At 40.9% G+C, this 1,150,755-nt stretch overlaps 13 protein-coding genes, 1 long non-coding RNA gene and 2 pseudogenes across 22 annotated transcripts; 5 read left to right on the forward strand and 11 right to left on the reverse strand.

Moving 5' to 3' along the window:
* Positions 1-60,807: 60,807 nt before the first annotated feature.
* Positions 60,808-632,835, forward strand: RYR3 (ryanodine receptor 3). The gene is made up of 103 exons (XM_057542134.1): positions 60,808-60,874; positions 246,256-246,375; positions 280,916-281,023; positions 307,182-307,256; positions 309,568-309,646; positions 315,595-315,707; positions 316,627-316,726; positions 319,821-319,914; positions 324,807-324,881; positions 327,363-327,519; positions 352,220-352,393; positions 356,089-356,210; positions 363,411-363,579; positions 364,920-365,055; positions 367,170-367,265; positions 368,746-368,864; positions 375,850-375,983; positions 378,102-378,343; positions 387,400-387,592; positions 402,024-402,240; positions 406,738-406,842; positions 408,856-408,959; positions 410,312-410,395; positions 412,036-412,195; positions 413,936-414,083; positions 414,964-415,169; positions 415,762-415,936; positions 431,078-431,286; positions 432,927-433,102; positions 433,996-434,032; positions 435,901-436,064; positions 438,835-439,000; positions 444,953-445,039; positions 445,403-445,629; positions 447,447-448,242; positions 450,878-451,078; positions 462,266-462,368; positions 463,188-463,325; positions 481,087-481,360; positions 481,866-481,980; positions 483,491-483,620; positions 484,777-484,880; positions 489,103-489,238; positions 499,109-499,289; positions 500,503-500,614; positions 503,109-503,229; positions 509,105-509,274; positions 511,694-511,914; positions 515,616-515,706; positions 517,382-517,522; positions 518,864-519,027; positions 521,247-521,325; positions 525,080-525,169; positions 526,245-526,391; positions 526,601-526,663; positions 527,845-527,920; positions 528,036-528,159; positions 531,270-531,385; positions 531,925-531,992; positions 532,955-533,076; positions 536,793-536,842; positions 537,241-537,301; positions 539,533-539,771; positions 541,142-541,223; positions 553,658-553,788; positions 559,652-559,972; positions 562,233-562,473; positions 569,259-569,346; positions 569,443-569,535; positions 577,008-577,178; positions 577,907-577,966; positions 579,484-579,615; positions 580,074-580,186; positions 582,969-583,065; positions 584,693-584,799; positions 585,208-585,259; positions 589,457-589,513; positions 590,416-590,515; positions 590,671-590,750; positions 592,230-592,306; positions 594,908-594,981; positions 595,237-595,254; positions 595,668-595,748; positions 596,185-596,273; positions 597,263-597,391; positions 600,556-600,660; positions 602,423-602,504; positions 603,159-604,489; positions 607,087-607,145; positions 608,329-608,500; positions 609,578-609,664; positions 611,581-611,781; positions 614,904-615,034; positions 619,492-619,534; positions 620,021-620,148; positions 620,571-620,631; positions 620,902-621,048; positions 626,418-626,552; positions 627,896-628,052; positions 629,160-629,224; positions 629,663-629,763; positions 630,805-630,856; positions 631,828-632,835. The coding sequence occupies exons 1-103, from the start codon at positions 60,824-60,826 to the stop codon at positions 631,921-631,923; spliced, it is 14,601 nt and encodes a 4,866-aa protein (XP_057398117.1). The 5' UTR covers positions 60,808-60,823; the 3' UTR covers positions 631,924-632,835.
* A 128-nt stretch (positions 632,836-632,963) lies between these two features.
* On the reverse strand, positions 632,964-823,641 carry AVEN (apoptosis and caspase activation inhibitor). Its single transcript, XM_057542135.1, has 6 exons — positions 823,230-823,641; positions 782,202-782,379; positions 643,288-643,358; positions 637,461-637,556; positions 634,265-634,625; positions 632,964-633,467 (listed from the first exon to the last, which is right to left on the reverse strand). Exons 1-6 carry the CDS (start codon positions 823,473-823,475, stop codon positions 633,352-633,354), a joined length of 1,068 nt encoding a protein of 355 aa, XP_057398118.1. The 5' UTR covers positions 823,476-823,641; the 3' UTR covers positions 632,964-633,351.
* A 10,731-nt stretch (positions 823,642-834,372) lies between these two features.
* Positions 834,373-834,557, reverse strand: LOC114237756 (U4 spliceosomal RNA; annotated as a pseudogene).
* A 5,127-nt stretch (positions 834,558-839,684) lies between these two features.
* Positions 839,685-841,283, forward strand: CHRM5 (cholinergic receptor muscarinic 5). Its single transcript, XM_007180453.1, has one exon. It carries the CDS (start codon positions 839,685-839,687, stop codon positions 841,281-841,283), a length of 1,599 nt encoding a protein of 532 aa, XP_007180515.1.
* A 15,328-nt stretch (positions 841,284-856,611) lies between these two features.
* Positions 856,612-868,612, reverse strand: EMC7 (ER membrane protein complex subunit 7). Of its 2 annotated transcripts, XM_007180454.2 has the most exons (5): positions 868,321-868,607; positions 864,642-864,761; positions 860,650-860,788; positions 859,275-859,355; positions 856,612-857,075 (listed from the first exon to the last, which is right to left on the reverse strand). In XM_007180454.2, the coding sequence occupies exons 1-5, from the start codon at positions 868,551-868,553 to the stop codon at positions 856,923-856,925; spliced, it is 726 nt and encodes a 241-aa protein (XP_007180516.1). In that variant the 5' UTR covers positions 868,554-868,607; the 3' UTR covers positions 856,612-856,922. The 2 variants fall into 2 exon arrangements, with proteins under 2 accessions (XP_007180516.1, XP_028021930.1); XM_028166129.1 differs by lacking the exon at positions 864,642-864,761 and having other exon boundaries at positions 868,321-868,612.
* Positions 868,613-894,319: 25,707 nt separating this feature from the next.
* Positions 894,320-952,471, reverse strand: KATNBL1 (katanin regulatory subunit B1 like 1). Of its 3 annotated transcripts, XR_009007579.1 has the most exons (11): positions 952,324-952,471; positions 911,189-911,319; positions 910,203-910,243; positions 908,454-908,733; positions 904,404-904,537; positions 903,659-903,709; positions 903,481-903,570; positions 903,048-903,137; positions 902,146-902,239; positions 897,143-900,596; positions 894,320-896,455 (listed from the first exon to the last, which is right to left on the reverse strand). XR_009007579.1 is itself a non-coding variant. In XM_028166066.2 (10 exons), exons 2-10 carry the CDS (start codon positions 911,303-911,305, stop codon positions 900,564-900,566), a joined length of 915 nt encoding a protein of 304 aa, XP_028021867.2. In that variant the 5' UTR covers positions 911,306-911,319; positions 952,324-952,471; the 3' UTR covers positions 894,320-900,563. The 3 variants fall into 3 exon arrangements, 2 of the variants coding, with proteins under 2 accessions (XP_028021867.2, XP_057399405.1); XM_028166066.2 differs by having other exon boundaries at positions 894,320-900,596; positions 904,404-904,522; XM_057543422.1 differs by having other exon boundaries at positions 894,320-900,596.
* A 2,314-nt stretch (positions 952,472-954,785) lies between these two features.
* On the reverse strand, positions 954,786-963,930 carry LOC130707597 (uncharacterized). Its single transcript, XR_009007496.1, has 3 exons — positions 963,748-963,930; positions 962,924-963,004; positions 954,786-955,422 (listed from the first exon to the last, which is right to left on the reverse strand). It is a non-coding gene; the product is annotated as an uncharacterized LOC130707597 (long non-coding RNA).
* Positions 963,931-963,933: 3 nt separating this feature from the next.
* On the forward strand, positions 963,934-969,420 carry EMC4 (ER membrane protein complex subunit 4). 2 transcript variants are annotated; one of them, XM_007180458.3, is made up of 5 exons: positions 963,934-964,123; positions 964,462-964,576; positions 967,250-967,403; positions 967,721-967,881; positions 968,134-969,420. In XM_007180458.3, the coding sequence occupies exons 1-5, from the start codon at positions 964,038-964,040 to the stop codon at positions 968,167-968,169; spliced, it is 552 nt and encodes a 183-aa protein (XP_007180520.1). In that variant the 5' UTR covers positions 963,934-964,037; the 3' UTR covers positions 968,170-969,420. The 2 variants fall into 2 exon arrangements, with proteins under 2 accessions (XP_007180520.1, XP_007180521.1); XM_007180459.3 differs by lacking the exon at positions 967,721-967,881.
* Positions 969,421-969,429: 9 nt separating this feature from the next.
* On the reverse strand, positions 969,430-1,058,436 carry SLC12A6 (solute carrier family 12 member 6). 4 transcript variants are annotated; one of them, XM_007180455.2, is made up of 26 exons: positions 1,057,718-1,058,436; positions 1,056,789-1,057,068; positions 1,012,475-1,012,519; positions 995,989-996,083; positions 994,838-994,969; positions 993,922-994,068; positions 992,486-992,540; positions 991,870-992,000; positions 990,630-990,871; positions 988,065-988,279; positions 986,959-987,117; positions 986,683-986,781; positions 986,359-986,416; positions 983,040-983,214; positions 982,622-982,740; positions 981,280-981,378; positions 979,185-979,304; positions 978,062-978,166; positions 977,488-977,656; positions 975,963-976,158; positions 975,215-975,384; positions 974,372-974,503; positions 973,676-973,783; positions 973,291-973,475; positions 972,754-972,887; positions 969,430-971,477 (listed from the first exon to the last, which is right to left on the reverse strand). In XM_007180455.2, the coding sequence occupies exons 2-26, from the start codon at positions 1,057,057-1,057,059 to the stop codon at positions 971,386-971,388; spliced, it is 3,453 nt and encodes a 1,150-aa protein (XP_007180517.1). In that variant the 5' UTR covers positions 1,057,060-1,057,068; positions 1,057,718-1,058,436; the 3' UTR covers positions 969,430-971,385. The 4 variants fall into 4 exon arrangements, with proteins under 4 accessions (XP_007180517.1, XP_057398874.1, XP_007180519.1 ...); XM_057542891.1 differs by having other exon boundaries at positions 1,057,180-1,058,436; XM_007180457.2 differs by lacking the exons at positions 1,056,789-1,057,068; positions 1,057,718-1,058,436 and adding an exon at positions 1,039,941-1,040,178.
* LOC103003689 (retinitis pigmentosa 9 protein-like) lies at positions 1,005,612-1,006,437 on the reverse strand. The gene is made up of 2 exons (XM_057544583.1): positions 1,006,419-1,006,437; positions 1,005,612-1,006,350 (listed from the first exon to the last, which is right to left on the reverse strand). The coding sequence occupies exons 1-2, from the start codon at positions 1,006,435-1,006,437 to the stop codon at positions 1,005,701-1,005,703; spliced, it is 669 nt and encodes a 222-aa protein (XP_057400566.1). The 3' UTR covers positions 1,005,612-1,005,700.
* Positions 1,058,437-1,061,699: 3,263 nt separating the features above from the next.
* NOP10 (NOP10 ribonucleoprotein) lies at positions 1,061,700-1,062,496 on the reverse strand. The gene is made up of 2 exons (XM_007180460.2): positions 1,062,356-1,062,496; positions 1,061,700-1,062,088 (listed from the first exon to the last, which is right to left on the reverse strand). Exons 1-2 carry the CDS (start codon positions 1,062,446-1,062,448, stop codon positions 1,061,948-1,061,950), a joined length of 234 nt encoding a protein of 77 aa, XP_007180522.1. The 5' UTR covers positions 1,062,449-1,062,496; the 3' UTR covers positions 1,061,700-1,061,947.
* A 450-nt stretch (positions 1,062,497-1,062,946) lies between these two features.
* NUTM1 (NUT midline carcinoma family member 1) lies at positions 1,062,947-1,073,973 on the forward strand. Its single transcript, XM_007180461.3, has 8 exons — positions 1,062,947-1,063,049; positions 1,064,185-1,064,280; positions 1,066,180-1,066,888; positions 1,068,951-1,069,079; positions 1,070,204-1,070,343; positions 1,070,853-1,071,139; positions 1,071,427-1,071,543; positions 1,071,893-1,073,973. Exons 2-8 carry the CDS (start codon positions 1,064,265-1,064,267, stop codon positions 1,073,903-1,073,905), a joined length of 3,411 nt encoding a protein of 1,136 aa, XP_007180523.2. The 5' UTR covers positions 1,062,947-1,063,049; positions 1,064,185-1,064,264; the 3' UTR covers positions 1,073,906-1,073,973.
* Positions 1,073,974-1,074,976: 1,003 nt separating this feature from the next.
* On the reverse strand, positions 1,074,977-1,082,870 carry LPCAT4 (lysophosphatidylcholine acyltransferase 4). 2 transcript variants are annotated; one of them, XM_057544761.1, is made up of 14 exons: positions 1,082,183-1,082,870; positions 1,080,769-1,080,911; positions 1,080,212-1,080,432; positions 1,079,728-1,079,840; positions 1,079,543-1,079,603; positions 1,079,200-1,079,258; positions 1,078,967-1,079,001; positions 1,078,379-1,078,433; positions 1,078,168-1,078,250; positions 1,077,777-1,077,902; positions 1,077,312-1,077,444; positions 1,076,072-1,076,170; positions 1,075,587-1,075,752; positions 1,074,977-1,075,329 (listed from the first exon to the last, which is right to left on the reverse strand). In XM_057544761.1, exons 1-14 carry the CDS (start codon positions 1,082,294-1,082,296, stop codon positions 1,075,175-1,075,177), a joined length of 1,563 nt encoding a protein of 520 aa, XP_057400744.1. In that variant the 5' UTR covers positions 1,082,297-1,082,870; the 3' UTR covers positions 1,074,977-1,075,174. The 2 variants fall into 2 exon arrangements, with proteins under 2 accessions (XP_057400744.1, XP_057400745.1); XM_057544762.1 differs by lacking the exon at positions 1,080,769-1,080,911 and having other exon boundaries at positions 1,074,978-1,075,329; positions 1,082,183-1,082,869.
* A 28,778-nt stretch (positions 1,082,871-1,111,648) lies between these two features.
* Positions 1,111,649-1,111,985, forward strand: LOC103010293 (protein BEX4-like; annotated as a pseudogene).
* Positions 1,111,986-1,126,701: 14,716 nt separating this feature from the next.
* On the reverse strand, positions 1,126,702-1,127,642 carry LOC103010582 (olfactory receptor 4L1-like). Its single transcript, XM_028166122.2, is given in 3 exon segments — positions 1,126,702-1,126,798; positions 1,126,800-1,127,563; positions 1,127,565-1,127,642. Coding segments are annotated over 3 exon segments (939 nt in total).
* Positions 1,127,643-1,140,073: 12,431 nt separating this feature from the next.
* LOC103010869 (olfactory receptor 4K13-like) lies at positions 1,140,074-1,141,015 on the reverse strand. Its single transcript, XM_007180825.2, has one exon. It carries the CDS (start codon positions 1,141,013-1,141,015, stop codon positions 1,140,074-1,140,076), a length of 942 nt encoding a protein of 313 aa, XP_007180887.2.
* Between the last annotated feature and the right edge of the window lie 9,740 nt (positions 1,141,016-1,150,755).

The following is a 1,150,755-nucleotide window of genomic DNA, read 5'->3' on the forward strand; positions in this document are numbered from 1 at the left end:
AACATGGTATATCTCTCCATCTGTTTGTATCGTCTTTAATTTCTTTCATCAGTGTCTTATAGTTTTCTGCCTACAGGTCTTTTGTCTCCTTAGGTAGGTTTATTCCTAGGTATTTTATTCTTTTTGTTGCAGTGGTAAATGGGAGGGTTTCCTTAATTTCTCTTTTAGATTTTTAATCATTAGTGTATAGGAATGCAAGAGATTTCTGTGCATTAATTTTGTATCCTTCTACTCCACCAGATTCATTGATTAGCTCTAGTAGTTTTCTGGTAGCATCTTTAGGATTCTCTATGTATAGTATCATGTCATCTGCAAACAGTGACAGCTTTACTTCTTCAATTCTGATTTGGATTCCTTTTATTTCTTTTTCTTCTTTGATTGCTGTAGCTAAAACTTCCAAAACTATGTTAAATAATAGTGGTGAGAGTGGGCAACCCTGTCTTGTTCCTGATCTTAGAGGAAATGGGTTCTGTTTTTCACCATTGAGAACGATGTTGGCTGTGGGTTTGTCATATATGGCCCTTATTATGTTGAGGTAAGTTCCCTCTATGCCTACTTTCTGAAGAGTTTTTATCATAAATGAGTGTTGAATTTTTTCAAAATCTTCTCCTGCATCTATTGAGGTTATCATATGGTTTTTTATCCTTCAATTGGTTGATATGGTGTACCACATTGATTGATTTACGTATATTGAAGAATCCTTGCATTCCTGGGGAAAACCCCATTTGATCATGGTGTATGATCCTTTTAATGTGCTCTTGGATTCTGTTTGCCAGTATTTTGTTGAGGATTTTTGCATCTATGTTCATCAGAGGTATTGGCCTGTAGTTTTCTTTTTTGTGTGACATCTTTGTCTGGTTTTGGTATCAGGGAGATGGTAGCCTCATAGAATGAGTTTGGGAGTGGTCCTCCCTCTGCTATATTTTGGAAGAGTTTGAGAAGGATAGGTGTTAGTTCTTCTCTAAATGTTTGATAGAATTCGCCTGTGAAGCCATCTGGTCCTGGGCTTTTGTTTGTTGGAAGATTTTTAATCACAGTCTCAATTTCAGTGCTTGTGATTGGTCTGTTTATATTTTCTATTTCTTCCTTGTCCAGTCTCGGAAGGTTGTGCTTTTCTAAGAATTTGTCCGTTTCTTCCAGGTTGTCCATTTTATTGGCATATAGTTGCTTGTAGTAATCTCTCATGATCTTTTGTATTTCTGCAGTGTCGGTCGTTACTTCTCCTTTTTCATTTCCATTCTATTGATTTGAGTCTTCTCTCTTTTTTCTTGATGAGTCTGGCTAATGGTTTATCAATTTTATTTATCTTCTCAAAGAACCAGCTTTTAGTTTTATTGATATTTGCTATTGTTCCTTTATTTCTTTTTCATTTATTTCTGATCTGATCTTTATGATTTCTTTCCTTCTGCTAACTTTGGGGTTTTTTGTTCTTCTTTCTCTAATTGCTTTAGGTGTAAGGTTAGGTTGTTTATTTGAGGTGTTTCTTGTTTCTTGTGGTAGGATTGTATCGCTATAAACTTCCCTCTTAGAACTGCTTTTGCCACATCCCATAGGTTTGGGGTTGTCATGTTTTCATTGTCATTTGTTTCTAGGAATTTTGTGATTTCCTCTTTGATTTCTTCAGTGATCTCTTGGTTATTCAGTAGTGTATTGTTTAGCCTCCACCTGTTTGTATTTTTTACAGTTTTTTTCCTGTAATTGATATCTAGTCTCATAGGTTGTGGTCGGAAAAGATACTTGATATGATTTCAATTTTCTTAAATTTACCAAGGCTTGATTTGTGACCGAAGATATGATCTATCCTGGAGAATGTTCCTCATATGAGCACTTGAGAAGAAAGTGTATTCTGTTGTTTTTGGATGGAATGTCCTATAAATATCAATTAAGTCCACCTTATTTAATGTGTCATTGAAAGCTTGTGTTTCCTTATTTATTTTCATTTTGAATGATCTGTCCATTGGTGAAAGTGGGGTGTTAAAGTCCCCTACTATGACTGTGTTACTGTCGATTTCCCCTTTTATGGCTGTTAGCATTTGCCTTATGTATTGAGGTGCTCCTATGTTGGGTGCATATATATTTATAATTGTTATATCTTCTTCTTGGATTGATCCCTTGGTCATTATGTAGTGTCCTTCTATGTCTCTCATAATAGTCTTTATTTTAAAGCCTATTTTGTCTGATAGAAAAATTGCTACTCCAGCTTTCTTTTGATTTCCATTTGCATGGAATATCTTTTTCCAACCCCTCACTTTCAGTCTGTATGTGTCCCTAGGTCTGAAGTGGGTCTCTTGTAGACAGCATATGTATATGTTTTGTTTTTGTATCCATTTTTGGATGTTTTTGTATCCATTCAGCCAGTCTATGTCTTTTGGTTGGAGCATTTAATCCATTTACATTTAAGGTAGTTATGAATATATATGTTCCTATTACCATTTTCTTAATTGTTTTGGGTTTGTTTTTGTAGGTCTTTTCCTTCTCTTGTGTTTCCTGCCTAGAGAAGTTCCTTTAGCATTTGTTGTAAAGCTGGTTTGGTGGTGCTGAATTCTGTTAGCTTTTGCTTGTCTGTAATGATTTTAATTTTCCATCGAATCTGAATGAGACCCTTGCTGGGTAGAATAATCTTGGTTGTAGCTTTTTCCCTTTCATCACTTTGAATATGTCCTGCCATACCCTCTGGCTTGCAGAGTTTCTGCTGAAAATTCAGCTGTTAACCTTATGGGGATTCCCTTATATGGTATTTGTTGCTTTTCCCTAGCTGCTTTTAATATTTTTTCTTTGTATTTAATTTTTGATGCTTTGATTAATATGTGTTTCATTGTGTTTCTCTTTGGGTTTATCCTGTATGGTACTTTCTGTGCTTCCTGGAATTGATTGACTATTTCCTTTCCTATGTTAGGTAAGTTTTTGACTATAATCTCTTCAAATATTTTCTCAGACCCTTTCTTTTTCTCTTCTTCTTCTGGAATCCCTATAATTCGAATGTTTGTGCATGTAATGTTGTCCCAGAGTTCTCTGAGACTGTCCTCAATTCTTTTCATTCTTTTTTCTTTATTCTGCTCCCTGCCAGTTATATCCACCATTTTATCTTCCAGCTCACTTATCCATTCTTCTGCCTCAGTTATTCTGTTATTGATTCCTTCTAGAGTATTTTTAATTTCAGGAATTGTGTTGTTCATTACTGTTTGTTTTCTCTCTAGTTCTTCTACATCTTGTTAAATGTTGTATTTTCTCCATTCTGTTTCTGAAATTTTAGATCATACTTTACTATCATTACTCTGAATTCTTTTTCAGGTAGGTTGCCTCTTTCGTCTTCATTTATTTGGTCTGGTACATTTTTACCTTGCTCCTTTGTCTGTAACATATATTTTTGTCCTTTCATGTTTATTGTTTTTTGTTTTTTTGATGGGTGGTGCTGTATTCCTGTCTTACTTGTTGTCTGGACTGATACGTCCAGCACAGGAGTTTTCAGGCAGTTGGATAGAGCTGGGTCTTGGTCCTGAGACGAGGACCTCCAGGAGACCTCACTCCGATTGATATTCCCTGGGGTCTGAGGTTCTCTGTTAGTCCAGCAGCTTGGACTCGGAGCTCCCAACACAGGGGCTCAGGCCTGACCTGCAGCCTGGGAACCAAATCCCGCAAGCCGGTTGATTGGTGTTCCTCCCATCCCTTTAGGTGTCTGTGATCCCCCAGTGGTGCCTGGTAGGAGGTGCCCTAGTTGTGAGGAGATGAGAATTCTGCATCACCCTAGTATGCCATCTTGACTCCACCTCCCATTTTCAGTTAATTTTTGAGCGAGGTGTATGTTGAGGTTCATTTTTTTTGTCTATGCATGCCCAATTCCTCCAGCACAATTTGTTGAAAAGACTAACCTTTTTCATTGAATTGTTTTTGCACCTTTGTAAAAAACCTATTGGCCAAACCATGGTCTTTCAGTAGGTTCTGCTGGTTAGATCCAGTTGTGGTGATACAACATTTAGCTCCTTGGCAAATGCTGTTGTAATTGAATATTTCTTCTTTTTCAGTGTCAGGGTAGAAATATACAGTTAAATCTATTTTTATTCTGGGCTTTTCAAGTAACTCTATTAGCCCTAAGTGAGAACATATGTATGACTAATTAGTAAAGTGTATTTGGATCTTTCTATTGCATATAACATAGCTTGAAGTTGTGGGTCCCCATAGACATAAACTTTTACAAGTATGGCCCATACTTTTTCCTGGCACAGTGTATAATCCATGAATGTGAACCATTTGCTGTTGAATAAATACTCAAATTCATGTCTTCTTGATATAGTTCCATTCATGTGATCCTAGCAAATAGAAAGAATGATATATGTATCAAGATGACAAAGACCTTTTTAACACTTCAATTTTCTAAAAATGAATCTAAAAATGATCAGCTCTTTAGACTTCCTATGGCTCTCCCTACACCTAACAGTACACTTGTAATGATGTGGTGCATCAGCTCCCTAGTGGGAGCTCTAAGCTTCAGCGGCTTAGGGAAACAAAGAATTGATGGCTCCTATTTACTGTTTTGACTTCTGACTTTCTATTCTCAACAGCTTAGTTTTACTGAGAACTGCTCCTGTTTTGTTCCAGTACCTGAGGCTATAGAGGAGTTCTATGTTAATTTGCATGGCTGCAGAATGCAGTTTTAACCTTTTTCTTAGAAATGCCACAAGTCAGTAGGATTTGTGTTGTCATGCTATTTTAGTTCTCCAGAAATATCACAACATGGCAAGACAAATTGTTGCAGTGTCAGGAATTAACTTTGTTTTCTGATTAAGAAGTATTCATTTTCAGTCATTGGATTGTATGCCTGGAAGATCAGATATGTAGATTTAATACATTTTAAACATCTTGCATTCGTCACTTTATATGTAGTTATGTGAAAAATGAAATCTTTTGAGATTTAGAGCAGATCCACTTAATTTGCATTTTGTATAACTTTTCATAATATTAAGATTAAGTTGTCAATCAAAACTAATAGAATAAAATAAAAATTTCCTACATCATTAATAGAGAGTTGTTCACAAGGTAATGGTGGATTTGCACAATTTGTAATCAAAGTTTATGACACTAGGATGAAAATATAATAAATGACTTGATCACCAAAAAGAAAGTGTAAGTGTGTGTGTGTGTGTGTGTGTGTGTGTGTATCCCTTCCAGTCCATCATGATAAAAAACTTTTTTCATGATATTCTTAATATCTGGGAGAGATCTATTCTCTAAGAATCCCTGGGTTATTTTTAGGACAGTGGGATCATTTTAGATCAAAATAATGACAATATTGGATTCTTGAAAACTCCAAGATCTGTTTTCTCCTAAGGCGACCTATAACAGAGTGTGTTGTTGAAAACTTTGCTGGTGTCTTGCCTTTTATATTAGCTGAATTCATAGAAAAAATGAAGATCTCAGTTAGACAATGTTACTTATGGCCTAATAATTTATGTGCAGCAACAAGAATCTTATACACTGCCAGTGGGATGTAAATTGGCACAAAACCATGGAAAACAATTTGGAGAAAACCACCTCTTCAGCAAAATCACTTTTGGAAAACTGCAAATGGCAAAATAGAACATTAACTCATCCTATAAGCCAGTAATCTCACTATATAACATACCCTAAAAATCTCTTGTGCATATACTCTAGGAGAGAATGTACAATAATTTTTACACAGCATTGCTAATAATAGCAAAACACTGGAAGCAACCCAATGTCCATCAACAGTATAATGGAGAAATAAAGTTGTGATATACAGCAGAAGAAATAATTTATGATTATACTCAATAACATGGATGAATCCCCTAAACATAATGTTGACCAGAAGAGACAGATCGCAGAAGAATGTATGCATTCTAATTTGAGATAGACAAAGTTCAAAGTTGATTAAACTAAACAATATATTTTAGAGTACATATGTAGGTAATAAATATATTAAAAGAAACAAGGGGATAGTTATCACTAAAACTAAATAACCTAACTATATAACCACTAAAATTCATAATAGTGGTTAATATTCTGGAGGAGAGAGGGGATGAGATCAGGATAAGGTAGAGGAAAGTTGTGGAGTATATTTTGTTGTCTGGCTGGGTACATGAGTGTTGACTACTAACCATTCCTTAGACATTACACATGTGTTTGTACACTACATTTATTCTCTACTTCAATAAAACATGTAGAGGAAAGGTACTTTAGTTTCATGTTTTTAGTGTCTGAGTTCCCTATATCCCCAGGAGGTGTAGGGGTTGCAGGATGGACAGTTCACAGGTAACAGCTGAAGGAAACAGAAATGGCCCTTTCACAAAAGGCAACCCCAAAACAGACTTTCCTTTCATCCAAGTCTAGTCTAGGCTTCTTTGAAACAATCACTCTGGATCTGCCAAGATGGGAAAGTAATGGCAGGCATGGATTTAAACAGAAGTAGGAAACACCTCTTTCCAAAATGGCGGACTTGGTTCTGGGGCTCAGAGTTTGCAAACTGCCAATGGTGGGGAGGGGCTTATATGGGCCATGGACATGTGTTTATGATTGGACCCACATGTGTTTATGCTAGCTGGTAGCAACTTCAAAACAGGAAATTTCACACGAAAATCTTAAATTTCAGTTCCTCTTGAAAAATCAAACCTGATAGCATTGGGTGGCCATTTAGATGGAATATTCACTCTTCAGTTCAGCACCGTCCTCATCACCCCCCATTGGCTGACACCGAACTTGCTCATTTACGTGAGTGGACTGACCTCTGAAGCCATGAGCAGTACCTGGTTTGTGGGTTCTGTGACCACAGAAATGTGGCCCTTTTGCTTCTAGTACTCCAGAAACAAGCCTGGGTATGGCAGAGGCCATAGGAATGCCCGTGGAGGCTGGATGCTATGTGATGTGGTCTCTGAAGCAGCAGTGAAGCATGCAGGGCCCCTGCATGGATCTGGCATGGAGGGACGGGGTTCAGTGGATATGGCTCAGGCCTCACAGCAGCTGGATGGGGAGAATGCCAGCAGGGATCATGATGGATGGCTAACTCTTCTCTCCCATTTTCCTGGATGACGAAAGCGGAGGATCCTGGTATAACACCAGGAAGGGTGGGTGGCAAGGGGAGGAAGCAATAGAAACATATTGATATTGGCCATCTCATTGATCTTGAAAAGGTAGGCTGAGAAACGGATTTGACTTGATGAAGAAAAAAAAGAAATATGACCTTTTTTGCACCTTGATTACTGTGGGAACATTCATTCATGCCTTTTATGTGGTGTTTTACGATGACTTATTTTGATGGGAGTTAAAAACAATATTAACCTCTAAATGTTTCCAGTCCCTCTCTCTCCTCCCATTTAGAAAAGAGAATCTTGTGTTTGCTTGTTTATCTTCTCTCTCTTTCTCACCCTCTGTTTATCAGTCCCAGAACAGTTCCTATACTTGCAAATGCCAGAGCAGAATCAGAAATGGGTGAGGGAAAAGCCCAGATGACAGGAGGAGAGGGGAAATGAAGGAAAGAAGCCAAATAAAGCGCGGGAGAGAGGGAAGGGGGTGAAAAGTGAACTGGGTGGAAAGAGGCTGGGAGGCGGCTTGACAGGTGAATCAGCCTGAGGACCAGGTGGTAAGCAAGAAACCGGTGGAGGACAGAAAGGTAAAGACCAGCATGCTTCCATCGTGAAATAAGTAAGACCCCCCCCTTAATATTTAAAATTTATTTGATATTTATGACAGACACAATTTAAAGATTGGAATCGCTATTTGGCAGTAGGTGGGGACTGGGAGACTGAATTCTTATTTGAACCTGATGCCGTTACTTACAGAAACAGGGCAATGGGAAAACAGGGCAATGGGAATCCAGGACTTCTCCAGGAATCCAGGACTCATAAGGGTTACCCCATAGCATGGAATCCAACAGACCCAGACTCCGTAGAGGGAAGGTAGGGACTTTGAATTAAGAGGAGGGACCTGTCCAATTTTAGAACTGGGTGGGCAAATGAGCAGATCCCAGTGGAACAGACAAGATGTGGGCAAAGTCCTGCATCCAAAGGGAGTCAGTAAGGCTGGTGCAAACAGGGATGCGATCAATCAGAGCTACAGCAGAAGCTGAGCGCTCTCTCCGTTTCTCTACGGCCTGCAGGGGCAGGAGGCTCTCGTGGTTGGGAAAGAGGTCAGATGAAATCAGGGAAACGCTGAGCTGAGCTGCTGCTGGGTCACTAAAAGGTCCTAAAAGGGAGAATATTTGGTTAAACGTTTTCCACTTATTTGCCTCACCTGACCATGCCTCACTGTTGATTGATGGGTGTTTATTTATTTGGAATATAAACAAGTGTTGATTTTTATGATAGCAGTCATGTCAGTCATGCCACTCTAAGTATTGGAATTCAAATATATTCCAATTAAACTCATTTAAATTCTATGCATATTTGCATAATGCCTATTGTTTATATAGCATTTGAATTTTGCCAATTGTGCCAATAGTGTTCTTTACAGCATTTTTCCTATATCCAGGATTGCATCCAGGATCACACATTGCATTTAGTTGTCACATCTCTTTAGTCCCCTTTTTTATGGAACAGCTCTGCCTTCTTTTGTCTTTCATGACCCTGCTATTTTGAAGGGTTTAAGACAGTTGTTGCATAGAACGTTCCTCATAGTACATAATAATCTTCTTAATACTAAGAAAGATACAGAGAGAGAGAATCTTAGTGCTGAAGGAACCTGTGAAATTATTCCACATTGCTTAATTTTACAGATGAGAAATCTAGTGTATAAGCTAATTTAAAATTAATTTTAAAAGAGTAATCCAGACATTATAATCTCATTAGGCAGTTGGCACATAAAAAAGGTTTGATGAGGGCTGTAGTATATTCAGAAGATTCCATGAAGGAATCGGGAGCCTGAAGGCTGGTGGGACTTGGATAGAGAGAACACAGAGCAACAGGTGCCTCATGAACAGGACTCCTCTCAATGAAAGGGACCACCTTGTTACATTTTCCAAAGACGGCCATAATAATAGGTCTTTCTAGGACTTGGCCACTTCCTTATCAAGTGAGGAGTCCAAGCCCCTTCCTCCTCGAATTTGGCCAGACTTGTGATTGTTTTCATAAATAGAATGCAGTGGAAGTGACACTGAGTGGCTTCCAAGGTTAGGTTAGAAAAGCCCATGCAGCTTTTGCCTGATTCCCCTGGAATTCAGCCACCATGCTTTGAGGAAGCCCAAGCAGCTCACAGAAAGGCTCAAAGTATTAGGCTCACAGGCTGGTTGAGCTGCTTGGCAACAGCCAGTGCCAAATTTCCAGCCATGTGAGTGAGAAATCTTGAAGGCAGGTCCTCCAGCCCCCAGTCAAACAGCCCCACCTAACACCATGGAGAAGAGAATAGCTGTTCCCATGGGCACTTGCCCAAGTTGTAGATTTGTATGGAAAAAGGAAAATATTGTTGACATGTACACACTGCTATATTTAAAATGGATAACCAACATGGACCTACTGTATAGCACAGGGAACTCTGCTCAATATTATGTAACAACCTAAATGGGAAAAGAATTTGAAAAAGAATAGATACATGTATATGTATAACTGAATCACTTTGCTGTACACCTGAAACTAATGCAACATTGTTAATCAACTCTACTCCAATATAAAATAAAAAGTTTCAAAAAATAAATAAATAAGAACAATTAAAAAAAGGAAAATATTGTAACTCTATTAAGCATCTAAGCTGTGTTTGTGGTTTTTTGCTACACAGCTGTAGATAAACAGAATGCTGGCTAACCTTTGGGTGTCCCGTGAGGAGGAGGCAAGAAACCAGGAGTGAGGTGCTTAGAATCCTTCAGACACATGGGCTTCACTGGTGGCACAGTGGTTAAGAATCCGCCTGCCAATGCAGGGAACACGGGTTCGAGCCCTGGTCTGGGAAGATCCCACAAGCCGTGGAGCAACTAAGCCCATGTGCCTGTGCTCTAGAGCCCGCAAGCCACAACTACTGAGCCCGTGTGCCACAACTACTGAAGCCCAAGCGCCTAGAGCCTGTGCTCCTCAACAAGAGAAGCCACCACAATGAGAAGCCCGTGCACCGCAACTAGAGAAAGGCCGCGCACAGCAACAAAGACCCAACGCAGCCAAAAAATAAATAAACAAATAAATAAAATTTTAAAAAAAAACAACAACAAATCCTTCAGACACAAAACCAAGTATAGGGTTCCAGTTCAAGCACACTACAACTGCAGCGACCCCACCAAACGAATTTAAACAGAGGGCTCTTTGCATCTACTGGACCTCATAAGCAAGACACAGAAGCCACCCCTGAAAGGCTGCAGCTGAGAAACTCTGAGTGTCATCCCAGGCTCCCCGCGTGGCCCCAAGGAGCTTTGCTGGATTAACCATTCAGCCTCCTGCACTCCATCCTCATCCTTCACACTAAACACCACATCTCATCTTTGTCCTGCTTCTCCAGTTTATAGTGATTCTCTTCCATCCGCTCTCTGCCTCACCCTGAGTGCTTAACTCCAGGTTTTTGAAGCTGGGACACTTGAAAATGTGAATGGTGAGCAGGCCCAGAGTCTGCAAAGGCAGTCAGAGCCATTGTGCCTAAGACCAACCCACTGCCACAAGAGCCACTGCACCAAGAACCCAAGTCCTAAGGCTATCTCAGGAAAATAAGAGCTACTCTACAGTAAAGACTTCCCAAATGCCGGGTGGGATTTTTCTCCCACAGGTCAATAGCGGGCCCCTTGACAGCCATAGAAAGAGCTTTCAATCTTTTCTAAAATTTATTAGCGACTCGTTTTCCTTTTCTCTACGTCTAGGGAGTAGTTGAAAGACTTCATTGCAACTGACAAGCTGTAATTAGGGACTTATGGTTTCCCTAGAGTTTAGGACCAATAGCTACAGAATCTTATTAGAAAATATAATTAATGTATTCCCATTACATTTTCACTTACTAGTGGGGAAACCAGAATAGTGATGGAAGGCTTTTCACAAAAATGAAAAAAGTTAGGTAAATTACCATTTTTTAAGCCTCATTATAAAAGAAAAACACTCTTAATGCAATCTTGTTCAGCTAAATGAGTAAAATGCTTCTCTGCATTTAAAAAAAAATGCCATCTCTCTTCCTCGTTTTAAAACAAATTAAGTCTGAATAAAGTATTACAGCTTCCAGTGAAATCAGTTCCTCCTGGATTGGGAAAAATATAATCTTGGTTATAAAGGGCAAATGAAACAAAGATTACCATGGCTAAGAGACAACGTTAACATCTGATTATTCAAGGGAGGGATAATATTTCACACAGTTCTGTCCGTGCTGTGAGAGTAGACATTAAAGTTACTGTACTAAGACATATCCCCACCAATCTACCAAAATGACAAAAATTCCACAAATGAAGATTCACTAATTTTCAGTAAAACTTTTTGCATTTAGAATCAACCTGTTAAAATACTATTATTCCTGGAAAGAGTACTATATCAGTTATGACCACTTATTGAGGTTTTATCTTGAACCTTTTGAAATAAAGAATTGCTGCCTTAAAAAGCTAAAGCAAATGTCCTGAGTGAATGAGCACGCAGGACAGATACTTTGGATGTGAAAAGGAGTTTAACAGCTTTTCAGGAGAGCTGGTCTGTGTGGGATGCATAAAGTCGAAGTTGAAGAGCAAGTCTTCTCATCTTCCAGGGTTGGCCCTCATCTTTGGTAGTAGAACTGTAGTAAACTAGATTCTAATTACTTAAAAATAATGACGAAATTAAACATAATGAAAGTTTACCCCTCTATGTCTTTTCTCTTTAGCTGAAAGTCTTCTGCACTTGTTTCCCTGGCAAATGCCTAGTGTTTTCTCAAGGTTTAGCTCCTTCGTGAAGCCTTCCAGAAACCCCCAACCCCTAGAGCAATTAATTACCCCATCTTATTTAATCTCACAGAATTTTGTGTATACCTCTATTATAAATGTATAACCCCTGTTAGAGCATGAGCTCCTAGAACTTTGATGGTGCCTAAACAGAAGTGTGTCTAAAGGTTAAGATATGTAATAAGCACTGTGACACCTGTAATTTCTGTGCAGTAGGAGAATTCTTTTCCAATTCAAATGCAACCCATATGTTATTTTTCCTACAGAGGCTTCAGGAACATTCAGAATAGAGACAGATAGAAAGCATCAGCAATATGCAAATCGAGAAACTATTCCCAGTTAATGAGTATATATTGGCAAGCATTTTGCCAAGCTTACTTAACAAAGCAAATCTCCTAAGAAATAAAATTGATGAGACTCTGTTTTATAACATCGGAACCTGTACATCTGCAAATCAAAAAACAGAACTCTGAAATTGGCAACAAGTGCCTCGATACAAGGCAGCAGCTGTTTAAGGCCAGAGCAGCACGGAGTAGGAATAGCTCCCAGTAGAATCTGAACAAGCAGAAAAGGGTGCAGAGCCAAAGAGGAACAATCCACTAATTTGCATTAAGGATAGATTGAAGTTAATCCCCAAACACCACAAGATAGCATTTTTACTCATTCTGTCTATCGATCTATCATTTAGCTATTGAGTTGAAGGAATGGTAAGTTATTGTTCATCAGTGTGAGTTCAGGCATTCTCAATCCTTTGATTGACTTTACAAAAATTAGAAATAATTTCTCAAATATTATAGACAGCTATCTCAATCGATTCCACCTATCTAAAACTTGCAAAGGTAATCAATATCCTGGTGCTCAGAATGAGCCCACCAGATAAGCATTTTTCCTTATAGAATTTTCCCTTAACAGGTTCATTTCTGTCTGAGTGTGCTATACACACCACAAGCACACATTCTCCCTTATTTTGTATTCCCAGGTACTAGTACAATGGCTGACATAGGTTAGGCGTTCAATAAGTATTCTGTCCTGTGAGTGAGGCAAAAGGGCGCCATATCTCCTTTCAGCTAAACCCTAAAAGTGAAGTAGTTGAGTGTTCTAATGGTGGGTACATAATCTATCTTGCTGTTGATGGTAAATGTCATACAATAAAATTATTGATACAACACATTTAAAAAATGTGTTCTTGCAGAGCAGATGGATGTAAGTGGAATCAAAGAGAACTCTGAGATATTCTTTTCTCACTTCTGGTTTAGCTTCGAATCCCGAAAATAGTGCTAATGAAGAGAAAAGGTGTGGGGTTTCAGTTCATGCAAAAGAGCATTCTTTTCCAAAGGCACATCGGGTCAAGTATGCACACCTTATTTATGAAACTTCCGATGCTGTATCTCTAGGCCAAAGTGAGCCAAAAAACACTTTTCCCAATCAAATTCAGATTGATTTGGGTCGATATCTCAAAACTAGAATCTGAATCTGAGGGCTCTTTGTGTCAGATTTTAGTTAGGCTATTTAAGCCATAAAGTACTTACTATCTTTCCTCATGTATTCCTCCCAAAACAGAAAAGTAGATATTTCCTTTTCTGATGAAGACATATGCCAAAGTCATAATGGCTGCTTAAAATGGGGAAGAGGGCAGAAAAAAATTATTTTAATTAACACTTGGCAGATATGCATCGTTACCCATATTTTTGATTAAAGTATTTGGAGGCTTCCCTGGTGGCACAGTGATTAGGAATCCGCCTGCCAATGCAGGAGACACGGGTTTGAGCCCTGGTCCGGGAAGTTCCCACGTGCTGTGGAGCAACTGCGCCCGTGCGCCACAACTACTGAAGCCCGTGCGCCTAGAGCCCGTGCTCCGCAACAAGAGAAGCCACCGCAATGAGAAGCCCGGGCACCGCAACGAAGAGTAGCCCCTGCTCGCGGCAACTAGAGAAAGCCCGCGCGCAGCAATGAAGACCCAAGGCAGCCAAAAACAAAAATAAGTAAAAAAAAGAAAAGTATTTGGAACTAGACTGAATGTCAACACAATCAGTAGTTGTCACCATTTGTATTGACACAGCAAGGTAAAATTGTTACTCTGGGATCAAGGAAAAGTAATGAATAGTGACAGTAGAGTCTTTTATTATTTGGTAAGTTGAATTATACAGAGAAAACTCTTCTCAAATTAGAGTCAGAGAGGTGGTGCATGCAAACATGATCGACTTGAAGGACTGAAATGATAAATATTCGAACTCTCTTTAATTTGATTAAAATACCCTCTTTTAGTCCTTAGGAAAGATCTGGTCTTTGAGAGACCATGTTTATCATTCTCAGGCAATGCTTTTGTGCAGTGACTGTAAGTAATAGAACAGTTCTTAAGCTAGAACCAGAAGTATGCTAGCTTGTGGGAAGTCTAACTGAATTCAAACCAAGAGACAGGAGGGCTCAGAAACGACCTGATAGTTGTAAATAGAACCCCTGGCTGCTGTCATACGGTCTGACTGGCAGACAGAAAGGGCTGGGTCAATTTTCATATTTTATAATACTGTGCTAATTAGACCCTTTTTATTATATGGGATGGAGCCCCAGTCACTGAGTTAAAAAAAAAAAAAAAAAAGGCAAATCCTACAGATACACAAGAACCAAGCCCTGAAAGTCGTCAGGATCTGAGACAGGTCTTTTAACCACGTACGCCTTGCTTTTACTCTTGGCTAGTGAAGGCTGCCTCTCACGAGGTCTTGCTTTCCTGGGGGGGTATCTGTTTTATCATCCTGCTTCCTTATTTTTAGATGAGGAAACTAGTTCCTCTGCATAACGCTATTGTAATGATTAATGAATGTTACTAAAAAGCGCTTAGAGCAAGCATGCATTCCTTTAATCCATTCATTCTTCCTCTCTCCTCCTGAGAGTTCTTCTCTTTCTTTAAACCTCCCACGCTTCCTGCCTCAACCTCATTCTCAGCTGATGACTTACTTGCTTTATATTTCACTGCGAATCCAAAAGCAATGAGAAGAGACTGTCCATAAACCCCACCACGACCTCAACTTGCTAACAAGTGTCTGTGCCTGGGTACTCTGCCTGCCGTCCTGGTACCACGGAGGAGGTCTGTCTGTGCATGCCTCCGCTCATACATTAGGCCCCCTCCCTCTCTTCTACACAAGGACACCATCCCAGCGATGCTCCTCTCTCTTCCCTATGTCATCATTTCCCCCTCTCTGGTAGATCATGCCCACCAGCATACAAGCAAAGTGTAACGTATCCTGCCATGAAAAAATCAAAATCAAAAGCCCTCTCTGGACCCTCACATCCGCCTCTGGCTACCACCCCATTTATCTCTTTCCCTTTAGAGCAGAACTTGCAGAAAGAATTTTCTATTCTGTTTCCAATTCCTCTTCTCACATACTGTCTTGAAACCACTCCCACCGAGCTTTCATCCCCCCACGCCTCCACCAAAACTACTGCTGTTGAGGCTCTTAACAATTCCCACACCTCCAAACCCAGCTGGTCTCCCCTGGCTATCTGCAGTATCTGTCACGGTCGACCATCCCCTACTCCTTCACTTTGCCTTCCCACTCCTAGTTTCCCCCCATCTCACTGGGTTCTCAACCTCAGTTTCATATCCTGGTGTTTCTTCACCTCCCAGATCTCTAAATAGTGGTGTTGAGACAGGAAGGGGGCAGAGCACAACCTTTAGAAGAATGACAGCCATTGAGGACACGACATAAACTGGTTAGAACCAACCAAGTCCAAGATGGCAGTCGAGTCAACTTCCAGTAGACCTTGAGCCTCAGTATACACTCACTGTAACACATCAGCACAAGCTAAATGACACACCCACAGGTGCCGTGACAGTTCCAAGGCCGACCATAAAAAGTCAAAAGGTGGGTGGTGGCCCAATTCCTGGAAATCCCCCTCCTTCCCCAAAATAGCTGAAATACTCTTCCCACTCATTAGCCTATGAAATTACCCACCCCTATAAAAACTGACAACCCCGTACCTTGGGGCCTCTAACCTTCCGAGATGGCCCACACTCTGTCTGTGGAGTGTGTATCTCCCTGAATAAACCTTCTTTCACTTAACTATGGCTCACTCTTGAATTCTTTCCTTTGCAAATCCAAGAACCCACACTTGGTGGCTGTCCCAGGGACTCATTTGAGACCTGAGATGTGACCATCCTTTCTGTCCTGCAACAGAGTGACCCAGGGATAGTCGTTAGACCTTTTTCTTCTCTACCTACTTCTCCCTAGTTGGTCTCTTTGTATGTCACATGCTGGCATTCTCAAAAATATGCCTGCAGGACAGTTCTCTCCACTTTTATGCCTAGTAGGCACCTCAAACTTATATCCAACTGAACACCTGATTTTCCTCCCTACAACCTACTTCCCCACGGCTTCCCTTGTCACAGGAAATGGCAACTCTATCCTTCTGGTTGCTCTGTCAGCCTTGGTTCCCCTCCTTCTCTGAACCCTAGTTCTAATTGGTCAGCAAATCCTGACAGATCCATCTTTAAAACATGTCCAAAACTTGCCACCCGTCAATGGAAATTCTAACAATTTCCATTGCTACTGCCTCCGTCTCAGCTTCCATTGCCTGCCCCCTGGGGTGTTACAGTAGTTGTCCGGCTACCCTGGGCCACAACAGTCTGCTCTCAGCACAGCAGCCAGAGGGAGCTTTTAAAAAGGAAATCAGTGTATGTCACTCTTCTACTTCCCACACCCAAGGATTCATGTCACTACATTTGACTTGAGAGGAAAGGCTGTAGTCACTATGGCGGCCTCTAAACAAAAGCTAACACAAACTAGCCCTTCCCTCTACCCATTAGCCTCTGACCTTGTCTCCTCTATTCTCCTTATTCCCACACTCCAACCCAGCCACTCTGGCTGCCAGGGCCTTGGCACTGGCTGTTCCCTCAGCCTAGAATGCTTTTCCACGTGGCTCACTGCCTGACCTCTCTCTGGTGCTTATTCAAATATCACCTTCTCCAAGAGGTCTTCCTGACCATTTAAAATCCTACTCTCCTCCAGCCCACCCCCCTTTCCTGACTTATTATCCTCCATAGCATTTATCACTATTTAATATTCTACTTATCTCACTTGTTTGAAAAATTGCCTCCACATGAGAATGGAAGTTTTACGAGAGCAGGGTTTTGTTTTGTTTTGTTTCTACGTTTTCAGTGTGTGGAAAAGCGCCTGGAACAAAGTAGCTTCTCAAGAAATATTCAAACAGTGATTGGCACAAGATAAATGGTCCATAAGTGTCATTGATAATTATCACCTGCTCTCAACTGACCAGTTTTGCTTCCCTGAGCAGGGATAAATTCAAGGGGAAATTTCAGTTACAAGAGAACGTAGGCTAAGCAAACTCCCAGGGTGTCTGTGTTTTGTGGTGCACACCACTGTCTGCTCAAACTGCTGCCGTGGCATTCAGCACATCTGAGTTCCACCCTGAGAAGCCGGTGAACTGTGTGCTCTGCCTGCCCCTCTGCCCTGTCCCCTGTTCCTCACCCAGAGTTAGGACCCACCCCTGTATGGAGAAGGGAGGGGTCAGGGGGCTACCATGCTCAGAAAAGAGCAGAACAACAATGGATGGAAACCGAAGAGTCTGGAAGAATCATCAGGCTGTTAATGGCAGTTGTCTCTGGGAGGGTATCTTTTTTTTTTTTTTTAATTTATTTATTTTATTCATTTATGGCTGTGTTGGGTCTTCATTTCCGTGCGAGGGCTTTCTCTAGTTGTGGCAAGCGGGGGCCACTCTTCATCGCCGTGTGCGGGCCTCTCACTATCGCGGCCTCTCTTGTTGTGGAGCACAGGCTCCAGACGCGCAGGCTCAGTAATTGTGGCTCACGGGCCTAGTTGCTCCGTGGCATGTGGGATCCTCCCAGACCAGGGCTCGAACCCGTGTCCCCTGCATTGGCAGGCGGATTCTCAACCACTGCGCCACCAGGGAAGCCCTGGGAGGGTATCTTTTATGTTGTGTATTTTGCTTGTCTGAGTTTTCTGTAATAAACAAATAGAAGAAAAAGGTTTGAAAACTTTGTTTTATGAAAATGAGAAAGAAAAGTTACATTTGGAGATTCTTCTGCCAGCAGTGTGTCTCTAAAATGTCCAGAATGACAAGTGCCCCAGGATTGGAAGCTACTGCCCTGGGGGCAAGTGTGTCCCTAGAGAGGGCCTGAAATGCATCCATTCCAACCTCAATGGGCAGGAGGCTTGCCTGAGTAGTTCTGCTTGCTATGATGCCATGATCACCAAGCAGCATTCTGATAATTTAGTATCCCAGGAAAATAGCCTACTGGGAGAGGCACACAGCATTCGTCTTCCTGAGAGTTACATTTTCTTCAGTAAAAATTAATGTATTAGCTTTCTAGATTTGGTTTTTAAGATGATGAAATTTTTTGCAGACCCTAGCTGAGAACAACCTCAAAGCCATCTTATTCAGAAATCCTATTTCAGTCTGGTTAACACGTTTGCCCTCATATGTTCTTGGCTGGAGGCGAGCCCGGTGTCTCACCTGGTAGTGAGAAGTGGATCTGAATTTCAGGTAACAGCTGAAACCAATGATGGGTGCCTGGTGAAAGATCAAATATTTTGTTGAAACTATGGTAAGCAAGAGAAGGGAGACTCCACTGAAAGAAGCAAATGTGCCTTATGGTAACAGGGAAGTAACTAAACCTCACTTTGGTGGATGGCTAACATTTATTTCATGCCTGTGGCTGCACATTTTAATCTTCTTCTTGGAGAGTGAATGACATTATTTATGCCTGGCAATGGAGGATGTCTCTTCAACTTTATTGGCATAAAGATCTCCTGGGGATGTTATTTCACTTGGAATCCCAGGCCCCACTCTCAGACTCTGCTTTTGGCCAGCACAACGGAGAGTGGCCCTAACTCAGGGCAACTCAGTTATGCACTTCAAATCCAGCAAGGCTCAGCCTCCTCTCCTGGTTCTGCTTTCCTCAGTCTGTTTCTGCTCTTCTTGCCTCCTGATCTCTGGTCTATTTGTCCTGTAGCTTCTCCCCCTGCCCCTCAGGACTGATGCCTGTGAAGCCTTCTTCAGCACTGAGCTTAGCTTCTATCTTTAGTCCATCCTTACTCCTCGGAACCCATGGTTTGAGATCATCCAAACCCTAATCCTAGGCCCATGATGGAATGAGAATAGAGGCTGGGAGCCATTGCCACAGGCAAATGTATTCATGTTCAGCGTCCAGGAAAGAAATAAAGGAATCTGCATTTTTATATAAGAACCCCAGGAGATTCTGTTATAGTGTGCATTTTGGGGGACGTCTTTGGATCACATTTTGAGAAACATTTTATAAGGCAATATGCATTTTTCAAACTACAAATTATAATCCACTAGTGGGCCATGACATCAATTTAGTGGGTCACCACCAGCATTAAAAAATAATGAATAGGGGAGGAGCTTCAAGATGGCAGAGGAGTAAGACGTGGAGATCACCTTCCTCCCCACAAATACATCAGAAATACATCTACATGTGGAACAACTCCTACAGAACACCTACTGAACGCTGGCAGAAGACCTCAGACCTCCCAAAAGGCAAGAAGCTCCCCACGTACCTGGGTAGGGCAAAAGAAAAAAGAAATAACAGAGACAAAAGAATAGGGACGGGACCTGCACCAGTGGGAGGGAGCTGGGAAGGAGGAAAGGTTTCCACACACTAGGAAGGCCCTTCGCGGGCAGAGACTGGGGGTGGCAGAGGGGGGAAGCTTCGGAACCACGGAGGAGAACGCAGCCACAGGGGTGTGGAGGGCAAAGCAGAGAGATTCCCGCACGGAGGATCAGTGCCGACCAGCACTCACCAGCCCGAGAGGCTTGTCTGCTCACCCGCCGGGGCGGGCGGGGCTGGGAGCTGAGGCTCGGGCTTCGGAGGTCGGATCCCAGGGAGAGGACTGGGGTTGGCGGCGTGAACACAGCCTGAAGGGGGCTAGTGCACCACAGCTAGCTGGGAGGGAGTCCGGGAAAAAGTCTGGAACTGCCAAACAGGCAAGAGACTTTTTCTTGCCTCTTTGTTTTGTGGTGCATGAGGAGAGGGAATGATTCAGAGCGCCGCCTAAACGAGCTCCAGAGACGGGCATGAAACTCTGAGGCTGCTGCTGCAGCCACAAGAAGCCTGTGTGCGAGCACAGGTCACTATCCACACCTCCCGGGAGCCTGTGCAGCCCGCCACCCGCAGGGTGCCGTGATCCAGGGACAACTTCCCCGGGAGAACACACGGCGTGCCTCGGGCTGGTGCAACGTCACGCTGGCCTCTGCTGCTGCAGGCTCGCCCCGCAGCCGTACCGCTCCCTCCCCACGGCCTGAGTGAGCCAGAGCCCCCGAAGCAGCTGCTCCTTTAACCCCGTTCTGTCTGGGAGGGGAACAGACGCCCTCAGGCGACCTACATGCAGAGGCGGTGCTGTGCGAACAAAGAAGAGAAAGGGAATTTTCTCCCAGCAGCCTCAGAAGCAGCGGATTAAAGCTCCACAATCAACCTGATGTACCCTGCATCTGTGGAATACCTGAACAGACAATGAATCATCCCAAATTGAGGCGGTGGACTTTGGGAGCAACGATATATATATATGTTTTTTTCCTTTTTCTCTTTTTGTGAGTGTGTATGTGTACGCTTCTGTGTGTGATTTTGTCTGTATAGTGTTGCTTTTGCCATTTGTCCTAGGGTTCTGTCTGTCCGTTTTCTTGTTTTTTTTTTTTTTTATTATAGTTTTTAGTGCTTGTTATCATTGGTGGATTTGTTTTTTGGTTTCGTTGCTCTTTCTTTCTTTTTTTTTATTACTTTAAAATTTTTTTATTTTTAATATTTCTTTTTTATTTTAATAACTGAATTTTATTTTATTTTTTTCTTTCTTTCCTTCTTTTTTTTCTCCCTTTTATTCTGAGCCGTGCAAATGACAGGGTCTTGATGCTCTGGCCGGATGTCAGGCCTGTGCCTCTGAGGTGGGAGACCTGAGTTCAGGACATTGGTCCACCAGAGACCTCCCAGCTCCCCATAATATCAAATGGCGAAAATCTCCCAGAGATCTCCATCTCAACACCAAGACCTAGCTCCACTCAACAACCAGCAAGCTACAGTGCAGGACACCCTATGCCAAACAACGAGCAAGACAGGACACAACCCCACCCATTAGCAGAGAGGCTGCCTAAAATCATAAGAAGGTCACAGACACCCTGAAACACACCACCGGATGCAGACTGCCCACCAAAAAGAACCTTATCCACCAGAACACAGGCACCCGTCCCCTGCACCAGGAAGCCTACACAACCCACTGAACCAAACTTACCCACTGGGAGTAGACACCAAAAACAACGGGAACTACAAACCTGCAGCCTGCGAAAAGGAGACTCCCAAACACAATAAGTTAAGCAAAATGAGAAGACAGAGAAACACACAGCAGATGAAGGAGCAAGGTAAAAACCCACCAGACCAAACAAATTAAGAGGAAATAAGCAGTCTACCCAAAAAAGAATTCAGAATAATGATACTAAAGATGATCCAAAATCTTGGAAATACAATGGAGAAAATACAAGAAACGTTTAACAAGGACATAGAAGAACAAAAGAGCAAACAAACAATGATAAACAACACAATAAATGAAATTAAAACTTCTCTAGAAGCAATCAATAGTGGAATAACTGAGGCAGAAGAACAGATAAGTGACCTGGAAGATAAAATAGTGGAAAAAACTACTACAGACCAGACTAAAGAAAAAAGAATGAAAAGAATTGAGGACAGTCTCACAGACGTCTGGGACAACATTAAACGCACCAACATTCAACTTACAGGGGTCCCAGAAGAAGAAGAGAAAAAGAAAGGGACTGAGAAAATATTTGAAGAGATTATAGTTGAAAACTTCCCTAATATGGGAAAGGAAATAGTGAATCAAGTCCAGGAAGCACAGAGAGTCCCATACAGGATAAATCAAAGGAGAAACACCACAAGACACATATTAACCAAACTATCAAAAATTAAATACCAAGAAAAAATATTAAAAACAGCAAGGGAAAAGCAACAAATAACATACACGGGAATCCCCTTAAGGTTAGCAGCTGATCTTTCAGCAGAAACTCTGCAAGCCAAAACGGAGTGGCAGGACATATTTAAAGTCATGAAAGGGAAAAACCTACAACCAAGATTACTCTACCCAGCAAGGATCTCATTCAGATTTGACAGAGAAATTAAAACCTTTACAGATGAGCAAAAGCTAAGGGAATTCAGCACCACCAAACCAGCTTTACAACAAATGCTAAAGGAACTTCTCTAGGCAGGAAACACAAGAGAAGGAAAAGACCTACAATAACAAATGCAAAACAATTAAGAAAATGGTAATAGGAACATACATATTGATAAGTACCTTAAATATAAATGGATTAAATGCTCTGACCAAAAGACATAGACTGGCTGAATGGATACAAAAACAAGACCCATATATATGCTGTCTACAAGAGACCCACTTCAGACCTAGGGACACATACAGACTGAAAGTGAGGGGATGGAAAAACATATTCCATGCAAATAGAAATCAAGAGAAAGCTGGAGTAGCAATTCTTCTATCAGACAAACTAGACTTTAAAACAAAGACTATTACAAGAGATAAAGAAGGACACTACATAATCATCAAGGGATCAGCCCAAGAAGAAGATATAACAATTGTAAATATTTATGCATCCAACATAGGAGCACCTCAATACATAAGGCAAATGCTAACAGCCATAAAACGGGAAATCAACAGTAGCACAATCATAGTAGGGGACGTTAACACCCCACATTCACCAATGGACAGATCGTCCAAAATGAAAATAAATAAGGAAACACAAGCTTTAAATAACACATTAAATAAGGTGGACTTAATTGATATTTATAGGACATTCCATCCAAAAACAACAGAATACACTTTCTTCTCAAGTGCTCAGGGAACATTCTCCAGGATAGATCATATCTTGGGTCACAAATCAAGCCTTGGTAAATTTAAGAAAATTGAAATCATATCAAGTATCCTTTCTGACCACAATGCTATGAGACTAGATATCAATTACAGGAAAAAAATCTCTAAAAAAATACAAACACATGGAGGCTAAACAATACACTACTTAATAACCAAGAGGGCTTCCCTGGTGGCGCAGTGGTTAAGAATCTGCCTGCCAATGCAGGGGACACGGGTTCGAGCCCTGGTCTGGGAAGATCCCACATGCCGCGGAGCAACTAAGCCCGTGAGCCACAACTACTGAGCCTGCGCGTCTGGAGCCTGTGCTCTGCAACAAGAGAGGCCGCGATAATGAGAGGCCCGCGCACCGCGATGAAGAGTGGGCCCCGCTTGCCGCAACTGGAGAAAGCCCTCGCACAGAAACGAAGACCCAACACAGCCAAAAATAAAATAAATAAATAAATAAATTTAAAAAAAAAAAAAAAAAAAAATAACCAAGAGATCACTGAAGAAATCAAAGAGGAAATCAAAAAATACCTAGAAACAAATGACAATGAAAACACGATGACCGAAAACTTATGGGATGCAGGAAAAGCAGTTCCAAGCGGGAAGTTTTTAGCAATACAATCCTACCTTAGGAAACAAGAAACATCTCAAATAAACAACTTAACCTTACACCTAAAGCAACTAGAGAAAGAAGGAAAAAAAAACCCAAAGACAACAGAAGGAAAGAAATCATAAAGATCAGATCAGAAATAAAACAAAAAGAAATAAAGGAAACTATAGAAAAGATCAATAAAACTAAAAGCTGATTCTTTGAGAAGATAAACAAAACTGATAAACCATTAGCCAGACTCATCAAGAAAAAAAGGGAGAAGACTCAAATCAATAGAATAGAAATGAAAAAGGAGAAGTAACAACTGACACTGCAGAAATACAAAGTATCATGAGAGATTACTACAAGCAACTCTATGCCAATAAAATGGACAACCTGGAAGAAATGGACAAATTCTAACAAAAGCACAACCTTCCGAGACTGAACCAGGATGAAATAGAAAATATAAACAGACCAATCACAAGCACTGAAACTGGAACTGTGATTAAAAACCTTCCAACGAGCAAAAGCCCAGGACCAGATGGCTTCAAAGGTGAATTCTATCAATCATTTAGAGAAGAGCTAACGCTTATCCTTCTCAAACTCTCCCAAAATGTAGCAGAAGGAGGAACACTCCCAAACTCATTCTATGAGGCCACCATCACCCTGATACCAAAACCATACAAAGATGTCACAAAAAAAGAAAACCACAGGCCAATATCACTGATGAACATAGATGCAAAAATCCTCAACAAAATACTAGCAAACAGAATCCAACAGCACATTAAAAGGATCATACACCATGATCAAGTGGGGTTTATCCCAGGAATGCAAGGATTCTTCAATATACGCAAATCAATCAATGTGATACACCATATTAACAAATTGAAGGATAAAAACCATATGACCATCTCAATAGATGCAGAAAAAGCTTTCGACAAAATTCAACACCCATTTATGATAAAAACCCTCCTGAAAGTAGGCATAGAGGGAACTTTCCTCAACATAATAAAGGCCGTATGTGACAAACCCACAGCCAACATCATCCTAAATGGTGAAAAAGTGAAACCATTTCCACTAAGATCAGGAACAAGACAAGGTTGCCCACTCTCACCACTGTTATTCAACATTGTTTTGGAAGTTTTAGCCACAGCAATCAGAGAAGAAAAAGAAATAAAAGGAATCCAAATCGGAAAAGAAGAAGTAAAGCTGTCACTGTCTGCAGATGACATGATACTATACATAGAGAATCCTAAAGATGCTACCAGAAAACTACTAGAGCTAATCAGTGAATTTGGTAAGTAGCAGGATAGAAAAGTAATACACAGAAATCTCTTGCATTCCTGTACACTAATGATGAAAAATCTGAAAGTGAAATTAAGGAAACATTCCCGTTTACCATTGCAACAAAAAGAATAAAATACCCAGGAATAAACTTACCTAAGGAGACAAAAGACCTGTATGCAGAAAAGTATAAGATACTGATGAAAGAAATTAAAGATGATACAAACAGATGGAGAAATATACCATATTCTTGGATTGGAAGAATCAACATTGTGAAAATGACTATACTACCCAAAGCAGTCTACAGATTCAGTGCAATCCCTGTCAAACCACCAATGGCATTTTTCACAGAACTAGAACAAAAAATTTCACAATTTGTATGGAAACACTAAAGACCCCGAATAGCCAAAGCAATCTTGAGAATGGAAAATGGAGCTGAAGGAATCAGGCTCCCTGACTTCAGACTACACTACAAAGCTACAGTAATCAAGACAGTATGGTACTGGCCCCCAAACAGAAATATAGATCAATGGAACAGGATAGAAAGCACAGAGATAAACCCACGCACATATGGTCACCTTACTTTTGATAAAGGAGGCAAGAATATACAATGGAGAAAAGACAGCCTCTTCAATAAGTGGTGCTGGGAAAACTGGACAGCTACATGTAAAAGAATGAAATTAGAATACTCCCTAACACCATACAAAAAAAGTAAACTGAAAATGGATTAAAGACCTAAATGTAAGGCCAGACACTATAAAACTTAGAGGAAAACATAGGAAGAAGACTCTATGACATAAATCACAGCAAGATCCTTTTTGATCCAGGTCCTAGAGAAATGGAAATAAAAACAAAAATAAACAAATGGGACCTCATGAAACTTAAAAGCTTTTGCACAGCAAACGAAACCATAAACAGGATGAAAAGACAGCCCTCAGAATGGGAGAAAATATTTTCAAATGAAGCAAATGACAAAGGATTAATCTCCAAAATTTACAAGCAGATCATGCAACTCAATATCAAAAAAAACAAACAACCCAGTCCAAAAATGGGCAGAAGACATGAATAGACATTTCTCCAAAGAAGATATACAGATAGCCAACAGACACATGAAAGAATGCTCAACATCACTAATCATTAGAGAAATGCAAATCAAAAGTACAATGAGGGCTTCCCTGGTGGCGCAGTGGTTGAGAATCTGCCTGCTAATGCAGGGGACACGGGTTCGAGCCCTGGTCTGGGAAGATCCCACATGCCACGGAGCAGCTGGGCCCGTGAGCCACAATTGCTGAGCCTGCGCGTCTGGAGCCTGTGCCCCGCGACGGGAGGGGCCGCGATAGAGAAAGGCCCGCGCACCGCGATGAAGGGCGGTCCCCGCACCGCGATGAAGAGTGGCCCCCGCTTGCCGCAACTGGAGAAAGCCCTCGCACGAACCGAAGACCCAACACAGCCAAAAATAAATAAATAAATAAATAAATAAGAAAATCCTTAAAAAAAAAAAAAAAAAAAAAAAGTACAATGAAATATCACCTCACACCAGTCAGAGTGGCCATCATCAAAAAATCTACAAACAGGGCTTCCCTGGTGGCGCAGTGGTTGGGAGTCTGCCTGCCAATGCAGGGGACACGGGTTCGAGCCCTGGTCTGGGAAGATCCCACATGCCGCGGAGCAACTAGGCCCGTGAGCCACAGTTGCTGAGCCTGCGCGTCTGGAGCCTGTGCTCCGCAACAAGAGAGGCCATGATAGTGAGAGGCCCGCGCACGGCGATGAAGAGTGGCCCCCGCTTGCCACAACTAGAGAAAGCCCTCGCACAGAAACGAAGACCCAACACAGCCATAAATGAATGAATGAATAAATAAATAAATAAATAAAAATTAAAAAAAAAAAGTAGTCAACCTTTAAAAAAAAAAAAAAAAATCTACAAACAATAAATGCTGGAGAGGGTGTGGAGAATAGGGAATCCTCTTGCACTGTTGGCAGGAATGTAAATTGATACAGCCACTATGGAGAACAGTATGGAGGTTCCTTAGAAAACTAAAAATAGAACTACCATGTGACCCAGCAATCCCACTACTGGGCATATACCCTGAGAAAACCATAATTCAAAAAGAGTCATGCACCACAATGTTCATTGCAGCTCTATTTGCAATAGCCAGGACATGGAAGCAACCTAAGTGTCCATCAACAGATGAATGGATAAAGAAGATGTGGCACATATATACAATGGAATATTACTCAGCCAAAAAAAAAACCCCAAAATCGAGTTATTTGTAGTGAGGTGGATGGACCTAGAGACTGTCGTACAGAGTGAAGTAAGTCAGAAAGAGAAAAACAAATACTGTATGCTAACACATATATATGGAATCTAAAAAAAATAAAAGAAGAAGATGGTCAGAAGAACCTAGGGGCAAGATGGGAATAAAGATTCAGACCTACTAGAGAATGGACTTGAGGATACGGGGAGGCGGAAGGGTAAGCTGGGAAAAAGTGAGAGAGTGGCATGGACATATATACACTACCAAACGTAAAATAGATAGCTAGTGGGAAGCAGCCGCATAGCACAGGGAGATCAGCTCTGTGCTTTGTGACCACGTAGAGGGGTGGGATAGGGAGGGAGACGCAAAGTGTATTCACTTTGTTATAAAGCAGAAACTAACACACCATTGTAAAGCAATTATACTCCAATAAAATTGTTAAATAAATAAATAAAATAATGAATAGTGAATTCCCTGGCAGTCCAGTGGTTAGGACTCCGTGCTCTCACTGCCAAGGGCCTGGGTTTAATCCCTGGTTGGGGAACTAAGATACCACAAGCCATGCAGTGTGGAAAAAAAAAAAAGAAGAAGGAGAATAGACTAGGACAAAACAGAATAGATTAGATGTGTTAATGAGTCCAAGCTCATACTTCTTACTGCACAACAGGCCAATAAATCAAGAGATGAGTTGCAGGGGCAAGGCATAGCGACTTTATCTGGAAAACCAGCAGACCAAGAAAATGCTGGACTAATTTCCCAAAGAATCATCTTCCTTGAGTTAGAATTTTAGTTTCTTTTATACTAAAAGGGGAGAAGGTAAAGTCCTGGTTCCTCAGACTCTAGAGGGGATGTATTAATTTCTTTCTGCCTACAGCCATTCACAGTTGGGCCTGGTCAGGATATTTCCTGTGAGCTAAACAAAGGTGTTTTAGCTTAAGGCTCATTACCTGGGAGGCAGGGCTCCTAGAGATGGGCCATTACATATAATTTAAGCTTATAGGCAACATCCCTTTAGTGATTAACTTGTAATAGAATAGAAGGTTCTTCCCTATTACAAGAACACATCACGGAAAATAAAATGTATTTCTTATTATGGGTTACAGTTAAGAAATAAAAAAGGAAAAACCTTGGTTTAAAGGATACTCAGGAATCATTAACATGAAACTTCCTCATCAAACACTGATTTTGCTTTCCATACTGGAAAAGTGAGTGATTTCTCTCTGTCTTTCTTATGATCATACACTCTCCTGGGCCAGTGGTATCTCAAGTTCTGACAGTGTGTGGGTTGCTATTGCTATGGTGATTTTGATATTGGTTCTATCCCATTGCAATTCCTTAACAAACATGGCCCTCCTTATTCTCTACACTTAATTTGAGATTTAATTAGACAGGGTTACAGACCCCTCTTCATTTAAGCAGTATTTATTCAAAGATTATCTTGTAGCATTTTCAATTTAATTCGTTAATGTAACAGTGGAGAGGAATAGAAATCTGTAAGACTGATTTTAACTGTTTATCAAATCATTCAGGAAGGATTCACAGGTGATCAAAAAGCCCAGATAACTTGCATTTCTTATCTTGGCAATGGAGCTTCAGAGGAAGCAGAGAATGGGCAGTGCACTCTGTGTTACTGGGTAGCTGGTGGGACAAGCACCCCACCCCCTGCCCCATGTCTCCATTTATTCCCTACTATCGAGTATGGCTAATTATATATATTATTTTTTTTCTTTAAGTCCAATACTCTGTGGCCTTCTACCTCTAAGCAATCTTGAGGCTTATTACCACAGGAGGAAAAAGTTAATACGGTGTAGAAAGAAAGGCCATTTGAATTTCAAATCTGAAGGATTTTGCTTAAGCAATTTAGTAAGTTCAAAAGGCTTAAAAGCAAAGATTTATGGAGGTAGAGACGGGATGTCTGTGGCCCAAACCTTGCTTCCTTAACACCTCCGTGCCAGGTGGTCTTGATCTCAGAGTCTTAGGTCAGGGGAAGCCAGTAGATAAGATGGAGAAGTGATGAGCCTGAACTTTTCAACACCTTCAGGTTTGTGAAAAGAAGAAAAGAGGCGTTTTCTCCTCTTCTGGAGCCCAAGCCTTGAGCGAGCGGGTGCGTGAGCACATTAAGGTGGGTATTGAGGCCTCCATGATCCTGAGACTCAGTGCTGCTTCCTGGGAGAAGCCTGGAGGAGGCTGGGGCTTCTTGGGGAGCCCTGGTCCGCTGCATGGCTCCACGTCCCATGCGGTGAGAGAGTGATGGAGTGGGGTGAGCGGATGGGGTCAGTGAGCGTGGGGCCCTGCTCCTGGCTCCCCACTGGCCTCATCTTGCCTGGGGAGATGTCAATGCCCCGCTGAAGGGATGGAAAGTGCTGGGCAGCCAGGGCAGCAGCAGGATGGAGAGGTTCCTATGAGAGGGGTCTTCACGTAGGAGCAGGTGGCTGGGACCGCAGACTCCAGGGATGGGTACCAGGAAGTGACCTGAGAGGGCCATATGGGACCAGCCACACTGCGGTGATTACCAGTTAAGGGTGCACAGCGGACAAGCCACACTATAGTAAAGGCCAGCAAGCCCCCAGAGGATGTCCCCAGCAGGAACCCAGTAAAATGCCTTATAGATCTCTTAGGAAGGAGGACATGTATAGAGTAGCACTCTGGAACCTGAGAATTTACCCAGAGAGACCAAGTCATACAAAATGCATGCTTTATACCAGACCCACTAGGAAACTGCACTTTGAATAATCTGATTCAGGAGATTGTTTAAACCCTCAGAGACAGAAACTTTAATTAGGAAGTTAATTAGCAAGTTTTTCTGGTACCTAGTGAGGGTGGAGGCTTCTGGAAAATTAACTACATCTTCTTTGTACATATGAGTATAAAGTCTGAGTAATTTGTAACCCTGCTACGTCGGCTGAGAAAAACACATATGAAAATCCCAAGAAAATTCTTTCCTTGAGTTTTGCTTTATTGCAAACTATGCTTAGTCAGGGAGGCAAAGGGCTGGGTGGACCCAGTTTACCTAAGTCACCCAACTCCCCATCCATGAGCTCAGGTGTCACTGTCCGCACTTTAAAGTTATGCCCTGTGGATATTTGTCTCACCCACAGCGAATCACTCCCTGGACCTCTTCTTCTTCCCTAACTCCTAGTGACTAAACAGTCAGGCATGTATGACCTTCCATTACTGGAGGTCCAGAGAGCTCAGGCTTGTTTGATTCAGTGGCCCAACCGTTCTACGAAGTCTCTGGTTTTGGTCCACTCTCTGGTCTATTATTATTAGTGTTGTCTTAACAGTCAGACTGGGAGAAGGTGACTGAGGCAGCTCCAAGAGTCACATGCAGACATAACAATGTCCTTAGGAAGCAAGACCATTTCTTCCTGTGCTTCCCAGAAGCCCTCCGCAGACTTCTCTCAAGTCTCATTAGCAGAATTTTGTCACCCATCAGTTTCTAGCCAAACGCTGGCAAGGGTGATGGAATTACAAGATGAAATTAAACTATCTTCAATAAAATTGGTATTGTGGGATCAAGAACAAATACCCACTCCCTCTTCCCCATTTTTCCAGCTTCGGCAACGGATGATTAATTTCTTCCCAGCCCTTGAAGTCTTGGGCATTTTTTTGGAGGGGGTGTCCCCTAATTTCTTCTGAAAACTTCAGGCTGTTAGCATCATACCGTCCATTGTGTTGAAGCTTCTGATGCTGAGAGGAAGGAGCTTTAGGTCCTGAGGGTGGAGCAGGGTGGGAACTCCACTCAGGAGATCTGACTCCAGCCAAGAGCTCACCCTATTTACTTCTCTCTTTCTCTTGATACCATGATCATTTAAAAAGAAAGAAAAAGGAATCTCTCAGTGTGGGAGCTAATCTTCCACCTAACATTTGAAGCTTATTGTGCCAAGAGAGTGAGCCTCTGCTTCCTGGCTTGCTGGCTTGCATCCCACAGCTGTCTCCGCCTAACTTCCATTGCTTTGCCCATTTAGCTGCAGGTTGTGATTTCTCCTTACCAGCTCGACTGAAGCTGGTTGGCGATAGCATCATACCGTCACACCAATTGTTAAATATTTATTGGAGTAGAAAATGCAAAACCTCAAAAAACAGGCAGGAAGAAGCGGGACCTGTAAGCAACTGGGGACCACAGAGATCAGCTCAGAAGGAGGGAGAGAGAGCACGATGCCATGTCTGAAGTCTGTGAGGCTCGTAAGCTCCGGACCACGCAGCTTGCCTCAGTTCTCTCTGGTACTTGAACTCTAATAATTTGGAGCCAAAAAGGAAATGACTTGCACTTTATTTGCACAGGGTGTAGCTCACTTTATAGGTACAAACTCCGCTGTAGTCATTAATGGTCAACTATCATTTTAATTCCAATTACATAGCTACAAAACATTAGCTCTATTAGAAGGTACCTGTATTAACTTAACGATCAGAAGAAAACATTCACAAAAACTTATTTTTTCCAGTTAATAATATAAAACCTGTACCTTACTGAAATGCAAAAACACAGCGAGAGAGAACTATAAAATGGTACAACTTTCTGGGGGGAAATTTGGCCTTATGCTTCAAAAACCTTTAAAATGTTCATTTTCTGGGATCCAATAATCTCTATCACTTCTATGAATTTATCTTAAGGAGGTGATTACCTCTCACAGACTCATACACAGACTAATGCACATGGATTCAATGTGTCTTTAGTATGAGTGAGAAACTGGTAGTAAACTGCATGTACAGTAATAAAGGATGGATTAAATAAAACAAAACAAACACAAAAAAAACAAAAAAAAACACACCAAGAGTAAAACAGCAGTAATTCCGATGCCATCACTGGTAATAATCTGCTTTGTCTTAGTCTGATAATTTTTCTATATGCGTGAAATTTTTCTATACACATACCCACGCAGACACACACGCACACACACACACACATATGTCCATTAGATTCATTGGGAACGTACTACATGCCATTTTATAAATTGCTTTTTTCACTTAAAAGTATATCATGAACACTTTCCCATTTCAGTAAGTATTTCGCTAAAAAATGTATTTTGGTTTTTTTTCTTAATAACTCTTCATCATCATGATGAACATACTATGTTTGGGGAACTTGGGGGAGAGCTGGAGGGAACATTAGAGACCACCTTGCTCATCTTCCTTGCTTACGAGTGAGGACATTGTGACCAAGGCAGACGCTATGACTTAAGTACACAGAGAAATTAGTGAAAAAAACGGACAAGAGCCCAGACCTGTAGACTTCTAGATTTCATTCTAACCAACTGTTTTATCTGATGCCTTTCATCTTCTCAAATTTTCTGACCGTTTATATAAAATTGGGACCACTCACCTGCCATCAGCAATGGTTGTAAGCCATATTTTTTTAATTGCCAGCAGCACATCAGTCTAATAATCTTAAGGTTGTAAGCTACTTTGATTGCCCAGAAAAATGTCGTTTGATCAGGGTCTGAGGAAGCATTCCTCTTCACAAGCCTTTCTTTGGGGGAGCATCTTGTCCCAACATGGTTTCCTATTCCCCTGAGGTCATTGTTAATTCTGCGTGCACAGTGGTCCCTTTTCGCCAGACTGAAGCACTTTCACCCCTCTTTCTTCCTGCCCAGCCCTGTCCTGCTGCCCCCAGCACTAGATGGGAAGTACCACCATATATGCAAATAGTCCTACAGGGACCAGGGACATGAATGGGAAAGATGCATTTAGAGAGTCCAAGGTGAAGCCTATGGCTATACATCCTGGAATTTGGCCTAAAATCTTGACCTCACCATCAGGAACTGCCAACCATTTGACATAATGCAGCTCAGTGCCCTTCCTGTCCAAATAATACGTAATGAGCGTTTTCATTTTGTTATCATGGTTGTGATGCAGATTCCCTGCTGTTGGATAGCTACCTGTGTGGAGTGCTACTCATTTAAAGAACACATACTGGGAGTTTGCTGGTTGCCAGTCACGAAGAAAAGCGGTGCATCAGACAGACACGGAGCCTGCCTTCAAGGAGTTAGAGCCCGGTGAGGATGCCCGCGTCTAAACAGGTAAATACAACATGGCGTCATAAAGGCCATGCACGCGCGACAGGAGTGGGTAGAGGGGGCTGTGGCAGCACCAGGGGGACACTTAACCAAAACTGGGGAGGAGGAGGCAGCCGGGGAAAGCCTCCCAGAGGACAGTTTCTGGGTTGAGAATGGAAGGAGAAGCAGGAGTTGGCCAGAGAAGAAAGTAAGGGTGGGAGGAGTGGGGGGAGATATGACAATAGGGGGATGAGGCATGGAAACTCACAAGCGGCGATGACAGCTCAGAGTTTCCCGTCCTTAATGAGACCGTGGAGGGCTGCTTTTGTGCTTACAAATGTCCATGGCACCCAACTCCTGCCCGCACCCATCCAAACCCGGAAAGAAAACACGCAGTGCTTGTCACTTAGTAGGCATTCAACTGACCAGAATTTCATTTCTGGTATGTTTTACTGATAGCATTCCTAACAAACTTAGCTGTACATTGACACTTAGACACCACTAACTTGAGAGTTTTTATTCCCCCCATGAGACAATTATATTCATATAGCTAAATGCTGGTTTAAAAGAAAATCCCAGTTGTACATCATCTATACTTCAATAAAAATAAATAATAATAAAAAAGAAAATCACAGCAATTACTTTGATGTACTGTACCACAGAGATGGCCCATGGTACATAGGGACACTTGCCACTGGACTTTTTGTTTTTATCAATGTCCCATTTTAATAGGTGTTTTTTTGTTTGTTTGTTTTTTTGTTTTTTCACACACACACACTGTATTTTATTTTTACAAGAGATAAATAGACTGACACCAGGCATTGTACATGGATGACCACAACAAAAGCAACAATGATTGCAATTACCAAACATGAAACACACTCATACTATGTCATAATATTGACATTCAGTCCAGTAATCCTCCACTGTAACAGCTCCTTTACTTTGCAGTGGAAATTGATTTGTATATTCTTTGCCTCTGAGTCCTTGTGGGATTTTTTTTTTTTTAATTCAGACAGAAAGTCACAAAAATTATACTCATCCTCATCAGTTCACTCAGTCCCATGTAATTAATTTTTTTTCATCTTGATCTTTTGTTAACACTTTTATGAGTTCATCAGTTTTTCATTAGAGTTCTGAAAATGCTTATTCATTCAGTTCAGCAGTACAGTCAGTTACCAGAAACCTGTACTTGTCAGAGTCTTTTCCGTGAATTTCTTAAAGATGAAACCCTTTTATAGGAACATATTTGCAAAAGCATCAGAGTACACCCAGAACTGTCTGTAAATGACAAAAGACTTAAAAATGACCACGGTTAAAGATTTGATGAAACTTCATAATAATGCAGTTGACAAGAAAATTAGTTATTTCTGAGATATACATTTTAAAGTAATAACTAGGATTATGACTTATAACATTATACCAGAACATATAAGATTTTTAGAAATTTCATGTAATGTCTGAAACATTTATATTAACATATTTCCATCCAAATAACCCAATGAAAGTTTAGTATTAGTTGTTTTGTTTGTTTGTTTTTTTATACTGCAGGTTCTTATTAGGCATCAATTTTATACACATCAGTGTATACATGTCAATCCCAATCGCCCAATTCAGCACACCACCATCCCCACCCCACCACGGTTTTCCCCCCTTGGTGTCCATATGTCCATTCTCTACATCTGTGTCTCAACTTCTGCCCTGCAAACCAGCTCATCTGTACCATTTTTCTAGGTTCCACATACATGCGTTAATATACGATATTTGTTTTTCTCTTTCTGACTTACTTCACTCTGTATGACAGTCTCTAGATCCATCCACGTCTCAGCAAATGACTCAATTTCGTTCTTTTTTATGGCTGAGTAATATTCCATTGTATATATGTACCACCTCTTCTTTATCCATTCGTCCGTTGGTGGGCATTTAGGTTGCTTCCATGACCTGGCTGTTGTAAATAGTGCTGCAGTGAACATTGGGGTGTATGTGTCTTTTTGAATTATGGTTTTCTCTGGGTATATGCCCAGTAGTGGGATTGCTGGGTCATATGGTAATTCTATTTTTAATTTTTTAAGGAACCTCCATATTGTTCTCCATAGTGGCTGTATCAATTTACATTCCCACCAACAGTGCAAGAGGGTTCCCTTTTCTCCACACCCTCTCCAGCATTTGTTGTTTGTAGATTTTCTGATGATGCCCATTCTAACTGGTGTGAGGTGATACCTCATTGTAGTTTTGATTTGCATTTCTCTAATAATTAGTGATGTTGAGCATCTTTTCATGTGCTTCGTGGCAGTCTGTATGTCTTCTTTGGAGAAATGTCTATTTAGGTCTTCTGCCCATTTTTGGATTGGGTTGTTTGTTTCTTTAATATTGAGCTGAATGAGCTGTTTATATATTTTGGAGATTAATCCTTTGTCCGTTGATTTGTTTGCAAATATTTTCTCCCATTCTGAGGGTTGTCTTTTCGTCTTGTTTATGGTTTCCTTTGCTGTGCAAAAGCTTTGAAGTTTCATTAGGTCCCATTTGTTTATTTTTGTTTTTATTTCCATTACTCTAGGAGGTGGATCAAAAAATATGCAAAATATTGCTGTGATTTATGTCAAAGATGTTATGTCAAAGAGTGTTCTTCCTATGTTTTCCTCTAAGAGTTGTATAGTGTCCAGTCTTACATTTAGGTCTCTAATCCATTTTTTTTTTTTAATTTATTTATTTTTGGCTGTGTTGGGTCTTCGTTTCTGTGTGAGGGCTTTCTCTAGCTGTGGCAAGCGGGGGCCACTCTTCATTGCGGTGCGCGGGCCTCTCACTATCGCGGCCTCTCTTGTTGCGGAGCACAGGCTCCAGACGCGCAGGCTCAGTAGTTGTGGCTCACGGGCCTAGTTGCTCCGCGGCATGTGGGATCTTCCCAGACCAGGGCTCGAACCCGTGTCCCCTGCATTGGCAGGCAGATTCTCAACCACTGCGCCACCAGGGAAGCCCCACATCATTCTTTTTAAAGCTTCACTGAGGCTCAGTAACCCTCAGTTACTGTTACATCCCCAGCAAAGTTCGTATCCTCTGTCCCAAAGGATCTGACTCTCCTCCTTTCTCCAGTCTAACTTTTTATAACCAGCCAGACTGGACTGTACAGTCTACAGTCATCTGCGTTCTTAAGCTGTTCCTTCTCTCTACTATACGTCACTACATCATTCTCTCCACTCCCATTCCACCAACTGATACCTACTCTTCCTCTTTCAAGGATGAATATAAATACCACCTAAAACTACTCATATTTTCTCCCCAGTCATGGAATCATCTTCTCCCTTCACTGAAATTCTCTAGGCTTTGATTAGAGTTTTATGTTGATTTCCAGCAAAATTAGGATGAATTATGAAACACAAGTCTATGCACACTTAAAGGAAGGAAACAGTATCGCTGGAAGCCAGCTCCCATCAGTGAGGGCAAGCTGCATCAGCGTAATCTCATTCCCTTTTGGGATAAGGTTGTGAGACGAAGGCTCAGGGGAGCAATAGAGAATCTCCAACTGGGCGATGCATGTGACCAAGTCTTGCAGTGTGAATCAGGGGAAGAAATATGACCTGCTTATTACTATTGACATACAGATTCCTGGCGTCTGGAGCCCTCCTCTCCCTAAACCTGGTGCCACTGATTCCCCACCTGCAGGTTCAGCCTTAGGTGGTCTAGATCAAGTCACACTAGTGACCCGTCCAGCTCTGACTCTGTGCTGCGTTTCAGGTTTGCCTTCTTGCTTCTAAACCTAAGTCCTGACTTCTCCAAGTCCCAGTAACTAGATTCAGTTCTTACTGGCTTTCTATGCTCCAGTACTCATCTTTGCTACATTCTTGGTCCTCTTCTACCTCCAGGACCATGCTTTGATTTTACTATATCTTCCCCTGGGAATTGGAGTACTGCCCATGAGCTTGACTAGTAGCTTGGGTTCTAGTAGATCATAAACTGTATTCCAGATGTTAAATGATCCCCTGGATTTCCAAATATCCTCCCTAACACTCTGTCCCACTCACCTTTTAGATAAACCCATTATATTATGTAATTTTCATTCTCTGCCTCCCCTCCCTACTCGACTACTTGCTTGTTATCTGTTCCCATGATTTCCAGATACTGCCTGTTGGACCGGGTTCCCTCCAGCATTGACGTGTGGATCTGTCTTCTGATGCCTGGTCTCCCCTTTGTCAGGTACACATTTATATCTGGATCCTTTCCAAGTTATCCTAGCCTGACCTTCCTGGCAATAGGTAACCATACTATCTCTCATTACTACAGAGTGTTAGCTAATTAAACAACCATATGTGTAGGCTGTTGATTGCTGGATCAATGTCAGTTTGGCAGGAGATCTCTAGAGAATACTGAAGGGCTCTAGACTTGGTGCTGCACTGTTCAACGTTTTTTATTTTTATTTTATTTTATTTTTATTTATTTATTTTTTTAAATTTTAATTTTATTTATTTATTTATGGCTGTGTTGGGTCTTCATTTCTGTGCGAGGGCTTTCTCTAGTTGCGGCAAGTGGGGGCCACTCTTCATCGCGGTGCACGGGCCTCTCACTATCGTGGCCTCTCTTGTTGCGGAGCACAGGCTCCAGACGCGCAGGCTCAGTAATTGTGGCCCATGGGCCTAGTTGCTCCACGGCATGTGGGATCTTCCCAGACCAGGGCTTGAACCCGTGTTCCCTTCATTGGCAGGCGGATTCTCAACCACTGCGCCACCAGGGAAGCCCTATTTTTGTTTTTTAATCAAGGACTAGAGGAAACTAGAGAAAGAATACTCATCAGATTTTCAGATGATCTGTAGCCTGGGGAAATAGTAATTATAGACCTTTGATATTCTGAGAATATTCTAAGACTACTATGAAAGGGCAAAACAGATAATATGAGTATTAAAATGAATGAATGTAACGACTTTTTCTTAGGTTCTAAACATAACTTCTCAAGTACAGGAAAGGACAAATCTGACAATCCAGCAATACAGAACTACAAGTAGCTCCTTTTTACATCATGCTGTTTCTCATTCTCTGGGCCTTCACCTGACTTTTTTCTTCCATCGAGAAAGTCCTTCCCTACTTCTTTCATTTACCCGACTCCTTCTCATCCTATAAGACTCAGACAATCACCTCTTTCAGAAGTCTTGTTCCTCTTCTGTGGTTCTTGTGGTTGCTCTGTCATTGTACTGATCACATTATGTAGCAGGTAGATGTCCTGTGACCATCTCCCAAAGGAGGCTGTGAGAACGCTGAGATTTCGGTGTAGACCTTCTTTATCATTTATACCTAGTGCTTAGCCCAGGCCATGGCAAACAGGAAATATTGATTAAGTGAAGATGCTGGAACAGTCTTGGTCTTTTTAATAGCTTTCTCTTATTCTCTGGGCTCATTTCTGGAAGACCTAAAATTGCTTCGAGTTACCATTCTGGATTCCACCTCTGAAACCTGCTTTGCAACCTTGCCTATTCCTGCTTGAAGCCATTTCACTATGGATCTTGATTTTCATTTCAACTTGCTTCTTAGATGTTCAATTTCTATTTTTTGCCTTGCTTTCTGGCCTGCCCTCATTCACGACTCCCTTTTCCATTTTCCCCTAAGCCTGGACCCCCAAACCCAGGACCAGCGCCAGCCTGATTTACTCCTCTGTCCACATGCCCAGGTTCTGTTCAAGAGACCCAGCAAATGCAAGACGCATTTCCTTAACTAACCCTCCCTCGCTCCCTCTCCCCTCCCACCACACACTATAATTCCCCTGGCCAGGATGGTGGCTGGAGCAGCAAGATCTGGGGCTTTAGTTGACTTCAGGTGCTACAAAACCACATACTTTTATATAGTTCATTAGTATCAATAGAAGTGTAAAAACATCATGAGATGAAGTGGCCCCATTACACTTTGAATAGATCAGATCCAATATGGGCATCACATTTAAAGACAAAACAAATTTAGTTCTTCCAAAAGAGGCAAATCAGAATGCAGAACGATTTTCAGGCTCTGTCCTGGAAAAGAAACAACCTAGGGGAGGTGTGTTTAATGTTAAAATATCTAAAAAAAAAAAAAAAAAAAAAAAAATATCTATCATGGAAAAAATTTTTTAAGAAATAGTATAGCTTTCCAAGTAAAGATTAAATTAAGTGAAGGTTTTTGCTTAATATCAGGAGGATTTTTTTCTCACTTAAAACTGTTCAGGGGCTTCCCTGGTGGTGCAGTGGTTAAGAATCCGCCTGCCAATGCAGGGGACACGGGTTCGAGACCTGGTCCGGGAAGATCCCATGTGCCACGGAGCAACTAAGCCCGTGTGCCACAACTACTGAGCCTGCGCTCTAGAGCCCGTGAGCCACAACTACTGAGCCCGGGTGCCACAACTACTGAAGCCCTCGCGCCTAGAGCCCGTGCTCCACAACAAGATAAGCCACCACAATGAGAAGCCTGTGCACCGCAGCGAGAGTAACCCCCGCTTGCTGCAACTGGAGAAAGCCCACGCTCAGCAAGGAAGACCCAAGGCAGCCAAAAATAATAAATAAATAAATAAATAAAGTAAATACTAAAAAAAAAAAAACAGTTGTTCAAATGAAGGGCTTCCCTGGTGATGCAGTGGTTAAGAATCTGGCTGCCAGTGCTAGGGACGTGGGTTCGAGCCCTGATCCAGGAAGATGCCACATGCCACGGAGCAACTAAGCCCGTGTGCCACAACTACTAAGCCTGCATTCTAGAGCCCTCAAGCCACAACTACTGAGCCCGCGTGCTACAACTACTGAAGCTCGCGTGCCTAGAGCCCATGCTCTGCAACAAGAGAAACCACCACAATGAGAAGCCCGCTCACCGCAACAAAGAGTAACCCCCGCTTGCTGCAACTAGAGAAAGCCTGCGTGCAGCAATGAAGACCCAATGCAGCCAAAAATAAATAAAATAAATAAATTTATTTAAAAAAATGTTCAAATATAAAATGGTCTGTTCTTGTAGGAGAGGTGTATATGTTTACATATATATATATGCACACACACATATATTCTCATAGGAAATATATATATATTTATATATATAAATACACACATACGTATCTCCAGGGTTTTTCCTTTACATTCTTTATATATACATGTAAATAATATATATTAAGTATATACACATAATAGATAATATTATATATATAATATATGTATATTAAGAGTGTCAAGAAATGACCCTGGTTACCAAATATTCTATAGAGTGTGCCCTATGAGAGAAGTTAGGCTGCATAATTTCTAAGGTCCCTTTAGCTTCTGAAATTCCAATTCTATGAACTTCTAAAGCACCCATTTCAGCCTATTTTCTATATTTATACATGTAGTTGCCTGATTGGTCCTACTATATTCCAGACTCCTTGTATATAGGGATATTTTATCTTATTCACCTTTCCTACACTTACAAGGGTACACACATAATAAACAGATTTACTTAAGAGGTAACTGTTGAAAAATGAATGAATGAATTGATGGATAGATGAATGGATCAAACAAGAACCATGTGGAGTTCTCTAGGGGTTTTTCTGTGATCTTGAGAAGTCCCTCATTTTTTTCTCTAATTAATAAAATAGACATTAACTAACAATCCTTCTGCCTGCAATGTTAGAAGAAATAGCTAATGTATGAATTTAAAGACACTGGAAGGGCTACCCTGGTGGCGCAGTGGTTAAGGATTTGAGCCCTGGTCTCGGAAGATCACACATGCCATGGAGCAACTAAGCCTGTGTGCCACAACTACTGAGCCTGCGCTCTAGAGCCAATGGGCCACAACTACTGAGCCTGCACGCCACAACTACTGAAGCCCGCGTGCCTGGAGCCTGTGCTCCGCAACAAGAGAAGCCACTGCAATGAGAAGCCCAAGCACCGCAACAAAGAGTAGGCCCTGCTCTCCGCGACTAGAGAAAGCCCGTGCACAGCAGCAAAGACCCAACACAGCCAAAAATAAAAACAAATAAATAAATTTATAAAAATATATTTTTTGATTTTTTTTCAAATTATGGAATTTTATAGCAGACATTTAAGGCTCAGATACATTTTTATCTAAGAGATTAATGTTTTTACTATGCCATGTTCCTTGTAAGAAATCTTGAGACATAAAACCTTTTGGAGCATGGATCAGAATACATTAACTGAATAATATGACTTTAGTTCTACTACCTAAAGTCAATGAGATAAATAAAAAATATTCACTTCCTTGTTAATTATCAACAACAGTAGCCGCAGCATAAATATGTACTTGTTAATTATCAACAACAGTAGCCGCTGTGTAAATACGTACATATCAGGAGTCAAATCAAGAGATCACTTATTTTAGAGTGGTAAGAGTTTGCCCTTGCAGTGGACATCTACTGAGTTATCTGCCCCAGCCCCCAAACCCATCCTGTTCACACTATTTACAGGCACAGTTATGTAAACCTGGATGGGCCCCTGACCAAAGCTCATTTATAGATTCTTTCTTCAAAATCTGAGTTTGAGATGAAATATTGGGCCCTCTCCTTGTAGCTGTGTCCATAATGTATCCACTTTGATGCTCACTTCTGCCGTATTTCCCACTGTCTTTTAAATAATCAGAGGAAACCTTCCTCATGTATTCATTGTTTTTGATTATCTTTATAATGTGTGTGCACATATTATTGGGTCAATGCTGATTGCAGTCTTCTGGAGAGTATTAACATTGAGTTAACATTACTTTGGTTAATATTTAGGTTGCAAGTAATATTGAACATATTTTAAGGAAAAAAGGAGGAAATTTATCTTAAGACTGTCAGAGTATCTAACGAAATCCAAGAACACTGAACCAGATAGCGACAGTATCAGGACGAGAAATTCAATTATTATTATTTTTCTTATCTCCTGGTTATTTTCAATAACTGTTGGCCCTTGTATCTTTTCAAGTTCACTTCAAGTAGGTTTTGAAGTTTGTCTCAGCTGAGAACATCTCTTTCTAAACCAGAGTGTTTTAGTTGCCATCAACAGTGAAACCTTATTTATCAGACTCTCTATCAATCTCAATAACAGAATCCCTATTAATGACACCTCTTTTTAGATAATAGTCCGATGATGATTACTTAGGTTCTTCAAGATCCCAAATTGCTTCCTGAATTCTTTACAAGAAATTAAACAGGAATCATAATTAGTTTGTATTTTATTATTTCTTTAGTCTGTAAAAATTGTGAGTTTGTATTTGCTACATATGAAAACGCTATTTGCCAGAACATTGAACTCAAATCAGAGGGATGGCAGAGGATACACAAATTTTATCGGAAGCTGGATTAGCTCCTTGCCGCCAGAGGGAGACCTAACCTAATTATATGGTTGCCTGGTCTCAGGAAGGATCTGGAGTGAGCCCCAGATTGTTGACAGGGAATATCACAAACAAGAACACACATCTGGAAAATTAAAACAAGCATACACATGCCCACAATCTTCCACTTTTCCCTATTCATACTTCCTTGTTTCTAAATACTTGTTCATTCATTAAGGACACATTAATTGTTTGCTACTTGATATTTTTATGTCTTGCCTTGGTTATTTTTAAACCCTGCTCTTGCCTCATTGCTGTCTGAGGTAATAACAAAAGTGTTTCTTTAGGTCAAAGGATTATGTAGACAATAACGCACTATAATATCTGCAACTCACTGCCTAAAATTGAAGGGTGGCCTTGGGGCCACTCCTAATGCATGGGGACTCCTCCTCCTTAAAGGTGCACTGAGACATTTGTTCCATTACCTCCCGTGTTGTTAAAGCAACAGAGTTCTCGTGACTTTTAGCCCAAATTCCTAATTCTAATCCACATCCTCCTCCTCTGTCCAGTAGTGATGGAAACAGCTTGTTAAACACACAGAAAATTTTGTCATAGCCTTTCCTTGGTTTTTTGCTCTGCTAGTTAAATAATATGCATTCTTCTTAGCTTCTTTTCAGGCATTACCTGGCATTGCCACTTCCCAGCTTTGCCCTCTTCTGAAACAAGAGAATTGGTTGATTTCAGGTTCAGCACTCTTTAGTCCCCACCCCCTGCATTCGTTTGCCTCTTAAGGTACCAAGTGCATCATTGGTCAAGTGGTGGGTGTTTCCTTGTTTACTTTGGTTTTAGTTCAAAAACACACCAGAGCCAGCCATTTGGTGTGGAATCATGCTGCTTTCCACTCCTTCAGCAGGACACGAGAGAAGTCCCCAAGCCCGTCTCCAGACAAACGGTACATCGTTCGTTACCTGAAATCAGCCCTTGGATTCTCAAATGCAGCCACCAGGCAAGTCACAGCCCCCTTGCTGCTGAAAGGTCTTTTTTGGGCCGTCTGATGACAGGGCTCAGCCTGTGGCCGCCTGGCGGGGAGGAGCCTTTGAAGTTAGGCTGCCGTCCTGTCCAAGGCACGCATGGCTCACGGCAATCATCCCTAATAATATCTCATGAAGACAGTCTTTCCTGGGAAACAAATCCGTTGACCACTGCAATCTGTGTAACGGGCTTCCAAGAGGTGTGTCACCCTGCAAATATGTGGGCATTAAGGAGTATATTTTCCTGGCTCCAGACATGGAAACCAACTCTGTGATGACAGTTAACCAGCAGTCCGAGGACCCGTGGCAAACAAACATGCTGCCCGGGTCAACACCGTGCCCTTTCCCTCCCGCAAGAGAAGCTCCTGTTCCAACACAAACAGGATCTTGTTGTATTGAAGGGGATTGTCCCAAACTCACACACAGCAGAAGGTCAAATCGGAAGCACAGTTTCTTTAGTGAACCAGTGGCTGTCCTCCTTCTCCTCCGTCTTTGGGCTTTTGATAAGAATGAAAAAAGAAGCAAGACAAATCTGTGTTTTCCTTTCCTATCTGCAGCAAGCACTGTGGGAAACAATGGGTCTCTCTCGTGCTTAGCATATTAAATATTAACAACAAAGTAGGAACAGAAATTCCATTTTCCAGCCCCTCTACTCTGCCTAACACAAAGGAGTGTTAGATATATAAGAGCAGTAGTAGTTCCCATTTTTTCCAGGTCTTTCGTGGTGCCAGGCCGCTCTGCTAAGCACTTGGCATACATTATATCATTTAATTTTCACCGCAACCTTTTCAACTCATATTACTAGTATTCCTGTTTTACAGATGGGGAGACTGTAGAGTGTAAGAAATTTGCTCAAGATCTCACAATCAGTAGGATGAACTTTGATTCAGCACTTGTAACTGTACTTTAGTCTGGACTTAAAAACTGTGCAAGATAGGACATGTACACAGGGAATACACCCTGGGTTCTACATCACCAATCTCTAATCTATAGTTCATCTAAGATCCATGCTGTAAATATTGGTGTCCTGTCCTGCCAGTTTCTTGAACCAAAGGAAAACTTCATGTGACTCCGTGGAATGAGAAAAGGCTGCAGGCTCCAAGCTGGGGTGGGGAAGGGGGACACCGGGGGGAGGGGGTGGAGCTCCCAAACTGCTCATGTTTTAGCTCTTGAGGTTGACATTAAGCTTCTTGAGCTGTATGAGAGACCTCCTTACTCCAAATTTAATACATTCTGTACACTTGAAGATCAACAGAAATCAATCAATGCATTTTATAGAGTGTGTATTGTGTGCTCACGGTCCTGCTAAGCTCTGTAGAAGATAAAGAAGGAATATGAAACATGGCCTCTGATGTGGATTTGACCATAAAGGAAAGGGACAGGCTTGAGGCTACATGTCACTCTAAATTGCTCCCTATTCCTGGGGATGGCCAGTTACCCCCAGGGGCACACTGTGCTTCTTGGTCCAGCAGAGACATAATCAGTGATCTATAGCTGCGGTTTCTCAAGCATCTTGGTTTTAGAATTCTTTACTCTCTTAAAAATTATTGAGAACACAAAGAGCTTTTGTTTATGTGGGTTATATCTAATGATATTTCTCATATTAGAAATTAAAACAGATTAAATTTCTAAAAATAGGTACATAGTAACTCATTTAAAATAACAATAATAAACTCACTGCATATAACATTTTATGCAAAATAACTGTCTTCCCAAAAAAATTAGTGAGAAAAATGCCATCATTATACATTTTTTCAAATCTCTTTAATGGATGACTTAATAAAAGAGAACATGATTATTATATATGCTTTTTCATTTATAACCTGTTGTAATATGTTGTTTCTTTTTTTTTTTTTCAAGGAGTTCTTTTTAATATGCAAAGGCTTTTTATATAATCATCATCATAATAATGTATAAATATATATCCATGATACATGTGTTACGTACTACTTGACGAATGATCTGGATGCTGGGACTACCTTGTAATTTAGGTTTCTGTGTGCTTTTCTCTATTTTCCTAATTTTCTTTATTGGTATGTTATTTCCCACACATGATGCAATAAGTGTTATTGAAGTTAAAAATAATATCTTAGGTAGTTTCCAAAAATGATTTTTCCATCAATTATGGATAGAGAGATGGATTGGATAAATACCAAATTTAAAACAGCAAGGCTTGCATTTATTTGACTAATGTTACTATGTTAGGTATATCCCCAGGCCATGGAAGCCTGGGGTATGGTTTACTTACAAGATAATAATAAACGCTTCACACTTGGGAGTGCTTAGGAAACATAACTTTTTCTCAAAGGTTCACACTCCTCTTAGTTTCCAGGTGTTCCATATGCATCTATATTATATAGTTGGGCAGTGCCAGAGCAGCTGCCCAGGGACATGTATGCCGCATAATGCCCCATTCACTTGCATGTTAATGCCTGGACAGTATGCCTGCAAGAGCAGAATGTTGCATTCTTAACATCAAGAGCCATTCTCGCATTTTGATAATGACTTTAAATATATTAAATATGTTGTTTCAATTGAAGTGTATGAAGAAAATACAGCATCTCACAGATATGTAGGTGGAAACAGAGGACCTAGTAGACTCCCTGAGAGTGTTTCGGGGACATTTCGGGGTCCTCAGACCACACTCTGAGACCAGTGCTTTTTATGTGGAGTTTGGGCACAGGCAGTTTGCATGGTTTAATGTCAGTCTGTGACCGCATCTTGGAACAGGCACAGAAATGTAATATGAATATGGGTGGCAGATTAGGCAGCTGAGCGATAGGATTTGAGAAGCATGAAGAGGTGCTCCTGCCCCAAAGTATTTCCCTTTCAGTGCCCCTCACGGTGCTTGAACCTGACCATTTGTCTTATCTTTGGGTTAAGACATTGGATGCTCCTATTTAAATGTAAACTTACCAGTCAGCCTTTAAACAAACCTGTATGTAATGGCATAAGTTGCAAGACTCAGAGCTAGGAATGTAAACGTGAATAAAACAGAATAATAGAACAATGTATTAGCAACTAGTTCCCTGAGAGAATGGAAAACATGACAAGCAAGTTTTGATGGGACAGGGAATAGTGGCTGAAAAAGTCTGAAGAGGGTGTTACCAAGGACTAATTCAGACCACAGGGGAGGTGGCCAGCATACATAACTTGAGGGACATCCAGAATTCTCATCTGGAAAGAAAAGAAGTATCGCCAAAACCTTATTTCTTTGACTTAATCAACTCTTCTTTTAAAATGAACATATGCCTTCCTCTCCCAACCATTATAGAGACCACTTTCAGAACTACTGGACATTCCCACTTGTGTCATTCAGTGTTCCACCAGAGAAATAGAATCAGTAAGTTCTGTATTTATCTATATATCTATACCCAGATATAGATACAGACGGTCCCCAACTTAATGATGGTTTGACTTATGATTTTTTGACTTTACAATGGTGCAAAAGTGATACACATTCAGTAGAAACCATACTTTGAATTTTGAATTTTGATCTTTTCCCAGGCTAGTATGATACTCTCTTTTGATGCTGGGCAGTGGCAGCTCCCAGTCAGCCATGCAATCAGAAGGATAAACAACTGTTACACTTACAACCATTCTGTACCCATACAACCATTCTGTTCTCCACTTTCAGTACAGCATTCAATAAATTACATGAGATATTCAACACTTTATTATGAAATAGGCTTTGTGTTAGATGATTTTGCCCAACTGGGGGCTAATGTAAATGTTCTGAGCATGTTTAAAGTGGGCACTCCTGGGCAGGAGTGATGTTGCAATCCACAGGCAAAATTTCTTCTTCCAGGAAACCTCAGTTTCAACAGATTAGATCAATCCCACTCAGATTATACAGGATAATCTCCTTTACATAAAGTCAACGGACTGTGGATCATAATCACATTGACAAAATATCTTCACAACACCACCAGATTAGTGTTTGATTGAATAATTGGGTACTGTAGTCTAGCCAAATTGACATAGAACTGACCATTCTACCACATTATGGTGAATTTGTTTGATCTCAACTTCTTCCTTCCTAAAACCTTCTTATAAATTAAAATTTAAAAGCAACCTAGGGGGACTTCCCCGGTGGTCCAGTGGTAAAGAACCCACCTTCCAATGCAGGGGACTCGGGTTCGATCCCTGGTCAGGAAACTAAGATCCTGTATGCCCCATAGCATAGCCAAAAAAATAAAAAATAAAAATGAAAACAACCTAGGGAGTAAGAAGGACAAAGGATAAGAAAAACACAGCTCAAGAAGAAAATAAGAGAATAGGAAGAGCAAGCTGGTCAGGTGGGAGGGGAATGGAGAAGAGACACAGTATGGACAGAGAGAAATTGCCACAGAGAGACATACAAAATCAGGGCGGGAAAGACAAAGGACAGGAAGACAGAGAGAGGGAGGAGTGACTGTTCTTGAGTTAAACTGCTCTCATCACTAATTTTAAAGAAGGAATTGGAGAAATAATTATTATTCCCAGCTTTCCATTTTCTTTACGCTTAGAGCTGAACGGCAGAGTTTGCCAGGTAGGGACACGTAACTCCCAAAGCTGAAGTGATTTGAAAATTATTAACTTTAGATCCTTCCTGGAGCTGGTCCCTGGGCTAGAAATTTCCCATCTCTATGCTTTTCTGAATTTGACTATAAGGAAAATGTGTCCCTTTCCTCTCTTGATCGGTGCCTTGGGCTCTGCAGTCAGACTGTGTGGAAGGCATCCTTGAAGATGCCCCACTGATCCTGCCCTCTGGATTATACACAACTCTTGTATTATACACTCCTTTTGAGAGTGGGTTGGACCTAGAAAATCATTTTTAATAAATAGAATGTGGCAGAGTGGTGGGATGTCACTTCTGAGATTAGGTTACAAAAGATTGTGACTTCCATCTTGCTAGCACTTTCTCTCTCCCTCTCTTTCCCTCTGAATCTTCTGGCTTGCTTGTTCTAATGAAGTGAGCTGCCATGTTGTAAACTTCCTTATGGAGAGGCCCATGTGGCAAGGAACTTTGGGCAGGCTTTGGCCAACATTCAGAGAGGAGCTGAGGCCCTCAGTCCAGTAGGCCACGAGGAATTGAGTTCTGTCCATAAACACATAAGAGACGATGGAAGTCAATCCTCCCCCCATTGATCCTTGATATGACCAACCCTTGCTGACACCTTGAATGCAGCCTGTGAGGGACCCTGAGTCAGAAGACCCAGCTAAGCCCCACTCGGATTCCTGACCCACGTAAAGTATGAGACAGTAAATGTTGTTTTAAGTCCCTAAGTTTTGGGGTAATTTGTAATACAGCAATAGATAACTCATACAATCTGCCTGTATTTAAATCCCACCACTGATTAGCTATGTGACCTTGGGCAAGTAACTCGAATTCTATGCCTCAGCCAACTCAACTGTAAAATGTAGACAATAATAATAATACTGACTGTATAAGACTGCTGTAGGACTAAATGATTTAATTCATATAAAAGCCAAATAGTGCCTGGCACACAGTCAACGTGAGTTTACTACGGCGACCGCGATTACTACAATTATCATCATCATCATCATTAAAAGTTTTGGGAAGGATCATTGTGTACATCCTTCTAGAGAAACACACAAGGTCACCACCAGGCAATTAAGACTAATTGCTGCTCCTTAGGGAGTTATTCTTACATTTTCAGCATTAACTTCCCAAGCTCGTGCTAGCTTCATGCGATTCTATATTTGGAATGGCATGTCCACATACACAGGTGGTCCCAGAGAGCCCAGTGCCTCAAGGATCCCAGGATATCCTAAAATATTTCTGAAGTATTTGGGAAATGACCTCTTCAGCCATCTTTTCGTATCCGATCCCTTTCATCATGGTGTGATTTTACCCAAGGATTTTTAGCACACAGTTATGGATTTATCTGATGACAAAATGGAGAAGACCTCTGGCCTCAGGGATTGGCAAGCCATCACTTAACCGGAACTCTGAGAAGAGTCTACATCTGCCCTTCCTAAGATTTACTCTGGAATCTTGCAGAACTTTTTCTCTGGGGATGCTGACAGGGAGGTGGGGGAGGGGTGTCTACAAGAGGGAAAGGCTATATTAAAGGATCATTATTGGTCATTTCTCTTTCCTCACCTGTAAATGAAGAATAATATTTTACTCTCTCTACTTTTCTGAGCTGTCTTATTAGAAATGAATGAATGAATGAATGATATCTCTAACACATCTGTTACAGAGAAAGGAGGCTTCAGGTAATGAGTACCTTTGATTTAAAAAAAAAAAAAAACTGCCAAAAGGTAACAGATGGAATGTTCAGTACTAGCTGAATGAGCCTTGCAATTTTTGCAGAAATGGGGTTGAACTCAGATCTCAAGGAATTCTTCTTCTCCTAGATATCCAAGAATGCCATAAATGCACCATCTGTTGACCAAGGCAAAGAAGTTGTCACTCAAATGGACTTCAATCTACTCTTTTTTGTCCCTTCCCAATTTGTTTTCTGTAAGCTTGCTGCAGCTGCTGGGAGAGAAGTAGCCTTAGAAGATGTGCCCATAGCTGTGCTGACTCTGAGAGAGAAGAAAAAACCTATCAATATAAGTGCTTTGGATCAATCTGCAGGATCTAATTTGACTATCCCAAATTTCAAGTGATTAAAAGAGTTCTTTGTCTCCCCTTTGCTTGAACTGGAGGCATCAAGCATAGTGATTTGGTCTGGCTTTGAAATAAGACAGGCTAAGACGCAAATCCAAATTGAGCTTAAAAGGCATTCCTTAACCCCCAATCTTAATCCCTTCATCTATAAAATGGTGATAAAAATGCCTATCTCACAGAGTTGTTGATAGCTATTATTATGATATGAGAGATAATGTTTAAGAGGGAAGATCGGTGCAGGGGTGGAGAGAGAGATTGAAAGCTGGACCTGCCTCTGCGAATGCTGGTTTAGGGAGAATGGCATCACTGCTAGCAGAAAGCACTTTGCATATTCCAGGATAACTGAGGGATGGTGTGAAGCAGCAGTCCCAGCCCCCAGGCCTTCAACAGTGTATTGCTGCCTCCTGGAAATTCTACTCTGCCCCTGTTCTTCTAACTGAAAACCAATCATCGTATAGGGCTGAGCCTAACCCTATTTACTCAATGGAGCCCATTCTGACTGCTCCAGCCCATGGCACTCTCACCCCTCCAAACAGCTTCTGCCCCACTCACTAGACACTGAGCAAGTCCTAATTTCCATTGCTGCTTACCTTACTGTACTATGTTTATAGTTTGTCTCAGAAACTAAGTTGCAGTTCCTTGAGGACGGAAAGGGTCCCAGTAGTAGGCACCGTGAACTGTACCCCACAAACTGCTCTGAGGATCTCTAAGATTCTGTAGAGGTGACTCAGGTCTATCAGCTGGGATGAGAGAACTGGGCTCCCAGTGCAAATCTTGGGCTCATCACCCTCACTGTCTCCTACCAGCTTTAGCCAGAAGACCCTGGCTTTCATCCGTTTTGCTTTTGGACTTCAACAGTGATGATGATGATGGCGTATTTATTGAGCATGCCGGTAGACAATGTCCCCAAGTATCTCCTTGGGCCCTACCATTGTAGGGGATTTACCGGCCCAGTTTCCAACTGCCTGAGGGCTTTCTCTGGCAGCCAGAGAATTCACTCCCCTGGGACAGCCTTCAACACTGACTGGAGATAGTATGTAAATACCTCAGGTTCCTTGACCTTCTGGGGGTGACTCTGAGGTGGGGGTTCCTTACTGACTCCCAGAGTTCCCCAGTGCAATTAGGCTCCACTTTCTCACAGTGGAAACTGGCTTGATAACCTACCCCTTACTGGCTTTCTTCCCTTCCCCATCTTACTTCCTCACTTATAGGTATTTCCTGGGATCATCTCCCAAATCCTTGTCTCAGGGTCTGCTTCTGGGAAAGCAGACATTAACTCAGCATCTGTTCATTACCAATCACTGTTCTAAAAGCTTTACAGATACTGACCACTTCAATTCTTCAACCATCCTATTAACAACTTTAAATTTTATTTTCATTTGCAAATAATGAAACTGAAGCAAGGGAAGTTCAGGTGTCTCACCTGAGTTCATAAAGCTAATATAGCTGATGCCAGGATTCAAAGCATAGGGTTCCATAATGAAGAGACTTTGAAATTTGCTGATCCACGTTGATATCCTGCCCATTCCAGAAGAATCACAGCTTCCTCCAGAAGTCCTTGGCAAAGCTCATTTTCTCCCATTAACTCCTGAATCTTGTCTTTGCTTTTAAATATTTTAACTTTAGATGACCTTGGTCTGTGGTTTAAAGGTGGCTCTATGGGAGGCATTGTTTTTTTTAATTGGAGTCGAGTTGATTATCAATGTTGTGTTAGTTTCAGGTGCACAACACAGTGATTCCAATATACATATACATATACCTATTCTTTTTCAGATTCTTTTCCCGTATAGGTTATTACAGAATATTGAGTAAAGTTCCCTGTGCTATACAGCAGGTCCTGGTTATCTATTATATATATAGCAGTGTGTATCTGCTAATCCTAAATTCGTAATTTATCCTTCTCCCCACCTTTTATTTTGTTTCTTACATACAAAACTCTGTTATGGAGGTCAGAGCAGGGACGATGCAACAGGGAGAAGCAGTGTGTCCTGATATCTTGACTGAGTGGTGTTTATGATTTCTGCTGGTTCCCTTGCCCGTGTCACTGGAGGAATAAGGCCTTGGTTCTAGAAATCATTCCTCCAAGGATGGTAGTACCAATAACACAGATGTAGATGTTGGGAGGAAGGAGAAGCCAGCTGGTGTGGAAAACGAGAGTTCGTGGGGAAGGCTCTTCCTCAGGAGATGAATCCTGTCTTAGTCACGTTGTGTTTGAAGAAATGGTGATACACACAGTTGGAAACATTCAGCATGAGGTTAGAAAAAGTGAGCTTGGAACTTGGAAGAGCTGGTAATAAAGATCTGGGCCTAGAGGTGGTGGTGGATGAAGTCACAGGAGAGGATAAGACTTGCATTTATAGAAGATGAAGGAGGCTCAAGGATGGAATACTGGGGAACGCCCATTCCTGATGAGGAAGAGAAGTCATCAAAAGAGGTGGAGAGGTAAGAGAGCCAGGGAAGCCAGAGCTTCCCAAGGATGAGGAAGGGGAATAGTATTAGTTTCAAGAAAGAGTAACTAATCAACAGGGCCAAATACTACAGTGGTCAAGAAGGAGAACAAGGGCCAAAATTAAAATGTCATGCTTGGGACGTCTCTCATGACCTTGGAGGTCAGAGACTAGAATGTTGAGGTAGAAACTAATGAGAGGAAGGGTTTGGAAAATGTGAAAAGTGGTGTGTAAGTCATGCAATTTAGTAAATCAATCCTTTGCTTTTGTGAAGGATATTCTAGAACCACCCAATCCCCAAACCTCTTCAACACACTGTTTTAATGTATAAGTGTTTAAGTGAGGAATCTTTAAGATCGACCTCAATTTTAACTGGGTTTGTTTTGTTTGTTTGTTTGGTTGGTTGGTTTTAAAGACTAGTAAATCATTCCTTAGGGAACAAATACTCTAGCTAGCCCCTAGAGAATCCCCACACAGGTATTATTGATTTTTAAAGAATTAGACTATAGTCAATTTACTTAACACCACAACTTAATAGAAGGCAAAATAATTTTATTTGATGATTAAGAAGATATTCCAGGATCTGGCTGTACCTCTGGGACATCACCCTGAATTCCATTACAAAGACAGCAGGGAAAACAAATGCTAGACAAGGAGCCAGGAGGTCTGGGCCTAGTCCCAGCTTTCATCAATTCAGTTCACCTCAGAGAGCCTCAGTTTTCTTATCTTAGAATGAGGAGGTTGACTTTATTGGAGAGTCCCAGACCAGTACTGGTCTCTGATGATGTTTGCATCTCCTTTGCAGCAGAGGAAGGAGGGAAGCAGGGGGTGGGGAGAGAAAGAAAGAGAGAGAGAGAGGAAGGAAGGAAGGAAAGAAAGAAAGAAAGAAAGAAAGAAAGAAAGAAAGAAAGAAAGAAAGAAAAATTATGTAGTGAGTGTTACATTGCAACATGAGTTGTTTATAAAGTCAAATTTATTCATTTTTAATTCTAAGATTTGTCATTTCTACTGTATGCTAAAATGTTCTTTTATAAAACAATGTTCTAGGCATTAACAGATTTTTAAAATATGTTTACATAGCAACATAAAAAGCTAGCAACCTCATGGTACTGCTGAAAATTTTCTCTAGATTTTTACTGGTCTATGGACCCACTGGGCTAGAATGCTAATTTCCTCTTCAATTCTAGGTTGAATGTGTCAGGTAGAGTTTAAAATCTCTGGCTTTTATTTGTTTTGTTTTGTTTTTTTTCCACATCTTTATTGGAGTATAAATGCTTTACAACGTTGTGTTAGTTTCTGCTGTACAACAAAGTGAATCAGCTATATGTATACATATATCCCCATATCCCCTCCCTCTTGAGCCTCCCTCCCATCCTTCCTATCCCACCCCTCTAAGTGGACACAAAGCATTGAGCTGATCTCCCTGTGCTATGCAGCAGCTTCCCACTAGCCATCCATTTTACATTTGGTAGTGTATATACATCAATGCTACTCTCTGACTTCATCCCAGCTTCCCCTTTCCCCCTGCAACAGTGCCCTCAAGTCCATTCTCTACGCCTGCATCTTTATTCCTGCCCTGCCATTAGGTTCATCAGTACCACTTTCTTAAATTCCATATACATGTGTCAGCATACGGTATTTGTTTTCTCTTTCTGACTAACTTCACTCTGTATTACAGTCTCTAGGTCCATCCACCTCACTACAGATAACTCAATTTTGTTCCTTTTTATGGCTGAGTAATATTCCATTGTATATATGTGCCACATCTTTATCCATTCATCTGTTGATGGATATTTAGGTTGCTTCCATGTCCTGGCTATTGTAAATAGAGCTGCAATGAACATTGTGGTACATGACTCTTTTTGAATTATGGTTTTCTCAGGGTATATGCCCAGTAGTGGGATTGCTGGGTCATATGGTAGTTCTATTTTTAGTTTTTTAAGGAACCTCCATACTGTTCTCCATAGTGGCTGTATCACTTTACATTCCCACCAACAGTTCAGGAGGGTTCTCTTTTCTCCACACCATCTCCAGCATTTATTGTTTGTAGATTTTCTGATGATGGCCATTCTGACAGGTGTGAGGTGATACCTCATTGTGGTTTTGATTTGCCCTTCTCTAATGATTAGTGACATTGAGCATCTTTTCATGCATTTGTTGGCCATTTGTATGTCTTCTTTGGAGAAATGTCTGTTTAGGTCTTCTGCCCATTTTTGGATTGGGTTGTTTGTTTTTGTGATATTAAGCTGCATGAGCTGCTTGTATATTTTGGAGGTTAATCCTTTGTCAGTTGCTTCATTTGCAAATATTTTCTCCCATTCTGAGGCTTGTCTGACTTTTATTTGGATCTCAGATGAGAGCAACAGGAGGCACCCAGCAGCACTGCCAGCGTCCGAACCCTTATCAGAGTCTGGGAGCTATCTGCCATACTTGTCAGCAGCAGTGACATATTGAGAAGAAATTTCAAAAGCAGAGCTCTCATCCCAGGACGCTGGAGCTCTGAATGCCAATGAAAAATTGTGCATCCTTGTAGAGTAGAGAGAAAGAAGATTTATTTTGATAAATTCCTTAATCACTGTAAAGGAAATTTCACCAGCTCAAAGATACTGGAAATGAGATCCGCTCAGCACAGGCTGGAGAGACAAATTAACCCAGAATTTGACTACGGAAACATTACCTTAGAACCAGAATAAAAGTTATGTACGTCCATTTTTACCTCCTGAAATGTGGGTCCTACCCTGGCACCTGAAATAAATGACACAAAACTCCATTCATCTCCTTCCCACTGTGTACCTGCCTATTTCTGCAGGAACTCTTAAAACTGTAGCAGGTCAGAGCAAATTGTCGCTGGCAGCAGCTTCAATATATCTGTGCCACTAAACTGCAGGCAGGAAGAATTAAGATGCAGAAATTAGGAATCAAGGGCGTTGAGTTTAGGGTAACTGAGACTTATCTAAGTGTAGTTTCATAGATCTCAATCTCATAAAGCCCTAGGCAAAACCTGAGGTGGGCACTGATGATTCCACCTACTGAGGAAGCCATGAATTTCAATACACCATAGCAACAGAATACATTTCTCATTAAAGATGCGGACATAATACAGTTCAGAACAAAACTCCATAGGAAACAAACAATGAAAAGCAGTGTTGGTGTTCCCCATGAACTCGCAATGAGTGAGATCTGCCCAGAATGTTTTGCTTATCGGGGCAGGAAATTGTTTCCTGAAATCAGAGACATTGTGTCTTTTTTGGTGAGTAGAGGCCTCCTGAAAGTCAAATGAGAAGCGAACTTTAAGAGAGGCAGGCATACAAACAGACCTGAAGGGCAGGCATTGGAAACCAATACAAAGGAAAAGGAAGGGGATGGATCTGCAAGAGAGATCTCAGGATTTTCTTTTCTTTTTCTTTTTTTTTTCAGACGTGCGAATTTTTGTTCCCCGACCAGGGATCAAACTGTCACTTCTTGCTGTGGAAGCATGAAGCCTTAAGCACTGCCCCACCAGGGAAGATCCTCATGATTTTCTACTGAGCACTTTTACAAGACACTTTGATAAACATTTGCTAATCACCAAGTCATTTAATCCTTAAAGTAACCTTGAGAAGCAGGTCTTTTCATTCCCATTTTCCAGAAGATGAAATAGGTTCTGAGAGTTTAAATCACTTGCTCAGAGTCACACAATCCTTAAATTGTAGAGTCTTACCCAGGACTCAAACCCTCATCTGCCTAATGTAAACTTTGTGCTATACACTCAGGAGAGTGTAAATTTGAGGTTAAACAGTGGTTGACCTGGAGGCAAATGCAAACGAGCAATGATACTATTGTGGTTTAATCTATTGCTTTAACAAATGGTTCCAGCTGGAGATGCCCTGAGGATGAATCAGCTCAAAGGATGGCGTAGGGTGCGAGGATCCGCCCCCCAGGCTTCTGCAGGTGTGCCCAGCTTGCCTCCATCTCTGCTGAGATTCAGTCAAAACGCCCCCTGGAACAGAGCCCCCTCTTAATTTTAGGAGACTTTCACCAGAGTGGCATATTAGGTCTGACCTTATCATGTAATCTTCCAATCTTAAGGTGTCAGAAAAAGAATAAAATAAAGACATTTTCCATGTGTTAACTGCAGGAGTTAAGGAGTCTTAACTGCGAATCCTTGCCTGTGTTAAGCAGTTGTGACATCTGTGACTTTTATGAGAGAGATAGAACAGATATCATCAGAAAAAGACAAGTATTTTCCTGCATCTGTCCCCTTGCTAATGAAGAAAGGAATTCAAGTCAAGGCTTTTTGGTATAGCTTCCAATTCTTTGACCAAAGGAATTCATCAACTTAGTAGCTTATCGCAAATATCTTGGAAACAAATGATAATCATTACTTAACATTAAAAAAAAAAGACTAATGTAAGTGTGTACACCATTATTCCTATCAATGCAGAATCAAAAGCAGGTGTCTTTTTTAGGAATATTTCTGTTCATGGGCTTAATTGGTAACAATACCTTCTTGCCCTCCCACCAGTAAACGACCTTCACAGTTTAAATACTTGAAAAAAAGCACAGAAAGGTGGGGTTTTTTTTTCTCTTTGCTAATGGAAAAATAAATACATCTGCAGTCAATATATAGATAGTACTCATGTGTATGGTGTTGGATCAAAAAAGATGGCGGCTAGCAGAGGTCAGCCCCCTCCTCACCTCTACAGTTATTCCATCATCGCCTTTTATACTTTCCCCAGGTGGAATGTGAGTCAATGCAGGCCAAAGTCATGAGCATAATTAACTGCAGAAACGTATTTTCAGCACATGGATGACTCCTGTGGCTGGGAGGTGAGGCTGAAATGGATATTGAAGACAGATTCAATGTTGTGTAGAGTTTAATATATCTCCAATAATATGGGTGAAGGCTATCTTTACCAAGTGTGGCCTCTTAGTTTCTGTGTCTCCAAGAATGGTAGGTCTTAGTCACCAGGCTTGGGCCTGCCTTCCCTATGGTTAAACCAGCAAAGGTTTCTGAGGCTCTTGGCCAGAGTAAAGGGGCCAGGGTCTTTGACCAGCAAATAGAGCGAGACTAACTGGCCCTCCTGGAATTGAATCCACAACCCTGGCCTCATTAACACCACTTGAGCAATTGACCACCATGAGTAATAAAGCATAGCAAACGAGATACTGAATTATATGACTGTAGCCATTTTTCATTATTTAAAAGCTGTATCAGTCTTTCTGGTAAAACACATATAAGAGGCCCTGTTATGTGAGAAAATCCTCAGAACCAATACTTCATGTGAGAATTTGCCAGAGGGAAAAATAAAATACATGAATTTTATTTCAGTAATCAGGCTTCAGATTTTGTCAGGCCTTTAAAAAGTATGTATGTAAAAGGTACAGAAGTGCTGAAAGGATAAAAACTAGAAATTTCTTGTTTGGCCCTGAAGGCCTAGGGGCTTTTACTACGTGCTTTCCAGCTGCTGGTGATATTGGCTGCACGGTGCCCCACATTCAAATGCTGCTGGTTTCCAGGGCTGGCTCTGAACAACTCAAGCATCCCAGTGGTATTTTATTGCTCTGTGGGCACCTCACTGGACTTTTAATAAATGGCAGAGAGCTTTCAGGGGTTTAGAAACCTGGGAGGCTTGGCTTTTTCCAATGAGACTATAGTAGCTGCTATGTCCTCTAAGACCTAAAGTCCAAGTCCTCTAGCTCTCTACGAAGAGAAACTGGTTTTGGGAGATACCCAGTTTAAAATACAGGGTGTGGAGGAGCAAACCTGATATGTGGGGATGTAGGGTGGTGGGGAGGGGTTGTATCAAACTGATGGTTTCTATTTTTCTGTCCTAGAAGCAAGGCGGCACAGTATAAAAAGTACCGAAAAGTATTAGGCTTAGACTCAGACAATCCAAGTCTGAATGACAGCTCTGCCACTTACCAGATGCATAAATTGACAAGTAACTTAATCTTAGTTTATTCTCTCCCAGACTTCATGGAAGGACTAACAAAGCCCAATATCTGAAATCTATCTATCTATTTATCTACCTATGTACCTATCTATCTATCACCTATCTACTATCCACCTATCTTACCCATACTAGTTTCCTTTCTTTCCACTCTGTCTTTCAACTAACCCTGCGGACAAGGGCTTCAGCTGTCATATTCAGTGTTATATCTGCAGACCTGGATGAATTAAATCCTAAAGTGGTGAGATAATTTGATCACCTGACTACAGCATCATTATTGGTAAATTTTGGGGAAATCTTAGAGAATGGAAGAGGATTTCACACGGAGGTAAATGTTCTACTTTCCCCAAAATATAGGCTGAAACTATAGGCTGAGCCCCGGAATAAATCCTAGACTGGGTAATTAAACAGATCACTTTTGTGCACACTAAAGCAATGTAAGGACGACCCAGAATCCAAGCGGATGCACTCAGTGTCAGAGCAAGGAGTGTCGTTCCCACTTCCTTTTGTGGTGGGGTTATTTGACCGATAAAGAAGGTAGTGCCTGTCCTACCCCACGTATCTTGATTTCAGTGAAGTGTGTGAAAAAGGCCTTTGTAGTCTCATGGACAAGAAAAAATTTGGGCTGCAAAATAATATATTTAGGTAGGTTCTTTACCTATCAAATAATCATAGACAAAAGTATGAAACTTGACCCAAGAAGGTGTCCAGTGGTATGCCAAAGTTATGCCATACCATAGTTTAATGATAATTAGCACTTTGGATGGCATAACCTAGATTCAAAAATGTCTTAAAGGACCATATGTAGACAGAAATAAATAAAATGAATTAGAAGAGAAAGAAATATTTTTTAAAGCTGGTACTTAAGTACTTAGACATGACCAAAGTGGGTAAGTCTTGACTTTAGTGTCTCATGTGGAAAAGAGAAAAAAAACTACAGAAATTCTAGTTAAATGCAGACATAAGGTGTCATTGGTGCTGCTCCAAAGCCCATCCAATATTAGGCTGCATGTACAGACTGTTCAAAACAAGGGAGGAGAGCACTACGAATTAGGAGGAAGAAGACAAACTGGAATGCTTATAACTAGGCCATCAGAGATGATGGAGGCTCTGAAAACTGTGCTACAGGGGATGGCCAGGGGAGGAGGAATGTTTAGCCAGGAGATGGGAAAAGTGGATGGTGGGTCACAGAGGTGAGCATGACAGGTGCCCTCCCAGTATGTGAAGGGCCACGATGTGCAGATGGTTTGCTTTACTCTAGGCAGGCTTCAGAAGAGGCACTAGGGCCAAGGTGCAGCCTCTGGAAGGAAGCAGTTTGGGTAAAATATAAGAAAAAAACACACTATTTTTCTTAGCATCTCTGATGTCCAGTAGAAAATGTGAGACTGGAGTCCAGGAAAGAGGTCTGAAGGTAGAGCCAAGAGAAAGGCCATCAACACAGAAGCTGCAAAATTGGTTGGGGTTTTCAGTGTCCTCTGCTACCAGTAGCCCAGAATTGTCACACATACATCTTCTGGGTCCCTCTTCATCCTAGGTGCACTGCTCTCTTCGTAGCACCCCTTCTGTTGAAAGCTTCTCTCGCCCTGGAACTTCTTGGCCAGCAGACAGAAGGGGGCATCCTGTACCCTCAGCTTTAGAAAGGACCAGTCTGACAGCCTCCCACCTCCGGAAAGTGACCTAAGGCTGGGGGAGATGTCAGCAGTCCAAGGACCTGGAAGCGGTCCCACTGTATATACTCTCCTCTATCTTTTTTAGAGTTCCCAGAGCTGGCATCCTAAAATGCAGAGTAAGTTTAGGAGATGAGGGGTAGTCAGAGAGAAGGGGTTTTCATGCCACCTGACCTCTGAACTGTGGATGGAATCCCTGGAAGCTCTCTGAGGTGCCGCGAGATGTTACTCTGTCCAGCAACAATGGATCATCAAGGGGTTCGGTAAAACAGACTGATTGGATTTTGAAGAAGGGATGGGGCTCTCTTAAGGTGCGGAGAGGGCTATTCAGGGAGTTGCAAACTTTGTTATGAATGGACAGACACCCTCACGGCACCGTTTTCTCCCTGCTGCTCAGAAGAGCACAGGCACACGCCTCTCAGCCTTCCGCGGCTGGGGCTCCGAAGGCGGCCCTCGGGTCGGAGCAAAGCATTCGTGTCGCCCCCGGCCCCACCGCGCCACGCACACACGAGGGGAAAGTGGGCAAAGCGAGGGGGTTGGCGCCCAATCTGGGCACGCTGGAGCCAAGCACCTGGCCTTTGTTTGCGAATCGGAGCGGGGTAGGGGCACCCTCCCGTCGCCGCGGGGCGCGCGTCTCCGCCGAGCTGGCGGCGCGGCGCGGCGCGGCGCGGTGCGGGGGCGGCCCCACGGCCCCCGCCCGGGTGCCTGCACCGCCCCCCGCCCGCTCCGTGCGCCCAGCGCTGCGCTCTACGCGGGCCCCGCGGCCGCCGCACACTTGTCTGGGGCGAGAGGCGAGAGGGTAGGCGGGCTGCTGGCGTTGGCGCTCTGCAGTGCAGTGTTAGCCCAGCTCCCTATATGGTCGGGGATTAGCTCGGCGCTGCTGAGGCTGAGCCAGGAGCCGGAGGAGGAGGAGGAGGAGGAAGAGGAGGGGGAGGAGAAAGAGCGCAGCAGCCGCGGGCGCACGCCGAGCGGCTGCCGGGCGAAGCAGAGGCGCCGGAGGCTGGGGCACCGCCGACGCCTCGGGAACCATGGCCGAAGGGGGAGAAGGAGGCGAGGACGAGATCCAGTTCCTGCGGACTGTGAGTCTCCGCGGCGGGGGCGAGGCGGCGGGAAGGTGGGGAGGAGCGCGGAGCCGGGCGAGGAGGGGCTGCGCTGCGCCGCGGTGCCCGATGCGCGGTGCCCGATGCCAGGAGCCCGGCGCGTTCTCCGCACCCGCGGGGCCGCGAGGGGGCTGCGCGGGAAGGGGCACCTTCTCCCGCCTGTCCCTTCTTCCCCTGACGCCGCCCCCACCCCAGACCTCCACCTCCACCTCTACCGCTCTCCGGGCAACTTGCTACTTGATCCGAAACCTTTGATGCCCAAACTTCCAGCCAGGGTTTGCTAGCTGTTGTTCTGACCCAGAGGGTCAGAAGTGGAGGCTCTCGCCCCAGAGTCGACCCCGCTCTTTCACCCCAACACTCCACCCCAGCCCCCTGTCGCCTTCTCCACGCACTGGGGAACCGCCAGAAGGAACCAGCGGGGCAGGGGCGAGCGTGGGGCACCGAGAAGCGGGCGCAGGCGCTGGGTCCCAGTCCTGGGTTCGCTCGGAAGGGAAATCGCCCGGCACTGCCCCTCGCACGTTCAGCCCCAAGCCGGCAGCTGCTGCTGGAGCGTTGCTTGACTGCGCCGAGTGTAAGAGCCGTGGCTTCTGCTACTCGCTTTTTCGAGCCCCGCAGGACAGGGAAACCCCGGGCTCTGGCTCCGCGTCACTCAGGTCCCCTCCCTGGCACCGGAGGGCGCTGCTCCGCTCCAGATTTTAGGGGAGGTGGTGGGGTTGGGGGCTGGGGTGCCGTCTGTCGTAACCACATCCACCTTGCCCCTTAGGGGTTGATGTGAAGGTTTTCGGGGTGGACGACTACCAGTAGGGGTGGGGGCATTAGGGTGCGTCCCAGCTCTGATTTTCGCCATGTGACCTTGAGCGAGTCGCATAATCCGCCCTTCCAAGCCTCAGTTTCCTCGTGGGTAAAATGAAAAAAATACAACCAGCATTTCAGGGTGATAAGGATTAAATGAGATAGTGAATATCATAATGTTTTGTAAACTGTAAGTTGCTCTGTAAGTGTTAGATCATTTTATTTGTGCTGCCTAGCCGTCAGGGATTGGAATCCTTCCTCTCCTTCTCTTCAAGTGCCACCTTCAAACCTGGTCTCTGAAGATCACAGCTTAACTCTTGTCCATCTTTTGCACCATTCCCTCTCCTTCATGGAGTGCTTCCTTACAATTCCCTTTAGTTTCTCTTCCAAACATGGTTTCTCTTTTGGGGGTGGGACTTGGGTCTCGTTTGGGAGCCAGTACCCTTCTGGTACTACCTTCTGATACTGCAGAATTATCCATCTCTTCATCCTGGCTCTGATCTGCAGACCCAGACCCCATCCTCATCTCTCTTGTCTATGAGAGACAACCACACAAGACAACCACACATACCACTCCTTACAGCCCTTTTGCTGTAAATCTGCCTGTTCCCACCAAAGCCCTGTGAGATCCTTAGGCTTTCCTTCCAACACATGTTCTTGGTATTGGGTGGATGGAAGCTCAGGTGCTTCCTGCCTTGTGCCTTCCTCAATCAGTCATTTCTTCTGCTTATTATTAATGATCTTCTAGGCATTGTTGATTGAAGAAGTTCCATTCTGACAGACAGGCTCAGTGTTGTATAGATGACCCAGAGGGTCAAGGCGAAGTCCTGGTGGTTTTCTTGAGATCCGATCCTATGTGTTTCTCTTGGCTTCTGTGGCCATCTTTCCTGACTTTTCCTCTCCATCAGGCAGTGTCACTGTTTTTTTGGTACACCTGTAACCAAGGCTTACCGTAGAGCAGTGCTTCTTAAACTGTTTGTGTCATGGATGTCCTGCCCCTAGATCAGAGCAGGTGGGCTCCTTTTAAAGCCCATTCATGGCCCCCTGTGTGGTTCAAGGATCCAGGTTAAGAACCTTTGTTGCAGAGGTACTGCATGTCAGTTATGGCTTCTACTGAGACCTGCAAGTGACCATGGGGGCTAGTGACTCCAAATGTGGCATTGATCCTTTTCCTTCTAGTAATCACCTTAAACATTTTTAGGTGTGTTCCTCAGTAACCCTATGAAGCAGCTTAACTTCTTCATCTTTGGCTTACTGGGGAGAGAATAGGTGATGAAACTGAGGCACAGGAAATCAAGTGACTTGGCCATGGTTGCCCAGCAAGTTATTGATCACTGTCATTCCATAATGTTAAGTTAAATTCCCACTAGAGCCTGACATTGAGCATTACTCCAGAGGTTATAGTCTTAAGAATATACTGAGATGAGAACTGCCGCTTTCTGAACCCTGACACTTTCTCTCTGTATCCATGAATTAGACAAAATTATTTCTCCAAACCTAATTGATGGAAGTTTTTGATCTGCACAAGATTTTGGTTTTTTCTTGCTGCTTTTAGAAGTGTCAGGAATCATGGGGCTGTGCTATCAGTGGAAAATTTTCACTTCTGACCAAGACTAGGTTTGAGAACGTAATATTTCAGTTTAAACTCCCCACCTACCTTTACCTTAGAGTTTCTTTCTTTTCCCAAAACAGTATCTTTGAAAGCATTTTGGCCATATGTTAGTCATGTAATGCCTCTTCGCCTTAACATTGTCCTGGACCAGAAGGTGGTTGATTTTTGACGATGAAATAGAATTCTGTCTTTGCAACTGTGAACTTTAGAGGGCTGCTACTCCAAGAGCAGAGGCTTTTTAACCTACTTAAAAAAAAATAGACCATAGACTAGTACTGTGTCAAGGACCCTTGCCAAATTGTTGATGGTTGCCATGTCCTGTTTATCATGATAGTGACAAAAATGAAAGCAGCTAGAACTATCGATGACCTGAAATGGGCCAGAATTACTGCAGTAATCCCTGTAGGCGTGTGTACTGGGGCTTCAGGCACTAGCTGGGTGGTAGTGTTCCTCTTGGTTGCCTCCTCTGATACATTTGAAGCCCACCCTCTCCTAAGTCGGGGGCAGGTCCTGCACAGGGGTTTGGAAATGTAAGCACATCGTGTTAACTAAAAGCTCCTATACCCCAAACTTGAAAATGGCTGTGTAAAACTACCGATTCTCTCCTGGCCTTCCGAAATCATCTAAGTGATTCGTCATGGCAGTCATCTAAGTCAATGAGAGCGAGTCAGCCAGACGGATAGACCTAAGAATTTTCTTGAAGGCTACAATTTTCTCTCCCACTGCTGCTGGCAGTGGCATCATTCTCCCTTCCGATTGCTCTTGCTGACGTAGCCAGTGTCACTGACGTGGCTCTGAAGCTGCTCAGAAGCAGATAAACCTGCCAGCCGCCGATCTGAAAGCAAGAAGTTACGGTGAGAAGAGTGACAATTACCGTATCTCCAGACGGTTGGTGGAGTGCCTGGCACTGCATCGTGCTTTGAGAGTGCCAGGAAGAAGATGGTTTCTCCCCCCGATTTTTTTCCCCTTGGACTACAGCATCCGTGAAAAAAAGAGAGAAAGGAAAACCTCCAAGCCTCAGCTTGTTGTTTTAAAATGCCACAGCCTTCTCTTTGCCAACGCCCTCTCCACCACAGAGTTAACTGAGACAGAACTCAGAATGAGTTGGCGTGCGTTTCTATTAGTTTCCATTAAAGATAGGTCATAGATGCCTCATTTTAACCCTCCTCGTAGAAAGTTGTCCTCCTTCACCTAAATTTGCAGCTCTCAAGCGATGGGAGAAGGCACTTGGGCTGGGAACTGAGACCTCTCCTGTGGTCTTGGCTTCCTCCCTACAGGGTGACTAGGACAAATCCCTGAATTTGAGCTGCGTGAGCTCACGTCGGTCCAGAGCACATGGTCGTGCCAGGTGGGGATGACAGTGAACTTTCCTTCCGTGGTTTATAGATTCCTGCTTGCTTCTCCCCTCAGCTGAGTCCATTTACATAACAGCGGCTTGTTGCCAGTGTCGTGCTTTTGGTAGCTCTTCCTCAGGGAGGCAGGGTGAGGAGGTGGACAGCAGTGACTTCTTCCTTCAAGCACATCGGCTCTCGGGGCGACAGTGCTTGGTGATGGAGGGAGTGCCAGAATGCAGACCCAGGACAAGGTGTGTGTGGTTGGGCTGTGCTGCCGAATTAGGTCTGATGGTTAAAATGGCAAAAACGCAGAATATTCCCACGCTCTGGGTCTCCCAGTATGACTTCGCACTTTCTCAGTCTCTTTTCCTTTGGCTTTGGAAAGCTGATCTTACTAAGGAGCTGTAGCAGGATAGCTGGACACCTGATATCCCCTCCTTTCCAGGGAAATGCCCTGGGTGGATGTAGAAGGAAGCCAGTTCCTTCTCACAGAAATTAACTTGCGTCAGAAGGTCACATCAGCACCAGGGGGTGGAGCTTCTCCCCGGAGGCACTAATTGCCGTGACCAGGGTTGTCCTGGGGGATTGGGAGCTGCCGAGCTCCAGGGAATGAGGTGATGGTGACTGTGAACCTGGAAATGTTTGGAATGTGTTGTAGCCCAGTGTAAGAGGGGTGGGGCCAAGAACAGGTCTGCAGTTGAATAAGGTGTGTCTGACGTCTGAATATTTTTTCTGATGCGAATATGATTGTCAAGCAGGATGAGGACACTTCAGTGAAATACATGTTTTTCACAATTCTTTATTTCTTTTCCAATACTGAATTAGAGGAAAACAAATATATTTCCTGGGTTCCTTAGGGTTGATCTGAGGGGAAAAAATGTTGAAAAAGAAAGGGTGGGAGGAATTTATCTGGAGAGCAGAATACCCTGGTAATTATTTTTGAAGGATTTGTATTTAAATAGATCTTATTATGAATATCTGTGTTCACTTGCCTCTGTTGCTTTTTTTGTGATCACCTGTTTTCACTACTTCCTGGGAAGGATTTTTTTATTTCATCACTTGACTCTTCCTTTACCTTACAACTTAAAGTGGGTTTAGTTTAGAAGCCACTGGCTTCATCATTTTCTAATTGACTTGCATCCTCCTGCCTGATTCTTCCCAATCTGTTGTGTAGGCCCAGGAATGTCTTCAGAAACCAACACTCCAGTTCATTTCCCACAACCCCGCATCTATATAAACCCTTCTTTATTAGCTCTCTTTAAGCTGCCCTTAATACAAGATTTATCCAATAGCAGTGGAATGATAGAATAAAAAAATTGAACTCGGAGGCAGGAATTCTTATTTCTAGCCCTAGCTCACTGTGACCTTGAATGAGTCCCTTAAGAAAATGGAGACCTTCCACACTGTATCGAGGTAGAACTTGCTTTAGTAGCTTCACAGAAGTGTCACGAGAGGCAATGGTCATTCCAACAGTACCTCAAAGGGGAGAAGAGGGTGTGTTTCGTCGGGTGTTATCATTGTGTTTCTCCTGCACGAGGAAATCAACCTTGCTTGTGACTGGATCTTGTCGAAAAGCGCATTTCCTCTTCCTCTAAAATGCTCTCTGTCTCAGGGCCTCGGCTTCATCCCAGAGTCGTTTGACGGTCTCCAATGTTGGTCCAGCCCCAGCATATCTGGAAAATTACTTGACTAAAGCAAACACCAGCTTCCCTCAAGCTATTTGACTAAAGAACTTGATTGAGAAGACAAGTTAGTTGGTGCAAGAGCCTTCAAAAGGCCAGGTAGGTCCCCAGGATTCCAGCCACCAAACAGAACCTTCAGAGTTATTTTTCGTCTTCTCAGATAATTACCAAAGCTACGATTTCCCACTGGACCACCTTTTCTTATTGAATCCCTTATCTCTTCCCTTCAAAGCTACCCCTCCCGTTTCCTCCCTCCCATTTCTTTTATGAGCCCCATTGTCCTTTCCCCCAGAGCACTGGGACCAGCTTTCTTATAAGCCCACCCTGCTTTTCCTCCCAGGGATTTTGCTGCTTCAGTCACGTCTGTTTGGAGAGTCAGGGCCTTTGAAAAGTTCCTGTCTGGCCACACCTGGATGAAGCAGATGTTTTTGTGGTGGGATCCCAGCCAGTGCTGAGGCTGCAGGGCACCACTTCTCCCCAGGGAGTCATGTCGGGTCCTCGGGCTTTGGGCTGGCATCCTCTCAGCCATCTTCCTGTTTGGAAGCCGGTGGGGTATTTTAGGGACAAAGACATTTCCAGCCACTGCAGCTTCCTTTGCTTCAGTGACTTTTGCCATCATAGCACCTCTTCAACTCAGAGAGAGGGAATGAAAAGTGCTGGCCCCTTGGTCCTGATCCTGCTACAGGGATGGGCCTTGTGAGGTGCCAAGATTGTTTTTTTCCTCCTTATGTCATTTCTGATTCCTGATTGTTAGAAAACAAAGTCCAGATCAGCTCTGAGACTGATGATGCAGTATTTAAAAATAAAAGAACTGTGTCTCTTTTCCTCACATGCACTTCTTCCCTTGTCTAGCTCAGAGCACATTGCTGACTCTACAGGAATGCTCTGGGCTATTGTCCTCTTAGGCCAGACATGGCCTTACCAGTAGGAGACACTGAGTCACGAGGCCCTGTTTTTCTCTTTGTTGGGTTTTTCTCTTTCTTTCACCTTCCACCTCCTTAGACAGTGAACTCCTCACTGATTACAGGTCTCCCAGCCCCCATTCAGGTTTGACTACTTGAAGAGGTCTTACTTTATTGGATCTGGTGCCCAAGAAGAAGGACAGCAAACATTATATCCTAAAATCAGATCACAGAGAGATTCAGAAATTTTCACAGGAGCCATCCCCTCCAGGGTGACAGCTGCTTGTTGCTGCTTATTTTTCAGAGTACAAAGGAGGCAGGAGAGAGCTCTAGAGGCAGAACCTTACAGGCCATCAACAGTTTTCTACTGAGTTTAGTTTACGTGTGGTTTTATGCCATAGGAGCCAACCCATGTGATGAGCAAGGCAGCACAACTTTCAGGAAAGTGTAAGAATGCAAATCTGAGTTGGTGTCAATGTCAGTGTGACCCAGAAGGCTAACTTTCTTCTTGGTCTGCCTTTGGGATGAAGCATTGACTCAAGAAATTCCCTCTATCAAAATACAGAAATGCAAAATTGATAGCTCAGCAGGTGCCGTCAGTGATAAGCATCATTAGCAGAGCCAGTTTCTGAAGAAATAGGAGTTGGATTGGTGACACCTGAGAGCACTTGGGAGCACTCCTGAGAGGGGCAGGCCTGGGTGAGCACTGCACTGGTTCTTGGGGGACCCTGAGTAGGCAGAAGAAGCACCAGGGCACGGAAGTCTGGGTTCTGGGGGTGGTGGCACAGAGACTCCATCTTTATCTACTTATGACCTTTGATCACAGGAGAGGAATCCTTGAGCTACATGGGAGAAAGTGGCCAACCTCATTTCAGGCATTGGGAAGATCACTGTTCGCAGCCAGGACTGGTGCTAATAAATACTTTGTTTTAGATAATTCAGAATCAGAGACAACAGTTCGAAAAAGAAAGCCTCAGATTGCTATAAGATGAGGTGACGCTACTTCAAACAGAGTACTAAGGCAGCACCTTCCTGAAGAAGAAGAGTGTTCAGTGTTCAAGTGACAAAACTCCATTGTCAGTTATCATATTTGGCGGTACGTTGCTCATTGTCATCCCAAGCAAATGCTCCAGAGTCCCTGAAACCAGATCAGGGACAATTAGAACAACTCCTACAGCAATAAAGGAGAATGCCAAGGAGAGCTGCCTATCCTCCCAACAGAGCAAATAGAAAAGGCTCTTACTGGAAGGTACCTGCTTCTCAAACACACCAGTGACAGGGCCTGGCAGTTACTCTCTGATAATTTCACAGTTGAGTTCTCTAATGGGCCTGAGCAGAGAGAGCTAGTCAGTGGGACTACAGGAAGAAATGGAAAGTTCTCCATCAATGGCACCTAAATGTTCCACAGTGTAAGAAGTATTGATTGGCCCTGCCATACTGTATGCTGTGGACCAGATCCAGACTGTAAATAACACTGGGGCAGTAAGTGAGATTTAGTTGGCCACAACTTCACATTGAACCAAAAGCTGAATCCAAGCTGTCTCATCAAAATAGGGCAGGCAATCCAGGAAGAGTATGAGCCCCTCAAGAGCCCCTTCATCTCTATCATCCAGGACTCATAGATGTTGCTCTCAACTATAGCAGTGGTCCACCTCCAAGTCGGCCTCTCTTCTGTCCTCTCTTCTGCCTAGAAAAGAGGAGTCCAAGAATAAACCATAGTGATGTCTTGAGCAAATCTCATTTCTTTGCAAGAGGGATTTTAAGATGAAAAACAACATACCAGTCAAATGCGTAAACTCAGAGCAAAAGCATTCGCTTTATTTGGTGGCATTTCCATCACCAGATACCTGTAGGATTGTCTGCCCTCCCCTAGGTTTTAGTTCATCCATTTCTGAAGACATGGCAATAATGTATATCTCCGGGATGCCTTGAAAATAGGAGTGAAGAGATTCTGAGTCTCCTCCAGGAGAATTAGATATGTGTATATGGAAGGAGTAGCTTGGAATAAAAGAATGTTTCGTTGCCCCATTGCCTGAAAAGTTTCCTATCCACCTAAAGCATCGGCCACAGATTATAAACTCCAGGAACACAGAGGTCTTAAATTCAGTCTACTCCAAATCCCTAGGTAACAGTAGATTGGAGGGCTCACTTTTAAACACTTTTGGGGCCAGGCAGGTAACTAAGTGTGTGAATCAGGCTTTATTTGCAAAGAGAGGTGGGCCTGCTCTACACATTCAAATAAAAAAAATTCTTAAACATGGCCAGCCAAACAAAAACACATCTGCAGCAGGATCCTGAGCTGTCTGCCAGTTTGCAGCCGTGGATGAACCCTCAGATTCTGAGTGAATGCGCTCCCTGGAATGCATGAATATTTTTATGAGTAGGATCGGGCTCACAGTACACATCAAGGTCCTTGGATGAAAATGTCAACATAAAACACAATGTATCATCTGTTACAGTGTATAAGAGAGAGATTGGCAGGCAGACAGATTAGTAGGGTTAATAAATGATAGACTTGATCATCAAAATGAATGCAGATTGTGCCAGCCTTTAAACACCCTTTAAAATTGTCATATAGATATAGATATCATGAAATATAAAGTAAGCAGGGTATCCATTCAACATTTATTGACCAGCCTGGACCTTGACAAGTGACTGGGAGTTACACAGATGAATAAGACATCTTAATGGTCCATGCCTCCAACAGCTGAAGGTCAAGAGGGAGCTCAGTCTGGTTTTGAGGTAGCAAGGATATCACTTCAGATGCATTCATAACAATTAATTTCACTTTTCCATACTTCTGTGGTACAAAAATTTTCTTATTAAAATCTACGACCTTGGGGACGTTTCTTAACTTCTGTGCCTGTTTTCTCATGGGTTAAATGAGAGTAGTAATAGTTCGTCTCTCCAAGCTTTGTTGTGAGGATTAAATGAGTTAATGCATGTAAGGTGCTTGGAAGAGTGCCCAAAATATAGTAAGTCCTCGATAAATATTAGCTATTAATATTGTCTCAACAACCGGTGTAAAACAGCGACATTAGTCACACTAGCTACTCCAAATGTCATTGCACATCCATTTTAAAGTTAGAAAGTACAAAAGGACAATGCCCTGGGATTATTCCATGGTCTGGATTGCTGACATTCTGCTTAAGTATAATATGACCAGGCCTTGTGAATGGAAATGAGCCTCGGATGGACACGGCCCCAAGTGCAGAGACTGAAAGGTCAGTTCTCAGAGTGTCTACTGATGCAAATGTTGACTGACTCTTCCTCTGGCAATTTTTGATGACCTGTATCAGTGGGTAGGCAACGTGGCTTGCAGAATCCTAAACACAAGCAACACATTGTCCTTGGTTTGGGGAGATTTTTTTTCAACCGATGTCTTAAGGATGGAAATTTGCCTTTCAGGGAATTTGCTGTATTTTTAGCAATGCAAGGTCATCCCACTGTAAAGATCTGGCTGTGCACCTTACCTGATCCCTTCTCATGTCTGTGGATGCAAAGCTTGAACCTAAAGTAAAGCTTGATTTTTGTTACGTACTTCAGTGCCCTCTCCTCTGAAGGGTCCTGCTGCAGGCAGTGGCCCAAGCTTCTGATTTTTACCTCCCTCCTACTCTACCAAACATTATTTCCATTATTTCTCCTCTGCTTTCTGTGGAATTAAATTTGGATAATGTTGGTTATTTAATCTTTATCAAGCATTTTCCCTTCTGTGGATGAGGGTAGATGTTTACCTAGTTAAAATTCTCTGGTCCTTGAGGAGTGACAGGTGTAATGGGAGTCTAGGCGTGTGGGCTGGCTGGTGGTTCCTTGTTTTTGATTAGGTTGTAGCCCCCAGTTGGCTCTTTATTTTCATTCATAAAGCTGGTCCCAACAACCGAAACAATTAGGCCAAGTAGATGGGAAGTTATATTTTAAAAAATTAAAGTGAGATTTCCCCCAGCTAATAGAGATTGGGGCAGGGGGGCTTTTGATTTCTTTAAAGAAAGGAGGAGATTTCTTTTAGTACTGAATCTGGATGTTTCACTAGCTATAAATTTCACTTTTTTAGTGTTGAATAGAAAACTAAACTCTATGGATGAGCTATTTCATTGAATCTAGCCTCAGTTTCCTTCCTAATCTATAGAATGGTGACTGTCATAATTAATTCACAGGAAGGGGTCAGGATGAAATGACCACACCCTGAGTGTCTCCAGAGCCGGGCCCTATTTTGTTACTATTGGCTGCCTCCTTCCCCCTAACATCTGATAATGTCTGCTGCTTGAGGATGTCCTCAGAAAGCATACTTTATAATATATAAAATGCTATAAAGATGTCACACATGCACATTAGAACCTGGGCAACAGTGAAGTCTGATTACATATGTCTGGAGCTCACTATTCTAATCAAATACATTTTAGATCAAAGTTATTCTGACATTTATTTTTTGTACATAAATATTATTGTAGTGACTCATAATTAGGCATAATTGTGCATGATTCACATAAATGACTATAATTAGTATAAATTTTGCCTAGCCAGACCAATTTTTTAAAATTGCATGTCTTAGTTGTCTCCTATTATCAGCCTTGAAGTTGATGGTTTCTCTGGTACCCCTGCCATTTTCAGATCACCATTATCATCATTGTCAACAGTGTCAACACCATCGTCACTTGTAGTCTTTGATAAGAGAGTGTTTGAGAGCTCAAGGTAAAACAGACCTGAGTGTGAATTCTCGATTGATCACTTGCAGGCTGTAAGACCCTGACTGTTTCCTCATCTCTAAAATGGGAATATTGATAACTTTTCATGTAGCTGTTGAGATCATTAAATGTGGTAATGTTTGTAGAGCTGTAATGAGCACAGTATCTCATACTATGCATATTTTCTCCTCTGCGCTACAATATTATGATGTGATATAATACATATTCTCATGGTAGGTCCTCCTCCCCAGTGGATGGGGATTCCCTTTGCCAGGTCCCCAGCACCCATGCTCAGCCTGTGCTTCTACGAGCCACCTGGGATCCTGAAGCAGCTGCTCTTCAATGATTCGGGAACTGTTTAGAGGGTAGACAATGTACTTTAAAACTGTTTATTTACTACAATTTCTAACTCAGTTAATTGGAAAAAAAAAATCTAAATAGCTCTCCCACCTGCTCCCTAGAAGCCTTTGCCAAATGAAATCCTGTGGGTGTGCACGTGTTCCTGCTTGGGTTTCTGCATGTATGAAGGTTTCAGTCCCAAATCGTGTTTTTACGGACAACAGGAACCTGGGACTGACTTCCAGCTGCTTTATAGGTGATGACAAATACATTTACCAATTCTTGGGCTTTGCTCTGGTCTCTGGCTGTGCTAAGTGCATGTCACTCACGTTCACGTCCTGGTGAACCCTCCAGAATACACATAAGAAGGCACATAACTCACAGAGCCCAAAGAGGCTCTGCATCTAGTTTAAACTCCCCAAATCAAATGAAAATTAAAAGTAGGTTTACTGGGGTTTTAGAGTACAAGAGATTTAAGGTTAACCTCTGTCTCACCCATAGGTTAGGTATAATATGCTGTTGGGGAAGATAGGCTCCTTTGCCCCAGACTTCTCTCTCACCAGGTGACAAGGTGCGTGGAATTCCTGACATTCAAGATACTCCTTTAGATTAAGGCATTATCTCCATGGTAAATGGAGTGGTCTGGGAGTGGATTTGGATGTTGCTGTGCCTCCTCTTGGATGATCAGATTATCTAGAAATAAAACCTTGATCTGGTATTATGGCATGTGGGGTTGAAAGAAAAGGAATGGTCACCAGAGCACCGGCAGGTTCAATTCCACAGTTGGTTACACTGGATCTCCTAGGGAAATAGGGCAAGAGAGGGTTCGTCAACAAAAGGAAAACAATATGGCACCTAAAGGGTAAGGATAAGGAGGAAAGAGGCCAAGCATCACTAACTTCATAATTTTCACCCCAATATTATTGTGTAGATGTTAATATCTTAGACAGAACTCAGTGTTTTCAATTAAGAGTGACTTTCATGTTAACTGTCTCTTTCGTACTGCTGATTTTTCTTCACCTTTCACACTTATCACCATCTAACATACTACATATTTTATTTACTTATTCTGTTTGTGTCTCTCCTGCCACTCAAGGATCAGAATTTTGTCTTCTTTTTTTCTTTGTTATATTCTCAGTACTAAGGATGGTGCCTGGCACATAGTAGGTCTCTGAAAATAGTTGTCGAATGAATGAATACATTCTCACATGCTGGTCTTCCAGCCCACGTCCCTACCTCACTGTGTTCTCACTGCCTGAGTTCCCCTCTCTGTGCCCTTATAGTTGGTGACACTGATGTAAATGTGTTACAGTGAACATTAAAAACCCCAAGCATATCATGGAACCTTCCAATCCAGGCTTGGGAATATGGGGACTGATGTCTCAGTTTCTGACCTCCATGACTTACATGAAGTCAGCTTGTAAAAAATGAGAAATGAGGATGGCTCTGACTTCACATATATGTTTGCCTGACTCTCAGGACTAAACACACACGGGACATTTCTAGGTCCTTAAGGAAATAGAAAACGGGTATGGGACAATTCCACATGTATGGAACATACGTCTGCTGTATATATCATTGATACCAATTTGATGACTATTGATATTTTTATACTCTTTGTGTTTCTCGGTGTTTGCAAACTGATGCTTATTTGAGTAACTGAAGGCTATTTTGATGTCAGTCTACCTTGGAAAAGATTTCTGTGTGCTTTAAAAATCCCTAATCTATACCAGATAGAAACCAGTAACCACTCTGTATAGCCCCTTTATTTCCATGTTGAGCGCTAGCAACAGCATGTACACCATCCTCGACTGGCACATGAACATGCAGATTTGGAGTAAAACTCAGCCACCATTCATATTTACAGATGAAAGGAAGCCATTTTATTAATAGTTCAAATTATTGATAATTCAAGATTGATTTTTGTTTGGCTTTGAAATGGACTTTAATACTTTCATGTTGCTCAGCTTGTTTCTACTTATATACCATCTCTGTTTCCTCCAAGCTCTCACCCTCCTTTAGAACTTAGAGGTTCTTCTGGACCTTCTTCTGAGATTTCCTCCTGTAGGGTCCTGAATAAGACTATGGTGAGGCTTCTCCTTCTTATGTGAGTCTACTGAGGTGGTTTTTTCCCTCCCAGTGTCTACTGAGCTAAATCAGAGCTAATAGCTTTCTAAAAGAATCCTAAGACATTTATAGCTAGGTAATGGCCCTTGGCAATCATCTGTTAATTTTTATGTTAGGAGACTGAGATACTATATGTTAATCCGTCTATTCATCCATCCATCCAACAAATATTTGTTGAGTACATACTATGTGCAAGACATGTGCTAGGAACTGAAGAAGATTTAAAGGGGAGCAAAATACATAATCCTATTCTCAAGCATCTTAAAGTTTAGTGGGAGAGCTTAGACATCTAAAGAACTAACAGTAGATTAGGACAAAGATAGAAGTTACACAGCCTAGAAGGAATACTTAATTTTGACCGGAGAGTCAGGGAAAATTTGAAAAGAGAGGGAGTATTTGAACTGGGTGGGTTCTATAAGGTGTTGGTAGATGGAAAATGGGGTTAAAAGCACATTTCAGACAGAAGGGTCACCATCAAGTAAAACCCAGAGGTGCGAAAATATGTGACACATTCAGGGAACTGTGAAGACTAGAGTATAGGGGGTACATGGAAGACTATTGGGAGATAAGACTGGAAAACTACTCTGCAAGCAAATCAAGGTGAACTGGACTTCATTCTTTAGGTAATGGAGAACTAGCTAACATGAATATAATTGATCCTAAAGATTTCAAAATATATGCTCATGTTAATTCACTACTGTACGGCTTTGGTAAAGTAGAATATATAGATATAGATTCTGTAAGGGTACTCTTTTATACTGGTTTCTTCAGTTCACGACTGTATATCTGATACTTTGAGAATCCAGTTGGCCCTTTAAGGACAGATATCGATCACTTGAACAACGGCATCTGTATAGACGGGACCTAGAGGTCTGAGGCTATTACCAGAGAGAACCTCCACTGACAGGGACCTGGCCTTGCCCCTGGAATGGAAATGAAAGAAGAGTCTCATGCTGCACCTAAACTTTTCTTCATGGAATGAGAACTACTGTATAGCTATAGAAGATGATTCACCTTGGCTTGGGCAAGGGGTTTAAAGTAACAGAAAAAGAAGTAGGCACTTCAAGAACATCTAGAAAATAGAAACTGATTAGCACTGAAGGGCTAGCACTGAAGGGTAGCTCTATTACAGGCCTTCTTGAGGGAGGACTCTGGGTGTTAAAAGTTCAGTATCAGCAGTGTCCCTCATACCTCAAACTGTTAAACTTCGGCTCCTGTACTCCTGCCAGAGGCCATTTCTAGGCCATGGGGCACCTGAGCCCTAAAGTCACAGCAGTAGTGGAATGAAACCCTTTCTTGAATAGATTTTATAGGCTTTACTACCCTGGCTCTTTTTGCTTTTGGTGACCTACCATATGGTTACATATAATAGTGAGAAAAAAATAGGAGATCAAAATTCAAATCAACACGTTCAGATGGTTTGTTTAAAATTTTTCTAAAAGTTTAGTGAGGCATATGACTGGAAAGTACTTGCTAATTGTTGTCTGAACTAAATAATCTGGTACTTGATCATATTGTGCAAACTTGGTTTCATGGGACCTAAATTTCCTTTTCTCCACAAGATTGACTATCTCCCTGGGGGCAAGGTCTTCTTTTATTAGTTAGTTTGATTTCTTACAGCTCTTTCAGTGCCCATATGTGTGTGTACAGTGGCTCAGTGATTTCTTGAATGATTTTTTTATTCAGTGTTTCTGCAAGACCTCATTGCTTAGAGCAAATGGCATGTTTTTATCTAGTTATTTATAAAAAGGGACTCCACCTTCAGAAATTACAGGTTCCATTCTGAATTAGACAATGTGAACTCTAATAGGACTGACTCTTTTCCCATAAAGTTTAAAAGTGTGTGTGTGTGTTTGTATGTGTGTGGTTTGACTGTGATTAAGGCATTTTTGTTGTTGTTTCTGATGTATCCCCAGTGGCAAACAGAGCACAGCCTATAGCATGCACTGAGTAAACACTTATAGAACAACCTAATAAAACAAAATGGAGAAAACAGGAGGAAACTTAAGTTTATTTGAAATCTGATACCTAAACTCAATCCAGGAAATGGAGCTAAGAGTTGGGAGTTAGGAAGACAACCATTGGTAAATCAAGATGGCGGTACAGATGGACCAAAAGGAAGTGATCCTGGATCTAAACACAAAGACCCGGAGGGTCCTTCAGGGCAACCTTCTTACACAGGCTTGAGGCATTCTGGGCCTAAGTCAGGCTGGTCAGTTTTTACTTGTGCTACATTCTGTGGCAGCACCATTCTGACCAGTTCATAGCAAGAGTAACTAATCTCAAGGTGGTGGTTCTTCAGTTTTGGGTAACATTTTCTTCATCCCCAAATTATTGGGGGTACACCATTTTATGGGTTCCCTTGTCTGCCATTCACCAACCAAACCTACTTGTACTCCTTCCTCATGCCCCCTATTTACTCCCAGAACTTATACTAAATAAAGCTAAAAGAAGAGTGTCATTGTTTTTGTTTTCTTTGTCCTGGTATCCCCCTTTCTGAAACAGTCTCATGGGAACAGTTGCCAGCATGTCATTTTTTGCTCCCCGGCTTTCCTCCCACTGACTGACTGAACCTTCCTACACACACACTCGGGGGTGTTGCTCATAAGCTAGCTCATCCAGCAGGCTAGCTATGCTGTGCTCGAGTTGTCCTATTTTTCCTCCCCTCCAAAGTCTGCCTTCCCAGTGTTCCTTTACATCATGATTCTGTTTGGTATCTTGTTACTGTTTCTATGAATTAATTTGAGCTAGGATATTAAAGATTGACCAATGCTGTACCTAGATAGTTTTATTTTAAAATCAGTCTTCAATGTTTTGATTCATATAAATAAATAATAACTGGAATTGTAGGCATACTAGCAGGATGGCATAGATTGTAGCTACAATAAGAATAGCTACTCGGAGCTACCCTACTTCCACAGCTATCAATTCCCTTCATCAGTCTTATGGATATTGTTGCACAGAATTAAAATGAACTAAAGAGCAGTGAAATACTAGTTTTCACAGAATTGTCTCTTGAAAGTACCCACTCATTTAGCATTTGGGTTGTAGTCTTAGCTCTGCCACTAATTCTGTAAATTTGGACTGTTGCTCATTCATCTCTAAAATGAATGGGGCTATATAATTTTTAAGTTCAGTTCCAGGTCTAATATTCTCTGACAATAACAGTAACTGACATTTTATTTATGAAGAACTATACGCCCTGGGGAAGGGTGAGCTGGGACGAAGTGAGAGAGTGGCATGGACGTATATACACTACCAAATGTAAAACAGATAGCTAGTGGGAAGCAGCCGCATAGCGCAGGGAGATCAGCTCGGTGCTTTGTGACCAACTAGAGGGGTGGGATAGGGAGGGTGGGCGGGAGACGCAAGAGGGAGAGATATGGGGATATATGTATATGTATAGCTGATTCACTTTGTTATACAGCAGCAACTAACACACCATTGTAAAGCAATTATATTCCAATAAGGATGTTTAAAAAAAAGAAAAAAGAACTATATGCCCTAGTAAGCATTTCATTTATTCTAGTATTCAATGAATATTTTTGAGTGCCTACTATGTACCAGGCACTGCAATAGGCACTAGGGATATGATAGTAAACATGACATATGGAACTCCTGCCCTCATGAAGCTTACGTTCCAGCGAGGGAGTCAAAGAACATATAAACAAGGAGTAAATGTGATTTCATATAAGGCTGAAAGCTATGAGGAAAAGTAATACATGATCAGGGGATAGATAGTGACAGTTTGCAGAGGTATAGGTGGTTATTTAAGCTGAAATGATTGTAAGGTTACGTTTGAGTTGAGCTCTGAATGGTATGAGAGAGAAGCCACAGAGAACATTCATTTCTCTCTCAAAGGAAAGAGAGAGGACAGGTCAGAGGCCCTAAGGCTGGAGAGGCTGGTGTGGAATGAACAAGGGGAAGATTGCAGGACATGGAGTTAGAGGTAGGCAGGGGTCGGATCTAACAGGGTCTTTATAAGCCTTGCTAATTGTATCATGTGGGAATCACATCAACCCTATATTGTAGGTAGGCATTATTATTATCTCCATTGTACTCATAAGAAAACTGAGGCTCAGAGAGGACAGGCAACTTCTTCAAGTTCACACACGGTCTGTCCATGCCACAGCCAGGTGGTCTGTCTCCAGGGAATCTACCCTTGACCACTGTGTTCTGTCTTTAAATAGGAAGTAGAGATGAGATTGAGTTGAGATAGTGTTCTGATGAGAAGCGGTTGGGAGGTTTTCAGAAGGGAGTGACATGGTTGAGAGCCCTGGCTTCCACGTGGTAGGAGAGAAGTGGAAGCAGGGAGATCAGTTGGAAGGTGACTGCAATGGTCCAGGTGAGGGGGTAGTGGTAGATAGACCAAGGTTTGCTGGAACACTGAGCCATGTCAAAGACCAGTCCATGTGATTAGGTACTTGTGCATCTTTGTGCTTCCTTTTATTTCCAAATAAACATTTAAGCTAAAAAAAATCCAAAAAACAAAAACAGTTCACCCATTTCTTCTACCCCCCACCCCCTGCCTCTGGCAACCATTAATCTGTTCTCTGTATCTATAAGCATATATCTATATATCTATATATACATATAGATATACACATACATACACACACACTATATATATATGTATTTTTAAAAGTCCACCTATAAGAGAAAGCATATGTATTTTTCTTTCTCTGACTTATTTCACTTCACATAATGCCCTTGAGTTTGTCACAAAAGGCAAGATTTCATTCTTTTTTTTTTTTTTTTTTTTTTTAAATTTTATAGCTACTTTAATTATTTATTTTTACTTATTTATTTTTGGCTGTGTTGGGTCTTCGGTTCGTGTGAGGGCTTTCTCTGGTTACGGCAAGTGGGGGCCACTCTTCATCGCGGTGCGGGGACCGCTCTTCATCGCGGTGCGCGGGCCTTTCACTATCGCGGCCCCTCCCGTTGCGGGGCACAGGCTCCAGACGCGCAGGCTCAGTAGTTGTGGCTCACGGGCCCAGCTGCTCCGTGGCATGTGGGATCTTCCCAGACCAGGGCTCGAACCCGTGTCCCCTGCATTAGCAGGCAGATTCTCAACCACTGCGCCACCAGGGAAGCCCGATTTCATTCTTTTTTATGGCTGAAATATATCTGTCTATCTATCTGTCTATCTACCTATCTATCTATCTATATCTGTCTCACAATTTCTTTATCCATTCATCCATCAGTGGACATTTAAGTTGTTTCCATGTCTTGGCTATTGTGAATAATGCTGCATTGAACATGGGAATGCATATATCTTTTTGAGTTAGTGTTTTTGTCTTCTTCGAATAAAAACCCAGAAGTAGAATTGCTCGATCATATGATAGTTCTACTTTTAATTTTTTGAGGAACCTCCATGCTGTTTTCCATAGTGGCTGCATCAATTAACATTTCCACCAACAGTGCACAAAGTTTCCCTTTTCTCCACATCCTCACCAGTACGTGTTATTTCCAGTTTTTTTGTTTGTTTGTTTCTTTTTTCTTGATAATAACCATTCAACAGGGGTGCTATCTCACTGTGGTTTTGATTTGTGACATTACCCTGATGACTAATGATGTAGAGCATTGTTTCATGTAATACCTGTCTGTCTTCTTTGGAAAAATGTCTATTCAGATCTTCTGCCCATTTTTATTTTTTTTAATTAAAAAAAGTTTTTTTTTATTATTTTTTTTTCTGCCCATTTTTAAATTGAATTATTTCCTTTTTTGCTACTGAGTTGTATGAGTTCTTTAGGTATTTTGGATGTTAGCTCCTTATCAGATACATGATTTATAAATAATTTCTCCTATTCAGTAGGTTTCCCTTTTCATTTTATTGCTGGTTTCTTTTGCTGTGCAGAAGTTTTTTAGTTTGATGTAGTCCCACTTGTTAATTTTTGCTTTTCTTGCTTTTGCTTTTGGTGTCAGATTCAGAGAATCATTTCCATGACCTATGTCAAGGAGCCTCCCGCCTATGTTTTCTTCTAGGATTTTTTTGGTTTCAGGTCTGTGTTCAAGTCTTTAATCCATTTTGAGTTAATTTTTGTGTATAGTGTAAGATAGTGGTCCAGTTTCATTTTTTTGTATATGACTGTCCAGTTTTCCCAACACCATTTATTGAAGAAGCTGTCCTTTCCTCATTGTATATTCTTAGCTCTTTTGTCGTAAATTATTTGACCATATGTGTGGGTTTATTTCTGGGCTCTCTATTCTGTCCCATTGATCTATGTGTTTTTATGCCAGTACCATACTCTTTGAATTTCTATAGCTTGGTAATAGAGTTTGAAATCATGGAGCGTGATGCCTCCTGCTTTGTTCTTTCTCAAGATTGCTTTGACTTTTCAGAAATTTTTATGGCGTCTTTGTGCTCAGTATGTCTGTTTTGGTTTGGCCTCTATTTTGGGTGCAGGAGGGTACATGTGATGGTTTAATGTATTCAGATTTATCAGCCCTCTATAAATACAGAGGACTTCATCTCGTTTCCAGGTAGCTGCTCTCCCAAGAGCAGAGCACTCAAGTGACAGTGCCTTTTTTGCAGTTTTATGAGCAGAGTTGAGAGAGCCTGTTTTAAAGGTTGGTGTTCAAGGTTTTCAGCCTCTTCATCATACTGTATATTTTTTAATATGTTAGAGTTAACAACTTTTTTCTAGACAAATATCCTTTGGATCTTTTGAAAGAATAATCTTTTAAAATTGATTCATTCTCTTTCAAATATATATTAACTTAATATTCTTGATGCCAAGCACCTTAGGGTACATTCACATAGTTAAGGCAAAATAACCTGTCCTTAAATTCATCCCATCCATTATCTTATAGCTGTTTAATTTGTTGATGTTCTTATAAAGTAGATCACTAGCTAATACCACATTTAGGAAGATATACTGAAGCATAGTCAGGTTTAATTAATTTTTGGTAGCAAATTAGAAAGAGACTCTTCACTAGAAAATAAAAGAGACTTTTAATAGTTTAACTAGAAATAGACTTTTAGTTTTCTTGATGCACCTGGTGATAATGCTTCTAGCTATTCTGCAGTGACAAAAAATATACACATACAATACATATTTATATATTACATATAGTAATTATGTAATTATTTTAGTAAATATATAATTAAATAATTCTGGAGAGACAAAAACATACACATAAATATATATTTATATATTAAGGTCTGAAAAATTAAGATATCCAGTGAAATGATCTTTCAAGTGTAAAGAATAAATAAAAACATTTATAGACAAAACTAATCCAAGGAAGTTTGCCACCAACAGGACTTAACTAAAGGACGTATTTTATGTGGAATAAAAATAATCCCAGGAAGAGGGTCTGAGAAGAAAGAGGAAGCGGTAAGAACAACAAAATAAAACCAAAACAAATAAAAATGGTAAACAAGTTGATATGAAACAGTAACAATAAGATTGGGGTTTAAAAAATCAATGTATACCCACAATTCTGGACAATAATAGCCTATAAATCAGGAAGGAGGTTATTGATGATAAACAATTCTTTTTTATTGTTGTGGGAAGGTAAAGATATTAATTTGAGACTTTAAATATGCAAGTTAAAATTTCTAAATTAGCCTTTAAAAAAAAGAAAGAAAGAAAAATTGTATAACTTTAAAGCTAGTAAAGAAGAAAAAAAATATAGTGGGGGAAATGTCAATCAATCTAAAGGGAGACAAAATGAGAGATAAGAAATCAGATGATCAAAGTAATCCAGGTACATCAATAATTACGATCAACTAAATGGACTTACCATCCAATTAAAGTTAAAGATTCTCAGGGTGGATACATAAACAAAATTCAACTATTTACTGTTTATAGGAAACACACTTAAGACATGTCATTAGAAATGAATAGGGACAATGCTTATCTTCATAAGAGAATCAGTTCACCTTGAAATTATAAAAGGTTTAATTGTTATATATCTGAAAAAATAAAGCAAAAATGGACAGTGCTGTAAGTGAAACTGATAAATCCACCCTTTAGAGGGAAATTTTAACACTTTTCTCAATAATTCATTGGTTAAGCAGACAATCAGTAAGGATACAAAAGATTTCAAAGATACGATTAATAAGACACTACATATACATATGTACAGAGAATACACATTATTTTCAAACGTACATTAAGAAATTACAAGAGTGATCATATACTCGGCCAGGAATAAAATTTCTAAAATTTTTAGAAAATCAGTATCACACAAATCTACTCTCTCATCACAGTACAAATTAGTTAGAAGTCAATTACCAAAAGATAGCCTTGAAAAAAAACATGTTTGGAAAGTCAAGAAGCACACTTTCTAAATGACCCATGGGTCAAGTAAATCATACTAGATATGAGAAAACACTAAGTTAAGAAGAGTTATGAAAACACTGTGTAGCAAAATTCGTGATGTAACTCAAGCAATACTTAGAGAAAAATCTATATCCTTAAAGCAGAGGTTAGCAAACTTTTTCTGTAAAGGAATAGATAGTAAAATATTACTGGTTACAGTCACAACGCTGTCACAACTACTCTACTTTGCTATTGTAGCACAGAAGTAGCCAGGGACAATAGGAAAATAAATGGGTGTGCCTGTGTCCCAGTAAAACTTTATTTACAAAAACAAGAATCAGTGGGCTCTTGGTTTGCTGACCTCTGCCTTAAAGGCAGATGTTAGAAAAAGAGAATGGTTGGAATAAATGACTAATCATCTAACTTAAGAACTCTTAAAACAAAACAGAAAATAAACCTAGAGAAAGGAGGAGGAAGGGAATGATAAAGACACTAGCAGAAATAAATAAAAAGAAAGACTCCCTAAACCAAAGCCAAAATCTGGTTATTTTAAAAGACTGCTTTAGCCTGGGTACTCCAGAAAGCAGAACCTTAGGTCAAGACTAAAGTTACTAGCACTTTTTTACTTGAGCGGTAGAAGCCCAGGGCTATGAGAGTGAGGTAAAAAAAGAGTAGCAGAAAGCACAGGGAGCTATCAAAGGGGACAGCATGTGGCCCGTCAGCACATTCACTCAGCAGTGTGATCTTGCATCCAGGTGACAGTGGAGGGGTGATCCAGTGTGGGTGGGGTCCATATGAGAGAGAAAGAATGTGGTCAAGAAAATCCAAGAATGCACATCAATTTGTGTTGCAATATGAAGACTAATAATGCTTCTCAAAGTATGATAAGACTAATGTAAAAAAGAAAGAAGGCATGAGTAAACAGTATTAGAAATAATATTTTTAAATATCTGAAGCAGCAGAGATTTAAATGATAAGAGAATATCATGAACCACTTTATGCCAATAATTTTGCAAACTTAGATGTTAGGTCAAATTCCTAGAAGAGTATAAGTTAGTAAAACTGATTTAAGATGAAAAAGAAAATTGGAATGCTCCTAAAGACTATTAAATGAAATGAATCACTGTATTAGAAAAAGTTTCCTTCGAAAACACAGGACTAGGTAATTTTATAGGCAAATTCTACAACAGCAAAAAAAAAAAAAAAAAAAAATCAAGCAACTGATAATTCCAATCTTGCAAAACCTTTTAAAAGAGTGTAAAGAGAAGAGAGACTCCCAAATTAATGTATGAGGTCAATACAACCTTTACACCAAAATCAGTCAAATATTATTTAAGAAAGGAAACTTACCAAATTCACTTTTGAACATGGATGCAAAATCTTAAACAAAATATCGTCGATTGAATTTATCAATAGATGAAAAAGTTATGACTATCAATTGGTACAGCCACTTTATTTTATTTTATTTTTTTAAAAACATCTTTATTGAAGTATAATTGCTTTACAATGGTATGTTAGTTTCTGCTTTATAACAAAGTGAATCAGTTATACATATACATATGTTCCCATATCTCTTCCCTCTTGCATCTCCCTCCCTCCCACCCTCCCCATCCCACCCCTCTAGGTGGTCACAAAGCACAGAGCTGATCTCCCTGTGCTATGCGGCTGCTTCCCACTAGCTATCTATTTTACATTTGGTAGTGTATATATGTCCATGACACTCTCTCATCCTGTCACATCTCACCCCTCCCCCTCCCCATATCCTCAAGTCCATTCTCTAGTAGGTCTGTGTCTTTATTCCTGTCTTGCCACTAGGTTCTTCATGGCCTTTTTTTTTTTTTTTCCTTAGATTCCATATATATATGTGTTAGCATACTGTATTTGTTTTTCTCTTTCTGACTTACTTCACTCTGTATGACAGATTCTAACTCCATCCACCTCATTACAAATACCTCCATTTCATTTCTTTTTATGGCTGAGTAATATTCCATTGTATATATGTGCCACATCTTCTTTATCCAGCCAGACACTATCAAACTCTTAGAGGAAAACATAGGCAGAACACTCTATGACATACATCACAGCAAGATTCTTTTTGACCCAGCTCCTAGAGAAATGGAAATAAGAACACAAATAAACAAATGGGACCTAATGAAACTTAAAGCTTCTGCACAGCAAAGGAAACCATAAACAAGACCAAAAGACAACCCTCAGAATGGGAGAAAATATTTGCAACTGAAGCAACTGACAAAGGATTAATCTCCAAGATTTACAAGCAGCTCATGCAGCTCAATAACAAAAAAACGAACAACCCAATCCAAAAATGGGCAGAAGACCTAAACAGACATTTCTCCAAAGAAGATATACAGATTGCCAACAGACACATGAAAGAATGCTCAACATCATTAATCATTAGAGAAATGCAAATCAAAACTACAATGAGATATCATCTCACACCGGTCAGAATGGCCATCATCAAAAAATCTAGAAACAATAAATGCTGGAGAGGGTGTGGAGGAAAGGGAACCCTCTTGCACTGTTGGTGGGAATGTAAATTGATACAGCCACTATGGAGAACAGTATGGAGGTTCCTTAAAAAACTACAAATAGAACTACCATACGACCCAGCAATCCCACTACTGGGCATATACCCTGAGAAAACCATAGTTCAAAAAGAGTCATGTACCAAAATGTTCATTGCAGCTCTATTTACAATAGCCAGGACATGGAAGCAACCTAAGTGTCCATCATCGGATGAATGGTACAGCCACTTTAGAAAACAACTTGGCATTGCCAGATCGCATACACACACCCTGTGGTATGTTCTGGATACAGCCTCTAAACTCATACATATGTATATGAACATGTGTCTAAGCATGTTCATAATATTGTACAAACAACCGCCACACCAATCAACAACAGAATGGCAAAGAGTGTGCATAGCATACATATAAATAAACAGATTTATAGAGAACAGTGAAATGAATTCTCTCCCTGCAACAATATGGGTAAATCTTATGAACAGAATGGTAAAGAAGCAAGTCCTTGAAAACTACAAACATTTGTCTTCTCTTAAAAACAAGTAGGGCTTCCCTGGTGGTGCAGTGGTTGAGAATCTGCCTGCCAATGCAGGGGACACGGGTTCAAGTCCTGGTCTGGGAAGATCCCGCATGCCGCGGAGCAACTAGGCCCGTGAGCCACAACTGCTGAGCCTGCGCGTCTGGAGCCTGTGCTCCGCAACAAGAGAGGCCGTGATAGTGAGAGGCCCACGCACCGCGATGAAGAGTGGCCCCCACTTGCCACAACTAGAGAAAGCCCTCGCACAGAAACAAAGACCCAACACAGCCAAAAATAAATAGATAAATAAAAATTAAACAAAAAACAAAACAAACAAAAAAAACCCAAACCCATCACCTCACATAGTACCTTTCTTTGAAAAACAAAAACAAAAAAAACAAGCAAAACCAAACAATATTATTCATGGGTACTTATACACATGATAAAACTACCAGGGAAATCAGGAGACTGAAAAGCCTGCAAATCAAGGAGAGCTGCTACCTCCGGCAGAAGGAGGGTAGGTGGGAGGAGAGGGCTTCCTAAGATGGGTAATAGGTAATATTCTGTTCCTTATACCGGTGATGGGAACACAAGGGTTGTTGTTATTATATCATAGATGACATTTCACACACACACACACACACACACTCAGAGGAAAAAAAGATAGGTATTTTCTAAAAAGAGTTAAGGTACCTACTCGGACCCAGTGGAGGGGAGGCTCGTGCTGGGTTCAGGGACTGGAGAGGTGTGAGGTTGCTGTGCCTGCGGAGGTGATGGGCGTGTGGCCGAAGGACAGACTGGAAGGGCAGGTAGGACCATGAAGAGCCTTGTCTGAGATCTGTGTTTTGGGAGGAAGACTTCTGACCATCCTTTGGAGAGGATATGAAGGGGTGAGGTCAGTGATCAGGGGACCAGTTACAAGACTTCAGGTTTAGCTCAGGCAAGAGATGATGAAGGTATCATCAAAAGCAGTGGCAGCCGTCTCACCTAGAGTCTGTCATACAGAGTGAAGGAAGTCAGAAAGAGAAAAACAAGTACTGTATACTAACGCATATATATGCAATCTAAAAAAAAAAAAATGGTACTGATGGGGCCTTCCCTGGTGGTGCAGTGGTTAAGAATCCGCCTGCCAATGCAGGGGACATGGATTCGAGCCCTGGTCTGGGAAGATCCCACATGCTGCGGAGCAACTAAGCCCGTGCCCCACAACTACTGAGCCTGCGCTCTAGAGCCTGCAAGCCACAACTACTGAGCCTGCGTGCCTAGAGCCCGTGCTCCGCAACAAGAAGCCCGCGCACCACAACGAAGAGGAGGCCCCACTCGCCGCAACTAGAGAAAGCCCGCACGCAGCAACGAAGACCCAGTGCAGCCAAAAATAAATAAATAAATAAAATAAATTTATTAAAAAAATAGTACTGATGAACCTAGTGGCAGGGCAGGAATAAAGATGTAGACAGAGAGAATCGACTTGAGGACACGGGGGTGGGGGGAAGGGGAAGCTGGGACAAAGTGAGAGAGTGGCATGGACATATATACACCACCAAATGTAAAATAAATAGCTAGTGGGAAGCAGCCGCATGGCACAGGGAGATCAGCTGGGTGCTTTGTGACCACCTAGAGGGGTGGGATAGGGAGGGTGGGAGGGAGGCTCAAGAGGGAGGGGATATGGGGATATATGTATGCATATGGCTGATTCACTTTGTTGTACAGCAGAAACTAACACAGTATTGTGAAGCAATTATACTCCAATAAAGATCTGTTAAAAAAAAAAAAAAAAGTAGTGGCAGCCGGGAGAGAGAGGAGAGGAAGGATTTGAAAGATATCTCGGAGGCAGAATGTGCGGGATCAGGTGGTGCCTGGTGGATATGAAAGAGGAGGGAACCAAAAGGTCAAGGTGACCTCAGGGATTCTAGCTGGCATCATCAAGGGGTAAAAATGCCATAACCTGAGCCATGGAAACTAGAGGAGGTATGTTTTTGTGGCCCAACAGGGAAGGGAAGGGGAGAGAAAGATGACAGATTGAGCTTGAGGTGTATCCAGGATTGGCAGGTTTGGTCACTGCCCTTCTAGAACCTGTCCTACTACTACTGCCTGCTTCTTCTGGGAAGACAGGGACCTCATACCGTATGTCACTCAATCTTCCGTAACTTTTCCCAATTTAGTGGCCCCTTTAAACCCTCTTATAAGGACCAAAGCTCTCATATGACTGTGGCAAAACAGTTACACAAGTTGCAGTTTTGGAGAACTTACCCTCTGAGCAGTGTCTGGCCTGTGCACATGGTCAGGGCTCCAGGAAGTCCTCTTCTTGTCATTTGTCAAGCTGACAGAACAGCCATCCTAGGGATTCATTTGTTTCTTTAGGTGTTGGAGACTTATTCCAGAATTCCAAAGTTACTTAATTGAGATAAAAGATTCATGTCCGGAGAATCAGAAGACCTGGTATATTCATTTGCTAGAGCTGCCATAATAAAATACCACAGACTGGGTGGCTTAAACAACAGAAATTTATTTCTCACAGTTCTAGAAGCTAGAAGTCCAAGTTCAAGGTGTTGGCAGGTTTGGTTTCTCTTGAGGTCTCTCTCAGTGGCTTGCAGATAGCCGCCTTCTCTCTGAGTCCCCACATGGCCTTTGGGTGTCTGGGCGTCTCTTCCAGAGACATTCTGGGAGTCTCTTCCTCTTGTTATAAGGATGACAGTCCTATTGTACAATACTAGGGCCCCACCCTTCTGACCTCATTGACCTTAATTACCTCTTTAAGGCCCTGTCTTCAAATTCAGCCACATTGGGGGCTTAAGGCTTCAACATATGAATTTGGAGGGAGGGCATTAATTCCATCCATAACACCTGATTCTAATCAAGGCCTAACCACGCACTAGAGGGGCCAGCTTGGGCAAGTGACTTTTCCTGTACTCCTGCCCTCCTCATCTGAAAAGGAGGGTACAAGGACCAGAACAGTGGATCTCAAACATTGGCCTGCATTAGAATCACCTGTATGGCTTGGTGAAACACAGATTGCTGGGTCCCATCCCCAGAGTTTCTGAATCAGTGGACTGAGGTGAGTGAGACTTTGCATTTGAACAAGTTTTCAGGTGCTGCTGTTGGTTCAGGGACCACACTTTGAGAACCATTGGGATAGAACGATACATATGGTCCTTTTAGCTTTGCATTCTATGATGATTCTACGGGAAGGTAATATCTTGCAGCCTTTCTCAACTGGAGTTCCTCATCTGAATCACATAACCTGGAATTTAATCTGAGTGGCTGTTTTCTCAGTTCTCCCAAGGATGGTACATAACTAGTACCAATCTAGATGCATAGGGGGGAAGTTCTTTCATCACAGAGAGGGGATGTCTTTGGACATGAAAGCTTCATCCCCTTGTGGAAACTTTGTTGAAAAGGACTGATATTAGAGGTCCCAGCATACTCAGAGGACTCCTGTGACGAACTTTACTTTTCCCAAGGTGGTGTCCACAGCCTGCAGGAGAGCAGAAACCCTATCTTACCTGTCACTACCTGCTGGCCAAAAAGGATTTTTAAAAAATCAAAAGATGTTAGAACTCAAAGAGACTGTAAATTATTTCTAGAGCAGAATTCTAATTTTTTTAGAAGAGGAAACTGAGGTTCAAGGATGACCTACCCAAAGCCACACAGCAAATTAGTGGCAGGGCTGGAACTAGATTTGAGGTCTAATGATTCATCTGGCCAATCCAGGTGCTCCATACCTACTTAGCATGATAAACAAATGATTCAGCAGGACAAGTGAAAGAAACAGTATGGGGGTGGATGGGCAGGATTTCTGCTTTCCAGTGGAGCTGCAGGTCCTGCCCCAACAGATGTGGTGGGGTGGGTTACTTCAGCATTTAGGAAGGGCGGCATATGTTACATAAACGCTCCTGCTGGGAGCCTTCCGCTGACTTCTGGCCCCTGCCATCTGCAAATTTCCGTAGTGTGGAGTTTAGAAAACTGATAATTTGTTGCATTGCCTCAAGCTCAATTTTCACTAATTAAGAATAAAATACAAGATAATGAAAGTTGCATGCCTAAAAGAAATTTGTACCTGATGAAAGTTGAGAGATGTTCATTCTTCTCAGCTGAGTTGGGATGTAGTGTTCATTTCTTGTACTAAGATCACAGCCCTGATGCCAGTTTTCTGCTTGATGCGTTGATATCCATCGACTAAGGATTGAAAATGTATTAATAGGGGAAATTTCCGTAACCTGCAATAGTTTAAAAAGTCATTTCAAGGAAAGCAGGTCTTTCGTTGATGTACCTGATATGATCCAATGACCTTGTTTAGTGTAGTTATAGAGCCAGTTTGTTTCCTCTTTCAGATTCCTTTTTCCATCCCCCAAATTCAAAATCATAAGCAAGATGCTTCCCTTCAGAACTGTAGGATTTTGTTAAAATTGTTTTTCTCCAGTTACCGGAATCTATGCCTCAGATTTTGGCTCTTATTACGATTATAATCAAACTATGAATTTCCCAGCCATACTCTGAGACTCAACCTCAAAACCATTTCCAAAGGAAAAAGACATTTCTTATTGATATTAACTCACAGCTCAGAAGTTTTGTTCAAATTCTGGCCCCTAGGTCCCTCCCCATAGGTAATGTCAGAGGACAAGCTGTGATCTGTGATGAGGTATCTAGATATAATATCTCATCTCAGGGGATTCTAAAGGGGCAGAGTATCAGGTTTTGAACAAAACAGAGTTGGTTGTTCTAAATGTTCTGTCTTGCTCCAGTTAATTAAGACAGAAAAAACATCCACAGCAAAGCTCTTTTTGATAATGGAAATGAGAAATTAGAGTCAGGGAGCATGGTTTTCTTACTTTCCCATCTCCCCACTATATATATGTATAAAAGAGCAGCCATTGAGGTAATGCATGGAGCTGTCTTTACTAGGAGTGCAATATTTTATAGCATCATCATGGTGTAAGTAAAATCTGCTTCCACAGGTCCTCTGAAAGTTCTGAGTTCTTTAAAAGCAAGGGGATGGCTCTCTGCTTCTCCACAAGCTCCTAGTTTCCCTAACCTGCCCTTTGTTGTCAAATGAAAAATAAAAAATAGCCTTCATCTTTTATTCCCTTTCTCTCTTGAAGTCTAACAAACACCTCCTTTTGTGTTTTTTCTTTGTACCGCCTTCTTTGTGGTACCTCCTGCTGAATCACGCAAGAGAATTTATTTTGGGTTATTTTGTCACTGTTTTTTTGCTTTCCCCCACCCCCTACTTTGACTTCCCAGAAGCTCTCACTTCACTATCTTTTGAAATTTTCTGCCCTTTCCATCTTCACAGTGATTTGTGATCATCCTCGCCAATTTGTTACTGTCTCGGGAAAAGAGATTGCTCCTATAAGTGAAAAAACATTTTTTCCCTTTAGTATTATTTCCTGTCCACACATTTTGATATTTTCAAAATAGTTGGACATTTATTATTATCTTCTGTCCCCATTGTTTTGATCTCATTTTTCAGATGAAGTAGCCAGGAGGTGTCCCATCCCAGGAATAGAAGCAAGCTTTTGCCTTGGTTTCTAATTATCTGGCCCAGTTGCAGACAGCTTGACTACTTAGTTATTCAGAAAGATGTCTTGGTCATTTTCATTTTTCCTGTGCAGTGGTAATTCATAGTATCTTCTGGCTATGAAGCATGATTAGTGAAATGGAGAAAGGTTAAGGGGATTTCCAAAGATGGCAGCTTCTAGCAATCTTATTTTAAGATTCAGAAAATTCTCTGCCAGAGGAAAAGTCCTGAAATGCTGTTGCAGGCTTGTATTTAAAAATGTTCATTCACTTGCTAGAATTTTTGTTGTTGCTTTTTTTTTTTTTTTTTTTAATGTTCTTTCCTTTGGGGGTAATTATTGTTTCACTGTTAGGAATTTTATTATTTATTAATTTATTTATTTTTGGCTGTGTTGGGTCTTCGTTTCTGTGCGAGGGCTTCCTCTAGCTGCGGCAAGCGGGGGCTACTCTTCATCACGGTGCGCGGGCCTCTCACTATCATGGCCTCTCTTGTTGCGGAGCACAGGCTCCAGACGCGCAGGCTCAGTAATTGTGGCTCACGGGCCCAGTTGCTCTGCGGCATGTGGGATCCTCCCAGACCAGGGCTCGAACCCGTGTCCCCTGCATTGGCAGGCAGATTCTCAACCACTGCACCACCAGGGAAGCCCCTGTTGTTGCTTTTTACAAAGCAGTATTACTGCCGAGTAGTGAGAAGTTACCATGAGCCAAAGACAGAAAACTCTTTGCCTTTATTGAAGGTGAGGTTTCAATCCATCCTCATAAACGTCCACTGGAAAAGGAAACTCCATTGACTTCATTCAACAGTGTACCTAGTACCAAAATCTGCCAAATGGCTGAAGAGATGTGTCTTGGTAATATTGAGTTGAGTAATGAAAAGTCATTTCTTCCTGGAAAGTATTTCCCAGTACTGACCACTTGCCAATTGAAGGTTAAAATTAGGAAAATTAGACCTCACTATGGCCATATCCACAATGGCAAGTGTTTCCTGACAAAGTTCTCAGTTGTCTTGTTTTTAACATATTCATTCTTAGAGGACAATTTTTTTTTTTTTTTTTCCGTAAGAAGTTTCAGAATCAGCCAGTTCATATAGAAAAAAAAAGAAGTTTATTTTCCCAGGCAAAGTGTTTTTTCTTGGTGGTTCTTAAGACCACTGCCTTCAAAACGTTTCTCAAATGTTTCAACTCAACTGTAACTTTAAAGACTGGTTCTGGGTGAAAGACTCTTGATGAGTATGATAGTACAAGCATTTTGAAAATGGTTTCTTTAGACACCAAGATCTATTTTCAATTCATTCTACTTTCAGTTGAGTTATTAAATCTCCAGGGCTTCCCTGGTGGCGCAGTAGTTGAGAATCTGCCTGCCAATGCAGGGGACACGGGTTCGAGCCCTGGTCTGGGAAGATCCCACATGCCACGGAGCAACTGGGCCCGTGAGCCACAATTACTGAGCCTGCGCATCTGGAGCCTGTGCTCCGCAACAAGAGAGGCCGCGATGGTGAGAGGCCCGCGCACCGCGATGAAGAGTGGTCCCCACTTGCCGCAACTGGAGAAAGCCCTCGCACAAAAAAAAAAAAAAAAAAAAAAAAAAAAAATCTCCAGCCACTAGAAAGCTGAAGTGGGTGGGGAAGAGGGGTAGGAGATGTGACTTAATATACAAAATAAGAGACCAAGACGTAAAGGTCATATTTAATAAGTATAATTGAAAAGTCCTGGGCTTAGGCATGACTACTTCTATAGGATGGCAAAAGTCTTGAGGCTGTAGCTTATTTTCAGAGTTTTATTGTTGAAATCCACCTTCCCAACTCTCCCCATATTTTACAGATATGAAAAAAAGAGTTCAAAGATGTGAAATGACTTCCCTAAATTTGCACAGTTGATAAATAGCACAACCAGAAACAGAACTCATGTTTCTTGGTTTCTAATTCATTGCTTTTTTTGCAATTATTGCTTTTTTCAATACTAAGTAACTGTGTGATGTAGTGGCTAAAATACATGATGCAAACTCAGGTAAAAGAAGACTAGAGCAGAGTGAAAGCCTATCTCTTCTCAACAATCAACTTATGCGTTCAATAAATATTTATTGAGTAGCTGCTATATGTCATGAATTATGCTAGACACAGCATTAAAAATGGCTATTCAGGATGCCATTGAACAGCTATTCTGTAATTTTGAGTCACATGTAGAATTTTTTGAAAATATCCCCAAACTCCTAAGAATAAAATGGCTGTCTCATGAGGTAGCGTGGTCCCAGTGTCCAGCCAGGAGCTGGGGAACCACCTGGTGGAGATTCAGTAGAGCATTTCTGCAATGAATGACTTTACAGCTTAAAAGTCCTAAGGTTCCTGAAAAAGCTTCTATAAATGTTTTCATGACAGGGTTTTAGATATGGGTTGAGCAGAGGAGAAGGTAGTGTGTAACGTACATCAGTTACAGGACTAAAGAAGGTCTCAGACTTCATTCTCTGTCAAGCGTGGGCCCAACCTGGGTCCTGGCAGAACTCGAAGGGTTCACAGATCTCTCTAGAATGGCCAGCACCTTGTTGCATCAGGCCACATAATATTCAAGAGGAAATACATAGACATTTTTTTTTGACATTTTTTAATATTGAAAACATTTCAAATTAAAAAATTAATATGCTCTGTTTATAAAAGTTCAAACATGACAGAAATCCTACATAAAATCCTTTATCACATCGTCCTCCTATAGAGCAGTTTGGAGTGCATTTCTCCAGATAGTTTCCTCTGAATATACTAACATATATTATTTATACATATTATAACTTATTAACATATTCCCTTTCTTAATAAAAATCAAATTATGTCATACTTAAATAGTTTGCAACTTTTTAAACTTAATTATCTTAGATTTTTTTCCATGTTAGTATATTTATTTTAAGAGGCTATGTAGCATTCCATTGAATGGGAGTATCAGAACCTAAAACTGTCTTTTATATTTTTTTCTATTTCTAAAATAACAATACTATACCAGCTTCTAAAGGATGTTGACCTTTCTGTTTTTAAGGTAAAGGTGACAGGTGATTTTTGGAATATGAGAGAGACAACAAAACTTTCTTATTTTGGTGTGTGTGTGTGTGTGTGTTGGGGTGAGAGAGACATAGCTAATGGGGAATCAGTCATAAAAATATATTGAAAAAAAGAAATTGTAATTTCTGGACAAACAGTGACATTCTGTTGTTCCTACTTACTGACCTAAAGAGGTTTCAGTGCAGTGCTACTGAAATGAATGAAGTAAATCCTCTTCTAATTATCTGCCCGCATCCTTCAATGAAATGTGCACAAAAGTCTGGCAGTGCCCTAGGGAGCCACAAGACCAGGAACCCCAGAACCATTTGGGAGGGCACAGTGATTTATTCATGGCTTTACCTTCTAATTTGAAAAACTGTATCCAGGGGAATGTTTCAACTATCGATACCTAAATGTAAGAATTGACATGGGTTTAACTGCATGAGTTCAGAATTCTTCAAAATCCCCTATTTTGGTGTGTGTGGGGACCTTGTTGTGATTAGAAATCCTATTGACATCAGAAAAACTGGTAGGCAAGGTTCTCCTGTGACTCCTATAAGAGACCAGGAAGAGTGATTGGTAACCAGCATAATCATGTTGCTTTTTTGGTAAAGATCCTAAAAAATAGCACGCCAGAAGACAAATTAGTGTTTGTGGTATTTTTTATTGATAAACTTTATTTTTTAGAACAGTTTTAGATTTACAGAAAAAAATGAGCAGAGAGTGCAGAGTTCCCCTGTTATTCCCCCTCCTTATCATAGTTTCTCCTATTATTAGCATTTTACACTAGGATGGTCCATTTGTTAAAATTAATGAACTGAGGTTGATACATTATTATCAACTAACATCCAAAGTTATTCAGGTATCCTTAGTTTTTACCTAATGTCCTTCTTCTGTTCCAGGATCCCATCCAGGATACCACATTACATTTAGGTGTCATGTCTCCTTAGGTTTCTCATGACAGAGAGAGTTTCTCAGACTTTGTTGTTGATGACCTTGACAATTTTGAGACGTACTCGCCAGGTATGCTAATGTCCCTCTACTGGAATTTGTCTGATATTTTTCTCATAATTAGGCTGGGGTTCTGGAGAGGAGTGATCACTCCTCTCCCTTCCAGAGAGGTGAAGGGCCGAGTTCATCACATCATATCAAGGGTACACGTTATCAAGATGATTTATGACTGCATGTGCTGACCTTGATCACCTGGCTGATGTAGTGTTTGTCAGGTTTCTCCACAGTCAAGGTGCTTTTTATTCCTCTTGCCACACTGTTGTCCTTGGAGGGAAGTCACTTTGCACAGCGCACATTCAAAGAGTGGGGTGTTAGGCTCACCTCCTTGAGGGCAGAGCATCTACATAAATTATTTGGAAGTCTTCTGCATAGGAGATTTGTCTCTTCTCCCCCTTTGTTAATTTATTCAATCATTTATTTATGTCAGTATGAAGTAATGGATATTTGTTTTATACTTTGAGTTATAATCCAATATCACTTTATTTTGATGCGCATATTATTCCAGCTCTTGGGAGCTCTTTCAGTTGGCTCCTGTGCCCCTTTGATATACTCCCATCATTTTTTTTTTTTTTTAGCACTTCCTTACTTTCTGACCCTGAAAGATGCTCCAGGTTCATCTTGCATAGCCCCTGCCCTAGTCCTAGAATCAGCTGTTTCTCCTTTTATTGGAGAATGGTATTAGAAACCAAGTTCTAGGTGCTAAGTGTGCCGGTTGCTACTAGCGTTTTGCTTATTTTAGGTCCCTTTTACTAACAAAGGGATGTACACATAATAATAACCTTTGTATATACATATATCTATAAATATTCTGAGTGTAATCATCTGTAAATAATCTATATCTATATTAAGTAAAACATGAGTGCTTATCGATGTCTCCAAACCTAATACCTTACCACATGGATTGTACTAGGCTTCTCCTCTTGCTTATCTGTAAATTTCACTCCCACAGTGAGAAACCTGTCTCCTCCCACCCACCATCCATTTACTTAATGGTTCACTTCCAGTCTACCTGTATCAGAATTGTTGACTCATACCCCTGTGGGAAACAACTGAATCAACTAGAGTACAGGCTAGGTACAGTTCATTTTGCCTTTAGTCTTATAGACTTCATTTATTTCCAGAGTTACATAGGTTAGCATCTTCTCCCTACTCCCCTCAGTGAGGTTGTTTCATACATTTGCAATACAATGAGATTTTCTTTGTCATCATCTTCATTCTTTCCTGATGTTTTCTGATCTCCTAAATGATTTTTCCAAATGTGCGTGCATTAAGATTCACTTTTTATGCCATAAAGTTCAATGGGTGTTGACAGATGCTTAGTATCCTATATCCACTATTATAGTATCATACAGGATAGTTTCATCACTCTAAAAATCCCCTATGCTTCATCCCGCCCTTCCTCCCCCTGAACGCCTGGGAATCACCGATCTTTTCACTGTGTCTATAGTTTTGGCTTTTCCAGGTCACATGTGTAGTTAGAATCATATAATGGGTAGCCTTTTCACACTGGTTTCTCTCGCTTAGCAATATGCACTTAAGATTCCTCCATGTCTTTCTGTGGCTTGATAGCTCTTTTACTTTTTTCAGTGAATAATATTCCGTTGGATGGATGTGTCCTGATTTGTTTATCCATTCACCTATTGAAGGACATCTTGATTGCTTCCAGTTTTGGCAATTGTGACTAAAGCTGCTGTAAATAATATTCATGTGCAGGTTTTTGTGTAGACATAAAGTTTCAAATCAATTCAGTAAATACCTAAGAGCGTGAATGCTGGATTGGATGGTAAGACTACGTTTACTTTGTAAGAAGCTGCCAGACAGTCTTCCAAAGTGGCTGTACCATTTTGTATTCCCAGCAGCAATGAATGAGACTTCCTGTTGCTTGACAACCTTGCCAGCATTTGGTATGTCAGTTTTCTGGGTTTAGCCATTCTAATAGGCATGTAGTAGCATCTCATTGTTTTATTTATTTATTTATAAACATTTATTTATTTATTTTTGGCTGCATTGGGTCTTCGTTGCTGCGCGCGGGCTTTCTCTAGTTGCAGCGAGCAGGGGCTACCCTTCATTGCAGTGCGCGGGCTTCTCATTGTGGTGGCTTCTCTTTTTTTTTTTTTAAATTAATTTATTTTATTTTTATTTTTGGCTGTGTTGGGTCTTTGTTTCTGTGCGAGGGCTTTCTCTAGTTGCAGCAAGCGGGGACCACTCTTCATCGCGGTGTGTGGGACTCTCGCTATCACGGCCTCTCTTGCTGCGGAGCACAGGCTCCAGACACGCAGACTCAGCAGTTGTGGCACATGGGCTTAGTTGCTCCGCGGCATGTGGGATCTTCCCAGACCACGGCTCGAACCCGTGTCCCCTGCATTGACAGGCAGATTCTCAACCACTGTGCCACGAGGGAAGCCCTGTGATGGCTTCTCTTGTTGCGGAGCACGGGCTGTAGGTGCGTGGGTTCAGTAATAGTGGCTCGCGGGCTCTAGAGCGCAGGCCCAGTAGTTGTGGGTCATGGGCTTAGTTGCTCTGCAGCATATGGGATCTTCCTGGACCAGGGCTCGAACCCATGTCCCCTGCATTGGCAGGCGGATTCTTAACCACTGTGCCACCAGGGAAGTCCCTCGTTGTTTTAATTTCAATTCCTAATGACAAATGATGTTATGCATCTATTCCTTTTCTTTTTTCTTCTCTTTTTTTTGGGGGTGGGGGGCTGCATCGGGTCTTAGTTGCAGTGCAGCCTCTTGGTTGCAGTGCTCGAGCTTCTCTCTAGTTGTGGTGTGCGGGTTTTCTCTCTGTAGTTGTGGCACGCAGGCTCCAGGGTGCATGGGCTCTGTAGTTTGTGGCGTGCAGGCGCTCTTGCTGAGGCACGCGAGCTCAGCAGTTCTGGTGCACGGGCTTAATTGCCCTGCGGCATGTGGGATCTTAGTTCCCCGACCAGGGATCGAACCTGCGTCCCCTGCATTGGAAGGCGGATTCTTTACTACTGGACCACCAGGGAAGTCCCAAGCATCTATTCATATGCTTTTGGCCGTCTGCATATCTTCTTAGGTGACTATTCAGATTTTTTTATCCATTTTCAATTGGATTGTTTGTTTTTCTTTTTTTTTTTAAAGATTTATTTATTGATTGATTGATTACTATGTTGGGTCTTCGTTTCTGTGCTAGGGCTTTCTCTAGCTGCGGCAAGTGGGGGCCACTCTTCATCGCGGTGCGCGGGCCTCTCACTATCGTGGCCTCTCTTGTTGCGGAGCACAAGCTCCAGACGCGCAGGCTCAGCAGTTGTGGTTCACGGGCCCAGTTGCTCCACGGCATGTGGGATCCTCCCAGACCAGGGCTCGAACCCGTGTCCCCTGCATAAGCAGGCAGATTCTCAACCACTGCGCCACCAGGGAAGCCCAGATTGTTTGTTTTTTTATTGTTGAGTTTTAAAGTTCTTTGTATACACCTTTAGATACAGGTCCTTTACCAGATATGTGCTTTGCAAATGTTTTCTCCCATTCTATGGCTTGTCTTTTCATCCTTTTAACAGTGTCTTTCATGTGGTGTTAATTTCATCACCATTTTCTTTAGTCTCAAAGAGTAGCTTTAGGATTGAAGCCTTCTGGTGCTACACAGATCAGTTGTTCTGATACAGCCAATGCTTCCTTCCTATCTTGATAACCACTGTTCCAGATTCTCACTGCCAGGCCAAGCCCACCACACTTTGGAGCCTCTCTCATTGACTTAACTAGATTGAAGCAGTGGGGAAGTAGGTACATAAAAACCTGGGAGATTTGGTGCTTAGTTCTGGCTCTGCTCATTACTAGCTGTGTGACTTTAAAAAGACAGTGGTTATTTCTCTGCATCTCAGTTACTTTGGATCTGAAACTCTTTTAGCTAGTAGTTTATGAGATATTATTCACAAGCAAAAGCTTCAGTGTCAAAGTACTTGATTACTCTCATTGAGTTTCAAAGTTGGATACTACAATTAGCCTTTTTAAAAAATTGAAGTATAGTTGATTTACAATGTTTCAGGTGTACACCAAAGTGATTCAGTTATATATACATACATATATTCTTTTCCAGATTCTTCTCCATTATAGGTTATTACAAGATACTGAATATAGTTCCCTGTGCTATACAGTAGGTCCTTGTTGTTTATCTATTTTATATATAGTGGTATGTATCTGTTAATCCCCAATTCCTAATTTATCCTTCCCCCCTTTCCCCTTTGGTAACCATAAGTTTGTTTTCTAAGTCTGTGAGTCTGTTTCTGTTTTATAAATAAGTTCATTTGTATCATTGTTTTAGATTCCACATATGAGTGATATCATATGATGTCTTTCTCTGTCTGACTTACTTCACTTAGTATGATCATCTCTAGGTCCATCCATGTTGCTGCAAATGGCATTATTTCATTCTTCTTAATGGCTGAGTAGTATTCCACTGTATATATGTACCACATCTCCTTTATCCATTCCTTTGTCCATGGACACTTAGGTTGCTCCATGTCTTGGCTACTGCAATTAGCTTTGAAAGCAGGAGTCCGTTCCCACTTCTGTTCACGCATGGTGGTGATTTAGAGAGTCAATGTTAAAGCTGTAACTGGACCATTTCTAGAAAATATGTATAAGCAATTCCAAATGTCTCACTTAAATATCAGGACTTTGTGGGCCCATTTGCTTTTCTCTTAGTATATTATATTTAGTATGGGCTGTGACATCTCTCCTAGGCCTAACCTGAGCCCTCCTTTGGAAAGTGCTTCCCAGAATGTAGAACCTACCTACAGGGTCTTCTTCAGACATTGTTAGACCAAGTAGAAAGGTTTAGAACAGTAAACCCAGTATTTTTTTCATCTTCTTCACTTGTCTAAGGTATATGACTGTGTTTTTTATTTAACTTGAATTTCAATAAGAACAGCCTAAGTTGGCTGTGCAGAAGTTAGTAATGTCCAGCCAAGTCTGATTTTTGCCTTGATAAGATATTTCTATATTATTCCATTTGCCAAAGGAAGCAACCAAAAGATTTTAAGGAGGATATTGATGTGATTTGATCTCTTTTTAAAAGAGATCACTCTTGATGGTGTGTGCAAAAGATATTTTATGGGGACAAGAGTGGAAACAGGGAGACACATTAGGGAGTGATTATGATAGGCAAAGCTAGAGAATGGCTTGGACCAGCAGAGTTGGAGAGACGGCATCAGAGCTGAAGCCTGTTTGGGAGGGCGGGCTAAGTAGACTTGCTGAGAGATTGAACCTGATTGGGGGATAAGACCACCAACCACGCTGGTTTGCTCAAGACTGTCCCAGTTTTAGCATGGGTCATGCTAGTAGGGGATTATCCACTCTTTAAAATCAGAGATTGGATTCACATATCACGAAGGTTCTTCTTGGCTCTAAAGTTCTGTGTTGCTATGATCCTGTGAAATACTCCTGTAGAGCAGTTTTCCCCCAATTAACAGAAGGTCTAAGAGCAATCTTGGTATTTTTTTCTGCCAGGGCCAGGCAGGCACTTCAGAAGAAGGCATCCTCTATAAGAATAACATACTCCCCCCCCCCAAAAAACAGAAACAAAACAAAAACAAACAAAAAAGAATACCATACCCCATCCTTATAACATCTATGTGAAAGAGAGTTCCTTCCCAGTAAGGGAGCGTTAGCGTCTATAAAAGAGATAGTTTTCCAACTGGATAGCCCTGGGAAATGGAAAGCTGTGACTCCTCCCTTCTGAGAGATCTTTTTTTTTTTTTTTAATTTTTTTTAATTTAATTAATTAATTTATTTATTCTTGGCTGCGCTGGATCTTCGTTGCTGCGGGCGGGCTTTTGCAAGCGGGGGCTACTCTTCGTTGCAGTGTGCGGGCTTCTCATTGCTGTGGCTTCTCTTGTTGCGGAGCATGGGCTCTAGGCGTGTCGGCTTCTGTAGTAGTGGCGCACGGGCTTAGCTGCTCCGCGGCATGTGGGATCTTCCCGGACCAGGGCTCGAACCCGTGTCCCCTGCATTGGCAGGCGGATTCTTAACCACTGCGCCACCAGGGAAGCCCATTCTGAGAGATCTTTGAAGAGAAGTTCGGACATCCATTCATCTGAAGGCTGCTCAGAATCAAAAGAAAGGTTGACATGACCTTCTGAAGTCACTTTGGGATTCTGGCAAATGGTTTGAATTCTATAGCAGAAGAAGTTGGCAAATGCAAAAGTTAATGAGTATTTATTGTCGTTACTCAAGATAAATGTTTAACATCCCACTTTCTCAGATACAGGTGACATCCATGAGAATCCTTAGAGATGCATTTGATCTTGCAGCTGTTCAATTCAGCCTCTCTGCAGCACCTGCCAAGAAATCACTTGTGAAAGAACCATGTAGTAAGATGCCCATTTGTTAGTGTTTCATCTACTCAGTTCTAATTCTCTCTTTGGAATCTGGTCTGCCCCCACCTCTTCTGATATAGCATTGCTCTCTATTTGCTTTTCTTTCTGAAAACTGCACACATTAAGTGCCAACATTTTGACTAATGCCACGTGTGAAGCCCTGAACCTACCCATGGGGAAATATCAAGAGTCTTTTCAAATCCTGTAAATGAGAGCATCTTTACAAAAAAGAAAAACTGCTAAGTGTCAAGTATCACTTCATAATGCAGCTCTTGACTTCTTCTTATTCAAGAATGCTAGGGCTTTCATCTACTTCAAAACCTGCTCTGTAATTGATTTAATCAGCTTTGTGAGCATGGCGGGAAAGTCGTGGTATAGGAATGGGGGTAGGGAGTAGTTTCTCACTAACTCTCACATATACTGTTTATAAAATAAGGAGATCTTTCTTTCAGGGAAGTGTACCCCTTTCCTGTGATCCTCGATTTCCTTAGCAATTCACAAGTAAAATAGCTGGACTTCATTGGCTAGTCTGTGACAGAACCGCCTTTGCCTTTCAGCACATTCACCACGTACCCTGACAGCCAAGAGCATGTCATTAGCTGCTTTGGGCAGGCTTGCCATCCTTATTTATGGGGTTACGGAAAACTGTGTTTTCAATATTTAATCATGAAGGTTTCTAACTTGCAGTCATTTAATGGCAAGGAGAATAAGACCCATGCTTATAATAACAGCCAATATTTATTTTGCATCAGACGGTACCTCATTTAGCAGCCTCCTACCAGCACGATGAGGGGTATTATTAACCCCATTGAACAGATGAGGAAACTGAGGTTTGGAAACTTTAAGATGTTTGTACAGGCTCACATTGCCGGTAAGCATTAGAGATGGGTTTGCTGCTACTGTGGCTACTGTAAGACAATCAAAGCCATGATTATCTTTCTTCTGCCGTATTTCCTCCTGGGATCTTATAGAACCAACCTTTAATCCAGTCATGAGACACCTGGAGAGTCTGGACCTCCCAGGCTGGTGTTGCTCCCACTGCAGCTGGCTCCGTGGAGGCCCTTTGTCACCTGAGCTGCTGGAAGGAAATGACTGCCTCTCGCCCCTGGTCTTCTGGGCTGGGCAGCACTGATGCCAGTGGTACTCAGCGGTACTGAGTGCAGAGGAAGAGAGCTCGGTATCTCCTGGTTCCTACGCTGGCCAGGTCCTCACCACCTCACTTAGCTCAGTTGTGGGGCTTTCTTTTTTCCTTTGAAGTCCTTCATTTATTATTCAATAATTGTTATTAAGTGCCCACTTCATGCAGGACCCTGCTGTAGATACTGTGAGGGAAGCAAGAATAAGATCTACAGCTAGGACACTCGGATGGAGATGCCCAGCCGATGGATAGTAGAGTTGTACTTGAATTTGGGAGATAGATAAGGACTATAGCATAGATCTGTGAATCCTATGTGTAATGAGGTCTGATGAATCTAAGTGAAGCAGCACAGCTTATTGGAAAGAGCCCAGAATTTGAAGCAAGAACGTCTATGTTAGAGTGTCATTTTTGTCTCTTCCTAGATGGTTGACCACTGGCAATCTATATAATCTCAACTAAACTCAAGATTCCTTATCTCTTAAAACAGAATAATTATCATTCCTACTCACAGCATTGTCACAAGGATAGCAATGAAGTATTCTGGCATGCTTTTAGCGCACTATCAAATTTAAGTTGTTTTTTTATTATTACTGTTGCTGTTATTAACAAGTAAGAAAGACAAAAGTAGGTGGAGGTGAATCTACATGGAACCAACCTCCCGGTTACTGGCTGCCATTTGGGAGGTAGGCTTAGAAGTCTGAATTTGAATTCGTAGACCTTTCTCTATGGACAGATGCCATAGCACAGATAGAAGAAACAACAGTAGTTGAGAACATATCAAAAAAAAATAAAATTATGTATAGAAAAAGATCGTCACATATTCTCTCTGAATCTTGGTTTCTTCCTCAGTAAAATGGAAATGATTATATGCATATCATATGTTTACTTTGAAGATTAAATGAGATTAAAAATATACTTTCAAAGCCCCTTAGCATAGTCCCTGCCCGTAATAACAATGCAAGAAGTTGGCCCAGTGACTACTTAGAACAGTCTGGTGTTATGATGGTTGGGTTAGCCCTGCCAGTTGCTTTGACCAGTTAGTCAAGTGTTCGTTCCTCTGCTCCCTCATCTGTATGTAGATGGTTTATTGTGACAGTGGCTGCCACAAAGTAAGCGTCCAATAAATGGTAGGTACTATTTTTTTTTTTTTTTTTAAATAAGGTTTAATTTATTTATTTATGGCTATGTTGGGTCTTCATTTCTGTGCGAGGGCTTTCTCTAGTTGCGGCGAGCGGGGGCCACTCTTCATCGCGGTGCGCGGGCCTCTCACTATCGCGGCCTCTCTTGTTGCGGAGCACAGGCTCCAGACGCGCAGGCTCAGCAATTGTGGCTCACGAGCCCAGCTGCTCCGCGGCATGCGGGATCCTCCCAGACCAGGGCTCGAACCCGTGTCCCCTGCATTGGCAGGCAGACTCTCAACCACTGCGCCACCAGGGAAGCCCTGGTAGGTACTATTAACAGTAAGTTTATGTAATGAGCTAGTAGGAGAGTTGAAACCCGTGGAAGCTAAACGTTTAGACAGATGGGACCAAATGGGAATTTCCCATCTGTTTTTTTTCATTAGTCGGAATCAGTTGTCTAGATTGGTAGGATGTTAGGGCCTGCTTCCGACCATTCTAATATTCAACAGAGCCAGAGACAAGGGACCTAGAAAAGACAGGTGGACCTGGAATTGTCACAGGTGAGCTATTTATAGGTAAGAGTGGGAAGCAGAAGTCAAAGCAGAATTTATTGCCCAAAATTGTGTAGGAAAAAGGAAAGATCAGCTCATTTCACTCACTTGCAAGACTATAACCAAACACAATTTTAAATTTATGGGCTTATGGATTCATTAACTTCAGTAAACATCATGGTTAGGCTGTCAAACAAAAGATGTTAACTCCAAAACAATAATTAGAGTGATGGATTCTTATGGTAAGTCACAGTTTGTCAAAGGTAATTTATAAAAGCTACTGTTATAAGTTTACGTAAGAGTCTTCAGTTGTATTCATTATATCAGAAGCGCTAGGATCTTTCTGGGGGGCTTAACTATTAGTGAATCTGAGAATGTTTTTGTTAAAATCTGGTGATTTGATGATTGCTGAAATTGAAGTGTATACAATAGACCACTAGAATTGAACTGCATGAATGATAAAAATATCAGCACTCTGTACATCTAGTCAGTTTTTTTTTTGAGGTCTACCTTGTATAGTCCATTTTATTTCTATGCAACATCCTTAATACTCCATGTCATAAAGCACTTAACATAAACAATAAGAGAATCAGTTACAGACTGGAAAAGACATAAAAATAATTTAACACTTTCTTCACATTGCATTTTCACACCAATTAAGTTCAAAATGAGTTGCTGGGTTTTTTTAAATGTTTTTTTTATTGTGGTAAAAGTCACATAATATAAAACATACTATTTTAACCATATTTAACCGTACAGTTCAGTGGCACTAAGTACATTCACATTGTTGTGCAACTCTCCCCATCATCCATCTCCCGAATTTTTCGCTTTGCTAAACTGAAACTCTGCCCCCTTTAAACACTAACTCCCCATTCCCCCCAACCCCACCCCCGGCCCCTGGCATCTACCAATGTACTTTTTTTTTTTTTAACATCTTTAATGGAGTATAATTGCTTTACAATGGTGTGTTAGTTTCTGCTGTATACTAAAGTGAATCAGTTATACATATACATATGTCCCCATATCTCTTCCCTCTTGTGTCTCCCTCCCTCCCACCCTCTCTATCCCACCCCTCTAGGTGGTCACAAAGCACCGAGCTGATCTCCCTGTGCTATGCAGCTGCTTCCCACTAGCTATCTATTTTACATTTGGTAGTGTATATATGTCCATGCCACTCTCTCACTTCGTCCCAGCTTACCCTTCCCCCTCCCCATTTCCTCAAGTCCATTCTCTAGTAGGTCTGTGTCTTTATTCCCATCTTCCCCCTAGGTTCTTCTGACCATTTTTTTTTCTTTTTTCTTTTTAGATTCCATATATATGTGTTAGCATACGGTATTTGTTTTTCTCTTTCTGACTTACTTCACTCTGTATGACAGACTCTAGGTCCATCCACCTCACCACAAATAACTCAATTTCGTTTCTTTTTATGGCTGAGGAATATTCCATTGTATATATGTGCCACATCTTCTTTATCCATTCATCCGATGATGGACACTTAGGTTGCTTCCATGGCCTGGCTATTGTAAATAGAGCTGCAATGACTCTTTTTGAATTATGATTTTCTCAGGGTATATGGCCAGTAGTGGGATTGCTGGATCATATGGTAGTTTTATTTTTAGTTTTTTAAGGAACCTCCATACCGTTCTCCAAAGTGGTTGTATCAATTTACATTCCCACCAACAGTGCAAGAGGGTTCCCTTTCTCCACACCCTCTCCAGCATTTATTGTTCATAGATTTTTTTTTGACTGTTACTGAAATGAATAGCCCAGTTTGCTTTTTTTTTTTTAAGAAATTCACGTTCTTTTATTTATTTATTTATGACTGTGTTGAGTCTTCGTTTCTGTGCGAGGGCTTTCTCTAGTTGCGGCAAGTGGGGACCACTCTTCATCGCGGTGCGCGGGCCTCTCACCATCGCGGCCTCTCTTGTTGCGGAGCACAGGCTCCAGACGCGCAGGCTCAGTAATTGTGGCTCACGGGCCCAGTTGCTCCGTGGCATGTGGGATCTTCCCAGACCAGGGCTCGAACCCGTGTCCCCTGCATTGGCAGGCAGATTCTCAACCACTGCGCCACCAGGGAAGCCCTGTTCATAGATTTTTTGATGATGGCCATTCTGACCGGTGTGAGATGATATCGCATTGTAGTTTTGATTTGCATTTCTCTAATGATTAGTGACGTTGAGCATCTTTTCATGTGTTTGTTGGCAATCTGTGTATCTTCTTTGGAGAAATGTCTATTTAGGTCTTCTGCCCATTTTTAGGTTGGGTTGTTTGTTTTTTTGATACTGAGCTGCATCAGCTGCTTGTAAATTTTGGAGATTAATCCTTTGTCAGTTGCTTCATTTGCAAATATTTTCTCCCATTCTGAGGGTTGTCTTTTTGTCTTATTTATAGTTTCCTTTGCTGTGCAAAAACTTTTAATTTTCATTAGGTCCCATTTGTTTATTTTTGGTTTTATTTCCATTTCTCTAGGAGCTGGGTCAAAAAGGATCTTGCTGTGATTTATGTCATAGAGTGTTCTGCCTATGTTTTCCTCTAAGAGTTTGATACTGTCTGGCCTAATATTTAGGTCTTTAATCCATTTTGAGTTTATTTTTGTGTATGGTGTTAGGGAGTGTTCTAATTTCATTTTTTACACATAGCTGTCCAGTTTTCCCAGCACCACTTATTGAAGAGGCTGTCTTTTCTCCAATGTATATTCTTGCCTCCTTTATCAAAGATAAGGTGACCATATGTGCATGGGTTTATCTATGGGCTTTCTATCGTGTTCCATTGGTCTATATTTCTGTTTTTGAGCCAGTACTATACTGTCTTGATTACTGTAGCTTTGTAGTATAGTCTGAAGTTAGGGAGCCTGATTCCTCCAGCTCCGTTTTTCTTTCTCAAGATTGCTTTGGCTATTCGGGGTCTTTTGTGTTTCCATACAAATTGTGCAATTTTTTGTTCTAGTTCTGTGAAAAATGCCAGTGGTAGTTTGATAGGGATTGCATTGAATCTGTAGATTGCTTCGGGTAGTATAGTCATTTTCACAATGTTGAGTCTTCCAATCCAAGAACATGGTATATCTCTCCATCTATTTGTGTCATCTTTAATTTCTTTCATCAGTGTCTTACAATTTTCTGCATACAGGTCTTTTGTCTCCTTAGGTAGGTTTATTCCTAGGTATTTTATTCTTTTTGTTGCAATGGTAAATGGGAGTGTTTTCTTAAGTTCACTTTCAGATTTTTCATCATTAGTGTATAGGAATGCAAGAGATTTCTGTGTATTAATTTTGTATGCTTCTACTCCACCAAATTCATTGATTAGCTCTAGTAGTTTTCTGGTAGCATCTTTAGGATTCTCTATGTATAGTATCATGTCATCTGCAAACAGTGACAGCTTTACTTCTTCCTTTCCGATTTGGATTCCTTTTATTTCTTTTTCTTCTCTATTGCTGTGGCTAAAACTTCCAAAAGTATGTTGAATAATAGTGGCAAGAGTGGACATCCTTGTCTTGTTCCTGATCTTAGAGGAAATGCTTTCAGTTTTTCACCATTGAGAATGATTGCTATGGGTTCGTCATATATGGCCTTTATTATGTTGAGGTAGTTTCCCTCTATGCCTACTTTCTGGAGAGTTTTTATCATAAATGGGTGTTCAATTTTGTCGAAAGCTGTTTCTGCACCTGTTGAGATGATCATATAGTTTCTATTCTTCAGTTTGTTAATGTGGTGTATAACATTGATTGATTTGCGTATATTGAAGAAACCTAGTTTGTTTTTAAAAGGTGTCATCTTGGACTAGATTATCAGCTCTTAGCCTTGACTGAAGGAAGATTTTCTTTAGAAATGAATTTAATAATAGCAGCTTATGCTTCCTTTGTAATGCCACTGACATCTGTGATTGTGTTTCTTGACACTGGCAGAGCTCCCCTCCTGGACAAGCAGTGTCAGGGGGCTCTGGGCCCAGCCTTAGCTCCTGAGGTTCTGGGCTGAGGGTGGGGGTCAGGCAGGGCTGATCACCATACATCAATCAAGGCGATCTGAGAAGACCCTGGGAGTGGGTTGGAAATCAAAAGCCAGGCAGCCCTTCTGAAGGGGCTCCTGAGAGGTGACCAAGACACAGGATGGAGGCAGGGACACAAGCTCAGATCAAGAGAGTGTGTGAACCTGGATAAGGAATGAAGGGGGGGAGAGTCCCCTGAGTCACTGGGGTGGAGACAACGGCATATCTTATGACACTTGCAAGCCTCCACAAGCTCTGATGTCTGGAAAGAAAAACTTTCTTCCAAGTCCTAAGGAAATTGGTCAGTAGATAAGACTGAGGTTTACTCTCCAGGCACCAATGCAACATTTAACTTCCCTCTAACTTGACGTAAGATAAGCATCTAATAAACGGTAGATAGGAATAGTTATAACATGGGAAGATGGGACTTTGGGGGCCATAGTTCAGCAAAGCCATTGATTATCAGGTAATCTAGTTCAGGTGCTTCTTTGGAAAGGAGTGAGTCCTATGTCTCATGACATTGTCTGACTCTTTCGGACGTGTCTTTAGGAAGTGGAAGGTGTGTGTCCCATCCTTCCCTTCTGTCCTGCCTGCCTTCACCTGTCTGTTTGCTGCCTCTGTCTTTGATTTGTTCATGTCGCCTGGTGCTAGACATGTACGGTGTTTGCAGCAAACAGAAGTCTAACAATGTTGAAAGAGGGTCTAGCCTTCCTTTTCTGACACTTATCAGGCCTAGATTATTTAGGGACTACTGGACTTCTTGAAGATGACATCATCTCTTTTATTGAATGATTTGAGAAAGAACAAACAACCACCACCAAACAAACAAAATCCTCTGCCCTTGTAGGGACTTCTAGTTTGGGAAAACTTACTTGCCACATTACTCTTACTTACTTGACAAGAGAAAAGATAAGGCTGTGTAGATCAGAGAGTGATCTGGTGTCACTCTCATCCTCAAGTGACCTACATGTCACTCCATATCACCCTAATCTGTCATGCAGTCTCCTAGATTTCAGAACTTCTCTGCTGTTCAAATACCTTCAGGTTTTAAAACTTGAATCTAGTTCTCCAGACTAACCCATCCAGATTTCCCAACTTGCTGCATTTTTGTGTTTTAGGTTATTTTATAATGCCTATTTAAAATGAGCGATGATCTTCCTAAGTATGCTGGAAACTTTAGAATTAATTTATGAATATTTTAATGCATAGCTTCTCCTCTCACTAATTTTTAATTACCATTTGAAAACAAACATACAGGGTACTTTCCCCCTCCTGCCATAGCCGTTGAACCTGATCGTGTCTGGGATCTTTTAGATGAGAAGTATTTTACATGAATGGCAAACTTGTATTGGACTAGATGGGAAACTTCACTAGAGGAAGGGCTGTGTCCAAGCTCTTTTTACACCAATATAGCATCACTGCCTTTCACCTTGGCAACAGCATGGTGGGGACTGTCTTCACCTCTCATTACTTCCTTCCATACTGGCAGATTAATCAGAAGAGTAAGGAGTCAGGTTGGCACAAATTCTGGCTGAGTGACCATTGGCAGTTCACATATTTGCACCGCACCTTGCTTTTTTTTCCTTGGTGAAATGAGGATAATTATGCTAAGTTCATGGACTTGTCCAGAGCAACCACAGTGGATCAAGCAGGCTGGGGAACAGGGGTAGCTCTGTGCTGGGCACTCCTGCTCGTCCGTGAGCTCAGACTCAAGCAGCAATCAGGGAAAGGTACCCAGGGTTTCTCCACTGGAAAATTCTCTTGGCCTCTGTTTGGCTTACTCGGAATTTGTTTGACAGTGTCTCTAGCTGACCCATAAAGAGAGGGATTCAGACCTGTCTCCACAAATAAAACTCTCTGTTGTGTTAATGTGAAAAGGGGCTGCAGAAACATGGTGACCTGACATGGTTCAGCCCAGGACCTAGGTGGAGCTCAGGTCCTTAATTCCTGTCCCAGAATCTAATATTCACAAGAGTTTTGACTTAGTCTTCTTGTAGTGATTACTGAAACAGGGTAACAGTCGTGTGGAAAAAGCAGGAATAATTTTACCTTAATTTTAACACTTTATTAAATTTTGCCTCTCTCACAGTCCCTTGCACCTTAGCAGTAGTTAAACCAGTGAAGATGAGGCCCTCTCACAGCCCTTCGGCCAAAAACACAAAGCGCTGCCTTCCCTACAGGGATGATGACGGTTCTTTTACCACAAAGGAGTGTTAATCCTAGCTCACAGGGCTGAGTCCTAACTGCATGCCAGGTACTATTCTTAGCACTTTTCAGGGGCTTAGCGTATTCTAAGCACACTTCTGTTCTGTTTTCCTTAGAATATTCTAAGTATTATTCTAAGCAGTATTTCAAGTGCTTAGAGTATTCTGAGTACTTTTTAGGTACTTAGGTACATAGAGTATATGAAGTTCTTTTCAGGTTTTCCTCAGAGCCACCCCCAAGAGGTAGGTACTGTTTACTCCTCAGATTTACCCTGACCACCTTCTGCCACCTCCACCTACCCTTACACCCTCGTCCCGTCACTGTCACCTCATGCCTAGGTACTACACTAGTCTCCTCATAACTACTGCTTCCATCTTTCCTCCCTTCCACCTCTTCTACACAAAGCAACCAGCATGATGCTTTAAAAATACAGATCAGATCAGATCAAATCATTTCTTATTTAAAAAGACACAGTAATAACAACAACAATAATAACAAACAGACAAAAGCTTCCACTCACTTTTCAACCTATCTTATTCCAAATTCCCTACACAGCTTTCCTGCAGGACCACGTCTTTAGTCTCTCACCCTCAACTTTGATCGATTGGCTTCAGTAGTAGTGGTTTCCCAGCCACCCCAGAAATAGTTCTGCCTCAGGGCCTTTGCACTTCCTGTTCCCAGTACTTGGAATGCTCTTCCCCCAAATGATCTCCTTCTCCTCCTCCTCCTTCTTCTCTTGCTGTCTCTCCCTCTCTCTCTCTCTCACTTCATTGAAGCCTCTGCTCGAAATGTAGTCTCTGTGGAGAGGCCTATCTCTGACCCTCTATCTAAAATAACACCTCTGTCCCTCTGTATCCCCTTACCTGTCTTTATTTTGATGATGGAACTCATCACAACAAGTTGAATCCATTTTTATGCATTGATTATCTGTCTCCCTTCTTTAGAAAGTAAGTTTCATGAGGGCAGACACTATGTTTTGTTCATGACTATTCTAGCACGTAGAACAGTACCTGGAATATAGTAGTGCCATATATAAATAAATTTTATTATTGAGATGCTATTTAGATACAATAAAATGCACCCACTTAAATGAACAGTGTGATGAATTTTTTTTTTTTTTTTAGTTTATTTATTTATCTATTTTTTGGCTACATTGGGTCTTTGTTGCTGCACGCAGGCTTTCTCTAGTTGCCCCAAGCAGGGGCTACTCTTCATTGTGGTGCATGGGCTTTTCATTGCGGTGCCTTCTCTTGTTGTGGAGCACGGGCTCTAGGCGCACGGGCTTCAGTAGTTGTGGCTCGCGGGCTCTAGAGCGCAGGCTCAGTAGTTGTGGCTCACGGGCTTAGTTGCTCCTCGGCATGTGGGATCTTCCCAGACCAGGGCTCGAACCTGTGTCCCCTGTGTTGGCTGGTGGATTCTTAACCACTGCGCCACCAGGGAAGCCCCAGTGTGATGAGTTTTGACAAATGTATAAACCACTACTACAGTCATTGATGGAGCAGTCTCCCAAAAGAGTTCCTCCTGACCCTTTATAGTCAGTACAGTCAGTCCCTGCCCACTGCCCACCCCCTAGTCCCAGGCAAACTCTGATCTGCTTTCTATCCCTATAGATTAGATTTGTCTTTTCTAGAATTTCATGTAAATGGAATCCTGTAGTGTGTACTCTTTTGTGTCTGGCTTCTTTTGCTCACATAGTGTTATAGATAGGATATATATCTATCTATAGATCTGTCTGTCTATCTATCCACCTGTATTATTTCATGTACCAGCAGTTCGTTTCTTTTTTTTGCTGAGTAGTGTTGCATTATACACATGTATCGCAGTTTATCAGTTCACCTGCTGATGGTTGTTTACAGTCTTTGGCTCTGATGAATAAAGTTGTTATGAACATTTATGTACAAGTCATCTGGAGGATACATGTTTTCATTTCTTTCTACTAAACACCTAGGGTTGGCTTAATATATATTTGAATGAATTTTACACATGGGGAATTGGAGCCTTAGAGAGGGTAAATGACTTCCCAAGAACACACAGTCGGTGAGTGGGGGAGCCGGGGTTTGCCCGAGTGGTTTAACTCCAAAGTGCCTTAGTTTTGAATCTTTCCTTGAAGATTTCTATAGCCCCAGGCAGCTAAGGAATCTGGCATGTGCCTCAGAGTGGCCAGCTCTCTACTCTTGGAGACGGAACGGTAGACTGGGGTCTGACTGGGCCCTGATTCCCTTCCCTGTCTTCTCCCCTTCCTGCCTCTCTTTCCCAGCCTAGAGCGGTAGTGGCTCTGTTAAGGGAAAGATGCTGTGCACAGCAGCTCCTAGTCTAATTGGAGCACATGGCATGTTCCCTGCTAGCTGGAGGCTTCTCAGCCTGTATGCAGCTGGGCCCCACATGGTTCGTGGGCCTGGATGCAGGTCATCAGCTGGGCTGGTGTAGCTTCACTACTGCACCTTCATGTGTACGGTGAGAAATAGACACTAGATCTCACCTTTCCTGTTGGTAAAGAAGCTCTTTTCTTCTCACCTGGGACTCTTCACTGAGTGCCTGCTAAACATGTGACAGAATTATTAGAAAGGATAGGACCCCTTGGCAATCTGTAGCCTCATTAGAAGGATGGTGAGCAACGATGTAGCATTACAGGAATAAAACTACCTGCCCATGCATGGCTATCTGCATTCTAGCAGCAGGGGAATCACGTGGTGGTATCAGTAGGATAGACTTCACAGGAGAGGATGAGGAAGAATGAAGTTCAGGGATGTTTAGCATCACACCTTTTGAAGAGTCGCCAGAGCAGAGAAAAGTAAAAGAAACTGCAAGAATTGCAGGTGCCCAGGCCTCAGGCAGCATCATGAATGCAAAATACGGGCTAAATTAGCAGCAGAAAGGGCTTGCTTCACTGTGAAGTTAACAGCTCCCAGCCTTGAGGAGCCCCTTTATTTTGTGTTTTTCCCTTCCTGATTGGCAGTGGCTTGGCTGATACACAAGCCAGTGGTCCCCAGTTTCCAGTATGTGAAAAACCTGGTGCCGTGTTAAAAACACAGATTCCCAGGGCCTACTCTCAGTGACTGGGAGATAATCAGTCTGGGATGGGGCCCAGGAATCTGTATTTTAGCAATTCCCAGATGATTCGGATGCTTGTTGTCCGGGAACCATACTTAGAGAAAGAGTGTTCTAAGCCCAGCATCTTCCTCTGTGAGCAGAGTTCAGTGGGAGCCCCGCAAAGGTAACTGCAAGCCAGCTGATGAGGCATCTGAGTCCCAGGAGCTGAGCCACTTGGCCACCGGCCAGGTATCCATAGCCAGGCAGGACCCTCTTCCGACTGTCTTCACAGGGTCCCGTGGGAGGTGAATCCAACAGGTAAGAGTTGAGTTATTTATAGCACGTTGCTTTTGCCTCCTGCGGTGTGTTACTTCTTATTTTTTGTACCAACGGCTCTGCAGCTCTTGTAAATAAGAACTCCCTGTTGGCTTATGTTCTGCATTTATTGTTTGATATTTTTGTCTTCTGTTCTCTTTTGCCTCGCTGTGTTCCAAAATGAACAGCCTGATGTTTCCCCCTCCCCTCTACATCACAGGGTTGTTGGGAGAATTAAGTGAGATACTGCATGTACAGCATTGAGAGGAGGGCCTGGCACTCATAAGCACTCAATATATGTTAGTTGTCATCTTCATATCATCATTATGATCATCATTTCACGGGTATAAACCTGCACGTTTGTATAAATATACACATATGTTTAAACCCTCTGTTCAGATGCTAGAACAGAGACCCCAGGGCCCAACTCCTAGCCTGGCAGCCATGGCCGACCGCAGCCTTCCTTGTCAATCGTAGCTTTCTCTTTCCCCCAGTGTTTTAATGGAGTTGAATTGCTCAGCATCCCCCCCGCCCCCATGCTTTTCCATGTGTCTTCTCACACTTGACTCCAGGCTTGGAAAGTCCTTCCCTGAAACATCGTATTCCATGACCATCCTTTAGGCCCAAGACAAGACACTGAAGTCATCCCCTCCCCCAGAGTTTCCCCAGCCTTCCTGGACAGTATTAATGTTTTCCTCCTGTGAAATCTGTATGATTTATTTCCCTTCCCTTATGCCACCTGCACTTTCTACATTATGATAGTATCAGTTGAGCTTGGGTCTTCCCTCCCCTATTAGAGAATAGGGGCAGTGGCTTTAGGACAAGGCTGTGAATTATGTACTTCTTTGTATCCTCACCCTGTCCTAACTTCTTCTTCCCCAACACAGTGACCCACACATGATGGCAGTTCCATGCACATTGATTGAATGAAGAAATAAACACAGAATGAACATCACAAGGGTGCCATGTGTATCCATCAGCAACAGAGAGAAAGCAGGCAGCTTTTCTGCAGTGCCTGCCCTCCTTGTTCACCTCTCTCCATCCTGTGCAGAGAGGCTTACTTAGCCAGTGTGGCCACTGCTCCGAATTTTCCCTCTTACCTTCCTCCCTCGTTCCAGTTAAAATGTCTTGGTTCTGTGCTGATTGTTGGCTTGCTAACATTTGATAATTAATTTTTGTGAGTATGCTAAAGGTTGAAAATAGCTCCAGAGCTTTCTCTTCCATTTTAACCAGTACAGATCTGTAATGTTCAGTTTTGGGGTGCAGGGGAATCCTTTGGCTGCTGGATTCTAGCTTGCAGCATGAAGATTCATAGGTTACAATAGCAGTTACTACAGTGGGTCTTCAGATCCACATGTGTACTAAAGAAGTGTGTGCTGGATAAAAAAATACACTCTTGAGATATTTATATTAGTATTTTTTTAGATTTAATTTTTATTTTGTATTGGAGTATAGTTTTTCAAGCATATGTAGGTGTAACTGTGATTATGAAAATGAAATTATTTAAAGGAATTACTAGATACATCTTTTTTGCCAGTTTGCATTTTCTCAATCATGGGATGTTAGCTTAAAAATCACTATTATGTGCTGAGCTCGAGAAATTTTTGTTAAGAGAGGTTATCACATTCAAAACTTGCCATCTCTCTACACTGTGCTGTCCAGTGTTGTAGCCACCAGCCCCCTGTGGCTGTTAAGCCCTTGAAATGTGGTGATGCAACTGAGGACTGGAATTTTAAATTTTACTTAAAATTTGAAGTTTAAATTTAAAAAACGGATACTGGATCCGGCTATTGGAAATGTTTTAAGTGTGGTTAGAACAAGGTGGATATAAGAATCTACTTTTTCCACTAAAAATTTTTATAAAATCTAAATACAGATCAGGTACTTCTGATGAAAATTTAGCATCTGAATTGAGCTGTGTAGTAAGTTGGAATTATACACCAGATTTCAAAGACTTAGTATAAAAATATATACTAGGTCATAGTGACTTTTTATATTGAGTCTATGCTGAGGTGACAATATTTTGCATCTCTTGGGTTAAATAAAATGTTATTAGTAGTTATTTCACCTTTTTCTACATGTTTAAAATGTGGCTCCTAGAAGGTTTACATTACAAGTGTGGCTCACATTATACATTTGTTGGACAGTGCAGCACTAAACCGTGTCTCTCAGTGGTTAACTGTTCACAGCACAAACCTGTTCTTTCTCTCATTCTCTGTGTTTCATATGGAGCAAAGGGGTTCTGTGATTACCTTAAAACAAGTGATTAAGCAAAATTGCTGCCTTCCATGCATACCTCATGAGCACCCCTTTGTAGGTTCCCTCTGTTCCCCATCTGTACCTTTCCTCTAAATTCTCCTTTTAACGAGATCATGATTTTTGTTAGCAGCTTGTAAAACCACGGGCACAATACTGGGAGAAATGCAAGATAGAGTAACAATGGGAGACTTCAAATATTTGGACCTGTATAGGCAGACACATTCAGCTGAAAAGCAGAGGGCCAGACAATGCACAGTGCATCAACATGCTCTGCAATAAAAGTCCTTTCCTAAGATATTGAAGAAGTGACAAGGTGGACAGAATTCTGTCCAACAGGGAAGCCCCAGATTGATGAGCTGCAGAAGAATGCACTCTAGAAGAAAAGTGATTCTCTCCTTAGAGTTCATCAGAAAAAAAATTTAAGGAAGGCTAGACAGAGGAACCCTAAACTCGAGCAAGGCAGACTTCAGAAACGTCAGAAAAAGCAGGAGATATGATTCCCTGGTATCTAATTCTAACAGGAAAGAGGGATCAGTACTGTTGAGGCATTCTCAGAAAGTAACTCAACTACTTGCAAATGATCTCAGCAAGGAAGAAAAGAAGATATTTAAGAACATATATATAAGAACTGACCTTCTTTCCTTCATTCCTGAGATCATTTGCAGTTGCATTATGAATGCTTAGGGAGCTTCTTCAAGAGCTCAGAGGCAGAGAGGACACATACCAAAGATGGACAGAAGAACATGTAACCAAGAGGAGTATGACAAAGTAGCAGCAACATGTAAGAGCAATACCCAGGAGGCTGAGGGTTCAGATTAGCAGATGCTGGTGAATAATAATGGCAATTCTAAGAGACATTTTAGTTCAGTTGGTGCATAGAATAACAAGAAGGGACAGTTTGGATAGACTTCCTCCTTGGGGCCACGGTGCTTATCCTTGTCTTAAGATTGGGAGAATGAATATTAATTAATAACGGGGAATTGAGAGCTCATGGCTTCTAGCCTAGATGAATTACATTCAAGGGAACAGAGAAGCAGTCAGTAAGACCACTGAATTTTCTACAGAATCTGTAAGAGATTGAAAGGGGGAAAGAGTGATAGTTTCTAGATTTAACAAAAAAGGAAGTAGATTGTAAAGACCAGTAGATTGTAAAGTAGATTGTAAAGAGTGAGTTCTACATCAATTCCATCCGATACTCTGGAATAAGTTATGAAAAGGGTAGTTTGTGAAAATTAGAAAAAGCTATCAGTGATCAGTAGAAGCCAATTTAGGTTCACCAAGTGTACGTCATCTCAGAGAAGTTGATTTTCCTTACTTTGTTAAGATTGAGATAGTATTTTACATATATATCTACAGTTTACACAGCACTTGATAAGGTCTCCTAAGAAAGTATTGTAAACAAAAAAGAGAAATGTAAACTAAATGATGCCAGAATTGTGCTTGGTAACTAATGCTCATGCTTAAAGGACACTTAACTAGAATGCAAACAATTTTTTCAATGAATTAGGTAAAGTCTAGTATATGTGCTGCCGAAGCAAGCACAAGGTAAAATCTAAAATGACACGCTTTTCAATTTGTAAATATCATGAAGATTTCAGGAGTAGTTAATATATTGGATGGCAGAATTAAAAAAAAAAATCTTAATAGCTAGGAATGATGGGCCCCATCCAAGAAGAATTTTTTAGGAATTAATGTTGGCCTCTGCACTTAGTTTCAAAAAACTAAGAGAACCAGCAGTAGTGGTACATGTGAACAAGACTTAGGGGTTTTAAATTGATTGTAAATTCAGTATGACTTTTCAGAGTGGTGTGCTTGATGAAGACTAATGTGAACTTGGACTACACTGAGATAGACAAAGATAAATTGGAGGAGGGGTTTGCTAGGAGAATGACTGGATGTTGAATAGCTTAAGCACTGTGAGCTAGAAAGAACTATCAGACCCATGGAATCATGGAGCCTGGAGACGCACAGTCAATAGCTTTACTCAGAATATGAGAGAGTTTTGCTCTATGTGAGAGACATAGCCCAAATGCAGAACAATAGGACCAATTGGTAGAAAATGAGGGAGATGGATTTGAGCCCAACAAAAGGAAGCATTTTCTAATAGTGAAGATGGAATGGAATATCATAGGAGGAAACAAGCCACCCCATCTCTAGAGGGATGCAAGGATGCCTGGATGACACTGGGTATGTCTCATATCAGAAAGATTATTCTAGCACTGAGAGTAAACATTTTATTCATTCATTTAAATGCTTCTAAGGACATTGCAGATGATTTAAGAGCTGTGAAAAATAAATAACAAAACATTATTATTTTTTTTGTAAGTACATTATTTTCAGCAGCCAGGGGCTGTGATACCACCAGTGGTTATGTCATAAATCAGAAAGCATGCAGTTTACTACCAGATGTTAAGTTCTGTCACACTGCATTTCTGAAAAGAAGTTCAGGAAGTATAAAGAAAATAAATAACCAAAGAATAACTACAGAGACCTTATATTTATCTCTTCTGAATTCTTACTCTCTTTTTTCACCTCTGTCTCCCTATTTCTGCCCTTTTTCCTGACTCTGTTGTAGTCTTCAGAGCTTTTAGATAGAGTTGATTTAATTTATTTTAAAATTTATTTATTTTGACCTCAAAGATTTAAAAACATTTTTTTCCACTCCTGGTTATATATCCAAAAAAAAAATCAAAAACACTAAGCCAAAAAGATGTATGCACCCAATGTTCATAGCAACATTATTTACAGTAGCTAAGATATGGAAGCAATCTACGTGTCCATCGACAGATGAATGGATAAAGAAGATATGATATGCAAATACAATGCCGTAATACTCAGCCACAAAAAATAATGAAACTTTACCAGTTGCAACCACTTGGATGTTCTTTAAGGGTATTATGCTAATGAAATAAGTTAGAGAAAGACAAATACTGTATGATATCACTTATATGTGGAATCGAAAAATACAACAAAATAGTAAATATAACAAAACAAAAACAGACTCATAGATTTAGAGAACAAGCTAGTGGTTACCAGTGGAGAGAGGGGAGGAGGGAGGGACAAGATAGGGGTAGGGGATTAAGAGGTACAAACTATTATGTATAAAATAAGGTATAAGGATATATTTCAAGCACAGGGAGTATAGCCAATATTTTATAATAGCTATAAATGGAATATAACCTTTAAAAATTGTGAATCACTATGTTAAAAATGTGTAACTTACATAATATTCTACATCAACTACACTTCAATAAAAATAAATAAAAAGATAAATGAATCACACAACAAAAAGAATTAAAAAACATTTTTTTCGTTTAAAGTGTACAGCATGATGATTTGATGCACGTGTGTATTGCAAATTGATGACCACAATTAGGTTAGTTAATACCTCCATTTCCTCACATAATTATCATTTGTTTGTGTCTGGCGTTAACATTTAAGATCTACTCTCTTCACAACTTTCAAGTATATAATATGATATTGTAAACTATAATCATCATGCTATAGGTACATTATATCTCCAGAACTTATTCCTCTCAAGCTGGAAGCTTGTACCCTTTGACCAACATCTCCCCATTATTCCCAATCCCTAGTTCTACCCTGGTAACCATGATTCTACTTTCTATTTCTGTGAGTTTGGCTTTTTTGGATTCTATAAGTGAGAACATACAGTATTTGTCTTTCTCTGTCTGACTTATTTCACTTAGCATAATGTCCTCAAGGTCCATCAAAAGGCAGAATTTTCTTCTTTCATGTGGTTGAATAATATTATTATTTTTTAATCCATTCATCCATTGATGGACACTTAGGTTGTTTCCATATCTTGGCTATAGTGAATAGTGCTACAATGAACATGGGGGTGCAGTTATCTCTTTGAGATAGTGATTTCACTTCTTTTGGATATGTACTCAGACATGGGGTTGCTGGATCATACAGTAGTTCTAGTTTTAATTTTTTGAGGAATTTCCATACTGTTTTCCATAGTGGCTGCACCAATTTACACTCCCACCAACAGTGCACAAGGGTTCCCTTTTCTCTACATCCTCACCAACACTTGTTATTTCTAGTCTTTTTGATACTAGTCATTCTAACAGGGGTGAGATGATATTTCATTGTGGTTTTGATCTGCATTTCCCTAATGATTAGTGATATTGAGCACATTTTTGTGTACCTGTTAGTCATTTCTGTGTCTTCTTTGGAAAAATGTCTATTCAGATCCTCTGCCCATTTTCAAAGCAGATTAATTTTGTTGTTGTTGTTGTTGTTTTGTTATTGAATTGTATGAATTCCTTATATATTTTTGCTATTAACCCCTTATCAGACGGATGGTTTGCAAGTATTTTCTCCTATCCCATAGGTTGCCTTTTCACTTTGTTGATTGCTTCTTTTGCTATGCAGAAGCTTTTCAGTTTGATGTAGTCCTACTTCTTGACTTTTGCTTTTGTTGCTTGTGCTTTTGGTGTCATATGCAAAAAATTGTCTCCAAGATCAATGTCAAGGAGCTTTTTCCTTACCTTTTCTTCTAGTAGTTTTATAGTTTCAGGCCTTACATTTAAGTCTTCAGTCAATTTCAAGTTAATTTTTGTGAGTGGTGTAATACAGGGGTCAAATTTCATCCTTTTGCATGTGAATATCCAGTTTTCTCAACACCATTTATTGAAGAGACTGTCCTTTCCCCATTGAGTGATCTTAGCTACCTTGTCAAATACAAGTTGATCATATATGCATGGGATTCTTCCTTGGCTCCCATTTCTGTTTCATTGGGCTATGTATTTGTTTTTATACCAGTACCACACTGTTTTGATTACTATACCTTTATAGTAAAGTTTGAAATCAGGAATTGTGATGCCTCTAGTTTTGTTCTTCTTTCTCAGCATTGCTTTGGCTATTTGGGTCTTCTGTGGTTCCATATGAATTTTAAGATTGTTTTTCTATTTCTGTGAAAAATGCCATTGGAATTTTTGTAAGGATTGCATTGACTCTATAGATGGTTTTTGGCTATGGACATTTTAACAGTATTAATTCTTCTGATCTATGAACACAAATATCTTTTCATTTATTTGTGTCTTCTTCAATTTCTTTCATCAACGTCTTATAATTTTCAGTGTACAGATTGTTTACCTCCTTGGTTAAATTTATTCCTAAGTATTTTATTATTTTTGATGCTATTGTAAATGGGGTTGTTTTCTTTATTTCTTTTTCAGATAGTTTGTTGTTAGCACACAGTAATGCAGTTTAGTTTTGTGTATTGATTTTGAATCCTGCAGATTTACTGAATTTGTTGATTAATTCTAACAGTTTTTTGGTGGAGTTTTTCGGATTTTCTATGTATAAGATAATATCATCTGCAAACAGAAACAGTTTTACCTCTTCCTTTCCGATATGGATGGCTTATGTTTCTTTTTCTTGCCTAGTTACTCTGGGTAGGACCTCCAGTACTATGTTGAATAGGAATGTGAGAGTAGGCACCCTTGTCTTGCTCCTAATCTTAGTAAGAAAGCTTTCAAACTTTCACTGTTGAGGATTATGTTAGCTGTGGGTTTGTGATATATGGCCTTCATTACGTTGAGGTACATTCCTTTTATACCCAATTTTTTGAGTTTTTTATTATGAAAGGATGTTGAATTTTGTCAAATGCTTTTTCTGCATCTATTGAGATGATCATATCATTTTATATTTCATTCTGTGAATGTGAAAATATATCACATTTATTGATTTGTGGGTTGAACCATCCTTGCATCTCAGGGATAAATTCATCATGATGGTGTGTGATTTTTCTAATGTGCTATTGAATTTGGTTTGATAGTATTTTGTTGAGAATTTTTGCATCTATGTTCATCGGGGATATTGGCCTGTGATTTCCTTTTCTCATGCCTTTTTCTGGCTTTGGTACCAGGGTAATGCTAGCCTTGTAAAATGAGTTTGGGAGTGTTGTGCTGCAGTCCTTGGGTAGGCAGGTATTGTGTCTGGGCTAGAGAGTGGGAAGGCTTGATGCTTGGGTACAGGGGGGCAAGCCTGGAGCCTGCTGTCACTGGGGTGGGCCTGGGAACTGGGTCTGCATGGGCAGGCTTGCATCCTGGGTCAAACCGGTGCCAGGGACCACAGGTTTGGGCCTAGCACCTGGGGCCCTGGGAAGTAGTCTGGTACTGGAACAGGCCAGGAGCCTGGTTTCCCAGGAGCTGGCCTGGAGGTTGGGTCTGCTGGGCTGGTTTGGTGGTGGGGCAGATCAGGAGCCTGGGTCCATGGGGGCTGGCCTGGCTGGGGCCTAGGGCTTCAGTGGTCAGCCTGGCTCAGGGCCTATCTGGAAGCTTAGGTTTGTGGGTGCCCACCTGGAGCCTGGGTTTGCAGGAACTGATTGGGAGCATGGGGCCGCAGGAGCTGCCAAGGCCATGAGCTCTGGCCAGTGCTGGGATGTGCTGGGGGCCTGGGTTCGAGGGAGCACACCGGGAGCCTCTTTGGGTCACAGGAGTCGGCCTGGTGCTGGGGTGGGCTGTGCTGGGGTCTTAGTGAAATGGGCACCTACTTCACTCTCCTTTCCTAGAGGAAGGGTATCTATCTTTGAGCTGGACTGCCTGGCTTGGGGAAGGGTGATGGGAGTAATTTGAATCTATCTTTTCTACCCTCATCAATGCATCTTTTCTTATTTCTGCGCTTCATCCAAGTGCTATAATTCCTCACCTGGAATCCTTAGATCTTGTGAAGGTATTTTCACCTGTGGATAGTGGTTTAAATTGATGTTTCTGGGAGGCGACAGGTGTTAGAAACTCTTATACCACCATTTTGTTGTTGTTCCCTCGGTTGATTTAATTTAAATGGTGATGAAGTCCAATTGCATTAATGAAAAAAATCTGAGTAAGAAAAGGAAACTACAGGCCAGTATCCCTGATGAATATAATATAGCTTTTCCATTTATAAGAACATGTACACAGAATAACCCCGTGGCAAGAAGAAAGAGAAAATGAGACCCCAGAATCCTGCCCAGGCTTAGGCTGGATGAGGACCATTTCTAATGAGCACAATTATTGGTTTGGTACTAAGGTTGCCAGTAAAGAGATTTGTTCTTAACAAGTTAAACAATGCCTGTGTACACGATGATTTAAAAACAATGCAAAATTCAGCCCCCTTTTCATGCAGAAGTACAGTATTATCAATTTCTGAGCTGCTTCCATATCCCTGAAGCTATAGCCAGGAGCGGTGCTGGCTGATCTCATGACAACACATTCCTCTAAGTGCCCAGACTCTATATGTTGCAAAGAGCTCAGGAGATCTCCCAGTTCAGCCTCACCATTTTGCAGATGTGAAAATTGAAGCCCACAGAGGTAACTGACTCATGTAAAGTTGTGTGGCTTCTCTGCAGCCATTGATCTCTTACACCAGAAGTTTCCCTTCGCTTTGTTTACATGACACATACTCTCCATAATGAATGTATATAGGTACTGTTAACCAGTGTAGGCGGGAAGGAGGAATAGAGGCTTACACTGAACTTTAGTTTTATTGAAGTTTCGTTGTTCTGCCAGTAAATTGCAGAAACCCTTTAACTTTGCTCAGGCTGCCTAGTGAATCCCCTTTGGAAAAGCCAGCCTAGCTACCAGTTCACCAAGGTAAATCACAAAAAGACATAAGGACTCAGCATAAGGAACAAACAGACCCCTACAGAGATTGAATTGCATCAGCTCATTTGAATATATCCATTGGACTAGATTCTGGGTCATAGCCTGGTTTTGCAGCTTGAGAAGGGGAATCTCTCTTTCTGTTGTAACATTCTTTCTCTCTCTCTCTGTTTCCCATGCTGGTTCCTTATCGTGAGGCCTGGCGAACCACCTTGCATCTCCTCTTTCAGCATCAGCAGGCCTTCTAAGCTTGGTGGGCAGGGGGGGGGGTTGGAGGGGGTGTGTGGGTGCAGGGTTCAGCTTCAGCAGCCCCCATGCTGGTCTGTGCGGCTCACCTCTGTTGTTGGCTTTGCCTTTGGGACCTTTCTGAGGCCGTTTAAGCTGTGACTGCAGGACGTGGTGAGATGGATGGATGTGCTCTCCTGGTCCCACGTTAGCGGTGGTCAATTCAGTGACCTGTTCAGTACAAGATGATCGCACCATTGCTCCCAAGAAAAATGCGGTGAGTTGCCTCCTTCTTCTGGTCCACGCAATCGGAACGCAGTCTCTTCACCTGCGGTGTCCGCAGCACGCCACCCTCAGCAGTGGATCGGCTCCCTCAGCAGGGAGAGCAGTGGGAGAAAGCCTCCGTCTGATGGTGGGTCCTAGTGCCTTAAGACCCGAGAAACAAGCCTGAGGGGCCAAACTCACAGCAAGGTCCAGAAGAGAACATTTCAATCGGAGGGAAGGCAGTGTCCCGAAAGCTTTACCTTCCTCAGTGCACCTCAAAATAATGGGTCATTACCAGGGACATTTAGTCATCATCATGGATGTTTCCCAAGTTTGGGCAGGGCCTGAGTGAGCCCTTGCTTTGCACCAGCACTGTTAGACAAGGCCTTTACCACTCTCTCCTCGGTCGTAACACGCACCGTTAAATGCCAGATGCTACTTACACGTTTGAATGATATAAAATTATTTAATCCCTGAAACAACAGTATAGAGACTGCTGTCCCCCAGTCTGCAAAGACTGAATCACCAGAAAGTATAGTTTACACACCTAGGAAGTGGCGAAACCAGGCAAGCTGGTTCCAGGACAGAGTTCTAGCTGCTGTGCTCTGCTGTCCTGGCATGGACCTTGTTAGCTTCCTGCTTCCCGCTTCAAGCATTCTCCTTACAGTCTAGCTGTTCCACTGTCACAAGGACCGCTGGCACTCTTCCACCTGTGTCTTTGTTCAGTTTCTTGTCCTTCAGTGCTCTTGGTCCTCTCCCTGTTTGGTAGACCTCCTCATCATCCATGGCTAGGCTCACATGCTGTCTCCTCCCTGAAGCCTCCCTTCTCCTTCCAGCTGTAATAATTTCACCATCCCTGTGCTCAGGAGCACTTTTATTATAGGATCCTGTCTGTTACCTTCATGGCAACCACCAATTTGTAATCTCTCATCTGTTTGCCTATCTGTCTATCTATCTATTTATCTATCATCCATCTGTACCTCCTTCCATCATCCATGTATTCATCGATCATCTGTCAATTATCTATCTATCTTTATCATCATTCATCTCTAATTTATCATCTATTGCTCAGGTCTCTCCCTGCCCTAGTTGATAAAGGAAGACATCCTGCTTCGTTTGCTTTTTTTTTCTTATTCTTTTCCATTATAGTTTATTACAGGATATTAAATATAGTTCCCTGTGCTATACAGTAGGACCTTGTTGTTTATCCAGTCTATATATACTGCTTATTTTTCTTATCACTGGATACCCAACATCTATAGGAGAGCTTGGACTCAAATATTTGTTTAATGAGTAAATAAGTGAATAGATATTTGTACCTTTCCTTTAGTAGCTGTCACACCCTGCCTTATGTTTTAGTTCTCTTTGTGAAGTATTTCTCTGCCAAACTTGATCATAAACCCCTTGGGTAGAGCATGGAGAGCATCTCATTCATCCCAGCCTCCATCCTACACCTAATACAATGTGCCTAGCACATAGTAAGTAGTCCTCAGTGGATGTTTGTTCACTTGAATTGCAGGGGCCTCCTGACACTTTCAGCCATCACACTGCCATTTATTTGAATATTTCAAACAAGTATTTGAAAATGCATCTTTTTCCCCCCTTGTAGGAGCCTTGGTACCATGGCAACCAAATTGGTTTGACTTGGAAGTATGTCTTAGGAGCTGAAGGCTTTTCCTTCTACCTGCTGCTATAAAAGCCATGCAGTGAGACACTTTCCCCAAAAGGCTTTTTCTTTCCACCTAAGCAGATTTGAGTAGGTAGAGCCCTTCACTCCATGCCCTCTGACATGGTTTCCACCTGGCCTGCCCCACCTCCACCTCTCATCCCATTACTGATGAGTTATCTTGGGACCTGTAATCATGATGTCAGAAAATCAACAGTGATCATTCCCTTGGTGCTCTTATTGGCTCAGAACACCGAAGTCCAGAACTCCCAGGCCAGATGTGCTGAGAAAGGCAGCTGGCAAGCTGTGCTGCTTGCAGACTGGACACAGCTGGCCGTAAAGAGTGCTGACTCTCATTTCTTGGCTAGGCTTCTCATCTTTCCTGTAGATAATCACTATTGTGGCCCTGATGCAAAATAAACTTTTTGGAGTGGTGATATGTACCCAGTTTTCCATTTTCCAGCTGGGCGTTTTATGGGAATTGGCATGCCAGGATGTTGGCAGCTTTGGTGCAAGACAAGCAAGGCTGGGAGCCAGGGTGGAGAAAGTCAAGTAAAGCAAGTCAAGTAAAGCATCCAGAGGCAAAACTCACCCTCGGGTGTCTCTCCTTATAAGGCCACTAATCCCATCGTGAGAGCCCCAGCCCCTCGTGACCTCATCTAACACTACTTACCTCCCCAAAGCCCCATCTCCTAATACCACCACGTTGGGAGTCAGGGCTTCAACATGAATTTGACATCATTGCCAATAGCAGACACTATCTCATACTTCTCAGGTGTGTCTCTGCCGTTGCTCCCATCAGTGAGTTTACTGACCCATTCGTTTTCACCTAGTTTTCCAGGAATGGTGGATTTATGCTGATTGAGTCCTTGCCTTCCTAGTCTCTCTTGGATTCATCAATAAGCATCGGCAAATGGCTGACCAGGAGAGTCCTAGTTCATCACCTTCTGTCTTAAGAATACATTTCTGTTTTAGAGTCCGTACTTGTTTTTGCCTTATTTTTCTATCATCTCTATGTAAATACCAGAGAAGATCCAGATCATGTGAGGTATTTATTCCTAGTTCACCTACCAGATGAGAGACTTTCAACAAGTTAAATTTAACTTCTTTGAACTTTACTTCTGAGTCTGTAAAATGGACTGAGTTAATACCTATTTCCTAAGCTTGCCACAAGGTCTAACCAAAATAATGAGGCAGAGGGTCTGGTATAGTAAATGATCCACCTATTTTGAGGAAAAATAATAGTGTTGGTGATACACCACTGAGTGGAATCTCAACATATATTTCTGGGCAGGTGTCAGATATTGATGCAACAGCTGCTCTGTGTTTTTGTTTTGTTTTGTTTTTTTGTCCAGGATAAGTTTCCAAGAGGTGACTTGCTTTTTTTTTTTTTTTTTAAAGAATTTCACTTTATTTATTTTTTGGCTGTGTTGGGTCTTCGTTTCTGTGCGAGGGCTCTCTCTAGTTGCGGCAAGCGGGGGCTACTCTTCATCGCGGCGCGCGGGCCTCTCACTATCGCAGCCTCTCGCTGCGGAGCACAGGCTCCAGACGCGCAGGCTCAGTAGTCGTGGCTCACGGGCTCAGCCGCTCCACGGCATGTGGGATCCTCCCAGACCAGGGCTCGAACCCTTGTCCCCTGCATTGACAGGCAGACTCTCAACCACTGCGCCACCAGGGAAGCCCCGACTTGCTTTTTATATTCTGATGTGTTTTAAATTGCATATAATCTTAGGAAAAGGCATCGTAATGCTTAGTTCTGCTGCAGACCCACAACAATGAAATTGGATTCCCCTGAATAGGTTCAAGATGTTTAAACTGAGGGCTGTCGGAAGTGGCCAACGCGGATAAGAAGAGTCAGTACACGATCTAATTTGTCTCTCAGTCGTCGTGGCTACGTGAAAATGAAGTTGGTCCCCGGGGTTTGCATGGAGAGGGGGAGAGGGAACTGTGCTCTGCAGGGTAGTGCAACCAGCCCCATCCCCACTACTTCCCGTGTGCTGTGGACGCTACATCATCTCAGAGCACAACACTTCCTGAAGGGCCCTAATGGCTTATAAGCGGCTTACATGGTATGTGGGGCTGAAAACATAGCGTTTTCTTTAAAAATAGCTAAGAGTTCTGACCTTGCAACCTTTAAAATGCAATACACATCTCAAGGGGATTGGGCAAACAGATATTGCATGGCAAGGGATTTGGTCCCTAAATGGTATCTATTTCTGACTCCCAACAGAAAGTGTCTAAGACTTTCCCCCAACAGCTGCCAATATTTATGATATTTTGTAAAAGTGCAAGGCAGATGAAATGGAAGTTAAAACCATTTTAAAATATGTTGCAGTAGAAGTAGAGAATAAGAAACTGGATAATTGAAATTTATAGATGATTAAAGAAAATAAATCTAATTTTATGTGATGGTTTAAACCACCTTCCTCATGATGCCTTGAATCAGGGATTCTGTCAGAAAACAAAATTGGCTGGTTTCATTTGGTATCTTTTTATTGTCTCTGTCAAATCTCCAATGGAGCAGCTAATCAGTAGTGAAATGTTGAAAAGATAGGTAAATAGAGGGAGGAAGATGAGTAACAAAAAAAAAAAATTTAAGAAAGAAAAAAGGTTAATTTCGGACCCTGGATCCTCAGCATCTGAATAAATGAGTGTTAACTGCGCTGCCTCCCCAGCTGACTGATACGTGCCTAGTTCTAAGCTCATCCCTCGTTTAGTCAGTGGCTAAATATCTCTCTCTCTCTCTCTCTCTCACACACACACACACACACACACACCCCACACACCCCACACACCCCACACCCGTCCTCTGTCATCTCTACCTTCTTTGCTTTGAGCAGCCCTGACAGAGGGCAGTGAAAAATATCCACAGTCAGTGGCATCAAGAAAGATTTCTCAACACACCAGATCACACATGCTTCTTTGGGACAGTTTGAAGTTGTATCTGGTGGCCTGAAAAGAATCTCACTGGGGTTTAAAAAGAACCAAAAGCAAATTTGTCCTCTGAATGTTAGTGAAATGGTAATGTTATAATTGAGAGCAGGTGAAGTATATTGCACTAAACATTCAATGAGCAGAAATGTAATTGTAGCAGCATGTGTTTGGGGGCATTTTGGGTGTCTCCCAGAGCCCCCCGGGCCTTGGCTCTCTGTGGGCTTTATCCAGCCTAAATCAGAGCTTCAACTTGATGCCCCTTGTTTCTAAACCAAAAAAAGTGGTGTTATTTATTTTTAAAAGCTATCTTGAATTCTTGTTATAATCATTACATTATTAAAAGCATAGCTATCTTTTTTTATTTGAGTAAGATATTTTATTAAATATGTGAAAAGCAAATAGTGTCTAGTAGAAAGGATCCAGCCTTTGGAGTCAGAGTTGGATTTGAATACTGGGTTTTTTATTTATTGGCTCTATGAATATGTATAAGTTGCACAATTTCTCTAAGTCTGTTTTCTTATCTGTAAAATGGGGATAATCATACCTGGCTTTAAGGGGCTGACCTGTTTTTATGTGAGATAATGTATAGACTGAATGTTTTTCTTCCCCCAAAATTCATAGGTTGAAACCTAACCCCTAAGGTGATAGCATTAGGAGGTGGGGCCTTTGGGAGGTGATTAGGTCATGAAGGTGGGGCCATCACGAATGGGATTAGTGCTCTTATAAAGGAGATCCCAGATCACTTCCTTGCGCCTTCCACCATGTGAGGTTCTGTCTCAGAATCAGGAACTGAGCTCTCACCAGATGCTGAATCTGCTAGCATCTTGATCTTGGACTTCCCAGCCTCCAGAACTGTGAGAAGTAAATTTTTGTTGTTTATAAGCCACCCAGTTGGTGGTATTCTGTTACAGTAGCTCAAGTAGGCTGAGACAGTAAACAAACCATTTAGAACACTGCTTGACCCGTGATAAGTACTCAAGAAAGGGCAATTACTGTTATTGCTGTTGTTATTGTTATTAAGTCCTCCCTGGTCTGGGGATGGAACAGAGGTTGATTCTTTAGCTAGCAAAACAGTGAGTCTGGCCATCTGGACTCAGAGATGGAGAGTACATGAGGAAGGAAGTTGTCATAGTCCTCAAAGAAACTTAAAACTCCTAAAAGGAGGGAAATCCAGCTCCATTAAATTCAGGAGGGAATGAAAGGAGAAGGGCAGAGCTCTGAATGAAGCCAGATAGGGAAGTTTCAAGGCTTCGGACTCGAACATGGGAGTCACCTTATGAACCACTCTTTACACTGCAGTGGGATTGGCAGTGACAGAGAACTGTGCCCACAGCTGGGGGTGAGAGAGGAAGCCCAGATGCGAGGCAAGCATTTTTTATTGAAATAAAATCTTCATACAGTAAAATGCACAGAGCTTTTGGGTACACTTTGATGAGTTTTGACAATTGCATCCACCTGTGTAACCACCATTCTGATTAGGATATAGAACCTTTCTATCAACACAGAAGGTTCGTTTTTGCCATTTTTCAGGGAACTTCCCTCTCCTCACTCCAGAAAAGCACTTTCTAATCTCTAGTACTGTAGTTTTACCTGATCTGGTGTTTCATATGAATGGAATCATACCATATGTACTTTTTTGTGTCTGGCTCCTTTGGCTCAACCTAATGTTTTTAAGATCCCCTGTGACGTTGGATATATCAGTAGTTTGTTGCTTTTAATTGCCGAGTAGTATGCATTTGTATGACTATCCCACGATTTGTTCATTCTCTTTTGACGGACATTTGGGGTTCCATTTGGGGGCCATCGTGAATAAGGCTACGGCAGACATACATGAATAAGTCTTCTGTGAGCCCGTGTTTCATTTCTCATGGGATAACCCTTCAAAGTTGTCCCAAATTGAAACAAAGGGGCAGATCTTTTTTGTCCCCAGTCATTGGACAAAAGCTGTCTCTGGGGATAGAATGTTACTCTGGGTGAGGTAGATCCCTTTTGCAGAAGGAAACATCTGGGGAGAGACTCAGCTGTGAACCACAAGAGCCAAAACACTTGCAGCTGGGGGAATGAGGGTCTTGGTCTGATGGGAGGAACCTGGGTAGCTCACCACAGCATCTGCTACACCAATCTGAGAAATTTTCTCCAACTGCAATGTCATGCTTTCTCTTACGTTTTCCTCTAGAACTTTTATGGTTCTTTTACATTTATGTCTGTGATTCATCTCAAATTTATTTTTATGCATGGAGAGAGTTAGGAATTGAAGTTCATTTTTTTACATACAGATATCCAGTTGTTCCAGCACCATTTGTTGAAAAGACTTCCCTTTCCCTATTGAATTTCTTGGTGTCTTTGTTGAAAATCAATTGACCACATATGTGTGGGTCTATTTTTGGGCTCTCTATTCTGTTTCATTGATCTATTTATCCTTACATGAGGCAGTGTTTTGAAAGTACTCTGGCAGAAGCGGCGTAACCCTTTTTGATCAGGAAGGTAATGTAGTAGCTTAGGGAAGCAAGGAAAACAGTATGGTTCATGCAGACTCACTTAGACAGATGTAGACAATAATGGGCCCCAATAATTAAAGCCTGAAGTAAATTGCATGGAATGTGCTCAGAATTGGCAAGGTTATGCCATAGTTACAAACTAATTTTAAAATCTTAATGGCTTACTCTTACAGAAGTTTCTCTCTTCCTCACATCACTACTTGGTGTGAGCTGAGTGGCTCTCCTGGGTAGCTCTTCTCCCAAGTAATGACTGGGACACTCTGGCCGCCTCCATCTTATAACTATGCTATCTGGAACTTACGCCTTCCAAGGCTTCATGGACACGGAAGAGGGAGCTGAAGGTCCTCACGGGACATTTTTAAGTGTCTGCCCGAGGTGTGCTCACATCATGTCTACTCACCTCTGACTGTCCAGTACCCAGTCACATGATGCAACCTGACCGCAGGGAAAGCTGGGAAATGTAGTCTTTAGGAAACATGAGCATTGTCTCGGCCACAGGTGAGCCTGCGCAGTGAAGAGGCAGGACTCTCCTTGTGGAAGGCTTTGTAGCAGAGCTGTTAAATGCCTGAGCTCTAGAGCTATTCTAGATTCCTCCAGGTTCAATCCCGTCTCTTTCCCTTACTATGTGGGTGATCTTGAGCGTGTCATATACATTTCCTGATACCCCAGATCCTTTATCTGTAAAAAGTGATGGATAATAATACTTAAGGGGTTGTGGTGACAATTTAAAGAATTAATGTACATATAGCCCTTAACATAGGCTTGGCATAGAATAAGTATTTAATAAATTGTAGTTGTTATTATGTGCATTCATAGAGGCCTGTAGGCATTACTTGAAAGTGTTCAGATCCACAGGAGCCAGTTAGCCTAGCTTCTTCCCCCTTTATTCACTGCTTTGTTCCACAAATCCTGGGAACTCTTGGAGGGACCACAACATTAGAACTGAAACAGCTGTGTGCCCCACTGCCTGTTTTTCTAATAAAAACACTGCTTGTTTTCAATAAAAGGTGTTTATTTTTTTTGATTGAAGTATAGCTGGTTTACAATATTGTGTTAGTTTCAGATGTACAGCAAAGTGATTCGGATATATGTGTGTGTGTGTGTATATATTCTTTTTTTCGATTCTTTTCCATTACATGTTGTTACAAAATATTGAATATAGTTCCCTGTGCTATACAGTAAATCCTTGTCATTTATCTGTTTTTGTATATGGTAAGCCTCACACTGCTTCAAACTTACAGGTGTTGTTTCCTGGGAGAAATGTTGTCAAGGGGTCGGAGGCCATACATAGCAGAATTTTAAAAGAATTTTTAGTCCCAAGCATCTTGGGCTGTAAGTATTTTGAGGCTGTCTCTTCATCTTTGACAGAGGCTGACGTGGTTGGTGATATGCTGGTTTGCAATGACAACCAATGAAACCCAAGTTGTTTAAACGAGAAGCAGGTGAGGAGAGGGGGCTTAGTGTTTCCTTATGGAGTAAACTTAGCTGTACTCAGGGTATTTGTTTGGCTTGTCAGAAGTTAGTTTTAGGACAGAAAGTAGATTGAAAATATGTTTTAATACTACGCTTAATCCGAGTGAAAATCGTGTCTGTGTTACTACAGAGGTTCCCTTTTCTTCCTTCTAAACGACAGTGGATAAACTACTTCACCCTTCTGGGTGTCAATCTCTCCACATCAGTCTTTCCACATATGGAAAAAAATGGAGACGGTAAAAGACAACAGATTCTGATAATCTGGTCAGGAAAGAAATGAGTGCAAGCCGTCTGGCTACTGCTGGGCAATCACATAAAACTGGAGAAATGTTTGTCCGTGATGTTGCGAAACACTGTGGTTTTCAAAAGTCTGAAAGGTTGCTATGTAATATTCTGAAATAAAGATAGAAATGACACTTGGTTATCGATGACTAGCCATGTGGCTGTTCCTTATAGTCTAAAAGGAATGGAATTGAAGGGTTGTGCTGGTGGGGGCAGTGCTGGGGCAGATTGGACACTATGGTCTGGTTTGACTTTTTTTTTTTTTTTAAGAAGCTTTTTGTCATTATTCTGTTAGCAAAGTCCACTTGACTTTGACTTGGACTGTCCTGCCACCTAGATTTCATCATTCTTCAGTTTGCTTGTTTGTTTTTCGCCTAATTGGAAGCAAACAATGGAACTGATAAGTCAAGGAGAACAGAGCTGAGATTAAGCCATTGACTTCTGCTCCAGTTTCTAAACTGGTGACTTCTCTCCCTGCCAACCTTATAGAAAGGGGCTCCCGGTGCCCCAGGGTCAGCAGAGGGACTGACCAGAGTCTGCTCTTGGAGGAAGGAGGTGGGACTCGGCGTGGGAGTACTTAAGAAAGTGCCTATTACTTGCCCCAGGGAAATCCTTCCAACATTCTATTTTAAGGCATTTTCTGGCAGGGAATATTTATCTTTGAGTGACTTCTAAAGTTCTTTTAGCCGTGGGAAGGTGGAACTAGAGATGGCTGAGCGATTAACTACCAGGGTGATAAGCACTCTAGAGTTTTCTAGCAAGAGGGCTAAAGATAGCAAATTCCACATGCTGCACTTATTATCAGAATGCCAGGGAGACAACGCACATTACTTGGGCTTCATTCATCTTACACGGTGTAGCCAGCTGTGTATTTACACGTTGTCAAGCCAAACCCCTTATAGAGTTTTGCAGCTGGTACGGGCTGTATGCTATTCCTCTGGCATGCAGGACATTCCTTTGGAGTCCGTGGAACAGCACATGTACACTTAAGCCCCGTCTTAGGTGGAGATCCGAAGTTGTCTTTAGCCTGAAAAGCTCTCCCTGGTTCTGCTGATCTTGGTCAGCATCATGGCAATGAAGCCTTGATAGCCAGCTATTTAAAGGAGATGGTATTTTTAGGAAGCAATGGCTTATTCATGACTTAACAAAGCTGTGCTATTCCCCCATGATTTTGAATCTAAGGATGTATGTCTGAGTCTTCATCACCTTGTAAGGATCAGTTATCTCCTAAATTGTTTCCAGCCTCCTATTTGCTCTTTTCTGCCTTCAGATTATCAGACCAATCTCTCTAAATCTCCTAAACCTTGAGGGTGTTCCCCATACACAAAAAAAACAAGGGCTTTCAGCCACCCAAATGAAGGAGTCCCGTTTCCTTAGCTCACTGTCATCTGGCTCCACCCAATTTCCAACCTCTGCCAATTAATCTTAGAATGTTGAAGAGAAGAGCGATCTTAGAAATGCCCCAGGCCCACGTGTTACATGTAAGGAGACAGATATACAGTAGGGAAGCTTTGCTCAAGGTTACACTGGGAATTAGCCTCAGCACCCCTGGAATGGATGCTCTGTGAGGTCAGGGATTTTTATTTTGTTTACTGCTGACATCAGTGCCCAGAACAGCCAGAGATTCAGTAAATATTTGTTGAATTAATTCATGAAGGAGCCAGCCCTACACCACCAGTCATCAAAATCTGAGCTCAACTCTTCCTGTCTCCTTCTCTCCTCTGCAAACCTCAGCTGCCCCAGCCTAATCATCCTCCAGGTGTTTGCTCAGGGCATTCTCCCTACCCCAATGGTTCCGCTCAGTCTAATTCTTCCTTCAAGATTCGGTTCAGGGCTTCCCTGGTGGCACAGTGGTTGAGAATCTGCCTGCCAATGCAGGGGACACGGGTTCGAGCCCTGGTCTGGGAAGATCCCACATGCCTCGGAGTGACTGGGCCCGTGAGCCACAACTACTGAGCCTGCGCGTCTGGAGCCTGTGCTCCGCAACTAGAGAGGCCGCGATAGTGAGAGGCCCGCGCACCGCGATGAAGAGTGGCCCCCGCTCGCCGCAACTGGAGAAAGCCCTTGCACAGAAACGAAGACCCAACACAGCCAAAAATAAATAAAATAAAATTAATTAATTAAAAAAAAAAGAGTACAAAGATCTAAAAGAATGTTCATTTAAAAAAAAAAAAAAAAGATTCGGTTCAATCCTACCACCCCTCGAAATCATTCTTGATGGCTTCAGATCTCACTTTCTCTCATTCAGTTGGCCTCCTGTGCTATCTGCAATATTCACGGCTCACTTAACCCAGGCTGCTGTGCGTTGTGCGTTGATGTTGGTCCCCCAGGGGCACCTTCTCCTGCTCACCCACTTCAGCACCCTCTGTCCTGCAGGGGGCTCTGTTCATTGGGTGGTGAGCATGCCAGTGCCACAGAGTGTGATGATTTTCATTCAGGCTCTTATACGCCTCATCGCATCTTCTTTTCAAGTATCTATTATTTCACCTACCCATATGCCTGCCTTCATCCATCTCATGTCTTGGGTGTGCTGGGACAATGGTAGGTGTAACGATTATTTCCAGAATGCATGGAGCATAGTGTAGCACAAGAATCAAAGGAATTTACAAGGGGAAGGAGGGACATCAAAATTAGAATAAAATTTGAGTACTTTTAGAAGATGAGTAAAAGTTGGCCAGACAGAGGGGGGCAGAGAGAACATTACAGGCAGATGTAACCTAGCAGCACAGGGTTTGGGGGAACTACATGTGACCAGAGGACGACTGTGTATGAGGAAGTGGAGGAGATGAAGCAAAGGGTGTAGGTAGCAGCCAGATCCTAAAGAACTTGATTTGAACTTGACTCTGCGTTCACTGCAATTTTGTTTCCGAGAGTACAGGACTGAAAAAAAAAACCATAAATGTCAACAGAGAGGTGCTAATTAAATAAATTATGGTTTATACTTGTAATTAAATACTATGCAGAAGAATAAAGTATGTCTGTATGTGTTCATATGAGAGAATCTGCAACGTAAAGTGGATAAAAATCATTTATATAAAATTACAAATATATGTGTGTATATCACAGTAAAGTTTTGTGATACCTGAGAAACTATTAATAGTAGGAGCTTTGGAGGTCTGATGAGTGAAAAATCGACATTTCATGATCTATCCTTTGCTAATACTTAAAAATTTAAACCTGTATCTGTATCACCTTGACTAAAAGAAAATTCTTAGCTAAAACATGAGCAGTTCTTTACACCTAGAGCCACTTGGCACCCTGAGAGATTTTATTTATTTTTTATTATTGTTATTTTTTTTACCCTGAGAGATTTAAAATAAGGAAGTGATGTGATCATATTTCCAAAAGATGATAGGACAGCAGTGGGGAAGGAGATGGAGCGTGCCTGATGTAGGTAGGGGACCAGGCAGTGGTGAGAGACTCTTGAAGGAATCCCAGGGGGCAGTGATGGGGGACAGCAGTGGGAGTCAAGAGCAAGTGTGATGAAGAATGAAAGATGAGCATGTCAGAGCTCCAGGGCACTCATATAAGGAACAAGGAGGAGGGTACCATGACAGCCAGGTTTGAATTGTTGCAGTAACTGGCTACCTAGTGTTGCTACCACTGGAGAGGGAACATGGGAAAAAGAATTTTTTTTTTTTTAATGGATGCAGTTTTTAGACATGTCACATTGGAGGGGCCTCTGTTAGGCAGTTAGTGTTCTTTGACTAAGAGGATTCGTGGTCCTTGTTGGTGTCTTCCAACTATTGCCTTCTGGATTTCACACTAAGAGCATAGATTGACATCTGGCATTTTCATGGAGTCCATAGTGCCTAAGTCTTCCCTTTCAAACCACAAGAGTCCAGTTAGTTTCTAGTTAGTAGGAACACAGGAGCAGAAAAACCAAAACAACTTTTGCCCTGTGCCCTCTGCCCCTGTTTGATAGGGAGGTAAGTTCTGTCTCCTAGATCTTGAATCTAAGAATCCCTCTGGGAATCTTGCTATTGTGGTATAATGTGATACTGTTTTTGGACCCAGACTAAAGAAAGATGGTTTGACTGCTTATGTTCTTTTTTTTTTTTTTAACATTTTTATTGGAGTATAATTGCTTTACAATAGTGTGTTAATTTCTCCTTTATAACAAAGTGAATCAGTTATACATATACATATATCCCCATATCTCCTCCCCCTTTCATCTCCCTCCCACCCTCCCTATCCCACCCTTCTAGCTGGTCAAAAAGCACCGAGATGATCTCCCTGTGGTATGCTACTGCTTCCCACTAGCTATCTATTTTACATTTGGTAGTGTATATATGTCCATATATACACTACCACTCTCTCACTTTGTCCCAACTTACCCCTCCCCCTACCCGTGTCCTCAAGTCCATTCTGTAGTAGGTCTGTGTCTTTATTCCCATCTTGCCCCTAGATTCTTCATGACCTTGTTTTTTTAGATTCCATATCTATGTGTTAGCATACGGTATTTGTTTTTCTCTTTCTGACTTACTTCACTCTGTATGACAGACTCTAGGTCCATCCACCTCTCTACAAATAACTCAATTTCGTTTCTTTTTATGGCTGAGTAATATTCCACTGTATATATGTACCACATCTTCTTTATCCATTCATCTGTCGTTGGACACTTAGGTTGCTTCCATGTCCGGGCTATTGTAAATAGAGCTGCAATGAACATTGTGGTACATGACTCTGTTTGAATTATGGTTTTCTCAGGGTATATGGCCAGTAGTGGGATTGCTGGGTCGTATGGTAGTTCTATTTTTAGTTTTTAAAGGAACCTCCATACTGTTCTCCAAAGTGGTTGTATCAGTTTACATTCCCACCAACAGTGCAAGAGTGTTCCCTTTCCTCCACACCCTTTCCAGCATTTATTGTTTGTAGATTTTTTTGATGATGGCCATTCTGACCGGTGTGAGATGATATCGCATTGTAGTTTTGATTTGCATTTTTCTAATGATTAATGATGTTGAGCATCCTTTCATGTGTTTGTTGGCAATCTGTATACCTTCTTTGGAGAAATATCTGTTTAGGTCTTCTGCCCATTTTTGGATTGGGTTGTTTGTTTTTTTGATATTGAGCTGCATGAGTTGCTTGTACGTTTTGGAGATTAATCCTTTGTCAGTTGCTTCATTTGCAAATATTTTCTCCCATTCTGAGGGTTGTCTTATCACCTTGTTTAAGTTCTCCTTTGCTGTGCAAAAGCTTTTAAGTTTCATTAGGTCCCATTTGTTCATTTTTGTTTTTATTTCCATTCCTCTAGGAGCTGGGTCAGAAAGGATCTTGCTGTGATTTATGTCATAGAGTGTTCTGCTTATGTTTTCCTCTAAGAGTTTGATAGTGTCTGGCCTTACATTTAGGTCTTTAATCCATTTTGAGTTTATTTTTGTGTATGGTGTTAGGGAGTGTTCTAATTTCATTCTTTTACACGTAGCTGTCCAGTTTTCCCAGCACCACTTATTGAAGAGGCTGTCTTTTCTCCAATGTATATTCTTGCCTCCTTCATCAAAGATAAGGTGACCATATGTGCGTGGGTTTATCTCTGGGCTTTCTATCCTGTTCCATTGATCTATATTTCTGTTTTTGTGCCAGTACCATACTGTCTTGATTATTGTAGCTTTGTAGTATAGTCTGAAGTCAGGGAGCCTGGATCCTCCAGCTCCGTTTTTCTTTCTCAAGATTGCTTTGGCTATTCGGGGTCTTTTGTGTTTCCATACAAATTGTGAAATTTTTTGTTCTAGTTCTGTGAAAAATGCCATTGGTAGTTTGATAGGGATTGCATTGAATCTGTAGATTGCTTTGGGTAGTATAGTCATTTTCACAATGTTGATTCTTCCAATCCAAGGACATGGTATATCTCTCCATCTATTTGTATCATCCTTAATTTGTTTCATCAGTGTCTTATAATTTTCTGCATACAGGTCTTTTGTCTCCTTAGGTAGGTATATTCCTAGGTATTTTATTCTTTTTGTTGCAATGGTAAATGAGAATGTTTTCTTAATTTCACTTTCAGATTTTTCATCATTATTGTATAGGAATGCAAGAGATTTCTGTGTATTAATTTTCTATCCTGCTACTTTACCAAATTCATTGATTAGCTCTAGTAGTTTTCTGGTAGCATCTTTAGGATTCTCTATGTATAGTATCATGTCATCTGCAAACAGTGACAGCTTTACTTATTCTTTTCCGATTTGGATTCCGTTTATTTCTTTTCCTTCTCTGATTGCTGTGGCTAAAACTTCCAAAACAATGTTGAATAACAGTGGTGAGAGTGGGCAACCTTTTCTTGTTCCTGATCTTAGTGGAAATGGTTTCAGTTTTTCACCATTGAGGACAATGTTGGCTGTGGGTTTGTCATATATGGCCTTTATTATGTTGAGGTAAATTCCCTCTATGCCTACGTTCTGGAAGGTTTTAGTCATAAATCGGTGTTGAATTTCGTCAAAACTTTTCTGCATATATTGAGATGATTATATGCTTTTTATCCTTCAGTTTGTTAATATGGTGTATCACATTGATTGATTTGCATATATTGAAGAATCCTTGCATTCCTGGCATAAACCCCACTTCATCATGGTGTATGATCCTTTTACTGTGCTGTTGGATTCTGTTTGCCTGTATTTTGTTGAGGATTTTTGCATCTATATTCATCAGTGATATTGGTCTGCAGTTTTCTTTTTTTGTGACATCTTTGTCTTGTTTTGGTATCAGGGTGATCGTGGCTTTGTAGAATGAGTTTGGGAGTGTTCCTCCCTCTGCTATATTTTGGAAGAGCTTGCGAAGGATAGGTGTTAGCTCATCTCTAAATGTTTCGTAGAATTCGCCTGTGAAGCCATCTGGTCCTGGGCTTTTGTTTGTTGGAAGATTTTTAATCACAGTCTTAGTTTCAGTGCTTGTGATTGGTCTGTTTATATTTTCTATTTCTTCCTGGTTCAGTCTCAGAAGGTTGTGCTATTCTAAGAATTTGTCCATTTCTTCCAGGTTGTCCTTTTTATTGGCATAGAGTTGCTTGTGGTAATCTCTCATGATCCTTTGTATTTCTGCAGTGTCAGTTATTACTTCTCCTTTTTCATTTCTAATGCTGTTGATTTGAGTCTTCTCCCTTTTTTTCTTGATGAGTCTGGCTAATGGTTTATCAGTTTTGTTTATCTTCTCAAAGAACCAGCTTTTGGTTTTATTGATCTTTGCTATCATTTCCTTCCTTTCTTTTTCATTTATTTCTGATCTGATCTTTATGATTTCTTTCCGTCTGCTAATTTTGGGGTTTTTTTGTTCTTCTTTCTCTAATTGCTTTAGGTTTAAGGTTAGGTTGTTTATTTCAGATGTTTCTTGTTTCTTTTTTTTTTTTTTAAATTTTTTTTTTTTTATTTCTTTCGTGTGAGGGCTTTCTCTAGTTGCGGCAAGTGGGGGCCACTCTTCATCGCGGTGCGGGTGCCGCTCTTCATCGCGGTGCGCGGGCCTTTCACTCTCGCGGGCCCTCCCGTTGCGGGGCACAGGCTCCAGACGCGCAGGCTCAGTAGTTGTGGCTCACGGGCCCAGTTGCTCCGTGGCATGTGGGATCTTCCCAGACCAGGGCTCGAACCCGTGTCCCCTGCATTGGCAGGCAGATTCTCAACCACTGCACCACCAGGGAAGCCCTCTTGTTTCTTAAGGTAAGATTGTATTGCTATAAACTTCCCTCTTAGAACTGCTTTTGCTGCATCCCATAGGTTTTGGGTCATCATGTTTTCACTGTCATTTGTTTCTAGGTATTTTTTGATTTCCTCTTTGATTTCTTCAGTGATCTCTTGGTTATTAAGTAGCGTATTGTTTTGCCTCCATGTGTTTGTATTTTTTACAGGTTTTTTCCTGTGATTGATATCTAGTCTCACAGCGTTGTGGTCATAAAAGGTAGTTGATAAGATTTTGATTTTCTTAAAGTTACCAAGGCTTGATTTGTGACCCAAGATATGATCTATCCTGGAGAATGTTCCATGAGCACTTGAGAAGAAAGTGTATTCTGTTGTTTTTGGATGGAATGTCCTATAAATATCAGTTATGTCCATCTTCCTAGAGTCTGTCATACAGAGTGAAGTAAGTCAGAAAGAGAGAAACAAATGCCGTATGCTAAAACATATATATGTAATCTAAGAAAAAAAAAAGGTCATGAAGAACCTAGGGGCAAGATGGGAATAAAGACACAGACCTACTAGAGAATGGACTTGAGGATATGGGGAGGGGGAAGGGTAAGGTGTGACAAAGTGAGAGAGTGGCATGGACATATTACACTACCAAACGTAAAATAGATAGCTAGTGGGAAGCAGCCACATAGCACAGGGAGATCAGCTCGGTGGATTGTGACCACCTAGAGGGGTGGGATAGGGAGGGTGGGAGGGAGGGAGATGCAAGAGGGAAGAGATATGGGAACATATGTATATGTACAACTGATTCACTTTGTTATAAAGCAGAAACTAACACACCATTGTAAAGCAATTATACTCCAATAAAGATGTTGGAAAAAAAAATGGGTCAGTGCATTGGAAGTAAATGATAATCGGAAACAAAGTTTCAAGGTTGAAAAAAAAATTACATCCATCTTGTTTAATGTATCATTTAAAGCTTATGTTTCCCTATTTATTTTCATTTTGGATGATCTGTCCATTGGTGAATGTGAGGTGTTAACGTCCCATACTATTATTGTGTTACTGTTGATTTCCCCTTTTATGGCTGTTAGAATTTCCCTTATATATTGAGGTGCTCCTATGTTGGGTGCATAAATGTTTACAATTGTTATATCTTCTTCTTGGATTGATTCCTTGATCATTATGTAGTGTCCTTCTTTGTCTCTTGTAATAGTCTTTGTTTTAAAGTCTATTTTGTCTGATAGAAGAATTGCTACTCCAGCTTTCTTTTGATTTCCATTTGCATGGAATATCTTTTTCCATCCCCTCACTTTCAGTCTGTATGTGTCCCTAGGTCTGAATTGGGTCTCTTGTAGACAGCATATTTACGGGTCTTGTTTTTGTATCCATTCAGCCAGTCTGTGTCTTTTGGTTGGAGCATTTAATCCATTTATATTTAAGGTACTTAATCAATATGTATGTTCCTATTACCATTTTCTTAATTGTTTTGCATTTGTTATTGTAGGTCTTTTCCTTCTCTTGTGTTTCCTGCCTAGAGAAGTTCCTTTAGCATTTGTTGTAAAGCTGGTTTGGTGGTGCTGAACTCTCTTAGCTTTCGCTTGTCTGTAAAGATTTTAATTTCTGCCTCGAAAGTGAATGAGCCCCTTGCTGGGTAGAGTAATCTTGGTTGTAGATTTCTCCGTTTCATCACTTTAAATATGTCCTGCCACACCCTTCTGGTTTGCAGAGTTTCTGCTGAAAGATTAGCTTTTAACCTTATGGGGATTCCCTTGTATGTTATTTGTTGTTTTTCCCTTGCTCCTTTTAATATTTTTTCTTTGTATTTAATTTTTGAAAGTTTGATTAATACGTGTCTTGGAGTGTTTCTCCTTGGATTTATCCTGTATGAGACTCTGTATGCTTCCTGGACTTGACTATTTCCTTTCCTATATTACAGAAGTTTTCAACTATGACCTCTTCAAATATATTCTCAGTCCCTTTGTTTTTGTCTTCTTATTCTGGGACCCCTATAATTCGAATGTTGTTGCATTTAATGTTGTCCCAGAAGTCTCTGAGACTGTCCTCAATTCTTTTCATTCTTTTTTCTTTATTCTGCTCTGAGGTAGGTATTTCCACTATTTTATCTTCCAGGTCACTTGTCCATTCCTCTGCCTCAGTTTTTCTGCTATTGATTCCTTCTAGAGAATTTTTAATTTCATTTATTGTGTTGTTCATCATTGTTTGTTTGCTCTTTAGTCCTTCTAGGTCCTTGTTAAACCTTTCTTTTATTTTCTCCATTGTATCTCCAAGATTTTGGATCATCTTTACTATCCTTACTCTGAATCCTTTTTCAGGTTGACTGTCTATTTCCTCTTCATTTGTTTGGTCTGATGCGTTTTTACTTTGCTCCTTCATCTGCTGTGTATTTCTCTGTCTTCTCATTTTGCTTCACTTACTGTGTTTGGGGTTTCCTTTTCGCAGGCTGCAGGTTCGTAGTTCCTGTTGTTTTTGGTGTTTGCTGCCAGTAGTAAGGTTGGTTCAGTGGGTTGTGTAGGGTTCCTGGTGGAGGGAGATGGTGCCTGTGTTCTGGTGGATGAGGTTGGATCTTGTCTTTCTGGTGGGCAGGACCACATCCGGTGGTGTGTTTTGGGGTGTCCGTTTGCTGATTATGGTTTTAGACAGCCTCTCTGCTAATTGGTGGGGTTGTGTTCCTGTCTTGCTTGTTGTTTGGCGTGGGGTGTCCAGCACTGGAGCTTGCTGGTCATTGAGTGGAACTGGGTCTTAGCGTTGAGACAGAGATCTCTGAGAGAGCTGTTGTCGACTGATGTTACGTGGGGCCGGCAGGTCTCTAATGGTCCAGTGTCCTGAACTCAGCTCTCGCACCTCAAAAGCTCAGGCCTGACAGCTGGCTAGAGCAGCAAGACCCGTCAGTCACATGGTCAGAAGAAAAGGGAGAAAAAAAAGAAGGAAAAAAAATAATAATAAAATAAAATTATTAAAATAAAAAAATTTTATAATATTATTAAAATATAAAAGTAATATAAAAATTGAGGAACCAAACCAATAAACAAATCCACCAACGATAACAAGCGCTAAAAACTATAGTAAGATGAACATAAAAATCAGAAACTAGTCAGTCGCATACAGCAAACCACAAGTCTATATTTCTCCCGAAGTCTACCGCCTCAATTTTGGGATGATTCGTTGTTTATTCAGGTATTCCACAGATGCAGGGTACGTCAAGTTGACTGTGGAGATTTAATCCACTGTTCCTGAGGCTGCTGGGAGAAATTTCCCTTCCTCTTCTTCACACAGCTTCTGTGGTTCAGCTTTTGATTTGGCTCCGCCTCTGCATGTAGGTTGCTCTCTGGTGTCTGTTTTTCTCCCCAACAGGAGGGGGTTAAAGGAGCGGCTGATTAGGGGGATCTGGTTCACTCAGGCTGGAGGGAGGGATGGGTTCGCAACGCGGGGCGAGCCTGTGGCGACAGAGGCCAGCATGACGTTGCAACTGCCTGAGGCACGCTATGTGTTCTCCCAGGGAAGTTGTCCCTGGATCACGGGTCCCTGGCAGTGGTGGGCTGCACAGGCTTCCGGGAGGGGAGGTGTGGATAGTGACCTGTGCTTGCACACAGGCTCCTCCATGGCTGCAGCACTAGTCTTAGCAGTTCATGCCCGTCCCTGGTGTCCGTGCTGATAGCTCCAGCTTGCGCCCATCTCTGGAGCTCATTTAGGCGGTGGTCTGAATCCCCTCTCCTCGCGCACCCTGAAACAATGGTCTCTTGCCTCTTAGGCAGGTCCAGACATTTTCCTGGACTCTCTCTCGGCTAGCTGTGGTGCACTAGCCCCTTCAGGCTGTGTTCACGCAGCCAACCCCAGTCCTCTTCCTGGGATCTGACCTCCGAAGCCCGAGCCTCAGCTCCCAGCCCCCACCCACCCTGGCTGCTGAGCAGACAAGCTTCTCAGGCTGGTGAGTGCTGGTCGGCACCAATCCTCTGTGCAGGAATCTCTCTGCTTTGCCCTCTGCAGCCCTGTTGCTGCGCTCTCTTCTGTGGCTCCGAAGCTTCCACCCGCCATCCATCCACCATCTCTGCCAGTGAAGGGGCTTCCTAGTGTGTGGCAACTTTTCCTCCTTCACAGCTCCCTCTCAGAGGTGCAGGTTCCATTCCTATTCTTTTGTCTCTGTTTTTTCTTTTTTCGTTTGCCCTACCCAGGTACGTGGGGGAGTTTCTTGCCTTTTGGGAAGTCTGAGGTCTTCTGCCAGCGTTCAGTAGGTGTTCTGTAGGAGTTGTTCCACATGTAGATGTATTTTTGATGTATTTGTGGGGAGGAAGGTGATCTCCATGTCTCAACTCCTCCGCCATCTTGAAGGCCCCCCAGCTAATGATTTTCTACAGGTTTATCGGGGGTGGTTTGGGATATCCAAGGCTATCTCATAAGCATTTAAAGCTAAATGAATGGGGCTTCCCTGGTGGCGCAGTGGTTGAGAATCTGCCTGCCAATGCAGGGGACACGGGTTCGAGCCCTGGTCTGGGAAGATCCCACATGCCGTAGAGCAGCTGGGCCCGTGAGCCACAATTGCTGAGCCTGCGCGTCTGGAGCCTGTGCTCCGCAACAAGAGAGGCCGTGATAGTGAGAGGCCTGCGCACCGCGATGAAGAGTGGCCCCCGCTTGCCACAACTAGAGAAAGCCCTCGCACGGAAACGAAGACCCAACACAGCCATAAATAAATAAATAAATAAAAACTAAAAAAAAAAAAAAAAAAAAAAAAGAACAGCATTACTGGGACTTCCCTGGTGGTCCAGTGGTTAAGACCCCATGAAAAAAAAAAATAAGCTAAATGAATGGAAGGAATAGGAATATAAGACTGTGACAGAGTGGCCTTGATGTTTTCCCCTCCACACCTAGGTGGTCCCCACAAGTATAGAAAGTAGAAAGCTAAACTGCTTCCTAGGAAATTTGATGTAAACCAGTTCCTCAGCTTTTTCCTTATTCTCTTACTTTTTCACCTATATTAAGGATTGTTTAATTTCAGCATGTGTACAACACTTGCCATTTTACTCATGGAAGCAAGATGCTGTATTAGTTAATAAGTGTTTATTGATTACTTCTGGGCCTCTTGGCAGAATTGAATTAGACCCAGTTGCTACCCCTTTGTACTCAATGGTAATTTTTTTGGGTGGTTTCCTTATAGAAGATGAAGAAATATATTTTCTTTGCTAACAACAGTGACAATGGAAATTTTGTTTCTTACCCCTGTAAATGCCAGGGTACTTAAGTGTGGCTTCTTATTTTTAGCTGAATGATGAGTAATATGATTCAAGTCATTTTTTTCTGTAGCTGTCTCCAGTACTGTTTTTGTATATAAACTGAGGAGACCTGAAGTTAAAAAGTGACTTCTTCTTTCTGCATTAACAAACAAAAACAAAACCTCAGAGTTTAAAATCTGAATGACAAAGCCAAATATTCATCCTCTATGTTATCACTGATTTGGGGCAGGAATGATTTGCCTCTACATCAGGAATTTTCATGAAATATGCTGGTATCAGTACCCTCGTTTCTTTTCTCTAAAAGTGTCTTTACTTTTGTAAAACAGAAACAGTACTTTTCAAGAAAAGTGTATTCATGGATTCAAAAGCCTGAAATCTTTATAAAATTGTTTTTACCTTCTATGTCAATTTTTCATAAGTTGGGAGCGTTTAATTTTATTCATAGAGCCTGAAATTTTTTGCCTTCAAACACCAGCCCCTTGTTTGCTTTATATCTTCTTAGAAGAAGGTATGAATTAAGAATAAGAACTGCTAAGTTCTTCAACTCACTGGCCTTTAATTCCTTGATGCCTATTTTATCATAATTAGGCCTTATTTCCAAATACAGAGCAACTTTTTAGGTGTCAGATAGCCCATTCTCTTGGAGAAAAATGTTTATATGAATGTGCAGTACTAATATTGATCATTACCATGTCCCAGATTGATAAAATTGTCATGAACTGGTATACTCAAATCTATCTGGAATCATGCCAGCATGGGCTGAAATGGTAATTACTGAGAAGTAACGGGCAGGATCCCAATGTGTCTGCTACAGCTTCCTGTAAATTGTTGTTGTTTTTAGCCATCTTAACCACTTTTAAATGCACAGTTCAGTATTAAGTATATTCACATGATTGTGCAACCATCTCCAGAACTTTTTCATTGTGCAGAACTGAAGTTTTACACCCTTTAAACAACAGTTTCCATTTCCCCCTCCCCTAGCCTCTAGCAACCATGATTCTTTATAGTTTGATTGCTCTAGATACCTTATGTAAGTGGAATCATGCAGTGTTTGTCTTTTTGTGACTGGCTTATTTCACTCAAGCTTCATTCATGTTGTAGCATATGTCAGACTTTCCTTCCTTTTTTTTTTTTTTTTAAGAATTGAACGCACTCTTTTTATTTATTTTTATTTATTTATTTTTGGCTGCGTTGGGTTTTCGTTGCTGTGCGCGGGTTTTCTCTAGTTGTGGCGAGCGGGGGCTACTCTTCATTGCGGTGCATGGGCTTCTCATTGTGGTGGCTTCTCTTGTTGCGGAGCATGGGCTCTAGGCACGCAGGCTTCAGTAGTTGCAGCGGGCGGGCTCAGTAGTTGTGGCGCACGGGCTTAGTTGCTCCATGGCATGTGGGATCTTCCCGGACCAGGGATCGAACCCGTGTCCCCTGCATTGGCAGTTGGATTCTTCACCACTGCGCCACCAGGGAAGTCCTTCCTTTTTAAAGGTTGCATAATAGTCCACTGTATGTATATACCACATTTTGTTTATCCATTCATCCATTGATGGACACTTGAGTTGCTTTTACCTTTGCCTATTGTGAATAATGCTGCCATGAACATGAATGTACAGATAACTCTTCAAGACTCTGCTTTTGTTTCTTTTGGGTATAATCACAGATATGGGATTGATGGATCATATGGCAGTTCTGTTGAAATATTTTTTGAGGAACCACATACTGTTTTCCATTGCAAATGCATCATTCTATATTCCCACCAACAGTGCACAAGAATTCCAATTTCACCACCTCCTCACCAACACTTATTTTCTGGAGTTTTTTTGGTAGTAGCCATCCTGATAGGTATGAAGTACCTGTCAGTTTTTTATTGCTTGATTCTTAATTATGAATAACTAAGGATCACCAGATGTTTGCAAAGTGAAAAAAAAAGAAGAAAACTGAATAGAAAATAAATGACCTCACAGAAAACAGAAATAAGTTAAATGGTAAGAGAGCTCGTTTTATTATTTTCAGGAAAATGTGAGTAGATGCTGTATCCATAAAATAAGATGCTCTAAAAAATGAACAAATGACAAAACATTTAAAATGTGACTACTGATAAACAACAAGGTCCTACTGTATAGCATAGGGAACTACATTCAATGTCCTGTAATAACTTATAATGGAAAAAATCTGAAAAAGAAATGTATACACACACATATACATACACACACACACACACACACACACACACACACACACACGATATATATATATTAAGTGAATCACTTTGCTGTATACCAGAAACTAACACAACATTGTAAACCAACTATACTTCAATTAAAAAAATGTGACTATTGAAATTTAAAAAATACTGAAAGCATGGAAGATAATGTTGAGGCAATCTCTTACAAAGGAGAACAAAGAGATACAGTAATGGAAAATATGAGAGAAAAAATAAGTCATAGAGATTAAGTCTATGAGAGAGAACAAGTAAAAGAGAAAGAAGAAACTTATCAAAGAAATATTTTAAGATAATTTTCTAAAACTGAAGGACCAGAATGAAAGGAGTCACTGAATGTCCAGTATAAATGAATAAAGTATGATCTATAGAGAAAACATGCAGTTTCAGAAAGTTTTGAAACATGCAGTTTCAGAAAGTTTAGAAAGTTCTGAATAAATGGAAGCTTTTATGAGTTTCTTGAGGAAGAAAATAACAAGATAAACATAAAAACAGGCAACCCACAAAGGAACAAGAATCATAGCAACAAGGGATGCAGTTCGTTCACGGGGTAAAACTTCAGGTTTTTGAGTGAAATTTTTCAATTTAGATTTCTCTGTCCAGCAAAATTCTCGGGCAAGTGGGAAGGTAGAGTACAGATATTTTCAGATATGTCCTAAGAGGAAGAAAAAACAAAACAGGAAGGTGAAATTCTGAAAATAATTCCAGCCCAGTAGTATAATTCAGTCCGAGGATGACAACTAGGTTGTACTAACTAATTGGTAGAAATTAATCATGATTAGAGCAGGAGAAAAGACTGATTTAGGAAGAAGTTACCAGAGTAGGTGTAGGTGAGGGAAAGGGATTCCACAAATATATTACTCCCTTTGATTCTTTAGAAAATATAAGGAGGTGAGACAGATAAACATTGCAAGAGGGAAAACAAAGGCAACTAGAAACTCAAGGAAAAATAAAGAGCTGTACAGAAAGGAAATATAACCATATTATACCATTTAGCTCTAGGTGTGAACAATATTTATGGAGTCATCATTATATAGATACTGTTTAGATACTTTTAGTATTAAACTATAGACAAAGCATGGAAGACAGTCATGGCTACAAAACAGATGTAAACGATATCAGTCTTACACTATAGAAGTGTTAGTGTGAGCAACAGAAGTTCAGAATTGGAAGTTAGAGAAGAGAAAAGAAGGGTACTCATAACTCTTCATTCTCAGAGTGGGAAATTAAGAAAAATTCTTCCACCCGTAGCAGATGGAAGAAGAAATGAAGAGATAAGTATAGTATCTAAATACAAAGAAAACCAACAAGGAAACTAAAAGTAACAACTAATATCTAAAATCAATAACTTGAGAAATAATAAGTATGCTATTTAGTGAAATAGAGATAATCAGCAGAAAAGTTGAACATTTAGATAAAAATGGTTGCTACGGGGGAATGGCAGCAGCTGGGATGGGGTAAGGCAGGGGACTGTGATATTATAATTCATTTCTTGACCATTTGATTTTAAATAGTATATATAGATTACATTGATTAAATGAGAATTTTTAATAAAAAAGTATTAAAATTAAATCTATAGCAATAGTTGAATGGAACAATAACACATGGCATCTATAGAGAAACATGGAAAATATTTGCTGTATGTTGAACAATCTGTGAAAGTACAAGTACAATATGATCATAACTTCATCAAATATCTGTGCATTTAGACAGAAATTAAAAGGTAATATGCCAGGTATTGTGTAAAATTGTGAATGATTCTCTTTGCAAAATTTAATAGTTTTACATTGCTTTTTCAAGGATACGGTTTAGTATTTGTGGTTATTATTATATGCAGCTGTTTAACCTTTCAGGAATATTTATGAAAATGTAATGTGACAGTGAATTACATGAGAAAATAGCATCCTATACAACATGCTGCCTTGGCACTAAGAAAGGTCACTTTGTCTATAAAAGATTTACAATGAAGAGGACCATTTATTTAGGCTATGCTGATCAGTTTCCAATTTCTCTCATTTCAAATATGTAAATTATTGCTGAAAACATGGTTTATGTTTATCATAAATGGATTTTATGTCACTGGATGAGTTGGCTTCATTGCTGGAAATCTGCACTTTTATTCCAAGCAGAGTCTTGCTGTTGAGAGACAGGAGAAGAGATGGTCTTAGTTAACATGCTTTGCAAATGATTGCTTTCATTAAGTGATTTGTGTTTTCTATTGGAGACTTACAAAAGAAGTGTTTTGGTTGGTCTGTTCTTTTGGTTGGGCTGGGCCAAGACTGGTTTCAATACCTGTATACCTGGAGGCACCTAAACCACACTTGATCCAGTTAATACTTATGCTTTCAAACCACTCAGGACCAAGCTGCTGCAGAATAGAATTCCTATAAAACTTCCTATTAAGTTACTAATCTTTCTCTGTTGATCTTATGATGCTGAAATTAGAGGAAAATGTGTTCTATTTGTTTTCACAATTTCTTTTTTACAGGGGTGGTAGACGTGCAGAAAAGAGTTAACATAACAGGCCTGAGGGCTTCTTTAGTAGGATCTGCTTGCAAGGCTGGCCTTCGGCTGGCACTTGAGAATTTCACACTTGACTCATTCCCTTAAGAGGTAAGGGTGATCCACTGGTCCTAGACTGTCTGCACAATGTGATTATGCCAAACACCTGCTTGCTTCTGGGAATCTAGGATAGTGGTATGTGCTAGGCAGAGGGTACCTGTGTGACCATACCCCAGTAAAAGCCTTGTGTGCTGAATCTCTAATGGAATCCCCAAGAAAAACATTATACACTATTGCATTTTTAGTTGCTAGAGAAAGGAGTATTCTCAAGTGTACACTTTCTCAGGAGGGACAGGTCAGAAGGAAGCCTGGCATTGATTTTTCTGCCTGTGTCTTTTCCTATTAGGATCCAGCTGTATATCCTTAGTACGTGGCTGTGATAAATCCTAGCCAGGGGTACCACTATATGCTGAGTTCCACAAATCCGAGTGAATCTCTGAAAGTGGAGGTGATATTTGGGATCCATGAAACAGGAGGAAATAGATTAATCATGCCCCCTTTCTCTCATTTCTCCAAACCACCCCCTACCATCACCAGGTCAAAGATTTAAGAGTAATTCTCAAACACATTTTCTTTTTTTCTAAGAAAGGACTTGTAGTCCAACCAGTCTGAACCAGTGTGCCTCCACTGAGGTTGTACTTTCAGCTTAACTTTTGAACAACTTCAAGATTTCATGTTTTTAAATGGGGTTTAAAAGTAATCAAGGGCTTCCCTGGTGGCGCAGTGGTTGAGAATCTGCCTGCTAATGCAGGGGACACGGGTTCGAGCCCTGGTCTGGGAAGATCCCACATGCCACGGAGCAGCTCGGCCCGTGAGCCACAATTGCTGAGCCTGCGCGTCTGGAGCCTGTGCCCCGCGACGGGAGGGGCCGCGATAGTGAGAGGCCCGCGCACCGCGATGAAGAGCGGTCCCCGCACCGCGATGAAGAGTGGCCCCCGCTTGCCGCAACTGGAGAAAGCCCTCGCACGAACCGAAGACCCAACACAGCCAAAAATAAAATAAATAAATAAATAAAATCAAGTAAAACTTTAAAAAAAATAAAAAATAAAAAAATAAAAGTAATCAAGTTTTTCTTTGTTTTTTTTGTTTTTTTTTTTTTTAACACATCCTCTATGATACAGTGAGCTACCAAGAATTTTTTCTGCTTCCCTGTTTGGAAAAGTACATAGAACCTCTTAGACTAGCACTTCCAGCAAGTAATACCATCTTCTCTGACCAGTGGTACTACAGATACATTTAAAATACAGAACTGTTCATGTCCCCTAAGAATAAAAGGCAGAAGTCATAATGGATATTGAAATGAAGAGAACAAAACTAACCTCAAGCAGGCTGCTCAGTTGTGGCCAAGGGGATAGAAACCTAGAGAAACACCCAAAGGACTAAACGTGTCACTCTTGGTTAAAGATATCTGCCAGTTGGAATTATCAAAGATTTATAGGCTCTAATGAGCTGCTGACTAGAGCGGTGAGCAGCCTTGCTGAGCGTCAGAAGAGTGACCTACTAGAGCCAATCTGCAAGGACTGGAAAGGAAGGGCCAGATACAGTAACTTACTTATGGCTATAAAAGGGAGAGCTTGACATGCCCACACCACTGGACCTCTAGAAACTTTCCTGAGTGAATTACAACAGGAGAAAATCAGACTTCTATGCAGTGGATGCTTGATGCATTTTTAGAAGCCTAAGCCATAGAGGCGAGGACCTTCAAGATGGTGGAGGAGTGAGACGTGGAGATCACCTTCCTCCCCACAAATACATCAGAAATACATCTACATGTGGAACAACTCCTACAGAACACCTACTGAACACTGGCAGAAGACTTCAGACCTCCCAAAAGGCAAGACACTCCCCACGTACCTGGGTAGGGCAAAAGAAAAAGAAAAAACAGAGACAAAAGAATAGGGATGGGACCTGCACCTCTGGGAGGGAGCTGTGAAGGAGGAAAAGTTTCCACACACTAGGAAGACCCTTCACTGGTGGAGACATGAGGTGGGCAGGGGGGAAGCTTTGGAGCCATGGAGGAGAGCACAGCAACAGAGGTGCAGAGGGCAAGGCAGAGAGATTCCCGTACAGAGGATCAGAGGCAACCAGCACTCACCAACCTGAGAGGCTTGTCTGCTCGCCTGCCAGGGTGGGTGGGGGCTGGGAGCTGAGGCTCAGGCTTCAGAGGTCAGATCCCAGGAAGAGGACTGGGGTTGGCTGCATGAGCACAGCCTAAAGGGAGCTAGTGCTCCACAGCTAGCCGGGAGGGAGTCCAGGAAAATGTCTGGACCTGCCTAAGAGGCAAGAGACCATTGTTTTGGGGTGCGCGAGGAGAGGGGATTCAGAGCACCTCCTAAATGAGACTTAGAGGCAAGTGTGAGCTGCAGCTGTCAGTGCGGACACCAGAGACGGGTATGAACTGCTAAGATTGTTGCTGCAGCCACCTAGAAGCCTGTGTGCAAGCACAGGTCACTGTCCACACCTTCTCTCACCGGAGTCTGTGCTGCCCGCCACCGCCAGTGTCCTGTGATCCAGGGACAACTTCCCCGGGAGAACACACGGCGTGCCTCAGGCAGTTGCAACGTCATGCTGGTCTCTGTTGCCACAGGCTCGCCCTGAGCATACCCCCCCCTCCCTCCCTCCAGCCTGAGTGAACCAGATCCCCCTAATCAGCCGCTCCTTTAACCCCCTCCTCTCTGGGCGAAAAACAGACACCAGAGGGTGACCTACATGCAGAGGCAGGGCAAAATCCAAAGCTGAACCCCAGGAGCTGTGCGAACAAAGAAGAGAAAGGGAAATATCTCCATGCGGCCTCAGGAGCAGTGGATTAAATCTCCACAGTCAACTTGACGTACGCTGCATCTATGGAATACCTGAATAGACAATGAATCATCCCAAAATTGAGGCGGTGGACTTTGGGAGCAACTGTAGACTTGGGGTTTGCTGTGTGCGACTGACTAGTTTCTGATTTTTATGTTTAATTTAATATAGTTTTTAGAGCTTGTTATCACAGGTGGATTTGTTTATTGGTTTGGTTGCTCTCTTCTTTTTTTATTACTTTAAAAATTTTTTAATTTTAATAATATTTTTAAATTTTTTATTTTAATAATTTTATCTTACTATTTTTTAAATTTTATTTTCTTTTTCCTTTTTCTTCTGAGCTGTGTGGCTGAATGGGTCTTGGTTCTCTGGCTGGGTGTCAGGCCTGAGCCTCTGAGGTGGGAGAGCTGAGTTCAGGATATTGGACCACCAGAGACCTCCTGGCCCCACGTAATATCAGTCGGTGAGAGCTCTCCCAGAGATCGCTGTCTCAACGCTAAGACCCAGCTCCACTCAACGACCAGGAAGCTCCAGTGCTGGACACCCGATGCCAAATAACTAGCAAGACAGGAAAAAAAACCCTATGCATTAGAAGAGAGGCTGCCTGAAATCATAATAAGCTCACGGACACCCCAAAACACACCACCGGACATGGTCCTGCCCACCAGAAAGACAAGATCCAGCCTCATCCACCAGAACACAGGCACCAGTCCCCTCCACCAGGAAGCCTACAAAACCCACTGAACCAACCTTACCCACTGGGGGAGACACCAAAAACAACAGGAACTACGAAGCTGCAGCCTGCAAAAAGGAGACCCCAAACACAATAAGTTAAGCAAAATGAGAAGACAGAGAAATACACAGCAGATGAAGTAGCAAAGTAAAGACTCACCATACCAAACAAATGAAGAGGAAATAGGCAGTCTACCTGAAAAAGAATTCAGAGTAATGATAGTAAAGATGATCCAAAATCTTGGAGATACAATCAAGAAAATGCAAGAAACCTTTAACAAGGACCTAGAGGAACTAAAGAGCAAACAAACAATGATGAAGAACACAATAAATGAAATTAAAAATTCTGTAGAAGGAATCAATAGCAGAATAACTTAGGCAGAAGAACAGATACGGGACCTGTAAGATAAAATAGTGGAACTAACTACTGCAGAGCAGGATAAAGAAAAAATGAAAAGAATTGAGGACAGTCTCAGAGACTTCTGGGACAACATTAAGCACCCCAATATTTGAATTATAGGGATCCCAGAATAAGAAGAGAAAAAGACAGGGAGTGGGAAGATATTTGAAAAGACCATAGTTGAAAACTTCCCTAATATGGGAAAGGAAATAGTTAATCAAGTCCAGGAAGCACAGAGAGTCCCACACAGGATAAATCCAAGGAGAAACACACCAAGACACATATTAAACTATCAAAAATTAAATACAAATAAAAAATATTAAAGGCAGCAAGGGAAAAGCAACAAATAACATACCAGGGAATCCCCACAAAGTTAACAGCTGATCTTCAGCAGAAACTCTGCAGACCAGAAGGGTGTGGCAGGACATATTTAAAGTGATGAAGGGAAAAACCCTGCAAGCAAGATTACTCTACCCAGAAAGGGTATCATTCAGATTAGACGGAGAAATTAAAACCTTTACAGACAAGCAAAAGCTAAGAGAATTCAGCACCACCAAACCAGCTTTACAACAAATGCTAAAGGAACTTCTCTAGGCAGGAAACACAAGAGAAGGAAGAGACCTACAAAAACAAATCCAAAACAATTGAGAAACTGATAACAGAAACATACATATCGATAATTACCTTAAATGTAAATGGATTAAATGTTCCAACCAAAAGATATAGACTGGCTGAATGGATACAAGTACAAGACCCGTGTATATGCTGTCTACAAGAGACCCACTTCAGACCTAGGGACACATACAGACTGAAAGTGAGGGGATGGAAAAAGATATTCCATACAAATGGAAATCAAAAGAAAGCTGGAGTACCAATTCTCCTATCAGACGAAAGAAACTTTAATACAAAGACTATTACAAGAGACAAAGGACACTACATAATGATCAAGGGATCAATCCAAGAAGAAGGTATAACAGTTGTAAATATTTATGCACCCAATATAGGAGTACCTCAATACATAAGGCAAATGCTAACAGCCATAAAGGGGAAATCGACAGTAACACAATCATAGTAGGGGACTTTAACACCCCACTTTCACCAATGGACTGATCATCCAAAATGAAAATAAATAAGGAAACACAAGCTTTAAATGACACATTAGACAAGATGGACTTAATTGATACTTATAGGACATTCCATCCAAAAACAACAGAATACACTTTCTTCTCAAGTGCACATGGAACATTCTCCAAGATAAATCATATCTTGGGTCACAAATCAAACCTTGGTAAATTTAAGAAAATTGAAATCCTATCAAGTATCTTTTCTGACCACAAGGCTATGAGACTAGATATCAATTACAGGGAAGAAATCTGTAAAAAATACAAACACATGGAAGCTAAACAATACACTACTAAATAACCAAGAGATCACTGAAGAAATCAAAGACGAATTCAAAAATACCTAGAAACAAATGGCAATGAAAACACGGTGACCCAAAACCTATGGGATGCAGCAAAAGCAGTTCTCAGAGGGAAGTTCGTAGCAATACAATCTTACCTCAAGAAACAAGAAACATCTCAAATAAACAACCTAATCTAACACCTAAAGCAATTAGAGAAAGAAGAAGAAAAAAGCCCAAAGTTAGCGGAAGGAAAGAAATCATAAAGATCACATCAGAAATAAATGAAAAAGAAATGAAGGAAATGACAGCAAAGGTCAATAAAAGTAAAAGCTGGTTCTTTGAGAAGATAAACAAAATTGATAAACCATTAGCCAGACTCAAAGAACAAAAGGGAGAAGACTCAAATCAACACAATTAGAAATGAAAAAGGAGAAGTAACAGCAGACACTGCAGAAATACAAAGGATCATGAGAGATTAATACAAGCAACTATATGCCAATAAAATGGTCAACCTGGAAGAAATGGACACATTCTTAGAAAAGCACAAACTTCCGAGACTGAACCAGGAAGAAAGAGAAAGTATGAACAGACCAATCACAAGCACTGAAATTGAAACTGTGATTAAAAATCTTCCAACAAACAAAAACCCAGGACCAGATGGCTTCACAAGCGAATTCTATGAAACATTTAGAGAAGAGCTAACACCTATCCTTCTCAAACTCTTCCAAAATAGAGCAGAGGGAGGGACACTCCCAAACTCATTCTACGAGGCCACCATGACCCTGATGCCAAAACCAGACAAAGATGTCACAAAGAAAGAAAACTACAGGCCAATACCACTGATGAACATAGATGCAAAAATCCTACACAAAATACTAGCAAACAGAATCCAACAGCACATTAAAAGGATCATACACCATGATCAAGTGGGGTTTATCCCAGGAATGCAAGGATTCTTCAATATACGCAAATCAGTCAGTGACACACCATATTAACAAATTGAAGGAGAAAAACCATATGATCATCTCAATAGATGCAGAAAAAGCTGTCGACAAAATTCAACACCTATTTATGATTAAAAAAACCCTCCAGAAAGTGGGCATAGAGGGAACCTACCTCAACATAATAAAGGCCATATACGACAAACCCACAGCCGACAATGTTCTCGTGGTGAAAAACAAACCATTTCCACTAAGATCAGGAAGAAGACAAGGTTGCCCACTCTTACCACTATTATTCCACATAGCTTTGGAAGTTTTAGACACAGCAATCAGAAGAAAAATAAAAGGAATCCAAATCAGAAAAGAAGAAGTAAACTCTCACTGTTTGCAGACGATATGACACTATAAATAGAAAATCCTAAAGTTGCTACCAGAAAACTACTAGAGCTAATCAATGGATTTGGTAAAGTAGGAGGATACAAAATTAATGCACAGAAATCTCTTGCATTTGTATACACTAATGATGAAAAATTTGAAAGAGATGAAAACACTCCCATTTACCATTGCAACAAAAAGAATAAAATACCTAGGAATAAACCTACCTAGGGAGACAAAAGACCTGTATGCAGAAAAGTGTAAGACACTGATGAAAGAAATTAAAGATGATACAAACAGATGGAGAGATACACAATGTTCTTGAATTGGAAGAATCAACATTGTGAAAATGACTATACTACCCAAACCAATCTACAGATTCAATGCAATCCTTATCAGAGTACCACTGGCATTTTTCACAGAACTAGAACAAAAAATTTCACAATTTGTATGGAAACACAAAAGACCCCAAACAGCCAAAGCAACCTTGAGAAAGAAAAACGGAGCTGGAGGAATCAGGCTCCCTGACTTCACACTATACTACAAAGCTACAGTAATCAAGACAGTATGGTACTGGCAAAAAAACAGAAATATAGATCAATGGAACAGGATAGAAAGCCCAGAAATAAACCCACACACATATGGTCACCTTATCTTTGATAAAGGAGGCAAGAATATACAATGAAGAAAAGACAACCTCTTCAGTAGGTGGTGCTGGGAGAACTGGACAGCTACATATAAAAGAATGAAATTAGAACAGTCCCTAACACCATACACAAAAATAAGCTCAAAATGGATTAAAGACCTAAACGTAAGGCCAGACACTATAAAACTGTTAGAGGAAAACGTAGGAAGAACACTCTTTGACATAAACCACAGCAAGATCTTTTTTGATCCACCTCCTAGAGTAATGGAAATAAAAACAAAAATAAACAAGTGGGACCTAATGAAACTTCAAAGGTTTTTCACAGCAATGGTAACCATAAACAAGATGAAAAGACAACCCTCAGAATGGGAGAAAATATTTGCAAATGAAGCAACTGACAAAGCATTAATCTCCAAAATTTATAAGCAGCCAATGCAGCTCAATTGAAAAAACAAACAACCCAATCCAAAAATGGCCATAAGACCTCAAGAAACATTTCTTAAAAGAAGACATAAAGCTTGCCAACCAACACATGAAAAGATGCTCATCACTAATCATTAGAGAAGTGCAAATCAAAACTGCAATGAGGTATCACCTCACACCAGTCAGAATGGCTGTTACCAGAAAATCTACAACCCAGGATAGGACCAGCTACATAGGAAACCCTCAAAATAATTTATGTTGAATAAAGGCATGAAGAAAGTGTTTGGTTGTAATGGTAAACCATTTTGGTCTCACTGCATGTGTCTGTGTCTCAGGTTGGACTGAGCCACAAGCATATCTTTTTTTTTTTCCCCCGGGACTTATTAATCTCTTCTTTTTTTAAATTTTATTTTATTTTATTGTATTTTTTTTTTTAATTTTATTTATTTATGGCTGTGTTGGGTCTTCGTTTCTGTGCGACGGCTTTCTCTAGTCGCGGCAAGCGGGGGCCACTCTTCATCGCGGTGCGCAGGCCTCTCACTATCGCGGCCTCTCTTGTTGTGGAGCACAGGCTCCAGACGCGCAGGCTCAGTAGTTGTGGCTCATGGGCCCAGCTGCTCCGCGGCATGTGGGATCTTCCCAGACCAGGGCTCGAACCCGTGTCCCCTGCATTGGCAGGCGGATTCTCAACCACTGTGCCACCAGGGAAGCCCTGTATTTGTTTTTTTATACAGCAGGTTCTTATTAGTCATCAATTTTATACACATCAGTGTATACATGTCAATCCCAATCGCCCAGTTCATCACACCACCACCCCCAACCCCTGCCGCTTTCCCTGCTTGGTGTGTATACGTTTGTTCTCTACATCTGTGTCTCAATTTCTGCCCTGCAAACTGGTTCATCTGTACCATTTTTCTAGGTTCCACATATATGCATTAATATACAATATTAGTTTTTCTCTTTCTGACTTACTTCACTCTGTATGACAGTCTCTAGATCCATCCACGTCTCAACAAATGACCCAATTTCGTTCCTTTTTAAGACTGAGTAATATTCCATTGTATATATGTACCACCTCTTCTTTATCCATTCATCTGTTGATGGGCATTTAGGTTGCTTCCATGACCTGGCTACTGCAAATAGTGCAGCAATGAACATTGGGGTGCATGTGTCTTTTTGAATTATGGTTTTCTCAGGGTATATGCCCAGTAGTGGGGTTGTTGGATCATATGGTAATTATATTTTAGTTTTTTAAGGAACCTCCATACTGTTCTCCAGAGTGGCTGTATCAATTTACATTCCCAACAACAGTGCAAGAGGGTTCCCTTTTCTCCACACCCTCTCCAGCATTTGTTGTTTGTAGATTTTCTGATGATACCCATTCTAACTGGTGTGAGGTGATACCTCATTGTAGTTTTGATTTGCATTTCTCTAATAATTAGTGATGTTGAGCAGCTTTTCATGTGCTTCTTGGCCATCTGTATGTCTTCTTTGGAGAAATGTCTATTTAGGTCTTCTGCCCATTTTTGGATTGGGTTGTTTTTTTTTTAATATTGAGCTGCATGAGCTGTTTATATATTTTGGAGATTAATCCTATGTCTGTTGGTTCATTTGCAAATATTTTCTCCCATTCTGAGGGTTGTACTTTTGTCTTGTTTATGGTTTCTATTGCTGTGCAAAAGCCTTTAAGTTTCATTAGGTCTCATTTGTTTATTTTTGTTTTTATTTCCATTACTCTAGGAGGTGGATCAAAAAAGATCTTGCTGTGACTTATGTCAAAGAGTGTTCTTCCTGTGTTTTCCTCTAAGAGTTTTATAGTGTCCGGTCTTACATTTAGGTCTCTAATACATTTTGAGTTTATTTTTGTGTATGGTGTTAGGGAGTGTTCTAATTTCATTCTTTTACATGTAGCTGTCCAGGTTTCCCAGCACCACTTATTGAAGAGACTGTCTTTTCTCCATTGTACATCCTTGCCTCCTTTGTCATAGATTAGTTGACCATAGGTGGGTTGGTGTATCTCTGGGCTTTCTGTCTTGTTCCATCAATCTATGTTTCTGTTCTTGTGCCAGTACCATATTGTCTTGATTACTGTACCTTTATAGTATAGTCTGAAGTCAGGGAGTCTGATTCCTCCAGCTCCGGTTTTTTCCCTCAAGACTGCTTTGGCTATTCGGGGTCTTTTGTGTCTCCATACAAATTTTAAGGTTTTTTGTTCTAGTTCCATAAAAAATGCCCTTGGTAATTTGATAGAGATTGCATTACATCTGTAGATTGCTTTGGTTACTATAGTCATTTTCATAATATTGATTCTTCCAATCTAAGAACATGGTATATCTCTCCATCTGTTGGTATCATCTTTAATTTCTTTCATCAGTGTCTTATAGTTTTCTGCATACAGATCTTTTGTCTCCATAGGTAGGTTTATTCCTGGGTATTTTATTATTTTTGTTGCAATGGTAAATAGGAGTGTTTCCTTAATTTCTCTTTCAGATTTATCGTCATTAGTATATAGGAATGCAAGAGATTTCTGTGCATTAATTTTGTATCCTGCAACTTTACCAAATTCATTGATTAGCTCTAGTAGTTTTCTGGTGGCGTGTTTAGGATTCTCTATGTGTAGTATCATGTCATCAGCAAACAGTGACAGTTTTACTTCTTCTTTTCCAATTTGGATTCCTTTTATTTCTTTTTCTTCTCTGATTGCCGTGGCTAGGACTTCCAAAACTATGTGGAATAATAGTGGTGAGAGTGGACATCCTTGTGTTGTTCCTGATCTTAGAGGAAATGCTTTCAGCTTTTCACCGTTGAGAATGATGTTTGCTGTGGCTTTGTCATATATGGCCTTTATTTTGTTGAGGTAGTTTCCCTCTATGCCCACTTTCTGCAGAGTTTTTATCATAAATGGGTGTTGAATTTTGTCAAAAGCTTTTCCTGCATCTATTGAGACGATCATATGGTTTTTATTCTTCAATTTGTTAATATGGAGTATCACATTGCTTGATTTACGTATATTGAAGAATCCTTGCATCCCTGGGATAAATCCCACTTGATCATGGTGTATGATCCTTTTAATGTGTTGTTGGATTCTGTTTGCTAGTATTTTGTTGAGGATTTTTGCATCTATATTCATCAGTGATATTGGTCTGTAATTTTCTTTTCTTGTAGTATCTTTGTCTGGTTTTGGTATCAGGGTGATGGTGGCCTCATAGAATGAGTTTGGGAGTGTTCCTTCCTCTGCAATGTTTTTGGAAGGGTTTTAGAAGGATGGGTGTTAGCTCTTCTCTAAATGTTTCATAGAATTCACCTGTGAAGCCATCTGGTCCTGGACTTTTGTTCGTTGGAAGATTTTTACTGACAGTTTCAATTTCATTACTTGTGATTGGTCCGTTCATATTTTCTGTTTCTCCCTGGTTCAGTCTTGTAAGGTTATACCTTTCTAAGAATTTGTCCATTTCTTCCAGGTTGTCCATTTTATTGGCATAGAGTTGCTTGTAGTAGTCTCTTAGGATGCTTTGTATTCCTGCGGTGTCTGTTGTAACTTGTCCTTTTTCATTTCTAATTTTATTGATTTGAGTCCTCTCCCTCTTTTTCTTGATTAGTCTGGCTAATGGTGTATCAATTTTGTTTATCTTCTCAAAGAACCAGCTTTTAGTTTTATTGATCTTTGCTGTTGTTTTCTTTGTTTCTACTTCATTTATTTCTGCTCTGACCTTTATGATTTCTTTCCTTCTGCTAACTTTGGATATTGTTTGTTCTTCTTTCTCTAGTTCCTTTAGTTGTAAGGTTCGATTGTTTACTTGAGATTTTTCTTGTTTCTTGAGGTGGGCTTGTATAGCTATAAAGTTCCCTCTTAGAACTGCTTTTGCTGCATCCCATAGGTTTTGGATCATCGTGTTTTCATTGTCATTTGTCTCTAGGTATTTTTTGATTTCCTCTTTGATTTCTTCAGTGATCGCTTGGTTATTTAGTAGTGTATTGTTTAGCCTCCATGTGTTTGTGCTTTTTACGTTTTTTTCCCTGTAATTCATTTCTAATCTCACAGTGTTGTGGTCAGAAAAGATGCTTGATATGATTTCAATTTTCTTAAATTTACTGAGGCTTGATTTGTGACCCAAGATGTGATCTATCCTGGAGAATGTTCCGTGTGCACTTGAGAAGAACGTGTAATCTGCTGTTTTTGGATGGAATGTCCTATAAATATCAATAAAATCTATCTGGTCTATTGCGTCATTTAAAGCTTCTGTTTCCTTATTAATTTTCTGTCTGGATGATCTGTCCATTGGTGTAAGTGAGGTGTTAAAGTCCCCCACTATTATTGTGTTACTGTCGATTTCCTCTTTTATAGCTGTTAGCAGCTACCTTATGTATTGAGGTGCTCCTATGTTGGGTGCATATATATTTATAATTGTTATATCTTCTTTTTGGATTGATCCCTTGATCATTATGTAGTGTCCTTCCTTGTCTCTTGTAAGATTCTTTACTTTAAAGTCTGTTTTATCTGATATGAGTATAGCTACTCCAGCTTTCTTTTGATATCCATTTGCATGGAATATCTTTTTCCATCCCCTCACTTTCAGTCTGAATGTGTCCCTAGGTCTGAAGTGGGTCTCTTGTAGACAGCATATATATGGGTCTTGTTTTTGTATCCATTCAGCAAGCCTGTGTCTTTTGGTTGGAGCATTTAATCCATTCACATTTAGGCTAATTATCGATATGTGTATTCCTATTACCATTTTCTTCATTGTTTTTGGTTTGTTTTTGTAGGTCCTTTTCTTCTCTTGTGGTTCCCACTTAGAGAAGTTCCTTTAGCATTTGTTGTAGAGCTCGTTTGGTGGTGCTGAATTGTCTTAGCTCTTGCTTGTCTGTAAAGCTTTTGATTTCTCCATCAAATCTGAATGAGATCCTTGCCGGGTAGAGTAATCTTGGTTGTAGGTTCTTCCCTTTCATCACTTTAAGTATATCATGCCACTCCCTTCTGGCTTGTAGAGTTTCTGCCGAGAAATCAGCTGTTAACCTTATGGGAGTTCCCTTGTATGTAATTTGTCATTTTTCCCTTGCTGCTTTCAATAATTTTTCTGTGTCTTTAATTTTTGCCAATTTGATTACTATGTGTCTCTGCGTGTTTCTCCTTGGGTTTATCCTGTGTGGGACTCTCTGCGCTTCCTGACTTGGGTGGCTATTTTCTTTCCCATGTTAGGGAAGTTTTCGAATATAACCTCTTGAAGTATTTTCTCTGGTCCTTTCTCTCTCTCTTCTCCTTCTGGGACCTCTATAATGCGAATGTTGTTGCATTTAATGTTGTCCCAGAGGTCTCTTAGGCTGTCTTCATTTCTTTTCATTCTTTTTTCTTTATTCTGTTCCGCAGCAGTGAATTCCATCATTCTGTCTTCCAGGTCACTTATCCGTTCTTCTGCCTCAGTTATTCTGCTCTTGATTCCTTCTAGTGTAGTTTTCATTTCAGTTATTGTATTGGTCATCTCTGTTTGTTTGTTCTTTAATTCTTCTAGGTGTTTGTTCTTTAATTCTTCTAGGTCTTTGTTAAACATTTCTTGCATCTTCTCGATCTTTGCCTCCATTTTTTTTCCGAGGTCTTGGATCATCTTTACTATCATTATTCTGAATTCTTTTTCTGGAAGGTTGCCTATCTCCACTTCATTGAGTTGTTTTTCTGGGGTTTTATCTTGTTCCTTCATCTGATACATAGCCCTCTGCCTTTTCATTTTGTCTATCCTTCTGTGAGTCACAAGCATATCTTGAGATAAGGTTGGAGTACAAGTAGTTTATTTAGAAGGTGATTTCAAGAAGCGTTGGTAGGTGTGGGGAAGTGAGGCAGGGAAGAGAAGCCAACCCAGGGTGAATAGCAGGTCACCCCAGTGGGCAGCTGAGACTCAGTCCTGCTGGGGCCTCAGAGATGGTGTAGAACTTGCCTCAGAGCTGTTCTGAGCAGTGAGAAATTGGATATTTAGTCACTAATTTCCTTCTATCTTGTTTGAAGGCTACCCCCTGGATCATTAACTCCCTAATACTTCTAGGCTGTTCCATTTGAGGGCCTAGCAGTCTCCTCTGGCTGGGGATGCCCCTTAAGCAAAGAGGAGAAAATGTTTGTAATTGCAAGACCTCAGCCTTAGTGGAATGCCGTTGAGGTCATACGATGATGGGTCACCAACAGCTTATGGGACAGTCAGAAATTCAGCTGGATGAAACTTAAGCCAGGAGTATCTATAATTGTGTTCTATGGTGAAAATGAAAGGAAAAAGATAAAACTTTATATACGTAATTGTTATTATTGCTGACATATATTTGAGAAGTATGTGTGGGCAGTGAATTGCACGAGAAGCTAGTACATGATGTATGTATAGCTGTGGCCATAGGAACGTCATATTGGCTCTAGAGTTGGAGATGCTGAAGAAAGTTCTTTCAAAGTCCCTGAGTGAGTGGCTGGGACCATCTCACCTCTGTCCCATGGCGCCATATTTATCAAGAGGGACATTGTCTGCAGTGTTTAAGTGTGTTTTGTAACTGCTTAAATATTTTTACGAAACAGTCCTCCTAGTTTGACATTAACAGGTAGAATCTAATAACTGATGTGACTTTAACAAGGAACTGAAACATCCCAGGACTGAGTATTGGACCATAATCATTACTTGTTTTCAGAACATCAGCATAAATATGAAGTGGACTTTCTCCATACCTACTGACTTACTTTCCCCTCAGTGGAGCGGTTTTATTTCTACAGCAAGGTTGTTATAAAGACCACAGGGACCATGCTGTGAAATTATGTACCATGTGTGAAAATGCAACACGTCTTTATGCCATTTCTGGGAAATGGAGGAGAAGGAACCACATATTAAAAAATAAGGGTGGAGATAGGAAAGTTTATTATTTATAGGAAAGGAAGCAATTATATGTTCTAGATTGAAATTGATAATGAGCCCACTCAAACCCATTATAGTTGAGGAGCAAGATGAGAAAAATTCAACAACATGGGGGTATTGTTGGGTAGGACTCTGGAGTAGGAACTCTCCGTCCCATATTTTAGGCCTGGCACGTTGCCAGTTTGGTAGCTCTCAGAACCTCTGTTGGTTGCTGGTGTGGGATGATAAGCTTGAATTCCAAACCAGGCAAACTCACAATCTTGGATCCTTGGATCACCACATGGCATCTCCTGTTGGCTTTCCTGATCTATCCCAGGGAAAGAGAACAAGCATCACTGAGCAAGGACCACGTGCCTGACCCAACGTTAGATATATCAATATTATCTCATTTAACACTCCTAGCTGCCCCATGACCTAGACATTGCAGTCCCACTTTCAGATGAAGAACCTGAAACACAAAGAAATTAAGCATTGTTTCCCAAGGTCACTCAACTAGTAAGTGGCGGGGCCAGACTCATATTTGTTTGGTTCCAAAGTTTTTGCCTTTGTGCCACCCTGTGTGGCACAGGTGACCTCTCCATTTTCCCATGACCTTGGGGAATCAGTTGAAGTGTTATTATCCTTGTTTGTTATGTTGGGGAATGTAAGGCCATACATTTAACCCTGCCTGGCAGTGTCGCCTTCCCAGAGCAAAATAGCCCTTTGTATTAGCGTGGTGGCAACCCTATGATGGGCTGAGACGGTGGGCAAGGAAGCAAGACATTACAGAATACAGAAAGCTCTCACTAGAACTCAACATTGTTTAAAATATTTTCTGCAGAACCCAAAAGAGAGATGGGAGAATCAGAATATCAGAATGTCTGGTAATCTGAATCCAGTGGTCAGAGATAAGGAAAGAATTTACATTTCACAGTCAACTTTCCGTGTGGTTTTGGTTGGCCCAGATTTCAGATCTTTTGTTTTTTTAGGCTTGGGGGCAGGGAGGGAGGTGGCTATGAGACACCTTGTTTTTTTCCATCATATTGAGTCACAAGTTGTCACTTTGGCTGCTGAGCTGATTTTTTTTCCTCAGTATCTCTTTGGGGTGTTACCCTGTGAAGAGAACTGTAATTTCAGTGGAAGAATTCTTTCCTTCATTGCATGAGATTCTTGGCTGAAGCCACAAACTAATTTGATTCTGAAATGATGCTGTATAGAAAACTCATCTTTGAATCTCTGGGGCTTCCACCAACCAAAATGTGCCGACTCTGTTTTTCACAAGTCAAGCTAATTTCCAAATAATGTAGCAACAGTTCGGGCAATAAGAAGAGGGAGGGAAATTGATTTTGAAAGCCAATTTTGAGAGATGAATGGAAAAAAATTTGGAATTTGAAAGGTAGGGAGAACCAGACTGGTATATGGTACAACACGAGTCATGAGGGATTTTTAAAAAAACTACTGGGTCCCAGAGGTTCTGGTTTCATTGGTATGGTATGGACTGCAGCCTTGACATTGGGATTTTACGAAGCCAAACTTCGAGAACCACCAGATTAGAAAGTCATGTGTGTTCTTCCCAGGATTGTGATGTCAAGGTAATTTTTAGAGGAAAAACAAAATTTGCTCAGATATACCAAGAAGGCAGTTATAAAGTCTGATTGTGAGAAAGTAGTGCCCACCCTCATAGCTGTGCACACATCAAGGTGTCGCTTTCCGTATTACTCACGAACATGGGGGTTTAGCTGGAGCAGGTACCTCAAGCAGTGGACTGATTGGAAGGCACTTCTAATTCAGAGATGATATTTTTATGTTTCATATTTTATTACCCATAATTCCTGGAGCACTGCTCTGTTTGTGATAGTTTGAAATTTAAAAATGGAACCCATCCAGGGCCCTTTTATCTCTAACATTGGCTGCATAAGGCAAGGCGCAGAAGCAGTTTGACACTGGGCATTTCTAAATGTCAGACTAGGCTGTCGGATGACTGACAGGCAAACCAGAGAGACAGGCAGAGCATAAAATTTGAGCTAGTGATAGAATCTGTGCCGGACCCAGTAACTGACAGGCTGCTAGTGACCGAGGCAGGAGATCTGCTATGTCTCTCCTCTGGAGCTGGTGCCCCACGTTTGTCAGACATCCTAGAAATCGTATCTGGCTGCTCCAGGCAGTGATGAACGGGGACGTGCTTCACTCTGATGGGCTCACTTGTTAAGTCTTCTCTGGTTAGCAGAGTGGTTTATCTTGGGGGCTGTTCACCTTGGAATTGAGTTCTTGTCTGTCCCACTGTGCCTGTCCCGTGGAGATGTCTGGCCTGAGTGAGTGAGTGAGAAACTCCATCCACCTGTGTTGTCGTTCAGGGACACAGATGTTTTGGATTCATGACTTTTCCTCGGTGCCTGAAGAGTTGTGGGTGTGGCCTGAAGTGGTCCTGTATTCAGTTGTTGGCCCACTTGGGTAATTCTGAAAGCTGAATGTATTCTAACCCAAAATGGGACACCTCACTAAAAGAGCCACGCACAGGCTTTGTTGGGACTGCCCTCATTCAGATTAAAAGTTGGAAAATATATCCGGTCTGTGTGGGTGGGAGTGGAGTGCCCCATCCCCCAACCCTTGTCACTGACACATTGGGTGGTACATCTGACTCATGCCCAATGGGGACAGTCATGGCTTCCACCTCAGTGGTCTTCCTCTGGCCTCCGCCCGCCTGAGAACCACATCACCTGCTCTTTGGTGAAGTAATGGGACTTTATCACAAACTTCAACTTCTCATCTCCTCTCTCTCTAGATCGGAGATCTCAAGCCCGTATGATCACATGGCCAGACAGATGAGACAGGGGGGAGACAGGCCAGGGTAAGAGACATTAGGGGTGCTAGGCACTGTGGCAAACTGGAGAAGAGGTGACCCATCTACAGGGAACACCTACTACTCAGCTTCAGCCAGTTGTTGCCAAGAAGGAACTCGAGACCTAAGAGGTTCAAGAGAAACTGTAAGTACAGAATAATATAAAACCTTTGGATTTTGTATGTTGACAGCAAATGAATATTTTAAAGAGAATGAGACAGACAAAAACTGCTATGTGTTAGATAGGATCTGGAGCTGCCGCGTCCGGTCACTCTAAGAAGCAACCTCTTTCCATGCCTTTGGATCTCCCTAGACCTCCCACCCCACCACTGCCTCTCCCTGCCCCTCAATACTATACATGAGCATGTAGGAGGGATCCAGCCCTGATATCAGGGCTCACTGTTATCAGTGAGATAACAGATGACCTGGGTATGGAGTCTTTGGGAGATGTTTGCCTTTCACCCATAGAAACCTCATCCCACAGGAAAGAAGACTTAGAGAGGCGCCTTCCTCCTTCAACCCCCTTCATAGCCTTTGAAACCCAACCAGCCTCTTTATTTCCTTGGTCAAGAAACTAAGCCAGTTGTATGTTGTTAATATGGCTAAAATAAGGTAAGGAATAATGTCTGCAGAAGAATTGGAGTTTATATATTTCCTGAGAAGGAAACAAAATACATTTGATTTTTGTGATCTATCAAAAGCCTAGTATATCTAATATAATATCTATATAATAATATAATCTATTTAAACTCTTTCTCTGGTGTCCCATTATGATAAAATATTCAACTCAGGACTCCTTAAAGAATGATCTTTTATAAATTTACAGTACCTTTAAATAAAATGTGTGACAAACACATAATGTTTACAGAAACTACTGAGGAACTACCTTTTTTTTAAGGTTTTTTTTTTTTTTTTTTTTTTTTTACAGTGTATAGATCGTGAAATGTCAGTGGTCAAAGTTGATAGGTTTTGTTATTAGAAACTATCAGGAATAAAGACGTAGACATAGAGAATGGACTTGAGGACACGGGCGGGGAGGGGAAAGCTGGGGCGAAGTGAGAGTAGCATCGACATATATATACTACGGAATGTAAAATAGTTAGCTAGTGGGAAGGAGCTGCATTGCACAGGGAGATCAGCTCGGTGCTTTGTGACCACCTAGAGGGGTGGGGTAGGGAGGGTGGGAGGGAGGCTCAAGAGGGAGGGAATATGGAGATATATGTATACATATAGCTGATTCACTTTGTTATAAACAGAAACTAACAGCACTGTGAAGCAATTATACTACAATAAAGATGTATTAAAAAAAAGATATGGGGATATATGTATATGTATATGTATAGCTGATTCACTTTGTTATAAAGCAGAAACTAACACACCATTGTAAAGCAATTATACTCCAATAAAGACTTTAAAAAAAAAACCAAATTGTCAAGGCAGCCATTCATCCACAGCGTTTGTGGTTATCAGGTGTACTAGACATTAGTGTAGCAGCAGTGAGAGGAATTTGTGACTTTGTTATATCTTAACTGTCAAGAACATAAGTAGTGGACTCAGGGAATGGTGTCTGGCAACTTCACAGTCAGAAAATTGGGGATCTGAGTCAGAATTAGGTCACAGAAAATTTTGTTGTGCTGGGGCTTCCCTGGAGGCGTGGTGGTTAGGAGTCTGCCTGCCAATGCAGGGGACAGGAGTTCGAGCCCTGGTGCAGGAAGATCCCACATGCTGCGGAGCAACTAAGCCCACGCACCACAACTACTGAGCCTGCGCTCTAGAGCCCGCGAGCCACAACTACTGAAGCCCACATGCCTAGAGCCCATGCCCCGCAACAAGAGAAGCCATCGCAATGAGAAGCTCGCGCACCACAAGGAAGAGTAGCCTGCGCTCGCCACAACTAGAGAAAGCCCGTGCACAACAACAAAGACCCAACGCAGCCAAAAATAAATAAATAAAATAAATTAAAAAAAAAATTTTGGTTGTGCTAAAATATACTGTCTTGACAGAATGTCTCTGAATGGCAAATAGATCTGTACTAGTTTCACTTTGTGTAAAACAAGAGATTTCTCTCTACATGGGATTTCAGGGAGATGGATTGTCCCATGCTCTTCTTACCTAGGCAGGGGAGGCTTTGGTTGCCTCCTGTGGGAGTGAGGTGGTGTTGGGAGCATCGTGAAGCACAGAGGTGAGCAGGGACCTTGAGCTGAGGGGTGATGGGTTGTGCAGACCCCCGGGGCAGAGTTGAGCCACGTGCCTGGCCCTAAGGAGAGTGAGGCCCCAACCTGGAGGGGTTCCCTCACCCCGGAGAAAGTGGGCATCTCCAGTAGTCAGGGAACCTGGGTGCTGAAGGGCACTATAAGCTGTCACCTGCCCACAGCATACTAAGAATGGACCTTCCAGATTGTGCTGACATTTCTTGGGTCTCTAGGTTGACTGTTTAGTTTCTCCAAACTGTAGCATTAGATGTAAATCCAGAATCCTACACAAGGGTTGGGATTTAGATGAGTAGACACCAAGAGTCCTAAGAACACAGAGACCTCGAGGTAAAGAGCACAGGCGTTAGAACCCATTACACCTGGGGCCAGATCCTGGCATCACCTTTGATAGGTGACCTCCTCTTTCTAAGTCTCCATTTCTTCACCTGTGAAATAGAGCTCTGTTGTGGTGAGACTTTGATGACATAATTTGTATTTGCTCATTATCAATTTAAGCACAGCATTTATAGTACCATTAAGGTCCGAATTGTCACAATTTAATAAATCAGTTGATCGAGAATGAAGTTCTCTTTCCTTGTATTTAAAAAAACCCTGAATTGTTTGTGGGTCACAGCTGTTTTACCTGTACCTCCCCAGTCCCACAGGCAGGGAGAAAAGTGACATAGCAGCTGAAAACTAAAGTAAACCGGAAAGCAAGATACATCTATAGTTATAGCTGTAACTATAGATAAAGATATGAATATATATGTATATATGCTATGTATACAGTACATGTGTACAAACAATCAATTCCTAAGGCTTGCTTTTTTTTAAGATTTTTTTTTTTTGATGTGGACCATTTTTTTAAAGTCTTCATTGAATTTGTTACAATATTGCTTCTGTATTTTATGTTTTGGTTTTTTTGGCCACAAGGCATGTGGGATCTTAGCTCCCTGACCAGGGATCGAACCTGCATCCCCTGCACTAGAAGGTGAAGTCTTAACCACTGGACCGCCAGGAAAGTCCCATAAGGCTTGCTTTTTAATAAACTTCTAAAATCGAATTAGGACAAATAGAGAAGTGCACATACAGTACAGCTCAATGAATTATCACAAAATCCATACACCACCAGGTCAGGAAATTGAATATTATCAGAATCCCCAAAGCCCCTCTCATGCCCCTTCTCCCTTACTTCTCCTTCTCACACTTTCTGCCATGGAAAACTCTGACTGGATTTGTAACCCAATGGATACGTTTTGCATGTTTTTGAATTTCATTTAAATGGAATTGTGTATGTATTCTTTTGTGTCCAAATAATTCCACTTAGAATTACATTTGTGAGACTCAAATACATTAATGCATGTCCTAACACTAAGGTAACTATATGTAAACCGGGACCGTCCTGGTTATATTATTGTCTTATTGGTTGCCTACCCTTTCACTCTTTAAAGTGTCCTGATTTGGGTAATAACTTGAATGACCAACCCTGCCACCAAGGCAAAGAGATGAAATCCTTTCTCCCACACACCCTATAGGCTCCCCTTTTGTGACTCCTTTTCCTTTAAAATCCGCTCTTCGTGATGAAGATTATTGATTGCACCTGTTGCTCTTTTTAAAATATTTATTTATTTATTTCTTTATGGCTGCGTTGGGTCTTCATTGCTGCACGCGGGCTTTTCTCTAGTTGCAACGAGCGGGGCGCTATTCTTTGCTGCGGTGCACGGGCTTCTCATTGCGGTGCTTCTCTTGCTGCAGAGCATGCGCTTTAGGCGCACAGGCTTCAGTAATTGTGGAACGCAGGCTCTAGAGCGCAGGCTCAGTAGCTGTGGCGCACGGGCTTAGTTGCTCTGCTCGGCAGCATGTGAGATGTTCCCGGACCAAGGCTACGAACCCATGTCCCCTGCGTTGGCAGGCGGTTTCCTAACCACTGCACCACCAGGGAAGTCCCGAACCTGTTGCCCTTTGTGTTCATGTGCTGGGAGAGAGAAGATGAGGCCCTGAGCTATTTTCCTGCTTAGAGGTTGGCGAAAGCTGTAGAGGGCTGAGTTCTATCGTAATTTGAACTTCCTTCACAGAGACCTTCTTCCTTCATGGGAGCTGTAAAAACAAGGTAAGAGAAAGGGGCCTTTTCCTGTAGTAAGTGAGGAAGTAAAGAGTAAGGGTGCTTGAATTTTTTAGAGTCTGAAAGGAAAAAAATAGCTTCCATGGCAAGGTGCCTGATTTGGCTTCCACTGGGGAGTGGGGGTGCTAAAGTTATCACTGATTCTTTCTTCCCCCAACTCACACTTAAGCATACTAAAGCTATGACCTGAACGAGAAACAATATTCTGTGAACCTTCTTTTGTAAATTTTTTGTTCCCTTTTCTTGCCTCTGATCTCTGAGCGACTGTCCGGGTCAGTCATACTCACCTAGACTCAAGGCAGCTTGGGCAGCTCCGTCTTAGAGAAATGACTTGCTGGGCCAGCAGGATGCCTTCCCACCCACCGTGACCTGGTCACCCAGAAACATCTTTTCGTTGTGCAAGACATACTTTCTGGTTACCAGGACATGTTAAAGGCGTTAGCAACCCTGGGCCAGATATGAACTAGTGCTCTTCTTATCTGCACCGTGTGAGGTGTGTCCCTCAAGAGTCTCATTTAGTGCTATCTTCTGCTCAGCTGTTATGAGGTCTTAAAAATAGCACTGCTTTGTTGGGTGAAACATCCTGAAGGAGAATAGAGTCAAGAAGCCCCTGGATGCCTTCCTTCAGATGATGGAAGTACTGCATTACATTTAGAGAGCACTTTTAGCTTCTCAAAGCTCATTCAAAAACTTAATAATTTGATCCTTCCAGTAATAGCCTTGGTCAGGATGGGTGTACCTTTCTTGTTGATTTCACAAGCGCTCTATATATTGCATGAATTTAAGCCACCTGGTAAAATCCTGTAACAGGCCATCCAAAGATGATATTCAGCTGTCCCCCTCCCCAGCTGAATGCTGTATAGCCATTAAAATGATGCTGTAGAAATTCTGGAATTTCTGACCTGTAGAATACTTTTTACATGGACAGATGTTCACAATATTTTACTGGAAAAATCGGGCTGTAAACAATATGTTCAGTGTGATGCTGTGTGGAAAAAATGTCATATTTCTTTAAGACTAAGACAGATTGTTTTCTGTTAACATTTTTAAAATAAGGATACATTTTACAATGTATTTGCCCCACTCTTACATGATTCTTATTACAAGAATGGTAAATCTTATATTTGATAGCATTTTGGGATCAATTAGGATCTCTCTCCCTCTCTCTCAAATCCCTATCTATCTAAATAATTGAACAAGGATATCTACCAAAATCTTAACAGTGATTATCTCTGGTGGAGGACTGTGGGTGATTTAATTTTCTTTTTTCTTTCCTTTGTGTTTTCCAAATTTTCTGAGCGAATATATTAATTTCAACAGTGACTTTTAAATACTTGATTTACAATGTGTGTTAGTTTCAGGTGTACAACACAGTGATTCAGTTATACATATGTAATATGTACTCTTTTTCAGATTCTTTTCCCTTACAGGTTATTATAAAATATTGAGTATGGTTCCCTGTGCTATATACAGTAGGTTCTTTTTGGTTACCTATTTTATATTTAGTAGAATGTATATGTTAATCCCAAACTCCTAATTTAACTCTCCCTGGCCCCTTTCCCCTTTGGTAAGCATAAGTTTGTTTTTAAAAAGATAGTATACAGATACTTAAGACCCCAAGACCCCTTAATCAGGGCAGTGCACTCTAACAGAGAAAGATGAGATTCTTTTCCCATGGTTATTATAAAGCAGCAGATAGAGAATCAAAACAGCTACAGATATCTCCTGCAGAAATGGTTAAATGTATTTAGAGAGGTTGCTTTGGGGAAAAGGGAATATAAATCACTGTAAATATTGTGTTTTAAGAGCTTTTTCTTGGTCATAGATATTTCTGTACAGTGTAAGAATATCAGATAGGAAAGACATTATAAGACACTAATAAATTCATACTTGTTTTTGTGGTTGATTCGTTCACAAGTGCTTTCCTCATAGAACAGGGAGACTATAGCTGTTTCCATTTTATAGATGAGGAAGGGCAATGAATAGCACTGCCGAAGTGGTATGATTAGTAAATGACAGTGGAATTCAGATTTCCTAATTTGGTTTTCACTCCCCAAATACTGAAGGTGCAGAGGAGGCTTGCATACACCTTTTGCATCATATATGTGCAAAAGCATTCACCAGGTACTCGGTGTTACTGTCCTACTTGTGTAGATTCACAGTCTGCCTTGGATAAATGTCCTTTATTCATCATCTTAACCCAGACCTCTACTTGAGAGCCTGATTGATGGTGGAAACGTAGGCTAGTGTTGTTTTTGTTAATACTAGGCTGAACTTAACATATGAAACAGCTTTGCTAGACTTGGGCCACTAGCTCTGGGGATGATCCATCCATTTGGCGTAAATCCTGCACAGACTAAGAGCGTGTCGTCAGAACTGGCCCTAGGTGGCGGTGGGGGGGGGGGGTGCCCAAGGACTACTACTCAAGGACTCAGAAGACTGCTGCTGTGGGATATCAAGTTTGTGTTTTTAGACTTGGTGCTGTTTGTTGTTATGAAATCCTATGACCAGTAGGGCCGAGACTAATGAGGTTGACCGTGGTGCCAGCTGCAGAGATGCTGGTGGTCAGTGAACTTCGCACAGAGGGATAGCAGTAGGCAGTGCCAGCCCCTCGGTGTCAGCATGACCCTACTGTGAGTGACCACGTCTACCATCACATGACTAGAGACAGAGTTATTTAAAGCAGCATTTATTGGCATTTCACTCTGGTACTTTATTTATTTATTTATTTTTTTATAAATTTATTTATTTATTTATTTATTTATGGCTGTGTTGGGTCTTCGTTTCTGTGCGAGGGCTTTCTCTAGTTGCGGCAAGTGGGGGCCACTCTTCATCACGGTGCGCGAGCCTCTCACCATCGCGGCCTCTCTTGTTGCGGAGCACAGGCTCCAGACGCGCAGGCTCAGTAATTGTGGCTCACGGGCCCAGTTGCTCCGCGGCATGTGGGATCTTCCCAGACCAGGGCTCGAGCCCGTCTCCCCTGCATTGGCAGGCAGACTCTCAACCACTGCGCCACCAGGGAAGCCCTGGTACTTTATTTTAGTTTGCATCTTTATTATGAGGGAGCATAGAAATGAATGAGTGGCTGGGACAGCTGATTTGGACATGAGGAATCATAAAGACTTCATTTCTGAACGACTCTGTAAAGAGGTTTGAAACCCAGTAACTGATGAAAGATCTTTTTAGCTACCTAACTATGTGGGTATTTACTTTCTAACCAGGTATAAGTAGCAAATTAAACCTGTTTGTGACAGTGCTTTTTCTTTTTTTTCAAGCTCTGAGCCAATATCTTTATCTTTATAAAATATCTGGGTTTGTGAAGATAAGCAAAGTTAAACGCTAAGTAAGATATATGCTTAAAGCCATGAAGCTAATTCTGAAGACTATACTGAGAAATGCCGAGATTTGTTTTGTTTTGTTTTTTCTGTTAGTGGGTATTAGATGCATTTAGTAATCAGAGATGAATTGAAATACTTTATATGTCAAAGGTACACTTTACCCAGTAATGTATATGCCTGATACATATTAAATATAAACATCCTTAGTAGATAAATATATATACACCTATACAAGAAATGAAGATGTGAGTCTTTCAGTGTTAATAGGTTCGATGAAATCTCTGAAGATTCCTCTAGGTCAAATTGTACATTTCACTGTAGAATAATAATTCTGTAACAACTTTCAGTAAACATGCATGATGCGTTGATGTAAATGTAATTTTAGAAAACATAAAATGAATCATTTTTCTTTTTTCATTGAAGTAAATAAATAACCACAATTTCGTCTCCCATCAGCTTCATGGCCGATAATGATACTCAAGTATTTCTGTGTATCCTTGACATTCAATGCCGAGCTTAAATGGTTAAGAAGAATCTGTTCATAATCGAGTCCATTGTTTTCTCCAATTTCTTCAAAATATCATTACTCTTAGTTAGATCTGGCTGAGTTTGTTCTTCAAATAAATCTTGGGTGGTTTCCAAATTAAAGCCAGAAGAGAGATTCTTAGCCAGCCATAATTTTAGATGAGCTGTAAAAAATAAATGCCGTTGCCAAAAAGCATATGGAATATCTTGTCAACCCAGAGATAAACAGTTGTTTTGTATGGATATTTCTCACTTGTAATAGCAGGCCACATGTTCCTGTTCTGTCAGAAGTGTTTTACCTTTCCCTTTCAGGGGTGATGTGGCAGTAAGGTAATGGTTAGCTTTCATCTGGAGTGGTGCCTTTTATTAGTAGAAATGATGACAGGATATAAAATCAAAATATTGCTTGCACCGTTGTTTTTTAGCTTATACTGTTGACTATAAATGTTGGAACATATTGGTGATCTTTAAAGGGAAGGAACTCACTTTTATTGAACTTTTACATGTTCGTGTGCTCATTTAATCCTCACGACAGTTCTAGATGGTAAATGTTCATCCCTTCTTAACCAATTTAAAGAACAAACTTCAGAGCTGCTAAGTAACTTGGCCAAGGTCACAGAGATGGGGGTGGCTGTGATCTGAATTGAAGTTTATCTGATCTCAAAGCTCAAGTTCACTGGGCTAGACCATTCTCTTAAGCCATCTGGTTTGTGCATGCACAATGACTGTCATTGAAATACCTAATTCAATTAGCACAATAAACATATCACAAAATAGGGATCTATTCATGATTTTAAATGAAGAATGTCTGCTTACTACTGTTGTTACTTTTTTTTTTTTTTTTTTTTAAACTTTGGGTTTATTTATTTATTTATTTTTATGGCTGTGTTGGGTCTTCGTTTCTGTGTGAGGGCTTTCTCTAGTTGCGGCAAGTGGGGGCCATTCTTCATTGCAGTGCGCGGGCCTCTCATTATCGTGGCCTCTCTTGTTGCGGAACACAGGCTCCAGACGCGCAGGCTCAGCAACTGTGGCTCACGGGCCCAGTTGCTCCGCGGCATGTGGGATCTTCCCAGACCAGGGCTCGAACCCGTGTCCTCTGCATTGGCAGGCAGATTCTCAACCACTGCGCCACCAGGGAAGCCCTACTGTTGTTACTTTTAACTGTCAAAATTGGAAAGCATTAAGCTTGAGTTACTGTTAAAAGCATATAAACCAAGCAAATTATTAAAAAACTGAAAGGCATTATCACTATAACAAGGTCTTAATGTAAATGGAAAATAGTTGAGTTCATAATACGTTCATAATAAAAGTATAAATAGGACTGACATGAATTAGATTTTTGAAAGCTGTAGACTAATTTTTTTTTCTTTCTAGATAGAATGTGTACTTTTTTAAAACAATTAATTAATTAATTTATGTTTGGCTGTGTTGGGTCTTCGTTTCTGTGCGAGGGCTTTCTCCAGTTGCGGCAAGCGGGGGCCAGTCTTCATCGCGGTGCGCGGGCCTCTCTCTATCGTGGCCTCTCTTGTTGCGGAGCACAGGCTCCAGATGCGCGGGCTGAGTAGTTGTGGCGTACGGGCTTAGTTGCTCCGCGGCATGTGGGATCTTCCCAGACCAGGGCTCGAACCCGTGTCCCCTGCATTGGCAGGCAGATTCTCAACCACTGCGCCACCAGGGAAGCCCCAGAATGTGTACTTTTAATCTATACATATAATCTTTGTTTACAGTCTTTTTTTTTTTTTTGGTATCGGATGTCAAGTATCCGACGGGCTATCTCTTGGGGAAACTTGGAAGCAGAATGAAAAGAGCATGAATCCTTAAGTCAAATGGCCCGAGTCTAAGTCCTGGTTCTGCCACTGACTGGCTTGGTGACCTTGTGCACATGGTAAACTTAGAAAGCCTTGGTTGTCTTATTTGGAAAGTAGGAACCATAACATTTCCTAGGTTGCTGCGTAAAGCCCCAGTGAGATAATATTTATGGAAATATTGTAAATACACAGAGTTCTCTGAGTCAAAAGTGATGATATTTTCTATCAAACATACAAAAGAAAACTTTGGTCTTCTTGAGTGAGTATTTTTAGTGTGAGACGTGGCTTAGTGATCTGAGTGAGCAGCCATGGCTGGTTTTCATGTTCTAAGGCCACAGTCCTGGTACTGGAGACCGAGGCTCTAAACCACACTCCTGACATACTGCGTTAAGTATGTGGCTTGGAGTTTAACGGGGTGAGATGTGACCTTATAAAGTTTCTTGTGTCGACTCTCTAGGGATGTTCCCACGGGCTTTTCACTGAGTTATTTGGCTAAGATTCTAGGCCAGAGATAAGATTCTGGGACCATAGGAAGTTTATCTTGCCTTCCATAGAGAAAAGAAATACTGTTGAGCAAATCTGGAGAACCATGAAATCTCTCTGGCGTGCTGATATATTCTTTTAGCCTGGATGTATTATGTGTTCAATAAATAGTTTCTCCAGTAGGAAACAGTGATCAACTCATTGGGTAGATGCTTCTCTGATACTTACAAGCAGGTAAGGCCTGTATGTAGTAATGATATGTATTAATGATGTTTCAAGTTTGAAAACCCCAACTCAAACGAGCTTGCAAAACGGGAAAATTATTTGCTAGTGTAATTGGATAGTCCAGGTGATGATGTTGGCTTCAGACACGGTTGATCTGAGGATTTAGATGATGTCATCAGAATTCTCCTCTGTGTCTCTTGGTTGGCTCTGCTTTACTTTCAGGCAGGTTCTATGGGGACAGAGAGACCCACAGTGGCTCCAGGCCCTTAGCACCCTCACTGCTGTAGATCTTGGAGAAAAGAATGTGTTTCTAAACTCTTCTCTACCATCCCTATTAATTCTGAAAAGTACTTTTAATGGCCTTGCTTAGGTCATGTGCCTACCCTTGAACTAAACAGCATACCTAGAAGGATGTGTTATTCTGGCCATCCAGCCTGAGCTTTCTGCTCATCCCTGTGGTTAGAAAGGGTATTCAATTATAGTAGGGGGTTAGGATGGAAAGAGCACCACAGTGGTTCATTAGCACTTTGTGTGCTTTGTCGAGCATACATGGACATAGCAGTGTGATTGGATGTCAAAGAAATGCCTTCAAAAAAAAAAAAAAAAAAAAAGAGGGGCTTCCCTGGTGGCGCAGTGGTTGAGAATCTGCCTGCTAATGCAGGGGACACGGGTTCGAGCCCTGGCCTGGGAAGATCCCACATGCCGCGGAGCGGCTGGGCCCGTGAGCCACAACTGCTGAGCCTGCGCGTCTGGAGCCTGTGCTCCGCAACGAGAGAGGCCGCGACGGTGAGAGGCCCGCGCATCGCGATGAAGAGTGGCCCCCGCTTGCCACAACTGGAGAAAGCCCTCGCACAGAAACGAAGACCCAACACAGCCAAAATCAATCAATCAATCAATCAATCAAAACATACGCATCTGATTCAAGATCCTCATTAAAAAAAAAAAAAAAGAAAGAAAGAAAGAAATGCCTTCTTCCATTAACATCTTCTCTGATTAGAGAGGTGATTAGGGAGGAGGGAGTCTCAAGGAGTAGATAACTGATGACAGATAAGTAGCTCCCTTTGGCCAGATGGCTGGACCTCCGAGTGTTTCAGCGCCCCTCTCAGGAATCCTCCAACTGTTTTCCCCCCACCTCTGGCCTCACCCCACCTCCATAAAATCTCTATCTGTGATCTATTCATATCAGCCTGACAGTGAAAGTGTTGACCAAATGAGATTTAATTGCCTCTGAAGAACATTTACACTGGAGCTTTTTTCAAAGATAAGCTTTTAAGAGCCAAAGAATAAAGAATTACCATGAAACAATGGACAGAAGGTCTCTAAATGGGGGTCAGGCAGCCCCGTCCTGCAAATCCTCAAGTAATACAGTGCAGGCAGGCCCCTAGTCTGCCGTGGGCTACAGTCTCCAGCCCTGTGTTCTGAAGAATCAGTTTGGACGTAGCTGAAAGCCGGCAGATGAGAACCCTCCTGCTGAAGAGCGAAGAACGACCTCAGGACGGTCCATTGATTCCTTCCACAGGTGCTGATTGAATTCCTGATGCGTGCCAGCTTTGAGTCTGGGTTCTGAGGATACATCAAGGAACAAGGCAAAGTTCCTGACCTAACTGAGTGTTCATTCTAGGACAGGAGAGAGAGCAACAATAAATAGAAAGGCAAATAAATGAATCTGTTGGCAGAGAAGTTAAGCGGACCAATATGGTGGAGGGGAGGAGCCTCACTGGACAAAGGCCTGATGGAGGAGTGAGACTGAGCTTTAGAGGGATCTGTGGAGAGAGTTCCAGGCAGAAGGAACAGCAAGTACCTGGGCCTGAGATGGGCCGCGCTTGGCGTGACAGAGGGAACAGCAGGTGAGGTAGCTGGAGCCAGAGTGCTGGGGGCCTTGGAGGCCACTGTGAGGACATTGACTCGTGCTCTGAGAGAGGTGGGAAGGCCCTGGAGAGGTGACATGCCCCTTCACCCCGGTAAAGACCTGAGAGCTGGGTAGCTCGTTTTGCGTCGTTGGTTGGAGTGGGATGGGGTTCATGTAGCTTCCTACCAGCTACGTGGAGCCCTTGCTCCTCGGCAGTGGAAGAGAGTGAGTAAAGAGAGAATGGTGGTATCTACAGAGAACAGGAGTGTAAAATAGAAAGGCATTTACTCCTCCTATGGCTGCTGGCTTCCAGATTAACCGTGAGCTCTACAGTTGCCATCTGAGCGGCTCATGCAGCATGTGTATTCTTCCCTTCCCCTTTTCTCTCAAGAGTCAAATCTAGTAGTGTTCTCCTGTACATTGTTGCTTGGGAGTAGGGTTCCCAGATTTAGAAAAGAAAAAAACAAAACAAAAAACAGGGACACCCAGCAAAACTTGAATTTCAGATAAACAGCAAATAACTTTTCAGTGTTTCCCAAATGCCGCATGCCATCTGGTATTTTATCTGGTACTCTGTCCCGTGTACACTAGCTGTCTTGGTCTCTCCAGATTCTCAGCTCTGTCTCCTTTACTCAGGCTCCCCCTGAGGGTCCCCTCCATATGCCACAGCCTGGAACCCCCATAGGCAGAAAGCAAGGCCAGCTGTTGGGCTCACCACCCTTCTTTACCTGACGACCAGTGTCTTGAAAACCATTGTTTCATACACACTATCTTGTCCTAGTTTTATTTGTTTATTTTTCTCTATTGTCATTTCGGGAGGGAGGGTAAATGTGGTCCTTCTGTCTCATCTTGGCCAGAGGTGGGTGCACAAGAGACAGTATCATAGGAGTTTCTCACTCCTGGAGTTCTAGCTATGCTTGCAAAACAGCTGAATTAAAACCCACCTCTTGGAGGGAATCAATCTATTTTGTAGACTAAAATGATACGAGGGAATCAGGCAATGCCAGTTCCCATTCCCTTTTTCCTTCAGACCTGGATTGGAGGAGGATTGCAACCCAAGAGATACCTGAAAGTACTGGGGTCTAGTGGTCCTGGGATTCAAATCATGTCCATAGCATAGAGCAGTCCAAAGAGGTATAAACCCCAAAGAATACAGAAGTCAAGTTCACATAGATTCTGTTCTGTTTCCTTTCTTTCATTGTTTGGTTTTGAACTTGGAAAAATTGTACATCTCACTGCATAAACACGACCTGGGGCTCTGTGTACAGTGATAAATGGGAGCGAGAGGAACTGTGTAACTGGCACATATAATGCAGCTGCCTGGGGAAATCGCGTCACAGCACTGATGAAGCAGAGATTTGGGCCCAATCTGCTAGGTCATCAGACTCGGGAGCATTATTGCTCCTCATGTATTTTTAAATAACCGAACACGATGCTTAGCTTCTTCAGAGCATTTGACTTGACAGGCCCAAGGCTCCCTAATTTGTAATCATCTGAGAAGAATTGAGCAGGCAGGTAGCCTCTACAGTGGAAATTAATTATTCACTACATGTCAAGATGTTGAGAACGATTTGTTACAAGTTTAGACAAACTTTTTGTCGCTCAAGTTCATCCTCATAATTCAAGTGCAGGGCCAGCCATCCATAATGGATTCAAGAAGAAAAGCCTGTCAGGCGAAAAAAGCCGACTGGTCAGAAAGCAATGAGCAGTCTGTGTGTGCTTCGCTGCATTATCTTCATCTAATTGTCAGAGTTGGAGTTGAGTTGTAAACATCTCTCAGAGAAGTTTGCTCTTCACTGTAGATTCTTTCAGCTCCCGAGTGATAGGACGGTGTAGGCCCTCAGACCACACAGCAGTGGGTGGAGGACCCGGCGGGGTACCATTACCACATCCATCCTTGGCTTAGAAGCTGGCTTCCTACTGGTACTCAGCTTCTCAGCCCCCTCCACCTGGATTTTTCTTGCTCTGGCTGTTTGAAAGTTGTTTCCCTAGGGCTGAAATTGTCTTGCTGAGCCCCTGAGAAAAGTTATGAGATATCGAGACTAATGTAAACAATAGATTGTTGTCTTTACACAACACTCAGCTATGACATTGACATCTTTGAGGTATTAAGTGATGCAGGCAAATGTGCTTTCTGCCTTAAGAAGTAGGGGGCAGACATTTGTAATCAAAGCTAACAAATCTATCTGCTACATTCTATTCAAATGTACATTGTGAGAGGAGTTTATGTGGCCATATATAGACATGAGAGGGAATAAGGCGTAAGGCTTGTTTAGATAGAATACTTGTGGGGTGATTAGGCAACATCACCTGTTCCCTGGGCATGCTCTGTCTTCCAACTTACTACTTTTTTTTTAATTAGTTGAGCAAAGCTGCCAAAATCTGAATCATAGAACTTCCCACAACATCAAGTTTACCTTGAGTTAATTTCCCTGACTGCTCACATGCAAAAGATCATGAGGGCTGCAGAGGTTTCACACTTTCTGAGAGGCTATGTCTTTGTCAGAAAATCCTGTTTCTGTGCAGGCCTCTGCCCTTTGGCTGCACAGCCATGGCTTCTCATGGACCTTGCTGGTGGCCATCATGTCACCAATAAGCCCCAAGGTGTAGGGAGAAAACTGTCTGACCCTTTGCAAATGTCTGGTCTGCCTTTCCTATCTTTTGGAGGTTTTCTGTAGTCATCAGCTCCATGAAGACATTTTAGGGCCAAATTAACCCCCAAGAAAGAATTTGCCACAGTTGTCCACCAAGAAATCTCATATTACTGTGAATGTAATATCAACTGTATGTTTCTTGGGCGTCGGTTACACCTGTTGGTGCTATTCATTATGCTCCTTAGTGGAGAGTTTCTAAGTTACTTAGGATAGTTACTTAGGCAAACAGATTATAAATATGACCATTGAGATGAAATAGACTCATTTCCCTGTCAGAAGCAGTTATGGGCTCACAGAGGCAGTAGTTTCTGGCAAAAGAATGCAGCTTTTCCATCTCATGACCCCTTTGGCCTGCGGCTGGGAAGGGCGGGATGTACTGGGCACTGACTTGCCGGTGACCTCTTCCAAGTGCCAGAGCTATGTTCCTGAGCTGGATCTGGGCTTTGATGCCGCTTCTCCCCGGGGGGGGCAAGCTGACAGCGGAAACTCCGGCTCTCTTTAAGCCCTTGGGAGAGGCAGCAGGTGGTGGTGTGTGGGTTTCCATCAAATAACTCAGTTGTCACCAGAAGGATCACTTTGCAGCCATCCCAGCCAACAGACCGAGTTTGTTGTCAGAGGTCTCCCTGCCCACTGGGGAAAGGAGAGGAAAGCCCCATGGGTTCCCTTCAGGGCCTAGCCTTTGTCACCAGGGCTCAGGAGGATGAGACTTAGGCCTTTTCCTGTATCACTGGGGATGGACAGGTTTGCTTGTGACTCTGAAGCTGAGCAGTGTGGCTAAATCGAGCTCCTGCTCCACTGGTGCATTTTCAGAACGGTCCTCCGGTTTGTCTGTTTCTCACCCTCCCACTTCGGCAGCTTCCTGTTTGCAAACAGATTTGCTTGTTAAATGGGGAAAACCAAGTTTGTATGCATTTGTGTCAGGGAAAGGAGGAGGAAAGCCAGTCTTCCTGGAGGAAGGCAGCTGGGGTTGAGTCTTGATCAAGAGAAAAAGATTCTGTTTGAGAAAATAAGATTCCATAGGATGGTTTTTCCATCTTTCTATTGTGTTCTTTTTGAGGATAGGAATGGTCTGTCCATCTCTAAACCTGAAAGGCAAGTGTACCGTCTTGATAATCATGGTTTTTTTAATACCAAGGTTTTCGCATGTATAAAGTAACTCTCCTCTTTTGAAGAAAAAATAATGAGGCATTCTTGCAACCTCTTGAATTCTGGCATTTGTGCTTCTAGGAGAGGCCTCACTATGCTTTTTTAGAAAAAGAAGGTAACTTGCATTTCCCAGGAAACATGGTAAAAGCACATTTGTATTGTCCAAATGCTTATCTTGCTGATTTAGAGGATTCTCAAAAGATTTATGTCTTGGGCAAGAGTTCATACTGTTTTAGCAAACTTTTCAAAAGATGCACATGAGGAAGAGATGCTTAGCAAGCATGATTTCCAAAAGGCCTGAAAAAACTCTGAAACCAAAGTAAAGAACTGTTAATTCCTAGTGGAAGAGCCATGCTATTTGATAGACAAGATAGTCTTCTTTTAAAAGTTATCATTACAGTACAGTATGTTAAGGGCTACGATAGAAAGTGAACCAGTGCTATAGGAGCCCCGAGGACAGCAAGAGAGGGAGTGATCACTGCAAGCCAGGGAGTGGGGAAGGCTTCATAGAGGAGCTGACACTTGAACTAGACTTTAAAGGAAAAGTAGAAGTAGAACAGATGGAGAAAATGGAAAGAACATATTCCAGGGAGCAAGGAAGGCATAAAGGAAGACAGCAAGACAGGAAAGAGATGGACAAAGTGGGTTGTAGGAAGAGGTCATTGCGGCCAGAGGTGGAAACACATAGAGGAAAATGAGCCTGGAATGATAGTTGGGGAAATTGGACTTTATCCTATAGAACATAGCCTATAGAATAAGTTAGCCTGTCAGTGATGTGCAATTGAAGGTTTTTTGTTTTTTTTTTAAGAGTGGAGTCTTTCTTCTTTTTTCTTTTTTTTTAAAATTAATTAATTAATTAATTTATTTTTGGCTGTGTTGGGTCTTCGTTTCTGTGCGAGGGCTTTCTCTAGTTGTGGCAAGCGGGGGCCACTCTTCATCGCGGTGCACCGGGCCTCTCACTATCGCGGCCTCTCTTGTTGCGGAGCACAAGCTCCAGACGCGCAGGCTCAGTAATTGTGGCTTACGGGCCCAGTTGCTCCGCGGCATGTGGGACCTTCCCAGATCAGGGCTCGAACCCATGTCCCCTGCCTTGGCAGGCAGATTCTTAACCACTGCGCCACCAGGGAAGCCCGCAATTGAAGGTTTTTGAACAGGAGATGACTTCAGGTTTGTATTTTAAGACAGCTAACTCTGGAAGCAGTATAACTGAGTACCTGGGAAAGGCCAAGTTAGAAGCCCCACTAAGACCAGGCATAAAGTCATTGTCCAGAGACATGAGGGCCTTGACTTCAGACCCTGGGAATAGGGATGAAGGCAAGGTGACATAGTCACAAAATATTTAGATGGTGTAGAAAACAGGATTTGGAAGTTGACTTGCTTTGGGGAATCAGGGCAGTCTGCTAGCGTGTTGAGGGCAGAAGCTAAAATACAGTTCTGAGTTCTAAGGGAATGAATGGAGGTAAAGAAAAGGCAGCCATGAGGATAGAGGAGTCTTTATTTCCAGAAGCCTGAATGTTCAGGAAAAGCAGAAAGGTGAGTAGCCTTTGGTGGGAGGACATGGGAGTGGTGCATGGCCATCCTGCTGTGTGTCTCATAATGAGGGAAACTTAAGCTTTTGGTGGCAGTAGTTGGTGGGGGGGTGGGTAAGACCAAGTAGGAAGAGAACAAATAGAGATATAAGAGCAAGGAGATAGTTAGTGGGCAGAGGTTCCTGAAGAGACATGAGCAGGGTCTGGGAATCAAGAATTAGGTAAAGGAGAGAAGTCAGATTCAAAAAAGCCACCGTGGCAAATTGAGGTTGCTGAAACCCTCAGTTCTACCTTTTTGGTAACAGTGGCATCACAGACTTGAAATTCTTCAACTTGCAGCAAGCATCTTACAGGTCTGTCCTGTTTCTGCTTGCTGCAGACCTCCCTAGAAGGGACAGGGAATCCATTTCAAGTTGGTTCTGGCTCTTGGAGGTGGCCTGTGCCAGGAAGCAATCAGTATGATGTTGGACTCTCCTGTCTCCCATCATAACATCGAGCTCCTGCCCTCCCCACCTTTTTTAAAGAATCTATGTGCTTTCCTTTGGGATTTAGTTTGCAAATATGTGCAGAAATAAAGTGTCTTGTAAAGGGTTCTCTGACGCTTAATGGAAATAGTACCTTTACCTGACAATGTGACCACATAAAATACACTTTCTTTTTTTTTTTTGGCCTTTATTATGTTGAGGTAGGTTCCCTCTGTGCCCACTTCCTGCAGAGTTTTCATCATAAATGGGTGTTGAATTTTGTCAAAAGCTATTTTTGCATCTGTTGAGATGATCATATGGTTTTTATTCTTCAATTTGTTAATATGGTGTATCACATTGATTGATTTGCATATATTGAAGAATCCTTGCATTCCTGGGATAAATCCCACTTGATCATGGTGTATGATCCTTTTAATGTGTTGTTGGATTCTGTTTGCTAGTATTTTTGAGGATTTTTGCATCTATATTCATCAGTGATATTGGTCTGTAATTTTCTTTTTTTTGTAGTATCTTTGGTTTTGGTATCAGGGTGATGGTGACCTCAGAGAATGAGTTTGGGAGTGTTCCTTCCTCTGCAGTTTTTTGGAAGAGTTTGAGAAGGATGGGTGTTAGCGCTTCTCTAAATGTTTGATAGAATTCACCTGTGAAGCCATCTGGTCCTGGGCTTTTGTTTGTTGGAAGATTTTTAATCACAGTTTCAATTTCATTACTTGTGATTGGCCTGTTCATATTTTCTGTTTCTTCCTGGTTCAGTCTTGGAAGGTTATACCTTTCTAAGAATTTATCCATTTCTTCCAGGTTGTCCATTTTATTGGCATAGAGTTGCTTGTAGTAGTCTCTTATGATGCTTTGTATTTCTGTGGTGTCTGTTGTAACTTCTCCTTTATCATTTCTAATTTTATTTATTTTATTTAATTTTTATTTATTTATTTATTTATTTATTTATGGCTGTGTTGGGTCTTCATTTCTTTGTGAGGGCTTTCTCTAGTTGTGGCAAGCGGGGGCCACTCTTCATCACGGTGCGCGGGCCTCTCACTATCGTGGCCTCTCTTGGTGCGGAGCACAGGCTCCAGACGCGCAGGCTCAGTAATTGTGGCTCACGGGCCCAGCTGCTCCGCAGCATGTGGGATCGTCCCAGACCAGGGCTTGAACCCGTGTCCCCTGCATTGGCAGGCAGATTCTCAACCACTGCGCCACCAGGGAAGCCCCTCTAATTTTACTGATTTGAGGCCTCTCCCTCTTTTTCCTGATGAGTCTGGCTAATGGTTTATCAATTTTGTTTATCTTCTCAAAGAACTAGCTTTTAGTTTTATTGATCTTTGCTATTGTTTTCTTTGTTTCTATTTCATTTATTTCTTCTCTGATCTTTATGATTTCTTTCCTTCTACTAACTTTGGGTTTTGTTTGTTCTCCTTTGTCTAGTTCCTTTAGGTGTAAGGTTAGATTGTTTATTTGAGATTTTTCTTGTTTCTTGAGGTAGGCTTGTATTGCTGTAATAAACTTCCCTCTTAGAACTGCTTTTGCTGTATCTCATAGGTTTTGGATCGTCGTGTTTTCGTTGTCATTTGTCTCTAGGTATTTTTTAATTTCCTCTTTAATTTCTTCAGTGATCTCTTGGTTATTTAGTAGCGTATTGTTTAGCCTCGATGTGTTTGTGTTTTATGTTTTGTCCCCTGTAAGTGATTTCTAATCTCATAGTGTTGAGGTTAGAAAAGATGCTTGAAATGATTTCAATTTTCTTAAATTTACTGAGGCTTGATTTGTGACCCAAGATGTGATCTGTCCTGGAGAATGTTCCATGAGCACTTGAGAAGAAAGTGTATTCTGTTGTTTTTGGATGGAATGTCCTATAAATATCAATTAAATCTGTCTGGTCTGTTGTGTCATTTAAAGCTTGTGTTTCCTTATTAACTTTCTATTTGGATGATCTGTCCATTGGTGTAAGTGAGGTGTTAAAGTCCCCCACTATTATTGTGTTACTGTCGATTTCCTCTTTTATAGCTGTTAGCAGTTGCCTTATGTATTGAGGTGCTCCTATGTTGGGTGCATATATATTTATAATTGTTATATCTTCTTGGATTGATCCCTTGATCATTTTGTAGTGTCCTTCCTTGCTCTTGTAACATTCTTTATTTTAATGTCTATTTTATCTGATATGAGTATTGCTACTCCAGCTTTCTTTTGGTTTCCATTTGCATGGAATATCTTTTTCCATCCCCCTCACTTTCAGTCTGAATGTGTCCCTAGGTCCTAAGTGGATCTCTTGTAGACAGCATATATATGGGTCTTGTTTTTGTATCCATTAAGTGAGCCTGTGTCTTTTGGTTGGAGCATTTAATCCATTCACGTTTAAGGTAATTATCGATATGTATGTTCCTATGACCATTTTCTTAATTGTTTTGGGTTTGTTTTTGTAGGTCCTTTTCTTCTCTTGTGTTTCCCACTTAGAGAAGTTCCTTTAGCATTTGTTGTAGAGCTGGTTTGGTGGTGCTGAATTCTCTTAGCTTTTGCTTGTCTATAAAGCTTTTGATTTCTCCATGGAATCTGAATGAGGTACTTGCTGGGTAGAGTAATCTTGGTTGTAGGTTCTTCCCTTTCATCACTTTAAATATGTCATGCCACTCCCTTCTGGCTTGTAGAGTTTCTGCTGAGAAATCAGCTGTTAACCTTATAGGAGTTCCCTTGTATGTTATTTGTCATTTTTCCCTTGCTGCTTTCAATAATTTTTCTTTGTCTTTAATTTTTGCCAATTTGATTACTATGTGTCTCGGCATGTTTCTCCTTGGGCTTATCCTGTATGGGACTCTCTGTGCTTCCTGGACTTGGGTGGCTATTTCCTTTCCCATGTTAGGGAAGTTTTCGACTATAATCTCTTCAAAGATTTTCTCTGGTCCTTTCTCTCTCTCTTCTCCTTCTGGGACCCCTATAATGCGAATGTTGTTTCGTTTAATGTTGTCCCAGAGGTCGCTTAGGCTGTCTTCATTTCTTTTCATTCTTTTTTTCTTTACTCTGTTCCACAGCAGTGAATTCCACCATTCTGTCTTCCAGGTAACTTATCCGTTCATCTGCGTCAGTTATTCTGCTATTGATTCCTTCTAGTGTATTTTTCATTTCAGTTTTTGTACTGTTCATCTCTGTTTGTTCTTTAATTCTTCAAGGTCTCTGTTAAACATTTCTTGCATCTTCTTGATCTTTGCCTCCATTCTTTTTCCGAGGTCCTGGATCATCTTCACTATCATTATTCTGAATTCTTTTTCTGGAAGGTTGCCTGTCTCCACTTCATTTAGTTGTTTTTCTGGGGGTTTATCTTGTTCCTTCATCTGGTATATAGCCCTCTGCCTTTTCATCTTGTCTATCTTTCTGTGAATGTGGTTTTTGTTCCACAGGCTGCAGGATTGTAGTTCTTCTTGCTTCTGCTCTAAAATACACTTTCTGTGCTTTGTTTTCTTTATCTCTATAACTTAGGCATTGAGTTTGATTACCACTAAGAATCCTCCTTTTAGTTCCAAAATTCTGTGGTGGTGTGGCTCTAACTTGAATTGGTGCCCATTTGTAAGACATGAATCAGAAAGAAAAAGTGATACAGCGTGTGCTCATCAGTGAGGGAGCCAGTGTTGATGGGCCACATATGTCTAAAGTCCCCGTGTCGCCTTACTAGGCATCTGCAGTACAAGGACACTTTGCCTGTGTAAGCAGCGTATGCTTCAGCTCAGAATATATGCCAAGCACACTTGAGAACTTTCGTATTTTACAGCTGAAATACAACACAGCTGGCCTCCTAAATGATGTAAAGTCTTCCTCTCCACCAGCAGAATTAAAACTAAGAGACTGTTATGGTGCCTCTAAGAGAGTGGAGATGCAACCTATAATTATGAATTTATCAGACAATAGGTGACTTTCCACAAGCAATCCTTAACATGTTACCCTAATCACACTTTCTCCTTTGGAGAATCCAGCCTTGTTTTCACAAATTTGAGTTGCATGGAGGATGGAGTAGGGGAAACAGATGGCTCATCCTTCAAGGCTGAAAAAAGAAAATTTGATGGGTTTTCTCCTTACCTGAAGCTGAGCAACCAAAAGATAGAGGAATCAGAGTGTTGGGGAGATGGGTGTTCAGTAGGTGGTCTGGGCGTCTCAAGCCCAGGGTCCTGTGTATATCTCTCCACAGAGCTTAATTCATGCCTTTGTGTCACGTTACTTGTGTTAGTATCTAATTGTAGCTAATATTTTTCTAATGGCATAGAAGAGCAAGGTGAAATCCGTTGCATTTCTTATAGCTCTTCCTTTCAGAGTTGAGGTCCCTTCACATCTCTTATTTGTTCTTGCAACACCCTGGTAAGTAGTGTTTACCATCCTCATTTTGCACAGGAGGAAGTTAAAGCGCAAAGGAGTCAGATTCAGCCCGGCAGGTGAGGGACAGATGAAGCACTAGAGTCAGGTCCAGCACGTTATTGTCCTTCCCTTTAGACGGAAATAAAAAGAAATTAAATTTTAAAAAAGCAACTGATGTTTGAGTTGTTTGCCTCGTTCTTTGCCTACCTTATAAGAAAGGAATCTATTTGCTTCTGATCAGGCCCTACCGTGAAATATGCCCAAATAGGAGAAATAAAAGAGCAAAAATATTCTGGGTCAGTACCCGCCATTGGTAAAGTGGAATCCCACTATGCCCGTTGCCTGTATGTTGCAAATGATAAGCTGTCATTCTAGGAGTGTTTTTGAGCACTTGTGTCAGGCAGTGTGCCAGGCACTGAGGATGCATGGTGAGCCCTCACAGAGCTCACGGTCTAGTGGGAAGAAGAGGCAAGTAAACAGATGATTCAGATTATATGAAAAATGCTGTGATTGCAGTAGTACAAGGTATCACAAAGAGGAGCACGCGAGAGAGGAGCCTCTAATCTTTTCTTGGGGATGGTACATAGTTGGGGAGGATTGCCTTGAAAAGATGACTAAAAGACATCCGAATAGGTTAGCCAGGTCAAAGAGCGATTCACTTGCTATTCATTCTATCCAGAACACAGGCCTGGAGGTAAAAAAGATCCCTTGTGAGTTAGAGGAGAGACTTAATGAAAGCTGAGTTGGTGCCTGATGAGACTGGAGAAAGAGGCAGAGGCCAGATATGGCAAGACTTTGAAAGCTGTGTCAGGTATTAGAAGGGCCTTCAGCAGGGAGTGCATCTAATCAGAGCTGTTGCCAATCAGTCATTCTGGGTCTAATGATAGGCTGGAGACAAGACTAAAGGCGGAGAGCCCAGTTGGAGTTTGTTCGCCATCCAGATTGGAAATCCAGGCCCGGACTAGAATGGTATTGAGCATGGAAGTAATCTACATGGGGTGGGAAAGATTTAGAGGAACTTGGTGATCATTGGATGAGGAAAAAAGGCAAAGGAGTGAGGCTTCAAGGGTGAGGCCTGGGTTTCTGGTTCTGAAACCCAGGGAAATGGTGAGATAAGGAGCCCTGGAGAAGGCAGTGGCTCTGAGGGATGGTAGGAGACAGTGAGCTTGCTTTTTAGACACCTTTAACTTTATCTGTGAGAAATTCAAGGAGAGATACCCAGGAGGCAGTAGAGGAGGTGTGGACCAAAAGCCCAGTTGAGAGATCTAGGCTGGAGATAAAGATCTGAGTCTGAGTCTTCAGCAAAGGAATCAAAGCTTTTGGGGCTTCGGGGTTCGGGGGTGAGATGACCCATACACACAGCAGAGAGCGGAATGAGGGGAGGACCTATGAGAGAACCAGAAGGCATGCGCTATATAAGGGAAGAGAGGGAGAAGGGTGATCAGAGGAAATTGAAAAGGAGCATCAAAAGCAGGCACAAAAAGACAAATATTGTGTGATGCCTGCCACTTATGTTAAATGGCCAGGACAGGCAAATGCATAGAGACAGGAAGCAGGCAAGTAGTTGCCAGGGGCTGGGGAGAAGGTAAAATGGGGAGTGACTGCCAATGGGTATGGCGTTTCTTTTTGAGGTAACGGAAATGTTTTAAAATTAGGTGCTAGTGAAAGCTGCACAATTCTGTGAATATACTGAGAACCACTAAATTGTACACTTTGAAAGTATGATGTGTGAATTATATCTTAATCAAAGTGTCCTGTATAAAAGGAGCTTCAGTAAACCAAACACCTTAATTATGGGAGAAGTAGAGTTAATGCAAGGTTGCGGGGCAGAGGGATTTTGTAAATGGGTGTCAACTTTCACCTGCTTTTCTCTGGATCCTTCAGTAATCAGGCTGAGCCCATCCACCTCCGAGAATTGCCTGCGCCTAGAAGTTTATGCTTATAATTCAATAAATTAAAAACAAGAGACCAACATGAGAAGGACATCTCATTCCAGAACCACAGGACTGTGAAAAGTGTTTTTCTTGTTACGATAAGCACAAAGCAGCCTCAATGTAAAAGGACTCGGAAGGCATCCAAGGCTTTGAATTACCATCATTTTTCACATCACTCCTGAGTGAACAGTTATTTTTTAAATTTTTTTAAAATTTAACCCAAGAATAAACAGAACCTATTCTTGCAGAAATGGCAATTTAAAATCTTTTGACTTAAGTCAAAAGTGTGTTTTCCATTATTGCTTCTGTGAGCTTAGCCTCAGCCTTCAATCTTCCTGGGACCCTGCTGAGCTGCTGCCTCCCTGTTGCTTTAATTCTCCAGGGCTACCCGGGGAGTTAAAATGGATAAGTTAAAATGGAAGCGATGCAAGGAAAATCCAGCCCAGCCACTAGTGAGAGCTGGTACATGGGCAGCAGATTTGGGAGAGCTAGGTTCATGAATCAGTCATCGGAATTAGTCAAGTTCAAGTTTCTGGCCCTTATGTTTGTAATGATCAGCTCTTAGTAGAACGGTTTTGGGGGACCAACTTTTCAAATAATAAAGGACGTCTATGCATGTATTAAAACTGGGAATGCGGAGGCTCAGAGGAGTGACTGACAATCCCAGCTTCACATGTGGGATTAAGTCAGGGAGCCAGAGTTGAAACCTAGGGCTTCCCCCCTCCTGTGGAGCTCATCGTCTTTTCTTGCGACATCAGCTGTCACATGGGTCCAGCCTTGGGTGTGGGAGATGGGGCACATCTGAGTGAGGACGTATGAATTGGACTTGCTCAAGGGCATAGGTGAACCTTCTCTGGGCCTGGACATTCAAGACTAGGCCAAGCCACCTCCTTCTGAAATGAACATGTTAAAAGCCTCTTTGAGGTTCTGATGAAATGTGGCATGACCTTTAGGTGAACTTCTCAGCTAGGCCCTTGGGGACTTGATCACAGAAGAGTCCAGCTTGTTTCTTTTTGGAATGCCTCCCAAGACCAGCACGGTACCTGACGTGGTGTCAGATGGTGGCTCCAGGAGAGAAGACTCAGAACACAGGTCATTTCCAAGTGCTGTGCTGGGCGGGGGCCTGGCTGCCATAATGGAGCAATGGCTCAGGCTTACTGATACTAAGCAGTTCCAAAGAAGCAGAAGAGTAAGACTTTGATATTTGGGTCTAATTCTCTGTTCTCTAGTGGATCCAGCATGCTGGTAGGAACTTGTTAGCATGACCAGAGTAGCACAGGGGAGGGAGAAATTCAGCAGTGATTCCTGTCCATTCAGGCCAGGGGTACTAAGTAAACTCCAACTGAAAAGTAGTCAAAAGTTTACTTTAAAGCTGGATGTGAAGGATGTGGAATAAGTTTTCCAAATGAAATAATAGTATAAATGGGGGTTGTAGGTAGTAAAAAATTGAGCAGAGCTGGAATTAGCTAACTGATGGAAGGGGAAATCCAGGGAGCATCACAGCAGGCAGCCTCTTGGAGGGGGAGAAGAAAGGAGGTGACTGGGGAAAGATCTTCCTCAATATAGCCTCCATTTCAGCCATAAAGAAGTGCTGTAAGCCCAGGATGACGTCATTCCTAATGTTGGAATTCTCAATCCTAAAGAACGAAATGCTCGTTTTTAATTATGGTCATGTAGGGCCGATTAGGCCCTAATCATGCTGACCAAACTCATGGGAGTTTATCAGAGTATCAGTTTGTTAATTTTTATTTAGAAACATATCTTTCTGATGACTGGAAAAACCCCCTATGTGTATCAACTCCATCTGCTAGATAGTGCCTCAGAGTAACCCAATGATCAGATGTATTTAGAAGCAGAACAACAACAAAATGGTTGGATTTTAAAGAAGGTTTATTTAGTCACATAAAACGTGGAAGCTCTTCTGCTTAGAAACAGACATATTTAGCGACAAAAATAATCAAATTACCCATTTGAGGTTGGTAGTATTGGATGATTACTAACATTTTTATTTTTCACCTTCAGATTTGGTTTCCCTTCGTTTCAATGCAACTCGGTGCATCTTTATAATTGAACAATCCTATTTCACGGGGAGCCCATTTTCAAAAAACCGCTTCTCATTTGCCTTCTCAAGAAACTTCCTCAAGTTCCGAAGTGTATGGATTTCTTACAGTCCCACAGGTGTGGGTGGTCCTTTGCAGCTTTTCTGACTTTGATTGTTCGATGTTTTACTTCATACCTTGTATTCAAACCGAAATTTGATGTCCATTGAAGTACATTGAGGAAGTATTGATACCAATGCGTGACCACTCCTTAGAATTTGGGGGATCTGAGTTTTCATTCCCCAGCTGAGTGCTGGGCTTACTGTCTTGCCCATTCGTTAGAAAAACACTTACGGAATACTAGTCCCTGTTGAGAGAAGTGAAATGGCATATTACTACTTTCAACAGAGTAACGGTCTAGTAGAATACAGACATGCAAGTAAACAATTAGAATATTATAATTGCTATTATAGAGGGACCAATAAATAAAGGCAATGGACCGTGGGTAAGGAGGCTCGGAAGTCCAGGGAAGGCTTCGTGGAACTGAAACTTGATGATAGATTGTTTAGGCATTTGCTAGATGATAAAAGCTGGGGAGGGGAGCAGTTAGTGAGCCCTTCCTAAGCACATGGAACAGCATGGGCAAACAGAGGTATGAGAGAGCCCAGCATGTCCTGGGGCCTGTCAGTATTCCTGAAGCATAGTTATAGAGAAAGCAGAGGTGATGTGGGATGAGCCTGGACTTGGACGGGTAAGTAGGGACCAAATTAGGAAAGGTGTTGCATCCCCTGTAAAATAGTTTAAATATTAGCCTGTTGGTTGTAGGAAGCCACTGAATTCTTTTGAATAACATATTTTGAAGGTTCTCAGTTCATTTGCATATATTGCCATTCTTATCCAGCAGGGAGGCCAAGTTCCACACAGTTCTATACACAAGAAAGGTTGCATTTATTCCCTCTGGCAGTGGTTGAGGCAATTCTGCACATTAGTTTTTTGTTTTTGTTTTTCTTTGAGGGAAAAATTTTCTTATCATGGTAACATATGTATAGCATAGAATTTGCCATTTTAACCATTTTTAAATTAATTAATTAATTAATTAATTTTTGGCTGCGTTGGGTCTTCATTGCTGCGTGCAGGCTTTCTTTAGTTGCGTCCTGCAGGGGCTACTCTTCATTGCGGTGCACGGGCTTCTCATTGTGACGGCTTCTCTTGTTTCAGAGCACAGGCTCTAGGCATGTGGGCTTCAGTAGTTGTGGTACGCGGGCTCAGTAGTTGTGGTGCATGGGCTTAGTTGCTCCACGGCATGTGGGATCTTCCTGGACCAGGGCTCGAACCCGTGTCCCCTGCATTGGCAGATGAATTCTTAACCACTGCGCCACCAGGAAAGTCCCATTTTAACCATTTTTAAGTACAATTTTTAAAGTACATTTTAAGTAAAATCCAGTATCATTAAATACTTTCAAAATGTTTGTAACTGTCGCTGCTACTTCTAAAACTTTTCCATCACCCCAAATAGAGGCTCTAACCAATAAGCAAAGACTCCCTATCCCCACCCCACAATCCCCTGGTAACCTGTAATCTTTCTGTGTCTGTGAATTTGCCTATTCGAGGTATTTCACGTAAGTGGAATAATCATGCAGTATTTTTCCTTTTGTGTCTAGCTTATTTCACTTAGCAGAATTTTTCCAAGGTTCGTCCATGTTGTAGCAGGTATCAGAACATCATTCCTTTTTATAACTGAATAATATTCCATGGTATGTATATACCACATTACGTTTATCCATTCATCTGTTGCTAGACGCTTGAATCGTTTCTACCTTTTGGCTATTGTGAATAATGCTGCAGTGAATACTGGCCTACATGTATCTGCTTGAATCTCTGCTTTCAGTTCTTTCGGGTATAAACCTAGAATTGGAATTGCTGAGTCATATGATAATCCTATGTTTAACGTTTTAAGAACCGCCAAAATGTTTTCCACAACAGCTGCACCGTTTCCCATTTCCACTGCCACTGTAGGAGGGTTCTAATTCCCTTACATCCTTGCCAACACTTATTTTCCATTTTTGGCATTGTTTTATTTTATTATTATGGCCATCCTAGTGGGTGTGAAGTACAACCTCATTGTGGGTTTGGGCCCACTAGTTTTGAGATATGCAAAGACCTTTCCTAGTAAGTAATACCAAGCTTTGAAGAGATTTTTTTGTTCCTGAGGCTTCTTAAGATAAGTGTTCCTATTTTTGCTGTGAAAAATGATGTTTGATTGTAGATTTGTATTTCCAAGTGAATGGTTGTCATTGGTGCATTCTTTCAAATTTTTTAAAGTAAGACAATTCTTTGCTCTGTAATACCCTCTATTGCATTTGGGATCAATTTGCTAAAACAGCAGCTCCTGGCTATCACAGTATGCTAGTGATACAAGTCGTACTTTCTTTGCCCTGGTTCAGATCCTCCTTGTCTCTGGGCTGGACTAGGGCACTGGCCCGCCTGCTGCCCTTCCTGCCTGTGATCTTTCCTTCTAGTTCTAAGAGCATAAGCGTTGGAATCAGACCCTGATCGGAGACACTGGTCTATCTCAGAAGTGTCGCTACCTGTGACACCTTGGGCAAGTCATTTAATCTCACTAAACCCTGTGTCCTTACCTAGAGAAAGGGGAAGCAATCGCATCTGTTTGATTGGCCTGCTGTGAGGACAGTACATGCTGAGCCCTTGGTACTTGGCTTAGTACATACAGCAGGCTCAGTAATTGTTAAGTTGGGGCTCATTGTGCAGCCTGCAGACTTACTTTGCTAAAAATTTGATTATAGAACTCCTCTGCTTGAACTAACTTGGATTTCTGTTTTCTCAAAACAAACTTCAGACTATTTGGCAGTGCATACAAGGCCCTTCACAGCTTAAGTTGCTAGCCTTGTCTGCTGCCTCTCCCCTTTTCCTCAGCCTTGTGAGCCACTGGCCAGTGTAGACCAGACACATTCATGTGACCAGAGCTTAGAGCATGCTTTTCTCTCTCCCTGACTGAACCTCCTATAAGGAATTTGTCCTTGATTCTCAAGCCCATAGAAAGACGTCTTCTCTTTGAAGCCCCACCTGACATGCTGGGCTGGGTCATGGCTCACTTATCTATGTTACAGTGATTATCTATTGTCACATGGGTGTTGTGCATTAGGCTCCTCTGTCTTATTCATCTCATTTATTCTATCTCATTTATATTATGCATACTGTGGGGTTTGATCAAGACGTGAATATGGGAAATACTTTACCTGCGCAAGTCATTTATAGAAACCAGCCCTACTCCCTTGTTCTCTAGCTTGACATGGTTGGTCAGAATTAGAGTTTCTGTATCTTAAAACTTACCTGCCTTTCCTGGTGGCCATATAGTCATCAAAACAGACCCCTTAAAAGTGAATCCTATTTGTTGCTGTTGATCTTGACTGTGTTTAATTTATTCAACAACTTTATTGAACACCCAGTTTGTATAAGTCAAGGGACACAAAGAATTGCATTAAGACACAAGAGAAATCCTGCTGTTTGCAAAAAAGTTGAGAGGGAGATCACAGTAGGTAGCAATTCAGAAGTAAACACTCAACAAAATAATCCTGTGTCATCTACAGTATACAGTGAGTTTTCTGATGCCGGCTGTTTAGTCTGAAGTTCTACTAGGTTAAGACTCACAGTTTTGTTAGTTTTTATCTTTTAAAAACAATGTGTTGGTATGTTCCTTCATTGTTTATAACCGGCCTTCCTGACTCTCTAATCTTAAAAGCTACAAATTCAGTAGCATTCTTTTGAAAAGACGTTAATGAAAGGGGGAGGAGGTGTGAGTCAGGAGAAGAGTTCTAGCAAAAAGCACAGGCTAAGCATTCTTTTTAAAACTAGACGTAAAACTTAGTTTTGAGCTTCTTGACAGTTAATGCAAAAAACAATAATAAAATAAATATCAGGAACTGAATTAACACTTTGAAATATTATGATTGTAAAACTTTGAAATCGCTTAGTTAAAAGCTTTTCTTTGTTTTTAAGAAAATGTAGTGATTGTAGGCATCCACTGTGGTCCTTCATGTGCTTCAGCCTTGCTTCCAGATTTGAGATGATGTTGGATCCAGACTTGGAAGTGAGGATGGGCCTTTGTTCCTAAATTTGAAAGATAGTGGACTGTAGGCACTCACTATTATTCCATGTTTTTTTAGTTAGTCATTAAAAATGTCGCCCCTGGAAGTGGCACCTTGCCATCCTTTTAGTGGTAAAAGTGTAATATTTTTGTACTAACAGAAGCTTAGTAGGTACAAAAAAGACACAGGAGTTACATGGGTTATTAAATGCTTTTACATGCATCTAATTGGATTCAACCTTCCCAATAACTCTCTAATGTTTTGAATTCATCCACATTTAACATGGATAAAACTGAGACTCATAGAGGTTGAGTAAATCAACAGCTGATTTGTGGCAGAACCAGGATTGGAAATCAGGTCCGGGGATTCTCTGGCCTCTTTTTCTCCATTCCACCATGCTCAACAAGTATTTGTTAGGTTCCATAGCTAGCTGGCTAAATAGTGCCTCTGATGGATGCAAGGATCCAGAGGAAAATACGCAGCAAAGCGTTGAACTTGAGTGTGTATGGATATGTGAGTCAGTGGGTGTTCGTTAAAAAAAAAAAAGTGCAGTAGTATCAAAATTTAATGTTCTACTCTTTCTTGAATTTAGCTCCGATCTCATTTTAGAGAGCTGGTGTCAGAAGATATTTCTGCCTACGGATCAAAAAAGATTCAAACTGTGATGATTGGTAGTCAGTAATAGAGAACTCTGCTCATAGCTACAATTTTGTGTGTTTATGAGTGGGCTTTTCAGTAAATATTTATAACTAGCATTCTTTCTTCCTTGAAAAATACATTTTGGGATGATGACTTAAAAAACAAATTTGATTTTCATTTTCTGAAACTGGCTATTGTATGGCAGCCCATCACTGGAAGTTTATTCATGACTGTCTCTGAAATGAACCTTTATGCATCTGTGCAAAGCTTGCCTCATGTCTCCAAGTGGGACCAGTCACCAATCAATGGCATCACGGTGAAAGCCAGAGGTGGAAAGGGAGCAGGTCCAGACCCACTAACATAACACATGAAACTAGACACTGACATTAAAGAGGTGTCATGACTACATATCCCTTCCCGTATTCCTGCTGAGAAGTCTTATTCTAGATCGGAGCTCTGATTCAAAGAAAATAGCAGAGGGCAGGTCTTGAGTAGACTAGAAATGTTGATTCAGGAAATGCCATCTTGGTGAATCCTTTCTCTTTTCTCTCCTTCCAGCCAGAGACATCTCTTTGACCTCCCTTCTTCCTCCGTGTCTATCCCAACCATGAGGTATAATAATCTGCCATGTATGTCCATTACATTTGCATAGTAAGCTCCTTGAGGGAAAGGTTCATGTCTTTGTCTTTGGCTTGTAGTAGAAGGCCACCTGATATTCTTGAACAATCTGGAATTCCTAGATAAGCCTCATGTTCGTCATACATCTAGAACTATGGTGCATTTCCTTATTTCCCTACATCTTTCTCCATCTCTTGTGTTGCATGAGCGTGAATAAGCTACTTCTGTATCAGATGACTCTGTGACACTTGACATATGAGCACTTGGTAATTAATAATGATATGGGCACTATCTCAGGTTTAACAAGCTCTGCTGCAAGAAGGATTTCACTTTCTCTCCCTTAATTTCCTTTATGAAAATTATCTTTGTGTGTGCCGATATTAAGATCTGTACTTTGAAGATTTTAATAATCCTTACCCAAATATCTTGGATAAACAAAATCCTCTATATTGTTGAACAAACAACAAAAACTGTCTCAGACCCTTGTTTCTGGGTCTTCTCACATCCATTTAAGGCAAGATAAAATACCCATGTGGAAGTACAACCTTAATCTAATTTTATTCAGGGTTTTTTTCTCTCCTCTCTTAAGAGGAAGATGCATGGGAAAAATTCTCAGATTCATTCCGATTCTAAGATTACTTGATTCCTGATTCTTTTCTAGCATTCACATAGACCCAATTTGGTCAGACGTTGTTTCTGACTTGATGTTTTAAAGTGAATAATATAATGAGTTGTAGTTTAGAGGAAGTATTTCAATGAAAAAAATAGAGTTGTTAACATGATTCTCTAGGGTACTACATTAGGCTTTTCACTAAAGTGGGGTTTTTTGAGAGATAATTGATGTATTATATTAGTTTCAGGCATACAACATAATGATTATATATATGCATATATTGTAAAATGATCCCACGGTAAGTCTAGTTAACATGTATCACCACACATAGTTACAAATTTTTTCTCTTTTTTGATAAGAACTTTTAAGATCTACTTCCTTAGCAACTTTCAAATATAGAATACAATATTAATAACTGTAGTCACCATGCTTTCATTACATCCCCATGACTTATTCACTTTATAACTAGAAATTTATACCCTTTGACCATCTTTACCCATTTCACCCACCCCCTACTTCCCGCCTCTGGCAACCACCAATCTGTTCTCTATATCTGAGTTCAGCTTATTTTTAGACTCCATATATAAGTAAGATCATACAGTTTTTGTCTTTCTCTGACTCACTTCATTTGGCATAATGCCCTCAAGGTCCATCCATGTTGTCACAAATGGCAAGATTTTATTCTTTTTTATGGCTGAATAATGTTCCATTGTGCGTATAGATATCATAGTTTCTTTATCCATTCATCCATTGATCAACACTTAGATTGTTTCTATGTCTTGGCTATTGTAAATAATGCTGCAATGAATATAGGGGTGCAGATATCTTTTCAAGTTAGTGTTTTCATTTCCTCTGGATAAATACCCAGAAGTGGAATTGCTGGATCATATTTTTATTTATAGTTCTAATTTTAATTTTTTGAGGAACCTCCATACTGTTTTCCATGGTGGTGGAACCAATTTATACTCCCACGAGTAGTGCACAAGGGTTCCCTTTTCTCCACATCCTTGCCAGCACTTCTTATCCCCTTTTATTCTTTTTAATAATAACCATTCCAACAGGTGTGAGGTGATATCTCATTGTGATTTTGATTTGCATTTCCCTGTGATTAGTGAGGTTGGGCATCTTTTCATGTACCTGTTGGCCATCTGTATGTGTTCATTAGTAAAATGTCTATTCAGATCCTCTGTCCTTTTTTTTTTAAGAAATACGTTTTAATTAATTAATTAATTAATTAAATTATGGCTGTGTTGGGTCTTCGTTTCTGTGCGAGAGCTTTCTCCAGTTGCGGCAAGTGGGGGCCACTCTTCATCGCAGTGCGCGGGCCTCTCACTATCGCAGCCTCTCTTATTGCGGAGCACAGGCTCCAGACGCGCAGGCTCAGTAATTGTGGCTCACGGGCCCAGCTGCTCTGCGGCATGTGGGATCTTCCCAGACCAGGGCTTGAACCCGTATCCCCTGCATTGGCAGGCAGATTCTCAACCACTGTGCCACCAGGGAAGCCCCCACTGCCCATTTTTAAATCAAACTGTTTGGGGATTTTTTGCTATTGAATTGTATGAGTTCTTTACATATTTTAGATATTAACCCCTTATCCGATATACGATTTACAAATATTTTCTCACATTATGTATGTTGCCATTTCATTTTGTTGATGGTTTCCTTTGCTGTGTACAAACTTTTTAGTTTGATGTAGTTCCCACCTGATTATTTTTGCTTTTGTTGCCTTTGCTTTTGGTGTCAAGTCCAAAATATTGCCAAGAGCCATGTCAAAGAGTTTATTGCCTATGTTTTCTTCTAGGAATTTTATAGTTTCAATTTGAGTTATTTTAATCCAGCTAGAGTTGCTTTTTATGTATGGTATAATATAGTGATCCAGTTTTTTCCTTTATTATGTGGCTGTCCACTTTTCTCAGCACCATTTATTGAAGAGACTGCCCTTTTATCATTGTATAGTTTTGATTTCTTTGTCATAAATTAATTGACCATATATGCACAGGCTTTTTCTGGGCTCTCTATTCTGTTCCATTGATCAGTGTGTCTGTTTTTATGACACTATCATACTGTTTTGATTATTATAGCTTTGTAATAGAGTTTGAAATCAGGGAGGGTGATTCCTCCAGCTTTATTCTTCTTTCTCAAGATTGCTTTGGTTTTTCAGGGTCTTTGTGGTTCCATACAAATTTTAGGATTGTTTGTTTTATCTCTGCGAAAGATACCATTGGAATTTGGGGATTGCATTGACTCTGTAGATGGGTTTGGGTAGTACAGACATTTTAACAATATTAATTCTTCTAATCCATGAGCACAGAATATCTCTCTCTTTATTTGTGTCATCTTCAATTTCTTTCATCAATATCTAGTTATCAATGTACAGGTTTTTCACCTCCTTGGTGAAGTTTATGTCTATGTATTTTATTATTCTTAATGTAATCGCAAATGGGATTATTTTATAATTTCTCTTTCTGATAGTTCATTATCAGTGTATGGAAATACAAAACATTTTGGTATATTGATTTTGTATCCTGCAACTTTCTGAATTAATTTATTAGTTCTAATAGTTTTTTGGTCGTGTCTTTGGATTTTCTATATGTAAGATCACATCATCTGCAAACAAAGCAGTTTTACTTCTTCCTTTCTGATTTGTATGCCTTTTATTTCTTTTTCTTGCCTCATTCCTCTGTCTAGGACTCCTAATACTATGTTGAAAAGAAGTGGTGAGAGTGGGAATTCTTGTCTTGATCCTGATCTTAGAGGAACATTTTTCAGATTTTCACCATTGAGCATGACGTTAGCTGTGGGTTTGTCATATATAGCCTTCTTTATGCGAGGTACATTCCCTTTATACCCATTTTATTGGGAGTTTTTATCATAAATGAATGTTGAATTTTGTCAGATGCTCTTTCTGCCTCTATTGAGGTAACCATATGATTTTTATCCTTCATTTTGGTTAATGTGGTATATCACAATGATTGAAATGCAGATATTGAACCATCCTTGTATCCTTGGAATAAATCCCACTTGATCATGGTATATGATCCTTTAAATGTATTGTAGAATTCAGTTTTCTAATATTTTGTTGAAGATTTTTGCATTGATGTTCATCAGGGCTATTGACCCATAATTTTCTTTTCTTGTAGTGTCCTTGTCTGGTTTTGATACCAGGGTAATGCTGGCCTCACAAAATGAGTTTGAAAGTGTTCCCTTTTCTATTTTTTTGGAAGAGTTTGAGAAGGATTGGTATTAATTCTCTTTAAATGTTTGGTAGAATCCACTAGTGAAGCCATCTGGTGCTGGGCTAAAGTTTTACAAATACCCAAGGTAATGAGACCTCATACCAGAGTGTGGTTTGAATATCTGGTGACTTCTGTTCCTTTAAGCTGTTGAAATTCTTTACTCTTGAAACCTGAGAATTTTAAGAGGAGCACCTACACAAGAATCTTGTCCTCAGCCATCAAAATGGCCAGTGGCTCCAACATCTTGGGAAAGAAACAATACTTTATGTTTAGGGATGGAACACTGCAGGAGTTTATTCCTCCTTTTCTCCCACTCTGATCCTTTGTGTTTTGTATTACTCCCTTAAAATAATTGTTGAAAGAGATGATGCAGGAGGCCTATGAGGCTAATTTTTCAATGTGTCTAAGTGTTTGTAAGAGTTACACCACCAGGGACCTCAGAGAAGATATAATTTTATTTCCTCTCAGTTTTTATTTTATGGGTTGATGTGGAAATCTTTGAGAAAGCAAGGAAACATTTTTTAGCTCAATGAGTACCCTACATTAGCGAAGTGTAGGAGTCACTAAGGATTGTCATGTTGCTCAAAGAGATTTAATTTTTTTCTTATAAACTACCTTCCTTGCAACAGTAAAGGCAGCCTCTTCTGAGAAAGGTTTAAAAAATCTGAGATAATAAATTATAAGTATGTCGTGATGCAGGATTCCTCTCTTTCTTCCTCTTAGCTTCTGGGAGGCTAAGCTTTTAATGGTGATTACAGTATCAGATTTGAGCTTACAATAGTCCTCTAATTTACTGGTTAAAAAGTGCCATTGATGGCACGAATGTTTTCATTGTGCTTTTAATAAAGCTCTTTGAATAGAAGAAACACTCCTCAGAATTCTGAATGCTTCCCCAACAATCCTCTACATCCCCTCTCAAAACACTGTTTTGAGGGACTTCTTCCTTTGTACATTTTGCTTAAATAGATTTATTGAGAACTTTTTGAACATGTATAGGAAAATCACAAAAATCCAATGAATAATTTAGGAAGCTTCTTAAAATGACTGGATACCTCTGACAGTTGGCTTTTGGAAAGGCAGAGCTCTGTTAAATATTGTATGACACAAATAATATTTCTTTGCAGAAGATGGGTTATTATTAGTGTTTCTTTAGGAAATGGAAATAGCAGCAATGGGATAAAGACATTTCTTTGGTTTTCTACAATTCCTTCAGCCAGAAGCTCTTCAGAGCACATAGGGCCTTCTGGCTGGGTATGCCTGGGGTTGGTCTAATAGGAGAGGGGCATTCATTTTACCAAATGAATGAGTGAGATTTCTAGCCAACATCAGAAAAAACTAGGGAAGAGGAGGTGTAGATTGTTTGAGAGACATCACATGACTGCTAGTAAGCTCATCAAATACTGGCAGCCTTAGAAGAGAGTCTAAATTGCTTTCTTACCACTCCATTTTTTTTTTGACCCACCTTCTGTATCCCTGCTCAGAAAAATGACTGAACTCAGGGGTCCAAAAGAGAATGGGTCAAAGTGAACTGCCCTAAATAAAAATGTTGACAATATCAAAACTAGCTGAGAATGTGGGGTAACTGGGACCCTCACTCATTGCTGATGGCACTATAAGTTGGTACCACTACTTTAGAAGGTGAGTTGGAAGTTCTAACTCAGCATTTCTGCTTCAGTATATCTAGCAGGAGGTAGGCATAAGAGTGTCCACTGCCAAATAATAAGAGTATTTCTGTACCATGGGAAAGTAACTATGAAGCATTTAAAGGGAATAAGCTAGATCTGTTCCAGCTCAACACAGAGGAATCTCCAAGATGCATTGAGTGGGTGGAATAAAAGTTGAGATATATATGTATATATATGTACATATATATACATATATATATACACACACACATATGTATATATTTATATATACACATAATCTTATATTAATGCCTTTTATGAGATAGTATATAGTTTCTGTTGCTACATTTACATACAACCACACATAGATATGAGTATGTATACACGTGTGTAGGTGTGTCTGGAAGGAGATTAACCTAGTTTTACCTCTGGGAAGAAAGACGAAACAGGGATGGAGGATGAGGCCTTTTCTGAAATGCCAAAAAGTCTTAAATAAATACGTGCTCATGTATTACTGATGTAATTTAAAGCTTAAAACAGAAGAGCATTGCCCTTTTCGTAGGGGGTGGGACTGGGAAGTTTGTGGGGCTAGGGGAGGTTTTTTGCATCAAAGTGATCGGCAACGTATTTTAGAGAACAAACAACTTGACTGATTGGAGATAGGAGTTGCTTCTGCTAAGTCAGTGGGTTACCCTCACATACAGTGCTTTCCCTTGCCTTACTTTCGATTTGGCTACTTGTAAAATGTGAACGTAACAGCTAGCTCTCATTTATCTCAAAGGTGCCTCACAAATATTAATTATTCAGTTTCAGATGAGAATATGTTCTCTCCATGGCTGACTGAGTTTTTTAGAGAAAGCCAAGATGAGTGTCACAGTAGAAGCTTGTGAAGATCATAAAAAATCATAGGTGCCCATGTACAAAGATGACTAGGACAGCAGGAAAAGAGCCGCGTTTGCTTTGTGCTCTAGGGAGCACAAAGGATATTATTGAACTGCACAGATGTAGTTTTCAAAACAATACACCTACGTTTAACCTGCCAGCCCTCATCCTGTGGCTGCATCATCTATTTGATAAAAATCACTGTTCCAAGATTTTTCCTTCCCTCTGGGTTGTGCAACTTCCTGCCACTTTAAGAATCCCCGCTCCTGAGCTTTGCAACAAGGCTGCACTTAAGTCGGGTTTTCAGACTACTATGGAACTTGGCTTGAAATAGAGTCAACCGTCTTATCCATCAGTTTTTTATTATTATTATTATTAAATTATGGTGAAATTCTTTCATTTATTTACAGAGAAAATATTCTGTAGGAAGTATTAAGCAGGATACAACAAAAAGGATACATTACATTCCTATTTGTCTCTTACGAGAAAAGAAGGGGAGAATTTTTTCTAAACTTTTATCTACATTGTTTTAAATATTTGCTGGCAATTTGAAACAGGAAGTTGAAAACAGTAATCTTTGTGTTAAATCTAGAATGTCTATTTTTTTACGATTATGCCAGTAGTCATTAAAATTCTATTTTACTTGTTTTTATTCTCTACCTCAAATAACCCTTGTTTATTGCACTTAATACCTCTATAAACTAGTTGGCTGAAAAGTGGCCTTATTGGGAAGCAGGTAGGGAAGGTCTGTTGTAAATAGTAAGTAAAATTATCCATCAGTTTTTGACCATGGGAAGCACTTATATTCCACTAGATGCAAAGCTGTTTCTAGTTCCACTGATTCCACACTGAATTAGTTTTTCAGTGTGTGGCTTATACGAAGTGAGGATAGAAAAATCAATAGAATCCAACTCTTTGGGTTAATTTAATCTAATCTTACAACCTTGGAAATAATGCCCATCATATTGGCTGCATTAAATTAGTTTATTGATTAGCCCTTTCACTTGGTTTGTCTATTGCTTGAAACCTATATTAACCTTTACCTTTATCAGGCTTTGACTCAGGCTAACATTCTGGAGGAAAATGAAATGGGATCTTCCAGTTCATTGCTCTCTGCTGTACAGAGATGCATTTTAAGTTGTATATAGTCAGGTATGTGTTTTCTGTTAGTGTTTACGGAGCATAAAACTGCCGCCCAGAGTTGGACCCAGGGGTCACCACACTGCTCGGTTTGCTGTCTCCCACAGGAAATCCACTGTTAACAGAAGAGCATCCTGGTGTGATTTCTGTTTTACAACATTAGTATCAAAGGTTAGGCCCCCAAACCCTTTATTCCATTACTAGACCCTGAGTATACCTTCCGATTTATCTAAAGCTATTTTGGTCATTCATCATTTCATTTAATATATATATATAAGTACATATTAAGTGCTCAAAACTTGTGAGGTTTATGTGTTGGACGTAAAAGATGAAAAAGAAGTAAGTAGATACTCTCAAAGAGTTTAAAGGACATTTGGGAAGATTAATGTGTAAGTAAATAAATGCAGTATTAGTATGAATAAGGGTAAGAAAAGGTAAAAATGAGAAGTAGCCCATATATATCTTGATTCTGTAGCATCTTTTGCAGTAATGAGTTTCACATGATTACTCTATATAAGAAGTACTTGTAGTGTTTTAAAAATAAAATGAATATGTGTGAGAAAGCACCTAACTTAGTAGCTAGTACATTTCAGATTTTCAGTATATGTTAGTTTCTCCTTCTCTGGAGCTTTGAGTTGCCTGGTCTATACCTTTGGGTGATAAATTGATACATTCCAGTTACATTCCTTTTCTAATCTCATCTTTTAGATTGGCTAACTCTTGTATTTTAGTGTGACTTCATTTGGTACAACTTCCTCCCCTTGATCATTATACTTAATCTTTTTGAATCTTTTCCAGATCCATTACATTTTTCTTTAAGAACAACAATTTGAACTGCACACAGTGTACCAAATACATAAGCACCCTTGTTCTCCAAAATTATAGGATAATATTTTGTACCTTTTCTAATGATCATTGACATTCTGTTGGCCATTTTTCCAGGCAATAACACACTGGGTCAATGTCATTAAAAATAGTTTGTGATGTCATCAAGTCTTCTTTTCTAAGTTGTGCCAGAGAGAAAGCTCATTAGGCAGCTGCGAAAATATGGGTTAATTTTTTTTTTTTTTAGTAAAAAAAACTGTCTTGTGCTCACCCATGGTGACATTCACTAGTTGTTTGTTTGTTTTGTTGATTGTTTGCCACTCATAGCTTCAGAAGTTTGCTCTGCAAATCACCTCTAATGCCATGGTGGTTGTGGTACTTAACAGTTGATATTGCTGCAGAAGCTCGGTGTCATCTGCACATTTAAAGATCTCAAAGTATATTTGCTCCAAAAGGTGTTAGAACTCAGTTGAATCCATTCATTCCCTCCCATATTTCCAGTGTGCCTAAAACTATCTCCTTTCTATAATACAGAACAGCATTGACCAATTTCATGGCAACGTTTTTGAAAATAGAGTTTGCTGTGGAACCTTGGCAATTTTATGAAATATTTCATACATATAAAAATACATAGTGCCTATATGTGAGCTACAAAGAATAAAGGTAAAATGAGCCCATGTACTTACTATTCAGCTAAACCAACATTATTGATAACTGTACTCCCTACCTAACTGTATTTCTTTACCTCCTCCCCAGAGGTAACCTCGGACCAAAATTTTGTATTTGTCATTCTCTTGCTTCTCTTTAGGGTTTGCTACATTTCTCTAAACACTAATAAACAATATTTGTTTTTTTCTTTTTGAAAATTTTTATGTAAATGGTATGTTCTTCTGGAACTTGTATTATTACTTAATATTGAGAGTTTCATTTATGTTGATATATATAGTTCTCATCAGTTAATTTTCAGTTTTTCTCTGGTATTCCAGTGCATGCATTTGTCACAATGTATTTATCCTGTCAGTGGAGAGTTTGGGATTTTTTTTATGTGTGTGTTTGTGTGCTGCCCTATTATGAACATTCTTGTACTTGTGTGAGAACTTCTGTAGGATTTATACTTAGAAGTGAAATTGATGAGCTGTGTGCCTCTTCATTCATATTGTCTAAAGCCAAATTGAATTCCAGAGAGTGGTGCTTTATACTAGTTTACGTTCCCACCATCATTTTCTGAATCCACCTGGTTCTATGTCCTTGCTGTACTAGTTTTTGTTGGACTTGTATATTTTTTGCAAATCTGATAGAGTGAAATGGTGTCATATTGTGTTTAATTTTTATTACTATTGAGGTTGGGCATCTTTTTCATGTACTTAACAGACATCATCTGTGTTTCTTTTCTTTTCTTTTTTTTTTGAAACGCCTGCTTGTAGCTTTTTCCCATTTTTATACTGAGTTACTTTCTTTTCCAAATAGTTTGTAAGAGTTCTTACATCTTATAATGTACATTATAGCTGTTAAGCTGTGGGTTATATGTTATAAAGATCTTCCAGTTTTTGGCCTGTACTTTTACTTTGTCTTTTTTTTTTTTTTTTAATTAATTAATTAATTTATTTATTTATTTATGGCTGTGTTGGGTCTCCGTTTCTATGCGAGGGCCCTCTCCAGTTGCGGCAAGCGGGGGCCTCTCTTCATCGCGGTGCGCGGGCCTCTCACCATCGCGGCCTCTCTCGTTGCGGAGCACAGGCTCCAGACACGCAGGCTCAGTAATTGTGGCTCAAGGGCCCAGCCGCTCCGCAGCATGTGGGATCCTCCCAGACCAGGGCCCGAACCCGTGTCCCCTGCATTAGCAGGCAGACTCTCAACCACTGCGCCACCAGGGAAGCCCTACTTTGTCTTTTAATGAAACTGTATTTTTAGTTTTAATGCAGTCAGATGTATTAGATTTGTAAGATATGTGATATTGTTTGTTTCTTAAGTGATCCTTATTTATCAAAATGCCCAAAGTATACTTATCTTCGTCTAAAATTTTGAAAGTTTTTCTTTTTCCACTGAAATATTTAATCCACTGGAATTGATGTTATGTGTGTTGTGAAGTGAGGATTTAGTTTTATTATTCAGGTAGCTAGCTAACCAGTTGCTAGGTGTCACTTACTGTAATGATTTATACTTGCACCTCTGTCAATATCAAGATTGTATGTGTGTCTGTACGTGAGTTAAAATTCTATTTGATTATAAGCAATAGAAAATATTAGTAAAGTAGCCTGTTAAACTAACATGGGACTTATTTATCTCATGCAGTAAGTAGTCTGATGAAAGGCAGTTCAGGCTGGCATAGCAGTTCAAAAGCATCATCAAGAGCCTGAACTTATTTTACATTACAACTCTGCTGTCCTTCACATCCTTAACATTTTCCTCATGGTTACAAGATGGCTGCTGCACCTCCAGGCATCATATCTGTGTTCAAGTCAGGAAAAACAGGGGGAATTGTAAAGGACAAAGACCGAATCTTTGTGATGCTTTACCTTGTATTTTTCAGGAAGAGAAATTTTCCCTGAGGAAATCTTATTGTATACAACTGTTAACAAATGCTAGCCTTAGCTTAAAGGAGGTTAGGAATTTAAATAGAGTGTTTAACTGGGTGTAGTGTCCACTGCAGAGGAAAGCAAGATGGAATGTGGTTGAAATAAGTATTGAGTGGGCCAACTTACAGTATCTGTCACAGTGACCTGTTTCTGAGCTATACTTTTCCATTGGTCTTATATGCTTATGTTGGGCCTATTACCACATTATCTTACTTACTATAACTTTAAAAGAGTGTTGTTGTGTGGTAGGGCAAGTCCTCCTTCCTTATTCCCTGTTGTTCTTCTTTCAAGCATCTTAGCTATCCTTTTTTCTTCCATGTAATTTTTAGAATTATCAAGTTAAGCACACACACACACTGGTTATTTTTGTTGCATTGTACTGAATCGATAGATTAATTTGAGGGTAATTGACATTTTTTACAGTATCTTTTTTCTCTTTGATCATGGTCCATTTATTCAGGTCTTCTTTAATGTCTTTCAGTAACGGGTATATGAGTTTCTCCTGAAATTGATAGATGTGAAAACATAATGATAACTAAAAGAAAGCATGCAATCAATGACACATTACCTTGTATGTCAGATAAATATACAGGCACATAAAACAGTAATCTGTACTTTATAAGGACTCATAGAAACAAGGATACAAATCAAACACATTAGGATATTTTCTATGGGTGCTCTGGAATCGAAGAAGAAATGAAAGTGAATGGGCCAATGTTGATTTATGGGCCAAGATGTGAGGAGTATTATCAGCTCAAAGTTCAAAAAGTTAAAAAACTAAAAGTCCCATAATCTTTTGTTAATGTATTTTCCTGGTTTATTTGTTGTTATTTAAATCTTGTTATTTTTTTGAACTTCATTTTGTAAATTTTTATTGCTGGGACATAGAAATGCCTTTGTTTTTTTTGGATGTTTATCTTAGAACCAGCCACCTTGTAAATTTCTTAATATTTCTGTTTGTCTTTGAATTCACTTGGGCTTTCTATACACAAAAGTATATAGACCGCAAACAATGACAGGATTTTTCTTTTGTGATATTGCATAGTACAGTGTTGAATAGTACTAGTGATAGTGGATATACTTGTTTTAATTTTTAAAGGGACTGCTTCCAATGTTTTATCACTGAAGATGACTTAAGCAAGTTCCCTTCACTTCCTAGTTTGCTAGGGAGTTTTTTGGTTTGTTTTTTTATTTTTTGTAAATGACTATTCCAGTGCTTCTTCTGCATCTATTAAGATCATCATATCATTTTTCTGCCTTATTCCATTAATATGGTTGGTGCAACATCAGAAAGTATATTTATGTGCTCAACCTTAGAATCCCTGGAATGCGCTCAATTAGATTATGATATAATATCTTCTTCTTACTCTTTTGGATTCAGTTTGCCATTATTTTGTTATTGTTTTTGTTTTTTAAATTTATACTCATGAATGAAGCAGTCTTTGTCTTTTCCCCTATTCCCCTTAAGGGGTTTTAATCTCATAAAATAAAGTAGGGACTATTTCCTATTTCTTATCTCTATTCAAAATGTTTTAAGACTAAATTAACTACAACCATAAAATGGTCGCGTGACTGTGGATGAGTTACTCAGTCTCATTAAGCTTTCGCTTTCCTTATAAATAAAATGGGGACGATAATAGTACCAATGCCATGAGATTATCGAGAGGATTCATTGACATAACCTTATGAAGCATTTGGCTCGTTGACTGACATACAGGAAGCAAGAGTACAAAAATGATAGATACGGTTGTATTATCCTTCATTAGTCCCTTTTCATCCATAAACATACGGACTTGCTCTTTTCTTATGGAAAACAGGTTGCCTTTCATGTGCTGTAATTACACAGGCATGGATATTTGAAACCACTGAATGCACTAGGATTAATTCCCTTCGAGCACAGGTAGAATAACCAAGCAACAGAGGGCAGGTCTGTGGGAGCAGGAGCTTGTTCCTTGGCTGATAACTCTTGTTCTGGTTTGATGTCAGAGCAACTAGCAACGTGGAGGTCAAAACAAATTCCCTTTAACTTCTTGAACTATAGCTCATCTTTTAACAAATTGAGTTCAACCTCGTGCAAGGTGTTACGGGAAATATGAATAAAATTGAGACTTGGATGTGGAGCACCGCCTTGAACCCATGTAAACAAGGAATCCTGTAGGTGCACATATGTGAGCCTCCCAGCTTCACTGAGGCAGTCATCTGAGCCTTGATCCCACGTGAGTTTAAAGACAGACTAACTCAGTAGTTTCCAACCAGGGGCGATTTTGTCCCCCAGGGGATATTTGGCTATGTCTAGAGATGTTTTTGGTTGTTATGTTTTGGTTGTTTTTGGATGTTTGGTTACTGGGGTGTCGGTGGCGCTCCTGGCATCTGGTGGGTAGAAGCAAGGGATACAGCCGGAACATTATACAATGCACAGGGCCGCCCTGATAACAAAGGTCCAAGATGGCAGTAGTGCTAACTTTAAAACCTGTATGCATTGAAGTGACTCTGCAGCATAGCATGTCTACGTATCTTTTGGGTTTCTTGTTAAAAATTTCTAGAAATTCTAGGCTCCATCCCTTGAGTTTCTGTTTCAGCTTCCTAGAACCCTAAAACCTGGATCTTTAAACATGCTGATGAATCTGATGTGGGTGGTCCAGGAAGTTCTTAGGAAATACTGAAACAAGTACAGTGTGAACATTTTAATAAATGCGTTGACCAAGTACCTGGAAGGCAAAGGGGAAAGAACGGTAGAGCAGCACCAAGAATAACAGTGCTTAGAGCTCAGGATTCAGGAGAAGCCAGGTTTTCATTGGCTTGTTCTCCTGCTAGTAACAATGACTTCTCAAGTCGTTCGCCTTTGTGCGGCAGTGGCTTCTTACCCCAGTTACATGCACAGCACAGCCAAACGATTTGCATTATTGAGCACTCTGTGCTCAGCCAGCCACATCTTCAGGGTCACTTCAGTGGCAAGGATCTGCCATCATTTCTAGGCAGGCTGCAAACAAGGCTGAGTGCTATGGATTAAAGTTACAGTACTCTTCACAGAAATGTCTTTATTGCAGTCCTGGTTGCAGTTAGGGACAGGAGTACCCAGAGGAAATTGCACATCAGATTTTATTCTCTGTTTGCCAAATTGTTCATTCTGGCTTTTGGATCATCCGTTTCAGCAACAGTGGTAACTAATGTCACTTTGGCCAAAAGCCCCTTTGTAGGGATCGTCTTTGTATAATAGGTGCTTTTTTAGCTAATACTTACATAGCAGTTACAATTTTCCAGGAACTTTTCTGAGTACTTGACATTGATGATTTAATTTTTGAAATAACCTTGGTGAGTAGGTGCTATTATTATTCTCATTTTTAAGGTGAGGAAATTGAGGCAGAAGAAGATAAGTAATTTCCCCATGATCACACAGATAGTGCAAATGGAGACCGAAATCCAGACACTTGGTTCCAGAGCCCATGCTCTCAGCCACTTGACCAAACCAACTCTCTCAAACATCATCTGTGATCATAGAATTAAATTTACAAAATGCTCATGCCCTAAAAGTTCATTGTTTAAAGACCTGTGCTTTTAAATGAATGCTCTGCTTTATACATTTGGCTTTTTAATTCCATTTTATTTCTCGAAATGTCCTAAATACCTTACTGCTGTTGACTATGAAATACCTGTTGCAGGACCTTACATGGTCACCACATTGGATTCCATGGTGAACATCTTGCTGGAGACTGAATTATTTCCTTGAGCATAGGAGAGAGAAGAGAAAAGATATTAATTGTACAGAAAGGAAGTGTTTTTCAGACATATCACTGGAATATCATTCAGCAAATTAATTCTCAGTTACCACTTTGGGGATTATCCATAGGTATTTCCAAATTTCATTTTCTCTACTGCTCAGCTGGGCCATAGGCTGTTGACTGTAGGATGGAACCAGAGAGAAGGCAAAGATAGAAACTGATGTGTCAGTGAGTGGCTTTTGAGTGAACCAAAACAATTTTTTTGATTTCTCAACTTGGTATTGTCTGTCCCCTGCATTTGGAAGTTGACTGTAATGATAAAGTAATCAGTGTAATAAATTACCTTTTTTTTTCCCATCCAAGAGTGGAAATGTAGCTAAAAGATGGTTGTGAAAACAATATTCAGCCAAGCAGTTGAATTTCCATAATGAATTAATTATGTCGTTTCATGCCATTTCAGTTTTATATATTCTCCCGGAACCAAGTTAGCCGTTTTCATACAACTTACCTTTGAGCATTTGTGTTCAATTTTTTTGTTTGTTTATTTTGCTTAATATTAGGTAGTTTAAAAACTTAAATGTATTTAATGCCCTCATATTTTGCTTCTAAAATTCTTTTCAAAGTTTCAAAGAAGAATTAGATTTGAGAATTTCGGGGTGAAATGGTTTTCTGTGACGCTTCCGGCCAAACTAAATAGGAGAGGAGATTGCAAAGACGTGACATTCAAAACTGGCAATGCTGATAACACAATTAGCGCTGCAGGTTATAACCACCTGACTATCAGCAGATTGCACGTGGCTTGGAAATGTCACCTTTTATTTCCTTTCCTCAAGCTAAATAAATTTTAGACCGAAATTTCCACCAAGGCAGTACCTCCTTTATCTGGAGGTCACTTTTCCAGTATCTGTGAGCATTTAAAATATAATTGGCGATCTAATAATAAGCAGAGGCCTCTGAACAGCCAAAATGGATGTCACAAAGCCAAAACACTAAGTGCATATATTCACTCACCAAAAAGGGCCATAGCCAAAAGACATTTGTTCCTAAAATAGGTAGTTCTAATTGTTTTGCTAATTAGGATTTCCGGACTACAGCACAGTAGAAGGTGGGAGAAAGGAGGGAATTACAAACTGCATAAACAAAAGCACAGCATTTCTTGTGGATAGCTAGAAAATGAACCAAACCCTGGAACAAGTCAGAAACAAGCAAAGGGTGTGATGCCCTGGGGCTCTTCAGATAGGCCACCTGACACAGGTAAGGTCACAGCATCATTATTTAACTTGATTATGAGCCTAAGTGATTAACCGTGGGCTAAATTATGTTCAATAGGGGCCCTTTAATAAAGCAGAAGTTTATAATCCATTTAAAAAGAGATTAACCCATTTTTCCCCCTGAGAAATGAGTGAACAGCCCCTAATAACATGACAATATCATATCAAAAGTGCTGCTTACTTAAGATGGTAAAGAAGGTTGTGATGTTGTTCAGAGTAGTAATTGTCAGGTTGTCAAGCCCTTTTTTGTTGTAGGTGACACGGGGACCCCAGAGTCTGGAGATGATGGAACAGGCACAGTTAACATGCCCGTCTTGCTCGTGCCTTTGGGAAATCATGGGCTATGTCGCAGTCACCTGCACACAGCAGCCGGGTGCCCTGTCATATTTCCCCTTATAATTCCCTCTTGTGTTCTGCCTTCATCTAGCTCCTGCTGTCTTTGGGGACTTCAGCCTACGTGTTGACAGTTCATCTGGGGTTCCTGAAAATCTGTCCCCCCCCCCCAGCACAGCACAGTTCCTGGGGGGAGGCAGCCATGGCCTGAAGCCGAGCTCTCTCTCTCACACCCTGTGGGTTATATTGGGGTGATCATTGCAAGGTGCCCCGTGGGCCTGAAATGAATTTGAGGGCTTTGTGGTTATGTTTTTTGAAATAAAAATTTCAGTCTGGAAAACCAAGTTGGGACCCACAATAACACCCTTTGGGGGGCATTTTGCTCTCTGTCATGGCCTGCGAACGGGGTCCGTGCTCAAAGCTGGGAGGCTACCACAGACTTGGTCTAGACAGGTAGGTGACACTAATTATTCAGCTCCCTGAGCGGGAAGCTTGTTGTTAGAGCCGGGAGTTTTCCTAGCAGCAGCTCCTCCAGTTAAGCCGATTTGCATTTTTAACTTGCTTTCTGAAAAAGAGAAGGTTTAAAAGTATGTCTTATTTTGCTGATTTCAACTGCAGAGTAATAAGGAAAATGTGAGATAGCCATAGTCCCTACTTGGAGGTCTCTTTTGTTTGGTGGCTGTTTACCATCAACTGGCCTTGCTCCTGGCATGGTGGTGAGGGCAGGACCTCTCTGCCCTCAGGGCGCTTACATTCTGGTGGGGAAGAAAGACAACAGAGAAAGCACGTGAATAAATACAGATCGTGGCCGCTCTCTGGTATATTAGCAGTGGTGTGAGAGAGGGCAAAGGCGGGGTGGGAGGGTGGATGGCTCAGCATCACGTTCCCGGCTTAGATCCGAGGGGTGCGTGAGCTGCCACATATTAAAACTATCAGAAGAGCATGGCAGGCAGAGAGAACGGCCAGGGTCAGGAGCCCTGAAAGGGAAGGGGCTTGACATGTTCAAGGACTGAAATAAGGCCAGGGTGAGTGGGTCCTGGTGACGTGGAGGGACAGTGCTGGCAGTTAAGGTAGAGACGAAGGCAGTGGGCAGCTCAGGACGGGCCTTGGAGGACACGATAAGGCATTTGGATTAATCCTGAGGAAAACTGGACACTACTGAAGGTTTGTAGCAGAGGAGTGGTTTGATCTGTTAAGTTCTATAAAGATTGCATTTGACTGCTAAGATGACCGAGGAGAATGAAGCAGGAAGTTTGAGTTAAGAGGCCTCAGTGGTGGCCAGAGCAGAGGTGGTGAGAACTTGGGCTGAAGAGTCAGCAGTGAGGATGCTGTGAAGTGGGAAGATGGGCGTGGTTTGCGGGTGATGGTGATGGGAGCTGCTGAGGGGCAGGATACTGGAGGGAGATAAGAGAGGGTGGGCTTGAAAATGAAGATGTGAGCTTTGGACAGCTGGATGAATGGTGGTATCTGCAGTATTGAGGAAGACACAAGAGGAAATGAAAAGATCTGTTTGGGGCATAGTCACATTGAAATGACTATTAGCCATCTAAGTGAAGAAATGGATCTTACTTTTCCTGATTGAGGTCCCCTCTGGAGAATGTGGCAGATGCATGGTAGGCCTTAGGTTTGCCAAATATCATTAAATTGCAGAGACGCTGCCTCTGTTTTTCAGTCTCAGATGTGAATGTCAATTCCCGTCTCTCCTTATCTCATTTTGCCACAAGAATAAGTACACACACACATATACATACATGAAAACCCTTTTGAGACTCAACGAAGAAATTCAAGGGAAGAATTCCATTTTGATTTTGATTGAAAAGCTAAAAAATCATTTTTGATGAAATGATTTTTTTAATTTAATTTTATTTTTTTAACATCTTTATTGGAGTATAATTGCTTTACAATGGTATGTTAGTTTCTGCTTTATAACAAAGTGAATCAGTTATACATATACATATGTTCCCATATCTCTTCCCTCTTCTATCTCCCTCCCTCCCACCCTCCCTATCCCACACCTCTAGGTGGTCACAAAGCACCGAGCTGATATCCCTGTGCTAGGCGGTTGCTTCCCACTAGCTATCTATTTTACATTTGGTAGTGTATATATGTCCATGCCACTCGAAGGGTAAGCTGTGACAAAATGATTTTTTATTTTAATGAAAGTTAAAAATATCAACATAATTGATCCTTGTTTTGTACTGGGATACTGGATTATACATTTTATAGGCAAAGAGGAAGATTGATGTAATTTTTTGTACCATCAAAAATAACAGTAGAAGTGCTTTAAATTAGATAATGAAGACGAGCCTTAAGATTCTGAAGGTTCTGGGACCCTGAGGCACCTTAGTAGGAGACTTGCTTCCCTTAAGCCTGTACATGAACTCTCAGGAATGGCTTCAGTGTCCAAAGTCCTGAGGATAGTGGATGCAGTTTCTTAAGAATATTCCCACCCCTCATATTTATTTTCTGCATGAGAAAGTTTTAGAATGGGAACTAAAAACCTATCCTTTTCTGTGATCTGGAGAAAATGCCTTTTATTACTATTGGCCTAACTTCTGTTTTCCTCTTCTCTTGCTCAAATTAGTGTTCTCATGAGAACCAGGCAAAAGAGATTAGGGTAAAAGATTTTCTTTTTAATTTGAAGACATAGGAAAAACTGAGCTTTTCCCTCCCAGGTATGGAAGTTTTAGAATAAACACCAACATCTCTTTTTATGGGTAGAAATTGTTATAAAAACAGACCCTATACGTTTGTATTAGTTTGCTAGGACTGCTCTAACAAAATACCATAGACCAAGTGGCTAAAGAAAGAAATGTATTTTCTCACAATTCTGGAGTTGAAGTCTGAGATCAAGGTGTCAGCAGGGTTGGTTTCTCCTGAGGCCTCTCTTTGGCTCACTGATGGCTTTCTCTATCCAGTGTCTTCATGGCCTTCCTTCTGTGCCTGTGTCTGAATCTTTCTTCTGGTCAGGAGACCAGTCATAGTGGATTGGGGACCAGCCTAATGACCGTATTTAACCTTAATCAGTCTTTAACCTTAAAGAAGTAATTAAGGTTAAACATGGTCATTAGACTGGTTATCTCTAAATGCAGTTGAATTCTGAGGTACTGAGGTTAGGACTTCAACATATGGATTTCGAGGAACACAGTTAAGCCCATAACAGTATTTCAATCTTATAAGACTCCTCCCCCCATAAAACTCACTCTGGTGTGGAAACTTCCATCCTTTCTATTAAAAAAACCAACAGTTGTTAGTCATTGTGGATTCCCTGTCTCTGCTCCTTCCCTCCACACACACCGTCCCCTGTCTCCTGCTCCAGTGCAGGTGTCTTCTAACTGATGCCCGTACCCTCCCTCCAATCCGTCTCCCACACGATGTTTGGAGTGACCTAACACACAAATCCTGTTACCATCCTGTTTGATATCCTTCAGTGGTTTCTTATTTTCTAAGAGAAAATCTAAACTCCTTAGGCAAGCCTCTTACGTCCTAACCCCACTTACTTTTCTATATTCCTCCCAGATTTGCCCCCTGAGTGTCAGTCACGAACTGTGGATGCTTCTCTAAGGTGCCAGGCTCTGCACATGCTTCTTCTCTGCCAAGAGCACCGTCCCTTCCCTTGCACACTTTGCTGCGGGCAAGTTCTACGGCGCCTTCACAGCCCTGCTCAATGGTCTCCTGCTCTGATAAAGCTTTTCTGGTCTGTTTCCAACACCTGCAGTTGATTACGGACTCTTTATGAGGCCATATTGTACTTCTCACCCTACACCACCATCCTTTACTTGCTTCCCTAACTTGGATTAGAGAGAAATGAGGTAAAGAAGTGTGTTCAATTTTGTATTCTAGTGTTTAGCCTGACATATAAGTGCTTAATCAATACGAAGGTGAAATATGTATAGGTGTTAGTATTAGCTTGAAGGAAGCTTACATTTCACATATGGTTCATTGCTTAGGACTTGGTATTAATTACTTTAAATTCTCATGCTCTCATTAGCCTCACACAGAGGACCCCCTGACTTCACCCAGCCAGTAGCCATTAAGGTGACTAGATGATGATGGCGATAACAAAGTGACAAGTATTCTTCAGAACAAGTAGAACTGAATATCCTGTTGATGGCAGGTCAGACGCACTCTCTTTGCCCGAAAGGGCTTCCCTCTCCATCCCATACCCATTCACAAAGTGCTTTCCTCTGAGCAGTATTGCACTCTTGGACTCTTTCAGGGGTCAAGGTGATATTTTGCAGTGCTCTCTGGTCATGCAGGCAGTCTGCTTGTACTCTCTGTGGGAAGGACATGAGAATGGCAGGCTGCTTCAGAAATGAGATATTCCTCTAAAGCTGAGTTGTCAAATATGGTAGCCACTGGCCATATGGAGCTATTTAAATTTGAATAAAGTAAAATAAAATTAAAAATTTAGTTCCTCAGTTATACTAACCATATTTCGAGTATTCAATAGCCACATGTGGCTGGTGGTTACCATACTGAATAGCACAGACTGTAGAACATTTCCATCATCACAGAAAGTTCTGTTGTTCAGCTTGGCTCTAAAGATTAGATCCAATTTTTTGTTAGTCATTTACTTCAGTAGATGATAATCACAATACGTACCATTCAGTGTGCACTCACCATGTGATAGACTCTAGAAAATCTCAAGTTGAGCATGTGGAAATGGAAGCTCAGTGAATTAAGTAAATGACTCAAGATCCCCAAATTAGAAAGTAGCAGAGCTAAAATAATAATAAAAATATAGTATTTTTTGAAATTACTAATTTAATAGATGCAAAATGGTCTTTCATTATAGCTTCAACTTGCATTCTTCAACAGTGAAATTAAATAGCACAAAGCTGGTCCTAGAGAGATTGTGTCTTGTGCTAAGCTGGTCTCAAGTTCCCCCTGCCCAACTTGTCTTGGTCCCCAGTGCCTTGAGGTGGCCGAGTCTTCCACTGAGGGGTTCCCAAACTTGAGCAGCCCCTCTTGGGGAAGAAGAAGTCTATCCAGCTGCCAAACACGAGAAAATGGGGAGGCAGTTGCCCATCCTGCAATATCTCATTTACAAGGAGAGGTTTGAGCTCCGTATTGCTTTTTGCTCCTCCTCCTTTTCTGGCTCCAAATCATGTTTAATTGGGACTAAGAGTAGGTAAGACTCTGAGGCAGCCCAGTCTACCAATGAAAAGATGCTCTGGCTGAACAAGAAAAGAACCTTGAAAGTCTTAAGGATGTGAATCCTTTATTCATGTTTCTATGTGACTTACAAAACACCTTGATCAGGGGAGACTATTGTAGACTTCCTAAAGAAATGGACAAATATTTCTAAAGAAGGGAACAAAGAAAAAGCCTTGACAGTAAGATTTGAAGGTGACTGACACTAATGAAATAAGGAAATGTACATAAAATACCAATCATAGAGAGCAGTTTCCACGGACTGTGACAAAGTAATGACGGGCCTTTAGCTGATAGAGCAAAGGAAAGATTTATCTGGAAATCAATTCTTTTTGTTTCAGTGTAGTTGGACTCGTAAAGAAAATTAAAGACAGAGTGAGGGAACTGAGGCCATGGGAAGGGGATTCTGGGCCTCATTAGGTGACAGAGGGTGACAGGTGATGGCCCTCTTCTCATACAGTCAGCTCCTGAAGACAAATGGCTTTGTCTTGGTGGTCCATTCTGACTGATGGGAAGGGGCTGCCCCCTGGAGTGTGGGGTGATTAATTCTCTGTACCTTCCACAGGTTCCAGAAGGGAAGTGTAGTACAAATGTCAGGTATTTGTGATACAAGTTGTCTGAGAAGAATGTCTTGGGGAGAGTTTCAGTGCTCAGAACATCTGATATACAGAGTAATTAGTTATCTGCTGCTGCATAACAAGTTACCCCCAAACTTAGTGGCTTCAAACAACATTCATGATCTCTCAGTTTCTGTGGGTCAGGAATCTGGATGTGGCTTAGCTGGGTCCTCTGGTTCAAGGTGTCTTACAGGCTGCAGTCATCTCAGAGTTCTATCGGGGGAGGAGGTACTTCCAAGATGACTTACCTGGCTGTTAGCAGCTTCTGATCCTTGCTGGCTGTTAGCCAGAGATAGCAGTTCCTGACCACGTGGACCTCCCCACGGGGCAGCGGACCTCCACCAGAAACAGCAGGAGAGGGCAAGAAACAGGGAAGCCAGGGTCTCTTTGGAACCTAATCTTGGAATGACATCACACCATTCTGCCGCATTCTTTTCATCAGAAGGAAGTCCCCAGGTCTAGCAACACTCAAGGGGCGGGGATTCCACAGGGTGTGAACCCCAGGAGGGCGGGGATCCCTGAAGGCCATCTGAGGGCCTGTCTGCGCCATATTGTAGTGGGAGGGCAGGATATTGAGCATGTTACAGAAATACATTTGTGTTCCTGGTAATAAATTTTAAAATGTAACAGCGCCATGTGTAGTCCCGTACTGCCTATTAAAAATAACACAGATGCCATAATGAAACCTGGAAAAATCCTGACAGTTCCCTAAAGTGATAACATCATGAGCCTGGAAGTTTTCACAAAGTGTGTAGGAGGTCAGTAACTTTGAAGCAAGGATCTCTCTGCTCCAAAGACCGGGAGCCTGTGCCCGTGTGAAACGAAGGTATTCAGCCAGAGGGAAGTGTTGAAGACACTGACATTTTGGAAGGAGAGAGACAAAGGGGAGTCAGGGAAGTGGAATGCAGTCTGAATGAGGTGGGAGAATACCCCAAAGGAAATGTAAACCTATTCTGAATTTTTGCTTAGGGGCAGTCCTATCATTCCCTATTAGAGAGCAAAGTATCCAGGGGTTCTCTCTCCCATCTCCATCCCCTGTCCCCTGCCTTCCTGTGACTGAAGGATTGAGACCTAAAGAGGATAGAGCAAGAGCTAAGGCAGCAGCATGGAGCTAGTTCCATTGCCACCTTAGCGGGAACCCCCCTCAATGGAAGAATGCTGGTGGGGGTATCACTCACCTGCACGGCCTCACCCAAAAGGTCTGACCAAGAGTCTGATATTCTCCAATGCCCTTCTACACACACAAAACACCATCCTGCTAACTAATTAGCTCTTGAGTCTATTGGCTGCACTCGATTTGGGAAAACAAGAGCCTGATCATGAGTTTCTAACACATAATTGATTCCTCAGGCCAGGAGGAGAGAGCAGAGGGGGTGGGGGGGGGCACTGGGTGCCGCCCAGCCCCAAACCAGGCGCTGCGGCTTTGTGCTCAGCCAAGGCACGTTTCCTGCCTTCATCTCAGACCGCCCCAAGTCAGAGGTTTGTGTACTGCAGTTTACAGAGCCCTGTGTGCTGAGGCGAAACCTCCGGATGATATACGTAGCCTTTGTTTAGACTGCAGAGTCTGCAGGATCCTTATCTTTGCAGAAGCCTCAGCCCGGGCTCCCTGATCTTCCCAGCAAGTGAACAGATTTTGGTCATGCCCAGTTCGAGTGCACCTGTTGGTGCCAGGAAAGAAAAGACTTCCAGAACACGTGCTCTGGACCACAGGAAACAGAGCAATACTGTGTGTCTCCTATCCGGGGTGTTCCTCGCTGCCCTGCTCCAGAGTGGGAGACACGCTTACTGACTTTCCAGCTCACAATTTCCAGTGCCTATTCCCAGCCCTCCTGAGCTTTGCAGTGATCTCTGGAAGAAGCAGAGATGGGATGTGCTTTGGCTCTTACTGGAGGCTCGTTGAGGTGGCTGAAGCAACCCAGCGCTGGCAGAGGCAACGTAAAGATGAGGTGACTTTTCCCCTATCCCTTCCAGCAGACCTGGATTCTTTTCTTTTTTTTTTTAAACTCCCTTCATTGTACATTTCATACCCATGACTCATTTATTGTGCAACTGGAAGTTTGTACCTCTTAATCTCCCTCACCTATTTCTCTCCTTCCCCAGCCCCCCAGCAGACCTGGATTCCCCTTTCATCTCTTCCACTGTGTGGCTTTGGGTACATGACATGTACCTGGAGCCTTATTAGTTTTCTCCTTTGTGAAATGCGTATGAGCTTATCATCAGTAAAGATGAAGTACTGTTTACAAATTGCCTAGCATGGAACCGGTGCATAATAGGCACTCAGTAAATGGTGGTTTTCTTCTTCTTTTCCGCAGCAGAGAGCAAGGGCTGTCAGTCATTACATCTATTCAGTCCTGTACCCTAATCTCCTCTCTCTCTCTTTTTCACCCTCATACACCTTTCAGGATACTGACAGTTCCCATTTGCCTGGTAGAGCCTCCCACATATAACTGGATGAAAAAGAGTGCCCACAGGCTGCAAAGCTCTGTTAGAAGTTGTCAGGATTGTCAGGAAAGAGGAGCCCAAATTAAAAAAACAAACAAACCACAACAAAAAAAACTGCAAAGAATGTCTAATCATATTAGTGAGACAGACAAGCAGGTTCTGTTAGCTTCAGGATCATTAATGTGTCTGTGGCACCTGCAGCGGCCTGCCAGAATTTGGCTGAATGGAAGAGAACCCAGAAGATCTAGAGGCCAGAGGTCAAGTCCCGAGAGGAGCTTGGGGCTTATATAGCAAGGATGATAGGGCCCCAGGCAAATAGCAGACTGAAAATAAAGTTGAAGGCTAAGAATTTGGGTCACTGATGTTCGTTATGATCTTATCGTTTCCCTGCATGCGTGACTATGTTGCTTCTCACAGTCGTCTCTGACTTGGGCATTATTAACTTCATTTTGTAAATAAGGCTCATGGAAGTGAGGACTTACCCAGAGCCGCAGAGCCAGTGAGTAATCTAATCAGCACTCAAACCAGGGACTTGGGAATTGCATTTTGGTGCTTCGTCTGTTACATCTGCTGTCACAGACTTAATCAAGGGCACTGGAAGTCTGGTTAAAGGACAGGAAAATGCCTCTGTACTCCAGCAACCAACTAGAACTTGAGAGTGGGGCAGAACTTTGTAGGCCAGGGCATGTGTATTTGTCTCTTTCTCAGAAATAGAACTGGTTTCAAAGAATGGGAAAGATGCCGGCGTATTGGGAGCGGACTGGCAAGCTTGGTTATGGGGTCCAGAGCGGGCCGTTATTTGCTGTTTGGTCAGTGCTGGTGATCCCCCAGAGGGCTGACAGTTCATTGCAGGACAGAAGCAGGACCCTTCTCATTTAACTTACAACTTCCAAGAGCAGGACTGATATTTCAGGTCTGGGGCAGTAATCTGTTGGGGGATTTTTCATTGTTTAGGTTTAAAGTAGCATCTCAGTTGTCAAAAAAGCAACCAAAAAAGCAAAAATCAGCCCAATTTCTCCTTCTAAACTACGGTTGTAGCTTTGGAGACATCAATGATATGTCTGTGAAGATCAATCTATTCTATTGTTATAAGGGGACATAGGCCTTTAAATATTGGTTTTTCTTAAAGGGTTTCTCAAATAAAATATGGTAGTAATATTAACAAAATATCATTATCTATGGAATGCTTGTTATGTGCAAGTACAGTTTCAGGGGTTTTACATTTACTCATTTCATCTGAAACGATGCCTGAAGAAATTATTTATTATTCCCATTTCACAACCCAAAAAAAGTGAGGCAAGAAGGTAATAAACTTTGCCAAAGCCTACATGGCTAGATTCAGAGATAAGGTGCCAACCCAGCCACTCTGATTTTCAGAGGCTGGTACTCTTCACTTCTCTGCTGTCATGGATTTTAAATGAAAATGGAGGTAGCAAAATCAATCAACTCACAAGACAGACTTGAAAAACATCTTAATGCTTTAACTGTAATTACATAAAAACCTGCAGAATATGATACTGCCAGTGGAGGTTATCTGTCTTTGAATGTGTAACTTGTCAGATAAAATCTCCAGAGTAGCAAGGCCCACAGCACTCTGGCTCTTTTTCCCTCTCTTCTAAGACTCCAGGGAGGTTTGCTGCTATTGAAACTAGGATTTTCTTCTTAGGGGCAGCAACTGGAATTGCAGCTTACAGCTTCAGAAAGGAATCTAGTGAAGCAACGAGTTGTATCTCTAAGCTCTAAATAAAGTAAGACCTTTATTAAAACATCTATCTGGGGCTTCCCTGGTGGTGCAGTGGTTAAATATCCACCCCGCTTGCCACAACTAAAGAAAAGCCTGCACGCAGCAATGAAGACCTAACGCAGCCATAAGTAAATAAATTAGTTAATTTAAAAAATACATTAAAAAAAAATCTATTTGTCAACTGAAATGGAGGAAAGTAGAGAAGGCTAAGTGCCATCTTAGAGCAGGATTCGTGGACAAATAAATCTTAACTACTACTATTCAGAAGGCCTTTTGGCATTTTGTATCCATTTAGCTCTCATCCTGGCCCAGATGCAGTGGATTCCACAAGCTTATTCCAGCTTTGCTGGTGGTTACCTTTAACTGTTTGAGAATGTTTATGTATTCTTCCTCTAGAGTCGTCTCCCCATAAAAGTCTGACGTTACACGTGGTAGAAAGAGAGAATATCCATTTGCATGATTGCCTGGGTGCGAAAATCCTATATACCGATTACTTGTCCATAAAAAAGCAGAAATCTAAAGAGGAACATATGACAATTCTGTAGGTTTAATGCAAAAAGACCAACTGATATAGTATAAAGAGTAACAGTTTAGCCTCCCTAAAAGTGTACATCTGTATGCACATGTTGACGATGCCGTTATACCACAAACTTGTTACCCTTGGAAAATAAGCAGGTGGTATTGCATTGTCTTTAAGTTTAAGTTGCAATAGTCAACACACAGGTTTCAGTTCATGACTTTTTTATTGTTGCAAAAGCAGCAAGGATGTTGTTTCTAAAGGAAGTATTAGCTTCAGAGGGGCAAACATAGGGTTAACTCACACACAAACAAAGGAACCGAGAATGCACAGCAGTGAGTGACTCTTTGACTCAGTTGCAGAGGCACAGTGAGTTAGACATAGGCTTTCCATTCCATCCTCTTTCTGAGGATCCACAGGTAAATGGTGGACTCACGTTGAACTAGGAGCTGCTGGGTTCTTGGCAGGCTGAGGCTCGCGGGATGGAATTGCCCCTGAAAACTGACAGTCACGCAAAACCTGAACAACAGGCATAGCGGGAATTCCGCTAAGGCTAGAGGACATCCCGTTGGTCTGTTCCTTTAGTCCTTTCTGAGGTGGAGGTTCCCTTGGCAAAATCCTGTGGTGATACTGGAGAACTGGAAACTGTGGCTCCTGACGTCAGGGAGCTGCCAGTAGAGAGAAGGCTTGAAGGCTAAGAAACAAGGCGCTGCGCTGTTGCTGAGCACGCTCAAACCAGAGCAGCGGGCCAGAGAGGGCAGTCGAGGGGCCTGCTCCTGACACTGTTTAACCCAGCCAGCTACTCCATTGCACGTGACATTGGCCTTTTCTTTCTGCCTGCTTCCCCTTCCAGTGGCCTGGCTTAACAAATAACAACTAGAAGTTAAACAGTGACTATATTGGTGCAACAGGCTGAGGTCGAGACCCTGGGCCAGCTAAGCTCATCATTCATTCCTGAGGCATTTACTGGACACTTCCTCTGTGCAAGGCCTTGTTCGAGGCACACAGATGGATCAGACATAGTCCCCATCTTCAGGGATCTTACAGCCAGCAGACGGAGGCAGACAAACCTGCAGTTAGGGTACAAGGTAATAAACGTAAGGCCAGAGGTGTGCAGGGAGTCCTGTGGAAGCACAGTGGTGGGCCTTTCCAGATCGTAAGTCTCAGAAAATAGGGAGTGTGATGGAGACAGGTGTTCCAGACCAAAAAAACAGCCTGTGCAAAGGCTCAGAGGTAAGAGGAAAGCACTTCAGTAGTAGCTCCAGAGGGCTGAAGTTTAGCCTTTGGGGGAGGGGTAGTGAGGGGGTGGGTGGGAAATGAGGCTGTGGACAAGAGGGCAGAAGCCAGATGAGGAGGAAACTGAAAGTTACGGGGAAACCACTGGAGAGGTTTAAGCAATGGAGTGAGCTGCTCAGATATGCCTTCTGGGGATATCACGGTCAGGAGCATGGAGGGTTGGTGGAGGGGAGTGAAACAGAAGGCCCGGCTCGGTAAGGAATCTATTGTGCTCCTAGGGGCCTAAATCAAGGCAGGAGCAGTGGGAATGGAGAGGAGGGGAGGAGGAAAGGAAATTCTAACTGGGTATGTGAGAAAGCAGCTGTGGGTGCCTTCCAGCCTCCTGCCATGGGTGTGTGCGTGAATGCCGGTACCTGTTCGCCCATACGGGGGGTGCAGAGGGAGCAAGTCTGGGAAAGGAAGGATAATGAGATGCTTTGGATGAATTGACTTGTGGTGTGTCAGGGACGTCCAAATGGAGATGACCATTTCATTCATTCTAACGCGGGGGCCTGGGAGATGGAGGAGTTGTAAGTGAAAGAGGTGTGAGTTGAAACCAGTGACTTGGATGGAGTTACTCGGTAAATAGTACGAGCAGACAGAAGCCTGAGGAACTCCCAGCTCTCAAGGTGTGAGAGAGGCTGAGTGAGAGGGGAGACAATGGGAATGCACTGGGAGAGTCGTGCGTTGCCTTAGAAGCCAAAAGAGAAAACGTTTCCAGAAAAATGAAGAGATTTGCAGTGCCCATGGCCACATAGACAGGTCAAGAAAGACAAAGTCAGAAAAGCTCCCCCAGATATGACAAATTGGAGGTTACTGGTGACCTAAAGTGAAAGCAACTGGCTGCAGAAGCAGAGATAATATCACACATTATTGAATAAATGGATGAGGCTTTGTCACATTGTCACAAGGGACAGACCCCAGGAATCCGGGTCTCTGGATGTTGGTTCTAGACAAAAGTATTAGGCACAACTGTCTACCTTGTTAAGCAGAGAGCAACAGAAATACTTTATTGCCTATTTATTTGCACATAATGCCATGCTAAACAGAGGAGAGGGAGAATTAAACACAGTTTATGCATTTTTTGTGGAGCTCACATCAAGTGTATGAGTATCAAGGTGCTAAAATTGGGTAAATCGACCAAAAATAATCTTCTTTTAATGGCTATTTCCGCAGAGTTGTGTTCTTACAGAATCCCAATCACAAGATACTTTAAACACTCCCAGAGGAGATGTTTCTGTGTTCCGTTTGTAAATAACTGTAATCCAATCTTGATAATTTATGGTCGTGTTTAACCCTCACTTTCAGTAAGACCTTCCTCATATCTCATTTTAGTCTTTTCTGCTATATCTTTAGGGCTCTCCTGTCTCATTCTGACCTCAGTGGATAACAGATGGTTACCATCTTCCATATATCAATCCTGCCTGTACTTGCCGATGAATAATAAATTTCTTTCCTACTTGGAATTCCCCAGGCCAAATAATTCTAATAAAGCCGAAAGAATTGATCTCACAGAATACCAAGAGGATTAACTAGTTAACAAGTACTGGCTGTGGGTAGGCAGAGCAGGGTAGCACATGACAGAAGAGGTTTTTAATTTGGAAAGAGAAGTGTGCAAAATAGTATCCAATATTACATTTTTCAGTAGGTTTTTATATATCTTTTGGAGCTTCACATGTGAATTTTCCCCCTCATTTGTGTGAATGAACTCCCAAGAAGTTTGGATTCAATGACTGCTGAGGTGCTTCTCCTCTAAACATGCTATGATTCCATGTAGACCACTTTTCCTCCCGTCATCTAGGTCTGAAGGGATATTCGCATAGGAGAACCTGATCATGGCAATGCAGGGAGGAGGGAGGGCCTGTGCACTTTCTTAGTATTTTGCTGGTAGAGATGGATACTGCTTTGGGCTGTTCTTGATGTGGTCTGCTCTGTACAGTTTTAGTCAGTCAAGGCTGAATCAAAAATCATCAGAACTACAATTAGTTGCAACTGTAGGGTAAAATAGGGGCCTTTCTGTATCGTTGATCTTCTTCATAAAAAAAGAAAACGAATATAATAATAATTATATATACATAATATTGTAAATCACCTATACTTCAGTTTTTTTCTTCAGAAATGTACTTAATCCCTTCTAACATCTTTTATTTATTTATTACTTTTTAATGGAAGTACAGTTAATTCAATGTCATGTTAGTTTCAGGTGGATATCACATGATTCAGTTATATATACATATATACGTATGTTCCTGATCCTTTCCCATATAGGTTATTACAAAATATTGAGTAGAGTTCCCTGTGCTATACAGTAGGTCCTTGTTGGTTATCTATTTTATATATAGCAGTGTGTATATATCAATCCCAACCTCCTAATTTCCCAACCACCTCTACTTCAATTTTTCAAAAGCCAAAATAATAAAAGCAGTGGATAGTGATACTTAACTGTAAGTCCACTCAGGGTTTTACAACCTAAAGTTATTAAAGGAAAGGTTCTTGATCCTTGGGGCCATAAATATTGCAGTGACTAGACTTCTGGCTGTTCAACACACCCATAGCCACCTATAGCTGAGCTGTGATTTCACAGGTTTGTTTGAAATACATTTACTTCTTAGTCACACAAATTATTTAGCATTGTGTGATCCCAGCCATAAATATTCCTCACCTTTAGGAAAGAAGACTAACACTGCTCTCTCTATTTCCAGGTAGAAAAAAATATGTGCCAAAGAAAAAGATGGATACCTGTTAGCTTTGGGACATCGTTTAGATATGCTGACTCCTGCCACAGAGAAGGAACTGTGTTACTGAGGAGGGGTGGAGAGAACTTGCTTCTCTTCCAAAATCGGCCACTGGGCAGCTCTGAACAGTTCCCTTATATGTTTTGAGGCTCGGTTGTCCCTAGCTGCAAAGCACTTCCGTTTCTTTAGGGAATGGAAAGAGTGTTATTCATTCCAAATGGTTTTACTTGCTCTTCGTTGAAGTTATCAGAAAGTCCTTCACGCTTGTCAAGGAGGGGTTTCGGAGTGGGTTGGCGAAAGGAGAGCCACAAGTGTCATGGCATAGATAGTGTCAGGTACATTGAGAACATTCAATACGTACTTGCTGGTTTGTTGGCTAGCTTTCTGTTTCAAACTTCTCATCCATTGTAATTTATCATTCACTACTTTTGGAGGAGTCTACGACATATTAGTTACTCCTGGTGATTCGCTTATAGCTGACAGATCATCTTCCTAGTCCCCTGTACTCAGAGAGAAGGAGTCTCATGAGGCAACATTATAAAGGACTAGCAAACAAAGAGAAAAAAGGAATCAGGCTACGTTCTAGAGGAGCACACCTGACGAGGGGCCCGCAGATGACGGCCTTTGGTGATTAGAGGGTCTTGGGTCAGCCGTGGCCTAGCTTTTGGATCCTTGATTAAAAGGAAATGAGGATACCTGATCTTTCCCCCAGGATTTTCCTTTTATCACATCCAGAACTCACTTATTTTTCCCCTGTGATTCCATACCTGTATCAGGGTATCTGCCGGCCGCCTCTGACTTCCCTAGTTGTCACCTCTGACTTGAGTCTGAAAAGGAGTTCTCCACCCTCACTGAGCATTGGTCACCTGGGGATACTTGCACCCAGCACCCTTACCTAGAGATACCCATCATTTGGATCAAGGTAGGGCCCCAGTATCAGCATATTTTAAAAGCATTCAAGGTGATTCTCATGTTCACGTGTGGTTGAGCGCCACTGCTTTGCAGCAGAGGCAGGTTTGTTTTTTTCCTGTTGACTCATGAAAGTGAGAAAAATTTGGGAAAAAATAATACAGAATAAAAATGAGTTATTTCTTTCTTTTCTTTCTCATCAAGAAAGGCTAGGCTTTGTGTCCTGGAGATCTGGGGCTTCCTTTTGCTCCGAGGACTTTTATTTCCCAAAGTCTCTTGGAGGTGAAAATTGGGTGGTCCTAGTAGGGGATGGGTCCCAAGACTTGGACAGGGTGAGGCTAAGTTGCCAAGCCTGGCGAAGCCTTGCTTTGGAGGCTGGAGAGAAGGGCATGGCAGGGGCTTCATAGGTAGCAGAGACCTTCAGCCCTGCCCATATACTACCCAGGAGATGGTAGGGTGATGGAGATCAAGATGCTGATCCTGAAACACTAAGACCTTGGGGACCACAACCTCTGTGCCTAAGAAGGGTAAAGAACTACTGGATCCCTGCCAGCAAATGGACCACACAGGCTCAGAAAATGAGCATCTTGGCAGCAATCTTGATGGACTTAGGACCAGCTGCTTTGCTCCAAATTTTATGGACTACATAAATCTCCTGGGATTGTTACACAGCCCTGGGGAGGGGAAAGCTTCCCTGAAAATGACTGAGATTGAAATTATTGCAAGTCAGGATTCAGAGCCAGACGTTACTATATTTAGAAAAAAAGGCAATATGGCTTTTTTTTTTTTATATGAAGGATGTGGAATAAATACTAGTCTGTGTAACAAAAGGAATCAAGCAATCCAATTAAATAACCCCATCTCATATGCTTTTAATTTTATTGGGTTTTCATTAGATTTTGGTTTGGCCAAGAACTCTGAGGACTTTTGCAGCGGAAGGGCACTTGCATTTTCTAAGCCTGTTCATAGAATGTAGTGGGCTCTGGAATTCAAAAAAAAAAAAAAAAGTCTCGGCAGGATTTAGGGGCGGCAGTGTGGTAGTGAATGGTGGAGGTGGAGTGTGGACAAAAAGAATGATCCTGGGGCTTGAAGTTCTATTTGCACTTGACTAAGATCAAGAAACATTTGGGTGTTTATACTTTATTTAAGGAAGAGGAAGCGACCCCTTCAATGAAAGTCTTCCAGCTGCAACCACCCACCCGCCACCAGCCCCAGTAAGGTGAGAAATTGAAAAAACAGCATTGCTAAGTGGGAGTGGTGTCAATTATTAAATTACTGAAATGCTTTCTTCACCAAGGAGCCTCCGTATAGTGGGAAGAATGTGGGTTTTGGAGTCGCACAGAACAAGATTGAAATCCCCACTTGCTAGCTCTGATGCATTTTTGTCTTCTCAGGACCTAGCAGTGCATGGCGTATAATAGGCATTAATAAATACTTCATAAATTAATGAATACTGGATGAACAAAAGCAATAGCCATCTGACTCTAGGCCATTACTTACCACATCTGAACCTGTGCCCAAGTGGCTTTACCTGTAGGATAGGCATACTGATGGCTAACGTGATGCGGTTTTTGAAATTTTATAAAATATGAAGTTTTTAAACCTGTGCCTGGTAGGTTCTCCTTATATTTAATTTGCCTGCTAGCACACACCTTCCCTCAGCACTGTGTATTCGCTGATTTGTGGTAGGAAGAGCCTCACTGAATTGAAACCATCAAGTATGGGAAATTGCTGCACACAGTAGCCAACTTTTAACTGCATATTAGACTCTGAGAACTAAACACTGAGTCCTGCCCCAGGAGGATGTGTCAAAGTGAATCCCTGTTAGTAGAAACAGGCTCGGCTCAGCTTGGCTTGGCTTGGCTTTCGTGGGTCCTCCATCTCTTCAGGAGGTGTGTCTGATGATCCCCGACACTGTCTGGTTTTGATTCCTGACTTTTAGGTACTCGTGGTCTACAGCTTTTTACTCCGCTTAGACCAACCGTTCCAATCCACTATTTCTTCTCACCTTCATGATTTTCATTCAACAAGCATCTGTGGCATGTTGGCCACGTGGTAGGTGTTAGGGATACCACACAAACAAGATGGAGATGAGCAGGATGTAATCCTTGCCTTCCAAGCAGGAAAAAAAAAATCTGGTAAGAGGGGATTTCAATAAGAAATCCAAGAGTTACAATAGGGAGGGGTAGTTTCTCTGATAGAAGCACATACACAGGAGCTCAGCCTGGACAGAAAAGGTGTCAGGGAGGAGGGAGAAGTATCTCAAATATTCCTGGGTTCTTTTGTCTTACTCAAATTCCTCTGGTCCTGAATTATATCATCGTCTCTGCAAACCACTACAACAGAAAGCCCATTTGAGCCAATCTGTATGACGATATAGTCACCCACTTAGATTGGGGGCTCCAGGAGGGTAGATGCCTTGCCTTTGTTCACCACTTCACTCCAGGCCATGAAACAGAACCTGGTGCATCAGTAGGCACACAAATATTTCTTGAATGATTGTATGTAAGCTGGAAGACATGGATAACTTTTTAAAGAAAGTAGTCCTGGACAGTTCATAGGGCTTTACGCACCATTAAACTATGAAAACACTTCTTTTGCCTTTAAGTGATCTATTTTCAAAGACTTAGCCATCTAAATGTCAGCGCATAAATTCCATTATAACCTACTGACTTCATCAAGCATCCTTTTCAAAAAAAGGAACAGTGTTCCCTAGCTATTAGATTGTGTATGGAAATTGCTGGATGCTTTGTTCTTGCTTTCAGATACAACATCTGTCAGTAAGTTGGAGTGATTATGTACACACACAGAGTATTCAAGTGTATCTTACATGTAGGATACTTGAGTTTTGTTTGCTTTTTCTATAAATCTTAAAGGGGACAATTTCAGACAGCTCCCTGAGGCACTGCCTTATGCTAGTAGAGAGAAACTCAAAAGTTAGTTTATGTCCCAGAAACAGAAACAGATGGTACTGTGACCCACTCGCCTGAGCGTAGGGATTGTTAGAAGATTTGACTTAAAATGGGTTGACTGTCAAGGATGAATTGCATGGCCTAGGGGAGGCATTATGCCTCAAGACAGAAGCCACAGATCCCAGAACCAATGACAAAAGCAAAGGAAATTGACTTAAAATAAAGGATAGATCTGATAACATAAACACGCAGGTATCATTGCACAATTCATCAAGGTCTGTCAGTAGTGCTGTTGGTAGAATCAGAATTGGATGCTCTATGTCTTTCTGGGGTTACCGTGCTAAGGGTGTATCAAGATGGAGAAGGTGTGCAAACCTTCATCAGCTGTTATAATACAAACATGGGAAGTTGAAGTGTGCTAGTCAAACCCCCTTTTTCTTTTCTAAATTAAAAAATTTTTTTATTTTATATTGGAGTATAGTTGACTTACAATATTGTGTTAGTTTCAGGTGTACAGCAAAGTGATTCATTTATACCTATACATGTATCTATTCTTTTTCAGGTTCTTTTCTCATATAGGTTATTACACAATATTGCATAGAGTTCCCTGTGCTATACAGTAGGTCCTTGTTGTTTATCTATTTTATATATAGTAGTGTGTATATGTTAATCCCAAACTTCTAATTTATCCCTCCCCACTCCGTTTTCACTTTGGTAACCATAAGTTTGTTTTCTAAGTCTGTGAGTCTGTTTCTGTTTTGTAAATAAGTTCATTTGTATCATTTTTTTAGACTCCATAAGTGATATCGTATGATATTTGTCTTTGTCTGACTTACTTCACTTAGTAATGAAAGTCTCTAAGTCCATCCTGTTGCTTCCAATGGCATTATTTCATTCTTTTTTTATGGCTGAGTAATATTCCACTGTATATATGTATCACATCTTCTTTATCCATTCCTCTGTTGATGGACACTTAGGTTGCTTCCATGTCTTAGCTATAGTGCTGCTATGAACATTGGGGTGCATGTGTCTTTTTGAATTATGGTTTTCTCTGGATATATGCCCAGCAGTGGGATTGAAGGATCATACAGTAGCTCTATTTTTAGTTTTTTAAGGAACCTCCATACTGTTCTCCATAGTGGCTGCATCAATTTACATTCCCACCTTTTTAAAATTCAGTTCAGAGCAATGTTAGATCCAGAGACTTCCCTGCCACAACTATTACCGACCCTTGCTCCCTCTTAGGTTAGACGTCTAACATCATGATTTGTTTTAGTGTTCTAACTTTTTCCCACTCGCTCTTCATCCCGGCTGATGTGCCTAAAGAAGAAAGAAAGCAAAGGGGGGGTGTGTATGCTCCCAGGTGTGGTCACTGGTGTAGGGGAGAAGGATTCAAAATACCAAGTTACAAATAACTTTATTAAAACAAAACAAAGCAAAAACCTTCCTGTGGGGCCTGAAATTCCCTTGGTACCAACTAGATCATTATTTTTCTATCCTGTGAGAATCGAAAATTTAAATAAATTGACCATTATTTCTAGGAGAAGATGTCATAGGTCACAGCATTCTTCCATGTCGCATAGCAACATGTTCTATCTGAGAGGGACTTAATTGCATATGGGAACCCTAGTGCCTGCGGATCTCCCTAATAAACTCAGGGAAGGCTTTCCTCTATGCCTTCTTCTCTGCAAGTTCCAAAGGGACCAAGCCATGAGGGAGGCTGAGTCGATTTTATCATCAGACTTCAAATTCAGCCTTCTCGGCAATGGGAAAAGTTACAAAGAGGAAACAGGACACTTCTTTCGGTTGCTGGAGCAGAGAGGGCCAGAGGATTGTAGGCTGTGGGTTGCTTCTTTTGTTTGTCAGCCCTTAACATAAGCAGTTCCAGCTGAAACTGAGGAATGTTTGGACGCTTCCTGTAAAGGAATAAAAGGGTGTAATGAATTCATCAGTTTTGGAGGGCACTGTATTTAATAGGAAATAAAACCACTGGTCTTTTATTTGGTGGCTGAGTGCCTACCTGTACCAGGCACTGTTTTGGCCATTGGAGATACAGTGGTGAGCAAAACAGTATTCATGGAGGTTACATTCTAATGAAGGAGGAAAGAGATCAGAAACAAACAAGCACATGTTCTTAGGCGGTAAGTGCTAGTGCAGAAAGAAGGCAGATTAAGCAAAATGGGGAGTGCAGAGTGGGAATGGGGTTGTAATTTTATATGGGGTAACCTGGGAAGGCCTCTCTGATAAACTGACACTGAGCAGACACCTAAAAGAAGTGAGGCAAAGGGTTGGGGGGGTGGAGCATGCTTCAAAAATTTGAGCTCCTAGAAGGAGGCCAGTGCAGTTGAAAGTCAGCAAGCAAAAGAGTGATAGAAGAGAGATCACAGGCAGGGGGGCAGATTTTTAAGACCTCGTAGGCCACAGTGAGAATTCTACCTTTTTCCTGAGTAAGACAGAAAGCCACTGGCGAGTTTTGAGTAGTGGAGAGACATGATCTCAGTTAAAAGCCTTCCTCTGCCTACTGTGTCGAAAAGAGATACGAGTGGGGAATAAGTTCAGAGGTGATCGCAGTAATGGTGACAAGAGGCGATGGCATGACCAGGTGGTGGTGGTGAAGAGGATGCAAGATGGTCCAGTCAGATGTATTTTGAAGGTAGAATGGGTGGGATTTGTTGCTGGTGTGAAAGTGAGGTGAGAAAAAAGAGGAATCAGTATGACTTCAAGATTTTTCTTTTGCCTGAGCATCTAATGAATGGAGTTGCCATATCCTGAGATAGATCACAGGAGAAACGTACAGGGGAGAGAGATGATTAGGAGTTGGGCATATTAAGCAATTGGAGATACAAGTCTGGAGCTCAGAGGAGAAGTTTAAGCTGGTGATACAAATTTGAGAGTCATTAATATTAATGACTACATATGGTTTTTAAAGCCATGAAACCAAATGAGATGACCAGGGAGGGGAGTTCAGATAAAGAAAACAATTCTGAGGAATAGTCTGGGAGCATTACTCCAGCATTACACAGGCTAGGCCAGCCAAGGAGCCTGAGAAGGAGCTGCTAGTGAATAGGAGCAAAAAGCAAGAGAAAGTCTACCCTATGAGCCAAATGATGAAAGTATTTTAAAAAGGGAGGAATGATAAACTATATCATCTTTGTCTCTTGGGATCCTGTCATTTGCATTTTATTGCATTTTGCAGCAACCAATGAGTAGTAAGGAACCAGAGATAGGAGCCATTCCTAATTTTTGACAGATTGGAAAAACAATGAGTTCCAGAGGTGTAATCATACTAAAACCAAAACAGACAATAGCAACAGCAAACCCCTAGAAATGTTATCCTTAGAGACACAACATAATGCCAGCCTCTAGAGCTGGACATCAGGCTAGTTAATCTCCTCCCTCAGTCATCACCTTTAGCTTCATAATTTTTTAAATGGGATTAAGAATATTTATAGGTCTCATAGGGCCATTGTGGAAGTGAACAGGGTATCTTACTTAGAGCCTTTTATATATCCCAACTATTTCCATGTTGGCATTCTAGACTCTGCAAGTAAGAAAATACAGAAGTCTCTTTATGATGCAATTTTTATACATAAATATTTTGTTAATATTATTAGTTGTGTTCAAAATATATGATTCTTTCGTTAAATTCACAAATATTTGTGCTTTTCTACTCAGTGCCAGGCACTGAGGATTCACAGGGAAATGAGCGGCTCCTGCTTCTAAGGAGCTTTGAATCTAAGGAAGCAAATAGTTAAAATGATTGATCCTTAGAATGTACAGTAGACCGCCAGTGCCATTAATCCTTGTGAAATAATCTGTGGATGGTCTCGTCATCCCAATAGCCCACTTATTTTTCATTTAAGAGATGCTTTGGGGTAAAGCCTTAGAATGAGCTCTGTTACCCATGTCTGTATATATTTAGCTCTAACTGTACCAGTTTCCAAAATAGTGCCAGATGAGTGGCTAGGCCACATATTCCTTTTTTTTTTTTTTTTTTTTTTTAATTATTAGCACCTTTAGTAATTATTTATTTATTTATTTATTGGGGCTGTGTTGGGTCTTCGTTTCTGTGCGAGGGCTTCCTCTAGTTGCGGCAAGCGGGGGCCACTCTTCATCGCGGTGCGCGGGCCTCTCACTATCGTGGCCTCTCTTGTTGCGGAGCACAGGCTCCAGACGCACAGGCTCAGTAGTTGTGGCTCACGGGCCTAGTTGCTCCACGGCATGTGGGATCTTCCCAGACCAGGGCTCGAACCCATGTCCCCTGCATTGGCAGGCAGATTCTCAACCACTGCGCCACCAGGGAAGCCCCACATATTCCTTTTTAAAGCAATCAATGGTTATGGATTGTCCGCTGCAGTCATATCTGCACTTAAACGTGGACCATGAAATCTGCTGGACTGCACTCTGTCCCACGTGCTCCCATGCTTCTCTGTCCCAGTGATGTGCACAGCTAACTATAGGGCTGTCATCAGCTGCCTAATGATCTACCTTAAGTAGGGCTGTCAGCCATTTTGTTTTGTCCCAGAGTCCTTTGCGAATGACCCGGAGAGAAGAGGGAGAGCCAAGGTGCCTCTGGCCATCAACTCCGAGATGGCGAAAACGAACACTCCAGTCCTTGGGCTGGGAGCCAGGGGCTAAGAAAGGAGGAGTAGGGATAGAATAGGCAAACCCCATTCATTTTCAAGTTCAGAGTTCTTTAGCTAGCAGAGTACAGAAAGAACTTTACTTTGTCAGAGGCGACCTGTGATAATATGAAATCTCAGCAAAGAGAGATGAAGGCTGTATATTCTTGTTCAGGGACAATCACTCGCCACCACCACAGGCTCAAGCTATGACAGGAATAGCTGGTGCTCGTGAACCACAGAGCTTGGAGGGATGCTGATATATGATATACCTTGGATTTTTAATCTTTTTCTCCCCTCTGCTACAAGTTTGGGGGTGATGTTCACTCCTTACATTGTTATAGTCATGGGACACAGGGAAATTTGGTTTTATTAGTTCTTAAGTTCTCCGGCTGTTCTCTCTGGCATCGTGCTCTGTGATTTGGTTACTTTTTAAAGTTGTATGGCCACGTGAGAGGGCTGGGATATATCTATTTTTATCGACACCGTCACCATGGGCCTTAGAGTCTGGAAGACAAGTTTCAGACCTATTGCTAAGGTCAGTCTCTTGGAGTCGAGAGCCAACTTGGCACCATGGTAAAGAGGACAGGCTCCTGATTCATGAAATCCTAGGTTCAAGGTCAGAATCTGTCACTTCCATGCTATGCAGTGTTATTAATTAACCTCTCTATGCCTCAACTGCTTTATCCACAAATAGAGAGAATATTAGTACTTATCCAAGGGTGGTTGTAAGGATTAAACTGAGATTTTGGAACATAGTGGCACATAATGGCTGTTCATTAAATGGTCATTCATGAAAATTGGCTAATTCCTTAGAGCTTTGGTTTCCTCATTCTTCGAATGGTTGTGTTGATGTGAGAGTTAAATAATCTGGGGGGAAATTTCAGCAGAGTGTCTGGTATAGAGTGAATGGTCATTATTATCAGTAATAATAATAACTAAGCAACAGACACTAAAAAATTTTGAAATGGACTCCAAAGCCTCATCATTGCTTATTCCCTATTACTTCGTTATGTCAACGTCTGTTCTCTTTTGATGAGATTACTCAGTTCTGACTCACCAGTGAAGCAGTGACCCTTTCTACAATAACTATTGTTACATGAGAGTAGAGAAATCTGTTCTTTTAATCGGATTCCATATCCCAATCAGTCAACATGATTTTACCAAACACATTATGTTCCCAGCTTGGATGGGGAAGCCGTTTTCTGCTCTAGCAGAGTTTGTAATTAACTGGGGTTACAAGGTGAAAACACGCCCATTCAATAAATTATTACTGGGTGTATAATGTGTATAAGGTGCCATGCTTGTGAGTATCCTGATAGGTGTAAACTTGAACCAGATGGGGATCCTGGCTTCAAGGGGTACCAAGTCAACCGAGAAGAGCTGAGAGAGACCATGGATATAGAGCCTGGACTGGATACCAGGCTCTACCCCTTGCCACCATGAGACCTTAGGCAAGTTACTTAACTGCTCTGTACAGGGGGCTCCTCATTTGTCAAATAGAGATTACAATAGTACCTACATCATAATGTTGATGTGAAGCTTAAATGGGTTATTGTGCGTAAAGCACAGTGCTTGTTACACAATCAGAGATTAGCAAACGTGAGCCATTTCCAAATGTAAAATGTAGCTGGGAATAAGACATGCATATGAATAATCATAATGCAAGGGTATGGTGATAATTGCTATGGAAGTTCGGCAGGAGAGGTGAGATGACCTGGGCTTCGTAAAGAATGTGGTATTTGAGCCAAGCTTGGGAGGCTAGGGAATCTATGAACTTGGAAAAATAGGGCAAATCATGGCCGCTTTAGAATTACAGACAGCATGAGTAAGGGCGTGGAGGTAAAGAAAGCCAAGGACGTCTGTAGGGAAGAACTTGGGAAGATAAATTGCAAGGTAAAGGTCCTCATATGCTAGTTCAAGAAATTTATATTTGTTTTATGGATCGTGTAGACAGTCATAGTGGATTTTCAGCAGGAAAATGATAAGGTCAGAGCTGTGCCTCCAGGAACAGACCAGAGGAAGAATGTTCTGGGTGTTGTTAGAGCCTTGTCCTGGGCTCTGGAGCTCCAGTCTCTCCTTCCTCTGGCCCATTTGCTGTAGGACAGGAGGGAGAGGAGGCTCATAGATAGACAGGGGGTGACGATGCTGAGCCTGGGCAGCAGAGGGGTTGGATGTGTCATGAACAAACATAGGAAACAAAATAAGAGTAGACGGAAAAGGAAGCCTTTTGATGCATTGGGACATATTGCTTTGAGGTGTTGATAAAGTCCATGGATCAAGCTAGGAATAGGTGGAGGTTTGGGGCCTTGGGATGCCTTCAGGTTGGAGGTACAGATGGCATAATGACTTCTCAGAATAAAACTGGAAGCCTGAAGAATGGATGGGATTGCTAAGGGAAAGTGACAAAGACCTATCCTTGGGCGATCCCTGTATTTAGGGGTGGCTGGAGAAAGGGAACATGGGAAGGATCCATTGGAAAGGTAGGAGAACTAGGAGAATACACAGTCGAATGAAGGAATGGAGGGATTTCAAGAAGGAGCATTTCATGGATGCTGAGCAAGACTTATTTGGGAGACAGTAGGCAATAGGAATGGAGGAGAGATAAGGTTAGAGGTGGAGGGGAGAACTCAACAGTGGTGGGGAGGGACGCTTTAAAAGCCAGACAGAGGGCTTCCCTGGTGGCACAGTGGTGAAGAATCCACCTGCCAATGCAGGGGACACGGGTTTGAGCCCTGGTCTGGGAAGACCCCACATGTTGCAGAGCAGCTAAGCCCATGTGCCACAACTACTGAGCCTGCGCTCCAGAGCCCATGAGCCACAACTCCTGAAGCCCGGCGCCTGGAGCCCGTGCTCTGCAACAAGAGAAGCCACCGCAATGAGAAGCCTGTGAACCACAATGAAGAGTAGCCCCCGCTCACGGCAACTAGAGAAAGCCCCCGCACAGCAACAAAGACCCAACGCAGCCAAAAATAAATAAATAAAGTAAATAATTAAAAAAAAAAAAAAAAAAGCCAGGCAGAGACCTTTTGACTTCTTTGGTAGAAAGCCAGAAACCTTTATGTGATCTTACAGAGATTATTTCCTGGAGACCTAGGGGATTCATACCCCTCACCCTTAACGACAGAGGCTGGGTCTGAAAGGTCTTACCATTACTGATTATTGTGCCCTCTTACAGATGGAAGGTATTATTATTTGATATTGACTGTGTTGGATCTGCTGTTAAGTCCTACAAAAAAGGACAAATTTTATGGTCTTGTTCCAGTGAATAAAGATTCAAACAAGCTGAGAATGCATTACCAAAAAAAAAACCCCATAAATTTATAGTAGAACAAAACTTCAAAGTTGTGTTGTTTTCTCTATCAAAAAATCAATCATTTTCCTTGCTGGGGTGGTGGAAATAATGGAGATGGCAGTGCCCTCTTGGAACTGGACGTCTTGATGAAGGGGAAAACAAGAATAGTGAAAGAGAATGAGAAGGCAAGCAAGCGAGAAGATTGCATCTATAGAGTAAGATAGTCTAGTTTAGGATTTTAGAATTGGAATCATTCTAGGTTATGACAGGGAATGTTCACTAGAGTGTGTTACTAAAACAGAGCAGCAGTCATTAGGTCTAGGTGTTCTTGAATAGATTGTCCACATGAACCTTGAAGTTAACTTGAGATGATGGCTGAAGCAGAGTGGAGAAAGGCTGTGGGCTGGGCTTTCAGTTGTCAGCTCCATCATGAAAGTATTAACAGATCTCCTCTTACAAAACCTGGTGTACTCCACGATACCCTGGAAGAATTCTTTGCCCTTGGAAGATAGTCAGTACATGTGTGTTGAAATCACACAAAAATGTTTATCAAATTTCCTGATTGTCATTAAGAGTCAGATAAATGGTGGGAGAAGTAATTAGTCTGTTGATAGATTGCCAGAGAAGATGTGGAGATTGGCTATCATGTGTCTCAAACTAGAAGAGTGTTTGCACCTGAGTAGAAGAGGAATGATCTGAGTGGGCATTGGGGGATGTGAGGACAGCGTGAGATTCTGGGGAGAGGAGATAACAAACGTGGAAGAATTTCCAACCTTCAATTAAAGGGGCTTCCTTGGAAATGGAATCATCTGGAAATTCCCAGGTTTGCTTTAAAGCAAAGGGAGAAAGGAAGTGAGATAACAAGAGGGGAGAAAGTATACATCAGTATAGGGATCAGTAAACTAGATAGAGCTGGTAACTGGGGGGGGCTTGCGTTCTGTGTTTCACTAGGGAGTGAGAGAATTCATGAGATGGGTTCAATTAACTCATCTTATGATTCCAAATGGTGCAAAGATTTCCGGGCCAAGCACTCCAAGGCTCCAGATGTCTGTCTGTTGAAGGTTTGTGGAGATAATAGCTGCCGTCTGGAGCGAAGGCAGGTACGGGCTGCCACGCCAGGCGGTGTCTGTAGCCAGGTCAGCACGGAGCATACGGTTCCGTGTGGAAAAAAGCGAAAGTGTTTGGAGAAGAGTGAGTTTGACCCAGAGTCCCACACCCACCTGTGTCCCCCAGAGTGCTAACTTGGACAGCGCCTGTACACGGGTGCCCTTTAGGAAGTGGTTGCTGAGCCAGGACAATTCTTTTTTTTTTTTTTTTTTAAATAAATTTATTTATTTATTTATTGGCTCTGTTGGGTCTTTGTTGCTGTGTGCGGGCTTTCTCTAGTTGCGGCAAGCGGGGGCTACTCTTTGTTACGATGGCTTCTCTTTGTGGCGGAGCACAGGCTCTAGGCACGTGGGCTGCAGTAATTGTGGCTCGCGGGCTCAGTAGTTACGGCTTGCGGGCTTAGTTGCTCCGCGGCATGTGAGATCTTCCCAGGCCAGGGCTCGAACCCGTGTCCCCTGCATTGGCAGGTGGATTCTTAACCACTGTACCACCAGGGAGGTCCCCAGGGCAGTTCTTTTATTTCATCAGTTGATTGGCAGCCTAGGTTGTGAGGATGTGAATTATAGCACAGGTCAATTTCAGAAGACAAAGATCCCAAGGCAGCTGGTGCAAGGTGGTTTGGGCACTTTGGGGTGGAAAGAGCATGGGAAAGGAGATCATGGAAAGAGATTCTCTAAGACACATATTGAAAAGAAAACCCTGTCGAGTTTCACTAGTTCGTGAAAAGTCTGGTCCATAGAACCACTCCTGTGATTTCCAGATTTTCCTGTTTTCACTGGGGAGTGGTGCGTAGGTGGGAGATATTTAGATATTTCTCAATAGGGGTCCTCTTGACATTTTGGACAGGTAAATTATGTGTTATGAGGATTGCCTCTTGCAGTACAGACCATTTAACGCCCACGGCCGCTGTTTTGTAGCCCTCTTCCATCAACTCAGAATACTCCCCCACGGCCTGTGCCCCTTAGGGAGGATGGTATCACTGCTGGTTGCTGTGGGATCTGGGGGAGACCCCCCCCCCCGGGGGAAAAACTTCATCCTTGTCAGAGATTTCCCTGAGCCCACATTTTGAGAACAGTGGTATTCTGGAGTTTTCTTCTGTCTCAATTCAAACGAAGACTGAATTATGGCTTCACTAGACGTAGAGGCTTGAATTTATTACTGACTCAATTTAGTGATGAACAGTGACATTTCAGTGCTAGTGAAAGTGTGGAGCTTTTTTTTATTCCCTCAGTCTTCACCTCATATGTCTGTGGTTTGTGGCTTCTCGAATTTCCCTGCTGCCCCTGGCCAATCCCTGGGCACCTACAGCCATCTTTCTGGGGCTTGGTTCTGTTGACTCTCTTCATGTTCCCACCAAGTAGAGGATTTCATTTTTCCACATGACCACGTGTGCTGTAGACACAGGTGAAGAAAAACCATGCCTATTCAGTATGCCTTTCCAATACTCCACGACAGACACTGACAGCGGGGACATGGGAGTGAGACGGGCAACAGGAGAGCAATTGCTAAGGAGAAAGCTCCACCTGGTGCTCCTCTGGTTACTCCTTTAACTTCATCACGCCTGGAAATCTTTTTGATGTTTGCAACCCAAAGTCAGGCGGTAGTGGAGAGAGAACCTGTGGACTGACGGGTGGGCGGAGTAAGGAGGGAGGGGTTGGTAAGGAGAAGGTTTTCCTCTCCGCCTCAGGCAGGGTTGAGCACGGGGTGAGCCTATTAGTGTACATGGAGGTCAGCCTCATTTCTGGACCATCAACCAGAGGAATGCCATTCAAACAAGGTGTCTGCAATTGGAGGAGGGCTGCTTTTGAGACTGATGCCTAGGAGAAAGGTCCCCTCCTTGGGAATCCAGAGTGGCTCCCCGACTCGGCCTTCAGCATCTCCTTCCGGTCTGGCTCCTCCAGGTTTCTTTCTGTCTTCCTTTCCCATGTGTCTGATACCCATCTGCTGCCTCCCTCCACAGCCTCCTCTGTCACCTCCGGCAGATGCGTTGTCACTGCGTGCACCCCCTCCCCCCGACAAAACATGTCTCTCCTCTCCCTGACATAAAATGGACTTTGCCTCCACAAATCCCACCTCCCTCAGATCTCTGCTGTTGTCTCTGTCTCCCTCAATCTCACCTCATTGTTTTATTGTTTACTTGGAGAGATTGCTTAGGTTTACTTTCTCGTTCACTCAAGTGTTGACACCAACTGCTCGCTTGGATGGTGGGCAGTTTGTACCTTTCACAAGTGAGGCTCACGCTGTGTATTTAAGTAGTACCTCTGTTCCATGTACTTGCTCTCTGTGACCCCACCCCGGATTTGAGGAGAGTCCTAACTCAGGGGAGGAGCTCGGTTGCGCCATGGGAAGAACGAACTCTCCTTTATCTAATATTCAAAGGCATGTGCCCCTCAGCGTACCTGATAAAGGCCCAGCGAGGTGCCTTGGGGGCTTGGCTCTGCGTGGGGACGCAGCCCCCTCACTGCTCACATGGGTCTCTGTTCCCCTGGCAGGAAGATGAAGTGGTCCTCCAGTGCGTCGCCAACGTTCACAAGGAGCAGAGGAAGTTCTGCCTGGCAGCTGAGGGACTTGGGAATCGCCTGTGCTTCTTGGAACCCACTTCAGAAGCCAAGGTGAGTTTGACTGTCTGCCCTGCACCTTCCCGTCTGGCACCCCAGAAGTCGTCTAGGGGATGGGACTGCTGGGATATGGTGGTGAGGGTGATAAGGATGGTAAGGAAGAAATCTGAAAGGGCACATTTATTTTTAAAATGGGAAGCAGATCAGAACAGTGTCTTTCAGTGTTCAGCAGGACACGGGGGACGCCTTGAGGTCATTGTCAGTCTTCATGCAGGAGGTTCTTTTACTACCTCCAGAGCACCTTCCTTGTTGTTAATTCCTAGAAATCTGAGTGCATGTTCTGTACTCCCAGCTATCGTTTTATTGCTACAGGGACTCATAGGTCCTTGGACCTGTGTTTCACAGTAAGCTCATCCCTTTCAGCTGTGACTGTGCTGAGATTGTTGTAATTGCCTGCTGTGACCCGGGGGCAGAGAGGAATGTTTGCTCTGGTCCCCACCTGCAGGGTGGCATGTAACATCATCTCTCCTCAGCCAGACTTTGCTTCCTGCGTTTTCAGTTGCTTTCTGCTTTTCATGAACTGTATGTCAGGTGGATCTGTGTGCCCAGTATTCTCACAGTACTTTGTAGTCCTGGAAAGACCTTTATATCAGTCAGCGTTTTCCAGAGAAACAGAACCAATAGGATCTCTCCCTTTTTCTAGATAGGTGGGTGGATGGATGGATGGGTGGATGGATGGATGGATGGATGGATATGGATTTATTTTAAGGAACTGGATCATGCAATTAGGAGGCTGGCAAGTCTGAAATCAGTAGGTTCAGATCAACTGGAAACTCAGGGAGTTAATGCTGTCTTAAGGCAGATTTTTTTTCTCCTCCAAGAAACCTCAGTTTTTATTCTTAAGGCTTTCAACTGATTGGGGGAGGCCCACCCATATTATCAAGGGTAATCCCCTTTAAAGTCGACTAATTGCAGATGTTAATTACATCTACAAAATGCCTTTGCATCAAAACCTAGATTGGTGTTTGATTAAACAACCGAGTGCTGTAGTCTAGCCAAGTTAACCATCTAGCGCACAATTAACCATCACCCCTCCACGCTCAGTTTTTCTTACAGAATCTTTTTTAATTTTAAATCAGAAGATGGTTACATTTTCCAGTGAGCCCACCTGATTGATATATCATTTCTCCATGTGAACATATACAACACAGGCACACATGCAGAGTCTGGGCAAATCCTAGCGCAGCAGATGTGCACCGTGATAGCTGCGTCTCCCAGAAGCCCTCTCTTCTCCCTCACCCTCCTCCCTCCCGTGTAGGTCACTGATCCACGAGCACAGACGTATGTCAGTGGCATGTAGGACAGGGTCACATTCAAATAAATGCCAGAGCAAAGAGACAAGGAAGATTTTTATCTTTTTAAAGGTCTTAGGCTTGATTTCCCTGAGGCCTTTTCTCATTTACTTTTGTTCTTAGCTAGGTTTTTTCTTTTCATTCCCAGCAGTCTGGGATTATAGGAAAATCATTAGATTATAAGTCAAGTAGTTAATTCTCAGCCATTAGCTCATCATGTGACCATGAGCAAGTCACTCAGTCTTCTTTTCAGCTTTCTCACCTGCCAGATAAGATGCAGCCTGGTGCAATAGAAAGAGCATTGGCCCGAATTAGAAACCCATGGTACCATTTTCTAGTCATCCATTGAGTGGATCTTAGGACGTTGGTTTAGGGCACAGCTCTGGAGCCAGACTGGCAAGAGTTTGAATCCTGTCTCCACCACTCACCAGCTAAGCCAGGGCCTTGAGCAAGGTACCTCACCTTTCTGAACTTAGTTTTCTCCTCTGCCTAGTGGGAATTTAATAGGAACTACCTAATAAGGGCGTTATTAGGATTAAATGAATTAATACATGTGAACCACCTAGCACATTGTAAACTCTATTTAACCACTGGCTATTGTGATTTACTCTTCCCTAGACCAGATTACCTAAAACAAATTAAAGAGAACTGTATATAATAATCTAAAAATTCTTTGTATCTCACAGGTGTAAAAATAATAACCTACACCACTCATAAATACATTAGGGTTAAGATGAATCCTTCCTAACCCCCACTTGACTAAGTGATTGTTCTTATTTTAATTTTTCATTTTAAATGTAAAACAAGATAACACGACTGAAGAATTTTTAAACAAAATAAAATGTATCATCTATAACTGTATTCCCTTGTCACAACTGTTTTCATTTTTGTTTTGCACTCTGGCCTTTGTCCACATGTACCCATATATTTTCAAAGTCGTACTCATAGTGGATATTCAGACATTCCGCTTTTTTTCTTTCATGTTTCAGCCAGTGCCATATTGCTATGTAGCCTTCGTGGTTATTTAAAAAAAAAAAAAATCATGTATGTGGTTTTGTTGGTTTACTTTTGCTTCCTGGAGTAATGTCCAGGAGAAGAATTAATGATATTAGAAGGATAAACAATATTAAACTACTTTCCTAAAAGGATATACCAGTTGTTACAAGTTAACACACCCACTATCATTATGTGAGTGTCTCTCTTTTATATACAGTATGAAGAAAATGTACCATGAGGGCTTCTTACAGAAAAACAGGGTAAAGTTCCTGGGAAGGATAGAGTAGGTCTTCACAATTTCCTGTCAACGCTCCTGAGAGCAGCCTGCTAGATGAGCCCATTTTTTGTGGCTTCAGGCTTTCCTACAACCACCTCCAACTATGCACACACCTCTTCTGGCCTGTCCCCTCCCTTTTCAGTAGATACTTCTCCTAATTTTCTACCATCAGATTTCACAACCAGCTGTGCCGTTCTTAGGCTTTTGGAAACTAATATAAGCCATGCGATGAAGTGAGAAGGCGTGTGTATTCCCAAGCCTGGCACTGGGCATGAGGCACAGATCTCAAATGTCACTCTTACCAGCTGGCTACAGAGCCAAATGGTGACCTTGGGCATTCCCAGTCAAGGGTATTTCAAGCTAGTTGAGACTCAGAGAGATAAAACTGAGATGAACTCTAGGGAGAAGAAAGACAGAGAAAGAACAGATGAGATAAGGTACTTAAAAGAGATTCTCAGTATATGAGCGCTGAGAAAAAGAGGTCATATTGAAGCAAGGAGAGGGTAGAAGAATAAGAAGCAAAAGTGTAAGAATGTGAACATTTGCTATCGACCTGGAGACTTGGGAAAGTTCTTGTGACTTTGATTCCTGTTTGTCATGGCCCACCCTTCTCTGAAGGCCCCTGAAACTGCAGATATTAATTAATGAAAGCACCCTTATTCAGCTTTCCATTCTAATGAGCACAGCTCGAGGAGTTAAAAGGTATTTTGTTTTGTAGGGAAGACTCAGGGTAAAAGCCAGAGACCCGGAAACATCGAGGGGAAATGTTGCGTCTCTGTTTTATCAATAGCAGCAAATGTTTATTGACTGTCATTTTTAAGTGGAAAATGTGTTCCCAGGAATCAGGAATTTACTACTTTTCCTCTGGTTCTTATTATATCTCATCTGTGATGTATCTGCAGTGTCCACAAGGGGGTCGTCTTTGGTTCAACTTCACATCCAGACTCATAAGATGCTGATAGACCCCAGTCTGCTCAGTAGGACAGGAGCCACAGCTTGCCTGCTGGGAAGTGTCAGGCACTTCTGCGGGAATCCTTGCAGCCCTCCAGGGGCTGCCTTCTGAATCCCCACCCAAAATGACAGCTCAAGTTCAAAGACACAAGGTCCACATCAGGCAGGTGTGGAGTCACCATGGCTTAAAAGCCTCATGTACCACAGGAACCAGTGTATCTTGTAACAACTCCATAGACATAGCTTTTGAGATGCCCACGAAGGACCACCACCACTACAAGGGTCATCACACTTGGGGAAATGACAAATATAGGACTTTCTATGAGGTACTGGTGGTCTTTCCAGGCCAGAGACAGGCTACCAATCAGGGATCATTTTCACCCTAAGTAATGTTCCCTAGTAACATAATTAATGTATCAGTTTTATCAGGTTGTCCCAAGAACAAAACTGGACAATTAACTGAAGGTCAAATTCTCGTGCAGAAAGAGAAAATTTCATAAGCCTTATCCCATAGGAATCTTCACTGATGACCATTACTTCACTACTGCAGCCCAACACCTTTCCAAATCCTGACTTCCACCTTCCTTAATTGTATTGTAGATCATCAAAAAGGAGGAAAAATATGGGAACTTTTTGTTTAAAATCAGTTGCAACAGACTGAGGTTTGTTTGTTTCACTGATTTTAATGATAATGAAACTGCAATTGATGAAGTGAAACAACTTACCCGAGTACCCGTCAAAAGCCAGTGTCACATCTAAAGCCTTTGGGCCCTAGTATCTCAGAAAAAAGTTCTACCTCTGTCAGGGAACATTGTGTCTTACTGATCATGGTTTATTCAAAATGAAAAATCCAGTTTCATATCTAATTTTCAAACTGAACATTTTCAGGGAAAATTTTATTCCTATTGTTTTCACCTCCTCTTTTGAAAACTGAAAAATAGTCTGCTATGGTTTTTGAAAACTTGTATAGGTTCTCAAGACCCAGAATTAAACATTTGTGATTGTGCAAACATCATTATGTCAATGACATAAATTAGGATAGAATTCTTAGCTAAAAAACGCTTATTTTCTGTTGCTTTTATTATCTTCAGCTCAGAAAGATTTACTGTTTACTCCTAAAAAACTAAGCCTTTGCAAATTTGCAGCCAGAGGCTCAGCCTGAAATGGTATACCCTTTTTTTAACTTCTGATTGTTACTTTAGTGTGTAGTATTCTCTATGGACTTGAGATCTTATGAAAGGCCAAACTATTATAAAACTTACTTCAAAAAATTCCCTTGTCTTATAATATAAAGAGACTTACACGTTAATATAAAGAGACTTAACACATCTTTTTGGTTTTTTAACAGTTATCAAGCATCATATGCTCTACGCCATGTAATGCCGCGGTGCTTACATACTTTCTTTCATTTAATCTTTGCAACCCTATGGAGCAAATATTATTCTCATTTACAGAAAAAGAAAGATATAACAATTGAGACAAAGTTAAATGACTTCCTGAAGATGATTCATTACAAACTCGAATCACTGACTAATTTCTATAATGCTCATCAATAAAGAGTATTATGACTCTAACTTATTTAATTATAAAGAAGCCATATTTCTTCAAGTGGTTAGATTTTAAGAATACCTGGGCAGATCTCCACACCCCTCCCACAATCTTCCTTCATGTGTCCTCTGAATGCCTGACATTCCAAAGTTAGAAATATGTATTTTGCCTAAATGAAACAGAATCTATTAAAATGCAAATGCTCTCAACACATGAAGCAATAGTAAAATTTTTATAGCTAATTTTTTACAGTATAAAGATTATCATATTTTTTCCTAGAAAGTAGGTTTATAAAGGGGTGATAAGACAGATTACTAAGTGCCTCAGTATTGAGATATAAGGCACAGAAACACTGTAAATGGGGTAGCGGGGGGGTGATCAAAACATCCATTGCATTGCAGTAGGATGGTTTACTTGTCTTTTCTCCTGCCCTCTGCCATTCTGTGATCACTAAAGTCAAAGACTATACAGGCATACCTTAGAGAGATTGCAGGTTTGGGTCCAGACCACTTCAGTAAAGCAAATATCGCAATAAAGTGAGTCACAAATTTTTTTGGTTTCCCAGTGCGTTTAAAAGTTATGTTTACACTATAATGTAGTGTATTAAGGGTGTAATAGCATTATGTCCAAAACTAACAATGTACATACCTTAATTTAAAAATACTTTATTGCAAAAAAAAAATGCTAACCATTATCTAAGCCTTCAGCCAGTCATAGTAGTAACTCAAAGATCACTGATCACAGCTCACCATTACAAGTATAATAATGAAAAAGTTTGAAATATTGTGAGAATTACCAAAATGTGACACAGAGATGCAAAGTGAGCAACTGTTGTTGGAAAAATGGTGCCGATAGATTTGCTCAACATAAGGTGGCCACTGACCTTCAATTTGCAAATAAAGCAATATCTGCAAAGCACAATAAAGTGGAACATAAAAAAAAAAAGTATACCTATATAGTACAGCAGTTAAGAAACACAGCCATGGAGCTAGAATTTCTGGGCTGGTAATTTAGGCTTCACTGCCTAATAGCTTTATGACCATGGTTCAAATGACTTCTCTCTCTTTGCCTCAGTTTCTTCATCTTTAAAACTGTTCCCATCTCATAGGATTTTCATGAAGATTTAATAACAAGGGTTTATAATTGTAAAGTACTTACATAGGGCCTGACACATCCAAAGTGCTATTTAAGCAATAGCATTTATTATCCCCAGCAGAGGGTCAGACACATATTAGGTCCTCAGGAACTGTTGTTTTATTCAGTTAAGTTACCCATGTACTGAATTAATTAAAAGGCCTGGATTTGAGGATCAGCAGGACATTTGTGACCTTAAAAGTGACATATAAAGGAGAGTCAGAGAGAGTAAGTTAGATAAAAAGGATTAAGCAATAAGCGAATGGTTTTAAAAAGTAAGATGAATTAGTGGGATGTAGATTTTTATGTTACTGACTTCTAATTTAATTTTAATATGGTCAGAGAACATACTCTGTATGATTTCAATCCTTTGCAATTTACTGGGACTTATTTTTCAGCCCAGCATATGGTATATCTTGAAGAATGTTCCATACATACTTAAACAAACTGCATTCTGTAGTTGTTGAATGTAGTGTTTTATGAATGTCAAGATGAATATTCTTACTAAATTGTATCTGCTTATTCTGTCAACTACTGAGAGATGTTAAAAACTGAAGATTTGTCTGTGTCTTTCTTTAGTTCTGTCAGTTTTGTTATATGTATTTTAAAACTCTGTTATTAGATGAGCACATGTTTAGAATTTTTGTTTGTTTTCTGATGAATCGGTCCTTTTCTCATTATCAAATGTAACCATTTATCCTTGGTCTTATAATATACATTGACTGATACTAATCTAGCTGTAAGCTTTCTAATGCTTACTGTTTGTGTGGTATATCTTTTTCCATCTTTTTGTTTTCAACTTGTTTATATCTTTATTTTTAAAATATGTCCCTTATAAACAGCATAGAGTTAAGTGTTGATTCCCCCCCATTCTATAATCTCTGCTGTTTAATTGGAGTGTTCAGTCCATTTACATTTATTATAATAGTTGATACTATTGGGTTTTAGTCTACTATCTTGCTATTTGTTCTGTGTGTGTATGTATACCCCTAGTTTTTGTCCCAGTTTCTCCTTTTCTGCCTTCTTTAGAATAAATCAAATATTTTTTTTAAATGTCCCATTTTATCTCCTCTATTGGCTTTATAGCTCTACTTCTTGGTATTGTTTTTCACTAGCTCCTTTGGGGATTACAATATGAATCCTTAACTTATTACAGTCTTCCATGAGTTACTGTTACATCACTATCCTTATCCTTTGTGCATTATTGGCATGTGTTTATTACTACAAGTTATATAATGTGCAATACTTTATTATTTTTGTTGCAAAGAGTCGATTGTCTTTTAAAGAAATTAAGAAAAGAAAAAAAAATGGTTTTTATAAAAATAATATCCAGGTATGTAACATTTTTAGTGCTCTTCAGGTTTTCCTTTAGATCCAGATTTCCATCTGGTAGATTTTCCTCCAGGCTGAAGAATATCCTTTAGCATTTTTCGTAGTGAAGATCTGACAGAGACAAACTCACCCAGCTTTTTTTTTTTCCCTGAGAATGTCTTTATTTTGTCTCTGTTTTTGAAGGATATTTTCTCTGGTTATAAAATCCTGGTTTGACTTTTTTCTTTCAGCACTTTAAAGATGGTGTTGTGTTGTCTTTGACCTGCTTTTATTTATTTTTTAATGAAAAATGAGCTATCATTTTATCATTTCTCTGTATGAAATAAGTCTTTTTCTTTGGAAGGTTTTAAGAATTTTTTCTTTATTTTTGATTTTCAGCAGTTTGAATGATGTATTTGAGGGTAGTTTTCTTTCTATTTATCCTGCCTAAATGTTGCTGAGCTTCATGGATCTCTTGGTTGAGTTTGTCTTTTTTTAACAATTTTGGAAATTTGACAGCTGTTACCTTTTTTTTTTTTTTCTTTTGGCTGCGTTGGGTCTTCGTTGCTTCACATGGGCTTCCTCTAGTTGCAGTGAGCAGGGGCTACTCTTCCTTGCTTCTCATTGTGGTGGCTTCTCTTGTTGCGGAGCATGGGCTCTAGGCACACGGGCCAGTAGTTGTGGCTTGTGGGCTCTAGAGTGCAGGCTCAGTAGTTGTGGGCTTAGTTGCTCCGTGGCATGTGGGATCTTCCTGGACCAGGGCTCGAACCCATGTCCCCTGCGTTGGCAGGCAGAGTCGTAACCACTGCACCACCAGGGAAGTCCCCGTTACTTCTTTTTTTTTTCTTTTTATTTAACATCTTTATTGGAGTATAATTGCTTTGCAATGTTGCGTTAGTTTCTGCTGTATAACAAAGTGAATCAGCTATATGTATACATATATCCCCATATCCCCTCCCTCTTGCATCTCCCTCCCACCATCCCTATCCCACCCCTCTGGGGGGTCACAAAGCACCAAGCTGATCTCCCTGTGCTATGCGGCTGCTTCCCACTAGCTATCTGTTTTACATTTGGTAGTGTATATATGTCAGTGCTACTCTCTCACTTCGTCCCAGCTTACGCTTCCCCTGCCTCATGTCCTCAAGTTCATTCTCTATGTCTGCATCTTCTTTATTCCTGTCCTGCCCCTAGGTTGATCAAAACATTTTTTTTCTTTTTTTTAGATTCCATATATATGTGTTAGCATACGGTATTTGTTTTTCTCTTTCTGACTTACTTCACTCTGTATGACAGACTCTAGGTCCATCCATCTCACTACAGATAACTCAATTTCATTTCTTTTTATAGCTGAGTAATATTCCATTGTATATATGTGCCACATCTTCTTCTTTTTTTTTTTTTATAAATTTCTTAGGCAGTTAACTTAACTTTTATAAAACACTTTCTAATTGTATTGACATTATTGTTTGTGTTACTTTTTGGAATTTACTCACTAGGATTTTTAAATTCTTTTTTTTTTTTAAATAAAACATAGTATATTTATTTATTTATTTTTTCTTTTTTTTTTAACATCTCTATTGGAGTATAATTGCTTTATAATGGTGTGTTAGTTTCTGCTTTGTAACAAAGTGAATCAGTTATACATATACATATGTTCCCATATCTCTTCCCTCTTGCATCTCCCTCCCTCCCACCTTCCCTATCCCACCCCTCTAGGTGGTCACAAAGCACAGAGCTGATCTCCCTGTGCTATGCAGCTGCTTCCCACTAGCTATCTATTTTACGTTTGGTAGTGTATATATGTCCATGCCACTCTCTCACTTTGTCACATCTTACCCTTCCCCCTCCCCATATCCTCAAGTCCATTCTCTAGTAGGTCTGTGTCTTTATTCCCGTCTTGCCGCTAGGTTCTTCATGACCTTTTTTTTTTTTTCCTCAGATTCCATGTATATATGTTAGCATACTGTATTTGTTTTTCTCTTTCTGACTTACTTCACTCTGTATGACAGACTCTTAACTCCATCCACCTCACTACAAATAACTCAATTTCGTTTCTTTTTATGGCTGAGTAATATTCCATTGTATATATGTGCCACATCTTCTTTATCCATTTATCTGTCAGTGGACACTTAGGTTGCTTCCATGACCTGGCTATTGTAAATAGAGCTGCAGTGAACATTGTGGTACATGACTCTTTTTGAATTATGGTTCTCTCAGTGTATGTGCCCAGTAGTGGGATTGCTGGGGCATATGGTAGTTCTATTTTTAGTTTTTTAAGGAACCTCCATACTGTTCTCCATAGTGGCTGTATCAGTTTACATTCCCACCAACAGTGCAAGAGGGTTAACTTTCTTCCACACCCTCACCAACCTTTATTGTTTGTAGATTTTTTGATGATGCCATTATGACTGGTGTGAGGTGATACCTCATTGTAGTTTTGATTTGCATTTCTCTAATGATTAGTGATGTTGAGCATCCTTTCATATGTTTATTGGCCATATGTATATCTTCTCTGGAGAAATGTCTATTGAGGTCTTCTGCCCATTTTTGCATTGGGTTTTTCGTTTTTTTGATATTGAGCTGCATGAGCTGTTTGTATATTTTGGAGATTAATCCTTTGTCAGTTGCTTCATTTGCAAATATTTTCTCCCATTCTAAGGGTTGTCTTTTTGTCTTGCTTATGGTTTCCTTTGCTGTGCAAAAGCTTTTAAGTTTCATTAGGTCCCATTTGTTTATTTGTTTTTATTTCCATTTCTCTAGGAGCTGGGTCAAAAAGGGTCTTGCTGTGATTTATGTCATAGAGTGTTCTGCCTATGTTTTCCTCTAAGAGTTTTATAGTGTTTGGCCTTACATTTAGGTCTTTAATCCATTTTGAGTTTATTTTTGTGTATAGTGTTAGGGAGTGTTCTAATTTCATTCTTCTGCATGTAGCTGTCCAGTTTTCCCAGCACCACTTGTTGAAGAGGCTGTCTTTTTTCCATTATATATTCTTGCCTTCCTTATCAAAGATAAGGTGATCATATGTGCGTGGGTTTATCTCTCAGCTTTCTATCCTGTTCCATTGATCTATATTTCTGTTTTTGTGCCAGTACCATACTGTCTTTACTACTGTAGTTTTGTAGTAGAATCTGAAGTCAGGGAGCCTGATTCCTCCAGCTCCGTTTTTCTTTCTCAATACTGCTTTGGCTATTCTGGGTCTTTTGTGTTTCCATACAAATTGTGAAATTTTTTGTTCTAGTTCTGTGAGAAATGCCATTGGTAGCTTGATAAGGATTGCATTGAATCTGTAGATTGCTTTGGGTAGTAGAGTCATTTTCACAATGTTGATTCTTCCAATCCAAGAACATGGTATATCTCTCCATCTATTTGTATCATCCTTAATTTGTTTCATCAGTGTCTTATAGCTTTCTGCATACAGGTCTTTTGTCTCCCTAGGTAGGTTTATTCCTAGGTATTTTATTCTTTTTGTTGCAATGGTGAATGGTAGTGTTTCCTTAATTTCTCTTTCAGACTTTTCATCATTTGTGTATAGGAATGCAAGAGATTTCTGTGCATTAATTTTGTATCCTGCTACTTTACAAAATTCATTGATTAGCTCTAGTAGTTTTCTGGTAGCATCTTTAGGATTCTCTATGTACAGTATCATGTCATCTGCAAACAGTGACAGTTTTACTTCTTCTTTTCTGATTTGGATTCCTTTTATTTCTTTTTATTCTCTGATTTCTGTGTCTAAAACTTCCAAAACTATGTGAATAATAGTGGTGAGGGGGCTTCCCTGGTGGTGCAGTGATTAAGAATCTGCCTGCCAATGCAGAGGACATGGGTTTGAGCCCCGGTCTGGGACGATCCCACATGCCACGGAGCAATTAACCCTGTGCACCACAACTACTAAGCTGGCGCTCTAGAGACTGCAAGCCACAACTACTGAGCCTGTGTGCCACAACTGCTGAAGCCTGTGTGCCTAGAGGCCATGCTCCACAACAAGAGAAGCCACCACAATGAGATGCCCATGTACCACAATGAGAGTAGCTCTTGCTCACTGCAACTAAAAGAAACCCCATGAGCAGCAACGAGGACCCAGGGCAGCCAAAAATAAAATAAATAAATAAATAAATTTATTTAAAAAAATAGTGGTTAGAATGGGCAATCTTTTCTTGTTCCTGATCTTAGAGGAAATCGTTTCAGTTTTTCACCTTTGAGGATAATGTTGGCTGTGGTTTTGTCATAAATGGCCTTTATTATGTTGAGGTAAGTTCCCTCTCTGCCTACTTTCTGGACAGGTTTTATTATAAATGGGTGTTGAATTTTGTTGAAAGCTTTTACTGCATCTATTGAATTATCCTATGGTTTTTACCTTCAATTTGTTAATATGGTGTATCACTTTGATTGATTTGCATATATTGAAGAATCCTTGCATTCCTGGCTAAACCCCACTTGATCATGGTGTATGATCCTTGTAATGTGCTGTTGGATTCCGTTTGCTAGTATTTTGTTGAGGAGTTTTGCATCTATGTTCATCAGTGATATTGGCCTGTAGTTTTCTTTCTTTGTGACATCTTTGTCTGGTTTTGGTATCAGGGTGATGGTGGTCTCATAGAATGAGTTTGGGAGTGTTCCTCCCTCTGCTATATTTTGGAAGAGTTTGAGAAGGGAAGGTGTTAGCTCTTCTCTAAATGTTTGATAGAATTCGCCTTTGAAGCCATCTGGTCCTGGGCTTTTCTTTGTTGGAAGATTTTTAATCACAGTGTCAGTGTCAGTGCTTGTGATTGGTCTCTTTATATTTTCTATTTCTTCCTGGTTCAGTCTTGGAAGGTTGTGCTTTTCTAAGAATTTGTCCGTTTCTTCCAGGTTGTCTATTTTATTGGCACATAGTTGCTTGTAGTAATCTCTCATGATCGTTTGTATTTCTGCAGTGTCAGTTGTTACTTCTCCTTTTTCATTTCTAATTCTATTGATTTGATTCTTCTTCCTTTTTTTCTTGATGAGTCTGGTTAATGTTTAATCAATTTTCTTTATCCTCTCAAAGAACCAGCTTTTAGTTTTATTATTGCTTTAGGTGTAAGGTTAGGTTGTTTATTTGAGATGTTTCTTGTTTCTTGAGGTAGGATTGTATTGCTATAAAATTCCCTCTTAGAACTGCGTTTGCTGCATCCCATAGGTTTTGGATCATCGTGTTTTCATTGTCATTGTTTCTGGGTATTTTTTTATTTCCCTGTTTGATTTATTCAGTGATCTCTTGGTTATTTAGTAGTGTATTATTTAACCTCCATGTGTGTTTTTTTTTTTTTTTTTACAGTTTTTTTTTTCCTGTAATTGACATCTGGTCTCATAGCATTGTGGTCAGATAAGATACTTCATACGATTTCAATTTCTTAAATTTACCGAGGCTTGATTTGTGACCCAAGATATGATATATCCTGGAGAATGTTCCATGAGCACTTGAGAAGAAAGTGTATTCTGTTGCTTTTGGATGGAATGTCCTATAAATATAAATTAAGTCCATCTGTTCTAATATGTCATTTAAAGCTTGTGTTTCCTTATTTATTTTCATTTTGGATGATCTGTCTATTGGTGAAACTGAGGTGTTAAAGTCCCCTACTATGATTGTGTTACTGTCGATTTCCCCTTCTGTGGCTGTTAGAGTTTGCCTTATGTATTGAGGTGCTCCTATGTTCAGTGCATATATATTTACAGTCGTTATATCTTCTTCTTGGATCGATCCCTTGATCATTGTGTAGTGGCCTTCTTTGTCTCTTGTAATAGTCTTTATTTTAAAGTCTATTTTGTCTGATAGGAGAATTACTACTCCAGCTTTCTTTTGTTTTCCACTTGCATGGAATATCATTTTCCATCCCTTCACTTTCAGGCTGTATGTGTCCCTAGTTCTGAAGTGGGTCTCTTGTAGACAGCATATATATGGGTCTTGTTTTTGTATCCATTCAGCCAGTCTATGTCTTTTGGTTGGAGCATTTAATCCATTTACATTTAAGGTACTTATCGATATGTATGTTCCTGTTACCATTTTTTTAATTGTTTTGTATTTGTTATTGTAAGTCTTTTCCTTCTCTTGTGTTTCCTGTCTAGAGACATTCCTTTAGCATTTGTTGTGAAGCTGGTTTGGTGGTGCTGAATTCTCTTAGCTTTCGCTTGTCTGTAAAGGTTTGTTTGTTTGTTTGTTTGTTTTTGATTTATTTATTTATTTTTGGCTGTGTTGGGTCTTCATTTCTGTGCAAGGGCTTTCTCTAGTTGCGGCGAGCGGGGGCCACTTCTTCATCGCGGTGCACGGGCCTCTCACTCTTGCGGCCTCTCTTGTTGTGGAGCACAGGCTCAAGACGCGCAGGCTCAGTAGTTGTGGCTCACGGGCCCAGTTGCTCCGTGGCATGTGGGGTCTTCCCAGACCAGGGCTCAAACCCGTGTCCCCTGCATTGGCAGGTGGTTTCGCAACCACTGCACCACCAGGGAAGCCCCAATCTGTAAAGGTTTTAATTTCTCCGTCGAATCTGAGTGAGATCCTTGCTGGGTAGAGTAATCTTGGTTGTAGGTTTTTCCCTTTCATTACTTTAAATATGTCCTGCTACACCCTTGTGGCTTGCAGAGTTTCTGCTGAAAGATCAGCTGTTAACTTTATGGGCATTCCCTTGTATGTTATTTGTTGCTTTTCCCTTGCTGCTTTTAATATTTTTCTTTGTATTTAATTTTTTGATAGTTTGATTAATATGTGTCTTGGCACGTTTCTCCTTGGATTTATTCTGTATACGACCCTCTGCACTTCCTGGACTTGATTGAGTATTTCCTTTCCCTTGTTAGGGAAGTTTTGGACTATAATCTCTTCAAATATTTTCTCAGACCCTTTGTTTTTCTCTTCTTCTTCTGGGACCCCTATAGTTTGTTTTTTTTATTTATTTATTTATTTATTTTTGGCTGTGTTGGGTCTTCGTTTCTGTGCGAGGGCTTGCTCCAGTTGCAGCGAGCGGGGTCCACTCTTCATCGCGGTGCGCGGGCCTCTCACTATCGCGGCCTCTCTTGTTGCGGAGCACAGGCTCCAGACGCGCAGGCTCAGTAGTTGTGGCTCACGGGCCTAGTTGCTCCGCGGCATGTGGGATCTTCCCAGACCAGGGCTCGAACCCGTGTCCCCTGCATTAGCAGGCAGATTCTCAACCACTGCGCCACCAGGGAAGCCCCGGGACCCCTATAGTTTGAATGTTGTTGTGTTTAATGTTGTCCTACACATCTCTGAGACTGTCCTCAATTCTTTTCATTCTTTTTTCTTTATTCTGCTCTGCAGTAGTTATTTCCACTATTTTATCTTCCAGGTCACTTATCTGTTCTTCTGCCTCAGTTATTCTGCTTTTGATTCCTTCTAGAGAATTTTTAATTTCATTTATTGTGTTGCTCATCATTGTTTGCTCTTTAGTTCTTCTAGGTCCTTGGTAAATGTTTCTTGTTTTTTCTCCATTCTATCTCCAAGATTTTGGATCATCTTTACTATCATTACTCTGAATTCTTTTTCAGGTAGACTGCCTGTTTCCTCTTCATATGTTTGGTCTGGTGCATTTTTACCTTGCTCCTTTATCTGCTGCATATTTCTCTGTCCTCTCATTTTGCTTAACTTACTGTGTTTGGGGGTCTCCTTTTCGCAGGCTGCAGGTTCATAGTTCCCGTTGTTTTTGGTGTCTGCCCTCAGTGGGTAAGGTTGGTTCAGTGTCTTGTGTAGGCTTCCTGGTGGAGGGGACTGGTGGCTGTGTGTGGTGGGTGGGGCTGGATCTTGTCTTTCTGGTCAGCAGGGCCACGTCTGATGGTGTGTTTTGGGGTGCCTCTGAGCTTATTATGATTTTAGGCAGCCTCTCTGCTAATGGGTGGGTTTGTGTTCCTGTCTTGCTGGTTGTTTGGCATGGGACATCTAGCACTGGAGCTTGCTGGCCATTGTGTGGAGCTGGGTCTTAGTGTTGAGACGGAGATGTCTGGGAGAGCTCTCGCTGACTGATACTACGAGGGGCCAGGAGGTCTCTGGTGGTCCAATGTCCTGTGCTCAGCTCTGCCACCTCAGAGGCTCAGGGCTGACACCTGGCTGGGGCACCAAGACCTTGTTAGCCAGACGGCTAGAAGAAAAGAGAGAAAAAAAGAAAGAAAAAATAAATAAAATAAATAAATAATAAAATTATTAAAATAAAAAAGTAATAATAATTTTAAAAAGAGAGAAGAAAGCAGTGAAACCAATAAACAAATCCCCTGATGATAACAAGCACTAAAAAGTATACTAAGATAAACATAAAAATCAGAAACAAGTTAGTCTCAGACAGCAAACCCTAAGTCTAAAGTTGATCCCAATGTCCACCCCCTCAATTTTGGGATGATTTCGTTGTCTATTCAGGTATTCCACAGATGCAGGGTAAATCAAGTTGATTGTGGGGATTTAATCCACTGCTCCTGAGGCTGCACGGAGAAATTTCCCTTTCTCTTCTTTTTTCGCACAGCTCCTGGGGTTCAGCTTTGGTTTTGGTCCCACCTCTGCATGTAGGTTGCCCTCAGGCATCTGTTCCCTGCCCAGACAGGAGGGGGTTAAAGCAGCAGCTGATTAGGGGGCTCTGGCTCTTTCAGGCTGGGGGGAGGGAGGGGTACGGTAATCATAGTTGGAATGCGAGGCGAGCCTGCACTGGCAGTAGAAACCAGCATGAGGTTGCAGCAGCCTGAGGCGCACTGTGTGATCTCCTGGGGAAGTTGTCCCTGGATCCCGGGACCCTGGCGGTGGCGGGCTGCACAGGCTCCCGGGAGGGGAGGTGTGGATAGTGACCTGTGCTCGCACACAGTCTTCTTGGTGGCGGCAGCAGCAGCCTTAGCATTTCTTGCCCGTCTCTGGTGTCCTCGCTGATAGCCACAGCTCTCACCTGTCTCTGGAGCTCGTTTAGTCAGTGCTCTGCCTTCTGTGTGCAGACAGGGAAGGAATCCCCTCTCCTCGCGCACCCTGAAACAATGGTCTCTTGCCTCTTAGGCAGGTCCAGACTTCTTCCCGGACTCCCTCCCGGCTAGCTGTGGCGCACTAGCCCCTTCAGGCTGTGTTCACGCAGCCAACCCCAGTCCTCTCCCTGGGATCTGACCTCCGAAGCCCGAGCCTCAGCTCCCAGCCCCCACCCGCCCTTGCCAGTGAGCAGACAAGCCTCTCAGGCTGGTGAGTGCTGGTCGGCACCAGTCCTCTTTGCGGGAATCTCTGCACTTTGCCCTCTGCACCCCTATTGCTGCACTCTCCTCCATGGCTCTGAACTTACCCCCCGCCCAACCCCTGTCTCCACCAGTGAAGGGGCTTCCTAGTGTTTGGAAACTTTTCCTGCTTCACAGCTCCCTCCCAGAGGTGCAGGTCCTGTCCCTATTCTTTTGTCTCTGTTTTTTCCTTTTTCTTTTGCCCTACCCATGTACGTGGGGATTTTCTTGCCTTTTGGGAAGTCTGAGGTCTTCTGCCAGTGTTCACTAGGTGTTCTGTAGGAGTTGTTCCACATGTAGATGTATTTTTGATGTATTTGTGGGTATAAGGTGATCTCCATGTCTTACTCCTCCACCATCTTGAAGGTCCCGCATTACTTCTTAAAATATTTATTTTGCCACACTTATTCTCTCCTTCTGGGACTCCAATTACATATACATTAAACCATTTTATGTTGTTCCATAGGCCACTAAAACTCAGTTCATTTTTTTCAACTGTATTTCTCTCTGTGCTTCAGTTTGAATAATTCCTATTGACTTATTTTTGTTTCTTGATTCTTTAATTTAAAAGTGCTTTTAACTCTCTCCAGTGAATTTACTTCAGATATTGTATTTTTTTAATTACAAAATTTTCAGTAGTTTATTTCTAAGGTTTACATATTCTCATTCTCATCTCCCATTGTTCTTATTTTTTTCTGATAAATTCATTAACATTTATAATAGTTATTTAAAATCCTGCCTACTAATGCCAGTATATGGGTTGCCTGTGGATCTGCTCCTTATGACTGGTTTTTCCTTTGATTGTGAGTCACGTTTTCCTATTTCTTTGCATGTCTAATTTTTATTGTATACTGAAGATTGTAGGTGATATTTTGGAGTTATTTTGTTTTCACTTTTCTTTCCCTAAAGAGTATTGTATTTTGTTGTAGCAGGCAATTAAATTACTGGTGGAGCTCCTTGATCTTCTGGAGCCTTGGTCTATTTTGCATTTAGTTTTAGGATATAGTCGTTAGTCTTGGGATGTAGCCCATCTGGGTTTTAAGGAAAATCCTGAGGTGTTTCCTAACCCCGTCTAGATAGTTAGGCTTGATCACCAAATTCTGACACTCCAAAACCAGGTAGCTACTGAAACCTTCCTTCCTTTTAAGCATTCCAGCTGTTCCTTTCCATTGGATACTTGGAGTGCTGCGCTGTACAGTTGATGAGTGGGCCAGAATTTGAGGGGCATTTTTATGCCGATTTGGGGTTCTCATATACGGTGGTTCCCTCCTTTTTCCACATTCTCCTCTTCAATTTCCTGACATTCCAACAACCCCAAACTCAGGCCTCTGGCTCCACAGCAGCTTTTTTTCTTGCCATTGATCCCCCATAAGATCCATAAACAAGGGAGTGTCTTCAGGGGAGATTTTAACTAAATGTGCATATCACCTACTTGGCTTCCCTTCTTTCAAGAGTCATATTTTTCCCTCCGGCTTTAGATTGCTCTTCATTACCTTCAAACAGTTATCTTTTTAATGTTTTTCCAAAATTTATAATTGTTATTGTCAGGAAGATGATCCTGCTGTAAGCTTCTCCACTGTTCCCTGAACCAGAACCTCTTCACTGAGTGTTCACTGCTCTGCGAAGCAGCTGAGAGTTAAAAGGAAGAAGCGAAAATGGTGTTGAAGCAAAATCTGGGTTATAAAGAAGGAGTTTCCATGATGAGAGAGACAGGCGGGGAGGGGGGACTAACATATGGCACTGTTAGTGAGGGGATTAACTGAGAGCAGCTTCTGCATATGCAAAAGAGAAGAGGCGAGGGCACAGGTTTTAACGTAGCAAAGATGGGAGTTGAACACAAACGGGCTGATTGTCAGGGGAAAACATGAACTTGTGGAAACTGTATAGGTCCTTCATATGTAAAAAGGACATGAATAGACAGGGATTAAATTGACTTCAGTTGTGGTTAATGGGACATATAGGGTGGTGAAGGGATCAAAGTGGGAGGAGTCAAGTGTAACTCTAGAGTTACAGGCTTTAGCTGCCTATGGATGACATGTTGTTTAGTGAAATAGGGTATATGGGAGAAGGAAAGTGTTAGGACAGATAGTGCTTATGAACTGGATTTGGGGCATATTGAATTCAAAAGACCTGGAAAACATCCAAGAGGAAATTTTGATAGGCATCTGGATGTATGGATCAGAGAGATTGGAATGGAGATAATATTTAGGAGATATTGGCTTAAGGATAGCCAATCAAACTTTGAGAGTGGAAAAAATATGGATTAAGAAGGGAAGAGAAGAGGGCTTGGAAAATGTAGATATTTAAAGATGAGTAGAGGAAGAGAAACACAGCACAGAGGAGGAGGAGGAGAAACCTAAGAGATCAGAGGGAAAATAGGCATTGACAATGTCATAGAAGCCACAGAAATCACAGGAAGAGTGTCAAGAAGGAGTATGGTCGGTAGGGTAGGATGTCACTTGGAGGCAAAGTAATGTGAGTTTGGAATGTGTCCATTAGATGTAGTGACACGGAGGCCAATGGCAGTCTTGGTGAGAGCTTGCTCAGTGGGGTGACAGGGGCAGAGCCAGTTTAGCCGAGGTGGAATGCAAGCAGAAAATAAGAAAATAAAGACAAAATAAAGACGGCCAGTGCAGAAATCTCTGAAAGAGAGAGTGATGGCTGGAGAGGGTCAGAGGATGGAAGGATTTTTGTAATAGAAGAGACTTAAGTGTGTTTAAGACTTAAGCATGTTCCCATGCTGATGGAAAGGTACAAGTAGGGAAAGAGAAGAAAGAGATGCAGGAGAGGGGAGGGATGGTTTAGTGTGCAAATTGCTGATACAGTGCAAAGGGCTGGTATTAAGAACAGAGATGAGGAATTGGCCTTCAAGCAAGGAAGACCTCCTATTCCACTGAAGGGGAAGAAGGCAAGGCTGGGAGGAGACCTGTAGGTTTTGTGCAGAAAGTTTTGACGAGTGAGCCGCCTAGAGGAGACTAGTGCGATTGCTGAGCGGTGTGAGGGCACAGCAGGGAGGGCCAGCTGAGGTTGGTAACCATGACTTTTCAGCGCTACCAGTTTCCTGAGTTGTGTCATCTTGTGCAGCAGCCCTCCGCAGGCCCAGCGCAGGCATGGAGAAGGTGGATAGTTACATTCTGCCAGGGTCAAAGTGTTGCCAGGTGAGTGGGATAAATGTCAAAAGGGCAAGAGAGTTTAGGAGACTGGACCATGGAATCTTGGAATTTAAGCTGAATGAGGAAAGAACTAAAGATAGGAGGAGACTGTGTGAGTGAAAAGGATTAAGGGGTAAAAATAGTGATGAGAGTAATTGAGTAAGCAAGCCCGCTGAAAGGTGACTGCATGGTGAAATAGTGGGGTGCGTCCATCAGAGGTTTCCGAGTACAGCAGTTTGGCTGAAACTAGGCCCCAGGTGTATGACCATGAAAGAGGGTGACTGAACTACAGTATAGAAGATCACTGATGAAGAAGAAGCAAAATAACTGAGAAGCTGTAATACGTGGTAGATTATTCATATAGCCCATTAGTTTCCTAGGACTACTGTAACAAATTAGCATAAACTAGGTGGCTTCAGACAACAGAAGTTTATTCTCTTACAGTTCTGGAGGCTAGAAGTCTGAAATCAAGGTGTGAACAGAGATATGCTCCCTCCGAAGCCTCTGTGGGAGGATCCTCCTTGCCCATTCCAGTTTCTGGCAGCCCCAGGTGTTCCTTGGTTTGTGACAGCACACCCCCAGTCTCTGCCTCCATCTTTATATGGCCCTTTTCTGTGTGTCTGTCTTCACATGGCGTTTTCCCCTTCTTGTAAGGACATCAGTCATATTGGATTAAGCCCCACCCTAATGACTTCATCTTAAGTTGATTACATCTGTGAAGACCCTATTTCCAAATCAGGTCATATTAACAGTTGCTGGGGGTCAGGACTTCAGCATATATTTGGGGGGAGCGCACAATTCAAGAAATAACAGTGTGAGTGTTCTAATCACCAGGAGTGGGAACGAAAAAGGGCCAGAGATTTCAGTGAGGATGGGCAGGTCACAGAAATAAACAAATAGCAAAAAGGGAGGCAGCAAAGGGTGATGTGTCCAGGCACAGGAAGCTTAAAAGAGAAGGAGTTAACTTGTGGAAGAGCAGTGATCTAGAAACAGTCCGGGGAAGGAGAAGGACACAGACCCTACCTCCTAAGCCCAAGTTGTCTGAAGAATGAGAGAACGAGCATGTGGAATCTAGAGAGCCCCAAGGGAAGATTGTTCACACTGGGTCAGGGACTGTTGTTGTTTTGTGTAGGCGGGATAAAGGGCTCATTTCCTACTGGTCCATATGTGAATTCATCAAGTGGAAGGGTTGGAATCTAATCCTAGGGATGCTCAGATTCTGAAAATCATGGCTCCACGGTCCAGTTCTTCCCATCCGGCAGCTGAATGGTTTTCTTTCCAGAAGCTTTCCTTCCATTTCTGCATCCACATTGAGCCTCACGCTCTGCTGTTTCTAACAGTTAAGAGATGAGAAGGGAAACATATCCAAAGGAAAAGCATAGAAGTCGAGAGCAACGCATGTCAAGTTTATTAATGCATTTGTCAGTTGCCGGATCCGAGGACCTAGTTAAAGAGAAGGAAAAAAGTGTTAACCCTGAGATCTCCTCTCGTCTATATTGTCCTTCTTACTATTTGAGTTATTAATACTGTCTTGATAACTTATCTGCTTGAGGGAATACCGTCCCCTCTTCTTATTTAAAGACGGTCTGTACCTTTAGTGGTGGGAATCTTCACAAAGAATTTATTCAGTGTGTAAAGTGGCACCATTGCTCTGCTGCTCATTTGTCATTTACTTGTTCACAGCAGGCAAGTGGCCCCAGGTGAATTATGAGTAGGTGTTATTCATACCCCGGCTCCTCTGCAGCGCTTAGTACTTTGCTCCTCAGACCTAATAGCTGCTATTTTGGTCTCGATTAGCAGTATTTTTTCTTCCTCCACCAACTCTTGAACTTACTAATTAGACCACAAAGACTTGCCTTTTCTTCCTGTGATTAGGGGAATATCTCTTTTCTAGTTGTTACTTTTACATGGAATTAAAATGATGCATTGCGTTTGTGTTAGAATTTGAGTCAAAAACCCAAGGCATGTTACATCCATCCTTTTTATTCCTTGTGGGTATTTTAAAACCTGGGGATAAAACCTAAGCCATGCTGATGACCTCTTATGTGATCTTTTGAAACGATGTGCATATTCATAATTCACAGATGAAATTATTGTTTACAAAGAATGGAATAGTGATTCAAGAGATCTGGATTTGCTCTCCCTCCAACGTGCTTTAAAATGTTACACAAAGTAACCTCTAGGATCTGATTTGCCAGCCACTACATGAGGAGAGTTTTGTAAAGGAAATGTTTAAAATTGTTTTAGAAGTTAAGATTTGCAGACAGTTAAGTTGACAACTTTATTTCTCTCCTTTTCAGTAGTTCATTGAGTAGTTTTTAAATAGTGACCTGAACAAACTACATGAACTGAAACATTTTATGAGTCATTTGGAAACAATATCTTGTTTGCTCTTAAATTCCTGTTGTGTAGCAAATAGTTGATTTTAAATAATTCAGAATGCTATGGAGAATTAATTTGTGTTTCTTCATCCAAGTTATTTCAGGGAGTGAATACAAATTGTTTTTAAAACAGTCATTCCAGGATTTAGCTGCTTTCTCTGTCAGTATGTTTTCCAATCATTTTTCTTCCATTCCACTTAAACTCAGCTGAGCTTTATGCAAAGCCTTTAGATGAGAACAACTGGTACAGGAAATCTGTTTGTAAGCCTCTGTCAGACAGTTCTTTTTGAGCTATTGAGTGGTTGACAGGATTTAAAAACCCTTGACCGTAATGATGCATTTCTCATTAGAGCACTTTCATCAAAGACTTTTGCCTTAAGCGCTACTTTAGCACTTTGCTATACATCACAACATACTTCTACTTCAAAATAGAATAGATTATCATCTCTTTGGGGCAGTTCAGGTACAGTACTGCCTCAGAGCACTGAGGGTGGAATAATTGATTTCCACCCCACCTCCTCCATCCCCAGGGCAGTCCCTTGAGACTTGAAATCTGAATCCTTACCCTGATAAGCTGTAGCATCTAGGTTCAAACAATTCTACTTCTTTTACCTAAAGGTGAGGAGAGTTTTTAGAATTTAATGCAAGCTCTGAGACTGAGTGAACGCAAGAAGGCTTACTATTATCATTCAGTAAAACCTCTTAGTAAACAGCTAAAGGGAATTACTTTTTTTGTGAAACATACAGCCAAGAAAGATGAGAACTTTTTGATGTTCATGAGGAAGTTTCCAGAACCTCCTATGATCACCTTTCAGTTTGAAAAATGAGCACTGTGGTTTTGCTCACTCCCTGATTTCCCAGGTAAATTGTGTCATGAATGCTTTATCCTTGAAGATGATGATCCTAGCCCGCATCTGTGAGCTTTGGCACTGAGCTCACCCAGAAAGGCTGAGCTTCTCAAACTGGAATGAGCATATCCTTCAATCCCCAGCCTTGTCTTGCATGGGGCCAGAAATCTGCTTTTATTTTTTTTTTCAAACAAACTCCTGTCTGGTTCTTATGCAGGTGGTCCACAGACCTCACTTTCAGAAATTGTGGAAGGTCTGAATTTGCAGTCATCGGCCTTATACATCTGTTTCCTTGTTTGACTAAGTAATGACAAAGTAGCTAGATGTCATCACACAATGAGGCAAAGCTACCACCGACCTTGGCTTCATTATCTCGTTCACCCTTTCCTACAGCCTGCCATGAAAAGTTTCGAATTGCCGTAGTAATGAATGAACTTGCTTCTTTCCCCAAATGTACACGTTTACTAGAAAGCCAGACATGGCGCTCATCTTCATCTTGTTCACTAGAACATAAGGACAAATGCTGCTGGAGGACAACTGACTAATTTGAGACACTTTAAAAAATTTATTTATTTATTTATTTTTGGCTGCGTTGGGTCTCTGTTGCTGTGCGCAGGCTTTCTCTAGTTGCGGCGAGCCGGGGCTACTCTTCGTTGCGGTGCCTTCTCTTGTTGTGGAGCACAGGCTCTAGGCACGCAGGCCTCAGTAGTTCTGGTGCGTGGGCTCAGTAGTCGTGGCTTGTGGGCTCTAGAGCATGGGCTCAGTAGTTGTGGTGCACGGGCTTAGTTGCTCCGCAGCATGTGGGATCTTCCCAGACCAGGGACCGAACCTGTGTCCCCTGCACTGGCAGACAGATTCTTAACCACTGCCCCACCAGGGAAGTCCTAATTTGAGACATTTATCTTCATAAGGTCTGACAAACTTATCTTCGGTCACCGTGAGCAAGGACTTTCCTTTCTGAGGGATGGCATTGCTCTTTCAGCTTCTATCAGTGTGTTCATTCTCTCTCATGGCACCGAGTTGACACAACCATTGTGTGTTGGAGGTAACTCCTGATGAGGTTTTTCCTTTCCCCTTCCCTCCTGAGTAATCTGCCCTGCAACACCTATTCTCTGTCCTCATTGTTGATGGGAAACCTCACTAACCTGGGTTAGTTGTCTAGCGCAGATAAGGAAGGGAACTGAAGTGAAGGCTCTGTCACGTGAACTTGGCAGTATTTGACATGGTATTTATTTCCTGGTCACCTTCACCAGATGCTGAGTGATGGGTTGGGTTGAAATAGGAAGAGACTGAGTCTCCTACTGGTTTCCTTGTGTTTATCAAAGCTGGCTCACGACCTGAGTGAAAGGTATCAGGGACTTCAATGGGAGACGGTTTGGAGAGAATGGAACCCAACACGTCTCCACAGTTGAATGAGCATTTTGATGTTTGTTCATCCTTCATACCTGGAATGCTTCCTGGTAAGGATGGCACTACTGAAGTAGATATAGCCCACTCCAGTGAAGCAGTGCTTATTATTAGGTGAACATTTTTAACTCATGCAGCTACTTCTGACTGGCAGTGCTGAATCCCTCTCCAGTATACATGCTTTAAAATGTCTGTGTTGAATACTACATGCCCCCTTGCAAACGGGGGCATGTGATACTAATCCTTGCACATGTAAATATCTAGTGGTAGTAGTTTAGCTCAGACACTATGAGGCAGTTGAAGAGGGTAGGATATAGGAGGACTTTTTCCACATTGGGGAAAAGTATTTATAACTGTTATTTATTTCCACAAAGCCTTTTTAAAACTGAAACTTTTATGAACATCTATCCATATACTCCTGCCAAAAGAAAAAATTTGAATCCAGAACTTAGTTTATAGTGACATGTTTATTTTTTCCAAAACAAAAATTCCATGTAGGGGACAAAAAGTAAAAACTGCATTTGCGCATTGGAATTTGGATTCAATCTGAGAGTGGGAAGGAGGCATTGGAGAAAAAATTCAAACCATTTGGAAGCCAAGCTGTTGTCCTTGCCCTTTGGCGCCCCGAGCTTTATCCACTTCAGATCCAGAGCCTTGTGGAGCTGATACTGTAATCAAGCAGGACTCAGTACACAGGAGGTTCTCCCCGATAATAATCGTGGTGATCATTGCACCTAAGGGGACAGAACTGCCATTGCGTACACAGTGTCTCTGTTCCATCAGCCTTTAGTTGAGCTTGGCATTTTCTCTTCTCTTGTGGGCGCCTCAGAAAGCTTTCCTCAATCTTCGCCTTCCTGTATGCGATGAGAGGCCAAGAGACACACATTGTCCCCTCCTGCAGCTGCTGGATACCACTGCTGGAGAAAACGGAGAAGTGCCTTGCCGTGGAGAAAAGCTTTGCCATGGTTTCTAAATTCTCTGACAACCATGTCATTTCTCAAAAGCGGGGAGAGGGCAAGTGAAATTGCCAAGGAATATGCGGGCGGTACACTGCTGGTCAGTGTTCCTCCCACCAAAGCTAAAGGAAACCAAGCTCGAGACTAAAACACAAACATGAGGTTGAGACTAGGCTTTCCTGCCAGTCTGCCCCCCTCAGCTTTGATCTCATCTCTTGATATTTCTGCCTATCACACCTCATTCTGACTCCAGCATCCTGTACCCTGTGCTGTTCCTCTTGCTGAGGCTGGTACCCCTAATTTATTCATGGCACGTGGAACACACATGCTGGTTTCATCTCCTTACTGACATGCTGCCTTTCCTCTTTCCTGAGCTCTGCTTTTTTTCCCCAATATGTAAGCTCTTTGGAATAACAACTTCAGTTTCTCACAGTAGATCCCATTGAAAAGTAGCAAATTAGGGTCGCGTTCCTTACCACAGAGCTTGTTGTATTACCTGTGCTACTCATTAAGCTAGAGTTTAATTTATGACCGTATTTTTTTTAGGGCCGTACAAAGAGTCATTGTTTCCGCTACCTCCGTCTATAAACAGTAGGTATTGTTTGCTGCTCCTCCGCACAGCTTGTTTTTTCCAGGTGCGAGTGTTCCACATTTCTACCTTTTGGCACCTTTGTTATTTTACATGCCGACCATGCCAGGCAGGGAGGCAAAACTTGGCTCAATCAAGACCCAAATCAACCATCCAGCCTGTGAGTTATGCATTTTCCCAGCAGGCAGCTTTACAAGCCAGCTGCCCAGCGTTTTGACTCTGATTCTTTGGCTGCCCCTTCTTCCTTATTTTAAAGAACACAAGCTTCACAGCACTTATTTTTGCCAGGCTCTTGGTGACATTCTTCCTATGTACCAGAAACAACTGATGCTTGCAGAATAGAGGTGTCCAGCGTACCTCAGCATTACTTTTGGTTGGGGCCATAGCAGGCAAGATCATAAAAACAACAATTATGTGGATTTCAAATTATTGGGTTATTCATTTGAAAGAAATTCTTATATATATTTTTTTTTTTTTATAAATTTATTTATTTATTTATTTATGGCTGTGTTGGGTCTTCGTTTCTGTGCGAGGGCTTTCTCCAGTTGCGGCAAGCGGGGGCCACTCTTCATCGCGGTGCGCGGGCCTCTCACTATCGCGGCCTCTCTTGTTGCGGAGCACAGGCTCCAGACGCGCAGGCTCAGTAACTGTGGCTCACGGGCCCAGTCGCTCCGCGGCATGTGGGATCTTCCCAGACCAGGGCTCGAACCCGTGTCCCCTGCATTGGCAGGCGGATTCTCAACCACTGCGCCACCAGGGAAGCCCGAAATTCTTATATTTTGATGAATTGAACTCTATTAATGAAAGATCTAGAGTAAGAATTAGTTACTGTCCAGAGACCTGACTTGACTTGTTTGGTCCAGTTACTCTACAGTATCTTTCAAATTGGGGTCAGAGACATCCTGCTTCAGAATCAGCTGGGAGATTCTTTTAAAGTACCACCTGGAGAAGGGTGCCTGGAATCTGAAATGTTAGCAGCCTTGCCCAGGAGATTCTTGGGCCAACTGTGCTTCTGCATTCACACTTCCAAAACAAGCTTATTTGTGTTACCTCTTGTGAGAAATCTCCAGGCATCATCAAAAGGATAGTTGATGTTGCAAGTGTGGCTCTTACTTGAATTAATACACATTCTCCCTATGAGAGGCTAGACTGTAATGGATCCGTGGATCAGTGTGAATTAAACAACCAATATCTGGGCATTTGAGGGATGAGGCAAAGAAACAGTGATTGTGGGTGTTTTTAGTTCTTTATCACTTTGGGCTGGTATTTCTTGGCGGGACTTTTGTCAAAAGATATTTGTCCTGCAATTTGGATTTCCTGCTTCTAGGTGGCAGTGGCTCCTCGCTCACATAGGAAGCGTTTCAGCAAGTGTTCTGCTCAAGTAAATATTTAACTCCCTAGTAGAAGCTTTTTATTTTATTTTTTTAAAATATCAACACCTTTCTATAACTTGGTAATCTTCCTTTCCCTTATGCATGATCAACTTATTCCATCCCTTTCCTTCTGAATACTCCCTCCTTCTTGGAGTAAACCTCAGGCCAGCATGGCATCAGATGCTGCAGTTGTTCTGCTCATGACTGTGAGTGATTTTGCTTAGTAAGTCTCCTTGTGCTGTGGTAGTGATTTTCCACAGCTGTCAGTCCTCCCAGGGATGCTCACTGTTCCCTAGAATGAAGAACCGCCAAGAGACTGGGGGATACTGAGAGCATTGCCTTCCTGTGGTTGATTGCTCGGGCATCAGAAGGTACCTTCTTCATTTCATTCCTTTAAAAGATAATAGCATCTTTCTCCTCTCCTCCCAAAAGGAATGTTTTCCAGCTATAAGTTTAAATTCTGTGTGCCTTACTGTTTACGTATAATGCTTTTTGTTAGCAAAGTTCAGGCAAAAATTGGAACTCAAATGTTTTGAATAGCTTCTGTATATATTTTCAGAAAGACCTGTCTGAAAGATCCTTTTCCATAGCAAAATATATTTTTAAAAAACTTAAACGAGGTTTTATACATTTTAAACTTGTTTCATGATAACTTTTAACACAGATAGGCAAAGTCTCTTCCCTCGACATGTTTAAAATCTGGATGCACACATGTTTAAAATCTCCACATGTATGTCCTTTGTGGAAACTTGTCCCATCATGCCCAGAGTTGAATTGCTTTTTGGAAGAGAGAGCTTACGTGGTAAGTTGGTTTCAGATTTCAGAACTGCATAAAGGGCTTCCCTGGTGGCGCAGTGGTTGAGAATCTGCCTGCCAATGCAGGGCACACGGGTTCGAGCCCTGGTCTGGGAAGATCCCACATGCCGCAGAGCAACTAGGCCCGTGAGCCACAATTACTGAGCCTGCGCATCTGGAGCTTGTGCTCCACAACAAGAGAGGCCGCGATAGTGAGAGGCCCGCGCACCGCGATGAAGAGTGGCCCCCGCTTGCCGCAACGGGAGGAAGCCCTCGCACAGAAACGAAGACCCAACACAGCCATAAATAAATAAATAAATAAATTTAAAATAAATGTGATTTGAATAAAAAAAATATTAAAAAAAAAATCTGGTTTAAAAAAAAAAACTTTATAAAAAAAAAAAAAGAACTGCATAAAGATGGAAATGAGCTCGCTTGCCAGGAATCTCAATTTTAGAAAGCTCTTGAGCCTCGATAGTCCCACTAAGTGCAGCCCATAATCTTTGCAGTAGCCATTCCAGAGTAGAGAACTCTTCCTGAGATAGTCAAGAACCTAATATGAAGTCCTTAAATTATTAAAGTATAAGAATTGGGAGGAGACTTCCCTGGCGGTCCAGTGGTTAAGACTCCGTGCTTCCACTGAAGGGGGCATGGGTTCGATCCCTGGTTGGGAAACTAAGATCCCCACATGCTCCTTGGTGTGGCAAAAAAAAAAAAAAAAAAAAGAATTGGGAGGAGGTAGCCTAGTAGAATTAGAGTTCCACAACACAATGTTGGTATAAGGATGAGAGCCTTCTCTTCAGGAATATTGACACAGTATCAGAAAGAGTTGAGTTTGGAATTCCCGATTTAAATGCTATTCTCAGCATGTGATTGTGGGGAAGTGTTTCAGCCTTTCTGAGTCTCAGTTTTCTCATTTATAAACTGTCTATAATCTTTTTGCTAAAAGAGTTGATGTAAGAGTTAAATGAGGTAATATTTATAAAGGATTTAGTACAGTACCTGCTACAATTTATAGATAGGTAAATAGTTACATTTTAAATGTATATGTGAATTCTATTCTTATTTCTCCACTTGCCCATATAAGTTTTACCTAATTCCTTTGTATCTCAGTTGACCCACCTCTAAAATAGTTGTAAAGCCGCCACTATTTTTGTAGAAATACAGAGACTGGGCAACAGCTTCAGGTTTAAATATTCAGTATATAACTTTCTTCATTATAATCTATCAAAAACTTAGCAGAGCTGACAAAGGTAGATTTAAAAGGCGCTTAACTGCATAAATACTTAAAACCTGCTTGGGACGAGATGTAGGTGTCAGTTTGCTTAACGATCGGCTCTGCCTTTGAAGTATAAACACAATACAAATAATTATGTATTATCAGTAACAGAGGCAGTCCACAGATGAGCTCATGTCTGCTGTAGGTGGATGAGATCATGTCTGTGAAGTGCTTAAAGCTCCTGAAATACAAGCTACATGCCCCATCTCTAGCCATCCTGGTGCTCACCCATAGAAAGTTGGTCTTATCCAATGCCATGCCATACCTAGTGGGGCCAGATTGACCTGGTGACCTAACCCTAACCCTAACCCTTAAGTGAGTTATTGATGTGTGGATTTCACTGCCCTGTGTGGACAACATTTGACATTTATTGAGTACTTACTACGTGCCAGACCGTATCGTAAGTTCTTTAAATATAAAAAATGAGTTTATTCTGAGCAGTGGGTACTATTAGATCTCTACTTTACAGGTAAGGAAACTGAGGCAAAGAGACTAAGTTATCTGCCTAACGTCATTCAGCTAATAAGTGGTCGAACAGAGATAGGACCTCAGGCAATCCTGTGCTAGAGGGTTCGCTCTTAACCAATATAACCTATATTGCTTTTCATTCAAAGCCGTTGCCGCACTTACAGGGTATATTATTGAGGTGTGGCCGTGTGAGAGCCAGATGGGCTAACAGAGAAGTGGGAGGAGACCCATGACAATGAGAGAAGAAGGGTCCCTTGAATCTTTTTTTTTTTTTTTTTTTAAACAGGAGGGAAAAAAAAAACAATTTAATTCAAACACATGGAGGTGACACAGAAATGGGACCCCCAAGGTGATCAAGCAGGGTGTTTTGTATAAAATTTTTAGACAAAGAAACAATTATTTGTGAAGATTTAGCAAAAGGACTTGTACTTGAAGCAGCAGACTAATAAAGAAACAACAAAGTTTGTTTATCCAGCTTTCTTAGCCTTCAATTCCCTAACTCTGGTAATAAGGATGCTTTCTATCTTCCTGGTACAGGGAGGTGGTCCCTTGAATCTTAAGCAGGAGGCTTGGGGAAGGGGCTCAACAGGCAAGTGCATGCTTAGTGCTGCAACCACGGCTACCATCAGTCACACACTCTTGGATAGTCTAGGACACAGAGAGGCAGCTCAAGAAGGCTTGAGTTGACCACTTGCTGTTCTGTGTACAAAAGTAGCACAAGTAGAGTCAGACACAGATTTTGCAAGATACCCACAATCTAGGGAAACAGCCTGCATTGCGTGAAGAACTATATAAGCCACAGCGACTGTGGTTAACAGCATAATAGAGGGAGAACAGCCCTGTTTCTGTTAACTGTTTCTTCTCTTCATTTCCCTTGAAGGCTTGCCTCGTACAAACTAGTACCCTGGTGAGTGTACATTGTGGGGTGCTAGGTAGAAAAATGCTAAATGAATCCAATAACAGGAGTGTTAAATTCCCACCTTCTTGGACATAGTAAGCCCCAGAAAAATACTTTGAGTGCAGCGAGGTATACGTTACATAGATTTATGGAACATGGAGGGTCCATAGACCTTCCCTTTCACTGTTTTCTACATAGTGGGGTTATATGAATACCTCGTTCCTGGCTTATGCAGAGCCCTGGCATCTCAAGGTTTTCTGTAGGACATTTGGCAACATGGTGCTTCTCTAGGCTGCGGACAGGGCTGGGGAGAGTGATGAGGAGCTATTTCAGAACAGATGTCAACAGAGCCCTTCTCTCCGTGCTGAGAATCATCAAACACATGCCCCACGCCTGCCAGGCAGTGACCGAGGCACAGGCTCCAGAGCACAGAGACAATGAGCCGGCCTCCTGGGGGAACTCTCATGCTGCAAACAAATTAGCTTTGATGGACCAGTGGCCTTGGCTCATTCTTGGGAAATGTGGAGGTGGGAGCTCAGGCCGGTGTGGAGTTTAATTAAGGATGGCAGCTGGTGGAGCAGGTCAGACGGCTCTGTGCTCTGCACTCCATGTCACAAGTTGCTAGCTGCATTTTGTTTTCCTCCAGATATTCCTGTTGCCCTGTTCCCTCCCCTGCCGCTGCCCACATGTTGTTCTGCCTGCTCTTGGAGTGGTGTGACCTTATCCCTGAGCGTGGAGAGTCCAGGCAGGACCACACTCTAGAGGAAGAAAAACTAAACTGTAAGGAAACTATGTGAACCAGTGGCAGATACAGTGTTCCCATATGAGGTGCTTCCTCCCCGCGCTCACTCTCCCTCTGTAAATGTACCCATTTGTACCAGTAATTAAATCACGACCACCTTGGTACTTTTAATATCTGGAGGGAAAAGAAAAATGTAATTGGAGCATGCCTCATGTCTGGTATCTGTGGTCCTCTATCAGGATGGGGGATGGCATCGCCGGGAGAGAGTCCAAGCAAACCAGAACAGGAAAGAGAGCTGACAGAACCACACAATCTCGTGTAAGGACAGGATCTCTAGCACTTGGAGCTGTGAAGGTTTCTGTCTTAAAGAGACTGGACTAAATAGGGTTCTTGTAAAGGTGAGCGTGAATGTTGGGGTCATTCAGTTGATTAGCCAAAACGCACCCTTTGAAGTACCAGCCATACCCGTAGACATTCCTGAATAGAGAAATCTCCAAATCGCATGCTCTAGTGAAGTGAAGGAGGAAGAGGAGACACTCAAACCCTAGCTCTTTTTGCTTCCTATTCTGGTGACATGAGATCCAGATAGACCAAGATGTGGTACGAAAAAAACCTCTGTAAAATCTTCTGAGGCGGCATCCTCTTTTGGGAGACTGAGTCGGACTATATATACTTATGGCATATGGTCTTTAGGGAAATGCTTTATCATATTATTGTCTGGTACTTGTAATGATGCGATATGTACTCTAAAAACACTTCCTGATGTGAAGCCTTGCCCTGCATCACCAGCCATCTGCTTGCTCAAGTCTCATACAAATGAGTTAATTACCTGCAGCAGGAACAAATGTTGAAAACGAAGCAAGAAATGTAAAATAAAGACTGTTGTCTCCTTGTGTTACATACAGTTTCTCCTTGGTTACATCATGTTCATAAAGAGAACCGGGCAATTTCCTGTAACACCAGAATTCCAGGGAGTCTGGGTTTTTAGGATTTCTGACTGTAGAGATCCTAAGTAGAAAAGTATTTAAGTGGCAAAATGTAAGTCACCCATGGGCTAGTAGCCTTCAGGATAGGATGAGCCACTCTTGGCTTAAGGGGGTCTTAAAATTTTACTAAAGGGAAAGAGTGGGCAGGTCCAACAAGTGGGACATCATTTTTATTTTTGAGGGCATTGAGGTTGGGGAGGAGGAGGAAGAAGATACAAACACTTGGAAATTAAAGGGAAATTAAAGATCGCCAATTCCATAATCTTTATTTAAAAAATGAAAATGTTGAAAATCAGAAGGGTTATCTGTGCTTTAGTAGCAGGCTTGCTTTTAGCTTTTAAGTTGGAGCTCCATAGAAACAGTGTTACCTGTCTCCGAGTGTTAGACATAGCTGTTGGTGACCTCTGGCCCTCATTCCTTATTCCTGTTACTCTGATGGTGTCAATGTTCAGCCAATATCAGAGAGGAAACAAAGGCTTGGTGTGCAAGGTGAATATAAGCTGTATTCCCAAGGAAAATGATGTATCGTGGAACCAGATTGTAAACTCCTGAAGAGCATTGATTTTGTTATGCATGTCTTTATATCTTTCTTAATACCGAGCACTGTGTTTTGCGTAAATATAGAACTTAAATATTTGCTGATTGAAAATAGTCTAGGGCTTCCCTTGTTGCACAGTGGTTGAGAATCCGCCTGCCAATGCAGGGGTCATGGGTTCGAGCCCTGGTCCAGGAAGATCCCACATGCTGCGGAGCAACTAAGCCTGTGTGCCACAGCTACTGAGGCTGCGCTCTAGAGCCCGTGAACCACAACTACTGAGCTCACGTGCCACAACTACTGAAGCCTGCGCACCTGGAGCCCGTGCTCTGCAACAAGAGAAGCCACCGCAATGAGAAGCCCACACACAGCAACAAAGAGTAGCCCCCGCTCGCCGCGACTAGAGAAAACCTGCACACAGTAACAAAGACCCAACGCAGCCAAAATGAATGAATGAATAAAGAAAGAAAGAAAGAAAGAAATTTGTTAAAAAAAATAGTTTAGTTGTGAAAAAAATCTGTAATGTTTCCATCAGCAGCAGGAACAGAGTTAAGTGTATGGATTTGGAGACAGAGTGCCTAGATTTGAATCCAACTCACCCAAGTGTAAGCCATGACCTTGGGCAGGTGACCTAACTTCTCTGTGCCTTAGTTTCCTCAGCTGTAAACTGAGAGATAAACAGTGTGTATACATGGAGTGATTGTGAGGATTAAATGAGCCAATATAAGCAAAGCACTTAAAACAATACCTGGCACAGAAAAGTACTCAATGAGCATTAGCTATTACTAGTCAATCTGCAGAGAAGACTGTCCATTTTTGAGAAATGTTTGAAAATATCATGGTATTACCTGAGCATATAATAAATCAGAATGATTGTTGTAGGGGTCATCAATTTCTTTGTTCAGAATTAAATTTATATAGCTCTTAATCCTCTCTTTTTACACTGTGGTATCCAGATTTTCTTAACAAGTAAATGGGCTCCCTATTTTGGTCACTATTGCCGAGTGTTTGGTCACTATTCTGGTCTTGTCCTCTTACAAATTATTGTGGATGAGATCCCAGTGACTTTCTTCCTTTGGTCCCACCCAGACATCAGTGTCGATCAGCCTTCGCTCCTTCAGCAAGACTGGATGTGTATTCTTCTCCCATGTGTGCCCCCAGCCATTACTCAAGCTGATCCTGACATTTTGGTCGCTGTTCCCTTGAGACTTGGGGCTTTTCTTCTCCTCATCCTTTAGAATCCAGCTTGAAACCCATTTTAACGTGAATTAAAAAAAAAAAGCTACCTTTTGTATTCATTCATCCATCCATGGATCCAAGTGTTACTTTGATTCATAGGCTCTTTGCCCTTGAGATGTTACTGCGTGACTGATCCCCAACTGATATGAGTAGGTATCCTCATTCTGGTTTTATTTCCACAGTATGTTCCTCCAGATCTCTGCGTCTGCAATTTTGTACTGGAACAGTCCCTCTCTGTCAGAGCCCTACAGGAAATGCTTGCCAACACAGGTGAAAATGGCGGCGAAGGGGTGAGTACCTGAATTATGTCCTTGGTGGGGATTGGGATACTCCATAGCCCAAAAGTATACAATTCAATTCATTCAGTTTTGAACTAGAAAACCTTAGTTTTCCAGTTTCCTTGAGTCAGTCCTCTTATTCCTCTTACTTAGCAGCCCTAACTCTGCTTCCTTTGGGTTAACGAACTTCCACCAGAAAATAGAATAGATCACCATTAATGCTGCCTGAGCAGGGCATAGGACATTGAACCCATAATCCACTAGGAAATATGGAGAGGCTGAAAGGGCCTTGGGATGGGGGGGTGGATACCTGTTAGGCTGGTTCTTTTTTCTTGGGAAAGTCTCATCAGAGATTTATGACTGCCTCAGTGCAGCACAACCAGGTTACAGTATTTTGGAGAGGATTTCCTGTAGAATGCAGAATCTTTGACATGTACCCAGATTTCCACAGTTTCACTCATGATGAGCAAGTACAAAGCTGTCTTGAGTTTCTGTTGTCGGTAAAATTGTCTCTGAGTCTTTAAGTGAGGGATGATGGTCTCCCAAAGGTCTCCCAGGCAAGACTTTGGCCAGAGACCTCAGAGTAATGTTTGACCCTTTCACTGATGACCCACATCTATTTATATTCATTTATCATCAAGTATTTTAATTCTATGGCCTGAATATCTGAAGTCCAAACACCCCTCTCCACCCCTCTTAGATACTTTATTAGATAACTATCCTTTATCTTCTGCGTTACTACCTCAGACTAACTGCTTTGATTCCTTCTGTGCCTACCTCCCCTATCATTTTTTTTTCACTCAACTGTCATAATGTTCTTTCCAAAATGCAAATCTAATCACTACACTTTACTGTTCTAAAATTCTCTGTCTGCCCATTACCTTAAGAGAAATCCCAAATTCCTTAACTAGGCATAAAGGCCTTCAGGATTTGGTGAGCCCTGCTTACCTTTCCTGCCCTGTCTCTCACCGCCCCCCACCCCAAGCACTCAGTGATCCAACCACGTTGAATTCCCTTCACTTCCTCAAACACGACAACTCTCTTTACCCCTGATCATATGTGTCAGCTGTTTCCTCCATGTAAAACAGCTTTCTCCTCCTCTCTCTCTTACTTTATGTAATCTTTACTTCTCCTTCAAGGAACGAGTCTAGATATTAGGTCGACTGAGAAGCCTTTGTTGACCCCGTAAGTCTAGGTTGGGTGCCCTTGCTTGAGCAACAGTCAGTAAATAGTTCTTACCATTGTGTACTATAATTACAAGTCTAATTTTTTGCATCCTATACTGCACATAGGTAGGAATATTTGCAGGGCCTAGCACAGTTTATTACTTGACTTGAAAGAACTCATACATCATAAAGAATGTCTCATTGGTGGTAGAAGAGACAATGACCATAGACTCAAGAGAACCAATGTTTACATTTGGGTCATCTTCCAGCTCTTAATGTGATCTTACATAAGTCTTACAATCTCTTGGCGCCATAGTGTTCTCATCTATAAAATTAGGATGTTTAATTAATTTTCTAGGGTCCTTAACACCAATACTTGCGATTCTTTACTCTTTCGGCTTAGCATAGTATGCTTTCATCAGCCACCTGAAAATAGCTTTTCCTTAGAGCATTAACACAGGTGAGTTTTTGTTCTTTTGATGTTCACTGAAATCTGAAATCTGTGTTCACCTCCTCCTGACACTGACCTCAGGACCCCATGCTTTCCTCCTTAGGTACATACCCTCAAACGTTTCCAGTTCAGTGGAACAAATTACTTTTTAATTGCTCACTTTTCTTTCCAGTATGATTAACTCATGATTTACAGACACCTTTGGTGAGAGAAACCTGGTTGATGTGGAATATCACCACTTTCAGTGTCAACCAAGATCAGCTAGACCCTGCCAATATAGGACCCAGGATAGAAATTGGGAAGATAGAGAGAAGCCATGTTAACTGGAGAATTTATCCTGTGTGCATTCTCTTATTTTGTTTGCTCACAAAGTGCATTTCAAAGGACTTCTTTTTCTTTACCATTTAGTTTGAGTAGTTCAGGGAATCCTATAGATGACAAAGTAAATTGAAAAGTTCTGATTATAACCCTTGCTCTTCTTTGTTGCCAAGAACTTAAACAATAGTCTTAACTTGATTTGTCTTTTAAAAAAGAATAAATAACAATTCATTTTCCAAATAGAATACTAATGCCAACTTAATAAGATTGAATTCTTAGTTTCGGAACATATGAATAAGACATACCTTAATTACCAGCCATGTTATAGCAGAAGTTTATTCCATATAGTTATATATTTCAGGGGCCATCTTTAATTTATAATATTTAAAAACCAATATGTTAAATCTTATTGGAGGAGCCATTCTCTTTGAAAAATCAAGTCCAAAATAAACTATCCATGACATTTTTATTATTAAAAAGTCATTGGATAACAATCAGCATGTTGAGTCAGACTCTGAAATTTCCCAATGTGTCATATTGCTGTTTTGTGCCATTTTACCAAAGAAAAGAGCGATCCAACAGTTCTTTCCCATCTTGATACATTATTGCTATTATTATTAATAACTAGAGATCTTAGAGCTAGAGGAAGGGATTTGAAAAGAGAGCTGGAGTACAGATAAGAGAGGGTACTCTTTTTCATTTATTTATTTATTTTTTATTTATTTTTATGGCTGTGTTGGGTCTTCGTTTCTGCGCGAGGGCTTTCTCTAGTTGCGGCAAGCGGGGGCCACTCTTCATCGCGGTGCGCGGGCCTCTCACTATCGCGGCCTCTCTTGTTGCGGAGCACAGGCTCCAGACGCGCAGGCTCAGTAATTGTGGCTCACGGGCCCAGTTGCTCCGCGGCATGTGGGATCTTCCCAGACCAGGGCTCGAACCCGTGTCCCCTGCATTGGCAGGCAGATTCTCAACCACTGCGCCACCAGGGAAGCCCCAAGGGTACTCTTTTTAAATGATTTAGATTTTATTATTTGTTGGTGGCTCCACTAGTTACCTGAACAGCAGCTTCAGCTGCTATAACTGAAGTTACGGCAACAGAAGAGTTGCTATGACTGAGAGTTCTTGGAACTCTCTCACAATTCCATCTGGGCTTTCAATCTTTATTATGAGAAATAATATTTTTATATAACCTCTTGAGTCTGAATGTTTTGCTTTTCTGAAGTGATTGCTGTGCGCACTTACTATTAGTAGTTAATTTGATTTGAGATGATAATATTCAGCAGGGAAGAAAAAGAAAAAGTGGAAAAATCAAGAAGGAAGTGAGTTAACACGACAGAGCATAATGATTCTCCGGGGAGCCTGGGGATGTTTGACTGGGTTCACACCTCCTCTGCATGTCAGTCCATTCTGTTTGGAAATGGGCATTTACTGCTTTTTAACAGATATCACTTTCCCTAATGATCATGACTGTCACCAAACGGGTTGCTTCGAAGACTGTCATTTTTCCTTCTAGGCATAAACTGGTCCTTTTGTGTCTCTTCACTGCTGCACAGCAACTGAACTTTTTAAAAAAATGACATGGGTTATTTGTTTATTTGTTTGAGGAGCGTATAGAAGCCTTTTTGCAAGGATTGACAGTTCTGCAGCAATTCCTTTTGCCAACAAAGAAAACAGAGGTGTCCAGCTTGGTTTAACGACTGAGTTTATTATGGAAATGTCCTTAGCTACAGCCAGTAGCATGTGGGACCCAACTTTATGTTGAAAAGGAGAACGAATGATGGGGAGGCCCTGGGAGCAGAGAACGTCAGTGCCCCTCAAGAGTCTACCCTCGCTAAACTCATCCTTGGGTCACTTTACCTCCGATTAAATGCTGTCTGATGTTATTCTGGGAATATTACCAGGAGATGGATGCTTGGCACTGTGGCCAATTAAATAGCTGGAGTTTGATGTAAAATCCCTGCATACAAATATTAAGGTATTTTTCACATTTTGGATTGATAGAACCTACGGTATGTGAGGTCCCCAACCACCTTCAGCAGGACATGGGGCTAAAAAGGATGTCACCATCTCCCTCTGAGTCGTCAATCCTCATCATCCTATGGCAATGACTTTGAATACAGAGCTAGCAGCATTTGTAGTGAGAGGAACTCCGTTTTTGGAGTCAGGCAGATGTGTTTTCAGTCCAGGTTAAACTGGAGCGAGTGACCTCTGGGACAAATTGTTTCCCCTTTCTGTACCTGACTTTCCGCACCTTCAAAATGCAACCTCCCTCATAGGGTCGGGTGAGAATTAAATAAGTGCTGACAAGTGTCTGTGGGTGTGGAAATGAATATTGGTTCCTCTTTTCATCTCTGGTTCACTTCCTCCTGTCACAGATCTTCAGGCATATTCAAATGCCTCAAAAGAAGGAGAGACCCACACTGTATGACCAGGTGCATGTTAAATCGAGGGCCGAATAACTACAAATGGATTTTGACGTGAATGAACATAATGCTTTTAAAAATGAAAGGCCTTGATTTACACAGTTACCAGCTGCACTCCTGATAAGGCCTCTGGTTTTCTCTAAAAGTTGACTTAATCACTGTCAGACTTTTACTACTTAAAAAACAAGAAAGAGATGAAATATACATGTAAGAAGAATTAATGTTACGATTATATAAGATCACTCTTGACTTTAGATTCTAAAATATCTAGAATGCAAATACACACTCAGCCTTTTAAACTTGACTGGGAAATGTGACCTGGAAAGATACTGTTTTCTGCAAGAACCTGTCTCACGGGTAAGCTCACTGAGAGGTGGTCCTTTAATTCCCCATATTACTTATGAGATGGTCCCGTTAACACTAGGAGGAACTTCAGGCTCCTTTCACTTGCCCCTGTCTTTAGAATAGGGAATACTACACGCAGCACAGTTGCTAAAGAAATGCATACGTGTGGTGGCACATTTATCAGGCTCAGGGATGACGTGCCCATGCTTTCTGAGAAGCTAGGGGTTGCCTCCTGGCATTGTGTGACCTTGTAAATGGCCAAAGAGGCATAATCTTACATTTTGCTGTATTCACGTAAATGTTATTTAAAGTACATGTCATGAGATACTTACCTTGTAGCCAAGATCAAGACATTCATCCATCTTATAAGGTCACGGAAAAGTGACAACATCATTAAAAAAGAACCTGCTAAAGATGCATCTCCCCCGACATGGTTAGGTAATGAACAAATCAAAACAGATGCTGATGAGGGGAATTAGAAGCCCATGGTCTAAAGTTTGAATTCTGGCTGTGCCCAGATTTAGAGATCTTGTGCGAACTCATCCAGAATGAATAAGGCAAATAGGAGCCTTACCTTTTTATTCCTGGGACCCTGAGTTCCCACCATCATTTCTGTATTATAGAAGAGAAGGGACAAACCCCCATCATCCAGATGCAGCCTCTCAATTTTCTGAGGTTTTTGTCTTCCCTTCATCATTGTCAGAAAAGAGCCAGAATGAGAATTTATTTTGGTATGCATGTGGGGAGAGAACAAGACTGGTGGAGAAACTTTGTACACAATTCTAAATAAACCTGGTCCCCACTGATGTTTTTTAAAAGAAAGAAATTATTTAATGAGTCAAATCTAACAGTGGGCATTAATTACACCTTTAAAATAGGACATAAGATTTCCTTTGGAGAAAAAGTACAAAGTCACTTCTGCATGTGTCTGTATGTCAGTCCCAGGACCCGCCCATATATGCCCTAAAGCTAGGGTAGACAGGATGCACCAAAAATCACTTTATTAGGTGTTCAAGTCTGAACTTCCTTTGCACTAGTTGGTAAACAGCCACTGCGTCAAGCTCTCCAAGTACCTCCTCGGTGCTCCCACTCAGGACCTCCCCGCTCCAGTGCCACCGCCTGTCGGGTTGTTCATCCTGTGGTTGTTACCTGTGCCTACTGCCTAATGGACAAGAGCCAGATGCCACAGTATTAAATTCTTAACTTGTTTGACTTGATCCTACTTTTTCTTTTGAAAGGGAGAAAAATAGCATTCTGATTTGGGATGCTTCCACTTCTTTTTTTAACCTTCGGCTGGTCATCCACACCTGCTACAAAAAAATAATATTTTTGTATTAACAAAATAACCAAACCCATTTGGTGAAATTGCTTTTACATGCAAAAGCTTGAGGGGTTTATATACCAAAAACTACTCTTTAAAACCTGCCCCATGTTAGAGCTCATGGCAGCCTGTTTGGTGACAAAGCTGTCAGGTGGTTTAGTCCTAGTACTGCCACCTACTGGAAGTTTAACTGCGGGCAAATCTCTCACTGCCCTGGGCTTTGGTTTCACCATCTCTATAGGACAGACATCAAGATGAAAAAGAACTTCCTCCTGTCTGTGATGGTTGCAATGCACCAAGTTAAAATGGAAAAGTGTCACCATCTCACTTCCTCTGGTGTGTCCCGTTGACAATAACCCATCACCAGTTAGCTGTGGAAATTTTAGCCTGTTGGTATTAGCTGTTATTCTGGAGACCCTGGCTCCCATAATTTTAAGTAGATGGATAAATGCATTTATTCTCTTTCTGCCTTGGTGTGGACAAAGAGAATTTTTTCAAACTGCATCCAAAACATCAACCCTAAAGCACTAAGTGATGACAGTATAGTTTTATTTATTTATTTATTTATTGTTTTGAGACATGAATCTCCTATAAATTTTCTTTTGGAAGAATATGGGATGTATTCTGCAGTTTTGACAGAACTTCTTTCTTCAAAGAGCCAGATATTATTTTCAGAAATTAAACAATAATGAAAGGCCTCCAAACTAAGGTTTTTAATGTATTTTTCCACAGACCAAATTGTCATTAAACTTATGTCTCTTCTCACTTTCTTTCCCCTTCCTTACTGTTCTTGCTCATGTTAGGCTATGATTTTAGAATTTTATGCTGCTATAATGGATTTTAATGTTTCTCTGATAAGCTAATACTAATGAAAACGTGTGCAAGTAACTCATATTTTACTGTTGAACCGGTCTTTTGATAACATGATATCTCATTAAAATTTGCCATCTGGAAGACCTTACTTCATGGTAAGAAAACTCCTCTTTGGTAAAAGAAGAAAACTCCTCTTTGGTAAAGGAAAAACTCTAATTGATTGTTTGCAGTATTTCTAAGAAAAAGAAATTCCAAATTTTCTGATGTGGGTACTGACCATTTTCCTTGGGTGGATTTTCTTGCCTAATGTAATTACAAAAAAAGTGCTGCAGACAAATTTTGGCTACAGCATGTTGCTTGCCTGATAGTTTCTTGATGACATCAGCACAGTACTGGAAAAGTAAAAACAGACTTTAACATCTAATGCCACTGCTTACTTCTAGCCAAAATCACAAAATATTCACCAGGTAGGAACTTCATACCCTCTATTCCCATTGGGGTCTTTCTCTATTGTAAGTATCAGCAGGTTCCTCAAATGACTTGAAAGCTTTCAGCAAGACTGACACACACTAAAATATCCATTTACTGTTTCGCTTTGGATTTTGCTAGCTCAGTGACCTCTCGGAATGGGTATGTTATTCACTCCTTTACTGTACATGTACTTTGCATGGACAACTGACTCCCGCTGTATTTGTCATGAACTGGGCTTTTCACTTGTGAGTGTTCAGGGCAGTTTCCGTCCTTTGTGCCTCTGCAATTTAAAAGAGCACCACCGCACCACACACGTCAATCTGGTGGAGTTAGAGGTGGCCGCACACTTAGGAATTTGTTGCCAAGAAGCTTGTTAAACTGCTGCTCTGAAATTACAAGGATGGCTTGCCTGTGGACTCATGTTTTTTCCTTCGAGATATTGAAAATTGATTTTAAATTCTTTTTCCCTCTGACTGTGGTCTAGATGGCCTGTGGCCGTAGGGTCCAAGCTGGTGAGATGACAGAAGCGTGCCGCCTTGCCTTACTCCAGGCTTCTCAGTGCTTCAGACTCGCCTAGTCTATTATGCAATTCCAGCTCTGCTCCTCCGGAAGGCTGGAATTCATAATAAAAATGGAAGAAGCTAGTTGGATATTTTCCCTTTCTCATGCCACATCCCCAGAGTCAACCAGCAGAAAAATCAAATGCTAATTTCAACAGTTAAGAATAACCATTAAAGTTAACTGGCTTTTTACATTTATTCATACCCTGAGTAGAAGCATTTTCAAGTAAAGAACCCACAGAATTAATTTTTAAAGCTCCAGACTCTATCAACCACCCCCCCACCCCTTTCTGAATATAGTGTTTCAGGTTGGGTGGAATTGCCTTTTCTTTGGTGGAATTTTTTTTCATTCTGAAGTCAGTACCTCCTGCTTAAAATCGGTATGCCTGTGTGATCTTGGGGTTATTTTGCAAATGTGATAATGTATAGCTTGGCTGATGTTACACAAACCCTGGAATTCTTCTCATTGTTGCTATGGACATTCAAATGCTCTGTGAATATAGTCCTGTCACAATGACCTCAGTTGTCTTAGAAAGCTTGAGCGTCTTCCCCAAGGCTGGACTAAATGTAGTTTTCAGTGGTTGTATATGTTTGTGTGTTTGCGTGTGCTCTTTACATTTTAATTGTAAAAAAATTTAAACATCTTCATTAAAGTTTCTTAGAGGAGTGAGGCGGGATTGGGGTACTTAAACTTTCTCCAGTACGTACTAAGTAGGTAAATAGTTGTATTCTTATGTGGGATGATTTGAAGAGAAATTTTGCTGAATTTTTTTTAATAACTAGTTGGTAGGGGGCGGGGGCAGAGATGAATTTCAGCTGCATTTTTAGAAATTTTTAAAATCCCGAGTTGTGGGATATTTGAATTAGGGGAAATCTTTCATTTTAAGAGCCTTGCTTACCTTTTTAAAAATGAAGCACATTTGGAATTCAGGAAATCCTGGGAGAAGAGAAACCTTTCAAGTTATTTATTAGCCTTTTCCTTTGATCGTGTAATTTACTTTTAATAGCTACCAGAGTTTAAATTATATATTTGTAGGGAAAACTCAGTGAACTAGAAAAAAACTCCAGCTTATTTTCATTTCATGAAAGTTTAATGAAATTCTATTCTATTTGGAAATTCTGGGAAAGAAAAATTAACTTGGTTCCAGAGAAACCCTTACCTTAGCTGGTGCTTTAATCCTCACTGGAGTGACAACCCTGTAGCCAGTGTCCCAATCCTATGATTACTAATATCTGGTTTTACAATGGAAGGATCTGGAATGACCAAATGGCATCAAGTGGAAAGAAAACAAGAATAAGAACAAGATGTAGGGAGTTCATGAGGTAAAAGGGCCTCCAGCTCTGTAGAGGAAGAGGAGGAGAGCTAAAGGCAGAATGCTTGTTTTTACCTGGCGTGTCCTGTAACTGAGACTTAGGTTGGTACCGAGTGGGGAGGGGGCATCTGATGGGAGGGAGAGAAGTGCAGGACTAACAGGGGCTGGGCATCCTGGCTCGGGCCTTGCTGCTCTCTGGGCCTTGTTCTACCCCTCTGCAACGTGGGGCCTCTGAACTACATTAGTGGCTCCTGAACATCTTATGATGCCCTTCCAGGACCGGTTGTCTGTCCGTGAGGAAGAATCTGCAGGTCATCAGGAAAAGTAGGAAAATAAAGACAATGTATGAGTTGTTTCATTAAGCAAACTTTAGAAATGGAAAGTTCTGCGTTTCTTATTTTCTGTGATTATGTCCTTTTTAAAAAATATTTATTTTTTTATACCATTTTTAAAGGTTATACTCCATTTACAGTTATTACAAAATATTGGCTATGTTCCCCATGTTGTACAATACATCCTTGTAGTCTATCCTACACCCATAGTTTGTACCTCCCACTTTCCTCACCTTGTATTGCCCCTCCTCCCTCCAGCTGGTAACCACTAGTTTGTTCTCAATATCTGTGAGTCTGCTGCTTTTTTCTTAGTTAGTTGTGTTTTTTAGATTCCACGTGTAAGTGATATCATACAGTAGTATTTGTCTTTCTCTATCTGGCTTATTTCATTTAGCATAATGATTATGTCCTTTTTAGTATTTTATAACTGTAATAAAGTTGGTGTGTTTTCTTTTTGAAAATTATAGTGATAGTGTAAGTGACAGCTTTCTTTCTTTCTTTCTTTTATAAATGCCTTTATTGGGCACAAAGTAAGATTGGCAACCATGGATGATCCGTTTTGGTCCTGTTGTTGAAATTGCACCAGTTCTTGAGCTTGTGAACCCCTAAGGCGTATTCTCATGTACAGCTTGTGGACTCCATGTTCTAAGTAGTTTCAGCCAAACACCAGACATGTGCTTTGGCTTATTTACAAAAAATGTTTGATGAAACCCAGATAGTTGGTGCCCTTGTTGGTGGTAGTTATTCACATCTTCCTTGGTGGGTAACTCCAGGTCTTAGCTCCATGATGGAAGGAAGAGACCTCTGAGTTCATAGGCACCAGTAGTGCCTCTTTTGTTTTTGTTATGGAGAGAAGTGGAGTCAGCACATTATTAAGAATCACCCGCTTCCATCTCATTAGTGATGTGCGGCTAGAGGCTGGGTTCCCTGCCCCATTTCTCTGCTGCTCGTCTGCTTTTATAAGGTGGAGGGCAGTGGGCAGGAGAACCAGGATGTTGTTCTTAAGCATGAATTCGGAGCTGTGCCTGTGTCAGTGTGGCATGCAGGCTTCTGCTGAAGAACAGCCTTTGGGGATTTGCTTGAGGAAGTGTTTCCTCTTCCTGACCCCCCTGAGTCCTCCTCTCTGATTGGTGCTGGGGCCAGTGATGGAAACTCATGGCATGACCACTCCTGAAAACACCTGTTTGCATGTCTTTTGTGAGGTATTAATTAGAAAGGTAAGTTGAATTCATCCCTTCTTTTTTTTTTTAAACTATGTGTATATCTTTAAATAGTTGTCCCTTTTCTGAAGTTTATGACTTGGTATTAGAAATTTTCAGAATTACTGCTGGAGTACAGAAATCTCTAGATTTTATCTTATTAGTGGATACCAGTAACTGAATTGTAATTCTTGAGCCGCCTTTAGTCCGGCAATCAGAGAGAGCTATCCATGGTGCTGATTCTCTAAGTTCACGCAGTCCGTTGTGTGTTCAGTTCAGGACACAGCTCCAGGGGCCAGAGGACCTGGCATTTTGCCCCAATAGTTTGTAGGACTGTTTCCCCTTGTTACAACCGCGGCAACTTTACCTTATCTCCTGCCCTCCTGGGGATTTTCCCACGTCAGCTTGCTAAAGGGACTGTTGGCAAACCCTGATCCAATTTTAGGATTTACACAAATTTTGGAAAAAAATGACCTGATGTAATACAATATCCCAAATTCACATTCTTTCTCTCAGCCTTTAACAGGGTCCAATAACATGTTTCTGTACCAATTTCATCCAGAGATTTCCAATAATGGGGAAAATGGAGGGTGTATATTTAGCAAGATGCTAGCATTTCAGAACCTCTTGCTGCGCTCAGGGTTGTAAACTTTGTGGTGGATTCAACTCCCTGTTCTACTCCCATATTGCACCGAGGCAGGCCTCAGCCCCGGGTGATGCTCAGGGCCTGGGAGAGGTCTGAGAAGCAGGAGTCACAGTTCTCTGACCCCAGGCGATTGACCTGGGTCGCCAAGAGATTGAGCAACTGCTGTTTCCCAGTTCATTGTTCCCTCTGGGCAGCCACTTTGGAGTGTAGGGCAACAGGGATATACAAATCCATGATTTATTAGCTACGCTGATTTCAGTCAATGTCAGTGGGAGAAACAGTAGGACTGCGATAGTCCCGGGCTCTCTCAAGAACGCAGTCTCGGCTACTGTAAACAGCTATAGATGCATATTAATTACTAGACAGTGATAAGTTACCAGGAATTTTTTAGCTGCTCTGGTTCAAGACAGTCTGTCTGTTCCTCTGACTTTCCCTCTCCCTGCAGACTCTTTAGATAACATACTTACTTCTTCAGGTTTCTGAGGATCATTCACAGTCAGCAGTGATCTCTCTGAGTATAAAGAGCAGAAATCAATTGCAATATTTTTGTTATTGTTGTTTAATTGTGATATAATTGGTATACAACACTGGTCTACAGCATGACAACTTGGCATACACATATTGTAAAATGATTACCGTGATAAGTTTAGGTGATATCCATCACCTCATATACATAATTACAAAAACATTGTTTTTCCTTGTGAATTTACTCTCTGAGCAACTTTAAAACATACCAGGGCTTCCCTGGTGGCACAGTGGTTGAGAGTCTGCCTGCTGATGCGGGGGACGCGGGTTCCAGCCCTGGTCTGGGAGGATCCCACATGCCGCGGAGCGACTAGGCCCGTGAGCCACAACTACTGAGCCTGCGCGTCTGGAGCCTGTGCTCCGCAACAAGAGAGGCCGCGATAGTGAGAGGCCCGCGCACCGCGATGAAGAGTGGCCCCCGCTCACCGCAACTGGAGAAAGCCCTCGCACAGAAACGAAGACCCAACACAGCCAAAAAATAAATAAATAAATAAATAAATAATAATTAAAAAAAAAAAAAAAAAAACACATACCATACGGTAGTGTTACCTAAGGTCATCGTGTTGTACATTATATATCCCCAGGGCTTATTTATCTTATAAGTGGAAGTTTGTACCTTTTAACCACCTTCACCCGATTCTGCTACTGCCCATTCTTTGCCTTGGTAATCACAAATCTGATATCATTTTCTATGAGTTTGGGTTTTTTTAGAGTCCACATATAAGTAGATTATACAGTATTCGTCTGACTTATTTCACTTAGCATAATACCCTCAAGGTCCATCGATGTTGTTACAACTGGCAGGATTTCCTTCTTTTTATGACTGAATAGTCTTCCATTGTACCACATTTTCTTTACCCATTCATCTGTTGATGGACACTTAGGTTGCTTCCATATCTTCGCTATTGTAAATGATGCCACACTGAACATGGAGGGTGTAGATATCTCTTTGACATAGTCATTTCATTTCCTTCAGATAAATACCCAGAAGTGGAATTGTTGGATCATACGGTAGTTCTACTTTAAATTTTTTGAGGAACCTCCATGCTGTTTTCCACACTAATTTACATTCCCACCAGTTGTGCACGAGGGTTCTCTTTTCTCTGCATCCTTGCCAACACTTGCTATCTTGTCTTTTTGATAATAACCATTCTAACAGGCACAAGGTGATATATCATTTCCCTAATGAGTACTGATGTTGAGCACCTTATCATATACTTGGCCTTTGTGTGTCCTCTTTGGAAAAATGTCACTTCAAATCCTTTGCCCAGTTTTTAATTGAATTATTTGGAGTTTTTTGCTATTGAGTTGTCTGAGTTCTTCATGTATTTTGGATATTAACCTCTTATCAGATATATGACTTACAAATATTTTCTTCCATTTCCATTTTGTTGATTGTTTGCTTTGCTGTGCAGAAGTTTTTATGTTTGATATAGTCCCACTTGTTTACTTTTAATTTCGTTGCATTTGCTTTGCGTGTCATATCCAAAAAATCATTGCCAAGACCTATGTCAAGGAGTTTTTTCCTCTACATTTCCTACCAGGAGTTTTATGGTTTCAGGTCATGCATTCAAGTTTTTAATCCATTTTGAGTTAATTTTTGAGTGGTGTAAGATCATTCTTTTACATGTGAATATCCAGTTTTCCCAGAACCAGTTATTGAGAAGACTGTCCTTTCTCCACTGAGTATTCTTGGCTCCCTTGTCAAGTATTAGTTGATGATATATGCATGAGTTTACTTCTGGGCTCTTAATTCTGTTCCATTGGTCTATGTGTCTGTTTTTTATGACAGTACTATAAAGGTATGATTATTGTATCTTTGTAATACAGCTTGGTTCCATACAAATTTCAATATTGTTTTGTCCATGTCTATGAAAAATGCCATTGGAATCTTGATTGGGATTGTATTGAATCTATGGATGGCTTCAGGTAGTATGGACATTTTAACAATATTAATTCTTCTAATCCATGAACACAGGACATCTTTCCGTTTATTTGTGTCTTTTTCACTTTCATCAATGTCTTGTATTTTTCAGTGTAAAAATCGTTTACCTCCTTGGCTAAATTTATTCCTAAGGATTTTTTTTTTTATTGTAAATGGGATCATTTTCTTTATTTCTTTTTCAGCTAATTCATTGTTTGCAGTGTTCTTTTCTGTACCAAATCATCACATTGTATTATATTAACCATCACATCACAACCCCACTGGGAAATGATTGATTGATTTTTCTCCAGCCATTGAAGGAGGCAAACATCAGCACAACTGAGATTTCGTTTTGCTTATTTTGGCATAATTTTTTTCAAATTGTAACCCATACTTGGTGTTTCTGAGCCAGCCACTCTCCTCCTCCTCTCATAGATAGCAGGGGCCATTTTAATGTGCCTTTCTTCCCTTGCCCGCAAAGATTTGCTGTGGTTTCTTGCAGCTCTAGTTGGTTTTACTGTCAGTCCCAGTTGGTTATCCTCTCAATGTCAGTGTGATGAATTTACTCCCTGCACAATGGCGAGAAAATAGATCAGATAGTGCTTCCTCTATCCAGGTCCTGGCTTCCATTCACAGATCAGCAGAGGAGACTTTTTTTTTCAAAAAAAACCCCAAAGTTTTTCTCTTTGACAGAAGAGCTAGTTGGTAGCAAGAACACTTAGATTTAAGCTAGGCTTTTGAAAGCAGCCATGTGAATAGCACTGCCCAAGTGTTAGATGATTCAAAACAACTCTTAAGAGACCTTACAGACGCAGGGAAAAAAATAGAATGTTATAAGTGAGAATGCAGAAGGGCACTCTTAAGGGCTGGGGACACAGCAACCAGAGTGAGAACAGAAGACTGGAAATGACTGATTGGGGAGGGGGTGACCAAGTAGTGAGAGAAGAAAAGTAAAAGTCCCTCCCCCCTAATCTGTTCTGCTTTTTGCCCTCAACTTCATCTCTTCCCAGGCCTTATGAAGTCCAGACTGGTGGGAGAGGGAAGGCCAGATTGCGGGTGACACAGCACAGGAAGGGTCTAGCTGGTCTTGGACGCCAAGAAGATGGGTGTAGAGATCTAGAGGTCATTGTGGTGGGCCTGGAACTCTTTTTCTACCAAGTTTGAATTGTCTAGAGCCCTCACCACACAGGTTTTACAGTAGAAATTTGTGTCTTTCCACCTGTCACATACATGGCAGTAGAGCTAAGAGACAGAGAGTTATAGTTGAACACTAGTCCTAGAGCTATCAAGGGCAAGGGGGAACAACCATGTTTATTCTTTGCTTTGGTAGGATTCTGGAGAAATGCTAAAAGGAAAATCAGCCACTGGTCTAGAATGATGCTTCTGAGAAAGGGGAAGTATTGGGCTGGCCAAAAAGTTCGTTCGGGTTCTTTGTACCATCTTACGGAAAAGCCTGAACGAACTTTTTGGCCAACCCAATACTTGCTGACAGTAAGCATCATACCAGTAACTTAGATGAAGGGTCCAGTGTGGCTGGGGAAGTCCCAGAAGGGTGGTGGCTCTCAAGCTAGGCTGTTCGTTAGAATTACCTAGGATCCCAGGACCCACCAGAGACCTACCAAATAAGAGTCTTAGGCAAATGGCCCTGCCTTTGGGGCTGTAGTTTTTTTTTCCTCGATTTGTTTTCATTTTGAAAGGTCTACCAATGATTCTGAGGGATAGCTGTGATTGAGGAGCACTTCTGTATAATCAACCCATGAGAGGTTGAGGAGAACCATTTCCACTGCCCTCCGAGCAGTGTATGGTTCACGGACACATAGGAAGTATTAAGAGCACCTGTTCTATCCATCCACAGGCCCACACATACACAGAACTCTTTGAGAATCAGCTTCTCCACCTAAAGCCACTTCATATACTTCAAGGAAAGGTCAGGCTTTTGTTTGTTTGTTTTGCTTGGAAATGTAAACTTCACCCTAGCCTTATTTTGTGGATGTAGAGAAAACAGGATGAATTTATCTCTATCCAGCAAGATCATAATTGGGAACAGTGCAAGGGGGTTAGAGGGATGAAGGAAACCGAAGTTGTGTTGATAAAGGACGTCCAGTAGAGAAAAAAAATTGCTTAAAGAGTGCAGGAGAGAGAGAGGAGGATCAAACAACAAAATATATTTGAGTTCATTTTCTTCCTCATAGCCCACATGAGTAGAGGTGTTTGCACACAGTAGGAATCAATAGTGGTTTTATGATAAAAACTTACACCTGTTTTGTTAATTCCCAGGATGAATGGTGATTTTTTTTCCCCTAGAGACGTAGTAGATTAAAGACAGTATTTGATTTTTCATGTCCAGGTAATCTGACCTTTTAGATGTTAAACTCTTTGTAGGAAATATTTGTTATACGATGCCTTGGGTGAAAGGAAATGGTTGAGCAGAGTTCTTAGTCTTGACCCTATGTGGCCGCTGGTCCACCATTCCATCAGAGGCCTGATGAATGATGAGGATGTATGGTTCAAATAAAAACTAGAGCAGTGCCTGGAAAACAAATCTGGCTGACAGGGTCCTTTTATTTAGAGAATGAACTTGGCAATGTCAGATTCTTAGAAATCTGTTAGTCAGCTATAGGAGAAAGGGGGAAAATTAATTCAGAGGAGAAAATAATTGCTTCACCTCTTTCAAAGTATACTCGTCATCAGTCTAAATGTCTTTAGTACCCTGACAAATATCTCCTGTCAATTTGCTCCTTTGAAAGATACCATAATAGGAAATATGTTCGAGCTGCCATCCTGGCTGTCTGGTTTCCCTGTGGTGTCTACCTGCAAAGAGAAGCACAGGTGCATCTAGAATGACCCCGTGCTCAATGTGGAGGCGTCCCAGTGGCCACCATTTTTCCCCTCAATGGAGAATGCTTATTCTCCTGTTTCAGAATCAGCATTTGTAAAATCCCAGCCCTAGTGGGAACCTCCAAAAGTCATTGAATTTGTTCCCCAAACATCGTGGGTTGGGATGGGAACATGGTTGCATGTGTCCACCATTCTCCAAGAGCTGAGACCTTTATTTTTAAAGACTTGAAAGGCAGGACATTCCGCAGTTGCCTTTAGTCGTGCATTCAGGGCTCAAATCTGCACCATCCGCAGGCTCTTCCTTCTCATGACTTGAAGTGCTCACAGGAAATAATGAACTCGGGGTCATAACAACAGTTCCTCTGCGATCCCTAAGTCATCTGAGCCATCTCTCTGATTTTCCTCACTGCTTCGGCCACATCTGTGCAAAAGAGAAGCCGTGTAGGCACTTTCCTGGAAGAAAATTCCTCCTTGCTGTGCAGGTTCTTGTTACAGATAAGGCTCATGACCCAGAGCTTACATTTTCTCACATGAGGCTCTGGCCTTTCATCCTTTTGTCCTGAACTACTTCCATGTAGCTATGAAATTAATCACTTGAACAAAAATGAGATTGCCAAAATCTTCTCACCCAGGAAGAAGAATTCTAGGTGCTTCCAGGAGGTTGGGTTGGCTGAATTCAATGAATGATAAATTATGGAAATGGTAAATTTGGCATTCAGTGCTAGATGGTCGGCCGATGGATTGTTTGGGTTTTGCCTGTGTTTTCTCTATTTAAGAAGTGAAAGAAAGAAAAGAGACTAGCCTGCCTTTGTGCACAGCTTTTTGAGCATTCTGTTCGTGGGCCCTGGGATATGCAGTGATGGTGAGCAAGCAGTACTGAGGTCATGGGAGGTCGGGCTCCTTGGAGTCACGGTCACCCTGCTGACCTTGCTGGGAGGTCAAGTTCTGCCATAGGCCCTCTGCGGACCAGCTTTAGCCTTTTCTCTTTGGGGTTGTACTGTGCCTGCAGCTTGTGAATCGTGGGTCTGTCTTGTTAGTAGGGCAACTGGGGAGACTGTCGTGATCACTGAACATGGGGAAGTGGGCTATCAGACGCTGCACTTCCTTCTCTTTTCCGAACTTCATTAAAATTCTATTGCATGATTTCAGTTTTTAACAGTATCCCAAGAGGCCCATGAAGGATGCCAAGCATGTGGCCTCCTTTCGCGTGTGTTTACCTTAAGGGCCTGCGCTGTTGTGGTCGAGTTGGCCCAGACTCACTTGAAGTGTTTCCTATAGGGGAAACCTCATTAGGGGACTCCATCCTGATTCTGTTGCTTTCTGTATAGCCAATGGCTCAGAAATCTTTGACTAAGAGCTTTAGATCCATATTAATCATCCTTTTATAAGTGAAAAATCAAGGTGTCAAATTGTAAGAATACCTTAGACTTCTTATAGTGTCTTTATATCCCAAAGTGGGGAACCAAAAGCTGGACTTGGCAATTACCTAGCTGAAGAGTAGGGTATCTGATCCAGAAAAGGTGGTGAAGAAAAGAGTTTAGTGTCCTGTATTGGGTTTTTCAGGATTTCACACATAGTGAGGGAGTTAGGATGGCTAGAAAGTGCTTATGGAATTGCTATTGTCATATTCCCTGATCTGACTCTAAATCGCTAGTCATACTAATCTGTACATGTGCCTTCCCACCCCTGGACTTTGTAAATTCCAGTATACTACTTTAACTGTCATTAAAGAGGGAAAATTGTCTCTGTTCCCAGGAATTTCCAATCCAAGACCTGTTTGGAAAGTGCCCCAACAGTTCCTTCAGTGCCATTTGAGCTGGGGAGTCCCATCTGTCCCACTGATTATGCGGTTCTATCTGTCAACCCCTCCTAGAACAGTGGGGTGCTTGAGTGGGGTCTTGGGAATTTGGCCAGAAGGGTGTGATGGCTTGTAGCAGTTGGGGAAGGTAGACCTGGAATCTGATGGCTGGTGGGGGCAGCCTTGGAAAGCATGAAGTAGTGTAGAAACCATGTCTCTAGGGACAAGGGTGGGATCCAAGGTGAAGGATCCACTAAGGGCTGTCAGAAGAGCCAAGATGTTTGAGATCCAAGTGAGAGTGACTCCCTGGGCAAGAGATTTTCCCTATGGAGTCTGGGGTAGGCCTGAGGGAACTCAGGGGAGGACAGAGGTGTCTTGGATAAAGACTGCCTCTCTGGGCTTTCTATCCAACACCAGGGTGGGGCTAGACTCTGGAGCCAGTGCCTAATTGCAAGCATGCTAGGTATGCCTTGCCAGCCACCTTTCAGACAGGTGAAGCCATTTACAGAGGATTCTGGCAAATAAATCACACCTCGAGCAACTGAAGTTTTAACGAAGAGACAGAACACTTTTGTAGCCCTCCATTGTTTTAAACACATGCAGCACGGTGTTGCGTCCCATGCACATGGACGGTTTACTGAAATGATCACGTGGTAGTAGTGCTAAAGAAAAATTTGGAAAAGGAAAGTCCAGTCGTTCTGCAACCACCCAAATGGCTATTTCATTTTTATAGGTTTCCTTATCATTCTTGCACATATATATATATATATATATATATATATATATATATATATAATAGTAGAAGGCATTTTGCATTCTGCCTTTTTCACAGTGGTCTATCATAACCATTTTCTGTGTTTCCAGTAGCCTCTGTAAATTGTCTCCTTTAATGGTTGCAGGGTAGAACATCCTGAAGAAGCCCTATGTTTTACTAGACAGTATTTTTCTTTTGGATAGTCAAGTCCTTTCCGGGTTTTTTGTTTGCCCCATTATGATGCTCTTTTCTCAACAGTGTGCAAACCGTTTTGCTTTTTTTGAATTACTCCCAGAAGTAGGATTACTACAGCAAAGGTTATTGACTTCTTTATGGCTCTTTTTATATACTACCATCTTGCTTTTCAAAAGAGTTGTATTCAGTGCCACCTTATAGGGTAGCACCAGCTAAATTGCAACTCTGATGGCATTAAGGCTTTTTCCCCATTTTTGAAAATTTAGTTGTTGAAAAATGATACATCGAAGTTGCTTTGTCATTCCTTTCATTACTAGAAGAGATAAAATCTCTGCCATATGTTTTAATTTTATTCCTGATATGAATCATTTATTCATATCCTTTGCCCATTTCTTTATTTGATGATTTTTTCTTACATTTCAATGAGATGTTAATCCTTTTGTCAAAGTGATACAAAGAATTTCTGTAGTCTATTAAATGTCGATGTTTCCATTGTTCTGAAGTTTAGTAATCTTGGTAAAATCCTGTCTTTTTATTTCCTTTGAATTTATCTGTTGCTTCAGAGCATAGATAAGTATTAGCTCTGTAAAAGAATGTGGACTATTTATTACATGCTAGTCGTCTTAGAGTTTAATTTTAAAATAAATTATTTAACTCTGTTACACATCCATAATCTATCTTTTATATTTCCTGTGGATCTTAAGGAATACTTTTCTGTTTTGCTCTCCACGTATCAAAGAGACATTTGCTTAATGCCTTCCCTGCATTGTACTAAAAATCTGCTTTATCATGTGCTGCATTTCAGATCTGTTTATGGACTGTCTGTATTGTGCTACGTTCTTCTTTTGAACCATTACCAGAATGAATGAATGAATTTTGCTTCGTAACATTTTCTAAAACTTGGTTCCTTTTCAGAATAAATTTCTTAATGTTTTATGTTTGCAGATTAACTTTAAGAGTGATTTTGTTGAATTCCTAAATACCCTACTGGAATCTTCATTAAAAGTACATTAAATCTGTAAGTTAAATTTAGGAGAATAAGCATTAACAAATGCTAGTATTTTCATTCTGTAACAAAGTACACATTTCCATTTCACCAAATCAAATTTTGTTTTATAGAGCAAAAGTTTGCGGTTTCATTTTGAAGGTTTAGCTCAACATTTAGGTAAATTCCTAAAATTTTTAATATCTTGTAGCAATTATGAATAGAAACTTTCATTATGTTTTCTAACTGAAAATACTAGGTTACTTGCTTTTGCTTCTGCTGTTAGGTGTTACTGTTTTTTTACTTGTATGGCATCATTGTTATTTAGTTGTCGGTTGTGTCAAAGGAAACCTCCTGGGCGATGTAAAGAGTCTCCAGCATGTTGGAGGAAACATTGCTCTGTGACCTTCTAGCAAGGCTCCTTTCTTTCTTTGATAGCCTGAAAGAGTGGAAGGGAGGGGAGTGGGGGAGGAAAAGAAAATGAAAATACACACATCCACACCCAGGAAGTGATGTCGTGCCCTGCAAGCCCTCCAGGAAGCTAGCCCCCCAAGCTTTCACAGCTTATGTTAGATCCACAAAGAGTCTTTCCAGATCCTGGGACCCCCAAAGTGGAATCTGGGGTTCCAGATTATAAGTGGCTTAGAGATCTGACAGTCTTGAAACATTTATGTATGGCTGGAGAGAAGCAGAGTTCCCCTCTCCTTTGTTGCCATATCGGGATTATCTTACTGGGTGACAGTGTCCTCTGGGAACCTCCTAAAGAAATGTCAGTGACAGAATAATTTTTGAAATTACAGATGAGATGATTGAATTAATGATCTAGTGGAACGTTTTTCCTCAGGACATGGCATCAGGGTGCTTTTGCTGGCTTCACCCCCTGCTGCACTCCCATCCCACGAGGTGGTACCATATATTCTCATTCTGCCAATGATGATAGCCAAGGTCACTCCCAGCAGAGGCAGAACTGCCATCCCAATAAAGTCTCACAGTCTTGAGGTCTGGATCCCGCTTGGGAACAGACCCGTGAAGTCTTCTATGTAGCATATCATCTCCTGGAATGTTATCTAGAATTAGCATCAAATAGTGAAAAGAGTTGGTAGAATTTGTCGTTAGACCCAAGTTGAAATCCAAGCTCGCTGCTTACAAGGTGACCATAGGAAATCTTCTCTTTTTCCATTTGTATAAGGCAGACAAAAGGACTGTCTCATCCAATCATTATTCATTTGTTCAGGAAATATGAAGATGAAATATGAAAATGAGTGCCTCCTGTTTGCCAGGCACTGATAAAAGTGATGTTGATATGGCAGAGAACACACCAGAGACTCATGGAGCTTATGTCCTAGGGGGAGGGAGGGAGGGGAGATACATGTCAAAAACAATATATCAGCTAATAAATGCCATGAGAAATAATAAAGCAGAAAAAATGTGATCAAGTAAGGGGGATTGTTCTTTTAGAAGAGATGATCAGAGAAGACTTCTCTAGTAAGATATCTGAACACAGAGATGAATAAGGATGGAAATGAGAATATTGAAGGAAGAGCATTCCAGGCAGAGGGAAGCATGTGCAAAGGCCCTGCAGTAGGAGCTTGCTTGTCTGAGGAATAGAGGCAAGGCCATGGGGCTGGCGCAGAGGGAGTGGTGGAGACCCTTCTGCTGGCAGGTGATGAGGTCAGATAGGTGGAGGGACCCAGATCGAGTAGGGCAGGGATCGCAACAGCAGGCCAAATCCAGCCTATGCTTGTTTATGTACAGCCCTCTAGGTAAAAATGGCTTTTAATTTTTGAAAAAGTTGTTTAAAAAAGAAGACTACATGACATATGTGTCCTGCAAAGCCCCAGTTATTTACTGTCTGGTCTTTTATAGGGAAAATTTGCCAATTCCTGATGTAGGGCCTTAGAAGCCATGGTGAGGACGTCGTATTTCTAAGTGTGAAAGGAAACCATTGGGAGGGTTTTGAGCAAGAAAATTAATGTGAGGTGATTGACAGTCTTAAACAGATGGCTCTGACTGCTGTGTTAACTCAGACTATAAACGGGGCGAGTGCAGCAGGGAACACAGTTAGGAGGTGTTATAGTCAGGGTGAGACAGGGCAGTAGGTTGGACCAGACTGGTAGCAGTGGGACACTGAGTAGTTGGATAGAGAATACATTTTGAAGGTGGCACTGAAGGTGCTTTGGATGGACTGTGGAGTGTGAGAGGGAGGATGGAGTAAAGGGTGACTCCGAGATTTTTGGTCTACATCCTCTCCTTAGGTTGTCCTGGAAACTCAATGAGAGAATGATCTTTTCTGTCCTTAGGGTTTGATGCCTTCAGTTCTTTTACCATTTTGCAGTCAGGGTTACCTTCCTAAGGGACAGTTTTGATTTTGACATTCTCCACATAGCACAGGGAGATCAGCTCGGTGCTTTGTGACCACCTAGAGGGGTGGGATTGGGTGGGTGGAAGGGAGACGCAAGAGGGAGGGGATATAGGGATATATGTATATGTATAGCTGATTCACTTTTTTATACAGCAGAAACTAACACACCATTGTAAAGCAATTATACTCCAATAAAGATGTAAAAAAAAAAGAAAGAAAAAGAAAACAAAACATTTACATGATTAAAAAAAAAAAATCTCTACCAGTGTCCCATTAGCTGTGGAACGGTCAGGTGTGGCCCTCCATAATCTGACAGGCCTGTACCTGCGTCCTAACTCATTTCCAGCTGTTCCCTTTCATCAAACCCAACGCTAACCAGTGAATTGTCCACCAGTCCCCACGTGTACTTTCATACTCCCACCTCCAGCGCTTTGCCTGTATGGGTTCCTCTTTTTTTTTTTAAATTATCCTTACACATCAACAGTCCTACTAGAATGTTACTGTCTATCTTTTTGATAAAGCAATTCCTTAACACCCTCCTTACCCTCCTGGTCTATTCCAATGCTGTTTGTCTTTACCTCTTTGAACAGGGTTGTCATTTCTATTTGTAACATGGTTTTTTATACACAAGCCTTGTCTCCTGCCAGAATACAGAGGGGGAGACCATAGAGGATATAGTTAAATCCCTCGTCTTTGTTAAATCCCAGCTTTGCCCTTGGAACCTGTATGACTTTGAGCAAGTTACTTTACTTCTTGCAGCCTCAGTTGGTGCTTCCGTAAAATGGAGGTAATTCCATGGTTACTTTGCAGCACTAATTAAGAGATAGAATGAGATGATTCCCGTACAGCACTTAGTGTCGTTCTGTGCCTGCCATGTGGTTAGAGCTCATTTAATTCCAACTGTATCAATTCACCTTCATTAAGGAGCTGAGGAAGTATCTTTCTATCCTGTTCTTCCTGGTGCTGTGTACCCTGGTTTTGTACACAGTAGGCAAATGAATATATTGTAAAAAGTACAGTGAAATGAGTCAGGTTTTGGAATTAACTCTGAGTTCAGTTCCCACCACCATCACCACCACATCCAGCTGTGTGACTTGTGGCAAGAGCCTTTCCTCTCTGAGTTTCAAATTCCTCACGTTCCAAGTGGATGAAATGACTCCTACCTTGAAAAGTTAGGAGGATGAACTATGATGGATGTAAAGCACCTGAGGCATGGTGTGTGCCAATGATAGCTCTCACCAGGATGACGATTATCAAAGCTTCTGCAGAAAAAGCTCCTTTACCTTTCTGACGCGGAAGCTTGATCATTCCTTAAAGCAGTGGTTCTCAAAATGTGGTTTCTGGACCAGCAGCATAATCAATGTCATTTTCCCTGGAACTTATTAGAAATGCAAGTTCTCAGGTTCCACGCTGAGCCTAGTATAGCAGACACTGTGGAATGGGGTCCAGCAGCCTGTGTATTAACAAGCTGATGTGCACAAGCATCTGAGATCTTAGTGGAGAGAGGAGTTGGCATGTGTCGTTCCCTTCAATCCCAGTGCGGTAGTTAAGTCACTCTGCTTTTCTGTTGGCATCATAATTGAGGACATGAGGGCCAGGAGATGTTTCCAGCATTGCCAGAGAAGGATAACACAGGCTCCTTAGTGCCACTTTGGGGGTCAGCAACTCCTGACTCTTTACCTACGATTACTCATAGAGTTGACAGGAACAAAGAAGAATTGGAGGAAGATGTGACCCATGGTTAACAATGGGAAGTATAGTTTAGTGAGTAGTTCAGTTTGAGGCACAGGACTAGTCTGGGAGCATAAACCCACAAAATAAGCCATCGTGAGCTATTAATTAACTCGTAATATTACAACTGTCAGTGAGCCTGACAAGATAATGAAAATTCTTTAGTGTGACTGATTTTAATGTACGCTGTTGACACATTCGTAAATACAGCAACTAAAGTTAGTTCAGATGGTTTCAAGAAATTCAGAAATATTGTGAAGAACATTTAATCCTTCCATAGTATTAAGGTCTAGAGAGCACTTAAATATCTCTATAGCTGTGGGAAAAAAAGCACAGCCACATTTATATATAGTTACCGGCTTTTTTTTTAACATGATACCACATTTATCTTTTTCCTTTTCTTTAGGCTCCTTGTATGACATGAAAAATCATCTCTTTGACAGGGTGATTCTGTTAATCCAAATAGAGTTGAAATAGAATTACTTCAGGCCTTACCATCTAGACCTCTGCCTTCTCTCCATCACCAGCTTCCCCTTCATCACCCGTGGCCCTGATGAGGGGTGGACACAGGAGGGGAGCAGCCCCTCAAACCAGCCCTTGGGCTTGCTGCTATGTAGCTCTAATACATGATGCATAAGAGGTGCCCTTGGCATATGGAAGGAAAATGTTAGAACTTGTTTATGATTCATTTTAATCTCAGGCTTTGAACTCTCTTTTTGTCCATATTTGGGGATGGTGGTCTATGCGCAAATATTTCTTCCTAAAAGGGGTGTGTGATCAAAAAAATGTGACTTGTCTCTGAGGGCAGGTTAACATGACAGGGAGAGATTTGGGTAAAAGGTTGAAAATGTTGATGCCAAAACATTCTAGAATTTTCTGTAGATTTCAGTTTTCCATGTTTCCTTTTCACCTATAACTGGATACATAATAGCCTTGTCTCCTATCGTGTGCTATTCAGTTCAGATCATGGGGTGCCCATCAGATAAGGGGAAAAGTAAGAAGCAGACGCCGGCGGCTTTATGTTGGGCTGTCTCTTCCTCTTGGGCCTCTCCCGCTGCTTGGGCTGCCACTGCGTGAACAGCCAGAGTGGAGCTGCCTGGTGGGGCACAGAAAAGGCACCTAGATGGACCCTTAACGAGAGGATCTATTCTCGCATCACTGGTTGCCCTTTTAAAGCCCTGGATTTCAGAGCCGTCTCTCGGTGGTGCAATGTGGGTAAATAGGACCCATTTAAGTGAGTGGGCAGGAGGCAAAAGTGCCTTGAAGAGAAAAGACCACAAGGCACAGACTGTGACCATATGCCTGCCCCCAAGCTGCCTTTTTGTCGCTAGGCTGTAGTTACATCACATTTATTTCTCTCTCTCACTCTGAACGCTTCTGAGAAGTTTCAAAGGAAGGTAAGCAGTACCTGTCTAATTTACGTGCTTCTCTGGTAGAACGGCTCTGGGTTTCCGCTGATCCTGGGCAGGGGCCGTTTTCAAGAAGAGGCCCCACCCACGCTCTCCCAGGGATGTTGCATGGCCGTGGTCACCAGTCTCCCCCCCGCCTGTAGGCTGGCCACTCGCTTCTAGAATGAATTCCTTGGGAGCTTCGCGATGGGTCTTTTCTTTGTAGTCTGTCTTCCAAGACTTCTTGTGCTGCTTTGCCGTCAGAGAAGGCCGTGCCTGGCCGGTGCTGACACTTCTCGCCCTCCTTCCCCACAGGCTGCACAAGGGGGTGGCCACAGGACCCTGCTGTATGGCCACGCGATTCTCCTGCGGCACTCCTTCAGCGGAATGGTAAGCATCTCTGGATCCGCTTTCACCATTCAAGGAGGAGGGGAAAGATGAGGAGGGGAGAAAGGGCAGGAAACCAGCAAGTGTCTAGATCAGGTTAAGTAATCATCGGGAATCATTTGAAATGGAAATAACTATAGCACATTACTGTCTTAGCGTTTCCTTCCTGGAACTTACCTCACTTAGCACTTACATATTTGTGTTTGTTTAATGCCTGACCACCTTCCTCCCCACTCCAGAGAAGGACCGTGTCTTTTTAAAAATTTATTTAACTAAACCTAACTCGACCGAGTGCAGTGCCTGGATATACTAGATGCTCAGTAAATATCTGTTGAATGGATGATCAAATAAACCGTGGAATAACTGATGACTTGCGCATACGACGTATATGAGCTTACCAGCGTAGGAGAAAAAACAATCAAATGGATTTTTTGTGAAATTTCTCCTCTCTTACTAGCTAAAGGAAATAGGATGGTATCTGGTGCCTTCAGTCCTGGAAGAATTTGAAGGTATTATGTTAATCCAGAGGTGGGAGGCAGACAAGGAGCAAAGCAGTCACGGGAAGCAGGTCAGGCTTTGATCTATTCAGGGATCTAGAACCAGAATTAACCGAAATGGCGATTACTCACTATAACTTGAAAATTTTTTCAAGTTTTAAATATAATTTGTAAAACACAGATACTGCAGTTCTTTTGCAGGGAGTGTTAAGAGGAATATCATGATCTCAATCAAGTATAATACGTGCCAACTCTAATAACCTTTGCCCCCAGTTCCTACATGTATCATTCTCCCTTGCTATCGGTATAAGGAAGATTTCTTTCTCTAGCACTAATGGAAAACTGTTACATTAATTCAAGACTTTATCTTCACACATTTTACACCTGCAGCAGCTGCAAAGTTTGTCTCAAAGCTTGAACTATCAAATTGGCAGTGAGAGCAGCAGCTGCCTCTTAAATAATTTATTTATTGCAGCATTTTTTTTTGTTTTTCCTGAGCACTGGTAAGAAGTTGACCTTTTCAGCCTGAACATTCGTCTGTGATAATCCCTCGTGGCAAAGGACGAAGAACAAAAAATGACCAAATCGAAGGTTATCTGAGCAGGAGATGGGGACAGAGAGTGGGGAAACTTTTGCACCCTGGCACTCTCTAGAATTGAGAGGTGATCATTTATCTTTAAGAATCTGGTGCTTATTATCCATAGGGTAAATAAAACCCTAATACCTCTCTTTTTCTACCTAAATAGAATAACCAGAAGCTCAAATAGCACACTTCTGGCTTTGAAAACTCAGGCTAGCGTTGTGCTAGAGAGAGGAAGGTTTACATTATTCATCCTTAGGTTGGTTGCCCCTCACTCCCAAGAAATCCCACTCACAGTTAACATGAATTCTATCCTGGCCAGTTCCTTTTAGGAGCAGCATTGAGCATGAAGCCTATGAAGGTGACTGTATAATACAATGATTCTCCGTTTTCCTGTTGCAGTGAACTACAAGTATAACTCAGCAAGTTTGTGCCAAGTGCATATCTGCCTCCCCGGCTAATTCTGAGACCACCCACTGTGCCTGTCAATAAAAGGAGGCAGGGAACAGTCTGTGTACTTTTTTCCTTTATTAAGTTATTTTTTAAAATAATTTTTAACTTTTACATGCACATGTATTTTTATCATCAGAAAAAAAAAACCATAGGTATTATTTGAGAAGTTTTAAAGCTCATAGAAAATTTGAAAAAACAGTAAATAAATAGAAATGGGGGCGTCATTACGGTCGTTCCCACTGTCCAAAGACAACTTGTTATCAATTTGGTGTAATTCCCTTTAGCCTGGCTGCTAGGCGTTTAAGTTTTGCATACGTGGCAACTATATAAGTACACTATTTTGTGTATATTCCATATTGTTACACACTCTTGAAAAATATGCTTCATGGTAACATAATATTCCATAAAATAAAGTACCGGAGTGTATGAACCTTTCCATTATTGTTGGCCATTTATGTTCTGTTTATATTGTTCCCAGTTTAAAAGTTTCTCAGAGTATCTTTGAATGAACAAAAGCATATTTCATATTTCAAACTTTTTCTATTTCAAACTTGTTTCTCATAGTCCTATGAGTTGAATCACTGGGTCATCAGATAAGAACATCTTTGAGGTTTTAAATATTTTGCAAAAATATATCCCAGAAGCACTGTAGCCATGAACAAGATAAACAGGCCCTTTTCATAGTAGCTCAATGTTGAAATTGACAACTGGAAGCCAACTAGGGTGAGATGCCAAGATTTGACAGAAGAGTATGACTTTACTAGTATCTGCTCTTGTTCCACAGTATCTAACGTGTTTGACTACATCAAGATCCCAGACAGATAAACTTGCCTTTGATGTAGGTCTACGGGAACATGCCACAGGTAAGGCAACATGCCTAGGTCTGCTGCTCAGTGGGGTCTTGGGCTAAGGGCTTTTGAGAAGGGTACTGAATGCTACTCATTTGGGATTCCAAACCAAACTGGTCAATATCAACCTGGTCTGATAAAACTTTGGAGAATTAAAAAAAAAAAAAAAAGAGTGTGTAATGAAAACATAGGAACTAAGAATGAGGGCAAATATAATGTTTTAACCACAGTCTGCCAGAATCTCAAAGAAAAACAATTTTTAGGGTTAGGAACCGAAAGTAAGTAGAGAAGTTATTCCTGATAAAAACCAGTGGTAATGAATAATCGCTAAAAAACAAAGATAGCATAATAAGGGTTTACATAATGAAGTATACGTTGAGATCAGAAGAGTAGTTCTGGGACTTCCCTGGCGGTCCAGTTGTTAAGACCTCGACTTCCAGTGCAGGGGGTACAGTTCGATCCCTGGTTGGGGAGCTAAGATCCCATATGCCTCGCGGCCAAAAAACCAAAACATAAAACAGAAGCAATATGGTAACAAATTCGATAAAGACTTTAGAAATGGTCCACATTAAAAAAAAATCTTTAAAAAGAGTAGTCCCATTTTATTCTGCAGTGAACCAGCTATTTTTAAAGCAGTGTTTCCCAAATGTTAGTCAATGACATCCACCATCGCGGTGTTTGCCATTCCTGTACATCACTTTTATTATTATTTAATTTATATTTTTCTTTACATTTACTTACTTTTGTACTTATAATTTTATAATAAGACAAAACTAAAATCATTGGTATAAGTAGAAAACTGGTATTGCTTGCCTTAAAAATAAATATAGTGAAAAGAAAACCATGTCACTAAATAATTGAAGAGGTGTTGGCAAATATTAGAAAAGTGTTTATGATATACAGGCTCCAAAGTGAAAACTTCCTGATAGAATCAGGAGGCTTAAAAGTAATAAAAGAAATTTCTCACTATATGATTCAATGTTGTTTAATTGCCCTCCACCACCAGTGCTATATATCATATACCGTCATATAGTTTGGGGAACACTGGCTGTTTTTTTTTAGTTCAGTCGAAAATAATGACAGTCAAGTGATGGATCCTAAGAAAGGTGGTGACCAGGAAGATGCAGGTTCTCCCTGGACACCAGAAATGAAGAACAGAGGATTAAGATAATTGTCAACAAATATTTCTAGTTATAGTATCAAAGAAGGGGCTGACTTGCTGTGGGTTATTCCAAAGACCAGTGGAGCAATGGATAGAAGTTGAAAAGAGGCCCATTTCTTCTCAATGAAGGAAACCATTTTGTAATATCTGCAAGTATCCAGCAGAGGAACAGCTGGCCTCGGGATGGAAGATGTTCCCTGTGGCTGGAAATATTCATGGGCAATCTATCTGCCAAGGGCATTACATTCATAATTTCTGCTCTATTTAGAGGTTGGGCTTATGGACCAATCAGGATTCTTGGTTGCAAACAGCAGAAACTAATTCCATTAACTCAAGCAGAATGAGAGTTTACTGGAAGGATATTGTGTAGACCTGCTCTGAAGCTGAGCCCCAGGCTTAGAAAATGGGCAGAAACAAAGGCAAGGGAAGAGCAAACAGCCTAGGTCACACTGCAGGAAGAGTCTCACTTAAAGTCTCAGTCTTTAATATCATGACATTTTCCCCCAAATAGGAGGGGAGTTCCGTTGTTGGGTAGTCAAACAAGGACAAAATCCATGTGGTTTTGCTAAAACTACGTCAGTTCATAAGGGGATGATCCAGATTGTCTGATTTTACAGATATCTAGAAAAAAAATCTAGAGTTTAACCCATGTGCATTTGCAGTTTCTGCATCATGCACAGTCACATCCAAGAACGCCTGACGAGAGCCCCTCCTTCTCCTCCTTTTTGTACAGAGCAGAAGAGTGAGCCTGCCTCTTTAGGGTTTTTTTTTTTCTTCCTGAAATCAGATTATATTTGAATTTGATCTGAGGTTGCTTTGTTTTCAGCTAAAGTGTTATTCTTAAAATATAATTTCCTCTAAGGTGTTGTCAGCCTTTGCTGAAAATGACAAAATGAGTGAAGTACCACACATTCTGAGTGTAAGTTGACCTCTAAATATAAACCAGCTGTCAGTCTTAGAGCACATAATCGGAAAAGTCATATATGGTCATTCTATTTACACCAGTAAAATGACTTCAGACTTTTTGAGAATTGGGAGGAAATTTGAGAAATAACCACTTTCTAGTCATGTGTTCAGGAAACCTATTTTTTTTTTGAATTATTAGAGCCTCCAATAAAAATAGAGGGAAATAGCAGCAGAGACTATTACTCTTTCTAGCACTTTTTTTCCCCTAAATTCCTAAAATCAGACTTGGTGTGAGTTCTGCTGACAGATTAGGGAAACACATGCACCCAACCCAAGCTCAAGGTGGCTGATGAGAAGATGACTTTGGCGGAAGGACAGAGGGGAAAGTGTTGATCAGGTATTCATGAAAACCTAGAGCCGAAAATAATTTGTTTACCTCCCTCACCCCCAACCCATTTCATATTCTCCTTGAAGAAGGCCAGCTTGCTATTTGTTGGGGAGGAGGAGGGCACTTATGCAGCTCAGATACGGTTCAGTATGGCCTGGAGTGGGTCTTCTCTCTTCAGGAGGAGAGTCACTCAGGATCCAACAGAAAAGCATTGTTTTTTACCCAGGTCATTCTGTGAATGCACTTTTGGCTCAGAAACCTCTTCTGAGTTGAAAACAAGTAGTTGAGTTGAATCTCTAGGAGAATGTGAGTAGAAGTTTGGAAGCAGTTTCTTGAACATTTCTGGAAACTTTTCCCCCTGCACAGTGGATAATAAATGATTTGACTGACCTAACAGAACTGGTGACCATTTTGCCCTTGATTTTGCTTATTGGGTTCTTTCTTTTCTCCTTTTAAAAGTTTTTTGTTGTTGTTTTGGTTTTAGACATAGCTTTAGAATTAGTTTAGAATTGGAAAAAAATGAAAAAAAACAATCCTCACTAAATGTACTATTAACTATTTTAGGACCTTCACCTGGCCTGTACACATCCTACTGATTTGGGGATTGGCCCTGTCCCTGGGCTCCAGACCACTACCCTGTTCCCAGGAGAGGGCGAGAGAACAAGGATGGTCTTCTGCCGTGTGCCTCTTTAGGACCCCTTCATCCTGGTCCCCCTCAGTGGTCCAGAGCACATAATGGATATATACATGTCATTTCCCCCTTCAGATGTAGAGGCCAGCCTCTTCTGTTACGAAGTTTTAAGTTTAATCAAGATGTAATCAAAATGATCATATTTATTTATCCAAAGTAAATCAAAGTAATACCCGTACATAGTTAGAAGATAGACATAGTACTCCCATGCTTATTGGAAACATCCATCTCCTGCCCCACCCCTCCCTGTTGTGGATTCCTACGTCTCTGGGGCATCCACTTTCAACTCCTCTAGTATGCTCCCCACTTGTGTCTGAGTCATACAGTTTACTGCTATTTAGTTATTCTTTCCAATTAGGTATGATCTATTGATGTCCTAAATGAACAATAAAAATTTAGCTCTTAGTCCCCACTCTTCCCTGTCTTCTTTCCACCCTCCCAATATATTTGCATCCATTTTTTATATAACTACCAAAGTCAATATTAACTACTTACATTGGCATAACTGTAAATTTTATTTGCAAGTGAGACTCATGATATACTATGGTCAGTTCACTTTACTGTATTGCTTTTGAGTTTTCCAGTACTTAATAATTGCCTTGTTTGTTGCTTTACTTTCCGTGACCCGGTCATTCATTTCTAAACTGTCCCATAGAACAGAAACTCTCCCCGTATTACATTCAGTCCCAAGAGCTGTTCTGTCAGTTTCATCTTTTTAGAAACATCCACTGTCATCCGGGAAATTCCCGTTTTCTCTCTCCAAGATTCTGTATTTCCTGGATCTCATGTTTTTCTCCCTTATTGGTTTATCGCATCGTTTTGGGGGACTCCACTTCCAGTAGCTTTTACGGAAAAGATCCATGGGAGAAAAATTGTTGTCTGAAAGTTTCTTAATTCCAGCTTTATAAGTAATTCATAAGAGTATTCTACATTGGAAATATTTTTTTCTCAGCATCCTGGAGGTTTTCTTCTAGCTTTTGGTCTGGCTGTGAGGCGTTTACATTCTGATTCCTGATCTTTTGTGTGTGACCTGTTTATATATTCTGAGAGCTACTTGGATCTTCTCTTTTGCCCTGATGTCTGCAGTTCCCCAGTGCTATGTCTTGTCCTGGATCCTGCTTGTTCTTAGTGTTACAGGAGTGGACCCTGGTGTGTGTGTCCATTCTCCACTGTGCTAGGGACTCTGCAGGCCTCTTCAATCTGAAAATGTTTGTCTTTCAGCCTTGGGAAAATTTTAATATTATCTCTTTGTTAATTTCCTCCCTTTGTTTTCTCTGTTCTTGCTTTCTGGAACTCCTCTAGACTGGTTTTCTAATTTTCTTTTCAGTCTTGTTTCTAATCTGTTTTTCTTCATTCTTCATTTTGGGAGAATTTTTCAACTTTATCCTGTAACCTTCCTGTTTCTTTCTCTCTTTTTCAGGATCAAAGAATTTTCTTTTTCTTTGAAGGGATCCTTCATGGATACTCTCATAGCTGCTTCATGAATGTTACTTTTTCTTATCTCTCTGAGATGATTAATTCTAAGATTTGAGTAAAGTTATCTTTAGCTGTCTGTAATCTTTGTTTTTTTCCCTTTACCCACTTTTTGGTTTGTTCCCGTCATTCATGTTAGAGACTTTCCTCACGTGTCAGGTCATCCTTGGTCCCCGCTGATGTTTAGATCAAGGCGGTAAAAAGCGACAGGAAGCCCTGACTGTGTGAGTGGCTTGCCATCTCTTAAGCCTCGCTTTGGGGTAATCTAGCAGGGACCTAGGCATTGCACTGGAGGTGCCCAAACAGGTATCTTTTATGTTGGGTAGTTTGGCTTCCCTAAAGAGTAATCTTCATTTGGGTGGGGGGAGGTTCAGCATTGCAGCTGGCATTCTGGAAGCTGAGGAATGGAGGTAAAGGAAGAGGAGCTGGGGTTTTACTAATCAGGGCAAAGAATTCTAATTATTCTCCATTTTCAGCAATACTCTTTACTTCCGTGTCTGACAGTACCTGATCCATGGAAGTCATTCTATGGATTTAACTTCTATTCTTCTGTACAGTGGAGGGGGAAGAGTCACCTGGCACGCAGGATAAAGAAAGGGATGCGAAAGATTAAATGTTCGCTTAAAACCTTCAACCAGTCCTCCTGTTTTCAACCCCATCTTCTATGGTTGCCTTCACAGGGAACTGTTACCTCCAATTCCAGAGAGTTTCTGGAGAATATGTAGCAGGAATGGCCTTATTTCTAGAAATCAACTTCTCATCCATTTCTTACCCAAAGACTGGAGTTGTAGCTTTCTCTTGGCTAAAAGCATCTATCTACATTCCTTTTTCCAAAATGTCAATTTTTCTTCTTTGCTATTAACTTCTCACCTGCTGTCTTAGTCCTCATAGATTTAGGCCTTCTGAAAAACCTCTGATTTTTTTTTTTTTTTTAGTGGAATTACTGATAATTTAGTAGAATTTCATGGGGAAGGGGTGGGGCAAAGATGAAAGTCTGTAAGTGGTCAGTAGAACAGTGAAGTCATTTCTTAAAGATGTGTAGGTGCTTGTGAAAAAAAAGCATTTTTCCATATGTATTAAAGATACTCAAAAGCTTCTATAGCTTCTGACCTCCAGTACTCTTTTGCAAATACTTTGTCTCTAGAGAAAATGAAAATGATAAACACACTCAAGAGCAGACATGGGGGTAACTGGAATGCTTATAGATAAATAGAAATTGGAGTGTGTGTGAGTGCGTGCATGCGTGTTTCAGGGATTCTCATCAGGAGGAAGGAGAATGAGGGACAGAATTAGGGACACTGGCTTCCAAGAAGCAGTCACTAACTCAAGGAGCCTTTGTGTAGGAGAAGCCTGTTGGTGGACCATACATCCCGCTTCCAAGCAGAGGTCTGAGGGAGAAAAGGTTCGAATTGGTGATGACCTCATCCTTGTCAGCCTATCCTCTGAAAGATACCTTGTAAGTACCTCCTAACACAAGCACCTTTCATTTCCGGAGTAGTTTCTTTTAGAAATAGATGGCCAGGGAGAAGAGAACCACATTAGATTGGGCAGGATAAGATACCTTTACACAGTATACTTGAGAGGTGATTAAATTCTCTCTCCTGCCAGATTATCATGGGGCCTGGAATGTAACAGTTATTTTTTTAGATTAAAGTACTGTTCCCAGCAAACTCTGCTTAAATGCCCCCAGGCTCTTCCTAAGAAAGCCAGCTATTAACACATTAGTTGCCATTACTCTCAGTTTATCACATTGTTTAGCTCTTGTCCAATGAGGAACAAGCCAGAAAGTGTTGGATATAAAAACATAAACTTATGTTGGAGGGAGAAAGAGAATTGCACATGTTTCAGTGTGTGGGATGTCACAGTGGTTAGAAGAGGCAAGTGAGATTTTGCACCTGGGGATGGTACTAGGCAAGCATTGTTGAAGTCAAGCCCTTAGGGGGTGGAGGTGGGGCGATACCTTGCAGATCAGAGAAATGTCAGAGATAAGTTTTTAAGCTTCTCAGCGCCAATCCTGCCAGCAGATTTTACTTTGCCTAGACCAAAGGCTGGAGTAATTTTTTCCCACTTGTGAGTTCCCTTCTCCTACCAAGAATAGACATTTTATAACTTCCTGTTGAATCAGGGATCCAGCTGAGGGGATGAAGTCAACTCTTGTCTGCCACCTCTGTAGCTGAATACTTCCTCTTCCCTGAATAAAGTGTCCCACTTTGAAGCTGCTTCTAGATTGGGTGGAACAATCTCCCACAGGCTACGTAGAAAAAGCCCAATGACAGTAAGGCTGTTTAATTCAATCCTTGAAATTCTAGGTGAGCTGCTTCTCTTAGGACTGGCCTGGTGATTTAAAGGGTGTCTTATTTCTGTTTCTGCTGCAGCATCTCTCAATATCAAATGGCAGCATACAAGTGGATGCCTCCTTTATGCAAACACTCTGGAATGTACATCCTACGTGCTCAGGAAGTAGCATCGAAGAAGGTGTGCTTCTTTGTGTGCATTCAGCCCTCAGCCTGCCTGTTTGTCTTGTGCTACGTATATTGGCATTTTCTGCGACTTCCCAGCTCCCGCCTGAATGTCTCGGTACACAGCGTGATTTTGGTTCACCTGAATTCCTTTCTCTGATGTTAGTGTGGATTATTTTCTGTCCTGATTTCTGATTACATGAGCACTCCTGACATGATTTTTCAATCCTTTCGAGTTCACTATTGTTTTGGCACTATGTGTATTCAGGACCTTGGAGACGTACCTTCCCTCTCCCGCTGACTTTTCATTTTTATTTATGGTTATAAGTATACAGACCTTAGCAGGTTCAGTTTTAGAAGACATTATTTGCCAAGAAGGTGACTTTTTAAAATATTTCTCCCCAGTGCATCTCTCCATACAGGTGGGAGAAGGACTTTATAATAAAAGTATATTTGGCCATTTGTTTTTACTTGTATTTATGGAAGGCCATTTAAAAACAACAAATGGTATTTTCTCCATATTTTCTTGTTCTCTTAGAAGTAAGATCATTAAAGTTTGTTCAACATATCCTATTTCTTGGAGCCAGGCAAAGTCAATACACCTTTCAAGTTGTATAATAAATACACTGGCCTTACCTTACTCATGGGTAATATCAAAGCTGAGCACAATAATCAAATGTCAATGACCTAAGGGTTATCACATCACATTCTAGCACTTTATAGCAAGATCAGGATTTTTAAAAATACTCATATCACAGGCTTTAACCCTGTTTTAAATCTTGAGCCTGGTAGTTTCAAACTTGGAATGCCTCTCTGTTTCATGATGTTGGAAAATAGAGGGAAAACTGAGAGTTGTCAAGGTGATACCCCAGTTTCAGGAGGCATGGTAGCTAAATTGAATAATCAGGAAACAACAAATTTGTAACTCTTTTGGCAACTGATGGAAGACCTTTCAAAAGCAGGATATGTTTTTAGCTCTCTTCCTTCACACCAGAATTCACCCACCGCTCTAAATCTATTATCGATCATTCCCTTTCTATCAGGAATCAAGGAACTGGGTTAAAAAATCTTCCCCAAGGAAGTTTTGACTGAATCTTCTCCATGTTAATTTATTCATTTCCGCTATAGGAATAAAATTATTGCCCAGTCCCAAAAGAGGGCTTGTGGAGATTAATTAATTGCAAATCACTTCACAACAATGCTTTTAGAAGTATTGAGTGCCCTTGTGATAGAGCCTGGGTAGCTGATCACTTGAGTCATCCGACTGCAAAATGCTCTCTCAGCATCCACTGATGAGATACCCACTTCAGCCCTTGAGGGAGTGAGCGATCTTCCTTATGACCCTTCTTTCCTGATTATTGCCCTGGTGTGTTTCAACTAAGAAACGCTGTGATGCCCCAGCATTTGGCAGTTTCCTCTGTGGAGTAGGATATTGATTGGAGGAGCCTGAGGACTGTAAATGGTGGGCTCCAAGGGGAGCATGGCCTCACCATCATGAGACGATGGAGAGTTTAATCGAGTAGCATTGACATACATACACTACCAAATGTAAAACAGATAGCTAGTGGGAAGCAGCTGCATAGCACAGGGAGATCAGCTGGGTGCTTTGTGTCCTCCTAGAGGGGTGGGATGGGGAGGGTGGGAGGGAGACGCAAGAGGGAGGGCATAGGGATATATGTATACATATAGCTGATTCACTTTTTTATACAGCAGAAACTAACACACCATTGTAAAGCAATTATACTCCAATAAAGATGTTAAAAAAAAAATGTGATCATGGAAGGGGTTAATTTTCTAAACAAATTGGCTGTTAACAATTCCCCTACAGTATATCGTGAATTATTGGAATGCAAAAAAGTATGCAGTTGCAAATATTAGTACAGTAAGAGAGAGGAAAATGATAAAATGACTTCTAAATATTTGAGGGAAATTCAAAAAGAACTTGCCTTGCCTGGATGGAGAAAAATGAACCAGGGAGTATCAGACTGTCCCTGTATTAGATGCATTGATAACACCCTTTTCTACTCTGGCATGACTTTTCCTTCTTGCCGTTTTGATCCAACACCCCAAATAGTTTGACAGCCCCTAAAGTGATCTAATTATGTGATTTTCTCAAAATCCTGATACAGACATTGAACGTATTAAGTCCATTTGTCTCCTGAGAACTGACTAGCTGGGAGAATTTTTTAATTCAAAGGGATAACGAATTTCATTTCTCCATGCAAGGTAGAGCTCAGACTGGGGCCCCTGTCCTGCTACTGTGTTCTTTAAATGGAGGCTCACAGTTTATTTGAAGACTTAACTTCAAGGTCATGGAGTCCTTGAAGTTCATTGTTTCCTGTCCATCTCTGAATTCCATGGCTATTGAGATTCCTTTCCTTATTCTGAAAGCTAAGGGCTCGTTGATAGCTGCCTCTGTGCTTGTCCACTCAGAGATAGTGGAATGTCATTCTGCCTTCTCCTTGGTGCTGTAGAAATAGTGTCCAGGTTTGATCTGTGTTTATTTAATGCGTTGGAAAAGTAGCTCCTCCTAAGAGAGCTCGGAATAACAGTTTGCTTCCCCCTTCCCAGCACCTTCTTTCTTTCTCATGGCTGCAATTTGATTTGGAATTTGCCACAAAGTATACACATCCAGATTGTAACAGTTTATCCAGGAACTTGGTGTTGGATGTATTTATATCCTAAACAACTGGAAAATCCTTATCCTCCTAAGAGTAGCAGCTTAAGTTTCCTTTTGGCCTTGTGTGTGTGTGTATTTTTAAATGTTGCATTATTTTTATTGAGGCATAATGGATATACAACATTATATTAGTTACAGGTGACCTTTTGGCTTTTAATGATACGAATTGACACATTGTTTTCACCCTCCCTTTTGATATTGGACTTGCTCATCTCTGAAACCCTATTTAACTTTCAATGTTAGAATTGTTTTGACTTTCTTGTGTTTTCTACCTGAGACCTGAAGTCGTGGAATCTGTCATTTCCCAAATGCTTTTCTCTCGGTGTTTTCCATAACTGACTCAGATATGCATGAATTTACCCTTTTTAAATACAGTGTTCTCATTATTCAACTTCCTGTAAGCTCATGGTAGGATATAATTCTCTTATAGGATACCTACTTGGTGGGCATGTAGTACGTCTTTTCCATGGTCACGATGAGTGTTTGACAATACCATCTACGGACCAGAATGATTCCCAGCACAGGTAAGCCAATAGCTTCATCCTTCTCTTGTCTCCTGTCTCCAGTGACTCAGGCTAAAGAGTTTGCTTTTGGATGTGGAGACAGATGAATTCTATAAGTGTTGGTTACTTGACAAACTTCCCTCCAGTCATGGGTTGCAGTTATAAAACAGGAAAGGCAGTATGCTTGAGTGTGCTCACAGGAATAGCTATATACACGTGCTGCTTCTTAGGCGAGCAATTCTATGGTGCTTTTCAATCCCTTTGTTTTCTGTGGTTGCTTCCAAATCTAAGGAGTTTCTGGTAGCATTAATTGTAGACTGAAGAACCCATTTTTGTGATGGAAATCAGGATAATCATTCTAGTGAGTCTGTGCACTTACATAAATTATTCACCAGGCTCTTCAAAGGCAGATTATCTCTATTACTCCCCCTTTTATGTACTATGAAGGTGAAGTTCAGTGATTTCGTTCTGCTTATCATCAAACAGGATTGGAGAAACCAAATGTCAATATCCAACCAGAGCTGGATTAGCAGGGGTTGGTGCCAGGGGCAGCACGTAGAGCGTTCTGCTGAGGATAATGCTTTCTCTGGTTCTCTAGTTATCTACTCAAAGGCTGCTTTTCCAAAATTCAAAATCAGGAGATGGAAGATATTAATCTAGGTCTTAAATTCACACTGAAGCATCCTTTAGTATTCTGTTTATATAGAGAGGAACAGAGTATAAAAAGCTTGGCCTCTGTAACTATGGAACTCTGATATATTTTTAAAAATCAAATCTCAGATGTAAATTAGACTGAACTTAGGACAGCAACAAGTCTGATCTCCCAGATCGCTCGTAATACATTCTTTGTTTTTTGCATGATGTCTACGGGAACCTCATTAACTGCATTTCTTTTACTTCATTAGAAACACATGATCACATTCACATAACTTAGAAATCATCTAAGTCAGGCTCCTGCCAAAGGTCACACACGGGATGATTTCAGATGGGAGCCTGAAACCCAGAGATGCTGAGTCTCCTGCCAGGGCTCCTTCCTTATCTCATGTTCTAAAGGACCCCCAGGAGCAATGTGCTTGAGCGTGTTACTGTGCATCTTAGAAACTATCCATTGGCAATGTATATCCTTTATTGTTCTGAACCTCTTTCTACTTGCTCTGTCCTCTGTGTATCCCTTCATGGGAACCAGATGTGACCCGGCATGGTGTCTAGCCTTCCTGGTACTGGTCCAGTGGCTGGCAGTTATCTCTGAGTAGAAGAGTTAGGCTGACCTGATTTCCCTTGGAATTAAGGATTCCCTACACTAAATAATGTCACGTGATCCTACTCAGTTGGGATTTTCTTTTCCTTTTTAAAAATTTTTATTTATTTATTTTTAAAAATATTTATTTATTTATTTATTTATTTATTTACTTTTGGCTGTGTTGGGTCTTTGTTGCTGTGCACAGGCTTTCTCTAGTTGCAGCGAGCGGGGGCTACTCTGTTGTGGTACGCAGGCTTCTCATTATGGTGGCTTCTCTTGTTGCGGTGTGCGGGCTCTAGGTGCACGGGCTTCAGTAGTTGTGGCATGCGGGCTCAGTAGGTGTGGCGCACGGGCTTCAGTAGTTGTGGCATGCGGGCTCAGTAGGTGTGGCGCACGGGCTTAGTTGCTCCGCGGCATGTGGGATCTTCCCGGACCAGGGATCGAACCCATGTCCCCTGCATTGGCAGGCGGATTCTTAACCATTGCGCCACCAGGGAAGCCCTCCTTTTCTTTTAAACAGTAATATTATGCAGTAGCCCACGTACTGTCTCTTTTAATATCTTATCCTGCTGCAGTAAGGCAAAAGCTTGCAGGTGGATACACAACTGAAGTTTTGTTAGTGAGTTTGGCAGAGTTCGCTACATCTAAGATGGAACACGTCCAAACTCACTAGTTCTCTCTTCCCATTCCTATTCTTTTTTTAAGGAAAGGAATTTGGAGACAATTAAAATGATAACATTTGCATGGCCCTTTACCCCTCCCACACACACACATGCACCTGTCATTAAATTTAGAACCAAATTAGAAGCATCTGGGCAGAAACAATGCTACTTGGAGAAGCTTGTCGTTTGGTGGGCACTCCTGTTGAGGTTCAACAAGATCCTGACCCAAAAGAAAGGCTGGACAAGTATTTGAAAGAAGGTGCTGGGGAGAGTGAAACAGATAGAGAGGAGTTCCCAGAATGGGCCCCCTGAGGCAGGCATGCATGCCATCACTGAGTTAAGAGCAAAGGTGGCCTTCCTTTGGCTGAGGATTTCACGTGATCTAATTTGTATTTGGGGGAAAAAAAGAAATCGACAGATAAAAATAAAAAGACTATTCCTTTCCTTTGTAAGGAAAAATAAAAAGACTATTCCTATGAAGGAGTTGAGACTGGGGTGAGTCAACAGTGGCTCCTTATACTGGAACTGGGATTTTTGTAGCAACTGGTCTCTCATTCAACACAGGATGCTTTGGCATTATTTGCTGTCTAGGTGAGGTGAGTGGTAAGCCTCATCATTGTCATGTGTCATCAGGTAAATCCTCAGAACTGGCCAGGATAGCCAGGAATACCAAAATTTGGGAGAGCACAAAGGAACAGGAAATTGAGAATACACAAAAAGGTGCCCGGAGGCAGGAAGGCATGCAAGTGATTCCGCTGTAATGGGGCTGACTTTCCAGAGGAAATCATTTCTATTCCTTGTAAAGCCTGAGAGCAGCCAGGCTGGGTAGACAGGCTGACCGTCCCAGGGTGCAAAGCCGAAAGAATAATCTAACATTCTGAGCTGTGATCCTTGGCTCTGCCTCAGGCTTGTCAAGCATCCTGGAATAAGTCACTTAACTTACTGAAGCTAAGGCTAAGCTGTCAGCCAAGCTTTCAGAGCACCTCATCTCCCCACCCACTCACCTCCTCTCCTTGGGTAATTGTTTTAGAGAACGGGGGCAGGTTGTTTCAACCTCTGTAACCTTGCGAGATTCAATGCAGCAAGCCACCCGCATTTCCTAGGTGGGAAGGACTAACCTTCTAGAATTCTTTAAGTGTCAGAGGGAGAGAGTTCTCAAATCATGTGACCTAGGTGATCTGCTCCACCCTTTCCACCTGAGAGACCCTTTTTGCTCTCATTGAGGATGGAGAAGCATCAGTGAAAATCTCAACAAATTTTCCTGCAGGGCTAGGTCAGTACAGCATCATTACTGTTCTGGGCCTGGCCCAGAGACACCTGGGGTGTTGGAGCTCTGCAGTAGCATAGGATTTCTTTCTTAATATTTACTACGTATTTCCTGATAGTACATACATTTGAAAAAGGTTTAGAATGTCTTCTATAATCCCACCACCAAAAGGTAACCACTGTTAATGTAGTGTTTTACTGGATTTCTGTGCCAGGTAATGTAGCTTTTGATACACATTTATAAACATCTGTATTTAAACAAAATTTGGAAAAATCAACAATACGTAGTATTTTGTATACCCACGAACATCTTTGTGCACATTCATTATTTTAAAAAAAAAACATGAAATGCTCACAACCATTCTGTGACTTACCCTTATTAGGCTCATTTTACAGGTGAGGAAACTGATACACAGAGATTTGAAGGGACTTGACAAGGTCACACAGCTAATAGATTCAAATTCAGGTCTGCCTGACTCCCAAGCCCATATTTTTAACCAACTCATAGTACTTCTTGGGAGAAGGAAATAATTACCACACATTTCCTCTTCCCCTCTATTGATTACCTGTTGTCTTAAAATTTAGATCAAGATTCTTCTGGAGTTTGAGTAATTTGATTGTGATATATACAAACCCTCTGTCGTAGAGGTAGCATTTTAAATTAGTGAAATTAAATGCAGTTAAATGGTCAGTGTTGATCCAAGGTCACAAGATTCTCAGAAAGTATCTGGATTCAGTATACCAGGTAATCCAGGGACCACTATCATGAGACATACCTTTCAACTAAGATAGTTCATTTAATTCCTCATAATCTGTGATATAGATGGGTTGGTCCCAATTGTATGGATTAAAAATCAGACTTTGATAATCATCAGATAAACATCAGACAAACCCAGTTCATGGGACATGTTACAGAATGCCTGACACGTACTCCTCAAAACTAGCAAAGTCCTGAAAAACAAGGAAAGACTAAGAAACTCTAACAGACCAAAGGAAACAGGGAAAGCATAACTGAAAACATAAGGAAAAGAATTAATAGGAAAACTGATGAAATCCAAATAAAGTCTTGAGTTTAGTTAGTAATAATGTGCCAATGTTGGTTTCTTAGTTCTGACAACTGTACCATAGTAATGTAAGATGGTAACCACAGGGGAAACTGAGTGAGACTATACAGAAGCTCTCTGGACTATCTTTGCAACTTTTTTTTTATAAATCTAGAGTTATTCCAAAATAAACATTTTAGTTAAAAACACATTAAAAGATTGTTGTTAATGCAGGAAAGGAGACAACAGCAACTGAGAATAGAGCTTTGTGCCCAGCTTCCTAGAACAATGGGAATGAATTCACATTGTACTTTGTATATGTTTTACAAGTACAAATACATTTTCTAAAGATGTGAAACTGCATCAGCGAGCTGAACGAGAAAGAATTGGAGCATTTGGTATCTCGTCTGATGGTGTGACTGGGCTGTTTTGACTGCTGATGTGGAAATAGAGACAGTCCTTTTCCATTGTACACCTGACGGTCCATGAGTGTCCCTGATGAGTAAGCGGCTAGCAGTTCCCTCCCCTTTAGCACCCTTTTTCCCTTATAAGAGAGACTGGGAAGTAGTGCCTTCCTCTGACTCTTGCTTCTCATTTTGCTGACTCTGTGAGGGCTTCGAAATACAGCGGGTTCTGAGCAGCCTCTGCAGGGAGCTGGTCAGCAACCCACACAGAGGAGCTAATCTCCAACTCTGCTCACAGGAGGATATACTACGAAGCTGGGGGAGCTGGCACGAGAGCCAGATCTCTGTGGAGAGTGGAACCCCTTCGGATAAGGTAATGGAGTGTCGGGGGGGCATTCTTTTCAAGGATTTTCTTTTCCAGGACAGTCCATTGTCTTAAATGTTTCATTTGTTCCATATCACCTGGCAAACTCTCAGAAGTTCCTTGGCCAAGAGCTAAATTCTGAAATGTCTGTGACTTTGTTTTTTGTTTTTAAGGTGCACGCACGCAGTCAGACACACACAGACACACACACACACAGACACACACACACACACACAGACACACACACAGACACACACACACACACACACACACACGATTTCCAAGAACTCTGTTTTGACTCTGAAGCCAGCAAGCTCTGCTGCCTTGAACCAAACCCCCAGCTCCTGCTGCCCTTTCAGTGGCTATGTTAGAAAAGGCAAGCGCAGACATGTTCACCGAAAGCCGTCAAAGCTGTTCGCCCATTTATTTTCTTAAGTAGATTCTCTGGAACCCAGGTAAGTTTTCCTCCTCCCGGTAGCCTTGTTGGCTCCAGTGCAAAGTTAGCTTTAAATGACAGAGTGCTGTAATCGCATGAGGTAGGGAAGACTAAAACATTACTGGAAGTGTAGCTGTGAAGGAAACTGTATTTATCAGAACTTGTCAGAAACAGTTGTACCTGGATGAAGGAATGGGAGGCTGAGACTTTGGATACAGGTACTTGAGTAAAAACATGGCATCTCTAAACATCAGACTACTGAAGGGGGTGTCCAGTTAAGCTCTGGGCCTTTATTTTGCCTGGAGGGGTCACAAGTTAGGTTAGAGCTAAACTGCTCGGGGTGAGAGGAGGGTCCATGTAGCCATTTTTGGTTTTCCCTCTCTGCCTTTCCCTCTAGCTCTCTGCTCAGTCTCTCCCTGAACACTTGTTCAAAGTAAAATCTCTCTAATTGGGGGGGGGGGGGATGCTATATGCCCCCCAGGGGGTCCTCAAGATAATCCACTGGAGATCAGGAGAAAACATTAGAACTTCTCTCACACACACACATGCAGGTACAGTCAGATTTTTTTTTTATTTATTTTTTTTTTTTTTTATTTTTTTTTTTTATTTTTTTATTTTTTTAAAGGATTTTCTTATTTATTTATTTATTTATTTATTTATTTATTTATTTTTGGCTGTGTTGGGTCTTCGGTTCGTGCGAGGGCTTTCTCCAGTTGCGGCAAGCGGGGGCCACTCTTCATCGCGGTGCGGGCAAAAAAATAGAGCTGGAGGAATCAGACTCCCTGACTACAGTCAGATTTTTTCCTGAGACTCTCTGGAGGTGGCTGGTTGAAAGAACCTGGTTCTAAGGAGCGTCTACTTGTTAGCTGGCTTGTGGTATTTATATTCTCTTCCAAGCCTGTTGAAATTCTTATAGTATCATACTCTTTTTTTCCAGGGTATTAGGGCTTGGTTCTTGCTTAATGGACTTTTTAAAAAAATCAAAATAAGTATATATATATATATAGTTCCAGTTATGGTTCTTTGTTTATTTCCCCAGAGTCTTAAATATGAAGAATTTAAGCCTTTTATCAATGTTATTTGGATTCTTTGGGGCTCCAAAGAATTAGATCAAGAGGAGAGTCATTTTAAAAGCTGTTATGTGTATTCCTGAAACATTTTGTTCTAACTGAAAAGATAAATTAGATACAGATGATTCGGTGAATAATTCCTACCCTAACACTTAACATGACTTCTGTTGAATGCCAACCTTTTGATGTAGGACCATGGAACTTTGTACCTCTTGATCCCCTTTGCTCACTTCTCCCACCTCCCCAACCTGCCTCCTCTCACAACTGCCAGTCTATTCTCTGTATCTATGAAATTTATTGTCGTTTTCTTTGTTTGCTCATTTGTTTCACTCACATACGAGTGAAATCATATGGTATTTGTCTTACTCAATCTGATTTATTTCACTTAGGATAATACCCTCAAGGTCCATCCATGTTGTCGCAAATGGTACAATTTCATTCTTTTTTTATGGCTGAATAGTATTCCATTGTATATGTGTATACGGCACATTTTCTTTACTGATGAACAGTTAGGTTACTTCCATATCTTGGCTATTGTAAATAATGCTGCAGTGAACATAGGGGTGTGTGTCTCTTTTCAAATTAGTGGTGGTAGTAAAATGCTTGAATTGTGATGGCACGTTTGGAAATGCTTCACTTTCCCAGAAATAAGTTTCTCTAAAAAGGCAAGCTTCCCTTTTTGTGTGTGTGTGTGTGTGGTTTTGGCATCGAGACACTTCAGTGGAGTGAAGGAAAAATTGGAAGCTTGGGACTTCCAGTTACATTAAACCACTGACCTGCCCCCAGGACCATGTTCCTTGTTGGTGATCTTAAGAGAGTTCATTAGAGAACACCATGCTGAGTTGTAGGCAGGCATGCAATCCTACAGCAAGCCAGGAGTCAGGGGATGAACCCCAGAAGGCATGTGTGAAAAAGCACAGGATAAATATTGAAAAAGACTTATTTTTGTGTAAATGCAATTTCTTGTCTTTTTCATCTGCCCAGTTGGAGTGGCAGTAACATCAGATGGGGCCAGGCTTTCCGACTTCGGCATCTCACCACAGGCCACTACCTGGCCTTGACAGAGGACCAAGGCCTTATACTGCAAGACCGGGGAAAATCAGACACCAAGTCCACAGCCTTCTCTTTCCGAGCGTCAAAGGTGAGGTGCACTTCGACCTTGTTCTCAAAGTGAAAGCTCTGAAACCTCCAGGTAGAACGGTGACTGAAAAAAAAGGAGGCTGGAACAAAATGGAATTGGAAATTAGACCTATGATAAACACTTTGTTCTCTTATCTTTTGAATTGAGTTCATAGAGGAATGGTTACCTTGGTTGAAGGTTGAAGTCTTAAGAGAGAAAAACTTTAAAGGAAAGTAGAAAGCCCTAGAAAACAAAAATGTTCACAGGAAGGGACAGCGTTGCTCAGAGGCTAATGGAAAATATTGTTGTAGTTAAATATGTTCTGAATTGTTTTTAATACTTTTAAGTCATATGCTTCACTCCCATAAACCAAGGGTAACATGGAGGCATAAGTTTCAGTGCTACATTTATTTAAATCAAGGAAGTGATTTCTTTCAGAAAGATGCAGAGAAGGTGTAATTCTGGACATGACATCGTCTTGCAGTTATTTCTATTATACAGAGTTACTAGTTCCTTTTCCTGGGTCGTCTGTTCTCTCCAGATGTCTTAGCTCTGGCCTGTCCATCCCCAGCCTTCTTTAAGAGTGGATTCTGTGGTCACCATGTTAACCCCAGACATGTAGCTTTGCCACTTGGTGTGTGGAAAGACAGGTATTTTTTTAAACCTCTATCTTTAACGGTCAGCCAGGTTTTGACTCCGCGTAACTCAGAGCTGGATCTAGTTGGATGGTCGGAATTGCACACTGAGCTAACTTCTGACAGACAGATCGGTGCTCTGTTACTTTATGATTGTTCTGGAAGGATCAGCCAAGCATGAGAAGGGCTCTGCCCAACATACGTATAGTTATCAGGGAGCCTGCACCTCCTAAGAGGACAGGTCAGCGTCTCCGTTGGGAGCTTCCTCTCTAGCTTCATTCTTCTTTGCTCTTTTCCAGAAATAGATCTTGATTTGTGTTCTCAACACGATTTCAGTAAAGGCTTATTGATGATGCCGTTCATGTAGGACTCGGTGTCAAGCTGACAGCTGCATTCCTGCGGGACATCTCTGCTTCATAATGAATCAGAGAGGCCGGTCTTTCAGCACTGTCTTCCTTGAAACAGGGCGTCACACTCCTTTTTTCCCTCCTTTTATGGTCTTGAAGTATTTTTAGGCAGAGAATCTCTGACACAGAGATTTTTCTCCCCTAGTTGCCCTGTATCAGAGTCAGGCTTTTCCTACACCCATGGTTCAAACCTTAAGAAATGAGAGCTTCCTGCCATAAATTCCCTCAAGCACCTCCTTCTGTCCGCTTCTCTTCCAATGGCACGTTAGCTCCTTGACTTCATTCTGGTTTTCGGAGCTCATCTCCTTCGTGTTACCCTCGCTTTTGTTTTTTTTAAGATTCTCAACACAAGAAGGATTTTAAATTCAAGTTTATGACCATGGAGTAAAACATTCTGGCCTCCAGGAAGTGCATTAGGACATTGCAGCTGGCTAAAAGGAGCAGCGAAACAAAGCAACAGGAAAGTCCTAAGAGCAGAGATGGGCAAGATCCCATTCTTCCCTACGAGACAACCTGGACATGAAGTGTGGGGGGAGAGCAGGTGTGGGAGGGTCGGGAGGGGTGGTAAATAAGAAGTGACTCATCATAGCTGGTGACCATGTAAATACCTTTCTAAGAATGCCAGCTTGGCTTGTCCCTTATTTGAGCGTTCTACCCCAGTCTCAGCCCTGGGACAAACCCTGACACTGAGGTCTTTACCACTGCAGAAAGAGCCTTCTCTTGTGACAGCAGAAGAATCAGGTGGCCTTCCAGGCAGCTGGCAGGATCCCGTTCCAAGGGGACTCTTCCATTCCGTTCCTTTCTTGGCTTAGCCTCGTGGAGCGTGGCTCAGCCCTGTGCTGTGACCTCTGCGGGAAGCCAAAAAAGCTCAGACTATCACGGACAGTCCTCGTAACATTCCTTCTCCTCGGCACCACTTCCAGCCTGCGAGCACATTTTACCGTCCAAAAGCTCATTCCTTATCTCCGCAAGTCCCCCCCGTTTCCGTGCACAGGGAGGCCAGCAGCTGATGGCTGAAAGGCATCATGGTACCAGGGGGCTGCCAGCGTAGCAGAGCTGGATGAGAAGTCACCCATGAGTCACATTGTCCTGTGCACTTGGCAATGTGGTTGCATTTCATTGGCGTCACAATGTTGGAGGTTTAAATAACTCTCGGTGCAGCAGTGTTCAGTCCAGCTACCTTCCTTTTAACTTGAAAGGAACTGAAATTAAAGTGACCTAGTCTCCGTGTCAGGCCAAGATAAGGCTGCGTCTCCCAGGAGATCGGAGCTTCCTTGGGACATTGTGTGGACAGGGCATTGGGAATCTTAACTGTGAAGCTGCACAGGAAGGAAGAACATGTGGGAACATGTAGTTCTGCCGTCCACGATCCAAAGAGCTCCTGGGGAAGAACTCTAGAGATGCCTTGATTTCTCTGGGCCTCCAGACTCCTCCTAAGTAAGTGTACTTTTACCTTACTTGGTGCAGGCTGTCTTCTTTAAATACACTCTCCACTCTGCTTCCCCTCACTGGGGAATAGTGTTCCCCAGCAGAGAGATTTGTGGCTCTGTTTTTCAACAGTGGGAAGGCTCTGAGTTGCCTTGCCAGCTCTCGCCTGTACCAGGTGTTAGGTGATGGAGCAGACAGCAGACAGGGGTCTGAAATAGCGTGTCAGGATCTGGATGGTGGAACAGGGGTTGGGGGGACTCAGTGGGAAGGTTGAGAGGGGGAGATAGTGTGTCCTTTGTGCCTCAGTGAATGGGGTTGAGTGGGGCTATTGGTCTGATCTTCTCTGTATGCTGGAGAATCTGGAGAACAGAAGAGACTCCCGAAAGGAGCACTGTTTAGGCTCCTATGTTCTGGGAGGACGCTGGGCTCTGAGTCACTGGCAGTGATGGGCTTCCCGCCGCCCCATGTTTCCTGTCAGGCTTCATGAGCCCGTGACAGCTATGACTGCACGACCCGGGGCCCTAGGACAGCCGCAGGTGTGTGTTCATATCCTCAGCAAACTGTCCTTACGAGGAAGATGGCAGGTGCCCCTGTGAATCTTGTACCCGCACGACAGGAGGGGGGGCGTGACTGAGTGGGGGGGTCAAGGCCGAGTATCAGCTGCAGTCATTGGCCTGGCCTGGCTCAGGTGGAATCAAACTGTGGTCTCTGAGCAAACTATGTGAATGAGCAGAATGGGATCTTGGTCAGAGCTTGCATTCGTCTCCTTCAGCAGGGGATCCAAATCAAACTGGAGGCCTGGGAGGTATCGAGGGCTCTGAATCACAGCATCGCACCTATTCCCTTAATCTGGAAGGGGTAGCGTGTAAGATAGAACGTGGCTTCCAAGTCACCTAGATCTGGCCTTGACTCCCATCTACCCTCTGTGGAACCTTGAACACAATTCTTAATCTAGTTGCAGCTCATTTGAAGTCTGTCAAAAAAGATGCTTTAAGGGCCGACCCCTGCCTGCCCTTCCATGGTATCTCTGGCCACCAGCTCACTCTTGCCTTGAGCTCTAGCATACTAAATACGTATCATCTTTGAACATGTTATCTTTTCTCATTACTAAACCTGTACCCTTTTAACCCTCCACATACCGTCATCAGAGAACTCCTCCTCATCCTTCCGGCAAATGTCAAGTGCCCCTCACGGGAAGAAGGCCCTTCCAGTTCCCTCCAGCAGGGCCCTGTTCACGATTCCGTTACAGTCACCACTCACTCGACAGGGAGCTCCTGGATGACAAGCAGCACACATGCCCCCAGCCTTTTCTGGACCTCTGCACCCCACACAGTGTGTAGCATGTAGTAAGTCTGAACATTGCTCGCTGAAGGGATACGTAAATGTGGTCATAGGCTAATACAGAGTGAAATCCATTCCATTTTAACCTCCATCCTCTTCATAGATTTTCTCATCATTGTGTAATCATTTTCGATCATAACACAACCCCTGTAAACACTTAAGGAGAGAGAGTCATTAATTTGAACATCGAAGTCAGATTTCTGTGAACTTGATTTCACGTCATTTTCCCATGGTCTTGACATTGCAAGGCCATTCCCCAAGGATTGTCGGGTAATGCGGTTTAATATTTACTCTGGCACAGCAAGACTGTCTATCTAGATGTCATGTCTCCACGTCAGTTTATAACACTCAGTTCCTTTCAGGGAAGGGTGAATTAATAATGTTAAAGCAAGCCTTATTATATGAAGCCATTTATTTTATGGCTACTTTTAATGACTCTACCATAAGTTTTGAATGACTGAGATAGTCTCAAATTTTGCCTCCTTTGTTACATAAAGGCAGAGAGCTATCCCTGTTCCCAACTGGAGGAAATTTTTCCTCAGTGTATAAAAACATTCAGTTCAATTCAGTCGACATTTATCAAATATCTGCTATATGTTAAGATCTGTGTTCTTGGCCAAATGTGGCTTCCCCTTTAAAAACTGCCCACTGCTCTCTCTGCTATGAGTGGAAAGCATCCCTGTAGACCAGATCCTCTTAAGCTTTTTTTTTTTTTTTTTAACATCTTTATTGGAGTATAATTGCTTTACAATCGTGTGTTAGTTTCTGCTTTATAACGTAGTGAATCAGTTATACATATGCACATGTCCCCATAACTCTTCCCTCTTGCATCTCCCTCCCTCCCACCCTCCCTATCCCACCCCTCTAGGTGGTCACAAAGCACCGAGCTGATCTCCCTGTGCTATGCGGTTGCTTCCCACTAGCTAGCTATTTCACGTTTGGTAGTGTATATATGTCCATGCCACTCTTTCTTTTTGTCTCATCTTACCCTTCCCCCTCCCCAAATCCTCAAGTCCATTCCCTAGTAGGTCTGTGTCTTTATTCCCATCTTGCCACTAGATTCTTCATGACCTTTTTTTTTTTTTCCCCTTAGATTCCACATATATGTGTTAGCATACTGTATTTGCTTTTCTCTTTCTGACTTACTCCACTCTGTATGACAGACTCTAACTCCATCCACCTCATTACAAATACCTCCATTTCGTTTCTTTTTATGGCTGAGTAATATTCCATTGTATATATGTGCCACATCTTCTTTATCCATTCATCCGATGATGGACACTTAGGTTGCTTCCATGTCCTGGCTATTGTAAATAGAGCTGCAATGAACATTTTGGTACATGACTCTTTTTGAATTATGGTTTTCTCAGGGTATATGCCCAGTAGTGGGATTGCTGGGTCGTATGGTAGTTCTATTTTTAGTTTTTTAAGGAACCTCCATACTGTTCTCCATAGTGGCTGTATGCAGATGACATGATACTATACATAGAGAATCCTAAAGATGCTACCAGAAAACTACTAGAGTTAATCAATGAATTTGGTAGAGTAGCAGGATACAAAATTAATGCACAGAAATCTCGTGCATCCCTATACACTAATGATGAAAAATCTGAAAGTGAAATTAAGAAAACACTCCTGTTTACCATTGCAACAAAAAGAATAAAATATCTAGGAATAAACCTAACCTAAGGAGACAAAAGACCTGTATGCAGAAAATTATAGGACACTGATGAAAGAAATTAAAGATGATACAAATAGATGGAGAGATATACCATGTTCTTGGATTGGAAGCATCAACATTGTGGAAATGACTCTACTACCCAAAGCAATCTACAGATTCAATGCAATCCCTATCGAACTACCTCTTGAGCTTTTTAACCTCAGCGGCCCCGCCCGAAACAAGAGGGCAGCGGGGCTCACAGCATCCCTCTGTGAAATCGCAAGCACTGAAGTAGTGCTGTTTGTGCCTGTCCCCTTGCTTGCTCTGTCCATTTCCTCACCAAGTTCTCAGTTGGGGAAGAGAGGGTATGGAGGAAAGGAGGGAAGGGGAAAGAAGAAAACATGGACCTTGAGATTCAATCATCCCACGACAGCACCACCTCCTGCAGTTTCATTTTAAATGGAACCTACAAAGCATTTTTAAAATTTAACTCGACAATTTCCCAAGACTTGATTGTTCAAAGTGGACCAGATAGAGAGGCAGTCAAGGAGAACCCTGGGCTTTGAAGTGAAGGAAACTTGGGTTTGAATCCTGGCTCTGCCATGCGCTGTTCAGTCTTCCTGTCTCTTTTTGTAAAACACGAGAGTGAAGAAGTATGTCCTGATGGATTGTTACGAGGATTAAATGAGACCAGGAAGATGACCTAAGAGAGTGTTTCCTTATCCATGAAATGGCAGGAGTGCTGCCTACCTGAAGGTGATCGTGTAGGGAGGGATTGATGAGAAAGACGGAGGAAAGAGCCCAGCACAGTGACTTCTGCTCATGAAATGCACCTTCCCTAACGAGCCAGACAGGCCTGCTCCCCTAGCGTGCTGGAAACGGCAGAGGATCTGTCATTGGCTTTCCACCCAGCAGAGGCTCTGCAGCCAGCCCTGGGGCCAGCCAGGCTCCTTGCAGTATCCTGCAGCGTGCAATTTTCCTAAGGCCATTCTAAGACCTCCCAGTCGAGATCAGAAATTCAGAAGGGGACTATATTGGTGGAGAAGTGAACCTAAAGGTGATTTCTCAAGGTTTCTCCTGAGACTTTTAGGAAGGAATGGTCTCACCAGCACTTTGTTGATGGCTGACCCCAGCATCCATGAATGGGGCCCATCTTCCCATATCTCCTTTTCCTCTGAATCTTTTTTGATTGTTTCCTGTCTGTTGGAAAGGTACTTTTTTGTCCTCTGTGAATGTAGGTGGCTTCAATATGTCAAATGCAGCAAATTTCACTCTAATAATAAACACAAATTAGGACCTACTCTGTGCCAGGTATCGTGCTAGATTTATAATACCATAGCTAAAACTCGTCCATCTCTATGACTTTGTTTCTTTTCAATCCGTCATTCACATTGCTGCTGGAACAATTGTTCTAAGATGCAACCCTTGTGTTACCCCCACTTAAAATTCTCAACAGTTTCCCATTACCTATGCTAGCTTTTTCCAGGAGGTGCTCCAAATAATAATTCTATGAAAAAACCATTTTTTTTAAAGTAAAATGCTACGTTAAACCGAGTTGAATAGGTTGTTTTGTTTCTTTTTGCTATTCTCATAAGAGTCCACTTTGTACTATCCTAATGTTCCCTTTGACTCCTGGAAGAAGATACAGTACTGTCCAAAGTCCTCTTTTCCCACAGAAAGTCTGTGAACAGTGTGAGTTTGAGAAACATGCACCTATAGGATAAAGTCAGAGTCCTGTTGTTCAGGTCCTTTTCTGGACTTCACCACCCCCTTGCCAGACTATACCCATCTTACTAGAATGTCGACCCCTTCCGTATTCCCCGTCTCTCCTCTTTCTCCTAGCCAAGCTCACATAAAGTGGCAATTGGTATAAAATCATCCCGAACTCCCCAGGCAGAGTGAGTTATTCTCTCTTCCAAATTCCAGTTGCACCTTGAATATAAACCATATCACCTTGTTGTCATTAGTGGTTTGTATGTATGACTCCTGAAGTTTATACTTTAGAACCCAGAGCCATTTTTTTCACAAAATGATAACATATATTTTCCACTTCTTCTTTATAACAGCATTCAAACACATAAACATTAATACAATCAATACTTAACTATGCTGATAGTTACCATTCAAGAAATTATGTTCAAATGACAAATGGGCTTTGGAATTACACTAGTCTTTGGATTCTCTTCCATTGCTTACTAGCTACAGGGCTTTGAGCAAATTGCTCCAACTCTGCAAGCCTCAGTTTTATCATCTATAAAGTAGGAGAAATAAAAACAGCAGGGCCATTGAAAGGTTTAGATAAAATGTTTTTGAAGTGTCATGTCTAATACACATCACTGTGTAGGTCTTTGGTAAATTCACATGTTGGTGTTGTCATTGTAAAGCACTTGGCAAAATACTTCACTCAAAGTAGGCACTAAACGAATACTAGCTCCAGTTCCCTTTCGTGTCCTTCTAGAAATTTTAAATCGATCTGGAGAGCAGCAGCTTATCATCTAAACTAAATACATATTTATGTGACAATTATGATGTGGTCACAACCATTTCCTTATAAACTCTCAGTGGAGACAAGGGGTAATGATTATTATTACCCTTCAACACATTATTAGGCCAAGTAACCTATTCCTTCTTGGAATCCACTCATGATGTAACGTAGGGGAGGTTGATGCAGATAAACAGATAAAAATGATGCCCACAGACCAAAAAACAAAAACAAATTATTTGCAACCTAGGCAGAGCATTGTGCGAAATGTAAAGACAAACAAATCTCTGTCTTGCCCTTGGAGACAGGGGACAGGAAGTGTACCAGCGAAGGATTCATATTGCAGAAGATGGTAAAGAGCCTTGAGAGAGGGGAAGGGAGGTGCCATGAGATCAGGGAAAATGCACAGGTGGATCTGCAAAAGGTTTGATGGATAAGATGAAAAGATACAGAGATGAAGTAGGGGCATTCCAAGCAGGAAGTGTAATGTCAGTAAAGGCCCTGAGGGAGGGAACACTTGATATGACACGGAAACATAGTCCAGTTTGGTTAAAGCATGTGGTATACAAGAACTTTAGAAGTGAGAATTGTGTTCTGGGGGAATTGCGGAGTTATTGAAAGGGAGTGACTGAAATAGCCCTGTCGTGTAGGAAGGTTCCATTTCTAGCAGTAGAGTAAATACATCTGGGGCCATGTTCAAGTGAAGACAGAGACGGGAGCATTAGTTCATGGCTTAAGTCAGAAGGAGCTCACCCACCTGTGGTCAGCCAAATCCAGCTTCTCTATCTCGGGATGCTCTCACTTCTTTTTTTTTTTTTTTTAAGATTTTTAGAAATTTCATGTAATGTCTGAAACATTTATATTAACATATTTCCATATAAATAACACAAAGAAAGTTTAGTATTAGTTGTTTTGTTTGTTTGTTTGTTTATACTGCAGGTTCTTATTAGTCATCAATTTTATACACATCAGTGTATACATGTCAATCCCAATCGCCCAATTCAGCACACCACCATCCCCACCCCACCGCAGTTTTCCCCCCTTGGTGTCCATATGTTTTGTTCTCTACATCTGTGTCTCAACTTCTGCCCTGCAAACCGGTTCATCTGTACCATTTTTCTAGGTTCCACATACATGCGTTAATATACGATATTTGTTTTTCTCTTTCTGACTTACTTCACTCTGTATGACAGTCTCTAGATCCGTCCACGTCTCAACAAATGACTCAATTTCGTTCCTTTTTATGGCTGAGTAATATTCCATTGTACATATGTACCACAACTTCTTTATCCGTTCGTCTGTCGATGGGCATTTAGGTTGCTTCCATGACCTGGCTATTGTAAATAGTGCTGCAATGAACATTGGGGTGCATGTGTCTTTTTGAATTATGGTTTTCTCTGGGTATATGCCCAGTTGTGGGATTGCTGGATCATATGGTAATTCTATTTTTAGTTTTTTAAGGAACCTCCATACTGTTCTCCAGAGTGGCTGTATCAATTTACATTCCCACCAACAGTGCAAGAGGGTTCCCTTTTCTCCACACCCTCTCCAGCATTTGTTGTTTGTAGATTTTCTGATGATGCCCATTCTAACTGGTGTGAGGTGATACCTCATTGTAGTTTTGATTTGCATTTCTCTAATAATTAGAGATGTTGAGCAGCTTTTCATGTGCTTCTTGGCCAACTGTATGTCTTCTTTGGAGAAATGTCTATTTAGGTCTTCTGCCCATTTTTGGATTGGGTTGTTTGTTTCTTTAATATTGAGCTGCATGAATGCTCTCACTTCTTTAAGCTGTGTCATCATTGTTTAGTAGAGTTGGCTTTGTGTCGGTTTGTCTGTCTGTTTTAGATTTCATTGTTATTGCTTCTGTCTTTCTTTTGAATTACAAGCAGCCCCTGTATTGCCAGCCATAGAACTTTGGGAGTTGATGCCATTTTTTGAAAGCAAAGACACCATCGTCTGTAAACAATAATGATCCATTTATTTCAGAGACTCTAAAAAAACAAATCCTAGTATTTGTTTTATTTTGGCAAAGTCATATTTAAATCAATGAAAAGTGATAAAACAAGTGAAATGACCATAGTCACTGATCATTGGGGAATATGTGCTATTTTAGCTATGAGCTCTTGGTAATCAGTGTAATTATTCATATTTACCAGCTGTAGTGTGTAATATTTTTATTTTGCTGCATTGCCTATGGTTAGAGAGCAAGCTAGAGATGAAAACTTTGGAGTATTTTAAATCCATCTACTGGCTTGAGTGTCTATAGAACTCTGGATATTTTTGAAATGAAAATCAAATATCCATTGTTTTATAGAATAAATGCATTTTTGACCACTTGCCTACTAAGAATTCTAAAATATCAAATTCTATTTTCCCACTGACTTTTGTTATAAAATCAGAAATATGTTCCTTTGGAAATGTTCATTTTGAGAAATAAGTCATATTTAACAATCTAGCCAGTGTTTCAACATACATTTAAAATAAGAATGTTCTTGCAATATATTAACGTTGCTCAAAATGATCCTTAAATGTGTGCAAAATACCTAATTTTGCTTTTATGAAGATTTGAAGGAAAGAAATAGGAGCTGAAATGAAAAATATATATATATATTTGAAGGAAAAAAATTACTCAGCTATATATATTTGTTCCTTCAATATATGTTTGTTAAGTAATTGATAATTCTCTGTATTAGGAATCCAAAATTAATTGTCATCTGGCCCATGCCCTTCATTCTCTTATAACCTGGCAAAAGGAAAGTATCATTAAAATAAGCCCGTTTACGTTGTGATGTGCTAAGTACTCAATAGAGGGATGAGACTGTGCTGGGGAAATACAGCAGGAGAGACTAACTCTGCCTTCACAGAGAAGGTGGCACCTGAGCGGGGTATTAAAGGGTGAGTAGGAGTTTGGGACCATGGGAAGAGCACAGTCCCTGGAGTTGGACTTCCTGGTTTAAATCTTGGCTCTTTCACTACTTCTTAAATGACCTTGGACAAATTACTTGTTTCTCTGTACCTTCATTTTGTCCTCTGTAAAACTGGGATAATATTTGTAGCTACGTCAGAGGCCGTTATGAAGAGTTAGTGTATGTAAGGAACTTAGAGCACTGCCTTACACATGGGAAGAGCTTAGTGCATATGCTCCTGCTGTTCCATCATTAAGAATAAGAGTAAAGTTGGCACACCGGAGGGAACAGTGTGCTACATTTTTATTCTGTAAAAATGCAAAATGCCACCTAGCTAATGGCTTTTACAAATGAGCAGTTTAACACAAGATGTAGAGAAGAAATGGAAATAGGGTAGAACCATTCAGAGGCCCTGATTGACGAGGAGGGGACAGAGTTACCAGTCCACTTCCTGAGTCACTCTGTGACAGGCACCTCAGGTTATCACCAAGTGGACACCTGGTGCACAAGCAACTCCTTTTTCCATACTAGACGGTAGGTTTCGTGAAACAGTGGCAATTGAAGAATGAAACCCATTGACTGTAACACACAACTGAGGAGGCCATAAAAAACTAATACAACAATTACTGCATTGGACTAGCCCCCGACCTGCTCCAAGAGTCTGTTTCCTCTGCTGATTTCTGTGAAAGATACTTATATGATTTTTTTTTTAGTTATTTCTGAGATATACATTTTAAAGTAATAACTAGAATTATGACTTACAACATTATACCAGAACATATAAGATTTATAGAAATTTCATCTAATGTCTGAAACATTTATATTAACATATTTCCTTACAATTAACCCAAAGAAAGTTTAGTATTAGTTTTTTCTGTTTGTTTGTTTATACTGCAGGTTCTTATTAGTCATCAATTTTATACACATCAGTGTATACATGTCAATCCCAATTGCCCAATTCCGCACACCATCATCCCCACCCCACCATGGTTTTCCCCCCTTGGTGTCCATACGTTTGTTCTCTACATCTGTGTCTCAAATTCTGCCCTGCAGGCTGGTTCATCTGTACCATTTTTCTAGGTTCCACATACATGCATTAATATACGATATTTGTTTTTCTCTTTCTGACTTACTTCATTCTGTATGACAGTCTTTAGATACATCCACGTCTCAACAAATGACTCAATTTTGTTCCTTTTTATGGCTGAGTAATATTTCATTGTATATATGTACCATAACTTCTTTATCCATTTGTCTGTCAGTGAGCATTTAGGTTGCTTCCATGACTTGGCTGTTGTAAATAGTGCTGCAATGAACATTGGGGTGCATGTGTCTTTTTGAATTATGGTTTTCTCTGGGTATATGCCCAGTAGTGAGATTGCTGGATCATACGGCAATTCTATTTTTAGTTTTTTAAGGAACCTCCAGACTGTTCTCCATAGTGGCTGTATCAATTTACATTCCCACCAACAGTGCAAGAGGGTTCCCTTTTCTCCACACCCTCTCCAGCATTTGTTGTTTGTAGATTTTCTGATGATGCCCATTCTAACTGGTGTGAGGTGATACCTCATTGTAGTTTTGATTTGCATTTCTCTAATAATTAGAGATGTTGAACAGCTTTTCATGTGCTTCTTGGCCAACTGTATGTTTTCTTTGGAGAAATGTCTATTTAGGTCTTCTGCCCATTTTTGGATTGGGTTGTTTGTTTCTTTAATATTGAGCTGCATGAGCTGTTTATATATTTTGGAGATTAATCCTTTGTCCGTTAATTCATTTGCAAATATTTTCTCCCATTCTGAGGGTTGTCTTTTCGTCTTGTTTATGGTTTCCTTTGATGTGCAAAAGCTTTGAAGTTTCATTTGGTGCCATTTGTTTATTTTTGTTTTTATTTCCATTACTCTAGGAGGTAAATCAAAAAAGATCTTACTGTGATTTATGTCAAAGAGTGTTCTTCCTATGTTTTCCTCTAAGAGTTTTATGGTGTCCGGTCTTACATTTAGGTCTCGAATCCATTTTGAGTTTATTTTTGTGTATGGTGTTAAGGAGTGTTCTAATTTCATTCTTTTACATGTAGCTGTCCAGTTTTCCCAGCACCACTTATTGAGGAAACCGTCTTTTCTCCATTGTATATCTTTGCCTCCTTTGTCATAGATTAGTTGACCATAGGTGTGTGGGTTTATCTCTGGGCTTTCTATCTTGTTCCATTGATCTATGTTTCTTTTTTTGTGCCAGTACCATATTGTCTTGATTACTGTAGCTTTGTAGTATAGTCTGAAGTCAGGGAGTCTGATTCCTCCAGCTCCATTTTTTTCCCTCAAGACTGCTTTGGCTATTTGGGGTCTTTTGTGTCTCCATACAAATTTTAAGATGATTTGTTCTAGTTCCGTAAAAAATGCCATTGGTAATTTGATAGGGATTGCACTGAATCTGTAGATTGCTTTGGGTAGTATAGTCATTTTCACAATATTGATTCTTCCAATCCAAGAACATGGTATATCTCTCCATCTGTTGGTATCATCTTTAATTTCTTTCATCAGCGTCTTATACTTTTCTGCATACAGGTCTTTTGTCTCCCTAGGTAGGTTTATTCCTAGGTATTTTATTCTTTTTGTTGCAGTGGTAAATGGGAGTGTTTCCATAATTTCTCTTTCAGATTTTTCATCATTAGTGTATAGGAATGCAAGAGATTTCTGTGTATTAATTTTGTATCCTGCAACTTTACCAAATTCATTGATTAGCTCTAGTAGTTTTCTGGTGGCATTTTTAGGATTCTCTATGTATAGTATCATGTCATCTGCAAACAGTGACAGTTTTGCTTCTTCTTTTCCAATTTGTGTTCTTTTATTTCTTTTTCTTCTCTGATTGCCATTCCAAAACTATGTTGAATAATAGTGGTGAGAGTGGACATCCTTGTCTCATTCCTGATCTTAGAGGAAATGCTTTCAGTTTTGCACAATTGAAAATAATGTTTGCTGTGGGTTTGTCATATATGGCCTTTGTTATGTTGAGGTAGGTTCCCTCTATGCCCACTTTCTGCAGAGTTTTTATCATAAATGGGTGTTGAATTTTGTCAAAAGCTTTTTCTGCATCTACTGAGATGATCATATGGTTTTTATTCTTCAATTTGTTAATATGGTGTATCACATTGATTGATTTGCGTATATTGAAGAATCCTTGCATCCCTGGGATAAATCCCACTTGATCGTGGTGTATGATCCTTTTAATGTGTTGTTGGATTCTATTTGCTAGTATTTTTTTGAGGATTTTTGCATCTGTATTCATCAGTGATACTGGTCTGTAATTTTCTTTTTTTGTAGTATCTTTGTCTGGTTTTGGTATCAGGGTGATGGTGGCCTCATAGAATAAGTTTGGGAGTGTTCCTTCCTCTGCAGTTTTTTGGAAGGGTTTGAGAAGGATGGGTCTTAGCTCTTCTCTAAATGTTTGATAGAATTCACCTGTGAAGCCATCTGGTCCTGGACTTTTGTTTGTTGGAAGATTTTTAATCACAGTTTCAATTTCATTACTTGTGATTGGTCCGTTCAAATTTTCTGTTTCTTCCTGGTTCAGTCTTGTAAGGTTATACCTTTCTAAGAATTTGTCCATTTCTTCCAGGTTGTCCATTTTATTGGCATAGAGTTGCTTGTAGTTAGTCTCTTAGGATTCTTTGTATTTCTGTGGTGTCTGTTGTAACTTCTCCTTTTTCATTTCTGATCTTATTGATTTGAGTCCTCTCCCTTTTTTTCTTGATGAGTCTGGCTAATGGTTTATCAATTTTGTTTATCTTCTCAAAGAACCAGCTTTTAGTTTTATTGAGCTTTGCTGTTGTTTTCTTTGTTTCTATTTCATTTGCTTCTGCTCTGATCTTTATGATTTCTTTCCTTCTGCTAACTTTGGGTTTTGTTTGTTCTTCTTTCTCTAATTCCTTTAGGTGTAAGGTTAGGTTGTTTATTTGAGATTTTTCTTGTTTCTTCAGGTAGACTTGTATAGCTATAAACTTCCCTCTTAGAACTGCTTTTGCTGCATCCCATAGGTTTTGGATTGTCGTGTTTTCATTGTCATTTGTCTCTAGGTATTTTTTGATTTCCTCTTTGATTTCTTCAGTGATCTCTTGATTGTTTGCTAACGTATTGTTTAGCCTCCATGTGTTTGTGTTTTTTACATTTTTTTCCCTGTAATTCATTTCTTTTTTTTTTTTTTTGTAATGTCTGAAACATTTATATTAACATATTTCCATACATATTTCCATACAAATACAAATATAAGATTTTTAGAAATTTCATGTAATGTCTGAAACATTTATATTAACATATTTCCATACATATTTCCATACAAATACAAATATAAGATTTTTAGAAATTTCATGTAATGTCTGAAACATTTATATTAACATATTTCCATACATATTTCCATACAAATACAAATATAAGATTTTTAGAAATTTCATGTAATGTCTGAAACATTTATATTAACATATTTCCATACATATTTCCATACAAATACAAATATAAGATTTTTAGAAATTTCATGTAATGTCTGAAACATTTATATTAACATATTTCCATACATATTTCCATACAAATACAAATATAAGATTTTTAGAAATTTCATGTAATGTCTGAAACATTTATATTAACATATTTCCATACATATTTCCATACAAATACAAATATAAGATTTTTAGAAATTTCATGTAATGTCTGAAACATTTATATTAACATATCTCCATACATATTTCCATACAAATACAAATATAAGATTTTTAGAAATTTCATGTAATGTCTGAAACATTTATATTAACATATCTCCATACATATTTCCATAGAAATACAAATATAAGATTTTTAGAAATTTCATGTAATGTCTGAAACATTTATATTAACATATCTCCATACCTATTTCCATACAAATACAAATATAAGATTTTTAGAAATTTCATGTACTGTCTGAAACATTTATATTAACATATCTCCATACATATTTCCATACAAATACAAATATAAGATTTTTAGAAATTTCATGTAATGTCTGAAACATTTATATTAACATATTTCCATACCTATTTCCATACAAATACAAATATAAGATTTTTAGAAATTTCATGTACTGTCTGAAACATTTATATTAACATATTTCCATACATATTTCCATACAAATACAAATATAAGATTTTTAGAAATTTCATGTAATGTCTGAAACATTTATATTAACATATCTCCATACATATTTCCATAGAAATACAAATATAAGATTTTTAGAAATTTCATGTAATGTCTGAAACATTTATATTAACATATTTCCATACCTATTTCCATACAAATACAAATATAAGATTTTTAGAAATTTCATGTACTGTCTGAAACATTTATATTAACATATTTCCATACAAATAACCCAATGAAAGTTTAGTATTAGTTGTTTTGTTTGTTTTTTTATACTGCAGGTTCTTATTAGGCATCAGTTTTATACACATCAGTGTATACATGTCAATCCCAATCGCCCAATTCAGCACATCACCATCCCCACCTCATCGCAGTTTTCCCCCCTTGGTATCCATATGTCCATTCTCTACATCTGTGTCTCAACTTCTGCCCTGCAAACTGGCTCATCTGTACCATTTTTCTACGTTCCACATACATGCATTAACATACGATATTTGTTTTTCTCTTTCTGACTTACTTCACTCTGTATGACAGTCTCTAGATCCATCCACTTCTCAACAAATGACTCAATTTCGTTCCTTTTTATGGCTGAATAATATTCCATCGTATATATGTACCACAACTTCTTTATCCATTCGTCTGTTGATGGGCATTTAGGTTGCTTCCATGACCTGGCTATTGTAAATAGTGCTGCAATGAACATTCGGGTGCACGTGTCTTTTTGAATTACGGTTTTCTCTGGGTATATGCCCAGTATTGGGATTGCTGGGTCATATGGTAATTCTATTTTTAGTTTTTTAAGGAACCTCCATATTGTTCTCCATAGTGGCTGTATCAATTTACATTCCCACCAACAGTGCAAGAGGGTTCCCTTTTCTCCACACCCTCTCCAGCATTTGTTGTTTGTAGATTTTCTGATGATGCCCATTCTAACAGGAGTGAGGTGATACCTCATTGTAGTTTTGATTTGCATTTCTCTAATAATTAGTGATGTTGAGCATCTTTTCATGTGCTTCGTGGCCGTCTGTATGTCTTCTTTGGAGAAATGTCTATTTAGGTCTTCTGCCCATTTTTGGATTGGGGTGTTTGTTTCTTTGATATTGAGCTGAATGAGCTGTTTATATATTTTGGAGATTAATCCTTTGTCCGTTGATTCATTTGCAAATATTTTCTCCCATTCTGAGGGTTGTCTTTTCGTCTTGTTTATGGTTTCCTTTGCTGTGCAAAAGCTTTGAAGTTTCATTAGGTCCCACTTGTTTATTTTTGTTTTTATTTCCATTACTCTAGGAGGTGGATCGAAAAAGATCTTGCTGTGATTTATGTCAAAGAGTGTTCTTCCTATGTTTTCCTCTAAGAGTTTTATAGTGTCCAGTCTTATATTTAGGTCTCTAATCCATTTTGAGTTTATTTTTGTGTATGGTGTTAGGGAGTATTCTAATTTCATTCTTTTACATGTGGCTGTCCAGTTTTCCCAGCACCACTTATTGAAGAGACTGTCTTTTCTCCATTGTATATCTTTGCCTCCTTTGTCATAGATTAGTTGACCATAGGTGCGTGGGTTAATCTCTGGGCTTTCTATCTTGTTCCATTGATCTATGTTTCTGTTTTTGTGCCAGTACCATATTGTCTTGATTACTGTAGCTTTGTAGTATAGTCTGAAGTCAGGGAGTCTGATTCCTCCAGCTCCATTTTTTTGCCTCAAGACTGCTTTGGCTATTCGGGGTCTTTTGTGTCTCCATACAAATTTTAAGATGATTTGTTCTAGCTCCGTAAAAAATGCCATTGGTAATTTGATAGGGATTGCATTGAATCTGTAGATTGCTTTGGGTAGTATACTCATTTTCACAATGTTGATTCTTCCAATCCAAGAACATGGTATATCTCTCCATCTGTTGGTATCATCTTTAATTTCTTTCATCAGTGTCTTATAGTTTTCTGCATACAGGTCTTTTGTCTCCCTAGGTAGGTTTATTCCTAGGTATTTTATTCTTTTTGTTGCAATGGTAAATGGGAGTGTTTCCATAATTTCTCTTTCAGATTTTTCATCATTAGTGTATAGGAATGCAAGAGATTTCTGTGCATTAATTTTGTAACCTGCAACTTTACCATATTCATTAATTAGCTCTAGCAGTTTTCTGGTGGCAGTTTTAGGATTCTCTATGTATAGTATCATGTCATCCGCAAACAGTGACAGTTTTACTTCTTCTTTTCCAATTTGTATTCCTTTTATTTCTTTTTCTTCTCTGATTGCCGTGGCTAGGACTTCCAGAACTATGTTGAATAATAGTGGTGAGAGTGGACATCCTTGTCTCGTTCCTGATCTTAGAGGAAATGCTTTCAGTTTTTCACCATTGAGAATGATGTTTGCTGTGGGTTTGTCATATATGGCCTTTATTATGTTGAGGTAGGTTCCCTCTATGCCCACTTTCTGGAGAGTTTTTATCATAAATGGGTGTTGAATTTTGTCAAAAGCTTTTTCTGCATCTATTGAGATGATCATATGGTTTTTATTCTTCAATTTGTTAATATGGTGTATCACATTGATTGATTTGCGTATATTGAAGAATCCTTGCATCCCTGGGATAAATCCCACTTGATCGTGGTGTATGATCCTTTTAATGTGTTGTTGGATTCTGTTTGCTAGTATTTTGTTGAGGATTTTTGCATCTATATTCATCAGTGATATTGGTCTGTAATTTTCTTTTTTTGTAGTGTCTTTGTCTGGTTTTGGTATCAGGGTGATGGTGGCCTCATAGAATGAGTTTGGGAGAGTTCCTTCCTCTGCAATTTTTTGGAAGAGTTTGAGAAGGATGGGTGTTAGCTCTTCTCTAAATGTTTGATAGAATTCACCTGTGAAGCCATCTGGTCCTGGACTTTTGTTTGTTGGAAGATTTTTAATCACAGTTTCAATTTCATTACTTGTGATTGGTCTGTTGATATTTTCTGTTTCTTCCTGGTTCAGTCTTGGAAGGTTATACCTTTCTAAGAATTTGTCCATTTCTTCCAGGTTGTCCATTTTATTGGCATAAAGTTGCTTGTAGTAGTCTCTTAGGATGTTTTGTATTTCTGCGGTGTCTGTTGTAACTTCTCCTTTTTCATTTCTGATTTTATTGATTTGAGTCCTCTCCCTCTTTTTCTTGATGAGTCTGGCTAATGGCTTATCAATTTTGTTTATCTTCTCAAAGAACCAACTTTTAGTTTTATTGATCTTTGCTATTGTTTTCTTTGTTTCTATTTCATTTATTTCTGCTCTGATCTTTATGATTTCTTTCCTTCTGCTAACTTTGGGTTTTGTTTGTTCTTCTTTCTCTAGTTTCTTTAGGTGTAAAGTTAGATTGTTTACTTGAGATTTTTCTTGTTTCTTTAGGTAGGCTTGTATAGCTATAAACTTCCCTCTTAGAACCGCTTTTGCTGCATCCCATAGGTTTTGGGTCGTCGTGTTTTCATTGTCATTTGTCACTAGGTATTTTTTTATTTCCTGTTTGATTTCTTCAGTGATCTCTTGGTTATTTAGTAACGTATTGTTTAGCCTCCATGTGTTTGTCTTTTTTACGTTTTTTTCCCTGTAATTCATTTCTAATCTCATAGCATTGTGGTCAGAAAAGATGCTTGATATGATTTCAATTTTCTTAAATTTACTGAGGCTTGATTTGTGACCCAAGATGTGATCTATCCTGGAGAATGTTCCGTGTGCACTTGAGAAGAACGTGTAATCTGCCGTTTTTGGATGGAATGTCCTATATATATCAATTAAATCTATCTGGTCTATTGTGTCATTTAAAGCTTCTGTTTCCTTATTTATTTTCATTTTGGATGATCTGTCCATTGGTGTAAGTGAGGTGTTAAAGTCCCCCACTATTATTGTGTTACCGTCGATTTCCTCTTTTATAGCTGTTAGCAGTTGCCTTATGTATTGAGGTGCTCCTATGTTGGGTGCATATATATTTATAATTGTTATATCTTCTTCTTGGATTGATCCCTGGATCATTATGTAGTGTCCTTCCTTGTCTCTTGTAACATTCTTTATTTTAAAGTCTATTTTATCTGATATGAGTATAGCTACTCCAGCTTTCTTTTGATTTCCATTTGCATGGAATATCTTTTTCCATCCCCTCACTTTCAGTCTGTATGTGTCCCTAGGTCTGAAGTGGGTCTCTTGTAGACAGCATATATATGGGTCTTATTTTTGTATCCATTCAGCCAGTCTATGTCTTTTGGTTGGGGCATTTAATCCATTCACGTTTAAGGTAATTATCGATATGTATGTTCCTATGACCATTTTATTAATTGTTTTGGGTTTGTTTTTGTAGGTCCTTTTCTTCTCTTGTGTTTCCCACTTAGAGAAGTTCCTTTAGCATTTGTTGTAGAGCTGGTTTGGTGGTGCTGAATTCTCTTAGCTTTTGCTTGTCTGTAAAGCTTTTGATTTCTCCATCAAATCTAAATGAGATCCTTGCTGGGTAGAGTAATCTTGGTTGTAGGTTCTTCCCTTTCATCACTTTAAGTATTTCATGCCACTCCCTTCTGGCTTGCAGAGTTTCTGCTGAGAAATAAGCTGTTAACCTTATGGGGGTTCCCTTGTATGTTATTTGTCGTTTTTCCCTTGCTGCTTTCAATAATTTTTCTTTGTCTTTAATTTTTGCCACTTTGATTACTATGTGTCTCGGCGTGTTTCTCCTTGGGTTTATTCTGTATGGGACTCTCTGCGCTTCCTGGACTTGGGTGGCTATTTCCTTTCCCATGTTAGGGAAGTTTTCGATTATAATCTCTTCAAATATTTTCTCTGGTCCTTTCTCTCTCTCTTCTCCTTCTGGGACCCCTATAATGCGAATGTTGTTGCGTTTAATGTTGTCCCAGAGGTCTCTTAGGCTGTCTTCATTTCTTTTTATTCTTTTTTCTTTAGTCTGTTCCGCAGCAGTGAATTCCACCATTCTGTCTTCCAGGTCACTTATCCGTTCTTCTGCCTCAGTTATTCTGCTATTGATTCCTTCTAGTGTAGTTTTCATTTCAGTTATTGTATTGGTCATCTCTGTTTGTTTGTTCTTTAATTCTTCTAGGTCTTTGTTAATCATTTCTTGCATCTTCTCAATCTTTGCCTCCATTCTTATTCCGAGGTCCTGGATCATCTTCACTATCATTATTCTGAATTCTTTTTCTGGAAGGTTGCCTATCTCCACTTCATTTAGTTGTTTTTCTGGGGTTTTTTCTTGTTCCTTCATCTGGTACATAGCCCTCTGCCTTTTCATCTTCTCTGTCTTTCTGTAACTGTGGTTTTTGGTCCACAGGCTGCAGGATTGTAGTTTTTCTTGCTTCTGTTGTCTGCCCTCTGGTGGTTGAGGCTATCTAAGAGGCTTGATGGGAGGCTCTCTGTAATTCATTTCTAATCTCATAGCATTGTGGTCAGAAAATATGCTTGATATGATTTCAATTTTCTTAAATTTACTGAGGCTTGATTTGTGACCCAAGATGTGAGCTATCCTGGAGAATGTTCCATGTGCACTTGAGAAGAAAGTGTAATCTGCTGTTTTTGGATGGAATGTCCTATAAATATCAATCAAATCTATCTGGTCTACTGTGTCATTTAATGCTTGTGTTTCCTTATTAATTTTCTGTTTGGATGATCTATCCATTGGTGTAAGTGAGATGTTAAAGTCCTCCACTATTATTGTGTTACTGTCGATTTCCTCTTTTATAGCTGTTAGCAGTTGCCTTATGTATTGAGGTGCTCCTATGTTGGGTGCATATATATTTATAATTGTTATATCTTCTTCTTGGATTGATCCCTTGATCATTATGTAGTGTCCTTCCTTGTCTCTTGTAACATTCTTTATTTTAAAGTCTATTTTATCTGATATGAGTATAGGTACTCCAGCTTTCTTTTGATTTCCATTTGCATGGAATATTTTTTTCCATCCCCTCACTTTTCATCTGTATGTGTCCCTAGGTCTGAAGTGGGTCTCTTGTAGACAGCATATATATGGGTCTTGTTTTTGTATCCATTCAGCAAGCCTGTGTCTTTTGGTTGGAGCATTTAATCCATTCACGTTTAAGGTAGTTATCGAAATGTATGTTCCTATGACCATTTTCTTAATTGTTTTGGGTTTGTTTTTGTAGATCCTTTTTTTCTCTTGTGTTTCTCACTTGGAGAAATTCCTTTAGCATTTGTTGTAGAGCTGGTTTGGTGGTGCTGAATTCCCTTAGCTTTTGCTTGTCTGTAAAGCTTTTGATTTCTCCATCGAATCTGAATGAGATCCTTGCCAGGTAGAGTAATCTTGGTTGTAGGTTCTTCCCTTTCATCACTTTTAAGTATATCATGCCACTCCCTTCTGGCTTGTAGAGTTTCTGCTGAGAAATCAGCTGTTAACCTTACGGGAGTTCCCTTGTATGTCATTTGTCATTTTTCCCTTGCTGCTTTCAATAATTTTTCTTTATCTTTAATTTTTGCCCATTTGATTACTATGTGTCTCAGCGTGTTTCTCCTTGGGTTTATCCTGTATGGGACTCGCTGTGCTTCCTGGACTTGGGTGGCTATTTCCTTTCCCATGTTAGGGAAGTTTTTGACTGTAATCTCTTCAAATATTTTCTCTGGTCCTTTCTCTCTCTCTTCTCCTTCTGGGGCCCCTATAATGCGAATGTTGTTGCGTTTAATGTTGTCCCAGAAGTCTCTTAGGCTGTCTTCATTTCTTTTCATTCTTTTTTCTTTATTCTGTTCTGCAGCAGTGAATTCCACCATTCTGTCTTTTATTTTTTTTTAATAAATTTATTTATTTATTTATTTTTGGCTGTGTTGGGTCTTCGTTTCTGTGTGAGGGCTTTCTCCAGTTGCGGCGAGTGAGGGCCACTCTTCATCGCGGTGCGCGGGCCTCTCACTGTCGCGGCCTCTCTTGTTACAGAGCACAGGCTCCAGACGCGCAGGCTCAGTAGTTGTGCCTCACGGGCTTAGTTGCTCCACGGCATGTGGGGTCTTCCCAGACCAGGGCTCGAACCCATGTCCCCTGCATTGGCAGGCAGATTCTTAACCACTGTGCCACCAGGGAAGCCCCCACCATTCAGTCTTCCAGGTCACTTATCCGTTCTTCTGCCTCAGTTATTCTGCTATTGATTCCTTCTAGTGTAGTTTTCATTTCAGTTATTGCATTGTTCATCTGTTTGTTTGTTCTGTAATTCTTCTAGGTCTTTGTTAAACATTTCTTGCATCTTCTCGATCTTTGCCTCCTTTCTTTTTCTGAGGTCCTGGATCATCTTCACTATCATTATTCTGAATTCTTTTTCTGGGAGGTTGCCTATCTCCACTTCATTTAGTTGTTTTTCTGCTGTTTTATCTTGTTCCTTCATCTGGTATATAGCCTTCTGCCTATTCATCTTGTCTATCTTTCTGTGAATGTGGTTTTTGTTCCACAGGCTGCAGGAATGTAGTTCTTCTTGCTTCTGCTGTCTGCTCTCTGGTGGATGAGGCTATCTAAAAGGCTTTGTAAGTTTCCTGATGGGAAGGACTGGTGGTGGGTAGAGCTGACTGTTGCTCTGGTGGGCAGAGCTCAGTAAAACTTTAATCTACTTGACTGTTGATTTGTGGGTCTGGGTTCCCTCCCTGTTGGTTGTTTTGCCTGAGGCAACCCAACACTGGAGCCTATCTGGGCTCTTTGGTGGGGCTAATGACAGACTCCGGGAGGGCTCATGCCAAGGAGTACTTCCCAGAACTTCTGCTGCTAATGTCCTTGTCCCCATGGTGAGCCACAGCCACACAGTCACCTCCCGCCTCTGCAGGAAACCCTCCAACACTAGCACGTAGGTCTGGTTCAGTCTCCTGTGGGGTCAGTGCTCCTTCCCCTGGGTCCCGATGCGCACACTACTTTGTGTGTGCCCTCCATGAGTGGAGTCTCTGTTTCCTCCAGTCCTGTCGAAGTCCTGCCATCAATTCCCACTAGGCTTGAAAGTCTGATTCTCTAGGAATTCCTCCTCCCGTTGCCGGACCCCCAGGTTGGGAATCCTGATGTGGGGCTCACAACCTTCACTCCAGTGGGTGGACTTCTGTGGTATAAGTGTTCTCCATTCTGTGAGTCACCCACCTAGCAGTTACGGGATTTGATTTTACTGTGATTGCGGCCCTCCTACCGTCTCATTGTGGCTTCTCCTTTGTCTTTGGATGTGGGGTATCTTTTTTGGTGAGTTTCAGTGTCTCCTTGTCGATGATTGTCCAGCAGCTAGTTGTGATTCTGGTGTTCTCGCAAGAGGGAGTGAGAGCACGTCCTTCTACTCCGCCACCTTGGTTCTGTCTCGATACTTATATTATTTTAACAGATATATTTAAAGCTCTGAGTCAGGGCATTTATATAACATAACCATTAAAATCATGGAAGATACAATTTGCTGAAAATAAGTTATTTGGCCAGTAAAGGGTTAGTTCTTAAGGTATGTAAGTCGGGATGAAGAAAGTAGAAAATATAATGGAGAATTATATAAAACCAGAACCAAAGAGTGATTAAATAATCACTAAAGTAGCCAAAACTTGAAATCCATTGATTTTACAATTAGCAGCAGATAAAGGAAGCAAGCCTTTCTGCAGTCCTGGCTTGGACAGGCACATCATGATTATCCTGGTAATCGGTTCCCTGGCTTACAAATTCTGCACAGGTGACTTGCTTTATACATTGCATTTGTATTTAATCAGACATGCCTACCTTTGTTTCATTTTCTGTGAAATAGGAAATCAAGGAGAAACTGGATTCCAGTCACAAGCGAGATATAGAGGGCATGGGAGTCCCAGAAATCAAGTACGGAGACTCTGTCTGCTTTGTCCAACATATAGCCAGTGGTCTGTGGGTGACCTACAAAGCACAAGATGCCAAGACATCCCGCCTGGGACCTCTGAAAAGAAAGGTGAGGGGTTAGAAGGTCTGGAAGCAACTAGGCAAGAGAAGTGATTGTGAGAATCAGGTGAACATAATGTATGTTTACTTCTTACTGTTCTTACTATTCTGAAGAGTTATTTCTGTGACAGATTGTGTAGCCTAATGTGGTTACTCTGACCTCATATTCAGTGGGGGAAGAAAAGAGCTATATAGATGACAAATCTGTGAGGAGAGGGTAGAATATGTTCCATGTGCTCTAAAACCTGAACTAAATGACTTTTGGTGGTATGCTGTTTTGGGATTATCCACATCATTGCTCCTTTCATTTAAGTGGATAATTGAGTTATTGTGCAGTTTTCATAATATACAGACTAAATAGAATCTCTATAAAGAAAAACGCAGATTGCATGATAACAAGCGCACAGGAACCAACGTGCAGAACGATGAGATACCGTGGAATGATACTGTATTCACAGAGAATGAATCCAGATCTGAGTGGTCTGTCACAGCCTGCTACAGTGGGAAATCTGGCTTGGATACACAGAGCATCTTTTTTCCAGAAAGTCAGTTGCCATAATAGGGTTTCTTTTGATAGGAACCAGAAAATAGATGCTCCAGGCATGATACTTTTTTTTTTTTTTTTTTTGAAAACCCTTAACAAAACATGGGTTTGGGTAGTCAAGGAGTCCCATAATAAGGTTCTAGGAAGCATTGTACACTATGTTTTGTATTTGTCAGCCTAATGTGGAGGTGATGAAAAGTTTCCCAGAATGCTGGTTATTGTAAGAAAGGAGGTTGGGAGGAAACCATAAGGTAATAAATAGCTTATTTTTGTATAAAGTAAAACATACCAGGAAAACATCCAGAAAGGGTAAATAAAATTACAAAGAGGAAATAGAAAATAGAATAAGTAAGAGGGCACAAAGACTAGCTTTTATGAACCCAGCCCTTCCTCTGCCAACAATTATAAAGGCTGGATTAAACACAGAAACAAACCATTTGAAGGCTTCCAGAAGCAAGGTACCCAGGACATGGGTACTAAAGATCCCAAATAGAATGTAAGTGCATTAAGGTGAGTTCCTCCTTTATCACCAGTTTCCCCTCAGCATTTTGCTGAGTTGCAGCACAAGGAGTGGGGTCTTCTGTTAGTTTCACTGGGCTGGAGAGACATGTTTGTGATAAGGTCAGCCGAGGTTTCTGGGACTTCAGGAGCCACATTCCCCAGTGGAGGAAACTATAGAAACATGAACCTGAAATTCTATATGCAGCTTCCCCTAGCATCTTAAGCTGACTGTGGATAGAGTATGAAGCTAAGATAGCGAACAGAAAGTGTCAGCTATGGTGGAGAAGAGCAAAGCAGAGATGTGGACGGTATGACAGTACTAGGAGACAGAGGTGGGGAATCGAAGTCCCTCAAGCTGGAATGGCCCCTGAAAATACAGTAGGTTTTCAACTGAATCCCCAAAAGGGCTCTAACCCAGGAGTAAGAGCTACACCCTGGAAATAAGGGCAAATTGAAAATCAATGCCAAAGGCCCATCATCTACCCTAACAGCCAATGAGAAGAAAATTAAATCCTCTAAAGAGTATGATAATATCATCTAGAGTTTCCACAATTTTTCATACCTACTAAGATAAGAATGACATTTAAGAAAGTAGAATTTGTGGATCTTGGCTGTAATTCTGTGTGGGTGGGGACACAGTCGAAGGACCCTGTCAACTAGGAGAGATCCCAGTTTACGGTGTTGATTTACTGTGCCTACCCCTGACTTTTTCTTCTGGCCATAGTCCAGAGGTCCATTTAATTGCTGGAATGTGCATGTGAATTTGGGAGATGCTTCCAGAGACTCTCTCTAAATGGTTCCATAATGCTCAGCCCTTGATAGGGCTGCCCAGTTCCATTTCATGAGGAGCCAGTTAAGTTCCCCTCTATAAATACAAAGAATGTCCAATCTGTGTTAAGCATTTTATGAAACAAAATGGGAATTTAGAAAAACCAGTGGGAAACAGACACAGTGAAAAACCTGACAAATGATACTTCACCTTAAAGGAAGTACCTTCTTTCCATCTTGGGCTTCTGCTCTCTTCTCTTGGGTTATGGAATTCCTCGGAGAGAAAAAGGACCTTAGGACCTGAGCTGCAGCGATCAATAGGATACATAATAACAACATTGTAACAGCTGCATTTCCCCCATTTCTCATTACTTTCTTGTTTGATTGGCTGGTTTGAATGTGTTATCTGAACAAGCAAAACCTAAGGTCTTTAGGGACTGACCCAAAAGCTGGGACTGAGGCCAGAGTAAACCTAGTGAGATGTATTGCCAAATCTAAATGCAACATTGGTAAGCAGTTGCTGGGAAGTTCGGACAAAGTAACGTTTTGAAAGAGTTGGTGAAGCCAATAGTAAGGGCATCCTTTGCTAATGCTTAAGCTACAGTGTATAGATGGCATGCAAGGTCTTTTTTCGAAAATGAACATAAACTTGTACAAGCCAGCATTCTACTTCCTGTGTGAATTCATTAAATCGGGATATGCTTTCAGAAGAACATAAAATAAGGAAGAGATTTTCACACGGAAAGGAAAATAAGTTGTTTCTTTGTGCTAAAAATGAGATACCAAAAATCCTTATTCTAAGGATATTTTTTGGAGCCACATATTTAATTGTCACAGAGACTGACTGACCCCCATCCCTCTTCCCCAGGACCTACAAATGTCCTCCCCTCACTTACTCACCATCCAGAGGAAACCGTGCCAGGAACTTGAATCAGGATTTGACCCTGACTTGAACTAGAGTCAACCCATCCCAGTTAATAACAGTAGATATTTGGCCCTTCTAGAGAAAAAAACAGCTGACCTCCACGCCAAAAGATGCTAGCCCCACCCAAAAATTCTATCATGATGTCACTGGTGAGCAATAAGTATACTAGCTTCCAGACAACTGATCTGAGATCAGTAATATATTTCCCCTTATAACAAATATGCATCGAGTACCTTTTACATTCCAGGAAATATGCTAAATGACTTACATGTAAATCATCTAATCCTCTAAATAACCCTCTAAGTCCACCTGCAGATGGTGAAGTCAGCAGAGATTTGCCCAAGGTCACACAGCTGGGATGTGGCCTAGCAGGATTAGAGGTCAGGTCAGCTGATACCCAAGCCCAGGCTTTCAAACCCCCTCTCTAGCCTCCATGAGAAGCAAGCTACCATCTCGAGCTGCTTCCCCAGTTCTACAGTCAGCTAACTCAGTGTAGCTGTCATTCAGGAGAGAAAGCCATGCCTGATCCCAGTAGAGGGTTTTAGAGGGTTTTATTTTAACTTATCTTTCTTCTTCCTTGGTTTATCTCTGGAGGAAAAGGCTCTGAACAAAGTGATTTTTCTCATCTCCAAGGATAAGGTTTTGAGTTCATTTTAAGAGAGAAATCTATCATAAAATATGTTTTCACCCTTTCAAATGGGCCATCTAGGCCCAAGGAATTTATTGTAACTCACATCACAGTGGCACATGAAGTTTCATTTTCATCAACGCACCGTGTCTCAGGAATGAGTCATACGTCAGCAATAGGGAGTATGGGGAAAATAACTTTTTTAATGTCCCACTTTCAAAATGGGCCCGGGGGGAACTTGGCTGGGGAGAAGGAGTACAAGGGATGAGGGAAATACTGCCAGAAACGTTGACTCTCCAGCTGTGTAACCTGGACCTGGTGTCCTTGGCTCTGGGGTAGGTCATACTCCATCAGGAAGGCCACATGGATGACGGGTTAACACTACAGAGATGCCAGCATGAGGAGTCCCAGGCTGCCCGGATCATCCGGAACACGACCGCTTTATTCAGCCAGTTTGTAAGGTAGGTGAGCTCCTTCCCTTTCTCTGCTCGTCAGTTTCTATTTTGTGGCCATCCAATCCTACCAACCACCCCCTTTCAATACTATGAATTTTCAGGAAATAAGTGTGCACCAGCAAAGAGTTTTGCCAGAAAGAACTTGGGATTGAAACTTATTTCCCAGTAGGTAAGCTCCTTCCAGCTTCACTCTTGGCCCAACAGATGCCCAAGCCGCATTAGTTGTTCAGGTTGGTGTCACAAACACCCAAGGTCTTCTCGTGAAAATTAAGTGGAGAGAGCCGGAGTGCTTTAAGTCCCGTTTGTATTAGCGCGCGAAGAGGGGAGGAGAGAGGAGTAATGGATCCACACCCTCTGTGCTATTTATTTATTTATTTATTTATTTTATTTTATTTATTTTTTAAGTGAGGTGGAATAGCTGCTTTTTTTTTTTTTAAAGTATTTGTTAATTTATTTATTTATGGCTGTGTTGGGTCCTCGTTTCTGTGCGAGGGCTTTCTCCAGTTGCGGCAAGCGGGGGCCACTCTTCATCGCGGTGCGCGGGCCTCTCACTATCGTGGCCTCTCTTGTTGTGGAGCACAGGCTCCAGACGCGCAGGCTCAGTAATTGTGGCTCACGGGCTTAGTTGCTCGGCATGTGGGATCTTCCCAGACCAGGGCTCGAACCCGTGTCCCCTGCATTGGCAGGGCAGATTCTCAACCACTGCGCCACCAGGGAAGCCCCCTCTGTGCTATTTAGAAAGGCTTTCTACATCATTCAGAATTGTTGCTGTGGTTTGGTTCCAAGGAGATTTGCATGGAAGGCTTGGGTTACCCACCTATGGCTGGGGCTTAAATGGGGAAAGTAACTTAGCCTGCTTGGATCATAATTCCTCCAGCCTCAACAGTGCCGCTGAAACAGAACTCTGTGGATTGTGTTCACCAATTACCACGAGGAATGGATTCTGTAGTAAACAGTGCAGTGTTGCAAGCCGTCCTTCTCTCATAGGAAAGTCTCTAAAGCCTAGAGGGTTTCAATTGCGTGTGTGAATTTGCATGAAATGAGAAAAAAAATTTATACCTTTATTTTCCTTCCTGTTGAATCACTGTGATCCAAGGGATGTGTGTTAGTTAGGATACAGGCTAAGCTGCCATTGTGGTTCAGAATAAACTTTCATTTCTTTTTCAAGTAACAGTAGTATAGGGGAGGCAAGTGGTTTGGGGAAAACAGACCATGCTGCTACTGGGGCTCAGTTTTCTTCTGTCTTGCTGCTTTGAGATCTCCTACAGGTTCTTAAAGTATGTCCCTGGACCAACCCAGCAGCATCACCTGGGAACTTGTTAAAAATACAAATTCTTGGGTTTTACCCCCGACAGACCTACTGAATCAGACATCTAGGAGTGGTACCTCAGCAAAACTGAGTTTTAATGGGCCCTCCAGTTGATGCTGATGCTTGCTCAAGTTTACAAACCACTGTCCTGGAGTAAAGGTCTTAACCTTGGCCAGATGTTAGATTCACCTGGGAAGCTTTTAACACCCTGATGCCCAGGTGGCATCTCCAAACAATTGCATCAGAGTCTCTGGGGTGGGATCCAAACACCAGCTTTTTATTAGCGCTCCCCAGATAATTCTTATATTCAGCCACAGTTGAGAACCAGCTGTGCTGGTATGTATTCTTCATCCATGTGATTAAAAATAGCTTACTAGTACCATGTCTAAGGTCCGTCCTGAAAAGATGGGAAGAGAGAGGAAGTAGAGCACAAGCCATTTCTTTTTTTAAAAGATATAACCCAGAATTAGATCACCTTATCTTGCGTTCTATTGGCTAACAGTAGTAACATGGCCACATCTAGCTGAAGGAAGGCTGAGAAATATCACCTCTGGTTGGTTGGCTATGTACAACTCAGGGGTCCTGATACTAAATTGAAGGAAGGCAAGTAGACAATAGGGGTATTCCTGCTACAGGATGGGACTAAGACCTGCAAGTCAATGATCTTTTGTCTGCTTTTGGCTCTGCCACTGGTTTTCTGTGAACCTTGAGCAAAATATTTCCTCCTTTTTATTCTGCATTACATCCAGACTGTTCTCCTTCTTCAAAGAAAGAGCCTAAGAACGAATGGCTTGGTATGGGCAGAAAAAATTAGCTACATGTACACATGAAGGTTTCATATAGTCTGGGCTATGACCACAACCATCACCATAGGGAGTGGATGGTTTTATTAATCTGGCCCTCAATTCTCTCAGCCTCTGCCCTTATATCTTTCTTAAGTCAGGGGCCCCTACCTCACACATATACAAAAATTAATTCAAAATGTGTTAAAGACCTAATTGTAAGACCTTAAACTATAAAACCTGGAGGAGAAAACATAGGCTTAAATCAGCATGACCTTGAATTAGGCAATGGTTTCTTCAATATGGTACCAAAAACAAAACCTACAGAAGAAAGCGTAGATAGATTGGACTTTATCAGAATTAAAAGCTTTTTTGCTGTGAAGGGCACCATTAAGGAAGTGAAAAAACAACCCATGATATGGCAGAGAATATTTGTGAATCACAGATCTGATAAGGGATTTGTATCTAGAATAAAGAACACTCACAACTCAGAATTAAGAAGACAAATGGAACCAATTTAAAAATGGGTGAAGGATCTAAATAGACATTTTTCCAAAGAAGATAAATAAGTGGCCAATAAGCACATGAGAAGATGTTCAATACCATCAGCTATTAGAAAAATGCAAATCAGAACCACAGTGATATAACACTTTATTCTCACTAGGATGGCTGTAATCAAAAAGACTGTCAATTAGAAGTGTGGGATAGGATGTGGTGAAATTGGAACCGTCATACACTGCTGGTGGGAATGTAAAATGTTGCAGCCACTTTGGAATACAGTCCGGGAGTTCCTCAAAATGTTAAACATAGAGTTACCATGTCACTCAACAGTTTCATTCCTAGGTATACGCCCAAGAGATGTGAAACATATGCACACACAAAAACTTGTACACAGATGTTCAAAGCAGCATTACTCATAATAGCCCAAAAGTGGAAACAACCTAAATATCTATCAGGTGCTGAATGAATAAATAAAAGGTGCTATATCCATACAATGGAATATTATATGTCCATAAAAAGGAATGAAGTACTGATATACACTGCAACATAAATGAACCTTAAAAACATTATGCTTAGTGAAAGAAGCCAGTCACAAAAGAACACATATTGTATTATTGCATTTATATGAAATATCCAGAAGAGGCAAATCTGTAGAGACAGAAAATAGATTTGTGGTTGCCTAGGGCTGGGGTGGCAGCAGGTGAAAAGAGGAGTGACTACTAATGGGTGTGGGATTTGGGGGAAAGCTGAGGAAAAATTCTAAAGTTGATTTAGGTGATTGTTGCACAACTCTGTAAATATACTAAAAACCATTAAACCATTAAATTGTACCCTTTAAATAGATGACTGTATGATATGTGAATTATATTTCAATAAAGCTGTTATTTTTAAAAATTCAGTGCAAGTTACATGCCAAACAATGGGAAAATTATTTTTAAACAGCTTTATTGGGTTATAATTCACATATCATAAAATTCATCCTTTTAAGTGTACAACTCTGTGAATTTTAATAAATTTACGGAGCTGTACAACCATTGCCACAATTCAGCTTTAGAACACTTCACCCCAAAAGGATTCTTATGCCCGTTGCAATTTATACTAGTTGCCACCCCCAGCCTTAGGCAACCAATCATCTATTTCTCTCACATTTTAATGCATTAAATTGATAAATCACACAATATATGATCTTTTGAATCTGGCCTTTTCATTTGGCATTACGTTTTTGAGGTTCATCCCTGTTGCAGTACATAATGGTGTTCTGTTCCTTTCTATTGCTGAAGAGTATTTCTGTGTATGTGTTTTATATATATATATACACATATACATATAAATCGTACACACATATGTACACATAAAGGTATATATGTATGTATATGCATGAACATGTGTGTGTATACATATATATATATATATATAAAGAGAGAGATACATACAGGTATACTCATGTCACATGCTAAAACATGTATATGATAATACAACACTGTCTTCCTTAATGTAGCTTTATAGTAAGTATTAAAATCAGGTAGAGTGAGTCCTCCTACAATTTTGTACTTTTTCTCAAAATTATTTTGCCTCTTCTAGGTCCTTTGCATTCCCATATAAATTTTAGGGTGAATTTGTCAATTTCTGTAAGAAAGTCTGCTAGGATTTTGATAGATATTGCATTGGATCTATAGATCAGTTTCAGGAAATTTTTGTCTTAATAATGAATCTTTCAATCCATAAACATAGAATGTCTGTCCATTTATTTATTCTTCTTGGATTCCTTTCAGCAAGATATTACAGTTTTCAGTGTATAAATCTTTCACTTCTTTTGTAAAATTTATTCCTAAGTATTTATTTTTGACACAACTACAAATGGAAATGTTTTCTTAATTTCATTTCAGATTGTCCACTGCTGGTGTCTATGAATACTGGTATATAGATCAATCATGTATCCTATGACTTAGATGAAATTTTTTAATCTACCGGGGTAATTTTTGGTGTGGATTCTTTAGAATTTTCTACATACAGGATCATGTCATCTGGGAATAAAAAGTTTTTTTTTTCCTTTCCAATAAGAATGCCCTTTATTTCTATTTCTATTTTATTTTATTTTGCATGATTGCACTGGATAGAACATCCACTGCAATGTGGAATAAAGTAGAGAGAACGGACATCCTTGTCTTGTTCCTGAACTAGTGGGAAAACATTTGGTCTTTGACCATTAAGTATCATGTTAACTATAGGGTTTTTGTAGATGCCCTTTATCAGGTTGAGGAAGTTCTCCTTTATTCCTAGTTTGCTAAGAGCTTTTTATCTTGAATGAGTGTTAGATTTTGTCAAATTCTTTTTGTCTATTGAGATAATGATGTGGTCTCAGCCTTTATTTATATAACTTATTACATTACCTGCTTGAAAATGTAATTGAAGTCTATTATTGTTGAATTGTCTGTTTCTCCCTCAATTCTGTCAATTTTTGCTTCACACATTTTGGTCTCTGTTGTTGGGTGCTTTATGTTTATAATAGGTATATCTTCCCCCAAAATTGACTCTTATAATTATAAAATGTCTCCCTTTTTTTCTTTTTCTTTTTTTTTTTTTTTCCAGTTTTCCCCAAGTGTTTCTCTTCTTTGAAATTGAAGTATACTTGGTTTACAATATTATATTAGTTTCAGGTGTACAGCATAGTGATTCAGTATTTTTGCAGATTACACTTCATTATAAGTTATCACAAGATAATGGCTATATTTCCCTGTGCTATACAATATATCCTTCTTGCTTAGGTATTTTATACATAATAGTTTGTCTGTTAATCCCATACCCCTATTTTGTTCCTCCCCACTTCCCTCTCCCCTTGGTTAACCACAAGTTTGTTTTCTGTATCTGTGATTCTGTTTGTTTTGCATATACATTCATTTGTATTATCTTTTAGATTCCATATATAAGTGATATCATACAATATTTGTCTTTCTCTCTCTGACTTGTTTCACTCAGCATAATATTCTGTAGGTCCATCCACATTGGTGTAAACGGCAGAAGTTCATTCTTTTTTATGCCTGAGTCCCTGGGCTTTCCAACCCTCTGTGTAACAATGTGCTGCCCCATCAAACTACAGAAATGCCTACAAACCTCTTCTTTCATCCTCATTTCTTATCACATGAAGAAACAAACACTTTTCTCTTAACTGGCATGAGTATCTCCAGTAAATGCAAAATATTAAAAAAAAAAAAAAAAAAGAGAGGGAGAGAGAAAAACAAACTCTGCAACTAGACCAGAAATATTGAGGAAAATGAATTCATCTTTCACTGAATCTAGAATTGGGGAGTCAGTTCTGACTGGGTTTTTGTTCCCAAACCTTCACCTCATATCCACATGGGATTATCTTCCTCACTGTCTCTGTGTCCAATAATGTCCCAGATTGTCATTAATAACCACTTCCTGAGCACCTGCCATGGTCCAGAGGACACACTGCAGAGAAATACCTCCTGCCTGTAATTCACTCTTCTCTCATTGTGTGCACTTGGCATCTTTATACAAAAATGGAATTATCATTACCTCATAACCTGAGTGTTTTCAGCCTTTGCTTTAGGCCTAGATCACAATCTTTTCTTAGCATGTGTCCAGACTGATATATAAGCAAATCTGCTGTAAATGAAAGGACAGCTCATTAGAAATTGACCAGCAAGGAAAAACCCTGATGTTATTTACACATGGTATCAGTTCCCATTCTGCTGGGGCCACAGATGCAGTTCCACGGGGGCTGGGTCCACTTCCCCCTTCCTCTTCTTAACCTTGGCCTCTGAAAGGCTCACTGGTGTCCCCCTCTCAAGGAGATGGGAAAACGAAGGGTCATTTTGTCATCTGTGGAGGTCTGTGGTCTCTCTGTGTTGAAAGGATTTAATTATAAGATTTGTTTGGAAAATTATGACAGAGGGAGTCAGACAGACACACATACAGGATGGGAGGAACACAACAGAGAAAGTGAGGGAGATGATGGGGATGTTGAGACAGAGAGGAAGGATGTTGAGAGATGGGACACTGGGGGAGGGGCAGATAAACAGAGGCAGGGCACACAGAGGAAGGAGGGAGAGACAGATACAGATACAGAGAGCAAGGGAGACATCAACAAATGGGGTGAGGAAGCACACACACAGAACACATGGGGTGCCTGCACACACACAAACATGAAGAGAAAAACACCTGCAGAGGTATCACAAAGATACATGGAGAGAGACAGAAGACAAAGATGTAGATGGGGGAAGAGACCTGCTGATGAAACCCCTTCCAGCCAATGCTTAACCTATTCCAAGGACGTGTGATAGTCTAAAAGAGCTATGGGTTAATAAGTTTATTATTTATAAACGTGTTTCCACTTAAAAAGGAAAAATGATGGCAGACAGCCAAGGGTCATTTCCCTTGATTTATGAAACGGCTTTAAAATTGAATCAGAAATTCTCTCCCATTGCTCTGTTTGTCGGCAAACTACAATTTGTGGTCATCTGGACAGCGGCTAGCCCGGGCAGCAGTCCTTGTGCCCAGCGTGGGGCAGGGAGGAGCCAGGACCTAGTGGACACTTGTCAGAGCCCTGCTGGGGACCCACTGCCTGAGCCGTGTCCATATTTGTGGTTTTAGTGGAAACAGCCGCACAGCAGCCCCTGTCAGCCTGCCGATAGAAGAGGTCCTGCAGACCTTACACGACTTGATCGCCTACTTCCAGCCCCCGGAGGAGGAGATGCAGCATGAAGACAAGCAGAACAAGCTCCGCTCACTCAAAAACAGACAGAATCTTTTCAAGGAAGAGGTAAGTCCAAAACGTTAGAAATTGAGATTCTCTTTGTGTCCAGAGCTAAAGTACCCCCAATGACTACAATTTAGCTTTGTCCCCATGCATGCACGTGTTTAAGAAAGAGACAGAGAACAAGAGAGAGAGAGGAAGCTGGAAAGAAAAGCATTCACTGGAAGCCGCCCTTCCCTGTAGGCACCCCTGATCACATTAGCAGCGAACATTGTCGTGCTTGTACGTGGGCACATTCAAACCAGATTAATTTAAAGCCTCAGTGTCACCTATGTAGCCAAAATTCATCTTCCGTAAATCTCAGCTACGAGAGTATGGCATTGGCTGTGATCACCACATTTTGGAAGATGTCAGAATTACCTTGGAAACTTGTTGGAAAAATACAGATGCCGAGGTTCCACCACATCAGAAATGCCTGAGGAGCTGGTTTGAGAGATACAGATGCTGCTATGTCTCAAGTCGAACTTGAGCATCTAAGTCACTTGGGATGGGGCCCGGATATAGGGGAAATACTAAGTTGGGGCTCTAGGGACCCTGGCCCTAGTTCTGGCTCCATCCCTGGCTGTGTCTGTCCTTAGACAAGTCACATGCCTTTTCTGAACTTGGACGTGATGATTTGGCACTAATTTGAAGGTCATGGTCATATTCCTGCAGCCCCCCATTCCTGGGGACAGGGCTGGTCCCTTGGGCGTTTCCAAAGTTGATGGCGTGGGAAGTAGACCCGTCCCTACCCAGCTTTCTGATGTGAGCAGACTGGCTGGGGGAACATTCTGTGTGCCTTACAGGGCTGTTGAAACTACAGTTAACACCTCCCTCCTGCTCTTTAAGAACAGCTGGGCACCGATATTTTTACTGGGCGGCATAGTATTGTAAATTAGCTGAAAAGTAGTTTAAGATCCTCTTTTATTGTCTCTAAATTCCACCTCTTTTCAAGGGGATGGGGAGATGTCTTGTGCATCTAAGAGAAAAATAGGTCCTATATCCAGGGCTGTTTCTGGGTGAGTCAGAATCATTTCACACCTGACACAGGGCAGGCTTCTGTGAGACTCATTCATGCTCCCCCTTCCTCAGTATGTCCTTGGATTGAGTTAAACACGTGGGGAGCAAACCCGTCAGAGGAGACTGCTGATACTCCCCAAATGGGTGCTATTTAGGTCTCTGAGGCATAAAAATGCATGTTTTGTTTTGGGGAGGAAAAAACAGCATCCAGACTGGCACCATGAAGGTCTCTTTGCATATTAGCATTATCAGCTTTAAAAGGTGAATGATGTTGGAGAGGAAAGAACAAAAGGGATCCCATGATCTTAATCAAGTATTTTTACTTTTTGCCCAACTCACCTTCACAGGGGATGTTGGCCCTTGTGTTAAACTGCATTGATCGCTTGAATATCTACAATAGCATAGCACACTTCGCAGGGATTGCCAGGGAGGAGAGTGGGATGGCCTGGAAAGAAATTCTGAACCTACTCTACAAATTGCTGGGTAAGTACGTACCCAGAGCCCTCTCCCTGGGAAGGTGGCCAAGGGTGGTTTGTAGGTATTTCCATGGGACAAGCTAAGACTGTCATCCAGCCTCATTCTTTGGAAGCTTTTGTTAAATCATTTGATTCTAAGCCAGCCATTCATTCTGCTAACTGGTAGCTGATCGTACTTTCCAAACTGACAGCAAGATGTCAGCGAGTAGAAGCAAATAGTGATCAGTTTTGCCAAAACTACCTGCGAAACCCTTAACGGTCACACTCCCCGAACCTCAGTTCTTCATCTTTAAAATGAGGGAGCAAGACAAAAATACGTTTCAGGTACCCTCCAGGTCTAGACCTTTGACACCTGCAGTTTGAGGGTGGTTACCCTCTTCAACTGTGTGCTCTTTCACTGTCCACCTGTTGAGCAGTCATGCTTCCTGCTGCTTTGGCCTGTTCCTTATTTCATTTTGGTGGAAAGAAAAAGGCAAAGAGTAGGGATGTTCCAGCATCCAGCCTTTCTTCTCACAACTATGAGTGTATGGTGACCTTCCGGTGCCTGCTGTAACTGATGCCATCACATGGGCCCAGGCTGCCAGGCTGCAGGAGGAAGACAGCATCAGCCTCTGCAAGAAGGTGGCCACCAGTAATGGCTCAGCCATGATAACATGGCAGCATTTTAATACTTTGCTGTGATGTAAATGTCCCATTGAGAGGAAGTCCATGGAAAGCTGAGCAGGCCAGAGGGGAGGCCAGAGAAGTCAGATTAGACTCATTCTCCATGTCAAGGATCAGGCTGATTAGATTGCCACTGTATTTAGTGACCTCATAAAGTCTCTTCCAGCTCTAACATTTTGTAGTGATGTGGCTAGAACTCAGTAGTAATTATTACAATAATAGCTAACATTTGTTGAGTTCTGTATGCCAGGCAGTAGAATATCTCTTTTTGATCCACAGAGCAACACTGTGAGGTGTAGGTACTATTACCAATTTATTGGTGAAGAAACGGATGCTCAGAAATGCTCATAACTTATCCAAGGTCACACATGTTGTAAGTGATGGAACTGTTTTGAGCCCAGACAGCCTGACCCCAGAGCCTCGAGGTTAATCCCTTGCTGGGGCCAACCCGAAAAGTGGGGTAGGAGCTCAGACTGAATTCTGGAGGTACAAAACAGAGGTCCTGAGGAAGACATTTCCTTATCCAAATACCTTACAAACATCTGTCAAACCCACAGTCTTTGAAAGCCAACAGCATGAAGAACAGGCTACTTGGGGGCCAATTAACTTACATGGACTTATTCCAGAGTTGCATCTACAGTACAGGCCTATGGAGGGAAGGTTACTTGGTCTAGATTGGTGGAAATCTAATGACAGCATATTCTCTCTCTCCCTTTACAGTATCACCTACCAGTGGTCCTCAGATAATGAACAAGCATCAGAATCAGCTGGAGGGCTGGTTAAAACACAGATGTTGGGCCCCATCCCCAGAGTTTCTGGTTCAGTAGATCTGGGATAAGGCCAGAGAAATTGTGTTTTTAACAAGTTCTCAGGTGATACTGACATTCCTCTCCAGGGATACACTTTGGGAACCACTGTCATGTACTGATGTGTTTTAGATATTTTAGTTTCATGTTTTGTTATTACTTGCCTATTAGTTTAACCAGCCTTTTCAGTTGTGTTCATTTGGATGCCTTCCTTTAGCACTGAAGAATAGCAGGTCTCTAGCTAGATTTAAGAAAACGTTAGAGGAAACTGAATTCTTAAGCCAGTAACCAAGCAGATATTATTTTCTTGCTTAGCACTATCTGAAGTAATTTTATTAATTTGTGTGTATATTGTCTCCCTCTCCTGTTTCACAAAGGCAGGGAATCTGTTGTCGCATTCCCACTGCTTTATTCCCAGCAACTAGACAGATGCCTGGTACACAGTAGAATCTCTGGAAATATTTGAGAGAATGGTAGATTTTTTACTCTCCAAAATGTAGAAATAGGATTGTATCAAAGGGCTTCGGAGGGGAAGAGTGTTACTCTATTCTTTTTAGTTGCTAAGCAGGTGGAGTATTGAACAGCACCCCAAGTTCTCAGGCCCATCACTGTGCCCTTTAACCTACATGATCCAATGTGTTCTTGTTCACAGCTGCTCTCATTCGTGGAAACAGAAACAATTGCGCTCAATTCTCCAATAACCTTGATTGGCTAATCAGCAAATTGGACAGACTAGAATCTTCCTCAGGTAAGATTTGATAGGAAACATAACTGGAGAAGGTGGGGGGTTTTTAATTTCTGTTAAAAAAAAGAAAACAAAGTTGAATCTCTGAACAATTCTTTTTTCCACTGGATTGCAAGCAACCCTCAATAATTACTTTAACGAAAAGAAATATAAAGTCCTAAATTTTCCTGGCACTCTTATAACTTTATTGAACAACTTTAACCCATGCTTCAAATATCTTTCCTTTTCTGCTTCATTTTTCACTTTGTGCCTTCATCTCCACCCTCTGGGTTCTTGACTCGCCCTCTCCCCACCCCAGGGGTGCTGGTCCCCTTCTAACTGCTACTTGGACTGTTATTCTCTGGGTTTCTAAACCCTGTCTGGATGTAGTGCTCTCAACTCTTTGGTTAGAAGCAGGTCTGAAGGATGACCAAGAACTTAGAGGAAATGATAATCCTCATACCCCCTGAATCACCCTTAACATCCTATCTAGAGCCCTTCGTGGTGACTCCCAGAGAATTTGAGCCAAGAAGAGTGGTCATCGTTGGTAAGTGACCATGCCCTGAGGCTCTGCAGTTTGCTTCCTCAGAGATGAGAGAACATGAAAGGTGTGGGCCCCCATCTGGGAAGCTAAAAGGTTTTTAATGCTCTTTTCATCGTCTAGCGATGGCAGGAGCTTGGACAGGCCAAGGCAAGGCTCCTCCAGGACCATCCACCTACCTATGTCTTCTTCCAAAGCCTCTGTTTTCTTCAGTGCCTCCACCCATGGGCCAGACTACATTTTAGGGTAATTTATGAAAACCTTGAAAGAAACAGAATCAAGAGGAATCTTCTCAATAGAACCAATAAAGATATTGGCCAACTACTTCCCATGCATTTCCACCCCGGTGTTAAGCCTGTAGGTGCTAGGCTGCAAGGGCACCTGTTAGTTTTTCTTCAACCTTCACTTAATACAGAAAACCATCCAGTGTGCCCAGGAAAGGGGACAAACCAAATAGTCTTTATTTGTGAGCTTATAGTTTACTGACATACCAGTGCATCTAAAATAAAAATTCTGGGATGATTCCTAGAAAAATTCTTACTCAAGGAACACTCAGACTATTTTCTAAATTGCTTGAATGACCTTTAGAATTTATAGTAAACTAAGTATCCCATTTTCTATCTGTTTTTAAATTAAGTATTGCTTGGTTTGATCAAATTAAGGATTCTATTTTAAAGCTGCTTCTCTATATTTTGACACAGAAGGATCCTGTCTTTGTCCAGGAAGAGGGAGATGGGGTTAGTGATGAATAAACTCACTTCTGAATTACAGACTGGTTGGCCCCAGAGGCTTTTGAGCCGTCCGAGGTGGCTGCATTTTTCTTCTGGCTGGAAGTATTTAATAGATTCAAAGAAACGATGATACTCTGTTCACTCAGGATGGTCCTTTCACGCTCAGGTTTCTAATTATAGTCGGTTCTGCAGGTTATTCAACGTCCAAATGGTTTTTGTGGTATTCGTGTAGGTATCTTGGAAGTTTTGCACTGCATCCTGATTGAAAGCCCAGAAGCCTTAAACCTGATAGCAGAAGGCCACATCAAGTCAATCATCTCCCTGTTGGATAAGCACGGGCGAAATCACAAGGTGGGTATAGAAAGAACCCCGAACAGTGATTGACTTTACCTGGCTTTTCCCTTTCTGCCGCTTAATAAGTGTTCTGTGTTACTGAGAGGATGTTGACTACTCTCTTTCTTGGCTTTGATTTAAAATAATAATAATAATACTACCTTTGGAAACTGAGGTCCTGAAAGACCCTTCCTCCCGAGGAGCATATTCCGAGCCAGTCACGCGGGATCTTGGGTGGTCCCCTCAGTTTCCACCAGCTTCCCAAGCCTGGCTCATCATTACCCCTTAACCCACAGCTGGCTGTGTGTGGGGCGCTCAGCTCCATACAAGGCCAGCTGCAGGATTCGTGCCCACCCTCGGGTCTAAGAGCTTTAGTAGTGAAACAGCTGATACCAAGCTTTATAAAGAAGCTGTACAGAAATCAGATTTAGAATAATGTAGAAAGTCTTGGCAACATGGCATGTTCTTAAATGAAATCAGACTTGCCATGAGTCAAACCAGGTGAAGTAAATGGATCTGCATGAACAAGCCGGAGGGGGCAAGCTGTGGGGCTCTCCCTCTGATACAAAACAGGTGTGTGACCTTGCGCCCCAGTCATTTCAGCTGTAAAATGAAGCCATCGCCAGCTCACTTATGAAGGTGGAATGCTATATCAAGGTTTTTTGAGGTCTCAAAGTTCTAATGTCTCTATTTGTATGGCATTATATCTCTAAGACACAATGATCTCTGGGGAAAGTCTATTAAAATATGTCTTATCCTGACCCTTCGACATCTGCCCCGTATATGGGGGTTGCTGTGATGACTTGCTAGCGAGCAGGCAGGTACTTCAAGGCTGAGGGGGTGCATTTCAAGAGCAGATGGCATAATTGGATGTGAAGGACGGCCGCTGGGCTCATGTGGAGTGGAGAGAACCCAGCTTGGTCACTGGCCCTCTCTGCTCACCATCAGTTGGGGTCACTGCACATTGGAGACATGTCTCAGGCGGTCCAGGAGAACAAGCCTCCGTAGCACTGCTTGGATGATATGTATCATCCTTAGGAAACAACAAAAAAAAGCTGCGGTCCTTAGCATCTGTGAAATTGCCTGGCAAAGAACAAAAAGAAATATATGGGGTCTGTAATTGCTTTCCCAAATGTGGTAAATCAAAAGCAGGCATGAGGCTCCTGCTTCATCCCAGCTTAGCTACGTTCCAACATGTTCCTTCCCGTCTGCAAAGTGTAATGAGGGTAATTGATAAGCACCCGAGTAACCTGTGGCCTGAGCCATGAGCTATGGGCACATGTCAAGAGGAGCCCTTAGACAGGAAAGCTGCCCTCGTTTCGTTGCTCCCAGGGCTGCTTTACGATCACACCACAGAACACACTTAGTAAATAACCAGCTTTGCGATGGCTTCTTTCAGCCAAAAACCACAAAGCCTTTAATGGATTGTCGCTCGGCAGAAAGTTGATTACTGTTCTGCCCATTCCACTGTTGAGAAAACTGAGGCCTAGGAAGCTGCAGGGCTTTGCTAGAAAGCAATGCCTGGTCTGATAATGTTACCTGAGTGCACTAGCAGAGTAGTCTTTAATCTTCCAGAGCCAGGGCACTGTTTGAGAAATTCTGGCAATGATGTCAAAGTTGAGGCAATGTGATTTCATACGATAAGTCAGTGTTCCTCAGACTGGAATTTGAGGGCCCCTGTGGGTCCATGAAGGTGGTCTTTCAGGGTCATGACACTTCTTGTTAAGGGTCTGTAGATGTGGTGGGTTTGAGAAACCCCTTACTGTGCCATGCCACCTCCAATCACATGTTTAGAATGGGGAGGCATTCTTTGTTTCCTTCCTGAGTTCCCTCAGGGCTCACCATAGGGGCGGCTATAATACAACAGCTGATGGCTGTGACATCCTTTGTTTACTGATATGGCAGGCAATATTTTAGTTCTCAGCTCTATCCTTGCCGTGGAAAGCATTGCCACTCATCTAAAGCATGATCAAATTTAGGCCAAAAGGTTAGAGGGAAAGAGCACAGTCTTTGGAGTGAAAGGGACAGGGGTGGGATGTGCTGCCCATGTCCTGTTTTCTGAATGTACTCTACCCCCTGACCTCGCAGTGACGAGCGACCAGCCACAGAGACGCGGCTCATGGTGATCCCTCAGCGTCTCCTCACTTTCTGCTTTTCCAGAAACCATCAAAACTGTATCTGTCTTCAAAACTTACACAGACCTACTAGAGAATGGACTTGAGGACATGGGGAGGGGGTGGGGTGAGATGTGACAGGGTAAGAGAGTGTCATGGACATATATACACTACCAAACGTAAAATAGATAGCTAGTGGGAAGCAGCCGCATAGCACAGGGAGATCAGCTCGGTGCTTTGTGACCCCCTAGAGGGGTGGGATAGGGAGGGAGGGAGGGAGATGCAAGAGGGAGGAGATATGGGGATATATGTGTATGTATAGCTGATTCACTTTGTTATAAAGCAGAAACTAACACACCATCGTAAAGCAATTATACTCCAATAAAGATGTTAAAAAAAAAAAAGATTACAAGATCAAGCAAATGAACAAAGAACAAAAACCAAAAACAACAACAACAACAAAAAACTTAGTTCAGATGCCACGCCCTCCCTGAAGTTTTTTCTGAATCCCAGTTGGACATGATCTCCTCTCCTCAATCCTTGTACAACTGTGCACACTGTTACATGGTGTTTTCACTCTGCCTTTCCTTATAATTATATTACATGTATACTTCTCTCAGAGACTAAGTTCCTTTACAGCAGGGACCTTGTAAACCCCATAGTGCCCAGCTCATATGCTGTCTCATCTTGAATGATTGGATGGTAGCTCACATATACGTACAAGTCTCATCTCATCCAACAGATGACTATTAGTAGTAAGAAACACACTTACTATGTTGGTAGCACCCATGTTATTGGGTAAAAAGAACAATTCCTGAAAATTATAACAGTTACCCTCTAAGTTTTCTATGCAGTAAGCATGTAATAATAAAAGTAAAATATGCCCTTTTCACTTGTCCCCCCCCCAACCTACCTTACTCCAAACCTGCTTAGTGTTATCACAGATTAATATTTTTTATTATCTTCTTTGTTTCACAAGGATTTGGAGCCACCTGTGAGAAACATACATGGTAAAATAGTAATATCATTGGTCCTGAGAAGGTATGAATCAGAACTGAAAAGTTAGCCTGGGGTGGGGATTTGGGGCAGGAGGGGGCGGTGCAGAAGAGAGCACAGGGAAGCAAACCATTAAGTCCCACAGACCTGCTACAGTAGCTCCATAAAATCACCTCTGAGTTCCCAGGCAGCCAATGTAGGCGCGTTCCCAACCACCCAGTTTGCGCATCTACAGCGAGAACAGAATCTGTTCCTCAGGGGCAGCAAAGCACTCATTTCTCAAATATACAGCCTGACAACAAATTCACAGAATTAAGTACGTTTTGCATTTTTAAAAATTGTTGTTATAGATAAATCTGAGGACAGAACTGCACCAGCCAAATGATATGTCCGTGGATGTACAATACCTATTTCTTACCTTTAAAGCAGAATTCCCACAGGAGCCTGTGTCTGGGGTAGTGACTAATGGAGATTAAAAGCACAAGAGAGGATCTTAGATGAAATGTGGTGTCATTGATGAAAATGATTACAGCTAAGCAGCAAATGAACTCCACAGAGTGGGCCAGGGAAATTCTCAAGTTGGGCCAGTGTACAGATCAGAGAAGCCTAATTCCTAAGACAGACAACCCCAAATTCTCACAGCGAAGTCATTGTGTGAGGCCGGCCAGCGGGAGGGCTCCGTGCTGTGTGGTCGTTCAGAAACACAGGCTCCTTCTGTGTAGCGGCCCCACTGTCCTCCAGGACAGGACTTCCCAGACTGTCATGTGCTTATGCATCTCTTGGGAATCGTGTTAAAATGAAGGCTCTGATCTGGTAAGTCCGGAGGTAGGTCTGAGCATCTGTACTTCTGGCAAGCTCCTAGGTGATGCCAGCGCTGCTGGGTCCCCCTTGGAATAAGGAGACCCTTGGGATTTGTAATCCTTCCTTGGATCTCCACATCCAGCTGGAAAGAGAGAGGGAGTATAGGGGCTGGGCCTGAAAGCAGTGTACATCACATCCACCACTTTCCACGGGGCCAGAACTCAGTCACATGACCCCACAGAACTGCAAGGGAGGCTGGGAAGTGTAGTCTCTCTGTGCTCAGGACGAGAAGGAGGCAGAGTCTTGTGACCACCGGGCGGTACCTGCCACAGCCTGCCACTCATCCCAGAGGTCTCTGGGATGCTCCCTCTCTGTCAGAAAGTACAGATGACCCCTAGCACTGTGTGCATGTCCCCCACGTGGACTGGCCCATCTGTACTCCCTTCACTTTTTAAAAATTTTATTGGAGTATAGTTGATTAATAATGTTGTGTTAGTTTCAGGTGTACAGAAAGTGATTCAGTTACACATATATGCATATTCATTCTTTTTCAGATTCTTTTCCCATATAGGTTATTACAGAATATTGGGTAGAGTTCCCTGTGCTGTGCAGTAGGTCCTTGTTGGTTATCTGTTTTTTATATAGTAGTGTGTGGGTGTTAATCCCAAGCTCCTAATTTATCCCCTTCTCCACGTTTCCCCTTTGGTAACCATAAGTTTGTGTTTGAAATCTGTGAGTCTGTTTCTGTTTTGTAAATAAGTTCATTTATATCATTTTTTAAAAATTAGTTTCCACATACGAGTGATATCATACGATATTTGTGTTTATCTGTCTGACTTACTTCACTTAGTATGTCATCTCTAGGTCCATCCATGTTGCTGCAAATGGCATTATTTCATCCTTTTTTATGGCTGAGTAATATTCCATTGTACATATATATCACATCTTCTTATCCATCCCTCTGTCGATGGACATTTAGGTTTCTTCCATGTCCTGGCTATTGTAAACAACACTGCAGTGAACATTGGGGTGCATGTATCTTTTTGAATTATGGTTTTCTCCAGGTATATGCCCAGGAGTGGGGTTGCTGGCACCCTTCACTTTTAAAAGAACCCATTTAAACTTTTTCTGAAAAGGGAGTTTGCCCCTTTGTCCCATTTTACCCAAAGAAATGCCTTCTAAAACAAAGCCTGAACAATGTCAGCGCATTCTTTATGGCATCATTTATTTGTAGGTGACATACTACTCCCTTAGTCTGTGTGCTTTTTACTGAGCCTTTTTTCTTCTCACGGTTCCTATTGTATGTGGATTAAGCTCTGCTTTTCTTCCGGCTGTGGCAGCAAGGCTCCTACAGCTGTCGCTCCAAGGCAAAACAGATGAAAATGTGCGATAGGCTGGATGATAAGTGTTTAATTTCCTGGCCATCTATGGCTCTTTTCTTAGAGTGGGAAATTATCCTCTGGATTTCCAGTGCCACAGTCAATATGTTTCACGCAGTGGTAATGGTGAGAGTCCTCCGTAAAACTGCCTTTGGGGTTCTTTTCTGCTCGTCCCATAATTGTGCTTTGTATTTATCTGGAATGAAATTGACATGCAGGGAGTCAGGTAGGAAATTCGTTTGTGAGAATTATGGATACAAATGCCATCAACAACCTGAAGCCGTCCAAACCCACCAAGCACTGAGTCTTCGGTGGTCACTTTGTGAGACTGGACTGCGGCTGGCCCCTCCCTGTCAGCGCAGCCTGCCGCGGTCCTGGCCGTTATTTAGCCACTGCTGTTTGCACAGTCCTCCCCGTAGAGGAGAGAGGGAGGAGAGTGCCTGGCTCAGCAGTTTGCTGTGCCGCAGTAGGAACACAAAATCTGAATGAATGAGGGTGCAGCACAAGGAGGCAGGGCAGACAGGCCAGCACGTGGCGGAAGCGGCCAGAGGCTGTTCCCACTTCCCAGGTGGCTGGAGAACGATGTGGATTAGGAACAACTCACGACGGGTCTGGTAGATTCACGATGGGTCTGGTAGATTCAGGGGCCGCCTGGTTTGCTTGCTCTGGTGGTTTGCTCTCACTCTAAGGGGGAGAAACGGTAGGTGAAATGTTTTGTTGTTTTTTTTTTTTTTTTAATTTTTGGCTGTGTTGGGTCTTCGTTTCTGTGCGAGGGCTTTCTCTAGTTGCGGCGAGCGGGGGCCACTCTTCATCGCGGTGCGCGGGCCTCTCACTGTCGCGGCCTCTCTTGTTGCGGAGCACAGGCTCCAGACGCGCAGGCTCAGTAGTTGTGGCTCACGGGCCTAGTTGCTCCGCGGCATGTGGGATCTTCCCAGACCAGGGCTCGAACCCGCGTCCGCCTGCATTAGCAGGCAGATTCTCAACCACTGCACCACCAGGGAAGCCCAGGTGAAATGTTTTTGAATCGGGATTTCTAGGAATGTAAGGGTATCTTAGTGAACTTTGATAATATCACAGCAAGAGACCCAAGACTAGGAATCTGCCCTGCTCTCCTCTCTACCCCACCCACGTGAGTCCCAAGCCTGCTACGAGCAAGGGACCTTAGCCAAATGGGAATCGGAGTGTGTTTCAGGAAGCACTGTGTGAATGCCTACTGATCTGCAGAGGGCCCCCAGGGCCAGGCAGGAGCACGAGCGTCAGCTTGAGGCCCATGGAAGGCCTTCTAGCACCTACCCTGAGAGGAAGTTGTGCCTGGGTTTGGTGCCCTAGATGACTCACCTCTCCCTAGTCCTGGCCCTGGCTGGGATATTAACCTAGACGGGCTGTCTTCAGGGCTCAGACTCTTACCCACTTTAACAGAACAGTGGCCACAGGTGACATGCCTAGTTTGGAGGGATGGGGCACAAGACTAGGGCAGAGCAGTTAGCAAGAAGCCCAGCCTCATCTTCCCCGAGGGGCAGCAGGCTCCCGGGCACCACTCACTCATGCCTGGTGAGACAGGTGCAGCTTTCTTGACTCTAAACAGGTCCTCGCACCTGTCACCTGGCCCCCACCTTCACGAGACCTGCTTCCTTCCTGTGCTGTGGCCATCAGGTCCTGCCTGCTCTGCCCTCCCAGTGGTCCTAAGGTCTGGCGGCGTGTGTCCTGCTGCAGGTTCTGGACGTGCTGTGTTCCCTCTGTCTCTGCAATGGGGTCGCAGTGAGAGCCAACCAGAATCTGATCTGTGACAACTTGCTGCCCCGCAGAAACCTGCTCCTGCAGACGCGGCTGATTAACGATGTGACAAGGTAAGGCCACCACCGTCATTCCAAATGCCCATCTTGTCCCCAGAAAGGAAAAGAAGAGGGCTGATCTCAACTCCAAAGCCACCTGCCCAGCATTTCTGTGCTGATGAAGCCACATAAGACGAGACCAGGCAAATGTGTACTTTTTTAGGGCCTTGTACTCCAATCCCTTCAGCTGAGTTTCTCAAACTTCTCCCGTAAAGCAGCCAAAGGTAGAGTAAATATACCATCTGAGGGCTAAAGAATTTGGCCTTGAGAGAGGGGTCTACCACATTTTGTATTAAACGTTAATGCATCTCTTATACCTTCTTCCTAACGTATTTATTTTTATTTTGCTGTACCAACATTTTTTTCTAAAAATCTTTTAATAGAGTGGATGTCCCATGTTGAGACCATGATTTCTTGTATCCTCGGGCACATGGCCGTTTACCCCAGGGCCACCTGTGAAGGCCAGGGTGAAGAGCACGGGCCCGTGCAGAGCCCTGGCCTACTGGTCCGTACATGCAGCCACATGGGAGTCATGAACTCACTGGGCATGGACTAGGGAGCAACTACAGCAACTTTCCACCTAGGCCCGCTCTCTACCCTGCAATGTGAGAAAAGAACCTCCCCTCAGAAGTGTAGAGCAGGCTCTGGTCTGCAGGCATCGCACAGACTTTCTTCTGGGTACCAGTCTGGTTTTTCCCTTGTGGACCCAAAACTGACATAGCCCCCGCCCAGGCCAGTGGACCTCTGAGAGTAGGATTCCAACCAGGACAACTCCAAGTGGTTTGTGCCAAGCTTTTTTTTTTTTTTTAATTTATTTATTTATTTGTTTATGGCTGTGTTGTTGGGTCTTCGTTTCTGTGCGAGGGCTTTCTCTAGTTGCGGCAAGCGGGGGCCACTCTTGATCGCGGTGCGTGGGCCTCTCACTATCGCGGCCTCTCTTGTTGTGGAGCACAGGCTCCAGATGCACAGGCTCAGTAATTGTGGCTCACGGGCCCAGCTGCTCCGCAGCATGTGGGATCTTCCCAGACCAGGGCTCGAACCCGTGTCCCCGGCATTGGCAGGCAGATTCTCAACCACTGCGCCAGCAGGGAAGCCCCTGTGCCAAGCTTTTTAACCATTTTTGCTGGATACATTACCTCTATCCCTTAACAAAGTTTCCTAATAGTGATGTCTCCACACCCCACCTCCACCTTTTTTGTCATCAAGCTTGAATTTTTTTTTAGCTTTATTGAGGTATAATTGACAAACGAAAGTGTAAGATATTTAAAATATACGATGTGATGGTTTGATACACATATACATTGTGAAAGGATTCTCCCCATCGAGTTAATTAACACATCCAGCAGCTCACACATTTACCATTTTTTTTTAATGAGAACATGTGAATTCTACTCTCTTAGTGAATTTCAATTATACAATACAGTGTTATCAACTATAGTCACCGTGTTAAATCCTCAGACTTTATTCATCTTATAAGTGAATGTTTGTGCCCTTTTACCAATCTCTCCCTATCCCTCCAACCCTACCCCTGCTCTCTGGAAAACCACTTTTCTGCTCTTTCTAGGAGCTGGACTTTTTCTTTTTCTTTTTTTAGATTCCACAGGTAAGTGATACCATGCAGTATTTCTCTTTCTCTGTCTGGATTATTTCTAATAGTGACTTCTTAATGCTTTGGAGAGGCCATTGTTATTAATAAGGCCTAGGGGGGAAAGCTGATGATATGAAAATGGTTTTGGGGTGCTTAAACCAATTTACCAGAAGATGGAACTTGAGTAAGTCAGTTCTTTCACTTAGAGAAGGAAACAAGGGTTTGTAATCATACAACTCTGTATGATGTTTTCAACATCTTTACCCATGGATGGCACTCAGTAAATGTTGGTTGCCTTGAATAGAATATTTGAAGAGATATCCTTTATATTTTATAAGGGAATTAATGTTGTCCTGACACCTCCCACTAAGAACTTGATCCAGTGTTGGAGGCTCGAAGCTTTTTCTACTTTAGAACAAGACAAAAATCACAAAATTGCTCTTGCCCTTGGTTTAATTGGGCCGATGCCTCCTATGGTCTGGTTCAATTTGCTTTTTTACTTCTTGAGAGTCTGTAGATGCCACCTGTCCCATGTTTAATTTCAGTATTCGGCCAAACATCTTCCTGGGAGTCGCTGAGGGCTCAGCACAGTACAAGAAGTGGTACTTCGAGCTAATCATCGACCAGGTGGACCCCTTCCTCACAGCAGAGCCCACACACCTGCGGGTGGGCTGGGCCTCTTCCTCAGGCTATGCCCCATACCCTGGAGGCGGAGAAGGATGGGGGGGCAATGGTGTTGGCGATGACCTGTACTCCTACGGCTTTGATGGACTTCACCTTTGGTCAGGTGAGCACCTTGCCAAAGCTTTGGCTCCTTATCTCTTCCTGAGGATGATTGAGGCTCAAATTGTTCAAACTGAAATGGTCACTTGTTGAAATGATATAGACTCAAGTCTCAACTAATTAGATGGTTAAGCAGGAAGGGCATCACATCTGAAATGAGACTGTCCTGCATTTAAACCATGAGTCTGGCACTTCAGCTGCATGGTCTAGTACAGATTACTTAACTTTTCTCGGGCTCAGTGTCTGCTTCTGTACAATCCTAATTGCATAGACTTGTCAAGATTATATGGGTAAACAGGGAAGGAGAAAAAGACTGAGCATTTACTTACTGGGCAGTAGGCTACATAGCTTTTGTACATTTTTTCTCTCATTTTATTCTTACAGTGACTCCCTAAGGTGGATAATATTGATCTCATGTTACAGACGTGGAAACTGAACACAAAGATGTTTAATTAACTTTCTCCCAATCACACTGGGGCGGATCCACATCTGACTACAAGTCCGTCATTTTGTCAACGCAACATATTGCTTCATGATACACTTAGTAAGGTGTCTGGGTCTGTGCCTGACACACAGTAGATGCTAATCTCTTAAAGGAACTCAAAGCTTCCTTTTTTTATATAGACACTGATGCTTTCCCCAAAGCATGTCCGTGGCCTGTGCCTGCGGACAAATGGGTTGGCTTCTGCCTGGGTGAAAATGTAAAACTAACCCTCAGGCTTTCACCCACAGCAGAAGCTCTACTCCTCCCATCTGCTGTCCACAGTGTGTCTTATCTGTATCTTTTGTAAAACTGCAACTGGAGACATTGTGTCCCTTATAGAAATTCCTTAGGTAAGCGTTGTGCTGTGTGCCTCTTGCATAAGGAACCAGGACACACATTCCTCCTGAAATCCAGTACCAGGGAAAAGTTTGTCTCCACAGGACAAAACTATGTATTTTCTTTTGTATCTGAGAACTATATTATCCATCATGTTTTCCTTCTTCCCTTAGCTTCCAGCTAAAACCAGTAGCTCAGGTCCTGGTGACATGTTTCTTACAGTTGGTCTTTACTTTCAATTGATCAGTATGTTTTTATTTTTAATTTTGTGCTGTTTTATATTCAGTATAAACAGTTTTTAACTTTTAGGAATGGTGTAAACGCATTTATTTATGTACTTCTTTATCTGGAATCATTTATGGGAAGAAATTGTCTGTGTCTGTTTTTGTGTGTCCCAGGGGACAGTGTGGTACAGACAGAAGTGGGTACAAAAGGGCAGGATGATGGGTTAGAGTGAAGTGGCAGTCTTGTTCTCATATCCTCCCAGCTTAACCTTCCCTGGTTCCATTTTCATGGGAGGTGAGGATGGATCTTCTCCTCTTGGTTCTCAGAGCCCCATTGTAGAGCCACTGTTTCCGTGGTGATACGGTCGTAGTAGCCTTTAGCTTAGATTATCATCAGATGGCATAAGGCTCTCAGGAAGTTGTCTCTGGGGAAGTGATTTGAAAAGAAAGAGTCCCTATGCTCACACACATCTACAGCTCCTGAGTTTGATAAAATTGAATCTGTGGGGGAACGAGTGGGATTGAGGTGAGAAACTCATTACCTCCTGCCTGCTGGTTGCTGCTCAGCTCCTGCCCTGTCCTCACCATGAGCCAAGCATATTCTCTGGATCCCAGGCTGCACCTAATGAGAACTCTGGATTGGTTAAGGAAATACGAAGTCACCAAGACCCTTGGATGAAGCCAAGTGGCCCCTAGTTTCAAAGAGAAACTAACCCTTCTCAAAGGAAAACATTTACTCCATCTTTTCTAGATTTCGCAGCCCTCCATGCCCCTCCATGGGGCACTTGGCATATCCCTTTGTAAAGTCTGCAGAATAAATACATCAGTGAGTCAGGAGGCAGACAACCCACTCGTTGTGCATCCAGAAAGGGCTGCTGTCAGTGCATTTCAGGACGTGGACATCCATCCAGTTGTGTATTATTCCAGGAGTGTACGGTGCCCAGGGGTGTACAGTGTTCCCTTCTTTCCTCTTGTCTGCTCAAGACCAGGAAGCCAGATGTGCTGAGCCCACACGGTCATTACTAGCAAGGGCTCATCTGATTGGAAATACAGGGGAAGGGGGCTTGGGATTCAGTTTTTCAAAAGCTGACTGTGGCTCTCTGAACATTATTCACATAGTAATATAACTCCGTATAGGTGCATTTGGGGGACTTCACCCCTCAGCCTTCAGCATCTGGTGAGATGTAGAGAAACCAGCATCTACAAAATTGGCACCTTTTATGCTCACTAAAACACGAAGCTTCCTTGGGTTTGGGCATCATTCTGAATTCTCCAACCAGCACACAGGGAACATATATCTTGCAGAAGCCACTACAGATGAATATGTCATCATGTGCTCCAGCAGAAGAAATAAGGTTTCTGTTAATGGCTTCTACCAGGACAGCAGTGAATTCTGGACTATCTGATGAAAGGGTAATTGTCTGATGTAGAAATGAAGTGAAGTGACGCTCTAACTTACTGCAGGAGGGAATGGAGGATGGCTAGGGAGAGAGAATGGAAACTGGTCTGACAACTTTTCTTCTTTTCCTTGAGATGTAAATGCCCAGGTCCATTACCTTTATTTTATTTTTTTATTGGAGTAGAGTTGATTTACAGTGTTGTGTTAGTTTCAGGTGTACAGCAAAGTGAATCAATTATACATATACATATATCCACTCTTTTTTTTTTTAAGATTCTTTTTCCATATAGACCATTACAGAGTATTGAGTAGAGTTCCCTGTGCTATACAGAAGGTCCTTATTAGTTATCTATTTTATGTATAGTAGTGTGTATATGTCAATCCCAATCTCCCAATTTATTCCTCCCCCCCCCTTATCCCCTGGTAACCATAAATTTGTTTTCTACATCTGTGACTCTACTTCTGTTTTGTAAATAAGTTCATTTGTACCCTTTTTTTTAGATTCCACATATAAGTGATATCATATGATATTTGTCTCTCTCTGTCTGACTTACTGCACTCAGTATGACAGTCTCTAGGAATGGGAGAAAATATTTGCAAACAAAGCAACTGACAAGGGGTTAATCTCCAAAGTATACAAAAAGCTCATGCAGCTCAATATCAAAACAAACAAACAAACAAACAACCCAATCAAAAAATGGGTGGAAGATCTAAATAGACATTTCTCCAAAGAAGGCATACAGGTGGCCGAAAAGCACATGAAAAAATGTTCAACGTCACTAATTATTAGAGAAATGCAAGTCAAAATTACAATGAGGTATCACCTCACATGGGTCAGAATGGCTATCAAGAAAAAATCTACAAACAACAAATGCTGGAGAGGGTGTGGAGAGAAGGGAACCCACCTGCACTGTTGGTGGGAATGTAAATTGGTAGAGCCACTATGGAGAACAGTACGGAGGTTCCTTAAAAAACTAAAAATAGAACTACCATATGACCCAGCAATCCCACTCCTGGGCATATACTGGGAGAAAACCATAATTCAAAAAGACACATGCACCCCAGTGTTCATTGTAGCACTATTTACAATAGCCAGAACATGGAAGCAACCTAAATGTCCATCAGCAGAGGAATGGATAAAGAAGATGTGGTACATATATGCAATGGAATATTACTCAGCCATAAAAAGGAACAAAATAATGCCATTTGCAGGAACATGGATGGTCCATTACCTTTAAACTTATCTATGTGCACAAATTAAGCCACTGCCTTGAACTGGTCATTAACTACTTATTAAAGCACAGAGGATGTTGCCGAAGTTGGAAAGAATGGCAGAGCCCTTAACACTTTGTCAGTAGAGAAATTCAAGAAGAAACAGCATGGCTTTGGAGGTATGCCTGGGTTTGAATCCCAGCTCTTCCCTTATTTGGTTTTTTTAACCAGGCCAAAAGGCTTGGTTTCAGAGACTTGGTTTCCTCAAATAAAATGAAGATGATACAAGGCTCTTAGGAAATTTAAATGAAATGAGGGATGTGGATTTTTTGACACACACTAGATGCAAAGTAAATATGATTTCCCTTCCTTCACTGTCTATGAAGTCAACCATCATCATGAAGACCAAGTCCAGAGTTCCACGTGTCTCACTCGAGATCGTGAGATTAGCCCCATCCTGAGGGGGAAAAGAACCCAGGTTCCATGCTGAATGGGAAAGGAAGTTTTAAAGTGACATCCTGGGAATATGAATGAGCCTTTTCTCTGTGTAGGGAGAGGGCAGCCTTAATCGGTCTTTTTAGCCACCAGAGCCTATGAAGTCACTTTCAAGCAACAGCTGTACAAATATCCCCCATCTCAGCCCTGCCCAGCCCTCCCTACAGACTCCTGAGTCAGCCCAGCCACCGTGATTCTCCTTTCAGAGGAATGGCTCTTTTCTTGTCATCATTTTCTCTCTCCTGATGTGGGCTTACATACGTAGCCTTTCAGAACTGCAGTCGGGGGTGAATTTGGCTCAGGGCAGCCTATATAGTACGTCACTGGTTAGGGAGCAATTTCACAGGAGGAAATCACACCTACCCTTCCCTTTTTGCAACTTTTTCCCTTGCAAAATTGGAATAAGCAAAGGAATTCACCTTCCCAAGAGATAAGTGATACAGAAAGTAAATGAATGGAATAAAATTGTGTTTCCTGATTTCTTAGGACTTCTGACTCATGAGGACAAATTAGCTCTACAGTCAAACTTGGATGAGAGGGTCTTTACGTGTCTCCTTACTAAGATGAGCTCCAGGGTATCGGTTCATCTATCAAAACACACCCCACTGTGACTTGGACTTTTCCAACCCTAGCGCTGTGTGGAGAGGGGTCAAGGAGTAGCTGTAGAACACCAGCATTTTTATGTATTTGGATCTTCTCGCTTTCCAGTTGCCTGAATGTTTGTGTTTACGTTATAATGCCACACTCTGCGGTGCGTGGGGCGATGGAAATGCTGAGCTGAGCATCAGTGTTTCCAGTTGTCTACGTTACTCATCAGAAGAGACGAAATCCCTCAGTGTTACATCCTTAGGTTCATTAGAAGATGTATGGCATATGATAAAGTGGCTTTTCCCTTTATCTTAAAAATGCTAGGCTTGGAACGGCCTTTCCAAGCTTCCTGGGACCTTCAGGTGGTCCTGAGCCTCTAAGTCAGGGGAGGTTTCTTCAGACTAGCAGAGGCCACAAGACTTCCCAGACTGTTCCAGTAGGTGGTCCCAGGATTACTCAGAGTTCCTAATATCTGGAAAAGCAGTTGAGGCGATTTAGAAAAACTGTCTGTGACATATTTGCTTTTCCTTTCTACAGCATCACATTTCTATTGGTTGTGCTAAAAGCGTCAAATACATCGTAAATGTGTTTGAAAGTGACCGTTTTTGAGCACAGTCTTTCAATAAAGAGATTTATTGGTTTCAGTAACTCAATTTTCAAATCACTTTCCTAGACTCAGCCCTCAATGCTATGATTCTCCATATTGTTATTTTTACCTAATATTAATAAAGGACATAATATCCCTACAATGTTCTGGTAAGCTTATCTACTGTTAGCCTAGTAATTAACATATTTGGAGTTATAAAAGCAATAGTAATAGCATTTATTGTGGTTTGCAATGTGTCAGGCTCTTCCAGTTACTCTCTATGGAATAATTCATTCAAAACTCACAGTAACCCCACGATATTATTATTTTCATTTGATAGATGAGGAACCTGAGTCCACAAAGGTAAGTGACTTGTCCAAGGTCACACAGTAAGTGGCAGCACCAGGACTCATGCCCAGGGAGCCTGGTTCTAGAAACACCCTTTACTGCTACATGCTATTGCCTCTCGAGAGGTACACAGGACGTAAGTCATTGTCTCGTCAAAATCATGGGAATAATAATGGTACCTTACAAACCTCTTGGCAGCATCACTGTGAGCATTGCTGTACCCATTTTATGGACATAGAAGCTGATTTTCTAACAGAATCACAGCAGGCAAAGACTTGGTGTTTGAACCAGCCCTCTGTGACTCCGAGACCGCTCCCACCCCCATGCCACCTCATTACAGAGCAGTTGGAAGGACAAGCATCTTGTTTAAATGTGGGGTGCAGGACCCTCCAGATGGGAACGGTTTTATAAAACAGAGTGTACAAGAGCAATCTCATAATTCCATTGTTTTCTAGTTTCAAATCTTTATACTACTCACATTTTAAAACAAGATGTACTTTATCACATGACCTTTTACAACATGAATGTTATATGAAATGGACTCTTTTATTCAAATAGACTTCCCATTACATTGCTCTAAGCACTTGTTAAGTACATGCTTTATATCCAGTGATGATTCACAGTCTCTCTTCAGTTTCTAGGTAATACTGGTCCCAACTCTATATTATCTATATGTTTTAAAAATAGGCTCAGACTATGATTTTGATTTGCCTATGGATGCTCTTAGCAAGTGTTCCAACAGCAACTTCTACTAGGCACCCAGTCTCTTAGAATATGGGAGTTAAAAGACAGTGTCCTTCACCACAAGGACATACCTTCTCATCCTGGTGGTGGTTTTCAAATGAAAGAGCAGACTGGACAGGAGAGATACTCCCAGCCATCCTTCCTCTGTAAGGCACTTGGTGCTATGGCGTATTGAAGGCTAAATAAAGCTCAGAACTCAGTCTCAGATGGCATCAAAGCACTGCTGTATGAAGAGCGTCCCCCATGAAGGTTGCTCTTTATCTTTACTGGCTGAGGCTCAGACTGGCACAAAAACCAACAGTGAATTGTGAGAGGGTGGGCCGAGAGGGCCCTGGAGTCACAATTCAACACTGTCAGTTTTGTCCTAGTTGATGTGGATCTCAGAAAGCTAAAGGTCCTTCTCATTTGTATTTTTATCCAGTAAGGATCTCGATACTTTAAAGGTAGTTGTCCCACCCAGCATTTCGATAATTTCCTTTTTCCCAAATTCATGGAAATCTCTCAGGATTTGTGCAAATGACTACAGTGATATTTTCCAGAAGTTAAACTAATTGAAAAAGAAACAGTTGAAGCAGGAAAGATTGGTTTTTACTGGGGAAACAAGAACTCTTAACAATGAGACAATTATGGCAAAGTTTGCTGAGTTTTAATACCAATAACAGACTTGAATATGATAAGGAAGGAAAGATTCTGGGACCCTAGGATATCTAAACTCCATAAAAGGAGCTGAGAGGACTCAGTCTTGTCAAATGGAGACATTGGAGAGGTATCAAACATACACACTCATCAAGTTTGCTTAGATTTGTTTTGTTTTAAATAGTGTTGACTGTAGGTCCTAACAATGAGGAAGTTGTTCTTCGTTCTCAGTGTTGAAACAAGGTTAAAGTTGTAAAAACAGAGTCTGAGGCCATCCCAGGCTAATTTGCCAATATGCATTGAATATGTTAGGTGCTGTTGCCCTGTTGCAGTGCCGGTGGTCCAAGTTCTACATCCTTTATTCCCCCATCACCCCTCATCAGGCTCCCGTAAAGCCCCACGTTCCAGCCTCACCAAACTCTAGCCATTCTGCAAATGTCATACACTCATACACTCCTCTTGCATAAGCTGTTCCTTCTGTCTGGAATGCTCTTTTCTTTCTCGTTTCTCTAGTGAACCTTTCATTCTTCAAGTTTTAACTTGTTCCATACTCCCAGGCTGACTTCGCACCTTCTTCTACCTCTAAAGGCATCTCGTCATGTACACCTTCATTCCAATAGTTATACTGAATTGTAGTTCTTTATTTGAACGTTTATTTTCCACGAGACTATGGATTTCTTAGGAGTGGGAACTGGATCCTCAGTCTTTGATCCCCAGCCCCAAGTACAGTATCTGGCACAGTGTAGAGCCTCATTACTGTTTGTGGAAGGGTGGGAGGGAATACAATATGATTTTGTCAGTCAACCAAAACAACCACAAGGGGGTACCTAAATTTTTTTATTAAGGAGAATGTAGTAGTTTCACTATTTTAAAATCCACCATTTAGTTTGGAATCTATTACTAGAATAGCAGTAACCACTGAAAAAGAGTACTAAACTAAGATTAGAAATATTACATAACATAGATATATGTACAAAATTTGTGAACTCACATAGTCATCATAAGGGGATTTTTTAAAAATTGCCTTTTCATGGTGTATTATGAAGCTATTAAAAATCTAGTTTCTAATGAATATTCTATTATACAATCAAATATTTGCAATGTGATAAGTAGAAAAAACAAGTTATAAAATCTACAATATCCCAGTTTGGGTGAATATTTAAATATATGTGAAAAAGTCAAAAAAATTTATTGTAACATTTTTTTCCTTGTTTATACTTTTCTATATACACAATTAACATTTATAATGAATGTGTATTGCTTGCATGATCAAGAAACAAGATATACCTTTATAAATGTTTTGCTTGAAACCCCATTTAATACCTAACTTTTGCCCCTTTGTTGCTCCCTTTCCAATAGAACTGAAAACTTGATAGGGGGATGGGAGGAGTGGTTACGATAATTTACTTCTAGAACTTCCAGAATGGGATGGTGTGACATAGAAAACCTAAGAGATGATTTTCTCACTAGTTTAAGTTAGGTCAGGAAATGACAAATCATCTTATGAAAGATAGGCAACAACAACAAAAATCAACCAATACAGCGTATAACTGACAATGTGTTTCCCTGCCTCACTGAAATAATAAAATTCTTTAAAACAAGCAAGCAAACTATGCTGCACCGTTTTGTGGCTGGATGGCCTTGCTCTTACTCACTCGGATGGCTCCTGCATCCGATGCTGAGGTGGCCGTGTGTTTTAGAGGAAATAGAAGAGAGCAAGGTCTTCGGGCATCTATGAATAAACACACACACATACACACTCTAGGAGCCACGCCCAGCAAAGCGGTTTGCCCGTTACTTCAGACACCAGGCCAGAATCTGAGCACACATTGAACGGGTCGAATTCTTGTTTGTTCTCATTCCTGGCAGCTTGAGACTTTCCTCTGGGACTCAGCTCGTCTTGGGCTGCCTGTTCACAAAGCTTGGGAAACCATTTCTCATTGTTCACCTCACCTGTGAGCATCTCCCCAGAGTCCCACACACCTTCTTCCTGTTCTTTGCTCACCAGGCCGCATACCCAGGGCCGTGGCCTCCATCAACCAGCACCTCCTGAAGTCGGACGACGTGGTGAGCTGTTGCCTGGACCTTGGAGCACCCAGCATCTCTTTCCGCATCAGCGGGCAGCCTGTGCAGGGGATGTTTGAGAACTTCAACACAGATGGGCTCTTCTTCCCTGTGGTGAGCTTTTCAGCAGGTGTCAAGTAAGTTATGGCTGGGATTTCATGGAGAGTAGCTGTTCCCCCAGCTCCCACCACTCTTATGAGCTGGCGAGCGTGGTAATCTCCTTCAGGGCTTCAGCACCATAAGCCAAACTCCCCGAAGAAAGCGATGGTGAAAGGGGAGGAGCAATTTAGAGTCACGTGTATATATTTGTGGGACATGTACCTCCTGCCAGTGTTTATGTTATGTCCTCCGATAAATAGTAAGATGAATAAGATAAATCCTACGTAGAAAATTACCTTAATAATTGTAAAAAGTATTTCATGCTCATTACAAAAAATCTGAAAGATACAGATAAGGCAATAAATATCACCCATAATCCCAATGTTTAGTTCTAATCTCTATTAATATTTTGGTGTATTTTCTTCAAGTCTTTTATATTACATATATATGTATTTTTTAATTGACATCACACTAAAAATGAAGTTTTGTCTTGATTTCTTTTCATTCAGCAGTAAGTACGGAGCCTTTTCCTGAATTATTAAGTATCCTTCTCAAAATGATTTTTTATGGCCAATAATATCCTTTTATTTGGCTGTCCCACAATATAACCATTACTTTATGTTAGTCTTCCATGCTGATTTCTTTTTTATTGTTATAAATGAAATTATCATGAACATCCTTGAGAATAATTCTTTTGTCTGCATTTCTGTTTAGTTCCTCCCAGAAGCAGGTCAAAAGGTATAATCTTTTTAAAGTCTAAATTTACAATCGTGTGGCCAAAGAGATTTTCAGGAAGATTGTATGAACAGTTTAGAATTCATTATCAACAATTCTGAAATCTAAAAAACTCTGAAAACCATACATTTTTTTCTTAACTCATTTCACTGCAAACTCTGACCTGAACTTATTTTGTGGAAAAAACTGTCATCAACAGAAATGAGGCTGTTTTCAGTCCTTCATGAGTTCAATTTCTTGTGAATATTTACATGCTTAACAGCAAAAATGTATGTGTTTCATTATGGGGTACAGCCTCTCACCTAGCTGGAGGTTCTATTTAATATATACTACATGTCTTATTTTCTGTCTTCTTTAAAATCTAAACAATTCTGAAGTCTGAAACACAGCTCCAAAAATTTCAGATAAAGAATGTGGGCCTGTAGTATCATTTAAAGTAACATATGGGAATACCCAAATGATTGGTTCCCCATTAACTTTTACTATTATGGGTTATTTTTAATCTTTGCCAATTTGAGAAAATTGTGTCTTAAAGTTTTAACTTCCTATTTGTTTGATTACTGATGTGGTTAAACAGTTTTTATGCTTATTGTTCTTACATATTATTTCAACCCAATATTTTTTTAAAATTCTGTGTTCTCTGCCTTTCTGGTATTAATTTTGGGGGCAATTTTTTATATATTAAGATTATTAAATTATTATTGCTTTCAAATATTTTTCCCAGTTTGTGATTTACCTTTTTAAACTTAGTTTTTTTCTATTGTAGTTTTTGGTTTTTCCCTTTTACAAAAATAATGCAAGTCAAAAAAAAAAAAAGCAAGAGCCCATAGTTGTACCACCCAGAGATAACCATATTACCTTGTTATTTATACATCTCAATAATTTTATATTAAATTGGGCTTGTACTATGCATTCTGTTTTTCTTCATACTGTTGACAACTGTTGTGTTCATTGTTCTACCCCTTTCCTTTTTTTTTTTTAAACATCTTTATTGGAGTATAATTGCTTTCCAATGGTGTGTTAGTTTCTACTTCATAACAAAGTGAATCAGCTATACATATACATATATCCCCATATCTCCTCCCTCTTCCGTCTCCCTCCCACCCTCCCTATCCCACCCCTCTAGGTGGTCACAAAGCACCGAGCTAATCTTCCTGTGCTATGCGGCTGCTTCCCACTAGCTATCTGTTTTATATTTGGTAGTATATATTAGTCCATGCCACTCTCTCACTTCGTCCCAGCTTACCCTTCCCCCTCCCCACGTCCTCAAGTCCATTCTCTACATCTGCGTCATTATTCCTGTCCTGCCCCTAGGTTCTTCATAACTTTTTTTTTATTCCATATATATGTGTTAGCCTACAGTATTTGTTTTTCTCTTTCTGACTTACTTCAATCTGTATGACAGACTCTAGGTCCATCCACCTCACTACAAATAACTCAATTTCGTTTTTTATGGCTGAGTAATATTCCATTGTATATTTGTGCCACATCTTCTTTATCCATTCATCTGATGATGGACACTTAGGTTGCTTCCATGTCCTGGCTATTGTAAATAGAGCTGCAATGAACATTGTGGTACATGACTCTTTTTGAATTATGGTTTTCTCAGGGTATATGTCCAGTAGTGGTGGGATTGCTGGGTCATATGGTAGTTCTATTTTTTGTTTTTGAAGGAACCTCCATACTGTTCTCCACAGTGGCTGTATCAATTTACATTCCCACCAGCAAGAGGGTTCCCTTTTCTCCACACCCTCTCCAGCATTTATTGTTTGTAGATTTTTTGATGATGCCATTCTGACTGGTGTGAGGTGATACCTCATTGTAGTTTTGATTTGCATTTCTCTAATGATTAGTGATGTTGAGCATCTTTTCATGTGTTTGTTGGCAATCTGTATATCTTCTTTGGAGAAATGTCTATTTAGGTCTTCTGCCCATTTTTGGATTGGGTTGTTTGTTTTTTTGATATTGAGCTGCATGAGCTGCTTGTAAGTTTTGGAGATTAATCCTTTGTCAGTTGCTTCATTTGCAAATATTTTCTCCCATTCTGAGGGTTGTCTTTTGGTCTTGTTTATGGTTTCCTTTGCTGTGCAAAAGCTTTTAAGTTTCATTAGGTCCCATTTGTTTATTTTTGTTTTTATTTCCATTTCTCTAGGAGCTGGGTCAGAAAGGATCTTGCTGTGATATATGTCATAGAGTGTTCTGCCTATGTTTTCCTCTAAGAGTTTGATAGTGTCTGGCCTTACATTTAGGTCTTTAATCCATTTTGAGTTTATTTTTGTGTATGGTGTTAGGGAGTGTTCTAATTTCATTCTTTTACATGTAGCTGTCCAGTCTTCCCAACACCACTTAATGAAGAGGCTGTCTTTTCTCCATTGTATATTCTTGCTTCCTTTATTAAAAATAAGGCGACCATATGTGCATGGGTTTATCTCTGGGCTTTCAATCCTGTTCCATTGTTCTATATTTCTGTTTTTGTGCCAGTACCATACTGTCTTGATTACTGTAGCTTTGAAGTATAGTATGAAGTCCGGGAACCTGATACCTCCAGCTCTGTTTGTCTTTCTCAAGATTGCTTTGGCTATTCGGGGTCTTTAGTGTTTCCATACAGATTGTGAAATTTTTTGTTCTAGTTCTGTGAAAAATGCCATTGGTGGTTTGATAGGGATTGCATTGAATCTGTAGATTGCTTTGGGTAGTATAGTCATTTTCACAATGTTGATTCTTCCAATCCAAGATCATGGTATTTCTCTCCATCTGTTTGTATCATCTTTAATTTCTTTCATCAGTGTCTTATAGTTTTGTGCATACAGGTCTTTTGTGTCCTTTGATAGGTTTATTCCTAGGTATTTTATTCTTTTTGTTGCAATGGTGAATGGTAGTGTTTCCTTAATTTCTCTTTCAGATTTTTCATCATTGTTGTATAGGAATGCAAGAGATTTCTGTGCATTAATTTTGTATCCTGCTACTTTACCAGATTCATTGATTAACTCTAGTAGTTTTCTGGTGGCGTCTTTAGGATTCTCTATGTATAGTATCATGTCATCTGCAAACAGTGAAAGTTTTACTTCTTCTTTTCCGATTTGGATTCCTTTTATTTCTTTTCCTTCTCTGATTGCTGTGGCTAAAACTTCCAAAACTATGTTGAATAATAGTGGTGAGAGTGGGCAACCTTGTCTTGTTCCTGATCTTAGTGGAAATGGTTTCAGTTTTTCACCATTGAGGACAATGTTGGCTGTGGGTTTGTCATATATGGCCTTTATTATGTTGAGGTAAGTTCCCTCTGTGCCTACGTTCTGGAAGGTTTTAGTCATAAATCGGTGTTGAATCTTGTCAAAACTTTTTCTGCATATATTGAGATGATTATATGCTTTTTATCCTTCAATTTGTTAATATGGTGTATCACATTGATTGATTTGCGTATATTGAAGAATCCTTGCATTCCTGGGATAAACCCCACTTGATCATGGTGTATGATCCTTTTAATCTGCTGTTGGATTCTGTTTGCTAGTATTTTGTTGAGAATTTTTGCGTCTGTGTTCATCAGTGATATTGGCCTGTAGTTTTCTTTCTTTGTGACATCTTTGTCTGGTTTTGGTATCAGGGTGATGGTGGCCTTGTAGAATGAGCTTGGGAGTGTTCCTCCCTCTGCTATATTTTGGAAGAGTTTGAGAAGGATAGGTGTTAGCTCTTCTCTAAATGTTTGATAGAATTCGCCTGTGAAGCCATCTGGTCCTGGGCTTTTGTTTGTTGGAAGATTTTTAATCACTGTCTCAATGTCAGTGCTCGTGATTGGTCTGTTCATATTTTCTATTTCTTCCGGGTTCAGTCTCAGAAGGTTGTGCTTTTCTAAGACTGTGTTCATTTCTTCCCAGTTGTCTATTTTATTGGCATATAGTTGCTTGCGGTAATCTCTCATGATCCTTTGTATTTCTGCAGTGGCAGTTGTTACTTCTCCTTTTTCATTTCTAATTCTAATGATTTGAGTCTCCTTCTTTTTTTTCTTGATGAATCTGGCTAATGGTTTATCAGTTTTGTTTATCTTCTCAAAGAACCAGCTTTTAGTTTTATTGATCTTTGCTATTGTTTCCTTCATTTCTTTTTCATTTATTTCTGATCTGATCTTTATGATTTCTTTCCTTCTGCTAACTTTGGGGTTTTTTTGTTCTTCTTTCTCGAATTGCTTTCGGTGTAAGGTTAGGTTGTTTATTTGAGATGTTTCTTGAGGTAGGATTGTATTGCTATAGACTTCCCTCTTAGAACTGCTTTTGCTGCATCCCATAGGTTTTGGGTCATTGTGTTTTCATTGTCATTTTTTTCTAGGTATTTTTTGATTTCCTCTTTGATTTCTTCAGTGATCTCTTGGTTATTAAGTAGTGTATTGTTTAGCCTCCATGTATTTGTTGTCCCTTTCCTGTACCAGTTGGATGCTGTATTAATTATTTTAGTCTGACAATACATTTTAACATTTGTAAGGCAAGACCTCATTATAACTCTTTTGTCGCAAAATTTTCTTAGCCATTCTTGATTCCTGCTTGTTAAGGAGATCGTAATTGGTTGAGTGGGAGACTAGAGTCAATACAGTTAGAATCACGCTGGTTTCCATTGGAAAAGGCCATGAAAAGAGGAGAGTTGTGGAGAGCAGACACTTAAAGCTGGGACCACAAAAAATCCATCTGAGAGCTTCTAGTATGCAAGTGATGGGACTTCCAGAGTGATAACCACTGTGATAGGTCTCAGTACCTCCGAAAGATGGATAAATCAAGGCATATTCATATATTTTCCAAAAAAGGATAAAACTTTCATGCTGTCTCAATTAAATAGACTATTTAGGAATAAAGAATTATCCTTTGGATATGATATTCAGCCTTTGGAATTTGACACAGATATGCAAACATACATACTATACAGCAGGGGTCCCAACCCCCTGTTAGGAACCGGGCCGCACAGCAGGAGGTGAGTGGTGGGCAGCAAAGCTTCATCTGCTGCTCCCCACTGCTTGCGTTACCACCTGAACCATCCCCCCCAACCCCTGTCCATGGAAAAATTGCCTTCCACGAAACCAGTCCCTGGTGCCAAAAAAGTTGGGGACCACTGGTATACGGTACAGGTGTACCTCGTTTTATTGCGCTTTGCTTTATTGCAGTTTTTACAAATTGTAGCTTTGTGGCAAGCCTGCATGGAACAAGTCTATTGACGCCATTTTTCTAACAGCATTATTTTTTAATTAATGTATGTACATTTTTTTTTAGACAGAATGCTATTGTGCACTTAACAGACGATGGTATAGTGTAAACATAGCTTTTATATGCACTGGGAAACCAAAATATTCATGTGACTCACTTTATTGTGATACTTGCTTTATGTGGTGTCTGGAACCAAAGTCACAATATCTCCAAGGTACGCCTGTAATATATGTTTGCAAACATACATAGCAACACAGTATACACATCCCTACACATGTACACACACATATATAGACATATTTATAAACATACCCGTGTAGATGGATATAATATATTGAAATTAAGCATTTTCATTGTTTGTGGTTCTTGTAACAAATGGAGAACCACTATAGTAAAACCTTACTTAAGGTTGTAAATATGCCCATCACAGGTTAAGCCAGAGACTCTTAACATCAGCCTTAGGAACTATATTCTAAAGAGTTGAGAGTTCTTTACCTTTGTTTCTCTGTGCTGACAATATTTCCATGAGAATTTCACCCCAATTCTCCCTTTTGAAGTGTGACAGAATGTATCATTCCTATTGCTATCCATAGGGAGCATGTAGACAACAAGAAGCGTTATTGAAAGACAGAGGCACTGTAAACACAAAGAAAACTGATTGGAACAAACTGATTCCCTCTGGCAATCAGGGGGAAAACCAGCAGAAGCCCCATTGTACATCTTTCCCACCCCATTCCCCGGGAGTAAAGAAAATGAGCAGAAATCTAAATCCAACGTAACAGCATTTGGATCATCCACCTGTTGGCTCAGTGCCTTCTCTGGAGAAGCAAGGTCACTGAGCAGTCAGTTCTCAGGACTGCATTTGCCTGGGTAGTTAATGGCCTTGGTCGCCAAGCATCAGTGCCCTTCCCTTTTTTCTTTGTTTCAACCATATCCTACTCAGTGAGTTTCACTAATTTTCAAAGAAAGCCCACCTACTTCCCAAGCATCTCATCTGAGAGAAGTGCTTAGCTAGAAGTCAAATCTCTGGAGAAAGAGGTCTTTGCCAGTCTGCTGGCTAGTGGACTTTTCTGCATATTCTGTGTTTAGCAAACTATATCCGATCTCAGACGTTGCATGACTTTTAATCATTAACTCATCCACCCGATCCCCCTCAGGTCAAAGAGATAGGAATTTTTGAGTGTGATCTGATTTTTGTTGTTGGGGATTTTTTGAAATCTTCTCTTTGCAAAGATTGTGGCTAGCAGGGGAAGAGATAGGGGGCTGAAAGGTATTCATATGTAGAAGATGTTTCTAGTATCTTGTGTCTAGGTCAGCAGATCATGCATCCTTCTCAGTGCACAGGAGAAAAGAAGCAGAGTTCCAAGATAAGAACAATGAGACGTCTAACCCATTTAGAGGGCACAACTGCTGAGAGAATTTAAGAACTAGGGATCCAGATGCGTTGACTTGAAAAGTTAACAGCTTAGACATAAGAACCTCTTACTCATAGCAATTGAATGAGGGTAAGCTGAAAAGTTGTATCAGGGGACTTGATGTCTCTTAAGCCTCCTTTCTATCAGGAAAATATCACCTGTGTCATATTCCTGTCTTTGGTTCTCAGAACCTGATATGGTCTGAGGAGAGATGGAATCACAGTTGGTTGCATACTTGGGAAATACATTTTACTGAAATACATCCAGCCCATCACACGATGTTTTTGCTCAGGGTCAATGCTGGTCCTGTGTTGGAGTAGCCAATTCTTTTATTTTTACTTATGAGCAAATGAGATCAACATACCAGTACTTACTCTTACATCAATTGGTAAAATATGATTTGGTGCTGAAACCCAGCACTTCCTCTCTGTACTACTTTAGTTCAGTTGTACAAAAAGCTAGAAAGAGAAAACAAGATATTAATCCAAGTTAAAGTACCTTATTGAAAATAAATGTGTTTAATAACAAAATTGAAAAGAAATTATTGTTTTCACCCAATATAGTAGAGTACTTGCCTAGTTTCATAGTGTCCCTCGCAGCAAGGTACAAGGTTATTCCTATCTAGAAAGAGATTCTTCTCCCATCATACAAGCATTGAGAATTGTTTCTCATGTTTACTTTCAACTTCTGTGAGGCGTCTAAATTAGATTTCTCTCCTATGGCCCCATTTTCCTCCTCGGTCTTTACCGAGGTCATGGTCTTGAATTTGTGACCCCACAATTATTTTTATAATTATAAACTATGTTGTTAATAATACCTGATTAGGCTGTCCTTGCCAGCAGTCATTGGAGAGCAAAATCTTTTTCAATTAGATTTACCCACAGTGAAGTCAAAAGCAGCCTGAGTCATTACTAATAAAATCCACAAATCAATATCTGCTCTCTTTTCTAACTATTATGAATGTGCCTCGTTAGTTTCCTTCTCACTGTGGTTTGTTTGTGGAGGGTATTATTAGTGTAACAGGCCCTCAGTGTAACAACCCTATTCATTCTGGGACAGAATTTGGGATGATGCATGTGTACCTTGGAGCCCACCCAAAAGTTGAATTACTTAAATACCAGGAAGCTCTTATGAAAAGGTAATCTCACCCTGCCAAGTGGTATGATGGCATGGGCCACATGGAGAACATTACACAGAAGCCACAGTGTGTAGTGAAATTTGGGAGCTACTTTTAGTTTTGCAGAAAATTGATGAGTTAGTCACTGTAGTAGAATATATTTTATAGCTATGGTTAAATTCCCCGTAGATCTACTTAATCTTCTTACGTAACTCTTTTACCAGCCCTTTCTCATTTATAAAAGCAACACTATCCAAAGATGGTTGGTATTTGCGGTTGCTGTTTGTTTTCTGTTGGTATCCACCAGGCTTGGCTAAAATTCAGGTAACCAGTAGCTTAGCTATTTGCAGCTTGCTGTGGTCAATGCTGTGGAAATTATTACTGAGATAAATATACTTTTGCAGAGAACATGATGAGCGCTGGCTGGATTGCCCTGGGCTTTCATCAAACACTGGCCAGAAAGAAATATGAATGTGAGAACATACATAACTCAAATTGTTCTCCTGTCTTAGCGATATGGACTAAAGATGCAATTATGAATCATGACTTATGAATTGAATTTAGGTCAGCAGAAGCTCGCTAATTCTTTTTCCTCCTAACCACAGCCTGTATCTTTTTCTTCTTTGGAACGCTATCCCAACTCCTGGGAGGAATTCAGTAAGAATAATGGGACATCTAGTAAGACTAAAATGATTTCACAATTTGCTAGTACGCTATGAATAAGGAAACCTAGTCATCCTTTTTGAGCATAGCAAAGGTTTATCTTGATTTTTACTCTATTTTTTTTTTTCATGGATCAGTCTTTCAAACTTGGGGATTTGCGATAGGTATTCTCATGTCTTCTGCAAACTGGCAAACAAAAATGCACAAATCTTAAAAGATGAAATTGGAAATGCTAGTGGGGATTTTTCAATGCAATTTTCTCTGTTTTTTTAAAATTAGTCAATAAAAAATTCCTCTACACATCCTCAAACTTCACTACTCCCAGGCGGCTATTACTGAAGCTATTACTCATCTCTAAAGTGGAGAAATCTAAGGACACAGTCACTGACTGTAATCACTTTAGGAAGAAAAAAAAACCTTGGAGAGCCGATGGCATGTCTGAGTTATAGGAAGAACCCCAGAAGATGATACATGTGCTTTAGTGGAAGAGATTAAATTGATTAATGAAATTGATTTTTAAAATCTATTAATGTAGAGAAAAATTGGAGGGTAAAGAAGAACTAATTTTAATGAGCTCCATTCTTAAATTATCTTTTTATTTTCAATTTAACATTTTTTTGCGATGCTGAGAGATTCAGTGGAACCCAAGGAGCAGGGAAGAGTATACTTAGAGAAGAGAGGTTTATATTCTAATTGGAAATTTAAATCTTTTAAATTTCAAAGGATTTAAAAGATAAACAGTAAGTGCCAGATAACAGATTTATTGGAAGAAGTAGACTAGATAGGTGTAACTTTTGTTGGTTCTCTTTCCACCCCTTCAAATCCATGCTCTGGACTCCTGGATAAGTTCTTGGGCCAGTTCTATAGCCTTCATTACTTCTTTTAAGGCCAGGAACCATCTTGCCAATACTTTAAAAAAAAAAATTCCATCTTCTGAGTAGTATAAAAACTCCAGATTTGTATCCAATTAATATTTGAGCCCTACCCCACTCCCCCTGCAGTTTGAGGTCGGGCTCCTCTTCAGTTAGCTAGCTCCTTTCTCATGCCCCTCTAGGGTCTAGGGTCCAGCCCAGACCCAAGATGACTGGGGGATGGGCACATCTGATGGAGTTGGTGCAGCTGCCTTGTGGCATCAGGACTTTTGTAACAGTTGCACAATTGCTGCTTCTTTCTCTTCTGAGGCTCTTTTGTAGCTTTCTTGGAGAGCACCAGGCTGGAAGCGTCCAACTTCAGTTCCCTTGACTTGGCTTTACCACCTGTGCTGCCTGCTCCCTTCTGGCTGACCCCAGACCTCCCCCCTCCCCCTCCCCCTCCAGCTGCATGGGCCTCCTACCTCCCCCAGCTCCTGGGTTTCTGATCTCTGCTCAGTCATTTGCCTTTCCGGCCAGAATTCCTTTCTGATGGCTGGCAGCTGGCTCATTTCTCTCTCTACTCTTCACTATCACTAGGCAAATATGACCCTCACTACATCCATTGGGTGCTCACAAACTTCTGAGTAGTTCCTTACAGCCCTCATTTGACTCCTGATGGGAAAGAACTCCCATCCCTTTCTCCCTGATGGTTTTCTCCAAATGAATTCTTTACCTTTCTTATCAGCGTGGAGGTATGGGGTGGGCTAAAGCTGAACAGGTTTCACAGTTTTTTGATGGATCCTCATAATTGGTCCAGCACTTCACTTCAGGATGAGAAAATATTGGCATCCTCTGAGTTAGTTGCCTTTGGGACCTCTGCTAAAATGGAGACAGAGCGGATCCCGTTTTAATATCCTCAAATAATTAAGGTGGGCTTCAGGTATTTTATTTCTTTCTTTTGATTGTTTCCTTTAAGCCTGTATTTGATCCCCATTATTTCCTTTGACCTGGACAATCTGGGTGTCCCAGAGGGAGTTCATGAGGACCACCAGTATTGGTGGTGGTTTGCTGGAGCCCTTCCCACAGACTCTGGGCAGCAAGGGAAGGAGCCACAGATGGCGGGCGTGCCCACACCGGCTCCCGTCCAGTCCCGCCTGCTGGGGGGCAGGGCTGTTGTCTGGCAGGACTCGGGAAGCTACCCAGACCATTCCTTCTACCCACTGAAGCACAGCATAATGGCGTTGGAAGACGAATGCTTCAGTAAGCAGTAAACGCTGATTTCTGGCTACGTTAATTTTTCATTTTACAGTCTTTGTGGCCATTCGAGGTGATAAGATTAAGCTGTAAAACCAGATTATCATTCTCCTTTTAATAACTGAATCTAAAAGCAGCATTGTTCTCCCTAAGTGCTACACGGCTTTCCACCTTTCTTGATTTGTTATCTATCCAGAAGACAACAGCAGATTTTAAAACATAAGAGAAGTGTTCAGACTAAACGGAACTGGCGAGAGAGCTTATGAATAATTAAATCCATCTAGACGTCTTCATAAGAGATCATTTGCTTGGCCTTGGAATCCGTACGCTAGTGAGTAACAAAGAATACAGTTGCTGTGCAAGCTCCTAGGAAGCTTCAGCTCTTCACAGGAAGGATGCTCAGTGAGAAGGGAAAAGCAGAAAACTTCCCACACAAATTCTTTGTTCAAAACAATTTAGTTTTATCCCATAGTTTCAGCATGTCAGTAACACAATCTGTTATGTTGCAATTGAATTTTGGAAAGTTCTCAATAAATTTTAAGTCTTAGTCATTATTTCCTGAAGTTTTACTAAATTAGTAACACTGCAGGCTAATGACTCAATTTTGTTCTTATATCATTGTTCATAGTCTTAATACACATAGATCATGCCCTGTCATATAACATTTAACGTAGGAACGTTCACAAGGGACAATTGTGGTTCTAATTCTATATTGTTGTTGCTTACTAGTTTAAAATGGGAAAGTGGGAGGCTTCATATGATTTCCGTAATTAATTTTAAAACAGCATTTTATAAAATGCTGTTTGGATAAAGATTTTGTTTATATTGGGAAGGGGAGACAAATCCTAAATGTCTTTTACTCAGAGAGATTTTCATTTTCCAGTTTTTTTTGTTTTTTGTTTTTTGTTTTTTTTAAGAGAGGCTCTTTTTATTATTTTTTTTTTTAACTTTTGGGTTTTTATTTATTTATTTATTTATTTATTTATTTATGGCTGTGTTGGGTCTTCGTTTCTGTGCGAGGGCTTTCTTTAGTTGCAGCAAGTGGGGGCCACTCTTCATCACGGTGCGTGGGCCTCTCATTATCGCGGCCTCTCTTGTTGCGGAGCACAGGCTCCAGACGCGCAGGCTCAGCAATTGTGGCTCACGGGCCTAGTTGCTCCGCGGCATGTGGGATCTTCCCAGACCAGGGCTCGAACCCGTGTCCCCTGCATTGGCAGGCAGATTCTCAACCACTGCGCCACCAGGGAAGCCTTCATTTTCCAGTTTTATCATTAGGCTACGCACAGTCACAGTTACTCAGCCAACACTGAGACTCTCTTGCAAGGCTGCCCCACCAGAATATTCCAGTTAAAGGACGTGAGATCTAGTGGAGAGTGTTGTTGTTAGAGCTTTGCTAGATCATAACCTTTCCCATGTATACCTCACCCCCCTCCACACACACAGGCTCACTCCATCACCAGTTCCTAACAAAATTGGGATCTAACTGATGCTTTCCGGCTTGGCCTTCGTCACCTTGGTCCAACCCCCCCTCATGTCTCACTGGGACTAGATTGGTGTCAGGTGCCTCCTACATAGAGCAGCTAGAAGAATCCTATATTTCTTCCTCCTTAAAATCCCTTGGAAGCTGCTCACCGGGAAGAAAATCCCAACTCAGAGACCTTGCCTGATCTAGCCCTGCCCCCTGCCACCTGCCACCTCATCTCTTAGCCCCTTGGGCTCTCCGTGTTCTCACTCACACTGCCCTCCACCCAAGCTCTTCCCTACCTCAGGGCCTTTGCACGTGTTGTTCCTCTGCCTGGAATGCTCTTCCTCCAGATTTTGAACTCATTGGCTCCTCCTTTTCCCTCGGGGTTAACAAAAATATCTCCCCCTCGGAGAAGCCTTTGTAGCCTCCAATCTAGGACCCTCCTCCTTCCCCGAGTTGTTTCAGTCTCCCTCTTTATTCCCTCATCAGATGTCTCCCAATCAGTAATTATCCTATTTGTCTCACTGGATGCCTGCTCTGTGACACCAGGGACAGGGTATTCTTTGTTCATTGCTGAATCCCCAGTATGGAGAACAGTGCAAGTCGTATGGGCTCAGTAAATAGTTGTTACACAGAGGGAAAGAGGGAGGGAGTGAATACGTGTAGCTGCTATGTGTATGGATGGATTTTTCCTGTGTAAAATTATTGTTGATTCTGCAGGGCTGTGTATCTTGCCATGTCTTAATTATTTAAAACTGCAGTCATATTTTCTCATCAGTTTAATATGGTTGCAGTTGATCTGCAAAAGCTATATTTCTAGTCCCAAACCTAAGAGCCTATGACCCTCACTTTCACCCTCTTCTTGCAGAGGATCTATGGGCTCTAACCCTAACCCTAACTTAATAATATATATGGGGCTGAAATTCAGCCAGAATGCTGAATTAAAATATTGAAAGACTTAAGTTTATTGGTAATTAGTGCCTGCCATGACTGTGGCCCCCCAAGGATCCTTCCCTCTTCCTTGGGAGGCCCCTGTGGCCACTGCTGGAGTGGGCCAGAGCATCAGGCCTGGATGGCAGCAAGGCGGTGGTGCCCCTGAGAAGGCACTGGGACCCTAGTGAGCAAACACTTGATGCCTATTTGGCACCCCCATGGCTGTAACCACCTGCTGATGCTTCCTCACCGTCGCCCTCATATGGCTACTTTGGGGAACTGCAGCCTCTTCAGTGTTATCATTTCTATTAAAGCCTCTTGGCATGTATACCATTTCTGTTTAATACTCTCGTGTTACTTGATCTTTTACCTGCACCTTAAAATGGGAATGTCCTATTTTCCCCAAATATTTATATCATGTTTTCTTTCATCATTGTGTGAGTAACCTCTCTCAAGTAAATGTAGTTTGAATGTGATCTTTTCAGAAAATAATGTCATCATCATTATCACTGTTATTCTTTTCAAACTGTAGTAATAATATCTACAGTAATGATTCCCCTACTAGAGTAAGGATGAACTTGATTTTTAAAATCTATCGGTTTTAAAGTATAAGTTCATTTTTAAGAACTTAGCTGACATGGTCAACTGAGAATCACGGGCACTATGAATTGACAGTCAGCTTTCTCTCCACTGCTTTGTTGTGTACTTTAGAGTGTTTGCTGTGATGAATCTGAAATCATTCACTTCCCAAAAAAATAATTTGGGTAGGGAGAGCTGATCTTTAACTTTCACTTATTTGGGCTGGCATATATTTTTTTAACCTCTCTCTTCCTGGTCTCTCCAAATAACGCAGAGTACGTTTCCTGATGGGGGGACGTCACGGAGAATTTAAGTTCCTGCCTCCCTCTGGCTATGCCCCTTGCTACGAAGCCTTACTTCCAAAAGAAAAGATGAGATTGGAGCCCGTCAAAGAGTATAAACGTGATGCTGAAGGTGTTCGAGATCTGTTGGGTACCACCCAGTTCCTCTCCCAAGCTTCTTTCATTCCGTGCCCCATAGATACCAGTCAGGTAGGTCTGAGCTGCCAACAGAAGGCAGCCCATGGGGATGATGTAATAGGGTTAAATCCTCCTTGCTGCATTGTCTTTGAAACATTCTTATCATACATTCTACAGAATTGTTGTGATGTGTGAACAACCATTATTCTTCACGTTTCCACCATATGCGGCAATTGAGCTCTTGAAGGATTTTGCAACCAATGAACACGTTAAGCACTTGCTACATGCAAGGCACTGTACTAGGTTCTGTGAGGCATAGGCAGAAGTGTGACAGTATTCTCTGGGAATGCACAACCAAGTTGAAGAGATAAGAAGCTAATGTGTTATTTTTTTTTCAAGTCCGAATGTAATATGCAGAATGATCGTGTACACAAATAAATGCTACAGACATTCTTTATGCTAGAATGTTTCTAAAAGTCTGTGTAGAGAGAATGACATTCAGTCAGGACCTTTAATAAACTTAAATGGAGAGGGGCATCCAGGGGTGAAGTAACAGGAATGGGATGAATAAGAGCCTGGAAGTAGAAACACAAAATAGGGACAGGTGGCAATGAATATTCTCCTGTGGCTGGATGCTTGGAGGAGGAGGAGCAGGTAGGAGAAGAGTGGGAAGTAAAACTGAAAGCAACAGGGGAGAGCATGGAGGCCTCAGAAGGTGCTGGTAAATGGACATTTTCTTTTTTTTTTTTTTTTTAAAGTCTTTGTTGGAGTATAATTGCTTTACAATGGTGTGTTAGTTTCTGCTTTATAACGAAGTGAATCAGCTATACATATACATATATCCCCATATCTCCTCCCTCTTGAGTCTCCCTCCCACCCTCCCTATCCCACCCCTCTAGGTGGTCACAAAGCACCGAGCTGATCTCCCTGTGCTATGCAGCTGCTTCCCACTAGCTATCTATTTTACATTTGGTAGTGTATATATGTCCATGCCACTCTCTCACTTCGAAATGGACATTTTCTTTCCCTTCCCAGGGTCTCTGTTTTGAGAGACACACGTTCACACAGTTATGATGAGGAGCATACAACAGCTTTCCAGTGCCTCTGCCACGCCAGTGCCATTCACATCACTATTCTAGATGTTAGAGAAAATAAATGTAAAGGCACCTTGTCTCTGAGGCACTTGGGGTAATAGTTTGTAGGAGTATGGCTCTTTTAACCTGTAGATGGTCTCTAGAGTATATTTTCCCATAATATCTATATGACCCTATTACATTCATCTCTGTGTTCATGGTCATGCGTCTGCTTCTTACCTCCTGTAGCTAATGATTGTGAATTCTCATTGTCTAGAAATCACAGTGTCTCTCTGCCTGCTTCACAGAACCTAGTACAACACCAGGAATGTAGCTGGAGTTGAGAATGTTGATAGGAAACGAGGTAGGAGTTTGTGAGCCAGAGGTAATCCTAGGAATTGGATCATCTGCTTGCTGTGTATTTTAGATAAGAAGTTTGAGGGCCAAAGAACTAAACTAGCTTTTCTGTGGACACAAGGTGGTTAGTGCCCAAGCAGGGAGAGGTTGTACTCATGGACATGATTCCTACTTCTCTGTGCTGCCCTCCTTACCAAGTTATCAGAGATGTATGTATTACTCAGAAAAGGCTTCCTGGAGGAAGCAAGCCTCAAAGAGAGTTCAAAAGAATGAGGGGAAGTTTTGATGAGGTAGGAAAGGAGGGCTGAACCAGAGTGAGAAGAGTTTCTAAATATACAGAATAGAAGATTTGAAAATCAAAGAATGGAGATAAATCAACAAGCCAGATGAACTTTGATGTCTGGACCCAAAGCTGAATTTGTATAGACCCTGGAATGAGGGAAATGTTGCTGGGAATCAAATAAAAAGGAAGTTCTCATTGGAAAGGTACAATTTATTATTTTGAATGAGACTTTGTAATTTTTTAGAATCTATCAGTCTGTGAAATTATTGTCTAAAGAGAAGTTAAATACAAGATACACAGTCAACTCCATCCTGCTTGGGGCACATTAACCAGTTTGCAGATGAAGTATTGTTGACTAGATCCCTGCCCTTCAGTGCTACGTGTGTCCAGTGCTTGAAGCACCCCCAGGCCCTTGCTGAGCACTGCGGAGGAGGAGCCCAGCTCCTAGCAGCCTTCCCTGGGGGCATCAGTCTCAGGCCCCAGACACCCAGGAGGCAGTTAGTTACCAAGCCAATGTTACTCTATCCCAGCTAGTCACCAATTGAGGTCACTGAAATTATGATGCAGGATTGTTTGTGGAGGCTTCTTTCCACATTTCCCCCTTTTGTTGAAGCAAGTGGTTCCTTCACATGGAAATCCCCCTTCAGGCTGTGATTAATTTAAACAGATTATATTAGTTAACCAATAAAACTCAAATACAGTTGTCATTTGTTTGCTAATAGTTTTCCCCACTTTGCTCCTTATCAAAACATTATGCCACTTAACTTTGACTTTTCAATAATAAGTTGGTTTTTTTTTTAAAGAGTGTCCTTAGTTGAAAGGCCAATAGTGGTTATGACACATAGTTAAAATATTTTATTGCTACTTTTCTCTGTGGTCTCCTTATACATCACTGACTTGATATACTTTTTCTACAAAAAAAAATATATATATACATTTTTCCCATGAGCTCCCCTCCTTGAAAATAATTGGGATTTTTGTAAGTAGTGGAAACACTAATAATCATTATAATAGAGCTAGAATTGTAGGAGCCAGGGAGGTGATACAGAAGGGAAACAGGTCAAGTGTGCAGGCCCTCCTAAAGCAGGGAGCCATTTCTTAGCCCCAGCTGACTAATTGCCAGGCAAAAGTGTGGGGCCAATGTTAGCAATCTTTCAACTGGTCAAGGGAAATTAGAAATCTGGATTTTTATATGAAATCTCCCGTTTCTTAGGAGCTATCAACTAATAAATGAAAATGGTAATAATTCATTGTTTATTGTTATAATTGTAGTAGTAGTAAATTAAAGAAAGAGGGGGAAAAAAGAGAAATTTGAGTCCCCATTTTGTGAACTTTGTGGAGAGACATGAGCAAGGTACCAGGAAAACACAGAGAAACTTTCCCTGAAGGTACCTGGGGAAGACCTCCAAAAGGTAGTGAGGCATTTGAGCTAACTCCAGAAGGATAAATACTGAGGGAATTTGTATTAAGACCAGAGCTGGACAACTGTTAAAGAGGTAAAGACAGATTTTTGCTTAGAAGTTATTGCAGTAGGGGAAAAGGAACTCCACTATAGAGCTGGGGTCAGTTCTGAATACAACACAAACAACTGGGGATTTACAGCTAGGGAGCAGGTTTGGGGTGGGGGTGGGGTGGACGTGTCAGTGATGGAAAATTACTAAGAGGAACATCAGGGGTTGGGATGGATTCTTGCTAAACTGATCTAACAGATTCTTGCTGAGGGCAGGTCAGATAGATCCGATATCACCTGGGGGAGGATGGGGGATGAACAAGTTTGATCAGACATAGAGGGTGATCACATATCAAGGGTGTGGATTGTCACTAAACTGATTTAGCAAGATTCTAGCTAAAACTGGGATCTTGAGGACAAGGCCCAAGGATCGAGCCTAGTCAGAAATAGCTCAGAAGCACCCATCTAGAGCTTGGTCCAAGGAGAAGGTCTTTGTCATTTGCCATGTGGCATGGGGTTGGGGGATATACATATTATGTGTATCATGGGGAGTACTAATAAGAATTAAGGTTGCATGTGCAAGGGCACAGAACTGAGTGACAGTGACCTTTGGGGAGAATTTCAGGAGCTTTGAAAGGATGTGTTTGGGAGGACCGTGATGAGAGGACTGAAGAATGGCACTCTATGCTTGGTTAATACATCTAGTCTGTGTCTTGGGAGCGTCAAGGGGCACTTGGAGGTACTCAGGAGGAGAGTGTTTTGATGTGGTTGTGTTGTCATGGGCTCATCACTCTGGCCACAGTGTGAAGAACAGATTGGCAGGGAGTTGGGGAGACCAGTTGTAAAGCTCTTGCAATGGTCCGGGTAGAAAATAATGGGGTTGAGTGACGTAGAGGAGGGGAACCTTCAGAAAGATGATTAGGAAATAAACATGTTGGATTCTGTGACTGATTAGGTGTTGTTGGTGGGGGATGTAATGCCAAGAGAAAAGACACTAAGATGACTTTATGGTGGGGCCATTCAACGAAAAGAGAAAATACAAATAAGACAAGAAAAAGGTTTTGAAGGAAAAATAATGAATTCAGCTTTGAATAACATGCTGAGTTCACTTTGGTGGGAAAATCCTGCAGGTAGTTGGAATAGTAGGTCTGAACACCATGGCTGGAGACTGGATGGTCAGGAGTGGCCATCTACAGGTGGATGAGATCTCCCAAGGAGAGAGCATAGAGGAAGGGGAGATACGGTCCAGGGGCAGCCAAGAGAGGAAGGAATCTCTAGAAGTAGCCCCTCCTGGGTGATGTGTAGAGAATTCAACTGGGGCACACGATCTGTCTAGATTTTATGACAGATTTCAATACGGTTGATTCTTGCAGTTCTGACTTCTCACTTATTCCTTTTCCTTTTAGGTTGTTTTACCACCTCACCTAGAGAAGATCCGAGACAGGCTGGCTGAAAACATCCACGAGCTTTGGGGAATGAATAAAATTGAGCTTGGCTGGACTTTTGGCAAGGTATGTGTTAGAGTGGCCAGGCCAGGGTGGAGGGTTGGGTTGCCTTGTTACCTGGAAGCGTTCTTCAAAGACTCAAATGAGAGACAAACCTCACAAGCCCAAACCCACTGGCTCTTACTGACTCCCATCCAGCTCTCACTGAGTACAGCAGCCTTGCTTGGGAGTTTGTTGAACTGCAGTCAGGAGTGCTGGGGAGACCAGCTCTGCACAGACAGACCCAGGAGCCTGTCTCCTTCCTACTCCCAGATGCTGGTCTTTTTCTTCAGGGAATATCGAATGTGGTCAACCCTTAGCTCCTCCTTCAGAGCCTCACATCTCCCTTTCTCTTCAGAAAAAGCTGTTCTCTGTGCATGGCTAGTGAAAAGAGGCTGATTCATTGTTGTGAATCAGAATTTGTTTAGTGTGGTTTTCAGATGCATCACTAAGATTAATGGACACGCAGAGGAGGTTAAGGACTCTTTCACTAGAAAACATTTTTCAAAGAGGATGTAAATTGACTTTGTTCTGTGACTTGTGTAAGGTCATGTCTGAAGGCAGAAGGATCTGTGATTGTGAAGCTCCCTATGACCCTGACACTCTCAGATTATGCACATTCCAGTTTAGTTACTGAAAGTGTCCCTGCGCTCTAGCACTTATATATTGATATAGCTCCCATAAATATTCTCCTTATATATGACCACCTCTTTGCTGTATGCTCTTTTTTTTTTTTTTTTTTTTAAGGATTTTCTTATTTATTTATTTATTTATTTATTTTTGGCTGTGTTGGGTCTTCGGTTCGTGCGAGGGCTTTCTCCAGTTGCGGCAAGCGGGGGCCACTCTTCATCGCGGTGCGGGGACCGCTCTTCATCGCGGTGCGCGGGCCTTTCTCTATCGCGGCCCCTCCCGTCGCGGGGCACAGGCTCCAGACGCGCAGGCTCAGCAATTGTGGCTCACGGGCCCAGGTGCTCCGCGGCATGTGGGATCTTCCCAGACCAGGGCTCGAACCCGTGTCCCCTGCACTAGCAGGCAGACTCTCAACCACTGCGCCACCAGGGAAGCCCCCTGCTGTATGCTCTTTTAACACCACAAACCTCTCCTTCGAGAACGAACTACAATTGCAATTGTAAATTTATTTCTATGATGATTGTATTACTACTCCATCAGACTGTATCCTTCGTGGGGCTGGGGCTACCCCAGCTCACCATTGAACTCCTAAGGTCTAGCTCACTGCCCACCACATGGTAGACATTCAACAAATGTTTGTGGAATGAATGAATGAATTAGTTAATGTCTGGATCTACACCGTCCGATACAATAGCTATGGGCCACATGTGGCTACTGAGCACTTAAAATGTGACTAGTGTGAGTTGAGATGTGCTGTAAGTGTAAAATACACATTGGATTTTCAAGACTTTCTATGAAAAACTAATATAAAGTAGCTCAGAAATAATTTCTTATATTAATTACTTGTTAAAATGGTAAGGTTCCAGGTGTATTGGGTTACGTAAAATACATTATTAAAATTCACTTCACCTGGTTTTTTCATTTGTTTTTTTGTTTTGTTTTGTTTTTTGTTTTCTTGCTCTTCTCACATGGCTACTAGGAAATTTGAAATTACAAATGTGGTTCACATTGGTGGCTGACTTTGTGCTTCTATGGGACGGTGCTGGTCCCGATTCTGTAGTCCTTTATGTTCTGAAGAATGCTACCCTGCGGTGGCACTATGGTTCCTTGACTTTTGGACCGGCAGGAGCATGGCTACCACGCACAAAATAGCTTCTCTGGGAATGTATGTTCTGAATGCAGACGCTTGACTAGAAGTGATCCACAGAACACAAGCCACTGGCAGCCTGGGGACGGCGTGTATCATTTATTAGAGAGAAGATCGTCTATTTGCCCATCAGCAAATAGCTGTCTTTGTCTTGCCTGATATGAATTGCCTGGGCCATGTTTCAAAGTGTGTCCTTTTCTGTTTCCCAAGGCAGTGCCAGTTGTCAAAACTTAAATTATATTCTTTCTTACGTTGTCACCTAGATACGGGATGACAATAAAAGACAACACCCCTGCCTTGTCGAGTTTTCAAAGCTGCCTGAAACTGAGAAGAATTATAACCTACAAATGTCAACTGAAACCTTAAAGTGAGTGTTTAATTGAATTGAATTTGGACTAAACAGTGAGTGGATGATTTAATGCCTTACAACTAAACTACAAACCTGTTGTCTCTTGAAAACATGATGCATTCTGACAAATTAGCCAGGATGGGGATTATTCATGCCATGAAAGGATTCAGCATAGTGAATAACACATCTACTATTGTTATTTAGCATATATAGTTCTTTAGAGACCATTTGCTATTTGCCAGGGACAGGGAAAAGGTAGGCAGAAAAAAAAGAAGAGAAACTTAGAATCAAAGGACCAAGTGCCTCTTTTAGTTCATGTATAATCAAGGAAAGAAGATAAGCTATATAGTAGGTTCTAGGTCATACTGAAATTGGACAGCTTAACCTCTCTAAGTCTCCATTTTCTCATCTACAAAATGAGGATAGTAATAGTTCTTATCTCTATATAATTGTTCTAATGGTTAAATGAGATGATAAATATTTTTTAAAAAAGAAAAAAGATAAAGCATTTCTAAAAATGAATGGGAAAACATGGTTTAATTCACAAAAATTCAATTTAAAAGTAACTTTTAGCTTCTCTGTGATCCCACCTGTGGTTTAAACCCTGATTCAGATCTTCATTTTTTTAGCCCCATTTTATATCTCCCTTCTCGAATTCCCTTTGTGCTTGTTACCCGTGCTTCTCTGCATTGTATTTCTCTGTCTGATAGTTGGTGCAGAACTTTTTAACGCTGTGGTTTTGCTGGCACAGTGATGCTCTGTCAGGTTGCTTTGTCTCATAGGCTCCCCGTATGTGATGCCTTCCATCACACCGACCCTTCTTGAGGATGTGGCTCATGGTGTCCAACACAGCTCAAGACACTTCGTACAGGGAGCACGTGGGAAATACTTGCTGACCTCTGGGTTTGCTATTAGGATCCTATCTGTCCTCTGGAATCAGAGAAGCAGGATACAATCCTAATGCAAATTTGTAAACTAGAAAATGTCTCCCAAAGGGGCTATTAACGAACTTTTTGTTGCATTCTTGCTACCGTCTAAATCACGAGTTGGCAAACTGAGGTCCACAGGCCAATCTAACCAGCCACCTATTTTGGTAAAAAAGTTTATTGTAACAAAGCCAAGCTCATCAGTTTGTGTATTTTCTATGGCTGTTTTCGCTCTGTAATGGCAGAGGTGAGTAGTTGTAGCAGAGACATAAGGACCACACAGCCTGAAACGTTTCCTATCTCGCTCTTTACAGAAAAGGTTTGGCAACCTCTGGTCTAAGTGAATGAATATTGTCTGTTTTTATCACTTCAGACACGGGTTAGGGTTCCCACTGTCCTTCACCTTGCAGTTGACCCTTGTTTTCTCTCTCCGTTACGTCACAGAACCCTCCTGGCCCTGGGGTGCCACATTGCTCATGTCAACCCGGCTGCTGAGGAGGATCTCAAGAAGGTCAAGTTGCCCAAAAAGTAGGTGATCATTTAATGGTCAGAGACTTTAATGCTTCAGTCTGAATTTTTAAACTGGGAGGACAGGAGGCCCATGCACAGAGGCAGATGACAGCCCCAGATACTTCTAGCGCCCGCTCAGGATGTCTCCACCAGGTACCTAGACTGCCCTGAAACCCCCAGACAGAAGCCGGCTGAAGTAGAGTATTTCCAGTGCTTCTGCCTGGACCTACACTGCTATCTACTATCGTTAGTTTTGAGCCAGGAGATGTGGCACTCGGGTGGATACGCTGTGTTGGTCTGTAAGAATAGCGGTTGGCACGGGAGCTTGAACATCGCCGGTAGCCACAGCAAAGATTCAGTCCTCTGTCACTGGGCCAACCTTGTAAGTCCCTTGTGGAAATGTGTGTCCCTGCCAAGATTTAATTTGGTCCCTATATCTGCACGTGTCCTCTCCCTCTCGTCCGTACGTTCACCGAGCCATGCGTTCTCACACATTCACATGCGAGCCCACGGGCGCATCCCCTGGCTCACTTGCTCACCCGCACATGTGCCAGCCTCGGGTGCGCACGCGTTCACACCCAGGTGTCGTAATGACTTATGAGCCAAGGCAGTGCCAGCCCTTAATCAAATGCTTATCTTCCCCTTCCTCCCTGTGAAACTCCCAAGCTGCCAAGCGCCATTCTCAGAGGCAGCTCCTGGTGCCAAGGGCAGCTCATCTGAGAGGCAGCAGCTGAGGGGTGGCTGGGGGCAGTGCTCAGCGAACAACACATGTTGACTCTGCCCAAAGTCAGGCATCCCTAGGAGGTGGATGAGGGGCGATATCATGCCTACAGTCGACCTTGTATCTCGCGCTGCTCACAGGTTCTTGGGTCGAGTAGCGCTGGTCTGCAAGTCATCACATTTAGGCTCTGGCCCTGATCTGGGCAGTCCGTGGCCTTGGGGCCCTGGATGCCTCTGGACTCACATTCCCACGTGACTGTGGTCAGTTACTCTCCTGTGAGTCACTCCACTCAGGGCCCTGCTCCTCTCCACTCATACGATGCGTCTACCTGCACTCACACTGAGCTTTTCCCGTCTTCACGTTATCTATCAAATTATCTATCGAATTACAGACATTTGTGACTCCTGGACTGGACAGCAAACCATGAAGTTCACTTCAAGCTCACAAACTCTCTAATGTTATGATTTTTTTTTAATTCTCAAAATGAAGGTTTAGTTTTCTAAGACTGAGTGATCATTCTTTGCTGATTTGTAAGAAACCGTTTGGCTCAAGGTCCTGTCCTTGCCAATGTGGTCATAACCTTTTGTGCTTTTGAAGCGAGACCAAGGAGCTTCGGGTGATGTTACATTACACTGAATGTGCCCATCGTTTGTAGGGCAGAGTAGTTTTCTTAGGAATAAGGGTGGATTTGCACAGACCATCCACTTTCTCCAACAGTCGCCCTAATCTGTGACATGCGTTGGCAAAAAGGATGGTGGATGAGGGTCTTCTTCTAAAGACTTGAGATAGAGCTGAACTGTCCATTCTGCCAAAGATAGAATCTGTGACTGTAGCCTTATTTTCCTAGTGTTCTGACACTCTGTGCTATTGGTCTAAAATCAGGAATGGGGGAGTCGTACAGTTCTGTTCAAAATATATATTTTCCATTTACTTGTAGCTACATGATGTCCAATGGCTATAAGCCAGCCCCTTTGGATTTGTCTGATGTGAAGCTGTTACCTCCTCAAGAAATCTTAGTGGATAAGCTTGCAGAAAATGCACACAATGTTTGGGCAAAAGACAGAATAAGACAAGGATGGACCTATGGCATTCAACAGGTGAGAAGTGCTGGGTCAGGCCTGCTGGAGGAGCCAGGAGATGTGATCATGCAGTAAAATGCCATTTTGCTTTGGTGGGTATTAGGTTGGAAGGTGGAGGTTGCCCTTGCACTCTGTTCCTCATGCCTCAGCACATTCATTATTTATAGAATCATGGGTCTGGATGGAATTTGTAATGGTCACATTGATATTAACTCCAGGCTTAATTCCAGTTTTTCAGCAATGGATAGGCTTACCTTTCCTTTGTTAGTCTAGTTCACTTGTGATCATGTTGCCCTGTGTATATGGCCGCTGGCTGCATCTTCTCTCATTCCCCGTCTTATTGCTTGCCTCACGGAGTGCTGAGCTTTCATGCACTCTCCAAGGCCAAGATAAGGCTCACATAAATCAACGTCACAGCTCAGCAGTATTTCTGGGATGGTCCCAAGTATCTACCACTGAAGGGGAAAAGGAGGGGAAGCTAGCCCAGGAGAGAGGCAGACTAGCCCACCAAGAAGCCTGTGCCCCCTTAACTTCAGTCCACAGGGCCAAGATTCTTGGGCAGGGTTCTTAGTTTATCCAGAGGCAGCCTGAGAGCCCAGCAAGGAATTAAGTGGAGTTTAGAACCGGGGTTCGGCCCAAATCATCGGGTACACCTCTCACTCTGAAATGCCCCCCTCATCTCAGTAAGTACCGGGCTCAGTATCTGGGAAGTTCAAGGATAGCTGTGTGCACACATGTTCATTCATTCCTGAGCCTCCAAACCTGCACGCATCTGGAACCAAGAAGACCACAACTATGGAAACTGTGGCAGGGAAGGGAGTTGGGGATTCAAAACAGCATGTGAGGTTATGATGACTTGTCACTGCTGTTGTCATTATTGTCTTCTTAGTCCCCATTAAGGAACCGAGGAGGACTGTAATACAAATATGTGCCTACTACCATGAAATGGCCCCACTGTGGCTCTGCCACCTTTTCAGATGTTTCTCTGTGAGCAGAGATGTCTGTTAAGAACTGTTGAGGCTTCCCTGGTGGCTCAGTAGTTAAGAATCCGCCTGCCAATGCAGGGGAAACAGGTTCGAGCCCTGGTCCGGGAAGATCCCACGTGCCGCGGAGCAACTAAGCCTGTGCGCCACAACTACCAAGCCTGTGCTCTAGAGCCTGAGAGCCACAACTACTGAGCCCACGTGCCACAACTGCTGAAGCCCGCATGCCTAGAGTCCGTGCTCCACAACAAGAGAAGCCACCGCAATGAGAAGCCCGCGCAGCGCAACGAAGAGTAGCCCCCGCTCGCCACAACTAGAGAAAGCCTGCGTGCAGCAACGAAGACCCAATGCAGCCAAAAATAAATAAATAAATTTAAAAAAAAAAAAACGAATCTGTTGTGAGGAGGCCATAACTGTTTGATTCATGGCATGATCTTTCATAAGGGAATAGTTACGCAAACCCCCATCTGCCTTGCCTTGGGAATGGAGGTTTCTAACCAATTTCGTGACACTTCCTTTTATTCACAGGCTGGCGTTATTGAAATGGGTTTTTTTTTACTGCTAGTTTTGAATGTTAGTACCAATTTTCCATTTACACTCATTTAATCTTGAAGCGGCAAATATGTACATTGGTAAATATCAAGGCACTGGGAGAGGAGCTAGCAGACTCCCCCGAGGAAGCCCGGACTGTCGCTGGGAGTATGTGAGCGGGACAAGCTCTTCGTAAAGATGATAATGCATTTTCTCAGCATCTCTTTTCTCTGGCTTCACATAGGATTTAAAGAACAAAAGAAATCCCCGTCTGGTACCATATGCATTATTGGATGAGCGCACCAAGAAGTCAAGCAGGGACAGCCTTCGTGAAGCTCTTCGGACTTGCGTTGGTTATGGCTATAACATCGAGCCATCGGACCAAGAACTAGGTAATCAGTGGAGAGTGTCCACTCTGGCCCCAGCTTACTAAACAGGTCTTCTTCTGGCGGAATGCTGACTTTCAACAGGTCTAACTTGCACTATTAGAAATGCTGGTGGTGCTAAAGAGTGCCAAACTCAATGGTGTATTTTAGAAGTGGGGGGGGAGGGAGGAGGGACCATGTTGATAATAAAGCAGTGTTCCCATTGACAGATGGTCCTGTAACGAGCACGTCTATGACAGAATCCCACAGGGAATAAGTTATCCTCCAGCATAGCTGAGCTTTTCAGGATATTTGGTCACAAAACCAAGTTACCTTTATTTCTCTTGTTTTCCAAACATGTGAGTATCAGCTTACTTTGGGGCCAGGTAATGTCATCTCTAAATTGAATTCTAGCACTGATTAAAATCACCAGCTTATGATTATTTAACATGTCACTGCCATCTCATACCCCAGGGGATACCATAGGCTAGTGGGGCAGTAAAACATGGTTAAGGGGATGGATTTGGAGGAAGACAGACCTGGGTTCAAATCTTTGCTCTCCTTGGTTTATGGGCTCTAAGACCTTGAACAGGTGAACCTCTCTGAGCCTCAATTTCTTCATCGGTAAGAGGAAGACAGTAATACTGATTTCACAGGATTATTGTGAGGAAAAACTGAGATTTAGTTTCTACTGCAAGGCAATCACTCACTGAATGGTAGCTTGTATTGTTATTATGATACGATGATGATAGTGAAGATTATATTATGAACAGAATGCTGTATTGGCTAGTAGGAGATCTGTCATCAGCCTTTGTTGTTGAAAGTCTTTTGAGGAATGCTCCCTAAATATTAAACCTATGTTCTCTCTCTCCCTCCTGCACCCTCTACTCCCTTTTCTTCTCGATAGCTGACCCAGCTGTGGAGAAAGTCAGCATAGACAAGATCCGCTTTTTCCGGGTAGAGCGCTCTTACGCAGTGAGATCTGGAAAGTGGTATTTTGAGTTTGAGGTGGTGACCGGAGGAGACATGCGTGTCGGCTGGGCCAGGCCAGGCTGTCGGCCTGACGTTGAGCTGGGGGCCGATGACCAAGCCTTTGTGTTTGAAGGCAGCAGGGTGAGTCTGGCTGGTGTCCGCATGTCCTCAGTCCGGGTTTTTCTGCTTCACGTATTTCCCCGGAAGTGAAGAGTGCTGAGTATCTGGATCTCTGGCTTCAAAAGGGAGGAGCCACCACACTGGCTGATGGAGACCATAGAACGATCATCACTTAGTGTTTGTCCCTTCGCTCTTTCCTCGGGAGAAGGGGAGGGCTGCACACTCTCGTCCCTTCCGTAGTCACCTCCGTGTCTGCCGTGCCTCTGAGCCCATGTTCCCCTCTGCAGGGGAGGCTCACAGAACACTGTGCAGCCAGTATGAGGGAAAATCTAACCACTTTGTCTTAGAGGCAGTTTGGCTTGTTTTCATAGCTGGCTAGGTATTGGGAGACTCAGGCCACCTTTTCTGATGAGCCTTGTATATCTTGGTTTCATTCATCTGTAGATGGACCACTTCTCCCTGTGAGTTGTCCTTGGTAGAAAGGGAAGTGCCTTGTAGAAACAAGGTACCACTGCCCATTAGGAGAAATTATTCACGGGGTCATTTCTCTAGTAGTACAGGGCCCTCTAGGCTAGGACCTCCATTTCTCTAAGCCCTCACTCTTGTTTTCTAGGGCCAGCGTTGGCATCAAGGGAGTGGGTATTTTGGACGGACCTGGCAGCCAGGAGATGTGGTTGGATGTATGATTAACCTGGATGATGCTTCAATGATCTTCACGCTGAATGGGGAGTTGCTGATCACCAACAAAGGCTCTGAGCTTGCCTTCGCTGACTACGAGATTGACGATGGTAAATCCACCAGCTTTCCCCTCTTCCACCTCCACGAGATGAAGGGAAATCCAGGGAGCAGGGTGAGATCTTCTACCTCCTCACTTAGGACACACTGACCTTTGCAGATTTGAAACCCTGGTGGGGAAGATGAGATCTTATACTATCATTTTTGAAGGATCAAGACAAATAATAGTGATAGTTGATGTGTGCAGTGTAAACGTAAGTCTGAACTTGCCGAGAGACTGACCAAGGGGCTCTCCTCTAATCCCCTGCCCTGTGCCTTGGCATGTTAAGGTACCTCACGTTTCCTGGTATCACAAAGGAAATGCTAATTGCATGTGGACTAATATCCCTGGCAGGAGAGAAAAGTTGGTGAGTTAAAGAATTATCCTCATATTCTGAATTGAATTGTCAGTCTGAATGTCTGTGTAATTGAACTTGATGCTTTGATGAGAGCCACTGAAACACAGAAGTCTGACTTAGCTGTTCCCTTGAATGAAATAGAATTTATTTTGAAAGTCAAGCATGCTATGAAACCCAAGCACAGTTGCACTTGTTAATGGCCGTGAATAGACTGCAGTCAGGGCAGCGCTTCCAGCTACACAAAGGAGCGACGGGCGCTTCTTACTTCCCATCTGCAGAGCTACGTTAGGTACCAAGGCTGTTGGCACCAGGAGAAGGAGCCCTGGACTGTGGGTTAGCTGACTCGCTCCTAACAAACTGCGTGGCTCCCAGACAGGTTTGGCTTGACTTCTCTGGGCTTTGCCTCCTTCCTCTGTACCAGAAAACAGGATGATAGACTGCATAAGTGCCAACATCCTTCTCAGTTGTAAAATTCTATGGCAGTGACTTAATACCCACTGTGATCACACCCCTGTGCTTGGTGCTTTGCCACTCTCTGCTGCTTCAGTACAGATGAGAAGGAGGCAGGGAGGTCGAGAGGAAAAAGGCTGCTCTGGGTCAGGAGGTCTGGTTTCCTGTCCTGCCTCTGCCCTCCCCACCTGTGACATCTCGGGTTGACTTTATTTAATGTCTTTTTACCTCATTTCCCCCTTCTGTAAATGATTAGGGTTCCTGGTAGCTTTAAATTTCTGAGACTTTACAAAAAGAAACAGTCCTCCCTCCCCACCCTGAAAGTTCAAAAAGATAAAACTGCACAGGCAAGAGCAGCAGAAATACATGAGTATGTATTTTTTTTTTTTAAGAAATTCACGTTTATTTATTTATTTATTTATTTATTTATTTATGACTGTGTTGAGTCTTCGTTTCTGTGCGAGGGCTTTCTCCAGTTGCGGCGAGTGGGGACCACTCTTCATTGCGGTGCGCGGGCCTCTCACTGTCGCGGCCTCTCTTGTTGCGGAGCACAGGCTCCAGACGCGCAGGCTCAGTAATTGTGGCTCACGGGCCCAGTTGCTCCGTGGCATATGGGATCTTCCCAGACCGGGGCTCGAACCCGTGTCCCCTGCATTGGCAGGCAGATTCTCAACCACTGCGCCACCAGGGAAGCCCCTGTATTTTTAATACATATAAAATATTCTGTTTTACAGTGTGTTTTAGCTTTACAAATCACTTTCACACTTTTTGCAGACATCTATTATCTGAAACATGCATATCCAACTGTACCTTAAAAGAGCTGTAAAGATTTTTCTAAGAGCCACATATTTGGGGTAATAGAAAAGTTGCAAGTCAACGTATTTTCCTAGAAAGACAGGATGACTGAAGCCAGATGGGGTCATATTTTAATGCCTTCTAAAAAGGTTTAAAATCAAAGTTTTGAAAAATATGTTTCTGGAAACAACTGAGAGAGATGTTGCCAGCAGAAAGAATGGTTTATGCACTGGTTCAGAGGCAAAGAGGGGGAAATCATGTCAGGGGGCATGAGGGCAGTGGAGAAGAGCATCCTCTGACACTGTTCTTTGGAAACAGATATTTACCAAGTACCCATCACAGGCAGTGCTCTCTTCATGAGGCTGGAGGAAAACGAAGAATTAGAAGATTCAGATTCATGCCCAAGGAAAGTAGCTCCCTGGAGTAGGAAGAGTCCAAGGACCAGAGACCTTGTTATGACTCCCCTGAGTGTGGATTCGGGGAGATCACTTGTCTATGAGACTTTGGCTCAACATAAGGAGGAGACAAGAATCTTGTCTGTGTGCAGAGTTCTAAGAATTCTGTAAAGTCTAAAGCCTTGCTACTCAAAGTGTGGTCCAGTTGTTATAAGTGCAGAGTCTCGGACCCCATGCCTGTCCTACTGATTCAGAAACTGCATTCAGACAAGACGCTCCAGTGGTTCCCACGCACTTTAAAGTATGAAAAACAGTGGTCTAAAGTATACACAAATGTAAATAGTAGCAAAATTAAGGAGTTCATTTTCTAGTTGGAAAACTAAATAAGATGAAAATATGGAAAGGTAACTACCAATGCGAAGCGGTGGGTTAAAAATGGCAAATGACCAATGCAGGATGAAAATTCTATAAGAATGGGATTGGAACTGAAGGTTAAATAAAAAATATGAGCTGTCTACCTCTGAGGAGAAGGGTCTTCTTCTAAGGGGATGTGAGTCGAGTAATAGTGTGGAATCAGGAAACTGCAGGAAAGAGTGATGATACATTTTGGAAGATTTGTGTATGGAATTTACAGAAGATGAAGGTGGAAAGAAAAAGACGGTGCAGATTATAGCTTCAAACATCAAGACTTGGTCTTTTTATTCAAAAAACTTTATTTATTGTCTAATCTGGGCCCAGCATCCTTGGACTCCACTCTCTATGACATGGGGAGCTGTCCTAGGGTTTGTGCAGAAGAATACTATAAAGAAGAGGGATGTTTTAGAACTCTGTTTTTAGAGATCATCTGTGCTGTAATGAAAGAGATAGACATAGACCTTTTGTGTACAGAGACATGATTTAACCTTCAGAATAACTGAGTCTATTATTAGCACTCTGTTTTATAATAGAATTGTACTGTACTGTGTTAACACACTGTACTGTAGTATTGTATCGCACTTTAATCACACAGAGACAAGATAATTGGCAGGCTCTTTCAGTTCTGTGATGGCTCAGGAGTCAGAGGAAGGGCAGTTGAAAGGGAGTCTGCATGCTTTTCTTTGATGACAATAACCCGGGAGGCCTAGAATCACCATATAGCATCTCTCTATTCTCTGCATAAAGTGGAAAGAGGCCGCAATTCTTGCCTTGAGCTGTTAGGAAAAGCACCTGTTGAAAATAAAACATTTTGTGCATTCTAGCCCCATATCAAGCAAAATCCCCTATATGTTTGTGTTCTGGTCACCAGCACCCCAGCCTTGATGCAGGCCATTTACCCCAGAGGGAGTTGCGCTGTGTGAAGTTTTTAGTCCTTTGGGGGAAGGAATGGGGGCAGGCACTACAATTGGTGGCTGGTCTTTTTTCCCTCTGGGTTATTTATAAGTTGTCATCTTCATCCTCTCCTGTATCATATAGATGATCTACTCTTATGGGCCTCATTAGAATTTTCCTGATCGTTGTTCCCTGGCCTGGACCATCACAGCTCACAGTGTTATCACCAAAAGGCATCTGGAAGCTCAGAAGCTTCCACAGTGAAACCTTTGCTATTAGTGTTCTCTTTTATCCCATTTAAAGGAAAGGAAGAGAAAGTTCTACACATGGTGCCAGACCTCAGAACATGCTGAAGAGGCTTCAGAGCTGGTCTCCTGCTCTGCCTGTGCCAGGCACTCCCCCGGGGCACCTCCCGCCTCGCTACAGCTTCAGCGTCTGCAGGGGCAGCCTCCCAGGCTCTTCCTGCCCCTGGCCTGTCAGGCTTTAACACATCCCCCAGCTCTGCTGGCAGCTCATCCGTAGGCAGCAGATGAAACTTCCTTGCGGGCAGTGTCGCCGCCATCTGCGCACAGACACGCTGGTACCCAAGCTTCCCCTGTCATTCCCTCCCCGGATGGGTGCTGTGGCAGGGGAACGTGGCCTCTTGTTTCCTGTGTTTTCTACAAGGCTTGTGACCATCTCGGTGCTGTCCCCGAACACCATCTTTGTGAGTCTTAGAAAATTAAAATTCATGGGTAAAACATGAGCTGCTGGATTGAGACTCTCAGAAACAGCCCAGGAATGGTCTGGGCAGTCATTTAACCACCTCTCCCCAAGATCTGAGTCTTTCCATGACTGGGAGTGATTTGCTCTCATGTCTTTCTTCAGCTTGACATGGACTAAAAATGGATCCATGGTTGGGATTGTGTAGATAATTGGTTTCTTTCCAAGCTCCTGAATTATAAAAAGATGACCTCCTGGCTGACTCTCCTCCTAGTCGCAAAGCCGTATGAGGCCTTGTGATTCAAAGTTGATCAGAACCTGGGGTCCTCTGGAGGATTTAAATGCGTGTGTTCTTGACATACCTTTCCTAGAACAGGAATTCTGTGCACATCTAGGTTCCAAGTAAGGCCGTTTGCAAATTTTCTCCTCAAACCTCTTCAATGATGTCAGCATAATTACTTCTACTAGGCTGCAGGTAGGGACGGAGTATTGCTTTTCCCCTTTATTTTTCCTTTTTCTTACTTCTCCAGTCTCATTTGAAGCTAGGGATTAATTGAGTTGTGTGCAAAGTGCAAATCCTTGTGTGTGCACGACATTGTTCACAGTAATGCCAGGTGGCCTTACCAAGTGGATCTGTCCATCCAGATCAACTCCAGGGAGCCGTGTGGCCACTTGAAGAAAGCAGCCCTTCTCCTCCAAGGGGCCTGGAGTGCTTTGCGGTTGTAGGTCTCCAGCTGCCTGATCTAGAGGCAAACTAATCAACTACACGACACTTAGGAAAATCATCTGAAAAGTGAAGGAAGAGTTCATCACAAAGCCAGTCACTGGAGATAAGAATTAGAAAGCAGTCATCCGGGCCTCAGTCCCCATTTCTTGCTCTGGACTGCTCTCGGGCAGCCTCGTTCACATGCTGGCTCCACATACTTACCAAGAGACAGAACTTGAGCAAGTTATCAACTTGCTAGGCCTCAGTTTCCTCATCTGTAAAATGGGCACAATAATGAGCTAAATCTGTAGAGCGCTGAGCCCAGGGCCTGACACCTAGAAAGTACTTGATAAATATTAGCTGGTAGGGTTTATCATCATTGTTCCCCCTTATCTGTCTATCAAGCAGAGTTATCAAGTTACATGAAGTTGTAACTCCTCAAGTAAAGAAGTTGTAGAAATGGAGCAGAGTCTCTCCACCAGGTGGAGGGAGCTGATTAAATGTATCCAGTTTTCAAGTATTCTTCCCCAGGAGAAAGTGCTGGTGCCTTATGAGGATGTAGCTTTGCTCTCGGTCCTTTCTGGAGTTTCTCTTTTCTGACTCAAGCCTGGGATTTAGCTTCTCGTCTGCTGTTGTACAGAGCTGTCCCCGCTGTGCCCACTTAGTCCAGAGGAGCTCCCTGACACTCCCTCCTGTTGCTTTGACATCCCCGACTTTTGTTTCAGAGTCTGTTTTCAGGCAGTGTTCAGCTCTCCCCCATAGAGATGGCTTCTGCCTCAGAGCGACAGCGCTCTGCTCTGTAATGCGTGCAGCCCTCTGCCCTAGGACATAACTGCTGTTTAAATCTGGGGCATTCACCCCCTGTTAACCTTCACCCCCTCTCTTGCACACCGACTGTCAGCTGGTCTGTGAGTCAGAGGGTGTGGGATCTTTTCCCATTTTGTCACTTGCCCTTCTTACAACCTTGGTCAAGTCTGTTAGCTCCTCAAACCTGCAGATTTATCTTCAGCAAAGTACTGTCCCCTCTGCTGATGGCTTAGGAACAATAAGGAGCCCAAGCTCCTTAGAAAAAAGGCCTCATGCAGATATGACCTTTCTTCCTTTCTGCATGCATCTTGCATCGTCAGGGGGTCTATAACTAGGAAGTCATTGATATGACCTGGGTTAGTCAGAAGTCCCCATTGTTTTTGAATCTGCTGCTTACTTATCCCATCATTCAAGTTATTGGAGAAGAAAGGGGAAGAGAGACTTTCTTTTTTTTATTGATTTTATTGAAGTATAGTTGATTTACAATGTTGTGTTAATTTCTGCTGTACAGCAAAGTGATATATACATTCTTTTTCATATTCTTTTCCATTATGCTTTATCACAGGATATCAGATATAGTTCCCTGAATATTTATCCATTCTATATATAATGGTTTGCATCTGCTAATCCCAAACGCCCAAATATCCCTCCCCCACCCCACCCCTTGGCAACAAGTCTGTTCTCTCTGTCTGTGAGTCTGTTTCTGTTTCCTAAATAAGTTCATTTATGTCATATTTTAGATTCCACATATAAGTGGTATCATATGGTATTTGTCTTTCTCTGTCTGACTTCACTCCCTATGATAATCTGTAGGTCCATCCGTTTTGCTGCAAATGACATTATTTCATTCTTTTTTATGGCTGAGTAATATTCCATTGTATATATGTATCACGTCTTCCTTATCCATTCATCTGTCGATGGGCATTTAGGTTGCTTCCATGTGTTGGCTATTGTAAATAGTGCTGCTTTGAACACTGGGGTGCATGTATCTTTTTTTTTTTTTTTCCACACACACACACTGTATTTTATTTTTACAAGAGATAAATAGACTGACACCAAGCATTGTACATGGATGACCACAACAAAAGCAACAATGATTGCAATTACCAAACATGAAACACACTCATACTATGTCATAATATTGACATTCAGTCCAGTAATCCTCCACTGTAACAGCTCCTTTACTTTGCAGTGAAAATTGATTTGTATATTCTTTGCCTCTGAGTCCTTGTGGGATTTTTTTTTTTTAATTCAGACAGAAAGTCACAAAAATTATACTCATCCTCATCAGTTCACTCAGTCCCATGTAATTAATTTTTTTTTCGTCTTGATCTTTTGTTAGCACTTTTATGAGTTCATCAGTTTTTCATTAGAGTTCTGAAAATGCTTATTCATTCAGTTCAGCAGTACAGTCAGTTACCAGAAACCTGTACTTGTCAGAGTCTTTTCCATGAATTTCTTGAAGATGAAACTCTTTTATAGGAACATATTTGCAAAATCATCAGAGTACACCCAGAACTGTCTGTAAATGACAAAAGACTTAAAAATGACCATGGTTAAAGATTTGATGAAAGTTCATAATAATGCAGTTGACAAGAAAATTAGTTATTTCTGAGATATACATTTTAAAGTAATAACTAGGATTATTACTTATAACATTATACCAGAACATATAAGATTTTTAGAAGTTTCCTGTAATGTCTGAAACATTTATATTAACATATTTCCATACATATTTCCATACAAATACAAATATAAGATTTTTAGAAATTTCATGTAATGTCTGAAACATTTATATTAACATATTTCCATACATATTTCCATACAAATACAAATATAAGATTTTTAGAAATTTCATGTAATGTCTGAAACATTTATATTAACATATTTCCATACAAATAACCCAATAAAAGTTTAGTATTAGTTGTTTTGTTTGTTTTTCTATACTGCAGGTTCTTATTAGGCATCAGTTTTATACACATCAGTGTATACATGTCAATCCCAATCGCCCAATTCAGCACACCACCATCCCCACCTCACCGCAGTTTTCCCCCCTTGGTGTCCATATGTCCATTCTCTACATCTGTGTCTCAACTTCTGCCCTGCAAACTGGCTCATCTGTACCATTTTTCTAGGTTCCACATACATGCATTAATATACGATATTTGTTTTTCTCTTTCTGACTTACTTCACTCTGCATGACAGTCTCTAGATCCATCCACGTCTCAACAAATGACTCAATTTCGTTCCTTTTTATGGCTGAGTAATATTCCATTGTATATATGTACCACCTCTTCTTTATCCATTCGTCTGTTGATGGGCATTTAGGTTGCTTCCATGACCTGGCTATTGTAAATAGTGCTGCAATGAACATTCGGGTGCATGTGTCTTTTTGAATTACGGTTTTCTCTGGGTATATGCCCAGTAGTGGGATTGCTGGGTCATATGGTAATTCTATTTTTAGTTTTTTAAGGAACCTCCATATTGTTCTCCATAGTGGCTGTATCAATTTACATTCCCACCAACAGTGCAAGAGGGTTCCCTTTTCTCCACACCCTCTCCAGCATTTGTTGTTTGTAGATTTTCTGATGATGCCCATTCTAACAGGAGTGAGGTGATACCTCATTGTAGTTTTGATTTGCATTTCTCTAATAATTAGTGATGTTGAGCATCTTTTCATGTGCTTCGTGGCCGTCTGTATGTCTTCTTTGGAGAAATGTCTATTTAGGTCTTCTGCCCATTTTTGGATTGGGGTGTTTGTTTCTTTGATATTGAGCTGAATGAGCTGTTTATATATTTTGGAGATTAATCCTTTGTCCGTTGATTCATTTGCAAATATTTTCTCCCATTCTGAGGGTTGTCTTTTCGTCTTGTTTATGGTTTCCTTTGCTGTGCAAAAGCTTTGAAGTTTCATTAGGTCCCACTTGTTTATTTTTGTTTTTATTTCCATTACTCTAGGAGGTGGATCAAAAAAGATCTTGCTGTGATTTATGTCAAAGAGTGTTCTTCCTATGTTTTCCTCTAAGAGTTTTATAGTGTCCAGTCTTATATTTAGGTCTCTAATCCATTTTGAGTTTATTTTTGTGTATGGTGTTAGGGAGTATTCTAATTTCATTCTTTTACATGTAGCTGTCCAGGTTTCCCAGCACCACTTATTGAAGAGACTGTCTTTTCTCCATTGTATATCTTTGCCTCCTTTGTCATAGATTAGTTGACCATAGGTGCGTGGGTTAATCTCTGGGCTTTCTATCTTGTTTCATTGATCTATGTTTCTGTTTTTGTGCCAGTACCATATTGTCTTGATTACTGTAGCTTTGTAGTATAGTCTGAAGTCAGGGAGTCTGATTCCTCCAGCTCCATTTTTTTGCCTCAAGACTGCTTTGGCTATTCGGGGTCTTTTGTGTCTCCATACAAATTTTAAGATGATTTGTTCTAGCTCCGTAAAAAATACCATTGGTATTTTGATAGGGATTGCATTGAATCTGTAGATTGCTTTGGGTAGTATACTCATTTTCACAATGTTGATTCTTCCAATCCAAGAACATGGTATATCTCTCCATCTGTTGGTATCATCTTTAATTTCTTTCATCAGTGTCTTATAGTTTTCTGCATACAGGTCTTTTGTCTCCCTAGGTAGGTTTATTCCTAGGTATTTTATTCTTTTTGTTGCAATGGTAAATGGGAGTGTTTCCATAATTTCTCTTTCAGATTTTTCATCATTAGTGTATAGGAATGCAAGAGATTTCTGTGCATTAATTTTGTAACCTGCAACTTTACCATATTCATTAATTAGCTCTAGCAGTTTTCTGGTGGCAGTTTTAGGATTCTCTATGTATAGTATCATGTCATCCGCAAACAGTGACAGTTTTACTTCTTCTTTTCCAATTTGTATTCCTTTTATTTCTTTTTCTTCTCTGATTGCCGTGGCTAGGACTTCCAGAACTATGTTGAATAATAGTGGTGAGAGTGGACATCCTTGTCTCGTTCCTGATCTTAGAGGAAATGCTTTCAGTTTTTCACCATTGAGAATGATGTTTGCTGTGGGTTTGTCATATATGGCCTTTATTATGTTGAGGTAGGTTCCCTCTATGCCCACTTTCTGGAGAGTTTTTATCATAAATGGGTGTTGAATTTTGTCAAAAGCTTTTTCTGCATCTATTGAGATGATCATATGGTTTTTATTCTTCAATTTGTTAATATGGTGTATCACATTGATTGATTTGCATATATTGAAGAATCCTTGCATCCCTGGGATAAATCCCACTTGATCGTGGTGTATGATCCTTTTAATGTGTTGTTGGATTCTGTTTGCTAGTATTTTGTTGAGGATTTTTTCATCTATATTCATCAGTGATATTGGTCTGTAATTTTCTTTTTTTGTAGTGTCCTTGTCTGGTTTTGGTATCAGGGTGATGGTGGCCTCATAGAATGAGTTTGGGAGTGTTCCTTCCTCTGCAATTTTTTGGAAGAGTTTGAGAAGGATGGGTGTTAGCTCTTCTCTAAATGTTTGATAGAATTCACCTGTGAAGCCATCTGGTCCTGGACTTTTGTTTGTTGGAAGATTTTTAATCACAGTTTCAATTTCATTACTTGTGATTGGTCTGTTGATATTTTCTGTTTCTTCCTGATTCAGTCTTGGAAGGTTATACCTTTCTAAGAATTTGTCCATTTCTTCCAGGTTGTCCATTTTATTGGCATAAAGTTGCTTGTAGTAGTCTCTTAGGATGTTTTGTATTTCTGCAGTGTCTGTTGTAACTTCTCCTTTTTCATTTCTGATTTTATTGATTTGAGTCCTCTCCCTCTTTTTCTTGATGAGTCTGGCTAATGGCTTATCAATTTTGTTTATCTTCTCAAAGAACCAACTTTTAGTTTTATTGATCTTTGCTATTGTTTTCTTTGTTTCTATTTCATTTATTTCTGCTCTGATCTTTATGATTTCTTTCCTTCTGCTAACTTTGGGTTTTGTTTGTTCTTCTTTCTCTAGTTTCTTTAGGTGTAAGGTTAGATTGTTTACTTGAGATTTTTCTTGTTTCTTTAGGTAGGCTTGTATTGCTATAAACTTCCCTCTTAGAACCGCTTTTGCTGCATCCCATAGGTTTTGGGTCGTCGTGTTTTCATTGTCATTTGTCTCTAGGTATTTTTTTATTTCCTGTTTGATTTCTTCAGTGATCTCTTGGTTATTTAGTAACGTATTGTTTAGCCTCCATGTGTTTGTCTTTTTTACGTTTTTTCCCCTGTAATTCATTTCTAATCTCATAGCGTTGTGGTCAGAAAAGATGCTTGATATGATTTCAATTTTCTTAAATTTACTGAGGCTTGATTTGTGACCCAAGATGTGATCTATCCTGGAGAATGTTCCATGCGCACTTGAGAAGAACGTGTAATCTGCCGTTTTTGGATGGAATGTCCTATATATATCAATTAAATCTATCTGGTCTATTGTGTCATTTAAAGCTTCTGTTTCCTTATTTATTTTCATTTTGGATGATCTGTCCATTGGTGTAAGTGAGGTGTTAAAGTCCCCCACTATTATTGTGTTACTGTCGATTTCCTCTTTTATAGCTGTTAGCAGTTGCCTTATGTATTGAGGTGCTCCTATGTTGGGTGCATATATATTTATAATTGTTATATCTTCTTCTTGGATTGATCCCTGGATCATTATGTAGTGTCCTTCCTTGTCTCTTGTAACATTCTTTATTTTAAAGTCTATTTTATCTGATATGAGTATAGCTACTCCAGCTTTCTTTTGATATCCATTTGCATGGAATATCTTTTTCCATCCCCTCACTTTCAGTCTGAATGTGTCCCTAGGTCTGAAGTGGGTCTCTTGTAGACAGCATATATATGGGTCTTGTTTTTGTATCCATTCAGCAAGCCTGTGTCTTTTGGTTGGAGCATTTAATCCATTCACATTTAGGCTAATTATCGATATGTGTATTCCTATTACCATTTTCTTCATTGTTTTTGGTTTGTTTTTGTAGGTCCTTTTCTTCTCTTGTGGTTCCCACTTAGAGAAGTTCCTTTAGCATTTGTTGTAGAGCTGGTTTGGTGGTGCTGAATTCTCTTAGCTTTTGCTTGTCTGTAAAGCTTTTGATTTCTCCATCAAATCTAAATGAGATCCTTGCTGGGTAGAGTAATCTTGGTTGTAGGTTCTTCCCTTTCATCACTTTAAGTATATCATGCCACTCCCTTCTGGCCTGCAGAGTTTCTGCTGAGAAATCAGCTGTTAACCTTATGGGAGTTCCCTTGTATGTTATTTGTCGTTTTTCCCTTGCTGCTTTCAGTAATTTTTCTTTGTCTTTAATTTTTGCCACTTTGATTACTATGTGTCTCGGCGTGTTTCTCCTTGGGTTTATTCTGTATGGGACTCTCTGCGCTTCCTGGACTTGGGTGGCTATTTCCTTTCCCATGTTAGGGAAGTTTTCGACTATAATCTCTTCAAATATTTTCTCTGGTCCTTTCTCTCTCTCTTCTCCTTCTGGGACCCCTATAATGCGAATGTTGTTGCGTTTAATGTTGTCCCAGAGGTCTCTTATGCTGTCTTCATTTCTTTTCATTCTTTTTTCTTTAGTCTGTTCTGCAGCAGTGAATTCCACCATTCTGTCTTCCAGGTCACTTATCCGTTCTTCTGCCTCAGTTATTCTGCTCTTGGTTCCTTCTAGTGTAGTTTTCATTTCAGTTATTGTATTGGTCATCTCTGTTTATTTGTTCTTTAAATTTTCTAGGTCTTTGTTAATCATTTCTTGCATCTTCTCAATCTTTGCCTCCATTCTTATTCCGAGGTCCTGGATCATCTTCACTATCATTATTCTGAATTCTTTTTCTGGAAGGTTGCCTATCTCCACTTCATTTAGTTGTTTTTCTGGGGTTTTTTCTTGTTCCTTCATCTGGTACATAGCCCTCTGCCTTTTCATCTTCTCTGTCTTTCTGTAACTGTGGTTTTTGGTCCACAGGCTGCAGGATTGTAGTTTTTCTTGCTTCTGTTGTCTGCCCTCTGGTGGTTGAGGCTATCTAAGAGGCTTGATGGGAGGCTCTGGTGGTGGGTAGAGCTGACTCGCATGTATCTTTTTGAAGTATAGTTTTGTCTGGATATATGCCCAGGCATGGAATTGCTGGATCATATGGAACTCTATTTTTAGTTTTTTGAGGAGCCTCCATACTGTTCTCCACAGTGGCTGCACCAACTTACATTCCCACCAGCAGTGTAGGAGGGTTGCCTTTTCTCCACATCCAAGAGAGACTTTCTTAAGATGTCCTAGCTCTGCTCACATCATGGATGGAACGCTTCAAAATCATGTCTCCAAGATAAAACTACTATAGTGGTACTTTTCCAGGTTGAAAACCAAAGTACTGTCTTGCAGGTGGGGATGTCTTACCCCACAACATTCACTCTTGTGCATTCCATTTGTCGTCCCCACTTCTGTAAGCTCCTGGTGATCAGGATGGTTTCTTTTCCTTCCTTCACGTCTTCTCATAGCATAGATCAGAGCCCGCTGGCCCAGAAGGGACCCAAAAGTTTTGCCAACAATCAGTCCTTATTCCATACTGGAATCAGATCTCCAAAGATTCCTCATTTATAAAAATCTCTGTCTCTAGAAGGGGATAGTTTCATCTATCCCAGTCTTGAGTGCCATGCCAGAAACATAGCAATGCTCAGGACGGTGCATGAATCTGTGCTTGTCTGATAGATCAGACCGTCTGCCTTACCGAGTGGTGGGACCACCAGCCCCCGGTGGTCCTGGGAGGAGGCTCTTTGTACAGACGTCACCGTCATTGCTAGGATTTCACTGGAGCTCTCTTACTCAGAAATAGTATTAAATAGTGTCCTAAATGAGTTCATAGTTTGTGAAAGCAACCAGCTCAGCTTGGGAAGGATTTATCTTTCACTTATGAGACTTATTTACATAGAAACTTTGTGGCTTAGATAATAGTATATAAGCACTGGTTTTAGGAGGAGTGCATTTTGGCCTTGGTCTCTATGAGCGACTTACTGTTGAACATAAATTCTCCCAAAATAGACCTTTAAATGTCCCCTTAAATAAGCACCGCCATCCTAGGAGTGACACGGTTTTCCTCGTAGGGACTCCAAGCCCTGCTTCAGCCACCAGCCTCCGAGCCCTTCCTCCTTTTCTGAGCTCTCCTGGCAGCCTCAGCTGCCCTCCGGCTGCCTGCCGCCCATCTTCCCAGATCTGGGATAATTAGTGCTTTCCCAGTTCTGCTGATTTGTTGGTCCACAATTATGATTCATAAATAGCCTACAAACAAGAACACCAAATAATCTGAACTTCTGCCTTGGGTCTGTTCCGCATGGCAGTGTTATAATATGATGAGGATACAGAAGAGAGCTTGGAGGGGCAGTCATTGTAAGAGTGAACAGAGATTTCTATGTCTCCTGCTTGAAAATCTCGCTTTCCTGCTTAGGAGGGGACTACAGCAGAAGGCTGCGAGGGTGGGGTTTGTAAACTGTATTTTGTAAACAAGCGGAGTCATTGTGTTAGCATCCAAAACTTCTTAGGCGCGTACTCTCAAAATGACATGAACCATTAGACCTCTCATTTCACTGGAGAAGATGCTGAGACCTAGAAAAGTTGGGCGGTTTACACCAAGTCATTCTTTAGGCATTGTTTTGTTTGGGGACAGTATTTAAAATTACGCAGGGCCTAAGATATGGAAGCAAGCTAAGTGCCCATCAACAGATGGATGGATAAAGATGATGTGGTATGTGTCTGTACACACACACACACACACACACACACACACACACACACACACACACACAATGGAATATTATTTAGCCATAAAAAAGAATGAAAATCTGCCATTTGCAACACCATGGGTGGATCCAGAGAGTATTACGTTTAGTGGAATAAGTCAGACAGAGAAAGACAAATACTCCATGTTATCACTTAAATGTGAAATCTAAAAAATAAAACAGTTGAAGGTATATAACAAAACAGAAACAGACTCACAGATATTGAGAACAAACTAGTGATAACCAATAGGGAGAAGGAAGTGGGGAGGGGCAAGTTAGGGGTATGGGATTAAGAGACACAAACTACCGTGTATCAAAGAGACGAGATAACAAGGATATATTATTGTACAGCACAGGGAAATATAGCCATTGTTTTGTAATAACTTTAAATGGAGTACAATCTATTAAAATATTGAATCACTGTGTTGTACACCTGAAACTAATATATTGTAAATCAACTGTACCTCAAAAAAAAAAAAAAAAACTCCAGAGATAAATAAAATAAAATAAAATTACCCAGGGCCTAAAATCAACTTTAGCTAAGGCATAGATAAAGAATTTCACTTTTTCTCTTATTGGTTTTACTTTTCCAGCTGATATTTATTTATGTCTTAAGAAGAATCTTACCTAGATGATTGTTTTTTTCAACAAATCATTTTGAACCAGACTCACTTTTCTTTCCCATATACCAAGGGCAGCTGCAAACTCCATGTGACCTCCTGTTGTTGAGTTTATGTGCCAGGAAGAAAGAAAAGGACACTGTCCCGTCTTTCTGTCTTTCCTGCTGAGACTCAAAGCTGTTAAGGAAGCAAAGGTTCCGCTTCCTCCCAGCTTCCCAGGACAGTCCTGAGGGCTGACCGGGCTCTCTCACCATTCTGCAGGCTTTGTGCCCATATGCTCTCTGGGCCTGTCTCAGATCGGCCGCATGAATCTCGGGATGGACGCCAGCACCTTCAAGTTTTATACCATGTGCGGCCTCCAAGAGGGCTTTGAGCCTTTTGCTGTCAACATGAACCGCGACGTGGCCGTGTGGTTCAGCAAGCGCCTCCCAACATTTGTCAACGTGCCCAAGGATCATCCACAGATAGAGGTAACGCTGCACGTTGCGGGGACCCTGGCAGGACGGGGGACCAAGGCCCTGAACTCCTGCTGGTGCTTCTGTCACCAGGTGGTGCTTGCCTAAGTCCACACCCTGGCGGCGCCTGCCCCGGTCACCTCCTCGCTGGCCCTCAGAGCTGTCGTTGCAGGTGCCTTAGTTGGGGCAGCTGAGTGGCATCTTACAAGTGGTAAGCACCTTGCAGATCCATCCCCAAACCTCTGGGCCACACAATGTTTTCTCCAGACATGCCTATACCGGTATTATAGCAATACAGTGTCCAGAGACCTTAAATGTTGTTTTCCTAAAAAAGTTCAGTACCTGCGCTCAGGATGATGTGTTCCAAACGTGGTTCTCCTCTGCTCATAGCTCGATGTCTTTTAGGCTCTGTTTAATTCCTGCAGAACCGTCTCCAGGTTTTTAAGTGGAGGTGTAGTAGTTGATTATGATGCCTCCCACCTTGTCGGGGGAGCAGAGAGGCAGAGAAGCCAAAGATTGTAAGCAGCCTGATTCGGATTCTGGTTCTACGTCTGCTTGCCTCTGTATCACCCAGCCCCACCATGGTTTTTTCATGGCGTAGGGGTGGGATGGGGGCTGATGGGATGTCAGACAAGTCAGCTGCACTGAAGCGTTAGATTCAATGGCTTGATTCCCCCAGACTGTAAGTCCCCTTCACTCACTGCCCACTTTGAATTCAGCAAGTATCCATTCTTCATCCTCCGCTTTTCCCCACACTCTTAAATAGTAGAGACTTTAATTTCTCTGATTCCTACCTGGCCATTACTTTAGAAAGCTGGCTCATAAACTTTTTGGAGGTCGTGAACCCCTTTGGCAAACTGATAGAATCTAGAGAACCTCCACTTAGAAAAATATACAAACCACACAAAAATATGTAAGTGTACTCATGGACCGCAGGATAGGAACTATTCTCTAGAACGCAGGGAGAAATGCTCAGATTGTAACAAAATTATTATTGTAAGTCTGTTTACTTTCTCTGCTCCTCCCTCCCACCTCCCCTCACCCCCCGGCCACACACACACACTTCAAAAATCCAGTTTTGATCTTTCCTCCGGTGCACCCCCTGCAGTGCTTGTGCCCTGGAGCTGGGAATTTCCTCAGTATGTAGAGGAGTCTCCAGGAGCTTCTGTGCTCAGGCTGTAACTGTGGTAAAGGTGGGAAAGGCACTGGGTGGAAGACAGTGCCCCCCAAGGAAACTCTGATGTCTCTTCTTGAGCTTTGGGCCTTCTGGTGCCTTCTCCTTTAGATGTTCTCATGCCCACTGACAGGGAAAACCTCTGGAAAGATTTTCTCCTTCAGCCACTTGTCACCTTCCTAAAAGGTCAGCATCAGCGAATACAACACTGCATTACCCCCCTGCCTGGCATCCTTGACCTTGCAGAAAACCCAGTGAGCATTTTTAGATCCCTAATTTAGATCCCTCACTTCCCCAGCCAGAGGCAGATCTGTGATATTTTATAGGGCACGGTCCACGTAAGGATGAGTGTAATGGTTCGTTATCACTCATGACAACCTTAGTAGTTCGCATAAAGCCTTGATGTAAGTAAGTAGTCAGTGAGGGGAGGAGGGGTGGGTCAGAGTCAGGCTGTGTCAGGTGAGGACCACGGCATTTCCAGGTCGTGAGGATCGACGGCACCGTGGACAGCCCTCCGTGCCTCAAGGTGATCCACAAGACGTTCGGCACACAGAACAGCAGTGCCAGCATGATCTACTGCCGCCTGAGCATGCCGGTCGAGTGCCACTCCTCCTTCAGTCACAGCCCGTGTCTGGACAGTGACGCTTTCCAGAAAAGGTGAGGGAGGCGCCTCCAGCTCTCAGAGGTGCTCAGCGTGTCTGTTGCAAAGTCGGCTTTCTGTCTGTCTCCTGCTCACTCTACCTCGGCACACCTAGAGCCCTGTGAGGAGGGTTCCCTCTGCTTTCAGTCAGAAAGAAATGAGGATGGGTGTGCACACAAGTGCATGCCCGTGCACATGTGTGTGTGTGCAGTGTATAATTAGGGGACCAATCAAGCTTAACTGGGTCACATCCAGTGAACAAGTTTCTGCTCTTCCCAAGCTGTCTGAGTCCCTAGCCTCCTTGCAACCTGTAGTTCGTATGCTTTTGGAGTAAAAAGAATGTAAGTGCATGAGAGGGTTCAATTGTTGTTGCCTTCGTGTGAAATTAGAAGCTTCTGTAGGCAAATACCGCCTTCTTTGCATAACTATGGCCAGTGTCCAACCCAGCAGCTGTGTGACTCATGAGTAATGTGACTTCCTCCTTCCTGATAAGGAATATATTCCTTGCTATCTTTCTTCCCTTTAATGTCTATTTTTTATTGTTGATGTATATCTGGTCCGGGTTTCCTCTAGAGTTTTACTATCTACCAAGCTTTAAACAAGCAAAGCTGCTTAAGAGAACAGGATAATGTATTCCAAGGTATCCCTGCCTACATTATTAGCGTCTCCCAACCTCCCCCTAGCTCTAACTTACACCTGGGCTGAGAGACAAGAGTTGGAAGTCACAGCCCTGCCTGGTGGTGTCAGGTTGCAAATGAACAAGTCCCAGGACCAGTCAGGCTCACTCATGTATAGGAAAGAGCCAGCTTCTTAAACCTGCCTTCGTCATTAAAGGTAGATCAGTTGCCTGTCAGACTTGTGGGCTTCTCTATAGACCTGAAGAACTAAAACATGGATTTCTTCCCCCCAGGAAACAGATGCAAGAAATACTCTCTCATACAACAACAGTAAGTAAATGTGCTCAATTATGGTTTTAATTATTTGATTCTTTGCTGTGCCTGGTAATATGCCCCCTACAGCAAAGGTCTGTCTAGAGATCCTCTTTAATTGCCAATTATTCTGTCTTTTAATATCCTTCTTGATGCTTCCAGAACATATCTATGGCATTTCTCAAGTGGGGGAAAGAAAAACAGTTATTCGGTGCAAAACAGAACTCTACCTGGAGCATCTAATTGGGCATCATTGTGTGATTGGTGCCTATTTGCCACCAGGGACTCAGCACTGCCTTTCTGATTGAAATGAACATCAGTTGGGGGAGAAAGGGGGGGGACTCTTAATGTAATCCTTTTGTTTGCTCTTTTATGTAAACTGCTATGAATCAATTCTCCCGTCTCTCTGAGCAGTGCCAGGAATAATGTTGAAAGCAGTCAAATGAGAAAAAGGAGCAGGGAGCTAGCCCAGAAGATGGAGGCTGCTTTTGGTTCTTTTTCTTCAGGCTAGACAGTAGTCAGAAAGCAATGCTTCTGAATTTCTTTCTTTCTCTCATCCTTCTTTAGCACCTGACCAACACACACACACACACACACACACACACACACACACAAATTCCTTTGGGAGAAATGCATGTCACCCCTTCTATAACGTTATCCTGCAACCCCACGTTCGTAGGTTAACTATCAAGAGTATGATTCTTGCAGCGGCATGTCACACACTTACTATGTGCAGGGCACTACACGGAGCACATTGTATCACCTTCCCTCTTAAGTTCCACTGCAACCCCAGGAGATGAACAATATCATGCGCTCTGAGGCACAGAGAGGACAAATGACTTGTCCAAGGTCACATGATTCATAGCTGCCAGTGCCAAGATGCCAGCACAGGTGTGTCTGGCTGACCCTTTTCCAATCAAAAAGTAGGACAGACTACACATAAAAGGACTTCATTTGCACTACTGATACTATGTATAAAATAGATAACTAATGAGAACCTACTGTATAGCTCAGGGAACTCTACTCAGGGAACTCAGTGCTCTGTGGTGACCTAAATGGGAAGGAAATCCAAAAAAGAGGGGATATGTGTATATGTATAGCTGGTTCACTTTGCTGTACAGTAGAAACTAACACAATATTGTAAAGCAACTGTACTCCAATAAAATTTTTAAAAAAATAAAATAGAAGCAAAATAGAAAAAAAGAATAAATGTGCTCAGTTTCATAAAGAAAATGATGAAGCAGTCACTTACCTCAGTGCTTTAGTTGTTATGATAACATAGTGATACAATTCACAAGTTGTTACAATGCCCACCAAGAATGGCTGTAATTTTTCAGCCCTGCCTGTCATTGAGTCTGATGACCACACAAAGCACATTTGGCCACATTGTGGGCTTTTTCTTTTGTAGCATCTTTCTCAAGACTTAAAAAAACTTAGACTTCCTGCAGAATTGGAAAGTGTAGCCTGAGTTCGCTAACCCCCCGGCCCCCAGGGCAATTTCATCGCTCTTCTCTCTGAGAGCAAAGATGTGCCTGGCTCTCCCTAGCAGCCCTGGTACCCAGAAGAGGGTTAGGGTTCTGTGCTGACCATTCTGAGTGGCTGCCCCTGGTCTCGGCAGCAGCATCTTCTGGGCAGAGGGTGGTATATTAGATGCCTGATTTTTTTAGGCTAAAGCACAACAGAAAAGGAAAAAATAAGGAAGCCAGATTCTCTCATCAACTCTTCCCCCAGTCCAGAGTGTAGTGCAGTACACCCCCAGAACAGTGTGTGCTTTTTAAGAAAAGGGAATCAAGGGGGGCTGCTGCATAATTTCTGCCTCTTGAGCCCGCTCCCCACAACAGGGGCGGGGGGGGGGTCACTCACGCCCCCCTGTGGTCTCTCCCCAGCAGTGCTACTACGCAATTCGCATCTTTGCTGGACAGGACCCTTCCTGCGTCTGGGTCGGATGGGTGACTCCCGACTATCATTTGTACAGTGAAAAGTTTGACTTGAATAAAAACTGTACCGTGACTGTTACTCTGGGGGACGAAAGAGGCCGGGTCCACGAAAGGTAAGAGGACTCCTGAGGGGCAGGGTTGGCCCTCCCCCAGCAGCCTTTTTCCCTTCCCCCTCACACCCCAAAGAAGGAAACATCAGCCTCTATTACAAAGGGAAAATGAAGCACAGGCTTAAAATCCTTAAGTAAATGGGGTGGGGGAGGGGAGGACTATGGTGGGAAAAGTGTTATTAGCCAAAATAAAGGGCAATTTCATCACGTGTATAAAACATGACCCAGGGATGGGAGATACAGATGGACAGTCGGGAAGCCTGGGCTTCCTCTCAGACTCCGTGATTTCTAGGCAAGCCCCAATTTCTACAACATCAGAACAAGACAGAGAAAAATCCCTGGGTGCTTGAGGGAAGCCAACTGCAGAAAATAAGAAGATGTACCACATCACACAGCAACTGATCAACTCAGAGCTTCTCATCCCAAAAGTTTGTAGTGGCTGAAAGCATAAAGAACATAAAAGAGACATGGCAAATTTATAAATAATAACCACTGAATAGAAATTAGGGATCTTCAAGGAAAATATGTTTTAGGCACACCCATACCCTCCCACGGGTCCGTTGGTACTACCACCAAGGAAGGATCTTTAGCCAGTGATGCCCCAGAAATGAACCAGCAGACCATGCCTTATTTCCACCTAAGTGAGATTTACTAGAGTCCTTGCCCAGATGGCAGGCTTGTATAGAAATGTAATAAGTTGTTTCTCATGACAACTTTATCCCTACAAAGTCAGGAATGTTTTGCAGTCAGTACTCTTCAGATACTACTTGCTCATCAAAAAGGCCAATGGCCAGAGGTCGGGCGCAATTGCTGTTTTCTGGGAGGACCATTGTTGGTGGGTGGTTAAGAGTACAGACTTTGGAAGCAAACTGCCTCCGCTTTAAACTGGGTTCCAGTACGTACTAGAGGTGTGACTTTGGACCTGTTACTTAACCTCCCTGGGTCTAAATTTCCTTATTTATAAAATGAGAATAACAGTTCTAATCTCACAGAGTGTTATGAGGATTAAGTGAGATGATACACAGATAAGAGCCTACAGCAGTGCCTGAACTCAAGTACTCAATAAACAGCCCTCTTATTACCGTCACTGAATGTCCATCGTGTTATGAGACCCAGAGTAGATGCTATAACCAGATGCAACATCCGGTTTGGTTAAAAGGAAAGTATGTGAAAGCAGTTGACCACTCCAGACTTTGCTCTTCAGCCAAAAGAACAAAAAGCACACAGTCTCACCCCAGTTGGGTCTGTTGCTCCAGTTTGCTCGCTCTGCCATGCCAGACTGATTATTTTATTTATCTGAGCCTCGGTGACCACATTCATGGTGAAAATTAACTGACACATCGGCACCTAGCTTAAGACCCAGTAGATAGTAGGTGCTCAGTAACTCTTGGTTCTTTGTCTTGTGTAATAAGAAGTAAACACAGGATCGATTTTCGGATGTGTTCAGGCATTTCAAACTTAGACCCTTTGAAATATGACCAAAGTGTGGCACTTCACACTCTTGCGGCTTCTGTACCTTATTAATTGAATTCTGTAGTCATTAGTGTACTTCGTACTTGAATCACTGAAAAGAAGTAATGACATCGCCACAGTTTAACCTTAATGGAAATCTAGCAATGGCTATAACTCTTTGGAAGGAGCAATTTGCACTGGCGCTGCCCGAGAGCATTCACTCTGAGAAACCAGCCTGACTGGTGCTGCGGAGGAGAGTGGAGGGGAGGAGGTGAAGGGATGCTTACACACGGGATTTCTAGTTGTCTGGGAAAGTGATGGACTTCTAGAACCGGAAAAAACCTGGGAGAGTTCTAATCAAACTCTTCGCTTTCCAAGGCCAGATCAGATTGGCCTTAGGAAGTTTAAAGGGGCTGCTCTAGCATCCCGTATAGAGTCACTCTCTCCTTTAGCCTGAGACAAATCGCTTGGTGTTACTTTAAGCAACCGGGTCCCTCAGATGAGCCACACTAGGACTGGGCTTAGGAGGAGACATACCAGCTGCCTCTTGCCCGCAGCCATCGTGAGGGGCTCTGGGGGGCCACACACCACTTCTCCAAAGCCCACCTAGGGTTTGAAATCTTACCATTAAAAACCCAGGCTTTGGAGTTTAAAGGCTTTGTGGTTATTACAGTTGGCTTTTAAAGCTAAATGCCTATGGTGGAGTTTTCTTTCTGGGGGGTGGTAGCCAGCTAGCTGAGAAAGGGACCCAGGTTGGTAGGTGGTGAAGAGTGCAGGGGGCAGGGCTCCAGGGAGCTGGGAGTGGGGGGTAGTACAGATCAGGAGGTGAGAGGCCATCAGAGACTAACTTTATCTACTTTGCAAATCTTCCTGGGGCCCAGGCCTGCCATCCTAGGGAACGTGGGCCTGAAGTTCTCAAGTGTCACACGGCCTTTTGCCCTGGCACTGAAATGGAACTCAGGACACAGAGTTTTCGTTCCTGCCTCTTATACCAAATTCCTCTCTAAGTCCACCTGTGGTAGTCATCCTCTCTGCACCTTTATCTCCCACTTCTAAGGTGGGAATACTACCGTCCCCATTATCTGTTTCAGAAACATGAATTGACGATGAGCCAGGAAGCAAGTTGCCTGAACGCTCTGCTGTTTGAAGCAGATAGAGGTGCCACATTCCTAAACTGAGTGAATTCATTTAAGAAAAAAAAAATTATTCGCAGCTGATTGGAAAGCTTCATTGGGAGCTTTGGGGGGCATTTCAATCCTGAGTCTTGATTCCAAACTGCCCCAGTCCAGATTCTGTGCCTTTTCCTCTCTCTGGCTCCTAGTGTGAAGCGCAGCAACTGCTACATGGTCTGGGGTGGGGACATCGTGGCCACGTCCCAAAGAGCAAGTCGCAGCAACGTGGACCTAGAGATCGGCTGCCTCGTGGATCTGGCAATGGGCATGTTGTCCTTCTCGGCCAACGGGAGGGAACTCGGCACCTGCTACCAGGTAGGGGTGGCTCGTGGGGCCATGACGGCAGCATCTCCAGCCTGGTGCTCAGGGCACGGCTCCTCGGTCTTCTCCGCACATGGAGTTGATGTACCCATGTGGTCCAGTGCCATCTAGGGAGACAAACAAGAGTAAAGTGACTTCCTTTTGTTCAGAGAGGGAAAGATCTCATTTATTGGTTGATCAGAAATGCTGGTCATCCTTCTAGAAGATAAGAAGGCTTTTCCTTGGTGATGGGCTCTAAAAGGTTATTCGTTGGTTCCATCAGTATTTCTTGTGCAACTTTCATGTTACCTACACTATATAAGATGCAAAGTTTAAAAGGTCAACAGAGATACTCCTCACTTTAAGAAACTTCTGTGCTCAAAATATAGACCTGTAAAAACTGATTTGCCAGGGAGTATTCCCTTTGCAATAAAAGGTTATTCTCATTCACTATGGCTTCTTTACAGGGTGCTTTAAAATGCATTTACATAAATAATTTATTTTCCTCTTTCGTTGACTATGAACTTCGACAGAACTACTTGGGGAAGCCATTAATTATACCCACGTAGGTTTACCCGTCATTAACCACAAGAAGCCTAATCTCCTTTAAGCTTCATCTTTGATGGCCAAGTAAGCTTGGGAAATGCCACAAATGATATCCTCCTTTGGAAGTTTCGCAGTGAGTGTTAGTACAGGAAAAGTTTAAGAAATGCTTCAGAAAGAAACCTAGCCAAGCATTTCTCATATTATTTAACCAAGAAGAGCTTTTTTTTTTTTTTAAACAATTAGTAATATTCTATAAGCCTAGAGTTCTACAGAGCATACTATGAGACAGGCTAAGTTAGGAAGTCAAATTTCTGTATTAAACCTTCTTGACACTCCAAGGGTAGAATGGAGAGCCTCATGTACGTGTGGATAGAGTGTTATCCGAGTTCAGAGAAGGGAGAGGCTGATTCCATTGAGAGTGATGAAGAGAAGGTTTATTACAGAGAAATCTTGATTTTGAAGCAAAGAATTCATCCAGGTGGAGAGAGAGGAGTGTTCTAGATTGAAAGAATGGCACAGAAGCGTAATGGAGATGGGGGCATAGTGTATGTCTGAGGAACGATGGACAGAATAGAATGGGTTATGGTTCATAGTAACAAATTTGGAAAGGTAGGGAGGTATTAGGAAGAAATGTGGAGCTCCTGAAGAGTTCTGACCAGGGCAATGGTAGGCAGTGTCCAGGGAAGCTTAGCCAACTACAGCGGATTAAAAGCCTCCGGCTCCTGTGTAAATGGCTAAAACCCCAGATTCCAGAATCAGCCCCAGGTTACAGCCTCTGGGCTGAAAAGCCCCTTGGCAGCAAGTGTCTGAAATGTTAGGTGACCAAAATCAGATGGGCAGGACCCTTCCTGGGGGCCAGGGACGGCCTGCTGGTGTGGCGGTCCTCTCCAGGACCTCCTGCAGTGGGTAGCCCCCTGCACACCTCCTCTTCCTCCTGGGAAGAAGTGGAATCATCACTACCACCCAGCAGCTGGGACCCCACCAGCCGCTCCCAGAAAGAGGCCTCTGCAAAACCAGGCTTTGAAGCAGAAAGTAAGGTATTCTTCCGGTACTTTCTCATGATTCCACGTTCCTTCCCCTCCCCACCAGTACCGAGAGGAGGCTTATATACGTTACTGCCGTCCTTCAGAATCCATTAGCTTTTTCCCATTAACTTTTGAAATGAGTTTGACTGAAGGGTCCTCCCTGAGCTACAGAGAGCTCCAAAGCATCTAATCACTTTTAAGGTCCCTAAATAAATAAATAAATAGCCCATGGCATTTGCAGCAGCAGGGACTTGCCTGCTTCAGGAAAGAGCCCATGATGGTGAGAAGATGTTACAACAAAGGGGAGAACACATTTGTACCCCATCTTTCACAGTAGTTCCTGGATGACACTGGGCTGGTCCGCTGTCTGAGCTGCGTGTTGGCACCTGCACCCCAGGATGCCTGGCATGACTCCATGCGTATAAATCCCGATGACTCTGCTCAGGGGTCCAAACCCACTCCCACCCTGAGGTGGGGTTGGGGAGGAGGTCAGGACTCTGAGCAGGGACCCTCGGGGGGCTCATCCCCACCCAGCCCCCTGCTCATTCCCGTGAGACAGTAACGTGTCCAGCCATGCGTCTGGGCTCCCAGCAGTGGGATAATTGTTATTCTGCAGCTGTAGCCATTTTCATTTTTCAATTATCTCAAGAGGAGCAGGGCAGCAATATTTATATACTGGCTTTCCATTCAGAGAGAGGACCAGTAAGCAAAATAATGAGTGGAGGATTCTCTCAAACAGTGTTTCTAGACCTCCCCGTTAAATACTGCTGCGCAATTTGAAAAGCTTTTTCTGTCTCACTTAATATAATCATGGGAGAAATGAGAAATAAAAATGTGTGTTCAAGAGATACTCCTCAGTTACTGCCACTCCAGCCACACTGCTCTGAGAGCAGAGCCAGCCGTCAGATTCAGATTTACCAGAGGGGTTACCGTTCAGTTCAGGCTAGTTCCTATGCCCTGACCTTCACACGTGATTCGAAGTAGAGTGTCTGTCATTGCAAAGACAAAACATAGCAGCCAGTGATAAAAGGTACCTTAAACACAAAGGGAAGAAAGTCCATGGCACTTTGTGGCAGCCTCAAATCTGGGCTCACTGCTTATTCCATTAGAATGCAGCCTCCCCTTCCAGAATGTAAGCTCCTTGAGGGGAGAGGCCATCTCTCAGGTTCACTGCTGCATCCCCTAACGCATGAGACGGTACCTGGTACCTAGTGAGTGCTTGCTAAGTATTTATTATCAAACTGACCAACTCGGCTGGGAAGCCACTAGTTTTTTAATTGCTGCCTAAAAAGTTACCACAGAATTAGCAGCTTAACACAGCATCCATTTATCATTTCATAGTTCTGTAGATTTGACTGGGCTCTCTGCCCAGGTTCTCCCAAGGCCAAAAATCAAGGTGTCGGCTGGAATGAGCTAGCTCTGTCCTGAGGCTCTGGGTAGAATCCCCTGCGAGCTCATTCACGTTGTCGGCAGGGTCCAGTTGTGGTTGTAGGCTGAGGTTCCAAAGTCCCCATTTTCTTGCTGGCCAACCCCTGTCTGCTTCCAGAGGCGCCCACATTCCCTCTCACGTGGCCCCTTCCATCTTCAAAGCCAACAAGGGCACGTGTGGTTCTTCTCGTGCTTCAAGACTCTCTCTGATTTTCTCTTCTGCCCCCAGCAGGAGAAAACACCTGCTTTTTTTTAAGGGCTCGTGCAATTGGATTAGGCCCACAAGGATATTCTGTCTATCTTAAGGCCAGCTGGTCAGTAGCCTTACTAACATCTGCAGAAACCCTTTTGCCCTGTGACATACACGATCAGGGGACTAACCCCAGGGGTCAGGAGGGCCGTCTAGTATTCCACTTACCACACCACCTGTTGCAGTTTCTCTCCTTAGGTACACCCATCAGGAGCTCACCCTTGTGTGTTCTTGTTATTTTAGTGATTGAAGAGACATTTCCATTGTTCATCATGGTGGGAGTGTACTCTGCACGGTAGAAATAAACCCATCCCAGGGCACCCATCCTAGATGCTTTCAAGGACCTCCTCTCTGCAAGGAGGTTTGAGGAGGGCCCTGGCATTTGACTGGGTAGTTTATGAAGTTTGCAGGGACCATTCCTGAGGGACCTAAAAACGTACCACCCTCTTCAGCCTGTCGCTCCCTATACTGGTACAATTTAGCTCAGCAAAGAAAACCTCTGGCTGAGTGCATTTCTCTCTCTCTTCACCTGGCTGGTCCAGGTGAAGTTTTCTCAGCTGCCAGACCTCTGCTTGCTTCAAGTTGCCATGACTTGAGGGACACACATTGTTCTAGATGTTATTGGGTATTTGAGAAATCTGGCGCCAGACCAGAGATGACTCTTGCCTTGTGGCCAAAGTCACACAGCATCAAATCAGAATTTCCCATATGTGTCTCTCACCCATAAACCCAGATCCTGGCACAAAGAAGGTATGTGATAGGCACTAAATAATTGTTGAATGTCCTTACCAAAGCTTATTTCAGACATCGCCTAGGCAGTTCTAGCAGCCCCCTCCCTACCCGTTGGTTTTACTGGCATCATCCCTTCATATCGTCCATGGGTACCTGAAGCATCAGGTAAAAGCAAACGTTTTATCTGAAACGTAAGCCCACTACCGTGTGTTCAAATGACATGTGCTGGGTGCACGCCTGGGGTCTAACCAGTCTGGCCTCCTCATCGTGAGCAGATGATAGCACTGGACCAGACAATCTTTTAAGTCACTTCCAGCCATAAAAATGTGTGTTTATAATTTTTATGTCTAAATGCATTGAGGAAGTTCATTATTTACAAGAAGCCCGTAACCAATATCCTGGCAGAAAGGAAAACTGCTCTATTCATGTTCTATTGCCTGATAACAAATTACCACAAACTCAGTGACTTAAAGGCACTCATTTATTGTCCCACAGTGTCCAGGGGTCAGGAGTCAGGGCACAGCTTAGCTGGGTCCTCTGGTCAGCGTCACACAAGGCTGCAATCAAGGTGTCAGCCAGGCTGCATTCTTTTCTGGAGCTCGGGGTCCCTTTCTGAGCTCACATGGTTGTTGGCAGAATTCATTTGCTTACGTTTGTAGAACTAGGGCTCTATTTCTTGCTGGCTGAAGCCAGGGGCCAACCACTCTCAGCCCCATGAGACCCCCTGGAACTCCTGTCACATGGCCCTCTGACAACATGGCAGTTTACTTCTCCGAGGCTATCTGGACCATCTTCCTCTCCCATCTGTTGAGATGGAGTCTTCTATAGTGTAACCCAATCAAGGGCATGACAGTCGCTTTTTGCCATATTCTGTTTGCTGGAAACAAGGCACAGGTTCTAGGAGAGGGGATTGTACAAGGGGGTGACTCATTGAGGGGCACTTTTAGGGTATGTTCCCAATACCCAGCAGCCCCTAATGTGACGGGTCGGGAGAGTCGCAAGTTTTGCTTAAAGGCAAAGGACTTTAGTTGGTGGAATTAAAGTTCCATTTCTTCTTCCGTGGTCCTCCGAGTCTGATCAAAAGCCCGACATCAAAGTGAGCAAGGGATAAGTGGAGCCCCAGATGTCATAAATAAATAAATCCGCATGCCTCATCTCAGTGGCAGCTAAAAGGCAGTTGGTGAATCCTGCACCATCTAATGTAAGAACTACAATCATGGAGAGTGAGGAAGGGGTGGAGAGAAGTCCAGAGGAACCAAGTGAGAGGGAGCGGTTTTGAGGGAGGAGAGAGGCTCCAGGTGCAGCCTCTTCATGTAATTCCAGGGAAGCGCCGCGTGGTCCCTGCCTGCAAAGCGGGCTCTCGAGTGAGGCCTCTTTTCCCTTCAGGGACATCTGGCAACTCTGGAGACATTTATCAGTAGGGCTGAGGTTGCGACGCTCTGCTGTAGGTCCCCCGGCTTTGCCTGACCGACGCCCATGTGCCTTGAGAAAGAATACTGAAGCCACCGCACCACCCTCCCTTGGCACCTTCCAGGGTGGGAGCGATGGATGGTGGTGCTCGCTGTGGGCCTGGGGGGGGTGGTCTCCGTGCTCTGTGAAGAGCCAGCGCCTCAGCTTGTTCTGTGACCAGAGCAGGCACTGCCTTCGGTGGCTTCGGTGGCCGGTGCGTTGCTCCCACCTGCGACTGTCCTCCTGAGCACTGCAGAAAGCTGCTGGCTTCGGTTACCCGAGAGAGGAACTGAAAGGACGTGAGATCGTTCAGCCCCGCGTGGAGAGAGGAAGGGCGTGTGGAAGGTGGGAGCAGTGACAGTAGCTACGCTTAGGCACCGGGTCTCTGGGAATTTCTGAGCAGTGCCAATGAGCAGCCAGTTAACTGCCCTCTTTCAGCTTGAGTTAGAGTGAGGGTGTTGACTGAAACACCCATGACTTAGCCCCCCTATGATTTTATAATTCTGGGCAAACATCTGGATTTGTTTTGGTTTCCAGGTGGAGCCCAATACCAAAGTGTTTCCAGCGGTCTTCCTGCAGCCTACCAGCACCTCTTTGTTTCAGTTTGAACTTGGGAAGCTGAAGGTATTTATCTGTCCCCTCATCTAACGTCTGTGACATGAGGGGGCCTGCTGACCGTTAGGGGGAGAAGCTCAGGCCTGAGAAAGCCTGGAATCTGTCGCCTCTTGCTTCCAAACTAATAGGTTCCCATTTCCCCTTCTCCCACTTCTGTTGAGTACCGAAAGAATTAATGAATGTTCGCGTAACCCATTATGTCATGTCTTCATTGATGCTGGCGAAGCCCTCATTGGTCCCGGGAGGCACTTGTCTCTTTGTAATGTATGCTCATCCTTTTGTTTATCATGGGCCGGGTGCATTGTCCAGCCACTGAGCATCTCTGCGTTGCAAGTGTGTTCTCCTCCCTGATGCCTTTCTGCCTTGCCCCAGAACGCCATGCCCCTGTCGGCGGCCATATTTAAGAGTGAAGAGAAAAACCCCATCCCGCAGTGCCCACCACGGCTGGACGTCCAAAGCATCCAGCCCGTCCTCTGGAGCCGCATGCCCAGCAGCTTCCTGAAGGTGGAGACGGAGCGGGTGAGCGAGCGCCATGGCTGGGTGGTGCAGTGCCTGGAGCCCCTACAGATGATGGCGCTCTACATCCCCGAGGAGAACAGGTAGCGGAGGGGCTCAAAGAGGGAGGGCCGGGCCCGGGAGGCAGGGAAGCAGGTACCCAGCAAGCCCAGAAGCCAAGGAGGAGCATCCTCGTTGGCAAAGGGCCCAAGATGACTGCTGATTGCCCCGAAGCCTCGGTTTCTCTTCTTTCCCTTCCCCACTTTGATTATTCACTCAGACACAGCATGATATTCACAGTGATGTACCTGCCACGGGGCTTTCACTGTAGCTCCGAGTACCTGCACTCAGGGACGTTTCCATGCGTTTAATTAAAAACCCTAGCATGGCTCAGAAATATATGTTATTGATGGCAAGAAGGGGAAGAATGAGGCATGCCTAGCTTGCTTGGAGAACCAAGAATCAGGCTCCTGGTCCCCACTCTTTAAGAGGTGCTCCTGGATTATGGGCTAGGTTCAATTCCAGCACCATCACTTTCTGGCTGCGTGGCCTTGAGTGAGTTACTCATGCCCTCCAGGCCTCGGTCTTCTCATCAGTACAGTGAGATCAATGCCCACCCAAAGGATTGCTGAGAGAGAAAAAATGAAATTGTGTAGGGAAAATCTAGTTCAGTTTCTGTACACAGAAAAAATTAAGTAAGTTCTATTTTTATGGATGTTATTACCCCTTGATCTCTTGGACTGAAAAAATAAAGCAATAGAGGATGGAGGTATTTGGCACCTGCATAGCTCACATTTAGGTATTCCACTGGGTCATGGGCAGTTGAAGGACAGGCTAGTGTAGAGAAGGAGCAGAAAAGACCAGGAGACCAGCCAAGTAAGCCAATTGCAAAGTGTCCTCAGATTCTCAGTGAGGACCAAGACAAAATGTAAGAATCTAGGCAGAGATCAGAGCCCCGGGCCCCCACACACAAGGGAATAATACACAGCAGATAGATCTCTACAGTCAGGATGGAGAAAGTGCACTGGCTACCTGACTACACCAACTCATCACAGGCTGGAAGGTGTTTCCTCTCTGGACAAGAGCACGGGTGTGTGTTTGTTTTCAGGAAAAGGATAGCCCCATGGCTGATGGTAAACTGGAGATTACATAGATGAGGCAGATGGTAAATTGATGGGAGGGCTTTAGCTACGTCTTCTGAGGGGCTCTTACATCAGGAAACAGAGGATCCCCTTGAGCCTGCAAATAAGAGGACCAAGTCACCTGTCACATACCTGAATGTTTTCAGTTCTGAGTTGGATTTTTCCCTAATAATGGGGACTTTGATATTTGGTAAGCTAGTTTTTTTGTTTTTTGTTTTTTTTTTTTAATTTTTATTTATTTTTGGCTGCGTTGGGTCTTCGTTGCTGCGAGCAGGGACTACTCTTCATTGCGGTGCGCGGGCTTCTCATTGCGGTGGCTTCTCTTTGTTGCAGAGCACGGGCTCTAGGCACACGGGCTTCAGTAGTTTTAGCATGTGGGCTTCAGTAGTTGTGGCTCGCAGGCTCAGTAGTTGTGGCACACGGGCTTAGTTGCTCCATGGCATGTGGGATCTTCCCGGACCAGGGCTTGAACCCGTGTTCCCTGCATTGACAGGCGGATTCTTAACCACTGCGCCACCAGGGAAGTCCCAAGCTAGTGTCTTTTAAGTCTTACAGACTTTTGAGACACTCATAGTTAGAAATGGTGGATTATCAGGAGCTGGGATATGGACCAGAACTGGGAGACGAATGATAACCTGTAAGAGACTCCTCCAGACTTCTACCCGCTCTGCCTTCCTTGGCTTGGGTGAGATCCGTGGGGATTCCGAGGGTAAGCGCTCCGCTGAATTCTGGCACAGTTTTCTCCCCGTGGAGTGGTTGATTGCTTGTCTCCTCCTCAGGTGTGTGGACATCCTGGAGCTCTGTGAGCAGGAGGACCTCATGTGGTTCCACTACCACACGCTGAGACTCTACAGCGCCTTGTGCGCCCTGGGAAACAGCCGCGTGGCTTACGCCCTGTGCAGCCACGTGGACCTGTCCCAGCTCTTCTACGCCATTGACAACAAGTACCTCCCCGGCTTCCTGCGCTCCGGCTTCTACGACCTGCTCATCAGCATCCACCTGGCCAGCGCTAAGGAGCGGAAGCTGATGATGAAGAATGAGTACATCATCCCCATCACCAGCAGCACCAGGAAAATCCGCCTGTACCCGGACGAGTCCAAGAGGCATGGGCTCCCTGGGGTGGGCCCGAGAACGTGCCTCAAGCCAGGGTTCAGGTTCTCCCCCTCCTGCTTCGTCATGACCAGCGAGGAACACCAGAAGCAGAGCCCCGAGATTCCCTTGGAGCTTCTCAAGACGAAGGCGCTGAGCATGCTGACGGAGGCAGTGCAGTGCAGTGGGGCTCACATCCGGGACCCCGTCGGGGGGTCCGTGGAGTTCCAGTTTGTGCCTGTGCTGAAACTCATCGGAACCCTGCTGGTCATGGGGGTGTTTGACGATGACGATGTTCGGCAGATCCTCCTTCTCATCGACCCCTCCGTGTTTGGGGAGCACAGTGGGGGCACGCAGGGCGGAGCAGAGAAGGAGGAGGTGACCCAGGTGGAGGAGAAGGCTGTGGAGGCTGGGGAAAAGGCCGGCAAGGAGGCTCCCGTCAGAGGCTTGTTGCAGACCCGGTTACCGGAGTCCGTCAAGCTGCAGGTAACTCGGGGCAGCCAGCATCCTGCCCTTGGAAAGAGCTGGGGAGGGAGACAGTGCAGCCTGGTGGTGATGCCAGGACTGTGGGCATTGGCCTGAATGTGGAGTGTAGCAGAGATGCTCAGGGAGAGCGCCCACTGGTCCTGCTTGTTCCTGAGCTGGAAGGTACTCCCTAAGTCTCCCCAAACAAAAACGAAAATACCAGCCCTCATCAGTAAAGCGTGTGCTTTAGAGCTGTTTTTCTGGTCCCAGTGACGGATTTTCCCTGATCTTCTCTCCTACCCTTTGGGACTAAAGCACTCATTTGTGACATCTTGTCTGGAGACAGAGAGGAGCCTTTGGCCGTGGAGTTGACCAAAGGAACTGGCTTGTAGGATGACCACACTCATCACCGGCTCTCATTTGTTGCCGTGCTCCGATCACAAGCCTGACGTGAACCTGTTACACTGGCACTCAAAGAAAGTGCCATCTGAGCTAGGAGCCCTGCTCACTTAGAGCTGCCCCCTTGCGCAGCTTAGTCTTACCAGACGTAAGCTAGCATCATCAGTGGTGCACTGAAAGAGGATGGTGACTTTTGTCTTCTCAGTACTGAGAAGAGAGAAATGAAAACAAATAGAGGAGAAATGAACACAACACTGTAAATCAACTGTACTTCAATAAATTTTCTAAAAAGTAAAAAAAAGAGAAAAGAAAAGAAATAGAGGAGAGCAGTTTATCTCAGTGGAGTGACCCTGGTTCAGGCATCCCTGGATTTCAATTCCTGCTCCTCAGCCACTTCCTGGCTAAATAAATTTGCCAAGTCAATAGCCCATCAGTCTTGGCTTTATGATTTGCAAAATGTGGATGATGATATAGTAAAACATAATATTAAAATGTGTGTTTAAAAAATATAATTGGAAACATATGTTAGCATAAAATATATTATAAAAAATAATCTGCAGTCGAAGCTCTCTTATCCAATATGATGGGATTGGTAGGTGGTCATTTCATCAAAACATTGAATATAGAGGAGAAGCATAACAAATTTTACATATGTACCTTAAATATTTTATTAAAACATAGAAATGTGCTATTCTGATGGAGGGCCAAGACCTCTTCTTTTTTTTATTTAATTAATTAATTTTTTTAAAAAAAGATGTTACCTCAAGACAAATGAAAATGAAAACAAAAATTAGCAAAACCTATGGGATGCAGCAAAAGTAGAAGAGGGAAGTGCATTGCAATAAATGTTTACATTAAAAAAAGGAGAAAGATCTCAAATAATATAACTTTATACCTCAAGGAGCTAGAAAAAGAACAAACCAAGCCCAAATTTAGCAGAAGGAAGGAAATAAATATTAGAGCAGAAATAAATGAGATAGAAAACAGAAAAACAATAGGAAAATGTCAAAACTAAGAGTTGGCTTGTTTTATTGTAACTTTTCTTAACTCTAAAATTAAGAAAATAAGTGTGCCTGCAGTAGCCAGTTTAATTGAAGCAGGTATCTATATCCACATGGTCTGGGGCAAGACCTCTTCTTTAATGTGAGTCCCTGACTGGCACATAGCGTCCTCTCTTTTCCATGGATGACACCTGTCATGCACCATCTACGATTACCACTTTGGGGTCTTTAAGGTAGGCTGCAGATTTAGAGGTAATTGAAAGCAACCTGAGTGCAAAATGCTTCTAGGTTTTTATGATTTCCCCCAATTTTTTTATAGTTGTCTAACTCACACTCAATTTTAGCATTTTTTTCAAAAAATACTCGCCTTTCACAGATGTTCCCTAGTCATTCAACTTAGTTTTCCTCTTTCATTCACCCACATGACTTTAAATGTTGTAATTATAATCACAAGTAGGACGATCGTAAGCTCTGGGTCCCAGTTTACCTGGCGGGAGCAGAGGTGTGCAGATGTGCAGAGACTGTCCTGCTAGGTGACAGCACCCCACCACCCGGGGCCTTGTCTGTGCCCAGACACACTGGAGAGTGTTCTTTAATCACGTGTGATGGGTTAAGTGGAGGTGGGTAAGTAGAACTTCTGCTTTAGTAAAAATATGAGGAACACACATGAAGTATGGCAAGTGCCTGGCACAGTGTCTGGCAAATAGCTAGTGCTCAAGAAGGTATGGCTATTTTTTTCTTATTAGTATAAATTCTAATGGTGATAAGATTAGTTATAACAACTGATCATAGAAAAACAGTGCCGATAAACAAAAACAATGAAAGATGGGGAGGGAAGCAGAAGTCTCGCTTTCCCATCATCCAGAACCAGAAGATGTCAGGAAGGAGACCCAGTGCTCATATGTACCATTCAGTGGTGGTTTCTGTACTGAGCTTAGAGCCCTGGGAAAACGCTCTCCTACATGCTGTTCTCTGTCACCACAGGCAGACATGCTCTGTGTTTAATGAGCTCATTTTCCTGTTGTTCTCCTGGCTCAGCAGTAAAGAGCTGGGCTCTGGGTTCAAGTACTAATCCAGAGTCATCCAGTAATGGCCAACTTGGATTCTAGTAGTAGCTCTATGATTACTGTGTGACACTGGGCAAGTTCCTTAAATTGCCTAAGTCTCAGTGTTACCATCTGTAGAATGGGGATGATAGCTGCTTCACCAATGTACATGACGTATTATTATATTCACGTGTGTGTACACTTTTGCAGATGTGTGAGCTCCTCAGCTATCTCTGTGACTGGGAGCTGCAGCACCGGGTGGAGGCCATCGTGGCCTTTGGCGACATTTATGTCTCCAAGCTCCAGGCAAATCAGAAGTTCCGCTACAACGAACTCATGCAGGCCCTGAACATGTCTGCAGCCCTGACTGCTCGGAAGACCAGGGAGTTCCGCTCACCCCCGCAGGAGCAGGTGAGAAGCCCCTCCCGAGCTTCCATCCCATTCCTAGGGAAGAGCTTGAACCTGACAAAGGAGGGTACACAAAGCCTTCATGGGAGGTTGAAAGACCCCGGCCAGCACCAGGAGACAGGCTAGTCCTGTGCTGAGACAACTGGGAAGCCTCTGCCAGCTGTCTTGGGTGGAAAGATAACCTTCCAAAACCACACACAGAGCCAGGCTTCCTCCTTTCCTTCGCTCGCTCATGCCACCACTCCTGTCTCTGTTAGGATCCAGCTTCTACCCCTCAGAAGCATTTCTGTCCAGTCCTTCCAGAAGTCACTACTCTCCATCAGAGATCAACAGAATGTGGTCCGCATTTCCTGACTCTTGAGGGCGGGTGCACAGTCTTCCTTGACCGAGACCCTCTGGAATCCCCCCCACCCCAGCCCCAGGAAGCCTGGAGGGCAGGACATGGATGAGGGAGTCCTCTCCTGGGATGTGTTGTCTCCATTCTTTGCGGTACCCCACCTCGTAGTCAGCCTCACCCGGGTTGAAAGGCTGCTTTGAAAAGAATGAACATCCTGGTGAGAAACTTGCAGATGAGGGAGGGACAGCTTGTAAAATAATAGTCTCCATTCGTCGCCGCTGCTCGGCTGATCACATATATCCTGCAGGCCATTTGTCACAGCTCCGTCAGTTTCAAAAGAGAAGATAGATCTTCCAGTGAAGACATTCATTTTTTGTCGTGGAAACCAAATCTTTGGATCTTAATGTATATTTAATAAGCAGCCTATCCATAAATTGTTGTCGATAGAATTACCACCATTTTGTAACAATGGCGAGGCCACCACAGCATGGTCCAATTACGTTCCTAAAACCTATTTTATAGGCTATAGATACTTATATTGGCTTAAAAATGAACCACCTATCTTGGCTCTTTAAGATGCCTTTGAATGATACTGGCCTTGATAAAGAGCAGACAGAGCTTCACATCTCTTTGCTAGAGGCAAAATGCCAAGGCCCTGTGGATTGGTGGGAACAGGTACTTTGCACTGTGCTGAGGAAAATGCAGTGAGTGTGAATTATTCTTGAAGGCTTTACAGATGTTGTCAGGCTGCTTTTAGACTGGCAACAGGTGCGAACATTCCCTGTTTCACTGGGCAGATGCTGACTTGTATTTGTGAAAAACGGGAAGGTGGATGAAGTGGTGATTAAAACACTGCTGTTGGCTTCCGAGCCTGGCTCCCATTGCGCCTCCACCATCACTCACTGGGTAGTCTTGGACGCATTACTTCTCTTTGTCTCTCAGTTTCTTCGGGCTGCAAAATGTGGATAATGTTTGTGAGAATCCTATGAGATCATTCATTTAGATTGCTTAGCAGGAAATCTGTCAGGTAGGAAACATTCTGTAAGTACTACAAGCTGTCATTAGTTTTAGTGTCAGAGGTATTTGCATTTGCCGCATGCCATGTTCTATGCCCTTCTGTCAGTGAGCCAGTGAGCCAGTGAGTTTACGCATGTTTTCTGGCATCTCCTTAAGCCAGCCGGGACTGGGTTGTCCATCTGACACCGTCATCCCCATAGACACAGCTCCTGATCCTGGATCCTAGAAGGGCCCTGCTGGCTGCACCGTCTTCTTGCCCCATTCTGCCTCCTTACCTTCTCTTCTGTCATCTTTGGGACCTACCATCACTTCCTTCTTTAGCGTTCTAGACAATCCTCTGAACAATCATTTCAGACCCATTTCAGAAGTCTGTATCTCAAGAACTTGAGCAGACCTCAGAATCCCTGGAAGGCTGAATAAAACACAGATTGCTGGTCCCACTTCTAGGGTTTCTAATTCAGTAGGTCTAAGGTAAGGCCTGAGAATTTGCATGTTTAGCAAGTTTCCAGGCTATGCTGATGCTGCTGGCCTAGAAATGAAATAAAAGCAGGGACCCTGTTACCAAATTCAGCTGTCCCATCTGCCACCCCTCCCAGAGTATTCATTTCTAGAAGGAACCTACCCATAGAACTTTCTAAGTAATTAGGAATTTAATATTGATAAAGGATATGGAGGATTTCAATTTCAGGGCAGAGGAATGCAAAATCACTTGGAAAATAGGATACATAGGAATTAGAATTTTAAAACAGTGATATGATTACCTCATTCTTCTGTAACCTGTGAGGATAAAATAGAGGTTTTCAGCCCTATATCCATACACTATTCAGAGAGATGAAAAAACATACTTGGGGGATGTAACTAAGTACAAAAGTAGGTAAAGCGAAGATTAGTCCAGTGATTGTTGGCAAATTAACCAAGCACAGTTTGCAAGCCTTTCACTTTGAAAAGGACTTTCTTTAAAGGGTATGACCTAGCAGAAAATTCAGTTCACTCCCCTTTTGGTTACGCCCTGAGGGCTGATGGGCCACTTGCTTCCTAGGTGTTCCAACAAAAGAAAGATCATTCAGTAAGAAATTAACTTTCAGATTCTTGAAATCAGACCTTCAGATCTGATTTTTATTTAATAAACAACACATCTGTATATGTTGCTGATATAATTAGCATAATTTAACATTGTGGAACAACCACAAAAATTACTTTTCAAACCTGTTTTATCAATATTATTTTATTACAAACAATACCTTACCTTCTGCCAAAAACTTGTTTGCAGTAGAAGCTTTGAAAAAGGATCTTCCTAACAATATTAAATAAGGTTCATGGTTTAATAAAGGAGACTGTGAATTTTTTTCACTTAGATATCCTAAACAAAAGTAGAAAATACCCCTTTGCCTGGTGTTTGGGTTACTCTGCCTGACACAGCAAAATGGACAAGATTACCTCTAGCTATTACTTCAGTGCCTCCAGATATTCACTAACCTGGGGTCATGGGTCTGTGGAAGAATTTAGACATCCAGAAATCTGAGTGACAGCTTTATTTTCACCAACTTTTCATTAATTTCTAAGAGCATTTCTTTCAATTATTGATGTAGGCAGCAAAGCAAGTACCTAACCTTGTCACCCACAGAAATTACATATTTTTTCATATCATATTACAGAGTTCTAATACCTTGAAATATCATTTACATTCATCACTACTTCAAGATCACAGTGCATGTGAGACCTGCTGCTAGATCTTTTTGCATATATGTTACTGTATCACAAATTTGTTTTTTGTCATCTTGATAACTAGATTGCAGTATAATTGTTTCTCTTTGTAATCCTCTATATTTTGTTTTAGGTATTTAAAATATTAATCCGAGAAAAAATCCATGGGTTTCACTAGACTGTCAGAGTGGTCCATGGCACAGAAACAGTTAAGCGTCTCTGACACAAAACTATAGGGGAAAGGATGACAGGCTGGCTGCAAAACATAAAACCTACATGTCAAAAACAATTCTGTAAACAAAATTAAAAACTCACTAAAAACTGGGAAATGTATTTGGAGTATATATTACCAAGAGTTAATAAGCTGCAGATGTGCGAAGCACTCACCGATTAATTTTTAAAAAGATAATCACACAACAGAAAAATGGAGGAAGAACATGGATGGAAAATATATAAACTGTGAGATAAAAACAGTCCTTCTGTGTGGACGAACAAAGTTCAACCTCACCAATTAAATGCAAATTAAAGCAACAGAGGGCTTCCCTGGTGATGCAGTGGTTAAGAATCCGCCTGCAAATGCAGGGGACACGGATTCGAGCCCTGGTCATGGAAGATCCCACATGCTGCGGAGCAACAAAGCCTGTGCACCACAATGACTGAGCCTGCACTCTAGAGCCCACAAGCCACAACTACTGATCCCACGCTCCACAACTACTGAAGCCAGCGCTCCTGAGAGCCCATGCTCCACAACAAGAGAAGCCACTGCAGTGAGAGGCCCGCACACCACAACGGAGAGTAGCCCCGGCTCACCGCAGCTAGAGAAAGCCTGCGCACAGCAATGAAGACCCAACACAGCCAAAAATAAACAAATAAAATTAATTAATTAAAAAAAAAGATTAGGGCTGTTTAAAAAAAATGAAAAATAAATAAAGCAACAGAGATATGACATTTTTCACCCATTAAATTGGAAACTATTTGAAAATATGTTAACTCTCACTATCATAATGGAGATGGCAAAGTAATACACACTCTTGTATAAATTTGGTATTAATGCAAATTGTTGTGAGCTTTCTGGAGGGCAGTCTGGCAATTAATATCAAAAGCCATTAAAACGGCAGTTCCAGTTGGAATTACTGGGTGGTGCATGCCAACGTGACTGTGCTGGTAGTGAGAGGTGCTTGGGTCATGCAGAAGCCTGTGGACTTTGCCATGGTCCCTCAGAGACTTTGACATAAGAAGCGGCCATGCAGCTGGGAGGGTCTTGGTGCTCTGGCCGAGTGTCAGGCCTGAGCTGCCGAGGTGGGAGAACTGACTCCAGGACACTGGACGACCAGAGACCTCCCAGCCCCATGTAATATTAATCAGCGAGAGCTCTCCCAAAGATCTCCATCTCAACGCTAAGACCCAGCTCCACCCAAAGGGCAGCAAGCTTCAGTGCTGAATGCTCCATGCCGAAAAACTAGCAAGACAGGAACACAACCCCACCCATTAGCAGAGAGGCTGCCTAAAGTTATACTAAGATCACAGACACCCCAAAACACACCACCAGACGTGGCCCTGCCTACCAGAGGGACAAGATCCAGCCCCACCCACCAGAACACAGGCACCAGTTCCCCCCCCGCCCCAGGAAGCCTACACAAACCACTAAACCAACCTCACCAACTGGGGCAGACACCAGAAATAAGAGGAGCTACAAACCTGCAGGCTGGGAAAAGGAGAACCCAAACACAGTAAGTTAAACAAAATGAGAAAACAGAGGAATATGCAGCAGGTGAAGGAGGAAGGTTTTTACCCACCAGACCAAACAAATGAAGAGGAAATAGGCAGTCTACCTGAAAAAGAATTCAGAGTAATGATAGTAAAGAGGATCCAAAATCTCAGAAATAGAATAAAGAAAATACAAGAAACGTTTAACAAGGACCTAGAAGAACTAAAGAGCAAACAAATGATGAATAACACATTAAATGAAATTAAAAATACTCTAGAAGGAATCAACAGCAGAATAACTGAGGGAGAAGAACAGATAAGTGACCTGGAAGATAGAATAGTGGAAATAACTGCTGCAGAGCAGAATAAAGAAAAAAGAATGAAAAGAATTGAGGACAATCTCAGAGACCTCTGGGATAACATTAAATGTACGAACATTCAAATTGTAGGGGTCCCAGAAAAAGAAGAGAAAAACAAAGGGTCTGAGAAAATATTTGAAGAGATTATAGTTGAAAACTTCCCTAACATGGGAAAGGAAATAGTCAATCAAGTCCAGGAAGCGCAGAGAGTCCCATACAGGATAAATCAAAGGAGAAACATGCCAGGACACATATTAATCAAACTATCAAAAACTAAATACAAAGAAAAAATACTAAAAGCAGCCAGGGAAAGCAACAAATAACAGACAAGAGAATCCCCATAAGGTTAACAGCTGACCTTTCAGCAGAAACTCTGCAAGCCAGAATGGAGTGGCAGGACATATTTAAAGTGATGAAAGGAAAAAACCTACAAGCAAGATTACTCTAACCAGAAAGGATCTCATTCAGATTTAATGGAGAAATTAAAACCTTTACAGACAAGCAAAAGTTAAGAGAATTCAGTACCACCAAACCAGCTTTACAACAAATGCTAAAGGAACTTCTCTAGGCAGGAAACACAAGAGAAGGAAAAGACCTGCAAAAACAAATACAAAACAATTAAGAAAATGGTAATAGGAACATACATATTGATAATTACCTTAAATGTGAATGGATTAAATGCTCCAACCAAAAGACACATACTGGCTGAATGGATGCAAAAATAAGACCCGTATATATGCTGTCTACAGGAGACCCACTTCAGACCTAGGGACACATACAGCCTGAAAGTGAAGGGATGGAAAATGATATTCCAGGCAGGTGGAAAAAAAAAGAAAGCTGGAATAGCAATACTCATATCAGATAAAATAGACTTGAAAATAAAGACTGTTAAAAGAGATAAGGAAGGACACTACATAATGATCAAGGAATCAATCCAAGAAGAAGATATAACAATTATAAATGCTTATGCACCCAACATAGGAGCACCTCAATACATAAGGGAAATTCTAACAACCATGAAAAGGGAGATCAATAGTAATACAATAATAGAAGGGGACTTTAACACACCCCACTTACACCAATCGACAGATCATCCAAACAGGAAATAAATAAGGAAACACAAGTTTTAAATGACACAACAGACCAGATAGATTTAATTGATATTTATAGAACATTCTACCCGAAAGTGGCAGAATACACTTTCTTCTCAAGTGCACATGGAACATTCTCCAGGAAAGATCGTATCTTGGGTCACAGATCAAGCCTAGGTAAATTTAAGAAATTGAAATCATATCAAGTATCTTATCTGACCACAACGCTGTGAGACTAGATGTCAATTACAGGGGAAAAAAACTGTAAAAAATACAAACACATGGAGGCTAAACAATACACTACTAAATAACCAAGAGATCACTGAAGAAATAAAAAAATACCTAGCAACAATGACAATGAAAACACAATGATCCAAAACCTATGGGGTGCAGCAAAAGCAGTTCTAAGAGGGAAGTTTATAGCAATACGATCCTACCTCAAGAAAGAAGAAAAATCTCAAATAAGCAACCTAAACTTACACCTAAAGCAATTAGAGAAAGAAGAAGAAGAACAACAACAACAAAAAAAAAAACCCAAAGATAGCAGAAGGAAAGAAATCATAAAGATCAGATCAAAAATAAATGAAAAAGAAATGAAGGAAACAATAGCAAAGATCAACAAAACTAAAAGCTGGTTCTTTGAGAAGATAAACAAAATTGATAAACCATTACCCAGACTCATCAAGAAAAAAAGGGAGAAGACTCAAATCCACAGAATTAGAAATGAAAAAGGAGCAGTAACAACGGACACTGCAGAAATACGAAGGATCATGAGACATTACTACAAGCAACTATATGCCAATAAAATGGACAACCGGGAAGAAATAGATAAATTCTTCGAAAAGTACAATCTTCCAAGACGGAACCAGGAAGAAATAGAAAATATGAACAGACCAATCACAAGCACTGAAATTGAAACTGTGATTAAAAATCTTCCAACTAACAAAAGCCGAGGACCAGGAGGCTTCACAGGTGAATTCTGTCAAACATTTAGAGAAGAGCTAACACCTATCCTTCTCAAACTCTTCCAAAATATAGCAGAGGGAGGAACACTCCCAAACTCATTCTACGAGGTCACCATCACCCTGATACCAAAACTAGACAAAGATGTCACAAAAAAAGAAAACCACGGGCCAATACACTGATGAACATAGATGCAAAAATCCTCAACAAAATACTAGCAAACAGAATCCAACAGCACATTAAAAGGATCATAAACCATGATGAAGTGGGTTTTATCCCAGGAATGCAAGGATTCTTCAACATACGCAAATCAATCAATGTGATAAACCATATTAACAAATTGAAGGATAAAAACCATATGATAATCTCAGTTGATGCAGAAAAAGCTTTTGACAAAATTCAAAACGCATTTATGATAAAAAACCTCCAGAAAGTGGGCATAGAGGGAACCTACCTCAACATAATAAAAGCCATATATGACAAACAGAGCCAACAACATTCTCAATAGTGAAAAACTGAAAGCATTTCCTCTAAGATCAGGAACAAGACAAGGGTGCCCACTCTCACCACTGTTATTCAACATCGTTTTGAAAGTTTTAGCCACAGCAGTCAGAGAAGAAAAAGAAATGAAAGGAATCCAAATTGGAAAAGAAGTAAAACTGTCACTGTTTGCAGATGACATGATACTATACATAGCAAATCCTAAAAATGCTACCAGAAAACTACTAGAGCTAATCAATGAATTTGGTAAAGTAGCAGGATACAAAATTAATGCACAGAAATCTCTTGCATTCCTATACACTAGCAATGAAAGAACAGAAAGAGAAGTTAAGGAAACACTCCCATTTACCATTGCAACACAAAGAATAAAATACCTACAAATAAACCTACCTGAGGAGACAAAAGACCTGTATTCAGAAAACTATAAGACACTGATGAAACAAATCAAAGATGATACAAACAGATGGAGACATATACCATGATCTTGGATTGGAAGAATCAACATTGAGAAAATCACTGTAGTACCCAAAGCAATCTACAGATTCAGTGCAATCCCTATCAAACTACCTATGGCATTTTTCACAGAACTAGAACAAAAAATATTACAATTTGTATAGAAACACAAAAGACCCCAAATAACCAAAGCAATCTTGAGAAAGAAAAACAGAGCTGGAGGAATCAGGCTTCCTGACTTCAGACTATATACTACAAAGTTACAGTAATCAAGACAGTATGGTACTGGCACAGAAATAGAAATATAGATCAATGGAACAGGATAGAAAGCCCAGAGACAAAACCATACACATATGGTCATGTTATCTTTGACAAAGGAGGCAAGAATATACAATGGAGAAAAGACAGCCTCTTCATTCAGTGGTGCTTGGAAAACTGGACAGCTACATGTAAAAGAATGAAATTAGAACACTTCCTAACACCATACACAAAAATAAACTCAAAATGGATTAAAGACCTAAATATAAGGCCAGACACTATAAAACTCTTAGAGGAAAACATAGGCAGAACACTCCTTGACATAAATCACAGTAAGATCCTTTTTGATCCACCTCCTAGAGTAATGGAAATAAAACCAAAAATAAATGAATGGGACCTAATGAAAGTTAAAAGCTTTTGCACAGTGAAGGAAACCATAAGCAAGACAAAAAGACAGCCCTCAGAATGGGAGAAAGTATTTGCAAAAGAAGCAACTGACAAAGGATTAATCTCCAAGCTATACAAGCAGCTCATGCAGCTCAATATCAAAAAAACAACCCAGTCCAAAAATAGGCGGAAGACCTAAACAGACGTTTCTCCAAAGAAGATATACCGATTGCCAACAAACACATGAAAGAATGCTCACCATCGCTAATCATTAGAGAAATGCAAATCAAAACTACAGTGAGGTATCACCTCACACCAGTCAGAATGGCCATCATCAAAAAATCTACAAACAATAAATGCTGGAGAGGGTGTGGAGAAAAGGGAACCCTCTTGCACTGTTGGTGGGAATGTAAATTGATACAGCCACTATGGAGAACAGTATGGAGGTTCCTTAAAAAACTAAAAATAGAACTACCATATGACCTAGCAATCCCACTCCTGGGCATATATCATGAGAAAACCATAATTCTAAAAGAGACATGTACCACAATGTTCATTGCAGCACTATTTACAATAGCCAGGACATGGAAGCAACCTAAGTGTCCATCGACTGATGAATGGGTAAAGAAGATGTAGCACATATATACAATGGAATATTACTCAGCCATAAAAAGAAACGAAATTGAGTTATCTGTAGTGAGGTAGATGGACTAGAGTCTGTCATACAGAGTGAGGTAAGTCAGAAAGAGAAAAACAAATATGCTAACACATATGTATGGAATCTAAAAAAGAAAAATGGTTCTGATGAACCTAGGGGCAGGACAGGAATAAAGACGCAGATGTAGAGAACGAACTTGACACGGGTGGCAGGGGGAAGGGGAAGCTGGGATGAAGTGAGAGAGTGGCATGGACTAGTATATACTACCAATTGTAAAATAGATAGCTAGTGGGAAGCAGCCGCATAGCACAGGGAGATCGGCTCAGTGCTTTGTGACCACCTAGAGAGGGGTGGGATAGGGAGAGTTGGAGGGAGGCTCAAGAGGGAGGGGATAAGGTGATATATGTATACATATAGCTGATTCACTTGGTTATTGAGCAGAAACTAACAACATTGTAATTACGCTCCAATAAAGATGTAAAAAAAAATCATAAGGGAAAAATAAAGCCATTAAAATGTTCAAACCTTTTGGTCCAGGCATTTCGCTTCTCTGAGTTTATCCTAAGAAAATGATCAGAGAAATTCAAACCAACTTTATTTTACAAGGATAAAAAAAATGAAAACAACTTAAATATTTCATAGCAGATCATTAATTTTACATGCATTTTATATAAACTGCTGTTCATCCTTATGATGAAATGTAATGCACCTGTTAAAGATCAGGTTAAGAAAATTTTTAAATGCTCGAGATAAATTAAGTGGAAAATTTGAGTTTCAAAAAAGTTTATTTAGAGTGTGATCTCAATCTGCATACATAAAGATATTAACTGAAATATTAACAGTGGCTGTCTTTGGGGAGATCTCAGTAAATTTTCTTCTTTAGGTTATCTCCAAGTTTTGTGTAATTAATAAATTACCTTTATACTCAAAAAAGTGAAAGCTAATTTTATTTTATTTTTAGCATCTCATAGTTTATGGCTTTATTTCATTAGTGTATTTTTTACATCTTTGTATTCTCATGACTCATCTCTCCAAAGGTCATTTAAAATGCCCTGGTTGCATGACTTTTTTCTCAGAATCATGCATTCTTTCTTAAAGACAGGAATTAGAGCCATAGTCAGCAAAATAATTATTCTAAAGAAGGAGAGCAGAGACAGTATCTTGGTGATGAAAAGCAATATTGCTGGAATATTTTCTTTTTCTTTTTTTATTTGTAGTGGGGTTTTTTCCCCAGTTATTGAGATCTGGTTAATGCGTAACACTGTATAGTTTAAGGTGTACAACATAATCATTTGATATATGTATATATTGTGAAATGATCACCACAGTAAGCTTAGTTAACATCTATCACCTCACATAGTTATGAATTTCTTTTTCTTATGATGAGAACTTTTAAGATTTACTCTCTTAGCAATTTTCAAGTACAGTATTGTTAACTACTGTCACTATGCTATATATTACATCCGCAGGACTTATTCATCTTATAACTGGAAGTTTGTACCTTTTTTTTTAATTTTTATGTTTTATTTTTTATTGAAGTATAGTTGATTTACAGTGTTTCAGATGTGCAGCAAAGTGATTCAGTTATAGAAAGCTACTTTTAAATGTTGGCCATCTTTACCAAAAAAAAAATAATAATAATAATCGAGTTAAAAAAAATTTGCAAAGAAATATTAGGTGTCTGAGTAAGGTTGGATCTGAGTTCTTTGGACAGACATTGAGAACCAACTAGCCATTCTTCTTTGTCCCTCAAAGATCAACATGCTTCTTAACTTTCAACTGGGGGAGAACTGCCCGTGCCCAGAAGAGATCCGGGAGGAGCTGTATGACTTCCACGAGGACCTTCTCATTCACTGTGGTGAGCTTCCGAGATAAAAGCTTTATGAAAGACAAGTCTGTTCATGATTCCTTCGTTAGAAGCTCAGGGGGGGTTGCGAAGTTCGTTTTCTATTTTAAATTACAATACTAATTGTCCAAGAAATGATTCTCTCCAAAACTGTTTGGGTCAGGGAAGATACAGGTCATCATCCTGGCATAATACATGACTGAAACTACTACCTAGAAGAAATTTTGCTGAGATCTAAGAGAGAACTGGGTCTCTAAAGAAGGAAAGAAAAGAACTGATCTTTATATAAACCTCACCCAGTTTACCTCAAGTTAGATAGTTGGGACTCTGCTCCCAGCTGAGCCAAGATTCTGATCCCCTTTGCTTTTTAGCTTCTGCAATGATATAAGTATGGCCATGTCTGCCCTTAAGGATTCTAAACGAGCCATCCCTGCTTAGATACATATCTGCTCGTTTTAAAGTGGCTCTCAGCAATTGTGCTGCTTGTACATGGGTGGGTTGAGTACTACGTGGATAAGAGATGACTTTTTCATTTGAAGTAACTCATGGTTAACTCTTTCTTTTTGGACACTCTAGAGCCCATTTTGGGTATGGGTTAGAAAAAGGTAAGTCTTGGGATTGAAATTACTTAATGTTCTTGTATACAAGAAATCATCTTTTTTAAAAACTTGCCGAAAGACATGATGTAGATAAATACTTATGGGAGGCTGCCTATAGATAGTATCCTTAGAAAGTTCCAAAGGGTGGAAAGCAGTGTTTCTATGTTCTTTCCATCATCTGGTGGCTTCATGTACTGTTTGAGGTTATCACTCTGTTCTGTGACTTGCTTAGGGGTTCCCCTGGAGGAAGAGGAAGAGGAGGAGGAGGACGCCTCCTGGACTGGAAAATTCCGTGCCTTGGTGTATAAAATCAAAGGCTCTTCCAAGCCAGAGAAGGAGCAGCCGACAGAGGAGGAGGAGAGATGCCCTAGTAAGTTCCAGTGCCTTTCAATCACACTGCCCCCAACCTGGAGCTCTTCTAAGACTTAATTAAGATCACGGACTTTCTAAGCAAATACTGTGGGATAGAGAAGGGCTGCTTAGCTAGCTTCAAGGAAGCGCTCTGTTATAATTTGTAGAACTGATTGCTATATGTTTGGGGCTATGCTTTTCTTCTGACTTAAGGAACTTACTTTGAGTCGTCTTTTAGGGATGGATTGCTTGGTGGGTCTGCTCTTGTCTGTCTACTTTTAAAGGCCTGTAAACAGATTTCTGTTCTTTCTTTTATGTTTTCATAATCTTCCTCTTCTAACCATTGTTGTTTCTGTCACTTTTGTTTGTGGTTCCTTAGCGTTGAAAATTGCCCCAGCAAGGAAATAACGTAATAATAATAAGGCAGAAGTAAAGGGAATAGGATGTGGGGTTTGGGTGGGGGGGGGTTGGTTTTTGGCTATGATTTTCCTAATATAACATCCCAGAGGAATTGGACCTTCTGTTTTTCAACATTCATGAACCTTGTTCAAATCATTTCTCTAATCCTAATAGTACAGATGACTCCTACCATTTCGACCCATGTTGAAACAAGATCATAATTTGTTCTGCAGGGCAGTTGACTGCCCGTTACCATTAACATTTCAAGAGGAAGATTGTCTGCATATTATAATCAGTCTGCTCCATAGTACCAAATTCTGCAAATATTTCACTGTCTAAAGAAGAAGGAATTTCCCAGGTTTAATATAGTTGCCTTTTATCTTATTCCTTGTTCTATGCATCTTAGAACATGCTTTCAAATTATAGACTAGAGCAATAGACTGTCAAGATGTGATCAGTTTGTTTGAAAACACTGCTTTGGGGTTCATACATCTTATTGCCCTTTCTATTGGCCTTCCATCTTTGTCAGACTATCTCTGAAGGGAAAGAATCCTCTGCACTTATCAGCAGAAGTGTAGGAGCCTCTGGAAGAGTGTCTGGGGTACTTGGCAGTAGTTGCACTGGCAACCCTTGGTCGGTCCTGTTTGTCACCATGGCGGCGGGGGGCGGGTGGTCTTTGGTGAGGACAGGCCAGCATGATTCAAAGACCCAAAAAAGTGAGTTTAGACTCCCTTTGTGGTACTGCCAAAGCAGAACTAAAAATAGGCTGAGCTGACCCATATTCCCTGCGGAGAGTCAGTTTTGAAAGTGGTTGCTTCTTTCTAACACAATATGTCACAACCAGGGGGTCCTCCAAGGTGACCGCTTCATGTTAGGGAAATGGAGTCACTTAGATTAAGTCACCTAACTCTGTGAAGTCTCCCTAACTCTAAGAACGGTGTCCAGGCTCTAAGGACTGCAATCTTTAGCATTGCTACCCTGGGCCTCAGGCAGAAAGATTATGTTCTGTCTGTTCTGGCAGGATGTGCAAACCTGAAAGGCTAGCCCAGCATGAGACTCCATGGTGGGCCCCATGCTGCTTCCATACGACAAGCAGAATTCTGAGAGGTTCAAGCTTTGTGTCCTAAGTCTTCTTTCCTGCAGTCCCAGAAGTAGAAATAGAAGGTGGCCAAGCATGTCTGGTTGTCAGCATACGGGTTCCCTGCCAGATGTTCCAGGGACATAAAGCTCCTCACTCAGGGCTGACATTTGAAGAGAAAATCTTGGGGATGGTTTAACTGCCATACCCCGCAAAATTGTTTTTCACTTGATTGAATGGAAATGATGTTTCTGGATGCATAGCCAGTTGCCGTAAAGGTTTCTAATCCTTTAAAATATTGGTAACTTTGCCCATGTTATTGCTTATGATTTCTCTTACCCTTGCATCTGATAAAATATTAAAAGTTTAGATAATGAGAATTGCATGCTATAGTGAACTGACAGTTTACCAAATACTTCATATATATTAGTTTACTGCTGTTAGTTTTTTTTCACTCCTCCATTGTGTAGGTGATGAACACAGGACTCGGAAGAGTTAAAGGATACTTGTTCATTCACTAATTCTTTCCACCCTTACCTGGTTCCAGAAAAATTTCCAGATCTAGAATGTCAACAAGATGAGTAAAGCTGTGACTTGATTGAGGTCTTCTGACTCTGATTCCACACTGTTTCCATTGTCCCATGACATGACATTTGCCAAACAATTTTTCAGCATATGTATCCATGAGCCCTCAACCCACATATTACACATATTATCAATACATACAGAACGACGGCTTCTTAAAACCTTCATCTTTTTTTTTTTTTAAAGTACTTTATTTATTTTATTAATGGCTGTTTTGGGTCTTCGTTTCTGTGCGAGGGCTTTCTCCAGTTGCGGCAAGCGGGGGCCACTCTTCATCGCGGTGCGCGGGCCTCTCACTATCGTGGCCTCTCTTGTTGCGGAGCACAGGCTCCAGACGCGCAGGCTCAGTAATTGTGGCTCACGGGCCTAGTTGCTCCGCGGCATGTGGGATCTTCCCAGACCAGAACTCAAACCCGTGTCCCCTACATTAGCAGGCAGATTCTCAACCACTGCGCCACCAGGGAAGCCCAACCTTCATCTTTTTATCTTGCTTACTGCATCTGTGAGGTAACTCACTCCTGTGACTCATTGTTATGCTTAGGAATCTGAACTCAACAGAAGTCAAAATTTTAACATCAAAAAGTTAACCCAGCCAAAGATCTGGACTCAGGGTTTTCAGGACAGGTGGTGCAACTTCTCCTCTACGAGCAGTTGGTGTTGGCCAGAGAAACTGCAGGGGACCTCAGCTTTTAGGAAAGAGGAAGCAAGTGTCCTGAAACCCATAAGAATCCTGCTAAGTGGTTCAGTGTTACAGGGATTTGCCCAAACTAATTCCAAGTCATATTGTGATGGAAGTTGTTACAATCTGATCATGAAGAGGTTAAAAAAAAAAACCCTCTAAGAGTAGCAGCCCACCATACTAAGTCACATTTCTTTTTTAATATCCCAATTCATCACATTCCCTAGAAAATCTTTTGCCTGTTCGTTGGAGGCCAGTGCTTCTCACACACTACAATTTAAGTAGGGTTTCCTGGAATATAAAAATCTGTAGCCCCTGAGTTATCCCTCCAGAAGAGGCCAACCAGCTCTTTCTGCTAAATTCTAAATTTAACAAAATAAAAATCACCTGTCACTTCACAGCTCAAAGTTGGTGCCTTCCTGACCTCCGTCATTCTCTGAGTGCTTTCTCCATGGCAGGTTTTTTCATAACCTCTTTTCAAAGAAAGCTGCTACCTGTATCAGCTCTCACCCAGTCACTGAATAACCTGAGCCCTAGACCAAAATTCTCCCCCCCCCCACCTAAATGCTGCAGCCTTTTCTCATGCTGAGGAGGGGAAGAAAGTCTACTGTTCGCCACCAAAATAAGCCTTGGGCCCCAACACAAATACTCACACACAAAGTAAGATAACTTAGCAGTAGGTATATCTGTGGCACTCAGGCAGTATTTCTAAGCCTCTTTAGATTCTCTCCAAACAGCTTCTCCCTGAGACATACACACACAGATACCGCCTCCATGTTGTCTTTTTTTTCAATCTCATCCTCCATCACCCTGCCCCTGCCACATTGTGGAATTTCTAACAGGGCATGTGTGACTTTCCACCTCAGGTGGAGTATCTGTCTACCTGTTTATTTTCTTACTGGGACTTAGTACTGGGACGACGCCTTACTTGTTCCCACATTCAGCTCATCGGCACAAATCTTTTTGACCTCCAATGCACGTTAGTCATTAGAGGCTCACAAAGATGAAGAAAACAAGGACCTCGCAGACAAAGGAGTGAATATGTGTGGACAGGCAACTCGATATAACATGAGGTCAGATGTGCTATAGTAAAAGTACAGATAAAGGACAGTAGGTGACCAGAGGAGGGGGATTGGAAAAGTGTCCATGAAGAACATAGATGGGTAGATGTATAAGGGAGAGGTATTTTTGGTGAAAGGAGCTACTTCAACAAAGCCCAGAGGCAAAAAAAAATTCATATTCCAAGAGTGGCAATGAGTTGAGATTGGCTGAATTATAAGAGGAGTAGAATAAGGAAGAGTGGAAAGGTAGGGTGGTGTTAGAGCAGAGTGTCTTGAGAAATCCAGTGGTTAAACTGTATTCAGTCTTGGAGTGTGACATGTTACTGTTCCTGTGTATTTTATACTACTTGGCCTTACAGCTGCCGGGGGGAGGCGTTGACATTTACATGGTACCCACTGTGTCCTGAGCATTGTCTTAAGCACTTCTGTAAGTATTACCTCATTTAATTCTCACAACGAAAATATGCAGTTGACAGTATTATTCCTATTTTACAGTTGAAGAAACTGAAGTAAAGACAGATTAAATAACTTTCCAAAGTCACACAGGGGTGGCATAAAAATTCAAACCTTTGTCCACCTGAGTCCAATTCCCATCCATATTATTTATGTAATAACATTATAGCAATGACTATGAAAGGTTCTTGAGGACTAAATTATTCTTTTATTCAGTAATAGTGAGGTAGGGACTTCCCTGGCGGTCCAGTGGTTAGGACTCCACGCTTCCACTGCCGGGGGCCCGGGTTCGATCCCTGGTCGGGGAACTAAGATGCCGCAAGCTGTGCAGCGCGGCATATATATATATACGTGTATATATATATATACACGTATATATATATACACGTATATATACACGTATATATACACACACACACACACACACATATATATATATATAAATAAAATTTTTAAAAAATAGTGAGGTAGTATGAGCACAGGACTCTGGAGTTAGGCTGCCTTGTCTTAAATTCTTGCTCTGCTACTCTCACTGTGAGAGTGAACATGTGACCATGTCTCTGTGCCTCAGTTTCCTCATCGTTACGATGGACATAGCATTAATGCTTCCCTCGTTTGGTTGATGCGATGGTTAAATTAGTTAATATATGCAAAGTGCTTTAAAGTGTGCCTGGCACAGAGTGAGCACTAACTTCAAACATTTTTTGGCTATTAAAATGTTTGTTGATCACCTGCCATATCTCAGACACTGTATTTAGCACCGGTCAATCTATTTTAGCAAGATAACCATCCAAAGGACTGCAGCAGGGATACATTGGAGGTATGGGGGCCCATTGGGACATCACTGCAGTGCCCTAGATGAGAAGTTCTGAGGACTTACATAAGGGTGGTGTGGTTGGCAAGATAGTGATCCCACAGATGTCCATATCCCTGGAACCTATATATATGTTAAATGACAAAGGGAAATTTAATTGCAAAAGGAATTAAGGCTGCTTATCAGCTGGCCTTAAAGTAGGGAAATCTCCTGGATTTCTGGAGTGGACCCAAAGTAATCACAAGGGTCCTTAAAAGTGAAAGAAGGTGGCAGACGAGAGTTAGAGGGTTGGGGACATGAGAAGGGCCTGGCTCAAGTCTCCTGGTGGAAGAGACCATGAGCCAAGGAATGCCAGAAGCCTCTAGAAGCTAGAAAAAGCAAGGAAATGGATTCTCCCTTAGGGCCTTCAGAAAGAAATGCACCCTGCCGTGCCATGATTTTAGCCCAGTCTGGGTTTACCCGTATCTGGGTCAGACTTCTCATCTCTAAAACTGTAAGATAGTAAATTGGTATTGTTTTGCCACCAAGTTTGTGCTGATTTGTCACAGCAGAAAAAAAAAAAATTAATACAGGTGTTAACAGCAAGAAGTGAGCTCAAGGGGTCAGACACATTGTAAAAGTAGGGTTGGCATATCTTGGCAACCAGTTGGAAATATGAGGAAGAGGAAGGGGTTACAGATGGTCTCTGCATTGCTGATGGGACAGGATGGGTGACTGCGTTAATAGACATGGGGGTCGGGGGAGGCAGAGCTTAACTTTTATTTAACTCCATAGGAGACACAAGACGATTTTCCACACCTGGTCTCAATCTACTGGCTAGCCCTGCATGGCAGATGAAACAGGCATTGTGAGTCCTAGCTTAGAGATGAGGAAGTGGAGAATCCGAGGCATTCGGTGACTCGCCCACCGATAGATGGCAGAGCAGGGTCAGAACTCATTGTGATCATGCACTGGCTCCCAGTCCGGAGTGCCACAGAAATCCATGCATAACAGGTGTTCTGCATCTGTTTGATCAGTTGATGTGAGGCCCACCCTCGGAGTATCTTGCATTCTTGTGATGGAGAGTCTGTCAGGAGAGGGAAAAACTGCCATCAATTGAGCACCAGCTTTGTGCCAGGTTCTGTGCTAGAATCTGAGTTTTACCTCATCTGAGTTTATCCCACAGCAAACAGCCAGATAGAGTGGCAGCCAGATTCCCATTTTTGTACACTAGGCAGCTAAGCCTGAGAGAAGCAAGATAATTTGGACAAGGTTCTTGCAACATGTGAAAAAGAGGCCAAGATGGGAATCAAGCTCCCTATCCAGGGCAGGGACCCTGCTCTTTCAGAACTGTGCAGGGATGCTGGGCAGGGGCGGGAGGGAGTGAAGGGGGGGACAGGCAAGCACAGACCTCAAGGATGCACGGCTGGGAGTTTGCCTCACCGTCAGTGTATTCTCCACAGTGAATAAGACATAGAAACTAAAAAGCAATTTGATTGCTTTCCCAACAGAGTAAAGGCAGAGACCTCGGGTCCCTGAGTCCTTTGCTGTCCCATCTGTGCTTCGTCTTCATTTCAGAGATTTCCCTCCCTAACACATCAGCAAACATCATCTGTTCTCTCTGTGCTCTTTACCCTGTTGTCATCATCGGTCATTTAATCGCCTGAGTGTTTTTGAGAAAGTGATAATGAGGCTGGTTGACTATTTTAGAAACAACAGGCTAATTATCTCCATATGATGGATGAGACCCCAGGAGGCTGCAGAGATGGGCTGGCAGGACCGGCACCGTGAGTCCCACTGGTGCTTTGCGGGGCCGCCTCTAACGGCAGGGGGTGGCCAGCCAGCTGGGGAAACGGTCCTGGGGGCGAAGCAGTCTGCTTCATAAGTGGGGATGCTCTGGCCAAGGTAGAAGACCACTGAGGGAGGGAAACAGCTTTAGCAGAAATAGCCAACTGCCACGAGACTGTCCCCACATGGCATGCCCTGAGAGCCAAGGTCCAGGGCATCCAGGCCAGGGAGACTGGGAGGTTTGTAGGGTCCAGTTGTGCAGAGAGGTGAGAGGCTCCGTCTCCTGTATAGCACTCACTCCCCCATTGCCTCAGCAGACCCCCTATTTACAAGATCCTTGGTTCGTTTATTATATTGAAGTGCTTCCTTGCTGACATAAAAAATAAAGTGAGGATTAGTCTAACAACGGCCATCCGTGTTGGAGAAACTCAGTTCCTGCCGCATCTGTCTTTTCTATTCTTACACGGTGGTCGTGAGGGTTAAGTGATCATTCAGATACAGCATTTAGCACAGAGTCTGACACACAGGAAGCTCTTAGTAAATACTGGCTACTACTGTTGTGAGAAGTAGAATGTTCTAGCAAGCAGCCTGAACTTTTATCCTTATTCCTCAGCCAAGGAAGCCCTTAGAGAAGGAAACAAGTAGACATGTCCCAAAATTAAATGGAGAGCTGAGATGAACGAGAGCTGGGTGCTTTCTTGGATGTTCAGCTGCTTGCTGCAGAGCCGGGCGGTGGGGTGCTTGCGTATCACATGCCTCTGGGGGTCTGACAGCCAGTGCCTGTTCATTGGGCCCCGTCGTAAACAGAGCGGTTCTTTCTTAGAACAACAATGTCCAGTTGTCTTTGCAGTCTTTGCCTTTCAGGTTTTCAGGGCCTTGTAACCTTGTTCTCAGTGATCTCAATAGAATCCTTGTTCTACTGAAATGAGGCAAAAGTGGCACCAAGTGCACAGCCCGGGCCAGAGAGGCACTAGGCAAGTTCAGAGAAATTAGCATGATGAATTTTCCAAATCTCCTTGGAGTGGATGGATTTAACTTTCTCCCTGACCGTCTCTGCTCCGAAGTCTAGGTATTTGGATACTTTGTAAGCCCGGGGGAAGCTCTGGAGGTCAGAGCACAGAGGGCATGAGACTTTCCCCAGTAAGTCTTCCGAGCTAAATCTAGAGAGTGTTACTGTGCCATCTGACCCCTGACATAGGGAGGGCTCCTTCTCCTCCAGCAGTCAGGACAGTCATCAGAAAGGCCATCAAGTTTCCACAGCTCACCTCCTCGATGTAAGTGATTAGCGGTGTGCAGTGATGCTTCGATAATGACCACTTCCTCACCATGGTCAGTAACTGCTGGCATTTTAAGATTTTACTTCCTCAGTCTCAGGTTTTACTATTCGTATTTTCTGAATTTTATGAAGCTATTGAGTGTAAGCAGCACTAAGATGGTAAAGTAGATGGGTTTAGATTCTAGCAGGCAAGGTTTGAATCCCTGCTCACTCATTTACTACTTGTGACGTTAGGCAAATTTCTGTAACTTCTGTATGTTTCAGTTTTCTTCTCTGTAAAAAAGAGAATAATAATTCCCACTTCACGGGGTAAGGGAAGGGAATATAAGAATTCACTAAAGCAGTGCTCGGTTTAATGTTCTGATACTTAGAAGTTGGTATCCCCATCAGCTTCTGAAGTGAATATACAAAGCACAGGTCATACGTAAGAACTTCACCTCCACAATTGTCATTTCAGATGCTTTCATCAAAAAAGAACAGAAAACCCAATTCAGGTAGAGTAGCTGACAAGGGACTTTTTTGACGGGCGTATCTGGAGGTTTAGAGATGGAGCCAGACCCTGGTTGAGTTAATCCCTTGGCTCTGCTCACGTCCCCAGCCAACACGGTGGCTGTAGTTCTGGGCCTTACATCCATGCATTACAGTGTCCCAGGGAAAAGCAAGAAAGTTTCTTCTGCCCTGATATTCGAGGCAAGGATCCTGAGATCACCTTTGATTGGAGAACTCGATCATGGGTCAACTTATGAACCGATGAGTGTGACCTAGAAAATAACATGTGTGGGTGACTTAGTCAACAGAGCCACCTTTGTAGTGGTGTTGGGTCCTTTCACAGAGGAACACAGGCCATAAGGCAGAGAGGCAGATATCGGTACAAAAGCAGAGTTCTGTTAGGAAGGAAGGATGGTCAAATGGATGCTGGCTCAGTGTCAGGAATATTCATTATGCCATGATGGTCATCACCTTCAGCATCTTTCATATACTCAGCGGGTAGTGTTGAGATGCAGGCAGTTCTACCCTTGATGTTCAGAGGGGGAGTAGAGGCCAAAAAGCTGTGTTACGGGAACTAGAGAATGTGCTGCCTGTGATGTGTGCACATTATCTAATGGGCCATAGCGGTTCTACGGTAGGTACTTTCCGCGTTTGATGTTGTTCTCGTTTGACACAAGCTCTGGGCCAGATCCAGAGAGACTTTGCTTTTGTCAGCAACCCTGTCATTTATTTACTCCAGTTGCCTCATAAAAAATTTAGAAAACCGGCTCTGTCTCAGGTCCCAATGTCTGTAGTACTTGCTCACTGAGATGCTCCAGTCTGATTTGGAGCTTCAGGAAAACAGTCAAATATCCTCAACCCAGGACTTCCTATCCATGGAACTATATTAGTTTCCTACTGCTGGTGTAACAGATTACCACAAACTTGGTGGCTTACAACAACACAAATTTGTTATCACCCAGCTCTGGAGGTCACAAGTCTAAAACGGGTTAGTAGCATTGCAGTCTTTCTGGAGAGAATCTGCTTCTTGCCTTTCCCAACTTCAAAAGGCCTCCTGCATTTTTTGACTGGCGGCCCCTCCAGCAGAGGTACCGGTCCAACCTCTGCTTCTGTCATCACCAGTCCTTCTCTGACTGTAACCCTCCTGCCTCCCTCGTAAAAGGACCCTTGTGATTACATTGAGCCCACCCAGATAACCCGGGATAATCTTCCCATCTCAAGATCCTTAACTTAAACGCATATGCAAAGTATCTTTGCCACGTAAGGTAACATATTCACAGGTTCTGAGAATTTGGAGCTGAACATCTTGGTGGGGGTGTAGAGGGGCATTATTCAGCCTACCCCAAGGAGGAAGAAAGCAGAGGTCAAAATACACTTGTTCTTTCTGCTCGGAATTGATCTACCAACTGTTATGCCTCCAGAGCACTTGCAGCATACCACAAGCTGACTTTTTAATCACCTAGAATTTAAAAATAAGTGTACGTAATTTAGAGACACGTAACTGTTTTTCTTTTCCCATTGTAAGTGTGAGCATTATAAATTGCTTTCTAAGTTTAAACTAAGCGCAGTGCAATTTTGTTTGCTCCCTCTCCACAGTGTAATCGGGAACACTTTTTCTTCCAAACTGACCCAGATTTAAGAGCACACTCGAAGAAATGTAACACCAGCATAGGTTTGGACTCTGTAAGCTGCAGGGATTTGCTTTGCCAGTGGCCAACATCTGCTCTCTGATAATAAGCATGCACTTCATTGTTTGATGGCCACTTGGACTGTAGTCTAAATTTAGAGATGAAAAGATTCTTTTCAGACCTCTGAAGCCTAAAAATTTAAACCTGCACCGTGAGAATAAATGGCCTTTCTCTTATTGTAGTTGGCATGGCAAAGCTGGTAATTTGACCATTTAGAAAAGCGTTATACCACGTATGATGGGTGACTCCCTAGAGAATTTGCTTGCTAGGTTCACAGAATGGTGGGCTTGAGGTTCTGAGGTCCAATAGGAGGTTACAAAGTGACAAGAGGAAGGAAATAAACAACTTACCAACAAATACTACCTGGGCTCCCAAACCGGTGTACTAAGGCTAGCTCTAATTTGAAGACACTCTAATCCTTTCTTCTTATGTGGAATGTCTGACTAGTCGAGAAATTAAGTAGTGAAGTAGCTATTTTTCTTTTAGACTACCTTCCAGTCATCAAGTCTCCCTAAACAATACAGTGCCTTAGAAATATTTCCACTCTGAGTTAGCCTGAGCAATCATTTAAAATGCGGTTTCTAGATCATATACTTGATATAATTGCCTAGATTTGACTATCCCTAATTAGACTAATTACAAAAGTAAGGTGTGAGTCAGAATGTTAATAATTTCATAAGTGAAGCCATTTATAGTCATCAAGGAAACCACACGTACACGTCTAGCTTCCCAAAGGCGTTCTGTTTCATAGGATGTTTTATCTCTCAACAGAAAAACAAGGGCTTGGTTACATATCTTTCTTTCTTTTTTGTTTTTGAAAAGAGCACGCTAGCTTTTTTAAAATCCCATGAGCTGAACTATCCAGTTCACTTGACAAGGCCTTCTTGGAACAGGTAAATCGGTGGATAAAAATCCTAGCGTTGCATCCAAGACTGGGGAAGCAATTTTATCACATGGGGTGGAGGTTCTGAGTGGAGCAATTAAGCGTGTGTGCACATGTATGAGAAAGTAACAGGGGCCAGAACATGATGGCAAACAGTAGATGGACCTCTCCACCTCACCTTTACCTTATTCCCAGAGCCTCGCCCCCTTCAGGAGATGTATTTCTTTTCTTTTTTTGTAGTTTTAGCAATTTTTTTTCCCATTGATTAACAATGTTGTGTTAGTTTCAGGTGTACAACAAAGTGATTCAGTTATACATATACAAATATCTATTCTTTTTCAGATTCTTTTCCCATATAGGTTATTACAGAATATTGAGTAGAGTTCCCCATGCTATACAGTAGGACCTTGTTGGTTATATATTTTAAATATAGCAATGTGTACGCGTCAATCTCAAACTCCCAATCTATCCCTCCCCCACCCCCCTGTTCCTGTAACCATAAATTGGTTCTCTAAGTACAGAAACAGACTCACAGACTTAGAGGTGTGTTTCTTATGAACACCAGAGTGTCTTTAGTCATTAACGGGCAGCATTTCCAAAGATGAATTTAGAAAAACAGCAGAAATGAAATCAATATTTAGTTGTATCTGTCTCTGCTTAAGAAAGAGATTCAGATATATCTCGAGAATCGCCTCCGTTTGCTTTGTTGAAAATCCTTCCAAAATTGTCAGCACTCTCCCATTGATACCAGAAAAAAAAAATAAGTATTTACTACGTGAACTACTTGTGTGAATCATATTTTGAAGGGAAATGGCATTCCAAACCATTGGAATGTCTTTTCTCTCAGATCGTTTTGTATCCCCCTTGGAGGGACCCTCTTAACTTCATGATAGAACTTTTTCCTCCCTTCTTCTTTAGTCTCCATGTAATGTGGACCTATTCTAGAAACATAAAGAACTTTAGATAAAGGACTCGTTAGGGAAAAAAGTAAGAAGGGAAGATCTGATCATTTCTCTTCTCTGATTTCTTTTGGGTATATGTATTACAATGGAAGTTGTACCTTCTTATAAGTTGTCTTATTTCTAAATGTCTTAGGCAACACAGTTTCACCCATTATTTTACACTTTATTTCTTCTTCACATGTATGTATTTAGTTTTCCCAGCTAGGCTGCTGTGGGTAATTACTGTGTCTTGAAATAGTTTCATATAGAGTTCTTTACTCAAAATTGGGCACGTAACAGAAATTATCGTTCTATTAATAAGCTAATTTAGGAGGGACACAACTGGAGGTAATCCAGCTACTAAGATGAGGAGAGGCAGAAACAGGTGAGTGACGTCTGTCCTGAGGCCTAGATATACATGGCCTGCAGAGCAAAGCCTTCTGGAATTGACAGCCCCGGTTTCCAGCGTTAATGAGAGTGAGGTCTTTGCTGAAAGGTAAGCTGATGTCGGGGGCAGAGGATTAATGCCGCCCCCTGCAGCCTGCAGCCCACCTTTTCTCTGTGCACCCCGTTGTACTGGCCGCAGAGTAGGCCGCAGAAGGCCCAGCAACCTCCGTATCAAAGATACCCGGCCCCCTCCTTGCTCCCAAGGTGACTGATCTTCAACCCAAATGGAAGAGGGAAGCATTTAGGGCCCTTCAAGCTGGCGGGAAGCCCTTTGGTGATGAATGAGTAACGGCTGGGCCCCTTACCGACTGCCGGGATTCAATTTTAGAGATAATGATTCTTTAATCTTCACTTTAATTCTCAATGTGAGCTGTCTTACTCTTTTTATACTCTCATTTAATCTACCTCCTATCCAGAAACAGAGAAAGCTTCCTAAGCTGCACTTTTCAAGGTTCAGGCCTCAGCCACTTGATTAGAATCACATAGCCTAATGGAACAGGGTTTCATCTTAGCTGGAGGGAAAGCTTTGCTTTCCAATCACAGCCATCACCTAACGTAGGCCTTTTATAGAGACCACTGATTCTCTAAATTTTGGTCTTGAGACCGCTTTATGCTCTTAAAAATTACCAAGGATCCCAAAATGCTTTAGTTTATGAGGATTATATCTATCACATTAGCACATTTAAAACTGAATTAGAATTAGAATTGTTTTAAATTCTCATTTATTATCAGTTTTATGAGAAAATGGTTATTTGTTAATTCCTTTAAAAATAATAAACCCAATTATGCTTAGTGAAATAAGTCAGAGAAAGACAAATACATTGTATTATCACTTATATGTGGAATCTAAAAAGTAAAACAAACAAATGAATACAGCAAAACAGAAACAAACTCACAGATATAGAGAACAAACTAGTGGTTACCAGTGGGGAGAGGGAAGAGAGGAGGGGCAAGATAGGGTAGGGGATTAAGAGGTACAAACTACTATGTATAAAATACGTAAGCTGCAAGGATATATTGTACAGCACAGGGAATATAGCCAATATCTTATAATAACTTTAAATGGAGTATAATCTATAAAAATACTGAATCACTGTGTTGTACACCTGAAACTAATATATTATAAATCAACTATACTTCAATAAATAAATTAAATAATAATAGTAAACCCATTACATGTTACATAAATAACATACTTCTATGAAAAAAACTGAATTTTTAAAAATTAAAAAAATGATGAGTGACGTTGTTTTGTATTTTTATAAATCTGTGTCTCACTTAGAAGATAGCTAGATTCTGTTGTTTGGTTGTTTTTTTTTTTTGAATTCTTGTAGCTGGTTAAAGAATTGGCCTCGAACAGATATATAGTTGGAAAGGGAAGGAGTATTTTTAGTAGCCTTTTCAGTTAATTGTGGATATTCTTCTCTGATACTATGTCAAAACTCAGCAAGTAATAGTTCCTCAGAAGTTAATTTGCTATGTGGGATCTGAAATCATAGTAAAGAAATTTTTGTATTTGGTTACATAACCATTGGTCTATCTTACATATTAAATGGATTCTTTTACCCATGATGCTTTTGTAACATCATGCATTGATCTTTGGGAAATTACTGGTTCACTGAGTTATGCAGAGCTTTCAAACGTTGACACATTTTATTATAAAATATTTTTAAATCATTCATTAATATCAACAACTTAATCAGAAAAGTCTTTAAGTGCTGGGAAGCTGTCAAATTCACAGTGGCAGATAAACATTTTGCAAAATTCTAGTTTTCACTTGAAAGCTCGAATGATAAACTTGGCAATAGGTACTATCAGTTGTTTTCCTTCAAGTGACAGGCTTCTTTCATTTTTAAGAAAATATCTCTCTGTTACTCAAGTGTGACTAACCATAGTTTGTCTGTTGTTCTTTTAATTAAGATGTCATTCCATGAAATAAGCACCTAGTTTAGCTCATAACAATCACGACAATTGCACAGGTGTTTTTCCTCAGGAAAACCACTGACCTTTGTACAACAGAAGTGCTTTAGGCATGCTTCCCATTTTGTCAGACGGGATATTAAGAGGATGTATACTCAAGAGTTTATTGTTAATAAAATTAATAATCCTTATATTTCACTCAGAACATTCTTATGTGACACTGGGCGTTGTTCTAGGGATGCGGCAGTAAAGCATAGAGTTTGGTGCTGCTGCCGTGATTTGTGCTAGGTCCCCAGCAGTTTTACTCACTGTTGCTTTTGCACCATCAGTGTTGCTATCCCCACAATTAAAAAGGCAAACGACATCTTAGAATTATTATGAAAATACAGTAGGCCTTGCAAACTTCCTGAAGGGTCTTGGAGACCCCAGGGGTCTGTGGACCACATTTTTATAGCTTCTGGCATAGATAGCATAATAGTTACCCTTTATTAAGCCCACGGTATATGCCAGACGTGGTTATGTGCGTTAATTATTTTAATCCCTAGATGTACAGATATATAGAGAGCCTACCACATTCTAGAAAATGTATTCTTGGGCTTCCCTGGTGGTGCAGTGGTTGAGAATCTGCCTGCCAATGCAGGGGACACGGGTTCGAGCCCTGGTCCGGGAAGATCCCACATGCCGCAGAGCAAATAGGCCCGTGCGCCACAACTACTGAGCCCACGAGCCACAACTACTGAAGCCCGCGTGCCTAGAGCCCGTGCTCTACAACAAGAGAAGCCACCGCAATGAGAAGCCCGTGCACAGCAACGAAGGGTAGCCCCTGCTCGCCGCAACTAGAGAAAGCCCATGCGCAGCAACAAAGACCCAATGAAGCCAAAAATAAACAAATAAATAAATTTATTTTAAAAAAAGAAAAGAAAAGAAAATGTATTCTTTTTAACCTTTCTACCCTGGTTACGCTTCTCTGATGCTGGCTCGTGGGAGCTAATTAAAATCTGATGAATTGTCAACAGCGTTGCTGCCAGGGGTATAACGCTCCATTTTCTCAGTTCCAGAAGTGTTTAGACCTTTAGAAATTCATGATTCAGTCTACGTTTGCTTGGTGGGTGCTAGGTCTCTAGCATACGTCAGGCCACAAAGTATGCTGTGCTTCTCAGGGTTCTTAAGAATGTTTCCTCCCACTCCCCAATTTGCTTTCTTCTCATAGTTATTCTTTCTCTCACTTTCTGGACCTTGGTCTCACCATTTGAACCCCTGTCCAACAAGAATGGCCTTAAATGTCATGCCTTTGGCTAAATTACATCTGCCCATCAATACCCGGTGATGAGTTGCTTTTTCTGTCAGGATCTTGGGGCCACATTTTTTTAGCTGAGCATTAGCTTGGTCACACACAGATAATTGTTTATCCTGTTGTCTCATATGTACCTTGAAGGCTGGCCTGGACGAAGAACCTGTGGGGCATTTCCTGCTCCACCCTTTCGGGTTAAAGAGCTGTTTCTCAGTAACGGACTCACAGACATAGAGAACAGACTTGTGGTTGTCAAGGAGGATTGCGGGGGGAGGGTGTGATGGATTGGGGGTTTGGGATTAGCAGATACAAACTATTACATAGAGAATGGATAACAGCAAGATCCTACTGTAGATCACAGGGAACTATACTCAGTGTCCTGTGATAAACCATAATGGAAAATAAAACTTTAAAAAAAGACTGTGTATACATATATATGTGTGTGTGTGTGTATACATGTATATATATGTATAACTGAATCACTTTGCTGTATAGCAGAAATTAACACAACATTGTAAATCAACTATATTAAAATAAAATAAAATAAAATCTTGTCCTTTCCAAAAAAGAAAAAAATAGCTGTTTCCTTTCCCATTTGCCCTCTCAAGAGATGTTTTGCTGGCAATGTTTTGTTCTCTAGGCTACAAATGTTGATTTGGATTGATAAGTCTGTGGGTGGCTAAGAGCTCACCCAAATCCCGAATTAATCTGAAAACCAGGTTAAGGGAAAGCTAATATTTGCTTGGTTTCATTATGACTCTGTAAAATTCCCTGTTGGAATGGTCCTTGAGCTGATTAACGACTCTGATGGTTGTTCTTCATGTGTGGTGGGGACTGTGGTGATGTGTGTTCTCTCTGCAAAGAATTTGGTTGTAGGTATTGAGAACTGTAATTCTTTCAGGCCAAATTCAGGCTTAAGAGGGAACTGTACATACAAAACTAGGACTAGATAAAATTACGTTGCATCCAAGAGTGTCTGTGGTTTTGTCCTGCTTTTATTCCTTAGTGTGACTGTTAGGTAGGAGAAACAGGAACTTTTACATTTGGCTACTGAGGAAACAAGTTCCTGAGAGGAGCCCAGGCTTAGACCATAAACAACTTTTCTGTCTCAGAGAGTACAGATATTATCTAACCTAACAGATATTAGTCAGCAATCCCTGCCTAGTGAGATCTCTTAGGAACATCTTTTAACTGTGCTTCTCTCTGCCTTGGGTATCCTTTTTTAAGTTTTTCAGCTTATGTCTCCTATCTGAACCTAAAACACCCACAGGGTTGATAGACACAGCGGTAAGTTAAATTAATCCATTACATCTAGATCTCTTCTGCAGCTTTGGTAATGAAGTTCTTTTTTTTTTTTTAATTTTTATTTATTTATTTATGGCTGTGTTGGGTCTTCGTTTCTGTGCGAGGGCTTTCTCTAGTTGCGGCAAGCGAGGGCCACTCTTCATCGCGGTGCGCGGGCCTCTCACTATCGCGGTCTCTCTTGTTGCGGAGCACAGGCTCCAGACGCGCAGGCTCAGTAATTGTGGCTCACGGGCCTAGTTGCTCCGCGGCATGTGGGATCTTCCCAGACCAGGGCTCGAACCCGTGTCCCCTGCATTGGCAGGCAGATTCTCAACCACTGCGCCACCAGGGAAGCCCCTAAAATGTAACTTTTAAGTCAAAATGAAAATGTAAAGAACCAGCTTGTGAGCACCCTGAAGGCAAGAAGGCATCTTACTTTGTCTTCTACATCCAGCATCATTCAAACGTCATTTAATGTCATTTAATCCAAATAGAATATTTAGGTTTCTCAATTCAAAGTGGAGATATTCTTATAGTACAGCTCACGGTCCTGCCTTTTGGTAATATGTTCTACTTCTCTACCTGCCATACCCCACCCTTAAAAAAAGAATTATTTAGCCCTGCCCAGCTGATGATGTGTGTTATCACTGAATGACGTGGCGGAAGTACGCAGCTCTCCTGAGCCTTGACAGCCGCGGTACTGGTCCTTCCTCTTGTCCTTCTAGCGACGCTGAAGGAGCTCATCTCACAGACCATGATCTGCTGGGCCCAGGAGGACCAGATCCAGGATGCAGAGCTGGTTCGGATGATGTTCAGCCTCCTGCGGAGGCAGTACGACAGCATCGGGGAGCTGCTGCAGGCGCTGCGGAAGACCTACACCATCAGCCAGGTCTCCGTGAGCGACACCATCAGCCTGCTGGCTGCCCTGGGCCAGATTCGCTGCCTGCTCAGTGTCCGGATGGGCAAGGAGGAGGAGTTGCTCATGATCAACGGGCTGGGGTAGGTCATTCCCATCAAGGGCAAGTTCTCAGAGAAGCTTCCGGTGGGAAAACTGGTTCAACTTCCTATGTCGCAGTTCCGGAATCAAATCACATAAAACCTCCGTGTGCCCCCATCCTGACTTCATTCCTCATGGGATTATGTGCTCATTAAATCAGTCACCTTTGATAACCTGAGAGACCAGGGCTACTTGGGATGAAGGGACATGGCCAGAAGCAGTGGGGAGGAGTCTTGGAGAAAAGCAGATATTTAGTTTGAATCTGATAAAAGTAGCCCCAGGGAGGGAGCACTTAGTAGAAATAAAGGAGCACAAAATATTCCTTTCAGCTAAAGAAAGGCCCTCCATGTATATTCTCACCAACCTAGTGCCTTCTTAACGTCTTTCCAGCATCTCACATGTACATTACTTCACCCCGAGTATGTTTGTGCATTTGTGTGTTCTCGCCCCTGAATTGTCGTAGCATTGAAATAAGCAAGGGCTGACCTCTCTCTCCGATTACCCTAGAGACATAATGAACAACAAGGTGTTTTACCAGCACCCCAACCTCATGCGAGTCCTCGGCATGCACGAGACGGTCATGGAGGTGATGGTGAACGTGCTGGGTGCAGAGAAATCTCAGGTAATGCTCCGAGGAGAATTTAACCAGAACTTGACCCCTGGGCAGGGACACGTGAGGTGATCTCTTCACAGCCACATGGCTGGTGCCTACTGCCTAGTGACTCTTCCCAAGGAGGGGGCGGGGATGAGCACACAGCCAGGAAGGAGCCAAGAGATGGGGTCCAGCCAGTGTAGGAGTTCTTCTCGCTCATCCCACCGGGTTGCTTAGTCTCTTTCCCATCCTCTGCAGCCCTGCTCCTTCCGAGATGGAATGCCTCTGGCTCCACTTAGGAGCCCGGGGTGTTTGCTGCTGTGTCAGGAGAAGGCTGTTCTAAAGGAGAGCACGGTTTTAATAACGATCCTGGCAGTGTTCCCACCAGAGTATGCGTCTTTCCTCTCTGAGCCAAGCTCCTGACGATGTTGGATTTCCTGGCCAGCTCCCCGATAAGGAGCCTGCTGTCAGGGGGAGCTCCTGTTGCCAAGGGGCAGGGAGTGCTGATAGGGCTCACCTGGGCATGTATCCCAACTTGTCTGGGTCCTCCTCAGAGTTAGAGAGCTTCTGAAGGCAGAAGATGGGGTATGTTTTCAAATATTGGAAATTCCGAAGTGCCTGATCCTAGGAAAGCAGTTCCACCAGTATTGACAGGTGAGGGTTGTGAGGGAAGAACAGGAGCCAAGCTTACCTTCCTCCTCACTTCCTTCCTTCTGGTCTCTTTTGAAAGTGGACTCTCTCCAGAAGATCCCTGAGCAAATGTCTGGATGCCTCAGCAGGCAGGCAGACTGGAGCTTTCAGGAAATTAAGGGCTTTCTAGGGTCCTGAGCCAACACTGACACCATTTATTGAGCATGATTGATCAGACAGAAGATGTGGCCAAGCCCTGGATATGCTAATTACTTTGTTAAGCAGAGAAGCCAAGCACTGTAGATGGTAATAGAAGTTGGCATCTCAGTGCTAAATTGTAGGAATCATATTACGAGTACTATAGGAGCCCATAGGAGAGTAGTTATCAAGGACAGAAGTAATTGGGGAAGGCTCACAGTCTGAGAGGGTGATGTTTTGGGGGCTTCTACAACTGTAGGGGCCAATCTTTAGCCAGAAGACTCAGGTTTGATAATAGTTTGGGGTCTTGTTTGTCTGTGATCACCCATCTCCCTTTCTGTCTACTCCCTTCCTAGTTAGAATGCTCTGATGTAGGGTTGTACAGTTTCTCATGACATGTAAGGATGACTGGGATTCTGGTTTGACATCTATTTTCTTTGAAAGAAAGATACTTCAGGAATTATAATTAGCTCTCAGTATTTTTAGAAGGCTCTTTTAGGTGTGTATTCTCTGTCCCTCCTATGAATCAGTCTTGGAACCATCTGGAAGTAAGGAGAAAATTCCTTTTCCAAACGGTTGGCAGCTTGCCAGACTTCACCCTAAGACTCTTTTTTTTTTTTTTTTTTTCACCCTAAGACTCTTTGAAGTCAGCCTTTTCAGAAAGGCCTCGTGATAGATTCTTCTCCCTGACACTTTCTACTTCTCCCTACAGATTGCCTTTCCAAAGATGGTTGCTAGCTGTTGCCGCTTCCTGTGCTATTTCTGTCGAATTAGCCGACAAAATCAGAAGGCCATGTTTGAGCATCTCAGTTACCTGCTGGAGAATAGCAGCGTTGGCCTAGGTAGGTCACATTATAACATTTGCTGTTGGCTCAGAGGTTACCCTCCCCCTGCTGACCACTTAGGCAATAAAGGGAAAGAAGTCACATGCATGCTATGGTATTTTTAAATATAAGAAGGAACCCTGCCTGATCTAAAAACAGGTGAGATGATAATAATACCGTGTCTCTGCTCTCCAACCTGAGTAGAGAAGTCGCTGCCAGCCAGCGCTGGTGACAGATTTGTGTCAGCATAGTCACACAGTTTGCCTCCTCTCTCTGGGGACCAGTGGCTCATGGTATATGAAATGCTGCCTGAGACTGTGGATGTAGTCTGGAGATACAGCGCCTCCCAGCCCATTCAGCTGACCAGGGAGCAGTGCTAACGAGACCAAGGTCATGGATCCAATCCTCTCTTGGGCTGCATGCCTGTCCCATCAGCCAACCAGCCAGTGCTTTCGTAGCTGCAAGGCGGACGGGCCAGGAGCAACTGTGGACAAACAGTGTAAATCCATCACCACTGCTAGAAAACCAACGCATGCACATGCCTCACTCACTGTTGTGCATGTAAACCAAATGAATTTGTGGAAGACTCAAATACACACATTATGTGCACGTGAAATCTGAAATCTCAGTTTTCCCATTTACCAAATGCAACCATACACTAACCAACCTTTTTATAAAATGCCACCTGAAGTTTTTCTCAGTTCTAGCCTAAGAACCAAACAAAGGAAACGAAAGACAACGTTGGTGACCTGATTTAACTGTAAGAGCTAATGCTGTTTGAGGCTATTTTTAAACTCTAGGTGGTGACCCCAGAAATGGCCAAGTTATGTGAGCTTAGTTGATCAAGTGACATCTGAGACTTTTGAATGATCACCAAATGGGGGCCCAAGAACTTCCACGTTAGAAAAGCACTTGAAAATACGTGGTCCCAGCTGATCCTATGAACTGATTTTCTAACGTAAGCTATATTCACAATCAGTGATGAGTGTGGGGAGGAAAGATAGCAAATAGAGCTGTTCTTAAATTGGGCGGGCAGCCCCCCTCGGAGGACAGCGATGGGACCCAGGTTTTGTGTCTGCTGCCCTCTCCTGGCCAGTACTGTGCACTGCAGCCTCAGCTCAGCGCTAGATGGCCTCTTTCTCCCTTTCTTTCTCCTTCTCTCCTCCTTCCTCAGCCTCCCCGTCCATGAGAGGATCCACCCCGCTGGATGTGGCTGCTTCCTCTGTGATGGACAACAACGAGTTAGCGCTGGGCTTAGAGGAACCAGACCTCGAGAAGGTAAGCGGCCCTGGGGAGGCACTGTGCTTGCTGCCCTCTGCCTGCAGCACAGCCAGGCCAAGGAAAAGCAGACGGAAGTCTGGGTCTCCGTCAGAACCTCTTTAGCGTGTGACAAAAATATTGGGGGGAATGTGAGTCACTGGCAGCTGTGTGATAATTAGGACCAAGCATCTCCTGTGGTCAGGGCTCGCCAGCTCCACAGACGTGGACATGTGGACATGTGTGTTCTTTGTGTGCGAAGGCCCAGCCTCACTGGTCTGCATGGGACCCCCAGAGACCTGTGGTTCCTAATAAAGTTCTGTGTCATCGAATTTACATGTTTATACACTAAAGAAAGCGACATGACAGAAAACGGTATAATTACTATAAAGACCGCCCACACATGTCCTCTCCGTGGACAGAGGAGATGAGACTGAGCTACCCGACGTCGTCGGGACGGTGAAGTGCATTCCTGGTGGGGGTCAGGCCTCCTCGCCTCCATCATTTCCCTGTCCCGTCTTGGGACTGTTTCCTTGACTAGACAGCTGACGAGATTGGCAGTGAACTTCCTGAGTGCGGAGAGGAGCAATCTAGCAGGGGGACAAGGAGAAGGTCGTCCACTGCGTGGTGGGCTTGGGAGCACCTAGGAGTGGGCCCCTGACCCTGACAAGGGGATCAGGAAGGGCCCTCGGCAAAGAGGTGACCCCCAGCGTGGGCAGAAGCTACGCAGCCACGTCGCGGGGAAGCGCGTGCCAGGAATGTTTGAAGTTCAGAGAGGAGAGCATGGCGTGCTTGAACTTGGGAAAGCTGGGTGTGACCAGAGCGCAGAGTGCTTGGGCGGAGTGGTGAGGAAGGAGGGGGAGCAGAAAGGAATGGACCTTATGCTGCCATCGCTGCTAATAACAGAAGTCCACGCTCCTCCGGAATCACTGTGTGCCACGCCCCCTCGGAATTAACTCACATGGCCCTCAGGACAAGCCCTTTTATTGTTGCCCTAGTTATAGGAGAGGAGACTGAGGCATAGAGCGATTAGGGGACATCCTCAGTGTCGTGGGGCTTGTAAGTGTCAGAGCCAGGGGTCAAAAGCACTGGGCCCCAGAGGCCGTGCTCTTACCTATTATATTGTGGGACCTCCCTGTAGAGCCTGGAGCCATGGAAACCACTGGAGGGCTTCAAGCACAGGAGCAACACGGCGCCATTTCTATGTTAGAAAACACTTCCTGGTTTCAATGAGAAGAACTGATTGGAACAGAAACAAGACAACCCCCCCCCACTCCGCCCCCATACACACAGGGACTCAGGAGCTGTGCACGCAGCAGCACGATAGGTGATAGCTGTTCCATAAATGCCCTGGGTATTCCTGGTCTCTGCCTCCGGTGGGACAGACTTCAGTCAGGCTCAGTTCTTCAGACATTTAGACAGCAATAAATATCACGGTTTTGGGCTTCCCTGGTGGCGCAGTGGTTGAGAACCTGCCTGCTAATGCAGGAGACGCAGGTTCGGGCCCTGGCCTGGGAAGATCCCACGTGCCGCGGAGCGGCTGGGCCCGTGAGCCACAGTTGCTGAGCCTGTGTGTCTGGAGCCTGTGCTCCGCAACAAGAGAGGCCGCGATAGTGAGAGGCCCGCGCAGCGCGATGAAGAGTGGCCCCCACTTGCCACAACTAGAGAAAGCCCTCGCACAGAAACGAAGACCCAGCACAGCCAAAAATAAATAAATTAATTAATTAATTAATTAAAAAAAAAAAAAAGTAACTGAAGTGAAAAACCAATTGAGGACACAAAACAAGGCAAAAATATTAAAAAAAAAAATAAATAAATAAATAAATAAATAAATATCACGGTTTTTATTTGGGTGGTGTGATGATAACTGACACCTGTATTTAAAAGCAGTTAATGGTTCTCTTTATTTATTTATTTATTTGCTTTATCACTTATCTGTCAATCAACCAGCCTTCTTTTTTTTTTTTTAATTTATTTATTATTTATTTTTGGCTGTGTTGGCTCTTCGTTTCTGTGCGAGGGCTTTCTCTAGTTGCGGCAAGCAGGGGCCACTCTTCATCGCGGTGCGCGGGCCTCTCACTATCGTGGCCTCTCTTGGTGCGGAGCACAGGCTCCAGACGCGCATGCTCAGTAATTGTGGCTCACGGGCCTAGTCGCTCCGCGGCATGTGGGATCTTCCCAGACCAGGGCTCGAACCCGTGTCCCCTGCATTGGCAGGCAGATTCTCAACCACTGCGCCATCTGGGAAGCCCCAGCGGTTCTCTTTTGACAAGGCAGTGCCACAAGGCTCAGTGCCCAGCACCCCACCGTCAGCCTCGTTCACCTGTTCAGTTGATAACTGCTCGACAAGGACCACAAGCCTCCCTCAGAAGATGCAAGACATGTTGAGTGGAGGCCAGGAGGCGGGGAGAGGGGAGAAAGCGGACCCAGGGAAATCTGTAGAGGATGGTGGGGTTGCTGCCTCCTTTTCAGGTGGTTCTTGTGGCTCAGCACAGTGCGCAGACTTCACTCAGAACAGTGTCGGGAAGTGCCCCAAGTGTGGTCCCTGGGGGAGAAGGCGACGGGCCAGTAAATGCTGCCATTCCATTCCACCCTTCTGTGTATCACAGCAGGAACCAGGCCTGAGACTGTACAGCAACCACACACACGTGCACACACACACACGTGCACGCACACACATGCACACGCACGCACGCACACACACACACGACCACTTATTTTTGTGGCCGGTGAAATGCCCTGCACCTGTAACCCTGAAAACTCTGCCTAATTCCTGCTTTTATTCATGCTTTTCCAGACTTTATTTATTTATTTATGGCTGCATCGGGGCTTCGTTGCTGTGCACAGGCTTTCTCTAGTTGCGGCGAGCAGGGGCTACTCTTCGTAGCAGTGCACGGGCTTCTCATTGCGGTGGCTTCTCTTGTTGCGGAGCACGGGCACTAGGGCGCATGGGCTTCAGTAGTTGTGGCACGTGGGCTCAGTAGTTGTGGCTCGCGGGCTTTAGAGTGCAGGCTCGGTAGTTGTGGTGCACGGGCTCAGTAGTTGTAGCTCACGGGCTCTAGAGTGCAGGCTCAGTAGTTTTAGCTCACGGGCTCTAGAGTGCAGGCTCAGTAGTTGGGGTGCACGGGCTTAGTTGCTCTGCGGCATATGGGATCTTCCTGGACCAGGGCTCGAACCCATGTCCCCTGCATTGGCAGGTGGATTTTTAACCACTGTGCCACCAGGGAAGCCCTTTTCTAGACATTTTTAAGACCAAACAAAATCTAAGCTCCAAGCATAATAATATCCTTGCTACTTTAAGTAAGAAAAAGTGTGATGATAGTTTCTTACTGAGTTTTGACTTAGATCCATCATTCTATCAAAATGACTTAGAGTATTTGCTGTCAGCAAATACATGAGTCATTTGACGAATGTTTATTGAGCCCCTACTCTGTGCTAGGCCCTGGGGACTAAAAAATGAAAACACCATTCCTGACTTGGAGGATTAGCAGCACAATGGATTCCCCTCTTCTCCCCGCGTACATAAAATATCAGAGGCTAAATTAGAATGACAACTGCATTTCAAGCACAGGAGGTCTGTTTGCTAAGCTTTTAGCCTGGCACCTTCTGAAAAGTAGGCAGATTCTAAAATATTCTACCAGATTGCAGATCTGAGATCTTCTGATAAGTGTCTGGTAACCTGGAAGTGAAGAGAACACACTACCCATCCTAGTCCTTAACTAGCCATGACCTCTTCGCTAGCCACCCCACATTGAACATCTCAACTCCTGACTTGGGATGGCTGTTGTTGAGCCAGAACTTACCTAGGGACCCCTGATTAGTTGAAGGCCCACCCAGTCGACCAGTGACTGAACATTTTGGTCTTGAAATAGCATGGCCAAATGAACATGGCCAGCCTGCGTCCACTGTTGCCTCCCAAGAGACACCCTACTTAGGCCTACTTTTAAATGGCAGATCCCTCTTGCCAGAACTGGAAAATCCACGGAACTATAGCACATGGAGTGTTCCTACATAGCAGTGATCATCAGTCTCGTCAATTGCTTGGAAACAAAAATGAATAAAAGGTTCCAATTTCAAATCTACTAAATTATTTACCTGGAAAGTCCTGGGCTCTCTCTAGCTTCTAGGGAAATGAAAGCCCTTCAGTTCCCAGAATTTTGCATACCTTATAGCTATGTAAAAAACTTAAATTAAAAAAAAAAAAAACAAACCTGGGCACTTACCTTTGTCTTGTTCTTGGCAGGTGGTGACCTACTTGGCAGGCTGTGGCCTACAGAGCTGCCCCATGCTTCTGGCCAAAGGATACCCTGATGTCGGCTGGAACCCCATTGAAGGGGAGCGCTACCTGTCCTTCCTGAGGTTTGCCGTCTTCGTGAACAGTGAGTCTCAGTTTTCCATGTTTTTCAGACCTAGGATGGCATAATTGTGGCGGATACTAGGAAAAGGAAATCCTTTGCACTGCTTCCTCTCCATAAATATGATAGATTCTATAGGTAGGTGGCAGCTGGAAGAAAAATCTCAGGGAGAATCAGGCTAGACAAGGATCAAGAGTAGAATCCAATGGACAGTCCTGAGCTCTAGTGCCGGAGCCTGCAAGGAACTCACTGCATGGGCTTGGGCTTGTCATCTCTCTGCACCTCTTCTCCTAAAAGAGGGGGCTTATTAATATCTTGATCTCACCTGTTTCACAGAATTAAATGTAAGTGTGCCTTCAGATCCTTAGACTATTAGTTGGTTGATGGATGGATGGATTGATGGATGGATAGATGGATGGGGGGAAGGATGGATGGATGGATGGATTGATGGATGGATGGATGGAAGGAAAGAAGGAAGGATGGATGTATGGATGTATGGATGAATAAATAAAAGTCAGGAATAACTGATCACTGTTAAAGGTAACTAAACTCACAGGAGAAAAAAATTACTATAGAAACCCTAAATATTATTCTTCTTAATATTGATACAAGTCACCTCTCATTTATAGTGAATTCCAAGTTGATACAAATTCTGTATTTTCACTAGTTTAATGTGCTGAATATTGTGTAAAATAAGTAAACTACTTTCTTAAAACTGTACCTTGTCTCCCTAGATTCTGCTAAAATACTAATTCACTTATATTTACATTATAGTTATAATAGTTCTCCCTTTTCCCAGTTCGGAGTTTCAGGCTAACAAATACAGCTGGGCTGGTTAAGTGATCACAAAGAGGGATTGCACCTAATAAACAATCATGCCGATTGTTCTAACTATGAGAATTCACCTAAAAATATATTGGCGTGACGTGATCATTATATTCCCACGTGCTCTTCTTGTCTTCCTTCCCCTCCACAACTCCCCCTGCTTATTTTCCTGCACCATAATGCACTCTATTCTTAATATTTGAATGGTTTCCATTGTCCCGGTTTTTCCCCTTTCCTGACTTGGTGACAGACCTTGAGATGTCTATCTTTTGTTCCCCTGGGACTCATCCAGCCAAGTTTTTAGGAACTTGGGCCTTCTGCTTCTCTCTGCGTGTTCTTCACTGTCCCTCCTGTCTGTTCATCGTCAGCATTGCTAAGCTCCATTTTCTTCCTCTGAGGCCAGTTTCAGAGCATCCTCTAATAGTCTGTCTTACTTCTAATCCAGATGATTGCATGTCCAGAATTAATGCAGAGTTACTGTGGTAAAAAAGGGAAATTTTTTGTTAAATAGATTTTAAGGATTCATAAATGTCACCAAATTATGTAAATAGACTGTATGACACAAACCAGATACAGGCAGGACCCATTTATTCATGTTGGCCACCTTCAGAGTTAAGATCAAGTGCTTTATGAGTCAATTAGTGGGACTATCCACATGGGTTATGAAGGTAGAGGAGTCCACTGGCTGTGGTCTTACCTGGATGGCCAAATTCCAAAACTTCCTTATGCTTATTAGGTACGACCATATTCAACTAAAGTCTAAACCAAAAACATTTGGCCCACCCTCTTTGCTTTCAGTTTGTTTTATGTCTTTTTAATATATTCTCTACAGTACGATTTCATAATGCAATACGTTCTGGCAAATCTATTAGACCATCAGTAGGAAGATATGTGCACTTTAATGTTTATTGTGTCTCTATTATATAAAGGCCACATTTGGTCTTGGCAAAGGATGTTGGCTTTTGCATTGAAAGAATTAACAGTCTAGTAAGTGGAACAGGCATGGATAGAGGTCACTATAATAAGGTGTGGAGTAAGGTAGGGACAGAGTGATAGAGGATTTCACGAGGGGAAGCTCACATCCTGTTGAGATCAGAAAAAGCCTCCTGGGGGAGGTGATATTAGAGATGAGCTTTGAAGGGTCAGATTTCCAGATGCAGAGATGCAGGAGAGGTGATCCAGGTAGGGAGAAGCTTGAACAGTGGCCTGAGAGCTAAAGCACACATGCTCAGGAAACACAGTGATTGGCTGATCTAGAGGATAGATACATGGTTGACAGTGGTAAGAGATGAGGTTTAAAAGATAGGTAGGCAGCTATACTAGGGAGAATCTAAATGCTAAGCTGAAGAGTTTTGTCTTGATTCAGTGTGCAGAGAACTGGGAAAATTTTTATCAGAAGAGAGATTGGTGGCAATCACTGGGAACTTCTGTGCCCAGGTTAGGATAATGAGTTTCTGAATTATAATGGTGGTGATGGGAATGGGATGGAGGAGATCAGCTGGAAAGAAATTACAGAGACAGAATTTATAGGACTTGCTGGTGGCGATGACTCTGGTGGCTGGGCCCCGGGTATGTTGAGAGAAAAGGAACAGAAGTCACTTTGAAGCTTGGAGATTTTTTTTTTTTTCTTTTTTTTGCTGTGTTGGGTCTTCATTGCTGTGCACGGGCTTTCTCTAGTTGCGGCGAGTGGGGTCTACTCCTCCTTGCGGTGCACGGGCTTCTCATTACAGTGGCTTCTCTTGCTGCGGAGCATGGGCTCTGGAGTGCAGGGGCTTCAGTAGTTGTGGCACACAGGCTCAGTAGTTGTGGCTCACGGGCTCTAGAACACAGGCTCAGTAGTTGTGGCGCACGAGCTTAGTTGCTCCATGGCATGTGGGATCTTCCTGGACCAGGGATTGAACTCGTGTCCCTTGTCCCCTGCATTGGCAGGTGGATTCTTAACCACTGCGCCACCAGGGAAGTCCTGAAGCTTAGAGATTTAAGGGTAGGGAGAAAAGAAATAAGGATGGTCAAAAGGAGAAAATGGTTTGAGATGGAGGGTAATGAGCTTGTGTGATTCAGGTAATGATTTGCGAACCCCAAATGGAGATGCCCCTAATTGGGGTAATAGGATAGAGATCAATCAGGCAACAGATTGGGACCGAGTAGACTTGCAGGTCACCCGCAGTTGAAATGGTAGGAGTGGACTGTCACAGAGGAGAGCATGAAAGAGAGAGGGATGGCCAGTATGGAAAAAGAAAAAATTAGAATCTTGTTGAGCACCTAGAGGAGATAGAGTGGCTCAGTCACAGCAGAATGACGTGGAAGAGTTTGGGCTGGAGGATGGAGTATCTTGGGTTCAGATATGGCTCCATCACTAGCTCTGTAAATTTACGCAAGTTACTAAAACTTTCCTAGCCTCGGGGGTTTTTTGTATATAAAACAGAGATAATAACTGCATATATCTCACAGAGTTGTTGTGAGGCTTAAATGAAGTAATCCATGGAAAACTCAGATTAGCACACTGCCAGAAATGTAGTAAGCCTGCAGTTGTGTTAGTTGGCATTGTTATTGTGATCCTTACAAGAGTATTAGGGCATTTGAAATGGGAAGACTCTCATAAACGGATTCCTTGGGATCTCAAAGCTCTTTGTCTTTACATCTTTATTTCAAAGTCTTTATATCTAAGAGGTGATTAAAAAGGACTTCCCGGCCACTTTTGTGGCCTCTGCTCAGCAGTGAAAGATGAAGGTGTTATGGGTGATCATGATAGATAACGGGGGTGGTTATGGTGGGTGATGGTGATGGTGGGGGTGGGTTGGTGGTAGGTGGTGATGATGGATGAGTCATAGTGAGGGTAGTAATAGTGGGTAGTGATTGGTGATGACAGTGATGATGGGATATGATGGTTGAGTGGTAGCCATCGTGGGTTTTGTGAGGTGATCAAGGTGAGTGCTGGTTAGTGATGGTAAGTGTGGTGATGATGTTTCGTGGGTAGTGGTGAGTGATGGTAGGGGTGGTCATAGTGGGTGACGGTAGTGGTGGTGGTATATGATGGCTGGGTGGCAGACGGTCATAGTGGGTTATAGGGGTGACTGTGGTAGGTGGTAGTGCGTGGTGAGGATGGTGGCGGTGGTAATAACAGCCAGCACTTAGCATTTTCATGTGCCGGGCATGGTTCAAAGCACTTTTATATGTATTAACTTATTCATTTGATGCAACAATCCAATGAGTTAGATACAGTTATCTTCATCATTTTATGGATAAACACCCCTATGCTGAGAGAGATTAAGTACCTTTCCTGGAGTCACACAGCTAGTAAGGCTTTTCCTAAGATTTGAACCAGAGCAGTTTGACTCCAGAGACCAAACTGTACTCAAACCATTATGTAGTATTGCCTTGATAACACTTTCTTCCTAATGAACAAGGAGAAATAGCATTTCCTCCTTTGAGCTGATCAATAATTGTGGAATTATTTAATTTCTGTTTGGTGCTAATGTTTAAAAAAAATTTTTGTTAAAGGCAAATCAAAAGCTCTTGCTAAGAGGGAGGGGATATGGGGATATATGTATACATATAGTTGATTCATTTTGTTGTACAGCAGAAACTAACACAACATTGTAAAGCAGTTTTACTCCAATAAAGATGTTAAAAAAAAGTAAAAAATAAAAAAAAAGCTCTTGCTATATCAAAATAATAGAATTAGAAAATTCTTTCTAACATTATTTTACTAGTTTCTATTAAAGTTGGTGTTAAATCTTCTTAAAGAAGATTTGTCTTCAAAAGCACTTCTTAAAGCGTATCATTTTCTCCACATTATTTTTATTAGCTTGCTGGGAAGCCTTGGGTTGTGTTTAACGCTAGGAGTACTGAAGCTGACAAGTTTCTGTTAACCCAGGAGTTGCAAACTTTATAGCCAGTGTACACACAGATGTGTCTGGGTGTCTGATTAATCCCTTCCTAATGTAGTACCAAGTAGGAAAAGATTCCTTACAAATCCGCAAAAAGAAAGGAAGAGGAATTCTGTGCCTCCTTAGAGTCCTTGGAGTATTTTAGTGATATCTTCCTCAGGCTACAAGCTTATCTGTGAGGAACACAGTATGTCCTAGCTTTGCTGAATCTGTTTCCCTAGGCAGCTTGATCATCAGCGGTCATAAGCTGGGCATCCATCATGTGACATGTGAAGAGGGGTTATGAAAAGTGACAGGAGACATGCTCTAGAAGTTCTGCCCTGAAGTCACTTACAAATCAAAGCAGCAAACAGAGAAAACCCAAGTAAAACGATCAGCAACATACATACATACTAAAAACTCAACTACACCTACCTACATAGTGAGACATGTGACTGTTGGCAGGCCAGAAATGATGGTGCTTATTGGAATCTGGTGAAGTGAATATAGGAATGCCTGGGGAAGAAGGCAAATGTTAAATAACATCTTGAAGGAAGAAATGGACATAGTTTAACAGAGTAGCTGGGGGAGAGCATACTGGGGGGGTGTTGAGCTGGGAGCCATAAAACTTTTAGGATGTGTCATTTATGTCTCAATAACAATGGAGGGAAAAGTCTTTTAGGATCAAGAGTACAAAGTAGCATGTTAGCTTTGAAGGGCATAGTAGGAATGAATGCTTAAAAGAATCAGCTGGTTCGTACATTCATGTTTTTAGAGTTAGAAAAAGATGTAATAACCATTCTTCAGTGTGATTGGTACTGATGACCGGGGATGGTTAGGATTAAAATGTCTAAGACGTTCTCAAATTTATAATCCTAGGAAACGGACAGCCTTGGTCCCTGCAAACAAAGGCTGATAATTGGCCTGATGATGCAGTGATGGAGAGTCACCCTCAGCGTTCCATCTGATCATTTCAAGCCTCTACGTGAGGTTAACAAGAGGCTTGAGCATACAGGGTTAGATCATTCAGACATGAGCCCTGTTCTTATTAAATATACAGTCTAGTGAGAAAAGTAGAAACAGATACAAACAATGCATTAATTATACTTGTGTGCAATGCTTTAAGGAAGAGGATAGGGTATTTGAGAGGACTAGATCCTCTGGGGCTTCCAAGTCTAAGCTGGTCCTGAAGGATGAAGTGGAGTTACCTAGATCAAGGTTTTATGTCAAAGGAATGAGGAAGGCAAAGTTCCAGGCAAAGGAACTTAAAACAGGGATTGTGTTTAGAATAGAGAGAGTAAGAAAAGCGATGGGCGGAAGGTAATATCATTTCATCGTTACTAATCATCCCTGTGGTGAGAATGACTGCTTCTGGTTAAAATGAGGAGAATCATTCCATTTCCATCCAACTTCTTAGGAACATTGAAAAGAAGATCATAATGCGAAGGCAGTGTTGAGAGCCTTTGAAGAAAGGCTCTGTGAACATACACACTGCTATTAAGCTTATTATTCATGTGGAACTCCAGCAAAAACATTGCTGTAAGCCCCTGGGCAAAACTAGCTTACCTTAGATCTCTCTCTCCCTTGAAAAATGCCCTCAAGTCAGTATTCGGCTTCCCCACTGTGGATTTGGTTGGCAGTCCGACTTCCTGAGCTACAGGTAATTAGGAAGAGAATGTTCTCTCTCTTCTAATCAGGCCATCCTCTCTACCTTGTGAAGCCTTGAGAAATTCTTTTCCTTGGTCCCCTCTCCAATTAGCATCAATGGTTGCATTTCAGTTCCTTCCTATCGCAGGGTGCCCTCTGCATCCCCCACAGATGACCACAATTCAGTGATCAAGCGATGGCTTCCTGGGTCCATTGTAGCTCCAACCTAATTAGCTTAGAATTGAAGACCTGAGATTCAGATAAAATAAGGCTAATTTGGCAAATGAATTTCAATAGCAAACTCAATATAGAAATCATAGCCTAATTTTTCAAATTCTTTTGGACATTGTGGTCCACATTCTGTCAAATTCCATGATGCTGATCGCTTTGGCAAGAGCTAAGTTAATTTCAGTGTGCTGGTAAAGGGCTGACCCACAAGTGTTTCCATTCTGAGAACTGAAAGAATCAGAGCACAGTGTTTAAATAAGCTTGACTAACAGGGTTGGGTTTTTTCTCCATTTTTTGACACTTACAATTTCAAAGTTTTAGCTTCATTATTCTTGTAATAGAAAATGACAACTAAGAGTGTGCTACCTGATAAGTTTGGGGGGCGAACAACATTTGAAAGTAGCCAACTGTGAGTTATGTCTGTAACTAAGAATATTTGCTTTCAAATATGCTGATTATAATGGTGCTTTTCTTTAAGTATCCCTCTGTGATTAAACGCTATCATGTATAAATGCTAGGTTCACCTCATAGGAAAACATGTCCTTAAGTCTTAGCATCACCTCTTTATCTGAGCTCTTCTATAAACTGTACAGTATCACTCAGCCTTCTCCTTGGGTTCCTTTCCTTCCCTGATTCATTCCACCATACCATTATTGTGATTATTTTACCTTTTTTTAGCATCTCCTGAGAATTTTCTTCACATGGATTCTGGTTTAATTAAAAGCAAATTCTTTTTTGGTGTTATATTAGATGAAACCTGAAGAAAAGCTGCTTTATAAAAATTTCAGTCTCTTCTTGAAGGATTGAGCTATAAAATAGTGAATGCATGCTGATGGGCTGTATAAATTCAGTTTAATGAAATATTCTGAATCTAGTTACACAGTTCTAAAACTTACAGAGGTACATACTTTACAATCCTGAATTTTACCTGTGGTGTAGAAGGTCAAGTGATAAAAGAGGATGTCAGCAGGCCAAGCTCTTGACCAGGACTACGGATAGACTCTGCAGGGCTGTGAGACACAGCAGTGTGTTCACTTGTGAGTTTGTGTGGGCACAAGTTAGTTTCAAATATTTGAACAGCAAGCTCAGCCCTTCTGATGCCGTGGGCATGGTGGAAGAAATCTCTGCATGTAGGTTTAAACTAATAGACTCACTCTAAAGCTAGAAGAGGCACAAGCATCTCAACAGGGCAAATGAGACCCAGTGAGACTGTGCAGGGTACATACTCACGCAGGGATTTGCTAAAAATCTGGAAGAGAAGCCAGATTTTAAGGGTTCCCATTCGAATGCTTTTCTCTAAGTTGATTCATAAAATTTTTCATCAAACAGAACTTAAACTCCTGTGATAGTTTTAAAATATATCTATAAATTCTTCCATGCTCCTTCTTCCAAAAGACGGAGGCTGCTTCTTCTCCCTTTGAGTGTGAGCTGGACTCAGTGAATCACTTCTCATGAATAGGATATGGCAGGTGACAGTATGTGACAAAGTTGTAAAAGGTACTGCAGCTTGGGCTTCCCTGTGGCGCAGTGGTTGAGAATCTGCCTGCTAATGCAGGGGACACGGGTTCGAGCCCTGATCTGGGAAGATCCCACATGCTGCGGAGCAACTGGGCCCGTGAGCCACAACTACTGAGCCTGCGCGTCTGGAGCCTGTGCTCCGCAACAGGAGAGGCCACGATAGTGAGAGGCCCGCGCACCGCGATGAAGAGTGGCCCCTGCTTGCCGCAACTAGAGAAAGCCCTCACACAGAAACGAAGACCCAACACAGCCATAAATAAATAAATAAATAAATACATATACTCCACATACTCAAAAATTTCATGATTCAATTTAAAAAAGAAAAAAAAAAGGTACTGCAGCTTCTGCCTTACCCTCTCTCTTGGATCCTTTGCTCTGTGGGAAGCCAGCTGGCATGTCATGAGAACACTCAAGGAGCCCTATGGAGAGGTCGCATGGTGAGGAACTGAGGCCTCCTGCCAACAGCCATGTGAGTGAGTGTGGAAGCTGATACTCCACGTCCAGTCAAGCCTTCAGAAGACTGCAGCGCTGGCTGACATTCTTACTGCAACCTCATGGGAGATCCCAAGCCAGGACCACCTCACTTAGTGACTCCCGAATTCCTGACTACAGAAACTGTGAAATAATAGTTACTGCCTTAACCTGCTAAGATTGGAGGAAATTTTTAATACAAGAATAAATAATATTACAACAGCATATCAATATGCTATCTATTATAGAGCTCAATCCTCTAATAATATCTAATGATTTTATTAAAAAGTTTTCCTTTAGGCTTCATCCAATATACAACATCAAAAAGTCTTGTCTTTGAGGCTTATTAGCCCAGGGATAAATTCTTAGACACAAATTAAGTTGTCGCCTGAGACACTGAGACAGAAAGTGTGTTTCATGAAATTGTTTGAACAAGCTGTAAAACTACTTTTGATTATAAATATTGGCTCTGAGAAGCATTGGCTATCCCTCTCTACATGTGATAGTTCACTGCTTAATTACTTCTTTGGGAAATGATACCCTGTCTTAGTTGTCTACGGTTCTTCCAAAGAAAAATACCAGCAAAATACAATTGTCCAACCTTTAGCTCCCCACAGAGCTAGTCTAAGAATAACCAAGAAAACTTTACCAAGTAGATTCTCACCTGGATAAATGATTTCAGAAATGCCCTGAGGTACATCCCCACCTGGTTGTTCTGGGGTATGTATTAGACTCTGAGAGAAGACAGCTCAGGAGCTAGCATGTCACTTCTCCAGATGTTAATTGAGGCACTCCTGCTTGAGTTACCATCTTACCTCCTTTCAAGGAAGGAAGGAAATACCTATTAAGCACCCCTCAGGGAGTTAATAAAGAGGTAAAGTCACTTGTGAATTAATCAGTAATCCATGGCAGACTCAGTAGTGTATTTCTTGCCCTCTGAGGACCTAAATATAGTGAAATAATGTGAATAGCACAAAATCCTGAACTGAAAAGTAAGACTGTTCTATATCAGTTAATTGTAATACTTCAAATAAATAGAGTCTGACGTAATTTATCGAAGCTCCCCTTTCTCTGCATCAGTATTACCTCCTAATCTTAAGAGTATGTGACAAGATCCATCAAATACTGTTCTCCCAGCCTCGTCAATTAGAAATCAAATCTGGGGGAATTCCCTTGCGGTCCAGTGGTTAGGACTCTGCACTGTCACTGCTGAGGACATGGGTTCAATCCCTGGTCTGGGAACCAAGATCCCACAAGTCACCTGGCGTGGCCAAAAAGAAATCAATTCCGGGGTTGTTCTCTCCAATGAGACGGTAATAATGCTTCTTTCCCTTAGGTGAAAGTGTGGAAGAAAACGCTAGCGTCGTGGTCAAGCTGCTCATCAGACGCCCCGAGTGCTTCGGCCCGGCCCTGCGGGGTGAAGGAGGAAATGGTCTATTGGCGGCCATGCAAGGCGCCATTAAGATCTCCGAGAACCCAGCCCTCGACCTCCCCTCGCAGGGGTACAAGAGAGAAGTGTAAGTGAATGAATTGCCTCCTCACCCCCATATGGTTGGTGAGCTCTGAAATATTCTCAGTACACGCATGATAGAGCAAACGTCCATAACCTCCCCCTGGTAGAGAAAGCACAGGCTCTTTGCAGTTGTGGCTCAGGCATTTTAGATCACTTTGTCAAGCTTGTTGTTATCTTGACTCCCAGTAAGCCTAGTGATCAGTATCATCTTCACCCCTCTCCATTTCTCCTACTCCACTCAGGCCAATTGGCAAATGGAGGAGTCAGCAAGCTCTTTCAGCCCTCACTGCGCCTCCCTGTGGCATCCCGATGGGAGGAAGCTGTATCCAGGCTAAGGGGCCTGGACCAACAGGGTTCCAGTCACTGTCTAATCCCAGCCCGTTCCCTTCAGTATGTTGAACCTTGGTGTCCCATCTCATACCTCACTTTTAAGAAAGAGCGAGTACCCTCCACTCCCTCTTCTCAAAGTGTTTGATTTGATTCCTTAGGTAAAAAGAAAGCTGCAGAATGTGAAAAATCACAGCACTAAAAATCTTGGTATTTAATGGTTAAAGACATAGTTAGTACATTATCAGATTGCCTCGTGACCTTCCTTTCATTATGTCTTGTGAACATTTCCCTTTTATTGCAGCCTCTAGATTAGACCCCAGAACCTAGAGATGGGATATAACTCAGCAGAGGTAACTTTGCAGCCAGTGACTCCTTTTTTTTTTGAGGCGGGAGGTCATTAGTTCTGGTAGATGATCTGGTAGAGTTAGATAGAACCCCAAACATAAACTGTCCTAAATTTCTCATGTAAAATGAGAAATACTGAGGCCCAGAGTCAAATAGCTTGTTAGCAGCAGGGCCAGGACCCGGACTTGACCCTTCTGACTTCTTGTCCAATGTGCTTTCCATGTCTATTAAGGAAGGAAAAGGGAAGGAATGGTTGGTGGGAGCTTTGGGGGTCACAGTGCAGCTCCACGAGTATGTGTGGTCTGCATGATCCGTTCATGTCAGTAAAGTTCATGGGACCCTAGGAATGTCATCAACAAATATTTGGGTCCCTCGAGCTTGGTGAGTTAAACCACCTCATTGACAACTAGAGGGAGAGAAGGAGCCCAATGGAAAGGATGCGTGTTGCCCAGGGTGAGCAGAGAAAGTGTTTCCATATCGTGTCTAAAACATGGCCCCACCTGCCAGGCTTCCTACACCTCCTTGTGTTGGTTCTCTCTCAGCAGCACGGAGGACCATGAAGATGAAGAAGAGATTGTGCACATGGGCAATGCAATTATGTCATTTTATTCGGCTCTTATAGATCTGCTGGGCCGCTGTGCTCCTGAAATGCACGTAAGTGATGGGTTCCCAGGGAGCAGATTTGGGGGGCTTGAACCAGGAACACTGTAGATTTCATGAATGTCATTTCTTCTTCTGACTCTGGCATTTGTGAACATGCCTTTCTCTCTGTTGCTTTTAGCCAACATCAAAAGTAGTTTCCATCTCTCGTACCTGATTCTATAGTTTTCTAAGGAATGACTCCTGGGAAGATATCTGCGTTGTGTGATTTCTCTGTGACACTAATAGGGCGTATCTGATACATATTCTGTTTCAAAAGCCTCCCAAAACCATGTTTTCCTATGCCTCAACTTGGTCAAAATATGACCAGCTTGACTTCTTGATTGTACATGGAAAATCCTTTCTTGACAACCATGGTGTCAGGCATCAGGAAGGTAGTCATGGTTCATGTTTGCTTATTTCCCAGAGGTAAGCTTTACAGACATACTAAAAAAAATGTTTCTATTTTTATGGGATGTCTTCTCAGACGTCCAGTTTTGAACTAAAAAGTTATGTTTTCACCTTCCTTTTTTCATCTCTCCTGGGGGTGGAGAAAGAGATAGGCCTTATTTCTCATGAAGACTCACATCATAAGTGAGAGAGGAAATAATTGCTTCTTGTAGGAAAACAGAAAAGATAGCTTTTTATATTTAAAAAAATACTTGGTTAACTCTTTAAAAGAACTGTTTGATTTGCTCATTCAGGGCTCAGGTGCCTGCCTCTCTCCGCAGTGCTCACTGCATTTGGATTATGTCAGAGCGTCTCCTAAAAGTACTTGCAATGCAGATTGGGATGACATAAACAGTGGTTTCTGGTATTGATGAGGTTATATATTTGGTCACTGCCAAGATAACACTGGATATGTTGTATTTGTTTAATGCTAATGAAAGAATCAATTAAAGTAGTGGCTTTCAAACTTTCTTTCTGGCCAAAAAAAAAAAAATTTATTTTGATCATAGTAAGAAATACAATTTACATTGCAACCTAGTATACATATATTCCAGAAACAAAGTTTATCCTTACTATGGATAATGCACTCTAATATTTTCTATTCTATACTCATTTATTTCATGCTTTTTAATGCTGGTGACAATCCACTAAATGATTTTACAGCCCACTAATTGGTCATGACTACAGTTTGAAAGACATTGCATTAAAGCATTCACTCTTATCTTTCTTCCAGTATGTCATGGTCTTATCTAATAAATGATGTAGCCTGTTTGCAAATCCATCTACAAGTGTTTAGGGAAACTTCCAGTATGGAAGAATCTAGGATAAAAGTACTGTGGAGAGGAGAAAGTCTAAATCTTCAAAGCGAGGCTGGTCAGATTTCTTAGCTTAGTATTCCAGTTCCTACTGTGGAACTTGTACCTTACCCACATAGACCCATCTTGCCATTTCTGTGCCCTTAAACAAATAAAGGAAACTTGAAAGGGGGCTAGGGAAGTACTAGGGTGTCCTACAGTCTTGGGGCAGGCTGTCATTTCCCCAGATCACTTCAAAAAGTAATCTGTAATCACTTCAAAAAGCAGGTTACACCGTTTGCCTAGTCTCGGGAAGACAGGCAGCATGGGATAGCTAAGTCATCAGAGCCCCACTAGGAAGGCGTTTCCTCCTTGCTTGCTGCCCCTCAGATTCAATACCTTATAAACACACACACACACACACACACACACACACACACACACACACTTCTCCCCTGGCCCCTCCTCTGTTAGTGAGGGGGAGGGGCGATGCCGTCATCACTGACGGCCTCCCCTCTGCCCACAGGAATGAGAGGTGGCAGCTAGGGTCACACACAGATGTTCTCCTGTCTCCAGTCCTTCAAGCATTATGTCTCAGCATGTCATCCAGCTCCCTCCTGGGTAGAGTCTATCCTGAGCTCATGACAGTTCCATTGCTGGCTAAGAGCCTGTGCCCAGAAGCGCACCTGCTGCCCCCAGATCCAAGAGAATGTGCACCTGTACATCCCACCCGTGGCCATAGGATCAGGTTATCCGTCCCCGGATAACTCCCTTGAGAGGTCCACGTTCTCTCTGACATCCTCTACACCCCTTTTATTGCCTTAGTCCCAGCATTAATCAAACTTTTAGGAAATCGAAATTCCTAAGTCATTTCTACATTTAGCAGAATTCCAGGGTCTGGAATCGTGGCCACGTTGTCACCACTCCTGTCATAGCCACCAAGAGCTCCTGGTATTGCAGTCACACTGAGGACAGGCTGCACCTTCACTGCTGAGACTTGATGCCAAAATGGCATGACCATTGCTGTCGCGGCAAAGGAACACACTAGCCCTCCTTGGCCAGAGTCATTCCCTCAGTAGCACCTCTTCTAGAAAATCAAGAGAAAGCTCCTCTTCTTCCTGTGGTCACACGTGTCTAGAACAATTAGGGAAACAGAAGTGTACCCACCCCATGCCCCTGACAAGGAGAACCATTTTACTGCCCCAGGTTTGTGGAGCGGGAGTGTGCGAACCTCATTTATCTTACTCTCCAAATCTCCCTTGCAGCTTATCCAGACAGGAAAGGGGGAGGCCATCCGGATCAGGTCCATCCTGCGCTCCCTGGTCCCCACCGAGGACTTGGTTGGAATCATCAGCATCCCCTTGAAACTGCCCTCCCTGAACAAAGGTAAGGGAAGCTGCTGGAGGCTGAGCCCTGCTGGTCTCCCCAGGGCCTCCTGCGCACAGCAGGACTCCATCTTCAGTGCAGGGCTCCTCCCAGCCTCCTACTGCGGGGCAGGCTGCACAGGCGAAGTATCTTGCTCTTCTTCTGGTGTTGAGGAGTCCTCTCCTGCCAGCTCCAGCCGGCTGCTGTCTCCCCTGCTCCCCTGCGTTGAGACTCCCGTACCGCATTTCCTATAAGTACGGCTAGTCCAGACCTCGCTGTCTTCTGAACTCCAGCCCTCTGGAAGGAGGCTGATGGATTGGAACCAATGAGATCTCTCACCAGACCTTCCTTCTCCTTTGCCTCTGTGCCCCCAGCTTGTGCAGCCAGCCAGAGCAACAAAAGGATAGGGTCTGACCCAGGCTCCCCTGCACCGCAGTACTATGTACCTCGCAGCCATGGATCATATAGAGTTTTCCCCCCGTGCTACATGTGACATTGGGCATCAGTCCTTATTAACTTTACAAAACCTGTACTCTCCCAAAAGCACACAGGTTCTCCATGTCACTCCACCTGCTATCCAGGCAGTTTCCTCTTAGCCGACGGAAGAATTGAAAAGATAGCATGATTTTGTTACAGAGTTTCCCAAAACTAGTGCTCCAAGGAACATTTTTATAAAAGATATTAATTGGTGTACATGTCAACAAGGGGTTTGCAGTCAGTCACTTTGGGGAATCTATAGAATATATCACATTTTTTCCATCCTTATTGAGATATAACTGACATATAATGTTATATAAGTTTAAGGTGTACAGTGTTATGATTTGATATTGCAAAATGTTTACCAAAATAAGGTTAGTTCATGCATACTTCACCTCACATAATTACCATTTGTTGTTGTTGTTGTTACGGTGAGAACATTTAAGTTCTACTCTCATAGTAACTTTCACATATACAATACAGTATTGTTAACTATGGTCACCATGCTATACATTAGATCCCCAAAACTTATTCATCTTATAACTGAAAGTTTGTACCCTTTGGCCAACATCTTCCATTTCTCTCACTTCCCCCAACATGGGGTAACCATGAATCTACTCTCTGTTTCTATGAGTTCAATTATTTTAGATTTGACATATAAGTGAGATTATACAATACTTGTCTTTCTCTGTCTTATTTCACTTAGCATTATACCTTCAAGATCCATCCATGTTGTTGCAAATGGCAGGATTTCCTTCTTTTTATGGCTAAATAATATTCCTTTGTGTGTGTTTGTGTGTGTCTGTATATATGTGTATACATACCACATTTTCTTTATCTATTTATCTATGGACACTTAGACTATTTTATTTCTGTATCTTGGCTATTGTGAGTAATGTTGCAGTAAACATAAGGATGCAGATATCTCTTTGAGATAGTGATTCCATTTCCTTTGGCTATATATCCAGAAGAGAGATTGCTGGATCATTTGGTTGTTCTATTTATAATTTTTCTGAGGAACCTCAACACTGTTTGCCATATTAGCTGCACCAATTTATATTCCCACCAACAATGCACAAAGATCTCCTTTTCTCCATATCCTCACCAGCATTTGTTATCCCTTGGTTTTTTGTTTTTGTTTTTTATAATAACCATTCGACAGGTGTGAGGTGATATCTCATTGTGGTTTTGATTTGCATTTCCCTGATGGTTAGTGATGTTGAGCATCTTTTCACGTACTTGTTGGCCATTTGCATGTCTTGGGAAAATGTCTATTTGGGTCCTTTGCCCGTTTTAAATCAGATTATTTGTTTTTGTTTTTGCTGTTGAGTTTTTTAGTTCCTTATATATTTTGTATATTAACTCCTTGTTAGATATATGGTTTGCAAATATTTTCTCATTCTGTAGGTTGTCTTCTCATTTTCTTGATTGTTTCTTTTGTTATACAGAAGTTTTTTAGTTTAATGTAGTCCCACTTGTCAATACTTGCTTTTGGTGTCATATCCAGAAAAATCATTGCCAAGACCCTGTCAAGGAGCTTACCCACTATGTTTTCTTCTATGTTTCCAGAATTTTTCAGTTTCTTCTGGGTTATCCAATTTGTTAGCATATAAGTGTTCATAGTAGTCTCTTCTGATCCTTTCTATTTGTGTGTTATCAGTTGTAATGTCTCTTCTTTCATTTATAATTTTATTTATTTGAGTCTTCTCTCTTTTTCTTGGTAAGTCTAGTTAAAGGCTTGTCAATTCTGTTTATCTTTTCAAAAAGTCAACTATTAGTTTTGTTGATAATTTTTATTGTTTTCTATTCTCAGTTCGTTTATTTCTGCTCTGATCTTTCTTATTTCCTTCCTTACAGTATTAGAGTATTCTGGATCTGACTATATACTTAGCTTTAACAATGTGTGATATATTTTCATATTTTTTCATGTTATTAATTACTATCCCTTCATTTCAGTTTGAAGAACTCCTTTCAGCATTTCTTATAAGTGAGGCCTAGTGGTGATGAATTCCCCCCACTTTTATTTGTTTGGGAAAGCATTTATCTCACCTTCATTCCTGAAATAACAATTTGCTGGGTACAGTATTCTTGGTTGGCAGTTTTCTTCTTTCAGCATTTCGAATATATCATTCCATTCTTTCCTGATCTGCAAGGTTTTGGCTGAGAAATCCACTGATAGTCTAATGGGGGTTCCCTTGCATGAAAGAAATTTTTTTCTCTTGATGATTTTAAAATTTTCTCTTTGTCTCTGACTTTAGACAGTTTTATTATACTGTGTCTTAGAGAAGATGGTTTGGGATTGAAATTTGGGAGTGACATATCAGCTTTATAAACTTGGATGTCCAAATATCTCCCCAGGTTTGGGAAGTTCTCAGCCATTATTTCTTTAAATAAGCTTTCTGCCTCTTTCTTCCTCTTTTCTCCTGGGACTCCAGTGATATCTGAATTGTTTCTCTTAATGGTGTCCCTTAAGCCCTGTAAGACCTTCTTCATTCCTATACATTCTTTTTTCTTTTTGCTCTGCTTACTGGGTAATTTCAAATTATCTGTCTCTGAGTTTACTGATTCTTCTGCTTGGTCCAGTGTGCTATTGAAGCTCTCTATTGAATTTTTCCATTCAGCCATTGTATTCTTCAGCCCCAGTATCTCTTTTCCGTTCTTTTTCATGTTTTTAATGTTCTGTTCTATCTCTTGTTGAACTTATCATTTTGTTCTTGTATTGTTTTCTCTGTATTAAGCTGTTTATCTGGATTCTCTTGTAGCACTCTAAGCATGTTTAGAATAATTATTTTGAATTCTTTGACAGGCAATTCATGTATCTCCATTTCTTTGAGTTCAGTTACTAGAAGTTTACTGTGTTCTTTTTGTGCTGTCACGTTTCCCTTATTCTTCATGATTCCTGTAGCCTCGCATAGGTATCTGTGCCTTTGAAGAAGCAGTCACCTCTTCCAGACGTTATGGACTGACTTTGGTAAAGAAAGAGCTTCACCTTCAGGTGGGGTTCATTAAAGTGTACTGTGACCCAAGGTCTAATGGTACAGGGCACCAAGTACGGGGGTGTGCGGCAGCTTCAGGTCCAGAGGGGGCATGATGTCTTATTGACTCAGGCCACTGGGATCAACAACACTGACAACTGCATGGACCTTGGCAAGTGCTGCCTGGGGTCCGCAGTGGCTTCAAGGGCTGTTGGGGTCCTAAGCAGTGCTTCTAGGTTCTAGTAACTAGGGACCAGTGTAGGCAGTGGTGGTGGCCAGAGCCAGTGGTACACATACACTTGGCTGCAGGGACCAGCTGCAGGTGCCTGTGTAGTGGCAGAGGCCAGCTGCAGACACACACGTAGTGGCAATGGCAGGGGCCAACAGCAAAGACCAGAGCCAACTGTGGGTACACTAGCACCTGCGGAGACCCTGGCTATCAGCGTGCACTCCCGTGCCTGCAGGGTCTCGCCTGGGTGCATGCACAGCAGTGGAGGCCAGCGATGAGAGCTGGGCTGGCAGCATGCAGGTGCACAGCTGGAGTGACTAACCCTTCAGCTGAAGGGGTCTAGGTGGCATCTTGTACTTGCACGACCACAGAGGCTGGGGCAGGCTGCCAGTGCGGATTTTGGGTTCTGGCTGTTGCAGGAGAGGCACTGGGGAGAGAGTCAGGTGACTGGGCATCTGTGAACACAAATACCTGTGGGACAAAAACTGGTGAAATCTGGATTTTGTGGCGGCTGTGCTGGCTTTTGGTTTCTTCAGTGGCAGAAGCTGCTGGGTCCTCAGCAAGCAGGTCACTGGGAACCACAGTGGCTCCTACTGTGTGGCTGATACTGGTAGCCCCTGCCCTTCTTCCTTGTTCCTAGCCATCTCTAGACATCTCAGCTTTGCCAGTCTCTGGGTGGGGTGAAACCAAAGCTAGTCCTTCATGCAGTGCCCCAGAAGGCTGGGGAAGCCGATCACCCACCTCACCCTCGCTCTCTGGCAAAAGGAACTCTTTCCAGCTGAGGAGTTTCACTCTTGCCACTGCGATGCAGGCAAAATGAAGCTACCCTTCCTTCCCTTTTTGTGCACTTACTCTCAGGGTTTCTGTTCCATTCTGTTGAAGTTTCTTAAGTGGATCCCTGAGCTCTCCCAGACTGGTTTGGTTCATGGATAGGTGTTTAATTGTTGATCTTTGGGGGGGGGCAAGGCTGGGGTCTCCTACCCTCCCCCATCTTGGTGACATCATTCTTGAATATATCACATTTTATAACTTCATGAAGCACATTAAGATTATAAAGGCTCTGAGAAAACATATGATAAAGAAAATAAATGTTGAACTCAGTGTTTCCCAAACTTTTTGAACACAAAGCACTCATTAGTATCCAGTAAAAATACTGTTCTTCAGTACACCACGTGTCTGAGAGATTAATTCAGCCTCCGATGTTTGCAAACAGCTCCCCCTCGTGCTCAGGGGAGGAGAAGCAGGCAACCTCCTGTCTGGAAGGTGTCTTCTCTCCTTGCTCTCCCAGAGCCCTGCACAGGTGCCTGGGCTGCATTAGGTTCTGGGCTGGATAGCGCTAAATGTTTGCGGCTCTCAGGGTGCCTTACAAAGTACAGTATTTATATAAGCTATGACTTTAGCTTGATCATGTAGAGTTTCTCTTTCCTAGTTTTTGGTGTTAACAAAACAGTAGGAGGAAGACTTTCTTTTTTATCCTCTTTCAAGATCCTTTTTGTTCTCCAAGTCAAGAAATTTTTATTTTCTTCATGATATTTCCCCACTTTATCTTTGAACCACTCTATTAAAATAAGGTTAGAATTCTTGGATGATCTGATCTAAATTTCACCCAAATCAAATAATAGTTCCTAAATACTGAAAGAGTATTTCCTCAGTTTTGTGCTATTTATGTTACAATGGCTGTAAGCATGACACACTTTTCAATTTAATCTGCTTTACATTTTTCTCCCTCACTTTCTTCATCATTCAACAAAGCAATAAATCAAGCCCTGATTCCTGGCGTTTACCCACCAATTTCAAGCTCCCAATGTGATACCACTGAGCATGGAGTTGGACAGAGAATGCACATAGCACCCTGTTGTACTGTGCTTCCAACATACAAATACAACAGATGTAAATAACCTCAAGTATAGTTTATAGTACAATAATTAGGAAGTGGTGATCTTTGAGTACTTGTTACCTTTTAAAATATAATATACTTAATTGCAAATCATAATTTTTAATAATGGGCATATCTAATAACTGGCTCACAAAATTCCTGAAATTTTAACAGTCAGTTCTTCCAAGCCAGTATAAGCTGACTCTAGCACAACACTGTATTATTTCTAAAATTCCTGTTTCTTGTCAGGAGAACAAGCCATAGCCAGACAAGCTCTGTGTTCCATTTGAGACTGTGGAGCTAGAAAAGGGGAAATGACATTCTCTGTGTGTCTTTCAGATGGATCAGTCAGTGAACCAGATATGGCGGCCAACTTCTGCCCCGACCACAAGGCACCCATGGTGCTGTTCTTGGACCGTGTTTATGGTATAAAGGATCAAACTTTCCTGCTCCACTTGTTGGAAGTTGGATTTTTACCTGACTTAAGAGCCTCTGCCTCTTTAGATACAGTAAGTGGTTAAAATAAGAAAAATTATTTTTCCATCATTTTAAATGATTAACATTGGAATTAGAAGTGAATAGTTTCTATCTACTCACTGATTACATACTAACAGTTTGCTTTAAAGGGTGAGAAAATAGAAGAACCAAGAAATGGCAGATATGAATTTATTAGTCCAGAGACTTATGTGTAGGTAAACCGGACCTCAGATATTCAGTCTAGCTCCCTCTAGGGCAAGGCTTCCCAAGCTCAGCATTCTTTGAGGTGGGGGTGGGGAGCACCCTGTGCATCGTAGAATGTTTAAAAGCATCCCGGGCCTTTACTGGTACTACATACCCGTAGCACACCCCCCCAAAGCAATTCACCAGAGGTACCCTGGGAGACAAAATCTCCCTCACGTGAGAACTATGGCTCTGTCACTTATGAAAAAGGATGGCTGGCAGCATGATAGACTGGAAATACTCTTCATACTCTTCACTCCTTAAGTTACGTGCACTGACCATCAGGAAGGATAGTCCGAAGCTCACGGCATGACAAGATCAGTGTTAGAGGCCAAGTGCAAATCCAAGTTTGGAAGTCAAGTGTTAGGTAGGGTAATCCAACATCAAGAGACATCAAGACAGGAGGCCCCAGGAGTTAGAACACATAGATGCCGGATGCCCCAAGTCAGGATGAAGCAGAGAGATAGTGTACCAGGAGTCCTGGGTCCAAGGAGGAAAGACCAATTAGATCAGAGTAAGTTTTCAAACAAATCTTGGCCAGTTTAGGGTTGTTTTTAAAGAGCCAGTGGCATATCTTCTTGATCAGTCATAAAGTTTCTCAAAGGCTCCACCTGGTGTCCAACAGCAATAGAGGTCTGAGCACTGGTGATGGGTGGTCAGCTAACCAATATCTTAACTGGGGTGGATTCCATTTGAACTAGTTACACAGAAATGGATGGGGTCACCCAGAAATGGAAAGCAGTATGAACCCCAGTCTGAATGGGAGCTCTGTCCCTATCGGTGGCATGGAGATAAGAAATGGTATATCCATGAAGGCATTAGAGGCATATGGCTGTTTTGTAAAATTAAAACAATGCTTCCACAGCAATTTTTTGGAGGTTTCCTATAAACTCCTTGATTTAAAATATTAAAATATTTTTAACTTGTGGGACGTTCCCAAGTTTCCTGATCAAAGCATTCAACTTGTTTATAGATCAAATAAACAGCAAATACTATTCTAGAATTTGGTGTTCAAATCACATGCTTGTCTACACACCACCTACCACAAAAGAAGTTTTGGATTCAGTTCCTCAGCACACATATTTTCATGCATTCTCTTTTGAAAACTTTTAAGCCACCGGAATCAAAGCTCTTCCTTCCTCATTTTAACAACTCTGTCTTTTAAAGTGATAAATGTGGAAGATTAGCTATTTCTTTCCATATGATTACTGCAGCTCCTAGAAGGCAAACTTTTGATAATTAATAGAAACGCTCAGAAATATGTACCATTCAAAGAAAACAGTTTATCAGATCGTAAGTTAAAGGAAATGTGTTACAGATACAGTGGCTGTGATCATGACAGGAAATAAGGATAATATTTCATCTCTCTGGACCTCAAGGTTTCTTTGGCAGTTCTGCACTTTTCAAAGATGGTAGTTAAGCATGCTTTGGCTATATTTAGTGTCACTAAGTGGGCCTTCCTTAAATCTAAGGAAGGCCCACTTAGTGACACTAAATATAAATGAGCAAGAGATAACATTGTGCATGAGGATTATAGCAGAGTTTAAGAGGAGGCCCTTGATGTCTATTCCTTGTACACTTTTTCCCCATGCAGACTTATGTTCCCTTCAGTGATGTCTTCCCCTCATGCCAATTATCAGATTGCAAATTGCTCACAATGCTTCAAAAATTAGGTGATGGGGGTCAGAGCTCCACTTCCTCTCTGTAAAATTGTCACACAACCAGTGAGTTTGAGCGCTTGCTCAGCTTGTAACCGTTTACTAATCTCACGATCGCAAGAGGACAGCTTGTGAGTCTCCATACGGTGAAAACAGAGAGCGAAAACCAGAAGAATAATACAGTAGCCTGGCCGTTGGTCTTTGCACATATCAGGGGTGTTGGGTTAGACTGGTCATCAGCTGATTTTAATAAGCGTTTAGGCTTCTTCTTTGAAGGGAACAGATGTCTGTGGACCATTTGGAATGAGTTAGCACCAGCTAGCCTTTGCTTTTCTTCTGTTATTGTCTCTTTTAACCTGATTCTTTTTCATTTAAGATGCAAAAGGGAAATAGGTCTCTTTAGACCAGGTAGAAAGTCGTTCCGTCTGTCACTGTGAAACACGCATATGTGTACACCTCCCCGCCCTGCTAGATGAGAGCTCAGTACAGGGGGAATCCTGGCTCTGTCTTTCCCAGGAGACTAATCGGCGTCTCAATCGTCTTTCTTTAGGTTTCCCTCAGCACCACCGAGGCCGTGCTGGCCCTGAACAGGTACGTATGTTCTGCCGTGCTCCCACTCCTCACGAGATGCGCCCCTCTCTTTGCTGGAACAGAGCACCACTCCTCTTCGATCGACTCTACGCTGCAGACGATATACAGGCTTTCCAAGGGCCGTTCCCTCACCAAAGCTCAGAGGGACACCATAGAGGAGTGTTTGCTGGCCATTTGCAAGTACGTACCCGGTCTTATGTGCTTCACTTCCGTGTACGCACCCACATCAGCTGCATTGAATGGTGTAACCCAAAACCTGGTGAATCGAGTCTGAGGATATGCTCAGACTCTAAGGATATGCTGGGTCCCCTACTTGCTACAGGCTCTTTTTTCTTTTTTTAAAATGTTTATTGAAATATAGTCGATTTACAACGTTGTGTTAGTTTTGTATACAGCAAAGTGATTCAGGTATACATATATATATATATATATATATATATATATATATATCCATATTCTTTATTTTAGATTCTTTTCCATTATATGTTATTACAAGATATTGAGTATAGTTCCCTGTGCTGTACAGTGGGTCCTTGTTGGTTATCTATTTTTTATATATATATATATATATATGTATGTATGTATGGTTTTTTTTTCCCCACGCTATTTTTTAAATATTTATTTATTTATTTATTTTGGGCTGTGTTGGGTCTTCGTTTCCGTGCGAGGGCTTTCTCTAGTTGCGGCGAGCGGGGGCCACTCTTCATCGCGGTGCGCGGGCCTCTCACTATCGCGGCCTCTCTTGTTGGGGAGCACAGGCTCCAGACGCGCAGGCTCAGTAGCTGTGGCTCACGGGCTTAGTTGCTCCGCGGCATGTGGGATCTTCGCAGACCAGGGCTCGAACCCGTGTCCCCTGCATTGGCAGGCAGATTCTCAACCACTGCGCCACCAGGGAAGCCCTGTATGTATATTTTAATCCGAAACTTCTAATTTATCCCACAGGTTCTTTCTGATCGCCTCTCCTTTGAGGCTTATCTCTCGCTCTGGGGAAGTGAGGCCGACAGCTCGGGCTTTAGCCTTTAGGGCTGGTGAACCAGGAGATGAGACTGATTTTCAGGCCTGAAGTATTCTGAACTAATAAGAACTGAAAGGACTGACCAGTTGTTTATTTCTAGGCAGGCCTAGCCCCCTACCGCATATAAGAAATAATGCTTTAGTTCCTAAAATAGAGCCAGAAGCAGATTTTCCTATTCTGAATGAGTGGACCTTTACACAGAGGCCAGACTGTAAAAGTGTCAATCAAACAACCTACTCTAGGCCTCACAAGGCCTGAAACGAAGAAAAGAAGGCATCTCCAGTCCCCGTGGGGAATGAAGGGCAGTAGCTTTCACTGCTACAGATGAGCATCAGGGCCAAACAAGGAAGAAGGTAAAGTCACCCCCAAGAGGGGAGATTGTCAGGAAACTCCATCAGGACTGGTTGGGTCAAAGGAAGAAGGACTCTTCCCGTGGTGGGTCTCAGCAGCACAGTCTAGGACCAGGCTCTGCTGTTTAAGCCAGTGGCTTTCCACCTCAGCTATGTATTAGAATCACCTGGGAGCTACTAAATAAATACCCCAATGCCAGGCCACACCTCGGCCCAAAAAATCAAAACCTTTAGGGCTGAGAGCCAGACCTCCAGCTTGTGAAGCTCCCCAGATGATGCCATGATGTAGCCAAGACCGAGAATCACTGCTGTAGGTTGTCCTGGAGTCAGGACCAGCAGGTGCCCCCCTTTAGCGGCCAGCTGGGTCTGGTCCTGATTCTTGTTGAATGGGTTGTTTCCTAGTCACACAAGAGATGACTGCTCAGTGAGGGGCTAGGGCTGCCTAGAAAAAAGGAATTGGTCAGTCCTTTTAGGACGTCAAGTTAAAAGGCAATTTCACATTTATAGTTCAAATGTAACAATGGTCCTTCCATTTTAAATGCTTTATTAAAATTAACCTCTATCTGCTACCTTTCTATCATCTAAGGCCTACAGGCTTCAACTGCTTTAGGGACCAAACTGTGTCATGCACAATACTGTTTGCCTAGGGTGTGGAGTGGAAGGTGGGAGACCTCCACCCAGGCCCCATAGAAGGGGTTTCTCTCTGAGATCCTCTGCCAAAAGCAGGCCCTATACTCTGACACCACTTCATTCATTCCAATATTATTAGAACTGGCAGAGAATTAAGCTCATTTGAATACTGTTGGTCTTAGAAGAGAGACAAAGCTTGGTAAACACGCTGTAGGCCTCTAGGAATTAATAGGGTGACTAGGGTTTCTATGCTGCCACTTCAAAAGGAGAGACAAGAGCCCCGTTACTGGTGTACATGGGCTCCTACTTTTCTTCTGAGTAGTGGTCAAGGGAATAAACAGTGAGTCTGCACAGAAAGAAAGTCTTCTATCAGCATCGATTCTGTAATTGGCTGGTAGCCACATCGATCACAGCTATAGATCTTGTTCTACCTTTTGCTGGATCTGAACTCAACAGGTATCTTAGAAACCAAACCAAAAGTCCTGTCTCCCAGCATAAGCTGTTTCCTAGTTAAAAAAAAAAAAAAAAAAAAAAAGTCATGGCGAGACTGATGTTAGCGCAAATGTTTTTAAAGAATCAGATCAGACCTTGGGGAAATTAGAATTTTACATCAAACCAAAAATAGAGCTCACAGGCCTATACCTGTACTCCTAGGAGCTTCCCCACTCCTCCTCTTAACCATCTGAGCTCTAGAACTAGAACACAGACAAACTGACATTTACATAGATTTTTAATTTATTTTTAGTAAGTCAGGAATTGATCAAGTTAGAGATTTATTTTATTCCTTGATTTTATTCGTTAGTCAGTCTAAGGTGATATTGCTAATTGGGTAAATGATGTAAAAAAAATGAGGAACTTTATACGCTTATAATTACTACATTTAGAGACAAGTTTTTTTTTTTTTTTTGCTATATATTATGCCTGACCTCTTCAGGGCTTTTTATCGCAAGGCCAGCTCTACCAAAAGTTGTGAAACAGACGAACTTTGTTGTCTGTCTCCATTCATGTCCATGCTTCTTGTTGTGGATGCCTCCAGGGCTTTCTTTCCTGGCATTTTTACATTCAACATCAGTTATTAACTTTGCCTCCATGGCTCTTAGGCATCTCTGAAAGGGGCTCACGGGCTGAACTTACGTGCCAAATTGTGTGTAAGTGTGTATTTTCACTGGGAAGAATCCAGAGGTTCCACTGGGTTTTGAAAGGTTTGGCAATCTGAAAATATAGGCTAAATCAGCGTTGCTCATCTCTCCTTTCTCTATCTCAGAATTTACTTGCACCAAATACCAAGGCCATGAACGCTTTGATAATTTGATACATTGTTCTCTAATTACTCAATTTGCCTTTTAAAGGAGTTTTTTGAGGACCGACCCTTAACCCAAAGAAATGATCTCAATAATGAGAGAATATCAGGGATCAGGTAGTAACTCAGAGCATGCCTCAGATCACACCAGAAGGTGGCCTCAGATTCCACCCGTGCAGCTGATCACCTCTAACTTTTTCCTTTGCAGAGCTCGGGAGGATGGTCGGTTCGTAGCAATGGCTCTAAAATCACCGGCACTTTCTTTCTGTTATAGACTTCTTTGTACATAATCAGTGGCTGTATTTTGAGTGTGCATCAACCCTAGGACATCTTGTCACATGGTGATTGGAATTTAACCTTAGGGATCTCAAGCCATGAGCCCACTCCCTTTTTCTGCATTTTAACTATACTCAGTTTTTAGAGTGTTTTATCATAGACTGTGGTTTATCCACGATCGTTTGATTTAGGAGCTAAGTGTTTTGAAGCTTAGCTCTAATATATGGTTATCGCTGAGTATTCCTTTCATTCCCTCTTCCTTATTTTTTTTTTCATTTTATCCTTTTGTTTTTCTTATTTCATACTGCAGTCACTTGAAGCCTTCCATGTTACAGCAACTCCTGCGACGTCTAGTTTTTGATGTCCCGCAACTCAGTGAATACTGCAAAATGCCTCTTAAGGTAAACCTTTCTATTGTTACAGAAAAAACAGTCTATGGCCCAGGAAACTTGCCTTGTAAAACATGATCTTCACAACTGGGGGAGCAAAATACATCTTAAATGGGTTTTACTCCTTTAAGTTGATAGCTAACTAAATACGATCTCCAAAATCAAATCCCTTCTTGAGTGTCAAGGTCGGAAAGAGTAGTTCTGCTAGATTCGTTAACTGCTCCAATTTTCCTTAATCGATTTCTACCAATTACTTGTTATTTAGCAGAGGTAAGTGAGGGCACTTGGATTCTGTACTTTCCTGCCCTAATTAGGTTTTCAGAATGTTTTTAATCTCAAAAAGCTTTGAAGGCCCTGTGATTCTTCATTTAGGTACAGAAAATAAAATGTCCCTTTTCTATTCCATACTGTGTTGTGCTTTTTTTTTTCCTTCTGTAACAGGTCCTCTTTTTCACTTTTTTTTTTTTTTTACTTCTTTTCACTTGTTTTATTAATGAAAAGTAAGGCCACAGAGCCCTCTCTTTGCCACCTGATTCCTGATTTTCTCACAAATTACCAACATTTCGTTGCTGGTATAGGGAGCATCTGGGCCTGGGTAGAAGGACACCAGAATCAGCCACCCACACAGAGGGCAGTATTTTTCATCTTTTACCTCTGAGGCACCTGCCATATTAGCATATTCAAAAGGGTCAGCAGTGGCCAGCCCAGTGATTTCAACAGAACTTTTCCCTCTTTTCAGAAATATCAATAGTTCAAGCAAGGATTTCAAGAAGCATTTTACCGGGATAAACAGAATTCCCAGAAGCCTTTAGTTCATCCTCTTTCTCCACGCCAGGCAGAAGACAGCTTGTATGCTGTCAGAGATTCCACAGTCCTCCATGGGCTCATTCTTCTATCTAACCCTAACACTCCCAGTTTTCATCCCAAAAAATCCTTTAGCTAAAAACCACAGTTTTTACAGTTCGACCTGGCATTGCTTCCTTGGCAGACCTGTGCCGTCAGCTGGATTCTGGCTCCCAAAGAAACATCATCGATAGCCCTCAATAAGCTCACCTTTACCCCTTAGATCAGAGGGATTTTTCTTGGAGGATGTGGATCCCGCCGGCTGAGATGGGACCATTGGCAGTGTACGTGTGCCCTCTATTGGCCATGTGGGGAACTGCTGCAACATGGCTGGACCATCAGAAGGCTCAAGCGAAAGGCAGGGAAGCCAGGGGCAGTAATCAACGCTGAGAAAATCTGCAGACCCACAGCCTAGTCCCCACCCTCCCCTCCCCATGTCAGCATTACCAGGATCTCCCAGATTTGTTATAAGCAAAGATCTCAGAAGAAATTCTCCCCATCCCTGACTGCCTGGAAAAGCACATGGTGACTACTTCCGGAGGGTAACGTTTTCTCAGTAGGAGGAGACACAGTTCCTCTCCATTTTCCAGGAAATGCGAGGGAAGAGTTAGGAGGCACAAGAATTAATCAGGTAGATTCCGTTCAGGCTGGAGCTCGTTAGGCACAAGAACAGAGGGTTCCCAGTGGCGTTTGGGGGCCTCTCTGTAGATAACCGAACTGTTTCCATTGTTGGTTTCACTCTCCTGACGGGTGTGTGCTGTTTTCTTCTCCCCTGTGTGCTGTTGATACCTGTGGATCATCTCTGCCCCACCCCACTGGTGCACATCTGTTCTCAACCTCCCAGCTTCTGACAAATCACTACGAACAGTGCTGGAAGTATTACTGTCTGCCGTCAGGCTGGGGGAGCTACGGTCTGGCTGTGGAAGATGAGCTGCATCTGACAGAGAAGCTCTTCTGGGGGATTCTTGACTCCCTTGCCCATAAGGTAATGGCAGTGCTTCCTGAACAAAGAAGGGGGGTTGCCCAACCTCGGTGATACAACCGCCTGCACGTAAGAATAGCTGATACCTAGTCTGCCTCTATCTACCATGTGCCCAGAACTATGCCAGGCACTTCACAAGCGGATCGCATTCATTACCCCAACTCTCTCAAGTAGGAGCTAGCCCGACCCACATTTGACAGGTGAGAAAAAGAGCAGTTGATGACTTGCCAGACTCACAAAGCTAATATATGGAAGGGCAACTTCCAGAGTGAATCACGGAGATATTTCCTGGTTCCAGTATTAATGACTTACCCCACCCCCATTCCTTCCCTGCTATGTTGTGGGGCCCCGGTTAGCTGGCCTTCACCAAGTCCAAGCCTAGAGAAGTCCTAGCGTCTGCCCTGATGCAGGGACATGGGGTTCCCAGGAGACCTTACGCCATTCAGGCGAGGTGCTTCCCAGCCACTGAGGAGAAGGAGCTTGAGGGAGGATGCGGGCCCCTGAATCCCAGGCCTTCCTGTGTAGTCTGATTGGATTACAGCCCCGACCTGTAGGCAGCCTCACACCTGCCTCCCCTTCCCTTACCCCGGATTTAGATTTGTGACGTCACCAGCTTTAGACAAGATCGGGAACATTCAGGGTGGTGTGGCCATAGACAGGTCACCAGCTTTAAAGGTAGAACATGAGAAGTTTTTCGGGTTTTCATACAGAAGTCTGGAGCAGGTGTACAGCTGCAGTCTGGTGTTTACCTACACTTACATGATCTTCCCTCCTACCTTCCTTTGGTCTAGTACAAGCAGATCAAAGGTTGTCCCTCACCTGACATGTTTTAACTGAGATTCCTTCCTGGCCGGGTTCAGGAGAGAATGTCTGTGGTACAGAGCAGTCTGCTGATGGTGTCAGCATATGACCCGCATCAGCTACCGAGGGAGCCAGCAGAGCTGCTGTACCCTCTCTAGGCACAGAGTGGACCACTTTCTATAACCATCTATGGCCGACAAGTTTGTAGACTCTGTTGGCCTAGTGAGAACCACTTTTAACCTTTAGATATTCCTGCAATTAACTAGTTAGGAGATACTGATTTAAACCTTGATTTAAGGTTTCTCAACCTACAGCAAACGGTGACTTGAAGGCTTTACAGATTGTCACTTTTCTGTGACAAGGATGCCTCAGTTTCCACCAGAATGTATTACAGGCTTTACATGTTCCCCATTTTGGTTAACCTGGGCAAATGCACGTGTTTTTTTTTTTTTTTTTTTCTTCCCAGCTAATCGGTGAGTGGTTCTGCCTGGCGGGCTATGGTTTTGTTGTGTGTGCTAACGTGGTCTTTGTCTTTCCTCACAGAGGTATGACCCAGATCTTTTCCGAATGGCCCTGCCCTGTCTCAGTGCTATAGCTGGGGCCTTGCCACCAGACTATGTAGATACCAGAATCTCAGCCACATTGGAGAAACAGATCTCAGTGGACGCAGATGGCAACTTTGACCCCAAGCCTATCAACACTATGAAGTGAGTCCAGAATCATCTCTAAGCTGGTCCTAGATTTTGCCCTGTGGCCAGTGTTTCTCTTTCAGAAGGTAGCCAGAAATTTAAGCTTCCCTCCCTTCCCTCCTGCCAACATGGTTCATCATGTCCCTTGACACTACGAGTCACATTAGGTGCTAGATTTTGTGCTCAACTCCTGAAAGATTAATCCATCCATATCTGATTAGATGCTGTATTATTATATTCTGGGCTATTTTTTTGGAGGGTGGGGTTGGTTTATTTATTATAAGAGGTAGATGCTCTCCACATATGTCACCTGAGGCACCACAAGAACCCTGACAAATGATGCAATTAATTTATTAATGAGTTTTTTGACGAAATCTTTGCTCTTTGTGAATTAGGCCTGTACAGTACTAATAACATCATACATCAAAACATCTCCATAAATAACACTCAGCTGAGCTCCAGCAGGACTTCAGGGTGTGAGGGCAGAACAACATGGGGTCCTTATTTGAGCCACTGGACCTGCTCTTTGCCAACGGATGCTGGATCTTTGGAAAAACTCTACAATAGCGCTTTTTCATTTCTCCCCCTGATTCTCCAGCATTCCTCATTGGTGATGATTAGGCCACGGACAAAGTATTAGACAAGATCTGCTCAATTTTGACTTTGGCGGCATGGCCCCAATTATGATTATGGGTCGTGGGGCATACAGGCTTCATCTCCAGCTGCAGTTTCAATGAAAAGCTCCAAAACTGCTGTAGAATGAGCAGGGAAAAGAAGGCATCCCCTGTGAGCCCCTTGGACTTATGTTTTATGGCAGTAGTTCTCAGATGAGAGCCATAGCCTGAGCCCTTCCCCAGAGCTGTCAACTTTGATAACATATAAAATTAATCTTTGGGAAAATTAAATACATATTCCATCAGCAGAGCCTTGAGCTGAGTGGATGGTGGGAAACAGAATTGAACCTGCTGTAAGGAAGAGGTAAGGGGTGTGGTGAGTCTTCAAGCTAAGGCCAAAGGGAAGGCAGGTATTGATTTGGAGAACTTGGCCCTATGAAAACGTAAGTGTGCTGAAGGAGGACAAAAGGTGTAATCACTTGGACGCTTTTATAAACATCATGAGACAATGCAGTAGTCTAGCAATGGTGTGCTAATGATGACTCATTCGGTGTTTTTTTGAGAGTTCTGATTTCTTCAAATAGACCTCTGACATCAGTATGGCTCTTTGAGTACTGTGAATAATGGAAACTGTGACCAAAACGTAAACAGAAAAGGGCCTTATTGCAAGGATGTGGGGTCATTATTAAAACCTAGTGAAAGGCTGACTAAGCAGGCCTCAGCAAGGGCAGGAACTAAGGCAGAGTGACCAGATGGACATTCTCCAGGTGTCCACATTGGATGAGTCACCCTGAAGAGTTTGCTCTCCTGGTCTCACTCAACTCAGGATTCACATTCCAAGTTCCCTGGTGGTCTAGTGGTTAGGATTCAGTGCTTTCACTGCTGTGGCCCAGGTTCAATCCCTGGTCGGGGAACTGAGATCCTACAAGCCGTGCAGTGCAGCCAAAAAAAAAAAAAAGATTCAAATTCCAGGAAGAGTGAGTCTGACTGGCCTCGTCAGAGCCAATCCTCAGAGACAGTTCACATAAGACTGCACGCAAGTCAGGAAGACTTATTCCTTAAAGCAAAGTGGAGGCGTATTGCCAACAGAAGGGGCAAAAGCTGCAGGGCTAACAGAAGTGACAGGTGTGTCTACTGGGTTGCCATGATTCTAGTATTTAAACATGAATCACCAAACCCCAAAATGTAGACAAGCACTATTTTGTATCATTTGGTCCTGTAGCTACCCACTTCTGCCATCCGCAGATCAGAGTTGTGAGATGGCAGGACAGTGTCTTTGGATGAAGGGATTCTCACGGTCTAACCTGGACAGGTCTGACCCAGGAGCCAAAGTGGTTCTTAGGAGCCAAGGGAACCCAGAGCAGCTGGAGGGAGGCCACCTGTGAAGCAGAGGCTGCTGCAGAGACGCCCTCTGATTAGCCATGGGTGTGTCTGTGACCTGGTCCTGGATATGCTTGGAGCTCAGGAAGGTCACTGCGTCTGGGGTCCAACTTCAAATTTGGGGTTAGCTGGTTGATAACATGCAACTTCTGATGGCCAATTGTTAGCTCTGGCCATCTTTTCGGCACATGTGACTGAAGTGCTTGGGGAGGTTGTAATTTTATTTTTCCCCTCATTTCACAGTTTCTCCTTGCCTGAAAAGTTGGAATACATCGTCACCAAGTATGCTGAGCACTCACATGATAAATGGGCCTGTGATAAGGTAGGGATCATCATCCAACCGACAATTGTCAGGGGAAAAAAACAAAACAAAACAACAGCCCAAGAACATGAAAGGGTCCAATCCTGGGAGTCTGCCTGACTTGTCTTAAGTGACAGACTCGCCATGCCAGCGGCATTCATTATTTCTGAGCGGCGATTTCCCAGGGTTGGTGGAGATCGGAGAAATGGGCGGGGGCAGTTGCTGACGCAGCTTTTTGTGTCTCTCAAGAAAACGATTGCTTCTGGGAGTGTTAATGTCTCTCTTCACGTTGCATTTCCTGGAGTCGGCGCCCAAGCACATGCTTGCGTGTGTTTGACATAAAGGCTTAACGTGGGGCCGGAGGCTTTTATTAAATGTTTCCTTTGAATGTAGTGTCAGAAAAGGGAAAATTGAATGGAAAGATTTACCCTTGCATTTTGCCAGCAAGCTGAATTTTATTCTAGGGAGGACACACAGCTTCCTGTGGCGGGCAGTGCTGGAACTTCCAGACCCTCCCTTATTAGTAAGCCTGTCCAGCTGTTGTTTAAAATTCTTCACCACATGAGGTCAGGCTGCTAATAAGTTTAATTGCTCTGTCAGCCCTTTAATGCTGGCAGGCACATGGGGAGGAATGCCAAAGACATCTCGGAGTCCTGTGGGCAGCCAGTTAAGTACTGGGCCTTTGCCCAGCTGCAGCTTATAGCCCATAACGGTGGACCTGTCTCCACAGCAAGACCGCAGAAACCACCTGCCTGGATGCACCCTGGATGAGGGGCAGCTTGAAGCCCTGGCTCAGCCTCTGCTCTGATTCTTTCCTGAACCCCTGTTTAGAGCTCATGATGACACCAATCGTTGTATCTGTAGAATGGGCTAATACTCATGATTCTAGAGCAGAGGTTGGCATGCTTTTTCTATAAAGGGCCAGAGAGTAAACATTTTAGGCTTTGTGGGCCGGACAGTCTCCACTGCAACTACTCATCTCTGCTGGTGTAGCACAAAAGCAGCCGATGACAACACGTGAATCCATCGCAATATCCAATCCATCCCTAAGCCATGTGCCTTTTACCTCCTTAGTCGCTTTTGAATTTGAATGGTTCTCTCTGTGCCCATGCCTTGGTTTTAGTCTAAGCTGCTCTCATCTTTCACCCAGACGATGTGATAACCTTCTAACTAGTCTGCCCACGTGCACTTTCTCCAGTCTGTTCTTCACGCTGCAGGCAAGTGGTAGTTTCTGTATGCAAATTTGGTCAGATTCTCCCAAATGGGTCATGTTCTCCAACCCAGCCCCTTCTCCTTGTTAAAATCCCTTAATAACTTCCAACTCTTTTCATGTAAACGTCAAACTCCTTAAGATGGCCTGATAGGCCCTGCTTCATCTGGTCTCTGCTACCATCTCTAGCCTCATCTCTCCCTTCACCCTCTGCCCTCCAGCCATATCCCCTTCATTTAGGCTCATTCTCTCTCTCTCTCTCTCTCTCAAGCACACACACACACATGCGCATAAACACCCCCCCCCCACACACACACACTCTGCATATGCCTGAATCTGCCCCCTGTCTGAGCCAGGTACCCATCTGCACTCACACGTGTGAAAACACCATTCACCAATTCCTCCTTCAAAATCTGTCCAAGTGTGAATTCCTAGGACGCCTCTTTCCCAGATTTCTCAGTTATAGGCCCTCTTAGCACCTTGCTCTTTTCCTTCCCAGTATTTTTATAGCAGTCTTATATAGTTGGATTTGCAGCAGTTATACATTTATATATACCAGTTACCAACTATGCATTTACTGGCATGGTATTTGATGAATCACTCTCATCCACTAGCCTGGAAGCTTCAAGTTTGCTCACCCTTGCCAGGTGGGCGTTGATAATCTGACAGGAAAAGAGTATTTTCCCTTGCCCTCAAGGACCCCACAATCGGTGGGAGAAACCAAGTAAAGCAGCCGTTATACAGGTTGTGCCGTGCTGTGATGGGCGTGAGCACGGGGTGAGAGCACGCAGGAAGAGACCCCAGCCCAATAGGGAGGGTCCGGGAATGCTTCCTCCAGCTGCTGACACCTACAGGGTGTGATGAATGAGGGGCCATTGTTCAGGCACAGGGGAGCAAGTGCACTGCAGGCCCTGGAAGCAGCGGGTGCAGACCCCGAGAAGCAAGAGAGTGTGGTGGCTTTAGGGGAGCTTGGTTCAACACACTGGGGTCACAGAGTAGGGCAGGGGAAGAAGGGCAGGACATGAGCCTAGAGGGCCAACACGATCTTCGCTGCAGCAGTAGAAGCCAGAAAGAAATTTTTTTTTAAATTTTTATTTATTATTTATTTTTATTTTTGGCTGCGTTGGGTCTTCATTTCTGTGCGAGGGCTTTCTCCAGTTGCGGCAAGCGGGGGCCACTCTTCATCGCGGTGCGCGGGCCTCTCACTATCGCGGCCTCTCTTGGTGCGGAGCACAAGCTCCAGACGCGCAGGCTCAGTAGTAGTGGCTCACGGGCCTAGTTGCTCCTTGGCATGTGGGATCTTCCCGGACCAGGGCTCGAACCCGTGTCCCCTGCATTGGCAGGCAGATTCTCAACCACTGCGCCACCAGGGAAGCCCCCCAGAAATTTTTAAAGCAGCAGAGTGTCCTGAGCAGGGTATTTTATAAAAATCACTTGACAGTGGTGTAGAAAATGGAATCCGTGAGAGACAGCAAGACCGGAGACAGGGAGACCGCATAGGAAGCCGTTGCAGTAATCCAGGTGACAGCTGATGGTGGCCTGAGCTAAAGCGCCGGCAGGAAAGTGAAGGAGGGGCAGACCAATAGGTCTGGGAGGTTGAACACACATGAGAGAGCGCAGAGATGGAAGATTCCCACATTTCTGGCTTGAAAAGTGAATGTAAGCTGGTGCTGTTCACGGAGATACAGGGAACCTGAGAGGAAGAGCCATTTAGGGAAGTGAAATTCCAGGTGCTGTTTCAGACCTGTTGAGAGGTACCTATGGCCATCCAAGCAGAGCTTAAATAGGTATGGAAGTTAGGAGAGAGATCTGGGCTGGAAATGCTGATTTGGGATTCATCCACTTAAGGACCATGGGCCTAGATTATATCCCCCAGGGACAGTGTTCCTTGGGAAGGGACAGAAACTTGAGAAACAGCCACAATAACAAGGGGACATTGGCAGAGGCTGAGAAAGAGCAGCCAGAAGTCTTTGGGCTGTGAGGTTATGGAAAACAGAGCCTTATTTATTTCTGTATCCACCATGCCTGGGACAGAGTTTGGCACCTACTGTCATAGGCATTCAACCGATGTTTGTTGCATGACTTTTGAAATTCTTAAACCTCTATGATTCTAGAAACATGCCTTGCTACAGCTTTGCTCTGGGGTTGGCGGGCAAGGGGTGCAAACCCTATCAGCCTCCTCCATGCCGTGGCCAGTAGGTCCAATACTCACAAGCCTTCAGCCTTGACGTCTGTCCTTGCCTGTGATTGTGACACATTGTGCTGAAAAGCATTGTCCTCAGGTATTTTGAAGCATACTTCTGTCTGTAGTGGGCCTGAAACACAAGCGAGTAAGTGGAGGGGACGGCAACTAAAACGAGAAGAAACAAAGGAGCAGGGTTCAAAATTCAGGGGGCAGAGAGCCTGACAGCCCAAAAGGATCAGTTAGACATTTCGGAGGGAAATTTCCAAGCTCTGTCACATTCCATTATTCTATTTGTTCAGTGAAAATTGAAGCTGGGATGTGGGTCACCTAGCGGGGCTCTCTGGGTGTCAAGGATATTTGAACTGAGAACATTTCTACAGAGTCAGAATGGATGGAAATATGGAATTTCCCTGGATGAAAATGTGAAGACCCATCCATTGATCAGGCCTTTCAAGACATTAACAGAGAAGGTAAGGACCAGGCCATGCTAATTTCCCTTCCCTGGGAATTATATCAGATGGCAGAGGAGTTGAGGGCACATTCACCATCCAGTTCCTTAGAGACTTGACAGGACTTGGCAGACTCCTCAGGAGCTGGCCCGTGGGCCACAGCCTCAGGACTGGTTTCTCAGAACCCAGCCTCCCACTCTGCTATTTGGTTCTGAAAGCCCATTGGAGAGAGAAGCACCAGTCAGCAGTTAGAGGCTGGGCCAAAATGCATTTGTGGTTCACTTGTAACTGAACTAGGAAGGGCTTCTGTTAGATTGTTGCAGGGGACGGGGGGCGGGACTTGCATTGTTGGAGAAAATTCAGATAGAAAGGACTTCCAATCATGACGGATAAAAAGAATAGAGAAGAGAGTCCCCAGGGAAACGTGGACAGGTCTCTTGGTTTGTTTGTGTTTTTTTTAAATTATGAAATTTGGTTCAACTCAACTCTGAATTCCTATCTTGCGATCAGTAAGAGTTCCTTGTAGGCTTTAGACCTAGTGTCACAGGTAAAGGATGACATGTGTATCTTTATGTGCATATTGACCAGTTATAAAATTGTGCATGGCTCAAAAGAGAATCCTAAATCTAAGAAAGTCTATTTCCCAAGCTCTGAGGAGAGCTTTGTGCAAATGCATTTTGACATGTCCCCTCTTAAGTACCTACCAGAGAACAAAAGTCACTCTGGAGAGAAAGGGGTGGGTCCAGGGCAGGCGACACTTGTGCAGTGGGCGGGGCACAGAGGAGGCAGAGGTGGCAGCGCTGGGGGAGGGAAGAAGTCATTCTCCTGTTCTTGCTCTGCTTTCTCCACAAACTGTGGATATGTCTGGCACATTCCCTCTAAAAGCAGGAGACTGTGGGGTCCTATACTTAAAAACCTCAGAAAGACGGATGACGTGTTGCAGACGGGATGCTGCACAGGGTATTCTGACCCAGTGAGAGGAGGCTGGAGCCAATTAGCCCCCTTCCACTGTGGGAGGACCTCCCTTCCGGGAGACAAGCCAGCCACAGTGCTGGGGCGTGCCCTGCACAGCGCTTCTGCTCCAATGTTCTTCCAGGAGAAGGAAATTTATCGCTGGCCTGCCAGAGAGTCCCTGAAAACCATGCTGGCTGTGGGCTGGACGGTAGAGAGGACCAAAGAGGGAGAAGCCCTATTTCAACAGCGGGAAAATGAGAAGCTTCGAAGCGTGTCCCAGGCCAGCCAGGTATGACCATCACGCCCAGAGGCCAACACTAGGCCAGTAGAACCCATGGAGAATCTGGGAAAGCTATCCCCAGGGTATCAGAGATGAGGCCCACCACCCACGAGCCCTGGGAATCTTTCGGGACATATCTTTGGCCACTGAAGTCAGGGATGCTGATAAGAGTAAGGCAAGTAACGGAAAACCCAGTGATTCTGCCTTTGCTTTCCTAGGGCAACAGCTACAGCCCTGCTCCCCTGGATCTCTCCAACGTTGTGCTCTCCAGAGAGCTCCAGGTCAGTGTTGATACTTTCAGAACAGCGTAACCGACTTTCTAAAACCCCTCAAGTGCAGGACATATTACCCTCCAAAGAGTTTTTTAAAAAGGGGCGAGGGGGAAGAATGCCTAAAACATATCACCGCTGAAATATCAAAATTAGAGAGGGCCACAACGAGCAGAGGCCACTCATCTGACACAGTCTCAGCAGAATTAACCAACAGTCCGAGAAGGTGAGGCTTTGCGCTTCTTCCAGAGACATCATAGCAGGTCATGACTCAATAAAAGGGAGATCGAACAGCAAATTACTGTATGAAAACCCAAAACAGAACTTATAACAGCCAGGAGAGATAACTAGCAACAAAGCTATTAACAACTAGGAGAAAATGTACGAGGTGACCCCTGGGTTGGGGTGCTGGACTGCTCACACCGGGCCCCCCAACCTTGAGGACAATCATGTATCCCGTGGTGGATTCACTCGAGTTGCCCTTGGTGGTACAGACAAGTCATCATTGTAGGATTTAGGGACTTACACCCAAGAGGATGAAATTAAAGCCTTAAGCTTCCTCACCCCCATTCTTCCCCTGTGCACATGTCGGTGACCGTGACCGGCTCCAGCCGGAGGCCGTTACTCCTCAGAGAGTCCATCAGACCAACGCTTTGGACCTTAAAGAAAGTTTCTTTCCAAAGTACACCCTTCATTCCGGGTCCCTATTTTATGCATCTTATAAAGATGCATTCTATTTGAGAAATCTTAGGTGCAGCAGTTTTCTCCAACATGTGGTTATTTTTAGCTTGCTAAGCTAAAGGCTTTCGGGGACCCTAGAGTTTTGCTTGACCCCCACTCCCAGCTCCCTATCTCAGGTCAGGAGTAAAATACTCAACTCCTGTGACAAATGAAGTACCACCAGCATGCAGTCTCCAGTGGAAATGTGTGTTTCTCAGCAATGCATCAAACTGCCAAGATAATAAGTTACCAGAAAAGGACAGAATTAGAAATTGTTTTCTGTGTGTATGGGAGGATATAAAACTAATGAGGTGCATAAGCACAGACTAATTAATGATGGGAGACACTCAGCAATGTGCCATTAGCATTTGGTGGTGCTCCGTTCCCGAGGCTGCCTGAAATAGCAGGGCAGATATGAACCCATTTTTCTTGCTTGCTTTCTCTCCGACCGTCGTCTCCCTGGTGGGACACAGGGGATGGTGGAGGTGGTAGCTGAGAACTATCACAATATCTGGGCCAAGAAGAAGAAGCTGGAGCTGGAGAGCAAAGGTGAGCTAGGTTCACAGCATCTCCCGCAGAAGGTGAGCTGGGGGGCAGGTGTGTTTTCCCAGAAGTGCAAAGGAAGAGCCACCTATTTTGTCATCTCTCACTTTACTGACCCCAGGTGGCGGCAGTCACCCTCTTTTGGTACCATATGACACCTTGACTGCCAAGGAAAAGTTCAGGGACCGGGAGAAGGCACAGGACCTGTTTAAGTTCCTCCAAGTGAACGGCGTTGTGGTTTCTAGGTAAGTCGTCTTCCAAGTGATGTTAGCGGGGCAGGGGCAGGCTTGTGTGGTCTCTCGTGCTCTAGATATTTGATCACCTGCCTGCAAAGCAGATCAGAGTATGGATAGCGGTTGAGTCTGTTGAAATGAATAGATGTTTATGCTGGAGCATGAAGCCCTCTCTTCCGACGTAAATAAGACTGGTCGATATCAATTTCTAAAAATCAGTTACAGCAAAGAATTGTGACAAATTATACATCTATACCTTAAACATTTAATTTTAATTAAAATAAACACACATGCATTCATTCACAAATCTTGTACCATAGGCCCCCAGATCTTATCTTTGTTGGTTCTTTTATTGATTGGAATTATAAACCACATCCATAATGCATCCTCAAAGCTCTTGAAATTGGGCTAAAGAGCAGTTAAGGTACAGTTAAGAGAATTAAGGTACATACAAAACAATGTAAATGCAGTATTCTGGGTTTCTTTTTGTTTTTTCAACTTCCTCCCTATCTTTTTTTTTTTTTAAAGAATACTCTTTTTTTTAAAAATTTTATTTATATATTTATTTTTGGCAGTGTTGGGTCTTCGTTTCTGTGCGAGGGCTTTCTCTAGTTGCGGCGAGCGGGGGCCACTCTTCATCACGATGCGCGGGCCTCTCACTGTCGCGGCCTCTCTTGTTGCGGAGCACAGGCTCCAGACGCGCAGGCTCAGTAATTGTGGCTCACGGGCCTAGTTGCTCCACGGCATGTGGGATGTTCCCAGACCGGGGCTCGAACCCGTGTCCCCTGCATTGGCAGGCAGACTCTCAACCACTGCGCCACCAGGGAAGCCCTCCTCCCTATCTTTTACGGTTGTCTCACTCACACCTAATTCAAAAACTCTGTATTTGGAAACTTAACAATCGCAGGTCTTTGCAAAATATGCAGTTTAATTCTCACAGAATCACCAGTTCTCTTCACACTTGTGTTTTTTTGTTTTATGTGTTATTTAATGAAATGCCATAATAACAATAGGGAAGATGAGCGACATCAACAACCTTTAAACAAAGATGGCAACTCCACTGGAGAGACTGAATGAATCATGATTTCCTAAGACTTTATCTCAAACTTATGTTTGTCAGAATCATCTAGACAAACGTTTTAGGGGAGGATGGTCTGGGCTGCTTAAGTCTTAAAGGTGGAACCTGTTTTCCCCGCTGGTCAGGTGTCGGTGATGGGCTATGCTTGCTGCGTCCTTTGTAGAACGAAAAACAAGGCAGTGTCCCCACCTCGATAAGCCATTCCTCTGGAAAGAAATGTCTGCTGAGCCAGCTGCTGTTTCTTCTTTTAGTTTCCTACAGAATTTTTGCCACTGAATGACAGAAACCTGAATAAAAATCTATACACATATTTCTGTTGTAGCTCATATGAAAAAATAACAAAACCTATTTGCTGTATTGTTGAGTGGGAAAGGTCAGGCAGCAGGAGACAGCCTCTGGGGAAGCATTTGAGAAAGACTCCCATCGTCATTTTAATCCTGTTCTTAACACCAAGATGCATGCAGGCTGTGATTTGCCAATAAATAACTTGCTCACAGAAGTGAAAAATTCCTCTTTACTGTAAGAAGGGAATCGAGGAGATAGGGGGGGGAAGGGAAAAAGATCACTGAATTCAGCAAACATACCCTTGTAGCGGTTTACCCTGAGCCGGAGCCTGTGGGGGGCACTTGGATGTACCGATAAGGCGGTAACATCCCTGTCACCAAGGAGAAACCCTAGGTTCCTGCTACCCATGCCTCAGACCTGCTCCATCCTCAACTTCCCCATCACTTGATGACAGCCTGTTCTTCCCGATGCTCAAGCCAAAAGCCTTGACTCCTCTCTTTTTCCCTCAACCCACATCCAATCCTTTAGGAAATCCTGATGGTTCTCCCCTTAAAATACCCAAAATCTGACCACTTCCCACCCTTCGTGCTGTCACTGCCATTGCTGAAAGGGCTTCCTTCCTGGGCCCCCTGTTTCAATCCTTGCCCTCAGTCCATTTTAATCCTAGCAACAAGAGCAATTCTGTTACAATGTGAGTCATATCATGTCGTTTCCTCTATTCAAAACTTTCAATAGCTTCCCATCTCAAAGCAAAAGCAAAATGCTAAGGGCGGCCCACGGCATCCTGATGGTTGACTCCACTGCCCACCCACGCCCCTCTGACTGCCTGCTCACTTCCATCCCTCCACACTGGCCTCAACTCAGCATGCATGCTCCCACTCAGGACCTTTGCACCCCCGCTCCCTATGCCTGGAAAGCTCTCTCCCCTGATGTCTCTATGCCTCACCTCCTTCAAGCCTGTACTCCAGTGTCATCCTTCCAATAAGCCCAGCACTGATTTAACACGACAGTCTACTCAACCCCACTTCAGGCACTCTTGGGCCCTTTCATCTTGCTTTAGTTTTTCTTTTTTCCACAAAACTTATTAACTTACAGCATTCCAGATAATTTTTTTAAATTTATTTATTTTATTTTTGGCTGCGTTGGGTCTTCGTTGCTGCATGCAGACTTTCTCTAGTTGTGGCGAGCAGGGGCTACTCTTCGTTGCGGTGCGCAGGCTTCTCATTGCCATGGCTTCTCTTGTCGCGGAGCATGGGCCCTAGGCACACGGTCTTCAGTAGTTGTGGCTCACGGGCTTAGTTGCTCCGCGGCATGTGGGATCTTCCCGGACCAGGGCTTGAACCTGTTTCCCCTGCATTGGCAGGCAGATTCTTAACCACTGCACCACCAAGGAAGTCCCCAGATAATTTATATTTCGTTTTATGTAACGTTTGTACCTGCTTATAGCAAGCACATAAGTTCCATGAGCGCAGGGATTCTTGTTTGCATCTCTGATTTATCCCCAGCTCAGTATTTGTTGAATGAATGACAAAGATCTTTCTGAAAACTCTTTTCAGAAATTACTGTAGCTCAGGTGTTGCATGCTCACAGAGGCAGGTTTCAAGTGCAAGGGGAAATGAGTCAAATGATGAGTCAGGCCACTAAGCCAGAATAGCCATCAACATTTGGAAAGCAGAGTTGACGTGGAGAAAATTGCTTGTGCACCAAAGTCACACTGTTATCTCTGTTACTCCCTGGGGTTTACCCATTTCCAATCTAGAGGTATCAAGGATATGGAGCTGGATGCCTCCTCCATGGAAAAGAGGTTTGCCTATAAGTTTTTGAAGAAGATCCTGAAATATGTTGATTCTGCTCAAGAGTTTATTGCCCATTTGGGTAAGTATCATTGTGAAATATCAGAAAAATGTGTGCTTCTCATAATATCAAAAAGAATTAGATATTCCTTTTACGAAGAGCGATGCTTTCATACTGTAGCTGTTCATGATTCTTTTAAACATATGGTTTAGGGAAGGGCACAGTGGCTGAGATTTCCCACACACACACACTTACAAAAAATCAGTTTTGTCTTTGGTTTGCCTTCTGGGTTTGATTGAATCATTTGCCATTTTTCACATAACTCATCCTCTTCTAAGTTTTCCATCGTTTTGCTTTATGCCTGTGAGCATATGACTCAACCTCTCTGAAGCTGCCTTCTTATCAATAGAGTAGAGAAAAGAGTAGTGAAAGCCTAGACAATTGCCACAAGAAATAACCAACCCTCACAATTATAAAGTACTTTGTAAAATATTAGATATTTTGTAAAATCAAGTGGCCTTTTCATGACGAAAAGCTGCTCTGTTTCTTTAATGCCGTGACTCTTTTTGTTTTTGTTTTCTTTAGCTCTGGCCAACTTTGTGTCACTTTTGTCTTTGCAGAAGCCATTGTCAGCAGTGGGAAAACTGAAAAGTCTCCCCATGACCAGGAGATCAAATTCTTTGCCAAAGTAAGTGACTCTCTGCATTTAACCGGTTTACCTTCTTCTTGGGATCTGTACCATTTAGGGTACAAGTTAAGCAGATCCAATAATGACTTTGATGAGGTGGACATGTGCTTCTCTGTTGTGGAAAGGTCCTGAGGCAGGTGGGTGGTCCGAGGAGGTAAGCAGCCTGCTCTGCTCCACGCCATCACCCAGGGACTCGGGTTCTTCCTCTCTCGATGCTCTCTCATCTCCTAAGATGTGGTCCCTGACAGTGGTCCAGACTCACCTGTACCACATCTGTGAGAAAGGGGGGAAGGAGAGGGAAGGGCAAGCTGTTGTTTTATTAAAGTTCTAAAGTTTAATAAAAGTTGTTTTATTAAGTGACTAGAACCTAATCATTTCAGCCTCAGCTAGCTGCAAGGGAGGTGTATAATGCATGCTTTAACTGGGTGACCCCATGCCCAGCTAAAACACGGGGATTTCTACTGCTAAGGGAAAGAAGGGAAGAACGAATTTGGGTGCCAGTGGGCTGTCTCAGCCACATGACCCTACTCAGAGGACTAAATGCAAGTGAGACTTTGGGGTAGCCATGCTCTGAGAAGCAGAGACAGGATGGTCAAGTCCAGTAGTGCTGGGCCATGCCTCAAATATTCTGTTGGATGCCATGCCCAAGAAGCCACATGTGAGTGCAGGTGTCCTGCAGGACGCCGCTGAAAATGTTGATTCAGGATGTGCATTTCTTTGGGCCCTTAGTCAGTGTCCTGCACTATCCCTTCACGTATTTCTAAGGCCTCTGGTTACAGGCATAGAAGAAAAAAAATGTTTTGGAAACTGGGATTCACAGGATAGAGTTTCCTAGAAATTCCAGGACCAGAGTCTTTTTGCGTTCAGAGTCTTTTTGCTCATTAAAAATGAACTTTTTCAAAGGAACCAGAGGAAGGGCTTTGGCCAGCCTCCTAGAAGTTCATCTCTGGTGGATCTTTCAGGTTCTCCTCCCACTGGTTGACCAGTACTTTACCAATCACCGCCTCTACTTCCTCTCGTCCCCTCTGAAGCCCCTTAGCAGCAGCGGGTACGCCTCTCATAAGGAGAAAGAAATGGTGGCCAGGTGAGTCTACAGAAGAGAAGGTCACAGTGCTGATGTGATTTATGTAAAACCCCAGACTCCTGGGGCTTCAGTGGTGAATCTTTTGGAGAAATGAGCTGTGGCCTGATGATTGGTAGCTCAGAGGTTTTGGTTATCATCTTGGTTTTGAAAGTGACTTTATTCACACTTATCTGTATATTATTTTGGCAACCAAGAGAGGTGCACTGTTTGGGGGTATCAGTAGGACTTGGGGGAAACTTACATTACTCGGATCAGCTTCTATCCTGAAATAACATTTAGAAAAAGGAGAAGGTAATTCTGAAGCTTGGGAAAAGCAAACACACAACCTTGAGAAGAAACAGATTAATACTGTTTTCAATCTCATTCTTCTCAGGCTTTTTAAGCTTAAATTTTTTTTTTAATTTATTTATTTATTTATGGCTGTGTTGGGTCTTCGTTTCCGTGCGAGGGCTTTCTCTAGTTGCGGCGAGCGGGGGCCACTCTTCATCGCGGTGCATGGGCCTCTCACTATCGCGGCCTCTCTTGTTGCGGAGCACAGGCTCCAGACGTGCAGGCTCAGTAATTGTGGCTCACGGGCCCAGTTGCTCCGCGGCATGTGGGATGTTCCCAGACCAGGGCTCGAACCCATGTCCCCTGCATTGGCAGGCAGATTCTCAACCACTGCGCCACCAGGGAAGCCCGCTTAAATTCTTTTTAAGGAATCAGATCTTACAAGTCCTGGTGTGGATGATCTGAGATTTGAAATCTAGAGTGACATGATTCAATTTAAATTCCTAACAGGAAACACATTTTCATCAAAAGCACCAGCTTGCCTTCTTACTCCACTAGGCGTGACACGTGGATGCCTCAGCAGAGCTGAGAACAAAGCGGGTGCTTCATGATCAGGCTACAAGTGGATACCACTATGCCTCAGGTTCTCTGTATTTGATTTACGAATGACAAGGGATGGATTAGACTTCTAAATGGCAAAGAGTTAAGGACTGCAATAAAGGCAGTCTATCAGCCCTTTCCCTGGCATCCACTGATGGTGAACGATGCACTTTATATTTTATAAAGGCCCAGCCGTTGAGTATCACCATCTTTGGGAGGATATTCAACCTTAGGATTTAGCTAACATTTATCAAGCGCAGCATGGCTCAGCAGTGAGTTTGATTTTTCATATGCACAAGTTATTGCCCACTTGTGGAAATATCATTGTGAAACACCACAATGCTTTAAATTCCAAGAACCACCTGTGTGTTATGATCTCCATTTTGCGATGAGGAAACTGAGGTTTGGGCAGGTTCACTCCAGTGCCTAAAGTGACCCAGGTAGTAAGTTAGGGCAAGAATGAAAGCCTAGCCCTCTCTATCCAGATCGAGTGCCATTTTCTCTACACTGTAATTACTTCTTATATTAATATTTGTTAAGCAGGGAGGAACGCATGATGTCAAAGTGAGATACACTTAGAATCAGTTACTGACCCAAGATTTGCTAGATATTTTCATGACACACCAGTGTCTTTTGTAAGAAGTTAAGGAAATGAGGAGCCAAGTGAGATACTCAGATAAGCCAACAGAGGGCAGGTGTGTCTGTTCTCTTCATCTGTTTTTCGTAGGGTATTAATTCATGGAAATGTAACATTTGTTCAGCCAGGCACCACTTGTCACAGCTGGAATACAAGCTGGAGCTCGCTGATCAGCCTTGCAAATAGCTTTCCGATCCATCAGTGTGCCCGCCGCCCTCCCGTAGAAGTGGCCGTATCGGCACTGAACATGCTCACGTTTCCAGACCCCTTTTGTTCCCAGCCTTCACCCATACCCCACCTCTTCTGCATCTGATGCAATTTACCAGTGCTTTCCGGAATCTCTCCCCTGGGATCTCTTTAATTTATCGCCTTCAAATTCTGAGATGAGAAAGAGGCGCCTGGGGACTCTGGCCCCTCATAACTCTGGGTGAAGGACAGTGCTTCTGCTTGAATCGTGGGTCCCACAGGCAACAAAAAAGGGCCTTTGGAAATTTCAGAGCCCGGCCTTGACATGCCTGAGAAAGCACTTCTGACAGCAAGGGGAGCCACGTTTATATTAGGATCAAACAACCCAAGGATCTGCTTTAGTTAGAAAAATGTTATTTTGTATTTATACAGAGCGGGTTCATTTTGAAGCATTTTGCCAGAAATAACTGAGTTTATCAGCCCCTAATTCTACAGACTAAAAGGGTCATGTGATTAGTCGCTGACTACAGACGAGAAAGCTAAAACGCAGAGCGGGATGAGGTGAATTCACCACGACAGCCCAGCGAGTCCTGGCAGAGCCACAGAAACTCATATTCCTCCAGGATCTCCGCCAACTCCATGAGTTTTCATCAGATGCATAACTCTGAAAAAGAAAAACAAACATCCGGGGAAGAGAAAAGAAGCAGCAGTTCATATTTAATTTCACACTCGCTGGCTGCCAAATTTCTGTTAACTTATTCTGAGCTCTCTTAAGCTCTAGGCCAGTGTTTCCAACTTTTTTCCACTGCAAAAACAAATGACTAACCAGGAGAGACTTTGGCTGTGGTGTCCAGTAGATAGCCCAGAAAGGCTCAGGGTATTCATTGAAAACCATTTAGAGGTGAACAAGTGTTCATCCCCACCAACACTTGGATGGATTTCTTCTCTATTTGAGCCATCCCCTAAAGACTTTTGCCCTGTGTGGGGCAAGACTCCCATGACTTCTAAGAAGATCTTGGGAAGGACTTCAGCTAGGTCTCACCTTGGCATACCATGGCCTGTACCAGGTGATTCTATTTTACTTCCCCTCTTTCTGTTCCACCAGGAAGGGCAGCTTTCTGAAGGGATTGCTAAGTTCTTACCTAGCTGTGCCAATGTCACGTAATGTCAGCGTTCTGAGGAATCTCCTCCCGAGAACTTCAGCAGTGCAGGTCAAATGATGGCCATAGTGCCCCTAGACAGGGGCTATCAGGAGCGTGTTCAGAGACATCTACGGGCTCTTTGCTAACTGCACAAAGCCCTCTATTAGGCACTGTGGAAAGTAAAACAGTAAGACACAACTGGACTCCAAGGGGTTCCATGGTAGACAGTATGGGTGAAAGCATGCAATAGGGTCAAAAAACACAAAAGCATAGCAGATGGGATTTCCTAGCTTCAAAGACACAGATAGGACAGCAACCCAGTCAGGCCCATAGGCTAATGGAGATGTCAGAGAAAAGCCATTTCTTGAAATGTTTCTGGTTCAGCACAGTATTGCCCATACCTGAACCTTTAACTTTCTTCCAATCCCACCATCTTGCCCACCTCCAACTAAGGCCTCACACCCTGTTCCCCCGAGTGAAGGCTACAAAAAGGGCTTGCAATCTACTGCAGTAATGGAAAAATCATGCTTCCTTCCAGAATCCTCGTTTATCCATGAATGTTATACAAATGAACCTTTCAACATATAGTACGCTCTAGCAAGAGGTGGTTTGCAACAGGTGGGTCATTGCAAAACATAGTACTTGTCGCAGAAGGATTGTTTTCTGCCTGCAAGGTACCCCTCGTGATTCTCCAACAAGACAGTGGGAACCACATGCTGTCCTAGTGTGGTCCAGAGGATTCTTTGAGGGGAACACAGTGCATCTTCCCGGGGTGCTGTACTAGGCACTTTGTTTTACTGCACAGGGGCCAAGGGGTGGGGTACAAATGAGTCTTCCTTGAATCTCTGTCCCTTTCTGACTTTCATTCTTTTCTGCTTCAGCCTGTTCTGCAAACTCGCTGCTCTTGTTCGACATAGGATTTCCCTCTTCGGTAAGAGAAGTATTGCTAAAGGCTTCACCCTCTGTAATTATCCTGAACTTGTGTTTTGCCTTCATCTGTGGCTCCTGCAGACAAGCTGAGCCTTAGGACTAAGGTGTCACCTAAATTTGCCATAGAAAGTTGGTCTGAAGTATGATAAACCCCTCTCTCCCCCTTGAACAGCTCAGATTTATGAATGAATCTTTAATGAATGCTTTAAGCCCTGCCTCTAACTTCCATCATAAAGCGATGTGTCAGGCCAGAGATAAATGCTTTGGCCCCGAACGGAGGCCTGGCGCTTTGTGTGTTGGTGGTTAATAAAGCTGGGCTGTTTATGCGTATTGAGAAGATTGTGTTTAAATGCCAGGCTGAATGCTTTGGGGAGTCACAGGGGATATTTTTGATTTTAGGGAACGATGCTACTACAATGGTGAGCTGTCTTCACATCTTAGCTCAGACACTTGACACAAGGTAAGTGTGCCCAGAATTCTCCAGTAGTTTCTCAGGACTCCCTCTGTGACCCTCTCTCCTTGCTTCTTATTGTACTGAAGAGGAGATGTGTCACCGTTATGCAAGAGCTGGGGAGAAAAGGGAAGATGGGGGAAAGATGGATCCCACCATGACATGAGCACACTCTGTTTCTCAGCTCACATGATGGAGAGCCACTGTCATGGCAGATACCGAAAGCTGAGCATTTGATCAATTCTTGTCTTCTCTTACTGAGAAGTTCATCTTTCAGAAGATAAAATATGTAACGTGGCAAAGTACCACTTCGTATCTAATTCTCCACAAAAAAAGAGAAAGGAAGAGCTGCCTGATGGTTGGCAATGCCATAAGAATCCTGGGAGAGGGGACCCATAGCACTCTGAATTCAAAATGGCCAAGGAAGGGATGTGATTACCAGAAGATCAAAGACAAAAGATAGATTCGAGCCCATGACCTGAGGGTCTGATAGGAAAGATGGCTGAACAAGAAAGGAAGTCTTCCTTTTCTTTCACATACATACATATATGTGTGTGTGTGTGTGTGTGTGTGTGTGTGTGTGTGTGTGTATTCTGGTAGTATAAACATAAATTATTTGATGAGATAAAAAAGAGAAGCAGTGCAAATAACTGACAGGGAGTTTTCTTTAGCACACTCATTAAGCAGGGCCCTTGTCAAAGTTGAGAGGAGAACACACATCCCAAAACCCAACGCAGAAGAGAGGCACCAACCTAAAAGAGTGGCCAGATGATGAAAATCCTCTACAAACTAAGAATGTTTTTTTTTTTTAAAGTTAAGGGTAGTTAAAGGGGATTTTCTTTTTTTTTTTTAGAAATTCACGTTCTTTTATTTATTTATTTATGGCTGTGTTGGGTCTTCGTTTCTGGGCGAGGGCTTTCTCTAGTTGCGGCGAGCGGGGGCCACTCTTCATCGCGGTGTGCGGGCCTCTCACTGTCGCGGCCTCTCTTGTTGCGGAGCACAGGCTCCAGACGCACAGGCTCAGTAGTTGTGGCTCATGGGCCCAGTTGCTCCGTGGCATGTGGGATCTTCCCAGACCAGGGCACGAACCCGTGTCCCCTGCATTGGCAGGCAGATTCTCAACCACTGCGCCACCAGGGAAGCCCCTAAAGGGGATTTTCAAGTGTCAGAGAGAAACAAACATGTTGTGGAGATGTTAAGACAGCACAACGTTTTCAGGCCCAGACCAAAGCATCCCAGGGATGCAATTGGGACGAGGAATCTTTATTCCCAAAAGCATGCAAAATGCCTTAAGAGAGAGTCCTCTTTCTTAAACGTACCGACCTGCATTTTTTTTTTTAATAGTCATTCCTGAGAAAACCTGAGGAGGATGGTTCATAAATACTTACAGCAAGCCTCACTGACTTTATTTCCTTGTTTTTATTTTTCTGATTGGCTGGATGATTATCATGAAAATGCTGTAGATAAAAAGCATCTGTCCTTACAGCAAGCCTGTCATAATCTTGACTAAGATGTAGAAACATGGAAAATAATAGATGACTTGTAGGCTTTGTTCCAGTTCTAAGTTTTATAAAATAGTTTTAAGGGAAAGCCCCAGGTACCCATAGCTAATCTCCATTCCCACATGTTTTTCTCGGTGGTCTGATTAAGCTGTCTGTTTTAAAAGGGGCTGGCTCTTCTCCACTCCCCTTCTCCAAGTTAGGACACCCCTGAAAACTGGTAGAAATCTAAGCTTCAGTTGATTTAATTCTCTGTTCTCTCTCTAAGAGGTCCTACATCACAGGAGAGCTAATATTTCTAACTAGTCCTTATGAAAGTTGCTGAGCCCATGTGGAGCTGCAAGAAAAGCTCCCCTCTCCCTCCTTTTAATTAGATATTTCCAGAAGAATGTAGCCAGCTGCAATATTATATAGATAGCAGGTGACCAATATCAGTTTCTTTCTAAGTCGTCCTGCCATTTCCTAAGAGTTGAGCAGTCATTCCCTCAAATCAAGCATGCCTTCCAGTTGCTGCCCCCGCCCCCCACCCCTCCCAACCCCCCCGCCTGACCTTTGGGCTTGTGGATCCCAGTTTCTTTTTGGATGCTAATAACCATTCTCCATTTCTCCTGACTCGGTGTCTTCCAGGTGAGTGGGGTGTCAAATGTCTGCCCAGGTTGCACTGCAAGTCACCAGTCTCAAGAAGGGGGTTGGCCAAAGGTTCAGATTATGCTTCTGGTTTTGAACATTGTTTGCTTACAGGACAGTCATGAAGTCAGGCTCAGAGCTGGTGAAGGCCGGGTTACGAGCATTCTTTGAAAATGCAGCCGAAGACTTAGAGAAGACTTCAGAAAACCTGAAGCTCGGCAAGTTTACCCATTCCAGAACGCAGATTAAAGGCGTTTCTCAGAATATTAACTACACCACGGTGGCTCTGCTCCCCATCCTGACGTCCATCTTTGAGCATGTGTCTCATCATCAGTTCGGGGTGGATTTACTCTGTGAGTCAGCCTGCTGTCTGTCATGGATTCATGTGCATCTGGCCACAGATCAATAGCAAGTGTGTGGCTCATTCCCTTAGGCTGACCTTGAGGACAGAGTAGAGATAACTCTTCCACACTTTTTCCTTCTTAGATTTAAAAATGAAGTAACAGACTCTTGGAGGGGAAGAAATCCCCAAATTTGAGTATATAATATTTCATCTTTTCCCACTGTTTTTCAGGACCAGAATTTTCCATCCACTGGTTTAGCTCTCAGCCATTGTGTTCTCACTTAATTTGAAAAGGTTATCTGAGAAATCCAGCAAGAGATATAGGTTGCTCGCAGACACCAATTTTCCTGTAAAGAAGCTTTAATTTATTCATTGGATACCAGGAGCAAAGAGAAGCTGCTCACATTTCATTGTCTAAGCCTCCAGAAGAAGACTGTAGTTGGTTGGTTTTCTTTTAGTTTGCATTTAGTACCATGTTCAGCCCTCTTTTACTGCCACCAAGCTTCAGTTTCACACTTTAAATGGTGGTACATGATTTAATTAGTTTAACCAGTTGTCAGTAGCCAAGGCTGTGTCTTCCATAGCCTTCAACAATGAAAATCAGTTATTTCCATGGGGTTAGGGGGAGAGGTAGGGGAACATTCAAACTCACTATTCTGTGTCATGGACACAATGCACTTCCTTGTTGAAAAATAAAAAATTAAATTAGTTCTCTTTATGTTAAATTGGTTCCAGCCTTATGGTGAGTTCCATACATTAATAGAGGCACAGAGCCTGCCCATTAAGTTCCTAAGCGACACATGCCCTTCCCTTGGGAAACATGGCAAAATCATGATACAATTGAATTACCTTTTGAAAAACATCCATCAGAGAACTTGGAACAGGTGGACATGAGGAATTTTGCTCTGTCTCTGCAGAGGTAAGGACATCGTACATATCTCCCTAAGAAAGGAACAAAAAGCTCATTCAAACTTCTTTGATTTCTTGCATTCTTCCTTTCAAAAGAAGGAAACAGTGCTCTGGATAAAATTTGATTACAGTGTCTCCCTCTATTGGAGGGGAAAAAAAATACCCATATGGAAGGACTCATTGGTCAAATGATTCCTTTCCCTGAGAAGCAATGTGATCTGTATCAGGAGTCCTACAAAGGAATTGGGATAGCTCAATGGAGGGTGTTTTTCTGTTGGTGTTTCCTCTCCCAGTTCAGCATCTGGCATTTGAGTAGAGAGGGGCTATATTTGTTAAAAAGAGAGAAAGAGAGCTCTTTGGCTCTTAGGTGATGCCAACACGTGTTTTCTGTTTGCGGACCTTTTCTGTGTGCAGGAGGTGGGCCACTGGGATTGATGAACAGGAATGACAGCTCTTGTTTGGTCTTTTCAGTGGGTGACGTGCAGATTTCATGCTACCATATACTGTGCAGCCTCTACTCCCTTGGGACAGGAAAGAACATCTATGTTGAAAGGTAATTAGCGAACAAAAGAGGCTAACACATTCAGGCTGAATGTGTTACTTAAGTGTTTAAACATTTAACAACAATAGCATCTTTTCAATCCAGCAAAAGCAAAATGCTCACTGAAATGGCTTGGCGATTTGGAGCCTAGGGTATGAAATGTTTACGGCAGTATAAAATGTGTTAATAAGGCTTCTGAGATGTATGACTTCCCTGGCGATCGCTGAAGAATGTATGTGGCTGGAGGAGCAATATAGCCAAGCTAAATCATGTGCTGGTGGCCAAAAGAATGTCGAAGAAATGTCTCTTTTTTCACAATCACAGTTTCCAAATAGCCTCCAGAGTTCCTGTGGTTAAAGCTTGCTGAGAAGCTCAAGGGACGTGAGGCAGTTGCTTTAGTGTTTAATGAGTTTCTGTGTGATACAGCCCGGGACCTTTACCATTCTCGGCTGTCACATTAGCTATAGTTTTAGACAAGTCCACGCTTTGGAAGCAGAAATGCTATTCAATGGTCTTGAGTCTGAACAGGCTGATTTGCTGAGGTGCTTAGGTTCCTGCTCTACTCACTACTCTGCCTGGAGCGATGGAGGCCTTCGGTGACTGCCTGCTTTTCACCATCAAATGCTGTGTGTTGTGTGGTTCTGTTTAAATCCACGGGGAAGATCAGGAAGATAAACACAGTGTTAGCCAAACCCTAGACTTAGTCTTATCCTTGGAAGACTTTTTTTCCCTTTTCTGCCTTTTCAGTCAACGATACTGAAGGAATTTGATCTGTGCTTAAAATTATTTAATGTAAACATCCCCTTGGTATCCATGCTCCATGGGCCTCCTTAGTTTATGATTTACAAACCAGCCAACGGTAAATCCCTATTTCACATCGAAACTTACATAAATTCTAATTACAATTTCTCAATAAAGCAAAGACAAGACTTGAGCTCCTTCAAGAACTCAAGAACTGATGACTCGAAATCATGGGCTAATAACCAAATAATGTTGAAGAAATGTCTATGTCTTCATAATTACTGCTTTTAAATAGCTTCTAGAGTTCAAGAAATCGACTGGAGAACTAATGACTAATTTATTTTGATTATGATTTTAATTCCTTAGAGTTATGTAGCTTTCCTTATTGTTTTACATGAAATACAGATAAATAGTTCTATCCTTTAATAGGAACTGGGCAGACAGAAGTCATAACCATATTTTATACCAAATCAACAAGAAAATTAATAAAATTTTTTCTGTTTAATACAGAATTTCACTTAGGGAAGGTATCTTTACTTTCATTAAGCATTTGTGAATATTTTCTCAATATCTTTTCTTATTCTATCAGTTTCTATATGCGTATATACATACATCTACATGTGTATGTGTTTCTTTATACAATTTTTTGAAAAGCTTATGCATTATTCTCTTTTTAAAAAAGAAAAAAATTCAAAGAAAGGTCAACTCTGAAATGTCAGACCAGACCATATGACTTTTTATATTTTATTCATATACTCACAGCACTGTGAATATTGGTGCCTGTGTTTTATACTCCACACAGGTAGAAAGCCAGGCTTGAAGAAGCCCTAGATCAAATATGCCCCTATTGTCTCTCCATTAGTTAATGAAGGAACTAAGGAAATAAAGATTTAAAATCCTCGAGTTGTGATGCTGTCACCATTAATGATTTTTATTTATTTTCTCTTGTATTGTGAAAGTAAGACATACTTATTCAAAAAAAATCAAACAGTACAGACATATGTAAAGTTAAAAGTCTGCTGTTTTCTTCACCCCAGACCACCCCACCTAGTAACAGTTTGGTGTATACCATTCCAGGTGTTTTCTACATGTGTACGTTTTTACACATGTTGGATCATAATATTGCTTTGCAACTTTGTCTTGTTGGATGAAGCTAAAAACTGAATTTCTTTATCATACAACTCATATTTTTAATTTATCATTTAGATAAAATCATCATTAATTCTCTACTTTAAAAAAGATGAGCAAGTTTAGTACATTTACATTTCTAGCTACTTCCTATCCTTTCTACCTTTCCTTTTTCGCTATGTAATTCCTTATAACATGTACATTTTATTTTGGAATATTCTAGAACTAATGTTCCTTGAGTTGTTTACCTTGGTTTGTATTTAAATGATTCAGTGTGTAGCCAATCCTTTTGAACTGTGACTTTCCCATTCCAAAACTCTTATTTTGATTTATCTCTTGGTTGGCCAGATTCATCATATGTAGTTGCTTCTGTAAGAGCCGTACACTTGAGTCTTTGCATGTTTTGGACTATCATCCTTTGACTTTATATGTGAACAGTTTCCGTGGTATAAAATCCTTGGGTCATAATTCTCCTTCCTCGGAAGTGTATAGCCTTTGCTTCTTTGTGTCCTGACAGCGTGTGTTCCTTGGATCCGGTGATTTGTTCCCCGTACACGCGACTTTGCCGTGGGAGGGGAGAAGCTGCTGCTCACTGGGTTCTTTCTTTGGTCCTGAAGCTCATTCACTTCACTACTACCGTGTCCCAGGGCTGTCCTTTCTGTATCAGCCCCTGCACTTCTCAGAACTTAATATGCCCCCTCCGTCTTTAGGTCCTCGTTTATTTAACGAGTCTTTCATTTTATTATATTGTTGTCGGGTTTTTTGTCTTAGCTGTTGGTCAAAGAGCGAAATTACGTGTACTTATTGGCTTTTTCCTTAACCTCCCACATCTCTCATTTTCTCTTCAGTAACTTTTAGCTAATTGTTCTTTTCTGAAACTATCTCCGTGTTAATACTTCTTCTTATATTCTGTGAGGGTAGAGAGAAGTTGTCTGGTTTTTTCCTGGATAATTCTTCCTCTGAACTCTATTTCTCATCTATTTCTTGGTCATTAGGTACATTTCTAGTTCTCAAGAAGGGAAAGGAGTATGTGTGCATGTACGATGCGTGTATGCGTGTGCGTGTATGTGTGTTCAGTGGAGGAGAGTGGACAGGGCTGAAATATCAGGCAGCTTCAGAACCTAGAAGCTGACTGAGAACTAACTCTTTCTCACTGTATCAGCAGTGCCTTTAGCCCTAGGAGACATCCACCCTTATCCTTTGGTGTCCTTCCTCAACCAAAGTAAACAGCTGGTGCAGACAAGAGGTTGGTGAAATTCTTGGTGCATCCTATAGAATAGGCCTTTTGCTTAGTGATTTAATGTATGTTTCTTCTCTGCTTTAGAGGAGTTGAGGCAGCAGCTACAAAACAGGTTACTTCTCACTCTTTCACTCTACCTCACCTCCACTGGTTCTCCAGGCCAGGCGTCCAGGTCATAGTTATGGCAGATGGCATGCACACTCCTTCCTACTCTGGTCCTGCCTGCCACTCTGCAGGATGGAACCTGGGTCCCACACACGTCCAACAGTTCTCCCAGGGCCTGCTCACACCTTTAATCCTCATTGTTTCAAGCAAAACTCATTTCCTGGGCTCCTCAAAATCCCCATATTTACTTCCAATGATCTCTACACTCTGCTCTAGGTCTTGAAAGAATGTTTCAGTTTCAGCATCTTCACTTGATTTGGTCCATACTTTGCAGTGTGAAATTATCACACATTTTCTTTTTCTTTTTTTTTTTTTTTTCCACACACACACACTGTATTTTATTTTTACAAGAGATAAATAGACTGACACCAAGCATTGTACATGGATAACCACAACAAAAGCAACAATGATTGCAATTACCAAACATGAAACACACTTATACTATGTCATAATATTGACATTCAGTCCAGTAATCCTCCACTGTAACAGCTCCTTTACTTTGCAGTGAAAATTGATTTGTATATTCTTTTCCTCTGAGTCCTTGTGGGATTTTTTTTTTTTTTAATTCAGACAGAAAGTCACAAAAATTATACTCATCCTCATCAGTTCACTCAGTCCCATGTAATTAATTTCTTTTTTTTCATCTTGATCTTTTGTAGGCACTTTTAAGAGTTCATCAGTTTTTCATTAGAGTTCTGAAAATGCTTATTCATTCAGTTCAGCAGTACAGTCAGTTACCAGAAACCTGTACTTGTCAGAGTCTTTTCCATGAATTTCTTGAAGATGAAACCCTTTTATAGGAACATATTTGCAAAATCATCAGAGTACACCCAGAACTGTCTGTAAATGACAAAAGACTTAAAAATGACCATGGTTAAAGATTTGATGAAAGTTCATAATAATGCAGTTGACAAGAAAATGAGTTATTTCTGAGATATACATTTTAAAGTAATAACTAGGATTATTACTTATAACATTATACCAGAACATATAAGATTTTTAGACGTTTCCTGTAATGTCTGAAACATTTATATTAACATATTTCCATACATATTTCCATACAAATACAAATATAAGATTTTTAGAAATTTCATGTAATGTCTGAAACATTTATATTAACATATTTCCATACATATTTCCATACAAATACAAATATAAGATTTTTAGAAATTTCATGTAATGTCTGAAACATTTATATTAACATATTTCCATACATATTTCCATACAAATACAAATATAAGATTTTTAGAAATTTCATGTAATGTCTGAAACATTTATATTAACATATTTCCATACAAATAACCCAATGAAAGTTTAGTATTAGTTGTTTTGTTTGTTTTTTTATACTGCAGGTTCTTATTAGGCATCAGTTTTATACACATCAGTGTATACATGTCAATCCCAATCGCCCAATTCAGCACACCACCATCCCCACCTCACCGCAGTTTTCCCCCCTTGGTGTCCATATGTCCATTCTCTACATCTGTGTCTCAACTTCTGCCCTGCAAACTGGCTCATCTGTACCATTTTTCTAGGTTCCACATACATGCATTAATATACGATATTTGTTTTTCTCTTTCTGACTTACTTCACTCTGCATGACAGTCTCTAGATCCATCCACGTCTCAACAAATGACTCAATTTCGTTCCTTTTTATGGCTGAGTAATATTCCATTGTATATATGTACCACCTCTTCTTTATCCATTGGTCTGTTGATGGGCATTTAGGTTGCTTCCATGACCTGGCTATTGTAAATAGTGCTGCAATGAACATTCGGGTGCATGTGTCTTTTTGAATTACGGTTTTCTCTGGGTATATGCCCAGTAGTGGGATTGCTGGGTCATATGGTAATTCTATTTTTAGTTTTTTAAGGAACCTCCATATTGTTCTCCATAGTGGCTGTATCAATTTACATTCCCACCAACAGTGCAAGAGGGTTCCCTTTTCTCCACACCCTCTCCAGCATTTGTTGTTTGTAGATTTTCTGATGATGCCCATTCTAACAGGAGTGAGGTGATACCTCATTGTAGTTTTGATTTGCATTTCTCTAATAATTAGTGATGTTGAGCATCTTTTCATGTGCTTCGTGGCCGTCTGTATGTCTTCTTTGGAGAAATGTCTATTTAGGTCTTCTGCCCATTTTTGGATTGGGGTGTTTGTTTCTTTGATATTGAGCTGAATGAGCTGTTTATATATTTTGGAGATTAATCCTTTGTCCGTTGATTCATTTGCAAATATTTTCTCCCATTCTGAGGGTTGTCTTTTTGTCTTGTTTATGGTTTCCTTTGCTGTGCAAAAGCTTTGAAGTTTCATTAGGTCCCACTTGTTTATTTTTGTTTTTATTTCCATTACTCTAGGAGGTGGATCGAAAAAGATCTTGCTGTGATTTATGTCAAAGAGTGTTCTTCCTATGTTTTCCTCTAAGAGTTTTATAGTGTCCAGTCTTATATTTAGGTCTCTAATCCATTTTGAGTTTATTTTTGTGTATGGTGTTAGGGAGTATTCTAATTTCATTCTTTTACATGTGGCTGTCCAGTTTTCCCAGCACCACTTATTGAAGAGACTGTCTTTTCTCCATTGTATATCTTTGCCTCCTTTGTCATAGATTAGTTGACCATAGGTGCGTGGGTTAATCTCTGGGCTTTCTATCTTGTTCCATTGATCTGTTTCTGTTTTTGTGCCAGTACCATATTGTCTTGATTACTGTAGCTTTGTAGTATAGTCTGAAGTCAGGGAGTCTGATTCCTCCAGCTCCATTTTTTTCCCTCAAGACTGCTTTGGCCATTCGGGGTCTTTTGTGTCTCCATACAAATTTTAAGATGATTTGTTCTAGCTCCGTAAAAAATGCCATTGGTAATTTGATAGGGATTGCATTGAATCTGTAGATTGCTTTGGGTAGTATAGTCATTTTCACAATGTTGATTCTTCCAATCCAAGAACATGGTATATCTCTCCATCTGTTGGTATCATCTTTAATTTCTTTCATCAGTGTCTTATAGTTTTCTGCATACAGGTCTTTTGTCTCCCTAGGTAGGTTTATTCCTAGGTATTTTATTCTTTTTGTTGCAATGGTAAATGGGAGTGTTTCCATAATTTCTCTTTCAGATTTTTCATCATTAGTGTATAGGAATGCAAGAGATTTCTGTGCATTAATTTTGTAACCTGCAACTTTACCATATTCATTAATTAGCTCTAGCAGTTTTCTGGTGGCAGTTTTTAGGATTCTCTATGTATAGTATCATGTCATCCGCAAACAGTGACAGTTTTACTTCTTCTTTTCCAATTTGTATTCCTTTTATTTCTTTCTCTTCTCTGATTGCCGTGGCTAGGACTTCCAGAACTATGTTGAATAATAGAGGTGAGAGTGGACATCCTTGTCTCGTTCCTGATCTTAGAGGAAATGCTTTCAGTTTTTCACCATTGAGAATGATGTTTGCTGTGGGTTTGTCATATATGGCCTTTATTATGTTGAGGTAGGTTCCCTCTATGCCCACTTTCTGGAGAGTTTTTATCATAAATGGGTGTTGAATTTTGTCAGAAGCTTTTTCTGCATCTATTGAGATGATCATATGGTTTTTATTCTTCAATTTGTTAATATGGTGTATCACATTGATTGATTTGCGTATATTGAAGAATCCTTGCATCCCTGGGATAAATCCCACTTGATCATGGTGTATGATCCTTTTAATGTGTTGTTGGATTCTGTTTGCTAGTATTTTGTTGAGGATTTTTGCATCTATATTCATCAGTGATATTGGTCTGTAATTTTCTTTTTTTGTAGTGTCTTTGTCTGGTTTTGGTATCAGGGTGATGGTGGCCTCATAGAATGAGTTTGGGAGAGTTCCTTCCTCTGCAATTTTTTGGAAGAGTTTGAGAAGGATGGGTGTTAGCTCTTCTCTAAATGTTTGATAGAATTCACCTGTGAAGCCATCTGGTCCTGGACTTTTGTTTGTTGGAAGATTTTTAATCACAGTTTCAATTTCATTACTTGTGATTGGTCTGTTGATATTTTCTGTTTCTTCCTGATTCAGTCTTGGAAGGTTATACCTTTCTAAGAATTTGTCCATTTCTTCCAGGTTGTCCATTTTATTGGCATAAAGTTGCTTGTAGTAGTCTCTTAGGATGTTTTGTGTTTCTGCAGTGTCTGTTGTAACTTCTCCTTTTTCATTTCTGATTTTATTGATTTGAGTCCTCTCCCTCTTTTTCTTGATGAGTCTGGCTAATGGCTTATCAATTTTGTTTATCTTCTCAAAGAACCAACTTTTAGTTTTATTGATCTTTGCTATTGTTTTCTTTGTTTCTATTTCATTTATTTCTGCTCTGATCTTTATGATTTCTTTCCTTCTGCTAACTTTGGGTTTTGTTTGTTCTTCTTTCTCTAGTTTCTTTAGGATATCACACATTTTCTAATTTCAGCATAGATCTAAATTTTTTCCCAAATTTTCCCCCAGCTCTTGTGGGTTTTAGGGAGGAAAGTATTGGCTTGGCCAAAAAGTTCGTTCCAGTTTTTCTGTAAAATGTTATGGAAAAACCCAAATGAACTTTTTGACCAACCCAATATAACGAAACCCACCATTTCTCTACCACCTTTTACTGAAGTTTCTTTGGCTAATGAATGTCTGTAGGGTTGCAAAGGAACCACTCAATATAGCTTGAGTGCATTGTGGATAGAAAAGATCCAGACACCTCAGTGATAGGGTTGCCTGTGAGAAGGAAAATGTCATTGAAACAGAGTAGAGACCTCTTTTGGGGATATTTTCTAATTGAGGCAATACTGAGATGGTCACTGACAAGTAAAGTTTTCAGATACAAAATTTCAGGGTAGGGTAAAGGCTTTAGTGTATCTAAACATGGAGAATACTTAACATTCTTTAATCTGGATATACTTTGATTAATTGATAGAGCATTTGGTGGGGGTGCGTCAAGAAAACTAAGTTTTGTAATTAACTGCATTAAGCATTGACTCTCCATTTTATTTCAAATTAAAACTTTGTTTTTGCCTTCACACTTTAGGAATGTTTATATCTTCCCTCCTGCTTTGCCCCCTTTGACCAGTTTTGTTCTCATCAAACATTGCTTTCCCTAAACCACTGAGATGACTAGTATTTCTCTCTAGAACCTTCCTCTGCCTCCACTTTCTGCCCCTGTGCTACGTGTTGCCTCCTCTCCTTAGCATCCTGTGGAATTTACATGAAGGAACTTCCAAAATTGCAAAGCACCAGATATGTGCAGGCATAATTATTATTACCATGATGACTTTGTCTCTGCCTGTGTCCCGGATGATAGGCAGTTGAGAAGCAAGGTCCGAGTCCATGGAAATAAAACTGAGAGATCAATTTAGGAAGTAACAAGAACTGAAACACAAATTGAACCAAAGTGAAAAGCAGGAAGGGAGGGATAAATTAGGAATTTGGGATTAACAGATACACACTACTATATATAACATAGGTAAACAACAAGGACCTACTGTAGAGCACAGGGAACTATATTCAATAACTTGTAATAACCTATAGTGGAAAAAAATCTGAAAAAGAATATATACACACACACACACACCAAATCACTTTGCTTCACACCTGATACATTGTAAATCAACTATACTTCAACTAAAAAAAATAAATTGAACCGTCTTCAGTCTGTTAGCATTGACCAAGTACTGTTATATGAAAAATACTGTTCTAGGCAATAAGAACTAAGGCAGGGGGTGGGTGTGTAGGGGGAGAGTGAGTTTCTCTATCCACTGATAAACTCTTCCATTAGATCCTTTAGTTGCCATGGAACTGTTTCTGTAGCCCTTGCTCTGCTTGGTCTACACCCACACTGCCACCTGGGTGGGGGGCACTAATGATCAGAGAAGCATTTTAACAGCAGGCCTTTGCCAGGCTCAGTCCCCCTTGGACCTGGAGACCAAGGTCATTCACTCTGGTATTTCACAGCCAGGAACATTAATTGGCAGACTTCTGGGCTTTACTTTTACAGAACTTCTAACAGCGAGGCCAGGAGAACTGTTGTTTCTCCCTCACAACTAATTAGCATCACTGTGTGCTCCAGACTAGAAAATGCCAGTGTGGTGGGCTTGTAGAGACTCAGTTTGTCAGTAACTAATATTATGCTTGACCCTCTCCCTTGAGTCAGGGAATCAGCAGAGCACTAGAGAACTGTCTTTTGCTCCAAGGATTGCCTTTTATCAGATGAACTTCCTATAAGTCCACTTGCAGGAGATCACAACTTTTAATTTTGGTGAGAGAAAGAGAAAGGAAGGAATAATGGGTTTAGTACCAAGACAACCCAGGACCAGCTGTTTCCAAGGTTCCCCTCCCTGGGCCAACTAAAATTTGCTCTCAGATTTCATATTACCCCTGGTCCTCCCTGATTTTCACCCAGATTTTTTTCTTACTCAAAGCTCTCTCCATGGTATTTCTTTCCTTTTGTAATTTACCTCTTTATTTCCTCTTCCTCCTCAAAAGGCAAGACTAATGAGAGGAAATGGGGTATCTCTCCTCACTGGCTGGCCCCCGGGATTGGTTAAAATGGCGAGACTGTTGACTGAAAATCAGCCCCCGTGTGTCCTCATGTTTGATGCGTACAGGCCCTCACTCTGCTCAGTTGTCCCTGAGGGTGTTGGCCTCTTCTCACGCCTCTCCACCACCACCGTGAGCATAGCAAAGAAGGGAGGGGATGGGGGAAGGAGAGGTGGAGAGAAGGGGAGGTGGGAGAACAGGCCTGGCCGGGGCCAGCTCAGAGGTGAAGCAGCTTTGCAAAGCTTCCGGGAGAGGAAGCCTGCACAGCCCCACTGCCTCCCCTGCCCCCTCCCTCCACCACTGATGCAGCCTCCAGGTGGAGGCGGGCAGCACACACAGGGCCCAGGGGGGCTGCTTCTGTGTCTCCAGAGCAGACCTGGATGGGGCGAATTAACAGTCACACCTTCCACGGAAGGACAAGGCTGTGCTGTTAGCTGAGAGCTGCTTGTCCGGTTGAGGGCATTCTTGCTTGCTAGAGGCTAATTTGAAAGTTATCTTCTCAAATACTTCATGGCCAAATAAGCTGTCAGCTGGTCCCCTAAAAGCTGAGCCCAAGAAGAAGATACCAGATAAGGAATAAAACCATGTATGTTAACTGTCTTTGAAAGTAATGAAAAGATCTCATTTTTCATAAGGTTGCTAACTTGGCTAAGGTTGTGTGGGAATTCCAAGGGATACACAGCTTTCTACCGACTCACTCACCCACCCTCTCCCTCCTTCCTCTCTCTGGTCCAGCAGACTCCTCTGGCATCTCAAGCAGAACAGTTCTGTGTACCCCCGGGCTAGCCCCCTGCAGATTCTGATTCTACCCCAGATAGTCCTGTCAAGTCAGTTTTTCAGGACCAGTTAAGATCACATTTTTAATCCAGCTCAAATGTGTATCTTCCTCTGTGCTATAATGGTGTTGCAGGTTGATTTTAATCCTTATAATTAGACCATAAAGACGAGTTATTTTGTCATACTGCGTCAGGGTTCTATGTTTCCTTCCTGCATTCATTTCACCACCTGGAAGCCAAAGGCCAAGGTTAAGACTACCTCGCTCACCCCTCAGTAAACAGTGACTCCCCTAGCCATCCCCTGCCTTGCCCCCTAGTAAATGCTTGTTATCCCACCCAGAGACCCTGCAGCTTTGACACTCTGGCTTCTTGGTGCTGCTGGAATTGTTGGCTGTTGTCATAGTGAAGGGCAGTTAACGCGGTCTTGGGTTTGGGTTTTGGTGGGAGCTGAAGGGAACCCTGCGAACTGAATGCCTTCCTGTTTCCACAGAATTGCAGTAGTAGGTTGTTTGCTCTTGGCTCCAAGTGTGCCCTCTCTAGCTGGCGGTTTTCTCCATGACAGTTCTGTAACATCCCCCAAGATGCAGCCTGACACCCTCCGCTCCCGAGGCTTCTGCTAGAGGGCTTCATATACACAGTATCCACGCTCAGTTTGAGTTGATCAGTCACAGAGGAAGGCAAACAACCCTGTAAGCTTGAACCCTGTAAGCCCTTCCAACTCTTCATTATCGACCTACTGTCTGCATTTTCCACTAGCTGTCTTTGTATCACAGTCTAGCAAAGGACTCACAGTATTGGTTTATTTGAAGAAATTTTTCCCCTTGTTTGGGAACTGACATCACTTGTGTAACTCACAAGGCGGGCATGTAGTCTGTCTGTGATTGAATGCCAGTGAGTGGCAGAGAAAAGATATTGATGGGTGGAAACCAGGTGGCTCTGGTCTCCCATTCATCAGAAAGCAACAGATGTCAGCCCCCATATGGGGCCCTTCTAGCCGGCACTGTCACCGTGTCATCTCACTAGCAGACAGGACCTGCGGGGTTAGAAAGTACAACTCCAAGGCTAAGCCCAGGTCTGCGAGGGGGAAGCACTATTTCAGTACTAGCTCTGCTTTGACCAGCTGGTGGCTGGTTCCCATCACTTATTCTTGCAGCCTTGGTTATCCTGCAAGCAGCACAACTCCTCTCAGCCGGAGGACGCTTGGGTTGGCCAAAAAGTTCGTTCGGGTTTTTGGCCAATCCAATACAAATCTGAACTAGGAATCCCAAGCATTTTGTTTTTGACTGATTGCTTGTTTCACAGAAGGACTTAAAACCCAGAGCTTAATACATGGTAGGCACACAAATGTTTGTGGGGAAAAAAGAGAAGTAATAGGTGTTAGAGCTCTTTTGTCTAAATCAAGCAATAGGTTTTAGGACCTGTTGTTTCTCTCGCAAAGCAGGTTTTTAGTTTTGTGTCTTATTGGTGCTTTTGGCCCATTATCTACTGTTCCCACTGGTGGACACAAGCTCCATTCACAGGGAACAGACACAGAGAAATTACACAGAAGATTTCAAAACGTTTTGAGAACCAGGAAGATCCGATTCAATCTGGATGCCAGCAAAACTTGCTCTCAGAGATGCTGGGAGAGAAGAACAAAGCTACATAGTGTATTGTATCACCTTAGTTGCTTAAGAACTAGGTACCAGGGAGTGAGACCATTGTAAACCATCGGTTAGTGTCCAGAGAAACGTGAGGGAGGGGGAAGAGCATACAACCTTGCTGAGCCTGGGGCCCAGGATGTCCAGGGGAGCCATCTGTGGGGAAGTGGCCCACCAATGCATGGGGCCAGCATGAGGGTGTCACCACTTCTAAATGGACTTCTTTGTTTCCAGGCAACGTCCTGCCCTTGGAGAATGCCTGGCCTCACTGGCAGCTGCCATACCAGTGGCATTCCTGGAGCCCACCCTTGACCGCTACAACCCACTCTCAGTCTTCAACACCAAAACCCCCAGGGAGAGGTCTAGTAAGTATCCTCCCAGAGGTCATCACTGATGTGCTTGAAGAAAGCAGCGGGAGGGAAGGCCACGCAGGCAGGGACGGCAGCCTGCAGCACTGTTGCTGGTTCATGTGGTCTGAGAGGGGCCGGGAGGTCAGAGCTGGGACCATGTGGTATGTCTCCATCTTGCTGGAAAAGTGGGCACAGGCAAGTACTTTGTTATCGCTAGACTTTGGTTTCATCTTGTGTAAAATGAGGAGACAGTGTAGTTGATTTCTAAATCCCTTGCATCCTAAAAATTCAGGTTCTCCTGTCTTCCCTGGTCTCCGTTCTCTTTCTGCACCTGGGGAGGTGACTGCCCTTTACAGTTCCTCTCCAGAGTGTCAGTGGCAGGGGCACAGCTGCACTGATAACCTCGTTACACTCTTCAAGTCCACAGACAGGCCGTGTTTCCAAGGATGATGACCACGTGTTCTCCATCTTCGGGGAAAATAAAACAGAGAAAAACACAAGAAGGAACTGAAATTCTACAAGAAAGAGAATTTGACAGGAGTGTTGAGGCACTGAGTTCTAGAACAGTGGTTGGCAAACTCTGGCCACAGGCCTAATCTGGCCCGCTGCTGATTTTTGTAAATGGTGTTTTATTAGAACATGGTCACACCCACTCATTTACATGTTGTCTGCAGCTGCTTTAGCACTGTGTAGGGGAGGAAAAATAATTTTCTCTCTACCCTTCATCCTTCTTGGCTGAGAAACCCCCTACTAAAAAAGACAGAATGACAGGAGAAAAACAAACTTTTACTTATGTACATATGTGTACATAAGGGAGCCCCACAAAGATATGAGACTCAAAAGCCAGCCCAACAATTGAGGTTTATACACCATCCTGATCTAAGGAAAGGGTTAGGAGTCTGGGGCTTCAAAGGGGGTAGCAATTCATGGGAAAGTGAGAAGAGGAAGGATTTGGTAAACAGTTTGCCCTGCCATGCACGTGAGTCTTTCAGAAGAAAAAGTAATCTCGGGCAAGAGCTCTCTTCTGGTACAGGCACTTGTATCTAAGGTAAACTTTCTTTATAAATGCAGATTTGCCTTACAAAAGAGTAACTCTGTTTTCAGACACTCTCCTGGGTCTGCAGTTTCTTAAAAATAATCAGCTCAAAGTAATCCCTCTGCCAAAGGGGCATATTTGGGGGTGGCCCATTCTGCTCCCCTTCAACTGCAGTGACACAGTTGAGTAGTGGCAGCAAAGACTGTCGGGCCTGCAATGGCTAACATATTTACTGTCTGACCCCTTTATAGGAAAAGTTTTCCCACCCCTTCTTCTAGGATAACCTAGAAGTGGAATCCAAGGCAGGTGGTAAACTGCTTCTGGAGGGTAGAAGAGAGAGTCCCCATGAATGGATGAATTGTGATCCTGCTGAAGGGCAATGGATTAGAACAGAGGAGCTTCCAGCAGGAACCTTGAATGAAGCTTGGACTCCAGCTGGAAAGGACGACAATGATTTGATGCGACATGAAGCAAAAGTTACCACATCATGTGTCTGATCAATATTAAGAAAAACAGGTCAAAAAAAATCATAGTAAACCATTTCTAACCAGAACCTATCCTATTCAGAACCAATATTTTCTTAAAATATCGACGCACAGTACCAACAGATGACGAGACTGTGCATCAATTCCATTTGGTTCCAGCCCCCTTTTCAAGCTCTCATGGGTCCTAAGGGTTCTAGGAGAGGAAAGGTTCCTGTCACACTTTTCTCTGTCACCACTCTTCTTTCCGTCTAAGAATCCAGAGTACTAATAAGCCCTGGTGGCTTTATTCTCGCTTGCTTTCATTACTTCAGATAAAAGAAGCACGTGACCCCCAGAAAGAATGACCAGGACAATTTAGACAAGCCTGTTTAAAGTTCTCTCCCTGAGCTAGAATACAGTGGAGACTAGTGTCCTCAGAGCTCGTCGAGAGAGAAGCATTGCCAAGATGCCTCCGCATTCCAGAGTCTCACGTGAAGTCTCTCAGTTAATTCCCCAGCCCTCTCAGCCTCATCTCACCCTTCCTCCCCTCTCATGGACTAGGAAAAATATAGTTCCAACCTTGTTTTTCTCTGCCGTCTCATGATTCCGAATGAGTCACGTCTTGCAGCTAAAGTAGGAGCTGAACAACTGAGCAGGCTTTGGCAAAGTTGAGGAAGGGCTGTGACATCTGTAGGCAAAAGCAAGCTAAAATGTTGCTCCCCAGCTCCAGAGGGACATGGGTCCAGGCATGACAGCGCTGGATACTTATACGTTTATTCTGCTCCAACTGTGATTCAAGAAAAAGTGTGTCTCTGTGTATCACCAACGTGTAGAGCTTGCACCTTGGGAAAGAGAGAGACCTACTCTGCTCTTGAGCTCCCAGAGGTAAGCCCATGCGCCACAACTACTGAGCCTGCGCTCTAGAGCCCGCGAGCCACAGCTACGGAGCCCACACGCCACAGTACTGAAGCCCACCCACCTAGAGCCCGTGCTCCGCAGCAAGAGAAGCCACCGCAATGAGAAGCCCGCACACCGCAAGGAAGAGCAGCCCCCACTCGCCGCAACTAGAGAAAGACCGTGCACAGCAACGAAGACCCAACGCAGCCAAAAAGAAATAAAATCAAATCTTAAAAAAAAAAAATGAATCAACAAAGACTGAATGCTGACCATGTGTATGGCTGTTGAAAAGTAGAGTGTACACAAATACTTACTCTGGGATAACCAGGTTTGCCTGGAGCCAGAGAATGACTGATGGCTTGACGGACTCTGAGAAGGTAGACTTCATTCATTATACAAAGTAGGTGGCCTGAGGGACCAAGGAGGGAAAGGAATGTGACAGATGATGTGACGTGACAAATGATGTGAGTCTTTGGTTGAGAAATACAATATGAACTGATTTATCAAGGCTTCAGTCAATTGGGCATCTCTATTAATTAACAGTTGGTGTTTTGCCAGCAGAGTTACTCATATTAGGAACTCTTCTCTCTTGTAATGTCCTGGAGCATTTTCTGACTCATCCAAAAACTGGAAAAGGTTTAATGCTGTTATGTGCTAGATAAAACTAGATAAAATCTTTGGTTATGTGTGGCAGTGGTCTATTAATCACAATATTCGATTGACCAAAACATCCTACTCACCAGCCAGCTTACTTTCCAAATCCTTATTGGAAGAATCAACCAGAGAGAAAGGAGGTCCAGTTTCCATGTAAGCTGTCTGCCTGTACTACAGACACGGCGCTCTCTGATGCTGGCTTCCTGAGGGAAGAGCTGCTTGGTGAAGAAAATACTACTTTGGAATCTATCTCAGTGGTTCCCAGTGCTTCTCAGACACTAGCATGTATTAGAATCATTTGAAAGGCTTGTTAAAGAATGCCAAGTCCTGCCCCCAGAGTCTCTAATTCAGTAAGTCTGGATTCTGAAGGTCCTAACAAGTTTCCAGGTGATGCTGCCACTGCGGGTGGGAGGATTTCGCTTTGAGAACCACTGATCTAGCAGGTGGAAGGCCAGTGTGTTCCAATGGTCCCCTCTTACATTCTTGTGTCTGATTCTAATAGGACCCAGCTGAGCTCTTTTTCAGGTAGATAACTCAGCAGCATTCATTCTGCGGGTTTATTATGTGGCATTTGAAGAACAAAACACCATGTAAATCACAAATGTTTCTTCCCCTCGAGGACCAATTACATATAAATAACTTTTAAAGGTCATTGTAATGACTCCAGCGAAGCAACCTCAAGCAACTCTGTGTTTCGCTTAGGTAGGGAAAAAAAAGTGTCCATGATGCTGTATTGTCGATGTGACATTTAAACACACACACGCCCTGAGCCTTCTCACGTATAATTTTATAGCAAACAGTTGTAAACTTCAGTTGCGTCTGTGGCAGTTGGCATTGTTCTGTGTGCAGAGCTTGAAGGTAGAATATTTGACTGTACTGTTCGTACCTATTGATTCTGACACTGTATGTGTCAAATGATTTTGTTTGTGAGAGTCTCCCCAGACCCCCAGGTTGATGTCACCCCTGATTCTTGTTGCTCTGCAGCAAGGTACAGGCTGGACTTGTTCTCTGCAAATGACCAGCATTGGCAGTGGATCGTGTCTAACCTGTATAATTCCCTTACGCTGTAAATCATAGGAGTTCGATGTTCTTTGGCTTTCATGCTACTAGTCCTTTTGAATTGTCTGGATTTAAAGGACATTGGTTCACTCCTAACTTCCGAGGAAGAGAGATCTGTAGTCTTCTACCTGCCGAAAGGCCATACCGATAGCAACAGAAAATCACAGTTAGGGAAAGGGTTTTAGCACCTCACAGGGCCTGCTCCATAGCAGGGAGGCTCTTCCAAGTCCATCATTGTGCAGCTGCACACCATCTCCTAGAAGCACTTGTAACAGCTACAGATTCATTGTCTCCAAGGCAGCCAGGATTATTCTGGATCTCTGCTCCAGGCAGGACAATTGTGACAGAAATCAAGACAGTCCCTTCAATTGGCCAATATTCCTAAAGGCCAAAGAATTTGCTGTGGCCTCTTATTCATTAACCCTTCCATTCCTATGGACTTAAAATCTAGAAAAGAGAGAGACTTCACACCAGCAGTAACCCCATGGCAAAGGGCCTGCGGGCACAACCCAATTCACTAAACGTCACATTTTATTTGAAGTTTCTGCTTTGTCCTTTGAAATTCATGAGAACTTTACACTTTACTTCTAATATCAAAAAGAATTTCCTCAAATCTTCTAGTGGATCTAGTAGGCTCCACTAGTGGATCTAAAATGCACCACATTTTCCTGTTGCTTCTCTGACTCCCTAGCCCCCCTAGTGTCTGATGCTTCTGCCCCACTGTGAGAAGTTTGGCCTGTTGGTGGAGTCTGCAATGAGCTGCCTCCCAGGCCCAGGCGGACCCTGGGGGCTATGACATAAATGGACGCTCTGCAGAGCTTTTGGCCTGTTCTTCTTTTCAACCATGCCCCGCCCTGCCACTCAGAGCCCTTGTTTTCGTCTCACCCATCAGGAACCTCAGGATGTTTCTGGTCTCTCCTCCTGTCTTGGAGGGAAAGAGTGTCCTTTGCCTTAAGAAGAACAAGACAGATATCCCCTTGGCTTCTTCTGTTTGCTATTCTTGTATCTGACAACTTTTAATGTTGAACTCTGTCATCATCTCATCCTGTCTGTCCTCGTTCAGTGAAGTGACCTCAGTCACTCAGTGTGAGGAAGAGATAGGGCTGACTCACTATTCCTTGCACATAAACCTTCAGAAACAAAAAGGTTTAAGTGAATGACAAGAGGTCTTGGCAAAGGTTACTTCAGGTCATCAGTATCTTCTTTTGTAAACTCAGAAATCAATGTATGTGCAAAGCTTTCTTCCCCGAAATTTCAACTGGATGGAAATTGTTGTCTCTGGTGCAGCTGAAAGAATCTTTGATGCAAGATGTTTCTTTTTCCTTTTTGAAACAGTACAGACATCCAGGTGACCGAACCACAAATTGGCAACTCAGCACCGATGGGTTGCTTTTCTCCTCCTAGTCCTGCCTGTCCTGCAGTGCATGCACTGAGGCCAGGATGGAGAAGCAAGAGACTGACTGTATCACAGAGAAGTCTTATGAAATGTCCCTCGGCCATGTCTCTGTTATGCTCCTTTAAGATTCAGTTTAAGTGTTTTAACCTGAATATGACATCTAGAAGATAACCCAGCCTCTGGAAGCTTCAGTCTTTACAAAGGCAGCAGGAGAGCAAAAGCTCCTCTGTATCCGGAGCTTACTTGTTTGAGGCTCTGGGGTGGAAAACTATGTCTAAAGACCAAAGGAGGGGTGGACAGAGAGAGAGAAGGTTGCACTATTTGTGCTTTTGAATTACTGTCCCTTTATTCTTCCTGTACCCTCTCGGTCAGTTCTGGGGATGCCAGACACGGTGGAGGAGATGTGCCCTGACATCCCCCAGCTGGAAGGCCTGATGAAGGAAATCAACGACCTGGCCGAGTCAGGGGCCCGGTACACGGAGATGCCCCACGTCATCGAGGTGATCTTGCCCATGCTGTGCAACTACCTGTCCTACTGGTGGGAGCGGGGGCCTGAGCACCTGCCCCCCAGCACAGGGCCCTGGTGCACCAAGGTCACCTCTGAACACCTCAGTGTCATCCTGGGCAACATTCTGAAAATCATCAACAACAACCTGAGCATCGATGAGGCCTCCTGGATGAAGCGCATTGCAGGTACCACACATGCCTTTCCTCCCCTGCCCCGGCCCCAGCACCAAGACGCCTGGGCTCTCTTTTCTTCGCTTAGTCTATCTTTAAGCTATTCCCCCTCCCCGCAATTAGTTATTTAACAATGACAAGAATTGACTTATTCCCCTGTAGAGCTTCCTGGAGCAAATGCTCCTGCCTAACTCCTCAACTAATCCAGGTCCCTCGAATCTCCAGGAAGCCCTTCTTGATAAACTCTACCCGAATCCCATGATCATTGCTTATTTGCTTTTGGTACTTAAGAATTCCATTTGCTCTTACAGTAATAATTGTCCATATTTTCTTGGTAAGTGATCCTGCGTGTTTTCCACACGTACAAAACTCACTCCCATCTGGGCTGTACTCTAAGTTTCTAGCATTTGTATTTCACTTTATGCTTCCTAAGACACTCTCTAACTTAGGTTCACAGTAGCCTCACTTGGATTTCCGTCTTGTTTTGTACTCCTCCTTGCATGCAGTAGGCTCTTAATGAATGTTGTTAGCTGATTTTCTGCTCCTGAAACAACTCCAAAAGAGGAGAGGCTTGGAAAATTAATAACCACACTTTCCACAGTCAGGAAACCATGAATATTTTAGTGTCCTCTGTCAGAGAGTCGAGAAGACAGAAGCTAAAGCAAAGTCATTGCCTTTGAGGGACCTGCAGTTTTGATGGACCATGGCTGTTTCACCCCTACAATCTCCTAACCATAAAACACAGCGGTGGGATCAGTGGTAGCTATTAGCTTCCTGGACAAATGAGTAGATATTCCAAGGAAGAAAACTTCTACCCCCTTCCTGTCTCTGAAATGAACTTCAAATTATAAATACTTTGGGTACTGATGGCTCCTAGACAGTGTAGGCCTCTGGGAACATATGAGTAGATAAAGTTGGCGTTCCTTTCTTACCTATTAGCCCAAGAATATTGTTAACCCTAAGGCAATTTGTTGAGGAGCTCTAATTTCTAAATCTGGATTAAGGGAAGGAAGGTAATCGAAGGATGGACTCCCTTAGCTTCCCCAGTGGTGCAGTGGAAAGATGTCACAGCACACTGATGGGAACTGAACTTGACCTGTTATTTCACAGGTGAACCCAGATCTCATTCAGTTAGGCCACTTCATTCCTGGTGCCTAAACAAAGTCCATTTTAAATAGCAACCTCAAATCACCCATATCTGGAACAGCCATTCCGATTCCAGGTCCAAAGCAGAAATGCAGCCCGGTGAAGGCTGGAGTGTGAAATGTGAGCCATCACAGTGTTGTTTCGACCTGTTGGTTAATGCTTCTCAGCAGAGAACTGTTTTTGCCTTCTCTTTCTAAAGCAGCCTTATTTATGAAAGCAAAAAATAAGGTAAAGTGAGATAAAAAGAAAAAGTGCTGGATTATAGGCTGTTTCCAATTGAAACGCCCTACATTAAAGAACCTTTGAAATACACAAAATACGCAATGCACTTTGTGAATGGTTCATGACTCTTGAGAATTTTATTTCACTTATCTTTAAATAATTACTCTGATTCTCATCTTTATTATGAATTAGACCAATAGGATATTCCATTTAAGAAACTTGATGAGACATGTAAGTTTAATCTTTCTCTTCAAGAAGGCTGGACTCATAGTCACAGGTCCCACTGATTGCTTGTTTCTGCTCATTGACTTCTAGTGGCCACCCCAGTCTGCCTCTCAGTTTGTTATAGATGATAGTAGTTTCTCTGCTTTTCTCAGGGCCCAGAGGAGTCCCCAGGCAGTAGGTTGGCAGTTCTCAAGTCCTGGGGGCTGAGAACTGTGGTTGGGTCCATATATTTTTAACAAGAGATTTTTCTATAAACCAGAAAGCGTAGTATTGAGTGCCTACTCTTGACTCAGCACAGTGTTGGTTATTATGAATAAAAGGTTTATAATCTAGCTAGTGTGCCAAAACCAACATGAATGTACTCTAAAATGAAACAAGATAGTCTGTTATGAAGAGCTCAGAGGTATGGGAAACGCCATACGTGAAGAGTTAAAGGGTGGCAAGGTTTCCCCATGGCCTAGAGAAGCAGAACAGGAATAGAGACCTTCTCCTGTAGCTCCACCCCCGCCCCCAGCAACTGAGGCTTCATGAGATGGAAGTGCCAAGCAGAGGATGAAGGAAGGGCAAGTGCCATCCTGAGTTGATGGCTTTTCACAGCCTCACCTTTGAGTATCACTTCTTTCCTTTCGTCGATTGTCATAACATGCACAATGAGGGGGAGGCCCTTTGTTTGCAAACACAGTGTATGCCCAGCCAATCATCAGCAAGGCCAGGGCAGACCTGCTAAGAAGCCACTTCATCCCAACTCTGGAGAAGCTGAAGAAGAAGGCTGTCAAGACTGTGCAGGAGGAGGAGCAGCTGAAAGCCGACAGCAGAGGGGACACCCAGGAGGCAGAGCTCCTCATCCTGGATGAGTTTGCCATCCTCTGCAGAGACCTCTATGCCTTCTACCCCATGCTGATCCGCTACGTGGACAACAACAGGTACGGAGGAGGCCTAGGCAAGTCCCCAGGCTGGAGAGACGGTATTGGGTTTTGTTACAGGTGAGAGAGGGAGGTCACAGCTGCCACCACCGGTGCCCCTCCCCTACAGAATCCCCGGTGTGGGACCTCTGGGCAATGCTTTCCTTGGCCAGTGATTCTACATGATCAGCGGCATGGCCACCCCTTCCATCTTCACAGGCCACCACAGGGAAGAGGGAGTTAGTCGAATAAGGGCAGCAGCGACCCACTTCTGCCCCTCTGCTGCTCTGTCACACATTCATTCACCAGACATTACTGACTGTGTGTCAGGCACTGTTGGAGGCATTAGGGGACAAGAGAGAACAAAACAGAAAGAGATGTTGGCCCAGGGAGCTTTCATTCCGGCAGGAGAGTGGGGCGAGCAGACAATGAACAAAATAAATACTTGCATATTTACGATATACTTACCTATATACTTATATATTTACTTATACACTTTACTTATAATTTACTTATCTAAGTAAATTATACAAGCAAAGTAAAGGGAATTAGGAGTGCCAGGGTGGCAGTTTTAAAAGAATGTTAACTGAGAAAGCGACATTTGAACACTGACCCGAAGGAGGTGAGGTCGGGAACATTGCAGGTCTGGGGAAGGGTTATGTTCCCAGGAAAAGGAAGCATCTGGTGCAAGCCCTGAGGAAGGGGTGTGTGTTGGGATGTTCAGGGGATCACGAGGAGGCCAGTACAGCTGGAGGAGAGTGAGGGGTGAGGAGAGCAACAGGAGACGTCCAAGAAGCCATCTTCTCTCCACGGGCTTCTCCTCTGAGCGAGATGAGCAGTTGGTGCAGGTTTGAAGATAAGCTGTGATGTGATCTGACTCAGTCTTTGAACGCTGTGGTGAGGGATCAGGGCAAATAAGGAAGTGAGGAGACCGGCCGAGAGGCTCACGGTGACCCAGTCAAGAGCTGAGGGTGCAGAGCGGGCTCGTGGTGCCAGGGCTGGGGCAGAGGATGGGGAGCCCCTGCGTGATGGGGCTGGGGTTTCCTTTCAGAGTCCTGAAAATGTTCGGAAACTAGATAGTGATGGTTGTACTAAATGTTGCTAATGAGTAATTTTATGTTACGTATATTTTACCACAATTAAAAAGAAAAAAAAAAAGAGTTGGTGGTGGCTGGGACCAGGCTGGTAGCAATGAAGGTTGACAGAAGATGTCAGATTCTGGGCCTGTCTTAAAGGTAGAGCCCTTGGGACCTGCAGATTGGGAATAAGAGAAAAGAGGGGAGTCAAAGATGACTCTGGGCAAATGGAAGGATGGAGTTCCCAGCAGTTGAGTTGGGGAGGATTGTGGATACAGAAGTTTTTTTAGGGCAAGATCAGGATGTCACTTTCAGTCGTGTTAAATTTGCGTTTCCTCTTCAATACAAAAATGAAAATGTTGAGTGGGCAGTTGAATATATGAGTCCAGAGTTCAGGAGGGAGGTCTGGTGTAGACATGAGAATTTGAGAGTCACCTACATGCTGATATGTGGTCTTTGAGCGACATGAGACTGGATGAGATAAATAAAGGCTTGAGAGGGACAGAGAAGAGTTCTAAGGACTGAGCCCGTGTGCTCAGGTCAGGCAGAAGAGAAGGAACCCGTGAGTGAGACTGAGAGGGAACCACCAGTGAGACGGGAGGAAACCAACAGCATGTTGTATCCTGGATGCCAACTTCACAAGGGATTTCCAGGAGGAAAGAATGATGATGAATGAAGGTTATTGATGACCTTGACAAGAGCAGTTTCAACGGAGTGATGGAGATGAGGACCTCTTTGGAGTAGGTTGGAAGAGAATGGGAGAAAAGGACTTGGAGATAGCAGTACAGACAACTTGTTCAAGGAGTTTTAACTGTAAAGGGGAACAGAGAAACGGGCTGCTAGCTGGGGGAAGAAGTAGGCTCGAGAGGAGAGTTTTTGAGATAGAGAAGGTGCTTGGAGGTTTGAGGAGGAAGGAGGCAGGGCCCGGGGAGAGCGGGAGAGCGGGTGGGCCAGGGAAGTGGGTGGGATCGCCGGGCTGCATCCAGGGCCCCACTTGAGATCTGCGGTCGTGAATTTAAAGTGGGACCCGTTGGCAAGTCGTGTTTTTCTCCAGCCAGTTTGGCTGCCAGGTACAGGCCCAGACTGGGAAGAGAGTTGGGGCTTTGCAAAATGAGTGTGACGAAGAAAAATGGGTTAGGGAGTTGAGGGTGTATATAATAGGGTAATTGTAAAGGTTGGCCATGGAATTTAAGCTGGATGAGGGGGAAATGAAGACATAGGAGCCTAATGTTCATGAACAGGCAAAGGAACAAAGGACTGTTGGTCCCAGGGGAAGGCAAAGACCAAATAGATGCTTTTATTATACCACACCCTCTTAAAGCTTAGAGGCCTAAGATGTAAGTTTGGGAAGGTTTAATTTTAAAATACTCCATTGTAGATACTGAAAAGACCTAGGGATATTGGGGGGAACGTTGCTGACTTTTTGAGTGGTATGCCATTCTGTCATGGGCAAGGAATAGGTCTGGATATGCCCATTTTAGCATTTATTTCATACGGTAAATTGTACTTACTGTTTAAAATATTTACTTAAGATTACTTGTATTTAGCTTTGCAAAATAAACATCTTACACACACTATATATAAGTGTGTGTGTGTGTGTGTGTGTGTGTGTGTGTATGTATGAAATTCCTTACCTATCTGTGGGGAATTTTACTCACTGTCTCAAAAGAAATCCTGCTTTCAGGGTCATCATTTTAGTCATTTCTGATAACATAATTATGCTAGCAGGTTAGCGAAGGAATTTGTCAGAGTTTGAGGTGCAAACAGAAATGAAAGTAGAGTAAGGTTGCCCCTGGAATAGCTCTTTAACTGCATTTGTCACTATTGACGATCAAGATGCAAGATAGAGTGTGTTCCACTTACACGTTGTTTGACAGTTGCTAAAAATGGCAATGCCAGAGAGTCTTTGAGATCATCATTAATTCATTCATCCCCACTTTTCAACCCTTTCTTCCCTGAACACCAGGGAGCATTATGGCCATCTGAGCCTCGCTTAGAAATCCTTCCTTCCTGTGTGTGTGCCTTTACCTTCTTCAAGTTCTTTCTTCACCCAAAAGAATTGGCTGGCTTGGAAGCACGGGACTGTGGAGTTGGCAGGAATAATAGAGGTCAGCTCATCTTACCTATAACTGGATGAATCAATACCCTCTTCCCTTTTCCTAGCGGTGCATTTCCTGCCTGATTATCCGCCACGGTTATGGATGACAGGTACAGCCATACTGTGCGTGTCTTCCCATTCTAGTTTCAGACAGTTAAAGCCATTTTTGTTCAACTCTTTCTCATTCATTTTTTTTCTTCCAGTTTTATTGAGATGTAATTGACACACAGCCCTCTGTAAGTGTAAGGTAGACAACAGAACGATTCGACTTATATACATCATGAAATGCTTACAATAAGTTTAGTGAATATCCATCACCTCACACAGATACAAAATAAAAGACATGAAAAAGTATTTTTTCCTTGTGATGAGGACTCTTGGGATTTACGCTCTTAACTTTCATATATAACATACAGTGTTAATTAGATTAATCATGTTGCACCTTCCACCCCCTAGGACTTATTTATCTTATAACTGGAAGTTTATACCTTTAGCCACCTTCATCCAATTCCCCTTCTCCCCACTTTGAACCGTTTTTGAGTTCAGATCTGTATCTCCTATCAACTCTGATTTTGCTCTCTCGAGCCACACAAAACTACTCCAATCTGTCTTGCGGCAGCTCTTTAAACATTGAAGACAGCCATCTTGTCCTGTCCTCCCCTGTTTTCTCTCGTCATATTAAACCTTTGGACTTCCTTCAGCCCTGTCACAGCAGTGTTCCAAGTCTCTTCGACATCTGAAACAGTCTTCTGAAGAGAAGCTTCTGTGGGTCAGTGTTGAACCTGAGGCTGACCCAGAATAAGCAAGAGCTCCAAGCGTGCCGTGGCCCAAGCAGGGTGAATCAGGGCTCCATCTCCTCATGCCAGGAGATTATACATCAGCATAGGTTCAGCAAACCTCTCTACACAAGGCAGCAGCGTCTCAGCCTCCTTTCTGGAAATCAGACACACTCTGAACAGAAACGAACAACTTTAAATAGTACGATTTTGGGTGAAAACCCATCTCACAAACTGTTGAAGGGAATCCAAGTAAATCCCATGTGGTGACCACCTCAGGCTGTATCCTCTACAAGAGGCTCAGGAACAAGGCAGAGATAAAGCTCTTACCTCTTAGTCAGACAACCTGACCGTGAATATAGGAACACGGCTTTGCTTTCTTTCAAAACCTGATAACTGGCTTTACTTTCTTTGAAAACCTGCTAAGTTGGCATTTTGACAATAGCAGTCTAACTCTCCTTTATTCTCCTGCTTTTTGTTTCTGTTTTACCTCTAAACCCAGCCGTCTTCCCCACCTACAGCTTTGCATTTCCCAGCTGTCTTTTGGCAGCATGCAGAGCAGATGATAAAAGAAACCCACAGGTCGGCTAAGTACCTCCAAAAGGATCAAATGCCTGAATGTTGAGAAAGGTCTGAGTTCTGTGGAAGGCTGGGAGCAGGGAGGAGAGAGTCTGGTTACATCATTTGGGGGTAGGAAGTATACAGGCACGTTGGAGAGGCAAGGTCAGGATCTTCTGTCCTCCTGCAAATACTGACTTCATCTGGTTTGAGAGGTGCAGAGAGTTTACGTGCCTGGGGGAAAACATTTAATGGTGGGTTCATGTGTACCCACCATTCTGAACCTGAAGAAAGAACCTCACTAAAGACAAAGAGTAAAAATCTGCCTCTTGGAAGAAGGGTGTTGAAAACAAAATTCATTCAGCTGAAACTGCATTCCCATATGAAGGCAAAGGTATGCAAAGCATCTCCTTTCTCCTGTGAGCAAATGTTTACCTGAGATTTTGCTTTCAGTGTTCCTTCGACTCACTCCCTGTGGCTGTGCTTTTCCTCGGCGGGATAGGATGTGACCCTTTGCCTCTTCCCACTCAAGGCATAGTGCAAGCCTAGAAAGCACATTTAAACCAAAACGCTACAGAAGGAACAGCTGGCGGTTCTGATAAAACCTGACACTTGACCCTGAAAAAGCCCTCCTGAAAACTCAATGTGAAAGAAATCAAAAAGCGTTACCAATCTCAAGCCTCGAGTTCGGATTGCATTTGGCTCCTAGTGATGGATACCTTATAGAGTGGCTTAAATTAGAAGCTAAATCTCACACATGAAGGAAGTCCAGAGATAGCCAATCCATGGCCAGTATGGTTGCTCCTCATTAGAAACCCTCACTCCTCTGTCTTTCTGTCCTTAACGTTGGCTTCCATGTTCAAAGTTACTTCAGGTGCAACATGCCAATTAGAGTTTGAGCTGTCATATTTTCATTCCAGAGAGGAAGTAGAAAGGCAAAAGGGCACCTTCAGCTATCTGATCCTTTTTAGAGAGCTTTTCCAGAAGGCTCATCCAACAACTTCCTCTTCCATCTCATTGATCAGAACTTAGTTCCATGGCTGTCCCTCGAGGGGAGCTGGGTAAGGTGACCTTCAGCAGGGCACAGTGCCACCCGGAGTAAAATGGGGGTTTGTGCCTAAGGAAGAAGAGGAGAATGAGTGTTGGGCAGACCACCTGTAGTGTCTGCCTATAAAGGAGAGGCTAGTTGAGGTAGAAAACAAGGAAGATTAGACAAGAATGTCCATGAGGCTGGAACTCAGGGCAGGAAGGAATTGAGGACATGAGAAAGGAATCCAGAGGTGGTCTTGGCCTCATGAGTCTTCACCTTTCTTCCTTAGCCTGGTGCCTTCCGTGAATGGGCAGAAGGTACAGGCTGCTCAGAACAATTCAGTCTGATGTCCCAGGGCTTAGGGAACTGGCTTTTTGATAGCTATTACCATGCATACACCAAGGGACATTAGGTTTTTTAGACCATTCATGACAGCCCCAAAGTTTTCTTTAAGAAAGACGATAGACAATTTAATTTCTAATGTGTTACTTTATGCAGATATTTACTCACCCAGCCGTTTCAAAATATAATTTAATTCAAATGCACAAGATAAGGGCAAGACAACTTTTAGGAAATGACTGAATTCTACTGCAATTTAGCCTTCTTGCCGCCACTGTGAAATTTACCTAGCTTAGTATTTTTTTAAAAAATGAGTAATGCCTATTTATAGGGAATTTGCAAACCATTTCAAAGGGCATAGGAGATGTTTGGTCTCTGCCTATACACTTTAAATAACACTTAAAAAAATTATTGTCTTACAGATTTCATTCATAAAAGTGGCTTTGAAAGGAAAATGGGCAAGGCCTGAACTGTTTATACAGTGCTCACAATTTCAGAGGCTTGACAAGATTAGATGTCATAGTGACCAAGACTTTCCTAGTCTTGCTAGACTTGAGGATTAAAGGAGGCCTGTCCCAAAACTTAAATGTAACCTTAATCACCTCTTCAGTTTAAAGGACAAAAAAACCTTACCTTTGACCATTTTGAAATGTTGATTTCTGACATCTGTTTGCTAAGAGAATCCTGGAATCCTTTGGTAAAATGGAAATGATTATTGTAGGTCTTCAAAGATACCTACAACAGTTACATGCCTATATCCAAGCATGCAAGGAATATATTGATATTTAGTCTCTCTGAAGATTGCCTCCTATGGGAATGCAATTTTATCTGGATAAATGTGTGCATCTGATGTCGGTATAATTTTTAGAGTGTGACTCTTCCAGTCATTGCTGAATTCCACATGCATATTCATTTATCTTTCACCTCAGATCTAACTGGCTCAAAAGCCCCGATACTGACTCTGACCAGCTCTTCCGCATGGTGGCAGAGATCTTCATCCTGTGGTGTAAATCTCACGTAAGCACACATGGGGGCCCTGGATTTAGAGTTGGTGGTGAAAGGTACACCTCAACTTTCTTGTAATGTTTGCTTTTTTATTTCCCCCCCACTTAGAACTTCAAGAGGGAAGAGCAGAATTTTGTGATTCAGAACGAAATTAATAATCTGGCATTTTTAACTGGAGACAGCAAAAGCAAGATGTCAAAAGTAAGTCCATAGAAATCAATTCCAAAGACTCTCCAACCTTGACCCAAGCTACATATCTTGGGTGTATGAAGGGATTAGCTCCTACTGCGTTTAGGTCAAAACCAACAGAAACCAACAGGTCCACTGTTCTTTCTTTGAGAATGAGCCAGAAGAAACTGCTCTCAAATAAGCACGGTCATCACATTTTATGAATAAGTAGCTGCTTTGTGCGTCAAAAAGTTTAAGTTTCAAGACTCGCCGAAGGCATTCGAGAGGTCTCCAAAACAAAAGCTGCTGTTACTTGTTTTAAAGTAGAACTACTTGCTGTGTAGAAAAGCTACAAAAATACATGTGCCTAGAGCCACCTTTTAACTGGCTGTGAGGACATTGCCTTGCTTTGAAGATTTCGTAGACACATATTCTTACAGTTCACTTATTTTCTTCCTATCTTGAACATCTAATAGCTGCTATATTTCAGCTGTGCTGACCTCTTAATGCCTTCTGTTTATTCTCCAAGTGAGTTGCATTCAGAAACCCAAACATTTGTCCATCCCCCTGCAGGGAAATGTTTGAAAGAGGGCGTTCCAAACCTCTGTCTGAAAACAGAGTCACCTACAGGGAGGGTGTCGTAGTATTGAATGCAGGAGGGAGAGCCGGCCTCCGGGTTCCCCCTGAGTCAGCTCTGCACAGTGAGGTTTTGCTGTTTTTATTGGCGAGAATTCTCAGACACACTCCTTTAGGTGTACACACAAAAAGAACGCTTACTTAAATGTGCTGTTTCGTTCCCGGCTGTCATGGCTTACCTGGACTCTCTTCCCCTGAGAAGCGTGCCTGGGTGAGGGTCGACTGTACTGTCACGTATAAGAGACGTGTGACACCTGAGGTGTGCATCTCTCTCACTGCTGGTACAGTGCTGTCTCTGAGGACCAGGAAGGTGGAGTGTGCACGGGAACCCCTCAGAAGTGAGAACCAGTTCTGGAAAGATGACAGTCGCGGGTTTGTAGCAAAGATCTTGGGGCAACCTTCCAAATAACCATTTGGGATAGAAGACCTTTGTATGCAGAGCTGCAGACCAGGGGCCACCAAAAAGTGAAAACTTCAACACCCAAAACTTTACCAAGCGTGCCTAGCTCTGGTCAGCTGCAATCACTCTGAACTTTCCATCCCTTCCATCTTTAAGCTATGTTGACATTAACATTTCTTCCAGCATCCAAAATTTGATTCTCAGAGTTTAGAATCTGGTATGCACTGTTTAGTAAAGTTTGATAAATAGAACTGTGCACATACAATGTAGAGAGATTAGATATATATATATATTCACATTCAAGAGGAATCTTTGCTGCAAAGGAACCTTACTTAAGGTGCATCCTTTTGTGCTTTGGATAATTTTTATTTGATTTTCCAAAGTTTATTTTGCATTTGACTTTTGGCAAACACAGCTGCTCATGTGAGGTACAGGAGGAAGGATATTTTCAGACTCCTGATCCCTGGATATCTGTCCCTAAGTTCCCTCTGAAGGGTCTTCTTAAAACCATTACAGTGTCTCGTTTGACCCTGTCCACCTAGCGAAAGTCACTGAATCCCAGACAGATTCCTTGCTACCTTCAACTTGGGGTAGATCTTTTGGCCTTTGATTGAACCAGCTAGCATCCATTGTTATTGTCAGTGGATGGCAAAAAAGCAAAGAAAATGATTCTGATACAAGGATTTGGATCCCAGATGAGCAGAAATAGCAAAGATAATCTCAGCCCTCTGGTGATGAATGGATACTCAGGGTCCTTGGATTTATATTTGGAAAGAGAAGAGGTGACAAAGAATGATGTTTCAAAACTAACCTACTAACAAACTAACCTGAAATTGTTCATTCACATCACTGAATGAGGAAAAGGGTATGTTAGTCTTGTCAGAGGATGAGCATATTCAGAATCTGTGCATCTTTCCTGCTGGTAAGGTTAGTCCATAGGAGCAGATGCTTTCATTTCATTTCCATTGACATTGTATGCCAGTTTTTTCTGAGATGTGTTCGAGAGGGTCAAAGTTACAGTGTAGTGGATGTAAGGACACTCCCTAGATGTTAAATAATAATTTGCTGTGCTTCTCAGGGTAACAAATATTCATATTGTTCCTGTGGCCTCAGTTGAGACACAAAGTGTAGTAGCAAACAGGACTAGAGCCTGAAAGGAAGCGAAGTCCCACTCTTGGCCCAGCTGCTCGGTATAGGTATGGCCTTGCATCATTCACTTAACTTCTCGGGGCCCCAGTTTACCAATCTGTAGAATGGGCTTGAGCTTACTGCCTGACTTCTCCCAGCTCTACTAGTAGGCCCTGTTGAAAAGTCAGTTTTAAATGCATCTCTAGAATTGAATAATGTTACATAAATGCAGCACATTATTTCAGACAGAGAGATATCATACCTCCAATAAACAGCAACTCATAGCCATTTCTGGTATTTTTTGGATGTAGAACTACGTATTGCGAGGATGGGGAGGGGGTATTCTCTTTATTATCAGCTGAATCCCCATTGCCTTTGCCTTCCTGAAATTAGATGTTCTCTCTACTACCTGATCTGAATGATCACCTGTGCTTGCTTTTATCTGCACTCATAATTGAATTCTGGTGTTGTATAAATGAAGTTGGCCTCAGTGCATATGGCAGAGATATGTGTGCTGGAATGCTGCATGCCCACACACACTGCACATGCCATTGCAGATGGAAAGGAAGTGGAAACAATATACTGTGGGCCACACTGTTCTTACTTGATTAATTGAAGGTCAGTTCAAAGATGTGTCCTTTTTTCCAGCAGCTAAAGCACATTTTGGGGAGAGCTCATTGTATTGTATTTTGTTTATATAACACCAGTTTGCAAATACATGTTAAGCAATACATAACTAAGCTGAGCACGTGTTTTTTGTTTTGTTTTTAAACTTGTTTTGTTTTCTGGAAAAATGGCAGCAGCTTCCTCAGAGGGGAATGGTAAGTTAGAATGTGTTTAGCCCAAGAAATGCCAGTTCCTTGACCAAGATTATAAACAATAAAAGAGTTGTGATGCAGCAAATATTAGAGTGCCTCGTGTAAAGCCACTCCACCCCATGAGCGTGATTTTCAGTGTATTGAAAAAGGGCAGGGAAGAGTTGAGAAGACATCTTTATGCTTGTCAAGCGTATTCAGAATGACATGTGTGACTTTGCTTCTTCCCATCTCCCTAGCTGCTCACTCGCCACTCTCTCATTCCCTCCACCCCCCCACCTTTTTTCACTTTCATTTGTATTCCCTTTGCTCTTGCACTTGTGCAGTTCAAGTGCTCTCTCTCCCTCTGCCCCCCTCCCCCGTCTCTTCTCTCTCCCGCTTCCTGTTCCCTCTTTCTCTTCTTCTCCCTGTCTTTCCCCCTCCCCCACCCCCATTCACTTCATCTCTCTGTCTCCCATCCCCTCCCCCTCTTCTCTCTACCATTCCCTCCTCTACCCTTCCCTGTTCTCTTACTGCCCTCCCTCCTCCTTTGGTGCCTCTCTCTCTCTCTCTTTCTTTCTGTCTCACTCTCGTTCTCCCTCTCGCTCTCTCATTCTCAGACTGGCTTCTGGACACTCACCTTTCCCTCTACCATCTAATGTTGGGTTGACTGGTCTCTACTTCCCTCACCCCCTCAGTGGGGATGAGCACTTCAGATGGCAGAGCTCTGCCCTTGTTCCGAAGCCTCCCCCTGTGCTGTCTCAACACAGCACACCACCTACCGTGTGCTGTGTCCTCCTCCAACTCCTTTTCCCTTAAGAGTCTCTGTTTTTTTTTAAGTTCACACATAAATTGTCTATTTGGTCATAAACTATTGGTGATAAAGTGTGGGGAAATGAAATGATTTTGAAGGTATAGGAATTTCTAGATTTCTGTTTCGGAAATAAAAAGTTTCAGCTAACACTAAAAAGATGCATAAATAGATCAATAGATAAATACATATATACATACATACATACATAAAAGCATTTCCAGCATTAGGGAAATGCATTGAGTTAACTAATCCTAGCAATATGTGAAGAAAAGAATAAAATTAGAACCTGTAGCGTGTAGGAGCCTTTGGCCTAAGGTGTATTTAAAGGTCACAGCGCAGAAGAGAGATTTCCCACCCTTTGGGCTGTGGGGTGATCCTGAACCACCTTGGATATTCCTAGAGTACATTTTTTAGAAACTTTTTTTAGGGGAAGCACATACATGGCCCTTTAGTTCAGTTCTCCCTCCTCTTTGTAACCACAGATCTTCTGGAGGTGATAATGTGGTGGGTGGAAGGAAAGAAGAAAATTGGGGTCTTTGGGTACATGACAGATTGTCTGCCTCCCACCCAGGCGCCAGGAGGGAGGTGGGGGGGGGGGGAAGGCATGAGATCTAAGAGTTCACTTGGGTGGCCAGATCTGAAGACCACCAGGGTCTGAGGGTCACACACTCTGGAAGGCTGGTCCCTGAGATGACCTTGCCCCAGGGATGCACTGCTTGGTCTGGGTGTAAGTCCTTTTGATCCAATTAACCTCCATCCTAACCTCCCACCCCCTCTTCATGCTGTGCTCAACCGGCTTCCAGAGCCGTTGGGTTTCTATTGTGTTGGCAGAGGAATGGGGGTGAAAGAGCTGTGACTAACATGTGCTGCCTTGTGTCTTGGACCCCTGCTTTCACTGACTGACTTCTCCTTGTTTCTTTTCTCTTGTCTTTCCACACAGGCCATGCAAGTAAAGGTACAGGTCCAATGCATGACGTGTCTTTTCTGTCCTCGTATTAGAGGTGCCAGGCTCTGGCCACCCTCTGTACTGTGATCACCGTGGGGGTGGTACAGAATGGATTTTCCCACCTGGAGGTCCCCCAGGCCTGCTTCAGGGAAGACAACTGCCTGTCAAAGAGTGAATGTAGGCCCTACCCACCCTTGGAATGGGGAAGCCGGGGAAGCCAGCCAAGCCTCGCCCTATCCGAGGTCTCCTTGCTATCTCTGCTCCCTTCCCCAGCTGCCCACTCCGCAGCCAGCACACTGACAGATAGGGACGCTGACTGAGGCTGAGAGCTCGGCAGACTCACTCCTCTTATCTGCTGTTAGTGATCCCAGCCCTTCCACACTCTACATGTCTGCCTCTTGTGCAAGGCTCCTAGGAGTCAAAGAGAGTTTTCCAAGGACTAAAGTCAAGGATTTGGAATCAGCAGCAAGGATTGGAAATAGCCATGAGTTTTTGCATAAAACGTGCACACAGTGGAATAAACCCTGGGACAGTTTCCTAGTAACCTATACAGGTTATTGCTTGGAAATATTTCTCTATGTCTCCATTGATGTGTGTCTGCTGCCACTTGTCCCAAGCCCTCTGCACGCAGGTCTGTAGCAGAGACAGGGAGATGTGCAGGAACCAGGTCATGTGCAGCTCTTAGTTAGAAAAGGAAAATGGAGTCATGGCCAGGTAGATGTCGGTCTGGATGTTGGCCCAGACTCTTTAACTGCTGTGTGACCTTGGAAAAATCACTTAACTGCTCTGAACATCATGTTCCCCTTTATAAACTGACTGGGTATCTCAGCCTTGTTGGGAGGATTAGAAATGCTTTAAGTAGCAGGCGCGTCGAAGCCACATCATTTATGCGGCATTTGTAGTTAGAACGACATGAGATTGGCCAAATAAAAGAGTGAGCAAGAAATTATTTAAATTGTGTATCAAATCCACAGAGTTCTCTTTCGCATATTTCCTTGATTATATACTGCATGTTACTCTTTACCTCTTAACATTTATATGTAATGTATATGTAACTATACCTCATAATTTATATTCACAGAACTGGGTTCTATCCTCTGTGGACAATCTGAGGATAGAACCTCACAAATTACCCTTACAATTTTCAAGGGTAATTTAGACTTTAAATGAGTTCTGCATTAGGCACAACCTTTAGAATTCTCTGCCTGATAGAACATCTGAGGAACCCAGCAAGCACTCAGTAAATAGAGCTCTTGAGGTCTTTGTGTGAATCAGCTCTCCACTGTGTGTCTAGGACATAAGACACTTTGTATCTTGCCTGTCTGCCTCAAATCCCCCTCCCTCCTCATGTTTCTCACTGCCGCCTCCCACTGCTGTCCTGGATCTGACCTGTTGTTTTGGAGCACCAGGCACAAGTAGAATTGTCTGGCAGTATTTGGTCAGACTGGGTTTTGCTGGCCAGGGATTTCACTGCGGTTTCTGTGGTGCAACCACCCGAAGGTTTAGCCACCACAAGCTGGGTAAAAGAAGTCACCACTATTTTAAGAGTGTCCATTAATAATTATGAACTTCCTTCACACTTTGGGAAGTAATTTAAAGAGATCAGCCCCAAGGCGGTGTTAATTCTGACCCTACTTAATCTTCTCTCAGCAAGCCAATCCTTCATAAAACAAATTCTGTTCCAGCCCAGGGCCCCAGGTCTTACAAGCCAGTTCCAGAGGAGCATCTGGCCTCTTCCCCGCTCCCAGAGCCTTACGTGTTTGGGTTGCTGTGAACCACAGCGCGACCACCTGGATACTGCAAACACTCGAATGCACCTCACAAAGCAAAAGCTTTAATGAGCCCCGATTCTCCCCTGTCATGGTCCCTGACTTCATTCTTGGCCTCTGGCCACCCAGCCCTTCCTCACTTCCAGCAAGAGCCCACTCAGCTGAGGCAGAGTCCAGCAAACGACGTACCACGTGGGCAGCTTTGCTCTTCTGGAACCTGACTCAGGAAAATCGGGTCACCACAGAGCTTTGTTTTGTTGAGCCCACCCATACCCACCTCGTGTTGTGGGTGCAGAGGGTCCTCAGTTGGTTGCCTGGGGCTGCCATAGCCTAGTGCATTGGCGTCTTCTCTCAGACCTCCCACTTCATTGGATGAACTCTCCCAGAAAGGGGTGAGAAAGTGTAACCAAAAGAGGGCAGACTCCCCCAGACTTGGGGCGTTCCCTCCTCACTTGTCTGCACTGTTTCTCCTGACTCTGCCCCAGCCAGATCCCAAAGCAGCCCTACCTACTTGGAGGTTCCCCTTTTCCTGCAGGAACGTGTGCTGCCTTGAGCAGAGGCTGAGTGGGATGCCGGTGCTCCAAAAGGCTCGCTCCCGCCCTGGCCACGAGCACTTGCTCTAGGGTAGATGCTCTTTCACTTGTTTGCTGCTGCCCAGCATCAGGATTCTCAGTTCTTTTCTGCAGTCATTTTGTCAGTTATCGAATCATTCTTTTAGTAGAAACACCAGTTTGTTCATTCTGCCCAGACGTCAGCGAACAGAGACCGTGGGTGTCCGTGGTGTGTGTCTGGTCACGTGGTTCCGTGAGCATGCGCACAAGGAGAGGGCGCAGGGTCAGGGCCGGTCTTGAAGGGCCACCTGGTGGGCTTTGTTTCATATGCTCCTTTACTGTGCTCTGAAATGTTTAATAGAAAGGCCCACCCTGTACTGATGGGGCCACAGGAGGCAGGCTGCCTCCAAGGTGAGGCGGTGCCTTCCAGAGTCACTGAGCCCGTTTGTTTCAACCTCACCTCCTAGTCTGGAGGACAGGACCAGGAGCGGAAGAAGACGAAGCGGAGGGGAGACTTGTATTCCATCCAGACCTCCCTCATCGTGGCTGCGCTCAAGAAAATGCTGCCCATTGGTTTGAATATGTGCACCCCAGGCGATCAGGAGCTCATCTCCCTCGCAAAATCACGGTACAGCTATGTAAGTCGCCCATCTGCTTTGGCGGAGCATGTAATACAGTTGGTGGTGATCAGTGCTCAGCCCCTAAAGGGTTTGTCCTTCTTCCCCGGGGACCAATGGACACAGAGGTGCCAAGGTGCACAGAGGCGACACGCCATCATCTTTTTTTTTTTTTTTAATTTACCATTTATGTATATATCTTTTAAAATTTATTTTATTGTATTTTATTTTTGGCTGTGTTGGGTCTTTGTTGCTGCACACGGGCTTTCTCTAGTTGTGGCCAGTGGGGGCTACTCTTCGTTTCGGTGCATGGGCTTCTCATTGTGGTGGCTTCTCTTGTTGTGGAGCATGGGATCTAGGCGTGCGGGCTTCAGTAGTTGTGGCACGCGGGCTCAGTAGTTGTGGCTCGTGGGCTCTAGAGCACAGACTCAGTAGTTGTGGAGCATGGGCTTAGTTGCTTTGCAGCATGTGGGATCTTCCTAGACCAGGGCTCAAACCCGTGTCCCCTGCATTGGCAGGCAGATTCTTAACCACTGCGCCACCAGGGAAGTCCCAACACCTCATCGTCTTTACAGTTGACTTGGGAGTCAGCGCATGCCCTTTGGGACGAGTCTCTGTCATTTCTATTCTTTTGTCCTCGTAATAAAGATCACAGCAAAACTGTCCATTGGCCCTCAGTGCATCCCTGCACCCTGCTTTATATTTCCATATTGACCTGTAGGAATAAAATTCAACATCTCTTTCCACAGAAGGACACAGACGAAGAGGTGAAGGAACATCTGTGGAATAACTTGCACTTGCAGGAAAAGGTGATGCAGCAGGAAGACAATGAGAACTCACGCAGGCTTCCTCCTGGCTGCAGGGTGCTACACACCCACTTAGTTGACTCATTTTTTTTAAATGTGTTCTAAAAACATTCTCAGAGTACTTGTGCTTAATTGGTAGGACTAACTCTCTGCCCTTAATTTTTCACTTTTTGGCCCTTAATTTTTGTTCTTTCCTTTGCTGTTGCAGAGAGGCCCAGTAAAACATGTCTTCCCACCTCCCACTGTGTGAACATCAAGCCATAGCAGGGAGGGTAAGGTTAGGTCTCATAATTTACTGACTGTAAGGTTTGTTAAAGAAGGGAACAGACACCTGGGGGAAGTTTTAGCACTTCCAGCTCTAGAGATTTGTAAACAAAGTAACTTTGTACCTGAGTTAATATAACCCAAAAAAACAAACAAACAAAATCAAGACAAATTTTGATTTTAAGGCTATTTAAGATTTTTCCAAGCCTGCACATCTGAACAACTCTTTCCTCACATACATTATATTATGCTGTAAGATGGAAGATTAAAATGACACAACTAGCCTCTCCTTTCCATCCCAAATATGTAGGAATGGTGGGTAAAACATACTACAAAAAAGGCAGTAAAAAGAAATTCCAAGTGTCAGAAAAAAGAAGGTGCTCTAAATCATAGTAATGAAGAGAAGATGATGCAGTTGGGAAAACTCGTAGAGCTCTCCTGACCAGATACATATATTATAGGGGCTGGGGTTTTTAGTAACCTGGAACAGGAGTGTGGGGCCTAACTTCCCACGCTGTGCATGAATGTAGAGCAAGAAACGTACATAAAATTGGCCTTGAACCAGTGAAACCCATGAATCTTCTGTAAAAACAGCCATGAAACCACTTAGAGAGTGTCTACCTGCTAGAATATGGGCTGAGATGCCAGTCAACAAAACTCCTGAATACAAGCTCATATTTTTAAAAAATACAGTGTGAAAGGAAATCCACCACCATTAGAGAGTCAGAAAATGCAACAAAATGAAGAATTCAAGCCTAAGGAACTACAGAAAGGAATTTTTATAGTATGGTTGAAATATTTAAAGAGATAAAGGCAGCAATGTAAACTATAAAGCAAGACTTGGACATTATTTTTTAAAAAGGAGAGGGGAGGTGGCACTGAAAAAGACCTCACAGTGACTTTTAAAAATTAAAAATAATCATTGAAATTAAATATTCAAGTTATAGGTTAAAAAATATAGTAGATACAGCTGAAAAGAGAATTTATGAATTGGAAGATTGATTTAAGGAAATCGTAAGTCAGCACAGAGAGAAAGGGGTGGAAAATATGACAGAAGGGTTAAGAGACATATAGGCTAGAAGGAGAAGTTCCTACAAAGCATCTACATTGTTCCAGAAAAAGATAGTAGAGAAAATGAGAGAGGAATTAATAGAAAAGACTCTTGAATACTGTGGAACCATGCTAGGAGTAAAAGGCCTTTTCAGTTCAAGAGGTATAAGAGATTGCTCGTTTCATGTATGTGCTTCAATTTGCAGTCTGATGACCCAGCTGTAAAGTGGCAACTGAACCTATACAAGGATGTTTTGAAGAGTGAAGAACCTTCCAACCCAGAAAAGACAGTGGAGCGTGTGCAGAGAATTTCAGCAGCTGTCTTCCACCTGGAGCAGGTAAGTAGCATCTACCTTGAGGATTGAGGGAGGAAGACTACCCTGCAGAATATAAGACTCCTTCACACTCAGTTCTTAGTTAAGAGCACCCTTGTAAGACAGAAAGCAAGGAGCAAGGATCATCCTGGCCTACCCCCAAAGTGTCATCTCGGTGCCTTGTTGTAGCAAGACTCCTCAATGCTTAACATTCCCAGTGTTTTACAAATTTTTCCCATTAGTTCAAATGACCCATCCAAACTCCCTACTCATTTGTAAAGCAATAAGGCACCAAAAGCAGTTGGGAAAAGAAAGAAAACCTAAGACTCCCACAGACTGAATCTTTTAGTGCTGGGTACCTTTTGCTGACTACAGCTGAGAAATCAAAATTCTTCTAGGGTTGAGAAGTCTGGGCTGCACGTGACTATCTTCTGCCACCCAGATCAGCCGGGTGTGCACCTACCCATGTGATTTCTTCTCAGGTGGAACAGCCTTTGAGGTCCAAGAAGGCGGTCTGGCACAAACTGCTATCAAAGCAGCGGAAACGGGCAGTGGTGGCCTGTTTCAGGATGGCCCCTCTCTACAACCTGCCCAGGCAAGTGTTCTGTCATTTTCTCCTGGCATGTGAGTCAGAGATGAGAATTAAGGTATCTTCCCAGAGCTGTGCTCTCTTCTGGCCCTGACCCTCATGATCCCAGAGGTAGAGGTTGGAGTCCTTCACCCTCAGAGCCATTACAGTCTGCATGTAGTATAATGGCCTGCTAAGGTAAGCATAAAAACTGAAACTAGATGAGATTCCTTCGTGCCCCCAAGCCTGCCTCAGCTCACCATTTTACACTGTAAAGTCAGCCATGTAAGCAGATGGAAGCTCTCTAGTTTTACCTTGGTGGGATTCTTTGTGCAGCTGTAAAGGCACCCTGGAAAAAGGGAACTGTTTTCTAAAATACTTTACCCCAAATTCCATCCACAGATCAAACAATATTTCCATGTTCAAGTACTTGGTTGACACCAAAATTATTATGTTTCCTTAGCAAGTACTGAAATGTAACCTGAGAATCCTTCAGCATGATGTACTTGCCTTCAAGATGAAGAAAGGGCACTGGTTAGGGATGGCCCAAGAGGCCAGCCATGGGCATGAGGCCTTTACCTGGATGTTTAGTCTATAATCTGAAGTCAAATATATGTGAAGGTTTTTCTGGATTGTGTGTGAACACATGCTGTGTCAACATAGGGCAGAGCATCGGTATAGACTGGACCAGTGTCGACCACTGAGGCTGACTCAGTGTCATTGGTGATATGGCAACATTCCCATCCTCAAACTAATTGCACAGTCAGTAAGGTTGAGCCTATGATCATAAACAAAGCTGGTAGTTGAATAGCCACTGCTTCATCAACTTTCAAATCAATAGGAATATCCTCACCTGGTCAGGAAAAATAAACTGACTTAGCCAAGTAAATTCTGAATCCCATGTAAATAAATGTGTTTCTTTGGAATATCGGATGAAAGAGTATTCCTATGCTTGACATTTTGCTTTCATCAAATTGTGCATCTTGGCCATCATTTGTTGAGAGTGTCCTATATCCCTGTCCTGAGCCATCTGGCCAATTGAACTCTCCTAGTTAGGGTCTTCGAAGATGATGGAGACTCATGGCCTCTGAGACACACACCTGCTCCTACAGGTCTCCTGAGAAAATAAACTAGTGTCTCTGGAAAGGTTGAGGCATCACAAATCAAGTAGAATTCATTAATAAAAAGCTGAAAAATTAAGTCAGGCAGTCATGGGCATGAAGCCTGCTGAAGTCCTGGCAGACAAATGAAATTTATAGCCCAGTAGAAAACGCAAAAATGCCTAGGATTTTTGTCTGTTTTCTAGAAGTGGTAAAACATCAGAAGGCATTCGCTTTCCCCTCTGGTAGAGAGCCATACCCGATGTGCTAATGTGACCTCCAGAAGGGCCCAGCTTTAAGCACATGTCTCCAGGGCCAGCTAGGCGGCAATTACATCTCTCAGAAACAAGCAGTTTTTTCTAAATCCACTGAAAATGTTAGTACCATCCTTTAATATTTTGGTTGCTCCTTCAACAACTCTGTTCCTGTACGGATAATAGTAAGTTCAGGAATTCATTGTGTCCTTGATGAAACGTGGCCACCCCAGCCCCTAACCCAGCTGTTCTAGAGGGTTGCCCTGGATTTCTCCCTAGCATGGAGGATTGTATGTAGATTTCATAACAACAATAAAAACTAACTACCTAAGAAGCTAGTGGTGGAGACCACTCCTTTTCTCCATCTTATGAGGATCTAAACTACATGGAGTCTTCCAAACTAAAGGGCTAAAGGGATTTATTTTATCATATGGAAACTGTTTCTCTGATGTGAGTTTTTAAAAGAAAACCTGTATGCTTTTCCCCAGACACAAAATTAACAATTTCTTCCTGAGCACCTTTCAACGGGTTTGGCTGGAAAAGGTTAATGAAAAAACTCAGTATGACAGGCTTATACCCATTTTAATGGTAATGTAACCTGTGGAGAGACCCGCTCATTCTCTGCACACCCCTCCTTTCTTGACCATGATTTAACATGACCATGAAAACACAAATTTGTACAATTTTTAAAAAAACTCTGATTGGTCAGATTTTGAAGAAAGATGGTAAGGGCTGTGTTCTACTGGAAACCATGACCAGGTCTTGATGACTCTGGTCTTGACCTTCCTTTTCTCTCCTTCCCTCCTCACATTTGGGTAACCACTTACTGGCTCGTCAGTGGCTAATATTCCCAGACGTCAATTCTTGTCCTATAGGGAGTGAGTGGCTTGTGCCAGTTTATTCAGTGCTCCCACATACCAGGGCCCCAGCTAGAACATGTGAAGCATGCAGAAGTTGTGCAGCATGCCCAAGCTTTGCTTCCTGAGTGGAAGCTGGAGCCCTTGCAGCTGTGGTTCCTCAGAGGCCCTGTAATGAAGCCACGCTTTGCTGCTTTCAGCGTATCTGAGATTAACCCCCTCACCATCAGCATGATTTTGATTGGATCGCCTGTACAGGTGATCGGCCAAAATGAATAACCAAATTGCCATATTTAGCAGATAGTTCAGGACTGTTCCTTGGCCTAATGAATTCTCATTATAGGGAAAACATGATAAAGACCCAAGGAGACCAGAGTAGGGTTATGGTGACCTCCAGGTCTTGAACCAGATATTCAGGATCCGCCACGTTAGAGGGTTCTGGCTTCTTTGAAATAAATGCTTACGGTGTGCTCTTGGCTACCCTGACCAATCAGAAGATAAGAATTGTACAAAACTGCTTACTAACCGTTAACCGCCCAAACTAAAACAAGGTGTCCCGTGGACCCCTCTTGACCTCACTCTCACCCCTTCCGCTCAGGCACCGCTCTATTAACCTCTTCCTCCATGGCTATCAGAGATTTTGGATAGAAACAGAGGAGTATTCCTTTGAAGAGAAACTAGTACAGGATTTGGCTGTAAGTACTGACTCAACTGGGAGCAGATATGGGTGCGAATGAATTTGATTTTTGTATTCATGTGTGTGCGTTATAACCGTTAAAGATGCGCAAAGAATTGGGTGTCTAAATCTGAAAGGAGCTAACTGTATAAATTATCAGAGGAAACCCTGCTAATAATGGTCATAAGAGCCAGAGGATGAATTTCACTCGGAGGGGCTGGTCCTGTGATCATCCTCCTCCTCCTCATTAACAGCTAATGTTGCTTGGGATGCGCAGCCGTGCCTTGGAAAGTCCACGCTAAGTTAAGTTTTGAGCACCCTTGGTTGCAGGAGGCCAGCCACTCCAGCCAAAGCCCTGCATGTCTGGTCAGTAGCTCCACTTTGGGGAAGGCATATCTAAATGCCCTTCCTGCCTCTCTCAGTTCTGTATTTGGCCCTTCTGAAGATTTGCCACGCCTCGTCTCTAACAGGCTTCATGCTCTAAAACTACTTGAAACAACACGCAAGGGGAAAAGCTTATTGCAGCAGCAACACTGAGCTTCATCCTGGTTCAGAAAGAAAATACACCCTTCTCTCCTTTGGCCAAGCCCTAGTTCTTTTCCTCTTTCTCCTTATTTCTCCCATCTATCTTCTTCTCTCATCCCTACTCCTCTCCATTAGTCTTGCCCTGTGTTTCTCGTATTTAACACTTTCCATGTTACATTCTCTTTCTCTTTCCCCATCTCCTTCTGTTTCTTATCCTCTTCCTGGCTCTTTTCCTTTAATCCTTCCTCCTGCATTTTCTTTCCATTTCTCTTTATGCCCTTCAGTCTTTTCATATATTCCTGTCGGTGAGAAAGACAGTCACTTGGTTTTCCCAGGTTCTTGATTAGTGTGAAGTTGACAATGAGCGTCATTTCAACCCTCTCCCTTCTTCTGAACCATTCACACAACCTGCGTAGTTCTCACCAATTTACTGAATATGGTCCACCCTGCTGGTTCTGCCACTGCTGGAAAATCCACTTATACGTCTGGCATCAGCTGCTATTTCCCTTTCTGTAAAAGGAGATAGAGAAAAGGCTTGCTCAGAGGAGAAACTGCAAGGCCCACAGCTCCAGGATGGCATCTCTCAGGAACAGCAAGATTTTCAGGGTCAGGGGTGAGGGCGGGAAAGAGAACTGTTTCAGTGGGTTGAGTCTAGAATAGTAATAGACCCCAAAACAGCCCCAGTGCTTTATAACTCTTGCCCCACACTTGTTCCCAGCCCAGCTCTCCAAGACATATGTCAGGTGTTGACGGAGAGATGCAGCCTCTCGGGGGACTCTCCAGGGCTTCCCTCCTGACCGCGGGTGCCCAGAGCTTGCATGAGAGTTCTGCTGACTGGGGTCTGTAGCGCCTCCCCTGCGGTCAGGCTTTTGCTTTTCCTTTCATTTCGTTTTAACCCCCAAATTGCAATGTTTCTTTAATTGGCTGAAAAATACGTATATTTCATTCCCCAACCTTGCACCCTTAGGGCTTCTGTCCTGAAATAAACGTATGACGTCGTGGTTTCTCTTTGTGCTTTGAGTTGACGCGCTCTGTGCCTGGTGCTTTACCTTTGTTCGCATGCGGTGGTTTGCCATGTGCTGAAATCCACGCCTAAAACCTGTCTGCCTTGGTTTGTGTAGAAATCTCCCAAGGTGGAAGAGGAGGAGGAGGAGGAGACAGAAAAGCAGCCAGACCCACTTCATCAGATCATCCTCCACTTTAGCCGCAACGCTCTCACAGAGAGGAGGTCAGCACTGCCGGAGCGCCCCGCTCGTCCCAGGCACAGGCACAGCCGTGTCGACCCCAAACCGTCCTCCCGCAGCTTGCAGTGTGCACAGAGGGGATGCCAGATTTGAGCAGCCCTCCTTGCTGCTCTGTTCTTGGCCATCCAGAAACGTCTAGGGGAACTACCTAAGCCCTTTCATCATAACGCCTGACACTGAGTCTGAAGATGAAGCAGCCTGAAACTGTAACTTCATCCCTGAATTCCGTGTCAAGCCAATGCTGATTCAGATTTTCACAGTGGTTTCTAAGAATCGGGGTGAGGGAGGGAGTTTCTAATTAACTCACTACTACGTTGAAGATTTATATGGCACTTGGTCTTTTCTGCTGGGTCCAAAGGTAGCCTGCTAAATATTTCCTCCATTCTTTCCAGCAAACTGGAAGACGACCCTTTGTACACCTCCTATGCCAGCATGATGGCCAAGGTACACGTGGGTTTTCTGCCTGTTGTCTCAGTCTTTCTATTTCCCTTAGACCTCTGCAGGCACATGAAAATTGTCACAGTGAGCGGCAGGCCTGGGACTGGGTCATGGCCTGGGCTCCAGGCCTTGCACAATTCACGTGCTATACTGGCAGCATTAATAAACCACTCTCCCATCATCCTATGGAAACCTTGAAGCTTTGCAGAAACAGTGGGGTCTGGTGGCTGGGTTCACATGACACTTCTTTTTTTTTTTTTTTTTTTTTTATTCCCAGTGTTTTTATTTTTATTTTTTTATTTATTTACTTTTTTTAATGTCTGAAACAGTTATATTAACATATTTCCATACAAATAGCCCAATGAAAGTTTAGTATTAGTTGTTTTGTTTGTTTGTTTGTTTATACTGCAGGTTCTTATTAGTCATCAATTTTATACACATCAGTGTATACATGTCAATCCCAATCGCCCAATTCAGCACACCATCATCCCCAACCCACTGCAGTTTTCCCCCCTTGGTGTCCATATGTCCGTTCTCTACATCTGTGTCTCAACTTCTGCCCTGCAAACCGGCTCATCTGTACCATTTTTCTAGGTTCCACATACATGTGTTAATATACGATATTTGTTTTTCTCTTTCTGACTTACTTCACTCTGTATGACAGTCTTTAGATCCATCCACGTCTCAACAAATGACTCAATTTCGTTCCTTTTTATGGCTGAGTAATATTCCATTGTATATATGTACCACCTCTTCTTTATCCATTGGTCTGTTGATGGGCATTTAGGTTGCTTCCATGACCTGGCTATTGTAAATAGTGCTGCAATGAACATTCGGGTGCATGTGTCCTTTTGAATTACGGTTTTCTCTGGGTATATGCCCAGTAGTGGGATTGCTGGGTCATATGGTAATTCTATTTTTAGTTTTTTAAGGAACCTCCATATTGTTCTCCATAGTGGCTGTATCAATTTACATTCCCACCAACAGTGCAAGAGGGTTCCCTTTTCTCCACACCCTCTCCAGCATTTGTTGTTTGTAGATTTTCTGATGATGCCCATTCTAACTGGTGTGCGGTTATACCTCATTGTAGTTTTGATTTGCATTTCTCTAATAATTAGTGATGTTGAGCATCTTTTCATGTGCTTCGTGGCCGTCTGTATGTCTTCTTTGGAGAAGTGCCTATTTAGGTCTTCTGCCCATTTTTGGATTGGGGTGTTTGTTTCTTTAATATTGAGCTGAATGAGCTGTTTATATATTTTGGAGATTAATCCTTTGTCCGTTGATTCGTTTGCAAATATTTTCTCCCATTCTGAGGGTTGTCTTTTCGTCTTGTTTATGGTTTCCTTTGCTGTGCAAAAGCTTTGAAGTTTCATTAGGTCCCATTTGTTTATTTTTTATTTTATTTCCATTACTCTAGGAGGTGGATCAAAAAAGATCTTGCTGTGATTTATGTCAAAGAGTGTTCTTCCTATGTTTTCCTCTAAGAGTTTTATAGTGTCCAGTCTTACATTTAGGTCTCTAATCCATTTTGAGTTTATTTTTGTGTATGGTGTTAGGGAGTATTCTAATTTCATTCTTTTACATGTAGCTGTCCAGTTTTCCCAGCACCACTTATTGAAGAGACTGTCTTTTCTCCATTGTCTATCTTTGCCTCCTTTGTCATAGATTAGTTGACCATAGGTGCGTGGGTTTATCTCTGGGCTTTCTATCTTGTTCCATTGATCTATGTTTCTGTTTTTGTGCCAGTACCATATTGTCTTGATTACTGTAGCTTTGTAGTATAGTCTGAAGTCAGGGAGTCTGATTCCTCCAGCTCCATTTTTTTCCCTCAAGACTGCTTTGGCTATTCGGGATCTTTTGTGTCTCCATACAAATTTTAAGATGATTTGTTCTAGCTCCGTAAAAAATGCCATTGGTAATTTGATAGGGATTGCATTGAATCTGTAGATTGCTTTGGGTAGTATAGTCATTTTCACAATGTTGATTCTTCCAATCCAAGAACATGGTATATCTCTCCATCTGTTGGTATCATCTTTAATTTGTTTCATCAGTGTCTTATAGTTTTCTGCATACAGGTCTTTTGTCTCCCTAGGTAGGTTTATTCTTAGGTATTTTATTCTTTTTGTTGCAATGGTAAATGGGAGTGTTTCCATAATTTCTCTTTCAGATTTTTCATCATTAGTGTATAGGAATGCAAGAGATTTCTGTGCATTAATTTTTTATCCTGCAACTTTACCATATTCATTAATTAGCTCTAGCAGTTTTCTGGTGGCAGTTTTTAGGATTCTCTATGTATAGTATCATGTCATCTGCAAACAGTGACAGTTTTACTTCTTCTTTTCCAATTTGTATTCCTTTTATTTCTTTTTCTTCTCTGATTGCCGTGGCTAGGACTTCCAGAACTATGTTGAATAATGGTGGTGAGAGTGGACATCCTTGTCTCGTTCCTGATCTTAGAGGAAATGGTTTCAGTTTTTCACCATTGAGAATGATGTTTGCTGTGGGTTTGTCATATATGGCCTTTATTATGTTGAGGTAGGTTCCCTCTATGCCCACTTTCTGGAGACTTTTTATCATAAATGGGTGTTGAATTTTGTCAAAAGCTTTTTCTGCATCTATTGAGATGATCATATGGTTTTTATTCTTCAGTTTGTTAATATGGTGTATCACATTGATTGATTTGCATATATTGAAGAATCCTTGAATCCCTGGGATAAATCCCACTTGATCGTGGTGTATGATCCTTTTAATGTGTTGTTGGATTCTGTTTGCTAGTATTTTGTTGAGGATTTTTGCATCTATATTCATCAGTGATATTGGTCTGTAATTTTCTTTTTTTGTAGTGTCTTTGTCTGGTTTTGGTATCAGGGTGATGGTGGCCTCATAGAAAGAGTTTGGGAGTGTTCCTTCCTCTGCAATTTTTGGAAGAGTTTGAGAAGGATAGGTATTAGGTATTAGCTCTTCTCTAAATGTTTGATAGAATTTACCTGTGAAGCCATCTGGTCCTGGACTTTTGTTTGTTGGAAGATTTTTAATCACAGTTTCAATTTCATTACTTGTGATTGGTCTGTTCATATTTTCTGTTTCTTCCTGGTTCAGTCTTGGAAGGTTATACCTTTCTAAGAATTTGTCCATTTCTTCCAGGTTGTCCATTTTATTGGCATAAAGTTGCTTGTAGTAGTCTCTTAGGATGCTTTGTATTTCTCGCATGACACTTCTAAGCCAGCTAATCAGGGCTTAGGCATCCAGATCATCCTCGCATTTTTACTCAGTGCTCAGAACACGTCCAGCAGTTCGGACACATCTGTAGGTGAAGGAAGTTTGGTACATTTGGAAACAGGCTTAGAGACTAGAGGAAGTTCCTAGTGTTCTGGAAGAGATGGAGTGACCAGAGATGATGTTTCTATGTCACATAGAGGGACGGTGGCCTCTGGAATGGCAAGTGGTTAAGCAAACTGCTGCTTCCGAAATGGGAGACCTTCATGTCGGGCAGCAAGGGGGGTAGGTTGGGGTACAGGAGCGCCCATTCCTCTACCAGCTGCACCATGGGGTCACTTTGGGATTCACAGCCTGGGTTTCCCTAATCTTTGGTCCAAGCCCCTGGTTCTTGTTGAGAAAGGCCAGCTCCCTGTGCTCTTGTCTGTCAATTTACACCAGAACTTGACTAAGTAGAAGAGTTCAGGTCTGTGGTTAAACCAGATGGGTCCCCATTGACTATGAGATCTCAGTGTTCCCATTTCTCATTTCTCAACCCCTTGGTAACTGCAAAGGTGGCCTTTATAGTTGAATGTTGCCTGCAGTGGTCCAAATGTTCTTGGTTTTACAGAGTGCTGAGGTCCTGAGGTACCTGTGAATTACATCCTGTCCCCTGCCCTCACACAGTAGAGTCTTGTTTACAAGGCTCACCTTTTTGTTTTGTTTCGTTTAGTTTTGTTTTGTTAACACCTCTATTGGAGTATAATTGCTCTACAATGGTGTGTTAGCTTCTGCTGTATAACAAGGTGAATCAGCCATACATATACATACAAGGCTCACCTTTTTGTTTTGTTTTGTTTCGTTAGCATCTTTATTGGAGTATAATTGCTCTACAATGGTGTGTTAGTTTCTGCTGTATAACAAAGTGAATCAGCCGTACGTATACATACAAGGCTCACCTTTAATTTGATTGTCTGTCTCCTCCTCTCCCTGCTGCATGGAATTCAGAGTTGTCAGAGTGGGGAAGACGAAGAAGAGGAGGAAGACAAAGAAAAAACATTTGAAGTAAGTTCTCACTAAGATTGAAGCCAGCAGGAGGGCCTTCAGGGGTGGGTGCTGACATTAGCCACACGGCTCACCCACCACATGTGTCTGGTGGCAAATACATTAGATGTGGTTGCTGTCTGTCTCTTGGCTTAATGAGAGGTAGCAGGCAGCCAGTCAGTCAGCAAACAGCCCCACAGGTTTGCTCTTCTGGGAAATCTCCAACATCTACCCAAGTGTGGTTGTAGCAGGGGCCATAGAAGGGCACATTCAAACATTCAAAAGTGAAAATTCACAGCAGTAGAGACACTGGATGGTTTTTTGCACCGTTATTCTGTAAACGTACTTAATAACAATCCTAATTTTGAGGCAGTGCAGGACCCTGAATCTCTCAAGATAGAATGACATGAGTTTACTTGTACTGTTTTATAGACAAAGTATACAATAGTAAAAGTAAATGAAGACAATTACAGTTCTGGAAAGCCTTGACATTCTAGCATCTCGTATCTGGTAGAGTCTCAGTTAAGTGTGGTCTGAGCATTCTGAATAAGTGGGTGTTTCCTGCACTCCGACAGATAAACTCCAGCTGAGCCCTCAGCAGGTCTTCCTGTATGACTGAACATTGAAAACAAGCACATCTTAATCTGGGGTCACTACCTATAATTATAGTATCACAGGGGAACAGACTGTGTTACCTATCAGTACAAAAAGTAGAAAATGTGGCATCAAAAGGTGAGTAAATTATGGGTGGTCAGTTTTGGAAAGCTGGACAGCATCTAAAAATAAACTTCCAAGGTCTGTTTTGTTCAAAATTATGTTTGTTGCCTTCTTAGGCAAGTAAAGATTCTCTCTCCCGACTCACCTGACCACGGTGAATTCTCTGGGGGTAAACAAATCTTTTCCTGCTTTTTTTTTTTTTCTAGGAGAAAGAAATGGAAAAGCAGAAAACCCTCTATCAGCAAGCTCGACTGCATGAGCGTGGAGCTGCAGAGATGGTCCTTCAGATGATAAGCGCCAGCAAAGGTGACTTCTGAGATTTCTACATGGGCCCCTTAACTACCACAGAGATGTTACACCATGACGTGACGTCATTATTAACGGGTCCTGGTAAAGCCCAGTAGATGTGATTTTTTACCCTCTGTTTCCTTGGTGATTCACCTGAATCTTTACCACGGCAGGTGAGATGAGCCCCATGGTGGTGGAGACTCTGAAGCTGGGGATCGCCATTCTGAATGGGGGCAACGCTGGCGTGCAGCAGGTAATGGGGGCTCGCAGGAGGTGGTGCAGACTTCCTGGGGTATTTCCATTTGACAGCTGTCACACTTCAGGGAAGAGATGTTGACTCTGCTACAGAGGTGGCCACCCAGAATCACCTTTGCTGGTGTTTTGTCCTTAGTGACCAGTTATACCGGAGTAACCGGGAACACAGATAAAACCAGGACTAGGAGTCTTTAGACAAACGTATGCTTAGTAAAGAGGGCTTACCTAGGGTTCAAAAAGAAAAACATTACATTTTTTTCATCATTCGATGATTTTCTACAAAAATATGCTCTAGAGGAAGTTTTCTAAGCCTTAGGTTTTTATTTCGACTCTTTCGCGTATTAACTGCCTTACTGTGAGCAAGGGGCCTGATCAGTTAAGTGAGGTTCATAACAACACACACCTATTGTTTGTTCATTCATTCATTTATTCATTTATTTAACAGCGGTTTAGTGATTGCTGACTATGCACTAGGGCCAGGCTCTCTTCTGTGGGTAGAGGGTGTAGCAGTGAATAATGCAAATAAAAACCCCTGCCATCATGCATTAAATGAGAGAACACACAGAGACATACAAAGTGGAGTGTCTGGCACATGGAATTCATTCAGCAATCTGAATTGGAACTGGCTACAGAAGATAGAAATGCATGGGTGTCTCCTGAGTGCTCCAGGCTCTGGCTAAAAATAAAAGCATCTGTGTGCACAGGAAAATGAAATTTCAAAGACTTTTGGCATTCATAAGGATTATATCCCAGGGCCTTTGAGAATTTCCAAATCCATGACTACCATTATTGCATATAATTTTTCCCAGGCTTTAACTCATCACAAACAAATTTCTCATTAAGAACTACCATTTTCAAAGGCACCCCTCACTTGCTGTTCTCTTCCATCACCACCCTGTCAGTTGACTTTCTTACAGAGCCCTTTAAAAAAAAAAAACAAAACAAAGAAACAAAATTCTTATTATGTCAGACAAAGTTCCTGGCTTGCCAGTAACAGAGAACAGAGGAAACTAAGTCTTACTGTGAGAGAGATACTGAGCTCTCAACTAGGCTCATTAGGTAAGCTCCTTGCTCCGGTGCGTTAAAATCATTGCGTGAGCTGTTCAGATTGTACCTCAGCAACCGTAAACATTACTACATCCCAGTCCTGGCACCTGTTCCCAAACAGCAGAGGCCTCAAACAGTAAATCTATGAATGTCAAAGATCCACTATAGTGTCAATACCAGTGGACCTTTGTAAAATAAAACATCTGCCCTAAGATATTCTGGTTCCATAAGTGGAGGGTAGCGCTCAGGCACAAGGAAGGTTTAAGTCCGCAGGTGGAGTATCTCGCTGCTTACCCGGGGTTACAGACCACCGTCCTGGATGTGACTCGGAGTGCCTACATGGCTGCCATCTGTTCATCACAATCAGGAGGGTCAGTACGTGTGCCCGAGTTGTCATTGTTCTTCCTCTTTAAATGTGTCTCCCTTGCAGAAAATGCTAGATTACCTGAAGGAGAAAAAGGATGCTGGGTTCTTTCAAAGCCTTTCTGGTCTTATGCAGTGTTGCAGGTAAATATGGGAAAACCACCCATAGCATTTTCTCAAAGTTCTTCGCTATTCGGGGAAAGGGGGAGGGGGTGGGGGAGGGCCACAGAATAAACTGGCTTATCATGGAATTATTGAGAAAGGAGTAGCTACTTCCGATAGCTAAGAGGATGGGTATTGTTCCTCCAGCCCTCAGGATTACCTTCAAATAGCATTCAGAGGGGAAAATGTAATCTGCGCGCGCGCGCGCACACACACACACACACACACACACACACACACCCCCACCCCCCACCCCCCACCCCCACCTACCTACCTACCTACCTACCTACCAACACCTGTTTGGTGTTTGAATCGCCCCTACCTCCTTTTTTCTTATGTTGTTTTATTTGGAGCTGAGTGTGAGTTTCTCTTAAACATGTATGCTCATAAAAGTCAAACTAGAAAAGAATGGAAAAGAGGAGGAATCCCTCAGTATGACTCAAGGCTATGTGTTCGTTAGACCCATTAGGCACTTTGTTAATCCTTCACAATTCTTTGAGCCTGAATAGATATTTTGTGGGTACATATTTTGACACATCCATTTTGACAGAGGCACGTCCTGACGTGGGAACATTTTGACATTGTCTGAAAAACAAAGCATTAAACTTTCCATTTATATTACCCAGTTGTGTAAGCCTCCCCTCATGGCTGAACCCTCTGACAGATGAACAATAGGTAACCAAAAGTCGTAAGGTTACCATACTTGCTCATTTCAGAAACAAGCCAGCAATCTTTCTAAGAAAAGTGTCAGCTTATTCTCCGAGATTCATATGTATTTTGAATCGTCTGCAACTCATTCTGAAAGAAGTCAAAGTTATAATTATCTAGCTCGTTTGCCTCCAATTAATAATTCTTAAACTTGGAACGTTAGTCCAATTGAAAATTTGGAGGATGGATGTTCTTTTTTTGGTGGACTTCATAATATTGCTAGTCATACTGGATTGGGCAAATATTGTACCCTGGGGTTGTACAGAGCATATTTGAGCTGCAGTACAATCCCTTGTCCTCAGCTCCATTTTTCCCCCACCAACAGCCAATTCGTTTATTACCTCCCTCAGGAAAAGAAAATGTAATATTGCCAGACCTGACTCACTGAGGGTGAAATAGTACATGTGGACTCAAAGATGGCAAAAATCAAGGCAGTTCAGTCCCATATTGCTCATGATATTCTCAATTAAATTTCTAAGAGTTCTCTTGGTAGACTGTAGAACTTAATATTGCTAAGCTAATTTATAATGATGGCTTAGAGGGACAGGTGACATACCCTTAGAGGCCAACTGAGTTCTCACAGAAGTTTTAAGGTATTTTAATGGTTTTTTGCTGATTATAAAAATAATATGTATTTGTAAAATAGTTAAGCATTGAAGAAATCAGAACATTTGAAATGGGTATTTCGGGATGGAGTAAGGGTCAGAAATGCCCACTGCCCAGATTGTCTCCTGAATCAGCAGTGACGCTTCAAAGCAGCTATGTCCAAATGTCCTGTTTCCGTATTCTCCTCCCAAAATCAAAGGATAATTTTGTATTATCAAACAGACCTTTTTTATAGCAGGGTCTGGGGAAAACCAACATAATGGCGGTAGGAATTTTCACTTTCTCTTTAAAATTCATCTAACTTACAGAACATATGTGACTCCCTAAAAGGGGAAAAGGGGTGCTGGATTTTTCCCCAAAGTCTTTCCAATCCAACAGTCATTTCCTTTGCCCAGTGGTAAAAGGAAGAAGAGGTTTTGCAGAATCTTACTGGACTCAGCCATAAGCTTCTCTAAGGTCTATATTCTTGTGAGACTTTGTGGTCTTATGTTCTATAAAATCTTTCATATTGGCTAAGGAGTTAGACCCTATTAGAGAAATAGAGTGAGCCCCAGTTGGAAATCACATGAGCATTATTCTCATTATAGCTTTGCGGTTGTCCTAGAGGTTCCTGGCTAAGCAGGCTTTGTTGGTGGCTGTGGCTGGGAAGGTTGTAGAAGGTGAGGACAAAAATGAAAGCCAACTTGTCACAGGTTCAGGAACACCTAGGGACACCCTTGCCTCTAGAAAGCGTGATCTTGGCTACTTTTGGCTCCTGAATGATAGAATAAAAGGGTGTGGCCCTTCAAAATCTGAAACTTTGTAGCTCTCTCCATCAGTATTCATCCTAAGCACTAAAAGCCACAATTCCTTGTGATTCTCAGAGAAAGTAGGTACATGTGGAAGGTGAACATGAATTAGTGCAGTTTAAAGTAAACTTTCCCTTAAGAAATCTTAGAAACAGGTTATTCCTTCTCGATTTGGAAAGCCTTTCTAAATCTTCATCCCTAAGAAGGGACTCAAAGTGGACAAACAGTGACAATCTCCATACATGTTTCTGACCCCTGTCCTTGCACATGGCAAGGGCTGTGAGCTCCAGGCATCCTTGGACAACACTGCTTAGCACAAACCCGGGGAATCATGAGACTCTCAACCACACCACAATACGTTGGTGCATTTATGATAATGCAAAAGGACAGGGTATTCTTAGTTGATGGGTTCATTGACGTTAAAAACCCATTTTCCCAGTGTGCGTAGCCCTGAACCTTCTTTTCTTTCGTCTGTTACAAGTGTCCTTGATTTGAATGCATTTGAGAGGCAGAATAAAGCTGCAGGCCTGGGGATGGTCACTGAGGAAGGAACACGTAAGTAACTGAAGAAGGTGAAGGCTGCTCTGTTTCCAGTTAAAATCCTAGTTAACTATTTCTGGTTAGAGCCCCTGTTCACTGCTGCTTAATCTCCAAGGACTTGCTCCATTTCAGCAAGACGTTTCCATCCGTAGTTTTGATAAAGCATATCCAGGCTGATGTGTTCACAGAACCAGTATTAGCTGAAGAGAGTCTGTCTTGATGTCTGTGGTTTTCTTACTCTGTGTTCTTCTGTTTTTCTCTTATGTCTAGTCATTGTTCGTGAGCGTGGTAAGTCCGAGTTTCCGGCCTGAGTTCGTACCGCGTGTGTGAGTCCTAAGGGATCTTATTTAATTGGCTCAGCACAGACACATTTTCGGCTTGGTGGTTGCATGTTGAGTTTAACTCAGCAGTTTGTTGTTTAATTAAAGAAGCGTCTTACATCTTCCAAAGCATGTGTTACGGACTGTGAATCATTACTGCCTAGTTGTTTTCCTTCCAAATGCATCCCAGGGCTAACAATTCTGGCTTTGTTGGGTGTTGCCTCAGTTCCAGTTTTAATTGGGTCTGTCACCATTCATCCACAGTTCCCTTTCCACACTGTTCTGACACAGCTCCTTTAGCATTTTTGCAGTCATGTGTGGTGGAAGGTATTCTATGTTGAAAAGCCAAACAGATGCTTACCAGTATTCTGTGTTTTCAAGGTGAAAAAGTACTCCAGAATGACGAGTTTACACGAGATCTCTTTAGATTCCTACAGTTACTTTGTGAAGGACATAACAGTGGTAAGTGGAACAGATTTGATTTGTCAAGGGACAACAACATTCAGGTACAAAATTTTGATTCATTTCAGGTTGCCACATTTCATACAGCCAGTTGCTAATTTAAGGACAACAGTTAATCCATTCCTTAATAAGAAACCCTATGTAACATGGCCTTTAACTTCATGGCTGATGTTATTTAGTGCCACCCAGGCTAAGCTGCTTCCAGAATCTTCAGATGTTGAAGCTAAACACCCACCCCTTGCTGTCAAGTCCCTTGGGGCTCGTTAAGTCCAGTTTCTGGTGCCGCTGGGATGGGAGGGCTCAGGGCAGCGCTCTGTCCTTCAGGACCTAAGCAGTGTGCCCTTGTAAGGCTTTTCACATGGTGAGTCTCTTCTGAGCTCAGCCGAGAAGCTGAGCTCCGCAGGGACGGACTCTGACCCAACCCTGGTGTTCTCAGATTTCCAGAACTTCCTGCGGACTCAGATGGGCAACACCACCACCGTGAATGTCATCATCAGTACCGTGGACTACCTCCTGCGTCTGCAGGTGGGTGGGCGTTGGGTGGTAGCACACCTCACATGCACTTCTGGAAGCTAAAGACAGTCACACAGCCTCAGGGACGGCCCAGGATACAGTCCAGCCCCAGCAAGGAAGGTCTTGTAATCTTATGTCCACACACTTATGGGGAGTCAAATACCTAAATGTGAGTTTGAAGACTGAAGTTGCGGGAGTGGTTAACTACCAAATCTTCTGTTATAAACTGCTGATTCACTTTAGTTTTGCCTGTGTAAGCTTAGCCACAGTGCTCCAGGCAACCTGTGCATGGGAACAGACTTTCACTAGGAAAAAGAGTTACAGAAAGCGGGAATAAGATGGGTTCACAAGTTCTTAGTGTTGAGACATTACCTGGTTGAATTGTTTGAAGGAAAATCCAAATAATGTCAAGAAAATCTGCACAAACATAAAAAAGGATGCTCTTTCCTCTTTGCTGATTCCTCAGCCTGGTTCTGCCACTCAGCAGTTCGTGACCTGGAGCAGTCTATTTAACCTCCTTGTGTTCCAATTTCCTCATCTATAAAACGAGTAGTCCTGTCTCATTGAAAATGGGTAGTCCTGTCTCATTGGGTGGTGGTAAAGACGGAGGGGTTTAATACGTGTAACGTGCTCAGAACAACGCCCGGCACTTACGGTGTCAGCTATTACGTTGCTGCTGCTATCATGATTATTTGGATGATCAATATTATCTTTAACGTCCAGTTTTCATTGTGAATAAATTGTCCTATAACATGGTCACCCAGGTCCAGCTGAACGCTGCCCTCTCTTCTATCTGTTCTTTCCTGCGGGGGGGGCGGAATATCTGTACTTAAAAGGTGCTCGGGATCAGGTACCTCTGTGCTTCTTCACAGAGTCCCAGGCTCCTGTCATAACAAAGTGGTCACAGAAATGTAGGACGCTCTTGTACTCTTCCTGAACATTGGGTTTAGCTTCACGGACTGAGATGTGAGAAATACTAAACTCTCCTTTTTTGTTCTTAGGAATCAATCAGTGACTTCTACTGGTATTATTCAGGGAAGGACGTCATTGATGAATCTGGAAAGCACAATTTTTCCAAAGCCCTGGCGGTCACCAAGCAGATTTTCAATTCTCTTACGGAATACATCCAGGTATGTGCTATAGAGTGCACGCCTGAAAACAAAGAGAACATTTTTAACATTCCCATATTCTAATTCTCTACAGAATACTTGGCTGCATATGTGGACTGTGCATCCAGCTATAGCACTGACAATATTCCTTACCTGTAAATAGAAACCAGTAGTACCTACACTCTACAAGAAGCTGTAGTTTATGGACCCCACTGTGACCTGTAAATAGCAGTGTCACACTTTATTTGCATCTATCTAGTTAACATTTTGCTTTCCCTCCTAGACTGAAATCTTTTTGTCAACAGAAAATTTCTTATTCGTTTTAAAATTCTTCATTTCTAGCATGTGTGGTACATCAGAGGTGTCCAGTAAGCATGGAGAGTGGAGTGGAGAAGTGATTGATAGAATGAAGGAATAAAGGGACAAGTGGTATTATCTTGAGCCTTGAGATTAAAAACAGAATTCATGAGAGCCTACTAATTTGTCAGAAATTCACTCTATGGAAAAGGTAACTTCAGAAGCACATAAGCTAAGTGCAATGGCGGTCAAATCCACAGGTGAATTTCAGGTTGAACATCTCACAGCAGTCTTTCTCTGTTCGCAACATTCTCTATTCATTGCCTACAGTGGTCTAGCTACTGTGAAGAGGAGTGTAGAGGACGTCCTCAGGCAGAATTTGCTGTGAAATCAGTAGCCATATCATGGTGCTCTGTGGTGTAATATAAGATTTTTGAAGATCTATATGTTGAGCCAACTGGCACACTCAGATCATATTTGCTTACTAAAATAAACACAAGACTAAGACTTGAAAAGAAGGATTTTTAAGGAAGATATTGATCCATGCTTTACTCAAGGATGGTAAGAACATAGGGAGATAAACCTAGGAACAGGTGACTGATCTGAAGTTTCACAGCATGTGAAATACGTATGAAGATCATTGAACTGATCTGACAAGCATCTGATTTGCTCTCTGCAGAGCCCATCCTAATCTCCAGAACTTCCTATGGAGCACTTAACCCAAATGTAAAAGAAAAGCATATTTTGGGTGAACGTGAGTTTCTTTCAACAATCAGTTTTGTTTCAAAAAAGAATCTAGGGGCTTCCCTGGTGGCGCAGTGGTTGAGAATCTGCCTGCCAATGCAGGGGACGCGGGTTCGATCCCTGGTCTGGGAAGATCCCACATGCCACGGAGCAACTGGGCCCGTGAGCCACAACTACTGAGCCTGCGCGTCTGGAGCCTGTGCTCCACAACAAGAGAGGCCGCGACAATGAGAGGCCCGCGCACAGCGATGAAGAGTGGCCCCCGCTCGCCGCAACTAGAGAAAGCCCTCGCATAGAAACGAAGACCCAACACAGCCAAAAATAAATAAATAAATTAAAAAAAAAAAAAGAATCTAGAGACTTCTAGGGGTCAGACACCAAATGTACATGAACAGTGATTTTTAAACAAGCTTACTTGATTTAGGGATGCAGGCAAAATTTCTCCTTCTCACCTCTTCCCTGGGAATTCTGCCAAGCCTTTTCTAGAACTTGATACTAGAACACTAGTATCAGTGTTCCTTTTGAAAGTTTATTGAAGCGTGATTTGGAGAGTGATTGAAGTGTAGAAAAATATAGGAAAAAGCTATAAGGAGGAGTTAAGGATAAGGAACATAGGCAGAATGTGACAGAAAACTCTAAATGTATAAAATGTATATATACAAGACAGCCTCACTGAAGAGGTAGGGACTAAGGTGCTGGCCTAAGAAACTTTGGAAATGAGTACAGTCGAAAGACCAAAGGCAAAAGGAACTATACATAATCACTTTAGTTGATGAAGTTTTTCCCATGTGGATATGTGTTAATAATTCTGAAACCATTATACATATATAATGGAAGTGAACCAGGTTTCTCACTGTTGGAGTGAGAGGTTACAGATGAGCAAGCAGAGGAGATAGAAGATCCCTGTGGGAATGAATGAGAGTCAGAGACATTTGTATGCTAAACTCATGTTCAGCTTAACATAGATACAAATGGTTACATATGGAAATATTTATGGATATGTGTATACACATGGATTAGGACAACACACATATTTCTGCTGCTCTGTCAGCCAGGAGGACCTAAAAAAATGATACCCCAGTAGCAACAAGCACAACTAGAGCCCAGATCTTGGTTTCTAATACCATTCTCCATTGAAAGGAAATAGGGCTCCTTAGAGAAATGGCTGATTCTAGAACTAGGGCTGGAAACATACAGGATGAGCTTGGAGAATCCTATAGTGCAAGAAAATGCTAAAAACAAATGATGGGGGTATGTCAAAGGGATACAGGAGCCAACTGAAAGAGCTCCCAATGGCCAAAACTGGAAAAATTAGAGCTACAAAAGAAAGTAAATAAAGTAGTATTGAATTATAACCCAAAGCATATAATGAATGTGTGGAGTCCATAGTGATGTAAATAAATGATTAAATAAATAAGAAAGACAACTCTCCATTCAGAAGAATTCCAAATAACTTATTTTTAAAAAGAAAAGAAACAGTGGTTCAATAATGATCTTCCCAAATAGGAAAGGTTATTAACATGGAAAATTCAGACTGGTCATCAAGTCATCCGTCTAGGTCTGGCTTTCAGAAAAGATAGAGATGATGTACCTGACGTTTAGGTTAATGATAAGAAAATCCTAAAAATAGTTGAACATTAGGAATATAATTCAGATTTTTTCACTTGAGTAGATAGCCATGTGGTCATCACATTTAATGTGCAGCTTTGCCTGCAAACAATGCGTGTACAAGGGCCTGGTTTTCAAATTGTGCTCCTTGGAACCCTGGAGTTCCTCAGAACCCCTATTAGGCCAAGGTGTGGGCCAGAGTCGGCAGGAGTACCCTTCAGTCCTGTTTCAGCCAGAGCATTTACCTCTTAAATAATGTTCTTTAGCATAAGAACGGAAGCTAAAAGAAAATCTCTGAAAATCACCGCACTGTGACATTCCTAGTGATTTTTACTAGAAATAGGATCTTAGGATTGGGGGGGACACGATGGAGTGGGGAGAAAAGTAATATCCTGGGAAAATATTGAGCTGCAAAATATGTGACTTTTGGAAAGAGCTCTCTACATATATGAGCTGATGTCAAATGCCCTTACTAGGGCAAGTTTCAGAGCAGCTTGTGATGCTCCAGTGAAATAAGAATGTCCTCCTCTCCGTAGGGCCCCTGCATTGGGAACCAGCAGAGCCTCGCGCACAGTAGGCTATGGGATGCAGTGGTCGGCTTCCTCCATGTATTTGCTAACATGCAGATGAAACTCTCTCAGGTACTGTGGCCCGTTCCCCATTCCTGATGTGTCATTGGTGTGAAACGCTAAGTCAGTCCCCACCCCCTGGTCTTCCCATTGTGGATGTGGCTACTTGACGAAATGATTGGAAAAGCCATGCAGATCAGGTGTCATTTTTAAAATGAGGGCTTAAATGGGAGAGAGGAATGAATACCTCCTGCTGGTGGTGGGGGGGTGGGCAGGGGTGTCCCAGACAGGCTTTTGCATGAATGCAGCTTTCTCCCTTGTGTCCCCCCAACCTACCCTTTTCATAATAGCCTCAACACTTGCTTTTTATGGTGCTAATCCCTTTTGCTTCCTTGTCACTGTTTTGCAATTTATGCACATGATCTACCCCCCTGTCTGCTCTGTCAAATGTCTGCATGTCTCTGTAATTCACGTCTCCCTTCTCTGTCACCTTTGCTTCCCCTCTTCCCCATCTCTGCCTTTCCTTCTCATTCCCCATCTCTCTGGCAAGATGAATCGGAATCGCTCAGAGCATTTATTATGAACAAATAAATGTAGTGTCTGTAGTAGTCGATGGCCTCTCTCCATGGCAACGCATGAGGGAGAACTTCAGGATATGTTTCAGGCTGATCAGAGTAACATTGGCAGCATTAATTTAAATAATGTGTATCTAAAATTGTCAAGGCTGTCACACCTGCCTCTCTCTTCTGGAATGTGCTATTTACCCCTTTCATTTTTCCCCTTTTGACTCTGGCCTTATGGGAGGAGAGAGTTCTTGGGAGGGCTGCCAATTTGTCAGCCCAGTGGGGCAGTGCGGTGTAGAGGCTCCAGAGACAGGATCCTGACCCTGCCACCTCCTCACTGGTGTCTTCTGGGAAGTTACTTCCCTTTTCTGGTTTTTGCTTTCATCATCTATAAAATATTGGGAGTTAAAATAGACGACCTTTGAGGGCTCTTCTAGCTCTGACAGTCTACACTTCCGTGATGTTTTGTGGATAGCTATGACACACTCCAAAGGTGCTAGAAAATCCCTCTGAAGTCTGAAGGGCCAAAGAACTGTGTCTTTGTGAGAGAGAGTCTGTAAAAGAAGTGTGGCCCAGAATGCATTTTTTAACCTCACCCTCAGATTCCCCACCTCAGATCTTCCAAGGATTGTTTTCCTTCTGTGACATAGGTATCAAGCCCAGAGCTCACTTGGCAATGCCTTGTCTGCAGTGCTGAAATTAAAACCAAACAGACTGGTATCAAAACCATCCGGAGGAATAGCCTCGATGATATATTAATGACAATTTAAAGGCCACTGGCACCCAGATCACCACCAATTAGAATCAGGAGAACCTAAATTAAGAAAGAAAGGAGAACTCAATTGGTGATTAGAACCTTGATCCTTTAATTGGATTGCAGTAGCATTCCCCAAAAGCTCACTGGTAATTCTTCAGTATGAAGAATGGAGAGAGTATGAAAAATGGCAACCTAAGCTACTAGAGATACCTAACGGCTCTTTGGTGGATTGGGTTGTTCAGCAGTTTTGGACAACAATCGGTATATCTGCCACGTTGCGTTAATAAAAGGAAAACTGTAAAGGAAGTCTTTTGTATGAACCCTGCTGCAGCGAGCCTCCTGATGCTACAAAGAGAGGATGCTAAGACATCCGCATTCACCATGAGAAGGGAGCTCATTCTGGAGATGGATGCAGGCTTCACCTGACCTTCCCAGAGCAGGCTCTCCTTGCTCACTGCCCTGTACTTTGCTGAGGGATCAGATAGCTCAGGGGTATCTCCTGTTTCTGTTCTAGGATTCCAGTCAGATCGAGCTGCTGAAGGAACTCTTGGATCTCCTTCAGGACATGGTGGTGATGCTTCTGTCCCTCCTGGAAGGTTGGGCTGTTTGGTATAACTAGGCAATCACACGACTGTAATTGGTCCAAGCACTAACCATACTAATCACTCAGATTATCCTTCTGGCAGGTCATTGATGCCATATGACTTTGGTTAGAAAGCCAAATTTTCAGAAACAAAAAAATGAGTGAGGGGCACATGGTCTGATGGACAAAGCCTGAAACCAACTCATTTTATCTCAGTAGGAAAGCCAGAATGAACTGGGGAAAACCTCCAAGCTTTGCTCTTCCCTATCCTCTCCCTCTCCCCATTGCTTTTCGATACATCTGGCTGCCAGTGTGTATGCCAGCCATCTAGTTGGGCACCCTCCTAGGTCTAAGGGGATTAGAGGGGCACCACTTATCCCTATGTGTCCCTGATAATCTGATAATGAAACCACTCTCCAGGCCCCAGGCCAGACAAAAGGCACTGGCGTGGCCATCTCCTCCTTCCCTGTGTTTCTTTCCCCCTTGGCTCCTGGTGGTGTAGTCTTTATGGCTTGCTGCTCCCTCCTACCCATTTCCAAATCATCACGGTCAGAAAAGAGCTGACCGATTTGGCATATAAGTCTTCTAAAAAATATCTGCCTGACCAGTTACATGATGACATGGGTTTATTTATGTATCTGTATGTCTTTTTGAACCTGCCTCACAGGGAATGTGGTAAATGGAACTATTGGCAAGCAGATGGTTGACACACTGGTAGAGTCCTCTACCAATGTAGAAATGATCTTGAAATTCTTTGACATGTTCTTGAAACTTAAAGACTTAACCAGCTCAGACACCTTCAAAGAATATGACCCCGATGGGAAAGGGATCATCTCCAAAAAGGAATTCCAGAAGGCCATGGAAGGGCAAAAACAGTACACGCAGTTGGAGATTGACTTTCTCCTTTCGTGCGCAGAAGCGGATGAGAATGACATGTTTAATTACGTTGACTTTGTAGACCGGTTCCACGAGCCGGCCAAGGACATAGGGTTTAACGTGGCGGTGTTATTGACAAACCTCTCCGAACATATGCCAAATGATTCTCGCCTTAAGTGTCTGTTGGACCCAGCGGAAAGCGTCCTCACTTACTTTGAACCGTACCTAGGACGCATTGAGATCATGGGAGAGGCCAAGAAAATTGAGCGCGTTTATTTTGAGATCAGTGAGTCCAGTCGAACTCAGTGGGAGAAGCCCCAGGTGAAGGAGTCTAAGCGGCAGTTCATCTTTGATGTCGTCAACGAAGGCGGAGAGCAAGAGAAGATGGAGCTGTTCGTGAACTTCTGCGAAGACACCATCTTTGAGATGCAGTTAGCGTCACAGATCTCAGAATCGGACTCAGCCGACAGGCCAGAAGAGGAGGAGGAAGAAAATGAAGACTCTTCCTATATGTTAGAAGTTGAGGGTGAAGAGGAGGACGACAAGTCTTTTGAGTGTGCCTCTGCGTTTGCCATGGCCTGTGCCTCAGTGAAGAGAAACGTGGCCAACTTTCTGAAGAGGGCCACCCTGAAGAACCTCAAGAAGCAGTGTAGGAAGGTAAAGAAGATGACTCTGAAGGAGCTGGTGAAGGTGTTCTTCTCTTTCTTCTGGACATTGTTCATGGGGCTCTTCCACTTGCTCTTCGCCATATTGGGAGGAATCTTTCAGATTCTCTGGAGCACAGTGTTTGGAGGGGGCCTCATAGAAGGCGCAAAGAACATCAGAGTCACAAAGATCCTGGGTGACATGCCTGACCCAACCCAATTTGGTATCCATGATGATGCGATGGAGGCTGAGAGGGCAGAAGTGCCCGAGCCAGGTATCGCCACAGAACTCGTGCACTTCGTAAAGGGGGAGAGGGGAGATGCGGAGATTATGTCAGATCTCTTTGGACTCCAGTCAAAGAAAGAAGGTGGCTTAAAGCATGGGCCTGAAGTGGGTTTGGGTGACCTCTCTGAGATTATTGGCAAGGATGAGCCCCCCACGTTAGAGAGTACTGTACGGGAGAAAAGGAAAGCACAGGTAAGCATGATTTGTTTCTATCATCTTTCTTTATCCCCAGAAAAAGACTTGCCACTCTACCTTGCCATCAGTACTGACACCAGTTTCTAGGAGGCAATGTTGTGTTAGACACCAGCTCGTCTGTGGTTACCCTGGTCTGATAATTCCAGCTCTGCCATGTCTGGGGAGCTGAGACTTAGATGGTTGTCTCAATATCTAATTGCTGAATGGTCTTCCAGTTTACATTGTGGAGTTCAAACAGGATGGTCCATGACCCTCAACTTGCTTCCACACCTTTATTAGGTTAGTTCTCAAGGCGCACAGGTTCATTCAGTAACTGAAAGCATAGAAAACCAGGTATAGCATACGAGGAGACCTTTCTGGTGAGATAAACTTCTGCAGTATCCTAAAAGGTCCAGATGTTATTAGCATAGTGCCCAGTGAGTTTTATCATGCTTGGGACGTTTTCATCCTTGTGATGCAGCCACTATCCAGTTTGGACTTGGGGTCAGTCGACTAGATTAAGATAGCAGTAATTCAGGGCCCTTTGGCCATGGAAAGTTCTGGGTATTGCAGCATCCAACTCGCAGCATCATTCTAGCGATAAAGAGAGTACGGAGAGAAATGTAAAGAGATCAGAGCCCAAAGTCAACTTTTATTCATTTTTTTTAAATAAATAAATAAATAAATTTATTTATTTATTTATTTATGGCTGAGTTGGGTCTTTGTTGCTGCTCACGGGCTTCCTCTAGTTGTGGTGAGTGGGGGCTACTCTTCATTGCGGTGCGCAGGCTTCTCATTGCGGTGGCTTCTCTTGTTGAGGAGCACGGCCTCTAGGTGTGCGGGCTTCAGTAGTTGTGGCTCATGGGCTCTGGAGCGCAGGCTCAGTAGTTGTGGCACACAGGTTTAGTTGGTCCGCGGCATGTGGGATCTTCCCGGACCAGGGCTCAAACCCGTGTCCCCTGCATTGGCAGGCAGATTCTTAACCACTGCGCCACTGGGGAAGCCCCTTTATTCATTTTTTACATGAATGTTTATTGAATAGTTAATAGGCACTTGTCACTGTTTTAGGCTCTGGGAATACAGTGGTGAATGAGAAATGCATCGTTCCTATAATTTAGTGGAAAAGATAGACATTGGACAGGTCCGTACAAGCATGAAGAACATTAGGAAGGAAGTCTATCAGGTGCTATGGAAATGTATAGGAGAGATGGCTCACCTGGGTTAGAGAGTCAGGGAGAGAAGTATCAGAATCATAAGCATTCTGACAGTATTAGTTTATTTATTGTTTTGCTCCCTGATGTAACCCAGGGCCTAGAACAGAGTTTGATACATAAAAGGGACTCATTCAAGGCCTGCTACATGCCAGGCTGTGTTCCTAGGATATGAGAATACATTGATTAACAAAAGAGGCAACACTTTTGTTTTAAAGGAGCTTAATTTCTAGTGGAAGAAGACAACAAATAATTATCTTTTTTTTTTTTTTTTTTTTAAAGATTTGGTGAGGGAGTAAGCAGGTATTTCAGTGGAGCAAAGTTAAGATTCTTTTTTTTTTTTTTTTTTTTTTAAATTTATTTCTTTATTTCTTTTTGGGTGTGTTGGGTCTTCGTTTCTGTGCGAGGGCTTTCTCCAGTTGCGGCAAGCGGGGGCCACTCTTCATCGCGGTGCGCGGGCCTCTCACCATCGCGGCCTCTCTTGTTGCGGAGCACAGGCTCCAGACGCGCAGGCTCAGTAATTGTGGCTCACGGGCCCAGTTGCTCCGCGGCATGTGGGATCTTCCCAGACCAGGGCTCGAACCCATGTCCCCTGCATTGGTAGGCAGACTCTCAACCACTGCGCCACCAGGGAAGCCCATAATTATCATTTTTGACATATGCTAAAATAAATGAACAAGGTCGTGTGTTACAGAATGAATGTGGGCCCTACTGTAAGTAGGACACTCAAGGAGCATCTGCAAAGGTATCACCTGAACCAAGTCCTGAAGAACGGCAGGCACATCGAAAGCCAGGGCAGTCATATTCCAGGCAAATGATACGGCATGTGCCAAGGTCCTGGTGCAGGGAAGGATTTGGAATGTCCCAGGAACGGAATGAAGGTCTGAATGTTTGTGCTGGAAATGAGTCAAGTGATGCAAGGTGAAAATGGAGAGAAAGGCCATGATCATGTAGGCCTTATAGGCTTTGGTGTAGGGAGCTTGAATTTTATTCTAAGTGCAATGGTCATCCATCAGAGGGACTGGGGTGATGGAAGAGAATTGAAGATACTGTCTGATGGAAGCAGGTTCTGGATTGGACCTGTGTTCCATCTCTCCCTGACCCCGTGAAGCAGTAGGACCACTGCCACGGGGCTCTGACAATGTCCTAGCAAAAGTTTTTTCTTTGGGTTGAATAATAACAGGGCGGTTATGTTTTCAAGCTTGAAATCTTTGTCTTATCACTCTAGAGCAGCTTAATATATAGCAGGACACCTATGTTCTGTGATGCTGAGAAAAGCAGAAGCATAAAGAGAGAAAGCCATTGGGACTTGTGACCATGGAGAGTAAAATGGCCAGGGATATGGCTCATCACCATGAACTCGTTTATCTGAGGCAAGTTTGACTGATTGTTATTTTTGTCTAGGCAGCAGAGACGAGAGCAGCTCATGAAGCAGAAAGAAAAGTGGAGTCTGAGAAGGCAGAGTAAGTTCTTGGTAGCATGGACTGCTCTAATTGCTGTGCTTGATAGTTCTTGCTGTTAACTACTATTTTGTTGTTATGGTAAATAGAAAGCTTGATTTCTATTAATATAAGAAACAGATATTGTGCAAGCCCTGGACAAAGAAAAGCCATTTCTTTTTTTCCGTTTTTATGGCTGAGTAATATTCCATTGTATATATGTGTGTGTGTGTGTTTGTGTGTGTATCTCTTCTTTATCCATGCAGCTATTGATGGACACTTCAGTTGCTTCCATATCCTGGCTACTATAAATAATGCTGCTGTGAACACTGGGGTGCATGTATCTTTTGGAATTACTGTTTTCGTTTTCTTTGGATATATACCCAGGAGTGAAATTGCTGGATCATATAGTAGATCTATTTTTAGTTTTTTGAGGAATCTCCATACTGTTTTCCATAGTGGCTGCACCAATTTACGTTCCCACCAACAGTGCACAAGGGTTTCCTTTTCTCCAGATCCTGGCCAGGACTTGTTATTTGTTGTCTTTTTGATGATAGCCATTCTGGCAGGTGTGAGGTTTTGTGGTTTTGATTTGCATTTCCCTGATGACTAGTGATGGTGAGCATCTTTTCCTGTGTGGATACATTTCTTTTTACCCCAGCTATACAATAAACACAATCTAATAATTTTGTTCACTTTAGACTCCAAATAGTAGATCAGAGTTTCACCATCTGACCGAGCAAATTATCAAACACTCACACTTAGCAACTTCATATAATGTTGATGATGGTGATATCTAGTAATTACTGAATAACTATTACATACCAGGCCTTTTGCTAAGCTCTTTTATACAATATCTCATTTAATTCCTACGACAAACTTAGAAGAATAGGTACTATTGGTAATGCCCATGAAAGCCTAGAAAATAAAGGACAGCATTTCTGAAGGGGAAAAAGGTTGGTAAGGCAAAGTTCAGAAGAACTTGTATATAACTGATGTACGCCTGTGACTGTGAGTCATCAAAGCAGGCACCGCTCCTCAATACAAAGTTGACATCCAAGCACTATGGGTAATAAAGACCTGAGGTTCCCACCCTCAAGGAATAATACGTCTCCCACCCCTCTCAGCCAAGATTTCTCTTTAGCTTCCCTGCCAGGGCCAGGCCTCCCTCTCCCCTCCATGATGAGTGGGCTTCTCGTTCCTGCAGCATGGAAGATGGGGAGAAAGAGAACACAGCCAAAGAAGAAGAGCAGGCCGAGGCCGGGTGGGCAGACGTGACCAAAAGGAAGAAGCGATGGTGTGGCCAGAAAATTGAGAAGCCCGAAGCCTTCATGGCCAGTTTCTTTAAAGGGCTGGAAATCTATCAGACCAAGTTGCTGGTGAGTGCTCCGGCCCTGGCCCCGCTCGGGTGCAGGCGCTGGCCTGGGCAGACCTCAGAGAAGTGGCCAGTGACTTTGTTTCACATTTGGTTAGTCGTTCTTCCTCGTCTTTCTCATTCCTCTTCCCTCCCTCTTCTCGATTATCTGTCTGTCCCTTCTGTGTTGGAGGGAAAGGAAAAGGGAAAAGGCAAGTGCTCCAGCTCCTCTGCCCCGCCCTTTCTCTAGGAGAGCTGCTCCTTTATGTGTGCTAGGTGGGGACTTGGCCCATCCTGGTCCAAAACTTCAGAAGTAGTGCGATCATTCAGATGCAGAAAGAACATTCCTGTGTTGTGTTCGGTTCTCACACGAGTCCTCAAAAGCTCTGTTACTCCACACACCCTCAGCCCTCAGCCCAGCTTGTGATATCCTTTCTCTGGCAAATTGCCCACTGCAGCACAGTTGCTGAAGGCCAGGACTACACCTCCCAGCACCATTGGGGGGAGCCCCCTCCACGGAGAGGGTGAGAGCTTCCCCAAGCAGCTACCATTCCGGTCCTCAAGTGTCGATTTTTCCAGGGAAGATGGCAGTGGGTATGGGAATGGTTCCCCCTAAAAGGGGAGAGGCAGAAGCGCTGGGTCTGTGACTTACAAAGAGACGGAGACTCTCAGCCTCAGTCTGGCTGCAGCCAGGGTGGGAGCTTCAGGGGTCTTTGGTGGGCCTAGATCACTCATAATTTCCAAACTGACTGCTTACTTGCTGTGTGGAGGGTACACACACATGCGCGTGGACACGCGCACATGTACCTTCACAACAGCATGAGTCCTGTGCTGGCGGCGTGTTTAGGCATTTGTTTCCCTGAGGTTTAAACCAGAGCAGGGTTCCCTTGAGCATCATTCTAAGCAATTTTTTAAAAAACCATCATTTTTGGTTCCCCCCAATAAGTCAAAAGAAGGCCAGGCTAGTCCTCGATGAGTGGTTACCAAAGAGTAGGACTAGTCCTGTGTAAACTTCTAATCAGAGAAGATCATCGGTATGAAAGAGGGAAGGTCCTTCTCCCTGCCAAAGCTCTTCTACTTCTGCCTGTCCTTTTCTTTTCAGCACTACCTGGCCAGGAATTTCTACAACCTGAGGTTCCTTGCTCTGTTTGTAGCCTTCGCTATCAACTTCATCCTGCTCTTTTACAAGGTGATGCTTCATTCAGGGGGTATTTGGTGAATAGATTATATACTTTTTAAAAAGTAATTGAGGTTATGCTCTTAATTCAAGCAAAAACTCTATAATCTAAGGAGATTTCTAAGACACTGGCTTCTAAAAAAAAGGACACTGTCTTTAGCAATGGGGAGAATGGAGAGACTGGTGGTAAGGGAAGCCAGTTAGGGCACCATTTCAATCATTCAGGCTTGTTTGAGTTATTACTTAATTCTTCAGACATTTGTTGGGTGTCTACAATGGGCTAGACCCTATATTAGGAGCTGTAAGGTATTTCAAACTGAATAATAAATACAGTTCTTTCCCTGGGGAATAAGGTAACAAAGAACCATGATAGTTGGCCCATATGTTAGAACTATTATGAAGGAAGAATTAATAGGAGTTGGTTTCTGGATGTGGAAGACAGGGACTCATCAAGACAAATGAAGATTTTGAATGTTGGTAAGTGGGTTTTGTACACTGTAGATGCATAATGAATGTTAGTAGAATGAATTAATGAATGCTGTAGGTCCTGGATTCTTTTTTTGACATAGTCTTTAACTGGCTATTCTGTCTCTTGCCTCTGTCCCTTCCTATTGAAAACCACAAATCTAATTTTTATAAAACATGCTCTGGGCTTCCCTGGTGGCGCAGTGGTTGGGAGTCTGCCTGCCAATGCAGGGGACACGGGTTCGAGCCCTGGTCCGGGAAGATCCCACATGCCACGGAGCAACTAAGCCTGTGCGCCACAACTACTGAGCCTGTGCGTCTGGAGCCTGTGTTCCGCAACAGGAGAGGCCACGATAGTGAGAGGCCCGCGCACTGCGATGAAGAGTAGCCCCCGCTCACTGCAACTGGAGAAAGCCCGCGCACAGCAACGAAGACCCAACGCAGCCAAAAATAAATAAATTTTAAAAAAAACATGCTCTTATCCACATCAATATTGCACTTGATAAACTAATGGCTTGCTGTTGCCCATAGCAGAAAAATGGAAGTCTATAGAGGGGCGTGGCGAAGCCTAGCTTTAAGCACATGGAGAGGTTGAGGTGACTCAGCCACGCATGTGGAGACAGCCAGCAGGCAGCTGGACACGCACGGTAACAGCCTCAAAGGCGCAGCTTTGGGAGTCACTGTGTAAGGATGGCAGTGAGGCCACGGGTGTTAATGGCATCTAAGAAAGAAGGGAAATGTCTGCACTTGTGCATATGCGAGTTTGTCCTAGCCTTCTCCCAGGCTGTAGCGTATTTTTTTTTAAATTTATTTGTTTTATTTATTTATTTTTGGCTGCGTTGGGTCTTCCTTGCTGCGTGCGGGCTTTCCCTAGTTGCGGCGAGCGGGGGCTACTCTTCATTGTGGTGCGCGGGCTTCTCATTGCTGTGGCTTCTCTTGCTGCGGAGCACGGGCTCTAAGTGCACGGGCTTCAGTAGTTGTGGCACGTGGGCTCAGTAGTTGTGGCTCACGGGCTCTAGAGCGCAGGCTCAGTAGTTGTGGCGCACGGGCTTAGTTGCTCCGCGGCGTGTTGGATCTTCCCGGACTAGGGCTCAAACCCGTGTCCCCTGCCTTGGCAGGTGGGTTCTTAACCACTGCGCCACTGGGGAAGCCCCAGGCCGTAGCATTTTAAAGATTACCTCCTGCAGCTGAAGGATTGTAGAACATGTAGTAAAACTCTCCTAACTTTTAAATTTTTGGCTTGTTTTCAAGAGAGAGGTTTTGTCTCTTAAGACTTTTGTTTGCAATTATGAGAGGTGCTGGAGATTCCCAGGAACAAGGTACCTAAAAACCTCATGCCCTCATCGAGAAATGTGGAATCACTACTGTTTGCACAGCAAATGCCAGCGGTATAAAATGCGTGGGGAGAGCCCAGTGGCGGAGGTCTTTCCGGTGTTTCTAAGAGAGTGTGTGTCTTGGGCCAGGTCACCGAGGAACCTTTAGAAGAAGAGACAGAAGACATCGCACACCTGTGGAATTCCTTTAATGATGCGGAAGAGGAAGAAGCAGCGGTGTTCTTTGTCCTGCAGGAGAGCACTGGATACATGGCGCCAACATTGCGAGCCCTGGCCATCATCCACACCATCATTTCTTTAGTCTGCGTGGTGGGCTATTACTGCCTGAAGGTAAGTTGCCAGCCACTCTGAATCTAATCTGACTCCTTGGGGAAGAAGCATCATTTTTGAACCCAGCCAGCCCTTTGTTCTCTACGACTTTACTAATAGCCTAAGGTTGGTGAGGCCACAGCCTGGGCACCGCCCAGGAGCGGGTTAAAACTGCAGACTCTTGCCCCCTACCCAAGCCTTTTAAATCAGAATCTGCAGTGAACATGACCCTCAGGTGATCTGGATTCACACTCTGGTTTGAGAAGCCTTGGTCCAGGAGTCTCGCTTCAGCCACCCCTTGTTACATTGCATAGAATCAAAATCATCGGGCTAAGTCACGCGTGGAGCTGGTAATGAGGGGCTCTTCTCACCTTTGAATTTATGTTGAAATGTTTATAAAAATGCTTTTCACCTTTCAGAAATTATTAGGTTTTAGCTGTTTGAGATGAGTTACTGTTTCCGTTGTCCTATTACTGCATTAACAAATCACCCCCCAGAATTCAATGGCTTAAAATGATAACCCATTTCATCTCTGATTCTGTGTCTGCCTGGGCGCATTAGAGCGGTTCCTCTGCTCCCTGTGGAAGTGGCCACCTCAGCAACCAGCTGGGAGCTCAGATGGGCTACACTGTCCAAGATGGCCCATGCACGTTGGCAAGGGAACAGCTGGAAGGCTGGGCTCAGTTGGGGTAGCTGGGCCTCTCTCCCCCTCCTTGTAGACTCAGGGCATCTCCCTTTCCATGTGGTCTCTTCACATGCTCTGTCCAGCTGGGTAGCCGGACTTCGTGCATATGATGGCTTGGGTGTCCAAAAAGAGCACAGATGGAAGCTGTTAGCCCTTCTTAAGGCTTAGGCCCAGGACTGGCAAGGTGCCATTTCTACCACATTCTGTTGATTCAAGCAAGTCACAGGGCCAGCCAAGATTCACTGTTGCACAGAGGGTGAAGGGGGTGCTACACAAGGGCATGAATAACAGGAGACATGGTTCTCTGGGGCCATCTTCAGACACTGCTATAGCTAGCTTTGTCAATCTTCAGTCATTCTGTTTTGGGTGTTCCAAGTCCAGTTCTGTTTCTACTGCACCACAACTGTTTTTTCTCATTACATTTTTTCTTACTTCTCTTAAGTAGGAAGTTTCCTTGCCTCTACACCAAGCCACCTTTTCCCTGAGAAGAGTCCAGGAAATCTTTTTCCTATCCTTGTGGCTCTCACTTCCCCCAGTGGACTGCAGTAGCACTTAGCAAGTCCAGCTGCTCTGCTGGGGAGACCATGTGTCCTAAACTGCTCTGAGGCCTCCACTGTAACGATGAAAGAATGGATTCTGGAGCCTGGCCTCCGGGGTTGGACCCACAGCTCTGCCACTTAACCTCGCCATTCCTCTGTTTCCTCATCTGCGAAAAAGATGACTATGATAATAATAACACCAACCGCTAAAGTTGCTAAAGGGAGGATTAAGTGAATTAACATGTGTAAAATACTCAGAGCCAGACGTAGTAAACACTAGAGCATGTTCGCTACTATTCCTTAGTTCACCATCTAGAGCTCAGCTTGTCAGCTAGGGTACAGGTAACCTAGAGAAAACAAAAAGAAACACTATCTAGGGAATAAAAATGTGGAAGTTGTACTTACAAGGGAATACAAATTCATAAAAGATTGACGGAGAATGCTTCAAATCGCAGTGATCAGTACTGATCTAAAACTTGATATTATTATTGTAATTCAGAGTCACCTCGACACACAGCAGACACTAGTCAGGGTGGCTTTCCCTGCTTCCCCTCCCACATGATCCATGAACCAACACCAGGCACTGATTCTGCAGTGTGCAATGTCCATTAGTAGCCTTTGCCACCTTCCTGTCATGATTCTTTTATTTCCTCAGTGTTGTTGCCTTGTTTAAAAAAAAGGGTAAGCAGGAACTATATTCAATATCCTGTGATAAACCATAATGGAAAAGAATATGAAAAAGAAGGTATATATATATGTATAACTGAGTCACTTTGCTATATACCAGAAACTAACACATTATAAATCAACTATACTTCAGTAAAATAAATTTTAAAAATAAAAAATAAATAATTAAGGGAGGAAGAAAAAGGGTAAGCAGTAACTCTTTACGAACAATTATCTAAATTTTGCCTTTTTTATCTTGGAAATAAAGGAGCAGCGTGGGTTGGATGGATATCATGAGATTTGAGAAAAGTTATTAGAAGAAACAGTTTGGAGACCAAGGTCTCAGGGATGTTGCCAAGTACCCAGTAGCTTCCCGGGTGGATGAGAAGCCCTAGCTCTGTCTGAGTTAAGCTTTTCTGGCTAGTGGAGCTCTGGCTCTTCTGCCTTCTCATTTCCTGGGATTCCAGTCGTATCCTCTGAGCTTGCTCATTCTGTCCCTTATCTGAAGTGTGTGTGTCTGGCGATGGTTGGAGCAAGTGGATTATTTTCCCAGCATTTTCTGTGTATGTACTGCTTTTGTGATAGGTCTTTATAACCATGCCACCATGTGTAGGCTAGAAGCAGTCATAACTATAAGAGAATGGGAAGCGATGGTAGGGAACAAATAAGTGTGCCTGGCAGGAGCTCTTCTCAGAAGGAATGTCAGGAAGAAAACTTCAATAGCAAAAGACTATGCACAGAGCCCAGTGAATCCTCTCGTTGTAACCATTAAGCCATATTTCATTAATCAGAATTCAAAGACATGAGATGAATATGACCTTAGCCATTGAAGGGGGTTGGAACTTTTCATTGTTATTTCTGCAGCTGTCCAATATATTCTAGAATAGTTTATTATGCTTTCTAAGTCTTGGTTTACCTCCAGCCTAAGTGTTTTAGGAGACCTAAGTCATTCGGCCCTGTGATTCATCTAAATGTGGTCTTCTCACCAGGACGGGTCAAGAAGTCCAGTTTGTAATACTATCAGCTGTTTAAAGGATGACCCAAATCATATCAGCCTTGGAGAGGGAGGTGCCTGAGCCAGAGGACTGAGAAGTGATTTCTTTGGCTTTGGACCCACAACTAGGCACCCTAAGAATCCCACTACAAAGAGTTTGCTGCCCTGAAGTTGGAAGGCCAATTTGTGAGCTACGCATGGGAGAGGATGCTTTCATTAGAAAGCCTTCTCTGAGTAACCAGTGTCTTCCCATTCCTAGGTTCCTTTGGTGGTATTCAAAAGAGAAAAAGAAATTGCCAGGAAGCTGGAGTTTGATGGCCTGTATATCACCGAACAGCCTTCTGAAGATGACATCAAGGGGCAGTGGGATCGCTTGGTAATCAACACACCGTAAGTTTCCCCCCACCCCAAAAAGAAAACGGAGTTTCTAGTGTAAATAGGATAATACCTTCTTCAGCAGCCCTGGAGACTGATTAATATAAGCCTTCCTTTGGTTTCTGGGACTTGTTTTCTCCCCTGCCTTTTCACAAAGTAACCGATTGTGCCTCCAACAGTTATATGTATCCCTATGCATTTCATGGGGGGACAGAGGATATTATCAGAAAGTGCTGAGCATATTTAATTAAGACCAGATGGTCCAGCACAATACTACTGAATCTAGTTTTCCATGTCCGAGTCATACAGTGTTTCCCTGGCCCGGGGTGTCAGTGATCAAGCTGATCAGCTTCTCCAGAGTCCCCAGATAGCACAGCAGCCCTGTGACAGCACCACCTCTGAAGTCTTCTCCCTAAACAAGTAGCCTGGTTGGTACTAGAACTCCTCCCAATATAATTTGATAGGCAGTTCCACGGGCAGTTAAAATAGGCCCATCTGAGTGGGGATGTTAGGACCCGTGGGGTGAAGCCTGCCTTCTTGGTAGGCACGTGTACAATTGCTAACGTGCTGGAGACAAGCATTGGTTCTAGAGGCAAAGAGGTAGAATACTGAGTCAGCTTTATAACTTAGACACCCGTGACCTAGGGCAAGAGAATCAGGTTTGAGAAACCTCAGTTTCCTCTTCATTAATAGAGGGATGAGAATACCACCGCCTACAGTCCTGGGAGGACTCATGAATGGATTGTCACGTGCTTGGTACAGTGCCTGGCACGTGGCTGTTCGTTAGTCCCCTCCCCTGTTAAAGAAAAACGGCCATCAGCAATAAGTCAGACAAATACCATATGATATCACTTATATGTGGAATCTAAAAAATACAACATAGAGAATATAACAAAAAAGAAGCAGACTCACTGATACAGAGAACAAACCAGTGGTTACCAGCGGGGAGAGGGAAGGGAGAAGGGGCGATATAGGGACGGGGAGTAAGAGGTATAAACGATTAGGTATAAAATAAGCTACAAGGATATACTGTACAACACAGGGATTATAGCCAAATGATTAAGATTGTAAATTTTAAGTTATGTATATTTTACCACAATAAAAATTTAGAAAAAAAAATGACCACCATTAGCAAAGGTGATGCTCTAACGCCAGTGTATTCACAATAGGGAAATGAGAGTTGCAAGATAAATTAATGTGATGAAAGAAAAGTCAAGAAATAGGGCTGAATATGTAAACAAAGATGACTGTTGAAACTCTTGGCTGTGCCAATAAAATATGCACATCTAGAAACAACCACCCTGACCCCTGGAGGAAGAAAATGCCATTTATTCAAAGATGGTTAGGCAAATCGAGAGAGGCAGCTCTACACAGGCACCGCTGAGCTTTTTTTAATAGTCCCTAGAAAGGGAAGACTCCTCTCTTAGGGGAAAAAAGGTGTGAGCAGGCAAATCAAAAGCTTGCTTCGGCCTGCAGGTCACTGCCAATCTCCTCACTTAAGGAAAACTAAGGGAAACTACTAAGACTTATTTCTGACCCTTTGTTATTATGGTATAGAAATTTTGAATATTAAATAATCTCATTCCTTGGTAAGCTTTCTGTAATTATCAGTAACGCTTGTGTCTGTGGCACGTTATAGCCTAAAAGTCCCAGTAAAAACGCAGTTCAGTTTCTAGAAATTAATCCTAAGGAGATACTGAGACAAGAACACCAAACTGTTTTAACAAGGACAGTTGCTGACATTTATTTGAAGTGGCTGAAATGCCCATGAATAGGGAAACGCATGTATAAGTAAAACAACTGTTTTAAAACATTTAGATCAATGAACTTTGATTATTTCTTCACGATAATGGCATCATTGTACATGTAGTGCTTTGTAACCTGCTTTTTTTTGAGTTAACTATATGTCATGGAGAGCTTTCTTTTTTAATTTTATTTTTGTATTGTTAAATACACATATAGAAGAAAATATAAAAATGTGTAAGTATATTTTAAAGTACAGTAATAAAATGAACTACAAAGCTTTAAAACTGGAACATCGCTGAAGACTTTGAGGTCCCAGACGTTATCCTCTCAGGCCCCTATCCTCCCCAGGCCCCAGCTAACCACCCTCCTGACTTTAGTGCTCTCCATTCTTTTGCCTTAGTTTATAGTGTTACCACTTAGGTATGTGTCCCTAGATACATGGTTTCATCTTAACTAGTTTTGAGCTTTATATACATGGAGTTATACCATATGCATTGTACTGTCATTTGAATCTTTTGTTCAGCACCCTCTTCAAGAACTCATCTGTTGAATACGTTGATATGTGTGGCCCGAATTGGTCATTTTCAAAACTGTAGCATTTTCCATTAGGAGTATATTATTGTGCATTTATCCATTTTCCTGACAGTGGCTATTTCAACTGTTTCCCACTAGTGTCTGTTGGAAACAGTGCTGTAAGAAATATTTTTATACCTGGTGCACAAGTAAAAGAGTTTCTCTGGAGTAGATAGCAGGAGACGAATTTGCTGAATAGGATATGCAAATGTTTGTCCCCATTTACATTAAACCAGCACCCTGTGAGAATTCCTGCTTCTCTGTCTCCTTGTCAGCACTTGTTATCCTCAGATAACTTTGCTCATCTGGTAGGCTTGTAATAGCATCTCATTGTGCATTCTGCTGGTTTCTAAGAGGTTGAGCAGCTTACGTTGTTTTTCTTGACCATTCACATATAGATCTGTCACTTATTTATGCATTTCCCTGCTGAAGGTTCTTGGCCTACCCCACACTTAAAGGAATATTACCAAGTGGAATTATGTCTTCTACCTTGAAGGAGCTTACATACCTGGTCAGGAGACAAGAATATTCAGATCAAAGTAAGATTACATCTGTGAAAGGGTCTTCACCAGAGCCTTTAGTCACTGGCCCTTCAGGATCACTTGTGGAATTTTCCACTTACGCCAAAATATGGCCAACCCTGAGCTGTATCTTACAGACCATTTTTTCTAAAAGATTTAAGAGAAAGGTGATACCAGTGTGGACAGAGGAAGACTGGCTTGTTTTTATTTGTTTTATTTTGGATTCTAAATACCATACATGAAAAAAAATCAAGTAGCAGAAAAATGGACAAAGAAGGAAGTCAAAATAATTACTTCCATCCCCCATAGATAAAATCTATTAGCAGTTTGCTTTGTTTTTAAGTGGCATTTGGATGTTTAAGACCAAGACTGCTGGGGACTTCCCTGGCAGTCCAGTGGTTATGACTTCGCCTTCCAGTACAGGGGGTGTGTGTTCGATCCCTGGTCGGGGGAACTAAGATCCCACATGCCTCGCGGCCAAAAAAGCAAAACAGAAGCGATATTGTAACAAATTCAATAAAGCTTTAAAAACGGTCCACATCCCAAAAGAATCTTAAAAAAAAAAAAAAAAAAGACCAAGACTGCCTTAAAGATCCAAAAAAAATTTTTTGTTTTGTTTAAAGATTGCCACCCTGTTGTAAGAGAGGTGCCAATTGCTCAGGGTTATTCTTCTGAGAGGTCCACGAACAGAGGGAGGCCCCCCCCTTCCTCATCACCAACTTGGGTGGCCTCTATGGCATAGGGGACTGTTGTGTTCCAGAGCTAACAAGAACGATTTACAAAGGAAGGAAAACAGAAGTAAGAATGTTTGCACCAAGGGCCAGAGGTTCCTTGGCTGCAAACTAGACTCCCAAGGAACCTCTCAGGAAGGACTGATCATTCTGGAGGGGAGCAAAATATTTTAAATGGTTTCTACCAACATACCTGAAAGTAACAGTTATTTCTCGACTTTAACAATAAGAAGCTATTTGCAGTGGAGCTGGTACTAGCTACTTGCCAGAAGAAAGCTGTTCCCTCTGTGGGGTTAAGGTTGGGATGGCATAGGAACTACCTCCAAAGGAGAGAGGGATCTCATTCCTGGGGTAAAGCGCACCCACCCCACAGGAGTTATGCAGGAATGGAGAACAGAGTAGAAGAGCACTCCCTTAAGAAAACCCCCATGTAAATTAACTAACAGTGATTTCCAGACTGGAAACTTCATAGTTAGGGACCTTGTCTACACCTCCCACCACCGTGTCCCCAGCACCTACCCCAGTTACTGCCATAAAGTGGGCACTCAGTGAAGGAAGGTTGAATGCATGTGTTTCCTGCAGGGTTTGGTTTCTAGTTACACTGAGCTCAAGACACATATCCCTGCCTCTAGCTAGTCTGTCATCACAATTCCTGGCTCTTAACCATAATTTTGAAGTAGAAAATGCAAAGGAGCTTTCCAAGTGTTTCAGAACTCACCACAAAGCAGTGAAACCAGAAATCAGACCTGCGGTGACTCTGAACTTCAATCAGGTCTTGAATTCTTCAATGAGCAGGACAAAACCCCAAAAGATCACAGGTCCAGACACTCAAACTGCAAAGTTTCTTGATGTGCTTGCCTTGATGTTGTTAAGAATCTCCCTGTTTCATTTTCTTCTTCAGATCTTTTCCTAATAACTACTGGGACAAGTTTGTAAAGAGAAAGGTATGCCTTGTTGGGGGGCGGGGCATGGGGAGTAAATTCCATGACCTCCGAAGAAATGTAGATTGTTTTTTTTTAAGTTCTCCATATACGAACATGAATAAATGTAATGGTGCTTTTATGATGCTATCTCGAGAAGAGTAAGTCACAGAAGGGGTTTTACATGGACGTATGTAGGTTTGGGGCTTAGTTCCTATACTCATCTGCCTTAATCAGCTTAACAAAATCACTGTTTTCTACATACTAGGTTTTTTCTCTCCTCCTAAATGATAGCTAGAAAAGCAGTTTTCACTTAATTGTCTTTATCACTTCTCTTTTCTCTGGAGGTTATTTTTTTTCTCTTTATTTTCCTTTTGCATTTTGACTCATGTCTTTATCAACCCCTTGGAAGAGCCCAGAGCGTAACACAGCTCTGACGGCACTGGGGCTGCAGAAAACATTGGTGGTGACGCACGGCCCGAGCTCACCCTGTCATCCTCTCTGCTTTAGGTGATCAACAAGTATGGAGATCTCTACGGAGCAGAACGCATCGCTGAACTCCTGGGGTTGGACAAAAATGCCCTCGACTTTAGCCCCGTAGAAGAGACCAAAGCAGAGGCAGCCTCCCTGGTGTCATGGTACAGAGCTTAGGAGTTAAATCCCGAAGTCTGGCTGACTAGACCCTTTATCTTCCCAGTTCTCTTCCCTGTGCTACAGGGAAAGCTCACAATCATGTCTTCGCTGTCTTAGACTCTGGTCTCGCCTAAGTGTTTCTTCTAGGTTCTAAAATATGGGAGGGGGAGAGCAATGCTTTAAAAAAATTCTAAAGACTTATCAGCCTTTATGCCTGATAGAGCTGAAAGAGAAAGACTAATTAAAATTTCAGGGTGTGTGATTCAGCCATTCTCATTCTCATGGTGAACACATACAACTTGATAAAGCTCAGAGCTGTATTTAGGTTATTAAACCCGAGAGAGAAAAAAATTCATTTTTTCCCCTTACTAAACACTTAACTAAATCTTGACATTTTTAAGTTTTGAAATGATTTGTTCCCCTTTAGGCTAAGTTCCATCGACATGAAGTACCATATCTGGAAGCTGGGAGTTGTTTTTACTGACAATGTAAGTATGGCATCTGGGAAAGCAAAATTCTGTGCCCCAAGTCCAGGGATGTCATTAGATGCCACAGAGAAACAAGCTATGGAGGCGGCTCAGGAAGATGCAGGGAGTGCTTGTCAAAGACAGAGGGCCCTAGGGTGCTGGGGGGACACTCCTCTCTTGTGCAGTAGTATAAGGCAGATGGGGCTTGACTTGGGCAATTCTTGAGCCAGCTCAAAGCACCTCAGCCCCCCGAATGCCTGAAAAGCTGCTCAATTTCTTCCATTTCCCCAGTCCTTTCTCTACCTCGCCTGGTACACGACCATGTCAGTCCTGGGCCACTACAACAACTTCTTCTTCGCTGCTCATCTGCTGGATATCGCGATGGGCTTCAAGACTCTGAGGACTATTCTGTCATCTGTCACTCACAATGGCAAACAGGTATGGGGTTTATACTGCTGCAGAACGGGAGGGACCTAGATATGGTTAGGAAAAAAACATAACCAGTGGGCTTCGCTGGTGGCGCAGTCGTTGAGAACCCTCCTGCCAATGCAGGGGACACGGGTTCAAGCCCTGGCTGGGGAGGATCCCACATGCCACGGAGCAACTAAGCCTGTGTGCCACAACTACTGAGCCTATGCTCTGGAGCCCGCGAGCCACAGCTGCTGGGTCCACGTGCCACAACTCCTGAGGCCCGTGCACCTAGAGCCCGTGCTCTGCAACGAGAAGCCACCACTATGAGAAGCCCGCGCATCACAACGAAGAGTAGCCCCTGCTTGCATCAGCTAGAGAAAGCCTGCACGCAGCCATGAAGACCCAATGCATCAAAAAAAAAAAAAAAAAAAGAACCAATGACTTAGATATATTTAGATCTATACATATACACACATATATACAGCTATATGTGTATATAGGTAGATATATATAGCTATATATGTTATATACATGCATATGTGCATTTCTATATATACCTATATAGTCATTGCTTATATACCTATATAGTCATTGCTCTACATCCAGTCTCATCAATATCCAGTCTGTCTTCTACAGAATTGTCAGGGTCATTCCCGTGATTAAAGTCCTCTAATGGTTCCTCCCGTGAACAAATTCAAACTCCCTAGCATTTTATTCCTCATTAAGTACAAATCCATGAATGAGACATGTTCCCTCATATCTCTAAATATTTATAGGAGAAGGGAGAAAAGAAAGGAGTTGTTAATATGTACCCAGCTTGGTACAGCCATTATGGGAGACAGTATGGCGGTTCCTCAAAAAACTAAGTATAGAACTGCCATATGATCCAGCAGTTGCACTTCTGGGTATATATATCTGAAGGAGATGAAATCAGTATCTCAAAGAGATATCTATATTCCCATGTTCATAGCAGCATTATTCCCAATAGCCAAGATATGGAAACAACCTGTGTCCATCAATGGATGAATGGATAAACAAAATTTGTTATGAACATACAGTAGAATATCATTCAGCCATTAAAAAAAGGAAATTCTGCCTTTTGCAACAACATAAATGAGCCTAGAGGGCATTCTGGTAAGAGAAATAAGCCAGACACAGAAAGACAAATACTGTATGGTGTCACTTATATGTGGAATCATAAAAAAGGCAAACTTCTAGAACCAGAGAGTAGAGCAGTAGTTACCAGGGGCTGGGTGTGTTGGGGGAAATGGGGAGCATTGGTCAAAGAGTACAAACTTTCAGTTATTAAATAAATTAGTTCCGGGGATCTAATGTAAAGCATGGTGGTTATAGTTAAAAATGCTGTATTGTATACTTGAAATTTGCTAAGAGAGGAGATCTTAAGTGTTCTCAGCACACATACACACACACACGCGCGCGCGCGTGCGCACACGCGCGGTAACTGTGTGAGGTGATGGATATGTTAATTAACTTGATTATGGTGATCATTTTATAATGTATGCATATATTAAATCATCACATTGCACAGCTTAAAAAATAAAAATTCCAACCAGAAAAAAGTCAGATTAACCTTTAATTGTTCTAAAATGAAACGGTGCTAGATCATCAGGTATTACGATGGTTTATTTCTTCTAGGCTTCTGGTAGCGGCACCAGTTTCTTGGTTGACACTAAAAAGAATGGAGGAAAGCTAGAGATAGAAATTTGCTGCCACAAACAAGAAGCTAAAGTTTGGGGAGGTAATAAGAGAACCTGTGATATAGATGTTTGCTTAGAGAGTGGTAAATACTTCCTTATAGGTTCCTGGGAGAAAGGGCATTGTGTATTATTTTTCCGTGTGTGTCTTGGGAAGTTTTATCCTATAAAGGTGCCGTTTCCCAAAACGGGATTTATGGAATGCCAGTTGTTCTTTTAGAATTCTTTTCTTCCCCTTTACTCAGATATAGAAAGTTCAGATTTTATTGATTTGGTTTAATGGTGTTATACAAAACTGTACCTTAAATGAAAAGTTTAAACAATGAATTTCTTTTAATTAAAAAAAATTTTATTGGAGTATGGTTGATGTACAATGTTGTGTTAGTTTCAGGTGTACAGCAAATTGAATCAGTTATACATATACATATATCCACTCTTTTTCTAGATTCTTTTCCCATATAGGCCATTAGAGAGTATTGAGTAGAGCTCCCTGTGCCATACAGTAGGTTCTTATTAGTTATCTGTTTTATATATAGGAGTGTATATATGTCAATCCCAATATCCCAATTTATCCCTCACCCCCTTATCCCCTGGTAAGCATAAGCTTGTTTTCTACATCTGTGACTCTACTTCTGTTTTGTAAATAAGTTCATTTGTACCCATTTTTTTAGATTCCACATATAAGCGATATCATACGATATTCGTCTTTCTGTGTCTGACTTACTTCATTTAGTATGACAGTCTCTAGGTCCATCCATGTTGCTGCAAATGGCATTATTTTGTTCTTTTTTATGGCCGAGTAATATTCCATTGTATATATGTACCACATCTTCTTTATCCATTCCTCTGTTAATGGACATTTAGGTTGCTTCCATGTCCTGGCTATTGTAAATAGTGCTGCATATTGGGGTGCATGTATCTTTTCGAATTATGGTTTTCTCAGGGTATATGCCTAGGAGTGGGATTGCTGGGTCATATGGTAGTTCTATTTTTAGTTTTTTAAGGAACCTCCATACTGTTCTCCATAGTGGCTCTATCAATTTACACTCCCACCAACAGTGTAGGAGGGTTCCCTTTTCTCCACGCCCTCTCCAGCATTTATTAAACAATGAATGTCTTATACGAGCTTGCCGACTAGACTCTGGCAAGATTGTTAAAAAAAATATGCCCAGTTTGTGCCATGTGCTGGGTATTGCAGTAGGCTCACAACCACCCTATAAGGTAAGTGTTACACTCACTTGAGAGAGAAGAGCACTGAGGCTCAGAGAGGCTAAGTATTTCACCCAAGAGCACACAGCTGCCAAGTGGCAGAACTTAGATTCAAGCCCATTTGTTCCTTGGTGCAAAGCCCACATTCTTTTTTATTTTTAAATTTTATTTATTATTTTTATTTTTGGCTGTGTTGGGTCTTCGTTTCTGTGCGAGGGCTTTCTCTAGTTGCGGCAAGTGGGGGCCACTCTTCATCGTGGTGTGCGGGCCTCTCACTATCGTGGCCTTATTGCGGAGCACAGGCTCAGTAGTTGTGGCTCATGGGCCCAGTTGCTCCACGGCATGTGGGATGTTCCCAGACCAGGGCTCGAACCCGTGTCCCCTGCATTGGCAGGCAGATTCTCAACCGCTGCGCCACCAGGGAAGCCCCAAAGCCCACATTCTTTCTCTTTTTCTAAACCGGCTGCTTTCCATGAGGTCTGCTATCCAAGGTTCAAATCACTAAATTCATTGTTCAAGAAGCCGCTGAATATGTCTGTTCTGGTACTTATCATGCCCACTCCCTTTTGTGTAGCAGCTTGAGGGCAAAGATTTTATGCTGTTTGTTGATCTTCACAGTTCCAGCCCAGCACCTAGTCCCTGGTATAGGCCCGATGAGCAGGTCCTGTGTAGTCCTCATTTATTGTGCCTCTGAAAGCCGAGAAACAAACAGGCCCTGTGACCCTGGCAAAGGTCCAAGGCAGGTGTCTTCGTTATGAAAAATGTCACTTTGCTCAACCGTCATAATTCTTATAGTAACTTCAAAGCTGTGACAATTATCCAGTTCATGGTTAGTTATGAAATATTGTGATGTAGGGATACCCATGAGCCCAAGGAATCTGTAGTTTCTATTTTTTTTAGTTTTTAAAAAATTTTATTGAAGTATAGTTGATTTACAATGTTGTGTTGATTTCTTCTGTACTGAAAAGTGACTCAGTTATACATATATGTATATATATATATATTTTAAAAATTTTATTGAAGTATAGCTGATTTACAATGTTATATTAATTTCTTGTAGTTTCTTTAGAAGCAGCATTAGAACTTATGGTTACCAAAGGGGGGTAGGGAGGGATAATTTAGGAGTTTGGGATTAACATATACCCACTACTATATATAAAATAGGTAAATGACAAGGACCTACTGTATATAGCACAGGGAATTATACTCAATATTTTTTTTTTATACTCAATATTTTTTTTTTTTTTTTGATTTATGGAAGCTGCCTTTTTTTTTTTTTTTTTTTTAATGAGGATCTTGAATCAGATGCGTATGATTGATTGATTGATTGATTGATTGATTTTGGCTGTGTTGGGTCTTCGTTTCTGTGCGAGGGCTTTCTCCAGTTGTGGCAAGCGGGGGCCACTCTTCATCGCGATGCGCGGGCCTCTCACCGCCGCGGCCTCTCTCGCCGCGGAGCACAGGCTCCAGACGCGCAGGCTCAGCAGTTGTGGCTCACGGGCCCAGCCGCTTCGCGGCATGTGGGATCCTCCCAGGCCAGGGCTCGAACCCGTGTCCCCTGCATTAGCAGGCAGACCCTCAACCACTGCGCCACCAGGGAAGCCCCAATATTTTTTAACAACCTAAATGGGGAAAGAATTTGAAAAAGAATAGATACATGTATATGTATAACTGAATCACTATGCTGTACACCTGAAACTAACACAGTATTGTAAATCAACTCTACTTCAATTAAATCAATAAAAGCAGCATTAGAGTGAAGCCTTGGGTCACTGCTATCTCTGTGAAAAAACAAAGTAACCATCCTCAGAGCGCCATCACTGTTCTCATCCTTAAATCCCTGTGTAGTTTATATGCGCCCCGTGCAGTACCGCAGCTGTTGGGCTGCCATAACAAAATACTGAAGACTGGGGGCTTAGACAACAGACATTGATTTCCTCTCAGTTCTGGAGGCTGGAAGTCCAATATCAAGGTGTGGGTAGCTTGGTTCCCTCTGAGGCCTCTCTCCTTGGCGTGCAGCTGGCTGACTCTTGATGCTTTTTCACTTGATTATCCTTTGATGCATACGGCTACCTGGTATCTCTCCTTCTGAGTCCTACCTCCTCCTCTTGTAAGAACACCAGTCAGATTGAAGCAGGGCCCACCCTCACGGCCTCATTTTAATTAAATCACCTCTTTAAAGGCCCTATCTCCAAATGCAGTCACCTTCAGAGGTGCTGGGGGTTAGGGCTTCAACATATGAATTCCAGGGGAACACAATTTGTTCCATAACAGTCCATCATTACTCTTTTCTCCCAATAAGCCTGTTTCTCTCTGTGATCTTGCTTTCCTTCGGCACCTGCTGTATGACAGCCTTCGTTCCAGACCCCTCATCTTTCCCCTTTCCTCTGTTTTCTTGGAGTCTCCCGCCAACCTTTCAAGGTGGAGAAGACCCACCTCCTCTTCCCTCTCTCTCTCTCTTTCCGCTCCCAGTTGGTCCTGACTGTCGGTCTCCTGGCCGTGGTGGTTTACCTCTATACCGTGGTGGCGTTCAACTTCTTCCGCAAGTTCTACAACAAAAGTGAAGACGACGATGAGCCCGACATGAAGTGTGATGACATGATGACGGTGAGAATTCCCTGTAGGGCCACCTGGTCACCTGGCCTGGCTGGGACAGAAGGGCTGTGGGTAGAGTGGAGACAGAGCAGGACAGAGATGAGAGTAGAACACCGATGTCTCATCCGAAAGGGAGGTGGGTCCTGGAAAGACAGAAGTGATGGAATAGACCACTTGTCGGGGCCCAGGTGGAAAGAGAAGCACACAGCTAAGCGGATCACCATCCATCCACATATGTGTGTGGTGAAGACGTGAGTTACCTGTGTCTGTGTCTCATGGAAGTCAAGCTCTGATTCTTTGCCTCTGAGAGCTCAGAGCAAAGTCCCATGAATCTGGTGCTCCGTCTATTTCAGCAAGCCAGTGGGGCTTGTTTCAGAAGAGCCATGTCGTCTGAAAAATGTCACAGCAGCAGGACTGGGTCAGGGCGGGGCTGGGGCTCCTGCCCGGCCAGCCCCTGCGGGCATAGAAGGGCACAGCGCAGGGTGAGGCAGCACAGCTGCAGTAGCATCTCTGGACGTTTATCATGACCAGATTTCAGGAAAAGAATGTGTGTATCAGAGACAGGTGACAGTACACTGCCCCCCTGCCCCCGCCTGTGATCGTTTCTCCAGAAAATAGGTACGCTTTTTGGCTAAAAACTCTCCGTGTGCTTTCTTGGGGCAGGCAGCCCATGAGACAGCAACACTACAGGCACAAGAGCAACCGTATGACCAGCGTGGGCTCCGTGCTGCCGCTGGCTTTTGATTTACCAGCCATAAGACTGCCTCCACACTCCCATCCCAAAGCCATCACAGCCAGTCAGGAGGAGAGACAGAGGGCAGCCTGCTCTGTGAGCCCTGGCCCAGGTGCCTACCTGGAGCACACGGGCACTTGGGAGGAGATTCTGCAGGGAGCCCTGCCCTCCCAGGTGCGCAGAGGATGCCAAGTAGGGGAGGCCTTTTCCCGGAGGCTGTAGCCCGGCCCCAGGTCCAGGCTGGCACTTTAAAATTAAGTGAGAGAAAACTCGTATCTGGCATATGCCATCCTCATCAGGGCAGAAAGTTCTTTTAACTTATACACACCTAGAGTGAATTCTCATGTGTGTGTCAAAGAGTTCAAAACTGTTTTTAAGAAAAGAGCAAAAAGTACCTTTTAAAGGCTACGTGGAACAGCAATCTTTCCATCTTTATAGACACCAACCTAACCAGAGGGTGTAGAGGACAGAGTCAGCAGCATGAATGTGTTATTGTGAAGAGTACCCTTCTCCTGCCTCAGGGCTGTCATGTTTTGACCTTATTACATGAATGATCTGACCATCGCTGTAAAAACAAAACTCTGCGGCTTTTACCTGAATCGCCATCATTTTTCTTCCCTAGTGTTACCTGTTCCACATGTACGTGGGAGTGAGAGCTGGAGGTGGCATTGGCGATGAAATTGAAGACCCCGCTGGGGACCCGTACGAAATGTACCGCATCGTCTTTGACATTACATTCTTCTTCTTCGTCATTGTCATCCTGCTGGCCATCATCCAAGGTATGCTTGCCGGTTATGTCGTCTGCGTGGGGCTCAGTCAATCTGATTCCCTTTGCCTTTCTGCATCTGACTTAATTGTTTTATGTAAAGAGGTTTATGCATTCGCTTACTTGTTAATTCAACAGACATCTCTTGAACGTCTACCATATATAAAGGCAAACATACACCCAGGCACTGATACAGGAAACTTGAGCATCCTTACGGAGGACTCCCCCTCCCCCAGTCCTTCATTACCCACTCTGAATTGATCATTTCTGTCTCATTCTGCTTCCTAAATATCTCCTTTGGCTAGTGCTGCCCCACACCCTCATGATTCCTGCCCTGATCATTTTCCTCCCAGGCAGTGGGGTGGGAAGGAGCAGAAAGAGGAGCTATGAGAGTGTGACGTGTTTTTTCCTTCTTTGCGGGGAGAGGTACTGGTATTTTGGTCAGTAGCTTGTCAGGAATTAGAGCAAGAGGGTGATGAATTCAGTTTGAGTCATGCCGAGTTGAGGTACCTATGAGACATCGTGCAGGCGTTGAGGGCTAATAAGCAGTTAACTGTAATCGGTCTTTCGAGAGACAAGTCAGGAATGGAATAAGATAGAAATATTATATTCAATAAGGACACACAAGACAAATATTAATGAATACAAAAATAAAAGAAATGGGATCCACTGGTGGTGGTGGTCAAGGATGTAGACGTAGAGATTTCCCAGAAGGAAAAGCAAAGACACTGAGGGAGGAGCCCTGATGGATACATATCAATGCCTCAGGGACTAAAAGAGGAAGAGCCGATAAGGAAGACAGAAAGGGAACAGCCAAGCAAAACAGTAGGACAAGGAAGGAAGGACAAGAAGAGAGAGAGTCCAGGAGGAGTGAATAGTTAGCGTCAAATATTGCCAAGAGGCAGAGTAAGAGGAACCATGAGAAATCGTTAGCCAGGACTCAGCATTTGAAAACACAAGTGTTTTTTCTAATTTTGATTTAATTGTATCATTCAGCTTTATAATTCACTTTTTTTTTTAACAAAACATAATGGCCTCTGCCATTCCATCTATCATTCCTCTGCCCTGACTAAACAGATTATTTGAAGTGTTTTGTTTGTCTTTGTATTTAAAATTCCAGGTCTTATTATTGATGCTTTTGGGGAGCTGAGAGACCAGCAGGAACAAGTACGAGAGGATATGGAGGTACCGTTCTACTAATCCCAACTTGATTTCCATTATCTCACAGCACATGGATTTTTTAAACAGTAGGTTCTACTCTTATTTAGGGCCAGCCCTAGGCAAAATTACCAACCATGATTGTTTTCCAAACCTGTCCTCTTCTCTGGGCCCATCTACCAGCTCTGGGCATTTCTTCTGCTCCACCCTCTGTGCTCTGTACCCTACCCCACCCCCCCTCCACCTGCTGCCTCCAGCATGCCCCAGGCTTAGGAAGGAGCAAGTACCCTCCACTAGGTAGAAGCTAGGTATGTGACACTCTGGAGAAGATGACTAACAGCCTAAAGCAGGAAAGAGAGAAATATTTTACAGTGCCTCTCAATTCAAGCAGACATCCTCACCCTTTTGCTACCTGCCTGTAATGTAACGCCTACTCATGCCTTTTCTCCCTGTTATTCTTCTTAGACCAAATGTTTCATCTGTGGGATCGGCAATGACTACTTTGACACAACCCCTCATGGTTTTGAAACACACACCTTACAAGAGCACAACTTAGCCAACTACTTGTGAGTATCCTTGGTCAGCAAAGGTGATGGGGCAGGGGGAGGAACAGTGAGTAAAATACAGTTACGTCACGTAGTTCACGCTCTGCCAATGCCTTTTCCTGAAATTAGAGGCAATTAGGAAAGAACCTGCAGGAGTCCCCATGAGCCCGTGTCTTTGTCCATATGCCCTGCCCATCCCCTGTTCTGATAGATGTGCGCTGCAGACTGTTTCTGCTCCAAGCAAATGTCAGCCCCTCAACCTGGAATTGGATCCCATCCCTTCTCAATCAAGGTCATATTAACTCCAGCAAGTTTTCTTTCTGCTGAACTTTTCCTATCACCATATAATATTTTTTAATGCTAAGCAAAGAAAAAAGGCTATGGCCCTACTTTTCTTTCCAGCTGTTGCCCTGCTTTTTCCTTCCCTTCCAGCAAAACTGGAAAAGCGTGCATGTTCAGGGTCTCCAATCTCTCTCATCCCACTCTACTTTGAACCCCCCTCAGGAAGTCAGGCCTTCCTCCCCACCAATTCTTATTTGCTCTTGTCAAGGCGGCCGGTGACCTGCACGCTGCTGGATTCCAGGGCAACTGAGTGAGAGTAAATATTTTTACTTTTCCATAACATATCTTTGAGACACACAAAATTTCAATTCTGTGTTCTTATAAGATGATAAATTGGCCTACTAAGAATTATGTGGTAAGAGTTTTGGTTACCATTTTATTGTTTACCTTAGGATTTTTTTAAAAAACAATACAATGGTAGCCAAAATTCTTCCTCACAAGTGATCTTAGCTCAAGGTTTGATGACAGTAAAAAGGACCTCTCCTCACAAAAAGGCTAATTTTGAGATAAATGTATATTATTATTAGAAGATGATGGTGTATGCTGTCATGCCACGGTTTCCCCTATTCTGAAAGGTATAGGAGTCGTCAGCATGATGCTGAACAGTGTATTTAATCCTCTCTCCAGTTCACTTGACTGAGTAAATGAACTTTGGTTGTCTAACCAAAGTATCTAATATTGTCTTTTTCTCAGTTGTTAAACCTTTTTTCCTCGTTCCAGGTTCTTCCTGATGTATTTGATTAATAAAGATGAAACAGAGCACACAGGTCAGGTGAGAACTACCTTAATTAAGATAGAGCTTCCCCTTTCTTCGTCAAGCCTCAGGAGAGCATAGGATATCTGAAATAGAAAGATGACCCCATTGGTCTCTTCTGTGCGTTTTCCCACCGCTTCCTGCATTGTTCCACCGTCTCTCTGTGACTTAAGAAGCCAAAATTCTCAGGCAACTCCCATCTATTCCAGAAGGCCCCCTGGTTATCCTTCCCAGCAAACAGTGACATTTTCTAAACCCTGATGGTTGCTGCTTCAGGGCAGAATAGCTGGAGGTGGGGAGAACGTTACAGAGAAAAAGACAATGCAAAGCTGAGTGGGTGGTTCCAACAAAAAGCAGAAGCGTCAGAGTAAAATGGTGCGAGAGACAGCCTAAGAAAGCCAGCGACCTCCTGTGTGGGTGACACAGGGATGCGGAGGTGTGGGTGTGACGGTGCGCGTGAGAGTATGTGTCAGAGGGATTCTGTGACTAAGTGTGAAAAAGAAGTGTAAAGACAGAGGACAGGGGAGGAAAAGGTAGCTTACCAAATATTTCAAACATCATGGGATTCGTAGGAAGACTCCACGGCTCAGACCCTTGGTACCCAGATCTGGCCTTGGCTCTCTGGGCACCTGCCTAAGCGGGCACTCAGTGCTCCCTCGTCGTATATTCTGCCTTCTACCAGTTACAAATGGCATGGAGTCAACCCATTGCTAAATCTTTTAAGTTTTAGTGGCGATCATCGAGTTGGTTTCACTGTGGGGTTTTTTTGTTTGTTTTGGTTGGGGGGGGGGGGTGGTCAGAAGAAGGGAGAAATGACTTCTTGCTCCCAAAACAGCCTGAGCTGGGAACAGTGCAAGAAAGAATGTACCAGTTGGGCCTCATATTTATCCACATCAGTATTCCCAAAGGGAGACATAGAGAGGGAAAATAAATTGGGTTCCAGCTTACTGTGGTTTATAAAGAAGTCTCCTTTGTTCCCGTTATTTCAGGAATCTTATGTCTGGAAGATGTACCAAGAAAGGTGTTGGGATTTCTTCCCTGCTGGTGACTGCTTCCGGAAACAGTACGAAGATCAGCTTGGATAAATGGGAATGGAAGAAGCCTCCACCATTCTGGACGGTCAATAAAATCCTTCTCTTACAGTTCTGCAACACATTTGAAAAGTGACATTTCCTAAATGCCTCCCTTACGAGGAAGTGTTTGTTTGTTACCCATCTATCTGTGATATTTTGGAATTGATTTGGCTTTTTGTACCTAATGGATGTACACTGTGCGAGATGATAACCTGTCAAAATGTTAAAAGAAAAAAGGGGACGGCGCAGCTTCAAGGAAGCTCTAGTTGATAAGCCTTCAAGTTTCTCAGTTCTAACTAGTTCGTTCGGATGGCACCACTGAGGGAAGGGCTGGAGAAGTAGGAAGTTTTGGATGCATAATACCTGGAATTTTAAACAAACACTTGAATTCCACGTGCTGGTACCCTACTAGTGACTCATGGTCTGAGCTACCAAAAAAATCATTTTAACTGCAGTCTAATTTTTCCCACGGTACTTGCTAGTGAATGTATCCAGAATCAGCTTGAAAAGCTTTAAGCAGTTAAAGAAATAGAAAAAAAACAAACAAAAAAACAAACCGCCACTTTGTCGACACTGAAATATCGAGTAAGTAAGTGCCTTAAAAACCTCTTTAGATATAGCTATGCAAGTTTTTTACGTTTATGTTCGAGATGGACAGTTCCATTAATTAGTTGTGTTGATCTTCTTACTTTATGAAACTGCACTCAAAGGTTATTCATATGATTTTTTTTTTCAGTAACAGCTTGTCAACTGCTGTTATTAGAGAAAAAAAGTACTGTACTGAAAATTCAGAAAAAAATCTCAATCTTATGCCAAATTGCGTAACGCTGTATGGTTTCCCTTGTAAGTAGTGGAGCTGCTCTGTTTAGGTGAATCTCCTTAAATAAAATGAAGTGCCCACTGCAATAAAGTCATAATCACCAATTCATGGTTTGGCCTCTTGTAACGCAGCCTTTGTGGATGATTTACAACCACCCTGTGAGGCTGTGAAAAGGGACAGGAGACTAACAAACGGCCCACGGCTCCCGCACAAGAACGAAAGGAAAAAAAAATCCACAGACCAGCGTTTGTTTATTTTGGCCAAATGCATGCCTGGTTGCTTAGCTCTCTTCATCAGCAGCACCTGCTATGCTGTAAAAATTGAGAAGAAGAAACTGGACACAAGGGCCGTAACATCTCCTGCCCTTAAGAAATCTATTCAATTACTAAGCCAGAGGACAAATGCAGCGAGCCTCTTACTGTTTCATTTCGGATTTGTTGAACATGGGGGAGGTAGGCGTCTACTGCTAAGCGTGACAGCCACACGGGCTCGGGCTGTACTTGTAAACCAGCTGTTCTGGAAGGACAGCCTTGGGCCCGCCTTCCCTTACAAGGCAACCAAAATTGGCTTCAGGCACTTTTCATTTTCTTTCTCTTTTTTTTTTCTTTCTTTCATCGTGTTTAGGAAATCATGCTGTCCAACCAATCTTCAAGCTCTTCCTCAGTAACATTTCTGGATATACTTGGTTGCTCAGATGCCACGTTCTTTTCTTCCAACGCAGACGGTTTTGCAGGATCTAAAAAAAATAAAAGCAACGTTAACAACTTCACGTTAGTGTCAGAATCGAGGGTTAACGCTTCCCCAGGGTTTGATCCATGCTGGAAATCAGCCAAATTATTACTTTGCTCACGATAAGGGGAAACGTTCTATTATTTTCCTACTCCCTAAGAAGATCCAATAATACCTAAACAAATTCATAAATGGAGTAGAGATTTGCTCTTCTATTTATTTGGATGCTGAATTTCACAGTTCACTAGTTTTTTAAAAAGACTAACAAGCTTAGTTTCCTGGAAACTAAAGCCATTAACGGGGCCTGAATGCAGTGTATGGACGGGGCAGTCACTAGGCCTCTCCCTGTCAGATGGCCCACCATCTAACGGAACATGCACAAATGAGGAAGTCTTCTTTTCTTAAAACAATAAAAAACAAGATCGAAATAGCAAGCAAGAAGCACAAAGAACTGGTCAACAGGCCTGTTCAGACAGTCGATTAAAAGGTCTGCTGCTGCACAGCTGAGGCCGTGAGTATCGAAATGCCTTTTACAGCACGAGTTAAATTTGCAGCCCCGGGTTTACGATTGCAATCAGGCAGGTAGCAGCTTTGGAAGCCCAGTATATCGAGTGAGAGCAACGTTGTCAGAAAGGTCAGCTCAGGGGGAAGCAGAGATGTGAGCACAGAAATAGATGTCAGTGGACAAGGCCAGATCGATGTCAGACACTGATGAAGATGTGTAGGGATGTGACAGAGGTGAAGCTATTCTCAGGAAAACACCAGAATCGAGAAGATGGATGGGGAATAAAATGAAAACCATACCTGTTTCTTCTTGGGCCACCTCCTCATCTTTCTCAGATTCCAGGTCCTGAGCTGTCTGGTCTGCTAAGATGTCACCTCTCTCTTTTACAGACGCATCTAAATTAAGCAGCAGATCTAGTTCTTCTTCCAAATCGTCTGCTGCCGACTGCAGTGGGGAAGCGGGGTTCTGAGAACCCTTGGAAGGGCCCAGTCCTAGGTTGTCTTTACCCAGGTACATGGGGCAGCCAGCGGCAGCAGATTTCAGCTCAGAGATGGACCCCTTTCCTCCAGGCCCCAAGGGCCCCTTTAACTGCATCCCTAGTCCCCTGCCATCATTATTTCTCTTTGGTTTCACCTGAGGAAGCTCTAAAGGAAGGGCAGTCTGAAAGAGAAGCACAATATCTGAGTTAATGTGAGTCCTGCCGTATTTGCTTAAGCAGAAATTAAAGCAAAGGAAGCCATCAGACTTTGTGGAGTAGGAAACTCAATTCAGACAGGAAGGTCACAAAGTGTCTCATCCAGGTCCTGCCAGCACCCCTCTTACTGCTGCAGGGGTAAGTGTGGGAGACCTCCCTACCGTGCCCACGTCAGCCATGTGCCAACCTGCTCAGAGCTGAAATCAAAAGGGCTGTGCATTCCTGTCACCAGCCTGAGAATGGACAGTCCTGTAGGTCTATGTGAATGTATACTTAAGCCTGCGACGAGGCAAACATTTGTAAAAGTCACCGAGAAGTAATTAGCAAGTCGGATCTGTTCACTGTACTAAAATGCACAAATATAGGAGATGAAGGAACAAATTCACCAAGAAGAAAAGAATGACCGTTAGTAACATTATTTGAGTAAAAACTGCCAGACAGGAAAGAAAACATTCCATTTGATTACATTTGTAAAAACTCCCCAAACAGGTGAAACTAATCTTGAGTATGAGAAGTCAGGATAGTGGTTTTAGGGAAGTATTGCCTCGGGGGGTGGGGGGAGGTTCTGGGTGGTGGCGGCGTTCTGATTCTTGATCTGGATGCTGATTCCATGGTTGTAAAGACTTACACATGCACTTCTCTATATGCTCTAATAAAGTTAAACCCTCCCCCCAGGTGACTGTAATGTAGAGGAAGGCTGAGAACCACAGTTCTGTAGGGAGGCCTGTGGTGACCAGCCTGGCATCAGTGGGTAGGTTCAGAAGGAGCATCAGCTGCTATTGGAGGTGTTGTCCTCTTATTTGTACATTTAAGCATCCTGAGCAGATCCAGTTTGCTAATAACACCTTAGGGCTTTTAAGACCGTATGGCTTTACACGTGAACTTAAATATTCATCCAGCGTTGCCAGTGCGCAGGGCGAAGATGGGATGTGGTCCCCTATTCTAATCCTGGAATCATTCAGCTGGTCTGCACTGGCTGTCTGGCATTGTTTTTGTTTGTCTGTTAACTCCCCAGGTGAGTCTAACATGCAAACACAGTTGAGAATAACTGCTCTACCTCATGGGAGGGGTGGGTATTTGAAAACCTGGCTAGATAGTTAAAAGTTACTATTTACAAAAGTACCATTATTTTATATCTTTCCTCTGAGGCCTGCCTCTGACAACATCATCCTTCACTTTCAAATGCTCACAACACTTCCCGTTTCTCTCCTCAATCCTGGGGCCCCCATCACCTTCATGTCAGTGTTTCCCTGATGTGTTCTGTTAACCACTCCTCATTGTGTGGGATCAAACCAAGTATGTCAGGACTTTGACCATCTCTGCACAGCCAGAGGAAGAGGAGCGCCCACCCAATCACTAAGACAAGCCCCAATACCCCCAAACGCTCCTAAAGAAGTCCCAGGGTGATAAATGCTATCCTCTCTACTTCTCTGCCCCTAAGTGTCCTCCAGCCCTGAATTCTACTTGCTGCCCTAAGTTTGACGTAAGTGCCACAGAGACAACTGGGTGGATACCCACTGATGCCTGCCTATGCTCAGGCTTAGTTAGTATCACATTCAGCTGCAGAACAACACTGATCATTTTAGTTGCTGGCATTCTATTTACAACTAGTACTGCCCAGGGTTTCACTTTTTAACAAAATCCAATCTAGCCACAATTAAATTTCAAAGTTCCTTCTGGTATAGCCCTTGGGCCCCTCCTCTCTCAGCCGATTCAATGGCTCCTCTCTTAGCTACCTTACACTGATATCTCCCAAATTTATATTTCCAACCCTTGATTCTGAACTATAAATTTCTATATCCAATGGACTAATATTTTCACTTTGACATCTCAGAAATACAAACCCATAATGTCCAAGCCTCACCCTTCCTGATACTAGCCACCACTGAGTCGCACAGGCTGGAAAACCTAGAAAATTCTTTCCCTGCTCCCTCTCCATTTCCAGTATTTCACCAAGTCCTGTTAATTTTACTTCTGTAATACACCTCTTGGTAAAGTCCAGTTCCCTGCCATCTCTACCCTCATTAGCCTGGTCCAAGCTACAGTATTACTCACCTGAACTGTGCAGCGGCCTCCTAATTTGCCTCCCCTCATCCACTCTACTTTTGCATGGGTGTGCATGCACAGATTTACCCTAAACACAGACACCCCAATACAGTCCTCTCTCCATTCTGCAGCCAGAATGTTCTTTGTTACTGTTATTATTATTAGCACAGTTGTTTATGCAGATCTGATTGGGTCACTCTTCTTTAAATCCCAACTCAAATGTTCGTATACTTTGGATCTCGGCTTATCTGTCACTTCCTTCAGGAAAGCCATTCCTAATCACACCAAAGTCGATGAGGTTCACTATTACATATTCTCACAGCATACTGTACTTCCCCTTCACAGGACTTATAATTTGATAACTTGATTAATACCCATCTTTCCCAATAGATTAAGCTCCATGAGGGCAGGAACCGTGCCTGTCTGTTCACCACTGTAACCTTAGTGCCTAACACAAAGCCTGGCACATACACATTTTGAGTACAATACAAGCCAGACTCTACACTTTTACATTTCATTCAATTCTATTACATTTGATCCTTTAAAATGTTTCAAATATAAAAAAAAAAGAAAAAAAACCTTTAGAAAGTATTTCATTCTCCCTCGAAACTTTACGAAATTCTACCTGATACAAAACGCTCAGCTTGATGAAAGGAAAAGCTGAGTGTGAAACATCCTGCAGGGGGATATTTTTCATTCTTCTTCTTCTCCTGCCCTAATTCATACCAGCCTCAGGATGCTGTCAGGGTTTTTACCTGGACCAATTCAGCAGCAACATTGAGTCGGAGTGAGAGAGGCAGTTCTTGAAGGGCTCGAACCAATGACTCACAATCCACATAAAATGCTGAATTCTATATAAAAAAAAAAAAGATAGATTAGTGATCAAGATGATTACATATGACCTTTCAGAAATAAAACAGCACAGGACGATAGGTAGTAACTATAAAGAAATCATCTATTACTTTTAGCTGGGAGTAATCAGATCATAAATCACACTTGATATGGTTCTAATTTCTACCATCTCTGCATTAAGATAAGCAAAACCAAAACCGCCTTCTTGAGCCACAGCTCAGGCTGCCAGAGCAGCAGCAGGGTGGTGATCCCCTCACATCAAGACTGCATGGAGGGACTTCCCTGGTGGCGCAGTGGCTAAGAATCCGCCTGCCAATGCAGGGGACACGGGTTCGAGCCCTGGTCCAGGAAGATCCCGCATGCCGCGGAGCAACTAAGCCTGTGCACCACAAGTACTGAGCCCATGCTCCGCAACAAAAGAAACCACCGCAATGAGAAGCCCGCGCATCACGACGAAGAGTAGCCCCCACTCGCCGCAACTAGAGAAAGCCCACGCACAGCAACGAAGACCGAACAAAACCAAGATAAGTAAATTTATTAAAAAAAAAAAAAACAACTGCATGGAAATCTGGAACCTGTGGATGCTCTTGGAATTACTGAAAAAAATTCAAAGCACTTAATGAAAGCTAACTGGACATCTCCCCCAGACTCAGATGGCTGGCCTTCAGGAGAGCAGGGAAGAGCTATCTCACCGGTCAGATGGGGATGACAGTCACGGCCAAAGAAGCCCATGAGGTATATGCTTTTCTCTCTTCCAACCAGAAAGCAGAGGATGGAAACTTACCCTCCAGCTGGCAGCACTTTGTGTGAGGCCAACACTAAAAGTCCCTTGAACTCCCTTCCCATGCATAGACGCAAAATCCCGTCCAGGCAATGCCCTCACAAATTGACCGTATCTGAGAAAACGTTCCAGGTTATCGCATGACCCCTAACAGCTGCTTGTAGGTGCCCTGGCCACCCAAGAGAGGGAACAACTACAAGGTGGCTGCCACATTAGAGGCAGACACCGTGGACCACCTTGTCTACCAAGGGCTATCACAGACCCAGGCAGAACCATGACTTATGCTGCAATCACTGATTTCAAGTTAGAGAAGAACACCCAGGGGTCATGGAGTCTAATCTCGATTCCACTGTAAGGATGTCTTGGGTAGATGGGTTTATAATGACTGGAGGTGGGGAGTCACTCCTGGTGCTCTCAAGTAGAGCGCCAACACTAAATCCAGACCCACTCAAACCCCTGAGCCTCCCAACAGCAGTACACAGGGATCAAAAGAAGCAATATAGCTTTTCAACTGCCCTTCTGAAAGTTTCCGGAGACGGCTAGCTCTAAGGTAAGCAAGGTTGGCAGCAGCAGATGTGGCCCCTCACCCTGGAAAAAAAGGAACTTACATCTAAAAACATAGAGCATTTAGGGAGCAGGACGGAGGATAACAAAGCAGGAGAGTGGGAAATGCACTACATGCGCAGGCCTTGCCTCGGTCCTGCACTCCGCACATCAAGTGCTTGATCAAGACCGGCATGGCCAGTCTTTGTTTCAAAGTTTGGAGAAGACCTCTCAAACCACTAGAAAAGTGTGATCCTGAATGCTTAACCCACGAGTAAGTTGCTGCATTACAAGCTGGAAATCTCACCCTTCCCACTGCCAAGGTGTCTGCAAAGTCACCCGGGTAGACCCCCTGCTTTCAGCCTATAAAAGAGCGAGAACTTTCCATCCACGATGCCTGCCAACCATTCACCTGCTGCTGTCTCAGCTCTCTAGAGAAGGACGGCTGAGACGTGCTGGGGTCCAGCTAGAAGTGCCCAAACTTCCTCCCCCCTTTTGCATCATGTGACACGGCTACAAGGTATATCGTTAACAATGAAAAATCTGTGAGATCCAGGGAATGGCCAGGCTGTGCTTATGTGCTGAGTCCCAAGTGATGGCCCTTCAGCTGCTGGAGTGTCTCTGTTCCCCACGTCTCCAATTCCCACCCACCGTCCAAGGCCCAGGTGACAGGGCACCGCCTCCATAAGGACCTCAGGACACTTCAGCCCAGCACAGTGATTTCTCCTCGTCTCCCTGCAGCAGTCCTAGAGCCTAGAACCGACCATCAAACACCACCGTGTAAGAAGACTTCCCCTTCTTTGTCACCAGTTTGTCCCCTAAAGGGCTAAAGCTGAAGGCCTTAGATATAAAGGGAGCTGAAGTGAATTGCTTGTAATAGTAAAGTGTGAATTTGAAAATAGATTTAATTGGAATAACCACCATGAATTAGCTCTTTTGCTCCATGTTGTAAGTAACTGGTGGGTCATCTCTGCCCGGAGAGCCCCATCCCCACCTCCACCTGGCCAACCCTGACAGTCACTCACAGTTGGAGCACGCAGCCTGGCCACCGCAGTGCCTCCTCTCCTGCAGACTCGGAGGCTGGGAGCAGGAGGCCAGCCTTGACTGTTAGAACAAAGTCCCTCCACCCCACTTCTCCGCCATCAGCGTGTGCACAGACTCGGTGGTGAGAATCTATTCCGGAAGGTTCCTCCCTGTCCAGGAACCCAATCAGACTCCGAGTCTCAGTGTCTGTGTAAAGGTACACCATTTGGTGAGGAACGAACCTACTAGAAACTCCACTTACAGCCTCTGATCAGACCATTGCACCTTCCTCAAGAGCTACAGCACTCACTGCCCACATTCATTCGGGGACTCAGGGACCATGGGGACACTTTACAGTGGAAGTGCCCAGATCAAGTGACACTTTAGAGAAAGCTGGGGCGCTTTCCATGGACAGAGCATCAGGCCTCATTCAGAACTGCGCTCTCAGGGGTGGGCCTGAGTGTCTGTTCCCTTAAGAGCCACGCACTCAGGGACCACGGCGTGCCACCCAGTGCTCAGTGGTTGCTTGAGGAAGCTCTGCTGACTAAATAAGTCACTAGTCAACACAACTGAAAAATGGAATGAAAAAAAAGCTTCAGATGATTTTCAAAAAATAATGGACCTATTTTTTTCACCCTCAGTTCTCCTCCCACCCATTCCCTCCTCACATGTCCCCACACTGTCCAAAGGACAGGGCCGAAAACCCCACTCATGGATCAAAGGGACCAACTCCCCTGCGGTAATGGGGCCAACACGGCCGAAGCAGGGACCCTGACGGCCAGGCCACGTCCCCCTCACCCTGCATGTGAGCCACAGAGACACGAAGGCAAGTCACACAGACAGCACTGGGCCCTCTCCCATCAGGGTGCCCTTTGGGGCCTCCACCAGGACCCACTGGCAAACTCCTGACTGCCTCATGTCACTGGCTGTGCTGGGGACAGGGGAGCACATGAGGAACAAATGATAGATAGATAGACAGATAGACAGACAGACAGGTAGATAGACAGACAGATAGATTCTTCTCTTCTTTTTCTCTCTCAAGTAAGCAGAAATAAAGAGAACCGAGTGAGGAGAGATGTGGGACACAAAACAGTGCTGATGGCGAAGTGATGAATTCAGTTTGGGATGTGTCCTACTAATACCTCAACTCAAGATGCACACAATCAAGCTTGCCTTCTCCTGCTCCATCAGTCATCACTGCTCACCTCATCAGCGTGCTGGGAAGCTTAGCGCCCCTGCGCGTCTTTCTTGTCCTCATGTCTCACGTCTGGCCCGTGACGCAATCTACCACGTCCTCCGCTACAGTCCCATCTGCCAGTGAACCGTCTTCCCTCTCACGGCCCATGCTGCCGGCCCACGTCCCCTCCCGTTCACCCAATGTAATATCCTCCTACCTGCTTGCCCAGCCTCCAGCCTCTGACCTCTTCAGTCCCTCCTTCCCAATATTGCGGAGGTCCAGTCTAGCCATTTCAATTTTCTTGCTAAACAAAACTTTTGTTAACAAGTAACAGTAGTAATAAGAGCTAATTTTTAGTGTTTCCTCTGTGTCAGGAACTGCACAGAAGGACTTTTATTTATAATCTAATATAATCCTCATGACAACTCTGAGTTACATTTTACTATTAGTTCCATTTTACAGATGAGAACTTGGATTTACGCTCAGGTTTGCGTCTCTGAAGTCTATGCTCTGACCCACAGGCTAAACTGCCCCTAGATAAAAATGAAGACCAAAGCACTGGTACTAAGTGGCCCAGACCCACCCTGGAAGCCGCCTCTTCTGAGAATCCACACTCCAGCTCCACTCCAGCTATGCCCCCGACTCTGAGCACAGCCCTGGTCTTTCAGATCTCCTCATCATTCTCCTGTTGTTCCCCAGGCAGAACCTACCAGAACCCTACTCATCCACCAAGGCCCATTCAAATGATCTTTATCCCATGCTCCTACTCTCAATCACTTCCAGCCCAAAGCAGCTTTCTTCCACAGTATTATGTTCATTCATTTATTATACCACGTATTTTATGTTGCATTCTTTTTCATTTATCATGTAAATATTTACCAATCGTCTACTATGTGTCAGCCACTGTGCTAAGCTAAGGGGCCTAGGGCGATGAACAAGCATAGTCTCTGTCTCATTCATCTTCCAATAAGCTACATCTAATAAAATATCTAATAAAGAACATGTGTTTTGATAAATGAAGAACCTTAGAATTATCTGAAACTCTCAGGATAACAAAATGTTCTCTGATAGCCAACATGGTTCAAAGGAGTTGAAATGTGAGTTGTTTGGCTTTCACTGAATTCCTGCATGATCTGCGTTCGTCTGTTTACAACTTGTCCTAGAATTCTAAACCATACTCAGGTACATACCCAAACAGACCCAAGCAAAAGCAAATATTTTTAATTCCCAAATTTTTCTATATTATAAAACATACTCTTTGTACAGTGACAGGAAGTCATTTTACAAGTCACTTCCCTCCCCTCTGTCTTTAAGTCAATGTCCATCCCAAACAACTGAACGTGACGCCAGCCCACCTGGGGGTGTGAGCCACCTACTGTGTGTGTACTGAGCTGACAGCGGAATGGGGAGGAAGGTCCCGCCCTTTACCCGTCAGGTCTGCTGCTCGCTCTCCTGTCTGAAGCTGTGGGCAGGCTTGTCTGATCACTGTATCAGATAGTATGCTCCAGCCCCGGAGTCGGAAGCATATGCCACGCCAGCACTTACTTAATGAGTAAGTGCATTTTAAAAAGGGAGAGAATACCTGTCGTCTCTCGTACGGAAAGATTCAGTGAAATCCTGCCTGGAGAATCATCAAAACTCCTTGGGAAGAAAATATGGCAGGAATACAAAGCAAATAAAGTGTGTGGGTGTTATGGATTCACTGAAAGACTTCTATGCTACTTGTTCTTATTTTACAGCTTTATTCTCCTAATTATAGAAGAAGAGTTATTTAAAACTATAAAGTTAAGGATTTTCTTACCTAACACCAAAAACAATGTGGGAGAAAAAAATTAATTCTCAAGCCTAAGATGAATTTTCACAGAAAGGGAAAAGAAGGAAGGCCAAATGGCAAAGTAATCCACTCAAAATCGTGACTATAATCTTTCAGCCCTGCAATCCAGTCTATATGAACTATAGTCATATATGAGCTATATAAGTAGTTCACATAGATGGCCAGGTATAAAGATCAACTCCAGCTCCAAGAGCCTGTATAATTTAAGCTCCCTGAAATCTTTCTGAGCAATTTAGGTAACTGAGGCTGAACTCTACATGAATTACTAGACTCTTCTCTATGTGAAGTCTCCATTTCAACAACAATGTGAAAGGTGCTGGTCTTCAGCCCTGAGAAGAGCCAATCCACATTCCAGACAGAGCTTCACCTTACCTGTTTGGGGCACGAAGCTTCACTATCCCACTCTTTCTCCTCGGCAAACCGGAACTGTGAGAAGGAGTCCCCTGGGAATAGAAAAACCATACAATTTTATGTCAAAGCTAAAGGAGAACACTCAGTTCTCTCAATTTCCCTTTGGGAGTAAAAGTGCTGTTTCTGAAGAGCTGACCATCCCAAACTCAGTGATATCATTCAAAAGAAGGTCCTGGCTTCCGCATCTTTCCACATCACCTGTGCCTAGTGGGTACTTGAAAATACTATTGGCAACTGTATTCATTGCTTCATTCAACTCTCAATAAGCCACCATCCTACATGCTTCTTGAGAGACAACTGAACAGTCCAGGCCTGCAGACCATGGCCATCTCCCCATATTTAGCATATTTTCATCTCATCTGCTTAATGTATGCAAGGAAACATATTTATGATTTTGGGGGTGGTCACAGCAGAAAAGGAAGGAGAAAAACAGAAATGAAGAAAAGCAATTCTCAACTGATCCACAATATGACAGACTTAAAATATCTCTTTGAGGCGAGGTTACCAATCTCAACCATCACTCTAAAAATCACCTGGTTAGAATGTCAGATACAAAATAAAGCTCAAAGAATGTGCATTAGATTAGTTAATGTGAATCATGGTGCACTGCTCTGAGCTCTTGGAATAAAGGAAAATGAATCAAGATAAACAAGCTTGACAGATGATTCCGTACAGTGAGCTTTGACACAAAGCTTATTTTGTAAATATGTACTTATCTGGTTATTTGCATTAAGAATAGCCAATTTATAAATAATTATTTTTCTACCTAGCTTTCAGGATCCTCCAGAATGTGATCCTACCTCATTAACCCACATATGCTTCCTATTTCTTGGCTTCCTGCTCCCGAGTCAGCCTCTTTTCACATTCTGAACGTACTTCATTTTCTACCCTATCCTTATTTCTTTTTTAATCCTTCTCCCTTGTCTGGAAGGCCCACATACTTCTACCCATTCATATCCTATTTATACTTTAAGACTCAGGTACAGGCCCACTTTCTCCTCCTATGATATCTCTCAGGTTATTTAACTATAGAATCCATTCTTTACTTCTAACTTAAAAGAGGGGGAAAAGAAGTGAAGAATTCTGAATTAAAGAGACAAAGATAAAATCAGAATCTAAACCATACCCCCAGCATTTCCAAAACACATGGATCATAACATTTTAACACTTGACAAGATCAAATTCTAGGTTAAAAAAAGACCAAGAACATCACTCTTTATCATGAGAAAGGGTAAAATCACTACCATCAGTCATTGGCAAATCAACTTGATCCCTCAAAAATTATGATATAAAGAACCTGAATAATATAATTAATAATGTCTTGTCTGTGCATGTGGATGTATAAGTGTATTGTGATTATATGTGGGTACTTTATAAATATTTGTGCAATATTAATATTTTAAAAGGACAATAGAAAGGCTACAAAAAACCTTTAAAAAAATCCTAAAATGTAGCAGTCATACAAACCATATTTGCTGGTGATAAACATTTGTAGCACATATAGGCAAAGAGCCTGTCTCTTACATACAAAGAGAGCTTTTGCAAATCAACCAGAACAAAACCACCTAGTAGGAAAACAGGAAAAGGGGTGAGAATAAGAAATGCCAGCAGCTAATATATATATGAAATAAATCGTGAATAAATTAAAAATCAATCTGGTAGATTTTTTAAACTTGGTTGAACAGCTGAATGCCTTACTCAATAGTGTTATTTTTGGCATTCCTGAACTTCTATATTAAGAATGATCCTATGATTACATAGATCCTATAATATGTAATCAGTACAAGATAACAGTAATACAAACAAGGCATGCTCTATGTATTTATTTTTAATACCTGAATATTCCACTTCAAATACAGGTAAAATTCCAACAGTGGTTAAATAGTTTGCTGCAAACCTATTCTCTTGCACTAAACAACTAGGAACACTGCCTCCCCCTCACTCCCTGCAAAAGAAAAAAAAAAATCTATCTGAAGACATTAGAGAGCTACCAAGACAGTCAGGGTATGAGGGACAACGGTCCCAGATTGAAGAGACGCACAAGGAGGTAAGTCTAGCATTTAGAACTACTTTTCCCTTTGAGGCATTTGTTAGTTTCCAAGGTGGTGCTGAGAGACTGAAAAACTGAGCATAAAGTAACAACCAGGACGTTGTGGAGCTGCAGAGAGCTTCTGCTAGTCTTATGGTACTGGGTGGGCAAAAATGGAGTTCATGGCCCATGGGTGAGGAAGAGTCCTAGACAATCAAGACTTTCGGGTGAGACCCCTGAGGACTACATCTTAGAAGGAAGGATCAAGGAGGACTAGGACGGCTTTACAAAGTCTGAGGCAAAGCAGTGAATCAGCTCAATCTCTCATTCTGACTGAAAGAAGCAAAAGTTAATCCTTTTTGGAGGAAAATGACATTATCAATAACCTAGAATTAACTCTACTATATTTTATACACAGTATCCAAAATTCATTTAAAACCATCAGATGTATCAGGAGATGAGACCAAGATGACAGAAAACTAAGAGAGAGGAGAAAACAAACAAACAAACAAAACTCAATCAAAAAATGGGCAGAAGACCTAAATAGACATTTCTCCAAAGAAGACATACAGATGGCCAAAAAGCACATGAAAAGACGCTCAACATTGCTAATTATTAGAGAAATGCAAATCAAAACTACAATGAGATATCACCTCACACCAGTCAGAATGGCCATCATCAAAATGTCTATAAACAATAAATGCTGGAGAGGGTGTGGAGAAAAGGAAACCCTCCTACCCTATTGGTGGGAATGTAACTTGGTGCAGCCACTACAGAGAACAGTATGGAGGTTCCTTAAAAAACTAAGAATAGGGCTTCCCTGGTGGCGCAGTGGTTAAGAATCTGCCTGCCAATGCAGGGGACACGGGTTCGAGCCCTGGTCTGGGAAGATCCCACATGCCGCGGAGCAACTAAGCCCGTGAGCCACAACTACTGAGCCTGCACGTCTGGAGCCTGTGCTCCGCAACAAGAGAGGCCGCGATAGTGAGAGGCCCGCGCACCGCGATGAAGAGTGGCCCCCGCTTGCCGCCAACTAGAGAAAGCCCTCGCACAGAAACGAAGACCCAACAAAGCCAAGAATAAGTAAATAAATAAATAAATATTTAAAAAAAAAAAAAAAAAAAAAAAAACTAAGAATAGAATTACCATATAACCCAGCAATCGCACTACTGGGCATATACCCAGAGAAAACCGTAATTCAAAAAGACACATGGCGCCCCAATGTTCATTGCAGCACTATTTACAACAGCCAGGTCATGGAAGTAACCTAAATGTCCATCAACAGAGGAATGGATAGAGAAGATGTGGCACATATATACAATGGAATATTAGCCATAAAAAGGAACAAAACTGGGTCATTTGTAGAGACGTGGATGCGCCTAGAGACTGTCATACAGAGCGAAGTCAGAAAGAAAAACAAATATCGTATATTAACGCATATATGTGGAATCTAGAAAAATGGTATAGATGATCTTATTTGCAAAGCAGAAATAGAGACACAGACTTAGAGAACAAACATGGATATCAAGGGTGGGGGTGGGATGAACTGGGAGATTGGGATTAATGTATATACACTATTGATACTGTGTATAAAATAGAGAACTAATGAGAATCTACTGTATAGCTCAGGGAACTCTACTCAATGCTCTGTGGTGATCTAAATGGGAAGGAAATCCAAAAAAGAGAGGATATATGTATACGTATAGCTGATTCACTTTTCCTTACAGCAGAAACTAACACAACATTGTAAAGCAACCATACTCCAATAAAAATTAATTTAAAAAAAAATTAAAAATAGAGTTGCCATATGATCCAGCAATCCCACTCCTGGGCATACATCCAGAGAAAACCATAATTCAAAAAGACACATGCACCCCAATGTTCACTGCAGCGCTGTTTACAATGGCCAAGACATGGAGGCCCCTAAAGTCCAGTGACAGATGAATGGATAAAGAAGATGTAGTACATATATACAATGGAATATTACTCAGCCATTAAAAAGAATGAAATATGACATTTGCAGCAACATGGATGGACCTAGAGATTATCATACTATGTGAAGTCAGACAGAGAAAGACAAATATTATATGATATTGCTTATATGCAGAATCTAAAAAAAAATGATACAAATGAACTTATTTACAAAACAGAAACAGACTCACAGACTTAGAAAACAAACTTATGGTTACCAAAGGGTTGAGGGTTGGGGGGAAGGATAAACTGGGAGTTTGGGATTGACATATAAACACTACTATATTAAAAGTAGATAACTAACAAGGACCTACTATATAGCACAGGGAATTCTGCTCAATATTCTGTAATAACCTAAATGGGAAAAGAATTTGAAAAAGAATAAATATATATATATATATATATATATATATATATATATATATATGTATGTATAAGTGAATCACTTTGCTGTACATCTGAAAATAACACAACATTGTAAATCAACTATAGCCCAATATAAAATAAAAATAATTTTTTAAAAAAAAGACAATAGAAAAAAATCCAGTTATCAGACCCAGATCTTATGATTTGCAATGTAAAATTTTCAAAACTAGGAAAAACTATAAAATCACAATGACATCCATGAAGTCATTTTTTTTTTTTTAAAGGATTTTCTTATTTATTTATTTATTTATTTATTTATTTATTTATTTTTGGCTGTGTTGGGTCTTCGGTTCGTGCGAGGGCTTTCTCCAGTAGCGGCAAGCGGGGGCCACTCTTCATCGCGGTGCGGGGACCGCTCTTCATCGCGGTGCGCGGGCCCCTCTCTATCGCGGCCCCTCCCGTCGCGGGGCACAGGCTCCAGACGCGCAGGCTCAGCAATTGTGGCTCACGGGCCCAGCCACTCCGCGGCATGTGGGATCTTCCCAGACCAGGGCTCGAACCCGTGTCCCCTGCATTAGCAGGCAGATTCTCAACCACTGCGCCACCAGGGAAGCCCCATGAAGTCATTTTTTTTTTCCTTTTCCATTATGGTTTATTACAGGATACTGAATATAGTTCCCTGTGCTATATACAGTAGGACCTTGTTGTTTATCTATTTTGTATATATAATTGTTGGTATCTGCTAATCCCAAACTCCTAATTTATCCCTCCCCCACCCCCTTCCCCTTTGGTAACCATAAGTTTGTTTTCTTTTTGTTTGTTTTTATAAATTTATTTATTTATTTATTTATTTTTGGCTGTGCTGGGTTTTCATTGCTGTGCGCGGGCCTTCTCTAGTTGCAGCGATCAGGGGCTACTCTTTGTTGTGGTGCACGGGCTTCTCATTGCGGTGGCTTTTCTTGTTGCGGAGCATGGGCTCTAGGCACGCGAGCTTCAGTAGTTGTGGCACGTGGGCTCAGTAGTTGTGGCTTGCGGGCTCTAGAGCACAGGCTCAGTATTTGTGGCGCACGGGCTTAGTTGATCCGCAGCATGTGGGATCTTCCCAGACCAGGGATCAAACCCGTGTCCCCTGCATTGGCAGGCAGATTCTTATCCACTAAGCCACCAGGGAAGTCCCCATAAATTTGTTTTCTATGTCTGTGAATGTTTCTGTTTTATAAATGAATTCATCTGTATCATATTTTAGATTCCACATAAGTGATATCATATGGTAATTGTCTTTCTCTTTCTGACCATGAAGTCATTCTTGATTGATACAAAATAAAGTATTCACATAAAAAATACAAAGAAGAAAATGTTTGAGAAAAATAAGGTACTTTAAGCACATTTTGTTTATAGTAGTCAAACTCCAAAACAACACAATTTAAAAATCCTAATAAAGTACATAGAGGCTAATTTTGAAAAATAAGCTGGTTAAATGACTATTAAAGAATGCCAACCTCTCTAATCCTATCACTGAAGATGAAAGTGTGTCCAGACTTGTCAAAATTATGACTCCTAGAATCAAGAGTACTCCTGGAAAACATGTTACCAAAATTCTCTTCTTATATTGAGACATGTACAGAACAATGGTGGTATTAGTAAACATGCTACTCCTATATCTTGTACATCAGACATTTGGACGTGCAGGAACAATTGGAGACTTCCTTTAAATAAGACAGCGTGGTGCATTCACAATGCATTCAATTCTGCTCCTGCTTTATTCTCTGGCTGAGAGAGTTCCTGTCTCTCACACTAACAGAATGAATCAGAATGAAGAAGTATAGAATGGAACCCAGTGAAGAACAGGGAAAGCCAACTATTGTTGACAATGGAACAAACATGGTGAAATGTGTCTTACAAGTCATAAGCATTCAAAGTTTTGGTCACACTCACCAGCTGTGTGTTCAGAAAGTAATTATAGCACAGTGTAATGAACAGAACCAGAAAGCATAAAAGGAGTATAACACTTTCCTCCTCCTCCTTCAGCCAAAGACTAATTTCATGATGTATAAGAGGCTGTGGAACTGCCTTGCTGTGTACTTATACCATATCCTCAAACAAGATGGAGAAGAGCTAGTGCCTATTAAATAGGCTGCTTGAACAACAGCAACAAAATCCCATAATATTTTACTTTGCAGATAAGAATACAAAAATAGCAGGCCTGCTAAATCCAATGATTATTTATTAAGAAGTAATTTATTCATTAGAATCTGCTAAAAAAAAAGGGGGGGGGAGGATTTGAACAAAACTGATGTACCTTGAGAGTTCACATTTTAAACAGTCCCATGTCATTCTATTCCAACAAAGCTGAAGTTGGTGTACATGCAATGAAGGCTGAGATACAGGTTGATATTGAAACAATTCTGTATATCTTGAAAGTCAACAACATTGCTCTACTGCAACATTTCTGGAGCCAAAATTAATGATGGATTTTTTTCAATCAACTCATTGTATAAAGCAGCAAAAATATTAGAAAGTTAGATATATGTGATCTTAAGTATGCTTCTGAAAATAATCAGAAAGAATGTTTTGAGCAGTGCACAATGCACATGAAAAGATGTTCAACATCGCTAATTATTAGAGAAATGCAAATCAAAACTACAATGAGATATCACCTGACACCAGTCAGAATGGCCATGATTAAAAAGTCTACAAATAATAAATGCTGGAGAGGGTGTGGAGAAAAGGGAACCCTCCTACACTGTTGGTGGGAATGTAACTTGGTACAGCCACTATGGAGAACAGTATGGAGGTTCCTGACAAAACTAAAAGTAGAGTTGCCATATGATCCAGTAGTCCCACTCCTTGGCATATATCTGGAGAAAACTCTAATTCAAAAAGATACATACACCTCAATGTTCACAGCAGCACTATGTACAATAGCCAAGACATGGAAGCAACCTAAATGTCCACTGACAGATAAATGGATAAAGAAGATGTGGTGTGTGTGTGTATATGTGTGTATACACACACATATATATATACAATGGAATATTACTCAGCCATAAAAAAGAATGAAATAATGTCATTTGCAGCAACATGGATGGACCTAGAGATGATCATACTAAGTGAAGTAAGTCAGACAGAGAAAGACAAATACCATATGATATCACTTATATGTGGACTCTTAAAAAATTGATACAAATAAACTTATTTACAAAACAGAAACAGACTCAGACATAGCAAACAGACTTGTGGTTACCAAAGAGGAAAGGCTGGGTGAGGATAAATTAGGAGTTTATCCTAAAATAAACAACAAGGTCCTATTGCATAGCACAGGGAACTATATTCAACATCTTGTAATAAACCATAATGGAAAAGAATATGGGAAAAAAAGCAGTGCACAATGCTTCAATTTGGGGGATTCCTTCAATGAAACTCATGGTCATCAAACAAATCTCCAAGTCTAGCAGTTAATGAGGAGATAAGTCTTCACCTAGCCTATTACCCAGTCTTTAACTAGTTACTCTTAGAGAGGACAAATTTAATTGCGAGGGGCACCATTACCCTCGACTATTCTGGTAGAACTAGCCAAAGAGTATTGTGCTCCTCCACCTACCTCAGCCAAGCTACCATCTATTCAGTATCATGAATGTGTAGGATGGTACAGTAACTGCAGGAACAATCTAACAGCAGAGAGTGGTGAGAAATGAGAATGCCTGTATATTGTCAAAAGTAAATCTGGCCACTAATAACTTTTATAATAACATTTCAATAGTTTTGTTGAAATTTCAGATTTTTTTTCATGTATTCCAGCACATCCATTCTATGACAGTGATATTTAGCTTTAGCTTCAGCTGAATATGATTCAACACTTGACATTCTGGCCAAAATGTATATTTAATCTGCCTCCAATAGTGAATTACTAACATTCTATGAGGTCATTTTAAAAATACAATAGTTTATGTAATGTACAGTATGGTGACTATAGTTAATAATACTGTACTGCATAACTGAAACTTGCTAAGAGAGTAGATCTTAAAAGTTCTTGGGCTACCCTGGTGGCACAGTGGTTAAGAATCCGCCTGCCAATGCAGGGGACACGGGTTTGATCCCTGGCCCGGGAAGATCCCACATGCCGTAGAGCAACTAAGCCTGTGCGCCACAACTACTGAGCCTGCGCTCCACAACTACTGAGCCCACGCGCCACAACTACTGAAGCCCGCACGCCTAGAGCCCGTGCTCCGCAACAAGAGAAGCCACCGCAATGAGAAGCCCGCATAGCGCAACAAAGAGTAGCCCTGTAACACAACGAAGAGTAACCCCTGCTCACCCCAACTAGAGAAAGCCCGTGCACAGCAACGAAGACCCAACACAGCCAAAAATAAAAACAAATAAATTTTTAAAAAAAAAGATGTGTGCTTTATTAAAAAAAAAAAGTTCTCATCACAAGAAAAATAAAATTGTAACTATGAATGGTGATGGATGTTAACTAGACTTATCATGGTGATCATTTTGCAATATATACAAATGTTGAATCATGATACTGTACACCTGAAAATAATGTTATATATCAACTATACCTAAATTTGAAAAAATAATGTAGTTTTATATGTACTGACAAATGGAAAGATGCCCATTATCTCAACTGTTACATGAAAAAAATCAAGTTTTAGTACAGTATGAATAAGATATATATATACACACACACAGATATACACACACACCTATGCACATACTATATATACACATATATGTGTGTATATATCACAAAAATATTAATATATGCATAGAAATAAGTGGAGATCATTAGATACCTATTTTAAGAATGATTCTCTTTCAGAGGGCGGGATTGAAGGAGACTTCCTTTCTGCATAATACATTTTCCAGTTGAATTTTCCTTTGTAAACAACAAACACATGTTATTTTTGGAACTGAGCCAAACAGAAGTAAGGAAATCTAGAAACAAAGCTGAAACTTCTTAAGGGCAAAGACCATCTCAGAATGCCTTTAAGACAAAGCAAGAGGAATGTAGCACTATTTCTGGATGAGTACTTCATTTTAAGCTCCATTTTCCTGGCTCTTCTTTATCATGATCACCTTCCTTTAAATCCTCCACAGCCCTTAGAATATGCCCTTAACCAGGACACCATGTCTATGGGAAATCACAACTTTATAGGTTGACAGGTTCACAATCTTCATAGAAAGACACTATGTCTCAATGGTCAACACCATGGCTGCTATAGGAAATGAAACATACCCTTTCTTCTCTCTGAATTTCTCTAGCTCATCTATGGGACATTGCATATTTGGAAGGTCCAGGTAGATCCTAAGTCCACAGGCTGACACAGATCAATCCAGAGACAATCTACAGTTCAGCCTACAGGATATAAAAAGTCCTTACTACCCCCCACTTTCTAGCTTCCACGGATGAGCCTTTCTAGATGCAGATGTCAAGCACTTCAATATTTACCCTAAAACAAAGCAACAGCTAACATTTTGGTCTTTGTGAGGAAGATCATACAAGCCACGGTGGTGATGAATTTAAAAAGTTAGGTTGAGCCAAAAGAACATGCGAGGTAAGCAAATTCTCTCCTGCTCAACAGTGACCTATAATTAGCTTTCTCACCAGGTGTGTGGCCCCAAAGGCCCCTGAGCATCAAATATCCACACTGAGCATAATAGGATGTGCCTATCTTCCCAATGCCCCTAAAAAGTGCTTCCCCATCTGCATGGATTATGTTGAAGGAAAAGCCAAATATACTCAGGTACCATAGAAGGGTTCTAGGCTTTATGAGCGAAGGATGATGCTGACATTCTGGAATTTAGAATCTAACTTGTTTTCCCCAAAATAGTTGGCAAATATTCTGTGTTAACACTGTACGACAGTAGACAATCTAGTAAAATTTCTCAGATCAATGGTTTTCAGAAACAAGGCCAACATCAAACCCTGGCACAAAACTCCAAGATGACAGCAAATTTTTAGACAAGGCTGAATAAATAAAAGAATATAAAGATGCATCCTCAACACTCATGGTGTCTATTTCCTCAAAAAATATTTAGTCCACCTAACAGCTTGTTTTTTATTTATAACCTATCTGACACCCAAAATGTTGACTTTGTTGGTTATTGCAGCTGATAGAACCATCATACATATAATCTAAGGTTCCAGGTCTAATACCTTAAGGAGTAGACTGCCCTTTAATCCCATCAGCAATCTTGCAAGGGCACAGGATTCACTTCCAGAGGGAGTTAGGTGAGAAAGAAAAGTCAGATCAATGCCAAATCGTCATTATCTGGAAAACAGCCTGTATCAGTAGGATGCCATGCAGATTCAAACACACTCGCACACACTTCAGTGTGGGACAGAAAAAGCACAGTCCCACTAGGACAATGACACTCTCCAAAGGTCACTGCAAAACTCTCAGTAACTTGGGTCCCACAGTGGAGTCAAACTTTCCCTGAATTTCCTGGCCCACCATCCATTCCTCCTTACAATTTCATTTTCTTTCCTATACTGAGTACTTTTTTGAAAGTCAATTTATCCCTATTACCACTTACATCTCTCAAACATGGTATTTTCTACCTTAATCTGCCCAAGTTTTCTCCTTGCAATTAAAAGTATTCCATCAAGGTGAATGTTAATAATTAAAATCCCCAAACACTAATCACATGATGAAGCAGACGGCTTGAAGCATGCCCTCAGAGAATACTGTGGGGTTTGTGAGAGAAAAAAGTCTGAAGCCCTTTCTATCAGGAATATGAGGTTGCTTTCAATTTGTTGTTTACTGGCTAAATGTATGCCAGAGACTCATATATTAAAGGATTAAGAAGTCTTACCGGGCTTCCCTGGTGGCGCAGTGGTTGAGAATCTGCCTGCTAATGCAGGGGACACGGGTTCGAGCCCTGGTCTGGGAAGATCCCACATGCCGCGGAGCAGCTAGGCCCGTGAGCCACAACTACTGAGCCTGCGCGTCTGGAGCCTGTGCTCCGCAACAAGAGAGGCCGCGATAGTGAGAGGCCCGTGCACCGCGATGAAGAGTGGCCCCCCACTTGCCGCAACTAGAGAAAGCCCTCGCACAGAAACGAGGACCCAACACAGCCATAAATAAATAAAGGAGGCGACTGTTGTAATGACTTAAAATTCTAAAAAAAAAAAAAAAAAAAAAGAAGTCTTACCTATTATCTTTGATTTGTCTCATTATTTTCTTACTATATGTTAGCTCAGTTCTTTGAAATTATCTTTCTGATACTAATTCACATCTTCTTAGTATAAAATCCAAATTCATATCCATACCTTTAGCTACTGACTGTCCTTTTCTCTCTCCTACTTCTAGCTTCTATTCTCATTCATAAGATTCTATAAAGTCTTTTTTTAAATCATGTAAGAATTTACTGCTCACAAGCACAATATTCTTTATAAAATCTCCAACTGGGCAGCTCCAGCAAGCACGAGTAATACCCAAACTGAAGACAGGAGACCATTAGTCAATATACTTTTTTTGAGGTCAACTCATGTAGGCAACATAAAACCTACTAAAGTTAGTTTTGATTAACTTCTTCATGTCCCAGATCCTTGCTTTTCTTTTTAAAACTCTTAATTCTAGCTTTCGAGTTCGCCTGCAATGAGTTTGGTAAGGCAACATCTCCCCAGAGGAAACTCATGAGCAGAGGTCTCAAGACAGAAGGAAGTTTGGCCACTGGAGGAGCCGAAGGCAGGCCAGCATGGCTCGAGCACAGTGAAGGATGAAGAGGCAAGAAGAGAGTGAAGAGAAGGCTGGGTCATATGCTGTATGTGACTCAGCATTCTCCAACCAGGGGTCAAGTTTCACTGCTTAACACTATATTCCACAATAATAACCAAGGTTAGTGAAACTCAACTAGTCCTAGTTCTTATCTGTTAAACACATTTGACATGAGTACCCAAACACACACTAATTCTCAAGTGACAATTACCCTTACCATTTACAGATTAAACAACACAAAATAATAAAAAAAAAAAATAGCAGTGTCTGTCAAATTGTCACCTTCAAAACAGAGGGTGGCTACCTTATTGGGCCCCAAAGAACCTACTCTGCAGATAATTTTCTTCTAGTAAGAGATCTAACTGTGGACTGTGTACATTTAATAGGTATGAGAAGAACGTTCTCATAGTTAGTTGACCCATATAGTAGAGATGACTTTTAATGAGTCGATATGTAAGCTGTTTTTTTTTTTAGATACCCAGAAACTTTTTCTGGGAGGAGCTAGGGCAGGTCACAGTAGGCCTGATGGGTAATTCAGGTAAAGATGCTTTTCTTTTATCTGAACCACTAAATGACTGCTTTACTTTCAGTTTTTAAAATTTGGAACTCCAATAAAGGAAAGGACTGTAACCTTGGAAACAAAACAAAAAACAAAAAAACAGAGGGTGGAAGATACAAAAGTTCTCTTTGCATAGGGTAATGATTGTTCGAATTAACGTTACCATGGTTATACGCCATCTCTCCCAGCCATTCCTGAGAAGCAGACATGCAAATATGACGCTAAGGAATTTGGGAAGCTACCCTAACTAGTAAGTTGTTCAGGAGAAAATGTGGGGCCTCTACAAAGTTTGGGCACAGGAAAATCTCCATGCCTAAGAACATGCCACTTTTCTAATTAATATCCAGAGGCACTAATCTGGAAAGCTGATCTTCACATTGTCAGTGACAGAAGGGAGAGGAAATGTAGTGAGAGAGAGAATGAAACTGGGGAGTTTACACCTCACCTAATAACATGATAAATCCCTGCCGCCTGTTCCAGACTGGCAGAGAGGTAACGTTCAGCATTCTGGTTCTTTGTTCCTACTCAGAGTTGCCCACAGATTCTAACCCCAGTGACTGGTGTTGGCTACAGAACCCTGTCTCCCAGACTTTTGCTATTTAAGACAGTTGTTTTGATCAGCACCTTTCCTGATCCAACTCCTAAATATGAACCTCGGCCTATGTTTTGACCACATTTAACTTCCAGCCTTACCAGGTCTGCCATTTTACTCTGGTAGCCATTTCATAGCTATTTTTTTCTTCATATAGTTGGCCAGTACGTATTTTAATGATAGTTTACGAGTGTTCAATGCTTAAGTGCAGCACTATGAAGCAAAAATGCAAATGGCATATTCAGAAGCCTTAGTATTTGGTTTTACTGAACAAATTTTGATGGGCACTTTTTGGGGCCTCGCATTATTTATGTGAATTATATGTGTTGCCTTTACTGGACAGTCACAAGTTGCCTTGTACTGGGTGGATCTGTTTGAGAACGTCAGTAGTACCAATGTTGATTCTCATTATTTACAGCTGCCTTAGAGTGTACCTGGTTTGCTTTTATCTAAAGTTTCCATTCCACACCTAAAAGACAGAGTGCTGAGTTTTAAGAAAATCTGATATACAAAAAGTCAAAATTATAAGGCAGTAACTTGATAAGTCGAACTGTAATTTATTGATTTTACCGATGGATTCATGAAAGGATTCACTTAGTACTGAGATTCCTTGACATACTTAAAATGGGACTGAATTTCCAAAAGCTTTACTTAAACTTTTTACTGTTCAGTGGTAGGAACATCAGTGAATTATCTACAAAGAAACATCTGTTGTCTAGATGCTAACTCTACAGTGTTCTCAGTTTGATGATCATATTTGTATTTTATTATATATCATAATAAATAGTTTGCTTTTCATGGGTATTGTCAAAAGTAGCAACATCTTTTCAAGGCTTCAAAGCCCAAAGTAGAATTTCTGCAAGTGAACTATCAGAGTAGTCTCTCTAAATCACTGGTATATCTCTCATGTTTTAAGAGTAGGACGAGCATAGTAAATGTTGGGTTTGTGTTTTTGCTATTTTAAAGCAAGAATTATCTTATAGATCTTTTTACCACCACTATATGAGAAACTTTAGCTAGGCAAGGTGCCAGTGGAATGAATCTGTTTACCAAATTCCATTTGACCAGTTTTAGCAATTATTTTTTACATAATTAAACGAGCTTTGCTCCATTTCATGTTTACTATGTTTCCAGGAGATGCCAGTTGGGCAGAATTCAGCAAGTTAAAGGCCTATTTGCTTTAAGCACTCACATCTGCAAATTTAGCCCCATCTGGGGCTTTCCAGGTATTAACCAAATAACAAGCTTTTTAAAAAACTTTGGTATATGCCTCTAAAGTAAAAGGTCTCTTTTTAATAATATAACAATAATATTATCATATGTAAAACAGCAGTAGTTAAAGAATAATATTATCAACTACACAGATAATATTTAAATATCCCAATAAAATGTTTTGTGTTTCTCTTGGGAGCAGGAGAGGTGGAAGACAGGGTTTTTTTTTGACATCTTTACTGGAGTATAATTGCTTTACAATGGCGTGTTAGTTGCTGCTGCATAACAAAGTGAATCACCTACATATATACATATATCCCCATATCCCCTCCCTCGTGTCTCCCTCCCACCCTCCCTATCCCACTGCTCTAGGTGGACACAAAGCACCCAGCTGATCTCCCTGTGCTATGTGGCTGCTTCCCACTAGCTATGTATTTTACATTTGGTAGTGTATATATGTCCATGCCACTCTCTCACTTCGTCCCAGTTTACCCTTCCCCCTCCCCGTGTCCTCAAGTCCCCTCAAGTCCATTCTCTATGTCTGTGTCTTTATTCCTGTCCTGCCCCTAGGTTCTTCAGAACTTTTTTTTAGATTCCATATATATGTGTTAGCATATGGTATTTGTTTTTCTCTTTCTGACTTATTTCACTCTCTATGACAGTCTCTAGGTCCATCCACCTCACAACAAGTACCTCAATTTCATTTCTTTTTATGGCTGAGTAATATTCCATTGTATATGTGTGCCACATCTTCTTTATCCATTCATCTGTCAATGGACACTTAGGTTGCTTCCGGGTCCTGGCTATTGTAAATAGAGCTGCAATGAACGTTGTGGTACATGACTTTTTTTTTTTTTTAATTTAAAAATACTTTATTTTTATTTTATTTTATTTTTTTAACATTGTTATTGGAGTGTAATTGCTTTACAATCTTGTGTTATAGTTTCTGCTTTATAACAAAGTGAATCAGCCATACATATACACATATCTCCATATCTCCTCCCTCTTGCATCTCCCTCCCACCCTCCCTATCCCACCCCTCTAAGTGGTCACAAAGCACCGAGCTGATCTCCCTGTGCTATGTGGCTGCTTCCCACTAGCTAGCTACTTCACATTTGGTAGTGTATATATGTCCATGCCACTCTCTCACTTCGTCCCAGCTTACCCTTTCCCCTCCCCATGTCCTCAAGTCCATTCTCTACGTCTGCATCTTTATTCCTGTTCTGCCCCTAGGTTCTTCAGAACAATTTTTTTTTTAGATTCCATATATGTTAGCATACAGTATTTGTTTTTCTCTTTCTGACTTACTTCACTCTGTATGGCAGTCTCTAGGTCCATCCACCTCACTACAAAAAACTCAATTTCGTTTCTCTTTATGGCTCAGTAATATTCCATTGTATATATGTGCCACATCTCCTTTATCCATTCATCTGCCAATGGACACTTAGGTTGCTTCCATGTCCTGGCTACTGTAAATAGAGCTTCAGTGAACATTGTGGTACATGACTCTTTTTGAATTATGGTTTTCTCAGGGTATATGCCCAGTAGTGGGATTGCTGGGTCGTATGGTAATTCTATTTTTAGTTTTTGAAGGAACCTCCATACTGTTCTCCAGAGTGCTGTATCAATTTACAGTCCCACCAACAGTGCAAGAGTGTTCCCTTTTCTCCACACCCTCTCCAGCATTTATTGTTTGTAGATTTTTTGATGATGGCCATTCTGACTGGTGTGAGGTGATACCTCATTGTAGTTTTGATTTGCATTTCTCTAATAATTAGTGATGTTGAGCATCCTTTCATGTGTCTGTTGGCCATCTGTATATCTTCTTTGGAGAAATGTCTATTTAGGTCTTCTGCCCATTTTTGGATTGGGTTTTTTGGTTTTTAGATATTGAGCTGCATGAGCTGTTTATAAATTTTGGAGATTAATCCTTTGTCAGCTGCTTCATTTGCAAATATTTTCTCCCATTCTGAGGGTTATCTTTTCGTCCTATTTATAGTTTCCTTTGCTGTGCAAAAGCTTTTAAGTTTCATTAGGTCCTGTTTATTTTTATTTCCATTTCTGTAGGAGGTGGGTTAAAAAGGATCTTGCTGTGATTTATGTCATGGAGTGTTCTGCCTATGTTTTCCTCTAAGAGGTTTATAGTATCTGGCCTTACATTTAGGTCTTTAATCCATTTTGAGTTTATTTCTGTGTATGGTGTTAGGGAGTGTTCTAATTTCATTCTTTTACATGTAGCTGTCTAGTTTTCCCAGCACCACTTATTGAAGAGGCTGTCTTTTCTCCATTGTATATTCTTGCCTCCTTTATCAAAAATAAGGTGACCATATGTGCGTGGGTTTATCTCTGGACTTTCTATCCTGTTGCACTGATCTATATTTGTGTTTTTGTGCCAGTACCATATCATCTTTATTACTGTAGCTTTGTAGTTTAGTCTGGAGTCCGGGAGCCTGATTCCTCCAGCTCCGTTTTTCTTTCTCAAGATTGCTTTGGCTATTCGGGGTCTTTTGTGTTTCCATACAAATTGTGAAATTTTTTGTTCTAGTTCTGTGAAAAATGCCATTGGTGGTTTGATAGGGATTGCATTGAATCTGTAGATGGCTTTGGGTAGTATAGTCATTTTCACAATGCTGATCTTCCAATCCAAGAACATGGTACATCTCTCCATCTGTTTGTATCATCTTTAATTTCTTTCATCAGTGTCTTAAGGAAAACTGGTTTTTATAGTTAATGTATTCAAACCATAATCCAAATAAATTCCCCACAATGCATTTAGTTGATGTGTCTCTTAAAACTCTTTAGTATTCATAGTTTTTTTGTTGAGGAAACCAGAGCATTTGACCTGTTGGTTTTTTCATTTCCTGGATTTTGCCGATTTGTACTCTCTTCTTGTTGTCTAATCTATTCTTTTATTCCTTCTATTTCCTATAAACTGGTAGCCGATCTAGAGCCTTGATCAAGTTGAAATTCGATTTTTTGGAAGGATGCTTTTTAAATCAGAGAAAAATAATTGAAATGTATAAGGACAGAATCCAATTTTAGATAAAGGTGTGATGCTGGGTTTTTAGAGTTATCTCGGTACAGAAGGAAAGTACCCCTACCATTTGCCTGAAATTTTTAGGAGAAGAGTAGACCTTAAAGTTGCTCATCAGTAATATCATTTAGTAGTGAAATTAAGATAAGCTTCGATTATAATAGAGGAAAGTTTTTAAAAAAACTGAAGTGATTGATAATAATGCACAACCTGTATGGTCATCAATAATGACATCATATTAAATCCAGGATGTTACTGACAATAAACTTTTATTCAGATGAGAACAGATTAGATCACGATCAGCCAGGGAAATGGACAGAGAGTCCCCAACTTATGACGGTTCAACTTATGATTTTTTGACTTCCTAATGGTGCTAAAGCAATACACATTAAGTAAGAACCATATTTTGAATTTTGATCTTTCCCCCAGGCTAGTGATATGCTGATACTCTTTGGTGATGCTGGGCAGTGGCAGCAAGCCACAGCTCCCCATCAGCCATGCAATCATGAGAGTAAACGGCCAATACACGTACATCCATTCTGTACCCATACAACCATTCTGTTTTCCACTTTCAGTACAGTATTCAATAAATTACATGAGACATTCAACACTTTATTACAAAATAGGTTTTGTGTTAGATGATTTTGCCCAACTGTGGGCTAATGTAAGTGTTCTGAGCACGTTTAATGATGTTCAGTAGGTTAGTATATTAAATGCATTTTCAACTTAACGATACTTTCAACTAACGTGAGGTTTATCATATGTAACCCCACTGTAAGTCAAGGAAAGTCTGTATTTGTATCCAGTTTTGAACCCATCCTGCTTTCCAAGGAAAAGAGGTAGCAAAAGTGGAAGAGATGAGTGCCACTTCCCATGCCACTTTCCCACCTTGATCATTTAGAGATGGAATACAAAGAGAAGCAGATACATACCCAGGGCAAATCCAGAAGAATTCTGTTCAAGGAAATTTCAATAACTGGTGCATCAGGGAGATTAGCTCGGTGCTTTGTGACCACCTAGAAGGGTGGGATAGGGAGGGTGGGAGGCAGACGCAAGAGGGAGGAGATATGGGGATATACGTATATGTATAGCTGATTCACTTTGTTATAAAGCAGAAACTAACACACCATTGTGAAGCAATTATACTCCAACAAAGATGTTAAAAAAAAAAAACAGGAAAAAAAAAAGACTGGTGCATAATTAAACTGAAATTTCTAAAAGGGGAATTATAAGCTGTCTGAGGTTCTTCAACCCATGCTCTGGGCTGGCTGCTTTGTGAGGCTCATGGAATGGCATGACCCTTGCCCCTGCAGAGTTCACACGCTGAAGGAAAAGAAAGGGTGCACGCACCCACCACACACGGGGTCCCCACCCCAATACACACACAACCCCAAGGTCTACAAGTTTGATGCTTTCATTTCCTCACCTGAATATGATGTAAGGACAGTCTTCTCCCACTAATCCAGGGCTTCCAGCACTGAGGCGAACCTAAACCCCTTCCTACTCCATGTGCCTGTTTCCAATGAATTGTACAAAGCATTCTTTTGTGTTCTCAAGTTAAATTTTGGTGAATGATACATATTAAGCTCATTTATTTACAACTGTCATTGTGAAGATGTAATCTCGCTAAAATGGTCTTTATGTCAGAATTGAAATTGAATTGTAAAGTAGTATTTTGCTACAAAATAAAATTTCAATTTTTATCACTTCTCTCCAGGAGAGGATGTTAAGGTTTTTCTTTTCTGGTGGAAAATGAGGAAAAAATAGCTATTTGAAATGTCAGTGTTTCTAAACCCAGTACGTATTTTAAACTGTTTAAATGTAATCAATTCTGGCATTGCTTTCCTTTGGTTTCTTTTCTGGAGAGGTCCATCCTCCTACCAAATAAGAAGTAGGTTTTTTTGTTTTTTTGGGTTTTTTTTTTTTTTTTTTTTACAGTTGTATGTGACATTCAAAAGCTAATAATTCTTTTTATAGATGTAAAGCCCTTCAAGGTAACTTACTGTCTCTAGAGAAAGACTGGGTTATGTCGTTTACTTTTTATTATTTTTAACTTTAAAATTTTTCGTGAACTTGTATAGTTAACATGGTTAATTTTTTGCTTTTCTTGGGTTGGTTGCAGGGCCAAATGCCTGAAGACCATAGTAGGCCGGCTTCACAGTGGTGTACTGAAGCAATGAATATTCATAAACTACATCAAAATATACACTAGCCATCGATGTGAAGGAAAACATAGCCATGACACAGATCCCAAAATAAAATGGCAGAGATCAGCATTATGCAGAGGGCCATCAACATAAAGGGAGGGCTCTCCTATGTAGACTTCCCAAAGTTCTCGAAGCAGGTCTACTCATCGAGGACTATGAATCACGACGTGTGTGTGGCACACAAGGTCGCAAGATCCAAGATGATGTGTTTGCTCTGACCCAAGACTACGAACCAGACCTCGGAGCTCACCCTCAACTGCTGCTGCCACTCAGTCCCCGGGCAAGAACCCACAGGGATCAGAATGAAATGTCAGCCGGAGAGAGTTCCATCCTCAACACTGCCAGCACTAGGTAACTGATTACATGTAAGAGTCTTATCTGACTCCAGAGCGTCAGATCCAAGGATCATATAATACCAACACTGCTGACAAGGGATATGGTAACTGGACATGATGGATAGAAAATGAAATTCACAGAGTATACATTTGAGAGTTTAAGATCAACTTTTTGATTTCATAATGTTTTAAAGAAACAACAAAGGTTTGCATGACAGACTCAATGACAGTATAGAATGTTGCTGAATAGTCAGTGACACTTTTAAAAGGTGAAGAACTGGGTGCCAAGGGGAAGACGAGATCAACCTGAAGGATACCAAATCAAGTCCTCAGACCTAATTTTCATGGAAGAGGAAAAAGAGAAAGAGAGAGAAAAGAAGTAAAGTAAGCCACTAGAGCAAAATTGGGGATGGTCATTTAGAGGTAATCATTTTGGTAAATCAAAGTGCAAGTATGCTTTTATGGTGGTTAAGTGATTAGGCTCTGAAGTCAGACTGTCTGAGTTTGAATCCTGGCCCCACTGTTGAGTGGCTGTATGTCTTTAAGAAAGTTGCCGGTACTTTCTGTGCCTCCACTTCCTTTCTGTCAAATGGGGATAATGATACTTCCCAGCTTCGCACGATTCTGAGGATTAAATGATCTATGCACGTAAACTGTTTTAACACAGTCATTGGCAGACAGCAGATGCTTAGTAGTTTTAGTTGATGTCAACATAATCACCGAGCAAACAGTAAGTAGAAATTATGATGCTGCTCCATCCTGAGATATTTTGTGTCCCCCAAAGCCAAGTGATGCCAGGGCTCTCCCAAAAATGCCACTCAGGCTGATTTCCCTGTACCAATTTTGGAAAGATAAATAACAAAGAAAAAAATCTTTTGCCATGGGACCACAGGAGTTAAATAAAACTGAAAGAGCAATAGCCAAGTATAGTGATTATTTGAAAGCTCACAGTTGCTTTCTACTGTATTAAATTTCTACTGTAATCTTGAATTAGAGTGAATAAAAAGGTTAAGGTTAGAAATTCCACCTAAGTAAGTGCCTTCAAAGACCAATCATTTACCGTCAAACATCAAGTGTTGAGCCTAAATTATGAGAACTACAGAAAGAACTGTCATTGTTCCAAGACATTCAAAGTAGTTTTTAGTACACTGATGTTAGAAAAAAAAAAAAAAAAACCACTATAAATTGTTCCTGGATCACGATAAAAAGAAAATCATATAAATCCTAAATATTAAATTTCTTTTATTTCTTTACCTAGAAATAACTCTACATCAAATATCAGTACATAATTTATCATTATCACAAAAAGTGATTCTGGATAAGAGGGAAAGACAATCTCAAAATTCACCCATCAATTATCAGGATGTTCCAATGACCAAATCAACCTCATGTTCACCTTGTTCATCTGCATAACTCAATACTAATATAACAAAATTTGCCTCACAACTATATATTTTTTAATGGTACTTAATCATTTGGCTAAGATTTGCTGGGATGGGAAAAAACCCATATAATATAAGGTAAACAAATATAAACTTAGTTTACTTCTTACTCAGATTATAGTTAATTGACTTAATACAAAGAAAAACTAAAATATCTTCTGAAATAATATATCTCATCTCCCTTTAATAGGAAAGCATTTTTTAAAGCAAAGAATACTTTTTTAATACTTATCTCTGTCACTTCCAGCCACCTCTTCCCAAGCTATAATAGCAAGAATTTAACACCAGCCAAGGGAATCTACCTGAAGAACCGAGAAGTTCAGTAGAAGGATGATTACAAGATAAATGAAAAAAAAATCAACAACTTTTCCGCATGCTATCAATAAACAATTAGGCAATGGGATGGAGGAAAAAAGAACCCCTTCATGACAGCAACAAAAACTTAACAATATATGTTGAGGCCTATATGAAGAAAATTATAAAACTATAAAGAAGGATTCTTGTTTATTCATTTAACAAAAATTTACTAAGAATCAGGCTGTAATAAGTGCTGAAAGTATAGCACTGTGTAGGACATCGCTGCCCTTGATGAGTTCACGGTTACATGAATAAGCAATCACAGAACGTACAACGAAAGACGCAACATCTTATGGGAGCACTGTGTGTCATGTCTGTGGGGAGTCAGGGATAATTAATTCATGTTGGGGCAGCGTCAGGATTCCTAGAAGAGGTGATGCCTGACCTGAGGGATGACGAAGTTTGGCCAAAATCAGAAAGGCAGAAAATGCAGGCATTGTGGGTACCCTCATGCAGTTTGGTGTTACTAGAGCATAAAATTTGAGGAAGAAGTAATTAAAAATAAGGAAAAGGTATAAATGGAAAAATACAACATTCCTAGATGAAACCTTACAATTGTAAAAACATCGATTTCTCCCCAAATAAATATTTCTATTCAACACAATTCCAATAAAAATCCCAATTTGGGGTAGAGGGAGAATTTGTCAACTATTCTGTTTCATCTGCAAGAGTAAATGGATAACAAACAAGACTTTTCTGAAATTTTTTAAATAAAAAGGAAGAATGAGCCCTACCTACCAAATCAAAATAGCAGACTATAAAGTTATAGTCATTAAACATTATAGTCTTGGCAGAGGAATAGGAAAATAAGATATGCACTTCAGAAAGAAACCCAGGCACACAACTTTGTATGTGATAAAGATGGCATTTCAAATCAGTGGGGGAAAACATAATAGCCAATGAGTGGGACAATTTTCTTATCCACATGGAAGAAAATTTACATTAGGTTTTCACATTTCTTGTGACAGACACACACACAAAACTTCAGATAAATTTAAAATATAAATGTAAAAAATGAAACTACAAAAATATTAAGACAAGCCAGAAGGGAACAGTTTTATTATCTTAGAATGGGGTAGGACTTTTCAAATCAAGACTTGATATTTAGAAAATCCATAAAGGAAAAGATAAACAGATTTTACTACTTAAAATTGAAAACTTCTGTTAAGCAAAAGACAAAGATTAGAGAAAGAAAAACTGACTTGAATTTTTAAATTAGCAAGATAAAAAAGACAAAGAGCTAATATCCTTAATATACCGAGAGCACTAACAAATCAACTCAGAAAACACACTCAGTAGAATAGAACTGAGGACAAAAGAAGAGACAAATGAAGCTAACATAGGAAAAGATGCTCAAACTTGCTAGTTGTCAGAAAATTCAAGTTTAAAATTCATAAGAGACTGTTCCATTTTTTGACCATGAGACACAAAAATTTAAAAGACTGATACATCCAGGATTAGTAAGAATGTGGAGAGATGGGGCATTATACATTGCTAGTCGAAATATACCTTGGAGCAAGTTTCTGAAAGATAATTGGGTAGTACCTATCAAAAGTGACCAAAGCAAATCTACTTTTAGAACTCAGTGTATATGTGCAAGCATTGTTTATAAAAATGAAAAACTCGAAGCATCCTCAATATTCATTAATAGGAGAATGGTTAAATAACTCACAGCATATTCCTAATATAGACTACTACTCAGCCATTAAAAAAGAATGAGATAGGTCTGTATAACTAACACAGACGGACGTTTGTAATGCACTGATGAGTCAAAAGAGCAAGCTAAGGAACACCATTATGTCAGAGGTCCCTGAGACCATCCTCAGGTTGAATGATTTGCTAGAAGGACTCATAGGACTCAACAAACAGTTGTACCCATAGCTATGATTTATTACAGCAAAAAGACACAAAGCAAAATCAGGGAAAAGGGGTGTGGATGAAGGGGCACGGGTGAAGTCCAGAGGCCCAAGCTCCCAACAGTCCTCTCCCAGTGGACTCACCTGGATCCAATTCCTCCAGCAACAAAATATGAAAATTCATGTAAAATAGGCTACCAGGGAAACTCATTAGAGACTTGGTGCCCGGGGTACGTACTGGGGGCTGATCACATAGGCACTTGCTGCCTAGCCTGTTCCAAAATTCCAGACACCCAGAGGAAAGCAGGTGTCTAGCATAAACTATGTTGTTTGTACAAACAATTTAGGTACAGTGAGCCACTCTAATCAGTTCTGGGGATGGTGAGAATCCTCCCAGATTCCAAGTTCCCCCACACCAGCCAAGGGCCAACCTGGCAAGCAGGCCCTTCTATACATAAACTGTCTCAGGCCTACTCTGTTAACGCCTTTTTGTACAACCATGAAGAGTAAAAACAGACCACATAACGGGAAGAAGATGTATTTAGAGTTGGCACGACCAGGTTCTAGTTCCATCTTTGCTAACTCCATTTTCTCATCTGTAAACTTCATTCGTCCTTACGTACATTGGTTCAACGTTTATTGAGCACCTATTAAACACTGTCCCAGATTGGGGGTGGTGGTGATACAGGGGTGAATAAAACAAAGGTCCTGCCTCTTGGAGCTTACATTCTATCTACACAAGATAAATAGGTAGTGTGTCCAGTGGCTGTAAATGCTGTGCAGAAAAACAAAGCAGGGTAAGAACAGCTGAGACAGAGGAGGGAGGGCGGGCAGACTACTAACGCATTATGGAAAGGTCAGGGAAGGCCTCTCTGATGGGTAACACTGAGGCCATCTCAAGGAAGCAAGGACCGGAGGATGCAGATTTCTGGAGGAAGAGCATCCCAAGAGGAGGGGAAACATGCAAAGCCTTGGGATGATGCTTCACACATGTGAGGAGAAGCAGGGCCCAGAGTAGCTAAAGCTATGGGTCATTACCTTTCTTCACAGGATTGCGTGAGGACCCAAAACAATGTGTAAATGTACCTTATAAGCCAAATTGACATTTTTATTAAATAGCTTTAATTTTGGGGAACTTAACATGTTATTCATAGGAAATACTTTTGGAATTCTGCTTTTTCCCTATTTTGGTACTCATGTAAGATGTACTCTGGGGCTTCCCTGGTGGCACAGTGGTTAAGAATCCGCCTACCATTGCAGGGGAGAAGGGTTCAATCCCTGGTCCAGGAAGATCCCACGTGCCGCAGAGCAACTAAGCCCGTGCACCACGACTACTGAGCCTGCACTCTAGAGCCCGCAAGCCACAGCTACTGAGCCCTCGTGCCACAACTACTGAAGCCCACGCACCTAGAGCCTGTGCTCCACAATAAGAGAAGCCACCGCAATGAGAAGCCCGCGTACCACAGCGAAGAGTAGCGCCCGCTCGCCGCAACTAGAGAAAGCCCGCGCACAGTAACGAAGACCCAACGCAGCCAAAAATAATCAATAAATAAAATATTTTAAAAAGTAAGACGTACTCTTACTTACAGATATTCAAAAGAGATTATTCTTTTAACTTACATGTACAAGAAAATACACCTTTCAGAAAATATTTAATTACCATATTTTACATTTTGAACATTTACCATTTTATTTTAAAAAATCAAGAATCTATTCTATTAATAAAGCTATAAAAATGGGCATCTTTGACTGTTGCACTACAAAGACTTCAAATGACAAATATATTAAATTCAACAGTTTTAAGACCCCATTATCCAATAATGATGGCCTTTTAATCTAAGTCAGTGTAACGAAACATTTTCAACCAATACTAAGATCATTTCTATTAGTATCTGGCAGACTTCTGGCTTTTATTGTCCTCCCCATTGCTGGCTTATGAAGTTTGTTTTGTTGTTTGTTTTTGCATATACTATGAGCTCAGCTGAAAACTCTAGAATAATATTAGGCTCATTAAAAAGTTTATGCTGTCCCCTGGATCCGCCCCCTCACATGCCAATGTAAATCTTAAATGTCTGTTTCTCTGCCTCATCCTCATCCTATTCAACCCAATGGATATGAAATATGTTTCTACATGGGAAAAAACCATCAACCTTCTCATCCCATTAGATTTTCTTTCCTTTTATTTTTATTTTTGAAAAACACTAAAGTATTATCCTACTGAGCTATGATTTAATGGGCAAATATATGCAGAGTAATTTGAATTTAAAAAGTTTTTTGTTTTGTCTTCCTGTCAAGAAATAAAGCAAATAATGTAAGAGCTGTGGTTTTCTCTGGGTCGTGTCTTTAGAGACTTACAAAGCAGCTATGGTTTCTTTTCCACACCTACAGGGAAACCTGGCGCACAGTTTGACCTCAGGACGGGTTTGAGAGGCAGTGGTCACAAAGCCTGGCTGTGGAAATTACGTGCAAATGAATGTGCTTTCCACCAGTGGGGCAGGGGCACAGCAAGGTGGCTGCAAGCCCAGCTTTCTGCAATACTAAGCTTCACCCAAACCAATTTGCCACAAGGTATCAACCCAAGTTCCCTTCACCGAGTGTCACACTGATCTCACTGGTGGTGCTGATGCATCACTAACAGTGCCTCGGTTTTTGTTCCTTGATACTTTTTGGGGTTTTTTTTCCTATTCCTTGAGAGAAAATGGGTGATGCAAATGATCTGATCTTTGTGGGGGACCCACTCCACCTTGCTCCACACAAAGCCAAGGTCATTTCTGCATCTTACACACACCCTCACTAAAGCAATCTTCTCAAGTACAGTAACCGTCAGAGCCCGTTGGTTCCATTATCACATCTCCTGGGACTAGTGCAGTTTCTGGCACAGCAGTAGGCAGTTAGTACATGTGTGTCACTGGATGAATAATGCGTAAATCTATGCGTGCAAGGACGAATAAGCAAATGAGTAAATGTACAGATCAAAGAACAAATCAGCGAATGACATAAGTGGTCCATGTGACTTAAAAGGGGTAGGCGATAAAGAAATAAGACAAAGAGTAAACATTCTATTTTCACGAAACTTGCCAAAATATCAGGCAGAAACATAAAATACAGAATTATATCTGCAGCCAGAACCTTCTGTTAAATCAAGGACCTCAATTAAGAACAAGCGGGAAGGAGGAAAAGATACAGAGATTTTCAATTGGAAAACTTACACTGCCCTCAAAACTGGAGAAAGAAACAAAGAAACAAAGGATGGATCTCAAAATGAAAATATTCTAACAATTAAAACTATCCAAGGCAAGTGCAAATTGAAGCAAAAAGTCCAACAGCCAACTAATTTTTGACAAGGGCACCAAGAACACACAATGGAGAAAGGACAGCCTCTTCAATAAATGGTGCTGGGAAAACTGGACAGCCACATGCAAAAAAATGAAACTGGACCCCTGTCTTATAACACTCAAAAAATAACCTCGAAAATGGATTAAAGACTTCAATGTAAGACCAGCAACCATAAAACTCCTAAAAGAAAACATAGGAGAAGAGCGAGAAAAGCTCCTTGACACTGGTCTTGGCAAAGATTTTTTTTTTTTAATTGGAGTATAGTTGATTTTTTTTCATGGAAAGGCATTTTATTTTAAATATAGCAATGTGTACATGTCAATTCCAAACTCCCAATCTATCCCTCCCTCCCACCTTTTCCCCCGGTAACCGTAAGTTTGTTCTCTAAGTCTGTGAGTCTGTTTCTGTCTGGCAAAGATTTTTTGGTTAAGACACCAAAAGCACAGGCAACAAAAGCAAGTGGGACTACATCAAACTAAAGAGCTTCTGCACAGCAAAGGAAACCATCAACAAAATGAAAAGGCAACCTACAGAATGGGAGAGATATTTGCAAACCATATATCTGATAAGGGATTAACATCCAAAATATATATAGAACCCATACCATCAATAGCAAAAAAACAAATAACCCATTTAAAAATGGGCAAAGGACCTGAATAGACATTTTCCCAAAGACAACATACAAATGGCCAAAGGTACATGAAAAAGTGCTCAAAATCACTAATCATCAGGGAAATGCAAATCAAAACCACAATGAGATCACCTTGCACCTGTTAGGATGCCTATTATCAAAAAGACAAGAGATAATAAATGTTGGTAAGGATTTGGAGAAAAGGGAACTCTTGTACACTGTTGGTGGGAATGTAAATTGGTACAGCCATTATGGAAAACAGTATGGTGGTTCCTCAAAAAATTTTAAATAGAACTACTATATGATCCAGCAAACCTTTTCCTGGGTATAGGTATAGCCAAAGGAAATTAAATCAGGATCTCAAAGAGATATCTGCACACTCATGTTCATTGCAGCTTTATTCACAATAACCAAGATACAGAAGCAACCTAAATGTCCTTAAACAGATGAATGGATAAAGAAAATGTGGTGTGTGTGTGTGTGTGTGTGTGCGTGTGTGTGTGTGTATATACACACACACACAATGTAATATTAATCCATAAAAAAGAAGGAAATCCTGCCATTTGCAACAACATGGATGAACCTAGAAGGCATTACGCTAAGTGAAATAAGCCAGACAAATACAAATACTGCATGATCTCACTTACATGTAGAATCTAAAATAGAAAACTTACAGAAGCAGAGAGTAGAATGGTGGTTGCCAGGGGCTGGGGGAGATGGAAATGGGGAGATGTATGTCAAAGGATACAAATTCTCAATTATATGAAGAATAAGTTCTGAGGATCTAATGTTCAGCATGGTAACCATAGTCAATAATACTGTATTGCATACTTGAAAGCTGCTGAGAGTAGATCTTAAGTGTTCTCACCATTTAAAAAGAAAAAAGCTACCTAGGTGAGGTGATGGATGTGTTAATCACCTTGATCTTGGTAATCATTCCACAATGCATATGTACAGCAAAATCATTACACTGTATACTTTAAATACATACAATTATATTCGTCAATTATTTTCAAGAAAGCTGGGGGAAAAAATCATAAAAATAAAAAGGAAAAAATCCTAAAATATTTATTAGAAAACACAGCTTTAAAATATTGCACTTGTACAAGGATCTACTATGTAGCACAGGGAAGTGTATTCAATATCTTAATTATCTGTCTATAATGGAAAAGAATTTGAAAAATAATACATATATATGTATGCATGTATAACTGAATCACTTTGCTGTATACCTGAAACATTGTGAATCAACTATAGTTCAATAAATAAAATAAAATATTCCACTTGTTATTAATAAGCAAGTGTTAGAAATGCATCCTCAGGGCAACTTTAATATACAGGAGAAGATGCATGCAAACACCAGCCCTGCTTGTAATATAAAGCAGTATTTTCCTGAAGATTCTCTACTTTTAAACTTTTTTTTTTTTTTTTTGCAATACATAATGAGCTAATATAAATTCTTTAGAAACTTACTTTTGTTCTTTTTGCACTTTATCTTTCCTGAGTAAAAATCGTGGTCCTCTACTAGGAAAGTGAAAATGGCCGGAGATGTCTCGGAACTGATGAGAGGAACCGCAGCAGCGGGCATGCGCTCCATGGGCCCTCCTTCTTTGCTCAGCAGCACCTCAGAGCAGCTACCTCTGGTTCACACCAAATGTGCAATAAATGGAAGAAGCAGCTGGAAGACAGTATGGCCACAGTGATCCATCGAAGATACCAAGTTCCTTCGCAAAATTTCTCAAACAGGGCTTCCCTGGTGGCGCAGTGGTTGAGAGTCTGCCTGCCAATGCAGGGGACACGGGTTCGAGCCCCGGTCTGGGAACATCCCACATGCCGCGGAGCAGCTAGGCCCGTGAGCCACAATTACTGAGCCTGCGCGTCTGGAGCCTGTACTCCTCAACAAGAGAGGCCGCGATAGTGAGAGGCCCGCGCACCGTGATGAAGAGTGGCCCCCGCTTGCCGCAACTAGAGAAAGCCGTCACACAGAAACAAAGACCCAACACAGCCAAAAATAAATAAATAAATAAATTAATTAAAAAAAAATTTCTCAAACAGAAAAGAGTGGGAAGGAGGAACAACCATGATGCCAAGAATTTCAAATAGGTTTTCACCAGCTCCTAAAAATGGAGAACTGGGAAGAAGCTGCTGAATCCTATCACATCTCTGGAAGGCGCCTGCTCTGCATAGTCTGGTTACAGAACATTTGGGCACTCACAGACCTTTCTCAGGACTTCAGTTCCTAGGGCAGTAGCACAAAACGGGTGGCTTAAAACAACAGAAATTTCTTCACTCACAGAGGCTAAAAGTTGGAAGTCAAGGTGTTGGCAGAACTATGCTCTCCCTGAAGGCTCTAGGGGAGGATGCTTGCTTGCCTCTTCCTAGCTTCTGGTGTTGCTGGCAACCCTTGGTGTTCCTTAGCTTGTAGCTACATCACTCCAATAACTGCATCTGTGGTCACATGGCCTTCTTCCTCATGTATCCTTCCCTCTGTGTCCAAATTTCCCTCTTCTTTTAAGGAAAGGACATCGGTCACTGGATTATGGCTCATCCTAATGCAGTATGACATCATCTTAACTTGATTATATTTGCCAAGACCTTATTCCCAAATAAGGTCCTATTCACCAGTACTGGGATTAGGACATGAACATATCTTTTGAGGGGACACAATTCAATCCATAAGACACACAAGTAGCTATGAAACAAGGCAAAAATATGACAACACAACAAGAAGTATAAAGTGCTTTTGTTCAGAAGCTCTAGGGGGGTTAATAGAGGGCTTCATCATATTTGAAAAATAGTATTTGAGAAGACAGTCCTGAGACAGAGGAGTATGATTTGTGCCAGGAGATATGCAGGAGGAAGGTGGGACATTCTAAGTTAAGGGAAGAAATCTATGATGTTATCAGCCAGAGGCAAGAAGGGGTGAATAAGCAGAGAAGAATCCAATTTAGTGAAAGCATTAGCTTTAAGTGTGATATATAGACAAGGTAGGTGGGAACCAGGTAGCAGGTGGTTGAATATCTAAATAAGGAACCTGTACTTCACTCACTAGATGCTTGGGGGCCATTGAGGGACTAACAGTGGTAGAAATAGCCCGCTTTTCTCACCCCTGCCTAGATAACACATAGAAGGGGTTCACATAACATGACAGGGGACTTTTCAAAGTAGTTCTTTGGACAGTTCACATAACCCAGGTTGCAATTACTGGGGCCCAAACTGGGAATTTTCCCTACTGATTCAGCTAACATCTAATATCAGAACTAGAAACAGCTGGAGGGCCCCAAACACTTTTACTACCTGTCATCCAGCGGTCCCCAACCTTTTTGGCATCAGGGACCGGTTTCATGGAAGACAATTTTTCCACGGGCTGGGGGTGGGGGGAAATGGTTTCGGGATGATTCAAGCGCATTACATTTATTGTGCACTTTATTCCTATTATTATTACATTGTAATATATAATGAAATAATTATGCAACTCACCATAATGCAGAATCAGTGGGAGCCCTGAGCCTGTTTTCCTGCAACTAGGTGGTCCCATCTGGGGGTGATGGGAGACAGCGACACCTGAGGAGTGTTGCTTATGTCCTGTCTACTCCATAATCTCGTTTTGATTGCTGTCCCTGCAGAAAACCCTGCTTCACAAAGATAGGATGCTGGAAATGCAAGCAGGCCTTTCCGCGCTTTTGTGGCAATCTCAGCATATTCCACCTTGACTTTAATCCAGAATGTATGGAGATTTGAAGTTGTCTCAAACATACTTTTAAGGCCACCATCATCTGCGATCTCAAGCAGTTGATCCTCTTCTAGCACGGACAAAGTCACTTCATCTGGCTTATTAACAAATGGGTCACGGATCCACTCCTTCCCAGTTCAGGGGTCTTTTGTGGTTGGGAAGTAATGCTCAAACTCTCTTGAAAGCTGAGATAGGCGATCATGCACCAGCTGGGAGAAAGAAGGTCCTGGCTCAGTCTCTTTCAAAATCTCTGCTAATGTTTGAAACGTGTCAAAAATCCCAATGTTCACTCGTCGCCCCCATAATTCCGGTTTGGCTTTGAATGCAGCCACTTTATCTGCCGACTTGAACACAGTTGTCGTTCTCCCCTGAAGTGACAGATTGAGTTCGTTGAGCAGGCTGAATATGTCACATAAGTAAGCAAGTTTTGCAACCCATTCTGTGTCACTGAAATGTGCTGCCAGAGGTGACTGTTCTTCTAAAAGAAATCTCTGGAGCGGCTCTCGTAACTCAGAAACCCTGGCCAGTGATCTACCTTTAGAAAGCCATCTCACTTCTGTGTATAAGAGAAGACGTGTGTGCTCTGCATCCATCCCCTCACAGAGCTGCGTGAACAGACGTGAGTTAAGGGCATGTACTTTAATGTGGTTGATAATTTTAATCACAACCTGCAAAACGTTGTTAAGTTCAGGTGACATTTTTCGGCTAGCCAGCATTTCTCTATGGATGACGCAGTGCGTAGACTCACATTCTGAAGCGACCTCTTTGACCCGAGTAGTGAGACCAGAAAGCCATCCAGTCATGGCAGCCACTCCGTCTGTGCATATACCGACACAAAATGAGTCCCCATTCAGTTTTCCTGATAAGTGATCATTCGAAGACTTGAATAGTTCTGCAGCTGTGGTGTTGGTTGGCAACAAAAGTGCACATAATGTATCCTCATGCACATCCTCCTGAAAAATATATCACACAAAAACAAGCACTGTTGCCCCGCCATCAACATCAGTAGACTTATCAACCTGGATTGTATACCACAGTGACTCATTAATCCTAACAATTGTGCCTCAATATCCTCTGTTATTTCATCAATTCGTCTAGCTATGTTGCTAGCCGAAAGAGGAATACGTGCCACCTTTTGAACTGCAGCCTCTCCTAAAAGTTCATGACAAATGTCCTTAGCAGCAGGCAGAATCAACTCTTCACCAACAGTCAAGGGCTTCTTAGCTTTAGCAATGCGGTTAGCCACTAAGAATGATGCTCTCAGTGCAGACACATTTGATGAAGTGGTAGCCTTCAATAATCGCTTCTGTTCTTCGTGTTCATGTTTTTTTTCTTTTGAAAAACTCCAAAGGCTTGTCTTTTAATGCAGGGTGCTTGGTTTCCACATGGCAAAGCAGTTTTGAAGGTTTCATGGCTTGGTTGGATAGCCGGTAGCCACATATTATACAAAGTGGGCTTGGAGAATGTGAATCACCTGTTGCAATGAACCCGTAAATTAAGTAGGACTCTTGGTATTTTCTTTTTTTCTTTCTAACATCTTTACTGGAGTATAATTGCTTTACATTGTTGTGTTAGTTCCTGCTGTATAACAAAGTGAATCAGCTATACGTATACATATATCCCCATACCCCCTTCCTCTTGCATCTCCCTCCCACCCTCCCTATCCCACCCCTCCAGGTGGTCACAAAACACTGAGCTGACATCCCTGTGCTATGCAGCTGCTTCCCACTAGCTATCCATTTTACATTTGGTAGTGTATATATGTCAGTGCTACTCTCTCACTTCGTCCCAGCTTTAAATGCAGCTTTCTTTTTGTTGGCAGTCTTAGAGTCTTCTGCTGTTTCACCATTTTGTCTTCCCCCTTTTCAAAGAAGCTCTCCAGTGACGTTTGTTTTTTTACTCATTTTGGCTAGGGTTAGCTTGTGGGCTTACCAAAACTGTGACTGAGACAAGTGCGCAGTGCGGGAAAGAGGCACAGATGGAAGTGGTAAATAAAATAATGGGTGGGCCACGTGCGGACTGAAATAAGTGTCAGATTCTGACTTAAAGCCTGCCACCAGATGCAGCTGTACAATTGAAGTACATCAACTCACTTGCCACTATTAAGCCTTCCACCAGATGCAGCTTAATTTTCACTTGCCACTCACTGATAGGGTTTTGATATGAGTCTGCAAGCAACTGATTTATTATGGTCTCTGTGCAGTCAGTCCTCTCTGCTAATGATCATCTGTATTTGCAGCCGCTCCCCAGAGCTATCGTCACCACCTCAGCTCCACTTCAGATCATCAGGCATTCAATTCTCATAAGGAGCGTGCAACCTAGATCCCTCACATGCACAGTTCACAGTAGGGTTCGCGCTCCTATGATAATCTAATGCTGCCGCTGATCTGACAGGAGGCAGAACTCAGGCAGTAACGTGAGCGATGGGGAGTGGCTGTAAATGCAGATGAAGCTTCACTGGCTGGCCCGCCACTCACCTCCTGCTGTGCCACCCAGTTCCTAACAGGCCACGGACAGGTACCAGTCTGTGGCCCAGGGGTTCGGGACCCCTGACGTAATCTATTTCACTCACCTGCTGAAATAGTTACCTCTTGAAAATGCAACATTAATTCAAAAGTGTTTATACTTATTTGCTTCAGTAAAAGCCTTTTCTAGTGTTAGCTTGTAAGCTAGCACACAAAATTTAGTAAGATTTCTAACTCACAGTGGAAAAAGTCTTGTAGGTAATTCCTCTCTCCAAAAGAGTATTCCTGGAGTGTAAACCAACTCATTCTTTTAGGTTACAAAGCTGAGGATCCTCAAATCATAGCTACATTATTTTTTACACACAGGGAGAAAGCATGTGCAAGTAAGTACATAGAATAGAGGATCTAGTTGACAGCAAGTCTGCTGAAATTCACAGGGAGAATGCCAAGGTCACAATTATTGCATGTACTCTTGTCTAGCATCCTGCATCTGTATTTAAGAACCTTCTTTCCCCCCCCCCTTTTCTTCTAAGTCCTCTTGTAGGACTATGTAATTTTAACTGCTCTATGGAAAGGAGTCCTTGAAAACCCTTCCGATTTAGGTCACCTCTCCCACAAAGCTACATTGTGTCTAAATGCTCTCAACTGTCTGAGATCACAGCAACTCTAGCATGGAAAAGTAGATGGAAAAACATTTTTTCTTATTTTAAATACAAAAAGTCTGATTGCATAGCCAGATAATTACAACATGTCAATTACATGATGTCAATTACAACATCATTTTGGTGTCATACTTCTCTTCTACTACAATATAATTTCCTTAAGGACTAAAGCTTGACATTCAGCTATAAATGATATAAGACAGATCTTTTAGAAGATAAAATATGATAAAAGATATTAACTTTTAAATAAGCAACAGTCACCTATTGGAGCCATGTATCATTCTTTTGGCCACCAGATCTGAATCCCCTTACTTATGAAACAGTCCTCTTCCTACTATCAAAGCAGAAATGCCAGTTACTCCCTTTTCACTTCTGTAAAACATGGGCACATACACAAGGCCACACTGATCATTAATACTCATCCCAATATTTGAATCAAAAGCTAATGACAAGGATAAGGGACCATTATTCAGAATCCATTATTAGTATTGGGTGGTCCCAACTATAACCAGTCTCTAAAAGGACAGAGCAGTGCCCAGTGTCAGTGACACTGGTGTGGGTGGTACAAGCTGCAGTGTCCCTCTGCACGGCAGCAGCAGCAAGCCCTCACTCCATTGGTTCTGCAATGTAATTTGAAGCCCTGCTCCTGGCCCTCTAGCCCTCAGCCTGGTCATCAGGCCCTTCCAGAGAGGCTGTGGGCTGCCCAATACATTTCTAATAAATTCCTTTTCTGCTTAAATTAGCCTAAGTCAGCTACTGTTGCTTACAACTAAGACCCTGATTGATACAGTATCTTGGTCTACTTAATTTTATGTATTTTTGGCATTATATAATCTCATTAACTATAAGTTTCCTCAAAGCACAGATGGGATCCTATGTAAGGAGATAGGTTCGGGGGGGGGGAATTATATATATATATACACACATATATATAATGTTAACTCTTTGCAATGAATAGATCTTCATTGATTCTAAAAGAATGAAAAACAGTATGGCTATAAAGGAAAAACTCAGCTTTTTCCTTTCTGTGTAGGGAAAAATCCAGTTCTTTCCTACTGCATCTTTCTTTACCTTCAGAAAGAACACTTCACTGCTAATCACCAAACGTGTGGAGGTTTTTCCCCACACCAAGCAATTCTCTGCAACACCAGCTAGGTGTCCTACAATTGAAAACAATTCTGACACTATCTACCCATAGATAGCATCAGATTCCACAGGTTAATGGCTCAGTCCCACAAGACTATCCCCCCTAACCACACACACACACACATTCAGACACCAGTCCAGCTGCAAGCCCAGGTTGTCACCTGTGCTTCTGACCAACCCACTATAGATTGGAGAGTCCAATGATCCCCTCCCTGGGTTCAACTAATTTGCTACTACAGCTCCCAGAACTCAGGGAAACATTATTTTCATTTACCAGTTTATTATAAAAGGATATGATAAAGGATACAAATCAACAACCAGATGGAAGAGATACACAGGGCAAAGTATGGAGAAAGGGCTTGGAGCTTCCATGCTTCAAGAGCACCACCTTCCCTGCACCTCCAAGTGTTCACAAACCTGGAAGCTCCCTGAACCCCGTTTTGGGGGACGTTATGGAGGCTTCATTACATAGGCATGGTTGATTAAATCACTGACCATTGGCAACTGACTCAACCTTCACTCCCCCTCCCCTTCCCAGAGGTCAGGAGGGCGGGACTGAAAGTTCCAACCCTCTAATAACAGGGTTGGTTCTCCTGGCAACCAGCCTCCATCCTTAGGTGGGGTCCAAGAGTCATCTTGTTGACATTAACAAAAGAAAACCTTTGGCTCTCAGTTGCTTAGGAAATTCCAGGAGTTTAGGAGCTCTGTGCCAGAAACAGGGAGGATGATCAAATATATATTTCTTATTATAAATCACAATATCACAATGGTATATATATATAAAAGAATATGAACTTTGGGTCAGAAAGAACTACTTTTCATTGCTTACTTGCTGTGAAATATTGGGGAAGTTCCTTAAATTCTCTAGGCCTCAGTTTTCTCATTGGAAAAAATGAGGATGATCACACTCATTTTGCAGGGCTATTTCCAGGATAAGAGATAATACGTCTAAAACACCAACTCCAGAATCTGACATGTATTTGATGCTAAACAAACTTTTATACTCCTGCCCTCAACAATCTGCCCATCCTCTCAATGTCAAATCCAAACTCGTCTCCAGGAATTCTTTGTTCCCAGCTAGGGAAAAGGAAAGTAAAATTCACTCCTGGACCCAATCTAACCAAAGCACTGGTGTTTGGTGTACTAGTTAGAATACTGTCTTCTCTACATTTCCAATATACTGTCTTTCTCCTATTTCTAGATTTTCTGATTACCTCCTACACATGAATTACTGCCCTTATATCTATGAAGGCATATATTTATATTAAGTTGTCAAATTCGATTTTATTAATGCAACTGTCCTAACAAAACGAAAATGATTAAGGTCAACTCAAAGCCACTCAACTATCTAAGAGTAGGTGCTAGTTTCCCTTTACTTCTTGATCAGAGCTGGAGTCAAAGGCACGTGTGTTTGTTCTCCTGCATATGTAAGATGGGTGGGACTGGCAAGTGGCAGCAAAGGCAAACACTGAAGAGGAAATGGAACTCTCATCCACAGGAGGTAGAAGCCCTCCATGCCAATGCATTCCAGAGAATATGAGAGACACCTGAGGGGCTTTAGCAATCCTCTGATTCAACTGCTTCACTTTACAGACATAAAAAATGAGGTCCAGGGAGATTGGTTGAAGATGGTGGAGAAGAATTCTTGCGAGAGCATTGCAATCACAACTAACTGCTGAGCAATCATTGGCAGGAAGACACTGGAACTCACCAAAAAAGATACCCCACATCCAAAGACAAAGGGGAAGCCACAATGAGACAGTAGGAGGGGCGCAATTACGATAAAATCAAATCCCATAACTGCTGGGTGGGTGACTCACAAACTGGAGAACACTTATACCACAGAAGTCCACCCACTGGAGTGAAGCTTCTGAGCCCCACGTCAGGCTTCCCAACATGGGGGTCTGGCAACGGGAGGAGGAATTCCTAGAGAATCAGACTTTCAAGCCTAGTGGGAATTGATTGCAGGACTTCGACAGGACTGGGGGAAACAGAGACTCCTCTCTTGGAGGGCACAGACAAAGTAGTATGTACATCAGGACCCACAGGGAAGGAGCAGTGACCAGACCTTCCTGCTAGTGTTGGAGGGTCTTCAGCAGAGGTGGGGGGTGGCTCTGGCTCACCACGGGGACAAGGACACTGGCAGCAGAAGTTTGGGGAAGTACTCCTTGGCGTGAGCCCTCCCGGAGTCTGCCATTAGCCCCACCAAAGAGCCTGTAGCCTCCAGGGCAGGGTCGCCTCAGGCCAAACACCCAACAGGGAGGGAACTCAGCTCCACCCATCAGCAGACAACCGGATTAAAGTTTTACTGAGCTCTGCACACTAGAGCAACACCCAGCTCTACCCACCACCAGTCACTCCCATCAGGAAGGTTCCACAAGCCTCTTAGAGAGCCTCATCCACCAGAGGGCAGACAGCAGAAGCAAGAGGAACTACAAGCTTGCAGCCTGTGGAACAAAAACCATATTCAGAAAGATAGACAGAATGAAAAGACAGAGGACTATGTACCAGATGAAGAAACAAGATAAAACCTCAGAAAAACTAAATGAAATGGAGATAAGCAACCTTCCAGAAAAAGAATTCATAATAATGATAGTGAAGATGATACAGGAACTCGAATAAAGAATGGTGCAAAGATTGAGAAGATGCAAAGACCCAGAAGAATTAAAGAACAAACACGTAGAATAATTTAAAAAACAAACAAACAGAAATGAACAATACAATAACTGAAATGAAAAATACACTAGAAGGAATCAATAGCAGAATGACTGAGGGAGAAGAACGGATAAGTGACCTGGAAGACAAAATGGTGGAATTCACTGCCACAGATAGAATAAAGAAAAAAAAAAAAAAAAAGAAATGAAGACAGCCTAAGAGACCTCTGGGACAACATTAAACACACCAACATACACATTATAGAGGTCCCAGAAGGAGGAGAGAGAGAGAAAAAAAGAAGCCGGGATTATAGTCAAAAACTTCCTAACATGAGAAAGGAAATAGCCACCCAAGTCCAGGAAGCACAGAGAGTCCCAGGCAGGATAAACCCAAGGAGAAAAACACTGAGACACATAGTAATCAAATTGACAAAAATTAAAGACAAAGAAAAATGATTAAAAGCAACAAGGGAAAAAGGACAAATAGCATACAAGGGAACTCCCATAAGGTTAACAGCTGATTTCTCAGCAGAAACTCTACAAGCCAGAAGGGAGTGGCACGATATATTTAAAGTGATGAAAGGGAAGAACCTACAACCAAGATTACTCTACCCGGCAAGGATCTCATTCAGATTCGAAAGAGAAATCAAAAGCTTTACAGACAAGCAAAAGCTAGGGGAATTCAGCACCATCAAACCAGCTCTACAACAAATCTTAAAGGAGTTTCTCTAAGTGGGAAACACAAGAGAAGAAAAGGACCTACAAAAACAAACCCAAAACAATTAAGAAAATGGTAACAGGAACATACATATCAATAATTACCTTGGGCTTCCCTGGTGGCGCAGTGGTTGAGAGTCTGCCTGCTAATGCAGGGGACACGGGTTCGAGCCCTGGTCTGGGAGGATCCCACATGCCGCGGAGCGGCTGGGCCCGTGAGCCACAATTGCTGAGCCTGCGCGTCTGGAGCCTGTGCCCCGCGACGGGAGGGGCCGCGATAGAGAAAGGCCCGCGCACCGCGATGAAGAGCGGTCCCCGCACCGCGATGAAGAGTGGCCCCCGCTTGCCGCAACTGGAGAAAGCCCTCGCACGAACCGAAGACCCAACACAGCCAAAAATAAATAAATAAATAAATAAGAAAAATAAAAATAAAAAAAAAAAATAAAAAAAAAAAAAAATAATTACCTTAAATGTGAATGGATTAAATGCTCCAACCAAAAGACATAGACTGGTTGAATGGATACAAAAACAAGACCCGTATATATGCTGTCAAGAAGATACCCACGTCAGACCTAGGGATACATACAGACTGAAAATGAGGGGATGGAAAAGATATTGCATGTAAATGAAAATCAAAAGAAAGCTGGAGCAGCAATTCTCATATCAGACAAAACAGACTTTAAAATAAAGAATGTTATAAGAGACAAGACAGGATACTACATAATGATCAAGGGATCAATCCAAGAAGAAGATATAACAATTGTAAATATTTATGCACCCAACATAGGAGCACCTCAATATATAAGGCAAATGCTAACACCATAAAAGGGGAAATCGACAGTAACACAATCATAGTAGGGGATTTTAACACCCCACTTTCACCAATGGACAGACCATCCAAAAAAATAAGGAAACACAAGCTTCAAATGATACATCAAACAAGATGGACTTAATTGATATGTATAGGACATTCCATCCAAAAACAACAGAATACACTTTCTTCTCAAGTGCTCATGGAACATTCTCCAGGAAAGATCATATCTTGGGACATAAATCAAGCCTTGGTAAGTTTAAGAAAATTGAAATCGTATCAAATATCTTCTCTGACCACAACGCTATGAGACTAGATATCAATTACAGGAAAAAATCTGAAAAAAATACAAACACATGGAGGCTAAACAATACACTACTTAACAACCAAGAGATGACTGAAGAAATCAAAGAGGAAATAAAAAAATACCTAGAAACAAATGACAATGAAAACACAATGACCCAAAACCTATGGGATGCAGCAAAAGCAGTTCTAAGAGCGAAGTTTATAGCAATACAATCCTACCCCAAGAAACATCTCAAATAAACAACCTAACCTTATACCTAAAGCAATTAGAGAAAGAAGAACCAAAAAAAAACCCAAAGTTAGCAGAAGGAGAGAAATCATAAAGATCAGAGCAGAAATAAATGAAAAAGAAATGAAGGAAACAATAGCAAAGATCAATAAAACTAAAAGCTGGTTCTTTGAGAAGATAAACAAAATTGATAAACCATTAGCCAGACTCATCAAGAGAAAAGGGAGAAGACTCAAATCAATAGAATTAGAAATGAAAAAGGAGCAGTAACAACGGACACTGCAGAAATACAAAGGATCATGAGAGATTACTACAAGCAACTATGTGCCAATAAAATGGACAACCTGGAAGAAATGGACAAATTCTTAGAAAAGCACAAACTTCCGAGTCTAAACCATGAAGAAATAGAAAATATAAACAGACCAATCACAAGCACTGAAGTTGAGACTGTGATAAAAAATCTTCCAACAAACAAAAGCCCAGGACCAGATGACTTCAAAGGTGAATTCTATCAAACATTTAGAGAAGCGCTAACACCCAATCCTTCTCAAACTCTTCCAAAATAGAGCAGAAGAAGGAACACTCCCCAACTCATTTACGAGGCCACCATCACCCTGATACCAAAACCAGACAAAGATGCCCCAAAAAAGAAAACTATAGGCCAATATGACTGATGAACGTAGATGCAAAAATCCTCAACAAAATACTAGCAAACAGAATCCAACAGCACATTAAAAGGTTCACACACCATGATCAAGTGGAGTTTATCACAGGAATGCAAGGATTTTTCAATATATGCAAATCAATCAATGTGATACACCATATTAACAAATTGAAGGAGAAAAACCATACGATCATCTCAATAGATGCAGAAAAAGGTTTTGACAAAATTCAACACCCATTTATGATAAAAACTCTCCAGAAAGTGGGCATAGAGGGAACTTACCTCAACATAATAAAGGTCATATATGACAAAGGCACAGTCAACATTGTTCTCAATGGTGATAAACTGAAACCATTTCCACTAAGATCAGGAACAGGACAAGGTTGCCCACTCTCACCACTATTATTCAACATAGTTTTGGAAGTTTTAGCCACAACAATCAGAGAAGAAAAAGAAATAAAAGGAATCCAAATCAGAAAAGAAGAAGTAAAGCTGTCACTGTTTGCAGATGACATGATAGTATACACAGAGAATCCTAAAGATGCTACCAGAAAACTACTAGAGCTAATCAATGAATTTGGTAAAGTAGCAGGATACAAAATTAATGCACAGAAATCTCTTGCATTCCTATATACTAATGATGAAAAATCTGAAAGAGAGATTAAGGAAACACTCCCATTTACCATTGCAACAAAAAGTATAAAATACCTAGGAGTAAACCTACCTAAGGAGACAAAAGACCTGTATGCAGAAAATTATAAGACACTGATGAAAGAAATTAAAGATGATACAAATAGATGGAGAGATAGACCATGTTCTTGGATTGGAAGAATCAACATTGTGAAAATGACTATACTTCCCAAAGCAATCTACAGATTCAGTGCAATCCCTATCAAACGACCAATGGCATTTTTCACAGAAAAAGAACAAGAAATTTCACAATTTGTATGGAAACACAAAAGACCCCGAATAGCCAAAGCAATCTTGAGAAAGAAAAATGGAGCTGGAGGAATCAGGCTCCCGGACTCCAGACTATACTACAAAGCTACAGTAATCAAGACAATATGGTACTGGCACAAAAACAGAACTATAGATCAATGGAACAGGATAGAAAGCCCAGAGATAAACCCACGCACATATGGTCACCTTATTTTTGATAAAGGAGGCAAGAATATACAGTGGAGAAAAGACAGCCTCTTCAATAAGTGGTGCTGGGAAAACTGGACAGCTACACATAAAAGAATGAAATTAGAACACTTCCTAACACCATACACAAAAGTAAAGTCAAAATGGATTAAAGACCTAAATGTAAGGCCAAATACTATAAAATTCTTAGAGGAAAACATAGGCAGAACACTCTATGACATAAATCACAGCAAGACCCTTTTTGACCCATCTCCTAGAGAATTGGAAATAAAAACAAAAATAAACAAATGGGACTGAATGAAACTTCAAAGCTTTTGCACAGCAAAGGAAACCATAAAGAAGACGAAAAGACAACCCTCAGAATGCGAGAAAATATTTGCAAATGAAGTAACTGACAAAGGATTAATCTCCAAAATATACAAGCAGCTCTTGCAGCTGAATATCAAAAAAACAAACAACCCAATCCAAAAATGGGCAGAAGACCTAAATAGACATTTCTCCAAAGATGATACACAGATTGCCAACAAACACATGAAAGGATGCTCAACATCACTAATCATTAGAGAAATGCAAATCAAAACTACAATTAGGTATCACCTCACACCAGTCAGAATGGCCATCATCAAAAAATGTACGAACAATAAATGCTGGAGAAGGTATGGAGAAAAGGGAACCCTCTTGCACTGTTGGTGGAAATGTAAATTGATACAGGCACTATGGAGAACAGTATGGAGTTTCCTTCAAAAACTAAAAATAGAACTACCATACAACCCAGCAATCCCACTACTGGGCATATACCCTGAGAAAACCATAATTCAAAAAGAGTCATGTCTCTGACAAGTGCAGGTTTCTGGTAACTGACTGTACTGCTGAACTGAAGAAGAAGCATTTTCAGAACTCTAATGAAAAAGTGATGAACTCATAAAAGTGCTAACAAAAGATCAAGATGAAAAAAAAAAAGTAATTACATGGGACTGAGTGAACTGATGAGGATGAGTATAATTTTTGTGACTTTCTGTTTGAATTAAAAAAAAAAATCCCACAAGGACTCAGAGGCAAAGAATATACAAATCAATTTTCACTGCAAAGTAAAGGAGCTGTTACAGTGGAGGATTACCGGACTGAATGTCAATATTATGACATAGTATGGGTGTGTTTCGTGTTTGGTAATTGCAATTATTGTTGCTTTTGTTGTGGTCATCCATGTACAATGCTTGGTGTCAGTCTATTTATCTCTTATAAAAATAAAATACAGTGTGTGTGTGTGTGTGTGTGTGTGTGTGTGTGTGTGTGTGAAAAAAAAAAAAAAAGTCATGTACCACAATGTTCATTGCAGCTCTATTTACAATAGCCCGGACACAGAAGCAACCTAAGTGTCCATCATCAGATGAATGGATAAAGAAGATGTGGCACATATATACAATGGAATATTACTCAGCCATAAAAAGAAATGAAATGGAGTTATTTGTAGTGAGGTGGATGGACCTAGAGACTGTCATACAGAGTGAAAGTCAGAAAGAGAAAAACAAATACCATATGCTAACATATATATATGGAATCTAAAAATAAATAAATTAATTAAATGGTTATGAAGAACCTAGGGGCAGGACAGGAATAAAGACACAGATGTAGAGAATGGACTTGAGGACACAGGGAGGGGGAAGGGTAAACTGGGACAAAGTGAGAGAGTGGCATGGACTTACATATACTACCAAATGTAAAATAGATAGCTAGTGGGAAGCAGCCGCATAGCACAGGGAGATCAGCCTGGTGCTTTGTGACCACCTAGAGGGGTGGGATAGGGAGGGTGGGAGGGAAACACAAGAGGGAGGAGATATGGTGATAAATGTATATGTGTAGCTGATTCACTATGTTATAAAGCAGAAACTAACATACCATTGTAAAGCAATTATACTCCAATAAAGATGTTAAAAACAAACAAACAACCCAATCAAATAATGGGCAGAAGACCTAAATAGACATTTTTCCAAAGAAGACATACTGATGGCCAAGAAGCACATGAAAAGCTGCTCAACATCACTAATTATTAAGAAATGCCAATCAAAACTACAATGTGGTATCACCTCACACCGGTTAGAATGGGCATCATCAGAAAATCTACAAACAACAAATGCTGGAGAGGGTGTGGAGAAAAGGGAACCCTCTTGCACTGTTGGTGGGAATGTAAATTGATACAGCCACTATGGAGAACACTATAGAGGTTCCTCAAAGAACTAAAAATAGAATTACCATATGACCCAGCAATCCACTACTGGGCATATACCCTGAGAAAACCATAATTCAAAAAGACACATGCACCCCAATGTTCACTGCGGCACTATTTACAATAGCCAGGTCATGGAAGCAACCTAAATGCCCACCAACAAATGGATAAAGAAGATGTGGTACATATATACAATGGAATATTACTCAGCCATAAAAAGGAACGAAACTAGGTCATTTGTAGAGACGTGGATGGACCTAGAGACTGTCATACAGAGTGAAGTAAGTCAGAGAAAAACAAATATTGTATATTAACACATATATGTGGAATCTAGAAAAATGGCACAGATGAACCAGTCTGCAAAGCAGAAACAGAGACACAGATGTAGAGAACAAACATATGGACACCAAGGGGGGAAAGCGGATGGGGGGGGTAGGTGTGATGAATTGGGAGATTGGGATTGACATATATACACTAATATGTGTAAAATAGATAACTAATAAGAACCTGCTGTATTAAAAAAATAATAAAATAAAATTGAAAAACAAAATGAGGCCCACATTGACTTTCCAAAGCAACCAGTTAATAATAGAACAGGAATTCGGTCCAAGTTCTTCTAGTTGATGGTCCACAGCTTTTCCCACCAAACCATGAATGAAAAGAAAAATGATGATGGATTTGGAACGTCTTCCCCATCAGCATCTGGACCACCTCTGGTCTAGTATTACAGTATTCCAGGCATCACCAGGTTATGTCCCTGCTCACCCAACTCCAGTCCCCTGCTGACACCTACGAGGCACTAGATTAGCCAGTCTCTACTTACAACTGAGTCTTCAAATGCTGGAACTGGAGGCCATCCACTTTCCTACCCACTCAGACACTGCACTGTATCAAGGGCAGCCGTCTGAGGCCGGCTATTAAAACAGGCTCTGGGAATGTTAAGGGGTATCTCGTAGGAAAGAAAGCCTGAGGTACGAAGGTTATTTTGCTTCCAAACTGGTTTATGCTTTTTGAATGAGACATTGGTTCTTAAGGGACATTGTCAACCCTCTGCTCCATGTTTTTCCACACATTAAAAAAAATTTTTTTTTTTGCTAAGTCAGTCCATCCAGAATGAATGAAATGTAACCTTGCTTTAGGCCCGCATGTTCTAAATGTCCTCATAATTTATAAATGTCCTCTAAATGTTCTCATAAGTAGTCACCCTGGAAACACAGATTTCGTGTTGCCATGTGGTTTTCACTCCCCTCACCTCTCTGTTCCGACAGCCGTATACAAGTCAAAATTCAGCAGTGTGTAAGAATCAAACAGAGAGCAAAGGCTGTTTCCCTCAAGTCCTAATAATCCTTGAAAATAATAAAGCACTAGAAATATCCTCGCTGTACTGTCCTAAACCACTAAATTCCCAACACCAAAATAAACTCTACAGAGCAAAGATTTAAAGATTTTAAAAAGGTGAAAGTGTTAGAAAAAAACGTGGGTAAAACTTATTATACTTTTATAACCTCAGGGGTGAAGATGACCTTTATAAACACAATACAAAATGTCTATGACTCCATAAAATGTAAAGCATCTGTATAGCCAAAAGCCATCAAGTCAGAAGACAAATCACAACATAAGAGAAATATTTGCAACACAACAGATAAAAGACTATTCATCTACTACAACATACACTTTACAAATAAATGTTTAAGAAATTTTCGTGGTAAAACAGATACAGCATAAAAAACAATGAAAATGGTAAATTTTAAGTGTACAGTTCAATGGTATTAGGTACGTTCACATTGTTACACAACCATGGCCACCATCCATGTCCAGAACTTTTTTCTCCTCCCACACGAAAACTCTGTACCCATTAAACAATAAGCCCCATTCCCGCCTCCCCCCAGCCCCTGGCAACCACCATTCTACTTTTTGTCTCTATGAATTTGACTCCTCTGAGTACCTCAGGTACATGGACTCATATATGTCCTTTTTTGTGACTGGCTTATTTCACTCAGCATGTCCTCAAGGTTCCTCCATGTTGTAGTATGTGTCAGAATTTCCTTCCTTTTCAAGGCCGAATAATATTCCATTGTATGTATATAGCACATGTTTTATCCATTCATCCATCAAAGGTCATTTAGGCTGTTTCCACATATTGGCTATTGTGTACAAATCAATTTTTTTAAAAGACAAAGAATCCAGTTAATGGACAAAACTCCAGGAGGCCCGAGTCCCAGCTCATGCAGAGAACTACTGCTGGGGAAGAAAAGCCAGCTGAGATGGGAGCAGTCACATAGGTCTAGAGTGACAAAGCTGGAGATCTGAAGCGTGACCCACGTCCCTCACACGACGCTTGCTGAGTTCTGAAGATGCTGCAGAGACTAACGTGTTTTCGTACATTCTTAATATCCCCTGCAGCAGCCTCCCACCGCTATGAGCTGCCTGCCTGGGCTGTCCCTCAGATGGTCTCCCTAAGCACTAGTTATTTTTTCTGTGCTTGAGTCAGTCAGTCATCTGGTCACAAACTTGCGTAAGTTCCGAGTGGCCAGCTCCTACTCTTATTTGTCCCTTAAGCCCTATTAATTTAGTGTGTGATTTTGCAAAATCCCAGGTTTCTCAGGAAGGCATACAGCAGAAACATCTTTACTTCCACACCCGGGCACAAAGAAGACATTTTGTGCCTTCTACTTTAGAGAGAGGAAGAAAGCTAGGTTAACAGGCTGGCAATTCAGAGAAAAAGACAAAAGTAAAATGTGCAGGGTGAGGGGGTAGTAAGAGCTCTCATGTAAATAAACTATTTGCCCATTTGTGATTATAAAATGATTTTACACTAAATCAATGCACTAACAGTAATGTGAATGAATAATGATATGTTACTAGTTCAAGGTTTGAACAAGAAAGCAGGAATCTTTTCTTCCCATTAACAATAGCACTTGCTGGAAGACACAAAGTTGTCATCTACAAAGGTGAGAGCTTCTTAATTGCAGGCACCATCGGCACATTGTTCCTTGGAATTAGCAATTTAGCTTTATAAGTGAAAGAATTTTGGTTAGATGCTAAAAAGTGTCAGTTATATTCCTACCTCCATCAAGCTACCAGTTAAAAATCATCTAAGTATTTTTTTTCAAATGTTTAAAATCAAAACAATTTTAGAATGACTGAATTACTGTAACAGGTATATAAAATTATAAACACCACAACTTTGCATTTATTTAGGACTTCTTCTTTTTTAAGCATTAAAAGCATGTGCTTAGTAAGCAAGGTACTGCTTGGTAAAATGAGTCTCTTTCAGGGGTCCCCTTGGCCTCTGTGGGAGATACACCTTCCTTCTCTTTCTCTGAGATCTGTCAACGGGAAGCTCCAGGGAGCGTTAAAAACAAACAAGGTGGGAAGTTGTGAGCTGGCTAGGAACTTTGCCGGATGACTACTGAGTTGTCTGTTTAGAAATCACCCGCAGGAAAGATCAGAAGAAGAACAAAAATAATACAAAGCAAAAACATGTACCACATACACACCCAGTATCTGCAAGGCTTTGTGCCTGGTGCTCTAAGAACCAGGCAAAAAGTGGATGGAAGTTACTGGGGCCTGAAGATCGTGCCACCCATATTGATGCCTATTTACTTGTCCCATGGCTAAAGTGATGCTGGTCAGAGTCTTCCTCTCTCACAGACACTAGCGGAATTTCTGCTCTAGGATTTTAAAGTGACCGAATGCACCTCATAAATGCTCGACTCACCAAAGGGAGACTTACTCATTCTGCTAGGAGGAGATCTGTCTAGTAGACACAATGGTGAGGTTCGAATAACAGGAACATTCTACAGGTGGACCAACGCATTTACTCCTATAAGGACAGACCTAAAAAGAAATCAGTTTTCCGAAGTCTAGCCAAGAGAAGGCAGCTCTAGCGAAGAGGCAGGGGACACACCGGTACCACGGCGAGTGCCGACTAGTCATCACTTCAACTCTCCATTTGCCCACTTCTGGGCAGGTATCAAGATCGTAAATATTCTATATTAAAAGTGCCTTAAGCTCTTTGGAAGAAAAGCAACCTTACACAAATGAATCACTGTGACTCAACGCTGAATTAGGGGAGAGAAGATAAAGCAGTGAGAACAGTTTCAAAAACTAAACTGCACTGAATCCAATTCATTAAAATCCTCTCTCAAAAATATTTATAGATGTTAAATCAATGTTCCTTATTCCTCTGGGGACAAACTCCAGCACCCTCACTTTTCCTCACCACTCTCAGCATCAAAACCACTTCTGTGCCAATGCCATATTAGGGGTCAAGCAAAATACATGGTGAAAGCTTTCTCCACAGACCAGATATCACCATAAAGGCAGCAGATGAGAGCCAGTGCTGGACACCTCGTGAAGAACAGGAGAGGGACACAGGAACGACATGCCCAACAAAATCAACAGTGTCACTAGCTGTCATTTTCATCTGTGCTTTGTGTTTCCTTTTCTCTTTGATGAAGTACATTTAAATGATCAAATATTTCACATGGCCTTTCACAGGGCACTACACACCTTTCATTCAAAGTGACTGTTAGAAATAATGCAATGCCTGGAAAAAGAGGTATACGTTTTATCCGGTATAACAAGACCAAATGGGAGAATAACCCTTTGTTAAAAGCATGCGTTGCATTTGAAATCTAAGGCACTCCCAGGGCCAAGGTTTTAAAATAATCTGAGCCATAAACTGAGACAGTTAAAGAGCAATACACAATAGATAATAATACAGAGCTCAGAAAATAAAAGCATATATTATTTAAACACTGAAAACTATTGTGTATTCATCTAATTGGCAATATGAAAAGATGGAACTCGTTTGTTCTAAATTACACAGAAAAATGAAATAGCAATTAAGAATCATCTTAGCAAACTTCCCATTCCTAAGAGGCTGACAACTAGCTAGTGACTTACATAGTTCCCTTGCTTTTTCTCAGTTATATATTGGGGAGGGGGAGGGGGAGAGAGAGAGACAGGGAGAGAGAGAGAGGGGTGAAATGCAAGTCAGTTAGCTATTTTTATATTGGATCTTCCAATAACTATATTTGAAGACAGGAAAAGGAAGGAACTCCAGGCTTCAAGAAGGATTTGTGTCACCTATATATTCCCTGCATGATGTAAATTATCTGTGGATCTTTGGAAGCAACACAAAGTAATGGAAATCAAAGAGACATGTGCCTAAAACACATCTCCACAACTCATCAGCTCTGTGACCTCAGTAAGGTTAATTAATCTCTCTTAACCTTCTCAACTGTAAAATAAGATTTAATCCTATCGACTTCATAGAGCTACTGTCAAGTTGAAGTGAAAGAACGCAGAATGTCTTTCAGAAGAGGCACAATCAACACTAGTGCTCCCTACGTGCTCTCCTTGTCCACCACTTACCACGCTAACAGACCATAGTTGGAAGGTATCCTACATGATATGGTAGTTTTTGCTTAATATTTTTAAATTATCAATTATGGAACAGTAGCCATTAAAATTCGGTTTACAAAAAAAAATGTTTAAATACAAGAAATGTAAAATATTCATAGGAAAGGTTATTTAATATGGGCATCCAAATGAGATTCCTCACAAAATTATCATCTATAATGTTAGGGACAATTCTTGGTAAAAGGGCAAAACTACAATATAAAACATTTCCCAGTATGGATTTCCATTAACATGTAAACTAACTCCTCTCAAAGAGGGCACCTTAGTTGATGTTCTGCCCATTTGAAATGCTTTGCTGTTCTGATCTTAGCTCTCCTGCGTTCTCTTTTTAAGGGAGAAGCTTGTCTTTCACTGCTAATTGACCAAATCAATCATTGCACCCAGACTGGTGACACAAGACACTCATGTATACTACACATTGATGCATTGATGGCAAAGGGAAAAAACTGAGTCCCTAGAGGCCAGTGACTAGAACCCATATTTGGCAAGAACTTTCCAAAATTCGTTAGTAAAAATTAATATAACACTCATATAGCCTGCATATATTATTTAGAGATTATTGTGTAAAAGACATAAGAGAAAAAATAATATAAAGAGGCTTTAACTTAAACACAGCAGCTACACCTACTTTTAAACAAAGGCTGAAACCAAACGTTCAGCTTTTATACTGACTGGTTTTAAAGAGAATAGAAATATACACACAGGTGCCAAATAATACTGACTCCGGAACAGTCAACACTACAGTTGTTCAATTAATGAAGAAGGCAGAAGAGACAACCAAAACATCATTAATTTGGGACCGTACAGCACGTTACAGAACATAAGGGACTTTCGGCAGATTTACATTCATAATTATGTTTTGCTTAATCTAATATTAAGATTGCCTTGCAGTATTTCTTAAGCCTCACGGTGGGATGACTAGCAATACACTAAGTGGCAAGTGCAATGGGCCTGGGATGAGATCTAACGCAGTAGTCTCTCATGTACAAATCGCCCTAAGTCATTGAAGTTTATACGTTTCCCATAAAACTGAAAAGCAGCCCACTGAGTCATAACAGAATGACCAAGAATATAATTAGTCGTAGCATCTTGAGTGCTTTTCCCATAAAATCAGAAACAAGACAGGAATGTCCTCTCCCACTACTCTGAGAACAAAAAGGAGACCTGAACGCATGAAAAGCTATCCCCTGCTCTTGCTAAGGACATCTCAGCGTCATCAAAGGGTACCAGATGGAAACTGGGACCTACAGACAGTGCTGAAGAGTACTGGAAATGGTAAGTATGTGAGGAGATATAAAGGACCATTTTTCTTCTCCTCTCTTAATTTCTTGAAAAGACAACTGATGCTCAAAGCAAAATAACATTATAAGGTGGGGGTCATTGCCCTATGTAGAAGTAAACAACAGCACAAAGAGTGAGGAGGAGGTGAATGGAATTATACTTACATTTGAGGAGGGGGAAGAGTGAAATGTCAGTTCTCCTTAAGTTAATGTATCAATATAATGAAATCCCCCCAGGATAGCAATGAGCTCTTTCACAGCAGTTTTATAGTCATCCTTTATAAAGCTCGAATGTAAAAATAAACATACAAGAATAGCTAGGAACACACTGAAAAGGAAGAGCCATGAAAAATATTAAAACACATTAAAAAGCCTCTTTCATTAAAACAGTACCTAGCACACGCACACAGAGATGCCAATGGAACAGCAAGTCCAGAAATAGACCCATTTCTACCATATGAGGGAGCTGTATCTCAAACCACAGAGGCAAAGACAGCCCTTTTAATAAACAGGACTGATACAAATGGACAGTTATTGGAAAAAGATAAAATTAGATCCATGCCTCAAACCATACAGAAGAATAAACTCCACATGCATCAGAGATCTAAATGTAAAATATGAAACTCAGCAAGTACTAGAAGAGACTATAGGTGAATTCCTCTTTAATGTGAGTATAGAGAAAGGCTTTCTTGCTATGATTTAAAACCCAGATGCAAAAAAAAAAAAGATTGATAATTTGACTACGTAAAAACTTTTGCATAAGCAAAACTGAAAGACAAACTGGGAGAAAACATTTGCAACATACTACAGAGATAAAGGGTTAATACCTCTAATATACAAAGAGCTTTTACTTTTTTTACTTTTTAAAATTTTATTGAAGTATATAGTTGATTTACAACAAAGAGCTTTTTTAAATAGAGGAAGAACATGAATAAAAATCCTACAGAAAAACAGGAAAAGACAATTCACAAAAAGATATAAAAATGGCCCTTAAAATATGAAAAGACATTCAGCTTGACCCACGATAAGAGAAGTGCAAATGTGAACCATAATAAGATCCTATTTTCTAGCCATCATATTGGCAAAGTTGGAAATAAACTCTGTTGGCAATTTATGGGGAGAGAGACACATTTTGCATTGTGGGAATGCAGAATGGAGGAGAACTGGCATTATCTTATAACTGCATATGCATTTTCCCTTTGATCCTGTAATCCCACTTCGAGGAACGTACCCTGAAGATAACCCTCAACAGTGTGAGGATGTATTTACACATGATTATTCATTGCAGGACCATTTATAACTGAAAAAGATTAAAAACCACCTAAATGTCCAAGAACAGGAGAATAGCTGAATAAACTATTGTATATACACACAACAGAGTACTAAGCAGCTAGTTAAAAAAGCAAAGCAAAGATCTCTATGAACTGACGGACGTGAAGTAATTTCCAGGAAATACAGTTGAATATAAAATAAGCAAAGTGCAAAAAGAATCCATATACCTTGTTACTTTGAAACAAATAACATCTTTATTGAGATATAGCTCACATTGCCATACAACTCACCCATTTAAAGTGCACAATGGCTTTCAGTACCTTTAGAGTTGTGCAACCACTACCACGATTTTAGAACATTTTCATCATCCCAGGAAGAACCACTGTTGTTTCCTCACTGCTGGAAGAACCAGCAGTCACTCCTCATTTACCCCCAGACTCTCTAGCCCTAGGCAAACATGTATCTACTTTCCGTCTCTTCAGTGTGCCTATTATGGACACAGTGTGTGAGAAGGAAGGGGAAATGAAGAAAGCATATATATGCCCATCCATATAAAATGAAACCTAAGAAGGATAAACTAGAAAACAATGATGGAAGTTATCCACAAGGGGTAGGGGAAGCAGGGTGGAAGAGATATAGAAGGGAGTGATAAATCTCTGGATGTACCTTGTAAAGTCTTAACCTTTGGAAGCTTAGCAATGTTATACGTACAACTGAATCAGTATGGTTGGGTACGAGAGGAAACACCTAAAACAGGAAATAAAAAAAATACTGCTCTGTATTTCAAATGAATATCATAACCATGCTGAAGGAGCAGGGAAGGGAGAAATAACTAACTCAAGATATTTATTTAAAAAAAAAAAAAAAAGAAAAGAAATTTGGGACTTCCCTGGTGGTCCAGTGCTTAAGACTCCATGCTCCCAATGCAGAGGGCATGGGTTGGATACCTTGCCAGAGAACTAACATCCCTCATGCCACACGACTTGGTCAAAGAAAAAAAAAAAAAAACAAGAAATTTATATAAACACCATACTTGACTGTATACTCTTTTTTTTTTTTTCTTAACATCTTTGTTGGAGTATAATTGCTTTACAATGGTGTGTTAGTTTCTGCTTTATAACAAAGTGAATAGCTATAAGTATACATATATCCCCACATCCCCTCCCTCTTGCGTCTCCCTCCCACCCTCCCTATCCCACCCCTCTAGGTGGTCACAAAGCACCGAACTGATCTCCCTGTGCTATGAGGCTGCTCCCCACTAGCTATCTATTTTTTGGTAGTATATATAGACTGTATACTATTAATTGTGGGGTAAAACAGCAAATAAATCCCCATCTCTTTCTAGAGGTTTTGGGTTTTGTAGTGGAAAATGAGAGAAGCGGTTTGGAAATTATACTAGTATGCTAGATGAATTATAAGATTGAGCAAATAAGTAAATGGGATGATATTGCTGAGTGCCAGAGTTCTCACTGTGAAAGAAGGAACATACAGATATGAAGGGAAAGGAAAGAAGAAATCTTGTGGGGATAGATTAGAATTGGAAGTACTGGTATGAATTCATGACTACAAAAGAAAAAAAAAAGTATATGTAAGAGAATGGACTTGAGTATACGGAGAGGGGGAAGGGTAAGCTGGGACATAGTGAGAGAGTGGCATGGACATATATACACTACCAAACATAAAATAGATAGCTAGTGGGAAGCAGCCGCATAGCACAGGGAGATCAGCTCAGTGCTTTGTGACCACCTGGAGGGGTAGGATAGGGAGGGTGGGAGGGAGATGAAAGAGGGAGACGATATGGGGATATATGTATACATATAGCTGATTCACTTTGTTATAAAGCAGAAACTAACACACCATTGTAAAGCAATTATACTCTAATAAAGATGTTAAAAAAAAGTATATGTAGAGATATATTCATGCATATGTGTGTGTGTACTCCTGTGTGTATGCATATATATATATATTCGTATTTTCCCTACCTCTGACCACCTAGCAAAGGCACCACAGGAGCAATGTACACACGTAGCACCGTATCTTGGTCTTTAGAACCATCAGCACTGAAAGGAACCAGGGCCCCTGAGATAAATGGCCGATTCCAGGATTGGGACTGGGCAGGTACAAGATGAGTTTGAAACATTTTGAATGACAGAAAGTAAGAAAGTACCCCCAAAAATGATGGTGCATGTCACAAGCATACAGCAGCCAGCTAAAAGGGGCTTCCAAATGGCAAATTCCAAGATAATCTGAGGTGTGCTATAAGTAGAAAACACACACCAGATTTCAAACGTTTAGTACTCTCCCATCAAAATATATATGTGTGGTGTGTGTGTGTGTAATATCTCAGTAATTTTTCCATTGATTAAATGTTGAAATGATAATATTTTGGATATATCTAATTTAAAAAAATATATTATTAACCTTAATTGCATTTGTTTCTTTCTACTTTTTATAATGTGGCTGCTAAAAAATTTTAAATTGCATACGAGGCTCCCATTACTGAACAGTGCTGCCATCCATTAAGAGATTTTTTTAAAACAGATGAATTTTTTTTTTTTTTAATGAGCTAAACTATAGTGTCTAGAGCTACATTTGGGTAATAAAACTTTTTGAAAACATAGGAAGTCATTACTACAAAGCAGGATGGTGGTTACAAACAGAGGGAAGGACTGGGCTATGATGGGGCTGTGGTGTAAGGAGGACCCCTGGGGTACCAAGTTTTATTGGGTTGGCCAAAAAGTTCGAATGATATTTCTTGACCCAGGTGGTGATCACAAAGGTATTTGTCTTGTGCTTAAGCTATAAATTTATTTTGTGCAGTCTTCTGTACCTGTTTTATTCTGTAATAAAATTATGCAACAAAAACAGAAATAAGATATTTCACTTGAGGCTTTCTTACATAAAAGCAGATTCTTATATGTATCTAAGAAAAGCAAAGCAGAAACGATTGGCAGGTCTGGAAAAGATTAATCAACTTTTAAAAACTTCTTGAAGATTCCTTTAAATGACCATAAAATTTAAGCTAGTTTAGCTCCCACTATGTACTTTCAAAATCAAACTGATGTTATAAATCTAGCAACCTTCTCCTAAATCTTGCTTATTAAATAATTGAGACAACACAAATTGAACATTGCTAAAATTTGTGTCAAAGAAAAGCAGAGCATTTTATAAAATTTAATGAAGCATGTTATCGCTTCCCAGTCTTTTAAATTAAAGCATGTTTTTTTATAATTAAACTTTTTCTTATAAATTATACGGTTTCAAATGACTAAACAGAATTTCCTCAATGTGGAGAAAACTGATCTACCTTTTTTTAATGGAGGTTAATGCTGTTGACTTCTCATCAAACATGAATAGCACATGCCTCTGGTTTTGTTTGTGTGTGTGTTTTTTTTTTTTAAACTTCATTTCTTTTTTTTTTTTTTTTAATTTTTTTTATAGCTACTTTATTTATTTATTTATTTATTCTTGGCAGTGTTGGGTCTTCGGTTCGTGCGAGGGCTTTCTCTGGTTACGGCAAGTGGGGGCCCCTCTTCATCGCGGTGCGGGGACCGCTCTTCATCGCAGTGCGCGGGCCTTTCACTATCGCGGCCCCTCCCGTTGCGGGGCACAGGCTCCAGACGCGCAGGCTCAGTAGCTGTGGCTCACGGGCCCAGCTGCTCCGCGGCATGCGGGATCCTCCCAGACCAGGGCTCGAACCCGTGTCCCCTGCATTAGCAGGCAGATTCTCAACCACTGCGCCACCAGGGAAGCCCTTGTTTGTGTTTTTAAGAAAAAGATCCGTATTAGTATCTTGCTGACGAATTTTCTGAGAAAGAAAATAAATTCCAGACTCTACTCCAAACTTCAATAATGTCTGAAAACATTGGGTAATGGTCATATTATATACCAAAGGCAAATACAGTAATGTAATTCTAACATTAGAAAGACAAAATTGGTGTTTCTCAAAAAGTAGGTGTGTAACTGTCGTGTATTTCAGAATCATCCAAGGAGCTCGTTTAAGGTAGACATGCTCAGGTCCCATCCAAAAGCAACTAAATCGGAATCTACAGGGTGGAGTTAACATCCATAAAATTGTTCCCAAATCTCAGTGGACTATCAAGTGCCCTTAGACAGAAAACAAAAAGGGTACGGGAATGGACCATATGAATGATGAGCCCTACTTGGCGAACACCTCAGCGATCTGTGGCTCAGAATAAGACCACACAAGGAAAAGCTGGGCAAGCAAAAGGCATTTTCTATGTGTGCGATGCTCCTTCCAAATATGGGAGACTCAATATATACACATTCTTCAACCGATCATTTTACTGAGCACATTTACATATTTTGTCTCATTCCCTCAACTATTACAAAGTACAAATAAGAACAGTTCCAAGCAACCTCTAAGGAGCTTCCCATCTAACAGGAGAATTGGATTTATAATGAATGTAAGTATCCCTTCCACAGAATACATTTAAACTTCCATTTCCTATTCTCGGATTACAACCTCCTGTCTCTTTGGCATCTTCTCAATATGCATGCTCTTTAAGAGCCATTCTTAACCTCTTATTTCTTCCCTGTCCATCCCCTACCCCAGAATTAATTGACCACGTGTGTTTGCTCTCATCAGCACTCCTTATTCCCTTCTACGCTGGTCCAGCAAAACCCTAACCTTGGATTCATGACTTACCTGCTTCCCTAGGCAACAGGGCACTAGAGATTAACTATGACATGAGGATTTGTCCTACTTTTTTTTTTTTTTTAAATTGTGGTAAAATACACATAAAATTTACCATCTTAACCATTTTTTAATTTACAGCTCAGTAGTGTTAAGTATGTTCTATAGTTCTGCAACCAACCTCCAGAACTTTCTCGTCTTGCAAAACTAAAACTCTATACCCATTAAACAACTCCCCATTTCCCCCTCACCCAGCTCCCACAACCATTTCTACTTACTGCCTCTATCGGTTTGATTACACATATAGGTGGTCATGTGGGTATGTGTCTCTTTGTGACTGGCTTACTTCACTTGGTCCTATTATTTTCTTGTCAGTACCTTATGGTATTCCTTTCTACAGCAGTCTCATCCCTAAATCTGACGGGTATCTTAATCCCGGTACTCTCTTTAATCTTTCTCCTACTACTTTTAAAAGGACATGCCTTTTTTTTTTTTTCTGATTACAAAAGTAATCCATGTTCAAAGCAAAATACTTGGGAAAAAAAAATGAAAAAAGGCATTGGCTCCTGAATTCCTACTACCTAAAAAGAGTCACTATTAACATGAATGATATTACAGTCTTTATAAGGTCCTTACAGTTATCTTCTGTGTGTCTTGTTTCTGTATACATATGGATGCAGAAAAAAATTTTAACAAACTGGTATTATAACATACATACTAGATTTTTCTTTCCTGTTTCATCAATTGTCTTATTGGTTTTTGCCCTTCTCCTGGTCCTGTTCCCCTCATGTTCTAGGTCCACTCCTGCAAAGACCATTAACTGGGTGCTCTTCCTGCCTTTAAGTCTTGTACCTCTAAAGCACATGCCATATATGCCACCAGAGAGTCTTCCTAATTTTCAAATCTCATTGTCACTCCGCTTAAAACCCCTGAATAACTACTACGCAGAAGACAAAGTCTAAGACCTTCAGGACTCCAAAGAGGGTACTGGTACCTGCTCCCTGCCTTCCTCATCAGCCTGACCCCTAACCACTACCTACTGCCTCCTTATATGCCACTAGTGGGTACACACACCCCTCCACTCCGCAATATACTGGGATGTGCATTGCCTCCATGCCCTGGCTTTTGCTTTTTGCTGTTCCTTCTCTCTGGAATGACCGCCCCCTTTTCTCCTTCATCCAGCTCACTCCTATGCATTTTAAGAGTAACCATCGTCAACTTTCATCATCACCTTCCAGAAAGAGTTCCTTTTGCCCACTCCAGCCTGCATTAGTGCCCCTCTACTGCTCACTGTAACAGCCTAGACTTTCCTCTGCTACTGGACGTACCACATGGTTTCCTAACGACTCACTGTATGTATGTCTACCTCACCAGCGGACTGTGAGCTTGAGGGCAAGGGCCATGTCTGATTCGTCTTTGGATCTCCAGCACAGTGGCAAGTACATAAAAGACACTCAATAAATGTTTGATGATTAAGTTTCTAAATATACTTCCTCATTTTTTCAATTTTCAATAGCTAACTTTTTATTTGCCCTTGATAATTTTTAATGCTTTTCTACAAAGTCTAGCTTCAACCACTTATTGTGACCAAATTCCTTCCACTGAATTTCAGTTTTTAAAAAAAGTGACACTCTCGACAATTAAGATTCTCACTCCTTTAGGCTACCAACAGGCAGAGGCAAAGTAATTAGGTCCAACCTACCTAGAGATTAATTTCAAATCAAGAAACATTTATAGGACACCTGTTTTGTGCCAGGCTATACTTATTGCTGGTGAAACAGTGCGTTTATTAGCTTACACTGACACGTGCCATTAGAGAGCCCTATGATGGGGGGTGCTCAGGCCACAGTAGAGTACAACCATTCATTTTTTAATAACATTTTTTCTAATAATAAAAGTAAAAACAAGGGTTCTTTAATTTCAATAAAGTATATACAGAAAACTAAAATTACCTGTTACTCCACCATACTGAGATAACCCTTCCCTGTATTTTCATCCGGTCATGCTCCATGTTTATTATTTTATATAAATTGTACACATTCTAAGTACACTATTTAAAATCAATATTAAGTCACAAATGTGTTCAAAGTTACCACGTATTCTTCTACAGCCCAAATTTAATGGCTGTATAATGTTCACTTTCATAGTTATCAAACAATTTAACCATTGCAATATTGGTGGAAATTTAGATGGTTTCCCATTTTTTCATCATAAATGATGATTCAATTAACTTTCTTATGCATAAATCTCTATCTGATACTCTATTTCTTAATTATAGAGTCAGAATAGTAAAGTTATTAAAAGGGGGAACCTCTTATATCTAGAAACACATTAATAAAATACTTTAACAGTTCTATCAATTACACTGCCAATAACTATGTAATCAGAATGCCTCTCACACTATACCTTCATCAATAGTGAACATTATCATCTCATTTATATTCAGTGATTTGATAGGAAATGGTATTTTACTTTTAATCATTTAAATCTGTATTCAGTTGATAAGTATATCAAAGTAACATTCCACCTCACTATTTAATAGCCACCCCTGTTCTTAACAGGCATAGTCTTAAAATCTGGCTCTTGAAAGACTAATCAGAAGAATCTCATTGAGTTAGCTGATCTGATAGCCCCTATCTTCTTCTGTCACCCTCCTTATCATGTTCTGCCCTTATAAGGTTATTACTTAATACCTAAAAGCTTAGAGAACGACAACTACGTTTTATAAGCTGAGATAGCCCCCACTCCTTACCAGTTCTCCTTGTCTTAGTGAATAAGGATTCCATTTACACATGTTGATTTCCTTCCCCTATTTATCACTCTCTACACCAGCTCTTTTTTCAAATTAAAAAAAAAACCCTACAGCATCTTACTTTGTACGTACACTTCTTTTGAAGCTGTTAGTTATCATTTCAAGAAATAGACTAACATCAGCACTCTCCTTGTTGCCACCTCATTAAGCCTCTGGGGCTCTCACAGCTTAATGAAGGGTAAACTTGTCCAGTCAGACAGGCTATCCATTACAGAAAATGTGGCTTTGGATATCAGTGTGCCCTGAGAAGTTTCTTATGTTTAGGTAGCACGAATTCCTCTGGCATCAGAATTCATCTTCAAATGTGGTCAAAATCTCTTAAAGGCATAACCATCTTCTACAAGTAACTTGACGACCTCTTAACCACCAATGAACAATTGACTTATTTTAGGACATTTAAAGAAAAACTGTTGGCTCTTACATTTCGTTTCTCAACAAGGACAAAAAATAACAAAAAGCAGCAGCAGAAGCTCCCCTGCATGCCAGACACTGTTCTACACTCTCTGCACATTACTCACGTAACTGTCACAGCTACCACATGCGGTAAGTACTATTATCGCCCCATTTTACAGATGGGGAAACTCAGGAATAGAAGATTATATGACTCGCTCAAGGTCAGACACGAGCAATCCTGGTGGCCCTGGGATTTCTATTGGCTACAGAGTCCTCCACTCCTACCACCTTGCTGCCTCTGTAGTGCAGTCCTCATGCAGGACTGACAGGTCCGATTTTCAAAAACAAACACAAAACATGGAAAAACAAAGAAAACAAGTATCTCACCAACTTGAAAAGTATGGCCCTGCCCACAAGTTATTACTATTATTATTATTCAAATACTCTCAACCCATGGAGCAACTCCTAATAGACACGGACTAACCTCTGCAGTACGGTACCTATATACCTAATGTACATAAAACAGTGCCCATCCTTCAGGAGCTCGCAAACTAATTAGGGAGGAAAACAGGCGCGTTCCAGGCGACAGACACAAAGAGTGACAATTAGTATTTCAGAAAAGAGCCTCCTGTGAACTGATAGTCAGAAACAGTTTGGCAGGACAGGTGAGATGTCATCTGGAATTGAGAGGAGTGGAACTCAGATAGGCTGCAGTGAGAAGGGGCATTCGTGGCAGAATGAACTTAACAGAAGTCACAGGCGTGAGAGAACCATGTTGGTGGTAGAGGTGGTTCCCTCTCGTTGGCCAGGAGGGTTCTTTAGGAAAATGGAAACCAAGAGAGTTGGAAAGGTAAGTTGGGACCAGACTGCATCGCCTAAAAATGGTGGGAGAAGATATTTAAACTACAGCCCACAGAGTGGCAGCAGAAATGGTGAGAAAGCAATGACATAGTGAGGACGGAGAGAAAGATTCATTTGTCTTCCTATCCTGAAAATACAGGTACAAGAATCATACTCAAAATGTAAGCACATCCACAAATCTCCATAAATGTTAAGAAAAAAGAACAAAAGAAAAACTCAGGGCACACGCTGACTGACATGGCTTTATCATCCGGCCTCCTCTTTCAGGTCTGTTATCAGCTTCCACAGCACAAATGTTTGTATGTGAGCAGGGGCGGCAAGGAGGGAGGAGGGAAAGTCTAGGGAGAGAGACTGGGAAGAAATGGTTAGCAGCAAGTCTGTAAGTCATCTTCTCCCTTTGCAGGCTGGGAGGGACTGGGGTGTGGAAATGCCCTAGGAAAGAAAGAGGGCAGTTAACCTGGTCAGGTCTTCTTGTAAACAACTAGTGTCAGAGCTCTTAACAAAAAAAATCTCATGATGTTTATTAGCAGCAGAGTCCTTATCTATGGAATCATTTTAGCAGGATATACCTAATCTGTCTAGGATCACTTATGGTTAACAAATCTGGAATCTTTGAATTTATGGAGTATACTCCCTTGGAAAATATGTCACATAAGTTTTGTCACCATCAGAGAACAAAACAGAAATGCTTCCCAATGGAAACAATGTACTAACACACCACAGGCATTGCTTAGAGATGTGGTACCTTAAATGCGGACCACAGGATCCTCAACAGTCAGAGAGGACCTGGGGAGTCGGTGGCGGGGGGGTTGGGGGGGGTGCAGTCCTGGTCCTCATCATGCTTTGCAGTGCCTCAGGACCGCCTGTATCCTTAAAACATTATTAGTAAAGCCTAATGGGAGGTAAGATCTAATTCTTGTGAATCTGATTTGACAATTGAATCCTCTGTGTTATCCCAGAGGCCTTCTCTTCTGAACAGCTTATTTCATGAAATGTTGTTTTCTGCTTTACTTTTTTTTTTTTTTTTTTATAAATTTATTTATTTATTTATGGTGTGTTGGGTCTTCGTTTCTGTGCGAGGGCTTTCTCTAGTTGCGGCAAGCGGGGGCCACTCTTCATCGCGGTGCGCGGGCCTCTTCACTATCGCGGCCTCTCTTGTTGCGGAGCACAGGCTCCAGACGCGCAGGCTCAGTAGTTGTGGCTCACGGGCCCAGTTGCTCCGCGGCATGTGGGATCTTCCCAGAACAGGGCTCGAACCCGTGTCCCCTGCATTGGCAGGCAGATTCTCAACCACTGCGCCACCAGGGAAGCCCTCTGCTTTACTTTTGATACTTAAATGTTCCTCCTTTTTTTTGTCCTGTGACCATATCATAAGGGCATTCACAATTCCCTGTACAAAGCTCAAAGTTTAATTAGGAATAAATGAGTGAATGAATGAATGTTAAATTTACATCTGCTTTATGGGTATTCTAATCAGTATCATATATATGTTTAATAAATATCAATTTAAAATAAATCTTACACTTTCTGAGTTAACCTAAGAACACATATTTTACAGATACAAATTTTATACAATAATTAGCAAGTTTTTTACAAGATTAAGGCAAACTATATTAAAAAGGGATATGCTGAAAAGAAGGGGATATAAGCTTGGTAATTACCATGCTTTTGTTCCACTTCAATGAAACATCCTTATTAGGCAGAAAGAAAGAATTAGTAATGTAAGATTTAGTCAAACATTGTTTTACCAATAGAAGGAATGAGTACTTGGGAATTCATTCTATCCCTGAAATATGTGTTTAATTCCCATAATGTTAATGATCATTATATGTAACCTTACAATAACAGTCAAGCAGATGCATTAATGAAGAGTAATCACAGTTACTTCACCTAGGCATACTAAGTGATATTCTGTGACTACCACATTGTAAGAGCCTGCGATATTACAAATGTAGAGCGAAGATCAGCAAACTTTTTTGGCAAAGGGACAAATGGTAAATATTTTAGGCTTTATGGGTTACATAGTCTCTGCTGCAACTACTACCTCACTGCTACAGTGCAAAAGCACTCTTAGGCAATAAGCAAATAAATGAGCGTGGCTGTGTTCCAATAAAACTTTATTTACAAAAGCCAGCAATGGGCCAGATTTGGGCCTCAGGTGGTACTTTGTGCACCTGTTATGCAGAGTATCTTCATCTCCACCAACCACTTACTGAATGCAGAGGACTGGGGGTACAGTCTGGCCCCTGTCCTCTCAAAAGTAACAAAGCTGCTCAATAATATAAAGCAGCACATACTGAGCCTAAAAAAAAGTTGAAATAAGGTAGGATTTAGACAAATGGAAAGAGAGTGAAGCAAAGCATGCTTCTATTTGGGGGAAAACAGCTGAGTGAATATGTGGAAAAGTTTAAAAATGATCATGGAAGTATGACACAAATTTTGAGAGGAAGGCAGGACAGGTAAAAGAGTTCGGATCAGAGGGTCAGCTCTACATAAAGTACGAGATGAGGTCATTTTCAAACCCCTAGAGACCTGTACGGGATTATTAGGTAGTCAGTGAGAGGCTGTTAGATTTAACATAGCTCACAAGGGCAGCGCGGTCCAGAAGAACTTTCTGCAATGATGGAAACGTTTTACATCTGCACTGTCCAGGATCCAGTCAGCAGAGTCTGATGGATCTCCTGAGAATCTTCCACTACATTAAATCATACCTCATACTATGTTTTTCATAGCGCATCATTTTAAATTTTTTACTATGATTGTCTTCTACTATTTTAATGAATATGCTCCTGGAATTTTTCAAAGCATTTTGAAACATTAAAGCTATACAGGTGTAAGCATTCAGAACACGCTCCTGCTTCTCTTGTAGAACATTCCACTGTTATCATGGATCCAGAATTATTGGCATTGTTTGAAGAAGGAGGTAGGCAATAAATAATTGAAACAATTTGTTTCTACTCTGAATTAAATAGAGAAAATATGTAATACTATATTTTAAAAGCTATAAGTTATGTTTGCAACATAAATTATATAACTGTGATTAAATGTCTTTTTTAAACTCCTTATCACAAACACCCCTATGGTATAAAAACCTTGTTTAAAAAAAATATTTAATTGTTCACGTCAAAATTAGAACTGAAACTCATCCTTCATTAAACTCGAAGTCAACTATGTTAACTTTTACATATCTTCTGGTTTATAAAGCAACTCAGCGATGACTTCACACAAGCCCCTTGGACCTTCCTGCTGATGATTCCCTAAAACAATTACCAAAAAAAGTACCACTCCATCCCACCTAACAATATAATTTTTACAAAGTCCCAGAAGGATAAATGATTAGTGCCAAGAGTGGATGGAGAGAAAGCTGCCTTCAAATCTCCCTTCTGATACCTTCCTTTAAGGCAAAACCAGGCCTGCTCACCTGATCCCAACAGGACTAAGGTATAATAAAACTGACAAAGAAGGAAGTCTTTGATGTCTATCTATGGCACTTTGGTTGAAGGGATGGGTAAAAGAAGAGTGGGATCATTCTACTGCTATTAATTTCTCTCATGCTCCAGTCACTACAGTGGCAGCACTGCAGTGGTACTGCTGGCCATCGGAACCATAAGGCAGGGCTTCTAAGATAGGGCTGTAGGTTAGTGGTTGTTAAATGCATGAGATACCTAAAGGTGATTCCTGCACATAAGCACAGGTGAGAGCCGAATACTATAAAGTAGTAAGACTGCAGTGAATGAGGTACACAATAAAAGAGATTGTTATCTAAAAAGGTACCATAGCAAAGTTAGTTGATGTGCTAAATCTCTCTTAAGTGACAGGGAAGTTTTCCAAACCATAGCTAGAATTCAACCCTTGGCATATTGGAAATGGAAAGCTCTTAGTCATATTTATACATCTTGAGAAACTGACATTCTATACCTCTTTTTGGTGCAGTGGTCTAATATCATCATTAAGAAAGTGTTTCTTATGTTTCATCAAACTCCTCCTATATTATTTAACCTATTTCCTTTTAATTATTCCTTTTCAGCAAACGAAGATATTGGACAATAGTTTTTATAGCAACCCTGTATGTGTTGTTTTTGCAAGACACCATTTTCATTTGTGTTATCAGTTTAAAAACAGCTTTTCAGATGGGGGGTGGGAGAAATATGTCACCTATATGTATCTGTAAAGCACATATTGACTATCAACATCAAAAATGTGAAAAGAAGAACTTCTTTAGAAAACAGAGGAAAATTCAGTAGCTTTTCAATAACTGCCCTCTCCCTGGCTAAACAGTCTGAACTCCTATTTTCTTAGGAACAGGATTTATCACTTCTTTTATTGTAGCCTCTCTTCTATGAATCTTTCTCTTTTACACAGCCTTCTTACAACAGGAAAAACAGAAGACATCCATCTAAGTACACTGGAAGGTTTCCTTTGTTCCACTGCAACAAAGACAAGAACAAACTGACCTTCTACGTTGGGTCAGGATTATGGCAGCTCTACCAGGATTGAGACGCGGTGCAGTAGGTGAAGGACTCAGACTGGGCAGCCTGAGCTTTAATCCCAGCTCTACTATTTATTGGTGGTGGCAGGTTATTTAAAGTCTCCGTGCCTCAGATTTCTCCTCTTTAAATTGAGAATTATAATGGCACCTAACTCGTAGTCTTGTCCTAAGGATTAAACGAGATAATATGTTAAGGGCTCCTGACAGAGCCTAGCAGGTGGAAAGTGCTAAGTAAATACCCACCATTATTACCAATAATGCTGTGTATACTGGCAGCTAATTCACTTCAATGAGTTCTCCAGCGCTAACTATATATATATATAACACTCTAAAAGGCACTGCTCCAACCATAGTCAGATAGGGCACTCAGACCTTTCTCTACCAGATAAGAATGGTCAGAGGCAGTTTCCAAGAAACCTAATGAAGGTTATACTTCGGGGCTCCTCACTCGCACAGGCTCCTTCCAAGGCCCTGGGAAGCCTAGGAACATATTCATGCGGTCGGATGTTTTCGTAGAATTTGCGAAAGTAAGATATTTTAACTGCAATCTGTTAAGAGCACTCTTTCCTTCTACTCTGATTTCATACTTTCCCTTGCATGGGGCAGCTTTGGTGTGGCCCTGGGCCTTTGAGGGATTTGGATAAAGGGAATTTGAATTGGAGACATAGCTGGGATTTAGTGGGACGGGTGCATGTGGTTTGCAGTCACTTCTGTAGTGCTGACCGTCTTGGTACAGGGATAGCTTTCAGCAATCCCTATACACACAAATGTCCCTGTGTGTCCTTCCAGACCTGGTGATGAAGTCTGTGGGTAGTGGAGTGGAATCAAGGTCTGAAATGTATCAAGGCAGGAGCTAATCCAGGCCAAAGTCTTCCAACCATCAAACGAGTAAAGCTGTAAGCTAAAGATGTGGTTCTCTTCAACACTTAGTCAAAATGGAAGTCCTCTCCATTTGATAATGCACTGGTACTACTATTAAAAAAACATTCCATGAAACTCATGATAAACCACTGCAACAAAGACAAGAACAAACTGTTTACCAAGCGCTGTCAATTCAAAGGTGAGTCTCTCCGTGAGAAAACTGGAAAGCTCTGTAGTCTTACAACTCATGTTATGAAAGAAGCCTAAGAGAGGTGTTCCCAAATTTGACAGAAGGCCAGCAAGGTGAAAGCAGGAGATCAACCAAGGCGGGCAGGGCTCTAACGGTGGCAGCAAAGGTGGCCATGAGAGAATCCGAGGTAGGGAGTGACGCGGCCGGCAAGCCTAGACTGAAGAATGCATTTTGAGGACTAATAGACAGTACAGGAGTTTGAAGCTGAATGATGAGGAACAGTAAAATGGGCAGAGCACTCTCCAAGAAGCAGCTGATTGGGGGAGAGAGAAAACTTGCTCTTGTTGGAGCTTTAGGACCATGGATGTGCAGAATGGGATGCCCGACCCAGAATAATCAATTATGCCCAGCATATAAAGCACACATGTTTTAGCAGTCTTAGCACCTGAGCCTTACCTGCTCTTTGATGCATTCTGCCCTCCCATACTCATTTTATTCCCTCCCAGGTCTTTATGTTGACTGTTAGTCACTGAGGCACCAAAATGCTAAACTTAGTCACCCAGGAAAGTTAAAGTCATACTGCCAATGTCCTGACTTCCTATTTTGAGTGATGATTTCAAGCAAGTTGCCCCCACCACAGAGCTGTAGACACTCTTTCAACAGACAGGACTGGGGCCAACCTCTGGGTCAAGGGAAAAAAGGAAAAACACTGCAGGACAGGTGCTGGTGCCAGCCTTGTGGGCAAGCAAAAAAAAAAGGAGGCTAGTTTTCAAGGCTGCTGAATTTACACATGCTTCAAGGATTCATCAGATTTTTAATTGTTTAAACAAACCATGAACCTAAAGCAAGAATTCTCCACCACCATTACAAAATTAGAATCTGTGTCAGCAAGCGACCTAAAATTGCACACAAAATGGGGAGGGGGGGAGCCATTACTGTGACTAATTACTCTTTACTACCCTTTTCAAAGATAGATCAAAACACCCTTTAACAAATGTCAATTTAATTCTACTGCTGAAGGTTAGCAGCAGGTGATAAATGGGAAACACAGTGTCCCTAAACACACAGTGAAGCAGATCAGTCTAATCTTCACATATCTGAGAAGGGAAATTTATTCAGAACAAATAGGAACATAAGGCATTAAACTACTAGCGAAATGAATAAAAAGTATATGATAACAGACTGATGACTAAAGTATGCTCGGTTATAACTGGCACAACTGCTGCTAACAAAAACAAACAAAAAAAAATCCATCCAGTCCTTTCTTCATAAGTGCTGCAAATCAAGCATCTGCTTGAAACATACCAAAGGGGGTCCTGTAAATGCACCAGCATCTTGATGAGCAGATTAAGTAACTGTCCCAATATGACATGGTAAGTCCCCAGGACAACTGAAAAAATTAACAAATACCTTCCATCATTTTACAAATAACCTTCTGTTATCTTTCTCTGTCCCTCTGTCTGTGATTTCCTAATCTTTTAGGAGTAAGCAGAACCATGTTCCAAAGTTGAGAAGATTTTATTGAGGGAATAAAGATCTGATTCAGGACAGCATCTTGACACCTAGCCACTCGAGACAAGACGTAAACCATGACACGAGGACTACTTTGAGTCCGTCTATGACAAAGAACCACTTTAGTAATCCTTAATGACAGTTTATTAACCAAATACTAATTTCAAGTCCAGTTTAAGCCAAGAAAAAGTAAGGTCCTAGACATAAAGAGACTTTCTACAAAAGAATGTTAGCATGAATAAAATATGTGTAAATTATGGTCCATAACTCTTTAAGCAAAATATTCCCTCTTTCACATGAAACAGCCTATAAATACTTTTTTTGCTAAATGTAAAATGTTGTAGAAATAGTCACTTAGACCCAAAATTAAGATTATCACATTGAATATGAAATTCTGAATGAAAAGCAATCTGTTATAATTTAAGAAATACTAAGGGCAGATTGCATGATAATCATAATAACCACGATTTCATGATTTTTAAACATCCCCTTTTCTTCCCTGGGCAGATCCTATATTTTACTTGCATATACCACCCACTCCTTAGAAAAAATAGAAGTTACAAGTAGGTGCTTTTCTTTCAGAATGACTACAATGACAAGTATGGTATAAACAATGAGTAAATTATCTACAGCCTGAATCATAAACCATTATCACTCTTCACTTAAAGAAAGGCAGCTTTCAAATACTGAAATTTAAATATTGCATTCCATTTACAGGATCATTTGTATGGATTTATTTTGAAGTTACTTCAGTCAGCATATGAGCATCAAATTAAGAAAGACACCTTTTTAAACCTGTTTACTTATTTGCCAAAAAGAAACTACATTGAATATTTTCATTAAATTCATTAAAATAAACAGTATTACAGCAAAATTAAGTATTTAAGTTTAAATATTTCATTTCATCTCTTTTTTTCTTAATAAAGAGATTGGTCATTAGAATTCATGTAGTAAGCAGAATACACGATCTAACTGGTTAGAAAGATTCCTTTCTCACAGCTAGAAGCATAGCTAATTTGTAACAGAGAAAATAGCTCATCATAGTCAAAATAATCTCTCTAACAGAAGAGACGGATCAGAGAAACAATAAGACATCCAGTTCACACTTACTTGAATAAGCTTGATTCTGAGATGACATTGATCTCCAGGGAAATAAATCATAATGAGAAGTAAATACCATCTAGCATCCTATAAGGTTAGTTTGAACAGACTCCCAGCATGTAAAAATTTGAAAATCGCTAAGTCACTAAGTATATCTTACCAGGTCAAGATGCAAGCCACTAGGGACTTCCCTGGTGGTCCAGTGGCTAAGGCTGTGTGCTCCCAATGCACAGGTCCAGGTTCGATCCCTGGTCAGGGAACTAGATCCCACATGCTGCAACTAATAGTTCGCATGACACAACTAAATTTCCTGCACGCCGCAACTAAAGATCCTGCGTGTTGCAGCTAAGACCTGGCACAGCCAAATAAATAAATAAATATTTTTTAAAAAAAGGATGCAAGTCACTAAGAGTAGCGTTAGATGGTATAAACAAGCTACATCTACTGACATGAATGAGCAAAAATCTGAAGAATAGAAACAAGTTCTGAGAACCTCTGGTCCTCTTTGTAATATACACTATTCAATAACATATATTCAATCTGGCAAGTTTGAAACTACTACCTCTAAATCAACAAAATAGTTTGGAGTCTCCATTTCCACCAAAGGACATGCATGTTGAAAAGGCATACAGTTGAAAAGGCATCTTGTCAGTTACATATGCACACACAGAAGACAAAGACTTTGAGAACAACAATGTGTTATGTCCACTACATCACTAGGTACACAGTTTTGGAAGATTATTTCCATGAGGAAGTTAAACTGTAACAGGAATAATAAGCAATTATGAAGGAAAATGATAAATGGTCTCCTTAAGTCAGTATTGTTTTTAAATTGGAAGTCTTGGCATATTAGTGTTTTGTTAAATCAATATAGAAGGCATTTTCAAATTAAATAAATAGTAGGATATATCAAAGACATTGCATGTAGTAAATATAAGAGTCTTATTTCTGGTGTGTGGGGAGAAGGCGTGGCAATATAAACTGTATTTCTTACTTGGATCCTATTCAAAACAGTTTGAAAGCCACTGCCTCAAGCACTGCCTTTACAAGACAGAACATGATTAACCAGAGCTTGAGATGAAGAGAACCCTGAAAGAATCACGTTCCTTCTCAGAGCCTGCAGCTCCAGAACCACAAAAGTTATTCTAAGCAGCTCACAATCACTCTGCATCACTGGAGAGGAGCAGGACGTATTCCAAAGACAGCTCTTGTCTACACACTGCTGGAGCAGAATGGTCTTTCGGAAGCAGGAACAAGGCTGTGAAGCTCTGAGAGAACAAGGTTAGATCAGAGTTATCTGTCTGGCTCCATGTGGAGATGAAGAGAAACTCTAGGCTAGGACATATGGCAACTATATAGTGGCCAATAACAAAAGCTTCAGTATTTCAGTAATCATTACAGGATGAGGAGCTACAAGAGAGGAAGCTGGGCTATTGTCACCATGACACAAAAGAACATCCTGTCCATATCTTTATCAAATGGCTGTGAACCTGACAAGTCTAGAATACAGACTAGAAAATTAATTTGTTTCAACTGTAAAGTTCAATCTGTTAAAATGACCATTGTTTTCCCATAGACTCACCCCACTGCCCAGTTAACTTTACAATACTGACGAGATGTGGCCTATGATTCAGTCACTTTCTAGCATCACTGGTCACGTATTAACACTGGCTGTGATGAAGGTCTCAGTGAGAAGCTATCTGTCCCTTTCTGAAAGCCAAAAGTGAGAAATCAAAAGGAAGTTCATGACAACTAAACTGTGTAATCAAGACATTACATCTTGTAGAATTAAGGCATCTAAGAAAGGGGAAATCTTTGTTCTAGAGGAATCAAATGGTCCTGTCTCCAAAATAACCTCAAAGACCCAAACTTGCTACGGTACTATGAGAGATGATTTCTCTCTTCTAAAAAAAAAAAAAATCAATCATAAAGCAGACTAAATAAAATAATAAGTGTGCAAATCTGTTAAATGTGAATGGCCAACATACTTTTTATGGCTACACATAATCTTAAATATGTACCCTCACAGTGTCAGAAAAGGTTCTAAAAGTATTTGAAAGAGAAAGTAGTGAAGGCTCATTCAAAATGTTATTCGAATATTTTGATAATAATAAGTGATTTTCCTCTTGCAATGAAGATTTGGATCACAAGTCATTAAGACAGATCAACCAACCTAGATTCTACTTATCAAACATGTTTAAAATAAAAAATAAGCAACAGCAAAAAGAAGGACCCATAATGGTAAAAGATTGGTTTAAGAAAAGGAATTTTCCTTGCTAAAGAAATCCCTCTTTGTTCATTGCTGAGGCTCAATCTATTACTTAGCAGAAGTACCTAATAAAATTAAGATAACATGATTAAGATCTTCAGGAGCTAGATTTCAAGCAATTCTTCTAGGAACCCAAAGAATAGAAAAGAATTTGCGGGGGTGAGGGAGGGACAAAAATCACACAAAGTGTCATCTATGCCCAGGTTGACTCTATTTTGTTTTTTTATATTGATCTATCTCAGAATAGCCCTGGACAGCCATTCTGAGCAATACAAATGTCAGCTGGCCCCCTTCCTGGCGGTCTCTCTGTTAAGTTGGCTCTCCCAGCAGCATACTAACATCCTCACCAAAGACGACGACTAACTGGTGAACAGTGAATATACTTAACTCTTGGCACCATGAAATCAATACGCTATAGACACAACCTGAATATAATGTATTTACCAAGTATCCTGGTTACACGGTCTCTCAGAAAGGAAGTAACAAAGAACACGGGCTCTATTATCAGAAAGACGTGGTTTCAAACTCTGTTTCTACCGCTTTCTGATTGTGTAACTCAGGAAGTTACCCACCTAAATCCTAAACCTCAGTTTCCTCAACTGTAAAGGGTAAATGAGAATACCTATGTCATACGGTTGAGTAAAAAAATCAATGAAATCATGTATGTAAAGCAGATAGCACACTGCCTGGCAAAGTATAGGTCTGAAATATTATTTACTTTGAAAGTAATCATACCCATGCCAAATCCAAGAAATAATTTCTGATTTTCAGGTTGTTCATCTATAAAATAGGAAACTGAAACAGATGTCACTTAAGCCCTTTTCAGAAGTGGTGTGATCCACCAAAGTGCTATGATTCCATGGTAATAATGTGTAGACATGATTCATGCATTCTGATGGCTGTATTTTCTCCTGTTTTGAACCACAAATGCACAAACTGAAAATTCTGAGACATTTACAATGAACTAATTTTTACTTCCTTAAATGTGTTTGAGTATTTTCCAAATTTTCTATAATGTACCATAAATGTTTAAGACTGTTTGAGAGATTATTATTCTACTTTTTTAAAAAGTTATTCTCACTGAGTCAACATATGGTCATACATTTAGTTTTGTAATACCACTGGCAAGAAATGTGTCTAAGAGTAACCATTTAATTTCCTGAAAACACAATCATAAAATGAACCACTGTCAAGATTAAAAAAAAAAAATCAAAAACAAATTTAGGAATAGACGGGAACTTTCCTAAACTGATAAAAGTTATCAAAAATCTTCAACAAACATACATAACGGTGAAACTTTAGAATCATTTCTAATCAAGTAAAGAACAAAAAGGATGCCCTCCAACGCTGCCTCCATTTAACCTGTGGAAAAACTAGTGTGATAAGAAAAAGAAATCAATGATGTAAGAAGTGGAAAGGAAGAAACAAAACTCGTCTTACACTCAGACAACCTGGCTACCTACGTGGAAAGTGCAAAAGCATTTGCAGACAACTCGCAAGGATGAATGAGAGTTCTCTAAGGTTACTGAATCAAATCTGTTCCATTGATAACTAGAAAATATAATTGATAAAAAAATCCTATGTACCATAACAACAAAACTACCAGTTACCTAAGAATAAATACATTAAAATATGTCAAAGACTCTTGTGGGAAAATGTTACAATATTTTATTCAAGAATAGAAAAGAGCCAAATAAATGGAGTCTGTGCCATGATCATGGATGGGAAAACCCAATATCACAAAGAAGCCAGCTCACCCCAAATCATCTATAAATTCAATGCAAATCCAAACAAAATCCTTAAGTTTGGGGTTATTTTTTAGTTTGTGTGTGATTTAACTAACTACTCCTAAATTTCACATAGAAGGGCCAAAATGGCCAAGACAATTTTAAAGCATAACAAAGTGGAGTCTTGTCTTCTCAGATATTGAGACTTACTATATAATTATAATAATTAAGACAGTGTGGGACATAGCACAGGGAGATCAGCTCGGTGCTTTGTGACCACCTAGAGGGGTGGGATAGGGAGGGTGGAAGGCAGATGCAAGAGGGAGGAGATATGGGGATACATATATATGTATAGCTGATTCACCTTGTTATAAAGCAGAAACTAACACACCATTGTAAAGCAATTATACTCCAATAAAGATGTTAAAGACAAAAAAAAAGACAGTGTGGGAGTAGTACAATTAAAGATAAAGCAGTGATTAAAAATTAAGACTCCAAAAATAGACCTTTAAAGCAATTATAAATCAGTGGGGAAAGAAAGGCTGATGCAATTAATGATGCCGGGACAACTGGTTAGCCATATGGAAAAAAATAAAACAACATCCTGCTATGAATTGTGTCCCCCTAAAATTCATATGTTGAAATCCTAACCCCCAATGTGATGGTACTGGATATGGCCTTTGGAGGGTAATCAGGTTTACATGAGATCATGAGAATGGGGTCCCCTTGATGGGATTAGTGCCCTTATAAGAAGGGACACAAGAGAGCTTGTACACTTTCCACCCACCCCACCCCACCATTACCATGTGAGGACACAGAAAAGGTGGCTGTCTGCAACCCAAGGAAAGAGGTCTCACCAGGAACCTACTATGCTGGCACCTCGATCTTATATAATACTTCTAGTCTCCAGAACGGTGAGAAAGTAAATTTCTGCTGGTTTTTTTTTTTTTTAATTATTTATTTATTTATTTATTTTTTGGCTGTGTTGAGTCTTCATTTCTGTGCGAGGGCTTCCTCTAGTTGTGGCAAGCGGGGGCCACTCTTCATCGCGGTGCGCGGGCCTCTCACTATCGTGGCCTCTCCCGTTGCGGAGCACAGGCTCCAGACGCGCAGGCTCAGTAGTTGTGGCGCATGGCCTTAGTTGCTCCGCGGCATGTGGGATCTTCCCAGACCAGGGCTCGAACCCGTGTCCCCTGCATTGGCAGGCAGATTCTCAACCACTGCGCCACCAGGGAAGCCCAAATTTCTGCTGTTTAAGCCACCCAGTCTATGGTATTTTGTTAAGGCAGCCTAGATGATTAATACAAATGCTTAACACACACACACACACACACACACACACACACACACACACACAACCACCTGAAAATTAAGTACTAAACGTTGAAAATTAAGGAATTTAAAAGAAAGTAAATATATTCACATAAGATTTTAAGAGAAAGGAAGGATTTCTTGAAGTAACAGACCTGAAAGAATACAGGGAAATGCTGGTAAATTTGGTTACTATAAAATTTAAAAGTTACATTCAACAAAGGACACCATAAACCAAAGTAAAAAAACAGCCCTCTCTCTTCCCGTCATGTGAGGACAACAATGAGAAGTCGGCAGCCTGCAACCTAGAAGACAGCTCTCATCAGAACCAACCATACGAGCACCTGGATCTTGGACTTCCCAGCTTCCACATCTGTGAGAAGTTTCTGTTGTTAAAAGCCACCTAGTTCATAGTGGTGCTTTGTTACAGCAGCCCAACCAGACTAAGGCAGATGAAGACAAATTTATTAATTTTTCTCTTTTTATAATTTGTTCATTTGGAGTCCTTTCTAAAACACACTCACCCAACTCAGGATCTCAAAGATTTTCTTCTGTTTTGCCCAGAATTTTTTAAATTGTAGCTCTTACTTTCAGGTCTATGATCCATTTTGCTTTCATTTATTAAATTGTGCAAGGTAAAAAAAAAATTTTTTTTAGCAGGCCATTCCCTGGGAGATAATATCTTAACACATGCAGCTAATCAAAAATTAACATCTAGGGCTTCCCTGGTGGCGCAGTGGTTGAGAATCCGCCTGCCAATGCAGGGGACACGGGTTCGAGCCCTGGTCTGGGAGGATCCCACATGCCACGGAGCAACTAGGCCCGTGAGCCACAACTACTGAGCCTGCGCATCTGGAGCCTGTGCTCCGCAACAAGAGAGGCCACGATAGTGAGAGGCCCGCGCACTGCGATGAAGAGTGGCCCCCGCACCGCGATGAAGAGTGGCCCCCGCTTGCCACAACTAGAGAAAGCCCTCGCACAGAAACGAAGACCCAACACAGCCATAAATAAATAAATAAATAAATAAATAAATATTTTTTAAAAAAATTAACATCTAGTTCTAGAGTATACAAAGAACTCCTACAAATCTAAATTACTTGCTGGACGTTTATATGGAACCTCTTAGCAGCACCTTATTAATCAAATTGAGAATGCACTAATTATATAATCAGAATAAATGATAAAGTTACTTTTTAAATGAACTCGAGATGTCTTACCACCAGCATCAAGTGTCCTGCCAAATGCCCAGTGTCAGACAAGCCTGTTTCCTTTAACAGCACCGTCACTGTCCCAGCCACTAAAGCCTTGAAAACTCCCAGCAGTCTTTCACTCCTCCCTCTGAATTATCACTAAATCTGCAATGTGATTGCCAGAATTTGGTTCAATTTTAATAATCAGTTATAATTCATGAATTGCCAGAGTATAAAACGGCACCGTTTTAGGAGATATGATAAGCTAGAAATCAGTATCAATCTTTTTTTTATGGAGTAACATGTACAACTGAATAAAATATGCTAAAGACAGAGTTCTCTACAGAAGTAAACTCTAAAGGAACAGGGAGGGATGGATGGATGGAGGGAGGGAGGGAGGGAGAGATCACAGCCACCCTAAGAAGTTGCAAAATGCACTGGAAAGAATTTTAAACTAGGAATCAGGAGACCCAAATTCTAGTCTAAACCCCACCATAAATTAGCTGTGAATGAAGTGAGCGGCATAAAACCCCTAGTCTTCAGCTTTCTCATTCTTAAAAATAGGGTGAAATGATTGTTAAAAGTTCTAAAAGCTCTAAAATTCTATGATTCTATAAACTCTTCTCCACAGATGGGGGAAATGTGGCACAGTGAGCTGAAAATAATAATTTGGACTGAACAGGTAATGTAAATCAGCATCTCAGTTTCCTTTTAACAATCTTGAAAAACTATTAAGGTATTTATTATCTCTTTTAATATGTAAAATTCAAAAGAGTATAAAATCAAGTAATACCAAATATTTCAAGAAAATAAACTTCCTTTTATTTTTCCTTTCATCAATCAATCTTTCACTTCCTGTGTTCTGAAGCACAAATACAATATTAGGAGTTACTGATTGGCAGGATATCTTGTCCCCATTGCTCTCTGTCCCCAAAGTAGACTTCAGTCATACCTATGAAACTGGGGAGGAGGAAGCACATGTAAAATCTAGTTGAAATGTCTGTGTGATCCGTCAGATTCAATTTCATTTGGACCATACGTCCTTCTTGTACCCTACAACAAACTGGCTCTAGCAATTCCTAGTCCATCTTTCTACAGTTTGTTCTACAGGATATTAGTCCTGCAAGATGCCCTAAGAAAAAAGAATGCCACAAAAGTTTCAGAAACGCTGCATGCTAAACCTCATTCTTGAGCAATTAAAAAAGAACATGCAAGTATTAAAGGCTCTAAGAAGCCCTAGAGTAAAGATTTATATTGATCTGATTTATACTGTCTAATCCAGCGTTCCTCAACCCAACGGCAAAAGTCTTTCTTCACAGAATATCTACTAACACCCTATAAAATCAGTGCTCCAAGGAAGCCACCTTAGAAGGTGCTTGCTTAAACATAATTTGCTCAAAATATGACGATATTTAATTCACACATTGCTAAACTGAAATATTTGTTTTCTGCTGCTAGCATTTTATATCCAAGAGTCATTTACTAATTCTAAATATGAAATTACTTCCTCAACATCCAACTGTTCGAGGTCAAGCAGACAGTAAGACTTTCACCCTGATACAGGCACCTGAAATGTACCAACCAAAGAATATGGCCAAGTGTGATAGGAATCATCACCAGCTCTCTGGTCCAAGTACTCTAATTACTATTACCCCATCAGAATGTAACATACCCATTCTAGTCTGATAGTTTTAGAATTAGCTTTGGTAACTGCACAGTTTACATTTAAAAAACAAAACAGAGCTTTCAAGCAAAAGGTAATTAAAATACAGCCAAAGTAAGAATAATTTAAATCACCAGCAGAAAAAGGGAGATTTAAAAACTGAAAATGGACAAATCTTAAGATACACTGATACACTATAAAAAAGAAGAAAAATCTATGTGTAAAAAACATAAGACTTATGGATCAACACTCTTATAGTCAGCATTCATACTGAAAACATAAGTCATCACTTGAGTTAAGACTGACTCAGATCTACACAAGATGGGCAATACTTGCAAAAAGTAGAACACTTTGTTAGCTATCTATACATTAAGTTTTTCAGCATTTGCTTTCTTGACAGTAAGTGTTCTTTCTTCCTTCAAGCCATGTCAAAGAAAAAGAAAATAAAGGCACAGCCTACCCTAAATCACAATCATCAAAAACACTTGGTCCTAGGGGATTAGCTAACAAAATGGTGTCTATCAAGTAGTCTTCAAAATCCACTCTACAAATTTAGTGACACAAATCATTATGGCATTTGAAGCCTTACTGTCAGATCTTGAAGAAAAATCAAAATAAAAATACTCAACCTATCCTCATTAAATAAACTCACACTAACTATATCCAATTACAACTATTACTAAATATGGAAGAAAAAGCACTGAGTATTAGCTATCAATGTCAACTTCTATGATTGTGTCATTATGGGATCACTTTTTTTTTTTTTTACATTAATGCATATTCTTCTTGCTGTCAATTCACATTTACCATCCTCCTTCAAGCTCCTATTCAAAAAGATCACTTTCAGGAAATCTTGTGTTACTGACATAATTAGATTTCACTCTCCTACTAAATGCCTGTGGCACTAAGTGTTGAAAGATTAAGTTGTTCTTTGTGACATGCTGCTTTGGGAAAATTCTTTATCTTCATGTGTGCATGAATTCTTCTCAACTAGATTATTCTGAGGAATTTTTTACAATTCAGGGCTTCCCAAATGTTTCTACCAAAGTACTCCTTTTGTCAGAGGATCTACTACAGAATCAAAATTTACTTGAAGTCTTCTGTTTTACCTTTAAAAGTCATTCAAAATGTAAGATTCAATACCACAGTACATTTGTTTTAACATAAAAATAAAAATGTGTTAATGTTGGTGAAGATGTGGAGAATTTGGAACGCTTGTACACTACTGGAAGTTTGTAAAATATTGTGACTGCTATGGAAAACAGTATAGAGGTTCCTTCAAAAAATATAAAATAGAACTACCACATGATCAGGACACTACATAATGATCAAGGAATCAATCCAACAGGAAGATATAACAATTGTAAATATTTATGCACCCAACATAGGAGCACCTCAATAAGGCAAATGCTAACAGCCATAAAAGAGGAAATCAACAGTAACACAATAATAGTGGGAGACTTTAACACTCCACTTACACCAGTGGATAGATCATCCAGACAGAAAATTAATAATGAAACACAAGCCTTAAATGACATGTTAGACCAGATAGACTTAATTGATATTTATAGGACATTGCACTGGAAAGTAGCAGAATATGCTTTTTTCTCAAGTGCACACGGAACATTCTCCAGGATAGATTACACCTTGAGTCACAAATCAAGTAAATTTAAGAAAACTGAAATCATATCAAGCATATTTTCCTACCACAACGCTATGAGATTAGAAATCAATTACAGGAAAAAAACTGTAAAACACACAAACACATGGAGGCTGAACAATATGCTACTAAATAACCAAGACATCACTGAAGAAATCAAAGAGGAAATCAACGAATACGTAGAAACAAATGACAACAAAAATACAGCAACCCAAAACCAATGGGATGCAGCAAAAGCAGTTCTAAGAGGGAAGTTTATAGCAATACAATCCTACCTGAAGAAACAAGAAAAATCTCAAATAAACAACCTAACCTCACACCTAAAGGAATTAGAGAAAGAAGAACAAACAAAACCCAAAGTTAGTAGAAGGAAAGAAATCATAAGGATCAGAGCAGAAATAAATGAAATAGAAATGAAAAAAAACAATAGCAAAGGTCAGTAAAACTAAAAGCTGGTTCTCTGAGAAGATAAACAAAATTGATAAACTTTTAGCCAGACTCATCAAGAAAAAAAGGGAGAAGACTCAAATCAACAGAATTAGAAATGAAAAAGGAGAAGTTACAACTGATATCGCAGAAATACAAAGGATCATAAGAGACTACTACAAGCAACTATAAGCCAATAAAATGGACAACCTGGAAGGTATAACCTTCCAAGACCGAACCAGGAAGAAACAGAAAATATGAACAGACCGATCACAAGTAATGAAATTGAAACTGTGATTAAAAATCTTTCAACAAACAAAAGTCCAGGACCAGATGGCTTCACAGTCGAATTCTATCAAATGTTTAGAGAAGAGCTAACACCCATCCTTCTCAAACTCTTCCAAAAAATTACAGAGGGAGGAATGTTCCCAAACTCATTCTATGAGGCTACCATAACCCTGATACCAAAACCAGACAAAGGTATCACAGAAAAAGAGAATTACAGGCCAACACTGATGAACATAGATGCTAAAATCCTCAACAAAATCTAGCAAAACAAATCAAACAACACTTTAAAAAGATCATACACCATGATCAAGTGGGATTTAACCCAGGGATGCAAGGATTCTTCAATATACACAAATCAATCAACGTGATACACCATATTAACAAATTGAATAAAAACCATATGATCATCTCAGTAGATGCAGAAAAAGCTTTTGACAAAATTCAACACCCATTTATGATAAAAAGTCTCCAGAAAGTGGGCATAGAGGGAACCTACCTCAACATAATAAATGCCATATATGACAAACCCACAGCAAACATTATTCTCAGTGGTGAAAAACTGAAAGCATTTCCTCTAAAATCAGGAACAAGACAAGTTTGCCCTTTCTCACCACTATTATTTAACACAGTTTTGGAAGTCCTAGCTATGGCAATCAGAAAAGAAAAAGAAATAAAAGGAATCCAAATTGGCAAAGAAGAAGTAAAACTGTCACTGTCTGCAGATGACATGATACTATAACATAGAAAATCCTAAAGATGCCACCAGAAAACTACTCGAGCTAATCAATGAATTTGGTAAAGTTACAGGATACAAAATTAATACACAGAAATCTCTTGCATTCCTATGCACTAACAACAAAAGATCAGGAAGAGAAATTAAGGACACAATCCCATTTACCACTTCAACAAAAAGAATAAAATACCTAGGAATAAACCAAGCTAAGGAGGCAAAAGACCTGTACACAGAAAACTATAAGATACTGATGAAAGAAATCAAAGACAACACAAACAGATGGAGAGATATACCATGCTCTTGGACTGGATGAATCAGTGCTGTGAAAATGACTACTATACTACCCAAAGCAATCTACAGATTCAATGCAATCCTTATCAAATTACCAATGGCGTTTTTCACAGAACTAGAACAAAAAATTTTACAATCTGTATGGAAACACAAAAAACCCCAAATAGCCAAAGCAATCTTGAGAAAGAAAAACAGAGCTGGAGGAATCAGGCTCCCTGACTTCAGACTATACTACAAAGGTACAGTAATCAAGACAGTATGGTACTGGCACAAAAACAGAAATATACATCAGTGGAACAGGATAGAAAACCCAGAGATAAACCCATAGATTATGGTCACCTAATCTATGACAAAGGAGGCCAGAATATACAAAGGAGCAAAGATAGCCTCTTCAATAAGTGGTGCTGGGAAAACTAGACAGCTACATGTAAAAGAATGAAATTAGAACACTCCCTAACACCATACACAAAAATAAACTCAAAATGGATTAAAGACCTAAATGTAAGGCCAGAAAATATAAAACTCTTAGAGGAAAACATAGGCAGAACACTCTAAGACATAAATCACAGCAAGATCTTTTTTGACCCACTTCTTAGAGTAATGAAAATAAAAACAGAGATAAACAAATGGGACCTAATGAAACTTAAAAGCTTTTGCACAGCAAAGGAAACCTTGAACAAGATGAAAAGACAACCCTCAGAATGGGAGAAAATATTTGCAAATGAAGCAAATGACAAAGGATTCATCTCCAAAATATACAAACAGCTCATGCAGCTTAATATCAAAAAAACAAAAAACCCAATCAAAAAATGGGCAGAAGACCTAAACAGACATTTCTCCAAAGAAGACATACAGATGACCAACAAACACATGAAAAGCTGCTCAACATCACTAATTATTAAAGAAATGCAAATCAAAACCACAATGAGGTATCACCTCACACCAGTCAAAATGTCCATCCATCAAAAAATTTACAAACCATAAATACTGGAGAGGGTGTGGAGAAAAGGGAACACTCGTGCATTGTTGGTGGGAATGTAAATTGATACAGCCACTATGGAGAACAGTATGGAGGTTCCTTAAAAAACTAAAAATAGAACCACCATATGACCCAGCAATCCACTACTGGGCATATACCCTGAGAAAACCATAATTCAAAAAGACACATGCACCCTAATGTTCATTGCAGCACTATTTACAATAGTCAGGACATGGAAGCAACCTAAATGTCCATCAAAAGAGGAACGGATAAAGAAGATGTGGTATATATATACAATGGAATATTACTCAGCCATAAAAAGGAACGAAATTGGGTCATTTGTAGAGATGTGGCTGGACCTAGAGACTGTCATACAGAGGGAAGTCAGCCAGAAAGAGAAAAACAAGTATCATATATTAACGCATATACGTGGGATCTAGAAAAAATTGGTATAGACGATCTTATTTACAAAGCACAAAGAGAGACACAGACAAAGAGAACAAACATATGGATACCAAGGGGGAGTAGGATGACCTGGGAGATTGGGATTGACATACATAGACTACTGATACTATGTATAAAATATATACCTAATGAGAACCTACTGTATAGCACAGGGAACTCTACTCAATGCTCTGTGGTGACCTAAATGAGAAAGAAATCCAAAAAAAGGGGATATATGTATATGTATCGCTGATTCGCTTTGCTGTACAGTATAAACTAACACAATATTGTAAAGAAACTATACTCCAATAAAAAAAAAAAAAAAAAGAACTACCACATGATCCAGCAGTTCCACTCCTGGGTATGTGCCCAAAAGAATTGAAAGCAGAGTCTAAAAGAAATATTTGCACACCTATGTTCATAGCAGCACTATTCACAATAGCCAAGAAGAAGCAACCCAGCTGTCTATTGACAGAAAAGTGGATACATGAATTGTGATATATACATAAAATGGAACATTATTCAGCCTTAAGAAAGGAAGGAAACCCTGTCACATGATAAACATGGATGAACCTGAAAAACATTATGCTGAATGAAATAAGCCAGTTGCAAAAAGACAAATACTGTGTGATTCCACATATATGAGATATCTAAAATAGTCCAATTCATAGAAACAAAAAGTAGAATGGTGGTTACCAGGGGATGGAAGAAAGGGGTAAAGGGGAGTTGTTATTTAATGGGTATAAAGTTGCAGATTTGCAAGATTAAAAAGTTCTGGAGATCTGTTTCACAGCCATATGAATATATTTATCACTACTGAGCTATATACACTTAAAGATGATTAAGGTGGTAAATTTTACATTATGTGTTTTTTTTACCACCGTTTTAAAAATTTAATCACTTTATTTCTCCCAAATCTTCAAGTAAAATTGATGTTACCATATTTACTCAATATACACAGGCACCTACTGAATAAAGCAGCCTCAGATGCCATACAGCTCTGAAAGCAGCTCACAGAACAAAACTTACTTCTCTCAGATCCCCTTCTCAATTAACGAGATATCAAGCAAGCAGTGAGACTGTGGTAACTGAAAGAGAATATAAAGACTAAGTAGGCCATGATCCCTGCCCCTGAGCAGATCAGAGAAACCAGTTGCACCTAGCTCAGTGCTGGGAACCTATTATCCGTGCAATCAATCAACCAGTTCTACAGTTCTCCTCAATTAGCTGCTAAATTACAGGAGAAAAGTGGGATTTCTCAGGACTGAAGTTTCTCTGGGCAAAATTCCCCTAGAGTAAAGCACAAAGAACAATACCCACATGTGGGACAGAAGTCAGTATAAATTTTAAAACATTCAACTAACCAAAAGTTCTTTTGTTAAAAGAAAAACTTGAAGTAAAAATGATAGAAATGCCCTTCCACTAAAGCAGACATGTATAAAGAATCCTTAAGGCACTTAATAGCCTAGCAGAGCAGGGGTGGACTTTCCATGGCAACAAGAGCCAGCAAGCGCTGTCCAACAGAATAAAAATATGCAACCCAATAAAATAGAAAATTTATGGCTGTGGTAACTATAAAGAAATGTGTTAGTACAAATTCCAACATTTTATCATCAGACCAGCTAAATTCAGTACTAGGCAATGTCTCATGACAGCACCTGGAGTCGTCCCGTGAACAGTAATAATCCATGTTACTTTCTGGTGGGTCTTTTTGTGTACGGCAGTATCAATTTTGTCATAAATCCTAGTATTTCGTCTCTGGGTACAACCACAAGAGACACTCAGTCTCTAAGACCAAGCTTCCTTTCCTTAATAATGGTATATCGGCAGGTTGCATTACCACAGAAACAGCTTTACTTCCAGTGGAATCTGATAACATGAGCATTATGGGAAAAGCGGCTTTGCTCCATCCTCAGGGTCTCATCTTAGGCCTTCATCATTTCTGGATTATTGCAAAAGCCTCCTACCTGCTCTCCCTTCCTCCAGTCTTGCATGCCTCAAACCCATCCTAGTTTACACCCAGAGTTAATCTTTCTAAATCCAAAACTTATTACAGCACTCCCCTGCTTAAGACCTTCCATGGTTCACAAAGCCTTCAGAATCTCTGACATGCCATAGGAGGCTCTTGACGATTTAGTCCCTGTGTGACACATTAAAAAAAAAAAACACTTTATTTTTAAAAAATTCCAAATTTACAGAAATATTGCAAGAATAGTAAAAAGAACTTATTCTTGTGGAATCTAAAATATGATACAAATGAACTTATCTACGAAACAGACTCAGACACAGAGAACAGACTTGTGGTTGCCAAGGGGGAAGGAGGTGGGGGAGGGAAGGATTGGGAGTCTGGGGTTAGCAGATGCAAACCATTACACATTGAATGAATCAACAAGGTCCTACTGTATAGCACAGGGAACTATGTTCAATATCCTGTGATAAACCATAACGGAAAAGAATATGAAAAAGAATATATATATATATATGTATAACTGAATCACTTTGCTGTACAGTAGAAACTAGCACAACATTGTAAATCAACTATACTGATTCTTTCATCCAAATTCACCACTCATGAACCCTAGGACACAACCTCAGTGAGAGCAGGAACTGCATATTTTATTCATAGCGTCTGGCACAGTGAAGGAGGAACTGATGAGGGGCCCAACTTCTGGCTAAAAAGAGTGGACTGAACACAAACGTTACTCTACTCCCTCCTGAACTCTCACTTAAATAACTGTTAAAGTCATTTTCTAAAGAAGCATAAATCCATAAGGACAAAGAGATGACAGCAGCCAAATGGGGGAAGACAACTGACCCAGCAGCCCGAGTCATGTGAACCTCAGAAGGGCAGCCCAGAAGAAAGGCTTAGGAATGGAGGCACGGGTGTCTCTGATGCGTGGGTGCAGGGAGGGCTGCAAAGGGAAAGGCAGGTTGAAAAAATCTTAGAAAGAGCCATCAGGCTCCCCAGAGCTCCCGCCCAACCCTACACAAGCATGTAACCAACTCTCCCTCCAAGGCCAGCAGGGAAACTTCTCTAGAGAAATTGTCCAGCTGATGGACAGCGAGCAACTACTCTGTGCCAGGCTCAGTCCTAGACGCCCAGAAGTCTCCATGGGAACACAGCCAAGGCCTGCCCCCAACGGAGCTTCCGCTCTAGTGGGGAGAAACGAGCAAGTGGACCTGTGATAACTGCTCTGGAGCAAGGTGCGGCAGGGCAAGGGACAGGGAGCAGGAACCTGACAGAAAGGAGAAGTGAGCCACGCAGATACCCAGGGAAAGATCACCCCAGACAGACACAGCAGGCTGGCTGCACAGACCTGGACGGGGAAGCACGCTCAGTGGGCGAACCACGCGGAAGCTGATGTGGTGGGGTTGGTGATGGGGGAGGAGCCAGATCACAGAAGGACCCGCTGGAGCAATGATTCCCCCACCTGGCCGCACTTCGGAAGCACCTGGAGAACTTTAAAAAATGTGAGTGAGTCCCACCCCAGAGTTTCTGATCTGAATTTTGATAGGTATGAGGTGTGGCTGGTTATCAGTAGTTTCAAAATCTCCGTGGGTCGTTCGAACACGCAGATGAGGTTAGAACCATGGAATCAGAGGAGCTCTGGGCTCAGGGATGCCAGGCGTAGCTGTGGGAGGAAGTGGGGGGCTCCACTAAAAACGGAGAGACTAAGTAAAAGGTGACAAACTCCCAGCCCCTCCCGCCTCCTTTCCCATCTAACTCCAAGAAACCACTGACACAAAACCCTGGCAGCCAGACTCCTACACATCTGTTGGAGACTGACATGGGCAAATAGCCACAGTGAATGCTCCCAGCGTGAGGCAGGGAAAGCCAAACCGCTGGGGTGCTCCTTGTGCTTTAATTTCTTAAAAACTGAGAGGTATACATACCCCAACGAGCAGAACAGGAAAAGCGAAAAACCATCATAAGAGGCTGAGACAAAAAGATGACGAAAATAGAAATATCTGTAATATGTAGACGTATTTGGGGACTATGTAATTAAGTAAGTGATTTAACCATGAAGTATAATCGCTTAGACTCCCTTGGACACAATCATTTGGAACAAAAATGATAGCTAGGCTGTATCTGTGATGGATGGAAAATACTGCGATAATAAGTTTCTACTATTTCTAAGGTAGAAAATATATGAATAATTCCAACAGTTTTAAAGGTTTTTCCTTTTCAAGAATGACATAACATTTTTTAAAACTATACGTGATTACATGTTCAAATATATATACAATGAGATATAAACATGAGACCACATGCTATTTCTAAAAATATCTAATACACTTATGAGAATATCAAATAATGTCTCTTAATTGCCTATGTCAGCTGTATCAGTTGCTATACTAACTGATGTAAAGAATCAAGCATCTTGGGCTTCCCTGGTGGCACAGTGGTTAAGAATCCACCTGCCAACGCAGGAGACACGGGTTTGAGCCCTGGTCCAGGAAGATCCCACATGCCGCGGAGCAACTAAGCCTGCGAGCCACAACTACTGAAGCCTGCGCGCCTAGAGCCTGTGCTCCACAACAAGAGAAGCCGTCACAATGAGAAGCCCGCACACTGCAAGGAAGAGTAGCCCCCACTCGCCACAACTAGAGAAAGCCCACACGCAGCAATGAAGACCCAATGCAGCCAGAAATAAAATTAATTAATTAAATTTATTTAAAAAAATCAAGCATCACTAATTTATTTTGTATTGATATATTTTAAAAGTAAATTTTAAATATGTAAATGTCTAAGGAACATCAATATTTTAAAGATGCCATTAAGGCAGAAGGCATAACAATAAAGAAAGTAACAATACTTTTAAGGAATACTTTTAGTATCTTTTAATAAATACCTAAAAATAGTATACTAAAAAGGTAAGGAAGAAAGCCATCTCTGTATTCATGGATACTATGGCAGGAGTTTGAGACCCCAAGAATGCATCTAAAATAAAGCCTGGTTTTTGAAGGTTGTTGAAGTATGACAACTCAATTCATTTCAACAAACATTTATAGATGTCCTACTATATGCCAAGTAACCCGCCAGGTGCTGGCACCTCAAAATGAAAGGCACTGCGTCTGCCCTCAAGGAACTTAAAAGATACGAGGGAGACAGAGCCCAAACATTACAAGTTGTCATTCCAAGTCATTACCACGGTTGTGAGAACACAGGTCCCAGGGACAGAGACAACATAGAGAAAGGAAGGATTGACTGACTGTAATGGGCCATCAGGGAAAGTTCCAGGAAGGAAATGAGGATGAGTGAGAGTCTAAGAAAAAGGGAAAAGTTGGTTAGGGGCGTAATCAGATAAAACAACCGGTAAAAGGGTAGAGAGTCTGGTATGTTCAGGAAACTGTAAGTAACTGCTATCATTAAAAGAAGGGTGAACTTGAGAGAGGAGACAGGACCTTGGCCAGATCTTGGGAAGTCTCGTGTGGTGCTCCTGTCTACACCTCCAGCACCAAAACCTTTATGAAGGCCTGCCTGGGGGAGAGAGGCCAACACTGTTTAGCCTCCTGGGTTCTGCGTGCTTCACAGTATCCCTGAGACAATTTCTTAACAATTAATACCTTGACCATGTGAAGGTAATACTTACAGCCATTATTCCCTGAACCAAAAATTAAACAAGGCTTCAAATCCCTTCATTCATTTCCCTTTTCCTCCTCGTAGCATCTCTCATCTCGTTATCCTTAAGCCCATGCTTTTCCATTCTCATCAAACCTGTCTCCTTGAAGACAGGAGACATTTTGCCCAAATGACTCCACGTACATAAGAAACAAATTTCCTTCCCAGTCTATGGGAATAGACGCAAACTCTCAAACTGAAGCTCTGCATTCATGTCCTTTAGCACATTTTCTCTACAACCTCGGTAATTCTATAACCTCTATGCTCAGTTTCTAATTCACTCCCTTTCTGAATTCACCTAGCATATACTAAACATAACACTGGACCCTTGTCAAGAATTATGCTACTGATTTTATATCTACTGTATTTCCAGTTTGCCTGAGCATAACATTGCTCTTTAGGGTTCCAGGAGAATAAAGAGTGTAGGTACAAACAAAACAAAATGACCTATGGCATTAATTGTTTATATTATACATCCTCTCCTACTTCCTCTGACTTTGAGCTAAAGATTATCGCTCCTTTTTCTTTCATTTCAATGTCACCCTTTACAGCTTCTTCTTCTCAGCCCACTTACAAGCTCAAGTTTCCTACACTTGAAGATGTTTTAAATATTCTACAATCCATGCACACCCTTTCCTTGGCCTGGTCTCTCCCTCAACCTTTGCCTCTTCTCCAACAAACTTCTTAACATGAGCTACACCTACTTTCCCTCCATTTTCTTCTCACTCATCCTTCAGACCCCAACACCCTGGCTTCTGTACTCATTGCCCCACTGAACTGCCCTCGCCAAGGGGACTGCCAAGCCTCAACTACTGGCACTTTAAAATCCTCATCCTGGGACTTCCTGGTGGTCAAGCGGTTGAGACTCCATGCTCCCAATGCAGGGGGCCTGGGTTCAATCCCTGGTCAGGGAACTAGATCCCACATGCCACAACAAAGATCCCGCATGCAGCAACTAAGACCTGGCACAGTTAAATAAATAAATTAAATAAATAAATAAATATATTTTTTAAATCCTCATCCTGCTTTACTGCTCTATGGCATTTAACATCTTTTTTTTTTTTTTTAAGTGGGATGAATATCAGGAGTCCCACTTTTTTTTTTTTAATTAATTAATTTATTTATGGCTGTGTTGGGTCTTCGTTTCTGTGCGAGGGCTTTCTCTAGTTGTGGCAAGCGGGGGCCGCTCTTCATCGCGGTGCGCGGGCCTCTCACTATTGAGGCCTCTCTTGTTGCAGAGCGCAGGCTCAGTAATTGTGGCTCACGGGCCCAGCTGCTCTGCGGCATGTGGGATCTTCCCAGACCAGGGCTCGAACCCGTGTCCCCTGCATTAGCATGCAGATTCTCAACCACTGCGCCACCAGGGAAGCCCTATGGCATTTAACATCTTTGACCACTTCCTTTGCCTTCTTCCTTTCCACCAGAAACTCTTTCTTATCTCTACCCCTCTCTCAAGCCCAAACCCCTCTTCTGTACATCACTCAAATATTGATGTTCCCTAGGAGTACCTCTCAGTACAGGTTTCCAAGGAGAATACTCCCTTCCTCTTTTGTGTTCATACCCTTTCTATGTACCTCTGTCAGGTGCTCATCACATATTTGCATATCCATCCACTCCACTAGCTTGAAAGCTCCTCAAAGGCAGGAACCAAGTCTTGTTCCCCTTTGTACCCCCCTACCAACCTCCCCAGGGTCCTAGCACAGTACCCAAACACACGGTGTCGTATAACAGATGTTTCTGGAATGAACATCAAATCAGTAATCAAAACCTAATACAGATTATTTGTATTTTTAAAATATATACACATGTAATATTAAGATTATTCTGTTTACAGTTCCTACAAATGAAATTTATTTTAAATATTTAACCAAATAATAAAAGAGTATTTATAGTTTATCATTTTAGTTACCTCTACAGCATCTAGTTCATCCGGTCTCAAAGGCTATAAAAAGTTACAAGGTACCTTCAGCCAAATGAGCCAGCGTGGTCTCAAAAGCTAATTCACTTCATGCCAAATGGCAAGCGTCTCTAGTGTCCATTATAGGACAAGGGAGAAGGGGGGGCAGGTGCCATGCTGGGCCACGAAGGTAGCAAGAGGAAGCCCCTAAAGCAACCCAAGAAGGAGGGCAAGGAGATGGACGAGGAAGATAAGGCATTCAAACAGAAACAGAAGGAGAAGCAGAAGAAATTGAGGAGCTAAAAGCAACAGCCGGGAATTCCCTGTGGTCCAGTGGTTAGGCCTCAGTGCTTTCACTGCCACTGCCCAGGTTCAATCCCTGATTGGGGAACTAAGATCCCACAAGCTGCACGGCACAGCCTAAAATAAAATAAAAGCGAAGGCCACGGTGGAAAAGCTCCCTGGCCACAGGTGGAATACAAATCTGGCAAAAAGTAAGCTGTTCCTTGTGCCTGAGGCAATGATAATCCTTAAATCCATTCCTGTTTAAACATCTGGATTCGCCACCATAACATCTGTTGTCACCTATAGCTAGAATGAAATATTGCCTTGGACCCTACTGTACATTTAAGAAAACGCTTTTGTAAAAAACAAACAACAACAAAAAACTAGGGAAAATCTTATTATCTGTCCACTCCCAACTATGAGGGAGAAGGTACTTACGTACTCAATTACGGTCACCCTAGAATAAGCCAAGCAAGCCAATAAGGCAGAAGAAAATGGGGGTGAGGGCTACTTTCCAAGTTCAAGGACCATGTCCACTACTAAAGTATCACACACACAATGAATATAAAATAATTTTAAGAGGAAATTATTTAGGAAAGACCATGGTAGCACAGGAGGAAAAGTTTGCTAGACTTCAACGTTAAATGGCATCTTAACTGAGAAGGATGCTTCTATCCTTCAGGGAAATCACTCTCACCTCTATCTATAAGGTCAGATAAAACCACTGCCAAACATAAATTTCCTAAATACCTACCACACACAATTCACTCTTCTCCATTCAAGTAAACACAGCTCTAGAGCTCAAAAATCCATTCAATTACAATAGCAAGATGTCTAGACCACCCAGGGTTTATGTGGCCATAGTCACAAAAGATATTTAGAACCAAATTCTCTTCCTCTGGCCTAGTTTGAATCAGAGTCGGTACCAAGGTGGCTATATAGATAACAGCAGCTCACAAACAGGATTGGGGTGGGAGCGGGGGTGATTATCTTCAATTAGAAAAATGCCAGTTGTTTTCCACATCAAACGAGAAAAAAATCCATTCTAATTTTCAAGGGTACAGGTGGAGGGAGTTGGAAGAAGCAAAGCACTGAGAAGACAGCAAAACACCTTGCAACCTATTCCCTGAGCTATTAAAAGATGACTCCTAAATTTATCCTACTTTGTCTTTCAATACAGAGGCTCGCCCATAATTGGTAGCACCTGTAGTATTTGTTGGTCAGAGGGAAGTGTGAAATTAAGTCTCAGTAAGAAATGCATTTCATTTACTCAGCATCTTCAAAGTATCCTCTGTAAACTAAAGATAGCTGAGAAAAACCTATCCTTGAATTATCATTTGCGTGTGCAATTTCAGTATTTCTCCTCTGAGTCAGTCATCAACACGCTCAAGGGCAAAAATTACGATAAATCTCTGAAAAGATATGAAATTGCATAAATAATGAAACAGAATTAACTCTTCTTTTAAAATGGCTCCCAAACAGCATAAACAGAAAAATAGAGAGTAATCATGCATTAGGTTTTTGTATAACAACTCAACTCAAATTTATCTAATTTTCTGAGATATTTGAACTGGATATGGGACGAAACTGTCTAACTGAGGAAAACAATATAGACAAAAATGTCAATCAACCAAAAACTACATTTGAGTATCTAACAGGGCACTACAGGAAGACAACCACATACACACAAGAATGCCAAGTCTGACATGACCTTTGCCCACAGGATCTAAAAAAGGAAATAAACAAAACATTTCAAGGACACACACAGATTTCCAGGTATCCCAGTATTAGTAAACAAGATTTTTCCATCTACTTCTAGTTTCACAAGCTCAACTCTTCTTAATTGAGATGAATAACACCTGAGTTATCAGTGTCAACATTTCTTAATCATCAGATTCTCTACCTAGACAAGTCCCTGAAAGGACCACTGACAAGTGTCAAATGGTTATCTTTCTACAACTTTGCACTGAATAGGGTACAAAACATCTTGGTTAGTGACTACCTGTCCAAGAATTCAATAGAAAATGATATGCTTACCTTTCAGATACCATAGAGGATACTAATCATGTAACATCACTGCCCTTTGTGTTTTTCTTTGTTAAATAGCACATACATCCTTGCCTATCAGAAAACCCTATAGGATCTACACTCATCAGCATTCAAAGTACTCTCTTAAGGTTTATTTTTTTGCTAAAGCTTTTGCCTTAGTGACTCAAAGAGACTGCTGAAATATACTTGGGCAAAGGATTAAATTTTTTAAAAAATCTAGATAGTAACCAAATTGTGAGAAAGAAGGAAGATGTAAATTAAGTTAACTTTTTGGGTTGAGCATATAATTACATTCTTTGTTAAGAATGTAAGCAGACAAGAATCTCATTAAATATTTGGTGCCCTATTTGCCCCTAATACTTATAAAATCTGAAGGCATAATCCACAATGTACAATGCTTAAACCACGGAGACTGCAGAGAATGATAACATCCTAGACCAGAAGGTATCTCAAGCAGTTAACTGATCTCACCTTCTGCCCTCCAATACACAACTAGTCATGAAAAAGTGACAATAACCTCATTTTAAAGAGCATCATGAATGTTAGAATTCTGAGCATAAAGTGAGCAATGAAGCAGAAGTAAGAAAAGGATAAGAAATATGAGGGGAAGGGAGGGAATGGGAATTAAAAACAAAAGCACCGTTCTGTTAAATTCCACATATTACTTGCATTTTCAAAATCAAGCAGTCGTAACTCATCGCTTTCCCATCATCAGTAAATTATGTTACCTATTCCTTGGCAACCAGAGAGAGACAGAGGGGCGACGACTGGCCTAAACAGTCAGTGATGTAACATAACTCACTGTAAGAGAAGCTAAGAGTGGCAATAAGCAACTAAAACAGTAAGAAATGCATTTCATTTACTCAGCATCTTCAAAGTATCCTCTGTAAACTAAAGATAGCTGAGAAAAACCTATCCTTGAATTATCATTTGCGTGTGCTAAATTTAATTTAAAACTCTGCCCTAAAGCTTTCTTAAATAAAAACTTGGGGGCATAATGCAACCTTTTGTGGTGACCCTGATCAGTCATTATAAAGTGACACTCTTAGGCTACTGGTACCTGCTGGCCTGTTTGCCTTCACTGTAATGAACGTTCTGAGCTATGGCTTTCGATGTCTAGCTTCCCCGCCTTCTCCCCGACACGAGTTTGCTGCTGTCACTCCTTGCTGTTGTCAGCATGCTTGCCCCCATTTTCCCTGCCCTGCTCCAACTTGCTGACCCTACTTTTCAGCCTCCGTGTCTCTGCTCCTGCTGTTCCCTCAACCCCAGTGCCCTTCTCCAACGCGGTCTCTCACCAAACTTTCTGATGTCTGTCCATCTGAAAGCTGAAAAATATGGATTTCAGTTCCATTTTTTTTTTTTTAATTAATTTATTAATTTATTTATTTTTGGCTGTGCTGGGTCTTCGCCTCCGTGCGAGGGCCCTCCCCAGTCGCGGCAAGCGGGGGCCACTCCCCACCACGGTGCGCGGGCCTCCCACCATCGCGGCCTCTTTTGTTGCGGAGCACAGGCTCCAGACGCGCAGGCCCAGCAGCCGTGGCTCACGGGCCCAGTCGCCCCGCGGCACATGGGATCCTCCCAGACCAGGGCCCGAACCCGCGTCCCCTGCACCGGCAGGCAGACTCCCAACCACCGCGCCACCAGGGAAGCCCTCAGTTCCATTTTAATTTGCATTTCTCTTATCATTAGTGGGCTGAGCATCTTTTCACATGTTTAACAGCCATTTGCATTTCATTTCCTGTGAACAGTCTGCTGATAGCCTTTGCCCATTTTTAATAGGTTGTTAAAGCTCATTATATACGTACTGGAAATCCGTCCTCTGCAATATGAGCTATGATCCTCCTCCAACTGCCACCACCAGGCGCATCATCCCATGTACTTCGGCTCTGCTTATGGTCTCTGCCATGCAGAAATTCTTAATTTTTATGATTAAATTTAAGTCTTTTATGGTCTCTGGATTTTGAGTGATATTTAGAAAGACCTTCCCCACTCTGACATTAGAAAAGAATCTGTCGGTGATTTGTTCTCTAATACTTTTATGCGTTTTTTTTTTTTTTTTTTTGGTTTTTTAACACTTAAAACTTTGATCAGGACTTTCCCTGGTGGCGCAGTGGTTAAGAATCCGCCTGCCAATGCAGGGGACACGGGTTCGAGCCCTGGTCCGGGAAGATCCCACGTGCCGCGGAGCAACTAAGCCCGTGCGCCAAAACTACTGAGCCTGCGCTCTAGAGCCCGTGAGCCACAGCTACTGAGCCCGTGAGCCTAGAGCCCGTGTTCCACAAGAGAAGCCAGTGCAATGAGAAGCCCGTGCACGCAACAAAAGAGTAGCCCCCACTCGCCACAACTAGAGAAAGCCATGTGCAGCAACGAAGACCCAACACAGCCAAAAATAAATAAATAAATAAATAAATAAATAAATTTATTGAAACAAACAAATCTGACCCACGTAGACTTCATTCGCTTTTACGGTCTGAGGTTTGCAACCCACTTTTTTCCCAGATGGTGACTCCACTTGAACCAACATCACTGACTGACAAATCTGTCCTTTTCCCAGTGATTTGAAATGCTTGAAGTTTGGGGTGTTTGGGGTATTTGTTTATGTCATGATTCTTTGAGGCTTAGGATTTCTAGGATAATGACATTCAGGTAAGCTAGAATTAAGAGCAATTTAAAGCATTGCCTTATACCTTCTTAAGGAATTTACCTGTGAGCTCCTTGGGGCAGACATCTTGACCCATGTACCTTTCTGTGACTAGCACACAGTAACTGCTTATTAAAGGTCCTTTGAATGAATAGTGATCTACATTTTTTAAGACCAAGTATAGATATAGATTCTCTTAGGACTTGGAGGAGAGCTGCATCACTGTTGTTTAACTATGTGTATGTCCCAAAGGGTAGTTTTGCCAAACTTCCCTGTCCACTCTAGCCCTTTCTTCTTTGACAAAAGTCCTTCAGTCTAGTCAAAATCTAGTATCCTCACTAGAGTCAATTAACATTTTTTTAACTTATTTATTTTATTCAGTTTTGGCTGTGTTGGGTCTTTGTTACTATGCGCGGGCCTTCTCTAGTTGCGGTGAGCAGGGGCTTCTCTTTGTTACAGTGTGCGGGCTTCTCATTGCAGTGGCTTCTCTTGTTACGGAGCACGAGCTCTAGGTGCACAGGCTTCAGTAGTTGTGGCCCACGGGCTCTAGAGCACAGACCCAGTAGTTGTGGCACATGGGCTTAGTTGCTCCGCGGCATGTGGGATCTTCCTGGACCAGGGCTCGAACCCGTGTCCCCTGCACTGGCAGGCGAATTCTAAACCACTGAGCCACCAGGGAAGCCCCTAAAGTCAATTAACATTTAATCACAGTTCAACCAGTTATATTACAACCCCTATGGAAAACGATTTGACGGTTTCTTAGAAAACTCAACATATGGACTTCCCATGGTTCCCTGGGGAGCAGGGGAGAGAGAGGAAAAGGCCTTTCTGGAGTAATGGTAATGTATCCTATCAGCGATTTTCAATATGCTGGCTCTGAACCAGCAGCACCTGGGGATTGTTGGAAATGTAAGTTCAAGTCCCCACCCCAGACCTACTGAATCTGAAATTCTAGGGGTGGGTGCAGCAATCTATGCTTTAACAAGCCATCCAGGTGTTTCTGATGCTCCCTAAAGGTTGAGAGCCACTCTTCTATATCTTGTGGGCGAGGGTGATTACACAGGTGTATACAATTGTCAAGGCTCATCTAAACGTTCCCTTACAATATGAGCAAAATTGTAAGCAAGTGACAACTCCAATTTTAGAATTTGGATATATTTCTTTAAATATTATCTTTAACCCAAATCTATCTCCTCCTCCTGTTTTCTGCATCTTGATACATGGCAAAAGAATCCATCTGGAAGCTTGAATGAGAAACCTCCCTTTTCCACTCCTTCCCCCCTCCTTTGCTCTATGCACCTCTGAAATGGCCCTCCCTCTTCAATTCTTACCCTCCATTTCTAGTATTTCTAATCCCACACCCTAGTTCAACAGACACTCTCATTTTTTTTTAACCTGGTCTAGCAGAACAGCCTACCTCTGTCCTTGTCTGATTCAGGCTCTAAATTGTCAGAACCATTTCTCTATGTCAGCTCAGTGTTCTCCTGCTGCTTTTCTAAAGACCATGGCTCCAATCTGTCTAAAGCACAAAGTCTACACCAAAAACCTTTGACAACCTGGTCACAGCCCAACATATCCAGTCTCATCCTGAGCCACTGGCCCCCTTGGACCTTACACTGCACCAACATTGCCAGTCAAGATTCCTAATATGCCAGCCATGCTCTTGCCTCCAAATCCTTCATTCAAGGTGCTTCTCATCTCTAAAATGCCATCTCTCCCACTTCCTTGCCTGGTGTAATCCTAGCTGCCCATTAAAATCCAGCTAAAATATCACCACTTTCAAAGTTCCTTATCATCATACCCCAGGCAGAATTAATTGCTTCCTTTTCTGTGCTTAGATTTTCCTACTTCAGAGAATGTGTATCTATCTATGCCTCACTCTTTTTTACATGCACATTTCAGTCTTCAAGTCAGTAGGTCTAGGTAATCTCTATCACTCCACCACTTAATGACCTTTCAATGGGTCTCTATTACCTACTAGACAAATTGTAAATTCCTTAGCAGAAAGTCCAGTACAAGTCTGTCTTCAGGCCCCTTAATATCTCTCTGACCCACATCTCACACTGTTAGCGACGCGACAGCCCTCAAAGCACCACGCTCTCCTGAGTTTCCAGACGTTTCCCTGGGCTTCTGCCTCTGCCGCGCACATCCTCCCTCCCCCTCATCATTTCCTCTTTCCCGATCTCCTCCTCTCATGCTCTCTAGTGAGAGGGCAGTGCTAGGAGTCAAACTACAACAAACCAGTAACAGGTCATCAGGTCTAAGAACTAGGAATAGGCAACAAGGAAGATCAGAAGCCAAGGAAACTTGAGTCAAGACAAGAAGGAAGAAGAGGCTGAGCTGACCTCTCCCAGCAAATGCTGGAGACACGCGTAAAGCCTGGTGTCCACCCTTGAGAAGCTCTTTTAGTGGAGACTGAACAGACATATAAACAAGTGCCTACAATGCAGTGTATGACAAAAGAATGCTGTTATACGAAAAAGGACACACATCAAATATAGAGAGACACACAGTTAGATAAATTAAAGGCATGTCACTGTGAGATTTAACCAAAGATCAAGGAGATCACTAAGCACAAACACTGCTGAACTCCAACACCATCACTGCTGTAATGTATTAACTAGTAAATCCCTGTTGAATTATTTGCCCTCAGGCAAGTCATTTAACCCTTCAGAGCCTCAATTTCCTCATTGTAAGATAAGAGAACTTCATCAGATATGGAGGTTTCTTTGAGCAGTAAAATATTCACAAACAAAAGCAGAATCCTAGGGACTGAATATATGGACTTTGTCAACATGAGGGGAGAGAAGAATGACTCTTGGGTACTCAACTAGATAAGAAAATAAAACCAATGGATGGGATTTTATATTCACGTCGGTGAATATGACATTGAATTTTAAAACCCTGAAAACTGCAGCTTATAATGGGATCTGCTGACACAACCTCAACCATACTAGCAAATGCACTCCCATAATCAGGTTGTTATGGCAACTAGAATACTTGGGTTAAAAAGAGGAAGAGAGTGTATGTGTGTGTGTCTCAGATTGTTGCCACTCCTATTATTTTAAATGTTTTATACATATTATCTCCAACTAATTCTCCACTTAGCACACAACAAGCCTCTTGTTAATGTTTCGAGATAAACAAGAAGAATAAAATGAGCTACTTAAAACTGATTCTTCCGGAGGGGTTCAAAGAGCACCGAGCCAATGCCTACCCCCGACACCCCTCCTCTAGAAAACCTCCCTAATCTCTCCAGGTAACACTGTTTCCTCCTGCGTGTAAGCCCTGTGTTATTGACTATTCTATAGCCACTTTAGTAACTGTCACACTAAGGACAACACTGTTCGTTTGTATGCTTGTCTCCCTCACTCCATGTCAGCTGCCTGGGAACAGTTTATCCTTAGTCACCCTTGCACAATGATCCAGATATTTTAGGCGCTAAACTGTTCAACTGAGGACTAAAGTATCATCCTATCAAATAATAAATATGAAATCTCTACAGAACATATTTTACTTTATCAAACATATTTCTTATAAAACATATTTCATTTCTCTTATTATTCATGAGAATTTCTCCTACGAGAGAAAATTGAGAAGTAAATGGTATGTGTCATGGAAAGAATTATAGGCTGGGATTCTGATTCTTGAGGTTCTACTGTTCTAATATATCTACTGTTAACCAGTTGCAAGATCTGCATCCTTGGGTAAATGCCAACCTCTCAGATGCTCAGCATTCCCATCTAGAAAATGAGGTGTCTGGACCATCTGAGAAGAGCCCTTTCTGCCTATGAGCCAGTGTGACCAAGAAACCAAAAAAACATTAAAGAAATCTGGACATATCGAAAACCATTCATAGAAGAATTTTCTTTAATTATTCTCAACCAGGTAGGGGTGGGAATGGAAATAGGCATGGGCATATTTTCTCCTACAATGACTTTTTGAAACCATACCCCATACAGAGAGATTAATTTATCCACTCCTTTCCTACCTCCCTGGGATACCTGCATGGAGAGAAGTTATGATGAGTATGTGTTACATGTAAATAGTGGAGACAAGAGAAAACAAAGTGAAGCTGAAACCATCATTTAAAACAGAGAAAAAGGCCTATTACAAAGATTACATATAAGAGTATGTTGACCCCTGCCTATAAAGACTGTATTCTTTCACATGCCCCAAGTAACTAAGAAGGTAACCCTTACCAGATCCACAGCCCAGCTTGTTCAGTATTTTCTCTAGTGATCTTCCCCCTCCCAAAGCTCCTCCTCAGGGAGCTTCCCCAGTTTCAGCAAATGGCATCTCCATCCACAGTTACTCAAGCCAGACTATTGAGAGTCATTCTCAACACTCACATCTCCATCACTTCACTCTCCATCACTCCCCAATTCATCAGCAACTTCTATCTTTCATACTTGCAAAATAGTCCTTTAATCTGTCCACGTCTTTCCTTTTCCACTGTTATTACCTTAGTCTAAGGAACTGTTATGGACTGAGTGTTTGTGTGCCCCCAAATCCATATGTTGAATCCCTAATCCCCAATGTGATGATACTAGGAGGTGGGGTCTTTGGGGGGTAACTAGGTTCAGATGAGGTCACAAGAGTAGTGCTCCCATGATGGGATTAGTGCCCTTATAAGAAGATGAAGGGACAACAGAGCTTCCTTTCTTGGCTGTGTGAGGATACCGAAAGAAGGGAGCCATCTGCAAGGCAGGAAGAAGGCCCTCACCAGAACTTGACCATGCTGGTGCTCTGAACTTGGACCTTCCAGCCTCTGGGACAGCGAGAAACAAATGCCTGTTGATTAAGACACCAGTCTATGCACAGAAACAACCAAAATGCCCACGAATGGATCTGAATGGATAAAGAAGACGTGATTGTATATACACAATGGAATACTACTCAGCCATAAAAAAGAATGAAATAATGCCATTTGCAGCAACATGGATGGATTTATCATACTAAGTGAAGTAAGTCAGACAGAGAAAGACAAATACCATATGCTATCACTTATATGTGGAATCTAAAATATGACACAAATGAACCTATCTACAAAACAGAAACAAACTCACAGACATGGACAACAGCCTTGTGGTTGCCAAGGGGGACAGAGGGTGGGGAGGCGTGGATCGAAAGTTTGGGATTAGCCGATGCAAACTACAATATATAGAATAGATAAACAGCAAGGTCCTACTGTATAGCACAGGGAACTATATTCAATATCTTGTGATAAACCATAATGGAAAAGAATTTTTAAAAGAATGTATGTGTATAACTGAATCACTTTGCTATGCAACAGAAATCAACACAACACTGTAAATCAACTATACTTCAATTTTTAAAAATACATACTAGTGAATTACAGAAGATTTATTAAACTTGGATGAAGCATTTCTAATAAATTCTTTACTTAATTTTTAAAAAGACACCAGTCTATGGCATTTTGTTACAGCAGTCTAAGCTAAGATAGGAACCATCATACTTTGCCTAGATCATCACAATCATCTCCTTACTAGGCTACCGATCTCTTAATTTCTTACGATGCCACATAGGACTCAGATCTTTTAAAAACATGGCAAGGGGACATCCCTGGTGGCGCAGTGGATAGGAGTCTGCACTCCCAATGCAGGGGGCCCGGGTTCAATCGCTGGTCAGGGAACTAGATCCCACGTGCATCCCACAACTAAGAGTTCGCAGGCCGCAAGTAAGGAGCTGGTGAGCCGCAACTAAGGAGCCTGCCTGTCTCAACTAAGGAGCCAGTGAACCACAACCAAGGAGCCTGCCTGCCGCAACTAAGACCTCATTCAACCAAATAAATAAATAAATAAAAATAAAATAAAAACATGGCAAATCATGGAATGATTGAAACCTTCCTATAACTCCCCCCTTATCTTACGGCCTATCATTACATAGTTATTATCAATATTATTTTTACTTACTCATGCCCACACTAAAATGCATCTACCACTTCCCACTCATAGAGCTCTAGTCTAGAATTTATCCCTAACAGATTTATATACTACTACCTAATCTTGGGGCTTTCCTCCTATCCTCTGTCTTTCAAATAATCTATAAAAATGTTAAATGAAAACTGTCTCAACTCCTAGACAATCCCCAAAGCTCCTCCATTCCAAGAACTGACGTCTATTCCTACAGTTCTCTTGCTGGCTCAGACAACTGGGCTATCCACTTAAAAGTCGCCAAGGTTACTTAAATATTTAGCTATTTACTAAGCTTTTTAAAATAGATTTTAAGGTATATACTTTGTCAAAATATATTTTTTAATCTAAAATATAACGCCCGTTTCTATTCATTCAGATAGTTATTTCTGAAACCAAGCTACCTTTGCTTCAATAATCGCTCACCTAAGTATTCAAGGATTCTACACTTTTAAAAATACATCTACCGGGCTTCCCTGGTGGCACAGTGCTTAAGAATCCGCATGCCAATGCAGGGGACACGGGTTCAAGCCTTGGTCCGGGAAGATCCCACGTGCCGTGGAGCAACTAAGCCCATGCGCCACAACTATTGAGCCCGCGTACCACAACTACTGAAGCCTGCATGCCTAGAGCCCAGGTTCTGCAACAAGAGAAGCCACCACAATGAGAAGCCCACACGCCGCAACGAAGAGTAGCCCACGCTTGCCGCAACTAAACAAAGCCTGCGCGCAGCAACGAAGACCCAATGCAGCCCAAAATAAATAGATAAATAAAAATAAATAAAGTGGCTGCACAATTCTATATAAAAAAAAAACCAAACAGATCTACCAAAACAAACTTATGGTTACCAAGGGGGAAAGGTGCGGGGAGGGATAAACTGAGAGATTGGGACTGACATATACACACTACTGATATAAAACAGGTAACTAATAAGAACCTACCGTATAGCACAGGGAACTCTACTCAATACTCTGTAATGACCTACATGGGAAAAGAATCTAGAAAAAGTGGATATATGTATACGTATAACTGATTCACTTTGCTGTACAGCAGAAAGTAATGCAACATTGTAAATCAACTATACTCCAATAAAAACTAATTTTAAATAAATACATAAATAAATAAATATCTACCCTCCAGAAAGTTACTAATCTATAATTTTCAGAATTCCCTCTGGAACTTTTGTTACAGGTAGAAGACTAACAAATTGCCAGGTTTTCTATACCATCACTGTTTATGTAGAAATGTTTAGTGCTTTCCCAAATTCACCCTTAATTTCTTTTAAAACACACAATTGCCATTTACTTCAAAATATTTATCCACACAAAAACTCCTATGAAATAGTGTAATCATTAAGCTGATAATGACCGAATCAAAATTTTGGCCTTCCTACTCTGGAATGGATAGCACTAAAGATAACAATTCCAGTTAAACGGCCCGTCTGAAAAAGAACATTAAAACTTACTGTGTAGGGCTTCCCTGGTGGCGCAGTGGTTGAGAATCTGCCTGCCAATGCAGGGGACACGGGTTCGAGCCCTGGTCTGGGAGGATCCCACATGCCGCGGAGCGACTAGGCCCGTAAGCCACAATTGCTGAGCCTGCACGTCTGGAGCCTGTGCTCCGCACCAAGAGAGGCCACGATAGTGAGAGGCCCGCACACTGCGATGAAGAGTGGCCCCCACTTGCCGCAACTAGAGAAAGCCCTCGCACAGAAACGAAGACCCAACACAGCCATAAATAAAATAAATAAATAAAAAGAATAAAAAAAATAAACAGGAGCTGTTGTTTAAAAGAAAAAAAAAACTTACTGTGTGAAATGGGTGGTTAGACTAAATTATCTCTGAAGTTCTTCCAGCACTAAAACTAAATTCCATAATCATAACTGCTGACATTTATTGAGCATTTGCCATCTATGTGGGGCACTGTGCTGGGTACTCTTCATGGATCACTCAGAATAAGTCGATAAGCATGTTACTAGGAGACCACTTCTAACATAGAGAAATGCAAACGAGACACAGACGCTTTCTAAAAACATGTCTCTAGTATAAAGCAAAATGGAAATGGAAGATCCCAAATTGTGGGGATTACCTTGTTCCCTGGGATTGGGAGAGGCTGACTCTTGTATGAAGTGATTCCCTAAAGACTAGATGCCTAGAGCCACTGAGAAGGGCATCAAAAACAAAAAACACAGCCTATCCAAATAATCCAGTTTGCTCCAGAGAATGGCTCCTTGCCAGACTGATGAAGATGCAGTATCAGAGCTCATTGAGAAAGCAGAAGTGATCTCACAACAGAGCAACAGCTACAGAGAAGTTCAAGAGTATTAGAAGAGCTCAAATAAACCTGGAAATCTGAAGGGCCCCCGTAACTGGGATCTGAAAGCGTATGATGTGGCCATACCTAACATTCGGTTTTGGGACCATGTGTTCACTTTAGTGTCCCCACTAGGCTGCAGGGTTCTCAAGGTTCTTACCTTTTTCTTTCTTTTTTTTTTTTTTAATCTACCCCCAGAACATAGCCTAGTCTAGGACCTGGAACATTAGAAACACTTAATAAATATTTAATGAGAAATATTAGTAACCAATCTCCCCAGGAACATATCTGTCCCACTCACTGGGGTGTGCCTGTAAAATCAGCCTTCTAAATTGTGGTCTGGAGACCTCTAGGCGTCGTCTGCAGGTCACTAGGAGAAGTCAAAATCTGAAGGAGGACAGACTGGATGGAAAGGGCCAAACACCAGGACACAGGTTAAAGCCCAAGATAAGAGAAACAAGTAAGTGCTACGGTAGCGTAATGAACTAAAGAAGTTTAAAAGTGAAACATAAAACAAATCCAAAGAAGATAAAATTGCAATCAGTTTACCTGAATGTGACACATATGAAGACTTGCTTCCTATCAATTTTATTATCAAGTACAAGTCTAGTTCATATCCCCTCATAGCACCACACTCAGTTTAAAAATGTTTAATTAAACGTGAGTGGTATTCTAAAACATACTACTATTTGAGAGCCTATAAAAGAATAAAATGAATAATTTTAGAAAGAAAAAATCACCCCTTTATAAATGTTAAGCAGGGAAGCTAGAAAGGCAACATTCATTCTATATTAAGTTCACCGTCCTTTTCTCAAGGACAGTCAATTCTTAGAGTCATCTGCCAGTCAGTCATCTGGGATCTCAGAGAAACTGCAGACCTCATTTTGGTAAAGTGTTGATTATGCTAGAGACAGGCCACTGTCAAAATTATACTGGGAGTCTCACATGTAAAGGAAAAGGCTCCATTATCTTTTTCCTTAGTAGGGCATCCTACTGGATTCATACCACAGTTCAGCATCTTACTAGTTGGGTCAAATTGAGCAAGTTACTTAGCCCCTCTGTATCTCAATTTCCTCCTTTATAAAATATGATTGATAACAGTCTCTGCCCCAAAGCTACAAAAAAGTAGATTATTACACACTCAAAGTATCTAGAGTTGTGTCGTGTACCTAGGAAGGAATCAAATATTTGTTAATTATTACAATTAATGGGTTAAAGTGATCTAGAATGGCTTACCCATGTAAGCCAACAAAGATTTGATGTCTTTAACAAGACCAACCAAAAAAAGCATATTTTAGAAAGAACTTGCATGATTCTACAATACTCTTAAAATGCAACTTTTTTCTTTCTTTATTCACTGAAAACTAATGACACTCGATTGAGATGATGGATATTTAAAATGCCCTAAAAATAAGCAGTTGCCACAGAAGCAGTCCTGAAACACAAATCCTACTCATCTAAGAACTGGAGAACATAAAGAAGGGGCTATTTTTTTTATTTTTCCTTTATAAAAGCAGTTACAATTTTACAAAGACTCAGAAACAGCTGTGAGCATACTTCTTGGTATGGACAAAACATTCTTGCAAGAAAGAACTTTGTGGGGAAAAGTCATTTATCTTATTATACATGAAGCTCTTTAAAAATCTATAAAGACTCTGAAACTTCTGAAGTTCTTTGGTCAGTTTTATAGTGGAAATGGGCGAGTTCAGATTAACTTAAATTTAGAGAGTAAAGGGAGTTGCAAAATGGAAGATGGGAGTTGAAACATCTGGACAAAAGAAAATTGTGCTTTATCACATGCATCAAAGAGAACATAAAATCCATCTCCCTGAGACCTTCCCTCCTCTTCCTATGGAGGTGGAGGTGAGGAGAACAAGCCATTTACCCAACTAGCCGCTCAGCCCATTAGATCTCTGAACAATATTATTCACAGCGACAACGCCTTGCTTCAAAGCAGAAAGTCCATCCTACAGAAAGCAGAAGCATTTTGGCTCATCTTTTTCTATTCCATTTACGTGTATAAAATGGTCATAGTCATTAAGTATTTACCAGGATTTCACATATGTAGGTAATAAACAGATATAAACCTCATTAGGCATAATTTGACAACATAAAGAAGTGTTACACAAACAATCATGCCATAACATGACATGGGACAGGAGATACAGCCAGGGGTGTACCATCCATGGACCACTTGGGAGAGCAGAATTCTACAGCCTCCAGAGAAATGGGAGCATGGTCCTCAGCACTGGCTCTGAACCTGGGTATAACTTCCATCCATGCCCTTTTAGTGACCCCCCCCCCATATTTCATCTTCCCCGTTCTCATTTATCTAGCCAACCTGGAAGATGGAGAGGGAGAGAGAGAATCGGGATGAGAATGAAGAATGAATTTCAACAGGGGAGAATGCAGCACACAAGTTATTCAAGGACCTCATGTTATTGCACTCCTGAGAAAGTTAAGTAGGCAGCCAAATGCTCTGCTTTTTCAGAAAGGAGCTGGGAGTTCAAATCTCACAGGAAAATAAAAATTCATAGGAAAAAAACTGCTATTATTGGAAATAATTATACAATAATTCATAAAATTATACACTATTATGGATAGTATGTAATTATATAGTACTACAGTCATTGGTCCTCAGGAACACAATGACCCCATCTGATTCTTACTTCTTTTTAGATCTTCATGGAACTCGTAGGTCACATTCAAATGTTGAAAGTGGCTTAATAATCAATGGCTTTAAACTTGGAGTGTTTATTATCGCAATACTCTACTGTGTTTGATAAGGTAAACAAGCAAGATGGTCTTTTTCAGCAATAAAGCAGAACTGACTGGAATGCATCGGATTGAACTTGCCCAGCCCAAATGGTAGGCTCAACAGCTTGCGCAGAATCCTGAACTATCAATACATACTCCAGAACAAGTCAAAACCAAAACTTATAGAAAGCAATGAACCTAACGAATGGCCAATCATTACCATATAAAATTACATTCCTTTTTTGGTATCATGCATAATGTTAAGTGGAAAAATATTCAAGAAAATATTCTAGAGATATGTCCTCTGCAGATATTCATGGTATGAATGTGTGTAGAATACCACAATAAAATTAAATTTTACCTCTTCCTCATATGTGATCATCTTAGTCAGAGTTTAAAATTCTAATGCCTAACAACTAAATATAATGTGTGGACTTTGTCTAGATCCTAATTCAAAAAAAACCTATGTAAAGAGACAGTTTAGGACACATGAGAAATTTTAAATAGTCTGGATATTATATGACCCCAAATGATTATTACAATTAACCCCTTTGTTAATTATTAATTATAATTATTAGTATTGTTAAGTGTGATAATGGCACAGTAGTCATGTGAGAAAGTGTTAATGCTTTAAACATATACATACTAAAGTATGCAGGGGTGAAATGAGATTTGCTTTAAAATATTTCAGCTACAGAAAAAACAGAGCTAAATGAAGCTAATATGGCAAAAACCTTGGTAATTATTGAATCTGGGTAATAGGTTTATGGAAGTTCATATATTATTTCTTGTAGTTTTGTATAAATTTGAAATTTCTCATAATACTTTTTTTTAAAACATTTAAAAGCATTCTATTGCCCAGAAACCCTCCTTAAAGGACTCTATGTAGGGGGAAAAATCATCTTGTGATATTTCAAAAATGAAGTAAAAAATTATGAAATTGACATTTTTAGATTTATTCATTTATACAACTATTCAAAATTCCCTCTAATTTAGGAACGTCTTAAAAGGAAGACCCTGCTAAATTTTTATGTCAAGTGATGCTTTATTCCAAAGCAACAAAATGCATGTGCCTAAAGCATATATAAAAACATAAAAATATATTTTTTAAAAAGCAGCCTTTTCTCTGCTTACCCTCAGATATATGTCAGAACACAGCTTACAATTGTTTTTTTTTTTACACATCTTTCACAAAAAAGTAGTCTTTTCCCTGCTACGAAGTTTTTAAATTCACAATATACTTTTCTATCTCAAACACTTTTTAAAAATTATTTTCCTTCTTTAGGGAAAGCTATATCATGAGAAAACAGCTCAGCAAAATCCCTGCAAATAATGCAGAGGTAAAATACACATTACTTTCTTCCAGCCAAAAGGACTAACAGGGGAAAATGAACATTTGCAAAAGCATTTTGGACCTTATTCCAGCTACCTCTGTGCTCAGCTCTTTGTTTCCTCCCAAAATACGTCACTTAACTGTCTGTCAAAACAACTCTTGCCCACTCTACCTGATCACATTCCAAAGCTGCAGCTTTTCCTGGATTCACTTCTCAATGACAAGCTGCTCAGAGAGCACCTATTAAACCGAATGTGATCATCTGCTCCTTCCTTTTTTCCTTTCAGGGCATACTGCTGTCCATCAGGAGAAGTAATTAATGGGTTTACTATGTACGAAAGCGTCATCCCATCAGTTTGCTGCCTGGTTTGAATAGCTCCTATCAGCTCTTCATTCATGCCAAGTGTGCTCACTGTCCGGAGACTACGATAAAGCCGTACCTCCTTTTGGATTTTTTGCTCACTATTCACAGAACTATGTCTTACAGGAACACAAGGACAGAAGAAATCCCTTCACCCTCTACAGGAAGGAAGCTCATGGACTGAAAAGTTGGGAAAGGGAAAAACAAGGAAAGCAAGAGAACGCAAGAGAACATCCACGCTTCTAGTCCAGACAATTTTTTAAGGCAACTTGATTCAGGAGCATGTGTAGTTCTGAAATACGGACAGAACTTTGGCAGAAGGTAAAACGTCTATAGAAAGACCCAGGATTTCTCAATTGCTGAAACAGTCAATGAATTTTTAATAAGTTCTGAACACTCAAGTTGTCTGCGGTCAGATCGACGGCTGTCATCAGACAGAGAAAGGCAAAATTCACCCTTCTAGTTCTATAATCCTATCCAAAAGGAAGCTTCATCTATTGCATGCTGTCCTAACTAATGCTCCAAGATTACCGGGAATACAGACAGAGACTGCAGGAAAGAAAAACACAGGGGTAAAAGAGAACACAAAAGGAAGTAGAGACTGCATTTCAGGTATCGAAGCTTACTATTTCCAGCCGGAGTTCAAATAACTGAGCTTCAAACAAACCACTGCCAGGTAAGATTTAATTTTATAACATTAATTTATGTCTCGACCACTGAAACTAAACCTGCTGATGCTGTGAATGTAGTAGATTTGAATTTCATGTGATCCTCCCTTGAGCTCTGTGCAGATTTAAGGCTTGTAAGGTAAACACTTGTTTTTACTTATGCTCATAATCATCCATACTAGGTAAGAAAACACTCCAAAAATTCCATTCATTTTTCAATAGATTTGTCCCATCTTTGTCTTCGTCTTAAAACTCCCAGTTTTGTTTTATGTAACAGCTTGGGGAAAAAATGCACGAAGAGAGCCCTGAATGGGGTAGAAGAGCCATTCAGATGCTATTTACCAAACACATTCAAATGTAATTTGTTTCCCAGGGCACTTAGTAAAACAAAGAAAAATTATTGTTTTTAATATTATTTCTATTGATGCAAAAGAACAAAGCTCAATGACTGGTTTTTATCATTAGCCAAAAAAAAGAAAAACCCCTGTGATGTCATTCTCATTCACACTCAAGAAAAACAATCTCTAGTAAACTAAGGTATAGCAAGCACTTCAGTAGAATGGAGCTAAAATACCCTAAGGTTCTGGGCATATTTTCATAACATTTATAAATGCGGCCATTTTTCTGATTTAACAACAGAACAAAAAAAAATGGTATCTTAATACCTCACAAGCTTTAACTCAGATCAAATGGCCCAAACCGTAAAATGCAAAGAACTACTGAAACCATAACAGAATTTTAAAGGGTACAGTGCCTTTTAGAAATTCCCTAGAAATCACTCCATAATGAGACTTTCAGAGAGACTATCTTATGTTTAAAAAAAAGGATTTGTCAGAATCTGAATTCCCTACATAGATTTTTAGCAAAAATTCAACCATATCAGTTAACTTCAATAGGAAAAGTTCAAAGCTTAATCTTTTCATAAAGAAGCCCTACAAATAATATGTTTCTATTATCTTAAAAGACAGGAGATAAGTGAAACAATAAAAGCAAATCACACCTAACTGCAGAGATCTTCCAATAATATAAGGAAATTTATCTAAAGTAATTATTCAGTACTTGCCTGATAAGTCAAATTTGAAATTCTTCCATTTCACTGAATTCGTTCCTTTTTTCAAATTTTAATTAATAGATATTACATGATCCCATCACTCTTTTCAAGACAGTCTATAAATAACCTTAAATGTCATAAATTTTTTGCGTCGGAATTCATTACAGAAATTCACCCGTCATTTTCCAGTAAAGGAAAGCAGCAATTCAAATACAAGCAGTAATACTGTAGTGTATCAATTTGTTGCAGAGAAAAATGTTTATTTAAAAATTTCAAAATACTTTGTATACCAGCCCTCACTAAAAATATTTTTTAACTATACTGACATGTACCTGAACCCTTAAGAATTCATCTTTTTCCTCATTATATTTTGTAACCTGACATGCTTTGAAAATAGGCATATATTTTTTAAGTTACAAAACTATTTCAACTCAAAGAATTGTTTAACTTAGGCAAAAAGAAGAGATTAACAATATTATACTCAAACAATTTGCTTCCAATAAATAGAACTGAAGGGGGTATAAAATTACATTCCTCAAGTCTTCTGGATTTTATTTACTCATTGTAATGTACAAAGAGACCCAGGTCCCACCAGGTTAGGGACTTTGCTTCTATGATTTATCTTCTAAAGACAATGGATGAGCAAACCCACCTCCCCTTTAGCCCTGGTTAGCATCAGTCCCAGTGAATCTTCATTTTTCTTTCCTATCTAAATCAAGCTATTTCTCTATAATAACCCATTCTGAATAATGATTATTGAGATTTAAATAACAGCTTTCCAAAAAAAACTCTAAAGCAATTTATTCCAAATTAGCCCAATCTACAGTTTCTTCTTCATTTTAAGTGAAAAAGTAAAGAATAAAAACATTAGCTAATTTTTAACACATCATTTATCAATGATTCAAGTTGAAAACTGCTTCAACTTTAGCATCTCATGGGTACAAACGGATAAGGAATTTTATGCTAGAAGATTTGGTTGGATACCTGAAGATGTGGTTTATTTATGAGAGTTTTTGTGTTGTGTGTTGATAGATTTAACAATTAAAACAGATTTTGAACATCTTGGGAAGTATTCAATGACTGTCTAATTGTTTCTGTAATTTAGAATGTTTTTCATGCACACATGATATAAAAAGTATTAAATTATAAAAGTAAAATAATTTTGTATTAATGGATTCTTTCCTAGAAATGGAGCAAATATTTTGGCTACCAAATCCTTCCAATGATATTTAGTACTGTATTTTTAGCTTCTGCTCTTTTTAAATAACCCAAAAGCTGTACTTTTTATTTAAACCATGAGAACATAAAAGTAGGTGTATAGGTCAAAAGAAAGTACATCCATTTTGTGTCTTTGCCGACTCTTTTCAGATTGATATGTCATCTTTGTCTGAAATAGCAAGCCACATAATTTTGCATAGAAAATAAGAAACATACCTATAAGTTATTTTTAAGTGTTAACATTTAAAGGGACCAGCACTACATAATATTTTTAATTCCATAAATATTTACTGATATCTGCATTATTATAACTCTCAAATTTTTCCTTAGAATTCTGAAAGAATTTCCTTCATTCCAGTATCATGGAAAAGTTTTTCAAGCTTAATTCAACAGGGTATTTCAACTAGCCGGTATCTTTGATCTTTATTATGGTTAATTTTTCTTCATGAAGTGACCAAATTTGAATAAGGCTGATGGTTCATCATGGAGATTCATCTCTCCGGCTTCTTCCTGCTGAGGGGGAATCATCTTTGGTTTGTGACATCACAGTCTGAGCTGGGCAAGTGGCTGTGATAGCAAACCGATGATTATATCCTTTCAGTGTGAATGAGCTGCAAGAGATGTGGGTGCTATCATTTCAAGTCCTGTCACAGAGACACTACTGAGATGCATGACAGGAGTCAAGTTAGGGAAAGATGCTTGCATTGCAATTGTCACTTTTACAGCATCAGCCATTAAAGATAAAAGTACCATTTCACAGTTTCCTTCATTATTAATTTAAAAGAGGGAGTAAACGTCATGTTAATAAAACTCACAGATAATGATAAAATGGGAGGGAGGAAAGTACCAGCGAGTAACCAGACAATAAAGGAAGAGGGACACGGAGAGTGAGGCATGGGTGTAATGGGTGCACAACTCCACCCTGGTTCAAACACTGACGCCGCTCAGGAAACTGAGAAAATTATCAATACACTCAAAACGGGAAAGAATCTCTGAATGAGAAAGAAACCCCTAAATATGGGTTATAAAGTGACCCATGACATAATTAATTAGTGTGAGGCACATACATAGTACTGTAACATGGCGGGGGGGGTGGTGAGGAGAAAGCTGGTGAACATCCTTGTAAGAAAACATGAATTCGTAAAAGAGGAATCTCTTTAATAAGCAAACCTAGTGTGTTCTATAAAAGTCTTCAACAAAAATTTGCAAAAAATAATAAAAATAATTTGGAAGTTAGAGTTCAACAAAGGAGACAAAATGAGACCCCTCTTACAAACACATAAACATACCCAGACCATCTCTCCTTTTTTTATCATCTTTTATTCAGCTCTCGCTGCAAAGGGCAGAGCAGAAGCACCAATCCTTCCACAGTGAACACATGTGCAGTTTATCCTTTGATTAGTTGCAGTAGCCCCAATTCAACATCAGTCATTTGTGTCTTAGCCTCCTGAACTCAGAGCCTGTGTAACGATTACGTTACTCACAAAAAATAACAACTCCATGAATTACTGGAAGCCACCCTGAGGACTTGTCATCTATAGTTACTCAGTTTGCTTGAAACAATGCTGTGTTAGAGAATACCTAAAGCATTCTTCCAGTCCCACACACTGGTTAATTACTACCACTTTATTATTCAACAGCTGTTGGAAGCTCCTGTCATTCTCCACTTCTCATATGGTATTGAAGGTATTAGTGAAATAGCTCAATAATCCAGACCAAATTTTATAGACCACTTTTATAGACTCATAGTGCGATGTCACATGTTGTCATCAGCAGAACACATGGGTTTCCCATTTACTGATTGTCATTATAGGAATGTAGCATTCAATAATGTTCTTCAAGTAGCAAGTCAAAGTCAGCTTCCAGATCAGTTATCCCAATAAAAATCTTTAGCTGTTTACAGAATTTTCTTGGTGCAATCATCTAAATATGCTGGTTGATGCACAATCTAAATCTATCGGGCTTAGTACTTAACATGCTACCACTCTAATATTTAATCCTTCATCGATGGCATGTTTTCCTTCGTTTGTGTTGCAAGGACACAGTCCTCTGCATGCAGTGATTTCTGGGTAGTTTGTGGTAATACCTACAGAAGAGTTTTCATGCCTAGAAACTTCCATAGCATTTTGGTAACACCTCTTTTGTAACATCTTGTTAGATTGCACTGAATACCTATTTATATACTTATCTTGCCTATTAAACTCTGCACCCTTGTGGGTGAGGGCCTCATCTCATTAATGTGTCTATTCCCAAGATAAGCACAGGACTAGTTAATCAATAGTTAAGTCAATGTACAAATGTATCCTAATACATTCTCAAGTACAATCTCAAACAGGCAGAAGAAGAGTGATCCTGAAATATACCTTAGCTTCAACTCACTAGTAATGAGCAACTAAGACAAATAAAGAAGTGTCTCAATGTGAGGAATCTTTTGGAGCAGTCATACAGAACTAATGGCTACAAAGAGATCAGATCTGTTAAGCATATTATGTGATATTATGAGGTATGCAAACACAGGATAGCAAATTTATCCCTTACACTTTTGCTGTATTTGACATATGGAAATCACACTTGCCATACCATATTGTGGTCTAGGACTTCATCAATAGTCCAAAGGGACCGAAATTGATCTTGCTATTAAAAGGTGATTACAGGAGAATTGGGATAAGCATTTTGCAAAAGAAACTGAAGCAATACGACAATCAGCTTTCCACTCAAAGATGAGAATGGGGAAGTGGCATACTTACAATCTTACATTTATTCTATGCTCCCTCTATGTGAGGAATGAATCTATGTGGGTACCTAAGTTTAGTCTCCTTTCTGAGTTTGAGAGCCGCATTATCAGATTTGTCTGTTAAATCTATGCCAACAATGGTGATCTCTTTCAAAGTAGGGACAAAGGCTAGAGTCTATGCTGCGCCTGATCCTCTCTGATAGAAATTAAGGTGAGAAGAGTGTGGAAGCAGGCCAGTATCACTCTGGAATTCATCAGCATACGTGTTGGGGTGGAGTCAGCTACAATCTCTAGAGATGCTCAGGGTATGTGGACAAATGCATTCATTAGTCCTCATAAAAATCTGTGGTTTGATGTTGGTGGGCACAGCTCAAGGGTTTTTTTTTTTACCTTTACCCCATCATTTTTTAGCAGTGTTGCATTCTTCCAAACAAGATCTCAGATAGACCATCAAGATAAAGCATACAAAAGCAGACCTCCCCTGGTTGGGTTGAGATAGAAAGCTTAGAGCCATGCTAGCTGGAAGGTCCCCTTCGCATCCCATCTCTCCTTGCTCTCCCCTCCCCATACTTCTTGGAAAGGCTCCTGAGGTATATTTGTTGTAACTGTTCTGCCATCTAGAGGATCCACGAAAGCATTCCTCTCTATTTTAATACACACATTTAAAACCGTACAGACACTGCCAAATACTCTTACCTAAAATTCCTGAAATGAGTCGTGTCAAGTCCTAGCTTTTGCTGGCCCAAGTGGGCACACATTGCAAAACAGTGCTGGCTAGACATGCAGACTGCTACTCATTTATTCTGTTGTCTCTACAGTGATCAAGCAACCAAGACCAAGGAGTCAAATAAATTACAAGCTGATAAACATGGACTAAACATCTGTAATTTGGGTTAGGATATCGCAGAAGTAACTAAAATTAACAAAATCTCAGAAAATTATATCATTTGCAATCAAGAAGTAAGGCATGGAAATCAAAGAGTGAGAATATGTCATAAAAGGAGTCAAAATGCAGTGTGAGAAATCAACCGAATTTAATTGTTGGAAGTCCAAGAAGCTTCCTCTATAATATTCTTTCACTGATAACATTGTGCCAACCATTTTAGTTACCGTCAGTTTATTCCAGGTTTGTGGGCTCTGTAATTTACTTTGAGAATGAGATAGGGCTCAAGTATTTAAACTACAAACCATACACAACTAAATTTTATATCTAGCAGGATATAGTGGATAAAAGCAACCTTTGATTTTTTCCAAGAGGAAATATCATTTTCCATCCCCCAAAAAACATATTTCAATCACAGTGACACACTGGTTATGTAATAATTTATTCATTTCCATTCACTGATCATCTCCAGCACTATTTCCTATTTACTAAGGAATTCGCACAACTATTATTCCAAAATCTCAAATGATTCCTATCTTGAAGCCAATCTCCCAAGTGAGCAAAGTCTTTTTCCCCCTAAAACATTTTAAAATACTTTGAGATAGATCTTGATATTCTATTTATTTTTAATATTTTACTTTGAATTACTTCAAACAGACAGCCAGTACCCATGTAATTACCACCCAGCTTTAGCAAGTATCAATTTTTGCCATCTTTGCATCAGATTTTATGTCCCCTCCATAAATAGATCTGTGAAGAAAACCTCCCAATAGGCAATACAACTGTTTTCTCTAAGATAAGCATATTAGGAGCTAGTTATAATTCTACATCTATATTAAGGTTTTTAAGTATCAGAAGGATACTTAATTATTCTTTATACAACTATCTTCATTACAAATATTTTAAATAAATGTAAATACCAAGGCAGAGATAAAGACTTTTTTAAAATTTATTGTACCCTTCCTGTCTCAGATGCCCAGCTGAACTTTTGAAATAAATGTCCTTGATAACAGAATCATAGGCTAGTTTCTTTCACCTCCCCACTGCATCAGCTTCCATGGTGTAGTAACATCCTGGGTAGAAGTAAAATAATCAATATTACAGGGTCCCTTGGGAAGGAAACCAAGCCTCAACAGTGATTTCTTATGTAGAAAAGAAATACCTCCACTTGTGGTCACAAAGGCATGAACTAGGTATGGTAAGGTTAATACTTGTGTTTTTAAAAAATGCATTTTTGGCTCAAGTCAGTACCAAAGAGCTAGGAACACTGAAAATGTGCATCTCCTCGCTCGAAGGACAGTCGGAAAATCCAGCCACTCCCCTTTTTAGAAACAAAATAAAACAAAACCCAGAAGAACCGCGTTTAAAGGGAATGTAAGGCTGGACTTCTTACAGGGAGACAAGGAAGCCTTCCTTCAGGATAACAATTGGGAGTGAGCTACAATACTCTCACCCCTTGAAAGATACTGTTTCTCAAGGGGAAAGGTGGAGGGTGGGATAAATTAGGAGTTTGGGATTAACATATACACACAGTACTATATATAAAATAGATAATCAACAAGGACCCACTGTATAACACAGGGAACTCTACTCAGTATTCTATAATAACCTATATGGGAAAAGAATCTGAAAAAGAATGGATATATGTATATGTGTAACTGATTCACTTTGCTGTACACCTGAAACTAACACAACATTGTAAATCAACTATACTCCAATATAAAATAAAGATTAAATTAAAAAAAAAAAGGATACTGTTTCTGGTATACTGTTACCATAGAAAGATCATCTGATTTAACATATCAACAAATGCTGAAAATGAGACAGATTCAGACAAACCCTCCCCTCCTCACCACCTCCTCCTACTCTCCCCTTGCCTTTATCCACCACACATCAAATACTGCACATCACAATAAGTTCCAATTTTACTCATTCACTTTCTCTCTCGTTAGGAGGCTCTGACAGCATACTTAAGAGTCAGGCTGTGGTATCCCAGCCCAGTGGCTTCACTGAGCACAATTCATATGTTCTCTCTCCTCAAGGACACTTTGAAAGAAAGGATGGCCCATGCATATTTTCCTTTTCATTACATCCCTATATCTCTGTGCAATTTTGAACCTTGAAACGCTATTTCTACGAATGGAGAATCACAGGTGCTCTATTACTCTATGTTTCCAATAATAAGATCTTCAGGTAAGTGAGTCCTATCTGTTAAAGCTGCCAGGCTTCAATCAGAAAGACTGGTTCAAAATTCACTGCTTCTATTTAAAACTACAAATGAACTGGTCCAGAAAGACTGGGGGATCAGAGTAGATGATGAGAGAAGAAAATCTCTCTGTAGGCAGAGATCCAATATAGACTGGCCATTCTGATCAAAGTGGCACTTATGTATTATTAGTATTTCCCAAACAGCCTCTGAACATGTTGGGGAACTAGACTGTGGTAAATCCATTGCAGACAGAAGTCTCTACGAGATTTTTAAAAAAAAAAAAAAAGGAAAAGAAGTACATTTTAAAAACTGGGAAAAGTACCAAATGAAAAGTAAGTTGTACAAATTGGTCCTTAAAGGGTCTGAGAAAAACAGAAATCAGCCTCTGTTTTTTCCTTTTCCATGGTTCCTACACCCAAGAAACATTAGAAGTATATATATCACAAACATGGAAACTAATCAGTAATATTCGCTTCTATACTGAAGTCCCAGGTCTAACAAAAGCAAACGTGGAAAATGGACAGAGGAAAAAGATATATATCCATGTCAGGCAAGAGTAGAGAGTAGGGGTAGCAAAACGAGACAGCCAAAAATCAGACAATAGATGGAACTTTTGGCTTGCATGGTACTCCAGGTTTCTTCTTCATTCTATATGAATATGTTTGGGAAAGTTTATATACTTGAGAATATTCACAATTTTTAACTCTGAAAAAAATGATCTCTATTTTCTCTCTACATACCAGTCTGATTATTGTTTACCCCAAGGACACGACCCCCAAGGAATCAACTCAAATTCCTTTCCAAATAAAAACTGGAATTCAATGGGATGTCTACTGCTATGATTTGGAAACCACTCTATCTTATGAGCCTTCAGAAAAGATACTTATCTGAGCAATTCACCTCCAACAAATACCTATATGGCCTTAGGTTAAACCCCAACTTTATACGGGTCTCAGTTTCCCAATTTGAAAAGTGAAAGATTTGGACCAAACGATATCTAAGATTGTTTCAGGGTGTACATTCTACGATGCCCCTTGAAGAATGAGGAAAAAGACATCAAAAGTTCAAAACAAACTAACTTCATTCACTCAACTATGAGTAGTTAGTTTGGGGAATTCCCTGGCAGTCCAGTGGTTAGGACTCGGTGCTTTCACTGCTGGGGCCTGGGTTCAATCCCTGGTCAGGGAACTAAGATCCTGCAAGCCATGCAGCATGGCCAAAAAAAAATTTTTTAATAAAAAATTAAAATAAATTTTTTAAAAAATTTCATTTTAAAAAAGAGTTGTTAGTTTGTCGCCCTTGGGGATCTTAAAGGGTACATGTAAAAAAGCAATAGGGACTTGAAGTGGTCAGGAAAAAAGCGACTTATGCGTGGCTGTATATGTTTATGTCAGCTGCTGATTACTGGAATAGCAGGAGCAACCCAAGAGATTTAAGACCGGTTATTAGAAGAAACCATTCAGGTGAGTCCTTACTTGTTTTTAGCTATGAATTAATTATGTAATGATAGTTCTTAATTCTCTATTCTCCGGGTTTCAAAATAAGAAACAACTCACTTTTTCACTATGATTTTGAGTGTTAAAGGAAAAAAAAAAGAGCGTAAGAATAACAGGGGCTGGACTTCCCTGGTGGCGCAGTGATTAAGAATCTGCCTGCTAATGCAGGGGACACGGGTTCGAGCCCTGGTCTGGGAAGATCCCACATGCCGCGGAGCAACTAAGCCCGTGTGCCACAACTACTGAGCCTACGTGCCACAACTACTGAAGCCTGTGTGCCTAGAGCCTGTGCTCCGCAACAAGAGAAGCCACTGCAATGAGAAGCCCACACACTGCAACAAAGAATAGCCCCCGCTCACCGCAACTAGAGAAAGGCCACGCACAGCAACAAAGACCCAACGCAACCAAAAATAAATAAATAAATAAATAAATAAATAAATAAATAAATAAATTTAAAAAAAAGAATAACAGGGGCAAAGACTAAGATATTCTGGTTGAATAAGTACTATTTTTTTTTAATGATCCCACAGTAAACTAGGTACGGCTCATAGCAACAGGGCACAGTAGAGATGAGGCACAAGAAAATCAAACACGCAGAGCTGAAGACACATTGTTTTAAAGTTACATCAGGAACAGCAAATTCTTCTTTAGGAATTATACTGTATAGCTGACACATGCACACTCCTACACAGACCAGATTTAATAATATCTTTTTGTTAGCAGCTTACCTTTTAAGTACCAGTGTACCGGGAATGTCTTAACTTGACAAGACCTCACCCAGCAGCCTGCTCTAAAATGATTTCACGCTACCTGTTGCTTTACTTATATAAGGGTGTCCTGGTATAGTCCCTCACATGAACACTCCAATGGACTGCCCCTCAAGCAACACTCCCTCTGATTTCTCCAACTGTGGCCTGATGGTCATATATGATATGAGCACGACGTATGAATATCAAACATACACAAATGGGCTTCCTAGGAGAGGTACCCTGAGAGCAGGCAAAGCATAAATGAGTACCTAAAAGCCTTGAGCATTACAATAGGTGGTCAAGTACCTAAATGGGAAAGAAAAGGGAACACCACAGAGAAAAAAAAGGGGCAGAGGTCTAATGATAAAACTGGTCCCACAACTTGGCCCATTTATCATTAGCTATACACAGAGCCCAAAATTACTTCCTGCTCCGAATAGAGGTATAGGCAAGTCCCATAGCTGTTCCCAAATTCCATTTACACCATAAGCAAATTAAAGCATCAAGAACAGTATGAAAGGGCTTCCCTGGTGGCGCAGTGGTTGAGAGTCTGCCTGCTAATGCAGGGGACACGGGTTCGAGCCCTGGTCTGGGAAGATCCCACATGCCACGGACCAGCTGGGCCCGTGAGCCACAACTACTGAGCCTGCGCGTCTGGAGCCTGTGCCCCGCAACGGGAGGGGCCGCGATAGTGAAAGGCCCGCGCACCGCGATGAAGAGCGGTCCCTGCACCGCGATGAAGAGTGGCCCCCACTTGCCGTAACTAGAGAAAGCCCTCGCACGAACCGAAGACCCAACACAGCCAAAAAAAAAAAAAAATTAAAGAAATAAATAAAGTAGCTATAAAAAAAAAAAAAAAAAAAAAGAACAGTATGAAAACTACTAATGTGCAATACCATTCTGACTTCAAAATATAAGGGAGGGACTTCCCTGGTGGTCCAGTGGTTAAGATCCCTGAGGATTTTAAAGTATACTCATTCTGGAGCATTTAAAGAGGCATTTAGGGACTTCCCTGGCGGTGAAGACACTGCGCTTCCAATACAGGGGATGCGGGCTCGATCCCTGGTTGGGGAACTAAGATCCCACATGCTGCAGGGCAACTAAGCCCATGCGCTGCAACTACTGAGCCCACATGCTCTAGAGCCTGGACACCACAACTACTAAGCCCACACATGCCGCAACTACTGAGCCCGCACACTCTGGAGCCCGCGTGCCCCAACTAGAGAGAAGCCTGTGCGCCACAATGAAGAGCCCGCAGGCCGCAACAAAGACCCAACGCAGCCAAATAAATAAATAAATAAATAATATAAGGGAAATGATACAGTTCTCATATAGGTAACTCTAGCCTACCCTAAAAATGACATCACGACAGTCTCCAATCAAAATTCAAAAAAGACTAACCTGGGATTCAGAAACGCTTTGCAAATAAGGACTCTCTCACTTTAAAATGGGGATCATCAAGTTGTAAAAATGCTCAACGGCCTACTGAGGTTACAGTGAGTTTATGTGCAAATATTACAATCAACTTTTTCCAAGACTCCTCTAAGCCCTGGCAACAATCCCTTTGGATTTTCTCTCAAAATTATAAGAAGACATCCAAATTAAAAATCCAAGAGGGTAATGTGAAAAATATTAACAATAGTGATGCCTTGTCAATTTTCCTAATATGAAGCAGATGAATTTCATTTACACATACACTGCATAAATAGGTTAACACATAATTATCCTCTTGCTCGAGTTGCTAATTATCAGCAGTCAAGAAAAACTCATTTCTGTGTTAGAGCTCCTGAGTACCTCTGTCATAATAAGTCAGATAGTTGAAGTAAATCCCTATTTTTCCATACTTTTCAGTATAAATGAAACAAGTAGCAGGTGATAAGAGTAATGTTTCCATTCTCATGAGCAGATCAAAAGGCAACAAACTAGACAACAAAGATAACTTTTTTAAAGTAGCTAAAAGTTTTGTTTGTTTGTTTTTACTACAAGGGGGGCAGGGGGTGGGACATAACTATTCCCACACCATGAAATGACTCGTTTTCTATACAATATACCAAAAGGGACTACTGTCACACAGCCAACTGCACGCATAGTCAGAAGGTAAGAGTTCAGTAAAGAATAGTGATGGGTTTTGGAATCAGGCTGATGGAAAATTACACTGCAGTTTCACCATGTCCTAGTGATGTGACATTAGGCAAATTATCTAACTTCCTTGAGCTTAATTTGCCTCATTTGTAAAACGGTCCAATATCGACCTTGCAGGGTTATCTTGAAGTTAAATAGAATGTTGTACATAAAGTACCAACTACCTGGCCAAGTGCTCTACAAATAAGAACTATTTTAACACGTTTTGTTTGAAATTTGAATTTATGTCTACACCTCATCTACCCCCTCCACCCCCAATTAAGGCAAATATTGTTATTCAACCTAAATTAATATGAAATGGCCCCAAGACATATCACAACAATGTTGCCTTCTCCATTGCCAATTCCTTCAAGAATACCCCCTCCTCTCATCTAAACCCTACTCTGATGACACCAAGAATTAGAAATGCTGTGCTTTGCAAAAAAAAAAAAAAAAAAAGAAAGAAAAAAGAAATGAACGTATTCCTGACAATAGCTCATCACTAAAATCTGTTCTGGAGCAAAGCAGTAACATATGGTTAAGAGACCAAATTTCAGTCCAATGGTCAACTTCAATTTGATTTGATCACTGCCAAATGGTGATCATATATTTTTTTAAGCTCTTACAAATTTTTTTAAAATGCTGTAAGTCCTTACCCATATCTAGCACTGTAGCACCGTACCAAATACTAGTGCAGATTTTCTCTTACTCAACTCAAATATCTAAGCAAGAATACATTCAGATTATGGGGCTGCTGAGAATAGCAGTAAGGATAAATGGTTATGTCATACGTCAAAATGTCAGGATGTTTTTCCCCTTATCAATCTAAAGACACATTAAACAGATTCTCTCTCTGGACCAGCCCCTGTTTGGACAGCACCCAGGGCAACAAAGGCTACCCTAGAATTACCCCAACTTCCATGGAAGATCAGCCACATCGGTGGTATGTGCTGGGATGACTGCTGGCCCATTGAAGCATGCCTCCCTCTCATCTATCAACTGCAAGAGTAACTTTTGGAAGACTGCACCTCCCGATTGCATGGGACATCAAGACAGTCTCTTGCACAAGAAGCACAACATTAAACAAAGTTTCTTTTTTAATTGATGTGTAGTTGATTTACAATGTTGTGTTAGTTTCAGGTGTACAGCAGTGATTCAGTTATACATATATATCTATTCTTTAAATGAAGTTTTTCTGATCAATGGACTTTAGACATGTATACAAGTCATTTGGAATGAAGCTATTCATATATATATACATATATATATATACACACACACACAAACACACATATACACACATGCGTAAGTACACATACATACACACATACATACACATACATATATATACACACATACATACGTACCTTCTTAATTGGTAGCCAACACATCCTCAGAGATAAATAAGCATTTTGTAACTGATTAATGAAGAAATTAAAATCAATGATTGATGTTTTACCTTGTTTAACAAATGTACCCTCATTCACCCCATTCAATTAATATAAATGCTTTGTCCCAGGCAACTCTTGGCCTCATTCTGAGAGAACTGGTTCTGCTGAGCCTTTAAGGAGAAACAGGACATTTGCATAACCTAAAAATATTTCCCCCAAGATAGTTATTATTTACTGTCACTATTTTAACATATGCCCACCAATTCCTTGACACTCCTCCCCTGCGTAGGTGAAGCTTAATTCCCATCCCCTTGAGTGTGAGGAGGACTTAGTGAACAGAGAGTAGGAAGTAACTTGACCGTGGAGAAACCTGACAGATACCATCTTCATCAAGGGATCAGAGTCAACACAATCAGTAATGTCACATTGATAGCATGTGTGCCAACAAGAAAGGCACGCCATCTCTGTGGTATTCCCCCAAAAAACTCCATAACCTCAGTCCAATCACCAGAAAATATCAGAAAAACCCAAACTGAGGGATCCTATGAAATACCTAACCACGATTCTTCAAAAGTGTCCAGAAAAGACTGAAAAACTGTCACAAATTAGAGGAGACTAAGGAGATAAATAAATGCAATGTGGTATCCTGAGTTAGAACAAAGAAAGCACATCAGTGGGGAGAAAACGGGGAAATTCAAATAAAGTCTGTAGTATACCAACATTAATCTCTTAGTTTTGATAAAGGTACCATGTTTATTTAATATGTTATTTAACATTAGGGGAAGCTAGGTGAAGGGTATAAGGGAACTATTGTTGCAACTCCTCTGAAAAATCTAAGTAGTATTAGAAAATTAAAAAGTCAAAAAACAAATAATTGGGCCTTAATATTACTTAGTATTAAATGAATCCACATGCAAGATATCCTGCAACTTGACCACCTTCCTCACTTGTTGGAACAGATTTATGCTAGGCGTCAAAGTGAGTTGCTTTTCATTGAAGACTATCTTCCCAGGACTACAGTTCTTAAAAAGGAGACAAACCGTAGTAGCAAATATATGAACCACTGATGCAGTAAATCACAACCAGCAGCTACAAATAACAGTTTATTCATCCATTCAGCAAGCTTATAGTCACGAACCATGTGCTGTGTACCGTGCCAAATACTGAGGATAAAAAGATCTACCCTCAATAGACACACAATCCAGTATGATCAGGTCAAGAGCAATGCACTCAGAAAAGCCTCCCTGACCTTCCCAAGATGAACTGGGTGTCCTCCCTTGGTTGTTACACAGCTCTGTGCTGCCCACACTGAACTGTAATTGTTGGTTTTCTCACCTGTATTTTCCCACAATTGATACTTGCCAAGTACTATTCAGGGTCTGAGATTTTATCCTATTTGTAAGATAATAAGTTAGCCTATTACTGTTCCATGGATGCTGGCAGAAGACATGAGACTCCTGGATCAGAGACCAAGGACATGATTACTCAAGGCCAAAGCTTCATGTTCGTTTGCATTGGTTTCTCAGGCCCCCTCTGCCTCAGAGCAGTAATTCAAAGAGCCCATCATGGAATCCTCTACATGCTACCGGTCATGTTACAGGAAAGGAACACTAAGCTTAGGAGACTCACTGCTCTTACAGTAAGTGGAAGCAAGCCTGACCTTTGCCTGGGGGAGATGTTACCTCATCCCTCACGGTTGCTTGTTGCCTCAGGTAGAGAGAGCGGTCAGGGTCCCACTTTCTTGGCTTGTCCAACAGGAACATGCAGGAATGCTCAGGACCCCTGTTGCCTCTCCCAACAATCATCTTTTTTTTTTTAAATTAAGTTTTATTGGAATATAGTTGCTTTACCATGTTGTGTTACTTTCTGATGTACAGCAAAGTGAATCAGTTATACATATACATATATCCCCTCTTTTTTAGCTTTCCTTCCCCTTTAGGTCACCACAGAGCACTGTGTAGAGTTCCCTGTGCTATACAGTCGGTTCTCATTAGTTGTCTATTTTATACATAGTAGTGTATATATGTCAATCCCAATCTCCCAATTCATGCCACCCACCTTCCCCCCTTGGTGTCCATAAGTTTGTTCTCTACATCTGCTTTGCAAATAAGTTCACCTGTACCATTTTTCTAGATTCCACATATAAGCGATATTATCCAATATTTGTTTTTCTCTATCTGACTTACTTCACTCTGTATGAAAGTCTCTAGGTCTATCCACATTTCTGCAAATGGCACTATTTCGTTCCTTTTTATGGCTGAGTAATATTCCATTGCATATATGTACCACATCTTCTTTATCCATTCTTCTGCTGATGGACATTTAGGTTGCTTCCATGTTCTGGCTATTGTAAATAGTGCTACAATGAACACTGGGGCGCATGTGTCTTTTTGAATTATGGTTTTCTCCCAGTATATGCCCAGGAGTGGGATTGCTCGATCATATGGTAGTTCTATTTTTAGTTTTTTGAGGAACCTTCATACTGTTCTCCATAGTGGCTGTATCAATTTACATTCCCACCAACAGTGTAGGAGGGTCCAACAATAATCTCAATCACAGGGAATGTTTTAGGCATTTCTGTACCCTTAACACCCGGCATGACATGGGACACAGTGCAGACACTTGTTAAGTGTTTGCTAAATGAATGACTACCAGTTAGAAATCCTGAGTTTGAAGCCAAAGACAGCTGCTCAATATCAAGACCATGGACACAGTCACTTAATCTCCTTAAGCTTCATTCTCTTAATTTCTAGAAAATGTTCAAAAATAGAAACTCAAGAAAGGAAATAAAAGATAATGAAAAAATTACCTCCAAGGATTATTCTATCTCTAAAACTGAAAGTTTCTATAATTTTCTAAACAGGAGATGCCAGAAAGCCCGGGTGCCTGATTGTCTCTCTGACAGATGTGATTCCCGCTGCATTCCCACCATGGAGGTAGAAATTCATGACAACAAACTTAGAATTCTACTAATTTTGGTTATCCAAAGTTATTCATGATAACCTCAAATTTCAATATAAAATTTCATAAAGACTAAACTGTATAAAAACAAGGCAGAAAACTCTAGTGTCACAGACTTCTCAAGGTAAATATTAAAACCACATAAATTATCTACTTAGCTAGTAAATGACAGATGAATAGATGAAGAAAACAAACTTTCTCAAACTTCATGATTTTAAGAGACTAGCAGTGTCATTAACACTGAAACATCTCCCTCTATGTACAATACACAGGATGCAATATTTAAGGGATAATAGATAATGACCACGTGACTATTAAGTCCCTTCCACAAGTGCCAGTGAAACACGTAAGATACAGATTTAATTTCCAAGAGGAATTCCCACCACAGATTATGAAAAGCTATGTGGGGAATGTACACCACACTCAGTCACTAAATTAAGCAGTATGTATCGATATTTCATTAGCATCAGTTCCATTCTTAGGTTAATTGAAAATGCTGAGACAGATGTAGTACTCACATAACAAATCATGCGAAGGTATTCCTTCCACTCCCTTCAAGTATGACAGTATACTAAGAATATACAACGCAGTATCCTGTATGGGTTTTAATCTTTTGAGTTAATGTCACCTTTCAGATGGAAAATATATATTTGAGTTTTTTTCCATCAAATTCATTTGATATTGGCTTTTTTTTTTAACCGAAAGAATCAACAGCACCAGGCAGTCCTTGGACCTGTCTCTTGCCTCAGCAGTGTTAGGTGGAACAGACCCAAGATTTGCCCCCTTCCTCCAGCCTCTTGATCACCCCTCAAACCCCCTCTCCAGCTGCAGCCTCCAGGACATCTTCTTGCCATCCTTTGCTTCCCACAACAGCTAACCCCAGATGTTGTGCTTAGCTCCTTGTTGCCAATCAACCATGAGCTCCCAGATCCACCAGAATTTTTCCACCAAGGTCAAAGCTGCTATCACCCACCTGATCAACCTGCATCTGTGGGCTTCCTATACCTCCCTCTCTCTGGGCTTCCGTTCCAGCTGCAAAAGTGTCGCTGGCGATGAGCTGCCGGAAAAATGCAAGGGCACCAAACATCTCTAGAAGATCCAGAAGCAGGGCTGCAGCTGAGTCCTCGTCCAGGACATGAAGAAGCGGCCTCAGGATGAGTGAGGTCACAGTCTGGGTGGCAAGGAAGGGGCCCTGGCCCTAGAGGAAACCCTGAACCGGGTCCTGCTGAAGCTGCATGCCCTGGGTTCTGCCCACAGAGACTCCCATCTCTTTGACTTCCTGGAGAAACACTTCCTGGACAACGAGGTGAAATTCATCAAGAAGGACAACCACCTGAGCAACCTCCTCGGGCCAGCCTGAGGCAGGGCTGGGTGAGGCCTCTTTGAAACGCTCAGCCATAAGCATGGCTAGAAGCCTCCAGGGGCGGCACCTTCCAAGGCCTTGCTGCAGCTCCCTGGCCTCTGGACTTCTGCCTCCAGCCCCATGGCAGCTTCTTAACCAATCACAAACCCTCTCCCAAGATGCAGACCAAGTGTCACCAATAAAGCTTCCTTTTGCAGAGACAGATATACAAGAGAACGTGTATCTTAGAGAATGTTGTACATGTAGACTTTAATGGATAGTGTCAAATGGGAAAGATACCAACTCTGAAGCCAGGCATACTTAAGTTGGAATCCTTATTCTGCTGCATATTAGATGTGTGAATGTTGCATATATTATTTAACATTGTTTTTAAGGCTTAATTTCAACACATGTAGAGATAATGAAATCTACCCTGTAGTTACCGTTCCGAATCAATGATATAGAAAAAAGCCTACAGCCTGCACCTGGTAGGTATTCAGGAAATGGCAGTACTTATTGCCATCAGCTTGTTAGCTTAAGGTCATTTGCTGTCACAGGGTCACTAATGGCCACAGGGATCCATTTACACACACACCCTTTACTTATTTATTTTAAGCGTAACCCTTCTGAGAACACTGGAAGTGTTAACTTAATGCACTTGAGTAAAATGCTATAGAATCATTGCAAAATTTAAAGAAGCCAGGAGAACAGAATTATAGGATTTTTTAAAAAGTTCCCTGGAAGTTCCCTTGTGGCCTAATGGTTAGGATTTGGCGCTTTCACTGCCGTGGCCCGGTTCAACCCCTGGTAGGGGAACTGAGATCCTGCAAGCTGAGAGGCACAGCCAAACAAATAAATAATAAAATTAAATTCCTTCATAAATCACCTTGCCTGTCCCTGTGCCACAGGAAGGACAACTGTTGGATCCATTCCAGTCAAATGAGACCATATCTATTCTGAAAGATTTCCAATTAGGATGATTCCCCAACTCTCCCTTAGATGCCCAGTTAACATCTCATGTACAAAATGTACATGAATATCTAATCTATTTCCCTTGCATTTTACTTGAGCCCATTTGGTTTTTTCCATTGTCTTTAGGGCCTGGAACACATATGACATAATTATTAAATCACTTCTCAGACTTCTTTTCCTTAGCATCATAAACATTTCATCACAGATCCAATTTTTCCCATTTTTAATCATCTTTCAAGTTCCCTGTGTCACCTCTGTAGTTGTAGAGATTGAAAGAGGTCAACAAATCCCATAAGAGAGAAAACGAGCTAATGGCCATGGTGTTTTATATTCTAATTATATACGTCGGTATTATGCTGTTACTTTAATGATGGCCCCATGTTAATGGCATGATTTTAAATACCACTAGATTTTCTCAATTGTCACACTTACACTGTGTATCTACCCCAACAGTTTGCTTGTCTTTGCCTATAAAATAATTCTTAACTTTTTACAGCACTTTATAGTTTATTTAATAGTTCTACATGATCCCTACAACCATCCTGGATTAAAGCAAGGCAGGTATTATTTTTTACAGTTTAAAAAAATAAAGGAAGTTCCGAGAGTTTTACTCCCTCAAGGGCACGTAGTTAGTAAGTGACAACCAGAACCAAGACAGTTCAGCTGACATCCATCAATCCAATGCACCTTCCATTCTACAACCAAAACACACATACAACACTTTGGGTACACTTACTGAAATAGACGACTTTGTTATCACAATCCTATGGTTATGTCTGCCCTTTTCATAGCCTTTAAATTCATGTTCCATGCTATTCATATTAGAAGAGGTTCTACCCTGACCTTCATTAAAGGCTTTACCAAAATAACTCTTTTATTGTCTCTTTCTAGAGCAAGTAAAGAGAACTTATCAACTTCCACTTAAATATGACATTGATCATGAGCATTTATTTGCTCTGCTTCCCAAAACCCTCTTTTAAATGAGGGTAATTTTTTTAAAGGGAAGTACGGGTCCACAAGAATAAAGAGACTGAGAGGGTAGACAGCAGAGTTGAGAGGAATATGCTAGATGCTGTTAGAATGTAACATGCAGATTTGATGATGTAGCCAGTTAGACATTTATCAACCAGAACAGTATCTGGAATACAAGTCAAATCCAAAAAGATTCAATAATGTTCTCTCAGTAAAAGTTCTAGTAAGAATAATCTAAATTATCTAATAGTCTAAATAAACATTCAGTTCATAAAATGAACTTGAGACATTTCAGTCACTGCGGCTCAGCTCTGAAGGACTGGGCTCAGGAAGACGGCAACAACAGCCAAAAATGGTGGTGGTGAAAAAATGGCTGCTCTGGGACCCAAATCAGTCATCGAACCAAGTGTTATTTGACTATAATTTGCCATAAGACAAATTTTTTAGGGAACAGATCAAACTGGATGAAAGCTGGGTACCTCTGGAGATAATATAATTCAACAGGTTAAAATCCCTCAGACTTTAATAGAAGTAGTAAGAAAATCAAAGTCAAAACCCATGAAAATAAATAAAGATAAAGCGAAAATCAGAAGCTCTCCATGCAAAACTCTCTCTGATGAGTATAAAATGTCTGATGACTGATGACCATAAAAAATGATGTAAAAACAGATCCATTTATGTAAAAGGCTTCTCAACTGGTACAACCCTTGGTGACAAAAGAAAGATTAGAAGATAAAGGTCAAGCACAAAATATTCAAATGAGAAACAGAGACCCCTGACCAAAAGCATAAAGACAGACTCTCTAATACTTTTCGAGAAAGATTAATTTGCAAAAAAATAAGAGAGAGACAGAAGGCAAAATAAAGTATAAGCTAAACTGAGAGCTAAACAAGAAGAAAAACAGCAGTGCTATAAATGCTGAAATGAAATCTCTAGAAGAAAAGATTAGGTTTTGGCTGAGTTTTTTGGATGACTTAGATGATCTGACCTGTAGAGAAGATCTACACTTCCTTTCCTCAAATTGTGGGGAAATAAAGTGGATAGATTTCATCAAAGGTGCAAAAGAGAGAAATAATTCTATTTCATGAGAAAGCTAAAGCAGCACTAGATATAGCCGAAGAAGCCAATAATGGTAACCTCCAATTAGAGAACAAAGAAGAGAGGTGGGGAGTACCAGGAGAGATAAAACACAGCCCTGAAAAAAATCGTGGTGGATCAACCAGAATCCCTCAACAAATGGAAATCAAAAGGTCACAGATTTAAGGAAAAGGAGAAGGAATTAAAGCTGCCTAGGCTGGGTCTGTTTAAGGAAAACTACAGTTTCAGAGCAAGAAAATGAAAATTGACAGTGATGATAAAAATGAAGCAGATGGACGAGTAAAAGTAGCCAAAGAGTCTTCATCAAAACAATAGAAAACACAATGGTGCAGGAGACCAGTAGGGTAGCAAACAAATTTCTAGGTATTCAGCTGCTTCTATCTTTGGAGGTTTGAAAAAAAGAAAATCAAATTAGACCCACTTCAATGTCCAGCTGTAAGACAGGAAAGGTGTGTGTGTGTGTGTGTGTGTGTGTGTGTGTGTGTGCTTTAACCTGTGTGTGGGCTTTAACCTGTCTTTTTGTTGTTGTTGTTCAAATAAAGATTTTTTTAATGGATAGTTCTGCTTGTGTTATTTCAAATGATTCCAATATCAAAGGGAATGTTTTTCCACTAAATTGCCTTTGTAATATAAGAATATATTAGCAAAAACTAATAAAATACATATCAAATAAAAAGAAAAAAACAAAAGAACTGAATCAAGGAGGGCAAATACAACTCAACTGTCCCGCTGATTCATGGGAAAAAAGGTTCAAAGTTTAATGAAAAAATATAGGCTGCTAGAGTGACAGCCTTCTTTTCCCTTTCGGTCTAATTGCTGGCAAAAGGATGCAGAGGCAAGAAAATCTAATATTAGAATGAAAATCTCCCCCCAAAATCAACTTTTCATAAAATTACACTGAGGAAGATATATAGTAGCTTTTTTTGGAAGGTCTAATTGGCTTTATTTGATGATTCACGAATCAGTCAGCATCCCATCTATAGGATAGATGGGCTTTTCCTATAACAGCTTTAAATGAAAATAGGCCTAGAAAACTATGCTGACCAAACTGTAGTCTAATCATTTTTATTTGTTCCACTTAAAATAAACAGCTTATAGACTTGCACATAAAAGACTGTTCGCCTCATGTTTATCTTCAACGTTGCCCCAGTGCATCCTGCTCACACTGGAAGCATTTGTCTAACTCTGGTTATCTGTGACATCTGAAAGAAGAAAATAAAGCATATGGCATGGTTTCAATAACTCACCATTTGAAAAAAACGTAGGAGGCAGAAAAAATGCTTAAAGATCGAAGATTTTATGCCTGAATGTGAGAGTATGGTACCATTTTCAAAGGTTTTGAAACATAACCTAGAACTGCAAGAATACTGTTCAAAAAGAAAAGCTGAAGGCATGATTAGCTATAAGCTGAAGGCTTCCAGAAAGAGTACTAAACAGATGTCTGAAGACTCCCAATCCTACCAGAAAAAGGACTTCAAGCAAACTAGTACCCTTCCCATATCCTCCATTTATAAAAATGAGATGCCACTGCCCCTGGCCAGAAACTCAAACAAAGCAGAAAGCACCTGCATGTTGAAGACACAGGTTGAAGGTGCTGAAAAGGGCTGCTTCTCCCAAAATGTTTCCCATGGTCTATGGTAGTAACAAATTCTACCATGAGAAGTCCACTTTTAGACTTTTTTTTTCCCTTGTATAGAGAGATACATAAAGAATAGGCAATAGATATAGACAACTTAAAGAATTATTAAACAAACACAAGGAACCATTATCCAGATCAAGAAATAGAATACCGCCGATGCCACAGAAGCCTCCCTACCACCCCCAACGCACACCTACTATGCGCCCTCCCCAATCATTTCCCCTCATCTCTCCACTGGAGGTGACTGCAGCCCTGATTTTTGTAATAATCATGCCCTTGATTTTCATTTTACCATTTAAACATGCATCCCTAAATAACACAGTTTACTTTTTGTTGTGTTTGAACTTTCTATGAATAGAATCATACTGAGGTATTTCGGAGGTATTCACAGAAGGTTTCAGAGATTCATCCACTTACAATATTTATGTACTCATCCCACTGTTAATGGGCATTTGAGTTGCTTCCATTTGTGACTCTTCTGAACAATACAGCTATGCACATTCATGCACATGTCTCCTGATACACACGTGCTAGGATTTCTCTAGAGTATCTCCCAAGGTTGGACGTACTGGAGCGTCAACTTTACTGGAAAATGACAAACTGCCTTCCAAAGTTAATATACCAACATACATATACACCAACTGTGTACAAAATAGAAATTCACTCTTTGAATTCATTCATGGTCTACAAAAATTCACCACTGTAATGGAAATCCTACTAGAAGAAGAACACCCCATTAAGCTAGGTATACTCTTAGCAAAAAGTCTGCCTTCAAAATGGCAGTTGAGAACTGGACCAGAGGTGTATGCAAAGCACAGCTAATTCTGGAATAGGAAATAATGTCTAAAGAACAGTCCAAAGCATAGAGCCCCTGACTGAGAAACCAAGCCTGGATGACACATTGCGATGGCAATGATGATTCTTCATGACACGTGGCAGACACCGAGATCGGGGAGAAAAGCAGATTAATAACTATAGGGAACAAAGCGCTGGAAAGGGGAAAAGACTGTTTTATCACTTAACTTAAGGACACCAACTTTTAAATGTTTAGTAACTCAGACCACCACCACTGATTATTCAAGAAATAGACTCAATAAGTCAGTTATATTATACCCAAGGTTAACTTTTAATTTCTCAGGAAAACAAAGATATATAAATTCTGTTGGCAACCAGTGCTATTATGTCTAACGTTCAAGGAAAAAAAGAAATTGGACTTTATTTTACTGAACACAGTTAACTAAGCTTCTATCAACAAAAAATTTCAGATAAATACTAAATCTAGGTACCTTGGTTACACATTAAGCAGAACTAAAATCAGTGGTAAATTTGGGATAAGATGCTGACATCATCAAATCAAACACTGTTACTTCCTACTATTCCTGCATTTCCTACTGAGAGAAATAGCATTGCCTAAGATTAGAAAGAAACATGACAGAATAGGATTCAAATCCAGATCTGTTCTACTTAGAGGCCTGTGACCTTCTGTGAAGCCAAACTGAAAATCAACTAATCTAAAAATGGTCGTAAAAGTTTCAGTTATACAAGATAGGTAAGCGGTAGAGATCTACTACACAGCAGAGTACCTGTAGCTAACAAGACTGTATTGTATACCTAAAATTTGCTAAGAGGGTAGATCTTAAGTGTTCTTACCACCAAAATTAATAATAAGATAAAGCAGATGGGAGGAAATTTGGGGGGCTGATGGACATTCTATGGCCTTGACTATTTCAAAGGTACAAACTTAATCCCCAAACTCATCAAGTTGTATATGTTAAATATGAACAGCTTTTTATATGTCAATAATACCTCAATAAGGTTTTTTTTTAAAGTTTGTGAAAGAATGTAGCAACTGATAAAATTTAGCACGCTTCAGAAAACAAAGCAAAACTTGAATTTTTAAGAGAAAATACAAGAGAACATATCTTTGTGATCTTGAGGGAAAGATGAATTTCCCAAACAAGGCACAAAACAACACATACTGTAAGACAGAAAGTTGATAAATTCAATTACATTAAAACATAAAACCATGCACCAAAAGATACCATTACAAAAGTAAGAGAAAATCCCATAATAGAAGATATCTGTGAAAATAAACATCAAAAGATAAGTATCAAGAATATATTAAAAATATGTCAAGAATATATTAAAAATATATGTCAATAAGAAACAAACAAGCCAAATGGTCAAAGAATGTGTGCAGGCAGTTCATAGAAGCAAGCTAGCACAGCAAAAAAAGATGCTCAGCCTCAACAGTTAGCCAAGGAAATGCAGCAACCCAGCCCTCCACGCCAGCTCAGAGCCACTCACTCACGCTTTTATACTAGAGTATATCATTATCATCATTTACAACCTCTGCCCCACTAAACCCAAACTTGAAATGCTCCACTCTATGGTCACCACTTCCCCCCTTTCCGACTCATACCCCTTCAAGGAGGTCAACAATCCTTCTGCACAGAGAAATCTACAGTCCACTGATCCCACTATCTTTCCTCTGCCCCTCACCTCTCTCATGCCTACACGTCTCTCTTTACCCAGCCTGAATGCAATGGCAATCATTCTAATCACCCCTTTTCTGTTTCTCACTTCATTGCATTTGCTTGGCTGAACAACAATATAATCATGATTAAATCCTACTCTCCATCCCTCCATACCTGCACCCATACAGCAGAATGTGAATGGGGGAAAAACACGCCTTTCTCACCTTAAATTCATGACCATCAACCTCCTGTGGGCGTCCATTAGCACCCAGCAACCAAACCACATTTTCCTATTTCATTCAATTTCCCACTCTCTAGACAGCTGTTTCTTTCTTTTTTAGTATTTTTTTATTATTGAAATGTAGTTGATTTACAATATTATGTTAGTTTCAGGTATGCAAAGGGATTCAGTTATATATTTTTTCAGACTATTTTTCATTATAGGTTATTATAAGATACTGAATCTAGTTCCCTGTGCTATACAGTAAATCCTTGTTGCTTATCTATCTTATGTATAGTAGTTTGTACATGTTAATCCCATACCCTAATTTATCCCCCTCCCTTCCCCTTTGGCAACCATGAGTTTGTTTTCTATAGATAACTATTTCTTAACTTCTACTCTCTCCTCACATTTCCAACACCTCCTCCCTGACTCTGACAGCTTTCTCATTTCACTAAGAAAACAGAAGCAACCAGAAGAGAACTTCCTCAAGCCCCCATCATATCTACCCACCTACCTATATCTATGCCCAAATATTCTGGGTTTCCTCCAATTACAGTTGAAAAACTGCCCCAGCCCCTGGCAGTGGGCAATTGCTCCATCTGTACAAACGATTCCATCACCTCATGTGGACCAAAGAACACAGATCCAGTAATTCTCACCTCTTCTCACATTATTTTTGACCTCTTTTCTGGATCTTTCTATCAACAAATAAACATGCAATTACTTCTCCCATGTTTAAAAAATATGTTTTGACCCACTTCCTCCACCAGCCCATTATTCTCCTTCCCTTTATAAACAAAACTCCTCAATATTAATAGTTGTTTATACTTTCTGTCTCAAATGTCTCTCCTTCCATATTCTTTTCGAATCCAAGAAAGAATTTATCCCACCACTCCAACAAAACTGCTGTCGCTAAGATCACCAGTAACCTTATGTTGTTAAATTCAACTGTCAATTCTTGGCTCTCATCAGCTGTGTTTGACACAAATCCCTTTCTTCCTGGAAACACTCCTTCATTCCTTCTTCATTCTCCTTTGTTGGTTCTTTTCTCATTTCCCTAACCTCTAGACACTGTGGTACCCAGGGCTCAGTACTTTTCTAGTCAATAACTCCCTTGGTCATCTCATGCATTCTCATAACTTTAAACACCATCTGGCATCACCCAAATGTATATCTCCTGTCCAAACCCGGGTCCCGAACCCCAGATACCTTTATCCAACAACATGCTTGATATTTCCGATATTTCCAGTATTTCCTGTTGGATGTTGTGCTGGGTCTCTTGCAGTTACCACTCCAGATTCACTCTCCACCCGTCCCCTCTCTGTTCTGCCCTAGGAGGTTGATCTATACGGATCACAGCTTCAGGCTTCCCTTGCCTTCTGACTTCCAGTAGGTTAGGCTTATGGGGAGCCTTGGCAGGAGAATGGAGGAAAAAAGGAGTCTAAGACCAGAGCACTTATTCCCCTGTCCCTCTCCCTGGAGAGTCACCTTTGCTGGCTACATCTTTAGACCAAAGGCGATTCATCCTCTCAAGGCAAACTTCTCACATGAAGCTCTCCTTCAGAGTTCTAGTAACAGGGGTGGTAACATCTCTGCCTTTACCTGCCCTCCCAATGCTGTACTATCTTTGTGCTTTCCCTACATGCTACCTGTAACTTTGTAAATGATTCCTTCGTTAAAACTTCTTTATAATTATACTGAGTGTACCGTCTATTTCCTACAGGATTTTGACTAACACAGATGTCTAACTGGCATCTCAATTTTAACACGTGCAAACTGAGCACCTCCTATAGTTTTATCCATCTCATTTAATGGCAAACCCCTTCTTCTAGCTCTGCAGGCCACAATCTTGGCATCATCCTTGTGCATCTTTTAATCTCATATACCACATTTGCAAGTCCGATCTTATACCCTACATTTGCAGTTCTTCCAAAATAGATCCGAAACTCAACCATGTTTCACCACCTCCACCGCTACCACCCCTAGCCCCAGCCACCATCAGTGCTTGTCTGCATTGCAGTCGGCCCTTCATATCTGCAGGTTCCACATCCGCGGATTCAACCACAGATAGAAATCTGCAGATCCAGAACCCACGGAAACAGAGGACTAGCTGTACTACACCATTTTACGTAAGGGACTTAAGCATCCAGAGATGTTGTTATCCACTGGGGGTCCTGGAACCAAACCCCCATGAATACCGAGGAACAACTGAATTTCAATAGCCTCACTGGTCTACCTGCTCCCTCCCTCACCAGTCTTCAGGTTATTCCAACTCAGCAGCCAGAGTGATCCCGTTAAAACAAGAGTTAGCTATATCACTCTTCTCTTCAAAACCCGTCAGTGGCTGCACATTTCACTCTGAGTAAAAGCCAACATCTTTATAATGGTCTACAAGCCTCCAGGTGATCTGGCCACGTGACACATCTCTGACCTCACCGCCTACCTGCTCACTTTGCTCCAGCCACGCTGGCCTCTCTGCTGTTTCCTTTACTCCTATCGCAAAGCCTTTGAACTTGCTCCCGCCTCTGCCCGGAACACTCTTCCCACAGATATCCTCAATGCCTGCTCCCTCACCTTCCTCAGGTCTTTTATTCAAATGTCATCTTATCGGTAAGACTTTCTCTGGCCACCTTTCTAAAATTGTAACGGCCCCCCCTCACTTCATTTCTACCCTAAGCAATTATATTCATTTGACATCTTACATAGTTTCCTTTTCTTTATTCTGTGTCTCCACCCTCTAGAATGTCAACTCCACGAGGCAGGTGTTTGTGTCTGTTCTGTTTCACTTCTGTACGCTCAGCCTCTGAAACGGTACCTGGAAATGGTGGGTGCTCCAATAATTGAAGGAACCTCAACTAGATACCACTCAATCAATTGGCCACAATAAAAATTTTTTTTAAAAGTCTAACAGTGCTACGTATTGGCAAAGACGGCGGACACTAGTAAGTTCAGCTCATCTCCTCTTTGGAGAGCATTTTGGCAATAGCTAGGGAAGTTTACGATGTGCACGTCTAGGATGTTTTTTCTGGGTTGTATATTTATTTATACAAACAAGGATAGTATACTAAAAAATCAGGATCATTCCAAGGAGTATGGTCAGTGATATTTTTTCTGGGTTGCATATTTATTTATACAAATAAGGACAGTATACTAAAAATTACAATCATTCCAAGGAATATGGTCAGCCTATCTAGAGGACATTCTTAATACTTTATGATCACAGAATGAACTCCACCTCTCAAAAGTAATCCAATATAGCCTACCCCACCATAGAGGAAGAAAGCATGGCAGCTCTTCTCAGGCTTATGCTGTAGTGAAAAGAAAATGATAGATCAGCAGCAGAGTGGGAAAGAAATGTAAGCACATATCAAGATGTGACAGTTGTCACCTCCCAAGAAACTAATCACCGATAAACAAACCGCTTAAGAAATCAGTAAGCAAAGACAGACTACAAGAAAAATACACATATAAGACCCAAACCATGCCAGGCTTTAAGTTATAAATAAAACGCTACAATAAATAACCAAAATCATAAGCCAATGTGCGTAACTGTTGGATTAGACTAGCATTCTGAATTGCTTTCAAACATTTATGCAGTCTCTTTTATTGCCAGATACCGTCCTAGTAACTTGACTACACAATTGATTCAGTTAAATCCACTGGTAGGTAATCCACATGTTAATTTTATGCACTACTTCAATTTGCCCCCTAAATCTTTTAGTGGAACAGCTGATAAAAATTGAAACTGACCAGCCCACATTTTATCCTTCTCCTATCTTGAATAAAAGTGCTTATCAATCCATAACTGGCCAAAATGCAGGTAATAAGAGGGAAACACTCATCTGAGTGGTAAAAAGATGAGCTACCGGTCCCTGAACAACGAGTTGGATGCCATCATCCACACAAGGGGGTTACACTACATGGCATAAACATAATGACCCCAGGCTGAATCTGCTCTCCTACCCAAATCTAGTACTCTCTCCACTTACCTCTTTGTTTCCTACTCAAAGGGTTTATTCTATTAACTTGGAAGACAATTCATCACTTTATGATACTTAGTTTGGTGCATGCATTCAAAAATACAGGCAGATGAGAAAAGAGATAGGTACAACTCAACAGCAACATAAAAGTCGGGGAGAAGAAGAAATTCAAAGCCAACTATCTGAAGATATTACTTTCACTTTATTTCTCTGTTTCTCATACCTTCATCCTTTAAATTTTTTTTAACCTGGCAACTTTTTTGAGGTAATTGTAAATTCAGATAGTTATAAGAAATAATACAGCAAGATCTCCTACACGGTTGGCCCCGATGATAACATTTTGCACAACTATAGTATAATATCCCAACCAGGAATTGACATTTGACATAGATAGAATCCACCAATCTTCTTTAGATTTCCCGTTTTATTTGCACTCACTTTTATGTGTGTGTATATAGGAGTTTGTGTGTCCACCACCACAATCAAGATATTGATCGGTACCAGCACCGCAAGGATCCTTCGTGTTGCCCTTTTATAAGCACATCCACCTCCCACCCACTCCCCATCCGTAACTCCTGAAAACCAAAAGTCTATCCACCATTTATCCTTTGAATTCTTATGCCACACGCTGGTAGGGAATAGCCTTCTATACAACCAGCTCTGGTCCATTTCCTGTTACTACTCTCAGGCTTCACACTGCTGTGCGTTGCTCAACAGAGTCAATCTTAAACAGCTGGTCAAAGAAGGCATGAGTTTCTCACCTTGCTGACAGAGAAGACTGTCCAAAACCAACAAAGAAAAGTATCGGTGTTCAGACACATACGGCTCCAATATGTGCCTACCCACTAATATGTAAAAGGAAAAAAGAACGTATATTCTAGAAACTTTGTAAAGCTTTATATAAACTTCACTACTAATTCCTCTGAAATCAAAGAAAACACGTCTGTTTCTCAGCCTACCCAATTCAGAGGGGCATAGTTTAGCATTTTTCATTCCTATAAAGCCTTTTATCCATTTCAACCAGGACTTAAGTCTTTCTACATCAGTACATGGAAACCCAGATTTCCATTAAAAGAAATGTCACTTTTTCCTTGCCAACCATTAGACACACTGTCCTTTACCTGAATTTAAAATCCAAAGAACAAACAATGAATTTCTAGTTATTAAAAAGCTATTTAAAAAGGAACACAGATGCCTATTCAACTTTCATAGCACTAAGCAGTACGCGTGCAACTGGAATTCATACCTGCAGAGCTGAGGAGAACACTGAAATCTGTCCCCCGCTGTGATTCTCCACTTTCATTATCGACCTCTTTTTCAGTATCTTGATATCGATCCCAGTTAGAAACTATCTTCCTTTTAGAATAGTTTCCCTGTTCTTCATTCTCTTCTCCATAGGTCTCTGCATCACTGTCATCTTCGACCTGCAATCATTAGAGACAAATCGTTAAGCAGGCAGTGGAAATCTTAACCTTAGTAGTCTTAGCAGTAAAAATTTTTAAAAACAAATCCAAACAAAAAATAGTACATAGGTATCAAGATAAAGAGCACATCTTATAAACCAAGCTCTATGCAAGTATTAAATAATATTTCAAGAGAACCCCATTATATCAGAATGTACTTTCAGCGTAAACTCTTCATTTAGCTGTGAAAACGAAATCTGATGAGATCCTACCTAAAATCGGTGTAACTGAATCACTAAAGTCTACCCCCAATGTAATCCTAGTTCAAGAGTGGTTTCTTCTTACTGAAATAATCAAGGCTATAAGAGTCTTAAATTCAAAAGACTTTAGGATGGAAATTAGTTCTTCCACCTTACAGATTTTACAAACACATTCTTTAAGTATATTTTATAAGCTTTAAATGGGAACCTACTCAGATGCATTCTAGAGAACAGTTTCCAGACTTGGGCATTAAAATGTTAAGAGGGCATGCAGAAAAATGCAGAATGTGAGAAATTACAAAAGATAAAGGGTCTAGTTTCTTCAATAAATAAATTGCAAGGGAAAAAAAATGATGGGGAAGGAGGGAGAAACCTATAGATTAAAAGAGCTTAATAAGAAACACACCATTGTAAGGCAATTATACTCCAATAAAGATGTTAAAAAAAAAAGCTTAATGGACACCTCACCATTGTAATGTTGGGAACTTATTTGTACTCTGATTCAAACACTATAACTAGAGAAAATCACTTATAAGACTACTGAAGAAATGTGAACAAGATATTTTCTTATATTAAGGAAATATTGTTATTTTATTTACTTATTGTTTGGTGTGATACCATTATTTTTTTAATGTTTTTATCTTTTAGAAATAAATATTGAACTATTTATGGATGCAAAGATATGACATGTGGGTTTGCTTCCAAATAATAGGTGGAGAGGAATGGTGGGTAGAGATGAAATAAACTGGGCATAATTGATCATTTCTGAAGCTGGATGATGAGTACATGGAAATTCATTATATTATTCTATCTATTTTAATATTTGTCTGAAATTTTCAATAAAAGATTAAATTGTAAAAAAGATTTATATAGAATCTAAAGATACAATTCAAAGGAGTATCCCAAAGATTATAAAATCCTTACCAAGAAAAGAATTTGTGAAATATATTAAAATAATCCATCCGTAAAGGATGAGTTAGACTTTTTAAAAGTAAGTTTTTATTAACACAGAAACAGGCATGTACATTGCAGAAAATTAGGAGGGAAAGACAAGTAAAAATATTAAAACCCCACATTCCCATCACCTGGGAGTACCACTACTAACACCTTAGTATATATACTTCCAGACCTTTTACTATGTAAAGATTTATATATACTTTTTTTTTGGTAACCAGTTTTTCATCAATATTCTCCACTTCTGCATTTCAGTAAATTTCATTTCATATAACATCCAGACTATTTCCAAATTTCCCTGACTGACCAAAACAATTTCCTTTACAGTTGGTTTGTCTAAGCCAGTATCCAATTCATGATCATGCATTGTATCTCAGTGCTTGTCCCTTAAGCCTCTTTGAATCTAATACAACCTCTATTTTTATGACATTGATTTACTGACGAGACCAGTACAGGTAGAATGCAAAAGGACCCATCTTCTGTCTGGCTGCTTCCTTGTGGTGTTAGTATATAAGTTTACAGGAAAGAGTGGATAAAAAAATTTTTTTAATCTAAACACCCAACAGAGTCAGGTATTTTTTGGCTAAAATACATCACAGATGGTGCTCTGAACCTTATGTTACATCACATCAAATGACAGACGATAAATGGCTAAGCCAACATAAGTAAAGCTAAGATTAACCAATGAATTTGGATGATGAAGCCTGATCCACCCACTGTATGGATATGTTTCCCTTGTTACATCTAGGAAATTGTCTGTGTAGTGTTATTTTGGTCCAATACAAATTTCTAGTTCCCCGTCAACCATTCACCTAACAAATTTAACAGTAGTCAACAGTCCTCACCTGAATCGAATTTTTATAAGTTTTCATGAAACAATGGAGTAACTGACCTTTCAAGATCACTTTCAGCACTCAAATATAATAAACCTCCTTGACAGCACCCAAAAAATGGCAATCCACATTATATTCTAGAAATTGCAGAGACTGCCTGAAACCTAGAGGTTTCCTACCATTCCTGCAAGTTTCTCGGAACCATAAGATGCTGGCAGATTAAAGGTATGTGACTGAATGAGATCTGCTATATAAATAACAAATACCAGGAACACCCTAAAGAAAATAGCTTTGCAACTGATGAGAATTTGGGGAATAGAACTACAGCTGAAAAATACTTGCAGGGTTTAATTTGAGAAAATCCAATATTCTTTTGCTGACCCACTGGGTAAACAGAGTTCAGAGAGTCTTCTCCAGTTAGTAAAAAACTTTGAACACAGATATAGCCATGGCAAAAATGTAAACCCGAGCGAAATAATTAGCTCGATGTGAAAGGATTATGATCTGAAACACCCGAGGAAGTATTAACACAGAAATAACCACTGAAATGGAAGACTGGAGACCTAGACAGAATTAATGACCCTGCCATCACCTCATTTAATATTCAGAGTGTTTATAATAGGCTGGGCCTCACACAGCTGAATGACTCACTAATCCCCAACTTAGAAGAATCACTGAACAAGAATCTCATTACCTCCACCCAACAGTGGAGACAAGAAAAGTCGTCATTAGCCTCCATCACAAGAGGGTAGTAGAAGTAATAAAGTTTAGAATACATTTGATGTAACTTAGAGAAAGGTGTATCTTAAAAACTCCTAGAGATTTTATGTTTGGTTCATCTTGCAAAAATCTGGGACAGAAAATAAAATATGCATAGTCCCATGATGGAGAGAAAGAACAGAACAAATAAGAAAATACTGATGAAAGCAATGTGAAAACTAAATAGGAAGGCATCATTATTATGTTAACATCATCATTATGAAAGTAGTCTGGTGTATACTGTGAACTGTAAGACACTGATGAAAGAAATCGACAGTACAAATAAATGGAAAGCTAGTTCTTGTTAACAGATTAGAAGAATTAATAGTTAAAATGTCCATACTACCCAAAGCAATCTACAGATTCAGTGCAATCCCTATCAAAATTGCAATGGCATTTTTCACAGAAATAGGACAGACAATCCTAAAATTCGTAAGGGAACACAAAAGACCCCAAATAGCCAAAGCAATCTTGAAAAAGAACAACAAAGCTAGAGGCATAACACGTCCTGATTTCAAACTACATTACAAAGCTATACCAATTAAAACAGTATGGTATTGGCCTAAAAACAGACACATAGCTCAATGGAACAGAATAGAGAGCCCAGAAATAATCCCATGCATATATGGTCAATTAATTTATGACAAAGGAGCTAAGAATATACAGTGAGGAAAAAAACAATCTCTTCTTTAAATGGTGATGGGAAAACTGGAGAGCCACATTCAAAAGAATGAAACTGGGCCCCTAACTTACCCCATATACAAAAATTAACTCAAAATGGATTAAAGGCTTCAATGTAAGATCTGAAACCATAAAACTCCTGGAAGAAACATAGGCGGTCAATCCCTTGACATAGGTCTTGGAAATGAGGTTTTGGATTCGACAACAAAAGCAAAAATAAACAAGTGGGACTACATCAAATTAAAAAGTTTCTGCACAGCAAGGGAAACTACCAACAAAATGAAAAGGCAGAGTCAGCTCTACCCACCACCAGAGCCTCCCATCAAGCCTCTTAGATAGTCTCAACCACCAGAGGGCAGACAACAGAAGCAAGAAAAACTACAATCCTGCAGCCTGTGGACCAAAAACCACAGTTACAGAAAGACAGAGAAGATGAAAAGGCAGAGGGCTATATACCAGATGAAGGAACAAGAAAAAAACCCAGAAAAACAACTAAATGAAGTGGAGATAGGCAACCTTCCAGAAAAAGAATTCAGAATAATGATAGTGAAGATGATCCAGGACCTCGGAATAAGAATGGAGGCAAAGATTGAGAAGATGCAAGAAATGATTAACAAAGACCTAGAAGAATTAAAGAACAAACAAACAGAGATGACCAATACAATAACTGAAATGAAAACTACACTAGAAGGAATCAATAGCAGAATAACTGAGGCAGAAGAACGGATAAGTGACCTGGAAGACAGAATGGTGGAATTCACTGCTGCGGAACAGACTAAAGAAAAAAGAATGAAAAGAAATGAAGACAGCCTAAGAGACCTCTGGGACAACAATAAACGCAACAACATTCGCATTATAGGGGTCCCAGAAGGAGAAGAGAGAGAGAAAGGACCAGAGAAAATATTTGAAGAGATTATAGTCGAAAACTTCCCTAACATGGGAAAGGAAATAGCCACCCAAGTCCAGGAAGCGCAGAGAGTCCCATACAGAATAAACCCAAGGGGAAACACGCCGAGACACATAGTAATCAAAGTGGCAAAAATTAAAGACAAAGAAAAATTACTGAAAGCAGCAAGGGAAAAACGACAAATAACATACAAGGGAACTCCCATGAGGTTAACAGCTGATTTCTCAGCAGAAACTCTGCAAGCCAGAAGGGAGTGGCATGATATACTTCAAGTGATGAAAGGGAAGAACCTACAACCAAGATTACTCTACCCAGCAAGGATCTCATTTAGATTTGATGGAGAAATCAAAAGCTTTACAGACAAGCAAAAGCTAAGAGAATTCAGCACCACCAAACCAGCTCTACAACAAATGCTAAAGGAACTTCTCTAAGTGGGAAACACAAGAGAAGAAAAGGACGTACAAAAACAAACCCAAAACAATTAAGAAAATGGTCATAGGAACATACATATCGGTAATTACCTTAAACGTGAATGGATTAAATGCCCCAACCAAAAGACATAGACTGGCTGAATGGATACAAAAACAAGACCCATATATATGCTGTCTACAAGAGACCCACTTCAGACCTAGGGACACATACAGACTGAAAGTGAGGGGATGGAAAAAGATATTCCATGCAAATGGAAATCAAAAGAAAGCTGGAGTAGCTATACTCATATCAGATAAAATAGACTTTAAAATAAAGAATGTTACAAGAGACAAGGAAGGACACTACATAATGATCCAGGGATCAATCCAAGAAGAAGATATAACAATTATAAATATATATGCACCCAACATAGGAGCACCTCAATACATAAGGCAACTGCTAACAGCTATAAAAGAGGAAATCGACAGTAACACAATAATAGTGGGGGACTTTAACACCTCACTTACACCAATGGACAGATCATCCAAAATGAAAATAAATAAGGAAACAGAAGCTTTAAATGACACAATAGACCAGATAGATTTAATTGATATATATAGGACATTCCATCCAAAAACAGCAGATTACACGTTCTTCTCAAGTGTGCACGGAACATTCTCCAGGATAGATCACATCTTGGGTCACAAATCAAGCCTCAGTAAATTTAAGAAAATTGAAATCATATCAGGCATCTTTTCTGACCACAACGCTATGAGATTAGAAATGAATTACAGGGAAAAAAACGTAAAAAAGACAAACACATGGAGGCTAAACAATACCTTACTAAATAACCAAGAGATCACTGAAGAAATCAAAGAGGAAATAAAAAAATACCTAGAGACAAATGACAATGAAAACACGACGACCCAAAACCTATGGGATGCAGCAAAAGCAGTTCTAAGAGGGAAGTTTATAGCTACACAAGCCTACCTAAAGAAACAAGAAAAATCTCAAGTAAACAATCTAACCTTACACCTAAAGAAACCAGAGAAAGAAGAACAAACAAAACCCAAAGTTAGCAGAAGGAAAGAAATCATAAAGATCAGAGCAGAAATAAATGAAATAGAAACAAAGAAAACAATAGCAAAGATCAATAAAACTAAAAGCTGGTTCTTTGAGAAGATAAACAAAATTGATAAGCCATTAGCCAGACTCATCAAGAAAAAGAGGGAGAGGACTCAAATCAATAAAATCAGAAATGAAGGGCTTCCCTGGTGGCGCAGTGGTTGAGAATCTGCCTGCTAATGCAGCGGGACACGGGTTCGAGCCCTGGTCTGGGAAGATCCCACATGCCGCGGAGCAACTAAGCCCGTGAGCCACAACTACTGAGCCTGCGCGTCTGGAGCCTGTGCTCCGCAATAAGAGAGGCCGTGATAGTGAGAGGCCCGCGCACCGTGATGAAGAGTGGCCCCCGCTCGCCGCAACTAGAGAAAGCCCTCGCACAGAAACGAAGACCCCACACAGCAAAAATAAATAAATTAATTAATTAAAAAAAAAAAAAAAATCAGAAATGAAAAAGGAGAAGTTATAACAGACACCGCAGAAATACAAAGCATCCTAAGAGACTACTACAAGCAACTTTATGCCAATAAAATGGACAACCTGGAAGAAATGGACAAATTCTTAGAAAGGTATAACCTTCCAAGACTGAATCAGGAAGAAACAGAAAATATGAACAGAGCAATCACAAGTAATGAAATTGAAACTGTGATTAAAAATCTTCCAACAAACAAAAGTCCAGGACCAGATGGCTTCACAGGTGAATTCTATCAAACATTTAGAGAAGAGCTAACACCCATCCTTCTCAAACTCTTCCAAAAAATTGCAGAGGAAGGAACACTCCCAAACTCATTCTATGAGGCCACCATCACCCTGATACCAAAACCAGACAAAGATACTAAAAGAAAAGAAAATTACAGACCAATATCACTGATGAATATAGATGCAAAAATCCTCAACAAAATACTAGCAAACAGAATCCAACAACACATTAAAAGGATCATACACCACGATCAAGTGGGATTTATCCCAGGGATGCAAGAATTCTTCAATATACGCAAATCAATCAATGTGATACACCATGTTAACAAATTGAAGAATAAAAACCATATGATCATTTCAATAGATGCAGAAAAAGCTTTTGACAAAATTCAACACCCATTTCTGATAAAAACTCTCCAGAAAGTGGGCATAGAGGGAACCTACCTCAACATAATAAAGGCCATATAAAAAAAAAAAAAAAATGAAAAGGCAACCTACAGAATGGGAGAAATATTTGCAGATCATATCTGATACAGCCTCTCTTCCAATAACTGTTTTTAAAAGCAACTGTACAGGGCTTCCCTGGTGGCGCAGTGGTTGAGAATCTGCCTGCTAATGCAGGGGACACGGGTTCGAGCCCTGGTCTGGGAGGATCCCACATGCCACGGAGCAGCTGGGCCCGTGAGCCACGGTTGCTGAGCCTGCGCGTCTGGAGCCTGTGCCCTGCAGCGGGAGGGGCCGCGATAGAGAGAGGCCCGCGCACCGCGATGAAGGGCGGTCCCCGCACCGCGATGAAGAGTGGCCCCCGCTTGCCGCAACTGGAGAAAGCCCTCGCACGAACCGAAGACCCAACACAGCCAAAAATAAATAAATAAATAAATAAATAAGAAAATCCTTTAAAAAAAAAAAAAAGCAACTGTACAAAACAATATGTGCATAATTATATTTCTATACGTTATAGACCCAACAATACATTTGCCAATAACAGCAAAAAGGAGGTGAGTGGGAGCAAAACTGTATTAGTCTAAGGAAATAACTATGTGGGGAATACCCAAAAACAAATGAAAAAAACTAGAAATAGGAAATAAGAAGGCTCTTGTAACAAAAGCCATAAACATATGCTTACTCTTCTTTCTTCTCTCATATTCTTTAAAAGATATAAAATTATATAAGGTAATAATTATAACAATGTGTTACTGGTTTTGTAACATATGGATGTAATATGTATAACAACAATGCCACAAGAAGGGGAAATGGGGACTAGAGTGTATTGGAGTAATGTTTCTATATCTCATTGGAATTAACTTATCTGATGCAGATTCCAATAAACTAAAAGGTATATGGTAAGCCCTAGAGCAACCATAAGGAAATAACTACAAAAAAGTGAAAAAAATCATTAAAGGAATTAAAATGTTACATTAGAAGTATTCACTTGGTGCAAAAGAAAGCAGTAAAGGAGGAATAGAGGAATGATATACGTGAGACATGTGGAAAACAGAAAGTAAAATGCAGATACAAATATCCAACTGTATCAATCATAACATTAAATAGGAATAGATTAAACAAAACAATTCAATCAAAAAGGCAGAGACTAGCAGAATAGATTTTTAAAAATCCAATTGTATGCTGTCTACACTAGACATGTTAATTTCAAAGATAAAAATATCATTACAATGAAGAGGATGGAAAAAGATATTCTATGCAAAACAGTTCGCCAAAGAGAGCTAGAGTGGCTATACAAATATCAGACAAAATAGACTTCAAGGCAAAACTGTCATAAGAGACAAAAAAGGACATTATACAAGGATAAAAGGGTCAATCTATCAGAAAGATAACAACTGTAAACATTTAAACATATGCTCCTAAAGATAGAACCCCGTAACATATGAAGCAAAAACTGACAGAATTGAAGGGAAAAATAGTTCAACAATATTTGGAAACTTCAACACCTCATTTTCAATAATGGCTAGAACAACTAGACAAAAGGTACCAATACACACAGCAGAACAAATAAAAATCTCTACTCACTGAAGCTGTAGTCCTATTTAACTTACAACAATAATTTACATTAACTAGCAATCAGCTTAATTTAACTGGCCAGCCTATGAAGATTATGTTTGAGCAACATTATTTTTTAAATATCCTCTTACCTTTTCTTTCAAAAAAGCAACAATCTTTAAAGATTATCTTTATCATTAAGAGCTTGCAGATAAACCAGTAAAATCTGGGAAGTTACTAATACATAACAGTTAGACAACAGATCCTATTTAAAGCCTTTTATACTCAGGAACCTAGCTTTTGAAGGTCCCTGTTCTACTTTCTTCTGGAGTAAATGGGTGCATAAAAGGCTTTCCTGCTTTGAACCTAATAAGGAGGTTGAAAATAGTCAATCACACATTTTTCAACAAACTCGTACGTTTCTCACAAAGTGTAATTATACCACAGAAGGGAACAGGTGGGATAGAAAGATATGAAACCCTCCTACAGAAAGTAACTGGAAACTGATTTCAGTAATTAAGTAATAATGTCAAATATATCCAATCAAAAATGTTACACTGTGTATAACTTGAAAATTATATTAATTCATCCTACTATAAAATTTTTAAATGTTATCAAGCTTTAAAATATATCATTAGTTAATAATCTAGTTGCCAAGTTTTATATTTTTAACCCTATTAAGGTTATTTTTATCTCACATAATCATTTGGACCATAAGCAGCAACTGATACGTCACTATTTTCTATTGACGTATAGTTGATTTACAACGTTGTGTTAGTTTCAGATGTACAGCAAAGTGATTCAGTTATATCTACATATTTATCTATTTTTTTCAGATTCTTTTCCCTGATAGGTTATTACAAAATCCTGAGTATAGTTCCCTGTGCTATTCAGTAGGTCCTTGTTGGGTATCATTATTTTTTTTAATTATGCTTTTAATAAAAAAAAATTCACACGCCACCATGGTTAAAGAGTTCAATGACAGCTTTCGGTATTAGAAAAGTGTGCTAGCAAAAATAATTTTTATATATCATTTCAAGAAGCTAAATTTTAATAAATGATTGAATAAAAAATATTGTATATACCTAGTATACAGGTATACTAAGAAGGACATTTCCATTTGTCATTATGTATTAAATAAAATACACATTACAACATGATCATACTTGAAAAAATTAGTAAATGCAATACATGGCACATATATATAAATTATCTATTGAGCCCAGAACAACATACATAGTATTTGAGCTCCAAAATACTGTGGCCATTAAGAATGGGAAAAAAAGTGATCCAGACTGTATTCAAATTCAACTGTTTCTCTAGCAAGAGAATTATATACAGCCTCTTTTCTTGTCCCTCCTTGTGAACAGTATATGGGAAAGAAGAGAGGGTGGAGGCATCTGAGAACAGAGAAAATGGTAACCCAACCCTCAAAGCAGCTGTTCAGTGACACTTCTCCACAGGCCTCCTCACTCACCACAGTCCTTACATCTTTCTTTCTCAAGTCTTTCTTTCTCACCTGTGTTATTGTTTCAGAGTGTTGCCTAAAAATAGGAGGCATAGAAAGCCAATTACCATTTGCTGGCAGCCCACCTAAGACCTTGAGAGTTTATTGCTTCCATGATTTAAGGGCAGTCTGGGAAATTAGACTGCAGTAACTTTCATTGGGCCAACTGGTGATTTTATTTTTTTTTCAAATTTTCAAATAATAGCTTTATTGATGTATAATTCACATACCATGCAATTCACCCATTTAGAGTATGTAATTCAATAGTTTTTAGTATATTCACAACGTTGTGTAACAATCACCACAATCAATTTTAGAACATTTTCATTACCCCAAAAAGCCTGTACCCATTAGTAGTCACTCTCCATTTTCTAGAAAGCCCTAGAAAACCACTAATATACTTTCTGTCGCTATAGATGTGCTTATTCTGGACATTTCCTATAAATGCAATCACTTTTATGACTGAATTCTTTCACTTAGCATAATGTTCTCAAGGCTCATCCATGCTGTAGTGTGTATCAGTACTTCATTCCTTTTACTGTTGAATAACATTCCATTGTATGTATATACCACATTTTATTTATCCATTCGTCCCAACTGGTGATTTTAAACTCTGCTTTGTGTATGTCCTTTTATGGAGTCCTTATGGAAAGGAGGGTGGGAGTGGCAATAGAATGAATCAGTTTCGCTTTATCTGCTTTACAACTTGAGCTCCATGTAAGAATTCAGGCTTAAAAAGGTTTAAAAACTACCAAATTAATCCACCTTGTAAGTCCCAACTCCCAGGTAACATTCTATGAATTAACATCAACAATTTTTCCAGTAGAGAAGGCACTAAATGCAACTATAAGGAAGACAATTTGCTTCTTGCTGTAGTTATGCTCTAAGTCACACAAATTAACTAGAAAAGCAACTAAGAGGCCTTCAAGTAAGAACCTTGCTTTATCAAACATTTGACTGAAAGGTTTTACATACACAAAAATCATCAACCTTTGTATAAAGAGTGCATGTAGACCAAGCTTTCCTGGGTAAAGCTCAGTGTACAAAACATATTCCCCTCCACCACAGCCACTGACAGTTTACTCTTCCTAAGAAGGCAAATGGTACTTCAGATGCACCTGCCTCTGTCCCATCTTCCCAGGGATTACACTGCATGGGCTTAACACTGGAAATCAGATTTTCTTTTTCTTAACTCGAAGTAGAGTGATGTACAATATTATAAAATTTAAGGTGTACAACATAGTGATTCAATTTTTAAAGGTTATATCCATTTATAGTTATTGTACAATATTGGCTATATTCCCTGTGCTGTATAACATATCCTTGTTTGTAGCTTATTTATTTTATACACAGTGGTTTGTACCTCTTAAACCCCTACCTCTATCTTGCCCCTCTCCTCTTCCCCCTCCCCACTTGTTTGTTCTCTATAGGCCAGATTTTCTTTCAACTCTGTCTCAGGTAAATTTTCACCTCACTTCTCCACCAGCACAGGGTTGGCTTCCTTAGTTACTGAGGTTTTAATGTCATCACCTTCCATTTTCTAGAAAAATCACAGACCACTAAATAGCTGTTGTTTATCTGGCCAACTTTAAGACACTCCCCAAACCCTCAAATCACCAGAGAGAACTTAATTAAATTAGTAAAGAATTATCAATCTAAAGGGAACCTGGGTAGCCCTGGTCCACCCTCTGCCCTCAAGCAAGATCATGCAGAAATCACATTGGGCCAGTCTACCTGGGTCTATGATTATGTTCTCTACCTAAATTAATCACATTTCTTCCTTCATAATGACAAAGTTCTGATTCCTTAATCATTATCACTGATTGTTCTATATCTCTTAAATTCCCCATGACCATTTTTAGTGGTTATAATCAAAATGGACTTGGTAGATGTGGCTTGACCAGTGCTGCCCTCTCCCCACCAGAAATTTTGAAAATAAAAATAAAAATAGTCATCTTCACAGTTCCATACCAGGACACATTTTTTCTTTAAATACAAGCCTAAGTGGCACTTTTCTTTCCCTCTGTCTATCTTACAATATATCTGAAGAGGACTGCTTTTGTTCCTTGCACTGCTCGTTTGCTAGTGTTCCTTCAACAAGCATTTCTTGACTAGTTGCTGACTGCCAAGCAGCAGCTCAGGCACTGGGAATATAAAACACAAGACAAGGTCCCTAGCCTTAAGAACCGCTGTCCTGTGGGGAAATCAGAGAAGCAAACACGCACTTAAAGCAGTGTGATATGTGCTTTGAAAAACACGTAAGACGCTATGGGAGAAAGAGAGCATCAGAAATGGAGGAAGGAGAGGGATGGGGGACGTTTGCAGGACCAGTCTTGCACTTCAGGGAAGGCAAGAAGGTTGAGGGAATAGTATATCTCAGCTCTAGCTGTGAACACGTGGCCTGAGATTACTCTAGTAAAGGAAACAGCTGCTATCTCCTGCTGGAAGGTGGTCCCCAGGTTCAAGGAGAATTAGCAAAGAACACGCTTCTAACTGAGGGATGAGAGCTGTTCAAAGCACAGCCCAGGGAGGTCAACCATGGGAAAGGGTGAAAAAGAAAAACATGTTTGAGGATTCTAGGAAGATGGTAGCAGTAGTAGCAGTTTTTTAGTCTTCCCAAACCCCCCCATAAAGTCCACACACAACCACGAGGACAGAAAAATCAAAAATACACGGAAAACATCCACAAAAACCTAGGTGGCAAGGTACAGCCACAAAGTGACAGAGGTGAACAGGTAGAAACCAATCACCAGCAGCCACAAGCCCCACATGGACCAGCACCTGTGAGAGGAAGCAGAGGGAGCAATGGAGCACCGAGGAGACCTGAGCATCCCAAAATAAACAACAGGGGCTCACTAGAAGAGGGCCGGCAAGAACAGCGGCTAAGAACGTTGGGTCGTTTGTATTCCAGTAGTGGGTGTGTACAAGGCCTTCACAGGAAAGCCTGAAGGGGCTGAGTAAGCCAGGGCCTTATGAACCCTCAAAAGTAACAGGGCAAAGCTCCTTTGCAGGACAAGACTCCACTCTGGAGAAACTGCTGGGGGTAGAGTCACAGTTGAGCAGAACAGGGGAGGGAGGGAGGGAGGGAAAAGAAGGTCCAGGTTTGGGGGTAGGGGTGGTGAGGAGGCAGGGATATACCAGATGTGAGATGTCCGTATTTTTACACTTCAAAATAACAGAAGAGGGGGCTCCAGAACCATGAAATCTGAAAAGCCAACCTTAGGTTGTGTCTCCCTTTTAAAAGTTCCGGAAACTGCTTTCACACGAATATCAGGAACAACCGAGGATCATGATCAAACCCCATACAAAGCTGTTATTGTAAGGACAAAGATACTAAGGATAAGCACATTTTTACAATAAATCCCACACAGCATCCAGAAGTGTTTTATCAGAATACAATTTCACTGTTTTAAGTATGTAACTAGAAATTCTACCCTCAGTCTTTCGGGGCAAAGGATAAAAAAGAACAGCTGTCCAGTCTCAATGTTGCTCAGAGATGTCAACACGCTAAAAAAAAAAAAAAAAAAAAAAAAGTGAGGCGGAAAGAATCTGAGAACAGAGAAAAAAAAAGGTAAAACAACCCATGAAGCAGTTGTTCAATGACTCGGCTCACGGGGCCCTTCATGCCATCCCTTTCCTTCTCCAGGTTCTTTTATCTCTTTCTCATTGGTGTTATTTTGGTTCAGAGTCTGATAAAAATGAGGCATGAAGAACTGATTACCATTTGTTAGCAGAATCAAGAGCCTGGGGCCATACAGCTCATCTCCACTCCTAGCTCCTCACAGGCTCTGCACCTTTCCTTCCAACGATACACCCCCGATCCGAACAGTAACCACTTTTGTGGACACAAAACGGGGCGAAATTTTCTACTTCCTAGGTTCCTTATCAGAATGAAGTTCACAGCACTATCAGATCAGCACAACAGATTGTTTCAAAATTACCTAATAAACATTATATTAAAGTTAGCTTCTGAGATGGACTCTGGTGGGTATCTGTCTCACACACTTATTTCCTTGTTACTTCATTCTTTGCATGAGGCAGTCTCTTTGCTCACAAGCTTCCCCCTCTCTTTCACATTGTACTTCAGTCAAAAGTTCTCTCAAGCACTATTTATCTCCAGAGCTGCAAAATGCACCTGAATCTCTTCTAAAATATTTCTACCAGTTTTTGGTCCAGCTAACAAACTTTTCTCCATCAAACTTGTGAACCCACTGTGAGCTAAACCCAAATGTCTCTGGGTGCTTGTGTGCTACAGAGTCCGGGAGAATGAAGAAACAGTTTAAATACTTAGCGAATACCCTCCTCTGGTGAGCAACAGGTATTTAGACAAAAGCAAGGTTGTTTTCTTCTTTACGTTCGGAGTTCTGAACCACTGTCTTGTAAATAATCTCTTGGGCTTATCAAAATACTGTGTATGATTTGCCAAGTGTCCCTTCACCAACTACGAACACACCCACCCATCCCAAATTCACCCCCAGTCCACCTGGTAACAATTCATCACAGAGCCTAGAATGGAGTGCTAGACTCTCCCTACGAAATGACACAAAGTAACCGCCTCCACCTGCCTTTTAAACAGCATGGAGATCCCATCCTTGTTTCAGTAATAGTAAGCAGCTTCCTCAAAGAAGTTAGCTATTTTGAAACACTTACCACTTAATTTTTCATACAATGTCCCTGTTACCACGTAGCATTAATTCTAATAAGATGCCAATTACCAAGGTAAGTGATTTCAGTAAGCCTTATTCAGAGATTCTGACAGGACTGAAAACTGTTACCTGGTAACCATTTATTCCAGCAGCACTTCAAGAATCACAAAGTCATATACAGTTCTTTTGTATGCTGCTGTACTTTACCCTATGCACACAAGAGTCAATAAATTTATTTTTTTAATGACGTCATCTACTCTTTTCCACGCCTCAAAGCACGTTTTACTACTAGATAATGTCATTTTCTACCTTTAGAACAGAATTTCTTACCAATAAATACCTTTACAAACTTGTTCCACAATAATCAACCCAAGGAGACAAATTGAAAATTTGGTTGAAATAACAGTATTTCTCTTAAAGCATCTTTGTAGATCATCTGGTTTAAGCCCCGAGGCTTTGGAGATGAGATGAGATGAGCTTCAGAAAAGAACTTGCCCAAGGTCTTACTGGCAGAGGCAGAATGACAATCTGCCTGAGATGTAATTTAGTGCTTTTGCGAATATGTCTCTTCACTGAGCAAAATCTTAGTAAAACAAATCATTCTAATGTTTTTAGTCTTTTAGTTTCTAAAGCTTTTGTGAAGGTCCTGTTCAAAACTCCTAACTACCAACAGAGAAAACTAATGAGACTGTTTAACGAACAGAAGAGATGTAACCAGCCAGAGACTGATTATTCAAGAATCATCTTCTGATGTGTGAAACTACCTTCCCTGCATCAATGACACCATCTCGCATCTCTCAAAACTCATTCTCATTCAATTATCTTAATTTCAAGAAAGCCCTGGAAGATAGACAAGACCTTACTGATACATAATCAATTATATGTATACAGATGAAATACAGTTGAAACAGGTCACGTACCCACTCCAAAAACTTACCAACCACACAATAGAACAAATGTCTGACCCCAAAAACTTATCAACTGCAACCCGTTCATATTAATTATTGGAAACAGCAAGGTTCACAGGATGGGGAAACGGCTTGATAGTAATAAGTCACTTATAGTTAAAAGCAATAAATGTGACCAGAGAGAAGGGAGGGGAGAGAAGGACACACGTAATCAATGACATGAAGAAAAATATGCAATTGAACAGGGGAGTTGACAAGCTTTTGCAAAAATTGTCGAAACTAAAATAGAAGATGATGTCAATGGGTGACAAACTGATAAAATGTGAAAAAAAGAAAACCATAAGCAAATAGGTGTGATTTACATCTTATACAATCTATTCTTATTAATTAAAGGACGAATGCTACCATCTGGGAGAACACACTTCCTCACACCGCCTCACAACTCAGTCAAGTGGGCTGCAATTTTCACTGCACTTTCCTTCGTGACTGATCTAAGTGACAGCTGTGCAGCTAGAAACTTGTGGGCCTTCATATAAGTTCTGCACATCTCCTCATTTACATCCCCTGACTGAATTACAGTCTTACTCTCCTTGTGGCAAAAACCTATAAGCTTAACCTATAAATTTAACCTATAGGTCAAATTTCTGAAGACAAAAGACACAATCTCTACCCTTTTTAGCTGTTCTCTCTTCAAAGACAAGGGCTAAACCCAGCCCCTACCCAGTGAAAGCTGCTGAATTTGCCATTTCACATGAAAGAACAAACGGACCTAAGAGAATTCTCTTCCTGTTGAGTCCCTACCTTACGTGATGTGGGGCAGCCCATGCACACACTGACTGAATGAGGAGGAGTGACTCACTCTACCAATCATTGGAAAAGTGTTTCTTTGTGCACGTATTTTATCTGACACATAATTTAATGTATGCTTCCACGGTCTCTCGCTTTCTACCATTTGAAGTGCCTCTTTTGAATTTATCCCCCTATTCAGTTCTTCCCTGATGAATAAAATCTGTACAAAATGCATAACATTTCTCTTTTGTGGGCTGGCTGATTTTTTTTTTTTTTTACATTAAAATCTTTTCTCTATCTTCAAGAGCACTTACACATGACAACATTAGCCTGAAGAGAAAAGGACTCGGACGCTCGGAGCACTCTTGTCAGTCGGCCCCCTTAGCGTCCATAGAAATCGGATGCCAACTTCTACAAACATCGTATTTAGAGGTTTCAAGGGCAAATATTTTGTAGATGGCATAAGATGGCATTGTTTGCAATGAAGACAAAACGCCTGCGTTAAACGCGAGGCCTACGTTAGCCCCATAATGCGTGACATTTGCAAAGAGCTCAAGCCGGCATGCTCTTCTTTTCGGGCTCAACTGCCTTCTCTGCTCCTCTGCCATCAGCAGAATGACATCATGGCTACATGTCCGCAAAAACTCTTTCCTTCCCATCCGCACCACTTTAACCAAAATTGAGAAATGAGAAAAAGAAAATGCACTTTCCGGAGGCAGAGAGGTTCGCAAGACAATTTCCCCTGTGAAAGGACAGAATGCTATAATCAGCATTTCCCTTCTGCAGCTCTTTTCAAGTGTGACCTTTAGGAAGCTCTTCCAACATTAGGGAGGAAAAAACTTTAATCAAAAGAAAGGGCAGCAGAGACACATAAGGAAGGGAGAGAGCTTTTTACCTTGCATTAGAGAAAGGTGGATTTTCTCAAAGCCCTCAATCCACAAGGACAAAACGCAAATCTCAGGACCAAGATTATGGAGTGCACACAAGCCAAGGGCCTTGAAGCTGGGCCATGGCACAGCGAGCCTGAATAATCGCATGTCGGTAAAATTCCCTTGGAGTTAGCAATACTGACATGATGTGTACCTCATCTTTTGTGTAAGCGTGAGACTATCTCCGCTTCATAGAAATGCAAAGCAACACTTAATTCCACCTTCTCTAGATCCCCACCAACAGTGTCCAAATACTCTTTTGTGGAGGAAGCACAAATTAAACTCGTAGTATTGCTTTCCTCTAACAAGGCAGCCTGTGAGTTTAAAATCGTAATCGAAACTCTCAAGAGGAATAAATATGAAAAAGCTACTACCTATTAGAACATGAGCTCTAGGCTTGGCAGAAGGAAAATGCTGTATCTTTCCATAATATGCTCAGCACAAAAAGGCTCATCTGCCCCCAAACTAGTGTCCCCACTGGGATGTCTAAAAAGGCAACACACTGACTAGATTAAAGAAACCTGAAATTCAAAGCCCTTCCCTGAGACTAACACATGGTCATTATCACAATTTTGACAAGAGGAGAAGAAAAGAAAATGTCTGGAGTGTGACTTATCATTAAGATACCACAGGGAGATCAGCTCGGTGCTTTGTGACCACCTTGGGGGGCGGGGAATAGGGAGGGTGGGAGGGAGATGCAAGAGAGAGGGGATATGGGGATATATGTATACGTACAGCTGATTCACTTTGTGATACAGCAGAAACTAACGCACCATTGTAAAGCAATGATACTCCAATAAAGATGTTAAAAAAAGAAAAAAAGGGCTTCCCTGGTGGCGCAGTGGTTGAGAGTCTGCCTGCCAATGCAGGGGACACGGGTTCGAGCCCTGGCCTGGGAAGATCCCACATGCCGCGGAGCAACTAGGCCCGTGAGCCACAACTACTGAGCCTGCGCGTCTGGAGCCTGTGCTCTGTAACGAGAGGCCGCGATAGTGAGAGGCCCGCGCATCGCGATGAAGAGTGGCCCTCGCTCCCCGCAACTAGAGGAAGCCCTCGCATAGAAAACGAAGACCCAACACAGCCAAATAAATAAATTAATTTAAAAAAAAAAAAAAAAAAAAAAAAAGAAAAAAAAAAGATAGTTCTGAACGGGCTACCTCAGAGACAACCCTAGAGGACAGAAGGAACAGGAAGAAGGCCCTGGGTCTGTCCCAAAGAAAATGTCACAATCACCAGCAAGATAAACCTTGCTTCCTTCTGCACACAATCCCAAGACCAGCCTTCAGGCATTATTCACAGCAATTCAGTGCACTAAACGTTAAAAAGAAAAAGGGAAATTCCTCTCATTGTTTCTAATGGTCCTGAAGCCACTCAAAAAGCAGTAAGATCCAGAGTGGTAGATTTCGTTAGCTGAGGCACACCATTCACTTAAGAAAGACATCACAGGTTTACAAGTCTACTAAACAGACACGCTCTTCTCTCACCACTGAAGAGGGCTGGTGACTTACCTCAAAGCCAAAGTGTATCATGTGAAAAATAATTGCCCTCTCGGTCTGGAATACTTAGCTTTTTAGGGTCTGCTAAAAATTATTACTAGATGGTCCCCAATAATTATTTTCTTTTATCACTTTCCATATAGTAAAATACAAAGTACTATGAGCTTAGACAAATGGAATCAATATAACCACCACCACGATCAAGATACAGGACAATCCCATCATCCCAAAGTTTCCCTTCACACCACCCTCCAAGCTTCTTTCACTTAACCTAGTACATTAGTAGCAGATCCATCCATGTTGTTTTGAGTAACCGTGGTTCATTCCTTTTTACTGCCAAGTTGTAGACCATTGCATGGATAGTTTGTGTCTCCATTCACCAGTTAAAGAATCTTTGGGTTGTTTCTGGCTTTTGGCAATTATGAAAAAAAATGCTGCTATAAACATTCATGTACAGAAAGTTTTCATTTCCTTGGGGTAAATACATACCTAAGAGTGGGACTGCAGGGTCATATGAAAAGCGTACGTTTAATCTGATAATAAAGTGCTAGGATTTGGTACTGTCAGGGTTTTTTTTAAGCCATTCTAATAGACATAAAGTGGTTTCTCACTGTGGTTTTACTTTGGATTGCCCTAATAACAAATGACGCTGACCACCTTGTGCTATTTGCCGTCAATATAACTTCTTGGGTAAACCATCTGTTAAAAAATGGGGAAAAGATTTAAACAAATTGTTTACTTTAATACTGAGTTTTGAGAGCTCTATGTATTTTCTGGATACCGGTCCTTTGTTGGATATGTGATTTGAAAATATTTTCTCCCAAGTCTGTGGCTTGTCTTTTTTTTATAGAATTTATTCTTTATAGCAGTTTTAGGTTCACAGCAAAATTGCATGGGAAGTACAGCAATTTCCCATATATTCCTGTGTCGCTTATTTATTTTTTTTCCTCAACAGTGTCCTTCCCAAAGCATAAATTTTTAATTTTCAGGAAGTCCAACTTAGCAATTGTTTTCTTTGCGGATCATCCTTTTGATGCTATACCTAAGAAATGTTTGCCTAACCCAAGGTCACAAACATTTCCTCCTATGGTTTCTTCTAAAAGAAGAATAGCTATCCTTCCATTCAGGTCAAGATACTTTAACTCATGGAGGGAGCAGACTTATAATAACTGCTTTAAAGTCTCTGGCTCAAAATTCCATTATCTGGGCCATCTTGGGGTTGGCATTTATTGATTGTCTTTTGCCTCAAGAATTGGTCACATTTTGCTGGTATACTGTGAAATTTTAGATATAGAATAACATTGTGAATATGAAGTTGTTTAGACTCTGGATCCCATTAAACATCCTCTGGAGAATGTTATGGTTTTGTTTGTTCCATTTTATCAGGCAACCAATCTGGTTAGATCCAGACAGTAAGTTCTGTCTCATCTCCTGTGGGCGACAGATCCAATGTCACATCAGTTCTCAAGGCTTTTGCTACACTGCTACTTCCAGTCTGTCTCCCCGATGTGCAGCTCAGGGTGAGCCCCTGCCTTTGGACATTTCACACACAGAGAGGATCCCCTTCCAGCTCTTTCCTCTCTAGGATTCTCCCAATCCTCTGGCCCAAAGGTCGGGTTTCTCTTAAGAGTTCTAGCTGCCCACATTGCCGCTCAGAGGGCAAAGCAGAAAGGGGGAAAAAAAGAAAGAGGAAAAACAAAAAACAAACACGGGCATTTCCCCCCACTTTTTGGACTGCAGGAACCCATTTTCCGGTCCTCTGGCCAGAAAAACAGACTTCTACACGTTTTAGCTGCTGGTACCACCAGCCAGCCTGACTCTCCAAAGGGTCTGGTGCTCCCCGACCCCAGCACTCATCCCATGATTCAAAAGAAGGAGGGGACCCCCCCACCCCATACTCTCCAACTTGCATTTTCCTAGTCCTCTGGTCAGAAAGATGGACTTTCTCTTGGTTTTTAGCTACCTCCGTGCCATGGCTGCAGCTCTGCTGAGAGCCTGCCTTTGGTTCAAGGCCAGAGAGAAAAGGAAAACGATGAGAAACTCGCCCCCCTGGTCCCCATACAGGTCGCTTACCCGGGTTTTCACTCCCTTCACCATCTGCCAGCTTTTCTTTGCCTTTCTGAGTCCTTGGGCAATCTGTCCATGGTGTTGAGCTGCACGCAGCAGAAGAAACAGGCCGTAGTGGGCCAACTCCACCTTGGTCGTGTCTGCCCAGTAACTCTACCGTGGTTTGCTGAGGCAGCATCTCTCTCAACCTCTTGGATTATGAGAGCTTCCACACACCTGAGCTGAGGGCCAGCCCATTTCTCACCTTCCATTTGATGGTATCCAGGGGAGAGAAAACCCCATCACTGACTCTTATAAAACGTGATATTCGTGCACATTTCTTATTCTCCTCTTAGGTGTCACAATTTACCTAATACCCTCAAAAAAAAAAAAACAAGAAAGAAAACCAAAACTTCCTGACCTCTGGAACACTCTCCTATTCTAGTCCCCGCTCTGTAAGCCTCACCTCTTACCTTCAGGCTGGGTTTAAGAGGCCAGGAGGGTGGGGAACTATTCATTGTAAACAGCTGCTCACCAGGTATGTTGCTAGAGACTAAGGAAAAGTAATCTACACACATTCCCGTTGTTAAGGGCATTGAAAGACAGAAAGCACGTGTTGGAAACTGACAGATGCTTATTTCTTTGGCAGAGGCATTTAAACTCCTTCTGGCTCTTTTCACGGATGGCAAAATAGAGGACTGTGTGCAGAGAGGAGCCCAGAGAGTGGATTTGGTTTCAGAGTTACTACAGCTACACCCAGCCTCCCTTCACTACTTTTAGTTGTAATAGGAAAAGCATAAAGCTGCTAACAAAAAATAAATGTGAATATTTCCTAAATATTCTAATGCCATGCTTAAACACAAAATCCACGATTTGGTCACATAACAAATATCTATTGAGAGCCTATACTATGCCAGGCACTGTTTGATGTGCATGGAACATTCCCTGCCCTCCTGGAGCTGACATTCTACTGTAGGAGTCAAACAACCAACAAATAAATAGATAGACAAAGTTTGAATAAATATATGCATAAAACACTGTGCTTTCAGGTAGTGACAAATAAAACCCTACAAATATAAAGCAGGGTAATGGTTTGGAGAATGATGAGGGCACTATTTTATATACAATCATCAGTGAAACATCTTCAGAGAGAACATTTAAGCAGAGAACCAGATAAATGAGGGAGTAGGCCATGCTGCGATCTGGGGAAGAAAGGGAGAACATTCCAGGCCCGCAGGAGAGAACAACCCTGCCACATTCAAAAATCAGAAGTAAAGCCAGTATCCTGGCTATACTGCATTGAACTTGGAGGAAAGAGTGAAGGAATGAGGTCTAAGAGGCTCACAGGAGTCAGATTATGAAGAGCATTATAAGGCAGGGTAAGGAATTCGGATTTTATTCTAAATGTGATGGGAAGGCAGATCCATAAAGACATGAAAAGCGCAAGGTTTAATCTGACCATCTCTCAGTCCTAACCAGAAAAATTACTTGCAAACTCAGAGCTAAATCTAACATTCAAATCCACTTCATGGTCAGTCTTCACAGATCAAGAAGCCAATACAAAGTCAAATCACAAAGTTAAAGATGAATAAAGCATAATTAACTCACCCCCCAAAAACACATTATTTATATTTCATAAGTAATATTCTCAAATGCCAAATTATTCCTTTTCTACTAAAAAACAAAATTGACATCATGGCTTTTAGTTAGTAACAATATATCAATATTGGTTCATTAATTGTAACAAATGTTCCATGCTAATGTGAGATGTTAATAACAGGGGAAAAACTGGGTATAGGATCTCCGGGGACTCTCTATACTAGTCTCTCAATTTCTCTGTAAATCTAAACTCTTCTAAAAAGTCTATAAAGTCTATTTTAAAACTATATATATAGATATAGTTATATATAGACAGTTATCTAGAGATAATACATAGTTATATAGAGATATATAAAATCTCCATATATTGATATATATATAAAATCTCAGACCAGGATATGTGCTCTGAAACCACATACCAGCAAAAGCAATCACCTTATCCTACTGCTATGAGTTATTTCAGTTGATACAACAATTAAACTGAAAATGAGCTTCAAATCAACTAAGGAATTAAGATTGCAGATCTTTTACTTTTTGTGAACAAGCACTATCCATACTCCACCTACCTCTTAAGTATATGGACATGTTTAGAAAATATGTTAGGTATGCTTACCTCTTTAAATAAGTTCACAATAGCAATAGCAAATAATTACTATTATGGGGGAAACGGAGCCGGTAATAAGAATAAGGCAAACACTAGGCAGATTTTTAAGTTGAACAAAAGGGCAAATGTTATATCCCAGAGCCTAAAATACTCCAGAAGTCTGAAACAATGGCCCAGATGTAGGCTAAGTACAGGTGTGACAAACCTTATTTAGCTCAAACACTTGGGGGATGCGGGGGTTATGTGAATATTTTAGAGGGAAAAAAACAAATATGTTTATTATCGACCGCAGAACAGACGAGGTTTGTTTCTCAAAAGAGGACATAGGTTTAAACAGTTGAGAAATACAGACCATGACTCTTCCAAGAAAAGACAGGCTGAAAGACAAGAACTCCAATAATTTTCCAAGCAAAGTTTTCTTTTACTTTATTAAATATATCACTTTCTGCCTGTGATAGGCAGAATAATGGTTCCCCAAAGATGCCCACGTCCTAATCCCCTGAATCTGTGAATATGTTAGGGTACACTGCAAAAGGGAATTAAGGTTGCTTATTAGCTGACTTTAAAGCAGGGAGACTGCCCTGGATTATACAGATGGGCCCAATGTAATCACAAGAATCCTTAAAAGTGGAAGAGGGAGGCAGAAAAAAGGAGAGAAAGGAAAAGAGATGTGACCACAGAAGTAAAGTGAGACAGACCCTATGTTGCTAGCTTCGAAAACAGAGGAAGAAGCCAAGAGCCAACGAACGTTGGCAGCCTCTAGAAACTGGAAACATTGTCCCTGGAGCCTCCAGAAAGGAATGCAGCCCTGCAGACACCTTGATTTTAGCCCAGTGAAACCCAGGTTGGGATTCCAGAACCATAAGATAATCAATTTGTATTGTCTTAAACCACTAAGTTTTTGGCAAGTTGTTACAGCAACAATAAAAACACAAATACGCTTCCTCTAAAAAGAACTCTCCTGCTTCGAGGACAGAGCCCTTTTTAACCCAGTATCAGGGGGCGTCTTTACCACAGATGAGTCTTTACCACAGATGAGTGAAAGGGGGAAAAAAATGTGTCACTCGAATGTGAAGTAAACAATCACAAATAAGAGAATCCAAAGATCAGTAACTAAAAGAATTGATATATGTAAGCTACAACAAAAAGCAGACTGGGCTATTCATTTCAGTAACAGTCAAGTGGTCTTAGTTTGCATTCAATTTCCCATCAGTTTCTTAATCTATTTCATCTGAAGTCTTCACATTACCCACTATAAAAAATACCTATTTATTTATGGTTAGGAAGTTAGCCATCTGTATTAGCCATACAGACTGCCCAAACAAATTACCACAGACTGTGTGGCTTAAACAACAGAGATTTATTTCTCACAGTTCTGAAGGCTAGAAAGTCCAAGATCAAGGTGCCAGCAGACGATGTCTAGTGAGGACCGGCTATCTAACTTGTAGATGGCTGCCTTCTCACTGTATCCTCACATGTCAAGGAGAGAGGGCTCTGGTCTCCCTGCCTGTCCTGACAAGAGCACCAGCTCTATCAGATTAGGGCCCCGCCCTTATGACCTCACTTAAGGTTTATCCCCTCCTTACAAGCCCTATCTCCAAATACAGTCACCTGAGAATTAAGGCCTCAACATGTGAATTTGGGGGGAAACAGAAACATTCACTTCATAACATCATCAGTAATCATTATTTAGGTCAGAAAACAAAAAAGGAAGATATGTTGCCCAGAGAATATTCATTAGGGAAAACTATTAAGTCATATAAATTACCATAAACAAAAAGGACAAAACTGGGAGTATAAAGCACTTCCAAATAGCATATTAATATACAACTTATATGAGTATGTTAATGAATATATATGTGTAGATACAGAGAGGGGCACATGCCAGTTGTAGGTGTGGATAGAACATATACGGTCAGCTCCTGCACTAAAAAAGAAAGGTGCCCCTTTAATTTGTTCTTTTAAACTAAATGTATGTATTTAAAGATATACCAGCTTTGGTAGTGGAGAAGTACAATGGCTGGGGCACCCAAAGTCACTATATATATAAACTGCAAATATCAACGCAGTTTCTACAATCCAGAAAATGAAGGAAGTAGCATAAACAAAAGTCCATATATCAGAAAAGACTCAACGCAAAATAAAGAACAACTCCCTAAGTTTGCTGTTATGCCACAAAATTTATTCTGTAAGTTCTACCTTAACTCTAAGCCATTAATGCTCAAAAATCAATGAAACTATGTTGAAATTTCACAAATACGATAATACATACCAGATCTGGAGTTTATACTGCAAAAGTCTGTTTCAGGCAACATTTTCATCTAGAAATACCTACGTTAAGGATAAAATATTAAGCAGCCTATTAAGCTCACACATTTGCCAATTATCCTTGTCTCAATTACCCTTGGCCATGACATACACACCAACAATCAGAGATAAAGCCCACACACCCAAGAGATAAGAAACCCCTTCATTAAAGAAGATTTTCTCCTACAACTTGTCTCTCTGATTCCCACTCTTTTTTCCTCTATGGGTAAGACTGTATGAGTCTAACAAAACAAGGGGAGGAGGAACACAAAAGAGAATCATGAGTGTACATCATTTCTCAGATTTCCAGTCTGGTTTGAAATAATATCAACAATCTAGGAAATAGTCAAAATTGAGGAGTAAAGATTTATAATCACAGTGAAGAATTTGTTGCTGTTGCTGTTGTTTTAATCTACTCAGCTAAGGTTTGAACCCACTCGGGTTTGCTCGCATTCCATGGTTGTTCAATCAATGACTAAGTATGAAATGAATGTTACTCCCATTTGGAAAAATGTTTGACTGCTTACCCCACCTGCTGTTCAAGGCTAAAACTGTACTTTGGCTGCTGGTTTCACGTCAGCTGCGAGCAGACACACATTCTGTGCAGCAGGTGATGCCTGGGAGTGGCCTGGAATTTTCTTTTCACTCCTGTTTTGGAGCCGGACAAGGGCACTGGAGTTCATACATCTAGTTCAACCTGCATTTGACAGATGGCTCAATTGTCCTTTATTTGATTAGGCCAAAGAGCACTTATACATTCGCTTTTATCTCTACTATTCACTTCTTATTTTTTTAAAAAAATCCTTTAACTTTTGTAAAGAGAAATGAAGCATCACCATTTCAGTCACTTTTAAGCAGTCTGCACTTCCAGAATGTGGACTTACAGAGCAAATCAGAATCTAACACGATTTTTTTTTAAGCTAAAGGATGATTTAATTGATTATAAACTTCAATGATGACATTATAAAACTGAGTGGTCTCTTAAAGGTTTTTCACACTTAAATGTTTAATAAGTGAGAGAGAATGAGAATGAATAAATACTTGTTTGCTATAGAGGTCCCAATTTTAGAAAAAGAAACTGAGAAGGGAAGGTAAGTGGGATGCTAAAAGTTTCCCAGTCTTTTTAATACCACATATCACAGCAGCCCACTTAGAACCCCTTATGTTTAAGGAACTAGAAACTGAGGGATAGAAGCATGGCTTTTTACAGCCTAGGGAGAACAGTGTGGTGAAGCCACACACGTAGACCTAGGATACTGGGCGGAAACCTCCATTTCTGTGTCATTTGGTGAAAATCTTAAATTCCCATCTCCACATTTTACTACCCCACATTTGCTATCTCTAAGAGCAATGACATACATATTGAATAAACTAAAAAAAACTTAAGTCAACAGATCTAAGGGATAAACTACAATTCAGTATCGCCTAACCATTTGCTATATTAGAAAAGATATATATGCTTGATAGGAAAGCATGAAAAGTACATAACCCTTCTAGGAGGGGGAAAAAAAATTCACAATTCATTGTTTTGTTCATTCATAAACAAAAAAACTTGTCTCATCCTAGAAGTTAGAAACCCCAGGTATTCATTCCACCACCAACTACCTCGCTATATCCTTTAAAAGGCCTAAATCCACCCAACTACTCATTTCTTCATGTATAAAACTACACTCAGGGCTTCCCTGGTGGCACAGTGGTTGAGAATCCGCCTGCCAATGCAGGGGACACGGGTTCAATCCCAGATCAGGGAAGATCCTACATGCTGCGAAGCAACTAAGCCCATGAACCACAACTACTGAGCCTGAGCTCTAGACCCCATGTGCCGCAACTACTGAGCCCACGTGCCGCAACTACTGAAGCCCACACGTCTAGAGCCCGTGCTCTGCAACAAGAGAAGCCACCACAATGAGAAGCCCACACACTGCAACGAAGAGTAGCACCCGCTCGCCACTAGAGAAAGCCCGCGTGCAGCAACGAAGACTCAGTGCAGCCAAAAATAAAATTAATTAATTAATTGATTTTTTTAAAAAAACTACACTTAGCACTGCCAGCCTCCTTCACAGGGAGGTTCTGATCATTTAAATGTAAGGATGGCTTTCAGGGCCTACGAAGAAACAGTTCTAGGTAATTTAACTTAATGTTTAATTTGTTTCTTTACTCATATGAGTAATGCATGTTCACGGCAACAAAATAAAAATTCAACAGTACAGAAAGATATAAAGGAAAATCCTCCTTTTCTCCTATTCTCATTCCCCAAAGGTAACCACTACATATGTTTCTTATACAGCCTTCCATTGCATGCATATGTATGAATATCTTCTTTTTACACGAATGTAATACTATCCTTAGTTTTCTGAAGTAACTCTTTCCCTTGATATTAGACATTTTCCATATCGACCCCGTTCTTTAATAGCTACATGGTATCCCTCTGCATAGACATACCATGATTTACTTAACCAGTCCTCCTTAACAGACATTTAGGAAGCTGTTTCTAGATTTTCCTTATTTTAAAGTGTTGCAAAGAACAATCATCTACTTACATTTGCTAACTATTCAGACATATTTGTAAGATAAATTGCTAACATGGAATTGCTGGGTCATGGGCTAAACCCTGATGTCAAATGATTTCATTAATGAGTTGTATCAACTCCCACCAAGAGAAGAGTATCTAAGTGTTGAATATGATCAACACTTTCTCTAAAAACATAGTTTTAAAGGTTCTTTCTGTATATGCTTTCATTAGGAAGTTTATCTGCAAGGAAATTAACACAGTTTTTTTGTTTTTGTTTTTTGGATGCATTGGGTCTTCGTTGTGGCGTGCGGGCTTTCTCTAGTTGTGGCAAGCGGGGGCTACCCATTGTTGCGGTGCACGAGCTTCTCATTGCGGTGGCTGCTGTTGTTGCAGAGCATGGGCTCTAGGTGCGCGGGCTTCAGTAGTTGTGGCATGTGGGCTCAGTAGTTGTGGCGCACGGGCTTAGTTGCTCCACAGCATGTGGGATCTTCCAGGACCAGGGATCGAACCCGTGTCCCCTGCAATAGCAGGTGAATTCTTAACCATTGCACCACCAGGGAAGTCCCTAACATAGATTTTTAAATATTTGTAAGCAACCTAATTTATGTTTCCACCATCTCTACGAAGCAAATAAAGAACCTATAATTTCTACTTGGCAAAAGAAACAAAAGTAACAATAATAATAAAGGCACAAGAAATGCTCTGTCCTAGGTTAGTCCTAACCTAATTTTACAGCATAAAGAAACACTACTAAAAAGCTAGTAACTTTAATTATTACCTGCTAGGTAAAAAAAAAAATTTTTTTTCTCCAATCCCGTTATTCTATACATAGAACTAACACAGCACATTTTTATAAATAAATTCTAGTTTAAATTTAACAAACATGTACTCTTGTCAATTCATTAGTAACAGAATAGGAAATAGTTAAGAAAAAACAGAAAAGTAAACACAAATTTCTTATGGACTCTAACATTTCAAATATAATTTAAAATATACAGAACCATATAAATCAGACAGCTTTTAAAAAAAAGCTTTTCTATTTAATAATTGACCAAAAAAATGGCAAAGATAAAAGTGGCAAGGACTCCAAAGTATAGACGAAATAAGAATTAAGTTTGAATAATATATATAAAAAATGAGTTTAAAACACAAATAGAAAAAAGAAAAGTGAAAAGGGGCGCTATACATATAAGACCTCTGGATACCATAATTCCTGTTTTATTTTCACAGTCTAAAAAATCTGTGGTTTGCATTACACTGGAAAGTTTAAAAGATTTAGAACAAGGAAAATATAAAATCCAATGTGATTTAAAGCTCTTGTGTAGATCTGGCCCTTGGGAGAGCAATAACTTTTTAGTTACTGAGCTCTCAACCACCAAAGGAAGGGTACTTCAAATAGCGTAACAAAGGCAAATGAAACATAAAGGGTTCCCCTGACCTGAATTCCCAAAACGGCACTGTCTAAAAACACACTCTCTAGCTTGCCCCATTTACCTTCTATTGATAAATCCTATCACTCATCTGAACACCACAGTGCGATGTCATGTACAGGCCTTCAAGTAGCTTATAGTTAATGAAGGAGACATACAAGTAAATAACTGACTATAATAAAATGAAGACGAAAAATAAGTGCTCTATTTACAAAGTACCACATTGCTAACTGAGGAAAACTGGAAGCTTCACTAAAGGTGGCATTCGAACTAGCACGTGAAGATGAATAAGATTTTGAAAACCAGAGAGTGGGAGAAATGTAATGTATCAGTCAAAGTTTGGGTTGCAAACTATAGAAATCAATTCTGGCAAACTTGGTCAGCAAAGGAATTTACTACAAGAATTTCGAGTAGCTTGTAAAACAGATGAGAAGTCTAGAGGCTGGGGGAAAAAAAAGCCCAAAAAACCCAAGCAGGAAACGAGCAAATGAGAACTCAGTCACCTAACAGAAATAGTGAGGATGCCATGATTATTGCTATAGCGAATAATCTCTAATTATCCGACATCTATACGTCATTGCCTCAAGGTTCAAAGCCTAATAAAGGACATTATTGGGTCAACTGGAAAAAATCTCAATAAAGTTAGATGACAGTATTGTATCAGTTCAGTTTCCTGATTTTAATAATTGTGCTATAGTTATGTACAAGATTTCCTTGCTTTTAGAAAATACAGGGCTTCCCTGGTGGCGCAGTGATTAGGATTCCGCCTGCCAATGCAGGGGACACGGGTTCGAGCCCTGGTCCGGGAAGATCCCACATGCTGCAGAGCAACTAAGCCCGTGCGCCACAATGCCTGAGCCTGCGCTCTAGAGCCCACAAGCCACAACCACTGAAGCCCGCATGTCTAGAGTCCGAGCTCCGCAACAAGAGAAGCCACCGCAATGAGAAGCCCGTGTACCGCAACGAAGAGTAGCCCTCGCTCACCGCAACTAGAGAAGGCCGGCGAGCAGCAACAAAAACCCCACGCCGCCAAAAATAAATAAATTAATTATTTTAAAAAAAGAAAATACATACTGCAGTGTTTAGGGGTAAAGAGACATCATGTCTACCATTTACTCTTAGATTCAAAAAAAAATCCTTAAGAAAAAACAAAATAGTAGGTGCTTTGTGTCCACCTAGAGGGGTGGGATAGGGAGGTGACTTTTCTGGAAGCTCTGTGAAAAGCTCCATTCTCAGATCTTGCTCTTATTTATTTTTGGCTGCGTTGGGTCTTCATTACTGCACGCGGACTTTCTCTAGTTGCGGTGAGCAGGGGTTTCTCTTGTTGCAGAGCAAGGGCTCTAGGCGTGTGGGCTCAGTAGTTGTGGCTCGGAGGCTCAGTAGTTGTGACACATGCAGCATGCAGGATCTTCCCAGACCAGGGCTCAAACCCATGTCCCATGCATTGGCAGGCGGATTCTTAACCACTGCGCCACCAGGGAAGCCCTCAGATCTTGTTTTTATTTGAGCAGACTTAGAACTTACCCTGGGTAAACAGTCATATGACCAGGAAGTTTGTAAAAAAGAAAAAAAATCAGCAGCAAAAGTTTAAAATCATAGCCACTTGAGGCAGTGATACCAGGTGGGCTCAAAAGAGGCTGAAACTTATAAGGTAAAACTGGAGAATGAGATGCCCAAGAGGGCATTGTAAAGCTTTGACATATTCCTGAGAATCTAGGAGGCCATGCACATGTGCAAAGCTGTGGGCATGCCCAGGAAAGATCTGAGAAGGCCCTAATCTTTTACCTCAGGCCGACCTTGAGGCTCTACACAGGCAGGAAGTGAACGTTAAGGCAGAGCTGTAAATTTCCTGATAGAGCGTTGAAAACATACCCAAAAACACACGCACAGAGCCCCTCAGTAACGGCTGGGAGACTTACTGCTTCAAAGCTTTTAAGGAAATTCTAAATGAAAAAAGATAATACCTTATTCCATAAGTAATACAAATTCTAAATATTCTATACATCTGTAAGTTCCTGTGTGTGACTAAGTGTAGTTTTGCATTTGACCTGCATACTCTGAGAAGATTGAGACTCTGCATGAGGGAGGACAGCAGCATGACTGTAGATAAAAGAACCACCTTTGACTGTGTTCATCTAATTTCAATCTTTACAACTTTGTAAGGTAGACACTCTTAGTCACCCTTTACAGGTAAGGGAACTGAGTTTCAGAAAGCTTATGCAACTTTCCTGAGGTTTTACAACTAGTAAGTAGGGGTTTGGAAGGTAGGTTTCTAACCATTCGGCTACACTGCAGAACACGCATCACTGACCACTATGTGATACAGTCCCTGAAAGAAAAATGAAAAAACAGAAAACAAAAAACCTGGGCGGGGGCTGGGGGGAGGAGAGAAAGGAAGGAAGAGAGACAGGCAAAAAGCAGAACTTAGGTAGGTTTTGAGAAGTTATACCCTAACTATTCATTTGTCTATAAAGTCCTGTTACCTACCACCTTGAAACAATAATTCCTATTTGTCCATAATTCTTCAACTCTAATACTTAAGTTTTCAGAGACCCCATCCCGCATGGGATCACCGTGATGTCCCCACCAGCATGGACACCCATCCTCAGGCTTCAACAGCACTTTCCCCTCTCCTCCCTGCCCCCCAGGAAGCCACTCAGGAAACAGATGAGGTGCAAACCTGAAGCTCCCCTCCCTGCCAATTCTGTCTAAAAACCCTCCATTTTAAGTCTACTTCCATATTGTAAAAATGAAAAACCAACTTATCTGCTTAATTTTCCCCTCCAATATACATAAAATAATTGCTCTTCAAATAACATTTTCTATTAACCTCTTAATTCAATGATTCTCTTGGCTGTGAAAAAAAAGAAAAATACTTTTTAAAACTTAATAGGTAAACAAGGACCTACTGTATAGCACAGGGAACTCCACTCAATATTCTGTAACAACCTATATGGGGAAAGAATCTGAAAAAGGATATATGTGTATGTATAACTGATCACTTTGCTGTACACCTGAAACTAAGACAACATTGTAAATCAAATATACTCCAATATAAAATAAAAATTAAGAAAAAACTTAATAGGAATTGTTCTATAAAATCATAATACTACTGACATAAAAAAAGCAGCAGCAAACCAAAATACAACCTGGGAGTGGGGTGAAGGACAGTAAGGGAAAATAGGAAGCCAAGCTTTGCCTTTAGAAAAATACTCATTTCTTAATCAAGCTTTGCTCCCAGAGAACTCACAGGTTCTTCAGAAGGACCTGAAGTTTGTGTATCTGTAACAGCAATTAAGCCTTCTTCAGTAGTATAAAATAAGACTAGGCTTTAGTTGGTCCAAGTATTAAACAAAGACATGTTATTTTATTATCAGCATTGTAGTAGAAGAAAAAAAATGAGAGCAAAATATCCTAGTCCTCAATATCATGAATCCAGCTACTGGGATGTGAACTTTAGATTCATAATAGAACCACAGATCCAAATCCATGATTTAAATGAAATTCACACTGCATTAGACTTTGAGAGAGAAGGCTAAGTATTTTACATTTTCCCAAAATGCAGCTGTTAATGGTCCTTTCAAGCCAGAGACTACAGACACCTAAATTTGGTGACTAATTATTTCACAAAATACACATACATTGACAAAATCTCCCAGCGCTAGTAACTTCCCACAGCTAAATACAGAAATGGAGGGGGCTTCCCTTCCCTGGTGACGCAGTGGTTGAGAATCTGCCTGCCAATGCAGGGGACACGGGTTCGAGCCCTGGTCTGGGAGGATGCCACATGCCGCGGAGCAGCTGGGCCCGTGAGCCACAATTACTGAGCCCGCGCGTCTGGAGCCTGTGCTCCGCAACAAGAGAGGCCGCGATAGTGAGAGGCCCGCGCACCGCGAGGAAGAGCGGCCCCCGCTTGCCGCAACTAGAGAAAGCCCTCGCATAGAAACGAAGACCCAACACAGCCATAAAAATAAATTAAAATAAATTTAAAAAAAAAAAAAAATGGAGGGATCACAGCACTGATAATCCAAGAGTATATATGAATTTTGGGTAACAGTCCTGTCATCCAATACTTTGCTTAGGTTAGTATTAAAATTTGTTTGCTATCCCTCAATAGAAGTTTGACTTGGTACTAAAGAAATATGGATCAGACGTATTTGTATCAGTCCTTAATAGCAAGAAGAAAAAAGGTGAATTAAATATGTACAATGGGGAATTCATTCTATCAGTCTCTTACAAATTTTTTTAATTTTCATGCTATTTTCACAGAGCAGTGATGTGACATGGATGGTAGAAACGGCACCCTTGGGAGTGCTGTTCTTTACAGAAATTGTCTTTTAAGTAATTTAAGGCTGACAGACCTCAGGTTAGTCAATTTCTAAAAACAGCAGCCTAGCAACATCAGGATAAAACTAAGCGTATTAATTTGTATTTCTCCACACCCTTTGACAAAATCCACTCAAAAGTGTGATACTATCTATAACAATTATCAATGCACTGCCCCATGAAAACTCTGTAGAAAATATTCAGACCAACAAAGTTGTTGATTATTTCCATCCAAAAGGAAAAAGTATTAAAGAATTTATTCTTGGTACCTCAACACACACACACAAACGGCTCTAACAAAAGAAAAAGAAATTTTAAAGAGAATGAATGTAGTGCCCTAATAAGTTAATCGGTAGCTTCTATAAAATAGAAATCATTGTGTCAGTATGGTCTTTATTTCTCCCTTTGGTATTTCAAAGTGCATCAGGAAACAGCAACATCTGAAGAGAAAACACCTTTACAACCACTTAAATTAATTTCTTAAAAAAGGCTTGTCAGTCATGCTGTGGTGTGGCTAAGACCAAATGATTTCTCACACAGCCTCTCTAGAGGTCACTTGCCCAGTACTGTGAAAGGTAATCACTACTTTTTCTGAAGAAAAAAGGAAAAAGCAGAAATGGCTTACTACATAATTCCCCAGGAAATGTAGCCTGATGGTGTTGAATTATGAGCTTGCCATTTTCCATCCTAGCACTAGGTTAAATCAAAGACAGTAACACTACTAAGAATGACAAAAAATGGAAAATTGGAAACCATACTCTGCACATAGTGTGAAACCCCCCCAAAAAAACCCAGAAAAACAAAAACACTCCAACCTTCTGGGTGAATACATGCAATAAACTATCTTACTAAGGAAAGAAAAAAAAAAAAGTATGTGATCTTTTGTTTTTTTCAGTTTAACAGTGAACAAGACAAGCTCCTGTTCTCTAGGACAAAGTAGAAAGTCAAGGGCTAAGGCAGCTCAAATACGGGGCATCAAACTCAGTGAGAGATAGGGTTCAGGTCACAAGGAGATGAGGGGAGATGAGGGGAAATCATCCCTAAGAAGGAGATCCTGAACAGGGCCTTCTGACAGTCGTGCAATTAGCAGAGCCTTCACGTATTGATTTCCTCTTTTCCCTGGTACTACCCTTTTTCACAGGGCTCTACACAGGCTCCTGATAGGAAGGAGAGCTCGTAAATAATGTGATCTCAGCAGGCCTCTGATGGAGTATGCATAGGCCTTGGGGGCGTCATATAGATTTTCCTAAGGGTTTTTGAACAAGCACGTTTTTAAAAGAATCAAGTTCCAGTTCCAGATATTCAATGTCCATACTCTTTCCTAAGAGCAGTCTATCTTAGAAATACAGGACACTTAGCACTTGAGGATGACGCAACCCCTTCTAGGCCATTCTCAGTCTGACTGTGGTGCATTCCCTAAGGCCCAAGCAAAGGGTAATTTGAAATATAGGTGTAGATATTGAGAAAGTACTGAGACCTTTCACAAATCAGTAGTTTCCAATTCCTTGTTTTCAACAAAATTGAAGGAGGACCTAATCTAGTCGTCAGCTGACAGATCATTCAAATGTTTTACAATAATGATTTTGGCATATAATCAGAAAGGTATTCAAAGACTTAAGTGACACTTATATGATGAAACTCCAACCAGTCCCATCTACCAATTTATGAGAACGATGTTTCTCAGTACTTACATCTATAAAAAGAAAAATTAGGAAGAGAATTGACAGTGAATCCTGTCTCATTCAGGCAATAAGTAATATTCATTCATGGATACCCAACTAAACTCATTAGGGAAAAAGATCATTTACAATAAAATTTTACATGTATGTTTAACAACTGCTAATTAAAATACATTGTATATAAATCAATGTGATTTTAATTTAATCTAAAAGAAAAATTTATACCCAAGCCTTAAGGTTACACAACATTTTTTTAAATCACAAGTTGTTACAAGGAAGCAGAAAGGGTAATCACTAAAAGATTTTCAAGTTCAAAAATATATTACACTGGGCTTCCCTGGTGGCGCAGTGGTTGAGAATCTGCCTGCCAATGCAGGAGACACGGGTTCGAGCCCTGGTCTGGGAAGATCCCACATGCCGCGGAGCGACTGGGCCCGTGAGCCACAACTACTGAGCCTGCGCGTCTGGAGCCTGTGCTCCGCAACAAGAGAGGCCGCGACAGTGAGAGGCCCGCGCACCGCGATGAAGAGTGGCCCCCACTTGCTGCAACTAGAGAAAGCCCTCGCACAGAAACGAAGACCCAACACAGCCAAAAATTAATTAATTAATTAATTTTAAAAAAAACAAGTTAAAAAGAATAAGGAATAATGTAAGTCTTCTCACTGCTAATATTAATGTGATTCTTAAATGGATGGTGGTGTACAAACTTCCAGTTATAAGATAAATAAGTACTAGGGATGTAATGTAAACATGAGCACTATAATTAACACAGCTGTATGTTATATATGAAAGTTAGAGTAAATCCTGAGTTCCCATCATAAGGAAATTTTTTCTATTTTTTTAAATTTTGCATCTATGAGATGACAGTTGCTCACTAAACTTATTGTGATAATCATTTCATGATGTATGTATACCAAATCATTATGCTGTACACCTTAAACTCATATAGTGCTATACATCATTTATAACTCAAACTGGAAGAAAAAAATAACATCGAGGGACTTCCCTGGTGGCAGTGGTTGAGAATCCGCCTGCCAATACAGGGGACACGGGTTACAGCCCTGGTCCGGGAAGATCCCACATGCCTCAGAGCAACTAAGCCTGTACGCCACAACTACTGAGCCCTTGTGCCACAACTATTGAATCCTGTGCGTCTAGAGCCTGTGCTCTGCAACAAGAGAAGCCACCACAATAAGCCCATGCACCGCAATGAAGAGTAGTCCCCACTCGCCGCAACTAGAGAAAGCCCGTGCGCAGCCATGAAGACCCAACACAGCCAAAAATTAAAATTAAAAAAAAGAAAACCTTGAAAAGAAAATTTTAAAAAATAATAACATCGAAAAAAGAAAAAGGTGGAAAAATAATGATGGCGAATATTAAATGACTGTAGTATTTAGACTCCATGCATAAGAATGATGTGACACTTCTATTTAAAAAGTCAATACAGAGACTTCCCTGGTGGTGCAGTGGTTAAGAGTCCGCCTGCCAATGCAGGGAACACAGGTTCAAGCCCTGGACTGGGAAGATCCCACATGCCGCAGAGCAACTAAGCCCATGCGCCACAACTACTGAAGCCCGCAAGCCACAACTACTGAAGCCTGTGTGCCTAGAGCCCGTGCTCCACAACAAGAGAAGCACCGCAATGAGAAGCCCGTGCACCGCAACAAAGAGTAGCCTGTGCACCGCAACAAAGAGTAGCCCCTGCTTGCCGCAACCAGAGAAAGCCTGCGCACAGCAACGAAGACCCAACGCAGCCAAAAATAAAAATAAATAAATTTTAAATATATATGTATCAATACAGACAATATGCTGGAAATTTTATATTCTCAAGCAATCGGAACCACTGATTTAAATGTTCATTATAAACGTTAAAGTACGAGTTCATGTATAATTTATCAAAAAAATTTTTAGGCAGACTATAAGCAGGAAGTTTCGAGGATCAGTTGCCTGTGTTGATAGTGAAAATAAGTAAGTGAAACAATGGTCAGTGAGAAAAGCAGACCTCAAACAGTATACATTAGCAAGGATAAGGATGCCAAAGTAGTTACAGGGTTGGAGCGGCAGTTTGCAGCTGCAGGAGAGAGGGCCAATTCTGTGGATTACCAAAAGCTAATCTCAAAGCAATTTTCTTTTGGGACACTTAAGCACGTTCAGCTTCTAACCAAATTTGTTTAAGGCTTTCTGAAAATAGGAGCAATGCAGTTTAGAGGCTGTCATTTGAGTTTGAGCTTTAATAGGCTCTCAATCTCTAGTTGGCTGACAAGATGCAGGTGACTCCTTTCAGCGACAATGAAAGAGCAGGTACCTTTGTCAGCAACTTTGATTTGCCATTGTTTCTTCTTCCCGGTTCACACTAAGCTTGAACATCAGAGATCTCCCTTTTACTAAGTAAAATAGTAGCAATGAAAATGTCAAAGGCATCTCATATTAATGACTACTCAGGCAAAGGCATTATATTATTGTTTGCAAAGCAAAAGTTTCATCAAAAAAAAAAAAAGCCTCCAAGGCTACTCTCCTTAATGCAGCCATAAACAACTACCTTATCTTTTAATGGACATAAGTAATTAAAAAATGAATAAGAGCAGCTGACACCTTAACATGGAGCAAGAAAGCAAAGATCTGACACCCACAATAACTGAATATGGTATCTGTATTACCTTAAAACCTTATAATCATATCAAAACATCAGGAAAACAGGTATGTGAAAAGGATCACTCAAGTCCTCCATATATCCGCTCTTCAAATCTCAAAATCACTCCAGATGCAGTTTGGGGTGGTAGTTAAAAGATTCAGCTGTGGAGCCGAAATGCCTGGGTTGAACTCAGACTCCTTAATTTGGTGGTTGAGTGATATTGGGTAAATCACCTAACCTCTCCTAACTGTGAGTAATCTAACTGTGCCTCAGTTTTCTCATCTCATACTAAGTGCTCAACAAATGTAAGTTACTATTAATATTACAGGGAAGAAAAAAATTTCCAAGGACTGCCAATAGGCCTTGACTTCCTCTTTGTTAACAGTTCATCAAAAATATTAATACTAAGCAAATCCTAGTATTGGGGGTTTTTTAAGTTAATGATTGCATTAAGTACAATATTACACCTAGTGGGTATTCAATGAAGATAATTAGCCTTATGACATGCTTACCCAAACTCCACAGGCTTGGAGTTCATACCATCTATAGAGGAAATGATTTAAGAGCAAGAGACTACCAGATGCAATGTACTCAACTAAGTTACCTTGGAGCATTACATATCAAGAAGTTGTTTTGTTTAGTTTTATTTTGTCCTGTTTTCCACTTATAAGCCATGTACCCGTAGTAGTCTAAAACAGTAGCAAAGGGAATCGACAGTATTCAATTCTGGAGTTAGGTACCTGGTCTTTACACAGCTAAAACTCTACTGTGAACTTTATTTCTTTCTAATCATTTCAATTAATCTCCATTTGGGGCACAAATGCACCATAGGATATGAGAACAAGGAGGCCTCAGGCACCTTAATCAACCTTGTCCCATTTAGTCTTCAGGCACCAAGAATGGTACTCTTAGCAAGCCTAAATAGGAAGAGCACTTCAGAATCTGAAACGTGGAAGTGACCTTACAGGCCACCAACCCAAACCAAAATGAAGAAATAATCTTTCCAGCCTCTCTTCATCCACCTCTGCCTGAAAATATGATGGTGGTGGTAACAGTGGCTGCAGCTATGCCCCCAGGCACTGTGCGAAGCACCTACATTCACTGACACACTGAATCATTAAACTGTGAAGTGAGAAAATCCTAAAAGAAAACACAAGATGGAATTTTTCAGACCATTCTAAAAAAGGATAAAAGCCTAAAGTTTTAATACAATGGTTACAATATTAGCATAAATCAAAAAATACATTATTCATCTCTAAATGATACACCATCATTTCATTCAATTTAGTTCAACAGAGACCAAATACCAAAGGTACCATTACTACAATTACTGTTAAAACATGATCCCTGCAACCAAGGAGTGTCCCCTTTATTCTCAGTAAGGCAGTGACTGGTTCACAAAAATATAAGAGATAAAACACAGCCTAGTCAAGGGCAGCTGGATATAAATCCCAGCTCTGCCACTGGCTACAACAGCTTAAGCAAGTCAGTTAACCTATAAAAATGAAGATTTTATACATATAAAGTATATATATAACAAATTTGTTATCAAGTTGTTTAAACAACTTTCAAGTTGCTCAAAAAATTAAGTTGTGATAAAGTTATATAGGTAAATACCGTTGTTATAAAAACACGAGGTGGTATATAATGTGCACTAGACTGGTCAGTTTCCTTCATTTCCTGGTGAGCTGACTCTAAGAATTTCTTCATACCTCTCTCAAATTTTACTTATTACACCTGCCTTAATCCTAACAAGGTTAAACATGGCACACTTAAGTTTTGCATTTTTTCCCAACTCCATTTTTGTACACAACTCCTATCTTTCGGGACATCCTACCTACTATGCCCTTAAGATATTACAAATGCCAATACTTCAGTAATAGGAAATTTAACTCCACCCAAAACTATAATAATTTTTTAATCTATGCACATGGGAATTCAAAATATACAGTTTTGTACTACAAATGTTAAAATAACAGAACAGCTCCTAAAGACAGTAATTTAACTCCTGTAGCTAGGGTATCAGTAGAGTAAAAGTTTGCCCCCAAACCGTTCCCTGCTCCAAGCTGTAAGACACTTCCAATTACGAATGCATGAATACGGCCGATTATATTGCTAGTAAAATTGAGACCTGACTGCTGAAACATTTACAGATTGAAAATTCAAATAGACGAAGGCCACCGACCCCTGATTCCTACACATATACAATGAAAGAGAACTATGCTATTAAAAAAAAGAGAGAGAACTATGCATCTGATCCCGCCCCCAAATACTATCCAGTCCAGCTCGTCGGGGTCATTCTTTCACTCCATGAACATTTATTATGTGCCTACTGTGTGCCACGCACTGCACAGGCAGTGAACAAAACTGACCCCCAAATCCCTTCCTTCTTAATAACAGGAATGTCTCCCTGGGAGGTTAGGCACTGGGAGATCAAGCCCTGGTTGTCCCCACCCCAAAAGGGTTAATCACACTGACACCCGCACCCAAACGGCCCCCTAGACTTGCGGACACATAGCCGCGGCCGCTGGGTTCTTTAATAATTGGGCCAAGACCTCTTGGGCAGGCTGGGGAAGCCCATGGCCTTGACCCTCCAGGGCACCCCAGCAGACAGGGAGCAAGGGACGCACACCCACCCCCCGCGCCACGTGCACACCCCGGCGCACGCCCCCGCCGCCCTCCGCCCGTCCTGCGCAGGCGCTGCCGCCGCCCGGCTCGCGCGTGCCCGGCACGGCGCTCTCTGCTTCTGACTCGGGGCTCGGACCCCCCACCAGCCCCGGTCCCACGAGGCCGCGACCCCAACCCCGGCCAGGACCCCGCCGGCCGTCGCCTCTTACCGGCGCACTGGGCCCGGCGCCACGGCCTCCTGCCTCTCGGTGGCCGCCTCGCGGACCTCTTCCTCCTCGGCCTCCACGGCTGCCCCGGAAGCCCCTGCCGCGGCCCCGGCGGCCGCCTCTATCCCCGCCGCCGCCTCTCGCCACCGCCGCCGGGGCGCCGGCCCGCTCGCGGTCGCCATTCCCGCTAGACCAGCCGCGGCCGGGTCGGCGTCCTCGGCTGCCCCGAGCTCCTCGCTCCGCCTGCATCTGGCCACCGACGGCGGTGCTGAGCGCGCGGGAGCCGGGCCGCTGCGGAGACGCCCTTGCCCCACCAGAAACGGGCCACACGGAGGAGCCGCGGGCGACGGGCCCCCGGTGATAGCGAGCGCGGCGTGCGGGGCCGGGTATGGAAGCTGGCCGCGGCGGGGGCGGGGCGGGGCGGGGCGGGGGCGGGGCGGTCAGCCCCGGGCCTGGCAGGTGGGGCCGGAACCTGGTCTCCGGCAGGGCCGGGGGTTCCGAGGAAAGGGCTGACCAGTAGAAGCTGCAAGTGGGAGGGGTGTTTCTGGGGGAAGGGCCGTAGTAAGTAAAAGGATGGGTTATGAAATAAAGTTTATATAATATGAACTCGTTTTTTAATTAAAAGAAGCAAGACATACTGAGACGGTGTATTTGCCTAAGGAAAGGTCTTAAAAAGTATATACCAAAACATTAGTGTTACCGAGTCCAAGCTCCTGCTGCTCGCTGCAGGACAGGCCAGTGAATCCGAGAGATGACTGGTTGGGGCAAGGAGTAACGACTTACCTGGAGAGACAGCCAACCGAGAAGATGGTGGACTCCTGCCCCCAAGGAACCAGCTGCCTGCGTTGGCATTCAGGCTTCTCTTATACTAAAACGGGAGAGAGCAAAGTCAAACATGCCCGGGTTCCAGTCAGCCTCCTCTTCCTCCTTGCAGTCATTCACAGGTGGGCCTGGTCAGGATGTTTCTTGTGAGCTAAAAGAAAAGGTATTCTAGCTTAATGCTCACTACCTGGGAGGCAGGGTTCCCAGAGATGGGCCATTATGTATAATTGAAGCTTACAGGCAACAGCCCTTTAGTGACTAACTTGTAATAGAATACAAAGGTTCTTCCCTATTACATTAGTGGTTAACTGTAGGGTGAGACTTCCAGTGAGTTAATTTTTCCATTTTTTTTTTCCTGTTTAGTCTCCTGATCTTCAAGAATGAATAGGTGTAATTATTAAAGTTCCTTCATACCTCTGGGTTCAGGTGGAGGTATGAAGGAAGGGTGGGGTGCGGTCCTCAGGTGAGAGGTGTGGCCTGCCACAAGCCACTGGGAGTCGAGAGAACAGTGCAGCCTGTCATGGACAGAAGGGGCTCCCAGGATGTCAAAAGAATGTTTATAGAAATGACTGCTTTAGCTCACACTTATTGAGCACATGAGCATTTAATTCTCCTGTCAGCCCTGTGAGGTAGGTACTACTGTCATCCGTATTTTACAGATAAGGAAATAGCCCTAGAGAAGTTAAAACCACTTGTCTGATGTGACACAGCTACGGTAGCGGTGGAAATGACATTCTAACTCAGGCAAGCTCAGTCTATCCATGTTTGTGTGTCAGTGTCATTTACTTAGTAGACAGTTTTGGGGACTCACCCATATTTTACGATTTAATATTTTGTTCCTTTTTATTGCTAAGCAGTAGTTCATTTTATGGATCCAGTCTATTTTAGCCAAGGGGGAAAAGGGCAGTTTTATATGGATACATGGGAGCCATTTTTAACTTTGTATGACAAGGACTTCCTGGTGGCGCAGTGGTTAAGAATCCGCCTGCCAGTGCAGGAGACACAGGTTCGAGCCCTGGTCCGGGAAGATCCCACATGCCGCGGAGCAACTAAGCCCATGTGCCATAACTACTGAGCCTGCGCTCTAGAGTCCACGAGCCACAACTACTGAGCCCGCGAGCCGAGAGCCCGTGCTCCTCAACAAGAGAAGCCACTGCAATGAGAAGCCCGCACGTCGCAACGAACAGCAGCCCCCACTCGCCACAACTAGAGAAAGCCCACGCGCATGCAACAAAGACCCAATGCAGCCAAAAATAATAAATAAAATTATTTTTTAAAAAAACTTTGTATTATAGAAACCACATGAAAATAATACAGAGAAGGGTTAAAACATCCATCATCTAATCAGTGTGGTGAAACAGGTGTTCTTTTCCGAATCCTTTCTGTCACTTTCTTACATTTATACATAGTTAACACTGTTCATTGCTTCTAATTATCTACTGTGTGTTAGGCACAGTGCTTGGTCTTGAAGATTGAGAAAAAAAGAAAAGAAGAAGAAAAAAGCCACAGTCCTTGGTCTCAAGTATCAATAGCTCACTTCCCAGAAGGAAGATAATAACTCTGTAAGCAGGTGATTGCACTATTGTGCTGAGTGCAGTGAGAGATTCAAGGTGAAGTCTGGAAGGAAGAAAAGTTGAACTGCCTAAATGAGTCACCCAGGGCTTCATGAGAAATAGACCCAGGAGCCAAGTCCTGATGGTTGAGCAGGACTTTGCCTGGTAAGTGGGACTAGAGAACTGCTGAAGGGTTGTAAACTGCAATGTTGAACAAAGTAACGCAGAGCACAGTTCTAAGTACTTCCCATATAGTACTTCCTTTAGACCTCACAGCAGCCTTATGAGGTACTACTCGTGTCATCCCTGTTTCACAGATGAGGGATCTAAGACGGAGACGTAAAGTAACTTCCAAATCACACAGCTAGTGAGTAATGGAATGATTGGAACCCAGGGCAGTCTGGCTTCAGGTTCTATGCTATTAACCACTGTACTCAGAAAACCATTCTGTAGAGGAGAATCAGAATTCCAGGCAGCCATCAGGAAACTACTGGAAGAGTCCAAGCCACAAATAATTAGGGCCTAAATTAAGTTGAGAGCTAAGAAGGAAGATAATGGGACAGATAGGAGATGGGAGAACTGATAGGACTTCGTGTCCCATTCTTTTTTTTTTTTTTAAACATCTTTATTGAAGTATAATTGCTTCACAATGGTGTGTTAGTTTCTGCTTTATAACAAAGTGAATCAGCTACAGATATACACACGTTCCCATATCTCCTCCCTCCCGCATCTCCCTCCCTCCCACCCTCCCTATCCCACCCCTCTAGGGGGTCACAAAGCACCGAGCTGATCTCCCTGTGCTATGCGGCTGCTTCCCACTAGCTATCTATTTTACATTTGGTAGTGTATATATGTCCATGACACTCTCTCATCCTGTCACATCTCACCCCTCCCCCTCCCCATATCCTCAAGTCCATTCTTTAGTAGGTCTGTGTCTTTATTCCCATCTTGTCACTAGGTTCTTCATGGCCTTTTTTTTTTTTTCCTTAGATTCCATATATATGTGTTAGCATACTGTATTTGTTTTTCTCTTTCTGACTTACTTCACTCTGTATGACAGACTCTAACTCCATCCACCTCATTACAAATACCTCCATTTCATTTCTTTTTATGGCTGAGTAATATTCCATTGTATATATGTGCCACATCTTCTTTATCCATTCATCCGATGATGGACACTTAGGTTGCTTCCATGTCCTGGCTATTGTAAATAGAGCTGCAATGAACATTTTGGTACATGACTCTTTTTGAATTATGGTTTTCTCAGGGTATATGCCCAGTAGTGGGATTGCTGGGTCATATGGTAGTTCTATTTGTAGATTTTTAAGGAACCTCCATACTGTTCTCCATAGTGGCTGTATCAATTTACATTCCCACCAACAGTGCAAGAGTGTTCCCTTTCCTCCACACCCTCTCCAGCATTTATTGTTTCGAGATTTTTTGATGATGGCCATTCTGACTGGTGTGAGATGATACCTCATTGTAGTTTTGATTTGCATTTCTCTAATGATTAATGATGTTGAGCATTCTTTCATGTGTCTGTTGGCCATCTGTATATCTTCTTTGGAGAATTGTCTATTTAGGTCTTCTGCCCATTTTTGGATTGGGTTGTTTGTTTTTTTGTTATTGAGCTGCATGAGCTGCTTGTAAATCTTGGAGATTAATCCTTTGTCAGTTGCTTCATTTGCAAATATTTTCTCCCATTCTGAGGGTTGTCTTTTGGTCTTGTTTATGGTTTCCTTTGCTGTGCAAAAGCTTTTAAGTTTCATTGGGTCCCATTTGTTTATTTGTGTTATTTCCATTTCTCTAGGAGCTGGGTCAAAAAGGATCTTGCTGTGATTTATGTCATAAGAGTGTTCTGCCTATGTTTTCCTCTAAGAGTTTTATAGTGTCTGGCCTTACACTTAGGTCTTTAATCCATTTTGAGTTTATTTTTGTGTATGGTATCAGGGAGTGTTCTAATTTCATACTTTTACATGTAGCTGTCCAGTTTTCCCAGCACCACTTATTGAAGAGGCTGTCTTTTCTCCACTGTATATGCTTGCCTCCTTTATCAAAAATAAGGTGACCATATGTGCGTGGGTTTATCTCTGGGCTTTCTATCCTGTTCCATTGATCTATAGTTCTGTTTTTGTGCCAGTACCAAACTGTCTTGATTACTGTAGCTTTGTAATATAGTCTGAAGTCAGGGAGCCTGATTCCTCCAGCTCCATTTTTCGTTCTCAAGATTGCTTTGGCTATTCGGGGTCTTTTGTGTCTCCATACAAATTGTGAAATTTTTTGTTCTACTTCGTGTCCAATTCTAAGTGGGGAGGTCAGAGTGAGAAGTTAGGGGTGATGCCCAGGTTTCTTGCTTGAGTGACCAGGTAGCTAATGATGTTATTAGTCAAGAGAGGAAATACAGGGTTGGGAGAGGAGATGTGTCAGGATAATAGTTGTTTTTTTAACACTGTATTCTATTATATATTTTTCTCTAGTCATTGTCTTAATAGTTAACATTTTTGTCAATAGACACTGTCACTTCTCACACAGTACATCAATTTTTCCCTCTCTACTCTTCTCCAGCCTTTCCCATTTTTTATTCCTCCACATCCTATTTTTCTCTTTTTTTTTACCTTATCTTTTTTTGTGAAATTAACACCATCAATGGCACTCAGAATTAAGTTATTCATCCTCATGCTCAAATTCATAATCCCATCCCTAGAGAAACACTAAACAAGCAGATGGGAGTAATAACAAGAATTTTATCCTTTTCTCTGCACCCCATAAAGGAACCAACAGGAGAACCCCTTGGACAACCTGAGCCCCCATCCCCTATGTGACCAGGAACTGTAATGGTTTGGTACATTATCTCTTCCTAATTCTATGTGCAGTGACGTAAAGTTGGTTGCTTGAAACGGGTTACAGTGGGAACTTTTACACCACGGAAATTGGCAAAATTCTGCAAATCAGGACTTTGTTTCCACCCCCATCAGTGGGGGTGGAAACAGGTTGTTAAATATTGATCAACACACCACAGATTCAGGCTGTCACCAAGATGAAGATCCACATATTAATCTCACGCCAGACAGCACAGATCAGGGCTTCTCAACTCCGGCACATTTAGGACTTGGTAATTTTTTGTGGTGGTGGTGGCTTGTCCCGAGCATTGTAGAATTTAACAGCATCCCCAGCCTCCAGCCACTAGGTGCTACCCACTGACGACCCTCCCTCCCCCCAGTTATGAGAACCAAAAATGTCTCCAGACATTTATCCCAAGGGGCAAAATCACCCTGCCTGAGAACCACTAGCAAAAATGGATTTAACTGTATAACTATCCCTCAAGAAGCCTCCAAAATTATGACATGGAAAAGATCAGTGGGAGGGGGGGCGGGGGGGAGCACGGGGGTGGGTGGGAGCAGGAATTCCCTGGCAGTCCAGTGATTAGGGGTCCACACTTTCACTGCCAAGGGTATGGGTTCAATCCCTGGTCCGGGAAATAAGATCAGTGGGTTTCAGATTAAGCCAACTTCGTTAGAGCACAGAGAGACTTGTTTGTGGATAGTAAAAGGTAACATTTATTTAACATTTACTTTGTGCCTGGCACAATTCCAAGCACGTTACACACACTAACTCATTTAACCTTCATTACTATTTCTAGGAAGTAAATACTATTATTCCTATTTTACAGATAAGAAAACTGAGTCACAAAGGAGTTCAATCATTTGCTCAAGCTAATGAGTGACAAAACTGAGATTCATACCTGGTCAGTCTGGTTTCACAATCTGTGCCCTTATGTCTATGCTGCGGATGCCATCAGAAGTCCAGGGACTACATTACTCTGCCCTCCCCATCTATGAGTTCAAGGTTTTTTCAATTCAACCAGGAGTGTTTAGGATATGGAGAATTTGAAGGTCTCCTGCTAACACTTCCTAATTGGAGGACATCACTGACAGAAATCCTTTTAACCAGGATGTTGAGAAAGAATGCTTTCCTCATTTGATTCTGATCCACATGGGAAAAGTGTCTGTCATCGAGGATGAAAATGGCGCACAAGTACCTACTGCATTGCAAAAAACCCCAAAAAACAAGAGAGCTTTTAGTTTTATAAATAACAAAGGGAAGGAGGATTTTCTGCAACTGCTTTGACATGATAGTCCTGACTTTAAATATATGCCATTGCATGAATAAAAAATTCAGTTCTCCCTTAGGTAGTATTCATGAGATATCTAAAACAAAGTCCTGAATTACATAGGTAACTCCTAAGAAAAGAAACCGCACTTTTTGCATATTTTATATATGCAAAAAATATATATGACCTAATTTTTTTAAATGAAGCCAATTCCTTAAGGTAATAGTTCTCAAAATGTGGACCAGCAGCATAGCATCACCTGGGAACTTATGAGAAATGCATATTCTCAGGCCTCACCCCAGAATCAGCAACTCCGGGGATGAGGCCCAGCAATCAGGAGTTTCACAAACCCATTAGGTGATGGTGATGCGTGCCCAAGTTTGAGAATCACCATCTCAGGGTAGTATTGGGCATTTAAACACCACAAGAATACCTCCTAATTCCTAGTCCAAGATTTTATAAACTCTCACTGTTTGATGAAAGTAGATGTTATTTTTCTTCTTTTTTTCAATTTTGTTTTATTGAAGTACAGTTGATTTACCATGTTGTGCCCACCTCTGCTGTACAGCAAAGTGACTCAGTTATGCACATATAGACATTCTTTTTTATATTCTTTTCCATTATGGTTTATCTCAGGATACTGAATATAGTTCCCTGTGCTATACAGTAGGACCCTGTTGTTAATCCATTCTAAATGTAATAGTTTGCATCTACCAACCCCAAACTCCCAGTCCATCCCTCTCCCTCCCCCCGTCTCCCTTGGCAACCACAAGTCTGTTCTCTGTGTCTACGAGTCTGTTTCTGTTTTGTAGATAGGTTCGTTTGTGTCATATCTTAGATGCCACATATAAGTGAAATCATATGGTATTTGTCAGAAAGGAGCTGTTATGATAGGATTTTTTTAAAAAGGCACTGTGCCCTTGCAAATATAATTCTTATGGGGAAAAAAAAGCGTCTTCCTGATTCTTCTGTTTATAGGCAGGCAGATTTTCTACAGTTTAGTTGATTTCTGATGCTTAGTCTATGAACAATGCAAATTGGAAAACACTGATAAGGTCTCTTATGTCTGTTTATTTACTTTGTGTTTTGGACAGCAGCATCCACCACTGAGGGGTGCTCTCTGGCTGAAGGGGGAGGGAGTCTGACAGGAGTCACTCTTTCAGGCCAGGTTCCCCAGCCTGTAACCTGGGGAAGATGAGGGCAAGTGAACCGCCTGTCAGCTCACAATGGTGCTTTGGCTTCCAGAGCTGGTGTCAGGGGTAGAGAACTCCCAAAAATGAACGGAACAAACTCCTAACATACAGAATTCATGACTTGATCTCTTCTCCTCTCTCCCTCCATCCTCACTCCCACTCCCGCTTTCTGTTTCACAGAGAAATGCAAGCAATCAGAAAAGACTCTCCACCACTGCCATTACTACAACTCCCAGCCTACCTGTGCCTGCACACACATACCTTTCCTCCTCTCCTGTTCCTGAGAGGGGCCTCTGCTCCAGTGCGAGGTCAGTGCCTTTAGTACGGCACTGGGTCCTATCCTTGCTCACCTACCGGAGGACATCTCTCCAGCAACTACCCCTCCTCTCTCCTACACATCAGTTTCTCTCTTCTAATGACTGGATCGCTCACATCAGGCTGCAAACGTGCTGTCATTTACACCTTTCTTAAAAACAAAAACAGGGCTTCCCTGGTGGCGCAGTGGTTGAGAATCTGCCTGCTAATGCAGGGGACACGGGTTCGAGCCCTGGTCTGGGAAGATCCCACATGCCGCGGAGCAACTGGGCCCGTGAGCCACAATTACTGAGCCTGCGCATCTGGAGCCTGTGCTCCGCAACAAGAGAGGCCGCGATAGTGAGAGGCCCGCGCGCCGTGATGAAGAGTGGCCCCCGCTTGCCACAACTAGAGAAAGCCCTCGCACAGAAACGAAGACCCAACACAGCCAAAAATAAATAAAATAAATAAAAATTAAAAAAAAACAAAAAACAAAAACAAAAACAAATACTCGGTCCCACATTCTAATACAGCTTCTGCCCCATTTCTCTACTCCTTTCTACAGCAAAGCTCCTCAGAAGAGTCATCTACGGCACTATCCCATTTCTCCTCCCATTCAGCCTTGAATTTACCCCACAGGGCTCGCATGCCCACCACTTTACCAACGTGACTTACGTTCTCCATGTAACTACATCCATTAGTCAGGTCTCGGTCTTAATCTTTCTTGTTTTATCAGCTTCATTTGATACAGTTGATCACTGCCCCCTCCTTGAAACATTCCCTTGTTGCTTCCAGAATGACACACTATCCTTGGGAATTCAAAGATGAATATATGATCCATGCCTCCAAGTCTGTTAGGAAGACTTGGACAACGCCGTCAAGAGCTTCTGGACTTCCAGAGTCTCACATAAATCCATTTGTGGCGGTACCGCCCAGACTTTTTCATGTCCAGGCACACATAAAGAGATGATAACATCTGCCCCGTACTTCGGGATAAGGAGACAAGACCGACCCCAACAGAAGACAACCCACCTAGGCAACTCCAAGACCTGAGGGTCACAACACGTGCTTTGAATGGCTCCAATTTATGCCTTCATGTAAAGCAACCCACCTCTGTTTTATTGGGCTTCAAAGAAAATACAATCCTTTGATGGCCTTGGTAATAGACTTCTCTGTCGCATAAATGTGGTGCAAAGGCTCAATAATTCTTATATACTCTTTTTCTTAGAATTGTAGTTTAACTCCTTCAGTTCAAGGCCTGTTGTATATCCCTCTTATATGCCCCGCAGCGCCTAGCACAGTGGTGAACACAGGACATATTTTTAAAAATATGTCAGATTAAAATTCTGTGCCAGATACTATTGCTTCAGCAACATCGTCTTTTTTTTTTCTTTTACGTGAAAGCAGGTTTATTTAGAGAGATACACCTTCCATAGGCAGAATGCAGTCTGTCTCAGGAGGCGAGAGTGGCCGAGGAGTCCTTTCTTAATCACCATATGTTTTTGGACAGCATTCCGTTCTATCAATCAAAGGTTAGATAGACCTTAATTGAAAGTAGAAACCAAAAAAGACAAGTCCAGAACCTCCCTTACTCACACATTTTGTCATTGGAAGTTCTTCCTGATATCTAACCCGATGGTACCATGTGTCTAAGCTTACTTTCTATGATTTAGCCTTGAAAAGGAAGGAGAGGAGGAGCGGCACATGAATAGTCTGCATAACAACACGAGCTGGTGATGATGGTGTCCTGATATCACTGGATTGTAGATGCTGTTAAAGTTTTCCACTGTGGTTGCTATGGAAACAGTGAAGAGTGGTTTGGGCATAAAGCTTCTCAGAGAAAAGGTGTTTCAGAAAAGCAAAGCCCGGTAAGTCATCAAGGCCACTCCACAAGGAAAGGAATTCATTTGGTACACAGTGTTACCTTTTTCGGTTTTTATGTTGTTTTGCTCCATTTGTAATTTATTGACAACAAAGAAGCAAGAAGCAATCTACCAAGGTTGGGAACAAGGACACTTTTATTACTCTGAGATTCTTGTTTTCTATTCAGTAGTGGAAAATAAGCCAGGGATGATTATCTGTTCTCTGCTGATGCAGGCACCTTAGAAATAAACATACTCTCAACACTACGGTGAAAAACGGAAACTTTTAAAGTTTGAGTAACGAAATAAGAACTCCGAAGAATTCTCACTCCTCCCCATAACCACTTCTATTTCATTTGCCTCCATAACACATACAAAAACATTGTTTCCCCTCCATAAATACGATCTTTCAGTCAAAAACATTTTAATGATTCAGAAAGTTTATTATGGAAGACTAAGATGCCTGAAACTCAGTTTTCACCCTCGACTATCATCCAGCTATCAGAACAAAAAGAAATCAATCCTCAGTCATGGAACCTACCTCATGTCCCAGATGCCTCTGTCTGTGGAAAGTCTGTCCATTCCCAGCAGTTTAGCAATCAGGAAAATCACTCTCAAAAATGAGGCAGGGGAAAAAAAGGAAAGAACAGAGGGAAGCAAAGCTGGAAAGGAAATATGTATTAATTTCAAATAAGAAGAACTCAACTGTCCTTGTGATTAAGTAATTTTTTTTTTTTTTGGGCCGCGCAGCATGTGGGATGTTAGTTTCCCCGATCAGGGATTGAACCCACACCCCCTGCATTGGAAGTGCGGAGTCTTAACCACTGGACCACCAAGGAAGTCCCTCAACTGTCCTTGGAAGGCAGAGGGGGATCCGAATTGTTACTGGACATTTCAGTTGGAAAATTCCATTTTCAGCAGCACATTGTCAGCTATGGTTCCCTTTTTCTAAGAAGTTCAGCCATTACCCTCAGCCTTGCTATTTAAAGTATGGCTCATGAATCAGCAGCATTGAGAGGTTTTGAGAAATGTGGAATTGCAAGCCCTGCCCTTCTGCAATTTAACAAGATCCTCCAGGTAATCATGAGCATTTTGAGAAGCACTGAGCCTGGTCAGCCTTCAGTTCTAACGTGCTCTGAGCTGATGCCAACACTGCCCCTCTATCAACCGCACCTTGAGTAGCAAGGATCTAGCGAAGGCACTGGCTTTCCACCCTGGCTGCAAGTGAGAATCACCTGAGGAATTTCAAAACAACATGAGCCTGAGTCTCTCCTACATTGATTCGGAATTAACAGGTCTGGGGTGGGGTCCAGACATTAGTATTTTTCAAAAGCTCCCAGATGATTCTAACAAGTGGCCAGTGGTGAGATCCACTTACCTAGACTAACTCTTCATTTTATAATAATTAAAACCCCAAACTGCCATTAGTTTTCAATTAGCAATAATCGCGCCTCGGATAAACCTCATTGGCTACGATACTGCCACTGCGCAAAGCTCAAACTGCCATTAGAATAGGACTTGGTGGTTTCCCTACATTATCTCACTTGGGAGTCCTCAAAACAACTCTGTAAGGTAGATACAGCAGATATTGTTATACCTGTTTAACAGATAAGAAAATTAGCTGAGAGCTGCTTCCACTACACTAACTTAGGGTGCAGCTAAATAACTGCTATTTCCCTGGTTGAGAATAGCGGAAAGTTGAGGTCTAAAATTAATACAACATCCAGTGTTTTCCACTGTGAGTCTATAGGAAAAGCCTGAACTCATCTTAAAGGATAAATCACCGATGCCAATCTCTTAATTTTATATGTGAGGAAACTGAGGCCCAGAGATTTGTCTCAAACCACAAATTTTAGCTGAAATGAGAACTCAGATCTCCACACTCCTAGTTCAGTATGTTTCCCACTGAATTGCATTTCCCAAGCGTGATCCATCTTGTGGGATTCCACAAGATACTAACAGATGCTCCACTGAAAAAGGTTAGATATGCTAAGCCACATCTGGGTTAAAACAAATTCAATAGTGTCCTTGACCTCAGGACTTCTCGGCCTTCACTGGGCTCATGTGTCCTCCAAGTCTCTGAGAGCTTTATATAATATATGGCATTTCCACAACTTATTTGACTATGGAACCACTTTTTTTCAGTCAAGAATCTTGAAATAGTCCTATTCAAATAAGCAGACCTTGAGGAGGACTGTAGGCTACTCTGCTTGAGGGGCTGGAAACAAGGTTATGCCCTCAGAATTAGGGCACCAACTATAATAACTAAAGGGAAAAGTATCATTAGCACCACGAAGCATCTAAAACAGTCAGCTCAAGGCTGCAAAAGTATGGCCTCATCATTTTATTCCACCTTGTCCCTTAATAGACCATGCCTCAGACCCATTCCCCCAATAGGAAGAGTCATTGTGATGTCCTTCTTGATGGTTTGCTACTCTGTAATGAGCAAATCCCTGTGTCAGGCACTAGGCAAAGCACTTACCCGGATAATCTTGTTTAATCTTTAACACAATCCTATGAGGTAAGGACTCTTAGTATCCCTACTTTAAAGTTTAAAAATCTGAGAATTAAAACAGGTTAAGTAGCATGTCCAAAGTCATACAATAAGTAATGGAACTAGGTTTTGAACCTGAAGATGCCCAATGTCAGATTCAGTTATGTGATTATGACATGATGTTGCCACTATAAATGATCTTCTTTTCCATTTATCAGAGTGTATTCTATTTATCAGAGAGAGACAGAGACAGAGAGATAGAGACAGAGAGAGAGCTTTTTGAGAAATTTTTAAGGATTGTGAGGGCTAACAAGTCTGCAATGTGCAGTGCAGGCCAGCAGGCTGGAAATCCCAGCAGGAGTTAATGCTGTAGTCTTGAGTCTGAAGGCAATCTGGAGGCAGAATTCCTTCTTCTGGGGACCTCAGTCCTTTCCCTTAAGGATTTCAACCGATTGGATGAGTCCCACCCACGTTATGGAGGATAATCTGCTTTACCCAAAGTCTACTGATTGAAATGTTAGTCACATCTACAAAATGCCTTCACAGCAACACCTAGACTCAAGTGTTAGACCAACAGCTGGGTACTGTAGCCTGGCCAAGTTGACACTTAAAATTAACCATCACACTATGTAATAAACAAAAATAAAAAAACGTAGGTATCTTAGATTGCATAGTCCAATTTCCTTATTTTGCAAGTGAGAAAACAGATCAGAAAGGATAAGCCCCCAGTGATACACATGCGTTCACAGGAGAACATGCACACCCACATATGCAGAACCTTTCATAAGTTGCTCACTACCTTCTAATACAATTAAGTAGAAAAATTAAATCCCTCCAAAACACTATTTATTTTTACTTTGAAGACTTGATTAGAAAAATTCAGCTAACAGTCCATTTTATTACTTCTCTCCAGGCTAATGCTCCCACACGCTGGATGTGGGGACTACTTTCAGAGCAGATGGGGAGTCTGGAAATAGCTGACACTTTTCTCCCCAAAAGCAGACTTACTCTCAAGTCCATTCCTGTCCCTCCTACCCACCCCCTCAACCTCTCCAGTCTCACCTGTCACTTCTCAGGCTTCCTCCAACTTTATGCCTCCTCTTGCCTCTGGGCTTGCAAACAAGCTCTCCTGTCTGCGGCACTCTTTCCTCAACCCCCTACAAGCTCTCCCGTCTGCGGCACCCTTTCCTCAACCCCCTACCCCTCCACACACACAAACCCCTTTTGCCTGGCTAAAGCCCAGTCATGCTTAGGTCTCAGCTGAAACATCTTTTCCTCAGGTAATGCCCCTGCCCCTACCAGACTGGGTTAGATGTCCTTCCCATGCGCCCCTATGGCATGCAGTACCAGCCCCTGATATTTACTGTTTATTTATCTATATCCCCACTAATGGTATCCCTAGCATGGTATCCCCAGTGTTAGAGTGTATCACATGAAAGACATTCAATAAATATTTATTGGGGGAAGGAAGAAAAGGAGGAATGAAGGAAAAAGGAAGGAATTTCTTTTTTTTTTTTTTTTTTTTAATGAGGATCTTGAATCAGATGCGTATGTTTGATTGATTGATTGATTTTGGCTGTGTTGGGTCTTCGTTTCTGTGCGAGGGCTTTCTCCAGTTGTGGCAAGCGGGGGCCACTCTTCATCGCGCTGCGCGGGCCTCTCTCGTTGCGGAGCACAGGCTCCAGACGCGCAGGCTCAGCAGTTGTGGCTCACGGGCCCAGCCGCTCTGCGGCATGTGGGATCTTCCCAGGCCAGGGCTCGAACCCGTGTCCCCTGCATTAGCAGGCAGATTCTCAACCACTGCGCCACCAGGGAAGCCCCAGGAAGGAATTTCTTTAGGGCCTATCTTGCACTGCATGACTGAGATCTGACTATTAGAAACAGTCTGTGATGAAATTTGCCCAGGGAACTGCAGGGTGTAGAGCAAATTTGGTCTTTTCAGGTGCTAGGGAGTCTCTGCCAAGTGACCTGGCATCCTGGGGTTTTGTTTTGCCGTCATTTGGACATTGATGTCACCAGGGAGTTATCGGTGTAAGGTAACAGGAAGCTGAACCAGGGTGGTAGCAGCAGGAATGGAAAGGGACCCATAAAGGGATGTTTCACGGCTAATTTGGACTGCATTCGTTGGGATGTGAAGGAGAAGGGTGCAAGATCAGGAAGCTGGGAGAATCTGATTTCTGGTACAAGACAATATCATCAATTTAATTCCACACTGAATTGGAGATATTAGGAAAGCATCTAAAAATACAGCTGAAAATATAAAACAAAGCCAAGAAGATCTACAGTCCTTCACAAATTATTTATATCAATTACTGTGATCAAAGAAGTGTCAAAACTGGCCAGTAGGCAGAACCGGTATTGCCTATATGATGTGCTTTGAGGGTCATCAAAAAGACTCTTCTCCTTCACGATCTATCATCATGTCAAGGTACCTGAAATGTAATTAAAATGGTACTTTTCATATATCATCACATATAATTTGTATGCACATATTATATCTCTGGAAGGAAAGATAAGTCATGGTAACAGTGGTTACCTCTGGAAAAGGGGGATTAGGAGATTGGAGGTCAGAGGTGGGAGGGAAACCTATCTTTTACCATTTACACTTTTGTACCCACTGAAGCTTTTTATCATGTACATAGATCTTTAATGTAGAAAAGAAAATTTTTTATTTTATTTTTAAAAGTTGGAATTTGTCAATGGGCAGTTGGTTAAATAAATTATAGTACATCCATTAAGTGGGATAATGTACAGTCATTAAAATGAAAAAAAAAACGGGGCTTCCCTCGTGGCGCAGTGGTTAAGAATCTGCCTGCCAATGCAGGGGACACGGGTTTGAGCCCTGGTCTGGGAAGATCCCACATGCCACGGAGCGACTAAGCCCGTAAGCCACAACTACTGAGCCTGCGCGTTTGGACCTGTGCTCCGCAATGGGAGAGGCTGCGACAGTGAGAGGCCCGCGCACCGCGATGAAGAGTGGCCCCTGCTCACCGCAACGGGAGAAAGCCCTCGCACAGAAATGAAGACCCAACACAGCCAAAAAGAAATTAATTAATTAATTAATTTTAAAAGAAATGAAGAAAAGATAGCTTTGATCCAAAAGATGTACTGATCCAAAGATGTCCATGATGATTTGTTAAGTAAAAAACAAAATTTAGAGTGTAAACATTAAAAATCCACCCATTAAAACAAAATGTGTTTAAATATTTGGTAGCATGTATATGCATAGGGAAAAGCTGTCAAAATACACCTGTTAGCATTGATAACCCTGGCAAGATGGAATTAGAAGAAACTTTCGCTTTCGAAGTTATATATTTTGACATTGCTTGAACTTTTACAAGGAGCATATTACTTTATAATCAGAAAAAAAGATAATTTAAAACATTTGTGACAATGCAAATAGCCCAAAAATGGAGGGAGGGTCATCATCTTCAGTAGCTGGGGCAACTTTTAAACCCTCTAGATGAAAACTAGGTACTCATGGGTAGTGTGTGCATTAAGTCAGGGAGAAGTGGTGTAATACAGCCTTGGCTCACAACAGTGCCTCAATAATATTTAATAACTGAATTTATAATTAAACTCAATAAAGTTGGACTATAAAGTAGATACAACTTGTCTTTTTCCCAAGTGAATGACAAAATAGGTACTTATCACCAGGAGCTTAAAAAACAGAGGGTCTGACCTCAAGGCCATAGTCTAAGATAACTTAGCATCACCTGTTTTCCCCTCTTCACTGCTTTCCAACAATCTGATTCTTTTCTTTTTGTTTGCCCTTGTCATGTTCCCAGCCCTTTTTGTAAAATTGCCCATTAGAACCACAAGAGGGCAGCAGCCTCATGTACAAGAAAGGCTCTCAGGCATTGGTAATCATAAAAAGCAAAGGGAGGAGATGCCTTTATAAAAAGTGTTATCAAAACTTTAGAGATTTCAACATCTTGCTCTGAATAGGTGTGGGACCACATTTAATGTTCTGTTAGAAATTATAAACAATGAGTGGGAAAGAAATTCATGCTGGTGAGTGGAGCTAATGTATTTCCCTCTCTTCCAGAAACTGGCCAGAAGAAGTGAGACCGAAAAGAGAACAGTCTAGAACCTAAGACTTACTCCTAATGTAGACTCTTGCACCAGGATGGAAGGGGGATCTTACCACAATGCTACTACCGTCAATGGCACCCTAGTGACTCACGAGCCTTTGGAACGTCACAGGTTGTGGGAAGTCATCACCATCGCAGCTGTGACAGCCGTGGTGAGCTTGATCACCATCGTGGGCAACGTCTTAGTCATGATCTCTTTCAAAGTCAACAGTCAGCTGAAGACAGTTAACAACTATTACCTGCTCAGCTTAGCCTGTGCAGATCTCATCATTGGGATCTTCTCCATGAACCTCTACACTACCTACATCCTCATGGGACACTGGGCTCTCGGGAGTCTGGCTTGTGACCTTTGGCTTGCACTGGACTACGTGGCCAGCAATGCTTCTGTCATGAACCTTCTGGTGATCAGTTTTGACCGATACTTTTCTATCACAAGACCCCTGACGTATCGGGCCAAGCGTACCCCAAAGAGGGCTGGCATCATGATTGGCTTGGCCTGGCTGATCTCCTTCATCCTCTGGGCCCCAGCGATCCTCTGCTGGCAGTACTTGGTTGGGGAGCGGACGGTCCCACCAGACGAGTGCCAGATCCAGTTCCTCTCAGAGCCCACCATCACTTTTGGCACTGCCATCGCTGCATTCTACATCCCTGTTTCTGTCATGACAATCCTCTACTGCCGAATCTACCGGGAAACAGAGAAGCGAACCAAGGACCTGGCCGACCTCCAGGGCTCTGACTGCGTGGCTGAAACTGAGAAGAGAAAGCCAGCTCAGGAGGCTCTGCTCACGTCCTGCTTTAGCTGCCCCCAGCCCACACTGGCCCAGAGGGAAAGGAACCAAGCCTCCTGGTCATCCTCCTGCAGGAGCACCTCCGTCACTGGGAAGCCATCCCGAGCCACTGGCCCGAGCACTGAGTGGGGCAAAGCCGAGCAGCTAACCACCTGCAGCAGCTACCCCTCCTCAGAAGATGAGGACAAGCCCACCACTGACCCTGTCTTTCAAGTGGTCTACAAGAGTCAGGCCAAGGAAAGCCCAAGGGAAGAATTCAGTGCTGAAGAGACCAAGGAAACTTTTGTGAACGCTCAAACTGAAAAAAATGACTATGACACCCAGAAATACTTCCTGTCTCCAGCTGCTGCTCATCGACCCAAGAGTCAGAAGTGCATGGCCTATAAGTTCCGATTGGTGGTGAAAGCTGATGGGACCCAGGATACCAACAACGGCTGTCGCAAGGTGAAAATCATGCCCTGCTCCTTCCCGGTGTCCAAGGACCCTTCGACGAAAGGCCTTGATCCCAACCTCAGCCATCAGATGACCAAACGAAAGAGGATGGTCCTCGTCAAAGAGAGGAAAGCAGCCCAGACCCTGAGTGCAATTCTCCTGGCTTTCATCATCACGTGGACTCCTTACAACATCATGGTCCTGGTTTCTACCTTCTGCGACAAGTGTGTCCCAGTCACCCTGTGGCACTTGGGCTACTGGCTGTGCTACGTCAATAGCACTGTCAACCCCATTTGCTATGCCCTCTGCAACAGAACCTTCAGGAAGACCTTTAAGATGCTGCTTCTCTGCCGATGGAAAAAGAAAAAAGTGGAAGAGAAATTGTACTGGCAGGGGAACAGCAAGCTCCCCTGAAAAGTAACGACTCCCCTCAAAAGTATGACCGTGGTCAAGGTCCTCTGAGGATGGGTGAACTGATTCTGGTTTACTTTTCAAAAAGACCTTTTGAGTCCCTGAGGACATGGAAAGCCTCGAGGTCCGTCGCCAAAAGGAAAGAGTCACAGCTGCCACAGTTGCTGCCAAATTGAATGATTCTTATCCATGACCAGGGTCGCCTGATGCTGCTGGAGTGTTTGCCACCAAAGAGACAGACTCATGACCCTTCACAGAAGGAGGGGCACTTGGTCACAGTGAACAACAACTGAGGGAGCTCCTGTCCAACCTTCTGTGGGCAACGGCAGGACCGGTGGAAACCTGTCACAGAGTTTCGTACAGTATGTATGTGTCTCTGAAGTTGTCTCATTTCAGTGAGAACCAGGAGAATGTAAGTCATTGTCACCTGTTAACAAGAGTGTGAGATTCAACTGGCTTCTAAGATTCTATTTCTTTATAAACTGATCAGTATTTATTATGCAGCTATTATGTGTTCTGTACTGTGGTATGTTTTCCTGTCCCTACATCTGAGCAAAGCTCTTGCTCTTCCTTTTCACAACTGATGCCAATTCCTGGTACCCACTGAGGCCAGGCCAGTCCCCACAGAACCACCCTTCCTCTCAGAGACCTGGGTCTGAAAGGACACTGGAACCTGATCACACCCAGTCCTACAGAGAAGCCTCTATTCTGCTAATAAAGGTGATCAGGTCTCCACAGTCAGTTATTTTGTTTTTACCAGTGGGGATTTTTTTCCTTTTATGTAAACAAATATTATGTATTGTAGTTTGTGCCCTTTGAACCCATTTATTTATGCTCTGTCCTTAGGAAGACTAATTGTATGACAGCTCTTCACTGGGTAAAGACCTTCTCCAGTCTGTTTAATCATGGTTCTCTTAAATTATTCTCAGAGGTCTTACTTTCTAATCTCTTCACAAGGCAAACCTGAGGCAAAATGTGCAAAACAAATTTGGTTTCACTCCATGCTTTTGAACTTCTTCCAGGCCCTTTTGCAGGCCCTCATCCAGACCCCCAATTCATACCCAGGCACAAGCAGGTCACTGTGCTGTCTCCAGCCAGAAGTGCTATTTAGAGGGACAGCAGGGGAAAGGCTCTTTTAAAAAAAAATAGGTCCTCCAAATCATGGCTCAGAAATGACTTACTGGACTTCCCTGGTGGCGCAGTGGTTAAGAATCCGCCTGCCAATGCAGGGGACACGGGTTCAAGCCCTGGTCCGGGAAGATCCCACATGCCGCGGAGCAACTAAGCCCGTGCACCACAACTACGGAGCCTGTGCTCTAGAGTCCGCAAGCCACAACTACTGAGCCCACGTGCCACAACTACTGAGCCCGTGCGCCTAGAGCCCGTGCTCTGCAACAAGAGAAACCACCACAATGAGAAGCCCACGCACCTCAATGAAGAGTAGCCCCAGCTCACCGCAACTAGAGAAAGCCTGCGTGCAGCAACGAAGACCCAACACAGCCATAAATAAATAAATAAATTTATTAAAGAAAAAAAAAGAAATGACTGACTTAGTCATTCCTCTCCAAATTCACAAAAATGAGAAGCCCAGAAAAATACAGTTGAGGTCCAGTAATGCTGGCTATGGTCATTAAAAATGACCATGTTTTCTTTAAAAACAAAATGTAGGCCACAATAATGTATAAAAATAAAAGTTATCAACATACATTTAAATATCAGGATTATCCAAAAACCAAATTTTAATTGAAATCTCTGTGTATATAAACAAACCAAATCTAAGAGGTTTCTTTGATAATTCTGAAAATAAACCAATGTGCAAGAAATCAAAACAATACAATAATGCATAAAATTAATGAACAGTCCACAAAGAAAGCAGCAGTATAGCATACAACAAGGATTTTAAAGATGAAACACTCCTGTCAGACAGAAACTCATTATTTAACCTGTTGATTACATCTGCAGTTGTATATAAAAATCTCTGGACTTCTTTTCACCTAATGTGGGCTAGTTCTTTTTCAGCCTCGTTTGCTAAGGGGATGTAAAAATAGCTGGTTTAGTTGTCCTGGGAATTCGGTATGTACTTGAGTATAGGAGAGTTTCAAGCTTTCCACTGAAGAGTGAATTGGCCTCTTCTACAGAGTACCAAGGACGCTTCACGGGGGGAGTGGAAACCCAGGCCTCTCCAGCCCTGTAGGGACTTGATGTTGAGATGGAACATCTTTGAAGCAACGTAGCTGCTGAGGCTTTATGAAGGGCAGGTTGACATCCACCAAGAATTTGGTAGAGCATATTAACTGGCTCAATTCTCCAAGACAGAGACTCCCAGGTCTACAAGATGCCAACAGGATGTGGCTTCATAAGCTCTGGATAAACAGTTGATGTTTTCAGTTTAAGGCTTTGACAAAAGTGAAAATCCCTCCAAGAGAACAGCACTTTGAGCTCACTCACTGTTCACAGTAGAGAGAGATACAACCTAATTCAAACAAAAGAACACAGAACTGAGGGGGTGGGCTGGTGGAGGCACATTTTTCTCACTCCACAACTGCCTAGAACTAAGCCTTTTTTGTCTTTTGTGAAATTAATTGAGAGGCCTATGCCTCCTACATCACGGGCTTTGGGAGGCAACCAGTTATGCAGACTACCTATGCCCCTTGACAAAGACAAAAAGAATGCCCCAAACTACTAGGGGAAACTAGACTTTTTTAGAATAGGGCCTCTGGTGGGGTCCTCAGAATGAACAGATCCAACTGTAAACTACAGAGGCCTGATGGGTGGATGGGTAGGGTGTGGACTGACTTTGGATCTTAGGCCTTCTTATGCCCCATCTCCAAAGCTCTGTTTGTGGTACACTGTGTGCAGCTTTGATTAGTTGCCTGTTGGACACTGCTATGTTGCTAATATTGTGGTTTGTTTCTCCTTGCTGTGAATTTGATGGCTTGTCGAGGAATCTGTTTTCAGTACAATTTTTGGTTAAAGCATTTCGTCAGCATTCCTGGTCTCTGCTTTGCTCCTTTGGTGAATGTCTTTTGAGGGTGATGCTGATGTTTGGCTCTTTGTCATTGTGAAATCTGTACCTAATCTCTGGAGAGAAAAATCCCATTGTCTACTGTAAATACTGGAATCACAGCGAAGGATGTGGGGACTGGACTGCTTTTCTGTATCATACTAGCATTGTTCTAGATATTAAAGAAATTTAACTACACAGTAGTCCAACGCAAAGTGTTTAAATAAGAAAATGGTCTCAGGCTTCCCTGGTGGCACAGTGGTTAAGCATCTGCCTGCCAATGCAGGAGACACGGGTTTGAGCCCTGGTCCAGGAAGATCCCACATGCCGCGGAGCAACAAAGCCCGTGCGCCACAACTACTGAGCCTGTGCTCTAGAGCCTGCAAGCCACAACTACTGAGCCCATGTGCCACAACTACTGAAGCCCGTGCGCCTAGAGCCCGTGCTCTGCAACAAGAGAAGCCAGTACAATGAGAAGCCCGTGCACCGCAACCAAGAGTAGCCCCCGCTCGCCACAACTAGAGAAAGCCTCCATGCAGCAACGAGGACCCAATGCAGCCAAAAATGAATAAATTAAATAAATTTGAAAAAGAAAAGAAAGAAAATGGTCTCAGTGAGCTTGACAGATCCATCTATGTTAGAGATTCCACACACATTCGCATCACCTGGCCTTTTAAGGGGGTAGAAGTTGCTATACAATGTGGATACATGTCCCTCTTGCCACCTTTGTGATTTTCCCCTTTCCTCAGTTACCAAATTAAGATGAAATAATGATGACAAGATTCCTGTGACTAAAATGATCCCATCACCCTCCAGGACGAGGGAGGTGAGGCAGACCTCAAACCAGGGCACGTCAGCCAATACAGACCCTGCAACAAACCAGAACAGCAGCATTTCTTCTCCAACTGCTCGAAGAGCTGGTGCCCCAGTCATTTCATTCCTATTGTAAGTGAGACTAATTCCCATCTCCCCCTACTCATATCACCAGTAAAGTTTGAGATTATATAAATTCTTTCCAATAAGAGCCCCAGATTGAGAGTGAGAGGTGGAAGGGAAATACGTTTTTTAAGCATCCAGAAAGGAACCAGAAGAAAAATTATTTAAAAACATACAACTTTTTTTGGGGGGGGAGGATAATTTTAAACTTAGAAAAAAGCTGCAATAATAGTACAGAGAACTCTGATATCCTTCACCCACATTTCCCAGTTGTTAACATTTTGCCACATTTGTGCTGTGTGTGTGTGTGTGTACACATTTTTTTTTCTCAGCCATTTGGAGTAAGTTGCAGACATCACATCCACTGACCTCTAAATACTCCAGTGGGTATTTCTTAAGAACAAGGAAATTATCTTACATTACCACAATACAAATACAGAATCAGGAAATTCAACATTGCTGTAATATTGTTATGTGAAACATAATTATGTAGTACAGTCCATACTCAACTTTTACCAGTTGTTCAAACAATGTTCATTATAAGAATTTCTTTTCCAGTTAGGATCTAATCCAGGACCACACACTGCATTAGCTGTCATGTCTCTTGGACTCTTTTAATTTGGAAGAGGTCTTCAGCTTTCTTTTGTCTTTTATAATATGGTCATTTCTTTAGAGTACAGTCAATCCAATTTTTAAAAAAGAATTTCCGGGGACTTCCCTGGTGGTCCAGTGGTAAAGAATCCACCTTCCAATGCAGGGGACATGGGTTCAATCCCTGGTCGGGGAGCTAGGTTCCCACATGCCACAGGGCAGCTAAGCCCTCGCACCACAACTACTGAGCTCCCGTGCTGCAAACTACAGAGCCCACGCGCTCTGGAGCCCACACGCCACAACTACAGAGCTCAAGTGCCCTTGAGCATGCACGCCACAACTAAAGAAGAGAAAAAAACCCACACGCCACAAGTAGAGAGAAGCCCGTGCGCCACAGCAAAGATCTCGCATGCCACAACGAAGACCCGACACAGCCAAAAAAAATTAATTATAATTAATTAAAGGCTTAGTCTAAAAAAAAGAAAAAGAATTTCCATCAGTTTGCAGTTGTCTGATGTTTCACATCAGATTCAGTTTGTTTGTTTTGATTTGGGCAGGAATGTCACAAATGTGATATTGTGTCCTCAGTGCATCACATTAGCAGGACATGCTGTTTTATCCCAGTAGTGGTGACGCTAACACGGCTCTCTTGGTTAAAGTGTACCTCCCATCCACCCGCCACGTTTCTCCACTATAAATTTACTATTTTTCCCTCTGCAACTAATAATTTTGAGAAAGAGATTTTAAGCCTCTATAAATGTCCTATGGGTCATCAGGTTTTCACTCAGTAATTGTTGTATCTCTTTATTATTCTCATCAAGTTATTCCTATGATGATTGCCAAGTGGTTGGCATTCCACTGTAAGGAAGACTTGTTCCCTCTTTATTATCTATTTATTTACTTATTTATTACTATTATAGACTAACAAACTCATAATAATTGGTTAAAACCCATTACTGTCATTATTTCAATGTTAAAATTGTCACAAATGTAAGCAGTAAGAGCCCCTTCAAGATGATTCCTGTGACCCTTTGACATAGTTCAAACATTTTTTGAGCACTCCCTTACCTTCTGGTACAAGAAGATATTCCAGGCTCATCTTCACTCTCCCCACCCCAACCCAAGAATCAGTCATTTCTTCAAGGAGCCCTGGTTTCATTAAGTAGAGAATGGTACCTGACTCAGTTCTAGAATCAGGATGTATTCATTGCTATTAGACCCTTTCAGTGGATGGAACTAAGAAATATGTATATGTGTATACCTACTAAAAACAATGAGTTCATATTGACATCTGCAATTCCAATCCTATACAACGGGGGCTTCCCTGGTGGCAGAGTGGTTAAGAATCCGCCTGCCAATGCAGGGGACACAGGTTCAAGCCCTGGTCCGGGAAGACCCGCATGCCGTGGAGCAACAAAGCCCGTGCGCCACAACTGCTGAGCCTGTGCTCTAGAGCCCATGAACCACAACTGCTGAGCCCACGTGCCACAACTACTGAAGCCCATGCACCTAGAGCCTGTGCTCCACAACTAGATAAGCCACTGCAATGAGAAGCCTGCGCACCACAACGAAGAGTAACCCCCGCTCGCTGCAAGTAGAAAAAGCCCACGCACAGCAACGAGGACCCAACGCAGCCAAAAATAAATAAATTTATTTATTTTTAATGTTAAAAAAAAAATCAGTAACCCTTGTTTTATTTTTACTCACAATCATTTTGTTTTTGTTTTTTTTCCTCTACTTTTCACTGGAGCCACCTTCTCCAAATGCCCCAAATCTTTGTACCCTCTTTCCTTCACCATCTTCTTAGATCCAAGAACCACCATCCAGGCAACCTGATTCCTCCTCTGTTTGGTTACTCATTTGTTCAGCAGATAATTATTTATCTCTGTGGGAACCATGTGACTGCAGAGGGGAATAAGACACTGTCCTGGCCCCCAAGAACACAGACTAACAGAACGAGGGACAGGACAACTGTACAAAGAGAATCACTCCAGTGATGGCTGGAGGCCTCCAGCTCTCATCCTCCCCAAGCACAAACATTTCCCTTCTCTAGGCCTCTTTTGTTCCCTGCTCTTTGGCAGAAGGGGAAACTAGCACCGAAATCTGAACTGCAGAGGGTAGAACCCTTATATGATTGAAAAGAGAAAGTGAGTAACAAGATGAATGTGGATTATATCCAACATTCCACTTAGAAGCTCTCACAAGCAATCCGCTGGTCTTTTTTATCCAATGTGGTTCCCAGGCCTTTCAGAAAGGAGTCCTGCCCTGTCTGGATACAGCCTAACCTTCCTATTCCATAATCCAATCCCTTCTCAAGGTAGAGGTCAGGTAGGAATACAGAAATTGGAGAAGTTGTCAGTAGGATTCTGCAAGGACACTTTCAAAATCAAATACATACAATCACACACATATTTACATACATAAAACTTGAAGTAGTGAGGATGGAAAAGAGCCTCAAGTTCAAGGTAGCAGCAGTTGGTTCAGAGTGGGAGGGCTGAGAGCCTACCAGGAGCTCAGAGTCCTTCGAGACGCCTTGAAGAAGAGCAGGAACTTCCTTCCCAACCAATCCCCACCAGCCCCAAAGAAGATGAAGGGAAAGAGAAGCGCTTTATGTCACAGACATCTGCTGGGCCACATCATTTAAAGACATGAGGTTGGGCCAGAGAGCAAGTCAGGAGGGAAGGCAAAGCTTGTTTTTCTTCCATTAACATATTATCTCAAAGTTTTTGGGTACCTGAGGTTTCTACTGAAGACTCTAGGCTTTGGGGCAGTGATTTTCATATACCACAGTTAGTTTAGAGACTGCTTATCAGTAATCAGTCAGGCCAGGTGACCACGGAACGCCATACACAGGATTTTCCCTTACCATTTATCCTGAGAGGAGCGAGGTGTGTCCTCGAGAAGATAAGGCGAGTTCAGGCCTGCAAGGCGTCCAGGCGGCCTCTGCCTACCTGTCCAGGCCTTCTCCCCTCCCCTCTTCCAGCAGTGCTCCAGCTATGTGCTTTTCTCAGTTCCTTCAGGGGCCCGACCTCCCTCCCACCTCAGCTCACACTGGGAAGCTCCTCACTCTCATCCCTTCTTCTCAGCCTCAGCCTAGTTTATTCCTATGTAGTCTCTCATCTTACCTCACAGGTCACTTTCTCAGCAAAGTGGTCCTACATTGGCCCTCTACCCTCTCATCCAGATTCCCATGTTATGAGCTTTTATAGCACCCAGGACTTTTCCGTGGAGCACCTATCAAGGTTTTCATTACATATATTTATGTGTTTGGTTATTCATGTCTATTTCTCCCACTAAACTCTAAGCTCTGAAGCCAGACTGCATGCTACTTTGCTCATCATTGTGTCGCCTCACCTAATAGCCTTAGGCACATTCAGGAGTATAGGTGCTTCACAATGTAGTCTTTACTAAATAGGTAAGTGCATACCTGAGATAAGCGATGGTTGCAAGGTAAGGTTCCTGGGTTTTGTGGGCTTTGTTCTAGCATGGTTAGTATCTTTGTGCTTCCCTGAGAAGTAGAAGCTTAATTCACCACGAGTCTCTGATCTCCATTTTCGTCTAATGATTTGAGTTGGGATCCCTAAAAATGATGAAGCTGTATGTGGCAGCCACCCCAGAACTGTTTTAGTGGAGAAATTAAGATTCTTCCCACCCTTCCTTGAGAACAGGACTGTTGTATTACTAGTGCTTTACAGCCCAGGTAGCTTAGAGTCCAGAGGGGAAAGTCAGAGAAGTAAACAGGTAATCCGATAAAATGAAATTCTATAATGGTGTAAGCACAGGCACGAAAGGGGACAAAAAAGAGTCTCTTATCCAAGCCTTGGGGGCATCTAGAAGATTTTTGTCAAAGGTGATTTCTACACTAAGTCCTGAAGAAAATGTAAGAGGTAGACAAGGGAAAGGGATGGGGGTGGGATAGAGAGTTGAGAGGAAGAAATAATCAAAAAGGTCCAGAGGTGAGCAAACATATAGAACTTAGAGTGGGGAAATGAGGAAAATTCAAGATGTACGTGGGAACAAAATGGCAAGAAGTGAATCTGGAGGGACCATGGTCAGGGTCCCATATTTTGAAGTCTATGGAGAGTCTACAAAGGGTTTTTAATAAGGGAACAACCCCATCGGATTTGCCTTTTAGAAAGATCTTTAGGTTTACAGTGTCTGAAACTCTAGGCACCAGACATTAGGACTAGAACTGCTTTGCCTTGGAAGTCAGTTTCTCTTGACTACACCACCCCTTCTGAGGAGTGTTTGGAAGGAGAGAGGCAAGTCCCCAGATCATGCCAACAGCCATAGGCAGACGGTGGGCAAGTGAATAGATGTATGGCTATGTGTTGATCATGGGTATGTGAACGTTTAGTTTTTTAGTTTAGCTTGTGAGAGAAACACTGTAGGAAGTAGTTAACAGGACTTGCTCTAGGTTACCAGCTGATGAGGTTGGGAAAATTTTAACCTCTGTTTCCTCATCTGAAAGGTAAGAATATTAATAATTATGAACTTTCACTGAGCACTTATATGAATAGGGTTAGTATTAATATTAAGTGGGATAATACATGTAAAGTGTTCTAAACAGTTCTACTTATGAAGTAGATATTGCCCCCATTTTAAAGATGAACCTTTGATCCATTTTACTCATGATGAAACTGAGGCTCAGAAAGGTTTCTTTCCCAAGATCATACAATTAGTAAGTGACGGAGCCAGGACATGTATTCACCCAATTTCTCCCTTAACTTAGAAAGTTCCTTCTGACCCATTCATTCAAGATGGATATGGAGGCAACACAGCCAATTTTGCATTGACTGAGGGAAAAAGAGAAGGCTTTCAGCAGGTTGGAGATCATTTTGGTCAGTTCTGGATAAGTGCATAAGTTAGGACACTGGGTTCAAGTGATAGACACCTACTGGAACTAGCTTAAGTAAAACACATAAACTCTATACTAGAGGATATACCAGTGCTCCGTGGAACGCAAGGGCAAGCACGCAGCGACCTCAGGAAAGGATTTGAACGAAGGTACAGTTGTCAGATTTCATCTTCCACTTCAGCTTGGAACCTGTTTTCTCCTTTTCTGTAGTGTACATGGTAGAATAAAGAGCCATGAACCTTTTGCAAGTTTATATGTTGCAATCTACTCGTTTAGTCCCTGAGTTTTCATTTTAAATTCCCCAGGAACAGCCTTTGGCCTAACCTGGATGAGATGTCCATAAAAGCAGAGCTGCACAGCACAAATATGGCTGTGGGGACCTCATCTTTGCACCCCCTTCTCAGGGGAACACCAGTTACAGAGGTAAGCTGGGTGACAGCTCAACAGATGTACATTAAAGGAAGGAACGCTCTCATTGTCAGAGTTTAGATTTTCCTCTGCCCTTCCCCACTTTCCAATTTTGTTAATATACCTCACTTTCTCCTCCATAAAGTATCGATCCTACCATTCCTCACATTCTGGGAATAAAATAATTTCTTTTGGGGGATAGAAAGAAATTTGAGAGACCATCAGGTAGGTGCATACATAAACCATCCTAAGAGGTGACTTTTGCCCAATTTTTTAACAACGCCAAGAAAAGTAAATCTCACGGTCACTAGCACCTCACAATTTTGTTTACTACGCCAAGAAATTCCTCTTCACAAGAAACTAATTCCTTCTGCTGTATTTAAGTCCATTTCCTTTCTCAGACTTCAGAGTGGTACACAGCTCATTAGAATTTGCTTTAAACGGATTATCAAGCCTTTGAAAAATCCCCTCAGCATTCTCTTTACCAAACTAAAAATTACAGCCACTTTCATCCTTCTTAAAGTATATCTAGCTAATATAGTCATGAGGTCAGTAGAATCATTTGTATAGAAAATTATGAATATTAATCGCTGGCAGCTTTTCTCTAGACCTGCTCTATATATCTTATTATAGAGGCTAAAACTGAACACAGTACCCTCCAAATCAGTATAAATGATAAGTAAGGGGCTAGGCTGGAGATGGTGGGGGAAGGGATTCAAGAGGCTTTCACTGAATCCCCGCACGAATTGCAGCTGAACCTCCATGGACTTGAAAGGTTGTCCAGCAGCTACTTGCTCCACCAATCTCTGCCATACTCTTTGTGGGCCAGATTCCTTGGACTGTTGATTCTGCTTACCTGGGGCTCAGGATCAGCATACCGCCTTCTCTGATACAGTACCACCCAACTGACTGGCTCAAGTCCCACCCTCAGTCCAACCAGCTGTGGATGGGAAGGCAGGTCCATCCAGGCCTGTGAAGAGACAAGTGCAAAATGAAATTTTTCTTTCTTGTGTATAATGCACAAGATACCATGACAGCAATGATTGCAAGGAAGCTTTTCTTACATATCTTCTCATGGTCCCTTATGAATCACCTCATAACACTTTCAGAATGATTCCATTTCTTAATCTTCATGCCAAATTTTCATGATCACTTAATTCTGAAGATTTTCTAATTATTTTTACTACAGTTATTCAGAAATATGCTTTAAAATATCCAAATATATGTAGTAGGAGCTCACTGAATGGGATTACTTTATGTATACATATATACATATTTTCCATATATATATGTAAAATTTTGTTTCAACATTACCTAAGGAGGTACAGATACAAATCTTCAGTCATTACTAGTTCATTAAATTTTAGTGGAATTAAATGCCTTGTCAAAGTTTTCTATTGGAAATGCTGTGCCCAGATAGTTTTTACGGCTCTACCCATTCCTCCTGCTTACCACTTGACATTATTAATTTGCTCCTCCCTCTTCTCAGGTTTGCCCAGGCTGGCTCAATGCTATCAGACTGAAGCCGTTGTGAAAGGCTTCAATTCCCTATGCTCCCATGATAAAGCTGTGTTACTGTGGGAAAGGAGATAAGCTAATACATGGTGCTATCTGGGGGAGGGGGGATTTTTATCTAAAATAGGTATTTTAGTATTTCATCATCTTTTTTTCAGGAATATTAAAACAATGTTCATAATTTATAGACAACATCTGAATTTTGCAAAACCTACCCTCAAGTTCTCCTAAATAATTATAAACACTTGTACCAATTGGATATTCTCATATACTTTTCAAATTAAAAAATAATTGACTCTGATGACAATAATCACACCTAAAATGCTAAAATGAGAACACAACTAGGTCCTGCCTCAACATACTCTTTGAACAACACTAAAGGACTGGGTCGCTAGCTTCTATTGTGTTCCCTAAGGTTAGTGCTTAGCAGAATTTTTGTTGGGTTAAAATACAAAATGCATATGTAAACCATCCTAAAAGGTGAACCTTTTGCCCAATTTTTAAAGAACTGATTGTAACCATGCAAAAATACGACTATATGTGACCTGGAAGGCAATTCTAAAAAATGAAAATAGTTGTTTTAGTTTTTTCTTTAGGATATTTAATAAAAATATTTTCAATAGATTTTTTTAGTTGAACACTAAAAAAAAACCCCAAACTTTCTGAAAGTTTGAGTAACTACTTAAATGATAAAGGTCTTCTTTATCATTGACCTCATCAGGACCTCGAAACTCTTCCAGCTACTGAAAAGTATGCTGAATGGTTGCTTCCTCTCTCTGGTCAGAGGAAACATAAGAAAAAAAATGATAACAGACTTTACTACTCCGGGCATGTTAGGTAAAATGCCCATTTTTTTCAAAATGTTAACCAGACTCGAGATGAGTCCTGAGGTTTTGACTCCTAATAAAATGCTTGGAAGCTTGGGAACTATGGATCCACCCCAGGCACGCAGGGCTTCTTGGCAAGAATGGGCAACAAAGATCTGTTTTACACAAAGTTACTACTCAGGTTTAATTTAGCAGAAGTGAAAAAATTTTAACCACAAAGCTTACATTTAAAAGGAGATACATGTAAACTGAATCTAAGAAATACCCTAAGGAAGAGCAAAACACTTTGTCTCTGAGAGAGGAATAGCAGAAAGAACCCAAGGAAGCTAAAAAAGTTGGCACCAATCATACGGTTCTCAAGGATAGGAAATAATAGTATTGGGTTAAAATTATATTGGAATTTTGGATCTGAAAAGGAATTTACAGGTCTAATCCAAATCCCTCAATTTATAGATGATGAAACTTGAGGCCTGTTTATTTATTCATTCGACAAACATTTATTATGTGCCTACATGCTCAATGCTGGAAATACAACAATGAACAAGACAAGACATGGTCCAAAGAGGGAATGTGACTTACCCAAATTCACAAAAGCAAGTTAGCAACTAAACGGGCTCTTTGCACTCAACTCCAGATTGTCTAACAATATACAATCTCTTCTGCACCTGTAAATACACTAAGCATTTGATGAAGGAGCTGTGCAAAGATAAGATTTTCATATACAATTGATGTAATAACATTCTGTAATAAGGTATAAATATGTTTATATTATATTCAGATTGTGTTAAAATCTACGTAAAATAACGACAGTTTTTTAATTAGCAAATGAAATGGTAATTTCCTTGGAAGTGCTTTCTAATTTCTAGCTTATTAGGTATTCCATGTGCGAATTTTGAAAACCCAAATTTTGAAATTTTTGAATATGATTTCTGGTTGTACAACTATGACTCTTACTATATTCTGGCTCCTTTGAATTCCAACTTTCATGCAATCTGTGTTCTAGTATTTTAGGTATTTTCAGTAAATAACTATTTTCAAAGATTCTAACCATTAACCAGTTTATCCACCTTATTTATCCATAGCTTAACCAGAGTGGTAACTTTAGTGTATGTAATATAATCAGAGATACAGCTTTTAAAATGTCCTGCATTGGAACTTATCTCTTTTTTCTTTTTTGGCAGTGCCACGCAACATGCAGGATTGTAGATTGTAGTTCCCCCACCAGGGATCGAACCCGTGCCCCCTGAAGTGGAAGCCCAGAGTCCTAACCACTGGACCGCAAGTGAATTCCCTTTTTCAAAAAAATATTTATTTATTTATTTTTGGCTGTGTTCGGTCTTCGTTGCTGTGCGCAGGCTTTCTCTAATTGTGGCAAGAGGGGGCTACTCTTTGTTGCGGTGCGTGGGCTTCTCATTGCGGTGGCTTCTCTTGTTGCAGAGTACGGGCTCCAGGTGCACAGGCTTCAGTAGTCGTGGCGCATGGGCTTAGCTGCTCCACGGCATGTAGGATCTTCCCGGACCAGGGATCGAACTGGTGTCCCCTGCGTTGGCAGGCAGATTCTTAACCACAGTGCCACCAGGGAAGTCCCGAATTCCCTTTTTTTTTTTTTTTTTTTTTGAACTCATTTCTTTAAAAGAAAACTCATATACCTCATTTCAAAATGAAAAATGGCACCTATAATAGGATAATAAAAGGGAAAATAAGAGTTTGGAACCAATCTTTTGTTGTTTTTTTTTTTTTTCTCATTTAATAACCCTAAGAAAGCAACAGGGAAGTCCTCTAACATAGGAGAGGATAGGAGCCCTACTAGAAGCAATACTGCAGCCTCAGAGTTCTTTAATTAAAACAATCCAGGGCTTCCCTGGTTCGAGCCCTGGTCTGGGAAGATCCCACATGCTGTGAAGCAACTAAGCCCGTGCGCCACAACTACTGAGCCTGCGCTCTAGAGCCCGCGAGCCACAACTACTGAAGCCCGCACGCCTAGAGCCCGTGCTCCACAGCAAGAGAAGCCACCGCAATGAGAAGCCCGCGCACCGCAACGAAGAGTAGCCCCCGCTCGCGGCAACTAGAGAAAGCCTGCGTGCAGAAACGAAGACACAACGCAGCCAATAAATAAATTTTAAAAAGATTGCTAAAAAAAAAAAAAACCCAAAATCCAAAAGAAAAGGTGTTGTAACTTACTGAAATAAAAAGATTTTGAGGCACTCCTGATATTTGAGATATCCTGATTGGATATTCTAACACCTCTGAGAATCAATAGTGGGGAAGATGAGGGGATTTATAAGCTACCTCTGCTATACTACCAACATTACAATATGGAGCTCTAAGGTTGATTTTCCATCCTCAGACTCTACAAGGCTCTCCTACTGCTGCACTTCTTTCCCCTGGCCATTCACTCCCTGTTATTATTTGTGCTTCCTCCCTACATAATAAGCTCTACGGAGGACAGGCACTGGATACTATCCATCTCTGTATCTTACCTTGAATCACAGCATATAGCTGATATTCAATAATTGTAAAATGAAACCAGAAATGGTAACCAGAATTTAAAAATTGGTAACACCTATTCTAATTCATATATCCACACTCTGAAACTAACTGTAATAATAAAAATTAAAACTACATCAGGAACATGTGGTTCTACTTCAAATATCAGGGAATGTTAAATGGCAGGGCAGGACTAAGAATTTTGAAAGGTCTAGTTACACAAAAACCCACAGTGCATGCTGCTCTAAAAATATCAACCACTTCTGGGCTTCCCTGGTGGCACAGTGGTTGAGAATCTGCCTGCCAATGCAGGGGACACGGGTTCGAGCCCTGGTCTGGGAAGATCCCACATGCCGCAGAGCAACTAGGCCCGTGAGCCACAACTATTGAGCCTGCGCGTCTGGAGCCTGTGCTCCGCAACAAGAGAGGCCGCGATAGTGAGAGGCTCACGCACCACGATGAAGAGTTGCCCCCGCTTGCCGCAACTAGAGAAAGCCCTCGCACAGAAACGAAGACCCAACACAGCCAAGGAAAAATAAATAAATAAACAAATAAATAAATGAATAATTAAAAAAAAAAAAATCAACCACTTCTTTTTAAACAGGAAAAATCAATTTCAAGCCTCAGATAATGAAAGATAGAAGAATATTGTCAGAAATAAAGGAAACATTAAGTGGAAAAAAAATGACAAGATAATTTTATCTCTGGATTAAGACTTATTTTAATATACATAACGTATAGTACTTCATATAATTTATTAATGTCATTTTCTATAGGACACTGTAATTAATTCAGTGACATCAATATTGACCTCATACAGACAAAGGATGAAAGCTGGGTTTTCTTGTGTACCAAATACAAAACATGTGCTGAAGAGTTATCACATACAAGTTATAAGAGATCAACTTTAAGGATGACTCAAGTTTACAGTAGTTGCTTCACATGGTTCTCCCTCAAGACTTGGATGTCACCCAGTGTTGCCATGTTTGTGCAAATGCCATCTCTGGCCTGCCTGACTACCTCCTTTTGCCAGTCCCACTTTTGCCTGTTTTACTGCTGCCACTGCTAGATTTGCCAGATGATTTTGAAGAGAAGAGTCTTGTCATGAACTCAGAAACATCAGGCAATTCATGATTGGAATTCAGCATATTCATTGACTGCTCCATCTCCTGTGGGAAGACAAAGCACAATGATATGAAAGGCACACGTCATTTAACAACTAACACTTCCCTTAAGGAAGGAGGAGAGAAACAGAACAGGTAAAAGGTACTGGTTCTGAGCAATGATGTTAATGTCATACCCAACAGCATTTCAGAAACCATGTTTCATGCCTCCTTTATATCACTAAGCATTTCAATCCTTAGTAAATGTCCGATAAGTGTTGCCTGGGGTTTGATTCGGCTTTTGTTTTTATAAAGGGCATTTTCTCAGATAATGGACATATGTGATCATATTCCTGCCACCTTATTTTGTTTTCTGATCAGAATGCTTTCTTATTGTTTTAACAAGTGTTTTCTTAAACTCATGCTTTTTCTAGATGCATATAACCAGAATATCAATCTTTAACCATGTATCAAGGTATCAGAAAAGTCTGGAAGGTAACTGTAGTATTTCCAAGACTTGATTCCTAAAGGCCTTAGTGGTAAATCTATGAATACTGTATGACTTGGGTGACCTCAGTTACAGCATCTAAAGCAAGCAACACCAATGTTAAAATGTTACAAACAGTCACTGGCAGGACCTAAGGACATGGCACTTTTATTTTGAGGCTCTTGTCCTCCCCCTTACTGAGCCAACAATCTATAAAGTACTGTTCCATTTTTGACAATATTAATGTAATGTCTGCTTCATTTGAATTATATGTGACATTCCAAAAGTGAACTTAAAATTGTATTAGTTCAGACATGAAAAAAAATAGCAAATACTCTATTATTTAAAATTGAATTTTTTGTTCAATTATTAGCTTGGGCTTTCTCCCCAAATGTAGAATATATACATGAGTTTTCAGGGGGAAAGCACCTTTACAAATACGGCCAGGAAAAGAAACATTATGTTAACATGCCCTAGTAATCAAGAATTAAATGTATATTTTAAATATAACAGGTCTTGAGTCCCCGCAAAAATATATCATCAACTCTATTTTTGAACCTGTTCAATTCTGAAGCTCTTGAATGAACAATTTTTACACTGCTTACTATATGCAAAGCATTTTGCAAGAAATGAATTTTTAATCCAATGTGACTTCTAATGTTTCCTTCTATTGATACCACAGAGAGTTAACTGCCTTAACAGATACAAGGACAGAGGATGTACACTTTCTGACCAACACTGAGGCAAAGATGCCAGAATTTAGCAATAAAACATTTTGAAACATCATAAAGCTTTCTTTTTTCATGAAGCTTTTTCTGCCATTCCAGCTTGGGATAAGTCTCTTACCTTCTACAGAACTTAATCACCTAGTACCTCAGCAAACATTTTTTATTTATGTATATCTTATTTTTCCATTTAAACCCACACATGCACACATACACACACACACAATCCTCTGATGGCAAGAGGAGTGCTTTATAAATCCATTCTACTTCCTACATTTAACTGGACTATGAGCTTGTTGACAACAGGGATGACCTATAATCCATTTTTGTATCCCCTGTATCCAGAACCTAAAAATTGATTAATAAATGTTTATTCAGTGATGAATAAAGTGTAAATACATATATATTAAATACAATAGAAAAACCTGGAATTCAGGAGATATTTGTTGATGGTTTTTGGGTGGAAGAATAGATTTTTTTTTTTTTTTTAATTCTGAAGATTTTATACGGAAGCAAATATTTAAAAGAGACAAAGTGGTGGCACTAAAAATTTGAAGCATCTAACTTGGCAACTCCTCTCCCCTTTGCCAAACAGTATGCTCTTGTGGTAGAGAGTTTGAAAACCACTATTCTATTTTTCTCCCTTGGTCTATCCGAAATTCTTCTGTGTGTCTGAACACATAAACTAAATGTGTACTCTGAAGAGTTTTGTAAAGTAAAGATAGATTATAAGAAGCTACCACTTTGCGAAATATTTGGATTACGTATACCAGAATTATTATGCTTTTCAACTATTTAACAAGCAAGGTGCAAAGAGGCAAGTACTAAGCAGAATGTTTTAACTATATGAAGAGACCCAGGCTTTTATCAGGCAGAATCAACTGAATTTATCTGGTCCAGTGGAAACAATTAATTAAATGCCAGGAACATAATACTGTATCAACACAACCTGTAGATGAATTTGACTTGGTAATTAGGATAAAGCTGAACAAACCCAAGCCATTCAGCCACAACAGAAGGACCAGGCATCAGAACACGGTTCAGTCATCTTACCCGCCTCATGTCAGGATCACTTGTGTTGACCACTTTGGGAAGAAGCACAAATATCAACAACGGAAGAACCATCATCATAACCTGTGAAATAAAAAAATTCAGAAAATGTTTTTCCTATTTAACTGTAGAACAAAATCTGCACTTAACAACCAATGATGAAATTAAATATTGTAAACAGAATAAGACTAGCAGCCACCACTTCAATTCTACTGAACGAGCCCTGGTGACAACAAGGTGCTCCTCAGTATCTGACTGCTGTAATATAAGAGTCTTACCTATAAGTGTGTGGACTTTGTATAGACACCTTGCTTCACATCTGTGCTACCTATCATTTTGCAGTTTAGAGTTTTATCTAACACAAATAGTTTGCAAACTGAACTATTCATTCACTTTCTTCAGTCTGCAGTCTGGCATTGAGATTGGTAACCCTGATGGCCAGTTGGATCCACAAGTCTTTCCAGATGACTTGTGGTTCTTGGAGAAAACACCACATCCCCCCTCTAATGTACAATATACCACTAGGCAACTACTATAGCAGACAAGTTTTAAAAAATGACCTAGGAGCTTCTACCACTGCATATGTTCCCATGGAATTTCAGAAATGAGAACATGGAAGATATTTCTCAATTAGCTTTGGAGTCTCATCGCTAACTTCGCCCATCCACTCTACCCTCCTGCCTCTTTATGCCTAACTGCAGATTCCAGGTACTAATTTATGCCTCTCAAAGGATGTACAGCCTGAAACATCCCTATTTGTGTTCTAAATAGCTATCAGCAAGAAATATGATCAACATTTAGATAATTCTAAGGTAATAATTCAACTTTCAAAAAGAGCAAAGAAAAAAAGTCAAGCTGTTTCTAAATATGTTATTAGTATTTTATATTAATGGATACCATAAAATCGCTTCATGAAAATACCAAGTACTTAAATTACTACAGAATAACTTCTCTGTTCATAACACATTAAGAAAAAAAAGACTTTGTAAAAACCTTACTTGTACCATCAAGAGGGGAAATTTATTAAATGACAGCACATTCATCAATGGACTAACATTCAGGTAGTATGAAGGATGAGATAGTTAGCTCCATGTGTGACTTATCACATACTCTTATTCTATTTGAATTTTAAACGTAAGTACTTATCTAATTTCTGCTGCACATTTCAATGTCAAATCTACTGTGTCATTCTCACTACTATCTTTTTCATTATGTATTCCCAAAGCTACTATTTTCATGAAATTCATGAACTGTTCACAGTAATCCTTTCATCCAACAATCTGACTCTAGCTTTCCTTTCACAGGGGTTAGAATTTTTCAACTGCCTGGAAGCAAATTACAGATTAGTAAAGATACTTTATTGTAGCCTTATACATACCATTGGGTTCATCAGAAAGTCTGTCCAGCCCCAAGATTCCCTTTTAATAAAGTAAGAAGGTGGGCCTGAAGATTTCATTTGGAGAGGATAGGGCAGTCTGACCACTTCTGATGTTTTGATGTAATTCACATATCTCGCTCTGATAAAGCAACATGAAAAAAGCATCAGTAATCCTATTAAAAGCATAACTAGTTAAAAGAAATGTTTATAATATATTAGCAATGCCTTATAATTACCTTTAGCTTTTTCCAAAATGCTTTGACATCTAAACTTTTGATCTTGAAAATCTGATCAAAGTAGCTTTATCTGTATGTCTAAAATACTTAGCAAAATGTGGAGGGAGAACACTAGATTTGGAATCAAGAGACCTAGTTTCTAGCTATAGCTCTGCTATTACCTAGGCCTGTGGTCTTAAGTTCTTAACTTTTCTGGTTATATCAGAAGTTCTCCTGGAATTCTTCTAGCTCTAAAGCTCTTTGATTCTATTTAATAATAAATTTATTTTGTTATAAATATACAAAAATGCTGGAATTTTTTTGACTGTCTGAAACATGCATTGCTGAGTACACCTAATTTTAAAGGGCATTTTGCAAGAAAAACTTAATAATTTAAGAAAGTCCTGCAACAGTGCCATAGGTAACATTACATTTTTACCAGACATGCCAGTAATTTTAATCACCCATGTTCAGACATATTCCAGTTTACTTTTTTTTTTTTTTTTTCATATTCCAGTTTACTTTTTGAAAATTGCCTCCCCTATTTTTTCTATCATTTCCTTCTGGAACTTCTATTAGACATGTGTTAGGCCTTTTCATTCTTTACTCCACATCTTGTTAAATTCTCACTTTCACAGTGTCCTTTCCTTTATCTGTATTGCTTTCTGGGTAATTTTTCTGATCTGTCTTCCAGCTCATCAAACCTCTGTTCAGTTGCTTAGCACATCCACTGAGTTTTGTATTCCAAAGCATATACAGATTGTAAAAGTTCAATTTTATTCTTTTTCAAATATCTATGGTTTATTTTGGTATTACGGTAAAAGCATTTCTTTTATTTGTTTAAAGCATTTTAAATATACTTTAAACAATTTTACAGTCTATATCCAATAAACCTGCTATCTAGAGTTCTCAGAGGTCTGATTCACCTGCTGACTCCATGTACATTGTTTTCTTGGGTATTTTATAAGTTAAGTAGACTTTATTTATGCATGGGCCTGGACAGAGAGTTATGCATTTGTCTCTGCCAGGAGTGGGGGATTATGACCAGGGACCATCTTATTAACTGTTCAGATTGGAAGTTTCTGGATCATGCAAGAAGTAATAAATTCATACCCAAATTTCAATGAGGGTGTGACTATCAATTTTCAGGATAGATTTTTCCCTCCAAAAGCCAGGGCCAGGTTGGGAATCTGATCTTTTGGATTTCAGGCCAAGGGTCAAAGGGGGAACCAAGTCTTAGACCTAATTCTGACTCCAAGCATGCCCAAGGCTTGCCTCCCACCTACACGCTGCTAATAAAATCTAAGGCTTTTGGTGAGAGAATAACAAAACCCCCAGGTAGGAAAGTAGTTTACAGTTTATCCTCTGAGGATTTCCCTTACTTTTTTGGGAGCTATACATTTAAAAGGAAATGTTTATCATGCTTTACCCAGCATTTCTAAAATTTTTCATTCTGACAGAATGTCAGAAATTTAAGTCTCACATATATTTGAAACTAACTTATGCATGCTTATAAAATATTGGTCAAGAATATTAGTATCGTATATGGACCCCTCTTTGTTCTCTACTCTGTCCTCCCCAATTATTAAAATGGTAAGGGCCTTGTTTTTTTACCTATGCTTCAGGCATGCAATCATCAGGAAGGGATCTGAGAATATGAATCCAACTGCTGCAACCAGTCCTTAAATACTAAAGCAGGAAGTACTCTTTACCCAAAGTGAAAAAGCAAATAAAACTTTATATTTAGAAAAATATTTCTAATTGCTTAGACTACTTTATTCAAAATTCAAAGTAAAAAGAATAAATAAAAATAAATTATAGTTTTTAATCGACAAGTATCCCCCTTTAACAACTTTCATTCCCTCCAGTATTCAGTTTTGGTTTTTTTTTTTGGGCCGGGCCACACGGCTTGTGGGATCTTAGTTCCCCAACCAGGGATTGAAGCCGGGCCCACAGCAATGAAAGTGCAGAGTCCTAATCACTGTACCCCAGAGAACTCCCAGTATTTTCAGTATTTTTAAAAAACTTTTAAACCTATATAAAGTTCATATGGTAAATCTACAAACCACCCCCATCTCCAAGCTTGCAATTCTAAAATACATAAAAAGTCATAAGTCCTTTACAGTTTAGATTTTAACATACTAGAGTTTTATACATATATTTTAAAAAACTTTTATGCCTCTAAAAAGACATGAGAAAGTCAATAGCTAATGTGGTTCAGTTACTTTGAAACAATCCATTTATTACATCAAAAATATCTATAAACATATTTGCAAGGTATTACCTTTAATTCATGCTCCACCTTGCTCTCAACAGCCAATAGCAAGAAATATTAGCATTTGGACAAAGTAGAATATTCTAAGACAATTTAATTTCCAAAATAGAGGGGAAAGTAGTTTGTTTCTAAAGAACGTGTTTTTAGTAGCATCACAGTATTGGTTTCGTAATAATACCAAGAATTTAAATTAGCACAGAATAACCATCTCTGTTCACTACACATCCTAAAAGAGGAAAAAGAAAACTCTATCAACAGGAGCTGACTTCACTGGACTAATATGCAGCTGATATTAAAGGATGACGCAGCTCAATATATGACTCACTATTTTAATTATAGCATATTTACACATTACACTTTAAAAACTTTCAATGACCAAAAAAAAAACAAAGGAAGAGGGAAAGCATTTTAGGAGTAAAAACTAACTCAAATATAAATATTACAGTACTAACCGAACATCTCTCTTATGTCAGCTCAATTTGGGGTATCTACAAATCAACCTAAATATGCTAGGCACATAACGAAAAGGTCAGTAGTGAAATACAGCTCCTCTAACCCCCAAATTATTTTTGCCTTTGCATAACCTCTTCTTTATTACTGCAACACGAAGTAATTCTGTGATAGCTCAAACAAAGAAGAGACATTACCATTTAAAATTGTTTGGTATTTGTCAATTATACCTCAATAAAGCAAGCAAGCAAGCAAGAAAACTGCTTCCTATCCTGGTCAGATTAGACTAAAGAGAGCACTGTTGGCATGAGACTAATAACAAATAAATAAATTGGGGTTATAAGAGCGTAAGGCTGAATTTGAACACTGTGGACATCTACACAACTGATTCTAACCTCAAATGGGTTTGTGGTATTCCAGGATCAGAGCCTGAATTAGTCCAAAATTCTTTTCATCTCGACTTCAAAGCATGTGTTCATCTACTTAGAACTTCTGAAACTTTTTCCTAGTCTTCCAGCCTCTAATACTGTACTTTTCTTTTTTTTGATTATGATCCTCACTTTGAAGTAAACTCCATGATGTAATCTACCGTCTTCCAAAGAAATACTAAATTCCCATTGCACACTAAATGTTCCAGACAGGAAGAATGATAGAAATTTCTAGATCAACATACTATCAAACAGATACTAAGAGGTATCATCAAAATATCCCAATGACGAGTATTTTCAACTTAGAAAAGTTAAATTATTTCCAACTTTAATAATCACATTTCAATTAAAACTTTCACAGTGCTTTTGCTCCTACAGTAAGTAACCTTACCTCTTCTCTATATAACCATATTAGGAGCTTTAAAATAAATATTAAGCCAGAGCAGGAGAAAGTTCAACTGTACAATATTATCAATGCTCAGATCAGAACAATATAAGGATGTTTTAATACTTGTAGTTTAAATAGGAAACTTTCCAACCTTAACTATAAATTCTAAAAGGAATATATATAATGAGGTATTCAGTAGCCTAGCCTTTGGTAAAAATTAAATCAGTTGTCCTCACCTCATTTTGCCTTTTGAAGTGATATCTACTCGGACAGGATCAAACCTGTAAGCTGGAGAAATAACTTCCACTACATAAGATCCAGAAGGTATATCATGAACCACAAAACTCCCATCTGTCCTGGAACAATGAAATTATCATATTTAGTCACTTCTGATCAATAGCTTATTCTTTTCTTATGTTTTAAACCATCTGTTAACTCCCAAACCAACACCTCCCAAAATGACAGTCAGAGTAACAAAAAAAAAACCCCAAACTGGCAAGAGTTGTCCCACATTTCAGCTTCCATAATTAACACTGCATGAGTTCTGAAAACGCCCCAGACCATTCCACAGAGACATAGAAAGTACTTCTATTCCTTCTGTGGAATAGAGATAACAGGTGACAGAAGCACAGGTCCAATTCTAAAGCCATGTCTTCATTCAAGGGAATGAATAATATATGTCATTCCTACAAGATTAGGGGTCCAATTTTGCAGATCCCCTCCAACAATTTCTTAATTAAAAATGGCCTTTTTTCCTAGTTTTAATTTGCATTTTGTTTTCTTTCCTTTTTTTCTTTTTTACAGAAAAGGTAATTAAGTACTGTTTGTTCCACTTGTTACAAATAGTTCCCATCTACCTTGGTTACTTCTTTTTGGGTATGTAGAAGTTTAAAATGTTTATGTAGTTAAAACCATCCACCTTTTCCTTACTGCTTTCTTCTAAACTTCTAGACTTAGAAAACCATCCCATCAAGAACTGATAATTTCATGTTCACAGACCAAAATTAATTTGTTTTGCTAATGAGAAACTGCCATTCTGAGGAAAGAGAAGTTTCTGTTTCAGGAGAACAAGTGGTTCTAAAGGGATTGACTTTATCAGAGAATTGCCAGTCTCATGATAATGTTAAAATAATGCTCCTTAAATCATTAGGCTCTTTCACAGTTAAAGGAATAGTTGATTCTGTCACATCCACAATGTTTACTAAAAAGTAAGAGGAAAAAGTTCCTTACTACTTCAAAGTACACACTAAACTGAAACAGAATCGAAGTGCAAACATCAAGTTAACTTATTCCTGAGCTGGATGTCTTCTATTTGCCCTTCAGATCATTCTCCACCCTTCTCTCCCCACAGCAGGAAGGGAAGAAAATGAGCTTAGTATACTTTTCCCCCAGCTCTCTCTGTGAGAGGCCCCTAACTGGCTTTGTCAAGGGACACAGCTCCTTTCAAGGCAGTTCCTTCCTCTTTTCTAGGTTCCAGTAACCTTTACTTCCCCTCCTCCCTTCACGCTTAGAGGTGACAATAGCCTTGAGGTTGTAAACTCTGGAATACTGCATAATCTGGTTGTTTCCCTACACCATGACTACCCTGGTTAATCCTTTCATTAAACTTGCCTTGAATTATTCTAATTATTCAGTTTCTTGATGGGACCCTAACTTAATGAATTTCAAAACATTTTCCTAGGTCCAGAAAAAAGAGAATTAAGTTAATTCCGGCACAACACAAATAATAGCAGAACTAATGGCGCAAAGAAAAGCAAACATATTTTTCCTCCTAAGGTAAATATTTTGCTTTAAAAGATAACATAGACATTGTATAACGAAATTTTAAAACTTGGCTTTTAAAATGTACTCTACAATACAATGACCTTGTTGGACTCTGATTTGAAAGAACAATCACATAAAACTATTTCTGAGATAAGTGGGAAAACACAAAAATGGACTGGGTATTAGATGATATTATGGAATTATCATTTATTTTGTCAAATCGATAATGGCACTGTGGGGTTTTTTTTTAAGTCCTTATCTTTCAGAGATACATAGTAGTGTTTTTACAAGTGAAATTATATTACGTTTAAAATCATCATATTTAAATATTCCAGAAAAAAATTAATGAGGTGCAGAGGAGATATAAAATCAAACAGTAAATTGTGATGGCTTCCTAAGCTATTCTGTTTATTTTAGTGTATGTCTGTAATTTTCCATAAGGAAAAGTTCAAAAAATTACAGTACCTAATCTTACGTATAGTACATAATGCATAGCACATAATTTAAAAAAACCTGAAAACTACCTAAATGCCCCCAAAGAGAGGACTAGATAAATAAATTATGGTTTACATACACAGTGATGAGAGCAAGAAGTGGCATGGGAGTCCTCAGTTGAAACTCCCCTGATCTCCATTTAGCCAAGTCCCAAGCCACCTCCAATAAGCATAAACATAGTCAAAATTGCATGTTATTTATGCATAACAGGTACAAGACAAATTACCTATCCCTCTTACAAAAAGGTTGCCACCATAAGCTCTTCATATTAATTCTCAATTAACCTTTCTACATACAAATGAAAGAACATGAAATGGTATCAGAAGCTGCTCACAAAATATTAAATGAAAAAAAGCAGGTTACAAAGCACTGTATATTGTATATTACTATTAAAAACATAGGTCATATGATTCCAAAGAGATACAATAAAATGTTAAGGCTTGCTATCTCCACTTTGTTTATATTTTCTTCAATAAACATATCACATATATATTATTTTCAAATAAAAATAATAAATGTTTATTTTAAAAAACTGTATACTGCAGGAAAAAAAAGAGAGGTCAAATGGTTAATTATGGATAATTTTCTAAAGCTTAATGAGAGTTTTATTATTAAAAGTTCATTTATCAGGGTAAAACTTAAAGAATGCCCTAATGTCAGATTTGTAATAATACACAGCACTTTAAAAATGATTGTAAGCTTGTCACTATTTATTAATCTGAGGTTGAAATTCTCATTCAAAGGCACCTGGATACTCTGAATATTTGCAAAACAGACTTAGAATTAAATGTTCACACTTAAATTGTCTGGTTTTCAGATACCACTTGCTGGTATACAAACCTACCAGAGAAACGCTTCCTTTACCAAATGAATTTTCAGTTCAAAGTTTCACTTTCCAAGCAGCAACTGAAAGATTTAAAACATTATACTTGTGCCTAGACATCTGAAAAGCAGCCTGCTGCAGAACTAGAGTGCTAATAAATCTACCACGTCTTTTAATATAGGCTCAAATCCTATTTCTACTCACAGCTAGAAAGGACAGAAGGGAGTAAGCAAGCACTGTAGAGTCTCACATAAATGACAATAGTGATGTCGCAAATCCCTCGATGAATTCAAGTGTAAAAAAGAACAAAAATCCCACCTCCAGGCAAAAAAGGTGCTTCGATTAGGGACTTCAGGGCCCATTAATTTTAGAAGCAGCAACATTAGCCTCCCAGTCTGTGTCATCACTACAAACCCTGTGGGCTTTGAGAATTCCCACCTGCTTAGCATCTTTCTACACAACATGAAGCCACCAAAAGACTGAAATGAATGCAAAAAGGGGCCAGATTCCAGGGAAACCAGATGAGATGCAAAGGAAAGAATTCAGCAAAAGACAAATAAGGAGTCCATCTGTGCCCAGGGCCCAGGAGTGGTCGTCCCCATCCAGGGCCAAAATGGAGTTGAAGATAACCGACTCCACTGCTCCAGCCCTGGGACGAGCGCCAGCCATCCTCATTTCTGAGGTTCGGGACCGGGAAGAGGAAAGCGTCGACTGCTTCTCAAGGTTCACCCTCGGACAGCAACGTCGTCAGGTCTTGACACTCAGCTCCCCTATGGGGAACTCCCTTCCGGCTACCAACCCAACCGCTTTCGCGCTGCCCTCAGGATGCTCACTTGAGAAAGCCGACGTGCTCTTCTCCGTCTACCAGCACTCGGGCCGCCGAGATCCAGTCCTGGGGCTTCACACCAGGAACAACCGCACGCCCCTCAATCTTGAAGCGATCTCCGATACTGACCCCACTCCCTCCTGAGCCCTCGGAGGTAGCCCCAGACACCTCCGAGCTCTGGGCATCCCTTGAGAGCATCAGCAGAAGGAAGGAAAAGAAGCCCCACACAGCGGCCGCCATGACTGCAGGTCTCGGCGGTTAGGCCGGGAGCCCCGGAAGCCCTCCCCATCTCTCGCCGTCGTCGCCTCCGCAGGCTGATGTCGTCATCCCTGCGCGCCGGGTTCGGGCGGCAGCTGTGGGCTCAAACCCGAGCGCAGGAGTCTTAGCTAATCCACTTGCGAGGCGGAAGTGTTGCAGCAACCTCCGCGCGCTGCGGGTTGGAGTGCGGTGTGAAGAGCGTCTCTTAAGGGGGCCGCCCACGAAGTGAAAGTGAGGTGTGTGTTGCTGTGGCCGCCGGGGGTGCTGAGGACCTCACGCGAGTGAAAGATGATTAAAACCGAGAGGAACGAGGATCTTAAGTAGCGTTTGCAAATGAGGCTCCGACTTAAGTAGAAACAAGTCTAGAAGAGAGCGTTTAAAAAGCTTCTAGATTCCCCAAGACGTTTAAGATGAAAAGGCTCCCGCTTTGTGTTTGAAGTTTATCATTCAGGATTTTTGCTTTCTCTCTCTTCCTTTTTTGCTGCCTGGTTCTTGGCTTCTTCATATCATGGCCACAAGGGGGTGAGCAAGGATAGGGACAGAGACAACACTCAAAAAACCACACAAGGAATTTTTATAAATGTTGGATTATACCAACAGAGGTTGACTCTGGGTTTTACAGGTAATCTTTCTTTTCTTTTTCAAAGAGTTATGTGTCTGATTTTTTGAAATATTTTTATAATTATAAATATATTATAAATATATAAATTATTAAAATATAAAGCTATTTTTAAAAATAAAAGAAGCTAAAACTGCTAAATACATATATATAATAGAATTTACTTTGAACTCTTAAAATTTGAATCAGCCAAAAAACAGTTGCCATTCTTATCTAGAGTTTTGAGGATCACTTAAAGTGGCATCTTTGGTGATGATTTTGATCTTTTTTCCCCATCTCAGTATTCTGCTTGTCAGCATCTCTCAGTGTCACGGTGCTTTTCAAACTATTCTTCACACTTTGGCTGTCATAGTAGGTTATAAGGTGTGACTACAAAGTAATGAGGATCATACCCTTAGCTGCTTTGCTTATATTTAAGTCAGTGGGTTTATTTTTTTAAATAGAGTAATACTACCTGAATGCTTGGGAAACTTTGGCTATGCTAATCCCCAAATACCCTGCTACTTACTTTAAGTGATTTTTGCCCTTTGAGTTTTCAAACCTCATTTACTTCAAGTAGATTAGCTAATCTTTTTCACTCAAGTAAACTGGAGCCAATTCTCTTGATATTTAAAAATGCCTATCATCCACTAGGACCCGAGGTTTGGCTTTCTCAAGTTCCCTATGGAAGCCTTCTGAAATGGACTTAGATGGAGTTCAAGAGGCATCTAACTTGCCTTAATGTCCTACAAAAATAAATTACAACGGAAAGATTTCACTTTTCTTGTTTTACCCTAAATTCTCATCCCTTCCACCAAATTCTGTGAAAAAATAAGTAAAATAAAGTAGGGAAGTGTGAAGATATGCTAAACAACGTATAAACATGAGGAGAAAACAATCATCTTTGATATTAAGCAAAGAGGCAAAAATTTAAACATCCCGTGATGTTCTAGCAAAAGTGTTTTGTCAATGCTAAAATATACATACTGCTAGTTAGTGTATTTGAACAATAGTGAAAAAGAAGCCAAAGTGTTAGAATAAAGGTGTTATGTAACACTCACTGCCCTCTGTGCTTTTGGGTTCTTCAGGCCTGGTAGACCCACTTCCCACTGGCTTGTGGCTGCAGTGTGGGAATGTTCAATGCACCACAGGAACCGAGGCTAAGGGATTGGCTCCAAGACCAGTCACAGTACCTGAGAAGTAACGGTAGTTGAACTCTAGGGTCAAACAAGTCATCCCAAAGTCCTCCTTGTGCCTTCTCTGTGTTGTCTGCCTCACATGCCAGCCCTTACAAAGCAGTAGCCCTCTATTTACATCTGTGCATAATAAGCCTGAAAGTTGGATAGTCTTCATGCCTTGATTTGAGTCTAATTGCCTTTTTAAAGAATAATTGTGGTAAAATACAAATAATATAAAAGTTACCATCTTAACCATTTTTTAAAAATAAATTTATTTATTTATTTATTTTTGGCTGTGTTGGGTCTTCGTTGCGGTGCGCAGGCTTCTCATTGCAGTGGCTTCTCTTGTTGCGGAGCACAGGCTCTAGGCGCGCGGGCTTCAGTAGTTGTGGCACGTGGGCTCAGTAGTTGTGGTTCGCGGGCTCTAAAGCACAGGCTCAGTAGTTGTGGTGCACGGACTTAGTTGTGCCGCGTCATGTGGGATCTTCCTGGACCAGGATCAAACCCATGTCCCCTGCATTGGCAGGCAGATTCTTAACCACTGCACCACCGGGGAAGTCCATCTTAACCATTTTTAAGTGTACAGTTCAGTAGTGTTAAGTGTATTATTTACATTGTTGTGCAACCAATCTCCAGAACTTTTTGAACATGCAAAACTGAAACTCTATACCCATCAAATAATTCCCCATTTCCTCCAGGCCCAAGCCTCTGGGAACCACCATTCTACCTTCAGTTTCTATGAATTTGACTACTCTAGATAGCTCACGTAAGTGAAATCATTCAGTATGTGTCTTTTGTGACTGGCTTATTTTACGTAGTATAATGTCCTCAAGGTTCATCCTTATTGTAGTATGTCATAATTTTCTTCCTTTTTAAGACTGAATAATATTCCATTGTATTTATATACTACATTTCTTTTTAATCCAACTGTTGATGGACTTTGGATCGCTTCCACCTTTTGGCTATTGTGAATAGTGGTGCCATGAACATGGGTGTACAAATATGTATTCAAGTCCCTGCTTTCACTTCTTCTGAGTACATACCCAGAAGTAGGATTGCTGGATTATATGGTAATTATACGTTTAATTTTTTGAATAAGCACAATACTGTTTTCCCTAGCAGCTGCATCATTTTACATTCCCATCAACAATGCACAAAAGTTCCAGTTTCTCTGCATCCTCCACAACACTTATTTTCTGTTTTGTTGTTGTTGTTTTAAATAGCTATCCTAGTGGATGAAAAGCAGTATCTCACCGAGGTTTTGATTTGACGAGTGCTATGGTCTGAATGTTAATGTCACCTCAAAATTCATATGTTGAAATCCTAACTCCCAAAGGTGATGGTATTGGGAGGTGGGGCCTTTGGGAGGTGATTTGGCCATGAAGATAGAGCCATCATGAATGGGATTAGTGTACTTATAACAGACACCCCACAGAGATCTCTAACCCTTCCCCCCATGTGAAGACTCAGTGAGAAGATGGCCAATCTATGAACCAGGAAGCAGGACTGCCTCAGAGCAAGACCATGCTGTTGCCTTGATCTTGGACTAACCAGTCTCCAGAACTGTGAGAAATAAATTTCTGTTGTTTATAAGCTACCCAGTCTGTACAACTTTGTTATAGCGGGACTAAGTCAAGTAGTGATGTTGAGTATCTTTTCAAGTGCTTATTAGCCATCTGCATATCTTCTTTGGAGAAAAGTTTTTTCAAATCCCTTGCCCATTTTTCAAGAGACTTGTTCTTTTGTTGTTGCGTTGTAGGAGTTCTTCATATAACTGGATGTTAACTCCTTATCAGATATATGATTTACAAATATTTTCTCCCATTCCATGAGTTGCCTTTTCATTCTGTTGATAGTGTCCTTTGATGTATTACAAAAGATTTTAATTTAGATGTGGTCCAATTTGTTTATTTTTACTTTCGTTTGGTGTTATGTCTAAGAAACTGTTGCCTAATCCAATGTCATGAAGCTTCTCCCTTGTGTTTTCTTCTAAGAGTTGTATAGTTTTATTACTGTCTTTTTTGACCATCTTCCACATTCTTTGGACGATTTCTCTGCTTCTTGTAAAATCTAAACTACTCATTTTTGATGGGTAGAGCTGTTGATTAAGGATTTTTTTTTTTAAACTCAATTGTATTACTTTTGGAGAAGTCCTCCCTATTAGAACGCAGAATATTTCCTAGGTACAGTCTTCTAAAACTGACAGTGCTTCTCAATTTTCCCATGCATACATATCACCTGAGGATTTGTAAAATGCACATTCTGATTAGCAAGTCCTGGGTAGGGCCTAAGTTGCTGTCCTATGGACTACACTTTGAGTAGGAAGGTGTGGGGGAGAGCTGTGATCATCAAGTATGGCCCTCTGTTCATGGGTTGTCTATGACAATCTTCCAATTCAGATGCTGAAGTACAAGTTCTTTCTTTAATTCTTATCATGTGACAAGCAGTTCCGTAGAATTTCATATAGCATTAATTGCTATATTTTGTGAGTTATTAAGAGCCATTAAAATGTGGATCCATGAGCAACATTAGCAGAGTATTAGACTTTACAACAGAACCTTTCATGATTTTAGGGGACCCTAGGCACTCTTGCCTTTGTAGACCCCTTCCTCCATAAAAAAATTTTAAATTCTATTTTATGACTGCATTGGTGTAAAGACAGATATAATCCAGGAAGATTCATTATTGTGGATTCATTATTGTTTTATTTATTTTCTTCTATTTTAAAAGATATTAAGACCTTTGTGGGCTCTTAAGAGTATCCTGGGCCCTAGGCACTGTGTCTACTGTGTCTAATACATGAGTTGGCCTTGGTTTACCATAGATTCTAAATGAGAATTCCATGAGGAAGACTGGCAGCCATACAATACTTGGCAGATTGTTGAGCTCCCACAATTAATGAGCAGAGGCAGATAGTTGGAATTCCTACAATTTTCAGACGGGATGCTGTCTGAAACACATTAGCAGTGCTGTGTGTTCGTCATAATTTTCAATTGTTGCTCATCCTACTTTTGCTTATAATAAATTACTGTTAGTATACCTTATCTGTTAGTTTGTGTGGGAATTAACCCTAGAAATTTTAATGATACAAATCGATATACTTTTGCCTATAATTTTCCAAAAATCAGACTTTAAGATAAGATACATGTTATTATAGTTCAAATGTCATTCAGTTCCTTTTTGCTAAACAGGTGTATAGTTTCCCATGGTATAATTTTCGGTTGTCAGAGCTTGTCCAAAAGTTCATATTCTTCTCTTATAAAATAAATACAAGTGACAAAATGGTTTTTCTTGTACTTTGTTCTACATCTGAAGAATCAACTTGAATGTTGAAAATGTCATCAATGATGGTAGGAGTCTAGAGAGAACCAGATGCTAAAAAGGTGGTGGCAAAATATCTTCAATAGGTTGGTTAAAAGTGACAAAAAGAGATCACAATAATTTCAGGAAAGAAGATCCATGATAGAAGGACAAAAGTCTGGACGCATCAGGGGAGATAGAGGAGAATGCTGGCCTCTCACTCTGGCCCCAGGAAAAGGATATTGGAGAAGGGACTGTCTCTTGGACACAGCTAACCTTTACCATAAATTGTAATTGAACTGCAGATTTTCTATGCTAGTATATGCTAATATAGAGTGTTGTTTCCATCTGTGATTAGTGTATTAAAGTTTCTTTCACCCTGGCCAGCCCATCTGAATGGTCATATTAGTAACTAACATTTGTCTTGCTTATCTCCTAAAATTTGGACCTTATATCCAAGAGTACCTACAGCAAGGAAGTCCTAGGAAAATGTCTCTTCCCAACACTGACCTAACTTACTATCTTAGCTTCTACCTGTATTTGACTTTCATTGAATCCAGACCATTAAAAGTTAACATTGGTGGCAACTGTACCACTGGTTAGTGACGCATTCGCTGTTTTTCTCTTGGGCTCCAGATCAAGTTCTGGTCTGTGGGAAAGGATGGTGAAAAGGAAAGGTATATCTCAAAGAAGGAATGTTAGAACCAGAGTTCTTGGGCAGTGAGGACACAAATGTTCTTTTTCTTTTGAGCTTCAAAGGAACAAATGAATCATAGGAACTTGATGTACAGTATATTTCTCATTTAGAAGAGACGTATTAACAACTACCAGGTTTTTAGAAGGTTCTGAACAACTCACAGAGAAAGTAAACATGTTAAACTTTAAATCTGGCTACTACATCTAATATATCATGCTAATGACATTAACATAAAATGGAGCACTTAGAATGCTTTAACAAATGTAAGATCACATTCCTTTTCCTGTCATATGGGCCTCTATATTTAAATACCCCAATACAAACTACTATATATAAAATAGATAACCAACAAGGACCTACTGTATAGCACAGGTAACTATACTCATTATTTTGTAATAACCTATATGGGAAAAGAATCTGAAAAATTATATGTATATATATGTGTGTATATATATGTATATATTTAACTGAATCACTTTGCTGTACACCTAAAACTAACACAACATTGTAAATCAACTATACTTCAATAAATAAATACCCATATATAGAATTACTAAAGTTTATTTTTTAAAAAACCAATATGAATCAATGAATGTAATGAGTCCTATAATTCTAAGTGCGACGCTATAGAAAATAGTCTGACAGATGATGACCTGACCATGGAACAAACACAGTCTCAGAGAGGCATCCTGTGAACTTTCAGAAAATAGCAATCAGGGAGTGACTTTCTTGACCAAAGGTTTTGTTTTGGCTGATTTGATTTGACTAAGAAGTTCTGATAAGGGGGTCAGAACTAGGACCAATGTAGGAAGCTCTAGAGAAATCGATTTCACTTCATTATAGGAAAAATTTTCTAAGTCAGACAGAACAGGCTGTTCCCAGGAAGAACCAGCTATCTAGCAGAAATAAGCCACTTAGCCACTTGGTGGAGATGCCGTAAAGGAGAATTCAAGTAACATGGCTGTACACGATGGCTTTAATCTTGGGATTTTGTGATTCTTTATTTGGAGTCTGAACAGTTGTTGTTTTAAACTGCTTGAGATTTTATTAATAGTGGTTACAGGAAATATCTTTCACATACCAAGTGAAAAAGACTCAACACATACAAAACAGAGTGCTAGTTATTATCACTAATAAACAATCAGGAAAAAAGAAAACAGGAAAAAAGAAGAATGAGATGACAATCAGTTCCATTATGATATGTCATAACATAGACATTGCCAATTAACAATTATTATCTGAATTTAGACAGGATGATGGTTTGGAATTCATGAGTTTAGCCATTCCCAAGCTACTGTGAGGCCCATTTAGCCATTCCCAAACTACTGTGAGGCCCTAAGTAAATTTACAAACTTGAGAATTTTCCTAAAAAAATCTTCCCACTGTTCACAGACATCAGTGATTTTCAAACTTCTATGTGTGTCAGAATCACTTGGGAAGCTTATTAAACAACAGATGCCTAGTCCCTACCCACGGAGATTCTGACTCAGTGGGTCTGGGATGGGACCCTGGGTATTTTCATGTTTACAATCTCCCTAGGTGATTCTGATGCACCTCAAGTTTGAGAGCTGCTGACCTATCTCAGGAGAACGCATTTGCATTAAATAAGTAGTCTAGTACAGCTCTTAGACAACAAAGTATAATATAAATGCTGAGCTTTATTCTTTTAAGCAGAATACTTCCTATGCAGCTATTAATTATTAGCAAATTTCCAGAAGCAGAAATTATTATGTCCATATATCAGGATACTAATTTCTCTCCAGCTCCAACTCAACACTTACAACACCATAGAGGTGCCTCCCTGGTGGCGCAGTGGTTAAGAATCCGCCTGCCAATGTAGGGGACATGGGTTCGAGCCCTAGTCCGGGAAGATCCCACATGCCGTGGAGCAACTAAGCCCATGCACCACAACTACTGAGCCTGTGCTCTAGAGCCCGTGAACCACAACTACTGAGCCCATGCGCCACAACTACTGAAGCCCACGCGCCTAGAGCCCGTGCTCTGCAACAAGAGAAGCCAACGCAATGAGGAGCCCGCGCACCACAATGAAGAGTAGCCCCCGCTCGCCACAACTAGAGAAAGCCTGCATGCAGCAAAGAAGACCCAATGCAGCCAAAAATAAAAATAAGTTAAAAACAAACAAAAAAACACTGTAGGGGTTAAAAATGCACACACAGGCTTTAGAGTCAAAGTAGGGATTGAGTATTGGCTGTCAATTATGAACAGTGAGACCTTGGTAGAGTGGCTTCACTTTGCTGAGTCTCAATTTCTTCATGTGGAAAAAACAGGGATTAGAGTACTTGTCTCACAGGGTTGTTACGAGGATTAAATGAGATAATGGAAGTGAGATGTTTATCACAGCTACTCAATAAATGGAAGTACTCTTATTATTATGGTGACTAATCCTAGATGATTTCAGTGTGACCTTGCTGTGATTAATGCAGGATAAGAAATAGAATCAATTTAATGAGCTTTCTGTGACCATATATTTGTTCCAGGGAAGGGTGAAACATACATGTGTTTCCATTATACACAGTACAATCAAATGTTTTATCTATATTAAAGTAATTTTATCAGATCCCTTCCGTTCTTCATTTGTTTATATCACTTAGAAATAAACTCCCCTATAGTCACATAAGGAGATCATTTTACAGAAAGAAATTAATATCCTAAAATGGCCACCTGTGTGATATTGTAGGCCACACAGCAGACACAAGCTATGGAAATCCAAGATTTGGAAGACTAATTTTATATCCCAGACCAAAGTTCTCCCTCAAAACCAGAATGTTTTTTTTTAATTAAGCATTTAATTTCTTTTTTAAATTGAAGTATAGTTGACTTACAATATTATATTAGTTTCAAGTGTACAACATAGTGATTCAATATTTTTATAGATTCAGAATGCTTTTCTAAAACAAAAAATAAATGAATCTTACAGTGGTGAGAGGCTTATGCCCTAATTCTAGACAGAAAACTGATAACAGTGATCAGCAAACAGCATTACTCATTGTTCTTTCAGCTGGAGTATTCTGACCCATTACATTAAAATGAATATGAACAATTTTCAGACAAACAGTCTTCAGCAACTAGATTTCCAATAGAGCAGTTCAATTCCCCTATCCCAGACTTAACCAACTCTGGTTCTCAAGGGTCCCCAATCTTTTTCTAAAAGAACACCTTTTCATTTCCAGACACTATGATTTTGCATGGGTAGGAGTGGGCATGAGGTGAGGCCAGAAAAGGCCCAGGAGCTAACAGTGAAGTCCCTGAACATAGGTAGATAGTGCTGACAATAGAATTACTGAGTTCCCTGCTCCCATCCCTGTGTGGGAACTGGTCAGAGGAGAAACAGATAGGGTGTGACCAACAACATTTGTGCCTGATCTACTAGTAGAAATACGGATGAGCTGCTGGAGGTCCCCCGGGTTTTATCGTAATTATCAGCACACATCTATCAAACAATGAAACTGTAAAGGGTACTGTGCTGGGTACCCTATTGAGCAAGCACTTTACATTAATTCTGCAACAAAATATACAGTCTTACAATTAATGATCCATGTGTTAGGCAGCAAATCCCAATGGCAGTAACAGAGGAGGGTTTGCAGATGTGTTCATGACAACATGGCAGGGTCCTGTTACAGGAATTCTATTACTGAATGAATTGTCCCCGATAGAAAAACAGGTGCGAGTTGGCGGCTACAGCCAAGAAGAATGGATGACTGATAAGTACAGACACCTGGATCTTATCTGAATATTCTGGTTCAGTAAAAACACCCAGTAGCCCTTTGTTCCTTTGTTTACTCATTTAGTCAACAGATTTGTATTGAACACTTCTTATTTAGGATGCATGGAGCTGGTTGCTGAGGATGCAATGGTGAGTTAAACAGACTGATACTACCTAAGAGCTACTGACAAGAAAATAAATAAAATGCAGTATTGCCAATCATATCAATATTTATGTACCATGGTAGGAGCAGTGCAGAATACCCTCAGAGCAGACAGAGGATCAACTGACATAAACAAAAACTGGGGGAATTCCCTAGTGATCCAGTGGTTAGGGCTCCATGCTTTCACTGCTGAGGGCCTGGGTTCAATCCCTGGTCGGGGAACTAAGATCCCCCAAGCCACAAGGCACAGCCAAAAAAAAAAAAAAAAAAAAAAATGTGAAGAGTAAGCTAAGAAGCAAAGATTCAAGGAAGGGTTATTTTCAGAGGAGGTGGAGAGGGTGGTTGGAGGGAAAAAACAGAGGGGTAGGGAGGAGTGTTCTTGGCTGAAGGAACAGCGAGTTTGAAAGCTTGGAATTGAAATTGCAGGGTGTGTCAGATGAACTAGCTGAAGAAAACCCTGGCCCCCAGTGGGGGTATGATGTCAAGATGAGATGAGGCTGGAGATGAAAGCAAAGCCAAGAACATGAGGGACCTAGTAAGCCAAAGTATTTTATCCTGAGGCAATGGACAACTATGAAGTATTTCAAATCTTGATCTTCTTGCATGTTAGAAAGATCCCTCTAGCTATTTGCTACAAAAGATAAGGGAGAAGATTTAGTAATTTCCTTCATCTCCTCCCTCAAAGACAACCTGCCAAATAGGTTCATAAAGTTTTACCTTAGTATTTTCAAATTTACTAAAACCATGTGAAGGTGCCAGGAAGGTCCAGTGAGGTCAGTTGCAGCATTGAGTTGAAGTGATTAAATCTGAGCAGATTCTGAGCCAGACTGAAGGGGGTTAGGCATTTTTGTTTCCACTGTAGCTGTTGATGCTTTCACCCCTTACCTTTCTCAAGCCGATCTATCCCAATCAACTGTAAAATATGAAGAACACAGAAGTTTGGTTGACATCACTAATAAAACTATTCCAATTAGGACATAAAGAATTTCTATCCACAGTAAGTTGATAAAGGTTTCATCTGAACAAATTTGGTATTTGATATGTACTGTTTGAAATTGCCAATTTGAGTACAGAGACCATGTTTCCCAGATTCCTTCAAACTAAAGTAATCGGACCCTATGGGGCCTTCCTGGGAAAGATGCTTACATGTCCTCTGCCTGCCTCTTGTTAGTAGAAAAACTTTAGCCTCGTAGGTCTTCCCTGAGTTCCAAAGAGCAAATTTAATCAGAGAAGTGAGAAAATGCAGAAACAAAGGAAAACAGTCAAATAAGACAAAATAATATTTAAGCCATTAAACAAAGTCAAGGACCTTTAGTTCCTCCTCAAGGGCTATGGATAATATCCTGAGCATATCCTTAAGCTAATATTTTGCGAATACTGAAACCCCCACGAGGTGGAAAAAGTTAACTGCATGCTGACCACAAGCACGTAGACCCCAGACTGGTTGGAACTAGAAGGTTGATAATGTTGACTCCCATCTACCTCACCACCAACCAATCAGAAGAATGTCCACAAGCTGGTCGCACATCCTGCAACCCTCTCCCTCACCCTGTCTCTAAAAACCTTTCCCTGAAAGCCATCAGGGAGTTCGGGCCTTTTGAGCACAAGCCGCCAGTACTCCTTGCTTGGCCTCATGATAAAATGCTGCACTTTCCTTCACCACGATCTGGTGTCAGTAAATTGGCTGTACTGCACATGGGTGAGCAGACCCAAGTTTGACTCGATAACAAAATGATAATTGCTGTCCTTGAAGAGTAAATGATAGATTCCTGGGCTTTTCATGGTGCTCTGTGGTACTCCCGACTTAGGCTACTATCCTTTACTTTTCTGAAAGAGCAGGTCACATGGAAAACCTAAGACAGAGGTTGGCAGAAGGTTGCCTACTGCAACATGAGAGTGATCTAGGCTTAATTTTCATTCTGCCATCTTAGGGAGAGATACACATTAACAACTTATTTCTTATGTTAAAATCTTAGGTAGAAACAAACAAACAAAAACAACAAAGCACAAAATGATTGCAAGCTTCTTTTAGAGAGGCTTCTGATATCATTCCATTTCATTTTTTCTTTGTACTTAGCTCTAATACTCCAATTAAGAAATCCTAATTTGTAGTATTTTCTAATTTTTGTGGTATAAATACTCTCACCATGACCAATGACAATTATTATGTCATGCCACTGAAGGGAAGGTGGAGTTGGGATGTGCACAACTGGCTATTCCAGAAGTGGGTGCAAGCTGGTTGCAGCATACCATTGCATGTGATCACAGTTGAGCCATACCAACCAACTCAAGACAGTTGATTCACCCCCACTTACGATCCAGTCATGGTTAGAGTAGATATGATCTGTTCCTGCTGTGCCCTGCCCAGATTCCTGACTCCCGAAATTGTGAGCGTAATAAAATAGTTTTGTTTTAAGCCACTAAGTGTTATTTTTTTTAAACAGTTTTGAGATCTAATTCACATACCATATAAATTCACCCATTTAAAGTGTACAATTCAGTGGCTTTTAGCACATTCATAGAGTTGTGTGTCCATCAGCATAATCAATTTTAGAACATTTTCATTACCACTCCCCCCAATCCTTCCTCTTTAGCTATCATTTCCCAATCCTTCCCCAAACCCCTTCCCTAGGCAACCAATAATCTATTTTCTGTCTCTATTGATTTGCCTGTTCTGGACATTTCATACAAATGGGATCATACAGTGTGGCCTTTCGTGACTGGCTTAATTTACTTAGCATAATATTTTCAAGGTTCATCGATGTTGTAGCAAATATCAGTGTGTCATTTCTTTTTTTATTATCAAATAATATTCCATTGTATGGATATACCACATTTTATTTATTCATTTATTAGTTGATGAGCATTTGGATTGTTTACACTTTATCTTAGTCCATCCAGGCTGTTATAACTCGTAAATTAGGAGACTTATTTTCGTTTTGTGACCTTTACTATACAGTGTCCTAGTTAGAAACAGAATGAATGATAAAAGGACTTTCCATATTACTCTTTACAGATTTTCTGCTTTATGGCTATATTTGAATAATGAATATGTTTCACATACACAAGGAATGTACAATGAGACAAATTATCTAAATTAAACTGTGGTAAAAACAAAGTACTTTAGATATAATAGCAACATAATTGTTCCTTTTCTCTGCCTTAACTTAAGGCAACAGGCTTATTAGAGTTATTTTAGCATCAATTTTCTTAAATAGTTTTGCTTATATTTATTAGGGTGTTGGTAGATTATAATTTAGCCACAGATTAGACCTGATCTTGCCAATTTTGATGCAAAGGAGGTTTTGATATCTACTACAACCTCCATAGTTAAGGAAAAATATAAGCAGGAACACCTTTGATTTCTTGCTATATTTAGCACAATAAATTTTAAATGGAAATTTTCTTGCTCCACCTATAACTGAAAAGGCATAGCACCATGGGAATGATGTTGTGTAGTGCTGCAGTAGCAGAGAGACATGGTTAAAAGTATACATAACTGGTATGAACACACAGATATATTTTAGATCTTATAGAGAAATGACTGCTATTAAGAACAACTGAAACAGCAGAAACTGATCAAAACGTCTGTAATTAATATGTATCATAAAAATATTAGACACATATTTTGGCAGAATAAACCATTCTTTGAAGAATCACAAAATTCACATATGTCAGGGATGATAGTAATACCTAATTAAATGCCATATTCAAATGTCAAATTTTGCTTAGACTGCCCCACCTCCACCCCTTTTCCCCACCTCTTTTCTCTTACTATTTTAGGAGAGGAAAATAGCTCTATGGTTAAGAGCACAGACTCTAGAGTCTAGTTGCCTGCTTTGCTACTTATGAGCTGTGTAGTCTTGGGCAAGTCAGTTAAATTCTCTGTACCTCCATTTCCTGATAAGGACAATTATAGAACCTACCATATGGTGGCTGTGAGGACAAAATGAGTTAATATCAATACATGTAAAGTGCTCAGATCACTGCTTGGCACACAGTTAGTATTCAGTAAGCGTTAGATATCATCAGCTCCAGAAACTTTTTCTTCTGAGGGCCTTCAATTAAAACAAGGGCTTCTAAAAAGGGTGAAATATTTGTGTTCCTTAGCATTATCACTTCTGATCTTCAATAAGATATACATATGCACAATTCAACAAGAAGTCAAATGATTAGAAAAATGTTTATTAAGGTAAAGCTGCAAGGGACTTCCCTAGTGGCACAGCGGTTAAGAATCTACCTTCTAATGCAGGGCACACAGGTTTGAGCCCTGGTCCGGGAAGATCCCACATGCCGTGGAGCAACTAAGCACGTGCACCACAACTACTGAGGCTGCGCTCTAGAGCCCATGAACCACAACTACTGAGCCCTTGTGCCACAACTACTGAAGCCCGTGCACCTAGAGCCTGTGCTCTGCAACAAGAGAAGCCACCGCAATGAGAAGCCCGCGCACCACAACAAAGAGTAGCCCCCGCTCACCGCAACTAGAGAAAGCCCATGCACAGCAACGGAGACCCAATGCAGTCCGTAAAAGGGCTGAAGGGATCACAAACCGAATCAAGTGACTCAGCAAATCCTGTTAGAAGGCAATGCATTTATTGAGTATTCTTCCAAATAAAGTGTTGTAATATTTCTATAAATACAGAAACTTAAAACTTAAAACTAATCAACTATCTGTTGTGTATTTATTGAGATCTTTAATATCTTAATATACAAAAAATGGGAAGATCAGGCTACAGTGAAGGAGCTAAGCTTATTAAGGATTAAGGATTTAGCTCATTTTCTGACACAGCATTCAGAAATATTAAAAAAAATAAGTCTCAGTTGATATAAAAGTGTTTAAATCTGCCTTTCCAAACCAAATTTGACATAGCTTTATCAAGATACTCTTTCTCTGTGGAGCCAAAGCAGAAGTTGTATAGCATGCTGAGGACTAATTGTCATGGACCAGAGTTAATTATTATTTTGGGTATTGAGCTAAAGTCAGACCCATTTCTCCTAATCCACATAAATGAAAACTACTTCACCTGATAATCTCTCTGAGCCTGTTTTTAAGTGTTTAAAACTCAGGGTCCCCTGATCCTAATCCAGTACTCTTTCCCCTCTGTCACACTACTTGTGACTCTGCATGTGCTAAGGAACAGCTTCCTTCTGAATCCTTAAAAAGAAAAACTCAAATTCCCCAGAACATAAGCAACTTTGGAATGAAAAGTTCAGCAATTTCATTTGAGATAGTTCAGGGAATGTATTTTTTTTTTAAATTAATTAATTTTATTTATTTATTTATTTATGGCTGTGTTGGGTCTTCGTTTCTGTGCGAGGGCTTCCTCCAATTGCAGCAAGCGGGGGCCACTCCTCATCACCGTGCGCGGGCCTCTCACCATCACGGCCTCTCCTGTTGCCGAGCACAGGCTCCAGACGCGCATGCTCAGCAGTTGTGGCTCACGGGCCCAGTTGCTCCGCGGCATGTGGGATCTTCCCAGACCAGGGCTCGAACCCGTGTCCCCTGCATTGGCAGGCGGATTCTCAACCACTGCGCCACCAGGGAAGCCCTCAGGGAATGTATTTATTTCAGGCTTATTTCAGGCTAACCACACCCCTACAGAGGGAGTGCTTTTGGCATATGGCTTCATCTTGTGCATTAGGAATGCAATCTGCAGTCATTGCATAACCACTGTACAATGCCAGTTTCATGAGGCAATGGTATTTTAGCTAAAATAGTTATCCAGGGAGGAGGTGAGTTGTTGGTATACTTAAAGGCTATGATTTTACCTAACTTATACATAATTTTCTATAAAAGATAATGGCATGACAAACCCAAAGGAGAGCTACAGTTTTGCTCTTACAAACCATTTATAATTAAAATGGGACTATTCTCTGAAGAGCCAAAAGTAGCCATTTAGAAAGAATGTTCATACAACAATTCAGGAAAGAAAAAGTGAAAAACAGATACTTAGAATTTACCAAGCAGCCATTTACTCAGATGATAAAGGACACAAGGACTGAGGGCATGTGGAGCCTAGCAGATTTACAATCTAAATGAATATGAACAAGGATGTTCATGACATGTGGGAAAAAAAAATTAAAAAGTAAAATATCAAAAAGGAAGGTGAAAAGAATCTTTATTTTTAGCAAAAATTTGAATTATATTAGTTTCTTTAAGGGCGCATTCTCCTCAGCTTCCAAAGGTATTAATGGTTAAATGAGACAATTATTGTTAACTATAGGCACTGTGTTGTACAGCAGACCTCTAGAACTTATTAATCTTGAATAACTGTAACTTTACACTCATTGAACAACTATTCTCCATTTCCCCCCTCCCCCCATCCCCTGGTAACCATCATTATTTTCTTCTTAAGTTTGGTTATTTTAAATACCTCATAGAAGTGGCATCATGTAGTATTTGTCTTTCTGAGAATGAGTTATTTCACCTAGCATGTCTTCAGGTCCAACGATGTTGTTGCAAATGGTAGGATTTTCTTCTTTTTTAAGGCTGAGTAATATTCCATTGTATGTATACAGCAAATTCATTTGTCTGTCAGTGCACATTTGGGTTGTTTCCTTATCTTGGCTATTGTGAATAATGCTGTACTGTGCACTTCAAATTTTTTTTAAATTAATTATTTATTTTTGGTTGTGTTGGGTCTTCGTTGCTGCACACGGGCTTTCTCTAGTTGTGGCGAGCGGGGGCTACACTTTGTTGCGGTGCGCTGGCTTCTCATTGTGGTGGCTTCTCTGGTTGCAGAGCACAGGCTCTAGGCACGTGGGCTTCAGTAGTTGCGGCATGCTGGCTCAGTAGTTGTGGCTCGTGGGCTCTAGAGCTCAGGTTCAGCAGTTGTGGCGCACGGGCTTAGTTGCTCTGCAGCATGTGGGATCTTCCCAGACCAGGGCTTGAACCTGTGTCCCCTGTATTAGCAGGCAGATTCTTAACCACTGCGCCACCAGGGAAGCCCCGTGCACTTAAAATTTTGATAAAAGGATAGTCCTCATGGTAAGTTTTCTTGCCACACACACACACACAAAGGACACAAGGAAATTTTTGGAGGTGATGGATGCTTTTTTTTTTAAGATTTTTTTTTTTGATGTGGATGATTTTTAAAGTCTTTATTGAGTTTGTTACAATATTGCTTCTGTTTTATGTTTTTTGGTTTTTTGGCCCCGAGGCATGTGGGATCTTAGCTCCCTGACCAGTGATCAAACCTGCATCCCCTGCATTGGAAGGCGAAGTCTTAACCACTGGACTGCCAGGGAAATCCCATGGATGCTTATTTTTTGATTGTGGTATGATAAACATCAAATTGTATGCATTAAATATGTGCAGTTTTGGTATATCAATTATACCTCAATAAAGATGTAAAAAATTAAAATAAGTTTAAAAATGATCTGGAAATGTAATCAAGAGTTCTTCTGGGTCAAATTCTTATAAGGAAAACTTCCCAGCATCTACTCATTAAACAAGTCATAATATGCAGGGAAGGGTGGAAAGAACCCAAGACAAAATGTCCTTTAGAGTTGTACCTTAGTCCACTGGATGCCAGTACTTCACCTGTACTCAAAGCCAGTACTCAAAGACATCAATATGGACAATGAACTAATACATAGGCATATTTTATTTTAATTGAAGTATACTTGCTGAATAATATTGTATGTCACAGATGTACAATACAGCAATTCACAATTTTTAAAGGTTATACTCCTTTAGTTATTATAAAATATTAGCTATATTCTCCATGTTATACAATATATGCTTGTAGCTAATTTATTTTATGCACAATAGTTTGTACCTCTTACTCCCCTACTCCTACATTACCCTTCCCTCCTTCCCTCTACCCACTGGTAATAAATAATTTGTTCTCTATATCTGAGTCTGCTTCTTTTTTGTTATATTCATTAGTTGGTTTTATTTTTTAGATTCCACATAAGTGATATCATACAGTATTTGTCTTTCTCTGTATGACTTATGTCACTTAGCATAATACCCTCCAAGTTCATCCATGTTGCTGCAAATGGCAAAATTTAGTTCTTTTTTGTAGCTGAGTAGTATTCTATTGTGTGTGTATGTATGTGTGTATATATATATGCCACATCTTCTTTATCCTTTTATCTGTTGATAGACACTTAGGTTACTTCCGTATCTTGGCAATTGTAAATAATGCTGCTAGAAACACTGGGTTGCATGAATTGTTTCAAATTAGTGTTTTTGTTTTTTTCAGATATACAATATATCCAGGAGTGGAAGTGCTGGGTCATATGGTAGTTCCATTTTTAGTGTTTTGAGAAACCTCCATAGTTTTCCACAGTGGCTGCACTAATTTACATTCCCACCAGAAGTGTGTGAGGGTTTCCTTTTCTCACATCCTCTCCGACATTTGTCATTTGTGTTCTTTTTGATGACAGCCATTCTGACAGGTGTGCGGTGATATCTAATTATGGTTTTGATTTGCATTTCTGTGATGATTAGCAACGTTGAGCATTGTTTCATGTGCCTGTTGGCCATCTGCATTTCCTCTTTGGAAAGATGTCCATTCAGTTCTTCTGATCATTTTTTAATTGGGTTTTTTTTTATGTTAAGTTGTATGAGTCGCTTATATATGTTGGATATTAATCCCTTTATAGGTCACGTTATTTGCAAATATTTTCTCCCATTCAGTAGACTATCTTTTCATTTTGTCGATGGTTTCCTTTGCTGTGCAAAAGATTTTAAGTTTGAGCTTCCCTGGTGGCGCAGTGGTTGAGAATCTGCCTGCCAATGCAGGGGACACGGGTTCGAGCCCTGGTCTGGGAAGATCCCACATGCCGCGGAGCAACTGGGCCCGTGAGCCACAACTACTGAGCCTGCGCGTCTGGAGCCCGTGCTCCGCAACAAGAGAGGCCGCGATAATGAGAGGCCCGCGCACCGCGATGAGGAGTGGCCCCCACTTGCCGCAACTAGAGAAAGCCCTCGCACAGAAATGAAGACCCGACACAGCCATAAATAAATAAAAATAAAAATAAAAAAAGATTTTAAGTTTAATTATGTCCGTTTGTTTATTTTGCTTTTATTTTCTTTGCTTTAGGAGATGGATCCAAAATGATATCACTGTGATTTATGTCAAAGAGTGATCTACCCATGCTTTCCTATAGGAATTTTATACTATCTGGTTTTACATTGCTGTGATTTACGTGAGATTGTTCTGCCTATGTTTTCTCAAGTTTTATAGTATCCATTTTGACTTTATTTTTGTATATGGTGTTAGAGAATGTTTTAATTTCATTCTTTTACATGTAGCTATCCAGTTTTCCCAGCACTTATTGAAGAGACTGTCTTTTCTCCATTGTATGTTCTTGCTTCCTTTGCTGTAGATTAATTGACCATATAAGGGTGGGTTCATTTCTGGACTCTCTATTCTGTTCCATTGATCTATGTGTCTGCTTCTGTGCCAATACCATACTGTTTTGATTACTGTAGCTTTGTAGGATAGTCTAAAGTCAAGGAGTGTGATTCCTCCAGCTCTATTCTTCGTTGTCAAGATTGTTTCGGCTGTTTGGGGTCTTTTTTGTTTCCATACACATCTTTAAATTATTTGTTCTAGTTCTATAAAAAAATGCCATTGGTATTATGATAGGGATTACATTGAATCTGTAGGTTGTCTTGAGTAGTATGGTCATTTTTTTAATATATAAATTTATTTAATTTATTTATTTATTTATGGCTGCGTTGGGTCTTCGTTGCTGCACACGGGCTTTCTCTAGTTGCAGTGAGTGGGGACAACTCTTCATTGTGGTGTGTGGGCTTCTCACTGCAGTGGCTTCTCTTGTTGCGGAGCACGGGCTCTAGGCACACGGGCTTCAGTAGTTGTGGCACACAGGCTTAGTTGCTCTGCGGCATGTGAGATCTTCCCGGACCAGGGCTTGAACCCGTGTGCCCTGCACTGGCAGGCAGATTCCTAACTGCTTGTGTCACCAGGGAAGTCCCAGTATGGTCATTTTAACAATTCAAGAACATGTTACATCTTTCCATTTGTTTGTGTTGCCCTCAGTTTCTTTCATCAGTGTCTGACAGTTTTCTGAGTGCAGGTTTTTTCCTCCTTAGGTAGATTTGTTCCTAGGTATTTTATCCTTTTTGATGTGATGGTAAATAGGATTATTTCCTTAATTTCTCTTTCTGATATCTCATGGTTAGTATATAGAAATGCAACAGATTTCTCTATTATTTTTGTACCCTGTAACTTTACTGAATTCATTGACGAGATCTAGTGGTTTTCTGGGTGGTGTCTTTAGGATTTTCTATGTATGGTATTGTGTCATCTGCAAACAGTGACAGTTTTACTTCTTCCCTTCCAATTTGGATTCTCGTTATATCTTTTTCTTCTCTGATTGCTGTGGCTAGGACTTCCAAAACTATGTTGAATAAAAGTGAGAGTGGGTATCCTTCTCTTGTTCCTATCTTAGAGAAAATGTTTTCAGTTTTTCATCGAGTATGATGTTAGCTGTGGGTTTGTCATATATGGCCTTTATTAAGTTGACTGTATGCCTACTTTCTGAAGAGATTTTTTAATCAAAAATGGATGTTGGGGTTTCCCTGGTGGCGCAGTGGTTGAGAATCTGCCTGCCAACGCAGGGGACATGGATTCGAGCCCTGGTCTGGGAAGATTCCACATGCCGCGGAGCAACTAGGCCCATGAGCCACATCTACTGAGCCTGCGTGTCTGGAGCTTGTGCTCTGCAACACGAGAAGGCCGTGACAGTGAGAGGCCCGTGCACTGTGATGAAGAGTAGCCCCCACTCGCCTCAACTAGAGAAAGCCCTCACACAGAAACAAAGACCCAACACAGCCAAAAATAAAAAAATAAAGACTATTAAAAAAAAAAACATGGATGTTGAATTTTAGCAAAAGCTTTCCCTGCATCTGTTGAGATGATCATATGGTTTTTATTCTTTTTGTTAATGTGGTGTATCACACTGGTTAATTTGCGGATATTGAAAAATCCTTGCATCTCTGGAATAAATCCCACTCGATCATGGTGTATGATCCTTTTAATATACTGTTGGTGTCAGTTTGCTAGTATTTCGTTGAGGATTTTTGCTTCCATGTTCATCAGTGACATTGGCCTGTAATTTTCTTTTCTGTGATATCTTTGTCAGGTTTTGGTATCAGGGTGATGCTGGCCTCATAGAATGAGTTCAGAAGTGTTCCTTCCTCTGCAACTTTTTGGGATAGTTTCAAAAGGATAGGTGTTAACTCTTCTCTAAATGTTTGGTAGAATTCACCTGTGAAGCCATCTGATCCTGGACTTTTGTTTGATGGAAGTTTTAAAATTACTGATTCAATTTCAGTACTTGTGATTAGTCTGTTCATATTTTCTATTTCTTCTTGGTTCAGTATTGGGAGATTGTGCCTTTCTAAGAATTTGTCCATTTCTTCTAGGTTGCCCATTTTATTGGCATATGGTTGCTCACAGTAGTCTCTTATGATCTTTTGTATTTCTGTTGTGTCAGTTGTAACTTCTTTTTCATTTCTGATTTTATTCATTTGGGCCCTCTCCCTTTTTTTTCTTGATGAGTCTGGCTAAAGGTTTATCAATTTTGTTTATCTTTTCAAAGAACCGAGTTTTAGTTTCATTGATCTTTTCTATTGTTTAGTCTCTTTCATTTATTTATGATTTTTATGATTTCTTTCCTTCTACTAACTTTGGGTTTTGTTTGTTCTTCTTTCTCTAGATGCTTTAGGTGTAAGGTTAGGTGGTTTGAAATATTTGTTTCCTGAGGTAAGCTTGTACTGCTATAAAATTCCCTCTTAGAACTGTTTCTGCTGCATCCCATAGGTTTTGGATTGTTGTGTTTTCATTTTCATTTGTCTCTAGGTTTTTTGATATCCTCTTTGATTTCTTCAGTGATCCACTGGTTTTTTAGTAGCATATTGTTTAACCAACACATATTTTTTTTTTTTTTTTTTGTTTTTTGCAGTTTTTCCCTGTAGCTGATTTCTAGTTTCACATCACTGTGGTCAGAAAAGATGCTTGATATGATTTCATTTTCTTAAATTTACTGAGGCTTGATATGATTTCATTTTCTTAAATTTACTGAGAAAATTTCATTTTCTTAAATAAACTTCCATCAAACAATTTTGTGGCCTAGCATGTGATCTATCCTGGGGGACGTTCCATGTATATTCTGCTGCTTTTGGATAGGATGCTCTCTATATATCAATTATAACACTAAACACAGTCATCAAATCACAAAAGAAGAAAAAAGAAGGGGGAAAAAAGACCTACAAAAACAAATCCAAAAGAATTAACGAACAGCGATAAGAACATACATACTGATAATTGCCTTAAATGTAAATGGACTAAATGCTCCAGCTAAAAGACATAGAGTGGCTGAATGAATACAAAAACAAGACCCATATATATGCTGCCTACAAGAGACTCACCTCAAATCAAAAGAAACACACAGACTGAAAGTAAGGGGATGGAAAAAGGTATTCCATGCAAATGGAAATTAAAAGAAAGCCAGAGTAGCAATACTTATATGAGACAAAATAGGCTTTAGAATAAAGACTGTTACAAGAGACAAAGAAGGACACTACATAATGAGCAAGGGATCAATCCAAGAAGATATAACAATTGTAAATATATAGCACCCAACATAGAAGCACTTAAATATATAAGGCAAATATTAACTGACATAAAAGGAGAAATCAATAGTAACACAATAACAGTAGAGGACTTTAACACCACACTTACATCAATGGACAGATCATCCAGACAGAAAATCAATAAGGAAACACTGGCCTTAAATTATACATTAGACCAAATGGATTTAATTGATATATACAGAGCATTCATCTCAAAGCAGCAGAATAATACGTAAGTATAAATATCATACATCTAATTTAGAAATAAACAGGAATGGCCATGGTATACAAAACTCTCTTTTAAACTTAATCATTACTTGAGTTTTGATTATAAAGGTCTGAGTCATCTATTGACACCAGGGCAAATAGCTTCCCTCTTCTGCAGCTAGTCATCTAGTAAAAAGTAACATGCACTACATAAAGAAAAAAACATTAAAATGTTCAATATACTACCATATGCATTTGAGTATGAAATTGCTTACATGTCGGTCACCCTAAAACGTATAGGTAAGAACTAAATCTTTCAAAGTCTTTCCCAATAGTATGGTTTTAGAATCATGGTACATTTATATAGTATTTTAAAACAACTCTTTGAGGACAGGGACTGTACCTAACGTTTCTGCTTAACATCAACAAGCATATAGCAAGTAACCTGTTGATTATGGATGGCCTCACTACCTCAATCAGCTGACATCTTATTACCCACTGGGTATCTGACAGCTTAAAGCCTCTGTTTAGCATCTGGAAACAATGACATATAGTAAACAGAGAACTTTAGACATAGCCTCAATCATACCTGTTAGCATCCATTGGGACATAAAACCAACTTTTTAATTTTCCAATAAAAGTTTTAGGAAACTTACTTGAAATATGACTTTTAGGGAGCTGTATAATCAGAATGAATAACAGGAGAAAAAAAATTTCTATTAGTCTTTCTTGAGGAAAAAAATATTCCCTAGATTCTACTTTATAAAAATTTAAACACTTGTTAACAACTTAATTGTTGAATGTTGAACCAAATGTTTCTTTGGTATTTATAAACATTTTGTTTATAGTAGTTGTATACTATATTTCTAAACTATCAGTGTTACAATTTACTTAGATCACTACTAATAAATATTACTAGTATGTATTTGAGGAAGCTATTCCTTCCATACAGTCAGCTGTTGCTTTTTACTTAAAAGAAGAGGTGGAAAAGAATGATCAAGAGGTAAAAGTAGCAGACATGAAACTCACACATGTGATTTGACAAATGGGGGTGGGCCAGCTGCTACAAGCAGCTCATGGAAGCTGTGTATATTTTATAAATATCTTTTAATTAAAGTATTTGATTTCAAAGATATAATGCAGTTCCTCAAATATACTAGTCAACAGCTGAATTAACATTTTTAAAAAAAGCACTAAGCTGTGTCATTTAAACACAAATCTTATAAATGAGTCCTCCCATATCAACTTATATTTGCAAGGAATTAATAGGTCCTACTATCTCATAAAAGCAGAAAAAGAAAGTCATTATTTTCATTTAGTTCATATTACAAAAGTGTATCATTTGTCCAAGAAAATCTTAAGAAGATATATGGTTTCATACTTTTCTAAAACATTAGCTACTCTCTTGAAGACTACACAAACACATGTTGATCATTATAACTGTAGTTTTCCCTATTTAAATCCAAACTTACGTCAATATTTAAGTAATAAAATTTACAGAAAATTACTTTAAATAATTTGACCAATCTATAATTTCTAGTTATCATGAGAAACTTTTAAAGCAAACTTTTGCTGTCTCATATTTTGAAGATTTGTAGAATGAAGTCATTATACACATTAATCTAACTACCTTCTGACTAAGCAGAAATTACTGATTAAATTATTAGACTAAGGCAACAATAACATGGCCCTGAATCAATATTATTAGACATTCTTGAAAGCCTAACATGTTACATTTGTTTCAATTGCTATCCAGTCACCTTTAAAAACTGTCTTTATTTTAAAAAGCTCATAAATGACAAAATAAAAGTTATATTCAAATGTTTAAAAATTATTAATTAGAAGGGTACTAAATAATTTTCTATTGGTGTTTTGCTGTTAATTGGCTTTAAAAGTGCCAAGTCAAAGAAAACAAAACTATACTAGGTTAAATCACCAATAACTTTTCAAATAATGTGGAGAATAAAATTTTATTGCTGTTCTTTAAAACAAGCATTTAAATGGCTCTTTGTGAAAGCAAGCCAATATATATAAAGTGTGATCTTAGAGTTGATGAAGACTAAGGAATTTCACCTAGTTAGCAGTGTAAACACACTAAACCATTACAGGAGAATGTTCATTCAATAAAAGTCATTTACGTGTCCATCTGTAAGAAAACCCCCCTCCCTTTACTCTGCATAAAGATATAATAATCTTTATGGTTGATCACAGCATAGGATAATAGGTTGATCCTAGGCATAGGATAATATTCACATTATATATATGAGTATGTGTGTATGTGTATGTATAATTAACTAGCTTTACCTACCTCTGTTCCTATTCACCATTAACTAATTTTTTCTCCATTTCCAGCATTAAGTGATTTTCTTCCTGGACAGAATGCAATGATTCCTTTTTATTTAAGAATACAGAATCTAACGAACAATTATTTAGGCAGAAGAGAAAATTATTCACTTAGAAGCACCTCATTAGATGGACTCTTTGTCGAAAATGTTTTAAGAGTCAGGTTATTTGGAATTGATTTATTTGGATAGGGCTGAATCTTAAAAATCAAATCTTAGTTCCATACTGACTCAACATTTATAGTACTGCTTAATGTTATGTCAGTTTCATAAATAAGGACTGAACTACAATTTATTCAGAAAATTAAGTTTGATGGCTAGGAGAAATACACTACAGTAGAAGTTGAAATTTTGAAATTTTGTTCCAAAATACTTAGAATCATTTAAACAAACCTATGTTTCTTTTCAAAATACAGAAAATTATATTTTTTCCTTATAAGCTCTCTTCCTAAAATAAAAATTTTTAAAAAGTACATAATGATTAGCAATGGTCAAACAAAACAGAATCCTATACTAAAAATTCTTCAAAAGTAATTCTCAAGTATTTTTTCACCTCTTCCAATTTCCCCAAAGAAATTAATAGCTTTTAACGCATAGCTTTAATAGGCAAAAAAGTTTTTCAGTTACCTTCAAGCTTTTCCAGGATATGTAAAGTAGGAAACAATACACCAAACATCAGTATGTAGAGTATGAATCCATTTGCATTAAAAATATGCATACATATGGAATAAAATCTGGAAGGATAGACACAGTGGTTCCTCTCTAGGTGGATGAGATTATGGGTATTTAATTTTCTTCTTTTTCTTATTCTATTTTCAAAAATAAGTATGAACTGCTACTGTAGTTTTAAAAAGGAACTAATAGAAAAAAACCTCACAATTCTCAGTTGTTTTAAGATAAAAACAGAAGAGAAACATAAAACATCAATTCCAAGAAAATTTATGTATTTTACACATTACATGAAAATACCTTAATTTTGAACTTTATAGATGGTCCTTACTTGCATGGGTCTTGTGTGGAGTGTAAAACCATACCATAGAGAAATAAATATAACATCTTTTAAGAATCAAACACATTTTAGCTAAGGCTGTATTTTGTTGCAGCATGAACATTTATAAACCAATTTCATAAAACAAAAAAGCGAGAGAAGAAAATTGGATATTTTGATTCTATAACTACTCATTTTTAGCTGCTATGCTACCACACAATAGCTTTGGACTACTAAATTACTTCCTCACACAGTGTATGCCCAAAGATGCCACACCCTTGCATTTTTATTCCTAAGAATTAAATGCCTACTACTGGTAGGCTAGGTAAATGCTAGGTACTGGGGATGTGACAGAGAACACAGACCCTGGCCTCATAAAGCTATCAGTCTACCTGGGAAGACAGATAAACAATTACAATACACTACACAGAGTTAAAAACAGGGTTGAGGTGAAAGACTTGTGGCAGAGACCTCTAGTAGCTGAAGAGGCTTCAGAGAAGTCTCTGAGAAATACTGTGTTTAAGCTGAGACCTGAAGGCCAAGAACATGATAAATGGGTGAACTTTGGGAGAAGAGTGTTCAGGCAAACAACCCTTGCAGAGGAAGTGTAATGTTTTTCAGAAACTGAAACAAGTTCATTCTAGCTGGAGCATTGGGAGGAGAAGGGAGAAAGGTGGCACTGTCGAGATTGTAAACCATACTGTTTAGACTCTCTCCTAAGTGGCCTTAAGGAGTGACACGGTAAAATTTGTGCTCTACATAGACTATTCTGGGGGAGCATGTGTGGAGAATAGGTTGTAGGGATGCAGGATGAATGCCAGAGAGGGCAGTCCCGAGGCTGCTGGAATAATGTAGACTAAGTAATGGCAGAAGTGGAGGGATGCGGCAAGATGAGAGAAATTTAGGGGGTTGTACCAACAGGATGTGATGAGCGATTTGGAGATGATTCAAAGATGACTCATGGGGTTGTGGCTTGATAATTGTTGATATTAGGAATACTCAATGAGAATGGAAATCCAAGACCCAGACACAACACTTTTATCCCCCTGGGTGGTGGTAGGAGAGGGGGTTGGGGGGCAGGTTCGGGGCAAGGGAGTGGAGGTGGAGAATGAGGTCAATTCTGGGTACACTTTATTTAGGATGTCTACAAGATAATCCCAGTGGATGCTTCCAGTAGGCAACTGGATATATAGTGTATGCGCTGAGTCGGGTTTAGAGCAAGATATACATTTGAGAATGATAAAACATACAATTCAGTGTTTTCTCAACCTTAAAAAAAAAAAAAAGATCCATATGCCTATTTGATCAGTCAAAAAATGACTTCCCTTCTGTCCCCCAAATGAGAACAATTAATGTGGATGATAAAGGACGCCATGGGAATAAACAATGTTTTTTTCAGGGAAATGGTAGAGGGAGAAGAGAAAAGAACCTAAGACAGAACCTTGAAGAATACCTATGTCTAAGGGAGAGGCAGGGGGGGCCTTCAAGAGATTGAAAAGTGAACTGGTTTCTCCCCTTCACTGATTTCTTGTCATCTATATTCTAAGTAAGGGGAAAGGAATCTGGATGGCAAAGGAGGGGAAGATAAGCATCTTCTAAACCTTTTGTAAGCTTTGGAACCTACCTAAAAGGAAGGTGTTAACTTGCATTTCTTTTGCTGTCGTTGGGCCTAAGCTACAGGTGTACACAGAGGAACCAGCGGGTTACTGCAGGGCAAATGAGAGGTGACGCAGGTCCTCATTCACCCGTTCAACTAATTCATGCAGAGGTCTAATGAAGTTTTTACATTTCTCTCTCTCTCTCTTTCTCCTCCTCCCCCTCACTTTCTTTTTCAAATGAAAGTAGAAAAGTAAATGGATGCAAATTCTGCTCCAGACTTCTGGAAAGTGAAGTCTAATTCCAATCCAGGCCCCATGTTGCAAGTTTGGTTAATAAATGCAATACAGTAATTCTAGAGGCTAGTAATTGTAGCAATTCAGTGTATCCCAGGACTCTCACTCTAGTTGGATCAACTCTTCTGAGCTTTTGTATAAATCCATAGTTTCACAACAGTCTTGGCCAGGTCCAGGACCTTTAAAAAAAAAAAAATCCTGGTTTAAATCTGAATGAAAATACAGAATACTGTAAAGCATAGAACTTGAACACAAAGTACATTTGGGGGCTGACTCCTTATCTAGACTCATGGCATCTACCAACAGAAAACTTCTTCATAGTTCAGAGAATAGTAATTCTGTATATCAAAGAATATATAATAAGCATTGCTATAAAAAATACTGGCAGCTGTGGGGCTGCCCTTTCATAGAACTACTGGTACACAGTAACTATGTCTTTTCATGTTTTATGATTAATTATAGTCTATAAGAGAAAATACTGTGGTATATATTTGTATTTGTACTTAATTTTTACTGAAGTTTGATTTTAGCATTTACTGTTAAGTCAATGATCTGACCCAGAGAAAATTATGATGACTACAATATTCTATATATTAAGTACAGCACTGGAAAATGTACTCAGTATACTGGGTTTACGATATGCAGTATTTATTTTTATTGTTATACTTGGTGCTGTTACTGAATCAATCAAGCTATATTACAAATTAGAACCATACAGTGTTTAAGGATGAACTTTTTATTCTATGTGCCTGTTACAGAATGAAAAAGGAGGGGGGAATAGTGTGTCACAAAGTTCTATGACAATTTCCATAGCTAGAAGAATTAAAAATTAAGGGAGAAAGAATAACATAGGAGTAAATACCTACCAACAAATGTCCAGCAATACTAGTTTCATCTGAAAATAATCTAGAAAATAAAAGTCTGTGTTGAAAGATAAGTAGTGCATCCAAATAGATCACTCCAGTTGAGTCAGCTGCTTGTGATTCTATTTTTTTTTCTTTAAATCAACAAAGGCAACTGACATTACCATTTTGTTCTTAAATAGGAAGAAAAATAACTGGGAATGACCTACCAAAATATTAATTTAAATTTTGTTTTTTCAAGCTCCTTGACTAACTTAAGTAACTAAATAAACATTTAGATATAATTTCTATTATCAGCATTTAATAGCTAATAATCATTACTCAAATTAGTTTTCCATTGATAGTAATTATATCAACAACTTGCCAAATATAGAAATGTTCTAAATTTGAGAAAACTATTTCAAAGTCCAGATATATAGCTTTGAACCCACACAAGCATTTTTAAGGTTAGGACATGACATGTACCAAGTATGTTTAGGGGCATTAGGATTTACTTCCTCAGTAGCCCTTAGAGTTCGTGCTGATATTAATGATCCCTCAAAGTAGATATAGATATTTATATCCAAATTCTCACACCTCAGGATTCATGTAAATAATGTATGTCAATTACTTTTGAAATTACTGCCAAAAGATTAGTTTTAAAAACCATCTGATAAGGCTTGCCTCCTAACTTTTAACTTTTATTCTGAACACTCATTATAAAACCATTTACTTTATCCCTAGAAGAAGCAAATTACTTGATTATAACCCTCTACCATCTCAAAAAACTACCTGTCCCTGGACTTGCAAAGTTAGAAAGTCACGAACAGAAAACTGAAGAAGGTAGAAGAGGTAGAAAGGCATAGAGACCTTGGGTAGTCCTTCAGTTATACTGCTTAGCAACACAGCAACAAAAGAGCGATGACAGACAGCAATTGTCCTAATCTAGGTCAATACAACAGCCAAAATACTTTGTAAACACTTTCTTTGGCTCTTTCTGGAGATCAACACTGTTCTAATTAAACAGCATGAGAAGGGCTTGATAACAACTTAAGAGTTCAACAATATTTACTTATCCAACATCTTTTATCCAAGAATCTTAAAATCACCTAATACTAATCATAACTCAGTAACTGAGAGAGGTAGGTGCTAAGGTAAACTGCAAAGGCCAAGAACAGAAATTGGGAGTGTGTGCCACTGAATAATATTTGTGAGCTAAATAAAGACTGCTGCCTTATGTGGCTCTGAGTATGTAAAAATGAAGTATTATCTACTCTTCTTTAACAAACCCAAACTCAGCATTAACAGGATAATACCTTTTTTTAAAAAATATGTTTCATTTGTATTTGTACCTAATTTTTACTGAAGTTTGATTAAGTTTGATTTTCAGAGGACAATGTTTAGTCATTGATCTTACCCAGAGAAAACTATATTGACACAGAATTTTAGATATTACATTATTTTTAATATTATTTTAAATATTAGATTAAAGTCTATAGTATCCCATGTGCCAATTATTTGAGTTATCTTTCCATTTGAGGTGAAGGGTTTGTGTTATGCTATACACACCATCTTCCTTGTGACCAAGAGTGAATCTGTGAGATGGACACCTAAGAGAAGGTGCAATCTGTAGCCATGAATAGTTCTGTGTATGTGTGTACAGTTAACAAACACCTAAAAGGACTGAACTCTTGTCCTTAGCCTCATTAGCACCATGCACCAACTGCGCTGACTGGTTGAAACTGTTAGATAAGAGAGTGCAAACTAAAAGGAATAGGAACAAAGAAGGGTTGTATTTCATGATCTTAAGGTTTCACAGAGATGACGCAGGTTTACAATTCAAATTCCCATCTGCTGAAAAATGACTTCTTAAATAACTCAACTCTCAAAACTCAGAAGTGCAGTAATCTGAAATTATTCTAATCTAAAAACTTTAGAGAATAACCAGTTACTACAATTGATGTTCACTGTAAGGAATAAATAGCTATATAAAATATAGCTACACAAAAATAGAACTCAGTGAAAAAATAACATTTTTTAAAGCAAGAAAGATGCTTGTTTTGGATTCATATCAGTAGTGGCTAATTGGATAAATGCTAAAGATTTACATTCAAGTGCTTGAAGGATTACTGCACAGAAATTCAATTACTCAGAATTTTTGCTCAGACGCCTCTCAGGCTTATTAAAGATGAGATGATGTATGCCAAGAGTGGCATTTAACCCCAGCCACTTTCAAGATAATGCATACAGCTGTTAAGACATTCCAGAATGTTAAGACATTCACTGATACTAAGAGTGGTATTAAAAAAAAAAAGACCTCATACAGTCTGCTGGCATTTCATACCAACCTTTGGAGGAGGTAGTAAAGTGTTGGAATTTAAAATACAAGGTCAGCACTAAGTGTAAACAATTCTAAAGCATTGTATGCAATTCTTTAAACATATGTAGTGAAAAAAATTAGAATTCATATAAAATCAGAATTTAAAAAAGCAAAAAATAGAAATATTTAGTGAATTTACTCAGATGAAGAAAACTTAAATGATACAGAACTGAAAATATTAGAAATCTATATACAATAAAAAGTGAATATAAATTAGCCAACTCCATGGACATTTCCAGTTAAGCATTCATACAAATACATATTCACCTTTTTCTTATGTATGGGAATAACACGTACACACATGACATGATTCTGGCAAAAAAAAAAATCAGAGATACTAAAAATATTCTCAAGTTTTAAGAATGGTGTGGAATAAGTTTTAACAACAACATTCTACATGAATGGAAACCCCTGATTTAATTCCATGATTTTATCATGCCAGAAGCATGGTTGGTTTTAATTTTCTTAAACAGATATTGGTATCATACACATTGGCTTATTAATAATTAAGGCATTCTGCATACACAGTATCTCAGTGTGAACAAAAAACTTTGAGTATTGATTATTTGCTATGATGGTTTAAACTTTCAAAGTCTTTCCAACATAAGAAAATAGTAGCTGCACACATTTAAGTGTTTTCTTATAAAACACAATCTTAAAAAAAGTAATGATGATTGGTCTTTATAGTTCCTAGTAATAAGTCCTGTCTTATTTTTCACATAGTATAAATTATATTCTTATGCAGGATTGCATTAAGACCCAGTAGTTCTTAAACAATGTTACCAAATAACCATATAAATCCCAAACTGCAGCAAAGGTGAACAATCTTCATAGTGCACTTTCACCTCATTGAAGCTGAAGCTGCTCCTTTTGGATATTTTTCCACTTCAATGTGAAGTAGATCCTTAGCGTTTCATTAGTGGTTTCATTATGTGGCTTTTTAAAGGAAAAAATGGTTTTGATTTCTTCCACAGTTCACAGTTCTCAGTTGAGACATTTTTTTGGGAAATCATATAGTCCAGGGATGTTTTGAATAACCAAATGCTATTTAGTAGATGAAGTCTCTCAATGCAACTGTAATAAATAAGCATCTACATCCTTAGAGAATAAAACAAAAACATTTCATTAGCCAGCACTGTAAATACAACACATACACACACCCCATTTTCTTCTCCCTTTTGGTCACTAGCTTTGCCTGTTTCCCTTTGTGACCTTTTGAGGGCAAAAGATTTGTCTTACTCAACATTTTATCTGCACTTTTGTAGCACACAGCATGTGCTCAATAAGTGTTTGCAAAGTGCTTAGTGAATGTTTTAGTCTCTGTGATCAAACAACTCTGCTTTTATAGCTAAGCAAGATCATTACATCATTCACAGCAACTCCTTCAGTGCTATATAAACTCTAGACCAGCTTGAGGATAGCCGTTCTGATTTCTACCCTCAAAAAATTGCATTGAGGGTTTAATATTGTAAAAGAGGTTTTATCATAGGTTAAGGAACTTCATAGATCTTTTAATCACTCAATATTGTTTGTAATAATAAATACAGTATCTTAAGGTTATGTTCACAATAAAGCTTCTCCCTTTATAAAAAATTACAATTGAAAGCAAATTTCTAAGGAAACAATTTTTCAGTTCTACTACTAAGAAGACAAGGCACTTCCAGAACAAGGTGATATATCACGTATTCTATTTTCTATCAACTTTTACTTCATTTTCCCTCCTATTATCAAAAGAACAACAATTAAAATTACAACAATAAAAAAACTTCAGGAAATTGATTTCTGTTCATAACATTTTCATCATTAAGAATTCTACACAGTAAAATTATACACAGTGGTAACACACTTGCTTGATACATCATTATGCTTCCTCTCATGAAGGTATTTCAAGAAGAATTTTATAAGTCCAAGACATAAATCCTCTTACTGACATCATTATGCTTCCTTTCATGAAGGTATTCCAAGAAGAATTTTATAAGTAAGTCCAAGACATAAATATAAATATTGTAATTTTTTAAACCAAAGAAAATTTTTATATTTCTGGCTAATACCCATTTATATGATAGCAGTATGCCCAATACAAGGGTGGAAATATTTCTTAACAGTGATTTTTTTTCCTGCAGTTATATTTTAACTAACAAAACTATTTCGGAGTTTAAATATTAAAATCCAAAATAACAATGTACCTTTTCCTTTGGGACAAGCAAATCAATAAAGAACGATGTCAAATTCATACTGTGATTTGAGCAATTTAACTTTCCCAAAAAAGCATGACATTAGCAAAAGCCAAGTAAAAATACCCCCAAACTGATTATGTTCCTCACCCCTTGCTTCCTGAGTAGCACTGTCTTTTCAGTTGCCTTCTTAACCTTTTTTCAAATATTTTTCTCTAATTGGAGTTAGGTCATTAAATACCTACTACCACATTATTTCTGTGGCTGTATATGAAACACATTCAATGACTAATTCCTGTATTCCTCGCCAAAGTCATATTCATATCCAGAGGACCTTAAGCGTTTATAAATATGAAATTGACTTTAGACGTTATTAGAGTAGTACTGAATTGGACATTTGAAAGAGTTCGTTTATGAATGTATAATACTATTACATTATGTCTAATTTTTAATTAAGCTTAACTATAGATTACCTTGGCTATATTACCAGTATATCCTGGAACCAAAGTAAGATGGTTTTCCTGTTCCCACAATCCACTTAATTGTTGTTTTAAAATCTGAATATTTCTAGGAGAAAAAAAGAAGAAAAAATGCAAATATAGTAAGATATGGACTTTGGTAGTAAATACACTTCATGAAAACAGCTTTAAAATTTTCAAGTATTTTTTAGGATACAATTATACCATTTGAAGTCAAGCAACTCTTTAAACTAGTACATGTCAATCATGGAAATTAAAGGTTACTTAGTTGTTAAAGAAAGTAAGAAAACAACAGGCATTTGGAACATTCAGACAATCGAGTATGAAGTGGGAAAGTGGGAAAATTCTGAGAGGCTACAAAGCAAATTATGGATTTAAAGGAAACTGTTGGGAGATTTTTTTTTTGTAGCTTCATGATAATCTGGCTCATTTGGTAGACTACCCACACATTTTCACATCAAGGCAATACTCAAATTATGATTATAATACAGTTTTTAGAAGTGTAATCATCCACACTGGATTCTCATGTTAATGTCTGGGAGCCAAAGGACCCCGCAGGATGACTCCATTCCTGTGCCTCAATCTTATTCCACTAAAAGCCATCTCTTTTTCTCTCTCTCACTCCTTTCTAATGGATATAAGGGTTAAACCACTGCTGTGCTTTTGCCTCCCAAAATGAAGGGTAGGATTCTGCCAGAACAATACATACAGGGGGTTACTGGGCTCTGGAATTCAACTTTTCACATATGAACAGTATCCCAATTTAATATTTCTCTGAAAATGAAGAGAATAAGTATTATATACTGATAATCATGAAATAAAATTCTCACCTAGCTTAATCAAGCTGCTTTTCCTGGAAAAAAAATTTATTAGTATGAGTTTAAAGGTATACTCACCCATCATTTATAATTTCTGTTTTGGATGATAGTTCTGACCACCACCTTTTTATGACTGCTTGAAGCCAGTTTAAACCAACTATTATATATCTGAAATGACATTTCGTTACAAAATTCAAGTGTTTTCATCCAAGAAGCCCTTAGAAAAGATGACACTCTACTCCCCTCAAAAAACACATACACGCTTATCTTTCCCTTTTAAAAAATTTATTTCACTACTTTCACAAAACTATACTTTCTGTAACATGTTTATAGACAGCTTTATAATTGTTCTTTAGTCATTCCATATTCTTTTCCTAATTGGACTATAAGCTCCTGGAAAACAGAAACCATGTATGTCTCATGGAGCTCAGTCTACCACTATGCACTTATAAGGCACAAAATCAAGGATGCTGAAAGAGAAAAATGAATTGAGATTCAGATTAGCACTTACTCTTCAAATTTGCTTTTAAGTAGTGACTTTACTAGAGGCAACAAGTCTACACAGCAGCCAAGTGAGATGTATTGTTTTTCCTCCTGTAAACTAAATAAATACTAAGTTATAAAATTATGAACAGGTCATAATTTGTCCTTCTTTAAATGTACTTTTTTCTGAAAAATATTCTTTATACCTATTGGTGAGCACAGGAAGGCAATCCACCACAACTCCAAGGTCTTCTATCCTGTGGGAACAAAATTGCTTGGATAGCTGATTTCCTTATTTATTTTCATATTATAACCTTCACACTGCTTTTGAGAAATTTACTCATTCAGCAAATGATCTGAGTGTCTATGATGAGTCAGGTGTTAGGGATACAGCAGTGAACAAAGAAATAGGACTTGTATTTCAATATGTGTGTGAGTGTGGGAGGAGGTGGAGAGGGCAGGGACAGACAATAAACAAGTGAAATATATAAAGCATGTTGATGGTGGTAAGGGCTATGGAGAAAAATAAAATGGGAAAGAAGGATAGGGAATGAAGAAATACGTATTTTTAAATAAGGTAGTCAAGGAAGGCCTCACCAAGGTAACATGTGAGGAGACTTAAATACAGTGAGGAAGGTAATAGTTAAAATTTTCACTCAAAGGGGATTTTTAAAAGGTTGGTTTTCCCATAATGGTGTCTCTTAGTTTTATAGATAAGAATCTTAATCAGAGAAGGTAACAGCTTTGTTCAATCTGATAAAACAGATGGTTTTCTGTATTTTGGACTCTTAGACTGAAGATAAATGTAATATAAACCATACTGCTACTATTGAGGCTAAACATAGGAAGTTCAAAATTTTAGCCAGTAATAACATAAAAAAGAAGAGGCACTTCTAGATAATACATTGGAAATTACTTTTACTGAACAAAACCATAAAGAGTCACACTTACCTCACCAAATAAGCTACAAGTTCACTTATACTTCTCTTTCTCCAGAAAGTTAAAGCTACATTCAATCTCAAATTCCTGCTGAACAAAACCTGTGTCATTGTTTCATGGTCCTGAGAAACCTGAAAGGCAGGAATCTAATTTGTTAAAAAAGCACATTGAGATATGACGTGAAACCATTTTTTTCAATTAAATTATTCTGGTAGACATATTTTAAAATTAGGCAAAGATGACTCCTTTTACTGGCCCACAAAAAGGAATATTGCAGTGAACACAGTAAACAAATGATTTGAATAAATTTAGGACCTGTTTATTTTTTATCAATACTTTTTCTTATTTGCTACCATTTTCCTTTTAAATCTCAATAGTTCATAGAATAAATTATTTTTACTCACCTACAAACCTAGGATTTAATTTATAATGTGTATTAAATAAAAAGGTAAACATATAGGCTAGTCATTACCAACTAAATAGCATGAGTAGGGAACCACAGAAATTGAGTTTTGTGACAAGTATTTAAATTCATTCATTCATTTTTTTCTGTATAATTAAGGTAATATATTCCTGTTGTAAAAAGTTCAAGTAGCACAAAACTTCATAAAATAGAAAGTGAATATTCTCTACTTGCCCACAAAAACAACTAACATTCCTCAGGAGTAACCACAGTTAACAGACTGGTAAGTATCTTTCAAGCCACTTTCTAGACAGAGACAAATTAGGTAGACATAAAATTAAAATATTCTAATATCTGTATTTTTGAAAACCTTGTTTTTTCACACACATTACGAAGATTTTTCAATGTCAAAACATAGATCAGTCTCATTTTTAAAAAACAATTACATATTCTCCAGTCTTTATGTACCATAATTTTAGATTGATTCTGGTTTTTCCCTATTAAAACTGTGCATCAATGAACATCCTTATGTATATAAACATGTGCATGTGTACAAAACCTTCTGTAGGATTAATTTTAGAACTGGAACAGCTATATCCAATTTTTTTCAATAACAGATTGATATAATTCACATACCCATTTTGAATGTACAATTCAGTAATTTTTAGTATATACATTCACAGAGTTGTGCGAGCACCACCATAATGAATTTTACAACCTTTTCGTCACTCCCAAAAGAAACCCTGGACTCCATTCTCCCCTCTCTCCAGCTCCTCACAACCATTAATCTACTTTCTGTCCCTGTGACCTTACCTAATTTGGACGGTTCACATAAATTGAATCATACAATATGTGGCCTTTTTTTGTGTGTGGCTTCTTTCACATAGCATGATGTGTGAAAGATCAAGATTTATATACCGTGTAGCATATATTGGTGTTTTACTCCTTTTTAATGATCAAATAATATGCTATTGTATGGAATATGACACTTTATTTACCCATAGTCCGTTGATGGACATTTGGATTGTTTCCACTTTTGGCTATTATAAAATGTTATAAGCATCTGTTCATAAATATCTGTGTGGACTTATGTTTTCAATTCTCTGGGTATATACCTAGGAGTGCAACTGTCGGGTGAAAAGGTTATGTATATTTGAACTTTGACAAAATAATATAGCATCACTTTTAAATTTAGGTTTTTAGAGCAGGCACTAGTCAATCAGGAAAAAACATCTGAAACAACAAAAGAACAATCAATAAACCCATTAGTTAACTGTGAGGTTAATGCAGGTTTGTGAAAAGTAGTGAAATGGGAGCAAGGTTAAAGGAAGCCCTGGAAAAAATGCCACACTGCGGCACTAATACAAATGTGAAACTGCAGCTTTAAGGCATTTTCACTGAGCATGTTTATTCCCTCAGTTCAACTGAAGAACCAACCTAGGTCCCAATCTAGGCCAGATTTCTGGACTATATAGTCACATGTTCTTTTCCTTCAGGGTATGTAGTTTCTTTGATTTTCTGATCTGTGTCAGCCTCGTCACTTCCATAACTACATGAAAGTAGGGGCAGTGTCTGTTTTTCACCCACCAATCCATTTCTCAGAGCCTGCAGAATGCACGGCACAGCAAGGAGCCATCAATAAATATTTGTGAATGACTTAGTATGATAGTGATCCTCTGTAACACTAAGGTTTACGTACCTGTAGGTATCCTATTCTCCAGGGCTCATAAAATTCATTATTAAATTCTCCTTGCTCCCTCTTTTCTCACAGATACCATACACACTTCCTTCACCTCTCCTAGCATTACTAACTTTCTATTACTCCAGGGTATTTTCTTTTGGCCTCTCTGAGCAGCTTTCGGGATCTTAGCTCCCTGACCAGGGATCGAACCTAGTCCCACGGCAGTGAAAGCGCCAAGTCCTAACCACTGGACCACCAGGGAACTCCCCCAGGATCTTATTTACACAGGAACACTTCTACTGGCAAATGGAATCTTTGCATCATTTCATTATGGTTTTAGTTAATAACACTTTGTTTTCTACTTTTCTTTTGTATTATTTACTTGTAATTATTATCCTGCATATGATGCTCATTTTCATTCATCTACATACTTATGACCATTTTAATATAAAAAGATTTTTTTTTTGCTTGTATGCCACAGAAAATGCTTTTCAAACTGTCATGCCAGATAGAAACAATACTAAGTTTACCAAGTCATAGTTAAAGAAATTAAGGTAAATTTAAGCAATGTAATGTTATGTATCCATTAATTATATAATATCTTTGTATGGTGACAGATGGTAACTAGACTTATTGTGGTGATCATTTTGAAATGTACAGAAATATCAAATCACTACACTGTGCACCAGGAACTAACACAGTGTTGTAGGTCTATTATACATCAAAACAAACAAATAAACAAACTCACAAAAAAAGAGATCAGATTAGTGGTTACCAGAGGTGGGGCGTGGCTGAGGGGAAATTGGAGGGGGACAGTCAAAAGGTACAAACTTCTAGCTATAAGATAAATAAGCACTAGGGATGTAATGTACAACTTGGTACATATAATTAACACTGCTGTATTTCATATATAAAATCTGTTAAGAGAGTAAATCCTAAGAGGTCTCATCACAAGGAAAAAAATTTTTTTCCATTTTTAAAATTTTGTATCTATAGATGATGGATGTTCACTAAACTTAATGTGGTAATCATTTCATGATGTAGTTAAGTCAAATCATTATGTGTATACTTTAAACTTTTAAAATGCTGTATGTCAATTATATCTCAATAAAACTGGAAGGGAAAAAACTGTAGAAGTGTTATTTAATTACATGGAAAAATATTCAAATTTATTAAACACAAAAATCAAATTATCAAACAATATAATATGAAGAAAAAAAAGACATATCAAAAATTTAATACTGTTATTTACAAATGTTGAAATTATGGATAATTTTTTCCTTTGGATTTATTTTCTATAACATATACAATAAACATGTAATAATTATTATTGTAAACTCGTCGTGTTTATAAATTTTAACAAACCATTCTTTCAAATAACCATTAAAAAAAATGGTTTTCCTGAGGTATAATTTACATACCATAAAACTCACACACATTTAAAGTATGTAATTCAATGATTTTTAATAAATTTATGAAGTTGTGCAACCATCATCACAGTCCAGTTTTAGAACATTTCTATCACCCAAAACAATTCCCGTGAACCTGTTCAAACAACTAACTTTGCCTGAGCCAGAAGAACAGCAAAACTAAGCAGGTTTGCCTTAAAAAACTTTCCAATGGCAATTTTGAGAGCCCAGCAAAATGTGCCTGGATAACTGGCTTTTGTGGTCCACTTGTTAGGCAAGATTTCTTCTTTTCCCTTTTTAAAGACTTTAAGTCTCTACTGGCCAACTTTCCATTCTGGATATTTACAGCAGCTTGTTAATCATTTCACTCCATCTCAGATATCACTAACTTGGAAAAGGAATAAACAACTGATTCAAATTTAGTTAATCTAGAATATTGTCTCAGGGAGCTACAGTCTTTCAAATAGTCTGAATTCAATCAGCAGTGAACTGTTTTGCTAGTAGACTATGGCAAAGGAAAAAGCCAGTATTAAAACAGAAATAAAGTTAAGCTTATATAAATGACTTACCTCAGAAAAAAACCCACTATATTTTGATGATGGGCTTTCTGTCTGTGAAGAACCAGAATCACTGGGGCTCACCAGATATGGTCGACTACCCTGCCGCACTTGCTCAGGGAGGCGGCCTGCACAAGCCAGCTCATTCTCTTTATTTGCCATGTCACAGCCCCCGCTGTTGGGGGACTGCTTTTTTCTGTGGCAAGGATTTTGAAAAGGATGATGAACTTTCTTTCTGTGATAGATCACCTTACGTAGTTTATCTGGGCTTTTCACAGCTTGTCCAACTGTTCTGTAAAAAGAATTGATTTTCTTAAATGAAAAAGAACCGTATGAAAACCTTTAAAAGTTTTTAAAGAGAAAGATTTAGTAGGCCACATTTTGTGATCACAATCCACTAAAATTAGAAGTAAGCAGAATAATTTTTTAAAATCTTAACTCTTAGATTGAAGAGGAAAATAAAAGGGAAGTTACAAACCATCTGGAAAACAATGAAAAGGATGGTACTTTATACCAAAAGGAAAAAAAAAAAAATGAAGAGGCATAATAACTAGATACTTTTAAAATGAAATGTTACAGGGCATTCAGGGAGTATGAAAATTTTAACAATTTCTAGTTACCTAATCTTTTTCTAACAAAGTGACACAATAAGTGAGCAAGTTTGAATATTTTAATTTGAATCAGGCAAGTCTGAATATATATTTTAATATAAAATAAAAGAGAACACTTATTTCAATTAAGCTGAAGTACATTTAATTTGTTTGAATAAGATAAAATACTATTGAGCACATCTCATGGTTTAGTATAGTGGTTCTCAAATGTTTTGACCTCAGGACGCTTTGTACTCTTAAAAATTATTGAGGTCTCAAAATAATTTTTTTTATGTGGGCAATATCTACTGATGTTTGATGAATCAGAAACTAAAACAGAAAATTTGTTAATTCATTTTAAAGATGATAAACTCGGGGGAATTCCCTGGCGGTCCAGTGGTTAGGACTCCACACTTCCACTGCTGAGGGAGTGGGTTCAATCCCTGGTCGGGGAGCTAAGATTCCACATGCCTCGCAGCACAGCCGGAAAAAAAAAAAAGAGAAAAGAAAAAGAAAAAGATAAACTCATTACATACTACATAGAATATTTTTTTAAAAATCCTTTATTTTCCAAAACAAATGAACAAAAAATATAGTGAGAAGAATGGCACTGTTTTGCATTTGTGCAAAATCTCTAATATCTGGTTTAACAGAAGACAGCTGGATCCTCATATCTGCTTCTGCATTCCATATATTGTGATATCAAATATCATGTAGCCGCTGGAAAACTCGACTGTACACTTGTAAGAGAGTGGAAATGAAGAAGGTAAATAATGTCTTAGTATTGTTATGAAGATAGTTTTGACCTGACAAACTCCTTGAAAGGCCTTTGGGCCCTCCAGGGTCCAAAGATCACACACTTTGAGAACCAGTGGTTTAGTAGAAAGCGCCTTTGAGGTTCGGCAGATCTGAGAGTAAATGCCGTTTTTACCACCTTCTGGATGTACAATCCTAAAGAAATCACAAATCTTTAGTTTTACTTATCAACTGTTTGGGGTAATGATACCTATCTAATATTGATATGCTTAGCACAGCGCCTGGCCCAAAGGAGTTGTTCGACAATAAATTAATATTATTATACTAGAAGACAATACTTTTTTCCCCCACTATTTTCACTCTTACACAGCTTTCAATATTTGCTGTTTCCCACAAACTTTAAAGAAGCTCTTACCTAGTTATGTAAGCAGCCAACTGTTTTGGAGATTTCTTAACCTGAAAAATTAAAGTAGATAGTTGCAGCATATTTAAGTTCCTTAACAAAGCTATGTAAACTTTGTGATTAATGTCAACAAGTCTGAAATTGAACTATTAAATTTTTCAGATTAAAGCTTTTACTGTACTGATGCTGTACTCTCAATCATTAGTTACAACAACATTGTATGTACGTATTTTTAACAACGCAACATACCCATCTGGCTCGTTTCCACGCTACTAGTCACATATTATATATACAGAGTGCTAAATAAATGAGTTGAATTTTAATATGCTTTTAAGAAATTATATCAGTGCTAATGAGCCTTGCAATGGTGAACAAAAAGCATCTCTGTGATTCCTCTAAAATTAAACTAAAATATTCAAATTATACCGTATCAAAACAATATACTGCCAAAAAGTTTTCAGAGCTTTTGGAATACAAACAGATTTCAATTATTTTATTAATTCTACTTAATTTTGGCAGATTGAGGAGAACTGTCACCCTCCCATTGTTTAAACACTTTAACCAGAAGTATCCATAGACTTAGCAGTTTAAATAGTGTCAAACTGAATGACTGTGTCTCCCCAAAATTCCTCTGTTGAAATCCTAACCCCCAGAGTGATGGTATTAGGAAGTAAGGCTTTCAGGAGGTGATTAGGTCATAAAAGTAAAACCCCATGAATAAGATTAGTGTCCTTATAACAGAGAGCCCAGAGAATTCTCTCTCTCCCCTTCTATCATATGAGGAAGTAGAGAAAAGCTATCTATAAACCAGGAAGTGGGCCCTCACTGGATACCAACTCTGCTAGGGCCTTGATCTTGGACTTCTCAGCCTCCAAAACTGTGAGAAATAAATTTCTGTTGTTTATGAGCCACCCAGTCTATGGTATTCTGTTTGGGTAGCAGCCCAAACAGACTGAGATACTGTCTTACCCATTCCTAGAAACCATGGACTGACTTACCTCCTTCATGTTCTTATTAGTGAAATTAGAGATCCTTTTTCTAGGAACATCAATGAAATGATCTTCAATATTATTACAAAAGCTGCGTTTTTTAACATTGTGGGTTTCAGATGCCATAATCTCTTAAATACCTAGACAAAAAATAAAAATAATAAATGGAAAATACAAAAAGCAAAAGAGCCTGATCCTTTCCTTAACACACATAAAAATACAACAGCTCTACGCTATGTAAAAGAGGCTTACAAGTAAAGCAAAGGACACGTGGGCGTACCTCATTTCATTGCACTTCACAGATATTGTGTTTTTTTTGTTTTTTGTTTTAACAAATTGAAAGTCTGTGGCAACTCTGCATCAATCAAGTCTATTGGCACCATTTTTCCAACAGCATTTGTTCACTTCATGTCTGTGTCACATTTTGGTAATTCTCATGATATTTCAAACTTCTCCATTATTATATTTGTTATAACGATTTGTGATCAGGGATCTTTGATGTTACTACTGTAGTTGTTTTTGAGCCTTGTCCACATAAGATGGTGAACTTAATTGATAAATGTATGTGTTCTGACTGCTCCACTGACTGGCTATTCCCCGCGCTCTCCCTCTCCTCGGATCTCCCTATTCCCTAAGACACAACAATATTGAAATTAGGTCAATGAATAACCCTACCATGGCCTCTAAGTGTTCAAGTGAAAGGAACAGTGGCAAGTCTCTCCTTTTAAGTCAAAAGCTAGAAATGATTAAGTGTAGTGAGGAAGGCATGTCAAAAGCAAGAAGGCTGAAAGCTAGGCCTCTTGCACCAGTTAGGCAAGTTGTGAATGCAAAGGAAAAGTTATTGAAGGAAATTAAAAGTGCCATTCCAGTGAACACACGAATGGTAAAGCAAAAAAGCCTCATTGCCGACATGGTGAAAAGTTTTAGTGATCTGGATAGAAGATCAAACTAGCCACAACATTCCCTTAAGCCAAAACCTATTCCAGAGCAAGGCCCTAACTCTCTTTAATAAAGGTTGAGAGAGGTAAGGAAGCTGCAGAAGAAAAGTTTGAAGCTAACAGAGGTTAACTCATAAGGTTTAAGGAAAGAAACCATCTCTATAACATAAAAGTACAAAGTGAAGCAGCGAGTGCTGATGTAGAAGCTGTAGCAAGTTATCCAGAATATCTAGCTAAGATAATTAATGAAGGTGGCTACACTGAACAACAGATTTTCAATGGAGATGAAACGGCCTTCTGTTGGAAGAAGATGCCTTCTGGGACTTTCATAGCTAAGAGAGAAGTCAAAGCTTGGCTTCAAAGCTTCAAAGGACAGTCTGACTCTCTTCTTAGGGGCTAATGTGGCTGATGACTTTAAGTTGAAGCCAGTGATCACTTACCATTCCCCAAATCCTGGGGCCCTTAAGAACTATGCTAAATCAACTCTACTTGAACTCTATAAATGAAACAACAAAGCCTGGATGAAAGCATATGTGTTTACAATATGGTTTACTGAAGATTTTAAGCCCACTGTTGAGACCTACTGCTCAGAAAAAAACATTCCTTGCAAAATATTACTGCTCATTCACAATGCACCTGGTCACCCAAGAGCTCTGATGAAGATGTACAATGAGATTCATGTTGTTTTTATGCCTGCTAACAGAGCATCCATTCTTCAGCCCATGGATCAAGGAGTAATTTTGACTTTCAAGTCATATTACTTACAAAATATATTTTGTAAGGCTATAGCAGAGTAAACTGAAAAACTTCTGGAACAGATTCAACATTCTAGATGTCATTACAAACATCTGTGACTCATGGGAAAAGGTCAAAATATCAACATTAACAGGATTTTGGAAGAGTTGATTCCAACCCTAATGGATGACTCTGAGGAGTTCAAGACTTCAGTGGAGGAAGTAACTGCAGATGTGGTAGAAATAGCAAGATGACTGGAATTAGAAGTGGAGCTGGAAGATGTGACTGAATTGCTGCAATTTCATGATGAAACTTTAACAGATGAGGAGCTGCTTTTTCTGGATGAGCAAAGAAGATGCGTTCTTGAGATGGAATCTACTCCTAGTGAAGATGCTGTGAAAACTGTTGAAATGACGGGAAAGAATTTATATAGAATATTGCCAAACTCAGTTGATAAAGCAGCGGCAGGGTTTGAGAGGATTGACTCCAATTTTGAAAGAAGTTCTGCAGTGGGTAAAGTGGTATCAAACAGCACTGCAGGCTACAGAGAAATCATCTGTGAAAGGAAGAGTCAATTGATGCAGCAAACTTCACTGCTTATTTTAAGAAACTGCCATAGCCACCCCAACTTCAGCAACCACCACCCTGATCAGTCAGCAGCCATCGACACTGAGGCAAGACCTTCCACCAGCAAACAGATTACGACTTGTTGAAGGCTCAGATGATGGCTAGCAATTTTTAGCAATGAAGTATTTTTAAATTAAGGTATGTACATTTTTTTAAACATAACGCTACTGCACACCTAATAAACTACATATAGTATAGTGTAAACATAACTTTTATATGCAATGGGAAACCAAAAAATTTGTGTGACTTGCTTTATTACGGTGGTCTGAAACCAAACCTCCAACATCTCTGAGGTATGAATGTAGTTCTAAGTTATACATTTTTTTTTTTTTTAGTGTTAACACTTATTTATAAAGGAATGCCTTCCTTTTTTTTTTTTTTAATAAAGAGTTTCACTTAATTTTTATTTATTCATTTTTGGCTGTGTTGGGTCTTCGTTTCTGTGCGAGGGCTTTCTCTAGTTGTGGCAAGCAGGGGCCACTCTTCATCGCGGTGCGCGGGCCTCTCACTATCGCGGCCTCTCTTGTTGCGGAGCACAGGCTCCAGATGCGCAGGCTCAGTAGTTGTGGCTCACGGGCCCAGTTGCTCCGCGGCATGTGGGATCTTCCCAGACCAGGGCTCGAACCCGTGTCCCCTGCATTGGCAGGCAGATTCTCAACCACTGCGCCACCAGGGAAGCCCAGTTATACATTTTTTAAAAGCCTTAAACATAGAGGAAGCACAAGGCAGGGGATTCCAGTAAAGTTCTTTCTGTTCTCATTTTTAAGTTGCAACCAGTTACAATAATATGGCATGTACTTTTTGCCAACACAATATGTCAATCTCCCCATTTTCCATATCACTAGCCATATATTATTAAAGTTTATGAAATCAGGTCTAATAGTAGTGGTATCTTGAGATTTGAATGCACGGAAGCCTAAATTTTTGGAATCAAATCACTGGGTCATATACAACCATAAGCAGCCAGGGGAACCAAAATCAGACTATATATATCTGACTTGTTTATGCCCAACCTTTAAATTTTTCTTTCATTCGTGCAGCTAGCTCTCCAAAACTTTCTTCCATCTTTGAAAAATATAACCCACATTCTTTTGTTCCTCCAATTATATCCAAAGGGCAGAAAATAGATGCTGTGACTTCATTAATGTATCAGAGGATATTGGTGACTTTCCCACTTGCACTCAGGTTTCACATAGCAAATTTATTTCAGGTCATGCCCTGAAACCCAAGTTTCTCCCTCATTCTTGTTTTAAACATTTATTGAGCATTCTTTATATGCCAGGCCCTGGAGTTAATGTAGATGGCAGACAGAGATCCTGTTCTAAAGAATCATTTAGGAAGCTTTTTGAAAATACATCTTTCTGGGCCCTAATTTCAGACTATAACTCAGCAGGTATCAGGAAAAAAGCCCAAAGCAATTATATTTTTAGAAAGCCCCACAGGTATTTCTATCATTTAAAAAATTTTTTTATTGAAGTACAGTTGATTTACCATGTTGTGGCAATCTCTGCTGTGCAGCAAACTGACTCAGTTACACACATAGAGACATTCTTTTTTAATATTCTTTTCCATTATGGTTTATCATAGGATATTGAGTATAGTTCCCTGTGCTACACATTAGGACCTTGTGGTTTATCCATTCTAAATGTAATAGTTTGTATCTACCAACCCCAAACTCCCAGTCCATCCCTCTCCCTCCCTGCCCCTCCCCACAGGTTTTTCTGATACACATTCTTAGTAAAAAAAAAAAAATCTGTCTTAGAGAATTTTCCAAAACTATACACAAACACAGGAAATTCTGCAATCAATTTCAGGGTATTTTACGATTTCTTGCAGCTAATTCACGGACAGCCAATCCACTTGTGCCCCCAGGTCACGAAACCTCTAGGATGAGACTTTTAAAAAAGTAAATAAATAATTGCAGTAATAGAATAAGCACTCTGACAGAGGGGCACCCATGCAAGTCAGCAAATCTCCACTGAGGAAAGTCTTCTAGGGCAAATAGCACACTGAGAAAATAGCATGTGTAGAACTGAAAGGCATGAAGCAACATGATTTGTTTAGCAATCTGTTAAGTAGATGCATGTGACTAGAGCTTAGGCTGGGGGTGTGTGGCAGCAGAGTGAGAAATGAGGCTGGAGAGATAGGCAGGAGCTAGATCATAAAGGGTCTTGTCCACAAGGTAAGCTTTTTTGTTTGTTTGTTTTGTTTTTGAAAGAAAGGGGGACTTTCAGTTAAAGATAATGGACTAAACACATGCAATTATTTTTACCTTTCCCTGAAACCCTATTACAATGACAGTAAAGAAGATTTTAAAATTTATTTTATTTATTTATTTTTTGGCTGTGTTGGGTCTTCATTTCTGTGCGAGGGCTTTCTCCAGTTGCGGCAACTGGGGGCCACTCTTCATCGCGGTGCGTGGGCCTCTCACTATCGCGGCCTCTCTTGTTGCAGAGCACAGGCTCCAGACGCGCAGGCTCACGGGCCTAGTAGCTCCGCGGCATGTGGGATCTTCCCAGACCAGGGCTCGAACCCGTGTCCCCTGCATTAGCAGGCAGATTCTCAACCACTGCGCCACCAGGGAAGCCCAGAAGATTTTAAAGGCATAAACCCCATAAGGGCAAAGAATAGAAGATGAGGCAATGGCAACAACATTTGGAAACTGCAAAGCATAAGTGATAAATGACTTAGCAGATCTGAGAAAGCGAAATCCAAAAGCATCAGTGAGGAAAGGTGAAAAGCAGAATCCCCCAAAGGTTCAGAAATTGGCAATACTGAGGACCTCAAAAAGTGGGATAAAGGTGGGCTTAAGAACAAGTACAATGAATGAATATCCATTTAAGACACAGTTAAGAGTCCTAGATCCCCTTCCCCATTTCAGTAAAAAACTGGAGTTTTATTGTATGGAAAATCTAAAACAGAGTCCTTGGGATGGGAAACACCAGGCACAAATGAGGGTGAGAGGAACATATTCTAAACAGGGCGATCAAGTGGAAGTTTACATACTAAATGTTAAGACCTCTAACCTTCTTTCTACCACATGCCTCACAGAGGCTTGCAGCCAGGCTTAAATACTCCAGGGGAAGAGTACAGAAGATGCTTCTTTGGGAACTCTGATCAGTCCCAGAGGAAACACACACACACACACACACACACACACACACACACACTCCTAACAATACTGATATCAGTGATGGTCAAAGTCCCCAAAGAACTTTTTATATCTTGATTATGGTAGTAGTTACCTGTCAAAACTCTAATAGTATGAATTTTTATTTTTTTTTGCATGTAAACATCTCAATAAACCCAACTTTCAAAAAATCCTCAAGAGATAAGAACAAATTGCATCCACGAAACACAAATGAGAAAAAACAAACTGACAAAGACTCTTGGAAATTAAAAATAGGATGTAATAAGATAGCAGAAAAACTCAATAGAAGTTGGAAAAGAAAGTTGAGGGTATCTCCTAGAATGTAGGGTAAAAAGATTTTTTAAAAGAACCTGGATTGGTTTACAGAGACCAACGTTCAAATAAACAGAATTTCAGAAAGAGTACAGAAAAAAGCAAAGAGGAAATCAAAGAAATAATTGAAAACTGTTCACAGGTGAAGGACATGAATTCCCAAATTAAAAGGGCATAGGGCTTCCCTGGTGGCGCAGTGGTTGAGAATCAGCCTGCTAATGCAGGGGACACGGGTTCGAGCCCTGGTCTGGGAAGATCCCACATGCCACGGAGCAGCTGGGCCCGTGAGCCACAATTGCTGAGCCTGCGCATCTGGAGCCTGTGCCCCGCGACGGGAGGGGCCGCGATAGAGAAAGGCCCGCGCACCGCGATGAAGAGCGGTCCCCGCACCGCGATGAAGAGTGGCCCCCGCTTGCCGCAACTGGAGAAAGCCCTCGCACGAACCGAAGACCCAACACAGCCAAAAATAAATAAATAAATAAATAAATAAATAAGAAAATCCTTTAAAAAAAAAAAAAAAAAAAAAGGGCACATTGAGGGTCAGCATTGCAGATGAGAATAGACCGACAAGGCACATTGTCACATTTCAGAGCACCAGAGAAACCAGAGAAGGTGAAAATACACAATAAACAAATAAACAAAACCCCCCTAAAATCCAAACCAAGTCACATACAAATGATAAAGGCACAGAACAATGCCTTCAAAATTCTTAGGAAACCTGAAATTTTATATCCAGACTACTCACCACCTGAGTGCAAGTGTAGGAAAAAAAATCTTCAGAAATTCAAAATTCCAAAAAAAATTCTTCCTGCAGCAATCTGAGAAATAATAAAAATGAGAAATACAAGAAATGGACAGCCAACAGGAGAAATGAGAAGGGAATTCTCATGATGGTTATGAACAAAGATCCCAGGATAAAGGCTGTGCACCAGGAGTACACGACAACAATTGGAGCGGGTTAACAGACTGTAGGGAGAAGTCGTTACATAAATGAAATTGATTTATAATACCTGGGGCTCATTAGAGAGGAGATGGAGAGAACTGAGGGAGAGTCACAAGGCAGTGGCACATGTTTCAAGTGGCAAAAGAAAAGAATTGTCAGCCCAGAATCTCCTATGTGGAGGAAATATCCTTCAGAATGAAGGAGAAACCAAGACATTCTCAAATAAAAGGAAATTAAAGAAGGAATCTTAGAACATCAAGGAGACAAAAAGAAAACTATAAGGTAAATTATGTTTGATGTTTGAAGCAAAAATTATAACACTATCTGATGTGGTTCAAAATATATGTAGAAGAATGTTTAAGACAACTATGTTGTAAGTGGGGAAGGGCAAAGGGACATAAAGGGAGGTAAAGTTTCCACACTTTACTCAAACTTGTAAAATGATGCCATCAGTAGACTGTGATAAATTACAGATGTGTAACATAATACCTAGAACCATTGCTAGAAGCTACTGCTACTGTTTTATTAAGAAACATACTAAAAACTTACTATAGATAAATTGAGACGTAATGTTTAAAATGTGTTCAAATAACTCATAGGAAGGCAAGAAAAAAAGAAAATAGAGAAACAAAAAAATGGAGAGAACAGAAACAAAAAGTAAAATGGCAGAAATATATCAATAATTCCATTATATATGAATGGTCTGAACATATCAGTTAAAAACCAGAGATTGGGGCTTCCCTGGTGGCGCAGTGGTTCAGAGTCTGCCTGCCGGTGCAGGGGACACGGGTTCGAGTCCTGGTCTGGGAGGATCCCACATGCCGTGGAGCGGCTAGGCCCGTGAGCCACAGCTACTGAGCCTGCGCGTCTGGAGCCTGTGCTCCGCAACAAGAGAGGCCGCAATGGTGAGAGGCCCGCGCACCGTGATGAAGAGTGGCCCCCGCTTGCCGCAACTGGAGAGAGCCCTAGCACAGAAACGAAGACCCAACATAGCAATCAATCAATCAATCAATAAATCTTTAAAAAAAAAAAAGAAATGTCTGAGGTCTTTAAAAAAAAACAACAACCAGAGATTAGCAGAGTAGATTAAGAAACATGACCTAACAATATGCTGTCTATAAGAAATTCATTTCAAATATAATGATAAAGGAAGGTAGAACATAGAAGAAAGATCTTAATAGATCTTTAAAAGTTCTCATCACAGGGGAAAAGAGAAAGTAGTAAAAGGAAGAAAAAGATGTTTCATGCAAATATTAATTTAAAAGAGTCAGGACTTCCCTGGTGGCGCAGTGGTTAAGAATCCGCCTGCCAATGCAGGGGACACGGGTTTGAGCCCTGGTCTGGGAAGATCCCACATGCCGCGGAGCGACTAAGCCCCTGCACCACAACTACTGAGCCTGCGCTCTAGAGCCCATGAGCCACAACTACTAAGACCTCGTGCCACAACTACTGAAGCCTGCACACCTACAGCCCGTGCTCCACAACGAGAAGCTATTGCAACGAGAAACCCGCGTGCCGCAACAAAGAGTAGCCCCCGCTCACTGCAACTACAGAAAGCCCATGTGCAGTGACGAAGACCCAACGCAGCCAAAAATAAATAAATAAAATAAATTCATAAAAAAATAAAAAATAAAAATAAAAGGGCCAAACCATCAAGAAAACATAGCAATCTTAAATATGCACACACCAAACAACACAGGTGAAAAAATACATGAAGCAAAAACTGACAAGGCTGGAAGTTATAATTTGAAATTGGCAAGAAATAGCAAAATTCCTCTGTTAAAATGCACTATGCTTGCAAGTTTATAAGTTTGAAAAATAAAGAAAAAAGAAGAAAAGTAAATGAAAACACCAAGAATAATTAATTTTATGATTTCATATCAAAAGGCACATAGTTGTAATTTGTCATTAAATTAGCATAACTAATTTTTTTATTGTCACTTTGTTTTGCTACTATGTAAGTTAATCAGCTGACATAATCATAGAATCAGAGATATTTGAAATGGAAAACATAATTAGTAAAATAATTCATCAGTACCTTACATTCCAAGATCTCAAAACTGTTTACCAGTCCTCCTTAACCAGTGTAGAATATTCTGGTCACCAACACAGGGGCTCGTAAAGTTAGGCAAATCTGTCTTCCTTTTGGACTCTGAAATAAGTTTATTGCGGCTAAATTACAGGTAAAAACATGGAGCCAGAGGATGGGATCAGCTTTAAAGTCAGCCTAGAAACATAGAAGTCATAAGCTGGAGCAGCAGTTCTCAAACTTTAGCATCTGAATCATTTGTGGAGCTTCTTATGATGCAGATTGTTGGGCCCCATCCCCTGAAAGACTGAAGTGGGGCCTGAGACTCTGCATTTCTAACAGGCTCTTGGGTGATGCTCATGCTGCTGGTTTGAAGACCTCACCTGGGAACTACTGAATTAGAGTTCTCTCTGAAAGCTTCTCATTAAATACTGTAGTGCTCATTGTTTTAAAGTTGTCCAGATTTCCATTCATTAAAGCCAGTTCCATCCACCATATTCTCTTGTTTATTTTACAGACATAACGTATTTACAAAGAAAGGACAGGACCTGACCTACAGTCAACTCTCAACTGTGTGTAGTTGATCAGTCTTACAGATCTTCTGGGGTAAAAATTTCATTGAGATCTAATTTTATTTCTCCCTCACCTTTCTCCTAGCCTTATTCCTAGACTAGAATGTAAATTAATTTTATTTCAGGATAAAATCAACAAAGTTGGTCAGATAATCTGTTTGAAGGAATACATATGAACGAAATACTGTTTTGGTTCATCTGTGATGTTGCTTCTTTCCCTTGGTGATCCAGTGGGGAACGTTCTTAATCAGTTCTGTCTTTGGGTCCACTATTACTTCTCTGGAGTGGCACCCTCTTTAAATTCCCCTTTTGAAAATAAAGACATTTGGCACATGGAACTAAAGTCTATACATATGGCTAAGGAGTATTCTAAATCCAAATTCATACAATTTCATCATAACTTCTAAAATAATGGGGTAAAAATTATTGTAATGTAGCACTATGGTAGTAACTTAGAGTGGTTCCAAAGATAAGAAAAGCTTCCAAATTCTTTTAAGAAGCCAGTATACCAGTGTTATTAAAATATAATAAAGATTGCACAATAAAACTGTGGACCAATTTTACTGATGAATATCAATGCAAAAGCCCAGATAACATCACACTGTTGGTGAGACTGTGAAAGGATCCAGTCACCTTGGAAAACAGTTTGGCAGTCCCTCAAAAGTTTAAAAATAGTTACCATATGACCATATACATCCAAAAGAAATAAAACTTGTCAAAAAACTTGTACACAAATGTTCATAGCAGCATTATTCATAAGAGCTAAAAAATGGAAACTATCCAAACATCCATCAACTGATGAATGGATAAATAAAATGTGGTAAATAAATAAAATCCATACAATAGAATATCATCCAGCCATAAAAATGAATTTTTGTCCTGATATATGCTCAATCATAGATGAACCTCAAAACACTATGTTAAGTGAAAGAAAAGAAGCCAGAAATGAAAGATCACATACTGTATGATTCCATTTATATGAAATGTTCAGAATAAGCAAATCCTTAGAGACAGAAAGTAGATTAGTGGTTGTCCAGCACTGCTATAATGGGTATGGGGTTTCTTTTGGGAGGTGATGAAAATGCTCTAAAATTGATTATGATGGCTGCACAACTCTGTGAATATACTAAAGGTCATTGAATTATATACTTTAAGTGGGTGAATTATATGGTATGTGAATTAGAGCTCAATAAAGTTTAATTGTTAAAAAAAATCCTGAGATGGTTGAAAGGAGAAATAGACAAATCCACAGTAATCTTGGAGAATTCAATATCCCCTCTCAACAACTGACAGAACAAATAGAGAGAAATTCAGCAAAGTTATAACACCATCAACCAATAGGATCAAATCAATATTTATAGAATGCTCCACTAACAACAGCAGAATAATTATTTTCAAATGCCATAGAACATATACCAAGATAGGCTATATCTTAGACTATAAAACAAACCATAACAATTTGAAATAATTGAAATGATGCTCAGTATTGGTAATTATTAGAGAAATGCAAATCAAAACTACAATAAGGTATCACCTCACACCAGTCAGAATGGCCATCATCAAAAAGTCTACAAATAATAAATGCTGGAGAGGGTATGGAGAAAAGGGAATCCTCTGATACTGTTGGTGGGAATGTAAATTGGTGCAGACACTATCTAGAACAGTATGGAAGTTCCTTAAAACACTAAAAACAGAGTTATCGTATGATCCTGCAATCCCACTCCTGGGCATATATCTAGAGAAAACTATAATTTGAAAAGGTACATGCATCCCAATGTTCATTACAGCACTATTTACAATAGCCAAGACATGGAAGCAACCTAAATGTTCATCGACAGAGGAATGGATAAAGAAGATGTGGAATATTTATTCAATGGAATATTACTCAGCCATAAAAAAGAATGAAACAATGCCATTTGCAGCAACATAGATGGACCTAGAGATTATCATACTAAGTGAAGTAAGCCAGACAAAGACAAATATCATGATATCGCTTATAAGTGGAATCTAAAAAAAAAAAAAAGATACAAATGAACTTATATACAAAACAGAAATAGACCCATAGACATAAAAGACTTATGTTACCAAAGGGGGAAGTGGGGGGAGGGATAAATTAGGAGTTTGAGATTAATATATACACATTACTATATATAAAATGGACAACCGGGCTTCCCTGGTGGCGCAGTGGTTGAGAGTCTGCCTGCCAATGCAGGGGACACGGGTTCAAGCCCTGGTCTGGGAAGATCCCACATGCCACGGAGCGACTAGGTCCATGTGCCACAGTTACTGAGCCTGCGTGTCTGGAGCCTGTGCTCCGCAACAAGAGAGGCCGCGATAGTGAGAGGCCCGCGCACCGCGATGAAGAGTGGCCCCCACTTGCTACAACTAGAGAAAACCCTCGCACAGAAACTAAGACCCAACACAGCCATAAATAAATAAATAAATAAATAAAAATTAAAAAAAAAAAATTAAAAAAAAATTTAAAATGGATAACCAACAAGGACCTACTGTATAGCACAGGGAACTATACTCAATATTTTGTAATAACCTATAAATGAAAACAATCTGAAAAAAAAATAGATATGTATGTATAATGGAAACACTTTGCTGTACACCTGAAACTAACACAATATTGTAAATCAACTATACTTCAATAAAAAATATATATAAACACATCAAACTCCAGGATGCCAAAAAAATTAAAATAAAAAATAATCAAAATCATATAGAGCATGTTCTCCAACTACAATGAAATGAAACTAAAAATCAAGAAAAGAAAAATAACAGGAAAATCTCCAAATGCCTAGAAACCAAACAGTGCACTTCTAAAAAGTTCATGGGTTAAAGAGGAAGTCTCAAGGGAAATCAATAAAATACACTGTGCAAAATGAAAATGGAAATTTAACATATTAAAATTTGTGGGACACAGCTAAAACAGTGCTGAGGGAAATTTTTAGCACTAAAATGCATAAAGAGGAAAAGTCTTAAATCAATAACCTAAGCTTCCACCTCAAGAACCTAGAAAAAGAAGAGCAAAATAAACCCAAAGCAAGCGGAGGAAGGAAATAATAAATAATAGAAATCAACAAAACCTAAAACAGAAAGACAACAGAAGAAAATTAACAAGACAAAGAACTAGTTCATTGAAAGGTCAAAAAAATTTTCAAACCTCCAGGGAAACTGACAAAGAAAAAAGAGAAAACACAAATTACCAATATCAGGAATGAAAAGGAGATATCACTATAGATGCTACAGACATTGAAAGGATAAGAAAATACCACAACCAACTCTACAAACATAAATTTGACAAGTTAAAAGAAGTGGGCCAATTCCTCAAGGAACACCACAACTCACTCAATATGAAATAAGCAACTTGAATAGCCCTGTAATTATTAAGGAAACAATTCATAATTATAAAACTCCCCAACTAGAAATCTCCAAGCCTGGATGATTTTAATGGAAAAGTCAACCAAATGTTTAAGACTGAACACCAATTCTACACAACCTTTTCAAGAAAACAGAAGAGCAAGGAAGACTTCCCAATTCATTTTATGAAGCTAATATATATTATCCTGATGCAAAAATATGACAAAAAAGCACAAAAAAGGGAAAACTACAAACCAATATCTCTCAAGGCTATAAATAAAAACTCTTAACAAAATATCAGCAAATGGAGTTCACAATACAAAAAAGAATTATACACCACAATCAAGTGGCATCTGTCCCAGGGACATGCTTGTTCAATATTTGAAAATCAATCCATGTAACCCATGATATTAACAAGCTAAAGAAGAAAAGTCATATGATCATATCAATTGATGCCATAAAAGTATATGACAAAACTCAACACCCATTCATGATAAATACTCTCATTAAAATAAAAATAGAGGGAAACTTCCTCAACTTGATAAACAGCACCTACAAAAAACCTACAGCTAACATCACCCTTAATGGTGAGAAACTCAAAGCTTTCCTGCTAAGATTAGGCACAAGGCAAGTGTGTCCCCTCTCATCACTGCTCTTCACCATCATATTGGAAGTTCTAGCTAATGCAATAAGAAAAGGAAATAAAAGATATATAGATTGGAAAGGGGGAAAAAAAACTTTGTTCACAGATGCTATGATCATCTATGTAGAAGCTCTGAAAGAACAGACCAAAACAAACAAACAAAAAACCCCCAAACCTTTTGGAACTAGTAAGTTATCACACCAAGGATGCAGAATACAAGGTTAAAATACAAGTCAATCACATTCCTATATATCATTGATGAGCAAGTGCAATTTGAAATTAAAAATACATTACCATTTACTTTAGCACTCCCTCCCCCACCTAAAAGTTCTGAATTCAAACTAGGTATCTAGGGAAATTGCAATGGTAGTCAAAACTTTTCCCTCTCAACAAAGTAAAAATGAGTAAGATACACAGTCAAAAAGATGAAGATAAATGTCGAACTGTTTTAAGTCTCTATGAAACTAGAGAGACTAGAAGAAAATACATGAGACGAACTAGCTAATTCATTTTCTCTATTCTAAGAGATATGAATTAGGCATACATTTAAAAAAATACAGTGGGCAAAGAACTGAGCACTGCTTTGAAGAGATTTCTAAAACCTACTTACTAAAAAAGAATTAATTTGTAATCTGATACAAATATATTAAGAAAGGTGTCTGGATTTATGGGAAATAAAGTTCTTCTTACAAGTTTCGAACAGTCAATACAGTATTTAAAACAAATAATTGAGTCAATGAAGCAAAATGATGAAAGGAAAACAAAGATGATGTTCTTGCGCTTAAGAAACTTACTCTATTAGAGACACATGACATAATCACATGACAGTTATCTAATTCTACCAGGCTGTATACCTCACATAATATACAGACTAAAGTTATAGAAAATTAAGTTCTATATGAGTTCAAAGAGGGATTTAGCGTATTTCTGAAAACCACCATGATTAGGAAAGGCTTGGGAACAAGCAAGGCTTAAACTGGACTTTTGATAACAGATTGGATTCAGGTAGGAGGAACTGAGAGCTTAAGGAAAAATACCAAATATCTCAATATTGTACAAGATTACAAGGTGGAAGTAACTTGGTTATTTACCAGTATAGGCATCCAAAGAATAAATTTAAATCCACTATATACAACAGGCATTTACTACAAGGTGCCTCCCTCCATCTTTTTCTTATACGAAGATGCTAAATTAAAGAAAGTATTTTTAGCATCCTGAGTTGGATTCAAGTTACATTTTCCCATAGAAATCCAATTAATAGTACTACTGGATCAGCTCTAAACAGGCTATTAAGACCTCAGCTTGGAAACTAATCACCTATTAGAGTAGGCCTTTGTTTCTGTCAAAGATGTAATCTGATTACTAAACAACCAATAAAAAGTCAACTTTTTGGAATCCAACTATCAATAAACCTGGAGTTGTCTCTATCACAAACAAACCTTAAGAAATAAAAGTAATTGGAGGAGAGAGGTCTCAATGTCATTCATATTTTTAAAATAAATAAATACAGTAGAATGATAATTGAAAGCGTAATAGTTGTAAGCTGGAAGTAACGGTCCTGTTTCATTAAGACTATGACATTTCTAAAACAGTAGTATCTGGTTTAAGATCCTAAAAATTTTTAAACAAAAAAATTTACTACAGAATAGTAGTTGGAAAACTAATTTTGAAAGCTTAAAATGGGTAGTGTGACAATAACAACAATTTCCAAGAAAATAACAGTTACCATCATTTTATCATAGAACTACGGCTGCTTTATATTGAGTTACCTCATTTAATCATCAGCACAATATCTGATGCAGAAATTACAATCCTCATTTTATTTAAACAAAATAAGGTTTTGGGAAGGTAAGTAACTTGGTCTAATGTACCAAAGCTGTTTTATGTTTACTGAGGCCTAAATGTGCCTGATCAGCGGATGATGGATTATAAAATTTCTCATCTCAAGGAAGGCTCTGTGTGTTTGCTGTACTCTGTATCTGAGGAATGCTTTCCCCTCATATATTCTTATGGCTTTCTTCCTTACAACATTTTTAGGTTCTTGCTCCAATATGCCCTCCTCAGAGTGCTTTCTCTGACCTCTCCTCTCAAATAGCACCTACTTTCACTTCTATCTTCTCACCCTATCCTATTTTTCTTCATAATATTTACACTACTAGACATATATTATTTGTCTGTTTATCATACGTCTTCTCCACTAAAATGTAAGCTCCATGAGGAGTGGGATCTTGTCTGCTGGTTCACTGCTATATTCCCTGGGCCTAAAACACTGCCTGACACATAGAAAGTGCTCTATGTGTATATATTGAATGAATTAGTAAAATTTCCATTCTATACTATGTAAAAATGATAATTAGTTGAAACAACTTTCACCTTTAGTCTTTAGCCTAACTTTTTCATAGCAGACTACCAGAATCCTTTATCCACAGATTTAACCCTGTTTATTACACACAAACCTGTGTGTATGTATATATGTATTAAGTCTGTAGATTTGAATATTTTTTCCTCTAGAAGATAGCATTTATTTATTGATAGTCTGTCCCCCTTTCATATGGGAAAAATATTCATCTCTTCATAGGCTAAAACAGTTTTTTTTTTTTTTTTAGTTGTGCCACACAGCTTGTGGGATCTCACCTTCCCCAACCAGGGACTGAACCTGGACCATGGCAGTGAAAGCCTAGAATCCGAACCACTAGACCACCAGGGAACTCCCTAAAACAGTTTTTTAAAGAACAAGGTTGCATTTTTTTAAGAGTGAAGGATTTAACATCATTAGAAAGATGTCAAGTCAAAACGACAATGAGATATTACTTCACAACCACCAGTATGGCTACAACAAAAATGACAGACAGTGACAAGTGTGGAGAAGGATGTGGAGAAACTGGCACCCCCACATGTTACTGTGGGAATGTAAAATGGTACAGCTGGGCAGTTTCTTAAAATGTTAAATATAGACTTACCATATGACCCGGCAATTCCACTCCTACGTATTTACTCATGAGAAATGACAGTTTACGTCTACGCAAAGACGTGTATGCAAATGTTCATGACAACATTATTCAGAATAGCCAAAAAGCGGAAAGGACTCAAATGTTTATCAACTGGTGGATGAATAAACAAAATGTAGTATATCTGTCTGGAACATTGCTCAGTAACAAAAAGGTATGAAGTACTAATACATGTTACAATATGCATGAACATTGGGCTAAGTGAAAGAAGCCAAATACAAAAGACCACATATTGTGTGATTCCATTTATATGAAATGTCCATAAAAGTAAAATCTATAGAGACAGAAAGTACATTAGTGGTTGCCTAGGGCTGGGTTGGGAGTGGGAATAACTACAAATGGGCACAAGGCTCTATGGTGGGCGATGGAGGTGTTCTAAAATTAGATTTTGGTTGATAACGGCACAATTCTGTATATACTTATAAACAGTGAATTGTACATTTAAAAAAGGTGAATTTTATGGTATGTAAATTATACTTGAGTAAAGCCTTAAAAAAGGGAAGGAAATTATCACAGTTCTAATAGTTAAAGTCTCATTACAAAGGAATTTTTTACACTACAAATTCCATTTTGCTTTATGTCTTATGCATTTGGTAGTACCTTTCTTGGGCAATAACATAGGATTATCCTTTTCCCCAAGAGCATAAGATAGTGCTATTCAAATAGTTTAAAGCAATTATTGAGGCTTCTAGGTGTTTTCTAAGTGCCATTTGATAATACACACAAAGAGAATAATCTGCAGTGGGATTAAGAGTGGTTGAAGGCAGTGATTACAGAAACTGGAAAGGACAAATCTTTTAATGAAAACAGAATAAAAGAAAACAAGGCCTTAAGAGAATAAAAGCAAGGGCTAGGAGACATTGAGAAGAGAAAAAAGTACTAACTGATAACTATTCTGAATTTGGATATAGTGCATATTTTCTTAAATCAAGACATTAAAGTGATTGCTTATGGGTATTTTCTTGAGAAGGTAGACGAATAGTGGCATGTAGAAGGAGTTGGAGGGATGAATTCCCTTTATATAATACTTATCTCCTACTAGAAAGATGAAAAGGTATCTATTCACATAATCTATTACAATGGCTACCAAATCAAAAGATTAAATAGTTCTAAGTGTTACTTAGATAGATACTCACTATCTACTCATGACAATGAGAAAAGCTCATCATACAGAAATGAAACATGTCTGGACTTTTGTCTCTAATAAGTTACAGCTCAAGATCAAATTAACTTAAGCTTTCTTTTTACATCAATATACTACAGTACATCAATTATTTGCACTGTATTTAACTCTGCAATTTCACTAGGCAATTTCATTCCTTGCCTTGGAAAGCAAAGCATGGCTATACAAAGAATTATAATATTGAATAATTAGTATTCCTGGTATCAGTGATTCTCTTCCAATCACCACCATAGAGTTAACTCTCACTATCACAAAGGGCGTGAACTGTATTCCCTAAGAGTCTTGAGGCTGAAAACTGACCACTATTGCATAGTAATAAAATATATAAGTAAAAAAAGAGGTTTTAGAATTTAAAGCTTCAGCCTAATTTTTTGAGAGATCAAGTAACTTGCCCAAAGACTCTAACTAGGTTAGTGACAGTGTAGGGCACAGAATCTATGCCATTCTACCACATCTCTGTTTTCATTAATTGAATCCAATTCATTCCCAACTACAATAAAGTGAACATTTTCAGTCCTGAATAGCCAAAAAAGCCAAATAAGATGAGAGTGCTACTTTTCTGAGGAGATGACAAGAGCGGGACAAATGAACGTAAACTATAAGGGAGCCCTACTTTCCATCCTTCCCTCGTCCTATAAGGGTAACTTTTTCTTTTCTAGCGCCCATCAGGGAATTTATAGGGCTTAAGGACAAATCATAAGTTTCCCCATGACACAGCTGCCCCACAAAAAATGAAAGGGAAGGATGAACGTGGACTTTTTCTCTCAAGAATTTCAGTGTAGGGGAGAAAAATAGAAGGTAAAGATGAGATTTTCTGGGGCAATCTTTAGGGCCTGGGGATACTGATTCTTTCCTCCAAAATTCAGCTACCAGCCTCTCAATAAATGCTTTGCTATCTGTAGCACTTAACATGAATAATGGAATTTGGATCAAGTTAAAAAACAGGGTGATAAAAAAAGGAATTGAGAATGCCAAAGCTGACTCAAATGGGATCAGTGCTTACAATGGAATATTAAAAACACTATTTTCAGAGAATGTCTTGTGAAGTGGAAGAAAGTTCAAAAATTAACACTATTATAAAAAGCAGTATAGAAAATTGAATGTACAGTATAATTCTGGTGTTTCAAAAGCTGTATGTATATATATAATCAATCCATTCAAAAGAGCGCTATCAAAACATTAACAGAAGTTATTTATTGCTGGTGGAATTATAGGTAGGTTTTTTTCCTTCATTTACACATTTCTCTATTTTCTACAATGAACATGAACTATTTTCATAATCTGAATACTATTCTAACTTAATGAAGTCACCATCTTACAAAAAGCAGCTAAATTATATAACTACCTTATAGTAAAAAAGTGAGAAAGGTGTAAATGCCAAAACATAGAGGTAACATTTCTAGGGAAGAATTTATTTTAACTTTTCCAAAATTAGGGCAACTCCATCTAACTTTCTCAATTCTCGCCTTCTCACCTCACTTGGGACTTAGCTCCCACACACACTTTTATATCTTCAATGTCTCCCTTTGAACTGATTCCTCTCCTTCTGCTTTCAAACTTGCTCAGGTTTCCCCTCTCAACTCCTATACTCTTTCTCTACTTCTCTTTCCTGCCAAATTTCTACAATGAGTGCTTTTTAGTTTCCATTTTCTTTTTAACCCTTTATAACCTTGTTTTTACCCTGCCCTCTCATCTGAAAAAATTGCATCTTCAAGGTTACTTGAAGCTATAAGGGAGCCTTTTGGAGCATTGATGATGCCCACTTAGGTCAGCCAAGATAACTCTACAGACTTTGCTCATTCCTCATCACCATTTAGCTTTTTCATCCCTTCATCTTTCCCACCCTCAATCTTTCTGATCACAGGACACAGCACTATCTTGACTCTCCTTGTTCCCTTTCTCCTTTTTGGTTCCTTTTCCTTCAACAACTCTCCTCTCTACACTAAAATTGGAAAAATATGCTTTCATAGCTTCAGTTATTTCTGTAGACCCAGACTCTCCTCTAACTTCTATGCATCTGACTTCCTGATCTGCCACTGCTAGGTCCAAGTCAACACATCTAGAACAAACCCCTTCAATCTCTTCCAACATCAGGACAACTAGCTGCTCCTCCTAGCTACCAAATTTTAAATTACTGGCATCAAATTTCTCTCAGACTAGAAACCTAGGAGTTATTTTGACTCTCCTCTCCTTCCTTCCAATCAATCACTAAGTCTTCTTGAATCTTTCTTCAAAATATTTCACGGATCCATTTGGACCTTTCCTTTCCCAGTGTCAAAATGCTAGCCCTATCGCTTCAAGCCTAATTACTATATGAATTATTTGATTTTCCTGCCTCCAGTCTCTTCCTGGTTCCTATAAATCAACCTTTGCAAGCTGTGGTATTGATGGCAAAATCCCCAAATCTCTAAAAGGTCCCTCCTGTTTACTACAGAATTTCCTAAATTATGTTTAGAGTATCCACATAGATTTTAATTGATGTTTTACTCTCTTCACATAAGTTTAAATATACTAGATGTTAAACTGCTTCTTGGAAATTAAATACATTAAAAAGGCTCTGAGGAGCCTGCGTAAGTTCATTTAACTCTGATTCCCAAACTTAGCCACCATCCTACTTTAAAAAATTTTTTTAAATTTTGACCAATACATATAAAATTAGAAAGATGCAGAGGTACCAAGGAACAGAGTTTGTGGAATTGATTTACTACATCAAGACTAAACTATCAATAGTTATCTAAATATCGAAGACCTCCATAATCAGGTACCATGCTATCAGAGGTTAATACTTTTTTTTAATTATGAAGGAAGTTGAGCAAAACATTCCGTACTATTTTTTTATATGGGGGAAAGGGAGGTTTTTTGTTGAGGAAGGGAGGTTCTATTGCAATGGTGTTAATGAAAGAATGGTAATATCATTAAAAATAATAGCAGCCTTTATCAAAAGCTTACCACATGCTAGCCATAGGCATTGTAGTTATATCATATTATGCCCTTTCTATAGACGAGGAAACTAAGGCACAGAAGGATTACATAATTTGCCTAAGGTCAAACAGCAAAAGAGCGGTAAGAGTCAGGACTGGAACCCAGGCATTCTGTCACCATTGCCTCCACTCTTAACCAATACACTATACTGTCTCTCAAGTAATATGAGATATTAAGGGTAAATGTGTAGATAGACAATGCAGGTTTTATCACTTTTAATCTCATGATTTTTGGCAAATCATTTATTCTATTCTGAATCAGTTTTCTCAAATGCAAAATGAGATTGTTGTGAAGATCAAAATAAGACTACATGCAAGTTATTACTGCTGTTATCATTCAAAATATTTATATAAAATATAAATATATACAACTCTGGTATTCTGGAAGGCAAAATTGACAACACTATAGAGCAATGAACTATGACCATATCTTGTCACTCAGTTTACAACAGCCATATAATTTATCATCCAAACTAGGACATATTTGAGAGTAAAAGGAAATACTATTAAAAATTACTCTGGGTCAATAGACATAAACCAGGTTTATCCCAAGCAAATTGGGATGCACTGTCACCCCCAACCTGCCCCAGTTAAAATGTTTACTTTCCTAGATTGATTTTCTGTATCAACTACTCAGCAATAAAAAGGAACAAATTATTGAAAAACATGACAACATGAATAAGTTTCAAACACATTATGCTAAATGAGAGAAGACAGATTCAAAAGGTTACATACTATACCTCATTTTTATGACATTCTAGAAAAGGCAAAATTACAGGGAAACAAAAATATCAATTTCTTGCCAGAGTCTGGGAGAAGGAGATGTTGACTCTAAAGGAAAAAGAGGGTACTTTTTGTGATGAAGGACATGTTCTATATCCTGTGGTAGTTATATACAACTGTGCATATGTCGAAGCCCACGTAAATAATACCTCAGTAACCTGACTTTAAAAAACTGGAATGCAGAGCACATGTCATTAATAGCTTTTCACTAGGTTCCTTGGACACTCAGAACTCACTTGATGGAACTGAGAAATATGGCTCGGGGCCCACATCCATTCTTTTTTCTCCAAGAAATTGAGGTCCACACTTCAGGCCTAGAGGTTCCAGAAACCTTCCTCAAAGCATTTGGAATATATATGTGTTTTGACAGATGATTACTAAAGCCTCCCCTTCTGGCTTTCTCTTCATTCTACTAATCTATGTGGGCTGTATCCGGCCCTGAGGACACAAGATGCCCTTGGTGCCCTCCCTGAGTGATTATGTGAGGTGAGTACTCTCACTGGGAGGCTAGTGGGAGTTAAAAGCTTACTCTGCAAAGGCCTCAAGCCTCCTCCTGTCTCACTCAGCTCTCTAGAAAACTTTCTGCTCACTATGCAGTAGGAATCACAACTCATTATTTGGGTGAAAAATTAGAGACTCATCAATCTTAAAAGGCTAGTGTAGCTAAAAGGTTAAGTCAAACAGACCCATGTTCAAATTCTCAGCTTTCTCACTTAACCAACTACATGAACATCAGAGCCTCATTTTACTGATCTGTAAAACTGAAGATGTTTTACTCCTGCCTTACTCCAAAATAAGAAAACTTGCAGACACAGGAGCATGTAAATATATAAAGCAAGTATTAATAGACATAAAGGGAGAAATTGACAATAATATAATAATAGTAGGGGACTTTAACACCCTACTTACATCAATGGACAAATCATCCAGACAAAATCAATAAGGCAACAGTGAGCATATGAATATAATCACAATCAAAGTATACTAGTATTTTAAGGTTCATTTTTTTAGATGATTAAAGGAAAGAAAGCATACGTATTTAATTCAGAATGCATTTACTGAGCACCTACTATGTGTCAAGAGATTAATAAGTGTATGCCTTATTTCTCAAAAAGCTCATAGCCTGGTGGGAAAGAAAGCCAATAAATATAAAACAATAAGTGCTATACAAGAGAAACAGTACAGGTTGCTAAAAAAGCATTAGCAGTACATCTAATTTGAGGAGTAATGAAATACCCAGAAATGTATCTCAGGTTACACTAGATTTGAGTCCTGAAGATAAACAGGAAATTGTGAAAATGAAATGAAGGAAAGCTCCTATTAAGCAACCATAGTAAAAAAATAAAAACTCTTATGTACTCAAAAATCAGAATCTAAAGCTTTCCTTGCCTCCATATTTTCAGTTCTTCTCCAGAAATGGTTGTTCAATTTGAGCATGAATAGAAAGCAAAAAAAGATACAGAAGCTGATGGGGAACTTTATAATGGATAGACCAGGTTGACAACATCCAAATCACTAACCAACTTTAGCATTACAAAAAAGGAGACAACCAGACATTATATGCCTCGTGATGATGTGATACATACAAGAGGAAATACTATACAACACTACTATTAAGTATGCTTGTCAAAAAATCTAACCTGAACATAATCAAGCCTCAACTACCTGTTACCAACTACCAGTTTAAAGGAAATACACTAGACAGAGAGGAACCTGCTAAGCACTACCATGAGGATGTAATTATAAAAAATCCAGATTACAGGGCTTCCCTGGTGGCGCAGTGGTTGAGAATCTGCCTGCTAATGCAGGGGACACGGGTTCGAGCCCTGGTCTGGGAAGATCCCACATGCCACGGAGCAGCTGGGCCCGTGAGCCACGGCTACTGAGCTTGCGCGTCTGGAGCCTGTGCCCCGCAACGGGAGGGGCCGCGATAGTGAAAGGCCCACGCACCGCGATGAAGAGCGGTCCCCGCACCGCAATGAAGAGTGGCCCCCGCTTGCCGCAACTGGAGAAAGCCCTCGCACGAACCGAAGACCCAACACAGCCAAAAATAAAATAAATAAATAAATAAAGTAGCTATAAAAAAAAAATTTAAAAAAAAAAAAAAAAAAAAAATCCAGATTACAGAAATTCTTTGGGACACAAAACTCAGTTTCCTCAACAAATACTTTGCAAGGAAAAAAAAAAAGGAAGAGGAGGAACCTACATATCAAAAAAGACTGTATCAACTGAATATAGTATGTGTCCTAGTGAAAAAAAAAAACCTGTTAAGATGTGTTAGAATCAGGGAAATTTGAATACCAACTGGATATGTGATATTAAGGATAATTATTTGTTTATACTCTGAAGTATAACTAACATATAATAAACTGCACACATTTAAAGTGTATGTATACATATACACCCATTAAACCATTAACACAATCAATAGTGACCCTACCCGTCATCAAAAATTTCCTGTGCCCCTTTTTAATTTCTCCTCAACCACTTGATCTGCTTTCTGTCACTATAGACTACTTTGCATTTTCTAGAATTTATATAAATGGAATCATACATTATATACTCTCTTTTTTGGAGGGAGATGGTTTCTTTCACTCAACATAATTATTTTGAGAATCATCCACGCTGTTACATGTATCAATAGTCCATGCCTTTTTATTGCAGAGCAGTACAGTATTCTATCGTATGGATGTACCACAATTTGTTTATCTATTCACCTGCTGATGGATCCTTGGGTTGTTTCCAGTTTTGGTTATTACTAATAAAACTGCTATGAATAGTCGTGTACAAGTTTTAGTATGAACAGATACTTTCATTTGTCTTGGGTAAATACCTAAAGAACGGAATGGCTAGGTCATAGGGAAGGTGTTATGTTTAACTTAAGAAAATTGCCAATCTTTTAAAAGTTGTACCATTTTACATTCCCAACAGCAGTGTATGAGAGTAAGAAATTATTATTAATTATTTCTAGTTGAATGGTATTGTGGTTATGTCTTTTTTTTTTAAGAGAGTCTTTCAGAGATACATACATCATACAGATGATGTACAAGAGATGATGTACAAGATTTGCACAGATAAAGGGAAAATCAATAAAACAAGAAATGCTGGTAACTGTTGAAGCTGGGTAATTGGGATGTTCATGATACCATCCTCTCTATTTTTCTATATGATTAAAATTTTACATGTTATAAGAACTAGATAAGAGGAACTTCCCTGGTGGTCCAGTGGTTAAGACCCCGTGCTTCCACTGCAGGGAGTGTAAGTTCGATCCCTGGCCGGGGAATTAAGATTCCACATGCCGCGAGGCATGGCCAAAATATAATTTTAAAAAAATAAGAAGAGGGCTTCCCTGATGGCGCAGTGGTTGAGAGTCTGCCTGCTAATGCAGGGGACACGGGTTCGAGCCCTGGTCTGGGAAGATCCCACATGCCGCGGAGCAGCTGGGCCCGTGAGCCACAACTACTGAGCCTGCGCGTCTGGAGCCTGTGCCCCGCAACGGGAGGGGCCGCGATAGTGAAAGGCCCACGCACCGCGATGAAGAGCGGTCCCCGCACCGCGATGAAGAGTGGCCCCCACTTGCCGCAACTAGAGAAAGCCCTCGCACGAACCGAAGACCCAGCACAGCCAAAAATAAATAAATAAATAAAAATAAAAAAAAGTAGCTATAAAATTTAAAAAAAAATAAAAAATAAAAAATAAGAAGAAAAAAAAGAACTAGATAAGATACTAGACTACTTCAATGAGCAAAGCTTATACGTGGGCTATATGTATATGCAATGTTATCAAAGATATAGTTAAAATGCTATGTCCTTGCTCTTTGGGCTAGAGGTGGTATTCCCTCTAATGACTGTAGATGCAGTCAGCTTTGTCTCAACAACAGTACTGTGAAAGAGGCAGGGGAGGGGGAAAGGGATAGAAACAACAACTGTGCACAGGAAGACTATGTCTTGTCCCTCCCTCCCTCCCTCCACATCCTTGGATTTGGGAGTAGAAGGAAGTGTGTTGCATAAAAGAAAAAAAATCAGAAATAAACATTGACAAAAATTATCTCTCTCACTTTAGAATATTCCAGCAAACACTGAATGTCTCCACAGAGGTGAACTGCAAAGCTGGGGACCAGCTGAGAAACTTTTTACTTTAAACCCCCTTTATACCAAATTTTGCATTTCATTACAAATGTTACTTAGTTTAAAATAAATTAAAATAAAAAATCACCAGTAATTCAACCACCAATAATATCCTGGTGCTTCTCCTCTCATGCTGTTAGTTTTATATGTTGCATTTTGTCATTAACATATACTTCCCTACATATGAAAAAGTTTTTTGGAAAATGATTTAAATTAATATATAAATATTTTATCACATGGATGCTGTTTGTTTTTATTTCTATTACAGAAAATACTTGATGAATATCTGTATATACAAATATTTGTACCCATTTATTTCCTTTGGATAAGCATATTACTGGGTTGAAAAATATGGTTTTAGAGCTCTTAAAATATATAGTAAGAGCCCTTTCATATAATGTGACTGGGAGTGGTGGTTGGTCATTCAAAATGATTAAAAAGGGACTTCCCTGGTGGTGCAGTGGTTAGGAATCCGCCTGCCAAGGCAGGGGACACGGGTTCGAGCCCTGGTCCAGGAAGATCCCACATGCCGCGGAGCAACTAAGCCTGTGAGCCACAACTACTGAGCCTGTGCTCTAGAGCCCGCGAGCCACGACTACTGAGCCCACGTGCCACAACTACTGAAGCCCGCGCACCTAGAGCCCCTGCTCCATGACAAGAGAAGGCACAGCAATGAGAAGTCCGCGCACCACAGCGAACAATAGCCCCTGCTCACCGCAACTAGAGAAAGCCTGCGTGCAGCAGCAAAGACCCAACGCAGCCAAAAATAAATAAATTTATTTAAAAAATGATTTAAAAAATCACTTAAAATGAGGGTTCATGAAAAAAAGTGACAGATGTACACATACACCTTAAACATTTTAATTTAAAATCTAAAAATAATGCATAAGCATCATCTATGATTTCTACTTTGGATTGCTTTAAAGTGGCTCAAGAACTTAATGATACAAAGCATTATCAGTGCAAAATCCTAAACTGTTCGTTTTTCTTCACTTACCTTTAGCTTTCTAACCTACACTGCATTTGATAGGAAGTTTTTGAGTCACCTGCCTTCATCCAGTCTATCCAAAGTATTCCAATTAGTTTTCATAGAAGCAATGTTTTTAAACTCCTATTTTAAATTTTTATATTTTCTACACTGGGTAACTACGTAAGCTTGGCAAATATGGCAGAAATGGACAGCTACCCTCTAGATCCTCTAGATCCAGACTCCTGCCAACAGGGGTAGAGAATGAACACTATCAGCACTCCTGATAACAGAAGATTCTGTATTATCAATTTTTCCCTTTGAAAATTTGACAGACAATAAACAATATCATGTTTTAGTTTGCTTTTTTTTTAAACAGCAACATTTAATTATAAAGATGATGTATCACATTTTTACATGTATTTAAGAGTATCACATTGTATGTTCATAGGACTTTACAATTTACAGTATTTTGACATTTCCTTCTGCTTATTGGGGAGTTAGAGCAGACAAGTGCTATTTACATATCCCTGGGCAGCATGACACCTGCCCTCTTCCTTGTTCTCAGTAAGACTGAGGTTGAATTCCCTACTCTGTCACCACTAGCTATGGGATCTTAGGTAATAATAATGGCTAACATTTCTTGAGTGTTTAATAAATGTCTGGAACTCTTAAGCCCTTCACACGCGTTTACTCATTTAATTCCAAATCAGTGAAGTAGGTATTATTATTTTCATACCACTTTATCACTTTACCACAGAGAGATTGTAAACTTTTCCAAATGCACTTGGTCTTTATTTGCTGAGCTGATTTTGAATTTTGGCATTTTGATTGTAAAACTGCTAATCATGAATTCTGTACTCTGCTTACCTTCCTTGTAAGTCACTACCTTTCTTTTTTTTTTTTTTTTTAATGGCTCTGTCAGATTTTTGGCATTACTTTCTGCTGATTTTATAAAATTAATTGGGAAGTGTTAACCTCTTTCTCTTTTTTTTTGAATTTTATTTTATTTATTTTTTTATACAGCAGGTTCTTATTAGTCATCAATTTTATACATATCAGTGTATACATGTCAATCCCAATCGCCCAATTCATGACACCCCCCCAACCCCCTGCCGCTTTCCTCCCTTGGTGTCCATCGTTTGTTCTCTACATCTGTGTCTCAGTTTCTGCCCTGCAAACCAGTTCATCTGTACCATTTTTCTAGGTTCCACAAACATGCGTTAATATACGACATTTGTTTTTCTCTTTCTGACTTACTGCACTCTGTATGACAGTCTCTAGATCCATCCACGTCTCAACAAATGACCCAATTTCGTTCCTTTTCATGGCTGAGTAATACTCCATCATATATATGTACCACATCTTCTTTATCCATTCATCTGTCGTTGGGCTTTTAGGTTGCTTCCATGACCTGGCTATTGTAAATAGTGCTGCAATGAACATTGGGGTGCATGTGTCTTTTTGAATTATGGTTTTCTCTGGGTATATGCCCAGTAGTGGGATTGCTGGGTCATATGGTAATTCTATTTTTAGTTTTTTAAGGAACCTCCATATTGTTCTCCATAGTGGCTGTATCAATTTACATTCCCACCAACAGTGCAAAAGGGTTCCCTTTTCTCCACACCCTCTCCAGCATTTGTTGTTTGTAGATTTTCTGATGATGCCCATTCTAACTGGTGTGAGGTGGTACCTCACTGTAGTTTTGATTTGCATTTCTCTAATTATTAGTGATGGTGAGCAGCTTTTCATGTGCTTCTTGGCCATCTGTATATCTTCTTTGGAGAAATGTCTATTCAGGTCTTCTGCCAATTTTTGGATTGGGTTGTTTGTTTTTTTAATATTGAGCTGCATGAGCTGTTTATATATTTTGGAGATTAATCCTTTGTCCATTGATTTGTTTGCAAATATTTCCTCCCATTCTGAGGGTTGCCTTTTCGTCTTGTTTATGGTTTCCTTTGCTGTGCTAAAGCTTTGAAGTTTCATTAGGTCCCATTTGTTTATTTTTGTTTTTATTTCCATTACTCTAGGAGGTGGATCAAAAAGATCCTCCTGTGATTTATGTCAAAGAGTGTTCTTCCTATGTTTTCCTCTAAGAGTTTTATACTGTCTGGTTTTACATTTAAGTCTCTAATCCATCTTGAGTTTATTTTTGTGTATGGTGTTAGGGAGTGTTCTAATTTCATTCTTTTACATGTAGCTGTCCAGTTTTCCCAGCACCACTTACTGAAGAGACTGTCTTTTCTCCATTGTATATCCTTGCCTCCGTTGTCATAGATTAGTTGACCATAGGTGCGTGGGTTTATCTTGGGCTTTCTATCTTGTTCCATTGATCGATGTTTCTGTTTTTGTGCCAGTACCATATTGTCTTGATTACTGTAGCTTTGTAGTATAGTCTGAAGTCAGGGAGCCTGAATCCTCCAGCTCCGTTTTTTTCCCCTCAAGACTACTTTGGCTATTCGGGGTCTTTTGTGTCTCCGTGTAAATTTTAAGATTTTTTGCTCTAGTTCTGTAAAAAATGCCATTGGTAATTTGATAGGGATTGCACTGAATCTGTAGATTGCTTTGGGTAGTATAGTCATTTTCACAATATTGATTCTTCCAATCCAAGAACATGGTATATCTCTCCATCTGTTGGTATCATCTTTAATTTCTTTCATCAGTGTCTTACAGTTTTCTGCATACAGGTCTTTTGTCTCCCTAGGTAGGTTTATTCCTAGGTATTTTATTCTTTTTGTTGCAGTGGTAAATGGGAGTGTTTCCTTAATTTCTCTTTCAGATTTTTCATCATTAGTGTATAGGAATGCAAGAGATTTCTGTGCATTAATTTTGTATCCTGCAACTTTACCAAATTCATTGATTAGCTCTAGTAGTTTTCTGGTGGCATCTTTAGGATTGTGTATGTATTTTTAGTTTGCTTTTGAAATATTTAATATAAGTTGTATTTTTCTTCTGTGATTAAACTGAAAGGACTAGGCGGTATGTGGTAAGGGGCAAACACAAGTCTTGGAGTCAGACTTCCTGGGTTTCAGTCCTGCTTTAACCATTTACTAGTTATGTGATATTAGGCAAGTTACTTAACCTCCTATTTTCAGAGTAGAGTTGTGAGGATTAAATAAAATAATCCACTTACCACAATGTCTAGCACATGGTTAATCACTGTAAATGTTAACTCTTATTAAGTTACACACAAACATCACTAGTGAAGAAAATTGCCTTTGGTGTGAGAAACATGTTTCGTGGTGTCAGCAAATTTTAATACCAGTTCCTAAATTTGTTATATGTTTCTGTATATGTGCACACATAGCACAGGAAAACAAAAAAGACTGAAAGGATAAAAGTTCTCTCTAAAGAGTGCTATTGTAGTTGAATCCTTTTTTTTTCTATTTATTTTTCTACAGTATTAAGGTTGAACCATTTTCTTTGGCTTATTTTTCTGTATCAATTTTGTACAGTAAAAAAATTCACATTTTAAATAAAAGAATTAAGTTTCTTTTTTAAACATAAGAGGACAATACAGTAATAGGAAATAAAGTTTCTTAAGCCTTGAAACACATAAATTCCTAAGTTATGTAAAGCAACACAAAATTGTAAAATTCATGACTTGAATCACTTTAGGTAGAAGAATTCTTGGTATTACATACAGCTACATCATAGTAACTAGGAGTTTTCTGCTTCATTCCTGCTTATAACCTTAAACTTACCAAACTTTCCTATTGTAAAATTCTCACCATCACCACAAGATTTACAGTGGGAGAAACACAAACAATTATAATACATTATGTTAAGCATAGTGATATGATTTATCTAAGAGCTTATGGGGAAAAATTGTTCTGAGTTAAAATATGAAATAGAATGGTTTTAAGCAAAGTTATTTAGAGAGTCATTTTACATAGTAACAATAGCTTTTGGGCCAGTAGGACTCACCCAGTGACTCTCAATGAGTGTTTAACTAAATTTTAATCAACATGTAAAATGTATTCCCCTAACTATTCCAACAAGGGTGTTCAACACAAATGGTGCACTGAACAGACTATGTGACCCAGTGTAGAGCAGATACAACTTACCATATGTAAGAACTAAAAAAAATACTTTAATGTCAAGCCAGTTTCAAAAAAAGATTACATGATTCCCTAACTGTGACATTGATTTATCTAGCATATTTGGGCAGATGGGTGGGGTGGTGGTTTACAAAGGCAGCAGACACTTGTACTACTCAAAGTGACAAAGTGAATGGCATGTTAACTGTGCTTTTCATAAACTGTATGAGAAACTATTACACTGGCAGAGTAATGATACATTGTGTTGACTTGTTTCATTTTGTTTGGAGCCTTTTAATCCCTTCTAGATTCTTATCTGATTAAAGGTTAACATTTTGAAATAATGTTGTCAATTAGATGAGGTATGGATTGGGGGCAGGGGGAGAGGAGGTGGACAATTATGGAGAAGAAAAAGAGAAGCACAGAAACAAATACAGCCGGTGCTTATTCATGCACTGTCCAGGGAAAGAGTGCCCCATCAAGTTACCCAGATTTTCTAGTACATTTCTAGGTTTATTCCTATTGAGGAAATCAATTTACCAAGTTATCAGAGCCCGATATCATTAAACAGTCAAATCATAAAACTTAAGTACCATCATTCTGATTCCATGTTCTTAACAACTCAAAACCCCTAGTACCTGGAGCAAACTCCAAGGGCTTTTTTATTTGCTGAAAGATTCAACACACCACCTTCTCTTAATTCAGTTTCCCATGGAAAGCTGGTTTGAGAGATAATGTCAAATTCAGGAAGGTGGGTCAAGCGTGAAAATACAGATTTCTGGCAATTCAGTGGGTACAACATGATGATACATCATTTCAATCAATTAGAGCAAACTGAATTCCAACTCTCTTATGACTAAGTCACCCTGAAATAAAAATTACAAAATTGATACTAAGTGGGAATTACCATTCCCACCACCTACTCCTCAGTTTGTTTTTTTTAAATAAATTTATTTATTTATATTTATTTTTGGCTGCATTGGGTCTTCGCTGCTGTGCACAGGCTATCTCTAGTTGTGGCGAGTGAGGGCTACTGTTCGTTGTGCACGGGCTTCTCATTGTGGTGGCTTCTCTTGTTGCGGACCACGGGCTCTAGGAGCGCAGGCTGCAGTAGTTGTGGCTAGTGGGCTCTAGAGCGCAGGCTCAGTAGTTGTGGCGCACGGGCTTAGTTGCTTTGCGGCATGTGAAATCTTCCCGGACCGGGGCTTGAACCCGTGTCTCCTGCACTGGCAGGCGGATTCTTAACCACGGAACCACCAGGCAAGTCCCTACTCCTCAGATGTAATAATTAAGTCCACTGAGTATTCTACATTAAGGAACTGAGATTAATAATGGGAAAACAGGGGCTTCCCTGGTGGCGCAGTGGTTGAGAATCTGCCTGCTAATGCAGGGGACACGGGTTCGAGCCCTGGTCTGGGAAGATCCCACATGCCGCAGAGCGGCTGGGCCCGTGAGCCACAATTACTGAGCCTGCGCGTCTGGAGCCTGTTCTCCGCAACAAGAGAGGCTGTGACAGTGAGAGGCCCGCGCACCGTGATGAAGAGTGGCCCCCGCTTGCCACAACTGGAGAAAGCCCTAGCACAGAAACGAAGACCCAACATAGCAATCAATCAATCAATTAATCAATAAAAAAAAATAATAATAATGGGAAAACAAAGTAAGCTAAATTCTGATAACTAGGTGTTTGTTTATCATCACCCTTTATCAATAGTTTTGGACATACAGACTTAATTTTTTCAGTGACTTTATGCCTTTTACTGGAAAGTTGGCGGGCGGGGGGGAGATAAGGCACAGAACAGTATGCTATTACTTAAGTGAAAAATAAAGTGTACGTGAGTGATTACTTATATATTCACTGAGTATCTTTGGAAGGATACACAAGAAACTGGGGAGAAAAGTCATTTCTAGAGAGAGGATATGTGTGGGTGGGGGATGGGGTGAAAGGGAGACTTCCCTTTGAATTTGTATCAAATTTGAATTTTGTATCAAATGCAAATATTGTTTCATTTTTAACCATTTTTTAAAAATTGAAGTATAGTCATTTTACAATGTTGTGTTAGTTTCAGGTGTACAGCAAAGTGATTCAGTTATATTATATATATATTCTTTTTCAGATTCTCTTCCATTATAGGTCACTACAAGATATTGAATATAGTTCCCTGTGCTATACAGTAGGTCCTTGCTGTTTATCTATTTTATACATAGTACTGTGTATTTATATTAGAAGTTAATCCCAAACTCCTAATTATGTTTTTTTTTTTTTTTTAAAGAATACAAATTTTGTGCGTACGTGTTTTGTCTTCTTTTTTTTTTTTTTTATAAATCTACTTCTTTTTTTTTTTTTTTAATTTTCTAGCTACTTTATTTATTTATTTATTTATTTTTGGCTGTGTTGGGTCTTCGGTTCGTGCGAGGGCTTTCTCCGGCTACGGCAAGTGGGGGCCACTCTTCATCGCGGTGTGGGGACCGCTCTTCATCGCGGTGCGGGGACCGCTCTTCATCGCGGTGCGCGGGCCTTTCACTATCGCGGCCCCTCCCGTTGCGGGGCACAGGCTCCAGACACGCAGGCTCAGTAGTTGTGGCTCACGGGCCCAGCTGCTCCGTGGCATGTGGGATCTTCCCAGACCAGGGCTCGAACCCGTGTCCCCTGCATTAGCAGGCAGATTCTCAACCACTGCGCCACCAGGGAAGCCCCTAATTATGTTTTAACTAAATTAAAATGTATTATATATTTCTTTTCTTATGGCTATATAAACATCCAAATCTTTGGGAAGACTTAGGGTTTCTTAAGCCACGTAGATAATTATCTTAGCATGTTCTGATGACTATCCCTTACTCTCACTGTTACAACATTCCATTATTTTTCTGGAAATATTCACAGGGAGGAAAAACCACTCTAATCCTTTCCAATTGTCTTCCTAAACTCAGAAATGTAAATATATATACATATATATAAAACAACATCATCTTAAGGATCCTTTTTGACCCCTTGTTTAGCTACTAAAGGTATTCCTGATGCTTTCAAGATAGACAGACTCTATATATGTGAAAGGATATGCCAATATAGATACATAACACTCAAAAAAGACAAGCTGATGTAAACTAATTTTAACAACCTGTCTTCATGATTTGGACTAGGATTATCAGTCTGTTGTAATACATGTTCCTAATTTTGAAATCAGTAGAGTGAAGTATACCCTAAAGACCCTAAATATTAGGGTAGATTTTCCTTTGAGAATCAAATGAAGAAATCAACAGATGATGATGCTAGCATCCTTTTATAGCAATGGTTCTTAATGCTTCTTACACTAGAATGCTTGTGAGGATTATCGCACATCCCATCAGTTACAAGGTTTGTTACCACCATTATCCTGGGCTGAAATCAGAGCATACTGAAGTTTGAAAACGCCCCCTTCTCTTAGGGAACACTCCCTTCTCCAGAGAAATTGTACACTGCTTTAAGGAGATATAATGACTTCCAGGTCTAAGACTTAACTGTAACCAAATTTAACATATTAGCCTCATTAAAAAAAAAAGTCAGGGCTTCCCTGGTGGCGCAGTGGTTGAGAATCTGCCTGCCAATGCAGGGGACACAGGTTCGAGCCCTGGTCTGGGAAGATCCCACATGCCGCGAAGCAACTAAGCCCATGAGCCACAACTACTGAGCCTGCGCGTCTGGAGCCTGTGTTCCGCAACGGGAGAGGCCACGACAGTGAGAGGCCCGCGCACCGCGATGAAGAGTGGCCCCCGCTCGCCGCAACTGGAGAAAGCCCTCGCACAGAAACGAAGACCCAACACAGCCAAAAATAAATAAATAAATTTATTTTTTAAAAAAAATCATTTGTCTCAATGTTTCCTCTAAACTCTGGAGTTGTATCTCCAACTATCCTACAAGTCAGTTCCACTCGGATGTCTAAGAGTCATCATTCTTGAACTTAATATATTGAAAACAGAACCCTTAATATCCACCCTCTTAAATCTGCTCCTCCTAACTGTTCCTAACTCAGTAAATGGAACCATCATCTTCCCAGTTGCTCAAGTCCAAAACAGAGGTTTCATCCTTGATTTCTCTTTTCCTAAACTCCCTATATCCAATACATTGATTATGCCTTTATAATATATTCCCAAACTAGAATATAGTTTGGGAATATATTATCACCATCCTAGAGCAAACTACCATCATCTCTCCCTTGCACTATAGTATCAGTTTCTCCTAAATGCTCCAGCCATACTGGTCTCCTGTCTTTAAACATGTTGAGCTCATTTCCATTTTTTTTTTTTTTATAATGTTTGTGTATTTGAGGGGAAGAGGGTAGAAGTGAGCTCAATGATCACTAAAGCCCCTTCCAGCTCTAATGCACTATGGTTCAAACTGTGGCCCAGTGATTTACATGGTGTTTGTAATTGGATTTTAATTCTTTTCTTTTTCTATTAAGGCTATCACAGTTGAGCCTGGGTTTCTTTTTTTTTTTTTTTTCATTTCCATTTTATGGCATTCCTTCTGCTTAAGATATTTCTCCCACATACCCTCAGGGCTGCTGCTTCCCAGCTCAAATGTCACCCACCCCAGAAGATTTCCCTGGCCACCCAATCAAGGATAACCCTACCCTCACCACCAACCATTCTCTACAGCAGTACCTTATCTCTCCCCTCCATAGCACTTATCACTATCTGAAATTAACTTGCTTATTTGCTTTTTGTCCATGTCCTCCTACTAGACTGTGAACTCCATGAGACCAGGAACCACATTCATTGTATCTAGGATAGTACCTGACATATAGTGGGTACTTAATGAATAGCTGATAAATGAAGGAACATATCTAAAGAAAGATTATGTCAACCATGAAAGATTAACGGTCAGCCAGGAGAGAAGAGTAACAATATATTCAAAAATGTCAAAGGGGAAGTTGGTTTTTGGACATGAGTCCACCTTCTCTCCAGGCTGCCGGTCTCCTGAATAAAGCAACTTTTCCTCTCTAACTTAAAAAAAAAAAAAAAAGTCAATGGTTGCCCCAACTGTGGTAAACATTAAAACTGTGCCATGATATTCCAGTTCTCCTTTCAGATACATGATAGGTTTATACTTGCTCATCATCTTGAAGTTAGGCACGGTCATATGACTTGCTCAGTATTCCTGAGCAAAGACAACACACAGTACAGCCCCCAGACAACTCACATGTAATATGAATTGAGAAGAAATAATCCTTTGTTATTTTAAGCCACTGAGATATGGTGGTTATTTGTTACTGCAAAATAACCGAGCCCATCCAGACTGATAAACCATCCAAACAATGCTGTGGGCACAGAATTATATAGTCAGTCTCACTAAGTAGTCAACTAATACCACTAAATATATATACTATACATATACTTAATTTCCAGATACATCTGCCAACAAGGAGAGAAAAAATTGTTTATGTAGAGTTTTAAGGATTCTTGTTCCTTGATGTTATTTTTCAGTAAATCAATAATTTAGCCAAATAATCAATGCCACCCAATACAAGGCTTCTTGAGAAATAGTCTGTCAGCCTCTCCTTATCTGAAAACATATCTTCTAGGTAAGAATAATTGTGTTTGTTTCATTATTATCTACAAATAGTTAGAGTCCAGGGAATTCTCTGGTGGTCCAGTGGTTAGGACTCTGGGCTTTCACTGCCAAGGGCCCAGATTCCATCCCTGAGGAACTAAGATCCTGCAAGCCGCGTGGCAAGGCAAAAAAAAAAAAAAATAGTTACAGTCCAGGTCACTGCAGGGGAAAGACTAGGATAGACTAAAAAGGTAGACTGGATAAAATGCAGAATCACTGAATGCTGGGTCCGGAATCTTGGACTTTAGTTTGTAGACAAAACAGGCTTACTTAGAAGCTTTGTATATCATATGATTAAAAATATTCCTGAAGATTATTTTACATGGCAGTTGTAGAATTAGGATGACTGGAATAGGAAGGCTAAGAGTACTAGTTTCTAACTGCTGTGCCATGAATCCTCCATAGATGAAAGACCAAATTTTAATCGATATATATGATTTATTTTTGCGATAACACTAAACATACTGTTAATGATAATATTAAGTGGTATAGGGAATAGGCAGAGCATAGATTTTTGCAAATAAGAGTAAAAGGCACATTGAAAAATCAGGCTGGCACTAAAGTAAGATCTGGTGATGGACAAAACTGCACTTTGTGAGCATGAAGGGCAGTCAGGGCAGTCATGACTTAATAGTTCTGAAAGGCAGCCAAGTGAACAATGGATGCGTTACAACAACTAGGAGGTATTTTTATATTGTAGAAATGATTGGGTTGTAATCGGGTTGATTTGTATTCTGAGTTCTTTCAAGGTACTCAGAGGATCTGTACAGTACTCCAACAAGCTTGTCTTTCCTCAAAAACAACCCATTCCTTCACTCATTCAACAAATATTAACACATGTTATATACTAATTACCACTCTAGGCACTGGGAAAACAGAAGTGAACAAAACAAAGTTCCCTGCCTTCTTGGAGCTTGTATTCTAGTGCCATTTAAATTCCATTCTAAAATTCCTCCCCCAGTCTTATGATATGGGAGTAGCTTTTACAAATGCCTTTGGAAGAAATCATTTATGATCTATGATTAATTCACGCTGAAATGTAAAAGACTAATAGTCTCCCCATGGTAATTACAAAAGCAAATACATCACAGATTCACAGACTCTTAAGATTTGGAAAGGACCTTGGAGATAATTTCAATTTACAGATAAGATTAAGGGATTTGCCCAAGAACACTCAGCCACTAATAGGAGAACCAGGCTTAGAACTGTAACTTCCAGTGTTACAGCATTTCCCATATAACCAGGCTGCCTGTTTTAAGATTACACTAGTTAGAAGAGATGCTAGAATGGGTATTCATGATTCATACATAGGTGGTAGGTTCCTGAATGACTTGTTCAGGAATTTTAGGCAGTGTGTAAAACTGAAGGAGAGACAGGTGGTTATAGGGGAGGCAAACTGGGGGGAGCTTTCAGAAGACCTTTTCCTCCCATCTCTACCCTCATCATGTCCCAAGAACAAAGAAATTACAAAACTTCTCCAAAGTTAATGGATATTAGCTATTAGTGAGAAGATACTGGGGGTGGGGGATGAACATGAAGTACTAAAACAGTCAGTAGTAAAAAAAAGTCAAATTACATCCTATCCAATTTGAAAAGCATATACTCCCAGTGAAAGTACCATTTGTAATAGCTTTAAGGTTTTTTTTAAATTTACTTTCCTAAATACATTTTCCACAAAGCACCAAATTAACTGATAGAGATCAACAAGTATAATGATTGATAAAATAGCAATGTAATATAGACTGATGTGATGTAATGACGCATCTCATCAGTGGGCAAGCATTTTTAAAGATAATTCCTCCTCCTCTGGAAGAGTTATACTCACCTCCTGCTTATAAACTTTAGCAATCCATACATTTTAAAAACTCAAACTAGTCATTTAATCTTTCAAAGTAAAGATTCATGACCAACAAACTTGAGCCGTACTTAGTATTCTAATAGAAAACATATTTCAAAAAACCTTTCCAAGAAGGGGAAGACTTGCAAAGAAAGAACTGAAAAATAAGCTTAGTACAAAAAACAAAAAGTTAAAAAAAAAAAGAAAGAAAAGAAAAGGAAGATTATTAATTATAGGAGTTTTAGGAAAAATGTAAGCTGATAGGCATCAAGGATCCTCATTAAAATCTCATTATGTGTCTCTGTAAACGGCAGTTTCCATACCTAAGATGAGAAGTATTATGAGAATCCCAATTTATTTCAATAGCTGCACCATTATTTTAGCTTCCTAGATTTAAAACCTTGGACATACCATACACTTTTACCCTTATTGTTTCCTATAGTTAATCAGTCATCATGTTCTAATATTTCTTCTTTCAAAATGTCTCTTTTGAATACAAAGCAAAATTCCCAACTTGAAAAGAACACACAAAAAAAACAAAGAAGACCGACTGAAGAACATTTTTCAAAGAATGGGAAATACTCATGATATGCTAAGTCAAAATAACAAAAACAAGAACAAAAAACAAACCCACAAGGAGAAAAATGTATAATCCTAGTTTTATGAAGGAAAATAGCTATCAGCATAAAAAAAGACTTGAAAGGAAACATCACATGAAAATGTTAACAGTTGTTCTTTCTGCTTGGGGGATTTTATAAGCAGTTTTTGCTCTTTTTACACTTTCTCTACATTTCCTAAATTTCCTACAATGAAGATGCATTATTTTCAAACTTGGAAAAAATATTATTTAAATAGTTGTCTCATTTTTACCACTACTTGTTCACTCTCAGTGCTCCTATCCTAACTCCTTATAGCTTCTTTCCCCCAGGACTCCAACAATAGCTGCTTTCTTGAGGTCTCTGAGGCAGCTTCTCCCTAACTTTAATATTGCTTGTACTCATGGTCTGAAAATTCATCATTCATATTTATCTATAGCACATGGAAACAGAGGCTGGCCATATAAGCAAACAACTTAAAAGAGGATTTCTCAACCTCATCACCACTGACATTTGGGGTAATTATTTCTCATGGAGGGGCTGACCCATTTCAGGATGTTTAGCAGCATTCCTGGCCTCTATCCACTAGATGCCAATAGCACCCCACCCCCCAAGGCGTGACACTGCCAAATGTCCCCTGAGGGGCAAATCTGCCAGCAGCTGAGAATAACCGATTTAAAAGTTTTTAAACTTCTAAAATCATATCTCTTTTTATATATATGTCAAACCTAAACTTTGACATATGTCTTATATAACATTCCTCATAGTCTGCCATAATCTTATTTTTCTCAATAGGAACTTTCCAAATAGACCAGACTTACTGTTCCCTAGAAAAATCATTTTCATTCCCAATTTCAAGTCTTTGAACACACTGTTTCCTCACTAAAATTCCCCATTCACACTTCTATTCAATGCCCTACATCCATGCTTCAGTTTGGGTTCTTTTCAGAAGTATTACTGATCTACTCAGTTCAGTTCATCATACACCCACTGCACTAATAAAGAATATCTCATGTATCTTTCTTTTTTTTTTTTTTGGTGGTGGTGGTGGTGATTGTTGATCCCAAACTAGACTAACTTCCCACGGGTTTGTTGCCCTGGCACATTTCTTTTGTATAACCAATTGGGCCTAACATTGCTTGATAACTGATGAATGAAATTAATTTAAATGCTTGGCTGTAAATAAGTGTAAACTGATTTCTTAATTGTTTTTGAATCCTATTTCTTGTCATGGAGTTATTAGTTAAGTTAATCATTCCAAGTACAGAGTAACCACTCAGTAAGTTTTCAGAAAGAATCATTGATATATAATGGTATATTTTAAGGAATTACATAGGTTTCAAAGTGTTCTCTACACTTTTAGGGAATGACACAAAGGAATTAAAACTATAACCTACAATACAAACATGAACTTTATAAATTCTATTTATCTTAAAATAGCCAATGGATTTTGCTGCTTGATGCACAAAAGTTACGTCCACAAGAGCAGAGAACTCGATTTAGTAGTGTGTGCATGTACACGAACGCACCTCACACGTATATTATCTCCCCAGTTGAGAGAAGTAAATAAAATGAAACTGCTTTGTAAACTAAAAAGAGCCACATATAAAGGAGGCAGTAGAGCAGCATAGCTAAAAGCATGGAGCCAGCCTGCTTGGGTCTCAATTATATTAGCTGTGTAACCTTGTACAAGTCACTTAACGTCTCTGTGCCTCAGTTTCCTCTTTGTCAAAATGGGGATAATAATAATATCTGTCTCAAAGCAAAGCTCTCAAAACAGTGCTTGGCATATAGAAAGCACAAAATAAATATTAACCAATGTTATGATTACAACGCTAGTTATTAGCCAAGTAAAAGCCTCAACGTATAAAATTCTGGTTCAAGCCTGAAGCTGGTTTAAAAAACAACACAACAGGGCAAACTATACAAATTTAAGCTATTATTAGGTGGACTAGTTTCTCATAATCTTTGCCAGTGCTAAACTGGTGATTATTACAGACCTAATTTCTGTTAGTCTTTTTTTTTTTTTTAATCTCAAAGAAACCGACACAGACACCTCTGTTTTCAAGGAATTTTACAAGCCACAAGAAAACAAATCAACTCTTTGTTTTCTCCATATTTAAGCCAATTTAAGACCTTCGTAAAAGCCTAGGTACTGTTACAGAACAACTTTTCAGAGAATACAATGAGGTTTTTAAAGTTGCAATCAGCAATTCTTATGCAGTTATGTCAAGTTTTTGTCCTGCTGAACAAAAGGTTATGTGTCAGGGAAGCAAGGACCCGACAGAAAATAAGGAAATACCACGGCCAGGCCTAGGCGGCTCTCGGAAAAACCTGTCCTCAAACAGAGCGCCTCAGACGCCGGCGTCCTTCCCCCCTCCCTGGGATGCACAAGTCGGCTCCACCCGCAGATAAATAAGTGACAGCAGGTTCCGTCCACGCCTCTCCCGGCCCGGACCCCTCGCGCCCACCCGGGCGGGCTCCTGCGCCCGCCGCCCCGACCCTCCTCGCCGCGGCCGGGTAGGGGGCTCCACGGGAGACCGCGGCCTCGCCGCCCCGACCCCCGACCCCTGCAGCCCCGCGCGGGCCAGGCCAGGCCGAGCAGAGGCCGCCGCGGGGCCTGCAGGTGGGCCCAGGGCGCGGTCAGGCCCGAGAAGAAGCCTGGCCCCTGCAGGGCAACCGCCGGCGCGGGGATGGCGCAGGCTCGGTCGTCACTTACCGGCGCCTCATGGTACCGCGACGCCTCCGCCTAGCCCAGGCGCTGACCGACTGCGCCCCGGCCGCCCAGACTATCCCTCGGATCCCCGGCCGAGCCCACTCAGGGCCATTCAAACGCGGCCGCACGCGCAGCCCGCCGGGATACCTCCCTCTAGGGCGTCTCGGAGGCTCCGCCCAACGCTGGCTCCGCCCCTCTCAGGTTGCGCAGGGGTGCAGGGAGCGGGAGGAGGAGGTGCGGCCACAGTGCCCCCTGGCGGACACAGGTACGTATGGTAGTCCTGCTACGATGGGGCAAGTAATACTGCTCGGGGAACTGAGGGTGCTAACAGTCAAAGAATGACCCTGTGCTAGTCACAGTCTAGTGGGTGAAACCGTGCTTTAAGTGTTGCACCAGGAGGTGCAAACAATCTGCTATAAAAATATGGTGCAGGGATGGGACTTCCCTGGTGGCACAGTGGTTAGGAATCCGCCTGCCAAGGCAGGGGACACAGGTTTGACCCCTGGTCTGGGAAGATCGCACATGCCGCGGAGCAACTAAGCCCATTCACCATAACTACTGAGCCTGCGCTTTAGAGCCCGCGAGCCACAACTACTGAAGCTCACTCGCCTAGAGCCCATGCTCCGCAACAAGAGAAGCCACTGCAATGAGAAGCCCGGGCACTGCAACTAGAGAGAGCCCGTGCGCAGCAACGAAGAGCCAACGCAGCCAAATAAATAAATAAATAAATTTATTTTAAAAAAATATGGTGCAGGGAGAGACTTATTCATTCACTCCTATTTAAGTGCACTAAGGCAAAATATTTAAAAGGGTAGACTGGAGCTCTGCGACCTCGGGGAAGTCATATAAACTCCCGTGAGCTTTGGTTTCCCCATGTGTAAAATGGGGATGTTAATGGTATCTGCCTCACCATTATGAGGATTACATGAGTTAACACATATAAAATTCTTAGAGGAATGTATCTGGCACATGGTAAGCACTATATAATTGTTAGCTCTTATTTGTTAGTTCCTGATATTTGCCAGACTCTGTTCTGGACTCTTAAGAACACAAGAAATATGCATGATGTGGACCCTGTCCCCAGGAAGCAGGCTCAGTTTCTTTGGGATGGCGAACACTAGAGGATGAGGTTAGGATTGGATCTGTCCCTGACGTGCTTTTAATTACTAAGGGTAATTCTCTTCCTCTTAGTGGAGACAGAGTCCACCCATCTTCACAGGTAAGCTACTGGTCAACATTAACCAAATTGTGACAGGAGCAAGTTCGTCTCTGGTGGGCCTCTCATCCCTTGCAGAAGCCTATCAAGTAGTGTATTTGGTGTACCAGTTGCTCACTGCAAGACTCCACATCCCTGGACTCACTGCTTTAGGCACTCTCTTCAGAACTCCCCAGGGCTACCTAAGTTGGGTTTAACGATATTTTTGCGGGCCCATCATGTGCCAGGCTGACATTGTACCAGGAGATAGCCTGGGGAAGCTCACAGTGGCTTGGACAAACAGGGAAAGAGATCATTCCAATACATTGTGGTGAATGCAATGATAAAAGGTATATCCTAGAGGCTGTGGGAGTTCAGAGCAATGCGAGGCCTGCCAGATAAACTAATCAGAGCTAAAATATCATTAGGTGATAATAACAATGTATTTTTCCCCTCTAGTAACAAGGTCCTTACTTACTTAATACAAAAAAATTAAGTAATGGTGGGCTTCCCTGGTGGCGCAGTGGTTGAGAGTCTGCCTGCTAATGCAGGGGACGCGGGTTCGAGCCCTGGTCTGGGAGGATCCCACATGCCGCGGAGCGGCTGGGCCCGTGAGCCACAGTTGCTGAGCCTGCGCGTCTGGAGCCTGTGCCCCGCGACGGGGGGGGCCGCGATAGAGAGGGGCCCGCGCACCGCGATGAAGAGCGGTCCCCGCACCGCGATGAAGAGTGGCCCCCGCTTGCCGCAACTGGAGAAAGCCCTCGCACGAACCGAAGACCCAACACAGCCAAAAATAAATAAATAAATAAATAAATAAATAAGAAAAATCCTTTAAAAAAAAAAAAAAAAAAAAAAATTAAGTAATGGTGAAAATTTCAGGCACTACTTTAGGTTGATGGGAGAAATATTTTTAGGATATTTCTTGCATAAGCAATGCCTTTGCGAGCTTCTCAGATTGTACCAAGCACAAGCAGGCACATGCCGCTGTGCGGGGCCATACCTGTCAACAGAGGGGACTGTTGAGAGGGTCCAGCAGGGTGAGTGAGTGAAGGGAGCAGGAGCCCTGGGTTCTAGTGGTGTGCAGCGTAGAACATTCCTGGAGTATGACTTCCACTAAGTGGGTGTGCTTTTTTTTGTTTGTTTTTTGTTTTTTAGCAAGACTATTCCTTAGTCAAATTAAGTTAGCAGCTTACTCTTTTTTTTAAATAAATTTATTTATTTATTTATTTTTGGCTGTGTTGGGTCTTCATTTCTGTGCGAGGGCCCTCTCCAGTTGCGGCAAGCGGGGGCCACTCTCCATCGCGGTGCGCGGGCCTCTCACTATCGTGGCCTCTCTTGTTGCGGAGCACAAGCTCCAGACGCGCAGGCTCAGTAATTGTGGCTCACGGGCCCAGCCGCTCCGCGGCATGTGGGATCCTCCCAGACCAGGGCTCAAACCCGTGTCCCCTGCATTAGCAGGCAGACTCTCAACCACTGCGCCGCCAGGGAAGCCCGGGTGTGCTGTTTTAAAGAAAATAAAATTCAACACACATGGGTGAAGTCACTTTCTCTCCAACTATTTCTTCATCACCATTGTCACAAACAGGAATTTCTCGATGACCCACTACGCAAAAGGCACTGTGCTGGGCCCTCACCAGAAGAGGGTGAAGAGTGTAAGGCACAGTTCTTACCCCCAAGGAAGGCTGGGTGATGAAGTAAGACAAGTAACAGAGTCCTAGGACTCAGGGAATCTGCTGTGTGAACATAGAAGGATCTCAGCTCCAACAAGGTCCCAGGTTGTCTGCAGGCCAGAGGAGAGCCTTGATGTTCTCATTTCTAGAGCTTCTTAGGTCAACAGTCTCAGGCAGGTTCATCTTCAGACTCTAGTTCTGGGGTTTACAGATCTCTGGCCCATCGTTCTCATGAGGCTGCCAAATGTCAACATAACTTAAGGTGAAAATACAGAAATTTGCCTTCATATTGCTATTTTTGAAATATATACCATTTTAGTGATGAAATGCAGGTCAGTTTTCTTCATTGATATTTTTCAGTCAATAAAGTTGAATTTTTTTTCCCCTTGGAGCGCAATCAAGTTTTTTTTGTTGTTGTTAAGGGATTAAAAAAGAGTGGACAGTCTCCAAGGGAGTGCACCTCTCTAGCCATTCCCTCAGTGCTTCCTTCTGACTGCCTTAAATATTCCTTCCATCTGAGCGAACAGGCAGCTGAATTAGCCTTTCTGCCCTACATTCCCCCTCTCACAGGGGTATGGACATCATTCAGGGACGGTGTGTAGAATAACCCTGACTATAAACACCCATGTGAGAAAAGAACTCTCATGCAAAGTTGTATGTACGCTTCTGAGTGGAGAGTCAGGGAAGGGATCATGCAGGAAGGCTGCAGTCGGGCCTGACAAGCTGGACAGGATTTTGACAGGCCAGGGTGTTCCAGACAGACAGGGGAAGTACAAAATAAATTCCAGGACTGCCGTCTATCCCGATTTGAGTGGGGTGGAGAGAGCTCTGGAGAGTAGCAGGAGCAAAGACTGTCACCTGACAGGTTGTGAAGATCTGGAATAATCAAGCAAAGGTGTTTGGGAAGGAAAAAACTATTAGAAACCATCTATTACTCACGGACAAGCACTGTTTCCATTTGAACATATGTTTTTTTTCAGATATTTTACTATGCAAATGTAACTACATTTAAGAAATGAGATCATATCCTTACAACTTTGTAAACTGCCTTTTTAAGATAAATATCATATTACATAGATCAATCCATATAATATTAATTGAAATGCCAATCACTATAAATGCACATAATAATAAAAATGGCAGTTGAAACTTTAAAAAAAACAACAAGGCATAGGCATTGAGCAGGGAAATGACAGAGTTAAATCAGTACTTTAGGAGGATTAATCTATCACCAGGATGCAAGATGACTAGTGGGAGGGAGGGAGGATTGAGCCTTAGGTATGAAAATGTTGTCCTTCAGGCCGGAGGTTCAGAGAGCCAGAGCATCTACTGTGGTGATGCCATTCTCACCCCCTCAGACTGATGCCAGGCCTGATAGAGGACCAAGCGTGAAGAAACGTAAAGTACAATAGCTCATCCATTCCATAGCTAACTACATCCACTGCTCAGCCTCAGAGCCCTTGGAAAATTCCAGCTGACTTTGGCAGTCAAAGTGAGAAGTCAAGCCCTTTTATTCTGCTCCTCCCTTCCCCACCTTCCTGTGCAGACTGTGGAAGGAAAGAATGGCAGTAGGGAAAGTTTCAGATAAGGCAGTAGCAGTGGAAAGGAGCAAAGCTCACTCCCCGTTTGCAAGATCCACGGTCATTTCAAATACCACCACGGTACAGATGCCTTGGTGGCAGAAGCAGCAGCTTCCTGGATTTTGTTTGGCAGGTGGAGGGTGGGGGGCTGTTGAATGGTAGGGGATCATCCTGTTAAAAACAGTTTGTTTTGGATGCAGCTCTGTTGCACTTCGACAGCTGGAAAGCGGTTGATGGTATTTGTTCTAGATTTTCAAATCTGAAGCCAAAGAGACCGTTTCCCTCCTTCCCCAAGTAGATTTCCTGCAATTACATATACTGTCACCTGGAAGATGGTAGGGGGCAGCATGTTACAGTGGAAAGAACACTAGCTTTGGAGCAAGGCTCGTCTCTATCAGAAGCCTAGATCACTGCCTTTGGGCCCTTCTACACCATCTTTACCTTAACTGCAGAGCGAGGATAACTCTTCTCTCAGGGGATGTCGGGAAACAGGGTAACCTACATAAAACACTCTAATAGTATATAGCACACTGATTGTGGCTCTCTCTCTGCAAAATATTCCCCACCCCCAACTTTACCGGTCCAGTGATTTTTCTAAGATTGAGAAGAACACAATTTGGTTGAATGCTGCCTTGGAAAAGCAGTCTTGGAACTAGACCAGTTCCAGGAGAGGGGCCAATGCTGGGGAGACAGACTCGCTGTGGTGCCGACAGCCTGGTAATCAGTACAGGGTATCTGAAAGTTACGACCTTTCACAAAACAAGTCCAGTCATGCAGTTGCTTGGGGGTTTGATACTCCAGGGCCCTCATAACAAACAGGCATAGCGGAGAGGAGTTCAAGGGCAGGGTGCAGGCAGGAAGGAAATGAAACGGGCAGGACAACAAGCATGAGAAGCAGGATAATGTCCTTGGGGAGGGGGCTTGAAAGAGCAACGGAGGTCTACAGCCTCAAGAGACTGGAGCTGCAGGAAGATCACTAAGACTGAAGTCCATTTCTTGGAGCTGGACACACGGTCAAACCACGCTGGCAGTAACAAAATTGAGTCTGAACCTAAACTGGCTATCCAAAATTAGCTGTGTTCTTCAGAACACCCGTTCTGCAAGATGTTGATAGATTGAAAAGAGAGGGAAAAAGGAAGAAGAAAAAAAGGCTTCCTTGGCCAAAGAAGTTCGGTAACTGATGGATAAAACAAGTATTTCTTTACTGTAGCATTTCTCAGTCTTTAAAATACTAACATTAATTGTGAATCTCTAAAAGAAAGGGAATTCCCTGGCGGTCCAGTGGTTAGGACTCCACGCTTTCACTGCCGAGGGCTCGGGTTCAATCCCTGATGGGGGGGAACTAAGATCCCGCAAGCTGCGTGGCGAGGTAGGTAGGTAGGTAGGTAAGTAAATAAATTAATTAAAAAAAATAGAAAGATAGAGGCAGTGCTGCCCAAACTTACCTAAACTCTGACTCCTTTCAAGGCGAGAGCACAAATATTCTACAGAAATAATCTGATCTACAGAGGGTAGCAGGACGAGCTCCAGTTCTGGGAAATGGGGTGTGGCTCCAGCTGTAGGCCGGGCGGGGAGGACTGTGGAAATTGGTGACGGGCAACATGGTGGTGCCTCATGATTGTGGCCAGGGCTGGATGAAAGCAACAGAAACTGAACAGCTGGCAGAGGTGTCAGAGTTTTTTTAAAAACTGAAAGATTTAGCCGGACTTTTTCCTTTGCCTTTTACAAAAAATAAAAACATGGCCCTTCATGGAAGAGCATATTATAAAACATATGTTAAATAAGTCAAAATATAAATCAAAAAATCTGGGAGAGTCTAAATCAAAATGTCCATGAAAATTATTATTATTATCACTTTTTTGCATGGTAGGATGTTAACTATCTTTTTTACTTATTTGTATTTTCCATTTTATCTAATAAATGTCTTTCTTTTTAAATTAAAATAATTTTAAAAAATCACTTTACTGGGCTTCCCTGGTGGCGCAGTGGTTAAGAATCCACCTGCCAATGCAGGGGACACGGGTTCCAGCCCTGGTCTGGGAAGGTCCCACACGCCACAGAGCAACTAAGCCCATGCGCCACAACTACTAAGCCTGTGCTCTAGAGCCCATGAGCCACAACTACTGAGCCCATGTGCCACAACTACCAAAGCCCATGCTCTGCAACAAGAGAAGCCACAGCAATAAGCCCGCGCACCACAAGGAAGAGTAGCCACTGCTAGCTGCATCTAGAGAAAAGCCCGCATGCAGCAACGAAGACCCAATGCAGCCAAAAATAAATAAAATAAATAAATAAAATTTAAAAATCACTTTACTAATTTACAGCAATTAGGAAATTAAAATTGTGCAAATGTTTTAAAGCTTAGGATTTGATTTGGCAGCTTTGGCAATATTATTTTAGTATTTGTTATTATTTCCCACTTAAGCTAACCCTGGTTAGCCTAATTCATTTGAATGGATTTTCTCTTTCAGAAGGAAACTTGTATTAGTTTCCTAGGACCATAGTAACAAAGTACCAGAAACTGGGTGGCTTAAAACAACAGAAATACAATCTCTCACAGTTCTAGAGGCTGGAAAACCAAAACCAAGGTGTTGACAGGGCCATGATCTTTCTGCAGGCTCTAGGCAAGAATCTTTCTTTCCTTGCCTCTTCCTAGCTTCTGGTGGCTCTGGCAATCGTCGTCTTGTAGCTGCAGTACTCCAATCTGCCTCCATCGTCACATGGACTTCTACCCCATATATCTATCTGTGTGCCCTCTCCTCTGATAAGGATATCAGTTATTGGATTTAGAACCCACCCTAATCCAATATGACCTCATCTAAACTAATTACATCTGCAAAGTTCCTATTTCCAATTAAGGTCACTTCCTGAGGTTCCAGGTGGATGTGAATTTTGGGGGGACACTATATAACTCACTATAAGACTAAAAATAATTTAGTCCACAAACTCTTGAAAAGTGTAAATTAGCACATTTTGGAGGGCCTATTTGAATTTATTAATATTGTAACTGTATAACCTCTGTGGTAAGCGACCTTAATTGTATGACTCTCCTACAGAACTGTGCTTACAAACTACCCAGGGATGTTCATAGTAATTTTTTTGTAACAGTGACAAATGGGAACAACCTAAATGCCCATCAGTTAGGGACTGGTTAACTAAATTATCCTACATCCATGCCATGTATACTCTGTAGCCTTTAAAAAGAATGAGGTAGATCTGAGTGACAGACATGGAAGACATCCAAGATGGATTAAGTGAAAATACAAGTCAGTGCAGTATTTAATATGTTTCCATTTATGTAATAAACTTCTACAAATTAAACAATCCTACATTTATTTTATGTTTTAACGGATGACTATCTTTCAAAAGCACTTCAATAAACACAAAAGGTACTTATCATTCTCCTTCAATTCTTCTGAATTCCACTTCATCCTTTCATTAGTCTGCTTGGGCTACCATAACAAAATACCAGAGACCGGGTGGCTTTAACAACAGAAATTTATTTTTTCACAGTTCTGGAGACTGGGAGGTCCAAGATCAAGGTGCTGATTCAGCTCCTGGCGAGAGCTCTCTTTCTGGCTGTAGACAGCCACCTTCTCATTGTGTCCTCACATGGCAGAGTGACACAGCAAGTTCTCTTGCGTCTCTTCTTATAAGGACACTAATCCCAGTATGAGAGCCCTACCTTCATGGCCTCATCTAACCCTAATTACCCCCCAGAGGCCCCATCTCCAAATACATTGGGGGTTAGGGCTTCAACATATGAATTTTGGGAGGACAATCCTCCTTACAAAAAACTCAGGCTATAAAACAATGCTTTATAACAGAACCAATCGAGGCTTTTTAAAATTAGCACATAAGAAGAAATGCCACAAAGGACCTGGATTAGTCATTCAGATCCTTGGTGTAGAAACAGTTTAGCCCACCTCCAAGATAGCTGAAATTAATCACTAGCATGAATCCAGAGTAACCAAGCTTTAAGAAACATGTTAGGCTATCAGTGATATATCATTATGACTCATGCTATGGTTGTCATTCTTAGCTTTTAATGGGATCTGTGGGAATGGCAATTCTCCCAGCTTCCTAAGCAAGTGCTGGGTAAGTGCTATAATGGGAACCTGTGAATTGCAGGTAAAATGTGAATTGCACAACAGTCTTCCTGAAATTAAAAAAAGGTAATTGCTAATGAAGAATGGTATTACTAACCAACATCTTTTCCCAGAACCATATTAGTTCATGTCACTGCTGACAGGAGCATTTCATGACACTGCAGAGCTATGAACTAGAAATTGAAAAATTTGTAATCTGCATAGAAATGATGCAGAAACCCAACAAGAACTAGCAAGGTAGGATCTTACTAAAAAAAAAAAAAAAAAATTTTTTTTTTTTTTTTCCACTAAAGAGGTTTGAAAATGCAAACAGACAAAACAGAGGAAAGTTTCCTCTTGTTAAAACCCCATTACTGACACGGAATAAACTGCATCATGAATGGTGCAATAGTAAGGTGTTCCTTTTCAGAAGGCAATAATGATAGTAGAGTTAAATAACACAAATAAATGGAGATTGCAATAGAAGTCCATTTTATTTAAGCTGCCAAAAGGATTAGGAGCTTTTAGAGCACACTGGGGGAACTGGTTGGACCACTGAGGATAGCCGAATAGATTTATTATAGGGACACTGTAAAATGGCAGAGACCAAAAACTTAAGACATAGCTGTAAAGCTTTTTTTCCTTTAAAGGGATCCATTCTCACAAATCTGGCTATGTGAATAGAAATTTCTTTGTTCAAGTTTCAATCCAAATGCAACTGCTCTGAAGAGAATGGCATGAAGTATTAGAAATAGTCAGCTTCTCAGACTCCTAAAGAGGTTGGGGGGTGGGGTGGCAGGGGCGGGGAAGATATTTACAAAAACAAATACCAAAACTGCGTAGGTGGCACAGATTGTAAAAGTCAAACAAGGCAACTCATATGACCTGTGGAATCATGGTTTGCCTTCTCACAGTTTCTTTAATTAAAATCATATTTGCTCAAAGCCACAGAGTAAAGGAAGTTTAACATTTATTTTTACAATTTCAATATTTCTATTATTTTCTAATTCAAGTTTATCCCAGTGGGAGGCATAAAAGGAGGCTCTCAAAAACTAATGATTGCTTAAATTACTTTGTGTAAATTCAAACCTTGCCATTTTAGAGCAACAAAACACTCTAGGTCAGTGGTTCTCAGTCCTTGCTGCAAAGGAGAATCACCTGGAGAGCCATACAGAAATACGGATGACCTTGCTCCACCCTAAGCAAATGAATTAGAATCTCTGCGGGTGTGGCCAAGGCATCAGTATTTTTCAAGGGCTCCCAAGATGAGTCTCCTTTGAATCTAGGACAGAACCATTCCACTTCTAGGTGTAGAATCATGTCATATTATAATTAATAACATTTATATTTCTCTAAATCCAAAAGTGGTACCCGCATAATGCAGAGAATTACTAAAAGTATGGGAAAGCACAATTTTTAAAAATGATATGAAACCCCATTATTCCTTTATGTGTTTATGATTTGTCTTCTTTCTATGAATATACCATATATGAAAGAATAATATGCAAAATATGTATTCCAAAAAAATACATTTTAGAACTAGAAGGTACCCTTAGAAGTTATCTAGTACCAGTCCCTTATTTTATAGATGAAGAAATGTAGGCCAAGAGAGTTCCTACCTCTCTTAGGAGTTCATTTGGAGTCAGGATTAAAATATATGTTTCCCTTTACTTTTCTTACAAAACACATTTTTGTGCAAAAACTTGGATCCTCAAAAGTTTAATTCCAATCTGAAACTCCATTTCCATAAAGGATCTATTATTTCTAATGATATTCTAACAATCTTTAAAAAATATCAGTCAGATTTTTAAAGACTGCCTTCTTCTTTCTATTTAATTCTAGCACGTATATAGCAAGTTGCCCTCTGTGTTCTATGGAACATTGATTGCACTGGACATTAACAGATGTGATAGGAAAAAAAAAAAAGAGGCTTGTTATTCAGGCAGATTGGGAAACAAAATGAAAGGAGATTATTTACTGAATCATTTCTTGTGGTTTTAATGTTATACTAGTAGCACCGAGAATCTCTGGGATGTATGTGCAGAATACAGTATCTCGAACTTATCTGACCTTGGAACCTTTCCTCAGTTCCGTCTCAACATCTTCACGTTCTCTGGAGCACGTTTTTAGCAAATAACACTATGAGGATTCCTAGAACAAAGGAATAAAAGACCTGGAGTACCCTTGAGACCAAAGAAACTTTGTTATAGCTTAAAAATTTTTATAGCAAGTAGAAGAGTACTTTAAAAGGTTAGAAGGAATATATGATTTGAATGACAGTGACAGCAACATTGGTTATAAAAGGGAAAAAAAACAGTAAACAACGTAAAAACCCAATAATAAGTTTAATTATGATATAGGTATACAGTTGAATACAAAACCCAATCACTACGAATAATGTTGAAGATTAATGACATTAAAAAACACGTCATGCACTTGTGGCGAGCACTCCATTTAACCTCAGAACAAGCCTCGAAAGCAGGTACATATGGAAAGGCTTGAAACACAAAGAATCTAACTTGCCCAAAGTCACGCAATTAAGTAACGGAGCCAGAATTCAAACGGAGACCGTCTGAATCTTGAGCCCAAGAGCCTTAACCCGCCCACACTGCCTCCTAGGTTTGCTGCGGAGCAGGAACAGATCTACGTCGCAGGGTTACTGTGAGAATTAAATGAAATAATAGACACAAAGTTCCTGGAACAAGGTGGACATTCAACACCCAGAAGCTACTAAGTAACTCGCTCAAGGTCACACAATCCGTGGTGAAGCCAGGATTTAAACAGAGATTTGAATCTTGTGTTCCCGGGAACTGGTAAGAGCTCCAGACGCTTTTCAGGGCTTCAACCCCTAATGGAGAGTCAGTATGGACTTCCCTCTGTCCCATAAAACGCACCTCAGAGGTGAGGGAACACCCAGCAGGTCTTCTTCAGAAGGGAGGGAAGGCGAGGAAGACGCTTCAGGCAGCTTTACATTCTGCCTCCCGTTTTTCCCTCCCACCTTATGTAGTTCCGACCACACCCTTCGGTCAGCCGCCTGACAATTTCCGGAACGGAAGTGACGTATACATTTACGCGCCGGATGTGGACTTGCAGAGTGAGCCCCGGAAGTCGTGGACGCCGTTGGGCTTGAGGCCCGACTGCACTTTGGTCGGGAGCTCTGCAGCTTTGGGAGGCGGCCGTTGCCATGACGGCCCAGGGGAGCCTGGTGGCCAACCGAGGCCGGCGCTTCAAGTGGGCGATTGAGCTGAGCGGACCTGGAGGAGGCAGCAGGTGAGGTGCATGGGCAAAGTTAGACATCAGAGAGCTCCCACCCCAGCACTACCCCAGAGGAATAGGACCTGAACCCTCAGGCCCAACTCCCTGAAAAGGATAGGTGGCCCAGAAACGACTCCTGGGAAGCTAGCGGCTTCTCTGCCATAGAGGTTTCTATGACCAAAGGATGCTTATTTCATTCCTCCCTACAGGCAAGGGTCTGACGAACCCACGAGAGGGCTTGGTCTAATCTGGGTAGATGCATCTGAGGATCTTTATTCCTGTGATTCGAACGGGAAATGTGGAATATGAAGTGTGGAAGGCTGCAACCTTAGTTTCTTGGTTTTGGTCTCTAGGAGCCGAAGTGACCGGGGCGGTGGACAGGGAGACTCGCTGTACCCAGTTGGTTACTTGGACAAGCAAGTGCCTGATACCAGCGTGCAAGAGACAGACCGGATCCTAGTGGAGAAGGTACAGAGGTATAGATGTCACTATAGTCCTTGGGCCAGTCCTGACCTACACACCCACCCTCTTCTCCCACGCAGCATATGAATGTCTTACTGTAGATGGCCCTTATCCCGAATATTTGGTAGCTAAACTGCTTGAGATTAGTGTTACATTAGTTGACATATCAGAGCCAAAAGTGCTCAATAATTGGAAAAATAAAAGACGTTTGAACATAAGATATAAGGAAGTAGGTTGAAAATTAGCTAGTGGTAGCAATGCGTTCCAGTTCAAGTCATCTTTTTCTACTGGAGTTCCCTTATACCACACAACCAACCTGTCAGAACAGTCCGTTGGTTTTACCTTCAAAATAGATTCAAGATCTTAATTCTTATTGCTGTAATCTATCATCCTGGTCTAAGCCACTTCATCTCCTACCACTTTCCCCTTTGTTCACTCCTATAGTCAGAACGGCCTCCTTGCTGCTCCTTAAATGTGCCAGGGAAGCTTCTATTTCAGGCTTTTTGTACTTGTTCTTTCCTTTTCCCCCATATACCTTTATGATTTGCTGTCTCATCTCCTTTCAGTCTCTCAAATGTTACCTTCTTAGTGAAGTCTACTCATGGCACTCCCAATCTTTTCTTACTTTATATTTCTCCATATCATTCATATATATTTCTCCATATCATTCATATATAGTTTACTTATTTTAGTATCTCTCTTTTCACTCTTTTAAGCTCCATGAGAGCAAGATTTTGTCTCCCAAGTCCCTCGAACAGTGCCTGGCACTTTCCTCTCAGCCTTAATATTGTTCAATATTAAATGAACTTTGATTCATGAAATGCAGTGATTTTCACAACATGGAAATGACAGAGCTGTTGTCAGTGATTTTCTTGATAAGTGTCCTGTCATTTTTCATCTTGGTACATCAAAGCATAATATGAATAACACATGATAGGTATTACTAAAATGGCGTGATTTTAAAGGCAGATTATTATAAAATACGTATTTTAGAACAATTCTGTTGTATGGATGATTTGATATATTTCAACTCTCAGATGGGGACTTCCCTTGGTGGTCCAGTGGTTAAGACTCCATGCTTCCAACGCAGGGGGCACAGGTTTGATCCCTGGTCAGGGAACTAAGATCCCACATGCTGCTCGGCAGGGCCAAAAAATTTAAAAAAAACAAGAATTCTATAAATAAACTCTCATATAAGTGATCTGTGTAAATGACAGATAAGGGAACTGTTTACACATATGGCCATTTATTCTTTTATGTGAATAAACCCAAATGGACAGGGGTATATTATTCTGTTTATATAGATAGATTTACTTTAAATATTTTGTTTAGGATTTTTGTATTTAGGTTCATGAGTGATACTGGTCTGTAAACTTTTCTCATAATGTCATTGGCAGGTTTTGGTATTTATGAGGCCCCATATTACAGTAATGAGTTCATTTTTTCTTCTCTGAGTTTGTATAAGATTGGCTTTATTTTTTCCTTATATGTTTAGAATTTGCCAAGGGATACCATTTGGGCTTAATTACAGAGTTTCTTAAAGTTATAAGACTATTTAAATTTCCAACTTCTTATGCCGTTTAGGTAAGTTGTTATTTTTTCTAGGAATTTAGCCATTTCCCCAAAATTCATAATATTGATCACTTTAATATGTGGAAGACCTATAGAGATGTCTCTATTTTCATTCTTGCTGTTGAATATTTTGCTTTTTATTCATCAGGCTCACCAGTATTTTCTTAATCTTTTCGAAAAAACCTTTGGCTTTGTTGATTTTAAGAAAATTTCATTAATTTCTGCTCTCATTTTGATTTCCTTCCTTTCCATTTCCTTGGGTTTAATTTATTCTTTTTCTTACCTCTTGAAATAGATGCTTAGATACTTTTATTTAGTCTTCCAATATGTATTTAAGAGTGTAAATTTCTCAAAGCTCTGTTTCCCCCAGTTTTAATATATGGTATTTGTTATCAGTTAACAATATGTCTGTTTTCCACTGAAATTTCTTCCTTGATTAGTGGATCATTTAAGAGCACATTTTTCCACTCTAACACATAGGGGATTTTCTAGTTATCTTTTTGTTATTGATTCCTAGCTTAATTGCATTATAATCAAAGAATATGCTTTGTATGATTTGAGTTCTTTGAGAGTTATTGACACTTTCTCCACGGCTCAGTAAGTTGTCAGTTTTTGTAAATGTCCCATGTGTGTTTGAAAAGAATGTGATCTCTGCAGCTGTTGGGTGCAGTGTTCTATATGTCAATTGGTTTAATAATATCATTCAGATCTTCTATATCTGGATTTGTCTGTTTGTTCTATTAGTTATTGAGGTATGCTAATCTACCACTATGTGGATTTATCTAGTTCTTCAGTTGTAGATGGGCCAGTGATAGATGCAGAAGTATAAGAACAAAAGTAGGGAAGTCTTTTCTTTACCGCAAGTCATGGGGGAAAAATGGTATTTGGGAAACCCATGGGGAAACACAGAAATGGTGAAGATGCCTTATCTTTAGGAGAAGAGCAAGCTTCCTGTGGCAAAGTGGGAGAAGGGCAGAGGTGGTGGAATTGAGGAGTCAGCTCACTCAGAAGCACAGAGTCGGGAATTGTGTTCATTTGACTTTAACACCAGTGATATAACGTAGGACTGAGGATAGTGATCAGAGGTTAAAACTGTGTTTGTTTTAGCGCTGCTGGGACATTGCCTTGGGTCCCCTGAAACAGATTCCCATGAACCTCTTCATCATGTACATGGCAGGCAATACTATCTCCATCTTCCCTACTATGATGGTGTGTATGATGGCTTGGCGACCCATTCAGGCACTTATGGCCATTTCAGCCAGTAAGTATTCTTGAAATAATAATCCTCCCTAAGCTTTAAGAATCAAAGGCAAATTCTTCGGCAGAACCCATTACGGGAAGTCTTTGGCACAGCTAGCTCTTGGCTAGTTGCAGTAGGAGTGTGTGTAGGGTGGTGATGGCAGTGGTGGTGGCATGGAGGAGGAAATGGTGCTTGTGGGCTTTTGTTCACCTTTAATGGTTCTATTTGTACTCTTACTATGGGACTGGACTGTCTGTTTTATATATATTAATATATGGCCTGATTCGTATTGAAAAAAAAGTTGTTTTGGTTTTTGACACTTTCTGTTACCCCAACAGCTTTCAAGATGCTAGAAAGTTCAAGCCAGAAGTTTCTTCAGGGTTTGGTGTATCTCATTGGGAACCTTATGGGTTTGGCATTGGCTGTTTATAAGTGCCAGTCAATGGGACTCTTGCCTACACATGCATCAGATTGGTTAGCCTTCATTGAGCCCCCTGAGGTAAGGCAAAAGGAAAGTTAAATTTGGGGCAGATGTGATGTACAGTAAATAGTTGATCCATTTGATGGTGGGGGATCACAGTTGCTATTAGAACTCATTTCTTAAGAAATAAGATCCATTAGGAGTTTGGAAGTTGTTATATTTTAAAGATAAAGCAAAATAGAGCTTATGATTAAAGTATTAAGTACTTGATTCAGGAAGTTATTTCAGTACTCATTCACCATTAACCTATTCATTTTTTCTTTTTTTCAGAGGATGGAGTTCAGTGGAGGAGGACTGCTTTTGTGAACCTGAGAAAGAAGCACGTGGTGCCTATGTATTTGGATCTCATTTACAGCCGCCTTCATGCCCAGTGGCTCCTCCTCAGCATACTAACCCTTAACATTATCACTCACTGAAAAGGACCAAAAGGTCTCTTTTCTCCATGGTGAAGAGACAAATCCTAGAAAGACAATGTACATATCACTACAAACACAAAAAAACTACCACAACTCTTGACTGAAAATAAGGTAGAAAACTTTATTTATGTTTCCAGTAGAGAGCAAAACAACAAATAAAACCATAACTCTGTAAACAAAAGAGTGGTTGCTGATAAATCAAGAGCTACAGCAGCATCTCCTTTTAATAAATTAAATGGTTGAGAACAGTGCTTTAAAAAAAAGTTGCACAAGTTTCCCTTAAATCTATCCTCCTTAATATTTCACTTCTATTTAACACAAGCTGGGACATAAAAATTCTGTTGGAGATACTAGAGAAATGTGAGAAAATAATGCTGAATTCAGATTATACATGATGAAAAGAAAAATAAACCAGACAAAAAAAAGCACATAAAATGCTTACAGTGTAATTGCTACTTTAATATCCACAAAAATGGATTTTTAACATGTTTAGGGAGAAAGAGGATTGGTGAGATCTCTGGGGACACAGGAATCTGAGGCAACGGAAGATACAAAGTAGTGATCTTTCCCCTGCCAAAAGGAATTTGGCACCTGTCAAGACAGATGCTGCAATTCAAACTTAAGCTTTTAAGATAGCTATAAAAGGCAGAGGGCCAGCAGTTGGAAAATGAATATTGTCATAACCTGCCCTGGTAAAGTCATAGCTAAGACTTAAAAGCTGGATATCTTCAAAAGGCAGGAGGAGGTCTTTCCTTTCTCTTCCTGCTTGAAACACAAAGCCCCTTCCCCTAAGGTGCATTTTCTCATCAAGTTTTCGGTATTGCTTTATTTGCAGTGATTAAAAGAGACAAGACACCTTGCAGACAACATAAGCAACACATAGACATGAAATGCTCTAGACAGAGATGAGTTTAAATCTGGCCTAATAACCACTTCCCCATGTAACAGTGATTGTGTTTTAGGGCCTAAAGTAGGGGCTGTATTAGCAGCCGCTAATTCCATTATCCCTTCAAAGGATTCTTACAGAGCTCCAGCCACAAAAAGCTCTTGTAAAACTAACCTTATTTCCTGCCCGTATTTTTTCTATACGGGAAAAAATATTTATCACTTTGGCCAGAGGTTTTGTGTAAATGTAAAGGAATTCCTGACCTTTAGAGCATGGATCTTTACTAGCTTGGGTCCTAGGGGACCTGTTCCACTACTGCTGGACTCAACTTAGCAATGGAGTGTTGCAAGGAAAGTTGTAAACAATGCTTCTACCCTCTGCAGGAAGCAGCAGAAAAAAGACTTAAAAGATCTTGTCCGCTTTGCTACCTGAGTGGGCTGGGACACTGAAACAAGAGCAAAGGGAATAAACCAAAATGACTCAGTTTCTTAAGCCATATTGAAGGGTTTTTCTCCTCTGTCCATAAGGGTCAGATGAATAGTCTGCGGACTACGGAGCAAGTCAGCTTGCTCCATATCCTACTGGTAATGAAAGAGTGGTACTATTTATCATTAATAAAATGAAATTCAAAAGCAGACATGAATACAGGCAAGATAGTTTCTTGGAATACCCTATCTATCCTGTACAATAAATGAAGATTTCACATATATGAAATTACCACTCAGTCACACAGGGCACTTTCCCTATGCTCGAAAGGCAGGTGTTTTGTGATCATTAAGTTAGCAAATAAAAAGCTAAGCTTGCAGAAGCATTTCCTTGACACATTTAGAGCTTTCTGAAAACAAAACTGAAATAGAAGACTGTTACCTTGGATAATCTCTTAGTTCAGATCCAAGTTTCTGCAGTCAAAATGAAGAATAAAATTGAAAGGAAAAAAAAAATGCTTATACTTAGTGCTGAGCTGCATGCCCTCAAGTCTTCACTATGGCTGGCTTTGGGAATGAGTCCACAGGTTTCCTAATGAAAGAAGATTCTGGAAACAGGCCAATGCCAATTGCATGCCACTTCAGGGAAGTAGGTAAGAAGAGTAGCAGCAGCTCAGTAACTTTGGCACTACGGAAGGAGTATGGCTATAAACTTCAAATTCCACTGCTGGATTCTCCCTTTGAAGGATAATTCAAAGGTTTTAGGAAAGGATTTTAGCCAGTCTTCCTAGTGTGTTTGTTCCTATGATTTTTGATCTGTGCCTATAACCCAGAGGGCATAAAAGGGAGAAGGAAAGGAGAATCTCTTGGTCAATATGCATCATCATCTGCATTTCTTAGATAACAGCTTATATATTTTGCCCATGTCTCATAGGTAACCACAGACTGCATTTATGTAAATCTTGATAGCTACATTTTGGAGTTCGCTTAGTTTGTCCATTTGCAAAGAACCTGAAAGAAAGAATTTTTACTCAACCTTTTAAAAAACAACTTCCATGGTAACAGTGCCTGTATTACAATCCTAACCACAGGATGGGTTTGAGAAACAGCTGAAATATACAACACCGTATGTGTACTTAAACATATTTTGGGGGTATCTTATTTTGGAGGAAGTAGGGGCTGCAGTTTCATGTTTCAGTTTTTATATATTAGTACCCTAATGTAAAATTAAGAGTCCTGGAGAGCAGTGGATACACTGACGAAAATTTTCATCTTGGCTTGCCACGGATGTCTCCACAAAGATGTTAGCTCCCCGTGTACTTGGCCATGAATTCTTTAGTATGATGAGGCTGTGTCTCTCTGGCTGTTACCCACATGGTGTCATCATTGAATCATGACTTCTGAGACTCACCTTTAATGTTAGATGTGTACTTGTCTTTTGTCTTCAGTTGAATTTCTAGCATCCCTTTTGCCAATTCATTTTATTGGTTTAGCTTGTTAATTCTAACTTGCCTTTATCTGGTACAGGCATGGCTTGTAGGACTTGAGCATTGTTCTGAGGTTGAGGGAATATCTGCTTCTTCTTTAAGGACAGCAGGTCATATGGTAGCAAAGAGCAGATCTGTTTGTACTTTTCTGCACAAGTACTTGAGGCTCAGCTCGTTAAGAGTTCAGCGTGATGTACACAGAACACAGGTCCCTAGTTGATGGGAGTGGTAGTAAAGAGCTGGCACTTCCATGGAGGATGGAAGCCTTTTTGGAAAGGTGAGGCCCAGCAGAGTCATTCAGGGGTAGATTATGAATAAATGGTGATCACTTCACTGCCACCACCTCGGACAAGAAGGACTCGCTCTAGTCCTTCGGTGAGCACTTCTAGGAACTCCATGTCTTCAGAATTTGTCAAGGAGACAAATAGGCAGGAGAAGAGCACAATTTAAAACCTGGCATCATGATAATCTGAGTTTATCTGACTACAAAGCTGCAAAATCAACATGCATGTTTTAATTATTATATATTCAGAACTGGAGAAGTCTGAACTCTGGATTCAATCTAACTCTGAAGTAATCTGGGGATCTAGCCTCTTTGCATAAATAATACAAGACTCTCTCCCATTTGTTAGATTTTTTTTCTAAATGTTATTTTAAAATGGGGGAGGGGCTTCCCTGGTGGCGCAATGGTTGAGAATCTGCCTGCTAATGCAGGGGGCATGTGTTCGAGCCCTGGTCTGGGAAGATCCCACATGCCGAGGAGCAGCTGGGCCCGTGAGCCACAATTACTGAGCCTGCGCGTCTGGAGCCTGTGCTCCGCAACAAGAGAGGCCGCGATAGTGAGAGGCCCGCGCACCGCGATGAAGAGTGGCCCCCGCTTGCCACAACTAGAGAAAGCCCTCGCACAGAAACGAAGACCCAACACAGCCATAAATAAATAAATAAATATTAAAAAAAAAATGGGGGAAACCCAGAAGTAATGTGTTACTACTACATAGCAAATAAGGCAGAAGGAAGAAAAAGCCACAACAGGGCAGCTTGTAAGATTCCAGGAGAGAATCCCAGTAATTTCCAAGTGAACCTGCTCAAGTTAGATTTTTTCTGCCAGTTCTTCTTTCTTTTTCTTTTTTTCTTCAAATATAGTTGATTTACTCTTTGTTTTCTTTTAACCTCTTTTCCTTAATGGTACTGGTGGGAATGGACCAGTCTGTGCCATTGCAGTGCTGAAGGGGTCCCATAAAAACAATCCTGGAATTAGGGTATGAAGAAGAAGCTTATCTTCCCCCCTCAGAGGAGATTACACTTCAACTGCCTCTCCCCTGACTCCATCCAAAAGAGAGAGGCTTTGCGAACTGGGCAGAGCCTGGAAAGGAGAAGGGCTGTGGGTGTTCCATCTCTAGGACTGTCAGAAAGGGTTCTACACACTGAATGTTAAAAGTCATGTTGCAAATATGCCACCTAAGAAGTCTCTTTAGGGTTCAGAGAGAACATGTTATACCCAACTCCCCTGAAGTAGAGTGGTATCACTAAGTAAGGATCCTTGCCTGAGACTTTCAACAGTCTTCCCTCCTCAAGAGAGGAAGTCATAGACAATGACTTTTACAGTTACTTAGTGTCCCATCTAAAACACAGGCTAAGATTTTCCCTACTGGAAGTTTTGCTCTCGGAAAGGATACAGTTTTCATCACCCTCAGGGTTTCGGGGTGGCCCTGGCATATTCAACAAAACCAGCTTTGCTTCATGGGACTTGTTAACTATAACCTCATTGAGCTTCACAGCTGTATGCATCCGCCTCACATTGGACTGGTCCCTGGAAGGGGAGCGTGGTGGGGAAGAAACAGGTGGGTTAAGGCAAAGAGAAAACTAGGCATATCGTCAACTTTAAAAAACTTGAGATTTTAGAGATTTTTTGCTTTACCTATGATTGATGTAATGAACAAATGATTGATTGCCTTATAATATTGATATCATGGTTTTCTCATTCTACATTTGCTTGTTTTATACCAGGAACACAGTATGGACAGGAAGAAAGATGGTTAGCTTGTGTACAGTGTTAATTGGTAGCTGATATGCATAGGCAAACAACAGAAAGATGGCTGGATTTGGGGTGAAAAGAGGACTAGATTCTGTCCTGTGTATTCAGGCAGTGCCACCTCTGTGGCACTAACTAGGATACTATATTAAGTGATAAGCTTGTGAGTAGGAAAACTTACGGACGCATGTTAAGTAGGTCCTGGAATCCTTCCATTGACTTGGCCTTTTGCCCCCGGGATGCCATGTACTTGTCTTTCGTCCAGGTCATGTGCACCTTCTCCTGATAGGTCTCTGTCTCTTCATCCTCATCAGAGCCAATGCTGGTCAATCGTAGCATTGAATTCCGATCTTTCACCAGCTGTGCCTGAGGAAGGCCCAACATAGCTATGACTCTATACCCAATTTTCTCTCATGCTTCATCTTTAATTATTTTGAAATGTGGTTATAATGGAATAACCAATAAAGCAATCAGGAAAGAATCTGTCATGCTAAGAACAATACTATCATCCCTTTCAGTGATAGACTTCACAGGGCCAGGATTAGGTCAGTGCAGCAAAATCTCACCTCTCTGTCCCGCTCTGTTTTGGATAGTCGCATGTGCCGGAGCATCTGGGACCTTTGCTCCATCATCAGGGTGCGCTCGTAAGTATAAGCTGATATGTCACTGTCATGCTGCCGTAGATATCACACAGAGTAGGCAAGAAGCACAAAAGAGAAAGAACCATATATTTTCATTTCCACTCACTAAATTAAACCAGAGAAAGTATCACAATATCAACCTAGGTTTTAGTTTTTGCTCAGTCATTGAGCAACATAAATATAATAATATTGTGGATTGTAGATCAAATCCAGAGCCCTGAGTCTTTTCCACAATCTAACCATGACATATGTGTTTCCTTGAAACACAAAACAAAAACCCCAGTCTTCTTATTTTTTTTTTAATACTTACAAGTTATTTTTTTAAAAAAGCTATGTGTGATTTTAACATGAATATATGAACTGAAACCTAATAAAACTATATTAAGCAGATAAGAATCTGGCAGAAATAGAAGGGCTATGGAACAAACAAACAGGAAAGCAAAAATTAAAAACTACCACTAAATACACATCACATATGCATTGTACTTATCTAGATCAACATATGAGAGTTTTGCTGGAACTAAGGAATTAATCCACATTTGCAGCTGAAGAAATTCCCAAACCAGAAGAGGTTCTAGAATGACAGGGTAGTCTCTCTGATCTCAAACTCAGCTTTCTCACCATCTCCACAACTTCCACCTCTGCCTCAATGCGAAGGTGATACAGGAAGGTGGCCAGGTCCTTCTTCATCTGAATACTGTTGTCTTCTAGTTGGGCTACTGTGAAGATCCGTATGCTGCATTTTCGCCACACCTGAGAAAGTACCACATATACTTGGAAAATTAAATGCAAGAAGGCAAAAAAGAGTTATTTCTTAAAACAAATGGCACTTTTGCCTAGAACATTCTTGTACAGTTTCAGGGTATATGTTCCTAGATTCTTACTTGCCATATTATTATTTATTTATTTATTTATTTATTTTACTTACTTGCTATATTATTGTTAGGGCAAAAGCTTGACAAAGGAACACATAAAATATAGTTTAAAGGAGTTCTTATTTCATAACAAGAAAAAAACTGGCAAAATGGAAAAGATGGCACGTGATACATTAAGAGGGTGCTTAACTCAGATAGCATACTGGTGACACTGTGCAGACTATAATATTTACTATTTTAAATTTCAGTCTTACCAAAGGATGAGCATATATATGTATAAGATACACACACACCCTCTTAGGTTTCCAGTATTTTGGTCTTTGTCTTTTTTGTAATTCACTTAGTAATGTTTTTTTCCAAGGGCTCATATGGAGCTCTATTAATTTGCTGAATTTCCCTTGGAGATAGTTAGGTATCAACTACAAAGAAAACTATTTCTTATAAGGTTGAATCTGGAATCATGGAAAGCCAAGAATAATCCCCAAGTCTTCTAAGCCCCAACACTATAGAATGAAAGGAAGACTCTCTGTCTAGTGAACCAGGACAGAAGTTAAGGGAGAAAGACTTTTTTTAAAAGGTGTGAAAATACCTTGTGCTGTTTCAGGAGGAACGGTAAGAGCATGAGCATCCCCCCATCATGCACAATCCACCACACATCAATGTTGCCCTCAGAAAACTGCTCCACATTGCTGGGAAAGAAGGAGATGTTTTTAGCCACGAGCAGGGCCAGATGGGCAGCAGTCGTCACTCGAACTGTGCCTAGGGAGAAAACAGAGAGAATCAGGATAAGCAGAGATGAATCCTTAGGCTTACCTTGCTTCCTACCATGTCAGCAAAGAAAGGATAATGCCCATTGACAGTTCTTTGAGCAAGGTGTCCTATTTACACAGTAGGCTATACCAAATCAAGTAACGAAAATCATCAAGAAAAATTTGAATAGCTAACAGAATTACACTGAGAACTATGATTTACATTACTAGGTGTATTCTGATTACTACATTTCTAAGTGGGGGATACGTGAATTGGGGAGATTTTGATGCTGAAGAACAATTCTTCCAATTCCTGTGAGAATGTCAATGTGGGAGATCACACATGGAAATATGGCAATTTCAGAGGTAATTCCTAACGTAAGACTTGGCAAGATAAACAACTGATGAACATTATGTAAGGCTGGAGGGGGTGAATAGAATCAGGTTATTACTACTAGTAGTTATTTAGGTGCCCTTATGAGACTATGCTTCAGCAAGGACATCGTCTCTACTTTAGGAGGCTGGGGGGTGGGGTTAGGGTATATCCTCTATTTGAGCCCTCAGGATAGTATGAGAAATGTTTTGTACCAATAAAAGTCTTCCAAGCTCGAGCATCTTCACTCTGGCGCCAGCCATTTGGCCACCCCATCACCACTGTGTTGTGCTTCATGCCCCCAAGGCCACATGACTGGATGAGGTGGGAAATGCCCTCTCTCAGCTTGGCGGCCACCACCAGCTGGGAGAATCCTTTCACCTTCTCTGCCTCCATTAGATGCTTTATGGTCTGAAAGAGAGACAGAATGTCAACACTGAATTACTTCATCCTGGGTCTTTTAACTTCTTACTCCTTCTCCGTATTATATTCCCCTCCCCCTTCCAAACTCTGCATAAGATCGTTATCTTCTACAGAACAATTCAAAAAGTTTAATTTATCCCAATGAAATTTTATTATCCTTTGCCTTTTTCACTTGCTAACTGCTTACTACGTATGTAGGTAGTTGTCTACATGTACTGATAGTTCCTCTACCTTTTCCTCTCTTCTGCTTTTCTTTCTAACATACCAAACAAATTGAGAATAGGGATTGTCACAAAGTGAATATTCAATATTCCTTCTTAATTGCCCAGGGTGAGTGTGAACATAATCTCCTTGCTTCCTTAGTCCCAGTCTTGCCCTGACTCATATTACTAGAAATTCAATGTGACGATTCAGTTTCAGTTTAGAATTATCTCAGGTATGTTTTCTTTTTTGTTTTTGCTACTTCCACATCTCTTTTGATATTTTAATGGTGATTACTTGCGACACTTGTATTTGTTTTACTATTATTTATTCAAGCCAGTTTGGAGATAATATTTCATTTAGTCTTACTTCACTCTCTTGGTGGAAAGGTAGAGGGAATAATGGTGTGGAAAATAGATATGATTTTCCCAAAGGCACAGATTAAGTCAGCGGTGTAGCTAGGATAATTGGGGTCTCTTGATTTCCGATACCGTGCTTTTTATTTATTTTTATGATCATTCTGGACTAATGTTTCTTCAGCATTTCTAGTTCTAGGGTTTCAAAGCATTCCAAAATGAAATCCAGTAAAATTTTTGAAATGTAACTGAAATTTCTCTGGGGTGAGTTCTATCATTTATAATAAATATTAGAGTGAAATCTACTTTCTTCTTCAGGAAGAACTTTAATATCCCATAAGCTAATCAGAAGTAGCAAAGGAATCTTGGTCATGGTACCATGTAGATTAGTAAAGAGGAAGAAAATGTGCTCATCGCTCCTTGTTGTCACAAGATTGAGAGGAACCATCACCATAGTTCAAGGGATGATTTATTTACATGACTTCTGTCAGGGCTGAGTCAATGTCTAGAGTCTATTTGGAAATAGTGCTTAGCCTTGATAATCTTATAGTTTAGAAATGCTTTTTAAACGGGAAGAATAAATTATTACCTTCTGGTTCATCTTAATATTTGGGAGAATATGACCATTCAAGTCAGCACTATGAAACACACCTCCTAGATCACTCAGGAAAGGGATTAATTTAGAAATCCGAGGTCTTATGACTCAACAGCACAAAACCATAAGCTAAATTCCACTAGGTCAATAAGCCTTGACTCTTACCTGCTCAGCAGCTAAAGCTTCACCATAGTTCTCCAGGAAGTTCCCCACGATGACAGAGCCCACAATGGTGAGACCCTTTCCTGCCTTAAGCTGTGAAGCAAAGGTGAGGAGGCGAGGATGCTTGACATGTAGGTCTTCATCTAGTTTCAGCAATACAAGCAACTGAGGCCTGTAAAGAGGTTGGCGGGGAAGGGGGTGGGATAAGAAAACACTCTGGGTCTGGGGACAGAATGACAAGTCTACCCTTTAATTCAGGAGATCTGTATAAAACACGTACTTTGACAGAAGGAAGAGATTAGAGAAAATGATAAGGTGTGGCTGCACAGTTATTCTGAATTTTCCCAGTATTACCTCAAATTGATCAGTCTTGAAGGAAGAATGAAAATGGTAGAAGTCTAGATCGTATAGCACATGAATAAAAGGGAATAGAGGATCAAGAATTTAGAATCAGTCAAAGCATGTCCATTTCATGAATTCCTTGAGCCACATGATTTCCTCATCCTGTAATCAATGAAGCACACCTTTCTGTGTGGTAACTCTGCCAAACACCACTAAGCTCTGTTGTTTTTTTTACCTCCAGTTTTTAGTGTGTGGAGGTCCTTCTTCCAACCGAAGCAAAGCAAATCGGGCTGCACTGAGGGACAGCCCGCGGATACCATCACCCCATTCTTTCTCAGCTCTGGGAGAAAGAGGAGAAAAGAGCAGAGACAGATTTAAACCATAACAAGTACAATCTCAAAAGACAGTTTACTTTTTCTTTATCTAAAAGTAACATACACACAGGGTAGAATATTAAAGCTCATATTGATTATTTATATGATGCTCTCTATTAACATAATGAACCCACAGTAAGCAGATCAACACTACCCTTCATCAAGACACTGCACTACACAGCAGTTCAGAATAAAGGCTGCTGGAAGGGTCACTTAACTTGTCCTGCGATGTAACTATTCAAAAGCAATAGTGTAAAATAGCAATTTGGATTAGGAAATTACTACAGATCCAAAGTTTAAATTATTTCAAAAATAATTGCAGAGAAAGCAAAACTCAATGTAATCTTCTAAATCAGAGTGTTATTTATTCCTAATTTTGGGACATTGTTAGTGAAGTCTTAGTTGTTACAAAGTTATTCAGGACTAATTTATTTTCCATTTCAGACACAATTCCTTGCCTGAAGAGATAAGCAAGAATATTTATATTTGTGTTATACTTTGTTTTTTTTTAAATTTTTATTTTGTACTGGAGTATAGTTGATAACAATGTTGGGTTAGTTTCAGGTGTACAGCAAAGTGATTCAGTTATACAAATATGAGTATTGAGCAGAGTTCCCTGTGCTATACAGTAGGTCCTTGTTGGTTATTTTATTTTATTTTTTTTGATTTCTACTGGAGTATAGTTGATTTACAATGTTGTGTTAGTTTCTGCTGTATGGCAAAGTATACTTTAATACTATCATTACTATTTCAGTACATCCTTTTAGTTATCTTTTCACTGATCCATTCATACTTTCTCAACAGGTTCCCTTTATGATCAATGGCTTATGTCTATAAGGTGACTAAGAGAATTAGGGGTACAAAATGTAGGTACAGATGAATGAAGTTTTCTGGATCCCTAATGCAATTTTCACCAGGCTGGCTCTAACCAAACTAGCCAGTTTTGATAGTTTTAGCAGCGATCAAGGTTGTATCCAGACTTACCCTTGGTACTCGATGTACTTGTAGATCATACCAGCTATTACCATAGCTACGATGGCATAATACCAGGAAGAAATAAACATCAGAGCCAGACAGATACTCATTCCCATGAAAGAGAGGGCCCTAGAAAATTAAAAACAACAAAAAAAAATTTTTAATGTTTTTCTAAGCAGCTGAAAAAGAAGCCTGTGCCAAAGGTGCTTCTTAACCTGGTGAGAAATTATTATTTTTTAAAATTCCAATATATTGCAGATAGAACTTCCGTAAAATGCAATAAAAAATGAATTACTAGAAAAACTGTTATATGCTTGGATGCTGTGACAATGTCAAATTGCTATAAAGTTTCTAAATGCTTTTTCTCAGTTTTTATAGTTGTCTTATCATGGACTGGCAACAATCAATAGATCTGCACTGAGCCCTGAACCACCCTTAGTGCTGATGTTTCCCATTGCTGGAAAAACATATAAATGAATAGGGATGCTATGAAAGTCATCTGTAGTTAGTTATGAGGACAATTAATGCCTACATGTCAAAGCAGAGATGGGACATGTAGTCAAAATTATTAACAACTCTTTGATCTTTTTAAAAAAAGTATTTCACGTGAATATGGCTAAAAAGTTTATGAACATTTATTAACACAACTGCAGAACCGAATGGAAAAAATCTCCCATTAGTTTCTTTACTTTACATAAGGAACTTGGAAGAAAATAATGAAATCTTGTTTTGATCAAATAGGTAGACAACTGTGCTTACTGAAGTTGTTTTCTGTACAGAATGAACTTAGTTGTATGACAAATTTCAAAGAACAAATAGAACAGTTGTTAATCTGGAGAAGATTAGGATCTAATGAATGAAAATATAGAGTGTAAAGAGAAAGAGAAAAAATAACAAATGCAAAATTGTAACACAAAAAAAGTTCATAATGAACTTTTAACTAAAGTTAAAGCCAGAAAGAGGATTAGAGGTGTTAAGATCAGTTGCAGATCAAAATTTGTGCCAGATAAAGGTTACATCACTACCCACCACTGGTAAGTGAAACTAGAAAGGGATCAAGGAAGAAGTCAGCAAAGAGGAATGTAGCAACAGGTACATACAGGGCATATTAAAGAACTTCTAGCTGTGACAGAAAAGAAATGGAAAGAAATGGGATGGTAGCTAAAAATGTGGTGGCTCCTTTAGGACTGAGGAGACGTGAACACAACAGCAGCAGCTGTAGCAACATTTCATTGAGAGCTTTACTATGTACCAGGCACTGTGCTAAGCACTTTACATTATATCAAAACAACCCTATGAGATAGATAATACTATTAGTCCCATTTTACAAATGGATAAAATGAAATTTTATGTGTTAAGTGCTTTGTTGAAAGTTACAAACTAGGAAATAGTAGAGCTGACACTTGAACTCAGGTCATCTGACTCCATAGCTCATACTCTTTTTTTCTTTAATTTTTTTAAAAAAATTAATCAATTAATTAATTTTGGCTGGGCTGGGTCTTCGTTGCGGCGCACAGGCTTCTGTAGTTGCGGCACGTGGGCTCTAGAGCACGCAGGCTCAATAGTTGACGCGTGTGGGATCGATCTTAGTCCCCCGACCAGGGATCGAACCCGGGCCCCCTGCATTGGGAGAGCGGAGTCTTAACCACTGGACCAGCAGGGAAGTCCCCTCATGCTCTTAACTACTAAATGAAATCACATTAAGGAAGGGAGTCTGAGAATCAAAACTGATGAAAACTGATGCAAATATGAGGACAAATGGAAAGAAATGAAGCCCAGTGCTTATCTAAGAGGGAAACAGGCAATCAGATATGCAAAGGGTAGGTTGTTTTAACCTGAAGAACACAGCAGCCTGGAAGTATTTATTTCACTGTTTTGATCTTTATTCTCAAGTGGGTATTATAAGTTATTATAAAACCATATATAAAAAAAAACCCACAGTAGGATGGTGGAAGTTCATGTGAGCACTGGAAGTTGAAACAGACAGTAGGAAATGGGTGACCAAGAAAGAACTGTATCGAGAACTCAGAATCTCCTAGTTTTCTAATTCAATGAGGGGTTCTCTCCAAATGTGGGGAAGAAGAAGAAAACAAAGCTGACTCACCAGTGGTAGTAGCGGAACCGGGGTCTCCAATTGGGTGTTCGAAGTAATGTTTGCAAGGCACATGCCAAGTTCACGAAGAGGTAACACATGAGAAAAAACCTGGCAGAATAAAAAAAGTAAGTGGAATGATTATTACTGTAAAACAATTCTTCAAAGGTTACTTTAGATAACTAGAGAGATTTGCTATATTTAAGCCTTTGTTCTAGGCCACTAGCCTTTAATTAAGACTAGGGTGTGGAGGAACTTAACCTCCCCACAAACCTGCTCAACCTCCTAAGTTCTCTCTCAGTGAAAGACACAACCACTCTTTACCCAGTTTTTCTTGGGACAATCCTCGTTTCCTCTTCACTACTCAACCTTGTTCCAAATTCACTTATCAAGTCCTACGGATTCTACCTATTTACAAATCTCTAAACTTCTCCCCCCTCCTTTCCACCTCTACTTCTATGAGCATAGTTGAGGCTCTCATTTCTTCTTTGTTGGATTAGTGAAATAAGCTTCCAACTGGCATTCCCAGCTCAATTTTGGCCTCCTTCTAACCTCTCTTTTATACTGAATTGATCATTATGAAACAGAAACATGATAATTTTGTTCTCAAAGGATTACCCACTACTTTCAGGTAGAAGTTCCTGGTCCTTTGTGATCTGGCTCTACCTACTTCCCCGCTCTGCACCTCTCCAACCCGCAACCTCCCACTCTATCAAAGCCAAACTTTCACTTCTCCAGATGTGCTGCACTATTTCATCTCTTGGTTCTTTCACACACATTCCCTGCCTCGGATCTCTTTCACCCCTTCACTGCTTAGCAAATAACCAGCCCTCCTTCAAGATACAAGTGTCACTTCTTCCAGAAAACCTTTCCTGAGTCTCAGTCCAGTTAGAGGCCTTACTTTGGAGCTCATATAGTGCTCAGTGTTCAACTTGACCACAGTACTCATCACACTAGACAGGGATCACTGGTTTCTTTATCTATCTACCATCAGTTCTCTGAGGTTGTGTCTCAGCCATCTTATGCTTATTCTCAGCATACTGCCCAGTGCCAGGTAGGTAGTAATAAGTCATCAATAAGTCAATAAGTTGAATGACTAGTAGTAAAAGCTACAATCAGTTGATAATGAATCAGAAATGAAGGCAAAGAACTTTTGAAGTTATACAGGTAGAAAGAAACCATGACAACTTATGAAGTTAGCCTTACATGAAAATTCTCAGGAATATTTATTTAGGTGAAGTTACACCTATACTTGGCTCTCTCTGTTATCACTACTGTTACATGCCTGATGGAAATCAACATGTATTATACATCACATAAGCAAGAGTAAGTGAAGAGAATAACTGGCTCTTACATGGAAAGAATTGGGGCCACAAGATCCAGGGAGGCAATAAGGATTCCCAGCTCTGCAATGACAGCAGTTAGAAGTAAAGCCCAGGTAGGTTCCCCATTGGCTTTGCTGTGACCAAACACCTGTACATAGAAGGGAAATATCAGACACAGGAGTGTGGGGAGGGTTTGAGTCAATGCTCCCAGATTCCTCTATGCTATGGTTTCATAGCTCTGAAAAATAATAGTATTACAACTGTGGTAGCTTTTAATTGCCTTTACCCCACTCACATATAAACTCATACTAGAGATTTAGAGGGTCTTGTGCTAAAAACCCACGTCTTCATATTATATGATCCAGTAATTCCTAAGCCTATGAAGATCACACTGTTTCTTGTAAAACCTGAGAAGACAGGAAGAGGGCATAGGACAGGGTCACTCACCCTCAGAAAGGGTATGATGTTATCCTTGGCTATAGCCTGTAGCAGCCTCGGTGCACCTGTGAGACTCTGAAGTCCAGCCCCACACGTGGAGAAGAAGGAGCCAATAACAATCACCCACGGGGACGGCCAAGATAAGGTACCCACCACGAGATTACCTTTCACAGCATCCCCAAACCTGGGAGAGAAATCAGAGTGAGGAAATTTGACCTGGAAATAACTTTAGACGAAAAAACTAGACTGACATTCCCCCAATTTTTTCTATTTATAATTTTTAGGGAATCAAAATTGAGCTAGACATGAATAATAATAAATGTAAAGGTAGGTAGATCTGATCAAAAGGCACTAGTAGCCTATATTAAGAAAAAAATAACCTGTAGGGCCAGAAAATAAGCTAAGCTTTAATTAAAGCTTTCCCCCTCAAATTATCAAAATATCTACTCTGCAGAAAAACTGTAAAAGTATAGAAAAATACAAAAAAAATCAGGGAGGAAATCCATAATCATAACATAACCGCTAACATTTAGCATACCTTGCATATTTTAGTGTTTACTATGTTTTTAAAAACATAGATGAGACCACACTGCACCTATACTTCTGTATTCTTTTTAAACTTATAAGCAATTTCCTATGTCATGAAAAACTCATGAATAAACATTTTTACACGTTTCTTTACATTATCATAATTTACATTATCCATTCCTCTAGTGTTGATTTTCTACTATAGAAAATACTGTGATTGACATCGTTATGCACATATCCACATTCACATTTCAAATTTTTTTCCTTATGGTAGACTCCTAAGAGGGAATAACTGCAACAAAAGGGATCAACATCGTTAAATATTTCAAAGCACTACCAAAGTGCTTTCCAGAAAGGGTATACTGGATTTATTCCCACTGGAAGCAGATGAAGGTTCATGTCTCATGGCACATACCTATCTCACACCAGCTCTGAGTATTAAAATTTTAAGTCACTGCTAACTTGATGGGTAAAACATGGCATCTGTTTAATTATTTACAGTTTTAATGATTTTTTACAACGTATCACACACACAAAAGAAATGTGCAAAAACTAAATGCATATTTCAATAAATTTTCACAAAGCAAACATCCACGTAAACATCCAGTCAAGAAACAGAACACACTGCCAGCACCCAAAATCCTCTCTTATGCCCACTCACCAGCTCTTTCTCCCTCCCCACTCTCCTAATTTTTTTTTTTAATTTTTATTTATTTATTTATGGCTGTATTGGGTCTTCGTTTCTGTGCGAGGGCTTTCTCTAGTTGCGGCAAGTGGGGGCCACTCTTCATCGCGGTGCGCGGGCCTCTCATTATCGCGGCCTCTCTTGTTGCGGAGCACAGGCTCCAGACGTGCAGGCTCAATAATTGTGGCTCACGGGCCTAGTTGCTCCGCGGAATGTGGGATCTTCCCAGACCAGGGCTCGAACCCGTGTCCCCTGCACTGGCAGGCAGATTCTCAACCACTGCGCCACCAGGGAAGCCCCTCCACTCTCCTAATTTTTAAGGCTATATAGTTTTACCTGTTTTTAAACTTTAAATAAATGAAAAAAAAAAAAGAAACAGTATATATGTTTTGTGTTTGGTTTCTTTGATTCAACAGTGTGAAATTTTTCCTTTTTTTTCTTTTGGTACATAGCTGTGGTTCATTAATTTTCGCTGCTGTATAGTTTTCTATCACATGAATACATAATTTATTCATTCTACTGCTGATGGACATTTGGACTATTTCCAGATTTTGCCTCTTAAGAACAATTCCACTGAAAGAATCCTTGTGCACACTTCTTAATGCACACATGTACACATTTGTCTTGGATATACCTAGCAGTGGAATTGCTGGTTCATCAGGTATGCATATGTTCAATTTTAGGAGATAATGTCCAACAGTTTTCTGAAGTGGTATTCTAATTTACACTTTCTATAATTTTTATATTATAATTTACCAAAGCTCTATAAACCCATTTTCAATCACAATCATATAGAAATAATAAACTGTGTTACTTATTTATTTTTGTTAACAATATTTATACAGCATCTATTAGAGTTCTTATCCTCAAAGAATTCAATCTAGTATAGGGGACAGAAATATGAAATCAAGTAGCTGCAATACCGTATTTTAAGTGCAATAATACAATACGTTCAGTAGAGTGGCTGAACAAAGGGAGGAGCAGTTATCTGTTGCGTGAGTCTGGGAAAGCTTCACAGGATAAAGGACACTTAGTCTAGTCTTAGAGGATGAATATAAGTCTGCCAGGTGGGAGTAACCCATTCTAAGCAAATAACATTGCACCCACAAATATGTGGCTGGATGGAGAGTTGAAACAACAATATTTAACTCTGTGTTATGGCTGGAGCTTAGGCAGTTTTTGAGGGAAAGGTGGGAGATGAGATCAGAAAGAGGTAGAGAGGGCAAGACCAAAGTAATGGGCTTTAAGGGGCTTTGGCAGGCTCTGAGCAGGAAGGTTCTATGATCAAATTTTGTGTTTTAGAAAAATCATTCTGGTGACAGTGTAGAAGAAAGATTAGAAGGTAGTAAAACTGAAAGGGAGAGTATTACAATAATCTAGGCAAAAGATCCTGAAGGCCTGTACAGAGTGATGGGGATAAAAATAGTGGAAAGAATGAGATCTATTAAGATGAAGGATGAAATTTATAGGGCTTAGAAACCAACTGGATGAGGGAATTGATGGAAGAAGTCTAGGATGATACCTAGGTTTCTGTTTTGAGAAAGGGATGAATGGTAAGGTTATTAACTCCTCAAGATGGGGAAAAAGGCAAGAGATATAGCAGGTTTTGGAGGAAGAGTTTTCTAGAAATCTCTTGCAAAACATTTTTTTTTTTTTGTATTCACAGATGAAAGGAAAAACACTCAGCAGCCTTCATGAAGGAAATGAAGAAAGTAAGTTTCAAGATTTTATTTAGAATGCCAATCAGACACACTTATGTCTCATAGAGGAGATGCTAGAAACAATTGAGTTTTAAATTTTTAAATTTTTATTTTTTATTATTTGTCCTCCTTTACTGTTTTCCAACAGCTCTCTTTACTGTACAGAAAAGTCCTCATTATTCAGACAAATTCACTGCTTTATGAAGTCCTATATCCACTGCATCTTATACAACAACATACTGGCCCTTATTATACAGCTCCCTTTTGGGGACCTATATACATGTATTTTCTAATTGTTAGTTGTGATATATATCTCAGGTGGGTTTTGAGTTTATAACTGTCTCGGGGCTGTATGGGATGATCAGACATAATGGAAGATAGACACACGATCGTTACAAAGAAATCAACTACTCACTTGTCTCTGAGAACAACGCCTTCAATACATGCACCAAAAAGGACAACATTGCTTAAATCTATGATATTGAGAGTCAAGGAAACTGACGTTCACCTTCTAAGATAAACATAAACACTCAGGAAACTTCTTCTATCAGTAAAATGAGTGGCTAAATTCACTTATCAATTATTTCTTGAGTTTTAGAGATGAGGTGGGTAGATTATCTGATGTGAAGTGAGGTGGTAAAAAGCAGATATCTTTATTACCAGGATAGAAATACTGATCACCCTTGTTCTATGGCTGTTCCTATGACTAAGACTCAGACTGGATCCATAAAAAGGATACAGACAAAGGAGGTAGTCAGGATGGCGAGGATAGTGCCAATGGGAATAGACTTTTGAGCATCTTTCAGATCTCCAGATCTGTTTGATCCAGCCATGATACCTTTAGAAAAGGAAAAAAGAACAAGTTAACTTCTTCAGTTCCTGGACACTTTTGATATTCACATTGCTATCAAAGACTACAGGCAAATCTGGGAATACTGAGAATATAGTTTTGTCTAAGAAAAATCAGTCCCTGGGTCTGATTGTTTGTAAAATAGGCAACAGCCCATCTGCTTACCTGTGACAGAGGGAAAGAAGATCCCCACCAGAAGAGTGAAAGAGGTGGTAATGTCAACAAGGACATACTCATGGTTTAAGCTGCCTAAGACATCAGAAGATTTGGCTGAGGGCTTTTCAATAATCTCTCCCTTTGGTATATAATTACTCCAAAGATTCTCTGCAGCGGGAAAAAAGGGTATATAAGCAGCAGCACTATGGAAAGGACATAATTAGATAATGTTCTAGCCAACAACATTCAAAGTCAGATTCATCATTTATATAGCTTTTAAGGGTATGTTTGCTTCTACATGAGCACAGATATATGCACATACATATCATATAACAAAGCACACATAAATAAAAACCTAACGCCTTTTCTCATCTGGTTCAAATGTAATTTGACAAAATACTTTGGTACATACAAATGCAGTTAAGTTTACCACTGCAAATTAGTAAAAGTTAAGCGAACTAAAGCTGAATGCCTTACAAAACCTATTTTTTTTAAAAAAATTAGGCATCAATGCTATTTTGAACACCTTAGTGTAAACTTGCTTACATGCAAAGAAATTTGTGGACCAAACAGTTAAAATAGAAGTCACTTACAGAGAATTTCAAAAATTTAGATGAGTTAGGAAAACACACATGTGGATGTGATGACATTAAAATAATTCTAGCTGCCACTGTGGGAAAAACATTGGCAATTTTATAATAACACAGAGAATACTTTATTATCTTAAGTTAAAAAGTCATTTGCTCAGCTCTGCATTCAAGAGCAGTAAATTTTAGCAGACAACACTGCAAGGGAGTCGTGAAAAAGGATAAAATCACTAACAGAAAAGCAGAAAGATGTTGAATTAAGAGCTGTGTGCTGAACTTAAGAAGGGAAGTGGCACTGTGGCAGTATTGATGGACAATAGAAGAGTCTAAGATGGCAAAGTCTGGGGGCTTCCCTGGAGGTCCAGTGGTTAAGACTCTGCGCTTCCAACGCAGGGGGTGTGGGTTCGACACCCAAGATCCCACAAGCCGCGTGGCATGACCAAAAAATAAAAATAAAGGCTCAACAAGATGGCAAAGCCCTCCTCAGAGAAAAATTTTAAAAATGTGTCCCCAAACCTCCCAACTCACCTGTAATGACACCGCTAGCCAATCCAGGGATGCCCTGGATTGAAGTGACATTATTGTGAACAAAGTATTCGTCACAGGTGGCATTGAAAAACTGACTTGAATTACAGAAGAAGCCCCATAACTTTGACGGTACTGTCATGTTGTTAATTTCCCTGGTCTTCGAGCAAATATCAATGTGTCTTGATGAAAGGGTGCGGTTGCCCAGCATGCAGACCCTAAATGAAAACAAACAGGGAGAAAGATGAAGCAAGGGGAAAAAAATGTTTTAAAAAATAAAATAGGTTAGAAACAGGTTAGTATATAGGTTTGCTCAGGAAAAAAAAAAAACTCATCTCTAAGAGTTTTTACTGTCATAGATGGTTAAAGAACTAATACTGACTAGCTCTGTGAATGGTGTCTTACATTTTCTGCCAGTGTAATCCTTACAGCGATCTCACAAAATATGTACTAATATTTCTACATTGTTTAGGGACTGAAGTTTAGGGAGAAAAAGGAGTCTGCCCGAGGTCATACAGGTGGTAGGTAGTAGTGATAGAATTCAAATAGAACTGTCTGAAGACGCTGTGCTGAGTCATCTTCCAGAATTTTTAGGTTATTAACCAATTGTTAGGTCTTAAAAGAATCTTAGAGTCCATTTGTTCCTCTTCCATACACACACACACACACAAAAATCCACCCCGTTCTTTCTGGCCTAAGAAAAAGCCTTATGTTCATAACAACTCCCTTGAAAATGTTATGCTAAAGGTCAGAGCTTCTGGCTACTGTTTCAAGGGAGACAGCTTGGCTAGAATTAGGCCATCCCTCTATGGCCTAATAAAAAACTGTTTTTGAACTTAAGCCTAGACCCAGTAGGGGTGAGGGTAGTTAAGGATAATACAAATACAAACTGCTGATTTTATTTTTTTTCATTAACCCAGAGATATAAATATGAATAAAGGAATAATACACCCACAGTTAAAATACCTCTCAGGAGGAAAAAAGCAACTTTTCAAATCTGCAAAATGATAGCATACATATGCAATAAGCCATGTACCCACTACTCAGCTTCAACAACTCTCAACATTTCCCAGTACTGTTTCATGCATTCCTCTAGGTTTTTTGGCTTGTTCTGCTGAAATATTTTAATGAAACTACCACACATCATGAACTCTCGCCCACCAAAAAAGAGAAAAAGCATCAAAGGAGAACTTGAGGCAAAATGGAATTTCCCAAGTTAAGATATAGGCAGAATGTAGCCTTCAGTACTTTTATGACTCAAGTGGGTCTTCAGTTGCCTGGCAGCCCCTAGACAAGCAGACTGAAAATTTATGATGGAATCTGTTACTGACGTCATTTAGCATAGCAGAAGAAACACTGAACTGGGAATCAGGAAATCACAGGGTCCATTTTCTTGCTCTGCCAATTATTAACTTTGGGGCAGGTCATTTAACCTCTATGGACCTGTTTTTTCATCTTGAAAAATCTATTTTTCTGTAATCAGGTTAAATCAACATAAGACTGATGAGTTTGATCCCTGAGTGATCAGGATGACTCTTCAAAGACAGTCACTGTAATAAGGTGACAAACAACACTCAGGGCCGTCTAGTCCCTATGCCACTCATCAAATGGAAAACAGGTGAGCCTGTGAGTCACGTATCTGTACAAATCCATTTCTACTTCAAAAAATATACCTTGGGCTTCCCTGGTGGCGCAGTGGTTGAGAATCTGCCTGCCAATGCAGAGAACGCGGGTTCGAGCCCTGGTCTGGGAAGATCCCACATGCCGCGGAGCAACTCGGCCCGTGAGCCACAATTACTGAGCCTGCGCGTCTGGAGCCTGTGCGCGGCAACGAGAGGCCGCGATAGTGAGAGGCCCACGCACCGCGATGAAGAGTGGCCCCCGCTTGCCACAACTAGAGAAAGCCCTCGCACAGAAACGAAGACCCAACACAGCCATACATACATACATACATACATACATACATACATACATAAAAAGAATGTAAGCAGACAAGAATATCATTAAAAAAAAAAATATATATACCTTAAGGTACCTGTACTACTTACGGTATGTGATATAATATATATATAGAAAGATATATGTGCAAAAGATATGACATTTATTTCCCTTTATTTTATGACTAGAAAGTCCATTACTGTACTAACAGCAGCACAAAAAATTTAATTATAAATATTTAGGTAGGAATCTAGGTTTCCTTGATCTCTTGATTCTTCATCAATAAAAGGAATCTAACCTTTAAATACTTTATAAAGGTTGCTGGCAAAACTATGCTGTTTGAAAAGGCCTTCATGAATAGTTCAAATATGCGTAATCATTATCAGGAGGTTTTGAAAAACCCACTATCTATATCCAACTGACGGCCACGGCTGCCAGCTGTATACTTGGGACACAAGGAGGAGGACCAACACAACACAATTTGCTGGGAAGCTTCCCGCACAGATGCTAACTGGGCTTATCCAAGAGGGAAATCTCAGAGAAACTGTGAAACTCTTACTTGAAATGATCACGTCACCAGATACTGTTAATGACTACCAAATAATGATGGCTAGTCAGAGAGACACGTACGGGAAGTGTGGAGGGGCAAAAGAAGACTTGATGGCTCCAGCATAGATGGCCAAGATGGACACAATGACACAGGCCAGAAAGAGTGAGGCAAACTTGTTCACATAGCGTACACCGATGAATACCACCAATACCATGAGGACCAAGAAGGCTGTGCCATAGACACGCATGGTATTTAGCATCGCTGCCGACTCCTTGAGTGCATCGTCACTATGAAAGATGGCAGCTCGGGGGACAATATATACCTGTTAGGCAAAAGAAGTAGAAAATAAGGTCATTTCAAAATAATCAAATAAAAGGGCTCTTGTAGTTTGCATTTGCTTTCGCGAAGGAAAGCAAAACTGAGACAGAAAATGACTGGAGACATGGCCTAATTCCTATTTCGCTCTAAAATGCCTACAGATATGGGACATCATGGATTTTTTTTAAAGTCTACATGCCAGGGCTTCCCTGGTGGTGCAGTGGTTAAGAATCTGCCTGCTAACGCAGGGGACATGAGTTCAAGCCCTGGTCCGGGAAGATCCCAAATGCCGCAGAGCAACTAAGCCCGTGCGCCACAACTACTGAGCATGCGCTCTACAGCCCGCGAGCCACAACTACTGAGTTCACGTGCCACAACTACTGAAGCCCGCGTGCCTAGAGCCCGTGCTCCACAACAAGAGAAGCCACCACAGTGAGAAGCCCGCACACTGCAACGAAGACCCAACGCAGCCAAAAATTTAAAAATAAATAAAATAAAGTCTATGTGCCATTCTGAACACTTACACTCCCAAATGGAAAAACAAGGAATGTGTTAATAATTTATTTAAAGTGTTATACAAAATAATTGTAATGATTATCTTGAGTCCTACTTCTGCTATCATTACTTTATAAATAGCAGGAAATATATCCTAGTGAATAAATAAATGAAAAACATTTTGTTTCATTGGGATAAAGACATCAAAAGAGATAAACTTTCTTCTATTTTTTCCCCCACTAGCCCAAGTCTTGCCTCTGAGACTTTAACTTTTTGGTTGAGGTGGCAGGGTGCTGGTGATTGGGTGGAGGGGAAGGAGTAGGCAGGCAAAAGATACCCTCAACCTTTCTGACTCACATTCACAGTAGGAGGTCAATAACAGGTTAGCAGTCAATCACTTGATTGATTCCGATAGCTGATTTCTCAGAAGCTTTGATATCCAACGGCAAAATAAATCCAAATCTATATCTTTTCTATACTTTAGACCACAATTAAGTCATTACTCACCAGAAAAATTTCAATGGCACCAAGGATATACATGGCTGCTGCAAATGTGGTACCAAGATAAAAGCAGAGGCCAACAGCCCCACCAAACTCTGGGCCCAGTGCTCGGGAAATCATAAAGTATGAGCCCCCAGCTAAAAGGCAAAACAGAAGGTGAACAGGATAAAAAAAGTATGTAAGTAACAGGAATGTAAACAAGTCGTAACAAAGGATAAATGTTTCAGGCTTTTTGAAAACCCTGAATATGATAAAAAGTAGATTTCCTGGTAGGGAGTAAAAGATGAAACCTACATACTGCACATCTAATGTTCCACATAAATCAGCACAATTTGTCAGTATTACTTAGAAAAATATAAGAGGATATTTACTACAGGCATGAGATAGCTGAATAAAATATATATTCTAACTAAAAGAAGCTAAGAATGCAGTAGAAATTACGGATTCCAGCTTAAAACATACAGAGATTTTTAAAAGAAGGTATTCTGAAGTCAAATAGTGTTAGTGCCTGTGGCCACTAACTAAACAGTATTCTGTTCCTTGGAAGTTTGCACCTCTGGCTTTATAGCAGAAACATGCAGTAATCAATGACAATCTCTGAAATCCAGCCTTAGCTACTGACCTGGCACCACTCCATTAGTGGCAATGGCACTCATGGAGATAGCAGTCAACATTGTCTGTAAAGAAAGAAAAAGAAGAAGACTGTTACTGTATAAAGACGACATTTCTGTCCGACTTTCCCATCTGTGGACCTCAGAGCACTTATCCAATATTTAATTCTACCTACTTTTATGGAGGGAGTTGCCTGTCATACCAAATGGTATGCAAATGAGATGTGCTTCAACACGCTACACTAGTCACACTACTGGTATCTTTAGTACTCTGTTAAAACGCTCCTACATCGTAATCAGTAGGTTAGGTGCTATTAAGAACCATTGATCTCACCCTGGTCTCCTAGTTAAAAACTTGGTAAACAGATTGGAAACTGACTAAAGACTGGCTACAATAACAAGAATAATATTCAGTAAGAAGGGGAACCACTGAAGACTTCTGAGCTCATGAGAACTGTATTTTAAAAACATTACCTGATAGCAGCAGAGTACAGAATGGACTGAAGATAGGAAGTAGATGGAGGCAGAGTGACTTGTTAGTAGGCTATTGTGGTAGTTCAGTGAGAGGTAAGGACTGCAGTGGTAGAAGTGGGAATATAAAGACAGGGTTGAACAAAAGAGATTTCAGAGGGAGACCTGACTGGCCTTGATAGCTGATGAGATATGAGAGGCAATCAAGGAGCCAAATACGGCCCTGAAGTTTCAAGACTAAGAAACGGGAAAATAAAAATGGTGGTACCATTAAGTTATTAATGATATAGACTATGTCTGCTTACCCTGCTTTACATGGCACTCAGCTGAGCACAGGGAGTGTATAATGGTGATAGTAATAAAAGAGGTCTGTAGACAGCTTAATAATAAAATAAAAATTTTTATAATTATCTATCAACTTACAATAAAATTGAGAGATGTGGCTGGGATACACAGAGAAGAGGAGTTTAAATTAAAGGAAGATCAGAACGTTCTCAGTATAACGGAGAGAAGAACTGGAAAGAACACCCCAATTTCTGGGGAAGGGATAACGGATGAGAATGCAAAACAAAACTAATACCTCTTACCCCCAAACAACAACCAGCTTTGTTTCTTGGTACCACACTGGAGTAGCACATCACATTTTCTAACATATTTTCTGTCACAACACTAGTGTTATCGAGTTCAAATGGTTTGTATGCTGAATTTTTTGAAGTCAGGGACTGTATCTTCTACTTCCTACAGAAGTCTTTCTTTGTAATTTTGAGTACATCATATTACAGATATAAGCAGTGAATAACTGACATTAAATAACTGAAAATCCTTTAGACTTTAGTATCAAAATAATCTCCCTTGTTGAGATCATGAGTCTTTCCTCAGTACATATTCTTCCTTTTATGCCCAAATAGGTTAAGCATGATACTGTTGAGCTCTTGCAATGTTCCAGGTGATCTTCAGGGGCCAACTCAGGACTTACACAGCAGCAGCAGATAAGGACAATTGCAAAGGCCTGCAGAACTCCAGCTGTGCCCACCACCCATGTAAGGCGTAGAAACAGGATCACTCCAAAAATATTTTGTAGACATGGGAGGTAAACACCCATGAAAGTACCCATTTGGGGGGTCTGGAAAGAAAGATGTTGACAAAAGAAAAAAATCATGTAGTCATCTAGAAAAGATGATTCATCCCTTTACTTTTATATAAAAACTTGTACCCTATCATTTTAATTGCAAAGCAGAGATGATATGTTTAAGCAGTATCTTTAAATAGGCACAGATAAAATCTCCATCTTAACAAATGTCCATCACCATACTTTTTATTATTCCTAGAGATATACATTTTAACTTTACATAGCTCTCCACATATTTTTACATAAGCATCTGACCACAAATAAACTTTTAAGTGCATCCCCAACAATTTAAAATTTTCTGTTCTTCAAGGCCAATAGCTTTTTCTTTAAAAAAAAAAAAAAGGATAATGATTTGATGGAATTCCTTCAGAATTTGGCATAAATCTTTCATAGTAGTTGGTAAACGTAGTTGATAAAAACATCTGAGGGTCGTTTTACTCCTGAACAACCAGAAAGCTTACTTGTAATATTCTTCCATATTTTCATGTTGAGAAAAACTGATATTTGGTCTTTGAAAAACCCAACAGCTTCACAACAGAAAGATGGCATCAGTAGATGGGTGTGGACACTTTTCTTTTGAAGTGCTATTCCCTCTCCCCGGAATGCCTGTCTCCCAGCTACTACTTACACAGCTCACTCCCTCACGTGCCTGGCATATACCAAGCGTTCAATAGTTCTTGAGCATGGAGTGATGCCCTGGACATTTCCTCCTTTCTTGTAAACGGGGCTCTTTTTATTTGTCCTTGTTATTCCAAGGCCTCACCTTGGTGGGCTTCTTTTTCCCTTCAGTGATGTTCTCTGCCTCTTCATGTTCCTTTGCTCCTTGCGTCAGGTTAGTGTAATTGGCCAAGCGGCTGAGGAGAGAAGACACCTTTGGTCTGGTGTCCATTTCTTCCTATAGGGCCAGAAATAAGAAAGAAAGAAATAGTGAAGAACACTGGGAATAAGCATCAAAGTGATCCCTCTACCAGAAAACTGCAAAGTAAATAAGAAAAAATTTCACAGGTAAACATTTTAAGAAAATTTATCAATGAGATTTATTCTCCCCCCATATTATAATATGTAATCAGGGCTACACACATTCTTATAAAATTCTTAAATGAAAAGCTTTATGATTCTTTCTAATAGCTTAACTTTACAGAAAACACAAAACCACACTGGCCCCTACAGACAGCTGTAACCTCATAAAGAACACTGATAACATAATCTTTAACTACAGTACTACTAACAGTCTACTAACATTTATAGCTATTACTTATAGCACCAAGCATGGACAGGTCAAGGAAAAACTTTTGTGACTGAACCAAATATTCACCTCAGACCTTTTCTTGAAGGCAGTTAAGAGAAAATATCATTTAAAAAATAGGAACACTGAGGAAAGTGGCACTTGAATCATTGTCCAAAGTAAGACAATGCAGTGCTGGACTAAACCGGGCTCCTTTCAACAGCCAGGACACAGATCCCATCAGAGTCCATGCTACCTTAGTCGGATGAGACATTCAGGTCCTCTTAATCCAGCAGCCTGCTTCCTACCCTGATTTTTGGTTAGTAGTTCTAAGGTAAACGACATTCATCCCAAACACAGAGTTGAAAAATTTTGTACTTAGTAGATTGTTACAACACAGAGATTTAAATCCTAGTTAAATTAGATAGCAAGGTTCTCCACATGCCTGTGATGTCAACATTCCTCTTTATTTCATAGAAATTTGACTCAATGGCTATTCATTAATTAGCAATAATTAGATTACATAGATTAAATCAACTACAATGACAAGCTATAGTAAGTATTGTATTTTAACAGTTAGTTATTAAATTATCCAACCTGTACTGTTTTAAAACTAAATGGGGTGGAAAACAGCGATCTTGAAATTTCTGTTCTGGAAATCTCTGCCCTAGTTTTCTCCCAAATATTACCTCAAAGAGTGCCAAATTTTTATCAAAATATTCATCTCCTTCTTCATAATTGGAATTGTTAAGATAAGCATTTCGAGCTTTCTTATGTCCATCATCTGGAAAAAAAAGTAAACCAAGTTAGTTTCTCATTGGTACTGAAGAAGCATCAGCAACAAATAACTGCATGTTCCCCCTGTAATAACAGAACCCATTTTCATATTCAGATTTTCATCTGAGAGTGGCAGAACTCAATCAGCATTGCTTGGAGAATGTGACTCCCTCTTGAACAGGAGCAAAAGCAAATTTCTAAGAAGTAAACGTGGGTCATTCCTTTTCTTAACAATATGAAGACCTCTGGAAACACTATTCGTTAAGATCCTAGCCTATAGAGACCCAACTCTTAATGTCACCCAAATCTAGGAAGAAAAAAAAATAGTCACTGAGTACCTGCTCAGTGTGCAACACTGTGCTAGACAAGGGCTACTTTCCACACTGTTGCTGTGGATAATGGCAATAAAAGCCCTCTGCCTTCAGGGCTATCTGACCTTTTATAAATGACATTTTTGTACAAACATTTGCCACCTATCTTTTTATGTTAAAAGAGGCACCTCACAAGAATTTGGTGAACCCACTATGAGGAAAAAAAAAAGAGAGTGAGACTGGGTTCCCTAAAACAGTAGACTTTCTGTTGTTTGAATGCTTTCTTAACTTTGGTTCTTTATTGTATAAAAGTTACATAGTCCTAATTGTCTGGCAGGAGAGAAAGAGAGAAAATTTTAAAAATTGTGTAAATGTCATTAAAAACTAAGATTTTAGGGCTTCCCTGGTGGCGCAGTGGTTGAGAATCTGCCTGCTAATGCAGGGGACACGGGTTCGAGCCCTGGTCTGGGAAGATCCCACATGCCACGGAGCAGCTGGGCCCGTGAGCCACAGCTGCTGAGCCTGCGCGTCTGGAGCCTGTGCCCCGCAACGGGAGGGGCCGCGATAGTGAAAGGCCCGCGCACCGCGATGAAGAGCGGTCCCCGCACCGCGATGAAGAGTGGCCCCCACTTGCCGTAACCGGAGAAAGCCCTCGCGCGAACCGAAGACCCAACAGAGCCAAAAATAAATAAATAAAGTAGCTATAAAAAAAAAAAAAATTAAAAAAAAAACTAAGATTTTAGAGACCTCCCTGGTGGTACACTGGTTAAGATTCCACGCTTCCACTGTAGGGGGGCATGGGCTCGATTCCTGGTCAGGGAACTAAAATCCCGAATGCCACACGGCGCGGTCCAAAAAAAAAAAAACCCCCCAAACCCTAAGATTTTAAATATTGAAGAAACAGAGGTCAATACAAAAATTAAAGAAATTAATTTAAAGTCCTATAACCTTAAATATGTAAGATGAGCTTGGGAAATAGCCAACAAGCTATCAAAATAACTGAGTCATGTCAAAGGACAGAAGAGCCAATCTGAAGGGGTTCCCACTGGCTAAAAATGGGATAATGTGAACATTAAAAATATATAATGCAATGAATTGAAATGCAAGTACTTGAAATATCCAAAATGGTATGTAAAAAACTAGTCCCCTTCGCAGAGTTGCTATGGAAACAACATCGAAGTCTGAAAAATAATAAATGTAAAGAATTAAGCAATTATCCTGTCTTTCCTGTACCAACTGTATTTCACGGTAACCAGTTAAAGAAATTTTCTTCATTATAGAAACATTCTGGCGAATAAATGCAGATGGAATGATATATTCAGGAAAAAATCACCAATTTTCAACCCCTAATAAAATAACGGTTATGAGCAGTGATCATCAATGGTTGCTAAAACCATTAGGTGAAAAGCTGAGGCATAACCCACTAATCAATCTGGAACCCACTGATCAACCTGGAACTCACTGATCAATCTTAACATCACTAAAAGTGGGACAACACAATCTTCTAATGTAATACAATGAAAAATACACTGTGCAACGTATGATGTACTCTTACCCAAAGAATGGAAGCTGAATCTAACCAAGTCTCTAAATGTAACTACCAGTTCACAGAAAAAAAAGGAGGAACATATTAAACATCACCACAAAGATGCAGTCATCAAATTCAGAATGTGGAAGATTCCACATGACAAATAATCTGATCTTGTCAACAAATAAATGGCATGAACTAAAACAGGCGAACTCATAAATTAAGAGACTTAAGATGACATACCAAATCAATTGCAAGGTGTGAAACTTGTTAGAATCCTGACTCAAACCAAATGTCAGGAAACAGAGGAATATGAATATGGACTGGTTATTTTTTTTAAAATGGGTAAGTAAAATCATACGATGTCTGGAATTTTCTTTAAAACATTCTGGGAAAAAATTTGGTGGGGGCTTGAAAACAGATCTGCAACATTGCTGAAGCTGGGTGGTAGGTTCACGGAGGTTTATGCTAGTCTATTTACTTTTCTATACCTCTGGAAATTCCCATAATAAAAAGTCATAAAAAGAAATGCAATTATTTTCCTCTCTAATGCTTTCAGAAAATTCTAAAGAGAATGACACAGCTAAAAATTATCACCACTTTTGAGTAATTCATTTATTCAATTAATTCGATAAGTATTAAGTTCTCATATGTTGGGCACCACAACAGTAGACAAGGTAGTTAAAGGCTGTACTTTCATAAAGACTGTACTGAAGTCACAGAAGACAGAAAATAACTTTAAAAAAAGTGATAAGTTCCATGAAGAAAATGAAACATGTACTGGGACAGATTATGACTGGGGATAGGAAGGACAGACAACTTTCGGTAAGATCTTTAGGGTGCTGGTAAGCAGGCTCTCCAGAATTAAAAAACATATATACTGATTTATAGTATTTGCCAATTTCTGTGGTGCAAATACTTACACATGCTAATTTCAAACTACTAATGTGAACCACTGAACGTGGTTTTGGGAAGAGATGCACGTAATTGGCTTTCATGAGCTGGTACGAGCTGGCGGGCTGTAGCATACCCTTGGCACAGGATGGTCAGGAAAAACCTGCCTTTCAGGCAGAGGGACAGCAATTTTAAAAGATCCTAAAGCAGAAACAATCTTAATGGATTCATAAAACAGAATAGATAACATGGCTGAAACAGAGCTAGGAAAGGACAGAGTGGTTGGAGAGATAGGAAGAAGTCAGATCATGTAGTTAGCAAATGGACGGCTCTTCCGAATCCATTTATTGAGTAGTCCCTCCTTTTGCCACCGACCTATTCTAGATAACAACACCACCATGGGGGCTGGGGCCGGGGAGAGAGTGATGTGAGAGTGTGTTAATGTCATTTCCTTTATTGGGGGGGACAGGGGTATAGACATCATTTTTTCTTAAGTAAGGGATTAAAAAAGAAACAAAAAGTGGAAAAAACTGCAAACAACTTAGGGTGACAGAATAGTTCAAATATATCAATAATACTAATAATTGTAATAAGGCAAACAGACAAGACTTACAAGTTAAAACATGAAGATTGACACACTGGATTAAACAACAAAATCCAGGCATATAGTGTTTACAAGAAACATAATATGCACACACAAAGGCTGAAAGTAAAGGAAAGAGATATAGCAGGCAAATACTAACCAAAATAAAGCTGACACAGTTTTATTATTAGCAGATAAATTTTTCTTTGAGAAAAACTTTACTAGGGATGAGAGGGTAACCATATTAACAGAAGACTTAATTCACCAAGTATATAAATTTTAAACATACATCTATTGTTTATAGTTATCTCTTTCTGTGTAACAAATTACTCTTAAATTTAGTGGCTTAAACAGCACAAACTTATCATCTCAGTTAGTGGGAGCTAGGAATATGCGCATGGCTTAGCTGGGCCCTCTGCTTCAGTCTCCCGTCATGGCTGTGGTCTCATTGGAAGGCCTGGGGAAGATCCTCGTCCAACCTTACTTACATAGTTGGCAGGAATCAGTCTTTTCAGGCTGTTGGTCAAGGGCCTTTCTCAGTCCCTTGCCACATGGGACTTTCCATAGGGCAGCTTATAGCATGGCAGCTGGATTCCCTCAAAGCAAGCCATCAAAGAGCCAGAGAGGGAGTACAAGACAGATGTCACAGTCTTTTTGTAATCTCATTTTGAAAGTGACATCACTTTTGCCATATTCTAATAATTAGAAGGAGTCATAAAGTCCAGCCCTCACTCAAAGGAGAGAGGATTACACAGGGCATGAATACCAGGAAGAAAGGATCAACAGAGTCAGTCTAAAAGGCTGCCTAGGGAGTTCCCTGGCAGTCTAGTGGTTAGGATTTGGCGCTTTCACTGGTGTGGCCTGGGTTCAATCCCTGGTTGGGGAACTGAGATCCTGCAAGCCGAGGTGCAGCCAAAAAAAAAAAGGCTGCCTACCATATCCACCCATCCATCCGTTCATCCACCCACCAATCCATCCATGCCTCAAAATATTTGAGGCAAAAGGGACAGAATTATGCCAAGAAATTAATAAATCTACCATCACACAGGGAGATTTTTAGCATACTTTTCTCAATAATTGATAGATGAAGCAGACAAAATAGCAAAGGTAAAGAAATCTGAATAACACAGTGAATAACCTTGGCCTCAATGGAGATAGCATTCTGCATGCAAAATTAGAGACTATACATTTTAATCAAACATACATGGAAAATTTGCATACGGAAAGTTATCATGTACTAGATCTTAAAGACTGAACAAATTTCAAACAGGTATAATATAAGCCATGATCTTGGTGTATAACAACGAGTTGGAATTTAATTATAAAAAGATAAATTTAAAAACGTTGTGAATTCAGAAATTTAAAAAAACCCCACACACTGCTTAACAATTCAAGGATCAAAGATTAAAATACTTAAAAATTGAATAACAATGAAAACACTACCTATTGAAACTTGTATGATGCAACAAAAGTAGCACTTCAAAGGAAAGTCATTGCTTTAAAATTTTACATTAGCAAAGTAAAAAGAATAAAAATTTTATGAGCTATGTACCTATTTTAAGAGGCTAGAAAGGAGAATAAAACCTAAGACAATAGAAGGAAAAAGATAATGATAACTATACCAGCTGTCTTTTGGTTAAATGTCCTTTTCTGTCTCTCAACTTTCCATTTTTCCTGGGTCCTTATGATTTAGGTGGATCTCTTGTAAACAGCAAGTAGCTGTGTTTTTAAAAATCTGACAATCTGTCTTTTTAATAGTCAAGTCTATCAACCTTAGCAATTGATATATTCAGACTGAACTCTACCATCTTTTTATTTCTCTTCGGTTTTCTTTCTCTATGATTCATTCTCATTTTTTCTCTGGATTTTTTGGTTTGTTCTCCCTTATTCCATTTCTTGTCTCTCCTCTCTTGGAGGTTCCACACTCTATTTCTATTCTTTTAGTCAGTTCCAACTCTCTCCTCCTGACTTACATAATATTACTATCCGGCATTTCCAGGAGTCTTTTTTTTTTTTTTTTAAACTACACAAATAAGACACTGAAATTATTTCATACTGACAACACTGACTTGGGTCAAGGTCCACATTTACCATTTCATTTGTTCAATATTCTTTGTTACATTTCAGAATACTAGTCTTCTGGGATCATTTTCCTTTTACTTGAGGTACATTCTTTAGAATTCCTTTAGAGGAGGGTTTCTCAAACTCAGTGCTGTGAAATTTCAGATAATATAATTATTTGTTGTGGGGGATTGTCCAGTGCATTTTAGGATGTTTAAGGGCATCCTTGGCCTCTAGTCACTAGATGCCAGTAGCATCTCCAATAGTGACAATCAAATATGTCTCCAAACATTTCCAAACATCCCTTGGGGGACAAAATTGTCCCTAGTTGAAAACCAAGAGCTTAGAGCAAGTCTCGCGGTAAAAAGCGTTGTTGGCTTTTACTTATCTACGATTGTCTGTATTTTCCCCTTAATTCCAAGTGTCTTGCTAAACACAATTCTAGGATAATAAAATTTTTGCAAATACTTTAAGACATTATTTGTTTTGTTATCTGTTTGTTGAGAATTCTATCATTCTGTTGTTCCTTTGATGATCTGTTTTTTCTCTCTGCTGCTTTCAAAATCTTTTCTTAGGTGTCCTGCAGCTTCATTAAGATATGTCTAGGTGTAGTATTTTTTTGTTCACAAACACCCTTCACCTGTTTCTAATCTACCGTTTAACTCCTTCTTATTTATTTATTTATTTATTTATTTATTTATGGCTGCATTGGGTCTTCACTGCTGCGTGAAGGCTCTTCTCTAGTTGCGGCGAGCGGGGGCTACTCTTCATTACGGTGCGCAGGCTTCTCATTGCGGTGGTTTCTCTTGTTGCGGAGCACGGGCTCTAGGAGTGTGGGCTTCAGTACTTGTGGCACATGGGCTCAGTAGTTGTGGTTCACGGGCTCTAGAGCACAGGCTCAGTAGTTGTGGCACATGGGCTTAGTTGCTCCACGGCATGTGGGATCTTCCCGGACCAGGGCTCAAACCCGTGTCCCCTGAATTGGCAGATGGATTCTTAACCACTGCGCCACCAGGGAAGCCCCCTTTTTTTTTTTTTTAAATGTAACCATACTTTTAATAAAACCCCACTGAACACCACCATGCATGACGCATTGTGCTAGAAGGTGAGACTACAACATGAAACAAGATGGTCTCTGCCCTCAAGAATCTTCCAAATGTGGGCAGGGACTAATTACCACAAATGTAGTGGCTTAAAGCGATATCCATCAACTTCCAGTCTCTGGTCTGGCATGTAAAGAGATTAGAAGTCTTCACTCTGTCCTAACCAGTAAAAAGCTGAACAAACTAATCATCAAATCTTCTTAAATCTATCAGAGAATTGAGGTCACAGGGCAAACTGCTGACCCCAAAATTAGAGAGATGGGCAGATACAGAGTCAAAACTTACTGGAGCAGAAACTTCTGTGGGAACCAATGCCAGGGTAGGATACTTTGCTGCCTGCCAGAAAAAAAACTCTGGTTTTAAAATTCTCATGTGAGGGCCTCCCTGGTGGCACAGTGGTTAAGAATCCGCCTGCCAATGCAGGGGACACGGGTTCGAGCCCTGGTCGGGGAAGATCCCACATGCCGTGGAGCAACTAAGCCCGTGCACCACAACTACTGAGCCTGTGCTCTAGAGCCCACGAGCCACAACTACTGAAGCCTGCGAGCCATAACTACTGACGCCCGAGCGCCTAGACCCTGTGCTCCGCAACAAGAGAAGCCACAGCAATGAGAAGCCCGCGCGCTGCAACAAAGAGTAGCCCCCGCTCGCCGCAATTAGAGAAAGCCCTCGCACAGCAACAAAGACCCAACACAGCCAAAAAGAAATAAAAATAAAACAAATTTATAAAAAAAAAAATCTCATGTGATTTGGTTCAGATAACCCAAATAGTCACCCTTAAAAGGCCAAACTATCTTTTAACATAATCTAATCATGGGAGTAAAATCCCTTAAAGTAACAGTTCTACAGGTTTGGTAGGAAACCTTGGGGCTGTTTTATAATTTCGCCTACCACAACTATGATGGCAGGCTGATAAGATACCTTGGTAAAGGGAGGTCTGGTGGCTTTCTTTGACTTCCTTAATAGTAGAAAGTACTGAGTTTGAGGAAAGAGGTTTTAGGATGAAGGAATTTGATTGACAGCGTTATGGGCTCAGCAGTCTGGGAATTAGAGCAGAGGAGGAGGAGTTTGGTATGAGGTTCTTTTGGGTAAGCTGGGCAAAAAAACCACAGGTCAAGGGAGATAACAGGCTTAACTGATGGACCACAGACTGTAGGCCAGAAATAGAAGACAGAGAAACCTGGAGTGAGGGAGAAGGGACAGGAGTTAACTTGCAGGGGTTACAGTGGATGGAGAGATTCCCGTTAAAGCAGGAAGCGGAGAAAGGCTTTAGTAAGAGGTTAAACATTTAGATCAGTGGTTCTTCAAATCTGGTCCCCAAATGATGCAGCATTAGCATCATTTGGGAACTTGTTAGAAATGCAAATTCCACAGTCTGTTCCAGAATTGGTACAATAAATCAGAAATTCTGAAACTAGGAGTACGGCACGGGAATCTGTTTTAAAAAGCACTCCAGGTCATTTTAATGCACCATAAGCTCAAGAATCATTGATATTATTCTTCCATATTGTAATAGAATATGTTTATCATGAATGGGACTCCAGCAGGAGAAGGAAAATTCCTGGAAGGAGAATTTTCTGCTGCATGCTGAGCTAGAAATGCCAAGGATAAGTGTAAGGCACTGCTTGAATTAAATGGACTTAGGGTTTTCAGGAAGAACAAGTCCTCGGCCATTCCAGCCAATTGTGTTATTGAGATAAACTTTCCAAGGGCAAGACTAGGAGCTGTTACTGAGGAGAACTGGGAAGCAGTCAGCCTGGCCCGCATTGGTTATTCTTTAAAGAGGGGGGAATCCAACCCCTAGGAAAAAAGGCAGGAAGTGGGGACAGTGAGTTCCTGGGACCCTGAGTGATGAAAACAGCAAGAGACTCTGGTGGAGAGGGGAGACACTTGCTCATGAGCAAAATCTGGCTCCACTTTGGCTCAGCAAGAACAGACGCCCTCTCCTAGCTGCAGGCACCATCCCAACCTGCTGAGCTGCCTCAGCTGCAGCAGTCAAAGCCAGGAGTTCTCGTGTAGGCTGTGCTTAGCCAACAGGATGAGGATATATTTGGGGATGTGGGTAGCTGACTCAGTACAGTAACTCCTATATCCTTATAAGTTTTCTGAATCAATTATTCTGGGGATAATAATAATCATGGGACAATGGCAATAAGCGCTAAGGAAGTTAAAGACATGATTGTTCATTGTTATTATAGGGTAGCCCTTCCCCCTAAAAAACTCAACCAAACATGACAGGGATTTATGAACTCAAGACTTCTGTGGGCAGCAAAGACCAACATGCTTTACACTGCTGATTTAAAAAATGAAAAAAACAATGCAGATAAATGTGTATGGTATGCTAGTATGTGTTAAAAAAGAGAAAGAACGTTTGCTTGTGATACACAAAACATTTCTGTATGACTTCACAAGAAACTGGTAAAATGGGTAGCCATTGGGAAAGGGAACTCAGTAGCTGGGGAAGAGAAGAGGAAAGTTTTTCATGATTAAACCTTATATACCTTTTATAATTTTTTTTTTGACCGCACCTCGTGGCTTGTAGGATCTCAGTTCCCTGACCAGGGATTGAACCTGGGCCACGGCGGTGAAAGCGCCAAGTCCTAACCACTGGACAGCCAAGGAATTCCCCTTATATACCTTTTAAATTTGGACCATGTAAGTATATTATTATGATTCAAAAATAAATGAGTATTTTTTAAATAAATAAAATAATGAGCTTTTATCCTCAGCAACAGAGGAAAGTCAAGCCTGAAATCTAAGGGCATTAAGTAGCCCCACCATGGAGGGTGGAAGCTGTGGCAGCACCTGGAGGAGCTTCCTCAGAGATTCCCTTAGTCTGGCCACCCTGCCAGAGGCATTTCTAAGGAATCAGGACCCACAGTGATCTGCAGGGAGGAGAACAATGAGAAAAGCTTTCCAGCCTGAAATCAGCTGCTGTCCAGAGCTAGCACCTGGCAAGATACAACTCACTCTCCTGTGGCGGTCACATCTTTAGTGGAAGGTAGGTGAGAATTCACACCTGTGACACCAAATCTCCTCTCTCGGTGTTTCTCTCTCCTATTCCTCTCTGATTCCACATTCCTCTGATCTTTGGCCACAGTGTTTGATTTTTGAGAAGAGAATGTTGAACAAGTCAAGCTCTTGTCATTCTGAGTCTGAACTCTCATTTGACTTAGAAGACTTATGCTTTCGTTTTTTCTTTTTCTTATGCTTTCCTTTCTTCTTTTTCTTGTGTTTCTCTTTACATTCTGAGGAACTGGAGCTGCTCCCATCTTCATCTGATGTTGAATCCTCCAGTAACTGTTTTAACTGTTGTATCCTTACATCCTTTTCATGTCTTTTATTCTCTCGTACGATGTCATACATGGGATCTTCATGTGCTACTCTGAACTGTTCTAACTTTCGGTTGCCTTTGATAAAAAAAGGGCATTCTTTGTCGCCTGTTTGGTGACCATATCGTTTACAGCACCAACACTGCAGGACTTTGACTTCTTTCCCCAGTGGCATCCAAAGTCCTTTGGTTGGTGCATGGGCCAGAAATTCCCTGGCATGTTCATTGCCTGGGACATCTGGTATACAGTCTTCTGGCTTAGTCTCATCTTCCTTGATAAGCCCAGGAGGAGGTTTTTCATAAAAGGACTCCAGGTGCTTGAGCTGCTGCAGCTGCTGTGCGTTGTGCCGCCACTGCTTCAGCTCCTGCTCCGGAGGCTCCCGCGGCCACCGTGCACCCCCGGCACCTGAGTCGTCACACCCGGGCTGGGACGACACTGCGGCCCCATGCGGGGCTGCGAAGCCTTCATTTTAAAAATATCAGCAACTATTTGTTTTCCTTCGCTTTAAACAGTCTTTCATTCCTGAGTACCACGCTCATCTTCCTGCATCCTCCATTGATTTAGACATTTAATAGTGTTATATCCCAGACTCAACAGCACTTCATCCCTCTTGAGGGTTACAGGAGGAAAGGAGGCCCAGCTTCAGCATACTACTTCCCTGCTGTTCAGTAGCACTGTAATATTGTTGCTATAAAAATCTGACTTTATAACTATCCTGCCCCATCCCACTGCCCGCTGGTCTAAGCCACCTCCTCACAGCTCTGGCTTCCCTTGCTGCAGCCCTGGAACCTCTATGTTTGGGGCTTCTCTAGTCTCAAGTTTCAGGTGCAACTACCCTAACTTTCAAACACTTTGGTTCTGGAGGTTTCTGGCCCAACTTCCACTTGCTTGCTTGATTTTGGGGGGTGTGGGGGGTGGAAGAATGTCCCTGGAGACTTTGCCTGCATTTATGAAACCAATGATGCCCTCCAGATTGTCTTGCCCAGGGTCTACTTGTGGTGGTGTTTTGGAATGGGAGGGTCCAATAGAGCTCCTGGTCAATTAGGAAAGGTCAGGGTTTTCTAGGCAAGGAGCAAAGCTCTCATCAGAAAGGCATGGATCAACCAGGTATGAAATCAGGAGTGGTCATACTGAAGGGCATGGATCAATTCTTGGTCTGAATATCTTGGAAATCATGCTGCTTCAGATGTACAGCCTTCAGAAGTCTGGGTCACTACTATGACCCCAGGTAATCCCAAGTGGAATGGAAATTCTGGTTTCTGAATAGCAAATAACCTTTACTCTGCAAGAACTAAAAACCAAACCCATATCCTAGGGCTGTTTTAGAATTATCCAGAATCCTAAGATTCCTTCGGAGGATACCTACTGAGACTGGCCTCAGTAATGCTTTGAATTAAACAGCCCACCAGATCACTACTGTGCTTCTTTTCTCTCATTTTACCAACCATATAATGCTGATATTATTGGGAAACTTACTGGTGTTTCATTGTACAATTCAAACGAAAACTGACAGGAGTGCCATTGGCTCTACCGAAAATTTCAGATTTCCATTTGTTATGGCATACTTTTTTTGCAAGCCAAAAAAGGGTATACCAAATGCTTTTTATAAGCATTTTATTGTTGTGGTGCTATTATTTCTATAATGTTGCTTTTTTTCAATTACCACTTACGCTACAACTTGGGCTTAGCTAAGATAAACCTCAGATTCCTCCCTGAGACTCCTGAGCTTGTCTAATGGCCTTTGCTGGTCTGAGATAGGCAGAACAAGAGCAGTAAGTGTACTTAATCTCCCTTGGCGCAGGTTTGGGTCTGAACTATGTGACTAAGTGAACATGAAAGGTTGTCTCAAATGTTATAAATTATGTTTTTGATTTTTAGTTTGAATCAAAAGTCAAATAAGAGGGCTACCCTGGTGGCGCAGTGGTTAAGAATCCGCCTGCCAATGCAGGGGACACGGGTTCGAGCCCTGGTCTGGGAAGATCCCACATGCCGCGGAGCAACTAAGCCCGTGCGCCACAACTACTGAGCCTGCGCTCTACAGCCCGCGAACCACAGCTACTGAAACCCGCGTGCCTAGAGCCTGTGCTCTGCAACAAGAGAAGCCACCGCAATGAGAAGCCCGTGCACCGCAACAAAGAGTAGCCCCCGCTCGCCACAACTAGAGAAAGCCCGCGTGCAGCAACGAAGACCCAATGCAGCCAAAAAAAAAAAAAAAAAAAAAAAAAAAAAGCCAAATAAGAGGCACATGTTACAACTGGTTGCTGTATCTCTCAATTAAGTCTTCTGCTTTCTCTTTTTCTTTGCAATTTATTTGTTGAAGAACCTATGTCATGTGTTCAGTAAAGTTTCTGATGGTCTCCATTTTGATGTGCATGCATGTGATGTTGTTTAACATGTGGCTCTGTTTTCTTCTATTTCCTATAAAATGGTTTGGGTCTAGAGGCTTAACCACATTCAGTATTTTTATGGGGGAGGGAGGAAAACACCTTCAAAGTGGTATTTTGATCTTCCATCAGGAGATACATGTCATCTGGTTGTCTTTCTTTTTGAGATACTAGCAACTGTTGATGATTAATGCTTAGATTCATTAATTTATGAGGGGTTACAAAATGGTGATATTCTATTATTCTTCCTTAATTTATTAGCTGAAATATTTTTATAAAGAGACAGTCCCTCTAATTTACTATTTGGTTACCCATTGGTATAGTTAAAAACAAGATAAATACTTCATTCTTTCCTTTTAGACCAATTCTCAGAATAATAAATTGGTTCACTAGAATACTCCAATGGTGACCAGTTTTTTATGAACTCATGAATTTAAATACTGGATATGTTTCAAATCAAATTCTTTTTCTGCATCTATTAAGATAATTATATGATGTTTTTCCTTCAATATGTTAATATACTAAATTATATAAATTGATTTTTAATGATAAACCAACCATGTATTTTTAGCAGAAACCCAACTGGTCACAGGAGTAATTTTTAAAAATACAGTTGACCCCTGAATAATGCTGGGGGTTATTCGAAGTATAACTTATAGTTGACCCTCCGTATCTGAGGTTCCTCCTCTACATCCGCAGGTTCAACCAACCAGGGACTGTGTAGTACTGTAGGATTTACTATTGAAAAAAATACAAGTATAAGAGGACCAGTGAAGTTCAAACTCACATTGTAAGGGTCAACTGTATATTGCTTAATTCAAATTGCAAATATTTCATTTAGGATATTTGTATCTGTGTTCATAAGTAAAATTTGCCTATACTGTTCTCATACTGTCATTGTTAAGTTTTGGTATCAAGGTTATGCAAGTCTCAAACTGAGCTGGGGAGTGTTTACTTGTTTTTCTGTTCCTTGAGAGAAACTGTAGAAGAGTGAAATGATTTTTCCTTGAATGTTTGGTAAAAATTGTAAAAATGCCAGCGCCCACTGTTCATTTGCTTGCTTGCTTTCTAAAATGTTTTAGATTGAAAATTATATACACATACACACATAAAAGTTCATAAATCATAAGCCTACAGCTTAATTCTTTATCATGACTGAGTTTCATCCTTCTATACATCTCCTCAGCCTGACCCTGAGTTTTGCAAGAGATCTGATGAGTCAGTGGGAACAGTAGATACAATAAAATAACTTCACTCTGCTGACAGGAAAAGAAAAGCATTTAGAAGGTTTAAAAGATCCTATTATAAACTCCCTTTAGCAGGCAAGGCAACTGAAGCAGTTTTTCAACTACTGGGCCAAATTATCCTAAATGAGGTTTTTACAGAATCTGGCAAGATTTTAATTCAAGCTACCAAAGTTTTTTCTGAGGAACTATATGATGATTAGAAAATATAACAAAAATTATCTTTCACTCTTTTGCAAACTCCATATTTTTAAAAATAAACCAGTAAGGGAATTCCCTGGAGGTCCAGTGGTTAGGACGCCTCATGTTCATTGCCGAGGGCACAGGTTCAACCCCTGGTGGGGGAACTAAGATCCCACAAGCAGCGTGGCGTGGCCAAAAATAAATAAATTGATTAAAAAATAAAAAATAAACCAGTAAGGATTTTGAGGCTGTAGTTAAATGTACTTAGGATGGGAGACAGAGGATGCCAGTTATTAACAGCATGAGAAAAAAGGAGAATATAATTTGACTTAATGAACCTAGGAGACAGACAGGGTAGCAGGATGAACTTACCTAAACTGGATAAATCCCCAGGTTTATTTAAAAGTGAATGCAATTGTAGGTTGCCAAATGAGATTAATGTCTGGAGTAGTCTCTTTGTAAATACTAGGGTTTTTACCTAATACTGACTGAGAGAATTCTTCAAGATCACATACTATTTTTTTTTGCCTACAATTAGTTAATCTACTATCTTTTACTACAAGTGCTTAATTGGAAACAAAACCCAGCTTAGTAACACTGGAACAGTACCAACTCCTCTGACTGTCCATTTCATTAACTAAGTCCTTCCCTCCCTCCATTACACACGTGTTCCTGCTCAGACAATGAACCACTCTCCAAACATCTCTACCTAGCAGGCATGTATCAGAGACAGAAGCAATTTAACAGTGTAGGGGGAAATCTACCAAAATCTTTCTATGAAATCTTAACCATTCCTGGTCCAAATATGAAATTTTTATACAGAGAAGACGAATTCTGAACAGTTTAAATAAACTATCCAATATAAAAATATAAAAAAGAGGGGCTTCCCTGGTGGCATAGTGGTTAAGAATCTGCCTGCCAATGCAGGGGACACGGGTTCGAGCCCTGGTCTGGGAAGTTCCCACATGCCGCAGAGCAATGAAGCCCGCGTGCCTAGAGCCCGTGCTCCGCAACAAGAGAAGCCACCACAATGAGAAGCCCGCGCACTGCAATGAAGAGTAGCCCCCGCTCACCACAACTAGAGAAAGCCCGCGCGCAGCAACGAAGACCCAACGCAGCCAAAAATAAATAAATAATATAAATAAATAAATTAAAAAAAAAATATATATATATAAAAAAGAGAATAGTGACAGCCTCAATACCACAAAGCTAAGACCCTGGTGATCACAATTCTAGCTACGTGTTCATGTCAAACCATTTACTTAACAAATATTTATTGAGTGCCTATGGTGTCAGTGTTCCAGCACATAAACTCACTCAAAGGAATGAGAATTAAGACCAGAAACTTAAGTCTTTAACATAGAAAGAGCAAAAAAGGAGTATCCCAGTTTCTTCAACTAATACTCTGAACCTATAATAAGCAAACAAGTCAAGTACTTTCTCTATTTTGGACTTTTTGATAGCTTATATTTCCCACAGCTGCTCTGCATATATTCTAACCATCAAAAGTTCAACAATGCATAAATCAAAGTAAACATCAAATCAAAAGACACATGAAATAGCTGTTAATATATTTAAAAGTACTTAACTCACTCATAATTAAAGAGGTACAAATAAGAACTAGAGATGCCATTTTCACCTACTAGTTAAAGAAAAAATTTTAAGATTGATAATATCTACTTTTGATGATAGGGAGCTGCGTATGCTTCCACATTCTTCATTGGTGGGTATAAGTTGATATATCTTCTTGAAAATATATATACCTTTTGACCAGGGAATCCCACTGTTAGGAATTTATCCTAAAAATATACTGGCAATGAGAATGCAAGGATATATGCACAAGATGTTCATTGCAACATAATTTGTAACAGTAAAACACCTTGAAATAACTTAAATGCTCATGAATAAAATTACAGTGTAGGAATAAATGAAATTCTATTCTACTACAAACAAAGACATGAGGCAAATCTTTATGTACTGATATGGAATGTCCAAGATAAAATATTAAGTGAAAAAAAGGAAATCACAGAACAGTCTGTATAGTATAACTCCACTGATAGAAAAAGGAAGAAAGATAGAGTATATAATATAAAAATGTGTAATAAAAAATTTCTATAAGAATTCACAAGAAAGTGTCAATAGCAAGTACCTTGGGGGAGTAGAAGTGAGGTTGTGGGGAGAAGACATACTTTAGAAGACCTTTCCTTTTTTTTATATGTACTTTTTGTATTGTCTGAATTCCTCACCAGAGTATGTTTTATTTTTATATTTAAAAAACTCATCAGTTCTGAGATGTGGAATTCTTGTCAAATTACAAGCTTAGTGCAATTTAAATAAGTGATACCTAGAAGAAATCAATTCATTTCCATAATTTATTTCACAGATAAGGACTGGAACATCAATTTCTTCGGCTCGCTGAATGTCGTGCTTTCAGGAATGAAAATGAAGGTGATCACAAGATATTATAGAATATTATATCTTCTTTTCAAAATTATCTTGGAAAAAAGAAGCTCTAACTCTTACAGACCTTTTTTTAAACCACAGACCATGTAAAATTACTTTTTAATGTAACTAAATTGAGTCTTCACAATCAACTGCAGAAGTAGATTCCTAAAACTTACCAAGTTGGGAATAGAAACAGCAAGAAAAAAAGCTGAGGAGTGAAAAGTAGAAAATGGGTACAGAAAATAGAATTAGAGAAGGGAGTAATGTCTCTTAGTATAAGCAGGAAAAGGGTGACTTTAGAGAAAGTCAGTTCCCACAGGAATACTATACCTAACAGCTGGCTGTGCTCCCCTGTGATGGAGTTCTGACTCGGGTCTGAAAAACAAACAATTGAAAAGAAAAGAAAAATGAATGATCAAAACAAATAATTTCTTAAAAATCAGCAACAAAAGTCAACCAAGGAAATAAGCAAAAAAAAAAAAAATTTATGATGCTCAAGAAACATTAAAATAAGGATATTAAAAATAGAACTATTATAAAAAAATAATCCCACAGCTTCCTCAAAAAATAAAACAACAGAATTACAATGTGACCCATGGTATACACCCAAAAAAATTGCTAACAGGGACTCAGATACTTGTACAACAATGTTTACAGCAGCATTATTCACAACAGTCAAAAGGTGGAAATAATCCAAGTGTCCTCCAAAGATGAATGGATAAACAAAATGTGGTACAGATGGTCCCTGATAAGATGGTTTGACTTAAGATTTTTCGGTTTTATGATGGTGCAAAAGCAATATGCATTCAGTTGAAACCATACTTTGGATTGTGAATATATACACACATACATGTGTGTATATATACACACACATGTATGTGTGTGTGTATATATACACATATATGTATACATATATATATATACACACATATGTATACACATATATACTTTTTTTTTTTTTTTGGCTGCGCCACACAGCATGCGGTATCTCATTTCTCCAACCAGGGATCGAACCCTTGCACCCCGCAGTGGAAGTGCAGTCTTTTTTTTTTTTTTTTTAACATCTTTATTGGAGTATAATTGCTTTACAATGGTGTGTTAGTTTCTGCTTTATAACAAAGTGAATCAGTTACGTATGTTCCCATATCTCTTCCCTCTTGCATCTCCCTCCCTCCCACCCCTCTAGGTGGTCACAGAGCACAGAGCTGATCTCCCTGTGCTATGCGGTTGCTTCCCACTAGCTATCTATTTTACGTTTGGTAGTGTATATATGTCCACGCCACTCTCTCACTTTGGAAGCACAGTCTTAATCACTGGACCGCCAGGGAAGTCCCTGGATTTTGAATTTTGATCTTTTCCTAGGTTAGTGGTTTGCAGTACAATACTCTCTTGTGATGCTGGGCAGCGCAGCGAGCCGCAGCTCCCAGTGAGCCACTTAATCAGGAGGATAAACAGCCATTACAACCGTTCTGTTCTCTGCTTCCAGTACTCAATAAATTACATGAGATATTCAACACTTTGTTATAAAAGTCTTTGTGATAGATGATTTTGCCCAACTGTAGGCTAATATAAGTGTTCTGAGCATGTTTAAGGTAGGCTAGACTAAGCTATGACGTTCAGTAGGTTACGTGTAGTAAATGCACTTCGACTTAATATTTTCAATTTAGGAAGGGTTTATCAGGACGTAACCCTACTGTAAGTCGAAGAAGATATATATATATATATACAATGGGATATTATTCAGCCATAAAAAGGAATCAAGTTCGGATACATGCTACAACATGCATAAACCTTGAAAATATCACACTATGGGAAATAAGCCAGAAGCAGAACAAATACTGTATGATTCCATTTATATGAAATATCTAGTAAAGGTAAATCGGCAAACTTATAGAGACAGAAAGTAGGTTAGAGGTTACCAGGGGCTGGGGGGTGCGGGGGGGAAATGGGGAGTGGGATGTTATTGCTTAATAAGTTGTAAAAAATTTTTCTAAAATAGAACTGGAGGATATAAAATGGCGAGTCTCATCCATGTGCCCTCAGGAAGACAAAACTGAACTAAGAGGCTGATTTCCCATAAATGCCTGATTCATAGAAACAAAATTTTCTCAGATGATGGGGGGGTTGATCAGAGGTTGTCTCATATCAAACTTGGTAAGTTTTGCCAGAAGCATGAATAAGAGATGGCCCAGGTTGGGTTAGTCTCACAAAGTGGGCTGAACTGAGCTTTGTTTGTGTGACTAGACTGATTCTGTCTGCTCAGGAAGTTTTCAAGGCTGGTCTCTGTTTGTTTTTGATTTTAACTGACTCAAACTGAACTCTCCCCTCTTTACATTCCCTGACCATAAATACAACCTACCCCAAACTTTCACCAGACTCACCTGTAGCTTGCTACAGTTTGCTTGCCCCAAATTGCAATTCCTCTGCTATTCCTGAATAAATTCATCTTTTCCAGCTTGCCTCAAGTTTACCTCTTTATTTAGGTCAACAGAGAACAGAGTTTCTGTTTGGGGTGATGAGAAATTTCGGAAATAGTGGTAATGGTTGTACAACATCGTGAATATAATTACTGTCACTGAATTGTGCACTAAAAAATGGTTAAAATGGCAAATTTTGTGTTATATATATTTTACTACAATAAAAAGTTAAACAAATAATCACATAAATTTGGCCAAGCAATATTAGTTCCATAAAGTAGAAGGATGATTCAGGGCCTATGACATGAATTACATTTTCTTTTTAATGACAAAGGAACATGTGGCCATAGCAGTAGCAAGTCAAGACATAAGTAAAGCACTCATTACTACTAGCAGATATGTTCTGATTTGACTTTAAGATAAAATGACTAAACTGGCTTTTATAAATATCTCTTTCTTCAGTAATCTATAATAAAATTAGTGACAATAAACCAAGTTCCTAATCCAAGAGATACTGACAGTCGCCATTTAACGACCAACCACTTGCTTATTTTAAAGGCTTGGAAAGCATTAAGGGCTAAATATGGAAAAGACTCTGAGCTGCACTCTCCTCAGAGAGTAAATCTTGGGCTTCCCTGGTGGCGCAGTGGTTAAGAATCTGCCTGCCAATGCAGGGGACACGGGTTCAAGCCCTGGTCTGGGAAGATCCCACATGCCACGGAGCAGCTAAGTCCGTGCGCCACAACTACTGAGCCTGTGCTCTAGAGCCCGTGAACCACAACTACTGAGCCCACGTGCCACAACTACTGAAACCCGCACGCCTAGAGCCCATGCTCCTCAACAAGAGAAACCACCGTAATGAGAAGCCCACACACTGCAACGAAGAGTAGCCCCCACTCGCCGCAACTAGAGAAAGCCCACACGCAGCAACAAAGACCCAATGCTGCCAAAAATAAATGAATAAATAAATAAATTTTTAAAAAAAGAGTAAATCTCTTGAGATACTGAGGATTACATCTGGATTCCTTGAATGTGTTTAAGGAATAAAAATAATTTTAGACTGGGGGGGTCTATGAACAATGGGAAAAAAATTACATCCTCATTTTCACTAACCTCTAATTGAAGTTTAGTATTTTCTCCAAATATGATGTAGGCAACAAATTACATAAAAGTACCAGTGATTTTGTCAACAACAAATATCTGATATTTTCCTATCACATTATAGTTGTTGCATATATCTCATAATATCTTTTAGGTTCCACACTACTTTGAAATTATGGTAGTTATTAGAGGGGCTGCTAGCTTTAAGCAGGTTTAAAGACTGCCAAAGAGGTCCAAGATATAAAAAAGATAAAAAATTACTATTTGAAACAAAATTCAAATAACATTTTCCATGGTGTTTCTAAATATAAAATATATAAATATAATTAAATTAAACACTTTAAGCATCCCAGACAGAAAGAACCAATCAGAATACTAAACAAATTCTGATTTCTGATGTATATAGTCTATATTATAGTGGAAGAAATAAGGTAAAAACCTGATTCCTACAACTAAAGTTTTAAATGCTATGTGAGCATTTAATGATATATTTTTAGAAGATTTTCTTCATCTTAATTTGGTTTTAAAAAAGAGAAATTCCAAATTTTTAAAAGATATTTTCCCCAACATACTAGGAAAGTGAATTCCCAGTTTTTAATTTAAACTAGTTTTATTTCCTATCTAAATAAAGAATATGGGTTGTTCTTGAACATAAGACAAAAGTAGGACTAACAGTTCTATAGCATGTTAATGTATTAGATGGCTCTCTCTCTCCGCCCCCTCATGTAGGGGGAAAATTGGGCCCTATCATTATAGAGAAACAGGTACATAATAACATGAAAGGAAGAGTACAGAAAGAATCATATAATTTCAGAACCAGAAGAAACTTGGTCATCATCTAGATCTACTCTAGTGATTCCAAAGGCAAAGTTGCAGAAGAGTTATCAGCATCATCTATTCTTCTCCCTAAAACTATATCCTTCTCAAGATTCTGATTCCCAGATACTGTCACTAATGGGAATGGCTTTATCTCTCAGGTGTGCTTTCAGAACAAAGTTGAGAACCTTGGATTTTAACATCTAAAGTTGAGAAGAATGCTTGGGTTAATGAGTGACCAAAGACATATCACACTACTGACAAAAGAGAAAGGTTGGAGATACAGTCTTTATGTTTGAGAACCTATGTTCGTGTTTCTCAATACTCTGTAATTCTAATTTTTCTTGCTCTAAAATAAAGTACAATAGCCTAAAACAAGTTATCTGGAATTGCCAGGGAATGTATCTATGAAAAAAAACAGAAAAACATCTCAGATAACTCAGACAGAATAGGTATGATTTTAGAGGGGGGTATATAAATGACTTTTTTTCTTAAAAAGAATTACCATCTTCTTTTTTTTTTTCTTTTATTAACTTTTTCAGGGCTACTATCTTTAAAAAATTTTATTTATTTATTTATTTATTTTTGGCTGCATTGGGTCTTCATCACTGCGTGAGGGCTTTTCTCCAGTTGCGGCGCGCGGGCTTCTCATTGCAGTGGCTTCTCTTGTTGAGGAGCACAGGCTCTAGGAGCGTGGGCTTCAGTAGTTGTGGCACACGGGCTCAGTAGTTGTGGCTCACGGGTTCTAGAGCGCAGGCTCAGTAGTTGTGGCGCATGGGCTTAGTTACTCTGCGGCATGTGGGATCTTCCCGGACCAGGGCTCGAACCCATGTCCCCCTGCATTGGCAGGCAGATTCTTAACCACTGCGCCACCAGGGAAGCCCAGAATTACCACCTTCTTTACTATATATTTCCTTGCCTTCTGAGCTGTGCATACATGATGTATGTGCATTTTCTAGTCAAGCCAGGACTCTTCCTTGAACACCCTCCTATACAGTCAGTCCTCTGTTTCCGGGGGTGTGGAACCCATGGATTTGGAGGGCCTACCGTACTATGCCATTTTATATAAGGGATTTGAGCATCTGCGGATTTTGGTATTCAAGGGTGCGGGGGGACGTCCTGGAACCAAACCCACCTGGATTCCAAGGGGCGACTATATTTGAGATGAGTAGAAATAAGTCTACTGTATAGTTCCTCACAAGTTTTTTCATTTATTAATAATTAAAGGAACGCAGGGCAATCTTTACCTGATACTTATTTGGTTATATGAAGACTAACCTCAAGGACCTGCAAATAAATGCTTCATTAATACATGTAAAAGCTGAAACAAGGGCAAATTTAAGGTCATGAACCCACCAGGATGAAACTAGCCATGCCTATAAAAAAATCACAATGGGTAAATGGGTTTAAGTTGAAGGGCGTTTCTGGGCTGCAATCCAAATTGTGTATTCAGCGTGATAACAGTGCTCTGAGATGTGTCTGGGCACCTTTCTGTTGTCCTATGTCTGAACTCTCCCATTTAACATTTTTCCTGCCTGTGTCACTAATGAGCGCACACCCAAGTTTGCCTAATACTGGGAGTTGTCCTAAATATTACTCAAAAGGATACCTGTTTTAACCAAATTACTTCCTGTAATGGGAACAATGTGCCAATAATGTGACTATTTTAACCCTTTGATGGCCTTCCTAAATTAAGCCACTCCTAGGTCATAATACAACCAGATTATATACAAAAGCCTGTGATACTCTACAGGCAAAATGGTAGTTCAAATTAAAAACAGAAACATAACACCTTTTCACAACAGGTAAATGCCATCGGAAAAATGAACTGAAACTATTTCCTTGTAACAGTAATGATATGGTAGTTTTACAAAATGGGCACTTGCTCAATATATTTAGTTTATCCTGGGCAAACGGTAAAGAACAGAGATTTTATTTAATTTCTTGCCATGTGCCTTGGAGCACAGAGAGAAAAAAATGATTGTGGGTGGTATTCACTTGCAAAACTGCCTCTATAAAAAGTTTTTCTGAAAAAAAAAAAAAAAGTTTTTCTGAAGAGCCTTATTATCTTCCTTAGTTTCCCCATAGCAATAGTCTTTTTCTGAATTTCCTTTGATAATCACTTCATCTACTATTCTTGGCAGAGAATTTGAAGCAAATAAAGCTAGCCTATATCTTGCATCTAAAACTCAGTGTAAAAGGTTTAAGTCTTCATTAAAGATAGATCAGTAATTTCATTAAAATAATGCAATCAAAAGTGGAAACAGTTGCCTAAACATTTAGAAAAAGAAGTAGGCATGACCAAGGGCATATATATCAGGACAATTAGCTTATTATGCTACTGTCTATATTATCTAGACATACTACAAAAACTATTTAAAGATACCAGGACTTCCCTGGTGGTGCGGTGGTTAAGAATCCGCCTGCCAATGCAGGGGACACGGGTTTGAGCCCTGGTCCGGAAAGATCCCACATGCTGTGGAGCAACTAGGCCGGTGCACCACAACTACTAAGCCTGCGCTCTAGAGCCTGCGAGCCACAACTAGAGAAAGCCCACGTGCAGCAACGAAGAACCAACGCAACCAATAAATAAATAAATAAATAAATAAATAAATAAATAAATAAAATTTAAAAAGAAAGAAAGATACCAAATACCTGAAATCACTAGTCTTACCACATTTCTAATTTTCTGGACTCCAACTTTAAAAAAACCAAAGCAGCATCTTAAGAAGCCATTGTGACTCGGAATTAGGCAAAGATGATTAAAGATGGAACCAAATACAATTACTCTAACATTCACATTTATTAGATTCTGCCTCTCTATTATGAGTAGGTTTTAATTTTGGTGGGAAACTTAAGAGGGAAAACAAGTTGAAATAAGGTAAAATCGGAAAAGCTTATCCTCCTTACATAGATTTTGAACTGACTGCAATGAAACTAGACAGACCTAAGAAAATTCACATGTGAGTAACTGGGTTTAAGTAAATAGATGGGTGAAGAAAATCAGGCAATTTTAGGCAAAGTAATTAAGCAATAAGATGGAAATGTAAAGCACTGCATACAAAAAGTTATTAAATCATTAGTTATTTATGCTTCAAGCCTACCCCATAAAGGGAAGTCGAAAGATCCTTATTTGAACTTTTAATATAATAGGAATATAATTTTTAAAAGGTATTTAGACGTATCTGTCAAAAAAAGATAGTTTCTGGGCTTCCCTGGTGGCGCAGTGGTTGAGAATCTGCCTGCCAATGCAGGGGACACGGGTTCGAGCCCTGGTCTGGGAAGATCCCACATGCCGTGGAGAGACTAGGCCCGTGAGCCACAATTGCTGAGCCTGCGCGTCTGGAGCCTGTGCTCCGCAACAAGAGAGGCCGCGATAGTGAGAGGCCCGCGCACCGCGATGAAGAGTAGCCCCCACTTGCCGCAACCAGAGGAAGCCCTCATACAGAAACGAAGACCCAACACAGCCATAAATAAATAAATAAATAAATTTTTAAAAATAAATAAATAAAATTAAAACAAAAAAGATAGTTTCTGCTGGGATTTATAGTTTAGTCCAAACTATCTGCCATGTAAATGATTTGTGTAGACAGCTACCCAAGGAGAGAATAAGCAGGGGTAGCAGCACTGAACCATGGACTGTACTTCATGTATGGTGCATATTCCTTATTATTAATAGGGGTTTGGGAAGAAAATGATTTGGAGCAGGAATGTTAAGTAAATTTGGCAAATCTATTTAATAGTCAAGTAGATTTCTATAATGTTTAATTTCTCAGACCCTCCAATATGCTAATGGCTACCTAACTAATCTCCAAAGAAGAATATAATATTCAGCATTCCTAAATATATCAGAAGAGATACCTTGCTTTTCACCAAACATCTTGTGTAATTAGTGTTCTATGGTATACACTTTGGGAAATGTTCAACTAATTCACATCAATATACTAAGGTTAAAAGAGAACTCCCTGAACCATCACTTCCATTTACTCATTCATTCACTCTGTAATACTCCCATTAAATCAGTATTTTCCAGATTTGCCTAGTCAAAAGAATCATCTAGAATATTTGTTAAACTACAAATCCCTGGGTCACATAACTAACCCTAACGACTTGATCTCATGGGAGGAGGCTGAGATTCTGCAGATTTATGAAGGGCCCCAGATGACTATTATAAAGTTTCATTCAACCATCCATCAGTTCAAATATTTGAGTGATTAATAAGTCCCAGGCATTGTTCTATGTGCTAGGGATAGAGCAGTAAGTAAAAAAAGACAAATGTCCTATTCTCACACAGATATGGGAAGATAAAGTATAAAAGAAAATTAAAATGAACTTATTTACAAAACAGAAATAGAGTCACAGATGTAGAAAACAAACTTACGGTTACCAAGGGGGAAAGCGGGGGAGGGATAAATTGGGGGCTTGGGATTGACATATACACACTACTATATATAAAATAAATAACTAATAAGAACCTACTGTATAGCACAGGTAACTCTACTCAATACTCTGCAATGACCTATATGGGAAAAGAATCCAAAAAAGAGTGGGTATATGTATATGTATAACTGATTCAATTTGCTGTACACCTGCAACTAACAACATTTCAATCAACTATACTCCAATAAAAGTTAATTTTAAAAAAAGAATAAAAGAAAATTAATAATCAAGATTCTTTTCTTTATAACACTAATCCAAAATCAAGGAGAGTGAATGGAGAGGCTATTTTGTTTACTTATTTTTTTCTTTTTGGAGAGGCTATTTTGGATTGGGTACACAGGGAACATCTTTCTGAGGAGGTAACCTTTAAGATGAGACTGGTATGTAAAGGAGACAAACATGTGAGGATCTGGACAAAGACTGATCAGGGCATAAGAGTAGCTACACAAAGGCCCTAGAATGGGAATAAGCTTGGCGTGTTTGGGAAACATTAACGTGGCTAAAACACAGTGAGTAGGAAAGCGATTTTAAAAAAAAGAAAGAAAGAAAGGTTAGCAAATTAGGTAGCAGATACATCTTGCAGTATTGCAGACCATGGTAAAGAGTGTGAAGTTTACCCTAAAAATGATATGAAATAGTTGGAAGGTTTTCAATAGCAGCATGATAGGTCTGATTAACCTTTCAGAAGATGGAGACTGTTGGCTGAAGAGTGGATTGTGGAGGGAGCAAGAGCAGACATGGGGGAAACAAACAGCAGTCTACTGCAGAAATCTTAGAAAGATATGATCATGACTGTAGTGAAGGTGGTGAAAGCTGAGAGGTTGATGATATCTTCTGGAACGAGAGCTCATGAGTTAGTTTTCGAAGCTAATGTCCATTTTACTTTAAAATTTGTAGTTCTTTTCATATTTTTACTCAGTAAATATTTTTTGAGCACCTTCTACATGTGAAACACTGTTCTAATTACTAGAAATGCAGTAACAATATCCCTGCCATCAAAGAGCTTACATGTTAGTGGGGAAGAGACAAACAATAAACAAACAACATACGTGTTAAGAGTAATAAGAGTGGGCTTCCCTGGTGGCGCAGTGGTTAAGAATCCGCCTGCCAATGCAGGGGACACCGGTTCGAGCCCTGGTCTGGGAAGATCCCACATGCCGCGGAGCAACTGGGCCCGTGAGCCACAACTACTGAGCCTGCGCGTCTGGAGCCTGTGCTCCGCAACAAGAGAGGCCGCGACAGTGAGAGGCCCGCGCACCGCGATGAAGAGTGGCCCCCGCTCGCCGCAACTAGAGAAAGCCCTCGCACAGAAATGAAGACCCAACACAGCCATAAATAAATAAATAAATAAATTTAAAAAAAAAAAAAAAAAGAGTAATAAGAGTTATAAAACAAAAAAGAAAAGCAGAGTAAGAAGACAGAGGATTAGTGGGGGCATGGTTTGTGTGCCTATTTATAGTTTAGACACCGAATCTAAAAAAGGTCTCTCAGCTAATGTGATAATTTGACCAGAAACTTGAAGTGAGGCCTCTAGCCATACAAATACCTGTAGGAAGAACATTGCGGGCAGAGGGAACAGTTAGTGCAAAGACCCTGAAGCAGGTACATGTTGGCCTGTTCAATAAACAGCAAGGAAGCGAAGTTACCAAACAGATGAGCAAGGTAAAAGTGAGAAGATGTGGGATAAGAGATGAATGTGTGTGTTGGCGGAGGGGCACAGATCATATGGGGCCTTGTAGGACATAGTAGGGACTTACCATTTTCCTTTGAGTGAGCTAAAAAGCCACTGGAAGGTTTTGATTTATGTTTTAACGTGACCACTCTAGCTGCTGTCTGGAGAATAGATTGCAGGAGGCAAGTGAGGAGGTAGAAAATAGTCAGAAGGCTTTCACAATGGTCCCAGAAAAGATAATGGTAGTGTGGATCAGCTCGGTGGTAGTGGAGGTGCTGAGAAGTGATTAGATGCTGGGTATGTTTCAGTGGAAGGATTCACAAGATTAGTATGCTGATGGACTGGATATGGGGTAGAGGAGAAAGATAGGAGTCAAAGTTTTTTCCAAAGCAATTAGATGAACAGAGATGCCATTTTCTGAGCTGTGGAAGACTGGGAGAAGAGCAGTGCTGGTGATGAGTAATGCAGGTGGTGAAAAGAGGCCCTCTGTGATAGCTGTGCAGCTGTCCCGGAGAAAACACGAGGCATAAAGAAAAGACAACACAGGATTTGGAAGCAGATAAAGCTCAGGTGAGATCCCAGCTCTACCACATGTTATTCACGTAACTCTGGGAAAATGATATAATTTCTTAGCCTTAATTTACTATCTATGCAACAGGAATAAAACTACACCACCGAAAATTACTGTGAGGATTAGAGACGGTAGATACACATTAAATTTTAATTATAAAGATAACTGAGATGAGCCATGGAATGAGCCTCAAGAGAAATAATAAAAATTGCAGTGCTGCAAATAATCACGGTAAAAATTAGAATTTAGGTAGCTGGAGATATTTCTTGGAACTTTAAACATTCTGCAATTGTACAATAGTACTGAGGAAAATATAGAAGTAATGTGGGTGAACCCTTGGGTTCACTGGCTTAAAATTGTATAGGCACATGGTATTAATAGTTTGATTCACCCAACTTATTTCAAAATTTGATACATTTATAGTTTGGACTAAATATGCATTAACACATGATTTGAGATTTTTAGATAAGATAATTACAATAGTAATTACCCAAGAGTGCCTGTACTACATTCCCCATTCAAGTTTATTAATGACTTCAACTCAAACAAACAATAATAATTTAATTCAGTAAGTTTTAAAGACACCTAAAACTGTTAGATACTGTGAGGAATAAAAGAATGAGTATATTTCCTGACATTAAGACGCTCCTAATCTGGTGGAAGAGTCAAATTCAATATAAAAAACTATGAAAGAGGGACTTCCCTGGTGGCACAGTAGTTAAGAATCCGCCTGCCAATGCAGGGTACACGGGTTCGACCCCTGGTCCGGGAAGATCCCACATGCCGCAGAGCAACTAAGCCTGTGCACCACAACTACTGAGCCTGCACTCAAGAGCCTCTGAGCCACAACTACTGAGCCCTCATGCCATAACTACTGAAGCCTGCGCACCTAGAGTCTACGCTCCTTAACAAGAGAAGCCACTGCAATGAGAAGCCTGCGTATGGCAACGAAGAGTAGCCCCCACTCGTCGCAACTAGAGAAGGCCCGTGCGCAGCAACAAAGACCCAACACAGCCAAAAATAAATAAATAAACAAATTAAATTTAAAAACTATAAAAGAACCCCTCCCCCACTCTGGGCATGAGAAAGTAAAGCGAAGCCCATGCAGTTATGGACGGAGTCAGGGCTGAAAGGGTAGAGATATTAGGAAGAGATAAAGATCACCTACCTAGGATGGTAAATATGGTTCCATTTTTACTATTTGAAAAAGTTTAGTAACCACACTATTTCACTTTTGTTATTTTTATATTTTGATTACTTCTGTAAGAATACAAGCATTCATAAATATTTATCATAATTTTACACTAAAAGTTTATTAAAATCATTTGTTCTAAACATCTTGGTAGGTTTTTATAACTGTGATTTTAGATTATCAGGATGTGATTCCACCTTCTCCCTACACCCCTACCATTAACCCTGTTACCTGGGAGTTGAAGCAGTTTATCAAATAGAATTTTCTTATGTCTGTTCTAGAATATCTGTAACATCTCTTCAAAACTCAATGATCTCTTTTTTAACAGGCTCAGAGCCTCTGCTTGGCAACAGTATCTAGCAAGATTAAAATCATTTATATTACATCTATTTTTAGTTTGTATTTTATTTATAGAGTGGCAAGCACTGCTGGTATTTCATTTGGTGATGAAGTTTCTTATATAAAGGAAAGCAGAAAAGCACTGACAGTGTAGGAAAAAAAAGAATGCAAAAATGATACATAAAAATGGAAAGATTATAAAGATAGTCTCTAAGTGACTCAATTTAGGGAAATTTTCCTACTATCATCATACCAAACCTGCACAGCAACCCTGTGAGGAAGAATTATTCCCATGTTCCAGAAGAAACTAGCTCAGAAAACAGACATGATTTGCCCAATGTGGTAGAGCTGATAACCTGTGGTATTGCCTTTAGTGCTGCAAGGGTCCAAAGGAGAAGAGCAACATGGATTGAGGCAGTAGGAGCTTTAAGTAAAACTTTTAAAAACCTTAAAAATCATGGAGAACTCAAAATCATAGGAGAGGAATAAACACGGCACATGTCTGGGATCGTCTTGGAAGGGTTGGGTCCTATCAGGAAAAGTTTTGACATCTAAGGGAGATGAAAAACAACTAAAATTCTCTGTGTGGAAGTCTAAAAATAAAAGTGGTATTTTAGGTAAGAAAATAAGAATGCAATATGCAAATGAAATGAATGCCAGATTTATCAGAGATCAGCAGGCATGATCATTACTAAGCCACTGTAGTTTATCCATGTGCTAACACGCATCTCTAGCATGCTCTGTCTCTAGGTGGTTGTTATTACTAGTATTAGTTCAACCAATACTCTGAATGCTTACTCTATGTCAGGTGCTGTGCTAGGCACTACAGATACCAAAAGAGTAACCCTTTGTTCTCAAGAATTTGAGAAGAAATATGTAAATAATTATGAAAATAAAAATAATTGTTATAGTATAGGTACAAATACTGTGGGAATCAAAAAGGAAGGAAAACAAAATAAAGTGGTGATCAGGGATGGTGTCAAGGGGATAACTGAGCTAAATCTTGAAGGATGGGTAGTTTATCAAAAAGCAGAATGGGTGAGAGAAAATGGACAAGGGGAGACATTCTAGTCAGAGGGATTGACAATGAGGACATAGCTAATTGAGAAGTTCTGGAGATAACACAGGAAATATACACCTAATAATATACCTGTACACAATATTAGGTATATATTATACCTAATACATAATGGTATATAATGTTATATTAGTCTATAATACCATACATATAAATAAATGTATTGTCCCTAACATATAATATGTACCTAATTGATAGGAAAGGAGATTTTAAAAATTGATTTAAAAAGTGGGTAAGATAAGACGCAGAACCAGTCAGCATATATGTTTCCAACTTTTGATTCTTCCCCTTTCTCATTCATCAAATCCAGTCAATTGTGGCTTCCACACCAATCTCTTCTTTCCATTGCCCCGCCACCATTTAGAGTCTCATTCTTCACAGCCTGGACCATTAAATTAGTCAATTATTCTCCCTGCCCCCGATTCTCCTAACGTCAAACAATCCTGCATTTTCCTCCATATTAATTCTGCCTTTATCAGGTTGCTTTATTGTTTAAAATATAAACACTTTCAAAGATCTCCAAGTTAAAGTGCCAGGAGTGCCGAACCATTTTGTGAAGAGACGATCATTCTCACTTCTTGTTTATATATATCCTGACATCATGTGTGGGGTACTGATTCAAGTCCCTCCACGGAAAGGAAAGTGTTGCCTTTGCAGGCTCTGTCTCCCGCTCCTACTGTCAATTTTCAGGCCAGGAGTAGTAGTGGTAATGGTGGTGGCAGCAGAGGCTAATGGCTTAAACAGCCATAAATAGATCCCGGTTTACTTGTCTGAATCCCTTGGCTTATAGGATGAACTCCAAAAAACCTAATCCTGGCTTTCGAGTCCCTTTATAATCTAGCACTAGTTTACTCCTCTCTAACCTTATCATTTGCTGTTTCTAGTCATGAACTCCCTGCTCCACACTCTCTGGAATGCTTTGAGCCTTGATTCTAGATGCATGCATCTTTGTTTGTATCACTTTTTCATTGAAAATTTCCCTCTCTTTTGTCTCCACTTACCTGACTGCTTTATCTTTCAAAGACCCAATTCAAATGCTTCTTCTTCCTTGGCCCCACCCTGAGGTTTAATCTTTTAAAAGGTTTAATCTTCCTCTGAACTGTTGGGTATATACTGCCTTGTATTGTCTTTTAATTAACCAACCTATTAATTCAACAAATAAGTTTTGTTAAAACTCTTCTAAAATATATGGGAGTAAATCCACTGGAAGTTGAAGAGCTCATCTGAGATGAACATGATTGTGATTTTAATGCAGTCTATAACACTTGGAAGATAGCAAAAATAGTAGCAAAAAGCAGATTTAATGAAGCTCACAGTATAAAGATAAAGACAGTTTCTTAGACCAAATCCACAAACTGATTAGCCAAGAAAAGTATAAATGACAGAAGAGGGCAGTACTCACACAGTTAAAAATCACAGAAAAATCTCACCAAGAAGTGACAAAGAGGAAAAGATTGTTTGGGGATTGTTGCAAACATTCAAGAGATCATTGATACCTTACGTCCTTCTTTGGCTTTATGGATGATCCAAATTATTTTTCATGCACTGCAGACAAACCTATTTCATGTTTTCTTCATTTTACAATAAAAGATGGTTTTGGAAGAATAAGGCCTGACCACATAGACTACCTCCTTAACAAAAAGGGAAGGGAATTGACCCAAACATTCAAATTCTAAGGAGCTACGGAGCTAAGGAACTAAGGAGCTGAAGCTTTGCATTATGGGGACTAAGAGGATATGGTAAACATTTCTGATATTTTAAGAGTCTTTATTGATTTTACGTCATTGGTAAAAGGACAACTGCTTAATGCAAGCTGAATTTAACATTTTCTAGATTTTCAAACATACAGATAAATTAAAATAGAAACTACTGTACATGCTGCAATTTAAAAAGTCTGTTTCTAGTGTGTATGTATGTGAATATACACATGAACACATACATATATATGTTTTGATTATTAGTAAATGTGTAATGATCTTCTATAATTTAAAAAAATACATAAATATGGAATCTTACAGTATGTAATCTTTTATTTTGAGACTGGCTTCTTTCATTCAGCATAAAAGGCCTTGGAGATTCATGCAAGTTGTTTCATGTATCAGTACTTAGTCCCTTTATTTAAAAACATTTTATTGAGATACACTTTACATACCATGTAATTCACCCACTTAGTATTCAATTCAATGTTTCTTAATATATTCACATTGTTGTGCAACTATCACCACAATCTAATTTTACATTTTGGTTCCCCTGTCCCCTTCCAAGAATCCCTGTACCCATTAGCAGTCAATTTCCATTTCACTCCCACCTTGCCCAGTCCACAGCAACCACGAATCTACTTTTTTTGTCTCCATAAATTTGCCTATTCTGGACATTTCATATAAATGAAATCATATGTGGTCTTTTGTGACTGGCTTCTTTCATTTTGCATAACGTTCTCAAGGTTCTTCTGTATAGTAGCAACGCATCTGTACTTCATTTGTTTTTACTGGCAGATAATACCCCATTATATGGATATACCACATTTTATTTATCTATTTATCACTTAGTGGACATTTGGGTTGTTTCTATCATTGGGGCTATCATGGATAATGCTGCAATGAACATTCCTGTACTATTTCTTGTGTGGACATATATTCTCATTTTGAGTATATACCTAGAAGTGGAAATGCAAGATCATATGGTAACTCTATATTTAACTTCTTGAAGGACTGCCAAACTGTTTTCCAAAGTGGTTGCACCATTTTATGTTCCCACCATAAGTATATAAGGGTTTCAATTTTTCCACATCCTTGTCAACACTTTTTATTGTCCATCTTTTTTATCAGAACCATCCTAGTGGATGTGAAGTGGCACCTCATTGTGGTTTTGATGTGCATTTCCCTGATGACTAATGTGCTTAAATGTGCTTACTGGCACTTTTTCCTCTCCTCATCTCCATTTGGAAAGCTCTTACCTCTTTTTCCTCCCACAATTTTGAGGTTTTGCTTTGACTTATTTAGTACTTTTACATTATAAATATTATTGAATTGTTCCCTGAAGTATGTCCCTTTTGATTAGAGTCCTTACTTAGCATTTATATAACATTCCCAAAGAGTCTGTCATTTTCCACTTTTTCTATCCCTTTCATTTTTATTTGGTTAAAAACTTTTCTTAAATATTCTCAGAGAGGTTAAGCGGGTAATACACTCTCTAAAGTTACATTTATGACATAGTTCCCCCTTGTAGAGGGGATGATATCTTCACTGGAAATACGTATTTCTGATTATAGCCTTTTTCTCTTGGTAATCTGTGGATACTCTTCCACTGCCTCCTAATTCCCAGTGTTGTGGATTAGAATTCTGATGTGAGCCTTATACTTTATAGGTATATAAATGTTCTGTCTGGAAGCCTCCAAAATGAATCCCTGGAGTTCAAAAACTTTACCAGGATAAGTCTAGGTGGGTTTTTTTCAACACTGATCTTTCCTGGAACATCAATCTGCATAATGAACTCTTTCTTTATCTCAGGAAAAATTTTTTTATTTATTTCATTACTGCTTCTCTTCCATTTGTTCCTTTTTCTGTAAATTATATTAGCCACATTAGGTGTCCTGAATCTATTCTCCAAGTCTCTTACTTTTTTTTTTTTTTTAAATTATTAGCACCTTTTTAAATTATTATTTATTTATTTATTTATTTGGCTGTGTTGGGTCTTCGTTTCTGTGCGAGGGCTTTCTCTAGCTGCGGCAAGCAGGGGCCACTCTTCATCGCGGTGCGCGGGCCTCTCACTATCGTGGCCTCTCTTGTTGCGGAGCACAGGCTCCAGACGCGCAGGCTCAGCAGTTGTGGCTCACGGGCCCAGTTGCTCCGCGGCATGTGGGATCCTCCCAGACCAGGGCTCAAACCCGTGTCCCCTGCATTAGCAGGCAGATTCTCAACCACTGTGCCACCAGGGAAGCCCAAAGTCTCTTACTTTTTTTCAATCTATTTGTATTTTTGGCTCTGGGCTTTGACTCTTCCAGGCCATTAAATGATCATATTCATTCCTTTATTCGATAATTATGTACTGGGTGCTTACCATGTGAAAGACTGTGTTCTAGACATTGGGCATTGACAAAAGATCAGCAGGTATACAAGAGAAAATATTCCTGCTCTTATTGTGCTTACATTTTAGTGGAGTTTTTTTTTTTTTAAAGTGTATGTGCATGGATTGAAAGTCAGGTGGTAATAAGTATTTAGATGGGAAATCATATTTTTGCTCCATAATTTTTTTTTTGTACTTCACTTGAACCTCCTTAAGCGCTCCTATTGTTTATTATTTTCATATTCAAGTTACTGTCTCCTCTGGCATTTCTATTTAGTTGGTCTACTGCATTGTTTAAGTGCTTTTTCTCTTTCTGGTTGCCTGGCTTCCCCAGATGAGTACTTTTTCTTTGTTACTTCAGAGGGGCTTAGGTTTCATTGTTGGAGGACCACAGGTAGGAGCAGTCTCAAGAGAACAGAAAGACAAAGCAGCCTCTACGCCTGTAGATGGGCAGGGCAGCAGGCCAGCTGCCAGCCCTGTGGAGGCCCAGGAGGAAGGCTCCCGGCTCTCAGGTCTCCTTACATCTCCCATCCTCAGGGATAGGGAGATAGCAGTCCCTGCCTCTTTCCCTTTCTCCCCACTAGGGGAGTCCATGGATCTCTACCAAGCCAAGCTCTTTTCTGGATCTGCCATTCTTATCCTCACCCTGAGGATCTTCCAGCCCTTGAGGAACAAGTCCTGGGTCAGCTCTCCCTGATAGAGCTCACACAGAGCTCAGGCCTCACTTGCACCTAACTGTTCATCAGGTCCAGGGGTCATCTGGCTCAAGAGTGGCAGATACAGGCTGGAATTAGTAACAGAAGGATAGGGAGATTTCACCTTCCCAGAACCCTCTCTGAAAAGTAAGTCCTGGTTACAGACTAACCCTAAAAACATTCAAATCTTGGCAAAGAAGTCAACACTTTAAAAAGCCTCTGCGAGGTCCAGAGGGTTGTATCATGTTCAGCTACTGCCCTAAATGTTAAACTCTGAGAAATAAGGAAGACCTTAATGTTAGTTGGATTTAAAGGATATTGACTAGATGGATGAATCTCAGTTATGTTTTATAAAAGCAGTCAGACAAAAGAAAGTACATACTGTATGATTCCATTCACATAAAATTATGGAAAATGAAAACTAATGTACTATAGTGACAGAAAGCAGATCAGTGGTTGCCTGGGGGCCAGGGAATTAGGTGAGTGGGTTATAAAAGGGTAAGAAGAAACTTTTGCAGGTGATGAAAACGTTATCTTGACTATGATAATTGTTACAGGAGTGTTACGTTAAAACTCATCAAACTGTACACTTTAAATATGTGCAGTTTATTTTATGTCAATTATACCTCAATAAAACTTTAAAAGAAGTGTTTTTTTTGTTTGATTTTTGGGGTTTTTTTGGCCGCGCCCTGTGGTTTGCAGAATCTTAGTTCCCCAACCAGGGATCGAACCCGTGTTCCCTGTGGTGGAAGCGCACAGTCCTAACCACTGGACCACCAGGGAATTCCCAAAAGAAGTAATGACTGGTAAAAACATTTGTAATTTATATCACTAAGGGTTGATATCCCTAAATATAAAGAAAATCTAAAAATAAGGAAAAACACTAACAGGTAAGAGAAATGAACAGAAAGTTACTGAGCTTTTGAGAGTTTGAAATTTTCCATAATAAAAAATACATATAATTTTCAAAAAAATATTAAAACACTGTCCCTCACCCTCGTACAATACACAATACAACTGAAGAGATACCAATATACTTACAAAGCTATCGCATGTTTGGAGCACAATGCAACATATATTTGAGTGGTGATGAATACTGAATGATGAAATGATCAAAGCTGGGGTAGAGGATCAGGCAAGTCATCCTGGAGGAAATGAGTATGAGCCTAGTCTTGAGGTAATGTGGGTTTGTGTAATTTTTTAATGGCAGACAGGGAGTAGAAAGCAGAAGAGAGTTCATATGAAGAAAAATATATGGACAAAGGCAATGTGGTGGTGGAAAGATGAAGATAGCTTCTGAAAAGGACTCGGTTCACCATTTCTCATACAACCATGGAAATCTCTTGTCACAAAAAGGTTGTATGATGCAGTGTAAAGAACACACAGGAAAGGAAATGAGATCCAGTTCAGTGTATGAGGGTTTGGAATGGATCAAAATCATTTATGTTATTTATGTACCACATTCAATCTTTGCCATGTCTATGCTCTATCTATATTAGTATTTTTCTTTAAACAGACTTGTGTTTTTACCTAGATTCATTCTAAGTAATAAGATCCATGAAATGAAATATTACAATTTTTTCTAATACACTAAAATAAACACATCTTTCATGCCTTTAGCAGCATATTTATTCTTAAAGTTATATTAAAATTTAATTCTTTCACTTACTCCATATGCTCATTTTTCTCCCTGCCAATAACCCTTAGTTTTTAAGGTTCCTATTCCCCTCTCACTGATAAGGTGCATCTCCCTTGAAAGTGGAGGAGTGGAGGGCTACTAAAAGACTGTCAGATTGAGCCAGGTTCCTTACCTGTTCATATCTCTCAATTTTTAGCATCGTTTGAAAGAATATCCTACATTTGGAAATATTCTACACCAAATAAAAAAGCAATCCAGGGCTTCCCTGGTGGCGCAGTGGTTGAGAATCTGCCTGCCAATGCAGGGGGCACGTGTTCGAGCCCTGGTCTGGGAAGATCCCACATGCCGAGGAGCAGCTGGGCCCGTGAGCCACAACTACTGAGCCTGCGCGTCTGGAGCCTGTGCTCCGCAACAAGAGAGGCCGCGATAATGAGAGGCCTTCACACCGCGATGAAGAGTGGCCCCCGCTTGCCACAACTGGAGAAAGCCCTTGCATAGAAACGAAGACCCAACACAGCCATAAATAAATAAATAAAAATTAAAAAAACTTAAAAAAAAAAACAATTAGGAATTTCTTAAAAAAAAAAAAATAAAGCAATCCAACACATGAAACTTAGAAGCAACAACTTTCAATTAATTTTGAAAAATCCACGAAGACAAAAGAAATAGAACCTAAGAAGCATTAGTAACTACTGAGAAAATAGAGCAGCCTACTTCAGAAAACATAACATGTTTAAATGTGTGTTTGAAGTAGAGAGACAGTGTGGTGTGATGAAAAGAAAAACAGTTTTAAGGTCACAGAGACCTTACTTTGAATTCCACATTTACCACTTAAATAAACTACTTAAATTTCTCGGCACTTCACTTTCCTCATCTCTAAAATGGTGATAATGGTTACCTGTCCTGGTTGTTGTGAGGATTAAATAAGCCAATATTTGTAAAGCATCTGGCATACAGTAGGTGTTCAACAATTATTGCTATAGTACTGATGACATTTTTTTTTTTTTTTTTTTAAATGCAGGAAGTCCTGGGGCTGGAAAATTACCCACAGCTTTTTTTTTTTTTTTTTTTTTAATGAGGATCTTGAATCAGATGCGTATGTTTGATTGATTGATTGATTGATTGATTTTGGCTGTGTTGGGTCTTCGTTTCTGTGCGAGGGCTTTCTCCAGTTGTGGCAAGCGGGGGCCACTCTTCATCGCGATGCGCGGGCCTCTCTCGTTGCGGAGCACAGGCTCCAGACGCGCAGGCTCAGCAGTTGTGGCTCACGGGCCCAGCCGCTCTGCGGCATGTGGGATCTTCCCAGGCCAGGGCTCGAACCCGTGTCCCCTGCATTAGCAGGCAGATTCTCAACCACTGCGCCACCAGGGAAGCCCCTGATGACATTTTTAATGTAAAATTGTTTCCTCTTTCAACCTGGCAAAATCAAGAGATGCTACAGTCTTTAAACTTACCAGCTTATAATCAATTTTGTAACCTATGCTGTATGTCCAAATTCAGTTGGAAATTTGAAAACCTTTTGAGTATTTTACAATATGCAAAAATTACACTCAATAAGTTTTTATAATCCTAAACTAAATGTTGCTTTGAGTATAGAATATAAAAATATTAAGCAATATGTATGTATATATATTTTGGAGAAATTTTATCTTTATCAATTTAAACCAGTTCTACTCTGGTATATTTCCTTTTTCTTTTTTTTTTTTTGCCACACCACCCTCCATGTGGGATCTTAGTTCCCTGACCAGGGATGGAAACCACGCCCCTTGCATTGGAAGTGTGAAGTCTTAACCAGTGGACTGCCAGGGAAGTCCCTGGTATATTTCCTGTGGGGCAAATCATGGAGCCTATTTTTTTTTTTTAATAAATAAAATAAATAAATTTATTTAAAAAAAAAAAGAATACAAACATACTTTTATTTTCTCCCATTCTTTAAAAAAACAAAACAAAAACCTCTTGTCTTCCACTGGACAAATTGGGAACAATCTGAACATTGAAAATAATCATTATCCTAACTAATTGTAATACAAAACATAAATAAAAACCTTAAGCCCATAATGATACTCAAAAACAAGGAAGAATTAAAACAAAACAAAAAACCTCCTTGGTCACTACTGTGGCACCTACTCCATAACTATTTACTCTGAAAATACAGGAAAATAATTAAGGTTTATCCAGCCTGATTAAGATGAACTTCCGCTCAAAAGCATGGAGTGTTAATCACTGGGCCGCCAGGGAAATCCCTGGTATATTTTCTATGCGGCAAAAGTAGCTGAGTACACAGAGGGTCAGTATGTTAAGCAAGAAAAATCTGGGGAGCGAGAGATTCTAAAAAAATCGGTGATAAATTGTGAACCACTTTATTGTACACCTGTAACTTATGTAATATTGTACATCAACTATACTTCAACCGAAATACTCTAAATAAACAAAAAATTGGTGACAACAGTATTGAAATGGGGAACGAAAGTGTTGTCACTTTCATTGTCTGTGCATAACATGAATATGACAAAGAAGGGTTAATGATCTAAACAAAGTTTTACGATGTACAGAACTGAAGGCAATCAGTCTCAAATTTGTATTGTATTAAGGTCTTAGATAGAGTTAAAAAAAAAAGATGGTGAAAAGAATTGGGAAGATATTTCGGGAGGTGTTAGTCTTTCTGACAATGATGGAATATTGGGGGGCGGGGCGAGAGGCAGAAAAACATGCCTCATGAAGCCGAGTTTAAGGATAAACTTTTGACCCTGAGATTTCAAAACATGCAGATCTGAATTTCTGTTAGTTGTGTTGGTTAAAAAAAAAAAACAAAAAACATGTGAATAGTTAAAAAGCTTTTAAATCTTTACTATAGAAAAGATTTTTTTATCAATACAAAGAAGCTCTTCAGTTGTCTATTTCAACTTATTTTAATATTAGTAAATAAAAACGTAGCCATATCACCTTCCTTAGGACATAAGCTTTCACGGGTAACAAGCAGAACTAATGTTTAGGTAACAGTTTAACATCTTGAGGGTTCTTAATAAAATTTTAACTTCATTTAACATGAAATCTCTCTCCATAGTATGCACTCATGCCATTTGGATTACTAAGAGTTAATGTTTGGAGATGCTGTTCAATACCAATATAAAGTTCCCTTCTTTTCTGTTATAGGTTCGTCTCTGAAAATTTCCTTATAAATCTTTCAATCTGCTATCTGTATCACGTGAAGGCAAGTCCAGCAGTTAAAATCTGCCCAATCCATAGACACTATAAGATCTGATGAGGGAATTCCCTGGTGGTCTAGTGGTTAGGACTCGGCGCTTTCACTGCGGAGGCCCAGGTTCAACCCCTGGTTGGGGGACTAAAATCCCACAAGCCGCACAGTGTGGTCAAAAAAAAAAAACAAACAAAAAAAACTGATGAGTGAGGGAGAAGATCTGGAACAATTATTATACAGAAATATTTAAGCTCAATAAATATTTAAATAAATGAATGAATTTAACATTTATACCTGATTAAGTAAACGCAATAAACAGTAAAACTCTTGCATTATTCCTGTAAAAAAAAATCACAGAGTTCATAATGTTTACATCAAACCCTATGACCCATGCCCATTAAGAGATAAAGCAACTTTCTCTTATTTTCCAAAAGCCAGGACTTGGCATCATGGTGAGATGGGAAGCACATAAAATTTAGTAATTTTGAACACAGGCTCTGCTACTACTCACCATGTAGCTTTAGGCAACTTGCTGTCAACAGCCTCAGTTTGTTATCTCTAAAAAGGTAATAACAGGGACTTCCCTGGTGGCGCAGTGGTTAAGACTCCCCAGCTCCCAATGCAGAGGGCCCGGGCTCGATCCCTGGTCAGGGAACTAGATTCCACATGCATGCTGCAACTAAGAGCCAGCGAGCCACAACTAAGGAGCCCTCATGCCCCCACTTAGACCCAGCACAACCAAATAAATAAAATAAATATTTAAAAAAAACCCCACCATAACAGGGATTAAAAAAAAAAAAGGCAATAACACCCACTATCCCACAGAGTGGGGAGAGGATAAAATTGATTAACACTTCACTAAGCAGCCTCAGCCCTTAGCTCTCTTTACCACATGACCAATGTGCTAACTACTTTAAACTTCTGTCTCCCACATGCTCTCCACCTTCCTCTTATTCCTTTTAACTGTTCCTACTGCTTGCAATCTCCTTGTCTAGACCTCCCTTCAAGAATCAGTTGTGTCCTGTCCTCTGAGATACCAGTCCAGGGTCCCCTCTGGGCAATTTTATAATCCTCTCCAGAATTTGTTATCCAAAGCGGTTTCTTTTTGTTCTTATTAAACCATTAATCACAATATAATAAGTAAATGGTAGCTCTTATTTTTGAGTGTTGTATCACACACGTGTTAAGTGCTTTATGTTCATTTTCCCATTAATTCACAACCACCCTGTGAAGTAAGTAGTACTGTTATTCCCTTTATCAATGAGTAAAGTAAGGCTTAGAAAAGTTAAATAACTTGCCCAAAGTCACTCAAGTAATAATTAATACAAATTATCACTGCTCCTAATTAGTAATAATTAGTAGGACTGGGATTCAAAGCCAGGTGCATGGCTCCAAAGCCATTCTGCTGCCTGTGGTGGGGAACTTATACTTCCTTTGCCTTTGTAGCCTTAGGAAAAAAGTACACCTGGCATGAACATGTGTTTAGTGAATAAAAAAAAGGAAAAGAACAAGTCTGTACACTGAATTGCCTATTATGTGTAATTCACCTGGACGTGGAGGTACAAAATTATCCAACGAGATCTACACCCTCAAGGAGCCTATCTGGGAGAGAGACTAGTGAACAGGTGATTGCAATACAGTGTGGTACATGCTATTTCTATGGACAGGCTTCAGAGAAAACATAGGAGAGGGCACCTAAACTGGACGGGGAGGAGGAATATAGTCAAGAAAGATGTTAGGTTAAGTCTGAGTTTCTGCTTTTCCCTTCAAAACCAAAATTAAGTAGGATTTTACTAGACTCACATTCTAGTAGCTGGCATGGCAGGGATGAATGTACTTTTTTTAAAAACTGAAGTATAGTTGACTTACAATATTATATTAGTTTCAGGTGTACAACATAGTGATTTGATATTTTTATACATTACAAAAGTTTCACCACAACGTACATCTTTTTAAAATTAGTTTAGATTATGTCTACATTTATATTTCTATTTTATCTCAAATTACCTGTCTAGTTCAAATAAATCTCATCTTCTAAAAAACACATTTTAAAGGATGATCTGCTTTCTAACTATGTTCAATTTATATGATAGTACATCATATTTTTCTCTCCTCGCAAAGAAGGAGAAACAATAAAAAAAGTGACTGGTTCCGTAACTGGCTAGTATGAGAAGTGCTTGCAACAAAACCACGATCCATTTAGGACTTTAACTCAGAAGAAGAAGCGGCTACAACTTATCACACCTCAAGCAACTGCTCCAAAACCACTATCTATCCTCAAGAACATTTTACTCCTAAGCAAAAACCAAAACAAAACCAAAACAAAAAAACACAAACAAACAAAAAAAACTTTGAGGTTTTCCCCATATACGTTTCCTTCCTTTTTCCCCCGTCTAATTTAACCCTACAATAAAGATATACAATTTAGATAATGTATTCCCATTAGTTGTTCACTTACCAAACAATAGTTCATTCAAGTGGATACTTTCTGGGCTGTCATGGAAAACGCCAAAATAAAAAGCCTTATTAAATTCGAGTTAGATTATATCTGTCACTTCTTTCTTGTCCAAAACAATTACTATGGAAGAGAATATATTAAGCCTAGCACTGTCACTTATTACAATGTCGGTTGCAATAAAATTTTTTTTACCAGTTTTCTAGGTGGTTACTAATAGATTAAATGATTTCAACACTGTTCTAATCTGAATAAAGCAGATTTCCCCAAACATTATGGGACCAGTAAGGATGAAATAGTAAAATAATAAAATAAAGTAGAGGTGATAAGGAATGCACTTGTTTGCGTTTTGTGGGATTAATGAGACAACAGCAAAAACAAAAGCTTAATGGGATTAAAATCTAAGGGCAGCAAACACAATCAAGGAAGTGCAGCTTCGAACACACAATCACAAAACAGAACCTAACTTCTTTAACCTAGAGTTTGCAGAGAATCGGGTTCAAGTACAAAGTAGGTTAACCTTTTCTTTTTTTTTAATTGAAGTATAGTTGATTTACAATGTGTTATTTTCATCTGTACAGCACGATTCAGTTTATATATATATACACACACACACACACTTTTATATGTATTCTTTTTTTTTAAATTATTTATTTATTTATTTATTTATTTATGGCTGTGTTGGGTCTTCATTTCTGTGCGAGGGCTTTCTATAGTTGTGGCAAGTGGGGGCCACTCTTCATCGCGGTGCGCGGGCCTCTCACTATCGTGGCCTCTCTTGTTGCGGAGCACAGGCTCCAGACGCGCAGGCTCAGTAGTTGTGGCTCACGGACCTAGTTGCTCCGCGGCATGTGGGATCCTCCCAGACCAGGGCTCAAACCCGTGTCCCCTGCATTGGCAGGCAGATTCTCAACCACTGCGCCATCAGGGAAGCCCTTTATATGTATTCTTTTTCAGATTCTTTTCCCTCATAGGTTATTACAAAATATTGAGTATAATTCTCTGTGCTACACCGTAGGTCCTTGTTGAGGTTAACCTTACTTTCAACTTATCACCCTAATTATTTAGCAAAATGAAAAATAACCTAGTGGAAAAAAAAAATAACCCGGTGGACAAAGAGTTTCCATAAAACCTTTCTTATCTTCCCCTAGTAAATTCTCTCACTAAAAGGAAAAGATAAACAAATGGAACTTTTCTTGATAAGCCTTATCTTTAAGTTAGAGATTTTTTAAAATTCATGAATGCTTGCTAGGACAAGAGAGGGTCAACAGCAGTTTACAGCAAAGAACTGTGATGTGTTACTTGCTATAGGGGACAGTTAGAATCATGGAATCCAAAGGAATTGTAAGAGATTTTTATTCCCTTAACCTTTATTCACACACTAGAAGAGTTTTTGACAATTTATGAAAGTTACAGACTTAAAATATAAAGGGCTTCAAACTATGGCTGTATTTAATACCATAATATTAACTCTGATTTCAATGGCATGTTAAAAATTCAAAACCACAATTCCCCCCAGTAAATGTAACTATTACCATTTAGAGAAAATAATAGGGATAATCACATTCATCAAATTTATTAAACCTGAAGCTATGCTAGTCACCATAACGGCCTACTGTACTTTTGTTCTTTCATTAAAGAATTCTCAGACCATTCACTATTGAATTACTGTTTAACTGGTAAACTGAGGCAAAATACTGAATAACTTGAGAAGTCACAAGTGCAAAGTCCACTGTACAAAACTACTGAACCAGGCTCCCTGTTTATGTACTCTTCCAGATATAATTTAAACTGAGCAAAAGATGAATTCTAAATTCCGCATAAATTGCCTCTAACTGTGCCTTTCTTTTTGCTTGAAAACGCTTTTCATACATTGCCACCGATTCAGTTTCACCTGTAGGTAATGAACACAGAACTCATTGTGGGGAAAAACAAACCAGAATGTGAAAAAAGTAAGATAAGTTATCAGATATACAAGGGAGTGAAACAGTTGATTGAGAAGTACTTTAACCACAATACCTTTTCTCCATTCTTAAAAGAGGCATTTTGCATATTTTAGTTACTATTTCTTTCACGAAAACCCCCAATTTCCCAATGCGCCCACATTGAGTACTCACCTGATTCATGTGAATGCTGAATCCGGGCTTTTATTTCTGCTAAGCTGGGCGCCCCCTCTTGGGAGACCGATGCTGCTGCCCCCTCCTCTGTATCCTCTACCTTAGTCACGGTGAAGTGTGGCATTGCTGTAGTTAGGAACCTGTGCTCTCCCTGTATTTAAGCTTCCTTCCAGTCTACCTTCCCTGCCTACCTCTTCCTTGCGGTGCCCTTTCCGACTCTGATCACTGCCCACAGGAGACCTAGTCTGGGAATCGGGAAGTACTTTCAGCTCACGTGACCTACAGCCCCAAGGGAGTGGAACCTAGAAGACACGCCTTCCACAGTGTTTACCATTCACTTAAAAGGATTAAGCACTCCACCTCCTGCTTATTGTTATTAAACTCTAAGAATCCCAAGAACTGTTTAGGCTGCTTTCCCAGAGCTGCCAATGGCTGGAGAGTGGGCAGAATGCATGGAACTCCGCCCACTGTGTGCTCACCCTCTTGTTTCCTTAAGTTATTTGCACGCCAGGATCTCAACCTCTGCTCTCATATCTCACAGGAGAAAGAAGATTAGGGAACAGTTCATTTTGTAAACTTTTCTTTTTAAAGAAAGGCTTGCACTTACATCAATTTAGAAAATCAAACTATTTGTAAGCTTCTCTTGTTGCTTTATTTCAAAGCATACTGAAACTACTCATACAAATCAATAAAAGTTTTTTCTTATCTTTCAGATATGAACATTCACTTGGCAAGTATTTAATGAATATCTATATATTTTATACAAGATATAATTCTAGATGCTATAGTGTATACAAGGACATCCAAGAAGAGACATTAACTTTCCCGAAAGTCCAAGTTGTTTAAAAGAGCAAAATATTTTTAAAGGGAAGAGTTCAGAATTTTTTGTATTGTACAGTTTAAGCATTGTGTTTTAAAGAAAAAAAAAAAAAACCCAAGAAAATCCCTGATTGAGAGGTGTACAGTTCCTTCAGCACACACTTAAAATAACATACTTAACTTTATCAGATAACTGTGTTCTCAGTTGATAACTTTAACTACAGAGTATGAGGCCCTATCTCTGAACTTAGACAAGTGAGTTCAGTAACTTGAGCTCTGTGCTATTTTCCATGTTAATGATGTAATATGAGGGCTTTGTTGTTAGTAACACCTGACAAACAAGAGTGCACTAAATTTAAAGAAGAATGATGGTTTATAATCCTCATTTATTCCAATATATACCACTTCTAAAAGAGAATGAAGCCAATAGTTGTTAAAGACCTACTCTGTGCTCTGCATTGCACTAGAAACTTTCTGTTATGATCTCATTTAATCATCACAGAAACAGAAACATTAGGTTAGGAACTTGCCCAAAGTCACAGAGCTTGTAAATGGTGAAGCCCCACTTAAAAACCTCTAATACTCTTGTTGGTAGGCAGCATAGGAATTTCATAGAAAGAATACTCATGTACACTTACCTAATTTTATTTCATGGGCTCCTGTGTAACACTGGTTTGTAATCTTGGCTGCACCATTGGTATCACCTGGGGAGATTTTGGAACAACTAATGCCTGGGTCCCATCCCAGCTATTCTGATATAATTCCTCTGGAGTAGAATCTGGGCAATAGGACTTTTAAAAGTTCCCCCAGGTGGTTCTAACAGGCAGCCAAGGTTGAGAACTATCAATACTACAAGAGAAAGAGAAACGTTTGTCACTTGAGAAGCCTTTGAAACTGCTTTTTATCTCTGATAGAAACTAAGTCAGGTGTGGTAGTGCCCTTGGTGATTTTTCCTATTTACAACTCAGGGAGCTACCCTGCTGATTTACTCAAAGGAACTACCAAATTGTCAGAGTTCAACATTATATTCTAGGTTCCAAATTTATTAATACTTTAGTGCCATTGGATATTTCCAATGGGATCTTACTTTTCATATTTAATTTATTAAGAGAGTTGAACTGTGGCTAATCTTTTATAGTCAGTGGACAGAAACAATGACTTGTGTTTATAAATCTATGTACAGCTTGTACACATAAGCCTATGTACAAATGTTATCCTGTCACCTCTCCCCTCTACAAAAAACCCCCAAACTAAACAAGTAGGAATGTAACAAATTCCTGTTAAAACGATGAGTAATTTATTTACCAACTTGAGAGAGAACTAACTTACCAATAGTTCTCTCCTAGACTGGGCTGTAGATAACAGTGCAGGGGCATAAAAAATTCAAGGCAAGGTTAAAGTAGCATAGAAAACGTTGAGGGGGAAGTGGCAAAGAAGAGATGTGTAAGTGCTATATAGGAACAGAGGTTAGACAGAGAAGGTGGGATGTAAGAAACAGCTATTTAAAGTACAACAAACTACCACAATGAGGTATACCATTCCACAGCCACCATGATGGCTAAAACTGGTAAGACTGACAATTTTGGTGAGAATGTGGAATGAAAGGAACTTTCATACATTGTTACTGGAGTGTAAATTGGTTCACCCGCTTTGGAAAGGGGTCTGGTACTTTCCCCTATAATCCAACAATTGCACTCCTCGGTATTTACCCCCCTGAATGAAAATAGTATAAGAATGTTCATAGCAGTTTATTAACAATAGGCCAAAACTGGAAACCCAGGTGTATGTCCACAGGAGAATGGATAAATAAACTCTGATATATTCATACAAAGGGTTACTATTCAGCTATAAAAAGGAATGAACCAGTGTGATACCTACAACAAAACAGGTGAATCTCAGAAACGTTATGCGAGGTGAAAGAAGCCTTAAACAAGAGTACATAATACATGGAGCCACTAATAGGAGGTTTCAGAGCTGGCTAAAGTAATGTGGTGCAAAAGAAAAACAGGACAATGATTGCCTCTGGGGAATGGGAGTGGAGATGGGGCATGAGAGAACTTCGCAGAGTGATGGTAATATTCCACATCTTCATAGAGTTTAAAGTCCCACAGGTATATGCATTTGTCAAAATTCAGTCAATCTTCACTTAAAATTTGTGTATTTCATGGTATGAAAAGTTTAAATCAAAAGAAAAAGGCTGCAAACAGATACTGAATTCTAACTAACAATATGATTTTGAAGTATTTGGGAAAAATGAACTGATATCTGCAATTTGAACCTTGAAACCTTGAAATGCATATACTAAGATAAATGGATAGACATATGACAGGAAAAGTATAATAAAATACTAATGATAGATTCTGGGTGGTGAGTACACAAGTGTTCACTCTAAGTCTTTCAATCTTCTGTATTTTTGAAATTTTTCATAATAAAATGTTGAAAAAATACAATAAACTGACACCATTATGAAAATGAATAGGCAAGTCAAAGACTGGGAGAAAATAGTCATAAAACATATGCTTGACAAAGGACTTGTATTTTGAGTATATAAAAATCCCCTACAACTTAATAATAAAAAGACAACTCAACAGAAAATGAGCAAGGGCTTCCCTGGTGGCACAGAGGTTAAGAATCTGCCTGCCAATGCAGGGGACACAGGTCCGAGCCCTGGTCCAGGAAGATCCCACATGCCGTGGAGCAACTAAGCCCGTGCACCACAACTACTGAGCCTGCGATCTAGAGCCCGTGGGCCACAACTACTGAGCCCACGTGCCACAACTACTGAAGCCCGTGTGCCTAGAGCCCGTGCTCCACAACAAGAGAAGCCACCACAATAAGAAGCCTGCACACCGCAACGAGGAGTAGCCCCCGCTCGCCACAACTACAGAAAGCCTGTGTGCAGCAACGAAGACCCAACGCAGCCAAAAATAAATAAATTAAATAAATTAAAAAAAAAGAAATTGAGCAAAAGATTCAAACAGACAATTCACAAAGGAAGCTATACACATGGCTAATAGCATTTGAAAAACTGCTCAGTGGCCATAAAGGAAATGCAAATTAAAATCACAATTAAAACTGTTGGCAAGGGGCTTCCCTGGTGGTGCAGTGGTTAAGAATCTGCCAGCCAATGCAGGGGACATGGGCTCGAGCTCTGGTCCGGGAAGATCCCACATGCCGTGGAGCAACTAAGTCCATACACCATAACTACTGAGCCTGCGCTCTAGAGCCGGCGAGCCACAGCTACTGAGCCCACGTGCTACAACTACGGATAGAGCCCGTGCTCCGCAACAAGAGAAGCCACTGCAGTGAGAAGCCCGGGCACCGCAACAAAGAGTAGCCCTCGCTCACTGCAATTAGAGAAAAGCCCTGGCGCAGCAACAAAGACCCAACGCAGCCAAAAATAAATAAATAAAATAAATAAATCTATAAAAAAAAAAACTGTTGGCAAGGACGTAGAGCAAATGTTGATGGGAATGCTGGTGTGATGACTTTGGAAGAATGTCTGGCAGTTTTTTAATAAGTTTAAACATATACCTACCCTATGACCCAGCAATTCCTTTTCTAGGTATTTACCCAAGAGAAATAAAAGCTAAGTCCGCAAAAAAACTTTTGAACATGTATGTTTTTAGCAGCTTTATTCATAACAGCCCAAACAGGAAAGAGCCTAGGTATCCATCACAAGATAAACAACCTATAGTATATTCATACAATAGACTATTACCCAACAATAACCAGGAATGAACTACTGATACATTCAACAACATGGATGAATCTCAAAAACATTAGAAATTATACATCACACATTAATGATACGCATACTAAAGTGTTTAGGTGTGAAGCACATTGATGTCTGCAACTTACTTTGAAATGCTTCAAAAATGGATGCATAAATGGAAGGGATGAATATGTGATAAAACAAATATAGCATGGATCTCCCTGGTGGCGCAGTGGTTAAGACTTGGTGCTCCCAATGCAGGGGGCCTGGGTTTGATGATCCCTGGTCAGGCAACTAGATCCCACGTGCACGCCTCAACTAAGGAGCCCGCCGGCTGCAACTAAACTAAGACCCAGTGCAACCAAATAAATAAAATAAATAAATTTTTAAAAATGTGTTTTTTTTTTTTAAAAAACCAAATATAGCAAAATGTTAATTGCAGCATCTGGAGGATATGGATATGGGTGTTCATCATACAATCTTTCAACTTTTGTATATGTTTGAAACTTTTCATAAAAAAAAGTCAGAAAAAAATACAATGAAATGAATGAAGTTTACTGAAATCTAAAAAACTTTGGATCTGAGTATAAAACAAATCACTTATGGGTCAAATTTCATTTCACATAGAATTCAGGCAGCTGCATAAATGCTTTTCCTGATTCTAGAGTGTTGAATATTGTTTGAAATGAGAGTCATCATACAGGCTTGAAATATTTACACTTTCACATTAAAAAAAAAAAAAACCCAAGGAATTCCCTGGCGGTCCAGCAGTTGGGACTCTACACTTCCACTGCCAGGGGCCCAGGTTCCTGGGCTCCATCCCTGGTCGGGGAACTGAGATCCTGCACGGCATATGGCCAAAGAAACAAAAACAAAAACAAAAACAAAAAACCCCACCACCACAACAGCAATATCCATGGGAGAACAGACTTGTGCTTGCCAGTGGGGAGAGAGGGTGAGGGACGGGTGGATTGGGAGTTTGGGATTAGCAGATGCAAACTACTATATACAGAATGGATAAACAAGGTCCTACTGTGTAGCACAGGGAACTATTAATATATTCAATATCCTGTCATAAACCATAATGGAAAAGAATATGAAAAAGAATATATATATAACTGAATCACTTTGCTGTCCAGCAGAAATTAACACGACATTGTAAATCAGCTATACTTAAATAAAATAAATTTTTAAAAAAAATCTATGGTATTTTAAGCAGTAAGATATAAGGCCAGGCTAGGGCAAAAAGGGCATTTCTTATGGTATTACTTCCACAGTGCTTTATACATTAGGCTAAATATTATACATATTATATTTATTTTATTAGTTTCAGTAAAACACTTGTGACTATATTATGTCTATATTTTTAAAAAAGCATGTCCATTCTTTAAAAGAATGTGTCTACTTTGGGTAATATTTTGAAAGTACAATTTACCATTCTACACTATTCTATTATTAATTTTTTTAAATTTATTTATTTATTTATTTATGGCTGTGTTGGGTCTTTGTTTCTGTGTGAGGGCTTTCTCTAGTTGTGGCAAGTGGGGGCCACTCTTCATCGCGGTGTGCGGGCCTCTCACTATCTCGGCCTCTCTTGTTGTGGAGCACAGGCTCCAGATGCACAGGCTCCAGATGCACAGGCTCAGCAACTGTGGCTCACGGGCCTAGTCGCTCCGCGGCATGTGGGATCCTCCCAGACCAGGGCTTGAACCCGTGTCCCCTGCACTGGCAGGCAGACTCCCAACCACTGCGCCACCAGGGAAGCCCCTATTATTAATTTTTAATCATGGCTAACAATTCAATTTTTCATCATGGCTAACAATTCATGATAACCAGCATTTTATTTTATTCAACCCATTTATTAAAAAAATGAAGACAAATTAGATTCAGTGAAAAGACTGAAACAAGGGAAAGTCAGTGGGAAATTATTTTTGACATAAGGATTCTCTAACAGTTTTTAATATTTTGTTATATCCCATCACTAAAAACCATTCAATTTTAGAGCAAATCATATATGTATTTCCTCTTGCTTTGCAGAAACTGAGAACTGTATTGTACAAAAGCTATGCAAATTATCTAGAACCACACAATCTCATTGCAAATTATCTCTGGTAAAGGACTATTTTTCTCTAAATTTCCATTTCATTGCGGGCTAAAAATTTTGAAAAAAACCCCAATAATAATAATAAAAATTACTAGAAAATGAAAAATATACAAAACACAAATTCCAATTTTTATTATTAGATTCAATAGACATAAACTTGCTTTAACAAACTGCTATGCAAGTTTCTAAAAACTCTGAATTTCTGAACTCATCTCCTCACAGACATAATAAATAGCTCATGGTCCAGCACCGTCTGCATACAACACTCTGAATGGCTCTATTAGAGAATGATCTAAACATTCTGCTAGAAGAGAATGAGTAGTTCACTACCTAAATTTAGAGATATAGTTGGAGCCTGAAAAGTATACAGATTCTCATTATGTATATACAAATTTCCTATTTACCATACTCAGCAAAACCTTTTTCTCCTTCAGATACTGGGACAGTAAATACTAATTTAAAATATAAAATGATCACAAACTAAATTTTGCCTTACTATGTAGATAATTATAAAAAGAATTAAATGAATCAATTACTTTGATGAGGACCAACTATCATGGATAGTAAGGACTTAAAACTTCTAAATCTCAAAATTACATAAAATTGTCTATGAATAGATTTTTATAAAATGGCGTGAATGATGAATAATGTATTTTGGGACTAACAACTGAAAGATAGTAAATACATAAAAGACATTATTTTCTGATGGATTCATAATATTGTAGGGTAAGGATGACAAAGAGTTCTCCAAATCAAAACATCAGAAAAATCTATGCTTTACTGAGGCTGAAGGAATCATGCATTTATTCAATATATATTTGAGTGTTCACTATGTGCCAGGAAACAGGAATGCAATGGAGAACAAGACACTGCTCCTGCCCTCAAGGAGTTCGCAGTCTTGTTATCCAATTAACTACATAATAAAAGGCAATATAAAACAATATACTGTAATACAGTATAAGCATAGAATGAATCTTGAGAGCACACAGCACTACCTTGCCCAGTTACTTCTGCAGGGACCTAAAGTTGTGAGTCTTCACTAGAGGAAAGTATGTAGTAGGATAGTTGATGGCTAGCTAATTTGCTAGCTACGCCTTCCATTTTGGCTACTGATCCAAATACTAAAGAAGGCATTATCAAAAGCCTCTGAGTACTTAGAGCCCTCAGCTTCTACTGTTATCTTTTTCACAATATTTCAATTCCCTATATAAGACTGCTCATCTCAACGTCATTATACCCTAGGTATGATAGGACCCAAGAATCACCAACCAGAGGTAGCACTGCCAGCTACTAACACGTACTACTCAGTAACCCAGAATCGCATTTCTGATGTATGACATTTCATTCTTTTATTATGAAATACGCTATATGGGCTTCTAGTCAAGGCTACCAACAGTGTATAGAAAATAAAACTGATGTTAAGCACCATACTGTCAAAACTTAGGACATATTTCTAAAAACGTAAAGAAAGGAAAATGAAAACATAATTTGAAACAAAATTTCCTTGTTAATTTTCACCTCAGAGAACTTATAAGTTATTGCTTCCTTCCTCCCCTGAAACAAAACTCCATTTTAAAATAGATCTACTGAGACACGGGTCAAAATATGAATATTCATTAACTTTAGATGGACTAATGTAACTAAATCAGTAACTGTTCATGTAATTCAGCACTATTATACTGTCCTAGTTACCTGAGATCATTTGTGTAAAAGACAGTAAAATACACATTTTTAGGCCAGATTTCTTGCTAGGAACACAGAACCTTAAGTTATTCTGGAAACATGTCATTTTACTACTTTTTAAAAAAAACCATTTCCTTTCATGCTCCCAATCCCAGGCAAAATAATTGCAAAAATGTACCCAGAACATAAAGACTGCAGTTCCTTATGCTTGCTCTATTATACATTTGCAGCTGAATAAATGTTTCAACAGAGCCAACCACCATTAGCAGAGAAAGTGTAATGACAATAATACTGGTGTTAGAATCACAAACACTGGGTTGAAATCACTACTCTTCAATTTATTACTTGTATGACCCTGGGCAGGTTACTTAACCTTATCAGCTTCAGCTTTTTCCTGGAGAAGAAATCCACCTTAGCTCAGAAGAAAATGACTTTTTTTTTAAAAGAAAAAGTATCAGAACTGATGATTTTTCAGCAAAGGAAAGAATTAACCTCATCTAATAGGAAAGCCTGTTTTCTATTTCCTATTAATTCCTAAAATTTTATTTGGAAATTAGAACACTGCTGAATTAGAAAAAAATAAATCAAAAGCAGAATTTTTTACATGCACCTTGGGATGTAAATTAACTGTTGTGAAAATAAGTATTTCTGGATATAAAAAAACGAGCTTAAATATTAAAAGCAAATGCTCTCAAAATAAAGATAAATTTCAGCTGGATTCAATTATCATAGCTCCTCGAAGTGAAAATGTACATGTGTATACAAGAGTTTTAAACTTATTAGTGTTTTTCCTTTTTTAAATTAGCAATATGAAAAATGAATACCCTTACCCCAAAAGGAAAAACAGCCTTGTCTGGTAAAATGGAAGAAATTTAGGTGCCACTTTGCCAAAAATTAAAGCTATCTACCAAATGGTTCCAACTGTAAACAGATGAATGCTATCAACTGAATATCTTGCACGGATTTCTCAAGGCCATATGAAATGTAATAAGGCTTAGCAATGGAGTAAGCAGAAATACAAAGCAGAAGACTGAAACCCAGCTCTCAGTTAAAATAATAGGAAATTTTAAAAAGAAAAAAACAAAAAACAAAAACTAAAGTTAGGATTAAGACCTAAGTATACCTGCCATTTCCTAACAACTTAATACAGCTTTTGTTTTCTATTTCTGTCCTTTCCAAGTACAAAAACTTAAATTTTAAGGGGGAAAAAGAAAAAGCTTTAGCCCTTACATTTTTTCAGTTAAAACATCCAGCGGTAATTCCAAATTTTCAAGTTTTGCATAGCCTCTCAGATTGACTTATTAATTGTACAATATTGGCTTGATTCTGAAATCTTGTTAACTGTGAATTCCACCCGTGATTTAACAGTAGCTTAAAATTCTTCAAAAGTAAAATGCACTTGAATATCAGAAATGTTAAAAATATGACAAATGTACACCTTAGAACTGAGCAAATATGGTAGTAATATTTCCTGTTAATCAACTATTAAACTTCTGCAGTTAAAGCAAGGTGCTGTGTGTGTGTGTGGTATTGTATGTTCTGCAGTCTTGTGCTCTTATCTTTATACGTAATTGCAGGGATTCTACAAAGTACACCAAAGCATTAATAACAGGGTTTTAATGGGGAATATCTTCTTGGTTTTCCATTTACTTATAAAATTTCATTAAAATAATACATTGTTTTACACAATCACAAAATAAAATACTTTCATAATTCCTACAATACAGCTCTCCAAATTTTCATACCTACTGCTAAGAAACACATCCCCAAGAACTTAAACACATAAAATCTGCACTATTGAGTCAACAAGCCCACGAGGTGCAGCTGTGCAGATTACATCAGGCCAAAAGGGCAAGGGGGTTGGGGGGACTGAAATCCAGTTTGCCCTTCTCCAGTGAAGCTTGCAAGGGGTGCCAGTTTAGGTCTGGCTAGTCCAGAAGTATTTATTACGCAGAGGAGGCAAAAAGAGCACCACGATTCAAAAGTTTACAGCAAAATATCGTCCTTCTAGGTCAGTACAAATTGCCTTAAACGTCAGCATTAGAAACATTCCCCTTATTCTAAGAGCCTTAACATTAGAAAAGCATGACTTTTATAAGATTCTTAGGTACCCAGGAGTGTCCTCTTCCTTCTTTTCCATTCCAGTACAGGTAATATCAAAGCAAAGTTTATGAGAATCTGGAATCAAGAAACATGCCTCTGACAGGAAAAGAATGAGGCCTCTCATGGAAAGAATTAGTGAGGATATAGAAGAGACCACCCAAGATAAAAGACAAGAAGTTGAAGCAATCACTCTTCCAATCACTAATATTTAATCAAACATCTAGAGTATTCTAGAACAGACTCTATAAAAGAAGGTCCTTTCTATTAAAGTAGCTTTCTGGGGCTTCCCTGGTGGCACAGTGGTTAAGCATCTGCCTGCCAATGCAGGGAACACAGGTTCGAGCCCCGGTCCGGGAAGATCCCACATGCTGCAGAGCAACTAAGCCTGTGCGCCACAACTACTGAGCGTGTGCTCTAGAGCCCGCGAGCCACAACTACTGAGCCCACATGCCACAACTGCTGAAGCCCACGCGCCTAGAGCCCGTGCTCTGCAACAAGAGAAGCCACCGCAATGAGAAGCCTGCAACGAAGAGTAGCCCCTGCTCACCGCAACTAGTGAAAGCCAGCATGCAGCAACAAAGACCCAATGCAGCCAAAAATAAATAAATAAATAAAGTAGCTTTCTGGATTGCAGTCCAACCGTTCAAAAGCTTGTATTACAGGTATTTTCAAATATACACAAAATCAGAGAAAACACTAAAATGAATCCTCATTAATCCAATTCAACAAATTATAAATGTTTGCCAATCTTATCTATCTCTCCTCAACTGTTTTGTGGCGTGGGGGGAGGGAAGGTGGAGTACACTTTGTTTCACCTGCAAATATGTCAATATGTATCTCTACAGATAAGGGCTTTATATTACCACAATGTCATAAATATACCTAAGAAAATTCACAATAATTCCTTAATATTTTTTAACACCAAGTACGTGGTCAAATTTCCCTGATTTTCTCAAAAGTGGCTTTTTACAGTTGTTTTGTTCACATCTGGATCCAAAGAAAGTCCACACATTGCATTTGGTTGACAGCTTTTTATCTGTAACAGCTCCCCCCCACCCCTTTGCTCTCTCCTCCTCCACTCCATGCCATTTATTTGTTGAAAATTCTAGTTATTCAATAAAATTTCCCACATTCTGGATTTAGCTGATTGCTACTTGTGGTGTAAAGTAGTATATTGCAAAGTTTAATCATTGGCTTTGCAGTATGGAGGAGAGGGGGAAAAACAGATGTCGTCTGTAACCAAAACGTTTCACACAAGTGCTACTTGTCTTTAAAAAAAAAGTGGGCGATCTGCCTGCCAATGCAGGGGACACGGGTTCGAGCCCTGGTCTGGGAAGATCCCACATGCCGCGGAGCAACTAGGCCCGTGAGCCACAATTACTGAGCCTGCGCGTCTGGAGCCTGTGCTCCGCAACAAGAGAGGCCGCGATAGTGAGAGGCCCGCGCACCGCGATGAAGAGTGGCCCCCGCTTGCCGCAACTAGAGAAAGCCCTCGCACAGAAACGAAGACCCAACACAGCCAAAAATAAAAATATAAATAAATAAATAAATTAATTAATTTTTTAAAAAAGTGGGGGATGGAATCAAGCTTGAAAAAAAAAATCTATCAGAGGATGCTATCAGGAAAGCTAAGAAGGTGCCAAATCCATGTGTTTTTACAAAACTATCCATTTTACTATGTTACACAATGTTAGTTACAGCTCTCTGTTAGTGTGTCAAAGTGAAATGGTAGTATTCAATAACCATAAAATATGAAAGGTATATTTAAAAGAAAGGTAATAGTCACCTGCAATTGGCAATACAAGGTAATTCACTTATTTTTGTTTGGGGCAAAAAACTAGAATTTTTTTCCAAAAGTATAAAAAGATTGCTTGGCACGTTGAAACACGCTTTTATGAAAAATAAAAAGATAGCTTTGCAACATTATTCTGATTCTTAGTCAAACGTTATTTAACCCTAGCATGAGAGATTGATGTGACCTACGAATAACACACAGAATTGGTAGACCAGCAGAGTGGGCTAAACGTCCATGTGTAATATAACGGCACCAAGTGCAGATAAATACTCTGTAAGGCCTACTGGCATTTAAGGAAAAGCCTGCCGGGCCTTGTCCACTTGGTGAACGTCTGCTTACCCTTCGAAGCCCACCTCAGGTAGGAAAGTTCTTCCCATGCATGTAAGATTAATCCCTCTTCCCTTCTGAGCTATGGTCTCCAACTCTGGCTGAAGAGCTTTTAAATACTGTGGACAAAGAATGTTGCCTGCCATATCAGTGAACAAAGGATGTTGAGGCCATCAAGCCATCAGTCACCGCAGCCACCCCCAATGGTGCACCCTGAGGGGATTCAAGTTGATGTTTCGACTACTTGGTTTTTTTGCAAAAACTCCTATATATTCTGGCTCCTCCCTTACATCTTCACAACAGTCCCTCAGAGCTGTATGAGAGGTTGTCTTACCCAGGGTTTAAGTCCTCAGTAAGTCTGTCAAGTAAAACATAATTCTCAACTTTTAGGTTGTGCATTTTTTTCAGTCGACAGCATTATGCCCTTAAGGTCCCTGTCCTCAAGAACCTACAGCCTAACCGAGAAAGATAATATGTAAACAAACAAATAAAAAAACAAAATTAAGTGAAATAGGTGCTCTAGTAGTAGTCTGTATAAGAGATATAGGGACTTAAAGCACTGATTTATTCTATCTGGGTGTCGGGTTGAATGAGAAAAGGTTTCAGAGGTGGCTCCATGAGAGAGGGGCTTATTTAAATTATTTTTGCATCTCTACCAGCTAACATCCCTCAATAAAAACCTGGTGACAGCCAGCCTCAAAGTTGGTACACTTAGAGGTCCTGACTCAACTGGCTTTTATTTTTACTCCACTTCAGAAACCCACTCCCAAGGCTGCACACTTGATCATGTTAACACTGGAACTGCCCCACCTCTGAATCCATTAACCCCAACATTCGTCTGTCTGATCACAGTCTTCAATCTCTCTACATCATTCACTATCACTTTTACCTCGTCAAGTCCTCCAGTCTCTTGGTGTCTCCATTTTACCTCAGTTCATCATTTTCCTTAACTATATTTTTCTCCTGTATTATTCTAAAATTTGCTGTATTTTTCTTTTTTTTGTATTTTGATGTATACTTCTATTCCTGCATTTATCATACAGCATTATAATTTATATGAAAATTTGTTTGCTTTCTCTATTAGATCATAACTTTCCTTAGAACAGTAACTGGATTCTTTTTCTCAGTCCTGCATCCTTAGCACCCAGAACAGAGCCTGGCCCATAATAATTGCTCAGTAAATGTTGGTGCAAGTGTTCTTGTCATTTTCACCACTATTTCCATGAGCTCTCCCAAGGCAGAACCTATATTTTACCTGAGCATTTCCCATAATTCCTACTGGAGTGCCTCACACATATCAGGGCCTCAGGGAGCATTTGTTGAATTGTAAAAGGTTGAAATGTTATTAGAAAATGTGTAAGACATATAAAAATACGTTCTCTTCTCTATTTTGGTATTATTATTTTAACAATCATTTAAGTTAACCAAATGGTTATGAGGCAAATGTAAACAATGTTCATCATGGCAGAGGCAAAATGATGTAATGGAAAGTCCTGGACAGAAGTCAGGAGGCCTGCATTTCAGTCTTGGCTCTGCCACTCATGATCTACAAATAACTATCTCTGAAAGCCTTAGTTTTCTCATTTATTAAAATAGGCTTTGACCAGAATTTGATTCTTGATCATCTGAGGTTCCCTAACTAACATGCTATGGCTCTTAAAATTTTTTTTAATTACAAAAGTGATACACTCTCAATATAAAAAATTGTACATGCCCTACTGAATTGTTTAAAGGAAAATTCCCACTCTCCACCCTATTTTCATAACTGTCCAGAGGTATCCTCTCTCAGCAGTTCCTTCTGTACCTTTAAGGCATTCTTCATGCATAAGCAAGTACAGTGCTAAGATTGCTGATTTTATTTACCAACTTGACAGTCCCATAAGTTCTAATGGAACCTTGACAAAATGAAAGAGAACGATAAGCACTTTGATAGCAGAAAGATAATTACTACTCAAAAGGCCAACAGTAGAAAAAAATTAAAACACAGATAGAAATAAATATTTAAAATTTGGTGTGTCACCCCACCTTGGTTGTGCAATGTAATGTGAATAAAAGGTATATGACACGATAAGAAACTTAAGGTGGGAAGAAACGTGGGAGGCATGGGAATTGTGGGGAAAGGAGAGAGAATGATACCAATGTCGCAACCACTGAAGGATGTAAAAAGGGTCCCCCCACCAAAAAAAAAAAAAAATCATAAAATTCTAAATGGTAAAATAGAAAACACAATTCTGAAATACATTATGAACTTAAGGATAGAGTCCACTGTAGAAGAGGAAGTAGTTGTTTTCCTATACTAAATCCAACCCAGAGACAAATGTAGATTAACACATGTCCTTGATTTTCTTGACAACAGCCTCCTTTGAAGATCGACATCTAAGTCCAATAAGGGTATCTGCATATTACAAGGCCAAAGGTGAAATAATTACATTTCTAACCAGTTCCCTCTGATGGTGTGGAAAATATATCACAGGATGATCATCATAAGAATTTTTTTAAAAGACAGTAAGAGAAAAATAGGTCATTGGGAAAGTAGGAAACTCGATTCCCAAGAATACTCTTGGGAAAAGTGCGATCTAATGGCTGGACTGTTAATTTCCCTTTCATCTAGTACCAGAGACTATTTAAACATTAAGGAAGATGTTAGGTAGAGAACCAAGCTTTAACTTCTGTAACCAGCTAAACGATATAGATTTTACCTAGACACATCCGCAGTTTTACCTTATGGTGTAAAGCAATACCACTCTAGACCTTAAAGAATGCTTATAGATAAGGACAGAAGCCTGGACAAGGATCCCTTTTCTGCAAGGCTAACTAACACGTTACTGAAATAAGTCCACTTTTAAAAACAGAATAAAAATACAATTCCATAATATATGTCACAAACCCAACAACATTTAACTATAAATTACCTAATGACAATTACAACATTAAAAAAATTAACACTTACAGTCTTATCTGGTATTTTTACAACCTAAATACAGTATGATGGGTAAAAACTAAAACTACAATTTAGAATTAATTTGTAAGAAGAGAAAATGATGAATTATTTTTATTCCATAATGTAATTTTAACACCATGGTACACAGTGTAAAGTCTGTCAAGAAGTTGAAAATTGTTAAAAGTCCAGGAATCGACCTGTAATGTCTTCATAAAAAAAAAAAAAAAAAAAAGATTAGTCAAGGATAAGTGAATTCTAGGACTATGAACTTTACCAAATCTACCTTGTCTCCAGACATTAAAAAACACAAACAGAAATAAGGAACTAAAATCATTCTGGTTTCCTGCACCCTTTAGGTTAGGAGGAACAATATTTCCTGACACCGGAAAATGGCAATTCAGTGGCTGAAGCTACGGTTTTCAAATGTGAGTAGAATATCATTGTAAGAACGTTGAAGATTCTTAAGAGAAGTTTTCATTACCTGACAGATCTACGTTAGTTAGAACATAGCATAAAACTAAATATATAAAGCAGTACGGCACTTCTCAAACTTTTCAACTTCAGAGTCCAAAAAATGTTATGACCTCTCTGTTTTATCTCATCACCTCTTTCTCGCTAAACCCAATGAAAACCTCCAAGCCCGCTGACACAAATTGGTTTAGGAAGCTGGATATCTGCAGTGGTCAATATAAGTCAAAGTGGCTTGTGTGCTACTTCCTGACTACAAAGTCTCAGCACTCAGTACATTCCATCTAAACTTCAAAGTGAAGAAATTATGTGGGAATCAGAAATCTCCATTCGACAGGATAGCCCCCCCAGATCTACCCAGCCTCACCCTGAGTGAGCTGAGCTACTCGAACCACTGTCTCTGTAAAATATAATTTTTTTAAAAGAATTTTGTGATACAGTATCTGAAGTCTTTGCAGGAAAGCCAGTAACTAAGATATAATCAATAACTACTCCTCATAACTGGCCTTAAAAGCAAACTGTAATAGTTGGAGCCCCAAAGCCAACTCTCCACTAAATTTTACAATTTAGGATTCTCCATGCTGGAAAATTGTTAAATTCTTTGATATTCATCCTTAACCAAAATACCCATTTCAATTCTAAGAAGACAAAAATGAGGAAGTCAAAACATACATCTACTTTCCTTCTTGCCATATACCTTCGCACACGCCAAATTACTATTGCAGAGATCCACTATGCTAACCATTATTCCAAAGGGTTCCTAAGCATCTCAAAAAGAGGTACCTTGGTTCCTGATGATTCTTCTATAATGGAAAAATGATCTCTCAGTATATTGTCATCCTGGACATATAAGCCAGTAATGGAAATATTTTGTTGTCTGTGTTTCTACTTACCCTCAGTAACATCCTGGGGGTTAGAAGTCCGGTCACTAGCTGGATCCAGTGCAACAGTCGCCAGTGAACTGGTGGCTCCAGACATCTCACTTATAGGCTCACTACGGCTTGTTTCAGGTACACTTTCCCGGGAGCTAAATCTTACCCGGGAACTGGATCGAGAACTGAGGTCCGGGCTGGTGTCTGACAAACCTGGAATGTCATCGATCTTTGTTGGTGTCACCATGAACCGAACTGAAGCCATCTTGGTGGTGTTTTCTGAAGGATGCATTTTTTTTTCCTTTATAAGGACAAAGAAAAAAGAAAAAACCCTGCAAAACCCTTCCTCCTACGCTAGCAATTTTGGTTGCAAAAATAGAAAAGATAACTTTAAAAAAAACCTCTCAATTACCTTGACTTACACCACACAAAAAGCCACTATATATAAGTATCCTTCTACTCAGAATTCAAGCCGCCTGTCCTAAAAAGTGCACTACCAGCAGCTGGAAAATATTTAAGAAAAAAAAAAAAAAAAACAGACAAACGATGCCAATCTCGCGTAACTTCGTTCCTTCAGAATGAAGAGCTATCTAGTTATCTCCCCTGGTCCAGGGATGCGGGCAGCCAGCCATGGTCTCAGAGAAGCAGGTGACGAAGCCTTTCTCTCCTCGACCTTAAGGTTTCTGCCGAGGTAGTTAGTCCCTTATCTGTAAATGTCCCACGGCTAGATGAGCAAAGTGCGCAGAGGCCCACCCTTATCAGGCGAATATAAACAGTATAGATCAGATTGCGAAACGGTGTACACCCGACCACCTGTTGTGTATCAGGTGAATACCCCACAGGTCTGGCTGGGAGGAGATGTGTGTAGAGCCACCCGATGTTTTTGAGGCCGATAATCCACTTGGGTCTGGTGGGAGAGGTGAGCATGCATAACGGGAAAAATATCTCACACTATGGATGGAGGAGAATGAGGAGACAAGGGTGAGGAGAGGAGGCTGCAGGGGCAAAGCGGATTCCTGCCTCCGAGAGGTCTGCGAGGGTGGCCCTCCCGCTCTTCTGGCAGAAAGGTCCCTGGGATCTGGGAGGCGCCGGCTAGCGGATCGAGACTCCGCGGACTGCAGTTCAGGGTCGTGGCAGGTAGCTGCTAGTCCATCGAGCCCCCGATCGGTTTGCTGGGTTTCTCCTGCGTGTGACAGGACGAGCCACCCCTTTGCCGGAGATGCTTTCCTCCCCTACCAGGGCCCCGGCGCAAGGTAGCCCCTCGCTGTTCTTCCTTCGGGTCCTAACAGAAGAGGAGACGGCCTCGCAGGCTGGCCCTGGCTGAGCAGGAGGGAGCGGCGAGGATGAGGGTAGGAGGAGGTCGCAGGTGCGGGATCCCGGCGCCAGCTGATGCGGATGCGCGCGCAGCTGTTGTTTACCAGCGGGTAACTGTTTCCGAGCCGCGGCGGGCGCAGGGGGGCTCGGGCTGCCGGGGAGGGACCCTCCTCCCCGGTCAGATGCCAGAGCAGCAGTTACGTGATCTCACCGCCCCCGGCCCCGGGCCCGGCGGGCTGTGCCGGCGCCGCCGCAGCCCCTCCCTTTCCTCCCCGCTCGTTCCTCATTCGAGGTTAACGGTCCGAAGAGAAGCCCGGGGGAGCGGTCGGAGGGCGGCACAGTCCCACGAGCGCCCGAAAGCCCCGCCCAGTCTCTGCAGCCCGTGAGGTGGCGGAGAGGGCTCCGCTCATGCGCTCGCCCGGCTCGCAGCTGCTGGCGGGCAAGGGGCGGGGCCGAGCGTGGGAGGCCCGGAGCACGACGGGAATTGTAGTTGGGGGTGGGGTCCTGAGCTGCCTGCATCCGAGAAAACAAACGCTTTTCGCTCTTGGTCCCGCTGTGTTGTGGTCCTGCTGTGTTGCACAAACTCATTCTAGAGGTGGAGGTATTTCAGGGAGCAGGCGATGCCCCTCAGACCCTCAAAAACCATCTCTCTTTACTAAGAGTGTCCCTGAAAATACCACTCACAATTTCTTTAAAAATTACAAACCTCTCAATACCATATATCTACAATATACGGTATATATTAGGTATGACCCTCATTGGAGTTTTTACGTAGTGGTCTATTATAAAGCATTGTATGCTCAAATTTATACATAGTTTGGGCTACTTTTTTTTTCTTGTCCTTTAAAAAAGTCCTGTTTTTTTTTTACAATGTATACATCTATCAAATCATCACAGTTGTACACCTTAAATATATACAATTTTGTAAATTTTACCTCAGTAAAACTGGAAAAAAAATGCTGTGTTCATTTTCTAGTCAGACTGAAAGCTCATTAAAGAAAGCGTCTTTAATTTTAGACCTGGAGAAGCCATTGAGATACTTTCTCTTGACTCCATTCAGTGTTTTCCCTACTACTGCCACCAGAATATTTTTCTTAGAATGTTTATTTAATGCATGAATAGAGGTGTTCAATAAATTTGACTCATCAATGTTTTGTTTGAAAATTATTTCCTAAACCTTTGATCAAGACATTAATTTTATTTTTTCATTGAAGTACAGTTGATTTACAATGCTGTACCAATCTCTGCTGTACAGCAAAGTGACTCAGTTATACACATAGAGACATTCTTTTTTTTATATTCTTTTCCATTATGGTTTATCACAGGATATTGAATATAGTTCCCTGTGCTATACCACAGGACCTTGTTATTTACCCAGACATTTAAATTCAACAATCTGGGCCCTGGATTTGCCTGGGTCCTTGCTCGGCACAAGTGGAAATGTTTAAGATCATCCCTAGTAATAGATCACAACTGTATTTAAGACGTGAGCCAGGAAATTCCCTTTTATCAAATGACACACAAAGTCCAATGTCCGGTTTAAAAGATCCAGGTAACAGAATGGAGACTAAATTCCTATTTAAAATGTAAATCTCCTCAAAGCTTGATTCTTTATAAAGCCTGTGATTATTCATTCAGGCTTAACAGCTTTCTTACTTGAGGAAGGAAGAAATTTACCTCCCTGAGGGATCAGTTTTCTCCTCAGGCATGCCTGCTGTTCATTCAAATCTTACAGACTTTCCCTTCATTAAAAAAAAAATCCTGGATTTCTACAACATCGAATTTTGTTTCATACCACAGTGTATTTTCATTCACTTTATACTATACTTCTTAAAACTCTTCTCCCATTTCTGAGCACATCTCACAATGTGCTCAGACCTAGGAGATCTCTTAAGGAAAAAAATCTTCGGTATATTCACACCAATTTGCCTTTCCATTACAGTCTACACAGTAAGTAGCATGGAAAATGCTAATCCTTTTTTGGTGGGGGGGTAACTTATAAAGACAGAATCCCAGTCAACATTTTAAAAAAATGATAGTATTCGTTTACTGACTTTGGTTCTTTTCTTTTTTGTTGGCCATGCCAGATCTTAGCTCTCCAACCAGGGATCGAACCTGAGCCCCCCAACAGTGGAAGCTCAGAGTCCTAACCACTGGACCGCCAGGGAACTCCCCTGACTTTAGTTCTTAAAAAAACTTCCATAGCAGATACTTTTCCTAGTCATTTGCAGAATTTCTAACATTTCTTCGATCATTAACCCCTAATAGGATAGGACGACTCTTTAAAATCCCTCAGATTCTATGCTAAGAACCTTGTTCAGTGAACAGGCTAAGAAATAAAAAATTGCTTGACAGGAAATAATTATCTCATTTCACCATTCTCATAAATTTAAGTAACTGATTGAAAATCATGTCTTCTATTAACTATGACCCAAGTCTAGAGATTTTTTTTTCTCAGCAGTCAACAACTATCCTGAACTTTTCTGCTGGGACAGTCAGACATCAGAGTCCATGAGAAACATATTTACTCCTTTCCAGGGCCAGTCTTGATAAATCAAATTTGTGCTGATTTAAGTTACATCTGCTTCTGGAGTCTAGAATCTTTGATATTGTAGAAAAAGAAGATTGTATCATTGGAATGCAAACTTCACAAAGCAATTTTAAAATCAGTGGCACTAAGCAAACTTTCAAATTCAATGTCAAAGGCCATGAATGAGAAGATTGGGAAATACTGAGTTGATTAACTTGATAAGGAAAGGAAGAAGCTAGCATTTCTTGAATGCCTGTATACGATATTTTGCATCATCCCTCTAATATGAAGTAATTGGATTAAAAATTTATGGTTTCCCCATGATAGAAGCTCAAGTCCTAAGAAATCTTCCAGGATTAAAAAAAAAAAAAAAAAAAAAATTAACCCCCAAGAGTAGCTTGAAAAACAACAAAAATCCCTGCTTGAATCTCTCATACCTCATCTTCTAAATTAAAATCCATGTAGAGTTCCACATACCAGCTAGCTACCAGAAAGAATATAAAGTTAGGTGTATGTAAGAAGAGAGAACTAAAAGCCTGGGAATATTTCCAGAGGGGCGGTAAATATGCATAAAGGCATTCCTATTCACAATGGTTGGACAAACACTGTAGGTACATTAAGATCCACCACTGAACCCTATCAATTTTAGAGTTAGAAGAGAAATTAGAAATGATGAGAAGAATGGAACTAAACAGGTTGACTTTCTCAAAGGTATACAGAGAGGGGAGAATCCTGGTCTCCTGGCTTCCAATTCAATGCCTTTTCTCTACAATATAGCTGCTGTTATTTTTCAAGCAACTCTTCCATTTTCAGTCAAATGTCATTTCAAGGGACAAAAAAATTACTTAAGTGACCACACGGGTATTTTTCAGTGGATGCTGACAGCTGCACAGGAGTCTTTCTCAAGCTCTCTTCCCCATCCCCAGCACGCTTCTAAGACTCTAAGCACAGCACCGCTCCTGCTACAGAAGCCACCGAAGTTTCTCTTCCAAGTGGTCTTTTGCACCCCTGGGGCACTCTTCCCACTCATCTCCCTCGTTTTCGTTTTTAAACCACTCCTTTCTTCCCACAACATACAAAATAAGAGCTCTTTCAAATCATTTTAATAACCTGGCAGTGATTCAGAGTATGAAAAGAAGATTCAAACATCTTCCCTTTAAAGGGGATGCTACCATGATGGCCTCACCACAAGCATGATCAAAGGCAAGGATGAGACCGGATGCAAGGATCAAGGGTCGCAGCAAGACTTCAAGGCTCACAGATGGAAGAGCTTGATTTCAGAAAGTCTCTTGAGGGCTAGCAGGCGGCAGAAGAGACGTGAAATTTCAAGAGATCCTCAGAGGACGGGGCGCGGTTGCTGGGTCATGAGCACCTTGAAGCGTTTCTTGATGGTGACTCGGTGTCGAGAGTATTTGTCGTCTGGGGAGAACCGAGCAGGGTGGGCCGAGCAGGTCTGCTGTCCCATAGGGTCAAGCTTCTGCTCGAGAAGGAAAGAGAGAACATAATCTCAGTACTGGAGTCGTGGGAAAACCCAATCACTGGCGTCGTGAGGGAAATGGAGGCTGGGATGGGGAGGAGGCCGCGCGAAGAGGGTAAACATTAAGACAGGAGACGCGACTGCTCAGATCAAGAAGCCACACACTCCTGCTTCTACCACGCCTCGCTTCTGGACTGGCTCGTCTCGACCGTTCCTCCCAAAGACATTTCTCCCCATGCCCATATACAACCTGTTTCCTCCTCTCACCTTCAGCGTGTAGACCCGGTATCCCTGCTCGTTGAGGTAATACTGGAGAAACATGACCACACGTGAGCGTGAACAGAAGCGTGAGCTTCCCATTCAGTCTGCAGCGCCTCTTAACTGAAGGCCTCACGTGTCAATTTCCTTCCTGTATAGCCGGGAAGTCTCGCTCTCAAAGCACGCCGGGAAATGTAGTCCAGTTTATACCTTTCTCCAGCTGGCCAGAAGGGGAGCGCACTAGCGCAGGACTTGGCCAGCTGCAACCCAGTCGCAACCTTGCGGGCGTTCTGAGACACGTGGAGTGTGCCCACTGTGTGCCAGGCACTTCTAAGCATTGGAGGGGGGTAGGGATGGATACAGATTGAACATTAATGAATAGAATCCTGTCTTTATCTCAAAATTCACACCCATTTCAGAGGCAATGGGTTTCTAGCACCTGGAGAAACCAAGGCTGCAGGATCCAGAGCCCCTTTTACCTCAGGGAAGAAAGAAGGCTTTCTTCCCTCCCCGATTTTACATCCGGTTCCCTCGCCCTATTTCAAAGTATTGGCGGTAAAGAGTGCATGATGGGTATTCAATATTCTGTACAGCGAAGAAAGCGTGAAGTTATTTTATGAAACTCCTCAAGTATGTTTTAGCGGTCGACCTAAGATTCAAACTCAGGTCTCTACCACAAATTCAACGCTCTTTCTTAATAGTGGTGAGTAGCTAATAATAGCATAATAAGATGCACCTCCTAGAGGTATTGCGAATTTTTAAAAGAACGTACAATTTCTCCTTATAGGACTCTAGTTTAAAGAAATGAAAATTGGAACCCAGATATCATTAGAAAGGTGATCGTTACCGTATTATTTAGAACGGCAAAAACATTGTAACATATATTAATTTTTTACCAGAAAAACCTGAAAGCTTTTTTTTTTTTTTTTAAGAGTATAGTTTCTGTTTACTTGTAGTTGCATAAAATACCTCTGCAAGGATTCAGAAAAAATCTGGTTTCCTCTGGGATAAAGAACTCGGTTCCAGAGGAAAGGAGTGGAGGGAGACTTGCTGTGTATGCCATTTTGCATAGTTTGACTTTTGAACCGTGCTGATGTATTATTACCCGTTTAAAAAATTAAAATTATTTAACAAAAATTTAAAACAACAAAAATAATTTAACAGACGAAAAGAAGGACAGTTTGGTCTTGAAATTTTGGGCTGAATGGCAGTTTTTGATAGAGTGGGAGGCTTTACAGCCAAGGGTAAGGCTAAGCCTTCTGTGGACTGCAGAGCTGATGGTAGTGGTTTATTTGGAAACTGCAGGACAGCTTTCCAAGGAAATGATATGCATACAGTAATTCAACACCCTTGATCTTCTGAGACAACCCTAATTTCAAGCATTCTGTTCCCTTGATCCTTAAATATACAGGCTAGGTACTCCGAATTTGGTTTAGAAAATACAGCCAACATTGAATTGTCAAGAGTTCGCTACAACCTGCTATTAATAGGAATTCAGGTACCAGAACTGGGTGTAATTGAAAGGCACAAAACTAGATATATTGGTAAAGAATTGTATAGGGAACACGGATGTAAAACTATGCAGTTGGGAATCTGAGAAAGAATTTGCAAGTTGTCCTAAAGAGATACACAACAATTGGGTTGCCATATTCTGGTTTGGAGGGAATTCCTGGTTACTGCCTACGTACCAGAGCCCTTCATGGAATATCTCCCTAACCTCACCCTATATTCCCCCTCCCCTCCCCCACTGCAGAATGCCTTGAGTCCTAGATTCTAGTTCTGTTTTGATCTGATCTTTACCCTCCCTTCCTTGGATCCTGTGTATCTACCGGAGCCAGGTTACTCTCTGGGTCCTGGACCTGACTGTCTCATTCTGGAGGCTTCCAGACAGCCACGGTTAGTGCCCAAACCTGAGAGGATGTCTTCAGATGGAGGTGAGTCTGCAGGTGGGGGGAAGGTCCCTGCTACCTGCTTCCTCCTTGGAGATTCAAAACTTGACATTTTACGTGGGGACCAGCTCTCTGGGCTGACCTAGAGGGATGTGAGAGCACTAGACCCCATCAAAGGCATCACACTTGGGGAGGCTGGGGAAGGAGATTGTGCCATTAAGACTATGGGTTGGGGAAGGAAGAGGGCCTCCTGGGTGGCAGATCAAAGTGTCTCAGAGGAAAGTGCTGAGTAGAGAGAAAGGATGGTAGTTAGCAACTTGCTTCTCTGGAAGAGGGATTCCTTCAACATGTGTTTGTGTGGCACGGGCAGGGGTGTGTGGTACGAAGGACACGGGGTTTGAAAGGGAAGACCCAAGTTCTGGTGTCTTCTTTAGGCAATTGGAGGCTGCTCTAGAATTTTGCCCTGAGAACTGAGCTGGGGCTGCTCTTGCTCTTATTGGGTGGGGGGGAGTGGAAGCATTGGCTAGAAAACTGTTCAGTGGGGTCATCTGTTGCCAAGTCTGTAGAGAAATGTCCTCTCGGAAGCTAGACCAGAAGGTACTGTAAGTGCCTCTGCTTAGAGCCTCTTGGCTCCTTCCAGCCCCAGCGAGGCTAGTTCTAGTTCAGGGAGCAGTTTTCCTTGCTTTCCCAGGGCCAGGGGAAGTGGGTCACTCCAGCAGGGATGAGAACTGGGGCTTCCCTGAGATGCTGTGTCTTTCTACCTTTTGTGGAACTCAGGCCTTCAGACCCATTTCACTGTGTTCCGTACTTCGGGGAGTATTCCTGGCCCTCTGCTCTGTGGTTGAGGTGAAGAGTTCGCTCGTGTTCCATGTCTCCTTCATGATCAGGAAGCAGCGGAAGCTGAATGTTGTTAGTTTGCCAGTGGAATATTCTTTATAAGAGGGGGAGGAGAGTAGCATGAAATTAGGCAGATGATCTTCTATTACTATTATTAAAAGTCCTAGAAGACACACATCCTAATTAATTAAGTACACGTTTTATGTATTTATCCCTGGTCTCTTTGTCTAGAGTCCACATAGCCCCTGAACTGTGTTTCAGACTTCATTGTCAGTGCCTTGTTCAAAAGTGGACCCTAAATTTCTTTTTTTTTTTAAATTTATTTATTTATTTATTTATGGCTGTGTTGGGTCTTCGTTTCTGTGCGAGGGCTTTCTCTAGTTGCGGCAAGCGGGGGCCACTCTTCATCGCGATGCACAGGCCTCTCACTATCGCAGCCTCTCTTGTTGCGGAGCACAGGCTCCAGACGCGCAGGCTCAGTAATTGTGGCTCACGGGCCTAGTTGCCATTGGCAGGCAGATTCTCAACCACGGTGCCACCAGGGAAACCCTAAATTTCTGATATTAGGAGTTCCAAGCAGAAGGATCACAGATAACGTTTTAATAGGTCCCGCATCTCCTTAAAGCTCTGGAAACCTCCCTCCCCATACCGCCTTCCCCTTACCCATTTCCTGGCTCTTATCTCTAGTCATTCCTGGCTGTTATGTAACAAAATTTCTGGGAGCAAAACATCTAATCCACACACACCCCCTCCTGGGAACAGTGCTTCTGCGCCTGGTGGCAGGGACCACAGAGCAGCTGGGAGCAGGATCCAGGTGGTGTGAGGGTGTTTGGAATGTACCCGTATACTGGGTGGCATGTGTTATGGGGTATGAACTCGTGGGCCCAAGGGTCCTTGCAGCTTGCTTCCCTAGCGCACTAATTCTCAGCAGGGAGTAAGGGACATCAGAAACACTTGGGGGACATTCGCAAACTATACATGTTCCCCCTCCCTCACCTGTTGAGAATCAGTGCTCTGATTCTTCAGGGACTAGAGTGGAACTCAGATGACCTAGCTTCTGGTCTCCTCTTCTCCTACTCCAGCCCCTCTTTTTCTTTATCTCTGCAGCATCTCCATTGCCAGGACCGGACATGACCATGAAACCTGGCGCTGCCCTGTCTCCTTTCACTGCACTTCCCTTCCCCCAGCCTGCTCCTGGCCCACCAGACCAACTACCCTGGGAGCCGCCCTCACAGCCCCCTGTGCCTTCAGCACTCTCTCCAGGCAACACTCTGGTGCTCTCTGCTTTCCCCAGCCCGTTGTTGGTGACAGGGGACGCGGGCCCTGGCCCCAGTGAAGCTGGAGCTGGCAAGGTCATTGTCAAAGTCAAGACAGAAGGAGGGCCAGCTGAGCCCTCCCAAACTCAGAACTTTATCCTTACTCAGGCCACCCTCAATTGGACTGCCTCAGGCTCTCCCTGCGGGGACCCTGAGAGTCCTGCCCCCGGATTCCTGACAGCCTCTAATGTGAAGACCCTTCTGCCCACGAAGGCAGTTGGGGTGAGCCAGGAGGGCCTCCCAGGCCTTCCTACTCAGGCTCCACTACCAGCTGCCCAACTGGCCCCCATCATGCCCCCGGAAAAGGCTTCGCCAGGGCTGCATGGGGCAACTGGGGAAGGAGGTCCTGCGGCTGCCCAATCCAAGCCCTCACTGGATGACCTCTCTTATACCTCCAAGGGTGTTTATGAGAATTTCCGATGCTGGCAGCGCTACAAAGCCTTGGCAAGGAGGCACTTATCCCAAAGTCCTGATGCAGAGGCCCTTTCCTGCTTTCTTATGTAAGTGGAGAGACCTGAGATTCATTATTCTAGGGGCTTTTAAATAAGGAGGATTTGGGGATGGACAAAAGAGGTTAGGCTATTTAGGAATACTTGAGGGCAGGTGATGAGGGTGCTGGAGATGCTATGATAATGAAAATAATAACGACGACGACGACAACAATGATAACAAGCCTCTTTACCCACGTGCCAGATGATAACAAGCTTTCAGGTGTCTTCTCTCAAGTGATCTTCACAACCCTGTGAGTTCAGGCAGGCATTTTTATGGTCATCCTCATTTATGGATGAGAAGACTGGAGCTCAGAGCAGTGATTGGAACTTGGGTCTCTGATACCGAGTGCCAGGGCCCTCCCGTTCTATTTTACTACCTTTTGACATGGAGTTGAGCTGTCCAAACCAGCCAGGATGAGGAGCGCTGGGAGTGGGGGATGGTGTGCGGCTGGGCTGAGGAGCTTGTGTGCCACCCTGTCTACTGCCCCATGTTTTTTTGGTTTTGCTTTTTTGGCCACGCTTCCCGGCTTGCGGGATCTTATTTTCTCAATCAGGGATCGAACCCGGGCCCTCGGCAGTGAAAGCTGCAAGTCCTAACCACTGGACTGCCAGAGAATTCCCCACACTGCCCCCTGTTTTATTCAGGAGAATTCAAGTTGAAATAGGTAGGTGGTAGAGCTTGCTTAGTGGTCAAGGACCAAGGCCCCACCACTCACTAGATTTGTCATCCTGGGCCCTGGCATTTACTATCTTTGCCCTCAGTTTTCTCATCTAGAAAGGGGATGATTATCCCTACCTCAGAGGGTTGCTGAAAAGATGAAATGAGTTAATGTATGTGAAGTGCTCAGCAGAGTGCCTGGCACAGAGAATGCTTCATTAAATGGCAGCTGCTCTTGTGGTTGTTATTGTTATTATTATAAAAAGGCAATCTAGAAGAGGAGAAGAACTCACAAAAGGCCAAAATGTCTGTGTGAGCGGATGCTTGACCTGGGAGCCCAGGGTCATGGGCTGTTATGTTTATAAAGCAAAGTCATTGACCATCTGGGGAATTTTCTTCCCACCAAGACCCGCTGTCTCTCTCAACTGCACTGTACTCTCAGCATTTTGTGTAAACCACCATATAACGCATGCCACATCTTACTGGACTTAAAAAAAAAAACTGTACATGTTGTTCCTCCAGTGGCTGAACCCCTAAAGGAATCCCCCTTTCCGTCCTGACTCTGGAGTGAATAAATCAATAGGCTCCCCCACAGTCCTTGGTGTAGATCACCGTACTGACTTCCCGCTTTCTGCAGACAGCTCTGGGTTCTCTCTTGGAGGCTGGCAGGCTGAATTTCTAACTCCTGGCCTATTTCTGCTCCCCACGTTCAGGGGCTCTGGGCAGGGTCTCCCCCAAAGTGCAGTCCAGACCCTCTGCCACAGTCACCCGGGAGGCTGGTGAGATGCTCAGAACTGGGATTCCGGGGCGCTGGAATCCATGGTTATAACAAGCTTCCCCAGGTGATTCTAGGCACAATAATGATTGAGGACTCATGGGAAGTCAGAAAGGCAAAATGCATCACAAAGAGCTCAAAGAGTATTGATATTTGACTGTGACGGGTATCCCAGAGGCAAAAAAACACTTAAAAACCAACAAATAAAAACACCACACAGCCTTTAATTAGATTCATTTGGGTTAGGGAGTGCCTTTTTAAAAATGTAAGAGCCATTGGGCAGGGTTCAGCTTACTTTACAATGAATCCCATTAATTGAATAACATGAGCGCTTTCTTCCTTGTGTTTTGTTGAGGACAGCACTGTGAGAATTCAGGGTAGTTGATTTTAAAGGGTGGGGAGATGAACCCTCTGATTTTGTGCGAGGTTTGTAAATTTCAGTGGGAAGAAAGGCCAGTGTGGTGAATGGATGGATGTGAGATTGGGGGTCTGGGATCTAATCAGCAGTGGGATGTGACAGGGACTGTGGGGCATGTTTGATCTGATGAGGGGCTGGGGGTGTGCACTGAGGTGGGTGTCAGGGCAGGTGGGAGAGGGGGTACACTTGTAGACTGTGACTGACCCAATGGGGGTTTTAGCCCAGTGCTTCAGTCCCTGGTCCGGCGGAAGCCCACTATGACCGTGGAGGAGGGACTGCCAAGGGCTGTGCAGGAGTGGGAGCGTACCAGCAACTTTGACCGGATGATCTTTTATGAGATGGCAGAAAAGTGAGTCCCACCAACCCTCATCCTCCCGAGGGGGGCTGCGGGGCTGAGGGGTGGGAGCAGGTAAGAGAGGCTTGGGTCTGGGCTGTGGGTGGTTACTATAAGGGATGCTGGAGGAGAGGTGTAGACTAGCATAGGGTCTCCTAGATCCTCGCTGCTTCTTCCACCATCTTGACTCTTGGGCTTTTCTATCCTATCTCCTCTTGGAAGCTCTCCCTTCTCCAGATCTTGAGTTGTATAGGGGCCTTGATATTGAAGCTCTTAGGATGGGATTGGAGCCTGGTTGTTGTAAAAAGTCCATGCTGAAGGGAACCTAGCAATGAGGAGGTAAGCCCTACTAGGCAGGTTCTTTCCTGTCTCACTGACCGGGTGGCAAGTGACTACTGATGCAGACCTTGGGGCCACCACTCCTCTGGAAATAGTTTAGCCCGTCATCTTAGGGAGGGGCTGGTTCTTGAAGAGGTTTGTCAGGGCAATCCTGGATGCCCAGAGTGGTCTTCTGGCTCATATCCCCCATTTCTCCATGATAATCTCCTCAGTTAAAAAAGTAACTCAGGAAAATGAACCCTTTCCTCCAAGCTTAACTGTAACTTTCTCCCCCAAATCTTCTGGACCCATACCTCCTAGATTTACCCTTCCAGGACCCCAGTCCCAGCATCAGGACTCCTGGCTCTCAGCGCTGCTTCCTGGTGGGAACTGCCTTAAATTGCAACCCAGGCCCTGCTTTGGGACTTCAGGCATTCTTTATGGTTGTAGGCAGGGGCAGAGGAGGCCTTGAGGAGTGGCCCACGTGTGGGATCTTGCCAGGTTGTGGCATAGGCCTGACTGAATTCAACAAACCTGTATTAATCGCTGCTGTATACCCTCACCGATGCTGGGTGAGATAGCATATGAAAAAGCCATGGCTCTGTCCTGTGAAGCTTACAAGCTCTAGGTTGTTTTCTTAATAAGCTTCCTAAGTGACGACTGCAGGTAGGGGGGCTATGTGGAGACCTTGTGAGGTTTCCCCAAAACTGTTACTCGGCCTTCTGTGAGCAGATACCCTGGGGTCTTGTGTCTGGGTTTCGAATGGATCTTGGTCTTCTCAGCACTGCCTGGGTCTTCTGCACCCTCTGCACCCTCTGCAGGTTCATGGAGTTTGAGGCCACGGAGGAGATGCAGGTTCAGAACACACAGCTGATGAATGGGTCCCAGGGCGTGCCTCCTGCAGCCCCTCTGAAGCTTGATCCTCCAGGGCCCCCAGCCCCCGAGGTTTGCCAGCAGGCAGGTAAGGCCGCCCAATTCCAACAGGAGCCGTGGGCCAGCAGCTCAAAGGGAGGTGTGCAGAAACCAGTCACAGATCAGGGGAGGCATTGCCTGTGCTTCTACCAGTTTCCCTCCAGGCAGGGGCATTTGATGTTCCAAACAGGACATACATAGGAAGCTGAGTTCTCAGGTTCCCTTTGTCCCAAACTAGGTATTGATCTTGGCTAAGTAAACCAACTACTCTCTCTCAGAGACTGTAATTGAGGCACATGATACCTCATCTGCCTGAGAAATGGGGGCTGGATCAGGGGGCTCTTTGAAGTTTCAGGGGTTCTGAGATTCCTCATCCAGATTCTCTCTCAGACCCTCCAGCTCCTAAATATCCTCCCCTGGCTGGTACTGTGTCAGGTCGGCCTGCTCCAGTCTGGAACCGTCTCCACGTGCCCAGGTTGCCGTTACAAATGGGGGCGAGAGGCAGAAGCCGAGGCCTTGGTGCCGCTTCCCATTTCTCCTTTCTGCTTCACCCCTCAGTGTACATTCCCAAGAAGGCAGCCTCCAAGGCACGGGTGCCCCGCCGGCGGCAGCACAAGACCCGGAGGCCTCCGGCTCCTGAGGCCCCCAAGGAGATCCCACCGGAGGCGGTGAAGGAGTACACCGACATCATGGAAGGGCTGGTGGCGAGCCACTTGGCCACTGAGGACTCGGATGGAAAACAGGAAGAGGAAGAGCAGCAGAGGCAGGAGGAAGGGATGTATCCAGATGCGGGTCTCCTGAGTTACATCAATGAGCTGTGTTCTCAGGAGGCCTTTGTCTCCAAGGTGGGCTGGCCCTGGGTGTCTGGTTTCTAGCAGATCCTGGGGTGGGAACTCCAGGGAATCAAAAGATCTAGGGTTCTGCCCGAGGCAGTGGGTGACTCGACTGTCTTCCGTGCCGAGGAATATGTGTGCATGGGCGCACACACGTGGATGTGTGTAGCTGGTGTTTTCTAAAAGCCCAGGGAGAGGGTGGTGAGTAGGGGGGGGGTGCATAGCTGCTTCTCTAGAGCCTCTTGGTTCCCGTTATCTCCTGTCAAGAACTCCCATCACTTTTCCTTCCATTTCCCCAGGTGGAGGCCGTCATTCACCCTCAATTTTTGGCAGATCTGCTGTCCCCAGAACAACAGAGGGATCCCTTGGCCTTAACTGAGGAGCTGGAAGAAGAAGAAGGCCTCGGTCTTGTCCAGGTAAACCTGGGAGGTAAAGAATATCAGAATGAGAGGCTCCCATGGCTTCACCTAACCCTACACTGTCTTGGATGGTATGGCACCTAGAGAAAAACAGCTTCAGCAGTCAGCTTTGGGTGCAGAACCAGTAGGCAAGGGACCGTGGAAACGGGAAGCGTAAGGGCTCAAAGCGTGGGAATAAGACCCAAGAAGGTGGAAAAAAAGAGCTGTGGTTATCTGGCTTTGATGCCGTTACTTAAGCCACTTGCTTGCGTTCCCTGCCCTGCCCAAGTACCATCTCCTCAACACCCAGCCCGCCACCCCTTCTCACAACCACATATAGAACGATATTTGTCCATTCTCCTTCTAGCTGGTCCAGAAGCGACTCCTGGCCTTGGAAGAGGAGGAGGACGCAGAGCTACCTCCAAGTTGCAGTGGAGCTCTATTGGACTCAAGTCCTTCTGTTTCTGATGAGGATGAAGATGGGGGTGGGCGGCTTCAGCCCTCACCTGGGCTTTGGGTGGCTGGGGGCACCGTCCCCCTTGGAAAGTCTGCTTCTCCAGGCAAGTGGGCAAGAGAAGTGCCTGGTGGGCAGAAGCAGGACTTAGATGGCCTGAGGGGGATGTGCAGGGATGGGGACACTCTGCCATCCCCCAGTGGCTGGGACCTGCAGCTAGAACTTGCAGCTCCACAGGGAACTCAAGGGCCCTTGGGTATAGAGAGAGGAGGGTCTGGGAAGGTTACAAACCAGATAGCCCCACTTCAGGATGACCACCTGGGAGGCGCTGAGTCCCCTGGGTGCTCCCTGGTGGGTGATAGGACCTCCGAGGCTCTGCCCCTTTGCTGGCAGGAAGGCCCCCAGCTCGAGATAGTTTCCAGTTTGGATGCTGGACTTGCAGAGCTGGCCCCTCTGCAAGGACAGGGGTCAGAAAAGCAGGCCCTGGGGGTGCAGACTGAACAACAGATGGGGGGTCTTGGAGTGGCTCCTCAGGAGACGGAGCCATTAGCAGTGCCCCAGGAAGGCTCTTCAGGGGCCATGTGGGGAGATGACAGAGGTCCTCCCACGGTTCAGAGTTACGACCAGAACCCTTCCCCTAGAGCAGCTGGGGATAGGGACGGGGACGGGGCCTCCCTCAGTCCAGGAGTTTGGCTCAGCACTGAGATGGATGCCTTTGGCTTGGAGTTGCCCTTACAGATCGAGGAGGTCATAGAGAACTTCCATGATTGGGAATGTGTAACTGAGCACCAGCAGGGCGGCCAGGCATTGGGCTCCAGAAGCAACATTTCTCTGGGTCCCGGAGAAAGCACAGCACCTGGGGATGTGGGAAGCAGCATAGTTAGCTGTGGAGGCACAGATGCCACAGCGGCCCTAGAAAAGAGAAACTATTGCAGCTTGTCAGGACCTCTGAGGGCCAACAGCCCGGCCTCAAGCCTTAAAGAAAATAGAGAGCAGAGCCCTGAGACTCTACGGGATCCCAAGCATCTGTGGGTTGAAGGTTGCCCCCCGTTGCTAGAAAGCAGAAATGGTGCCTCTGCACTGGGGGCTTCTGAAGAAACCCTCCTGCCTGCAAGTCAAGGCAACATCCTTATCCTGGGGACCCAGGATACCTCCTCCTTCCCTGAGGCCAGCCCGGAGGCAGGGAGTGGAGGCAATTCCATTTCTCCCCTGGTGGAAGCCACAGAGCAGGTCAACATACTAGATGTTAGGGATGCCGGTGGCCTCCAGCTAGGGGTCAGTAAGGATACCTGCCCACTAAGTTTTAATTCTTATGACCCCCAAGGAGAAGGCAGGGAGGATACTGATTTCTCTGAGCCTAAAGACCTTGCTCCCTTACCAGGGGACCCAGAGTCTTATGCACACGGGACACCCAAATCAGCAGCTCCTCTCCAGGGCCTTAGAAGCACTTCCCCTAGATTAGTTCTGAGAGAAGCCTCTCCTGTCAAAGAAACATGCAGCTCAGCAGATGGGGCCAAAGGCAAGGAGGAGGAGGAGGAGGAAGAGGAGGAGGAGGAGGAGGAACTCTCCAACTTGGCCCACCTCTTGGCCTCTAAACTTAGCCTCTCACCAAGGGGGCCTCCCCTCAGTTTTCGCCCTGCCTCAGGCCTGTTCTCCTCAGGGGGTCAGGGGACCCAGAGGGCACCCCACTCCCTCGTTCCTGAGGCAAGAGGCCTCAGCCAGCCTCCGTATCCTGTTGCCAAGTCTGGGAAGCCAGCTCTAGTTGGAGGCCCAGCCCCTGCTGAAAAGAGGCCCTTCCAGGGAGCTGAACTTGGGGCACCTGGGAAGAAACCCCTGCCTCTGGGAGCGGTTCGGGCCTCAAAGCCTCGTAAAAGGCATGATAGTTTCCTCACAGGCAAGAGGAAGAAACGACGTCGTACCCAGTAGGGGCAGTGGGACCATCCTGTCCCACCTGCCAATCCCTGCAGGTGGGGGGCCCAGAGTAGATCTCACTCTGGCGGCACACCAACAGTTCGTTCTCAGTCCTAAGTTGTTTTGTTGTTCTGCAAAAGTGGCAAGCGTGGGAAAGGGGGTCACACTAGCTAGGCTAGAGGGGGTCCCCTTGGTGAGAGGTTGGGGGAAGTACCTTTGGAAGTTGTATGGGAAAAAAATAAAATAAAGATTTTGTTGTTGGAAAATGCTTTTCAGTGTGCCCCTTTGTATCATGTCTTTGATCTAGATCGGGTAAGATGCTGAAAAGAAAAAAGGTGAGGGCGGCCTCGGATTTGACGGACCCAGGTGACTTTCCAGCCTCATCTAGGCCCCCTGATAAGCCCTGGCGCTGAGGGTCCCCCGTGATTACTTTATTCCTCCCTCATCAGAAGCCTGGATGTGGTATTGGGAGGGCTTCTTTGGATATCCTACCAGTATCTGTTTCTCTTTAAAAGTCCATGGATGGAAAAGCACTTCTTTTTAATCCGTCAGATTTCTGGGATAGATATCTATTTTCTAAATCTAACTAATTTCCATAATTGTGCCTAGACACAGCACCTTCTTTAGGGGGGCCTTTTCTTCTTCCTTGAAAAGCAGCTGGACAGAAGGGACTTATATGTCCCCAATTCATCCTGTGGCAGAAACCCCCTGGGCTGCAGGCAGGACGGTTAGTTCCTAACACAGGCCTCTGTCCCTACTATGGCGGGTGGAAACCAATCTCAGTAGGATTATTAAATATGGAATGGTAATCAGCTATTTTTTAACCTCTAATGAGGACAGAACAAGAGGGAATAAGCTGAAAAGAGGTTCGCGAGGAGGCCTGTTAGAGGGTATGACAACAGGAGGGAGGATACGAGACTTGCATGCTCCATCCGTCTGGAAGTGACGAGGACTCATCCGGCTGTGGCCAAGAGGACTGACCTTGAGAACCTTCACGATCTTCCCATGGGCGGCCTGCAACCATTAGTCCCTTTCCTTCCCAGTTAGTGATACCGCCAATGTGACTGAGCTTCGTTTTTTTTTAAATAGATATAGATATATATTTATATATAAAATAGTTTCTTACAAAATAAGACCAAACGAACAAAAAATGAAAACCAACTTAAAAAAACCAACAACGATAACCAAAAGTCAAGCAGGACAGAGATGGGCTTGAGGCCCAGGGGTGGCCTCTGGCGCTGCTCTGAGTCTGGGGGCGGGTGCGAGCCGGAGAGGTCGAGGTGCTCAGTCGCCCTTCTGCTTGGGGGCCTGCGCGGTCCCGTTGGCCAGAGCAGGGGCGCTGGCTGGGGAGGAGGCGTTTGGTGCCTGGGAGGGGCGCAGGTAGGTGCCGAAGAGCTTCCCGTGGAGCGGGTGGTGAACGGAGAAGTCCTGGAACTCACCTGCACGGCAAGAGCGAGACGGGAAAGTAAAGACCTGAGGAGGAGAGGAAGAGGTCCCCAACTCTCTTCTCAGAACTGGTACGTCCTGTTCCCTCTCATCTCAGCCTCACCGTCTCAAATCCGAGTTGACATCCTCTGCCTCCCCAGCTGGTTCCTCCCAGCCTTGCCCCTCGGATGTCCTGTTCCCCCAGGCTGGCTGCCGGTCCTGTTCCCTCCCAGCCCAGTGCCCGCACGGGGCCTGGGAGGCCATGACTCACAGAGGGAGAGGCCCTGGCGGGCTCCTGCCTGGCACAGCTCGGCATGCAAAGTCCTGGCGGCAGGGTGGGGCGAGCCCAGCAGCAGGTGCAGGATGGTGCTGAAGCCGTCTTTGTATAGGAGGCGGCCGGGCCCCTCGGCTTGCTCCTCTTTCTCCTCGGCAAAGAGCTGGGAGGAAAAGGGACGCGAGTCAAGCTCTCTCCTCGTGCCGTCGCCCCGCACGTCCGTCTGACAGGCTTCTGCTCTTCCAAGAGTGTGGAGCCCAGGCCTCCTGCCCCCCTGGGCCCTTTCTGAATATAATCGTCACGGCTGCTGCCTTCTTCCCGTTGCCAGCGAGGCCTCGGCAGAGACGCTGGGGCTCTGCGGTTCAGAGAGTGTGGCCCTGGGACGCCGAGCGCCTACCATCCGGAGGCACCTGGAGACAGCACACCACACAGGCCTCCGGGCGGGGGAAGCACAGCCTCCACGTGCCTCCCACCCCTGATACCTCAAAGGCCAGGCGAGTCAGCTCCTCCAGGCTCCTGCCCCCATCCAGAGCTGCCAACGCAAGGGCCACGTCTCGGAAGTCCACCAAACCCCTGGCATCCTGGAGGGTGGAAGAGAAACCAGGGCGATGCAGGGACCAACCCCATGTCCTTCCTGCTCTGGATCTCAGCTCCTCCCTCTTCTCGTCAGGCCTGGGGGTGACCCCTGTGTCCACTTCCCTCAGAACCGTGAGCCCTGAACTCTCCGGGATCTCGGACAGTTCTCTCAGGGCATGGGTTTGCCTGGTGACAAAGCTCTCCTATAAAGGGATCTCCTAGGAACGATGGAATCCCTCAGGTATGCTGAAGTTACCATCAACTTTCTGATATACTATCAGGGCATTCTGGACCCCAAGCTGGAAAAACTGGTTCTCTTTTGACTTGGCCTATGTGGGAGAACGGGTCCAACAAACTAAAAGGGGGCCACTGGCATAATTTCTTACCAAAAAACTCCCTGAGGATACCTGCTGTGTCAGATCTATGTGGGACTGGGGCACCTGGGTTTTGGTTCTGTTCTGCTACAGGCTATGATGGGAAGCTCCTTTCAGGGTCTGCCCGCCCCAGTCCAAGGAATCAGCACACCTGGATCACTCCCTGTTCCCTGAGAGGATGTTGAGAACCATGGTCTGCATCTTAGGTCAAAAAGAACTCCTTGGGACCACTGGGAGTTGTTCATAAACATTATGAACCTTCTGGGGTTATTATAATTCGACAAGACAACCTGGTTAAATCCCAGGAAATATACAGCTCACCAAGATTCTTGAGAAAGTTCAGGAATCCCCCAGAGAAGCTCTGGGATATTTTTTAAAAATCTGCCCAAGTATTACAGATACTTCTGGGTCTCAAACCCTTAACTGTCTAACCTGTCCAATGTTGTCTCCTCTGTATGTCATCTTCCCACCTAACCCTCCCCCCAGTGCCCCACAAGGTCATATGATCCCCATCTCTGCCGATCTCTAAAATGCCTCAGAAATTTATGGACCTCATTGACCATCATTTCTCCATTGTTCTTCCCCGCAATGAGTAAAACATTGCTGTTCAATGCACTGGACACTCTCTATATAAAAAATGAATCTCCCAGCAGACCTCAGAAGATGTCCATCTAACAATAGCTGCTAGAGCATCCAGCCCAGACTCCAGATGGGCCATCCACACGGCCCCTCGGACAGTGTACTTAAATCCTGAGCATCCCAGCCCCTTTACCTGCTGGAAGTAGCTAAAGGCACCAGCCACCATCTGGGGGTCAGAGAGCTGTAGCTGCCTGGCAAACTCTTCCTGGCTGATCATTCGACTCCGGCCTGGCTCTGCCTCAGTGTCCACACAGCCAGGGGACAGCCTACAAGGGAATTGTTGAAGGTGCAGAGCTGACTCAGTTTCCTTCTGGACACATCACCCAGCAGGACCCTGGCCTCAGCACGGGTATACGTGGTGTTTTTCTAAGATGTACTCTGACTCAGTCCCTGGAGAGCCATTCCTACTTTTGTCACTGGGGTTATTACATATCTTTCTTTTTTCCTCCTTCCTTTTACCCCATTATCTTTTAAAAAATTCCTCTGTCTTCCCACTTTTTTTTTTTTTTCTTTTTAAAGACTCTTTTCTTCCTCCTACCCATTCTCCTTTTTCTCCTTTTTTTCTCTTGCCCATACCCTCATCTTCAAGGTCACTTACCCAGCCTTCCGAAGCACCCTTCCCAGTTCCCAGAGCTGCGGCTCCAATGCCACCTTCAGCCGGCCCACCACAATCACCGGCAAGCTCCCTACAAACTCACACTCGGTGGCTGGAATGCCCAGGGCCCTACAGGATGAAGAGGGATGGAAAGCAGGGGAAATGAGGCAGAATGCTCATCTGAGGGTTCATTACTGATTCTGGCCTGCCGACTATGGAGAGATCAGGCCCCTTTCACTCTCCCCTCCCCCACCTCAGCTGTCCAATAGCCCTTCCCCCTGTCCTAGCCGTTCCCCTCCCCCCATGTGTGCCTCAAAACCCCAGCCCTCCTCCCCATCCTGTGGTTCGTCTGCCCTGTATATCTGTTCTAGGAAACACCCTGTGGGATACTTACTGTGCCATAACCCTCTGGACGTTGTTGGCATAGAGGGTGGGGTCCCTGCTCTCCTCCGGGCTGGGGCGGTACACAGGGAGGAACTGAAACACACACACAGAGACCTCTCACCAGGACCTCAAAGCTAGGGGTGACCACTTCTACCCTCTTCCCCCAAAGCTTCCGGGGTCAGTAGATGCCCACTCTTCCACCCAGCCCACGGGGGTCATACCTCCACATCCACGATGCTGCAGGGCTGAGAGGCTGTGAGCCAGAGGACTTTGAGTCTATGAAAAAAGAGACCTCAGAGGCTCAGCAATCTCTAACTATGGGCTCCCCGCACCCCAAGGATGGGAGTGGCAAAGTACTGTCCACCGATACAAAAATAAACTATTAGCCATACGGTCAGCTGGACGAGTATACAGCCGGGAGGCAGAGGGGCCAGAAAGGCGGCAGGATAAGAGAGAGAACACTGCAGGTCTAGGCCAGGGGAAGAAGTGCAGGCGAGGGGGTCTGAGTAACCGGCAGAGGAAAAGAGGCAAGCCGGGTGGTGTGGACCACCGAGCGAGAAAAGCTAGGAAAGTAAGTCAAAAGTCACTATGATTACAGCAGGAATGATTAGGTGGGACAGCTTAAAGGCACTTCCAGATTATAGCAGGAGATCGGAACAAAACAGAGGGACAGGGGCATCCCCTTTTTGAGAGTTCTCTCAGTCCCAGGACGAAGAAGGGCTATTCACCTTGTCTGGAAGGTGGAAGATGCACCAGGAATTCTGTGGGACCCCACTTCCCACCCTCACCCCAGGAACACCACTACTCACACTCCAGGGCCCCTCCATGCCCAGCTGGTGGTATCCTATGTGGGAAGCAGAGGGGAGGGGAGAAAGGCATGACTTTTCTTCCCCGGAACTGGCCAGTCCTTTTGGAGCAGAGGCCCTGACCCTGACCCTGACCCACCCCACATGCACATCCCGTGGCGGCACAAGCGGTTTTCACTGATTCCCATCCCGGGTGGACTTGTGCTCCCCCTCCCCACTCTCGAACTAAGACTCACCAGACTGTTGGGGTAGCGGATGAGGACAGGCTGCACAGGCACCCCTGCGATGAAGGCTCCTAAATCCCGTTTCCACCCCCACCCCCCAGGCAGAGGTTAGAGACTGGAGGTAGCTAGAGGGCATGAAGTATAGGCATCTGGCTCAGCTCTACAATGAGATCTGGCCTTGCTCCATTTCATTTATAATTTTCTCTGACTCGTGGAGACTCTTCAGTGTCAGCTAGGAGGCTCCCTGTCTTCCTCCCTCCCCCACCCCTCCACTTCTTGGGTTATTCCAGAGTCCCTCTCCAAATCCTGGGCTCCTTTGTCCTACAGCCCTACCATCCACTGCTGTTTTATTCACCTGGTTTGAATTTAAGCAAAGCCTTCTTGTTGGAACAGGTGCCCTCAGGAAAGAATAGTACCTGGGTAAAAAAAAAACAAACAATCAAGAGACCAGAATGAGGTGGGTGGAAGGGGACGAGAGGAAAAAGAAGCCTCTTCAGGAGCACATAAAAGGCGAGGAGGTCTGAAGACCCTTTTACCCACCTGGGGCCACTTGCCTCCTGAGGTAGCCCGCCTTCGGACCTCCTCCACCACCCTGCGCCGAGAAGCCGGGTCATGCCTGGATACTAGGATGGCTTGGTTGAAGCGAAGAAGGGCTGGGGTCCAGAGAGGATACAAGGAGTCACTTGGTTCTTCCCCAGGGGTAGTAACACCTGCAACCTCCCCTTCCTCAACAGTCGGAGATGCTTCCCGGTTATCTCTTTGCCCTGGGGACCCTCCTTTCATGGTGTGTTATCCCTTTTAGGGAACTGAGCAGAGCTCCCTGCTCTCTTCTAAGCACAGAGCTCAAAGGCTAGGAGGTTGCTTTCACAAATGGTGTTAATTTGCATTTCATTTGCCAGCATCAGGCAATATCCCTTCTAACTTCTCCCTCCCCCCTTGGGGCCAGTTCTCTCCAGAGTCTCTGATTCCTGTCTTTTTCGCCCACAGTGGTCATCTCTCCTCTTCACCCCTCTTAATCTCTCACCTCCAATGACAGGAACAGAAAGGTTCTCAGCTCGAGACACAACCTTGGGCAGGTCACAGGGCAGCAGAACAATGGGGTCAAAGAAAGTAGAGTGAGGGGCAGCAACCAGGACGGGAGCTTGAAGGCGAGAGGCCCGCTGGCCCCGAACTCGAATCCGGAGGAAACCGAGCAGGAAAAAGAGCAGGCGGCTGAGGCCCAGCACCCCGTTGTGGCACACAGTCCTGCAAGGCAAGGCTGGGCATCAGCGGCGACAGCGATCCTGACCTTCACTCACCCCCCAGACTCAGACACCCAGGAAAGCAGGTGTCCTTCTTTTGCCCTCTATTACCTGGCAAAGGGGCTAAAGTCTCTGGTTACTTCGGGACATATCAAGGTGCAAAATTTAGAGTTGAGGTCCTGGGTACCAGGGACTGAGCTTGGCTGACTCATCTCACCTACCCAGGCTGGGTGGGAGAGCTTCGGAACCCTCCCTCCTCCTCTTCTTAAGGAGGGAGCAGAATGGATAGCAGGGAAGAGAAATGAGAAGCTGGGTCTCTGGGGGCTGGTTCCTCACTTACTTTCTCCATCCTGTAATCGGCTCCTGAAGCTGCTCCTCAGTAAGACCAGCTACTTGCAGCCAGGCAAAGGGCCAGAGGAGAAAGAGGACGATAAAGGCCAGAAGCACTCGGATGGGGGCCAGCAGTGCCCCCAGGAGGCAGAACTGCAGAGGGTGGGAGAGGAGGCCACTTCAGGGCTGAGATGCTCCCTCCAGGCTTCCCCTCTCCCACAAGGATGGACCCAGGAGCAGAGGGCCATCACCCCTGTATATCAGGAGACACGTAGTGTGGGACCAGGATATGGGACTGGAACCCAAGGTGGGATGAAGACACCAATGAGGGAAAGAGGGTAAGAGATTCATGGGATCAGGGGCCTCACTTTCCTGTCTTTCAGCTGGTCCCCATCACACCAACAAAATTGAAAGACTGTTAAGAGGATTCAGGGATGACTAGTGTGAAAGCGCCCAGCACTGTGCCTGATGTGGAGTAGGCTAGAGATAGTTCCTCCTCCCCCAACCCCCTTCCATAAATAGCTCCTACATCTAACAGAAACCAGGTGCATAGTTCTTTCCACTTCGGGTCTGGGAGGCAGAGGGTTGGAAAACACAGAGAGGTCTACTTTTCAGACCCAGGCCAGTCTCTAGTTCTGCCCAGCAGCACTTCCCCAGTACTGGGGGAAAGGCGAGAAAATATCTCGGCCCTACTCCACAGGGTAGGGGTTGCCAGGAGCCAGGGTGACTCCATGGGCTGCCCTGGGGAGACTGCAGGTAAACAAACCGAGCCCCAGGAGCCGGCCTCAGGGGAGGTGAAGGCAACAGAAACCTTGGAGGCTCCCTTCTCATACCACTCCCCAGCCTCCCCAGGCCGGTGCGGCCCTCCCTTCCTGTAGCCAACCCCCTTCTCCACCTCCCTCCCCCCACCCCAGCGGGAGGTGCTGCAGTGCGTGGGGGGTGGGGGTGGGGGGGTGGGTAGTGGAAAGGAGGGGTCGTTGGAAGAGCACGGGGTTTCAGGCTCCGGGCCCAGAAACCTCTTCCAAGTCAGAGCCTCCTAGAAGCGCTCAGCACGCCCCTGCACCCACACCGCCACCCCTGCTATCTGTGGCCTCCACCTCCATCCTAGCCCATCGGCCTCCGCAGGATGTAATCCGCAGTCTCCAGCGTCCTCCACCTCCCCTACCCCTGGGTCCCCTGCAATCCTCCATCCTCACCTAGTCAGTTCTCACACACCTTCAGCTTGTCTATCGCCCAAGTCCGCGTCTTCTCCAGGACTCCTCGACCACCCCCCGCCGCCCCCACGTGCGCACCCCCTGACTCCCGCCCCGTAGCCTCTCACCCACCCCCTTTCCGGATCCCCATCCCCATCTGTATCAAGGCTCCAAAAGGCCTCCTTTTTCTATCCCCGCGAGTCCTCCCGACGCCCCCCGCCCATACCTTACCTTAACCCTCTGGAGGCGGGAGAGGTGTAACTCATGCACGAAGGGGTTGGGGGGCGCCGGGGGTCCGGGGGTGGGATAGAGGGGGGCCCAGTCCCCCGGACTTCCCTGGCTCATAGCGGCGGGAGAACGTGGGAGGGAGGGCACCCCAGCCCAGCCCCGGGCCCCTCTTTGCAGAGCAGCAGCTGCAGCTGCAGCAGCAGCGGCGTCGGCAGCGATCTAGCCCCGGCCCCGCCTGGTGCGGGGCGCCGAGGGGCGGGGAGCAGGCTGCGCGGTCGGGCCCGCGTTGTCAGGGAGCCGGCCGAGGGGCGGGGCTTCCAGCGCCCCGGCGCCCCTGCTCCTCCGCGCCCGCCACAGCGTCCGCAGCCCCTCGGGCCATTGTTACGAGGCGGCCGGATGCTGGAGCGCGGCGCCTGCCTGCGGGCTGACCCCGGGCCTGGCCCTCTGGGCGTCCCCCTCGGAAAACCCGGCCGGCGCCTCCCCACAGGCCTCCGGCTCGGAGCGAGTTTGGGGCGGCGAGGAGCGAGCGGAGCTGAGAACGCCCTCGGACTCCGCCCGGGCGTCGAGGTCACCCTGCAAGCACAGATCGGGGTGGGGCCCTCTGCGGATGAGAATGGAAGGGCAGGCGCGCAGTGCGCGGAGGCCGGCAGCTCGCGGCCGAGGCGGGGCCCACCACCTCTCGGAGGCCGACCACCTTTCCTTCCTGCTTGGGTCGACGCCATCGCGCGTGGACTTGAGGCGCTCGCGCCCTCTGGCGGCCGTATTGTGCCTAACAGCTCTCGGCATCCGCGTCCTGCCTGAGCTCGGCAGGGCTGCCTGTTTTGGTGTGAGGACTCCGCGAGGTGCCGGCAACCATCAAGACGCTGGTCATACATTTACCAGGCCTCAACCAGGCCTGGACGGGCAGTGCGAACCTGAAAAGCTGGGATGACCCCGGACGCAGCCCTCTTTCTTCTCCTAGTCTCTTTTTTCTCTCTTTCTGTTTCTTTCTCTCCCTCGCTCCAGTGTGTAAGAGGACAAAGTAATACCCCTCATCCCCAAACTCCAAACTGTCCTAGAAAGCACATAAACTGGTTAGACCCTGGTCGTCAGGCTATGGTGAGATCAGGGAATTGGCTAGACTTTGAGATCCACAGCCAGTAGCACAATCAGAAATAGTGACAAAAAGGAGATAAGAGCCTCATTGCTCGTGGAAAGAAGCTGCCTTCAGTTCAACTTGTTTTACTTCTCTCTTCTGCATCCCTGTCAGTCACCATTTCCTGAGGGTAATGGGAACAATGGCAGATCAATGGGCTATTGGGTCATTGGGTACCATTAATCTTTTATTGGAAGGGGGACCAGGCAAAAGTCAGAAGTCACTTTACTTCTATCTAGACCCCCTTCCCTCCTTCCTTGCCCCATAATTTACCCACTTATGTTCCTGCCTATATCCCTAAGAGAGCAGCCAGCATTCTCAGATAAATAAAAGGATATCCTAGTCAGATTTATTTCTTAAAGATTTTTAGAGAAGATTCCATGGCTCTTTAATTTTAAAATTTAATTTATTTTTCCAGCTTTTTTGAGATATTATTGACATATATGTAAATTTAAGGTGTACGATGTGATTATTAGATACATGTATGTCTTTTACCTACTATTTAAAGGAGGGCACGTTCTGTATGTCTTGGGTTTTGCAGGGTAGTTTCAATATTTTTATAATTTCGTTTTGTTTTGATTAAGGTAATTCATTAAAAGCATAATTACACATAATTTCCTTTTTATGCCTCTAATATTTTAACATAAATTATCTATAACCATACCATGAGGAGTTATTAAACTTAAGACTCAAGCCCATAGACTAATGATAATTATATGCAAATTACTATTACACATAACCACATACTATGCGGAGAAAGTTTTGGTACTAATTTCCAATTCTCTCTATGGAACAGATGAAAACCCTTAGGCAGTGTGTCTGGTTGGATTAATGTTCTTCTGGCATTTGTTTTGTTCATCTTTTATGTCTCTTGGAATGTTCTTGCTCCTTGCCAGGTTCTTACTTCATTGTCTCGATTTCTTATCACTGATTACAGAGCAATCTCAGTCTTTGTGCCAATTCTTAATATTTTAAATCTCTTCATTAACTTCTGTTAAAATGTTCCACAAACGTGCTTGCTATTAGCAATAGTTTCTTTGTTTTTGCCAGTCTCCTCTCTGCCTCCATCTTTTTTTTTTTTAATAGATCTTTATTGGAGTATAATTGCTTCACAATACTGTGTTAGTTTCTGTTGCACAACAAAGCGAATCAGCCATATGCATACACACGTTCCCATATCCCCTCCCTCTTGAGCCTCCCTCATCCTCCCTATCCTACCCCTTAGGTCATCACAAAGCACCTAGCCGATCTCCCTGTGCTATGCAGCTGCTTCCCACCAGCCAACTATTTTACATTCAGTAGTGTATATATGTCGATGCTACTCTCACTTCGCCCCAGCTTCACCCTCCCACCCCGTGTCCTAGAATCCATTCTCTCTGTCTACCTCTTTATTCCTGCCCTGCAACTAGGTTCATCAGTACTTTTTTTTTTTTTTTAGATTCCATATATATGCCTTAGCATACGGTATTTGTTTTTCTCTTTCTGACTTACTTCACTCTGTATGACAGTCTCTAGGTCCATCCACCTCACTACAAATAACTCAATTTCGTTTCTTTTTACGGCTGAGTAATATTCCATTGTATATATGTGCCACATCTTCTTTATCCATTCATCTGTCGATGGACACTTTGGTTGCTTCCATCTCCTGGCTATTGTAAATAGTCCTGCAATGAACATTGTGGTACATGAGTCTTTTTGAATTATGGTTTTCTCAGGGTATATGCCTAGTAGTGGGATTGCTGGGTCGTATGGTAGTTCTATTTTTAGTTTTTTAAGGAAACTCCATACTGTTCTCCATAGTGGCTGTATCAATTTACATTCTCACCGACAGTTCTGCCTCCATCTTTTAGCTGCTCTGGTATAATTCATTCTGCCAGTGCTGGACTGCTGGGTGGGAGGTTTTATACATGTTGTCTTTTTTGTAGAGTAACTCTTTGGCTGGGACTTGCAGTAGACATGCTGATCCTTCTCCCCTTTCCTCCTTAACAGAACTCCGATTTAGTTCAAGTATCTAGCTGCCCCACACACGCATTTGTCCCAGGGGCAGCCAGGTTGGATGGAACCCATCTGAGGTGATCCTTTTCTCCTGGTCAGGGGATGATTTGGAATGGATGAGTGATCCTGGACAATGAGACCTGAAGGAAAGTCTGCTGAGGTGCTTCTGGGAATTTTCCTCACTCTTCATGAGAATGCGTATGAATTAACATTTTATTTTTATCCTCCGAATGTTTCTGAGTGTGACTCCTGTGACTGCTGACGCCACCTTGCAACCCCGAGGACCAACTATGACTTAGGATAGCGCAGTGGTGAGAGGCAAAGAATCTGGATCTTTGATGACAGAACTGAGCCTCTGAACAAACCAAATTGAAGTCTGAAGTACTTCTGGACTTCCTGCTACATGAGAAAATAAATTTCTGTGCCCTTTAAGCCAGTTTGAGTCAGAGATTTTGTTATGTGCAAAACCCCACTGTATTCATTTGCCATTGCTGTATAACAAATTGCTAAAAATAAGCAGCTTAAAACAGCCTCTATTTATTATCACAGTTTCTTCAGGTCAGAAGTCCAGACACAGCTTTGCTAGGTTCTCTGCCTGGGGACTCACAAAGCTGAAATCAAGGTATTGGCAGGGTCATGTTCTCTTCTGGTGGCTTGACTGGGGAAGGACCTGCTTCCAAGCCTCCTCAGTTGTTGGCAGAACTCATTTCCTTGAGGCTGTAGAATTCATGGCAGCTTGATTCTTACAGCCAGTGCCAGAGAGAGTCTCTGACCTCCAGGCCCTCTTTCAGGTCAGCCCACCCAGGACAATACTGCTTTTGATTAACTCAGAGTCAACTAATTAGGGACCAGGGTCCTTAACTACATCTGCAAAATCCATTCACTTTTGTGATATAATGTAACATAATCATGTGAGTAGTAGCCCATCACCTTTGCCATATTCTGCTGTTAGAAGCAAGTCACAGTTTGGCCTGAACTCAAGGGGAGGGAATTATACAAGGACATGAACAGTAAGGAGGAAGGAATCATAAGGCCACCCTTAGAGTGTGTTTACTATAGACACTAAGGGATTCAGGGACCAGGATGAAGATTGTTTCCCCATTGTGGAGAAATACACTTATTTTTCCTGTAAAAGTAAAAATTTTCAGAGTTTATTGTTTAACCATCTCATGCTCACAATTAATGAGCAGTACTGAAATGCAGATTTAAACAAAAGCTCTTAGAGCATAACAGAGGGAACAACTAAGTAGAGCATGATATCTCAAGAGCAAGTTCCCTAAAGAGGGTCATTTGAATTAGATCTTGATGAATAAGTAGTAGTTTGTAAAGAGGTTGGGAAAGAACAAATCAGACAGAAAAGGAGCACTTACTCATGGACAGGAGAAAGTTAATGAGGGTTTGAACACACCCATGTGGTCAGATTGCTGGGTGATTGGGGGTGGGGATGGAGACTGAAAGATATTGTGCAAAGCCTTTAAAACATTCTAAATAATTTGTGCTTATTCCTACCTCTAGTAAAGAGTAAGCTGAGGTCAAATAGGACACAGCAGTGTTCAGTGGAAGTTCTGTAGACATCTATATAGTAATATGTATAATCACACATATTGTGTGGTTACATATACAATGTGAGTTCTATTTATTCAGCTTGCAGATAATATTTGTTTTTTTTATACAGATTTCTAGACTCCTTGAAATTACTCCATGCAGTGGTATACCTAGCATATTTGAAACCTGGATGGGGCCTTCATGATGGGATTAGCACCCTTTAAGAAGAGGGGCCAAGGAGCTTGTAGTGTCTCTCTGACCTGTGAAGACACACTGAGAAGGCTGATGTCTGTAAGCCAGGTAGAGAGCACTGTAACCTCACTGTAAATGGACCATGATCTCAGACTTCCAACCTTCAGAACTGTGAGAACATTTCTGTTTCTTAAGCCACCCTTGGCATTTTGTTATGGCGGCTGAGCTGACTGAGACACTGTTATCGGGACTTCCCTGGTGGTGCAGTGGGTAAGACTCGTGCTCCCAATGTGGGGGGCCTGGGTTCAATCCCTGATCAGGGAGGTAGATCCCGCATGCATGCTGCAACTAAGAGTTCACGTGCCACAACTAAGAAGTCCACATGCCGCAACAAAGATCCCGCATGCCGCGACTATCCTGGCGCAGCCAAAATAAATAAATAAATAATTTAAAAAAGACACTATTACCACATTATCTCAAATCTACTATTTAAACATGAGAATATGTACTACCACAGGGGCTGGAGACATGAAGGGTGCTTGAGGTAATCTGGAACGATTCTGGACCTTTGCAACTTACTCTCTAAATGAATGAGGATTGCTACCGAGTCCACTTGTGTCTGGGGGCAATTGTATAACTGGGAGTTTTTTTTTTTTTTTTTTTTTTTTTTTTTTTTTGCAACTTTTTTTTTTTTTTTTTTTTAAGATTTCCTTATTGACTGATTGATTGCTATGTTGGGTCTTCGTTTTTTTTGTGCTATGGCTTTCTCCAGTTGTGGCAAGTGGGGGCCACTCTTCATCGCGGTGCGCGGGCCTCTCACTATTGTGGCCTCTCTTGTTGCGGAGCACAGGCTCCAGACGCGCAGGCTCAGTAGTTGTGGCTCACGGGCCTAGTTGCTCCGCGGCATGTGGGATCTTCCCAGACCAGGGCTCGAACCCGTGTTTCCTGCATTAGCAGGCAGATTCTCAACCACTGCGCCACCAGGGAAGCCCCCTGGGAGTTTTTTGAGTTAAGTTCTGTGTAGAATATGATGTTCACTGAAGGATAAGTAGTAAAAATATTCAACTTGAAGCTTAAATAAATATTATTAAAACTCAAAAGTAACCATGGCAATGTTTAAAATTTGGACACATAGGATATTTTTTTGGAGGGATAATTTATCCCTGACATTGTTCAGAATTGCTGGTGCATAGTGATAATAAATTGCTGACGGATTTTTGGCCAGTTTTATTATTCTTTTAAAATTCTCTACAGACAATGCATACTCTTGTTGCCTGCACCTGGGGCTGACTCCATCCATCAGCTTGCTCTTGGTACCCTACTGACTCCATGATGTTGTAGGTGCTTGTTTCACAGGTTAAGAACCACTGGTCTAGCTTGGGAGACTAGGAAGATTTGGGGTTGATATGGTTTAAACATATTCATTGGGAGGCACCATCCAGATCCAGGTGGCACTGTCTAGTAGGCTTTAAAAATGTGGATCTGGGGCTCAGGGATGGAGATAAAGGTTTTGGAGAAGCCTATGCATCTGGTAGAGAAATTGAAATCAGGAGTGTGGGATCAGATATATTTCTATTTGTTTCCGAATTGCCTTAAATCAACAGGGAATTCTTCTGACAACCATCTTGCCTGTTTTCAATCTAATAAGAGAAATATTTATTAACCTATTGAACCATTTTATGAAATCTCAGTAAGCAAGAAGTTCATTTAATACCAAGCCAGATTCTTTTTTTAGGGAGCTAACAGGCTGGACTTTTCCTTGGTAGGGATAGCACAGTTTTTATGTCTTCATTCTAGGTTCACAAAGAGTGTCCTTGGAGGGATTGGAGATTGGGAAAAAAATCACAGTTAAACTTCAAAATATTCAAAAATATTCAAGATAGGCTTGAGATGAGAAAAATAGTTTCAAAAAGGGAGCTTACTGAATAAGGGCACATGTGAGCAAGGGAAGAGGGGTGATTCCATCTCTGTGATCCTGAGTGTAGCACAGTGCTGAGTGTACCTATGTTTAATAAATGTTTTCTGATGTTTGAGAGTCTCAGATATTTTGTTTGTTTGTTTGTTTGTTTGGCTGCGTCAGGTCTTAGATGCAGCGTGTGGGATCTTTTGTTGCAGTGTGCAGTCTCTTTGTTGTGGCGCACAGGCTTCTCTCTAGTTGTGGCGTGTGGGTTTTCTCTCTCTAGGTGTGGCGCACAGGCTCCAGAGCGCATGGGCTCTGTAGTTTGTGGCACACAGGCTCTCCCGTTGAGGCATGTGAGCTCAGTAGTTGTGGCACATGGGGTTAGTTGCCCCGTGGCATCTGGGATCTTAGTTCCCCAACCAGGGATCAAACACACATCCCCTGTGTTGGAAGGCGGATTCTTTACCACTGGACCACCAGGGAAGTCCCGAGCCTCAGATTTTTAAAAAGGCAATAGATGATGTAGATCTCAGACATCCCCTGTTCCTCCATGAGTCGCTCAAATTCAGGGACTTGGAATAATGGCCACTGATCACTGTATCTGAGTGATTACTTTGAGATCTGCATTCACAGTGAACTTTATAGAATGCTAGGCCACTACATAAAAGAATATCTTTTGCATTTATGCGGATACATTGCTGTCTGAGCAATTTTTTCCAGCCTTGGTTTTATATTTACACTAATCCTTCCTGGAGATAATGGTATGAATTTGAGTTGCCAGAGTGAGATTGGTTCAGAATAAAGTAAACAGTCTTGAATTTGGCACCACAAAATAATTCATGGGACTGTTGTCCAGTAACTCCTTTGCTTGGGGCATATACCCACCCACTCTTTCCCACGTCCCCTCTGTCTAATGTTAGCTGCCCCTGCAGCCACTCCCTTCTACCACTTCTTCATCCTGAGCTTTCCAGTTTCCTGGTGACAACGAAAAAGTTCTCTTTCCTGCCCTCTGCTTTTTCACTAAGAAATACCATTTAAATTTTGATGAAATATCTAAGAACTAGCAATGATTTATGGGAGAGAACTAGGTTAGGGACTGTGTGAGGTGGTGGTGGAATGTGTAAAGAGGCAAAGCAAAGCATGTATTCAAGTATTATCATCTCCATTAGGCCTAGCACAGTGTCTGGCAGAAAGTAAGTGCTTCATAATTATTATTGTTGGCTAAATGCATAGTAATATTTATTACTTTTTTATGCCAGAGTTCACAAAATTCTCTTGTTGGCTCACAATCAGAAGACATAAAATAGAATATAAACAGGATCAAAGAATTAGTGGAGTAGGAATGGAGATGGCAGAGTAGGAGAACACGGAACTCACCTCCCCCCACAAACACATAAAAAATCCATCTGTATGTGGAACAGTTCTTACTGAAAACTAACTGGGGACTAGCAGAAAGCTTGCTTGCTTCCAAAGCAGGGTGGGGGAATTCCCTGGTGGCCCAGTGGTTAAGACTCCTTGCTTTCACTTCTGAGGGTCCGGGTTCAATCACTGGTTGGGGAACTAAGATCCCACAAGCCATGCAGTGTGGCAAATAAATAAATAAATTAAATAAAGCAGGTGGAAAGGACAGATTGAGACCATGTAGCTGGCTGACTGGTTTCCTGGCGACTGCCCTGGCATGTACCCCAGCCTGAGCCAACTAAACACTCCAGCATCATTTGCCTTGCATTGCAGCTTCACACTGGAGTGAGGGCTTCCATAACCAAGGAAAAATCTTGGCTGTGAGATGCTGTGGTGGCTCAAACCCTAAGCAGAGTCTGAACAAGGAGGGGTCAACAATTGCTGGTGATCACAGGCAGCACATCAGAGGCAGACCACATCTCTGATGGTGGCTAGACCGCCATACCCCATGCCCCACTCTTGCCAAATACCCACACTGGCCCCTCTTGCTCTAACACTGCTCCTCCCTGAGGCTGAGGGTGCTGGTGTTGGGAGGGGAAAGAGCATACACTTAAAGAGAACAGAGCCAGCTAGGACCAGACCCTCAGGGTTTCAAATCCAGAAACTTGGGACCTGACTCCACCCCTAATAGGGCAGTGACAGCCACAAAGCAGAGGGGAAGAACCACGTCACACCTGGCTCAGGCCCTAGCCCTCCCATGTCCAGCCCCACCTCCTCCCAAGGTGAGAGCTGCCAGCACACCCTGAGGAAAGATGTGACATCAAATCCAGCTCTCCCACCAAAGCCACTGGGCACAAACAGACTGTATAGTGTTGCTCCTACATAAGGACCCACTTCAAGGCTAACATAGTTAACTGTTTCATCTAATTTCATAGAGTCAGAGAAAGATAAGCAAAATGAGAAGACAGAGGAATTTGTCTCAACTGAAAGAGCAAGAGAAAACCCCTGAAAATAACAACTAATGAAACAAGTAAATAATTTGCTAAATAAAGAACTCAAAGCATTAGTAATAAGAATGCTAACTGAGGGCTTCCCTGGTGGCGCAGTGGTTGAGAATCCGCCTGCTAGTGCAGGGGACACGGGTTCGAGCCCTGGTCTGGGAGGATCCCACATGCCGCGGAGCGGCTGGGCCCGTGAGCCACAATTGCTGAGCCTGCGCGTCTGGAGCCTGTGCCCCGCGACGGGAGGGGCCACGATAGAGAAAGGCCCGCGCACCGCAATGAAGAGCGGTCCCCGCACCGCGATGAAGAGTGGCCCCCGCTTGCCGCAACTGGAGAAAGCCCTCGCACGAACCGAAGACCCAACACAGCCAAAAATAAATAAATAAATAAATAAAAAAAAAAAAAAAAAAAAAGAATGCTAACTGAATTAGGGAAAAGAATAGATAAACACAGTTAGAATTTTAACAAGGATCTAGAAAATATAAAAAGGAACAAGTGAGAGCTGAAGGATACAATAACTGAAATGAAAAACACACTAGAAGGAATAAACAGTAGACTAGGTGATACAGAAGAATGTATAAGTGATTTGGAAGATAGAATAATGGAAACCACCCAATCAGAACAGCAAAAAGAAAAACAAATTAAAAAAAAGAAAACAGTTTAAGGGTTCCTTGGGATAATATCAAGCATACCAACATTTGCATTATAGGGGTCCCAGAAGCAGAAAAGAGAGAGAATGGGGTCAAAAATGTATTTAATGAAGTTACGGCTGAACACTTCCCAAGCCTAAGGAAGAAATAGATATCCAGGTATAGGAAGAACAGAGGGTCCCAAACAAGATGAACACAAACAGACCCATACAAAGACATATCATATTTAAAATGGTAAAAGTTAAAGAGAGAGAATTCTAAAGGCAGCAAGGGAAAAATAAAGAGTGATATACAAGGGACCCCCATAAAGCTAAGTTGATTTATCTGCAGAAACTTTGCAGACCAGAAGGGAGTGGCATGATATATTTAAAGTGCTGAAAGGGAAAAACCTGCAACCTAGGATACTCTACCCAGTAAGATTATTATTTAGAATTGAAGGAGAGATAAAGAAGTTTCAGACAAGCCAAAACTGAGAGTTCATCAATACTAAACTGACTCTAAAAGAAATGTTAAAATCCTTCTCTAAGTGGAAAAGGCTGTAACAAGAAGTATCTATAGGAAAGGAAAAATACCACTAGTAAAGGCAAATATATACTAAAAGCTGATATCAACTACTTTAATAAGCTAGTACAAAGATTAAAAGACAAAAAAAGTAAAATCTAGTATAACTACAGTAATCAGAAGAGAGATAAACATGAAGTTGTAAAATATGACATCAAAACCAAAAAGTATGGGGAAGAGAGTAAAAAGCGTATATCTTTTAGAATGTGTTTGCAACATATAGATACAATTATAGGTCAACATACATGAACTCCATGGTAATCACAAATCAAAACCCTACAACAGATACACAAAAATAAGAGAGAAAGAAACACAAACATACCATTAAAGAAAATCATCAGGGAATTCCCTGGTGGTCCAGTAGTTACGACTCCATGCTTTCATTGCTGAGGGTGTGGGTTTGATCCCTGGTTGGGGAACTAAGATCCCACAAGCCATGCGGTGCAGCAAAAGAAAAAAAAAAAAAAAAAAAAGAAAATCATCAAACTACAAGGGAAGAAACTAAAAGAAGAAGAAAAGAACAGGGAAGAATTACGAAAACAATCCAAAAAAGGTATTAAATGGCAGTAAGTACATACCTATCAATAATTACTTTAAATGTCACTGGACTAAATGCTCCAATTAAAAGATATAGGGTAGCTGATAGGATAAAAAAACAAGACTCATCCAAATGCTGCTTATCAGAGACTCACTTCAGAACTAAAGACACATATAGACTGGAAGTGAGGGGATGAAAAAAGATATTTCACACAAATGCAAAGGACATGAAAGCGGGGGTAACAATATTCATATCAATCAAAGCAGTCTCTAAAACAAAGTCTATAACAAAGACAAAGAAGGGCATTATGTAGTGACAAAGGAATCAATACAAGAAGAAGATACTATGCTTGTTAACATGCATGTACCCAATACAGGAGCACCTAAACATATAAAGCAAATATTAATGACATAAAGGGAGAAATTGACAACCATACCATAATATTAGGAGACTTTAATACTCCACTGGCATTAATGGACAGATCACCCAGACAGAAACAAGTAGGGGAACAGTGGTCTTAAGTGACACAATAGACCAGTTGGACTTAATAGATATCTATAGGATATTCCATCCAAAAACAACAGAATATACATTCTGTTCAAGTTCACATGGAACGTTCTCTAGGATAGATCACATGCTTGGCCACAAAACAAGTCTCAATGAATTTAAGAACATAGAAACTACATGAAGCATTTTTTCCAACCACAGTGGTATGAAAATGGAACTAGAAATCAATTACAGGAAGAAAAATGGGAAAAGCACAAACCTGTGGATTCTAAACAACATGCTACTAAAAAACCAGTGGGTCAATGAAGAAATCAAAGAGGAAATCAGAAAATACCTTGAGACAAATGAAAATGGAAACACAACCCTTCAAAATCTATGGCATGCAGAAAAAGCAGTTCTAATAGCAACATTTATAGCAATACAGGCCTACCCCAAGAAACAAGAAAAATCTGAAATAGACAACCTAACCTTCCATCTAAAGGAATTAGAAAAGAAAAACAAACAAAGCCCAAAGTTAGCAGAAGGGAGGAAATCATAAAGATCAGAGAGGAAATAAATAAAAAAGACCCCAAAAAACAACAGAAAAGAACAATGAAAGCAAGACCTGTTATTTAAAAAAGATAAACAAAACTGATAAACCTTTAGCCAGGCTCATCAAGAAGAAAAGAAGGAAGACCCAAATAAACAAAATAAGAAATGCAAGAGAAGAACTTAAACCTGATATTACAGAGACACAAAAAAATCATAAGAGAGTACTACAAATAGTTATATGTCAACAAATTGGAGAACCTAGAAGAAATGGATAAATTTCTAGAAACAAACAACTTGCCAAGACTGAATCTGGAAGAAACAGACAATCTGCACAGACCAATCACTTGTAGTGATATTGAATTTGTAATAAAAATATCTCTCAGCAAACAAGAGTCCAGAACCAGACGTTATACTACAAAGCTACTGTAATCAAAACAGCACAGTACTGGCACAAAAACAGACACATAGATCAATGGAACAGAATAGAGAGCCAAGAAATAAACCCACTTATGGTCAATTAAATACTTATGGTCAATTAATCTCCAGCAAAGGAGACAAGAATATACAATGGGGAAAAGACAGTCTCTTCACTAAGTGGAACTGGGAAAACTGGACAGCTACATGTAAAAGAATGCAATTAGAACATTTCCTCACACCATGTACAAAAATAAAGTCAAAATGGATTAAGGACTTAAATGTAAGACATGAAACTATAATACTCCTAGAGGAAAACTCTTTGACTTAAATTGTAGCAATATTTTTTTTGGATCTGTCTACTAAGGCAAAAGAAATAAAAGAAAAAATAAACAAATGGGACCTAATTAAACTCAAAAGCTTTTGCACAGCAAAGGAAATCATTGACAAAATAAAAAGACAACCTACTGAATGGGAGAAAATATTTGCAAATGATATGAGTGATAAGGGGTTAATATCCAAAGTTTATAAACAGCTCATACAAGTCAATATAAAAAAAAGAACCCAAATAAAAAAGTGGACAGAAGACTTGAATAGACATTTTTCTAAACAAAATATACAGATGGCCAATAGGCACATGAAAAAAATGCTCAACATTGCTAATCATCAGAGAAATGCAAATCAAAACCACAATTAGATATCACCTAACACCTATCAAAATGGCTATCATTAGAAAACCCTAAAGACTCTACACAAAAACTATTAGAACTGATAAATGAATTCAGTAAGGTAGCAGGATACAAGATTAATATACAGAAATCTGTTGCATTTCTTTACACTAACATTGAGATAACAGAAAGAGAAAGTAAAAAAAAATCCTGTTTAAAATCACATAAAAAAAATACCTAGGGACTTCCCTGGTGGTCCAGTGATTAAGAATCTGTGCTTCCAATGCAGGGGGCACAGGTTTGAGCCCTGGTCAGGGAACTAAGATCTCACATGCCACGCGGTGCAGCTAAAAAAAAAAAAAAAAAAGGCAAATACAATACAATACAATACAATAAAATACCTAGGAATAAACCTAACCAAGGAGATGAAAGACATATATGCCCGAAACTATAAAACACTGATAAAAAAAATCAAAGATGATTCAAGGAAATGAAAAGATATCCCATGATCTTTGACTGGAAGATTTAATATATTCAAAATGGCCATATTACCCAAAGCAATCTACAGATTTAAGTTATCCCTATCAAATTACCCATGACATTTTTCACAGAACTAGAACAAATAATCCTAAAATCCATATGGAACCACAAGAGACCCAGAATTGCCAAAGCAATCCCAAGGAAAAAAAAAGAAAGCTGGAGGCATAACCCTTACAGACTTTCAGACAATACTACAAAGCTACAGTAATCAAAGTAGCATAGTACTGGCACAAAAACAGACATATGGATCAATGGAACAGAACAGAGAGCCCAGAAATAAACCCACACACCTATGGTCAATTAATCTTCGACAAAGGAGGCAAGAATATACAATGGAGAAACGACAGTCTTTTCAGCAAATGGTGTTGGGAAACTTGGACAGCCGCATGTAAATCAATGAAGTTAGAACACTCCCTCGTACCATACATAAAAATAAACTCAAAATGGCTTAAAGACTTAAATATAGGACAGGGCACTGTAAAACTCCTAGAAGAGAACATAGGCAAAACATTCTCTGACATAAATCGTAGCAGTGTTTTCTTAGGTCAGTCTCCCAAGGCAAGAGAAATAAAAGCAAAAATAAACAGATGGGACCTAATCAAACTTATAAGCTTTTGCACAGCAAAGGAAACTACAAACAAAATGAAAAGACAACCTATGTTCTGGGAGAAAATATTTGCAAACAATGTGACTGACAAGGGCTTAATTTTCAGAATATACAAATAGCTCATACAACTCAATAACAAATAAACAAATAACCCAATCAAAAAATGGGCAGAACACTTAAATAGACATTTCTCCAAAGAAGACATACAGATGGCCAACAGGCCCATGAAAAGATGCTCAACATTGCTAATTATTAGAGAAATGCAAATCAAAAGTACAATGAGATATCACCTCACACTGGTCAGAATGGTTGTCATCAAAATGTCTGCAAATAACAAAAATTGGAAATGGTGTGGAGAAAAGGGAACCCTTGTACACTGTTGGTGGGAATGTAAATTGTGCAGCTGTTATGGAGAACAGTATGGAGGTTCCTTAAAAAGCCAAAAATAGAGTTACCATATGATCTAGCAATCCCATTTTGGGGTATATATCCAGAAAAGATGAAAATGCAAATTGAAAAAGATGAAAGCTCTATTTCGAAAATATGCACCCCAGTGTTCACAGAGGCACTATTTACAATAGCGAAGACACAGAAGCAACCTAAATGTCCATTGTCAGACGAATAGATAAAGAAGATGTGGTACATATATACAATGGAATACTACTCAGCCATAAAAAAGAATGAAATAATGGCATTTGCAGCAACATGGATGGACCTAGACGTTATCATACTAAGTGAAGTAAGACAGAGAAAGACAAATATCATATGATATCACTTATATGTGGAATCTAAAGTATGATACAAATGAACTTGTTTACGAAACAGAAACACAGACATAGAAAGCAAACTTATTGTTACCAAAGGGGATGGGGGTGGGAGGGAGATAAATTGGGAGTTTGGGATTAACAGAGGCACAGTACCATATGTAAAATAGATAGACAACAAGGATTTACTGTATAGCACAGTGAACTATATTCAATATCTTGTAATAAACTATAATGGAAAAGAATTGAAGAAAAAGAATATAGATATATACATACATATAATTGTATAAGCGAATCACTTTGCTTTACACCTGAAACTAATACAATATTGTAGATCAACTATCTTCAGTTACAAAAAATAGCTATCATCAAAAAGTCTACAAATAACAAATTTGGTGAGGATGTGGAGAAAAGGGCACCCTAGTACACTGCTGGTGGGAATGTAAAATGGTGCAGCCAGCATGGAGAACAGTATGGAGGGTCCTCCATAAACTAAAAATAGAGCTACCACATGCTCGAGCAATTCTACTGCTGGGTATATAGCCGAAGAAAATGAAAACCCAAATCTTTTTGCTTTCATTTTTATAAGTAATTTATTTTTCATTGAAGTATAGTTGATTTACAGTGTTGTGTTAGTTTCTGGTGTACAGCAAAGTGATTCAGTTATATATATTCTTTTTCATATTCTTTTCCATTATGGTTTTTTACAGGATATTGAATATAGTTCCCTGTGCTACACAGTAGGACCTTGTTGTTTATCTATTTTATTTATAGTAGTTTGTATCTGCTATTTCCAGGCTCCTTATTTATCCCTCCCCCACCCCCTTTTCCCCTTTGGTAACCATAGGTTTGTTTTCTATGTCTGTGCGTCTGTTTCTGTAAATAAGTTCATTCTTATCATATTTTAGATTCCACATTTAAGTGATATCATATAATATTTTTCTTTGTCTGACTTATTTCACTTAGGATGGTAACATCTAGGTCCATCCATGTTGCTGCAAATGGCATTCTTTCTTTCTTTTTTATGGCTGAGTATTAGTCTATATATATACTCAGCTATATATATACATATATATATATACACCACATCTTTTTTATCCATTCATTTGTCAATGGACATTTTGGTTACTTCCATGTCTTGGCTGTTGTAAATAGTGCTGCAATGAACGTTGGGATGCATGTATCTTTTCAAATTAGAGTTTTCTCCAGATATATGCCCAGGAGTGGGATTGCTGGATCATATGGTGACTCTATTTTTAGTTTATTAAGGGACCTCCAGACTGTGAAAACACCAGTTCTAAAAAATACACGCACCCCAGTGTTCATAGCAGCATTATTTACAACAGCCAAGATATGGAAGCAACATGTGTTCATAAAAAGATGAGTGGCTAGAGATGTGAGATCTATATCTATATCTGTATCTATATCTATATACAGACACAAACACACACATATATATATATATAAAATGGAATATTACTCAGCTATAAAAAGAATCAAATTCTGCCTTTTGCATTAATGTGCATGTACCTAGAAGATATTATGCTTAGTGAAATAAGTCAGACAGAGAAAGACAAATACTCTGTTATCACTTATATGTGGAATCTAAAAAAAAGAACAAAAACAAATGTATATAATAAAACAGAAAAAGACATAGATATAGCGAACAAACTAGTGGTTACCAGTGAGGAGAAAAAAGTGGGAGGGGCAAGAGAGCAGCATAGCGTTAAGAGACACAAATTACTACGCATAAAATAAATAAGAAAAAAGGATATATTGTACAGCACAGGGAAATATAGCCATTATTTTGAATAATTTTAAATGGAGTATAATCTATAAAAATTGAAACACTGTGTTGTACACCTGAAAATAATAGATGTTAGTTTCCATATCATTCAGACTTCAATTAAAAGAAAAAGATCAAAGAATCAGAACCAGGGAAAATATAAGTAAGAATAAACAGAATACTATATTCAGTAAGAGTAACTTATTTTATTTCCTCTCATTAGTTTTTTTTTTTTTTTTTTTTTTTAAAGGATTTTCTTTTCTTTTTTATTTATTTATTTATTTATTTATTTATCTATTTTTGGCTGTGTTGGGTCTTCGGTTCGTGCGAGGGCTTTCTCCAGTTGCGGCAAGCGGGGGCCACTCTTCATCGCGGTGCGGGGACCGCTCTTCATCGCGGTGCGCGGGCCTTTCTCTATCGCGGCCCCTCCCGTCGCGGGGCACAGGCTCCAGACGCGCAGGCTCAGCAATTGTGGCTCACGGGCCCAGCTGCTCCGTGGCATGTGGGATCTTCCCAGACCAGGGCTCGAACCCGTGTCCCCTGCATTAGCAGGCAGATTCTCAACCACTGCGCCACCAGGGAAGCCCTCATTAGTTTTATTATTTATTTTTATATGTAATTTTAGCTTTATTTATTTATTTATTTATGGCTGCATTGGGTCTTTGTTGCTGAGAGTGGGCTTTCTCTAGTTGTGGTGAGCGGGGGCTACTCTTCATTGCATTGTGAGGGCTTCTCATTGTGGTGGGTCTCTTGTTGTGGAGCACAGGCTCTAGGCACGTGGGTTTCAGTAGTTGTGGCATGTGGGCTCAGTAGTTGTGGCTCACAGGCTCTAGACTGCAGGCTCAGTAGTTGTGGCACACGGGCTTAGTTGCTCCACGGCATGTGGGATCTTCCTGGACTAGGGATTGAACCCAGGTCCCCTGCATTGGCAGGCGGATTCTTAACCACTGTGCCACCAGGGAAGTCCCTCTCATTAGTTTTAAAATCGACTTTAATGAGGTATATTTTATACCATATTTTTTTAAACCTTTTTATTTTGGAACAAATATATATTTACAGGAAGTTTCCAAAATAGTACAGAGAGGTCCATGTACTCTTCTCCCAGTTTCCCTCAGTGGTCACACCTTATATAACCATAGTACAATATCAAAACTAGGAAACTGGCATTGATAGAACGTGTGTATTTAGTTTCATGCCATTCTATCTCATGTGTATATTCAGGTAACTATCATCACAATCTAGATGCAGAACTATTCTGTCATCACAAAGATCACCCTTGTATAAAGGGATAAATCTCCAAAATTTACAGAGCCCATGCAGCTCAATATCAAAAAAACAAACATTGCAATCAAAAAATGGTCAGAAGACCTAAATAGACATTTCTCCAAAGAAGACATACAGAAGGCCAAGAGGCACATGAAAAGATGCTCAACATTGCTAATTATTAGAGAAATGCAAATCAAAACTCCAATGAGATATCAACTCACACCAGTTAGAATGGCCATCATCAAAAAGTCTACAAATCACAAATGCTGGAGAGGGTGTGGAGAAAGGAAACCCTCCTACACTGTTGGTGGGAATGTAAATTGGTGCAGCCACTATGGAGAACAGTATGGGGGTTCCTTAAGAAACTAAAAATAGAGCTAACGTATGATCCAGAAATCCCACTCTTGGGTATGTATCTGGAGAAAAACATGGTTTGAAGGGATACATGCACCCCATTGTTCATGTCAGAGCTGTTTACAATAGCCAGGACATGGAAGCAACCTAAATGTCCATTGACAGAGGAATGGATAAAGAAGATGTATATATATATATATATATATATATATATACACAATGGAATATTACCCAGCCACTAAAAAGAATGAAATAATGCTATTTGCAGCAACATGGATGGACCTGGAGATTATCATACTAAGTGAAGTGAGACAGAGAAAGACAAATATCATTTGATATCACATATGTGGAATCTTAAAAAAAATGATACAAATGAACTTATTTACAAAACAGAAACAGACTCATAGATTTAGAGAACGAACTTATGGTTACCAGGGGGGAAGGGTGGGGTGGAGGGATAGATTGGGAGTTTGGGTTTGTCATGTACACACTGCTGGCGAGTCATGGCACCAAAAAAAGAATAATAATAAATAAATAAAATAGATAAACAACAAGGACCTGTATAGCTCAGGGAACTCAGCTCAGTACTCTGTAATAACCTAAATGGGAAAATAATTTGAAAAAGAATAGAAAAAAAATGCTATTAAAACAATTTGTGAAAAAAGTGAAAAAAAAAAAGATTACCCTGTATTATCTCTTTACAGTCACGCATGCCCCTCCCCTCCCCACCATCCCTCATCGCTGGCAGCCACTAGCTAATCTGTTTTCCATCACTGCAATTTTGTCACATCCAGAATATTATATAAGTGGAATCAAACAGCATGTGACTTTATTTTATTGAATGAAAGATTTTTAAAATTCTATAGTGCTTTACAATTTTCAAAAGTTTCACACACATGACTTCATATAATCCCATAATAACCCCTTTTCCCCTCCTACTCCTGTCTTGCCCTTCCCCACTTCATATGAGGGATGTAACTTTAAAAAAAACCTTTTTGGATTGGCATTTTTTACTTAGCATAATGTGCTTGAGATCCATCCCATTTGTGTGTTTCAATATTTCATTCCTATTTATTGCTAATTAGTATTCCATGCAATGGGTGTACTACAGTTTATTGAACCATTCACCTATTGAGGGACATTTTCATTGTTTCCAGGTTTTGGTTATTACAAATAAAGTTGCTATGAGCATTCACATACATGTTTTTGTGTAGACATAAATTTTCACTTCTCTGGGATAGACAAATGCCTAGGAGTGTGATTCCTGGTGGGGTTGTATGTTTAGCTTTATAAGAAACTGCCTAATTGTGGCTGTCCATTTTATGTTTGCACAAGCAATGCACAAGAGATCCAGTTGTTCCACATCCTCACTAACATTTGGTCTTGTCACTGTATTTTATTTCTGGTGTTCTAGTAGGTGTGTGGTTATATCTCATTTTGGTCTTAATTTGCATTTCTGTAATGGCTAGTGATGTTGAACATCTTTGCTGTCATTAGTTTTTAATATTTCTTCAAAGACCTCTTCCTCCTGAGCCACAATAACTGACTGAGACCACATGTTCATGTTCAAGCTTGGTCCTAATGAATAACCCTCCTCCCTTTACTCTCCATGGGAGGGTGATTATTTTTGTAAAAGTCTTTGTGTCCCCTTGTGCTCTAGCACTGCCTGGGGTGAACTCTAATAAGGCCGTTTATGATAAATTATTTTCCGAATAGAAGTCCTGTGCTTGGAGACACTGCCGCCAGGTGACACATTGTTATAGCAAAGGCATTTGTTAGTACCTGTTCTGAATACCTTATCTCTAGATCTTTTTGACTCTGTAACTGGATTGCATAGTTTATTTATATCCTAGGGCACAGATTGGCCTCAGTCATAAGCTCTGTAATGTAATACTTAGGAGTTAGTCTAGAATCAGACCAGTATAGATTTAATTTCTGGTTTTGCCACTTCTGAACTTTGTGACCTTGGGAAAGTTATTTGAACTCTATGAACATTAGTGTTCCCATATAGAAGATGAGGATAATAATGGCAATTACCTCATAGGATTTTTGTGAAAATTATCTGTGTTTCAGTTATCTATGGTTGCGTTACATGTCATCCCAAAGCTTAGTGGCTTCCAACAAGAATTATTTATTATTTCTCATAATTCTGTGTGTTGACTGGTGCTATAGACTGAATGTTTGTGTTCCTTCAAAAATTCATATGTTGCAGCCCTAACCTTCAATGTGCTGGTATTAGGAGGTGGGGACTTTGGGAGGTGAGTAGGTTATGAGGGTGGAGCTTTCATGAGTGGGATTAGTGGCCTTTTAAAAGAGACCCTGGAGAGCTTCTTTGCCCCTTCCACCATGTGAGGACACAACGAGAAGAAGGCTGTCTATGATCCAGGAAGCAGGCTCTTACCAGACCCCAAATCTGCCAGTGACTTGATCTTGGACTTTCCAGTCCCCAGAACAGTTGTGTCTCTTTAGCTATTATTTTATGACACATTTTTCTTTTTTAAAAGGTCCAGGGGCTTCTCTGGTGGCCCAGTGGTTGAGGATCCGCCTGCCAATGCAGGGGACACAGGTTCGATCCTTGGTCCAGGAAGATCCCACATGCCGTGGAGCAACTAAGCCCATGTGCCACAACTACTGAGCCTGCAGTCTAGAGCCTGTGAGCCACAACTACTGAGCCTGCATGCCGCAACTACTGAAGCCCGCGTGCCTAGAGCCCGTGCTCTCCAACAAGAGAAACCACTGCAATGAGAAGCCCGTGCACCACAACAAAGAGTAGCTCCTGCTCACCGCAACTAGAGAAAGCCCACGCGCAGCAATGAAGACCCAACTAAGCCAAAAATAAATAAATAAAATAAATAAATTTATTAAAAATAAATAAATAAATAAATAAATAAAAGGTCCAGGCCAAGTATCTTGTAAAATTCTCAGGTCCTTGATTTGTTTATTTCTTCATACTGCCATACCACTTGTTTTCCTCTCCCCTGTATTTCCTGTATACATGATTGGGAGGTTTAGAGGCTTAATTATATTCAATTTAAATGGTTGTGGAAAGAATATATCATAGTTAATGCTGTGTATCTGATATTGTATCACCTAAGGGAGCAATAATGTCAGGCCGTTCCACTGTGAGTGAGGGTTAAGGTGGTGAGTACCAGATCATATCATTGAATGCACCTATTTTCATCTTTGTAATCAGTAACTAATCTGTGGTTTTAGATCAGTCAGCTATTGCTGCATAACAAACAATATCAAAATTGAGTGGCTTAAAACAGTGATTTATTTGGCTCATGATTCTGGGGGTTTGAAATTTGAGTTCAGAGGGCAGTTCTCCTGGTTTCAGTTGGACTTCTTCATATACCTGTGGTCAGCTGTGCATTGGCTAGCTGGCTCTGCTCATGGGTGTGGATGCAATGTTGCTGGTGGCACCTTGAATCTCTCAGCAGGCTAGCCTGAGTTATTCTCATGACAATGGTAGGGTTCCAAGAGAGCAAGTGGAAGTGTGTGAGGGCTAGGCTAGGAACTGACATACTGTCACTTCTTCCACATTCCATAGGTCAAAACAAATCACAAGGCCAGTTGAGACACATGGGGTAGGGAAAATAGACTCCATCTCTTTATGGGGGAGCATCAAAATCACACTGCAAGAGGCATGGCTACAAGAGAAGAAGAGCTGGGACAATTCTGTTTTTTTTTTTTCTCACAATTTGATAATAAAAGGCTTTAATTGTAATGTCATTGGCACCTGCCATTTTACAGTTTCATAACTTAAGTTTAACTAAATAGTAAGAAATACTTGGACATTTTAAAACAAAATAAGAAGCATTTAAAATACCATGGTCGTCAGCTAATGTGAATATTTAAACATATGAAGGGAGAATTGTAAACACAATCAAAAAGGTGTTTTAAACATAGGGTCTGGAAACGGACCCTATGTTTTACATTTATGGCAGCATCGTATGGTATTTTTTTTAACATATTTATTGGAGTATAATTGCTTTACAATGGTGTGTTAGTTTCTGCTGTATAACAAAGTGAATCAGCTATACATATACATATATCCCAATATCGCCTCCCTCTTTCATCTCCCTCTCACCCTCCCTATCCCAGCCCTCTAGGTGGTCACAAAGCACTGAGCTGATCTCCCTGTGCTATGCGGCTGCTTCCTACTAACTGTCTATTTTATATTTGGTAGTGTATATATGTCCATGCCACTTTCTCACTTTGTCCCAGATTACCCTTCCCCCTACTTGTGTCCTCAAGTCCATTCTCTATGTCTGTGTCTTTACTCCTGTCCTGCTCCTAGGTTCTTCAGAACCTTTTTTTTTTTTTTTAGATTCCATATATATGTGTTAGCATGTGGTATTTGTTTTTCTCTTTCTAATTTACTTCACTCTGTATGACAGTCTCTAGGTCCATCCACCTCACCACAAATAACTCAGTTTCATTTCTTTTTATGACTGAGTAATATTCCATTGTATATATGTGCCACATCTTCTTTAACCATTCACTTAATTCATGGACATTTAGGTTGCTTCCATGTCCTGGCTATTGTAAATAATGCTGCAATGAACATTGTGGTACATTACTCTTTCTGAATTATGGTTTTCTCAAGGTATGTGCCCAGTAGTGGGATTGCTGGGTCATGTGGCAGTTCTATTTTTACTTTTTTAAGGACCCTCCATACTGTTCTCCATAGTGGCTGTATCAATTTACATTCCCACCAAGAGTGCAAGAGGGTTCCCTTTTCTCCACACCCTCTCCAGCATTTATTGTTTGTAGATTTTTTGATGGTGGCCATTCTGACCGCTGTGAGGTGATACCTCATTATAGTTTTGACTTGCATTTCTCTAATGATTAGTGATGTTGAGCATCCTTTCATGTGTCTGTTGACAATCTGTATATCTTCTTTGGAGAAATGTCTATTTAGGCCTTCTGCCCATTTTTGGATTGGGTTGTTTGTTTTTTGATATTGAGCTGCATGAGTTGCTTGTATATTTTGGAGATTAATCCTTTGTCAGTTGCTTTGTTTGCAAATATTTTCTCCCATTCTGAGGGTTGTCTTTTCATCTTGTTTATGGTTTCCTTTGCTGTGCAAAAGCTTTTAAGTTTCATTAGGTCCCATTTGTTTATTTTTGTTTCCATTTCTCTAGGAGGTGGGTCAAAAAGGATCTTGCTGTGATTTATGTCATGGAGTGTTCTACCTATGTTTCCTCTAAGAGTTTTACAGTGTCTGGCCTTACATTTAGGTCTTTAATCCATTTTGAGTTTATTTTTGTGTATGGTGTTAGGGAGTGTTCTAATTTCATTCTTTTACATGTAGCTGTCCAATTTTCCCAGCACCACTTATTGAAGAGGCTGTCTTTTCTCCATTGTATATTCTTGCCTCCTTTATCAAAGATAGGTGACCATATGTGCATGGGTTTATCTCTGGGCTTTCTTTCCTGTTCCATTGATCTATAATTCTGTTTTTGTGCCAGTACCATACTGTCTTGATTACTGTAGCTTTATAGTATAGTCTGAAGTCAGGGAGCCTGATTCCTCCAACTCCGTTTTTCTTTCTCAAGATTGCTTTGGCTATTTGGGGTCTTTTGCATTTCCATAGAATTCTAAGATTTTTTGTTCTAGTTCTTTGCAAAATGCCAGTGGTAGTTTGGTAGGGATTGCATTGAATCTGTAGATTGCTTTGGGTAGTATAGTCATTTTCACAATGTTGATTTTTCCAATCCAAGAACATGGTATATCTCTCCATCTGTTGGTATCATCTTTAATTTCTTTCATCAGTGTCTTATAGTTTTCTGCATACAGGTCTTTTGTCTCCTTAGGTAGGTTTATCCCTAGGTATTTTACTCTTTTGGTTGCAATGGTAAATGGGAGTGTTTCCTTAATTTCTCTTTCAGATTTTTCATCATTAGTGTATAGGAATGTAAGAGATTTCTGTGCATTAACTTTGTATCCTGCTACTTTAACAAATTCATTGATTAACTTCAGTAGTTTTCTAGTAGCATCTTTAGGATTCTCTACGTAGGGTATCATGTCATCTGCAAACAGTGACATTTTATTTCTTCTTTTCTGATTTGGATTCCTTTTATTTCTTTTTGTTTTCTGATTGCTGTGGCTAAAACTTCCAAAACTATATTGAATAATAGTGGTGAGGGTGGGCAACCTTGTCTTGTTCCTGATCTTAGTGGAAATGGTTTCAGTTTTTCACCATTGAGAATGATGTTGGCTGTGGGTTTGTCATATAGGGCCTAAATTCCCTCTATGCCTACTTTCTGGAGGGTTTTTTTTTTTTTTTTTATCATAAGTGGGTGTTGAATTTTGTCAAAAGCTTTTTCTGCATCTATTGACATGACATATGGTTTTTCTCCTTCAATTTGTTAATGTGGTGTATCACATTGATTGATTTGCGTATATTGAAGCATCCTTGCATCCCTGGGATAAACCCCACTTGATCATGGTGTATGATCCTTTTGATGTGCTGTTGGCTTCTGTTTTCTAGTATTTTGTTGAGGATTTTTGCATCTATGTTCATCAGTGATATTGGCATGTAGTTTTCTTTTTTTGTGGCATCTTTGTCTGGTTTTGGTATCAGGGTGATGGTGGTCTCATAGAATGAGTTTGGGAGTGTTCCTCCCTCTGCTATATTTTGGAAGAGTTTGAGAAGGATAGGTGTTAGCTCTTCTCTAAATGTTTGATAGAATTCTCCTGTGAAGCCATCTGGTTCTGGGCTTTTGTTTGTTGGAAGATTTTTTTTAAAATTAATTAATTAATTAATTAATTTTTGGCTGTATTGGGTCTTTGTTTCTGTGCGAGGGCTTTCTCTAGTTGTGGCAAGCGGGGGCCACTCTTCATCGAGGTGCGCGGGCCTCTCCTACCGCGGCCTCTCTTGTTGTGGAGCACAGGCTCCAGACGCGCAGGCTCAGTAATTGTGGCTCACGGGCCTAGTTGCTCCGCGGCATGTGGGATCTTCCCAGACCAGGGCTCGAACCTGTGTCCCCTGCATTGGCAGGCAGATTCTCAACCACTGCGCCACCAGGGAAGCCCCTGCCTGCTTTTTAATGGCCAACACCTACAACTCTCTTAGGAGGACTATCCTTGGGTGATTAGAATTGCTTTTTTTGAGGTATAACTGACTAATAAAAATCCTATATATTTAGGATATACAACATGATGATTTTTAAAATTATTTATTTATTTATTTATTTTTATTATTTATTTTATTTATTTATTTTTGGCTGTGTTAGGTCTTCGTTGCTGTGTGTGGGCTTTCTCTAGTTGCAGCGAGCAGAGGCTACTCTTCGTTGTGGTGTGCGGGCTTCTCATTGCCGTGGCTTCTCTTATTGAGGAACACGGGCTCTAGGTGCACGGGCTTCAGTAGTTGTGGCTCACGGGCTCTAGAGTGCAGGCTCAGTAGCTGTGGTGCATGGGCTTAGTTGCTCCACAGCATGTGGGATCTTCCCAGACCAGGGCTCGAACCCACGTCCCCTACATTGGCAGGTGGATTCTTAACCACTGTGCCACCAGGGAAGTCCCATGATGATTTAAAAAATATTTTAATTTTAATTTAAACAATTCAGAAATGCACAAAAATATATTCTTTTTGTTGTTCACAATTAAACAACATGATGATTTGATATATATATATATATATATTGTGAAATGATTACCACAATCAAGTTAATTAACACATCCATCACCTCACAAAGTTAGCTCTTTTTTTGGTGGTGAGAACACTTAAGATCTACTTTCTCAGAAAATGTCAAGCACACAATACAGTGTTATTAACTACAGTCACCATGCTGTATGTTATATCCCCAGAACTTAATCATTTTATAAGTGAAAATTTGTACCTTTTGACCAGCATCTCTCCGTCTCCCTCAGCTCCCGGTCTCTGGCAACCACTGTTCTATTTTCTGATTATTCGGTGAGTTCAATTTTTTAGATTCCGCATGTAAGTGAGATCATCCAGTATTTGCCTTTCTGTGTCTGGCTTATTTCACTTAGTGTAACTTCTGGGTATATAGCCTAAGGAAATGAAATCAGTATTAGAGCTGCTTTGCTTAGTCAAAGGCAAAAGGAATTGACAGGGAGTTTACATTCCTCCTGCACCAACCTGCCCAGTCCTCAACTGCTGCTGAAGTATGAAAACCCAGCTCCTTTGACTCCAGTTGGGATAAACTCTAAACTCTGAGCAATCATCTACATTCCAGAGGTCCCCTGAAGGATCTGGCTGAGGCCCATGAGATCGCACCCTTTCCTGTCTTTCTTCCCTCCCTATCCTGCTTCCCCAACTCCCTTACTAGTTTCTCTTGGGATCATTTTCTTTCTTTTTTTCTTTTTTCTTTCGTCTTCTCCTTCTTGTTTTTTTTTTTTTTGCAAGAACTCAGGAAATATTGTTCCCATGAGCCATTTTAAAATTTAATTTTTAATAAAGATTTAATTGACATATAACATTGTATTAGTTTTAGATGTACATAATGATTTTTAAATTGAGGTATAATTGACATACAACATTGCATTAGTTCAGGAGTGCAACATAATAATTTGATGTTTGCATATGGTGTGAAATTATCACCACAATAAGTCTAGTTAACATCCTTCACCTCACATAGTTACAATTTTGTGTGTGTATGTGATGAGAACTTTTAAGATCTACTCTCAGCAACTTTCAAATATTAAAGGCAGCATTATTAACTATAGTCACCATGTTGTACTTCACATCCCCAGCACCTATTTATCTTATAACTGGAAGTTTGTACCTTTTGACCACCTTCATCCATTTTCCAACCCTCCCACACTCTGCCTCTGGAAACCACCGATCTGTTCTCTGTATCTATGAGTTTGGCTTTTTTTTTTTTTTTTTGATTCCACATACAAGTGAAATCCTACAGTACTTGTCTTTCTCAGTCTGACTTATTTCACTTAGCATAATGCCCTCTGGGTCTATGCATGTTGCTGCAAATGGCAAGATTTTCTTCTCTTTAATGGCTTCATGGTATTCCACTGTATACATACATACCTCATTTTCTTTATCCATTCATCTGTTGATGAACACTTAGGTTGTTTCTATGTCTTGGATATTGTAAATAATGTTGCAGTGAACGTGGGGTGCAGATGTCTTTTCAAGATAAGTGATTTCATTTCCTTCAGATAAATACTCAGAAGTGGAATCCTGGATCATATGACAGTTCTACTTTAAAATTTTTGAGGAACCTCCATAATGTTTTCTTATAGTTGTTGCACCAATTTACATTCCCATCAACAGTGCACAAGGGTTCTCTTTTCTCCGTACAAACACTTGGGGAACATTTTTTTAATAAATCACCTGAATATGAATCTTCTGACTCAGGGCACTTGACCTTGCTTTGATTTCTTTCCTTCCTTCATCCAGGTCTCTGTTCACATGTGATCCCCTCTGAGAGGCCTTCCTGAACCCCTGATATAAAAAATAGCACCCCTTCTCCCTTCCCATCCTGCTCCTGTTGCCTTCCATCTCAGTAACTTGCTTCATTTTTCTTTCATAGCACTAATGACTCTCTGAATTATATACTTATCTTTGTGTTTATTGACTGTTTCCCCAACTGTTTCCCCAGTGGCTGTTCCATGAGGGCAGGGACTTTGTCTTTTTGTTATTGCTGCTCTAGAACAGAAAAGGGGTGCTCAGTAAAAATCACTTAAATGAATTATTACTCTTTAGTACAGCAGGGAAATGTAGTGGTGAAAATTTGGGGTCAAAAGAATAAGATAAAATTCTACTGTTAAAATTTATATTTTCCTGAAAATTGTATATAATCTTTACAGTTTTGCATGTGTTTTGGTTACTGTTTTCATTTTGCAACAATTTGTCAGAATAAATATTTTAATTAGTGTTGTCTGGTCTCCTTGTAGGAACCCCAAAGACTAGTGTCATTTTCCAACTGAACACGATTTTGGAGAACTTAACACCATTTTGGATGCTACGAATGAAAATAATTTCCAATGGAAAGAGCATGAAATGGTAGTTGTAGTCCTTGTTTTCTACAAACTAGCTCTGTAGTCTTGGCCATCATACCCTTCCTGTGAAATGACTGGGTTAGGCTTGGATTAATTGTTCTCAAACTTCTGTGTGCCAGGCAGATGAAAATTTCCTGACCCAACCTGAGAGATTTTAATTCAGGAGGTCTGGAGTGGGCCTCAGCATTTTTCCATAAGCATACTGAGAAATGGAATATTGCCTGCCATATCAGTAAACAAAGGATGTCACAATCATCAGAGATTGCCGCCACCAGCCAAGGTGAGTTTGTGAGCCCTGAGGGAACTCGGGAAGGAAACAAAGAATACCTGCCATCTCGTAGCCATCAGACTGCAGCCACTCCCCACAGTGAGCCCTGAGAAAACACAGGATACTGGCCCCAGTTAGCTGAGGTGCATATCAAAGGAATGATTTCAGTGAGCCCAGACTCTTGCCTCTTCCCATTCATAGAAAAGCGCTAAATTCCTTAACATGACATATCTGGTCTTCTTTAATTAACAATAATCTTTTGATGTTCAGACTACTTGCCCTTTGTTGCAAAACTCCTATATATTCTGGCTCCCGCACTTGCCTCCTTCAGCAGTTCTCTCAGGGTTACTTGAGATGCTGCCTCCTGAGCTTGAAGTCCTAAAAATCCTGCCGAATAAAACATAACTCTCAACTTTTAGGTTGTGCATAATTTTTTAGTCGACAATACTATAACCAGGTGACTTAGAAAGAGTCCGTAAACCACACTTTTAGAAAACTGGGCAAGATGTTCATTTATTATGTCCATCATTCCACAAACATTTATTGAGCATCTACTATGTGCTCTGCTATGTGTTCTAGAGCCTGGTGATAACAGCCATGAACAAAATAAACCCATCTCTGGTCTCCTGGAGCTTCATTCAAAAGTGTGTGTGTGTGTGCGTGTATGTGTGTAGACCCTAACTTTGTTCACTCCCTCCTTGGTCCCTGCTCCCAGTAGCCCTGAGGGATTGCTGGGTGGGGGCAGCCCCAAAGAGTAGGAGTCTGAGGGGGAGAAGGTCTGCAGATCTAAATGTCCCAGACCCACACGAATCGAAAATCGGGAGGAGGAGGAGACAGCAGAATAGGTCCAGGAGCAATGGTGTCCAAAGAAGAACAAGCAGTAAAAAAACTCAACATGGAAAATGCCCAGCAGGAGAACGAAGGAGGGAACCGGGGCCCTGTGCAGAGTGGAGAGGAATCACGTCATTTGGGAGGGGGCTTAGGCCAGAAGCCTGGAGGAAATGTAAGGGTGGGGCGGGGCTAGGCGACTTGTCCCTAATTCTATGGGCCATGCCTGACAGGCACATTGATCACAATGAAGTGGGAGAGGATGTAGACAAGTACGTAGGGCAGATGATGGAAATCAGGAGAAAGACTAGGGAGCAGCAAATGTGCGCTTCCAAACTGCTGAGCCCGACAGTCGTTATGTATGACTTCTGCCTTAAACCTTGAATCCTAAATTTTCCCCTGAGGTTATCAATGTGGCCTCTGCTCTACAAGTTTGTAATTTTGTGATTACTTTTTCTGTAAATCTTTTGGTGTTTCTACTTACCAGTTTCTAATTGAATATTGTTTTGTCTCAGTGTAAAAGTTTCTGTCCAGCAGGGCAATTTCATCCAGTTATAGGAAAAAAATATTCTTCTCATAATATGAAATTGATGAAGCCGTTTAAAAAGCAAAAAAAAGTGTGTGTGTGTGTGTGTGAGTGTGCCCGCGCATGTGCCTGACAAGAGACACAAACAAAAAAACCCATTAAAAAAATCTATAGTGTCAGGTGATGCTAAGTGTGAAAGAGAAAACTGAAGAAAGGATGGGGCATAGAGGGCTGAGCAGGCGGGGTGGTGGTGATTGGGGTTGTAACCATGGAGACCCACTGAGATGGTGGATGTATGAGGAGAGAGGGAGTGAGAGATGAAACTGCCGGGGAGAAGAGCATTCCAAACAGAGGGAAAAGGCTCTGAGGAGGGGCCTGCCTGGCATGCTGGAGGAAGGGCGAGGAGTGTAGTGACAGGAGATGTGGTGGGAGCTCCTGAGAGGCCAGATCACACGGAGCTTGGTAGGTCATCTTAGAGTCTTAGGTTTTACTCTGAGCAGAATCAGAGGCCAACGGAGGGAGAAGAGACATGGTTTATTCTACTTAAGATTCACTCCCTAAGGGTGGAAATAGCCGTGTGCTAAGTGTTTGATGTGTGTAAAGCTGATTTACTTCTCGCAACAAAGAGCTTTAACATTCTATTCCCTATTGGCTGTCTGAGTTGGTGAAAAATGTTTTAAAAATTGATCTTGTTCTGTTCTTTGCCTTTCCTGCTTTTACTGTTTACGTGACTTACTCGTTCTCAACAATTTACAATTTCCTGACTTTTTTTCAGCAGGGGTGTGGTAGGATGGGAGGGACGAAGGCCAGTCTTTCTTGCTTCCTGACATTTCCTTCCTCGTGGATGGACATATGTTCAGCCAGCACGGTGGGGCTGGGGATGTTTTACCATGTTGGATGAGGGTGTGGAGGGAGGAGGTGGGCATTTCTCTCTCTGCTTCCTGCCCTCAGGCAGTGTTCATTCTTCTCTGTTCCTCCAGGCACTAAGTTTTAGGGACACGCTTCTACTTGGGAAGGTCTGTGGTGGTTTAGCACTGTTTGAACCCTTAGCAGGGGGTCTAATTTGGGGTTGAGCCTTCAGAGCATGTAGCTTTCATACCTCTGTACATATAACATGGGCCAACATCAGCTTATCAATAACAGAAGTGAGGTTTGGCTTCCAACCACCTTATTTATTGTCTCTATCCTTTTTGATCATAAGGTAGAAAAGAGCTGTAATACTTGGGTCATCTCAAGGCCTAGAGGTACTCTTCGCAGCACTTCTCTCAGTTCTTAGAACAGTGTTAATGAGGTTTTATTCCAAGTTTTTTTTTTTTAAGATAAAAGAAGCTTGCTGGCTGGTCATTCACAAAACTTACAGTAGGTGGCAGACACATTCTATCAAAATCAACTTTCACAGCAGTTCTATTAAGGAACTAGTCAATTTTTTGCAATGGCCCATTAGACACCAGATTGTCTTTGCTCAGGCTGTTAGAACAAAACCATAGACTGGGCGCCTTTCTTTTTTTTAAATTAAAGTTATATGTTTAATTTAATCCTTATTTAAATCCAGACTTTGAGGCAAAATTTAATCATTACCTATTCTCCCCACGACAAGGCAGCTCTAGCTACTGGGAACATTCAAACTCCCTTTAAATAAAATGTTTATTTTCATCTCATTATAAAAGCATAATAATTTTTTAAAAATTTTAATTTTTTAGGGAGAGAACAATCACCTATATTCCCACCAATCATCACTGTTAACATTTTGATAAGTACATATCCAATGTTTTTGCTATTCACATCAGTCTTTTATATGGTTACATGGTTAATTACCATGCTTACTTTTGTTTTTAAATTAGTATTTAATAAGCTTTATAGAGTCCATTATATAGTGAAACTGAATCAAACTAAATAGTTCTCCCAGTTGAAGGATTCAAGGCTGAGTTCTGCTTTGCTCGTTAAAAGTAAATTATAAGACCTGACAGTGACATCTTACTGCAGAAGAAAGATGTCAAATCAAAGGAACAAACATTGCAAAATAAAAATTTAATAAAATGAATCTGGGGGGATATATTTCTATATTGAATTTAAAATAGTTTGACTGGGTGGCTTTTAAACAACAGAAATTTATTTCTCACAGTTCTGGGGGCTGGAAGTCAAAGATCAGGGTGCCAGCACAGTTAAGTTCGGGTGAGGATGCTCTTCTGGGTTGCAGATGCCTGGCTTCTCATTGTACCCTCACATGGTGGAAAGGCAGTGAGAAAGCTCTCTGGCCTCTTTTTATAAGGGCACTAGTCTCATTTATGAGGGCTCCACCATCATGACCTAATCACCCCCAAAGGCTTCATATCCAAATACCATCACATAGAAATTTCAACACATGAATTTTTCAACATATGAAATCTGCATTTAAGGTTTAAGGGGTTGTCGTGTAAGAGCAGACTTACTCTGTGCAGCTTCAGAGAGCAGACTCTAAGCCAGTGGGCAGGTAATTACACCTCAACACAGGGAAGAATTCTCTAACATTTTGAGCAAACATGGAATGGAGCAGTTGGTGAAATAGTGAGCATCTGTGCCTGGAGAAAGAGTCTATCTCTTTTGATTGCTTTGTTAAATAACAACAACAACAACAATATCTTGCTGATTGCCTGGTGCTGATGTTCACTATGGGTTTACATCCCGGCTCTCTACTTGGAGCAGCACCACTAGGTAGGGTTGGTGGACAGACTTGGCACCCAGGCTTTCACCAGATATGTGACATTGCTCAACTGCATAACTTCTTTGTGACTCAAGTTCCTCATATATAAATGAAGATAGTTATGGGATTTATCTCATGAATTGTTGTGAGGATTTCGTAAGTTGATCTAAGTGGACTCTAGTAAGTATTTGGAAAGCATGAGCTATTATTTCTTGATTTGTGATGGTCACTGTTATGGACTGCATGTTTATATCCCCCCTCCTCCCAATTCATCGGTTGAAACCCTAACCCCTAATGTGCTGGTATTAGGAGGTGGGACGTTTAGGAGGTGGTTAGGTCGTGAAGGTGGAACCCTCATGAATGGGAGTGGTGACCTTAAAAGAGACCCCAGAGAGCTCTCTTGTTCTTCCACCATGTGAGGACACAGCAAGAAGATGGACATCTATGAACCAGGAAGTAGGCCCTCACCAGACACTGAATCTGCTGCTATCTTGACATTGGAATTCTAGCCTCCAGAACTGTGAGAAATAAAAGTTTGTTGTTTAAGCCACCCAGTATATGGTAATTTGTTATAGTAGCCTGAACTAAGACAGTCACTATATCACTTGTAAAATAAAAAGCGTGTTTTCATATTTCCAAGTCAACATTATTTTTTTGTGACTTAAGAATGAATCCTGCCAGTTCTATCTCAGGGTCACAGAGCCTTTTGAATGTCTATACAAGATGGAATTGACTGAGAGTAAATTTTATTTTTTGAAGTAGTCAAAAGTTATTCAGAGCCAAGTCCTTCAAATAAGAAAAGCCATTAAATTGGGTTTTTGATGTGTGGCAGGATAATTTTTGAAAGTAATAATTTGTATTTTGCCATGTACTTATTTCTGCTTCTCCAAACCAAGTGCATGGCCAGGCCTTTTTAGAAATTCCTTGCTTCAGATGTTTATTGTAGGCTATAAATACAAATTTTGATGTCAATAAATCTTTTTTTGATTTTGATAGTATATGACCTCCACCGAGTTTAATTTATGTCCTGGAGGGGTAAGAAAGAGAAGAATAGACAAACAGAGAGAGATAAGGAAAAGATACTAGAGACTGGGTTGGGGATAAAAGTCACTGGGACTTGTGCTTATCAGAAACCTGGGTCCCAGGCACAGGGACTCCTAGCCTTGCCTCTGACTCCAGTGCTCCAAGTGTGCATAGAAGAAGTGAGATGCTAAACCAGAAGGGACCACGATCTATTGGGACAATGGGCTTCTTAAGCAGTTTGGGTAGATGACTGAGAAACTCTCTCATGCTTCAGCACTGAAAGATCACAGGATCCTGACACAACTTGGGAATCAGGAACCCAAATAGTGGATGGAATGGCATTTCTCCAGCAGCCTGGCAGAATGGGGCTCAAAGTCAGATTTCAGACGATTAAAAGAAAATAAGACAGCAAACTATTTTCTGTATCCCTGAAATCACCAGATTTCAGATGAGTAAAAGAAAATAAAGAAACACTATTTCTTGTATCCCTGAATTTGTGGACCTGGAGTCATACCTGCTAAAAATATTTTTTGCTAAATACAAATGTATGCCTCTAAAATAAACATATTTACTTTTCCAGCTCCAGTGTTTTATAGATGTGAGTGCCCCACATTTTCTGCACAACAGCATAATTGGAATAAGTATAGAATTTTCTAGCTGGCTATTTGAAGGTCAGTGCTCTTTTGCCTGTATAGATTATTTTTAAAAATTGAGATATAATCGACATAATGCCTATATGAATTATGAGTAGATAAAACTGTTTCATTACTTTGAATTACTTTGTTTCATTACTTTGACTTCCTTTGTCTGTTATGAGGGGTTCTTGGGAAAAGCCTGAAATTAGGCTTGAGATCCTATAGTATCTACATGTAATGATATATTTTAATTTAAGTTAATTTAATTTTTAAAATCCATGTAATGATATTTACTTCTCACATTTATAGATTAGACTAATAGATTTTGAGACAATTAGCTTGTCAAGATTATTTTGGGATAATAATAATAATAGTGTTAATGATTATTATGATAAACTAATTGAAATGATAGAAACAAATAAGAAGGCTACATAGTAAAGTCAAAGAAACAGTATTTTTGGATTTATTATTGTCATTTAACTATTCAGTGAATATTTTTATAGAAGTTACTGTATGTGTTGTATACTTTTCTAAGGACTTTACTAATATTAACTCGTTTAAGACTCATAACAATTTTATTAGGTAAACACTAGTATCTTTTCTACTTTAAAGATGACAAAATTGAGACTTAGAGAGTTTAAGTAACTTGTTTAGGTTATGCAACTAGTGTGGAATCAGGGCTTAAACCCAGGCAGGCTACCTCTAGAGCCTATGTTCTTAACCACTATGCTACACTGCCTCTCTCTAACAGGGTCTAATGAGCAGCTGAGATCCTCAGGAGGAAAATGAGAAGGCATGGGTGATCTGTGACAATAGGAAGAAACAGCTCATTAATTCATTTGTTTATTCTTTTGTTTCCTACGCTCCATTTGTTTAGTTCTCAGCCTCAATTGCTATTCCAGAAAGTTTATGAAATCTACTCAACCCTGTTACTAACTGTTCCAATGTAGTGCTTAGGTGGTGAATATGTCCATCAACTCTGCAGCCAATTCATAGCTTCACTTGTATTATTGAATGATTTTCCTACATCACATAAAGAACAACAGCCATATTTTTGTCTATGGATTTACCATGCAACGAACAAGATAAAGAGACTATCTTTATACCTGTCCTCATCTTTACTCACCAGAGAATCTCCTGAAAGATTACATACTAAATATCTCAATTGTTCTGTTACCTCATCAAGGCTAGGACAATCACACCAACCATATGCTATTGTAATGTCTTAATAGTGTATCATTTTTGAGAACCAGGGGGAAATCATTTTTTATTCAGCTCTAGTTTTTGCTTTAATAGACTGATGCATTGTATTTTTTAAAAAGTGGTTTAGAAATGATATAGAGAGTAAGTAGAGAAGAGCTATGCAATAATATAAGAGATTAAAACAGGTTAAAAATGTTTTGATTACTCAGCTGGAAGAATTAAAGGCTGAAGAGTGAATCAAGAAACATTTAAACAGAACTCTGATCAGTTGTAGTCTTTATACATATAACACAAACTAGATAATAAGTGTATTATGTACGTGGAGCACTAATTATATGGTATATAAATATATTTTCTTGATATGGTCTTAAAAACACTGTGAATAGGTACTTGAGTTAAATGCTTTGGGGACTGAATTCTGGAAGGGAAAAGCTGGTTATATGACCAACAGGTAATCCTTGAAGCTTAAGGGATTTTTATCTCTTGCTTTGTTAGTAACCATGGCTGAAATACATTTTGAGGGGGCTCTGTAGGACACAATTCTAAAACAAGAAAAAAGACCTGCTTATTATTTTAGCTTATACAGAGCTCATGAGTGGAAATAAAATAAACCATTTATTTAAAGAAAATAGTGAACTTAAAAGAAGCTCTCCTACTCCAAGTAATCTAAGAAACTCCCAAAGTCATTTCAGTTTTCTACATTTCTTGCAAAATAAGAGTACTAGATTAGATTGAATCAGCCAAGGAAGGTTTTTTTGTTTTTGTTTTTTTTCACTATACAAAATTCAATGTCTCTCATCTGTTGGTATCATCTTTAATTTCTTTCATCAGTGTCTTATAGTTTTCTGCATACAGGTCTTTTGTCTCCCTAGGTAGGTTTATTCCTAGGTATTTTATTCTTTTTGTTGCAATGGTAAATGGGAGTGTTTCCATAATTTCTCTTTCAGATTTTTCATCATTAGTGTATAGGAATGCAAGAGACTTCTGTGCATTAATTTTGTATCCTGCAACTTTACCAAATTCATTGATAAGCTCTAGTAGTTTTCTGGTGGCATTTTTAGGATTCTCTATGTATAGTATCATGTCATCTGCAAACAGTGACAGTTTTACTTCTTCTTTTCCAATTTGTATTCCTTTTATTTCTTTTTCTTCTCTGAATGCCATGGCTACGACTTCCAAAACTATATTGAATAATAGTGGTGAGAGTGGACATCCTTGTCCCGTTCCTGATCTTAGAGGAAATGCTTTCAGTTTTTCACCATTGAGAATGATGTTTGCTGTGGGTTTGTCATATATGGCCTTTATTATGTTGAGGTAGGTTCCCTCTATGCCCACTTTCTGGAGAGTTTTTATCATAAACGGGTGTTAAATTTTGTCAAAAGCTTTTTCTGCATCTATTGAGATGATTATATGGTTTTTCTTCTTCAGTTTGTTAATATGGTGTATCACATCGATTGATTTGCGTATATTGAAGAATCCTTGCATCGCTGGGATAAATCTCACTTGATCGTGGTATATGATCCTTTTACTGTGTTGTTGGATTCTGTTTGCTAGTATTTTGTTGAGGATTTTTGCATCTATATTCATCAGTGATATTGGTCTGTAATTTTCTTTTTTTGTAGTATCTTTGTCTGGTTTTGGTATCAGGGTGATGGTGGCCTCATAGAATGAGTTTGGGAGTGTTCCTTCCTCTGCAATTTTTTGGAAGCGTTTGAGAAAGATGGGTGTTAGCTCTTCTCTAAATGTTTGATAGAATTCACCTGTGAAGCCATCTGGTCCTGGACTTTTGTTTGTTGGAAGATTTTTAATCACAGTTTCAATTTCATTACTTGTGATTGGTCTGTTCATATTTTCTGTTTCTTCCTGGTTCAGTCTTGGAAGGTTATACCTTTCTCAGAATTTGCCCATTTCTTCCAGGTTGTCCATTTTATTGGCATAAAGTTGCTTGTAGTAGTCTCTTAGGATGCTTTGTATTTCTGCGGTGTCTGTTGTAACTTCTCCTTTTTCATTTCTGATTTTATTGATTTGAGTCCTCTCCCTCTTTTTCTTGATGAGTCTGGCTAATGGCTTATCAATTTTGTTTATCTTCTCAAAGAACCAGCTTTTAGTTTTATTGATCTTTGCTATTCTTTTCTTTGTTTCTATTTCATTTATTTCTGCTCTGATCTTTATGATTTCTTTCCTTCTGCTAACTTTGCGTTTTGTTTGTTCTTCTTTCTCTAGTTTCTTTAAGTGTAAGGTTAGATTGTTTACTTGAGATTTTTCTTGTTTCTTTAGGTAGGCTTGTATAGCTATAAACTTCCCTCTTAAAACTTCTTTTGCTGCATCCCATAGGTTTTGGATCGTCGTGTTTTCATTGTCATTTGTCTCTAGGTATTTTTTGCTTTCCTCTTTGATTTCTTCAGTGATCTCTTGGTTATTTAGTAACGTATTGTTTAGCCTCCATGTGTTTGTGTTTTTTACGTTTTTTTCCCTGTAATTCATCTCTAATCTCACAGTGTTGTGGTCAGAAAAGATGCTTGATATGATTTCAATTTTCTTAAATTTACTGAGGCTTGATTTGTGACCCAAGATGTGATCTATCCTGGAGAATGTTCTGTGCGCACTTGAGAAGAACGTGTAATCTGCTGTTTTTGGATGGAATGTCCTATAAATATCAATAAAATCTATCTGGTCTATTGCGTCATTTAAAGCTTCTGTTTCCTTATTAATTTTCTGTCTGGATGATCTGTCCATTGGTGTAAGTGAGGTGTTAAAGTCCCCCACTATTATTGTGTTACTGTCAATTTCCTCTTTTATAGCTGTTAGCAGTTACCTTATGTATTGAGGTGCTCCTATGTTGGGTGCATATATATTTATAATTGTTATATCTTCTTTTTGGATTGATCCCTTGATCATTATGTAGTGTCCTTCCTTTTCTCTTGTAAGATTCTTTACTTTAAAGTCTGTTTTATCTGATATGAGTATAGCTACTCCAGCTTTCTTTTGATTTCCATTTGCATGGAATATCTTTTTCCATCCCCTCACTTTCAGTCTGTATGTGTCCCTAGGTCTAAAGTGGGTCTCTTATAGACAGCATATATATGGGTCTTGTTTTTGTATCCATTCAGCAAGCCTGTGTCTTTTGGTTGGAGCATTTAATCCATTCACGTTTAAGGTAATTATCGATATGTATGTTCCTATGACCATTTTCTTAATTGTTTTGGGTGTGTTTTTGTAGGTCCTTTTCTTCTCTTGTGTTTCCCACTTAGAGAATTTCCTTTAGCATTTGTTGTAGGGCTGGTTTGGTGGTGCTGAATTCTCTTAGCTTTTGCTTGTCTGTAAAGCTTTTGATTTCTCCATCGAATCTGAATGAGGTCCTTGCCGGGAAGAGTAATCTTGGCTGTACGTTCTTCACTTTCATCACTTTAAGTATATCATGCCCCTCCCTTCTGGCTTGTAGAGTTTCTGCTGAGAAATCAGCTGTTAACCTTATGGGAGTTCCCTTGTATGTTATTTGTCATTTTTCCCTTGCTGCTTTCAATAATTTTTCTTTGTCTTTAATTTTTGCCAATTTGATTACTATGTGTCTCGGCGTGTTTCTCCTTGGGTTTATCCTGTATGGGACTCGCTGCGCTTCCTGGATTTGGGTGGCTATTTCCTTTTCCATGCTAGGGAAGTTTTCGACTATAATCTCTTCAAATATTTTCTCTGGTACTTTCTCTCTCTCTTCTCCTTCTGGGACCCCTATAATGTGAAAGTTGTTGCATTTAATGTTTCCCAGAGGTCTCTTAGGCTGTCTTCATTTCTTTTCATTCTTTTTTCTTTAGTCTGTTCACAACAGTGAATTCCACCATTCTGTCTTCCAGGTCACTTATCCGTTCTTCTGCCTCAGTTATTCTGCTATTGATTTCTTCTAGTGTAGTTTTCATTTCAATTATTGTATTGGTCATCTCTCTTTGTTTGTTCTTTAATTCTTCTAGGTCTTTGTTCAACATTTCTTGCATCTTCTCGATCTTTGCCTCCATTGTTTTTCCAAGGTCCTGGATCATCTTCACTATCATTATTCTGAATGCTTTTTCTGGGAGGTTGCCTATCTCCACTTCATTTAGTTGTTTTTCTGGGGTTTTATCTTGTTCCTTCATCTGCTATGTAGCCCTCTGCCTTTTCATCTTGTCTATCTTTCTGTGAATGTGGTTTTTGTTCTACAGGCTTCAGGGTTGTAGTTCTTCTTGCTTCTGCTGTCTGCCCTCTGGTGGTTGAGGCTATCCAAAATCTGCTATTTTTCTACATCAGTAATGACTTACTAAAATATAGAGCAAAAGCGATTCCTCTGTAATAGCAAGAAAATACGATGCCTGATAACAAATCAAACAATCAAAACATCACTAAATATTAGAAAATAAAATGTAACTAAGTAAAAGGATATACTAGGTTCGTGGATTAAAATATTCAAAATCATAAAGTTATCTATTCTTTCCAAATTAATCTGTAAATTGTATCCAATTTCAATTGATGTCCTAAAATTGTTTTTGTGGAATTTGACAGCTTATCCTAAAATCATCTGGCAGAGTTCAATGACAAGAAGAACTTAGATATACTTAAATTAGAGTATTTGGAGAGTGTAGATTCACTGTGCTACATACCAACCATATTTAAGATTTTGCAGTGTTGTATCTAAGAGACAAAATGACCAATGGACAGGATGATAGAGTCCAGGAAGAGACTCAAGCATACATGGATGTTTGATGTATAGCAAAGGTGAAACAAGTAGGGAAAAGCTATTCAATAAACAATATTTAGATGATAGTTTGTATCTATATAAAATAAATTAGATTCCTTTAAGGTACCAATACAAAATTTAATTTCTAGCTGGATTAAATAACTGTGAAAAATATATGTTAAAATTATAAAAAAGGTAAAGACAATAAAATGTTTGGGGCTATCAATTACAAAAGATGTACTGCATAGGAAAAAAAATTACAAATCTAAAAGAAAAAATGATAAAGGTAACAATTAAATTTTGTGTGTGTATAAACATCACAAACTTTTCATATAATCTACAGGAATGAAGGCATTTTGAGTTTATATATATTTTTTGTGTGTAAAAAAGATAACATCGCCAAAGAGAAATCAACAGAAGTATGAACTGGAAAGATGAAAGAGAATGTCCAATATGTATTTGAATTAATGCACAAATTCACTATTAATTAAGGAAATGCAATAAATGTTTTAAATTAATATTTAATATTTTTATTTAAAAATATTTGATATCCATCTAAATGAAAAAAAAACACAACAATTTACAAAACCCTATACTGATAAGTCATGGAGAAATTAGGACCCTTCATAGAGTAAAAACATCTACAACTTTGGAAGAAATTTTGTAATTTCTAGTAAAGTTAGAATGTTTGCACTTTATAACCCAGCACTTCCAGTTCTAGGTAAATATCCTAGAAAAATTATCACATGTGCACAACGAAGTATATATATATATATATAAAATATTCATGAGGCATTATTTATAACATTAAATAATTGGATAATTCTAAGTTTTTCCCAAGAAGAGAGGTAAATAAATTTTAGAATATCCATAAAATAGAAGGCTCTGTAGCCATTAAAATGAATAAGCTAAATTCAACAAGTGGTGTGAGAAAGCTAGATATCCACAAAAGATGATGTTGGCATTTTACCTTTCACCATATACAAAAATTAAATCAAAATGAGTTAAATACCTAAATGTAAGACCTGACACAACAAAACTTGAAGACGAAAACATATGTGAAAAATTTCAAGATGTTGAATTTGGCAATTATTTGTTGGGTATGACACCAAAAGCACAGGCAGCAAAAGCAAACATCAGACAAAGGTGGTTATATCAAAGTTAAAAACTTCTGTGTAGGGGCTTCCCTGGTGGCGCAGTGGTTGAGAATCTGCCTGCCAATGCAGGGGACACAGGTTCAAGCCCTAGTCTGGGAAGATCCCACATGCAGCAGAGCAACTGGGCCCGTGAGCCACAATTACTGAGCCTGCGTGTCTGGAGCCTGTGCTCTGCAACAAGAGAGGCCACAACAGTGAGAGGCCCGCGCACCACGATGAAGAGTGGCCCCTGCTCGCCGCAACTAGAGAAAGCCTCGCACAGAAACGAAGACCCAACACAGCCAAAAATAAATAAATAAATAAATATATTAAAAAAAAAAAACCCTTCTGTGTAGCAAAGGAAACAATCAACAGAGTGAAAAGGCAAACTACAGAATGGAAGAAAATATTTGCAAATCATATATCTGATAAGGAGTTAATATATAGAATATATAAAGAACTCCTACAACTTAACAATACAAAACCAAATAACCCAATGAAAAATGGGCAAAGAGCTTCAATAGATTTTTATTCAAAGAAAATATACAACAGTCAGCAAGTATGTGGAAAAAAAATATTCAACATCACTAATCATCAGGAAAATGCAAATCAAAACCCAGTAAGATATTACCTCACACCTGTTAGGATGGGCTCTATCAAAACAAAAACAAAAACCAATAAATAACAGGTGCTGGTGAGGATGTAGAGATGCAGAGAAATGGGAAGTCTTTGCATTGTTAGTGGGAATATTAAATGTTGCAACCGTTCTGGAAAACAGTATGAAGTTTCCTCAAAAATTAAAAATAGAATTATATGATACAACAATTTGACTTCTGGGTATATATACAAAAGAACTGAAAGCAGGATATTGAAGAGATATTTGCACACCCATGTTCATTGCAGCAGTATTCACAATAGCCAAGGGATAGGAGCAACCTAAACATCCACTGGTGAATGACTGGATAAAGAAAATGCGGCATATACATCAATGGAATGGTATTCAGCATTAAAAAAGAAGGAAATCTTATCATATGCTACAACATCGTTGAACTTTGAGGACAGTATAGTAAGTGAAATAAGCCAGTCCGCAAAAGACAAATACTGCATGATTCACTTACATGTGGTGTCTGAAGTACTCAAACCCTTAGAAACAGAAAGGAGACTGGTGGTTGCCAGGGACTAGGGGGAGGTGAAAAGGGCCCTTGTACAATGAGTATAGAGTTTCAATTTTGTGAGATGAAAAAGTTCTAGAGATCTCTTTCACAAGGTGAATATATTTAACATTATTGTACACTTAAAAATTATTAAGATGTTGTATATTTTAACCACATTAAGAAAAGGATGAAGCAGGGCAGCATATATTTAAAGACGAATCTTTAAAACATTAAGTTGATTGAAAAAATAAATTTTAGAATAATGGCATTTATAGAGATACCATTTATATCAAGTAAAAACTGCAAAATGTATTTTGCACAATGTATGAAAAATGAGAAAAAAATTTAAAAATACAAAGGAATGATACTTATGGAGTTAATGATAGTTATTACCTTTGCTATGATAAAATAATTGGATGTGGAGGGTTACTTAGGCGTCTTTATTATTTCTAATAATCCACTTTTGTAGTAAAGGAGAATCTGAAATAAATGAGGCAAAATGTTAAAAATTTGACAAAACCACATGTTATATCAGTGTTTATACTAAAGTCTATGATTGAAATAGTTCATAAGAAAGATACAAATATGTCCAGTGATCCCCAGGGACCCAGTTCCTACCCTCCTCAAAGCATTTTTTAAAATAAAAATTTAGTCTAAAATATATCATGCACATATGGCTAGAGATACATTTTTTTTTTTTTAATTTTTTATTATTATTATTATTTATTTTATTTTATTTATTTATGGCTGTGTTGGGTCTTCATTTCTGTGCGAGGGCTTTCTCTAGTTGTGGCAAGCGGGGACCACTCTTCATCGCCGTGTGCGGGTCACTCACTATCGCGGCCTCTCGTTGCGGAGCACAGGCTCCAGACACACAGGCTCAGCAATTGTGGCTCACGGGCCCAGTTGCTCCGTGGCATGTGGGATCTTCCCAGACCAGGGCTCGAACCCGTGTCCCCTGCATTGGCAGGCAGACCCTCAACCACTGCGCCACCAGGGAAGCCCTAGAGATACATTTTTAAAGCACGCTTTAGCCTATAATTAGTATATTACACATATTGTTTAGAGGCAATGAAGAAAAAGTAGTGGATAGAAGCCTATAAAAGGATCACCGAATGTTTGGGGAAAAGCAGAGCATTTGAATTTGATACCAAAGAGGTCATAGAATGTCTTTTTATTTTAATGCCCATGAGCCATATATCAAACTTTGTAATTTAGCACATTTTGTGCAATATAAGTAGCTTGAATACTTTGTTTTGTTGTGAAGTGAATAATTGAATGTAGAGAGGCTTCTTTATTTATTCCTTGTCTATGTGGATTGACAATAGTAATGCTCTTAATTGTTTCTTGATAGATATATGAGAACAACTGTGAATACAAACATGAATGATGGAATATGGTAAAATGAACTGTATGTAACTTATATGTCAGGTGGAATTTCTATTTTCTTAAGAAATGAATATGTGCTTCTTGCCAGCAGATGACAGTTATTATTTGGATCTATCTACTTACAGAAACTAGCCTGTTTGCCTTGTTAAAAAAGTAATAATGCTTACACATATTAGGATCCACAAAAATGTAAGTTTATGTGTGTGTGTCCTTGTGAGTTTAATACTTTTTAATGCACATTTAGTCAACAGGAGAATTTAGCTGAAAGATCTCTAATTCTGAATTTTTAAAATAGACAAATTTGTACTTGATTTCTCTTTATTTAATGAAGTTTAGTCTTGGACATTTCTGGGTTTCCAACTATAGTTAGTCAGCCAGTTTTTCTATTTAATTCTTTATTATATTAAAAAAATTAACCCCAACTGAATTGAATTTCAATTAAAAATTATTCTTTCAATAAAACCAAATATGTCATAGAGATGTAATGATGCAGCATTTGGTAGTTTTAATGTACATAATGTACGTTATGAATATTTTTAAAAATTTACAAACAAAACAAATTAATACAAACTTATTCTGAGATGTACTATATATGGGTTTTGCTCTAAAAACCTTCATCATCATGGATGTTGCCTAGAAGGTCTGTCTGGAGCTCACGTGTTGGGTCCTCAGTCTACTCCTGGCTGCTTTCATCTCCTGATTCCTCAGAGTGTAAATAATGGGTTCAGCAGGGTGTGATAACTGAATAAAACACAGAAAAAATTTTATCCACTGAAAAGCTACTAAATGGCCAAGCATAAATGAAGATACATGGCCCAAAGAACAGAGTGACCACAGTAATATGAGCAGACAGTGTGGACAGAGCCTTGGAGAGACCACCAGAGGCCCAATGTCAGACAGTTACCAGAATGACAGTGTAGGAAATGAGCAAGAGTATGAAGCAGATGAAAGACAACAGTCCGCTGTCAGCAATTACTAGCAACTCCAGAACATAGGTCTCAGTGCAGGCAAGCTTTAGAACTAGAGGAGGGTCACAGAAAATATTGTCTACTACATTGGGGCCACAAAAGGGCAAGGTGATGGTAAAAACCATCTGGCTCATTGTATGCACAAAAAAAATAGCCCATGACAGCAGCACAGAGCCTATGAGTACCCGGTGGTTCATGATGGCTGTGTAGTGAAGAGGTTTGCATATTGCAGTGTACCAATCAATAGCCATAACTATGAGAAGAGTCATCTCACTACCCCCTAAAAAGTGAAGGAAGAACATCTGAGCCATACAGCCCCACTGAGAAATAGTTTTATTCTCCCTGAGAAAATCTGCAACCATCTTAGGGGTTGTGATTGTAGAAATAGACATATCAAGAAAGGAGAGATTTCCAAGGAGGAAGTACATTGGTGTGGAGTGCAGATGAGAGTCAAAGGTTACAGTGACCACAATGAGAAGGTTTCCTGCCATAATCGCTGCATAGGTCAACAAAAATATGAAAAAAAGGGAAAATTTCAAGTTCCCAAGTGTTGGTGAGTCCTAACAAAACAAACTCTGATATCATTGAGCTATTCATCATTTTCATCTAGTCTATGTAGGAGTTTTCAGAAAGCCTTTAAAATGAAGATAATCTGGAAAAAGTGATAATTTAATCTGCAATAGTTTTGAAGGTATGGACATAGAGAGAGCAGTATTTGATTCCTATAGAAAAAGAGAAGATGGAACAATACATTTTAATTGATCAATGCAAGTACATTACTTGTATACACATTCACATTACTGCATTTATTTTCAGACAGAAAGGCACAAAACATGGGAAATTTTTTGTAAAATTTTGTAAATAGAGTTTGCAGGCATAGATTTTATCTCCACATTCATTTGTTGTTTCTGAGTTCATGAATTCATGAACCATGAGTTCAATGGGTCAACGAGTAAAAGAGCCAAGAGGTTTTTGGTCATAAGTTAGTTCAAGTGGATTGGAATATAGTCGTGTAACTTTCTGGCACCTAGTATTCAATCTTTTCCACCTCCCTAATTTGAAATATTCAGATATGTTCATATGAGTTGAATTATATACACACTCAGCAAATTACGGTACTTTCTTCTATCAGCTATACTATATTCTCACCCTTCCCTTTTATCCCAAAGAGATATACCAGTGATTTCACTTATTCCTGAAGCTTTAAACTGGCTACAGTCTGTCATACGTTCTTACCTCTCCCAAATTATAATAAAATAAGCTTTCTTTTTTTTTTTTTAAAGGTCTTTTATAGCTACTTTATTTATTTATTTCTTTATTTTTGGCTGTGTTGGGTCTTCAGTTCGTGCGAGGGCTTTCTCTAGTTACGCCAAGTGGGGGCCACTCTTCATCGCGGTGCAGGGACCGCTCTTCATCGAGGTGCGCGGGCCTCTCACTATCGCGGCCCCTCCCGTTGCGGGGCCCAGGCTCCAGACGCGCAGGCTCAGTAGTTGTGGCTCACGGGCCCAGCTGCTCCGTGGCATGTGGGATCTTCCCAGACCAGGGCTCGAACCCGTGTCCCCTGCATTAGCAGGCAGATTCTCAACCACTGCGCCACCAGGGAAGCCCTAAAATAAGCTTTCTAAGCTTCCTAGGAAGTTTCTGCACAAGAACGTAAATACTTCTCAGTGTCCAGGTTTCTTTCTTCCTTCCTCCTTTTCTTCTCTCTTCCTCCCTTCCTCTTTCCCTTCCTCTCTTCTTTTCTTTCTTTCTTCCTTTCTTTCTATTTTTTTCAATAGTTTTCTGTATCTCATACTTTGGTTCCTGAATAAAACTCTTAGTCTCTACTTTTTGCCTATTTCCCTGAATCTATTGTTGCTGGGTTCCTGGCTGGAGTTTTCTTTCTTGTCCCTTTGCATTCTGTGTGTAGATGATCTCTAAACAACCACCAAATCTTTTACAAGTAGTATTTGTGTTTCCTTGGCTCCTAAATGCTTACCCTTTTGTAACTATTGCTTTCCTCTGATTTTTCACACTTGTGTCCAGACTGACCCTTGATAATTCCTCGCTCATATGTCTTCGATACTTCTACTCCATTTGGTTTCCCACAATGAGCTGACGCTGTTGGCTCACTTTTGTCTACTTTTTCACTTTGATTTAGATCTTTTGGTCCCAGCTTTCTTTGTTGTTTTTTCTTTTCTTCTTTTAAAAAACTATTAATGGTACATTCCAACCACACAGACACAGATACAGAATCACACATATACACACAAACACTTATACCAAGTTCTAGTTCTGGAGTACCAGGACTGAATGTGGAGAATCTACTCAGAATTTCCTTTTTTTTTTTTCTTTATAGTTCATGAAATATTCAGAAGTTATTGTTTAGGCCAACTATCAGAATTAAAACAAAACAAAACAAAAACAAAAACTGAACCAAGAATCAAATTCTAGTCCTCGCCTCAACATTTACTAAGGAAGTATACACTTAACTCTTTTGAACATTGATTTATTTTTCTATAAAAATAAAACAATACCTACTCTTCAACCTCCCAAATTGTTATGACTCTAAAGGGTAACATATATGGAATATATTTGTATATTTTATTGTATACATGGGTGCTATGTATGTATGTGCATTCACAAAATTTTATCTTTAGCATTATCTCATTTTCTGGTGATTGTTAAGATACTCAAACCAATAAGGACCACAGAAAAATTTTTACTATGGAAGACCTGGTAAAGAAAACTTAGTGTCAATGAAAATATTTTTCTTTATTAAATATAAATGATAAAATTATCTAGTTGTCTTCTTTATAAATAATTGTTGTCATCATCATTGGTATTATATTTCAAACAGTAACTGAGTCTACATACTAATTATGAAATTGTTGTCAGTATTATGCAGTCCTCAATCTCAAAATACTAACAGAAGAAAATCCTGAGGAGAATCAAAAAAGTAATTTTTATAGTTTAATATGTAAAATTGGAAAATTAAAAGCAAAAATAATATTTATTGATTTAGGCTTTTTTGAAAATTTACAAGCATATTTCTAAAATATATCCAGCTAAATGTACATAAACATGGAATCAGATCTGTTATAATAGATGAAACATTCATTATGACAATTTGTACATATGATCAAGTATGAAATATCTTTAAAATACCTACTTTTCTACTCAGACACAGGTAAAAATAAGTTGGAGTCAGAAAAAGGAAACAGTTCTTCCTAACTTAAGGCACAGTTAAAACTCACGTGAAAAATTCAAATTTTGAGTGGTATATATATATTATACAAATAATATTGAACTGAAAAGGAATGAAAAATAATTGAATAAAACTGAATGAGGCAAGGTTTGGTTTCTCTCTCGCAGGAACTTCTGAGAATGGGATGGGTTCCCGTGATTGGGGAGCCTCGCTCTTTCTATGCCATTCACTTGACTAAATGAAGAAAAATCACTCCATTCTTTTCAACTGTGGTGCTTGCTTGAAGAAAGAAAGCTATAAGATGTTTAATACTGTGTGTCTATATTCAGTAATAAAGTCTTTTCTATACATTTGCACAAAAGCACTTAACTAGTGTATGTGGAAATATGTAACTGGCAGTTCTTTTGATAATAAAAAAGGCTGTGAAGTTTCTACTGATCTTGAGGATTTTTTTTTAATGATTCTTTGGCACCAGAGTGTTAAGCCATGGATGGATTAGATAACCCAGGGGTAATATTCACTTATCACAAAAAATGTTTGTCATATGAAAAATCAGATTTGCTGCCAAAATAACCAATATAAATATTTTCCTAATTAAAAAAAATACTTGTACATTTGATAGAAAAATCTCCAACATTATAAGTGCCCAAAGGACTTTGTTCTCATATATTATCAAGTTTAAAAAATTAAAGTATTTGTTATAAATGTAGGTAGAAAAGGGTGGTGGCTTTAGAAAAACAGGAAATAGTCCTTGGGTTACAAAATCACCAAAAGCATTTTCAGAACTCTAATGGAAAACGGATGAATTCATAAAAGTGCTAACAAAAGATCAAGATGAAAAAAAAAATTAATTACATGGGACTGAGTGAACTGATGAGGATGATTATAATTTTTGTGACTTTCTGTTTGAATAAAAAAATAAAATCCAACAAGGACTCAGAGGCAAAAAATATACAAATCAATTTTCACTGCAAAGTAAAGGAGCTGTTACAGTGGAGGATTACTGGACTGAATGGCAATATTATGACATAGTATGAGTGTGTTTCGTGTTTGGTAATTGCAATCATTGTTGCTTTTGTTGTGGTAATCCATTTACAATGCTTGGTGTCAGTTTATTTATCTATTGTAAAAATAAAATACAGTGTGTGTTTGAAAAAAAAAAAGAAATATATTAGCAGTATAATTAGACAACTGTATTGAATAAAAGGTTATATAACTTCAATCAAGAAAATAAATGTGGACTTGAGGGGAAAATTTTTTTCTAAATATTGATTTAAATTAATCACTTATCTCACTTAGCATTCCATAAGTGTTTTCTAAGTTGAAATAAACATTCATTGTAGGAAAGCAAAAACATAAATAAGTAAATTAACATAAAATAAGTCAATGTTTTCCATTTTCTTTATATGAGATTTTCATTAGATTACATTTTATTAGATTATATTACATTACATTTATTAGACTTGTCACAGATGTTAAATGTAGCCAAGGATGAAACTAATTTTCCATTATTTTACATATTGTAAATTATTTGATCTTTTTATCCTATAGGGAATAAACAAACTCAAGTTTATATTCCAAAAACACAAACTCAAACTATAAAACTGACCCCTCAGATCAGGAATGTCAGTGGTATTTATTTATCAGTCACAGACTGATTGATGCTGCTTCTTACTAAAACTAGATACATTTGTCCAGATGCTATCTGACCCAAATTGTCTTTCACTGTTGCCCTCATGATCAGAATAATATGGTTTTCATTCATTCCTAAGTTTCTTGTACAAAGTCTCCTCCTTTATTAATGTATACAACTTCTATATGTTATTAGCTCTGCTATTTAAACCTACCAGTTCTAGCTGAGGAGTGGCCTCTTCAAAGATATGTAGAAACAGTGAGATTCTTTTTTATCTCCGTGAATATACATGACAATCATTTGCAGGTCAGAAAAAAAAAAGAAGGGCAAGAAACATACATAAGATACAGACTGGCGATTAACCCCCAGAGGGAATTATTAGAATAAACATTCCAGGTACTTGTCCCTAGAGTTCAGAGCAAAGACTTACTCTCTCGTTATTTAAATAGATTGTGAATTCACCAAGTGTATCGATAGCCATGTGGATTTTCTCTAATAAGTGCTTTCCAGAAAAAGCAGTAACTCAAGTGTTTTGGTTGGTAGGGTGAGCAAATTTATAGAAAATGGATCTATCATATTTATGGACATGAGAAAACTATAATTCTATTAATTTGACTTTATCAATTTGAACATTTATAATCAGATAATTGAATTCATTTATTCAATTAAAATTAAAATAAACAGTATCCACACATTGCAAGGCATATAAGGAAATTCATAGACTATAGACCAGTTCTCCACATAGAGAAAAATTTCCTTTTACCACATAAGGGAAGAAGAGAGAGAGAGAGGGTGAGAAAGCACACACACTCATGAGCTAGAACAAGCAGAGGAGGCTTTCACCAGGGTAATCAATAAATGATTAATGGTAATCAACAAATGATTAGTTAGTGGAGTTTAGCAGATTTAGAATTTCATGTAGTCCTTAATGAGAGGTTAAGTTTCATTTAACCTTTAACTTTGTCAAGGATGGACAGAAGTCATAGATATTGTGTTACTGACCGAGGTGAACTTAGCTAAGCTAAATGAAAATTTTAAAAGTACACTTACACATAAGGGGAATAGGTCAGTGCTCAATCTACATAAATCCACTTATTTCAGTACCTCCCCTGTTTATCTGACTTTAGGTCTATTATTCAAGTCTTATTCCAGGCTAGATGATCATCTCCAGTGCTTTTCTTGCCTCCTTCAGAGCCTAGAGCCAGACCTAATGCTGAAATGAGAGCACAAAATAGGATATATTTGATTATTCATGTACTTTTAACCTTTTAATCATGCAGTATAAATTTTAGAGATAAAGTATATCCAGTTAACCATAATGGATATTTAATTATATGCACTTAGATATGTAAGGTTACTATCAGTAAGACACACATTTTATCATAAGTGGCCCATACTCTAACCATTATGTTTGACACCATCACTCAGAGTAGCATAAAAACTTCTTTCTTTCACATGGTAGTGGAATAGAAAATGGAAATCTTTGATAGCAATTCATGCATGTGAATCTTCATTCCTTCTTTGTGCTGTGTAATCTTAATGCAAGACAATGATTTTATCTAAGCTACAGCCCCTGGACCTTCTGTGTTTTTCTGAAGTATGCACATAAGTAGATTTGAAGGTGCTCATGGACTTGGCAAAGATAGGGTCCTAGACAGTGTGATTGCTCTCATTTTTTTTTTTTACAAACTAATATTTGTTTATAAATATATGGCCATTTTCAGACTGTTGTCATAGGATAGTTCGTCATATATTCCTCTCTATAATTCCTAACAAGTGTAGTGATAGCATCAATATTTTGGAAGTGGTGACATTCTGTGATTCTCCAAGCCATGAATCAGGCATTTTATTCTTGCAGTTTTCTTGTCTATCTCTCTTTAAAAATAATTGCGTCCCTTGAAACAAATATGCAATTTTCTCTGCATTATGCAATAATTCAAAGAAAAAGTCATCCAATCTGATCAGTGTAACCAACAATTTAAGCTTGCCTAGATCCTTTTTCTCTAAGAATAATTTATTTGTTCTGGATTGATGTATTATTTTCTTAATTCCCAGTAAACATCATTACAGTGATTTTTGTTATCTTTTTTCCATTTGTACAAAAATCAAAATTTTTTCCAGTTTAACATCCCCTTTCCAGCCCTTTCTTCAGTTATTATTTTGGCATTTGAACTTTATCAGTATGGACACACATATTGTAAATGAAACATGTGATAGATGTGGTATGTAGGCAGGGTAATATGTCAGGATTATGTAACCTAACAGTTGCACTTGGACTTCAGAAGTAACATCAATATGAAATCCTGAATGCCTAATCTTCATCATTCAGTGATTTATTTTCCACTCTGAACTTCAAAAGATAGCAGTAGATAAAAGTATCCCTTAATAGGAGGCATAAAGGAGAAACCTCATTTGATTGTTTTAGAGTCCTCAGAGACTGGCAGTAAAAAGCAATTGGGATTGTTACAAGAGTCTTTTGCCATTACAGAAAATGTGTCACCCCATTTTTCACCTCTCAATTGACAATATTTTAAAGGCATCAATCAGTAACCAAGAGGGTGTTGAAAGATGTCACTAGCTGTGAATTTTGAAGTTTTTGTATGATGTTTTGTCTTTTGTTGTAGTTTCTTTACTACAACAAGCATTGATGATTGTTCTATTCAGGCAAAGTATATTCATTCCAGATAATTTTAATTCTAAATCTTATTAAAGGTGATTTTTTTCCATATTTTAACTTTAATCTGTTGGAATTTATTGATAAATGATGTGAGATAATTATTTACATCATCGTAATCAAAAATTAATTCCACTAAAATTTATATTTCCTTTATCATTTAAAGGTATAGATAGACTAGTATCTGCTTCAGGTTTATCTATTTTTCTCCTTTTTTAAAAATAGCTTTTATTTTTTAGAGCAAGTTTAGGTTCACAGCGATACTGAGCAGATGGTATTTTCCATATACCCTTGCCTTCACACATGCATAGCCTCCCCTATTATCAACATCTCACACTAGAGTGGTACATTTGTTACAAATGATGAACCTACACTGATGCATAATTGTCCCTCAAAGTTCATAGTTTACACTATAGTTCACTCTTGGTGTTGTACGTTGGATGGAATTGGAAAAATCTACAATGATATATATCCATCATTATAGTATCATACAGAGTACTGTAATTTCATTGCCCTAAAACTCTCTTTGCTATTCATCCCTTTTTTCCCCAACCACTGGCAACTATACGACCTTTTTCCTGTCTCCATAGTCTTTCCTTTTCTAGAATGTCATATGGTTGGTATAAAACAGTATGTAGACTTTTCAGATTGGCTTATTTCATTTAGTAATATGCATTTAGGTTTTCTCCATGCTTTTTGATGGCTTGATAGCTCATTTCTGTTTAGCACTGACTAAAATTCCATTGTCTGGATGTATCATAGTTTATTTAACCATAAACCTACTGAAGAACATCTTGGTTGCTTTCAAGTTTGGGCAATTATAAATAAAGCTGCTCTGAACATCTGTGTGCATTTTTTTCTGGACATAGTTTTCAATGCATCTGGGTAAATACAAAGGAGCACAACTGCTAAAACATATGGTAAGTGTATGCTTAGTTTTGTAAGAAACCACCAGTTGTCTTCTGAGGCGACTATATCACTTTGCATTCCCACCAGCAATGAAGGAGAGTTCTTGTTGCTCAACATCCTTGCCAGCATTTGATGTTGTCAGTGTTCTGGATTTTGGCCATTCTAATAGCTGTGTAGTGGTATCTTATTAGTGTTTAATTTGCATGATCCTGGTGATACATGATGTATAACTTCTTTGGTGAGGTGTCTATTAACGTCTTTGCCCGTTTTTTAAAATAGGGCTGTTTGTTTTCTTATTGTTGAGTTTTAAGTGTTCTTTTCATACTTTGGATAGCAGCCTTTTTCAGATATGTATTTCACAAATTTGTTCTTCCTCTGTGGCTAGTCTTTTCATTCTCTTGACATGGTCATTTAGAGAGTGGAATTTTTTATTTTAATGAATCCAGCTTATCAATGCTTTCAGTCATAGATTGTGCCTTTAGTGGTATATCTGAAAAGTCATTGCCTAACTCGAGGTCATCTAGATTTTCTCCTGTGTTATCTTCTAGGAGTTTTATAATTTTACATTTTATGTTTAATTCTGTGATCTATTTTGAGTTAATTTTTGTGAAAAGTGTAAGATTTATGTCTAGATTTTTTTTTTGCATGTGACTGTCCATTTGTTGAAAGTCTATATTTCTCCATTGTATTACATCTGCTCCCTTGTAAAAGATCAGTTGACTATATTTATGCAGGTCTATTCTGTTCCACTGATTTATTTGTCTATTCTCTCTTATACTGTCTGTTAATTTTTGAGACTGTACCACATATTTTAATTTTACTTGTATTTTACAGAACATTTTAATTTCAGGAAAGACACATCGCTGCTTTAATCATTCAAAATTTTCTTAGCTATTTCTGTATTTTTTTCAATGAAATAGAATTATTTTCTGAAGTTAAAACAAGTCCCACTGGGATCAGTCAATACAGTATTAAACTTATAACAAATGTAGGAGAAATGAACAACTTTACAAAATTGAGCATTTTCATCCAGAAACACTTTATGTACCTTTAACTCTGTTTTCTTTTATGGCTCACAACAAAGTTGTATCATCTTCTTTAAATGAACAAGCAAAATTTTTGTTAAATGCAATGTTGTATATTTTGTAACTTTTGTTACTATAGTTAATGTGATCTTTTTCCTTAACAAAAATCATCTTAGTAATATAGGCATCTGAAAATATTATATATATATATGGTAAATGTCAGCATTACTGAAATTTCATTTTTAAGTTTATTTTTATAAGGAAATTCATACCCCATAGAGCAGTTGTTATCATAGGGAAAAATCTTCTTTTACCATGTAAGGTGCTCTTTGAGAGAGGAAGAAGTGGGGGAGAGATGAGAGCGGTGCAGGGAAGAAGGTAGGGAGAGAGAGCGGGAAGTGGGAGAAGAGAGGAGACAGAAAGGAGAGAAGGGAGAAGGGTCTTTCACCATATTTAAAGCTCTTTATTGATTAATGGTAATCAATAAATGATTAATTAGTGGAGTTTAGCAGTCAACCACTCTGAAGATTCCAGATTTTGTTATGTCCTTTGTTAGGGTGTGTTATTTAGCAATATAAAAGGAAGTTCATGGATGCAATTCCTGTTAACTCTTACGGTAAAAAAATGTTATTGAGCAAGTAAATTGTGTTCATTCATATATGTAACTCATTCATGTTTCTCCAATAGTTGTAACTTTCTGAAAAAAATTAGATATAAGTGAGGGTAGTAATTATATAATATGGTGTCATATTCATGTCTAAGCCCATAGTACACATTGATAGTAGATTAATCACTCTTTACGACTAAGACTCAGATTTTTAAAAAATTTAGTACCCCATGCAGCCACTAGCAATCAATCAGAATTGCCATGAAAAATAAAAACTTAAAAAAAATCTCTGCTGAAATATATATGCCAGGTTTTAGTGTTGTAATACTGTCAGAGAAGGCTTTTGTAAGAAAAGAAATTGTTCTTAAATGCAGAATTTAGAAAGATAATATGTGGACAAAATTGGATGCCCAGAATGATTACCCAGGCTAGTTGGTAAGTTTGGAATATGCAGAATTTTCTAGAATAAAGCCAAAAGTTAAGGAGCAGATAATTCAAGGTCAAATTTCAGTAGAGCTAAACACATTCAAAAAGGGAAAAGAGGGCTTCCCTGGTGGCGCAGTGGTTGAGAATCTGCCTGCCAATGCAGGGGACACGGGTTCAAGCCCTGGTCTGGGAAGATCCCACATGCCACGGAGCAACTGGGCCCGTGAGCCACAATTACTGAGCCTGCGCGTCTGGAGCCTGTGCTCCGCAACAAGAGAGGCCGCGATGGTGAGAGGCCTGCGCACCGCGATGAAGAGTGGTCCCCACTTGCCGCAACTAGAGAAAACCCTCGCACAGAAACGAAGACTCAACACAGTCATAAATAAATAAATAAAAGAACGTGAATTTCTTAAAAAAAAAAAAAAAAAAAAAAAAAATTAAAAAAAAAATAAAAGGGAAAAGAGGGGCTTCCCTGGTGGCGCAGTGGTTGGGAGTCTGCCTGCCAATGCAGGGGACACGGGTTCGGGCCCTGGTCTGGGGAGATCCCACGTGCCGCGGAGCGACTGGGCCCGTGAGCCACAGTTGCTGGGCCTGCGCATCTGGAGCCTGTGCTCCGTCCGCAACGGGAGAGGCTGCGATAGTGAGAGGCCCGCGCGCCGCGATGAAGGGTGGCCCCCGCTTGCCGCAGGTAGGGAGGGCCCTCACACAGAGGTGGGGACCCAACACAGCCATAAATAAATAAATAAATAAATAAATAAATAATTTTAAAAAAAAAGGGAAAAGAAGGGGATTAAGAGAGAAAATAATAAGTTTGATTTTTTTTTTTAAAATTGGTGTCTGGTAAATGTTAGTTTCCTTTTTTTCTTTTATTTATTTATTTATTTATTTATTTATTTATTTATGGCTGTGTTGGGTCTTCGTTTCTGTGCGAGGGCTTCCTCTAGTTGCAGCAAGCGGGGGCCACTCTTCATTGCGGTGCGCGGGCCTCTCACTGTCGCGGCCTCTCTTGTTGCGGAGCACAGGCTCCAGACGCGCAGGCTCAGTAGTTGTGGCTCACGGGCTTAGTTGCTCCGCGGCATGTGGGATCTTCCCAGATCAGGGCTCGAACCCGCGTCCCCTGCATTGGCAGGCAGACTCTTAACCACTGCGCCACCAGGGAAGCCCAATAAGTTTGATTTTTAAGTGTGGTTATTCTTTTAAATAATTTGAAGTTTTGTACTTGCCTTTGGGAGACCTCATTGTATAGTTTCAATAAATTACAATCAGTATTATTAGTTTCATTTAATCCACAGGCTGTGTAACCAGAACAACTTACTACTCCCTCTGCTTTCACTTTTGCTACATTATATTCTCCACTTAAGAGGGCAGAGGCGTATCAAACTTTAAATGTATACAACATCCCATCCCTTCCATTCTCAAAACATTTTAATGGCTTTATATGGCCAATAAAAAAGGAACCACAAAGGCTGAATACTCTGGTCACTTCCTTTTCATAAAACCTATGCGCATATTTTTCTTCCTTCTTTCATCAGCCTCCTTCATAAAGGTCTGTCTTCAGTACCTACAAGCTTTCTCACATCACAACATCTATATACATTGGCCCTTCTGCCTGGAATGCTCTTTTCCCCACTCAAAGGTCTAATTCTTTAGCTTGTCTAATGTATTGGTGTAAACACCTCCTCCTTAAAGTGGTTTTCTGAGAACACCACGCCTAACATAGATTCCGCCTCCTTATTATTCTTTCTAGGAGAGGGACCAGGTCTGTATCATTAAGCACGTATCCGCATTGCTTTGTACAGTATTTGCTACCTAGAAAATCTTCTTTAAAAAGTTTAAAAGTTTTTAAATGTTTAAAAATATATTTTAAAATTCAGTCATAAATGTCTGAATTTAGTTAAAAGAACATTGAACATCCATGCTGCCTGGTATAGCAAGATACAATGAGCAGTTCATGATTTTAATCTTTACTTTTTCAGATGATGTTTTGCTGAGAAAATAATTTGGGTTGTCAAAGAAATGTCTGGAATGATTATTCCTAAGCACACAATATATTATACTAAAGATGATTAGCCTATTGAAGCTATACAGTGAAAAATTCTTCAAATCCTCATTCAAATCAGAACTTCTCTGTGAAATCTCTATATGGTTGTCATATACTGGTAGATATTTTAACACCTATTAAGTTACTACATACGGCATAGAAATTAAAATTAACACTAAACACCATATAATGTGCTGTCTTGGTAAAATTTCCTATTTTTAAAGATTGATTCACTGAAATATTATATTTTTAGAAGAATTTTTTTTCTATGGATTTTAAACCTCCATCACAGTTGTTTGCCAAATTATAAGAAAGGGAAGTACGCAATGAATGCATTCTTATTTATGTATTACATCTGTTCTAAAACATTTCAACTAGAATTTTAAATAAAAAATATCTTAATAATTCCATGAATTTTTACAAAAGAAAATTCATATTATTTAACATTTTTATTTATAATATTTCTATGTATATTTAAGACTCAACATCCCCAAACAGCAGAGAACACGAAACAATCATTTGTTAGAGACAATGTTTAGTGGGTGAGCCAAGAACCAATATGCTGGCTGCTCAGTCTCTTAATGGCTGCCTTCATTTCCTGATTCCTCAGAGTATAAATAATTGGATTAAGAAGAGGGGTGATTATAGAGTAAAACACAGAAAGAAACTTATCTACAGAGTAACTATTAAATGGGAAAGCATAGATGGAGATAGCAGGACCAAAGAAGAGAGTGACCACAGTGATGTGAGCAGAGAGTGTGGACAGAGCCTTGGAGGATGCACTGTAGGACTGATGCCAGATGGTGACCAGCATGACAGCATAGGATATGAGCAAGAGAATTAAGCAGACCAGGGACAGGAGCCCACTGTTCACAATCACCAGGAGCTCTAGGGTGTAGGTATCAGTGCAGGCAAGCTTGATGACCAGGGGGAGGTCACAGAAAAAGCTGTCCAAAACATTTGGACCACAGAAAGGTAAACCCACTGTGAAAATCATCTGGCTTGTGGTATGTGTGAGCCCAATCACCCACGAGAGCAGTAGAAACACAGTGAGCACCTTGTGACTCATGATGGTCTTGTAGTGCAAGGGTTTGCATATGGCGACATACCTGTCGACAGCCATAGCTATCAGAAGAGACATCTCTCCACCTCCAAAGAAGTGCATGAAAAACATCTGGGTCATGCAGCCCCACCAAGAGATGGTCTTGCATTTTCTAAGGAAGTCTGATATCACTTTGGGAGTCACAGCAGAGGAAAGACATAAGTCAAAAAATGATAAATTTGCCAGAAAGAAATACATGGGGGAGTGAAGATGGTTATCAAATATCACAGAAATCACAATGAGGAGGTTTCCTACTATGATGGCTACATAGACAAGAAAGAAGATTGCAAAAAAGAATATTTGAGTTTCTTGAGAAGTAGAAAGTCCCAGCAAAATGAACTCAGAAACACCTGATCTGTTATTCAGGAGATCCATTCATCCTTCTGCAAGATTTTTTCAGAAGTTGTCTGAAAGGGGAAAACACACAAGACCTGATAGGGACTAATAGGTCAGGGAACCTAATATTTTCTTAAGCATCCTGTTTCTTATTAAGGGAAACAACACTTTTGATAATATGATTGCTTTGTAAGCATTTTGCAGTTGAAGATATTTCACAGGACCACAGACCATAAAAGTGTGGTGGTTATGAATCCAACTAAATCAAATTTTCTCTTGGTTAGTACAAGGTAAGATCAGTTAGACATTGAGAAAACTTGACTCCCTTCATGTTCAGCTCCAGATCACACTGTGTATAAACACTTAGTTTATTACAGTGACAGAGAAGAGTTTTCAAAAGCTTCCGGAGGTAGATTTCAGCCTTTTGTGGTTCTCAGGATGTACATCACTAATGTATTTTTGTGACATCCTCAGTATGCAGTAAAAAGTTTGCCGTATTAAAAAAAATTGCTGAAATCACATGATGTGCATTATGCTTCCTGAAATGAACTAATTAGAGACCCATATTGTTGCTAGAAAATTGAATGTTGAGACGGTTATATAGTTTACTGAGATCAAACCCAATTACTGAGGTTTTACACGTGAATGACCAGATTGACTCTCAAAATTACAGATGATCATCTCACATATTTGCCTAACTCTTCCTTTTGTGTGGCTATAAAAATAAGTGTATCCCATCTGTGCACTCTTATCCTACTGTTGGAAAATTGGATCAAATGACCATTTTTATCTGATATTTGATTTTAATTCACATGTTTTCATATATATAATGAGTGTGTAGAAATACCAAAAGCACTGTTATTAAGACTATGAACTAGTGATGTTTTCAAGGTAGTCTTGTTGAACTTTTCTCTCTTAAAGAGATGTAAGGAGTAAGTTGAATGAATCATTTACCATTGTGAAACCGAACAAACAAAAAGTATGACGTATTATTTGAGTGAAGTGACATCTTTGGATAGTTACTTATCCCCTTTGGACTTGTTTCCTCTCATTGTTTTTCCCTGAGGTTAATTTAACCTTTAACTTTGACAAGGATGGACAGAAGTCATGGATATTGTGGTACTGATTGAGGTGGACTCTGCTAAGCTAAATGAATTTTTAAAAATACTTACACATAAGGGGAATAGGTCAGTGCTTGATCTACATAAATCCACTTATTTCAGTGCCTCCCCTGTTTATCTGATTTTAGGTCTATTATTCAAGTCTTATTCCAGGCTAGATGATCACCTCCAGTGCTTTTCTTGCCGCCTTCAGAGCCTAGAGCCAGACCTAATGCCGAAATGAGAGCACAAAATAGGATATGTTTGATTATTTGTGTACCTTTAACCTTTTAATCATGCAGTATAAATTTTAGAAATACAGTATATCTAGTTGACCATAATGAACATTTAATTAAATGCACTTAGCTATGTAAGGTTGCTATCAGTAAAATACATTTTTTCGTTAAATGGCCCATACTCTAACCATTGTTTGATACCATCACTCAGAGGAGCATAAAAACTTCTTTCACATGGTAGTGGAATAGAAAATGGAAATCTTTGAAAGTTATTCATGCATGTGAATCCTCATTTCTTCTGTTTGCTTTGTACTCTTAATATAAGACAATGATATTATCTAAGCTACAGCCCCTGGACCTTCTGTGATTTTCTGATGTATGCAAATATGTAGATTTGAAGGTGCTCATGGACTTAGCAAAGATAGGGTCCTAGACAGTGTGATTTCTCTCATTTTTTTTTTTACAAACTAATATTTGTTTATAAATATATGGCCATTTTCAGACTATTGTCATAGGAGATTTCATCATATATTCCTAACAAGTGTAATGAAAGCATCAATATTTTGGAAGTGGTGACATTCTATGATTTTCCAAGCCATGAATCAGGCATTTTATCCTTGCAGTTCTATTACCTATCTACTTTTAAAAATAATTGCATCCCTAGAAACAAATATGCAACTTTCTCTATATTATACAATAGTTCGAAGAATAAAGTCATTCAATCTGATCAGTATAGCCAAACAATTAAAACGTACCTTGAAAACATACCCTTGTCTCTAAGAATAATTTATTTGGCCTGGATTGCTATATTATTTTCTTAATTCCCAGTAAACATGATTAGAGTGATTTCTGTATCTTTTTTCCATTGGTATAAAAATCAAGTTTTTTTCCAGTGCAATTTCCCCTTTCCAACCCTCACCTCAGTTATTTTTTTGGCATTTGAATTTTATCATTTTATGATTCATTTATACTGTAAATGAAACTAGTGTGATAGATGTGGTATATAGGTAGAGTAATATGTCAGGATTATGTAACCTACCAGTTGCACTTGGACTTCAGTAGTAACATCAATACGAAATCCTGAATGTGTAATCTTCATCATCCAGTGATTTTATTTTCCACTCTGAACTTCAAAAGACAACAATATATAAATGTATCCCTTAATAGGAGGCATAAAGGAGAAATCTCATTTGATTGTTTCAGAGTCCTCAGAGACTGACAGTAAAAAGTAATTGGGATTGTTAAAAGAGACTTTTGCCATTACAGAAAATGAGACACCATTTTTCACTTCTCAAATTGACAGTACTTTAAGGGAACAACAAATAATCAAGAGGGTATTGGAAGATGTCACTAGCTGTGAATTACGGGGTTTTCATATAATTTTTTCTTTTGTTGTAGTTTAATTTCTAAAATAAGCACTGAGAAATGCTATATTTAGGCAAATATAAATATTCTAGATGACTTTATAAATTTTATTAGGTTGAAAATTTCATATTTAAACTGAAATCTGTTGGAATTTATTGAGAAATGATATGAGGAAATTTTTCATCATTCCAATGAAATAATTTATTCCACTAACAATTTGTTATTTTTTTATAACTTAGTAAATTTGTAGATAGATCAGGCTCTCCTTTAGGTCTGCCCATTTTCTTCCTTGTTTTGCCTGTTAACTTTTGAGGAGGTACTGCACACTATTTTTACTCATTTTGATGGTATATTTTAATGTTAGGAAGGGCATGTCCTTTCTCATTGTTTTATTCATTCAAAGTGTTTTTGTATATTTTCATTTTTTTTTAATTGATTTATTTTTGGCTGTGTTGTGTCTTCATTGCTGTGTGCAGGCTTTCTCTAGTTGCGGCGCGCGGGGGCTACTTGTTGTTGCAGTGCACGGGTTTCTCATTGCAGTGGCTTCTCTTTTTGAGGAGCACGGGCTCTAGGTGCACTGGCTTCAGTAGTTGTGGCTCGCGGGCTCTAGAGCACGGGCTCAGTAGTTGTGGCACACGGGCTTAGTTGCTCCGTGGCATGTGGGATCTTCCTGGACCAGGGCTCGAACGTGTGTCCACTGCATTGGCAGGCGGATTCTTAACCACTGCGCCACCAGGGAAGCCCCTTTCATATCTTTTTATTCTAAATTAAATTGATTTCTTTTCTAAAATTGAAACAAGTTCCACTAGTTATTTTGATATCACAATATTAAACTTATAAAAATGTAGATAAAAATGAACAGAATTACAAAATTGAGTATTTGGGAAAGATTTTATGTCCTTTTAAACACTTGCCTACATTTATGACACAACAAAATGTTGTCATATTTGTTATTTCAACACATTTTTTGGTAACACATTTTTTGTTAAATGTAATTTTGCATATTTTGTACTTTGGTGCTATATTTAATATGAGCTTTTCCTTAACATGATTGATCTTACTGCTATTGATTTCATTTTACCTATTTAGGTGGTAAATGGTATCATTGCTGAAATCTCGTTGCTAAAAGTTTTTCTATTACATTCTCTTCTGTGTCTTAGGTTACTGATAAAATGATCTCCAAACATTAATAATATATTTTTCTATTACTTTTTAGTGTGCTATTATGTTAAAATTTTCAAGCAATATTGAATAACAGTGATGATAACTGCAAAAGGCAAAACTTGTTAGCTTCCCAACCATGATTGTCTTCCTTCTTGATAATGAAACCTCATTTTCTTGGGATCAGTTGCCTATATGCTTCCATGGAGTCTTAAACCCTGTCCAAAAAGCTGCATCTCACTAGCCTGGGCCAATCCCAACTCCACTATTTTTCTCACCAGTGTCTAGTTTAGCCATGAGCATAGACCATGGAGCAGGGACTGCTATTGTCTGCTGTGTGGCCTTCTCCCATTCCTCAATTGTAACAGATACCTGAATTCATTTAGAGACATTGTACAACCGCCCTTGCAATTAGAGGTGGCAAATAACATGAAAGAAAACAATATCATCAGGTAGCAACTTGGTAAAATTTCTCTATAGGGTCGGACTCATTGGCAAGTTATACTCTTTGCCTCTCCCTTGCCCCATATTGTCTCAGGTCTATTTTGGAAAAGTGTTTGCTTTTATGCTAACATTAAATACTGTAAATATTTAGCTATATACTGTTAGTTTAGTGTTATAAGTTTTTTTTATATACAGCAGGTTCTTATTAGTCATCAATTTTATACACATCAGTGTATACATGTCAATCCCAATCGCCCAATTCATCACACCCCCCCACCCCCCACTGCTTTCCCTCCTTGGTGTCCATACATTTGTTCTCTACATCTGTGTCTCTATTTCTGCCCTGCAAACTGGTTGATCTGTACCATTTTTCTAGGTTCCACATATATGCGTTAATATATGATATTTGTTTTTCTCTTTCTGACTTACTTCACTCTGCATGACAGTCTCTAGATTCATCCACGTCTCTACAAATGACCCAATTTCGTTCCTTTTTATGGCTGAGTAATATTCCAGTGCATATATGTACCACACCTTCTTTATCCATTCGTCCATCGATGGGCATTAAGGTTGCTTCCATGACCTGGCTATTGTAAATAGCGCAGCAATGAACACTGGGGTGCATGTGTCTTTTTGAATTACGGTTTTCTCTGGGTATATGCCCAGTAGTGGGATTGCTGGACCATATGGTAATTTTATCTTTAGTTTTTTAAGGAACCTCCATACTGTTCTCCATAGTGGCTGTATCAATTTACATTCCCACCAACAGTGCAAGAGGGCTCCCTTTTCTCCACACCCTCTCCAGCATTTGTTGTTTGTAGATTTTCTGATGATGCCCATTCTAACTGGTGTGAGGTGATACCTCATTGTAGTTTTGATTTGCATTCCTCTAATAATTAGTGATGTTGAGCAGCTTTTCATGTGCTTCTCAGCCATCTGTATGTCCTCTTTAGAAAAATGTCTATTTAGGTCTTCTGCCCATTTTTTGATTGGGTTTGTTTTTTTAATATTAAGCTGCATGAGCTGTTTATGTATTTTGGAGATTAATCCTTTGTCCGTTGATTCATTTGCAAATATTTTCTCCCATTCTGAGGGTTGCCTTTTCATCTTGTTTGTAGTTTCCTTTGCTTTGCAAAAGCTTTTTTTTTTTTTAATTTTTAAATTAATTTATTTATTTTTGGCTGTGTTGGGTCTTCGTTTCTGTGCGAGGGCTTTCTCTAGTTGCAGCAAGTGGGGGCCACTCTTCATCACGGTGCGTGGGCCTCTCACTATCGTGACCTCTCTTGTTGCGGAGCATGGGCTCCAGATGCACAGGCTCAGTAGTTGTGGCTCACGGGCTTTGTTGCTCCGCGGCATGTGGGATCTTCCCAGACCAGGGCTCGAACCCGTGTCCCCTGCATTGGCAGGCAGATTCTTAACCACTGCGCCACCAGGGAAGCCCCCTGCAAAAGCTTTTAAGTTTCATTAGGTCCCATTTGTTTATTTTTGTTTTTATTTCCATTACTCTAGGAGGTGGATCAAAAAAGATCTTGCTGTGATTTATGTGAAAGAGTGTTCTTCCTATGTTTTCCTCTAAGAATTTTATAGTGTCCAATCTTACATTTAGGTCTCTAATCCATTTTGAGTTTATTTTTGTGTATGGTGTTAGGGAGTGTTCTAATTTCATTCTTTTACATGTAGCTGTCCAGATTTCCCAGCATCACTTATTGAAGAGACTGTCTTTTCTCCATTGTATATCCTTGCCTCCTTTGTCATAGATTAGTTGACCATAGGTACATGGGTTTATCTCTGGGCATTCTATCCTATTCCATTGATCTATGTTTCTGTTTTTGTGCCAGTACCATATTGTCTTGATTACTGTAGCTTTGCAGTATAGTCTGATGTCAGGGAGTCTGATTCCTCCAGCTCAGATTTTTCCCCTCAAGACTGCTTTGGCTATTCAGGGTCTTTTTTGTCTCCATGCAAATTTTAAGTTTTTTTGTTCTAGTTCTTGTAAAAAATGCCATTGGTAATTTGATAGGGATTGCATTGAATTTGTAGATTGCTTTGGGTAGTATAGTCATTTTCACAATATTGATTCTTCCAGGGTAAGAACATGGAATATCTTTCCATCTGTTGGTATCATCTTTAATTTCTTTCTTCAGTGTCTTATAGTTTTCTGCATACAGGTATTTTGCCTCCCGAGGTAGGTTTACTCCCAGGTATTTTATTCTTTTTGTTGCAATGGTAAATGAGAGTGTTTCCTTAATTTCTCTTTCATATTTTTCATCATTAGTGTATAGGAATGCAAGAGATATCTGGGCATTGATTTTGTATCCTGCAACTTTACCAAATTCATTGATAAGCTCTAGTACTTTTCTGCCGGCATCTTTAGGATTCTCTATGTATAATATCATGTCATCTGCAAACAGTGAACAGTTTTACTTCTTCTTTTCCAATTTGTATTACTTTTATTTCTTTTTCTCCTCTGCTGTGGCTAGGACTTCCAAAACTATGTTGAATAATAGTGGTGAGAGTGGACATCCTTGTCTTGTTCCTGATCTTAGAGGAAATGTTTTCAGTTTTTCACCATTGAGAATGATGTTTGCTGTGGGTTTGTCGTATATGGCCTTTATTATGTTGAGGTAGGTTCCCTCTATGCCCACTTTCTGGAGAGTTTTTATCATAAACGGGTGTTGAATTTTGTCAAAAGCTTTTTCTGCAGCTACTGAGATGATCATATGGTTTTTCTTCTTCAGTTTGTTAATGTGGTGTATCACATGGATTGATTTGCGTATATTGAAGAATCCTTGCATCCCTGGGATAAATCCCACATGGTCGTGGTGTATGATCCTTTTACTGTGTTGTTGGATTCTGTTTTCTAGAATTTTGTTGAGGATTTTTGCATCTATATTCATCAGTGATATTGGTCTGTAATTTTCTTTTTTTGTAGTATCTTTGTCTGGTTTTGGTATCAGGGTGATGGTGGCCTCATAGAATGAGTTTGGGAGTGTTCCTTCCTCTGCAATTTTTTGGAAGAGTTTGAGAAGGATGGGTGTTAGCTCGTCTCTAAATGTTTGATAGAATTCACCTGTGAAGCCATCTGGTCCTGGAGTTTTGTTTGTTGGAAGATTTTTAATCACAGTTTCAATTTCATTACTTGTGATTGGTCTGTTCATATTTTCTATTTCTTCGTGGTTCAGTCTTGGAAGTATACCTTTCTAAGAATTGGTCCATTTCTTCCAGGTTGTCCATTTTATTGGCATATAATTGTTTGTAGTAATCTCTCATAATCCTTTGTATTTCTTCAGTGTCAGTTGTGATTTCTCCTTTTTCATTTCCAATTTTATTGATTTGTGTCCTCTCCCTCTTTTTCTTGAGGAGTCTGGCTAATGGTTTATCAATTTTGTTTATCTTCTCAAAGAACCAGCTTTTAGTTTTATTGATCTTTGCTATTGTTTTCTTTGTTTCTATTTCATTTATTTCTGCTCTGATCTTTATGATTTCTTTCCTTCTGCTAACTTTGGGTTTTGTTTGTTCTTCTTTCTCTAGTTCCTTTAGGTGTAACGTTAGATTGTTCATTTGAGACTTTTCTTGTTTCTTGAGGTAGGCTTGTATAGCTATAAACTTCCCTCTTAAAACTTCTTTTGCTGCATCCCATAGGTTTTGGATCATCGTGTTTTCATTGTCATTTTTTTCTAGGTACTTTTTGATTTCCTCTTTGATTTCTTCAGTGATCTCTTGTTTATTTAGTAACGTATTGTTTAGCCTCCATGTGTTTGTGCTTTTTACGTTTTTTTCCCTGTAAATGATTTCTAATCTCATAGTGTTGTGGTCAGAAAAGATGCTTGATATGATTTCAATTTTCTTAAATTTACTGAGGCTTGATTTGTGACCCAAGATATGATCTATCCTGGAGAACGTTCTGTGCGCACTTGAGAAGAAAGTGTAATCTGTGGTTTTTGGATGGAATGTCCTATAAATATCAGTTAAATCTATCTGGTCTCTTGTGTCATTTAAAGTTTGTGTTTCCATATTAATTTTCTGTCCATTGGTGTAAGTGGGGTGTTAAAGTCCCCCACTATTATTGTGTTACTGTCAATTTCCTCTTTTATAGCTGTTAGTAGTTGCCTTATGTATTGAGGTGCTCCTATGTTGGGTGCATATATATTTATAATTGTTATATCTTCTTCTTGGATTGATCCCTTGATCATTATTTAGTGTCCTTCCTTGTCTCTTGTAACATTCTTTGTTTTAAAGTCTATTTTATCTGATATGAGTATCGCTACTCCAGCTTTCTTTTGATTTCCATTTGCATGGAATATCTTTTTCCATTCCCTCACTTTCAGTCTGTATGTGTCCCTAGGTCTGAAGTGGGTCTCTTGTAGACAGCATATATATGGGTCTTGTTTTTGTATCCATTCAGCAAGCCTGTGTCTTTTGGTTGGAGCATTTAATCCATTCATGTTTAAGGTAATTATTGATATGTATGTTCCGATTACCATTTTCTTAATTGTTTTGGGTGTGTTTTTGTAGGTCCTTTTCTTCCCTTGTGTTCCCCACTTAGAGAAGTTCCTTTAGCATTTGTTGTAGAGCTGGTTTGGTGGTGCTGAATTCCCTTAGCTTTTGCTTGTCTGTAAAGCTTTTGATTTCTCCATCGAATCTGAATGAGATCCTTGCTGGGTAGAATAATCTTGGTTGTAGGTTCTTCCCTTTTATCACTTTAAATCTGTCATGCCACTATGCCACTCCTTTCTGGTTTGCAGAGTTTCTGCTGAGAAATCAGCTGTTAACCTTATGGGAGTTCCCTTGTATGTTATTTGTCGTTTTTCCCTTGTTGCTTTCAATAATTTTTCTTAGTCTTTAATTTTTTCCAATTTGATTACTATGTGTCTCAGCGTGTTACTCCCTGGATTTCTCCTGTATGGGACTCTCCGCACTTCCTGGACTTGGGTGGCTATTTCCTTTCCCATGTTAGGGAAGTTTTCGACTACAATCTCTTCATAGATTTTCTCGGGTCGTTTCTATCTCTCTTCTCCTTCTGGGACCCCTATAATGCGAATGTTGTTGCATTTAATGTTTTCCCAGAGGTCTCTTAGACTGTCTTCATTTCTTTTCATTCTTTTTTCTTTATTCTGTTCTGCAGCAGTGAATTCCACCATTCTGTCTTCCAGGTCACTTATCCGTTCTTCTGCCTCAGTTATTCTGCTATTGATTCCTTCTAGTGTAGTTTTCATTTCAGTTATTGTATTGTTCATCTCTCTTTGTTTGTTCTTTAATTCTTCTAGGTCTTTGTTCAACATTTCTTGCATCTTCTCGATCTTTGCCTCCATTGTTTTTCCAAGGTCCTGGATCATCTTCACTATCATTATTCTGAATTCTTTCTGGAAGGTTGCCTATCTCCACTTCATTTAGTGTTTTTCTGGGGTTTTATCTTGTTCCTTCATCTGGTACATAGCCTTCTGCCTTTTCATCTTGTCTATCTTTCTGTGAA

The sequence above is a fragment of the Balaenoptera acutorostrata genome, chromosome 3, assembly GCF_949987535.1.
Source record: "Balaenoptera acutorostrata chromosome 3, mBalAcu1.1, whole genome shotgun sequence".
In the NCBI taxonomy this organism is placed as follows: Eukaryota; Metazoa; Chordata; class Mammalia; order Artiodactyla; family Balaenopteridae; genus Balaenoptera; species Balaenoptera acutorostrata.

Bases quoted from the DNA above. Each gene is read 5' to 3' on its own strand.
- AVEN (XM_057542135.1), bottom strand. From the start codon at position 823,475: ATGCAGGCGGAGCGAGGAGCTCGGGGCAGCCGAGGACGCCGACCCGGC. The intron at 782,380-823,229 runs GTAAGAGGCGAC...TAATGATTGCAG, and splicing joins GCGCCGGGCCCAGTGCGCCG to GTCGAAGATGACAGTGATGC. The intron at 643,359-782,201 runs GTATGAATTCCA...TTCTATTCCCAG, and splicing joins TGTTCTCCTCAGCTCTGCAG to GGGACTCCTTCTCACAGTTC.
- LPCAT4 (XM_057544761.1), bottom strand. From the start codon at position 1,082,296: ATGAGCCAGGGAAGTCCGGGGGACTGGGCCCCCCTCTATCCCACCCCC. The intron at 1,079,259-1,079,542 runs GTGAATAAAACA...AACGGGATTTAG, and splicing joins TTTGCTTAAATTCAAACCAG to GAGCCTTCATCGCAGGGGTG. The intron at 1,077,903-1,078,167 runs GTAAGTATCCCA...TTCATCCTGTAG, and splicing joins GTCCAGAGGGTTATGGCACA to GGCCCTGGGCATTCCAGCCA.
- NOP10 (XM_007180460.2), bottom strand. From the start codon at position 1,062,448: ATGGGAAGCTCACGCTTCTGTTCACGCTCACGTGTGGTCATGTTTCTC. The intron at 1,062,089-1,062,355 runs GTGAGAGGAGGA...CTTCTCGAGCAG, and splicing joins ACCGGGTCTACACGCTGAAG to AAGCTTGACCCTATGGGACA.
- LOC103010869 (XM_007180825.2), bottom strand. From the start codon at position 1,141,015: ATGGATCTCCTGAATAACAGATCAGGTGTTTCTGAGTTCATTTTGCTG.
- NUTM1 (XM_007180461.3), top strand. The intron at 1,070,344-1,070,852 runs GTAAGGCCGCCC...TTCACCCCTCAG, and splicing joins CGAGGTTTGCCAGCAGGCAG to TGTACATTCCCAAGAAGGCA. The intron at 1,071,140-1,071,426 runs GTGGGCTGGCCC...CCATTTCCCCAG, and splicing joins AGGAGGCCTTTGTCTCCAAG to GTGGAGGCCGTCATTCACCC.
- KATNBL1 (XM_057543422.1), bottom strand. From the start codon at position 911,305: ATGGCATCTGAAACCCACAATGTTAAAAAACGCAGCTTTTGTAATAAT. The intron at 903,710-904,403 runs GTAAGTGTGACT...TTGTTCCCACAG, and splicing joins CTTGTAGCTTATTTGGTGAG to GATAGAAGACCTTGGAGTTG. The intron at 903,571-903,658 runs GTATAAAGAATA...GTATTTATTTAG, and splicing joins CTTCCTGTGCTCACCAATAG to TTTACAGGAGGAAAAACAAT.
- EMC7 (XM_007180454.2), bottom strand. From the start codon at position 868,553: ATGGCGGCCGCTGTGTGGGGCTTCTTTTCCTTCCTTCTGCTGATGCTC. The intron at 864,762-868,320 runs GTGAGCATCCTG...TCATTGTTCCAG, and splicing joins GAGCACGTCGGCTTTCTCAA to GACAGATGGGAGTTTTGTGG. The intron at 860,789-864,641 runs GTGAGGACAACT...TTGCTTTATCAG, and splicing joins ACTTCAAAAGGCAAAATGAG to AGCGAGATATGTGAATTACA.
- CHRM5 (XM_007180453.1), top strand. From the start codon at position 839,685: ATGGAAGGGGGATCTTACCACAATGCTACTACCGTCAATGGCACCCTA.
- SLC12A6 (XM_007180455.2), bottom strand. From the start codon at position 1,057,059: ATGCATCCTTCAGAAAACACCACCAAGATGGCTTCAGTTCGGTTCATG. The intron at 983,215-986,358 runs GTGAGTAGTTGA...TTTCTCTCCCAG, and splicing joins GGCGTTGTTCTCAGAGACAA to GTTTGGGGATGCTGTGAAAG. The intron at 975,385-975,962 runs GTACAAAACATT...TTTTCTCCCTAG, and splicing joins AGCTTGGAAGACTTTTATTG to GCACAGTTCGAGTGACGACT.
- RYR3 (XM_057542134.1), top strand. From the start codon at position 60,824: ATGGCCGAAGGGGGAGAAGGAGGCGAGGACGAGATCCAGTTCCTGCGG. The intron at 387,593-402,023 runs GTAAGTTATGGC...CAAATAACGCAG, and splicing joins AGCTTTTCAGCAGGTGTCAA to AGTACGTTTCCTGATGGGGG. The intron at 451,079-462,265 runs GTGAGAAGCCCC...TGTCCCTCAAAG, and splicing joins GCTCACCCCCGCAGGAGCAG to ATCAACATGCTTCTTAACTT.
- EMC4 (XM_007180458.3), top strand. From the start codon at position 964,038: ATGACGGCCCAGGGGAGCCTGGTGGCCAACCGAGGCCGGCGCTTCAAG. The intron at 964,124-964,461 runs GTGAGGTGCATG...TTTGGTCTCTAG, and splicing joins GGACCTGGAGGAGGCAGCAG to GAGCCGAAGTGACCGGGGCG. The intron at 967,404-967,720 runs GTAAGTATTCTT...TTACCCCAACAG, and splicing joins ACTTATGGCCATTTCAGCCA to CTTTCAAGATGCTAGAAAGT.